Below are 980,346 nucleotides of genomic sequence, written 5' to 3'. Positions count from 1 at the left end.
TTCTCAGATAAGAAGTGATATAGAAATAGTATATTGTTTGCTACTGCTGATTGGCCAAGAGGATTCTCTTGTGTGATACTTACAGAATCTATCCAGAAGTAATTTTTTGTTATGTTCATTAAGGACATAAAAGATAATGAATGGGTGTGTGGGTGTATAAATCAAACATTTCTACTATAGCATTTACTCTATCAGTGAGTCAGTGTTTTCCATTATGATTATTCTTATGTATACTTTGATTACATTACAGAGTAAGAAAATTTGGAAATGGATAATGTCTTTTATGATCTATTTGACTGTATTGCCTTGTCACAGATGAAAGCAGCTACTTTATTAATATGTTGTTCTTAGTATTTGTTTGCTGTATCCATCCTTTGATTTACTCTTTCCTGTTTGACACTGTGACATTTAGCTGTCTGTTTATTTAGTGATTTTTTTTTTTTTTTTTACAGACTGTTAGACCAGACGTAAATCTCATTGCAACAAATTTCCTTGGCTAAGTAGTTCAATTAAATAATTATAATGGGGTCGGGGGGCGGATCGAAACAAAACAAAAACTCATGAAGTCACCTTAACACATATTAAAGAAACCTTAGAGGGCAAAACCACAATCTTTTCTGCTTGCCAGTTCATGTTTAAATTTGTCCTCCTAAGTTTAATAGTATGGGGCCCAAACCTGCTTGGTTGCATTGGTGTAAGTCCAAGGCCCAATCTTGTCACTGAAATTTGTCCAATAATGGGATGTTCTCCATGCCGACCTCTATCTCTTGCAAGAAAGGAATTCAATTGCCCCCTGGCCAGGGCCGGATCTAGGTTTTTTGCCGTCCCAAGCAAAAAAATTTTGGCCGCCCCCCCTTGAAAAGTTTTCACTTTTCAATGTTTTTTTGTTTTGTTTTGACCAGCTAGACTGTAGCAGCTCATTCAGAGTTGTTATGGTCTTTCATGTCAATGAGGATTTAGGGATTCTCAAGCCCACAAATCTCCCAGCTGCAGAGCAATGTGAACTACATTTGCCTGCTAAAAATCCTTACACTGTTCTCCCTGGGGGGGGGAAAGATGCACATATGCAAGAAGCTGCATTGCTAAAATGCAACCACAGTGAGAACAGAAATCAAACAGCACCAAACCACTGGGTCACCCGATGGACTAATCAATGAACCATTTCTACTGGAGTGGGGGGGAGGGGGTGTCAGGGAAGGGGGAAATTTGGGGCCAAAGTCTAGTAGTTTCTCAAACAAAACTCTCAGTAACTTCAGGCTGGGGTTCTGAGCACCTAGACACCCCCACCCCAGCCTGGTAGTTTGAGGAGCAGGTGCCAGCCCGTCCCCTGCTTTTCAAAGCCGCTCTCCCCATCAAGGATGGGGGGCGCTTAAAACTGCTGCCGGGAGCGGGTCCCAAGTTTGTTTATTTCCCAATTGCCCCCGCCCTGCCTGCAGCAAGTCCCTCGAGGCCCAGGCCAGCGCCAGGTGCCAGGGCCACATCTGTGGGCGTCCTATCCCCTGCGGACTCCACCGGGCGCAGCCGGAGCCACCCCATCCACGCTGCCCCGAAGTCCCAGGAAAGTTTCCCTGCGCCATCTGCGAGTGGGACTTTCACGAAGTCAGGGCGTGGCAGAGCAACCCGCGCCCCCCAGCGGCTGGCGCGCCGGGATGCTGGGGCCTGCTCTGCGCCCTGCAGGGGGCTGCCTGCTGGTGACCCCTCCCCAGGGCCACGTTGGGGGCGGACCTGCGCGAACTGACCTGGCCAAGCGGGAGCAGCGCCCCCACCTCTGGGGGCGGCTCAGCGCATCCTCCCACCACGGTGCTGGGCTCCCGCATCTCCTGGAGCTGGCTGGTGGCTCCGTCTGGGCACTTCAACACCTCCCCTCGGGCAGGATGCAGGGAGCTGGGCTGGGAGGAGGGCTCCGCGCCGCTCCGGTCGGCTGGGAGGGAAGGATGCGGGCTGCTCTGCCGAGTTTGCTGCAGGGTGCTCCCCTCCTCTGGGCCTCCGCCCCCTACAGGGTGGCCTGAGTGGCACACCAAAAAGAAAAAGGAAAAAAAAGGGCGCCTGGAATGCCGCCCCTTGGAATCTGCTGCCCCAAGCACCAGCTTGCTCTGCTGGTGCCTGGAGCCGGCCCTGCCCCTGGCACTTGTGAACGTAAAACATCCCGCTGAGCTCTAAATATATTATTATACGTAGCGTTTTGAATCTTTCCTTAAATCTTAGAAGATGAGAGATGTATTCTACCTTAATAGTCTTCTGGTCTTTATACCTATGAGAATACTTCAGTACTTTTTATTAGCGTAAAATAGTTTTACAAGTTACAAGCACAGTTGCCAACTTTCACGTGGTAAATAAGCACCCCGACTTTCACAATAAGTAAAAAATTAAGCTAATCCCATTTCAAAACAAGGCCAAAACAAGCCAATCCCTAAGAACCCCAACACTTTATGTGACTAGATCCCCCCTGCGTGCAGTCTGGGACTGTGGTGGACCTGCTGTGCACCCCATATTCTCTTCCCCCCCCTCTCACCTTACCCGTGCTTGGCACCCCCTGCCCCCCATTGCCCCTGCATGCCAGGAGCCGATTTAAAAAAAAAAAAAAAAAAAAGCTACAAGCCAAACAAGCTACAAGCCAAAAACTAGCTAACAAGCAACTCACAAGCCAATTAAGCCAAAAACAAGCCCGATTTCTGCGTTTTTTTTGCGTGTTTGGCCTGTCTGGTTACAAGCGAGAGAGCTTAATAGCGTGAGTGATGTATTCCAAAGCCCTGAAGCAGTGGATTTAGTTTAGGCAGGTTTGAAGGCTCTTTAACAGATTATTTACTTTAAATATAATCCAGTTTCTTAAAAGGATACATTTTTTCAATGCACCACACTACAGTATGTACCTCTGTATAAAAAAACCCCAAAACTTTTCCCGATTGTTTATTTGTATTACCACAGTTCCTAGGAGTGGCCCAGAACTTCTTGCGCAGCGCTCTATGCAAACACACAACAAAAAAGAAGCTCCCTGCCTCAGAGAGGCAGTCTCAACCTAAGTAATTACCTTGAGCCAAAGACTGAGAAACAAAACTATATATCTATAAAGTGTGCATTCTTTGGGAAGGGAAATTTGTGTGAAGAAATCAATCACATGTTAATTTGTAGGTGTTTCAGTTTATAGTCCATATCCTTTAAAAAGTAGGATAATTTGGAAACATGGTTATGCTTTATAAGATGTGTATCATCTTTTGAATGTTGTGTACTCATATAAGGAGTCCTTTTGACTTCAATAGGATTACTTGTATGATGAAAGTTTGCAGGATCAGGCCCTAATTATGCAAAGGGGAGAAAATGTGATCAAGACTATGACAAGTCTTCAGCAGTACTCATAACTTTGACATTCTCTAATTACTATAATTGATGCTTAGCTAGAGTAGAGTCTTTTCTACTTTGATTTCTTTTTCCTGGTGTTATGATTCACTCTTTAGGAGGAGGATTGAAAAACTGCTGCAGGCTGTTTATTACAGTGCAACACAGATGTGGGAGTTCCAAACTAGATATCTGACCTACTTTGGAATTGCTCTTATCTAGTGATGATGCCCCTTCGATTTAAACTTTTGATAACAGCAACAAAGATCTTCCTGGCATTGCTAAGTTGTTAGGGGAGGAAGTGACCATGACCTGTGAGTTATTCCTGCTGCTCTATAACAGTTAACTAACAAAAGACCCAATCCTCAAACTGACCTCAGTGGGAATTCTGCTTACTTGAGAAATATGGTGTCGTAGCCATGTTTGTATCATGATATTAGAGACACAAGATGCATGAGATAATATGTTTTATTGGATCAGCTTCTGATGGTGAGAGAGACAAGCTTTTGAGCTTACACAGAGGTCTTCTTCCGGTTTGGAACTCTGTGTAGCTCGAAAGCCTCTCTCTCTCTCTCTCTCAACAACGGAAATTGGTCCAATAAAATCTATTACCTCACCCACCTTGTCTCTCTACTTGAGGAATGTAGATTTGGGCTGTAGCTCTGTCCTTGATGTTGTAAATGTTGCTAGTGCACACCTGGAATTTAAGTTGTCAATTTATGTGGGTTCTACTCTAGAAGAAGAAGTGGAAACAAATACTTGCCAAATGAAAACAAACACAGTTGGTAGGAATTTTTTTTTAATTATAGAATTTAGAGAATGAAAATGATCGAATTTAAAAGGAGAAACTTCTCCTGGGAACATCTTATTTCACAGTTGTCATTGCACTATGCTCTGGAGCACTTGGTGCTGTCAGGTATGGGATACTGGAGTAGGTAGTCTAGTGCAGTGGTCTCCAAAGTGGGGTGCGCAAGAAGATCCTTGGGGGTGCGTGGCAGGAAGAGCATTTTTTTTTTTTTTTTGCTTTGGCAAAAATGGTAGAGCCGGCGTGGCAGGTGGTGCGTGCTCAAAATTTTTTTACTGATAGGGGTGCGCGATCCAAAAAAGTTTGGAGACCACTGGTCTAGTGGTCTGATCTGGCAATTCTTATGTTCCAATCATTTCACTATTTAAATAAAAGACAGATTTTCTTTGCTTCTCATCTCAGAAGGGAGGGACTGAGAAAAGAAAACAATAAATAATGTATTTACAGTGCTTTTCATTTGTAGAGATGAGAGTACTTTATGGGTCATATCTTCAGCTAGTATAAATTGGTGTAGCTCTGTTGAGTTCAGTGGAGTTATACTGATCTAAACTAGCTGAAACTTTGTCCGATTAAGTCTGCATAAGCTTTGATTCTTACCTGCATTTTGCAGACAAGGCACAGAGGCTAACTCCATTGGTGTGTTATGTAAAAATGAAAGAACTGAAAAAAAGAAAATGCTAGCACTGAGCATTCTAATTTTGCCCAGCAGATGTAGGTCCCTGCCCCCAAATCTTCTGTATAACATGGGGAAAAGTGCACAATGCTCAATAATGTTAAAAAACCTAATTACCTGCATGAAACCTAGCACTGGTGATTGGGGGTGAAAGCAGATGTGCACTATTGTGGCAATAGGACCTAGATGTTTTAGCATGAGCACAACGTGGGTAGCCATTTTCATCATTTAAAGACCACCCTAAAGTACTGCTTAACCCAAATATGTGGAAGAGTTGTGTTTAGGATAAAGAATGTCTGTGGCTGGCTCTCAAGAGTGGCTGCCACAGCCATAGAAATGCTACTTCTTTACATCCCACAACCAGTTCTTTAAAATATGCTGGACACAGTACTGTTGCTAGCCCTCAACATATTTTTTTATTAGCTCGGAAAAGGAAGGAAGATCTCGGTAAAGCACTGGATTAGGATTGGAGATCTGTGTTCTATTAATAGCATTGGCACAGAATTTTGTTATGACTTTGGGCAAGTTGCATAGGTCCAGATTTTCAACCGTGCCCTTTTGTTGGGTGCTCAAGTTTAGTCACTGCAATGTAAGCCCAGGGTTTGAACTCAGGCTCAAACCTAATCCCCCTTCCACCTACACACGCATTGCACTAACCCAGGCTCCCAGGATCCTACCACAGGGGTGGAGAGTCTGAGCCTGAGTCAAATTTGGACCCAGAGTTCATGTCCTTTTGGACTAGTGCCCTGGGAAACCACCAAAAGTATCCCACAATCCCACAGGCAAACTTTCTTTGTTCTCTGGATAGTCAGGTTTTGTGGATAGCCAAATTTTCCCACACTGCACCACAAACAAAGGGTTAGAGTGGCCATTTTGGGAGGGTGCTAGGAAGTCTGGGATATGGGTGGTTGAACTCAGGCCTGCATAATGCAGTGTAGATGTTGGAGCCCCGGTTTGGGGTCACGTGTTCAACAATTCCTAACCTGGAGTTTACAAATAAGTGTAGATGTTCTAGATTAACAAACCCAGAGACTGCTAACCCTGGGTTTACACTGCAGTGTAGACATATCCTATACAAAGTTCACGGTATGCTGGGGGGTAAATCTGCTGTGCATTAGCCTGCCACACACTAGCTGGTCATATGGACCGTTCCGTCAAGCACTAAAAGTTCCAAAGGGAGTGCTGATCTACTTGTAGGGGGTAGATCAGAGCACGCTGTGGAGCATGGACAGCTAGTGCGCACCAGGCTAGTGTGAGGTAGATTTACAGCCCAGCTTGCCATGAAGTGGGTGTTTACATAGATAAACCCAGTGACCAGTCAATACTTGGATCCATCTGAGTTATGCTTTTTGCTCTCCCCCTCCAAGCTGCCCTGAGGATTACTGCTCGCATCTCAAGAGACCATCCAAAGGAACCAAAATCAGACTTCCTTCTGCTAAGGCAATATGTCACCATGCTGTATTTTGTTTCCTTCCTCTTACTTATATATCTGTGCTCTGCTCTGGTCTATTCTGAACAGTTGTCGTCTTCTTAACACATGTGTTTTAGGTCAGTTTCTCTCCTACAGAGTTGATTTAGCACTTTATAATCTGCCTGTCTTTGCACAGTTTATCAATGATAATAATAATGAGCCCAATCTTGTATACTCTCTAAGGGCTTGATCCAAGGCTCACAGAAGTCAGTGAGTCTTTTGTTGACTTTAGTGGAAACAAGCTAAGCCCCACTGATTCAACTTACTTCCTTATGGAGCTCAAATAATAGATTCCAAGGCCAGAAGAGACCATTGTGATCATCTAGTCAGACCTCCTGTATAACACAGGCCATAGAACTTCCCCCAAATAATTCTTAGAGCAGATCTTCTAGGAAAATATTCAATCTTGATTTAAAAATTGTCAGTGCTGGAGGATCCACCAGGACCCTTGGTAAACTCTTCTAATGGTTAATTACTCTCACTGTTAAAATTTATGCCTTATTTCCTCCAGTATAAATTTTTTTAGCTTCAGCTTCCAGCCATTTGATTGTGTTATGCCTTTCTCTCTTATATTGCAGAGCTCATTATTAAATATTTGTTCCCCATGTAAAATTAACATGACCTTTTAGTGTCTCAGCTACTACTTCAGTGTACACAGTACTGTATCATGCCTAAATATGTTGCTCTTGTCCTTCCATTTGAAAAAAAAAAAAACCCAACACTTTTTATTCAAAATAGTCCTAATTCTAAATAGGAGTGGGATATCCACAAAATTGTATATTAACACTTTTCTTTAAATGTTTTACAGTTACAGGAGCCATTGTCTCCGTTTCTGAGAGGAGGAAGTTACTGCCCAGGGAATAATGTTATCTATGAAAAGACAATAAGAAAATATGAGTTGCTAAATCCTGAACAGGTGAATAATTTCTTATATCATTTATATTAATCTGTTGTACAAGAAAACAAACACTTTTCTACTACTGTCTCAAGTTTTTGCTTCTCTTGGAAATTAAAGCAAATCTGATAGAATTGTTTTAGTACACGTAAGGGCCAAATCCTTACTTAAAATCAATGGAATTTCTTTTAGGAGTAAGGTGAGTAGGATTTGGAACATCTATTGGCCAAGCTCTCGATGGCCTACACTCAACTTGATGGCATTTCTATGTCTGTCTGTATATAATATGATAACTTTTGAATGTCACTTCTGATCAGTTCCAAAATTTCAGGGAATGTTGTGGCCAGAACCCTGTTATTTTGGGGGGAAATCAAAGGGGAGAAATGGGGTACATATGGAACCCCTATCTTCTGTTTAGCAGATCAACAGTTTCAAGCACCTCTGCAGTTGTCTATAGATCAAACAACTGGTTGATGGCACCCATTAATGCCTTCCATTAATACAAAACCCCAGTAGAGTTAAGATGTTGACCCAGTGAATGACCTATCTCCCAGATGGTTGGGGGAATGTTTGCTCACAGGGAGCTCTTGTCATGGAAAGGGGAGAATGAGGGACCTTGGAATGGAGGGAGTGGGGGGCACACAGAACTCCTGGCATGGGGGAAGGAAATGGGAATGAGGGCTAAACAGAGTCCCTGCCAAGGAGCGAATGAGGGGTGGGGGAAAGAGGCACACAGCAACTGACATGGAGGAGAGAATGGGGTCCCTGGTATTGGAGGAGGAAAGAACTGAGTGAGCACACAGAACCCATGGCAGGAAGGACATTGAGGGGAATTGCAGGGAGTCCATGAAATAGAGGGAGATGATGGGGTAGCACATGGGGAGCTTATGGAGGGGAGGGAACAACGCAAGGAGCCCCTGGGATTTGCAGTGAGCTTGGCCTTCCAGAAACTACAAAGTGTGCAGCCTGTTAGTTAAACTTTCCCCCCAAACTTCCTTTTAAATTGAAGCTGAGAGTTGCTGTGCTCTTTATTTGCTAGTACTATAATTTTGAGCCTGATTGTGGAACCTTTACTCTTATTGGTAACTACATTTGCATGGGGATAGTCCCACTGACTTCTAGAAATAATTCCAAATTGCATGAATTTTAGAAAAACAAGACTATAAGGAAAGGTATTGTTTGGAATCTTACTCTTTTTCTGGCCAATTACATTGTGGTGAAGCTGGTGGAAAAAATTCGCCACCAAAAAATGGGATTTGATCAAAAACGTATTTTTCATTAGATTTAATTTAATTTTTCCTCAGAAAACTTTGAAACAAGATAGCAATTTAAACATGAAATGTTTGTCTTGTTCAAAAACAGGAAAAAAAATTGTGAAATTTTGGATTTTTGTTTTCTTCCTCCTTTTTTTTGCCACTGAATGCGGTAGAACTACCGTATGTATAAAGGGTCTCTTCTCCCTGCATAACTTTTCCAAAGTTGGAGAAGTTTTGAGTGGAATACGGGGACGGAATGCTTGGACTTTTTTTTTTTTTCTTTTTTAAGTGATGGTTTAAGAGGAAAACTAGAAAAAAGCAGGAAAACAAAAACTGGACATTAAAAAAAAAATACATTTTACAAAAAAACTTCACAAACTCAAATGTTCCATTTAAAGTACTAAGAAACAACAACAAACCATAGAATCTAGGGCTGGTGATTTTTAAAATGCATTATATGTGGAAATATTTAATTACTTATTTATTTAAATTAGACTTGCAGGTATAAGACCCCAAATCAGCAAAGCACTGAAGTATATTGACTTCAGTGGGACTTAAGTGTATGCTGTAGTGCTTTGTTGAGTCGTGGCCTAAACTAGCTTCTAGATTACTTACAATTTCCTTGTCACTCTCATCTGCTTGCTAAATTAAAAAAAGTTGCATTTTTCCTGCATTATAAAAACATAAATGATGTGGCATCATGTAGTCTGCATAATACACCTCTACCCCGATATAACGTGAACCAATATAACACGAATTCAGATATAACGCGATAAAGCAGTGCTCCGGGGGAGCGGGGCTGTGCACGCCTTCGGATCAAAGCAAGTTCGATATAATGCGGTTTCACCTATAACGCGGTAAGATTTTTTTGGGTCCCGAGGGCGGCTTTATATCAGGTAGAGGTGTATGTGAAAAATGTTGCAGATGTCACTATGCATTGTTCACTGTGAAAATCAAAAACTTGAAAATTCATGAAGCAAATTTACTGATCCATCTCCAGATTAAATTCAGTTCCAAATACTTTTCTTACTAACTATGCTACAGTGAAAAAGCCAAAAAATAGAAGTCTTTCAAACTTGATCTCTTTTCCTAACTTCTGTGTTTCTTACTATAACCGGATAGGTCAAAGGAACATATGTTAGAATAGTAATAGAATCTAAATATCAATATAAAAAACAAGTGGAAGTACCATTTCATGAATGGATATGTTAAGAATGCTAACTTTATTGAAATATTTATCTCATATGTAAAATATAAAAATTTATTACAAATCACACAGCCCCTTGATTTTCAACTCTTAAGATTCTGAGGAGTTTGTGTTTGAGTGTTCAAACATTAGAGAGACAAGGTAGGTGAGGTAATATCTTTTATTGGACCAACTTTTGCTGGTGAGAGAGAAGCTTTCAAGCTTACACAGAGCTCTTTTTCAGGTCTGGGAAACTGAGGCCAAGTGTACACTACAAAATTAAGCAACAGAGAGTCCTGTGGCACCTTTAAGACTAACAGATGTATTGGAGCATAAGCTTTCGTGGGTGAATGCCCACTTCGTTGGATGCATGATTCATGCATCCGACAAAGTGGGCATTCACCCACGAAAGCTTATGCTCCAATACATCTGTTAGTCTTAAAGGTGCCACAGGACTCTGTTGCTTTTTACAGATCCAGACTACCACGGCTACCCCTCTGATACTTGACTACAAAATTAAGTCGACCTAACTTACGTAGGCATAGTTGCTGCAGTAATTACATTGCTTGTGCATATCTGCACTTGGCTCCTTGTGTCGGTGGTCTGCGTCCGAAACAGGAACACTTTTATCGATTATACTGTCAGTGTGGGGCATTGTGGGACAGCTCCTGAAAGCCAGTAACAGTCAATGTGAGCAACACAGAGTCTACACTGACACTGCATTGACCTAACTGCATCAACCTTGACTCTACGCCACTCATGGAGGTGGAGTTAGTAAGTCGGTGTAGCAGGGCAGTTACGTTGGCGGGAGCAAAATTTAAGGCTATGTCTACACTACACAGCTTTTAGCGACATGGCTGTATCGCTACATGCAGTGTGGCTGCTGTTGGCTCTCCTGCCAACCAAAAAAGTTCACCCCCAACGAGTGGCATTTGCATTGTCAGAAGGAGAGCTCTCCTGCCGACAGCGCGCTGTTCACACTGGCACTTGTCATGGCAAAACTTTTTTGTCTTTCAGTTGTGTTTTTTTTTTTTTTTAAACACCTCTGAAAGACAAAAGTTTTGTCGTTCAATGGCTAGTGTAGATATAGCCTAAGTGTAGACACTTCCATAGTTAGGTTGACGTAAGCTGCTCTGTGTCAACCTAACTCTGTAGTGTAGACCAGATTTCAGAGTGTCACTGCTAAATACAAGGTGGAACAGATTATTTAATATAAGTAGTTAACACATATTTCAAGGAACCATTCAAGGTGAAGTGGCCTATTAACCTTGAATGGTCCCTTGAAAAATGTGTTAACTACTTATGCTAAATAATTTGTTCCACCTTTCAGAATAGCAGCTGTGTTAGTCTGTATCCGCAAAAAAACCAGGAGTACTTGTGGCACCTTAGAGACTAACAAATTTATTAGAGCATAAGCTTTTGTGGGCTACAGCCCACTATGCATCCGAAGAAGTGGGCTGTAGCCCACGAAAGCTTATGCTCTAATAAATGTTAGTCTCTAAGGTGCCACAAGTACTCCGGTTCTTTTTGCTGTTCCACCTTGTATTTAGCAGTGATATTCTGAGTGTGTTTCCCAGACCTGAAGAAGAGCTTTGTGTAACCTCGAAAGCTTATCTCTCTCACCAACAGAAGTTGGCCCAATAAAATATATTACCTCACCCATCTTGCAGTATTTGCCAACCCCAAATGTTCAAAAATCATGACTCAGGCTCACCAAAAATCATGGGTATGTAAAAATAATAGATGTGGTGCTCTTTGTATTTGCCTTCTGCTTTTTGAACCTTTAAGGTGCACAGGGGGTCACATTTTGAAGCTTACTCTACAGCCACGAGGGCTAGAAATTTCCTTTTTCTTTTAAGAATGAAGGCTGAAATCATTACATATCCACTTGACTCTAGGAGCTGGGTCTTAAAGGAAAGCAATAATCATCATGAGACTTGTGACAAAATCATGAGAGTTGGCAACACTGCCTCCTTGTCTCTCTAATATCCTGGGGCCAACACAGCTACAACACTGTTCAAATACTGCATTAATGTTGTAATATGCTAAATGTCAAGCATGTATTTGTGGCATTTTCAATAATATAATTAAAATATTTGCCTAGCTGATCAACATAAACTACCATTTGAGTTTTCCCATGCAAGAATTAATTTTATTCATTTATACAGAGGCTTTGTACTGGAGAGAGAGTAATGTTCTCTGGTTCTACAATAATGTTGAATCCCCTATGTATTTTTTTTTTTTTAAAGGAGAAACAATACCAGTTTTCCCACCAGTCCAACCAATCCCAGGTTAGCCAGGTATGCCAGCAATCTGAACAGCCCCAAATCATCCACCAGTGCCGAGAAACACGAAGTTGCAGTCCCTGCGAAATAAGCTCAATCTCTGTGAGTGATGGTGGAAGAGGAACGAACACAGTGCAGAGGGTAACAATCCGAGGCTGTGAAGAAGAACCAGTAAGAAAAATTCCTGTTTAATAGTTTACTTTTCACAGCATATTAATATTGTATATAGTGCACAGCATTTTACCAAGAAATTAAACTAAAGGTCCATGGGAGCTTAGTTTAAATTATATAGTGTGGTGATTATGTTCTATACATCCTTTTTGAAAATGCTTAGAATAAGTTAAATTAAGAGCCAAAATGTAAATGTGTAGCTGCAAATCTCAGCTTTTCCATTTTCTTGTACTGTCAGCACAGTATGTGAAATGTTTGTTTAAGTGTTTGAACTGGCAATGTTCTGACCTAGGAAGGGTCCTGCTGTAAAATTGTTTCAGGAACCGTGTAATTTCTAGGGGCCCAAACGGAAGGCATTTTTTGGTTGGAATCTGAGCAGTAGAGCAGTTTTCAATAATCATGCTTTATAATCATGTCACCTGCAGATGGAAATGAGAATTTTAAATAGATACTTTCCTCTCAATATACAGATTGTGGCATTTGGAGGCTAATTTTTCAATTGTGCGTGGAGTGAATGCCTCCGAAAAATTGTGTATGCCCATTGCACTTGCAAAACCCCATGTTGGCATATGCCAATAGGCAGTTACAGGAGGAACACAATCATTATGAAGCAGCTGAAAATTTTGCCCTTGAGTATAGTATTATGCCTAAAATGGAAAAGATTAGAAAATGTATCCCCCCTCAATAGGTGAATCCTTCCTTATATTCAGGAGTAAGGTAGGTAGATTGACTTGGTTCTGAACATCTGGTAGGAATTGATCATAGTTTTTCCTCATCAGTGAGACTGTATGCACTTGATCATCCTCTCCTACAGAGAAACCAATAAAGAGACTCATTTTTCTTTAACAACTATGGTCAATATATACAATACCTTCTACATGCTGTTCAGAATAGCCATGCTGGGTCAGACCAATGGTCTATCTACCCCAGTATCTGTCTCTGACAGTGGCCCGTGTCAGATGCTTCAGGAGGAATGAACAGAACAGGGCCAATCTCAGCTGCCAGCAGTTGGACGTTTAGGGACATCTGAAGCATGAGGTTGCATCCCTGACCATCTTGGCTAATTGCTATTGATGGATCTGTGCTCCATGAACGTATCTAATTTTTTTTTTTTTAACCCAGTAATACGTCTGGTCTTTGTCAACATCACCTGGCAATGATTCCACAGGTTGACTGTGCATTGTGTGAAAAACTTCCTTATGTTTAAAACAAACATGCTGCCTGTTAATTTCATTGGGTGACCTTTAGTTTTTGTATTATGTGAAGAGGTAAATAACACTTCCCTATTCACTTTCTCCATACCATTCATGAGTTCATAGGCCTCTATCATATCCTCCCTTAGTCGTCTCTATTCTAAGCTTGAACAGTCCGACTTTGTTAGTCTCTCCTCATATGGAAGCTGTTTCATTCCCCAATCATGTTTGTTGCCCTTCTCTGTAATTTTTCCAATTCTAATATATCTTTTTTGAGATGAGGTGACCAGAAATACACGCAGTATTCAAGGTGTGCATGACCAGTTTATAAATTGGTATTACGATATTTTCTGTTTTATTATCTATCCCTTTCCTAGTGGTTCCTAACATTCACTTAGCTTTTTGACTAACACCCATGTTCATCCATCAGTATGCCATACACTGATCTTAGACAACCAAATGGTTAATTTGTTTAACTGTAGCTAGTCTGAGCATCACTCAGTTTCACCTATGAAGGGTTTGGGCTGTTAACTGGAGTAGTGCCAAATGAATATATATTGTTAATGTATATTGTCAAGCTAATCATTCCAGCACAGATTTCTCTGTGACAATATTTTCCTTGAAATTAACAACATTTCTATATTAGTCCCATCCACCGTTACCAGTGTGATTATGACTGGGAAAGTGCAAAGGAAGACCCTCTATTATGCTTACTTACCCTTCCCTGTGTCTTTGACCATATCTTTTTTTTTTTTCCTACCCCCTCTTGAAATTTTGCACTAGTGTATCCTTTCTCCTGCTTCATTTCAAAGCCCTTCATAAATCTATTCTATTTCTCTGTCCTCATTTTCTCCTACATCGCTTCCTGCTTCCTCATTGGGCTTCCCTTATGACTGTTGTTTGTCCCCTTGCTCTGCCAACTTCATACCTTTTCCCATACCATTTGGAAAAGCCTCTCAACATATGTCAGGTGCCCTCCCTTTCCTTCTTCACAAAACTCTACAATATATGTATGTTCCATGAAGTATAAGAGGGGCAGACTTAAATAGCTGTGGAACCTTAACTAAATTTCTAGACTTTCAACCATTTAATTTTTGAACATGGGTTCTAAGAAAGTTCTTTTGTTCATGAAATATATTTCACACCTTAAATCACATTACTCCCAAACAAATGTCTTTATTAAGTACTGTGTACTACTACTTATCTTTCTAGTTTATAAATCAGATCTTTCATCTATTAACTGTTCATTCTTCTATTGCAACTTAGGTGTCTCAAAGTTTGACTTGTTGGTTTAGTCACTGTTTATCCTTTTGGGGCTTTAACCAGTCATGCAGTCATACCTCTAAAATCAATATTTTGCCTAAACGAATAAACAAGAAATTAATTCATCCTCAACTTCTGAAACAGTCAGAAGTCCTCCACAAAGGAGCCATATTTATAGTGCCCTGTCAGGATTACTTTCTGTCTGCACTTACCAATAAATTGTTAAATTAATGTGGAACTATACTGAATTGTTTATTTAGTAGCAAAAATTACCACGTAATAAACATTAATATGTTAAACATGCTCTTCCAACGTAATTAAGGAATTAATAAATTCTAGGACTTCCTCTACAATTATTCTAGCATTGTGTATCACATTTCATTTTTTGAGAAATAACAGAGGTTATTTTAGGCTGCCTGCAAGATTTTAATAATACATAGAGATATACCTATCTCATAGAACTGGAAGGGACCCTGAAAGGTCATTGAGTCCAGCCCCCTGCCTTCACTAGCAGGACCATGTACTGATTTTTTTTTGCCCCAGATCCCTAAGTGGCCCCATCAAGGATTGAACTCACAACCCTGGGTTTGGTAGGCAAACGCTCAAACCACTGAGCTATTCATATTAGTAATTCCACTGAGGACATTGTCAGTACTCAGTTGAGTAAGAGCTATAGGATTGGGCCCTGAACTTCCATTCATCTTACAGGACTGGACTCTGTGCTTTCAAGATACTTTGCTTAATATCTCTATAATTCTTAAACAAGAATAAAACATAGTGCTATCAGGGCCGGCTCCAGCTTTTTTGCCGCCCCAAGCAGCAAAGAACCCCCCCCCCCCCAATTTTGCTGCCGCCGAAAAGGAAGAGAGGGAGTGAACAGGGCCGGTTCTAGGATTTTTGCCGCCCAAAGCAAAAACAATTTTGCTCCTCCTCCTCCCCCATTCTTTAATTACCCCACCCCCGGCCCCGCCTCAACTCCGCCCCTTCCCCAAATCCCCAGCCCTTCCTCCTCCCCCTAGGCTCTCAAGCCTAGGAGGGAGGGAGGGGGAGAAGCAGCGCCCGCGCCGCGGCCGCTCGGAGTCTCCCCCCCCCGTCCCAGGTTTGAGAGCATGGGAGGGAGGGAGGGATGGAGGGGGAGACTCCGAGTGGCCGCGGCGCGGGCGCCACTTCTCCCCCTCCCTCCCAGGCTCTCAAGTCTGGGAGGGAGGGGGAGCAGCGGCACGCGAAACAGCTGTTTCGCGCGCCGCGGCCGCTTGGGATCTCCCCCTCCCTCCCAGGTTTGAGAGCCTGGGAGGGAGGGAGAGACTCCGAGTGGCCGCGGCACGGGCGCCGCTTCTCCCCCTTGCTCCCAGGCCTGGGAGGGAGGGGGAGCAGCGGCGCGCAAAACGGCTGCTCGGGATCTCTCCCTCCCTCCCAGACTTGAGAGCCTGGGAGGGAGGGGGAGAAGCGGCGCGCGAATCAGCTGTTTCGCGTGCCGTGGCAGCAGCAGTGGAGGTGAGCTAGGGCGGCCGGGGCACATTTTTTGTGGCGGCATTCTGGCGCTGGCCATGCCGCCCCTAAAAATGTGCTGCCCCAAGCACCAGCTTGTTTTGCTGGTGCCTAGAGCCGGCCCTGGGAGTGAAGGACCCGCCACCGAATTGCCGCCGAAGACCTGCACGTGCCACCCCAATAACAGACAGAGTGCTGCCCCTTTCTGTTGGCCGCCCCAGGCACCTGCTTCCTTCACCGGTGCCTGGAGCCGGCCCTGAGTGCTATGGTTGAACAGTTTCTTAACGTTTTTTCTATTGCTGCAGGTTTTAAGGTTCTGTCTGTGGTCCCATGTTCACACGCTCTCTCTCTCTCTCTTCTCCCCCCCCCTCATACCTTTTTCTTCATAGAACAAAGAGAGGCCTTTTTTTCAAATAGGTAAGCCTGAAAGATTAGACAACAGATCTTCTAAATTTGGTAAAAATCAAAATGAACCACCACTGTTTTTAAACAGAGAGTAGGTTGGAATTATTTACTACTTGCTTTTATATATATATATATAAGTGGATTTGGTTCTGGATTTTGCTCATATAGCAAACTACACTTATACACCCATAATAAAGCTGAAGTTGTGTTTCTTCATCCTACCCACTAAGTAAATGCAGTGGCTGTCTCCCTTCACCATTACAATTTAACTTACTGTTCAAAACTTTGGCTGTAACAATTAGACAAAGAAATGCAGGTGTCTAGGCATGAATCGTGGACTAGACATTTTATGGTGCCCCTACTCGTTATTAATATTCCTCAACATGCTACCAGAATGATTAAAAATATGACAATGTACTTTTCTCCAGTAATTAAATGTCAATTAATGTTTGTGCAGCACATTGGTGACATAGAGTGCTGTGGAGCTGCTAAGTGTAGCTGTAATTATCTTCTAAAACTGAGGTGGCAAACCAAAAGAGAATTTTGTTTCACAGAAATTTCTGAAACATGTGTGTTCCCATCATTACTCATTTGGCAAAAGATGGCAACATACAGTAAGGGAGTATCTACCTTCTCCTCACCTTGTTTACCAGTTCTGCCAGACAGCAGACAAGAAAACTGATACCTCTATTTGGCAAAGGTAATAAGCTGCAACTCAATTAACATGTTTAAACATCCAACAGGCAAAGTACATTACATTTTATTCATTTATGCCTAAACCCTTATCCCACTAAAATTAGTGGCAAAGCACCAGTTGATTTTAACATGACCAGGATTTGGCCCTTGCAGAGTTACCATAAGAACCATAATTGAGCAAAGGTTACAAAGAAAACATAGCAACATATAATAGTAATAAGAGAAAAATCAGTAAAGGCCAAAGACTAGTATAACCCAGTGTAAATACTGGCTCTCGGTCTTCCTCAAACGCCACCTTTTTTAGACTGCTGTTGCACATTGAGCCAATGTTTTCAGAGCACAATCTAGAGAAACTCCAAGATTTCTTTCTTGAGTGGTATCAGCTCATTTAGACCCCCTCATTTTGTATTTATAATTGGGATTATATTTTCCAATGTGCGTTACTTTGCATTTATCAGCACTGACTTTCGTCTGCCATTTTGTTGCCCAGTCACCATATTTTGTGAGATCCCTTTGTAACACCTTGCAGTCAGCTTCGGATTTAAATATATCAAGTAATTTTGTATCATCTGCAAACTTTGCCACCTCACTGTTTACCCCCTTTTCCAGATCATTTGTGAATATGTTGAACAGCATTGGTCCCAGTACTCATCCTTGGTGGGCTCCCACTATTTACCTCTCTCCACTGTGAAAACTGACCATTTATTCCCATCCTTTGTTTTCGATCTTTTAATCAGTTACTGATCCATGAGAGGACCTTCCCTCTTATCCAATGATTGCTTACCTTGCTTAAGAGCCTTGTCAAAGGCTTTCTGAAAATCCAAGTACACTATATATCCATTATGTCATCCTTGTCCACATTTGTTGGCCCCCTCAAAGAATCTAATAGACTGGCCAGGTATGATTTCCCTTTACAAAAGCTGTGTTGACTCTTCCCCCAGTGTATCATGTTCATCTGTGTATCTGATAATTCTGTTCTTTACTACAGTTTCAGCCAGTTTGCCAGGCATTGAAGTTAGGCGTACCAATCTGTACTTGCCAGGATCACCGCTGGAGCCTTTTTAAAAAATCAGCATTACATTAGCTATTCTCCAGGCATCTGGTACAGGGGCTGATTTAAGTGGTGGATTACATACCACAGTTAGTAGTTCTGCAGTTTCATATTTGAGTTCCTTCATAGCTCTTCGGTGAATATCATCTGGTCCTAGTGACTTATTACTGATTTATCAATCTGTTCCCAAACCTCCTCCATTGACATCCCCATCTGGGACAGTTCCTCAGATTTGTTACCAAAAAGAATGACATGGTGTGGGAATCTCCCTTGCATCCTTTGCAGTGAAGACAGATGCGAAGAATTCATTTAGCTTCTCCACAACGGCCTTGTCTTCCTTGGGTGCTCCTTTAGCACCTTGATCATCCAATGGCCCTACTAATCGTTTGGCAGGCTTCCTGCTTCTGTATCGTCGCTGGCAGGTCTCAGGGAGTTCTAATGCAATATTATACATCTTGATTCAACATAATCAATTCATTGATGCAGCATAGGTGTTAAATTCTCAGATTTTCTTTGTGTGATTTTTGAGCTTTAGTTAATAGAAAGCTGAAACGAGAAGAGATAACTAGCCACAAAAGGAAAAGGCAAGATGAGTTCTAGTAGTGATCCAATAGAGATCTTACTTGGTTTTAAGAAAGAAGAACTAACATTCAGCAATTTTTAACTCGAATTTCACTTTTAGAGCCTAAAAATGCACCACAGTCTTAGTCACACATGGTCAGTATATTCTAATTCATTTTACTGTAAACAAAAAAGAGCAATAGTCCTTGTTTGAATGGTTTCCGGGGCTTCTTAAGTAGACCGACTCATGTTGTGTGGCAAGACATTTTATTACCTTCTGAGCTGTAAGAGTGCTCTCTGTTCTGAGATGCTTATAATTCCAGGGCTGAATTTAAGGAAGTAAGGACAGAGTGACTCCCTGCATTCTTAATCTCCTTCACTGATTTCATTTTAAATGTCCAGTTTAAACTGATTTTAACATATTTTTTGTATTTATTAAAATTAGTTTTAATGATCTATTACATAATAGTTTTATCATCTGATGATAATCTTTGAGCATAGTCAGCAAAAGCACTTCAACAAGAACAGATAAGTGGCTCAGGCAACTTCAAGGTGAGTAGGAAAAAAGAATATAAATTATGTAAGAGCAGGGAACATGACAAAGATGCGTGGAACAGATAAAGCAAGGAGAGGGAGACAAACTTAAAAGGCAGAAGTTTACTCTGGTGACTCATATATTTTCCATGTAGAATTATACAGGAAATGAAACACAGTTCTTTAGGACAGTAATGAAAGTTAACCCTTGCTTGTTACTCTACAGCTTTAGAGAGACGTTACCTGTCCCTAGCCACTAGTGCCTTCACTCCTACTCCTCCAGATCCTCCCATTTCCCTTTCAATGTGCTGTGCTTTTGTATATAGAGTTAAATAGGAGCATGCCAATTGTAATGAGTGAAATCGGAACCTATGGAGAATTTTGGAAAAGTTAGAGAAGAAGTTTTTTCATAGCACATTAAAGTTAATATTTGTGTGTATGTAAAAAGAAACTGGCCTCTCTGAGGTTGAGACACATTCCATTTCTGCTTAGGAAGACATAGTTGAATGATACCTCAGCATTCCATAAAGACTGCTTTTGCAGTGCTGCTGCAGTCAAAAAGACTATTTGATTGCTTCACCGAATAAATGAAAGATGTCTATGGAAAACAGCCTCAGTCTAGGTGACTGTAGTCATGTGTACTAAATTCTGCAATAAAGAAAAGGAGGTTCTTCTTCGAATGGTTGGTCCCTAGAAGTATTCCAATCGTGGGTGTGCATTCCTGCCATGTTTTCTAAGCAGTGTCCATTGAGCTGCATGTGTGTCTCCTTTGTACTCGCAGCTGAGGTTATAATAGGCCGTGCGGGTCAACACCTCTCCACTCCTTCTTACTGCCGCATGGCCTGAGTCAGAACTCTTGTTCCTTTGCGCTTTTAGGGTACATCTACGCTACCCGCCGGATCGGCGGGTACTGATCGATCTATTGGGGATCGATTTATCGCATCTAGTGTAGACACGATAAATCAGTCCCCGATCGGTCTGCCATCGACTCCGAAAACTCCACCACGGCGAGAGGCGGAAGCGGAGTTGACGGGGCAGCGGCGGCCGTTGATCCCACACCGCGAGGACGCGAAGTGATTAGAAGTCGGTCTAAGATACGTTGACTTCAGCTACGCTATTCTCGTAGCTGAAGTTGCGTATCTTAGATCGATTTTCCCCCCCTCCAGTGTAGACCAGGCCTTAGAGAGTGTTCTAGTCTGTTGCATATCGTTCTTGTTCTTGTTTTGTTGTTTACTTGTTTGTTGTTTAGAGCTTACTTTGGTGGATCCTTCCTTTTGTTCTACTTCTCCAACTCCTTTGATACTTTAGCACCACTAGTTTCCTCTTTCTCCAGATTGCAAGTGTATTGTAAACCACAGTGATGGAATAAGTGATCTTATTTGAGATTCTGGTTCTGTCATTCTCCATCTAAATTGCAATTTAATTTGCTTGATGAAGAGTCCAGAGCCTATAATCCTTAAAGCATATATTCCAGAATGTCCATGTGTGTGTTAGATTGCATGATTTGAGTTAGTGTAGCTATGGATACTTGAAAGATGTTTCCATACACAATACAGTGGAAGCAAAAATCATTAAGAAAATCTGAAAGTTATCAACAGTTTTCATTTTTTGTATTCATTCAGTGAGGGGTTTTTTGGTGTGGTTTCCCCTGTCCCAAATGAATGCTGAAAAGATTGTTTTCCAATCATTTTTCTCTCCCCTACTTCCGCTGGGCTGTTTAGCTTGAATTGCCTGTGGCTACATAGTGTGTTGAGGTCCTGAAGGGGAGATTGCCCCAGGGAACTTAGGCATCTAAGTCCAAAATTCAGATTCTCAAAATGCCTGTGCAGCTGCCACCTATCCCTGTAGGTGCTTAAGTTTCCATGGGTGAAGTCTGCTAAGCCCCTAAATTTCTGCTGTTGGGCATCTGCTTGGTTTCCTCGGTCCTGACACCACTGAGCAGCTCTAAGCGGGGTTCACCATACGCATTCCCCAGATGTTTTCACCTGTGGGGTGCAAACTGGTTAGGGTGACGAGACAGCAAGTGTGAAAAATCAAGATGGGCGGTAATAGGCGCCTATGTAAGACAAAGCCCAGAATATCAGGATTGTCCCTATAAAATTGTGAAATCTGGTCACCCTAAAACTGGTAGACATGCTCAGAGCAGCCTTAGAGCCTAGTGATCGGATCAAGCCCAACACAAAACACACCTGTCTCCAGAGCCTAGGTGCCTGTCTTTGGGGTTGTGAATGCCACTTGGCAGCAGCACACCTAAAAGTTATTTGCTGTAACGCTCAGCCTGAATCCCCCTTGTGAATTCCATCCCGAGTGTCTTCCAAATTCCACGATTACAGAGGCTGCCTTGTATTTTGCGGGGATTCTTTCTTCTAGGGTGACCAGATCACCCAAGACAAATATCGGGACGCGGGGGAAGGGGGGGGTCAAGCGGAGGGGGGGGGGCGTGGCGGGGGGGGTCAAAAAAAAAAAAAAAACCCTTCCTCCGCAAGCGCTGGAGGGAGGCCCGGGAGACTCAGGGGAAGCGCGGGGCCGGGGTGAGTAACAGTCCGGCCTGGTCCCTTGCAGGCAGGACTCAGTTGGGTGGTAGGGAGAGGAGGGGGCGGCCCGCGGGGCCAGGCGGCGGCTGTTCTCACCCCCGGCCAGCGGGACTCGGGAGCAGCTGCTGCTGCAGCTCCCACTGCCGCAGGGGAGGAAGCGGCCATGGCGCTCCGCGGCTGCAGCTCTGGCGCCCCTGAACCCCCCGAGCCGGGGCCTGCTGCGGGGACCCAGCAGCGCGCACGCTGGGCCCAGCCCCTGGCCAGTCGCGTCTGGGCTTCTGCCCAGCTGGTGCTATCCCGCGGTGGCCCCGGAGTGGGGGCAGCAGGCCCCAGCCCCCCCGTTCTGCAGGGGAACGAACGGGGTTGGGCTGCCGATGCCTCCGCCCCGGCGCCGCCGCGGGATAGCACCAGCTGGGCAGCAGCCCAGACGCGACTGGCCAGGGGCTGGGCCCAGCGTGCGCGCTGCTGGGTTCCCGCAGCAGGCCCCGGCTCGGGGGGTTCGGAGGCGCCAGAGCCACGGACCGCCATGGCCGCTTCCTCCCCCGCGGCAGTGGGAGCTGCAGCAGCGGCTGCTCCCGAGTCCCGCTGCCCAGGGGGACAACAACAGCCGCCGCCTGGCCCCGCGGGTTGCCCCCCTCCTCTCCTTACCGCCCGACTGAGTCCTGCCTGCTCGGGGCCAGGCCGGACTGTGACTCACCCCGGCCCCGCGCTTCCCCTGCGTCTCCCGGGCCTCCCTCCAGCGCTTGTGGAGGGAGGGGGAATGGTGAGCCCGGGGAAGAGGCGGGGATTCGGGGAGGGAGCCAATCGGGGGAGGAGGGGGCGGAGTTGGGGGGGGGGTGCGAGCACTTCCGGGCTCTAGGCTCCAAAGCATTTCCTTTTTTGTGCAGTGTCCCGACCCCATGTCGGTCGGGACGCGGGACAAACAAGGAAATATCGGGACAGTCCCGATAAAATCGGGACGTCTGGTCACCCTACTTTCTTCTAGAAACAGCCGCTTAAAGCCAACTTCAGCTTTACACAGCCATTCAAGCCCATCTTCCCAGAAGCAGAGTGTCTGTGCTGCCTTTTCAGAGTGCCTGTGGCAAGTGCCTTGGGGAGAATGCTGGGCAATACGCTGTTAGCCAGATAGCTAAGAAGTAAAAGGATCTGTTGTATGCTAGTAAAGATCCTTAAAGGGGCTGCATGCCTAAGTTGAAATCTCACTGCTGTCTGCTTCTTTATGGATCCTGATTTGCCAACTAGGGGGAAATTGGACAGATTACTTCCTCCTCCCTCTGTCATGGTCCCTGGGTAAGCTGCCTCTTCTGAGACACTTTTTTCAGTCCCCCAAGTTTACCCCTTTCAAGTGACAGGCCCAACTCTTCTTTGGGTGGGACCCCCAGTCCTACTGCTCTCTATCTGGATCTCTGGGTTACACTCCCCTGGTTGTCACCTTAAAAAAAGCAAAGTCTTTTTTGTTAACCTTGATAACATTGTTTTCCCCTCCAGGTACACAGTCTTCAAGAAGCTAATGGGCAGCTGGACTCCAGATATTTTGGCGAGCTACTTGCTGAAGTGAACCGCAAGAGCAATGACCTGTACAGCTGTTTACTGCAGCATGTGGAAAAGATAGGAAGAAGGTATTGTAGACCCCCCTCCTTGTGGTGTTCTAGGAATCTCAGGAATGTATACTATGTTAGAGAAAGCAGTGCTGTTTATTTGAGCTGCATTCTGCAGACAGCTAAAGTTCATAGAGTGTGGTGCATAATAACTTAACTCCTTGAGTGTCTCAGGATGTCAGAAGCCATGCTATTTTATTGAATGCAATGAGTATTTCAAACTGTTTGACTAATGGTCAAGGCACTTTACCCAGTTAAACAACTATGTATCTCCCTTGTCAAGATAATTTAGACAGCACATAGTGCATACTGCAGTGAATATACTGCATGCTCTGACATTTTGCTTTAAGACACAGTCACATTATTGTACTCCCTGAAGATGCAAAGAAGGAAACTACCCTGATGCCAATGTTAAGTGGCATGCTCTGGATTCAGAGACAGGTTATGTGCTCCATAACGCACAGCATCTGTAGGCAAATTAAGCTGCTTTCTATATGTATTATAAACCACTTCTGAAAGAATAATTTGATACTGAATCCTCTCAGGCTGCAGCTATCTTCAAAACAAATTACAAGTTTTTCTAAAATTCCTCATTCTTCTCCTCCCCACCACTTCTTTTCTTGGACTCATTGGGCCATATCTGCCTCCTGTTCAAGCAGTGCAGGTTCTCCAGGAATGAATTTCGCCCAGTCTGTAGAAAATAATAAGATTTTAATAATACTGAGGAATTAACTCATCCAGGTACTGGTTAAGGCATTGACAGTGCTTAGAGCAATTGTAATGCCTCTCCGATGTTGCTTGGGAAAATAAGAGGCCAGTTGGACTGACGATAACCCTCCTTTGTTCTGATCCCTAAATTAAAAATGTGGTGGAGAGCAAAAGCCTGCCCCATATTTCTTCTCATGATTGGGCGGTTTTTTTCATTCCTTTCAAATCAGCAAGAGACCTGCTGTTAATCTGTCATTTTTGTGTGTGTTTTTTACAGGACACAGGACAATGAATCTACACGCCAAGTAAGTACTCGGAGCAATACAGTCCAAATGGTCACTATTTGTTGGTAATAACAATGGGGCAGATTCTCAGTTTTGAACTCAATGAAATTATGCCAGTTTACCCCAGCTGAGGATCTAGCCCACTCTGTAATGTAAGGAGGACAATCTTTGATAGTTGTGCACTCCTAGTAAACAGTAGGATTCCTAAATATATCAATAGCAATATGGTTTTAAATATGATGTTTTTAAATGTGTACATTTAAATAATTTGTACCATTATTTAGTAGCTTGTGAGGGGCAAACATTAAAACTTTTTTTCCTGCGTATTTGCCTGTAAAACTGACAAGATAGGTAAAAACCTGGATAAGATGTGTGTCACTTAAAAAGCTTCCCACTGTAACTACTTAATCATATATCACTTTCATCCTCCCACAAATGCAGCAGCTGTTTTTCACAACACTGCACAGTTTTTCTCCACAGGAAGTGAAGTGTAATAGTGTCTCCAAAAGAACTTAAAGGGAATTTAGATTGACAAATGCAGACAGACAGATTAGTGAGTTACAATCTTTAATTGCTGTGATTCTGTTGGAATTTGGCCAAGTGGATCACGGGCAAAAATTGTAGTTCAGTACTAACTTGGTGGAAAGAGTGCCACTTACTAAATCATGTATAGCATGTCCTGCAGCATGTAGGTCATTCTAGTCTCCATCGACTTACTGACCAAGTCTGTCCATACTTAGCATGTAGGATTTGATTTGATCAGATCACATCACACGCTAGTGTAGCTGCAACTCAGTGTAACTTTTATTTCTCCAGAATAGGAAAATAATGAAGTGTTTATTATTTCTAAAATAATACACATTTTAAAATGACACACTTTTTGCTTATTCATCAGCAAAAAATAAATATGCTTCAAACTAATGTGTCTCCATCTAAATTAGCTTTATATACAATATAAGATATAAATTTTGGAAGTTTTCTGGATATAACTTGATCTGTGTGCATGCCATTTCTCAGAGTTTTCTGTCTTTCTCGTGTTTTCTAAGCAGTAGAGTAATTTAATAAAGAGATCACATTGTGATATACAGGAAGAATTCTTATTTAAGATGTCGAAGCCAACAAATTGGTTTGTTTTTCTATCTTCATTATTAGGTAGAAGATATTGAAGGTTTGATTCCCAAAGGACTGTCGGAGTTGACAAAGCAGCAAATTCGCTATCTCCTGCAGGTATGCAAATGGAAAATATTACTTGCAAATCTACAAAAAACATAGTTAATTTGAGGCAGTTAGTGTTTGCCTTACACCTGGAAGCACAGATGTCTTACACATTTTTATTCTATCTAATGTAACTATGAATATTATTCCTATAAACATCTAATCCTTTTTTGAATCCTCCTATGGGTTTGGCCTTGATGTCTTGTGGCAGTCATTTCCACAGACTAATTATCTTTTTTACACTATTCACATTTCCTCTTATCCGTTTTAAATCTCTTGCCTTTCAGTTTCATTGGAAGTCTCCTTGCCTTATGAGGACGGATTAAATAGGAGCATCTGGATTACCTTGTCTGCACCTTTCCTTATTTGGTCATACTTTATATTAAGAAGTGATTAATAGATATTTTATTAAATTGTTAATAATTTTGTGTAACTGACAGATAGTGTTGTTTTTAGTGAATGAAAAAGTCTCATCCTTGTAGACATGGATTCAGATTTCAAAGTACAAGTGATATTAGCAGCTCTTACAATTCTGTTTCTATAATTCGTTAGCTGCAGAGTAATGTAAGTTTGCAATTATCTAACACGTGTCTCTAAACAGATTTGCAATAAATCCTATACTGTTAAACTAAAGACAATCAGTTTTACTATTCTTGTTGTTTTGTTATTTTCAGTTATTGTCAAAGATTATATCCCACAAAGAAGCTGAAACCAATCCTTTTCTTTTTTCTAGATGAGAGTGACATCCGATAAATCACTGCGACTTGTACTTTCCACTTTTGGCAGTTTGCGTGAGGAGCTTTGCCATCTACAAGATGACTTAGGGGTAGGTCATTGCAAAATTTAGATTCCATTACCTAATCTCTTCGGTTGGTTGATTTGAAGGCCAAAAGGGACCATTATGATCATCTAGTCTGACCTCCTGCATAACACAGATCTGAGTTTGTTACATTACATTGTTTGAAGTATTTGCAAGGATCAGCTTTAGTACATAAAGAAAAATTTAGACTAGACTAGTATCTTGTCCCAGCAGCAAACTCCACTGCAGTTACCACTGTTGCATGATGACTTTCCCTTAATAATTAGCTGTATAGGTAATTGCCTGTTTTGATGAAGGATACTCTGATACCAGGATGATGTGGAAGACAGAACAGCAAAATAATAAACCTATATATACTGTGGAGGATTTATATCTACCCTTACTTGATGGTGCTTAACTTGATCACATGTAAAATTATAAAGAACAGAAATACAAAAAACAGAACCCAAAATATGCTGTTGAACAGAACGAGACAGGAGCCAGAGCTTTCCCAGGGGCTGGCCAAAGACCAAGGAATGAACTTCGAAAGGAACAAAGGACCATCGCAAACCTCACCACCTTCCACTCTAAGTGAAAGGTGCATTTCTTTGATCTTGCCTTCTCTAACATATATTAAAAAAATCCAAAACACTCCACCACACACACTTCTTCCTCTGGGGGAAGGATGAGAGAACAAACGTGACATATGTTAGTCATGTTGTTTAATGCACTACTATCATGAGATGAGAATCTATATAGAAAATAATGTAACCATGGACACTTTGGGCTAAGTGTGCAGTATTGTAACAGAGCAAACAAATCAAGAATAGTATTTAAAATGTATCCAACAAAACAGATTTAGAATTAAGTACTTATTTGGGGGTTTTGTTTCATTTAGTTTCACTTTATGATGAGCTGATGAATTAAAATAATTTATCTATTTATTTTAAAAATAAGGGGATCGTTTTCTTATTTATACTGACAGATTATAGAATCTATTCATAACAAGTACTTTTGTCTCATAGAAATTGGAAACTGACAAGATGTTACTAGAGAAAGATCTGGCTTTTAAAGAATCTCAGGTGAAGGAGTATGAAACACTGTTGGCATCTGTGAGAGAGAATAATCGCCAACAGCAGGTACATTCGTATATTTATTTTGAACGAAGTTACTATCCCCCAAGAATTCACACTTAGAATAAACACTGAGCTCTATGAACAACTTTCACAAATCTATTCTTGGTATAACAGCTTCCAATAAAAAGGAGATAAGTTAGAGATCAGCATTCTCTGTAACATGTGAATGTGTTGTTCTGAACAACTTTATACAGTACTGTTACTGGAGATGTTCAGGCATCTAACACACAGGGTTCTGGCTAAGAAAATAAAGGGTCCAATTCTCATTTATACTAAAGCCCCATATGCTGCTCTGCCCATGATATGAAGCCTTGATATGGATCCAAATAATTTTTTCTACTTTAAGTTTTAAAAATATATTTGTGTGTGTTTTAAAAAATGTGTATCTGTCAGTTGCATGTGAATGAGATCTGGAAATGTGTTCTGTGTAGGATATGGTAATTGCCAAATATCATCATTCATAGCCATTCTAGCAGAAGCAACACGTTGAGTAGGCTAGTAATTTGTTTACAATCTTTTTAGTAATGCTTCATGTACAACTGAAGTTGTTGTCTGCCTGTGAAAGCCAATTAAGAATTTAGCCCACTATATCAAATAAACATTGGGTAGTCTTTTGGGGGTAGGGAATTTTGTCCAAAACTAGTGATTTTGACGAACTTCCTCGCTTGAAAAATCCAGTGCTAAGGTTCATAGCTTCTTCTAGAGTGAAGTTGGGCATTCTAGGAGGTAGGCCAAACTCTTTCCACACATGCTTACACCAACTCTGGATACAGTTTATACACTAAAGGCCTGGTGCAGGGAGGTGCTGACTAACTTTAATTCCCATTGATTTAACAAAAGTTAAATATGTGCAGCATCTCCCCACAGCCGGCTCTCCAGCTGATATGAATCAGCTATGAATAAAGTTATGTAGGACAAGAAGTTAAAAAATGGCTCCCCATAAGTAACTGTATACCCAAAACTGAGCTTTCCTCACAGACAATCCTTGAGACTACCTCACTGACCATATCTAAGAATTTTTTGTGTGCTGCTTTCATAGCAAGGACTCAGAGACAGTGCTTCAAAATGTCGTTCATTGGAGGAACAGATCATCTCTCTCCGGTATGCTGAGGGAGAGAAGGACTGTCGGATAAAAGAACTGGAATACTGCAAGCGTGCCTTGGAACAAGAGATCCAGAACCTGAGAATGCAGGTAATGGGTTTTTTATTTTCCTGTCAATATTTTTTCACTCAAATCCAGCTGCATTAGATTTAGAATTCTTTAGAAGGTGGACATGTAAAGATAATTTTAATACAGAGCAAACTTGTTTTCTCATCTGATGATACATACTTTATATCTTTATAACTGTATTAAACTGTATAATAATTAAGAGTGCTATAATTTTGTTTTGCATAGACCTGTTCTAATCCAGTGATACAAACCACCACAGATGAGCTCTCTAGTCGTTACGTGGAGATGATTAACAACCTGAGAGAGGATAAAGATAGAGAGATCCGCAATCTTAGGGTATGTTGGTTATCTTGTAACATATACATTCATAATCATATATGGATTTCTGAGCAAAGTATGGATATAGGAAAGTGGCAGGTTCCATTTTCAAAATTACAAAATGGAAAAAGCTTATACCAACCAACTATACATACTTCAGGTATTTTGTGGTTTGAAATTAGAGATAGTGGTATCCGTTTTGGACCCATTGAAATCCTGGCCTTATTGTTCACGTTGTGTTTGGTTTATAACTAAAAGTTCACTCTCCAGAAGCAGATTTTACAGACTCTTTTCTGACTCCAAACTGGGTTGGCAGTTTTACTACACATTAGAGACTTGTGAGTTGAGCATAAACAAAAGGTTCACGTATCTTGGGGGGATGCAAAAACTAACCAGAAAGGCAGCTTTCATAAAATAAGACAGATCCTGATTTAAATTGTACCTATAAAACCTCTGTCACACCAAGGGTACTGTATTTATATTTGGCCTGCCTAGAGATCATTCTAACTTGTGCTGTAATTGATAACCAAAAGAATTTACCAGAGTATGCTGAGTTTCATAACCCTACTGATACCAAACAAAATAAAAGCACCAATGAACTACTAAAGTAATAGTGTTAACTCGGAACCACTCCATTGCACCAAAAAGGAGCTAAAATCATTTAATTGAAGTTGACCTGTTCTTGAGTCTCCCTGAACATTTTTTTAATATTCATCTGGTTATTTTAGTGTAGTTTCTTGCTGTGTGAGAATCCACACAAACATAAGGGGATGACATCTACAGCGCTGACAAATGTACCAAGTGGACAAACTGGAAATACAAATCTTTTTTCCCTTTTATTTCTGTTAGAGTACTCCAAGGTAGTGTACCAATAGCAGATATAAAACTTTATTTAAAACTTTTAAACAAAATTTGGATTTTTAAGTGCATTATCCTTTTATTGATGAAAATCCTTCATTTTCAGAGTCATGTCCAGGACTAGTCACACAGACAGAGGACCATACTTTCTGTATTCATATGTTCAGGGTCATGATAGTTATTTAGGCTTCTAGACACTACCATAATACAAATCTTAAATAATTATAAAGTAACAGAAAACAAACAGCAGCAAAACATGGGAGAAGTAGTGCATTAAATAAAATAAATCCAAAAACTGGATAAAATTAGCTTAATTCTAGTTTAAAGGTGACCAGCAAAGGAGGAAAAAGTTGGACTTTTTGCCATTTTAGTTCATTATATATTAAAAAGACCTGAAAAGCTTTGTGTGCGTTTTTGTTGTTTGTTTGTTTGTTTTTTTACCTTTTCCTTTTTTAAAAAAACATAATATCAGTAATTCAAGTTTAGTGTTCCACAGTTTTGACAGATGACGCTGTTGGGGATCTAACTTTTAACTAAGCCATCTTTTCTCCTGTACAGGTGTGTGAGAGAAAAAGGTGTTAACTAAAAACAAACCAAACAGTTTTAAACATATGAATAAAATCGGCGTCTCCTGTCAATCAAGTTTAATTATCCGCATTCTACCGGTTCTCCAGTTGCCTGTAGCACCTTTCAGAAAAAACAACATAGAAAAACTTGAACTTCCTCCTTTTCTTTTCTCCCCCCCGCCCTCCCCATCAAAATAAATAAATTAAAATTCAGATCTTTCTGAAACATAAAGCAGCAAAAAAAAAAAAAAAAAAAGGGGGGGGGGGGAAGGGGACACAACTCCATTGTTTGTTCATTGTGGGTCAGCTTTATTTAAGATATGTAGAATTCAGAGCTATTCTTTTCCTTAGATTCCTTAGCATGTGTATAACTATTTATTTTAAAGTCCCAGCTAAACCAGTTCCAGCAAGATATTTCAAGAAGAGATGGAAGTAACAGTGACTTCCAGATGAGGCTGCATGAACTTACTTCAATGTTAGAAGAGAAGGAGACTTTTATTAAACAGCAGCAAGAGGTAAGAGTGTTCATTTATGCTGCAGTTTTATAAGGTCTATTATAACTCTTACCCTGTTGCGGACCATAAGAACATTCAAATTTTAACTGTGTAAATCATTAGAATTTAAGGTGGAAGAGAGAGAGCGGGTTGGGTAGAGAAGATCTGCCAAGATAAGAGATCAGTGGTGCTGTTTCCTTTAATTGCTCTGCTACATGTAAACTAAACTTTGGTTTGCAGGACATTTCTTCCATCTATAACTATAAAATTCCTCTGTAAGAATCTTTAATACTTATCAACAGCTGCCTCTTCCTTTCCTCCATGCTAAGTGGATGCCAGTGGACTCTATGAGCATGCTTCATAGAGAGGGGAATTCTGCCACCTGTTCAACCTTTGTGTCTCCTGAAACAGGAGTAAGTTTTTGCCCAACCCCTAGTAATAACGTTGACTGTTAGGTAGAGCCTGTAGGTCTTTCTGTGACCCAGTCTAATGGAATAAAGTTTTATTCCAATATGTTTAACTTTAAGGTTAAAAGGTGTTTAACCTTAAGTATTTTCTTGTGACTTTAGAGTTAACATTTAGTGAAGAGTTTAGAATTACCATTTTTATTTTTGTTTTCCCTAGGAACTCTTTAGGTTGAAGCAAGAAAGATTATCATGCAATCAATCCACAGGTGTAACAAAGTCTATCATCACAAAAAAGTAATGTAGCAATACAATTTTTTTTTAAAATGTTTTTTAATTTTCATTTCATTTAAATTTCATTTAATTTTCAGTAATTATACTGGTTTTCACAGAAGCAGTTGCCTGCAAATGTCAGGTTACAAGATTCTCTTAAAATGTTTATTTAATAACAGTGCTTAGAAAAAACTCCACATCCTCTCCAGACATTTTTCTGCTTTATATAGTCCCACTGACCATTTTAATGAAGTGTTTGGAGGATGTGAAGATAAATGAGTGTGTTCCTTCCTCTGAATCTCACTTGATAAACTAAACCTTAGAAGGTTGTATATGTCTGAGAAATGCCAGTGTTCTATCCTATTGCACTTCTTATTCAAAACGTGTATTTATGGCCAGAAAATAGCAGAATAAATATGGCAACCTCCATCCTTATGTGAATGCTGATTTAGATTTGCTTGCTTTAGGGATAAAAAATATGTACTACTATTTTGCTCTTCAGAGGTTGACATAAGGCATTGGTGGGAGCAAGGCTGAAGTGTAAACACTGACATAAGCTGCAAGGGCCCCATTTCACCTCCACGAGAGGTGTAGGACTTATGCTGGTGTAGTTAGGATGTTGGCTGTCTTGTCAATTTTCACGGCTCTGTGAAATTCACCAGAAAGCTGGCTCCCCAACCTGGCTGCTCCCGGGGAGCACAGCAACTGACAGGAGTCCGGGTGCGGATCTCCCTGCCAGAGACAAATAGCCCCAGGAGGCTGCCCTCCCCCCTGCTCCTGGCAGGGAGTTGCATGGAGCTGAAATCCCTGCCTCTTAGCCTCAGGCACTGCCCCTCTTCAGTCAGTGGAAGCATTCCTGATGAGGCTGCACACCACTGACAGAAGGAGGGTAATGTGGTCATCAGCCACTGCGGTAATTACTGTGGTGGCTGTAAGTGCTGTAACATAGGACATGTCTACACTACAATCTTAAGTCGACCTGAGTGAACTGGGCTCTCTTCTGAATTGTGTAACAAACTTTAAAGGCCTCACTGCTTTGTGTTTTTTTTTTTATTATTAATCTTAAAGTATACCTTGTTTGTGTATGGGGTGTGAAGTCTGGAGACCGATCTGTATTAATTTATGAATACTGTATGGATATATTGGGTTATGGGAATGTTTACTCTAAGCATGCATTGGTTTAGTTAATAGCATGCTCTAAGGAAACAAGCAGGAAGGTAACAGAGTGGATTCAGATAAAACACCTCCTGGCAAACTGATCTGAAAGTTAAGCAACAATATGAGAGCTATGATGATGCATCATGCAGGATCCAGCCAAAGCTGCAGCTGTTTTGCCAAGGCTAGGAACACACATGTCAAAAGAACAGTAAACAGTTAAAAAGTCTGTACTGTTGCCGTTTATTTATTTGGCCTCTGGTACTGTATGCCTGTGTCTTTGAGCATCCCTTAATACTAATTAATGGGTGTTGGACAGAATCATGGCATATAGTTGTAATTAGTAATGAGTGTTTGGCTTTAAAAAAAAAAAAGGTAATGTGTGTGGAAACACTTCTAAAGTGGATGCTTTTGAGGAGAAAGAAAATTCTGGTTGGTAACCAGTTAACTAAAGCCTTTTAAAAACTATGTTTTAAATATTTACTTAACTCTTTTTAAACAAATCTGGGTGCGATAACTAATCTAGAAATGAGTATTGTGGGGGAAAGGTAGAATTTGGTCCTCCAAGGCAAGATAGTGCTTTGGATATAGGTGTTTAGAAAGCTTAACAGAGACTTACAGTATTCCACTTACAGTTTTGCACAACTTTTTATACAGGTACATGAACCAATATCCAATCCTTGGTCTCCTGTCTGATGACTACATGGTTTCATCACCAGTTAGACAAACAGAGACTATTGTAATTGAGAAGACTGAAGCAATGTAGAAACATGTAAGCTATCCATGTTAGTTATATACCATTTCTTGTTGTCAATCTGTAGGTTCAGTACTCTAAAGAAGCCAAAAATGGGCCTGTAAAAAGCATTATTTCAACAAAACCTATTTTGGAGGCTTCTTTTCTATTTCAGTAAATAAAGTAGCAAAATGAGCAATGAGTCAGTAAGAACAGCCTAGAGAATGTTTCATAATAGACAAGTACAGTGACATTTCTAAAAATGGTCTATGCATATTAGTGAAGAATAATAAATAGAAACAGCCTTTACTTTAACCTCACATCTTTCAACCCTACTTTTAGTTTTTGAAAGGGTTACAGTTTTTGATATTACAGCATAAGAAGTACTGAAAATGCGCCCTATTTTCTGTTATCTCTAATAGGATGTACCACACCCTCAATAAACTAGTAGGGTGGGTGAATAAGAGGCTCTTGTACAAAACTCAAAGCCCAGAGACTCTGGTGGCTTCAAACCATCTTTATGCCCTCTGAAGTCTGGGCTGCTCCTTTGGCACTGGAGTCTGGTATAACTGAGACAGTTACAAGCAGCTTCAGGGTTGCCCCACAGCATTGCCTGGAATTTCTGCTTGCTGTAAACTAAAGCCCCCACTCCTCCCACTACATATAATCTCCAGGGCTTCTGAGGGGATCCTCTGCAGCCAGCCTTACACAGTGCCTGAGGAGTCCTCCACCAGTTGGAATCAGCATTGGTTGTAGGGCCCTTTTACAATAGGTGGAGCAGTGCATAGGGCTTGCTTTTGGATACAAGTAGTTTGCAGACAAAGATTCCTGGGGAGCAGTACTTTAACCCTGAATATAAATAATAAATATACACCCAGCACCATAAACTTAGCTGGCACTTCACACAGATAAACCAATTCCTTTCACTGAAGAAACAAACACATGACAGGTAGGAAAGATTAGTGGGTTTTAAAGAGAGAGTGGAGAGCATGATAGGGGAGAACTGGGAGGCTGTTCTTGCTGTAGGGGACACCATAGGAGTAAACTCAGTTCTGAGTACAAGGAGGTGTAAGAGAGGATTGAGAGGGGAAAGGTGGTGGTAGAGGTGTAGAATTTTTTTTTTTTTTTTAAATCGATAAGGGCAGGAAGCTGGAATTTGAAATGAAAGATAAGAGTCCGATGTTTGAGGTGGGCAGGGTGAAAGTGTTTCTAACCCTTCTCACCAAAACACTCCTGCAGAGAGACCACACAGGTAGAGATTGATCATCTCTCACTTTGCATAAGGTAATGTATAGTCAGGTGTTTAAACAAGAGGGAATTTTAGTAACTGAATATGGAAGCAGCAGCAAAAACAGAAAGACCAGAGGAGTTGCCAGTGAAGATGAAAGCAGGAAGTGGGATTAGAGGGAAAAATTAACAAATTAATTTTGTAGAGACGGAGTTTAAGATGGTGGCTGGACATAAAAGCAAATTTGAATGAGGGAAGAAAATGGGGAGTAGTTCTAAAAAGGGAAAGTAATAATGGAAGACTAGGTTTTTCATACTTATTCAGTCATCATCAAGCCTAAAGGAAATCCAGATGTAACAGGGCATGTTCAAGCCTGGGGACGCAAAGATGTACATTTAAAGAAGTCACAAGGGGGAGTTGGAGCCTGTTTGAAAGTTAAACATGTTTGTTTATTTCACTACAGGAGAGAAAGAGCGAGTACTATAAGCTGAGAGAAATTGAGTTTTTATCTCCTGCAAACACCAGAACAGCTCCCTAAATGAAAAATCCCTCCCACACTTTAATGGGAGCAGGATTTCACCCCTTAAGTCAACGGCATCAGGTTTTCACCCAAGATCTTTATACAGTAGAATCTCAGAGTTACGAACTGACCAGTCAACCACATGCCTCCTTTGGAACCGGAAGTATGCAATCAAGCAGCAGCAGAGACCAATAAATACAGTACTGTTAAATGTAAACTACTTTAAAAAAAAAATTTTTTTTAAAGGGAAAGGAGCATTTTTCTTCTGCGTGGTTAAGTTTTAAAGCTGTATTAAGCCAATGTTCAATTGTAAACTTTTGAGAGAATATCCATAACATTTTGTTCAGAGTTACGAACAACCTCCCTTCCCAAGGTGTTCATAACGCTGAGGTTCTACTGTAGCAGGTTTCAGTTGAAAAGAAATTACTTTACTTAAGTTACAAACCTACGACAATGTAGGTTTATACTAGTAGTGTTTTATTTTCAACTTCACCTGTAACATTACTAATGCTACTGTAACAACAGATGAGGCAGTGTATTTTAGTTACCACAAAAAATTATCAGCGTTTAAGCAAGTTTTTGTCACTGAAATGTGGTGGTGGGTATAGGTAAAATTTTCAAAAGCACCTATGTGCTCATTACTGCAGTTTTTAAAAATAAATAGCAGTTGAGTAGCATGCTACCATGAGTACCAGAATATTTAAACCTGGGTGCTTAAAGTTAGGCATTGAATGGGAACTAAGGCTATTCACTTTGGTATCTGAGTCCCCTGGAAAGTCAGATACCTATTTATATAAAAACACCATGTTCCTTGCATAGACTTATTTGTAAACACTTGTACATGTACAGCAAAATTTTTACATATGTGAAATCTAATGTGATGTTTGTTTTGTGACAGGAATAACTTCCACTCAATTAACTGCTTATTTCTTTTAGGAATGAGCAGCTGGGACCGCCACTGGATCTGTTCAAAGGCGCTCATACCAAATGACTGTATCATTGCTTTACCTGCTGCTGTTTTTCATCATTAAAAGGTTCAGTTTAATATTTAGAACCAGGCCTTTCCCTGAACCCCTGTCTAATGTGTATGTGTTAAAGACACACAGTGGGAAATAATGGATTGTGAAAAGCAATGGCTGGCCTTACTCAAAGCAAGCAATTAACTTCTATCTGATGAAAAACATGCATTTTTCATAGTCTGCCCATTTTAACCACTGTGTCGTAACACACACAATACTAGCATTACTTGCAGTTAAATCCCAGACACTACATTCTCTATGGAGATGAAAAGCAACATACCATTTATGATGTTCAGTCATTCCAGACCACGTTGAGTAAAGGGGTATTTTCCATTCCTTTGTCTTACTTGCTGCATTACTAAGGAGAGGACCAAAAACCCCACCTATATTTAGTTTGCATGTTGGCTTTTTCTCTGCATGCATGGTGAAGAATAATTGTCATAACAGTTGTGAACGGTAGAGACAAAATTACATCGATTACAAATGACGGTAAAGTTTGACATGTATCTCTGTGGTAAGCACGTCATCATTTCTTGCAAGGGCGGCACTCATGATTTTGATACACTTAAGTGTTTACAAGATTTTCTAGCAGTAGAAACTGGTACCACTATTTTAAAGTGTTACTTTATTACTTCACGGATCTTAGATTGGTTCCAATCCTGCACTTATCTCTTATCTGTCCATACTGAGATCAAATGCTAAGTGCAGCCAAGAGGTGTATCTAGAACTAATGGAAATGTAATCAATACATAAAAAAAGCACACACAAAAATTGTGATCTCAAAATGGCATGAGAAATTCTAGAAGTAAAAGTTACCTCTCTGAAAATTTCTCTACATAAACTAACCAAAATGCTTTAACTTGGGAGCAACTCCATCCAAGATAAACTCCCTCCATCCAGCTCCTCAGTGCTGGGCCATAAGTGATGAGTACCAATTTTGCAGATATATTTTATGAAAAACAACATCTCTAATTTGGCAAAATAATCTTGTAAACTTTTAAATTTAAGGTAACTAAGTTTTAAAAAGTGCATTAAAGATCATATGAATAAGTTTTTGACTGAACCTTTATAAACTGAAAAACAGCTGTGACTATTTGTACCAGGCATAGTTTAAGATTCTTGAAATTTACTTGTAAATCAAAATTTCAAGAATGTGGTGTATACATTTTTTTTTAATATTGGGAAAAGTAGAATGAAAATAGTGCTTGGGCTATATTCTGTTGTTAATGGAGCAAAATTCCCACTTGATTCAGGACTACAGAATGTGTCCCAATGATTTTGGTGTAAGAGATAAAATAGAAAAAGAAGTAATTTGAAGCAAGGGGGTAAGGTTTGAAAATATATATGTATAAAAAAAGAAGATACTGGGAGAAGAGGAATTAAGGGATCTACAATACTTAAATAGGTGCTAGCTTTTAAATGCTTTTGTAAAGGTTTTCCTTTTCTATTTTTCTGTGGATTGATTTAGTTATAGGCACTTGGAGTCCATTTTATATCCATACAGATGGTCAATATATATGTTGGTGAGAGTACTTGTGACCTATGGGTGATAATAGCTGGGAAATAAACATTCTTTGTCTATTAATAAAATATTGTGTGCAAGTTTAATTTCCTGTTAACAAAACCTTACAGCCATGCGCCCATCTGCTTTAGAAAACATCTAATACCTATTGTTTAATTCTTTAGATACATTAATTGCTCTAATCGGCTAGGCTACTTCATGCTACATTTTTATTTAACACTGTTACTAGACCCCAAATCCTCCATGCAGAATCTAAGGGGAGGAGGCAGAGTATGGTGAAGGACACTCAGGGGAGAGAGCCAGGCATAAAGCTATGCTTACTTTATAATCTGCTGCTGGTTTATGGCCCTTTGCACCACCAGCGTAAGCACAAAGAAATTATCAATATTTTTAATTTTGAGAATATCAAACAGTTACTGTCCCCTCTCCACCCCAAAGTCACAAAATACAACTAAAGACTGTCAGGTGGGGCAAAAATTTCTCAAAAACATTGAAGGCAACTTCAAAACTTGACCATTCAGTAGGGACTAATCCATTCATCCTTACTCAGGCAAACTGCCCATTGACATTACCTATGGTATCGCAACTACAGACTCACTGAAGCTTTAATTTGCTAGAACTCAAATATTTCCTTCATTCTAAAGCAACTTTCCTATTTAGAGCTTGTTTCTGCCCTTCTGAACCCAATGGGCATTCTGTCACTGATCTTAACGGGGAGGAGGATCAGACACTGGTGTCAAACTCTGACATCTAATGCATATGTTAGCCATAAGCAATTATGGGGCCAAGCAGGGAGAGTAGAAATAGGGTCTAAGTTAATTAAAGAATGTCTGACAAAACAGCTTTCTGCAAATTATTAAACACTGACATTTACACCATTTAAAAAAAATTCTCATTTAGTTATTATGCAAATATGACATTCACAGGGCTTCTTCTCTGCCAAAGTAAAGGAATTTCCAGAGTAAGTAGTGATGCTAGAAGATATTCATATGAAAAGGTGGGAAATTGATTGTCAAAATGTGGTCTGCCTAATGGCCATGGCATAAAAGTCTCCTGTTTTTTGTAAGTGAAGCAAAACAGCCAGTACCATAGGGTTAGTAAAATGAAAGCCTGAATAAAATGGCTTCTTGTTTAAAAGACAAAAAAACACCTCTGGGGAGCTATAAAAACAGTTACTTTGAGTCAACAGGAGGGGAAAATAACTTCATTTTAAAAAATAGGTATGGCTAACTATCTTCGCTGGCATTATTTTAGTCTTCTCTGGCTCAACTACCTCAGAAGCAATTCAACAGGCAGCTCACAAGTAAAAGAAGAATGCTTTAGATGGGGGGGGGAATGAGGTATATCTCCCTATATATCTCATAGAGCTGGAAGGGACCCTGAAAGGTCATTGTAGTCCAGCCCCATGCCTTCACTAGCAGGACCAAGTACAGATTTTGCCCCAGAGCCTTAAGTGGCCCCCTCAAAGATTGAACTCACAACCCTGGGTTTAGCAGGCCAATGCTCAAACCACTGAGCTATCCCTCCCCCCACATAACCACATTGTGACAGTCTGTACCCTTATGTTCACCCCTTTTTACAGGACTATTATAAATTTTGTAGAAAGTATGCCTTGGGACTTGAGTTATCATTTGACAACTCAATCTGCTAGATCTATAGCTAAATCTATATACATAGCTATGTACAAATATCTATTGCCATAGTGATATAGCTACAATCTATATGTATCTATACCTAACATCTCTATCCGTAGCTCTCTATAGGCATAGACAAAGATGGCTATCTAAAGATATAGCTTGCTGAAACCCTAGATAGCCAACTACAGCCAGAGATCTCTATCTACATCTAGCACTGTAGACATGCACAGTGTATCTCTAGATAGAAAAGATTGCTATGTCTATATAGGTATGTAGTTGCATCTACAGATATTATATACACACACACAGATCTATGTCTATGATGAGAGAGCACTGTGTGTATATATATATAGAGATGTACAGCTGTGTGTGTGTATATATATATATATACACACACACAGCTATGGCTACCGTGAAAGGTGTATTATACATTTTAAAGCATGTAGGATTTATTGACTTGCAGTTTTAAGGGCCACATTTCCCCCAAAAGAAGTAGTCATGTAAGTAATTCAAATTATCCTATCACAGGAGCCCATGTTTTCCCTGAGTAGTGCAGCCACATGCAATTCATCCTCAAAAGCAGTAAATCTTGGCTGGTCAGAACCACCCACCTTAAGGTCCTGTGCCTTCTATTTACAACAGTAGGCTCCTTTTGCTGACTCCAAAAGCCCTCTCAAAAAGGGATCATCATTAACCCCCCTAACACTGGATGGGAGCTGGAAAGGGAGGATATGACAGTTGAGACAAGGGGACGTTATGTAAACAAAACAGCTCCTCTCCTGTGCATGGGGACACTGAGGATTTTGTCAAAAGGATGCCACTGGGGCAGGAAGTGTCTTGGGGCAGGATCTAGTAGAAAGGCTGATCACTGATGTGGATCCCTAGCCACTGCCGCAACAACATAGAACATATCTGGGACATATGAAATCTAGCCACCATTAATGTTATTTGCATGGGGAACCAGAGTTGTCTTTGTTTACAAGTTGCAACCATTTACTTGCACATTTGAATACTGCTGATACCTTGCAGCTGATGATGCTGTGTACTGGCTGAACTACTTGAGAATGTGAAACACAACAAAGAAGAAGCTGCTGGTTCCCATTCTACTTGCTGTTTGGCAAGAGCAGCACTGTTTTTCTTTGAGAATGAGAAGTTAATATGCCATTTTTGTGTAGTAATTTTTCAAAAAGCAAAATCCCACCAGGCAAAGCAGCAAAAAACAAACAAATCTTAGTTATTTCTCTTCAAAGATTCCACTGCAATGGGTGATTTTTTTCCCAACCAACCACGCTGGATGTGGATGGTAAAACATTTCTCTTGCTCTATACCTCTAGTAAATTGTATGACACATAGAGAACAAGATGTTTTTATCCTGCAAAATCAATGTTTATGTGCCTCTAGTTCTCAAACTCCTTTCCATCTGTTGTTGTTCAGGGAGTATCATCTCTATGGGTATATCACAGTACTCCCAATTATCTGCTTTAAGAAATATAGATGCTTTACAGATACATTTTTCAGGGCTTAATGTTGCGTGTATATGAATACATTTTATTTCAAGAGATTACAAACTCGGTGAGACAAAGGGTATGTCAACACTACGGGATTACTCCGAATTTACAGAATTTGATTTTGGGCAACCGATTGTATAAAGCCACACTAAGCACATTAATTCGGCGGTTCGACTTCTGGAGCGTTGCACTGTGGGTAGCTATCCCATAGTTCCTGCAGTCTCCCCCGCCCATTGGAATTCTGGGTTGAGATCCCCAAATGCCTGATGGGGCAAAAAACATTGTTGCAGGTGGTTCTGGGTACATCCTCCCTCTGTGAAAGCACTGGCAGACAACCGTTTCGTGCCTTTTTTCCTGGGTGAACTGTGCAGACGTCATACCATGGCAAGCATAGAGCCCGCTCAGCTCAAGTCAGCAGTCATGAACATTGTAAACACCTCACGCATTATCATGCAGTTTCTGCTGAACCAGGACCTGAGAAACTAGGCGAGGAGGCGGCGGCTACGGCAGCGCGGGGACGAGAGTGATGAGGACATGGACACAGAATTCTCTTAAACCACGGGCCCCGGCGCTTTGGGGATCATGTTGTTAATGGGGCAGGTTCCAGCCGTGGAACACTGACTCTGGGCCTGGGAAACAAGCACAGACTGATGGGACCGCATAGTGTTGCAGGTGTGGGACGATTCCCAGTGGCTGCGAAACTTTCGCATGTGTAAGGGCACTTTCATGGAACTTTGTGACTTGCTTTCCCCTGCGCTGAAGCGCCAGAATACCAAGATGAGAGCAGCCCTCACAGTTGAGAAGCAAGTGGCGATAGCCCTGTGGAAGCTTGCAACGCCAGACAGCTACCGGTCCGTCAGTAACCAATTTGGAGTGGGCAAATCTACTGTGGGGGCTGCTGTGATGCAAGTAGCCAAAGCAATCACTGAGCTGCTGCTACCAAAGATAGTGATTCTGGGAAATTTGCATGTCATAGTAGATGGCTTTGCTGCAATGGGATTCCCTAACTGTAGTGGGGTGATAGATGGAACCCATATCCCTATCTTGGCACCGGAGCACCATGGCAGCCAGTATATAAACCGCAAGGGGTACTTTTCAATGGTGCTGCAAGCAATGGTGGATCACAAGGGATGTTTCACCAAAATCAGCGTGGGATGGCCGGGAAGGGTTCATGACGCTAATCTGTTTAAACGGCTGCACCAAGGGATTTACTTCCCAGACCAGAAAGTAACCATTGGGGATGTTGAAATGCCAATAGTTATCCTTGGGGACCCAGCCTACCCCTTAATGCCATGGCTCATGAAGCCAGACACAGGCAGCCTGGACAGGAGTCAGGAGCTGTTCAACTTCAGGCTGAGCAAGTACAGAATGGTGGTAGAATGTGCCTTTGGACGTTTAAAGGGTCGCTGGCGCACGTTACTGACTCGCTCAGACCTCAGCCAAACCAATATTCCCATTGTTATTGCTGCTTGCTGTGTGTTCCACAATCTCTGTGAGAGTAAGGGGGAGACCTTTATGGCGGGGTGGGAGGTTGAGGCAAATCGCCTGGCCACTGATTACATGCAGCCAGACACCAGGGCGATTAGAAGAGCACACCATGAAGCACGGCGCATCAGAGAAGCTTTGAAAACCAGTTTCATGACTGGCCAGGCTATGGTGTGAAAGTTCTGTTTATTTCTCCTTGATGAGAACCCACCCCATTGATTGACTCATTCCCTGTAAGTAACCCATCCTCCCCCCTTCGATCACAGCTTGCTTTCAAAGGAAATAAAGACACTATCGTTTAAAAATCATGTATTTTTTATTAATTGATTATAAACATAGGGAGAGAACTGACAAGGTAGCCTGGGTGGGGTTTGAGAGGAGGATAGGAGGGAAGGAAAAGGCCACTAAAAAAGTTCAAAATAATGACAGCCTTTTGCTTGGGCTGTCCACTGGGGTGGAGTGGCAGGGTGCATGGAGCCTCCCCCACCACGTTCTTACACGTCTGGGTGAGGAGGCTAAGGAACTTGGGGAGGGCGGTTATACGGGGGCTGTAGCGGCACTCTGCGATCCTGCTGCCATTCCTGAAGCTCCACCAGACATCGGAGCTTGTCCGTTTCCTCACGCAGCAGCCCCAGCGTTGCATCCCGCCACCTCTCATCTCGAACGTCTCTCCTGTCCTCACGTTGGTCCCTCCTGGCATCTTTCCTGTACTGTGAGACCTTGTCCTTCCACTCATTCGGATGAGCTCTTTCATCGCGGGTCGATTGCATGATTTCCAAGAACATTTCATCTCACGTCCGTTTTTTTCGCTGCCTTATCTGAGATAGCCTTCGGGACAGAGGAGGGAGGCTTGAAAAATTTGCAGCTGAGAGAGGAAGGGAAAAAAGGGAGAGAAGTATTTAAAAAGATACATTTTACAGAACAATGCTTATACTCTTTCACGGTGAACAACACTATTCACATTACATAGCACATGTGATTTCGGTACAAGGTCGCATTTTGCATCTTGAGTGCCTGCAGTTTTGGTGTTAGAGATCACAGACGCAGGTCCGGGCAACAGAATTCGGCTTGCATGCGGCCATGGTAAGCCATTGTCTTTCGGCCTCTGCAACCTTCATAAAAGCAGTGCCTTCCTTTCCCACATACCAAGCAAAGCCCGTTGAGTGCTGTGGTTTTCCTGTTAACATGCAGCAGCAGAAACCAAACTAACCCCTCCTCCCCCCAATCCAATTCTCTGGGATGATCGCTTTACCCCTCCCCACACTCCTACTAGCCAAACGTGAAAAGCTCAGCGCCAATGACTCCCCCTCCCCCCCACTTGGCTAACTGCAGGGAAGGATTTCTTTTCAGACACAGGCAAACAGCCCAGTAGGAATGGCCACCTCTGTCCCCTTAATTAAGATCCCGTATTTCAACCAGGTTACCATGAACGATATCACTCTCCTGAGGATAACACAGCGAGATAAAGAACAGATGTTGCTTGAATGCCAGCAAACACCGGGACCATATGGTGCCAGGCTTTGTCATGCAATGATACCAGATTACTTGCTACTAGCATGGCGTGGTCAAGTGTCCTACCATGGAGGACAGAATAAGGCTGCACTGCCCAGAAACCTTCTGCAAAGGCTTTTGGACTACCTCCAGGAGCTTCATGGAGATGTCCCTGGAGGATTTCCGCTCCATCCCCAGACACGTTAACAGACTTTTCCAGTAGCTGTACTGGCCGCGAATGCATCCCAAGTCCGCAGGGCAAATTAATCATTAAAAAACGCTTGCTTTTAAACCATGTTTTATATTTACAAAGATACACTCACCAGAGGTCCCTTCCATGGGTTCATGGTCTGTCTGGGATACCGCCTTGGGAGGTTTGGGATGATACTTCAGTCAGGCTGAGAAAAAGATTCTGGCTGTTGCGGAGAACGGAGTGCTGTGTGCTCTCCGCAAGCTCGTCCTCATCCTCCTCCTCATTTTCCCCGTCCGCAGAATCCTCAGGCATGGCCGAGAGTACCCCCTCCTCGGAATCCCTGCTCAGGGGTGGGGTAGTGGTGGTGGCCCCCCCTAGAATTGCATGCAGCTCAGCATAGAAGAGGCACGTCTGTGGCTCTGACCCGGACCTTCCGTTTGCTTCTTTGGTTTTCTGGTAGGCTTGTCTGAGCTCCTTAACTTTCACGCGGCACTGTAGTGAGTCCCTATTGTGGCCTCTCTCCATCACGCCCTTGGAGATTTTTTCAAATGTTCTGGCATTTCGTCTTTTGGAACTAGTTCTGCTAGCACGGAATCCTCTCCCCATATAGCGATCAGATCCAGTACCTCCCGTATGGTCCATGCTGGTGCTCTTTTTCGGGTCTCGGACTGCATGGTTACCTGTGCTGATGAGCTATGCGTGGTCACCTGTGCTCTCCACACTGGGCAAACAGGAAATGCAATTCAAAAGTTCGCGGGGCTTTTCCTATCTACCTGGCCAGTTCATCCGAGCTCAGATTGCTGTCCACTGTGGTATAGCTCCCGGAGGCCAATACCATTGAATTTTGTCCACACTAACCCTAATTCGAACCAGCAATGTTGATTTCAGCGCTACTCCCCTCGTCGGAGAGGAGTACAGAAATCGATTTTAAGAGCCCTTTATGTTGAAGTAAATGGCTTCGTTGTGTGGACGGGTGCAGGGTTAATTCGATTTAACGCTGCTAAATTCAACCTAAACTCATAGTGTAGACCAGACCAAAGAGTCTGATTCAAGAAACTTGCAAGCTCTACCTAGTGTGTCTGCAAATCTTCTAAATGCGTGGAGCCAAATCTCTCCAGTTCTGACACTGACCTGCTGCACGACCTTGCTCCAGTTACATTAGAGAGAGTTTCTTTGCAAAGCACTTTAAGCTCTATAGATGAAAAGCACCATACAACAGCTAAATATTGCACGCGCACACACACACCCGAAAGCAATTTGCTTGGAATAGGATACAGGAGATATGACTGAGATGCAAGATAATTAGAGGCAGAGTGACAACTAATCAAGTCCTTTTTTAGTCTGCTCCAGAACAAGAATACACATACTACGAGATTATGTAGTTTTTTTTATTTGGACAAACATTTCTGATTACTAAATGAGTGGTGTCAGTGGTCTATGGATACAAAACTCTTAAAACCATGATTTACTGCCAGTTTATTTTATGCTAAACTAATTTTTAAAGCTCTAGGAATAAGTTTGTTTGCTCTGCTAGTCTGCCTCCAGCACTACCCCGAAGCTTGACAGGGAGTAACTCCCACCGTGATTATGCATGTATCCAACCATGCACTGCTATAAAGAAATTTCCCTTCCTGATTCCTAGTGGTCATTAGCATTGGTATCCTTTCTTCCCCCAGTGCCTACCAATGATAAAAGCATTTGGAAGGAAAGCTTAGGCTATCAAATCTCTATTGTAAAGTCTGCAGGTACAAGGCATTCCTAGTAGCAGAATGTCACCCCTGAAATTCAGTCCTACAAGATACATGCCAAAGCTGACCCCAGAGAAGCAAAGTGTTCCATTAATGCTGTTCTTGGAATCTCCTCATAGACTACTGCTGCTGCTGGGTTCATTGTTATATAGTCAAAGTATATTTTTCTCATTTTGGAGATGCTATTGTATGGTATTGTTTTTACCTATATAAACTGTGCCCAGATGCTACCGTAAATGGAACCTTTAAAAACTACTAAACAAAACAATTCTCTTACAGATTGTCAAATTTGCATAAATAGACTAAATACTTCTAGACACCACAGTAAATAGTGCAAGAGAGTTAACAGAAAATATTCAAAACTTACAGTAAAAAATATTTTGGAGGCTCCATAGTACATCCAGACTTTTGCAACACTCTGTTGAATACTTCATGCAGAGAGGAGACACCTTAAAAAAAACAACAAAAATATGCAAAATTACCAAAACTCTCTATTAAATATGAGATGTTGACATGTTTATAGCAATAACATTTAAAAGTCTTTCAGGATTACAAAAGCCAATCTGTGATCTATTTGAATGCTCTTCCCCATAGTGATACAAACAGCAGAAATGTAAAAATAATTCAGAGGTTAAAAAAACTCCCACCAAACTAATTGATAGTTTGGATTAAAACAAGAATTATTAGAAAATTCAAAGTTAAAGAAAGAAACTTTCCTTAGTCTTCATTTGTTCTTTATTTGCAGAAGTCTCTGCAAATATGCAGCCACACTTATAATACAGAATCCACAAGAGATGGAGCTATGAATAAAAATCTATCATTCTCTCTCTGAATTCCTTTGTTTTTATTAACACTCCTCATCATATTACTATAGTTTTATATGTATTTTTATTTAAAAAATGGACAATTAATGAGACTGTCCAATAACAGAACCATAACTGATAACTAGAGCTGTCAAGCGATTAAAAAAAGTAATCACGATTAATCACGCAATTAAATAATAGAATACTTTTTATTTAAACATTTTTGGATGTTTTCTACATTTTCAAATATATAGATTTCAATTGCAACAGAATACAAAGTGTACAGTGCTCACTTTATATTTATTTTTATTACAAATATTTGCACTGTAAAAAACAAAAGAAATCATATTTTTCAATTCACCTAATACAAGTACTGTAGTGAAATCTCTATATCATGAAAGTTGAACTAACAAATGTATAATTATGTACAAAAAAACCCCTGTGTTCAAAAATAAAACAATGTAAATAAAACTTTAGAGCTCACAAGTCCACTCAGTCCTATTTCTTGTTCAGCCAATCGTTCAGATAAACAGGTTTGTTTACATTTGCAGAAGATAATGCTGCCTGCTTCTTGTTTACAATATCACCTGAAAGTGAGAACAGGCATTTGTATGGCACTGTTGTAGCCAGTGTTACAAGATATTTACATACCAGATGCGCTGAAGATTCATATATCCCTTGCTGCTTCAACCACCATTCCAGAGGACATACGTTCATGCTGATGACAGGTTCTGCTTGGTAACGATCCATAGCAGTGCAGACCGACATGTTCATATTTATCATCTGAGTCAGATGCCACCAGCAGAAGGTTGATTTTCTTTTTTGGTGGTTTGGGTTCTGTAGTTTCTGCACCAGAGAGTGTTGCTCTTTTAAGATTTCTGAAAGTATGTTCCACACCTCATCCCTCTCAGATTTTGGAAGGCACTTTAGATTCTTAAATCTTAGGTCGAGTGCTGAAGCTATCTTAAAAATTTCACATTGGTATTTTCTTTGCATTTTGTCAATTGTGCAGTGAAAGTGTTCTTAAAATGAACAACATGTGCTGGATCATGATCTTAGACTGCAAGAACATTAAATATTTGGCAGAATGTGGGTAAAACAGCAGGGGACATACAATTCTCCCCCAAGGAGTTCAGTCACAAATTTAATTAACGCATTATTTTTTTAATGAGCATCATCAGCATGGAAGTATGTCCTCTGGAACAATGGCCGAAGCATGAAGAGGCATATGAATATTTAGCGCATCTGGCACGTAAATATCTTGCAACGCCAGCTACAACAGTGCCATGCGAACATCTGTTCTCCCTTTCAAATAACATTGTAATTAAGAAGTGGGCAGCATTATCTCCCATAAATGTAAACAAACTGGTTTCTCTTAGCGATTGGCTGAACAAGAAGTAGGACTGAGCGGACTTGTAGGCTCTAAAGTTTTACATTTGTTTGGTTTTGAGTGCAGCTATGTAACAAAAAAAACCCTACATTTGTAACTTGCACTTTCATGATAAAGAGATTGCACTCCAGTACTTGTATGAGGTGAATTGAAAACTACTACTTTTGTTTATCATTTTACTGTGCAAATATTTGTAATAAAAATATAATATAAAGTGAGCACTGTATACTTTGTATTCTGTGTTGTAACTGAAATCAATATATTTGAAAATGTAGAAAGATATCCAAAAATATTTAATAAATTTCAATTGGTATTCTATTGTTTAACAGTGTGATTAATCACGATTAATTTTTTTGAGTTAGTCACATGAGTTAACTGCAATTAACTGACAGTCCTCCTGATAACTAACTAAGTACTGTGTATTTTAAATGCATATAATTCACTCAAAGTTGTTATATTTTTACAGAACTATTTTTATTAAAACATGAATTTTAAAACAGCTAATATGTTAAAACATGAATTTTAAAACAGCTAATATGTATTTTGTCCATGTACAGGAAACAACAGTAGATAAAAAGGAAGTACATATTAAAAATAAATTGACATTCTTTTGCCATTTTTCACTTATTTAACTTTTTAGTTAATTCTATAGCTGTGGAGTTTATTAAAAAAGATCACAAACGTTTAGATGCAACACTGGGATAATTGTTTTCCAGATTTAACTTTATATTTATTATGAAGCCCATTTTAAATTACAGTACATGGCCAAGAAAAATTATCGTGTCACCAAGTTTTTAGTTTTTCCCTTACTTACATCATTTAAAATTTGCGAAACAAAAATTCATTTAAACAAAATTTCTTAGTTCTGGTGGCAAAAATACCATGCTTGTATATGCTGTTTACTGAAGCAGAGTTACTATCTATTGTCTTACTTAGTAGAAGTGTCTTCTATTCAGACATAAAACATTGTTGTGTATTGACCATATGCCAATATTGTTAACAGTTAAAGGTGTAGGAAGTACTCAAGCCATTGTTCAAATACCATGAGCGTGGGAAACGGGAATATGGACTTTTGTCTTTTCTACTTTGGCTCTTTCCACCTTTGATTATAATATTCGACATTTCATTTATCATGTAATATTAAGGTTCTCTGAATATGGTTAACTGCCAAAAAAAACTTATGAGATAAACACAAATCACTTTTAAATTTACATCATTTAATCAATAAAGTACAATAAAAAAGTGACATTTTAAAGCAACCCCATCTGCATATTTATAAGTTTCCTTTCTTGAATGAGCAAACATGATATTAATAGGCACACATGAAGCATATACATGGCCAATAGCATTGCCTCACCTTAGTGTTATGACACAGGGCAGAGTACAGCTTTACAGCAGAGCTCACTTTACACAGTGTGCTACTTTGGATAGTGTCATATAAAATTTTATTCGAAAAACGTCACCATATTTGTTGTGTGATACTCACTGACAGTTTGTTAAGAATACCATCTGCAATTCTTGAATTAGCAGAAAGCATAAGTACTGTATATCACCAACAACTTTTTGACATGCCTGGATTGCACATTATCCATGTTCCCTTGCTAGTCAAACTGTTCACAACTCCTTTTTGTGTGTTTTTTTTTAAAAAGCTTAAATTTTCCCTATTTTTGTTTCTTGAAAGATAAAGATGTTTAGTGAATAGTACTTCTATTAGGAGTGACAACATGGATCCTGAATTTTAAAACAATGTATAGCAAAAAGTTTATCCCCAAAATAGTGAATGCCCACCTGGTACTTATTTGGAATACTAGACTAAGTCGAACAGCTGAGCATTTTTTTGGACTAGCAGTAAGTGCGCACACTAACCCCGGCAAAAACAACTGAACTCTCCAGTAGTACACAAGGGTTACATACAAATATCCAGAATGCCCACAATCAGCAGAGTAAAAATAAGCAGCAAACAAGAGCAGTGTATTTCCTTTCCATACAGTGAACTGTGGGATTGCGCTGTTCACCCCCATTCACAACTTGGTCTGCCAGTGCCTCCATCTCATCCTACAGAAGCAATCTATCCATGTAATTTCTGGAATACTTTGGCCTTTTCATTTCCATAAATGAATTTTAAGAGAAACTCAGCTCTTGGATTTCGCTCTTTTCTCTCTTCTGTTTTTTCCTCCTAGCTCAATTCCAGCACTCCCTTTTCTCCTTCCAGAATCCCACTCTGCTCCTTCTGCTGCAGAATTCCCACCCCACCCTGGGAGCCTATTCTCTCCTGGCTCCTTCCCACTCTTCTCCATGTGGTCTTTCCATTTACTTCCCACCCTTCCCCAGGTCTGTGCCTGTCCCTGTTCTACTGGGCTTGGGGTCCCCCTTATGTCCCCAACCTTTGCTGCCCAGCGAATATGTCTGCACATCCAACAAGCAACTCAGAAGAGAGGTGAGCCAGATGCTGTCCCCGTGTCCGTTCACGGGCAGATGGCGGGAGCTGGTGGAGGGTAGCGCTGGGAGAGCAGCAGCACTGTCTGCTCTGCTGGCCAGAGCTGGGCAATGACAGAGCCTGCCGTTGGAGGTGAGGGAAGTGGGCTGTGAGCCTGGGAGGTCAGATGACAATATTAAAGTGCTCACATTAAAATAAAAATTGTCTCCCAGTTTCTAAAAAGCTGTTTAGCTAAAGTGCACATGCTCCAAACCCTTATTTTTAGTTTTAGATTATTTTTTAAAGCAATGAAATGTTCAGTAGCTTGATTTCCCATATGATGGAAATCTGACCATACCCTATATATTGATCAGAATCCTGGGAAGACAAAGAATCTAGGTAACGCATTCATCTGTCGGATAGAGTTGCACAAGCCTGCTTCTAAACCGATTTCCTTTTACCAGGCACAGCCAGGAATAAGTCAGCCACCAACAGGTACAGGTAAAGCAACGACCCCAACTTTTAAAAAATTAACCTAGAAATAGGAGAAAAGTAGGGTCACCAAGCCATCACCTCAGGGTCCAACAGTCCAGTGCACTATCAAAAAACAGGAGAAGCTTCCTCAAACCATGGGTCTAAGCACCACACCTTAATTCCTCCAACCATCACCTTTGCCTCATATGAGAGTCCACACAAAGGAGTATCACAATCAGCACTTGCCCTACCAGCCCGCCACCCCATTCTAATATTTGCATTTCATAGGCAGTAGGAACTCAATTTGCAAATGAAATGATTGTTCTGATAACATTGAGAACCACTCCCTCCTGAGGTAAGCTCTCTTGCTGAAAAGTGTATTCATTAACCATGTTTTAAAATTTTGTTGCAAGTAGGATTTAACAAAAACAGTTTTAGAACTTTTTCTTCGTTGCTACCTAGTCACAATGCAAGTGTTCATTATTTGTTAAATCCTAGTCCTGATTTCATTTTCTGTAACTAGAAGTTTGTCCTGCCACTTTGTATTTCATTTCAGCTGTTATGAAACATGTTTTACTTTTCTGAAGATAGGCTGTTTGGCATACTTTCTGCCATCAGGCCAATTTCTCAAAATTTATTTGATGCATATATCCCATTACAGTCTATATGCAGTGCTGCAGACCATACAATGTTTGGCACCATTTATGCACCTTATTATGGGGATATGTAGAAAATAAACTGCAGGACTAAATGTAAAAGTACATCTAGATGATGAAATTAAAACTTATCTTGTAAAGCATATTCATAAAATAGTCTGGCTACACTCCCACAGAATAACCCAAGAGGTTATCTGCAGCAGCCTTACTACTTCTGCAGCAAGTAGTACTGACAGACCCCACTGCTAGCCCAGCTGCCACTGGGAGAATGACAGAATAACTAAGGATGATCGCTGAGGGTTCTTTAATATTGACCTGCCAAGCGGAAAATTGCTTGTATATAATGTCTGAAGGACTGAACCGTTTCCCACTACAAAAAATGGTTTTATGCTTTATTTTTTAAACTTTAACACATGAAGAAAGTGGTGAAACTCCAAGACATTTAAGATAAAGAGATTTGGGGATTAGCTTGAGATGCAAAATTCAGCTCTCTAAACTGATGGACAGTATCTGTCCACTCAATGTTCCATTAAAATTCCATACTTTAAATCTAATTTTTGGTAGATGAGACAGACTATACAAAATCCTAAATTAGTTATTTTAATTGTGTCAATGTTTTGATGAAGATCAATAATCTATTTTTGGTATTTTTAAACTGCACTGTGTTAAATGCAATTAATTATATGCTCACTGTGGTAAAATGGCTACATACATTATGAATCACGGAGTGTGTATTTGCAAGTGAATGTTATAATCTGTGCAGAAATTTAAACAATTGAAAGTTTTATTAGCTATGTAATGTTTCAGCTAAAGTAATAACCCATTCCCTACTTTTGACAGTTTTGATACAGTGGTTTTGTTTGTTTACTTTAACATCTCCTACTAGGGGTCACTGTTCTACTCAAAAGTAGAAATTTGAGGCACTGAGAACATAAGAGCCTACTAGATTGCAAACTATTTGCTTCATCACATTTTGACAGTTTTTATATACTTAATATTTCCATATTTTATTTTTGCAAAAGTATTTAAGTCACACAAGAAGAGATACTTTCTTGCACACCACTACCTCGCTATAACGCGACCTGATATAACACGAATTCGAATATAACGCGGCAAAGCAGTGCTCCGGGGGGGCGGGATTCCGGTGGATCAAAGCAAGTTCAATATAACGCAGTTTCACCTATAACGCGGTAAGATTTTTTGGCTCCTGAGGACAGCGTTATATCGAGGTAGAGGTGTACCTCTAGCTAACCAGCAGATTGCAACCATTCCTTTCTGGTGAGGAACCCAGGAACGACACTCAACACTTCTGTTGCTCTAATTTGACTATTTCAACTTGCTCTTGCGCTCTGTCTCTCTCTCATGCAAACACACTTCAATAGTTAAAGAAAAAACTATGTTGTTCACTTAATCATAAGACAATAGGACAAGATGGGCGACTCCCTTTCTAGTTGTAATAATCTTATACTTAAAGACAACTGAGCATCAGTATGCTGTATATGGAATCTCACCTAAGAATCCCAGGACATAAGCTCTGTTCCTTCCTTTGAGTTCTCCCTGTTAAATAAATAATAATTTGATATAACTTTAATGTATTTACTTTGTTTCTCAGCTGCTATTATTTATCTCATCTACAAATAGTGGGAGCCTAGATTGTATTGTATTCAGGCCTGAAACGACTGTTTAGGACATGGGATATTGATCACATCACATTGCAGCTGAACCTGTACAGACATATAATACCTAAAAAACATAATTTTAAACACTTAAAATATACATATACTACATCTGGTAAAATAATTTTTTAAAGGTTTAAGACATTAACTTTAATCTCAACAATTTACACAACACTGAACATAGCGGGATAGACCACTGTCCCTCCCAGTTGGAGAGCCTTGCTCCAAAGTAGCCAATACTTTAAAATACCCACATTATGGCCAACTAATTATCAAAAGGTGATAAAATTCTCCCTTTAAAAATACATCCACTACAACCTTTTCATTCAGCTGAGTCTAGTGCTTCCAGCATGAGACAGGGCAGAATTCCCCTATCGCAGAAAGTTTTCATGCCCTTTGAGGAGCGATGGCTAGTGAAAAAGGTATCTTGGCCTAGATCCTCAAAATTATTTAGATACCTAACTCCCATTCCCAAAAGAAATTAAACACCTAATGCTTTGAGGACCTGGATCTTTACCTCAACATGCTAGTTGTGAAAAAACTTCTACTACCTTCAGCCCCTCTAACTATCCAGCTCGTCCTGTCTTGATCTCAAATTAGTCAAGAAACAACTTGCAAAAGCAGTGACTGGATCCTGTCAATCAATCCATCCTCTGGCTCTGCTTTGACCATTGATATATTGTAAACGTCACATATCTTTTTTGGGTCTCCCCAACAGTCTTTAACAAAAATATTTTAATATGGAATACGCCTGCTATACTTTTCCTTGGACTACATAGCCTCAGAATGACAGACTGACATGAGGCCTAGAGTCAATTCCTCCCCCACCCCCTCTCTCCAAATCATTTCAATTTTTCAGCGGTCATGATTCAAAATTAGCTTGTCAGATTGATTTAAAATTCTTGCCCCCAAAATCTTCCTCTTGCTTTAAGAGTACATATGAAGAGTCCCAACCTCATGAATAGAGTCAAAATTAGGGTTATAAAAAAATATATATATTTATAAAGTTATAATGGAAAAGGGACGTTAATTACCTTGTTGTAACTGGAGTTCTTCGAGATGTCTGGTCCCTATCTGTATTCCACTGTGGGTATTCCTACGCTGCACTGACCTAAGACCGGAAAATTCTTACAAGTAGTTGGTCTGCACCTGCATCCCTACTCTCCTCATGCTCTATACGGAGGGTATAAGGGGTGGGACGGGGCAGACTGATCCTTCTCTAGTCAAATCTAGTCATTATGTGAAGCAGTGGGGAAGGAGGACAGGTAGTGGAATACAGATAAGGCCTGCACATCTCGAAGAAAAAATGGTTACTCGTCTTCTCGTAACTGTTGTTCTTCGAGATGTGTTGTTCATGTCCATTCCAAGTAGGTGTGCGCGCACGCACATGCACGGTAGCTGGAAGATTTTCCTATAGCAGCATCCGTCGGGTCGGCCTAGGAGTCGTGCCTTTATGGCGCTCAATATAGAGCCTTGCCGACCCGCCACATTCTCAGTTCCTTCTTCACGGCTACGCCAACAGAGGGGTAGGAGGCTGGGTATTGGAATGTCTTGTGTTCTCAGGTCTCCCAAATGTGGCCCCAGCCCAAGTCTGACGCATCTGTCACTAGCGAGAGGGATGTCTGAAGAGTGGTGAAAGGGATCCCTGCACATACTACCTGCGGGTCGAGACACCACAGGAGGAAGTCGAGTACCGGACGAGGCAGGGGTACAATCCTGTCCAAATTGTCCTGGGCTGGCCGATACACTGACACCAGCCATGACTGAAGAGGTCAAAGTGTGAGTCTGTACTACATAGGTACAAGCTGCCATATGTTCAAGAAGTTTCAGGCAGTTCCGTGCTGTGGAATTGTCTGAGACCTCGAATAACGTCACCCAGGGCTTGAAATCTCACTTCTGGAAGAAATGCCCTGGCGTGTGTCAAGTCCAGTATTACCCCCACAAATCCTATCCTCTGAACCAGGGACAGCTTTGATTTCCCCTTGTTCAGTAGCAGACCCAGTTTGTCGAAAGAAGCTCTTATGAAGGCTTGAGTCCTGGATCAGCCTTTGATCAGCTAGTCGTCGACCTGTACTTGTCGCCTGTGGAGGAATGTGGCCACGACTTCCATGCACTTGGTGAATACTTGAAGTGTCCGACAGGCAGAACAGGAGTACTGTGAACTCACAGTGGGTGTTGTTCACCACAAACCTGAGGTATTTTCTGTGGGACTGAGTTATCGTTATGTGAAAGTATGCATCCTCCAAGTCGAGGGTGGCATACAGTCTCCTGGATCCAATGAAGGGAAGATGGAGGCCAGAGAGACCATGCGGAGCTTGAGCATCTTCACAAATTTGTCGAGTTCTCGCAGGTCTAGTATGGGCCTGAGCCCACCCTTGGCTTTCAGTATTAGGAAATACTGAGAATAGAAAACCATGCCCTTCTGTTCCTGAGGAACCTCTTCCCCAGCCCCTAGCAAAAGGAGTGAGTGCACCTCCAGTATAAGGAATTGCTCGGGGGAGGGGTCCCTGAAGAGGGACGGGGAAGAGGGGTGGGAGGGCACAGAATTGGATGGAGTATCCCCCTCTCTACCGTACAGAGCACCCAGCGATTCAAAGTGATACGGGACCACGCACGGTAGAAAGGGGACAGTTGGGACGAAAAAGGTAAGGTGGGGTAGATCCAGTTTTTATTCTGGGGCACCGTCCTCAACTGCACCTTCAAAAGGCCAGTTTGGGACTGGAAGGTGGTTTGGATTGGCCAGAGCCTGGCCTGAGGATGGGTGAGGCTTTTTCCTGCCACTACCGCTCCTCCTCCGGGAACCGGCCTGATAGTTCTGCTGGTAGAAGCGTGGAGGAGGTTGCGGTCTAAAATGCTTCCGCTGTGTAGCGGGAGTATGGAGGCCCAATGATTTGAGAGTGGCTCTTGGGTCCTTTAGGCTATGTAGCCTTTTGTCTGTTTTCTCAGAAAAGAGCTGAACCCTCGAATGGGAGATCCTGAATAGTCTGCTCGACTTCATACGGCAGGCCTAAGACCTGGAGCCAGGAGACCCTTCTCATGGCTATGCCCATAGCCATTATGCGGATAGCCGCTCCGTCCAGTGCGGTTTGTAGCGAAGCTCGTGAAATGAGCTTCCCCTCCTCCACCAGAGCCAAAAACTCAGCGCGGGAGTCCTGCAACATCAGTTCCACAAACTTCGCCACTGTCCCACATGTGTTATAGCAGTACCTGCTGACAATGGCCTGCTGATTAAAGATGCGGAGCTGCAATCTGCCAGTGGAATAGACCTTTCTCCCATAAAGGTTGCATCTAGGGAATGGTGTCCCTAGACTGTTTGTCAGAGGGTGGAGATTGATGGCAGGAGAGAGATCACTTGATCATTACCTGTTAGGTTCACTCCCTCTAGGGCACCTGGCATTGGCCACTGTCAGTAGACAGGATACTGGGCTAGATGGACCTTTGGTCTGACCAAGTACGGCCATTCTTATGTTCTTATGCCTCCCGATTCTTCAGGGAGAGTCCCTGGAGCCCTAGCATTCATGTTGGTTGGCAGCATCAACCACAAGAGAATTTGGTGGGGGTATACAAATGCTCGTAGCCCCAGGACAGCACAAAGTAGTGTCTTTCGTTGCGCTTAGCCGTAAGGGACAACGCAGCTGGGGTCTGCCACAAAGTTTTTGTAGTGTCAGAGTTGGTCTTTTATAAGAGGCAGGGCAATATGTGCAGGTCCAGAGGGGGCAAGAATGTCTACCATTGGATCTGTGTCCTCCACTACCTCCTCTGCCTGAATGACCAGGCCCTGGGCAACCTGCTGCAGCAATTGCTATAGCACCCTGCTGTCCTCCAGTACTGGGGCCGTAGCTGTGCCTGGCAGCGCCTCGTCCGGTGAGGATGAGGAAGAGACTCCCGTAAGGGGTGGCTGCTCCCTTCCTTCTGCACGCAAGGGGTCCTGTGGCACCTGGATTTCTTGGGCTGGTGCCAACCCGCATGGTGTCACGCCCCTCGGTGTCGGGATTCCATACACCGCCGCCAGTGCCAAAAGTGTCATCGGTGCTGAGGCCATCGTCAATGCTGGAATTGCAGTTGGTGCCAAAGCCGTTGTTGGTGTCGGAGACACTGGAGCTAAAACAACTGGGACCGGTGCCGGCGGCGTCAGGATGGACGTGCCGGGTGGCAATGGGGCTACCCCAGATCCTGCTGATGCCAACAATGCTGGAGGAGATACGAACAGCACCGCAGCCACCGACATAACCCTGCAATGTGACCCTTGACTCTGACTTTGGCTTTGATGAAAAGCCCAGGGAATCCAAAGGGCCACTGCGCAAGAAGCTGCTATTGCACGGGCCACAGTGCCGGGTAAGGGTACCGGTCCTGTGTTGACGCGGACCGTCTGCTCCTGCTCCTACAAGACCGACAGGAGTCCGACTCCGATGTGTCTGAAAAAGAGGACCATGGAGGAGCAGTACTTCCAGGTGCTGACCATTCACGCCCAGGGCTTAGGGACCGGTGCGGCTGCTGGGTCTGTTCCGGTGCTGGAGAGTGGTGCGCCGGGGTTGGAGATCGGCGGGGCATCATGGCGGGCTTTCCCCTGGAAGGTGCACGGGGAGCAACTGGTGCCGGTAACCTGCCTCATTTAGCAAGGGAGAACGGTGCTGTGAGATGGAGCAGTTCTTGGGCTGCCTCAAATGCCTCTGGAGTCGAAGGGAGGCACAGCTCCCGGCTGGGCCTTGGTGAACGAGGAGGATCTGGACTCAACCGCCCTTCCACGCGGGCAGGAGTCAGTCAATGTGACAGTCACCAGTGGTGGAGCGGAAGTAGCGTGGCCTAACTTGGGACTCACAACAGCTGGCTCCTTAGACCTAGCAGGGGGAGAACGACCCCTCTCCAGCCTCTTCCTCTTCTGTGGCACCGGTGATTGAGAACGGTGCCTGCGTGCGGCATGTGAGTCACGAGTGGAACCGGGATGGTGCCATGAGTCCTTACTTGCCCCCGGTGCTCATACTGACAGTGCCATAGCGCTCCACACCAAGGCAGAGGTACTCAGTGCAGGGTCTGTCGACCCATGGTTGGACTGGGGACAGAGTGCAGCCTCCATTAACAGCACCTTCAGGCACTGATCTCTATCCTTTAATGTCGTGGGCCAAAAGGTCTTGCAGATGGCACAATGATCGTTCTGATGGCTCTCTCCTAAACACTTCAAACACGAGGGATCGCTTCTGGGCATTCACTTGCCTGCAGGCTTCGCAGGCTTTGAAGCCCGGAGACCCCGGCGTCAAAAGAGCATAGGAGGAAAACCCCCCACCCCAAAGGAAACTTAATTTAACAATAAGGACTACTAACTATTTAATTAACACTATAAAGCTAATGAAAACTATGTATATATACTGCTAAATGTGCTTGCCGAGACAAGAGCATGGGGAAGTTCAAGCTAACCGTCACTAGCGGAAGGAACTAAGGAGGTGTCAGGTTGGCAGGGCTCTATATTGAACGCCATAAAGGCGCGACTCCAGGGGTGCCCAGGCTGACCCGATGGATACTGCTATGAGAAAATCTTCTGGCTACTGTGCACATGCATGTGTGCGCACACACCTGATTGGAATGGACATGAACAAGCACTCAAAGAAGAACTCCAGTTGCAATAGGGTAAGTAACTTTCTTTTCTTCTTCAAGTGCTGGTCCTTGCGTGTATTCCACTGACAAGCAGTACTCAGAGAGGACGACGGAGTGAGGATGCAGGTGGTATGGCTGCTTGTAGAACTGCTGCCCAGACGATGTGTCAGCAGAGAAGGCTTGGACCATGGAATAATGTCTCATGACTATGCGGCTAGAACATCACGTGGCTGCCCTGCAAATATCGAGCAGGAGTACCTCTTGCAGTGATGCCACTGAAGCCCCTCGTGCCTTTGTAGCGTGTGCCCAACTGATAGAGTAGGATCCAGCTAGAGATCCACTCAGAGATCCTCTGAGAAAATGTAACTTGACCTCAGACTCATTCTGCATCAAACAGTCTAGGGGACTTTCTGATGGGTTTCATTCTTAGCAGATAAAATGCCAATCCTCATCAAGGGAATGACGTCTCCTCTCCTTGCCAGAGGGATAGGGCTTTGGGAAAAAAAAAAAAAAAAAAAAACCCAAAACAGGTAAATGAACTGACTGATGAAATTTTGAAACTATCGTAGGAGTGTATTTTGGGTGTAGTCATAGGGTAAGTTTATACTTACCCACTGGTTCGGCGGCCAGCAATCGATCTTCTGGGATCGATTTATTGCGCCTTGTCTAGACGTGATAAATCGATCCCGGAAGTGCTCACCGTCGACGCCGGTAATCCTGCTCTGCGAGAGGAGTGGGCAGAGTCAACGGGGGAGCCTGCCTGCCGCGTGTGGACCTGCGGTAAGTACCTTTAAGTTCGAACTAAGATACTTTGACTTCAGCTACGTTATTCACGTAGCTGAAGTTGCGTATCTTAGTTCGAACTGGGGGCTTAGTGTGGACCAGGCCATAGCAAATTTTCCCAAGTTTACCCACTTTTCTGGTCAAGGTGATGGCAATAAGGCAGGCAACTTTCATCGACCGGTAAGATGCAGACCACATAGCTAGCTATTAAAAAGGTTGAGTTAGTGAGTGTTGAAAGTAAAAGGTCCTAAGTGCGGGTTTTTGGTTGAAAGGATCTGATCAGACCTTTCAAGAATCTCTCTCTTACTGGTTGAGAGAAGATCAAATAACCATTGATGACAGATGATGCACTGATTGCCACCAGGTGAGCCCACAGCAAGCTAAGGGAAAGACCCATTGCCTTGAGAGTAAGACGGTAAACTAAAAGAGCAAGAATATCCAAGGTCTCTGAAGATACATGATTTTGCTAGGCCCAGATAAAGAAACATTTTTAATTGGCTAGGTAACATCTTCTGGTGGAATCCTTTCTGATATTATTAAGAATAGTCTCTGTGGCTTCAGAGCAGGAAGATTCTAGGCTTGATGAGCTTCCAAATTCAAACCATGTGGTAAATGCCTCAGGGTTTGGGTGCTTGACACTGCCATTCTTCTGGGTCAAGAGATTCTGGAAGGACCAAATGCTGATTGGTGGACAGAATGACATTTGTAGGAGCCTTGGAAACCAGAACTGCTTGGGCCACCCAGTGGCAATGAGGATGGCTTGTGCCCTGTCTTGTTGAATCTTCCATAGACCCCAAGGTAATAGTGGGAGGAGACTGAAGGCATAGTTCCAAGGTAGTAGGGGAGCTTCGCCTCTGGAGTACTTTCCTTGAGCTCACCTGAAGCATTACATCATTACATTTTGCATTTCCTGTTTGTCAAGGCAAACATGTACCAAGTGGGGGGTTCCCATTGAGTGAAAATGCTGTTCATTACTGAGTTGTGTAACTCATTGTGATCGATGACTAAATGCCAGCAAATTCTGGATTCCTAGATGGTACACTGACAATAGTGTGATATGGTTCTTGATACACCAGTTCCATAAGATAACCGCTTCTATACACAGGGAGATGGATTTCATTCCTCCTGGTTTATTTATGTAGAATACAGTTGTAACATCTGACATTATGAGTACACAGTGAAACTGAACGAATGATGCAGAAGCTCTGCAAGCATCTTGGACTGCCCTGAGTTCTGGAAGATTGACGTGCATTCTGGTATCTCAAAGAGTCCAACCGCTCTGTGCTGTGTGACTATCCATGTGCGTTCCCCAGTCTGTCAGGGAGGCACCCATAATTATCATGTGGTCAGGCGTGTGAGATAAGAAAGGAACAGCCACACACATTTGACCTGGATCTCTTCCCCAAGTTATTGAGGTCCTCACCCTGGTAGGGATTGTCACTATGGTGTTCATACCAGGTTTGCTTGGTCTATATATACTTTTTGGAGCCAAACCTCCAGGCAACAGAGGTGGAGTCTGGCAAACAGTGTCACATAAGCACACAGCACCACGTGCCCCAAGGCAGAAAGGCAAATCCCAACTAATGCACAAAACTTGGTCTAGCAGGCTGGTCATGGTCTAAATCTTTCCATTGAGACATATAAATTCTATGGTCTGCACTGGGGTCAAGATAGACTTTTCCAAATTCACACAGACTCCTAGAGATGATAGAAGCTGAAGCAGCTAAAATGTTGACGTGAGGGCTTCTAGATGTGTCCTGCCAATGAGAAGCCAGTCATCTAAAGATGGTGAAGAAGCTTCATCTGAATGGCGCTGCTACTACTAGAAACTTTTGTGAAGACCTTAGGTGCAGTTGCTAGACTGAATGGAAGCATCCTGTGTCCTGTATTGATAGTGGTCATGACCCACCATAAACCTGAGGAATCTTCTGTGAGCAGGGTGAATGCGCAAGTGAAAGTATGCATATTTAACATTAGGAGCGGTGAACCATGTGTTCTTTTCCAGGGATGGTACTGATGCCAGTATAACCATTGGAAGAGAGATTCTACCTCCTGGCAGAGGATCTCCTTGTGAGAATGGTCCCTGAATAGGGATTGGGAAGGGAAAGAAACTCGATGGCATAGCTAGAATGGATGATTTCCAGCACTCACTTGTCCACTGTTATTGCACTTCAATTGAGGGAAAGAGTGCTAGACAGCCACCAAAGGATATTTGAGCATTGGGTGGAGAGGTCATTAACAATGGTTTGCTACTCCTAAGCATCCCATCAAAAGTATCTTTGGCTGGGGGGGAATCCGGGTTCATGTGGTTGACGTGGAAGGTGCAGGGTATTACCGCTTTTGTACTCTCTGTCCTTTACGAGACAGTTCATAGGATTGCTGATGCTAAAATAGTTGAGGTATAGGCCTGGGTTTGTAGGGATGTTTGTGGTATTTCCTCTTTGGAGCTGGTGTTTATATACCCAGGGAGCGAGGGCTGTCCTGGAGTCCTTTAGTGAATGCAAAGACTCCGAAGTCTTTTAGTTGAAAAGGTTGGTCTCCATTGCATTCTGCACCTCCCTGAGAAACCATAAGTGTAACCATGTCAGTGTTGCCCTTGACGCAGTGTCCATTGCATCAGCAGTAAATTTTAATGCAGTTTTGGCCCCGAACTTGCTTTCATCAAATAAGGGCCTGAAATAGAGCCCATCTTGATGAAGTAATTTGCACTTAAAATCTAAGAACTTTGAATAATTCAGAAAATCATGCTTAGCCGACAGCACTTGATCATTATATATTCTGAACTGGAGGCTACTAGATGTTTATACCGTCTCTCACCAGATCCAGATGCTTGGCTTCCTTGTGGGGGGGTTTGGCTCGTGGATATTGCTGCCTAGATCTTTCTGTGGCAGCCTTAACCACCAGGGAATTTGGTGTGGTAAATAGAAACTCCACTCCCTTAACCGGGACAAAGTTACACACCTCAGCCCTCTGGGGTAAGGGCGCATGTTCCGGTCTATGGCATATGGCTCTTACTGGCTCTGGTATGGCTTCAATCATTGGGAGTGCTATCGGGCTGAACCCTGCGAGTTGCAGGATATCTGGGAGCTTGTGCTGTGTATCCTGGACCTCTATCAGGGAGATCAAGAGCTCCTCCACCACCCTGCTTAGCAGCTTTTGAAATGGCTTGTAATAATCTGGAGGGGATGGAAAAGCTGGGGTAACTCCTCATTGGGAACTAAGGATAGCCTTGCCAGTACAGGTGGAACCAGTGGATCCAGCTTGTAGTCTTATATAAGGTCTGGCTGCTCTCTTGGAGGGGAGGAGTGGAATGATTTCTTATTAGATCTCACCAACCATGGGTATCATGTATGGGGCCCACTAGCCCCAGTAGGATGGATCAAAGGTGCATCGTGGAAACCCCAAGGCATGGGGTACCATTAGTCCCAAGGGGTGTGTGTCTGCGTACAGGGTGGTTCCAGGAAGCTCTTGATCGCCTGTGTGGACATCTCCGTTGCAGGAGGCAATGATGGTTCCTCTGATTTCCACGTCAGATCCAGCAGTCTCAACAGTTCTGTCGGACCAAAGCTGCAGCTAACAGACAGGATGGTAGATGAACTTATCCCATAGCCCAGCAGTTCTCGGTCTTTCAACCTAGGTGGTATTGCTGCCATTGTTACTGATGGTGCAGAGTCTGGTTCTGATAAAGCCCTCCTCTTTTTATCATGGTTCTGTGACTTAGGACATTCTAAATCTTTGGGGGCTGGGCATGGAGGATTGTACCTGGACATGTCTTCTTTGGAGTGGACTTACAGGGGGATCTGCTCTTGTGTTCCTGAGAACATTTCCTGCTCTCCTGATGAACTCTAGAGATTTGATTTCCCTTGCTCCTAACTCAGCCATGTGGTAGGAGGAGTGCACCTCACTGACTCTGGGCAATGTACCAGGGCAGGGAGAGGGTCCCCCAGGCTGGGTCTGCCTGGCGTCTCACAGTCTTTTCCATTAGGTGGTTTTTAAGCAAGAAGTCCTGCACAGGCTGGGCATGGCTAGGGAAGCAACAACAAATATTTCACCTGGTCGACATATGCACTTTCCTAAGGCCGAAAAGGCAGTGCTGGTGGCTGTCGCTGACAAGAACGAGAAGGGATTGATGAGACAATTTTACAAGCCCAGTGTTCTGGGCATAATCTAATTCCCATAAAGGGAGTCAGAAGAGTTCCCTGGGGGTAGGAAATCCAATTAAACATGACTTATATTATTAAAACTATTTACACTAGCTACATTAAAGATAAAATTTAAATATTTAGATTCGGTTCCAATGCAGGCCATGCACCAGTAAGGAGGAACTGGAGAGGTGGTTGGTCTGCCCCACCCCTTAAACTCTCAGTGCAGCGCATGAGGAGAGGAGAGGCACCAGTGTGCACCAAAGGACACTGTTTGTAAAGCCGAACGTTTTAAGCTACCAACGGTGCTACTGTACAGGATTAGAGGGAGACATAAAAATGACTTCAAATACTTTTTCTGTATATGAAAAGTCACAATGCTAAAATCCAGAATTTTAGGCCCTTCCAGGGTTATATGCAAGATGCAAATGCTGGCTTCCACTGAGGGTGGAAATATTTCTCTTTGAGGATAAGTGCTCCTATTTCTTGCCCTAATCACCTGTGAGGATGCCAGACTAATTTTGTGACATTTTTACCTACAAAAAATTGTTCCTGTGTGGGACTGAATCTCTTTGTAAAGTTTTATATAGTATAAATTCAATGATACTCCAAGTTACCTGAATGGTCCAACTTTTGGATGAGAAGAGCTGATATCTGCTGGTAGAAGAGATGGTCAGACCAGGACAGTGGCAAGATCTTCAGTCTATTGGGGGTAGATCTTCAATCCCGGTACAAGGGAAAACCCATGCTGTGTCAATATAGTCAGTATAATTTTTAGGAACAAAAAATATAAACATCTTCAATTAACTAGATTTTAAACTTTGATTAGTTAGGGAATGGTTACCAGAAGGTATTTGGTTTAAATGGGAAAGAAAAAGAAAAGAGACACTCCAGTCCCCATCTCTCATATCTGTTAGCACATGCCCACAGGATACACTGAATTTGTAACAAGCCAAGGGGGAACATTTTGGTGGGAATCCCTTTGAAGTATTTACAGGATACCACGACTTGAAGGCTTTTGTTTTGTTTTGAAACATCTCCACACAGGAAACTCTGATTCAATTATATATTTTTGTATATTTGATTATAGTTTACATAATTCCACTGAACAAACATGAAGTTAGGAGGGAGAAAACTCCATTAAGGAAAAAGGGTTTAGTATTTTAAATTGTGAACTGTTCTCCTTATGAAAAATTTAAACCTACCTGTGGTTTTTCCAAAATGTGTGGAAAATTATGTTTTTGCAGAATCCAAACAAGGAAATTCAAAGGAACATCAATTACTTTCTATATTTGTTGACTATTTTAGTACATATGTTGAAATAAATTTACTGCAAAGTCTCACTGCTAATTAGAGCTGCACAAATAACTGATCTGTTGGTTTGCTAGCTGATCCAAAAATATTAAAAAACAAATTCGCTTCAGGCCAACCAAAGCAATTCCCCCCACAAATTGTTGGTGAACCAACAGAAGCTGAAAAAAAACAAAAACAAAAAACAAACAAAAAAAACTGGGGTTGAACAAAATGTTCTGAATGAAATGAAACACTTAATTTATGAGTTTTTAAAGAAAAATAAAATTGAAGCATACTTAGAAACAAAGAAATTTTGAATAGAAAAAATGAAAATAGTTTGATTAGTTAAATGTCAAAACAAAACATTTTTATTTTTTCAGAAATTTTTTTGGAGGACTGATGGGAGGAGTTTCAACCAAAACAATTTGTCACAATCAACACAAATTCGTGAAATGTTTTGGCTGATCTGAACCTGCATTGTTCGGCAAAAAAGGTTTAGCCAAAAAAATTTCACCCAGCTTTAGTGCTAACGCTATACAATGAAAATAATTAAATGGAACAATAAAAAGTGGTAGTCTATTTGAACACTTGTTAGTTAATTGGCTTACCGCAATCCAGATGATTAAACTCATACAAAGCTGAAAAGAACGATGAAATTAAAATATTAGGCACATTTTCAGCCAAGGAGAACATTCCCAGAATCAGCATAAATGAGAAACAAAGACTCCAAAGAAACTTGGAGTGCAAGAGATGCATTTTATTGTATGCTCATTACGATGAGTAACACATTTAGAAATAATAATCCCACGTAACAGTGACAATCTTATTTTACAGCGTGTACATCATTTTTTACAGCCACATAAAACACTTATTTTTCTAAGAGATTTCCCAATTTAGCTTTCTGAAGTTTAGAAATATAAAAAAAATTTATTCTCAAGGAACTGATTCTCATCTGGTGCAAAAACAAAATATGAACATTATCTGAAACACAAAGCCACAATATAGCATGAAGTAAAGTTACAATTTATCATGTAAACAGCTGTGTGCAAACATGAAGCAACTAAAAGTAAAAAAGTACACATTATATGCATAACATTTATGAACAGGTTTTTCATTAAATAGCCCTAGACCAGCTTGTTATATTAAGCGCCATTTGATTTGCAGCATGCTAACACAAAGCATTGTTTAAAGGGATGCATATTTTAAATGTATACACTGTAAACTGAAGATCCACCTCCAAACTCTAGTGGCAGCATATTTTTCTGGTTAAATACTGCATATATACTTTCTTACAGATTGAAAATGCATGTTTATAGTATGGTAGAGATTTTTAAAGAATTGATTAAAAGGTGCAATTTTATGTCTATACTGAAAATTTTATATTAGCAGGTAGGACTAGACTAGCCATACCTGTTATAAATACTGCCCTAAAGAACCTCTAAGTATTTTGTATTTTAATTCAAAAAAACTATTGTGTTCTTTGAATCTTTTTTAATACTCTTTTTAGAGAAGATCTTAAAGTAGCAAGAAAAAACAAAACAAAACAGTGTTGAGACAACACTATCAGCTGCATTCATTTTTTCCTTTTAAAAAAATGACAGATTCAAAGGTATTTGTCATGTGCCATACTGAACATTCAACTGCAGTTTCAGATAAAAAAGGGAAATTATATACATACATATTTTTAACCCTAGCACCGGAACACCACCTTTGAGCTCATAACATAATGCAATATTTTTAACATCGTATCCTGCCATAAAATAGGTTAGCAGCTCTGAAAATAGTTTTAAAAAATTACTCACTGAACCTAGACTAATAAAGGAAACAAAAAGGTTTCCCAATGAAATGTTAAAAAAAAAAAAAGGGGGGGGGGAGAAACCCCCAAATTTGACGGATTCTGGAATACAATTTCCAGGCACAATTTAAAAACATAATGACCAACTGATTGACTTATATTCTTTTCAAAACTGAATAAGAAGTTTGAATTGGTTGCCTTGACAAAAAGTTTGTAAATAACCCCACCACAACTGAACAGTTTTCATATTGGAGACAAATGCTGTTACTGATGAAATGGATAACACAATCGTCTTCATTTTCCCTTCTGTAGCTTAACAATGTATAATACTATTAATAGAAGACATTCAGCAATCCTTCTGCAACCTTTCAGACATTCATCCATCTTTCTGCATTCTATAGTGCTCTTTAGGTTCTGATAAGCCACAATCATAGGACTATGAGATCCCTGTCAACCTTAATACTTTTAAGACTTTTAATACAAAGAATGTAAAGTTATGATTTAATATCAAGCTTTGAAACCAGGAGAAACAGTTCATGAGATTTTTTTCCCCAATTAGCATATCACAGTTTCTAAATTGCTTCCTTCTCAACATCATATATTACATTATGGCCTCTTTGTGATGCCTCATTATATGTTGATTTTTTTCTGACGGTCTACGGAATCCCTTTTTGCAGTATTCACACCTGTGTGGATAGTCTTTTGTGTGTATTGATATTACATGCCGTTTAAAGCCTGATGCATCCGTAGTGCTATATTCACAATACTGGCACTGATACACTTTTCTTCCACTGTGGGTCTTCATGTGCTTCTTAAGTTCGTTTTGCTGCCTAAATCCTCTCTTGCACCTTTTGCATTTAAAAGGCAGGTCCTTGGTGTGAACTGAGAGGATATGCCCACTAAGTACAAAAGGATCTGAAGTTTTAAAGTCACAGTGCCTACACTGATGTATCTTTTTACCTTTGTGGGTTTCACTATGCTTTTTGAGCTCAGATGGACGATGGAAGCCTTTTTCGCACACCTCACATTTGTGGGGAAAGTCCTTCGTGTGAACTGAAATAATGTGTCGTTTCAGGTCGCTTGAGTTGGTGCTCTTATGGTCACAATGTGGACACTGATGAGTCTTATGTCCTTGAAATAACTCTGTGTGCTGAAGAAGTTCTTTTTCATCTGTGAATGCTTGGGGACAATGCTCACATTTAAATGGTAAATCAGTCCCATGTTTGGTTTTTATGTGTGTTTTCAGATTAGATTGATCAGCACATCTGAAGACACAGTGCTGACACTGGTATGGCTTTTCCCCTGTGTGGGTCCTCATATGCTTTTTAAGCTCAGATGGATGACGGAATCCTTTCCCACACTCAACACAAACATGAGGAAAATTCTTGCTGTGAACTGCAAGCAGATGTCTATTCAGCAGTCCCTGTTCTGCAGTCTCATAGTCACAGTATTTGCACTTGTGTAGTTTAGGCTCCTTGTCCCTCAATATCAGTTTATTAGAACTCAATGGGCTTGCCTCTCTGTATCTCCTTGTATATTCTGTAAACTCATGGGTTTTGTCAACTTTATTTATAAGTTTATGGCTTTCCAGATGGTTGTGGAAACTTACTTTTTTGTTAGTTGTAAAGTCACAGTCCGTACACTGGTATTTCTTCTTAATCATATGATCTGGGTGGTTCTTCATATGCCTTTTCAGGAATCCTCTGGATTTAAATTTTTTCCCACATATGTGACAAGGGTAGACAGTTAAGGGCTGTCCATCAGGACCTATTATAACAGCTGTTTTCAAACAAACAGAAGACGTTATGAAGAAAACTGATAAAACTGCTGAATTAAAAAGAACTGTTCAAGAACATTTACTTGAACTTCACAGATAGAGCAAATAGTTTAGTAGCTTTAAACAACCAAATCCCAGATATCTACAATTTTAAATACTGTTAAAAGAGTTGACTGAAGTAAGGCATAAACCCCCAATGCATGGGCACTGGTGGCACTTGTTTACTGAATGGACCACAAATTAATGGAGAGATTGCCTTGTTAATCAACCTTTCTCCCATTCCCAATTGTGTATATCTCGCCTCCCATTCATGATCACATAACATCCCCGTGACAACTACAGGAATTGTTTATGTGGATAAGTAATATTAGAAAAAATGTATTTTAGATGTCTTTTAATGCAATTTGCCAGCTGGAAATTAAGAGAGTCAGCATGATGTACCAGTCAGCAATCTGTGGACCATGAGCAAATTCTCCAGGGACAACAGTTTTAGAACAGTTGCACTACACAATTTCAGTGGTGGTAGGTGTTTTTTTTTTTTTTAAATAGTTGCAGGAAAAAGGATCTTTCCATATAAACCAATACAATAAACAATGAAAAATATTCTACCTGTTTGCCACTGCCTGGTTTCTCCCCTCCTCCTCTTCTTGGCTTTTTGTTTAAGCGCTCTATTTGTGTTAATGCTATCACAGATTTGCAGGTACTGTGCTGCATTACCATTTTTGTTTTCTAATCGTGTATCCAAGTTATTTCCTGAATACAAAGATCAGACACCATAAAAACTATAAGCAAGTTTTTTCTTTGGGACTAGATGACTGGATTCACATGGGAGCAAGTCACTTTACATTACCTTAAAAATAAATGTTCACTGTAGAAAGGAATGGGCAAGCTTTTTTTCAAAGGGTCAATAGTTACCATAGCTATTGATAAGGCCTTATATAAGAATTTCATTAAATTTGGACTCATTATGGACCTTTGTTTCCTCCACTCCCAAACCCTTAACTTTCAGCTAATTATGCCTGTTCTTTCCTTCAACCTAGTAGTCCTTTACTCCCCAGTGGCCTCATTTTCCCTTCCCTGATCACCCAAAACTATACTAAAAGATACTGATGTACATTTCTGAGGGCCTCTGTTGCATTTAGGATTGTTCTTATTTCTACAATGTTTATGTAACTGCAATTCCTTGAAGAAATTAGTTCCAAGTGTATAGAACCCTTACACATATGCATTCTGAAAAGTTTGGTAGCATTCACTGATCAGGACAGCTGTGGATCAGGAATTTGTCAATATTCCATGAAATAAGGGAGACAGTCATGAATTTCTTAGTGGAAAATCTGATATACAACTGTGTTTTTTTCAAAAAAATATGAAAGCAAATGTAGCTCTTGCATCAAATGTAATTATATGTTCTCACCTGCTGCTTGACAGTCTTCATACCTTCTGGGCAGTCTTCTTTCATCTCCTATAGAACACAATATTTTACTAATTCATAAACTGAAATTGTATTTGACAATGATGGTTTGAAACTTGTGTGAGAGAACAGCTAGCTAGCTAGCAAACTTTATTTACTGCAGAGTCCTCACCATCCTGACCACTCTCTACAGAGATGCCAAACCAGACAATGACCATATTGTACATATACCTGTACAAACTTGCTTTCTTCTTAGGTTCTGGTAAACACCACCTAGTACAAAATAACCAAGTTCCGCGATTCTCTTTTGATGAGAGCAAGTTCAAAGATCTTACTTCCCTATCAAGAACTTGGTGCATGATAAATTTTGGACTACTTTACCATGTCTTGATACAGTGGTCATTCAGCACTTGCACGAAGAATGCTGAAGCTCTATGGGATGACATGGGCTACATCTTAGCAGTATTCTCATTTTCTCATTCTGGACTGAAAAAGTTTTTGCTATGCTTTTGGACTCTGTGGTTCAAACACAGTTTTGTCTGCCAGCTAATGGGGTTAGAAGTATATCTGGTCAGGACTTTTCTGTCAGATTAATTTTGGAAATGGAAATGCCCTTTTCACAACATTCAAATTTTTCCACAAAAAAATTGATGGCTCTTCTGGCTGCCTGCCTGGAATGCTCATCAATTTCATTTTCAGCCTGCAGGGAGAAAGTTAAATTAACAAGAGTCTTCCAAGCGAGTTGCCCGCAAGTAGAAAATGTTTGTTGTTGTTTCAAAATGGAATTTTTCATCCCTTCCCACTTTTTTTTTATTATTTTTATTAAAGCAGTTTTAACTTTTCATCCTGATTCAGCATGGAAAAAAATTCAAAATTGCAAAGTTTTTCCACAGGAAGGGATTTCCATTTTCCAGCCAACTCCAGTTAGAACTCCGTCCTTAAACAACTGACTCTCTCTTTCATGACTCAGAGATGATCTGAGAGGATATTCCCTTAAATATGATGTATTTATAAGTTAAAAACCTACAGTATAGTAAATATATATGATATTAATAGAATTTGCACCATTAAAACGTCCTAATAAAATGTTCATCCTATTCAATGAAGATCAACTTATTTAGACATACAAAAGACTTTAAAAAAAACACCAAAAAAAAAACATACAATTTGTTTTCTGTCAGAGGGTGAAGAGTTTGATTATGAAGTGTAAGGCTAAGTCTATATTACCACTTATGTCGCTCAGCCCGTGTGAATAACCCCCGCCATCCCGAGCGACACTGGTTACACAGACGTAAGTGCCAGTGTGGACAGCACTATGTCTGCAGAAGAGCTTCTCCTGCCGACACTTGTTGGGGGTGGATTAATTATGTCGACAGGAGAACTTTCTTCCATTGGCATAAACTGGCTACACTAGAGATCTTACAGTGGCACAGCTGCACTGGTACAGCTGCGCCACTCTAAACTCTCTAGTGCAGACATGGCCTAGGACTGAGAGAGGAAGAGGTCTGCATGACAAACCCTAAGCTTATTTTCTCACACTCATTTTCCTTTTCTAAGATAAAACTTGTGTGAACCTTTCACCAGCCAGCTTCATGTATATTAAACAAATTCCTTTAGCTTATGCAAGATTCTATAATGCTCAGTAGCTGACTTCAAGATATGCAAGGGAAATTTGCATGCTAGACATCCCTGAACTAGTACCTGGAACAACAGTATCAAAACCTTACAAACTACTATGCTTTTCCTTGTATAAAACCCAACACTAAGCAAGGTATTTTTTATGATTAAGAAAAAACAGATATTAAAATAATTTAAGGGCTGTCTGGCAGGCTAGTGAAACAAAACGCTAGAGTTTGGGACTAGCATTTTCGTTCATTCCTTAGTTGGAAGAGTCTGAGGGCATTCTGGAGAAAGTATGCACAGCTGCTGAAATATCACTTTGAGCAACCCCAATGTGTAACTCTTGTAAGTTAATGACTGGCTCCAGAGACAGCTGTTTACAACTCTCCTTAGACAGAGCTGAGAAGTAGGAAGATCATGTTCTAAAAGATTTTGGAGCTAAGTTAGGGGAAAAATAAGAGGAGGGGATTCCCAGGAAAAGAAGAATCTAGCATCCTACCATAAGCAGCAGCCCAAGCAACAGGAACAAAAGTTTTATTCACACCGGTGTCTTCAAGTTGTGTGTCAGGAAGTGATGTTGCTTCCTCTTCACCTACAATGACTTCCATATAAACTTCATCTGCTATTTCAGCACAACCTACATTTAAGGAGGAGAAGTTGTGATTCTTGAATTAATGTTACTGTATGTTCAGCCTAAATTTTCCTTTGCTTATTTTCATATGATTATTCTGATTAGTAGTGATACCCACTGAACAATTCTCTTCCCTACCCAAAATATTTGTACAGGGTTATGTTGCTTTATCCATATACATTGCTAAACTGGAGATAGGAAAAATAACTATCAACCAAAAGGACCTTGTAAATGTGTAACTGTTGATGGTTCTTTGCCACTTTGCCAGAATAAGTTCTGCTCTACTTAATAAAATGTAAAAAGTGATCTAAAATGGTCTTGACACTTTCAATAATAAAGCTGTTTAAATGAGGTAAAAAAGATTTTAGCAAGTTAGTTTGTTAGGCAAACTGAAAAATTAGCAAGTTGCAAAAATCAATTACTTATTCATTGACTCAATCAATGATCACATTAAATTCAATACAAATAATCAACTGCTTGTATAAGATAGGCACAATATGTATTTTATAATAATTATAGGCTACTCTTATTTGTGGGCAAGACAAGATATGATTTCTACTAGTTGAAATCTGAGAACAATCATTCACAAACATGAAAAAATTCCTTTTAGAAAGTGACCAATATTATGCACACAGTTTTCATTTCTGGTACTATTTTTTAAATGTACTTTTTTAAAAAAAAGAATTCTTACTAATATCTTCATCTTCCTGAGAAGAGTCCTTAACAGCCATGTAAACCATCTTCTCTCGCTGCATTCTGCCTACACCTCCCTGCTCAATTACTCCAGCTACAGAATGTCCATTGTGGAAGTCACTCTCTGTGACAATTTCTGTTCCTCCTTGAAAAAGAAAACCACAGTCAATGTAAACAAGATAATCTAGATTATCATCTCATGAGAATTAAATTAGAAAAATGTTCTATATCAGTATTTTTTTTCTGTTTTAGACAGACATTCAGTAAAACCCTGATTAAATGCTTTGAAATAAATATTTTCTTGCCATTATAAATTTCAAATTTGTTACTCATTAGTGGCACAATAGACAAAACCCTCCTTTCTCACCAGTATCCTGACAAAAATCAGGGCTGAACAGTTGGATAGTACTATTCGGGTGATATCATAGGCATAAACGGTGTTAGTTTTTGCATGCTAACAATGTGTTAAATATGAACAGAAATATTATGTGTCCCCCAAAGCTTCTATTTTAAGCGTGTTTTGAATATTGTGCTGGCAAAAAACAGACTTGAGATTCTTCCTTGAGAAAGGAATAGTTAAAATGGGTTGACATACCCAACAGACCATTACAAAAATGTTATTTCACATACTGCAAAACAGTGGATTTTATTAAAGAACACAAAACTAACAAACATTTTCAAACTACTGAATCAATAAACAGAACGTAAGAACTTGCCTATTTCCACGTCATCCTCAGCTTCAGCTTTAAATATATACACTTTTATAACTTCTGAACCAAACCCGTCGTCTTTAGAAACATCATCGTGTGAAACCTCAGTGCTGATTTTTAAAGGTGTGCTTCCAATATGATCTAATTTTTCTCCAACATCATCCACTGTAAAAATAAAAAAAGGACAGTGAGGTTCACACACAAATTTTGTTAAGACTCAAGAAGTGATCTCTAGCAAGTTTTCCTCACATATTCAATATGTAAGATCCTATGGAACTACTATTATAAAAGCAGTTATACAGATGGTTCCTTTTCCTTTTATATCTTAGTCTATTTTAGTAAAGTCCAGTATTCAATTTTATTATCAAAACTTAGTAAATGAAGGACAAACATGGTTGTAAAATGAATCACACTGGAAGCAGACTCGTTAAGTAATTACAAAGTATCTGATATTTATTCTATTGTAAACTATTAAGCCTAGAAGGTATAGATTGATCAAAAAGTAAAAACATAAGACATAGCTAATATAATTTAAAAAACAAACCCAGGACCTGATATTTTAATTCTTCTGAGATTTTCAAATTCTCTACTGTCCAAAATATCTATTACTAATAATAACAGCTATTATTCTTATCAAATGTGTTTTAGTTTGGCTGTGAGTTTTTGGGGTCAGTTATTATCCAGGCAAGCATATTTGTGAGATTTTGTCTCTTGCTAGTTAAAAGTTGAGATGGACATAAATCCAAATATTACTAACTACTTGAAGTTCAGCTACCCGCCATCCTTCATGTCTATAACTAAAGGATTAAGTCACCTACTACTCAATCTACTTTCTCAAAATGTACTTTTATCAATAGAATCAAATCATTACATTCAAACTACTATTAAGTGGAAGAGCAGAGTTTTGATAAAGTAAATGTTCACATATATAGGGCTGATTTCATAGCAAAGAACACTAAAAAAGCCTGATCAGAATGGCACACAACAGAAAGCATTTTTATTACTCATGTATTGACAGAACACTACCTACTCCCTTAAGCCCAGGGCAGCATAAGGTTAATGCAACACAAAATACCCACTGAAGCCCTCAAATGAGGAATGAATTCCACACTTTGAAATAAGCTGTAACCCATACTGGATGATCTTCCAGGTAAAAAAATATGTGTATTATATTAGAAATACAAAAACTGTGAGAATTTTTTTTAAAAGATATATGACAGTGGGTTATTTCTTTATGATTTGGCATAATCTACTCTGAAAGTCATTTTAATGATACCTACTCAACTGCAGCAGGTTTTTTTGGTGTCACTGATGAAACTTGTGAATCTCAGAAGTCTTTGAATGAGTCAGAACAATACTGGAGCTACTGAAAACAGAACTAAATAGACATAAAGCAGCTAATTGATTAACATTAAAAATCAACAAATACTAATGTAAAGTATTGCAAAATTAAATTTCTGTAATTTAATATAGATTAAAAAAGAAAATGTGAAATAATAGGAGGCTACATAATCTTTTGCATATGTCAAGCTTTAAAAAAAAAAAAAAAGATTGGGTTGTAAATGGTAAGGGAGTTTGCAAAAGACACAATTGCTTTCAGGGATCCAAGTTTAAGTTTCTCTTCTTCTGGATGAGCTTAAGCCTTTCAGGGCCTTTTTCCTTTTAATTTAAAGAATTTATGGCTGATCTTGCTTTACTGAAATCAGTGGGAGCAGGATCAAGCCCTTATTTGTTAAAGATGTCCTGAATAAACGTACTGTATAACATTTACCGCCTCCCACCCAAGATGACTGCATGATATCCAACATAACAAGAAAATGAATACCAAGAATAGCAAAACTAGAAAGGAATCTACAAATACCTTTGATTAATAAGTTTACCTGTATCAGGCTGTTAATACAATTTTTTTATACGAAGCAGCTATAGCATGTACTATTAGAGCATGCTCATGATATCAGAATGGTGTTTCAGACATAAAACTAAATCCAACTATCCATGTACCTTTTAAAGGAAAGGAAGGAAGGGAGAGCTAAGACAACCAATGTTTTGTCTATTAAAGGGTGCTATCAACTTAAATATTTTGAATCTGACTATTTTATAATATCCTGAAACGGACTAATTTTCTGATAAAGCATCTTTAATGACCTGGTTCTTTTCATGAAAAAAATCCTTTAAAAAAAATCACAGGATTTTCTGTTCCATTGTTGATGTTTTTCCAATTAAGTCCTCAATCTTGCAAAGATTTCTGGACATGATTTGTTCTACCAAAGTGAGTAATTCCATTTGTAAATCTTTGTGGTATCGGAAACTGACTATACAGGAGAAGAATGAAACTGACTACGCAAAGTGCTGTTAGATGAACAAAATAAAACAAAAGTATAAAAAAATTTACACTAATTTAAGGGGTTACTTGTAAGTATAATAGGTATAAAACTTTGAGGTAAATGTGATTTCAAGATGATGACTTTAAGCATCATCTAGTTTTCTGTTTTTTAATTTACAGATTTTACACAAAATTAATTCAAATAAGACAAATAAACATGTTAATACTTTAAAGATTGTTCAAAAGTGGAGGCCTCCTCCTATCAGGAACAGTGGAATAATCAATTACATGACTTTTCTTTAAAAAGTTTCAAAATATTCAAGGTATGGAGTAATGAAAATGATCAAATGTCCTTGTGTCTCTGTTGATATAATTCTAAGAACTAATATAATATTTCAGAGGTTGATTGCTTTCTTGCTTTATCAGAGCACCAATGCCAATGAAACAAAGACCCTGTTAAAAAAATACTTCATTATAAAATGTATAAATAAATAAATATTTTCAGTGAGGGATAAAGTGAAACATTCATATAGTGTATATTGATGTATATTGTATCTTATCTCTTAATATACAATTTACTTTTAACTATATCTGTTAAAAATTCTAAATCCCTGCTCTAGCAGGCAACATTATTGTAATAACTAAAATATTAAAAGTATTTCTAAACCAACAAACATCCTCAGCCTGATTCTGAGAGGGGCTAAGCACATAGAACTGAAACCAAAAATCAACAAGTTTGTCCTAAACCATATATACCTAGACTCTCTGAAAATCAAGCTGCTCCTCTTTTAATAAGTGGAGCTGAAATACATTCAGTTTAAGCATTTTGAGTATAACAAAATTTGGAGTCAACTCGTGAAATAAATCTGCAACATAATAGATAAATTTAGGGAAACTGGATGCTTTGAGGGAATGGTAATGGAATATAGTTGTTTTCACTTCTAGAATGATGAAACATATCTAGCTCAACCTCAGCTGCAATTAAAAAGTTAACTATAAGTTCTACCATCTACTTCGCTAGTTTACATGAAATAAGTCCACTTTTCAGAGACAGTCATATTAGGGAAAAAAAAAAAACAAAACACCAAGCTAGTTAGCACTAATTAATTTTTGTCCGCAGTCTTAGCAGAGACTGAGAACTGAACTAATTTCTAATTCCCAGAGATTTCCTCTTTGATGATAGGCAGTGTCTAGATGCTTGCTTGAACACCATCCATACACAATACATGGACTTCTTAAAAGGACTCCAGTTACATAGGCTGTTAATCCAGTGCCTTTAGGAATACTAAATTCACAGTATTTGTTTTAAGTCAGGAATAAAAGTTTCTACATCACAGTAAGTCAGTAAAAAATGGTGAACAAAACACAAGTCTCCTGGCTCTGAGTTCTCCACTATAAACGTTAGATAATGCTGCTTCCCCATTTATTAAAAAACAAACAGATTGCTTTAAAAATATATGCTGAATCCTCCTAAATAAGCACAATAAGAGGAGCATTCAGAACACTTATAACTTAAATCTTACCTTTTTTAGTTGTTTTCAGGTGTGTGATGTCCAGATTCACTGTGGATTGCCAGCTCCCAATTCATGTGATATCTCAGCACGCACTATGTTGGTGATACCACACCCACCAAAGAAGCCCATAGGGATGAAATTAGGGCAATATAAGTCCCATGGTTTTACAATTTTGCAAAGTTTTCTAAAGTTCAATATGTTTACTTTATATACCATATGGTACAATATAGGAAATGTATATTAAAATATTTTAGCAAACTATGCAACACTGTATTGTAATATACTAAAAAGGAGGTGGTGGTGGAACATTACCTTACCCCTAAAGGCCAGCTCCAGTGTTGTTCTTTGGTGGGTATGAGGTCCCCCGCATAGTGCATACAGGGCCAACACATAGACCAAAAGCTGGCAATCCCCTGTGGGTCTGAATATCGCAAACCTGAAAAACAAACAAACAAAAAAATATGTTTTAAGTTACAAGTGTGCCAGTTGTCCCATTTACCCTGGTTATCTGGTGTGTACAGTATACATATTAAAACCTCATTTTGTTTGTTTTAAATAATCTAAAAGACGGTTATATTTAAAACAAACTTTCTATCTTAACTTCTAAATTCCCCCCCCCCCCCCCCCTTTTTTTTTTGGTGACATTAACGTGTCCTATTGGGCCATTTTAAGTCTCCAGAAACTGTGATTTGACATATCCAATATGCCATGGCTTGATTTGTAAGTATATTCGGAATTGAGTTTTCAACCTTATGATTTTTTACCTGATATGCTCATAATGCTTCCTTTAATGTAAGAAGTTAAATTCATCTGCACAAAACAAAACAGATCAATGGTGACAAACTTCTAGTGAAAACTTTGACTATTACAAAGTTTTCTGTGCATATCAACTTCTGAGCAAAAAGATCAGACTATACTTATTAGTTTCCAGGTAACATTTACCATTAAAATAAAGATTTTTCCTTATAAATTTGTAGCATAGCCAAAGAAGATACAATCTTAAATTGGTGTAAACTACATTTAAGCAGTATTAACACTGTAACACAATGTGACAAGATAAGGTAATTTTGAAATAAAGCTCCAAGCTTTAACCCAGCTTTTTGTCCCAGAACATTGTATACTGTAGGGGCTCCCAAACTATGTTCCACAGAGCACTTAGTGGTGATCCATGAAGAGCAAGCAGGTCATATGATGTAAGATCTCTTTGTTTCAAGATGTTACACTTCATTAAAAGACAGCTTTACAAATATTATAAATACTTTTCTAAGATTATGGTTCCATATAAACAATTGCTGTTGTTGACAAAGGATGTTATGCGTTCATGAATCAGAAAAATGTCCATGTGATAATCTCTCTGTTCAGATGTGGTCCACACTACAAAAAAGTTTGAAAACCCTGGTAATATATCATGGGGAATCATAGTATACAATTATACTCCTTTAATATATGTTGCTTATTTAACTATACAGTAAAACATCTATACTAATCCGAGGTTTCAAACTCCTGGCTCACTAGACATATTTATCTGTCTCAGCATGACAGAGTCAGATTCTGCAGAATACAAGTTCTTATTTTCTTTAAGGAAACAAAAAGAACCATTATCTAGCTGTAAAGATTTACATATTATCTTCAGAAGCACAACCAATTCAGCACCATCTTATAAAACCTGAAAAAACAGCTCTATAGGACTGATTCTGCAAGGTGATGAGAACTCTGGTCCCAATCAAGCAAAACATTTAAGTACATGCTTAACTTTACAATTAATTTTAAAGTTAGCATATACTTTGTTGCACCAAAACTGGAGTGCTCAGCACATTACAGGATCAAGCCCCATAAGTGGTGAGAACTGTCCTACTGGTCTAAATGAGATGATGACTTTAAAGCCTAATAATGACTCTTCAAAAAACCAGAATTTCTTATAACGCAGGTTGCAATTGTGTTTACTCAGACCATGATGTGCCTAAAACACAGTCACAACAACTACCATCAAGTTATAGTTATCTACCTTAGAAGGAATTCCAAAGATGACTTTACTTACAATTACAAGGATGCAGTTGGAAATATCGCAGTTACAGAACACAACTCATCATAAGTACTCTGTTAGAAAGGAGGAATTCTTTCAGTGAAAACAACTGAGCATTATAATGGTGTTCCTTTACTCATAAAACATACACAGGAATACCACTGCTGTAGAAAGTTTGATTTGCTTTCATAATGGTTTCTTTGTGTTCTTGTTCAAAAATCCTCACTAGTTTAAATGACATATTTAAAGTGCCCTTGCATGCAGCACGTGACATTACATTAAGGACAGACTGATGAAAACTGTAGCTCTGTCTCTCCCACAATTTTGGAAAAAAATCTAAACATGTAATACTTCTAAAAATGTTTTGGAAAACAGCATCACAGACATGTTTCAAAATGTAGACTTGAAAAGACATATCTGAATACAGTGATTTGTATTTATCCTGAAAATTTAAAAAAAAAGCAGTTTATTGAAAATAGATCTCTGAAGTTTTGACACACTTGGCATTCCCATCATTTATTGAGATGGATTGCTACCAGCTATATAAAATGGTAATTGGACAATCAAAACCTATTCTGGCCTAGTCAAATTTCACTAGCTGTAATTCAGAAAAGTTTTCACTGACAGATATTTTGTATACTAATTAACCTACATGGAAGTCCTGTGGGTGAGAGTGAAAACTGGTACCAGACATCCAATTGTCAATATCATTTAATTGTAGAAAAAAAGGATTATTTGCCTAATCTGCAGTTTTCCCACAGTTGCTCTCACTCAGCCAGCTGTACTCTAATTGCGGGTAGCTAATAATCTATGTGCACTTCCCACAGTGCAATATAGGGCAAGAAGCCAGTTTTCATTTTCAGCCTCAGATCAGAGGTGTCAGTCAATAAATGCATATTTTTTTTAAGTTTAGTTCAGACCAGGCAGTGGTACATACAACAAATTGGCTACTATCTTTTTGTTTTGTCAGACAAATATATGGCCTTTAACGTTTTTATGTTAGCCAATGTGGTCAGGGACACAATTCCATATTCTGGGTGTCCCTAAACCTCTGACTACCAGAAGATGGGACTGGATGACAGGGGAATTACCCCATTCTGTTCATTCCTCTGACACTGGCCACTATCAGAAGACAGGATATTGGTCTAGATGGGCCACTGGTCTGATCCTGTATGGCCATTCTTATATTGTGTTCTTTTTTCTAGCTTGATGCTATTGATGAAACTCAAAAAATGCTATTTTCTGCACATATTTCCATAATTTATAATTATGTTTTTTTAAATTTACTGTATCACTGCAAGGTTAAATTACAGTATATGTAGTATATTAAAAATATTTTTTTTGAACATCCATTGTTCAGAAATTACACACACACACAAAAAATCTAACTCTTGGCACCAAGTAATTAATATGGCAGGAGACTGTTCTTTCAGAGAGTTCAGGTGCACAGGTTAGCAAGATTTCAGTTTTAATAACTTCTCCCTACTGGACCACTTCTAGTTGAAATAATCTCCTATTTATATCTACCTTTATTTCACTTACAAGATATCATTAAGTAGTCTTCAGAAGTGCTCTTGCCATCATCATCATCTTCAGTTTTTATTGTAACCGTAGAACCAGGAACAGTACTGGCTGCTTGAATCACAGTTTCTGTATCTGAATTAGTTACAAGAACTTCTTCTGAAACCATTGTGGGTGAGTCAGCTCCTGACACAGAGTCTTGCACCACATGTTCCAAATGTCCATCAGGACCCGTAACAAGGTCAGCCACAAAAACCTGATCAGGAACTCTAACAGTTTCCGTTATTAGATCAGAAGTCAAAACATGATCACTGGTATCTAAAGCTTCTTCAATAGCAACATCAGCTTCCAACACAGACTCAGGAACAATTACACCTTCTGTTACAACATCAGTTTCAGTGATGATATCTGGTCCTTGGACAACTTCAGCAGCTAAGCCATGATCAAGAGTTATCCCATCATCCGTGACAACATCAGAAACTAATACAGCTTCAGGGACTGATACAACAATATGGTCGCCATCAATATGAGCAGTGCCAGCCATTCCAGCCACTGTGAAACAATTGTGAATGAGAGAAAATGTTAACATTCACACTACTGTATCACATGTACTGTATCTAAGAAATATAACTAAGGTACAAGCTATGCATAGAAGAGTGCTCCCTTGCCTTCTAACAAATTTCATTACATTTTACATACCTCCAGATAAGAATGAACACCATCTTGTAATAGTCTATGATTTTAAAATTAAACAAAACAAAAGCACAAAAAACCCCAAATCTTTCTTTAAAAGAAAGATTAGGTCAAAGCTGCCCCCCAGTTTAGATTTAATAAAGCTGAGATTTAAAAGCCAAAAGGTCAGTAGCGGATTCCATTATATGTATTCTAAAAAAGCTAAAACATTTTTCTATTATGCTAGCAACTTGAACGCTGCATTATTTTGTTAGTGCAACAGAGCCCGAACAGCAAAGCTGACTAAACAGCATGAAACTGTGTGGCTTTGCTGTGACACAAGATAACAGTTTCTTTAAACATATCAAAAACTGTGGAGTTCAAACTGTCAAAAATATCACTTGTTTTACTTGCGTATCAAATTATGCCAGAGGTTTCAATTATTCACTCTAGTAAATATTAACAATTTTCCTTTCTAGGAAACATAGCCGACAGGGATCTGGGCTGCAAGAGAAGCCATGTTAGAAATATCCAATTATTTAAAGCCTAAATAAAAACAGTAATTTTAATCTTTATGGATAAAATATTCAAGAACATAAGCCCTTTTAAAATGAAGATGGTAAATAATATTTTCCATTTTTATTGTAATTAATTTGGCACAGTCAAAGGACTTATGCCATTAATACTAGCTCTGCAGAATGGTCCTCCCCATACAAATAATAATACACCTCTACCCCGATATAACGTGACCCAATATAATACGAATTCGGATATAACGCGGTAAAGCAGCGCTCCGGGGGGGCAGGGCTGCGTGTTTCGGCGGATCAAAGCAAGTTCAATATAACGCGGTTTCACCTATAATGCGGTAAGATTTTTTTGACTCCCGAGGACAGCGTTATATCGGGGTAGAGGTGTAATAAAAAAAAACCTCTATTGATAGATGGCAGAGTTAGGGACCTGCAGGTCCAGGAGAGAGTCAAGACTGCCCACTTTCAAATACCTAAGGCTGGTGCAGTCACTATTATCTTACTTTTGCCCTGTCTAAATGAGAAAACAGTAGCAAATTAACTAAATTAGTTTAGAAACTGCTTTAGTTAAATCAATGCAACATCTTGGATGGACATTCATTTCAATTTAGGAGCTTCTGAACATAATTACACAGGCATGCATGCAGGGGGAATTCAGGACAGCAGCCAGCGGGGAGGCCATAAGAACATGGATCTAAAGCAGGGGTGGGCAAATTACGGCCCAGGGGCTGCATCCAGCCCTCCAGACATTTTAATCCGGCGCTCGAACTCCCGCCGGCTTGCCCCATTCCGGCACTTCAGCTGGGGAGCTGAGTCGGGGGCTTCCCCAACTCCGCGCGGCTCCCGGAAGCAGCAGCATGTCCCCCCTCTGGCTCCTACACATAGGGGCAGCCAGGGGTCTCCACACACTGCCCCCGCCCCAACCGCTGCCTCCGCAGCTCCCATTAGCCGGGGTCTGCAGTCAATGGGAGCTGCAGGGGCAGCACCTGCGGACAGGACAGCGTGCGGAATTGCCTGGCCGTAGACACAATCAACTCCGGTTTGAATAAGGACTGGGAATGGCTGAGCCATTACAAACGTTGACTCTATCTCCCCTTGTAAGTACTCTCACACTTCTTATCACACTGTCTGTACTCGGCTAGCTTGATTATCACTTCAAAAGCTTTTTTTCTCTTAATTAATTGGCCTCTCAGAGTTGGTAAGACAACTCCCACCTGTTTATGCTCTCTGTATGTGTGTATATATATCTCCTCATTATATGTTCCATTCTATATGCATCCGAAGAAGTGGGCTGTAGTCCACGAAAGCTTATGCTCTAATAAATTTGTTAGTCTCTAAGGTGCCACAAGTACTCCTGTTCTTCTTTTTACTGATAAAAGTGGGAATTCAAATATGGATAGCTTGTTTCCTGAGGACTGCCTCCGTATGGCATTGTGAAGACAAAATTAAATACATACTAAATATTATTATAAACTGTTAATTAATCTTACATTTGAGCATGAGCTACATTCAATGATGTAGAAAATATGTTTTATTTAAAAGATCTCTCCCATTTTATGCATTAGTGTTTAAAAATAAAATGTTTTACCAAAATCTTGCATAATCATAGTGTGAGGCATTTTGGACTCTTGTGTCTGCAATCCAAGACTTCCACCACCTGGATCCATAGTCAGCTAAGCTCTTTCACAAATAGCTGTGAAAACAAAATTGTAACTTATATTAAATGCATATTACATTAATTGGTTTAGCTCTACTGGACTAAAGTCTGATTCACTCTGTATAAGTCCATGCGTGCAGACATGGAAATGTGTCCCTGAAAAGCTGAAGGAAAAAAAATAAAAATAAAAGATGCTACCTTATACAATTCACTGTCATATTGTTTTACAATCCTGTATTAGATCTCAATCCTGCAAACACATCCATGAGTAGCCTTATAAAGTAAAAAAGGACAAAGTGAGCAAAATTAAGCAAGTGCAAGTATTTGCTGGACTGGATCTTAGTTACAAAAACAAACGAATAAATGTTTTTATGTGATGCACTGTTTAGGTTACAACTTGTAAAGATTTACCTAGAATGTGCTACTGGAACATCCTTAACACTCAGAACTCCAGACAGACACATAGCTTTACCCCAAGGGGTACTAATTGAGCCCAAACTTTTTGTATCTCTGTTCGGAGTAGAATATAAAAATATGCTCTGAAATTCTCTCCATAGCATGACTAATGACAGCTCATTAAAATGTCAAAAGCACTACTGACAATAGCAACAAATTATGTGCCAAGTATTAGTTAGCAACTGAAGACAGTTACCTAGATCCTATTACACACACAAAAAACTGTTATGAAGCAGTTTGAGTTGCTACAAATACAACTTACCTACCCACAAAAATAAGGAAATCAAAGGTAAGCCACCTAACAAGAACACACATTCAACCCACAAGCACACACTTTAACATTACAACTGCAATATACTACAGATCATGCACCAAAACCTTAACTTTGCCCCATTTCCATCCTTCTGTACATACTTTTTACTGGATTATTTCTTCCCTTCCCCAACACTAGTACATGTAGACAGCTGGTGTAGCAAAAGGTAGTGATGAGAGAGGCTAGTCTGGGAAAGGGTTGTGGCTGTAAAGCAGTTAAAGGGGAGGATGGAAGCTCACATCCCAGGTGGAATCCTGGTTTAAGTTATCAGGGCATGGTCTGTGGCATATTGTAGTTGTAATACTTGTAAGGCGGAGCAGAGGTCTGTACTGTAGGAGACTTTTTATATCTTTGCTTTTGAGAGTTTGCCAGGTAAGTTGTGTGCGCTTCACAAAATGTTTTATATACAGACGCTCCCCGGTTACGCAAACCAGACTTACGGAAATCCGCACTTACAGAAAAAGTTCCGTAAGCTTTTTTTTTTGGGGGGGGGAAGGGGGGAGAGGGGGAGGCGTGATTGTTAGAGATACGTTCCCGACTTACACAAAATTCGACTTATGCAAGGCGTTCCAGAAAGGAACGCTTGCATAAGTCAGGGAGCATCTGTATAACTTTCTTAGGGATTTTTTAAAATAAAAATCTGTCAGTCGCTGCACATTAACCCTTTTCTTGTAGAATAAAATCTGACAAAAGTGTAGCTCCTATGGGTTTGTTTTCATTGCTTTGTTAGCTGGAAGTATACCGTATAACTCAATTTTTTCCCCTAACCCCACTTCTGTGCACAAAGAAAATATCTAGCTGAAGTTAAGTGGTGCTTTAAGACAGCGGTCTCCAAACTTTTTTGATCGCGCACCCCATCAATAAAAATTTTTTGAGCATGCACCCCCTGCCGCGCCAAAGCAAAAAAAAAAAAGCCGCTTGGACTCCCGCCCGAACTGCCAAAGCAAAAGAAAAAAAAAAAAAAAGCGCTCCTCCTGCTGTGCATCCCCAAGGATCCTCTTGCGTACACCCCACTTTGGAGACCACAGCCTTTAAGATGTAAACTAGCTCATCCATCAGAGACGTGGGAGGGGTTAGAGAGGGGCTGCATGAGGGGTTGAAGTTCAAATGGTGATGAAGTTGGAGCTAGTAATGCTGTGGAAATGAAGTTATAACAGCTCAATGGCTAATCCAACTACCCCGCTAATTCAATCATTCTGTGCTGCTAATCAAATCACTCTGCATAGTGTTGTTTTGCAGTGTGGTCACTCTCACTCCAGCTTGCTAGCTCCAATGGAGTAACTCTAGTGTACCAACTAGAGCTAACTATTTAGCTGTTGCAGGGAAGACAGTAAGTTATAACACGAATAGAAGCCGAACGGGCATTATTATTTTTATTTGAATTGCAATAATGTCTAGCCCCAGTTGTGGACCAGGATCCCATTGTGCCAGGCGCCATACGAACAGAACAAAAAGACATACTGAAAGTTCATATAGGCAGGGACTAAGGGTATGGCTACACTTGCAGATGTAGAGCGCTTTGAGTTAAACCAGCCTTCAGAGAGTGTACTAGGGAAAGCGCTGCAGTCTGTCCACACTGAGAGCTGAAAGTGCATTGGCGTGGCCACATTTGCAGCTTCATTGGGAGCAGTGCATTATGGGCAGCTAGCCCATTCAAGTGGCTGCAACATGCTTTTCAAATGGGGTGGGGTGGGGTGGAGTGTGACAGAGAGTGTGTTGTGTGTATGTGGGGGGGAGAGAGAGTGGGTTTTTGGGGTGCTGAGAGTGTGTCAGCATGCTATCTTGTAAGTTCAGACCCCTCTGCCTCCCCAACCCCTCTCTCTCACTCACTCAAAGCAAACAGTAGCTGTTTATTTTTTCTTTCGGACCAGATAAGCAGCAGGCACTCCAAAAGGGCACTTCCGCATTCCTCTTGAGTTCACAACAAAGACAAGAGAGGCCACTTCAGTTAAGGGGATTATGGAACGTTTCCGGAGGTCAATCAGACTGTAGTAATGTAACTTCTCGTTTACACTGAAGCTGCAGCGTCTCACCCAATACGCATCAGATGTGCATCAGACGTTATCCCTCTCGGGGAGGTGGAATACTAGAAGCGCTCTAGCCAGGGAGTCAGAGCGCTCTACGTGCCTTGCCAGTGTGGATGGCGAGTGAGTTAGAGCGCTCTGCGCAGCTTTATTGCGGTATAACATGCAAGTGTAGCCAAGGCCTTAGTATAAGACAAGGGACAACAGATGGATACAAACAGATGAGGGAGCACAAGGCAACAATAACACAATATAGGTCAGGGTGGGGGTCAGGGTTCCCCCAAGTCTCTGCTTCAGGTCCTTGCACTGTCTTTTCTCCTGCCCTGCTTCTCTCCCCCTCCCCCCACATCTGTGGGAAATTTTAAAAAAGCAAGGGTGACCTGGAACTCAGGCAGTCTTCCTGGGTCAGAACTTTTGGCTTAGCCTACAAAGGGTCCACCTCCAGCCCCTCCTCTAGGGCCTGCTGCTTGGAGGCTGGTTCATGCAGCTTTGGGAGCAGTGAGCCTTGTTGCTGTCTCCTCAGCAGGCCTGTCTGGACGGTGGGGATTGGGGAGGGAACCTTCTTGTGGCAGGTTTTCCCTTTTAAGCTCCCACCCCGAGATAGAACAAGCTTTGCAGCTGTGCTTTGCTGCCACTGAACAGGCCCAGAGGAGCTCCTTAGTCCCCTCTATCAGTGTGTGGGTGTGCCCCTTCATAGTTAGCATGACAGGCAATGGTCTCAGCGCACCAATAGCCAACCCATTATTAAGTTTTTTGTAGGCCTTGTGTCAAAAGGAGTTTTAAGAAGAATTATAAAGGAGAAAAATGAGTTAGTTTTGCAGATGTTTATAAAGTGCTTCTCCCAACCATGAGGAGCAGCATGGGAGAAAGCACAAAGGTGTCTGAAAATTAAACAAGTGAGCTATGGAGGCTGACATCATGGGCTCGTCAGAGGTGGGAGTCAACATTTTGATACTGAATGAAAGATAAGTAGGGTGAGGATAGGTCATAAAAGACCATGAAAATTAAGACAAGTTTGATATAATAAAGAGGGAACCAGTGAAGTGATGCAAAGAGAGGGTGACATGGTCAAAGTGACAGGCTAGAAAAATGATCTTTGAAACAGCATTCTGAACGGATATCAGCGGGGCAAGATTGCATTTGCCAAGGTCAGAGAAAAGGATGTCACAATAATTGAGAGAGGAGATTATGAGAATCTGGACAAAAGTTTTAGCTGTGGATAAATAGGGAAGACTGTATCTTAGAGAAGTTAAGCATAAAGAATATGCAAAACTCAGACATGGCCTGGAGGCGAGTACCAGAGGAGAGGGCCTAGTTGAAGATACTCTTGCCCATAACGTGGGGTTTGAGTAGTGGTGATGAAAGGGAGGATTAGGAGCTGTTTTAGCCGCTTAGAGCTTGAGCTGACAACTAGATGCATACAAAAAAATTTGGCAATGGTTAGGTCACTTGTCTGCTAATACCACTACCTATCATGATGACCAATTCTGTCTCATCATTTTCTTGTACTTTCCTGTCGGTCTGTTATAGTTAGATTATAAACTATTGGGGGGGAAAGGCCCATCTTTATGCATCACCTAGCACAATGGGATTCTGATTCGTGACTACAGCTCCTATGTGCTACAATAATATATCTAAATAACAGACATCTTTTCTGACAGTGGCCCTGGGTTCAGATGCTTCAGAAGAAAGTGTAAGAACCCTTCTGTAGGCAGATCAGAGAATCTGCCTCCCACATTAGGTCTCCAATAATAAGAGACTGGTTTAGGCACTGATGCATAACCTTTAATATCTCTTCCAAAATTATAATTAATTGTAACAACTCTGGATATTATCTATACAAATGTCCAATCCCTTTTGAATATTGCTAAATTCCTAGCCTCAATGATTTCCCATGTCATTTTTTCCACAGTCTAACTATATGTTGTGTAAAGCAGAACTGGTTTTGAATTTGCCACCTTTTAACTGAATGTCCCCTTGTTCTTGTGTTCTGACACAGGGAGAAAAACATTCTTGATCTACATTCTTTATTTTATATACTTTTATCATGTCCTCTCTCAATCCCCCTCCTAAGTAAATAATCCCAACCTCTTCAATCTCTATTTATAATTTTTTCATGCTCTTGATCATTTTTCTTGCCTGTCTCTGACCCCCCCCAATTCTGCAGTATCTTTTTGAGATGGGGTGACCAGTATTGCAAAGTATTCCAGATGAGACTGCACCACTGATTTATACAAAAGGCATTATAATATTTTCTGTATTAGGGAACGTCTATACTTACCTTCGGGTCCGGCGATAAGCAATCGATCTTCTGGGATTGATTTATCGCGTCTTGTCTAGACGCGATAAATCGATCCCGGAAGTGCTCGCCGTCGACGCCAGTACTCCTGCTCCGCGAGGAGTATGTGGAGTCGACGGGGGAGCCTGCCTGCCGTGTCTGGACCCGCGGTAAGTTCGAACTAAGATACTTCGACTTCAATTACGTTATTCACGTAGCTGAAGTTGCGTATCTTAGTTCGAAGTGGGGGTTAGTGTGGACCAGCCCTTATTCCCTATCCCATTCCTAAGGCATCTTGTTTGCTTTGTTGACCACAACTGCACATTCAGGAACTCTTCAAAGAGCTGTCTATAATGACACCCAGAGTCCTCTTTTGAGCTGATTCAGTTAATTTAGAATCCTGTAACCTGTACAAATAGTTTAAATTTGCACATTTACCTAGCTTGTTTTAGGTCTCTGAAATTCCTCGCCATCTTCTTTGATTAACCTAAATAAGTTGGTGTTGTCTACAAATTTTCTATCTCACCACTCAACACTACACACTTTTAAACACATAGGTATATTTGATAGCCTTCAATCCTCTGAAACAATGGCTGTTTTTAATGAGAGAATTCATATTTTTGTTAGTGGCTCAGCTACTTAATACTTAAAATTCTGCAGATCATTTGGGTCTGATGAGTTGCTGCTTTTTAAATTATCAATTTCCTCCAGGCACCTCCTTCTTCCAACATCTTAATCTCCAATAGCACCTCACCTTTATTCCCAGAAAAGAACTAGTCTGGGGTAGGTATCGTCCCAACATTCCTGGCACTGAAGACAGATACAGAGAAATCATTTAGTTTCTCAGCGAAATCTTCATTTTCTTTAAATGATTCCTTTAGCTCCTGGTGATCCAGCAGACCCATCAATTTTTTTTTGTAGACTTTCTGCCTCCAATGTACTTAAAGAATCTCTTTGTTCTTACACCTTTAACTGTTCTTTGAAATCCATTTCGGCCCTTCTATTTTCCCATCTATTGCCTGCTGTAGTTTGTGTTCCTGTCTATTGGTTTCACTAAGGTCAGATTTCCAAATTTTGAAGGATTGTGTTTGGCTTAAATAGGCTCTCAAATTGTTTCATGTAGCTATATTGCAGGGGTGGCCAAACTTACTGACCCTCCGAGCTGCTATGACAATCTTCAGAAGTTTGAGAGCCAGGCCATGCCTGCAGCCTTGTGGGAAGTGCCTGCTGGGACTGGGGGCTTCAGCCTTATGGGAGGCACCTGCCAGGGTTCGGGACTTCTGGATCTCAAAAAAATATTACCCAATCTTAAATTTGAACATTATTTGGAAAACAAATTTAATTGTTTAAGTTCAAAAAGATGATAGCAACTACAAGCCCCTGATGCCATTGATTCAACTCAGAGGTATTTCACTTATCCACCATGTACAGTGGATTTTTATTCAGGTCAGGACAAAAAGCAATAACCATAAGCTGCCTGTATTCACTTCCAAGGCCCTTCAGGATCAATCCCCACACTCGCTCTCTCTCATTCACTATCAATGCACACTTCTAATCTACCCATGATGCCAGCATCCATTTCTCCTTATAACATTTTCAAACAACCCCCTTGTGCTTTCTCCATTGCTGCCATATACTTGAGAGATGTTCAACATCAGCATCCACAAAGCTACCTCATTATTCACCTTCAAGTCCCTTCTCAAATCGCCTTTGCTGTGAAGCCTACAAAAAGCTTGAGAATGGTTTTAGTGTGTTGAGACCACAGCCTATCAGTGCTGACTCCTTCTACTCTGTCTGTCTGTCTGTATCCATCTGTTGATTTAGACTGTACACTACTTGGGGCAGGGATGGTCTTTTTGTTCTGTCTCTACAGCACCTAGCACAACAAGGTCCTAATCCATGACTAGGGCTCCTAGATACTATAGTAATACAAATAATAAATAATTTGGCTAGCACCCATTTGGAACATATTGCAGAAACTGAGCAGATGTAGTCCAAGTTAGGAACATTTTAACAACTTCAAGACGGGGCCTCTGTGGGCATGGATATCTGAAATCTTATGACTGAAGTCTCTCTTACTTTTTGAGGACAGGATCTCATTTGAAGCTTTGCAAAAATTAGAAGTGCTACGTTGTCATTCCTGAAATTTGTTCTTGGGCCAATGACAATAATGATCCTGCTTAGTAATTTGATTCCACAGCATTTTGTGTGCACCACAACCTCAGTATTAGATTAGGTACTTTTTTGCCCACAATGCCTCCTGGATCCAGATACTAAGGGGAAAGGCAATTGGGCAGTAGACTTCTAGCATACTCCTCTAGTACCATACTGGAAAACTTCCTCCAGAACTGCAGTATCATGGGTAGGACAACTGTTGTAGTGAGGGGCCCCAATACTACCTCTCTGGCCGCAGAAACTACCTTCACAATCCTGTGATATCCGTATACTCCACCCTTTCTGAACTTTTGCTGATGGAAGTGTTTGGCTGTAAAGGACTTTGATGGAGAGGCAGGAGGCTTCAGAAGCCCAGTGAGTTCACTACTGTCCATTATGAGTGTTTGTTTTAAAGGTAATCATCTAACTGGAGGATAGGTGGTAACTCCTGGTCCTTGAGAAGGGTTATCACCTAATTACAAAGTTCAGTAACAGCTGAGTTATAAATATACAAATAATCACAGGCAAAAATCTTACAAACCACCATAATCAGAAGCTATCAAGTTGTGCAGTACTAAAGAGAGGTTACTTACCAATAACTTGGGATATGTTTACACTGCCCATTTACAGCGCAGCCGCGGCAGTGCTGTGACGCGGGCAGTGTAGTCCCATTTTATCACGGGGCGGGGGGGCTCTCCTGGCGACAAAAAAATCACCACCCCGAATGAGGGTGGTAGCTTTATCGCCGATAAAGTGCTGTCTATACTGGCGCTTTTCAGTACTAAAGCTTTGGTCGCTTAGGGGGTGTGTTTTTTAGTACCCCTGAACGACTAAAGTTTTAGCGCTGAAAGTGGCAGTCTAGACACAGCCTTGTTCTTTGCGAGTGCTGACCTGCATATTCCCACATGTTGGACTGACCCCTTCTGGTGCTGAGCTGCTAAATCTTCTGGAGAACAGTGCCTGTTGAGGCCACTCAACCCGCCTTCTCGCCTTCCCTTGCAGAGGATTTTAATAGTATAAAAGGGGCAGGGGCTCAAACCGCCCTTCAGTTTTTCCCTAATTTCAGAATTCTTGATCGGAGACTCCAAAGAGGTTCAGAAGATGGGTGAGGAGTGTGACTATGTAGCAGCAACACACTTGAAGAACAGATACGAGTAAGTAATTTCTCTTTTTTTCTTCTAGTGGCCCCAAGTACATTACTACTTGTGAGAGACTAGAGCAGTACAATTGTTAGGAAAGTTGGCTGAGGAGTTCTAGATGAACAAGGACTGTAAAAACTACAAAAGCAAGGAGGAGTTCTAAATGGAAAGTTAAGAGAGACTTAGAAGGAAGTGCAATTTCACTCCCCCAAGGACAATTTTTTTGCTTTAAGCAACAGCTTTACAAATTCCATGGAAGAGACAGGGATGCTACATTTGGATTAGTTTTTGATAGTTCCAAATGACTGAAGACCAGATGAGTCATAACAAGGATGTAGGAGAGACTTGTGGAAACACAAACATAATAAAGGCCTGATAAAATGGAAACAGAGATGACTTGAGATTGAACGTGGGGAGTAGGACACTGACCAAATCACATTTCCCATATGGGCTACCGTTTATAGAGAGAATTAGTTATTTGGCCTGTATCTCACTAAGATATCTATGGTTAAGATGAATGCCCTATTAGCAGATGATACGCTGCAAATAGCAGACCAGAGGTCCCAAGGGTTTTGTGATACAAGACTTGACCCCAAAGGAAAAGAGATACATGGACCCGAGGAAAACCCCAGGGCAGCTAAACGAATATATTCACACTGTGCATATATTCACAGCACAACCAAGTGTATTGCTAAGAAAAAATTAAGTTTATTTGAGTGCAGCCATCAAGCTACTGGCACATGGAGCAACCCATCCATAAACTAGGTTATCGTAAGGCAAATGAAGACTGCTGACAGAGCTTGTGAGGGTGGAAGCTGAAATCGCAACCCATTCAGCCTGGTGAAATTCAAAATGCAGTTTTTAATGTTCAAGTTGTAACAGATAGCAACATTAAAGAAAGAAGTTTGTTAGTAAACTGGAAAGCGATGCTAGCATGAGACCTAAATAGTTTGAAGATAAAAGTGCAAAGACCTGGTTACAGCTATTGTTAATATCTTGACTCCATTCCAACTGCCCTTCAGAGAGAGATCTCCTGCGCCAACAAAAGAAGGGAACACACAGGAATTCCCCATTCCAGTTCAAGATAGGGCAGTCTGCCAATGACACTGGGTCCTGTTTTGCTTCAGGATCACACTGGACATAAGGAGTGTTCTCTAATAAACAGTCCTAGTTGGGACTTTCTTCCTTGCTTAACACATAAGGCCAGACTAAGACCTAAAAAAGACATTTGTGCTGTTGTACAAAACCTCGAACCTGCTTGGAAACTTTCTCTGGCACATAAGTCTTTGGCCTTGATTAAAGTTTTTCAGGTTACACAAATGGCTCTCACCCCTAGAGCCCTGATGGGGAGATTTCATTTCCCACAGAATCCACAAACCTTGGAAAGTCTGGAAAACAAGGTGAACATTACAGTCCACTTTTGGAAATATTATGATAGTAAGAAAATGAGATGGAAGTTCTCGGATAGGCACTTGCTACTTTGCCATTCTGCATCTTGTATGAGCGGAGACATAAGTGGTGTAAGAAGTGTCAAGAAAGAGTAGTATCTTTGTAATTAGTCTTATGGAGGCCACAAACAGTGTGGATAGTTATCATCCAGTTATGCTATTAAGGAACTTGATCAGGAGTCTATTTTATTTTTTTTTACTTTAAAATGTATGCAACCGGTCTAGATTTTGTCCTATAAAAAGAGGTAATATAAAAACCGATGTCAAATAGTTTGACAAGTGGCTTACTCTAAGTTAACAGCGCTGGATCTTTGGCCTCAAACTGTAACAGAAATGTAGGACTGGAAAGGGCCTCGACAGGTCGTCTAGTCCAGTCCCCTGCACTGAATTAGGACTAAGTATTATCTAGACCATCCCTAACTGGTGTTTATCTAACCTGTTCTTAAAAACCTCCAATAACTGCGATTCCACAACCTCCCTAGGTAATTTGTCCCAATTCTTAACTACCATTACAGTTAGGAAGTTTTTCCTAAAGTCCAACCTAAATCACCCTTGCTGCAATTTAAGCCCATTACTTCTTGTCCTGTCTTCAGTGTTTAAGGAGAACAATTTACCATCTTCCTCTTTATAACAACCTTTTACATATTTGAAAACTATCATCATGTCCCCCTTCAGTCTTCTCTTCTCCAGACTAAACAAACCCAGTTTTTCCAATCTTTTCTCATGTATTTTTTTTGCTCTTCTCTGGACTTTCTCCAATTTGTCCATATCTTTCCCAAAGTGTGGTGGCCAGAACTGGACACAGAACTCCAATTGAGGCCTTATCAGTGCTAAGTAGCATAGAAGAATTATTTCTTGTGTTTTGTTTACAATACTCCTGCCAATATATCCCAGAATGACGTTTGCTTTATTTGCAACAGTATTACTCTGCTGACCCATATTTAGGTTTGTGAACCACTATAAACCCCAGATCTTTTTCTGCAGTACTCCTTCCCAGGCAGAACCCATGCTAGGCATAAGCAAATTAAGCAATTGCTTAGGGCTCTAAGCAGCTCAAGGGGATCCCCTATTTGCTTTTTATGTGTTGTGTCTGGGAGTGAGGGGGGCGGGAATATTCCTGTTTAGGACACCTAATGGGCTAGTACCACCTCTGTTTCCAGGCAGTCATTTCCCATTTTATATTTGTGCAACTGATTCTTCCTTCTTAAGTGTAGTACTTTGCCTGTCCTTATTGAATTTCATCATATTTATTTCAGATTATTTATCCAGTTTGTCAAGAGCATTTTGAATTCTAATCCTGTCCTCCAAAACGCAACCCCCTCCCAGCTTGGTATCATCTGAAAACTTTATAAATGTACTCTCTATGGCATTATCCAAATTATTTATGAAGATATTAAACAGAATTGGATCCAGGACATATCCCCGCAGGACACTTGATATGTCCTTCCAGTTTGATTGTGAACCATTAATAACTACTCTCTGAGTTTACCAGAGCAGCTTTTCCAACCAGTTTTGCACCCACCTCACAGTAGATTAATTTAGGCTATTTTTCTCTAGTTTGTTTATGAGGTGGTCATGTGAGATAGTATCAAAAGCCTTACTAAAATTTGAGTTACATCACATCTACAGCTTCCCCCATTCACAAGGCTTGTTACCCTGCCAAAGAAGGATATTAGGTTGGTTTGACATAATTTGTTCTTGATAAATCCATGATGACTGACACTTATCACCTTATTATCTTCTATGTGTTTACAAATTGATGGATTTACTTGCTCCATTATGATCCGGGTATCAAAGGTAAACTGACTGGTCTATAATTCCCTGGATCGTCCTTCTTCCTCTTTTTATAGGCAGGTACTATATTTGCCCTTTTGCAGTCCTCTAGGATCTCCTTTATCCTCCATAAGTTCTCAAACATAATTGCTAATGGCTTAGAGATTTCTTCATCCATTCCTTAAGTATTCTAGGATGTATTTCATCACCCCGTGTTGACTTACATTGATCCAAGCATCTTATTGCCACTTGTGTTAGGTACAGAACCACTTAAATTGATGGTTCATCAAGGATATTGGACCTTTGGGCTGCTTATTCTTTGCACTGAACCATTTCAAGCAAATGGCTCAGAGTCAATTGTGCTGGATGCTCAGCACCAGACTTTATTGATATAGATTAAACCAGATTAATCACTTAGATTGGTACTGGAATACTTCAAGCAAGTGGTTCACTAGTCAATGGTGTAGACACCTGGGTATTGGACTCACATGACTCAGACTATTGTGGAAACACTAATGGTGTAGTGGGCACAGAACCTCTTCATTAAGCAGTTCACTACAGACCACAGTACCCTGGTCTATCAAAGAAAATTGACTTTGATAGATCAGGGGACCGTAATGCAATTTAGAGTGGGCATTAAGCCGCTTCCGGTTCACTAGAGTTGACTGTGCTGGAACCTTGGCACCAGGTTAGGTTGACTTAGAGGGATCCAGGGACTCAGTCCTGTGTCAACAATGCCAGGTCCTCAGCACTAAATTGGGTTAACATGGAAGAATCCAGGGACCTTGGTGTCAGATTAAGTAAACCCAGAAAGATCCAGGGGCAGCACTGCTGTGTCCACTGTGGTAGACCCTTGGCACTGAGCTCAATAAACCAGTTAAAACTGGGGAACTACATGCAGCCCAATCTGGGCACTGAGTAACGTAGGCTAGCAGATCTCCAAAGTCAATTCTGGACTTACATTTGCCAGACTTATTTGACCAGATGTGAGGAGACTCCCCTTCAACTGATAAGACAGCTCTGCTGCTCAAAGCAGGTCCAGATACCTGTGACAGATGGTACCATGTATTTTCTGTTCTTTTAAATACAGAAATCTGTACTAACTGGCAAACTAACCAAACCAAAAATAGTATGAAAGAGGCAAAGAAAAAGAATCTGTCAAAAAGTCTTGAGGACACCACATGCAATCCGAGTTTACTGCACCTTCAGCCCATAGTGGTGAAGAGCGAGGGAGGATTAAGTGGCTCCATAGAGGGTGTTTACCAGAAGGTTCTGCAGCTCAACCCCAGGAGGCACCAATCCCACACGTGAGAATATGCAGAGGCCAATTGAATATAACCATATCATCTGAACAATGTCACCCATATCCTCTCTCTCTCTTATCACTCCTACCATTTGTTCAATGCAACTTGTTGCATGTGGTCTTAAATTTAGATTATAAAGTCTCAGGCACACAGACATTCTTGTATTCTGTTTGTACAACTTCTAGCACCACAGGGTGCCAATCCCAATAGGGAACATTAGGTGTATAATAGAAATAATATTTTGATAGGCCCACAATCAGTGCTTGAATCATTGGGAAATTTTAGGAGTGCCCTTAATGAAAGATGGGAACTATTTTTAGAAGAAAGGCTCAAGTTCCTGTAGCAAAGGATAATGGCCCTTGAGAATTTCCTACGATCCTACCCTGGATTTCTTGCTCATTAGAGTGGATGCCATCATTTTTTATTTAAATTGTGGAACATAAAACATCTACAATCTCAGCAGAAGCTACCAAAAAAATTATATAATAATAATAATAATAATAATAAAAAAAGCTATCCTCAAGTTACAACCTACCCATATCCTCCCAAAAGCAACAGTCAACTCCCCCAGGATTAAAGGCTTCCCCCCAAATATATTCAGAAAAGGGGTGAGTCTCTCCTTACGTCAAAGAGGGATATTTTTATCATGCCCAAAGCTTGCTAAATTTTCTTTATGTAGGAAAAACAAGGTCCCTGACTGAAGAGCTTCCCATCTAAATAGACAGAGACACAGATGAAGGCTCAGGGAGAGGGATACAGCCAAGGGAATGAGCATGGACACTTGTCCCCAGCTTGTTTAACTCCACTTTCAATTAACGTGTTTTTGTTTTTTATATTTACAAATAGTAAAGTTGTGTGCCAATATTGACAAAATAGCAAAAAGTTGTGTGCCAATATTAACATTGGAACTGATGCTCCCTCTCAGCTATACCTTTTGGGCTGTATTGTGTTTTGGGGAAGGGGGTATAACACTTCCCTATTTGCTTTTATTTACTTTTGTATTCACATCACATACCTTCCCCCAGCCTAGAAAAAGATGTGCGTATTTGTGAATGCGTGCATTGCAGAGGATCCCTCCTACACACTCCACTGCCTGGAAAGGAAAAGGAAGGAAGGTATTTCTAGAAGTCTCCCGCCACTTCTCTGACCAGAAGTGAGGGGGAATATTCCAGGGGTCTCCCCATACATCCCCCCTTCCAAGACCAGAGATGAGGGGGGATATTCAAGGGGCTCAACATACTTCCCATCAATACCCATCCCCGGCCTCAGGAGAGCTCATGGTGGAGAATTTCCATAGCTTCCCCAAATGGCCACCTCAGTGAAAAGGGACCTTCGCATAGGGAACATACTCACTGACCCCATTTTGGAATCCCCTCCATCCCAAAGGCAGCAGGCCATGCCTCCCATCCCATTCCCTGTGCGGGGGGAGGGGGGGGGAGAGGAGGGGAAAGGAGGGAGAGAGAACTATATTGCCTGGACCTCAGGAATCGGGGATTGAATCCCCTTGCTTCAGCTTCAATCCTTCCCACGCTCACCCCTTACCAATCACAGATGACAGGAAAGAACACCCTGCAGCAATGGTGCCAATTCAGATTTGCCCTCTCTCTTACCCACACACTGCATGAGCCAGTGCCACCAGAAATTGAGCTCTTGGCAGACTCACCTGCAGTCCACCATACAGAAAGACTCCTGTGCGCCAGGCTGCAATACCATTTGGCCTGGCCACCTCTTCATCTAGCAGGAGGGGCAGCTGGGCCAAATTTGAGTGATACTGTGACCTCATGTGCTCAATCTCAACACCACTGACAAAAACTTGGCCAGGCCACCCCTCCATCTGTTCAGAGGAGCAGATGGGTCAAATTTCAGTGGCACTGCAACTGGAGTGATGTTTCAGACCACTCTGGACCACTTTTAAACTGAATCAGTACAGCTGCTTCCAGCCACACATTCCTTCCCACTAAACTCTGAGCAAACGCAAAAGCCTTGGGTGTGTGTGGGGGACGATTCAATGTCCCCAGCCTCCCCGCATTGGCAGCACTGCCTTGCAGCCAGTCAGTGGCCTTGCTAGAAAATGACAGAGCATTGTTGCCAAAGCATAGTTTTCTGAAGTGCGGCACGGTAGTTCTATCCTGGATTTCAAGTGTCAGGGTGCTTCTTCAGCAACACCCAGGTGAGAAACAAGGGGGGCAGACACAGCAACCTGATGCCTTATAATTAAACACAACTAAGGCAACCCCTAAAATTAGTAAGGAGGCCTGGCCCCCACAACTCCCCAACCCAGATTCCTAGCACCACCGACAATACTATCAAAAATAATAAGTCACAGAGTCTCAATGGAAAAATAAAAATATTTAAGCATCCAATCCTGCAATCAATTCACACTACAACTTCTCCTGACTTCAGTGGTAATTCTCAATGTTGTAACTGCAAGATTAGGTCCTTTAGTTATTCTCTAAAAAAAACAGATATAGACTCTTACATCTTCCAATTTTTGACTGAAAAAAATTATTCTCAAAGTAAGCTAAAGTCATACAAACTATTTTTATGACAGATGCTACTGTATATACTTGCTATAACTAAATCAGATTTAATTCTAGACTATAAATGGCAATTGGCATTTGCCAATGGAATGGCAATGACAATTAATATAATATCCTGGCATTTTCCTGACCATACTTTTCCATCCCACCACTCCACCTCCTGAAAAGTTTTAGATAAAAAAATCACCAATTACCTTAAATTACAGCTGACTAGATTATAGGCAAGGTGCTTAAAAACAAACACACACACACAAAAACTTCCCAAGTACAAATACTGCCTAGAACTAAGTTAACTAATGAAATGAAGACAAATCAGAAGAAAGTCAAAGCTAGACAGACTAATTTCCAATCCTGTTAACAGTTGAGAAAGATTAGGAAGAGTAAGATTGAGATTCCAATGAAACAGAATGCTGAGCTTCCTCAATTTCCGCTATAGTCAAAGATAACACTCAGGCCTTAAGTACGTTGGTATTTTGCCAGTTTGTGTCCAGCCAACAATGTGACTGCACTAGTGTAAACCACAACTGTATACAAGCTGTGATTTGCACCAATGTGCACTGTGAAAGAGCTTAAGCTGGTACAAATTAGTTTTCCTTATCTTCTCTTGGGGCTTTCATTGGCACAACTACACTGGAGGCTGGCCATCAACTGTTGAAACTGGAGCAATTTCCAAAGCAGACTGTCTATACCAGGGGCTGGCAACCTTTCAGAAGTGGTGTGCTAAATCTTCATTTATTCACTCTAATTTACGGTTTCGTGTGCCACTAATACATTTTAACATTTTTAGAAGGTCTCTTTCTATAAGTCTATAATATATAACTAAACTATACCTCTACCCCGACAGAACGCTGTCCTCGGGAGCCAAAAAAATCTTACCGCGTTATAGGTGAAACCGTGTTATAGCGAACTTGCTTTGATCCGCCGGAGTGCACAACCCCGTGCCTCCCCCTGGAGTGCTGCTTTACCGCGTTAAATCCAAATTAGCGTCATATCGGGTGGCGTTATATCGGGGTAGAGCTGTATTGTTGTATGTAAAGTAAGTAAGGTTTTTTTAAATGTTTAAGAAGCTTAATTTAAAATTAAATTAAAATGCAGAGCCCCCTGGACCGGTGGCCAGGACCCGGGCAGTGTGAGTGCCACTGAAAATCAGCTCATGTGCTGCCTTCAGCACACGTGCCATAGGTTGCCTACCCCTGGTCTATACCAAAAATGTTAAAGTGGTGCAGCTGAACTGCTGTAGCACTTCAGTGTAAAGCAGTGGTTCTCAACCTGTGGGCCGCATGTGGCCCAATTAGCACACAGCTGTAGCCCAGCTCAGCTGCGTGCTAAAGGCCAGGCTCCAGGTCACGGGCAATAAACAAAAATTCATGGCCTGTAACCTGTCCCTGACTTTTACTATATATATATATACATACACACACACACACACACACACACACACACCTGACTAAAACTTAGCAGCTCCTGAGGCCCTGGACGCTGTCGCTCTGGGGGGGCCCAGGACACCACTGCTATGAGGGCTAGCCCCTGCACTGGCCACGAGGACTGACTGCCCCCTGCCACCCCTGCTCCAAAGCCTTGGAGACAGTTGCTCGGGTGCTCCCCGGGGCCAGCTGCCCAAGGAGTGGCTGGTGTGGCTGCCCCCGGGACAGCTCCAGCTGCATCCAGTGCGGCTGACCGTGGGGCACCCGACCAGCTGGCCCTGGGACTAGCTGCTCTGGGATCAGCCACACCAACCACTGCAGCTGCAAAAGTCACAGAGATCACGGAACCGTAACTTCCACGACTTCCGTTTCATAAGCACAGCTTTAATTGTGACCCCTCAGGGGGTTGCAAGGTTATTACGTGGGGGGTTGCGAGCTGTCAGCCTCTATTCTCAAACCCCACTTTGCCTCCAGCATTTATAATAATATTAAATATAAAAAATGTGTTTTTATTTTTAATATGGGAGGGGGGTCGCACTGATAAGCTTGCTGTGTGAAAGGGGTCACCAATATAAAAGTTTAAGAACCACTGCTCTAACACATTCCAAACTCATTCTCTTTTTTCCTTGTGTGTATTGTAGACATCTACAACATGGCAACATATTAATCAAATGTAAATGTAACGAGAACTAACTTGTCTAGACAAAAAGCCTGCAAAGGAAACTTTAAACTAGAAAACAGAATCATAGAATATCAGGGTTAGAAGGGACCTCAGGAGGTCATCTAGTCCGTACCCCTGGCTCAAAGCAGGACCAATCCCCAAACAGATTTTTGCCCCAGATCCCTAAATGGCCCCCTCAGAGATTTAACTCACAACCTTGGGTTTAACAGGCCAATGCTCAAATCACTGATCTATTCCTCCCCCAAACAATGCATAGCTGAACATAAACCCTACCCAGCAATTTGGGTGCAGTATAAAAATTAGTATGTATATTGGAACATAGTCTTATATGTAATATCAGCCTGCAAAATAGTCATGAAAGTTTACCAGTTAGGTATGAAATCTATTTCCCTCACCTTCATTTACCATAACAAAATTAAAAAAAATATATATATTGCCCATCCAAATAAAAAAATTGCCCACCTGGGCAAGAAGTACTAAAAATTAATTTTTAGGTCTACATATAGTTCCTGAATATTTTAAATACATATGACAACTAAAGAAATAATAAAACTTCAGACCATGACAGAGCACAGTATAAACAAGAAGGCTGTATGCATATGCACAAAAGAAGACAGGCATGTTCATGAGACAATCCACAATTACAGATGGGACTGAATGTGAGAGTACCAGAAGGACATATAAATGCACACATGGAAATAACTGAAAGGAGTGTGCATGCTAAACACTGTCAGGGCATGTGCCAAAGCACCAGAAAGACAGAGGTGTGTGCGCTAACTACTGGCAGGACCTGCTCATAAACACCACAAAGACAAGTCATCAGTGTGTGGTCAGAGCACTGGCAAGGGTGTGTGATGGGTACTAGCAATGGTGCATACATGTGCATCCCAGACAGCAGTGTGCGCGCTGAACAGCGGCAGCACATGAAACGAACTGCGAGTGCACTGCAGCCACAGACGGGAGTGCGCGCGCAGAGGGCTGGCGCACACACTGCCGCAGTAATAGATGGACAGCGCAAAGGGGACCCGTGCACAGCTCTCGGCCCTGGATCCCGGCACGCCAGGAGCAAACAGCAGAAATTCAGAACGGGAACTGCAGCCCCAGCTCCCGAGCGTGCAGGCGCGGGACGCACTATCCGCGGGGCTGTACCAGGGCGCCAGCGCCCCCTGCCGTGTGCCTGTGGGGGGAGGGGTGCGAGAGCAAAGCCGTGAAGACAAAGGAGCTCGTGATGAGTCAGGGCTGCAGCTCGGCAGGCACTGCACCTCCACAGCCACACTCCCCCTTGCGCCGCAGGGGACGCGGCAGCGCTCCCCAGGCCCGTGCCGAGCCCCCACACTCCCAGGCCGTCAGGCCCACTCCTCCCCTGCGGCGCCGAGAGGCTCAGAGCCCAGGCAGCTGCGGCACCGGAGCCGTCGCCACTCAGCCCCCAGTCCAAGGTGCGGGGAGGATGGGCAGGCAGAGCCCAGCCCGGGGCGCGCGCGAGCGAAGCCTCTCCCGCCCCGGCCGCCGACATCTTGTTTTCCGCCATTTTATGGCCGCCCGAGAGGCCGCTCGGCCGCGGGATCCGGGCCCTGCGCCGGCCCAGCTGAGGAACAGCCGCCGGCGGGCGGAGCCCACACGCCTAGAGCAGGGAGGCGGCGGCCAAGCCCGGCGGCAGTAACGAAGCGGGCAGGCCCCGGGCGCGGCCTGCGCTGAGGCCTAACCGCCTCCATTGTTCCCAGCCCCCGCCGGCCCAGCTCTAGCACCTCCGCTCACCTGTGCGGGTCCCTGCGCCGTGCCGCGGGGTCGGATCCGGCTGAGGGTCGGGCGGGCCGCAGGACTCCGCCGCCGCCGGGGCCTTGCATTCGGGGCCGCCAGGTCCGGGGCCTGCACCAATCACAGGCGCTGGGCTAGGAAACGGGGCGCGAGCGCGCGCGGCCTTCACCCCCTCCCCCCACCGGCTTCGCGACCAGCCCTGCCGCTGTTGACGCACGTCACTAGGAGCCGGAGTGTGCCCCAGTGATGTGAGCATGCGCAGGAACCGCAGCTGAAGTCGGTGCCCTTACTTTGCTCTCAAACGTGCCCCGAGAGCAAAGCGGGGGGGATGGAAGCCGCGGGGGAGAAAGGCTAGTTGGGGCGCAGGGGGGGTGGGTCCGGCCGAGAGAGGATAAATGGGAGAAGCCGAAAAAGGGGCGAGAGCGGGGGACAGTGAAAGGGCCAATGCAGAGCAGGCTTGCGATCGTGGGTGCATAGTGTGGCCCTGTGCTGCCCCCCACAGGGATGTGGCATTAAAGCTACAGCCATATACACACGCAGGGGTGTCAAAGATGCATTTTTATGGCCTGGAGGCTGCATGCACATGCTGCAGCATCTCAGCTTTTGTTAGGTAACTCAAGTTTCCAAATCTCTCTCATGTTTGCATTGATAAGCTTACAAATGGGAGTCCATCTGTGACTTCACTGATGTCTGCTTGACAGTGTAGACAACGTGAAATAGTGGCTCAGAGTCTGTGTGAACTTCCCTGATCCTTATTATTTTAACATAGTGTTAACTCTAACCCCCAGTAATGGCACTTCCTTGTCAACACAAAGTAGCCTTTTGCTGATCATTTTAGGAAATGGAACAAAAAATGTGATAGAAGCAAAGCACACATGTAAGTGCTGCAAAGAAGGAAATACAGATAAAAGCAGAAAGGTAAACTTAAAGAGAAAGGAGAATATGGAAGAGAAACAAAGGGCAAAATTAGTGATAGGCCTAAAGCGGAACATATTTTCTCACTGATACTGAATGAGACAAAAAGAACAGGAGTACTTGTGGCACCTTTGCGACTAACAAATGTATTTGAGCATAAGCTTTCGTGGGCTAAAGCCCCCTGAATTAGACAATAAGGCACTGAACAAATAATTAAATTTTAATAATAGAAAGTGCCATATTCTCCCATTATCAGCAGTTCTGATTTGCATCCAGCTCGCGTAGACATATTCGCACTAACTCAATGAAAGCTAGCACGGATATGAATAGTAGTGTAGCCTCTATAGCCCAGGCAGTAGTGGCACAGGGTAGATGCCCCATTACACACGCTCCCGAACCCTGTCGGAACATACGCCACCTTGGTGACACTGCTATTTTTATTCACACTAGCTCTCATCAAGCTAGTGCAAGTATGTGTATGCATGCTGGGAATCATCCTTAACTCATAGGGTAAATGTAGCCATAGTTCATGTACACATTCTTATTCCAATATAGGAGTTCCTCTTTTCAGTTATGTCATTTAAGAAGGGTTTTAAACAAAATAAAAAAAAACAGCCACTCATAACTATGCTGGTAAAACTATCCAGTGTAGATAAGTCTTTAGGATTAGTCCAGTGTTTCCCAAACTGTTCCACACAATGTGAAGAGGTGTTCCGTAAAAGAATCGTAATTAAAAAAAATGGGTCCTTAAAATTTTAAATTTGGCATATTTGAAGCATAGTTTACAACTTTTTGAATGACGGTAATTTAACATAAAACTCTTTTTCCAGTTATTGATAGATCTCGTATTGAATGTCATGGCGTAAAAAGAACGTGGCACGCAAGCATGTTGACGTCTACCCCTTTCGGGCACATTTCAGTTAGTGATGTCGAACCCCTTCCGCTCGAGGCTGTGCGAACTGCAGCGGTATGCACACACCATTCTCTTTACGCCATGGTGAATATAACATATTCACTCAACACGTTCAAACCTGTGGGTCTTTACTGGGTGTGCAATAAGCACAACTAAACTAGCTTTACTCAAAACAATATAAATATTTGTGACAAAATTTAAAAAAAATCAGTATTTCTAAATATTATTACTAAACCTAATCACCATGGATTTGTGGCTAAAATAAGGAACTTTGAAACAAAAAGCAAGTTCTTTTGGTACTCCAACTGTGGCCAAAATAAACGAGCAAAATATTGTGACACTTCAAAGTGAGGATGAACAATCGCAGTCTTTAGTTGCCGAAAAATCTGTTAGTACTAGTGAGTTATCCAATGTGAAAGAATTTCCACCGAAGTATATCAAAAAACAAGAAGAAGCAGGTCCAAAACGAAGAAGACCAAAACGAAAGTATGATGAAAGTTATTTGTCTTTTGGTTTTACATGTGTTGGAAATAAAGATGTTCCTGATGCGCGGTGCGTCGTGTGCAACAAAATACTAGCAAACAGTTCATTGGCTCTTGCTAAACTTCAAGGGCATTTGGAAACCAAGCATGCTGAATACAAAGACAAAGATATAAGTTTTTTCAAGAGGCAGCGTGACTCACTTGGAAATTGTAAACTTTCGATGATTAAAATTGCTAAAACAGACAACGAAAGTGCAACAGAGGCATCTTATCGAGTAAGTTACTGTATAGCGCTTGCCAGAGAAGCTCACACTATTGGAGAAACGCTTAACAAGCCTTGCGCGAAAGATACTGTAACATGCATGTTGAGCGAGCAGTCTGATAAAAAAAATTGATGCTGTACAGTTGTCAAATAATACTGTTGCATGCCGTATTAAAGATCTTGCTGATGACATAGAAAAAGAGCTAGTTGCCGACTGAAAATTTGCCATGAGTATTCATTGAAGCTAGATGAGTCCACTGATGTTTCAGGACTTGCTGTGCTACTAGTATTTGTCCAATATAGATTTAATAATATTATTGAAGAGGACCTGCTCTTATGTGAATCTCTGCAAAGCAACACAACTGAAGAAGAAATATTCAACTGCATCAACTATTTTATCAGAAAGCATGAAATTAGTTGGGGAAAATGTATTGATGTATGTACTGATGGTGCTCAGGCAATGATTGGGAAGATGACGGGAGCTGTAACGCGAATCATAAGTGTGGCATCAGAAAGCACTGAGAGCTATTGTGTTCTACACAGACAAGCACTTGCAGTGAAAAACAGCACACCTCTACCCCGATATAACGTGACCCGATATAACACGAATTTGGATATAACGTGGTAAAGCAGTGCTCCGGGGGGGAGGGAAGGGCTGCACACTCCGGTGCAGGGCCGGCTTTAGGCCAATTCCCCCAAATCGGGCCCCGTGCCTAAGAGGGCCCCGCGCCCAGTGGCAGGGCCGCTGGGGTGGGGGCAAGTGGCCGAGAATCCCTTCCCTGGCTAGAGGCTCCTTTTTAATTTTTACTCACCCGGCAGCGCTCCGGGTCTTCGGCGGCACTTCAGCGACGGGTCCTTCACTCACTCTGGGTCTTTGGCAGCACTTCGGCGGCAGGTCCTTCAGTGCCACCGAAGACCCGGAGCGAGTGAAGACTAGGAGTGGCGCCCGGTGAGTACAAGCCCCACGTGTTTTTTACGTGTTTTTTTTTTCAGTCATCCCTGCCGGGGCCCCGTCAAAACTGTTCGAATCGGGCCCCGCACTTCCTAAAGCCGGCCCTGCTCCGGTGGATCAAAGCAAGTTTCACCTATAACGCAGTAAGATTTTTTGGCTCCCGAGGACAGCGTTATATCAAGGTAGAGGTGTACTAGCATATCTGAAAATTGTGCTCGATGAAGCAGTACAAATTATCAATTTTGTCAAATCTTGACAACTTCAATCCAGGTTATTTAAAATTTTGTGCAAGGAAATGGGAAGTCAGCACAAAGCACTTCTTTTACATATGGAAGGGAGGTGGCTATCCAGAGGAAAAGTGCTTGTGAGGCTTTTTGAGCTTCGTAGTGAACTACTGGTATTCTTCATTTCAGATAATTCAGGATGAAAATTTAATGACTGTCTGACAAATTCCTCGTGGCTAATGAGACTTGCATATCTTGCAGATATTTTTGCAAAATTAAATGAAATTAATCTGTCGCTGCAAGGAAAGAATGTGACTATTTTTACTACAATGGATAAAATTTCGTCGTTAAAAAAGAAACTGCAATTCTGGGCATCTTCTGTAGAACTTCGACTGCTTCCCTACAGTACATGAATTTCTGACTGAAATAAATTCTACAGTCCATGAAGAAGTTTCCAGCACCATTTTACAGCACTTACATGACTTGCAGGCCTCTTTATTAGAATATTTTCCTACAACTACTGATGATAATGCTTGGGTTCAAAATCTGTTTGTAATTACAGCCAAACCAGTCAGCTTTACTGCACACAATTATGAAAGCCTAATTGACTTAATTTCTGACTCTGATTTGAAATAAAAGTTTAAGGATCTTCCGCTGAATAATTTTTGGAGGAGCTGAATAGAAGAGTACCCTAATGTGGCTAAATCTGCAGTTGGAGTGCTCCTTCCTTTTGCTACAACTTATTTGCGTGAGACGGAATTTTCGTATTATACTACAACAAAAACCAAATATAGGAATAGACTTGATGCTGCGCCTGACATAAGGATTCAACTTTCCAGCATTATTCCTAATATTAAGCGAATTTGTGATAGAAAAACACAGAAACACCAATCCCATTAAATCCAAATTTGTATTTCTGTTTATAAAAATAGATTTTCCTAGTAAAAATCTAATTTGTTTGGTGTTTGTGTATATATAAAACAGTTTGTTTTTTAAGTAAAACACTTTTTTATTTTGACTCTTGCGCTTGAGTTTTGTACTACTTTATACACGCTTTCCAGTTAAAAATTGTTAGTTCAAATTATTTTAAATTTGTATTTTTGCTTTGTTTTATAAAATAAAATATATTTGAGCATAAATAACAATTTTTTATTTGAAAACCAAATGACTACAAAATAATATTGTAAGTGTTCCGTAATAGGCTAAAAAGTGTTCCATGTCCGAAAAAGTTTGGGAAACGCTGGATTAGTCTATACACAGTTTTTTGCACTGATTTAACTAAAGTGGTTTAGAACCAATTCACTTAATTGGAACAACCCTTTTTGTGTGGACACTTTTAAATTGGTTTATACAACAGATTATATTGCAATATGGAATATTCAAAGGCTATTGTATCAATTTTATAAATGTTGTATGTATCATTATAGGCTAGGGCTTGTATTCTGGGTCCATGAGGGACTTACAAGTGTTTCCAGAAGGAACTAAAATCACTGAGAGCAGGGGATGGAGGGATTATCAATGTGAATCCCTAAGCAGGCAGCAAGTCTGAAGGAGTCTTAGCTCCTGGAGGAAATTGCATGTATTTATTTAACCTGATTCAAGAAATCTGAAGCCCAAAGAACTGAAAACTGTATAAAAGTGACTAGCCTGACATAGGAAGGGAGCTCACACTCACTCAAGAACTGACATGAAACTGACCAAGAGACATAGACCCTGTAGAAAGGTCCTTTGTGCCTATCAAGATCTCCATGTGGAAGATAAATTACTGCCTGGTAAGCTAAGGCCTGCATGTAAGTTCTATATAATTTTAAATAAATGTTTCCTCTGTAATGCTTTTATTCTGAACAAATAATACTTGCTTAATAAAGGCTGTCTGGTCACTGGTTAGCCCTGTCATTGTCACTGACAGAACAGACAGCAGATGCTGAACTAAGTCAGACGCAGTGACTGTGTGTTAGATCACACTGAAGTGTGGGAGGAAGTTGAACCCTAAATCCCCAGCCTAGAAAAAGAGAATCGAGGGACTCTGCCCTGAAAAAGGTGGTGGATAGAGGCAACAAAAGAGTCAGAGGTACCTTTATCTCAAAAACGGTGATAGTTCAAAAAAATGCCTTATGATGATTTAGTTTAATTTTATTTAAGGCAAAAGGGCTACATCTACTTAACTAAATCAGCTTCTTAAACCAATTTAGTTAAAATCAGTACACAAACTGTGTATAAACCAGCCCTGTGGTACAATGTTTATTTTTCAACCCAGGAAGGAATTATTAATGAATTATTAATGGGAAGGGGAGGGAAGAGGTGGTTTTTGTTTTTAATCATGGAAACATTTGTAATGGTTTTAAGATTTGTGAAAGCTTGTCTTTACAAAAAACTTGTATTTTGGAACAAATGTAAGTTTTTAATATCTCTTTAATCTTTTACTACAAAACTACCATTTAATTTAATTTACAATTAAAAAAATAGTTACAGAATAAATGGGAACATTACTTACTATGTAGTTTTCCTTTTCTGAAGAGAATCTGGCAAGATTCTCACTTCTGGATTTTAGCTTCTTAGTGCAAATCTAGGAGAACTCTTCTAGTTCTGAAGTTGTTTTGACCCTGGAGGGTAGCAGTGGTGGGGTAGAGCTACTGACCATCATATACCCTACCTTACAAATGTTCCAGTCAGCTAGGCTGAAGACAAAGATCCCAGAAGTAAGGTCAATTCAAAGTGATCAACAAATGAGGTTTAAAAGAAAACACCTCAAAAATAGGTAAATCTCCAAATTCTGAAGATATTTGGGCAGGTGAGTGAGAGTCCTGCAAGAGGATATTTTCAGAGGAGCACAATTACAAAACGATTAATTATTTCTTTCTAAAATAATCCCATCTGTGCAGTATTTGCACTTCTGGAGAAGAAGTAGCTCAAGGGATGCCTCAAAAGCAAAATGAGCATAAAGCTGCAATGAACAGCAGCAACAAGGCTACTGCCAACAGTGTGACACAACATATAACATAAGACAACATTCAAGTTTGCTGAGTCAGACAGCAAACAGAGGAAAATGCCATGCAAAAATTGGCAAGAGGCACAGGAAAAAGCACTGAAAGGCATCAAAATACTAAAAACAGTTTCTGAAGCACCCCAAGAAAAAACAAGCCAGAGCGCCATGGGAAATGTGACAAAGTGCCTAAGGTAAACACCTCAACAACCAAGCAGGTCTAATTGGATGGCTGGGTACAGAGATAAAAGGACAGCTTGCTTGTTTCATTGAAATCTGTGGATGAACAGGAACAATAACCAATGAGAACTACTTACCTTCAGGAAGCTTTTTGACCAACCTAGTCAAGAAGGAACTGACAGTAATATGTGGTGTGCAGCATTTATGGTTGGCAGGGATGTGGCATATAAAAGCCATTAGAGGTCCTAGATCGCGCCTCACCCTGCTACTTGAGGTGCAAAAGATCTAATGAATTATAGAATTTCACTTGGTTTCAAACTAAGAGGCAAAGATCAAGAGTGAGATTCTCAGTAAATTGGAATCTTTCCACAACTATTATTCAGTATTAAAAGGGACAGTCACAGTATTTCATGCAGTTTCTTCATATTAATCTCTCTCTCACCCATGATGATCCTTGAGTATTTAAATTTCTCTGGAGTAGTACTTACACACAGGACTGATGTCCTGCAATTGTTGATCTGCCTAAGGATATTGGACAAGAGATCAAGTCTGATGAGGAAAACTTCATTCTGTGGAAAACTACATTCACCCTGTTATTAGTCTCACTACTGTGTCCCAGATACCTTCCATCATTGTTACTCCTAGCCCTTTTTCTTTCTCAACCTTGTGGATCATCATGTGCACTAACGCCTCAGGATTTGTTCCTTTTTACCCTTCCTTTGGCAGGATTATCCAGTGTCTCCTCCTCCCACTTAGTCAGTCTCTTTCTCAACTGAGTGGTGGGGCTGAAAAAGCCTGACTGTCCCAACTGTTACCAACAGGTAGGTGGATCTGAGGCCCATAGCAGCTCATTGGTTGGAGGCATTTTGAGAGTTCATGAATTTAAGGAATAGCTTAAAGGCTGCTTGCAGGCTAATGGGCAGATCGCTCTACTGTTTAAAGCTGTGATTTTCAACCTTTTTTCATTTTCAGACCCCTAAAAAATTTCAACTGGAGGTGTGGACCCCCTTTGGAAATCTTAGTCTGCGGACCCCCCCCCCCCCCCTGGGTCCACAGACCATAGGTTGAAAGCCACTGGTTTAGAGGAATGAGAGGGAAAAAAGGGGCAAACAGATGTGAAACTCACCCACACAGGACCTGACTTTTTAGAGTCATGACAATTTGTGTTTCTGTTGCTGGTGAGGACTGCCAAATTGCCTTACTTTTTCAATTATTTTTTTCCAAATATAATATATATACCAAAACCAAATTTCCTTGCCTTGTTTGTACACATCTAAGAATAATGTTGATAGCTCTGAAAGATGTCTATTTTTCTCTTATTTATAAGGGGAGTTGGGAGTGCAAGTGGCTAACATCAGTATGTTTTAGTTATATATGGTGGCCAGCAAAGATCGGCCAGCAAAGATCGGAAACAAAACTAAAAGCAGCGACACCCATTCAAGCTCTGTCCCTAACCAAGCTCTGCCCTTTAGGGATGCCAATACAAAATACCTCTCTCAAAAGTCTATGCAGATCTAAGCAATATGATCCTCTCTGTTCTTGTGTACTTTTATCAGCAGTGATTGAAATTGTTAATGTTGACATGCAATGCTATTATTTCAGGCTATCTCAAACAGACATTGCAGCATTGGTTTACATTCATTTCACATTTGGAAGGTTTCCTTCACAACCACAAGGGCTAGAGACTTTGGTTTCTTTTTAATGGAATCTTAGATTCTGTAGCATGAGATTGCAGCCACATGAGAGAAGTACTGGCTTTACTAAGATGCCATGAGATGATTTGTTTCAACTGCATTAGCCAGTCTGCCTCCCAGAGGTAGGTGATGCATAAAAGATGCTGTTTAAATATCCTTTATCACCTGTCTGCTCTACCAGCAGAAGCAGGAATAGCAAAACTGACACTGCCCCAGCTGATGGCGCATGGAGCACAGAAAAGTGTGCGGAAGAGAGAAAACAATAGCAGCAGGGGAGATTGCCAGCTAAAAGGGGAGAGGCATCACATGGACAGGAAAAGCTGCCAACCTCATGGTCACTCTTCTTTTTCCCCCCTATAGGAAACTATGCCTATTCAGCTAAACTCTTTCAAGTGAGCAGGAAATGAAGTGAGGAACTCTGAATATGCCTCTGGCTTTGTTACTTATGCAGTTGCAGGGAAATGCACACGAACTGGGCCATAACTGAAAGCTGAGAGAAAACACACAAGATGCCAGAATATAGACAAGTGTATGCTGTTGAGAGAAAAGCACTATGCTTACACAAAAGAAATGTCAACATTTTTATCTGCAGTTTATTTATTTACCTTATGGTTTTACTGATTTCATAAAGTTAATGAAGAGCATGATTTATTATAAAGGGTAAAACAAAGGGTTGAAATCACACTACTATATTTTCATGATGTCTTTCATACAAGTTACAAATAAAATCAAGCCATATTTTAAAGAGAAAACTGAAGAGTTTTGAGTTGAACATTTAGGATCAGGGAAATTGACTTGATGTCAGGGAGACAGTACAAGAGAGACTGGGCATCACAATGGAACATCAGATGGTTCAGCTCCCTAAATTAGTGGATGTCCCAAGATTTGACTGTGTCTTAGGACACTTGGAAGCTCAGTGTCTCAACATGATGCTTTCCTCATGCCATCATGCATTTGGACCATAATTACTTGCCTCCTTCATGGCTGTGCAGTAACAACCATAGAGAGGAGCCAGACAGAGCTAATGTCAACTCTGAAACAGTATTAACTTCCAAATAGATAGCTGTAGAGGCTATAGCATAACATGTTCCCCAACTCTACCCTCTCCTTGTCCTATGCCCAAATTACTATGGAGGTCTGACATCACTGATTTTGAATAGAGGGAAACTCTGCCCGGGGTTCTGAAATGAATAGCTTCATGTTGGTGGAGAGAAGAATATGGCCCTAAAAATCACAGCAGTGGTTGGATTATAGAAACATCTGCCCATTGTGACAGACCAGGGGAGGAATAATGGATCCATAAACATGGAACAAAGTGGGGATTTTACACAGAATTTTGGTGGAACTTCATCTTGCATTTACTGAAATCTCTAGCCAAATCTGCTCTTGCATACACTCATGCAAAATTAACTGAAGTCATTGGGGTTGCATCGTGGTAACTAAGAACAAAATTTGGCCCTCCAATTCTGTAAGTAGTCAGTATGTACAAAATTAAAGGTTTAATTTACACTCCCAAATTGTAATTAGGTTTTTTGCTGTAAGGGAAATGAGGAATGTGGAGAGAGTCTGGGAGCAGCCATTCCACATGCCATGTTGTCCTGAGGAACCTGTGTAATTTCAGAAAACAAAATCTTATGGGAGTTAATGCCCATCACAGTAGCATTAACTTCTGATCAATGTCTTCAGTCCCCCTTAGGGGAGTAGAAATGCACCTTATGACACCATGGCTGTGGAACAAACTCTACAAAGGAAAGAGAGGGATGGAAAGCGCCACTGAGATGCAGACCACTGTGTGTCTGCGCCAACCTCCCTAGCTAGTGACAGGATTTCTTGTGGAACAATGGGCTGATTGGTCGCCATGACCCCTGTCTCCTCTATGTGACCAGGGCCGGCTCTAGGAACCAGCAAAGCAAGCAGTTGCTTGGGGTGGCAAATTTGCAGGGGCACAAGAATCCAGCATGGGAGCTGAGAACCAACAGGGGGCCCTGGGAGCTGTAGTTCCTTGGTTAGTCCCTGCCTATACAGCCAGCCCTGGAGCAGGGAAAGAACTACATTTCCCAGCATTCCCTCTGCCGCAATTAACAGGAAAGGGAGGGGGAAGGAATGTGGAACTGAAACCTCATGCTGCAGCTTGCTGTGAATGGTAGGGACAAATTCAGTTCTATGTTTTTTGCCACCCCCACCCCAGCCCTGGGCTCGCCCTGCACCCCATGTTGCCCCAGCCCTGGACTCTCCCCTGCCCACACCCCCTGCTGCCCCAGCTCTGGCCCCCCACCTGCACCCCCCTGCTGTCCCAGCCCTGGGCTCTTCTCCCCCCCCCCCCCCACACGCACCTGAACACAAAAGATCTTTTTGTCATGACAGATATGCAACAGTTAGGGCACTACTTAGAAACAGCTATCGAACTGCATAATCAAGTCTTCAGAAAGAAAATTAGGACTATATCAATCAGGAAACAAAATAAGATTTTCAGAAACAACCTGAATTTTGTTTTATAATGAATAATATTCTATAGATGATCCCTTTCTTATAAAGCTTTCTTGTAGTTACATATATCTTTGTGAGCGTCCTAGTTCATAAGGCCTTACTGGTCTTCCAGCGTTTGGATTATCCATTGGTTGAGCAACATTCTGAAACCGGTCAGACCTAGAAAACTCCGGTATGCCAGATTTCTGTAAAGAGATTGAAGTTAAAATTAAATAAAGGTAATTTAATAAGACATTTCCTACTGTGTTTCCTCTTAAAACTGGCTGTTCATATTTATATGTCAAATTAGGTTTCATGAAGTACATTTTAAGCACTAGTTTCTGTATTTGTGAACACTAGCTATCCGGAGTGTCTGGAGATCATTCTGATATAAATTGCAAAAGATTTGGATCCTGTGTGCACTGGAGTTCAAACCATATTAGTAAGAGCTAATAGAGGTATGATATGATGTAAAGGTCTTATCAGTATGAATTTGGGATAGCTGTATTGTTCATGACTGGTGAGATTACAAGTAGGTTATCCAAAAAAAGGGTCAATAAAACCTGCAGATCACATCATGGTGTATTATGCTTATGTCACCATCTTAACAGAAAAACTTTTAGAAATGTTTTAAAGAATTAAAAAAAAAAAAAAAAAAAAAAAAGGTTTTCCTCAGTACCATGAGTCCTGCTGTACAGACAGACCAAAGGGAAAGGACAAAAAAAAAAACCTTTTTTTTTTTTTTTTTAAGAATCAAAAAGTTACTTAATTGCTCTACTATATATAAAATATCACAATTTTAAGACTAATATCTTGATATCCTGGAAAATTTCAGGAGTTGAAGCAAGTACGGTGTGTCCCATTGGAGAGCTAGAAATCACCTTTTCCAACAACAGCTCCCATTTCTGTCCTTGCAAGGCTCTGCGATATTGTACCTTAAATCTGTCACTGCTCTGGGACTGAATTTTGCCTGTTGTTGACCTTGGGCTGATGTAATTTTAGGGAGGAAATTCTACACTTGGGAAAAGAAGAAAACACTTCCCTGGCAGTGGTGGTTTTTTTCTTTCTATGTGTCTTTTTGAAGCTCTCCAAAAGCTTAGAATGTTACACCTATATCCTGCCAAGATAGATTATTGGTATGGCCCCACCAAATTCATGGTCCATTTCAGTCAATTTCATGGTCAGAAGATTTTAAAAATAATAAATTTTATGATTTCAGATATTTAAATCTGAAATTTCATGGTGTTGTAACTATAGGGGTGCTGGTTCCAAAGGGAGTAGTGGGGAGGTCGCAAGGTTATTGTAGGGGGGTCATAGTATTGCCACCCTTCTGCACTGCTGCTGCTGGCGATGGTGCTGCCTTCAGATCTGGGTGGCCAGAGAGCTGCAGCTGCTGGCTGGGAGCCCAGCTCTGAAGGCACCGCCACTGCCAGCAGCAACACAGAAGTAAAGGATGGCATGGTATAGTATTGCTACCCTTACTTCTGTGCTGCTGCTGGCAGTGCTGCTGTCACAGCGGGGCACCTGGCCAGCAACCACCGCTTTCCGGCCACCCAATTCTGAAGGCAGAGCAGAAGTAAGGGTGGCAATATCACAACCCCCCTACAATATGCTTCCAATCCCCCCATAACTCCCTTTTGTGTTGGGAGCCCCAGTTTGAGAAACGCTGGTTTCCCCTGTGAAATCTGTATAGTATAGGATAAAAGAATACAAAAGACCAGATTTCACGTCCGTGATGCGTTTTTCACAGCTGTGAATTTGGTAGGGCCCTAATTATTGGGCAGTATGTAAGCACCTGATCAAAAGTCCATGAGAAATGCTGTCTGTCTCGAAGCTCCACAATTTCACATGGTACTCATGATCACATATGCAACAGTTTTACAAAATCATGCTACAGAATAGATCCTACCTTCCCCAACCAGGGCTAGGTAAATTAGTTCAGCACTCTGCTAGCAAGAATTGTTTTAAAACATGGTTTAAACTCTAGAGGAAAAGGCACCTTATTTTTTGTTTTGTTACCATTTTCCCCTTTTGCAATCAACCTTTGAACAACTAATTGAAGACAATACTTTAATAGGAATACAGGCTTCTGAAAAAAATGGACTTCATGGGATGCCAGCAACATTTTTGTATCAACAAAATATTTTCTTTATGGGAATTACATGAAACTTATGCCTGAGTGAAAGAAAAACTCCTCCAGAATTCCAACTGGCTGAATCAGCTTTCAGACCCTAATTTTTTGCATTGATGACAACAAATTTATACAGCAAAATAAATGTCTGGTGTCCTCAAGGATAGTGGTGGAGACCTTTTGGTTGGTAGCAACCTAGCTCCCTTTTATGTCATTAATTCTACTTCACACCTACTCTAAAGGCCTGATCCATGGTGGGATTTCTGTCAGATTTAAGAATGATTCTCAGAGGTTCAAACATAAATTATACATAAATGATGAGTATGTGGAGTGTCTAATGGAAAATAATTAGATATTTGAGGTTTTCTGAATGTTTAATTTTTCTTAAAGTTTTTTAGAATCTTTACACTAAACTCTTCCCCTACTGATTTTTTTTTTTTTTTGGTTGACTGTTATGAAGAGCTGTGCCTATTTTACTTGCATAGGAACTTCCATATGGAAAGACCCCAAATTGTTTGGACACACAAATCACTTCACTGTACCACTGAAAGAGACAGCTACGGGGCAGGAAGGGAGTGCTAGTTAGGTTATTTATTTAGAATTTTTAATTGACATTAATTGCTGAAGCTGATGGAGTCCTTACATTGTTTTAAATAATCATTTACACATGATTCAGTGGCTAGAGAAAGGAAATGTGAGGAGGAGGTTACTCACCCTGTGCAGAAACTGACGTTCTTCGAGATGAGTGTCCCTGTGGGTGCTCCACTCCAGGTGTTGGTGCGTCCCTGCACCTTCGCTTGGAGATTTTTCGCAGCAGTACTTGTACTGGCCACGCATGCGCAGAGGCTGCCCCCACTGTGAGTCTAGGATAATAGTACGCACGCGTGGCCAATCTCCTCAGTTCCTTCTCTACAACGGAGGCTATCCCAACTCCGAAGTAGAGGGGAGGAGGGTGGGTAGTGGAGCACCCACAGGGACACTCATCTCTAAGAACGTCAGTTACTGCACAGGGTGAGTAACCTCCTCTTCTTCTTCGAGAGAGGTCCCTGTGGGTGCTCCACTCCAGGTGACTTAAAAGCCGCGTGCCTCAAGGGGGTAGGGACTTCGGATCTGATAGGAATGCCATAGATAGTACCGCCCTGCCCAAGCGTATATCCGATAGAGGGCCTTGAATAAGGGCATAGTGTTTAACAAATGTGTGTTCAGAGGACCAAGTGGCTGCTTTACAGATATCAGCCAGGGGAACTTTGCGTAAGAATGCAACAAAAGCAGCCAGAGATCTCGTGGAGTGCGTTCTGATGCCGTCTGGAGGTGTAACCTTCTTCATCTGATAGCACAGCCAGATGAATTGAGAAATCCAGCTTGAAAGTCTCTGGGTAGAAATAGGGGTACCTTTGGAAAGCTCAGTGATCGAGACAAAAAGTTTCGGAGAATTTCTAAAAGGTTTGGTTCTATCAAATAGAAGGACAGTGCCCTGCAGACATCTAGTGTATGCATTGAGGCTTTGAACGAGTTCGCATGTGGCTTCGGGAAAAAGGTCGGTAAGTGTATCGGCTCATTAATGTGGAATGACGAGTGTACCTTTGGAAGAAATTTGGGGTGTAACCTGAGGGTAACCTTGTCTTTGAAAAATAACGTATATGGTGGGTCTGCCATAAGAGCTGCTATTTCTCCTGCCCGTCTGGCAGAGTAATTGCCACTAAAATGCTGTTTTCATGGAGTGGTGTAAAAGGGAGCACGTGGCTAGGGGTTCAAATGGTTGTTGAGTTAGGCAAGATAGTACTAGATGAAGGTCCCACGGGGTGGTAGGTGGTTTAATGTCTGGGTATAGGGTTTGGAGTCCCTTGAGGAAGCGCTTGGTGATAGGATGAGCAAATACAGACGTATCATCAATTTTGTCATGAAAAGTTGTAATAGCAGCTAAATGGACTCTGATGGGGCTGAAAGAAAGGCCGGATTGCTTAAGGTCCAATAGGTAGTCAAGTATGAGCGGAAGAGATGCTGACGTGGGACCAAGTTGTTAGCTGAACACCAGTGTGTGAATCGTTTCCACTTACGTAGATAGGTGGTGCGAGTAGATTGTGTTCTGCTATGTAGGCGCACTCTTTGAACTTGTTCAGAGCAATCTAGTTCGCTTTGGGAGAACCATGTAGGAACCATGCTTTGAGGTGAAGCATGGACAGGTTGGGGTGGAGAAAGCGGCCGTGTTGTTGTGCTAGGAGGTTCGGGATGAGAGGCAAGGGGATTGGTGGTCGAATCGACATTTTGGTGAAAAACGGAAACCACGGCTGTCTGAGCCATGACGGGGTAATTAGGATCACCTTGGCCCAATCTGTTTGTATTTTTATCAGGACCCTGTTGAGAACTGGTATCGGGGGAAACGCATAGAGTAAGTTTTGGTGCCATGGGATCATGAATGAGTCTCCCAGGGAATGTTTGCCTAGTCCTGCTCTGGAGCAAAAATTGGGACATTTCTTGTTTTTTGCGGTTGCAAAGAGGTCTATTGCTGGGTAGCCCCAAATGTGGAATACATTGTGAATGGTGTGCTCATTTATTTCCCATTCGTGATCCCAGGGGAAACGTCTGCTTAGTTCATCCGCTGTGGTATTCATCACTCCGGGAAGATAGGCCGCAGATACCCGGATGTTGTTCGCAATTCACCAGTTCCAGAGTTTCATGGCCTCTGTGCATAGCGAATGGGATCGAGCTCCTCCCTGCCTATTCACATAGAACATGCATGCAATATTGTCTGTCATTATGCGTACGTGTTGATTCTTGATTAGTGGCAGGAAGTGACGGCATGCATTGTGAATGGCTCAAAGTTCTAGGACATTTATATGGAGAGAGGTCTTGGTTGAAGACCAAAGTTCCTGGACTGTGTGGTGAGACATGTGTGCACCGCAGCCTGTCAGAGATACATCGGTCGTCAATATGAGGGATGGAGCCTGCTGAAGAAAGGGGACTCTAGAGCAGAGGTTGGAGTGAACTGTCCACCACTGTAGGGAATCTTTGACTCGGACAGGTATGGGGAGAGTCTTGTTTAGAGGGTGCACATTCGGTCTGTATACCGCGGCCAACCACGCTTGGAAGCACCTCATGTATAGGCATGCATTTTGGACGACAGAGGTGCACGAGGCCATGTGACCTAGTATTTGTAGGTAGTCTCCGACAGTCACCTGGGGACAGTTGCGAATCCTTGTGGCCAGTCGGCTTATAGAGTTGAAGCGGTCTGGTGGGAGAGATGCCAACCCCGTCCGGGAGTCGAGGTATGCCCCTGTGAACTCCAGATGTTGGGTATATAATGTGGATTTGTTTTTGTTTATTTGCAGGCCTAAAGATAGGAAACAATTGATGGTAAGTCGTATGGATCGGAGAGCTTCGTCGAACGTTGAAGCTTTGAGGAGGCAATCGTCTAGGTAAGGAAATATTACGACCCCTTGTTTTCTGAGGTAGGCTGTAACTACGGCTAGGATCTTGGAAAAAACACGGGGGGCCGTGGACAGTCGGAAGGGGAGAACCCTGTATTGGAAATGTGTGGAGCTGAGAGTAAAACGTAGGAACCGTCTGTGGGACGGGTGTATAGTCACATGAAAATAGGCGTCCTGTAGGTTGAGGGCTGAAAACCAGTCGCCTTGCTCCAGCGCCGGGATTATAGTGGTGAGAGTGACCATCTTGAGCTTTTCCTTTTTGACAAATTTGTTGAGCCGCCTGAGGTCGAGGATTGGTCGCCATCCCCCATTTTTCTTCTCTGTTAAGAAATAATGGGAGTAAAAACCCTTCCCTCTGTGTCATTCTGGCACAGTTTCTACTGCTCCCAGTTGAAGGAGATGCTGCACTTCTTGGAAGAGTAGTCGCTCGTGAGATTGGTCCCTGAAGAGGGACGGGGAGGGTAGGTGGGTGGGAGGGAAGGAGAGGAAGGGGATGGCGTATCCAATTGTAACTACCTCTATGACCCACTTGTCGGATGTAATTTTCTGCCATTGATGAGAGAATGGTCGTAGGCGGTGGCCAAAGATAGGTGTGCCGGCTGAAGTGGGAACGCTGTTTTCTAAACCCTCGACCAATGCTTCAAATCTGCCTATTAGTGGGAGGGGGTTGCGGCGCCCCTGTAGAATTAGGACGATGACGCTGGAATCTTGGTCTTTGGCGTTGTTGTTGCTGTTGTTGCTCCTGTGGTCTATAGGAGTGTTGTATAAATGCAGGGTAGTGTGGATGTTGATAAGGTTGGTATCTATATTGTCGTCTTCTGGTCGCAGGTGGCTGGAGACCTAGGGACCGGAGGGTTGCTCTTGCGTTCTTCATCGAATGAAGCACGTCGTTCGTGGTGGAGGCAAAAAGTTTTTCCCCGTCAAAGGGAAGATCTTCAATGGTGCTCTGAACCTCTCGAGGAAAGAAAGAGGAGGAGAGCCATGAACCCCGTCGCATGACCAATGCTGTGGCGGTCGACCTTGCTGCAGTGTTAGCTACATCGAGGGCCGCTTGAAGAGCAGTATGTGATATGGTTTGTCCTTCGGAAACCAGAGCTGTGAATTGTTGTTTCTTCTGTTCTGGGATGTCATCAATAAAATCCATAAATTTATTATAGTTTTTGTGGTCATATTTTGCAAGGACTGCAGTATAATTGGCTATGCAAAATTGTAGCGTCGAGGATGCATATACTTTACGGCCAAAGAGGTTCAGGCGTTTACTGTCCTTGTTGGCTGGAGTGGAGCAGGAGTACTGTTGCTTGGCCCTCTGGTTCGCTGCATCTACTACCAATGAGTTTGGCGCCGGATGGGTAAAAAGGAATTCAGAGCCCTTTGAAGGGATGAAATACTTCCTGTCCGCTTGTTTACAGGTAGGTAGGCTTGTGGCTGGAGTCTGCCAGATGGATTTAGTGGGTTCTAAAAGGGCTACATTGATTGGTAATGCCACTCTAGAGGAAGAAGAGGGCTGTAAGATGTCTGTTAGCTCATGCTGTTGTTCAGTGACTTCCTCCAAGTTAATTCTCAAGTCACTGGCAGCTCTTTTAAAGAGGTCTTGGAATTTTGCATAGTCATCCGACGGTGTTGGAGGAAAGGGAAGTAAGGCTTCCTCAGGCGTTACGTCCGGCTCTGCTGGAATAGGAGCAGGACTCAGTTGCTCCTGGAAGTGTGACAGTGCTGCCTGGTATCTTGTGTCACTGGCAGGTCCGTCAGGTGGCGGTGCTAGACCGGTGTTGCTCCTGGTCGAGGTGCCATAGCGCACGTGTTCTCGAGGGTACGATGCCCATGGTGCCCAACATTGCCATGGTGGTGGGTAGGGCATAGGTGGTGCCATCCAGGGGTTCACTCCCCATGGGGCAGGATCCTGAGAATAGGCTGAGGTAGGTTTTTTGTAACCTCTATTGAGTGGGGTCTGGGAGTCTTGATATGGAGAAAAAACTCCCTGTGGATCAGTTTCCGCCTCACTGGAGGAAGGTTGTTCAGATCCTGACTCAGGCATTGAAGACAAACAGGCATTTATCAGGGGAGACTGCAGAATAGGTGATACCAATAGATCTGCTGTCTGAGTAAATTGAAAAGGTGAGGCTCCTGCGTGAGGTGAAAACTGTGGAGGAGAAGGTTGCCGTGAGGGAACATTCCTCTGAGCAGGGGTTTTGTTTTTGATCTCCCTGTCAGTCTGTGCCGTGGTTGCCGGTGCCATGGTCGGTGCCGGGAGGGCAACATCAGCCTGCAGAAGGTCAGGCAGGGCGGGAAATGTCGGCACCGCGTCTGTTGCGGTGCCGAACGGTGCCATAAACGAGGCAGGCAACTGAAAGCCTGAAGCCTCGGCACCAGAGCTTCGCGCCGCCGACGCAGCCTGAGGCGGCATTCGTGCGATGCCTGAGGAGCCTGGCTCTTCAAAAGTGCGGAGGCGGGGAAGCACGGGCAGGGAAATTGTTGACCTGCCTGAAGAACTCATGTGCCTCACCAACTTCTTTGTTGGAGAGGGCTGCCCCTTTTTTGTAGATTTCTTCAGTTTTTTTGAAGCAGGGGGGCTGTGGCGGGCAGCAGAGCCGGAGTCGGCACCTGGGTCTGAAACTGACCCGATAGACTTTTGCAGGAGGAGCAGTTTCAGTTTAAGCTCCCTGTCCTTCCGTGCCCTGGAACTGAGTTTGCTACAGTGGGCACATTTTTGGGGAATGTGGGTTTCCCCCAAGCACTTTATACGTAGAGAGTGGCCATCAGAGAGCGGGATAGCGTCCTTACACGTAGAGCAGCGCTTAAAGCCTGTGGAGCCGGGCATGGTAGAAGCGGCTGCGAGAAATTTTTTTTTTTTTTATAACCAATAAAAGAACTAATGAACTACACTAACAAGAAATGACAACAAACTAACTACTAGAATAGGTAATTGTAGCAAGAGTGTGGGATTTCCTAAGGATTCTGCTGAGCTCCATCTCAGGCTGGGGACGGTAGAGGAACGGAGGAGATTGGCCACGCATGAGTCTAGGATAATAGTACGCACAGCAGGGGCAGCCTCTGCGCATGCGTGGCCAGTACGAATACTGCTGCGAAAAATCTCCGAGCGAAGGCGCAGGGACGCACCAACACCTGGAGTGGAGCACCCACAGGGACATCTCTCGAAGAAGAATCATGGTTTACTCTCAGTTCTACAAATAGCTTCCTGTGTATTGGAAAAAGAGATTTAATTTCTCTGTGCCTACGTTTACTTTTTTATAGTATGTATATCTACCTACCTTTACAAGCATGCCATGAAGCTTTTGTATTAATGTTTGTAAAGCACTTGGAGATCCTTGGATGAAAGGTGCTGTGTAAGAGTTAAATATTAGCAGCACTATTGTTATTACTATTATTAGCTGTTTAACAGTGCTAGCAATAACACAACATTTTAGGGCAGAAAGTGAAGAAGAAAGTATATATTTGACAATTCAGGGGAAATTTAGTTGAACAGTAGATAATGAGTCAGTTTGGAAGTTGTTCGATATACCATAGTTATACTAAGAGCTTTGTGTCTATAGCACCCATTTTAGATTTGTACATCACCACCACTGAAGATTTCAACATGACTCTGGAAACAAAGTCGCTACATTTCTCCAATTTTATACTGGTGTAACTCCAACCAAATCAATAAATGATGCTGACACAAAACAACTGTAACACATTGGTGAATCAGGTACAGAGCTTGTTAGGCATTTGTGTTTCACATAAATTTTAAAAATTCCCCTCATTATAGAATATCAGCAACGTAGAATTATAGTTTCCATAGCAGCAGATGGATATGCTTTTGGTCCTCTAGATTCTCTATCAAAAGGCTGGATTATGCACCTGTTACTCACTTTATTAAGCACTTATTCATATGAGTAGTCCCACTGACCTCAACAATAGCTCAAATTTACCCATATGGAGAGGGCTCACACAAGGATAAAACCCTCAAAAAGGGGCTTTCACAATCTAGCCTAGACTGAATAGTGATAAGACGGTTACTCACCGTTGTAACTGTTGTTCTTCGAGATGTGTTGCTCATATCCATTCCATTAGGTGTGTGCGCGCCGCGTGCACGATCGTCGGAAGATTTTCTACCCTAGCAACACCGGCGGTGTCGGCTGTGGAGCCCCCTAGAGTGGCGCCTTCATGGCGCTGAATATATACCCCAGCCGACCCGGCGCCCCCTCAGTTCCTTCTTGCCGGCTACTCCGACAGTGGGGACGGGGGGCGGGTTTGGAATGGATATGAGCAACACATCTCGAAGAACAACAGTTACAACGGTGAGTAACCGTCTTTTCTTCTTCGAGTGCTTGCTCATATCCATTCCATTAGGTGACTCCCAAGCCCAACTTAGGTGGTGGGGTCGGAGTGAGACATTGCTGTGTGCAAAACCGCTGACCCGAATGCAGCATCGTCTCTGGACTGCTGCACTAGTGCATAGTGAGCTGTAAACGTGTGGACTGATGACCAAACCGCCGCTCTACAAATGTCCTGTATCGGAACATGTGCCAGGAAAGCAGTCGAGGAGGCTTGGGCCCTCGTGGAGTGAGCGGTGAGGTGCGGTGCTGAGACGCCTGCCAGGTCATAGCAAGTCCGGATGCAAGACGTAATCCAGGAGGATAGGCGTTGTGAGGAGACCGGTGAGCCTTTCATTCGGTCGGCCACTGCAACGAAGAGTTGCGTCGTCTTTCTAAAGTGCTTTGTGCGGTCAATATAGAAGGCCAGGGCCCTTCGTACGTCCAGGGAATGCAAACGTTGATCCTGGCGAGTGGCATGTGGTTTGGGATAAAAGACCGGGAGAAATATGTCCTGGTTGATATGAAATAGAGAAACCACCTTAGGGAGAAAGGCAGGATGTGGACGAAGCTGCACTTTATCCTTATGGAAAACTGTATAAGGGGGCTCGGATGTAAGCGCCCTGAGTTCAGAAACGCGCCTTGCTGAGGTAATGGCTACGAGGAAGGCTGTCTTCCAGGATAGATACAAAAGTGAACAGGTGGCTAGTGGTTCAAATGGAGGACCTGTGAGTCTGGAGAGAACCAGATTAAGGTCCCACGTCGGGACGGGCTGACGCTGTTGTGGGTACGTCCGGTCTAAGCCCTTGAGGAATCTAACGACCATCGGGTTAGAGAATACCGAGGACGCGAATTCCCCTGGGTGAAAGGCTGATATAGCAGCCAGGTGAACTTTGACTGAAGATATCGCCAACCCTTGCTGTTTTAGGGAGAGGAGATATTCCAAAATGAGAGGAATAGGTGCCTGCAACGGGGGCGTGGCTCGTTGTTCGCACCAACATGAGAACCGTTTCCACTTGGCCAGGTACGTGGTCCGTGTTGAGGGCTTCCTACTGCTCAGCAGAATCTGTTGGACAGAGTGCGAGCATTGCCGCTCTGCCTGGGTGAACCATGGAGCAGCCACGCTGTGAGGTGGAGTGATTGCAGGTCGGGGTGACGCAGCCGACCGTGGTCCTGAGAAATGAGATCCGGACATAATGGAAGCGGGATCGGTGTTTGAACCGAGAGTTCCAACAGTGTGGTGTACCAATGTTGTCTCGGCCACGCTGGAGCGATCAGAATTACCTGTGCCTGGTCTCTGCGCAATTTTAGCAGTACCTTGTGGACCAGAGGAAACGGAGGGAAGGCATAAAACAGGTGGCCTTTCCAGGGAAGGAGAAACGCATCCGAGAGGGAGCCCGGAGCTCGACCTTGTAGGGAGCAGAACACGTGGCACTTCCTGTTGTCTCGAGATGCAAACAGGTCTATCTGGGGAAACCCCCACCTCCGGAAGATGGAATGTATGATGTCCGGACAGATAGACCACTCGTGTGTCTGGAAGGACCTGCTGAGTCGGTCCGCTAGAGTGTTCTGGACTCCAGGGAGGAACGATGCCGTGAGATGGATTGAGTGGGCGATGCAGAAGTCCCACAGGCGAATGGCCTCTTGGCATAGAACTGACGAACGTGCTCCTCCTTGCTTGTTGATGTAAAACATGGCCGTGGTGTTGTCGATGAGAACTAACACACAACGGCCACGTAGTTGATTGAGAAATGCCTGGCACGCCAGGCGCACCGCCATCAGCTCCCGAACATTGATGTGCAGGGCTAACTGGGGTGCAGTCCACAGGCCCTGGGTATGGTGTTCGTTGAGATGGGCGCCCCAACCCAGAGATGAAGCGTCTGTGACCAGATGCAGAGAGGGTTGTGGGGCGTGAAATGGCATCCCTTCGCAGACCACATTGTGATCTAGCCACCAGGTGAGGGAGGTCAGGACCGAGTTCGGGACCATGACCACCATGTTCAGGCTGTCCCGATGTGGACGGTATATTGATGACACCCAGGTCTGGAGTGGGCGAAGCCGAAGTCTGGCATGCCTGGTTACGTACGTGCAGGAAGCCATGTGACCCAGCAGGGTAAGGCACGACCTCACCGTGGTAGTTGGGAAGGCCTGTAGCCCTTGAATGAGGCTCGTGATGGTGCCAAAGCGGTTGTCTGGCAGGGTGGCTTGTGCACGTCTGGAGTCTAGAACTGCGCCGATGAAATCTATTCTCTGGGTAGGTTCTAGAGTGGATTTGTCCTTGTTGAGTAGGATGCCCAACTCGTTGAATGTGTGCACTATTCTGTGGACGTGAGCTTGAACTTGCTCTTTGGTGCGACCGCGTACCAGCCAGTCGTCCAGGTACGGGAACACCTGTATCTCCTGCCGACGAAGGTACGCTGCCACGACAGCCATACATTTCGTGAACACTCTTGGGGCCGAGGATAGGCCGAAAGGAAGGACTGCAAATTGGTAGTGCACCGTGTTTACCACGAATCGCAGGAAGCGTCTGTGAGGTGGGTAAATTGAGATGTGAAAGTATGCGTCTTTCATGTCGAGGGCGGCGAACCAGTCTCCAGGATCGAGGGAAGGGATAATGGCCCCCAAAGAGATCATGCGGAACTTCAACTTTACTACGAATTTGTTGAGTCCGCGCAAGTCCAAGATGGGCCGCAGACCTCCTTTGGACTTGGGGATCAGGAAGTAACGGGAATAAAATCCCCTGCCCCTTAACTCTATCGGAACCTCCTCTATGGCCCCCATGGCCAGGAGCGTAGAAACCTCCTGTATAAGAAGTTGCTCGTGAGAAGGGTCCCTGAAGAGGGACGGGGAAGGGGGGTGGGAGGGGGGGATAGAAGAAAACTGGATAGCGTATCCCTTCTCCACCGTGCGGAGGACCCAGCGGTCCGAAGTTATAAGGGACCAAGCACGGTGGAAGTGGGAGAGGCGATCCCAGAAGGAGGGGCTGGATCCTGGAGGATGACTGGGGCGCCGTCCTCGACCGCACCTTCAAAAGTTCTGCCTGGGGCCTGAAGGTGGTCTAGGTGGCCCTTGGTTTTGGCCGGGTTGAGGGCCGGTCCACCTTCTTCTACCACCTCGCCCTCGCCTCCGGGTCGAGTCCGGTCTCTGACGAGGCGGGGGGGGTAGAAGCGCTGAGGCTGCGGCCTAAATGGTCTGTGCTGAGGGCCCACAACATGCATCCCCAGGGAGCGCATGATTGTTCTCGAGTCCTTGAGGCTCTGCAGGCGAGAGTCCGTCTTGTCCGAGAACAATCCATGTCCCTCAAAGGGCAGATCCTGTAGGGTTTGCTGCAGCTCCGGAGGCAAACCCGAAACTTGAAGCCAGGAGATCCTCCGCATAGCGATACCCGAAGCCAGGGTCCTCGCAGCTGAGTCTGCTATGTCCAAGGAGGCCTGCAAGGAGGTCCGAGCCACCTTCTTACCCTCCTCTACCATGGCTCCAAACTCCTCCCTGGACTCTTGGGGAATCAACTCCTTAAACTTCCCCATAGAGTTCCAGGAGTTAAAATTGTAACGGCTCAGTAGCGCCTGTTGGTTCGCCGCTCTAAGTTGCAGCCCTCCGGCTGAGTAAACCTTACGGCCAAACAAATCGAGCCGCTTAGCCTCTTTTGATTTAGGCGCTGCAGCCTGCTGGCCGTGGCGCTCTCGTGCGTTCACTGATGCCACCACCAGTGAACACGGTTGGGGGTGGGTATACAAGTACCCGTAGTCCTTAGACGGGACAAAGTACTTCCTTTCCACCCCTCTCGCTGTGGGTGGGATAGAGGCAGGAGTTTGCCATATCGTATCCGCATTGGTTTGTATCGTGCGGATCAGGGGTAGCGCCACCCTCGATGGGGCATCCGCTCCGAGGATGTTCACGATAGGGTCCTGTACTTCCACTATCTCCTCCGCCTGCAGGTCCATATTACGGGCCATCCTACGCAGGAGATCCTGGTGAGCCCGAAGATCTATCGGAGGGGGACCCGTACATGAAGTGCCCGCCACTGCCTCATCCGGAGAGCAGGAGGAAGATGCCTCCGGTGGTACTGGATCCAAGGGGGGGTCCTGATCCCCCTGCTCTTGGGCCGGAGCATCACCTGTACTTGGGTCTATGGTGTCAGGTGGCGTGGACACGGAAGCCTCCATGCCCCCTGGCGGAGGCCGAGAGATGGTGGATTCTGGGGCCCTTCTAACCGAGTGACCCGAGCGAGAGGTCGATGGTATTGGAGCCCCTTGCTCCTGGTGGTACGCCCACGGGGTCCAAAATGACCAGTGAGATGGTCCATGAGAGTGGTCCTCTGCCATCTCCTGCCAATGGCCCAAGTTCCGTTCCTCGGCTTGCCCTTGAGGGGGGTATGCCGATCTCGACAGGTCCTCCGAGGAGCGAGACACCGATCTTGACGGCCATGGCGGTGCCGAGAGAGATGAAACGATCCCCGTGGGCTGCGGTGCCGCACGGTACCGGTCCGGAGATGATCTATCTCTGCGCGGTGCCGGCGAACGGTGCCGATGACCTCGTCGGTGCCGGGAGCCGGATCTGGACCTCGACGAGGACCTGGAGTATGCCCGGTGCCGGGAGCGGCCTCTCGACGTCGAGCGTCGACCGTAGCGGTGCCGAGAACTACGTCTCGACGTTGATCGGTGCCGACGATCATAGCGGTGCCGAGACGTAGAACGGTGCCGCGACGAAGATCTTGGCCGCGAGTACGACCGGTGCCGAGGTGATATTCGGTGCCAGGACTGCGAGCGGCGTGGGGACCTGCTTCTGGACCTGGACCGGTGCCGAGGTTCCAGCCCTTGTGATGGAGGGCGCATCAAGGCAGGTTTCCCCTTTGACTGGACCGGGCGGGTCAACGGTGCCGTCGGTGCCAGTGGTTGAGGCGGTGCCGGCTCCGTGAGAGCTATCAAGTCTCTCGCCGCCACGAAGGTCTCCGGAGTCGACGGGAGTTGTATTACCGCCGGTCTCGGTGGAGACGCTATCTGCACCGGACTCAACGGCCTCGGTGCCGGAGTCGACAGTGCTGGAGGCACCTGTTTCCGGTGCTCCACCGGCGCACTCGGCTCTACCCCCGGCACTGGGGGAGCCGGCGTCTTCGGCACAGAGGTCCCCGTCTTATGGGCTTTTTTATGCCCCGGGGATAATGACCGGCATCGAGGTGCCTGCTGCGGTGCCGACGAGGTCCGGTGCCGGGGAGGTTTGTCCGACACCGCCCGCGTTGTCGGCATTGCCGGTGCTGCTGGGGCACTGCGCACCGAGGCGTTAGGTGCCGGGGCCTGGCTCGTAGAAGGAGTGTCCGGGCTAAGTGCCGCCTCCATCAGGAGTTGCCGGAGCCGAAAGTCCCGCTCTTTCTTGGTCCTTGGTCTGAAGGCCTTACAGATCTTGCACTTATCTGTTTGGTGGGACTCTCCCAGGCACTTCAGACAGGAGTCGTGCGGGTCGCTCGTGGGCATAGGTTTAGCGCAGGAGGCGCACTGCTTGAAGCCGGGAGCTCTGGGCATGAGCCCGGGCCCACGGCCGGGGGAGAAAGGGGGCGACGACCCCCTTAGTCCCCTGGACTATTATAACAAATCTAACAACTTTAAAACTATTTAACTATTAAACTACAAACACTAGAACTATAACTATAACTACAACTGCGAATAACTAACTAAGCTAGGGAGAGTGGAGAACAGCTATGCCGCGCTCCACAGTTCCAACGACCGTCAGGGGCGGTAAGAAGGAACTGAGGGGGCGCCGGGTCGGCTGGGGTATATATTCAGCGCCATGAAGGCGCCACTCTAGGGGGCTCCACAGCCGACCCGCCGGTGTTGCTAGGGTAGAAAATCTTCCGACGATCGTGCACGCGGCGCGCACACACCTAATGGAATGGATATGAGCAAGCACTCGAAGAAGAAATAAGAGTTCTGAGATAAAAAACACAGAAGTTAGAGATGTAAGCCTTTAACACACAGAACATTTTTCAAATGAATGCAAGTCTAGCCACATAAAATGTATACAGGATTATGACAGCTTATTCTCAAGTGTCAGGTTGCAAGATTGTATAAGACACCTTTCATGTGTGCTTGAGATAGTTTATACGTACAGGAAATTGCCTCCCAGACATAGCTGGAATGGGGTTGTCCTCTTCATAATCCACATTAGGAATATGACTGTTCTGATAGCCAAACTGGTTACGCTGAGGAGATTGGAGGCTGAAAGAACTGTCTGCTGTTGGAACTGGTCTTCCTGATGGCTGATATGGTATATAGCTATCAGAATTAAACAAACAGGGTTTAAAAATATTTGCAATGTCTAATCAAAATATAAATAATTGTAAATGATGACACAGTATTTGTATGTGTTGAGTTAAAACAATCACCATAAGCTTTTTTTATTTTTGACATTTCACTTCACTTTTAGGCCCCATTCCTGCCAACACTTAAGCATATAAGTACGTTTATGGATGTGAGTAGTTCCCTTTGACTGTAAGCTCTTTGGAGCAGAGACCATATCTACCTCTATATTTGGCACAATGAGGCCCAAATCCCAATTTTGGCCTGTGGGTACCACCATAATACATATCAGGGGTGGCCAAACCGTGACTCACAAGTTGAATGTAGCTCTTTTATGTTAAAGTGTGGCTCGCAAAGCCCCCCAGACCCTCCCCATTCTCTACCTACCAGACTGTGGGGAGTGAGGGGGGGAAGTTTGGGGCTTCTGACCTGTGGTGGGGTTGTGAGACTACGGGCTTCTGCCAGAGATGACTGGTGCCAGCTGAGAGTAGGGAGGCATAATTTAAAGGTTTCCATCCCCCCCAGGCATGCCCCTCCCTTGCCCTCAGTGGCCCCTCCCTGCAACTCCCAGGTGTTAGCTCCAGGTGGAGCAGCAGTGGCAAACTGCTGAGAACTGCAGGGAGGGGTCCACTGCTTTAGCGCTGCAGGGAGAGGCAGCAGCAAAAGCAGGAGTTTTCCCTACAGTTCCCAGCTGTTTGCCGCTGCCTCTCCCCACAGCCGCAGCTCCCAGTTTGCTGGCTCCAACCGCTGCTGTGCAGGGAGGGGGCCTTGAGGCACCATGTGACTGAGCAGGGCCAGCAAACCCTGCAAAAATCTGGGGCGGGTACAAATGACCTGATGAGCCCTCCCACATGTTGCCTCTGGCTTCTGCCTATCGGGGAGAGCGGTCTTAGGGCTTCAGCTGAAGATTGTCATATGTGGCTTGGAGGGTCAGCAAGTTTGGCCACCCCTGATATATATAATGATTTATTAATATCACATTTTAAAAATCAACACAATAAAAATTTCACAAAGATAATACTTACTAAATATGGTCCATATTAGACTAAATATAAAATCAAAGCAAGAATACTAACCATAGAGCTCAAGAAACACTGACCAAATCTTTCTATATTCCTCTCATTTGCCATTTGAATGGAAAGATACTTAAAGTATAATCTGGCAATTTTAGATGATCTAGTCAAATAACTAATAACCTTTTGTGACATTCAATTTCCAAAGCAATGTCTCTCTGGTAACAAAACCAGCTTTCAACAATAAATTTTCTTCAGGAATAATTCTACTTAACATTTTGATAATGTTGTTTAAAAGTTATACAGGAGGTTTTCTCCTGGAATATATAGGCTTTACATAATTTAGCCAAAAATGAGAAGAGAGATTAATTTTTTTGAGAAAAAATGGAGACAGCTAGAGATATTGTAGGTCATTACCACACAACATTTTTCAAATGAATGCAAGTCTAGCCATGTAAAATGTATATACCACAAATTTGGGTTATGTGGTTTGACAGTGTTTGTACTGGAAGCTTCTCTCTCTCTCTTAAGTATCATAAATATGCTCAGGGCACAGAATGAACTGATGTAGTTGGTTAATTTAGCTAGGAGTTAATCTTTGATAAGTATATCTTGACAATTTTGGTATATTTATATATGAGAGCAAGCTTGTACTAAGGACCAAAAGGCTGATAGCTATGCTCCTCTTCCTTAAAGGAAGTTGGAGTTATGCGTGGCTCTGGTAATGCACTGCTATCATCTTGTCCTATTCAGCTGTATTCTAAATGCAGATACACCCTAATCTTAAGTGATGGATAGGGAAGTAAATTTGTCATCATGCTCACAAGTGTCATGGATTTTCTATGCTTTTCTTTCGAGTCTTTTGACTTTCCTCATCTTTCCACTCAATTAGTGATGGAAGAAGAGATCCCTCTACCTGTTAATCCTGCAAGGGGAGAATATTGTGCTGCCAGTTGCCTACCTCATGTTAGGGGAGTGAAGATTCTATTACTGCAGAATCTGGAGGTAGGAGCTCTGGTGTCTGGCAGTTGTGGGGGAGGAGGAAGAAGGGGAGAGAGCATAGCTAACTGAGGGATTTGTGGTCCCCCCCCCCCCAAAATCACAAATAAACCTATGATTTTTGGAGAAAAGTCACCATTATTAATTTACAAGTCTAGTGATCTAAAAGGGCTAGAAACTTAACTTTTTGTTTTTAATGAGAGCTTAGATTAGGTGGAACAAAATTTAACATTTGACAAACCTCATAGATATCTGGAAAACACTAAGATTACCTAGTAATTGAAGATTTAGACTCTAACTTGGTAAATTTAGTCCTATGTGGTAGTTCTCATGGAACATGAACGTACAGAACTATCCTGAAGTATTTGCAACAACAGGTTTGAGTTATGAGAGGACAAAGAACAGTGTTCAAAAGGAGAAAAACCCACCAGTTTTCCCAAACTCTCACAATTCTAAAGCAATGTATCTGATCAACCTAGTCAGTAGCTGCTAAATTATAATATGCATATAAAGATTCAAAAGTACAATTAATGTTAATGCAACAGGTATAATAGCAACCCCTGAATACACTTAGATATCTTAGAACTTCAATGATCCTTAAAAGAAAATGTCACAGAACTGTTAGATTCTGCTTTGTGCCTTAAAAAAAAGAAAAAAGGCTGGAGAGGTAAGGGGAGTGCAGGCTGGGAGTAGAAGGAAAAAGCAGGTAGTGGAGTAATGAGGGGAAGAGCCATTGGACCAGGCAATGAGGATGTAAAAGAAGGACTATAACAATAAAGAATATTTGTTCAGATGTTTGTGCAAAGCCATAACTTGAGCAAATGGAATTCAACTGTGATTAGAAATAAAATTTATTTAGTTTACATAAATTCTTAGTATAAGTTTAATCTGATTTAGAAGGGGTTCTAAAATGGGAACTGAAAATGATTAGAGAGGCATGGAGGGACTTTAGTATGATGAGACAATATAATTTAGAGGAGTGATGAATAAAAAAAGATAACAGAGGTATGCAAAATAATACATGATTTAGAGGAGATAAATCATATGTTTCTGTTTACCCTATCGTAATGCAAGAATAAGGAAAATTCAATGAAATTGAAAGGTTCTAAATTGATAAGAGGAAATACTTTTTTATACAACACATAATTAGCCAGTGGAACTTATCACGTATAGATGCCATCGAGGATTCAGCAAAGCACTGGACATTTATACACCAGACAAGAGAAAGAAGAGTCACATTATTCCAATCTAGAGAGAGAGAGAGAGAGAGAGAGAGAAACTCTCAGGTTTCAAGGCAGCTGCCAATCCTGGGTGGATGGGAGTAAGGAGGAAACTTCCGCTTTGGACAGGTTTTTCCAAAACTGTGCACTATGGGTTTCCTGCATCTTCTGAAATATCTGGTACTGGCTACTGTTAGAGGTAGGGTATTGGACTAGATGGATTAATGATTTGATCCTGTATGGCAATTCCTATACCACTGATAAAGTTACATAGTGATTCTTTCACCCTCTAAGCCAAGGACCAAGTCTGGAGAGAAAATGAGAAAAGAAGGTCTAACAAAAGCACAGCATACCTGTAAACTTCTACTTCACCAGGTGACTGTGATTGCCCAAAACTTTGGCTTTGCAGTTGAATTTTTGGCATTTTAAAATTCTCGGTGGTCCAGTCATCCTGTATAAGAAAGATGAGAAGCGAAGGCTTTACACACCAAGAACACAACAGTATGTTTACAAAAGTAACTCATCAGGTGCAACTTGCTAGCAACTTTGACTTTGATTTTAAAAATTTAGTGTTTACACTTGTATAATTCTATCAATTCGTTTACCAATTATAAAACTCCCTTTTAGTGTATTTGTTGTGGAGATAGTATAATCACCCTTGTCACTATCAATTCATTAACATTATAATAGGTGTAAATTCCACATAACAAATAAGGCTCAATGGACCTGATGCTCCTCTTCCACCGGTATTATAACAATGCAACTCCACTGATATCAGTTACTCCTAATTTACTCCCAGTATAAATGAAAGACAAATAAGTCAACAAAATGACTCTGATAGTGAGGGTCATTTTCATGTTAGTTTTTTTTTTTTTTTTAAATGTGTTTCTCTTTTTCATCAAATGTATTATGGAGGGGGAAAGAGAGAGAGAGAGAAGGAAGAGGATGTAGAGTGGAGGGCTAATATGTGTGAGTAATTGTAGAGTCGCTGGTTTTTAATGCAGTATCTTTTGGTTTTGCAGAGAGATCCTCTCCTAAAAAGGGAATGACAAAACACCAGATCATTGTTTTCATGCAGCAGGAAAGGGAGCAATCTGAAGAATCAAAATACGTACTCTGTAGTGGCAACCAAGCTCAAATTATGTTTCCTCTTCTAAAGCTGCAACAAGTCAGGATCATCAGCAACTTGTTAACTTAACACACTAGCATCTGGAGGGAAGAATTATATGGCCCATCTCCCTGCCAGTGTCCCTAAATGTACAGTTTCTAGTGTTTTGACTGGTCCAATTTTGTCTAATGCATGAAAGCATTGGTTCTGGTTTCCTTATTTAGGCAAATATCCAACTAATGTCAGCGGCATCCTTTTAGTTTTCTCTATTTCTTAGACTGTCAATATTTTCTTTATTGGAGTGTTAGCATCTGCAGCAGAATCACCACCCAGAGGCATAGTTACTTAGGGATACTCTAATTCGTAACCCCAATGGGGCTGTTGTGCTGAAGGGTGTTGGTAGCTTCCAGGAAGCAAGTCTGATCTGTGGGCAATAAAATATCTAATTGCAGCTGATGGGCATGCTGACCATCCTTCATTCTGGATAAATGGAAAAAGCAAGTAAGCTCCTTTATGGAATAAGATAGCTGAAACAATAGAAGCCACTGCCCAAAGCATCAGCCACATGGAAAACCTGAGCACGAATGAACTAAGGGAGAAAAAGTGGGATTTCCATGGGACTGATTACAAATGGAGGGGCTGGGGCATTGACTGGATTGCAGGTAAGTGTGTAGGTAAGGAGGTGTGTCTTTCTCCCCTTTAAAGGCAGAAAGCCAACTGAAAGCAGTCAGGAAAGTGAGAGAAGTACAAGTAGCATGGCCTGGAGAGGAAGCCAAAAGAGCTTCTTTTGAGCAAAGTGCTGGCTGAAAAGGCAGGCTTGCAAATAATAAGCAAGAAAACTGCCCCTGTTTGTTGCTACTGTGTTCAGGTAAACAGGATTTTGTGTCCATTCTTTGTAAATAAACAGGACTGCACCAAAGAAACACCTGACTTATATCATCACTCTCCCCTCCCAATGTAAACAACGCAACAAGGCCCCAAATGTTGGCTAATTGCTCAGGGCAACAGGGCTATTACAGTAGCAGGGATTTTCAGGACTACAGTGCACACTGGCCATGCCCCCTATGCCATCTTTACACCACCTGGGTATTCCCCACAATGGGAAACTCACCAGCTAGCTTCTCCTTTATGGCAGTTTTATAGGGCCATTTTACTGCTTTGGTATCATAATAAGGACATAGCATAGATTAGGATCTGGCCTTCTTTTGCTGTAATAACTTAATTTAAAATAGTTAACACATTAACGTAATATTTTTGGTTTTTAGAAACTAACAATTTGAAGAAATATTTCATTATAAGGTAATACAATGGAGGTGAACGATGGCATAATGCAGTTGCTCTTACATCTCTAGTGAGACTGCTCACACGAGTAAGGGCTGCAGAAGTGGATTCCTAATTTGTAGCACTTATACTTTTCATTCGACAGGTAGGTTATTTACTACTTCAGTAAGGAAAGATAAAGTTAGCATCTGTAGTAGAGCATTGGCCTGCTAAACCCAGGGTTGTGAGTTCAATCCCTGAGGGGGCCATTTAGGGATCTGGGGCAAAAATCTGTCTGGGGACTGGTCCTGCTTTGAGCAGAGGGTTGGACTAGATGATCTCCTGAGGTCCCTTCCAACCCTGATATTCTGTGATTCAAATTCAGCAATAATTATAAAAAAAAAAAAAAAAAATCAAACAGCACCATCTACTGGTGAAAGAAAAACTGTGCCTTATGTATTTCTGTTAAGTGATAAAATAAATGATTTTCTATTAAAATATTTTACAAATGCATTTATCATGGCAGATATCTGCTTTCATTTCTCAGGCAACCAGATTTGTTGTTTGTAAATGAGATTACTTACATGCACAGGTCCAAATAAAAAAAAAAAAACGGTTACTCACTTTCTCGTAACTGTTGTTCTTCGAGATGTATTGTTCATGTCCATTCCAGCCAGGTGTGTGCGCACCGCGTGCACGCCAGCTGGAAGATTTTTCCCTTAGCAGCGTCTGTAGGGTTGGCCTGACTGCCCTCTGGAGTGGCGCCTTCATGGCGCCCAATATAGGGCCTTACCGACCCTCCATCCCCTCAGTTCCTTCTTGCTGGCTATTCCAACAAAGGGGTAGGAGGGTGGGTATTGGAATGGATATGAACAACGCATGTTGAAGAACGACAGTTACGAGAAAGTGAGTAACCATTTTTTCTTCTTCGAGTGACTGTTCATGTCCATTCCAACCAGGTGACTCACAAGCCAAAGGTCAGGAGGTGGGGTCAGAGTCATGCATTGATTGGAGCTCAGCGCGTCCAAAGGCCACATTGTTTCTAGCCTGTTGTGTAATTGCATAGTGCGTCATGAATGTATCGATGACCACGTAGCCACCTTGCAGATTTCCTGGGTAGGGACTTGCACCAGGAACGCCGCCGAGGAGGCCTGGGCGCTGATAGAGTGGGCGGTAATCGGCGGGGCGGGCACTCTCACCAGGCCGTAACACTCCCGAATGCAGGATGTGATCCATGACGAGATACATTGAGAAGAGACAGGGAGACCTTTCATTCTGTCCGCCACGGCCACGAAGAGTTGGACGGACTTCTGGAACGACTTAGTCCTCTCTATGTAGAAGGTTAGGACCCTACGTACGTCCAGTGAGTGCAGCCTGCGCTCCCTATCGGAGGAGTGTGGCTTGGGATAGAACACTGGGAGGAAGATGTCCTGGGCCATGTGGAACTGGGAGACAACCTTGGGGAGAAAGGCCGAGTGAGGTCTGAGTTGGACCTTGTCCTTATGAAAAACTGGTAAGGGGGCTCGGACGTAAGGGCTCTGAGCTCCGATACCCATCTAGCCGAGATGATTGCCACGAGGAACGTGACCTTGTATGAGAGATAGAGCAAGGAGCATGTCGCCAGTGATTCAAATGGAGGGCCCCTAAGTCTGGAAAGGACAGGCTGATGCGAATGGGGGCCCCTGAGGAAATGACTGACTAAAGGGTTTGCGAAGACCGAGAAGCTGTCAGTGCCCAGATGGAAGGAGGAGATGGTGGCTAAGTGGACCCTTATTGATGACGGGGACAGGTCTTGTTGTTTTAGGTGAAGGAGGTAGTCCAGTATGAACAGTATGGGGGCAAGCAATGGCAGCTGACTGCGTTGTCCCGCCCAGATGGAAAATCTCTTCCACTTGGCAAGGTACGTTGCCCTGGTTGAGGGCCTTCTACTACCAAGGAGGACCTGTCTGACTTGGTCCGAGCAGGCCAGCTCCGTGGTGTTTAGCCATGGAGTATCCAGGCCATGAGGTGGAGCGACTCTAGATTTGGGTGTTGGAGTCGGCCATGGTCCTGCATGATCAGATCCGGAACCAGCGGTAAAGGAAGCAGTGCCGCTACGGACATTCCCAGGAGCGATGTGAACCAGTGCTGGGGTGGCCACACCGGTGCTATTAGTATGACTCGGTCCCGGTCCCTGCGGGTCTTGAGGAGCACCTTGTGAACCAGCGGAATTGGTGGGAAGGCATAGAGCAGTCAGCCCCCTCACACGGGAGGAGGAAGGCATCCGCGATGGACCCCAGGCTGTGACTCACGAGGGAGCAGAATAGCTGACATTTCCTTTTGCTGCAAGTGGCGAACAGGTCTATCTGGGGAATGCCCCAGAGATGGAAGATTGAGCTCACCACGTTTGGCTGGAGGGATCACTTGTGGCAGTGGAAGGTCCAGCTGAGACTGTTTGCCAGCGCGTTCTGAACCCGAGAGGTATGACACCTGCAGGTGGATTGAGTGCTCTACGCAGAAGTCCCACAGCGAGAGGGCTTCCCGGCACAGGGGAGAGGAGCGTGCACCCCCCATTTGTTGATATAGAACATTGCCGAGGTGTTGTCCGTGAGGACTGATATGCGCTTGCCTGCTATGTGGGTTTTGAAAGCATGGCATGCCAGGCGCACTGCTCTCAGTTCTCTGACATTGATGTGCAGAGTGAGGTCTGCCTGAGACCAGAGGCCTGAGTCCTGAGATCCCCTAGATGAGCTCCCCAGCCCAGGTCCGAGGTGTCCGTCACCAAAGAGAGAGAGGGCTGAGGCTGGCAAAAGGCACTCCCGCACAAACCACTCGCGGGTCGAGCCACCATAGAAGGGAGTCCAACACCAGGCGGGGGAGGGTTACAATGCCATCCAGAACGTCTCGGGCTGGCTGATACACCGACGCCAGCCAAGACCGACCCTACGGACGCTAAGGGAAAAATCTTCTGGCTGGCGTGCACACAGTGCGCGCACACCTGGTTGAATGGACATGAACAATCACTCGAAGAAGAAATAGAGAATATGGAAATTACAGTGAGTTCCTGTCTGTCCCTTATCTCATACAGGGAAAGTTTATATAGCCATTTCTTCTTTACGTTGCTGGCTAGTACAAGTGGCAATCTCTGTTACTGAAACTGTGTTGTCTATGGTTAGAGAACAGAGTTGTGAGTGAGGAGTGGGATATTGGCATAGGAGGGATGGTCTAGTGAGTAGGACACTATAGACTGGCACTCAGGAGTTTAAGTCCCAGCTCAGTCATAGATTTCCTTTGTGGCCTTGGGCTACTCTTAATTTACCCTGTTTGACAAGGAGTTTGTGAAGATAAAATTCATTAAAATGATTGTGAGGCGCTTTGACACAATGGTGATGAGTGCCATATAAATGTTTAGATACTATCCTAAAGAATGTATCCCAGAACGAAGGCAGGACTCTGTCATTGACTCACAGTGTGCCGTTGGGCCAGTTTTATGTAACTTCTGTGCTTCAGGTCAGTTTAGCCAACTAGTAAAAGACGTTGCTGCACGTTCACTTCAATGTGAATTTAGGATTTGACTCATCCTTGTTCCAAATATAAAATTATAAAACAGGAAGTGGTTGTTTAAAGTATTCCAGCCTCAATACTAATTCAGTGATACATTGTGTATTTTAATTGAATTTATATTATGAATTATGGTAAAACTTCTTAGTATGTAGTACATATGTCCTATCACATGCTTGACTGTTCATCGAGGGAGTGAAGAACAGAGGCAAACTGAAAATTACGTTATGCATAACCATACTCTGCTGGCTAGCCAATGCCAACCAATCCACCCCACAGAAGTGTCTGTAGATGAGAAGTCTCACAACATACGTGGCAGGAGAAAGAAGGGCCACACTATTACAGTTTTACCCAGAGGTTAGCCCTTCACCTAGAATAAATTGAAAGGCAAACTAAATACAGTTGGAAGAAATACTTACATTCATAGCTTATATACAGCTTTAGTCTAAGATTTCATTGTATCCAATTTTAAGGCATTACATTATCTTTTTTCATGATGGGCCAGGCCCTAAGCAAGTACAAATTAGTATAGCTTCATTAATTTCAAAGCAATTATGCTAGTACATCAGCTAAGAATCTGCCCCGATAGATCTTCATTACAACAGAACACGACCATAGAGCTTGAGCTGTTGTCTCTAGATACATATTTCAAGAGAGACGGTATGGAACAAATCCTTGCTAGGCTTCCTTAAATGCGCCCATCAAATTTGTAAACATATCTATTTTGTACATGCGGAACTTAACATGTTTTTAAAATTTGCAGGCAAACAATTTTACTTTGTATTTACAGTAATGACAATGCAGGTGTGTGCCTCATATTGCAACATGACAGGTATATTGTGGGACCAACATGGAAACAACAACACTGCATACGGGTATATTTATGTTTGTTAGAAAAGCAATAAGTAAAGTGAATAGGAAAGCAAAGCACTTTCTCAGCAACCTGAGCTGACTATTTTTAGAGGTCAGTTTTGAGACACACTGGCAGACCATAGCAGTGGAAATCTGCACTACTGCTGTACCTGTTCTGTAGATAAACTGAGGATCTGTTTTTCACAAGCACTATATTCACACATACTTGCCTGTATTCATTGCACTTTTAATGCTGGCTTGTTTCCTCCTCTCACCTGCACTGCTTGGATGCAAGGCAGCATCAAGCACTGGGTGAATGAAGACAAACTCAGATTTTAAGCCTTGATTGTTTAACATACTGGCCTACAAAAATGTATTGCAAATACTGTTTCAAATACTATTCACCAATACATTGAACATTACAAAATCACATCTGATTTCCACTTGAAATGGGTGCATGTGACACAAGCTAGATGGCAAATATTTCACTTTTTTACCTTAGCCCACTGTTGTTGAGAAACATATCTTGAGTTATCACCCAGCTCAGGTACAAACACAGGGTTATGCTGTGACTCGAGTTTTGTTTGTCTTGCCTGTTTCCTGAAATTAAAAACAAACCATGATGTGGAGTATGTTCATGAACATGTCTTTTATGAAAAACTTAGGTCCTCCTTCTCCACTGTACACAGGTACAATATAGACCAGGGGTAGGCAACCTGCGGCATGCGAGCTGATTTTCAGTGGCACTCACAGTGCCCGGGTCCTGGCTACCGGTCCGGGGGGCTCTGCATTTTAATTTAATTTTAAATTAAGTTACTTAAACATTTTAAAAACCTTATTTACTTAACATATAACAATAGTTTAGTTATATATTATAGACTTATAGAAAAAGACCTTCTAAAAACATTAAAATGTATTACTGGCACGCGAAACCTTAAATCAGAATGAATAAACGAAGACTCGGCACACCACTTCTAAAAGGTTGCCAACCCTGATATAGATTAAGAACACTGAATCTTTATTACAATCCTCAACTGCATAGATTAGTATGTACCATGCCAATTAATCATGATAAAAGTGTATTCAGTGGCCGTGGATGTTAACTAAAAACACTTGCTGAAGTAAATTGCAAATGTTGGACTGAGTTTCCCCCTCATTTACACCTGTGCAACTTCATGGACTGTGCTGCAGAGGCTTAACTGAGGCCAAAATTGAGCCTGCTGTATTGTGGAGATATAGAATGTGCCAGACATGCTAAACATTTGTATGCCCCTTCATGCTTTGGCCACTATTCCAGAGGACATATTTCCATGCTGATGATGCTCCTTAAAAGAAACCTAATGTGTTAATTAAATTTGTGACTGAACTCCTTGGGGAGAATTATGTCTCCTGCTCTGTGATTTTACCCGCATTCTGCCATATATTTCATATTATGGCAGTTTCAGATGACGACCCAGCACATGTTGTTTGATTTAAGAACACAAAGAAGGTACCAATATGAGATTTCTAAAGATAGCTACAGCACTCAACCCAAGATTTAAGAATCTGAAGTGCTTTCCAAAATCTTAGAGGGACGATGTCATGTCGTCAGAAGTCTTAAAATAGTAACATTCCGATGCAGAAACTACAGAATCCAAATCACCAGAAAAGAAAATCAAACTTCTGTTGGTGGCATCTAACTCAGATGATGAAAATGAACTGGCATCATTCCACACTACTTTGGATCGTTATCGAGCAGAACCAGTCATCAACGTGGAAGCATGTCCTCTGGAATGGTGGTCAAAGAATGAAGGGGCATACAAATGTTTAGCATATCTGGCACGTGAATACTTTGCAACGCCAGCTATAACAGTGCCATGTGAATGCCTGTCCTCACTTTCAGGTGACATTGTAAATAAGAAGTGGGCAGCATTATCTCCCGTAAATGTAAACAAACTGGTTTGTCTTAGCAATTGGGTGAACAAGAAGTAGGACTGAGTGCACTGGTAGGATCTGAAGTTTTACATTGTTTTATTTGAGTGCAGTTATGTAACAAACAAAAATCTACATTTGTAAGTTGCTGTTTTACGATATAGATTGCATTACAGTACTTGTATGAGGTGAATTGAAAAAATTACTTTTACTTTTTTACAATGCAACTATTTGTAATAAAATAATATAAAGTGAGCGCTGTACATTTTGTATTCTGTATTGTAATTGAAATCAATATTTGAAAATGTAGAAAACACCCAAAAATATTTAAATAAATGGTATTCTATTAACAGAATTAGCAATTAAAACTGTGATTAATCACGATTTTTTAAAATCTCACGATTAATCGCAATTTTTAAAAATAGTTTGACAACCCTAGTTTTGATAATGTTTTTTGATTTAGTCTTAAAGTAGATCAGATACAAAGTGGGTGGAGATTTTGGACTGTAAACACTGTTAATTTAAATCACCAGAAGCTGCAAATAAATTCAAATACCAGGATTTACTTTGCTTTACACGTCACACAAAGTTTGGGTATCTGTTCCATTATATTGAGACCAACTCTTCCACACAATTCTTTTGAGTTGATTTGTAAAAAAATATGATCCTCTATTGAAGTCGTCCAACATATACATAAAATAAGGAGTTAATTATTTCTAGATTCATTTCTTTGATCAGCAAAAACATTTAATTATGTAAAAAAATAACTTACCTAGCTCCTTTAACACTTTTATTTGACTTGTTTTTACAGTAGTAGACACACTGTATTATTACACCAACTAGGAAAGCCAGTGCTACTGCAGGAAGTACAGTTACTAAAATCAAGTCCAAAGTATTCCAGAGTTGTTCACATTTGTGACCCATGTACCAGTAATCTCCCCAGAGGCCTCGGAAGTAAGGACATCTGCCAAATTAAAAAAAAAAAAAAAAAAAAGGAAGTGTGTTTCTTAAAAGGAACTATATTCTAATTAAAAAAAAAACCCCTTCAATAATTCAGAAAAAATAAAACATTTTGTTCTGTTATTGAGTGAAGTATGTCAGGAGTCCACAGATCCATTACTTTTATGAAGCATTATCGATCTTAAAGTTTTATACCGCTGTTCACCACTGTTGTATCTGTGCACTTTCCATGTAAAATCAACAGCAATAGCAAAGTCCATAGGGAACTTCATGGAGTCTTTGGCTCTTCTGCCTTTTCAGGGTAAAAACTCTGCTTGGGGTAGGGTTTTTATAATTTTTTTTTTTATTAATTCACTTTTATTTTTAAAGCTGGTTTCTTTCAGGGTTTTGTTTGCTATTTACAGTTTTTTTTCTGTAGAAGGTGTGTCAGTGTGATGAATGTCATGCTTGTGGTAGAAATGCCTTTTTGAAGATTTTGCAGCATTTTCTAATGAGATTCAAGTCTCAGAGGGGTAGCCATGTTAGTCTGAATCTGTAAAAAGCAACAGAGGGTTCTGTGGCACCTTTAAGACTAACAGAAGTATTGGGAGCATAAGCTTTCGTGGGTAAGAACCTCACTTCTTCAGATGCAAGTAATGGAAATTTCCAGAGGCAGGTATAAATCAGTATGGAGATAACGAGGTTAGTTCAATCAGGAAGGGTGAGGTGCTCTGCTGGCAGCTGAGGTGTGAACACCAAGGGAGGAGAAACTGCTTCTGTAGTTGGATAGCCATTCACAGTCTTTGTTTAATCCTGATCTGATGGTGTCAAATTTGCAAATGAACTGGAGCTCAGCAGTTTCTCTTTGGAGTCTGGTCCTGAAGTTTTTTTGCTGTAAGATGGCTACCTTTACATCTTCTATTGTGTGGCCAGGGAGGTTGAAGTGTTCTCCTACAGGTTTTTGAATATTGCCATTCCTGATATCTGACTTGTGTCCATTTATCCTCTTGTGTAGTGACTGTCCAGTTTGGCCAATGTACATAGCAGAGGGGCATTGCTGGCACATAATGGCATATATAACATTGGTGGACGTGCAGGTGAATGAGCCGGTGATGTTGCAGCTGATCTGGTTAGGTCCTGTGATGGTGTTGCTGGTGTAGATAGGTGGGCAGAGTTGGCATCGAGGTTTGTTGCATGGGTTGGTTCCTGAGTTAGAGTTGTTATGGTGCGGTGCGTGGTTGCTGGTGAGAATATGCTTAAGGTTGGCGGGTTGTCTGTGGGAGAGGACTGGCCTGCCTCCCAAGGTCTGTGAAAGTGAGGGATCATTGTCCAGGATGGGTTGTAGATCACTGATGATGCGTTGGAGAGGTTTAAGCTGAGGACTGTAGGTGATGGCCAGTGGAGTTCTGTTGGTTTCTTTTTTGGGCCTGTCTTGTAGCAGGAGGCTTCTGGGTACACGTCTGGCTCTGTTGATTTGTTTCTTTATTTCCTTGTGTGGGTATCGTAGATTTGAGAATGCTTGGTGAAGATCTTGTAGGTGTTGGTCTCTGCCTGAGGGGTTGGAGCAGATGTGGTTGTACCTCAGCGCTTGGCTGTAGACGATGGATCGTGTGGTGTGTCCGGGGTGGAAGCTGGAGGCATGAAGGTAGGCATAGCGGTAGGTGGGTTTTCGGTATAGGGTGGTGTTAACGTGGCCATCGCTTATTTGTACTGTGGTGTCTAGGAAGTGGATCTCCCATGTAGATTGGTCCAGGCTGAGGTTGATGGTGGGGTGGAAGCTGTTGAAATCATGGTGGAATTCTTCCAGGGTCTCCTTCCCATGGGTCCAGATGATGACCATCAACCTCAGCAACAAACCTGAACGCCAACTCTGCCCACATATCTACACCAGCAACACCATCACAGGACCTAACCAGATCAACTACAACATCACCGGCTCATTCACCTGCACGTCCACCAATGTTATATATGCCATTATGTGCCAGCAATGCCCCTCTGCTATGTACATTGGCCAAACTGGACAGTCACTACACAAGAGGATAAATGGACACAAGTCAGATATCAGGAATGGCAATATTCAAAAACCTGTAGGAGAACACTTCAACCTCCCTGGCCACACAATAGAAGATGTAAAGGTAGCCATCTTACAGCAAAAAAACTTCAGGACCAGACTCCAAAGAGAAACTGCTGAGCTCCAGTTCATTTGCAAATTTGACACCATCAGATCAGCATTAAACTAAGACTGTGAATGGCTATCCAACTACAGAAGCAGTTTCTCCTCCCTTGGTGTTCACACCTCAGCTGCCAGCAGAGCACCTCACCCTTCCTGACTGAACTAACCTCGTTATCGCCATACTGATTTATACCTGCCTCTGGAAATTTCCATTACTTGCATCTGAAGAAGTGAGGTTTCTTACCCACGAAAGCTTATGCTCCCAATACTTCTGTTAGTCTTAAAGGTGCCACAGGATCCTCTGTTGCTTTTTAATGAGATTCAGACTCTGGATTTGCCTAATACTCTCTGGAAGTTTGTTCCATAGTTGGAGCCCCTCCACTGAGAATACTTTGCTTAGCCATACTTTTTAATTTAGATTAAAGTGGATTTGTATGTTTCATTATAAATATCAATTTTCACAATGTTGTATATTGTATGCAGTGTTGTTGTAGCTGTGTTGGTCCCAGGATATTAGAGAGACAGGTAAGTGAGGTGATATTTTTTATAGGACCAACTGCTGTTAGTGAGCGAGACAAGCTTTTGAGCTTACACAGAACTCTTCTTCAGGTCCAGGAAATGTACTCAGTGTCACAGCTAAACACAAGGTGGAACAGATTGCTTAGCATAAATAGTTAACACATATTTAACTACTTATGCTAAACCTTGTGTTTAGCTGTAGCCTCACCCATCCTGTCTCTCTAATGTAGTATATTGTCATTTTCAAATTGCATTGAGCTGAAATGTAGGCATATGTGATTTGCCATATTGATCCATCTAATTAGGTATTCTACCTCCAGGAGTTGCCCCATTTCATTTGTTTAATCAATTGGGCAATGCTATAACTGCATCTGGGAGAAATTCTTTCCCAAATCCTGTAGGTGATCAGATTGTGCCCCAATACATGGCATTAGATTATCATTAATATCTCAATTTGCATAGCTATAAATGTGATTCATGGCCATAAAGTTATCCTACTCTGGTATTTGAGTTAATAACTTTCTGTAGCAAAACATTTCAGAGACTGACTACAGTATATGCCACATAAAGGACTAATATGCTGGATACAAAAGATTAATTTGGTACTTATATTTTCAGCTCAAATGGCTAGATATCTTTAAAAAGGAAAGATGATTTTGAGGATGAGAAGAGGACGCTAGTTTTAGTCTCATTTAAAGAGTGTATTTTAATGGATGTAAAAAGCATCTAGTGCCTTAGGTACACACTTTTGTGTGATATCATAAATCAAAATAAATTAGGAACATAAAATTATGCAAAATGGGGGAGTTAATGTTATTACTGTATGAGAAACTTTCTTCCGTTTTTCCTATGTATTTAAAATTGTAAGGAATATTGCATTAACCTAAGTTTTGGCATGTAGTTTGCCTTTTTGAGGGGATGGGGAGAGGCAATGTCTTCTTGTGTTTAATTATTTGTTTTTGAGGGTGGGGTTAGAGGAAGCAGGCAGAAAACAGAATTAAAAGGAAGCTATGGCTTCAGTCCTACAACTGGCTCAATACAGGCAAACCCTTGCACCCACAAAGAGCATTCCTGACTATGCATTTACAGTACTCCATAGTGACAGAATTGTAACACCACTCTTAAGCTCAGAGCCATCCTTACGCAAAGCACGCAGCTGCGTAGGGCACCAGGAAATTTGGGGCAAATTTCCTGGTGTCCTGCACAGCTGGGTGCTGCTCCAGCCCCTGCTCCAGCCCTGTCCCTGCTCCGCCCCCCACTCCCCTGAAGATTGCAGCCAGGCCAGACCCTGCACTCACCGTGTGGTAAGTAGAGCGACCTGGCCCCAGCCTGCTCCACTCCCCTGGCTCCCAGGCACAGGGGGAGGAGGAAACCGCCCCTCAGCACTTGCCGGCAGCACGGCTGGGAGCCAGGGGAGCGGAGCAGGCTGGGGGCCAGGTCACTCCACTTCCCACAGGAAGTGGCCAGCCCCCTCCTCCATGGAGGCAAGCCCACCCCCCTCCCATGGATGCCTGGGGTGAGGCTCCACACAGCCCCCCCCAGAGGCCTGGGGCCAGTCCCCTCCCCTGCTCGCGCCCATAGAGGCCTGGGGCCAGCCCTCCCCATTTCCCCCCGTGGAGGCCCGGGGGGTTGCATAGGGCACCAAAATAGCTAGAGATGGCCTTGCCTAAGCTAGCAGAAATTTTGTACTGTGCATGATTCAGTTGTTATTTTTACTACAATATCCCAGACAATTAAGACTAAACACATGTGGCATTTGAAGTTTGGGTCAAGATTTTTAAAAATATTAACTTAAATTTAGGCGTCTATATGTACATTCAGGCTCCCAAATAAGTGGCCTAATTTTCAAAAGTTCTGACCACTCAGCAACTCCTACCAATGGTTGCTCTGCACTTTTCAAAAATCAGACCACTTGGGGGAGCCTAAATGTTGATGTAAAAACCTAACTGTAGGCTCCTATATTTTAAAGCCTCTGCCTTCAAGTTCTACTGTTTTTGAGATACCCACCCACAAAAAAAAGCATCTTAAATTCTTGTACTTAAACAGATTTTGCTCAAGCTTAAGATAAAACAGAACATATTTGAGACAATTATTAGCATGAGAAAATGGCGGGTTATATGTCTTCTATGCAACTTTAACAATAAAGTTTATGGCTTACATATGCTGTAAAAAGCAACAGAGGGTCCTGTGGCACCTTTGAGACTAACAGAAGTACTGGGAGCATAAGCTTTCGTGGGTAAGAACCTCACTTCTTCAGATGCAAGAAGAAGAACTTGCATCTGAAGAAGTGAGGTTCTTACCCACGAAAGCTTATGCTCCCAGTACTTCTGTTAGTCTCAAAGGTGCCACAGGACCCTCTGTTGCTTTTTACAGATTCAGACTAACACGGCTACCCCTCTGATACTTGACACATATGCTGTAAAATATAGCAATGTTAGGACCTGATCCTGAATCTGATTATTGTGAACAGCCATCTGTGCCAGTGCAGAGCCCAAAAGAAGACAGGGGTCAACCTTCATGGATCAGATTGCAGGGTCCTCGTTTACTTTATCAGCAATAATATATTGTAGGTGCCTCACTTACATAGCACATCCAAAATACTTACTTGCAAAAAGGTTTGTTGCCTTTACACCCGCAAACAATATCCTTTGGACAGAAGCCTTCTGTATTACCCAAGCAATTACCAAAGTCGGCAATGTCAGTGCAACTGGCTGTAAATTAAAAGAAACACAACCAACACTTCAACTGTAAAGTAATGCAGATGAGCATGCTGGATATTTGTCTGCATCAGAAACTCAGGATTTATGTGAAATAATCTTTAAACTGTAAGTCTTGCCCCTCCTCCCCCCAGTGAATAAGAATTGCTGTTTGATAGTTCTGAACCACTTTGAAGCCTCATTATTTCCTCCTTTTAAACATGAAGCCTTACCCCCACAAGTTATTTTATTCTGAATCCGTATCCTACCGTCTCATTTGTCCTTCATTAGCCAGTAAAATATACCCATCAGATGCAAGTATTATGATCTAATAACTGTGTTGCCATATCTGAATTTCTCTCAATCTGGTCATTTAAACCTTGCTAGACACCAGAAATCACGAGGCCTGCAAAACCTGTTAGAGGATCAGACTTTTACCTTTATTACAGAATTTTTTAGTTAGATTTTTGGTTGACAGTTGACAAAATCAAGACACTGCAATAGCATACTAAATTCATCTAAGTATAGAATCAATGGCAGGAAGTGATGTCACAATGAGAATGGCCACTTGGGGTATATCTTGACTGCAGAAGTAATGATGTCCTGGGGTGTCACCCTCATTGCCGGACTAGCGCCTCCTCTTGGTCATGCTCGGGATTAACTCAAGGCCGACACCCAGGTCCATTGTCGGCACTTTGTTTCTGTTCCAGCCTATGGCTCCTCTCTCAGCTCACAGAACTGCAGCGTCCTCTTTGCGACTCACCCCTCCGGCTGTGTCACCATCCAGGTTTCCTTCAGTGTTTCCCCCTTCTGGCGGGGGTAGAGGGGAGGAGGTATCTCTGTCCAACAGTCCAGCCACTTCCCCTGTGGTGAGTAGGGAGGGACCCAGGCCCACCCACTACTCTGGGCTCCAGGCCAGGGACCCTGTAAATAGCAGCCTCTTGCTGCTCCTCAGTAACCTCCGTCAATGCTGTCATTTCTTGCAGGTACTGCACGCATGGGAGGGACATAAGGGGGGGGGCACGTGACCTCCCAATGTGACCCTCCATGTGACTCCTCCCCACCCCGCCCTCATCCCGGGGCCCCCACGCTCTCCCCGTCCCCTCTGACGCCCCCCTTACCTGTCTAATATTTTACAACTGCATCTGTTAAACAGATGCAGTTGCAAAATAATGCTTTTGGCCCCTGCTGGCACCTGTACTTCCAGGTGTCATTGAAGATCCAGCAGGACCCCAAATTGAAAACTTCTTAAATGAAAGAAGAATAGGAAGGACAATCACCCCACTTTCCCTTAACACACTATCAGTGCCTCCTCTTATGTCCGAACTAAGGTTCTGCCAGCTTACCTTTATCTAAGGGTATGTTCACTACCAACGTTAAAACGCTGCCGCGGCAGCGCTTCAACATGGCTGTGTAGTCGCGGCACCAGTGCTGGGAGAGAGCTCTCCTAGCGCTATAAAAAACCCCAGCCCCACGAGGGGAGTAGCTACCAGCTCTGGTGCACTGCCACTTTGCAGCGCTGAAACTTGCATTGCTCAGGGGTGTGTTTTTTCAGGCTAGAACAGTCTTTGTACCATATACAACTCATAAATCCATCTGCAAAGGATCAAGGAAATATGAAGGCTCCAGATTACTTTAAAGTCCTCAGTCCCATGGTTAGCATGCTCCCATCAGTATATGTTCAAAGTCCAGAGGCTGGAGCAGGAATCAAAACCACTGTTTAAATACCTTCCGTCCCCCTCTTGAGGACTCCTGACCAACTTAACAGCACAATACATAAGTTTGTTAGCATATGTATTGTGCTGTTAAACCCATATAAAGAATGAATGCCCGCCCTAGCCTTAAGGAGCAGAGTGCAGCTCCACCCCACCTCTCCTCTGGGGGGGGCCTAGCCATCCCAAATCTTTCCAGTACTCCATACTCACTAAAAATCTCTTGCTGGTACTGCGTACTGGAGCGTACCTCCCTACTTGCACTCCTGGTTCCAGTTCAGGGCTCTCGAGCTAGGTAAGCAGAATCAGGATTCTTTGACTCTGACAATACCCTGAGCTTCTTTTCCTATCCTCTCCTGGATCTCTGCAAGCTCTCCTGCCTGTCCCCCTTCTGGGATGTTGTCTTTGGGCAGTTCTTGAGTAGCTTGCTGGCAGGATCTCCTTTCAGTCTGCTCACTCCTCTGGTAGCCACCATGCCGCTCTGCTTCCCAGCTACTGTGAGACTTCCAATCAGCAGTGCCTGTACTAACCCTTTGGTCACTGGTCCAGCGTAGGGTAAATAAACCCCAGGACACAGGGATATTAGCAATCTTCACTAGCTATGGATAGACCACAGGATGGGGCAGCCTGCTTCCAGATGCCAATAGCAACCCACTTCTGGATTGGTATGGGTGCCCTCATGTGTCTCCTGGCGCTGAAGGGTCAGGGCAAGTTCCTCATGTAGCTCCATGAAGGTGTCCTTCCTCATGCAGAAGTTCTGGAGCCACTGCTGATGATCCCCATATGCATGACAAGGTAGTCCCAACCACTCTGTGCCTGTGGTTCTGCTCCAGAACCACTGGTCAGCATGGGAATTCCATAGCTATTAAGCTCACATTAGAGGTCTCTCCTTCGCCATGTCTGCATGCAGCCCGCATGATCTCCTAACCAAGACCTCTGCTTCATTCTCAAGCAACAAGTCACTGCTGAAATGCCTTCTCTTTGCCTCCAGTTGTAAAAACAGGTGTTGCATTAATGCCAACAGCTAGAATAGGTCATGATCCTGAGCTGGAGCCATGCCTTGGCATCTGCTGGAATGGTGGCTGCTGACAGAAGTGAGGATCATACAGAGGTGGAAGTACTTTAGTTTACTGCATTGGTGGGCTATGGATTCTTATGTCCAGGAGCCCAGGGAGGATACAAGTTCTCTCACAATACACTGGGAAAAAATGCATAAAGTGGATCAGCTTAGTGCAGCACTAAGAACCATGGGTTATCCCCCCAGAAATACTAGTATCTAGCCTGGGTTAGTGCAGTGCCAATGTGGACACAGATAAAGTGTCGCTTAGCATCATGGACACGCCACATCCAGGCTTCTCATACCTGGCTACTCAGACCCAGGTGAACTGCAGTGAAGGCATACCCTTAGATTCCAGACTCCAGAGAGGCAATAAGAACATCTATTCCATTGCTTTAGGGAGAGTAAGTAGGAAATTAAGAGAGAGGACATAAGATATCATAGAGGGAGGCAAAAGGAAGGAAGGGTCCCCCAAAAAAGTACAATTCTTCCAACAGACCAGAAATTTTTCAAAGATCTGAGAAGGGTAGGAAGTAATTTGGGAGCATTTGAACAAAGGAGAAGACTAATACTGTTTCTACAGCAAACTTATATTAGCTGACAGAACACAAATGGAAATGACTCCTAAAGAACAAAAAAAGAAAGGTAAAGGTACATTTGGATTTTGTTTTTTTAGAGATGTCATGAGAAAACATTAAGGGAGTTAAATAAATAAACAAACAAACTGATTTGCAGTTCCATTAACATGTAGCTAGAGGTGGGATGGATTTCCTTTAAAAACAAATATACGCTTAAGCACTTTGCTGGATTAGGGACCATAGTATTGGAGCACCCTGTAGGACTGAGACCATGTAAAGTCTCCTGGGTAGCCACTCTATGCCGGCGGGAGAGCTCTCACGCCAGCATAATGAGCCCCCCACTAACGAGCGACAGTAGCCATGTTGATGGGAGAGTGTCTCTATCCAGCATAGTGCTGTCCACATTGGCACGTTTGTTGGTGAAACTTTTGTCAGATGGGGGGAGTGCTTTTCCACATCCCTGACTGACAAAAGTTTTACCAACAAAAGTGACAGGTATTTTTATATCTCACATGCCTACTTTTCTATAGATTATCATAACCTTGCAGAATTCAGAAAGCCTAGAATTCTAACAACAACATATACACATTGTTAGTTATCATAATAGCATCCTTACATCTTTGCTTTTTTCCTATTTCAACGTCATTTCCACCTAGCACAAGAGAAGAATGTTGTCCACTAGGACAAAGTGTGAATAGGTAAGCAGGACTTTGCTTGAAAACATCATTTTTCTATATTGCAAAGAAACCTAAATATTTCTTACGTTCTGAAGCCTGTTCAGTCAGCAAAACACTCGACAGTAAGACAATGAGAGGCAAGAAGTCGCTGAAATTGGACATTGTGAAGATGTTACAGTAAGAGACGACTCAAATTCTTCTCCGCTATTTGTTGAACAGCTGTTAAAAGTAACAGCTATTACTTTTGCTTTTATCATAGCAGATCAAAGATCATGGATTTTGAACTTGGTTTATAGCATCCTTCCCTGCACATAATTACTAATTAACCTCTCTCTAATAAACTTACTGCCATTTTTATTAGCATATAAATCTTCTATGGTTACTAAATATGTCTATAAAAATCTTTATTATTTAACCCCTTTCTTTCTGAACTCTTGTAATCATGTAAATAAAATCACGTTAGTGGCATAAAGGGTTAAAGAGATTCAATAAGAACATTTATTTGTTTAGCTCTGTTCTTTCTTTAATGTAGCTTTTCACAACAATTTAGTTTTCTGAGGACTGAAATATTGTGGGTGAAATTTAATGGTCTATGATATGCAGGAGGTTAGAATAGATAATCTAATGGTCCCTTCTGGTCTTAAACTATATGAAATCTATGAAACTGAAGCCTTATTAACACAATGAACATAAAGCATTTCATTAGTAAACATTTTTAGAATTAACAAAAAGATGTATAATGACTGTAGAAAAAAAATCTTTTTCCTATTTGGCACAACTTCTGTGTAACAGTTATCAAATAAGAGAAGAGAAAAAGAAAAAACCAAAATGTCAAACCTAAAACATGCAGTAACATTTTAGTATCTAATATTTCATTTTATAATTAATATTTGTACAGCAAAGATTCCTGTATCTTACTTCACTGACACAAAAGCACCCAAAAAGTCTGTAATATTTCATTTCATTGGACTGGAAGAGGGAGAACACTGAAAGAATACTGTGGCCTGCATCTATCAAGACATCTTGATATCAGTTAGCTATAGAGCTAAGGTGATTCTGGAGGACATTGATCAAAAAGCCATTTACTCAGGAATAAATGCACTAACATTTATTAACATGCTGTCAGGCCAATAATGGCTTCCAAACATTTTCCCATTTGGAGCTTAGAAATGCTGAGACATTTTCATGTAATTTTATGTAAAGGAAGTGGGCTCTCTCTTTAGGTGCAATTGAGCTCTGCTTGATGCATACCCAGTGGAAATAAAGGTGGCTTTACTTTACCTTTTAAAACACACACCTTTCAATCTTGGTTGGCTGAACTCATTTTGGCCCCCACCACAACTTAGAGCACCTCAAGGTTGCTCTCATATGTACCTTACTGTAATGGTCCCTAAAGGACCTTTCTGGATGCCAAGCATTGTTGGAATATAGTATCACTCTATCCATACCTCTTTCCCCTGGCCATACCATAGTTTGGTTACAAAACATGTTCATGACATATTCAATTTTTTGCTATGATTTCTATGGCCGACAGTATTTGCACTTTGATTTTACCATCACTTCTCCCAAAGTTTAAAATATAACACCTATATCTTTACTTTCTAATGCACATACTATCGTCCAAGTTTATACATCTTCAATTCTATTTCTGAAGGGGGGTATTTACAATTCCATGTTCTTTGCCCTAAGTTTCCAGTAAGACAAGCTGATAATTGTTACACTACAGAAATTTCCCCTGAACTTTGTTCTTTCTGTATATGAGGAAATAAACTTAGATTTATTTCAAACTGAACTTTAGCTTTATTCAGGCCACTGTCACAATCCTGTAGCTCTATTGACTTCAGTGGAGTAAACAAAGATCTTACACTTATAATATGCTTTTCAGCCCACAGGTTCACATAGCACTTAAACTGACATGCAAATTATAGAGAGGGATCATTTATCCAGCACTGAAATGCAGCCATGATTTTAGCAGCACACAAAGACACTATATAAAAGTGAGTGGTAGTAGACCACTGCTGAGCCAGAAGTGAAGCAGGAAGGCAGGGAGGCAGAATGGACCCAGATACACCTGCAGGAAAACTGCAAGGACACTATCATGGTTTTCCTGAGGTTGGTCTTTTGGAAAAGTTAATGCAGGGTTTGGGCCAAGGGAATTGTACCAAGAAAGATAAAGATATCAATGCAAGGGTCCTCATAGGGTATGTCTATACTGCAATTAAACACCGGTGGTTGGCCTGTGTCAGCTGACTTGGGCCCACAGGACACAGACTGTGTGGCTATTAAATTGCAGTGGGGACATTTGGGCTCAGGCTGGAACCTGGAGTCTTGAACCCTCAGTCCAGCCCAGAGCCTGGGCTCCAGCCTGAGCCCAAACATCTCCATTGAAATTTGATAGCACTGCAGTCTGAGACATGTGAGCTCAAGTCAGCTGACACAGGCCAACCGCAGGTGTTTTACTGCACAGTAGAAATAACCAAAGAAGTCTGATCAGACCCAATGTAACATCCTTAAGTGAAATTTGGTCTAGACTCTGGGATGAACATTCCTACATGACAAAAAAATGCCATGGAATCTTTAATGGTCACAAGTGGTCAGGAACTTGATTTCTCTTGCTGCACAATGCCTGCTAACCTCCATCCCAGCACAGTGGTTCAATAGCAAATAAGAGAAAATGTGCCAGCTATAGTGCGGACTATACCAACACTACTTCCTGCGGCTTCCTGGCATTCCTGTTAGGCCTCTTATCCAAGAACTGAGCCAGCTCAATGTGGTTTAACATGTGAGGTCTGATGGGATCACAACACAAATGGGAATTGATTGGGTGTCCTTTAGACTGAGTTTGTTTTCTAAATTTGTGGAATGAAGTCTCTCTAGAACAGGGGTGGCCAACCTGTGGCTCTGGAGCCGCATGCGGCTCTTCAGAAGTTAATAGCCTACGAATGCAGCTGGAGCTACAGGCGCTAACTTTCCAACGTGCCAGTAGAGCTCACTGCTCAACCCGGCTCTGCCCCAGGTCCTGACCTGACTCCACCCCTTTCCCCAAGGGTCCTGCCCCTTCTCCAGAGCCTGCTGTGCCCTTGCTCCTCCCTCTTTCCCCCAAGAGCTTCCTGTATGCTGTGAAACAGCTGATTGTAGTGGGCGGGAGGCATGGGGAGGGAGAGGGAGGCGCTGATTGGTGGGGCTGCCGGTGGGCAGGAGGCACTGGGGGTGGGGGCGGGGAGCTGATGAGGAGGCTGCTGACATATTACTGTGGCTCTTTGGCAATGTACATTGGTAAATTCTGGCTCCTTCTCAGGCTCAGGTTGGCCACACCTGCTCTAGAAGAAATAAAAATATATAGTTGATGGGGGTGGGGGTGGGGGGGGGGAAATCAGCAACTGTTCAGAAATACATTTACTTTGGCCTGATGATGCAAGCTGCTCTAACCAGGAAAGTGCAGAGATTTATCAAGACTTGGTAGAGACCCTTTCGTAGGCTGAAAAAAATCTCTTGAAGGGCAAATTCCCTTAATTAAAAAAAAAGTTGCAGAAATGTGCACACTGCAGCAAATAGAGGAAGCAGAAGCTAAAAAGTGCACAGAGACCCATGGAAAGATGTATACTTGGTATGAAACAGAAAAGAGAGGAAAACAAGCAGAGAACTTTAAGGCCGAGAAAAGCTAATTGCCTGATCAGGCTGCAGTGAGGAAAGACAGTTGTTGGACTGCCCTTATTGTCCATTTCCTCCCACGCCTCCTGACCAGCCATACTCTCCCTTTCCATATGTATCCTCCTCTCCGAGCCCTGGATCATCTTGCACACCCAATACTTCCACTGCTCTCCCTGTCATGCCTAATGCTCCCAACATACTGGCATGTCTCCCAATTCACTTATCTTTGTGACAGAGTCCATCCCCTACCCAAAGAAATTATAGGAGAGACCACTGGGGACAGCCCTCCGGTATCCCCTTCTGGGCAGAGAACATAGAGCTGGTACAATGGAAAGCAATTGCTCCCCATAAATCAACTGTGTTTAGCTCCCTTCTGTCTTTCTTTTTCCAGTCTCAATGATTGATTTCAGTGATCCCAACAGCCTGCTATGCCATGAACCTGAGGCTGGGGAAATGTGAGTATTGTGATGCTGATTTCCATTGTGATTACCCATCTGCTCAGGGGCTGCTGGTTTAAAAGAAAGTAGTAGGTCACAAGGATAAGTAGGGGTAGGATGTAACTAAGGCAGAGGCAAGGATTGGAGGCTAAATTACCACTTTAGTGAAGGAAAGAAAGAGGAGGAGGAGGAAGAAACATGCCCCAAAGTGCTTTTTGAAATGGTGAATGAGGAGGAGGAATATCTCCCAAACGGCAGCCCAGCAGTGCTCCATCTCCTTCCTGGGAAGTAATCAGTCCTCTGCCTCCTGCTTTCCACAGGTCTGGCCTTGGCGCTGGCGCCATGAGCTGTTTCCGAATCCGCCCGGCAGAGCCCCAGGACTGTCCTGAAATCCTGCGCCTCATCAAAGTAAGAGGGACAGTGAAGTGTGCAGGCATCTTTCCCTCAGTCAGTGTCTTTCCAAGTTTCCTTTTTAAAGCTTACTACTATTTTCTGTGCTAGGCATAAACCCCAGTGAGCATCTTTATTAGCTACTACTGTTAATGTGCTGGTGGATAATGGTACATAAGACAAATTAGATAGATGTCTCAGACAGTTAGAAGTAGACGTATGAGGTGTAGACATAACTCTTGCCTAACCTCTCTGAGACCCTGTCTTTTTGTTCCTCCAATCCATTTTCCCTTTTAACTCCATCCAAAGCACATGATCACCTGCCCCCTTCATGTCTTTCTCTCAGTCCTATTTCCCATCCTTCCTCCATGCTGCTCCCTTCTGGTCGTGGTCTGCCACGCTTTAATCCTCTTTGCCTTCAGCTCCTTTCATTTCTTTCAAAAGACCATAAACCTCCCTACAAGATAAGTGACCTGGTAACAAGACCGGGGGAAAAAAAAAAAAATCAAACTATAATCATGGAGCTACCAAGACATACAGCCCCGTGCTAAACTTCACCACTCACTCACACTGCTTTTCATTACATCCGGCCCCTTATAGTGATTAGTATGCTATATCTTTACACTGTAAACTCTGAGATAGGGGCCTTGTCTCTAAACACCTAGCACACTGTTGGCACTGTACAAATATTCTAATCAATTATGAATAAAGAATGGGAAGAAATTCAGTTTTCCCTGACATGTAGACTATAGATGATGTTTGCTTAAGTTTATATAGAAATTTGTTGAAATGTAAGTTGGCCCAAAAATCTATTTCCTAAAAATACACTTGATGATAGTTGGACAAGGCCTGGTAAAATACGAGTGAAGTAAAGTGAGACAATTTAGAAAAGCAAGCTGGAGATAAGTTATGGCATAAACCTAGGTCATGTTGTAAACGTATTTTGGTTCCAACTGTTTTTTACAAGTATTTTAGATAAAATGTTAATGTTTTGAACAACGTGATCTATATAGTTAGTTATGGGTATGGTATTTACACAGATATTAATTAAAACGATGCTTCATGTTAACTAGCAAATGAGAAAGTAGAAAATATTTAATTATAGTAGCGGAAATACAGATAGGGTAAAAGGTGGATTTAATGTTAATTAATTAAGCCCCATTATTATGTTGACAGCACACTAATTTTATATTAGAGGTGCCCATCCTCCATCAAGGTTACAGAAAGGATTATGCCTCGTTTAGGGACTAATCACCCTAAATGCATCATTTCACTTTAGAATATAACTCTGCAATGCATTTATACTCATAATGTAATGCCTGTTTGCTTAACTATTTTATATTAAATAAAGTTTTTAATTTTATCACTCATTGTCATTCATTAGTTAAAAAAAGTCACACTTGACATTTTTAACACCTACATGCCGTACAAGCGACACCTAAAGTTACTATAAAACTGACTAAAGAAAAATATTTTCTCTATTTTTCCAGGTAGTGTATAGTCAGTATCACTATTTCTTATATGTAGTTCTCCTGTTTTTTTATGTCTTTCAAACAAGGGAGATTTTGTTTAACAAAAAAATAAAAATGGAATTGTAAAATCACAAAAATTGGAAGGGGGATTTGGGATGGGGTAGTCTATGAAACTACTTCTCTTTTTAAAGTTGACTAGATTTCAAGCTGACAGCCTTTAATGATAAAAAAGTGCTTTACTATTCTGATAAAAAGGTGCTATGTATGTGTAAAAGTATTATTATGGTCAGATTGTGCTCAGTTTATACAATAATGCATATGCTGCAGTTTTTTTCCAGTTTCCATAGTGAACTAGAATGTAGCAGATATAGAGCAACAGTTTCTGCCTACCTCACTTGCAGAGCTCACTGCAGGATTGGGGCCTAAGGTAGCATTTTGCATCAAGATCAAAGTTTAGCATAAACCTTAATATTTTGCATAGTATTCTGTAAAGACTGCAACTATTGATGAAACCTCAAACTCCAATTTGTTCATCCGACAGGAACTAGCTGCATATGAAAATATGCCAAATGCAGTAAAATTAACAGAAAAAGGTAAGATTATACGCTAAATAAAAACACCTATGGAAACCTATACATTATACAGTAGAACATCAGAGTTACGAACACTAGAGTTACAAACTAACCAGTCAATCACACACCTCATTTGGAACTAGAAGTACAGAATCAGGCAGCAGCAGAGAAAAAAAAAAACTCCACAAAACCCCCCCAGCAGTACAGTGTTAAACGTAAACTATTAAAAAAAATATAAAGGGAAAGTTTAAAAAAAGATTTGTCAAGGTAAGGAAACTGTTTCTGTGCTTGTTTCATTTAAATTAAGATTCAGAAACATTTTTTTCTTCTGCATAGTAAAGTTTAAAAGCTGTAGTAAGTCAATAGTCAGTTGTGAACTTTCAAAAGAACAACCATAATGTTTTGTTCAGAGTTATGAACAACCTCCATTCCTGAGGTGTTCGTAACTCTGAAGTTCGACTGTATATAAAAGAACTATGTACTGTATATTTTTGAAAGATTATGATGAATATTGCTGTTAGAGGCAATGTGTTATAGTAGTTAGGACAGACAGAAAGAACTGAGTTCTATTCCCAACTCTGCCATTGGCTTACTTCTACTTGCAGTTACACTTAGGCTATGTCTACACTAGCGCCTACATTGGCAAAACTTATGTCACACAGGGGTGTGAATATTCCACCTCACTTGAGCGACATAAGTTACACTGACATAAGCCTGAGTGTGCTACGTCACCAGGAGAGTTTCTCCCGCTGACATAGTTACCGCCACTCATTGGGAGTGGTTTAATTAGGTCAACGGGAGAGCTCTCTCCCGTCGGCATAGAGCAGCTACACGAGAAATCTGCATCGGTACAGCTGTGCCAATGTAAGCTCTCTACTGTAGACATAGACTCATAGACTTTAAGGTCAGAAGGGACCATTATGATCTTCTAGTCTGACCTCCTGCACAACGCAGGCCACAGAATCTCACCCACCCACTCCCTGACCTATGTCTGAGCTACTGAAGTCCTCAACTTGTGGTTTAAAGACTTCAAGGTGCAGAGAATCCTCCAGCAAGTGACCTGTGCCCCACGCTGCAGAGGAAGGTGAAAAATCTCCAGGGCTCTGCCAATCTGCCCTGGAGGAAAATTCCTTCCCTACCCCAAATATGGTGATCAGCTAAACCCTGAGCATGTGAGCAAGACTCACCAGCCAGACACCCATGAAAGAATTTTCTGTAGTAACTCAGATCCCACCCTATCTAGCATCCCATCACAGGCCATTGGGCATATTTACTGCTAATAGTCAAAGATTAATTAATTGCCAAAATTAGGCTATCCCATCATACCATCCCCTCCATAAACTTATCAAGCTTAGTTTTTATGCCAGATATGTCTTTTGCCTCCACTGCTCCTCTTGAAAGGCTATTCCAGAACTTCACTCCTCTGATGGTTAGAAACCCTGGTCTAATTTCAAGTCTAAACTTCCTGATGGCCAGTTTACATCCATTTGTTCTTGTGTCCTCATTGGTACTGAGCTTAAATAATTCCTCTCCCTCCCTGGTATTTATCCCTCTGATATATTTATAGAGAGCAACCATATCTCCCCTCAGCCTTCTTTTGGTTAGGCTAAACAAGCCAAGCTCTTTGAGTCTCCTTTCATAAGACAGGTTTTCCATTCCTCAGATCATCCTAGTAGCCCTTCTCTGTACCTGTTCCGGTTTGAATTCATCCTTTTTAAACATGGGAGACCAGAACTGCACACAATATTCCAGATGAGGTCTCACCAGTGCCTTGTATAACGGTACTAACACCTCCTTATCTCTACTGGAAATACCTCACCTGATGCATCCCAAGACCGCATTAGCTTTTTTCACAGCCATATCACGTTGGCGGCTCATAGTCGTCCTGTGATCAACCAATACTCCGAGGTCCTTCTCCTCCTCTGTTACTTCCAACTGATGTGTTCCCAGCTTATAACAAAAATTCTTGTTATTAATCCCTAAATGCATGACCTTGCACTTTTCACTATTAAATTTCATCCTATTACTATTACTCCAGTTTACAAGGTCATCCAGATCTTCTTGTAGGATATCCCGGTTCCTCTCTGTATTGGCAATACCTCCCAGTTGAGTGTCATCTGCAAACTTTATTAGCACATTCCCACTTTTTGTGCCAAGGTCAGTAATAAAAAGAATAAATAAGATTGGTCCCAAATCCGATCCCTGAGGAACTCCACTAGTAACCTCCTTCCAGCTTGACACTTCACCTTTCAGTATGACCTGTTGTAGTCTCCTCTTTAACCAGTTCCTTATCCACCTTTCAATTTTTATATTGATCCCCATCTTTTTCCAATTTAGCTAATAATTCCCCATGTGGAACTGTATCAAATGCCTTATTGAAATAGAGGTAAATTAGATTCACTGTTTCCCCTTTGTCTAAAAAAAATCTGTTACCTTCTCAAAGAAGGAGATCAGGTTGGTCTGGCATGATCTACCTTTTGTAAAACCATGTTGTATTTGGTCCCAATTACCATTTACCTCAATGTCCTTAACTACTTTCTCCTTCAAAAATTTTTCCAAGACCTTGCATACTACAGATGTCAAACTAACAGGCCTGTAGTTACCCGGATCACTTTTTTTCCCTTTCTTAAAAATAGGAACTATGTTAGCAATTCTACAATCATACGGTACAACCTCGGAGTTTACAGATTCATTAAAAATTCTTGTTAATGGGCTTGCAATTTCATGTGCCAGTTCCTTTAATAGTCTTGGATGAAGATTATCTGGGCCCCCCGACTTAGTCCCATTAAGCTGTTCGAGTTTAGCTTCTACCTCAGATGTGGGAATATCTACCTCCATATCCTCATTCCCATTTGTCATCCTACCATTATCCCTAAGCTCCTCATTAAAGACTGAGGCAAAGTATTTGTTTAGATATTGGGCCATGCCTAAATTATCCTTAACCTCCACTCCATCCTCAGTGTTTAGCGGTCCCACCTCCTTTCTTTGTTTTCTTCTTATTTATATGGCTATAGAACCTTTTACTATTGGTTTTAATTCCCTTTGCAAGGTCCAATTCTACATGGCTTTTGGCCTCTCTCTCTTTATCCCTACATGTTCTGACCTCAATAAGGTAGCTTTCCTTGCTGATCCCTCCCATCTTCCAGTCCTTGTAGACTTTCTGCTTTTTATTAATCACCTCTCTGAGATGCTTGCTTATCCAGCTTGGTCTACAACTCCTGCCTATGAATTTTTTCCCCTTTCTTGAGATGCAGGCTTCTGATAGTTTTTGCAACCTTGACTTGAAGTAAATCCAGGCCTCCTTCGCCTTTAGATCCACATGTTCTTCAGTTCAATCCACTTCCCTAATTCCTTAATTTTTTAAAGTTAGCCCTTTTGAAATCAAAAACCCTAGTCACAGATCTATTTTTGTTTATCCTTCCATTTAGTTTGAACTGAATTAACTCATGATCGCTTGAACCAAGGTTGTCCCCTACAACCATTTCTTCTATGAAGTCCTCGCTACTCATCAAAACCAAATCTAAAAAGGTATCCCCTATTGTTGGTTCAGCAACTACTTGGTGAAGGAATCCATCAGCTATCGCATCCAGGAAAATCTGAGCCCTATTATTACTATTAGCACTTGTCCTCCAGTCTATATCTGGGAAGTTAAAGTCTCCCATGATCACACAATTCCCATTAGTATTTACTTCATTAAAAACATTGAAGAGGTCTCTATCCATATCCAAATCGGATCCCAGCGGTCTATAGCACACCCCAAACACTATCCCAGGGGAGACTCTAGTAGCTTTCTTCCCCAATGTGATTTTTGCCCAGACTCGGTCTTATCCATTCCATCATTTCTATTTCTTTACAGTCTACCTCATCATTGATATACAATGCTACTCCACCACTTTCGCCTTTATTTCTATCTTTCCTAAACGCACATACCCTTCAATACCTGTACTCCAGTCGTGACTACTATTCCAGCATGTTTCTGTTATCCCTATAATATCTGGTTTCACTTCCTGCAGCAATAGCTCTAGTTCCTACATTTTGTTACCTAGGCTCCTCGCATTAGTGTACAAAAATCTTAATTTTTGCTGTTTGGCGTCTCTCACATTCTTTACCCGATTAGGCACAGACATTCTACTGCCAGTATCACCTATTAGACTGGTATCTACACTACCCTTCCTCTTTATGTCCATAGCTTTAGAATCACACAGTTTGTCTCCTCATCTTAATGGAGAAAAACACTTACCTCATTTAAAAGCTGCGAGATCTTCAGCTGCAAGATTCTTAAAAGTGCTGTAGAAGTATTTTATCCCTTTCACATACTTTTCTTTTTGCAATTGGCTTTGTTTCCTGTCAGGTTCTCTACTGAATTTGTACTCTGAGAGAACTGTAAATAAAAATTGAATGCTAACTTTTAAAACACAGAAATTTAAGTTTTATGTTGTGTGACAAATGGCATTTCTTCATCTGCCTCGGCCTAGTTATTTCTGGCTTTGGTTAAAGGAGAGGACAGCAAACTAGGGTCCTGATCTTGTAGTCTTTACTCATGTGAGGAGTTGTACTGAAATCAGCAGGAATACTCATGTGAGCAAGGGTTGCAGGATCAGTCTCCTCAACATTGTTCTCACTGGTTTAGGAAAATTTCTTCCAACTTAGTTGCTAACTGAAACATTAGGTGAAATAATCAAACTACTTAAAGCTCCAGTTCCAGCTCAAAAGTGAAGTGTAAAAATTGAGTTTTTATATTTAACACTTTACTGCTCTAAACAAAACTACCCAAAATCATGACCCCTGAATGTTTCTTTGAAGCACTATTGCAGCAGAGTTGGAACTGCTCATCGTGGGCCTGATCTAAAGCCCACTGAAATCAACAGAAAGAATCCTATTGCCTTCAATAGGTTTTGGATCAGGCCTCGTGGAAGGGCCAGTTCAGCTGTAAATGATGGTTTCCCATGTGTATGTTTTGATAGTTCAAGAGCAGACACATTTTAGTACTATCACCCCCAAATATTGATGTTTGAACATTTTCCATTTCACAACCTTTAATTTTTCTTTAGCTTTACGTTTTATTAAAGATTATTGCAAATACAATCTAGTGCATTGATATCTTGACTCATGCTCCTAAATAGCTTTTATTCTCACCCTATTTCTTTTTCCTCTTATTCCAATCTACCCCTTTTGAACACTCCATGCATTCTTCTGGAAAAGGCTGATGGACTGTAATTGTACAACCATCAATTACTATTTGCAAGTACTCCCTCAAATGGAAAGCTACTTTCCAAATATTCTTATTTACTTTTTTTTAAATGCAGTAAGCCTGCCATTAATTCAAAGGTTTTAATTTTAATTTTAGACTTGCTTGAAGATGGCTTTGGAGAACATCCTTTCTACCACTGTCTAATAGCAGAGGTGCCAAAGGAGGGACAAACAGGAAGTAAGCTAAACATGTTTCAAATATTTATCTATTGATTACCTCTAGCAATCCCTGATTACACAAAGAATGACATAAGGGATAACAAGACTGAGAAGGCTGAGGTTGTCTGAAGCTCCAATATGGACCCATTAGCTGACCACAGCAAGGGAACTTCATGGATTTTTCTTTTAGATATTTTAATAAAAAGTTCACTGCCATCAATGGATGAATGAACAGAGACTGAATTATCTTCTCTATCTGACAGTCATTGTTGAGACACACTGGTGATGTGATGTTCATCCATAATGCACATTCCACTTTGTCGTTCTTTAGAGTGACAGGCGTGCCAGTTAGTGGGACTAATTCTGTGGATATGATCAAATGGTAATAGAGATTAGACTATTGTTAGTAAGGCAAATAAATGTAATCTGAAACCAGTTCCTTATGCAGAACCCCTTTGCCCAGTACCTCCAGATAATTTTAATGCTTTTGATAATACATTCTGCCTTCTTGATTACACCTTAGTATCAACAAGTATCTGAGGTTTTCTTCCTAATAGCGAAGATTTTACAAGTGTCTTCTGCGTGAAAAATACCCAAGACTTTAAAAAAAACCTGCAGTTTGGAGTGCATGCCTTTCGATATTACTAAAACAAATATTGGCTTTGTGGTGCTTGTTTGGTCTGAAATCTATATTTGCTGCATTTTAAGATGATTCAGTACACAGGAATTTTCACTGAGCTCTACCTGTGTTTATATCAAAAGTTTCCTTAAAAGGTTGAAGGATAGCTATAAATAATCATATTGATATTATACTTTACATAAGCTAGCCAGTTATTTCACTTTGTATGTTCTTTTCAGGTAGTTGCATTGTAGGCTATGCTATGTATTACTTTACATATGACCCTTGGATTGGCAAGTTACTTTACCTGGAAGACTTCTATGTCATGGAACCATATAGAGGTAATAAACAAACAAACAAACAAGCTCGTTAACAAGCCTCACTCTTGATAAAAACAACAAATAATTATTCGTTTACTCTTTCAGTATGAATTAGCTTCCAGCTTTCTCTTTCCATACTTCTAAGCAATACTGAGTAAATATCCTGCAAGTTTTATAAGGGAACAAAGCATGAATGTGTTTCCAACCATTAGAGGACTTTCTCTTCTGAAACATAATATACTTGAACACTATTATTAATACATTCTGTGCATGATTTTGAGAACTCTTCCAAGAAATTATGTTGCAGAATTTTGAAACTTTAAAGGTGAAGCTAATATTGTTTTCTAATGTCAGTGAAATAGGTATATTTTAATTTCTAATCATGTTTAAAAGTAACTTTTAATGCCTTTAATTTTGATTTAATAAAAGGATCAAGAGCTTGACCTGCAATAGAAGTGATATTGACACAAAATATAAAATAATTAACTTTTTTAAAAATTTCCCATGCTAACCCTTTATTTTAAGTACTTATGAAGGTGCTAAAATATATCACAATTACTCACAAATAAAAAAAATAATCAACAAATTTAAACAAATTCCAAAATTTCATAATAGTACAAGTAATCTCAAATGAAAATATATTTTATGCAATAGTTTAAAAGTAGTACTACTTCACTGTAAATCAACATTTCCTTATGATCCAGTCAAAACACACAACTTAGTTCAATATATTTATATTATATAAATTAAATATATAATGATACAAAATGTATATTCTCACTTCCAATGACATTAGAAAAGTAATTTTATTTTCTATATAAAAGTTACATTCATTTGAATTTCCCGTTAAATATTTTAAATGTGCAACTACAATTTCATAAAAATGCATCTTGCTATGAAACTGTGTGTGTGTACTGATATTTTTAATGTTTGCACTATTCAATAGGCTTGGGCATTGGCTCGGAAATCTTAAAGACATTAAGCCAGGTATGTATCATTTAAAACAAAGATTTACAAACACTGCATAATTTTAATGGTCATTTCCCTCATTTTCTAAACTATGACAGTGTAAGATTTTGATTCATAAATTCTCTGTACAGTATGCTTACTATATATGATGAATTAATGTAACACAAACATGTAGACTTGTTTTCATATAGATTTCTTTTCCTGCCAATGCAAGTCTGTTCTGGACTCTGTAAATGGACTCTTAAAGCAGTGGGACTTCTACATCTTCTACAGGGAGATTTTCCCTTAACTTAATACTCTCACAGTTCAGTTAGGAGAATCCTTCTGATATTTTGCTTAAGTTTCCCTATGCTCAATTTCATATTGTTATATACCCTGTTGTACCTCTTTAGAAACACACTAAGTAATTCTTCTGACCTTCATACTTTCAGATAATTAGGGGGAAAATCTTACCTCCTGCTCAGTGTGTAAAAATATCTCAGTAGTCAACAGAGCTTGTGTGATTATGCTGGAGTACAAGAACCCTTCAAGGTGTCTCCATTTATTGTGTTCCAATGATCTGTTCTGCAGAACGAGGGGTCTTAGATATGTGTCTAATGAGCAGACTAGGCAGAGTTTAATGGGTAAACTAAGCACCCCTGTAGAAATCAGCAGAGCAGCTGCAGCCTTCCTATTGTAGTAATAGATGTGGATACGCTCCAAGGCTTATGTTGGAATATGTCCCTACACTGTAACTAGGAGCAAGCCTCCCAGCCTGGGTAGACGTGCTTGTGCTAGTGGGGCTTGCACTAGTGTGCTAAAAATAGCTGTGTGGATGTTGCAGCACCAGTGACTAGCCTGAGCCTTCACCAGTGCTTCAACATCCACACCGCTATTTTTGGCACACTAGCACAAGCCCCACTAGCACAAGCATGTCTACCCAGGCTGGGAGGCTTGCTCCAAGCTGTCATGTAGATATACCCTTGGAGTCACCATCCCTGGCCACCTGAGAATCCCTCTGCCAAGCCCATATACTAGTGTATTGCAGAGTTTCCAGAAATTTGGCCATAGACTGCCTTTTCCCCCCCCCTCAGTTTAACTAAGAGTGATCTAATCTAGCAGGTAACTCGCTTGTTCATCCTGTGAATGTCATGATGACAAAAGAGGGTAAGGCATCTCTGCGGAGAATTTTGGCACAAACTGTTGCTATTTTCTTGAGTTCATCACGATACCATGTGCAAAAAGGGACTAGCTTGTTAGAGAACATGAACTGCTCTGGCATCTGCTGTATGTGCAGTGGCCTTTTGAAAAAGGTACCACTGGAGATTGCTCTATTTGTAGATGAATATCCGAACTAATATTGGAGAAGGCATTCCAAAATAATGCCTTGCAAGTAATACAGAATGTTTACTTTTCAACAGATAGCAATCAAAACAAACTGTAGCTGCATGCATTTCCTTGTAGTCATTTGGAACAAGCCATCTATAGAGTACTATGTGAGACGTGGAGCTTTAGACCTTTCCACTGAAGAGGGCTGGCATCTCTTCAGATTTGACAAAGAGAATCTTCTCAGAATGGCATCTGGAGAATGAAGGAAGTTCCCATTCACCATTCCAAGATTTGTGAGAGATTAGATTATTAATCTGCAATACGTTTGTCCTGCTTTCAGTTTTGCGCAATAGAACATCTGCTGCTTACACCCTGGAGTTCCAGTTTGTTATGAATTTAACAAGATTAATCAAGTTTATGTAACTGCTTTGTTTTATGACCAGCAGCCTTTATTACTATTAGGTACTATGAGAGTTACTAAAAAGTTTCTTTCATCATCCTTTGTTACATAACTGGACACTATTCAAGGAGACCCCATGTTTTATCTCCCCCCCTCACATTAACAAATAGATGTATGTTAAAAAGTGTTACTGTATTGTATGCATTGTATCACAAGCTGATTTATATTTAAAGTAATCCTGCCTGCTACAAAAATAAGTCTTATGTTACTAACCTTTTCCACAATGTGAGATTATCAGTATGATGAATGATTGTGTCCTCATCTTTCAGGCAGATAGTAGCCAATCAGGATTAGAATTTTTCACCTAGTTCTTCCTCATCTCGGGGGTACAAGTAGGCATTCCCAGTTAATGAGTAATGTAGCTGGAGAACATGATCATCATCTAAGCTAGTCACTTTGAGACTGGTCATTCACTGTGGCATTGTCAGTTTTCATACTGGTGTTGCTACATCACAGAGAGCAAGGTGAGAGACATTTTTTTTTTCTTGTGATGCTGGTGCTACCATTAATGAATGATGAATGGATCCAGCTACCAGGGAGGAAGGAGTAACTAAGGAGAAGTTAAGATAGACTAGAATAAAATGACAAGAGGAGAAGGGGACCATGAAGAGCCTATTAAGATGATCAAACCTCCTGAAGATAGCCTCTTTAAAACTGCTGAGGAAGAACCCCTATCGGAACTTGCTGATCAAAGACCTCTTCAGCAGTTGTAAATCCAGCCAGTACTGTCTCAAACACATAGCAGCATGGAAAAGCTCCTCAACTAAGGCCTCCCCCAACTCTGCCCAGGACATGGCCACAGTTAGGATATAGTGAGCTCAAAGCTCCTCTGGGGTAAGAAGTGAGGCATGGAAGGGAGCTGAAGTGCTGCATGCAAGTTTGGATCCTACAGAAAAAGATATATTTACACACCTTCTCCTCTTTATGAGCCCCTCCGAACAGCATGGGGAATATTTTAGATGAGGAAATGCGTACCTCAAGCTCTAGGGGGATCCAGGGAATGCCACCACACCAAGTCTGGTCTTGGGGTCATGGCAGAAGTTGGGAAGCAAGATCTCATTGCTAAGGATGAAGGCTGAGAGGCCACCTTGAGGAGAAAACAGGGATACATTCAGAGAATTAAGTTTCCCCTTGTAGAAGATTACATACGAGGGATTGCAAGCTACACGTGCAAGTTTCCTGACTCTTTGGGCTGAGAGCATGACAACCATAAAGGCCACTTTCCTTGTCAGGAAAACCACTCAGAATGGTAAAGATGTGTTCCAACAGGTCAGAGTAGATGATCTATGGAAGGGAAGTGTAGACTTTAAAGTAGGAGACTGCTTTCAGGAACCTGGCTAACAGAGGGTCGGACCCCACTGGGAACCCTTTGATGCAACTTCTGAGGACATTGCAGGAGGCGGCCTGGACCCTAGGGCAGCTGGTAGAGAACCTTTTGTCAAACCCATTCTGAAAGAATTCCTGATTGGAAGGGATATTGGATTTCCTGGTCAAGATCCCAAGGGATATGCAATACTAGGAAAAAGACAGACCATACAGCTATAATAAGCAGACCTACCACTCTTCTTTCAGGAATAGATGAGGCAACACAAAACCAGTTGGAAATCCCTAGCTTTGAGGAGAGAGTATTTATTAAGCGGACCCATCTCAGCCACTCTGTGGCTATGACAACAGGAAGACATTGATTTCTTTCTGCTTTTTCCCTTTTACCTAATTCTACAAAACACTCAGATAATTCTTTTACAATTGGATAATGCATTGAGTTTAGTAGGAAAGACAGGACTTTAATTTGGTCAGTGCAGATGACAAAAGCTAAGAAAACTGCTGGAACCTGAAGATTTACCATATTCAGGTTTTAATAAAGTTTTATAAACATACAGCTTTTTCCCTGAAAATACACAGACTTCAAGGTTCTCTTTCTAAAACACTTCTGTAAACATTATTTTATGGTTTCTGAATGAATCATGGAATTGTAATAAGATCAGTGCCTGTCTTGGCAAGAATCAAATTCAGAAACTTCAATAACTGCACATTAGTACTCTGCATCTTGGGCTCCAACACTATATTACTGAACTTCAGTTTAGGATTCCCAATTTCTTTTAAGATATTCTTAGTTTATTTTAAAGTAAGATTTGTAGAGAAAAGGCAATCTGTAATCCTTTGTGTTAGCTTCCCACTTTTTCATAACCAAAAGGGTTAAGAAGTGAATAATGGTTAACTGTGTAGAAACTAAATGCAACTTCCTTCCGCACAAGCCATTGATTTTATTCATGCTAAACTTTCAAAGTGTCTTTTGTGTGTTACATGGTATTTGGGGACATAAGCATACGACTCCCAGTGACACTAATGGATATCTTGTGGCTAAATCACTATCTCTTTAAAAATTTACCTCTAAGTTTCACATAGAAAATTGAACCGCATTTCTAGCACTCTTCTAATCTATTATTTCCCTCAGTTAGGTGAGATTCAATTTCAGAAGAACAATAATATCTTGTATTGTCCCACTGTTGTAGACTCTTAGAGCGCAAGCATGCAAAGACACATGAATAACGTTATGACTTTGAGTAGTCCCAATAAATTCATCTGATCCTTGCCTAGCCAGATATTGAAGTCACTACACTTTCATGTTGGATTCAACGGGAATACTCGTAGTATGTAAATTATGCACACAGAACAGTTTGCAGGATTGAGACCGTAGTCACTTAACAGGAACTCAGTATTTTAGGTGTTTTTGTTTTCTTTACTGAAACAGCCATGTTGTTTGTTTAAAAAGAGGCTGCTAGCCATAGGCACAATTTTTTTTTTTTTTTTTTTTTTTACATTTTTTTAACTGTATGTTGATACTAAACTGTTGACACATGACATTGGCATAACTACTAATAACTACTTCAAGAGGCAAAGAATTGTGTATATGTTCTGCTCCATAAATGATAGCAATAACTGTATTGTGCCAGAACATGCTATTCTTCATAAGTCAAACAAACAGTCCTTAAAAAGGATTTCCATTTTGTCTCAAAGTACTTTATCATATCAAAATTTTACCAGAATGAAAAATTGACTCTAAATATTTGCTCATTCTTACGTTCACAGAAATCCCATTGAAGTCAATGGGCTCTGGGTATGCATGCTTCAAAACAGACTGTGGACCTTGGTTTTATCCCTACTAACCTCCACAACTTTTTATTCTTTTTTTAAGTTAAGCTGTGAGAGCACTTTCATCCAATAGTATAACTGCCTGTTTTAACCTCTGTGTCACTAAAACGCCCAACTTTCCTGTCATAATTTGCTAATATATTCCACATTAGCACAAACAGTACCAGTAACATGGGTTAGAGTTGATGGAGCTGAAAAGCAACTTAATAAATATCAGTCTATGTTATTAAAGGTTGACTGAAAACTAATGTGTGGTCTACAAGGGATGCTTTGAAGACTAGCTCCAATTTTTTCTTTTCACTTTAAATGTTACTTTTAAATCAGGAAAGCTACACACATACAGAACAAAATTTATTTTCTATTCTAGTCACCTCGGTGGAACAGGTTAACAGCAGTGATTTTTACAAAAGGAGCTAGCTTACATAAATCTTAAAGCAACTGAATTTGAGAGAGTACAACAATCACAGCTGGTTTCTTTTATATTATGAGTGCTCAGACTAATAAGATACTTGAGCCAACATGGATGCCAAATGCTATCATTTTCCCATAACATTCCAGAGCTGGGAGTGAGTGAGAAGGGGGACAACAATCAAAAGATTACCAGATTACTCTTTTACTGCCTTTGAACAACTAAGGAGCTGAAGGACAGAAATACATTTACACTTTCAAACCATCCCTTATAAAGGTGATTTATGTTTATTAACAACTTGACACTGACAATCCTGATACACCCCATTGCAAGCACATATTGAGAGAAATATAATTCTCAGTGTCAAACAGCTAATTATTGTTCAAAGAAATTAAAATATTTAATTGCTTATAGGTAGTAAGAAACAGTACCCAGTAAACAACAAGGACAAATTAGATTGACTATACATATTGGGATTTAAGAAAATACCTGATTAAATTATACCACATTCGGTACAATCATACATTGCATAATCCTTCAATTTTTCTTTGCTATTGTTAGTACTTCCCAATATTTGTAAATTGGTGCCTTAGCTTCTAGTACTGTACATATCCACATCCTCTGGGCTGGACTGACCATGGTCCATAAGCCTGGGGTCAAGCTTAAATTTTGTTGTCTTCACTACATCTGTTAAAGATATTAAAATGAAATAAAATGATAAAGGCATAAAAGCTGTTTTAAAAAAATGCTTATTCAGAAGTTATACATATTGATAGTGTGAAAATTCAAAGCATTATAATAAAGTTCTCTACAGTTATAAATTAATTGTAAATTACATTAGTGGGAATAATGCAGACAAGTTGTTGCCACGCAGTGAAAGTCACAGGAAGTAAGAAAAACATTTGAAAGATCTCCAGTCTCTTACAAACTCATCACTAAATTGTTTTCACAATTACAAAGTAATCTATTAAAAGCCTGATCATGGCATGCCCTGAGCACTGGCACAAGGGAGAAGGGGGTAGTGCGTAAGGCTCTCCTTTACACCATACTGCTGCTTCCTGGGGCAGCAGGCTCTGCAGAGCTGCTACATCCCTTCCTCCTGCAGGTGGGAAGTAATGAATGAGAGAAATTGGGAAGCAGGCAGAACCTTGACTCTCCCCCCAGGAGCACACTGTGCAGAGTACGCAGTGACAGGATCACAGTTTACTACCTTTCCAGAGCAGTGGGGAGACTGAGAAGCAGATAGTGACTGAGTCACTAAAAGGATTCATATGTTAAATGTCGTATAGCGGGAGATGTCACCCAGGGACCTCCTGGTGCCAACTGAGAAGTGGGCACAGGGGTGCACAGGATTACAGAGATCCCCTGGTTCCAATCTCTACATAATACTTCATCAAAGGGAGTCATGTAAAGTCTCTACTGAAAGCTTGTGTCACATTGACCACTGTAATCACTGTGGAATGTATGTACAGATAACATGTAAAGAGTTATGTATATATACACACAAAGTTATGCTCTTAGGTCTGTGAGTTGGAGCTGGTCACCAGAAGGTGATAAATAAGTTTCTTTCAGGCAGAAATGCTTATCTACCTGTCCGACTTTATAGGATTGAGTATTGTATACTTCACAATGATAGCCTATTTACAGTCTGATCAAGGGATGAAAAGTCTCCAGGGGAGATTCTAGATAGGAAAAAATAAGAAGCAGGGGCTACCCTGTTTACAAGTGAAGACAATGGATCACTGGACATGTCTGGGGTGCAGAGGTACGCCCTGTTATGCTTCACCTAGGCTGACAGTGTATTTGCTTCATGAAAAAAGGATCACAACCAAGTCTGGCTGAAAAATGCTGGAAAGACTTTGGGGTGAGCTAAACTTGATTTGACAAGGGTTTTGTTGTTGTTGTTGTTCATGAAATCTAGGCTCTGGATTGTGTGTTAGGATTTTGTTTTATATGTAACCATTTGTCTCCAATATTTCTACTTGCTATCACTTGAATCTTTGCTCTTTGTTAAATAAACGTATTGTGTTTACCATAAACATATCTACGTGCTGTGTGTTAAGTGGAGCTCTGATAGGGTATAACTGGTAAACTGGGTGTACTGTTCCTTTGGGAGCAGAGGATTCTGTAAGTATCCACTGGGCCAGGGGATGGGCATTTCAGGGAGATGCTCGGAGGACTCAGAGATTGGAGTGTGCCCATCATTAACCTGTAAAGAAAGAGCCCCTAGACAGATGGCTGATCACCTGGTGCTGGATCTCCTCTTTGTTTCCAGCTACTTTTACAGATACCTAGATATTTCACTACAAGAGAGTCTGTAAAAGCAACTGGAAACAAGGAGAAGCCAAACACTAGTTGCCTTCACAAGTAAGCTGATGTTACATGTGAGGAAACAGATGTTACCTTCAAGCAATATTACCTTTTTACAAAAGCAAATGCTGCAATTGCCATAGAGAAGATGTGCAACTGACAGCAAGAAGGGTCCACGTGATTGGGAATGGGAAGGAAAGTGGTCCATAATACATATTCTTTATTGAGGTGTGGTCCACATTGTGGGACCTATCACCTCTTTGGGCTCTTGATATAGCATACTAAATTTTATGGAGTTTACCACATTAGAAAGCTAAATTTGACAGGCCTGCTAGAGTTGCTTTTTAAAAAAAGAACAACGAAAATAACATTAAATAATTCACAATTCACTGCAGTTGATGCTAATTTGAGTTTCATACCTGAAATGACATTTGGCACTTTTATTTCTGCTGGCAAAGGCACCAGATCTTTTGAACTCTGAATCTTCATTACAGGAGAATCTGTTACAGCAAGTGTTTTTGACTTAACTTCAGATTCAGGGGCTGTTTTTTTAATCTCTGGACTTTTATCGTCTCCCACAGCTGGTTCCGGAACTTGTTGCAGATATGAACCAGGCTAAATTACAAATGAACCAACCAAACAAAACAGAGCAATATTTATGTGTATGTTTATTATATTGTTGATAAAGGAAATTACAAAAGAGCTGTCACATTTTAATAAAGTATTTCCAGATATGCATTGTGTGTGTACAAAGTTTCATACTGGATACACAGAAATATGCCAGAAGAAATTAGTGTACTATATACCTCAATTCACTTCATGCTAGATTCAAATAATTGACAATATTCCTTGATGATGTTGAGGATGTTTGCATAAAATGGGCACCACAATAAGGGTAAAGAAGATGCATTTCTGAATACTATCAAGATACAAGGAACTTCAATTTGGATGTCTGGAAGCTTGTTTAATGGTTAATGAATAATACTACTAAGTTTTGATATACTGCTTTTCATCCAAGGCACTCAAAAGAGTTTACAAAGAAGGGTACAGGTCATTATCCCCTTTTCCAGATGGGGAAACTGAAGCACAGAACAAGGTTAAAGCAACAGGTGGATTTACAGAATTGCCAGCCTTACCAAAGTTATTAAGAGACTTGGAGTTTGAATCATCACTAATCATTTAGATCAAGATAACTAACACACCTCCTGCAGATTATTCTTGATTAGTGATGAGCAACTGTTTAGTTTAGGGGCAGGACTACACTACGGCAGGGATTGATGCTCTGAGATCGACCGTCGGTGGATCGATTTAGCGGGTCTAGTAAAGACCCGCCAAATCAACTGTAGATCGCTCTCCAGTCGACCCCAGTACTCTACCCCCGATAAGAAGAGTAAGGTAAGTCGATGGCAGATTTTCTCCCGTCAACCCCGCCGTGGTGTAGACCTCGTGGTAACTCGACCTAAGGTACGTCGACTCCAGCTACGTTATTCACATAGCTGGAGTTGCGTAGCGTAGGTCGACTTACCGTGGTAACGTAGACATAGCCTAGGAAACAACAGACTTTATTTAGCAAAACTCTGACAGTTTATAATTCTTCTTACCACGCCAGTTCTTATTTCCCTAACAGTTTCTCATTATTGAACTGAAATAAAATATGCTTCAGTCAGAATTCTGTTCATGGTTGTCAATGGAAATAAAACTGAGGATTAACAAAAATGTCAAAAATATATCAGCGTTTTAATAGATATATCAAAATATTTGTTTGCTGGAGTAAACCGAAATATTTAATTTCTAATCAATTAAACATTAAACTGTATTTCCATATAGTGCTTCGATGCCTCATAGAAGTTGTACTTTGGGCATTTTGTGCCCTCACTTTCTCCTACTGGCTTGGCTCTCTAACCATCTGAAGAAGTGGGATTTTTACCCACAAAAACTTATGCCCAAATACATCTGTTAGTCTTTAAGGTGCCACCGGACTCCTCGTTGTTTTAGTGGATACAGACCAACACGGCTACCCCTCTGATACTTGTTAACCAGACTTCATCTCCCATGATACAGTGTGGTCTCCTCCTCTGACTGAGCCGTGTGGTGCATCAGCGGAAATGTAGTCTGGCCAGTGAGCTGGGTGAACTGCAGAAAATGGAGCACGAGATGTCCAAAACTATAAGTTTCCAGTGTCTGTGTTCTCATAGGGAAATGCAGTTTCACGGTGAACTGATTCAAAATGTTTTGTTTCTATCAAAAATGCTGAAATGAAATATTTCACCATTTCCGAATCAAAAATTTGTTTTTAACTTTCCGTTTGCGAAAAATATTGCTTTCAACTTTTCATCCTAATTCAGGATTTTTTCTTTTTTTTTAAATGTTGAAATATTAGCATTTCCCTCAGGAAAGAAATTCCAATATTTGCTCATATCTAATTATTAATTAATTATTATTATTCAGATATACAGCCATATTCTCATAAGATTTTTTAAATTGTAAAGTGGCATTCAGAATGCTCATGTTTCCAAACTAGAGTAAGTCAAATTCATGAATACCTGGAATCATCAGAACCAATGGAAAATCTATATATTTTTTATTCACTAAAATGAAATGTCCTATTTACACTTTTTAATCACAATAAAATAGGTATTTTCTGGCCAGCGCCACTTGATAGGTATCCACATGCTCAAAAGCATCACATTTTTCATAAATTAGTGATATCAACAGAGGCGCCAAAGACTTACCCTGCAAACATTTACACGTGTTCTTAACTATGTTACCATGAGTAGTCCTACTGAAATCAATGAGGCTACTCGTAGATAGAAAAGATAAGCATGTCTAAGTGTTCGCAGGTCCATGGCCTGAATAAGGAAAATGAACTATCTTCATATGGTTGCATCTCCGGATCAAGGAGGCGTATTAAAAAGGCAGTGGAGGGAAGCTCACCTAGCTGTTGTGCATGCTGAATATGTTGTATAAGTAAACAGATCTCAAGGTCTATCAATCTGGGATTTGTCACAAACACTACATTCAAACAAAATTAAAAAAACCCAACACTTCTACTGTAAGCTGTTTGGGGCAGGGACTGTCTTTTTGTTCTGTGTTTGTACAGCACCTAACACAATGGAATCCTGGTCCAGGACTGGGATTCCTAGGTGCTACAAGAATACAAATAATAAACAACAATAGCAATAAAATGAGGACCTTTGTGCCTCATAATACACTTCATTGTGATATTAAATAGTATCAACAAACACACCTGTATCTTTTTGCTTAAATTTGCATTTCAAAAATCAATCCAAGGTATTGAACTGAATGACTAACTGATCATTCTTTGGAAAAACATACCTTGGAATCTTCTTTCTGTGTGAGTAGCACTTCTTTCATAGAGGAGTTTTTTGTCCATAGTGATCCTATTGCTTCATAGGTTTGATGGCTTGCAGCATATACTTTTTTCCCTGTTATCTAATTTAATTAGTTAAAATGTATTATTTTAACAAAAAGCTTTAAAAATGGTAGGGTTCACAGAACATTTCAAGTAAAGCAAATATTCTCCTTTAATAAACTGTATATTCACGCCAATACTGGAAGACAGAATATCTGCATTTCACAAATTTGATGCATCTCAGATCTCCCCCCACTCCCAATCTTATATTATAAATCATGTTTAAATTGGTATTGTAAATCTGCTACAGTGCATCCATTTACACAAAATGGATTTAAAACTTAACCAGGGAATAGTGGTTTGAATAAATGAATGCACTGGAGGCTGGAACAGCAAGAAAAGTCAGACATATCATATGCTACAAACTTGAAACAAAAACGTGATTCATTTTAGCTAGATTCTTTTCATTCATGCAAAGACAATCATAGCAAAATTTATGCCCGATTAAAACAAATCCCATGGTGAGGAAGGATACAACCAAGAAATAAAAGGACCTGACTGAAATTAGCAAACATTGCTGTTTTGCTTCACAAAGGTCTGAATTTGTAAATTCTTATTCAGCCTGTAATTATTCAAACTGTGTCAGGTTGCAATAACATCTGTGAAGTGGCTCTGTAGATAAGCTGCAGCCAGAGAGGATTCTATTTCCTCATTCACAGAGAACTATGCACAACGTTCTGGTACTATGGTTATGTATACACTGTCCTGCCATTCGGACTATAAGAGTGTAAATAGCAGTGTGCACCAAAGTGCTGTGCTGAAACTCCCCCGTGTGGTCACTGCATGTGCAAACTAAAAGGTTCTTTGTTTGCATTAACATAGTCTTGTCTAAAGAGGACTACATTTATGCAAACTAGGAACATTTTAGTTCACGCCTACAGCATCCACACAGGAGAATCACAGTGCAGCACTTTGGTGCACACTGCTACTCACACCCTTGTAGCTGAACTGCAGGGCAGCATAGTTAAGCCCATAAAATCAATATTTTAAGTAGCTAGCCAACAAGTAAACTTCAAGAGGACATTCACAAGAAAATAGTGAGGGGGATTCCCTGTTTCACATGGATCCAGCACTGGATGTGCATTAAAAGAAAGAGCTTCAGAAATGCCACTTGTGTATCTATTGCTCAGTTTCTTGTACAGTATTATTTTAATGCATTGAAATGAGTAGCTGTTAAAAAATGTAATTTTCTGTTAATTAAAAATTGAATTGTATAGCATCTAAAAATGAAACTCTCCTTTCTCCAAATAAGAATTAAATATGGAAAATAGCACTGTATTGGTCAAGTAAATTCAGCCATTTTATTCGTTTCTGATGGACACGTAATTAAAAACTGTGATGCATCACACACACATAGTGTATAAACTGATGCCAGCCCCATATCCCTGGAAATTAAAGACTGCAGATGTGTTGAAAATTTCAGTCTCACTCAGTTTAAATATTAAAATATTGATATTTTCACCCTATGAAAGAACAAAACAAAACTTACCTTAGCAAGTACTACTGACTGAGCTGGGTAACAAACGGATACTGCTAAAGTGGTAAGCCCCAGCGGGTAAGCAATTTTCTTAACTCTAGAACCTGTGTAAACCACACAAATAATTTTAACAGGTACTAGATACAAATGAAACATAGTATTGGATAGCTATATAATTTTAACCTCTGACTCTTGGCAACTACCTGGATCAAAATCTATCGCAGGTATGATTGGTGTAGAGTTAGGGTCTGTATTCCAATGGGCCAACTGATGTTTCAGTAAAATTTACTGAATTAAAAAAAATGAGGATATGTCTTCAATTATGAAATATTATTAAAATCTTCTATATAACTCATTCAAATTCCAATGTGTATTATCTTGCATTTATTAACGAGTTTCCTCTGCCATCATGCTACCCAACTGCCAGACTCTCTCGGGTTTTTATGAATACTCATACCCTTCTGTGCTGCTAACTAGCCTACATAATTTTGTGTTATCTGTTAATTTTACCCACCATTTCCAGATCACTAATGAATGTATTAAACATCTGTCCTATTACATATCTCTGAGGCAATCTATTGTTAACACTAATCACTTATTCCTACTCTTTGTTTATAGTCTCTTAGCCAGTTTCAAAACCATGACAGTTCTTTCATATCAGGACTATTTAAGTTTACTTTAAGTTTCTTTGGCAAAGAGTTTTTGAAAGCCCAAATAAATTATATCTGTTCGTTCTCTTTTACCCACTATTTTGTTGACGCACTTGAAATCTAGCAGACAATAGAAGGACAACATTTTCTTCAATAAACTGTGATGTTTTGTCTGTATTATATTCACCTCCTGGTAAATGTCATATAACTCTATGTAAGTATTGTTTCAAGCATTTTACCTGGTACTGAAGTAAAAATCATTTGTCAGTTACGCACCCCAACACCTGTTGTAAAAATAAGTACTTGCTACCAATTAGTGAGGCTGCATATTTTTGCTAGCAGCTTCACAATTTCAATTCACCCTTGGATCTACACTATCCAGTCCCAGTGATTTGTTGCCCTTTAAGGACTCAATCCTGCCAGCTGTTTCACGTGGATCAGGGTCTAATTTATCAAATTGTTCCAGCACTTTTTCTTTTGACCCTTCAAACACTCACAGTGGCTCATTTTTATTACCTATTGATTGTCATTCTATCATGTTTCAAAAATGCCCATTTTTCCAAGGTCATCTTCCATTACCAAGCACTTTGGTTCACCAGTTTTTGCTTTTAGCCTCTGCATATTTGATTCCTCTCTGGAATCCCTCCCTTAGATCTAGGCTGTCCTTTCCCCAATTCATTCTGTAGTGCCTAATGCATTTAAATCCCTCCTTTTTACTATACTACCATTGTATAATCCAAACTGTGGGGAATGATTTAGATTTGGGGCTATTTAAAAATCCAAGGAAATAAAGATCATTTGCAAATGTGATGTTCCAATTATGCCCAGTATTCTCTTTCAATTTTGTTGGTGGCTTTACCTAAAAGTCACATTGCTGTAAATTTCCATAATTTAAATCACGATTTTCCCTGACATTTATTCTTTTGAAAATTTCAGAATGAAAGATGTGTAAATTCTATAGTAATATAATGAAATACAAAGCCTACAATATGATGTCATAATTTTACAAAAAATAAGTCTGGTGATTTTGAATATTTATTTCATAATTTTATGAAAATTAAATTCAATGATTTTTGAATACATCACTTCTCTCAAGCACATCTCTGTTCCTGTATCAGTGCACCCAATTCCCCACGGTCTTACACAGCTCCATTTCAACACTCCATGTCACAACTACCATCACTCTGGTCCAGGAGCACTGAGAGATTCTTCAGTGTTCACTAGAAATACTTCTCGATTGGCCAGGAGGTTCATTGAGAGGTTTGAGGTGTTCCTTTCTCCAGGAAAACACCTACAACTTATGCTGATCCTTTTAAGGAATGGGGGAGGTACTCTGAGGCAGAGAGTATTGTACAGGAGTAATTTGGATAAGTTCCTCCTCAAACCCTATCCCCTTGCTGGCAGAATCATGACAGAATCTTTTTCATGTGGATCTAGATTTGCATACCTTTCCCCTGACTGTAGAAACTGAATATGATCATTTACATTGTGTGCCGATTTAAATTAACGATCAAGTAATAAATTACCAAAGAAAATTAAGGCATTTCTGATGGCACAATAGGGTCCTATATTTCTAATAAAATAATTATTAAATTATAGAATTACATATACAATTATTTTAAATGAGTAAATTAAACAAAGCTGTAAAAGAAAAATGTCTGCTGGTATCCCCTCTACATACTATAATGATCTGAAATCTTGGTTTGTTTGTTTTTAAAACTATGTAACAACTGTTCACAAGTGTTCAGAAGGTTTTTACCAAAATTTAAGTCAAAATTGCAGAAAGCATAAAATAAAGTATGTTAAATTACATACGTGTCATACAATTACCAATGTGACAGCGTTTGAACACAAACAAAGAAAGAACATACCTTTTCTTGCCAGAACTAAGCCAGCTAAACCTGAAATTGTAAGTACAGCAACTTTTGGAAGAAAGTCTGGAGGTGGATTCTTCAGATAAACATATGTATCTATTTAAAAAAAAAAAAACAACAACAGCTATGGTATAGTAACTGAAGATTAGTCAATTTTCTCTCTCTCTTTTTTTCCCCTCCATTTTAAGAGAGAGCAGTAAAGTTATGTCTATCAAAATTTGAATGCTGAGGTAGGCCCTATCTTACAATTGGATCTGCTACTGCGGATACCTGCATCCATGTCAAGCTCCACTGACTTATTTTGAAGGCAGATACATGGGAGTCAGCACTGAAGTAGCAGGATTCTGATGTGTCATTCATAAAATATACATTTTACAAAGTTCACAATCATGCTCTTTAGATACCTTTTTGTATTTAGTAAAATGCTAGCACTTGTTCCTAATGCAAGTTTTCAGTTTTCAATGCATGTCAAAAAGGAATTTAAAAATTGGTGAAAGGAGATGCGAGTATGCTGGTGTTTCTTGATTCTTTTAATACTACTACTACTCGTATATAGCGCTTTTCATCAGTAGATCTCAAAATCTTTCACAATCTTTAACTTATTTATTCTCGCAATGCCCCTGTGACATAGGGAAGTTTCATTATCCCCATTTTTATAGAACTGAAGCACAGAGACTTGCCCAAGGTCACACAGTGGAGCAGGGAACTGAACCGCACTCATCCAAATCCTAGGCTAGTGCCCTAACCATTGGACCATTGTTTGTTTCTTTTTTATGAAACTTATTTTCCACTGGTAATTGGAGAAATGCATCTTTAATACAAAGAGTATTTTTATCTTCAGTGCCAGAATTAGGACCAAACTGTGAAGTGTAAATGAGAACTAAAATAAGGAAGCAAGGGAAAGGAATTCTTCTCACCTATATAGCAGTTATGTGTACAGCAGCTGTGTAGCCTCCTCCCTGCTGCTTAGGGTTGCCAGGTGTCCGGTTTTCAATTGGAACGCCCGGTCGAAAAGAGACCCCAATAGCTCCAGTCTGCACTGCCAACCAGGCCATTAAAAGTTCGGTTGGCAGTGCTGCAGGGCTTAGGTAGATTAGTCTGTAGCTGTCCTGGCACTGCGTTGCACCCCGGAAGCGGGAAGCAGGTCCAGCTCCTAGGTGGCAGGGCCATGGGGCTCAGTGCGGTGCCCCAGCCCTGACTCCGCACTCCCATTGGCTAGGAACCAGGGCCAATGGGAGCTGGAGGGGAGGTGTCCATGGGCAAGAGCAGTGCACGGAGCCTCCTGGCCTCCGCCCCCGCCTAGAAGCTGGACCTGCTGGCCGCTTCCGGGGCACAGCGTGGAGTCAGGACAGGCAGGGAGCCTCCCTTAGCCCCACTGCTCCGCTGACCGGGAGCCACCTGAGGTAAGCCCGCACCCCAACCCTGAGCCCCAACCCCCTGTCCCAGCCCTGGGCCTCCCCAAACCTGGAGCCCCCTCCTACACCCCAAACCCCTCATCCCTGACCCCAGCCCAGAGCCCGCACCCACAGCCCATACCCCCTCCCACACCCCAACCCCTTGCCTCAATCCGCAGCCCCCTCCTCTCCCCTACTGCAAATCCCTCGGCCCCACCCTCCCAGCCTGAGGCCCCTCCTGCACCCCAGACCTCTTATCCCCAGCCCCACTCCAGAGCCTGCACCCCAGCCAGAGCCCTCACCCTGTCCCACACCCCAACTCGCTGCCCCAGCCTGGAGGCACCTCCCACACCAGGAACCCCTCATTTCTGGGCCTACCCCAGAGCCCACACCCTCAGTTAGAGCCTTCACTCCCTCCCGCACCCCAACCCTCTGCCCCAGCCCAGTGAAAGTGAGTGAGGATGGGGGAGAGCGAGCCATCGAGGGAGGAGGAATGTAATGAGCAGGGGCGGAACCTCAAGGAAGGGGCAGGGCAAGGATGTTCAGTTTTGTGCGATTAGGAAGTTGGCAACCCTACTGCTGCTACCACAGCTACAGATTGTAATAGGAGTTGGACTACCTATGCACCACCTATGTGGAGGTTTAAGCATGTGATGCCACTCCCCAAGTCATGCTCTGTGCTGCTAAGAGAAAGCACTAGGGAGAAAAATTCTACAGCATGTAGCGCACTGGGAACGTAGAGACACTCAGTATGTAGAGCTTCTTGCTCCATTCCCCTTTTATCCAACCCTGCGGTAGAATCAGACAGTTCTCTGATCTTTAGAAGCTTCTGAATCTACTGAGGGCTTGGGTAGCATTTGGCCTCAAAATGTCATCTAATATTAAAATCAAAGGAATTACAAACATTAGCTAAATTGGTTGAGTCATAATTACAAAGAGAGATTAGGAGCTTTCTTTTTATTTTCAAACAAGAGACTACGGTAAATAGCATGAAGCCAGCTTCTAGGGAAGGCATTTGTACCCCTTATGTGTTATTGATTCTTGTGTTTGCCCTGGTATAATATCAATATTTTTTATAGAATTTGCTGTTCTCCAGTATAAACCAGCTTTGTAACTTTCATAGCCAAACAATGAGCAAGAAGAGACTAGTTTTAAATTTTGACTATATGACTCACCTACCTTTTCCAAACTGTATTGAATCCATTATCCCATTTTTAACAAAGACATAGGCATCCTACACAAAAGAAAATTTAGATAAAGTGAACTCTGTTTTTGAGTTGAAGTCTTCAATGCCATGGATACAACACTAACACACTGGACTACATACTTTTCCACTCTGAACAAAGAGAATTGAGTAATTACATAACAAGTAAAACAAACAGATCAGGCAAAAAGCTTTTAGAACAAAAAAATGCAGAGATACATTTCTACTTTGCTCCCAGTATGTACAATGTATGTTTAAATTATATATGGATGGTGTGACAGATATTGCAACCATGTGGAATATCTTTGAGGACCACATTGTATTAAGCACATGAAAGGTTTATACATCACTCTGGGTCAGGGACTGTATATAGCTCCAGAGGGGAAGGGCTGCTACAGCTCTGCCAGGAACAGAGCATGTCCAAGCATGTGGACAAGGGAATCCAGTGGATATAGCGTATTTAGATTTTCAGAAAGCCTTTGACAAGGTCCTCACCAAAGGCTCTTAAGCAACGTAAGCAGTCATAGGATAAGAGGCGAGGGTTTCTCATGGATTGGGGAGGGATAGCTCAGTGGTTTGAGCATTGGCCTGCTAAACCCAGGGTTGTGAGGTCAATCCTTGAGGGAGCCATTTAGGGATCTGGGGCAAAAATCTGCCTGGGGACTGGTCCTGCTTTGAGCAGGGAGTTGGACTAGATGACCTCCTGAGGTCCCTTCGAACCCTGATATTCTATGATAACTGGTTAAAAGTTAGGAAACAAAGGGTAGGGATAAATGGTCAGTTTTCAGAATGGAGAGAGATAAATAGTGGTGTCCCCCAGGGGTCTGTACTGGCCCCAGTCCTATTTAACATATTCATAAATGATCTGGAAAAAAGGGGTAAACAGTGAGGTGGAAAAATTTGCAGATGATACAAAACTACTCAAGATAGTTAAGTCCTAGGCAGACCGCGAAGAGCAACAAAAGGATCTCTCAAAACTGGGTAACTGGGCAACAAAATGGCAGATGAAATTCAGTGTTGATAAATGCAAAGTAGTGAACATTAGAAAACATAATCCCAACTAAACATATAAAATGATGGGGTCTAAAGTAGCTGTTACCATTCAAGAAAGAGATCTTGGAGTCATTGTGGATAGTTCTCTGAAAACATCCACTCAATGTGCAGCGGCAGTCAAAAAAGTGACCAGAACATTGGGAATTATTAAGAAAGGGATAGATAATATGACAGAAAATATCATATTGCCTCTATATAAATCCATGATACGCTCACATGTTGAATACTGCATGCAGAGGTGGTCACCCCATCTCAAAAAGATATTGGGCTTGGAAAAGGTTCAGAAAAGGGTAACAAAAATGATTAGGGGTATGGAACGGCTGCCGTATGCAGAGAGATTAATGAGACGGACTTTTCAGCCTGGAAAAGAGATGACTAAGGGGGGATATGATAAAGGTCTATAAAATCGTGACTGGTGTGGAGAAAGTAAATAAGGAAGTGTTATTTACTCCTTCTCATAACACAAGAACTAGGGGCCACCAAATAAAATGAATACGTAGTAGGTTTAAAACAAACAAAACAAAAGGAAGTCAACCTGTGGAACTCCGTGCCAGAGGAGGTTGTGAAGGCCAAGACTATAACAGAGTTTAAAAAAGACCTAGGTACTTTCATGAAGGATAGGTCCATCAATAGCTATTAGCCAGGATGGGCAGGGATGGTGTCCCTAGCCTCCGTTTGCCAGAATCTGGGAATGGGTGACAGGGATGGATCAATTGGTGACTAACTGTTCTGTTCATTCCCTCTGGGACACCGGGCATTGGCCGCTGCTGGAAGACAGGATACTAGGCTAGATAGACCTTTGGTCTGACCCAGTATGGCTGTTATGTTCTTAGCTAAGAACAGCGTGTGGGGTGGTGGTGGTAAAGGTGAATCACTCAGTTTATAAACATCTCCAGAGAGGTATCACCCATTGTGAGGCTTCCACATACTGGTTAAAACTGGGTTTTCCAGAGACCCACAGAGAAAGAAAGAGTTTTGGGCATAAAAAGGCAGTGTTTAAACAGACCCAGGACTTTCTTTCTGATCCAGCAAATTGACAGGACCTACTGTCCTGTAGGGGCTCTAATCCTTGTGGTAAGGTTAGAAAGACTTTGGCCTATGCGGGCCCCATAATGCTGATGGGTGACGATTGGTATGTTTAGTGTGTGCTTAAATCTATGTATTGTTTTTATTATGCTTTTACCTTAAGAATAAATGTGCTTGCTTAAAAGAAGCTGTGTGGTAGCTTGTGACGGCTGGCAATACCATGTTCATAGCCCTGAGAGAGAAAACAACACACAAGTGCTGGCCTTTAGGGGGACTGGCGTGCTGGGGATATTGCAGTAGAAAGCAGGGAGCTGTGCAGCTTAAAACTCCACAGTCAGAAAGGGACAAGGGTCCCTGCCCAGAGACAGGTAACAGCTAGAGACTTGACTGGGCACTAATGGAATGAACCATAGAGGGGAATACACAGGCAGTTCCCCTGAAACCGTGACAGATAGTACCTTTTAACTCCCACCCCAATCACTTTTGTACATACTGAAAGTGTTTCCAAATTTCAATACAACTATGGCATTCCTTGAAGAAAAAAATTGTACAGTAATTTAAAAAATAATAATCTAGGGAGCAAAAAAATAGAGCACCCAAATGTAAAAAGTTATTCTTCACTGTATCTGAAATATTTAATGTAATATTATTGAATATCAATTTTGAATATTTTTTCCCCATATAGTAAAGTTATGTTGGTAGGGAAAAAGCCCAACTTCTCTATGTGCAGTTACACTTAATGTTTAACTCCTCTATAAACGTAAAGATTACATGATGTACAATAGTGATTTGCATTGAGTTATTTGTGTTCAGTGATATAGTTCAGTCAGATGTGCAACCTAGCCTCAGAAAGTAATTTATCAGTTAATCCTATTGATATCCAACAAGAGAACCATCCAAATGTACTAGTCCACAGCAAAATTTCAGCTTGGTCAAAAGTCATATTTAACATTTTTCTTGAAGTAGTAAGGGAAGATATAGTTTGATAGCCTATAGTTTGAATCATCATAGTGAGGCTTACTAAGCATAGCGAGAATTAGTATACCGCACATGCTTCAGAACATCTATTTACTTCAGATTATAAAGGTATAATTCTATTTCTTTTATGAGTAATTTTGTTGCAATCAATTTTTGAATTTATACCACTAGGGGTCACTGCTATTCAAGCATTGAAATATTAAAAACCACTTTAGAAACTGTTTAAGCGAATATATAGAAAAAGTATGATACTTTAATTGCGAATGCTTTAGGACCAAATCCTTGTTTCAGTGAAATCTCCCATTGATTTAAATGGAATCAGGATTTGACCTTGAGTAAGTACTGATGACAATGATTATGGTTACATTTTCCAAAGTGCCTACGTGATTTAGAGGCTTTTGAACATGGGACTCAAGTCATTTAGATGCTTTTACCAAATGGAAGAAAGGGGGAGTTGATAGTAATGAATATACAATCACAAGATACGAATTGCAGAAAATTGATAAAGGAAGTCAAGGGACACAAGAAATTTATTGCCAGTAGACTTAGGGACAACAAGGAGTTTTTAAAATATATTAGGAACAAAAAGAATCTGACAATGACACTAGTCCATTACTAGATGGATGGTAGTAGAATGGTAGAATTATCAATAATCAGAAGAGGCAGAAGTGTTCAGTACAAATTTGTTCTGCATTTGGGGAAACACAGATGACACAGTTTCATCGTATAGTGCTAACATACTTTCCATTCCACCAGCATATCGGGAGAATGTTAAACAGAAGCTACTAAAGTTAGACTTTTTAAATCAGCAGGTCCAGATAACTTGCATCCAAGAGTTTTAAAAGTGCTAGTTGAGCAGCTCACTGGACCATTAACATTGATTTTCAATAAGTCTTGCAGCACCACGGGTGTTCCAGAAGACCGGAAGAAAGCCAGTGTTGTACCCATTTTTAAAAAGGGTAAATGGGATGATCCAGGTAAATACAGGCCAGTCAACTTAACAAGATAATGGAGTGGTTGATATGGGACGCGATTAATGAAGAATTAAAGGAGAGTAATGTAATTAAATGTCAATCATTATAGGTTTAAAGAAAGTAGAACCTGCCAAAAAAATTTTTTTTTAAATGAGATTACAAGTTTGGTTGATAAAGGTAATAGTGTTGACATAATACACTTCCTTAAGAGGTCTGACTTGGTACTGTGTGACATTTTGATTTAAAAACTAGAACGATGTAAAATTAACATGGCACACATTAAATGGATTAAAAAACAGGCTAAATGCTAGGTCTCAAAATGTAACTGTAAATGGGGAAAGCAACAGAGGGTCCTGTGGCACCTTTAAGACTAACAGAAGTATTGGGAGCATAAGCTTTCGGAGTAAGAACCTCACTTCTTCAGATGCAAGAATGTCTTGCATCTGAAGAAGTGAGGTTCTTACCCACGAAAGCTTATGCTCCCAATACTTCTGTTAGTCTTAAAGGTGCCACAGGACCCTCTGTTGCTTTTTACAGATTCAGACTAACACGGCTACCCCTCTGATACTGTAAATGGGGAATCATCATCAAGTAGGATCGTTTCCAGTGTGGATCCTGCAGTGAGTGGCTTTTGGCCCTATATTATTAAACATTTTTAACAAGGACATGGAAGAAAATAAAATCATCACTAATAAAATCGGATAACAAAAATTGGTAAATAATGAAGAGAACAGCTCACTGATTCAGAGCAATCTGGATCACTTGGTAAACTGGGTGCAACCAAACAATTTGTGTTTTAATATGGTGAAATGTAAAGGTATACCTGTAAACAAAGAATGTAGGCCATATTTACTTGATGGGGGACTCTATCCTGGGAAGCAATGATTCCTAATGACATCCGGGGGTTATGATGGAAAATCAGCTCAACATGAGCTCCTAGTGCGATGCTGTGGCCAAAAAAGCTAATGCAATCCTAGGATGTATACACAGGGGAATCTCAGGTAGGAGTAGAGAGGTTATTTTACCTCTTTATATGGCTCTGGCAATTGCTGCTGGAATACTAAGTCCAGGTCTGGCACCCACGATTCCAGAAGGGAAGACGGTTGAGAGAAGAGCCACGAGAACGATTAAAGGATTAGAAAACCAGCTTTATAGTGACCATCTCAAGGTGCTCACTTTAATTAGCTTAACAAAGAAAAGGTTAACAGGTGACTGGATTACAGTCTATAAAGATCTACACTGAGAACAAATATTTAATAATGGTCTCTTCAATCTAACCGAGCAAAGTATAACATGTTCCAGTGGCTGGAAGCTGAAGATTGACAAATTCATACCGGAAATAAAATGTACATTTTTAACAGTGAGAGTAATTAACCACTGGAACAATTTACCAAGCGCTTTGGCAGACTATCCATCACAAACAAAATTTTAAATCAAGATTGGATTTTTTCCAAAAGATATGCCCTAGCAACATTTTTGAGGCCATTCTAGGCATGTATTATACAGGAGGTCAGACTAGATAATCAGAAAGGTCCAATCTGGCCTTGGAATGTATGAATTATCCCTATGTACATGAATAACCATACTCAATAGTGTGTACGTGTTTGCACAACTGGGGCTTAAAAGTAGCAACACTTATGAAATGCAAGAAAAATCCAAGTTGCAGTTTCTTCAGGTTGCTTACTTCCCTTCCTTTAACCTGATTATTTAGTATCAAAGATTGTTTTGGGTGATTTACTTATTGTGGAATCTTTGTCTTAAAATAGAATTTTACTAAAATATCATACTTAAAGCACAGAGGTAGTTCATGTTGTGCTATAAGTGCAAACAAAATTTATGTACTTTAAATAAAATAATCTTACACTACTTTATAACTATTAATTAAAAATCCTCATGACAACAGCTCTGTGGTGATGAGAAAATGGAACATATTTTCTGAAATAAGCAATATACTGACATTTAATATATATTAACACTAGAAGATCACATGAGATCATACAAGATTGCCAAATGTTGATTAACCCACTGTTAATTTGGCTAAGGGATACGGTGACACTCTGTACCTCAAAGTAGTACCCTGGTACCACCATATTCACCGCTGTGATATCATCCTATGTTTTGAACAAAGTATGCCTTGTATGGTATCATTTTGTAAGTCTTGAGATGTTGAACAATAATAACCTGTTGAATTGTACATACTATCATTGTATGTGAAGTTATGAAGTATTTCCATATGTGTTACTGAAATACGTTATGAGGTTGGGAATACCCACAATCAGCGTTTCAGTTACAAAGGAATAGCCATCAATAGCCAGATGGTTGTTAATGGCTCCTCAGCACACAATCCACTATCCCAGAGGCTTCTTGGAGAAGGCACGTACACAATAGAGACTGCTTGACCAATGGGGACTGCCTGACGCCCACATCAGAGCAAGAATCTTTTCAGCAAGCTAGAAGTGTAAAAGAGAGACAGTGACATCATCGTTTGGCCTCTCCCCCCTCAACACCTGGAAGAACGTCTGGAGGACAAAGACTTTGAACTGGGAAAGTTTGGTCTTAAGGTAACTATCGCTGACCTTTATGCCTATCACTTATTATCACTCAAAATCTACCTTTCCGTAGTTAATAAACTTCCTTTAATGTTTTCTCTTACCAGTGAGTTTGTCTAAAGTGCCTAGGAATTTTCAGCTCAAATTACAAAGGCTGGTGCATGTCCAGTTTCCTATGAAGAAGTGGCAAACTAACTAATGAACTTAAACTGGTCATACTTCTGACCAGTGAAAGACAGTACAATTCGGGGTGCAAGACTGGAGAGTTGGAGGAAATTGGCTGGAGCCTCTCTGTTGATGGTTCATGAGTGACTGGGAGATCATTCATGCAACACAGTTGGGTGTGTCCCTGCCTGTGAATGTCTGTGTAAGTGCAGTGCCCATCAGAGGCTTGTAGCTTGACATCAGCATCACAGTGCTGAGAAGCAACCCAAGTTGGTGGGACACAGAGCTCAGCGGTCCCACAATACAGGTTTCACGCCGGGGACCACGTCACAGTACACGCTCCCACATCAAATGGCATGAGGGAACCGATTTAAAGCTTTATCAGCTTTTTACCTTTTGGCATGCATTGTACACAACTTGAAGGCAAGGAGTGCTGTGCTCAGCAAAACACCCTATAGCTGAGGGGTAGGCAACCTATGGCATGTGTGCCGAAGCGGGAACGCAAGCTGATTTTCAGTGGCGCTCACACTGCCCGGGTCCTGGTAGTGAGAGTTTCTTAAAAACCTTATTTACTTTACATACAACAATACACCTCTACCCAGATAGAACGCGACCCGATATAACATGAATTCGGATATAACATGGTAAAGCAGCGCTCTGGGGGGGGCAGGGCTGCGCACTCTGGCGGATCAAAGCAAGTTTGATATAATGTGGTTTCACCTATAACGTGGTAAGATTTTTTGGCTCCCGAGGACAGCGTTACATTGGGGCAGAGGTGTAGTTTAGTTATATATTATAGACTTATAAAAAGACCTTCTAAAAACGTTAAAATGTATTACTGGCACGCAAAACCTTAAATTAGAGTGAATAAATGAAGATTCGGCACACCACTTCTGAAAGGTTGCTGACCCCTGCTATAGCTATATCTATGGGAAAACTACAAATTATGGAGGATTACATGGATTCACTGTGAGTTAGACCTGGTGTACACTAGGAATTATTGCCAGTATAATGACATCGTTTAGGGATGTGATTGTTTTTTATTACATTTTTATGCTGGCAAACCTCCTAATAGAGATGCAGCTTATACCAGCAAAAGAGCACTTCTGATGGTATAGCTTATGCTGATTCCCCAAGCAAAATAAACTATGCCAGCAAATGCACATTTTTGTCAGAATAACTGCATCTACAGTAGAGTTTTTCCCAGTACAGAAGTGTAATTAAAAAAAAAAAAAAAACGAAACATTTCTATAGCAGCAAAACCTTAAATGTACACCTGGCCTGGGTCACTAGTTTAGATCCAACTCTGGTCGTGTTATTGAAAAGATATTAGGAGTTCTGACAGTCGTTCAATATCTTTATCCAAGATCAATTGGTGGTTTCAGACTAGCTGCTACAGGACCAGAGAGCACTTTAGAAAAAGTGCCATCAAAATTGTCACCTTTGTGGTTCATTGACACCCAAATTTCTAGAAGTGGTTGCAAGGAACGGGGGGGGGGGGGGGGGGAGGGAAGGGGGAAGAAACTCATACCGAAGTACTTCCCATGCTATAACTGTTATATGGATTAACTGATGAGAGGACTTTAATTTCCAGGACTATCAACCTGATGTATTTTATGAGCACTACACTCACTTGAAATGCCTGCAGGCCATTCTTTAGCTGATAGAGTTATATATATATATATGATGCCTTGCTGCACAAATGACTGTTCCTTTTTGATCTAGATTCTAAACAGTAAAGGCAAGTTTCAAAGTGGCTAGAGAAAGCCCTCTTATTAAGGTAAAAGAAAAGGAAAATATGATGAGGAATGTCAAAATAAATAACTCCTCTTAATGGTGAACACTTAACAGTTATGAGACAGTCATAGCTAACATACCACAGTGTTGCTCTATACTTAAAATATTAAGCAGCTCTGGTAACTATGAGGTATTTATCACCAAATTACAACTTTGTTCAGGAATTCTAACAACATAACCCCCTCTGTCACTGTTTCTTAAGTTATATAAACCAGTGCAATACTGACTGGCAGCAACAGAGAATTATTCAGGAGGGGTATGTGAAATCCAGTTGCTTTTAAATGTTAAAGATGAAAATGACAAGGTGATCAAGTCAAATCAGAGTATCACCGTTATCGTCTGTTGTAATAACACGCCGTCTCCAGATTCCTTCCAAAAAGAGTGAAGTTTCTGTTTTGTTTTTAAAGAAAAAAAAAAAAAGGAATATCCAGTGACTGATGACACTCCTCTTCAAGGGACAGTCAGCTTGAAATCTAATCAATTTAAAAAAAGTGTTTAAAATATTTTCAGGTACTACACTCATCCTTAACTACTTCTGCCAGTTTCTGTATTTTATAATCATGTTTTCCTGTTTGTAAATATTTTTCTTCCCTCTTGCTATATGAAAGGTCCACATAAACAAAAAGGAAAACAAATTGACTATATGGGGGAAATTGTAAAGTTGGCTATATACAAAATGCTGTCAAATTCCTAAAGTAAACAAACCCCAGATGTTCGGTTTTCAACCGAAACACCCAGTCAAAAAGGGACCCTCCCCAGCCCAGTGAAAATGAGCGAGTGAGTGAGGGTGGGGAAGAGCGAGCAATGGAGGGAGGGGGGATGGAGTGAGCAGGGCGGGACCCCGGAGAAGGGGCAGGATAAGGGTGTTCAGTTTTGTGTGATTAGAAAGTTGGCAACCCTAAGTCCAAAAAAAAGATACATCTTTGCTAACTCTTAGTTGTTATAAGCGAGGTGTTAAAATTAGCCAGAGTATAATACTTAAGTCAGTGTCCCTTGAAGAGACATACAAAGGACACTAACATATAGAAAAGAACAAGACACAGAAACATCCCTACGCCACACAAATAAAAAGTGACTGGGTGAAAGCTGGGCACTCAGATATCTAACTTGCACCACCAGTAATTTACAAATGCAGTCCTCCTGTGATGCTATACAAAGACAAAACTATTTAGGAAATGTAAAGCTAAAACTCCATATTATGTAGACTGACAAATCTTGTAATGAAATTTTAACTGACTCTGAGTAACCCCTCAAGCGTGTCCCATGGACTTACTGTACTCTTTCTTCAGGACCTCATACCTGCCCCACTGATCATTCAGCTGATCCAGACAATCTCCGCATCATTGAATCTCCTTCCCTTCTTAAAATCTTTTTTTCCTTGTTAGCTAACATTGCACTTTTACTTAGCATGGGGATGGAGTGTGCACGAAAATGAAAGCCCAGGCAATCTTCTACATAAAGTGTATGAATGTGCAAAAATATATCTTAGTTTGATGAGGACCACAGCAAAGATATGGTAACAACAACACAGATCATGAGGTTAACGGATGAAAAATAATTTTAAATGTCAAGAGCTCCAAGGCAGACATCATAAGAAATCACACAGCCTAACTGTACTAACAATGGCAGCTGAAAGAACTATGGTATTAAATACAGTTCTTTGGATCCAATTAAAAATCTGAATTATTAGCTTCTTAAACTGGAAAACAGGTTTTATTCTAATGGAAAAAAAAAACACACAAGAGAAATGTTTTTGTTCCTTTACTTTATTGAGCTAAAACAATCTGCAATGCTGAAGTAACTCTTAATAATGCCAATTTTAAGAAATTTAGAGTTGTAGTTTGAAATGTGAAGTTTTAAAAATACGGAACTGACCAGGTGGTCTTAGGCGTTAGTATTACTATTTAATGACTGGGTTCATTGTGTAAAATATTGCTATTTGAATCATTTAATCAAGCAAACCATGGGAAGACCTAGAACTTGCATATTCCCAGGCGTTCAAATTTTCCATCAATCCATTTCAACCAATGCAGTTGTGGAAAAGTAAAATTACAATGTCAATTCAAAATTGGGCCCCATTCCAGCAAAGACTTATGCCTCAGTGAATATGCCTATTCAGTGAGGGTGGACATAATTCTTTAATTTAAATGACTTTTAAAAATAAAGTGACAAAAAATAAAATGTAATAGCATTGGAAAAAAACAATATATTAACATATTCCACTCTTGTTTTAACCAAATAGTGATTTTGTATGCTGCCATTAGATGCTGTCAAAATTGTGAAATCCAGGGGTAGACGGAAAGGGATCTGTTTGGGGTCACAGCTGTTTGGTTTGGACTGCAGGGAGATTGAAGAGGTCATCTCACTCTCCACACACCTTTCTTGGCTCCCTGCTAAGCTCAGGCCAAGAATATCATTCATACTTGTCCCCTACATACCATGGCAATTCTGATTTAATTAAGTGCCCAGCAAATTGGATGGAATATGCTGCTCTTTAATGTTGTACTCAAGTGTTAAATCAGGAATTCCTGAACATTTTGTCTTTAAGCATTAATCAAACTATATTTCTTACCTTGCACCACTCAACATAATGACTAGTTGTCTTTCTTAATGTAGAAAACCCCACCTGCAAATGACCAGGGTCTTCTTCAACATATCTTGATTTCAGAGGCGGCACACAATAAATGGGAAGCTGAAAGGAAAAGAATCTATTCTAGCGAGCTTGTTTCAGAAACATATAAAAGTCATTACATGTAAATACCAAATTTTAGAAACAACTTTAAAGAAAATAGCAAATGTTCTTTCTTCCCATAAGACAACAAAGCCTTCATATCATGTTGTATCTATAAACCTACTTTACAAAACTGTGGTGAGGATTAATTAATTCATATAAAGTTCTTGGAGATGAGAAGGATTATATAAGTGTTAATTAGTAGCATTATTACTGAGAATGATATAGTCTCTCTCTCTCTCTCACACACACACACACACACACACACACCCACCCCTGCTACTTTAGAAAATAAAATGAGGGCAAGAATTGGAAAACCAGTCTTTTTAATATGAATACAAATATCTAAATGTGTGATATTACTTAAAATTGAACTTTAGAGCAATAGTAACATGTAAGTCTCAGTAAATACTGTTGTGATGAATTGAGGCTACAGCTGTGCAACTTATGACTTCTGGTTGATATTGTGAAGTTGTATTATGAAAAAATGGGAGCCTATATATATGTAGTTCCACCAATGCTGACAGGTCCTGTAGCTTGTACACACGAGATAGGAACAATGGAATATACTTGAGGTTAATGACAGTATTTCAACAACATCAAAAGGTTATAGAGAAGCACAGCTTACCCTTGGAAATCAAGTTTAGTGGACTCCTGTGAAAGGGGGGGAGGGAGGGACAATAGGAGCAGTGGAAAGTTATCCAAAGGACAAAACAAAGGTAGTGGGGTAGGGGAGGTTAAATAGCGAGCCAAATGAGAAGAGGAAGCAGGGAGACAGGAAACAGCAAGGTCACAGAAGCTGAGTAAGGGAGTTCACAAGAGGGAGAGAGCTTCTATGAAGCAGGATACACCCTGCCTGCCTGCTTTTCTGAACATCTATGATCCCCAACGACCTGCTAGAAAGTGAAGGACACTGCTGTTTAAGATGTTTATTGTTCTGTATGAGCTGTTCTCTTGTTTTATAAGAACAAAAGCGTGCGTGCAAATTAACTGCTTCACAACTGCTGCATCCCCCTGAGAATTAACCATAAACCAGAAGCTTCACACATTTTGGGTGGAGTTTTGGAAGAGGATGTGTTTAAGTACAAGGGAATTTGGAAGAGCCGTTATTGGTCCAAGGGGCCAGGCAGATGGACAATGCTTTCCAGTTCTCTGAAAGGGATGCCACATAAAAGGTTTGTGCCCTGACAGTGCGACTAAATTTCCCAAGATTGGGGCAGTGGCTGGACTCTGCTCAGACTCCAGGGGCTTAATGCAACTTGGGGACCCAAGGACACAGAGGCTTGGAGTCCCCTCGCAGCAATCCTAGCCAGGAGGGGTCACTTGCTAGGATCTGTGACAACTGTATTCCCGCCTGCTTGGCCTACATCTGTAAAATCTATTATTATATTAAACTTTTAAAACTATTTTTTCTGTAATTCTGTCTATATTTTGATCATTTGTAATAGCATATAAAGCAGTGCTATAGCATTCCAAAACATCTTCTAAATATTATTCTGTTTTCTGTAGCATAAAGTTTACAGAAAAGATTCATTGGTGTTTGTATACATTCACTTATTGTTAAAAAAAAAAAAAAAATGCATGGGACAATAGCAAGAATCTTACCTGATTTGGCTTCACTGACTGGGCTTTTGATTCTTCTTCTGTCGCAGCATATATATTAATAGATACAAATGCCAGACCAGCAGGGATAGCTGCGAGCGTTGCCATCTGGGAGACGGAGAGAGATAAAAAAAGGAATCTTTATTTGTTAATTAGGAAACTCTCTTTTCTCCTCTTCACTAAAATCCAGAGGTCATTCCAGTAACACTGACGTGACTGATCTAACAGACCAAGCATGTCAAATGATTTTAAATTAAAAATCAGGTTAAGAAAGTACCTTTTAAAATCCACTACTATCACACAAAAACATCAGAAACCTTTTTGATACAACAAAAGTACAAGAGCATTCACTTCGAAAGAGTTCCAGAGCCTGAAAAGTGCAGTCCACTGTATTGGTATGGCCCTACTAGTAGTTCTTTAGTAATTTTTTATTTATTAGAATTACCTCTGAGATGCAGTCTAAGATTGCACTATTACATCTGCTAGTTCAGTTTCAGAAAGGAGCAATTAATATTGTTTCCCACAGATATTATTACTGTCAGTACCATAATGCTATGTTTGGGTACTTCTGACTACAATCATTTTATTTAAAGTAATATTGATAGAACGGTTTTGTCAAACAAAATAAATAATACATCAGAAAGAATATGTATTGCAATAGCGTCTAGGAGACCCACTCATGGTTCAGTCCCATTTTGCTATGCGCTGTTTAAACAAAGAAGAAAGAGGTGGTGCTAAAACGAGTATGTATTTCCCTCACCACGATGGCTATTTAAAGATAGCTCATAGCATGTATATTAATAAATTCTGCTTCTCAAATATTGGATTTTACTAGTAAATCTCAGTGTTCTAATACATACACAAGTAAATACTAAGAAGAGTTTTATGGAGAAGGTATGTTTTATCTTTGAGTTCTATTTCAGATTCTGCCATATACTGGCTGTGTGACCATGGGCACATCACTTGGGCCAAAACATATAGTTTAGGCCTGATTTTCAGAGGTGTTGAAAACCCACAATGTAAGCCAATGGGAACTTGCAAGTGGTTAACACTTCAGAAAAATCAGGCGCAGTATATCCAAGATAGATATCCAAAAGACACTGGCCACTTTTGAAAATTTTGGCTTTAAATCTCTAACAGTAAAAGGTTAATACTTGCCTGTCTCACATTTGTGTTGGGTGGCTTAATGTTTTATATACACTGACTTATGTAGCTCAAAGTGGGTTGCTGTAATCTCCACTCCCAGTAGCCTATCAGCCTGGTTTTGTTTAATGCTTAAGTAAAATATGGAAGGTGGCATAAGCAAACAGATAAAATTTGTTCTTTTTTGCAAATGTTGTTGAAGATATTAGATAATTCTGTTCAAATACAACATCTTTTCAACTGACCCTTTTGGAGGTAATAGTATAGTCGGTTTACTGTTTTACAGCAAGAAAAAAGGAATGTCTATAGAGCATCTTGAATATGGTTCATGCTCAGTACCACTGGCTTAATTAATTAACTATCCTTTTCTATTTTTACTTTAGCATTTGTTTCATTTGATATTCATAATCACATGACTCTGCTGATGTGTCTGGTTCAGTCAGCCTATGTAATTTCTTTGAAAAATCAGTTTGAAAAAAAAAATACAGATGTCACTATACAAACAGGTTTCAGAGTAGCAGCCGTGTTAGTCTGTATCCGCAAAAAGAACAGGAGTACTTGTGGCACCTTAGAGACTAACAAATTTATTAGAGCATAAGCTTTCGTGGGCTACAGCCCACTTCTTCAGATGCATGCACTATACAAACACACACTCAAATATGGGTACAGCTCTGCAAGCAGAAACCTACCTAATACAAGCAACACTACATTGACCATAGTATAAGGAACAGGAAAAGGCTTTGGATTGCAATTTCTTTATAACTTATGGACAATTTTGATAAAGCATATCAGAACAGAAAAAAACATTTAATTTACTTTCAGTTTATTTCTATAATTGTTTTAAAACAGTAAAAAAAAAAAAAAAGGTTATCACCTCATTCACAAAATTGAAGAACTAAAAGCAAAGTATATGGAAATGAATAGTTTAGAACATCAGATATTTGATAACCCACAACAAAAAAGGGAAGATACCCTTTGTAAATGGAGTTCTTCAAGAATTGTGGTCCCTATCTGAATTCTAAGGTGGGTATGCACGCACTCCATGTGCCTGAGACCAGAGAACGCTTCAAAGTAGTGTCTGCTGGTTTGTGTCTACATTCTTGCTCACCTTGTGCTCTGTGCTGAGGGTATAAGGTGCGGTATGGTCAGACACCTCTCCAGTACCTCCACTTATTGCAAAATCAGAGATGATATGAAGTAGAGGGGAAGGAGGGCAGGTAGTGGAATACAAATAGGGTTTACACATCCTGAGAAACCCAGTTATGAAGGATAACTTCCCTTTCTTCTTCAAGTGCTAGTCCCTATGTGTATACCGCTGTGGGAGATTGACAAGAGGCACTCAAAGAGAAGGAGGGGCAAGTATGGTAGTGATATGGCTGCTTGTAAAATCACCATCTCAAAATCATGTCATCAAAAGATGAGATGAGGAGGCATGGACCAAAGCATAATGTCTCATGAATGGGAGGATGGAATTCCATGTTGCTGCCTTACAAATGTCAAGCAGAGATATTTCTTGAAGTGATGCCACAGAGGCTGCCTGTGCTCTTGTAGAGTGAGCATGTGTCCCATTTGAGGGAGGAAAGTGTGCCAGCTGATAAAGTAGAATACAGACAGAGATCCACTTGGAGAGCTTCTGTGAGGAAGTAGTTTGCCTTTGGGCTCATTCTGCTAGGGCAACAAATAGCCTAGGTGACATTCTGATTGGTTTCATTCTCTGTGCCAAAGTTTCTCTCACATCCAGAGAATGAAGTCTTTTCTGTAAGGCAAGGGGCTTCAGGAAGAACACAGGTAAGTGGTTAGTCCAGGTATGTGAAGTTCCAAAACTTCTTTAGGAATGAATTGCACACGTAATCATAGCGAGACTTTGTCTTTATGAAATATTGTGTAAGGAAGGTCTGCCATCAGGATCTCTGGTTCACCTACTTGTCTTGACAGGTGAGTCATCAAACAGGTAGCCAGGGATTTGAAACATGGCTGAGTAAGAGTTAAAAGTACTAAATTAAGGTCCCATTGAGGAGTTGGTCTTATTACAAGTGAGAAAGTTCGAATTAATCCTCATAAGAACATGGAGTTGCTAAATGTTGGAGGGTGATGTGCACGGATTACTGCCAGGTGAATCTATAGAGAGCTAGGAACAAGACCTGTCATCTTGAGGGTAAGGAGATAATCCAAAATATCAGGAATACTCATTGTCTTAGGAGATATACTGAGCTCCTGGGCCCAGACAAACGCTTCCACTTTCTTAGATAACATTTTTGGGGTGCAGTCCTTTCTGGTCTTAGTAAGGACTGCTTACACTGTTTTGGAACAAGAATGTTCTAGGTCCCACACCCATTCAAGAGTTTGAGTTGGGCTGACATACACAGAAGACTTGGGCCATTTGGGCACAATGAGAATGACTTGTGCTCTGTCCTGTCGAATATTCTGCAGTAATCGAGGAAGAAGAGGGATAACAGAAAAGACATAGTTCAAGCAGTCTGTCCAAGGGAGTAGGAGAATATCGCTTCTGGAGTACTGATCCTGAGCTCCCCTGGAACAGTATGTATGGCACTTCCTGGCAAACAGGTCCCAGGTAGATGTTCTCCACTGAGTGAAGTGGTTCTTCACCACTAAGCTGTGTAACTTCCACTCATAGTCAGTGACAAACTGTCTGATGAGGCTGTCCACCATCAAATTCTAGGTTCCTGGGAGGCACACTGCTGATAGGGTGATGTGATTCTTGATACACCAGTTCCATAAATTGACCACTTCTATACACAGAGAAATGGATCTTGCTCCTCCTTGGTTGTTTACATCAGATATGGTTATCATATTGTCTGACATTATGAGAATGTGGTGAGATGGATTAATGGTAAGACTGCCCTGCATCTTTCTTGGGCTGCTCTGAATTCCAGGATATTTATATGCATTCTGGTTTCCCAGGGCATCCAATCACCTTGTACTGTCCATATGAGTGCCCCAACTGAACAAGGAAGAGTCCATGATTACTGTCCTATCATGCATGGAGCACAGGAAAGGAACTTGTGCAGGAGCTTTTCACCAAGTCAGAGAAGCCTTTATCTTGATGGGAAGTGTCACTATAGTGTTCATGCTGGGTTTACTCATCTGTATTGTTCGAAGCCAAGCCTGCAGGCAGCAGAGATGGAATGTGGGAAATGGCGTTATATAAGTACATGACACCATGTGACCCAGCATCAGATCCAGACCCATGTCCGAAGGTTGTATATAACCTGATCTATCAAGTTTCCCATGGCTTGGAATCTATACACAAGGAGCTACCCCCTTGTTCTGATTGAGTCTATGGTCACCCCTATAAAACCTAGTCAGGGTAGACTCTTACACGTTCACAGAGATTCACAGGGATGCTAGGAGATGGAGCAGTGACTGGACATGTCCTGCTTGTGAGAAGCCAGTCATCAAGATATGGCAAGATGGTGGAACCACCCCATTGTGCTGTTACTATGGAAAACACTTTTGTGAAGACCCTGGGTACAGTTGCTAGTACGGAGTACACTGTATGGTCAGTGGTCAGGACCCACCACTAATCTGAGTAAACTTCTGTGGCAATATCAACATGAAAGTATACATCTTTCACATGGAGTTGTGATGCATGTGTCTTTTTCTAGGGATGGTATTACTGATGCCAATATAACCATGTGGAATTTTAGCTTGCGAATAACAACATTGAATCATAGACTATTAGGGTTGGAAGAGACCTCAGGAGGTCATCTAGTCCAATCCCCTGCTCAAAGCAGGACCAACACCAACTAAATCACTGCATATCAAGGATGGATCTCTACCATCCTGTCATTTTGGGGACTAGAAAATGTTTGGAATAAAATCCTTTTTTCCTTGATGCTGTAGATGTATTCACTCCATTGCAGGGAATGGAGAAAAGGAGATCCTTCTTCAGAAGGGAGAATCCTATGAGAGTGGTCCCTGAAGAGGGACAAGAAAGGGGTTTTTGGAGGTGGTGGGGAAGGAAACTCGATAATATAGCTGGAATGGATGATAGCCAACATCCACTGTCCACAGTCATTGTGGAAAATTGTGCTAGGTGTCCACCACAGCATATCTCGGAATCAGGTGGAGATGGAATCAACACTGGTACCAGGGATGGGATGAGAGATGGGCTTCTCCCTAAGTCCATGTCCTCTCCTGACAGAATCTCCATGCTAGGATTGGCCCCAACAACAAGGGAGATTGCAGGTCTGGAAGGATGAAGATACCCTCTGGAGTTCTGCAAGATACTGGAACCTCTGAAAGCTGTATCACATCGATTTGCACCATCGGAGTCAGTGTAAAGGGACTCTTAGTAATCCTTATAGGGCTGTGATGGTACCTCCAGTACAGAAGTGTCTGACTACATGGTCTTTGCTTGTACCAACCATTTCCCGGTCCCTCAACTACGAGGCTTTGTTTTAGTCGGTACTATGGTCAGCATCAATGACAATGCAAGGAATGGTACTGAAAGAGCTTTGCTCCTATGCATCTTCTAATCAATCATGAGGTTTATGAGGACCTAAATCCTTGTGTTCTAGGCATGAAGTCTCGCTTTACCTGGACAGGATCAGGGAGGGATCTCTTTTCTTAGCAGAGGATCTGCTCTTCTGCTTATGAGTGCCCCTTACTCTTATGAAAAAGCCCAGACGAAGGCTCCTTCACTCTAGTCATTACATTCCTGAGTCAAACATCAAGCTGAGAGGAGTACTCCTCTAGGGCTCAGGCCAATGTACGGGGGGGAAGAGGGGGAGAGGGGATGGAAATGTCTGCAACCTGGATCTGAGTGAGGCCTCATGGTATTCCATAGGTGCTTCTGAAGTTGAACTTCTTATGCCTGCCATGTTCAGCTGGGGAAGGCGACGCAGACACTAAATTTAACGTAGGTATGAGCATTTCTGAGGAAATACAGGCAGCCCTGGTGGTCATTGCTGACTGAGAAGGAGCAGCAGATGTGGTTCATGAAGCCCAGGCATAATCTAAGTCCCATGCCGGGGATCAGAGAATTCCCTGGAATTGGGGTTCTAACTAACTGCTACTTAAACTTGTAAAACTAGTAACAATGCTAACTACATATAAATCTTTGAAATAGCTAGCTCCAGACACTGGAGACTCAGGCCATGTACTGGTAAGAAGGAACTGGAGAAACACTGGTCCACAGAGCCCCTTTTCCCTCAGCACAGAACACGAGGAGAGCAAGGGAGCAGGTACAGAGCAATGGACACTACTTGCAAGAATTCTCCAGTCTCAGAAGCATGTATACCCCACAGTGGAATATACATGGAGATCATCACTCCAAGGAGAACCCATTATTTTTACGTATACAGAAAAACATTCATCATAACAACAACTTTACCTCTAAATATTTCCTTCTAAGTGATTCTGTTAAATGGAAAATATCAGTTAATATTTTCATTAACAAAATCTATTGAAAATGTTTACAAATTGTGTTTCTTCTAATAACATTGTTTATGTAGTTTAATGGGGAAAGTATATAAAATCAATTTAGCGTAATTATATGTTAACTTGCATTTAATGCTGATCAATGTGACACTACTGTGTGCATACATAATTGCTATTGTTCTTTTTCAAAAGTTTGTGTCGTGTGTGTATACTGAGATTATTGAAGAAAGAATAGTATTTATTTTGGTTAACGTTATTGTGGTGTGATGAAGTAAACAAAGCTGGGGTTGAAATCTTGAGCCTCTAGCTCTAAAAACAAAGGACTATCACTTGACCTACAAAAATGCATTTTACTCCATCTGTAAAATGTAGGGACAGTATACTTAAGTTAGCGGTATGAAACCTTACTCAATAATAAGGGCTATGAAGTGCACAAAATTATTAACACGAGCAAGCAGAACAACCGAAATTAGAAGAGATGGTTTCCTCCTGGCTCCTAGCCTGGCACTTTGTGCCATAAGCCAAAGGGATGGTATCTGTTGCTGTGTCCTGTCTGGAGCTCAAGCTCTGCGGGCCTGGGGAGCTCAGTCCAATTGGAATATTAAGAGGTATTAGGTGAAAGCCTCTACAAAGCTCTGTTGAGTATATGCAAACAACTGAATTTTTGCTGAAACTTCAAAAAATTAAGAATAAAAATTCCACCTGAGGCAGAGACCAAGCATGGAAAATTTGAGCAACATTATAAGCAAATGAGAATGGGGGCTTGTAATAGAAATTGTTATGCAAACTTAACTATGAAAAAGCGTCACTACCAACTTCATAAATAATATTTAAATAATAGTACCCTAAAATAGAAATCTTCACAATACAAAGGACACAGAGTACAGCAAGAAATAAACAAACAGTAAATGTAGCATTCATTTGGAGATTCTGACCTGGAGTTTTGGTTACATTTGTAAAAATGAATCAGTGGGTTTCAATTTTATTATCTTATAACTATTCCAGATCAGATCTTTTCATTTTATATGTAAAATAATTTTTTTTTTTAAACTGCCAGTTTTGCTAATTCAACCAGGAAACCAATGATCAAGATGCATTCTTTCTTGTTCACTCAGAGATGTTTCATTTGGAACGAGTCGGATAAATATGAACCAAAACAAAATCCCCATAAATTGTGTTGACTGTGCAGGATTAATGAAAATAAGGAGCAGTAATCAGTAAAGTCAGCAGTTATGACTAAAGCCCTGCAAATCTGCAGATATGTGCGGACCATTTTTGCGGATTGAGAACCAGACGCAGATACAAATTTTGTATCTGCACAGGGCTTCAGTTATGACTCTGAACACAGAAAGTCTCATCTATACGGTACAAGCCCTTTTCTTAAAGTTTCACACAGTTGCATTTCCACTAGTACATTTCCAAAGATGGTAGCACTAGTATAGGGAGGCTGCCAGCAATTTAACCACCATGTGATTAACCTGAGCAGGGTTAGGATGTTGGTTAAAATGCTATTGTCCACTTTATAGTAGTGTAATGGTGGGGAAACATGAAGAAAAATGCTGGCATAGACACAGTCACAAATAAGTTTGTTGTATTAAGAAGTGTCATTTTATATGATCACTTTTAGAACATAACTTTAAAATGATAATACATCTGATCTTAAAAGAAACTGTGATGTGTTTTCCAAGAGAACAGACTGATGAACAAACAGATCTTCCCTCTCATTATATTTTACGATCCAATCAGTCTAATGAAGAATAATTAATCACTGTTCAATCTTATTCATGTACATTCTTCTACAATATAGACTCTACAGGGGTCCGCAACGTTCGGCATGCGGCTCGCCAGAGTAAGCACCCTGGCGGGCCGGGCCAGTTTTATTTACCTGCTGACGTGGCAGGTTTGGCCGATCGCGGCCCCCACTGGCCGCGGTTCGCCGTCCCGGGCCAATGGGGGCGGCGAGAAGCGGCACGGGCGAGCGACGTGCTGGCCGCGGCTTCTTGCTGCCCCCATTGGCCTGGGACGGCGAACCGCGGCCAGTGGGGGCCGCGATCGGCCAAACCTGCCACGTCAGCAGGTAAATAAAACTGGCCCGGCCCGCCAGGGTGCTTACCTTGGCGAGCCGCCTGCCGAACGTTGCTGACCCCGATAGACATTCTCTGACTATTTTAAAACTCTACTATAGGAGTTTCACAGGTCTGCTATGGCTGCTCTACACTGCTTGGTTGGGATGAAGTGGCATATTCTGGCCAGAAAATTCCCCCGAGACTCTCTGCTAGCATAGCCACCTCCTGTGCCAACCCTTTCCCCAACTTCTGGAGTAGAGGGACAAATGGGGCTTAGCCTAGCAGAACTACACCTATCCTCCACTGGCTTAAGGTCACTAGAGTATGTCTACATGAAGATAAAAATACCTGCAGCTGACCCGGGTCAGCCACAGCCATACTGTGGGGCTTTTATCCCTGTGTAGGCATACCCTTAAAGACCTTATGCTAGTGGTATAAATTAGACAAGGGCAATGCAGCACAGGATTGGAAAGCTGTAACCAACTCCTTGATGCCCATCCTCCTACACCTAACAGAAATCTGGCATGGAAGTGAATTAAATACTCCATCTTTTTGTTCCTGATTTTTTTTTAAATTAATTTATTTTCTTTCCCCCGCCCCCACTTTTAATAATCATATCAATTTTCTTCCAGAATTGAAGGTATAATGCATGACCTTATCCCAAGGCACCATCAACATTATACTAATGGAAAAGTAGTTTGAAAAACAGTGGAGCCTGTAACCTTCTAGTACCTCTTCCACAGTCTACCTATCACTGGTTTTCTGCTTAAGAGAATTCACCCAGCAGAGCAACCCAAAGGCCCAAAAGTTTTGCTGTCACTCCTGAAAACCATCAGAAAAATGTTCCTTCCATACTCCCAAGGCTCTCAGTTGTTGTAAATATATATATATTTTCACGACTATTATTTTGATCTACATAAAAGCAATGTTATGGCTACTAGATTAATCGTAAGGTAGATCTGAATTTAACATTAACTAAAATTTAGCATGTGTTTGATTATAACACAAGCCAGTGACAAACTGCAATTAGTCATCAAAATACTACAAGAGAGGCAGTCATTAGTGCCTTAATAGAAGTTTTCATACTCCACTGCTCTTTTATTAGTTAGCCCATAATCTGATTTTACAATAATTTGCAAGTAAACGTATTTCTGACTTGAGCATCTCTCTAGAAATCATGGATAGAGGAAAAACTAGTAATATCTTTTTCAATGACATCAGTGAAAGCCATAACACTCAGGTTTGAAATATTTAGAGATCCCAGAACATCATGATCAAATCAAAACAAGGCAGATTTCTCCTTTAGACTTCTCAGGTAAATTATGTTCTATGCAATTTACTGTATGGATGTTTCAAGTGCCGGAGGTCCTTTCTATTCTGTTTCCATAACATTATTTGTAAGAACAGGAGATCTCTCTCATTGGCCAAAATTTCTTCTTCTCACACTACTATGCAGTGAGCTACAATACTGCTGGTTTGAAGAAGCTGCCTTTTATTAGCAAATCAATGACAGAGCAAGGATTTGAATTTAGGATTGTGTGACTTCCAATTTCATGCTCATTCCTCCAGATCATGAAACTGTTTATAGATACTGTTTATAGATATGATTATATGAGCAGAACTGCAAGACAATTTGTTCTGAAAAATATACACTGCACTCCTCTTAAGTCCAAATACAGCTGAATATTCTAATAATCAAGAGTATTATTATTTAGTATTTGTACTGCAGTAGCACGTAAAGGATACAATCAGGACTGGGGCTTTATTGGGTTGGGTACTGCACAAACATAAAATGACACTGTCTGTGTCTCAGGGTGTTTATAATATAAGATAGCTAAAGAGTAGGTTAGATAAATGTCTATCAGGGATGGTCTAGACAGTATTTGGTCCTGCCATGCGGGCAGGGGACTGGACTCGATGACCTCTCGAGGTCCCTTCCAGTCCTAGAATCTATGAAAAGATATCTAAGGAACAAAAAGAACTCCGATTCTAAAACTGAAATGTTTAGATCATGATGGTACTATAACAGCACACATTATTTAACCAATTTTAACTCTAAATCTAAAGTATCTTTTCTTTCCCTTTCTTTTTCATTATTGCATCCTTTCATTGTCACCTAACTGTAAACTGTCTGCTATAATATTTACTATACTTTTGTTTGTGTTGGATCTTTTTACTTCTCCATTTTCTTTTCTCCTACCAGTCACTTTCCCCAACTCTGTAAGAGGGTTTGCTCTTTGTCCTGCCTTTCACCAAAAACATTTTTGATTCTTTATAAATATGAAGAAAAATATGACAACATAATATGCAGTGTTCCTGACATCTACATTTGAAAGACAATGTAGGTGAGGTAATATCTTTTAGTGAACCAACTTCTGTTGGTGGAAGGAACAAACTTTTGAGTTACACTTTAGGTGCGAAGAAAGTAACCAAAGGGTCTGAGATAAATACAAGGTGGAACAGATCATTAAGCATAAGAGATTCACACATGCTGTAGGTGACCACTTACATGAAGTGGGCAACTAAGACATTTGATACATGCTTGGATGCTGTGAGTAGTGGCAAAATGTCTGATTTCAATTCCCTAAAATAAATTAATAGTACATACTCCTTGTTTGTTGTCTTGAATTTCAAATGGCATAATTCAACACATAATTATTTTCAATAGCATGGATTTGCTCCACAGTATTTTTTTTAACTGCTATTGGAAAAACAGTTTAAGAATTCACATTGACTGTGAGCACAAAGCCAACAATTTTAATTAACTTGGACAACTGTTTATTCAAATACAGAACACAATGCTTACAATACAGCACAATCTATTTTTGTATAGTATGCTACACAAGCCACTTTAGAAAGAATCAATATATCCAGAACAAAAAGCGAAGTAATAAGCCAACAGATAAAGACATGAATTGACTCACTGTATGGGAAGACAGGTAAAGAGAGCTGCTAGGCAGATGAGGCAGGCACAAATGTAAGAAGAATGCAAAGGTTAAAAATGTATAGTGAGCAGAGAGAGCAAGAAGGATTTAAGGTTAGAGAGCTAAAGGATGGTAAAAGCTCAAGGAAATTAAAAAACAAACAAACAAACAAAAAAAACCAGTAAGCCTTTTTCAGTTGTGTTCCAATGACAGGGTGGTGGTGGTGGAGAAAATAATATGGTCTCACTTCCTGAAACCTTGTGAAGTTTTGAGAGTAAAGATTTAGGGAGACTATCTAAACAGGAAACAATTAACACATGAATAACTGTTTTTGTTATAACAGGTCCTGGAATAAAATGCCCTGGTCTGAGATACAGAAGATAATTTATGAAAGGATGTGTACCTCTAAAAAAAGTGCATACATATTTCTATTCAGCCATTTGAAGATATGCTATGTTAAAACAAACTTTCTTTACATTATTATTATACACCGCTACCTCGATATAACGCGACCCGATACAAACATGAATTCGGATCTAACGTAGTAAAGCAGTGCTCCGGGGGGCGGGGCTGTGCACTCCGGCAGATCAAAGCAAGTTCAACAGAACGCAGTTTCACCTAGAACGCGGTAAGATTTTTTGGCTCCCGAGGACAGCGTTATATCGAGGTAGAGGTGTATTTATCATTACCAGTGGAACATTCTCAGAATGTGTCTTAGTTGTGACATTCTATTCCAGCACCAGCGATACTAGGTTGCAATATAGGAAAAGGGGAACCACAGTTAAATATTAACGTAAGTGAGAAGGGTGTAGGGAGGATACTGTTCATTAAATAAAGCTAGCTTTGTTTAATTCAGCATGTATACCATTGCGTTTACTGTGGTAAAATAAAAAGGAAAGATTTATATAGTGAATGGTGAAAATAGTCCAATTCTTGAATGCACTAATTGCTTTACTTTGGATGCCTATTAAAGACAACTGTACAATGACTCACAAAATGCAACTAATCACCACTTTACTGTCCAATAATTTAATAATTATTATGAATAATTGACTCAAAATGACAAAAGCAAAAAACGTCATCACGCTTGTGCTACATTTAAGAGACTTCACCATATCCACCGGTTAGTTTGTCCTCCTCTTGAAGCTTGATAATTAGGTCAAACATAGTAAAATAAAATTTATTGGTAATTTCAAAGCATAGTTAATTTAAACAAAGTAAAACAATTAAGATGAAATGGAGTAAGATATGCAAATGAGCCCTAGAACTTTCCTATTACATGGGTAAAGTCAAATTTTTTCTGGTTTCTTTAGGATTTTACATCTTCTTCTATAATAAGTTATTAAAGACAGAAAGAAAGCATGATCATGAAGTCTCTTCAGCTCTTGCAGACTTGCTAAAAAGTAGTACAGAGGGAACCTTCTGTACACAAGCTCAAGGCCATAAAAATCAAACTGGAGTTTTGTTGTTAATCAGGAGAAGGATTTCAGAAAATCAGTGAAGTGTCTGTCTGATTTTACGCCAGAGTTTTATTCTATTTCAAAACACTAATCACAAGAACTTTCAAGAAATGCATTTTAAACAATTTTTATATTGAAAAATATCCCTTGTCATGGAAGAGCATGAAATTCTAGAATAAAAATTCAGTTACTCAATATCTGCAATGCATTTTTGTGTGATCTTTTTTATTTTTACTAAGGAACTGATTCAACCCAAATAAAGTCAATGGAAATCTTCCCACTGGCTTCAATGGACACCGAATCAGGCCATAAATGAAAAGCAGCACCGGGTATTGCTCACAATAAACAACCTTTAATAGTTCCTAAAGCAACACTTTATAAAAGGAATGGATTCAAAGACTATTTTCTAGAGATGAATCCAGAGTGAGTCTGGATCCAGATTTCACTAGAATTGTACGGTATTCAGAGCCAGAATTTTTGGTTCTGGAGTTTCTCAGTGACTGGCATTCTAGACTGAAAGCTGGTCACTGAAAACACTCAGAAAGATTGGCAAAAGGAGACATCAGTACTGTGTAGTACAGGGGTCGGCAACATTCGGCACGCGGCTCGCCAGGGTAAGCACCCTGGCTGACCGGGCCAGTTTTATTTACCTGCTGACGTGGCAGGTTTGGCCGATGGCGGCCCCCACTGGCCGCGGTTCGCCATCCCGGGCCAATGGGGGCGGCAAGAAGCCGCGGCCAGCACATAGCTCGCCCGCGCTGCTTCTCGCCGCCCCCATTGGCCCGGGCGAGCCGCGTGCCAAACGTTGCCGACCCCTGGTGTAGTATATCACAATGTTCTTCTTAGCCTGCATGAAATTCTTTTATTTTTTTGTTGGGGGGGGAGGGGGGATTTTGTTTTATTGTGGGAGGGCTGGGAGCAGCGGTGAGTCCTGCCTCTGGGAGTGAGGGCCTGTGGGAAGAGGGTTGGGTGGCCCCCCGCGGGGGAGGGGTGCAAGACAGAGGGGATCAGGTCCTGCTCCCAGGGTGGAGGGGGTGACCCTGGGGGAGGGTAAAGGGTCCTGCCTATGGAAATGTGTGGGTGAAGCCCAGAGGAGGTATCAGGTCAGGTCCTGCCCCCTGGTGGTGGTGGTTCGGGAGGCTGGTCCTGTCCCTGAGAGGAGATGGGGGGAAATCCCTGGGGGATCGGGGTCCTACTCCCAGGGGACTTGGAGGGAAGCCATGGCGAGGAGGTAGTTGGGTCCTGTGCCCAGGGGGCAGGATGGGTCTGCAGAGTGAGCCTGCCTGTACTCAACCCATAGCAATGGCTCCTGTCCTAGCCTCCTTCTCCAGGCATTGCATAAGAACATAGAACATCAGAGCAGCCATATTGGGTCAGACCAAAGGTCCATCTAGCCCAATATCTTGTCTTCCGACAGTGGCAAATGCCAGGTGTCCCAGAAGGAATGAACAGGGCAAATAATCATCAAGTGATCCATCCCCCTGTCGCCCATTCCCAGCTTCTGGCAAACACAGGCTAGGGACACCACCCCCACCTGATTCACAGGGTTGCAGCGCTGCTCAAGTTTGGCCCAGCCACCTCTCCTTCATGACCAGTGGAGCGGGGGTCAGATGAGCCAAATTTGAGTGAGTGGTACTGCGACTCTGTGCACCAGGTCACAAAGCCTGGAATGGGGGACTGGGCCCAGCTCTGTGGGACAGGAGCTGCTGCTGCAGGATAAGTTCTCATTTTATAGGTTGTTTTTATTTCATTTTGTGTTATTTTGCATTTGCAAAAAACATGGGGCTCTAGATGTCTCTTACATGAATAAAAAGCAGATCAGCCATCTCATCCCAAAGGACTAAACTAGTTTTATAAAACAGACTAACAGTCTTGATATTATTTTTGGTCACAGAACCATGAATAGCAGATATTTTGCTTAAATGGAAAAATTCTGGCATAGCTATATTTTCCAGGAAAAAACTCTGCTAAAAGCATAATTTCTACAGTAATAGAACTGGAGTAAAACACATCAAAGTATAATAATAAAGCTGTCAAAATATACCTACATAATTTGGGCTTTAAGTCTCTGCATTTCAAACAATCTACTTCCAAGTGTTGAAAATAATATCAGAGATCAAAAATACAGATTCTGCAAAAAGTATGAAAATTAAAGAGCTGCAGGACTACAAAGCATACAGTAGCTTACTACTCAAAGATTTAGGGCTCCATTATGCTTTAATCTATATTCCACATTTATGTGATTCCTGGAAGACTGTTCATCAAGTTTTCATGAGTTTTAATGAGAAGTTCTCCCTCCAAAAATGTGGTGTAAAGCTAAGGAAACAAATCCAGCAGGTTGGAATAAATCTCAAGTGAGAAAACATAAAAGACTCAAATAAGCAGGTTACACACTGAATTCCTAAAAGTTACTTAAAAAAAAAAAAGTGTCTGTCTTTAATAAAGTTGCCTTCAGCAGCTTTCTCTCACAAAACCAGTACTTAACAACCAGCTCAAGATATGTCTAATTTTAGCAACTGTTGCATGGGTCGTAATTTCACATAGGTGAACTCTTCTTAAAGTTACATATCTTTGATATCAAGCATAGATGCCTTCCATGACCACTTAGTTTTCTAGAACATACAACCATATTCCAGCTTCAAACTCTATCCAGATATCTTGCTGCTTTAAACAGGGATTCCACAATTTGATCAACTGCAGAGTAGTGAGTGGCCTTAGTGGGGGGAAAAAAAAACAACAACAACAACAAACTAACACTTCACAAGGCCTTATCCTTTTGAAAGTATCTCAGGGGAGCAACAGAGTGAAGATGTTATTCCACACCCATATGAGGTCTGTTTGGGTCTCTTCATAACTACAGTGCAATGAAACAAATGATATGATTTATTATTATTTTACCAACAGCAGTTGTGTTTTTGAAGGCAAATCGATTCAGAATGTCTCATGATGTTCCCATCTTCATACAGTGCATATGGACACCAGCAGTACATGTGGAAGAGAGCAAATTTTACAGGAATTGGGAGTGGTAGAGACAGGAGAACAAACAATGAACTAGACAGATCGGCAGCTTATTTACCATGCATTCAAGTAGTCCTTGCACACCACACTACCTGAGGCCCTCTGGTTAGGACAGTAAACTAAGAGCTAACCTCTAAGAGCGCCTACAGTCAATGCATTCAATCTGCTCCATGAAAAAAAAAAAAAAATACACAGACACATATAAGCCATAGATAGGAAATGCCTAAATACTATGGTGACAGGCTCTTCAAAAATACATTAACAGGGTGGATAAAAATCAATTCCAAAATAAAAAAAATAATGGATTTTTAATCTTAAATCAGATTTTATTAAATACAAGTTTCCTTTTAAAAATAAACCCATTTAAATTAAATTTGAAATTATGACCTGTTTTAAGACCTAAACTTACTATACTGTAATAAAAATCAATAAAAACAAACAGTATTAAGCAATACATTTGCTGCCAAGTTTTAATGAAAGCCAAACCACTAATCTGGTAGAAGTCCCTGGCTGAGCACCTGGAACCAGAATTTGCTGGAGTGCTAAACAAGCTTTTAACAGTAATAGCCTCTTCTACAGAGGCAGAGTGAATATTTTCTTCATTCCATTTATTCAGCTAGTTCAATGACAAATTCGAAGTTAAGAAATTAGTGGGAGTTGGGAAAAACAAACAAACAAACAAGGTGTGAGAGGATGAGATCTGCTAGTTCTAAAATCCTGAAAGGCATGGTGACCACAAACTGTTTAGTTCACTAACAAGTATTACATGTTATACTTCCTTAGTTTTAAATTCAAAACATCTTTTGATAATTTTTGTTTAATGCAGGGGTTGGCAACCTTTGGCATGCGGCTCGCCAGGGTAAGCAAATGAATAGAACGGCAATTATCAACTGAGCTATCCCTTGTTGTCCAGTTACATATTCTGGCAGTCAGAGGTTTAGGGATACCCAGAGCCGTTCTATTCATTCCCTTTGAAGCATCTGAAACTGGCCACTGCAGAAAGACAGACAGGATACTAGACGAGATGGACCACTGATCTGACCCACTATGGCCATTCTTATGATTTAATGTGGATCCTTCCACAAAGCACCACTGAACAGTCACATAAGCAGACTTTGCACCTCAGTCATATTCATATACAAATACTATTGAGACAACACAATCCATCTACACAGGCTAGCTGTACACAGATCCTTTTTAAGAAAAAGCATCTTAACTGAATTTTAGGTAACAAACCTGATTTTCATCCCATTGATTCAACCTGTATGAATATGCAGAGTAAGGGTGCAAGCATGTGTGCACACATTTGCTTCAATTATTTTGTAGGGGCAAACCACCCTTGCACATGAGCAGGTACAAAACCTATTCAACAGTTTGATTCATGCTTGTACTGAAGAAAGTGTGCACACATTTGTTTGCACACCTGAATGGAAGACTAGGAAAGGCCTTTAGGTATGGTTTATGTCTCATTTAAAATTATGCAGCATTTAACATATGTTGTCTACAATATATTGAATGTATTTAAAACATTAATTTAGTTACTTATAATATAGCATGTTTTAATGTCATGTTTTCTTATGTATAATTGCATCTTCCAAACATTACTTCAACTATTTATAAGGAATCAATTTCTATTTTACTTATAGGCTAGTCATAAAAATATTAATCTTGTTTGTATATTTTATGAATGCAAAGTGAATACGTTATGTGAAATGCTATAGTTATTCCATGGTATTGTACATCTCTTTTAAATTAAGTAAAAGTCAAGCTGCACAGGGCATGCATAACAGGTGGGAATGGCCATGGTGTGAAACAGAATCTTATTGGTAAAATTATGTGTGATTATACTTGCTCAATGGCATACAGACAGGTCTTAAATTTACTGATAGTCCATTTGTTATTTACTTATCAAGCATTTTATCAAAATAATGTTTGTAATTTCTTAGTACATCACTGTACTCTGCATTCTAATTTCAAAGTAAAAAGGTTGCAGTCTAGTTATTTCAACATATGAGTGGGAGCCAGGAACTTTGGAGTGCCAAACCTGGCTCTTAGAATGATTTCTTCTGTAGCTTTGGGCAAGGCATATTGGGTCTGACTCTGCAAAGTATCAGCATCTTGCATGATCAAGTTCTTAACCTCTGCTTTGAGTTCACCTATCTCGTGGGGGTGTTGTGGGGAATAACTCCATTGAAGCAAAGCGCCTCAGTTACAATCAGATGTCAGATTACATTCCCATTAAGTAACAGACTGCATATTGTAAATTCATTTCCTCCCACGGTTCCTTCAATAAGTAAGTGTACTTTGCTTCAAGTTTTATTAATAGTAAATATCATTTAAAGGCTAGATACGATTATACGAAACATGGCTGACAAGAAGCAGGTATTATATTTTTAATATAGAGGATTTTCTTCTTTTCAATTTTCTCAATAACAAAATTTAAAAAATAATAATCCATTAAATGAAACCTGCCTGTCAAAAGTATCAAGGATCTGATTCCAAAATAGCAAATAGTATTTCTAAGTTCTCTTAAAATTCCTGTTTTCTTCCATGTGAGTAAAACATAGAAAGTGTTTAGAGAGAAATGAGCACTAAGCCTCTAAGAATTTTCAGAATCACTTCGATATTTTTAATGTTTTAAAACCTTTATTTCAACTTTCAGTTTACCTTTGCAATTCAAAAGAGAATTCAAAAGAGAATCTTTTGTGTACTTGTGACAAGGGAACATTATGACAGGCAATGTATGTTCTATTATTAAGGACAGAGCAAACATGAAGTAATTTAGTAAAAGGAAAAAAAACGTGGGGTATCAGGAATATTACTCTTTGTTAAACATCTATGATGCAAGAACATCAGCATTACTAATTATATACAATAGTGCATCAATTGATAACTTTATTCCTGCCCTCCACTTAGAATGTGTATCTACTGGTTGAGTTAAATTTCTAGAAATCAGGACTCCTGGGTCTATACCCAGAGATGCCATTGTCTTGTTATATGTTGGTCGTGTCACTTTACCTCAATTTAAAAAAAAAAAAAACAAAAAAAAAAAAACCACACCACAGCATTAGAATACTTTATCTCCTTTACAGGCTGTTGTGATGCTCCATGATTTCATTATGGAAGCTTCTGTCTCAACTCCACTTAATGGTTAGGTTTAGACATTGTTCTCAGCTCTATTTTGCATTGCTCTCTAAGTCAGGGATCTCAAACTCAAATGACCACAAGGGCCACATGAGGATTAGTATATTGGTCTGAGGGCTGCATCACTGTCCCACCTCCACTCCACTCCTTCCATGAGGCCCCGCCCCACCCACCTCTTCCTACCCCTTCCCCAAATCCCCACCCCTGCCCTGCCTCTTCTCTGCCTCCTCCTCTGAGCACGCGACTCCCTCCTGGAAAGCGCAAAGCACCACCAAACAGCTGTTTGGTGGCGGGAAGCACCTGGAGGTAGGCAGAGGAGCGGGAACGGGAGGGCAGCGGATGAGGGGAGCTTGACAGCTGCAGGAAATAACTTGGGGGGATGCGGGGAGAACTTGGTGGGCCGCAGCAAATAACTCCATGGGCTGCATGTTTGAGACCCCTGCTCTAAGTTTTGATAGAAGTAACTGATTTTCATACAAATTGGAATGTTTATAAAGAAGGGTAGAATTATTTTTTGGAGAATTTGAAAACTGAAGGAGTCTTTCTGCTCTTTAATCAAAAAATTAATGTGTTTTACGTTCTTCCTCAGTGCCTCAGACTTTGGCACAGTAGTGGTAGATTCAAACTTCACACTCAAGAATCAGATCCTTACCCACTTATGAAGGGTGATGTTTTAACTGGTAGGGCATTTTTAAAGAAAGTTACCTAGGAGTATTAGTCCTTAGGAGCTGAGCCATAGACAGAAGAAGAGTCTGCGGCACCCACATGCAACCCACACTGAAGTCAAAGGGGCTCCATGTGGACATAGCAGTCCATCCCCATGCAATATACTGCAGGATCTAGGGCTTACATTTGTATTTGACACCTATTGCTTTCACACCCGATCAGCCATTAAACATTAGACCTTAAATAACATTTTTAAGGACATCTTAATTCCCCCACCTCACTCTGTGGCATGATTTTAGCACCCAATATCTTAAAACCAATTTAAGTATATACATAGAGGTGTGCACGATCAGAGGTATCTTTTTATTGTAAAGTTAGTATACAAGCATTCATGGGGAAAAAACTATAACATTGGTTTCCACTAGCCATTTAATTGGGCTTTGGTCAAATGATGCAATATAAGGGTGTTGAATTTCATTTTTCTTTTCTTATGGCAATGGGGGGCAGGGGGGAGATTATCTGAAATGACTTGGTCAACTTATTTTTAAAATCACTAATATTTAAAATTGGTGTGTGTACAAATGCTGCATTCAATGCATTTTTAAACAGAACATAAGAGGAAAGCCAGTATTTCCCTATGGCTATAAAATGTGACTCTGCTTCTAGGTGAATACAAGACACCTAGAAGCAGAGTCACATTTTAAAATGTCAAGAAAAAAAATGTGACTCAGTGACTCCAACAGATATTTTTGGCACACCCTAAGAGATACACAGATAATCATGAGTAAGGCTATGTTTTGGTCACGGAATCCGTGACTTTTGCAGACCTCCATGACTTCAGCCCGCAGCAGCTGGGAGCTTCAGGGTACCCCCACCGTCCATGGTGGCTGGGAGATGCAGGATAACCCTGCCACCGGAAATGGCAGGCACCCTGCAGCTCCCCAGCTGGGGCGGAGGGAGGGAAGAGGGGGAATCCCCTGGAGCTCCCCAGTCCCCATGGGCAATGGGGAATCCCCCGCAGCTTCTCAGCCACTGAGCAGGGGTCCCTCCCAGCCACTGAACAGGGGTTGCAACTCCCAGCCACTGAGCAGGGCAGGGGGCTGGACCCTCCTCTCCCCATTTTGTCATGGACATTTTTAGTAAGAGTCAGGGACAGGTCACTGCTTCCGTGAATTTTTGTTTATTGCCTGTGACTTTTACTAAAAATGCCCATGACAAAATCGTAGTCTTAATCATGAATGAGCAGGACAAGTCTCCAATACTGAACCCCACACAGCTTCAGAGTAACAGCCGTGTTAGTCTGTATCCGCAAAAAGAAGAACAGGAGTACTTGTGGCACCTTAGAGACTACTGTGAAAGGCAACCCAGAGCAGGATACACGTTGACCAAGTACTTTATGACCCTGAGACATGGTGGCAGAAGCTATGAAAGTGACTGGACTGATTAATATCCGTGTGTCTTCTCCCATTGAAATAGGAAACTTTAATCATTCATGTTTCTGGGGAGCAACAGAGCTGGAAATATAATTCAAGCTTCTGGGAAGGAATAAAGTAGAAAAAGCCCTTTCAGGCTTCTAAGAAGTGATGTGTTACTGACATGTATCATTTCAAAGGGGGGGATTTTTTAAATTTGTTAGTCTCTAAGGTGCCACAAGTACTCCTGTTCTTCTTCCCACACAGCTGTCATCGAGACAACATTAACCACCGTAAGGCAGGGACTACAGGTGGCCAAGGGGGAGACAGCCAATGAAGAAGTGAGGTGACTATGACTACACAGACGCATGTCACGCCGTCTGCGCGGCCTACACTGCAGAGCCCCACAGTCTCCATGGTGGGTACTCCACCCGGGCATAGGCTCTGGGCCATCGGTACGACCTAGCCCCCATGTGCCTCTTCTGCCCATGCTGGAGGCTCAGAGAACATCCCAGGCCACTGCCGTGCAGACCAGCCAGGGCAATGGCAATGCCCCTCCCAGCCGCACGCCCCTGTCGATTGGGGGTCCCGCCCCGCAGCACCGTAGGAAGGAGCGTCCGGCTCCCTGCGCAGCCAGGAACCCCGAGGGGAAGTGTCGGCGGAGCAGGCCGGCTAGGATCCCTGGCAGGAGGACGCCTCCCGTGGCCCTGAGGGGAGAACTGGGGGCAGACAACGGGAGGGAATTGCTGTCCCCACCCGATCTGCTCTCGCCTATAACGTGTCCCGGGGCCGAACCGCTGCCCCCGCCCTAGGGCAGGTGGAGCGGGGACGGACGCTCACCTTAGCCGCCATTTTAGTGACCCCTCCTCCTGTCCTGTCCCCCAGCAACGAGTTCGTACGGCAAGCGAGGAGACCAAACCAGTGCTCTTCTTCCGCGGGGCCTCTGGGGCTGGCCTGGCACTCCGCCCCCTGAGCGTGAGAGACGGTGGGCGGGGCTAGAGACGCCGCTCATCAGAGCCTCCCTGTCAGATTTGAATATGAAGCGCGCCGATGCAACGAGCTCAACGTTTCTTCCCGAGAGACTGCAATCAGGTTTTGAGCATCATTTCTAATAGCCTGGCCGTTCCCCAGGAGTTCGCCATCTAAGTTTCAACTTTAAAAGATTAGGTAGCAACACAATACGCTCATTCACACGCTGCTGGGGCTCAGAGTGACACCTAAAACATAATGGGGTTTGGCGACAATGTTTTCCAGCTGAGGTAAAGAAGCTAACGGGAAAACGAAGGACAGCGTCTGACAAAACAAACAAACAAACAAACAAACAAACAAAAAAGATGTGGGAAAGAAAACGTATGTCCTCAACTGTGAAAGGCAACCCAGAGCAGGATACACGTTGACCAAGTACTTTATGACCCTGAGACATGGTGGCAGAAGCTATGAAAGTGACTGGACTGATTAATATCCGTGTGTCTTCTCCCATTGAAATAGGAAACTTTAATCATTCATGTTTCTGGGGAGCAACAGAGCTGGAAATATAATTCAAGCTTCTGGGAAGGAATAAAGTAGAAAAAGCCCTTTCAGGCTTCTAAGAAGTGATGTGTTACTGACATGTATCATTTCAAAGGGGGGGATTTTTTTGGAGAAAATTAATCAGAGAAAAAGGAAACTGGATCTTCCAGTCTGATCTGGCTGCTCTGTGCTGAGCCAATGAAGCAAAACAGCCAGGAAACCAGCTTAATCTGCTAGGAATCCTGAGATGGGGTAAGATTGCTGTAATGACTTGGCTTGTATGCCACTCCCCTTCCCAGCCTCTAGCACAGGGGTCTCAAACATGCAGCCCCTGGAGTTATTTGTTGCAGTCTGTCAAGCTTCCACCGCCCCCCTGAGTTATTTCCTGCGGCTGCTAAGCTCCCGCCGTGCGCCCCGTCCCCGCTCCTCTGCCTACGCCAGGTGCTTCCTGCCACCAAACAGCTGTTTGGCGTGCTTAGCACTTTCCAGGAGGGAGGGAGAAGGAGCGGGGAGCCCCGCGCTCAGAGGAGAAGGAGGAGAAGCCGCAGGGCAGGGGAAGGGATTTGGGGAAGTGGTTGGAATGGGGGTGGGGCCTCATGGAAGGGGTGGAGTGGGGGTGTCAGTGATGTGGCCCTGGGGCCAATGTACTAGTCCTCATGTGACTGTCCTGGTCATTTGAGTCCCAGAAGCAGTGGCATGTCCCCACTCCAGCTCCTAAGCCAAGGCGTGGCCAGGCAACTCCGCTGCCCTATCCACAGGCGCCGCCCATGCAGCTCCAATTGGCCGCAGTCCCCAGCTAATGGGAGCTGCGGAGGCAGCGCTTGGGGCGGGGGCAGCGTGTGGAGACTCCTGGCTGCTCCTATGTGTAGAAGCTGGAGGGGGGACGTGCTGCCGCTTCCGGGAGCTGCGCAGAGTGGGGCAAGTCCCCGACCCTGCTCCCCAGCTGGAGTGGGGCAAGACCTGGATCCCGCTGCCCGGTAGGGAACTCGAGGGCCGTATTAGAATAATAGAATATCAGGGTTGGAAGGGACCTCAGGAGGTCATCTAGTCCAACCCCCTGCTCAAAGCAGGACCAGTCCCCAGACAGATTTTTGCCCCAGATCCCTAAATGGCCCCCGCAAGGATTGAACTCACAACCTTGGCTTTAGCAGGCCAATGCTCAAACCACTGACGTATCCCTCCCCTTAAAACATCTGGAGGGCCAGATGAGGCCCCTGGGCCACAGTTTGCCCACCCCTGTGCTAAAAATTCATATGCCCCTTCATGCTTTGACCACCATTGCAGAGACATGCTTCTATGTTGATGACGCTCATTAAAAAATAATGCATTAATTAAATTTGTGACTGAACTCCTTGGGGGAGAATTGTATGTCCCCTGCTCTGTTTTACCCGCATTCTGCCATACAGTATATTTCATGTTATAGCAGTCTCCTATGATGACCCAGCACGTGTTGTTCGTTTTAAGAACACTTCCACTGCAGATCTGAAAGAATCACAAAGAAGGTACCAATGTGAGATTTCTAAAGCTAGCTACAGCACTCAACCCAAGGTTTAAGAATCTGAAGTGCCTTCCAAAATCTGAGAGGGACGAGGTGTGGAGCATGCTTTCAAAAGTTTTAAAAGAGCCACATTCCGATGCGGAAACTACAGAACCTGAACCTCCAAAAAAGAAAATCAACCTTCTGCTGGTGGCATCTGACTCGGATGATGAAAATGAACATGTGTTGGTCTGCACTGCTTTGGATGGTTATCAAGCAAAACCAGTCATCAGCATGGACACTTGTCTTTTGGAATGGTGGTCGAAGCACAAAGGAAAATATGAATCTTTAGTGCATCTGGCACATAAATATCTTGCAAAGCTGGTTTCAACCATGCCATGCAAACACCTGTTCTCACTTTCAGGTGACATTGTAAACAAGAAATGGGCTGCATTATTTTCCATAAATGTAAATGAACTTGTTTGCCTGAAGCAATTGGCTGAACAAGAAATAGGACTGAGTGGATTTGTAGGCTGTAAAGTTTTACATTGTTTTATTTTTGAAAGCAGTTTTTTTTGTACATAATTCTACATTTGTAAGTTCAACTTTTATGATAAAGAAATTGCACTACAGGACTTGTATTAGGTGAATTGAAAAATACTATTTCTTTTGTTTTTTTACAGTGCAAATATTTGTAATAAAAATAATTATCAAGTCAGCACTGTACACTTCGTATTCTGTGTTGTAACTGAAATCAATATATTTTAAAATGTAGAAAACATCCAAAATATTTAAATAAATGGTATTCTATTATTAACAGATTTATTATGATTAATTTTTTTAATTGCGCTATTAATCACGATAAATTTTTTAATCGCTTGACAGCCCTAATTGATAAAGTGGCAAATCTCAGTGTTTTGTACTGTTTCCAAATGTGCACATAAGACATGGCTTTTAAAAGATGTTCTCATGGTTTGTGTACTCTGCTTTTCAATGTGCTCCTTCTATAGAGTGAAATCCAGGCCCGATATAAGTCAATGGAAGTTTTTGCCATTGACTTTAATGGGCTAGAACAGGGGTCGGCAACATTCGGCATGCGGCTCGCCAGGGTAAGCACCCTGGCGGGCTGGGCCAGTTTTATTTACCTGCTGACGCGGCAGGTTCGGCTGATCGCAGCCCCCACTGGCCGCGGTTCGCCGTCCCGGGCCAATGGGGGTGGCGAGAAGCCGCGGCCAGCACATCGCTCGCCCGCGCCGCTTCTCGCCGCCCCCTGTGCTTACCCTAGTGCATACCCTGGCGAGCCACGTGCCAAACGTTGCCAACCCCTGGGCTAGAATGTCACTCATTATTTTTTATTAATGTTAATGGGAGTTAAGTAGTACTGCCTTTCCAAGGGAGTTTATACCACATTAAAGTTGTTATTCACACAGATTACCATTCTTTGACTGTTCTTCATTTTAAGGACAGCATTCTGTGCTCCATTAGCTTTTGAGATGTTCTAATTCTCAATGTTCTTTGGTGGCACTGCTTGGGGAGATTGCTTCCTTCTCTCCGATAAAAGTTGTGTATCATTTTGTTTTAAAGTAATGTATCTAGGGAGTCTGTCTTTCTTTCTGAACGGGGCGTAGCCAAATGTGACTCCAACCTTGACTGGGGTGTCTAGCTGCTACTGCAATACAAATAGAAAATAACAATAAATAATTAATAATGTGCTAAATCACCTTGCTTACGAGAGGAATCTGGTGTCATGCTAATCAATATCAAAGTTAACTAGAAACTGATTAATGTGAGCTGCAATTTTGTGCAAAATTGAAAATATGCTTTAGTATTCCCCAATGACCTTTAAGGTGGCAGACCTAATATGCTTTTATGGTCTCTTCTCACCATCACTCATACTTAAAAAATTTCTTCTCTCTTTCTCCTTTAACAGTTGTAGGGTTTGATCTGGGAAACAACTGATAATCACGGGTAACTTTACTCACCAGAATAGTTCCATTGTACTTAGTGAACTACTCTTGTGCTTAATTGTTTGCAGGATCAGGCCCTTAGATAAACACCAAAGTAAACATTAAGGTGTATTTTTCATATATAAAATTTCTTCCCTTCTGTTCTGGAGCATGCAATAAGACCGTTTGATGGCTTTTTTTCTGAACTTCTTGAGTGCTGGTGCATATGCTGATGCTCACAATTTAAGTAAGTGGGTAGTATCACTCACTTGAAAGGAATGGAAAAGCTGATTAAATGAGAATTGCTTTGGCCAAAAAGCTTTTTTAAACAGCCGCCTTCGGGGTGCCTAATAGTAACCACACAAAGTTTCAGATAATAGCTAACAAAATGAGGCTCAGTGCTATACCTGAATCCACACAGGATCCTTATGCCTGCACAAATCCTTGCAGGACCAAGACCTAGGTTGAGTAACCTATTTAAATTACATTATAGGACACAAAGATAAAAGAAGAGAGAAGCACAAAATTAAGTGCAGAGAATTCAATTTATTGAAGTCCAAATTTACAACTGAAGTTTACAACTTATTTCCCCCAAAACAAAAGCTACTTTTGAATTTAGGAGGAATAAATGTCCTTTTCATAATGTACAGACTATATCTTTTAAATAAGTTAATATCTTTGAAAAAAGAGCAATATGTTCCTTTTTTAATGTTGCAGTGCAACTTACAACTTACACGTCTGTGCAATGTACCATGAGGTATATGCCCAGTGAGCAACACACAGTGAAATTTTCCATTCATAAATTCTCATTGTAGACACACAAAAAGATAACCTGTGATAGAAAAAATGCAGCCAATTACAATAATTCACACAGAACTAATCTGAAAAGAGAAAAGAAAAATAAACTAACATTCATAGCCTATATAAATTAGTGGATCACCTCCCAACATAGGACAAATATAAAATTAAGTATACTGTTGGGAAACTGAAGAAGTACTGTATTATCCAGGGGTTGAAATTTATTTTTACCTGTATGAGTCTAAAGTAATTCATTTCCTGTCTCTGTAGCATCAGTGAGCTGAAGGACTTTATCTACTACAGAATCTAAATGGTGTCTACTCATAAAAGGGACCTTCAGATATAAATATGATGCTAATTATTATATTGCAGTCTCAAAATATCCAACCATGTATAAACTGGAATACAATCCAGGATTCTTCCCTGGCTCAGATAGACATTTTATCATCACCTCTCAGTTTTATTTCACAGCTAATTATGAAAACATACAGCAGGTGGGGCTGAAACACCTGTAATGTGAACATACTGGTACGTGAAGCTTTGAATCTTTAAACTTCTTTTCAGGATGGCTCCTACTAAAATACCTTTTTTCTCTTTATGACAGAAAACATACGTTTTCTTTTAGAAATAATCAACCACAATGTAACTTTGTGATAAATAACAGTTCTGCCTCTAATACATATATACATATTGTCTGTAAACAAAAATGCCCATAAATCATGGAGTCTCCATGATTTTTATACAAGGCGCTATAGAATTTTTTGTTGTTGAAAACAGTCCTAGTGAAAGTTTGGTTTATAACCTCCTATTGCTACAGAAATAGTAAGAATGTTCATATTTACAAAAGAAAGACCATGGAGACTCCATAGCATTATTTGCTAATGATCTTAAGTTAGCAGGATTTTCAAAATACACTTTGTGAGCTTGTTCAGATTTGATTAACAGTACAGGTTGAACACCAGCAGTGTAATACTCTAGTGATTTGGTATTTCAACCCCTGAATATACAAAGACATTATTACTACAGCCTACTTCACAGTTTATATGCAAGTAAAGTGCAAGCCATAGTACAAGGGTGTCATACATTTAAGCATTATCTAAAATAGGCTCTCTATTTGTACAAGTCTTAATATCTACTTTAGTAAACTAGACAGATGTCACCTATGACCCAGCAATTAATGGTGTTACGAGGATATTTTCTTTTTAATTAATACAGCATCAGTGTCGAATGCAAAAGGACCCTTAATACTAGTGCTTTCCTCTTATTGTCTATCCTTTTCTCTTCCTAGCTTCTTAGACTGAATTGCTTCAGTTTCTTGATAAAACAGAAGTCCTTACTGGATACTAAGCCTAATTTAGCATTTATAACAAGTCTCACTGTTACTTTGACCAGTGAACAGAATTTGTTGGTTAAGACGTGTTTTATAGTTGCTAGTGACAAAATGCAAGAGAGAATCAAGATAATATGGAAATGTAAGTTATTTGCAACATTCTGCCAGATGCATTTACAATAAGTAAAAACAGCTGTATTGAGACCCCACAAATGCCTCAGACTGTATAATACTCTAGAAGTTTGGGGACAGAAGTTTATTGGGTATTTCCAGTCAAGTAACATAGTTCTCTAGCTATTTTATCTCTCGTATAACAACAGCACTTACATCAAGTACTGCATATAGAGTGGCTGTAATGCACACTGTACAGTACTCAACTGTCACATTTAATGCAGTGTGCGTACATATTTTAATAAAAATAGACAGTTCAATTTGTTTATTCCAGCACTGGCCTGTATTAAGAATGACTATAAAAATGTTCTGAATACAGTGAATATACAGTCAGTATTTTCTTAATGAAGTGTGTAACATTTTCATTAACACCAGATTGCAATAGTATATCAGCCATCTCAAAATCAGACAAAGGTTAAACAATATTAATTTTAATCTTCCTTCCAAATATGGAAGTATGGCATAAACTGTACCATGTAGAAAATAAGTTTTCTTTAAAAAAATGCTCCTTTATTCTATTAGTTATATTAAGATTAGAGAATCAGATGCCTATACATTAATAAATAGAGCTGATCATAATTAAAATACTGGTTCTGATTATAAGAAGCTAAGGAAATAAAATCTTTTAAAAATCAACCATAAAAATATTACACTTCAATAGCTGTTATTTAAATAATATGAAATATAAAACACATTTCCATTCACTAATGGATAACATGGCTGAGATTAGATTTAGATACTAAGTGGTATGTGTTAAGACAACATCTTTGCAGCCCTAAGCTACAGTATGTAAATTTATTTGGGTGGAAAAGGAGATAAAAGACAAAAGCAAAGAGAAATCTAGGACACCTATGAAAGCTTCTTCACAGCTGAGGTTTAACGAGAAAAATCTAATAGACGAAGAAGTAAAAGGAGGCAGTTTAATAAGATCTGATGGGTCAAAAAGGAGCTATAATGCCTCTCCTCACATAAAAGTAACAGTCCACAAAAAATCTAAGGCCCCAGCATAGTAATTAACCACAGGCTAAACTTTAAGCAAGTGCATAGTTCCACTGACTCCAGTAGGACTTTGCATGTGCTAAAAGTTAAGCACCTGCTTAAATGTTTTAATAGATCAGGGCCAGAGTGCTCAGCACCTTGCCCAAGTTATCCCTAGCTGAGTTAATATTGCTATCGCCCTCGTTATCCAGTTTTTGCATTCCCCTCTTGTGGGGTCCCAGAGTCTGGGCTCCAGCTTGCAGGGCCGCCCAGAGGATTCAGGGGGCCTGGGGCAAAGCGGGGGAGCAGACCTAAAAAAGGGTACCACCCGCTGCGGTGCTTGTACTTACCAGGCGGCGCTCCGAGGCGGCGGCGACAGGTCCTTCAGTTGCTCCGCGTCTTCGGCAGCACTGAAGGGCCCCCCCGCCGCAGAAATACTGCCGAAGACCCGGAGTGACTGAAGGGCCCCCCGCTGAGCGAGTAAAAATTAAAAAGGCGCCTCTAGCCAGAAAGGGATTCTCGGCCAAGTCTCGCGGGGCCCCTGCGGGGCCCAGGGCCTGGGGCAAATTACCCCACTTGCCCCCACCCCCTCTGGGCGGCCCTGCCAGCTCGAGCCCGAATGTCTACTCTGCAATTTTATAACCCTGTAGCCTGAGCCCCGCAAGCCCAAGTTAGCTGACATGAGCCAGCCACAGGTGTTTTATTACAGTGTAGACATACCCCTTATGACTTCCCTACAAATGCCTAGTTTCCATATTTTGAAACTTAAGCCAATTAAATGCCACTTTAGGAAGTTCTCCCTTGTAGATATTACATTAACATTTGCACAGTTTGAATATTGGTGTGCTGTGGCGGACATTTTAGACGAACAGGTTCCCAATCCCGCAGAACAATCCATGCAGGCAGATCCCTAATATCCTTGCTGACTCTTTTCAGGATTGGGTTCATGGTAGTAGCCCAGTTTTCTGATTTACCCGCATCAGTAAATTGGCATTTAGTCTGTAAATTAAATTATACTTTGAGGTCAATTGACCTCATACAGTCTCAAGTCTCACAGGTCTTTCTGGGACACTTGTGTCATGGGACAGTAAAGCTTTTGGGCTCAAATTCTCTGGAGCAGCTAAGTAGCACCTGGCACAAGTCCAGCGTGTTTAAAGGGAGCAAAAATTGCTTTAAGTCACCTTTGTGACTCCCTGCCATTAAATGTTGGCCCAAACCTTAGGCATTCAGACAGCTCTGTCTCACAGTGACTTCCAACAGCTCCAAGGGGCTGACAGCCAGGGTTTGCCAAAATGTAAAGAAAACCCAGCTATGTTCCCTTTCTCATAGGCACATGCACTGTGTTGATGAATGAGAGGGCTTTACACAGCATGGTGGCTTCGTGCCACTGGAGGATTGCAGGAGATTGCATGTTGAGATAGTAGTCAGAGACCCAGATCAGATGGTCTTAAGTGTGCTTTGTGTCACTGGAGAAGTACAAAAGCAGATTTAATGGATCTGAGTTTAATGGCCCTTGGAGTTTCATAATGTTCCTCAGAGATGTACTGTACTTTAGGCACGATATGGAATTTCTGCCAGAATCTTAATTTTGATGTCAACACTTTCATCACCACTGATAACATTCCCAGTCTCTACCCTTTCAACAGTCCAATCTAAATTCCCTTAAAGTCAGTAGTAAGACACCCATCAACTTCAGTAAGAGGTTGGTCAGGACTCAAGATTTCTGTAGAACAACTGGAGAACTTCCTTAGAAAAAGAACAGGAGTACTTGTGGCACCTTAGAAAAGGTGCCACAAGTACTCCTGTTCTTTTTACGGATACAGACTAACACACCTGCTACTCTGAAACCTTCCTTAGTAAAAGCTTTCAAATGGTACCCTTCCCCAAACTGCAATACTTTGACACATACAGCATGCATACTTTGACCTAGAAAACTATAATTAAAGAGGAGAAGTTGGGGTAAAATTAAGTTTTCAGCTAAGGTTCTTCAAAACCTGAGAACTCCCTGCATCAATCGTATGGATGCCACTCCCTCTCCCGCTTCTCTTGTCACCTCCCCACTCAAAAAAAAAAAAAAAAAAAAGACAAATGATGCGCCAGTTTTCCAGTTAATATACAAATGGGTAGTGACCCGGCTCTGACAATGGACTGATGATCAACATTCCAAGTTCAAAATTCTCTGTTTGGCATAGTGGCTACCAGAGTCTCTTGATAACAAATGATCAGGGCTGCCTTGTGGCAGTAAGACCTATCCTAATCCAAGAGGTGCTTATGGGCTATTTGGGAAAGAAGGACCATAAAGTTGGCACAAGACAAGATGGTTCTGAGGCCTAAAGAGAAAGAAAGAAAGAAAGAAAGAAAGAAAGAAAGAATCTCTTGTCAATGTTTGAGAAAGTGCAGCCCGGGGAGCCAAAGATGACTTTAATTCACCTTTGAACCCTCAGGACCGCAGGTTACTGAGGGGTCAGTGCAGGCCCCAAAGCAAATTAGAGCTGCCAAGAGCTACTCTAATTTACAGGAGCCTCCTGATGGCTTGTCTAGCGGCTGTGTCACAGTTCAGAATCTGCATTGCACTATGGAGATAATGCCTCTGATACCCATGATGACAGCTCTACACTGTTGTCTCCCCCTTTGTGTGACAGCTATGGCCCGTGTTTGCTTTTGCATGTTGGAACTGGGATAAGAGATAACATCTGACTCAACATCTGTGCTCCATGATTATATTAAAGAATACTGATGTTGCAACTTGTTAGAGCTTCTCTTTTCCTTTGATTATTTCTTTTTATTAAACAGAATGAGTTCAGGGACATTTTCATTTGATAATATGACAAAATAAAAAATGTCTCAAACCCTTCAGGAAGTGCTACTGAGATAGATAGATATCGGGATGATCAAAGATCTGTATTTAGAGGAAATGGAAGAATAACAATAATAAAAAAAGAGGGTGGCTGGTGAAAAGCATACAGTCAGTTATAAAAAGAGCATCTAGCAACAAAAAGACATACTGAAGTTTGTGGAGTCGCAGGAAAGCCATGCTGATTCAGTGGTGGAGTAAGAGCGTCAATTCGGGGATCGATTGTCGCGTCCCGACGGGACGCGATAAATCGATCCCCGAGAGATCGATTTCTACCCGCCAATTCAGGCGGGTAGTGTAGACCCAGCCTCAGTGTCATTATGCCACAAGGTTCACTGGAATGCTGTGTTCCCTAGCCCTGCCCTTATGACACCTTTTACACTGGGAGCAAGAACTGGTGGAGTAGATCTGTCTATATTCTTTTCTTCTGAGATTCTTCTATGCCAAGATAAATTTCTAACAGCCTCATTTAGGGCAGCTTTTTGACTTTCTTGCACAGCCTGAGAAGGCAAAATAGGCAGAAGCAGAGCCAATCATCTGACCTCATATGTCAAACAAAATGTCTGTATTAACCAGCCTAGTAATTTATTTTATTCAGTGGAAAAGATGGAGGCTATTTTTAAAATGTAGGATGTATAATTCACATTTTAAAAACAATTTCTTATTTTAACTTAAAGAACTCCACATCTTTATTCTCAAGTGTTTTTTTTAAACCTAAATACAGAAAGTCTTGTCTTGTTTGGTTTAGAAAGTAAAACTCTGCTTCTCCTAATATTAAACAGAAATTGAGGGGCATACACTGGTTGACATTTTCTTAGCAAATTAGCTTTAACTGATTCTTATTTATTGTACAGAATTTTGTATGCATGTGAGTAAATGTGTCAAAATTCTTTGTCTTTATTGACATGTTAGTGATATTTGTAAAAGCTAAAAGAATAAAAATACTGTTTTAGACTTAGAAATATTTTTTTTCTTGTTCTAGGGACTAAGCATTGCTCCAAACCTATCTCCCAGTTTGTCTCAACCCCAGCCATGAGAAACCTCTCCAGAGTATACTAAAAGGAAAAAGAGTTCATTTTCCTTATTAGCTCACTTTTTAAAATCCTGAATAACCAAAACACATTTTAGCTTCTTTGATGGGGATGGCTCTCCAAGAGTAAAATATAGACTCATATCACTTAGAACTTCAAAACGAATAGACTCATGCCGAGGAAAGCTTTAAGAAAATATGATCAAAAGAAGTTGTGATCTCTTAGCCATGGGAGGGATTAGTTTTATGGCCTAGTCTAATCTCAGCCACTCATTATCTTTCAGAAATACCTTTGATTATTTTTCTTTTAATTATACTAAACCCTCTGAGAAATGAAGGTTGCGATCCAGTCTCTTAGCTATCATTTTTGTTTATTTTTGGAGGCACATATCCACTAAGAAAAAATATTATTTTTCTATTTTAGCTCTATCCAATTAATATTTGAGAAGAAGAGTGTAAGTTCACTTTTTAATGTTTACCGAAAACTTCATTTAACATGTTCTCCAGTCAAGTGGCATTTTTTCATCTTTGGGTTACAATACAATGGAATCCCTCTTGAGTATTGTTTTAAAATCTTAGTACAAAAGCACAGACTGTGGTTTGGGTTTGAAACAAAATGCAGATGTTTAAATCTCAGTAAGAACACCAAAAGCACAATCCATTTAATTAGTATTCTGTGACTATAGCTTCTTGTTAATGCACATACAGTATGCAGTACAATTTCAAAGTGGCTTTTCCACCTTACACCATTGCTTATTTCAATACATAATACTCCTTCCACACGATATGGAGGACAGCAATAAAAAAATAGTGAGATATATCTATATCTATATCTATAATATTTATAGATCTGATATGAACAAAAGTTAGAAAGATACCTCTTCTCATGCTCTTTCTATTCAGTGGTGCACTAATTAAAATGTTCACATAGTAAATACATTCAGATTTGTGTTTACTGTTTGCATGAATATCGCAACTCTGATTTTGGTGAATGTGTGATGGCAAGTTTTTCTCGGTCTATTCCCTGCACCTTCATTATTGCTCCAGTTCAGCAAAGCACTTAGGCACAGGCTTAACTTTAAGTGCATGGTTAAATCCATCACTATTCAGCAGAGCACTTAGGGTTTAATCCGGCTCCTCTGAAGTCAATGGGAATTTTGCCATTAATTTAAGCAGCAGCAGGATCATACCCTTTTAAGCCCATGCTTACGGGCCCATTGACCTCAATGGGACCTAGCATGGACTTAATTGCTTTGCCAAATTAGGAACCTAAATGCACTTATTTTGTATGTTCTATCCAAATGTAATTATAATTGTAGTGCAATGATTTCATGATTCAAGAGCTGGTGTGATGCAGAGAACCCAATATATAAGTCAGTAATACTCTTCTACTAATAATATAATAACAATATCTTGGAATTATTTCAGGGTGAATTTTTTTACCACTGTGTCCATTGTGGTTCAAATAAATGGTGGTGTAACAGCGATAACAGAAAAATAAGTGAGTAGCATTCCTTTTTTTCAGGTACTATATCGTAAATGAACTAAACAAAAGGATGCTTTCTCACTAAATTCTTGTCTCTATAAAGTAAGTAAATTTATCTCCTTGAGCCATTTTTTTCATTTCATATCACAAATAATTTGAACTTTACAATTTGATTTCTTCTGTGAAACTAGAACTGGGCAAATACTGCAAAAAGATTTTTCTGCAAATATTTATTCAAATTTATATATGAAATTGCTTTGACTGTTCTGTTTGCTTTCTGAGAATATTCTAATAAATAAGTTTACTAGCAGGAACTTGAGTTTTAAGTGCATATTCAAGAATATTTATGGAAAGCAGATTTTGTTTTCATAAATGCAACTATTCACTCCAAAAACCTGATTCTTCAAGTTTCTAAGCAGGGAACAGAAAGAAACCATGTGATTTTATGCATCCATTTAAAACTAACTAATACAGATTGAATTTCAAATACTGAATTGAATACTTGCAATTAACTTGTTCATGAAGTATCTACAGATAAAGAATTACATGGTGAATAATTTTGAACAGTATGAATTCTTTACCCAGCTCTATGACAGTCTGATATACAAACAATTGATCAGTTCAAGAATCTTTTACTTAATTCTCAGTCTTGATGCCTCAGATAACAATATTTTAATAATTATGACTCACAGGTTTGTGGCACTAAATTCACAGTGGTGTGATTATGAAAACTGCCATAGCTACCATCTTCAGAAGCAGATGTTTTTCTTTTACCATGAAACACTTCAAAGTAGATAGAAAAGTCAGTTCAAGTGACAGCATCGGTGAACAACCAGGTTTCTTCTATTTGTATCTTAACCTCTTCTGTGCCACACTTGCATGCCTATGGCCACTGCTTTTAAAGGCAAGCTCATTCTTTTAAAAATAAGCACAACATCAAAGTGGCATGTACAGTATGCCCATAGGGCCGAAGGAGAGTCTATTTGCTGGATATATACACTATACATTGTAAGGCACATAAAAGTGGTTAAGTTTACTTTTTTTTATTACTCTGGTCTTCTGTAATTTCATAAAGATGGTAGCTACCACTGCTTGGAAAGGCTGGAAAAAAATGTGCACCCCTAAGAGTGGCCAGTGTATTTTTTTTATATATTTCCTTCAAGAAAAACTTGTGAAAAGGTGAATTTTAGGGTATTTTAAAAAATAAATATAAACTACCATGTTACCTTTTATATATGTAGATATGTTTACATATAATCTATATATCTAAATATATAAAATGGTTGTAAGAACTCATTACTATAAGCTTAGCTTTAGTACAGTCCTTAAATAAATATACTGGTATATATTTTCCATTACACTTCTGCACTGCTTCTTTCTAATGCAGAACTTGATAAGCATGTTGGTTGATAATAGCAAACAAAATAATTCAGAACAGAATAATACTTATCATGCAATGTAGTAGGCATCCTGTGGCACTATTCTCTTAAACAAGTTATTTACAGTACTGCTGAGTACATTTACAAATATTACAGAGTTTGCCATATTGGATTTCTCATGGCACCCAGCAAGTGTTCATGGTGCTAGTCCTGTCAGACATGTGTTTCAATGAATGAATGTGTGTGTGTCAGCAGTGGTGCGGGGGTTACAAGTTCAGCGGCTCCATTTTGAGGTTTCAGAGCAGCGCTGTACTCACAAATGTCCAGGAAAAATTCATAGTTCTTTATCTTCCACTCTTTGAACTTCTTTGATGTCAAGTTAGGATCATCCAGAAGATTGTTGATAGTTACCAGGTCCCCTTCCTTTGCCTGTTAAATGCCAAAAGAAACAGAGCACATTTCAGAAATACAATTTAAACGACGTGTTATACTTGGCCTTTTATTTGTCCTTGAGTGCTAAAAAAAGGTGCTAGAGCAACTGCAATGCACACTAAGGTCCTTTATCTATACACAGAACTGATACAGCTCACACAGTGCAATGCAGTCTTCTCTATATCCGTTGGCATGATTCCACAGTGGCTTTCAGTGACCATCTCTAATTGTAAAAGTGTAGTAAATTAGGTCTTCTTGACAATTCAGTCCTTGGCATCCTCCATGACACAGGTAACAAGAGTGCCAAATACTGGCAATGCTTGTGAGGTTGGCAACTGTCCCCTACCTTCTGTTTCTCTCAGTACTGCCAAAGTTTCCTTGTGACCTAATTCTCTCTCTAAAATAAAAGTCCAAACACTGAAAATTTTAAAAAAGAAGAACAGGAGTACTTGTGGCACCTTAGAGACTAACAAATTTATTAGAGCATAAGCTTTCGTGGACTACAGCCCACTTCTTCGGATGCTCTAATAAATTTGTTAGTCTCTAAGGTGCCACAAGTACTCCTGTTCTTCTTTTTGCGGATACAGACTAACACGGCTGTTACTCTGAAACCTGAAAATTTTAAGAAGCTACACTGTTACAATTTCATGTTGAACATAAACATTAATGGTAACAGCTTACTTTTAAAGTGCTCTTGAGAACTCTGATGTGATGAAGTTTTTCATTGATAATTGGATCATTGCACCTCTTTACAAAAGACTTCCGGAATTCCTGCTTGGTAGAAGGACGCTGCTCTCCAAAGGCTGACAAGCTGGCTTGTTCCAAAGACTTGTACAGCTCTTGCAGACCATCTGTACTTTCCCTGATTTCCTTTATGTTTTCTGGAAAAAAAATATTATTTTTTTAACAATCCAGGCAACTTTGGATGGGAGGGTAATGAAAGATCCTGAAAAGCTCAAGAATTCTGAAAGTTGCCTATGGAATAACCACCTGATATCTTTTCCTGATTTGAGAATTGATAAAATCAATTGTTCTGGTCAACAATAAAGTTGGAATCAGAACATACATAGACTTTCTGAACCAAAATGATGGTGTAGTAACTAATGCAATCTCCATATTTTCAGCTTTCTTGGAAATTATAATTCTGCCACAAAGATACTCATATAAAGCCTGATCACTCATCAATGAGGTCAATAGCAAAGCTCCCATTGAGGTCAATGGTGAGTATTGGTGTCACAGTCCCTTCAAAATCTTACCTTCTTCACAGAAACTATTTTGCTTTTTTATAAGAAGTTTCTCTTCAGGCTTCTCTTCTGTTATGCCTGAAGACTTCACATGCCCTTTGACCCTGACATCTCTGTTTCGTGGAAGGCTTTGACTACGTTGCTTCTGGGGCCTGTTATGAGAACTATATCCTCTTTGCCACTCCACCAAAGGGAAAGGTCCATCTCGTTCATGATTGTGACGTCTTTGGACTGGTAATGTTGCTTGTCTTCGCCTCTCTGGTGACATTCCAGGTCGGCCACTCATGTATTCTGGGTCAGGAGGAACAGTCTGAAGAAAATGGAGGCCAGAACTGGTTAAGGGGGTCTCTATCAGGTCCTGCCATGAGCGCCTTTCTCGATAGGGAGGTCTGCATCCTGACGAGTGTGTACTTCCTGTGGCATCTTGTCGGGAATCCTCCGCAGAAGAATAAGAGTAGGTAGATTCGCTTGAAAAGTGTCGACCATGTTTGGGTTCAGGGAATGGACTTGAAGAATTCACCTAAGAACAAATGAAAATATCTGATTATAAAGACATAATTGTGACTAGACATTGGCAAACCACAAAAGATACAGTTCAGTATATGTTAGTATTAACCAAATGATCTGATTTGTATAGTTTGGTATATCACACTATAAACTCTTAGTGAGCAAGACATAACTAACTGTGTAATACTTTATGTAAGCACTACATTTTTAACCACTCCCTATTCTTGTTTTGACACATTCTCTGCCCAAGAACAACTCCTGCTGGAAAGGACAGGATAGCACTGGTATAGGTTTTGCAAAGACCTAACCTAGCTTACACCTAGTCCAGCAGTGTGTTTTGAGGAAGACATGGAAGCCCCCGAAAGAAACCATAACTGGATTTCCTTTCTTTTCAGAAGGCAGATGTTCCAGCCAAACAGGGAAGAAAAAAAAAAAAAACTTCAGCACCCAAAAAAACATTTAAATTTTAGGGGACTGCTGAGCTTATCCAAATTATTTTAATTAAATTCTGCTTGGTCTTTGTATTATTTTAATTAAAAAAAGAGAGAAAGGCAAAAAAGTGGAAAAACAGAAAGGGAGGGGCTTAACCTGTATCCCGGTTGATAAACAGCATCACATGGGTGAAAATCAGTCTGAACTTCACCCATGTGATGCTGTTGCCTCAGTCATTCTTTCTTTGGTTCTGGTTGTGTGAGGATCGTGTCATTCACGCTGAAGAAAAATCTGAAAGAAAAATAGAGAACAGTCCTATCTGCACTTAGAAACAAAAGTTAAATATCACAGCCTACCCATGTACTGTATAGCAGCAGTGCTTTTATCGGCTATCAGAACCTGCCCATAAACTGTACACAACAACTTTTATAAGCTATTTTTTGCTTTAAAGCACTTAAGAAAAATATTGCAGATACAATGGGTATTTTACACAATGCTATATTTTGAAAGAAACTTGTCTTTAAAGATATGTTTCTTATAAATAAAGTATTTTTCCTCCAGATAATGACTATTATATGAATATAATCTAAAACTCTTAATTTCCAGTAAATATGGAACACTATAGATACAGTATAAACTCTCAGGTAATAGAGATGACCCAAGTACAAGACATTTTATTCATACTGGAGTAAAAAATCTATGTATTCCTTTTGTATTGGATTCTTTTCTTTTTTAAAGAAAAAATTGGCTTGACCACACTAGGTAAACACAGCAGAGTAAAATGGCAGTAGTCTCTTCTTCCTATGTGCTCCCATTTCTTATTTTTAGAACATTCACTCCAGCTCTTAGCCATTAGAAATGATAATATTCTCAGAGTTTACAGCTGAGAACCATCTCTGTTCTGCTCATAATGTAATTAGATGCCATTACAAAACAAGCAAAATACTAATCAAAGAAGCATGGACATTTATTTCTTGGCCTTATACAGCATGTATTATTCATGACTTACTGAGGGTGTTCGATGGTAGGTGTCACATCGTGTTGAAGGGCCTTCCTGTTTCAGGGTTAAAGAGCCATCAATATCATCCTGGTCACTTTCACTCCAGTAATCTGGTAACAAAATGTTCTATGTTTCATTGAAATATTTACTCATAAGATAGTATTGGCAACATTTTCAAAGCATAATTGATACTTTCTCTGATATAGACAGGATGTAAGTCCCAGTCTCTGAAGCGTCTAAGGGCTGGATTTTCTAAGATATTTAGATGCCTTAAGACAGTGGTCTCCAAACTTTTTATGCACAAGCTCACTTTTTGAATTTAAGTGCAACCTAGGCTCTACCCCACCTCTTTCCTGAGGCCCCGCCCCGCTCACTCCATCCCCCCTCTCTCTCTCACTCACTTTCACTGGGCTGGGGCGGGGGGGCTGGGGTGCAGGCTCTGGGTTGGGGGCGAGGGGTTTGGCATGTAGGAGGGGGCTCTGGGATGAGCCTGGCCAGGGTGTTGGGGTGCAAGAGGGGGTGAAGGAAGCAAGCTCTGGGAGGGAATTTTGGTGCAGGAGGAGGCTCCAGGCTAGGGCAGAGTGTTGAGGTGCAGGAGGGGGCATGGGGTGCTGGCTCCAGGAGGGGGCTCAGGGCTGGGGATTGGGGTGTGGGCTCCCACCCGGGTGGCACTTACCTCAGGCAGCGGCACAGCAGGGCTAACACAGGCTCCCTGCCTGTCCCAGCCCAACACTGCTCCCGGAAGCGGCCATCACGCACCTGTGGCCCCTGGTGGGGGGGCCAGGGTCTTTGCATGGTGCCCATCTCTGCAGGCACTGCCCCTGCAGCTCCCATTGGCCGCAGTTCCCCATTCTCGGCCAATGGGAGCTGTGGGGGAAGTGCTTGAGGCAGGAGCGGTGCACGGAGACCCCATTCCCCCCGCCAGGGCCTCAGGAGTGTGCTGGCCAATTCTGGGAGCAGTGCGCGGCCACGGCAGGCAGGGAGCCTGCCTTAGCCCCGCTGCACCACCGGACTTTTAGCAGCCGGAGATTGTGATAGACTGTCAGAGGCTCCAGGATCAACCAGTCGATCACAATCTACCGGTTGGTGACCATTGCCTTAAGACATGGACAGGTGCCTAGTGGGATTTTCAAAAAAGCCCGAGCAGGTTAAGCATCTAAGTCCATTGATTTCACAGGGAGTTAAGTGCCTAACCCACTCAGGCACTTTTGAAAATCCCACTAGTTACCAATCTGCATCTTCAAGCCCCTAAGTACCTTTGAAAATCTGGTACTTAGACATTTATGGCACATCTACATTGCAAAAAATCCCACAGCAGTGAGTCACAGAGCCTGGTTCATCTGATTTGGGCTCTGGGGGCTTGAACTAGAGAGCTAAAAATAGCAGTGTAGGCGTTCTTGCCTGGGGTGGAGCCTGGGCTCTGAGACCCACCTGCCTTGCCAGGTGTCAGAGCCCAGGCTCCAGCACAAGCAGGAATGTCTATACTGCTATTTTTAGCCCCATAGCATGAGTCCCACAAGCCCAAGTCAGTTGACCATGGCTCTGAGACTTGCTGCCATGGGATTTCTTTTGCAGTGTAAGCATAACCTTAGGAACCTCAGTCCCACTGACTTTCATGGACATACTTCCTGGATGGTTGAAAGGCACTTCGCTTTCAGCTCAATGCCTCAAAACTCACTCAAGGAGTATACCAGTAGCCTATCAAATCAGGAATTCCGTGTTGTGCTTATAGTCGAATTCTCTTCGCCAACAGTAATAATCAGAAAGGAGTTGCATATTCCTTCACAGAAGACAAAAGCATTTACAAACCGCAATATCAAAATATTCAGTTAATCATCCAGTCATTCTATTGTCCAAATCGGTATTTTATCATAATCTGGGTATTTTATCATAATCTGTATGTGATGATAGAAAAGACTGTATCTGGACTGCATAATGTAAAAACAAAGTACACTTTTTCTCAGTTCATTTTTCTCTCCTGTTTACTATTTTCTCTTTAAATGAGTGCATTCTCCTCACCCCAGCTGTGTATGATCTGCTCTGCTGGCTGGTGGAGAAATGGGGGGCAGGCAGGGCCGGCTCCAGGCACCAGCCCACCAAGCATGTGCTTGGGGCAGCGCCTGGAGGGGGGCGGTGCAGCGGGGTGCTCTGCCCCGGGAGCACAGTGGGCTCGCCGCCCTCCCCCCGGACGGTCGGGGAGAGCAGAGAGCCGCGGCGGGATCTCCGCCCTCCCCCCGGCGCTCTGGCCACCGGGGGCTCTCCGCCCTCCCCTGGCACTCTGGCCACCGGGGAGAGTAGAGAGCCCCGGCTGGGCTCGCCGCCCTCCCCCCAGCGTTCTGGCCGCTGGGGAGAGCGGAGAGCCCCGGCCAGGCTCTCTGCCCTCCTCCCGGCGCTCTGGCCACCGGGGGCTCTCCGCCCTCCCCCCGGCGTTCTGGCCACCGGGGAGAGTGGAGAGCCCCAGTCGAGCTCTCCACCCTGCTCCCAGCATTCTGGTCGCCGGGGAGAGCGGAGATCCCCGGCCAGGCTCTCTGCCCTCCTCCCGGCGCTCTGGCCACCGGGGGCTCTCCGCCCTCCCCCCGGCGTTCTGGCCACCGGGGAGAGTGGAGAGCCCCAGTCGAGCTCTCCACCCTGCTCCCGGCATTCTGGTCGCCGGGGAGAGCGGAGATCCCCAGTCGGGCTCTCCGCCTTTCTCTCGGTGCTCTGGCCACCGGGGGCTCTCCGCCCTCCCCCCAGTGCTCCGGCCGGTTGGGGATTGCGGGCCCGCAGCTGGGCTCGGCGCCCTCCCCTGCCGCGCTGGGGGGGGCGGGAGGGGGGGCGGCGGGTGGCTTTTTTGCCTAGGGCGGCAAAAAAGCCACAGCCGGCCCTGGGGGCAGGGCTACTACCCTGTTTCTCTGTGGAGAATGAGGAAGTTATCTGTATTATTTTTAATGAACATCATATGCACTTGCATCTCAGTTTATTGGCTTGATATTATCCTGCCTAATTTTGAGGAGTTAACTCAAAGAAGACTGTTGGGGGGAAACAAACAGGAAATGAAACAATGGCAAAAATAAGGTACTGTCAGAGAGCAAGGTTTATTCTTCTCAGGCCCAAACCTGGGATCAAAGGGGATACTAAACCACTAATGTTCCCAGCCTGGGGAGGAAGGGGGTGTTGAGTGGCAGCAGTGGCTGGAGGTGAGCCTCTGACAGAGAGAGAGACACACACAGAGACATACACATACTGCAGGGCCTGTCGTCTATCACTCCCAGCCAGGAGTAGGGATGGCTGGGTTGAGTGATTTTACCTAACACTTGCAAGAAAAGAATAAAGTGATGTAAGAATGAGGCATATAGGTCTTTTGTTGTTTTATCCCTCTTAGCTTCTTACTATGTATCTTTGGGTGAACAAAAAAATGTTTGTTTTGATACAGCTTTTTAACTCTCTTTAATCAGTTGCTGGTCACAGACTCCTAAAGAGGAAATTTCTTGCAGGTGCCAAGTACATTTAGGCCTGTTATGTTAACACAGTTTGGAATCAGGGCTGCAACCCAGAAATCCAGTCCAAGGGTGATTGGACCCGAGAGAGGTGAAGGAAGCCAAGCCTGTCACCTGAAGAGTGCACTCAAGAGGGACTAAAAGGGGTTTAAAGTGCAACTTGCCCTATGTCCATGTCACTCTCTCATTAGGGATTAGCACAGCTGATGGCACTAACAGAGACCTATAAGGGGTTACACATATCTATGAAAACAAACAGTTAAAAGATACTGCCTACGTTAATCAACTCATTGTGAGATACCTGTGATTTATGTCCAAATCATGAGATGACTCAGTTAACAGAAACATTTTTGGAGCCTCTCTTTCTTATCAGACCTCTCTAAGTCAATTTTGATTAAAATCACAGAAGCCTTACCTTCATCTGGCCGAATATTCTTGTCATCAGGTGTATAACCAATGGCTGCTAGACCCAGACGGTTCATCCATCTAATAAAATAATAGACAAGGAAGAAGAATATTTAAAGCACAATCCAGTGGTAAATGCTGTGGCCTATATTCTCTTATAATGGGGAAAAAACAGAGGGAAGAGAAGTAGTAGTGTAAAAACCTATGGTTTTCAAGCTGAGAAAAACCTGACTCATACGTTCATCAGAGTAATGAGGTTACATGGAGGATGCAGCCACTGAAGTACACAGAGTCCGAGGAGCCATGGAGAAATCTGATCTCAATCCACAGCTCGTGGAGCATCCATGTGGAGAACCAGACCCTCTGTACTTCTCTCTGTAACTCACTCTGTGTGAGCCTAGCACTGTTAAGGGCCAGGATGTCAGTGTTCCCTCTATCACGTCACCAAAGTGGAGCAGCAAACGCAAAGCACACCTGCTAATACTGCAAATAGCAGAATTAATTAACACTGACTTTTCTACGCATATTTCCATTGGATACTTAGGGGAGCATGCTGTATAGAGCAGAGGCTTCCTAAGTTTCCCCCCCTTCAAGTGTAATCAAATATCCATTGAATCCTAACTGCACAGTGCTGGTGTGGAAGAGCTTCCATGGTTTCGGGGAGGGGAACATACTACATTGGTTCTGATGCCCCCTCTGCTTGTTTCTAGGCATTTGCATCCCTTTATGGCCCCACACAACTGGCTCAAAGGCCTGGTCTACACTATGAGTTTAATTTGAATTTAGCAGCGTTAAATCGAATTAACCCTGCACCCGTCCACACAATGAAGCCATTTCTTTCGAAATAAAGGGCTCTTAAAATCGATTTCTGTACTCCTCCCCGACGAGCGGAGTAGCGCCAAAATCGATATTGTCATTTTGAATTAGGGTTAGTGTGGCCGCAATTTGATGGTATTGGCCTCCGGAAGCTATCCCACAGTGTACCATTGTGACCGCTCTGGACAGCAATCTGAACTCGAATGCACTGGCTAGGTAGACAGGAAAAGCCCCGCGAACATTTGAATTTCATTTCCTGTTTGTCCAGCACAGGAGAGTACAGGTGACCACAGAGAGCTCATCAGCACAGGTAACCATGCCAGCCGATAATCGAAAAAGAGCACCAGCATGGACCATACGGGAGGTACTGGATCTGATCGCTATATGGGGAGAGGATTCAGTGCTAGCAGAACTTCGTTCGAAAAGACGAAATGCCAAAACTTTTGAAAAAATCTCCAAGGACATGATGGAGAGAGGCCACAACAGGGACTCAGAGCAGTGCCGCGTGAAAGTCAAGGAGCTCAGACAAGCCTATCAGAAAACAAAGGAGGCAAACAGTCATTCTGGGTCAGAGCCACAGACATGCTGCTTCTACGCTGAGCTGCATGCAATTCTAGGGGGGGCCGCCACCACTACCCCACCTCTGACCGTGGAGGGGTAATCTCACTAGCCCCACCTGAGGATTCTGCGGACGGGGAAGAGGAGGAGGAGAAGGAGTAGGACGAGCTTGCGGAGAGCACACAGCACTCAGTTCTCCCCAACAGCCAGGATCTTTTTCTCAGCCTGACTGAAGTACCCTCCCAAGCCTCCCAAGCCAGTACCCAAGACCATGACCCCATGGAAGGGACCTCAGGTGAGTTTACCTTTTAAAATATAAAACATGGTTTAAAAGCAAGCATTTTTTAATGATTAATTTGCCCTGAGGACTTGGGATGCATTCGTGGCCAGTACAGCTACTGGAAAAGTCTGTTAACGTATCTGGGGATGGAGCGGAAATCCTCCAGGGACATCTCCATGAAGCTCTCCTGGAGGTACTCCAAAAGTTTTTGCAGAAGGTTTCTGGGCAGTGCAGCCTTATTCCGTCCTCCATGGTAGGACACTTGACCACGCCATGCTAGTAGCAAGTAATCTGGTATCATTGCTTGACAAAGCCTGGCAGCATATGGTCCCGGTGTTTGCTGGCATTCAAGCAACATCCGTTCTTTATCTCGCTGTGTAATCCTCAGGAGATTGATATTGCTCATGGTAACCTGGTTGAAATACGGGAATTTAATTAAGGGGACAGAGGTGGCCCTTCCTACTGGGCTGTTTGCCTGTGGCTGAAAAGAAATCCTTCCCTGTAGTAAGCCAAGCGCGGGGGGGGGGAGGTTTGGTGCTGAGCTTTTCACGTGTGCCAGTGAACGTGAGGACAGGAGGGACCAACGTGAGGAGAGAAGAGATGTTCGAGATGAGAGGTGGCAGCAGGAAGATCAGAGGAGGCAGGATGCAATGCTGGGGCTGCTGTGTGAGCAAACACACATGCTCCGGCGTCTGGTGGAGCTTCAGGAATGGCAGCAGGATCACAGACTGCCGCTGCAGCCCCTGTATAACCCCCCCTCCTCCCTCATCATGTTCCATAGCCTCCTCACCCAGACGTGTAAGAACGCGGGGGGGGGGAGGCTCCGTACACCCTCCCATTCCACCCCAGTGGACAGCCCAAGCAAAAGACTGTCATTATTTTAACCTTTTTTTAATAGCCTTTTCCTTCCCTCCGATCCTCCTCCCAAACTGCACCCAGGCTACCTTCTCAGTTCTCTCCCTCTTTTTATAATCAATTAATAAAGAATACATGGATCCTTTGAAAGCAAGCTGTGATCGAAGGGGGAGGGTGGGTTGCCTACAGAGAATGAGCCAATAAAGGGGGCGGATTTTCATCAAGGAGAAACAAACAGAACTTTCATACGGTAGCCTGGCCAGTCATGAAACTGATTTTCAAAGCTTCTCTGATGCGCCGCGCTTCCTGGTGTGCTCTTCTAATCGCCCTGGTGTCTGGCTGCACATAATCAGCAGCCAGGCGATTTGCCTCAGCCTCCCACCCCACCATAAAGGTCTGCCCCTTACTCTCACAGAGACTGTGGAGCACACAGCAAGCAGCAATAACAATCGGGATATTGGTTTGGCTGAGGTCTGAGTGAGACAGTAAAGTGCGCCAGCGACCTTTTAAATGTCCAAATGCACATTCCACCACCATTCTGCACTTGCTCAGCCTGTAGCTGAACAGCTCCTGACTCCTGTCCAGGCTGCCTGTGTATGGCTTCATGAGCCATGGCATTAAGGGGTAGGCTGGGTCCCCAAGGATAACTATAGGTATTTCAACATCCCCAACGGTGATTTTCTGGTCTGGGAAGTAAGTTCCTTGCTGCAGCCGTTTAAACAGAGTAGTGTTCCTGAAGACGCGAGCATCATGAACCCTTCCTGGCCAGCCCACGTTGATGTTGGTGAAACGTCCCGTGATCCACCAGTGCTTGCAGCACCATTGAAAAGTAACCCTTGCGGTTTATGTACTGGGTACCCTGGTGCTCCGGTGCCAAAATAGGGATATGGGTTCCATCTATCGGAATCCCATTGCAGCAAAGCCATCCACTATGGCCTGCACATTTCCCAGAGTCACTACCTTTCGTAGCAGCAGCTCAATGATTGCTTTGGCTACTTGCATGACAGCAGCCCTCACAGTAGATTTGCCCACTCCAAATTGATGTCCGACTGACTGGTAGCTGTCTGGCGTTGCAAGCTTCCACAGGGCTATCGCCACTCGGTTCTCAACTGTGAGGGCTGCTCTCATCCTGGTATTCTGGTGCTTCAGGGAAGGGGAAAGCAAGTCACAAAGTTCCATGAAAGTGCCCTTAAACATGCGAAAGTTTCGCAGCCACTGGGAATCATCCCACACCTGCAACACTATGCGGTCCCACCAGTCTGTGCTTGTTTCCCGGGTCCAGAATCGGCGTTCCACGGATAGAACCTGCCCCATCAACAACATGATCTCCAAAGTGCCGGGACCCACGGTTTGAGAGAAGTCTGTGTCCATGTCCATGTCCTCGTCCTCATCACTCTCGTTGCCACGCTGCCGTCACCGCCTCCTCCTTGCCTCGTTTTTCTGGTCCTGGTTCAGCATAAACTGCATGATAATGCGTGAGGTGTTTACAATGTTCATGACTGCTGTCTTGAGCGGGCTCTATGCTTGCCGTGGTATGGCGTCTGCTGTGTTCACCCAGGAAAAAAGGCGCGAAACGGTTGTCTGCCGTTGCTTTCATGGAGGGAGGGGTGAGGCTGTACCCAGAACAACCTGCGACAATGTTTTTTGCCCCCATCAGGCACTGGGATCTCAACCCAGAATTCCAATGGGTGGGGGAGACTGTGGGAACTATGGGATAGCTATGGGATAACTACCCACAGTGCAACGCTCCAGAAATCAACGCTAACCCCGGTACATGGACGCACACCGCCGAATTAATGTGCTTAGTGTGGCCGCATACATTCGACTTTATACAATCTGTTTCCAAAATTCGAATTCTGTAAATTCGGATTAATCCCGTAGTGTAGACATGCCTATAGACAGATCAATTGCTGGTGCACCTACTGCCAAAGTAATAATTACTTCAGAAACCAACAACAGTATTTCCCATGGTGACATCCATTGTACATTCATGGTGATAATACAAGACAGTATTAAAATAAAAACAGAAAGATGCTCATGATTTCATGCAGACAAATTATGAAAGAAAATTCTGTACTTATCAAATCAGAAAGCTAAAAGTTGAAATGAGACTGTAGTATATGATTGATTTCTGAAGTATTAGTCTAGGTGTACATACTATTGGAGTCATGGAAGCAAATTTTGATCTCTGTTATCTTCTTGCTTTTATATAGAATGGAATATACTCTGACAACATCTATAATATAATCTATAAAGGGATATTACCCTGACAACATGCTACAATTTTGCACACACATTTATTCTTTTATCCCTGAGCTGCTCCTTATTTGACAAGAGGATCTGGTATTTTCAAAAGCAGACCATTAGATAAAGCATATTTTGGGACTAATTCCCCAAACCCCATCCTTGTTGAAATACACTGATTTTGTATTTCTACAATGTATTTACTTGAATCATACAAAAAGAAGAAAATGAACAAAATTAGAGAGAAGGTAAAGATACTTGATTGAAATCGAACTCTCCAGAAGGAAGTCTATCAAGGGTAATTCATTTCCTTTTGCCTGCATATAGAATGATCATGTTACATGGAATGAATCAGCCAATTTTCAGCAACAATGAAACATCAAGATCACAACGGATGAAGAAAAAACCCTAATATGAACATCAGTGTTTTCTATGCCAGATTACTCTTGATAACTAAAAAAGCATTCTCTCATTCAGAAATATTAAAAATGTGTTTATTTTAAAAAAATGAGAACAATCAGGCTACAGTTTCAAATATTTCCTTAATCAACAAAGACTTAACATCTGTCTAAAAGATAACAGTTTCCTTATACAGTGAGATTACATGCTTTTTGGAATCAATGCTGCCCTCTTTTAAATGGCACAACTTGAAGCTGATACAGTTAATAAACCAAGGATAAAATTAGTAGCCATGTGACAAGATCACCCTTCAAGGGCTTCTCATAAGAGACAAACATTCATGAACAACATATAGAATCATAGAATATCAGGTTTGGAAGGGACCTCAGGAGGTCATCTAGTCCAACCCCCTGCTCAAAGCAGGACCAATTCCCCACTAAATCATCCCAGCCAGGGCTTTGTCAAGCCAGACTTTAAAAACCTCTAAGGAAGGAGATTCCACCACCTCCCTAGGTAACCCATTCCAGTGCTTCACCACCCTCCTAGTGAAAAAGTTTTTCCTAATATCCAACCTAAACTTCCCCCACTGCAACTTGAGACCATTACTCCTTGTTCTGTCATCAGGTACTACTGAGAACAGTCTAGATCCATCCACTTTGGAACCCCCTTTCAGGTAGTTGAAAGCAGCTATCAAATCCCCCCTCATTCTTCTCTTCTGCAGACTAAACAATCCCAGTTCCCTCAGCCTCTCCTCATAAGTCATGTGCTCCAGCCCCCTAATCATTTTTGTTGCCCTCCGCTGGACTCTTTCCAATTTTTCCACATCCTTCTTGTAGTGTGGGGCCCAAAACTGGACACAGTACTCCAGATGAGGCCTCACCAATGTCAAATAGAGCGGAATGATCACGTCCCTCGATCTGCTGGCAATGCCCCTACTTATACAGCCCAAAATGCCATTAGCCTTCTTGGCAACAAAGGCACACTGTTGACTCAAATCCAGCTTCTCGTCCACTGTAACCCCTAGGTCCTTTTCTGCAGAACTGCTTCCTAGCTATTCGGTCCCTAGTCTGTAACAGTGAATGGGATTCTTCCGTCCCAAGTGCAGGACTCTCCACTTGAACCTCATCAGTTTTCTTTTGGCCCAATCCTCTAATTTGTCTAGGTCCCTCTGTATCCTATCCCTACCCTCCAGTGTATCTACCACTCCTCCCAGTTTAGTGTCATCTGCAAACTTGCTGAGAGTGCAGTTCACGCCATCCTCCAGATCATTAATGAAGACCTCTTGAGGTCCCTTCCAACTCTGATATTCTATGATATTGAACAAAACCGGCCCCGGAACCGACCCTTGGGGCACTCCGCTTGAAACCGGCTGCCAACTAGACACGGAGCCGTTGATCACTACCCATTGAGCCCAATGATCTAGCCAGCTTTCTATCCACCTTATAGTCCATTCATCCAGCCCATACTTCTTTAACTTGCTGGCACGAATACTGTGGGAGACTCTATCAAAAGCTTTGCTAAAGTCAAGGAATAACACATCCACTGCTTTCCCCTCATCCACAGACCCAGTTATCTCCTCATAGAAGGCAATTAGGTTAGTCAGGCATGACTTGCCCTTTGTGAATCCATGCTGACTGTTCCTGATCACTTTCCTGTCCTCCGAGTGCTTCAGAATTGATTCCTTGAGGACCTGCTCCATGATTTTTCCAGGGACTGAGGTGAGGCTGACTGGCCTGTAGTTCCCCGGATCCTCCTCCTTCCCTTTTTTAAAGATGGGCACGACATTAGCTTTTTCCAGTCATCTGGGACCTCCCCCGATCACCATGGGTTTTCAAAGATAATGGCCAATGGCTCTGCATCACATCCGCCAACTCCTTTAACACCCTCAGATGCAGTGCATCCGGCCCCATGGACCTGTGCTCATCCAGTTTTTCTAAATAGTCCCGAACCACTTCTTTCTCCACAGAGGGCTGGTCACCTTCTCCCCATACTGTGCTGCCCAGTGCAGCAGTCTGGGAGCTGACCTTGTTTGTGAAGACAGAGGCAAAAGAATCATTGAGTACATTAGCTTTTCCCACATCCTCTGTCACTAGATTGCCTCCCTCATTCAGTAAGGAGCCCACACTTTCCTTGACTTTCTTCTTGTTGCTAACATACCTGAAGAAACCCTTCTTGTTACTCTTAACATCTCTTGCTAGCTGCAACTTCAAGTGTGATTTGGCCTTCCTGATTTCACTCCTGCATGCCTGAGCAATATTTTTATACTCTTCCTTGGTCATTTGTCCAATCTTCCACCTCTTGTATATGTATTACAATAACGTTGATTTTTGTGTAAGTTACATGAAGATAGGAAAGAAGTATATTAAACTACTTACATGAGAACAATATTCAACAATACATTTCTAACTCACTGAATTTGTGAGTATTTTGATGGTACAGCATATGAAAAGGGATATAAAATGGGGGAAAAGTCATTGCTACCATAAAAAGAAGGCAATGTAGAAGTGAGATAAAATGGTCTAATGGTTTAAGCAAAGACTCGTGAGTCGGAATGCTTTTGTTCTAATACAGGATCTGTCACTGACTTCTATGTGGTCCTCAGCAAACCACGTAATTTAGCTGAATCACCGCTTTCTCAGGTATACAATAAGGACAATGACCAACTTAATTTCAGACTTACAGGTGTTGTGAGAATTAATTTATTTATAAACCTGTGAAGATATGAAAAACTACCTATTAAAACACTAATTATTATTGTTATTAAATGAAAAAAGGTGGGACATTTAGAATTAGGAATAAAAATGCAGACCACTTTTCACAAACATCAGATGCAAATGTTAAAACTGCCTACAGACATCTAATTTATGTGATTTGCCATCCCAAACAACTGACCTCAAGAACATACAGGAAGTTATTTTTAAACAATGAACAGTTCTTTAACATTTTCTCCACTATAATACCCAGCAATATAAGTTCATTCAACAAAAGGCATGTTTATAATTTGTGAGATACTTGCTTTTCTTGACAAAACCTATTATTTATTGCAAGTAACTGAAATCTCATTTCCCCTTGTTCATTACTAATAACGTGTTGGTAATTTTAAAATTGTGTTCTTGAATCGCCAAATCATAATATTGCACTGGCTGTAAATATAAAGTTCTTACTTATGTAATTAAATATGAGAGGTTTGTCATGTTTCTTTTCCTTTAGAAACATTTTATTGGTGTCTTGCTTTAGAAAAATACTCTTATTGTTTGTCTTTAGACACTTATGACCTGATACTAATCTCATTTTCTTTACGAGCTAAGTATAAATTATGACCTCATCCATCAGTCCATACTCAAGCAAAATAACCACTGACTTCAGTTGGAGTTTCACCTGAATAAGGACTGCAGGACCAGGAATGATAATTGATATGATTCAGAGAAGGAAGATTATTCGGTCACAAACGCATAATAATTTATTTTTGTTGACATTTACCAAAACTTCAAACTTAAGTTAAATTCACAGGAACACCCTGAATGTACTGAACAAAGTTACTAGTATGCATATGTAGAGTCTATTTATGCAAAACTGGCTATGTGAAGGAGCAGAGAGGTGGCTGCCAGGCACAGCAGGGGTTAAAGAAAACCTATGGGTTCAGCTAGCCCCACCCCATTATACCTGCAGCTAGTGCCAGGCCTGGAAGGGGGAAAAAAGAAGGGAGCCTGGCTCAGTTAGGGGCTGACTGGTGAAGAGGCAGGAGCTCTCGGTGTGTCTGCCTGAAGGCACAGACGCAACCTGCCTGCCAACGCAGCCACTGGAAACAAGTAAGTCTTCCCCTGCCCAGGGGAATCTACCACCAAGCCCCAACTGTGGTGAAACTGGACTAGCAGGGCCATGACCCAAACTAAAGGATTTACATAGGGAGCAGCTCAGACAACAGGTCCTTAGCCTCCCCCTCATGGCTGGGAGCAAGATCCCACACCCCTGTCTAGGGGTGTGAGTGGCCCAGGACTCTGAGCCAGGACCTGAGGGAAAGGAGGGCAGGTCCCACCCTCCAGCTCCTATCCAACGATCCAGCTGCTAGGCTGCCCAGCCATGGAAGGCCCTATCACAGGCTACAAACATGATGATAGTGAAGATCATGCAGAGGCATTAAAATTCCCCCAAAAACTTTGAAAAAACTGAAAAATTTTCTCTTCAACTGACAGAGGCAAAACTGTATTTGTATACAGATGTTATCCCATTCCGCCTCAATAATCTAAACATTGGAAGGACTGCCATTTTATTCTTTTGTAATCTGAAAAAAATTAGGTTTTTAGATTCAATATAAGTAGATATGAAATAACTTACATTATTTGATATCATAGAATATATCAATTTCTTTAATATTTTGGGACTTATTTGAATTAAGAAAGTATGATCATCAGGTTTATCAGAAGTACTGTATTTAGATATGTTCTATTACAGACCATATCACTGTATATAATTCCAAAGAAAATTGGGAACTTTCTAAAGAGGATTATGCACACTTCAGTTTTATTTGTACTACAGAATTACAAAATTGAAAGAATTTAAGAAAAGCAATTAGAAAAAAAATGTTATCATGGAGTAGTCTATCATTTGCTAGCTACATGCATTAGATTTGTGGTAAAAATGTTAGTAAAAGTGGACTATAGCTTCAGTCTGATTAACTTCCTTAGTACGCAGTGTGTACCAGTGTCAAAAATAAACATGAAGGGGAATCTCCATAATTCTTATTAATGAGACAGTGTTTCAGCATCTGATTTTATCAACCTCCCCCATCCTCCGCAATAAGAAAAGATTACTGAACTGATGGAATGCTATTTATTTATTACACCACAAAATCCCTAGTTCTAAAACTTAGCAACTAAGTCAAACTGGCTGTGCAGTGGCAATCTTTACAAAACGTGTATGATAAGTGGCAATTGCCTGAGGTGCCTCTGTGCTCTGGGTAGCAGCATTCCCATGAGTTACCTGCTGCCTGTTCTCACTCAGCATAGGACATTTATTCCTCAGGTGCTCAGGAATTACAATGATAGCACCTTCTGGGCTCTTCTGCTTTTACAGGAGATTTGGGATGAGGACTGGAGGAGTTAACTTGGGGATGTGAGCGTCCAGCCTCCCATCCACCCTCCTTCTTCCCAGGGGCAAATTGGGAATCTTGCTTCCCACTAAACTTAAAACCCTCTGCTTGTGATTTATTCCTACTAGGTGCTTGGGATTGTTCAAATTTATCTGCAAAAGTTGCAAGTTCTTCGATCGTCTCTACCTTTTTATCCCATAAACACTGTTTTACATCATCATTAGACATATTCAGGAACTGTTCCTGAGCAACCAAATCATTACTTCAAACATTGCTTCAAACTTTGTAATACCTTTTCACCTTACTCACTTATCCAGTAGATCTCTCATTTGGTTCACATAAATCACATTACTTAATCCAGCCTCTCCCTTAAGTCTTCTAAATTTTACTCTAAATTTCAGGTGTAATCTGAAACATTTTTAAAACCAATTCCTTAAATTTATCATAATCGGCAGCATCACCAATTGGCATCTTATTGAATATATCCAGACCTCTCCCAGTCAACTTTGCAACCAAAGTGGTCATCTGTTGATCCTCAGGAATCTCATGGAGCATACACAGTCTTTCAAAGGTGATGAAATAGTCAGCAATGTCCCCAGACTCGCTGTATGGAGGTGTAATGGGGCTGGACTCATCACCGTGGCATCTCCTGCTGTCTGTCTGGGGAATTAGCTCGGTTCCCAGTATGCCCTTCTCAGGTGATGTCTCGCCCACAACTGCTCCCACTTATGGATTTTTGGAGAGGTGGAGCTCTCTGGTGTAGGGATCTGTCTCTTCCACTCCATTATAGTCAGTTGATGCTTTCCCTCTTTTTCTTTTTCCTCCAGTTCTTTGTCTTTCAGTTCCAGGGCTCTCTGATGTGCTGTCTTTTGTCTGGTATTTTCTGCTTCCTGTCTGGCACTTTCTGCTTCCCGTTCTTTGTCAGCCTCCAGCTTTATCTGTTCTCGGGCTTCCTCAGCCTCTAGCTGTCTCAGTTCCATGGCTCTCTTGTGAGCTAACTTCTGCCTGGTTGCTTCTGCTTCAATTTCCATCTGTTTTAATTCCACCTGTCTCTTATGCAGTTTTTCATTTTCTTCTACTTGCAATCTGAAGAGCTCCAACTTTTTGGTAGCTTCACTTTCATTCAGTTATTGACTTTTCTGCCCCTATTTCCCATACCCAAAATAAGCAAACAGAAAATAACAAACCTGTAACCACTTTGTCTGTTCTCCAGCCAGCACACTTAAAACTCACTTAAAATCTACACCAGTGTTTCAAAGCAATAAGCTGTGCACATTACCCTGCTTGACTATGGCACTGTGACAGGTTAGACCACCACCCTTCCCACCTGATGTACTGGGGTTTCACTGAGCCCCTCCTGCTCCACCAGCCTGGATTCCCTCCCCCTGTTTGCTGAATTAGGCTCTCCGGCCTCTTGCAGCACACTACACAGATAGGGCCACACCCAGCTGCAGACACAGACTGAAATCATCTCTGTGTGATGATTCACCCAGCACTCATGTGCACGTGCCTTTTGGGGAATAAACCCAAAATAATACTGTCTTGCGCTGTATAAAAAGATTTGCACAGCACAAGCTCATAAAAATTCGCCCTCTCCCTCAAAGTGAAGAGAGATATGCATAACTTCTTACCTTCCCCAGTTAGAAATTTCACAAACTGGGTTTAATAATAAACAAAACAAAATTATTAACTATAAAAGGCAGATTTTAAGTGATTATAAGGGATAGCAAACAGGACAAAGCAGATTACTGAGCTAATAAAACAAAACACACATACTAAACTTAAGTTCTTAAAGAGACTGGTTTCAAGAAGTAATTTATTACCCTACATGTTATTTTAGGTAAGTTGCAGAGTTTCAGTACTTAGAATTGCAGTTATTTTTCTGTCTCAGTCTGGACTCACTCCCGCCTTGCCCTTCAGGTTAGTTCCTTTGACCCTTCAGGCTCTTTAAGCAGTCCTTCTTCTTGGTTAGGCAATGGAGGAGAGTCCAGATTAATCCCCTCCCCAGCCTTGAAAAGGATTTAGCTAAGGCGGGAAACCTTTGTTTGATTCCCATATGCCTACAGAGGAAAAGTTCCAGCAGTGTCCAAGGTAGTATTTTGGATTAGGTGACAGGACCACCTGACCTGGTAGTGTCACAGCTATGTCCCATGATACCTCTCAGGAAAGAGAGAGATTAGTATCTTCAGAGTTCTATTGTTCTTCTTAAATGGGTCATTCAGGAGGATTGTCTATTGTCTGGTGGGTGTTCCCCCCAAGTACACACACACACAGTTGTAATTGTTACGTAGGTAATATTCCTAACTTTAGAAACCAAAATGGTAGATGCATACAAATTGGATAATCACATTCAGTAAATCATAACCTTTCCAATTATATCTTACATGAGCCATCTTGCATAAAATATATCTTAGTTATGCCATATACATATCATAACCATATTTCCATGAAGAATATGGGGTGTCGTCACAATATGCTCTAAGAATTATTTTAGGGACGTTCTATGGCCTGTGTTATGCAGGAGGTCAGATAGACTAGATAATCACAATGGTCCCATCTGGCCTTGGAATCTATTAATCACTTAAAAATTCTTCTTGCCAAATTTATCACATTGTCCATGCCTCATAATACTATATAACCTGAGGTGGTTGAAAAGAAGAACTAAACATACAGTAAATTCTAGGAACAAAGGTGCAAAATGCATACATCTGAAATATTCTAGGTATTTCTGTTATTCTAATAAACAATGCAACTTTCCTCAGTTGACACGAAGTACTAGATTACTATGGCTAGTCTGTCAAAGCCTTTACATAGCTGCACAGGGGAATAGGGGTAAATGAGGCTGCCATTATTCTTTTGCTAGGCCCTCTGCTCTGATTGTGACTTTGGCCATGATGGGGAGAGCCAGGACTCTTTCAAGCAAGTGGGGGAGGGGAGGTAGAGAAGAAAAGCAGGAAGTGGGAGGGGCTCAGACGTCCTCTTTCTTTCAGCCCACTTGCCAGCCAGAATAGCTCAGGGGGAAAGCAAGCTGCTCCATGGAAATGAGCGCAGTAATTTACTCCTCCCCCAGAGCATAGGGTGCCCAGGGCCACTCTGCAGATCTCTTGAAAAGATATAGAGATAAAACTTGTTGAATGTGTTCTGAGAGTTGAAGATGGTGTATTTCCAGTTTTATATAATCTTCTAAATTAGCATATCTTATTCATTTGAAAATGGTTGTATTAGATGCTTTGAGACTTTTGTTTCATTAATGCCAACATTAAGAGATGAACATGGCATCTGACTTCCTAAAGGATTTTGTCCTGTCTAGAAAGAATCTGATGGTTCTGTAGACAACCAGTCAAAGCCATTGGGACTCTTGAGGATGAGCAGGTTTAGGCAAATAGTTTTTTGATTGAAATTGTAAAGAGAAACTACTTTTGGCAGGAATTCTGGGGTAGACCTGAGTACTACATGATGTGAAGAAAGTTAAAGAAAAAGGTGTTTTGATACAGAATGCAATCAACTCACTGACCCTTCTGGTGAAGATGATTGCATTTTAAAAAGTAACCTAGATTGAAAGAGTCAGAAGGGCTTCCAGATATGATCCACACTCCTGGAGGTTCACTCTCTCAAGTTACAATCTGTCAACAGGAATTTGACTGGATCCTGCACTTTTGGACCCTGCACATTAAGATAGTCTTTGAGGTGTAACTTCCCAGGAACAGATAGAGGCATCTCTTGTAGATGAGAGAACCAGAGCCAGTAGAGAGCTATAAGAATTCATCTTGCCCTACCTCACCTGATTTTATTGTCTTTTCTGGCACAGAAAGTCAAATCATGTATCAGATGGCCAGTCCATCTGAATGAGATGTAGGAAGGTTGCAAAATATTTCTTCTGGTGTCTGGAGCAGAAGAGATCCATTTTTAAAAGATATTTTGGCTCAGTTTTAATGGTGCCCCACCAGAGGAGAAACAGATAAAGAGAAAACAAGGAAGCTGGAAAAGAGGAGAGGAGTAAGTGTGATCCCTATGGCTCTCAGATCCAGCCGCTGGAGGCTTCTCAATTCTGCTGGAGGAGACCACTTGCCTTGATGTAAGAGCAGTGCTTTTAAGATACACTAATTCAGCAGCTGGTTTTTCAATTTCTAAGTTAAGGGTCATAAAAAGACTGCAAGGAATGGCCCTGCCAACAATCCAAAGAAAACAATGAAGTAGAGATAAGTAGAGACATCTAATGAACAATTTCTGGTAGGTCCAATTATTCAGTCCTAAAAGAGATATCAGAATTAAGGGGAAATTTTACTATGTCATTTCATAGCTTAAGGGGAGTTATGACAAAATCAATTACTATAAGATGGTTCTCTCTCCTGATTCAAAAAAATGCTCAGTGACCTAGAGCTTTAATGCTGGTGGGATAAATCCCACCTTCAGGTTACAATGCAGTATGAGAAAGTTGCTGACATACATAATTACCATTGCAATCTCATGGAAACAAACTACCTCAGACATTTTTAGAATCCTCATTTCTTCCTTTGGGGTTTGAATGGATTCACTATATAAGCTATTAAATTGTCAACAGGGTACTGGAGGACCAAAGGGATTGATGATGAGAAACAGTCCTCTATGTACGGGTCACTAGTTCATATTTGGCTCCAGCTGGTAGTGACCAATAGCCATTGCCATCTCATAGCTGTTTTAGTGGGCCACAATGAGTTGATGGTCTCAGTCCAATTCTTAGTGGATAGCTTTATATATAAAGCATCCATATATTCAGCACTTTTTACTTTAAGGGCACTCAAGATGCTACATTAGTAATAAAATCCATCTCTCTACATTTTTATAATTTTCATTCCTATGGTATCTGAGCACCAGATGCAATGCAATACTCCTGATACAATACAAGGTAAATGATCATAAAATAGAAAATTTAAAACCAAATAAAACATCAGAAAGTTGTCATAAAAATGACCATCACCATTAGGACCAATTGTCACACTTTCGGGCATTTTCTCAATAGCAGCCAATAAGTGAATGGAAATAAAATCTGAATAATTAGAAATTTTCTTTTCTGACTACTAGAAATGGTTCCTTTTGGTCTGGGAAGAGACAACATTGGACTAAAATTTTAGAAGTTTAAAAAACAAATATTTTAATGGTACATATCTGAACATGAGCTATTTTCTTTTAAACTTGAATAGTAAAAGCTATTACCAGCAAATTTTGACAATCATAATGAATAAATATGGTTTAGGACACTAGGAGTACTATACACTGTGTCCTCTTCTGATAATTCTATCCTTTGAAATAATCATTTTTATATTTCATAGTCACTTTATAACATGGAAGACTGTGACAATTTCATTAGAGTAGGAAGGAATGATGAGTGTATTTGGCAGTGAAACTTAGTGATTCAGTGTAGTTGCTGGTTATTGTGTTTTAAATACTGGGAGATCATGGGATGGGCACTCCTAGTTAGGTATGTTTTAAAAATGGAAATAAATAATTCTTTCAAATGGCAAACCTTCTACTGAGAAACAAAACTAACTTCCAAGAACAGTATTACTATATTTGAAGAAGGTGTGGTATTCTTAACTATAATGACCCATTTGAAATTTGCAGTTAGTACCTTTTATTAATCAAGTTTAAAAAATAATGGGTTCCTTGAAACTTTATAAAATAAACTACCTTTCTGGTTACTACATTTCTGAATCTGTTTCTAGTTTACTCATTACAAAAATATGCAGGGTCTGCACCAGAGACCAAGTGAAGCTGGTCTTTAGCTGGTACTGAAGTTCTTTCTAAGGGTACGTCTACACTTACCTCTGGGTCCGGCGGCAGGCAATCGATGTTCTGGGATTGATTTATCGCGTCTGGTTTAGACGCGATAAATCGATCCCGGATCGATCCCGGAAGTGCTCGCCGTCGACGCCGGTACTCCAGCTCGGCGAGAGGAGTACGCGGCATCGAAGGGGGAGCCTCCCTGCCGCGTCTGGACCCGCGGTAAGTTTGGACTAAGGTACTTTGAATTCAGCTACGTTATTAACGTAGCTGAATTTGTGTACCTTAGTCCGAAGTGGAGGGTTAGTGTGGACCAGGCCTAATGCCTGAGGGACCTAAGTCAGTCCTTGTGCTGCCCTTAACTGAGGTAGGATGAGGCAATGTCTCCCTCTTTTTATTGCTAGGTATCTCAGATGGTGACCTGTGATTGTGCTTTTTAGAAGAGTGGTGCTGAGCCCAACCCTGTCAGCCTGTGAAGAAGATTTGAAATCAGGAACTGTAAAGGAATGTTTTGAAGCAGCTGGAATCCTGGTACTGGCTGCAGAGCCAGTGCTTATCATGGCAATTCTGGAGGAAAACTGTTCAGATCTGGGCAGATTTTGGGTATGTCTTCACTACCTGCTGAATCGGCGGGTAGTAATAGATCTATCGGGGATCGATTTATCGCGTCTCATCTAGACATGATAAATTGATCCCCGAATGCGCTCCCCGTCGACTTGGGACCTCCACCAGAATGAGAGGCAGAAGTGGAGTCGACAGGGGAGCCGCGGCCATCAATCCCACGCCGTGAGGACCCGAGGTAAATCGATCTAAGATACGTCGACTTCAGCTACGTTATTCTCATAGCTGAAGTTGCGTATCTTAGATCGATCCCCCTCCCCCCCGCAGTGTAGACCAGCCCTTTGTTTACCCAGATTAGAAGTGGTTTCATAGACTTGTCCAGAAGAAAAAGTTTCAGGAGAGTCTCTCTTGTCTGTTGTGGTTTTTTTAAAAAATGATCAGCAAATTGAACATTTGTCTATGATGTGCCCCTTACCAAGGCAAAATAAACATTTTGAGTGACAGTCATTGAGGGTCATACCTGCTTCACATGAGGTGTGATACTTAGAATCTGCAGTGTGTTGTTCAGTCATGAAGGCTGAAGAAGCTTGGTAACCAAAAAACAGAAAAAACAGTGCTCAAATAGAAACTTAACAAAAAATCCTATACTAACCCAAGTACTAAACTAGTCTAAAGGAACAACCATTTACAAAACTTTTAAAATTCACAAGTGCACAAGAGTAGAAACACTGCTCACAGTTCCATCTCATGGTCCAGGTGGTAAGAAGGAATTGAAGGATGTTGACCCTGCTCTATCTTTTATGCAGGTGAGTGGCATAAAGGAGTGGTCCAACGGACACTGCTGATGGACAATCACTTGTAGAAAAAACAAACATTTTCTGATTACAAGGGTTTCCTTCAACACCAATTACACAATTGCTAAGAAATGTGAGATGCTGGATATTTTCCTTCTTATTATAGAAATATATATTCTTCATCATAAGTCTCCTGGGAATCTTCCCCATCCCCCCACTACCTTAGAGAGACTTAGCCCTGGTCTACACTAGGGTGGGGGATCGATCTAAGTTACGCAACTTCAGCTACGTGAATAATGTAGCTGAAGTCAACGAACTTAGATCGACTTACCGTGGTGTCTTCACCGCGGTAATTCGACTGCTGCCACTCCCCCATCGACTCTGCTTGTATCTCTCGCAGCGCTGGAGTACAGGAGTCGACGGGCGAGGGCGAGGGGTCGATTTATCATGTCTAGACTGGACACGATAAATCAACCCCCGCTGGATCGATTGCTGTCCGCCAATCTGGCAGGTAGTATAGACATACCCTTAGAGTAAAGTGATTTAACAGATTCTGTCCAGGTTCTCTTATTTTTAAAGGTTCATAGTAACGAAGGACAATTTGTTGTCAAAAACATTATTTATACACATCACACTATAGTAGAGTAAAATGGTTTGTAGGCTGTATTTGACCCATTGACTAAAATATTGCATAACGTAGTAAGTCACCCGGAAAAAAACAAAATCTGATTGCATATAATCACAAAACATAATTGCTTCACAAAGGAATATAACTAAAAATAACTACAAAATACATCAAGGTTTTTTCTGAAGCTTAGCTTACAACCTATTATGCTGCTTGAGTGATTTCAAGACAGCAATATAAATTAACAAAATATTGCACCTTCTGCATATTTTGAAAGCAGCAGCCTGTGAATCAGAACATAGAGAATATCTGATCACTGAAAGGCTCTCAAAGCAACAGCAACACACACACACACACATATGAACGGCAAAGATAAATAATTTACGATGGAATCATTTATGTAATAGGAAAGCTTATACAATATGATGACTTTAGTGTGGTAAATTTCTTATTTCAGTCTAAGTAAAGATTCAAGTTCTGCAACACAAAGCTGTAAAATAATACTGGAAAATATAGTGTACTAATATACAATTTGTAAAAAATACCCTGTGCTAGTCATTGTTAGATTTCTAAACTATAAAGTCCCTGACAGCAGTTCACAGTGATTTTTATCATTTCTTTTTTCAAATACATACTGTGCACAGAGATGATAGCTTGTTTTCTAACATAAGGCAGCATCAGTCTTTCATTATAAATAATTAATTGTCAAACTCTTAAGGGACAAAAAGTGGTACCAGCTTTGTTTTTCCTTAGTATTTTAACCTATTAAAAAGCATATAGCTAATACCTTAAAGAGATAAACATATATAAGAAGTTAGGGCAAATGCTGCAAAGAAAATTTGACTCTACTGCTAACATTTGTTAGTTCTTTCACAATAAATATAAATCAAAATCAGCTCAAACTACCTATTGAATAGGTCAATAAGAGCTTCTTTAACTCTCTTTCACCTCACACATGCATCATTTTTTCCTAACAATGTTAAAGAATGCCCTTTATGTAACACAGCTGACAAATAGCCTTTAATCTTCTTGACAGGATCAGTTCATTCCCTTAGTCCATTGAATTCAGTCAGTAAATCTGGGGTTGCAATGTGTATGTTTGGCAGACATGTTACAGGAACAAGCCTCTACAGGAAACAAATACACAGTCTTAAATGTGAATGGTATTAAAGTTTTCCTAGAATACCAGTACTGTGTATTTCCACTGTAATGTTAGTTACCTAGAGGGCATTGGAATCTACAGCATGAAAACAATAGAATTCTGAAGAATTTTAGAGAGGCTGATGTGTCTTGGAAATTAAAAAATAAACTGTATTTGGAAAAAATTAATTGAGTAAATCATTGGTTTCCTCTGGGCCAAATTCAGGCTCCTATGTGTACTTCCCTTCAAACTAGTGGAAAAATTTAACAGGGGAATGCCAGATCCAGTACCATCATTGGTGGTATAGTGGTAAGCATAGCTGCCTTCCAAGCAGTTGACCTGGGTTTGATTCCCAGCTAATGCAATGATGTGATGTTTCCTCTGCTGGGAATTGGTTTAATTTAAGTCAGTTTATCAATGGAATGAGAGAATTAATGTCCCAAATCCCAGCAGGTCATTGAACACACAGTGGAGGAAGAAAGGGGCAGGACTATATGGTGAGCTGTTGGAGTCATCCTTGTATTACAATGTTAAGGGGGAGAGGGATAGCTCAGTGGTTTGAGCATTGACCTGCTAAACCCAGGGTTGTGAGTTTAATCCTTGAGGGGGCCACTCAGGGATCTGGGGCAAAATCAGTACTTGGTCCTGCTAGTGACGGCAGGGGGCTGGACTTGATGACCTTTCAAGGTCCCTTCCAGTTCTAGGAGATAGGATATCTCCTATAATTATTATTTATGTTACTGTTGTGATACAGGTCATAGGGGAAGGCGGTAAAGTAGGAGGAAGTATATGCATTCTTGCTTCTCTGTGTGGGAAACACTGTTCCAAAAATGTATTCCCTTTGGAGTTCTGCTCCACGCTAAGTCTCTTTCATTACTTTCTTTGTGTTTCTGACACAACTCAGTTGTGAATGTAAAATCAGTCCCTTCTCTTCTAAACAACAAACATAAAAATAATCGGATTCAGAATAAAGTCAGGATATAATGATCTCATTGTCATTTTTATCTTTTGATTTTGACAGCTGTGTTGGCTCTCCTCCTTACTGAAGTTTGAACTTTTCTGGAAGTTTGGAAGTTTGGGGTCTTGTTTTCAAACTCTCTTCATGGCACATTTTATAGACAAATGGCAAGTCTTAAAAATACAGAGGGACTATATGTCAGAATTCAAATCTCTCGGGGATAGCTGGTTGCATGGCAATGAAATTATCTATGTCATACCTGTCAAACAGCTACAATGAAAAACCAGGAGATAGTTTATTCCACTTGCTTAATATGGCTGCTTCTCCACTAGGCCCAGAATTCTATGTGATCACAGGAAGAAGAGAAGTGTTTTGACATGTCTGCATATGTCAAACATACATGTGTCTGTCTGAATATCAGTTCTCTGAATCACAGACTTTCACCTAAACAATGAGGAGTCTGGTGGCACCTTAAAGACTAACAGATTTATTTGGGCATAAGCTTTCATGGCTAAAACCCTCCACTTCTTCAGATGCATGGAGTGAAAATTACAGATACAGGCATAGATATACGGGCACATGAAGAGAAGATCGTTACCTTACCTCTTCCTCCACAAAAGCTAGTTGGGTTTTATTGTTCTCTTTGATTCGCTTTTCATCCCACAGGATAGACAGAGTACAACATACACCTTGTACCATGCAGGGCACACACTTTTCTATGCTACTGAGAATTTATATCTATGCCACTCTGAGACATACAGTCTGTGTTCAGGTCATCAGTCTGTCATGTCTGCCTTCTGAAGACCCACATAGGGGAAGTACTGCCCACGTGGCCAATTAAGGGTTAATTAGTAAATGTACACTGGGTCTAATAAAGGTCACCCAGGTTCAGTTAGAGATGGCACTCCTGAGGAGAGAGGAAACTCCTGAGGAGGGGAGCTAAGTCGAAGGTATGCTCCTAGAGACAGAGAGCTCTCTGGGAGCCTAGAAGGGATGCTCCTAGAAATGGGAGAATTCTACAGAGAGAGCTGCAGTTGGAGTCCCCAAGCAATAGCCAGAAGTCTGGCCTGCCAGAAGTATGAGGTCTCCTGGGGAAGAGCTGTCCTTGGGAAGAGCTACTCTTGACAGACCTCCATAAACCCCAGACTCTGGACGAAGACTTTAGTCCAGTAGCAGCAGGAGACCTGACTCCAGAGTTGGTGACCTGAGCTGAGTGAACCCCAGGTGAAGAGCCTGGATGAGATGAGTAGTGGAGTAGATGGACTGGGACTGATTTGGTCTCAGCTAGGAAGCTGGGATGAAGGTTTTGTTTAAGCTTTGTGGTGGACTGTCTGTTAAATAAATGAGACCCTCCAAAGAGGGTCCTATTTAATTTCTAAAGCCTGCTTGGACTTGTTTATACTTGGAGTGAAGGGAAACTGAGGCAGGCTTCATCAAGCAGCATCATGCCTGATTGCAAAGTGATATGCTGGGGCAGCCTGACTATGACAGATACACACAGAGGATAATAATTGAATTACATCATCTCCCCTCCTGCTTTAGCTTTGCTTTCTATCTATTTTCCTGAGACTCTTCCTGCCTCCTCCTTTCCCCCTGCCCTAGGAAAACACTCAGCTTCCCCTCCTTTCTTCCCCCCTCTCCAATCCCCTTACCTTAACATGAGTTGCTTATACACACACACACACACACACACACACACATACACACACACATATATAGGCTGTGTTTAAATAATTTTTGGAAAAAAGGAAAATGTATATTGACTATATATTGTTATATCATTACCAATATGTTACTTAATATTGGTAATTCTGTATTAAGATATGTACCTATGTGTGTCAAGACCAATATAATTGCAATGTTTCATTGTAAATTACCCAAGATAGAAATACATAAAATCTTTTCCCAAAACAAACAAAATTATGACGATTGTATATCCTGTCTCCAATGAAGATATATGCCCTGTTTTGCCAAGCTGGGAGCCCAGAGACCAATGGAACACTAAACAGTTAAAAAGCCCTTCTCTGCAGGGAAAGGGGAAGGGATCAATTGTCAGGAGCTGTCCAAGAAGACAGGCACACACAGAGAATCTGTGGCGGGAATCTTAAGAAGTTGGAACTTCCCCCCTCCAGATCCAGGGAACAGTAAGCCTTAGGGAAAGCCAGGCATGCACACATACTGGTGATTTGTTTTCTCTTATATTTGTTTTCTCTTGGTTCTAAATAAATAACATTTTGCTTTAAGAAGGCTGTTTGGTTACTGGATTCCACTATCATAGCTCATGGAGGGAACAGCTGCAGGGTCTGAACCTAAGTTAGACCTGCTGTAGTCCACGAAAGCTTATGCTCTAATAAATTTGTTAGTCTCTAAGGTGCCACAAGTACTCCTGTTCTTCTTTCTGCTGAACTAGTCATGATTAGTACCAGAGCACAGCAGCCAAAGCCTTGTCTGAGAGTGGGAGAATTGTGTGATTTCACCCAAAGATTGGTGGTGGATAGAGATCTGAGAGTGAATTAAAGAGTCCAGGAGTGGTCAGAAGTGCAGCTAGTTGTGACAATAATCCATATACTTGCCCTTGGAGAGTGAATCATCTCTGGATACCTTCAATCACTGAACTGAGGAGCAGTTTCCCAAAAATCTCCATGTTTGTGTATGATGCAATGCTATAAGCTGAACCAGAGGACAAGTTTAAATTCATTTGTGGAGTATTTAGTTGTAAGAAAGGGAAAATGTTAGACTACTATCAAAATGAGGTAAGCATTTTCACAAGTCCTACTATGCTTTACTGAAAACTTGTCAAATCCAATAAAAATAAATAAAAGCTTTTTTATTTAAACAAATGAAGTAAGCATTTAATTAGCCTTTACCTGGCCAAAGCTCACGTTTCTTGTTTCCCTAAGAAGGAATTGTTTTAATCTGCAATCTCATCTTAAATCCCTACAGTAAATACAAGAGTCAAGAACTCTCAAATAAAAATCTACAGTTAAATCACAAAATATCAATTTCTATGGATACATCAATAAACTAAGAAAATTTGTTTCCATTACATTCCATATTTACCATAGTTTGTAATAAAATCAGGAGAAAACCAAAGTTTAAAGTTTAAAGATATTTTTAGCTGTTAAGTATGAATTTATCTCACTATAATTTAAAGGCAGCTATAATTTAGAATTTATTAACAGAACAGACTGTTTAACAATGGTTACTAACACTTCTGAAGCAATTGCTGACTTCAGGTGTAAAACATGAGGTGATTCTGTATACTCTTGTCTACACTAGAGATATTTTTTAAGTGTTCTCTGCCATTGCTAACAGTGGATCAGTTCATAGCACGTTTAATTGACACAGTGCTTACTACAGTGGTGGCTGCAGGTTTCAGCCTACACCAGGGCTTCTCAAATTGCTATCTCTGGTGGAATTTAACTGTGGGAATTTAAAAAAAAAAGTCTGTATAGACAAGGCTTTAAGGCTTGAGTCAATAAACATCTGCACACAGATTCATAGATTTTTAAGGAGACAAATACACTCACCTACTCTGACCTTCTGCATACTGCAAATCTAGAGTATCACCCACTAATTATTGCTCTAATTCATAACTTCTGATTGCTCTAGAGCATATCTTTTAGAATGACATCCAATCTTGATTTATAAATTGGTGGGACAGAGTCTTGACAGAGGAGAGGTCATGTAGACTCAAAACTGCATGGTTTAGAGTATCCAAGAAGTTTTACATTTGAGTGAACTTGAGTCAGTCCATCTAACTCCTAAAGACTGTTCTGTCATTGCCCATCAGTCCTAATCTGCACACTTGTATTGCTTCCAGAGTTGACACTTGGGTCTTGAAAAGCTAAAAGTACTAACAATTACAACATCTAGTCTCTGCTTCAAGCAATTTTTTGACCAAAGAAAATTTTAATTAATGATATTTTATATTTTTCCCAATTTTGGATGTACTTACATTAAACACTGGATAGTAGAGATATAGAAGAAACAGTTTAACTCAGCTAAATAAAGTAATTAGTGGACATAAATTCGAGAAAGATCTAAATTCAAGGAATACTCCCTTCCTCCTTTAATTGCTTCTTGCTGTTAGAATGCTAATTATTCAGAATGGAAGCCTTTAAATAAAATTTCAGTCACTAAATAGTCTATCAAATTTTGGGGTATGTAATCTAAGGATAAACTCACTAGCCTTAAATACCTCTACATCATCATGCCTCCTAGCTTCATCCTCCTGACCTTTACATCTCCATCTACTCTGACCCTCCACGCCCTTCTCTTCCTCCTCACACCCCCTGCATTTCCATCTGCTATCTCCTATTTTCACACATTCCCCTTACTCCCTCACTCATAGCACCATAATTCTTTCTCCCCAAAACATTCACATCTAAAAATTAATATAATTTGTAAAAGTACCTATATACATATAGATACATATCATAGGATGCCAAGACATGCTAAGTAATCACATATCTGTATATTCTCAACCCATGTGTTTTGTTCCCCAATTTCCCCTACACTGATTGCAACTCACTTGTGTGGCTTATCTCATATTTGCATTGCAAACTAGCTCTTTAGAGCAGAGAATATGTCCATTTTATTTGTTTGTGAAGTGCCTACCCTGCTTTGAGGAGTTTATAAAAAATTCACAGAAAGTCAGAATGGAAAAAAATAAACATAAGTAAAACCAAATAAATACATCTTTAGTATCATAAGGATTCCCTTAAGTCATTTATTTAATAGTTGTAATTTATTCTGTACAATTTATATTGTCACTTTGACTAAACTTTATTTTGCATCCTTGCACTACAGCAAGGTACTTAAGTACAATATGATGTTAACCACAATGATCTATATCAGTGGTTCTCCAACTTGGGCCACTGCTTGTTCAGGGAAAGCCCCTGACGGGCTGGGATGGTTTGTTCAGGGCCGACCAGAGGGGGAGCAAGTGAGGCAATTTGCCCCAGGCCCCGGGCCCCGCAGGAGCCCCCACGAGAATATAGTATTCTATAATATTGCAACTTTTTTTTAAGGAGGAGGCCCCCAAAATTGCTTTGCCCCAGGCCCCCTGAATCCTCTGGGTGGCCCTGGGTTTGTTTACCTGCCGCGTCAGCAGGTTCGGCCGATCGCGGCTCCCACTGACTGCGGTTCACCGTTCCAGGCCAATAGGGGCTGCGGGAAGTGGCGTGGGCTGAGGGGCTTTCCCTGAACAAGCGGCAGCCCAAGCTTGAGAACCACTGATCTATATGATATAGTAGCACTTTAAAATAATTGCTTGTGTATTATGTCTGCTGGCTTTTCACTAAAAATTTCTTTTTTCTACGTGAGATTAAAATGTATATTCAACAAATGCATGTCAGGAAATTGGGCAACTATTATTTTGACCATTTTCTAAGGTAGCATAGGTCATATATACATTTGGTTGAATTAGCATTCATGTAATATGTAAGGCTAAACTGGACACATGTCTTACAAACATTCAGTCCTTTGTTTTCCTTGAAGGAAAAAAAAATCATAACTGACTTTCCACTCAGAAATAAAAGGGTAAACAGACTCGCATTAATGAGCTCATCTATCCAAATACATCAACTCTTAGTATGCAGCATTTCTGCTATTGTGTCTGTCACAGTTGCTGGATTTTGATAAGTAAAATCACTCATGGGATAAAACTAAGTATTCTCTCTGATTTGATAATTTGACATGAGTCTGTTGATCTTGTTTCATGCAGTGTCTACTTAAATTTGTCAGGCCAGCAACAGATGAATAAGCCCTAGACAGCTTAACAGATGACAAGTGAACCATAACAATTCATGGTCTCTTTGTGTGTGCATCTATTTTATGCATTAAATGGGAATCTTTTTTAAACGTCACCCTATCAAATGAAGGCACAGTTATGTTGTTTTAGTCAGAAGCCTGTTTTCCTTGCCCTGCTGGTACTATTAAGCCCATTATTTCTATAGGGGAAATCACTGCTTTGAAAGCAGAAAAACATCTTCATATTGCACAAAAATCACAAGTGTGCCACAGAAAATACACTAAAAATAATTTTATAACAAATTGTGGTTTTAAAAATCTGAAAACAGTCACACGGCACTAAATCAACTGGGAACTCATTAATTATTATTATTTATATATTTGTTTTGGTAGAACTCACAATGTTCTGTGCACTTTCAAGACATCCAAGAAAGAATAGTCACTGCCCTTTGGGGCAGGACTCTAAGAAACATAAGCTGTTCCTTAAAAGGAATTTGTTAAGATAATTTTTTAAATATTTTTAAAAGTCCTTATCTGTACTCCTAAATAACAACTTGGACAATTAAATAACAGTAGCTTTAAAAATGAAAAAAGAATTTCATCGTTTATTCTGTATGGTTTTGTATTTCATTTTGATTAGATTGACCAGTTCTATTCTGATTTTCATTACCACAATAGGGGGAAATACTTAATTTAAAAAAAACAATAGTATTCAGTGCAAGTAAAAACAAACACCACCACCCTTCACCTGATTAAATATTTCTGTTACCCCATTTTATTTTATTTCACCAAAGCACCAAAATTTTGGGTTTAAGCTACCTGACATAGTCCCTTTCACAAAATTCGTCCATATGTTTTTTTTCATTATACTGACATGGAACTCTTTCAGGCACTCAAAATGCAGAGATACTGTTTAGTTACAGAAACATAGCTATATTTTCCCCTTATTTATGCAATTTTCTGCCCTCTCATTCATTCTAGGTGTTATTTATCTAATCACTTTGTTTTATTTTCAGTTAATTCTTCAATATCTATGCAGTTTACTATGACTGGATCCCAAAATAATTCTATGGTTACTACTCAGTAACTATATTCTGAATATACACATTTCTCTTTTCTATTATAATTGCTCAGCTTTGTTTCCTGTATTCAGTTCTTTAAAACTGTTTGCCAGTAACAAAGATGCTACCTCAGCTTCTCACTTCCTTCAGCTGAAGCAGCAAAGACTTCAACATTTGCATGAAAAAGAAAAAGGTTTATAAAACAATGTTCAAAAACTCAGACTTATTCACTTCCCTTCTCCCTGCCTAATCACACTTCTTGTGATGTCAATGGGAGTTTTGTTTACACATAAAACTGGTGCAAACCCAGTTATGACACACTGAAGCCATTTGTAAACTGATTAAAATCAATGCAGCTTAATTCAGTAACAGGATATGTGGTGATTTAATTAAATCGATTAAAAAAACTATTTTAGTTAAACCAGTTCAAGTTTTGTATGCAGCTCAGCTCTCATATGGAAGCAGGATAGGACCTTTCTTGTCATCCTTCTACTTCCACACACAATCCTTCTTTCCTCTCTACAAGCTAGGCAGGGACCTTGTTCCAAAACATTAAATATTTGTGTACTGGGAGTCTGTTTTCCCTCCTCTTTCAACTTAGTTTTGAAACAAAATAAATATTAACCAGAATATACTAAAGTTATTGTGGAGAGAAGATTGTTGCCAATCTATATGGATGGGAATAGGAAATGGGGAAAACGTAGGAGAGATGATATAACGGAGTGGAGAAGGAAAGGCCATAAAGGTTTGCATATTTTTTAAACAACTTACAATTCAGCATTTTCACTGAGGAGTTTTCCCTTCCGTTTTTGTGGACGAGTTTTCCCTTCCATTTCATTTAACATTTGCATATTTAATAAAAACAATATAGTAATCAGAATGTGTTTCCTGTTAACTCAGTGAGCCTTGAAATCATAGGGAGTTCTGTTTAAAAATTTATGGCACAATATAGTACCATAGGCTGGGCTCAAAACTATTCAGCCTTGGAATTTATTTTCATTTCAAATTAAGAAACCCAAACCAATAAAAAGGGTAAACCCCAGGAAAAGTGTAACACACACCAATAATATAATAAATGCAACAAAGGAAAATAAACATTTAAAACTTCATGATTTAGTTGTCTGCAAATATGCAATTTGATTATTTTTCAGCCTAGAATTGTGAAAGATATCTTTTCCTTATGGCTTTCACCCCTCATTTGCCAGTCTGTTTTTCTTTGGAGAGACTAGGATTTCAATTTTAGGGCCTAATACTTTAAACACATGTAATTTTGTTCATGCAAATAGTGAAAATGAGCTCAATGGGACCACTCACATGTATAGTCATTTTTGTTCATAAATATTTTCAGGATTGTGGTCTTAATCAGTACAATATAATAACCTGTTCTTTTCACTATGTCCAATGAAATCACTCAACGATATATCGTTAAATGAAAAAAATCTCATAGACCATAATATATTTTCTGATTACAGATACTTGGTAGTTAGTGTTTATAGTAACTCAGATGAGAACATTAAACTAAATTTAGGCTTGTGTTTTCCAATATTTGCTTCATATCAATTTAATAGAACATATCTGTAATACTAATATGTGTTTATACTACTAGAAGTACAATCAGTGAAATCAGCTAGAAAGGGTCTTGGGACTCAGGAATCCTTGGTTCTATTCCCAGATTTTCTATTGACTTGTATGTTAATTTGGACCTCAACTAAACTCTCTGTGCCTCATTTTAGTGCCAAGTATTAGCTTCTGTATATATGTACCACTTCCCCTTTACTGGATACAATGTTAGATCTGCTCCATTGTGTGTGATCATGTAGCCTTCCAGTGTCAGACTCACTAGCCTAATACTAATACAGCTAAGAAAGAAGTGCGTATGAAGGAAGATAATGTTGTAGTATTATGGATTTTTACAGGAATCTTCCATGCATAAGCAGTGGTGTAGGAGAAAACACAAATATGCTTGAATAAAAATTGGACTAGTGGGTGATGAATGCTAGCATCAATGGCAGAACTATTATGAAATCCAGTTTGGGGCAGTGGCTCATCTGGCTCTAGGCTCTCCCATCCTCTACAGGTCACTAAAAGGCTTGGGCTGTAGTGCTACCAATATGCTAATAATACTCAGAGCCAATGTCTCTCTACTTTCCCAGTGTCTGGGAATGGGATGAGAGGCAGGTAGCTAATATCCAATCCACAAAAGATGGAGATGAAATTGGTTGGTTAGGAGAAATATCCAGAGGATGGGGTAGAAATTATAGGTTGAATTTTAAGATGGATTTCAACCCAGGTTCCATTCGTTGGTACAGTTTTTACTCAGTTTTTCATATACTATGTTATCATTCAAACAGTGCACCAGATACTGTCCATTTATTGCCATCTATTAAATCCAGAGTAATTTCATGGACTCCAAAGGAGTTATTCTGGTTTATACTTGTATACCTTAGAGCAGAATTTGACTCAGTAAGTTCATTTTACAGAGTAGATTTATCTGATTAGAGTATGACCATGCAAATCATTGTTGTTACCACTGTTATATAATTGCAACAAATCTTATACAAAATGTGACGCGTGGCTAGAAAGGCTTTGAAGCTTGCAGGCTAATTGACCCAGATTCAACCTTTAGGAACATATTAGTAGATAATATTTGTGGTTTTGTGTGTTTACATATATATTGTTAGAGGTTAACAATGTAATCAAACAGTCCCTGTCTATGCTGTATTCTGTTAATTCAGAGATCAAAAGGAAATATTAACATTTAAATGAACTATAAACACAGTGATATCACTGTATTCATCTCTCATTGAAATGTATACCAAATCCCCTGAGAATGGTGGAAAATGGGCAATTGTCTTATGTTAAGTTTTGTAGCTAATTACCGGTGATGCTTAGGAAATAGGTCTACTTCAAAGTCTCCATGATTGCCTATTGGTCACCTCAGGACTCCTAGCTGTCAAAGATCACCTGGAACTGTATAAAAATGTCTTGGGTCCTGATCCTTTTTATCTCAGATCTGCCTGATGCTTCATGCATGGGAAGCTTAAGTCCTAAGACTGAGATGTCCAGTCCTAATCTGGATCACCCTGAAAATGAACATTGGACTATACCTATAGACTAATTCTGTAAGAATTCTTTGCCACTACAAAGCTCACCGTCTCTACTATGAATCTGATCTCAGAACTGTACTCTTGTCTGTATACTGATCTCTTTCTCTTTTCTTTTTAAATAAATTTTAGTTTAATTAGTAAGATTTGGCTGTAAGCGTGTATTTGGGTAAGATTTAGAATATTTATTAATCTAGGAGGTAATGTGTCCGATCCTTTGGGATTGGTAGAACTTTCTTATATGATTAATAAGATTTTCAGTAATCTTCATCATATTTGACCTGGGTGTCTGGGAGGAGGCCTGAGGCTGGGTTGCTTTGAGGGAACTGTGTTGTTGGCTTCTGGGTAACCAGTGAGATATTATAGAAGCTGTTTTGTGCTGGCTTGGTAAATCTAAGTATTGGAATATCCACCAGCTTTGGGGATGGTCTGCCCATTCTTTGCAGTTCATCCTAATTGAGTGACATCAGCGTGGCTCCCTGGGATCCCGGTCACAGGGATACATCCTGAATATAATGAAATATCACAGAAAATAGCTCATTTAGCAATCCTAAGAGAATCTCAGTTCCAATATACTAGGGCTAAATTGAGCACTAATAAATATCTGCAGGTGCTACTTAACATTCAGGCTACTAAGACAGCACATCTAAATAAATACACTAAATTTTGAGTTAAAAAGAAGATACAACCATGACAGGCTTTTTTACAAATGAAACCTTTCATGATGCTCAGTGATTTGTCTAAAACCAGTGTGTGTGGAAGCCATAACTCGGGGCAGAAAGCTGAGGTATATTTCCTCTCCACATTGAGGGAGGGGGGTAAATTTCATGAGCTTATGCTGTACAGTTCTCTGTGCAGTGAAAGACAGTATAATTTTGTGTTTACCCACCATAAAGGAGGTGTGTTCCTTAGGAACTGGGAGATGCTCTAGTTGTGCCTCCCCATGCAGAGCTGAGAATCTGTATGCACTGCAGTTGGGTGTATCCTTACCTGTATGTGTGCAGTTAAAGTGCAGGTTGGAGCCTGGGAGAGGGCTTTGCAGGCTGGTCACAGCAGTACAGTGTAAAGGGAGTCCAAGCTGGTGGTCTGGGGGCGCTCAGTGGTACCCCAGTTCCAGGTAGCACCCCGAGGGGAACCCATCACACATACATCACACAAGGTGTATTAAGAGTTATGAATATATGCTGGCATTATGACTCAAGTGTGTGTAAACCAGGTATGTGAGAGGGAGTTGGTAAACATGTCTATCCTAAACAAAGGAATGTGTGTTCCCCTCAATTTACATGTGAACAGGACCATCAGGATAGCAGTGGGTGATGGCAGGAAACAGAACAATTTGCATTTCAGCAATCACAAGTGGGGGAAGAAAGAGCATGGAGCTTCCTTCACCACAGACTCCATGTCACCTTCCTCACAGCTTGAATAAACTGTATTGTGAGGGCTAACCTTTAGAAGAATCAATTTTAAAGGTTTACTCGTCTATGAAGACAGAGGGTCTCAATCTCAAGTGATAACTAATCAACTTATTGTATACCATATTATTGTATTATAAAAGTATATAGAATGAGATATCTGAAAGCTAATGACACACGTGATTACAGTTCACAATGATATTATGTATTAACACTATATGAGGAAATATGAATACTTAATGATATTATGTTTTAAAGTCTTTGGCCAAACTGAGAGAAGAAGGTTCCCTTCCAGACAGGAGAGAGATAGCTACTTACCTGTCTTCTATGTATATTAAGCGTGGGGGAATCAATATCCAATTTACATACAGTGGGATGGGAAGCCCTCAGGAATAGAAGAACAGCATGTGGTCATTGAACTTTGGAAGATATAAGCAAAGACAGAAGCCATCTTTGGCAGCTATCGTTAGACAGACTCAAGGGAACAGAGATCTTGCAAGCTGAGAAAGATGGGTTCTTCAGCCAGAGGGGGACTGAAGTTTCTGGTAACTGAATATAGGTGAGAAGCCATCTTGATCAAAGCCTTTATCTTGCTATATCAGGTTTTAGATGCACATTTTCACTTTTATTTGCTTGTAACCCTTTTACTTGGCATCACTTAACCCAATGGTTCTCAAACTTTTTTTTCCACGGACCACTTAAAAATTGCTGAGGGTCTTGGCAGACCACTTAATGATCTTTCCAAATGTTGTTTGCACTGTTAGCTAACAATTATAATCACAGTTTGAGAACCTCTGACTTAACCCATGTCCTATTGTTAATAAATTTATTTTATATTTACTATAAACCAAGTCAATGCTGTTTTTAAATGAAAGTTAAGTTAATAAGTTTGTCTCTCTAGAGGAACAAATGGACATATGTCTTTGAACTGTCCAGGAAAGGGCTGGACATTATAGAGCACATGGTTTTTAAAAATTTGGGATTGGCAGTATTTTGGGGTCACCTTGCTGGTTGTCACCAATGTTGGTGGAAGCCAAAGAGGGGCTGTAGACAGGCTGCTTGGGTCAGAGCTGCTGAACCAGGGCTGTCTAAGCACACAGACACTTGTAAACTAGTTCTGAGCATCCAAGCAGGGCCGGCTCCTTGAAAGGGGCAGCCAATCTTGGAATGGCGGGAGGTGCTCGGGGGTTTTTGTTGTTGTTGTTTTTCTTTTGGCCGGGCGCGGCTTGGGGGGGTGGGTTGTTTGTATTTCGGCGGCATGGCGTGGCGCTGGGGGGAGTGTTTCGGCAGCGTGGTGCTCACTTTTTTTTTTTTTTTTTGGTTTGGTGGGGTGGCGCTCGAGGTTTTTTTGTTGTTGTTGTTTTTGTTTTGGCCGGCCAGCACTTGGGGGGAGGGTTGTTTTTGTTTCGGCGGTGTGGCGTGGCGCTTGGGAGGGGGTGTTTCGGCGGGGTGGCGCGGCGCTCGGGGGTGTGTGTTTCGGCAGCACAGTGCTCAGGGGGGTGTTTCGGCGGGGCGGCGCAGCGCTCGGTGGTATGTGTTACGGCAGGGCGGTGCTCTTTTTTTTTTTGCTTGGGGCGGCAAAAAAGTTAGAGCTGGCCCTGCATCCAAGGCTGGGAGCTACAACAGCAAAGCATTGTGAAGCATCCAGGGCTGCAGGGCTATTAGTGACAAAACCCCCTCACTGATCTGGATTGCACCCTCGAACATTACTGTGGCACAAGGCTTTTATCAATTTATAAGCCACCAAGTAACCAAGCCAAGTGAGAGATGAGTTAATTAATTTCATTAATTCATTTTTAAGAACACAAGAGTACTCATGTAGACCTGACAAAACTGCATGTGCACATTAATTTTGCAAATCAAAGTCTGTCTGCAACAAGCAACACAGCAGGAACAATTAATCATCAACAGAACAACTGTATGTGCTGCAAACAAGTCAATCATTACTGATCAGTATTTAACTCTTTCAGGAAATTAGGACATGGTATTAAAGAGAAATTGAATAATTGCCGCGTGTAAAAATAAATTAATTGCTTTTCAAGTGAATAAATGCTGAATCTGGAGTGAGAACCTGAAGTAAAATTAACTAAATGCCATTGACTAAAGTGGATGTATTTTTATGTTTTGGATAAGAGAATCTCCAATGATATGGTCAGATTGTTCTCTCTGTCTCCATGGAAAACTCAATGGAATCCTACAGGTATAGCAGGAGTGAGTAGTGACACCTCTGTAAGATAATACTTCCTCATATTTCACGGAATCCCTTTGTTGATGGTGAAGGAATAGAGCCAAGGGGATAGGTACTTGCTGTGCACTGTCCTTAGTCAGCCCCACGCCCTCTCAAGAATACCCTCTAAGTCTGTGGTGAAGGGTGAGGTGGGGGCAGAGTCACCTAAGCCAGTTTTTGTCCATAGTTGGAATTCTCAAACTGGCATAATGGGGACAGAGCCTGGGCTAGCATGTGATCCAATAACTCTAAGATGGGGTGCATCAACTCTGAAGGCAGTGTGACAAAGTTCCTCCTCTACCTTAGTGGGTCCGGCGCTTATTGGCAGATTTGCTCGCTTCACAGATTCACCCTGTGGGTCAGGAAATAGTCCAGAGACCTTCCCCTCTGGTAGAAGCTATAGTCCAGGTCAATTCCTCTTGTGTTTGATCAGGAGTTGAGAAGTATGGGGGGAACCCGGGCCCGCCCTCTACTCCGGGTTCAAGCCCAGGGCCGTGTGGACTGCAGCTGTTTAGAATGCCTCCTGGTACAGTTGCACGACACCTACAACTCCCTGGGCTACTTCCCCGTGGCCTCCTCCCAACACCTTCTTTGTCCTCACCACCGGACCTTCCTCCTGATGTCTGATAACGCTTGTACTTCTCAGTCCTCCAGCAGTACGCCTACTCACTCTCAGCTTCTTGCACACCTCTTGCTCCCAGTTCCTCTCTCACACACACACTTCCTCTCCTCTGGCTCCCTAGCTCCCCCTGGCTTGACTGAAGTGAGCCCTTTTATAGCATCAGAGGGGCCTTAATTAGAGTCAGGTGCTTAACTGCCTCACCTAACCCTTAGCAGATTAATTGGAGTCAGGTGGTCTATTAGCCTGGAGCAGCCCCTGCTCTGGTCACTCAGGGAACAGAAAACTACTTATCCAGTGGCCAGTATATCTCCCTTCTGCTACTCTGCTGTTCCCAACTGGTCTGGGTCTATCACAGAAGTTAAGTGTTAGATGAGTTACATGTTAACATTGTTAACTATTTCATTGTTCTTAACTCCAGCTGAAATTTTCCATTATTCAGGGAATGAGGATAGAGTTTGAGCAGAGTACTATCATTTTCCTCCCCCAAACTGATCCCACTGCTTCTATCGAAGGAGCTGAGTCTGAAATTTCAACTACAAAAGCAATAACAGTGAATTCAAGTTTTGACATAAAATTTCAACCATGGCATGCAGAGATTCCTTGAGCATTACTATTTTTAAGCGTGATTGTTAAAGTGAGACTAGAATTTTAGTGTTAATACCAACAAAAACAGCAGCAAAACAAGAAAACAAAACATTTGGTCTACCACAAAATTTGGAATTATACTGGGAATTAGGAAGATAGGAAAGATCTTGAAATAACAGAAAGGCTTGACATTTTAATAACTTATACAGTGCAGCTGTTTAGAGACTTTTTAAAGCCTCATGGGAAACTTTAAGTCATATTCAATTTAGAGAGAATTCTGTTAATATAATGTATATGTTTGTAGTTCTGTTGCCTTTTCCTTTATTAATAAGAATATCTGCACAAGAAACATCACCCTTATTCCTTATTAGTTTATCCATTTATGTAGCTGCTTACCTTCTACCTGAAATCACAATTCTCTTTTTCTGACCTCACAACTGGGGCTATGGTAATAATGTCACCAACAGACTGCAGATTGTAACTTCAGGGTGGGAATAAGCCACATGCACAAATGACCTTTTATAAACAAAGCTGCTATTTTAATATAAATTTAGTACTAAAAAAGGAAGGGAAAATAAATACGCCTCCTTCCACAACGTGATTTATAGGCAGAATTGTCTATAAAGAGTGTGTGTGTGTGTGTGTGTTTTAAAGCATTCTCAGATGAAGTGTCAAGCACATTTTAACACTAGTGGAACTCATTCTTAAAGAGCTAGAGACCTGCTTCATTATCAAGTAGAGTTTTAAGAAACCATACAAGTGTGTGATGTACTGATAATGAACTGTGCTGTAAATTTGTGTAGCAAGATAAAGTAAAAGTAATCATGGTATCACCAGCCCACCTATAGTGAGCTACAGTGGTCTCTATTAAAAGATCAGTTTTTACCTATTGTTACCATATATAGTAATATATCAGACAACTATTATTTTCTGTACTGAGAAATAATTATGGTATCTCACATCCTATTGTATAACTGTTGACAAAATGATGACTTTTAAATGATGACTATTGTTTATGCAAGAGATTCCCAAACATCCCACTCTTCCCATACTGTATGTTAGCAGGTACTTCTATGCCTCAAATGTATGTACAAAGAAGAGCACATTTATTGTGAAGAAAACAGTAAGAAAATTGAAACATTCAGAGAAACAACAGAGGTCCTGATCCAAGCACGCTGTAGCTAATGGAAAGATTGTCCTTGAGTCATAAGCGCAGGAACTAGGGATGCAGGGGTGCTCCAACACCCTCAGGTTTTAGCTGGGTCCTGGCCTGCCGGTCTCCCAGTGCCCAGGTCCCAGCCCACCAGCCCCCAGGTCTCAGCTGCTGGCCCCCTGGTCCAGCTAATGGCTCCGGGGTGGGGAAGGGACCAGGGGTAAGGGGGCTGGCTTTTAGCACCCCCACTATTCAAAGTGTTCCTGAGCCACCGCCTTGAGTTCAATGGGATTGGATTAGGCCCATAATGGACACACTAACCCCCCATTTCGAACTAAGGTACGCAAATTCAGCTACGTTAACGTAGCTGAATTCGAAGTACCGTAGTTCGAACTTACCGCGGGTCCAGACGCGGCAGGCAGGCTCCCCCGTCGATGCCGCGTACTCCTCTCGCTGAGCTGGAGTACCGGCGTCGACGGCGAGACTTCCGGGATCGATCCCAGAAGATCGATTGCTTACCGCCAGACACGGAGGTAATTGTAGACCTACCCGATATGTCAGAGGAATGCTACTTCTCTAGCATTCTACATACACTGTAACACAGTTACACTTAAAGTGAATATGTACCATCAGTAATCAGCACAGAAAACTAAATAATTACCAGCCTTCTCTTAGCTGGAACATCTTTCAAAACTCCCAAGACAAAAGACATGTATTTAATATAACCTGGACATACTACAATAACTTACAGCACTCACTAGCTTCAATCTATCAATTGTAATATTAAAGCCCATATAGGACAACCCACATTTCAAAATCAACGTGCAGACAGGTATTAACATATGGATACAATCACAAATATACAAAACAGCAGACATAATTAATACCTTTAACTTAAATTCTTTTAATCTCCTGAACAAGAAGTGCCATTTGACCTTTTAGCTGGAGCTTTCTATAGACAATTATAATCAAATACATACAATTTCATTTGGATGACTTTGCTAAAAATTCATTAATAACAGGAGATTTTTTCAGACACTACTTATAAGAATGTGACCATTACAATGGAAGTACAATGGCAGAAGCTGTCACTATACTCTGAACATTTGCAGTGAGAGCAGAACATCAGGCAGGCCTATGTAGAAGAGCTCTGCTGTTAGTATTTGCCTATTGCAGACTATTATCTAACTGGGATTATATTTTTATATTTATTTCATGTGTTTGTTTAACTTTGGAACTGAGAGACGGTTTTGGCATGGAAGTGCCTTCATTTGTGTGGGAGCCAGGAACCAGGCTGGAGCTCACCTCTCGTATTAACAATGTGCAAGTCTTCTGCTGTAAATATGAGTGTAAAAAACGTTGCTGAATTATATCAATATATATAGTATAGATATCCGTCTGTATCCCTGACTCTTGAGGTTTTCAAATATTATTGCATTATTTTAAATGCATTTCTCACTGCCTTTTTAAAATGTCTTTCTATATATTCTGTAATAATAAATACCAAGATAATTAAAACAAATTTTATCCAGTATGCAATGTGTTTTATTTTAATTAACTCTTATTTAAAAAAAAGTGAGAAGCTTCAACTACCCAAGTATGTTCATATTATATATTATGCACATACATACACACAATAAAAATGAAGGTTACTAACTTGTAATTGAAGTTCTTTGAGATGAGCCTCTGAATATTCATACTTACGGAAATGCACCAATCGGTGTAACATAGACAGTACAGCTTTCTTCAAGCAGTGCCTATCAGAGTGCCTGCGTGTCACCTCCTACCTTTAATGAGCATTCTGAGGGTGAGGCTATAAAAGAAGGCACAGAGCCCTCTACTGCCTCAGTTCCTTTCAACTGCAGCACAGTACACTACAGAAGTGAACCACTGGATCCAATGGACATGGAGCTTCTCTCTTATTACCATAATAGTTGTTAGTTCTTCTGGGTAATTTGTTGTTGGTCTTAGAGTTAGCCGTTTACAGGTAAAGTTAGTATAAGTTTTGTCTCAGTTCCTTTCAGAAGAGGATCTGAAGAAGTAGTAAGCAGGTTTCAAAAGATGTGCTTCCTGTCTGTCAGTTTCCCCAGCACTGGATGACTAAGTAAGGTACCTAGCATGTGTCAGCGAGGAACATTATTCATCTACATGTACAATATATTCTACATTTATGTCTAGAGTATGCTAGGAGAAAGTCAATAGACTTCAGGCACTCTTACTTCAGGAACCCCATCAGCTAAACCTTTCCAGATCTGAGAAATTGGCGCATAAAGGGAAGAGACCTATGTTGGTTCTATCTTCAGCACCTGAAAAAATTAAAGTGCCTAGGAAGAATGTTGAATTGGCACTGGATTTGCCTCCATGTATGTTCACACTGCTCAGAGGCCAGAACTTCAGATCTGCTCAAGGGTTCTAAAGTGCTTGGAGCACTTTCTTCAAAGGTGTTGAGCAAGGATAAGACTACGCCTTTGGATCAGTCAGTTGTGGTTCTGAAGAAGAAGGCTGCTGATAAAAGAGCCACTGTTAGCAGGGCCTGATCTCAGACAGGCAATTCATCAGACCCATCTCACTTGGATTCATCTTCCTCCTTTCCATGACAGACATCAGGATTGGGTCCATGAAGCACCCCCATCCTTGGACCTGAACCTGCAGATACAAGAATTTCCCTAGATCTGAAAACATCTAACGTATCAGATTGATGCCAGGAGTTTTATTAGCTTTGGCACCAGTATCAGATCTGAGAAAGACTGTGAGTGGTCCATCACAGGCAGTTAAATCAGTCTCTGGATCAGAGCGTCATATCTTTTGTGGAAAGAAGAGAGAGGTTCCAACAGTGGTTATTTCTCAATCTTCTACTCCTCATTAAAGGTGCAGGTTGGAGGACATTCTGAGCTTTACTCCAGAGTTGTCATGGCCTCCACCTAAGATTCCTATGAGATCACCAGGCAAATCTTTCTGTCAATTCAGACCTATCCATCTTCTGGTTCCAATGTTATCTTCTATAAGCTCTGTTACCCATCCAAGATTGGATCTACAAACAGAAGAGGATCGGGACAGATCTGCTCAACCTAGACAGCCTAGGTTTCAACTACCTAGGTCAGGGTTTATGGATCATTTGGATCTCCTTATCCCATGGGCATGTTTCCATACGGGTGGTTTTGGCAAGAATGGCAGCCTTGAACTCCATGGCCATACTGGCCTCCAACTAGGAAATTTATGGGATCTCCCCAATATGACTGATAAAGAGAGGCTCCTGTTGCTAAGAATGAGAACATATCAGTGCCTCTGGATTTTGTAGCCCCAGATCCGTTAGTCTGCTGCTACTGTAATAGGTGATGTTTGTCAGAGGAAGATGAGGAAACAGTTGAGCATATGGAACATCAGCAGTTTAAGATTGTTCTGATTTGTTCCCAAATGAAAATGGGGGCATATCCTCAATGTTTTCTCCTTCTGAAGATGCTCTCCAATTGTGTGAGCTAGTGTGGTTTCAACAATAAAGTTACCTTTTGAGGCTGTGGAGGAAGCTTCTCATCTCGTGTTTGATATTTTGGGAACTCCCTGAAAAATAGTTTCTTTCCCTATTTTGGATTTAAAAACAAAACAACACCACCGCCAACAACAGCCTGCAAAAACTAGTTGGTCCAATTCAGCTTTTTGTCCACTCATTTCTAAGAAAGCTGATAAACTGTACCAGGCTGTCATATCCCATTACCATGTCATTTACGGGATAAGATGGAGAAGGTTCTACCGTCTAGTCTGCATCAGGTGGCACATTCCCATGAGTGGGAATATGCAGATGCCACTCAAAGAAGAACCTGGGGTATATTGTATCTATAGTTTGCAGGCAGATAAAGGTATAATACATTATTGGCCCAGTCCTGGTCTATGGACTTCAATGGAAGAGTCAGTATCTGTAATATACATGGCCCTAGTTTTCAAAGATGTGCATGTCTAAGTGCTCACATCCAATCTGGCATATGAATCCTTACTGTATGCAAACAAGCAGAGATTACACACACACACACACCAGAATGTGCAGGAACAACCCCCAGCTGTTGTGTATGCACCAGGGATGTGTACACCAAGGTCTGCACACACATAAGGCAAACTCACCTTGGAGAGTTTGGATCAAAATATGTTGTTCTAAATTGTAAAGATTAGTGAGGACAAAAGTGACATTAAAACAATTATAAAATAGCATTTGTTGGGGAAGCAATCACATTTGCTGACAAGTGATCTGAAATGTGTGGCTTTTAGAGCACAAAGCAAATTCTGTTTTCAGGTACACATTTGTAGCCCCAGGTTGTATGCATGAAACTGACAGCTGAGTTCAGATACGCACCTATGTATTTTAAAACTAGGTAAAACATTAAACACTGTACGTGAAATTTTCAAATATGAAAATCCCAGCCCTTTTCTATAATTGTGATAATAGCAGCACAGTTATGGAGTGGTATGGTTACTAAGTGTGCAGTTTGTTTTAAGATATATAGCTCTTGCTCACTGGAAGCATTTGGCCTTCAAATGTCGGCCTTAGTATTTGTAGGCTTAATCCTGCAAAATTTATGCACAGAAGAAACTTTACTCAAGTGAGAAGGTTCATGAACTTAAATGAGATCACCTCAGCGGAGCAGAGTTACTAACATGCTTATTTACAGGATCAGGCCCTGTGGCATTGCAAAGACCATTTCACATGTATTGTTTCAATCACCACATATAGAATAAACTGAAGAATTAGGCATACATTATAACACTATAGGCAAAGGCATGAAGTCACATAAATCAGTTGCAAAGTAAGGAGCATATATTGAAAGCACTGTGAATCTGCATTTTATGATGTTCCCTCAGTGACATGTGTGTTCCTAGAAGAGCTGATATATTATATTTTCCTTATATTGTGCTATTCCACATATCTCAGTAAAATTATTAGGGTAGTCCTATGAAGAATAGAAATTACTTACCTATTCATTTCTTCAAGACAGTCAGTTGCAAAGTAAAAGCTCTTAATTTTTGGGTGGCATGCTTTGAAGGCACTGTAAAACAAACAAAGGAGAAAAATGTAGTTTTCTTTTCAAATAGTTTGTCTATAATGACTTTATTGCCCTTTGTTGATAAATTTACATGATGAGGTTGAAAAGTCCTCCTCAGACTTACTTGCTCTTGGGTTCTTCAGAATGTTATAGAGTTACACATACATTTTGCTATATAAGTTCAATGAAAAATGATAAAAGACAAAAACACCTTATCATCTATGGATGAAAACTTTTCAAAGTGATCATTCTTTAATTGACCTCTCAAGTCCTCATCCTCAAAGGAAACCTGAATAACACCTTCAAAAGATGAGCCTGGGAGCTTAAATTCTTAACTTTGATAGGCACTAAAAACCATGGACTTTATAAAGACACTGGATTTATGGCTCATTACAACAATCTGTAACTCACTAATCACCCTTCCCCTCCTATGACTGCAGAAGTATTAACTGGCCATTTCACCTTGAATGGTCTCCTACAATATGTATTACTACTACTAACGCTTCCAATGTGTGGAACTAAACAATCAGTTCCACCTTATATTTAGCTGTGACACTGAGTACATTTCCCAGGCCTGACGAAAAGCTCTGTGTAAACTTGGAGTAGGTCTACACTTACCCCCGGGTCTGGCGGTAAGCAATCGATCTTCTGGTATCGATCTTCTAGACAAGACGCGATAAATCGATCCCAGATCGATCCCGGAAGTACTCGCCGTCGACGCCGGTACTCCAGCTCAGCGAGAGGAGTACGCGACATCGACTGGGGAGCCTGCCTGCCTGCCGTGTCTGGACCCGCAGTAAGTACGAACTAAGGTACTTCGAATTCAGCTACGTTATTAACGTACCTTAGTTCGAAATGGGGGGTTAGTGTGGACCAGGCCTTGGAAGCTTGCCTCTTTCACCAAGATAAGTTGGTCCAATAAAAGACATTACCTCACCCATCTTGTCTCTCTAATATCCTGGGACCAACATGGTTACAACAACACTACAAAAAAGATCCGGTAGCACCCAGGATAAATTTACCAATTCACTTCTGCATTTGTTTTGTCTCTCTAATCAGGGGCTTTTCATTCAAATTGAACTTGATGGCAGCAATCTTGTTACTCTGGGGGATATAAGAAATATATGCTTTGCTGACAAGTGAACAAAAATGTGGAAGCTCTCATTAGTGGGGGCCACTCACCCCTGAGTTCAGAAACAGCTTCTAAGAGTGAAACTTAAACCATCCAAACCTCGGGTGGTCTTGGGGTTTGTAATTTTCTAGCTTTGAAATTTTTTGTTTGTTTCTTGTAGTCACAATGGACCCAATTAACCCCTGATGTAACTTCATGGAAGTCAATGCAGTTACATCAAGAGTGAATCTGACTTGATTTCTGAAGCTGTCATCAGCTGTGTGGTCAATGTGTTATCTTTCACATACAACTTTTTCACAGATGAATTTTCTTGCTGTCTAGATTATTTACCATTTCTTCTGTTTTGGGACCAGCCTCTGGCTAGTGGTTCAAGATGTGTATATCTCTTTGCATCTATTGTAGCATCATTCTCTTATAAAATTCCTGGAAAGGCATTCAGCCAACAGTTTTCTGTTCTTTCACTAAAGAACTCATCCCAGGTCACTGCAGAGCTACTGCTAATATCCCACAATGTGTAATCTTTCATTTCCTGAAAGGCTGTCATTTCAGAGTAAATATCCACTGTTCATGTAAAAAAGTCACTTCCTCTGTTACAATTGCTCTGGCATTAGTTAGCAGAAAAATGAAAGAAATTCCTTAGTCTGTAGTTTTGACTGGTAAAATGGATAAGATGAAGAGTTGTCCACTAGCAAAATAACTTTGGAGGGTAGAATAGGTGATGATTCTGCAGGTGAGTATGTGACTACAGAGACAAAACTCTGTACTTTACATAATTTATTAACCCTATCTTCAGTTATCTATATGTTTGTTGAGTTTACATACTTTGCTGTCAGTATTATGTGCTTAAAGCATGTGGGATTTGCAAACAGAAAAAATAATCTAATTTTATTATTAACAATACAATGTGCACAAGTCTCAGGCATCATTATGAACAGTCCATGCAAGCACTGATCTTGGATTCAGTTGATGAGGACTTCTGTGAATCCTGTTTTAGATTTCATATGCAATAAACTGTGGAAGTAACATTTTGTTCATGATAGTTAATAAATGTCAAAAGTGTTTGTCTTAACAATACTATATACTGTATGATACTCCATAAAATTCCCCTTAAAATATGTGCCTCCCGCTATAAAAAAAAGTGTGTGTAGAGGCAAAGAATCATGCTGATATATTCATTTTTAAAACGTTATCTTAGCTCTATTTTAATAGAAACTCAAGTTAATGTGGTGCTGTGAAAGAAACAAGACTGACAATGTTACAGACTGACACCCTTATCTACAGAACAAGCAAGCTTCTTGCACCCAACACTGCAAATATGTCTCAGATCTGGTCTATGAGATCATCTCGTGAAGTAGGTCTGTAGTTCATTATTCTTGCGTATTCAGTCCTTGGCTTATCTTTTGACACTGCCCGCATGGGTTCCAATTATATGGACAGCTGTCCACCAAGAATTGGATTGAGAACCCCAAATTATTTTCCATGCAGGTCCTTAAAACAGGTATCTGATGAAAATACATAGACAGTGAACCTAGAGATGAATGACTTTGTATCCTATTATTAATTTCAAAATCAATTATGTGGAAAACCATGGGGAGGCTTAGTCCTTCAAAGTTAATGGATTCTTATCTAAAAGCACCCATTAAAATGATGTATTTTGGATATGCTCCCTAACTTGAAAAATGTTCTTCTGCCAATGTCCTGATCCATCCAGCATAGTCAAAGGCAAGCATCATGCTCCACAACAGCATTTATCAAACTGTTGTCTGCGGAGCACTGGTGGTCTGCAGAGAGCTGGTTGGTTACATGGCGCTCCTTTTTTCTAGCTGCTTTTACAGGCTAGAAGTGGCCCACTTCACTTGTCCATATACTTCACTGAAAGAACAGCTTAGATGCCTATAAAAGGAGCTGGAAAGAAGAAGAAGGAGTCCTTGTATTTGTTGCTGTGTAAGAGGATGCAAAGAAAGAGGAACTGCTGTCAGGAAGCAAAGCCACCCATGGGACAATAACAATTAGCTAAATACTCTATTATTTGTTACCACAGGGATGTTGCAAAGTAAAAATTGGAAGGTAAGTGGTCTTCCCAAGTTAAGGGGCAGGTGGCTTGCACAAAATTGAGGTGAGGTGCCCATCTGAATGGGAGCAGTGGTGGTTCACAAGACACTGTCATTCACACTACGAAAAAATATGATAAACCCTGGTGGTAACATGGTGTTCAAGGCTAGGAGCCAAGACTGCTTAGTTCTAATTCATTCTTTGCCATTTATTATGCAGCCTTCGGCAAATCACAAATCTCTCTGCCTCAGTTTCTCTGTCTACAAAAAAGGGATACTTACCTCACTTGGTTGTTGCAATTAGATAACATTTGTAAAGTGCTATATAAGTCCTAAGTGCTCTTAGCGTAGTCATACCCACATATCGTCCCACTTCCTTCATATTAATTCTTTCATTACTGATTATCTTTAATAGCTGGATTTTGTATTAATGGCTTTAAAATTGTTTCTACATCTGGACCAGAATTAATTTTATATTTAAAAAGTATAAATATTAGGTTCCGCATTTTTATTTTTAGTAAGATGTCCAAGGACATGATTTTGATTTTACATCTGCAGGTATGTTTTCACAAACACCAGAAGTTTTTGTATGTACACAAACTTAATGTTATAAGATATGCAGGAAAATGCATGTGAAATTAATCAGGCCTAGTCTGATTAGAAGATCCAGTAATATTGCACATGTGGAAAGATGGCTAAAACCAAAAAACACATAAGGGGACTAATTCATGTTACCACTGAAATAAATGGAGTTACACCAAGGAATAATTTGACCCATCACATATGTATTTTGTACAATTAACTGAATAATTTTTTTTTTATAAAAGCAAAGCAGTCTATTTATACTTTAACAAGAGGAAATCTCCTTTCCTTCTGTCCTCTTCAGAATCTGATCTTATATCAGATATCGTATTTGTTACCTCCAAATACCTCCAATGTTATTTCATTTACACCAAGGGGAGTTGGATTAGGCCTTGCAATAATGCCATTTATGATGCATTTTGATGGTTCCAGATATATTTAGCCTCTTTTATTAACAGTTTTCCAGTAGCAGTGTGGGGGTTATGTGCATGCACACATGTACATTTTGCTGCAGCTATATTTATGTGGTGTTGTTTCTTTAGCAAATATATATGCTCATTGTTGAACTCCTATAATGGTTCATCATAATCTGTACTGTAGTGTATCTAGAAAAAGGTCCTTTAATAAATATGGTAAAAAGCAAAGCAAACAAAATGAAATTACTATTACTTTATAGTGACATTATAATTTATTACGGGTTTTATCACAGAATTTACTACCATAATAGTGAGTTTCATGTCTTTTTACTGAATTTCTGGTATCATAGACATCCTCTTGCCCTCTGAGGGAGGTTGAATTCTGGCCTCAGGATTTCCTCAGGCAGAAGGGTGATGGCTATGTATTTTTTCTGGGTCCAGGTTTGTGCAGTGTGCAATTTCCAGGTCTTTGCTGAGCTACAGAACAAGTTTCTTAAAAGTGTGTGCCAAACTCTTTTGTTTGGGAAAGCCATTAGTGCGGCATCAAAGGAGTGTCTTAATATTTGTACTTGTTTTATATAAGTGCAATTTTAAATAGAATCTTGGCTGCACTGTTTTACCGTGAGATGCCTAGAATGGCATGAGGGAAAGCAGCCATAAGATTACAGGCTCTGTCCTATATTCCTAGTGCTCTCTCAACTCCCATTAAAGAAAATGGCCCCAGCTCCTTGGCTAGTGTACTTCAGCCATGCTTCATGGACTTCAGTGGATTGACAGATTTATATTAGGCAAGGATTGTAGTCAGTAGGCCTGATTCTCATATCATGCTGGCATCAGGCGGATTTAACTCCATTGATTTAAATGGAATAACTTTCATGAGGTCACAATCAGGCCCAATGGGAATTGTGAACATTCATCACCTTGCAAGACTGGCCCAATACAGTACATATAGGTATGCATCTTTTTTTTAAAAAACCTCTGCTTTTCCTGAGTCATCCTCTTTTGCAATAAAATAGCTGTTGAGAGCGATACTAGCTTTGTGTAGCTCACATTTCCATAGTTGTATGATAGGGGATATTCTTGACAAAGAAACGAAGTCCTCAGGAAATGAAGGCATCCATTATTTTGATTATTTATGATATATTCCATGATTAATAATATTTTGCAATATCTGAATTAGAATACCCAGGCTTGTATGATAATTAATAGATGTAAGAATTGGCTCAGCAAACAGTAAATATATAGTTATGAAAAAAGCTGAGATGAACACTAGTGTTATTAATATCCTTAATGTAAACCACACTGTAATATTTACCATTATGATTTATTCTGACTTTCAGAGACACAAATCAAAGCTATGGAAATCCCAGTTTTGCTGATTTCTTCTACACCCCATCATTAACATTAATACATACAGTAACAGAATTTTCCGAGACAAATGCATTCGAAGGCGGTAAATGTGGAAACAGCATAAGAATACAGAATCCTCTGCCTGTACAAATCTGTTGGCAAATTAATTATTCATTGGGGTGAAATTCACCCCTGGGCAATGGCTAAGCATAAAGCCCACTTAAGTCTCACTTCAGCCCATGAAACAGGACTAAAGTTACTTACAGGCCTTGAGCTGGCCTTGTAGTAAATGTTAATTTCACCCATAGACATTTTATACTCTTATCTCACTGACTGATTACTGGTCATTTGTGGATGATTCAATTGTATCACAATCTGTTATGACCAGAATTTGATGTTTAATGAAGTTATGAGGACAAAATATCCATGAGAAATGAGTTATTAATACCAGTTGGGGAGATGATGTAAAAGTTTAAGTAAATACGCAAAAGTACAAAAACACTGTTAATATTGTAATTGTTATAAATATTACTTGCGAATTGAATTAACTGGAAAAATTCTGTTTTGCAAATGTAAATAGTGAATTCCAGAATGAACAACCCCTTAAAAGGAATGGAACATTCTTATGGTGCCCACTAGATGGCGCACACTAACTAATTATATGTATTATAAGTCCTTCGATTTACGACACCCGACTTATGTTGGATGTCACTTACGACACTTTTCAATTGACTGCCTGTTTTACTCCTACCGAAGCTTGTTTCACCCTTACAATGCTCGATTTGCATAAAGTTTGCTTGAAATCAGTTCGTGATTGTGTTATACTGGTATGGAGCTGGAAGGGGTCGCTTCTGATTGGCTTCTAGTCAGCAAGGTAGCTTGTTGCCAGGTAGGGTTGCTGCTTGTTTTTGATTGGCTCCAGATCCTGGGTTCAGCCAATCAGAAAGCTTGAAGTGTGATTGGCTGAGGCTCAGCACATGTGCCATTCTCCCTGGCTTTCTGAGCCTGTGTTGTCAGCATTCTGAGCAGCATATATGAGTTTATATGTTTATTTGAATGCTGTTTACAAAATACAGTGTATAGTAAATACATTGAGGTTGCAACATTAGTCATCTATAATTCATTTAGTACAAAAATCTGTGTTATTGTGGTGAAAACGGTGTATCAAGCCTTGTTTTTTGTAAAGGGAAATCATGGCTCACCAATCTACTAGACTTCTTTGAGGGGAGTCAACAAGCATGTGGACAAAGGGGATCCAGTGGATATAGTGTACTTAGATTTTCAGAAAGCCTTTGACAAGGTCCCTCACCAAAGGCTCTTAAGCAAAGTAAGCTGACATGGGCTAGGAAGGAAGGTCCTCTCATGGATTAGTAACTGGTTAAAAGATAGGAAACAAAGGGTAGGAATAAATGGTCAGTTTTCAGAATGGAGAGAGGTAAATAGTGGTGTCCCCCAGGGGTCTGTACTGGGCCCAGTCCTATTTAACATATTCATAAATTATCTGGGAAAAGGGGTAAACAGTGAGATGGCAAAATTTGCAGATAATACAAAATTGCTCAAGATAGTTAAGTCCAAGGCAGACTGCGAAGAATTACAAAAGGATCTCTCAAAACTGGGTGACTGGGCAACAAAACGGCAGATTAAATTCAATGTTGATAAATGCAAAGTAATGTACATTGGAAAACATAATCCCAGCTATAAGACAGGGACTTTTCATCTTGGAAAAGAGATGACTAAGGGGGGATATGATAGAGGTCTATAAAATCATGACTGATGTGAAGAAAGTAAATAAGGAAGTGTTATTTACTCCTTCTCATAACACAAGAACTAGGAGTCACCAAATGAAATCATTCGGCAGCAGGTTTAAAACAAACAAAAGGAAGTATTTTTTCACACAACGCACAGTCAACCTATGGAACTCCTTGCCAGAGGATGTTGTGAAGGTCAAGACTATAATAGGGTTAAAAAAAGAACTGGATAAGTTCACGGAGGCTAGATCCATCTATGGCTATTAGCCAGGATGGACAGGGATGGTGTCCCTAGCCTCTGTTTGCCAGAAGCTGGGAATGGGCAACAGGGGATGGATCACTTGGTGATTACCTGTTCTGTTCATTCCCTCTAGGCACCTGGCATTGGCCACTGTCAGAAGACAGAATACTGGTCTACTTTGGTCTGACCCAGTATGGCCGTTCTTATGTTCTGTAAATCCCATCACAGTAAGAAATCTTTATCTACTTCCTAATTAATATACTTTCCCCCCCAGAGTCTTTCATTTAATTAAAATAGGAATTGGGTATCTGGATAGCTAAGAAAAGAATTTTCTAATTGTTTGTATTTGCATTACAGCTTATGCCACTTAGTCCAAGTTACATGTTTAAAGTAAATAAGAAACACCGTTGCCCATGAGGCTGTAAAACAATATCGGTCTGTTTTAGGGTTTTCTATATAACTCCTTTTCTGGAACTTTTTGCATTCTTAGTACAGATTGCAGATAAAGACAGACAGACCACTTTCTCCAGTGCCATACTTTACACAATATCCTTACAAAGGTGGTCCTTTCATTTGTAGAACAGTTTGACTCATACTCACTGTTTCCTTCTGCATTCAATGGCTCTATCTATCCTGAACTCAGGTAAACTGATGAATCCTTCTGCTTTTTCATCCTATCACAAGAGAGGAGGAAGTGCAGGTGAAAATGAGTACATTATTGAGAAAGAGAGAAATGAGAGGTGAGAACTGTACAGCTGTGACTTATGGTCCAAAGCCAGGTCAAGTCAAATTAATAAAGATAAAGAATACATTGTTCCCACACCGTTAATTCATGAAGATAGTTTACTTAAACATATGCTGTTGACAGTTTTTTATAAAGTGACTGACTTGTCAGTTCTCTAATCATGCCACAGTAACACCAGCCCTTCTGTGTTAAAGACAATACAGAGAACATTCAAATGTGAAAACTACTTTCAACATCATACCAGGTATTTGAACCCATTATTAATAACTCTACAGAGAGGTTCTCAGATTTTTTTAAAGAGTATATTACATCTTAAAAGTGAATGTATTGTGGACACTTCCCTTCCTAATGGTGACTGAAAACATTACTGCGGCAATTTCAACAATTGTTTGCATGGAAAAGTAATATTAGGAAAGTATTTCGTGTAATTTTCATTTTCTTAAACGTGATTTAACAGTGGAAGAAGAAGACCAGCACAATTTGACCAGCCAGCTTTCTGAAGACCACCCATAAGCGCTGCGCAGATCACTGATGGTTCATGTACCACACAGCCTGGGAACCACTGGCACACATAAGGAGCACCATCAAACATCTGCAGACACATCAGTAAGCCAATATACACACAACACAAGCATACACTCATACTGTTTTATTATTACCCCCAGCATAATCTAAGAAAACCAAATTTTAAAAATAAGTCTCCATGACTCAAATCAACTGCTCTCATGAGTCAGGTTTTCACATTTGGTTTAATTTTTAGAATGTAGGAATGAACTCATCCCAAGTGTAACTCATGGCTGAATTTCCCCACACTGTTGATAATAGGGCAAGATGACAGCAAACATCTTGTTAACCTAATTACTGGTAATAACAAATATGGAAAAGAAGTACTGTTTATTGCTGGCCCTTGTAGTTTTTGAAGAATGCCATGTAGCTTTTTTGCTATTTTATTGTTAGACTCACACATAGATGATTGAAAACTTCAACTGAATCATTGCAGCTGAATTTTTTCCTGTCCAGACCCATGTATCACAGACTCATGTCCAAGCAGAAATACAGTAAACTTTGCGTATTTAACTACTAATTGGTAAATATTAGCTTCCTTTATTTAAAAAGTAGCAAAATTTAATGTAGGCTGTTTTTTCTTTCTTTCTTTCAAGCGTAGCATATACTTACATTCTGGTTTGTGTACCAGTACAGTGAAGAATCCTTCAGAATAAACCAGTATTTTTTCCATTTCTGTGTAAAGTAACCTTTGGCATCTTTTTTCTTCCACAGCCAGCCCTCACAATCTCCATGGCCCAAGTCTTTGCAGGAAATCCGCCTCCTGCTCCCACTAGTCAGAGAGCTCCCTGTAAATGGGAAGATAACGTGAGAGACTGAGGGATCCTATTGCTATAAAAATAAATACAATAACTTACTTTTTAAAACTAGTGATGAGCCAAAACAGGAAACTCTAAACTGAAACCCTTCAAATTTCAGGGCGGAGGGTGTTCAGATTATAATTCCTGAATCTAGACATGTCCTATGATTTTGGTTTCCAGATGGATGCAAAAATAGAAGAGGCATGGTTTATAATTCTGGATTGGATTGAATAAAATCGTATCCAATTATTTAATCTCAAAGGAGTTTTGTCATATGGGGCCAAAATCTCATGAGAATAGTTTGTGATATTTTGGCATCATCAAATCCAAACCAAAAACCTTGTCCTGATTTGGCCTTTAAGTGGCATAAACTTAAATCTTGATCCAAATCCAAACACCACTTCCTCAGTCCGTTTTTAGTTCTTAATTTTAGCAGCCCTAAAATAAGTCAAATTCTGGTAAGGAAGTTTATCATCATTCCATAGGAATCATGGAACAGTAAATGCCCACAATATTTGTATTCTGATTTTAATTCATCAACAATATTCTAGATTTACTGAACTTAGTTTAAACACATCCTAGCTGATAACCCTGAAATGTCACTCTGTCTTACAGATATCACTATCAAACATAATTTTTTCTTAGTATTGTATAATTTTTCCTTAAAAGCCCACGGCAAAGTTAATTAAAACATTAGATGCTTTACTGTGAAAAATCAAATTTACATTTTTACATAAATTATATTTGTCTGACAGCTGTGAAGCAGTGCCAGAAGGTTAGATCACATTAAATTACTACCCCTTTCTTGATCGTATTCCATTGATCTTAATATTTTGTTCTTTTCAAAATAAGATACTGCATCCTGATCAGCTTTAGAAATACTACAAATTTATTGACTGAGTAAAGGAGAAGTCTTTAGGCAGTGAGTTAAAACTACAAACAGAATAAAAAGGCCAGTTTGCATGTACTATATATAAATTATACCAGATTATTTTTAATTCCCTAAATATATTATAGAATGACAAAAGAAGTGCCTTTTTATTTTATAACTTTTTATCAAAAGTTTGTTTTCTTGATATTCTCAAATAGTTTATGTTTTTTTTAAAGAATAAAGTAGTAAGAAATGGCATAATATATGTCTTTCTCCCACTGAAATCAAAGGAAGTTTGAACACTGATTTTAATGGGATAACAGGTCCATAGTACGGTTCCCTTGAGTATTTACTAGCAAACATGTAGATAAATATATATGATATCTGGAAATACATGAATTAGGTCTGATGCCAAGAGTGGATCTGTATACGTGACCCACACACCTCCCATTGCCATAATAGGGCCTTCATTTTCTAAATTCTGAATATTTATTAACGCCAATGGTTTACCTTTGGACCATTTTTTGGTTTTTACCCTCAGGGAAGCGTAGTGGAAAGACTATAAGGAGAGAAAAAAGTATGGATGAGTACCTGTGCATGCAATATTAAACCATGTTATTATGTTGATATACTGTAATCTCTTCATTAATTATTGTTTGTGCCCACGATCTTCCTATCTCTGCCATTTCAAGCATGAGAAAATCTTAGTTTTTAATAATCATATAATAAAATATGGTTACAAAAGTAACACAAATTGCAGTTATTAGGTAGCAACAAAACGGTAGTAATAATTGGCGGTACTGAGCAATCACTATAATCTCCTTTGGTGTTATTTTGTTTTATAATAATAGGAGGATAAAAACAAACAACAAACAAGCAGAACAATGCAATGCTAAACAAATAAGCATACATCTCTATTTTCACAGAGCTACCTGGGGTATTTTGCCACATGCCTCCCCATTAAGTCAACAGGAGCTCTCTGACTGAATCCTTATGCAGTAGTGAGGAGATAATTTCATGAGGGTTTCACAGGCATTATATAATAACAAAAAGTCACATATTCATTCATTTTAAGAATAAATTAAACTGTTACACCACAACTAATCAATTCAAGGAGAAATTTCTGTCCCGAATCTTATAAAGTTAATACGTGATCTTAGCCTTTGTTTAATGCCATATTAGTGGGAACTCGTATACACATCCTCCAATTATATCCATGTACATGTCTGCTGTAGCAATGAAATGACACACAAAATTTAGAAACAGAGCATCATTTTATTCTTAGAGTGTGAATAACAACCATTCTTTTGTGACCACAGAATATACCATTAATTCTGAAAACAATAGAAAGTAAGTCATTTTTATACATTTTAAAACATAAGAATTATTTCATGGAGAGTGGGGAGATTTTTTTATGCATGGGAATGGCACGGGAGAAAGAACAGGCCAGCTTGAGGGAGAAGTGGACTGCTGGCAGCTGAGGCTGTAGTCACTGGCAGAGCAAAGGCAAGGAGTTCATGGTGTCACAGACACATATGTAGGACAGGGTCGCGTGGTAAATGAAAGGCCGTCTTTTTCATCCGTTTTGTTCTGTCTGACATATAGATTGTGAGCTCTCTGGATCAGGGACTGTCATCTTTGCTATTTGTCTGTATAGTGCCTAGCACATTGTGGTCCTAATCCTTAACAGGGGGTTCAAGGTGGTACCATAATACAAATAAATAAAAAATAATATAATGTCTACATCCATCACTAAAAGTACATGTATTTCAGGTGTTTTTACCATATTAAACATATATCTGTAACACTCTAGTAACTTGAAGAAGTTGTTGTGGTTAAGCAGCAGGTTTTTTAAGGAAGTAGATCATAATCATAAGCAATAGATACAATAATCTAAGCAAATCAGAGTGCAAGAAACTGTACAGTCATTGAGACTTAACTGTACAGTGGTTGTTTCCCCTTTTAGTATGATTCTTTGGCTCTGCTTGCCTCCAAGGGGTTGATTTGTCTTTGTAGGGCTATTTCTCAATAACCGTATAGTATGTGAATCCCTTTAATGGGTGACACCCCTTCCTGTCAACTGTGCAAGTATTTGCATAATCCCACTGTAGTTATTTCTCAATGACCACACTGCACTGCTTTTTGCTCTGGTTTGCTGCTATAATCACTTTCTGCCCAGACTGGTTCTTGTTCTCAGGATTTTCAAGCTGATTACCAGCAAAAATGACACCACCTTAGCTTCTTAATTCCTTAACATGAAACAGAAGAACATCACTACTGATATGAAAAGCAGAAAAAACAAAGAAATTCACCTTTTCCAAAAACAAAGAAACCCCTCAAATGCAAAGAGAATGGGGCTGAGAAACTGTTTAAAGGGAAACTGTTTTCTAAACATTTTTAAAAACCAAACCCCAAATCCCTTTGAATCATTACCCTCCCTCAGGCTGTATCCTGATCCCACTGAAGTCAATGGGAGCTTTGCTACTGTTCAGTGGGAGCAGCCTTGGGTCTTTTATCTCATTTCTATTCCCATCTCACCCTACAGGCCAGCAGGGCTCTTCTTGTTGGTTTACATAATCTCTTCCTCCTACTTCAGTTCTGGAACAAAATGAAAACAAAATATACTACAATCTGAGAGGGGAAGAGCTTGGCTGGAACACAGCAAGAAAAGGGAGTGAGGAAAGGAAAAAAGATCTGCTGAAGGCTAAAGGGAGAGAAGGGGAATGGGTAGGAAGAAAGACTCAGATATCAGGATGATGTCCATGATATGCATGCCTAGACATGAATAATATAATCAGTACAGTAGCCCAGCCCTGTTATTTATTTTGATATTAAATTTATTTTATGTCTCCACATTTTATTTTCAACATGTTGTATATTTTTGAATTGATAATGCCTTATTTCATCTCAGAAATTGTCATAGGGCTAGATAACATTTTTACAGATGGGTAGGACATAGCTACGACTTCTGGTCCCTAGAGAAGTATGGGAGGAAGTTTGAGATTGTGAGAAAAGCACATTAACTGGATATTTCTGCTAAAATGATAATCAGTGAGACAATTATTGTTAATATTAAAATGTTATCCTTCAGAGTTAACAACCAAGTGGAATACATGGGGCAGATATTACCTAAGACCTATTGTTTCAGCCTATATGCATATGCAGGCAGACATTAGTTTATACTCCATTCCTGTTTTCAATGTTATCTCTGCAACCAATATGGGCTAAAAACATGGGCTTTTTAAAAAAGAAAATTTAGATTCTGAAGCTCAGCTGTGCGCAGCAAGTTCCGTAGCCATGAAGTGCAGAACACCTGAAGCCCTGAATATAATATTAGATCATAATAATAAACAAATGTGGGATGGCAGCTTAATTTAGACTATCTGCTTACCGTTTTAGACCACAGTGAAAAGTTTAAGATAGTACTCTAAATTGGTGAACTTATATTTTTATTTCCACACAGCCAATTTAAACATACAAAACTGAGTATTCTTAAATTTGTTGCAAAAATATTGTTTTTGGGTTGAAACTTTGTGCTGAATTTCAATTTTCATCAAATTCTTACTGTTCAGTTATTTCCCCCTGAAAACAGATATTTATTACAGGAAAACTGACAGAATTCAAATTATATTGGGCCAGATTCCTTCCATTACCATTTCTTCTATATTATAAAAATTGTATAAAATGAGACATGGGCATTCAGTGGTCTATTAGCTTAGCAAGGTCTTTCTGTTCAGGGAGGACATTCTGTAAAAGTAGCATTTTTCTGAATAAATAGACCACATAAAAGGCCAACAAATATCACTGCAAATACACCCCATTATGCTGTTCTTTTCATCAGAAATTCCCCTGACAGTCTAGCCTGAAATGAGAGACAAAAATAGCTGAAAAGTTACTCAACAGTGCAAGACTGTTTGCAGATACATCAGATATTCTGAGTTAGCTCAGCACAAAGCAAAGATTAAGTATAAATCCCAACAAGATGGCATTATTAGACTGTGACTATAGTTTGGACCACAGAGGGAAGCTGTAAATACCACCAGTCCTTTGGAGCTATGAAATAACAATGAGAACCTGAAAAAAATTGTGCAGTTACAGAGTTACAAATAAGTGCAACTATTTTTTACTACTTTAAAAATTTATGATTGTATTAGTTAGAGAGGGGTTTGGGTACAGATGCAATTGCAATTTAGTGGTTAGAGCAGAGGATAGGGCATAAGGGACTTGGGTTCAACTGATGATTCTACCAGTGACTCATTGTGTAACCTTGGATGAGTCACTTTTCTACGTGTCTCAGTTTATCCATCTGTAAAATCAGAAGAATGCTCACCATACTTATTTTTGTAAAGGGATTTCAGTTTCTCTGATAGAAGGTTCTGTAATAAGTGCATAGTCTAATTATTATTCATTAAGGAACATACTTCTTATAAGTAAGGGTTGAATGGTGGAGTATAGATTATAAAATGTATAGTAATTAATTTAAAAATATTTAACGAGGGTTATAATTTAAACACTGCACAAGCATACCACATAATAGCAGCATCTGAAGATAGGATTCTGAATGCTGGAAAGGCTTAAGCCAGGCATAATTTTAAATGACAGTGGTGGATGGGAGGGATTTTCTCAGCATCACCATAGGCCTGCTTGTTGTCCCCTTAAAATTCAGCCAGAAGTGATCTGCAATTTGGCAGCATGAGCACTTTCTGGCCCTGAATCTCTCGCAGGAATCAGCTACGCTGTACTCCTGTGAAGCCTGGCTCATTGCACACCAGACCAAATACCCACAGGCTGCCACTGTCTATAGCAGTGCTCCGGAGGCAGCTGTATACTAATGTGTGTCTAGAAATTCTTCTAGCCTCTGAGTCATTCTCTCATTTTTCTAGGCCTGCTCCATTTTCTCTTTTGTTCTGGCCACTCTCCCAGCCAACAACAGTACGATGTTTGACGTGCTGCAGATAGACAGAGTTGAACTCTGAGACTGACAAAATCCATAAATGTAACAGGTATGATGTCATGCAAAGACTTAGTAAATTCTCTCCATCTGCTGGATGGGGGAACTGTATTTCAAGCATGTATGGAAGATTGAAGAGAGAAAGACCAACAGTATGTTTCAGTTTGTAGGAGAAATATTGGAAACAAGGACAGAGAATGGATGTTAAATGGGAAAAAGTGACAAAAAAATTAAACAATGTATTGTGGCTTTTATGTATTTATTTTAAACTAGAGCAGTGAGTAAAAGGTGCTGTGCAAGCAGACTGCCCAAAGAGACACACTCTCTGGTTATGCTTCTTGTGAATGGGGATGAAGCAGGTTTCAGGGGGTTCACCAAGCAGGACCAGTGGTAGACTCATTGGGGCCCAGGGCAGAAAGGCTAAGCCCTGCCACACAGGACTGAAGCCTGTGGCCCTGAGCCCTGCCACCCAGATCTGAAGCAGAAGCCTGAGCAACTTAGCTTCATGGGGGCCCAGGCAATTGCCCTGCTTGCTACCCTCTAATGCTGGCCCTGGCTTTTATATGCAGAAAACAGTTGTGGCACAGATGGGCCGTGGAGTTTTTAGAGCGGGGGGGGGGGGGGGGGGAGAGTGGCTCAGAAATCAAAAGGTTGAGAACTCCAGCTCTAATAGGGTTACCATTCGTTCGGATTCCCCCGGACATGTCCGGATTTTTGAACTAAAAATAGCGTCCGGGGGGAATTTGTTAATGTCCGGACTCCCCCCCCCCATTGCAGAGCACGCGCGGCTAACAGGGCAGCCGGATGGTGCCACTTACATGGGGCTCCGACAGCAAGAGGGAATCCCTCCTCCCCCTGCAGCAGAGCTCACTCACTCCCTCCCTCCCTCCCTGCATCGCAGATCGGCTCCGGCAGTCTGGAGCTCCTCCCCCGCTGCTGCCCAGCGGCTCAGGCAGCTCCTGAGCAAGTTTACCAAGACGTTAGGTGAAGAAAGGCCAACAACAAGGGGGCCAGGAGGTCGGAGAAGGGGCAGGGAGGTTCTGGAGGGGGCAGTCAAGAGACGGGGGGGTCGGGAGTTTGGGAGGGAGCTTTCTGGGGGTGTGAATAAGGTTTTGGTCAGTCAGGGTACAGGTAGGGGATAGGGTCCTGGGGACATTTGGGGGGGTCTTAGGAGGGGGCAGTTAGGGGATAAGTAACAGGGAGGCTTAGGTAGGGGGTAAAGTCCTGGGGGGCAGTTAGGGGCAGGGGTCCCAGGAGAGGGCAGTCAGGGGACAAGGAGCGGGGGGGGAGGGTTGGGAGTTCTGAGGGGGGTGGGAAGTGGGTGGGGCAGGGGCGGGGCTAGGGCAGGGCAGGGGCGGGGCTAGGGCGGGACTCCTCCCGTCCTCTTTTTTGCTTGCTGAAATATGGTAACCCTAAGCTCTAATACACTGTCCCTTCTCCGTGGGCCATTGCAGGTGACTGTGTCATGGCCCTTGCTCCTCTCCATCCCATTTTCAGGATCCAGAGTGTGCAATCCCCACTCCTCAGAGCGCTGGGAGCACAATGACTGCTATTTATAGAAGCCTTTTCACAGCCATGCAGCTGTGACATAATGACCCTGGGTGGGTCATATATAGCAAGGAATGAACCTGAAATTTCTGAATCTATAATCAAGAGCCTCTACGCCTGAGTTAAAAGACCTACATCTTTTATCTCTAAGACTGTAGCAGACATATAAATCTGTAAGTGGTCTAGTCACTAGAGTCAGGGGGGATGGGGGGAAAGAACCACACTCTGAAAGCATCGGTTACATAGTTTGAGCTGAAATGTACATTGATAAGACATGACATCTACAATAAATAAATGATATCTTCAGAACACTTTTAGAAATAGCTTGATTGCTTACAATTCTTTAAAAATTCAAACAGAACAAGTTGAGAAGTCGAGTAGTAGTACCTTAGAATAAGCTGGAGAATGCCTATATCAAATTATTCATTATCCATTAAAAATCTCTAGATCTGATTCAACATAAAATATGGTGAGAATAGAAGCACAACAGATCAGAGAACAGAAGGGACTTGCAATTTTAAACTATGAGTCAATCAGCCTCATTTTCCTTTTTCTGTGTGCTGAACAGCATATAAAATCATGTTGGGCAAAAGAACAAAGAAAAAAGGGCATGAGCAAATACACTGAGCAATGAATGCTTTGGTAACTTGCAAAACTCTAGATTCAAATTTTAAGATGCAAGGAAGCCAAATAATCCACTTTATGCTACAGAGTAAAAGTAAACATTTTAAACTTGCAACTTCAAAATGATTCATACTGTGGCTATGGGAACCAGCCAGAAGATGAGAGAATGTACCATGGTTGTCAGCAGTTATGGCCTCCTCTCAAAACCACAGCATGAAGTGTGATGTTAAAAGAGCAGCACAAAACACAGGGCTGACAACAGTCTGCATTCGTGAAGTTCCAGCAGCGACACAAACCTCAGCATAACCACAGAAAGGAACATAATGTTTAGCTGACACAAAATTACCTCACTGAAAAGTTGCACCTATGTTTAAATAATACTACAGAGAACAGTGATTTGGACTAGCTGAAAAGATTTAAAGAAACTAACACATTGAAGAAAATCTGGTTGTATGCACCTCAGCTATTCTCATCCCCAAGGGTTTTTACCTTAATCCAATAACTGAACGCAATAAAAACATTGAAACACACAAGTAGATGCTCCCACCTGTAGTGCAGCCTTAGAGTAAGTATGTTTAGATTATAGTGCCATATTCCTGGGGAGCAGCAGTAGAAGTGGGGGATCAAGTGTTTGTCAGTAGTGGTGATATTTAAGCTGGAGTAAGGAGGAGGTGTAGTGAGAGTTCTTCGTAGACTGTATGGAAGGTAGTGATGCACCATCAAGAGCAGCTCCTTCCAGCATCTCCTACTTTCCTTAGCTTGACTGGGGAGATAGCAAGCAGGTATAAGTGACACCTGGAAACAATTTGTCAATAGCACAGGTTTATGCCTTTAGTGAGCAGAGGTCTAATTTCTTCAGTGTAGTAGGTAGCAGCAGGAATGGGCTTCTGGGCCAGGAAGAAAGAACCAAAAGAAAAAAGAGGGTGCAAGAGGTCAACCCATCATTCCCACCTATCTGAAACATGTTCCACATGGAACAGATTTTCTAAGAACATGTACTTCAAGGGGAGGCCCATAAATCTCAGCAATTAGTTCTCATCCAGTATTTGTGTGCTATCTCAGTCATTGGAATGGATGTTTCATTATGTGTACCAATAGCTTGTGCACAGGGAGCTTCTGCTGCTACTATATCAACAACAGCACAGCTACCCAGGGAACAAATCAGTGGGGACAGATCAGTACCAGTAAGTAGTGCTCCAGCATCTATCAAGAGCCAGGCATATGATGCTGAGAGAGTTCCATTTGGAGGAAGTTCAAGTGGCCTACCAGGTACAGGAATCACAACTACCTCTCATCACATATTTATCTGCCATCTCAGACAACAGAACAAGTGTTTCATGAAAGGTCAGTGTTTGCTCTACATGTAAATTCAAGAATTAATGTTTATTATGATGGCCACTATGGAATTCATGCTTACTGTATCCAAAGGAGAAAAGGTAAAAGGGGCATGTGGTCAGATCAATCTGGTGTGTGTGTGGGGGGCGGAGTATGGGGATTAAGGATGCTTCCAATAGTTTGAGCAATGAAAGAATAGGCTCCCTCTACATTTAAAATGGCAGAGCTATGATATCTGTTTCAGAATTACCCCAAGGAGTATATATCTATTGGAAGGGTGTTAAACTAATTTACAAATCTCTTATTTTAGACACAGGACACACCGGGGGGCAGGAATTTGAATCTTGAAATCCACATACAAAATGGTGTATCTGGTAATGCTGAAATGGTTACAAGTGGTGTAAGTGGGCAGATTTGTGGATTCTCTTGACCCACTCTTAATTCCACATCTGAAGATAATTCCACAAAAGTGTTGCTTGCCCTTGTGAACTAGTGTACAAAATAATAAAATTACCAAAGTGACAAAACTGTAGAAAATGACAATATACAGATATTTTCCATTATTTTAAAGATCTTTACAAATAGTACTTTTTTATCACCAGCCTTTGAGAATCTTGAAACTTAATCCCTTTCCCCCCATATATATATATGGCATCTGTGTGTGTCACTTGCAAATCTTTTAGAAAATATTGCCTTTTTTAAAAAAAAAATTCCTCAGGGGTAACCATACAGATTGATTTGTAATTTCAATATTGTGACAAACCAAGACTAAGCACACCTAATTTTTCATAAAACAAGGCTCGGAAAAGGCTTAATTAAGAATGTGATTTTAATAGTGCAGTGGATAAGACCTACCTTACTCTTCATTAAGAAAACCAAAAGCACAACAAACTAAAAACAATGCCCCAGTAAACTATGATATGGGTGAAGGAGATTTAAAGGATAATTCCCAGATTGATATTTAAAATATGAGAAACAGCCTTAGGGTACCTCAGTACTTGAAAGGTGGCAACAAACAAAGAAATTCAGGGATATACAGCTAATATGATTAAGTGACTGGAGGGACTGAATTATGAGGAAAGATTAAAAGAACTAAATGTGTACTGCTTAGCAAAGCAGTGAATAAGGAAGAGATATGAGAATCTTTTACAAATATCTGAATAGTGCAAACACCAAGAAAGAAGAAACACTGGTGAGGGAAATAATCCAAGGGTCAAATCCTGCTCCCTTACTCATCTAAGTACTCCCACTAATGCCAATGGAATACTAGGATGAGTAAGAGGAGTAGGATTTGGCTCCATAAGTAATGGAATGAAAGTGGATTTCAGGGGAATGCAAATGAATTGGAGTCTTCCATCTCTAATTTCTGTGATTCTGTTATTTACATGTACCTTATGGTCACATATGGAATTATATTGACAAACACATGAATCACAACTCTCTGTTCATACATGCAATGCTGAAAGAAACCTGGGAAAGGAGGACAGAAAATGTCTGAATAGCATCATATTAGCTAATTTACATTTATACCACATTATTTATGACCATATCTTAGTTTCAGCACATTCCTTTTCCACTAATCTAATTTTGAAAGGAGATGTCTCAAGTGACCTGGACAGAATGTGAGCAGTTGGCATACTAATTAGAACCTATCCAAGTACTTTAGGACATCTCTCTACAAAGTCACTTTGCCAAACAATCTCATTTTCCACAGATGTCTCTCCAGAAATCCTGTGATTCTCTCAACTTTTTTAGACTCCTTCTCTCCCTTTTAGCTCCTTACTTTGTCCCTCCTGAACCATTGCAGTATTACCCAGTTCCCTGAGAAAACCAACTCTTGCTTTCTCCTCCTCCCATCTGGTTCTGTGTCCTCACTCTTACTCCATACACTTCAAACATCATCAACAACATTTTCCCCTCTTCTACTCTCCTCAGCTCTGTAAAATCTGCTATTATCCAACCTCTTTTAAACAGCTTTCCTGCCAGCCTAACTTCTACCCTATATGTAACCTTTCATTTCCCAATAAAACCTTCCCTCGTCTCTTCTTTTACCTTGCACACAATATTTGTCCATAGCACAGAAATCATACTCCACAGCAAATACAGGCAAAGGGAACCAGACCCGTAACTACTGTTCCAGCCCTTGGTTCAGTCTTGCCCTTCAGAATAAAGTCTACATCTGTATCTCAGGGTTGTGGCCAGTGATTCTTTGTAATAAAAGGTGGGTACATATTTCCAACCCTCCTAGAGAGGCTAATGAGAGTGCAAGGAAAGAGAAGATGTTAAATAGTTATGCAACAGCAAAGGCAGAAGCTAGTGTCCTCCATTCTAGTTAACAACAATTAAACTGTCTACAATGCAGTTTAAAGGTAATCCACAAAGGGAAAAATATGGAGCTCTGCCCTGTTTTACTTATTTTTCATGTTTATAAAAGGCCTACAAGTTTTGTTTTTTGTTTTTTTCGTTTTTTCAATTTTTGCTTAATTCTTACATTTGTACTCTGAACCTTAGCTCCCCTTCTTATTTTTAACATAGTTCTGCCTGGGAATTTCTTTTCTTTGTTTTTAAAATTATTTAAAACATCATCCTTGAACACTAACTAAGAACCCCATTGTGAGTGCGGCTTTGAGACTTTCTGTAACCAGTTGAAGATATCTATTTTTTTTTAAATTTAGAGCCAGATTCAAAAGAACTATCTGCTTTGTGCCACTGTAGTAGTATAAAGCAGCCATAAATTGGAGGAAAGCAGCCCATATATTGGTGAATCTTGTCATTAATTTGCAACTGACTTATTGGTTTCCTTTTCCAGAACATTTAAAAAAAACATTTAAATTATTTTCTTTAATACATAGGCAAACTTAAGAAATAAACTTCTTAAAAACTGTAGAATTTCACTTCTGAAATGTCAAGAAAATAGATATTATTAATTTTTAAAATGTTGATTCGCTGTGAAAGCTTAGACACAGATTGGCCAGCATGGAGGTATGGAATGGGCGAGAATGGGCTGAGGCAAATGCAGGGTAAGGAGAATAGGGAGTAAGCAGAAAAGTATATGCGTGTGGTTATTGGAGACACCAGGAAGGAGGAAGGGTTTTGGGGGGTACAGGAGAGTCACTGAGGATGTAGCAGGGGAAAAAGTATTTGGTGGCAACATTGGGGGTGGCACTAGGCCAGAGATATAAGTAGAATTTAGAGGAAGAGTGTCACAGGCAGGATAGGTTTCAGAGTAGCAGCCGTGCTAGTCTGTATCCACAAAAAGAACAGGAGTACTTGTGACACCTTAGAGACTAACAAATTTATTAGAGCATAAGCTTTCGTGGACTACAGCCCACTTCTTCGGATGCATATATATGTTTCACTCTATATGCATCCGAAGAAGTGGGCTGTAGTCCACAAAAGCTTATGCTCTAATAAATTTGTTAGTCTCTAAGGCTTGGTCTACACTACCCCCCCTAATTCGAACTAAGGTACGCAACTTCAGCTACGTGAATAACGTAGCTGAAGTCGAAGTACCTTAGTTCGAACTTACCTTGGTCCACACGCGGCAGGCAGGCTCCCCCGTCGACTCCGCGGTACTCCTCTCGCCGAGCTGGAGTACCGCAGTCGACGGCAAGCACTTCCGGGTTCGACTTATCGCGTCCAGACTAGACGCGATAAGTCGAACCCAGAACTTCGATTTCCAGCCGTCGAACTAGCTGGTAAGTGTAGCCAAGGCCTAAGGTGCCACAAGTACTCCTGTTCTTTTTACAGGCAGGATACTTGTATTGAGGGGATAAAGGCTGTGCCCACTGAAAAGCAAATCACAAGAAGCTATTTTCATAAATCTTTTGCAGGGATTCATATGAAATGGGACACACAAAAGGATTGAATGGCCATGTAATTAGGTAGGACACAGCTTTAGTGTTAGATTAGAAATGGCAGGGATGTGTCCTTTCTAGTGGTATAATTCATTTGTGATGCTCACTTGTCTCTCAGACATTCAGTTTGTTTTCCATTTAGTGCACTTAAATGCTCAGAAAAGCATAAAAATGTCTGCAAGTTTTTCAATACTTTATTATTGCCATATTTCATAACCCACAAACGTTTATTTTGATGAAATATTTTTATATATTCTAAAACAGGAGGAGGAAAAATAGGCTTATCAAACAACAGTACTGATAGAAAAGTTTTCATTAAATCTAATTGTCCAACTGAAGAAAGAAGTAAACAAATAGGTGTTTGAAGTGAGATATTAATAACTTATGTACGTTTTTTTATAAACATATTAAATTTATGAAGGGTCCTTAAAAGCTTTGTTGTTTACTTTATTTGCATCTAATAGTGGAGGCAAGTGATGAAACGCCCCTCCCCCTGTATATAAATGACAATTATGAAGTAAATTCCATGGAACAGTGCTACAATCAGATGTTCATTGGAGATATGACTTTCTGGAGAACAAGTATGTCTAGTCTCATGAGCTTGCTGCCATTTGTTACTGAAACTTGTAATAAATAGCAAGTTGAAAAATCAGGCCATGGAGCTGACAGAAAAATGTGAAGTGTTCAAATTGTAGGCGCTAACAGTGCAGCTGGAACTGTAAGAACAAGAATACTCTTTAATTTAGCATTAAGATGTTGGTGTCATGTTCTCTCTCTTTGGTCATGAGGAAGCTGTCCACAGTCTGATGTGATGAATCAGGTCATATGAGGATTTTCTTGCCTAACACTTCACCAATTAAAATAACAATTTTTCACAGCTGTCTGCTTTTGGATTTATTTTATTACCATAAACTAATTAAAATAACAAAAATTGGTAATAAAAAAATCAGGCATCTGGCATTTAAACTCCAAACAGTTTTTCTCCAGGATTCTTCTTTCCCCATTTGTTCTATCACTTCTCTAGATACAGTATTTTTCTTAGCTCCCTACCCACTTTTAATTACTTTGTTAGCCTTTGATGTTTTCCTAGCTTTCCCCCTATTTTGCCAGAAGTGGCATCTCACCTCTAACTGAAGAGAGAGAGACTCACTGGACATCTTCATGTTAGAGGAGTCCAGTAGGATGCTGTCCAATGTCAGGTAAGCAATTTCATTCATAACTGTGAAAGCCAATCAGCACTGAGTTTTTGAAAAATGTGGAGTTGGGTTCAAATTGATATAATCTGCCATTCTGATTGTCTATTCAATACTCTTGAGGAACCTAAATTTTGTCTTGCAGAAGAGGTAGTACTCTTCTCTCCCAGTGTCTTCTTTGGTGCATAAAGTATCAAGAACATGCTGGAGGCTAAGGTTTTACACAATTTTTAAAATGGCTAGTTTAATGTAGGGTTATTATTCCTAAATTCATGAGTTAATATCTCATTGGTACTAGAGACAAGAGTGCCTGAGTAACTCCAGCAAAGACTTACACATGTGATTAACTTTATGGTCTGTGAGCAGATACATAACAACACTCAGTCAAATACACACTCACCATATGAACAGGATTGCTGCCTAAATTAGGAATTTAAGACAGCAGACTATCAATTACAGGTGTGTTGTGAGCAAGACACGAGAAGTCATTCTTCTGCTCTACTCTGCACTGGTTAGGCCTCAACTGGAGTATTCTCCAGTTCTGGGCACCGCATTTCAAGAAAGATGTGGAGAAATTGGAGAGGGTCCAGAGAAGAGCAACAAGAATGATTAAAAGTCTTGAGAACATGACCTATGAAGGAAGGCTGAAAGAATTGGGTTTGTTTAGTTTGGAAAAGAGAAGACTGAGAGGGGACATGATAGCAGTTTTCAGGTATCTAAAAGGGTGTCATAAGGAGGAGGGAGAAAACTTGTTCACCTTAGCCTCTAAGGACAGAACAAGAAGCAATGGGCTTAAACTGCAGCAAGGGAGGCTCAGGTTGGACATTAGGAAAAAGTTCCTAACTGTCAGGGTGGTTAAACACTGGAATAAACTGCCTAGGGAGGTTGTGGAATCTCCATCTCTGGAGATATTTAAGAGTAGGTTAGATAAATGTCTATCCGGGATGGTCTGGACAGTATTTGGTCCTGCCATGAGGGCAGTGGACTGGACTCGATGACCTCTCGAGGTCCCTTCCAGTCCTAGAATCTATGAATCTATGAATTATGTTTACATTTTACCAATATGGAGCAGCTTGAGCAGCTTCTGTCATGAACTAGACACAAGGGGACAGATACTCAGATATAGCTCCTCAGCTTTACTGGAGCTACACCAATTTACACTAGCAGAGGACCTGTCTGCAAAAGCCTGATTCTCTACTCCTTGGCACCTGTGTAGTCAATTATACTGCACAATGGGAGACACATTATCAGATCAGAATTGTAATATTTTTTACCCACTAGGATATTCATTTTGCATTGAGGTGAATTACTATACAAGACATACAGCAGTGGAGAATCAGGCCCAACATAGTCTAGATACTCCCCATCTTGGTAATCTATATTGGTTACAGGATAAGAAAAAAAAATGTTGAATTGAAGATTAAACCCTAAAATTCATTTTTTATGCAAGGCGTTGATGAGTACATTTTAAAATAGTGTAGCTCCCATTTTGAAAATAACTATAACAAACAACCAGTATCAGAGATGCAGGCCAATTCTAGGAACTTACATCAGGCCTCTTTAAGCAAATTATTCTTACTGTCACCTGAAAACATCCAAGTAGTAGCTACAATTATAGCTGTTTGATTTATTCCCTTTCTTTTCTTACTGTTCCTCATCCATTAAAAGATATTTGTGAACCATGTTATATTGTTCAGGATCGCCTTCCTGTTTCTCCGTAAAATTATTTAGCCTGAAACTACCAAACGTTAGGTCCATCTGGGAGTATGATCATGTAGAAAAAAATTAAAGATTTTTAAATAGTGGTGTGGAATTACCTAGAGTAACTATTTTTAGAATCAGGCAATAAAAGATGGTCCTTAAACTAAAGTTGCACTGACTAACAGTAACATTACACAGATATTTGTGTGTACATACATACATACATACATATATATATATATATATATACATATATATGCATCTGGTTTTGCAAATGATCACTAGTTTTATATGCCAGATAGCACAGAAATTCTTGGAAATGACATGTTATCTTTCCATTTGTTCAGAAGGTAATGTGTTTTTTATGCCCTGAAATGTCAGACTAGGACAAAAAAGGAAAATAGTTATTTACAGTGGTCCATGAGAATGGTGACACTGTTTCTGTAAGTCAATGAAAAACACACAGAATATGTCATTGTAGTGGGCCAGAAGTGTCCACCGCATCCCTCATGGCCTACAGGCAGCCTGTCTCATTTCCCTTCTTGGATTGTTCAAGAAACTAAAAATCACTTGTCTATTCCCATCCCTTCTCTGATTGTGCTTTATTACTTTAAGTCTATCCAAAAGTCCACACAAACAAAGATTCCCCCTTTTTCTCCCTGGAGCTTCTTTCTCTCCTTCCTGCCTGGACTTCGCCTGCTTTGGCAGGCCACTCCCAGGCCCCACCTGGCTGGAGTCTGATTCCTAACTCCCAGGACTCCCTGATAGAGCCTGCTCACTCCCAGCAGTCTCTAATCTCTCAGCAACATTGAGTCAGCTGTCTTGATTTAAAAAAGCATCTTTTATCTGGTGAAGACATAAGGCTCACATGTTTAGCTGTTAAAAACTGGAAATCTGGCCACAAAAAACATGTCATCTACTCATAGTCTTCTAGCTACTTGCAGTCTTCTAGCTACTTGCATACATGCCTATTCTTGCAGATGGCATGTTGTCCTCTCTCAGGTTTTTCTAATCCTCATTCTGAGATATAGATTTTAAGCAACAACGAGTTTAAATGGGAAGTCTTTCATTCTTATAAATGGTCATCATTCTTACAGAAAATCCCAGCACCAGGGACTAGCCCTTTATACCTTTTCCCAGGCCTTATCTAGACTAAGATGTAAAGGTGTGATGTTATCAATCAGTTCTTAGGAGCTTTTAAAAGTCTGTTTCTTGTTTCAAAGCTTGAAGAAAACGTTAATCACCAAATCCACTTGCTTAAACAATTTGCTATAAATGTTGATCTTAATTTGAACAGAATGCAAACTCAAGTAATAAGCAAAAAGCGATTAGACACCAAGGCACTTTGTCCAGCGCACTTCAGTTCTGTTTATTAAGTACGTGTGCTACGCAGCACATAACCAGAAGGAAATGAAAACTCATAGCAGTCTGGCAGAGGACTATATTCTGCCCTCAGCTATGTGGCTGCAACTTCCATTGAGTTCAACAGAATTTTTGCATGTTGTATCTGAAGGCTGAATTCTGACCAAAGAAACCATGGACAAAAATCAACAAAGACAATCAAATATAATTTTCTCTTATGTAGACATAATTTTAAAGCTATATATTTAGGTGGATTAAATCTAAAGTGTTTTAAAAGAATACATGTGGCCTAGTGGACAGATTACTAGATTAGGAATCAAGAGAATTGGGTTCTATTCCTGAATTGCCACTGATCTGCTAGGTGACCTTGGTCAAGTTGCCTTACTGCTCTGTGCCATTCTATAGTTTCCCTGTCTGTAAAATGGGATAATGATACTGACCTCCTTCGTAAAGCACTTTGAGATTTACAGATGAAGTAAGTACCATTATTTAAATTCAACCTTATTATCTGTTTATTACATTTAAGTAATTAATAAACAAAATAAACAATGTAGGGCTTGAATGTATAGTTACCACGAGATATGGGGCAGCATAATTACATTAACCCAGAAAGAGACTAGGAACTGAATTGTGATGCAAAGTGAAAATTTCCTCTTCTCCATTGCTCCTGGGGGAAGTAATTGGGCACAGATGTGCCAGTTGGTGTATTAGGAGGAAGAGTTAGGGTTCCTCCTACTCCCAACCCTCTTTTGCATTGGGTTGGAGTGGTGAATAGTGGTCTTGCAGGAGCTGCTCCCCAGCCCTGCACACTAATCTGTAAGGCAGATAGACAGCGTAGGAGATTGAGGGGTCCTTTTTATTTCCTGAGTCCCTGGTAGGACATACAGGGCAAGCCAAAACTTTGGCCTAAAGAAGGGAATGGAGACATTTTGATATAAAAATCCTGGCATTGTTTAAAAATCACATGCAGTGGAGAATTTTAGAAATATAAGGACAAAATAAAGTAAACCTCTCTCCCAATACTCATGCATGCCTTGGAAAATTTACAAGATTCCTTCCAATGCCTAATCCACCATCTTTGCAGGTAATTTGAATGCACTTTCAATGTTTTGAGCTTTAAAGCATGCCCTGGACTACTCATTTTTTGTAAATATAATGTTGCTCATCGTTTCTGTATTACTTGAGAAATCTTGACTTTTCAAGTCTTTCATCAGTATAGACAAAACTCAAAGACTATAATACCCTGAGTATCCTTTACATCAAGATATAACAGTGAAACTTAGATTGTAAGCTCTTTGGGACAGGGACTGGCTTTTTTGTTCTGGGATTGTATAGCACCGATGGTGTCCTGGACAATGACTGGGGTTCTTAAGCATTATTATAATACAAACAAATAAGTAATATGTAATAATGAAATTAGATTGGTTGGAATATTTTTGTTTTTAAGGTAGTGCAATAATTATTTACCTTCCTCATGGATGTGCTCCCTTGACGGTCACTGGCAGAACTAGCGTACCTATGACAGAGATGAAGAAGATTTTAGAATGTAAATGAAAACAAACAGAATGTGAATAAAAATGACATATATTCAGGCATGTTTAGTGATTTAACTGCATCACTCCCAGTGATGGTAAATGCAAATCATGTAGCTAAATTTCTGTGCAGTACTTTGAAAATATAGCTAATATATGCAGTTTATACAACTGAAGTATTAAAAACAAATCCAGGTCCATCTTCAACATTCTGATTTACAAAGAGACAAATTCAGTGTAAGAAAGTCTGATCCCTTTGCAAGTCTTTGTCCTAACAATCTTCAAAGTTAATTAACTGAAGTCTAGCTAATGCAAATATTGACAAAAATAGATTTAAAAAAATTATTTGAAGTGACTCTTTCCTCTGTGTCTTTAGTGAGTCTTGTATGTACTAGGTCGTAAATTCTTTGCAGTATGCATCACCTTGATATCTGTGTCTTGTACCAATGGGACTTTATACGGCTGGAAGAGGGCCATACCAGCCATTGCAACCTTCAGGCCAAAAGAGGGCACCAGAAGATATAGTTGATTGGTTGGTTAGTGTGATGCTGACAGACCAGGTTCCAGCTCATGACAAGGTCCCAGGCCTCACTGAACACTTGCAAATACATAGCTGGAAACCTGTCTTCCTTACCTGTGTGTTAGCATTATTAAAATAGCTATTAGATAAACACATTCTTATCAATGTAATAATGTTTAGACTTGATAAAATGCTTGTAGGATGCTGCATGCATTAATCTCATTTGTAACCTCTATAGCCATGGTGTAAAGTTATATTGAGTGTTTGCATTGTAAATCTCTGTTATTGTGTAACTCACCAAACAGGAAATGAAGCATTAATGCAAAGGGCTCATCCTGCGTACAAGATGGCCTGTTGAAGGCAAATGAGCTATGGTGTAGCATCAAAGGAGAGAATCCCTGTTGACCGCATTCCTAATTACCTCCAAGGAGGACGGCCCTGTGCATGAACTCATCCCATCAGTTTGGCCCCTGGAGTGGAGGGGATAAAAATCCCTGATAAGGAGAAACTGAATCTCCTTTATGCTGTCTGTACTGTGAGGGGCAAAGATTCCTAGACATAAGCAAAGAGACCCCCATGCTGCTTGGCATGGGTTAGTCCTGAAATAAATTTTGAACTGACAGATTACTACAACTGTCACCTTTTGAATCACAGACTGAAACTCATTGTGTATATATGCTTGCTTGCTTTAACCGATAAATAACTTTTTCTTTTTCCTAGTTAATATACTTTTACTTAGTTTACCACAGGATTGGCTACAAGCATTGTCTTTGGTGTGAGATCTAACGTACAAATTGACCTGGGGTAAGTGACTGATCTTTGGGACTGGGAGCAATCTGAACATTTTGTGATCTTTGGTATAAGTGACAATTTATCACATAGTCCATCTTACCTGGGTGGCAAGATAGCCTGGAGTGTCAAAGGGGACTGTCTGTAACTCCATTATAAGGCTATTGTAGTACTTTGGGAGTTCACATTTGTTACTGGGTTAGTAAAATCTAATTATAGAAAATGCAATCAGTTTGGGGTGTCTGTCCTGCTTTTTACAGTCTGCCCTGAGGTTGGCACTCTCAGTTATGAACTACTCCAGACATCATGACAGGTAGATAGAACATTTTTATTCACATAAAGCAGCATTTTCTTGGCTTCTTCAGAAAACATACAGTAATATCAGTTAAAATTGTGAGTTTTGCTTTAAATGTCACCTATGTTTTATGATGTGTTAGTCTGTAGACATGTGTTTCAATTGTGCCCTGTACAAATAATTTATTCAACACACTAAGCTATGTAAATTTGTCATTTTCTCCCGTATAATTATACAGTCATAACAGGGATAATTTGTGTTATTTCCTGTGCCTTTATTTTAGCAACATATAAGGACACTTACATTTACACTGATACTAGCAATTGTGGTGCCAAAAGACTAAATTGACAGGACTGGTAGGTAACACTTATCACTGAGAGGAGATCCTAAACCTTTTCTCTCATTCTTATCATCCTGTATCAGAATTTTTAACACTGTTTCATGAACCCTCATAATCTGTTAGACAGTCAATACTTCTCTAACGTGCCATTCAGCAACTCTTCCCTCACATTATAGCTGCTAAAACACTGCTTAGTAGGACATGTAATGACACAGATGGTGACCTCTCTGACTTTTCCTCTCTAAATCTTTCCGTTTGAGTTTTTCAGAGAATCATATTATCACACCAACAAGACACATATGAAGCATTGACACATACCTAAAATAGGTTCTCCGTTCTCTCAATTTTCATAGTAAATAAACAAGCATCTGTGCGTGCCTCTCATCTCCTTGACAGAGAAATCGGCAAGAATATAAAAGACACTCCAGAGAAATCAAAATAAGGAAGTCCAGAGAGGGAAGAACAACCTAGAGATTCAGAAAGCCCCAAACATACTCTACCACTAATGACCTAGCATTATATTCTTGGCTGGCAAACATGGTATGCAACACCTGCCCTCAGAAAACAGTGGTCATCATCGCCAGTTCTTCCAGACCCAGAAGCTGCCTATGACAGGGAAACTGGGGATTCATTTTTAGACAGAAAATGAAAACTGAATTAACTACCACAACATAATCTCTATTTAGGGCCTTATTCCTACTGGTATTGAACTCATTGCTATTGCCGTTATTTTCCACAGGTTCTGTGGTACAATTTGCAGACAGCCTTTTGTAGGGTGCAGCTTGGAGCCACACCACACTGGGGAAGCATCAGGAGGATTTGCCTTTCAAGACGCAGAATCTCTCTGGAGCTAGTGCACACTCTGCACCATCCATTAAGATGGCATCAGTTAGTGCCCTGATGCACTGATCCTGCTTGGCAAGTCAGTGAAGAGAGGGAGCAAGACTACCAATCCATGCTCAGAGAGATCACTATTGTACTTGGCCCTGGTACAAACAGGGGAAGACTTCTTGCCCATCTTCCCCCACAGCCTCCCTATGCCAAATTACAGGTAGCATATTTGAATAAAGCAATGTTAGCTACTGCATAAGGTGCTTTATGTGAACAATTTGGTGTGCTGAATTGATATTACCATACTTAGGAACAACTAAAAGGACTGATTGGTATTCAGGATCATTTATTCTTTTGCGTAGAGAGTGTCTATGTGATATATGCCATCATGTGCCAGCAATGCCCCTCTGCCATGGACATTGGCCAAACCGGACAGTCTCTATGCAAAAGAATAAATGGACACAAATCTGACATCAGGAATCATAACATTCAAAAACCAGTAGGAGAACACTTCAACCTCTCTGGTCACTCAGTAACAGACTTAAAGGTAGCAATTTTGCAACAGAAAAGCTTCAAAAACAGACTCCAACGAGAAACTGCTGAACTTGAATTAATATGCAAACTAGATACCATTAATTTGGGCTTGAATAGAGACTGGGAGTGGCTAGGTCATTACACAAATTGAATCTATTTCCCCATGTTAAGTATCCTCATATTTTTGTCAACTGTCTGAAATGGGCCATCTTGATTATCACTACAAAAGTTTTTTTTCTCCTGCTAATAGCTCATCTTAATTAATTAGCTCTTAGAGTTGGTATGGCAACTTCCACCTTTTCATGTTCTCTGTATGTATATATATCTTCTTACTATATGTTACATTCTATACATCTGATGAAGTGATAAAAAGAAATGGAAGTTTAAAGGAAAGACTTAGGAGATCAGAGCAGCCTGCAGATTTTGGGGGTTGAAAGAGGCACCTGGAAATGAGGAAATGCTCAAAATGTACTGTTTGATAAGGAATGTGCAGGAGCCCAAACAGTGCACAGCACATTTTGTCTTAAAATGCTTTCCTTCTCTCTGCCCATGAGACTGCTATAAAGTACTTCAGTCCTGCTGGGAAAAGTTTTTCCTGACTGTTTTTTTTTGACCCACTGCTTTGACCCATCTGGAAAATGTCAGTGTCAATATTTTATCTCCTCTTTTATGGGCAACATACAATATGAATAATGAATCTGCTTTCTTGAACTGAGGAGTCCTGTTCAAGTAAAGATTTACAGTGTCATACAACCAGAAAATAAAGCTGTACCTTCTTAGGGTGATTTTAGGATAGGGTGACCAGACAGCAAATGTGAAAAATTAGGACAGGGGGTGGGAGGTAATAGGAGCCTGTATAAGAAAAAGACCCAAACATCAGGACTGTCCCTATAAAATCGGGACATCTGGTCACCCTATTTTAGGAATATTATCTGAAGGCACCTTGTGAAGTTTTGGGGCAAATCTATAAACAGATGTTTTTCAGTGCTAGCTGTCCAGGGTCTACAATATCCTCTCAGGTTCAGGAATACTTGGTCATCATATAGGTGCCGACTCTGTGGGTGCTCCAGGGCTAGAGCACCCATGGAAAAAAATAGTGGGTGCTCAGCATCCACCGGCAGTCCCACCGATCAGCTCCTCCCTCTCCCTCCCAGCGCCTTCCACCCACTGTGATCAGCTGTTCAGTGGCATGCAGGAGGCACTGGGGGGAAAGGGGGAGTAGGGGTGGAGTGGGGGCAGGAAGTGGTGGGATGGGGCAGGGCCGGGGTGGGAAGAGGCAGGGTGGAGGTGGGGCCTTGGAAGAAGAGGTGGAGTGGGGTTGGGACCTGGGGCGGGGGGGGGGGGAGTTGAGCACCCCCGGTCAATTACAAAGTCAGTGCCTCTGCCTGGCCAACCTTATTTATTTTTTATTTTCATTTTTGAAAGGTCTTCTTTGGTACCTTATCAAATTTGCCTTCAGAGTCAATTTCTAGGGCTTTAATAATCTGCAGGATAATTATTTAAGGTCTTATGTGCATGAAATAATTTCCCTCCAATTAAAATGATTCCTCAGACATTCTTATCTAGGGATCACATTGGAAGAAGAGGCAGCCTATCTCCTCCTCCACTTCAGAGGAGGAAATTCTCTCCATAGAAGTTAGGGAATCAAGGAAGTTAGAGATGAAAGAGCCCCACTATGTTAACTAGTCCAGATCCAAGTAATCTATATAATCTCATTTTGGCTGAGTTCTTCTTAGTCTTCCTTTTTCTGAGGACAGTTGTCAAAGAAGAGAAGGAAGAAGAGTTGAGGGGGAAGATATCCTTATTTTAGCCTAGAATCATTATTCTAGGGTATTGAAAACAGCTGCTCTTCTAATTAGTACACTGAGGGCTTAACTTCCTTTCTTGTTCAAAGTATCAAACTGTTTAATTACAATGCAAATGGGAGAACTTGGATCTGGAAAAGAACATCAGATGTTTCAATCAGTAGTAAGTAGCACCTGCTTTTATTGATTTTAAAAATAAAATAATCAGAACATCATATGATATCTCCTTATGCATTATTACTACTGGTATGGCATGAAATAATCTAAAAATAAAATATTAAAAAATGAAAATAAAAATGGTTTTAAAATGAATTTTCCAAATTTTTCTGAAATAACATTTTCTAAAATTTCTATTTTGCAGAAAATTTCAAAAGTATTTTGCTTGGTTCCAATTCTGAACAAAAACAAATACTGAAATGTCAGAGTTTCCCAGGAAATTCTGAGTTTCAACCAGCTATAGCCAGCATACCAATGGTACAGAAGGGGCGGTGTCCAGCTAAGGATCTGTTGTGATAAAATGGAAGGAACTGGAGATGGGATGAAGAGTGGAGATACTGAGAAAGATGGAGGCTCACAGGGGTAAAAGATAGACCTAATCTTGAAGCCTCAGGATATGAAAGACAAGACACATATCCCCTGGTCTTGAAGCTGCAGAAAGACTTCTCAATAGTGTATGTCTTCCTGCAGGAGGCACATCCTTTACTTGTGGCTAGCAAAAATGTCTCCCTTTTAAGTGGGTCCATTGATTGCAGTGGTGGGAGTACTGGGGCATAATAAGCCAGAATTAGGTCAGACATTTTTTAAGAGGGGAAGCTGGTTTGCCAATGCAAGAAGTCTGCATCCCACTTCTCTCCCCTAGCAAGGAGTCAGTAGCTGAAGAGCTGGCCTGATGCTGACTTGGCTGCAGCCAATGCTCTTTCGGGTTATGAGCCTGAGGCATTAGTGGAGGGAACCCAGATGTGCTTGCCACAGCTCTTCTCCTCCAAGTTAGTTCCTGCTCCTCTTGAGTCTGATGTTGCTGAGGAGACAGACTATAAGCTTTTAATTTGATGGATTTCTGTGCATGAAAAATTGGAGCCATACATGCTGTGGCTTTTCCCCACAGGTTGTACTGTTAAATTTGGTTTCCAAAATAGTGTCTTTATTAATTATTGTTATATTAAACATTTATTAAAAATGTTTAAAACAATTAGTCTACATAAAGCACAGACATAAATTTGCCTTACACAGGAAAAATACCATTCTGCAACACAGTCTTATGTGGAGATTAAGAATCTTTTCTTAAGTTCTTGACTGGATTCAGCTTGAACTCCTTGGAAGATCTTTGATCATGCTCAGCCTCACAAGTTATATAAGAAACTGGAATAAAAACTTAGGGCCAAATTTTACTCTCACTGAATTCAGTGGGATTCCACCAGTGTGAGAACAGAATTAGTCCCTTCACCTTTATCTCATCTAGTTGTTTTTACATGTTGCAATGCATTTAATTGTGTGACTCCTTTGGAGACAGTTTATGTGGATCTAACCTATACCTTCAGGAGTATATTGATAATGAAGTCCTATTCCATTCCTTTAATTCCTTTTTGACTTTGGAGTTATGATGATCTCAGTGGAAGTGTTTAAGAAACTCTGTTATATGAAAGTACAGTTTTTCCCTGAAAAAGTGACTATGTAAAAATGGCCCCATCCTAATCAATCTGCTCTCTGTGCATACTTAATATATCTACCTATTTTATAATTATTTGTATTATGATTAAGATAATTTTGACTACTAATTAATTCTACAGACTGACCTAGATTCTCTTTTGGCTTGCATATCAACAGTATTTCTAACGAAATTCTGATTGCAAAATCTTTATTGTTGGTAATGCATGACCCAGAAAGAACTCATTTTGGCATTCAGATTATAGCTTGAATCTGCAAAACTGGCACTTCTTTTCACGGAGCAGGTTTTTAATAAAGTTACTTTTCAGAGTAGAACCATACTTGAAAGATGTTTCTTTGAGATCTCACAAAGGACACCTCACTCACAACTGAAGTCAGTCTTACATCACACTGCATTGCTAACCTTTACTCTTGTAATTTTGCTCCCACCTACAGTAACAATCATTTTACATCTGAAAACTTAATGTGATAAAATACTTTGAAAAACAGTCAATTCACACATGGAGTAACCACTCCTTAATAGTTTATATTGTCCATGTTAAAAGCAGGGTATAGCCATGAGTATGCCTGGGTGGGGCATTCATTAACAGGTTTGGTTTTTTTTGAACAATGCACCCTGATGGGGTGCAGTGCTTCCAAAGCAGTCTGGAGCATTGCTCTGGCACCTAAAATCCAGGATGGAGATATGCTCCAGTCCTTTGGAAAGCTACGTCTGGCAGCTCTGCCAGATCCTTCCTACCCACAGACTCCTTTGGCAGTGTGGAGCCCTGGGAGAGCTAGAACCTTGGCAGCAACCCCTGGCTGCTCCCTCCCTCGTAGGCAGTGTGTGTGCATGCACTGTCCCTGTAAGCATGTGTGTATGAGCTGTCCATGTATGTGTGTGCGCACTCACCTGCATGTGAGACACAGCTGTTCCTGTGTGTGTGTGCATGTTTTCCCTGTATGCGTGTGTCACCTGTGTATGTGTGTGTGTGTATGTGTCCCTGTCCATTTCTGTGACGTGGTGGAAGGAACACTAGCTAGGCAAGATAAGTTCTTTATGGACTTTCATTTCATTTAGTAATTGGTTAAAATTTAAAATTATTACATTTTTGTTGGTTTGGTGACACCGCTTGCTTGACTTTTCTAAGTACATTTACTGCAGATTTATTTCAGAGTAGCAGTCATGTTAGTCTGTATCCGCAAAAAGAACAGGAGTACTTGTGGCACCTTAGAGACTAACAAATTTATTTGAGCATAAGCTTTCGTGGGCTACAGAAGTGGGCTGTAGCCCATGAAAGCTTATGTTCAAATAAATTTGTTAGTCGCTAACGTGCCACAAGTACTCCTGTTCTTTCTGCAGATTTATGTAGACTCTACTTTATGTTATGTTAAATGGCTGTAACACGGACAATATTTAATGCATGTGGAGACTTAATTGTTTTAAGTAATTTGCAACATAAATGATTTGCTGTGATATCAGACCTTTGGTCACTGCCCATCCACCATAAATTGGGGCCCACCTAATTTTCCATTCCTAGCTATGTCACTGATTAAAAGTAATTTCTTTTCACATTCAGTGGCAAATAGAGTCATTCACTTTAACGACCACGGTGAACAGTTTCAAAAACATATGTAGCATGAATTCTACATAAGTCCTGAAAATTTACCATTACGTACAATTACGTGGGTGAAGTTTCAAATTGTTTTTTCTTTTCTTTTGGCAACTGTTCCTTAGTGCTGTTTTCACTATAAGCAGTGTTGTGACTATCTTCTCTTCTAAATTCAGATTATTATGAGGCTTAAAAGTAATTAGTAGCTATAGAAGAGTCAATATCAAAGTGTAGAGAGCCCTGTAAGAAAAAACCAACACTTTGGAAATGAAACTGAAAGCATATGTAATGTGTTGGTGAGATAAATAGAAATGTCAGAAGCTTAGCTACATAGGACACAAGTGTAGCTTACAAAGAAAGCACATGTAAGGCAAATTGCAGAGACAATGCTCACACTATGTAAAATTCACATACTCTCAAGCAAAACATCCATAGATAAGCTGAAGAAAATAGAAAAGCAGAGGAACAAAGGTCAAAGGAAAATTATTTCTGATATTTAAACTTGATAAATTAACAACATTTTGACTCATAGGTGTACTAAAAGCAACTTGGACAGAAGCAGAGGATAATCCTTATTAGAAAGTCATATAATAACATTAAATCCATTTACAAAGTACTATTTTTAAAGTAAATAGTTTAGAACAGAATTTTGTAACTTTAAACAAAATGTCCTAAATCCATTTAGTCACAAAATTAATCTTTCATTTTTATAGGAAATACTCATGGAAAGATACTGAATTAACTAGTTAGGGGATTGAAATCTTCCACGTATTCACTGAACTTAATACAACTTGGGCAGGAGCAATAAAAGCTTCCCTTTGTGCCTAATCCCTGCTCTATACAGATTGTTGTTCAGTCTCTATTATTGGGCCTCTCTGCTGAGACTTACAAGGGTACTATTTCTGATGATGACCAGTGCTGGTGCTAGCCCATTGGGGGCCCTAAACAGGAATACTTTTGCTCCCCTAATACTAAAACAGGCAAGTTCTTATAATAAAAAGTTAATTGAGCTGCTTGGGGCCCCTAAGCAATTGCTTAGTCTGCGTATACCTACTGTTGGCTTTGGTAATGACCCCTGTCCACTACAAATTGGACTAATACCACAAACACTTTTCACATAATCCTCCAAAAACTCAGGCAATGGTGATATCTTTCAGTACAAGTTGCTGGGTGAGCTTTAAATGTTTTGAATGTTCAGTACAGGAAAGCCCCCTAAAACATGGATCTGAGGCTAGTCGTAAAGGAAACTCCACTAATTCACTAAGTTTATTCTAGTGTATTGCCACCAGTTTTATAGACAACACCAGTGTCATCAATGATGGCAGTAGAGTTCTAGGAACCGTGTTTGTTGGGATTTTAAAAAAGTGTTATGGGAGCAGAGGAAAGAAGAGGGATGGGAGAAGGAAGTGGTTAGGTGAGGAGGGAGAGATAAGAGGTCATACAAATAATTATGTCAGAAACAAGAGAAAAAGCAGAAAGTAGGCCTCAAAAGATATAGATATATTACTGGATAAGCACCCACAATTTTACAGGACCTATTAGAACGGTACATCCAAACCATCTGAATTTCACCCATTGCTAATAAATATATCCAAACATATTGAATCCAGGAGCTAGACTGCCGACTTTAGATATAGATGTTTTCATACAGACCAAGTTACATGCGATTCTCCTAAAAAGGAAGGGTGTAACTTAGACCACAGCTTCTATAAACACACAGGACACAATGCTACAATCACATTTGGCTTCAGTTTTAGTTTTGCCTAAGTAATGAGTGCAGGATTGGATCTGCAGTTTTTAATGCTGATGATTTCAAAATTATTCTATCAAATGTGTCCTCTTTAATCCACGGTAGTTCTGTTGCTTTGTGAGCCAAAAGTTAGCACATCCCTGAGGCAGGTTAATGAAGGCTGCAGTAAACAGTCAGAAATAGTTATGTAAGTTGCTAACTGGATTAGCTCAAATGACTCCAGTCATTTGAGTTTTCACCTGTAAAACATCAGATATAACTGAATTAATAACATTAGGGATTTTTCAGACTTCTGCAATATTATGTGCAGTATAGTAGAAGAAAGCAAAAATCATGCTGAGTTGACCCAAATTGGGCTGTCATTTTCTCTTAATCACAGCTGGTCAGGAGAATCCCCACAAACTTTTTCCCTTTTCATTAGTGCCTTTCTGGCTTTGTATCACTGACACTATTCCTTCATCTCAGAAAGAATGGAACACAATTGAGGCCCATCAATGCTGTTATTTAATCAGCTAAACAGGTGCCTGTAGAGTGATGTGATGTTGCAATCTCTGGAACTAAGTGCATCTGCCTTTGCAATATGCTGAATCACTAGGGAATGAAATGATGTACAGAATCATACAGAAATTTCAGGAATGGCAGTGCAGTGTGGTACAGGAAATCCACAAAATTTGGTCCAGCTGATCAGCTGTATTTGATTGTGTAGCTGGAATAGTCTGAAGGATAAGAACTAGAATTTACAAACATATTTTTAAAAATATTCCCAGTAGTTGTGCTACATAGGACTCTTCTGCAACTAGCACAGACTTCCTCACCTTCATTTGCACACCTTACAAGCCTTAAAAAAAAAAAAAAGGAAGTGCACCTGTGCTGATTAAAACAGTCCATTTTAAGTGGCTGATACAAATGGATTTCTAACATTCCAGATCTCTCTGACAGAACTGCAAAAATCCAAGCATCCTTGATGTCAAAGACAAGTATATCCATTTATGAGTGAAGAATCACTGGTACAGTGATTAACCCACATTTTCTATCTATGCAAAAAAAAAAAAAAAAACCTAGTTACAACAATTCCCCTAACAAATTGAAATAATTTGTTATTTATGCATGTATTAGATATCACCAAATGAATGCAACTGCTAATACAGAACCACCACATAAGGGCTACATGAAGAGCTGTTCTACATGTGGTGCCATTAAGATAAATTCATAGTCCACTCTGATTCCTCTTTAGGAACATGATTTTCATTTTTCAATAGAGAAAAAGTTAAAAATAAATAAATATATAAATAAATAAAACTGCCCTATAAATATTATTATGGGCCAGCTCTTCATCTGGCATAAATTAGCATCACTCCATTGAAATCCAAGGAGTTGCACCAGCTGAGGATTTGTGCTAATAAGTTAAGTATTCCTTGGTCATGTGACTAGCTGCTGAAGAAGTGGAGCCTCATAGCTGGTGTTCACACACACCAGGGAACAAAGTTTAGTTCACCTAATTTTATCATCCGATTTCTCTTTGTATCACCTACAAGGTCATTAAATCTATCATTAAAGGAAAAGTCACAATTGTGCCAGAGCAACCCAACCCCCTTTCTAACTCCTAGTAAAACTGCTATCATTTTGGCTTCTCCACAGCTGACAGGCTGCAGTTAACAAATCTTGAAAGAATGGCCACAAGTTTGGTTTAGAAGATAAGAACATTACCTTGAATATTGTGACATCACATCACTCCACAGGCACCTGTTTAGCTGATTAAATAACAGCATTTGATGGGCCTCAATTGTGTTCCATTCTTTCTGAGACGACGGAATAATTAGTGACAGAGCCATAAAGGGACTAATAAAAAGGAAAAAGTTGAGAGGATCTTCCTGAGCTTCTGTGATTAAGAGAAAATGACAGCCTAATTTGGGTCAAATCAGCATGATTTTAGCTTTCTTCTACTATATCTTATTTTCCACATAATATTGCAGAAGTATGAAAAACATCCCTACTACTAATTCAGTTCTACCATTTATCTAGTAGTGGTATATAGCTTGGATGATGGCAGCAACGTATCTTGTTGAAATATACATTTTTTTGTACCTCTGGTTAGCTACTGCCTACTCCACTGGTAATGGATAGAAGTTTAAATGATTATTAATTATTGTCCATAGTAATAAAAATTTTCTATAGTGCATTACAAACAGATAAGGTATGTTCTCCAATAACTCTGGGATCAAACTGGAGGCTAATCCTTTCTCTTATTTTTATTAAATTATTTGACCAAAGAGCAAGATCCAAAAGTATTTGCTGATGACTCCAGCTTGTAGTTTTCTCTTATTTACGAAAGTCACAAGGAGAAAAAAGCTGCTAATAGAGGTGGAGGTGACTAAATGTTATGTGATCAGCTTTTTAAAGAGACTGGTTTTGTTGCATAGTTTCTGAATGGCAACACTATAGTACAGGGGTCATTTGTTGGAAGAGAGAGAGAATGGAAAATTGGCACACAAAACTAAAAGAGTTTCTAAGGGCAATGTTGGTAAAAAAGCAATCTTGGGTCAGTGGACCCATCATCTTTCTAGCTTTTATTTACACAATTCTATGTTCTTAAAGACAGATATATCATATCTAGGTATGGTTGCAATAATTTCAGATAGAAGCCAAAAAGGTTTTTGAATAGAAGAATTAAGAGAGTTCAGTAATTTTTAAAAATGGAGTCAGTGACCACTTTTAAACATTTTCCAGATCTGATAGCGTATTGGGGGAGCGAAGAGGGGGTTCAAGTTCTCATGGACAACTAAGCAATCATTTCAGACCAGTCTCTGATAATAGAATTGGCTATAAAAATACTGGTTTCACAGGAAGAGTCATAGCGCAATAGTAAGATATGGATGATTCAGAGGAAGACTTGGATATTATTGGTAAAATATGGTCACTGTAGTGAGGGCTGCATCTGAAAGAATATGGATTCTGGATCACAACTGCCACCTGGGCATTTAAAGAACTAAAACATGGTGGACAAACTTCCTCAAACAATGGAGGTAAAATATGACTACAAACTTTATCACGGTCTAATCCAGGTTGAGTCTCAACCAAGTGACCATCCAAGACCTAATCTGGACCATTTGCACAATCTAGGACAGACAAAATAGAGATGTTGAAAAGGGTAACAGCCACACACTAAAGGCAGAAGAACCACTTCCTTGTACCATAATAGCCTTATATTGTCATTGACTTGGAAGGGTTACAGACCAGATTCCTGTAAAACCCACCATAGGATAACCTCTAGGGCAGGTGACTAATGGCCTAAAACTACTCTGGGATCAATCAAAAAACAAAGGTCAGAGCCAATAAAAAGCTAATGTCAAGAGATGGTTTCTTGAGAAGAGACCTAAGAATTGCTTCTTTAAGAGATACTGGCATCTTGTTCTCCCAAAGACAGGTAATGACAATCTCCTCCAATGGTGGATTCAGTACATTCCACCTACAGGCTTCACTAAGTGAAGAAGTTCATGGGTCCTTGCTGAACAGGTTTGCACGTGTTCCTGTTGTTTGTATGCAGATGGCTGTTATGTGTCTTTCTTTTCTACAAGAGATCAGACATATCAAAGGCTAATACAAGTTGGAAATAAAAACTTGCCTTTTGATCTGAAAATATATATCAGATGGCCAGCAAGTTAAATGCTGGTGACCAATAGAAGGTAGGCTTTAAATTTCAAATTGGGGAACAAAATGGTACAATGTGACTTCTGATCTGGCAACGGGGAGTTGCTAGGATTTACCAATATTATCTATGAACATCAATGTTTTTCCCCTTTAACTTGGTATGAAAATTAAAATCAAGTGACAGGAAACAAAGGAAAATCAGAGCATCTACTTATGTATGATGTGGAAAAACTGAATTGCATTAAAACTGGCAGGACAATATACATTTCTGGGACAGATCCTCTGGTTCGGTAAGACTACTTGTGCCATTTCAAGGGCAAAAGGCAACACTTATGCTGGCTTAACTGGCAGTTCAGGATTCCCCATCAATGGGCATCCTTAAGTGGTACACAGTCACCATAAGGTGGGTATGGCTGAGTTGTCTCTGAGCCCTGGTGATCCGTTGGAGCCAGAATACCCACTCCCTTGGGGCTATCAGAAACCAATGTAAAATTGTGCATCTCTGAGCGTACTCTTTTATAACAGTGACCAGACTTGTGACCGGATGGCCCCAGGATAAGGATGTGTGTGCAAAAGCATTCTCCAGCTTTTGTGCCTCATCTCCTGAGCTATGCCAAGTGCAGTTTGGTCCCAGCTGAAGATTAAGGGCCTTAAATATAAGTTAAGAGATATACAGATAGGTTTTTACGCACTTTCAGTTTTTCATTTCCTGTGTAAAGTTTGCTCTATTCAGATATAAAACTGACAAGCTAAGAAGAAAAACTAACCTTTTAACATTAGGTTTATTTGTGCCAGAAGTCACAAGCATTGCTGGATTTAGGTGCAGGTGACCAAGGCAACCGCTTGGGGAGCCGGGCTTGGAGTGCTGTTTTTGTTGTTAGCGACAAAAGGGAAAATAGACTGTGTGAAATAAAATGTTTCCGGTATTCCGTATGTGGATTAATTTTTCACTATCCTCCTAGAATGTTCTAGACCTATATCGAATCTTGTGGAACCTTCGAGACTCTGAGAACTACATTTTCCTTGAACCTTCTAAAATGTTGTCAGCCGTGCCCTCGTGGGTATATAAGGGGCAGGGCATTGGCACTCAGTCAGTGAGATATAAGAATGAAGTGAAGTGAAGTGAGAGCCCAGTTGCGATATTGTGAACCTTGTTTTATTGTGTAATTGTGAAAGTGTAAATTTATCGTCTTATACGACAGGGATAGATCATGCATGCCGATCATGCATCAAAGTCATGAAATGGGCTACAAATGCAATAAAAATAAGGTATTCAAAAGTTTAACAAATGGGGGTGAGGGGGCACCGAAGATGCTCCTCACCTGGGGCACCATTTGGTCTAGGGCCCTGGTCACAAGCACAATCTTAAATAATTTAAAACTGCTAAATATATCTGAAAGGACATAGAAGATACAACTTTGTCATTTAAAACCTTCATTGCAGCCTATATTTCAGGTTTTCAACTTTTGACATTGAACATAAGTAGTAACATATTGCCCACAGCACTTGATACCAAATGTTTTCTTTCTGCCTTAATGGATCTATGATTGACTGCACCACTCATTCTAAAGTGGTAAAGTGGAACCCATTAAAGTACAGACAAAAGGGACCAAATTCATTACTGGTGCAACTCCATTGACTTTAAATTTCATTATACAAATAAATGTTTGTAATGAGAGATACTGTACAGTATATGAAATTTTACTTCTTGCTCATCTGAAGAAGTGAGGTTTTTACCCATGAAAGCTTATGCCCAAATAAATCTGTTAGTCTTTAAGGTGCCACCAGACTCCTTGTTGTTTTTATAAAATAGCAGAAGTATCTAATTTTTTAAATGCAAATATAAGAAAATACTGCACACGTAAAAAAAGTCTACAAAATATTTCTCCTTGTTTTTCTCCTGAACATTAATTACAATGATTGAAATAACTTATTTTTTTAAGCATGCAGTATTTACTGAGGATATGATTAATACCATTTTTAGATAAACACCAGTGAGTAGTTACTGATATTCACTGAATAAAAACACTAAGAACAGTTGCTATGGAACTTTGTGCTGGCAATAATTTCCCCACAGAACTGAGCATTCCCTTCCCCAACAAACAAGATTCCTTGTGTATGGAATGACAGTTCATGAGAGCTTTGTGGAGCCTGTGGCATCTAATACTGTGGCTGAAATTGGAAAATGGGGTTTCCACTGCACTTTTGTTACTTGCAGCTATATTGAGCTGTAACATCCCCATGCAATTTGATGGACAATATAATTTTCTTTCCTTTTGGTTTGAATACTTGGGCAACAATAAAGGAGCATTTTCTTCTGCTTTTCTACCTGGGTGTTTAGCAGCATGAAGAAACAGAGGAGAATGATGATGGGGAAGAAAGGGGGCGGGGGGAGAATCATAGTCTCAACGATCCAGACATAAAAAAACCTGACCATATGTAACTTTCCACTATTTTCTGCACAGAGCAGTAAAACGTGGCAGGAAAGCCTCTCAATAGGTGGAATGGGGAGCTAGGTGAAATGGTAGAGCTAGGAGTAAGAGGGAATGGAGACAAGAAGGAATTCCTAGTGAGACATGTTCAATAGTTTTTATTTCTCTAAGTAGAAATAACTGTTCCTCTGTGCCTTCTATAACCCTAACAGGGGAGACAAGCAGAATGGCTCTGAAGGGCTCTTTGCCTATACTCTTTGTAGTGATGGCGTGGCTCTGTGGTCACATTGCTCGCAGATCACTAGGATCCACAGAAACTGAGGATTCCATTCCCTATCCTCTCAATGGACATGTAAATTTCTCCCTTTTGAAAAAAGAAGTAGACAGGAACTGTGAGTTACATTCAGTGTTTTCTACTGGCTTTTTACCCTCCCACAGATTTTTCCCAGGGAAATTATTCTGTGGCCTCATGTCTGCATCAGACTGCTTGGCAACCTCTTTCTGTCAACAATCACAGCTAGAAAAAAAGAGCAACCCAGGATCAACCACAAGGAACAGCAACCTTCTCCCTTGAGCCTCTGGCTTCCACAAAACAGCTATTATATAGATATCCACACATTGACACATAGGGTTCCAAAGCTACAAGAAATTGCAACAAAATAGTCTGAGCACTTTCCCAGGCCCTTCTTGTCAAGGGAAATAAGCAACTTAGGCTCACTTGAGAGCCTACTTACTTGAAGCTGTTTTCTTTAATGGATATACAGTGCACTATAGTGTAATGGGTCTCATATTTTGCACATAACAGGAGTGTTTTTCAACATATTTGTGTGTGTTTTTTTTATATATGTATTTATTCTGTTATATATTATAAAAAATTTGTTATAAAGGTCAAAGATCTGCATGGGCAGATGTCTATGACTGCGCAGAGCCCAAGTGAAGTCAATGGTGCTTTCCCAAGGAGCATGGGTCTCATCACACAGTTGTCTTTGAAAGATCTGACCCATAGTTTGTATAGCATCTGGACAGGTAGTTTTGAATATATTTGGGGATGGGTTTGTCATTTGTAATAATTATTGGAGGAGCTGGTAGTGCTGCTGGGAGTTAAGGTGCCTGACACTTTCCATTATAAAATGACTCAAGTTGGGGGTCAATATGGTTCCATGTGAAAGAGGTTTTATTTTTGTTTTTAAAAAATCACGTTACAAAAAAAAACTATGTTAAAAGAATGTTAAGGTTGCAAGGTCAAGCACCAAAAAGTTAGGAAATGCCACTATAAAGGTTGCCTGTGCAACCTTTATGAGCACTTAGCACTTCTGCAAGCCTGGCCTCAGCAGCCTCACATTATGCACTCATAAAAGGAAGAACACACAATCTGTTACCAACCAACTGTGGTGTAAATGTTTGGCATAAGTGGTTATGTCTAGCATCAAATAGGAACTCTGTGGCAAGGCACTCCAGCTCTCTGAAGTGGCATTCAGCCTCCTTAATTAAGAGACTGTCCCTTCTCTCGTGCAATCCCCTGCCTCATTGTCTTCCAATTTCTGCAACAAATGGGACAGACAAGAATCTCATTCACTACATAATCCTGCTTCATTCCAGAGCACTTCCATTCTGTGCACTAAATGAGACAGGGCTCATGGTAAAAAAAAACTATGATCACATAATTAAAGACTGTATCATAATGCATATGCAGAAGGGGACCTCAACTAATGTCTCATGGACAACCTTCATTCTGGCATTTCCTAATGTTCAAGTATTTGACTTTGCAAACAATGTTCTTTTAATGTAGTTTATTGGATATAATCGGTTATATATTTTGTGCGTAATCAGTCTAATTGTAAATGAATCAAAGATATTGTCACTATTATTTGTGTTTCTCTGTATTCTATTTGACCAAATACAAACACTAAAGAACAAAATTGAACAATAATTGCTTATCCGTGGTAGATACTAAGAAAGATAAACATTAGTTCACATATTTGTGTTCATGGAACAAAAATATTCACAAAAAGGACTATTTCATTGTTGGATTTCCAAAAATACTACTACTAAACATTCATGTGACACTTTTCATCTTCAAAGTGCTTTTGAAACGTTAATTCTTATGAATAAGAAATGAGAAAAGGAAAGGGGAAGACGTTTTCTCTCCCAACTTTGTATTACTGCTTTAATTTATTTTCATTTATATCTGAAACTATTTTAATTAAAAAAAAAGTTCAAGAAACCTTTTAAGTCTAAAAACCATGTTCATACTTGAAGCAATCTGCAGCGGAAGCCATTAAATATATTCACAGAAATAATGTTTTTCTCACTAAAATCTGGAAATTACTTCAGTCTCTCAGAAAAACAAAACAAAATATACCCCTACAAAAGTGAAAAGCACAACTAATTTCTTAAAATATAATGAATATGAACTGCAACAGTTTTGTACATTCAAATGCAAGATGACAAAAAAGAAATTACCTTTCAGAATCTCCACCGATTGTCTCCCCTGCTCTCTGTAGAGAAGAATAAAAAGTAGTATTTAGTATCTGGTTTAAAAAAAATACTTCCTCGTGTCATCAAAACCACACTATCTGTAGGAAAATGAGGTCACAGATATAAACCATAATAGCAGCTCAGTAACTCTAAGAGAAAGGAAACTGAAAACTTAGTTAAATGTCAACTAAAAAGTGATTTCACAACAGAGATATAATGTTAAAAAAATCTGCATTTATAAAATAATCCTCAAATGATGAGGTTATTGTAATGAAGGCTCTTTAAAATACATAGTGTGCTTTAGGGTTAAGAAATTGTATTTTCTTCAGAATAGGGCATATACTATAATATTTGCATTTCCAATGAACTGAGTGGGGATTTTAAGGAAAAGGAGGAAACTGTCAATTTAACTTACTTTGCTGCACAGAAATTATCCATATGAGGGTTTACATAAATATATTCCAGAAGTAAGTGATCCATGGATTAAAAAGAACACCTTCTGCAAAATGTTTTGTTATGAATAATTTAAACCAAGTTTCCCTGAGGGGGAAAAAGTTTTCTCACCAGTTAAGAAAGCAATGAAATAATTTATTCTCATGAAATCAACCAAAAACAGCTTGAAACCACAACCATATAAGTCCTAAAATTTTCATACCATTTATGTATTCGGAAACAGATAAATGTGTGAAAGTTTTAAAAAATGAACCCTGAAAACTTTTACAATTTAGTCAGCAACAGTAACAAGCAGTATACTGTAAGAACCTAGGCATGTACTAGTTTTCTTCCTCTGAACTTCCTATGTAGTAAGATGTGTATGCATATAAATACCACTACATTAAAGTTTTACCATGACGATATCAAGCACACATGGGCTCAGAGAGGAAAAAGATTTTTGATCAGTCCTGGGTGCATATTTCAAGTGTAGAGACAGGAAGTCTTCAAGTGCAAGGCATATTTCTTTGACCTTGCCTTCTTGAACGTAAATACATAGCAATATAAATATTTAAAAAACAAACCAACAAACCAAACCAACCTACCAAGACAAGACATTCCACTGCATATGCAGTGGGAAGAAGAAGAGAGAACAAACAACAAGTGACAGATGTGTAGTCATATTGCTAAATGCCTTACTGGAAGGCACTCACATGCTATGGTGATGAGCGCTGCAAAACAACCTACACAGAATAAAACAAAGTCTGTTGGTTTTCTTTAACTATCTAGGTTATGAACAAAAATGTCAAAGAGAATTTTTAAATGATAACCTTGCTCATATATATGTAGAAGCAAAGTTGAGGAATTTGTGCATGCTATAAAACCTACACCACATTACAGGAGAATCTAGTTTTGTGTTGAAACTACACAAAGTTTCACAGGATTTTGATACAAAATTCTAAAGGGACAAATCCTGTTCTTTTTACCTAGCTATGCTGGAAGTGCTGGACCAGATGCTGACCTCTGTTACACCAGTATAAATCTCGAGTAACTCCACTGAATTAACAGTGTTACTCTGGATTTACACAGGTGTATCTTCGATATGAAGATATTCCTTTATGTCTGATCTGGGTTCTGTAGGCATAGCTGGCCCACATCTGGCTACCTGATTTGACTGCTGTGCAGTGCTCTGGAAAGCCTGCTTAAACTCTACATAAGGGGACTCCCCTGGAAGTGCAGAGCAGATATAGTGGCTGTCCTTGTCCCTGGCATAGGGGAATTGCCTGAGTGCCTCTGCACTCCAGCCATTCCCAGCTGATGGAATGGCTTTTTGGAGCCAGAGGCAGCCAAGCATACATTAAAAGAGCCTTCAGACTGCTGTAACTTACCCACAGACTCCAGGGGATACAAGGGTGACATACAGCCAACTTTATCCTACCAGCTTGAGCTGTGCTGAGCACCCTTTGGATGTAGCTCTAAATCTAGGCCAATGCCTACCAAGCCTCCCACAGGAAAAGTGCTCTGAACAGGAACCAGAGGTCACCCAATGCAATTAATAGGCAGCAGGTTTAAAACAAACAAAAGGAAGTACTTCATCACACAATAGACAGTCAGCATATGGAACTCATTGCCAGGGGATATTGTGAAGTGCAAAACTATAACTGCCTTCAAAAAAGAATTGGCTAAGTTAATGAAGGATAGGTACATCAATGGCTATTAGTTAAGATGGTCAGGGATTCAACTCCATGCTCTGGGCATCCCTAAGCCTCCCTGCCAGACGTTGTGCCTGGATGACAGGAGTGGATCACTTGATGATTACCTGTTCTGTTCATTCCCTCTGAAGCACCTGGCATTGGCCACTGTCATAAGACAGGATACTGGGCTAGATGGATCATTGGTCTGATCCAGTATGGCCATTCTTATGTTCCCCCTGACTCTCCTGTAGTTCAGCACAGCCTGGTAATGACTTAATATAGCCATAAGAGCTCAATTCTGTACTCAGTTAAACTGGTGGGACAAATGATAAAACTAGGCTCTTAGATCTTTATTAACATCATTGAGCCCAGTGTGACAGAGTGCTGGGAGCTAACAGATGAGCCAGTACTCTGATCACTTAGGCACCAATCAGCTCCACTGGAGAAGGCTGATTGGGGATATACAGTTAATTAGCTGATCTGGTTGGGAGAGCTGATGAATCAATTATCTGAAGGGTATAAAAAGGAGAATCTGGGCTAGCTGAGTCCAGTATGCTGTGAGATCTCAAGGCAGGGAGACTTCTCTTCCCCCCTGCCCTGTTCAAAAGGGCTAAAGGACAAAAAACACTATAAATACTTTGTTGCACAAGATTGTGTTGGTGCTGGTGATGGGTAGATAAATAAATTCACATGAAGTTGCCACTTACTGGAGAGACTGAGAGGGTTCTGGGACATCAGAAGATGGTGATGGAGTGTCCCCATTTACACCCAGCTATCAGTGGTTTTATAGCTTTATAAGTACCTAACACAGATGAATTTACAAAAATGGATGAGCAGATTATTTTAAAATGTTACAAAACATCATAATTTGTGGTTCATAAAATTGTATTTAACAAACAGCAAATTGTGCCATTATTTACACAGAATGGGGCATGGTTCTGATCTCACTTACACAGTCTAAGTCAAATGGAATAACGCTAGTGTGACTAAGCTACACCTACACACACAGAGAGCTCTATATTATCACAATTTCTAATGATTTGCTTAAATTCAAAAGTAGGTGAACAATGAATGGAATTGCATTTGAGTTCAAATGTCAATTTGATATTTAAAAATGGGCTTGTCTATTCTACACAGTTTTTGGACTGATTAAATATAATTCCATAGATTTATGGAAATAAGCTACTAGTAAAAGCACCTTTATACAGGTATTAGTGTATGGGGGTTGCACCAATTTAGCTATATGGGTTTCTAAACTGGTATAGTTAAACATTGTTGCAAACTGGTATAAAAAGTGAGTGTAGATCAGCTCAAAGAGAGATGATGATTGTTGGTGAGATCTATAATTATCTACATCATTACATTAAGGCATTCCTTGGGCCTGATTCTCCACTACTCTGTTGCTGCTTTGAATATGGAAGGATCCTACCAGGATTTATGGATTTATTAAAAGAATAAGCCAACAAATATGTCACTAACTAATTTACTTCTACTTTCTCTGACCTAATCAAATGATCAAATTAAGGTTACAACTGAAATTCAATCAGTAAATGAATGGTTCAATTCATCTGGCTTGTCAATTAGTACACTCAATAATTAAATCAATGTATAAAATGAACACAAGAATTATTTTAATACTTTACAGGAAAGTTAAAGAAAAATAAGAATCTGCTATAGACACAAGCTGTCCCTTGCCTTTGTTTTAAGGAAGTCCAGCTCTTAAAATTATCTTTATAGCATCCCATTTTGGTGTCCACCTTAAGTTTCTCTGAACATACTGCTTATATTAGACTATTTACTTAGCTTATTTCTCCTCCCACATTAATATGTCCGCATCTTTCTGACACACTTACACAGAGGCAGATGTGATTAAGTCAAGTAACATAGTTTTGGAATAACACACTTTAACCCAAAATAATTTCTTACTAATTAGATAAAAGACTTTGGGAGTTTTAGTGTCTACCTGGGGAAACAGTAGCACACAAAATCAGGGGTGCGGTGGCAGGGGTAGGGGTGACGCAGGCCTACCCAACTCCACTGCATCCCGGCCCAGGGCCCTAACAGTGGCAGGATCCTGATCTCAACATGCTGACCTTATCTCAGGCAGTGCTGCAGCCAAACTAGGGTCAGCTGCCCCTGCGCCACTTCCTATCTCCCACTCGGGATATACCTTGATCCGTAGTGGGTCCTCTGGGTCATCAGGGTAGAAAGCCCCGTGGCAGACCCGGCAACTCCTCTGTGGCTTGGTCATTGGCTGGCTCTGGTAGCGCTGGCCAGTCCTCAGCTCCGCAGGGGTCTGCAGTAGTCTCCCAGATTGGGAGCAGCTGGGAGGCGTCTGTCTCCTTTGGTGGATGCAGCCCGACTGAGCTCCAGGCCCCGCCTTTAATACTTCCTGTTCTGCTCTCTGACTTCCGTGGGGAGGGGCAGGTATGGCCTGGCTCCACCCATCAGGATTCAGAGTTGTCCCTCCCCCTCTGGCTCAGTGGGAGGCCACTCCGCCTCACTACAATCCCCATTGGCCTCCTGCCCCTCAAATTCTGCTGCTGCCTCCAGCTCCCCACTCAGTCTCCCCATTCACATTTTACAGTGCCCAGCCTGCTTCTTGTCCTAACAGTGTCTAGCCCCGACAAAAATAGAGTGGCAGCCATTTTGCCTGTGGGCATGGTTTCTGTCTCATTGAAAAGAGTAGTCAGTGGCAGCCATCTTTATTAGGGGTAGCCTCACGTCCACATGCGGATAGATTGTAAGGAAATAGCAGTCATCTTGCTGGCTTCAGCTTCATTGAGAGTAATGGGAGATTGCAGCCTTTTCGAATAAAGGAAAATCCACAACTTGGCAGCCTTTCATTACGTTTTCATGAGACAGATAAACAACCCAACGTCACTACACTCAAAAATATCATGAGAGTTTGCAATGATGTGTTACAGTCTTGAGTGTCTAAAGTTAGCCAAAATGGATTTGGATGCCTAATATGTTTTGCATTTCTATAACACCTTCCACTTGTGAATATCCATATACTTTTCAGACTTTAAATAATTTAGCCTCACAATATTTCAGTGAGGTAGGTAGTATTATTTCCAACTTACAGATGGGGACACTTAGCCACAAATAGGTTAAGTGATTTGCAAAAACTGGAATAAAACGGAGGTATCAAAACTTCTCATTCTCACCTTCAAATCTCTTCTGTCTACATCTCATCTCCTCTGTTCTCCTAACTTGTCATGTCACATTGCTCTACTCCTCCCACCAGCAACAACAACTTTCTCATGCTATTCCCTATGCTGGTAATATCTTTTCAGATCCTTTGTACCATTCATTTTCCTTCATTCTTCAAGAGTCACTTAGCTTTCCAAAGCTAACCTGCTCTCCACAGCCCCTGCCCCACTTTACTCCCTCAAATACAAACATAGTATATTAATGTACAAAAAATAGGAAACAACAATATCTATCCTCATAAAATTCTAAAATGTTCAAGTAAAAAAAGCATGTAACACTTGTAACTCTCTTTGTTCATATAACCCATCATCATCCCACCCAACCATCCTTTGTTTGTTACCCTTTACTGTGCCATTTCTACTAGTAAATTTTAGACTAAGCTGCTCAGGACAAGGAACTTTCTTTTATTATTTATCTGTAAAGCCCCATGTTTATCTACCGTCCTATGTAAGAAATAAATAGCAATAAATAATAAAAAACTACAAGACTGTCCTTCATCCCTGTATGATACTGTTTTAAATTTCGATGAAACATTAAGAAATGGAAATAAATCAAATACGATTCTTGAGCCTGAGTTAGGAATGTGTTAATATTATGTTATGAATCCAATATAGATCCAGGCTACAGATGTGTAATAAATTTTTTTTTAAGGAACACCAAAGCTCAAATGCATCCTATGTATACACTTTCAAAAAAGGTCATTCATTCTGGTGATGTTCAGGTAGGGTTTAAATATTCCAGACATGTACTGCAAGCTGTCACTATCTAGAAAGATATCAGTTTGAGGCTATCCTGATGTTACATGTAAGAATTTGTATACTATATCTATTAGAATTGGGTGTCAATTAGATTAATTAATTTTTCTTCCTGACTGTTTACCTTGGTAAGGTTTGAAAGATTTCTGTTGGGAGATATTTGCATTAGATATATTTTTTTGCAGTGGCTGTACTCTCCACCATTTTTCTTAATTACTCCTCTTGTCATGTCCATAATACTTCAAACAGCCAGTCTCCTTCAAGAGCAAAGTGTGCAATGAATACACGTATAAATGGCACTTGCTATCACAAAGGCATTAACAACAATGCCATTGCACTTGTTTAAAATATGAGAGCTGACGGTCCATACCAAAGTCATGCTTGGGGTACTAAATTAGCATGTGAAGTTTCACAAAGGTCCCACAAAGTTTATCAGGATTAATAAAATGTATACATCTTGGAAAATTTACATCTTTCCAAGTTGGAATGTTCTCTTAATGATTAGCACACAGGACTGGGAATTAAGAGTCCTGCACACTATTGCTGGATCTGCCACTGCTGCACTCTAAGACTTTGCATAAGTTATTTATGCCAAAAATATGAAACTTTTGGTGTATAAAGTTAAGCACCTAAGACATTATTTAGGCACCAAAATAAGTTGCCTGATTTTTACACTGACTTCAGTTACTTCAATGGTAGCGGCAGATGATCAGCATCTCTGAAAAAAGAGAGACATTGATTTAGTCTTAACTATAAGTACACAGTTTTAAATTTTCAGCCCTTAACTCTGTCCTTTGGTTTCCTCATTTATAAAGTGGGGCCAAAAAAACTACCTCCTTACCTCACAAAGGTGTTATTAAACTCTATTAATGTTTGTAAAGAGTGCTTGGAGATCCTCAGATGAAAAATAAAACATAATTGCAAAGTATTATTGTCATTCTGTACCTACATTTAAATAAGAAATCATACTCACCCTCTGATAAAGTGTCCATTTCACAAAATGAGAATGAGGATTGTGCTATTAACCTTTACATAGACAGTGCATTATGGTGATCAGAAGGATACTTTTTGCCACCTGCATGCTACATGTATAAAGCATTTTAAAAAGTCTTAAATCTTTGTTCAGTAAAGCAAGAGAGACAATTTTGCTGAACACTCCAATGATGCCAAGTCACATGTAAATGTCTCTAGAAATGTTTTTAATGTTAATTTCTTGCACATCTATTTCCATTGATTGACACAACCACCTTTGAGAGAACAAGCAGGACGATTGCAATCAGTGACTGATACTCTATATTTCAACTGCACATACTGCTTCAGATGTGATTGACTGACATTCAAAATACATGGTAGTGACAAATGTAGCTGCATACTTTGCCAAGATGTTTCAAATATTCTGCAGAGATCCTGTATAATTATTATACATTAGTTTCCATATTTGATTTATGGAATGTCTTTTGGATTAAAATGTTGCCATGGTAAATATGTATTTTTAATCAAAACCAGCGTACTGCCAGTATTAAAACATCTGTAGTACAATATAAATGGCAAGACAGTAAGTAGCATCTTTATTTTATATCCTTTTCCTCTTCTTAGCTTCCTAGCTATTTTGCATTATATATCGTTCAGAGTGATGGGTCTGTTTCCTCTTGTTGCTGCAGACAATGCCACTCTCTCTCACTGATCGAGTTACAATAACTTATCTAATGCTGATATCAAAGACGGCCTCCCTTCAAATAAGATTTTATAGCGGATGAAAAGTACTTCTATGATAACAATGTTGCACCCTTGCCCTAGGAAGTGAGGGAATTTCATTGTCTGAAATGATTGCATTCAGGCTTAGTAATAGTGCATGAGCCACCACTCAGCATAAAATTCTTTAATAGCTTTTTCATTTTAAGCAGGTGAATACTAAAAGTGACTTCATTCTCTCTCCCTCCCCCCCCTGCAAGTAAATTAGGAGGCACAAGCCTCAGTGCCTACAAGAAAAGAAAACTTATGTTGGAGCTATCTATAGGAAGAGTAAAGTATTCATCTACATTTTCTTGAAACATAATGTGAAAGATCATTCAGCATACCATACCTGTCAGCAGCACAGTATCAGTTAAAAGGGTCACAATAAAATCCTGATTAATAAATGTCAGAATTTCTGCTGCAGTAAAGTGTTATTAAAATATGAATGAACCAAGCTGATCTCCCTAGAATTACACTGGACAGCTAAAGCAACCTAGTAAAAGAACTTTTAGAGACAACCACATCATCATTCCAACCATACTACTGCCATCCATGTATGATTTATTCATATTAAAAGACTAAATGATTTTTTTTTGGAAAAAGGGGGGCGCTGGCGGAAGCCCCCTGGCTAGATACTGAACGAACATGGGGTACCTGTGTTTCTAGATTTAGAAACACAACATAAATGTCAGATTTTCTAGATTTAGAAACACACTGAAATAATGAACAAAAAATTAAGAATATTACAAGTTATGAGGACGGCGTTAGTGAAATAGATCACCCTGTAGCAAACCACCTCTGATAAATCAACTGACATGTGGGATGTGCTGCTGATATAGCTACAATGGAACACACAACTGTACACAAGCAATGTTTTCTGCACCTGCAATATGTATGTATTTCTTATTTATTTCGGTATTCATATGTTTTTTTAGCGCAATAAGGAGCTGATCATACACTCATTGACATTGACAACAACACTCCCATTGATGTCCGTGGGTAAAGGATCAACACCTAAATATGAAATATGCACCTAGCTTTCAACATAAGCACCACATCACTACACTATGTCTCTCTTTACTTTGAGATAAGAATTTATTGTCATTTTGGTGAAGCACTGCTTTAAACTGTAAATGAACAATCCATCTCAGTGCACAGAAAATGATGGTACAATAAAGTGCTGGCTGTACTGTCCACTACAAATAAACAAATGTATAAATGGGCCCAGACTAGAATTCCTTTGAACTTTTGGAAAATTGAATCTGCTTCTGAGCTTTGTAGCTCGGGCTAACCTTTCAGAAATTGCTGTACACTAGTCCACACCACACCTTTAAGCAGAGGGGGGAGGCGCTGTCTGGCTTTCAGGGGAGAGGGAATAGCTCCTTACAGCCAGGAGGGGTGCAAGGCTCAGAAGCAGCTGCAAAATGGGGGAGTGGGTCAGTGTGGCAAGGCTGACTCATCCCCAGGGACCGGAATGGCTGGGGAGTTCAAAAGGGGGCAAGGCCAAGCGGGAGAAACCCCTTTTGCCCGGACCAGGAGGAGCAGCACCCACCTTCCCTTCCCTTGAGGTGTCAAAATAACAGGTTTGGTCTGGTCCTGCTGTGGGCATTGTGCTAGCCACTCCTTTCTAGGGGGCTGGGAAGGAATTTTTTCCTCACCACCAGATAGGCCTAGGTGGAGTGGGTTTTTTTTCCCGCCTTTCCCACAGTGGGTTCAGGGAGAGCTTTGTTATGGTGAGTAGGGAAGGATGTTAAGTTATGATATCACAACTCATTATTTAAGTGTGTGGCGGAGGTCCAGTGCAGGTACTCCATAGAGAAGGGATACAGTGACTGGATAAGTGGTTTGGTTAAAGGACTTCAAAAGGTGTTGGTTAAAGGAGCAGAACGGGGAGTGGAGAGGTGGGGGGATTTGGAGCTCCTATGACAGGTACAGCAAGGAGCCAACCTCCCTTTCTTATAGCCTATCTTAACCCTTGTTTGGGGTCGGGTGTTGGGGAGGAAGAGGAATGGTAAGGTCTCAGCAATGGGTTGGCTGGGGGGGCCTGGATGGAAAAAGAGGGGAGCTGGCAGAAGTCCCCTGGGTAGATACTGAATGAACATGGAGTTACCTGCACTGTACATTTTTATCTGCCAAATAGTCCCAGACATCTAATAATAAAGTTGCCCTGATTAAAACCATATCTAGTGTCTCCTGCCCTTCTTTTGGTATAGCCGGACAATGAGCATGCATCCTCTAGCATAACATACATTTCTTACCCAGGTATTACCTGGTCTAAAATTTTGGAAAAAAACCCTGCATAAATTATGTTTTATTTCCATGATCCAGAACTAGTGATCTAATTGGTGACATTCAAACTTTACATCAGATACAAGAACGCACTGTAAAATTGAAGCCAATGGATGTGCACCAATCTAACGCATGATTCTCTTGCATTGAAGTGCTGCATGCATATGAAACCCCTTTTCTCCATGTGCACAAAATCAAATTGAATTGGTGAAAATCCAGGTAAAAAGGCCTACATTTCACAAGAGTGGGTGTTTTGAAGTAAAATTAGATATGACTAGCTAAACCTATAGCAACCAGAAAAAAAACCTTCATGTAATGCACATGTGAGCTACTAAATGTTTGCTTCACAATTACTAAAAAGAATCTGCTCAGAATTACTTTAAATATTTTAACTAGCCATATTTTAGATACTATTATATAGTTGTTAGTACATTAATCAGCCTCTCTATTATTCTGTCTACTGAATGTCTTCATATTCTGACAAGGAATAAATATAGATGTATAGTATGTATCCTACACAGGCTGAGTTTAGTAACAGATTAATTGTCTGCTTCAATCCACAGAATTTTCATGTATCTTTTAAACTATAATTATGTAAACTGAAGGCAGAAAATTAGTTGTCAGCATAAAGCTGAGTTTTCCCCCCAATTAGAAATCTGAATGATCTTTTCTTAATTACATTAAAATTAATGAAACACAAAAATGCCTTGCAAATAAAGGAATAATAGCCTCTAAGTACTAGTACATATTATATCAGTACATTTTTCCTGTATTTTAAAGGAGTACTTTCTGCATTTTAGATCTGGTCAGAACACTTTTCATGAAACAGTTTTTCATTTGAAAATACTGTATCAATTAAACATATTTTTTCCCATGAAATCATATTGATTTTTATGAAATTTCCCACAAAATAATTTAAAAATGAAGAAGGAAAAAAATTTCATTTCAGAAAAATGTTTTGGAAAATTTTGAAATTTCATTTTGGAATTTCAAATTTTTTCATATTTTATTTTGTGAAGTTTTTATTTTTATATTTATTTTTTACATTATTTCATGACATATTAGCTGTAGTTATATGCACTACTAGTGGCATGTCATAATATGACATAATATAATAGTTGAAATATTCTATTCTATTTTATTTATTTTTAAAATAATTAAGGACATCTGAAACTTAGTACTGATTGAAACATCTTATCTTTTTCTTTATCAAATTGTTTTCTGTTTAAGTTGTAATGAAACAGTTCACTGAGAAGTTGTGGTTAGCCAACTGACTTATATTCATTGTTACATTATAATTACCTTGATTAAAACTAAACAACTAAATAAATGTTCCAGGAAATACATTACACCAGAAATAGTACTGCTTTATATTAGAGTCCACCCAAATGAAGTAAAATGTGGACTAGCACAGAATACTAGGTTTCTGTCCCACAGCAAAACCAGCAATAAGTGTACCGACAGTAACAGGAGTATATACAAAATATGAATCAAATGATGAAAATTTAATCCCATGCAAGTTTCTCTACAGCAGATGAAAGATCAAGACTGACAGTAGGGAAAGCAAGTCTGTGCAGGGAAAATTGTGTTTTAAAATGCACGCTACTACTTTCCCTTGAGATACCAAATGTTCTAAAGGGCACACTGTCACCTAATTTCTAATCAATCTTTTAAACTAGAATTGAGTACAAATAACTTTTTCACAGCTCACACTTAAAGTTTCTAAATTCTGGGGAACAAAATAGTAACTAGTGCCTAAGTTTACAGAAAAGTCTGCAAATGAAAACCATCAGTTTTACTCAGTCAGCAATCAATGAGATAAGTTTGAAAATGAACATGGGGAGCAGGACTGGTAACAATACAGTCTTTAGTCGTGCAGTCACCAGTTCAAATACAGCTAGTGGTAATTAGGGCCCCGTGCTGCAAAGAACTATGCATATGCTTAACTTTACACACTGCTTATTTGCATACTTTGTGCTTAATTTTATATGGCTGTGAACAGTATGTAAAGTTAAGAACTTGCTTAAGTCTTTGCAGGATCAGGGCCTAAAAATTATTGTAATCAAAAGTTTGTTTGGTAGTTTATATAAGTCAGTCCATTTTCTATTGGTTTTGTAATCTGGTCACATCCACCAGCACAGCTGACATTAACAAGAATCCTTTCTGTTCACGGTTTGACTGAATTTGGAACCCTCTATCATTTTAGGGTGTGTCCACACTGCAAAAAAAAGTGAATTATTAACTGGGGTTAGCTAACCTGAATTAGCTAATTTGGGTTACAACAGAAATGAAAACATGTCAGCTCAGATTTTAATTTGGATTAGCAACATGCATTCACCCTAGGCTGACCTACAGGCTCTCCCTCACACTGCTAATCTGCTATTTTAACCGGATTTGGCTAATTTGGATTAGCTAACCCGAGTAAATAAAACACCATTTTTGCAGTGCAGACATATGCTTAGAGATAGTCCTCCCAGAACAAGATGGAGACACATTGATGGTTCAGCATAAGGTACCTGTAGCTACCTGTGCTGTAATCTTTTTTGAACAGATTTCATTTTCCAGCAGTATCTGTCACCTTTCACAAGTACTAAACTCTCTTTTAAAGCAGAAAAGCTTTAGTAGCAGAAATTGGGACATTACACTCAAAACACCAAACTTTTTTGGTTGTTCTGCATAGTCCTAATCACCTTGACATTATATAAAGAAATCATTTTAATGTTAATAAGTACATTATTTGTGGAGAATAATAGGTAAAATGTTAAGAAATAGACAAAAATAGTAGATTAGGCTTTTATTAATTATTATTATTATTATTAGGTTTTTAATTTTCTACTATTTAAATGAGAAAAATAAACTAAGTTCAATATGTATGAAACTTTGTATGCACATGTATCAGAGGGGTAGACGTGTTAGTCTGAATCCACAAAGACAATGAGGAGTCTGATGGCACCTTAAAGACTAACAAATTTATTTGGGGATAAGATTTCGTGGGTAAAAAACCCACTTCTTCAGATGCACATGAATATTATCAAAATAATTTGCATTGCTAGAGTGCCTTCCATCCAAAAACATTTTACTGATACTGGAAATTTAACCCCAGGATGCCCTGTGAAGAAAATATTCCAATTTTATATGTGAAGAAACTGACACAGAAAGAGATTATCAGGAAGGCTAAGGCAGAGCCAGGTAAAGAACCTTCCTGCCTCCCACTGTTGTGTCTTTCCCACAAAGTCTACCTTTCTTCCACTGGTATGAACTAAGAAATAGGCTCTGTTTGATCACAAATTAAAACATAAATAATGGTAACTTTATCCTGATTATTTTATTTATGTTTCTATTGAGTTTAGAGAACAGAGTAGTTCTCCCATAACTCGTTTAACATATGTAATTTCCCACAAGTGAAAATTAAATACAATGCATGCTAGTAGAAACAGAATTGCCTTGTGGTTTGGCAGAACATAGACCTATGATTCTAGGATTGTAAGAGAAGTGGTTTCAAATCCTGCGGTGGGGCGTATATTTTTATTATTCATATATTGTCTAATTTTCAAAAGGTCCTGAGAACTTAACACACATTGAAGTCAGAGCCAAAGGCACACTACAACTCTGAAAATCAAGCCAATATTTTATCTTATTGTCAAAAGAATCAGTCTATTTCTATTTGTTTAAATGGCTCCCACTTGTTTAATATTGCTGATATTTTAGATACTACTATGGATGATTGACTCTTTGCTTAACTTGGCTTCTCCAGTCCACTGCAAGTAAATTGTTTTTATTTCATATAATCTCAGCCACTGAAAAAATAAAATACGATACTACATTTTTAACATACATTCAGATTTTTAAATAAAATACTACTAGTCTTGATTAATATTAATATTACTATTCTATTATTAATTAAAAATTTAAACTTCTGTTCTAATCAGGTTCTTATACAGCCCCAGCACTGTAACATCTCTGTGTCTTGAAGAAGTGCAATAAGCAATGTGACTAACCTGTCTCATTTGTTTTCTCATCCTCTCCCCAAAAAGAAATTGTGTGGGGTTTGTTTGGAGTTTTATTTCATTTAATTTTTTCTTAAATTATAATTTAATATATTATATATACCGTGTGCTATCTGTTTACTTTAGCAAAAGCAAAGTCCAGGAAACGCACCTTGCACTTTGAGCAAAAGGTAATCAGGTTTGCAATGGTCCTTATTTCCAATGTGAGTTTGTTCCAAAGTCTTGGACCAGCCCCAGAGAAAGCTCTGTCTCCTGCACAGGCAAAATTTGTCCTTACAATGGACAAATTTTAGGGAGGGGGGAATGTGCCTGAGGAGCACAGTTGTCATCTGTGGTCCTTGTCATGGAGCTTTAGCAATTATGTAACCTGGATGCAGACTGCTGCATGCCTTGAAGATAAGAATGAACACCCTGAATTTGACCTGGGAAGGAAAGACAGGGTAAAAAGCAGAGGACAGATATGAAGTGTTCCTGGTAGCCCGAGTTATTAAGGAACTAGGTTGCCATGTTCTGTAGGGCATAAATTTTTAGCAGTGAGGGTAATTAACCATTGGAACAATTTACCAACCATCAGTGGATTCTCCATCACTGACAATTCTTAAATCAAGATTGAATGTTTTTCTAAAAGATCTGCTTTAGGAATTATTTTGGGAACATTCTATGACTGGTGTTACATCTGAGGTCAGAATAGATGATCGCAATGGTCCATTCTGGCTTTGGAATCTATGTATTAGTTGGAGTTTTCTGAGGGTGGATGGTTTCATGACCAGGTAAATAGCATTGTTGTAGTCCAGATGAGAGGTGACAAGAGTGGCTATAAACTGAGGTTAGGTCATCATCTGCCAGGATGGAATGCAGTGTCCTGGTCTGCTGTAGATGACAGAATGCATTACTTGCAGATACACATCAGTGAAGAATGTGGGACCACGCAAACTGCAGACTGAACTGACAAATTGTGGTTGTGCATCTTCAACCAATGGAAACTGTGCCACGTTTGCAAACTGCTCAAAGTGCTTCCATCTTGCTTATATTCAGTTTTAGCCAGCTGTTTTTCATCCATAAACTGATCTCATCTAAGCACTATGCCAGGTTAGTGACAATGGTGCTGTAATATGCTGTCAAGGATAGGTAGAACTATGAGTCAGCTGCATATTGTTGGCACTTGGGTTCACAATCTCTACCCAGTTCTCTCAGTGGCTGGATTTAGATGTTGAAATAAAATTAAAAAGGTCGTAGAGCAGTTTTTAAACTAAGGGCTGGGGGAAGCCAACAGGTGCGGAGGAGCCTGTGGTTTGGACAGAGGCATCCCTTAGGGGAGGATCTATTAATGGAGATTCTCTATGTCCTAGTAAGGAGGAGAGGATGGAAGATGATAAAATACAGGTAGGATCTGATGAGAAACAGTCAAATGAAAAAAAGTCCAATTCAGTTACACCATGTAATGGCAGACAGCTAAAAAGTTTTCAAAGTGCTTATATACCAATGATAGAAGTCTAAATAATAAGAAGGGTGAACTAGAGTGCCTCGTATTAAATAGGATATGCATATAATAGACATCACAGAAACTTGGTGGAATGAGGCTCATCAATGGGACACAGTAATATCAGGGTACAAAATATATCAGAAGGACAGAACCGATCGTGCTGGTGGGTGAATGGCACTATATGTGAAAGAAAGCATAGAATCAAACGAAGTAAAAATCTTAAATGAACCATACTGTACCATAAAAACTATGGATAGTAATTCCATGCTCTAATAAGAAGAATATAGCAGTAGGGATATATTACTGACCACCTGACCAGGATGATGATTGTGACTGTGAAATACTCAGGGAGATAAGAACGGCTATTATAATAAAAAACTGAACAATAATGGGAGATTTCAACTATCCCCATATTGACTGCGTACAAGTCACCTCAGGACGGGATGCAGAGATAAAGTTTCTTGACACCTTAAATGACTGCTTCTTGGAGAATATGAACATAATTTGTTGGGGAAGAGTCAACATAGTTTTTGTAAAGGGAAATCATGCCTCATGAATCTACTAGAATTCTTTGAGGGGGTCAACAAACATGTGGACAAGGGGAATCCAGTGGATATAGTGTACTTAGATTTCCAGAAAGCCTTTGATAAGGTCCCTTACCAAAGGCTCTTAAGCAAAGTAAATGAGATTTCAGAGATTCCCTCTGTCATGAGATAAGAGGGAAGGTCCTCTCATGAACTGGTAACTGGTTAAAAGATAGGAAACAAAGGAAAGGAATAAATGGTCAGTTTTCAGAATGGAGAGAGGTAAATAGTGGTGTCCCCCAAGGGTCTGTACTTGGCCCAGTCCTATTCAACATATTCATAAATGATCTGGAAAAAGGGGTAAACAGTGAGGTGTCAAAATTTGCAGATGATACAATATTACTCAAGATAGTTAAGTCCCAGGCAGACTGCAAAGACCTACAAAAGGATCTTTCAAAATTGGGTGACTGGAAACAAAATGGCAGATGAAATTCAATGTTGATAAATGCAAAGTAATGCACATTGGAAAGCATAATGCCAACTATACATATAAAATGATGGGATCTAAATTAGTTGTTACTACTCAAGAAAGAGATCTTGGAGTTATTGTGGATAGTCCACTCAATGTGCAGCGGCAGTCAAAAAAGCGAACAGAATGTTAGGAATCATTACAAAAGGGATAGATAATAATACCGAAAATATCATATTGCCTTTGTATAAATCCGTCGTACACCGACATCTTGAATACTGTGTGTAGACGTGGTCGCCCCATCTCAAAAAAGATATATTGGAATTGTAAAAGGTTCAGAAAAGGGCAACAAGAATTATTAGGGGTATGGAATAGCTGCCATATGAGGGTAGATTAGTAAGACAGGGACTTTTCAGCTTGGAAAAGAGATGACTAAAGGGGGATATAATAGAAATCTGTAAAATCATGACTGCTGTGGAGAAAGTAAATAAGGAAGTGTTATTTACTTCCTCTCATAACAGAAGAACTGGGGATCACCAAATGAAATTAGTAGGCACCAGGTTTAAAACAAACAAAAGGAAGTATTTTTTCACACAACATACAGTCAACCTGTGGAACTCTTTGCCAGAGGATCTTGTGAAGGCCAAGACTAAAGCAGGATTCAAAAAAGAACTATACAAGTTCATGGAGGATAGGTCCATCAATGGCTATTAGCCAGAAGCTGGGAATGGGCAAAGGGATGGATCACTTGATGATTACCTGTTCTTTTCATCCCCTCTGGGGCACCTGGCATTGGCAATTGTCAGAAGACAGGATATTGGGTTAGATGGACCTATGATCTGACCCGGTATGACCGTTCTTATGAATAGAACCAGAGAGAGAACTGGTCCTTGTAGAACTCGACAGTGTGTGTGGAGAGGGGGTGTCTAATAGTGGAGTTTCCCATCACTACTCCTTGGGTATCTGCCTACAGGAAGACTCAGACCATCTTATCACATTCTTCTGGAACTCTGCTATCTACCTCCAGCGGAAAGGCAATATCTCATAATGCACTGTATCGAATGCTGCAGGGGTCCAAGTATATAAGAACTGATCTCTGCTTTTTGTCCACTGATATAAGAAATCATCCATTAGTGCCACCAGTGCTATTTCCATTCCATGTCCTGGTCTGAATTGTGCTGGTTCTAGGATATTTTCTGTAGCAAGATGAGTTTGAAAGTAGCTTTTGTTCAGCTTCTCGGAGAGTTTGCTCAAGAATGGGAGGTTTGTGAGCATTAATTAGCCAGGTCAAATATATCCAGAGTGAATTTCTTAAGTGTTGGTCAGACTATTGCTGGAAGGAGGGAAGGAAGATTCCTTCATAAAATGAGGCACTGTCTATTTCAGTCATGAGTGACCAAAGTTGCTTCTGACTCTCTTTCACCAACCAGCAAGGGTATATATAGTTTAGACTCACAGGTGTTTGATCAAGTCCTCTTTAGATGCCCTATACGTCTTGTGGAGTGAATGGACCAAACTCAAGGAGTCTTGCAAAATCTTCCCAAACATGGGTGATCTTGTCAGTAAAGTAGAATGACAGTTCTTGTAGTGCTTAAATTCAAAAAGACAGATTTTTCCTATTAACTTATCATTTGAGAAAGATTACTGCACTGAAAATTTTTGACAGCGCATTAATGTTAGAAATGTTGGCATTTAAAATAATTATGTAATGACCTGATCCTGCTCTCTCTCAACTCAATGGCATAAACCCTTTTGCTTCAGTAAGGGCAGAATTGAGCCTAAATTGTAATTTACTAGGGAAATGAGCTTCAAAAGGTTAAACAGTGTCTTTTGATATTAGATCTAATCAGTATGGCTTTGATCTGTAAACCATGGCAGTAAATTGAAAGAGTATCACCTGTACTTGGAAATAATTACAGTCATGTGAGTTTAGTCCAAAAATACTGAGATTTACATTGAGGGATCAAGGGGTTTCAAGTCAGATTGGTCCAGGTTTCCAGACACAAGCTAATGCATTTCAAAAGGATTTGAGTGAATGCTCTACTTCCCGTTTAGAATTTGAAAGAGAAGAGAGCTGGGATTACTGAACCACCACAGTTGTAGTTCACCAGGGGGATGTCAGTCCCATGAGTGGGGCAGAATGTATGTATGTATGTATCACCTATGAGTTGGCTATTTTGAACACTATTTGCTAGCTGTCAAGATGATCTGATAACCTAACACCACTAACATTCTTTCCTTAAGGGCTCATCTCCCTCCTATGGACTGGTTCTCTTCAACAGTCTTTTGACTCATATTTACCCAGTGAGTCTGCTCCCATTCTTTCTAAGGTAGCCTTGGCTGACCTCCTCCCCTTCTGTCCCAGACAGCACTTTTCCAGCCCCACTCTCCAGACAGGGCTAACCTGCTCCTCTCCCTTGGTAGCGGGCTGGCCAACTTCCTCTATTTACATGGAAGAAGTGTTCATTGCCATTGTGAATTGATCCATTATACTGAGTTCATATTTTAATTACAAAGAGCACCTACACATAGCAATTCCAGGCATCCGTTTGACTAAAGATATTAAATTCTTAGGATAATTAACCAATTCTTTGGATACAGTAACAGAATTTAGACATGCAGAAGACAGAATGTAATATGAAATGTGTTGATATTAACAAGTATTTCCTTTGACTCTTTGTAATCTTTTCATAGTGAAGATCAAATATCTTAAAAATGTTTGGTTTCAGAGTAGCAGCCGTGTTAGTCTGTATCCGCAAAAAGAAGAACAGGAGTACTTGTGGCATCTTAGAGACTAACAAATTTATTAGAGCATAAGCTTTCGTGGACTACAGCCCACTTCTTCGGATGCACCCGAAGTGGGCTGTAGTCCACGAAAGCTTATGCTCTAATAAATTTGTTAGTCTCTAAGGTGCCACAAGTACTCCTGTTCTTCTTTTTAAAAATGTTTGGTGCTTTGAATAGTGTAATTTAATTAAAAACTGGCTGTACTAGAGATGTACCGAAGCCAACATTTTCCACCTAAATATATGAATGCTGAGCCCTCACAATGTGCACTGATTTCAATAGGACCTGTAGAGTCTCAGTGCCTCTGAAAAACACTTATACCTAAAAATGGATTTATGTGGCCAACTAAAAGCTCTCATGGTGCTTAAAGCACAGACTGGGGTCCAAGTCTGTATACGTTTGAGTATTTAAAGATTACTAGTTCTTAAAGCCTAGAGGAGCAGTTCTCAAACTGTGGGTCAGGACCCCAAAGTGGGTCGCGACCCTGTTTTAATGGGGTTGGCAGGGCTGGCGTTAGACTTGCTGGGACCCGGGGCTGTAGCTGAAGCCTAAGCCCCACTGGCCAGGGCCGAAGCCTAAGCCCAAGGGCTTCAGCCCTGAGTGGCAGGGCTCAGGTTACAGGCCTCCGGCCTGGGGCTGAACCCCTTGGCCTTCGACTTTGGCCCTGCCACCCGGGGCGGTGGGGGTTGGGCTTTGGCTTTGCCCCCATCCCTTGCCTGGGGTGGCAGGGCTCAGGCTGGCTCAGGCTTTGGTCCCCCCTCTTGGGGTCATGTTGTAATTTTTGTTGTCAGAAGGGGGTCACGGTGCAATGAAGTTTGAGAACCCCTGGCCTAGAGATTCCACTCTTCTACCACTCAGGAGTGGGTGCACCAGTATGTAGGCCATTAAAAAGGCCTAACAGAATGCCGCAACTGGAAAATAGTTTGTGAGAGTGATGTCATCCTTTGTACCAAATATAAAATGCACTGATTGTCTTATAAATCACTTGACACTTAGAAGCACAGAAGACTATATGTGGTCAGAGAAAAAATGAAGCATGGAATAAGGAGCATTGTGCGTACATCACAAGGACTTCTTCATGTGTACCTAATAGTCTTCTGCATGAACATATTCTCTCTTAAATCTGACCATTGATCACAGACTTAATATAAGGAAATGGGTTTTTAGAAGTAGTGAAAGGAAATATGTTTTTTTTAAACCAATTTTTTCAAATCAGTTATAAAAAGGAAAATTATTTTAAAAATGTATTGCAAGGTCATTCTTGGCTTAGATAAGAATTCCGTGAAAAAGCAAATACTATTTGTATCACGGATCTACACAGTTAAGCTTTAAATTGCTGAGTTTCTAACTGGCAGTTGAGTCAGATTCTGAATTAACTTACATTAGCGTAAATTGAGAGTAATTCTTCTAACAGAGTTATGTTGGTATGTAGCTGAGATCAAAATTTCACCCAATGACTACAAGATGACATTTTATATTTTTTTGTTTTGCCAACATTAGGATAATTCCAACATTAGGATAATTCTTGTCCAAGTGTTAATTAAGAGCACAAGTCTTCACAGATGTATCAGAAAATAGAATAGGGAGCTTAATTGTTATTTGAGGAGACTGGTCCAGAAACTGGGAGGATGCTCAAGAAGGTGTGTTTGGAAGCACAATTATTTCTCTGTCTATTGCAAAGTGCATTCAGATATCTTGTATGCCAAAGGAAATTTAATTGAAATTACCCAATAACTTGCTGGTAGGCCTGTAAATGTGTATATACTGTACCACCATTGGTCATCCTGGTCCCAAGACCAAGGTAAAATTAAAGGGAGATAAAGATTTTATTGATAGGATAACAGCAGAAGAGAGTTCTGCCATTTGGAATAAAGGGCTTACTGCTCAGCTAATTCATGGAACAAGAAATAGCTCTATTTTAGAATTCTGAGACAGAGATTTGACCTGGGGTCTGATCCTGCTCCCACTAAAGGCAATCACAAAAATCCCATTGAGTTCAATGGTACAAGGTCTGACCTTTGGAAAAACTAATAGGCAGTCTTCAAAGAACCATGACCTTCAATAGTAACACTATGGATTAAAGTAAAGCACAAGAATATGCCCCCATCTACAAGAGCTTACTACACCTATCTTTGATGGTTGCCTCTTGTACTTCATTGATGTTTGCTGTAATTTGATAGATTTTTGGATGCTGAATCAGGACGTATTCCCTTTGGTTTTGTTTGTTCAGTTTGTTTCCTCTGATTTATTGAAAGTTAAAGTTTTATTTTTAAATATGACCAAGGAATTATAAAGTCTTGCTGTTTGTCCTGTAGATACTGTAACACATATAAAATAAAATGTTTAGTTTATTGTAATCCCAAAGTTTTGCCTCTCCAATCAAAGCCCACTTTTGGTACAATAATAATATTGGGAGGGGGGCAGAAAATCTCTTTAATCGTTGTAACTTACATTTTTGCTCTTAAGAGATCCCGAACAAACTTAGGGATTGTTTTTGAACAAGGCATTGATGGTATAAACTAAATTATATCTAGTTATTTGACTTCTGCCATTTAAAAGACAAAGACTATGTATAAATCAATAGATGTTACATATAGTGGATGTGACTGTTATAAGTATACCCTTGTATTTTTGTTGATATTTGCATAACTGAGTCTATCTTTTTTACTGGCTTCTAAATTTCCATCACTATATTTTCATGTATTTTCAGAGGATTCTGAAATTATATTTCTGTACCTGAATAGAGGATTCTGATTCAGTTGCTAACCCACAAACTACTAACCATATAAAGAAATGGCCTCTGATTACACATGTGCATACATCCACTCAAATATATTTACACAAATAATGTGTGTGTACAATTATACACTTAATTTACATCTGTAATTATGGCAATAGCATGCACAAATTTGGTATTTGTACATACTAATGACCAATTAGAACTCTGTCTGCAATCTCATTAATTGTATGCCCAAATTATGTATGTGAGCAACTGTGAGCATTTTTATTTGTGGTCCTACATTTCTGATCTTTTGAAAATAAGAAATAGCTTATCCTAGTTCCCCCACTCTATTTTGAACTCCATCCATCTTTCCAAAGAGGCCAGTCTGGGGATCAGTCTAGGCCACCAGGAAGCCCATGGCAACACAATTACTGCATAAATCATGATGCCATGAGGATTAGGGCACTAATCCCACACCATCCAAATTAATGGGAGTTTTGCTATTGACTTTAATGGTTGTGGGATAAGACCATTGGGTGATAGGGAGGCAGTGACATTTTAATATGAATATTAGGGTCATCAAGTGATTAAAAAATTAATCATGATTAATCACACTGTTAAACAAAATAGAATACCATTTATTTAAATACTTTTGGATGTTTTCTACATTTCCAAATATATTGATTTCAATTACAACACAGAATACAAGTGTACAGTGCTCACTTTATATTTATTTTTTATTACAAGTATTTGTACTGTAAAAACACCAACAGAAATAGTATTTTTCAGTTCACCTAATGGAAGTACCATAGTGCAATCTCTTTATCATGAAAGTTGAATTTACAAATGTAGAATTATGTACAAAAAAAACTGCATTAAAAAATAAAACAATGCAAAATTGTAGAGCCTGCAAGTCCATTCAGTCCTGCTTCTTGTTAAGCCAATTGCTCAAACAAGTTTGTTTACATTTGCAGGAGATAATACTGACGGTTCTTGTTTACAGTGTCACCTGACAGTGAGAACATGCGTTCTCATGGCACTGTTGTAACCAGAGTCACAAGATATTTACGTGCCAGATGTCATATGTCCCTTCATGCTTCAACTACCATTCCAGGAGACATGCGTTCATGCTGATGACAGATTCTGCTTGATAAGAATCCAAAGCAATGTGGACTGAGGCATGTTCATTTTCATTATCCGAGTCAGATGCCGACAGCACAAGATTGATTTTCTTTTTTGGTGGTTCAGATTCTGTAGTTTCCGCATTGGAGTATTGCTCTTTTAAGACTTCTGAAAGCATGTTCTACACCTCGTCCCTCTCAGGTTTTGGAAGACACTTCAGATTCTTAAACCTTGGGTTGAGTGCTGTAGCTATCTTTAGAAATTTCACATTGGTACCTTTGTATTTTGTGAAATCTGCAGTGAAAGTGTTCTTAAAATGGATAACTTGCTGGGTCATGATCTGAGACTGCTATAACATGAAATATATGGCAGAATGTGGGTAAAACAGAGAAGGTGACATACAATTCTTCCCCAAGGAGTTCAGTCACAAATTTAATTAACACATTACTTTTTTAATGAGCATCATCAGCACGGAAGCATGTCCTCTGGAATGGTGGCCGAAGCATGAAGGGGTATACAAATGTTTAGCATATCTAGCACGTAAATACCTTGCAATGCTGGCTACAAAAGTGCCATGCAAAGGCTTGTTCTCACTTTCTGATGACGTAAATAAGAAGAGGACAGCATTATCTCCTGTAAATGCAAACAAACTCGTTTGTCTTAGCGATTGGCTGAACAAGAAGTAGGACTGAGTGGACTTGTAGGCTCTGAAGTTTTACATTTTGAATGAAGTTATATAACCAAAAAATTCTACATTTGTAAGTTGTACTTTCACAACAAAAAGATTGCACTACAGTACTTGCATGAGGTAAATTGAAAAATACGATTTCTTTTATCATTTTTACAGTGCAAATATCTGTAATAAAAATAATATACACTTTGATTTCAATTACAATACAGAATACAATATATATGAAAATGTAGAAAAATATCCAACATATGTAATAAATTTCAATTGGTATTCTATTGTTTAACAGTGACATTAAAACTGAAATTAATTGTGATTAATTATTTTAATTGCGTGAGTTAACTGCGATTAATCAACAGCCCTAATAAATATTAAAAGTTCTGCAAAAATAACTGAACTGTTTCCATTCCACAATATTATATTAATTATTATTATTAATAGTCATTTATATTATGGAATCGCACCATGCCTCCAGTCAGGTTAGGAGTCCCATTGTGTTGAATGCTGTATAGACACTAGTGAAAAAGACAGCCCTGCTCTGGACAACCTCTGGTTAAAAACCTCATGACTGGTACAACAGCTACAGACCTGATTCTCCCCTCACAACAGTTTTACATCAGTGTCGCTTTATTGATTTCAATGAATTTACCTCTGCTTTACACCACTATAAGTAAGAGGAGATTAAGGCCTTGCATTTTCCTCTAGGCGAGCCTAGCAACTAGAGTTGCTTGTGGTGTTCTAGTCAAAGCTTCTGAGAATTCTAATCTGCCCGACACGTCTGTAAATTATTAACATCCCTTACATTCATCACTTACATTACAAGGATTTTTATGAAAAAAATAAATGTCCATGCTAAGAAATAAAAAAGTAACCCCATCATAAAATAAAGAGCTGAACCTTGGAGATGGCATGAAATCTTTCATGGTCCATTCCCTGCTCACAAAGACTAGAATTCTATGGAAATGAGAATTTGCTAGCAAAAAGCATCTTGATATGCCATACAAACAATCTCAAATGCAATATATTCTATCTAGATATGTCCATTGCTTTAGATGCAGATGTAGCTTTCCTACATCTTTATTATAGTCACTGTTCTGCTACACTTGGGCAATTCATGCTCTACAAAAATACTTTTTTTATTGCTTTGAAACCCGTGTATCTTTTATCCTAAGCATTTTCTACAGTAGACTTGTTCTAAAGTGAAGCAGCAGCCTTAGTCCCAGAGGCTTTACATATCTCTCTAGTTCAGTAAGCTGATGCTTAACCCATCAAAGCTACAACACTGGCAAATTTATTATGCTCAGCTAAAAATAAAAGCTGCCTTTGAGGTTTTTCTTCTACTCGCTCATGTAGAGGGGTGGGGGTAGAGACAGGAAGATACTTTCCCGCAAGCTGCATATATCTACAATTCAAAGAGACACTTAATTTCTATGCTAAAAAACAGAAATGTATCAAAAAGAACTAAGAAAAGAACAAAAGAAGAGGACCATTTCAAAATTCCTAATTATCAGATACTTTATACATATTATGTTAGTGTACAGTAGGTAACAGCTTCACCAGACAGAAGCATCAAAAAAGAAACATTTAATTTCTTTTGATTTTTAAAAATGCACTCCATCCAGTTCTCTCGGCAAATTCATTCTTAAATGGCATAGCAACAATTTAGGATCAAAGTCCAGTTAACTAATTATTCCCAATAACCATATTTCCCATAACACCCCCTTCCCCGCCAATTCTTTCACCCCATCCACTAGCTCAGCCTTCTTCCCTTACATCTCAGGAAAAGCATGAAAGAACACATGGGATTCACAATGTGATCTATAACAACAAACTAGAGCTTTGGTGAACCAAAGAAGGAAATGCATTACACAGCCAAGGACCCCTCACTGAGAACACACAGTTTCCAACCTTATCACACTTAAACTAGGGATTAATTTGCCCCATATGATGGGCAATTATCACTGTCTCTCACAGGGATATAGAGTAATGGAGTAAAACTTTTCTTTGACACCACAAAATATCATCTCATATGTCTGGTTTTGATTGCATTCAATTATTCATCAGCACTTCCTACAAAATAAATAAATATTTTTCTGGGCTAGAGAGATCCTTGAAAATTTTCCACTTCTGTTCCATTGTTACTCTGATTTAAGATGTACCTGGAGATTCCAAGCATCTGTTTTGTGGCTGGAGATTGCATCTCTCACTTCTGGCAGAATATGACCTCAAAAAGATTTCAAACCTTCATTATGAAGGGGGTGCTGTGCATTGAGAGTTCAGAACACCTTGGTTTAGAAGGTCATTGCTAGAATTATATTGCATTTTCTTCACCTCAATCCACTGATTCTAACATGCAAAGCCATTGTGACACATCTAGGTCTCCCCTTAATAGTTTTTATGTTGAAACATCACATCATGATCCACCCTACTAACTGCTATATTTATTCATGGTAGGAAAAGTTGGTACAGTACATGAGCAACAAACAGATATGATCTGAAATAATAAGTATGGATATGGAAAATGAAACAATAATTAAAAAAGGGTTAAAGGGGGAGTGGACACCTATGCCTACCCAAATCAGTAGAATATATGCAAATCATGAAAAAATGCCTAAAATAAGACAGAGAGAACAGACAGGATACTTCCCAGCAATGGTTAAACTTCATTTTACAATAAGCAAAAGCTTAGTTTAGTCACTGATAACCAGAAACACTATTTTAAACAAATACATGTGCATCTGAGGTCTGGAAACATGAGGTTTTGCCTCCCTTCTTCAGGGACCAATGATAATGAATGCATTCAGATAATAGTCAACATGCCAGGCTGGGCTGTTTTGGGCAGCTGGAAATGGCACAATAACTTGTAACCTGAACCACAGGTCTCCAGTCTGTTCTTTAACATGATTGGAATAGATATGAGACATGTTTGTGTTACAGCAAATTCAGCAATGTGCCAGTGTTTTGTGGAATTCACAATCTATCAATAGAGTATATTATCAACATAAATCCCTGCAAAGATTGAGGAGGAAAGGAAAAATAAAGATCATTCACCCCTGGTGAAAGCCATGCATGTTTGCATTTAATTGAAAACCTAACAAATTATCTGAATCTGTAGATGGAAGCCAAAAGACACTTTTATAGTGCTCATTTGAAATATTCACCAGAATTTAAAGAACAGGCTGTGACTTGATCAGAGAAAAGTTAACAGGTGGAATTTAGTGGCCCTTGGTAAGATGCAGTAAAATGAGCATACAAGCTGAAGGAAGAGAGATATTACACGTGGAAAAAGGAGTGCAGAGCTTTTCAACAGAAATTATCGCCAGACATGGGAACCTTGAGCATATATGTGCTCTAAGTAAAGACTGCTCTTGGTAGCTCAGTCACATGGGATATTGCTGATACTTACTGTTACAAATAGAATAAGCCCCTGAACTGCACCTTCACACTATCACACTTGCAAGAAACATGCATTTTACTTTGTGAACGGGATTAACGAGAGCACGCAGCAGTAATACTTCTAGTTCTTTTGGGTTTTAAGCCCATTTTGGCTTAATTTTATTGTGTATGCTGTCCCTGCCACTGAATGCTTCATAAATTAATCAGTCGATAAAATAAAATGAATACATCTATCAAAATGTGAAACTGAAATTTGTTGTTAGACCTATATGATAGCTGGCATTTGCTTTCTTCGATTTTAAGGTTTAGGACAATTTTAAAAGTACTACAGTGTCTGGATTTTCATCACTTGCAATGTCAGGTTTTATTTTTAGGTACATATGTAAAATGAGACCAACAGGGCAATGACAGTGTGCCTGTACTTGTAATTTAAGTATTATTAACAAACATTTAGATTACTTCATGTGGCATATGGCTGCCCTTTAGCCTGTTTATAGATAGTGAAGTTCAAATGTATACTTTCACTTTCAGCTTGCCTTTTGTAGCCTGAGGTAGGAAATAATAAAACTGATTAAACATTTTATTAGCCTGCTAATATAATATACAGTAATTCCCAGAGATCTATAGACACTTTCATCCCAAAGGGCTCTAGGGATGCTTGCCACCTCTAGGGAGGAATACAACAACTGTTGACACTGCTCAGTAACACTGCTCTACAGTTTGGGATGAGAAGCAAAGAACAATTATAAAATCAGATCGGCCACAGAATTTCTTGCCATTTAAGAAATCAACATATTATAGGCATTCACAACAACAGTTTTGTGTTCAACCTAGAAAAAGTGAAAGATCTTTTCTCAATCTGTATTGCACTGTATTTCTCTGATCCTCAAGTTAGTATTTAATGCTCCAATTCAGCAAAATCAATTAGACTACTTAAATGTTCAAGTTAAGCAAAGTGCTATGCTTAAGTGCTTTGCTGAATTGGTGCCACAGTCATTTTTAAAATGTAGACTTTCCCAGCATATTAAATCAGATGGGGGGAAAAAAAGGGTTTATCATCTATCACCTCTACAAAAAGGAGTATTTATAAAAGCTACAAAAAGGTTTTTCTGCTTAAAAAAGATTTAATTCTAAGAGTGCAGAGATTGAAAGCTTTCACAGACTGCAATGCTTGCATTAAGGAATCTAAATATATGCTAAAACAGAACATAAGTCTGAATTATTAAATGGACACATTTAATATATAAAATATGATAGTGAATACTTTCATTTTTAACCTTAGTTGATAGTTTTTCTTTTATAGATTTTATTTTTGTGATTTGTTTGCTGATTTTCATAAAGAAACAATCAAAAATATAAAAAGGTAAACCACTTACATCTTGTATGTTACTAAAGACTGCACATTTCACAGACTATCCAATAGAATTATGCAACTTATCAAAGCTCAAACCCATACAATACAAAATCGGGTATCATCACACAAAAATACCATGGTAGGGTGGGGGTAACAATAAAAATAAAAGACGTACACAATTAGGCAAAAAAGGGAAGGAGGGGACCAGTGCACCAGGGAAGAAAAAGCAGAACGATCAGGTGGAATAGAAGTCTGGTATTCTCTGAGCTACCTCAGAAATCTTTATCCAAACATATTGAGAAGCAGAACAAATTTCTTCAAATTCATATAATTTCTCTATGCTGATAAGCTATTCTTGCTTTCTCTGCTAACTCAGAAAGGTCCAAGTATAAGCACCACTTTGTTCTGGGCACAAATCTACTCCTCCATTTTTGTAAAATCATGTACTTGATAATCATTGCGGCCCTCAAAAACCAAAGTCTCTGTGGTGTAGTTAAACCCAGCATAGTAGGTGTATAATAACCTAGAGTATTATTTTCAGCTAAGGTTTGGTTGCTGCAGCCAAGCACTATTTTAACTCTTGTATCTGCTGCTTCCCACAGCTGCCCAACTGCTCATCAGTCCCATAGCACATGCATCTCTTTATTACAGCACTAACAAATATCAGAGGAAAAGGCACCCCATCTTACAGAACCTCTGTGATGTCGAATACATTTTGAATAGAATCTTTTGATGTATAGCCTGAGATCTGCAGAAGCATTTTTAATATTCCTTAATATGCTCTGACACAGTGGTTCTTTTAAGGGCTGTAATAACCACCCTTCCCATGATTTCACAAAGAACTCCAGATCAACAGGGTGCCTCATCATTAGTAAACCATACATAGTTGACATAGGCCTGGGGAGTTTATGAAGCATTTCAAAGGTTCCCAGGAGTTCTGAGGCTTCTGGCACAACTAGGGCATCCGGACCAAACTGATACCTTAGCAAGTGGTTTAGTTATAAGTACTGCCACTCTGCTGAAGGTGGCAGGTCATATCATTACTTTAGTGTTAGAAAAGAGAGCGCCATCATCCTTGACTAATTGGGAAATCCATGTGATGCCCTTGTTCAATCAGATATTCCAAATTACATTTCCCCCCCCTCCCCCCAATTTGCAAGTCTGGGTTACTCTGATGCTTTTGCATCATGGTGAGGATGAAACTGGTACCTCTTAGCTAGGACAGCCCAGACCCATCACACAGCCACCACTATAGGCATCTTATTTTTCTCCATCAGACAAATAGAGGAACTGAGCAGACCCACAGGGGGAACTGGTGCATTAATACCTGCTCAATTTCCACCCATGTAGGTATAAGAGTGTTAGCATGCTGGAACCAATATAAATACCTGCCTACTGTATTTTCCACTCCATGCATCTGATGAAGTGGGTTTTAGCCCACGAAAGCTTATACCCAAATAAATGTGTTAGTCTCTAAGGTGCCACAAGGACTCCTTGTTGTTTTGTACAGACTAACATGGCTACCACTCTAAAACCATTTTTATTGTAGTAACCCTTCCCACAGACTCAGGAAGAGAGGATGCCACCTATTTATATCACTAGTTATAGGAGAGAGTACAGGATCTAAATTTATTTTCACTAGTTTATTAATGTTTCTTGTTACTTTTATATCTAGGTATTTAATTGCCTCTGTTTGCCCATGGAAATTACATTGGAAAAAAAGACCACTTAGAATCATAGAATATTAGTGTTGGCAGAGACCTCAGGAGGTCATCTAGTCCAATCCCTTGCTCAAAGCAGGACCAACACCAACTAAATCATCCCTGCCAGGGCGTTGACAAGCCAGGCCTTAAAAACCTCTAAGGATGGAGATTTCACCACCTACCTAGGTAACCCATTCCAGTGCTTCACCACCCTCCTTGTTAAATAGTTTTTCCTAATATCCAACCTAGACCTCCCCCACTGCAACTTGAGACCATTGCTTCCTATTCTGTCATCTGCCACCACTGAGAACAGCCTCTTTCCATCCTCTTTGGAACCCCCCTTCAGGTAGTTGAAGGTTGCTATCAAATCCTCCCTCACTCTTCTCTTCTGCAGACTAAATAACCCCCGTTCCCTCAGCCTCTCCTGTAAGTCATGTGCCCCAGCCCTAATAATTTTTGTTGCCCTCTTCTCGACTCTCTCTAATTTGACCACATCCCTTCTGTAGGGGGGGACCAAAACTGGACACAGTACTCCAGGTGTGGCCTCACCCGTGTTGAATAGAGGGGAATAATCGCTTCCTCGATCTGCTGGCAATTCTCCTACTAATACAACCTAATATGCTGTTGGCCTTCTTGGCAATAAGGGCACACTGCTGACTCATATCCAGCTTCTCATCCACTGTAATCCCCAGGTCCTTTTCTGCAGAACTGCTGCTCAGCCAGTCGGTCCCCAGCCTGTAGCGGTGCATGGGATTGTTCCTTCCTAAGTGCAGGACTCTGCACTTGTCCTTGGTGAACCTCATCAGATTTCTTTTGGCCCAATCCTCCCATTTGTCTAGGTCACTCTGGATCCTATCCCTACCCTCCAGCGTATCTACCTTTCCTCCCAGCTTAGTGTCATCTGTGAACTTGCTGAGCTGCAATTCATCCCATCATGCAGAGAATTAATAAAGATGTTGAACAAAACCAACCCCAGGACCGACCCCTGGGGCACTCCGCTTGATGCCAGCTGCCAACTAGACATCGAGTCGTCGATCACTACCCGTTGAGCCCGACAATCTAGCCAGCTTTCTATCCACCTTATAGTCCATTCATCCAATCCATACTTCTTTAACTTGCTGGCAAGAATACAGTGGGAGACCGTATCAAAAGCTTTGCTAAAATCAAGATATATCACATCCACCATTTTCCCCATATCCACAGAGCCAGTTATCTCATCATAGAAGGCAATCAGGTTGGTCAGGCACGACTTGCCCTTGGTGAATCTATGTTGACTGTTCTTGATCACCTTCCTCTCCTCCAAGTACTTCAAAATGGATTCATTGAGGACCTGCTCCATGATTTTCCCGGGGACTGAAGTGAGGCTGACTGGGCTGTAGTTCCCCAGGTTCTTGTTCTTCCCTTTTAAAAATATGGCACTATATTTGCCTTTTTCCAATCATCCGGGACCTCCCCCAATTGCCATGAATTTTCAAAGATAATGGCCAATGGCTCTGCAATCACATCAGCCAACTCCCTCACCACCCTTGGATGCATTAGATCTGGTCATTAAATCTGCATTAGAGCTTCATGAAAACCAGGACATTTCCATTAGTTCCAATTTTTCTCAATTTATGTTATAACCAAATATTGCATGGTCTGCATATCACTTCAATTTATACTCCATAGAGCCAAGCTGTATGTTTTGGATATCTGGATGAGCCTGTATAATCATTGCCAGGGGCTCAAGAGCCAAATCAAAAAGGAATGGAGACAGTGGGCACTTTTGCCTAGCGCCCTGGCGTTACATTGTTGATTGTGATGTGAGCGGCTGAGTGATAAAATAACAGTTAGATAGAGAAACTTGTATTTGGACCCAGATCCAAATTTCTGTAGGGTATAAAACATGTACCTCCAGCACACTCTATCAAAAGCTTTTTCTGCATCTAAGGCTAATATGACTTGTGGTTTGGGTCATCATATTTCACTGCAAAATCAATAAATTGTTGAAGAGTATCAGAGCCATGATAGCCTCTGACAAACTCGACTTCATTCGGGTGTATGATAGAACCCCAAACCTTCTCCAATCTCATCATCAGAACTTTTGCTAATATTTTGACTGTTGACAATACTATTAATAAATGAAATTGGCTTGTAATTGGAATGTAGTATAGTATCTCTTCCTGATAGAAATAACGGATATTAGGATTTCACTCAGTGTAGGGGGAAAGGTGCCCTTTATGACTGACTCATTAAACATTTTAAAGCATTTTGTCAGGCAGGAGGTCAAAGAAGTGTCTATAGAATTTGTCAGGGGTCAAATCAGCAATCAGGCTCCGGGGCTTTCCCCACTTTCATATTCAGTTAACTCATCCTCTATTAGAGGTGCATCAAGGTTTCTATGCTAGGCAGCAGTAATTTGTAGTACTGTAATATTTTTGCAAAATTAATCTAAAGCATCTGTGGACAACTTTGTGTTCAATTTGTATAGATCTTTATAGAAATTAAAGAACGCTTTGTTAATATCTTTAGGTGATATACATAATTTACCATGTTTATCATGGGTGGCGTAATTCTACATGCAGAAGTCTTTTGTCTTAGGCAGTATGCCAGCAACTTGCCATCTTTTTCACTTGACTCTTAGAAGTCCTACCTGAGTCGAAATACGACAAATTCAGCCTACACCAAGGCTTACTGAGTTTATATCTACAATTAATCAGGGATAGCAGCAAATCTGGAAATGAGGCTGTGACATAAGACAAATCAAGCTCTTTTACTTTTTTCTGAAGGGCTATCTTATTTTCTCCATTGCCCTTTCTTGGCAGATACAAAACTTATAATTCTACCCCTCAAATAGGCCTTGAGTGTCGCCCTCAATAACCTGCTAGAAGATTCTGGGGGTTCATTTATCTCCAGACATAGCCCAATTTCTTTTTCAAAAATAATTTGAATTGGAAATCTAATGAAAGTGAAGAATTAAATCTTTATCTATATGGCCATTTCTCAGCCAGATCTGTTGCTATTTGAAGAGTTATAGGGGCACAATCAGAGTCAGCACTTGTATTCATGGGGGAGTCAATTACAGAATGAACCAAGTCCCCGGAGATCAAAAAGAAATCCATATGGGAATAGGACCCATATATCAAAATATGAATAACTCCAACCCACTGGATGTACAAGCTGCCAGATATCATATAGTCCCAGATCTTTAATGTGCAACTCTAAACCCATTCTAGTTTTGGTTGGTTTATGATTCTGAAGCCAAGATTTGTCCACAAAAAAGTCAAGCACCTCATTAAAATCCCCAGGAATCACAGTGGGGATATGGGGTTCTCCATATGATTTAGTAAGAATCCTATGCAAAGTTTCAGGATCATCAAGCTTAGGCTCATACATATGTAACACTGACAGACCCCGATCATTGGCGAGCAGGATTGAACGTGGGACCTCTGGAGCTTAGTGCATGAGCCTCTACTTCATGAGCTAAAACCCAATTGGCTGTTAGCTAAGGCTGTAGAGCAGAATCATGAATCTCTTTCTCTCTCTCTAAGTGGTCTCGGTGCCACTAGGTGGTTCAGAACACCACATCCAGGAGGTGTGTGGGTGACACATATTCACAATGATTAATTAAGATCAATTTATAGTGACGTTAAGGATTAAAAATCTGCCCTGATCATTTCAAATTCACTCAGAGACAGTTACCATCAGTGCTTTATGGAAAAGGATGGCTAACCTTCTGGATGTGGATAATAAGGAACAAGATATTGCTTTTCCTACTCAGTCACATTCTAATTTAGCAGCCTCATCTGAGGTCAAGTGTGTCTCCTGCAAAAGCTCTAACATCCTCGTTTGCTTTCTTTCTTTCGAAGATTTTAGAATAACTGAACGTTAAATGTCTTGAAATAAGACAGCAAAATTACTTATGAAAATATAGCATAACGTTGGATCTAGGCAGATTCATATTTTCTGTGTTGCAATGCATTTTTCCAGGTTAGCAATGCCTGATAAACAAGGTATATCCTACAGGCCTGAAAATAAGGAAGACTAAATAACCTCTATTTTTGTAACAAAGTGGCCAAAGCAGGTGCTCAAAAGAAAATAACTCAGTCCAAATAAAATATTTTCTTTTGAAGTCAAGGATGGGTATATTTCTGAATTAGCATTGTCTAGGGCTTTCTCTCACTGGACAGATAATGATGATCAAACTTCTGACAATTTTACAGATATAATATCACGGTAATTGTCATTGATTAAAAATTATACTTTTCACTTCTACCATACAATTCATCAAGGATCTCTAAAAGAAAGTGAATGCATGCAGACATTTAAAGATTGTTGATTGTATTCAGCTAGCCCTAATCAATTTACTTCTTTCTCTTTCCTTTCCCTAATATTATAAAGGGTGAAAATTGTTTCCCTTTCATGTCTATGCATTTGTAATTGTATGCAGAGTATGATTAATAAAATTACATTTTTAGCTAAGTTACGGGGGGGCACTGTTATGGGACAGGCTGAGTGAAGGTACCACCTTACTAAATTGAGCCAAATCTCTGAAGGCTTATACGCCTGGTAATTCAAGCTCTCTTTGACACGGTCATAGTGCTCTACAAACGTAAAATAGGATCATCATCTCAGAGTCAAAACAGCCAGTAAGAGTCACCTAGTAGTTATAGGGCCTGGAAAAACTCACATTGACTTCAATGGGCTATAGATCAGGCTCCTAACCATCTTCTAGAACACACGGGATATGGTGGATAGATGAACTTCAAAATCCCAGCAACTTAGGAAAGTGATATTAGCCATGTTACAGATAGTGTAACTAAGGCACAGAAAGGTTAAGTGGTTACCTGAGGCCACAAAACAAGTTCCCAATTAAACTGGAAATAAAACTTAGAAATGACTCTCAGTCCCATGCTTTGACAAGGAGACAGTTCTCCCTTCTTTTGTGAAACAGGAAGTAAGAAATGAAGGGCCAGCACTTTTCCAGTCACATGGAGCTGAACACATGAATATGTGATTTCCTTAGCCCATCTTATTGTTATAATATATATTATGGTAGTGCTCAGGGTTACTATCACCCAAAAGAGAGGTTTGGTGCAGCTGGAACATCCCAAATTGCACGTGTGAAGACAAGAGCTAATTCTACTTTTTTTGTTCAAGTATTTTACTGCACATGTTTTTAGCTCTCAACATGTGCCATTAAACTATGTACCATTTGTCAAATTGGCTTCTGGCAGCTCCAGAAATAGTTTTGTAGCTTTTACTCCATTCATCTATAAAAGCTCTGTGCTAATGGGCATGTATTAACAGCTCTGCTTGGTCAGCAGACAGAAAATAAATTGAAACTTAAGCAAGAGCAGTGAAACAATGATAAGCCCTATACCATTTTAATACTGTGACACACTTAAAAATTAAACAAAGGCATCTCTGATGTACTATTTACAGCAGGGGTTCTCAAACTGGGGGTTGGGACCCCTCAAGGGGTTGCAAGATTATTACATGGGGGGGGGTCACGAGCTGTCAGCCTCCACTCTAAACCCCACTTTGCCTCCAGCATTTATAATGGTGTTAAATATATAAAAAAGTGTTTTTAATTTATAAGGGAGGTCGCACCCAGAAGCTTGCTATGTGAAAGGGGTCACCAGTACAAAAGTTTGAGAACCACTGATTTACGGTGACTCTGCCCTAGAATGGACATACTCTCAATTTCACTGTGTAGGGAGTACAGTAGTGAAAGTATCTGTCATAAAATCTGTCAGCAGCCAAGATCATCTTCCACACATTACATATATAAATCAAAAACATGGGAAGATTTCATTGTTTAGGAGCTGGTTTCTTTATTATGAAATACAAGTATATTGTTACTCAGTGGATACTGAGCACAGATATTATATTGTGAAATGAAAACTTGTGACCCCTCAACCTTCTTATTTAGGGGCTTGATGCCAGAACAACTGGATGAAATTCTATAGCCTGTGTAATGCAGGAGATGAGACTAGGTGATCATAATGGTGCTTTCTGGGCTTGAACTGTGAATCTATGAAAAAAACTTCAGCAATTCCAATATCAATATTTTAAAGGGTACTCATTCACTTTGTGGCTAACCTTCTGTCTGTGCTCTCTCTGTCTAGGGTACTCTTGCCCTGTCTTACTGTTCAAATTTTTGCCGGCACATTTTTCTTTCTGCTGCTGTTTGTTTACTTGCTGGTTCTTGATGCCACACTATTATGCTCTGGACTGCTGCATATCTTTGCTTTCTCCCAGTCTCTGGAGCCAAGTCTCATTATTACTAATCTTTTTGCTGCAGAACCACAGCATGACCAGTGTGTTCTTAAAACGCACTTTAACCTAAAGGAGATGAAACAGTTTTAAAATAGTTAAGTAATATGAAGTACTCAGACCTTCAAAACTAGCTCATCTTGAAAGCTGATCCAATTAATCAAGGAACTGATCACTACTTTAAGATACGCAAAGACCGACTTCCAATTGAGACATACCTTCCTTTTAGTTTTCCTGGTAGAATTGAGAGACTCAATAAAATTAATTAATAAATAACAATATAATTTAAAGTCATTCTTCCGAAAAAAATCAGAAATTCCTGCCCCTTTTTCTAATATCTCCATAGCTAGAAATGGTGCTGCTGTCTTTCTGTGTGAGCCTCCATTTTGTAATTCTTTCCAGGAAGTCCAGGGTAATGATAGTTGTTCTTGACAATTAGCTCAACAATTTTTCTGTTTCAAACTATGTCAAACTGCCAAGTGGGAACTTCCTCTTTCATTGTCATTGTTATAGCAGGTAGTCCAAACAGGTTTTTAGGCATTTACTATTCATAATTAATGAACTGTAATGATTAGAAAGTCTTTTATTTCACATAGCAGGTTTCCTTTAAAGATACTGAAACTTCTCAAAGCACTGATTTAAATAAATTGATTAGGTCTATTGAAGGAGGAATATAGTGACACTAAAAACCCCCAAATAAAAACAAACAAAAAAACCTCCATCCAAGCACACATTGTTAAAACCCTGAAATTAGAATTCTAAACTTGCATTGAAGGGGTAGTGTTTACTGACATATTCCAATTAGCACAATCCTGTGCACCATTTTATAATCTGGGCATCCAACAATATTGTATTACTTACATATCCATTCTATACAGCTAACTCTGCATCCTCACAGCATTTTATGAAACCACTCAATGTTTAGATTCCAGTGCCACATAGCTTCGTAAACATTTATCTGGCATGATCAGCCTGTGTAATTATCAATTTTGTAAGACTATATCTATGCTTAGTAATCACAGCGACTGTTAAATAAGTGTCATTTTGTTTACTTCTATGTAAATGTAGTAAGGAGGTGATAACGGGATAGCCAAATAATACTGGGTCCCTTGTTTTCTTATTTGATCATACTATATTTTATTATACAGAACACCGGCCATCACCCATGTTCATTAAGGGTGCATAACAGTTTCCATTATCACACTGTCATTCCAACTTTCCAAAATATTTACCTTGACTGAAATTTTCTAAATCTGGGTCTTTGTCTAAAAGTGATTTTGGAATGTGTGCGTGGGTGGAGGGAGAGGAAAAGCAGGAATGTAAATTTGATCAATATTGTTTCAGCAGTTTTCGAGTTCAATAACTTTTCCTATTTTTTTAAAATCTTATTTAGGGCCTGATCCTGCTACCATCAAACATTTCAGACACCTGGGAAAACAAAGACAGAGAGAAAAATGAGCGAGAGAAGAACCACTTAGCAGTATCCAAAACAAATGATTTATGTATTTTTATAAGCCAGTAGCACACGTTCGTTTCACAACGAATTTGGTTTGGTAAAACCTCATAGTCACAGCATCTGGTTGTTCTTTATACAGTCTACTGTAAACTCTGAGTCTTGCTAACCTGAAGTTTCATTATATAGATGGCTGTATGTAACATAAATACTAAAAAGCAGAAGAAAAAATCACAAAACATTATTATACAATAAGGAAAGAAGACAGTCTGCTCAGAGAAATTAAGTCTCTATTCAGAAATATAACCTTGTGTAATTTCCCCTTTCTTTTTGACACCAAAATGCCATTAAATGTTTTCAGGTCCCTTTGGATACCTATATTTCCAGGCAGTTTTGTCAATCAAAAGGGTCTTGCCAGGATTCTTGTCAGTGCTCCAGGTGGCAAGATCAGGGTGACCCACACCATGCTGTTTGGTAAGAACCTACAGAATCTGATACAGCAGAGAATTCAGTTACTTCTGAACATCACAACACGAGGGAATCAACAGAGCTGCAGATGGCTTGGATATTTTCATTCATGTACATTTACCTCTGAGGGATGGAAAGTTCTGTCTCTAGAAGGCAGTACTTCAAGGAGAGAGTTACATTGATATAATGCTGATTTATACTGCTATATCAGTCCTAGAATGTTTATCTTCCAGATATTTTCTTCACATTATGACAGGTTCTATATATGGATATTATATATTGGAATTGGAAAATGTCCAGGAAAGGGCAACAAAAATGATTAGGGGTATGGAATGCTGCCATATGAGGATAGATTAATAAGACTGGGACTTTTCTGCTTGGAAAAGAGATGACTAAAGGGGGATATGATAGAGGTCTATAAAATCATGACTAGTGTGGGAAAAGTAAATAAGGAAGTGTGCTATGAGAAGGAGTAAATAACAAGAACTAGGGGTCACCAAATGGAATTAATAGGCAGCAGGTTTAAAACTAACAAAAGGAAGTATTTTTTCACACAATGCACAGTCAATCTGTGGAATTCCTTGCCAGAGGATGTTGTGAAGGTCAAGACTATAACGGTTAAAAAAACAACTAGATAAGTTCATGGAGAATAGGTCCAACAGTGGCTATTAGCCAGGATGGCCAGGGATGGTGTCCCTAGACTCTGTTTGCCAGAAGCTGGGAATGGGTGATGGGATGGATCACTTCGTGATTACCTGTTCTGTTCATTCCCTCTGGGGCACCTGGCATTGATGACTGTCAGAAGACAGGATAGGATACTGGGCTAAATGGCCCATTATGGCCATTCTTATGTTCTTACTGTGATTCTTATGAATAGACCTGAGCGCTATATGTAGTATGATTGCCTGTAATTCCTCAATTTCTTCCAGCCCATTCTACCTCACAGTTGACAAAACTTTATCTTATCATCTTATTAATTTAAAATTGTTGTAGCCATGCAGTACAAAGTGCAGGCCACCGTTTTTTACTCAAGGCGTGAATCCCCATGTCTTTTTTAAATATGTAAAAATGTTTTGTGTTGAGAAAGTATGTGAGCTTTGGAAATGCCAAATATGCTTTAGAATGCAAATCAGGACTTGTAAAGCTATCAATGCCTTCAAAGGACTCACACCTTAGGTGGAATGAATCCAAAATGTCAGTCACAGCAAAATAATTTTGTTACCATTCTAATTTGTTTTAAATAACTGTAAAATAAAGCCATTGAAAGCTTTTAAAGTGGCCAGGATAGAGTGAATGAATAGTTTTCACACATAGTGAATCCAAGCAGGTGTGACAGAATTCCATGTCTGACATAAATTTCATGCCATTGACCACATTTGAAATGCTACAGCAACAAGCTGCAGCCATGCCACTATAGCGCTTCAGTGTACACACTACCTACGCTGATGGGAGGGGTTCTCCCATTGGTATAGGTAATCCACAGAGCCCTGCGCGGCTATATACAAGTGTATATCCGCGGATGCAGATATCCGCAGATATAAATCAGTTTCCGTGGAACCGCAGGGCTCTCCAGGAAGTGCAGTGGCGAGAGGAGCAGACCGTGTCCCTGGTTGCACTCTTGTGTTCAAGCGGCACTCATGCCCCAGTCAAGAGTTGCAGACAGCTGCGTGGAAGGGATGGGAGCAGGGCTGCAGGCAATACAGCCACACCGGAGGAGCTGCCGGCACGGGGCGCTGGCTCCTGGGAGCGGCTGCCCCATGTTCTGCTCCTTTCAACCATGTGGTTCCCGGGAGAGCCTGGCGGTTCCATGGATACCGATTTATATCCGCAGATATCTGCATCCCCAGATATAAATTTTTATCCGTGCAGGGCTTTAATAATTCACCTCCCTGAGAGATAGTAGCTAACTCAATGGAAGAATTCTTCCACCGACCTAGTGCTGTCTACATTGGGGGGGGGGGGGTTTAGATCACCTTAACTACGTCACTTGGGGTGTGTGGATTTTTCACACCTCTGAGCAATGTAGTTGGATTGACCTAATTTTTAGTGTAGACCAGGCTGCAGGGACCAAGCCACAGGAGTTCTTAGTTCTGCATGCTATAAAAATGACAGCTAGTTAATCAGCGAAAATTTTATGATACTGAAAATGGACATTTTACTGTACGTATGATTGTTCTGGCCCTAGAAGTAAAAGAATATTCCATTGTAACCATCTAACACTATGGCTTCCTATATAGTGTTACAGGCCATTAGCAAATAATCATTTTATAAACAGTGGATGCTTTCCCTTTTATTACAATAATTGATAAGATTATATATGAAACAGTTTGGGTGACACAGTGTGGCAAGATTATAAAATGATGTAGTCCCTTTAGGTGTGAAGCCACACAAGATGACTATCATGCATACTAGTGCCAAGCAGTTATTTGTGCATGGTTTCAAGCTGTATCAAATCACAATCTTATACTGTGAAAATGAATTTACTCTTGGATTTCTATATCCACTGCTAAATTGCCTTTTTAAACTTTTAACCTGTGTAACTTAGGAAACTGTGGCTTCCAAGTGCAGTGCACAGTTGCTTCTAACCAACTGCTGTAAACTTATTTACTCAGTGTATTTTCTTAATATATTATTGCCCAGCTTTGGTTAACTACAGAACATTTCTCACTATGAATGTAATGAAAACAGGGATTTCCAAAAGGCCAAACTATAAAGAGGCAGAGGAAGGAATAAAAGAAACTCAGCTGGAATATGAAGGCTTTCTAGTGGTCATTCACTTAAAATGACTTGCTGTACGTGACAGCTTTTCTTAAAACCTTCCAGATCTAGTATAATGTACCAGCCTGCATATGACTTTTTCCAGTACATGCCTATTGATATATTAAATCATAAAAATCTATTTTCAAATAATAGGAATCTAATTTAAACCCATAACATGGTTGTCACTTTCCTGTACACTATGGACTCAAGGAACTTCGAAGTGGAATGAAATCCAGAATTCCTCCCTGCTCCATAAACACTGACCCCTAAAGCCATAAGCTTTTATCTAGAAGTATGACTGGGCCTGTGTCAGATAGATACACGGTTCTGATCCCACTGAGCAGATTGCAGTAGTACAAACACACACCTGCTAATACAAAACATTATATAAGAGAGCTCTCTGTTTGGGAACATTCTGGTATTTGTATCTAAGAATAAATGACTCAAGAACACAGCATATTTCAAGGGTTCTTACTGACTCAGCCCTGGTTGCTTTAAAGGGTTTGTATGGCTTGCAAACTTTTCAAACAAGTCATCACCACTTAATTATTTCCCCTCAAAATCAGGTAAAACTCATGTAATTCCCTACCATACTGTAGGGTGACCAGATGTCCCGATTTTATAGGGACAGTCCTGATTTTTGGGTCTTTTTCTTATATAGGCTCCTATTATCCCCCACCCCCTGTCCCGATTTTTCACACTTGCTGTCTGGTCACCTTACCACACTACCATTCATGGCACTGTACTGCTGGGAAAGGGAGTTGCTAATGTACCAACCAGTAATACTGGTTACAGTATCAACCAGCTCCATTTCAGGGATTGGGCAGGAAGAAAGAGACAGGAGCTATATAACCTAAAGATTGTCAAAGACTGTGAAAAGGAGAATAGATCAAAATACCATCATTATGGTAAGGCAGGAGGACCGCTACAGCACTGGTTATAACAAGGCAAATTCCTGAGCCACTAAATCTGAATTTCAAACTCCAAAAAGTTTGGAATTGTTTCTGGGATTCTGCTTTGGTCCATTAGGGATACAGCTGGGTAACTTGGATTCACCCTTATGTGCATGGGTTTGGGTAAAAATACTGATAAATTAATACACTGATTTACGTGAAAGTCCAAAATTTACTTTAGAAAGGAATCTGGAGTGAGGCCCAAAGACCTTTGTCCTATAAAAACAGTATGGGGAGGAGGGAGTGGCCATGAGAATGTGTAGTTCGCTAATCCTTCTAGCAGATATGACTGCTAGAATGTATGCTTTCTTTATAGAAAGATGAAACCAGGAACACTCAGAGAGGTTCAAAGGGAGGAGACAAATTTAAAGGAGCTGGGTTTCATCCTGGCGGGTACAAATTCAATAAACTTTTAAAAAAACTTTTGACTAAAGAGTGTGAGAAAATAGATTTACTGTCAATATGAATATGAAAAGCTACTATCACTGCTAAATGGACCTTACGTGAGGAGACAGACAAACCCATAGTTTTTAAGTGCAATAAATATTTTAAAGTGTAATGAATAGAAGCCAAGACTGGGACAACGCCCTTATTAGACACCCATATAACATTTTTTTCCACTTCAAGATATAACATTTTCTATTGGTCTGCTTCCTAGAATTAAAACATGTTGTGCCTTAATAGAACAAGAATTTTCTAAATCTGTCAAATTTCTATCGCCCAAACCATTAGATGAAATGATTGGGGTTCTGGGTAAAAGACCTTCCCTTCCTGTTGGGAAACTAATTCATTTTCACTGGAAGCAACTTGAATATTCCCTTGGATAGGAGTAGAGTGGTGTACCAATGCTATTTTGGCCACACAGAATCAAGTAAGATCATCTTGGCCAAGTCCTGTTTTGTTTTCTTAACTACCTTTAATATTAGTGGGAATGGAGGAAAGGCATACATTAGGCCCCTCTCCAGCTGAGGAGGAACACATCTTGAACAAAATTGGGGGCACTTGGTATTGAACCTGACTGCAAAACAGGTCTATGGCCAGAAAGACCTACAGCTAAAAAAGTACTGAATCACCAAATGTTTGAGACCACTTGTGTATCTGTGAGCATCCCTGCTCATCTGATCCACGCTCTAAACAATCCAATGTTATATAAGATACAGCAGTTCCAAAGTTTTATCACCTCCTTGCAGAGCTGAGGTGACTGAACTCCACATTGTTTGTTTATGTAGTTACATTACAGACATAGTGTCTGTTGCTACTTGAATTCTGTAAATGTGGAAGGAAGGATAGGAAGATTAATAGCTTTCAGTTCTAACACATTTATATGAAGAAGGGATTCTTGGTGCCTCCAAAGGCTCCAAATGAAAAACTGTTTTTAGATGTGCTCACTAGCCCATTCTGGAAGAGTTTGACACAGTAAGAGATAAACAGGGTTGAAAAAGCTTCTTTGACAACATTCTCTGATTTGAGCCACCACCTTAGAAATATTCATATTTTTCTCAGAATAGTGAATATCTTTAACTCACTTCCCAGGCTGGCTTTGAGATTTCTTGAAACCCAGTGTTGAAGCAGCCTCATTTTGAACCTGGCATAGGTTATCATATACATTGCTGAGGCTATGAGACCTAGTAGAATCAAGTTGTTGAGAGGGTTCATGAAGTAGTTTCTAAATATTGTTGTGTAGCTTCATGAACCTTTCCTCTGGGAGGAAATCTTTCCTTTTTTTCCCAATTGAGAATTCCCCAATGAAGGGGATTTTTTGAGAATGAGATAGAGGAGACTTCTTTTCATCTATTAGAAGACAGTTTCTCAAACAGAAAATCAGTAATTTGAATGAGACTTTTCAATTCCTCTTCAGAGGAAGTCTTTAGAAGCCAGTCATCTAAGTATGGGAAAATGAAAATTCCTTGTCTCCTCAGATATGCTGCTACAAGAGACAGGCATTGGTAAAGACTCTGGGTACAGTGGAGAGGTCAAATGGCAACACTCTGTATTGGAAATGATATTGACCAAGTATAAAACAAAGATATTTGTGATGAGAAGGTTTTGTAGAAATAAGGAAGTACACATCCTTGAGATCGAGAGCAGCAAGCCAACCTAGAGTAGAAAGGAAAGGGATAATTGATTGCAAAGATTAGCATTCTGAACTGAAACTTTCTGATGTATCTATTCAGTCTTCTAAGACTCAGAAGTGGTCTGAGTCCTCCATCCTTTGGGATTAGAAAATAATGAGTACAGTAACTCCTTGCTTAATGCTGTAGTTATGTTCCTGAAAAATGAGACTTTAAGCGAAACGATGTTAAGTGAATCCAATTTCCCCATAAGAATTAATGTAAATGGGGAGGGGGTTAGGTTCCAGGGAAATTTTTGCACCAGATAAAAAGCTATATATTATATAGATATACACACAGTATACATTTTAAACAAACAATTTAATACTGTTCACAGCTATGATGATTGTGAAGCTTGGTTGAGGTGGTGAGGTTAGAGGGTGGAAGAGGGAGGGATATTTCCCAGGGAATGCCTTTTTGCTAAATGATGATCTAGGACTCCGCTGAGTCCTCAAGGTTAACATATTGTTGTTAATGTAGCCTCTCACACAAGGCAGCACGAACACGAGGGAGGGGAGACAGCATAGCAGACACAGACACCCACCTTGTGTGTGGGAGAGAGATAGAGAGATGCACACTACCCCTTTAAGTAAGCTGACCCACTCTTAAGTGCATGGTCTTTTTAAGTGGATCAGGAAGATGAGACAGCAGCTGCTGCCCCAAGCTCTCTATGTCTCTCTCCATCCGTGTCCCCTCCCTGCTCTATATGGAGAAGGGGTAAGCGGGGTGCAGGAGCAGGGGGGAAGGGGACACCCTGACATTAGCCCCCCCCTTACCGCCCTGCACAGCAAGCAGGAGTCTCTGGGAGCAGCTCCAAGGCAGAGGGCAGGAGCAGCACATGGCAGTGGGGGGAAGGACAGCTGAACTGCCTGCAATTGATAGCCTGTAATTGATAGCCTGCTGGGCGGCTGCAGCACAGGGATCTTAGGGGAGTGGGGAGCTGATAGGGGGGCTGCAGTCCTGTTTTGGGAACTTACTTGGAATTCCTCTATTGCTGCTGCTGGTAATAGAGCTTTTATTTTTCTTTGGGTACCTTCTAGTGAGAATGGTCTCTGATAAAGGAGGGGGGAAGGGGATTGTTTGGAGGAAGGGATTCAAACTGAATTGTACAATCTTTCTTCTTTGTGTCTAAAACGCATCTATCTGAGGTAACTGTTTTCCACACATTGTAAATATGAGACAAATGGTCTCTAAAGATACAGATAGAATTTTCTAAGACTGCCAAGAAAGGCGTGGAATCCTTGTCAGTTGAGGTTTTAAAGAACATGTTGGACAAACACCTGTCAAGGACAGTCTAGGTCAGCGGTTCTCAGCTGTGTGCTAAAGGCCGCAGGGCTCGCATGGCTGGGATCCGGGCCACCACGGCTGTCCGGCATGGTGGGGCCTGGGGCTGCTGGGGCTGCACTGCCTTGCCACGTGGTGGGGTCCGGGGCACTAGGGCTGCACTACCTTGCCACGTGGTGGGGCCTGGGGCTGCTCTGCCTTGTCGTGCGGTGGGGCCTGGGGCTGCCCGGCTGCCCAGCCCTGCACTGGGGTCTGCTCCTGGCCCCACTCTGTGGAGGGGTTGGGGCGGGTGCTGTGCATAGGGGTCTGTGTGTTGGGGGGAGAGGGCGCATATGTGGCCCACAATGATAAGTAGGTTGAGAACCACTGGTCTAGGTATACTTAGTCCTGCCTCATCATGGGGGGGATGGACTAGATGACATCTCGAGGTTCCTTCCAGCCCTAAATTTCTATGATTCTATAGTGGCCAGTCAAAGTCTTCCACTAAGCTATGAGGTAGATGGAAACGTATACAATGAATATGGTGGAATCCCAGTGAATAGTTGAACATCACAATACAAAGCCTTCTAGAAAAGCTTTCATATTATTTTCTTTGAGCCCAAGCACATATGGTCAGGCCTTGATGTCATTTTTTTCAGGTAGAAATAGCTGTTTGCAAACACCAAAGCAGCATAACTGTTTTTTATTACTCAAAAATATCCTGGTCAATTTTGCGTCTGAGTGGTAACCATTCCCCCCCCCCCCCCAAAAAAAAACCCCAAAACACAATAAAAACAAAAGCCATTTGCACTCTGATTCTAAACATTTTTTACAATTACATGTTCCAGTGGAAAACAAAAACATCATTTTGAGTTGCATATTCATGCATGTAGACACTATAGTCTAAATTAAATGTCTTTTGTTTACCAAGACTAATGAAGTGTAACAAAGCTAAATCCAATGCATAACAACTTAATTATGTCTCAGAGGTAACCATTTTGCCCAGTTTCAGTGAGCAAGAGTATTTATTTGTGCTGACAAAAACAGTCCACTAATACTGAATACTTTGCTGGAGCACTTCAGAGTAATATATTGGGAATTTGATAAAGTAGGTAGATGTAATGGAGTTAAGATTAAATAAAATTAAAATATATTAACTGAAATAGTGTTTTGGGAGAATAGTTTTACAAAAAAAAAGTTATAATGCCACAGTAACTTCACTTTCAACATTACTTAACACAGGGCTAGATTTCTCCCTGGTACATCCTCACTGATATCAATGAGGTTAAATCAGTGACGAGTGTGGTCCACTCTGGATATGTACTAATTTCTCTCTCAGACACATGTACAACAAAGGAGATTTTGGTTTTACCTTGAACACTGAGTTTCTGCATAGTGGGCTAACCAATCTGAAATGGGCTTCTCCCTCCTTATCTCCTAACAGGGAGCCCCACCCAAATAGTTGTTAGGCTTTTCAGGTTCTAGCCTCCTCCCCTGTAGAATAGCTTGACAAAAGAACCAGTTGATTACTTAATATAGATGCAAATAAAGTTATCAAATAACTCGGGGAAAAAACAACCACAATTTGAGCAATATCTATGTGGCTGAGGCTTCGAGATTGTTGGTCTCATTCTGCAGAAATTCAATTTAAAAGGTAAGAACAAAAATGCCTGTTTTGCTAAGCTGGAAACCAGTCTGAAATGGGCTATAATTAGCAGTACCCTGTTCTTCCTGCACCATAATATAAGAACAAGGGGACAGTCAATAATATAAAAAGGCGAGAAATTCAAAACAGATAAAAGGAAATACTTTTTCACACAATGTGTAATTGGACCATGGAACTCATTGCCACATGAAGTCATTAAATCCAGGAATTTAACAAGATTTGAAAAGAGACTGGGCATTTATATAAATATCAAGAATATTCACAGTTACCATAATTAACAGCAATACAAATGTTGTGGAAGGCATATTAAACCCCATGTTATAGGGAGTAAGCCAATCTTTGACTACAAAAGATAAGCACGAGATCTATTATGGGGGGCATACTCTGAAATTCTCATATGTTCCTCTGAAGCCTCTGGTCCTGGCAACTGTTGTTAACAGGATATTGGACTAGATGGACTTCAAGTCTGACCCAGCATAACAATCCATATGTTCCTTGTACTTAAATTCCAGGGTGAAATCTGGACACCATTTAAATACATTTGAATTTCTCCATTAAACTTAATAGAGCTATGATTACACCCAAGATTTTAGAAAGAGCTTGCTTGAATGACTGAACCACTGGGTCTCAGGACAGCAGATCTGCAATTCCAAAGGGACCCAGCCAACAAGGTTAACAGCACTGAGTAATCATGACCTGAGTAGGCAATTAGTGTCAGGGATCCTCTGACCAATTTTTCTTTCCTCAAAAGATAGGTAACGTGTATGTCAGGGGACATGCCTCTCTACCTACTATGATTGACAATGCTTTCATGGTCCAAGCTATGAGCTCCTTGTATCGACTGCAGAAACTCAGAACGTGGGGAGGCTTACATTCTCTGATATTGCAAAAAGTCCATTATTGAATTCACCTAATGATTACACACTAAACTGAAGATCTCCTGGTTCGGCATCAATTGTCCTGGGAGCAGAGTCTGGGATTGAGCCAATCCACTTGGAAATGAAGAGATCCCACCAAGTGAGTCACACTGGCCTTGTCTTCACTAGGAATAAAGGTGTGTTTTTAACGTGCTAACTGATAGAAGTCAACTAATGTGCAAAAATCCTAGTTAAGACAAGGCAATTAATATTTTTTCATGTTATCCGGTTGAAGGAAACCCTAAACTCTTGTCTATGCTTTACCTTCACCATCTAACATGTTAAAACTACAACTCACTAACCATAATCAAGATACAGGAGAATGTGACCTTTGAGTGAGGGAGCTGTTGTCACAGACTTCCTTCACTGCCTCCCCTTTGCCAGAGTCTTTCACCGTGGCATGGAAAGGCTCTTGCACCAGGACCCCACACTGCTAAAAATAGAGTAGATATGGGAGGCACTACTGCGTGTGCAGAGATCCATGCAGGGTACTGGCCTCTCTCTACTATACTCACCTAAGCTGTGCCTCACTTTCTACACTGCTATTTATGCCCATGCTAGTTGGGTGAGCAGTGTCTGCAGTCTACATGCTGTCCCAAATATAGACCTACCCATAGTGGACAAGTGTTCTCTGTATTATGGACTGAACTTTTTCATAATATCCAGATGGTTTTCAGATGAGCTCTGTATCTTATGGTATGGATGTGAAAAATGAACCGTAGAACCCTGCCATGCAACATGATACTGTAAGATATAAGATCATACTTCTGCTGTGCCAATCCTAGTTCCAATGGCTATTAAGAAAAAAGAATTAAAACTTCAAATTTTTATGAACTTACGTGGTACAGTGGAACAGTGTTGCTTTCAGCTAATGAGAAATTCAGGACATCTTGCTGCCCAGGTTCCAGCCTAACGCTAACTGTAGATGTTAACACAGATGGGCTAATTGGATAGTTCGGACTACTTGTGTTTTTGCCCTTTTTCCTTGACCTGCGGCCTGTGTCTCTCTTGTTGTCTTTCTGTGTCAAAGGCTCTTCTTGGATCACCAAGATCTTGTCATCACTCAGGTATCGTAGGAGTGAATTCTCCGAGTCAGTTGTTGGAGGAAGAAGAAAAGAAATATGAATAAGACAAAACAAACACACAAAATATAATCAGGCTACACGTTTATACTTAACCACTCAAGCACACATCTGTGCAAAAATAAAGCCGCACCTTAAACAGGGTAATAATGGGAGTTGCAATATGACATTTCAAATGGAGACTGCAACCCACAGTCTTTTATTCACGTGGGTGTTGTCTGGCGAATGTTTTACTAAGACCTGATAAATGGAACATAGCTATTATCTCAGTCTTTCATAGCCCTTTGATCCAAAATGCTTGCTGCTCTTGAGAAAAGCAGTCCTTGCTAAGTCAGAGTTCACTAGCATACAGGGGGCCACATGAAGCCATTGTTCTACATGGCATGGTAACTGCAAGTGCACATTACCTTGTTTCTTTCCCCCCTGGAAACAGATAGAGACAACAGCAATTGCTTCTGCTGTTTCATTTACAGCACAAAGCCTCAAAAAATCTTGACTTTTTTTGAATTATCAAATACGCTGGACTTTGTGCATTAAAACTGTGAACCACCGAGACTCCTATTCCAATAGCTTTTCTCAAACTGTAAGCCCTTATCAGCACTTGGCTGCACAATTCTGGAGCCCCGTCTTTTTTGATTTTTTTGGCTATGCGATTTAGTTAACTCTTTCAGTACATTTTAGAGTACAGCATAATATATGCCCACAGATACTCTAATGAAAGCAAATGTGCCATCACATAGCAATGAGGTTCTCTGATGGTTCTTTTGCAGGTTTGTATAGCAGACAGATCCAAAATCCTGCCTAGCGGATTCTAGAATGTTGGTCATGAAGACATTTGACTACAAGATTTTGAGAAGGGTATTTTGTAGAGCTGGTCAGAAGTTTTCTGATGGAATGTTTTTCTGCTGGAAAATGCAAATAGGTCAAAAATGACATGTTTTGCAAAAATATGTTGATTTTGATAAAGAACAACAGACAATAGGATTTTGATAAGATCAGAATATTCCATTTCAACCTCTTCAGAATGGAATGTTTCTATTTTCCATTTTGAAATGACTTTTCATTTCAATATTTTTTAATTTATAATATACAATGAAAAAAGATTCAAAGTCAGTATGAATTGTTTTTTTAATTTTGTTTTTCAGGAAATTTTAAATATTTTTGTTTTCTTTGTGTTTCATAATGCAGATTTACCTGTGAAATGCCTGCCAGCTCTAGTGTTTTGGAAAAGTATGGCTTGCTGTACTTGAATCAACAGTAATTAATAAAAGTTAACAAGTAAATCAGAACAGTATCTGAATTTAAAATAACTGTGCATGGAGGAAATAATCATTCTATAGGCTTCCACAGACTTCCATTCTAGTTCCTCCAGAGTAAGTGTTTGAATAAATGGCCCTCCCAGATAAAAAAATTTCAGGAAATAATCAGGAAAAACGCTTCTTGGTCAATTACCGTTTCTAGCAGTTTTTTAAAGCTGCCTTTTCCAAATTAATTTTATCATAGGTGTCACATGCAAGGCCTAGGTTCAAATATGCTTGAACTGCTGAAAATAACACACACACACACAAAACAGCAGAGGAACCAGGAATAGAACCCAGATCATCTGACTTCCAGTTCTATGTGTTAGCCATAAAACCATCCATTTCTGTACTCTGACTGATTAATGACGACACCCAGCCAGCCAGAATCCTTGGATCTGCACCATCACTGTATGTTTATTTCTTATTATGTTGAAAAGGAATTGGTTTAGTGAACCAAAGTGCAAATAGTTAATGAGCAATAATTGTATATTAAGGGAAATATTTTCAAATTTGGGTGCCTAAATGTAAATAACTAAGGGCTTGTCTACATAGGGATGTCCACAAAAATTAATCTGAATTAACTAAAGGTGTGGATTTGAAGTGGATTGGTTAAGCCTCATTAAACCCCTATGTGAACACCCTCATCCATAACCAGTGGCCTTAATTCCATTTAGTTTAGTTCATTGCCAAAGTGAATTAAAATAAGACAAATTAAGACCCCTTTAGCTCTGAGTAACAACATCCACACAGGGATTTAACGTGTTTTAACTATTTAAATTCACACCTCTAAGATTTGTCTACACAAATATTTTGTTTGGGGCAAATCGGGGTATGACTCTATCTCACACTGTCCTGCTGTGGACTCCACATGGACCCTGCTGATGTGCACTAACAGTTGGTTAATACACTTTTTGATCTAGTCATCTTTGAAAGGGACTAGATCAAAGTGTATTAACAGACCGGTTGGGTCCACATGGACAGTTAGTCTATGGCAGGCTAGCACAGCATAGATCCACATTTGCTGTGAACTAACTGTTTGTGTAGACAAGCTCCTACTTAATTCAGATTACTTTTCCTGGATGTCACTGTGTAAACAAGCCCCAAATCTAGATTTAGAGTGTGAAAATCAGATCTCTTATTTAACTATCAGAGCACCTGCAGTTCCCATTTTCATGAACGTATATGCAAACCCTCTCTTTATATATAGATAAATTGTAAATTCTTCAGGGCAAGAACCTGTCTTTTGTTTGTCTGTTAGGTGCGATTTAGGTGTAATGGCAATATATAAACAATAACTACTCATAAATGATTCTAAATTGGGAGGCTTTGTAAACTCTGGCAAGGGAAAAACCCACACAAACCACCACCAAAACCAAAACAAAATGACAACACCAAACACACATAGGCACATGGACCTAGGAAAGTAAGGACTTAATCAAATGAGAGAAAAACTGAATACAAAAAATAATATTTATCTGTTTATATAGGCCACCCACTCTCGCCACTGTAGCTTTTTATGGGGAGTTGGGTGGTGCAGTATCTATCCTTAATACATACTGTAGGTTTCCCTTTAATTAAGAAAATAATTGATGTCCTTGGGAGAAAACCATGGATTTAAATTACGAAATTATGAGTAAAAAGTCTTGCAAACACAGACTATTTTCTAACTCAAAAATAGTTCATGAATCCTTGAATTCCTAATCATCATCCTTGATGCACTGCAGCTATAATATTTTATGTATATATCATTATGTCTGGAATATGCATAATTAATTTATTTGCTAGCTACAAGTGGCTATAAACAACTGGTAATACTTTATTTCAGAGAGCAACTCTTAACAATTAACAGCTAATTAGCCAATATATTATAAAAAGCTAACACTAGCTGTGGTTAGTAAACAAAGAATATGTTACAGTGGGCAATGTAATATTCAGTTAAGGATTAATTTACAAATGGCAGGTAGGACTGAGCAAGAACAGGATTGAATATGTCATCCCATCATAACACATCTAAGGCCTGGTCTACACTATGACTTTAATTCGGATTTAGCAGCGTTAAATCGAATTAACCCTGCACCTGTCTACACAACGAAGCCATTTATTTCGAAATAAAGGGCTCTTAAAATCGATTTCTGTACTCCACCCCGATGAGCGGAGTAGCGCCAAAATCGATATTGTCATTTCGAATTAGGGTTAGTGTGGCCGCAATTCGATGGTATTGGCCTCCGGGAGCTATCCCACAGTGCACCATTGTGACCGCTCTGGACAGCAATCTGAACTCGGATGCACTGGCCAGATAGACAGGAAAAGCCCCGCGAACATTTGAATTTTATTTCCTGTTTGCTCGGCATGGAAAGCACAGGTGACCACAGATAGCTCATCAGCACAGGTAACCATGCAGGCTGATAATCGAAAAAGAGCACCAGCATGGACCATACGGGAGGTACTGGATCTGATCGCTATATGGGGAGAGGATTCAGTGCTAGCAGAAATTCGTTTGAAAAGACGAAATGCCAAAACTTTTGAAAAAATCTCCAAGGGCATGATGGAGAGAGGCCACAATAGGGACTCAGAGCAGTGCCACGTGAAAGTCAAGGAGCTCAGACAAGCCTATCAAAAAACAAAGGAGGCAAACGGTCGCTCCGGGTCAGAGCTGCGGACATGCCCCTTCTACGCTGAGCTGCATGCAATTCTAGGGGGGGGCCTCCACCACTACCCCACCTCTGACCGTAGATTCTGAGGCGGGGGTAATCTCATCAGCCACACCTGAGGATTCTGCGGACGGGAAAGAGGAGGAGGAGGAGGAGCTTGCGGAGAACACACAGCACTCCGTTCTCCCCAACAGGCAGGATCTTTTTCTCAGCCTGATTGAAGTACCCTCCCAAGCCAGTATCCAAGACCATGACCCAATGGAAGAGACCTCAGGTGAGTTTACCTTTTAAAATATAAAACTTGTTTTAAAAGCAAGTGTTTTTTAATGATTACTTTGCCCTGAGGACTTGGGATGCATTCGCGGCCAGTACAGCTATTGGAAAAGTCTGTTAACGTGTCTGGGGATGGAGCGGAAATTCTCCAGGGACATCTCCATGAAGCTCTCCTGGAGGTACTTGCCACAAGGTTTCTGGGCAGTGTAGCCTTATTCCGTCCTCCATGGTAGGACACTTGACCACGCCATGCTTGCAGCAAGTAATCTGGTATCATTGCATGACAAAGCCTGGCAGCGTATGGTCCCGGTGTTTGCTGGCATTCAAGCAACATCAGTTCTTTATCTCGCTGTGTAATCCTCAGGAGAGTGATATCGCTCATGGTAACCTGGTTGAAATACGGGAATTTAATTAAGGGGACAGAGGTGGCCATTCCTACTGGGCAGTTTGCCTGTGGCTGAAAATAAATCCTTCCCTGCAGTTAGCCAAGCGCGGGGGGAGGGGGGGGGAATTGGCCCTGAGCTTTTCGCGTTTGGCTAGCAGGGATCTTCCCTGATACCAGCCATGCAGTGGGGGGAGGGATAAAGCGATCATCCCAGAGAATTCATGGTGGGGTGGGGGTTAGTTTGTTTTCTGCTGCTGAAGGTTAACAGGAAAACCACAGCACTCAATGGGCTTTGCTTGGTATGTGGGAAAGGAGGGCGCAGAAGCCGAAAGACAATGGCTTATCATGTCCGCATGCAAGCCGAATTCTGTTGGCCGGACCTGCATCTGTGATCTCTAGCAGCAAAGCCACAGGCACTCAATATTAAGAGGCAAAATGCGACCTTGCACAGAAATCAGATGTGCTATGTAATGTGAATAGTGTTGGTCACCGTGAAAGATTATAAGCATTGTTCTGTAAAATGTATCTTTTAAAAAAATTCTCTCTTTTTTTCCCTCTCTCCAGCAGCTGCAAATTTTTCAAGCCTCCCTCCTCCGTCCCGAAGGCTATCTCAGATAAGGCGTCGGAAAAAGAAGACGCGAGACGAGATGTTCGCGGAAATCATGGAATCCACACGCAGTGAAAGAGCTCATCTGAATGAGTGGAAGGACACGGTTTCAAAGTATAGGAAAGATGTTAGTGAACGTGAGGACAGGAAGGACCAACGTGAGGACAGGAGGGACCAACGTGAGGAGAGGAGAGACGCTCGAGATGAGAGGTGGCGGCAGGAAGATCAGAGGAGGCAGGATGCAACGCTGGGGCTGCTGCGTGAGCAAACAGACATGCTCCAGCATCTGGTGGAGCATCAGGAATGGCAGCAGGATAACCGAGTGCCGCTGCAGCCCCTGTATAACCCCCCCTCCTCCCTCACCATGTTCCATAGCCTCCTCACCCAGACGTGTAAGAACGCGCGGGGGGGGGGGGGGGACTGGAGGGGGAGGCTCAGTGCACCCTCCCATTCCACCCCAGTGGACAGCCCAAGCAAAAGGCTGTTATTTTTTAAACCTTTTTTTAGTGGACTTTTCCTTCCTGCCGATCCTCCTCCCAAACCCCACCCGGGTTCTCTCCCTCTTTTTATAATTAGAATAAATGATTTTTAAATGATAGTGACTTTATTTTCTTCGAAAGCAAGCTATGATCAAAGGGGGAGGGTGGGTTCCTTACAGAGAATGAGTCAATATAGGGGGCGGGTTTTCATGAAGGAGAAACAAACAGAAATTTCACACTGTAGCCTGGCTTGTCATGAAACTGGTTTTCAAAGCTTCTCTTATGCGCAGCGCTTCCTGGTGTGCTCTTCTAATCGTCCTGGTGTCTGGCTGCATGTAATCAGCAGCCAGGCGATTTGCCTCAGCCTCCCACCCCGCCATAAAGGTCTCCCCCTTACTTTCACAGAGATTGTGGAGCACACAGCAAGCAGCAATAACAATGGGGATATTGGTTTGGCTGAGGTCTGAGCGAGTCAGTAACGATCGCCAGGGACCTTTTAAATGTCCAAATGCACATTCTACCACCATTCTGCACTTGCTCAGCCTGTAGTTGAACAGCTCCTGACTCCTATCCAGGCTGCCTGTGTATGGCTTCATGAGCCATGGCATTGAGGGGTAGGCTGGGTCCCCAAGAATAACTATTGGCATTTCAACATCCCCAACGGTTATTTTCTGGTTCGGGAAGTAAGTCCCTTGCTGCAGCCGCTTAAACAGAGTAGTGTTCCTGAAGACGCGAGCATCATGAACCCTTCCCGGCCAGCCCACGCTGATGTTGGTGAAACGTCCCTTGTGATCCACCAGTGCTTGCAGCACCATTGAAAAGTACCGCTTGTAGTTTATGTACTGGGTACCCTGGTGCTCCGGTGCCAAGATAGGGATATGGGTTCCATCTATCGCCCCACCACAGTTAGGGAATCCCATTGCAGCAAAGCCATCCACTATGACCTGCACATTTCCCAGAGTCACTACCTTTCGTAGCAGCAGCTCAGTGATTGCTTTGGCTACTTGCATCACAGCAGCCCCCACAGTAGATTTGCCCACTCCAAATTGATTCCCGACTGACCGGTAGCTGTCTGGCGTTGCAAGCTTCCACAGGGCTATCACCACTCGCTTCTCAACTGTGAGGGTGGCTCTCATCTTGATATTCTGGCGCTTCAGGGCAGGGGACAGCAAGTCACAAAGTTCCATGAAAGTGCCCTTATGCATGCGAAAGTTTCGCAGCCACTGGGAATCATCCCACACCTGCAACACTATGCGGTCCCACCAGTCTGTGCTTGTTTCCCGGGCCCAGAATCAGTGTTCCACGGATAGAACCTGCCCCATTAACAACGTGATCTCCAAAGCACCAGGGCCCATGGTTTGAGAGAATTCTGTGTCCATGTCCATGTCCTCATCACTCTTGTTGCTGCGCTGCCGTTGCCGTCTCCTCCTTGCCTCGTTTTTCTGGTCCTGTTTCAGCATAAACTGCACGAGAATGCGCGAGGTGTTTACAATGTTCATGATTGCTGTCTTGAGCTGAGCGGGCTCCATGCTTGCCGTGGTATGGCATCTGCACTGTTCACCCAGGAAAAAGGCGCGAAACGGTTGTCTGCCGTTGCTTCCCTGGAGAGGGGGGAGGATGTACCCAGAACCACCCGTGACAATGTTTTTGGCCCCATCAGGCATTGGGATCTCAACCCAGAATTCCAATGGGTGGAGGAGACTGCGGGAACTATGGGATAGCTATGGGATAGCTACCCACAGTGCAACACTCCGGAAATCAACGCTAGCACCGGTACATGGACGCACACCGCCGAATTAATATGCTTAGTGTGGCCGCATACATTCGACTTTATACAATCTGTTTCCAAAATTTGAATTATATAAATTCGGATTAATCCCGTAGTGTAGACATACCCTAAGAGTTTTTCATTAGGTAGGATGCAGTGAATGTTGGCAAAGTTTACAAAGTACATACCATATTCAAATACATTTTTATTAGCAGTATATACACAGACTCCTTGAGCCAAATACAATCTTACAAATTTTGTATGGCGCTCCCACTGAAATCTTTGCAAATGAAATCTGTGCTTCCAAAGGCAGAATTTAATTATTAAAGTTACCTGAATTGAAAAATCCTATGAATGCTTGATCTAAGTGTGAATGCTTCCTATAATGAAAAATCCACCAAATCCCTTCAAAATATTTTCCACTATCCAATGTTAGAAAATACTTCCCCATATTTTTAACCTCAGTACTTCTTGTTCTTTCCATATTACAGGAGAACCTCAAAGATACGAACACCACAGTTATGGACTGATCGGTCAACCGGACACCATGTGAAACCAGAAGTAACCAATCGGGCAGCAGCAGAGACCATCCCTCCCACCCCCAAAAACCCCACCCAACAAAAAAAAGCAAATACTGTACTGTGCCTGTATTGCATCTTAAAGGTAGGCAACTGGAACTGCGATTTGTTCAGAGTTACGGACATTTCAAAGTTACGGACAACCTCCATTCCCAAGGTGTCTGTAACTCTGAGATTCACTGTAAATGAATTTAATATAGCCCTAACCACTTCATAGCATTGCTTTGAAGAGTATATTTCTAGAAAGTTACCATATTTCCTTTAAATCTTCTTTTCCTGAAAATGAACATTGCACATTTCTTAATTTTTCCTTACGTCTTATTTTTCAAATCTTCTGACAGTTTCATTGCTATCCATTGTTTTTTAAAACCATGCCCAAAACTGAATGGATACACCAACTGATGCTTAGCTGGTGTGCTTTTTGCCTCATCACTGCATTGTTGACTCATATTGAATTTGTCATCTACCATAACCCCCCCTTTTATTAATACAAACGATTTTATTGGTACAGTTTACAGAAAAGGGGATTTTTGATGGGTTTCACTCTACATGCCTACAGTTGTACACCAATAATATGTGCTGTCTCTGTACAGTTAAATTGATCACTAATAAATAAAGGGTCAATTCATGTATTAAAAATAATTTACATCAGGGGTCTGTTAATCTTATTTACTGTACATGAGTGGCCTTACAAATGCACATAGATCCACTGAAGTCAATGCTCTTTTACACAAGGATTGGGTTCTTATTTATCAACATATTAATAAATTATTTGAAGTGTACATGATTAATATGAGGGTCCAAACTAGAAAATTTTCATCTAAACTGTTTTTCAACTTAAAATGATGTTTTTATCAACATGAAAACATTTAGAAAATGTGTCAATTTTGACACAATTTTGTTTAAAAAAACAAAACAAAGCATTTCAATAATGTCAAGATATCCCATTTCAACATTTTAAGAATGTTTTTGATATGACTTTTTGAAACAAAATTAAATACTTATATAAACATTTAAAAAAATATAAAAAGGTCAAAATGGGAATGAATTTTTGATTTTATTTAACAAAATGTTTTGATCAACCCCAGATGATTTTTTTTTTCAGAATTTCATTTCAATGATATTTTGAACTTTGTTTTGCTGTTCCATTTTGGAATGGAAATTTTTTATAAAGTGTGGATTTCCCATGGAACAGAAAATACATTTCCCCTCCCAGAGCTCTAGTCCTAACCTCTTTCCACTGAAGTCAACAGGAGTTTTGATATTGATTTTAAGAAAAGTAATACTAGACTCCTAATATACAGTAATAATATGGATTGAAAATCTTGAGTGATCTGATTGGATGCTGTATTTTATCAGATATTTTTAGCTCAATCACGTCTTTACTTATAATTTCAGAACAAGTACAATTTTAGATAAATAAAATCAAATGTTAATATTTATAATAAAATAGGAAAATTTTTCAAATACTGGTATGAAATCATGGTCTAGTATGAATGAACAGAAAATTAAGAGTTTTGCAGAGTTAAATAGGAATTATTGTATTTTGGAATGGAAGAAGTTAAATATAATTGAAAAATATTATCAAAAAGTATTTTTAAACTTTTTATATTAACTTTCAATTATATCCTTGAGTTTCATTAAGCTGCAGACAGCTACTTCTCACTCCTGCGAGCTCTCTACATGCAGAAACTCCATTTATGATAACGGGAATCCTGTGTCCGAGAGACTCCTTATTATCTATCTAGATAATTATACTGCACTCATGACTTAAAGAATCTTTGAAGCTCAACATCACAATCAACATTATTCTTGCCAAAGAGGATTTGAACAGATCTTCACTTGAAGCATATTCCTCAGACACAGCGGAAGAAAGATAGAAGGCGATGGATATGGTTTAATTAGGCCACAACTTTATTCACTTAAAATATATTTGGCAATACCCTGCAATAAATTGTCCAGTGCAGGTCATCATCATTTCCGTAATAATTTCCACATCATCCCCAACCAGGCTGCTGGCACCCCATTGCTGTGACTTCCTTGGCATGAGTTTTAAAGGGAGACTAGAAAAAAGGAGAGGGGTCAGCTCCCCTGCTGCACTCGAGGTAGGAGCCCTGAATCCCCTTTCCTAAGCTCCCTTAGCTGGGGCTAGCAAAACAGAAATGGGATTGGATCCCCACTGTACTAGATATAGGAGCCCCGAATCCCTGTTCCTCATGAAATACTCTCCTTCAAATACTTTTCCAATCCATTTTACCTGATAACTGTTTCCATTCTATAATGAGTACCTCCACTGGACATCTGCCATGAGTTTTATATTATAACCTAACCCCTCTGCACCACCCCACCAGGTCCCAGACTTGCTGTGGGAAAGGTGACAAACCAAACCCCACCTCAGCTAATGTGGTGGTGCGGAAAAAAATTCCTTCCCATCCCAAGGAAAGAAGGGTTACTGTCATAATGTCCTTAGGGGGTTATGAAGAAACATGGTCCTTTTACAGATTTTATGAGTGGGAAGGTGGGTGCTGATCTGAATGAAAGAGGGCTTCCCCAGCATGGCACAGGGTAGAAATCCAACACCCACTCTTCATCAGCAGGAAGGGCAGTGCCTCACATCCGCACACCAAGTCCAGCTGCTTCCTGCTCTCCTGCTCTTCCATACTCCATTCCTCTGTGTAAACTTTCTCCACCCTCGCCCTCTGCTACCACTTGCCAAGTGAACCCTTAAAGGATCAACAACTTCTTTTCTTCCAGCCATTCAGACAAAGACCCACTGCAAAGAGCTGGATAATTGAGGTGCTAAAGGAGCACTCAAGGAAGACAAGGCCGTTGCGGAGAAGTTAAATGAATTCTTTGCATCAATCTTCACTGCAGAGGATCTTGGGAAGACTCCCACACCTGAACCGTTCTTTTTAAACTGACAAATCTGAGTAACTGTCCTAGACTGAGACATCAATTGAGGTGGTTTTGGAACAAATTGAGTAATAAAGTAATAAGTCACCAGGACCAGATGGCATTTACCCAAGAGTTATAAAGGAACTCATATATGAAACTGTAGAACTACTAATTGTGGTATGTAACCTATCAGTTAAATCAGCCTCTGTTCCAGATGATGGGAGAGAAGCAAATGTAACATCTATTTTTAAAAAAGGCTCTGTAGGCAATCCTAGCAATTACAGACCGATATGCCTAACTTCAGTACCAGGCAAATTGGTTGAAACTATAGTAAAGAACAAAATGATCAAACACATAGATGAACAATTTGTTGGGGGAAGAGTCAACATTATTTTTAAAACGGAAAATCATGCCTCACCAATCTATTAGAATTCCTGAGGGTGTCAAAAACATGTGGACAAGATTGATCCAGTGGGTATAGTATACTTAGAGAAAGCCTTTGACAAGATTCATCACCAAAGGTTCTTAAGCAAAGTAAGCAGTCATGGGATAAGAGGAAAGTAACTGCTTAAAAGATAGGAAACAAAGAATAGGAATAAATGGTCAGTTTTCACAAGAGAGTGAGGTAAATAGCAAGAATCTTTACTGGGACCTATGCTGTTCAACATGATCATAAATGGTCTGGAAAAGGGGTTGAGCAATGAGGTGAAAAATTTGAAGATGATACAAAATTATTGAAGATAGTTAAATCCAAAATAGACTGTGAAGAGTTACAAAAGGATCTCATAAAAGTGAGTGACTAGGCAACACAATGGCAGATTAAATTCAATGTTGATAAGTGCAAAGTAATGCACATTGGAAAATATAATCCCATCTATACATACAAATTATGGAATCAAATAGCTGTAATCATGCAAGAAAGAAATCTTGGAGTCATTGAGCATATGTTTTCAGAGAACTAGCCACAATGTGCATTGGCATGTTAGAAACCATTAGGAAAGGGATAGATAATAAAACAGAAAACATCATAATGCCACTATATAAATCCATGGTTCATCTACACCTTGAAAACTGTGTTCCGTTCTGGTTGTCCCATCTCAAAAATAATATTAGAATTGTAAAAAGATGCACAGAAGGGCAATGAAGATGATAAGGGGTATTGAGCAGCTTCCATGTGAGGAGAAATTAAGACTGGGACTGTTCAGCCTAGATAAAAGATATAAAAGGAGTATATGATAGAGGTCTGTAAAATCATGGACTGAGGGGTCACCTGATGAAATTAATAGGTAGCATATTTAACACAAACAAAAGGAAGAAATTTTTCACACAATGCAGTCAACTTGCGAACTCGTTGCCAAGAGATGTTGTGATAGCCACAAATATAACTGGCTTCAAAAGGGAATTAGATAAGTTCATGAAGGATAGGTCCATCAATGGCTGTTAGCCAAGATAGTCAGGAACGCAACCCTATGCTTTGGGTGTCCTTAACCCTCCAACTGCCAGAGGCTTGGCCTGGAGAATGGGATGGATCACTTGAAATTGCCCTGTTCTGTCCATTCCCTCTGAAGTTTCTGGCACTGGCTTCTGTCAGGGATGGGGTATTGGGCTAGTTGGACCATTGGTCTGAGCCAGTATGGTTGTTCTTATGAGCTGTGGTGAGCACATTATAACTGACTCTTAATGATGAAAAGAGGTTGTTGATGAGGCATGCAAGACACTTCCCTGCACTTCCCTCTCCTTGGCCCAAGGATTTGAGTTTGCTGTATGCACAGAACTTGTACGCCCTTCCACTGAATAAGAAAGCAGTCCTGGAAAGTTTATTTTTTTTCTTACATGGCAGTGCAGGGTAATATCATTAGGTCACAATACTAGACACTTGTTTTATTTTTAATGCATTTTACAGTACACTCCATAAGAAAGGTGAAGCAGAACTGTACTCAATATGTTTGGGAATACTTTAAGAAGAAGGTGATTAATAGTGTCAGTCTTCTGTAGAAGTTTCACATTTCTTGTAACAGATTAGAGGCCTGTGAAAGTCTATAGATATTAGTTTTAAAATATATTTACCCGGAAGACTAGAACTGATTTTTACAGCCTCCTTGTTTATTTGTCAAATACGTATCTGTAAACGTTTTCGAAGAAGCACTATAATGTTAGCAATTTTGGGATCAGATAGAGTTGAACAACATGGGCATCCAATTAATGCAGTTCAGAGATAGTGCTACATCACAGGCACAAGCTATACAGGCTTCCCAATACAATGTTGAGACACTACTAGTACAATTCACATATGGCACTAACTAGGGTGACCATACTTCCCTCTGCTGAATATGGGATGCCTGGTAAAATTACTCGTATTCAAGCGAGTTCAATGGCAATCAATCAGAACTATGCAGTACAAATATTCAAATTAACATCAAGTTGACTGAGCCCCATTAAACTGAAATACTACGTAGTTGGATTATTTTTATTTACCTTCTTATCTTTAAGGCTTTAGGGTTCACACAGGGAGGGGTGACACACACACTGCTACCCCCTCCAACACACACATGGGGAGATGTGACACACCCACCCACCCGTATCCCACTCTCACACGCGGAGGGGGGTTGGGTGACTGACTGACTGATCCTCCTTGTCCCATGCTCTCCGCCCTCCATGCCTTCAGCAGCCACAGAGCCTGGCCAGGGAGGTGGCTCAGCAGGGGAGGGTGCCTAGGGGATGGAGCAGCCCTGCGCTCCCTGGGGACAGGACCCAGAGTGGTGGGGGTGGGGACGGGCAAAGAGGGTCCTAAGCCCCTGCCCAGAGGGTGCTGTGGAGCCTACAGGTTCGGGGTGGGAACAGGCTGGAAATCGCTTCTCCCCCCACCACTCAGAGCTTAGTGTGAGGCTTTGGCACATGCAGTGCTTGGCTCCTCCAGGCCAGCAACCCGGGCCGGACGGTCTTGGGCTTTCCCAGGGTGCCACCCCAGGCAGAGGCAGTGGAGGAAGGAAGGAACCAAGGCTGCTGGTGAGCTGAGTGCTCCAATCAGGGGCTGGTTCTCTGCTCAGCGCTGGGAGCAGGGCGCACCCACTGTGGGGATATGGAGGAGCTGCGGGGCTGAGGAGGGGAAGAAGGGACAAAGCCAGAGGGGGAGCACATAAGGGGCCAATGGGTGGGCAGCAGAGGTGACACCTAACCAGCTGCTGCCTGGCACTCATCGGATGCCACAGCTCGCAGTGTGCAGCGAGTGCCAGCTAGAAAGCGGATGGGGGGCAGGGCCCTGCTGCCTGAGAGCTAGGGTTTCCAGGCTTCCGGTTTTCAACTGCAACGCACAGTCAAAAAGGGACCCTAATGGCTACAGTCAGCACTGCTGACCAGGTTGCTAAAAGACCAGTCGGCAGCGCAGTGGGGCAAAAGCAGGCTCCCATCCCTACTCGGCTCCACGCAGCTCCCAGAAGCGGCAACATGTCCCTCTAGCTGGGGGGCAGCCATGGGGACTCCACATGTTGCCCCCACCCTGAGTGCCGGCTCCTCAGTTCCCATTGGCCAGGAACTGCGGCCAATGGGAGCTGCAGGGGTTGTGCTTGTGGGTGTGAGCAGCGCGCAGAGCCACTTGGCCCCTTCCACCTAGGAGCCGAACATGTCAGCCACTTCTGGGAGCTGCCCGAGGTAAGCACCAACTGGCCGGAGCCGGTACCCCACATCCCCTCCCGCACCCCAACCCTCTGCCTCAGTCCTGAGCTCCCTCCCACACCCAAACTCCCTCCCAGAGCCTGCACCCTAACCACCTGCCCCAGATCAGAACCCCCTCCCACACCCAAACTCCCTCCCAGAGCCTGCACCCCACATCCCCTTCCCACACCCCAACCTTCTGTCCCAGTCCTGAGCCCCCTCCTGCACCCAAACTTCCTCCCATAACCCTCACCGCCTCCGATGCCCCAACCTCCTGTCCCTTCCCTGAGCCCCCTCCCATACCCCAAACCCCTCATTTCTGGCCCTACTCTGGAGCACCCCCTCCCACACCCCAACCCTCTGCCCCAGCCTGATGAAAGTGAGTGAGCAAGCATGGGGGAGCATGAGCGACGAAGGGGGGATGGAGTGAGCAGGGGTGGGGCCTCAGAGAAGGGGTGGGGCCTCGGGGAAGGGGAAGGGGCAGGGCAGGGAGCGGGGCAAAGGTGTTCAGTTTTGTGCGATTAGAAAGTTGGCAATCCTACTGAGAGCCCACACGCAGTGGGGGCTTCGCTGAGAGACTGGCAGGGGGAGCGGCCCAGCCCCACACACTGCAGCTTCGCTTCACCACCAACCCTGCACACCCATCCCCATCATCAGTCACTGGACTGCCCCACTCACTGCTGGTGGGCGGGCAGCTGGTGAGCAGAGATCCAGCCAGCAGCTGGACCCACCGGTATTCATGGCGGGGAGGCAGAAAATATGGGACAATTTGCCCACTTTTAAGAAAATGTCGGGACATCTGCAGGAGGGCTTAAAAACTGGACTGTCCCATTAAAAATGGGACATCTGGTCACCCTACCACTAACAACTAAGAGAGATGAGGAACAGTTGGCAAGTTTTATCCACCACCAATCAAAGCTGAATTGTGACAAATACATTCTTTTAGCTATTGGTAGTATTTCTACCACCAGCCTTCTTCCCAAAGGCCCAACCCTGAATCCTTGTGACTCCAAAACTGAAATCAGTGGCAGCTTGAACACTCAGGGACTGCCAGATTGAGCCTTGATGTTGCAGTTTCATGACTAGGTGTAAAATACTCATCAAAGTGGACTCTAAGTACACCAGTTTGTATAATGTGGGTATGGGATCATACTGAATGAATATATTTAAAAGTTTTATATACCATTAGCAATTATCTGAGCCATATAGTCACTTGGGCATTTGGAAAGGTATTTTATTGTTTATTACAATTAAAGAGAATAAAACACCTTAACTGACATAATTTTATTTTAATTTTCAGGAAAGCAGAAGTAACAAGACAGTTAGTAGACAGACTCTTCTGTACTCTCCATGGCACTCATAAGAATTACAGCAGGTGTCTGTGATTCACATTTTCATCTTTTTTAAAGAACAGAGAGAAAAAACTTGGATCACAGCAGTGGAGAAGGTACTCACCTCGGCTGCCTCTCTTGTACATGTTTGGTTCTTTTGACTCCCCTATCCAGCTGAACTCTGTAGGCATAGAAACAGGCCTCAAGTCACCTGGAAACAATCAAAGAACCAATTTAATTTTTGCAACTCATTAATAAAGGGTTGTTGTATGGTAGAATAATTAATGCCTGTAAACTGGTTAGAAAAATCGCCCTCCAGTGTAATGCCTTTTATTAGCAACCATTTATTAAGATTACAGCTCCCTGAAGCTTTTAAATATTAGGGGTCAGATTCTGCTTTTTGTTACGATGGTTTAAATGTAAACTCCACTGATTTCAGTGCAGTTATTCCTTATTGTAATTGAGATTAGAGTTTTGCTGCATAGCTATCTCCTGCAAGAGAGTTCCCAGCTCAGCAAGTAGATGATTTTGTATGGAAGAAAAAAGGCTTTCTGACATGGTTAACATGCTTTGATAAAATTGGAAATGTCACTGATTCACCCACAATAATTCAGAACTCTCAGTCTAAAAATAGTAACATCGGTCTTGTAACATATATCTGACTCTGAAAGTTACATGCTGGCTGATGTGGGCATCTTTTACCCACATAGAAAGTGGACTAACTGCAAACTCCATGAGGAAAACAAAGGACACCTTGTGAAAAACAGAGATTCAGAAATGATGGTTTCCACTATTCTTACCTTTATTGTAATATCTGCATTATAACCATGCTGAGTGAACCTGTAGGCCTCATTCTATACTATGGAACCAGTAGTAGTTATGGTAGCAAGGCCATTAAACTAGGAATACTGACTACAGGGGATAATCTTTTTTAACCTTGATTATCATCAGTGAACACACAGAACCATCCTCTAGATCATGAGTCAACTCCTGTCTGAAATATTCATCCAAAAAAAGCATTCCAAAAGCCAAGCTGAGTCTAGTTCTGTGGTCTGCTTGTTTCGGAATCAAGTTATTTTCTGAAACATTAAACATTGCCCAACAATCTTGTTCCTAAAATAATCACATATCTGAAAACACTATGCATAAAAGTTTCTTTTCTTGTTTCCAATAGCTCATTTCCTCAATTCTACTGTTCATTACTGAAAAAAAGCACTTATGATGCATAGCTACTGTACTGATGGAGGAACGGACTTTGTTATTTACGGATATGTGAAACATCTTCACTGAGTGTTCTATCTTAACTAAGCTGGCACTAATTTATAATATTACTACGTACATTTCTTATAAAAATAATCTGATTTCTTTCATAATAATCCTGTCCTATAAATAATAAGATACTATTTACCTTGCTCCATTGTTCTAATGGCACTTTTCCTTAACCATCATATGTTAAAATGATGGTTAAGGAAAAGTGCCATTAGAACAATGAAGCAAGGTAAATAGTATCTTACTATTATATATATAATTATTATATATACATTAATTATATGTATATATAATTATAATAAAAGGCATTTTTAGTATTTCTTATTTGGATTTTCCTTAACTTGGATTTTGCCTCTATTATATTTCTTTAAATACCTTTGGTTTCAGTTTTATGTATAATGCCTTTCAACATTTGTAAAGACTGGATTGGGCACTGCACCTTAGAAGAACTGAACAAGATTAAGAAGATTGTCCATCAAAATTAATTAAAATGATACAGGTAGGCCAAACTTGACAGCAAGCTTTAGATTTTGTAGCAATAAACTTTTACAATACTCAAGATCAATAAAAATCCTTTTGTGAAGTTAAAAGAAATCATTCTAACTGCAAACATTTAAAAAACAAAAACAAATAATCATTCTCTTCCAGGGTTTGCAACCCAAACACAGCAGCACTATGCTAAGTGCATAAGATCCCGAAAGTAAAATGGACTAGAAACTGATTAATAATAACTATGAATGCAGTGTCAAACTTGTATGATAATGCTTTATATTAATTATTTCTTATCTAGTACCATATGTCACAGGTAGTCCTCCAGTGCAGGGGCGGTGAGTTATATGGGCCCGTGGTACCCAGGCTCCAGCAAATTCAGGGCCCAGTGGGGCACAGCTTCATCAATGTTCAGGGCTGTCTCTCTCCCCTGGGCCCACCTGCTGATCCTGCGCACTTCCCCCGACCAGCCCTGCCTGCCCTGGGCAGCAGGCAGCTGCCTCCACGCTGTGCTCCCTCGCTGGCTGCTGCCAGTTACAACTTAGGGAGTGGCACCAGGAGCAGGCTGAGGCGGCTGCTACGCCTGCGGAGTGAGGATGGGAGGAGGTGCATGGCAGCCCTTCCCCCTCCCCCCGCAGCAGGCAACACTGAGTCAACTCCGGGGGGTGGAAGGGGCTCATCCTGGCTGGACCTCCTGAGCAACAGCCTGGGGGGGGGGCTTGGGTGAGTGTCGTGCTGGACGGGCCCCCCTCTCTCCCCGAGCTCGTTGCTGCCAGCGGGGAGAGGGCTGAGGGGAGTCCTCCTCTCTGGACCCCCACCCCAGCCCCGGGGCAGCCTGCCTGCTGCACCCCAAACGCCTTATCCCCAGCCCAGCCCAGTGCAGAGCCCACATCCAGCACCCAAACAGCCTCCCAGAACCTACACCCAGCACCCAAACCCCCTCCCACACCCCTTCCTGCACCTCAACCCCCTGTCCCAGCCCAGAACCCGCACCCAGCACCCAAACTCCATCCCAGAGCCCGCACCCCTCCCACACCCAAACTTTGTCCCATAGCCTGAACCCCAAACCCCCTACCACACCCAAACTCCTTCCCAGAGCCTTAGGCAGGTGTGTGTGTGTGGGGGCGGGGGGGGGGCTGGGACTTGGACTCGTTCTGGGCACCACCAAAAATTATACAAATCTGCCATCCCTGCTCCAGGGGTAGATCTAACTTTCATAAACAGACTCACATGTACCTCACTTTTCAAGGGTTAAACAAAAGTTTTATTGATCCTTCCGTGAGATGGAAAAGGATGTGCACAAAACATTGCAAACACAAAGCCACAGTCAAAATTGCTGTTTTTCAGACCGAGTCTTCAGCATGCTCTCCTCACAGGTTTTGCCCCAATACATGGATCTTAGCATTCAGGTTCAGGCCACCTGAAGCTTCCAGTGTTTAAATTACCGACACTCAAACCCAGGAACTATTTTTAATGACCCATCTCCTGTTCTGACTGGTCCCAGATTCTGCCTTCTTAACAACTTAATCCAATAAATAATATTACCTCACCCACCTTGTCTCTCTAATATCCTGGGATCAACACGGCTACCACAACACTGCAAAAGTAAATCAGGACAATTATCCCCTGAGTTTTCTGCCTAATTGTTGTTAAGGCAATCCAACTGATTCCCAAGTGTCAGCATTCTCTGCTGCTCTGCTCAACTGAAAGGAAGAATGCATGAAAGGAACTAGAATAAAAAAATGCTGCAGTATACACAAATATAATAGGGTGAGGGGAAGACAAAACAAGACAATCTTTTCATACTCTATTTGTATCACATTCAGTCCCTTAATCATTCCACAACACAAGAGTCTTATAAACTACAGAAACCTCCTGTAATGGATCCAACCCCACAAAGCACCAGATAACTCTCTCACAATGTGCATGTACTTTACAATACTGATAGAGACAGATTGTAATTTCTTACGCGCAGGCAAGCTAAATTAAAATGAGGATCCCTATATATTCTCCCAATAACATAATTTCTTTCCTTTTTGTTTTTTTTCTTTCCTCTCCACACTTTATCATTTCTCATTGTATTATCTTTGCCACATGAGACTGTAAATATCGTAGGGCAGGACCTTATTCTCTTTAATATCTATATAGCACCCATAAAAATATTCAAATAATAATGTTGATTTGCAGAACATAAAACCACAGATCTGCTCATTTCTACTTGTGTATAAACTTTGTCCGATATGGTCTCTCAGCTTTCACTAAATATAAGTTATTAGACTTGGAGAGAATGCGAAAGAGGAAAGGACTATGACCTTCCAATTTATTGCTGAGCAAGCCCATGCTGAGATTTGGAGAGCATTAGTGCCAACCAGCACAGAGCAAACAGCATAAAAGACAGGAACTTGTGATGGGAGACACAGCCCAAACAAAACAAATTGCTGATTTTGCATACTAATTCTCATAATACAAAGCTCTGCTCCAAACACAAGCAAAAACTGTCAACGTGTACAAAAAAAGTCATGCTGAAATGTTCTCTGAATACCAGGAGTCAATACTGGATTAATAGCAATCCTAGCTATGACTTTAAAAAGGCTTCACTTATTTATCTCATGTGTATCAGCCAACATTAGTATTAGACATTCACAAAGGAGCCAGGGCACTGCTCTGCAGTTAAAAATAAAATCAGACATTTCCTGATTTAGACAGGACACCAGGCTGCTGTATGAAGGAGCTGATTGTTCCTTAGATAGCTTTTAAAATGGAACCGAACAATTCTTAGTTTAATTTTCTCTCCTCTTCCTTCCAAATACATACCTACTCCCTTTTAATGGACTTTAGGAGTCTCATACATTTTGCATTTAACAGTTTCGCCAAGAGGAGGGAGTTGGATATAGATCTGTTCTGGTAAACAAGTCATGAGTAGGGTTCAGAGTCAGGAGTACAGAAATATTATGAAATTTGGAGTCAAAATGGAAGAAATTTCACCATGCCAACTGTTATCAGAAGATTTTTATCATCTTGAGCTAAAATTTTATGAGAAGGTTTGTTTATATGAGATTCTGGGGAAATTTTATGCAGAATTATTAGACAGATCCCTTCTGGTTTTGGATCTGAACTGGTACCAAAACTATAGCGATGGTTTTGTATCAGGACTCTTGTCTGAAATTGTAAGGGGTTCAGATCTATTGATTTTGGCTTATCCCTTATTTATAAAAGAACTGTAAAACTAAATTGTTACTTCAAGGATATACAATGTGGGTTTAAACAAAATGAAATTTAAATTTAAACTACAGATGGAAAAAGTGATATTTATCGTTTTGTCAGATTACAGTTGTTTTGCACAACTCAAATAGAAAGATTTTTAAAATATTTAACTTTTATACTAGAATTCTCACGTCAGATAAAATGCATTGGGCAAAAATCTGTACTTAAAGATGATTAAAATTGTGAGACATACTCTCCCCATAAAGAGGACATTTACCTATTGAAAAAATCCTCCAGTAATGATGTAGAATAGGATATAAACTGACAGTGTAAAAGGACATGCTCTGCTACAGCTGATTCTCAAATCATGACAAATAATACCAGTAAAAACAATTACATGCTCATGCTTCTGAGTCACATAATTACAGATTTTTGTTTATGGGGCAAAAAGCATAGCAAATTACTATAAAACGGCCACATTTTTACCTAGGTTAAATCTCCTATTTGGTATGGGTGGCATACCAGCTTACAACATAAAAATGGCCCTATGCAGAAGATCTGCAAAAGAGGCCTGGATTGTCCTCTCCTATGGGGAAAATCTCTCCTGAAAATGCAAGGTTGAATTTTGAGTTTCTTTCCAGTTTATACATTGAGGGGCCGTTGTTTCTGACCTTTTGTTGGATGAAACAACTGTGGCTGGGAAGCCATGAAAATCCTTAAGTTCCATAGTGAAGCCAGGCTTCTATCCGGAAGATTCTGGGATGGAGCAGTATTGCCATAATCTCTCTCTGATTCGAATACATTTGGTTTACTCTTAATTCCAAGAGAGTTATAAAAAGGACATAAATGGACATTCATAGGGTTACCATATTTAAAAAATAAAAAAAAAGAAAACTCCATGGGCCCTGGCCCCGCCCCCTTCCCACCCTGCCCCCGCCCCAACTCCACCCCTTCCCTGCCCCAACTCCGCCCCTTCCCCAAAGTCCCCACCCTAACTCCCCCTCCTCCCTCCTAGCCACGCGAAAAGGGCTGCCCGAGCGCTGCCAGCTTCACAGTTTGCCGGGCAGCCTCCAGACCCTGCACCCCCGGCCGGTGCTTCCCCAGCGCAGCTGGAGCCCGTGAGGGGAAGCGCCCAGCTAGGGGCGCAGGGTCTGGAGGCTGCCCAGCAAACTGTGAAGCCGGTAGCGCTCGGACTTCGGGTAGCCCCCATGCCTCCGGACCCTGCTCCCCCGGTCGGGCACTTCCCCTACCGGGCTCCGGCTGCTGTGCTCTTCCCCTGACTCTTCGGCTCTGTTTAAGAGCCAAGCCCCCTTACCTCCGGACCCTGCGCCCCCGGAGCAGAGCAGCTGGAGCCCGGGAGGGCAAGTGCCCGGCCGGTATTTTTCCCGGACATGTTCGGCTTTTTGGCAATTCCCTCCGGATGGGGGTTTGATTACCAAAAAGCCGGACATGTCTGGGAAAAAACGGACGTATGGTAACCCTAGACATTCAGGACCATGGGCCAGATCTGCTCTGGCCCCTTTGTGTCAGTTGGCAGCACAAAGGGGCCAGAAAACTAGCTAGCACAAAGTAAATAAATCAGTTTGTCTGAATGAATGCAAAAATACACATTGCTGGAATAGGGTTTGGAAAAAGGTGCATGTTACACCAGTTAAGGCTGCCTAGATTCCATTCTGAATTCGGTTCAGATTGTCTAGGGATATTAGGAACAATGCTCAGGTTTTTATTCCTAAGTATAATATACATCCCAATAGAGAAACTAAAAGTGAAAGGAAAATTGCATCTAGAAAAGCCATCCAGCATGGGGAGAAAAGCAGCATTTTGACAGTCAGACTGCTTTACAGAACCTTCCAGAGCAGGGGTGGGCAAACTACGGCCCATGGGCCAGATCCAAACCCTCAGGGTTTTGGATCCTGTCCACGGGATTGCCCCCCGTGGCGCTGCGGGCCCCATGCCATTCTGCAGAAGCAGACGGCACCACTTCCCTGCGGCCCCTGGGCGGGGGGGCAGAGGGCTCCGTGCATTGTCCATGCCTCCAGGCACCGCCCCCCGCAGCTCCCATTGGCTGGGAACGGGGAACCGCGGCCAATGGGAGCTTTGGAGGAGGTACCAGGAGGCGCAGCAAGGGCAGCTCACGCAGAGCCCTCCACCCCCCTCTTCCCGCCAGGGGCCACAGCACTTCTTGGAGTGGCGCAGGGCTGGGGACAGGGCAGGCATTCAGGGAGCCTGCCTGGCCCTGGTGCGTGCCGCTGCCACCCCGGAGCTGCTTTAGGTAAGAGGCGCCAGGCCGGAGCCTGAACCCCTCCTGCCCCCTGCCCCCCAACTCCTTGCCCTAAGCTCCCTGCCTGCACCTCGCACCCCTCCTGCACCCCAACTCCCTGCCCTGAGCCCCCTCGTACACTCCTGCACCCCAACTCCCTGCCCTGAGCCCCCTGCCCACCCCGCATCCCTCCTGCACCCCAACCCCCTGTCCTGAGCCCCCTCCCGCAGTCCACACACCCCCTGCACCCCTGCCCTGAACCCTCTCGTACTCTCCGCACCCCTCCTGCATCCCAACACCCTTCCCTGAGCCCACTCATACACTCCGCACCCCTCCTCTGCCCCAATCCCTTGTTCTGAGCCCCTTCCTGCACAACGCACCCTCTCCCACACCCCACACTCCCTCACACACCCCAACCTCCTGCCCCGGCCCTGCATACAATTTCCCCACCCAGATGTGGCCCTTGGCCCAAAAAGTTTGCCCACCCCGTTCCAGAGTCATAAGCTGAGTCAGCAACTAAGCCATCAGCAACTATAGAATAATTACATTAAAGGACGTAGACTAAGATCAATGCACAAGAAAACAGCTCTCAAACTTAGCCCCTACAGCTGTTAAGCATGCTTTTTTATTGGGCTGCAGCCCTGGAACCCAAGACAGATGACAAGTAAGGAGCATTAGGCACAACTAGAGGCAAGTTTAAATGTCAGTGTAATAGGGGTGGCCTGTCCCCTTCAAGGGCAGTAGAAACTAGGTGTCAGTCAACCCATGGCATGACCCTTTAAGGTTTCAGGAGTTTTGGGGTACTTGAGGGCCTAGTGAAAGGCAGAGGCAGATACTGGGAAAGAGGGAATTAGTATTTGGGGAAAAGTCATGCTCTGGTTTCTTTTAAGTCTGAGGAACTCGTGTAGAACACGGTGGGAGGAAAGCTGGCACAAATCCTAGGAAGGAGGGCTGCATATAGGCTGCATCCTCCCTCATAAAAGAGAAGCTAGCAGGAGGAGGACTGCTTCCTGCTGAGCTTTCCCAATGCAAGGATGGAAGGACTGAACTGAAAAAATGGCCAGTTGGGAGATGCTGGTTTAAGACTGCAGCTGGCCTGAATTGGCAGAGCCCCAGAACGAAGGTTGAGAGAATCCTGATCCTAGGAGGAGAAACTTGTGTGCCTTATAGCACACAGGGCCCAGAAGGAGGGCTGTGGAACTCTTGAATACAACTCTATCTGAATTATTACACAGGTCCAGAAGGAGGCTGTGGGACTCTAGAATTTAGACCTGTCTGAATTAGCACACAGGCTCCCATCAGAAGGGGCAACAGAACTTTGTACATGGAGTCATATACCAGACACGGACTGGTTATAGAGCTTCCAACCCAGAGAGATACACCAGATTTGTTTCCCTTAAGATCCTTTAATGAACTGCCAGGTATAGCTGTTGTAGGCTCAAATAAGGTATGCAGTGTGGCTTGAAGCTGTGTTGGTCCCAGGATATTAGAAACCCAAGGTGAATGGGGTAAAATCTTTTATTGGACCAACTTCTGTTGATGAGAAAAAAAGCGTTTTGGCACACAGAGCTCTTCTTCAGGTCCAGGAAAGGTATTTAGAGCGTCACAGCTAAACTATCTGTTCAACCTTTTATTTAGCTGTGATACACTTTCTGTAGCTCAAAAGCTTGTCTTGCTCACCAACAGAAGTTGGTCCAATAAAAGTTCAGTATGGACCAGTCAGTTAAGTGTCTCTGAATTGTACTGATTTTCTAATTACACCACCTGAATGCCTAACAATTTGGCCATTTGGCTGTCCATTAGTTACAAAAACAGGCTGTGGTTGGTTTGGAATCCTTGAGTCATCTTCTTGTTCTGCATCCGCCAGCTGTAGAGTTTGCTCTGCTGATTGTTCTTTCTGATGAACAAACTGTTTCTGTTGAACTCTCCCTGTCAGTCTCAATTACATATGATCTGGGTCATGAATTCTTTTTCTTTACAACACCTGGAGTTCTCCATCCTTTTTCTCCATCCTGTTGGACACAAACACTGTCACCATATTCTAGACCAGTCAGTTCTCTAACTGAGTGATGTCTGTTGTACAAGTGTTTATAAGCTCTTTTTGCCTTTTTATCTGATTTGGCTACTTTCTTCATGTCTGGACACTTAGAGATAGATTATTTTCCAAAGACAGAATAGTAGTTCTGAATTGTCTTCCCATCTGGAGTTGGGCTAGGCTATATGCAGTAACTGTTATCAGTGATACGTAACTCAAAATAGCAAGGAATGGATCTTCTTGCTATAGGACTTTCTTAGCTATCTGTACAGCTCTCTCAGCCTCTTCTGTGGGCTGCTAATAATACGACCAAAATCATATTTAGTTTGGAATGACAAATTACACTACGGTAAATTGTTGTCCATTCTCCTTCACTAGTTGTTCTGGAATGGTAGAAATGGCAAAAGTGCACTTCAGTTTCTCGATAACACTGTGAGACATATTATGTCTTTCAGATAAGTTATTTTTATATACCTGGAAAAATAGTTCACTACAACCGTAATAATGTCCTCTGAATTCACATAAATCTGCAGCTAGTCTTTTCCAAAGTCTGTCTGGTGGAGGTTTTGTTATTAAAGAATCTTTACGTTGTGTTGGTCTGATATATCTTCATGTGAACATTGCAGAACTTTTATTCTTTATGTCCTTGCTGATGCCCAGCCACCACACTGACTGGTTAGCCTGTTAATTGCATTTAGCTAGTTTCACTTTCTTCGTCTCCTTTAGATACTTGGGACAGTTGGTCCAAATGCAATTTAGAACTTCTTGAAGTTGTGTATCTGTGATGGTTGCTTGTTGTAACTGATGCAGTCTCTTTTCTGACACTGGTTGGTATGCGTCCACAGCATCTATGTACATCTTTCCATCATCTTTGAGTGGATTTTGGGAAATTCCTTTAGCCAAAGGAAGTGCTAAACTGACAACATTTATCACAACCTTTGGGATATTTTGCTTCTGAAGATTACCTTTGGGGTTTACCAGTGCACCTGAAATTCTCCAAAGAAAGATGGTAGAACTGTTAATAAACTCAAATGGAGTTGTAGTTTTCATGGACGATATTTTGATAAATGGATCATCAACCAAAGAGCACAACAAAACCCCTAATATTTAATCAGTCAGTCTGACTGAAGCTACATAAGGATAAGTATGTTTTCTGTGTACACCAAATTGAGTTTTTGGGACAGACAACAAAACTACATGGAATCAGTCCTACTTCTGAGAAAGTAAAAGCAATTCAGGAGTTGAAAGCACCAACAAATATACTAGAACTGAGACATGTACTGGGCTGGTAAATTACCTTGGTGGATACCCACAAGATCTTTCTATAGTGACAAAACCACTGAATGAACTATTAAAGTCCAACACATTGCGGCTATGGGGCCACATCAAGAAATTGACATCAAGAAGGAAATAACCTCAACAGCTCTAATTCTCACGTACTGTGATGTGAAAAAACCCACAATGGTAACCATGGATGTAAGCAGCTATAGTCTAGGTGGAATATTGCTGCAACAAGGATCTGAGTGGAAGCCAATTACATTTTGCTCTTGCATGCTCACAGAAACAGAAAAACTATATACACATATTGAAAATGAGTGCCTGGAAAGTGTATGGGCATGTCAGAACTTTTACAAATATCTGTGAAGACTGGATTCTTTTATACTGATAACAGACCATAAACCACTTATAACCCTCACCAACAGAAAAGACCTAGATCAAGCGCCACTGAGATGCCAACCTCTATTGATAAGCTTTAATGGATTTAACTTATGTTCCTGGGAAAAATCCATTGGTAACAGACACTCTTTTACAGACCCCAGCATCACAGCTCATAGATTCTATGCATCTGTTGTATGCTCAGATACGGTAACTCCAAGAAAAACACTACAACCTCATTCCTCACAAACTCACCCCAGGGACCTTCTACATGCTTCTCAAGATACACAAATGATGGAACCACAGCAGACTGATCACATCAGGCCACACTTACTGAAGAAATACCAGGACTCATAGAAACTGTCCTCAAACCACTTGGCCAGTTTCCACCAAGACACTACCAACTTCCCCAGAAACTCTGCAACATTAACAATCCCCCCAGTACACCAGCTTTGCCACCATAGATGTCACCTCCCTACACACCAACATCCCTCACTATGACAGCAACGATGCCTGCCTCAAATACTCACAAAATAATGAACAATGCTCAGAAATCTACCCCAAACACATTGCCAAACTCATCCATTTCATCCTTACCCTCAACAACTTTACATTTAACAACAAACACTTTGTCCAAACCATGGGAACAGCCTTGGGTATTAGGATGGCTCTCCATTATGCCAACTTCTTCAAAGGCCATTTCCGGGAAGAATTTCTGGAAAAACTTACCACAAACCAATGATAAATTTGAGGTACATCAATGATATTTTCATCCTCTGGACAGACGATCTAAACTCCCTCATAGATTTCCACCACAACTTTAACAATCGCTACCCATTCATCAAACTTTCTCTAGAACATTCCCTCACCAGTGTCAACTTTCCTGACACCACAATCAGCTTCAACAATGGAACCCTATAAATGACTATATACAAAAAACCCCACAAATCACCACACACAACCTCCACAGATCCAGCAGCCATGTCATGAAAGAAATATTTCCTGAACCCCCTCTTCTGGCCTTCAAATAACCCTTCAATCTCACCAAGCACATCATCGGAAGCAAGCTTCACACAGACTAGAACACACCAACTCAAAGCAGCACCAGAGCCTGCATCACAACAGATACTAAACCTGCAGACATATCTCCACTGCTGTGATGATCAACGCCACCCCAACATACCTTTCAAGATCCATGGGTCCTACACATGCCCATTACAACATGTGGTGTTACACATCAGTGCATCAAATGTCTCAGCTACAGCTATGTGGGTGAAACCAGAAAATCACTATGTTCTCGAATGAACTCTCACATAAAAATGACAAAAACACACTTACATGGTTTCAGAGGGATCGCCGTGTTAGTCTTTATCAGCAAAAACAACGAGGAGTGCTTGTGACACCTTAGAGACTAACAAATTCATACCCGCCTACTGTATTTTCCACTCCATGCATCTGATGAAGTGGGTTTTAGCCCACAAAAGCTTATGCTCAAATAAATTTGTTAGTTTCTAAGGTGCCACAAGTACTCCTCGTTGTTTTTACAAAAACACCCTATCACCCATCGATAAACACTTTTCACAAGATGATCACTCTCCATATCTCACCTCAGTCTTAGTCCTCAAAGTAAACCTGCACAGCACCTTCAAAAAACAAGTATGGGAACTTAAATTCATAACTGTTGGACACTAAAAACCATGGACTTAAAAGACACACTAGTTTTATGGTTCATTACAACAATTTGCAATATATCGTACTACCAGCTAAACTTCACTGCCCACTTTATTTGAAGTGGTGTCTTACAGTATGTATGAAACCCTTATGCTTAACAATCTCTTGCACCTTGTATTTAGCTCCAACACTCTGGCTACTTTCTCCATACCTGAGGAAGAACTCTATAAAGCTTGAAAACTTGTCCCTTCCACCAACAAAAGTTGGTCCAATTAAAAAAAAATATTATTTCACCTACCTTGTCATATCCTGGGACCAACATGGCTACAATATGACCAACAGATAAAGTATATTACACGTGGTGCCAGTATAATACAGGTTAGCATTCCATTACAGTCTCTACAAGACTTAATCAATAAGCCCCACAAAGGTGAAATCTTGGTCTGAGTCCTCTGGTCTGGGAGAAAACCATTGCAAGAAAAGAGGAAGAAAAGGCAGAGGGCCTGCAGGGCCAAGCTGTGCCACAAGTGGGATGTTCATAGACAGCATCTGCCACATACAGATACTGCAGATGCTGTCTATGAACATCCCGCTTGTATATATATAATGATTACCTTGTTTTGGTGTATAAGAGGGTATGATTCAGTTGTTAATTGCTTTGTAATTTCATTGAAATTGCCAGGTTGCAGAGTGTATTAAAAAGTAATGAATGCAAAGCACGGCATGTAAATGTATAGCTCAGATATGGCTATTGTAACAGCAATACAGAGAAGGTTATTGCTACTGAAATAGAGAAAACTTCCATCTTGTCTTATTTTGGGTTGCAATATTTACACATTCCTTTTCTCTACTATACACCCTTACACACGCTCTGAGCTCCCTCTTCATGTTCACCCATTACATCTAGGAACAACATCTAGGAATGCTACAACTCCATTTGTCATCATGAAAAATTACTGAACTGGAAAATTACTGAACCCAAATAAAATAGATATTGTAAAATAATAATTTAATACCAAGAAAACCAACTGTGCTTCACTACGTATGTGTGTTTTTAGTACACAGTCAAAAGTAGAGACGAGATTATCTGCCAGCATGTGAGTTCAGAACTATGATCCATAAGTCTTAGAAAAAGAAAATGGCAAATATACTGTAACTGGGATGAAGTCTCATCATGGTACTAAGCTATATTTTCACAGTTTTGAAAAGGAGAAATTAAAGGGACGTGATTTTCTACTTTCTTGCTTGGCTTTTGCATTTGCTACAAACATCAAGGAAGTCTCATCTGCAAGGATTTATGGCGGATTCATTAAATCTACCAGCTGTGATAGGCACTAGATTATGACCATCATTCGTATTTTGGCAAATCCCCTGTAGGAATTTCTGAACTGCAGTTTGTATGAACCCCACAAACACTGAGAACAGACCATTCGACTAGGAAAGTGATTTAAAATATATGTAATTTTTAAAATAATATTTTTCCTCTTTACCCTGGGTATTCAGCTCCCGCAACAGTCCCAAGCTTCTAGATATTGCACCAAAGATAAACCACAGCTTGCAGCATAAACACAATCATTTATCATAACTCCTGAGGCTTGCAAAAGTGGCTCTTTAAAACAAGAGATTTAAAACACACTATAAAAATAAAACTAAAAAGTTCTTCTCAGGGTTAGAAAGCTTAGCTTTCTTTTAACAACACTTGTTTAAAACTTCTTGCTTTACTAGTTTCTCCTACAAGCGCCAGAGGTAAATACAAACTTTATGTTCATTTTCACTTTCTCTTTACTTTGCAAGGCCTTTTCCTGTGCTGCTGCTTTATTTATTTTATTTTTAAAATTTTCATTCTAAGTTTTCAAACAATTTCTCAAAGCTGTGGAAAGCAGACACAATGGTCCCATCAGGAACATAAGAAGAAAGTTTAAATGGTACTGGAATCAGGCACACACACACACACACCGCGCCTGATGTTTTAACTACAAGTCATTGAACAGTATGAGCTTATGAAAGGAAGCCAAATTCATATTACTGGCTCACATTTCAAACACAATTCAAATTTCTCTTTGATTCTATAGTAAGGTAAAAGCCTGTGGGATTTACTTGCTCAGGGAGATGATAAAAACTGAATGATAACTGTATTAAGATGGAGTCTTACTCTTCAGTGTTAATCTGGCGACTACTCTTTCGAGCATTGTGCAGGTTATAGTGTCTGATTTTACAGTATACTGGAAATATGCTACAGAGACAAATGATCTACTAAGGTTTCTTCAATCTTATCAGGAAACAGAATGATATTTAACTAAGGTCCTGTCCATACTATGGTTGAAACTGTGCTACCTATCACCATATTTAAATACCATTGTTGCTGGCAAGCCCTAGTACTGTTGACTTGATTAGCATGGACTGGGAATTTTTTCTGAGGACTTTTCTTGAAACGAAAGCAATGCAAAGCATTTGGAAACCTGAATGCCCCTTGCCTGGGGAATCTCAGGATATCAGAGATTAGCAGGCTCTGTGCCTTCCCCACTCCCAGTCCTGATGTAGGGGGCATACTGGGAACATTTCTGGGGAGGGGTGTGGTAATGACATCATATACTTCAGCAAGTCCCAACTGTTGAAATCCCTTTGAGGATCATCCATGAAGTGTGGCATAATTTATAGCATCCCTCAATCTGACATTTGTAGTTCCAGGAATCATTGGGGAATGCAAAGATGGCTTGCCTTCTTCTTTGTGCAGTTCCACTGAGAAGACCACTGATGCAGCTAAGGACCTAAACCTGCTTCTTTAGGTATAGTATACAATGGAGTTATAACATGACTGTATCATGCTCTTCAGAGGCAAAATATACCCTTGGTAAGAGAAAATCATGCTTACAAATTGTTGCTGGTATGAATTCAACATAAACAGAGAGAGGCACCTAATAATAATATTCTTTTCATCTCTAACTGTTGCCTTCTATCACAGTGTCTCAAAGCATTTTACAAAATCCCCCTCACTCATTTTTAAACTTGTGTAGTCTAGAAAAAATATAGCATATACATATTTAGTTATGCAGAAATTGTGATCATAGAACTTATTTCACTGAGAAGTTGGATGTGATGTTTAAATCTTTATCAGAACATGTCTGAATTCTGCAACAACTTTTCACTCACATTACAACAATACACCAAATGAAACAAGCTTTTCTCACATGCTTGTAAATTTACTTCACGAAATATTACAAACCTAGATCAAGTTCCCTAATCTTTGGGCGGTATTTCTTATACAAAACTAAATTTTGCAAATGAACCCTTTCTTTATAATGAGCCAAACCAAAACCTCAGGTCCAATTATCTCCAAATTTAAAGTTGTTTGAAATCTCCATCTGGACTTCTGCCACTATGGCCTATCTCTAGTTTAAACTAGAGTAGTACTAAGATATTTTCTGAAATTTCTCGAGGAACCAAGTGAAGACACATTCCAAAGATTAAGAGTGAGACAGACAAAGAGATGCATTTTGATCAATATTTTCCTATTATCCTAGAAGCCTAACTTGGCATGGAAATACTTCTGAGGGAAGGAAAAATGAGAACATGAAACTATGTTTTTTTAAAAAAGTAGTTCTATAGGTTTAAGTTTCTCCTCCAAACATCTTGGATTTAAGGACTTTCCAGATTTGCTCTCTTTGAGAAAGTCCAGGAAGAGAAATTTCTCAAGGTTGCCCTCAACAGCCTAGTAAATTCTGTGCTGCCTAGTCCTGTCTCTAAAGAGATCGTGTACACATTTGGAGATATTCCAGTCCTATTTTAAGGATTTTTAGAAATACCAGTTGTGCAGTTACTCAGGCTTGCATAGAAACCAGTTCTTATAATTAAGCATAGAGGGCTTGTGGTATCCACTGACTTTGTAGCAACAATCCTGCTTCTGCCGTGTAGCCAATTATGTGGTCATATTCTTATTAGTCCTTTATCCATATATTACAAATAAATGCCACATATCAACCGGATTCACCAATGAGCATCCTTAATTTCCAAAAGCAAATTCGCTGGCAATTCTAATGTTTTTTCCTATGGGAGTAAGTCACATAGAGTGACTGCATCCAGGCTCTGTGTCCTCCCAACAGCCAACCAAGCCCCAAATATGCAGGAATGCTAGGAGTTTAGGGAAAGCAGGCCATATTGGATCCACTCTTCTCTTTTATTAACTTTGGGATTATCTCCATGCTTTCTATGGAGAAGAAGAGGTGGCAGCATTAAGTCCCAGAACTGCATCTTTCTGGAATTTCATTTAAAATTAAGTACTTTGCTGTTAGTTTCTCCTAGTGCTTTACATGGGGACTGCACAAACTAAAGTAGTATAAGATAAGTACAGTAGGAGAGAAACAACACAGAAGAGAACCTCTCCAAGATGCACAGTGTACACCTTATTTACTATTAAAGTTAGTTCTCCTGCAGCAAAATTGTCATCAGGTAAAGAATAGCATATGCTTATGTTTACAAAGTTATATATGTCACCTAAAAAAATCATTAGCGGAAGGTTCCTGTGTTTTTGCAGTTTCCCAGAGGAATGCAAGTACGTTGCACAGACTCCAACTCTGCTTTTAATGAGTCTGCCAGAAGCCATTTCTTACAATATTTACCATCATTTCTTTCAAGAATAATTCAAATGTATGTTGGGAAGTAGAGGTCAGAAAGTTGAAGCCGAATATACTTGTGAATAATTCCTGACAGTAATCGGTGCAATTATTTAGAATTATTCCAAGTGAAACAAAAGACTAAGGATCAAATTGAGCCCCAAACATGCTTTTGGGCCGCTGACTGACTTCAGTGGAAGGTGTATGCATGTATCAAAGGACAGAACCAGTCTCTTAGGGAGTGCCCTATCTGACAGAGAGGGTAATTCTTTTCACTGGTGACAATGACAGGGAAATGTTGTTGCTCTCTTAACCAAACAAAAATAAAAATCAATATAATGTATTACAAGTTACATATAAATATATATCTATTTATAAATATGCTCAGCACATACCATCTTAAAGGTGTGTGACCCTCACAACAAAATAATCTCTACTGCACTGAAAAGAAAAATACCACAAATACAAGAGTAAATTGGCTTCCAGTATGTTTCAGTAATGTTATTCTAAAGTTCACTGATCATCAATGTTCATCTTTAATAGATACAAATATATTTATAGCTCAGCAACTCTTTTACACTGTATTATGTACAATATTTGATTTCTACATAAAAACAGAGTTTATTATTGTTACACTATCTTGCATTCATATTTAGCACTAACCATCCTAGGATCTCAAATTGCATTGTAAGCATTAACTAATTAATCCACACAATACCTTTCAAGGTACTAAGTGATTATACACTTTAATACAAGGTTAAATTAGGGATGACATTTCATTTTGCAGATGCTTTCATCTTCTACCAATGCCTTTTCAAGCAGTTCCATAATATTTTAGTATTTCTGCAAGTTGCAGGTAGGAATCTCTCCAAGAGACTGTAGGTAGAGACTAATAAGTGAAAGTGGCATCTATCGCCCCATCCATTACAATTTTTAAAAATAATTTTCACACACAATCTTGTGGGTTTGAAGTAGATAATGTATTAAAAAAATCTTGCACCTTGATCCTGAACATTTAATAATACTAACATCCAGTCACTATTCAAAGCAAAAGCATATTTCTATCACCTTATGGTCCCAAACAGGTCATAGAGTGACTGTGAGTTGGTAAATAATATAGTGATACAATTTGTTAATCCAGTCAACTTCTGAAGACCAAAGCAATCAAACATACCATGAGTGGGTGTCTTTTCTCTTCTTCGAACTCCTGTGGTTCTGCCTCTCTCATACTCAGAGCCCATTGGATGGCCCTCATCTTCAATTAATGTGTAATACTTTCCACTTTCATGCTCCAGAAAGTAGCTAGGTGACTCGGAGCCTTTCATTCCAGACTTTCCATATTTGCTGATGTCATCACAAGACATTATTCCAATTTCATCCCTAAAAATATTGACATAAAAATAATCCAAAGAGATATAGGGAAAAGGATCATTGAATGATGAAGACCTAAAGTGGACCTACCACTTCCCACTCTGTTCTAAACAATGGTGCGTCGTTATTAGGATATCATTTATTATGTGAAAGAGAAATTTGATATTTTGCACTATTTGGCAACAACTGAAAAAGAAAGTGAATGTACCTGCAGCCAAAATAGAAAGCAGTGCTGAGCATTTTTTTCCAATTTTCTTTAAAATAATTAGCTGAAATGAATTATTTTGCATTCAGTGTTTAGCAGACTTACGGGACAAGTAGTACTCATTTTTACAAAACATAGTATAGGCATTGACTATAATCATAAAAGAAAAAACACTGTTTCCAATATAAATTCCTAATGTGCTGATCATCAAAGACTCTGTGCTCAAATTTTACACCAAGTTAAAGAGGCAACAAATCTCAACATTGTCACTGTGGAATAAGAATGTTTTTTTACCCTGCATTAACTGTGTTTCTACAAGATCTTGCAGTCTGTGTGAATCCCACTAAAGATCTGCAGGTGCCTCGAAGACCCAAGATCAAATTCTTTTGAACAGCAGGGTCTCTTGTGGCCATACGTGCAATGTATGCATCCTGACGCTCATATGCGAGGGCATAGAGAATGGAGTGATGCAACCCTTCCTCAGGTCCCTCACAATTCCTGTGACAGCTGAGGATTCAGAGAGTGGGGATGGAGGTGGGTCAAGGGATTCATGCAAGATATCATCTTGGATAACTACTGTTACTGTAGGGTAAGTAATAGTTCTTTCTTCTTCAAGTATATGTCAGTGTGGATCCTATTGTAGGTGACTGGCAAGTAGTGTCCCCTCTGGATGATGGGTGAGGAGTTTCAGCTGCATTAGTCAAACAGATATTGTAGTACCATCCTCCTGAACTTGGCATCTACCCTGGTGGTAAGTCCACTGCATAGTGCAGTGGTCCCTGAACTGGGGAGCACAGAGGAATGTTTTGGGCTGGGTGCAGTGGGGTTCTGTTGATGTAAGCCTCTGAAAACACCTAGCATATGTAACTTCTGTAGATACCAAGGTTGCAGAGTGGCCTACAAGTCTTTTAGCGAATGGAATGTTCCATGAGTTCTGCTACTAAAGAACTCCATCCTTCAAAGGGCACGTCCTGTATGGTGACATGTGAGGGCTGAGTGGTGAGGATCTGCCACAGCCCTTTTGCCAGCTTGAGTGTGCTCTACTTTACAGAGAGGGAAAATCAGGTTGGGGTTGTGGAGATCAGTACATTAAAGAGCTTGTGAGATCTTTCTTGGATCACCTTGGTTTCAGTGGCCTGGGTCTTCACAATCTGCAACAGGAAGGCATGGAAAGCCTTAAAGTTGCTGTCAGTGTTGGAGCCTTGACTTCATTTGGTGATGATCATGATTCCTGAGATGCAGACAAAGATTAATGCTGTCCCTCTACTGCCACCTGCTCTAGATGCTGACATCTGGCTCTAATGTGAGTGGCCTGGCTATTGATGCTGGGAAGTGGGATGTCCCCCACTTCTTGATGTATGCAAAGGTGGGGAGGATTTGTTCTGGAACATATATTATGCTGGTCCCCAATATGGCCAGTATGACTGAAGTGGCATGCTGTAAGTGTATTTGCCCAGTTGAGGTTGGCTGGCCCAGTGCCATTCACATTTTGCCTAAGATGGGTCCCAGAATGGATGGCTTCCGGAAGTCTCCTTGAGGTCACTCTCCAATGATAGCAAAGAGGGATCTTTACTTGACACCAACAAGAACAAGTAGATTAGGGAGGGGGACGAAGAGTAAGTTTCCTCAACTGTTATGGCCATAGAGGGGAGTGGTCCCATTGCCAGGTGGTGCTGGTACTAGCTGCTGTTCTGGTATGATAGATGACCCTGGTTCCTCTGTTGAGGTACAGCTCAAACTGTTGACAGGCTCAGCAGTGAGGTAAGTACCAGATCTTTTTTCCTGCATGGTTGGCTTCCCTCTTCTGACTCATAAGAGATCGAGCCTTTGTCTTTGCAGGAGTGGCATTTAAATCCTTGTTGAGTAGTCCTGTGTGGTGCTTGGAGCCATGTTTATGCTTCATCTGGCCTTGCCTCTCAGAGTCACCCGACACTGTCAGGGGTGCAGCTGCTGGACCTGTTGGGGTCTGTGCCAAGGATGCTGGTGCCAAGATTGTTGGGGTTGAAGTTGTCAGTGCTGAGGTTATTGATGCCGATGTTGTTGGTACTTTCTTCTTCCTGGACTCTGGGGTGTGGGGTCTTCCTGAAGGACAATTGGTCAATGATGATTTTTTTTCTTCATTCTGGCTGTTAGTGTTTCCTCAAAGTCAGAACAGGTATAACTTGAGCTGAGAATCCCTGGACTTTGAGTCCTTGAGGAGATCTGTCTGGGAGGTGGCTCTCTCCCAAGAAGAAAAAGTATTACCTATGTCTATCTCTGAGATGAATGAGGCTGTCACAGGATGGGTAGGGATCGAACCTTGCCAGCTTAGGCTATGTCTACACTGCAAGCCAGGGGTATGTTTCCCTTGCTTGTGTTCATATACTCATGCTAGCTCTCACTGATCTAGCTTGAGTATAAACAGAAGCATAACTACGGTAGCACGGGTAGTGGTAGTAGAGGCCCAGCTGAGCCGTATGGAATACAAACCCACAGGAAACTGGTGGGTATGTACTTGACACAGCTCAGCCCTGCCTCCTCTGCTGCCACCTGTGGTACCACAGATACGCTGCTATTTGTACTCATGCCAGTTTGATGAGAGGAACCACAACCCTAGCTTGTTGTGTAGACATAGACTTAGAGTCTGCCATGAGACATGGTGGTTGGTGAGAAGTGCCTCATCCCGTTGTCAAAGGGCTTGCTGATGAGTTTTCTTTTTTCTTTCTTTCTTTTAAATGTCCAATTGGAAAGGGTTGAGAATATGAAGTTCTTCACAGTTTTCTGTGAAAAATACAGGTTTTGAAGCTCACAAGAGAGTAGTGGGTTGGACATTCACTAGGTTCTGTCTTGCTGTCTTGCGCAGTAACATGGAACTGAGGGATGGTCGTGGCTGCTCTGCCCATTAAGCCCTCTCATGGAAGAGCAAGGAGGCACAGGGCACATGTGAGACCTGGACAGACACTACTATTCAAAATATACCAATTTCTACATGCATGTGTGCTTGCAGTGGGATTCTTACTGACACATACCCTAAAACTCTTGTTCCAGTGGAGGGAGAGGAGCTTGGAGAAAGGGAACTGGTCTCTGGATTTCATGTTGAGGTTTTTGCAATTCACAACTCAACTGAAACGACTAGGTTTCACCTTGTGTCAGGTTAAAAGTGCACAAAGCTACTGAGTCTTGCAAAACTTTCTCCCAAAACCAAGCCTGGCCCTGTTCAATTCCAAATGGACCACCTCCTCACAACACAGGTTTGTCATGTCCACTCCACACCCTCCAACAACTTCAGAATTCACTTAACTCTCTCACGCTTCTCACTCTTCTGGCCTGGCTGGGTGACCTATTCCTAATATGTTATCTTCAGGGAGAGCATCAAAGTAAAGCTTTGGTTCTTACAATCCATAGGAAACCTCTGCAGAACATCAGATTTCCTGCCCAGTGCAATTCAGAAACACTGGGATCCTAAATACTGAAAGTTTATCTTTCTGCTAATGACTGAGCTGGCTTCTAACTCAGTCTAGAGCTGAGAGATGCCTTAGAAGGCACTGGTACTATCTGAAGATATTTCCTTTGGAGGGGGAAAGGGAGATTTCCCATCCTGGTTCCCTGGAAACAAAAGATGAGGAATCATACCAGCTGGTCATCCCTGAAAAGTCAGAAAGGGATTATCTGGCTGCCTCCTTAAAGGTGGCAGTCAGGGTAGAGGGACTACTACATCACTACTAGAAGTGCAAGCCTCTGAATAAGATAAAAGTAGTCTCGCCAAAGTCAATGAGACTTCTCACATGATTAAAGTTATGCACCTGCTCAAGTGCTTTGCTGAATCATGGTCTAAAACAGGTTTTAGTGTCATCTCCCAATCAGCTGTTTAAGTGGAAACAAAAGGTGCTATGACATTATTAAAAACAAAAGTCACTCAGAATTTTGGTATCTTGGCTAACATATTCCTTCCTCTTAATTCCACTGCACATTAACTGGCAATCCAGAATAGTGCTAGACTTTCATGGCTGCAGAGAGGATGATAGTTATGACATTTTCTACACATAGCCACTCTGTTACAGCTTTTTATTTTAATTAAATGCCTTGTATAACATCTTGAAATATTTGATTATACATAAAGTGGAAGGGAAGAATAAATTGTTTCTGTTTTCAAGTCTGAAGCAATTGACCTGTAAAATATTGCCTGAATATGCTCAGATTCATTGGGAGATTTACCTTGGGCCATAAAGTCCTGACATGGGAGAGAGGATGAAAATGTCCTGAAGAGCAGAGCTGTCAATTTTTGTGGACATGCCCATTGTGCTGGTTGGTGTTGTGGAGCTGCTTGTTGGACTGGTTGGAATCACAGGCTGCAAAAGAGAAACAAACAAATTAAAAATGAAACTCACCATTTCCATGCTACATTTCAGCAGTGCTCTAACAAAGCTGAACTGTGTTTTCCTAGCGGGATCACCATTCTCTTGGCTGCTCTCTTTTTTGGATTAGCCATAATTACAGCTTCTTGCAAAGGGGATGTTTATTGAAATTTCCCCCTGCTTTTGTAAGCATTGCAAGGACAAAGTTATTTGGTGGAAGAGACTGAACTAAAGCAAACATATCCGTATTAGTGTTAAAGATGTCATATGGAAAGTTTTAAAAATCATAACTCAATAAAGTATGATCTTTAAACTTCAAAAGAATAAGCAACAGATTAGAGAATACATAGAACACTGGGGTATGTTAAACCCACCCGATGCTGGACTGCAGGCAGGGCTGGCTCCAAGCATCAGCTGAGCAAGCTCGTGCTTGGGGGCGGCAGATTTCAAAGGGCGGCATTCCATCTAATCCTTTTTTTTTTTTTTTGGTTTTGTTTTATTTTGCGCTTCACCACATTGGCCGCCCCTGCAGGATTTTTCTTTTTGGTTTACTGCTCCCGCCGCCCTGTAGGGGGCAGAGGAGGGGAGCGCCCTGCATCAAGCCCGGTAGGGCAGCCCGCGTCCTTCCCTGCCTGCCGAACGGAGTGGCCTGGAGCCCTCCCAGCAGGCGGCGCAGTGGGAGGGGCCGTGTGCAAGCGCCCCGCCTAAGGAAGCCCTGGCCGCCCCCTTCTCTCTCCCCTCCCCCCGCTAGCCGGGGTGCGAGTCCCCGCCTCGCAGGTATTTTTTGTTTGTTTTTATTTTTTTTTCCTTTGCCGCTCCGGCAGGTGGGCCAGTTTATCGTCCCCCACCGCCCGCCCGCCGCTGTGGCCCGGGGCAGGTTTGTTCCACCCCCCGCTTTGCTGCTCTGGCCGGCCGGTTTGTTCTCTCCCCTCCCCGCTTCGCTGCTCCGGCCAGGGGCAGGTTTGTTTCCCTGGCCCCCCCTTTGGCTGCTCCGGCCAGTTCGTTGTCTCCCCTTCCCCTTCCTGCTGGGGGCAGGTTTGTTTCCACCCCCCCCCTTTGCTGGTCCGGCCGGTGGCAGGTTTGTTTGCCTCCCCCCCCCCCCCCTTGCTGCTCCGGCCAGCCGGGCGATTTTTGCTTTGGGCAGCAAAAAAGCCAGAGCCGGCCCTGACTGCAGGATAGCCATTATTCAAATGAAAGTAAAGTTGCACATGGTTTATGTTCTCCAACTGACCCCTTCCCCACTACTGATTAGAGTGGCCACTGGCCTATGCCCAGAACACTGGACATGCTGGTACTTCTGAAAATGGCATTGGCCCTCCCCTGTCTTCATGACCCCACCCTTGCTGTCATGATCTTGCACGCATGGTTCGTGCAAGGTCACACCAGTGGCGTGGTCTTCAAAATGGCAGCCTCCATTCTATGAGGCAATATCAGACAAAACCAAATCCAGTTTTATACCAGAACTGGACAGGGGACAAACCTTGGGGAAAAAAAACAGGACAGTCCAGCTTAGAACTGGAGGAATGGCCTGCCTATTACTAATTCAAGCAGATATTTCTGCACTTTCAATAGCTCTCCTCTCTATTCCTGGGGGAACACAACACCCATAGGTTTAATGTATAGTATTTATGCCCTGCTAAAAGGTGTGGAGTTGCTCCAAAAGTTAGGATTTGTCAATGGGAATGGAATTAATTATATACGGAAGCTAGTTGTTTCCAAATAGGATTTTTTCTTGGCTGTATCTGAAGAGGGAATTTCTATAGTGTATCCCAGGCTTTAATTGTATTTAATTATAGAGTGTACAATACAGATGGTAAATGAAAGAGTTCAGAACCATAATACTAGGGGAGGGGGAGAGAAGACTTCTTACTGCTCCTACCTCTCCCTTTGGGACATAACTACAGGATTCCTATGAAAACCGGATCTTTGGCCCATCCACTCCAGCTGCTGGTTATTCCTCATCTGAAAGCATAATCCTGTTTGAGACATTTGTGGCTTCATACCAACTGATTGTGAGGCCACAATTAATGAAATATAAATTAATCTGAGGAATAAGCAGAAACACCACCAGCACACATCTTATTTTAAAAAAAAAAAAAAGTGAAGTTCATCCCTGGTTGGAAGGATAGTACCACATAATGTTCTGAATGGGGTCTCTGTGGGAGGTCAACTGTCTGCATGCCCATCGAGGGCACTGCACATGTCCTACATGACCAGAAATGGGCTCAGCACCACTCATGGATAGACTGATGCACAGAGGCCATTTAGCAGTCCCAGGGCATTTCCAGATGAGCCAGAGAAGGATCCCTGGATTTGTGTTTATGTTGATCTAGTGGCCTCTGTATCCCATGCAATTGGCATGGAAGGTCTACAGCTGTTAGTCCAGCCTAAGGGCTGGGGAGATGGATTACACCTTCCTTACCGCTCTTCACTGTGTTTGCATAGAGCCCAGACACTTGGGCTCTAGGTGGATGGAATCAATTTCATCCAAAGATACCGTTTTCATGCAAATGTTTTTATTACAATATAAAAAGGGAAGAGCAATACAGACATTATATAGATCTGTAAACTATTTAGATGTGTCATTACACAGAACTTTTCAGAGAGGACTTTAGGGCTCAGGAGATTGGTAATGGAATACTCACCAGTCACTTATGGGGTCATTCATTAGTTCACAGCTAACCCAGATCACTAGTGATTGTTGGTTACTTCTAGCAGATTGCTGCTTTGAGTAATCTGTTGATGGTTTCACTCCACTTGCCAGTGGACAGATGTGTGCATAACTAAAACCACCATCATAATTGATAATTTCTCTGCCAAAAAGGTTTAAGAGTTCACTAGCCTGGACACTGAACTACCCTCTCACCCCTAAAAGAATGGCCCCTCCAGCTTAGTGTTCAGGAATACTGGCGGTATACTCTAGAAAACTCTGACTATGATTGTTCATACTAGTCTTTATGTAGATAGACAGAGGATGTCAGCATTCTTCTTGTCAGTTATCTCTCCAAAAGTTAATTTAGAGCAATGCTGGAGATAGGAGGGGAATTAAAAAAAATTAATGTGGAACCTGCAGTCTTTAAAATTGTAATTTTGTCTAGAAGTGTTTTTTCTGTTTCTAATTTTAGCTTTTCTAGGACTATGCTATTTTTTATGTTTATTAATACTTTTTATTATTTTTTTAGGCTTAGGACATCTGGCTACTTACACTACTTGCCCCTGTTTCACAGACACTGATAATAGATGATGCAAAATGGTTTAACACAGGCAAAAATGTAACATGAAGCTAGCAAACACAGTAAACTACAAAGCTCTTGTCTAATACAATTTGACTCATATTAGAACATGGAAATATAGGAATGAACAAACAATATGATGTTAAAAAATGGGCTGACCATATTACAAATGTCTATGCAAAGGTCCCACTTACAGCTGTGACATTATTCAGCTGATGTTGTGATATAAATCACTATTTGAGAAACCAAGCTAGATTTTTTATTCACAATATGAAAAGGTACAGGTTACTACCAGTCACAGTAATCAGCAAGGACTTGTCTTCTCACATCTGCTTTGGGAGCCACGCCCTGCAATAATATTACTAACAGGATGGTATGATTACAAGTAGTTAAAATGAGCTAATCATGCTGAATGAGATATTATGTTAATGTCCTAACCTTACATGACACCTGCAGTAGAAGCATCAAAGACTGACCCATTGATACTCTGTGGGTGTTGCTATAGGTAATTAATTAATAAAAAAGGAAGAAAGAAGGGCTATGGAAAAGGTAAATATTATATAAATGAATTTTAAAGTAAAAAGTTAAGGACATATTTTAATCAAACAATTTCTGGCTCCTAGATATAAGGATACATTTTCATTGTAACTGTGTTTTTCATAGATGCAATACAGTATGTCTATCTATAGACCATTGTATATGTATTTAGGGCATGGATAAATATCATATATTTAGGCAGGTTGTATAGATTATTTATGTGGAAGCCTCCAGTTTGAAGACACACAAATGTGTTTAAATATATGCAGCTAGTTTTCTAGCAGGCTAGAAGGAAAACCATGTGAATCTAGGAATCAGGTGGGAATACCAGAATTCTCTAGAACCACATCTTTAAATCCTGACTAAGCTCTTAGTCTTTCAGACATAGATAATTTGAATACCATGCAGTTTCATTTGTGGGGGTATTTTCAATGATATGCTAAAAATTCCATCCCCCATTAGTAATCATAAAAGATCCTATATTGGGTGACCAGATGTCCCAATTTTATAGGGACGGTCCCAATATTTGGGTCTTTTTCTCATATAGGCTCCTATTACTCCCCATCCCCGTTCCAATTTTTCACACTTGCTGTCTGGTCACCCTAATCCTATAACACTTTTCACAAGAGTGGGGATTTCACCCAGTGTCCTTAGCCAAAAATGTCCCCCCCCACATCCCAACTGCTGTGCAGCCTAAAACACTGCAAACACTACCAGATTTTATGTTTACTACGCCACCATTATTTCAATGGCTTTGTTTGTACACACTATGATCAGTAATTCTTGCAGGATTGTGAAGCATGTTACAATCCATCAAGATGAAAGGTGATAAACAAGGATCCTAATTTTCGGTGATAAAAAAACCCCCAAATTCTCTGATAAAAAACCAAAAAAATACATGTTTTTCCATGATTAAAATGTAATGCTGAACTTTAGTTTCTCTAGCCACAATATACATAGGTATCAGTTGAACACAATGTTTTATTGATATACAGTAGAACCACATTTATCAAGGTCTCCATTATCCAGCTCTTTGTACTAACTGAACCACCAGTCACCCAGGGCTGACACCGGCAGAAGTTGGGTATTCAGCCCCAGTCCCAGCCCCAGCTGCCCAGGGCTGACCGCCTGAGCCCCAGCCAGGCATTGAATAGGTAAAATTTAGTTAATAGTTAATATATGTTTTTATTTTTTCTCTGTAAAAATGAAAATTCTGTGTTTTTCTGTGACAAACTGATTTTTAGGATCCCTGGTGATAAATAGATGTAATTAATATTTATTGCCACTGCTTATCTGCAAGAGGTATCGGGTTTTTCCATGTCATAAGGAGAATTAACACCATGACAGCCATACTTTTAGAACTGAGGTGTTGTACATTCAATCAGTGATGGGTTAATCAAGGAAGCCATCACACATATACAGAGATTGTGGGGTTACTCAAGAATATAGATGGGCAGCCAATATTTTCATGCTTTCACATCTCCAAAACACCATATATGCATATAGACCCTGATTTTGGTCTCACTTCAGTGTAAATCAGGAAAAACTCAACTGAAATCAATGGGGTTATATTGGTTTAGAAGTTCTGTAAGCAAGAGAAGAATCAGTCTGATCGGATATGTCTATGGTACAACAGGCCTGCTGACGGAGGCCCCTGGCCCTTTTAAATTGCCTGGGCAGGCCGCACGGCTCTTAGGCGCATGAGGGATGGTACCAGCGGTGCCGAAGGCAGCCGGGCGGGCATGTGGAAGCCCTGGCCATGCTGGAAGATTACGTGTAGCAGCACAGCCGGCAGCTTGCTGGGCACCAGCCAGCGCAGGCGCGGCACCGCGTGCGCACACACACACATACTCTTCAGTGAATGCCATTGTCACCTCACATATTTTTATTTAAAAAAATATCTAGCAATATTCAGGAAGGCATCTTTGGCTTGTTTTCAGGCAGTTCAGTATATCACTATCAATAAGATTGGTCTCTGTCCAAAGATACAAAGCCCCACATTCAGCACATGCATACAAATGACTTTTCCTCTCAAGATCAGATGAAGTCCAACAGAGCCGCCCAGAGCGGGGGGGGGGGGAACAATTTGCCGCAGGGGCCCCCACAAGAGTTTTTTGGGGCCCCTGGAGCGGAGTCCTTCACTCACTCCAGGGGTCCCGGAAAACTCTCGCGGGGCCCGGGCCCCCGGAGCTTCTTCTGCTCCGGGTCTTCGGCAGCAATTCAGTGGCAGGTCCCGGACCACCGCCGAAGTGCCGGGTCTTCGGCGGCAATTTGACCCCAGGCCCCCTGAATCCTCTGGGTGGCCCTGAAGTCCAATATTTTTCCTAGCAATGAAAATGTGTGTTGTATGTTTTATTTCAACTTCCTCTTCCATAGCACATGTACTGTATGTGATCCTTCATATCCTATAAAAAAATTAATTTCATACCAGGTAGTTGAAGGCTGCCACCAACTCCCCCCTCAGTGTTCTCTTCTGCAGACTAAATAAACCCAGTTCCCTCAGCCTCGCCTCATAAGTCACATGCTCATTCTATATCTTATATTTAGCTCACAATTTGTTTAATACTGGTGCTGTAACTGGAAAAAAAATTTAACTACATCAAGCAACGCCACAACTTATGTATAGTGGGCTCTAATGTGTTATCAATAAGATAAACAGTAGTGTTGTAAACCTCAGCCATCCCTTTCTAGGGGGTCCATTGACTGTTCTGCTCTGGGGCCCGGAATTGCTGTCGGCAAGCCTGCGCTACAATCAGGAGGCATGACTGCAGGTTGTGTAGGCATGCCTGAGCTAGCTTTGATTAGCTAGTAACAGCAGCAGTGTAGCCATGCCAGCATGGGCAGCAGCATGGGCTACCTAGGATCCTGGTGGGGGCTTGTATAAAGAAAGCTAACCTGTGCCGCTGCCCATGCTGCTGCAATTACACTGCTATTATTACTCACGCTAGCTTTGATCTAGGTATGTTTCTAGGTATGTCTACATGAGCTACAATCACAACTCCTGATTTCAGTGTAGATACCCCCATAGAGGTTTTCTTCCCCTATCCACACAACTCTTTGATTCTTTTCAATGAAATCAGTGTTTCCATCTCTGGAACTACCAAAAGAGAATTTGCCTTCCTGTAACTAATATGACTTTAATAAAATCTGCTGAAAGGAAAATTATAGTATGAGAATTTGCTTCTCGGCATATGTTGCTATACAGTGAAAAAATGTACTGTATAGGAATTTAAATTAGAGAGAACTTGGAAATTATAATTACAACCAAGTGTTTGTATCAAATTTAAACAGTTTTGTCAGTTCAGTTATTTATACCCTGATCTGACAAAGCATTATCAGGTCCCCCATCAGTCCTCATTTCTCAAGACTAAACATACCCACACTTTTAAACCTTTTCTCATAGGTTAGGTTTTCTAAACCTCTTATTTTGTTTCTCTTCTCTGGACTCTCTCCAGTTTATATACATCTTTCCTAAAGTGTGCCACCCAGAATTGATCACAATACTCCAGTTGAGGCCTCACCAGTTCTGAATAGAGCGAAACAATTGCCTCCCATGTCTTACAAACAACACTCTTGTTAATATACCCCAGAATGATATTGGCCTATTTTGCAACAGTATCACATTGTTGACTTATATTCAATTTGTGATCCACTGTAACCCCCAATCCTTTTCAGCAGCACTACCTCCTAGCCAGTTGGGACCTCATGAGTAAATTATCAGAAAATTCACCGCTGCTACTCCTCTACATTGGTTGATTTACTCATGAAGGAGTTATGTTTACCCCGAAGGAAGAAACCAGAGATTCAATACCCCACCCTAAGTTGTCATAACCCCCCACAAAAGGTAAGGGATAATCATGCTCAAGGTTTTTGTCTCTGCACTACTACTAGGCTTCACCAGTTTCCTGCTGACCCTACACTGCAGTGCTTTTACTATAAGGTGAATGCACAACTGGTAGAAAGATATACTCAGAGTCATTATCAATGGTTTGCTATCAAACTGGGAGGATTTAGTGGACTCCTGCAGGGGTCACTCCTGAGTCTAGTACTAGTCAATATTTTTACTAATGACTTGGATAGCGTGTAGGCTTATAAAATTTGCAGAAGACACCAAGCTGGGAATGGTTTCAAGCACTTCAGAGGACAGGATTATCCCTTACCTTTTGTGGGGGGGTTATGACAACTTAGGGTGGGTATTGAATCTCTGGTTTCTTCCTTGGGGATAAACATAACTCCTACATGAGTAAATCAACCAATGTAGAGGAGTGGCAACGGTGAGTTTTCTGATAATTTACTCACAGTATAGAATTCCTAATCAACCATTTTCTTTCCTACTAGTTTGTTTTATGTTAGCAAAAAGATATACAAAACTACCCTCCTTTTTTACTTCATTTTTAGGTTTTTCTTTAAATATTCATACTCAAATTTTGCAAAACTACAGCAAGATTTGTGAAACTTAACCGAAATGGAATCTGTAAGTTTTCATACCACAACTAAAGCAAAAAGGAAAGAAGCAGCACAAATGGTGAGACCTAAATTAGATTTTGAAAATTCTATCAGGGCTGTTAAGGCATTAATAAGAGGTAAAATAATTTTTTTTTTAAAAATACACTTCTACCCTGATATAACGTGACCCGATATAACACGAATTCGGATATAACACGGTAAAGCAGTGCTCCGGAGGGGCGGGGGGGGGCTGCGCACTCCGGTGGATCAAAGCAAGTTCGATATAACATGGTTTCATCTATAATGCGGTAAGATTTTTTGGCTCCCGAGGACAGCGTTATATCGAGGTAGAGGTGTATTATTTTTAACTTGACAGAGTGACTCTGAGTGTCTGAAACCTTTTGAGATGGAAAGTTCTTTGCAAGTTTTTTTAAAGAGCGTTTCTGCACAGAAAATATAATTTTTTTGTTTCTCTTGGGAATATGTTCAGAGTCTACTGGTACATTTCAATTAAATAATCAAACAATTATTCCAGCACTTCATGAATATTTACTTTTTTTTCCTTTGATTACTTTATTTACTTGCTGCATTTCATTGCATTCTCAGTGCCAACTAATCTAAGGACCAAATTCATATTTACTCATAAAAAGGCATATACTTAAAATTGCGGAGATTTATAAATGCATAGGACTTGCAAATATTATCATTATACCTGCTGTTTTTCAGTCATGTACTACATCAATGAATATTTACCAGCTTCAAAGGAATGATTCAGCAATATTCATAAGGTGTTCTAATCCTTACTCACGGGTGTTCTTTCTGTATAGTTATTTGTTACTTTTACTAATATGGGGCCTGGTCCAGTAAACCCTACTCATGTGAGTAGTCCCATTGAATTGAATGGGTCTACTTGGGTAAGAGCTACACATAGAAGTAAGGGTTTAAAGAGTCAGACCCAGTTATGAAACCACTGATCAAAAATTAGGAAAAAGGCTTTCCAGTAGAGGAAAAATTAAGGTGTAAAGCTGCTTTCTATTGTAAGTCTCACTAGTTACAAATGTTCAATAGGATGGAAGTTAAAACAGTGGATCCCTTTCCACTCTCTTGTGTAGCAAGTATAAAAAAAACCCTGTTGGCTGCTAGGGCTTTAAGCACTGCTGAGGTGCCATGTAGCTATGTGGCTTTCAACAAACACAAACTTTTATTCTACATTTATATTTTTATGTTAATAAAATAAATGATAGAAACTGAGCCAGCCCCTCAACTTGTGTAAATTAGTGTTCTAATATCAACTGAGTTATGCTAATTCACACCAGCTGATGATCTGGTCACTGTCTTCAATAACTTCTATCACCAATATTGAAACTCTGTGAATTAACAGTAAACATAACTAGCTTAACAGTGCTTCAGCTTTAAACAAAAATGAGACCAATATGTGAACCCAAAGAGAGCAAACTCATCTCTTCCCTACCTTGGCACATATTTGTGACAGCGTACCCCGTAAGACTTTTATAAATACCCCCCCATAAAGCATGTATGATATAACTGGAATATGTTTTGTGCTGCCTGTGCCATGTAACATATCTCCATAAAGGTTATGGTCTACTATATCTATTCATCCTATTTGTACATATATATCATTTTCTACTTGAGGTTAAGAATATGGGCTGTATGCTTGCTTGGTTTCTAAGTAAGCTTTGTGAGGCATTTGGTCAGCTTGTTTAGGAAGGAATTCGCCAGCTTAAGTACCTGATCAGGAAACAATGGGGGAACAATGCATCTTGGAATGCTCCAATCCACATAAGAAGTCTTCCTGGAGACATGCAAGATACCATGCAGGGACATGTGACTTGCCCAGGTGACTCCAGAACTCAATCTTGGAGCTGGACTTTGCATAGGAGGGAGGAGGGGGGTCTCCACCCACAAGAGAAAGTCTATTTAAACCCATGGGAGACCCCTCCAGGTTGTCTTCAGCTGGCTAAGGAAGGAGCCTCTCCATCCCCCCAGGATACTTGAAGGGAACTGGAACAAAGGACAGTAACTATAGGGAGTGTGAGTGATTGCTGGACCCAGGCTAAAAGGAGATTAGTCTGTAAAAGGGAGCATTCTGGAACTGGTGAGGAACTTATCTGTATTTAGTTTGATTAGACATAGATTTGCGCATTTTATTTTATTTTACTTGGTGACTTACTTTGTTCTGTCTGTTACTACTTGTAACCACTTAAATCCTACTTTCTGTATTTAATAAAATCACTTTCGTTTTATTAATTAACTCAGAGTATGTATTAATACCTGGGGGAGCAAACAACTGTGCATATCTCTGTATCGGTGTTATAGAGGGTGAACAATTTATGGGTTTGCCCTGCATAAGCTTTATGCAGGGTAAACCAGATTTATTTGGGTTTAGACCCCATTGGGAGTTGGGCATCTGAGTACTAAAGACAAGCACACTTCTGTGAGCTGTTTTCAGGTAAACTTGCAGCTTTGGGGCAAGTGATTCAGACCCTGGGTCTGTGTTGGAGCAGAAGGGAGTGTCTGGCTCAGCAAGACAGGGTGCTGGAGTCCTGAGCTGGCAGGGAAAACAGGAGCAGGGGTAGTCTTGGTACATCCGGTGGCAGCTCCCAAGGGGGTTTCTGTGATCCCATATTCACCCACCCACATACACACAATGAAATCTGTAGTTGAGACCACTTCTTATTTTTGTTATGTGCAGTAATTAAAATTTATTTTCATTATGCTAGCATTTTCCTTTAAGCAACCACTTTCAATTAGTTGCAAGATTTCCATAAAAATATTTTCACCTAAGATATGTTTAACAATATATATCCATTATCCCTCATCAATTTTCTACAGTTGGCATCACAGTACAGGTTGTCTCATGATGAAGACAGAATAAATTTTCTATTGTAAAATAATTTATAGTACCACACTAAGTACTACTGGGGCACTATCAGGGCCGGTGCAACGCATTAGGTGACCTAGGCGGTCATCTAGGGTGCTAACATTTGGGGGGGCAGCGACCGCGGCGGCTGGATCTTCGGCCGCCCCGGTCATCAGCGGTATTTCGGGGCCGGAACCTTCCGCCGCCTCTGTCAGGGGCGGTATTTCGGGGGCGGCAAAAAAGGTGGTGGTGCTCCTGGGCACTACCGGTGTCCTGACAAGTTGTATTAAACCTCACTACGGCAGCCACTGAATGAAACTACCTCCTGTCTTATACCTCCACAGATTAAGAAAGAATTTCTCCAACTGCATCATCATAAAACAGGGACAGTTTGAAGGAGAGGAAATTCATGAGGGCATCTGGAGAGAAAAAACCCAAGCATCAATGCTTAATGTAGTAGTATCTTCTTTGGATCAAATTTCCACTACAAAATGTTACTGTGGCTGAATTCAGAACAGTCATGTCAAGTGACACAATGCTGAACAGGGTTCATCCTAGTCCACACTGACTTCTAAATGGTATTCAGCATTGTGCTTGTTAATGCAATTGCTAGCAAGAGTTCTCAGGCATAGTAACATGTAAAACAGGCCTTTTTCTTTGCTTTTTCCTTCTTTGCCTACTTACCTTGGTAGAGAGAATTTTGGGCAAATATACAGACTATATGATTGCAAAGTAAAGCTATCAGGATACGGTATCTGAACAGTGAATTGAAAAATCCTCTAATACAAAGAGGAAGTAATCTCAGAGAGCTGCACAAGAACCATCAACTTGTCATTTGCCCGTCCACATTGCTCCCAGGCCTGTTCTTACAACACTGCAGAAATTATCCATTACACAAGGCACCCTGTATCCAAATGCATATGATTGAGGATATTCAGCCAATTAAGCCATACGACTGAGAATATCCCTAAGTGCTTACCATATTACATAGAATAGGAGCTAACTATTTGTAACAGAGAAGTTTCATTATGTAACTATCCCTTTTGCTGCAAGTTTTACTAGTCAGACAATGGGCTGCAATATGGAGTTCTATATTTCAATCACAACTGACAGCAAGATCTGTGTGCTGGGCCTACTGCCTGCAATAGGAAGGATGTTTCCACTTAGAAATAACCCTCTACATTTAAAAAAATATTAAATATTGTTTTAAAGCTGAGTGAAGTTATCAGTGTTTATTTTTAGTAAAAAATATTTCTTTATCAGGAAAAAAGTACTTGTCTTATTTTGCCTGATAAACACAGAGCTGAAGCACCTGAAATTTGGGTCAAATAGGGAAACAGCATGTGAATGCAAAGAAAAATTGCATTCATTAGTTTGTGAAATTTTAGATCTTCCTGAAATAAATTGAGACTCAAGAGGCACATCTTGATAACTTTGGTTTCCTCTTAGACGTATGAGAGAGATGCGGCTTTTTAAAATGTTATGCTAATTGAGAAACTAACATTTTTGCTTTTAAAAACACATATTCCTTCATATATAGGGAAAACCCCTAATGATGATAAATAATAAGAATGCTTATTGTTTATACAGCACTTAATACATTTTAAGTGCACAGACTTAGGGCTCGATTAAGCCTTGAAGGCAGAATGGGAGCAATTTGCATTCCCTTGTACCTGTATGTAGGTAATGGTGTCTGAGGGAAGATGGCAAGCAGCAGCAGCAGCATTATAGGAGCAGTCCTGACAGAAGCTGCCCAAGAGAAAAGCTGGACCCTGGCCCTCCCTGCTTTGCAGACTACACTGTTGAGCGTCACTGGGTTGCAGGTGAACTTTCCACCATCAATGCCTTTTGGGGACAATTCAGGCCTAAAGTCACTGTTTCACGTTTTATAGTCAAGAAATGTAAGATCTCAAAACTGTATTTTACATGTTGTTTAACTACAAACATCAGGTAAAAATTTAGGGGTTTTCATCTTTTTTTGACAAATGTAACAGTGCTATGGAAGAGTAAGCAGGACTCAGTTATGCTTTGTGCAACAGCAACAAAATTGTCAACTAAGGAAACAAAGGGTAACCTGACGGTTTTCACAGTGGAGAGGGAGGACCCCACTATTTACCTAACGATCTATACTGGGACCCGTGCTGTTCAACATATTCGTAAATGATCTGGAAAAAGGGGCAAACAGTGAGGTGGCAACATTTGCATACGATACAAAATTGCTCAAGATAGTTAAGTCCAAAGCAGACTGCAAGAGTTACAAAGGGATCTCACCAAATTGGGTGATTGGGCAACAAAATGGCAGATGAAATTCAATGTTAATAAATGCGAAGTAATTCACATTGGAAAACATAATCCCAACCATACATACAAAACAATTGGGTCTAAATTAGCGGTTAACACTCAAGAAAGAGATCCGGGAATCATTGTGGATAGTTCTCTGAAAATATCTGCTCAGTGTGCAGCAGCATTCAAAAAAGCTAACAGAATGTTAGGAACCATTAGGAAAAGGACAGATAATAAGATAGTGGCATTATGATTTTTTTCTATATAAATCCATGGTACGTCCACACCTTGAATAATGCATGCCGTTCTGGTCTCCCCATCTCAATTGTTATTTGTATTTAAGCACTGGCTAGATGCCTTGCCTGAGATTGGAGCCTTTATACTCGGTTCTATACAAACAGCGAGAGACAGTCCATGCCTCTGTGTTGCTATCTGCCCTCACTTTTGTCACTGTTTTGTTATGAATGACCCAGTGAATTCCTTGGGCAAGAACACTGCCATTGTTTACAGCTGTGATGCACTATGTGCACATGACATTATGTAAATAGACGATAGTTATATGATTCCATTATAGTTATGATAAAGTAACTGTGATGATGCAAAATAAACATTTTGGATTTTAGATACTAGGATAAGTATGCATTGTTGGCAATTTTAAGAAAATCATCTTTTGATTTTTTTCATTAAATAAAGCAGATGTAGTCATTGGCAGGGAAAAAATACTGATCTCCACAATGAGTTTTTGACAATTCCCCTTAAGTATATCCATTCTTTAAATAATGAGCTCTCATATCGCTCTTTATACCTGCAAAGTATTTTCCAATGATTAATTACTCTCCATAACATCCCACTACAGCGCCTCTGAGTGTCAGAACTATTAGTATGCCCCAAACAGAAATGGAACATAGAGAGGTCACGTGAGTCAGCCACAGCCACAGAAAGAGTTAGTGTCAAGACTCAGGATTAGAGCCTAGGGTTTCCTGGCTCCAAAAGTCAGTGGTCAGTTTATAAGAGCATACCTCTTGCTCAGAGTATTCTTCACTGCATTAAATGTGTAGTGTCTACCATGTCCACTACCCATAAAACAATAGCGAACTGGAAAATGAACAAGGGTTGGCGAGATAGAATCCAGCCCTTTAACTCATGCATGTTCGTTAATTCAGATCCTGGGTTTGTATAGAAAAATAACCACCTTTGTCCTGTATGTGGGTGTATGTGGCTACTGGATCTATATGATCATGAACCCTTTCCCAATCCTCTTCATGACAGCCTATGTAGAACTGGTCGCAGATAGTACAGAATCTCCCCGTGTGCCCATTATGCAGAATTGCAAAGGTTCTGCTGTACTGGGAACCTACTGCAGTCCTATAACAAGGACAGCTAAAACAGCTGTGGGAATAAGCTATGGGAAATTAGCATGATAAAGTTTCTCTACACAAAACAAACATTTATTAAAAGCTCAACCAATTAAAACAGAACTTGTATATGAGGGCTGTGTTAAGGGTCTCAAGAACCCAAAATAAACACATTTCATATATGTAAATAACCAACAGTGTGAAAATAAGAAAACAGTATGTTAGGCATTCAGATATGATAGTGATGGGGGACTCATTAGACAGAGATAGCTACTGCATTGATTGATGAACTTACAAGTACACGACTTTTAAAGTATATTTTATAAATGTTCAACTTTTCACACCTAGTCTACTTGCAGTAAAAGTTTTAAATTCAAGACCTCTGGTTTCGCTGACTTCTTTCATTGATTATTACATTAAGGTGACTGAAAAATGCTCACAAATTTTTACATCATTTATTTATTGCAGATGTACAGAAATAAACAAGACAACAAGGTTCAATTCCACCCATCAAATCTAAGTAATTATCCCTTAGATAAAGTACTAGTTGGGAGAACAGGCAGAAAATTTGTATTTTACTGTGCTACTCAACGAAAAGGCTCTGGTGCTTAGAGAAAACAGAAGAATATGGCATAAATTATATATTATAAAGGGCACTTTTTAGGTGGCATTTCATTTTATCTAGCCCATTTGCCAGTGGTTAATAATTAAGGCCCAGCTTCCGATCCCAATGTATTCACCTGCAATTTTGTTAGTGATTTCAATGGGAGCATGACTGTGTGTTGAGAACATAAAATATAAAACTTTTAAATTAATGGAAGTTTAGGTAAAAAAAGGTTTTAACATTTCTAATATTTTACATGTTCTGACTTTAAACATAAATAATTCACATGACATATGTGCCAATACACATAAGTGTATATGATTTTATTGATTCAATTATATAGGGCCACAGCCCACCAACCTTACCCACTTGCAGCCAGTAAAGACTGATAGCCAGTAAGCTGTTCAGTTAATGCCAAACTTTCAAATATTATCTCATTCACATACAGCCTGATCCAGCTCCCACTGTGACCAAAAATGGGGTAAATAGACATATGTTAAATCAAATATTTCTGGGGGAGATTATTTGAGCTGGTGAGAATGAACATGTAGGTTAAATATCAATGTCACCCATCTCAAGCATTCAAATATCTGAGTAAGGCTCCCCAAAATCTTTAGATATGCTTGAAATCGTAAGTTTTTAAAAAACCAATACATTTGATTCATGTCTGCAAGCTTTTCTCTACAACCATGAGGGCTACAAACTTCCTTTTTTAAAATGTAAGAAGAGATTTCAGGCTTTAAGAAAAACATCAGTTATTGTGAGATTCCCAAGAAAATCTTGAGAGTTGGTAACACTGCAATATTTGTCTTTCTGTGGTGCACTGTGAAAGGAGTAGTACCTGGGCCAAGTGTAGGTAAATCCATGATATGGTTTCATAATGTTTCATGATGGAAATGCAGATTTCTATATATCACTGCAGTAGCTTAAAAGGATTCCCAAACGGATTCCTTTTGTGAGATTGACAAAAGGGCTCTCTGATTATTGGTGTATTTCTTGGGTTTAGTAAAGAGCAATTGTGTTTTAGAATCCCGTGTGAAGTAAGTCTGTGTGTGATATGTGTTACACCTACTACCACATGCCTCCTGAAAAGTTAAACTATGGGCCCAGAACATCCATACAGATGGAGTTCTGGGAGAAGGTGAGTTTCAGCTACAAGGAAGTCTGACGAGTCAGCACTGATCCCAGGGACTAGGCAGTGGGCCACGTAGTCACAGCTCCCATAAAGGGGTACTCTGCACCTCAAGAGTGTGTCTGGAAGCCCCAAAGCCAGGGCAGTGCCTGGACTTTGTACAGGCTCCAGAGGCTTAAAACACCCAGGGATTCAGTGGCTGGATCCCCTCACAGCAGTTTGTGTCCTGCAGCGGGAGTGTTCATCCGGATCTGTCACAGGATTATATAAACAAATCATCTCTTTAATGCCTTGAGGTTTGTTTGCATTCCTGTTAACATGACCATGAGTCTCCATTAAACAGTTTCTTGGCAGAGAGATTATCTCTACAGTAGAATCTCACTGCATAATATTTATTTTCTGTGAATCTTGGGAGGGAAGCAAGGTATGCTTTAAAAAACATAGTTCATGAGAGATTCAATACTAAAGACATAGTGTACAGGGCCAGATTTTCAGCCAGTGTACCGTATATTTTGTTTTCAAAATCCACTTCTGCACTTAAAGCCTGCATTTGTGCACAAAAGTAGTCATTTATGTTCAGATTGGGAAGTTACCCTGGTGGCACAATTACATATGCATAAACAATTACATATTACATAATTTACATATGCATAAAATATTTGCATGTGCATAAATCAAATGCCTGGAAAATCTATCACAAGTTAGGTCTGGCATTTTTTTTGCTGTAAAAGATAGATTTCATGATACCAATTTTTGATTGTGTCTATCTAGGCACTTATACAGTCTTCATCACTGTGCATCTGAGTGCCAAAAAGAAGAAAGATGCTTGGAGGAAAAAAAAAAAAAAGAGCTAAGACATCTTGTTTGACAAAAATCTGCTCTTAGAGGGTACTCATGAAGAACAGTGGCATTATATTGGAAAAAATGTGAAAATAGCAATGTACAATTTTACTGAGTTCCTTCATTGTAATATTTCCTCCTTATTGGAGAAGCATAATTCTGTTGGCCAAAAATGTGGAAAATAAATAGACCATGTCAGAAATCCAAAGTATTGGAATGCCCTTAAAAAGATTACAAAAGACTTGCTGGGATATGATGGAAATGTAGAATGATTGGAAGGGCTGTATTGCTTTTGCTGGAGACATAAGCAACTGAATTGGAGTTGGGTCAGAATGGTTAGATATATTGAATATATTATTGTTTGCAGCTGTTCTCTGTCTCTTTGGACTCCTTTGGTCCCCACTCATACAAAGATATGGAGGAAAAACAATTAGCCTGATAGTACCAGAGTGCTGATCTTTGGGCCATGAGCGTGTCCCAGCACCATTTCACTAATTTTCTGTCTGTCACAGGCTTACAGTACCAGTCATTATGAACTGTACTACAGTTACAACTGTAGCTTCTCTTTGGAAGGAATAACCACTCTATCACCTTGCTCTTTAACAAAAGATAGTGTTTACCATAACACAGTACAGTTTCAACAACCTTCTTACCTGAAGTGCTAGAGGCTTCCACCTCACATTCTTCAGAAGTGCAGGAGCAGAAACCAGGGTGTTTTGAGGACGTTTCTTCAAGGTTAAGATCACTCCATTTGGGTCTTCCCGCAATGCATTTACAAGGTTCTTTAACTGCCAGCCAACCTGAGGAGACAGCCCATAATGGAACTTTGAAAGATTTCCACTTAATTTACTTAAACGTGAAGGAAGTCTTGTGTTAAACTGAAATGGTCTATTAAAATGGAACTGCATTACAGTCCATTCCTTGCAAATAGGAGCATCATTTATAAATTATATTTGATTTCTCTTGGACAGAAATGATGCTGCTGATGCTGGTGTTTTTTTTCTGTTGCTAATTTTTTTTAATGGAGATGAAATGCTTATTTTATTCCTAAAGGTATAGAGTAACCAGAGGATTTTGAAAATACTAATGTAATGCTATAATTTTTCTTGTCTTCTAAACAAAATTGATAATTTTTAATTATCCTTGCCACTGAATTATCATTGCATTTCTCTGTAGGAAGAGAAATAATAGTCGTGGAATAATTACAAACTGCATCCTCAATGTTATAACTGCAGCTGTTTAATTTTTTGGGTTGGGGGCATAGGAGAGAGAATATCATTGGACAACAATAATGTGACTTCTTTGAGGGATTAATTAAAGATAAAATATCATTTGTTTGAATTACCAATAGTTCCACTGAGAGGAACTGAAGTTCCCAAATTATTATAAATGATAATTACAACACAAAGAACAGTATCACTAAATCTGAAGGGATTTCATTTGTGTCTCTTGTTGAAAACTGCTTAGAGATATTTTTCAGGATTCTTGGTTATTTTGCATACTTTTTTTTCTGCTTTTCCATTTGAACATTTAAGTTTAAAAAACAAGCTATGAATTTTCAATTTGTATTTATGAATATACCTCTTATCATCCTATAAAGCTAAATGCTAAAAGGGATTTAAAAATTATATATAATATAAACAATGGTCTCAATGTGCAAAAAAAAGTGTATTATAGAATTTTTGAAATATTTATGTACTATTTACATAATTTTTAGTGGATTTTATGCAGTAAAAGAAGCATGAATTTGTACACACAAGTAAAGAACATTTTTTTTGGTATTATCAGTATATCAATATCCACTGTTTGCCAGCAGGGACCTCTGCATGAAGTATCATAAAGGAGATTGGATGAAGCCAAATATAGGGCTGTGGTTTCAGGTCCACATATACAGTATAAGCTATTGTTTTTCCTCCAATACAAAATATAACTAATATCTGATGTACTGAGCACCTTTGCCTGCATGGCATTAATTTATATGATTGTCATTTATGTTTAAGGTTGCTACTGTACTGTAAATATCCCTTGAATATGATCAATTTCTATTTCCTAGTAGTTCTTAATGAATGCAAACAGACTAGATCAGGAAAGAACACTGCCTAGAGGCTATCACACACAACTTTGAATCAGGTTCTATTCCCAGCTCTGACACCAACCTGGTTGTGTAAAGCTAATCAAAAGTCAGTTAACCTCTCTGGGCCTTAGTTTTCCATCTGTAAAATAGTCATAACAATACTTACTTACTCAGAGAGGTATTATGGAACATAATGCATGTATGTTTGAGATGCTTGGGTAAGAGGTACTATAGCACTCCACATTTACCATAGTTCGTGTTATGCTATCATTTCTGTTAGATAGTGTAAGCGTTTTATAAGAAAATGAGATTCTGAGCTTATTTTCTTCCCAGGGAAGGCTAAAAATCTCCAAATTCCATTGAGATTGTTAATCTTGTTGTCTTCGCTGTCAGTGTTATCATTCCCATGATAGCCACATGTTGTGTTCCTCATCAAAAACCATTTCTGTAGAAACAATCTCCTTAAAAATCCTAGGAGGACTCTTCAGGGGAAGAGCTGGAGGGGAATGTATCTGAACAACACAGCAGAAAAGAGCAGGGACCTTCTAAAGAACAAAGACCTAGACACTCAGACCATGGGATATTTAAGGCCCAAGAAAATACATAGGTTACAGAAAAGACTCTTGTTGTACTGTTTGTACAGTGTCCTTGAAATAAAAAGATCTTCAAGAATTCTCTCAAGTTTCCTTAGCTAGCTTGAGTATTTACTCGCCATTATTTACTCTGAAGGAAAACCTTTGGTATAGTCATCTATTCGACACTCAAAATTACCTTTTTTGCGCAACATTGTTCTCTAAACCTTGCCTCTCCTTATTTTACAAGGCAAGCAAAGCACATTCTAGCATGGATCATCACATCACCTCATACACCTGGAAGCATGCAAATTTCAGCAAAGGGGGGGGGGACTAAAAATAGGATTCTTTTGCCATGTTGACAGTGTCAACAGTGCTGAGTCTTTTAGCTGAGTCTTTTAAAATTACAATGCAGGCCGTTGTTTGTTTTAATGATAATAAATTGGAGAATTTTCCATTTCTCTATTCTATGACTCACCTGCTAAATGTTCATTTAGCTTCAAAGGACCTTGCTGTTTGCCTCTTAGTTCTTTATTCCTGATGCACAAATGAAGCTCTAAGCATTAAGGCAGTTCAGCATGACTACCTGCTCTCCTATCTCGCTAGAAAAAGCAGTAATTCTTTTTCCTTTTAACAATCTTTTAGTATTGTTGAATTTCTACATGCACATACGCACACACAAAATAAAGAACATCCAAATTGTGCCGAATGATTGTGGATTTCAGTTCATCAGTGTGTTGGCTTGCTGGTTTGCTTTCAGTTTGTAAAGTCTGATAGGGAGCAGTGTATTGTGCAAGAAGCAGACATTTTGATCACAGCTGAACCTTGATTAGGGGCAGGACATCTATAATCAGCAGGGCTATAAAAGCAGGCAGCTGGCCAGTTAGCAGCACAGGAGCCAGCAACCAGAGTTGAAAACAGGAGAGTTTGAGGAAAGATGGGTGTGGTGGTGTTTTTTTTCTTCTTGACAGGAGTTTAGGAGGAAAAACTATGCCAGCTACAGAGGTAGTGATATGAAGAATGGAAGAAACAATGAAAAAGACTGGATGTGGAAGCCCCGGGGTGTACATTATTTTGGAGAGGATACCTGAAAGGTGCTTCATTTGTATGAAGTACTGCCTGATAGAGCTGATGGAATAGAAGAGAAGAGATTTGAATATGCAGCTAGAAACTATGATTGAGTTTCACAGGGGATTTGAGCGGATGATGAAGGGAAGGAGAGAGGAGGCTGAAGGGAAACCTCAAACTTGCAGATGCATGTGCTGTTCAGGAAAGACAGAAATAAAGGTAAAGGTTGTGGAGTACCATTGTATATTAATGACTGTAAAGAAATTAGACAAATTATCAAAGGCAAGATATATTCGTTCTATGTCCCAGTACAGGTACCTTCAAGGGCAACTGGTTTAAAATGTAGTATCTGAAACAGAGATAAGAGAAAGTACAGAACAAGAAGTTAAGGAACTGGTAAAACTGGGGTTGGGTTGGATCTTAAGGTGACATATAACAGTCTTTCTAACTTGAAAGAAACCAAGAAGGTTGGTGGCGATTGCAGGGGTGGCTCTATGTTTTTTGCCGCCCCAAGCACGGCAGTCAGGCAGCTTTCAGCGCCGGTCCACTGGTCACGCGGATTCAGCAGCGTTTCTGCGGGTGATCTACCCACCGTCGAAACCGCGGGACTGGCGGACCTCCCGCAGGCATGCTGCGGAAGGCTGCCTGACTGCCGCCCTCATGGCAACCGGCACACCGCACCCCACGGCTTGCTGTCCCAGGCACGCACTTGCTGCACTAGTGCCTGGAGCTGCCCCTGGGCGATTGAATGTCTAACATAGTGAAAGCCAGTGAAAATGAGATAGGATCAGAGTCTAAAATAGGGAAAGAACAAGTCAAAAATTACTTAGACAAGTTAGATGTCTTCAAATCACCAGGGTCTGATTAAATGCATCCTAGAATACTCAAAGAGCTGACTGAGGAGATATCTGAGCCATTAGCAATTATCTTTGAAAAGTCATGGAAGACGGGCAATATTCCAGAAGACTGGAAAAGGGCAAATATAGGGCCCATCTATAAAAAGGGAAATAAGGACAACCCGGGGAATTACAGACCAGTCAGCTTAACTTCTGTACCCAGAAAGATAATGGAGCAAATAATTAAGCAATTGGTTTGCAAACACCTAGAAGATAATAAGGTGATAAATAACAGTCAGAATGGATTTGTCAAGAACAAATCATGTCAAACCAACCTGATAGCTTTCTTTGACAGGGTAACAAGCCTTGGGGTGGGAGAGGAGGGAGGAGCGGTAAATGTGGTATATCTTGACTTTAGTAAGGCTTTTGATACTGTCTCGCATGACCTTCTCATAAACAAATTAGGGAAATACAACCTAGATGGAGCTAATATAAGGTGGGTGCATAACTGGTTGGAAAATCATTCCCAGAGAGTATTTTATCAGTGGTTCACAATCATGCTGGAAAGGCATAATAAGTGGGGTCCCGCAGGGATTGGTTCTGGGTCCAGTTCTGTTCAATATCTTCATCAATTATTTAGATAATGGCATAGAGAATACACTTATAAAGTTTGCAGATGATACCAAGCTGGGAGGGGTTGCAAGTGCTTTGGAGGATAGTATTAAAATTCAAAATGATCTGGAGAAATGGTTCGAAGTAAACAGGATGAAATTCAATAAGGACAAATGCAGAGTACTCCACTTAGGAAGGAACAATCAATTGCACACATACAAAATGGGAAATGACTGCTTAGGAAGGAGTACTGCGGAAAGGGATGTGGGGGTCATAGTGGATCACAAGCTAAATATGAATCAACAGTATAACGCTGTTGCAAAAAACCCAAACATTCTGGGATGTATTAGCAGGAGTATTGTAAGCAAGACTCGAGAAGTAATTTTTCTGCTCTACTCCATGCTGATTAGGCCTCAACTGGAGTATTGTGTCCAGTTCTGGGCGCCACATTCCAGGAAAGTTGTGGACAAATTGGAGAAAGTCCAGAGAAGAGCAACAAAAATGATTAAAGGTCTAGAAAACATGACCTATGAGGGAAGATTGAAAAAACTGGGTTTGTTTAGTCTGGAGAAGAGAAGACTGAGAGGGGACATGAGAACAGTTTTCAAGTATGTAAAAGGTTGTTACAAGGAGGAGGGAGAAAAATTGTTCTTCTTAACCTCTGAGGATAAGACAAGAAGCAATGGGCTTAAATTGCAGCAAGGGCAGTTTAGGTTGGACATTAGGAAAAACTTCCTAACTGTCAGAGTGGTTAAGCACTGGAATAAATTGCTCAGGGAGGTTGTGGAATCTCCATCACTGGGGATTTTTAAGAGTAGGTTGGACAAACACCTGTCAGGGATGGTCTAGATAATACTTAGTCCTGCCTTGAGTGCAGGGGACTGAACTAGATGACCTCTCATGGTCCCTTCCAGTTCTATGATTCTATTAAATATAAGTCATTTTGAGGGCATATCTTTGAAGCACACCTGCATAAGGTGAACATGGTGAGATAAGAATTGCTTCCCAGAGAAGAGGGGTATATATGTCTCTTTTTCATACCGCATCATTTAGCCTGATTATTTGGCCTCTAATCAAAAGTGAATCAAAACTGAACAAAAGTGTAATTGAGCAACTGGCTACACAGTTACACTAGGGCTGTGTTAGTGTTAATTACATCAAATCTCATGCTACTCAAACTGAGTATTGTGTTGGACATCTGAGTCTGTGACTGTCAGTCTATGCTCAAAAAAATTCTGCAACCTGGGTGGAGGTGGCTTGCACACCAAGGAAACTTCCTATAGTGCTCTCCCCTCTCCTTCTCTAATAGCCACTTCCTTTCTGTCCCCAAAAAGCCATGTGGTCTCCTCTTCTTACCGTGTTGGCTATTTTCAGGGAATAGGGCCAGGGTCTTGTTGGAGTGACTTTGAGCTTCTGATAGCAAGGGTGGGTAGAGAGGATCATTGCGAGAGGAGCAAGTTTGTTGCTGGGTGTTTCTCTTTGTGGTTTGAGGTCAAACTTGAACCTTCCAAGTGACCCTTTAGCTGCTTGGTTCACTTTCAACCCCTGCAGACTAAACTACTGGGCTCAGTTTACAGAACTATTTGTAGACAGAGCTCTCAAGTAAATTACATTTTAAAAATAATTATAAAGATAAGGACATTTTTAACATTTTTTAAAACCAGATAATGTACTTGATCTCTATGTAAACTAACTGTAATTCCATATGAACTGTTATATCTCTGTGGATTGCCTAGAAATTGATGAAGGCTAGTTTTATTATCACCTGGTTATGTCATGAAAAACAAATTACTTTTGATTTTCATAAATGGGTATACCTTTAGAATTCAGAAACCTCTGATTTCATGAGCTCCTTAGAGAAGAATGATAAATAATTAACTTGTTAATGATAAATTATTCGCAGGAGACAAACCCATTAAAACACTGAGAATATATGTTATTGAGGACAATGTGCAATCATTATCAGTAGACAATGATAAAAGGCTCTTAGCAATGTGGACATTTTATTATAAATTGAACTACTAAAAATATCATTGGAAATCTAGCTAAGAACTGGGCCTTAGGAAAGGTTTTGTCATTTCTTAAAGTCTTCAGCCTTAAAAAACCCTGTGTAGCTTCTATGGTGTAGTGCCATTTTAAAAGATATGCATCCCTACACAAGGCATGCTACTCCTCTGGATTTTCTAAGGTGTATGTTCAGTTAATTAGATTTAATAATACAGACTAAAGGTAATTCACACAATAATGAAAGCTAACATTAAAATGATTCTAATGGAACAGAAAAGACCAGTGAGGATGTTTAATAATGTCTGTCTGCATAAATGAGAATAGAGCAATTAGAACCACCACTGCACTCGTATCCCCAAATATAGCAGAACATTATTGTATCTGTTTTACACAGCATAACTGAGCCTTTGTTAAGCTCTCAGCTAGACATATCTATATATTATGACACTGTGCACCAACTTTCTATCTGTGTGTTCTTCCCATTCCTAAAAAGGAATCTGAGTAGGGAAAGACTAGGAAACAAAAGCTGAGGTATTTTATTCACAATCCCCCACGGTATCAAGAACCAGGCACAATCCCCGATCGGTCTGGTGTTTCTGCTGAGATGTTTAACAGTGAAATTATTTAAAATGTTAACATTTCAATTTTCCTATTAGGCTTCAGAATTAACAATTATAGCCAACACTCCAACCTCAATCACCAAAGCACTGGTTGGGGATCTGCCCTATTATGGCATCTTTTTGTATGGCAGAAATTATCACTTCACAAATGGGAGAAAAGGATGCCAAAATCAGGGTGCATGGGTCAGGGCCCCAGTACCAGGGTAGTCTCATACAAGCAGCAGTGCTGCTTTCACAGGCAATTCAGGGATCATGCAAGGTATACTGAGGAGACAGCAGTGAGAAGTGCTACCAACCATATTAACACCATGATTTTAAGTAATGTGAGCCTTGCTGTATAAAAGTATTTAAACCATCTTGTACTTTTAACTAGAACATTTTCTACATGTTTAAAAGTAAAAACATGGAAAATCCTACAAAAATATGGAAAAACTATCCCATAAATGGTAACAGCCAGGCAAACCTTTTAATGGATCACATTTAAACTGTTCAGAATCAAATTCTATAGGCTCATACAATTCAGTATGAATAATAATGGAATAAAGAGACTTAAAAGGCCAAATTATTTAGTGATTTGACTGCTATAGTAACATAAGATGGTGTGTGTGTGTGACACCTGGGATGAAAGTACTTCAGAAAGCTGGTGTAAGTGGCAAAGGAAAGTAATTCTCAAAATAGCAGCTCTAAAAATACTGCTCCCCCAAACACTAAAATTTGTGAATATGAAGATACCGTGATCTAAACAGTCAGAATGTTGTGCCACTTCTGTGCACCTAAAATCCCCCATTTTCACTGGAGAAAGTGGGAGAGATTTGTAAGGAACCTATTTGTTCGGAAACACTTACTTGAAGAACTAAATAGAATTGTCACAATTAATTTTCATGAATCTGTGCTCAACTGGTTCTTCTTCTACCTCTCCAATCTTTTCTTGAATGTCTCCCCTTCCTCTTCTCTCTCTCTTTATGTGGGTGCCCATGGTCCCCTCTTCTATACTGCATCTCTGGAGGCATGGGATTGGTTAAGGTCCCCCAATTACTATCTCTACTCTGACTCATCCTGTATCTTTCCCCAGTGTCTTATCACTGACCTCTCACATTTTTGCTTCTCTTTCAGTTGTCTCTTGTTGGATATCCAACCACTAACTCAAATTGACTATGATAAAACACAAGTACTAATCTACTCCCACACTTCCTCCCATTTGTACCACCACCAACAATGTTACTATCCTTAGTTTTTTCCTTGGCGTATGGACCTATAAATGTATAATCTATGAATCTACCAATGACAATTAAATCAATAATTATTATTATTACATAGACAATAAAATCAGATCTCAAAGTCACTTACTGCACTTATGAGCTTCCTACTTCCCAACATGCTAAAGGCATTACTAGCTGTTTCAGGTACTTTTCTGGGTCAGAGTTCCCCTTCAGCTCAAAATTCTTTAGGGAAGAAAAGGATTATGAGTAATTCTGTTTGACTTAGTTTCTTCTATAAAGAACAAATGGCATGAAGGCTCCACCTACCAAGAAGCAAGGAAGCAAAAGATTTGAGAGTCGGAACATTTCATATAAGAAGACCTGTTCAGATCCCTCCCATAGATATTTCCAAAGCAGAAATAAGGATAGACATAACTGAGAAAGAAAAGAATAAACAGCACTCCACTCCTTCCTCAGATGGGGAAAATGGTGAGGAACAGAAAAGGAGAAGAGGAGACCACAACAAACAGAATTACCTGCAAGAAATTTCCCTTTGTTATCTCTCTCATTTCCCTTTCTAGGAGTAAGCACTAAAGACAAAGGTAGCAAGCAGTACTTTAATATGCCACTTTCAACATCTTTCTACCAACTTGGGTGTCCTGTGCAAACAGAAGATTCATTTGAGACCGAGATGAACATGTGCAGAGATGACCAGGTTACAGCCTTGTACAACTCAGACAGACACCACAGTCTGTCCACCAGTGGCATTCTCTAAAAAGCAGTTGGCCTGCTCACAGGCTATACAAATACATTCTTTAATCCATCTAGCAATGGTAGTCTTCGAAGCTAGAGTCCCCTTGAGGCAACCTTCAAAACAGACAGAGGAGAAAGTTACTCACTTTGCAGTAACTGAAGTTCTTCAAGATGTGTGTCCCTGTGGGTGCTCCACTCTAGGTGATGGTGCGTCCTGGCGCTGTTGATCGGAGATTTTTGGTAGCAGTGCCTGGTTGGGATGCATGCACTCAGTTGGTATGTCCCATCTCGTTGGAATTTTCCTGAGTGCATGCGTCCTGCACCCTCCTCAGTTCCTTCTCTACTGTGGAGAATTATACTAGTTCTCCAAAGTAGAGGGGAGGAAGGCGGGGAGTGGAGCACCCACAGGGACACACATTTTGAAGAACTTCAGTTTCTGAAAAGTGAGTAACTGTCTCTTCTTCTTCGAGTGCTGTCCCTATGGGTGCTTCACTCTAGGTGAATGTCTAGCAGTACCAAGGATGGTTTGTGGGACTTTGGAGATGCGGCAGTGAGTACTGTAGATAGTAGTATGGCCTACTATGGCCTACTATGGTGTCTGCTGTGGTGTCTTGTGTGAGAGCATAGCGTTTGGCAAACATGTGTTCAGATGACCATGTAGCCACTTTGCAGATGTCAGGAATGGGTACATTATGTAAGAATGCAACGGATGTCGACATAGCTCGATTGGAATGAGTTCTAATGCCTTCGGGTGGTTAAATATTTTGTGTGCGATAACAGGATCTGATGCAGTCAGAGATCCACTTGGACAGACATTGTTTAGAGATAGCCGTACCTTTCGATCTTTCGGTAATGGAGACAACAAGTCGTGGGGACTTACGAAATGGCTTAGTCCAGTCTAAATAAAAGGCGATTACTCGCCTGACGTCGAGAGTATGCAGGGTTGCCTCATGTGGAGTCTTGTGAGATTTGGGATAGAAAGTAGATAAGTATATAGGTTGGTTGAGGTGGAAGGTAGATACCACCTTAGGGAGAAATTTAGGATGTGGTCTCAGAGTGACTTTGTCTTTGGAGAAGATTGTGTAGGGAGGATGGGCCATCAGGGCGCTTATTTCACCTACTCTGCTTGCCGATGTTATTGCAACTAAGAAAGCTACCTTCATGGACATATGGAGAAGAGAGTAGGTAGCCAAGGGCTCGAATGGAGGTTTCATGAGAGCGTGAAGAATGAGGTTAAGATTCCATGTAGCCGCCATTAGGTAAATTTCAGGGTAGAGATTTTGCAGGCCCGTGAGAAATCGTTTTATGGTGGGGTGGGTAAAGAGTGAATAACCTTCTAATAGGTCATGGAAGGTGGTAAGCGCCTCCAGGTGCACTTTGATGGAGCTGAGCAAAAGTCCATCCTGTTTTAGTTTCAGTAGGTTGTCTAGAATGTTAGGGTGGGTCACCATATTGGACGCTAAGTGATTATGTGAGCACCAGAGGGTGAAACGCTTCCACTTCTGCAGGTAGGTTTTACGAGTGGAGTCTTTTCTACCATGCAGGAGGACGTATCGGACTTGCTCGGAACCGGCTAGTTCATGGGTTTGAATCCATGAAGGAACGAGGCTGTGAGGTGGAGCTTTTGGAGCTGGGGGTGAAGAACCCATCCATTGTCCTGGGAAAGGCGATCTCGCCTGTTGGGGAAAGCCTGTGGATGACGGGAGGACATACAGAGTAGGTAGGGATACCACATCTGTCTCGGCCAAGCCAGGGTAATAAGGATGATCCAGGCCTTATCATCTACGATCTTCCGAAGAACCCTGTGTAGCAGAGGGATTGGTGGGAAGGTGTACAGGAGAGAGTTGTTCCATGGGATGAGGAATGCGTCTCCTAGGGATGCAGTCCCAAGTCCCGCTCTGGAGCAAAACAGGGGACATTTTCGATTCTGGGTTGTGGCAAAGAGGTCTATTGACGGGGTGCTGGTAGAATTTGATGTTGTATGCACCAATTCCATAGTCGGATGGTTTCCATGCAAAGGGAATATGATTGGGCTCCCCCTTGTCTGATGATGTAGTACATACATGCTATGTTGTCTGTTAAGACCCGAATAGCCTCCGCTCCAGGGAAGGTGAAGCAATGCTCCCAACTGGTTCGGATCTGGCCGGGGAGTGTGTGGGAGCAGGTTTAACTTTCCCTGTCTCTGAAAGCGGCTGTAGGGATTTTTCCATCAGAAGCATTTTAAGCCACAGGTCCCTGTCGCGCCGAGACGTAGACTTGAGGCTTGTGCAATGGAGGCACTTCACGGGGACGTGGGTGTCCCCGAGGCACTTCACACAATGTGAGTGCCCATCTGACTGTGGCATGGAGTCCTGACAGGAAACACACCTTTTTTTTTAAACTAACTAACTATGTAACTATACTAAAGGAAGGGAAATGACCGGGATGTAACTAATAACTATTTCTATGTTCTTTGTTACTGTTTCCAATAGAGATCAGGAAAGAAAAGGCAGCACTGCCCTAAATCCCATCTTCAGCCGAGGACGGTTGAGAAGGAACTGAGGAGGGTGCGGGACGCATGCACTCAGGAAGATTCCAACGAGACAGGAGATACCAACTGAGTGTGTGCATCCCGACCAGGCACTGCTACTGAAAATCTCCGACCAACGGCTCTGGGATGCACCATCCCCTAGAGTGGAGCATCCACAGGGACAGCACTCGAAGAAGAAGGGTACTTGCTGATAACAATATAACTGCAGTATGCAGTAATAACTCTGCATGTGAATCTCCCGAGTCAGTAGTGCTGGCTCCTCAGCACCATACTCAATTAACCAGATCAGGGATACTCACGATGATTATACTGGAGCACCAAACCACCATGGTCCATGGTGCTGAATCCTTGGCACTGGACAAGGTTGATTTAGATGTATTTATGACCTTATTACCAGTTATTTTGATCATCAAACTCCATTTGCAGTTCAGAGTCAACAGGACCAGAATTCATCAGACAGAGGAGACCAGGAACCTGGACTCTGTTTAAGCAAGACATAGAGCCATTTTGAAGAGCCAATCTCAAAAGTTAATGCTGGACGTACATCACCAGACTTATTCAACTGGACCTTATCGGCCAACATGTCAGTAAAGGTGTATTAGGTGGTCTGCCCATTTCTACAAGTCAATCTCCAAAGACAATGCTGGATTTACACATTTATGACTGGGCTTAAGGAGCGTTCTGGTCAGTAGGAGTGTGGCAACCATTCTGTTCCATGCAGATCCTCATGATGTCCATGCTGAACAGGCTCTTTTTCTCCTTTCTGAAATTAAGGAAAGGCGAGTAACTGACCAAAAAAAACCCCAAACCAAACCACCTGTTGAGAAACGTGTCAAGGACACTGCATACAATGTGAGCTTTCTGCACGATATCTATTAAGAAGGAACTGAAGGGCAACTATGGCCAGAGTGGTTTTATGACCTTAGAATCTTCTATGACGGAGGAGGGGAAGGGGTTGGTGAATGGTCCGAACTGACACCGCTTGTCAACTGATTCCAGGCACCAATCCCAAAAATGGGACCATGCAGTGGCAACACTTTCAAAGAACAACTGGTTAACTTTCCTGAAGTCTTGGGAACAAGACAAGTAAAATATCTGAAATCTTTTAACAGCTAAAAGAATGTAAACACTTGTCCTGAGGAAAAAAGGTAGCTAAAACAATTAAGATGTAACTCAGCGTCCACTGTGGGAATAAGCTCCAAAGGAAGCCAGAGTTCACAGTTTATTGGACAAAAACTGGAAGGAAGAGAAATAACCAAAGAACTTAATTCTCCAGTCCTCCTTTCAGAAATAACTATAAACAAAGTCACTTTCAGAGTCAGGAATATGAAACCTGGCTTATAGAATCAATAGGAGGTTCTGTGCTAAGGAGCATTTTGGAGTGATAGGATTAAGTAAAGGTCTCTGTGAGAGAAGGAAATGGAAAAGCTATTTGAAATAAGCTAAAATCTATGTCAGTAATAGGGCCCTCAAAGGCCAAAATAGCAGAATCTTATACCCAGAGTACTCTGATTTAAAGCCCCCTCAAATCCTGCTAATATAAAAATCCAAAATATTCTTTATAGAAGAGGAACAGTGCATGATGTTTTGATCAGAAGCACAACCATAGAAAGACCCATCATGTTAGTGGAAGGTTTCCTATTCAAGAAGACAATCTGCAACCTCCACGGCAGTCTTTTCTTGGAACCAGCACTACTCAATTTCCATATTAATCTCAAGTGACTGGATTAGGCCTGGAACAATGAACTCCAAGATAAAAGGTTGGATGTCTTGAGAAGTGGCCAGCATGGAGGTTAATTAAATAGGAGAATAAAGGGCCATGTGCCTCTAAGAAGCTAAAATAATCATCACTGTCTTGCCTGCTATTTCAGTGACATTTTGAGTGGAGAGAGATCAGGGAAGGCAAGATGTCGCTTCATGCTCCAGTCCCAGAATTTTGGGTTTGGTATTTCTCTAGCAGAAACAAGAAAGTTTGGCATTTGTCAGACTGAGTTGAAATTAAATTTTAACTATATTTAACTGAAAAACCTGAATACTGGGGCTCCTCTCCCAGGCAACTAACTGCTGATGACTGAGCTAGTCTGCAAGAGAGTTGTCTTTCTTCCACTGTTATTTGGAGGGAAAGCAAATGAGACTACATCCAGGAGAAGAGACTCTAAAAGGGAAACCCAATTCCAAGAGTTGTAAGCTTGCATAAAAGCAGGTACAGAGTTTGCCTGAGCACCTAAGAGATTGTTGGAAGCCCAGATAGAGTGAGAATAGAGTGAGCAGAATTGATGCTAGTGGCAAGGACTGTACCAGTCCGGAGAAGAAAGGAACTACTGTAGTGCTAGAAGTGCTACTAGGCAGGGGAGGGTGAGGTGAGGAGAAGAGAATTCCCAAAATGCTGAGCTTACCAGCAATCTGGGATGATGGGTATGGCTGACAGGCAAGGAACATAACTAAGCTGCATCTGCAAATACCAACAGTTTGGCAGGAGAGACAGAGAGGGGGAGCTTATTGGGAAATGCCTGCTGTCTCCAGGTTGGATAAATAGTGGCAATAATGCTGAGGGAAGAGGGCCCAGTGAAACCCACTTCCTATACATATGAAGTCAGATTTCTAGGATGGCCAGTATCAGGTCCATGAGATGTGGAGATAGCTGGATCCAGAGGTCTCTCCTGAGATGCAGGAGCAGCTTTGCTGTCAGCAAGGGGTTCAATGGCAGAGCTTAAAGCTCTGTCATCCGCATCCTCTCTGCAAGAAATTCCCCTGAACCACTGGGGAGGGGATAACCAAAGCCTTGATCTTCTCCAATATGTTCCTCTTCTTCTTCTCCTCCCTCTGGGGCCTAGTAAGGAGCGGAGAAAAGGGTTTAGAAGAAATAGAGGAGGAAGGAACAGTGCAGAAGGATTCCTTGCTTATTTGATGGTAAAGAAGATAAAATGATCTGGGAGCGATCTGACTGGTGTTCTAACTCAAAAATCTTTCCCTCCTTGCTTCCTAGCATGTGGAACTGTAATACCATCTGTCCTTTACTCAGCATTGCCAAATCTAAGAGATCAAAATTCATGAGTTATGCCCTGAAAAATCATGAGATTTTAAAAAATAATACATTTTGATCTTGTTATTTGCCTTCTGGATTTTGAGCTGTAAGGTTCATGTTTTCAAGCATTTCTCCATAACCACGAGGGCTAGAAACTCACTTTAATTTTAAGCTGAAATTCTCATATAATATTATTATTACCTAGCTCTTACAAAGTAATCAAATATAATCAAAATAGTCCAAGAGTTGGAGCTTTAAAGAAAAACACCAAATATAGCAACATAGTGATAAAACACGATTTCCTGCCTCTTCTAAGGATGGTGTTAAAGAGATGTACAGTCATCTATGCACACCCCCTTCCATGGCTTCTCAACTTACTGGCACAGTTTTATTCAGCAGAGTAAAATTCACCAACTGTCTTAAGCAGTTTAATAATCTAATATGATCCCATGTTGCCCCTCACACCAGTTCCCTCCCCCCCCCGACCCCTCAAATCCCCTTTGACTTTATCTTTCCTTTTCCTACCTTTCTTCCATTGATACCCAATACCCAAAGTGAAGCTAAAGAAGATTTAGCTACTATGAAACAGCTCTGAAATGTTGCAGTTTGGTGCTACATTTATCGTTTTATCTTTACTTTTAAGTTGAACACTCATTAGGACTCAAATTGACAGTTCATTAAACATACTTCATATTAATGCAATAAACTCCATATCAACAAATGTTAAGACTGTGACAATTACTTCATTAAGTCAGGGTTCTTCCTACACTGAACTGTAATTTTAAGTATGCAATTAGGTGCACAATGAATATTAAGAAAGAGTGTTAACCAGCTGATCTTGCATTTGCACAGGATCTTTCATCTGAAAGAATCCCAAAGCCTTCACAAACAGCAGCAAGGATCTCTATCAATCATGAAAACTATCTCAGGTGAAAACAGCAGTTGTTTATAAATACACAAAAGTTTAGAACAAAAAGCAAAGAACATCTTTCCAACTGAAACTACAGGAAAATGAATTTAGGTAGAGAGAATCTAATTAATTAAGTAGGAATTAGGCTAGGACACAAGGTAAACACATCTAGGATATGTCCACACAGCACTAGACACTACGGCTGCACCATGTCTGCTGACTTTGGCTCATGGGATTTGGGCTGTGGGGCTGTTTCATTGCTGTGTAGACTTCCAGGCTCAGGCTGGGCCCAGTCTCTAGGACTCTGAGGTGGGAAGGTCTCAGATCTTGGGCTGCAGCCCAAGCCCAGAAGTCTACACAGCAGCCCAAGACTCGCAAGCCTGAGTAAGTGGGCATGGGCCAGTTTGTGGGTTTCTCTTTGCTGTATAGACATACCATGCAATCTTCATTGACCACAACAGTCAGAACCTTGCTATTGCATCTTACCCATCAGCACAGTGGTCTAACCTCTGTCTTAATTAAGATACTGATTAAGAGGCAAGAGTGTCACCTACTGAATGATCATCACCTCTCCCAGTAGTACCTGCTTACTGAATGACAGCACAAGGTTATATAGTGTCAGACTATTCACTAATTTACATAATATGGGCTTGTCTATATGGGCAGTGCACAATAAGATGGGTGCAAATCTATAGTGTACTATCTATAGTGTACTAGCCTGCCATACATTTACTGGCCATGTGGACACAGCTACCACTCACTAAAAGTTCCACAGTCCACTTTGATCTACTACCATTTTAAAGCAGAGTGCATTATGGAACTTTTAGTGAGCGGTAGCTGGGTCCACACATGCGGCCAGGTAGTGTGCTGTAGATTTACACTTCAGTTACAGTGCACTACTGTCCATACAGTCAAGACCGAAGGGGAAAAAAAAAGAAGAAGAGTTCAGCACTTTGCAAAAATGGGTGGAACTACAAATCTAAGAATTCAAATGAAATATTCAAGGCATATTTGCAATTCAATTTCCATTCAAGCTGGGACTTTAAAAGACTCAGAGACTGACAGTATAAACACACCTTTTTTTTAAAATAGACTTTAAAAAAAATTATTTGCCAATGCCTCTCAAAGGCTCTTTAAGAAAACTGGACAGATATGTAGAATACAATAAACCAAACCAAATGAGTTTGCAAAGCTTATTTATCTTCCATCTTAAAATCCAGTTTGTGGCCAAAATATCAGTACTTTCAAATGGAAAATAAATAAGCATCACCAACTTATTTGGTCTGCATTTTGGTGCACAGTGAACCATACTCCAGGAATCTGAACTTTATGCCACTGTAACCCATGATTAAAAGAATGTGACTTAAAATATTATTGTAAATTATAGCAGAAATGTCTGTAATCACCATTTAATTGCTAAAATACTTTGAAAAGTTGTATTTAGAAGAAGGACCCTTACAAAGAAAAAAAAAATAATCCCAAAGGGAAACTGTACTTTGTATGTTGGTTCTAGGTAAACATATGATAAAGAGGCCATATTTATCTATGTAAAATAGATTTAGCAAGTTAAATACAGAAGCTGCCTGTAATGGAAAAAGTCTCATGATTTACAGCATTTTAAGCAACAGGCATATTCAACACAACATCAACTCATAAAAAAAAAAAAACCAGCAAGGACTCTATGTTGTCCTTTTGATGCAAAGCTGCAATACAAATATGCCATGATTTACCTCAGTTTTCACAGCCATTGAGTGAATCCATTAGAAAATTTTCTCAAGTTCAAAATGGTTCAGGATGACTGAGAGAAATATGTAGACCTAAATGTACTCCCTGGCCCACTGATCATAATTAAAAAGGGAATTTGACTTTTTCCACAGAATAAAACTTAGACACTCTTGGCTCACAGAGTGTCAGCAAGATAATGCAGGAGGCAGACAGAGATGGGTTCAAGTGAATAAGAGGAAGGTGGAGTGGGGCAGAATACAGAGAGAAAAAGGGAGGGAACATATGTGGACGACAAGAAATTATGCAGAGCATATAAGGAGAAAGTGAGTGGGGATGGGGGGGAGGAAAGAGACTAGGAAGGAAAGGAGAAAGGATAACGGTAAAGGGAAAGGATAGAATGATATCACTTAATCCCAGGCATAAGAAAGGGCAGATGGAATCCCCGCTCCAAACAGCCAATGGGAAAGATTCACATTTTCATGCATGCTTAAAGGTTGAATTTGAGCCAGAAATGATCATTTTTGAAGAAGGGCTGGAGACTCAAAAATTAGAAGGCAGAAAACCCTATAATTTATTATTTTTAATTATGATTTTTAAGACAGTTTATATTATGTAGATTCAAATATTATGACTTTTTAATGTTTGGGGCTAGGCAGAATGGCCTTTACATTTCCATTTTAATTGATTTTCTGTTAAACTGAGCAAAGAAGGCAGCATTTAACAGAATGCTTTAGACAGTTCTTTGGTTATTTAATTTTCTTTACTTATTGTTAAAAATATATTTTTATATTTAAAAGTTTTCTTTCTTCTGTCCTGATTATCTCTGTAAGATTATATCTGTACCTGGAATATACTAAAAATAAAATGATATCCAAAAATAACAAGTACTGTGGATGGCCTGGTACAACTATTAATATAATGTTTAGCTGAGTACATTGTGGCATAGTTAGCAATCCTAGCTCAATTCCTCAGAGAGGTTTTGGTACCAGTGTTGGGAATGGTTTGAAGTAAAAATAGATAAAGAGGTGGAATTTCTCCACATTATTGGCAGAACTGATCATCCTGCTGTTACTGTCAGTAAACAGAGTTGACACGAAGGAAATTTGGAACATACAGTTTATATCTTTGGAGGCGGCTTTTAGGGTGTTCTATTAAAATCTAATTAGCAAGAAGAATGAATAGAAAAGCAGATATTGAACGTAAATTCTAGCCTAAAGTATTACTTTTTCTTTCTTTGATCCTTGTAATGGTATTACAGCAAATTCCTTGGTCAGATCAATAGAACAGCATAGTATCTCCCTCCCCACCCCAGTTATTTCAGTTGTTGCTTCATATGGATATACAGGGTCATGAAACTGAGGATACAATTCAAAATGGGGATTCATTGTGCTTTCTTAGAAACAGCTTTTTTTCAAACACTCTTGACAAATTATTTGCTTTGAACAGTACAACAGCTACTCTATCTTTAATTTTCCTTATTTCTAGATACTGCTTTTCTTGTTAGGACAATTCTAATATAACTACCTCACAGTTATTGTAAGGATTAATTAGCTAGTGTAGACAGTGTTCTGAACATAAAGAACAATGTAAGTGCTAAATAGGAATAGATATTCTAAAAATTATAGGCGAGACAATCTGGTCAAAAAGAACTTCAATGGGCTTTGGGTCAGGCCCAAGCTGTACAAATGTGACCATACAGAAAACAATGCCTTATTATGAAAGGTTTAATAGTAAAGAAATTTGTAAGACTAGGTTTTACATGAAAAGTTAAAGAATATAAAATTCATAAACTCTGCAAACAGATGTGCTAATATGGACCCTTGTGCCCACATGGAGTCAAATTGACTTCAGTGAAATTCCACACAGGTGCAGGGGTTTGAGCTAGACTTTTAAGCATAAATGTAAATTTAGTGCTGACAAAGAATGCTGGATATACAGTTTGGCCCAATTTCATCTCACACAAGTCTTCACAGTAACTCCTGATTTCAGCAGTTACTTCTTATTAGAGCTGATCAAATTTTTTTTTGTTTAAAAAACATTCAGTATAATTTGTTGACTTTTTTAAATTTCACAAAACAATTTTTTTTTCCATTCTGTAAGTTGTGATTGGTGCACTTTAATTTTTGGTTGGTGACTGAGTTTTGTCACATGTTGCCATAAAGTGTTCCATATTTGGATGAATGTTACCAAGAATACTGGGAGAGCATGTATTTGGTGTAGCTGACCCTCATATCACAGAGGGTGAACTGCTGTTCCGTTTGGGATAGAGTTTAGGATTAGGCTGGGAAACATTGTGTGGCTGGCTGTTTGTGGGTTCCCTCTTGTACTCCAGTTTTTGAAATGGATTTGCCATTGCAATTTGCAGCTCTTTGGCTGGACTTTACAATACATAAGAGTACTGGCCAGGCCTTACACAGTGTGGGTCTGACCTTCTGCCAGTGGGGTAGGACTACTGGGCTTTTTAGGGGCAGGAAAAGGGATTTGGAACTCGTGTTTCTGCCACTGAACACTAAGGCTCTTTGGTGGAGTTTTCAATATAGTTAGTTGGGAGAATGGGGTGGCTCCTTGAGGGGCTTGCAGTATTCCTCGGTACCACCCAGATATTTCCAGCCTCCCCAGGGTACTGATGCCTGATTCCTGTCCCCTGCTAATACATTAAAGTTGCCCCCCTTGCTTTGAATGCAGGAGTCCAAATTTGGCTTCCCTACAACCACAGAGAAATGCTCTCAAATGATGGAGAGTAGCCATCTCCCTCCATCTTACTGCAGAGCAGTGCAGCCACTTTCCCCCTGCGATCACCACTTCTGCACATGCTCCTGCTAATCAATTCCCCTTCCATTCTTTTGAGAGGGATTTTTTTTCTTTTAAATGAAGAGTTGTTCAGGAATTCTGTTTCAAAATGATTTTCTAATGGAAAAAAATGCCCTTTTTGTAAAAGTAAGTTTTCAGCTATTCTGCTGAATTTTGCTGAAAAGTTTTGATTTTTTTTTGTCAAAATGGCTCCCTGGCTGCCCGCCTGGAAGGATCTTGTCGATTTCACTTTCCTGCAGGGAGAAACATGGAACATGTATTTGATACCTAGCTCTAAAAGTTCTCTCATATCTCCATATTTTGCTTGAAGAACAGAAAGTGAGTTTAAAAATTAGTAGCCAGCGTATCCAGCCTTCCCTAAACTCTGAAAAAACTCTTCATCCTTTTCCTTTAGGTAGAGCATTTTGTGCAATAAGTTATTTGTCAAATATATTATTAATAACTCCTTGTTAAAATGTCTGTCTTGTCTGAAACCACTATTGTCTTGTCCTATGTACCCATAAACACAAAACATTATACTCATTGCATTTCATGTTTCACTCAAAATTAGACATGGGCCCAAGACTAAACTCATATCTGGATCTGAAGTTTCCCAAGTTGAAGGTATTTGGATATGGGATTTTGATTTGGGACCATCTTTATTCAAAACAGAACATTCTTAATAAATGAGAAAATAGGAGTAGGGTTCAGACATTGGAAGTACTTTAGTAACTACAATCTAAAGTGATAAATATAAAAATACTTCTAGTGCAGATAGGAAATGGGACTTGTAAACCTACTATTTCTGAAACTAGTTATAAGAAACCCAGTGAAGGGTTTATTTAATTGGGTTCAGAGTTTAAAAATGCACTTTCTGTTCCCTTCTCAACACCTTTTCTTAAAGTTGTTAATATTTTGAGGTTAAAAATGTGTATTTTATGTGTTAATAATTGTTTTAAAAACCTTATTTTGGTTTGGGCTGCTTTGAGAATTAGTGAATTTAGTTGCATTTATGTGTTATAAAAAGCACAGGTTGAATATATAAAGCTCAGACTAATAACTGACAACCAGAAGAAAGTAGTATGTCCCCTAAACTTTGGCAGTCATGCCTCATTACCTCACTTTATTCGCTTATGGTCTGTTACGCTGGGCCACACTGGCAGTTGGTGAACCTCCGAAGGGAGTGTGGTGCCAGATGGCACACAATGAATGCTACTTTTGCATAATTCAGCACATCTTCAAGATAAATGATAGAAGTAAGATTTAAGAAATCCCATATGCAAACTGTAGCTAATACAGCTGTTTTCAAACAAAATCCATTTGAATGAATTTCTTAACTGTTTTCAATACATCCCTTTCTTTAGACATAAAAACCCAAATTTTCCAAGAGAGCATTTAAAGCATGAAGTATGGTGCTAGTAAGCATGACACTGCATGCACTAATAAAGTCCAACTTTTTTATTTTTTCCTTTGATCTGAGATTTTGGATCACACACATTGTGAACTTATGTTAGATACAGTGCTCTACATGAAAAATATTTTCAGAACATGGAAAAGGTTGTGTGCTCTAAATTGCACACTAGCAACCACCTTTTGTTCATTATCAGCTATATTCATTCTTATTTCTGCCTCATTTGTACTGTGAGAACAGTTCCTAACTGTGCCTTTTCCTTTCATTCATACAATGATTATAAGCAAAGAAGAAAATGAGCAGCAGCTGAAAGTCTTCCCATTGGTAAAATAGGCATAACTATAATTGCATATTGATTGTTTATAAAGTATTAATTGTGTATGAACTTGCACTTTGAGACAGATGGCCACATCCTTTCCATAATCAGAGGTCCTATTATCTGAATATTCCTGAAAATATTCTGAATTTGGAAGCTGCATACAATGGAAGTAGATCTGAAGAATTCACCGCAATGGACAGGGGACTGACACCAAAAACAACAACACAAGAGCAGGCTGAGAGGACACAAGAACTCAATTTTTCCTAACTTGTTTTATGGAGATATATATTTTCAGGAGATAGTCATGGCAGTAGTCACAGATGCACTCAGGCCTGAGCAAGCAGAGAATAGTAAAGGGGAATGAACAGAAGATGACAAGAAGCATATTGGTAGATGGGCATGATTGGCATGAGTTCAGTAAACAAAGCTGAAGCAGAACCTGTGAATGGAAATGGCTAAAAAATCCAGGTAGCAGCATCACAATAGCAGGAACTAGACTGATATTTTTTTCTAATTTAGTTTGTTATTATGGTATCAGACAGATTAACCCATTCAGAGGAGAGTCTTTCTTCTGGAGTAGAAATCTGATCATGAGAATAGAAAAAAATATCTCCTCCAGTACTGAGAGAGTTAGCCAAGGGCTTCCAGGCACTGCAGGACCCTACTCCTCCAAGGAACAACTGAACAATAGCTCAGTTGCACAGAGTGCATGAAAGAGACACTGTATGTCCGTCAAAATGAGCTTCTACTACAATCCCATGACTACAGTGGCTAATGCAATCCATAGATGCATGAAAAGGGGAGTATTAAGTAGGAGTTGAGAGGTTATATTACCTCTGTACTTGGTATTGATTAGACCTCTGGAACACTTAACTCCTCACTTAACATTGTAGTTATGTTCCTGAAAAATACGACTTTAAGCGAAACGATGTTAAGTGAATCCAATTTCCCCATAAGAATGAATGTAAATGAGGGGGTTAGGTTCCCGGGAAATTTTTTTCACCAGGCAAAAGACTATATATATATACACACACACACACACAGTATAAGTTTTAACCGAACAGTTTAATACTGGTACATACTGATGATGGTGGTGAAGCTTGGTTGAGGTGGAGGACTCAGAGGGTGGGATATTTCCCTTACTGCTAAATGATGAACTAACAATTGGCTGAGCCCTCAAGGGTGAACTCTCTCACTCTGCAAGGCAGCAGGAATGGAGGGAGATATGCACATTTCCCCTTTAAGTACACTGCCTTGTTAATTAGATCAGTTTGCTGAGACCGCAGCTGCTGCAAGCTATCTCCGTCCTGAGCCCTGGTGTGTCCCCCCTGCTCTATGGAAGATGGGGTAAGTGGGGTGCAGGAGCAGGGGGGAGGGGGACATCCTGACATTAGCCCCCCCTCTTCCTTCCCTCCCCCCAGCACAGGAAGCAGGAGTCTCGGGGAGCGGCTCCAAGGCAGAGGAGAGGAGTAGCACATGGCAGTGGGGGGGAGGGACAGCGGCAATTGCTAGCCTACTGGGCAGCTGCTGCACAGGGAATTTAGGGGAGCGGGGAGCTGATAGGTGGACTGATAAGGGGGCTGCTGATTCACCCTGGTTCCAAGCCCCCACCAGCTAGCAGCAACGGGATGCTCTTCCTGCAAGCAGTAGACAAAGCAGGCGGCTGCCAAATGACGTTAAAAGGGAGCATTTAAACGAGCATGTTCCCTAATTGATCAGCAACATAACAACAAAACAACGTTAACCGGGACGACTTTAAGTGAGGAGTTACTATACTGTGTCCAGTTCTGATGTCCACAATTCAAGAAGGATGTTGTAAACTGGAAGGGATTCAGAGAAGAACCAAGAGAATGATTAAATGATTGGAAAATTAAGGGTTACTTATCAGGAATAGCTATTCTTCCAGAGTTGCCTCTGTGCATTCACATTTATAGGACCTAGAACCTCTAGTGTTGAGCTGCAGAAATGTATAGCAAACCTGTGTCCACTGGGAGGGGGGTGCAGGAGAGCTCTTGTGAATGCCATTAGCTCCATTTATATAAAGAAGTGCAACCTCCCCCCTCACTACCACATCACTTCCTTCTCCCTAGCCCACAGAGTCCTGAAATATAAAACTCCAAAGTTGAGGGGAAGGCAGGTGAGTAGTGTCCAGGCACACAGATGACTCTTGAAGAACAACATTTGAGAAAGTAACCCTTCTTCCTTTTTTGAGTGTCTTTGTGCATTCCCACTTATGAGAGGCTAGCAAGCAGTGACCCCATCAGAGGAAGGTGTGCAAGGCAAAAATGGATTGTAGCACCACCTTGCCTAATTGAGCATCAGAGCAGTGTCAGGTGCAATGGGCAATGTTTAGTGAAAGTATCAACAAAACTTCATGTTTTGCTTTGCAAATCTCTACAATGGGAACCTGTCTCAGACAAGCTACCGAGGTAACTGTGGCCCTAGTAGAGTGTTTAACTCAAGAGGTACTGGTTTTCTGACTAAAGTAGACCAATGGTCAATACATCTCTTAATCCAGTCAGAAAGAGTTTACTAACAGCCTCTCCTTGTATGTAACAAGCTACCTGTTCATTTTTTTGAAGGATTTAGAGCTGCCCAGGTAACAGCACAGGGCTCTTTTCACATGTGTGGTGTGCAGGCAGGACTCCCCTGGGTGAGCATGTGGCCTGGGACAGAAAATGGGGAGAGTAAACATACTGTGACAGATGAAAATCTGCGACCATCTCACTCATAAAGCAGGGGCAAGGTCTCAATGACTATATTTTTATGTGCTACTGTTGAGTATGAGGAGGCCACCATGGCACTGCGCTCACTAAACCTCCCAGTAGTAGTGATGGCTATTCAAAATGCCATTTTAATAGACAGGTGTTTTAAGGAAGCTTCAGACAGGGGCTCTGAGTATGGAACCATTGGCACAGTTAAAACTAGAATCAAATCCCAAGCTGGGAAAGGTCCTCTAGTACTTGTCACCCAGCACATAAACTGTGTCCAGTTGTTACAGTCTGTAAAGGTAAAGTTCTTTCTGGGCTATAGCTGTTTGTGAACAGAAGTGGTGTGTGGTCAGCAGGTTATCTCCCATGCAGCTAAATGGATTCAGATAAATATTCTCCCTTGCCATCAAGAGAGGAAGTCTGGGCACAGTAGAAGACCAACTGACATTTCTCTGGTATGCTGGAGAAGATTTGTGTACCAATAATTCTGAGGCCACATCAGTGCTAATAGTATGATATTGGCTCTCTCCTTGCTGATCTACCTTATGACTCTGGGAATCAAGGGAGAGAAGGTATGGACAAAGTAATTGCTTCAGTCCAGCAGGAATACATCCAGTAAAGATTTCTTGTTCCTGCGAGCCTTGGTGCTATACATGAAAGCTGCAGTTCACTATGTGAATTGCTTGTGTCAGTATTAGTGAATATACTGATTATATAGGAATTTACTGAGCTGTAACCAACAAATTATTCTAGCTCACTAATGGAAATAATAGTAATTATAAGGCCCATATTGATTCATGACAACTTATATCTAAAAAAGTAATAAAGTACTATATGTGGCTTTGTAAATAATAGAATGTTTCTTCCTTCAAACTAGTCAAGGATAAAATTCCATTTACTTAGCAGTGAATTGGAGCTTGCTCTAAGAAGATAAAAATAAGCTTTTCTGAAGGTCATGTACTGGCTTTTTCCATTTTTTTTCTATGCAAGAAAGGAAACAGATTATTAATTAATACATATGGGTGCAACAGCTTGAAATTAGGTCCCATTATTAAAAAGAATAACCAAATCCTGGCTTTTTTACAATTAGGTAATTAGATACTGAATGATGTTGAAACTGGTAGAAGTCTCCATGATCATGGCACTTTAATTCAGAAGATAGACTTACTTTATACAAATGCTAAATATATTTAATGAAGAATGAATTCATATATACATTTAATGAAAGTTTAAGCATTACTTTTGTTCCTAGAACTGGCCTTAAGTTATCTGTTTAGCTTGTGCCCCAGTATCCCTGTTTCCTTCCTTTTACTCTCTAGTGCCCCTCCTTCCTCTTCCGGGCTTGGGAGAAGAGAGGAACTGAAGATTTCCTCTTACAAATCCTCATGTATGTGGAGTGGCTGAAGGAGAGGGAGGGATGTTTTTGAGAGTTGAATGAATGAGCGGTGGGGAGAGAGGTGGATGATGGGTGGGTGTGGGGGCAGGAAGAGCTAATTATAAAGAGGTGAGTTAACTGAGGCAGGGATCACATGTGCTGGGAAAATGGCACTCCACTTGGGCAATTCCTACACAAATTCATGTGATGCTCATGAAGTGAGAGGCTAATAATGCCAGTGATAACCAGGCGCAAGGCTAAATTCTGCCTCTGTGTAGAAATGTCCTTAAATAGGTCCGTGTGTAAACAACATAAATATGCAACTATATTCTGACTGGCAAAGACCAAATTCACATAGTCCCCACGCAGATTATTCCTGTTAGGAGCTTGAGACAACTGCCTAGGATTGGGTATAGGTGCCTTTGACTGTATCAGCAAAATCATGCTGATTTGGCCTGCATTCCTGTGCCCTTTCTAGAATGCTCCTCTGCAGCTGCATTCACAGAGGGCTTGTGAAGAGGATTCCCCATGGGGTTTTGTCATGCCTGGAGTGAGGCAGAAATATTCAAAGACACTGGAGCTAAATGTTCAAAGGGTGTAAGACTTGCAAGTAAGTTCAGGAAATTAGGCTCTCTTAGCAGCTGGCTTATGCTACTGAACTCCCTTCCACATGATATCAGACTGACCACAGATCTCATCAGCTTCAAAATAAAATATAATAAATCATCTCTCTTTACATTAGCTTCCCTCCCGCAATGACTGCCCTCTACAGATAGTGCCAAAAAAAGTCTACCAACTACTTCATGTAATTGTGTGTGCGCTCAAATACCACAGTGATGGGTGCATTAAAATACAAAGATTAAATAAACTAGATATTTGGTAATTTTATTATGTGAATAAATATTTTCAGGGCACAAGACAAAAACCACTACATTCATTTTTATAGTTGTTAACCTAGCAGGATTTGAACCATAGGAGAAATCCATCTGAAAGGTAACAGGTAGGTTTTTTTTTTTTTTTTTTTTTTTAAACCACCACAAATTTCTGTGAGGGAAGTAGCATTCTTGTTCGTTAAAATTCAAATAGACACATATTAATTTTAGTAATAATTGCTGAATTTGAAAACTGGAATAAAACAACATGCATCAGTGGAGTTATTCAGTACTTATACTGAATTGTTATAAAGTGCTCTAAAGATATGACAGAGTCCATGTCCAAAAGAGCTTTCTGTTCTAAAGACACAAGAAGGTACAATAGCATCCAAAAGCAAACAGGAGAGACAGTGTTGGGAGTGATTTCTCTGGTTGGAATGCTTCACAGACCAAAAGGGACTGGACATCAAACTTGAATTGGGAGGGTATCTGAGAATTAGGGGCAGCATGAAAGAGGTCAGCAACGTCTCTTTGGCTTCCTTTGGACCTTTGACAAATTAGCTTCATGAACCAAGATGCCAGGGTCTCTCACAGTGTGTGCTTCTCCCTTATTCTCTTCCTGTGGAAAAGGGGAGGACTCTACAACATGAAAGGGAAAGTAGGTAAATCAATGTAAGGGTTGTACCCCTAAAGCACAATCTAGCACTTAAAGACCTTACTCATTGAGTATCCTCTCTCTCGTATTCCTAAGATTTTCCCTTATATAGTTTTCCTCTGGGAAAAAAGTATCATTCTACTGCAATTTATATTACTGATTAAGAAAAAAGGTAACTTTGATATCTACACAGTGAATATCAACTCATACTTACAAAACAACTTTTTTAGGCTATGGTAAACAGAATATTGTAGCTAAAATGTAGAACTTATCTGAAAAAGCAGGCAATATTTTATGCTAAAGATACCAGAGGCTATTATGTTGAGGACCTAAAAATGAAATTTAAAAAAATTTAGAAATGGCTCCATAAAGCTTCCACAGGCTGAGGGCTAACTGCCACAGAAGGATTATATGAAAAAAAACTGGTCATTTTAGTTTTCAGCCATCTGTGGTAACTATGTTGCTCAGGTTTCTTGAAGGTTAAAATATCAACCAATTAGGAAAAATAGATAGCTGTGAAGGGTGGCCATTAAAGTGAGCTGCTAAATAAACAAGCAAGAACAGCAGTCTATAATATTTCAAGTACCAATGTATGAGGCATGTTATACATTTTTTACATTGATTTAAAAATAGGTCCAATAACGATACTGATAACACTGGTCTACAATTTTAGAGAAGTCGCCTGCTTCAGAGATAAAATGTGCTATTTCTTATGTATTTTGATGTGCTGAATTCAAATATGACACTTAAAACAACTGATTGGCTACTGTTTCTAAGATATTTAAGTTTTTACATTTTATGTCTGTATATATTGTGTAGATACTAGAGTTTTAATCATAAATTGTAAACCTAGGTCTTTTCATGTGTTTATGGTTGCTTTACATGATAATATTTCACGTGTCCTGTTTATGTAACACTTTAAAAAATCAGCAAAAGGGTTATCTAAATAAAATTTATTATGAAACAAAAGGCAAAAAACTATTATGTACATAGTTTAGTCCTATTCAGTGTCTACTCGGCGCTTCTTGGCTTGTCTCTTGTATTCATTAAATGGAGCATCTCTTGTCACTGTCCAGCAATAGTCTGCAAGCATTGATGGGCTCCATTTGCCCTGATAGCGTTTCTCCATTGTTGCAATGTCCTGGTGAAATCGCTCGCCGTGCTCATCACTCACTGCTCCGCAGTTCGGTGGAAAAAAATCTAGATGAGAGTGCAAAAAATGTATCTTTAGTGACATGTTGCAACCAAGGCTTTTGTATGCCATGAGGAGGTTTTCTACCAACAACCTGTAGTTGTCTGCCTTGTTGTTTCCGAGAAAATTTATTGCCACTAACTGGAAGGCTTTCCATGCTGTCTTTTCCTTGCCACACACTGCATGGTCAAATGCATCATCTTGAAGAAGTTCACGAATCTGAGGACCAACAAAGACACCTTCCTTTATCTTAGCTTCACTTAACCTTGGAAATTTTCCACGGAAGTACTTGAAAGCTGCTTGTGTTTTGTCAATGGCCTTGACAAAGTTCTTCATCAGACCCAGCTTGATGTGTAAGGGTGGTAACAAAATCTTCCTTGATTCAACAAGTGGTGGATGCTGAACACTTTTCCTCCCACGCTCCAATGACTGTCAGAGTGGTCAATCTTTCTTGATGTAGTGGGAATCTCTTGCACGACTATCCCATTCACAGAGAAAACAGCAGTACTTTGTGTATCCAGTCTGCAGACCAAGCAAGAGAGCAACAACCTTCAAATCGCCACAAAGCTGCCACTGATGTTGGTCATAGTTTATGCACCTCAAAAGTTGTTTCATGTTGTCATAGGTTTCCTTCATATGGGCTGCATGACCAACTGGAATTGATGGCAAAACATTGCCATTATGCAGTAAAACAGCTTTAAGACTCATCTTCGATGAATCAATGAACAGTCTCCACTCATCTGGATTGTGAACGATGTTGAGGGCTGCCATCACACCATCTATTGCACACATATATTGCAGGCTACAAGATCACCTTCCATGAAGAAGAATGGGACAAGATCCTTTTGACAGTCATGGAACATGGAAACCCTAAAATCACCTGCCAGGAGATTCCACTGCTGTAGTCTGGAGCCCAACAGCTCTGCCTTACTCTTGGGTAGTTCCAAATCCCTGACAAGGTCATTCAGTTCACCTTGTGTTTGGAGGTGTGGTTCAGAGGAGGAGGATGGGAGAAAATGTGGGTCCTGTGACATTGATGGTTCAGGACCAGAAGTTTCATCCTCTTCCTCGTCTGACTCAAGTGAGAATGATTCTGGTGCATCAGGAACCGGCAGTCCTTCTCCGTGGGGTACTGGGCGTATAGCTGATGGAATGTTTGGATAATGCCCAGTCCACTTTTTCTTCTTTGACACACCTTTCCCAACTGGAGGCACCATGCAGAAGTAACAATTGCTGGTATGATCTGTTGGCTCTCTCCAAATCATTGGCATTGCAAAAGGCATAGATTTCCTTTTCCTGTTCAACCACTGGTGAAGATTTGTTGCACAAGTGTTGCAGCATATGTGTGGGTCGCACCTCTTGTCCTGATCTCCAATGTTGCAGCCAAAATAAAGGTGATAGGCTTTCTTAACCATAGTGGTTATACTGCGCTTTTGTGATGCAAAAGTCACTTCACCACAAACATAACAGAAGTTATCTGCACTGTTCACACAAGTACGAGGCATCTCTGCTCATTTTGGCTAAACAGAAATGTGTCCCTTTGCAAAATCAAACACTGACAAATAAGAGAGCACGACACTGTATAATTTCTAGAGCTGATATAGGGCAATTTGTTCAGCAGAGTGATGTAAGCTTCATTATGATTGCATCATCCATGACTTCTAGGAATAACATGATGCAATTCATATCATGTATGACACAATACCAGCTTCAGATTGCATCATTCATTGTTTTGCCTAAAAAGCAAGTACTGTCCAAACCCAGTCATATATTTATTCATAGATCCAGTCAAAGATGTATTTTAGTCATTTCTGGTTTAAATTGAGATCCCTTCCCTTTAGAACTCACTTATCCTCTGCCATTCCTAAGTCAAGGGTCGTATATACTGACCCAATAGCATATCTTGAAAACTAGAGGCAATCAACAATTTTAATCATCATTTTCGTTCTCAGTGACCCAGAATTAGTAAAGTTTGACTACATTTATTTCAGAAGCATTTTGGCTGTAGAGCAGTGTAATTAAACTTATAAAAGTAGTAAAAGGTTTCAAATTAGGACATATCTTTAGCTTGGACAGTCAAGATAAATTATTCAGCAGGTAAGTATTATTCAAGGACTACTGTTATGAACAACCATACATTTGACAGTTGAAGGGTCACAATTGAGAGCATTATGAAGATTTGCTCAGCATGCAGATAGGTTTATAGCCAGGACCATGAATAGTATTCTGATTGGTAAGGAAAATATTCCCTATGTGATGAGTGGAGATAAGATGACTGAATGGAGGGACTAATTTATACTATGCCCTTCAGAAAGGCCCTCAAGTTTGCCAAGTGCTCAGTCTATTCCAACCTTCAAATCTAAATTATAGGAATCTCTGCCACATACTGAATATTTCTGCACTGGAACATAGAAAATTACATACTGGCTCAAATCAGTGGTCTATCTAATCCAGTACCCTGTCTCTGACAGTCACCAGTTCCAAAGAAAGCAGCATAAACTTCATAATCAGCAAGTATGGAATAACCTACTGTCAAAGAATGACTAGCCCCTTTAAGAGGAAATGGAGCCAGCCATACCTGTGCCATAAATAATTAGCTGATTTCAGCCTAAGGGCACAGGAATAAGGAGGATCAGGTGATATCTTAAGGGACACCTGGGCCTTATAAAAGTACAGATAATTCTGGGTGTGAGTAGGCTCCTGTGAAAGGCCCTGACTGACACAGTCTTCAGGGGAAAGGGTCCTCCAGGAGAACCAGCCTGGGGGTCCAGTGCTCTATCCCAGAGACCAGAAAGACTGATATAGTAGCTCAGAAAAGGAATAGGAATAAGGCCCAAAAGGTAGGCTGAAAAGAAGTCCTGAAGGACAGAAGGACCTTTTCGTTTGGGACTTTTTAGTTTGGGACTTGTTTATTATGTGGCCGGAGGGCTAAGCCACATCTCTGCAAAACTGAGGAGACAAACCTCAGGCAAGGAAAGTAAGGCAGGGAGCCCCCAGCCATTGCATGCTCTGCCAGCAGGGGGCTCTACAGGGCAGCTAGTCCCCACAACACCTATCCATAGGGGAAGTTACTTCCTAACCTAACTAATTTAGTAGTTCCCTTAAGCATGAGGATTTCTATCACTTCTGAAAAAAAACTCGAATGTAGCTGTTAACTGAAATGGGACTCGATTCTGTCTTTTTACTTATGTTTATGTGAAGCATCCCAGGATATCCCTGTGAAGGACACTACGTACATGCATTTTGTTATTCCTGTTTGTCACAATAAAGTCTTGCACAAATATTTTAAAAACTTAAAAATACCAAGTTATCAGCTATGGCATAATGCCAGTGAAGTCAACAAAACTACACCAAGCATGAATTTGGTCCTGTTTATTTCTAGTTAGCTTCTAGCATCAGAATTTTAATGGTCTAGAAAGCCACAAAACTTTAAAAGAAATTATACCAGTGTCTTAAACAGTGGAACAAATTCCAACTTCATTACTCTCATGAATGGAACTGAAAACAAAAAGTTTATTGAAGTGGATTTTTTTCTCCCAGTTTCAGCAGTTTATAGATGTGTATGCAAAATGCACATGCACCCACTGTGCACACAAAAATGGATAATTTCATATGCAACTAGAGTTCTTCATAACTGGCTCAGACAATTCCTAGTTCCAAACAAAAGTCTGCTTGGGAGTGCATATGGTGTTGGTCTAAACTGTCCACTATAAATCACGTTATTGCGCGCGCACACACACACACACACACACACACACACACACACACACACACACACACACACACACACACACACACACACACACACACTCTCTCTGTGTTTCCAATTACAGGTAATGCAGCAGATTCTACATCATACCAGCATCCTAAATAGCTAAATATGTGACAATATATAAAAAAGAATGCCCAAAATATTAGTGGTGCATGTTTCACAAACTATCAATACAATGTACTTAACCGATTATACATACACACACAAAGTATAAATATTTATTGTTTTGCAAAATTGAAATCAAGAAAAAAACAGAAAATATAATTATCAGCTCTAAAAAAAAAAATTAAAACAAAAGCCTGTCTTTTCTTTCTCTTCCCTTCTACTATATGAATGTTTTCTATAACTGTTTAAAACAGCTGGATTTTCTCAACTGTAACTCCATTCTTCTAATCACTTCTTATAGATTTCTTTCTTTTTTTATTCCCTCTGTTTTCCCTCAAGTTTCCTATTTTTTTCATCTCTCACCCCCACTGTTTTTCCCCCTCTTAATTTTACTTCAGCTGCTTTAATAGGCATTTTTTTCCTGTGTACTGTTCTCTTATGCTTCAAGTCCACCCTCTTCTTCTCTAGGCCTCTCCCTTTCCTTTTCTCTCCAGAAAAACATGCACAGGGGTTTTGTGCCTATTAAGATGACCATTCATGTTTCAAAGATAAAAAAGGAATTATCTGAAATATAAATGAAAAAGCTCATGTTTAAGGTACTGCTATCTATAACGTTTTATTCCTGGCATAAAATCAGGTGTGTCAGAATGCATACATGAGTATATTGTACAATAATTGCTTGGAAACATTCTTTTTCTGATCAAATACTTCTTAGCAGCTTTAAAACACAACAGTCAACTCATGTTTCCTCTAGCACCAAATAAAGGACATCCCTTAAAACAGTCTCTTATTTCCTTGCTCTCTTCTTTCATTTTCCCCTAACACTTTCTTCTCTACTTCTCGCTGTCCAACTCTTTGTCTTTTCCTTCCATCATCTCTTTTTTCTCCCCGTGCTCCCATCAGTTTATGGTACTCCTTTATACATGGCATTCCCAGAATTTCTCCTACACCTCCTTGTTTGCATAGCAGGTGTTCTCTTCTCCTGACCAGACCCATCACTAGCTAAATGTATCCTGTGTTTCTTCCTGATTCTACCAAAGATAGCAGCCAATGCTGCAAAAAGAAGAAACAATGTAGAGCAGGGATAGGCAACCTATGGCACACATGCCAAAGGCGGCACGCGAGCTGATTTTCAGTGGCACTCTCACTGCCTGGGTCCTGGCCACCGTCCGGGGGGCTCTGCATTTTAATTTAATTTTAAATGAAGCTTCTTAAACATTTTAAAAATCTTATTTACTTTATATACAACAAGAGTTTTGTTATATAATATAGACTTATAGAAAGAGGCCTTCTAAAGAACATTAAAATGTATTACTGGAAGGCAAAACCTTAAAGTAGAGTGAATAAATGAAGACTCGGCACACCACTTCTGAAAGGTTGCCGATCCCTGATGTAGAGCAAGTGAGAGAGAGAGAAGAGCACTGATCAGTACAAGGGTGCTCAGCTAGATTTATCTTTCTCAATCAGAGAAAGCAAAGCAGTGAAACAATAATTGTTATCCCTATGCTGCAGCCAACTGGTAAATCCATGAACAGGCAACTCCAATCAGGGCCGGATTAACTCTCCTGTGGGCCCAGGGCTATTAGATTTTGTGGGGCCCCTGTATACAAGTCTTTTTCCTGGAAGGGAGTTTGGTGCAGGAGGGGGCTGGGGCAGGGGATTGGGGTGCAGGAAGGGATGCAGGCTCCGGCCAGGAGGTGTAGCAGGGCACAAGCAGGTTGCCTGCATGCCGTGGCCCCGTGCTGCTCCCGGAAGTGGCAGGCTGCTAGCACGTCTCTAGGGCCCCTGAGGGGAGGGAGACAGCATGTCTCCGTGCGCTGCCCACATCCACAAGCACCACCCCCATAGCTGGGGACGTTTTGCGGCCCAGAGTTGGAGATCGCTGCCTGTGATTTATTTTTGCGGGGCCCCCCCTTGAGCCGGGACCCTGGGCTGCAGTCTCTAAATGCCTTAATCTGGCCTTGACTCCAATGCAGGAACCTGGAAGCCCAAAAATCAGAACCATCAGAAGAACCCAGGGTTTTGAGAAGTGCTAGGGCTGAGTTGATGCATCTTTAAACTACATACAGGTGACCCAATCCAAAATCCCACATCCAAACAACCCCACACTTTGTGACATTTGAAATACAGATTCAAATTTTGCCATGAGCCGATCCTCTGCTTTAACCATTCAGAGAAAATCACAAACCAGATTAAAACAGGGGATTTGAGTTTTTTTGCTCAGGACTGTAATAAGAAGTATTTGAGTCAAAATAATCTGGTTTCAGTCATAGAAATTTATTTTAGGAATACAGAATCCTATTTAGGCTGGTGTGAGTTTTCCTCAGAACTAGTTATCCAGCAGCAGAAAATACTGTCAAACATCAAGAGTGATCAGTAAGTTTGTTTTGCTAAAATTTCCCATAGTTGCTAACAATGCTACTACTCCACAGTGGGTGCACTAGAGCAGAAAGGGCTCCAGACAGCCATTAACATTTCAATCACCTTATTGTCTAACACTGTCCAGAGTAGGTCTACATGATATGGGTACAAGTCCTCACTTGGTGTAAATCAGCTCCTCCAAAGAAAATGGAACTATGCCAACATACACCATCTGAGGATCTGGCCACTGATGCTTAAAATGCCAGCATCTACCAGCTCCTTTGTCTACATTAGCACATCTAATGTTGCCCCCAGCAGTGGAGTGGTGCTGGTATTAGCAACTGTGGGAAATGTTAGTATAAAAATAAAATCTCAAGTATGGACACAGACTTACAGTGCTGTTTTAGCAAAAATGATCCTAGTTTAGAGATGGCCTAAGACTATCATCCACTCCACATCAGTGAAGCACAGAGTAAGAGAATAGGATTTTAGCTATCAATATTTAGTTACTAAATAAATTGTACTGAGATTTTGCTGTGCACATTATTTCACATCACTCCATTGGTATTATCATTCCTTTTGTTTATTAGTATCCATTGAAAGAATGAAATAATTAACTATAGCATTCATTAAAGAATTAGAAAACAAGACCCATTGTATTATCCAGGCTACAGGTACAATACACATTGCTAAACACTCATTGCAATATAATCGGCCCCGGCAGAGACCATCTTTTCCAGATTCAGTATCTATTTTACAGTAAAACTGGAACTTTTTTGTATTTTAAAATATAAACCAATGTGGAAGGCAATGTATGCTTGCTGGCAGATGTGTGTGACTGCTTCATATAATGCATCTTATCCTGGATAGCAGCGTCTTGAATTGAAAATCTTTAGTGGAGTTTTGTTGTTCCAAATATATTTGCTTATTAAAAATTTTAAGCTATTATTGGAATGTAAAGTGATGAAAAACAGAAGATTAAACCTTTCCCAATGTATTAAGTAACTCAAAGCAGCGCAAAATTAGTTCTTTAGACTGATTTTACCTCTCTGGTAATGGGCACCCATGGAAATTCAAATTTGGGCAATGGCAGAAAGAATGATATCAAAAGAGACATTAGTGACACAGACTCCAAAGGCAAGAGGCTCTGGAATGACACTCTATAGTCTATACTAACAATCAGCATGGGGAGGTCTTACTAGAATCTCCATATTTGGCCCTTATCAGACTGGAACAGAAGTTGGATGATATCCATAATTTGGAGATTTGAACAGAAATTAAACTGGAACAAAAGACTGGTTGTATAGGGAAATACAGTGAGGGGACAACAACAAAAAATCATTACCCTGCAAGTTCAAACAGATCTGTTAATGAAGGGTAACAACCACCAATTAGGAAGGAAAATACCATATCTGGATAACACTCCAAACTATACCAATTTATGGTTAGTGAATTTTCCAAAATGTGGATGGTGAATTAATTAATAAAATTACGCTTGAGCTGTTCAAACTGTACTTTCTGGAGAGTGCTTCCCATTTACTGGAATGAGCTGTTCTAACTAGTTAGAAATCTATGTATTGAACTTAATTGAAGACATGCAACTGAGTTACTGCAATGTTAAGATTGTTCAGTTACAATCACAAAAATTCAGGAAATGCAAAAGTTAAGGTTCCAACAGCAATATTAACTTGGCTCCATTACACATCCTGTATGTACTGTAGTCAAGCCCAGAGACCTAGAGTCACCATGACATCAGGGTCATTTTATGACTTTTTAATAACAAAAAATAAAACTTAGCACTTATATAGCACTTTTTATTCTGTAGATCTCAACAAATTTTACAAAGGTGGAGAAATAACATTTATTTTACTAATGGGGAACACAGAGGTGCAGTGACTTTCACTGGGTCATTCAGCAAGTCAATGACAGAGGTGGGATAGTTAATTTAACTAGGCAATATTAGGCCATACCCATATGGTTGCCAACCTTGGGAACCCTAGAGCAGATGGTTGTCTGGCTCCAGCAGCCATTTGCATCACTAACTCAATTAATCCCTGGTAAGAATGAGGGAATTATGTCTATTTTTATAAATATCATATGCAAGTCAGGTTACCTGCTTAATATTATCCTGCCTGACTGCAAGGAGTAAATCAAAGGAGATTGTTAGAGGGAAAAACAGAAAAATGAAACAATGACAAATAAGGTTCCTTGAGGAAACACTGGGGAAGCTATTAATTGGGGAATAGCCACCTGCCTGGTTCCAGCTAGGCTAGCAAGGTTTATTCTTCCCAGGCCCAAACCTAGGATCAAAGGGGATACTAAAACCCTAAAATGCCAAACTAGGGAGGAATGGGTTGAATGGGCAGCAGTAGCTGGAGATGAGTCTCTGATAGACAAAGAATGCCACAGGGGCTTTCTGACCCTCCCAGCACAGGAGCAGGGTGTCTGAGCTCAGTAGAATTCACCCAAAACTTGCAAAGAAAGAATAAAGTTTAATAAGAACTTGGTGTACAGGCCTTTTGGTGTTTTATCCCTTTTCTCTGCTTGAGCGAATAATTAAAGCTTTGTTTTGAAGATGTTTTTGAGTTACTTTAGCCAGTTGCTTGTCACTGGCTATGGTGGAAGAGATTATTCAGTATCTCACTTTTATACTCCTGCATTTTGAGTATAAATCCTAGATTATAAACAATTTAAACTCCATTTTTAAACAGTTGTATTAAATTAGTGGGTTTATTTATTATGAAAACCAAAGTGTAAGAATTAGAGTTTTTGCAATAAATATATGTATAGATAATATGTTTCTGGATCTTCTTATATAATATGACAGCACACAGCAAATACAGAAATATACAAACTTATCTCAATACCTAGAGGAACGGTTGATCAAACAATCAGACCACAGCTTTCACGTTTTCTGGATAACTTTTACTCTTTCAATATTTTTAAATGCATAAATAATAATTTAGATTGCACAAAGCTAACCACTAAGTGGAATATTTTTCATAGTGCTGGGAACAGAACAAACCCACACTGCAGTATCTACTAAGTACTCACCACAGTTTGATGGTTGACCTGGATCACCTCATCTCCTGCATGGATCTTCTTACACTGGTCTGCAGGAGACTAGAGGCAAGAGATAACAGTTAATTTGGCAACTGTGAAGGACCTAAGAACTAGTAGGGGAAAAAAAGACAATAGGCCCTGCCCAAGGAAACTCTATTCTAATAACAATAGTAAATTGTATTTATAAGGTGCTGTGTTTCCTTTTCCAACCACAGTATACATACCAGTATTGTGATTGGGTACTGTAGGGATGGGAAACCTAAACTAGTGATCATCTTCTCCACTGAGCCCTGGTACACTCTATTGCTCACCTCCAAAGCAATTTAACTTGTACTACTGTTCTTGCAAATATGAGATTAGGGTGTCAAGCAGTCCAGACTCCATGGGTGCGAGTGCACACAGCTGAATGGAAGGTGCCAGGCACCAGCAGGTACAGCTGAGATCTTGCGGTATTAAATCAATACAGTTGCCCAAAAATGTTGGAGAGCACCAAAAATATAGCCAAGAAAACAAAGCAGCTAGCCAAACAAATGATTCACTGAAATTTTAGGTTTGCAGCCAGTATGATACCCGAAATATCAATATGTTTGCCTCTTTCATTTGACAAGGGTGATTTGAAATTAAAAGTATCCTTTGAGAGTTTGACTCAGTTCTTCACTGATGGATAATGGCCTTGATAGATTATTTTCTTAAACTTCATCTACTTCAGACTAGATCTTCAAGATGAAATTGTCATAACTTTGGTTGCTTTAGGCTGGACCATATCTTTATTTAAGTGTAACCCAGACAGTTTACAATAAAGCAAATATAGACTAAGGCTCTGGACTGGACAGAGCACTTCAGCATGTGTTCAGATCTCATTGACTCCAGTGAGCTTTAAGTATGTGCCTCAGTCCTTTGAGAAATATGGAGGGACTTGAGCATCTGTGTAAGTGCTTTGCTGAATCAGGGCCTAAAAAAGAAACAAGATTAATTCTACCACTAAAAACTAGATTAAAAGTACAAAGAAAACCAGCATGTTGTGATCCAGATCTTCTGAATTAAATAAAAACAAAGGGGTGGGATGGGGGCTATTTTAGGAAGATCCCTGATTATGAAAAGGAATGTAGTGTTGTGTTACCAGAGTAGTAAATCTAGAAGTAAAGTGAGCTTTTTTCACTTCCCCCCAAAAACTTCTAAGTAAATCTACTCAAAAATATTAGGAATATCCTTTTTGAAATAAACTTTATAATAACTCTAAAAACTTCATTCAGAAAAGCACCTGGGACACGTGCAGTTGGAAATGTTTTAACTCCCTTATTTCTTAAATGTTTAAATAGCAAATACCTTTATGAAATGCATACTTGCAAAGATGTTCTATAAACATTCAACTCCTAATACAGCTCCTAATATCATTCCTATGTAAATGGTAAAATGTTTAAGGATTAGATTTAAAAACTCTTGTAATAATTTTATTGGAATATTGAAATAGAATTAACTTAAAATATGTTAATCTCCTGGTAATCACCAAATGATTAGAATATGTATTCCTGGAGAGGTTAAATATTGGTAAATTAATTAATTTGATTAAAAATTCTTAATATTCGTTAATTGGCATGTTTTAAGACAGCTCCTTGCATGGCAAATGGCTTCTTCCAAGTTACTGATTTAGATATTTTCTTCAATTTCATAGAATTTAATTAAATAGCTTTGCTCAATTATAAACTGTCTCGTTGTTCTTGTTAATAACCAACAAGAGCCACCTTTCCTTAAACAGAAGTATTTTGCCCATTCATAAATATTTTAAGTTATCTAAGGACAGACTAAGACTGGCTTCACAATAATTTTGGGAAATAAGACCTTGGTCTCCATTTAACAAAAGAAAAGTGCCCCAGCAAATGCAGGCCCACTCTCAGAGGTGTAAAACCTGTTAAAAGCTCTGCACAGAGAGATGTACAGAAGACACTGTAATGGAAGTAACCAGTTTGTCATTTGTGTTGGTTTTTTTAAATGTTTTCTTTCTTTAATATTAAAATAGCCATGGCTGTTAATTATTTTTCTTGATCTCAATCATGATGTCCCATGAGGTGGAACAGGAACAGAAAAGAACCCATGACTAAAATACTGGGAGTCACACCCCTGAGGTGTCAGGTAAGAGAAACAATTAGTAAGAATTGGCTTACCATTCCTTGCTTCACTAAACTAAATTTTAGTATTTAAAAAAATAATTAATTGGCATTCAACAATTTAAAATTGCCCTATTTTACCATACCCTGCCTACCGCTGCACGCTTCAGGTGTTGACAGTCATATGCTCTTGGACCTCAGTGAGAGTAATGGTATATAGCAGCCAAGAGTTCAGAAAATATGAAAATCCATAATTTATACAGAGTTTCAAACATCATTGAATCCCAATCCTTTCTCCCTGAGAAACCTGGCCTTTGATCTAATGTCACCAGGAGGCATAACAGGCTCTCTCAGTAAAATTCTTGTGAACTAAACATACTAACTAAGGTAGACATTGTGTGGTTTAAGTGACATATTCAGCACATGGATTAAAAAACTGCTGTTTAGAGCCACCTTTTCAGTGTTACTGCAGAGTGTGGTGACAGTTGAACAAATCTATATTTTTATTGTGGACAGGGTCGGCTCCAAGTTTTTTGCCGTCCCAAGCAAAACAATTTCCCCGTGCCCCCCCGGCCCTGCCGGATTCCAACCCCTTCCCCAAATCCCCAGCCCCACCTCCTCCCCCGGGCGCGCCACATTTCCCCTCCTACTCCTCCCTCCCAGGGAAGGCTGGGAGGGAGGGGGGAGAAGCGGAGCAGCGGCGGCGCGCTCGGGGGAGGAGGCGGAGGTGAGCTGGAGGGGGGGAGGGGAGAGAGCCCCCAGGGTTACTTCCTGCGGCCCTCCCCGCACTCCCACCGCTGCAGCTCACCTCCGCTCAGGGCTGGCTCCCAGCTTTTTGCGCCCCAAGCAAAAAAAAAGGAGCCGGAGTGCTGCCCCTTGGAAAGTGCCACCCCAGCACGTGCTTGGAGCGCTGGTGCCTAGAGCCGGCCCTGATTGTGGATGAACAAAAGGCATTTCCATTCATCAGTCAAGGGAGTTACAGGCATGAGCAAGTATTATGCTTATTTTTGATAAAACACTTGATATAATTTTCAGGAGTGAAGAATAATCATTTAAGGGAAGTGTATTTAGTAAGAGTGTGTCATATGTGTTACTTCCTTTTTTGGTTGTGGTTATAAGAAAATGATTTAAGTAGGAAGACAAATGAATTAATATCCCAGTCCTTCACACTTCCTCTCTGCAGCCACATGCACAGCTGGCTAAACTAGGTTAAACACAAACTAAAAGAGGATATATTTATGGGAGCCCACTGTTAAAATATTGACAGCACATGTTTATGGGTTTTATTGCTACTTCTGTATTTCACAAGTATATAATATTTCAGATCTAAAACACTTTAGAGTATTATTGGATTAAGGTCACAACATCCTGGAGAGATACGTAGGTAAATATTTCTATTTTACAAATGTGGAATGGAAACTGAGTTTATTCTGCGTCTTACATTGGGCAGTAGCTTATTCCTTGTGTAGTTGCACTGGTTTCAGTGGGACTACTAAAGGAATAAGAAGCTACTCAATGAGTTAGGGTGACAGAAAAAGGCAGTAAGCAAATTTGAGCAAAAGCTTGTATACCAAGTTGATAGCAGCCAAGGAGAGAATACCGTGATTTCTTACTGCGCTAACCGCTGGGCCACCAGTCTTCCCATGTTCTGAATGCTGAGGCAAAATGTAATCCATCTCTAGGCAGGCATTATCTAGTAATTACTCTGAGTACTCAACTATCCCCGGTTTCTATATCTTGTTATGTTGAGGGTTTGGGAAAAACTCGCTAGAGCTGGTGGATATAACAGGCACCTGCCATTCAGGCAAAATGAGGGGCTGGTCTTCACTATGGCCTGCTGCAATCGATGCAGCAGGGGTCAATTAAGCAGGTCTACTTAAGACCCACTAAACTGACGGCAGAGCGCTCTCCGGTGGTCGACCCTGGTATTCCACCTCTCCGAAAAGAGTAAGGGCAGTCGACCAGAGAGTGTCTCCTGTCAACGCAGTGCGGTGAAGACACAGGGGTATGTTGACCTAAGCTACGTTGACTCCAGCTACATTATTCATATAGCTAGAGTAGTGTAACTTAGGTCGACTTACCCCAGTAGTGAAGACAAGCCCAAGGAAATAATTAAATGACATATTTTGTAAAGATTGCTGAAACAATAAGAGCCACCACCCAAAACACAGATGGTATGTAAGGCTGCTAAGGAATCTGAACTGTATGGATGGATTGCTTTTACTGTCGACAATGTAAAAGCAAGAGCAGAGGACTGATTTGACTGAAGCTGTATGTATGAGAGAGAAGCGGCAGAAACACCACGAAAGCACAGAGACCAGGAGCAAAGCCTGAGATGCCGCCAGAGAAACCCTGAGTAGCATGACCCTAACAAAATGCTAGGGGAGAGAGCTTTTGGGTAAATCACGGCTAGAAAGAGGCTTGGCACTGCGAACAAAGAAATTGCCTCTTGCTATTTGATTCCTACTGTGTTCAAGGAAACAAGATTTTATGTTCATTCTTTGTAAATAAACAGGATTGTATCAAAGAAATACCTGATTCCATCATCAATTTCTCCTCCGAATGGATACTATCTGCTAGACTTGTGGCTCTCAATCTTTTCAGACTACTGTACTCCTTTCAGGAGTCTGATTTGTCTTGTATATGCCCCAAATTTCACCTCACTTAAAACTACTTGCTTACAAAATCAGACATAAAAAAAAAAGTCATAGCACATTATTATTGAAAAATCATTTACTTTCTCATTTTTACCATATAATTATAAAATAAATTGGAATATAAATATTGTACTTACATTTCATTGTATAGTATATAGAGCAGTGGTGGGCAACCTACGGCCCGTCAGGGTAATCCGCTGGTGGGCCACGAGACCATTTGTTTACATTGACCAGCCACAGGCTCGGCCCCCCGCTGCTCCTCAGTGACTGCGGTTTGCCGTTCCCGGCCAATGGGAGCCGTAGGAAGTGGCGGCCTGCATGTCCCTGCAGCCCGCACTGCTTCCCACGGCTCCCATTGGTTGGGAACAGCAAACCGCAGCCACTGGGAGCTGCAGGCGGCCATACCTGTGGACGTCAGTGTAGACAAACTATCTCGTGGCCCACCAGTGGATTACCCTGACGGGCCACAGGTTTCCCACCACTGATATATAAACAAGTCATTGTCTGTATGAAATTTTAGCTTGTACCATTTTGCTAGTGCTTTTTATGTAGCTTGTTGTAAAACTAGGCAAGTATCTAAATGAGTTAAAGTACCCTTTGGAAGATCTCTGCATGCCCCCAGGGGTACATGTACCCCTGGCTGAGCACTATTGTGCTAGATACTGGATTTTGGCTAACTTCTCAAATCAAAAGGGGTAACAATATTATTAGTCTACTTACTGGGTCACCCATAAGTGCTTTTAGGACATTTGCAGGTATAGGGTATATAATTTCCATTTCTAAACCATAAAGTCATTGTGTATTAAATTGCTACACCCACAATGAATAGGAGGTACATGTGGAAGGGACAGAAATACTATTGTTCTCAATGTATTAGATTTCAATTAACATTAGCTGTAAAAATTAAGATTTGGCTCTTGTTCCTTTTAGGTCCTTTTTCTGACTTTGAAAAAGCTGAGTTATTTTCTTTTAAAATTAAATTGTGGCTCTGGGGTCAATTATCCCTTCAAAAGGGATGATAAATCAATTTACTGAAATGCTGGGAATAAAGGTCTTTGAAGTTGCTTTATTTCATGAAACATTTTTTATCAGAAACAAAAAAGCAACTCTCGGTGGTTTCCTGCTTCCTTATGCTAGTAACACAGCAATTTGCAAATTGGAAATTAGCCTCTAAAATATTTATGGTTTTCACTTGGTCTACTGACAATTTTTTCTTTTTAAAGAGCTTGTGCCTTGTTTTAATAAGAAATGCTTTCCCCCTTCCCTTTTAAAAGTATACTTTTGTTAAAATAATATTCTGTAATAAGGAAATATACAAATGATTTCTTTTAGTTCATGAAAGACAGTGTGCACACTACATTCAGCTACCAACAGTATATCACTAACAGGAAATGCTTTGAGAAGCCATCTCAGTGCTATTACGTTTATCATAAACCAAAAGACACCGAAAATTGGTTCACAGCTTAAACACGAAAAGACAGACTCAAAAAAAAAAAAAAAAAAAAAAAAAATCTGAGCCAAGCTTCATAAACCAAACATTAAGTCATAAAGAATAAAGAGACATGAAAGAAGAACAGGATCACTGAGAAATTTTAACTAATGAGGGATTTTTTTAATTCAGTACAATACTTGACTAGAAACCACTGACTTGAATGAGGATATTGAAACAACAGTGAAACAATACATACAGAGGCATTGAATTAACTGAAAATAAATCAGAGAAAGGAACGGCATCACAGCAATAGAAGAAATATCAAATATTTTATGTGAATTAGGACATTTGCCACATTAGAAGTATACACTGTACAGGCCATGGCCCAAACTACAAAAATGATAAGTCAGATGATTTCAGCTCAACAGCACTAGGAACTGTCCTATTTCTCCACTTACTCACCTTGGCTGCATTGCTAGGGTTTACAAGTGCTAGCTCACAGATATGTTAGGCACATAGGTTGAAAATTCATCCATCATAATAAGGGCTACATTGGGAGCAGGTGGCTGAACAAGAGGCTTGCAGGGGAAATCCACAGCCACTGTACACAATGGAATTGAGTTTCATTCCAGTTGCAATTGCCAGTGAGGAGAGGTATTTCACAAGAGTTCCATGAAGGGCTGTTGGGTACATGATTATGTATATCCAAATGTCCACTAATCCTCTAAATAGATAGCACAGAAGTATCATGGCCCCCATTTCATAGCAGGGGATGCAGAAGTGGCTGCAGAGGATGGCTGAGTTAACCTAGGGTCTGTTTACACACTGGGGTATGTATTATATCCCCCAAAACCTCATATAGTTCTCTTACATGAAGTCTGTTTATTCTGCCTTTTCCATGATGAAAAGCAAGTTGGGCCTGGCATAAGCTTAATGGTCTATATTATGGCCATGGAAACCCTATATAGCTTGTGTTTGTTTTGATTTCAACATCATTAGGTATTATTTGTATTACCATAGTGCCTATGAGCCCCAGGCCTGGACCAGGTCTCCATTGTGTGAGGTGCAGTACAAGCACAGAACAAAAAGATAGTCCCTGTCCCAAAGAATTTACAGTCTAAGTACATGACAGGAGACAATAGATGGATACAGACAAACAATGGAAGAGTACAAGGGAACACAAACAATACTGGTCTGTATGCTAGGCGGTGGACTCAGCACACCAGCAGCCTCCCTCTTCTCAAGCATTTTGTAGGCCTCATAGCAAAGGAGATTTTTAAGGAGAGTTTTGAAGGAGGATAGTGAATTAGTTTTGTGGAGGATTATGGGGAATTTTTTCCAAATGTGAGGGCCAGTGTGGGAGAAAACACGAAGGTGCTTGTTTGAAAGTGAATGATGGAGGTGGACATCATAGGCTGATCAGAGGCAGGAATCAACTTTTTGATATTGACATCAACCTCCTAATATCAGAATAGACCTGTTCTTGGCTGTTCTCTTCTTGGACTCAAACAAGTGCCTCTATCACAACTTCCTTTTCTTTCCCGTCCCAAATTCCTACCTCCCTTATTCTCCATCTACCTCTCACTTTCCTTCACTCTGCTCCTTCCCTCACTCCATTTCTGCCCCATCCCTTACTTTTCCTCTATTCAACTCTTCCATTGCACTGCTGTCCATTATCTTTCCATGCCCATGTGTTCATGCTCTCCAATACCTTCTGCACTCCCAAATAAAGCCCATTAACCACTTTAGTTCATTACACCATATTTTAAACTAAAGAAAACATAACTGTATTCACCATGGTATGTGCACAAAGTGAAGTACTCTAATGATCTTATCACTATAATTCCTTCTTCCGTGTCTCCAATACAGTTGTCTCTTTCCTATGAGTTCCCCTCTGAACCACCCAACCGTCCATCTTCTGTTCTGGCACACCAGTCTCTTTCTCCTTCTGTTGGCACACTGAGGTGAACTAGACTTTAGAAAGGTAGAGAAGAAAAAGAGGTGAGGAGCTCATGGGCTAAGAGGAGAAAGAGAGGGAATCAGAAATTTTAGGGGATTGGAAAAGGGGATCTTCAAGGACAGAGAAGAGGGAAACTTCAGGGGCAGGGAAGAAGGGTGTGTTCTAATTCAAATCACAAGAATTCTTGTTCATCAAGCAGAATGAAAACAGCAGGCATAGAAAACTCTTGCACACTAATTCCTCATTTACCCAGCATTCCTGACTATGTCCAGAGAGATTACCAAATTATTTTTCAAAATGACTGTGATATCAACCTTCAGTTTTCTTACTTCATTACTCAAAGTATTATGAATTCTTTCATCTTTTCACGTCTCAAACAAGCACCTCGCTGTAAATAATTCTTCTCTTTAGGATGTTGATAGTCATATTATTAAATATAATGTTTACTGAAAATAAAAAGATCATTTTGACCTTCTGTACTAAAAAGTACAACTGTCATCTCTGCATAGCTAGCTATACATGTTCCTCCTAAAAAATTGAAAAATACTTCCTAAATGTTTTTGAACCATCCAAGGAAGACTGAAATTGGCCTGATGCCATTAATTTCTTGACAGTACAACGGGATGCGGATTAATGTGGTTTTACATAAAAATACAGAAACTGTTGTGAACTAGATACATTTCCAGTGAAAATGTCCCTTTTAGTTCTATGCTGAAAAATAACATCCCGAAAAGTCTCCCTTGAATATCAACATCTTCGTGCTTCTTCTACGTCTACCTCCATTTTCCTCATGGATTTGTCTCCCAAAACATTAAAAGCTAATGAAGAGAGTGAAAGCTTGTTGGCATCACTTTGCAAAAACCTGCACTTTAAGCTGCAATTTCCCGGAGACAACAAAATGTGCTTTGCACAAAGGTTAGTTTGCTCCTAAACTTCTCTTTCTCTAAGGATGTGCCTCACTTGAAGATGAAGCAGCAGCACATATCAGAGATTTTCTCCCATCATTTTGGACTTGCATGGTAAGCATTAGATAGTTTACCAAGATATTTCACATCTTCCAGCTCAAGTTGCTGTACGTACTGCTTTCTTCTATGGCATTAGTTAATAACTACAATTTGGACTCATTTTTCTACCTAGGTGAATACAGATGATATGTGATTACTCATGCCGACATAGTGACAGATTTTAGAACATCAAGTTTCATCAAGGGCAAATCCTATGAAAAGCGCCAAACAAAATGTTTTAGAGCACAGAACAAAAGCTTGAAATGAACATAGCAATTTAATGGCTAAACTTATTTAAAAAATATAGAGTTTTTACACATGGGAAGAGAGTATACAACATATTCTGACCCTCAGGAAAAGACACACCACCATGGTTTACTAAATGTTTCTTCTCCATGAACAAGTTTCAACTTCAATTAAAGAGGCAGATCCAGCAAAGAGAGAGAAATCTGCCACCAAAAATAAAGCAGAAGCATTAAAAAAAGGGAGATAAAGGTACATAAACTAACCCAGCTGGATGGGTTTATTGATATGCTTGCTCTGTTATTTGAAGACTGATGCCTTCTGTATTATTTGAAGACAAGAACGATGCAAACCTAACAAATCCTCTTCATTGTGTATCCAACATTGCTGTAGTATCTAAGCATATGGAATATATGCAAATTTAGGCCCTGAACTTGCAGAGAGCTTTGCATAGGTAAATGGATCTGTCTGAGGAGAGTTCTTTGCAGGATTAAGGTCTTAAACCACACCCACCCACCCACCCACAAACCCCTGAAGACTCAAAGAAACTACTCACAAAATATAATACCTATAAAAACCAACCTGTGATAGTCTGGTCAGAACACAAGCAACTGAAAAGAGAAGTTTTGTGTCTCCAATTTCTTGGGGGCCAACACATATTCAACTCACTGAAAAAAGGAGTAAAAGCACTAGATGATGCAATACGTTCTAAATGAAGAATCAAAGCTGTCTTGAAGCAGGATCTAAAGTCCCAATGAAGAAGTAAAAAATGAGTAATTTTCTCATCTATGCTTCAGACTAATTAGAATTCAGATGGGAAGAAGACAGACTTAGCCAGGTATGGGGAAACACCTGTCTGTCTTCAGAACTAATTAATCCATCTCATTCTCTCCCTCTCAGCTCCTTTTGGCTGTTTTATATCCCCCCTATCCCATCAGTGATGTGCTGCCAATTAGAGTAACTGGCATCCTTCCATACAGCTCTTGATGATCTATCTATTCATTAGTAAATGGCTCATGGGCACTCAAGTGGTTCCCATCCCTTCATAATCCAGGGTGCTTTTGTACACTCATCTTGTTCTTTGAAACAGGGTTTCCTTCCCTTTCTAATTAAATCCTTCATGGTATCCATTCACTCTCAGTTTTTCCCTCGAAGAAAACTGGTGGGGATGGCACGAAGACAGGGACTCTTTGCAACATTAAGTCTTAAGAAAAATGAGAGAATTCATTATATTCAACTCCATTATCCTAGTGCTGTAATTTGGCTGCCAGAGTTTGTATGTGCATATGCATGTGGTTTTCATTCAGTATGAGTTCTCATGACAAAAAACTTTGTATTTATGTCATTTAGGCTGACCTCATTGTAAGAGATACAGGATCTACTCAAGATACTAGTCATCACTTATAACCTTGCCAATTGTCTTAGATAAAAATAGCATTACATCAGTATCTGTAGTATTCTCTATAGTATATGCTCAGAATTTAAGATAAAACTGCAAAATAATGGGTGACTTTATCCATCTAAGGTAAAAATGGAAATTTTATAAAGGGTGATCACTGTAGGAGTTGGCTCGCATATGGAAGCCATACTTGCTTTTCAGCAAACAGAAAGTTAACTGCTTGTTAACGTAGACTTTCTATTCAAGTTTTTACTCCATGCCTATCACCATACTATCTGAGTATCCAGTATCTGAGACCTCCCATAAGTGCTGAGGGCAAGCAATAAGGCATAGCTGGGGGCTAAAAGTATTCTATTAGAACAGCTAACTGATATTTTGAAAGTGGAAAACTATTGAGAAGGTAAAACTCAACAACCTAGTTATGACGGGAATGGGTTAATAGAGATGCTGGGAGATGAGGATTTTGGTTATGTACATTAATTTATTTTTTATTTCTATTTTTCCCCCTTTTGGCCTGAGCAGTTAGCCAATATTCAGGGTCTTGTTGCTGTTAAGAGGTGAAATTGATGGAGAGAGTCAGGCATTTCTTTGGTGCAAACCTTTTTTTCTACAAGGAAGGTACACGAAGTCCTGTTTCCCTGAACACAGTGGAAATGCACAACAGGAGGCAGTTTCCTTGCTCAAAATTCCTAGGCTCCTTTCAGCTGCCCCCCAAAAAGCTCTTTCTCTGGGCTTCCTCCTAGAGCTATGTTACCAGTACTTTTCTGGATGTCTCCTGGATTTTTTGGCAACTCTCTCTTGGCTTTCTGCTAATTTATGCTTCTATTCTGGATGTTTTTGACACACACAGACCTACATTCTCAATCAGCCCCCAGGGAAAATCTCTCCACCCAGATAATTCAGGTTCTGATCAACCTTGCATGTGGCTTGGTCTCTTGGGCATTGTTTACTATTGTTTCAAACTGTCTTACTCCAGAAAGGAGCTTATAGGCTTCTTATATTTTTCCTGAATAAAGGATGGCTAGTACCCCCCCACACACATCCCAATCAGCTTCAACAAGGTAGGTGATTGCCTATAGATCAAAATTTGCCTACTGGCAGCCACCAATGCGCTCTAATACAATGCTATTATTATAATCAATGCACTCTAAAAAAAAAAACCCTCAAAAATAAACTTTGAGGATAAAATTTGTGGACTGACAACAATTTGTTGCTGAACCAGCACTTCACCAGCTCAGAGACCTCTTGCATAATACCACTATATTAGCCCCACAGATTACCACTCACCATCTAATAATTCCATTATTTTACAAAAGTATATTTCATTGACTTAGCTTACAGCACCATTGCCACTGCCGCATAGGTTGTCCAGTCTCCTGTTTACTTCAGTAAATATCTGCTTTTATTAGATCTAAGAACATGATATGGCAAACTATCTAACCTAGACTAAATTAAAGGTTTGGTATTGTCATAATGGGAACAGCTCTTTTTATGTTCAGAGATTGTCCGGTCCTTTATTATTACAGGAACTCCTCACTTAACGTTGTAGTTATGTTCCTGAAAAAGGCAACTTTAAGCGAAACAATGTTAAGCGAATCCAATTTTCCCATAAAAATTAATGTAAATGAGGGGGTTAGGTTCCAGGGAAATTTTTTTCACCAGGAAAAAAGGCTAATGTTATATTATATATTATACACACACACACACACACACACACACACACACACAGTAGAAGTTTTAAACAAAGAAAACACAGTGGTGATGATTGCGAAGCTTGGTTGAGGTGGAGGAGTCAGAGGGTGGGATATTTCCCAGGGAATGCCTTACTGCTAAATGAACTAGCAATTGACTGAGCCCTCAAGGGTTAACTCTCACAACACTCTACAAGGCAGCAGGAAAGGAGGGAGGGCAGACAGAGACACACACCCTGTGTGTGAGAGAAAAAAATGCACATTTCCCCTTTTAAGTAGCTGACTCCAGGCTTAAGTACACTGCCTTGTTAATTAAATCAGCTTGCTGAGACCTAAGTGGCAGCTACTGTCTAGAAGCTCCCTCCCTCCATCTGGGGTAAGTGGGGTGCAGGAGCAGGGGGGAGGGGGAGTCACCCTGACATTAGCCCCCTTCTTCCCTCCTCCCCCCGCACAGCAAGCAGGAGTCTCTGGGAGCAGCTCCAAGGCAGAGGGCAGGAGCAGCACATGGCAGTGGGGGGAGGGACAGCTGCTGCACAGGGAATTTAGGGAAGCGGGGAGCTGATAGGGAGGCTGCTGGTCCACCCTGGTTCCAACCACCCACCAGCTAGCTGCAATGGGCTGCTCTTCCTGCAAGCAGCGGACAAAACAGATGGCTGACAAATGACGTTAGAAGGTAGCATTTCACAACTTTAAATGAGCATGTTACCTAATTGATCAGCGACTTAACATCGAAACAACATTAACCGAGATGACTTTAAATGAGGACTTCCTGTACATCTTATTGGCTACATAAAGTCAACCCCAAATAGCAGTCACTGAACAAATGAACCAGAATTTTTCTCTGATTCTTAGGAGTGGATTTGGATAGGGCACTTTCTTCATAATGTTTAGCTGTTCTGTAACATGTAAGTAGTCTTTAGTCTACAAAGTCTCCTTAGATAAGAGTCTCCTCTATTTTCCTTTATTTCTCACTGCTTCAGGACTACAGCATATCTGATTAGATACATCAAACATCCACAATTAATGGGATGGGGCAATATTTGGTGTTTGTAGTCCCAGATTAGTTTAAACGGATTTTTAAAAATATTAGATGTTTTTTTCTCAAGGTGTTGAAGTGTAAAACTCATCTCCACCTTAACTATGGAGCCATAACTGGTGCTTCAATAATATATGTTACAGTTACACACAAGCCCCTCTTTCATATTGTCCCTTTGATTTAGACTCCCTACTCAAAGCCAATCTACATGCTTCTCTGCAGCAGTCGGACAGAGACTTCTCTTAGAGGAGAGTCTATTGATAGAGATTCTCTAGGTTTTAGTCAGGAGGTGAGGATGTAAGAGGATAAAGTAGGCGCCAGTTCAGACAAGAAACATTCACATAAAAAAGAATCCAACACATCAGAAAAGGGCAGACAAACAGTAACAAGTTTTTAAAGTGCTTGTACACAAATGCTAGAAGTCTAAATAATAAGATGGGTGAACTAGAGTGCCTCGTGTTCAAGGAGGATATTGATATAATAGGCATCACAGAAACCTGGTGGAGTGAGGAAAATTAATGGGACACAAACATTCTGGGGTACAAAATATATCGGAAGGACAGAACAGGTCGTGCGGGGGTAGGGCAGTGGCACTATATGTGAAAGAAAATGTAGAATCAAATGAAGTAAAAATCTTAAGTGAATCCACATGTTCCATAGAATCTCTATGGATAGTAATTTCATGCTCTAATAAGAATATAACATTAGGGATCTATTATTGACCACCTGACCAGGACAATGATAGTGATAATGAAATGCTAAGGGAGATTAGAGAGACTATCAAAATAAAGAACTCAATAGTGGGGGATTTCAATTTTCCCCTTATTGACTGGGAACATGTCACCTCAGGATGAAATGCAGAGAAAAAATTTCTTGATACTTTAAATGACTGCTTCTTGGAGCAGCTGGTACAGGAACCCACAAGGGGAGAGGCAATTCTCGATTTAGTCCTGAGTGGAGCACAGGATCTGGTCCAAGAGGTAACTATAACGGGACTGCTTGGAAATAGTGACTATAATATAATAACTTTTAACATTCTTGAGGTAGGAAGAACACCTCAACAGCCCAACACTGTAGCATTTAACTTCAGCAAGGGGAACCATGCAAAAATGAGGGGGTTAGTTAAACAGAAATTAAAAGGTACAATGACTAGAATGAAATCCCTGCAAGCTGCATGGACACTTTTCAAAGACACTATAATAGAGGCCCAACTTAAATGTATTCCCCAAATTAAAAAACACAGTAAGAGAACTAAAAAAGAGCCACCGGGGCTTAACAACCATGTAAAAGAAGCAGTGGGAGATAAAAAGGCATCTTTTAAAAAGTGGAAGTCAAATCTCACTTTTAGTGAGGTAAATAGAAAGGAGCATAAACACTGCCAAATTAAGTGTAAAAATGTAATAAGAAAAGCCAAAAAGGAGTTTGAAGAATATCTAGCCCAAAACTCAAAAGGAAATAACAAAATATGTTTTAAGTACATCAGAAGCAGGAAGCCTGCTAAACAACCAGTGGGGCCCCTGGACGATCGAGATACAAAAGGAGCACTTAAAGACAACAAAGTCATTGCGGAGAAACTAAATGAATTCTTTGCTTCAGTCTTCACGGCTGAGGATATTAGGGAGATTCCCAAACCTGAGCCAGCTTTTGTAGGTGACAAATCTGAGGAACTGTCACAGATTGAGGTGTCACTAGAGGAGGTTTTGGAATTAATTGATAAATTTAACAGTAACAAGTCACCGGGACCAGATGGCATTCATCCAAGAGTTCTGAATAAATTCAAATGCGAAATTGTGGAACTACTAACTATGGTTTGTTGCCTGTCCTTTAAATCGGTTTCTGTACCCAATGACTGGAAGATAGCTAATGTAACGCCGATATTTAAAAGGGCTCTAGAGGTGATCCTGGTAATTACAGACCGGTAAGTCTAACGTCAGTACTGGGCAAATTAGTTGAAACAATCGTAAAGAATAAAATTGTCAGACACATAGAAGAACATAAATTGTTGGGCAAAAGTCAACATGGTTTCTGTAAAGGGAAATCATGTCTTACTAATCTATTAGAGTTCTTTGAAGGGGTCAACAAACATGTGGACAAGGGGGATCCAGTGCACATAGTGTATTTAGATTTCCAGAAAGCCTTTGACAACGTCCCTCTCCAAAGGCTCTTACATAAATTAAGCTGTAATGGAACAAGAGGGAAGATTCTTTCATGGATTGAGAACTGGTTAAAAGACAGGGAACAAAGGGTAGGAATAAATGGTAAATTTTCAGAATGGAGATGGGTGACTAGTGGTGTTCCCCAAGGGTCAGTCCTAGGACCAGTCCTATTCAACTTATTCATAAATGATCTGGAGAAAGGGGTAAAAAGTGAAGTGGCAAAGTTTGCAGATGATACTAAACTGCTCAAGATAGTTAAGACCAAAGCAGCCTGTGAAGAACTTCAAAAAGGTCTCACAAGACTAAGTGATTGGGCAACAAAATGGCAAATGAAATTTAATGTGGATAAATGTAAAGCAATGCACATTGGGAAAAATAACCCCAACTATACATACAATATGATGGGGGCTAATTTAGCTACAACTAATCAGGAAAAAGATCTTGGAGTCATAGTGGATAGTTCTCTGAAGACGTCCACGCAGTGTGCATCGGCAGTCAAAAAAGCAAACAGGATGTTAGGAATCATTAAAAAGGGGATAGAGAATAAGACGGAGAATATCTTATTGCCCTTATATAAATCCATGATACGCCCACATCTTGAATACTGCGTACAGATGTGGTCTCCTCATCTCAAAAAAGATATACTGACATTAGAAAAGGTTCAGAGAAGGGCAACTAAAATGATTAGGGGTTTGGAATGGATCCCATATGAGGAGAGATTAAAGAGGCTAGGACTTTTCAGCTTGGAAAAGAGGAGACTAAGGGGGGATAAGATAGAGGTATATAAAATCATGAGTGATGTGGAGAAAGTGAATAAGGAAAAGTTATTTACTTGTTCCGATAATATAAGAACTAGGGGCCACCAAATGAAATTAATGGGCAGCAGGTTTAAAACAAATAAAAGGAAGTTCTTCTTCACACAGTGCACACAGTCAACCTGTGGAACTCCTTGCCTGAGGAGGTTGTGAAGGCTAGGACTATAACAGGGTTTAAAAGAGAACTGGATAAATTCATGGAGATTAAGTCCATTAATGGCTATTAGCCAGGATGGGTAAGGAATGGTGTCCCTAGCCTCTGTTTGTCAGAGGATGGTAATGGACAGCAGGAGAAAGATCCCTTGATCATTACCTGTTAGGTTCACTCCCTCTGGGGCACCTGGCATTGGCCATTGTCGGTAGACAGGATACTGGGCTGGATGGACCTTTGGTCTGACCCAGTATGGCCATTCTTATGTTCTTATGTTCTGCTTGACAAGCCTTATTTAAATCACTCCTAAAAGACTAACTCTGCTGTCTCCCCTCTATGAAGTGTAGGGGGGAGAAAATATAATTAAAACATCAAAACAAATCACCTCCTGAGTCATCATGTTATCTTACTGTCACATTTGCCTTCTCTTATGCCCTTCTTTCTTGTCTGTGGATGACCCCCACTTCTTGTATCATGTCAAATTTAGACTGTATGCTCTTCAAGGTAGGGCCCAAATCTTTGTTTTGTGAGGTGCCAGGTACAATTTTTGGAACTTGACAAGTAATAAATAAATTAAAAGTTATTCATAATAATAATAATAATAATAATAATAATAATGAAGTATACTGTTGGCAGTACTCCCATTAGCCTGAGTTAGATTCAGAGTTGCCAGTGTGCTGTTTGGTCTTTCTTAGTTTAAGAATTACAGAATTCATATGGAGAGAAAAGATAGGTGAGGTAATATCTTTTATTGGACCAACTTCTGTTGTTGATAGAGACAAGCTTTCGAGTTTACACAGAGCTCTTCTTCAGGTTGCTCTATGTAAACTTAAAAGATTGTCTCTCTCACCAGCAGAAATTGGTCTAATAAAAAATTATTACCTCAACCACCTTGCCTCTCTAATATTCTGGGTCCAATATGGCTATAACAACACTGCATATAGGATTCATACATACAGTGTAGATTAGAACACCGTATAAATAAATTACACCATACAGGCTCTATGATATCAATATATTTCCAACAATGGAAACTGAGCTGCTGCAAGGCCTCTGAAATTTGCCTTTTTTCAGCCAAGGTGCACTAATATTTTGTGTTTGTGTGTGTGTGTGTGTGAATATAAAACTTATTTTAATGAAAAATCATTAACTAGTGAAGTGTAAGGTTCTGAAGCAGGTTACTCTACTATCATGAGAGAAGAGCTGAAACAAGGAGCAGGATTTGAAAACTTCATTACTATCTCTTCCCCCACCACTTTCCCCCACCTTCCCCCCACTGATTATATCACAAACAACAGCTGCTTACAGAGGAATTTTCTCTTTAGCCTTTTTTTTTGTTAGAAAGTTGCTAATTTTACATTAACAAATGTATTTTAAATAGAAAAGTCTTTTCTTTAAAAAATTCCAAAATGACAGGGATCATTTAAGCTTAGTATGATTTCCCTATACCCTATATGTTAGCTCTAAAATCTATTCTAATGTTAGTTGTCATAAAACTCAGAGTCTTTGGATTTAGCTTAATGATGCATTTTTAGGTCCAAGCAATTAAACAGCAATATACAATTAATTCATAAAATACAAAGTAATAGAAAATAGAGATGGAGAAATCCAGTTAGTTCATATGGTCTATCTCCCTACTAGTGCACAGTACAGTAATTTCCTACAGTTTTGTTCAGTCCAGTTTTAAATGACTCAAGCAATGAGGCTTTCACTACTTCCCTTGGGAGATTATCCAAGGCTAGAATAAATCTCTCACCATTCAGAAAATTTTCCTGATACACTGTCAAAGGTTTCCTTTGCTCATTTTCATTGTATTAATTACTTGTTCTATTCCTTTCACCCACCCTAAATAATCCTCCCTATTTTAGGAGCCAGTTTCTTCCCTTTGCCAAGGGCGCCTGGCTGGGGAAGAAGCTGGTTATAGCTGCCTGATTCTCAAGCTGCCCTGACCTCAGCTCTCACGCAGCTTTGTGACAACAGCTGGCACTGCTTCCTAAGGGACCATGCATCAACTAAGAACTATCCTCCTGACACACTCTCTATGCTGCGGTAATCGGGGAGGCTGGTATAGGTGCACAGTACACAGAGTGCTGTTATGGGTAAACAGTGAAAGTTTAATCTTTAAACTACAATTTTCTTTGCTCTTGTGGATTTCTCTGACAATCCATTACTTAATGTCACATTAAAAATTAACCAATGCTGGGTAGAATTACTGGTATGGGAGAGCATGCCATTCTGGCCTTTGCCCTACTGTCTTCAGCTAATTATTAGCAGCATTTTTGTTTTTCCAGGCTGAGCACTAGTAAGGCATAACTTCAATATTTGCTTTATAGAGTTTGAATACTTCACCTCACCTAATCCAATTTTATCAGGAATAGTTCACTTCATAAAGGAACTACACACAGCTTACTGAAGATAAAATTTCCTTTGAACTTTCTGTAAGCAATTAAACAACAATTTTCTCCACCCATACAATTTGCCATCTTATCACAGCCTTTCCCATGACAAATGTGAGGAATTCATTTCCATCATTCAATTCAGAATCATCCTACTTTGTTATAACATCTTCTGCATCCCTCCTTGAGTAGTTCCATTCCTATCATGCACTTTTTATCAGTCTTCAGTGGTGACTCCATAAACTGTGTAAAGATTTTTAGACTCCCATAAATTTCAGTTTTCACATGACTGCACTTCTCAGTCTACCTTCTCCCTAAGTCATCTTATCATGATCTTCAAACTTTAACTACCTTGAGTACATGGATAGCTTTCAATTTACATATATTTAAATGCCTTAAATAATTCATTCTTATACACCTTTTCTGCTTATCTATGGCAAAGAAACTATTGCTTATCACAAAAACAGAAATATTTCTCTCAGGAAAAAGGAGCAAAACAAATTCCATCTACTCTCTCTACCTCTCTCCTACACAGACACATACACCAAGTCTCGCCCTTTTTATGCTTTACCAACCCTAATCTAAACATCAACCAATTTAGTATTCTCCTTTACCTTGAACCTTCTTTTCTATCAAGGGGAGGGATAGCTTAGTGGTTTGAGCACTGGCCTGCTAAACATAGGGTTGTGAGTTCAATCCTTGAGGGGGCCACTTAGGAATCTGGGGCAAAATCAGTACTTGGTTCTGCTAGTGAAGGCAGGGGGCTGGACTCGATGACCTTTCAGCGTCCCTTTCAGGTCTAGGAGATCTGCGGCGGCTCCGCCCGCGCCCTAGCCTTCAAGGCCAGAGCACTGGGCAGAAATCACATTGCGTCAACACCTGCCGTGGGCCTTCGCAATGCTTTGTTTTATTTAAACAGTCGGATTCCCCTAGTCAACACCAGTTCTAAATCAGCTGCTAGGCACCAGCCGAGGCGGAACGCCGGCCCCCCGCCCATCCCCGCGGAGGGGGAGAGGTGAGAGACGCCCGCCGCAGCTGGGGTGATCCACAGGAAGGGCCCGGCTCGTGTCTAGAGTCACTGCCGCCCACCCGGGAGAGGGCGGCGTCTCATCCAGCCGCGGCTCGCGCCCAGCCCCGCTTCGCACCCCAGCCCGACCGACCCAGCCCTTAGAGCCAATCCTTATCCCGAAGTTACGGATCCGGCTCGCCAACTTCCCTTACCTACATTGTTCTAACATGCCAGAGGCTGTTATCTGTAAATATGCCTCAATACTTTCATAACATTGCCTGGGTACACAACTGACCTGATTCCCTCCCTGCTGCAATCCCAGTTCATGCCTTCATTTCCTTTCTTCTTGATAATGTAACATGCTCCTCAATGCCCTCCACAGGCCTCAGCTCTTTAAACTCCAGAATGTATAGAATTCTGCGGGCCACTTTCTCACATATACCAAAGAGTGGGAATTCCCACTTCCACCCTCAAACAAGTGTACTAGCTAACCATCTATTTTTGTATTGAGTTCAAAAGTGCCTTGCCTTGTTTTTATTTTTCCCCATAGATTTTTGTTTTCCTATTCCTTTCCAGCTCTCCCTTCTCATATAGCCCCTGTCTCAGTTTGCCCTTTCCCACAATCTTGCCACTGTTAGCGTGATAGTTTTCTCCTCAGCAGTGCCTACCACCTCAGACCTCCTTCTTTATCTGTGCATCACTGACCACTTTTCAAATCTCTTCTTTAAATGTATCTTCCACTATTGCCTATGCCTGTCAAATTTTCCTCTGGGCATATGTCTGTTTGCTTCAATTATCTACACCACACACACTTTTATTATTAGATTTCTTTTATTACCTAATTATGTAAAGAGTTTGAGATACAGTTTCTATGAGTCAATCCTAGCAAATGTAACATGATAGAGTGAAAGGTGTATACATTTGCCTGATAACAACTCCTCCAAAAGTCTACAATGGTCATTTTTCTGCCATTGTTAATAAAGCCGGTTAACCTTTAGATTAGATTAGTTTGGCTAAGACTAGTTCTAGCACATTTTTACAATCCATTCTGATTACACAAGGAAGCAAAAGAACATTTAACTAAAATTATTTACCATTGCATTGCAATTTTAGTACATAAATAGCACCATTGTAGTATATGCCAAACAACAACTGCACTCATCTTTCACTCTGTAATGTTGTGAATGTCTGTTCTGCCCAATTCTGGTAGTTGAAAGTGCGTGACACTTTTCAGCATCATTCATGGACACTGTATGTACATGCAAAACTTTCCTGTTGTATCTGAGGCAACAACTAAACAGGTATTAGGTGGATCAGAGCATACCTAATAGTATACATTCACAAATAAACTGCCTGTAAAAAGACAGGGCTTCTCCCCAGCCGGCAATGCATCCACTGGCATGCCCACAGTTTCTTCTGGGGAGTTTTATTTCTCAAACCCAGGCAAAGCAAACAAAAACAGTTTTTCAACTCATCCTGGGCTACAGTCCCCAGGGGACTTTCCCCCCTCCTTTATCTTTCAGGCTTTCACTGCCTACCCTTTCCAGGGTCTCTGGCAGTTGGGCCTACTTCTGTGCCCTGTTCTCTGAGCAACATCACCCAAGGCTTTTCTCCCTGGATACCATTTTATGAACAGTTCCTCTCAGGTTCTCACTGGCTCACCTCTTAGGCTGCTCCTGCTTTCTGCAGTACCTCCCAGGCACTCACTGCCTGCCCTCCCAGAAAATTCTAGAAGTCCTGCTGCTTCTACATCCTGCAGCTTCCTAGTTCTCACTCACCAGATGACAGTCTCTCTCACTGGGTCTTCCTCTGACCCAGATGCCCGCTTTAAACCTAATTGGGGTTAGCTGACTAGGCACTGGTACTCTGGTGCTACTTCCTCTTAAAGGGCCAGTGTCACCCTGTGACTGCTCCATATTACAGTTCGCCTTCTTAAAGACCAGGAAAAGATATATTTGTGCCTCATCTTAGTTGTGAAAGAGAGAGAGACTCATTTATCTTTTCTCAATAGTCTGGAAAGTACCAGTCTACAATAGGGTTGCCAACCCTCCAGGATTGGCTTGGAATCTCCCGGAATTGGCATCAATCTCCTGGTAACTATTGAAAGCAATCCAGGAGATTTTAATAGGATATTTTAAGAAAATTACATTATGTCATGTTGGGGAAAAAATCTCCCGGAATAGCTTCAGTCAGAGTTGGCAACCCTAGTCTACAGTATATCACTACTAAGTGTAGAAATAATTATGATATAATAAAACATATACATTAATACTAGACTACAGTACATCACTACTAAATATAGAGTAAGACACATGCCAAATTCTTAGCATGAAGTCTCTATATAAAAATAGCCAACACAACACTCACAGGAGAGATTCACTGGGAAAATTAACTAATGGACAATGTATGAAATGTACTAAATACTAATATGAAAAGTTTGTGATCCACTCCACTCTGTTTTAGCTAATGCTCTGAATATAATGAAGGTTTACTAAGTAGAATATTTTTCATATATCATTAATATTTTAACCTTTCTAATGCCATATCATCCAGGTTTTTGGTTAGGGCCCTACTGTGCTATGGGCTGTACAAACATGTAGAAAGTCCCTGCCTCAAAGAGTTTACAATCCAAAGGACAACACATAATAGGTGGAGATGACAAACAGTGGGTCAGGCTGTGGAGCAGGAGAGAAAGGGTTAAAAAAAGCAGGATGTGTGCAATGATTCTCAGACAATCAGCAGCAACAATCACAACTCTCCACCTGCCAAGCCATTCCTGATGCACTACGGAAGAAGCAGGTTTAGAGGAGGGACTTGAAGGAGGCTTAGGAGCCGGCTTTATCGATTTTGACTGGGAGTTTCTCTCATTTGTAAGGAGCAGCATGGGAGAAAATGTGAAGGTGCTTGTAAGAGAACTGGAGAATTGGATAATTGAGGCTGACACCATTAATGAACCGAAGGCAGGAGTCAATCTTATGATAATATAAAAGGTAGGATAGGAAGGGGACAGCTAAGTTGTGGAGGGCTTTGTAAGTTGGGACAAAAAATTGTTTTTGATGTAGTGAAAGAGAGAGGGGATGACAGTCAGAATGATGGATTAGGAAAATGATTTTAACAGCCTGTTGAATGGACTTGAAGGGGAGAAGAATGCAGACATTAAGGCCAGAGGAGGTGATTACAGTAATCCAGGTGTGTGATGATCAGTGCTTGGACAGTTATAGTATTTGGACATATTAAGAAATTACTTAAGAGGCATTTCTAGCCAAGCTTGATAAAGTCTATAAAATACAGAATCAGAAATTACCGAGTCTGACTTATATTTACTACATGATTTTCTGTCAACACATGGGATAACAAAGTCTTTAAAAATGGATAGCAATTGCCCTTGATTATGCATAGAAATTGATCCAGAATAGGCAGAAGATCTCTTTAGTCATGATTTAGAAGACTGACATTTTGACATGACAGAAATTATATAAGATTAATGACAACAATGACCGTCATGTGAGAAAAAATTATCTCCTATAAAAGCAAACATTTGCTAGTGGAAAATTGTGTACACAAGCTCATTAGGAAAGTGTGGTGGGGCTAATGGGTGGGATTTTGTTTTTTTAAAGCCTTTGTTTGTTGCTCTTCGTTATTTTTTTGTTTGTTTGTTTCTATGTATATAATTCTAATGGTTTTAAAATCAGTAAATAGATACTATGGATGTACTTCTTTTATGGAAGAAATATAGTGGATTCTGCTTATTAGCAGCCTGTTGGTTCTCAGAAAACAGTTGCTATTATTTGAGGTGCCTTCCCAGGCTGCAGCCCTCCAAACCTGCCTACAGATAGTGCTTAGCACATCCTAGCACTTCCTGCCCTGGATGAAGCACCGCAACATTGGGGCTTTGTGGGGCTGCAGCCAAGGAAGGAAGCGCTGAGATGGTGCCAGGACAGGGCACAACCCGGAGAGCACCAGGAGAGGTACCCTGCAGCCCTGCAGGCCCCCAGTGTGCCTGCTCCCCATGGAAAGCCTTGGCAGCCGGGCTGCAATCTCCTTCCTGCTGCTGCCCCCTCACCAGCTGTAGACAGGTGTGTGGGGCTCCTGCCAGGGAAGACATGTATAAAAGCTGTCAATAAGTGGTGTGCTTGTAGCCAATATCCAAATCCTACTAACATTAAAGTCAATGGGACAGGATTGACACCCAGCAAAACATTGCTATTAGCTAGAAGTTGTTAATATCAGGATTGCTATTAAGCAGCATCTGCTGTATATATTTTTTTACATAATAATGAAGATACTCAAAAAATTAAAGCATTAATAAACAGTGGCTTGATTTAAAACAAATCTTCATAATATGAAATATACCGAGTATACATGTCTCTTGCTAACTGTAGGTGTAATAAACAGGTCTCATTGGAATAAAGCATCTTACATTTTCAGTAGTCCCAGTGATTACATGCAGCCCATCATATGTTGACTTGATATACATCCCCTAAAGAAATGGCAAGAGAAGGAATAATTAGTATCTGTGAGTAGTTACTGCTACAAAAAAACTAGCTCTCTTTAATATTGCAACAAACAAACAAAAGATGTTGGAAGAATGCTTGTTCTGGATTAAAGTCAATGGCATTAGAGCAAACTGTGGTTGAATACAATTTACAAAACAAAATTAAAACAAAAACATATTAAGAGTCAATATAAAAATACATGTTCCCTTTGAATGCACCTCCATTAATTCCAGCATCAACGGATAAGAAATCTTTTGGACAGGATTTAATAACTAACATGATAGGAGAAGCTGGACTCATTTTGGCATCTGAAACACACAGTAGTTTGTTACGTTACTAATCTCAAAAAAGAACTAAAGTTGTCAGAACCCAGGTAAAGCGCAGAAATAGAGGCTTTAAACTTAAATAGCCCATACTCCAGAGGTCTATTGATTCCATAAAAAATAAAACTAGATAAAGCCTGGTGTGTCAGGAAGGTTCAGCAGCTAGCACTCTTGCCTCTTAATAAAAGTGTCACGTACCACCCCAAGACTTGAGCTTTCATCTTAATGCTGACAAGGTAGAAATGTGCTATTAAATCATCCTCTTTTGAAGGATTCTGAAGTCCCTTCTGCTGTCCAAGTAAAGTTAAAAGCCTCACAACCAGAGAAGGTCAAAAATGTCCCTCCTACCCCCATGGAAAATTTAGACTTGCTGGTTTAAATAAACAAACAAATAAATAAAAATCTGAATACTTTAGCAAGAAATTGTATTCCAATATGTTGTTGCGCTGCCTCATAAGAGTTGTAAGTCTGGGTGCCTCATGCCTCCCCCTCACCCCTGATCTTCCCTATAGGCTGGGCTCCCTGTTGGGATTACATCTCTCAGGATGAACAATGGTCTTCTCTCTTAGTGAGGGGAAGCAGTGCATCATGGGAGTCACATGGCCAATGTGCATCACAGGGGATTGTGTCGGTCTGGGAGACCTGGCCCATAGAGAATATAAGACAACTGAGGACAAGTCCAGTGAGGCACTGCAACAGCACACCCAAATCAAAATATTTTGGTTTTTTTGGCCAAAATATTTAATTTAGTCAAACCCCAAATTTCCATTGATAAACACTTAGATAGATAATTTTCAACTAGATGTATTCACATTTTTTGAAAAGGGATAACCTGTGTGTCCTTCTAGCCAATATTCCCTCTCTTCAGTCCCAATAAATAGGTTACAGTTTTCAAGGATGTTTTTAAGTTATTGCTGAATGCATAATATATAGCTGCCATATTGGGTGTATTACATTACTATTGCATTGCCATTAACAAAATTACTGCTTCATAAAGTTCTTTCAGAGTATGAAAATCAACTTAGAAAACCATTCTATTCCACTCTATACAATACCATCATTATGACTTAAGGAGAGGGGGGGAAATCAATTTTCTCCATAAATGTTGCAAAATCATTCTAAAGTACCTAGGATATTTTACTTGCTTTAAAAATAAAACAAAACAAAAACAGTTTATAGTTTACTAAGATGTTGATCATGAATTTTATACTTTTGTCAAAGAAGTTCTGCTTGCATAAAATATTAATCACAAGTTACACTTTTAGGGAAGGAAATGATATTGACAGCAGCCGAACTGTTGCCAACTGATGCAGTTTGCAAACTTCTTGTAATGCCCAGTGGCCAAGGCGGCCTAGGGGGCAGTCCAGAGCTGTAGTCAAGGGTGCATGAGTAATTGGGTAGCCAAGAGGTCAGTCTGTATTGGAGGCAGTCTGGGGCAATTGTCATCATTCTCGCAGGGATCAGCAGCCAGAAGATCCAATCCAAGGGGCTGGGTCAGTGAGCTGGGGAGTCGAGGTCAGGCAACATGGCAGCATTTTTCTTTTAAACAGCAAGGCAGCAAGGCTGGCTCAGGCAGAGAAGCATGGCAAGGTGGTCTAAGCAGCAATCAGCAGGCAATGGTCTGTCACTCAGACAGCTTCCTCTTCCTGTTGGGGGGTTTATATAGCCCAGGCACCCAATGAGAGTACTGCCTGTCCATCCAATCAGGTGCCTGGCTGCTGTGGGCCTGTAGGCCTTTAGCACTAAGGCTGTTGGTTGGGGCAGCAGTTTGATGTATTGCCATGGCACAATGGCTAAAGATACTGAGAGACCTGGGTTCAATGCTAGGGTCCTGACACTGCAATTTTTCCATTGAATGTCCTGCTTAGGAAGACTAAGAATTATAGTCGCTTTACTATCCAAGATCCACTATGGCAAGCCCTTATTCTTATTCTCTTATGTAGTCCTATTGACTCCAATAGAACTAATCTCATTAGTAAGGACTACTCAATGTAGTAAAGATTGTCAGATCAGGAACTAGGGATTCACTCTCAAACTACAAATGAACACCACAAAAAGGATGATATTCTGTTGTATTAAACTTTCTTTAAAAATGAAAGAAATCTGTTAATTTAACTGGGTTAAATATCTATGGATTTGGTACTGCAAAATACTGTGATTCACAGAAACACTATTTCTGTTTCACGTTTGTGATAGACTGTCAACTCCTCTGCTTGGCTACTGACAAACAGAAAAAGTAGAAAGAATGCTCTGGTGTTTGGAATTCTGCTTCAGGATCAATTCTCACTGAGACCAATTCTTCTCTTGGAACATCACAGCATAAATGTCAACATGTTGCAACATACTGTTAGAACATGACAAAAATTGTTGGGCTCTAAAACGTGATTCTGAGACCGCTATCCTTATTAGCAGACATTGCAGACCACTGATGTACCCAAGAAAAACTGCTATGATACTGCAAGTTCCATGGTGGATGGTTTAGCACTGCCTGGGTTAGCTGTACAAACAGGGTGTGTCTACACGGAGATAAAAAACCCACAGCTGGCCTGGGTCAGGTGACTTGGGCTCACTGGGCTTTGGCTCCAGGGCTGAAAAAGTGCTATGTGGATGTTCACGCTTGGGCTGCAGCCCGAACTCTGGAACCCTGTGAGCCTGAGCCCAACATCTACAGAGTAATTTTTAGCCCTGCAGCCCAAGCCCCACAAGCCCGATTCAGCTGACCCAGGCCAGCTATGGCGGTACCGTGTGGCTTTTATCCCCATGGAGATGTACCCACAGACACCAGGAACTCTGGGTTCTGGTTTACAGCCAGGTCTCTCTATTTCTGGGGTTCTATATTTAAAAAATCTTTTAAAGAACAAAATGCAACTAAAACATATTAGGTCCAATGCTTAGTGCTTCCTTCTGTCAGTAAGAGTAGAAAAAAAAATAAGAAAGAAAAAGATATACTCCCTCCACCCATTTGGACAAGACACTTTCCTCTAGGCTCTGAAGTTTGTGCCTCTGACCTCCCATTGCTCTTCCAAGAGAAGATCAGCAGGCTGTTGAGCTTAAGGCATTGTAATGAAGACAATCTTTCATGTCACGTCACATAGATATAATTGTAATGTTTTGCATTTTTTTCCTTGAGAACAGTTTGGGTTGGAATACTTCACGTCCATATGATTTCTGTGGCTGAAACCTGGAAGGGCAGTACACCACCTAACAAATGGCAGCTAGATAGATAGCTATTAGGAGCAAGAGCAGACAAGTCAACCTATCTACTTCTAACACTCTTGTATTTCTTAGACAATAAGGTCAATTTTATTTCCTCTTTTTTTCTTTTTTCTTTACGAATAGCATCATGTATTTTTACTGGACATCACTCATTTGAAGCTTAAAAGCCAAGCTTAGTCTTGATATAATTAATGGAAACTGACATTTTCTACAAAGATTTATAGATGTTAAGACCAGAAGGGACCATTATGATCATCTATTCTAAGCTGACCATTTGCATAACACACAGAATTTTACCCATTAATTTCTACATCAAGCCTATAAGGTTGATCAGGTTCAACTAAAGCATATTTTTAACAAAGACACGAAATAAGGATTTAAGACCAATGCCATATAAAAAGGTAATAACTTCACCATACTTCTCAATATTCTCCTGTTTCTACTTACAAAGTTCACATTAGCTCTCTTAGCCACATCATCACATGGGGAGCTCCTGTCCAGTTGCATATTCACTGTGACCCCTATGTCCTCTTAAGAGTCACTGCTTTCTAGGATTTTTTTTTTTGTTTATTTAGATTTAGTCAAGATGCCTATCCAAGACTCTAGGTGTCTTAACATAATTAATTATACAGTAAATTCAGTTAAATGAAATCAGTTCCACAGGAATACAGCCAGCCAGCCACCTATCCATTTCATCATCTAAAACATATACCCTCGGCCATTTCCCAACAATGGGTGAGCAATTTGCAGAGTCTCGGAGCTCCCACAGAAAGCTCCCTTCCATCTGCCCCTCTCTTTGATAACTAGGAAGATCCAGCTCAAGTGCCCCTCCTGACCGTGGCTGAGCGGTATGGCCGGAGGAGAGAGGCAGTCTAGCAGCAAGGCCAGTTACGTGTCATTTAGCAATTTCTAGGTCACAAACCAACATCCTAAACTCCATCCATCTGGTGGGGCAGAGTGAGAGCAGCTGGCTTCAGCAGCGTTACTGAGCATGCTCAGTACAAACCAAGCAATGAATATGGAGGGCACGTGACCCAGCATGCCCTCCACGGGATCACCTCTGCCGGAGACCAATGGGCTGCCAGTGCAGATCCCAGAGCACTGGTGTCATGTGCTCCCAGTGAGATGCCCTGCTCAATAAGCAAGCCTACTGATACAGTCCCCCATCCTGTATGTGAGACCCACATTCTTTGTTCCTACATGTTGGACTGTAAATTTGGCTATATTAAATGCATGTTGTTTGAATGAACCCAGTTTATCATCAATCCATAACATTCTATACAACTGATCTGTCATTATTATTTACCACCTTACTAATATTTGTGTTATCTGCAAACCTTACCAGCAAAGATTTTATAATTTCCTCTCTGATCTTTGATAAAGATCATTAATATCATTGGGCCAAGAACAGATTCCAGTGAGACTCAACTAGATACACTATGATGATTCTCCATTAACAACTTTATTTTTATACCAGTTAGACAGTTTTTAATCTATTTAGTAAGTGCTACATTGATTTTGTACACTGCTAATTTTTTTAATCAGAACATCAGGCAGTTTAAAGTCACATGCCTTACCGAAGTCTCAGTATATTATGTCAACACATAATAGACTTAAGCACACCATTATCAACCAAAATTGTAATCTCATCAAAAAATGATATACTCTAAAGTCTGTTTGAAAAGACCTACTTCCCATAGAATTATGTCCACAGACGCTCAGACTTAAAGGCCAGAATATACCATTCTGATCATCTAGGCTAACCTAGCATCAATAGTTCAAAGAGTTCCTCAGCCAATTCTTTTGAAACTCTTAGGTACAAGTTATTCAGTCTTGCAAATTTAAAAGTTAATAGATACCGTTTTTATTATTCCAATGTTTGCCTGACATTAAGTAAAGCATCACAAAATCTTGTTATTGTCCTCTCTTTATTTTCATGGATCTGTGTCTTTAAAAAAATGTGCTCTTCCAGAATTTAAATAAATGTGCATGTCAAACTCCCAAATACAAACATCAGACATTATGCACATGCCTGCTGCACCTCTACATTTCCATACCTATCACCTAGATTTAATCAATTCCATGTGAGTCAGAGGTAATTTGTTTGACTTTTTTATATCTTGCATATACTGTTCTTGCTACAAATTTGGACTAATTGTATGGCTAGGTAGAACAAGAATGTATCTTTTGATATATGCAATTCTTTTTAATTTGGTGAGTCTGGGAATAAAAAAAAAGAATACAGGCTCTTCTCTGTGCTTGAGGAGTTACATGCACGAACCCCCCAAAACTGAAATGAGGCTGTATTATAAAAAGTTTTGATCCCTTGTCTCCACAATAGAAAAATGAGCTTGCACCTGTTTTTGTAAACTATTATCACAATATGCGAATAAGGTGAATTTTTAAAATTTTACTTCAGAAATAATAAGACAAATGTGAATAAAATTAAACTACAAAGGACAACATTTTTATCATGACAACTTATTTTTATAAGCTTGTGTATAGTAATGCATGGCGCCTATTTATCTACATAATAAGATTCTAGGATTGTCACTGTGTGTGCATCTGAAGAAGTGAGGGTTTTTACCCACGAAAGCTTATGCCCAAATAAATCTGTTAGTCTTTAAGGTGAACACTGGACTCCTTGTTGTTTTTGTGGATACAGACTAACAAGTCTACCCCCTGATACTTGTCACTGTGTGTGTCACTCTGAAGCCTAAAATGTCTGTTGAGTCCGTGATAGAAACAGCTACAAGAATGGTTGAGAGCTCTTTTTGTTTAGAACATCACCAGGTTCAATAATCTCTGGGATTCATGGTCTGTTACTGTCCAATGTTTAAATTCACAGCCATTTTCAGCTTATACACTTTACAAATTACACTCATATGACAACACGGGCTTTCACTTAGTAAAGCCATAAAATATGTCTTTTTATTCAGCTTTTCTTTTTTTACATACTTTGGTATGTAGAATATGATAGGTGCAATTGTATTTTTCCACTGGGGAGAAAGTTTTGACTAGAACACTGAAAAAAAACAGCCTCTTTTGAGATATCCCATCTCCTAGAACTGGAAGGGACCTTGAAAGGTCATCGAGTCCAGCCCCCTGCCTTCACTAGCAGGACCAAGTACTGATTTTGCCCCAGATTCCCAAGTGGCCCCCTCAAGGATTGAACTCACAACCCTGGGTTTAGCAGGCCAATGCTCAAACCACTGAGCTATAGTAATTTTCTTTCTTTTGTCCAGGGCATGTATTGTAGAAATCAAATGTGTTCCACTTAAAAGACGGCACTTCAAATCACCCTTTGCAGTACTATAAACATTTTTCATGAAATACCCTGTTCTTGATATGCAGACTGTCAGTGCTTGCCTGTCCCGCTATGCAGAGAACACATAGTTCAGTTCATCTCTTGGCTGCTCTCTCTGATAGGAAGATCCTCAAAGGACTATTTATCCTTCTGTGTAAGATGACACTGAGACTTAGAAATATATTGTTTGTAAAGGACAATTTAAGGCGATACTACTTTAGGGGTTGCTCTGCATTACTTTAAATCAAGTTTTGTAAAGAGGAAGAATTGAACTTCTACAGTCAATTTTAAACTATACTGAAATGTGTTTATCCCAAGCCTCCAAATTTCCTGTTTGTAACACGGATCCTAAGGTGTGCCAGAGATAAACAAAAGGTTTTCAGAGAGAATTTTCTTTCCACTATCTGCTAAAGGCAGAATAATCTACCTTTGGCTCTGAGTGTAGCTCCATTTGAAAGTTTGTATATGACTGCAACATTTTTGGTCTCTTAGACACAGTGCTTGAATCATGCCATAACACACTGAAATTCCATGCTGGCGCTTTTTTAACGAGCCACAATGGTATTCCAGTACTTCTGCTGGTCCCGGGCCAGGTGGCTCCTTTCTGTCCTGTGAGGGAAGCAGGAGCCAGACACAGTTAGGGAGAAGGCAAGGAAGAAGTGGTCTCTGCACTCCTTGCTCACTCTCTCACTCCTTGCTCCCATGGGCCTTTCGCAGGAGCCCACCCCCTGCTCCCTCCCTCCCAGGGCTTCTGACTGCCCTGTGTTCAGGCACTTCTTTTTTTAAGGACTCCAGAACTGCTGAGAAACCTTCTGTTAACATGTTGTAAACCCAATAGAAAGCACCTAGTTAAACTGACATTCACAGGTAGAATTAGTCAGAACAGCTGGACCTTGCTCTAGATGTAACAGGCCATCTGTCTTCATTGAGTTTATTACTGCTTTACCACTGAGATGTTCCCACATAAAGCACATTCCATAATGAAGAAGCCTAGTTAAAATAGAAATATATCTTTAAAAAATTCTTACAATTAATACCTATATATCCCATGCCAAAATATAGTGTTAATGAAATATGATAGTTGAGAAATTGAATCATCAATCATCCTTTTCTCCCCAGACCTTGCTTGTTTTGTAGATCTCACTGTAACTCTTACTAATACTGCTGGAGTTGAAGAAGTGTGAACAATGGTGGAAATTCTTTGTAAAATGTTTCTACTGTAAGCAAGGTTTAAAGCAGCCATATTGACTCAGTAACCCAAAATTGAGTGTACTGCAATAATATTTTACATTTATACAGAAAAACATTAATCTTAAAACACTTGATAAATTTCATACAGAGGGCACCCAGTCCTGCATTATTATAGTTAATAGAAGTTTTGTTATGCTTTTTAATAGACGCAACATCACATCCTTATAGAATGCAGGACTCTTCACAGCAGTAACAGGAAGGGAATATTCATATGACACTGGTGCAAATCCCTGTTCTTTCAAAATGCATCCTGGGCTCATTAATGTCTACAGAGAGCAGACAGTACTTTGTAGTTGAGATTTTGCCTGAAAAATCTACTGTAAACAGCTTGGAGCTCAGTTTATTAAACTTTGAGGAATGCAGAAATGAGCAAATCCTCCATAGCTTTGAACTTGTGCTCCAGGAAAACAAAATGTTTCAAAACTAGCATTTAGATCTGTAAGTCATCCCCTCCAGTAGAGCCTAAAATCCCGTAGAACATGTTTCTGTTAGGCTTGTTTTTTTTCTTCTTCATAGTGTTCCCTGGCTTTGCTGGATGGATTGTTGGGGGCCTCTGGTGTGGATTGAGAGATTTCAGATCCAATAAAAATGAAAAAACAGGCTTGATGAATCTTTCAGAAAGTCTGTTTTTCTCCCAACTATTCATTTGGGGCTTGAAATAGATAGATATAAACATAAACAAACAAAATATAAACTTCTATGATACCCTTATTCACACTAAGGACTTCTTACACTGCTCTGGAAATCATAATGTATATACACAAGGGTGACAAATTAAGATTGCATAAGTAACCTTAATTCTGCTATTTCCTAACTTTTGGGTGCTTGACTTTGCAACCTTAAAAATGTTCTTTTAATGTAGCTTTTGTATATATCGTTTCCCATGTTTCTTTTTTAAATATCAAAACTGGAAAAAATATCATGTAGCATATTGACACCCACGAGTCATCAGCAGGGTTGGATCCACCACACAAACCTCGGACACTGAGCTAACTGAGTAACTGCTAACATAGTAGGTTGTCATCCTCCTGTGTGGACCTGCAACAGATGAGGATGAAGCCCACAAGTTGCCCATAGAAGAATGGTGGGACTCAAGAATTTTGACTTCCATTTATATAAGAATGGCCATACTGGTCCATCTAGCCCAGTATACTGTCTTCCAATAGTGGCCAATGCCAGGTGCTTCAGAGGAAATGAACAGAACAGGCAATCATCAAATGATCCATCCCCTGTTGTCCACTCTCAAGCTTCTGGCAGTCTGAGACTAGGGACACCCAGAGCATGGGGTTGCATCCCTGAACATCTTGGCTAATAGCCATTGATGGACCTATCCTCCAACAACTTATCAAATTCTTTTTTGAAAGCTGTTATAGTTGTGGCCTTCACAACATCCCCTGGCAACAAGTTCCACAAGGTGACTGTTTGTTGTGTGAAGAAGTACTTCCTTTTGTTTGTTTTAAACCTGCTGCATATGAATTTCATTGGGTGACCCCCATTTCTTCTGTAATGTGAAGGGTAAATAACACTTCCTTATTCACTTTCTTCACACCATTCAAGATTTTATAGACCTCTTTCAGATCCCCCCTTAGTCATCTCTTTTCCAAGCTGAAAAGTCCCAGTCTTTTTTAATCTATCCTCATATGGAAGCTGTTCCCTACCCTTAATAACTTTTGTTGCCTTTCTCTGTACCTTTTCCAATTCTAATATATCTTTTTTGAGATGGGACAACCAGAACTGCATCCAAGGTGTGGGTGTACCATGGATTTATATAGTGATAATAAGATAGAAAATGTCATAATATCTATCCCTTTCCTAATGGTTCCATTTCAGGTTCTGAAGGATAATTTACTGTTCTGGTCACAGTCTCTTCTGCCTGTCCTCCCCAGCTTGATTCCTTGTGTCCCATCCCCCCAACCTGTCCTTGTCCTAGTTCTGTCTCTTCCCCATCCCTGGTTCCTGGTCCCACTCCCATTCTCCTTGCCTACCCAGTGCCAACTCTTATCCAGTTTCAGTGTTTCTAACCCCCTCTGTCATTTCCCTCACAGGCTTCAAGTTCCAGCCTCCACCAATCAACAACACATCCTCCCCACCCCCACCAGTTCCCAGTCTCCACTCCCCCGACTAGTTCCCCATCCCATTTTCATTCCCAGTCTCACCAGACAACTTGTTCCAATCTACTCATTTCCCAGTCTAGCTTTTCCCCTTAGTTTATTGAAATCAGACAGTCTCCCCTCCATGCTGCCAGGGTGCTAGCCAGAGGAGTCATCACTCAGCATAGGAGAGAGAGGTTCTCCCTGGTCCCAGTTTTGGTGCCTGGTCCCACCCTCATAGACTCATAGATTTTAAGGCCAGAAGGAACCATCATGATCATCTAGTCTGACCTCTTGCACATTGCAGGCCACAGAACCTCACCCTGCCACTCCTGTAACAGACCCATAACCTTTGGGAAAGTGAAGCTTGCAGTGAAGTAACTGTCATGGGGAGAGGCAGAAAATGACTGGCTCTTTGCCCCAAATCAGCAGACAATGGTGTAATTTTATTGACAACATAAAGTTTGGCTTCAGGTTGTTGACAACTTAGTTGTCAACAAAATTGGGATTATAGAAGAAAAATGTGTTTGCATGAGAAGAACTCCAGTTAGATGCATAATTCCTAAAATGGGAATTGCAAATGCTATTTTAAAAAATTGATCAAAAAACTAGAGACAGCTTCTTCACAGTGCTAGCTAGTTCATTACTACCATGCCTTCTCCAATTGCAAGCCTATGAGGAATACCTTTGCTAAGAAAAAGCTAGCAAAATGGGATTATATGGTGTATATATATTTTTAAAATACTCTTCCCCTTACACGTATCAGAATATTAAAATACCACAAAAACAGGTTTATATTAACAAAAAAGCACATCCATTGAAAAGTCTCTCTTGCTGAAGATCATTTAGAAGGAAAAAAAACCACAGGGCTTACTACAGTTACTCCATTATCTCAAGTGGTAAATGTCTATGCGGTAGATCTAAAGCTCCAACTCCAGGTATCAATATGGCTCCATATGAGAACATTTCTTTTGCAGTTTGTTTGTTTTTTAAAAGTGTAGGAAATGTCTTTTAAAAGAAGTACGTTAGAAGAACATTAAGGTTGTAAAGTCAAGTACTCAAAAGTTAGGAAATACCAGAATTAAGGTGCCTATTGACCCTTGAAGTCTTTAAACCATAATTTGAGGACTTTAGTAACTCAGACTAGATAATCATGATGGTTCCTTCTGTCCTTAAAGTCTGTGAGTCTTGTTCAGCTTCCCTGCGATGTGCATTATGATACAATCTTTTAATTACATAAGCACATACTACTTTTCCCACAACCCCTGCCTCATTCAGTGCACAACATGGACCTGCTCCAGGGATGAATCAAGGCTTTGTTGTGAAGAAGGCTGTTGTCTGTAGGACCCTTGTCTCATTTGGTGCAGAAGTTGAAAGGCCTTTAGGGAAGGAGATAGGGGACTGAAGGAAGAGAAAGGATGGTCTCATGGTTAATACAGTTTAATATCACTGTGGCCCTGAGAGCACCCCAATGCCGAGAGCTCTCTGGTGTCTAGCACTGAGCCTCAGCAGGCCTGACCAGCTGAGTGTACTCCAACTCACTGTTATCATAATCTGCATCTACAAGGTGTCATGCAGGGTATCACATATGAACTGAGTAACACACTGGACAGTTAATATTATTGTGTGTGTCTGTATGGATGATATGTATGAAAAGTTATAAATATGAGCTGGAAATAGGTTTTTAAAATGCATTTGGGCAGGTAGGACTTAAGTCACTCTGCCCTAGACAAAGGAATGTGGTCCTGCCTGCTTGAATGTGTCTCCTATGTAAATTGAGCAGACGCAATAGAATTACATTTACATAAAAGTTAAAGCCATCAAATTAATGAGTGGTGAAGGCAGCCACGTAACTATTGGAGGAGGAGACTGCAAAAATTAACCTGGCATCAGCTCTCTCGTAAAAATAGCAAGCTGAGGCCTCAGGAGGGCTTCTTGTCTTTGAGAACAAAGATAAAACTTTGAAGATCTGAGCAGAGAGAAAAAGCCATTTGGGTATCCTTCACCTGAAGAGACAAAGAAACCAAGCACTTCAAGGTCTGTATTGGACCCCGGCTAAGAACTGACCAGCCATGTTGGAAGAACAATTGTCATGAGAAATCTATGTTGAACAAAATGCTCTAGTTTGTTAAGCTAGGTTTTTGTTTTAGAATCGTAATTTTACTTTGGTTTGTTTGTAACCATTTCTATCTCAATTCCTTCTATTTGGTATCACTTAAATATCTGTTCTTTATTAATACATTTTACAGCCATCTCAGTGCAGTGTTACTTGATGTGGGTACTTGATGCACAAATGGAAAATTAAAAACTCTCCAGTGTGCAACTGTGGTCACCCAGAACAGACCATGGAGCATATAATGACTCAATGGCTGATTCGCAAATATGAAAGAGGCATCACAGCATTATGCTCCGCTACTCCTGATGCAATTTTCTGGCTTGACCATCTAAATACAAAATTACAGTTGTTGCTCTACATCCACATCAGCCATACAAAGAAGAAGTGCAGTGTTTCAAACTGAAGGATGAAATCCTCAACCAAATTAACAGGTTTGGACCGGACCGGTGCTGCATACTGTCTCTTTAAAGGAGCAGCGAAATTGATAAGGAGCTATAGTGAGAGGAACTGAGCACTGCAGGGGAGATGATTTGGGGGCAACTCAAGGCTGGACGAACTGTTGGTGTCACCCTGCAAGGAATAACCAGGCTGGTGGAAGCCAGGGTCAGGTCATTGTGCTGTAAGTAGGCTACTGGTGTCAGGGATCTGAACCAAAGATGCACAGCACAGAAACTCCCAGGGTTACAGGACAGGTGATGACACAACCTCTTAGTAATCTGGGTGAATCCCCAAAATGTCAGAGTCACCTTCAAGAAAAGAATTCCATCTCTGCCTCAGTCACAGAGGTCCTAAGAGAGAGGCTGAGCAAGTCACAAACCATATTTTTCATAGATGACCACTAATTTTATGGGTGCTCAGATGCCTGGAGTCAGATTTGCAGAAGTGTTGAGCACTCACAGCTGCAACTGAAGTCAATAGATGCTGTGCTTTAAATAGGTCTATAAAAATGTAAAATACTCTGCAAAATCAAGCCCTAGGCATCTCAAGCTGGGCATCCAAAATTAATGGACACTTTTGACAATTTTAACCTTAATCTCTCTGTGCCTGAGTTCACTTCCTATAAAACTGGGATAATAATACCACCTTACCACACAAGGGCATTGTGAAAATAAACTTATTAATGTCTGTGAAGCATACAGATACTACAGTGAAGAGTGCCATAAAAATGCCCATCAAGAAATTAATAATCCACTGCAGTACAGAACTTGGTTAATATGTAGTAAATAGTGTCTGGGAACCCATATGCATACGTGCACGGACTGAGGCAGGGGTCCTGTGGAAAATACAATGTGACTATGTAATTAAAGATTCTAATAATTTGTAATCCATTCTCTACTCTATTTTTCATCCTATATTTTCCTAAAGGTTTTTTCCTTTCTGCCCTTTCATTGTTCCTTTTTTCCGATCTTTTCTAAGAAGAATATGGACCCAGGAATGTTAACGTTTGCAAGGAACTTCCAAACCTATAATATTCCAGCACTTTCAGAATTAGGCAAAATAAGCTCAACCATCCATGGTAATTACATTTTACCTACCTATAGTCTCACTAGCTGTTTTGATTACAGCATTCTTCACCTTCCCACCTAAAGTATGTATTGTATTGTTGTGCCTAATAATGATTTCACCATATAGAAGGCTGCATTTCAGTGATGGGTGAAGTGTTTTTTGTTTATAACATTTGTCAAAAAAAATCTTTGGAATTGTTTTGGTTTAAATATGATATTTGTTAATTCAGACTTGCACTGTTTCTTGCTAGAAACTACCATCCTACAATATTGTGAAGTGACTGTGTAATTTAGGTAAATGACAGGGATAATAATGAAACTGCCAAATCAGGATTTGAATTCAGGTTTCAAGAAGTGAAAAAGCCAATTTGTTACTCCACGCTGACCTCTACAAAAATCACCTGTAAGAAGAATCATACTTATTTAAAATAGCTTTTTATTTAACTTCAACTGGAAAATAACCAACTTGTGACACCAGCAGCTATTCACTGAAGTAAATTTCTTATAAAATACATTTCTGCAATGAAAATGAACCAAAAAGTATTTTTGTGATACTTTAAAACTCTGATAACTATACAGCCAAAATTCCCTAATGTGTACTATTACCATCTGAGGAGAGATGCTCTCTATTTTTAAATTTAAAATACTGAGTTCTTCCAAATTGTGTAGTTCTTTATTTTTATTTTAAATGAGAAATATTAAATATTCACATATCTGTCAAGCTGATCATCAGTGTATCCAAAAAACACTTCCAGTTAAAATTATTACTTTAAAGAATTATTTTTTGAAAAACTTGGCTGTTAAAGAATTCCCCTTAAGGAAAGGGGTGGCCTGAAATGCACAGAGTAGATCTGGGCCCAGCAGAAAACTAGTTATTCACAGTGGAGCCACAGAGAAACTGAATGGCTGTTTTGTAGCATTAAGAGATCTACATGAAATAAGCATTTAATAAAAAAAGTAATGGCGGCTTAGCTTGCAAGCTGGTAGCCAGATACAGGAGTGGACTCAACCAATTAGAAGAATTACCTACCTAGAGACTGTATGGTCTCTCCTGCTCACTCCTATAGCTGGACCCATGTGGTATATAAGCAGCCTTCTTGCACAAGAGATGCAATCAGATAAGCCTGTCTGATCCTTAAATCAGCCAGTCTGAGGTCTGCTAGGTGGTCTCATCTTGCTGCCAATGTTTCTATATCCAGTATGATCTCCTTCCCAATCATTCATTATTGCAATATAAGGTCTCTTTTATATATAGTTTTTCAATTAAATTTTTTTTGGCATTATAATTGTCATGGTCACTGGACTAGCTGCACTTTTGACCCCTCTCCAGACTCTCTGAGTGCATGCCCCTCAGGTGTTAGACCTCTAGCCTTTACCTGTCCTGTGCGTTTGGGGGGAATCCTGTGATTTTCCCATTCTTAGACTAGGTCTTGGACTATTGCCTCAGTGTCTGCTCAGCAGGACTGACTGGGCTTGGCACCTTAAAGTCTTCCCTTAGGAAACTGACCTCTAGTTAATACAGTGACCAGGCAGCTTTCTGAAAGAAAAGTATTGTTTAATCTTAGCAGTAGGAACAGAAATCATAAGAGCAAAAGGATTTGCAAACAATTAAACAGTCTATATGAATGTATATCTTCCCAAGGCTTATCAATCCCCAGGAAGTTTAGGCATGTCCATCTCCTTCAAATCCCCTCCCCACACAGAGGACCAGTGTCTGAGTCAGCCTGTTTCTCATGATAACAGCCCCTGACAACTGCCTCCCGCTCTTGACAGAGTTTTTAACTGTTTAACATCCTTTTGAACTGTGTGTTCTCACCCTTGGTAAAACAGCTGTGTAACTTTGGCTGGAGCCTGGAAGTAGCATCTTCACAGCTAATAGCTCAGGTTAATCTGTTCGAATTATTCTAATTCGAATCTGTTAACCAGGAGATGTGTTATTTGGATTCATTGTTTTAGCTTCCTGCTTGATTCCCAAGATCCCTACTATTAACTAAACCAGTCCATGCAAACAGTGAATTAACTCCATACATCAAACATTCTCATAACCCAATATATCCATATATTATTCATAAATGAATACACATCGGCCCCACATCCTGCACAATAATCACATTATAGAATCTGCAGGTTATCGTTACTACTCAGCATCAGGCTTCAAAATGCAAAGATGTTGAGAGACTAATATTTTATTATTAGCGGAAATGGAAGAAATGTGGAATTCTGGATTATAACTGAGAAATATAATATAATCTGTAAAAAGAGACATGGGCCCAGATTCACTAGTATACTCTGATTGCTTTTGTGCTTCTCTGTGGATGCAAGATAGCTATAGATCTGGCTTAACTGACCAGATCAACTGGATTTACAGCTGATTTGTAACTGTGGAATGGTGCAATGCAGCTGCACATATGGGTGAATCTGTCCCAGTGTCTGTTTGTAAATATCATCTACAAATCTTTGGGGATTTTTGGTTGGTTGGTTGGTTTTGGTCTTCCTTAATAAAGTAATCTTGCTGAAATTTGAAGTAAAATCCATAAAAGCCTTTAAATTAAATATAAGAAAAACAATATGATCACTTTCCTTTAAACTTGTGGTACCATCTCTCACATTATTTATTTTATGCAGCTGATTAACTTCTAAGTTGGAGCCCAACATTTATTATACATAAAAATAAAATCAATAATCTTGCTGTTGTCCAACAGCTATATTACAGCTCACTACAGATTACAATGCTCTACTTTACTGTCAATATGTTTTCTGGTTACCTCCGGTGCTTTAAGTACTGTAGATTTATTTTATTTTAATACAGATAAAGACTGTAGTTAAACCACTTATAGAAATCAGCTAAAGCTTGCACTAGTACAAAGAGCTGGAAACTGCATAAAACAAATGCACATTGGTTTCTTGGCAAGTTAAAAAAAAGAAAACACTCTAAAGGATAGATGCTTGAGTTTAATATTCAAAAGGAATTAGCTATATTCTTACTTACCAAGCCCTCACTGGGCATAACGCTAGTAAGGTGAACTACTTCAAGATGTGCTGACTGAGACACCAGAGAGTCAGATGAGAGAGAGATGATGTGGTCACAGATTCCAGACAAAGTTTTACACTAGAAAAAGCAAATAAAGATAATCATAAGCACTTATGTTAAAGTGATAAACTGTTGGTATTAAAGCACAATTCAAGGGCAATATTGTTTACATTGTTTACTTTACATTGTATATATATTTGAGCAGCAGTAGCTTTTAGTTCTTACTGTTATAGAACACAGAGCTGAAGTTCTATATTTATCACAAGGCCAACTACAAGAGGGGCAGGGAAAATAAAATTCCTATCAATGCCATAACTAGTGGTCATGAATCTACAGCACAGAAGCCCAAAGGAACCTTCTTGTGAAGTAAATAACCGAAGTGTGTGTGCTTGAATTACCTTATTCATTCAAGCGTCCACCCCTAACAAACATGCCTGTAAACTTGATTTTACTTGTTGCTGTACATGGCATTATTAAACACAGATTGAATTAAAGCAAAATATGTAAATAATAATTATATTACACATTAATTTAATCACTTTTTTGGCCAACAAATGAGAAGGGGAATTTATAAAATCAAGTGTTTATTTAAGGTGTCAATTCCCCAATACAAAAACATAGTGAGGTCATTTCACAGAATGGGGAAATGAGATACAGGGATAAAAGTTATTTGTCCCGGGTCAAACAAAAACAACAGAAGGAAACAGAACCCAGGCCACCTGAAACAAGGGCAGTTTTCCCAAATAAGGGATTTGTTCCCGTATTTTTTTCATGTTCTCTACATTTTTCTTTCAGACATAGTATGCCTAAAAATATTTGTACTTAATTTGCAACCATCCATTTAGATGCATTTCAGAATGCTCTTCTGGTGGGAATTCTGTTGGATGCTCTCATTTTTCTTCAGGGACTACACTGTCATTTACTTTAATTACATTAAATGGTGGTGAAATCCCTTAAGGGAAGTTATACTTCATATATTTTCAAATGCATGATGAATTCTAATATCCCATTTGACACTACATATATAAGCAGACGAAGCAAAGTTGTTACAATGAACAACTCCTTTGTCTAAATACATAAACAGTGTTCAGAATCACTTCATCTTTAGTCATTTAGAAACCAGGGTAAAGCTCTGGAGTCCTGGATGTTGCATTTGGACCTCTGTATCAGCTGAAACATGAGTAAAATCACATGTATGCATGCAGCTCCATATTGACTATGCATTTGAGCCTCTATCAAATGGCCACTGAAGAAAACACATTTTTCCATTGACTTCAGTTGGCTTTGGATCAGGGCCTCGAAGAGGAATATATGCATTGTTCATTCCAACTATAACCTACACATTAAATTTGTTCAGATGCTTTACATATGCATATGTAGCTGGCATGTAGAATAAAAATTTAATCAAAGCATATCCCTTTCTTGGGATCTGTAGTATGGACGTATTAGCCATGTGGCTATGTTCCAACCTGACTTTTCGATGCTTCAGTGTCCCTATACAATTACGGTTTAGAATTGAGCCTACCCCTACCCCATAAAATTACTTTTATGCCACACTTACAGACTAGGTATCAGAAGCAATTCACATTGAATCCTTTGTATTGTTTGAGACACATGTAAGGTTTCCTCTTGACCACTGTTTAATGGGGGTGTGTGTGTGGAAATCTAGTAAGTAAAGGTTAGAACTAAATACATGTTAGGAAAAAGTGCTCAATGAGCAAGATTATGATGGTAGCTTACCAAGTCCCCACCAAGGTTCAGAAACCTAATTACAATCAATGGAGAATTTTAACAACAGGAAAAAATATTAAAAAGCGATAAATAAAATAATAAGAAATACCTGGCCACTCTAAAGTAGCTCAACAGACAACCGAGAGACCAGATGCCCATAATAAATATGCAAAGGCTGCAAAGAATGGGACCTGTCATGTGAGAACACTCAGGAGACAACAATGAGAGAGTAAATAATGCTCTGTCTGGCACTATCAATAATACAAACTGTACCCGCATCGGTTGCGGCATCTTTTGGATAAAAACAAGGAGAGATTAAAGGCAAATAGAGAGGGGGGAAAGGTTTCTTAAGTTTGCTCCAAATTTTGTCATTTCTAAAGGGTCACCTTTCCAAACTACCATCAAGAAATTATAATTAATAATACTTTGTTCTTGTATCACATTCTAGCCAAAAATCTCAAAGCATTCTACAAACAAGTCATTGTGAGAGTGGGAAGTATTAACCAAATTTTAGAGATGACACTGTAGACTGAGAAATAGAATTTAAAGTGACTTGAACATGGTCATGCATCAAATCCATGTCAGGCACCACCAGCAATAGGATCTAGGATCCCTGTGCTTTAGTCACAATACTATATTAAAATAACAGACTCATTCTCCGGATGGGCTAATGCCACCACAGAAAGCTAGATTGAACAACATCACAAAATTGGCCAAAAAAATTTGATACTTCAGGTATTTCAGTAATTGCTGCAGAGAGAAACTACATGCACTTAAGCTGTCTAAGACTTTGTTTTCTTATAAACAATTTATTGAAATCCTATCACTGGGTCTTGACAAGAACAGCACTTCCTCAAAACCACTTTAAACCCTGGACATACAATTCAGCATGTGACACATAGGGTGTTTTTATTTTTAACTAATAGTCACTTCCAGGTTGGTACCATAGGTATCTGCAGTTATTGTGCACAGAGAAAGGGGTGTCTTGGTGTTGAGTATGGTATAAATAGGTGTCTTGATCTGGTATTAAAAATAATAGCCAGGTAATAGCATTTCACTGAGTAGTTACCTAAATGTGGGAAAACTTGGCTCTCAGGTATCAGGTAGCCTGTTAGTCTGGATCTGTAAAAAGCAACAAAGAGTCCTGTGGCACCTTATAGACTAACAGAAGTACTGAAGCATAAGCTTTTGTGGGAGAATACCCACTGCGCCTGACGAAGTGGCTATTCACCCACGAAAGCTTATTAGGTCTTTATTCAGGCCTAATTTGATGGTTTCCAGTTTGCAAATTAATTCCAGTTCTACAGTTTCTTGTTGGAATCTGTTTTTGAAGATTTTTTTGTTGAAGAATTGCCACTTTTAAGTCTGTTATTGAGTGTCCAGGGAGATTGAAGTGCTCTCCTGCTGGTTTTGAATGTTATAATTCTTGATGTCTGATTTGTGTCCATTTATTCTTTTGTGTAGAGACTGTCTGGTTTGGCCAATGTACGTGGCAGAGGGGCATTGCTGGCACATGATGGCATATATCACATTGGTAGATGTGCAGGTGAACGAGCCCCCAGTGGTGTGGCTGATGTGGTTAGGTCCTATAATGGTGTCCCTGGAATAGATATGCGGACAGAGTTGGCAACGGGGTTTGTTGCAAGGATAGGTTCCTGGGTTAGTGTTTTTGTTGTGTGGTGTGTAGTTGCTGGTGAGTATTTGCTTCAGGTTGGGGGACTGTCTGTAAGCGAGGACTGGCCTGGCTCCCGAGGTCTGTGAGAGTGAGGGATCATTCTTCAGGATAGGTTGTACATCCTACAGTTGGGGGCTGTAGGTGTAACAATGTTATTCTCTTACACAATGGATGTACTCCTTGTGGGTGAAATCTTGACCATTGACTTCATAGGGCCAGGATTTCACCCTGGATATATTAGTTGGACTCATATACAATATACAGATTTTAGTTTTTACTGTTTTTTTAGTCCTGTAACCCTATAGAGCCAACACAACCAGTATAGAGTGAACTGGTTTCTATTCCTTTTCACGTGATATTAGTAGAATTGTTTACTAAGTTCCAGACAGTCATGCCTGTGCAAACCCACTGATGGTCAGAGATGAACATGTGTTACCAAAGACATAATTTGGCATGCAGAACCTTCATTATTAGTGATATGCTAAAAGGGAAGACCTAGATTGACTACCAGGCCCCAAGTTGAGTTTGCAGGGCCGTTAGTTAGGGGGAAATATTTTATTTGTAAATTAAGTGCATATGGAAATCATTGAGATCATTAAAAATGGGACCTGATGATGCCATTTGTACAGAGCAACAGAGGGTCCTGTGGCACCTTTGAGACTAACAGAAGTACTGGGAGCAAGACTTCTGTTAGTCTCAAAGGTGCCACAGGACCCTCTGTTGCTTTTTACAGATTCAGACTAACACGGCTACCCCTCTGACATTTGTACAGAGTCACTTATCAAAACAGAGTCACTCTTTAAGCTATTAATATAGATCAGTCACCTACAGACAAAGCACCTTGATGTCATTGCACTTTCCTCATTTTAAAACACATAGTATAAGCAAGCACAGCAGTAAGGGTTATATTGTCATTACCACTGTATTAAGAGAACAGATGCAGAATCTTAAGGGGTTCCTACGGATTTGTGACACTCTGACAATAAAACTGAGAAACCAGGCAAGATTTCAAAATCTTATTAGCAAGCTTCCGCATCTGACTGCATATTGGTAATCTCAGTAGTGTGTAACAGTTCATATAGTGTTTGTGTATTACAGAATTACAGAATGGAGATAGAAAACTATTTCAGTTGACCTGGCTCCACGCAGTTTGACAGTTGTGGCAGTGTTTGGAATTTTCTTAACAGCAGCATCAGCTAGCCAGGGGAAAAGGTTAATAGATCTGCCAGAACTTGTGCCAAAGTCTCTATAAAGAGATGCAAATATTTTTTTCTTTTATTTTCTCATCGATTTAATCTGTTTCATGTATGCATATATGCACCGTGCTTAAGGTTCTCAAGTTGTATTATCCTTCCATTAACATTTGCTATTGCTCAGTTTACAATGATATGTTATAACATTCTTTACAATTTAGTGAGGATCAGACTTCTCTTAAGGGGATCAGACTTCTCTTTGTTTTTACAAGGGTTGTTTGTAAAGATGATTAAATCAACTCTATCTACCATTCATTCCTACAAATATCTGTTCTCAACCTTCTCACCACATGTTTCAGTCCTCTAGCATACTTTTCACCCAGAGCAGAGCTGGGTGGATAATCCAACATTTTAGACAAGAACTTTTAAAAAAACCCTATTTTAGCCACTTTTAATTTCCCTTTCAAAACTTTATTTTTAAATCCACAATTTTCTAATAGCTAGTTTTCTAGTAAAGACAGAATCTCTACACTTAAGAATTCTCTAATAGTTCATCATCTAACATTATTATATTCTTCTGCCTGATTTGGTTGCTTTTATACTACTTATTGTAGTGAGCGCATTAACAACAACAAAATACAAAATAGAAATTCCAAGATAACTAGTTGCTCAGTGGATGCATTTTAACATCCCAAAATTGAGACTGAAAGATTGTACACTCTTTTCATGGTAGGGAAGGTATTTTTCCTCCTCTGAGGAACCCCTTTGACCTTTGATTGCTGGTGGGGTACATAGTCTTGTATGGCTTTTTGTGAAGTGAAATGAACACAAAGCAGTCTTCACAATCCCAAAATATCCAGTGCAAACAGTTAGGGTAGCAAGCAGGACACAGGACAACAAGTTGTATACAACTAAAAATAAACTCATTTAAAAACATTTTGAAATGCAAGGGTAGAGAGTGAGAAAAAAAATTAACAAGTGGACAAAGGTTTCTTGCACAGGTAAATTCTATTTTGCACCACATTCTTTAAAATGTAAACCACATACTACAGTAACAAATAGAAAAATTTCATTCAAAGTTTTGTCTGTGCACATGGTAAAATCCTGTTCCATTGAAGTCAATGACATTTTTTTCTGTCACTGACTTCAACCTAGCCATGATTTCACCCATGCGGTCATTGTTTTTTTATATTAAATTAATGGGAATACAAAGGGTTCTCATTCACCCTAAAAATAGTTACCATCTATTAACCTAAATACCACTAGCAGTTGCTTAGTTAAAATATCTAAACAAATCTCTCTTTCTTTGATGCAGATAGATCTAGAATTAACATATAATTGAGCTGAAACAGTCTGATTTCTATACCTTGAGTTTATTTCTCATGAAAGGATTTTACATTGTGTTTATGTTGAACAAAATGTAAATACTATGAATGATTTCCCAAACAGTTTTCCTTCCTACACTGTGACTAGAACAAAGAGCTAAAAAGTTGGTAATTTCTGCAACCAATCAGACTGATTAATGAAAATAAACAGTTTATAAAGTAACAAATTTGTGGACACTGAAGATCTGCAAGGTTGTAACTGTGTGGCACATCATGGCCACCCAGACCTTCTCTCAGATAGCAAGAAGAGAACTTGGATCTATCTAGATGCAGGCCAGGTCCATATTAGAATTAGAGGAGAATCTTCCCAAAGTGTTAGTAGTATAGTTGCTATGACACATCCAGTAGAGGGAGGTGGTACAACTACACAGCTTATCACAGAATTTGTAGATAAATCTAGAGAAGGACTGTACCTTACAAATTTTAGTAATATTTGTGTCAGTTATACTAACTAATGTATATAAAAGAAAAATACTTCATTGCAGGCTAATTTAAATCATGTCCATAAGATTAAAACCGGAGACTGAAGATACGACTTAATACAATTCACTACTGCTTTAAAACATTGTTTGAAATGTACTTCAACAGTAGAAAATGACACTGAGTTATATATTTTCATCTCCTTTTTGTCCTATCAAAATTAAACATACAAACAATCTGATGTACCTGTTATATATGATGAATTATTATTTTATGATAAAGAACTGGTAAAAATTATTTTAAATTCAAAATTTAAATTGTGGAATTAGAGCAATTATCACAGTTAAAAGACAGACCACAGAAGAAAGTATGTCTCAGAAACTATTTTTAACAAAGTTCAAAACCAAAGTCTTCCTTTAAATGATAATATTCATATTTGACAAAAATAACATTTTATAAGGTTCAGATATCAAAATTCCAGACCAAAAAATTAATTGAAATAAATCTGTTACTTAGAAATTCACATTTAGAGACATACCACCATATGATTAGGCTTTGAAGGATTTTTTTTATCAGCAAATGCCAATTTCATCATACACACGCAAATCAACAAAAATATTTCCAGTGATAATTGAAATTTACAGATAGGCAAAGTAAGACAAATTCTGCTTGAGAACTTATGAATGTCTGATTTAAGAATATTTACTTTGTATACTTTGATGTGATGTTGACCATTTGTATTTTAATGGTTATAAAGCTTTAACTTTTTGAATCTCAATGTCTACAATCATTAAATAATTATTGCCTAATTGCCCCCATAATTTCCCATAACGAGTGGGGTACCGCAGCGATCAGTTCTGGGTCCGGTTCTGTTCAATATCTTCATCAATGATTTAGATAATGGCATAGAGAGTACACTTATAAAGTTTGCGAACGATACCAAGCTGGGAGGGGTTGCAAGTGTTTTGGAGGATAGGATTAACATTCAAAATGGTCTGGACAAACTGGAGAAATGGTCTGAAGCAAATAGGATAAAATTCTAGAAGGACAAATGCAAAGTACTCCATTTAGGAAGGAACAATCAATTGCACACATACAAAATGGGAAATGACTGTCTAGGAAGGAGTATTGCAGAAAGGGATCTGGGGGTCATTTATCTTGTGGTCCACTATATGAGCTAAATATGTTGCAAAAAAAGCGAACATCATGCTGGGATGTATTAGCAGGAGTGTTGTGAGCAAGACACGAGAAGTAATTCTTCTGCTCTACTCTGCGCTGATTAGGCCTCACCTGGAGTATTGTGTCGAGTTCTGGGTGCCACATTTCAAGAAGGATGTGGACAAATTGGAGAAAGTCCAGAGAAGAGCAACAAAAATGATTAAAGGTCTAGAAAACATGACATATGAGGGAAGATTGAAAAAATTGAGTTTGTTTAGTCTGGAAAAGAGAAGACTGAGAGAGGACATGAGAACAGTTTTCAAGTATGTAAAAGGTTTTTACAAGGAAGAGGGAGAAGAATTGTTTTTCTTAACCTCTGAGGACAGGACAAGAAGCAATGGGATTAAATTGCAGCAAGGGAGGTTTAGGTTGGACGTTAGGAAAAACTTCCTAACTGTCAGAGTGGTTAAGCACTGGAATAAATTGCCTAGGGAGGTTGTGGAACCTCCATCATTGGAGACTTTTAAGAGCAGGCTAGACAGACACCTGTCAGGCTAGACAGACACCTGTTCTACATAATACTTAGTCCTGCCATGAGTGCAGGGGACTGAACTAGATGATTTCTCAATGTCTCTTCCAGTCCTATTATTCTATGATTATTCATAGAAATTATAAAAAATATATAAATCTAATTCTATCACACAGACATATGATATCCTAATTAAGTTGTGGTTGTGAAAAATGCCAAAGGAATTCTGAACCATCTATGTTAAGTACTGTTCAAAGTGCTTCATTTAAATATTGATTTGATATTAGCATAGAATTTTAAGTAACAATTCCTTTTGTGAATCCAGAATTGCTTTAACTTAGAAAGCAAGGAATCCTTGAATGACTTCAAACAGAGCTGTGCTTCCTTACACAAGCTAAAGATCTGCCCCCTTATCTCTATTTTGGTAAACTGAGACAAAGAATAGACTCTATAATTAATTTCTTCCATTTTAACTCAAAATAGAGAGGAGAGGGAAAGTAGGATAACAAAGGTGAATGTTTGTGATTAGGGACTAGAATTAGCAATACTTCTACATTTTTCTACTTCACAGGGAGTTTGGTAAGAACTAGACTCACTGAAAAGCTTGAGTTTCTTATATCTTTAGAATAATTTTCTTAAGAAGTAACTGAAACAAATCTCTGCTGTAAAAGCCTGTAACCTTTTGGGTGACTCAGCTGTGACTTATTCAAATAACTAATTTTGGATACTGCAATTAGTGAACTATCTGATTTATCTATGATAAGCAAACAGGATTCCCTTTATGTTTACTGCTTGGGCAAATAAAAATGCATACAATACAAAGAAATAAAAAACAAATAACGTATATGGCCATCATCACCCAGACCATTTTGCTTGCAGGTTATATAATTCCTCCCCCCCCCTTGGTAAAATGACAATATAATAATAAATAATAATTACAACCTTAACATTCTTAATATAGCTTTTTTGTATGTAAAGTCAAGCACTCAAAAGTTAGGAAATACCAAAGTGGATCAGGCCCAAGGAATGAATCAGATTTGTCTAGTGAATGTATTGTCTGTAAGACCCTTGCCCCATTTCTTGCAGAAGTTGGAAGATCCATCTTGTGCAATGAATGAGGTAGGTGTCCTGTTGAAAAATACTAGGGACATAATAACATAAGAATGGCAATACCAGGTCAGACTAACAGGCCATCTAGCCCAGTATCCTGTCTCTGACAATGGCCAGTGCCACATGCTTCTGAGAGTTGAAAATTTAGGGACACTGGGAGCAGAGGGTTCAGTCCCTAACCACCTTGGCTATTAGCCATGAATGGACCTATGCTCCATGAATTTACCTAATTCTTTTTTGAACCCATTTATATACATCCCATGTGATCATGTAATTAAAGATGATCATAATGAACATGCACAGGGATGTTGAATTAAGTTTGCACAGACAACCTTATGTGATCCAGCATAGGTTGAACATTTTGTCAATGGATGTCACAGTATTTGCTGACCATAGAAAGTTGATATTCAGGAATCCTGGATTCAGTTCCAGGTTCACGAGGGGAGTAGGCTCTAGTGGTTATAATTCTTCTGCCACAGTCTCCCATTGGTTTCTGTCCCCCCTCTCCTACCTAGGACTTCTGCCTCCATCCCCTTCTGAGGTAATTGAGCCCCACAGCACTCACCAATAGGACTCCTCACTCCTGCCCTCACAATCTGGTTTGTGGCCCCCTCCCTATTCTTATCCACCACCACCTTCCTCCTAAGCTATCCCTATCTGTCCCAGCTCAGCTTCAGTTCTTTCTCCTACACCTTTATCCCTTTTCTGCCCCTTCCCCCAGATCCGGTCTCCCTCTGTTTGCCCCACCCACCAACTCCTGAAATCTCTTCCCCTGCTATTCCTTCCTAGCCCTCTACCCTTTCACCTTCACCCCTCATATTCCAGTAAGGTGGCTTCTTCTTTTCCTCCACATTCTTTGGCACCAGAGCACATGAGAGACCATCTCCCTGCTCTCAGTTCTTGTGGCTAATGCCACAATGGCCTCAGGCAACCAGGAAAAGCAATTGTAGGGAAAGGCCTGCTCAGACCCTGGAGCCCCAAGCTGACAGGTGGTCCTTTTGGACAATATTACTGCCAAACTCTAACAAGCCTCTACTGATCATGTGCCAACAGATTTTTTTCATAGGCCTATAACTTGGCTAAATTTGGGAAGATAAAAAGCCCATCTCTGAAACTAGGATGACCTCCCTGCAAAATTTCAACTCTCTGCTGCAAAGGATGTATGTGCTACAGCTTCTTAAATAATGGTAAGAATTTTTTTAACTGGACAAAACATAGTATTTTCCTTAATTCTGTTCTCAGAAACAGCTGAAGCATTTTATATGAAATTTTAAAAAATTCAGTGTGAGCCAGACTGGCATGGGAAATTTGAGCCTGAATAGTTAAAGTTTGGAAAGTGTTAGGCAACCTTAACTACCAACTCCACCAATAATAAATAAAATAAAATAAAATAAAATAAAATAATAGAGCTCCTGTTTTAGCACTTTCAAAGAAGCATGCCTGACATCTTAGTGGGAGAGGTGCTTTCACAGAGTAAAATGGTTAGTGTTTTGTTAGGATCCCCAATCAGGTACAGCCAAAGAGATTGCCCTTGAAATTGTGAAAGTGATGAATGGAACAATATGTGTTTCCTTCATAACTTTGTTTTTCCCCAAAACTTTGTTTTGATGGCTTTTTTTTAGGTCTTCATTTTAAGTTTTGTGAAATAAAATTAATTAAAACATGTTTACTCCTTTGTTGCTTTAATTCTCAAAGTAGTATTTTATGTTAACAAATGTATATATTGCTAAAATTCTACTACTAATTAATTGTATCTACAATTATCTTAATTTCACTAAATTGTATTTTTATGTTATTGTCTGGTATCCAAAACACTAATTCAGATTTGTGACACACCCTTTTCTACTTATAATACATGCAACAAATTGCACAAGGAAGATTATTACTATTATCATATGAATTACAGTAGCACTTAAAGAACAGGAGTACTTGTGGCACCTTAGAGACTAACAAATTTATTAGAGCATAAGCTTTCATGGACTACAGCCCACTTCTTCGGATGCACTTAGAGACTATAACCAAGATTAGAGTCCCATTGCACTAGGCACTGGACAAACAGAGCGAGAGACAGTCCTTGCCCTGAAGAGCATACAATTAGAGCTGGTCAGGAATTTTGTGACAACACAGTTTTTCCATCAGAAAATGATGAGCCATTGAAACTGAAACCTTTTCCAGGAACATACCAGTTTCAGTGAAACTTCTGTTGTGAAAAGTTTCACAGTTCCAGGATGGAATTTCTCATCAAAACCAGAGGGAGAGAGAAAAAGAGACCAACCTTGGTTAGGGCACTTGCCTAGAATGTAGGAGATGAAGGTTCAAGTCCCTACTCTGCCTACATACCAAGGAATGGTGTCCCTAGCCTCTGTTTGTCAGAGGGTGGTGATGGACGGCAGGAGAGAGATCATTTGATCATTACCTGTTAGGTTCACTCCCTCTGGGGCACCTGGCATTAGCCACTGTCAGTAGACAGGATACTGGGCTGGATGGACCTTTGGTCTGACTCAGTATGGTCGTTCTTATGTTCTTATACTAGACAAGTTCCCTCATGACAATGCTGTTGGCTATACTGGGATGGGTCCCTTCTATTGGAGTTATTCCACTTTGTAATAATTAAATGCTCATTGGCCAAGAGAGAGAGAAATTAGCTTTATTGCCCAGTGGTTATGCAACTCATTTGGGAGATGGGAGACCAGTACCAGATTTACAATTGTGCCAATGGTGCCATATCCACACTCAGAAGTGGCCCTGGTGCCCGGACTGTCACTCCTCCCTGAACCCCCGCCTCCACTCGGCCTCTCTACTGATCCCCCCCATGCGAGCAGCGACTGGGACCTTGGGGGAAGAAGCTGAGTAGGGATGGGGCCTCGGGGCAGAGCATGGCCACAGTTCAGGTGCCAGGGCCCACAAAAGGTTAATCTGGCTCTGTGGAAGACCCAGAGATTTTTTGACGAATTGCAACACCATGTTCCAGTGAAGATATTGTGCTATGGGTGCATGGTAACTAGGAATATTGATTTGTAAACTTGATGAAGAGTAGCTCTTTCTGAAAATAAATCTAATTTTGTTATATCTTTGTCCTTTGGAGTCGTTTTCAGTGGCCCTTGCTCTCTGGATCATTCAGGTACAGTGGCTGCTAACAAGATACTTTGACTGGGTGTGTGTAGAAATGTTTGAAACCAGTTGAAGGTAATTGATAGCTCCTGACTGTGTTCTTTGAAGTAGGAGCCACAGATGATAGGGTCTGCCAAAGAGGTCTTGCTGGCTCTAAAATCCCTCATTAATTGGCATGGACAATTTTCCAGGCATTGACGTGCATAAGACGTCAATCAGCTTGTGTGATTTTTCCTGTGCTACCTCCACAAGTATGTCAAGAATATCTGCCATTCAGCACAGAAGTTCTATAGAGGACATCACCCTACTGTTGATACCAAGGTACCATGTGAAGTATGCAAAGTAGCAGCCGTGTTAGTCTGTATCCGCAAAAAGAACAGGAGTACTTGTGGCACCTTAGAGACTAACAAATTTATTTGAGCATAAGCTTTCGTGGGCTACAGCCCACTTCTTCGGATGCATCGTGAAGTATGGAGCTCCATGTGGGACAGTGCTTTTGCTCGGTGACCAGGCTCTCTGAGGATGTCAGAGGGACCTGATTTGGGCTGTGAACAACCCTTTGGCTGAGTAGCTTGAGGAAATCTATCCCTCTTTTTACTAGCTCACAGAGAGCATGATCTACACCTGTGCTCACTGTGGGAAAGGTGTTCCTTTCTATCCCTTCCAGATTACTGAGTAGAGGCAGACTTAGCCACTCTCTGCTGGTCTCAGGCAGTGATGTGTTCTTTGAAGATTGAGCTCAGAGTTGAGCCACTGTTCACAGGAGCATGCAGGGAAGAAGCCTGACAGGACCCTTTTCCTCTCCTGCTTTGAGGAAGCTCTCGTTGAGCACTCCAGGAGAAATAGCCTAAGCTGAGACTTTTTCACTTTCTGCATCCTCTTAGAAAAGGTATGGCAGACGGAACCAAATATTGAGCATGTGGCCCTCTCCAAAGCAAACAAGGCACCTCTGCATGCCTGTTGTTCAGAGGAATAGCTGCATCACAAGGGGAGCACGTTTTAAACCCTGGGGACTTAGGTTCAGCCATCTCAGCTAGCTTCAAGTACCAGGGAATTCCATAACACTAAAAGTTCTTTTTTTTTTTTTTTAGAGCCAATGGACATGAAAAAATATGAAAAACTACACTCAGCACTATACTAACTACATAGACAAAAAATGATTGAAGAGAACTAGACACTGCCAAAGGTTCTGCCTTGGAACCAGGGATGGTGAGAAGGAACTGAGGGAAAGTTGGGCCTACTCTACCCTTTATACCCTCGGGTACAAAGGGTTTAGTGGGCAGCATACGGTATTGGGCTGAGAGCTGCCTTGTGGGGAGTGTTAGGTGTAGGGTGTAGCTGGAGGGACGATGGCAGGAGGGGTGGTCCTATGCTGGAAGCCAGCAGGGGGCTCAGCCTGCACTTCTGCAAACACATTTTATCGTCATGGAAAGAGGCAAGGGGGGGAGGAGGGATAGCTCAGTGGTTTGAGCATTGACCTGCTAAACCCAGGTTTGTGAGTTCAATCCTTGAGGGGGCCACTTAGAGACCTGGGACAAAATCAGTACTTGGTTCTACCAGTGAAGGCAGGGGGCTGAACTCAATGACCTTTCAGGGTCCCTTCCAGCTCTATGAGATAGGCATATCTCCATATATTATATTAAATCAATCTCAGGCACCCGGGTACCAAAAGCAGAAAATGTGTGGACAGTTACTTGAGGAAGAATGTACTTTGCAATTTTTCTGAAGCCAATAGTTTCCAATGGTGTCACACTGACAGAAGTGGGCATTTTCTAGTTACCAGACCTGTTACACTATGCAAAGGTGCTATGATCTCACTGGCACTAATATGGCACTGACATGTTTCTAATAGAGAGATTTCAGCATAGAGACTCAGACTGAAATCCTGGCCCCACTGAAGTCAAGGGAAACATTCTCATTTACCTCATTGGAGCCAGGAAGCAAGTACAGACAGGTAACAGCGTACTAATCAGAGGATGCATTTTCTTACAAGTGTATCTCAAATGTAGTCTCCCTTTATATTCAGCTATGATTTTACTGTCCCCCAAATTATTTTATACAGTTCATGAAAATATAAAAATGAAATATCTTGACTTTCTATTATAAAAGAAATGGTATAAGTCGTCAAAGTAGCCTCAGCCCAACCTCTTTCTGTATACACAATCATTTACACACTTAATTCTGCACTTTCAATGCAAACCCAAGTGTTCTCGGATTTAAAAATAGTTCTTACCAAAAAGCAGTTCAAAAGATCAATGATTAGTTATGTTTTCACTCAGATCTCATGCAAAAGTGGGTTAATTTGAGGACTTCAATGGCTCAGACATAGGTTTGATACAGGAGTGGGTGGGTTAGATTCTGTGGCCTGCGTTGTGCAGGAGGTCAGGCTAGATGATCACAATGGTCCCTTCTGACCTTAAAGTCTATGATTCTATGAAAAAAAATCAATGTATAAGTCACTAATGCCCTGACTGCTGTTTTATTTCATTATGGTTCTTTGAAAAAAGACCTTTAGGTTTAGTTTGCATTTCAGCCTGATGCAGTGCACGCAAGTATGTTTTCCCTTCATCTTCTCCATATAAACATTCATCACCTTTGGACTTGTAATTGTTACGTACTGTAGATATCATCTGGGTCAAGATCTATAATTGCTATTGAAAATGTATTCAAATCTTCAGAAATTAATATGTTAATATTCCTTTAAGTGAACTCTGTTGTAATTTATGACAAACACAATGAATATTCAAGCTGATATAAAGGAAACATCAAAGGCTAATAGCATCACATCAGGCTAGCAATGAAAAGCAAACCTAAAAATTGCTAATATTCCCACACTATGCTCATTTCTATATTAACTGAGAGTAAGAATGTTTAGAGAAAACCTTTTTGAGTCTAGACAGAAGTTACTCTATGCACTTAGACATATTAGATGTTTAATTATGTTTCTTGGTGAATTTGCTTTAAACTTTAATTAAGCTGTGCCTAGTCTGCCAACCTTAACCTTTTTAATGAATTTGTTCTTCAGGTGGATGTTTCCAAATTCTCACTTTTCCAGCTATGACCATGTAAAATTTGGCATTTTACACTGAAACTAAGAAAAAAATCTGTGAAACCTTTAGGCTATGTCTACACTACCGGCCTTCCAGCAGCACAGTTTGCCGCTGTAAGGTCTCCTGAGTAGCCGCTCTATGCCTGTGGGAGAGAGCTCTCCCACCGGCATAATTAAACACCCCCAACGAGCGGCGGTAGTTATGTTAGCTGGAAATGCTCTCCCACCAACCATGGGCAGCTCCAGGCACCAGCGCAGCAAGCGCGGGCCTGGGGCGGCAAGCCGCGGAGGGCGGCCTGCCGGTCATTGTGAGGGCGGCTGTCAGGCTCCCTTCAGCGGCATGCCTGCGGGAGGTCCACCGGTCCCGTGGCTTCGGCGGTAATTTGGCAGCGGGGATGCTGAAGGCGCGGCACCGGTGGACCTCCTGCAGGCATGCCGCCGAATCCGTGTGGCCAGCGGACTGCCCACAGGTGTGCCGCCGAATGCCGCCCGACTGCCGTGCTTGGGGCAGCAAAAGCCATAGAGCCGCCCCTGCCACCAACATAGCGCTGTGCACACCAGCACTTTTGTTGGTGAAGCTTATGTTGGTCAGGGTTTTTTTTGCTAAAAGTTTTGGCAACAAAAGTGCTGGTATAGACAACGCCTTAGTTTATCAGAATAATTTTTCAGTTGCTCATACACTGCAGTAACCTCATATTCACAGTCCATTGTAATTTTGACTTTGACTTCAACAGGAGTGGGAACAAATCCATTGTGGATCTCAAATGTACATAAACTACAATGGAAAGGAGCTTGGCATACTCATGAAGTTTTCAATAGGCTGAGATGAGCCAGTGTGAATACATTAGCAACTGACCATGCACAGGATCCATAAAAGCAAAGGGAATCAAAAACAAGGACCATGAATGTTTTGAGTAGGGTTTTATACTGTTGTCAACTCAAAATTAAAATGTACTGATAAGATATAAGATTTTTACTGAATGTTTTTCATTGACAAAACAAATATATTAATATACATTAAATATAATTTCATCTACTTTTTATTTCATTGTAAGATTACTCTCTGTGGGTTATAGGTCAATTTTTATCAAACCATTTTAAAAAGGAAAAATGTAGCTAGATAAATATACGCTATTAAATAACTTAGTTTTTATTTCATTTGTTGAAATACAAAATCAATTACAACTCATTTAAAACCATAAAGGCCTTCACTTTTTTTAAATACACTCATATTTATAGATAATTAGCAAACTTATTATATTTGCAGACCAGACACAGAGCAATGGGATGTTAATTAAACTGGTAGCTCTGGCAGGGACATTTTGGTTAAACTACAATATGACCGATGTACCTCCTCCCTCTACATTCTGATGTTCTTATATTTATTAAAAATTAACAAACAGAAGGACCTTCCTTTCTACCTACCTCTCCCTAATCCACAACAAAGGAAGGAGAAAATCTGTCTCACTTACCTGGAAATTTTCATTCTGAGTAGGTGGCTAGGTCCATAAATTCAGTAGTTATAGGTTCTCCAGTTTCCATACAGACTGCTACAAAAGGCAGAATCAGATATTTTGATTGGCTTGGCTAACTGTCCAGATAGCTCCTCTCACTGAAGAGCCCCTCCAGAGAGTTGCTTCCAAAAGCTGCTGTTATATCTGAATGAAACACTCTTTCACGTATTAACAATAGCAGAAAATCTGCCTAGCAACTAAGAAGCAGAATTGCCCAACCTGACAAAAACATATAAACTGGGATAACCTTGAAGGTCATCGATAAACTGTAAGAATACGGTTATCCATCAGTTCTTCCCTAAAAAACAACACAATATCATTGAGCAGTCACCCCACAGACGGAATAAAGAAAGGTGGTGGGATGAATTTATGGACCCATTTTTCTACCCATAACAAAGATTTGCCGGTAAGTGATACAAATGTTCTCATTCTCACTACAAAGGATGGAGCCATACATTTAGTAGTGATGGGATTTCTGTAGCAGTACCCCTGCCATCAAATATCAATTGTTGGGTGGGCTAAGGGTGAGCTACAGCTTGCAGAATTCTCCTGCCAAAGTCTGCTTCACCAGACTGAAGACTATCAGTCTTGTAGAATTCCGTGAACATATGCACCCAGTAAACTTGTCCATATGGTGCACTGGACCCATTGGCCCATGAGACTGCTGTTGTCTTAGTGGAATGGTCTGTAAGCTTGAATGGGGGGAGATTATTCCTTAGCTTTGCATGCATTGGAAATTCCCTCCTGCACTGCCAACCTCCCGCCAAGCCCCACAATATAACTTGATGTAGAGCACCTGGAAGTTCTCTGTCCCCTAACCCTGTTGTGATTAGAACAAACAAAGCAGAAGTTTTACTGAGGGACTTTTTTCTCTAACACAGATCTTAATTGACCTCCACAAGTCTAATGTGTGCCAAACCCTTTCTTTCGGATGGGCTGGATTTGGGCAAAAAGCAGGGAGCGAAATCTCCTGGGATTAGTGGTGGAAGATAATTATTGCAGGGATGGATGAAGGGTCTGTCTGTAGTACCACCCTTTCATTATGGGGAAATACCCCCCCCACACACACACACAATTCTGAGGGAGGACAGAGAGGGGGCTCCCAACAATGATACCCTTCACACAGGAGTTATGACCACTACAAACCTTAATTATTAGAAAATATAATGACATTTTGGAAAGAGGTTAGAAAAGAGGACCTGAATATGTATATAATGTTAGAAAAGATCCCATGGAGCTATGTTGTGAATGGAAGGAGATCTGATTAAGGCAGGAGGTTTGAGGATTGTTTTTAAGTGACCTCTCAATAACCAGGGAGCCAGGTTGAGAGATGGCAAGTTGCAATGGAACAGATGGCCCTGTAAGTAGATGCAGAGTGGATCGTACTGTTGGTGGAGGGGACACAGAGATCCCTGATGTCTGAAAACCAGGGATGTCTGCACCAGTGCAGAGCAATCAGAATCTCTTTAGTCTGTTGCCTTCATATCTATTAGATGGTGTGTGTTATCTTGGGGAAAAGAGGAAATGCATACAGTGGAGCTCTTGGCCATACCTGGGAAAAGGCGGTCAATTCCTTTGGCTAAATCATCTCCTCCTGGCATTGGAGCTGGATGCACAGAGATCCCATGTTGGTTTCCCAGAGGTCTGGGATATGCGGTCGAATACCTCTAGTGGAGGCACCATACCCCCTCGTCTGTGTTTTTGGATTATCTGAGCTAATCCACTGTGGCATTCAGTTTCCATTTGATACACATGGATTTAATTGACAAAATGTTTCTCTTTGCCCAGCTGAAGAGGAATACAGCTTCCACTTGTAACAAGCTCAACTGTGTGCCCCCCCCATCCATTTACATATGCCATGGCAGTCATGCTGACTGTGAATAAAGTATGTGTCTGGAGTTTAAGGTGGAGATGAGTGCCTAACGGGCTAGCCAAATTGCCCACAGTTCCAAAAAGTTTATGGTACAGTGAGATTCTGTTCATAGCCATTGACCTTTTACCATGTGTCGAGATGTGTGATCTCTCCAGCCTGTAAGCTGGTGTCTCTCAACAGTTCTGCCAGGTAGGTACAGTCCATGAATCATCCCGGATGTAACCATCACCTGACGGACCTTTTATTGCGGAGGGAAGACTTACAGTGTGAGAGTTGGAATTGCAAATGTCAGGAGGGAAGGTCAGTAGGCAGTACTGCAGGCAACTGAGATGAAATTTTGCACACAAGAATAGTTACATGCATGAAATGAACATGCCTACAAGTCACAGTAAAACCTTCATGCAGGAGTGTGGACTGGGGAGGATCTTGTATGTTTGCCTGTTTCTGGACAGGAAGGCCCTGCAGAGCATGGTGTCCAGCCAAACTCCCCGGTGTTCTATTGTCTGCGCAGGGATGAGCTGGCTTTTCTTCAGATTGATTATAAGATCATGTTGTTGAAGGATGTGTACTATCACTTGGGTATTCCCAACTGACTTCTGTAGGAAGGGGGCTATCAGAATGTCATTGAGAAAAATGGTACAGATGTACCCCTTTCAGACACAGGCTATTACACCCAGGATGTGTGACTACTGGGGTCAGTGGCCATGCCAAAATGAAGGACTTCATGTGCAGACTGCTGTAAGCAAACCTCAGGTTCAGTCTGTGGCCAGAGGATGAGAATGTGGAGATACGCCTCCTTCAGGTCCACAGAGATGAGGAAATCCCCTGGGTGATAGCCTCCATGGTGAGCATGAGCAGTGTCTATATGGAACTTGTGGAAAGAGGGAGGAGTTATTTAGAGATTCAGCCCTGTGAATCAAAACATCTGACTCTGCTTGCTGTAAAATGGAGACTGAAGAATCCATCACTACTGAATTTATGGACCTATCCCACAAAGTGAGAACAATCCATGGCTACAGTTGCTGGCAGCAGCATTTCTTCATTACATGAAGAATTGGAGAGTTCCGTGTACAAATTAAATTTGGGAGTGGAGTGGGGAGGGAGGGAGAATGCTTCTGGCCTTATTAAAAATACATAACTTCACATTCCATTCACAGTTTGTAGCATTTGATTTCTTTTACTTTGGTTCTCAACTGAAGAAAAACATTATTGCAAATATGTATGAGAAACTGCCATTTAAACTATTACAGTCCTTCCATATCACTGACATGACAGACTGGTAAAGACCATTGTCAGTACAATTTATTAGAGATTATAAATCTACCATGAATTTTTGATACAGGAGAACATAATGATCCCTCAGGGAATTTTCAATCTGAAAAGCATCGAAGTGATGTGTTTTTGGAAACTCCTAATCCATAGATTGATATAAAAACCACAACAACTTCTCTGGAGATACAGTCTATACTGAGTCATATGGATTATTGATATGTTACAAAGTTAAATAGCCTCTAAAGTAAATTGTGACAATGACAGTTCATATAGTATACTTTAAAAATGTTTTATAATCCACTTAATTACAACACAAAGGAAAATATTTATACCTAGTAAGCAATAATGAAGAAGGTAGTTAATGGGCATTTACAATAGCCATTTTTAAATTTGAATTTCTCAACAGGCTTGCTTTTTTCTAATACTCTGAGCTCAAAAGACACTAGGCCACATGACAGAATAGAACCTTGTACATTTTCATGTTTTAGATCAAAGCTGTCTGTGTGTGATACTGGTTCAGCACACATCCAAGACCATTATTTTAGATTATGGTCCTTTAAGGACAACTTTTTAAAGAAACCATAGTGGAAATTTAAAATGTAATGTTTTGGATTAATAGTCTTTAATGATTCTATTTCTATTGCAGTAGCTCCCTCTTATGCTAGGCACTGTACAGAACAGGATGACACAGTTCCTGGCACAAAAGGCTGCAGTCTAAAGCCCTGATTCCTGCAAGTGCACTTCACAGGATCAGGGCCAAAGACGGAAAGTGGCATAATAAAGGTTGGGGGCAGGGGTGTGGAGAGAGAGAGAATCAAATATCAGTTAAATAAAAAATCAGTTCTCATACGCATATAAACATTGTCGTCCCCCCCCCCCACCCAACCCCCCCCCCCGTTGGAATATTTTGTAATGGTTACTACATCACTTCTCTGTCCTTAAAATATGATTCCATCCTTCACACTCAGCTCATCTTTGATTTGAATACATGGTTCTGCTCCTACTGGTACTTGGCTTTTGTCTTTTAGTCACCCTCCTAATATCCCTCTCTTGACTGCCTGTCCTTTGATGTTCTTTTCCATAGCCTCTTTGATTTCCAGCAGCTTCGCTGTTGAAACTAGGGGATTAAATCCATTAACACGCTGCACTACGTCCTGATCCCCTTCTCCCAACTCGCTGATGCTGGGTATATATGTCCTGCTCAGGATGTCAGCTAACACCAATGATTGTCCTGGACAATATCTTATCTCTACCTGATAGTGCTTCAGGTGCATCAACATGTGCTGCAATCTCTTTGGAGCACTAAGAAGGGGCTTTGCCTTGATTGTCTCTAGAGGTTTGTGGTCTGGTGTCACTATTACTAGCTGATCATAGGTGAACTGATGGAATAATTTCCACTCCAAAAATACCCCAGCCAGAAGCTCCTTTTCTATTTGGGCATGCCTCTGTTCAGTCTCTGACAGGGCTCTGACTGCTGGCATAAGCTACCAACTGCTCCTGCAAATGAGCTACACCGAATACTTTCTCTGATGCATCACACTGGAGTGTCAGTGGCTCTTCTGGTTGGTAATACTTTTTGGGATCTCCTTGAAGTTCAGCTGCTGTGAGTAGATGTTCAATGTATGGTCACCTCACGCTGACTTAGTTACATTTTTTCTGGGTTGAATTTTACGTTCTTGTCCCTGTATCACTGTTGAAAACCTTGTAGTTTTCAGTTGTAGTTTCACTTGGCTTCTGTATCACTGCTACCTTCACCTACAATGACGATATCATCTGCAATTATTTTCATTCCATACAGTCCTTGGGTGACTCTTTTTTGGAACAACTCCTGTCAGGGCTGGCTCTTGGCTTTTTGCCACCCCAAGCAAAAAAAAAAAAAAAAAAAATGCCGGCGTGCCGCCGCCAAAGCAAAGGTGCTGCCCCAAAGGGCTGGAATGCCACCCCTTGAGAAGTGCCGCCCCAAGCACATGCTTGGGACGCTGGTGCCAAGAGCCGGCCCTGGCTCCTGTGCTGGGTTTCTGCATGTGCAACCATCTGTAGCAACCACATAGTATTGCAAAGGTTGTCAGCATACTAGACTCTTTATCCGGGATTATGCGCCAAAACCCATTTCTCATATCACAAACTTCAAAGATTCTTGCTTTCGGAAGTTCTTTCAAGATGTCTTCAATGGTGTGCAGTGAACACTGGCATCTTTTCAATGCCTGGTTCAGTGGCTTTGGGCTATGCGGATGTGTAATTTACCTGATGGCTTCTTTATCACTATTATGCTGCTTTCCCAGGCTGCACTGATCTCTACAAGTGCTATACCTCCTCTCCTCTACAGAGTTTTGAGCTTCTTGAGTACTGGATTGCATAGTGCCATTGGAATTTTCCTTTACGGCAAGCACACCGTGAAGTCTACTTCCAGTTGCAGTTTTCCTTCAAGGCACTGGCCACCTTTGAAAACATCCCCATGTGCTTTTAAAATTATCTCCATTGTCTATGATGACTCTCTCTTTTGCTTCTTACACTGCAGCTATACAATTCTGATGCTGCACCCTGATCAGATCCCTGGTTGGTATGGCCATATCCCCCAAGAGAGCTCTGTAATGCTTACCATCCACAACCACAAATTTCAGTTGGTACTGTCGTTTATTTAAACCCTGTACACTGCTCAATGTGCTTGAGTTGCTTCCACACTAACTTCACCCATTCCCTGTTCCCCTGGTGTCCCCTCAATAATAGCCCATCCAGGGAATATGACCCAAGTTTCACTGATCATGATACACCATCCTCCACACAGCTCTATTTTCAACAAATATAGCTACACGCACAGTAGTAAACCATGTGCCATAGCCATGGCACTCGCCTGTACCTCCATGATTCATTCACCAAACTGCATGAGACTCATGTGAACCTTTGCATCCTACAATGCCCTATGGTCATGACACTTCACACTAATTCCACTATGTAATCCACATGCCCCCACATTCCTGATTTGCTGATCCTTGACTGTATCAAGAGACGCATACACCATGTCACCTGCCCTCAATACCACGATGCTCTCCTATACACTCTTCACCAAAACTACTCAGGTGCATTTTACCACACAGTTATGACACATGGCCCATGCCTATTATCCCCACACAATTCAGGTGCATAATGCCTTCTTCAATGATGCACTCCCTGAACCCCCTCTGCTCCCTTTGCCCCATGGCTTGATGTGTCCCCATGCCGTCAGCCCCTTTACACTGTGATGCACCGCCATCCCCATTATATGTCCTCAGTGCCCTCTGGTATACCCACACAGTCCCTATGGTACACCCCCATGGCTGCCTACCCTATTTATTACATGATGCACTTCCCTTCTGTGCCCTGTAATGCAACACATACTTAACAATTGTCCACCAACCGCATACAACCCATAATCCCATGTTACTCCCCATATTGCCCCCCTGCACAGTCTACAACATAGTCCTTGTCCAACTATCATGAGAGTTAGGGTGGCCTGCCCAGCGGGTGGCAGAGGAGTCAGTGCACCCTTTCTTGGGGATGGAGGGTTGAGCACCCTGTGAGAGATTCCTTCTCATCCCAGTGCACTACCCAGTACAAACTCCAATTTAGAAAAAATCAATCACACCTCTGCTTTTGAATGATCACATTCCATCTCAATTTCCAGGTGGAGTGGTTTAGTTCTGTTCATGTTAATATGGAGTTATTATGTGGCTTATAAAGAAAAGCTAGCTTCAAATGTAACTGTAGTGAGTCTAGTGTCTTTCCTCTAGTATAATATCATTCATACTAAGATTTAGGTCGGGCATGTGCAGAGTACCAAAACACTTTACTAAGGCAGGGAATAGAGAGAGAATGATTTAGCACAATTTTCACAGGGCAAATTTGAGCATTACCATTTAAAAGGCATATAACAATGTAGGTACTGGTTTTTGCAGGGCATTTAACAATTTGCTGACTCCCCAGAGTCAAACAAATCAAACAGAAGGACAGTGCACACTGAAATTAATGTTTACACTTCAGCTCCACCTTTATGTATAACCAGTCACCTGGAACGGAAGATCAGAATTATGTATCATTCCATGTTCCTGTCCTATTCCTCCACAAAGTAATAAGCATGAAGATTGTAATCGGATTTCATTTCATGGCTCATTCTTGCCATACTGCTTGACTTATTCTATCTACATAGGCCTTTGCTTTTTTTCTATGAAAGTCAGTTTAAAGAAAAAAATCTTATTTAATTAAAAACACCTTAGCACACCTTATGGAAGAGTCCTATAGAATTTCACTGAGATCAGAACAATAGGGTCCACAGAAATTTAATATGAAATTACTTTAAAAAACCTATTGAATTAAACAAGAGAATAAATTTTTCTATTGACGATTTTAAACCACCCTATAGAATTTAAATGATAGTTATCTCTCGGTTATAGAGAATTCTACACGTTATTTTTTTTAAATTATGGAAAAATTATTACATGCTACTAAATCTTATAGGACTTTTCCATACTGCATATCTGGATATCTATATACTACATATTTTTGCAAAGAGCTACATACAACAAGGGATGGACATCTGCAGGCTAATAATTTACTGACATTGTGTGCCTGGATGAAAAATCCAAAATTACTATATCCCTACAATGCATGGGCAAAAGCCATTGAATACAGAAAATGAATTCAATTGGCTGCTTAAAGAATAGCAAATATATATTCAAATGTATTATCATTTTCTTTAGAAAGGTATTGTCATTTTGTGGAAGTTATTCTGGTGAAGCCATAAGGAAAAAAGGGGGCCTGCCATTATCAAATCAGGATATTATCTTTTAATGCATCTCCTCAAAGGCCAAGTTATTATAACTGAATACTAAAGAGATTACAATTCAAGAAACAAACAAAAATCTAATACTGTAGTTCATAAGACATGTTCACATTTTCTTTGCTATCATTAAAGTATGTACCTAATGATAGGATAGTAATATATTTGACTTTTATTATATTCAATGAATTATTTTAATTCCTTGCTTCCAGGGCCACATCTCTCTTTCTTGCCTAGCTGACTCTCAATTTACAATATTTCCAGAGTATTTTTTCTCCTCCGCACACTGAAAAGAACATGTGATGCTTTCTAGGGAACAGGGAGATGGTATTTTAGAAGCAGAGAAAGAAATGGGGGCTTTTTAAGTGTTTTGGGGGTGAGGAAAACCCTGTAATGTTCTACTTTCTTAAGCTAAACCACGCTAAATTTTGCCATCTGTCAACATCTGCAAAACACTACCACACCATCAAAATTGTCCTACCCAGGACCTTTTTGTTTTTTTCAACTATAGCTGAAGGACAACAAAAATGTTTAAGATGTGGCAGGATTTATGGATGATGCAAGATTGCAAAAACCAAGATAATTTAGCCTACAAAGGAGAAGAGTTAGAGGGGATTTACTTCGGATGTTCAAAGCTATGGTGACTACTCTTCAGTACCTCATTTTCATGTTGCCCATAATGCAAAAAAAGAGATCAGTCGAGGAAATGAATGGTTGGGAATTGTAGAACAAATAAAGGTGATATAGGACATCACCCCATGGAATTCATTGCTGAACAAGGTCACTAAGTCAGATAACATGATTGCATATTTTAAAAGGCTACAGTAGAACCTCAGAGTTATGAACACCTCAGAGATGGAGGTTGTTCGTAACTATGAAATGTTCATAACTCTGAACAAAATGTTATGGTGGCTCTTTCAAAAGTTTACAACTGAACATTGAGTTAATACAGCTTTGAAACTTTATTATGCAGAAGAAAAATGCTGCTTTCCTTTTATTTTAGTAGTTTATGTTTAACACAATACTGTACTGCATTTGCCTTTTTTTTTGGTCTCTGCTGCTGCCTGATTGTGTACTGTTGGTTCCAAATGAGGTGTGTGCTTGACTGGTCAGTTCGTAACTCTGATGTTCGTAAATCTGAGGGTCTATCGTACATTATTTTATAATCTGTAATCTAAAATAATTAGGGCTGTCAAGCAATTACAAAAATTAATCACGATTAATTGCGTGATTAATCACACTGTTAAACAATAATAGAATGCCATTTATTTCAATATTTTTGGATGTTTTCTACATTTTCAAATATATTGATTTCAATTACAACACAGAATACAAAGTGTACAGTGCTCACTTCATATTTCTTTTTGATTACAAGTATTTACAAGTATTTGCACAATGTAAAAAAACAAAAGAAATTGTATTTTTCAATTCACCTAATACAAGTACTGTAATGCAATCTCTTTATCATGAAAGTTGAACTTACAAATGTAGAACGATGTACAAAAAAACCTGCATTCAAAAATAAAACAATGTAAAATTTTAGAGCCTGCAAATCCACTCAGTCCTACTTCTTGTTCAGCCAATCGCTCAGACAAAAAGTTTGTTTACATTTGCAGGAGATAATACTGCCCACTTCTTGTTTACAATGTCACCTGAAAGTGAGAAGAGGCGTTCTCGTGGCACTGTTGTAGCTCGTGTCACAAGATATTTATGTGTGCGATGCGCTAAAGATTCACATGTCCCTTCATGCTTCAACCACCATTCCAGAAGACATGCGTCCATACTGATGGGTTCTGCTTGATAACAATCTGACGCATGTTCATTATCTGAGTCAGATGCCACCAGCAGAAGGTTGATTTTCTTTTTTGGTGGTTCGGGTTCTGTAGTTTCCGCATTGGAGTGTTGCTCTTTTAAGACTTCTGAAAGCATGCTCCACACCTCACCCCTCTCAGATTTTGGAAGGCACTTCAGATTCTTAAAACTTGGGGTGAGTGCTGTAGCTATCTTTCAAAATCTCACATTGGTACCTTCTTTGCATTTTGTCAAATCTGCAGTGAAAGTGTTCTTAAAATGAACAACATGTGCCCGGTCATCATTCGAGACTGAGTGAAATATATGGCAGAATGCAGGTAAAACAGAGCAGGGGACATACAATTCTGCCCCAAGGAGTTCAGTCAGAAATCTAATTAACACTTATTTTTTTAATGAGCATCATCAGCGTGGAAGCATGTCCTCTGGAATGGTGGCCAAAGCATAAAGGGGCATCTGAATGTTTAGCATATCTGGCACATAAATACCTTGCAATGCTGGCTCCCAAAGTGCCATGCAACTGCCTGTTCTCACTTTCTGGACATTGTAAATAAGAAGAGGGCAGCATTAGCTCCCATAAATGTAAACAAACTTGTTTGTCTTAGCGATTGGCTGAACAAGAAGTAGGACTGAGTGGACTTGTAGGCTCTGAAGTTTTACATTGTTTTGTTTTTGAGTGCAGTCATGTAACAAAAAAAATCTACATTTGTAAGTGGCACTTTCACGACAAAGAGATTGCACTACAGTACTTGCATGAGATTAATTGAAAAATACTATTTATTTTATCATTTTTACAGTGCAAGTATTTGTAAGCAAAAATAATATACACTTTGATTTCAATTATAACACAGAGTACAAAATATATGAAAATGTAGAAAAATATCCAAAATATTTAATACATTTCAATTGGTATTCTATTATTTAACAGTGCAATTAGAACTGTGATTAATCACAATTAATGTTTTAATCACAATTAATTTTTTTGAATTAATCACGTGAGTTAACTGCGATTAATTGACAGTCCTAATAATAATTAATTGCCCAAAAGATTTACCAGAGTTAAGGTTGCCCAGTGCTGCCTTGTGCTGTTCCTCAAGACACAAGTGAAGGAGTGTTAACATTTAACAAGTCTGGGGTGGTTTGTTCAGAGTAGGCTCAGTGTTTGAGTGTAGGCCAGGTGTAGGTAGTTCCTGTTCTTACACCCATATTTTGCCATAGCAGAGCGAAGGTGTTAGACTTTATCCTATATTCTTCACATGCTCTGTTCCTGAAGTGTCTTTTGGCATCAGTAAGGGTAGCATGCTAGTATGTGTATTATAGGTGTGTTGGGGTGTCACTCAACGAAGGCATAAGGCAGTGCTGGGTAACCTTAACTTTGTATTAATGATGATTTTGACATGTTTTAGTGGGGGCTGAAGTGGGTATACAAAGGCACAACAGGTTATGTGTGTGCTGGTGGTAAAGGGAGCGTGAAGGACTGATTGGAGTATGTGTTTTGGTGGAGTGGGTTGTCTCTGTATGGCGTCTTTTGGTTCTACTCAGAGTTTACGTGATGGTACATCTACCCCTCAAATTAAGGTGCAATTGCAGCATGGGCAGGTATACACTAACTTTAATCTGACTAGCAGGGATAACAATAGCGGTGAAGATGCGGCAGCATGGACCCCAGCAGAGGCTAACAATCTGAATATGTACACCAGAGTTCCCAGCAGGCTTGTCCTGGGTGGTCAGCCCAGGCTGAAACCTACATTGCCACGTCTTCACTCCTTTTGTTACTCATGATGGCTAGATTAAAGCTAGCATGTGTATGCCTATCCATGCTACAATTACATCTTCATTTGGGTGTAGATGTACCCTGTGAGTTATAGACATAGTTCAGCCCAGTGTGTTCTGTGTGGCACCTGTATGTGAGGTAGTTAAAGGTTGGGTATAACCAATAGGTCCTTGGGAATTGCTGAAACAGACTTAGTGGTTGTGACTGGTGTTTTTACTGACTGTTTAGTGTACTTGCCACTAAGTGGTTTGTTTGGCTTCATATGTCCATGTCAAGAGAATGTTGTACTCCCCAGTGGCATTCTTTGCCTAACCATACCTGTGGTTGTAGCATGTTGCCTGGAAGCGTTTGCATTCTCCCTGTAAGGATAGGGTCCTCCTACTCCCCCTTAGATCTGAGTTCTCCGAATTCCTCCCCTGCCTGCACAGTAAGCTCAGTTTCTACATACTCCCTCTACAAGCTTTCAAATTCTGTCTTGGCTGTGTTACATGCCCCCACACATTGTCCCTCCCGCCTCCCTCTCACCTGAGTTGCACTCTGTCCTATCACCCCAGTCATACTGGCTAAAATGAACTTCTACCACATGCCTCTTCCTCCTACTGGTTCTGCTTTGTCCCCTCACACTGTCTTTCCCCTTCTGTCTTGAGCTGGCAATTGCCACTGGAAGTGGTTCAATTCAGTTGCCAGAATAAGTAGACAAGAGGAACAATTAAGTCTATGCCTACACTGCAGTATAAGTTCAGGGTTCGAACTCAGGCTTAAACTAGCCCCAATTTCATCTATAAACAAATTGTGCTGACCCAGGGTTCCAGGACCCCACGGGGGTGGAGGGTCTGAGTCTGAGACAAACCAGAACCCACGGTTCAAGCCCTATTGTTTTGCAGTGTAGACACTGCCCCATCACTTCAGCCATAGTAATATACTGGTGTGTGACATCCCCTGCCTGAATTCTAGATGTTACAGAGACAGACATCCCACTATCAAGCAAACTTGCTTAGGAACATTTCCTGTAACTGATGACACACTGGGGTATCCCAACTCATCCAAGGTAATCCTGGATGAGTGGAAGGAGGCTCACTATCTCTATTGGGGAATGGAGGAAGTGGTTCTAGCTGTCTGACTGCTCTCCTCCCCAAGGTCAGCTCCTGAAGCCTCTGCAACCTCCTCCTCCAGTTCCTCATTACTAGGATGACCATATTTCCCTATGCTGAATACGGGATATCTGGTAAAATTACTCGTATTCAAGTGAGTTCAACGACAATCAGTCAGAACTACGCAGTGCAAACGTTCAAATTAACATCAAGTTGACTGAGCCCCTGTTAAAAAGAAATACTGTGTAGTTGGATTCTTTTTATTTACCTTCTTATCTTTAAGGCTTTAGGGTTCACATGGGGAGAGGAGACACACACACACACACACATTCCAGTACACCTCTCTCATGCTCCTGGTACCTGGCACTGTGTCTTCTCGATGCAACATGCTGGGGGCGGGGGGACACATGCACACGAGGTCATTCCGTTTTCTGCCAGGGTTCACACCAGAATGTGGCCAGCAGCAGCCTTTCGGCACTGTGTGGAAGGGAAGGGATGGGAGCTACAGGAATGAAGGGGAAGGGATGACCTGGCCCATGTCTTTACAGAGCTCATCTCTTTCCCCCACTCCTTCCCTGTGGCTGGAAGCAGCTTGTCCCTTCCTTCCCACACAGTGTCGAAAGCCAGCTAACACCTCCAGGCTGCTGCTGGCCACTGATATAACCCAGCTGCCTCCTGTCCCCCAGCTACAGGGCAGGCAGGAAGGGATTAAGCCCTAAGGATACATTGTGCACCAGGTCCCAGGGAACCTGACTGCAGGAGCTTCAGTGAACCCCACCAGAGAGGTGGCTCAGCAGGGGAGGGTGCCTAGGGACAGAGCAGCTCTGTGCTCCCTGGCAGTAGGACACAGGGTTGGGGGAGGGGGATGTGTGTGAAGAGGGTGCTAAGCCCCTGCCCGGGGGCCTGCTGTGGAGCTTGCAGAGTTGGGGAGCAAATAGGTTGGAAATCGTTTCCCCCCCACATCACTCCAGAGCTCAGCTGCGGGGTGAAGAGGCTTCCCCGTTCCAGTGCTGTGTGAGGCTTTGGCACATGCAGGGCTCAGCTTCTCCTGGCCAGTGCACCGGGCCAGAGGTTCTTGGGCTTTCCCGGGGCGCCAGCTCAGCCAGCGGCAGTGGGGGAAGGAAGGAGCCTGCTGGCCATGCTGTCGGTGAGTTGAGCGCTCTGACCAGTGGCTGGTTCTCCACACAGTGCTGGGATCGGGACACGTCCCACTGGGGGAGGGGGTATGGAGGACCAGCGGAACCTGGGGGGTGAAGAGGCAAAGCAGGGAGAGGACAGCGAGAGGAGGAGCATGTAAAAGGCCGATGGGTGGGCAGCAGAGGCTATATGTAACCAGCTGCTGCCTGGCCCCTTCCCACACTCATCAGCCCTGCAGCTCGCAGCACGCAGCCAGTGCCAGCCGGAAACAGGACAGGAGGCGAGGCCCTGCTGGCCAAGATCTGGTACACAGCAGGGGCTGCACTGACAGACCAGCAGGAGGGAGCGGCTGGCCCCATGCGCTGCAGCTTTGCCCCACCAACAACCTTGCACACCCACCCCCCATCGTCAACCACTGGACCCCCACACTCACCACTCTTGGGTGGGAGGCTGGTGAGCAGGGATCCAGCCAGCAGCAGGACCTGCCAGTACTGGTGGTGGGGATACAAAAAATACGGGACAATTTGCCCATTTTAAAAAAAAGAGTCAGGATACTTGCAGGAGGGGTTAAATAAGGGACTGTCCCTTTAAAAACGGGACATCTGGTCACTCTACTCATCACACCTCTGAGAATCCATTGTGCGCTCATGGCCTCCTCCTTTGCCTCAGCCACACCCTCTGCAAGATACCCAGGGGTTCCTGCACTATCCTTAGAATTGGGTTCCTGGCCACTTTCAACCCTGAATGCTTTAGCCTCATCCACTGGGTTCTTATTCTTATCCTCCAGGGCATGGTGAAAATCACATTCTGCTTTTTCAATCAACGTATGAACATTAGGACGACCCATATCAAACACCGTTTTAACTGCCTCTCTCCCCTCTGGAAGTAGCCCATCTATAACAAGCTCTGGGAGCCTCAATCATCCTGGGCAGGATTATTCGTGACCAGAGAATAAGCAAGAAAAAGTCACTCTTCATATTCTGCAGGGGGCTCCTTATGCTTCTGCTTAACAGCACTGATGCTGGTGATTGCTGTGTCAGATCCAAATAAAACTTAGATAACCTATAACACAGGGACTGCCACTGTCCCTGACCCATATAACCCTGTGGAATATGCAGCTAAACCCCCAAGCCAATTCCCTTCTGCAAAATTCTCTCCCAATCCCTTCTAGTCAGTTCACAAAATACAACCTGCTCTCTAGTTTTCATAAGCCACTTTAACACTTCCTCTGGGTCCCTGCTCCTGGGAAAAGGACGTATTTCTTTCATTTTGGTTGATATCTCTTCTGGTGAAAGGTTTTTAACTTTCAGCTCTGTATGCGTATCACTCTGATTGTTTTGGACTGTGGACATGATTATAAGCTCCATAGGTGCAGCTTTAGAGTCCAGATTGCTCAAGGAAGGAAAAAATGGATTATAAGGAGGTAGAGTTTCATCAGACAATATTAATGCTTCTCTTTCAAAAAGTTTCACTGTCTGATTAAGAGTGCTTGTCTGATCTGTATTCTCCAGTTGTACTGCTTCTAGCTGTGCTTGCAGAACACCATACTGCTCCTTGAGAGGTTCACATTCCTGAGCTTTATCAATCAATGCCTCAGAATACCTAACACACTGTGCTCGTAGCTCAGTGACCTTGTCTCTCAGTTCTTGTATCTCACCCTCCTGCACATCCTTGAGTTCAGTTTTATATTTTACGTTCTAGTTTCAGTGCTTCATTTGTTCCACAAAAACTCCGGCTGCTACTATCAAACCCTGAACAACCACAGCTTTTACCCTTTTCTTAGCCAAGAAAGTTGCTTTCCAGCAGTTAAGCCACCACCGCAAGTGGATTCCAGCTTCTTAGGATGTCCAACACCTTAAGAGGACCCATATTATGTAGATAATTATCTACATAGCTCCCCAGTGACTCCATTGTCTCTTAAAAATGCCTTAAACCTCTCAATATTCTTAGGTAATGGTCCCTGGGATATTGGCTGTCAGCCCAATCTGCAAACTTCCTGGTTTGCCAGAATGTTGGATTGAGGTTCACTTACTCAGCCGATGGATCTAACAAATATTTATTAAAGCAAAACACTCATTAAGTAGTGATCAATTACTCACAAGTGGGAAACTTATCAGGACGGTCTCATCACATTCACCTCCAGCACTGGACAAAATAGCTTCAACCTCCATTTGTTACGCAAACTTATTTATAACTTTTTGTTATCTTTTCTTACACATATATATTAGTCTTATTTACATGTTAACTCTCCTCCCTTGTCAGTACAGGTTTAGAATTAGTTCAAACCAGTCTTTTCTAGCTTTTCAGTTACTTTATCTTTTCTTGTTCTCTCAAACATGATTACTGTAACATTTTTTACACATGTGCAACACTAAACATGATTATTCTGCAATTTTTACACGTACACAGTTCTACTTATGCTTACATTATTAAATGTTATCATAACAGTCTCTTAAAATCCACAGCAGGCTTCTGTCAGTCCTAAATGTGTCTTCACTCCCAACACACTGAACCTGTGTTCTGGGAATCCGCCAAAAGTATCCCATGGACTGACTTTCTTTGTCCTCTGAGCAGTCAAGTTTGGTGGACAGTCAAGTTTTCCCACACTGCACCATGAACAAAGGGCTAGAGCAACCATGTTTTAGGAGAGTGCAAGGAAGTCTGGGATATGGGAAGTTGGACTCAGGCCCTCATAATGCAGTGTAGATGCTAGAGCCTCAGGTTGGGAACCAGGACTCAAAAATTCCTAACCTGGATTTACAAATGAGTGTAGATGTTCATGCCATAGGTTAACAAATGCAGGATCTGCTAACTCAAATTGTACTTGCCCTGGGCTTACATTGCAGTGTAGACATACCCTAAGAGACCGTGCCATTGTTTGTGTTGTATTCCACAGATTTGCATTCTAGCGTTTAGCTCCAGTGATTTTTGGGGGAGGGGGAGGGTGGGCTGTATCTCAGGAAGTCCATGCTCAAACAACCCCACATTTGGACCACTAATCATACTCCAGACCCTCTAGTGCACTGCAATTTTCAAGACAATAGAAGGAAGCACATGAATTTAGAATACTCAGAAAAATCAGCTGTTAAACAACAAGTTCATCTTAACCTTAACTATAATGGTGTTACCACCCCATTATAACAACTGTAATTACGCAAACTAAAAAAAGGTAAAACAGATTTCAGATTTCAACGCAAAAGCTAATTCCTTTGACCATTGTACAGCACTGCACAATTGCCTTGGAGTATTATGTGGCTTTTTTGTTTTGTCTTACTCCAATTTATCAGGGACTGATCACTGGTAGAAGACAGAAGATTGGATTTACACATGATTGACCAATACTCTAACCAAGAAATATAAAACCTGTGGAAAATTAGTCCTAGGTGGTGGAAATGCAGCAGATATTACATAATCTGTGTAAACACTGAACTGTGGTTACAAAGTAGCAGCCTTCTCTACATTCTTTTCTACATGCCCAAGCATCCATCTGAGGAGTGACAAAAGCAGCAAATGCAATATTTCTGCTGAATAAGCATATCTGGAAGGCACCTGACGCTGGAATTGCAAATTGCAGGCAAAGAGAGAGACACATTTCAAACTTGAGAAGACTTCAGGTCCTTTTAAAAGTCCCCCTCCAGAAACAGGTTTGCAACGATAAGCTCATTTCTAAGAAGTCATTGCAGAATTTCTGAATCTAACTGGCTATCAATGGTTTACTACATATTTTAATTCTGGTTGGAAGTAGTGTATGTGAAAGAGGATAAAAAAAATCAGGCCTTTTGGTTAGAGCCTCTCAAAAGCACACCAAAGCTTTCAAATCCTCTGAAAATGTCCCCTAATCCATAGGATGCAACTTTTTTTCTGTGCCAGCACAACTTCTCCTCTTCCTATATTTTGAGGAAAGAGAGAGCATGCACCCTTGTCCCCTAGAGCATCATGCATCTTTAGGGGAGATGATGTAATCTCTTTAATCAGCAGACTTTCACACAGGTTGTATGTCTCTTCCCACCATGCTTCTCCAGCCATTAAACTTGTTTGGGTAGAACCTATGGGGCATTCCCTGCTAATTGGGAAGGTATCAACAGGTAAAGTGCCAGATTTGACAGATTATCTCCTGTGCTTCCATGACACTCTGTTTAAATCTCCTATGCTCAGAAGCCCCAGAGTACACTAGCCTACAGTGCTGTGTGATACTTCTAAATGGATTTGACACCAAAAATTAAGTATTGCTGATTAGTTCTAGGATCAAACTTTTCGAAACATCTAAAGGTTTGGGTTTGATTTGCTTCAAAGAATAGGAAATTGTTCAGTCTGATTCTTATCTGCTCCTAACTAATCTAGCCAGCTCTAATTATTTTTAATTTGTTTCCATGTATGCTTTTGTATTAAAAAATATAAAATTAACCAGAAAATATGCATTTGCATGCTGAGGTCATTAAGTTATATAAAAATGTTCTGAGAGCTTCTAGTATCAAAAATGTTATATAAATGGTATTACCTTGTTATTTTCTGGATTGTTTTAAAAAAATCAAGTGAACACTGTTGATTATTTCCAGCCCTTTAAAATAGAACATTTAAACCATTCTACATGGCTGAAGACAGACAAGAATGGGCAGACTGTGACAACTAAAGTGAAAAGAACCAGGAGGAATTCCAAACAACCAGAAGTTTCCAGTCCTCAGTGTGGAAACTACAGAAGATATCTCTGACAATCCAGCTGTTTGACTGGAACAGAGAGATGTGCAACACACACCTGTGGATGAATAGTAAGTCCAACCCATAGGAAAAAAATCAAGCATTTCCACAAAGAGATATCCAACCATTCAAGAATACAGACAATACTGGTTGGAGATTCTATATCAAGAAGAAAGGGAAAACATTCTGCAAAAGACAGGCAAACAACAGAACAATGCGCTGTCTTCCTGGAGCCAAGACACAAGACATGACTAAGATTGGACAGCCTTCTGAAGTGTGTGGGGAGGTAAGAATCTGCTGGTGATGGTGAATATGGATACTAATGATGCTGCTTCACAGAATACCTCACAGATTACAGATGACTTTAAGGGAACTTGGAATGGTGCTGAAGAAGAATGTCCAAGTGATCTTCTTGGAGATAATTCCTGTCCTGGGAGTGAAGAAAGAGAGAAGATTCTGGAAGTGAACCACTGGCGAGGTAACCAGTGTCAGGTGGAGGTTTTTGGTTTTGTGGAACATTAGTCCACCTTCTGTGGGAAGAGAAAATTTTGAATGGCTTCCATCTCAGTAGCAGGGAAACCAATCTTCATGGAGACAGGCTTGCTAGATTAGTTATGAAGACATAAAACTAACAACAAAAGGGGAGGGTGAAAAGAGTGGGCAAAAGAGGAGGGGGAATAGCACTCTATGTCAAAAATTGCATTACCTGTTTCCAAGTTCCTGACAACTTGGAAGCAAATGACGTTGAATGCTTATGGATCAATCTTTTAACTGATACATTACAAGATGGAGTGTTAGTTGGTGTCTGCTACACACCACTAAATCACACTAGAGAATAAGATGATCTATCTCTAAAGCACCTGTTTATTATGGGGGTAGGAAAAAAAGCTGCACTACCATAGACTTCAATCTGAGTGACATATGCTGTAAGTCTCATGCTGCCAGTATGAATTCCAGAAATTTATAAATGACAGTTTTCTAACTGAAAAAGTGTTGTACCCAACATGGAGGACTTTTACATTAGATCTCATCTTAACAGATAAAGAGGAATTGATCACAAAACTAAAAAATAGTGGCAGTTTATGTACCAGTGGTTGTGACTTGATTACACTTGTAATGTGCACACAGAATAAAGTCCAAACCATAATATTTATACTTGATGCTTTAAAATGGTCAATTCATAAAGCTGAAAACAATTATAAGCAGATCAGTTGAGAGAAGGAATTTAAACCAAAAAAAGGGAATGGTAATTAGGAACTGTCTCAGGACATTTTACTAGAGGCCCAAACAGGCATGATCCCATAACTGAGAAAGAAGGCCACATTGATTAAAAAACCCAACAAATCTGGCATACAGGGGAAGTGAAAGCAGCTAATATTTTTTTTAAAAATATAACAAATGGAAGAAAGAAGAAGCAGATAGTGATTAATATAAATCAGAACCTAGGAATAGTAGAAAGTTGACAATGGAAGCAAAATGACCCAAAGGGAAACCTATGGCCAGCAGAGTTAAGAACCATAGGAATGCTACTGGTCCATTATTAAATGAAATGGTAGAACTGTCAATAATAATGCAGAAAAGGCAGAACTGTTCAATAAATATTTCTTTTCTGTATTTGGGAAAAAGTCAGATGATATATTCATATCATATATTGTGGATGAAATACTTTCCTTTTCAACAGTCACTGCAGAGGGTGATACACAGCACTCACTGAAGATAGACATCTTTAAATCAGCGGGTCCGAATAACTTGAATCTGAGAATTTTAAAAGAACTGGCCACAAAATTCTGTGGACCATCAGCGTTGCTTTTCAATAAGTCTTGGAACACTGGGAAAGTTCCAGAGGACTGGAAGAAAACTAATTTGTTGCGATATTTAAAAAGGATAACTGGAAAAAGCTGGATAATTATAGACCCATCAGCCTGACATAGGTCCCAGGCAAAATATGGGAATGGCTGTTACATGACTCAATTAAGAAAGAATTCAAAGAAGATAATGTAATTAATGCCAATCAATATGGGTTTATGGAAAACAGACCTTGTCAAACAATCTTTTTTTTTTTTATAAGGTTACAAATTTTGCTGATAAAGGTAATACTGTTGATGTAATACACTTAGAGTTTTCAAGTCATTTGACTTGGTATCATGACAGTTTGATAAAGAAAATAGAATGATACAAAAATCAGTGTGACACATTAAATGGATTAAATAGTGGCTAACTATTAAGTCTCAAAATGTAACTGTAAATAGCAAATCATCATCGAGTGTTTCTGGTGGGTCCCACAGGGATCAGTTCTTGGCCCTATCCTATAACTTTTTTTTATCTGGAAGAAAACATTACATCATTACTAATAAAGTGTGGAGATGACAAAGATTGGGGGAGTGGTAAATAGTGAAGATGACATCACTGTTAAAGAGAAATCTGGATGCTGGGGACAAGCAAACAATACACATTTTAATGCAGGCAAATGTAAAGTCACACAACTAGGAACAAAGAATGGCAGCCATATTTATGGGAAGGGGAGTCTACACTGGGAAGCAGTGACTCTGAAAAGGATTTCAGGGTCCTGGTAGATAATCAACTGAACATGAGCTGTAGCCAAAAAGACTAATGTGATTCTTAGATGCATAAATAGGGGAATATCAAGTAGAAGTGGAGAGGTTATATTACCTCTGTATTTGGCACTGGTGCAACTGCTACTGGAATACTGTGTCCATAGTTTTGGCATCCACAATTCAAGAAGGATGTTGATAAATTTGACACACATAGATTTTAGATAGTCATGATGGTGCCTTCTGACCTTAGTTTGACCTCTTGCACACTGCAGGCCACACAACTACGCCCAACACTCCTGTAATAGACCCTTAACTTCTGGCTAAGTAACTGAAGACCTCAATCATGATTTAAAGACTTCAAGTTACAGAGAGTCTACCACTTACACTAATTTAAATCTTCAAGTGACCCATGGCCCATACTGCAGAGGAAGATGATGGTGAAAAAGACAGTTCAGAGAAAAGCCACAAGAATGCTTAAAGCACTGGAAAACATACCTCTCAGTGATAGTCTTAAGGAGTTCAATTTAAGAAAGAGAAAATTAATGGGTGAGATGGTCACAGACTGTAAGGATCTATATGGGAATATAAATTTGATAACAGAGGGCTCTTCAGTCCAACAGTCAAAAGTATAACAAGATCCAATTTCTGGGAAGCTGAAGCTAGCCAAATGCAGACTAGAAATAAGGTACACATTTTTAACAGTGAAGGTAAGTAACTATTGGAACAAATTTACCCAGGGTTGTAGTGGATTGTCCACCAATGGAAATTTTAAAATCAAGATTGCATGTTTTTATAAAAGATACACTCTAGTTCAAACAGAAATTTAGGGAAATCGTATGGCCTGGGTTACACAGGAGGTCAGATGAGATGATTACAACAATCCCTTTTGATTTTATAATCTACAAAACTCTTAGCTCCTAGTGACTAGTGTCATCCATTGCCATTTGCTACTGCCAAATTCTAAGGAACCTTATTTCCCTACACTAGATTAAAAAATGTACTGTAAGTCTTGCAAATGAAGAGGTATATAGCTGTACATAGTTTAAAAGCAGGAACAATAGGATTACTTACCACATGAAGAATTTTATTTTCTGTTTCGTATACTGTGCAATCCTATCATAAAGAAAAAAGAAAGAAACAATGTGTGAGATTTAAAATCTTAGCCCTACACACATGAATGAAATTATTATTAAAAAGAAAAAAAAACCACTTTATAATGTTAGAATATGTCTTTTGCATTCACACACACATGTATATAGCGAAGTCATCTCTCCAGGGTTTATATGAATGTCTAAAGGTTATTCTGTTTTCTCTGGGAAACTTCACTGCAGTAATGTCTCATTAACCTTAGGGATCTATTCTATTTATATGACTATAGTTCTTGTTCTTTGTAATGGGAACTATGCGCCTGTATCGGGGGAGAACAGATCATTAATATAAGCAGAGATATGTATGTAGAAATGCACTATCATGTAAATGTTAGGAATACATGGCCATTTAGACCTAGATAGACATAGCCTAGTCCTAAAATTTTCAATCGGGCAAAAAAGATGGTTGACTTTAATATTATTTTTTTCTGGAGTGAAGACTATAGTGTCAGGTCCACAGCCAGGGAGTACCCCCTTTTTTTTACTAATGTACTGGATGGCAAGATTGAATGATGAGAAGACAAGTTGTTTCAGGGAATAGACATAATTTTAATGTCTTTTTTTTTAAGTCTTGCTTGACCTTCACCAGATTACAGGTACCATATCTGACAATCAGGGGTCTTCTTCTTTGAGCTCAAATGCATTATATATCACAATGCAATATATCACAGCAAGTTGCTATATTTTTGGACATTTACATGTGAAAAGGCAGATATCCCATCTTGAGTTATATTTACAGATTTCTGTGAAACAAAAGCAGATTATTATTGTTATTCATTATTTATATTAACATAGTTCCTAGGAGCCCTCGTTAGGGACTAGGACCACATCTTACTAGGCACTGTCCAAACACCGAACAAAAAGATGACCCCTACCCCCAAGATCTTATAACCTAATTATGTCAGAGAAACTCATACCACTGATACTACAGTAACAATATAAAAAAACACATTACTTCTAAGTTCAGTTTTAAAAAAAAAACGTAATATTTTGCCTATAATTTTGGGTACACAAGGGTTTCTCAACCTTTTTTCTTAGCAAGAACTAGATGTTAATAGAGAGATTGTCTCACAGATACCTCTTCACAGACCACAGTAAGTATCTAATCTTGAGTTTAGCATACAGTGAGGCAAATTATGGTGTAAAGACATGTGACACTGTTGAGATAACAGTAATAAGTACATAAAAATAGATTACTTTTAGGGACTCTTTTTAATGGCCTCTCATTTTGCATTTAAAACACAATCATTTGCTCCTGGAAAAGATAAAATTTGTATGCAAATGTATTTGTTCTTCCAAATCTAGCTCTCAGTTTTCTATGTGGTTTGTGCATATTTAAACTGTTTGTGTGAACAACTCTGTCTTTTGCAAAATAAATATTTGTGAAGGCAAAGTTGTGGGCACACATTTAGATGACACACTTACTCTACTTAGAAAATATTGCTCTTACAAGCCAAAAAGTCGCACAACCATACTATCTTATGATAGGTTACATCAATTTTATTCTGAAAAAAAAAAATCAGAAAGAAAACCCTTAAAGCACTCAACCATAAACACAGCACAATGGAATTACATGCACCTGGATTTGTGATGCTCTTCATTTAGAAGAGAGTTGCATTTCTCTGTCATTTCCCTGACAGCAGAGATGTTATGGTTTACAAATCCAGCAGGGTTTGCTCACACTGGAATTGAGGTTGCCACTGAAAATAGTGACAACAGGGATTAGTTTTCATATTTCTTGTTGACAGATTTTTTTTTCTAATAGAATCCATGAATTCTCCACCGTCTTATATTAAGGTAAGTGAAATGTGGACCCTAATTAAACTACTTGGCATTGACTCTTAAATGGTAAGTGGATAGGAAAGAAGGGGACTGTCAGCTTTATTCAGTGCAAAGATGTTATAATTGCAACTGACCACAAAGACATAGGTACATTTTATTTATTTGTTTATTGGATGGATGGAAATTGCTTACAGGAAGAGAATAGATTATCTTAGATATTAAAAAAAAATAAAGGTCCAAAATGTTCCTGGCTGTTGTGCAGTTATACAGGAAGGGCTTGTGGAGCCTCTTCTCTGTGTGTCCTCTGCATGGATCAGAAACAATTGTAGTCCCATCACTTGTGGCCCACAGAAAGAAGCAGGCTTCTCCATCCTAAGGGCTAGTGCAGCATGTGCACGCATCGGGGATCAGGCCTCCTGAAGAGCAATCTCTCCCCAAGCTCCCTGTGACAAAGTGGCTCCGTGTTACTCTAACAAAGGCCTGAATAACATAATCTGGATCAAAATCGGTATTGGCAGTAGATTTCTAAATACGTAAGAAATGCATTCACACTTCTTAGCTCATTTATCATAGCAAGGATAATGAAATTTGTCAGTCTTGGTCAAAGACTACTAATCCCTCAGCTCGCACTTTGATTGAATTCCATTACAGGTGGTTGGTCTGTTAAGTGTTTTTCACTAGGCCAAGCACATACTTTGATTTCCAAGAATAGAGCTTAGGGAGAACATAAACCCTAATTATAAAAAATTTAAATATTGAATATTTGCAGGTCAGATCAAATTATCCATCACCACAACAATGAAACAGCCCTGTCTTCATCTCTCCTTTCATGACAATATGCCTCAGAGCAACTAGATTTCTGCCCAACAGAGTAACATACAATATTAATACCAGGCAGTTACATGCTCAGCTTGTGAAGCTGAAGACACTGGTTTTAGATAGTAATGTTGAACAGCATGGCATAAAAGTATATGGACACAGGCATGCTGCACAAGCCATAAAATACCATTTTATATCCTACTGATAGAACAAGCAAAACATTTGGGGTCAGATAAGACTATACAAGTTTCAGAACCAGTTTTTTCCCCTCTAGTGTAATTAGACCAGTTTTGAAAATGTCACTACTTTAAGGTTCCCCAAAAAGAGAGAGATGCAATTGTGGAATGAAGATGGCATAGATAACATTTAATTATGATTTCCTGGCCAGAAATTAGATGAGATTCTTTTAGAGTATCTTAAGTGTTTAATAAAATCTGAGTAAGAGAAAGAAATAATTTTGCTACTACTCAGCTGAGGTACAATAGGGATGCTAGGGAAGCATGAAGGGGCCTGGGATGCCTCAACATAGCTAGCAACACATCTGAATTTTTCATTCTCCAGCAGAAAAAGTCAGTCCAACAGTTACATAATCAGCTCTGCATATAATGTCTTGAAAGTAGTCAGATATATTTCCTTCAATGTAAACTTTATTCTTTTACACTGACACCCACTTCAAGGTCCCTTTGCACTAGGAGGGTTGTGTAAAGGACCTTCAGTGTAAACAAGTGGTAGGCCCAAACTGCTGTATCCCATTAGAAAGGGGAGATCACCACTTCCTTATTACTAACATTGATGGTTCACTAAACGTGGGCCCTTAAATCTGTCACTGATCAAGATGTGGCTATTGTTCATCCTGTACTTCAGATCAGTAACATGATTTGGGAAAATAATATTTTCTTTCTTTAAATGGCAGCTGCTTGAAACTTCTGGTGGTTTAGAATGTTGGAAGTAGGTTTGATAGAAATAAATTTGTGAGCAGACTGTAGATTCAGTAGGTAAGAGATGGTTACTCACTTTGTGCAATAAGGTTCTTTGAGATGTGAGTCCATGTGGGTGCTTCACTTTAGGTGATTGTACACCCTGCGCCTCTAGTCAGATTAGGGTGACCAGACAGCAAGTGTGAAAAATCAGGATGGGTTGGGGGCGGGGTAATAGGATCCTATATAAGAAAAAGACCCAAAAATCAGAACTGTCCCTATAAAATCGGGACATCTGGTCACCCTAAGTTGGATAATTTTGACAGCAATACCTGGCTGGGCCGTACATGCGCTCTCCTCATCTCACGCCTGCAGCAGCAATTAACTAGTGCAGTGCTGTGCGCCCCCACCCCCCAGTTCCTTCTCTACCGCAGAGGAATTAATTAGAACTCCGAAGTAGAGAGGAGGAGAGTGGGTACTGGAGCACCCACAAGGACTCACATCTCAAAGAACGTCCGTTATTGCACAAGGTGAGTAACCCTCTCTTCTTCTTCAAGTGGAGTCACTGTGAGTGCTCCATTTTAGGTGACTGTAGAGCAGTGCCCCTCAGGGGAAAGGAGGGGCTTCAGAGTTAGGTCTGAATGGACCATAAGACTGTGTGTCCCAGCCAAGTGTCAGAGGCTGAGACCTGATCAATGATGTAGTGTTGAATGAATGTGGGAGGAGATGTCCAAGTAGCTGTGTTGCATATGTCAGTAATAGGCACATTATGCAGGAAGGCAACCGACATAGCTACAGCTCTTGTGGAGTGTGTTCTAACCCAAGAGGGGGGTTGCAGTTCATATTGCCAGTAACAGAGCTGAATGCAATATGAAATCCATCTGGAAAGTCTCTGCTTAGAGATGGGTTTGCCTTTGGAACCGTCCATGGTGGAGAGGAACAATTTAGGAGTTTTCCTGAACGATTTAGTCCGTTCAAGATAAAAGACTAGCACCCTTCTAATGCCCAGGGTGTGGAAAATAGCTTCTTGCCTGTCCTTGTGAGGGTTAGGGAAGAATGTGGGAAGATGGATAGGCTGATTGATGTGGAAGGAAGAATGGACTTTAGGCAAAAATTTGGGGTCAGGTCTGAGAGTGACCTTGTTTTTGAGAAAACCATATAGGGTGGTCCAGTCATAAGAGCACCAATTTCTCCCATGCATCTCGCAAATGTGATGGCAACTAGGAAGGCCATCTTCATGGAAAGATGTAGAAGAGAACATGTGGCCAGAGGTTTGAATGGGTGCGGTTGTGAGAGATTAAAGCACTCAAGTCAGGTCCCACTGGGGTGTTGGGGTTCTGGATAGAGGTTGCACACTCCCTAGAGGAATCTTTGGTAATTGGGTGAGCAAAGACTGAAACGCCATCCACTTTGTCATGGAATGTTGTAATGGCTGCCAGATGTACCCACAGAGAACTAATTGAAAGGCTGAATTTTTTAAGGTAGAGCATGTAGTCCAGGACCACTGGTATGGTAGAGGTGATGGCGTTGATTTGTATGTTTAGGCACCGCATCTGGAATCTCTTCCATGTATGTAGGTATGTAGCCCATGTAGTGGGCCGTCTGCTATTTAGCAGGATGTCTTTAAGTTCTCAGAATAAAGTTATCTCCTTGCCCTGGAACCATTGAGGAGCCAAGCTGTGAGATGGAGTGACTTCAGGTTTGGATGCAGACTCTGAGTCTGGTCCATGTCTTGAGAGAGGAGATTCAGAAGAAGTGGGAGGAGACACGGGGGGCATGATGATATCTGTTTCAGGTATGGGTACCAGGTTTGCCTGGGCCATGCTGGTGCTACCAGCATGACTTTGGCTTGATCACAATTCTGATCTTGTGCAGAACCCTGGACAGCAATGGGATGGAAGGAAAAGCATACAGGAGGGATGCATACCATGGAATGAAAAATGCATCATCACTGGATCCTGGTCTCAAAAGACCCGCTCTGGAGCAAAAAACTGTACATTTGATGTTTTGTTTTGTGGCAAACAGGTCTATTGCGGGGAACCCCCATCGTTGAAATAGGCTCTGGATAATGCAGATGTTGATTTCCCACTAGTGGTCATTCGAGAACCTTCGACTTAACGCATCAGCCATGACATTCTGAGACCCCGGCAGGTAGGTGTCTGATATGGTGATGTTATGTTGTATGCACTATGTCTAGAGTTTTATGGAGTCACTCCTCCCTGCTTGTTTATGTGGAACATGCAGGCAACATTGTCAGTCATGATCTGTATGTTTTTATCTTAGATTGGAGGCATAAAATGTGCAGAAGCTGAGACTTCTGCACATTTTCCTCTGCAGACTGCGCGTAGTTCTAATACATTGATGTGGAGTGTTGATTCAGAAGGAGACCCTCTTCCCTGTACTCTGAGCTTTCCTAGGTGGACACCCAACCCCAGTAGAGAGGCATCCCTTGTGATTATCAATTCATGAGGAGGCTGAAGGAAAGGGACACCAGCGCAGACATTTGTGCGGGTGAGTCCACCATGGTAGTGAGTCCTTGACCTTCACTGGCATACTCAGAAGTTTGTTCAAATTGTGTTTGTATGGTGTGAACACCATCTTGTGCATGTGCAGTCTGGCATGTTTCACCACATATGTGGTCGCCATCACGTGACCTAGTAGCTGAACACAGGTCCTGGCTGATATCCTTGGGCTGTGCACTGAGGTATTGATGAGATTCATTAGAGTGGTGAATCTCTGAAGAGGTTATGATGCTGATGCTTCTAGATAATTTAGGTGCATGCCGATGAAGTCCAGATTCTGGACTGGAGTCAGTCTGGACATTTGGGCGTTTATTTGTAGACCGATACTGGTGAAGAGCGACATTGTCTGATGCGTGACTGCAATGGTTTCTGCCCGAGTGCGAGCCTTGATCAGACAGTCATGTAAGCAGGGGTATATGACCCCGTGCATGCGAAGGTGGGCTGCCGCCACAGTAAGGACTTTGGAAAACACTCGGTGGGTTCGTGGAGAGGTCAAAGGGTAGTACTGTACATTGGAAATGGTCCTGTCCCAGTACAAACTGAAGAAATTTCCTGTACATAGGGCGTATGTGAAAATATGCGTCTTGCAGGTCGAGGGCTGCAAATCAATCCCCTTGTTCCAGTGCTGAAATGGTTGTAGCTAATGTAACCATTCTGAATCATTGTGTTCTGATGAATTTGTTTAGCTTCCTGAGATCGAGGATGCGTCTCATCCTCCAGACTTCTTTCAGGTGAAAAAATAATGGGAATAGAAGCCCTTCCCTCTGTGATGGACCAGAACTGGTTCTACTGTGCCCAGTTGTAGGAGATGCTCCACTTCGTGTCTCAGGCAGATTTCAAAATGGGTGAATGGGTGGGAAGGGCACAGAATTCACTCATCACTGAAGTGGGAACAGAGGGAGCTATCACTTTTGCTACTGCTATTTGGCTGGATAGAGTTTTCTGCAAAGTTAGATTAAACAGTACAGCAACACATTGGTCTATTTTTCAGGGTTAGATTAGGATACGGAAAAGGAAAAAGCTTGATTTTTTTTAAACTAAATGAAGCTTACAACTGGCAGAATTAAATGAAACCTAAAACAGAGGATCCAGGGAATTCTTTTCAGTGCCTGTGATTTTCTCCTATCTGTGACATTGCTGGTTTTCACATTTGCAGGATTTAGGTGTCTTTCAATAAGATGCATGAGGGAAGTTAAAATTAATTTGTCCCAGAAGCAAAACAGCTACCTTAGGTCACATCAAGCAGGGAGAATGTGCACTGTGCTGTCACAGAGAAGACAGGTTACTTAAAAACAAACAACCTCTTCCACTCCCCAAATACTCAGCAGTTGCCTAGTGAGTATATTCACTATTGTTTTTTTCAGTTGTTTATAACAATTAATATCTCCATCTCCAACCCTAGTCAATTTAAGCGATGCAAACACTTCAATGTGTGATTGTGCAAAATTTCAAGTTTCAAATTGCAATCATTTTTTTCTGGAGTCCTCTTCCAAAATATATGCTTAGAATTTCTTTATAATGATAATAATAGTCTTTTCCTACACTCCTATGACTCAAAAATGACTCAAGATGTTTTGCTCAAACTTAAAAAAAAAAAAAAAATAGGGAAAGCCCAAAGATGGAAAATTGCAGCCCAAGGGCTAATGTTGCAGAAAACGTGAATACCTGGAATTACAGTGGATAATTTTTGCAGTCTTGTATTAGATTAATCAGTATGCTCCGGAGTCACAAAGGAGACATATGCCTAGATGGTTAGACTGAGTTTATGGCTGCTTTGCTTTGCTAGAGCAGCACAAAGCAGCTGGAACTCACTGGTGAATCAATGGCATTTTTTCCCAAGTGTGTACTACCTATATTCGCTTTATTAAATATTCAGTATGCATGATGGACTACATATCCACATGCATGCTTATATCATAATATACCACGTCTGACTCACAGAGGTAATGATGTACCTTTAAAGTATGTATATTAATGAACTGACTTGTTGGAACAGATGGACAGCATGAAAAATGCTGGTTTTAAAAAGAATTTTACACATACCCCCCGGTAGACCTGAACAGTTTACTTTAAGCTGTGTTTCTTTGTCACACTAAAATAATGTCAGTTTTTCATCTTTTAGAACAATGAATGTATATATATATATATATATATATATTTTTTTTTTTAAATCAAAGTTATTTACTTGGGAGAGCTTCGTAACTAACTATTCATTAGTGTCCTTTATTCTGCAGAGGAATTTGTGCAGTTCTCAAGTTGGTATTAATACACATTTCAAATCCCTATAGAAAAATTACATATTTTTTCACTTCTTGTTCTGACATACTGTGTAGGGATTCTGTGCTCTAGTAAACAGCTGACATATTTTGACACAGAGATGGCAGTATTTCATTGGTGGATCTTTGTATAATCAGTTTAGTGGTAGCACACCGTTTGCTTTGGGGCACAGCTCTTTATGGAGCTCCCAAGTGGGAAGGTGATGTGGGGATACCACTGCACCCCTTAAGCAGGAGGTGGAGCCTGAGCTCCCTTCCCCTGGGTGGTGTGAGTACAGTAAAAAGGGATATTTTCCCCCAGCCCATCCCGGCTTGGCTTGTATTGCTAGTGACTGTGTAATGCCAACAGACCACTGACATCGGTGAACAGGATTGAACCAGGGATCTCTGGAGCTTAGTGCATGAGCCTCTACCACATGAGCTAAAAGCTAACTGGCTCTCAGCTAGGCTGTAGAGCAGACTCATTTAACTCTAATTGGTCTCAGTGCCACTAGATGTGACACCACACCCAGAAGGCGTGTGGGTTACAAATGCAACGATGACCACTGTGGCTGGCCTCTGCTCTGGAGACTCTCCCCTTTTGCTACACAAGGGCCAGTCAAAATCAGGCATTATGTGCTTTGGTATCCTTCAGGAGGAAAAGATACAGTTATATGTCTAGTTTTTAGACCACCGTTTTAAAAAATTGCTATATGCAATTGATTCTTTTAAAAATATAATAGCTAGGTAACTTATGACCACTCTCCACAAAATACCAATTTTATCCCTATTATAGACCTTAGCTTCAAGCTTTACATTTAAATCAAAACACTACAGAAATGTGTTTGCACCCACTACCTTCTAATAAAGAATTTAAAGGGGAAAATGGGACAACCTTAATTATAGTGGTGACACTGCTGGTTATAGCAAGAGAAGTTACATTCTTATTCATGCAGCCTGTAAATTCTATGTTAAAGGTTTGAGACCAAATATATATTTTTCAGGATTGTATGTGCCTGGGGAAGATGCCCCCACTTGCTAGCAGAAGTCACAAGCATGTTTTTTTATGCACAGTAAAACTGAAGTAAGGCTATATTCACTGAATCTTTGAACTTACTATCTTAACACACTATGACATCCTTTCAGTACAACGAAGGCTTTTGTGCGAATGCAGTTATTCCAAAAGAGTCTATTTCAACTCCCATATAAACAGTTATTTCAAATAGTTGTACCTGCCAAGACACCTGCCTCAAACATAAAATTTCGCTTTTCCTTAAACTTTAAATGATATATTCTTCGGGTTGAAATGTCAGCAGTTTTCTTACGAATGAACCAATAACCTGACATAATCACTGTCAATTTTGTGTGTGAGAGAAGGCAATCAAATATATGTTTTGAACATGGCTTTATGGGGCTGCACCAACTGCAGAGAATTTTATGGAAAATAAAAATGCTGTCCATTTAAAAGTGCAATGGCGAATACATATTTTTAAAAGAAATCTACCATTTTGTTTTGAAGCTCACACAGCATTTATGTAATTAACAATAACCTGTGAGAATTGCTTTGACTCATATTAATTGCACTTTTTAAAAAAAGGCCTACTTCTCATTCAGTCCCAAATCTATACCTTACAATATGATTTCTATAAAATATTTGATTTTTACTCTGCTTATATATCTTAAATAGGCCTGCTAATTTTTTTATATTTATTGAAAATTTGGTGTGATTGTCTTAACTCAACTGCTTTTCCCCTCTACAGTTCTGCAAATGAAAGAAACCCTGTGAGAATCATTGATTTTGTATGACTGTGCATGTCATGAAGACTTAAGTAGTGGGAGGCTCAGGCAAGCTTCTTAGCCAAAGAAACTGGACTAGAAAGAATATGAAAACCGTCATTAAAATTCCACCTCTTCCCACTTTTGGTCAGAGCATAAATTCTGCAAGAATAGCCACCTGTCATGGCCTGTACTTTACTACACGTGCTCCTGGCTCTAGCCTGAACCAGGAATTGTGAGCATAGATGAAAGTGATTATTTTTTAATTTCAAGCACACAGTTTGAAACTACAAAAAAAGCTCACTATGAATTCTGAGCAACAGTTTAGGAGGCTCTTATTTTAAGCCAAACCATGCATTTAAACCAAACCATTGCATTCATGCAGTGGGTTTGCATCTTTTCACTGAGATTTCCTTTTGTGGGTCTGTTTTTTTTCTGGCGGGAATCCAGAAATTTTGTTTTGTTTGAGAAATTAAAAGAGCTCAGTAGGACACCACCTATATGCAAGCAAGCCTGGAACAGAAACATTATAAATACAATTGTAATATTATCCAAGACGATTAAATTAGAAAATTCATTCTCCTTCAACAGTTTCTGTTGTCTTAGTATATATTGTTTTGAAACATGTAGCTCTATGGCCAGTCTGCTGTCAAGGCAGGATTTAGTTATGCTGTGGAACCAGATTCAGAAGGAATAAAAGTGTGGTGTATTCAGTTATTACATGTTATGATTCTGTGTTCTGTCTACTATACCTTTAAATGCAGGAAATTTTCTGCTTGCTTGCCCAGAAGTGGGGAAGGGAAACAGTACTGACAGGCAACTTAAAATGATTGTTACAAAGAGAGAGCACGCAATGTATTACTTTCTGTAGTAGTCATCTTAAACTGTCATTCCGCATTGCTCCCAACAGGCCAGTAGAAGGCTCCCTACATTTAAAAGTGCAGCACAAAGAAAGTAGAAATCAGGAATTACTTCATTATTTTCAATGGAGTAGCACAAGGGTCAAACCAATCTGAGAGAAGAATCAAGTTCAGTACGTCCCTGAAGTGGGTCAATTCAACAGCCAGCTGGTCTGGTGATCATACAGTGGCTCCTCAGTTCTTTTCCATTGGCTTGTTCTAGAGTGGGCCCTGCTGAGTCATATACAGGGGAGCCTCTCCCTCCTGTGTATTCCTTCTTCTTCCATTGGGGTTCTGTCATGACAGCACTGAGAGGGAGCAGGGCCCTCCCATTCCACTGGGTCCTGACCCAGGACCCTAAAGAGATGTTGCAGTGTCTGGACTACATGTTGGTCCACCCCAAGTTACTTCCCTGGGTCACTTCCTTCTGGGCTATAGCTCTGTTAGGGGTGTGGTCACAGTTTTTTCAGGATCAGCATAGTCTGCCAGGGGGACAACATCCCCTCCTTGGAGGTCACTCTTGGATTCCCAACTCAAACCGGGAGGCAGGGGGGAATATGGATCACAGCTTCCAGAGTGGCCTTACCAAGTCTGTACTCGCTCTTCCCATAGCTCCAGGTGTTAGACTCACTTGCTGGTGCAGCCTGTAACTGCTTTTCCCCATGCTCCTGGGCTTCCAGTGCCCTTTTAAACTGTCCCACCACTGGAACAGGCCCGCAACTGCTGAGAGGCGGGGTCTCCCTGGCCCAGTACCGCCCCATGCCTTGCTCCAATTTAGTATCTCATCTGTGAACCCCCTCTATTTACACAGCTAAAGACATCATAAAAACATCAGAAATTTTAGGAACAGCAAAATGTCATTATGGACCTACACTTATAGCTTTTGTTTGTTGGCTTATTTTAATCCCATTTTCTGGGTTGTTCTCAACCTCCAATGTCACTGTCTTCTCAAGAAACTAACCTAGATGCCTCTAAAATTCACTTGTACTTGAACTGATTTACCTAGTATTAGACCTGTGAAGGAAAATGTTAATTTCATGGGAAACTTTGCAATTTTGAATTGTTTTGGGTTAATCAAAATATTTTCTTTTGATTTGATGTTACATTTCTTTAAAATATTGTAATATAAAATAAAAAAATGAAACAAAAGATCATTTTAAATCAACAAGTTCCATTCCAAAAATGTCAACATTTAATATTTCAACCTCATTTAAATGCATTTAAAAAAAATAAAAATAAAATGAAATTTAGTCAAAAATCAATGTTTCCAGAGGAAGTTTGTTTTTGACAAAAACTCATTTTCCAACAGAAGAATGCTCCATGAACATTTTTGACCAGCTCTGACACACAAAAAATTCTTTCTCAAGACCAAATTTCTAGATAATATTCCATAGCTTAGCTAATAATAATATAATAATATTCCACCTGTTAGTATCAAAAACTTCCCTCCTCATTAGTTCCTTTCCAAATTTTGAGTTCTTCTGTTGGGCCAGTTTGAAGTTTCCTCTTTTCCAATAACAAACAGCTAAAACCTCTTACTCTCTTACTTATCTAGATTCCTGAGAACCATAGCACAGACAGCTAAGGTGGTTAGAAGCCACCTATGCACCTGCCCAATTCTGGGCTGCTCCAGGGACCACAGAAGCCCCCTGCAAAGTTTAGGGACAGCCATGGAAGCCTGTCTAAGGCTTGGTCTATGCTACATACTTCCTTTGGTATAATCATGTCACTCAGGGGTGTGAAAAATCCACATCCTTGAGCAACGTAGTTATATCGCCCCTACTGCCCCCCCCCCACCCCACAACTTAGACAGCACAATGTCAGCGGGAGAGCTTCTCCGACTGACATAGCTACTGCCTCTCATGGAGGTGGGGGGTTATTAAGCCAATGGGAGATCTCTCTCTCTCCTGTCTGCTTAGAGCAGCTTCACCAGATGCGGTGCATCGGCGCAGCTGCACCAATGTAAATGTGTAGTGTAGACCTGCCTAAGTTACAGCCTCCCTGGACTGCCAAGAATTTCACCAGTGGCTCCTCTGCCCCACCAAACACCTCTTGCATGGCCCTGAAAAGAGAACCTCGGGAGGCAGCCTATTGCTGTCTTCCTCATTTCCTGTGCTGCGGGGATCTTTTCCTAGCTAGACCTTGGACTTTAGAGCCTCTTTACTCAGCTGCAGCCCTTTTACCTGGTGTACAAGGAATAAGAATCTCACCATTTATGCTTAAAGGTATTGCATTATGGAGTTTGTTTTAGAGTATCAGATTTGTTTTACAAAAATTGATTTCTCTATGGACACAGTTTTGAGAAAAAAAGAGTGTCAGTACAAGAAAAAAAGGTTAAAATGGAAGATGGTGAGAATCAAAGAACTTAGGGATATAGAAGAATTTCTATTTGCACTCCATGGTCAAGTATCCCTTTGATGTTTTTTCTGTTTTTTCCACAGCACAAAAAGTATTCAATTAGTGTGGCTGGCAATGCCTAAGGCAGTTTTTTCCTACTAGTTTAACATACTTCAAACAGAATATCCATTTTATTCAATACTGCCTCCTTTTAACCCTTCAAGTACCAAGACAATAAAATGATCAGAGCAAGGCTTAGAGTTTCACTTTAGAGCTAGGTTTCAGAGTAGCAGCCGTGTTAGTCTGTATCCGCAAAAAGAACAGGAGTACTTGTGGCACCTTAGAGACAAATTTGTTAGTCTCTAAGGTGCCACAAGTACTTTAGAGCTAATGTTCCAATCTAAATTATGTATTTCAGACACCTAAATTAAAATGTAAGTTTCATTCTGAGTAAACTTAATTATTTCAGGTCAAACAATAAAGGACTCGTATGTATAGTAAATCTGAAATTTCTCTGTTTTGTAGAGCAGAATGAATTAATTTTAGAGAAGAGAGTCTATGCTTATGTTGCATACGGAAGTTTATATTATAATTTAAAGATGTTCTTTTTTTAATAGCTATTGGGATACAATTTAGAAGATATAAGGTTTTTTCTATATCTGTCTGGTTTAAATAAGCATTTAAGACCACTAGGAGCATTACACTTAGGATATTATGGTGAATTATTTTCTTTTTGATATGTAGTATGCATTAGGGAAACTCATTAAGAAGACCACAAGGTTTAACATGCATAGGGTTTCAGTCTATTTATTTTACTTAGGAAATACATGATAGCTAAAGTGTCACATTTATCCCTTGCCAAAAAAATGATTAGTGACATGTTTAAAGGTGGATTTTAACTTGGGGCTTTTATATTATAGAATACCCATTATTTAGTTCTGTTCTATATAATGGTAAAATAAAGAGAACTACAAAATAGTAGTAGTAGTGTTACATATCCACATTCAAACAAGATACCAACCAGCTCTTGCATCATCCAGAATATCCCTGCCAAAGTACCTCATGCCATCACCATTCTAATTGATTAAAATACTGAATTTATTTAAATAAATAGAGAAAAGGCAAGTTACAAATATAAGACAAAGAACTCTATTTAGCCCTCAATATACGAATACACATACTTAGAACAAAATGTTTTTGATCTCAAAATGTGATCGTTAACGGGGATTCTTCAACAAGTGTGTGTGTGTGGGGGGGGGGTCCTCATAGGGTGCACAAGGATTGATGCTCAACCAAATGCTATTAAATTTTTTTAATCAATAATCTGGAAGAAATGTACAATTATGATGATAAAGTTTGCAGATGACATAAAGCCTGATTGTGTGATAAATAATGATTAACAAAGGCAACTGATAGAGTACTCTAGACCCTTTGCAAGCTTGGAACAATCAAGTAGCATGCATTAATACAGACAAAGGCCAGGTCCCTCATCTACAGAATAGAGGACTGTATCCTGGAAAACAGTGACTCTAAAAAGAACTTAGGGCTCATTGTTAATCAACTGAACATGCGTTGCCACTTTGATATTGTGGCTAAGAGGGTTAACACAATTTTTGCATGTATAGAATAGGGGTATATTAAGTAGGTGTACAAAAGTGATATTACCTGAGACTACAACTAGAATACTTGTCCAGTTTTGGTATCCACCCTTTTTTTAAATAAAAGCTGCAACTTGGAGAGACACAATGAGCTAAATGAATGATTCATGACATGGAACACACACAACAGTTACTAAAGTAGCTCAATTTATTTAGCTTATCTAGGGGCTTTACTACAGGGTGGGGTAATGCTCACCATGGGAGTGAGATTTCTAAAGTATGCTAACGTGCTGCGTTAATTGTTCTGGGTAGACCCTCCTGGTGTACACTAAAAGTTCCTTAGTGTGTTTTAACATTGTACTATTTCAAACAGCACTATGTTAAAATTAAATTATATTGTTTATTTTGAAATAAACATGAAAAGCACCTATCACGGGCTCTAAGCATCTTTAAGATATCTTACTACCATACACAAACAACAAAATTATACCAGATCCAGTCGGACCTAGTCTCACCACAAAGCCCAAAGGAAAATTAACCAGAACATGGAAAAATACATAAATACCCTCCCTTCCCTAAGAATATGAGCTGTTATACCCTTGTCCCTCACCAACATTAGAGAAAATAGATAGGCTTTGCAGTACGACAACAGGTTTGATTTACATCAGAAAGATACCTTTTTCTGCCGATTTTATTTAGTTTAGATTAGACACTTTTGAACTGCTAGGCTCCAAGTGACAATCTCTTGCTGTCCATTTGCCAGTATAGCCCACTCATCTTCTAACTATATACCATTTTCTGCAGCTGCTTTGCCCTGTCCAATCAGGTATAGACAAAGCAAAATCTGCATCCTCCTTTGCTATCTGTGCTCTCTGCCTGCTCTTGGGATGCTGCATTAGTAATCATGATGCTTTCACTTTCTACGAACATTCTTGGAAATTTAGTCTTGCTCACAGTAACACTTCAAATTGCAAATGAAAGGGTCATGGATACCAATGAAGTGAATTGGCAGGTTTTATTCAAAACAATTTTTATAAATATATACTTCTATTGTATTTGTCTAGCTCTTGTCTATACAGCCACTTTTAGCTTATCTTTGACAACATTTAGCAGGGAACATGGAATATTGTGTGTTAAATTCTAGACACCTTATTATCAGAAATATATTGACTAATTTCAGGGAGTTCAGAGAACAACAAAATGATTAGGGGTCTGGTGGCTGTCTGTTTATGATGAAAAACGTCAAGTCTAATATGTATCAGTTAGGTAAGCAACAAGAAAGCATACAGCAAGGAATCATATGCTGGAAATCAGAGAAAAAGGGGAATAGAATATGTTGGGGGAGGAAAAGGGGATGATGAAGTGAGGATCAGCTGGAGATACTGCAATAATTTGTTTTGACTTTTTGGAGAGAAAACCCATCAATATCCTTGAAAACAATTAAAATACAAACATTCTTTCCTAATATTACTAGTAAATAATTACTGTAGTTGCAACTGAGATGTTGCTCACACACACCCCTCCTCCATCCACTCCCACCAGCCCCCAAAATGCACACAAATTCTCCTGATAAGGTGACACATTTCTAACAATTTTTGTAATATTTTACTCTTTCTTCACCAATGTGGAAGTGATTTAGGTATGGTATACAATAAACCTGTTCTTACCTGTTGCACGATGGTTGTTAATTCCAGGCACAGTTGAACAATATTGTTTTTCAGCAGTGAGTATTCTGTCACACTGACAAATGGAGACCTGCCAGAGAGGAACAACAAGTTTGTAGGAGACCTCAGCAATCTGTGTTACTGAGCTGTACCCTCCTGTAATCATAGAATATCAGGGTTAGAAGAGACCTCACGAGGTCATCTAGTCCAACCCAATGCTCAAAGCAGGACCTAATCCCCAATTATTATTTTTTTGGCTCCCTCAAGGATTGAACTCACAACCCTAGGTTTAGGAAGCTAATGCTCAAACCACGGAGCTATCCCACAGTGCAGGCTATACAGAAACTGAGGAACCCCATGTAGAACAATGTGTGACTGCAGGATGTACCTGGCATGCTTCTAGTACCTTAGATGTTTGATATGCCTCAGCACTGGGCAGATATAATAAGTATAGCAGTCAAGTCCTTAGTTTTATGGCTTATCCAAAAGATAGCACATCAAGCAGCACTCTGCTCCTTAGGGGCAAACTATAGCCTTAGTTCAGTATTAACTAAGAGGGATGGGTGCCATTTACTGAGCTACTAACCCAACTTCCTGCAGGACCTGGGTTTTCCTTGGAGTCTCCAAGTACTGTTCGGATCTGACCCATTTGGCTTATAAAGACTGATGAGATTACATCCCAGGAGAGCTTGATTGCTAGCATTAGGTCAGAGAATGTCATCAGGGTCATAACAAGCTTTGTGAAGAATGGTCATGTCATTCATTTATATGCACAATAGTTTCAGATTTCAGCTGAAGCTATTCACTTCTATAGAGAAATGCAGTGTATGTATAAAATAGTAGTTCATATATAATCAATATTTTAACACAGTTCATGCAGAGAGTTACTTTGTAAACTTGATTCCTAATTTATCAATGAGAAATCATAGCATTCTCTCACCAAGCAGTAATTAATGTGACAAGAGTGACTAATGTATGAACTGCCCTTTACTGTTAACAAAAAGTCAACTAGTAAACTCTGAGTTTCCAGAGATAAGCAAGCAGTATAATTTCTTTTAGAAATTATCCAAGAACAGGTATGCAGCAGGGATAGCAGCAGTTCAAATTTCCCTACGCTGCTCTCTTAATTTGCGTCAGCCCTAAATGGTCAGGACCACTCTTTGCTCTGGTTATAGGGCAGCTCAGTTTCTACGTTAATTTATCCCTTATCCTTCCTTCTGAAATTGAAACAATCCTATCATCTGTAGTGGCAATTTTTGCCATTCACTAGGAACAAGACTGAAATTGCTAATTTCACAGAAAAGAGACTCCAAAAATCCCACAGCCGGCCCCTGACCCAGGCCTATTCAGCCTGGAACTCAAGTATATAACAAAATTTACAAAGTAAAACCTATAATTACAATTCTAATACTAGACTAAGAGAAAGAGAAAAGAGCAAGAGAAAAAGAAAAAGAAACAAACAGGGCAAAAGAATTACTCTTCTCCCTCTCCCCTCCCCCGTAAGAATTAAAAAGCTCTAAATTACCTGTCCAGCCAGGCTAGCAAGTTCTTTGCAGCACCAATCAGGTCAACAACAGAGGTAAGAAAATCATTTGGCAGTCGTCTGGAGGCCCTGCCATCATAATGGCCACTCCTCCTTCTACCCGTTATAAAGTTCTGAAGATTTTTGGCTGAGGCATTCAGCTTGTGAGAGAGTGTTCTCAGGTTTTCTGTCTCCAAACCATAATTCTGAAAGAAAAAAGTATACATCACACAACACGTTTAAAGCAGATAGCTAAGCCACAGAATATTGAGCTGAAACATTTGCGGCTTGCTTTGATTCACTCAATTCTAGAACACAGCAAAGTCAAGGCAAGTCAGGCATTGATGAACTGTCCCAGTAGATAATGAGTATTTAACAGCTGACCTTTCAAAGCCCTTCCTTTCCAAGCACTTCACAGCCTCTCTCCAAGATAGGTAAGTAATAAATGCATTAATCCCATTTTACAGAGGTGGAAATAGAGGATCAAAGATGTTAAATGATTTACTCAGGATCACATAAGGTAGAATCATAGAACTGGAAGGGACCTTGAGAGGTCATCTAGTCCAGTACACTGCACTCACAGCAGGACTAAGTATTATCTAGACCATTCCTGACAGGAGTTTGTCCAACGTGCTCTTAAAAATCTCCAATGATGGAGATTCCACAACCTCCTAGGCAATTTATTCCAGTGATTAACCACCCTCGCAGTTAGGAAGTTTTTCCTAATGTCCAACCTAAACCTCCTTTCCTGCAATTTAAGCCCATTGCTTCTTGTCCGATCCTTAGAGGTTAAGAAGAATAATTCTTCTCCCTCCTCCTTGTAACATCCTTTTATGTACTCGAAAACTATTATCATGTCCCCCCTCAGTCTTCTCTTTTCCAGACTAAACAAATCCAATTTTTTGCATCTTCCCTCATAGGTCATGTTTTCTAGACCTTTAATCATTTTTGTTGCTTTTTTCTGGACTCTCTCCAATTTGTCCATATCTTTCCTGAAATGTGGCACCCAGAACTGGACACAACACTCCAGTTGAGGCCTAATCAGCATGGAGTAGAGCCCAAGAACTACTTTTTGTGTCTTGAATGCAACACTCCTGCTAATACATCCCAGAATGATGTTAGCTTTTTTTGCAACAGCTGTTGCACTGTTAACTCATATTAAGCTTGTGGTCCACTACGACCCCCAGGTCCCTTTCCACAATACTCCTTCCTAGGCAGTCATTTCCCATTTTGTATGTGACACTACAGCTGGTTAAACTGCTCATTGTAAATAATCTGATGAATTTAGCTCTTTTTTGTTGTAATTCATTCAGACTTTTATTCTTACAAGTTAATTTGCTATTCAGGACTGTTTAAAGTATTTTTGTGAACAAATTTCAGAACATTGATTGATTATCCACTGTTAACTTCAACTATTCATCATTTATAGTGTATGATTGGTCCTCTATGTCATGTGGCATTATCATCCACTCAGAGAGCAGAAACAAACTTTTAAACCATGAACACAGATACTAATGAATAGTTAACAATGTATAGCTTGTTTGCATGAGAATAGAGACATATATACAAAGAACAGCTATTTCCCAAACATTAGTGAGAAGAGAAACCTATTTGTGTGACTATTCATAGCTAGGGACCAAATAGCCACGTGGAATCTGAACAAATGTTTGTGAACACTGTTTTGTAAGATTCAACTACTTGATGTCCAGGCCTGTGTTTTAACTGCAAGACCATCCTTCCTCAGAAAGTTTGACTGTTAGAAGAGGGATTTGAACTGCAGGGGTGGACTGCAATCTAAATGGGGAGGAAATACTTTATCTTAGCAGTCAGCTTTCTGCAATGTGCTCTGATTTAAAAAAAAGAAAAACAGAAATGGGTGGGGGACAGAATGCATTCTTTTCACCCAGACCTACCCTGAAATAATGTCAAAATATACAACAGGACATGGATAAAAATTAAAGACTAACTAGCAAAATAGACAAATAAAAAAAAATGTTTGCAGTGGTGATGTAGCTGTGCTGGTCCCACGATATGACACACAAGGTAGGGGAAGTAATGTATTGGACCATCTTCTGTTGGTGGAAGGTACATGCTTTTGAGCTACACAGAGCTCTACTTCAGGTCTGGGAAAAGAAATCAGAGTGTCTGAGCTAACTACAAGTTGAGACAGATTGTTATGCATAAGGGGTAATGCATGTTGTAGGCAGTCACCTGAGTTGAAGTGGGCAGCTGAGGGTTAGATTTCTATGCATAATGGGTTTGAAGTGGGTAGCAGAAGATGTACATAAAATATGGGGTATATCTATGCTGTAATAAAAGACCCGCAAGCACTGAGTTTCAGAGCCCAGGTCAATTGACTCAGGCTTGCAGAGCTACACTCACAGGGCTAAAAATAGGCCCATAAATATTCAGGCTCCTGAGCTCCAACCCAAGCCCAAATATCTATATGTGAGCCCCACAGCCCAAGCCCCACAAGCCCGAGTCAATCGACCTGGGCTCTGAGACTCTCTGCTGTGGGGTTTTTTTTAATTGCAGCTTAGGCTTACCCATGGTGTTTGACATGGAAAACAGTTTCCTTCATTCCCCCTAAATGAGCATTATACAGGAAATGTTTGACAGTTTTACTTACCTAATACATTTGAGTGCTGAAATCCTTGTTAAAAAGCAGGCTGTTTTATATTAACTTGTCATCGGCTTAACATTTATAGCTACTCATTCATTCATTGAAATATGTATATGTGTTCCTCCCCTTTTCTCTCCCTTTCTCTTGTACTGGGACAATAAGCAAGTGGCCCCATTAAAATGCCTATACAACAGTTAGTAAGGAAGAGTCATGTGGTTCTCCCTTTCAAGAGGAACTTGATTTTGTCTATTCAGTAACCCATATTAAGGAGCATAAGCCAGTTCCTCCTGTTTGTATTTCAGAGTCCATATCTCCCTGTTTTTGCACTAACAGGCCAACCACTGTGCCTGCCCATAACTCACTTCTATGTAGAAAGTCTGGGAGATTGCCAACTTTCTCTCAAGAAAAGCCACTATTGCCATCAGGTAAGAAAAGGAAACAATCTTTGGCTGTTGCAATTGAGATAGGAATGTATCGGCCTTTCTAAGTCCCAAGTGCTTTTCTAAATTCCCAAGTGCTGAGAAATGTAGGCTTGATACTGGCAGCACATTCACCATGGCACAAATTTTACATTCTCATTTATTACAAAAACAGATGCAGAACTTCCTGTGGAGACAACTGAAGATAAGCACTGGTGGCCAGAAAGGGTGAAAACTTGGTTAAGAACCTTGTTTTTCATCTGCATGCATAAGCTATTAGAATATAGTGTGCATGGACCATCATTAAGCTATATATTTGAATGTTAAAAATACAAACAAACCTACCATCAATGGGTCTAACTCGAGAGAAAAAAATCGTGCATTTTCTACTATTCTTTTCTTATCCCCCAAATGGTGTATGAGAAAGGTGAAAGCATATACAATTATGTTTCTTCTCTTGACATTTGAGTATAGAGCAGGATAATTTATAATGAAAGGACACAAGCAAACTGAAAATATCACATCCATCCACAAGACAGAAAATCAGAGAGCTGTATGAGTGCAAGGACTTTGATCTAAAAAAGAAAGCTATAATGAAAACAGCTGGTTTAAAATTTTGGCTTGCAAGACCCACTGCACAAAATGCAGGGTACAAAGTCAAAGACTGGTGCTCTTACTGAGGATTTTAAATTTGAAGAGAGCAATAGCTTTGATTAATAGATATACTGTGGAAAGAATAGCTTTCTATTGCAGAAAGTAGAGAAGAAATCCAAAATCCAGAATAGGATTTTGCCATAATGGGTGGGAATGTGTAAGGAGGTGATATGGTTGGTAATATTAATATTTAAACATAACTCTTTATATGCAAACACCATATGAACAGTAACAGTAATCTGCCCCAATATCCCTGAGAGTTAGGAAAATCAATATTATCATCCCTATTTAAGAAATGGGGGAAAGAAATACAGAAATGACCATGAGCAATTCACACAGTGACTCGGGTAGAGTGAGGATTAGAGCTCAGAAATTCCTGGCTTCAAGTCCCACTGGCAGCTTAAAGAGAAGCAATGGCAGGATTAGAGAGGATAGTTTCATGAGGTGGAGATTACATTAAATGCAATCAATGACTAAGGGGTTTAATCACTGAAGGGCTATACTAATGATAAGGCAAAGGGTCTAACTATGTTTGTATTGTCTAGAGCTCATCAAAACTCAATATTTCTGTTTCATGGGGAAAGTTGACATTTTGAATTTTTTTTTGTCCCAAATCAGGAAAAAAAGTCTACATTTTCTGTGAAACAGAATGTCTGGAAAATTTTGTTTTGGGAAAGATGATGTTTTGGAATTTTAAAAATTCATAGTGAATTTTTAAATTTCATTTTGAATGTTATTTTATGGGATTTTCAAGCTTATATTTTTATGTTATTTCACGACATCAGTAGTAATAGGGCATATTGCACAACTGCTACTGCCATATCATAGCATAATAGGTCTGTTGTTTTTATTTCTTTTTTAAAATCATTAAAGGCAGCTTCTATTTAGTACTGGTGGAAACACCTTTGTCTTTTCCAGGTCAAGCATCTCCTGTTTGTATTTTAATAAAACAGTGTTATGCAGAAAGTGGGTGAAACGCATCAAAGTGTTTCATTTTTCAGTGAAAAATTTCCTAATAGGTCTAGTATTGATGCTCTACTGACTTAGAATTATATTAATCACAGAGAGGGTTTATATTATATGCTTGCTTGACCTAGAAAAGACAAAGGTGTTTCCATATATATATTGCACTTTGGTTTTTAGTACTGGTTGGTTTTATTCTCCATGAACAGTTTGTTATTTTTAAACACATCAGTGAGGTTTTTAGTTCAAGTGCCATGTACAATTAATTTTGAGATGTCTGTTTCAAAGTTTGGTCATGCTTTCAAGTGGTTAGAGTCATTGGACGCAGCTATGGCTAGTGAAGTGACAGGACTGAGTGACTCCAGGGCTTTTGCAGTTGACAGGTTTTTCAAAGTAAAGAAATAACAGGTAGCTGTTGTAAGATGTGTGACAACAGCACAGAATATGGGTGGACAACAGGTTATTTGTACAACTTGAGAGAAATTATAGCCTTTATTAGTGGGTTATTTGCTTTTAAAGATGAATGACAGAGCACTTTTATGAAACAAATCTTGAATACCTAACCTTTCAATACCATTAACAACAAATATGGGTAAATGTAAAAATGACAGACATATTTCTAAAAGAACATATTTGAAAAGCAGAAAAATCGTCTTTTATTTCTCTGCCAAATATTTCTGTTTCATGGGGAAAGTTGACATTTTGAATGTCCCAAAGTGGAGGGTTATGCAACTAGTTATCTTGCTAAAACATGGCTGAAAAAAGCACAGTGGAAAAGTGCACATTCTCTGGTTCTTTATTGTATATTTATTCTAAGATAAAAGTTGGCTTGCGAGGTACTATCCTGGGATTATTTTCTTTAAATGCATTCTTCTAAAATTCATTCAATTGCTCTATTTGTAGAAAGAGTAAATTGATCATGGGATAAAAATAACTCTTGTGCTTGCATACTTAAGACAGTGGAATGAGGCAAAAGGTCTAATTTTTAATGTATTTTTCATAATCTTCATTGCACATCTTGTACTATATGTAAAATCATTGTTAGAAATTTGGCAGAGTTTAATATTGAGCTATAGAAGTGTAGCAAAGAGGTTGCTGAGAAACATCCTCTCTCAAAATAGGTGTTGATTGGGAATTCCCAAGCTAGTGCAATTTTTTCTATCTATATGTCTATATAGATATATAGTCTTTTAGAGAGCATCCTTTGAGATCAAACATAGTCAGTACAAGTGGAAAAGAAAAAACTGTTATGTACATATCAGTATGCTTGGATATTGTGACATAGAAGAAGAAAACAATGCAAGAAATACCTGTGTTACAAGAGAAGGTTAGTTTAGTTTTTATAGCAAGAAGAAATACATTGCATTACTGGGTATTGACCTATGAACAATGAAGTCACTTCCACAACAGTATATTGAACGAGGTAAAGTATATTACACAACTGGCACATAATAAATATGAAATTTATGTTTGGTATAGGACACAGTTTTTAATTAAGTATTTTGTATCATGTAATTCCAAATAAATGAATTCATCCTAACAGACTTATTTTTAATCAAAATACAGTAGTTAGTGTTTCCTGATGCTGTCATGCAAGTAACAGAGTGAAAAGCAAAGTTTGCATAATCAGCACTTGGATGCATATTTGGCTTCTGCTATATGTGATATTTTCAGCATGTTATGGTTTTCACTGAGCTGTGAGAAATAAAAGGGCAGCGTAATGGAGCTGATTGATGAGGTTAAGGGAAACAACATATCCCTGACTGAAGATCAAACATCTTCATCCATAATCATATAAAGTTCATGATATTTAAAGTAGGAATTTAAATATTAAGCTAGCCAAACTTTTAGAATGTATTACATTTCATGTATGTATTTAAAGAATCATCACAATGTTATTTAACTTATACAGTGAGACGCTTCAAAGCAATTCTGAATCATAATTTTAAATATTTAACTGTTCATCAGATCTCTCTCTCTCTCTCTCTCTCTCTCTCTCACACACACACACACACACACACACTTCTTATTGTGCTGATAGGGATTCTTTATCATTTCACTTCAAGGACTATCTGGAGAAAATAGTCTCCTCCCACTGTTCAGGACAAGAAGGCTACATGCTCTCTTTTTATGAGAAAAAACAGTCATCTGGTTTAACAAGGAGGATGACATACTATATGAAGGTAAAATTTAACAGAAACAAAACCACAGGCAAAGATGTTCACTATAAAAATTGCTCTTCAGTAATATCTTTCTGTCTAGGTACTTATCTGGCCCACATCATCATACCCTGTTTCCCCGAAAATAAGACAGTGTCTTATATTAATTTTTGCTCCCAAAGATGCGCTAGGTCTTATTTTCAGGGGATGTCTTATTTTTCAGAAATGAAAAATGCCTTATTATCGGTGGATGCCTTATTATCGGGGAGGTCTTATTATCGGGGGGATGCCTTATATTACAACGAGAGGCAAAACTGTAAGTAGGCCTTATTTTCGGAGGATGTCTTATTTTTGGGGAAACAGGGTAGTATCTGAGTGTCTTACAAACAACAGTGAATTTCTTCTCACATCATTCCCATTTTACCATGAACTTAAAAAAAAAATTGGTTCTTTAATACATGAACATTTTCGAGATTGACTTCTGGTCCCAATTTGAGATGGTAACAATTTTCAAACGCTTGCAAATCTTTGCGGGATAGGAAAATGATTTCCCGCATGTCTTCATTAAGGACCTGGCTCTCTGTAAATAGTCCTAAAGTTATCACTGTTATGTGACTTAATTAGGTGAATCAGCTGTCAAATATTTTCGAAGTTTCTGATATGATTGTACTATAGCTGAACACTAAAGTTAGCATGTCACTCCTTGCATCAAGCAATGGAGCATTAGTATAAAATATAACCCATTTGAAGACTTTATCCCAGAGTGCACATAAAATGCTGAAAGATCTAGGGTTGGTATTCTTCATGAGCAAAGCTGACACAAGTTGAGCTGAAGACAAGAACAATTTATGAGCCTTTCAACTACTGTTGTATGCATAATCTTTTTATTTAAAGATATGTCTGTTCTGAAACTCTCCTGGAATGGCATGAGGATGGAAATTTTTACTTGATCCCATACTCTGCCTCCAGGGTCACCACAGCAGAATAATTATAGTATTCTCTATTCCACTGCAAGAGAGCTACCATTAACAAAAACTTTGAAGCAGTGTACCAAACATATGATATGCTTGGTCCATCGTGGGGCTTAGCATAAGAGAGTATGCATTATTGCCCAGGCCCACCTGCTGATTAGCAACATCCCAGTGAAAATAAAAGCTACCATGGCAACAGATTCATATGAATGACCTGAAGACACCCAGACAGACAAACTGGGCAAGAGCTTTTATTCTGATGATTGAGAAGCCCCTCCATCAAAACAGAATGAAAAAATCCACATCCAACATTGATCATTCACTCAGAAACTAAAATTCAGGACTAGAGATCTGGACATGAAATCTGACACCTTTTCTGAATGGCAGAAATGGGAGGATGATTATTACATTAAAAGGCAGGCTTTGACAATGCTTAATGAGATGTAGAAAACTCTAAGAAACAGTAAAAGCGAGCTTGAAGGAGCCCTGTGTCAGGTATAATTCACACAATGTCAGTCTTGTCACTGCACAGTAGTGTTTTAATTGACTAATGATCCTAATCACATATTGTGTGGTCACAGGATGAGATAAGAGTCAATTGAACCCAACATGACCTAATTTTCAGATGGCTTTATCACAGAAACCTACCTCCACACAATTTAACTTATCATTTTGTAGCAACTGTCTGGTGGAATTATTATAATGACTGTTACAGTATCATAAGAAAGTATTGTGTTGTGAAAATCCCAATATACTAACTCATACAATTCAATTTATTCTGATTTTAAATTGGGATCACTGTGCCAGAATACACCAAAAAACCCAGGTGCATCAGTTAATTAATTCATTACATGAAACTCATTCGCTCTGCTCTTCATTAAGGAAAGAAAAAACACTAATATGGCCCATCTCTATGTACATTGCTAAAAGCAAATTATGCCCTGTTTTACACTCTGTGCAAGTTTAAAGAATCTGACCTTTAGTGTTTTGTAAACATCAAACCATTCCCATTAATAAAAAGGCCTCCAGATAAGACTAATAGTATATACTATTTTTCAGCATTTCCATGAGCATTATTAGGCCACTTAGGCCATGTCTATACTTTTGGCTAGATCGGCACTGCTGTGATCGATGCAGTGGTGTTGATTTAGTGGGTCTGGTGAAGACCCCCTATGTTGATGGCAGAGTGCTCTCCCATTGACTCCTGTACTCCAGCTCCCCGAGAAAAGTAAGGGAAGTCGGCGGGAGAGCATCTCCCATAGACACAGGGAGATTTAGACACCGCTGTAAGTCAACCTACGTTACATTGACTTCAGTTATGTTACCTACGTAATTGAAGTAGCATAACTGAGGTCAACTTTCAGCTGTAGTGTAGACCAGCCCTGAGATATATCTTGATTCTAAAATCTGAAGTATCCCTCCCACCTTTCTTTCTTTCTTTAAATTAAAAAAATATCAATTTCAACTACAAGTCAAATAATTTTATGCTATTGCTGCAAAGACTAAAAACGGGAGCTGAAAGATCACAGGTTAAAAACCTCTGGACCAAAATTTGTTCAGTTACACTAATCAATCCCATTCATGTCAGTGACGTTACACTGATATAAGAGAGCAGAACGTGATCCTGTTTCAAGAACTATGCCAGCACACCATTGATAATTATCAGCAAAGATCATGATATAAGGAAGTAAAAGCTACACAATCCATTCTGGCATGTGCTCCATAGTGGAAAGGAAAGAAGGAAAAGTAACTGCATCAAGATGAGCATTGATGCTGCAGCTGTGATCTGCATCAAAAACAGCCATCAGTACCAAACACAGTATTTGTTCAACAAGCCCCTCAGTACTGAGGAAGCCAAAGTCAGCTCTTCATCCCGAGTTTTAAGTGGTGAATACTCTGCAACCAGCCAAGGCAGTGCTGAGAACACAAAATAAATCACCACAACTCCTGAATTGAAGGGAGAGTCGGGAACAGAGAGTTAGAGCAAATCTGATACTGCCTAATACACCAGTGGAGAGGAAACAGTCAGTGCTAACAGTGCTCTCATTTGGACTGGAAATACCAGATAGATGATACAGTGTCTCTTATTCCTGTCTCAGTACCAGAGAGAAGTTAAATGACCCATCTCTATCCTGCATACTGAAGGACTTCTGGTGCTAGGCTGCACTTCTGTTACAGGAGGAGAAAGAAGAATCTCTCCAAGCTTTGGAGTGACCTCAATCTGTTTTGAGTCCTTTTCCTTGGAAGACCACAGAGAAGAAAATATCTCTTTTCCTCCTCAGAGGGACATAGAGTCTGGCTATGGAACAGACTCAACCAGCTCCAAAGTTCTGAGGGACTGGACCTATAGTGGGGAGAGGCACGCAATATTTTTAAACCCTAGTGAGCAGGGGCGGCTCTATGTTTTTTGCCGCCCCAAGCACAGCAGGCAGGCAGCTTTCGGCGGCGCGCCTGCAGGCGGTCCGCTGGTCACGCGGATTTGGCAGAATGCCTGCAGGAGGTCCACCGGTGCTGCACCATTGGCATATCCATCGCCGAATTGCCGCCGAAACCGCGGGACCGGCGGACCTCCCATAGACATGCCACCGAAAGCCGCCTGCCTGCCGCCCTCACAGTGCAGGCCGCCCCTGCAGTTTGTCGCTCCAGGCACGCGCTTGCTGCACTGCTGCCTGGAGCCGCCCCTGCTTGTGAGGACATCACAGCAGCAGTGGTGGATTTATAGTTAGTGGTGCCCTGTGCTCAGCTTCATTTTTGGGGAGGCCCCCGCTCAATACCCAGCCAAGAAAAAGAACATTCTCTCTTATCTCCCCCATCCCTGTTTTTCATTCTTTTTTTCTTCATCCTCCTCCTATATTATAAGTAATAGGAAGTAAATGAAAATAAAGTGAGGTACCTTGATTGTTTTTGTAGTCTAACTTTTTTATCACAGACCACTTGAAAATTGCTAAGGGTCTCGGCGGAACACTTAATGATCTTTCCAAATATTGTTTGTACCATTAGCTAACTATTGTAAAGTGCTTTGGATAAGAGTGCTTTATAAAAAAAACTAAAAGAACATTGGGGTGCAGGGTCTGGCCAGGAGTTAGGGTGAGGGAGGGGGCTCAGGGCTGGGACAGAGGGTGGGGGTGTGGAGAACTTACCTGGGGCAGCTTCTGTTTGGTGCAAGGGGTGCAGGTGAGAATGGATGGGGTGCAGGAGCTCCTGTTTGGTGCTCAGAGTGGGGGTGGGAATGGGGGGGTGCAGGAATCAGGGCAGGGGGTGTGGGTGGGGCAGGAGTGAGGGCGGGGGGTTGAGGGGAGAAGCTCAGGGTCAGGGGCTGGGGGATGTGTGTGTGTGTGTAGGGGGCAGGGCGTGCTGGTGCTCAGGGGCCTTGGTGCTGGGGCAATCCCAGTCGCTGGGTCACCTTACATGGCTGGCTGGTGGACGCGTCCCTGCTCCGCCACTACTCCTGTTCGCTGCCATAGGGAGCTGTGGTGGCAGCAGCACATGACAGCTCAGACCCCCTGGCCTGCCGCTCCCTTCCCCTGGCCTTTTTCCAGGGGTTGCCAGCAGCAGTGCACACCAGGGACTGCACCTGCACTGCCCAGTATCAAGAGGAGCAGGGCAGCAGAACAGGCGCAGACGACGCCCTACCAGGGGAGCGCTCACACCTCCCCCACAGCGCACTCTCAGCCAGCCCCTCACCTGCCTGCCTCACCTGGCTGCCTGCTGTGGCTGCAGCAGGAGCCCCACTTACTGACTGGGAGAGCACACCGCACGCTGTGCCTCCAGCACGGCTCTTAAACGGCTCCCTCCCTGCTTTCCCCCACAGCTTCTGCCCCCATAGTGGTGGTGTCCCCCCCCCACTTCGCAGGAGGTGTTGGACGGTGCTGGGCTGCCTGGCCTGGGGGCCCCCTGTAGTTGGGGGGGTCCTGTGCCAGGGCACTGTGTATTTCATTGTAAATCCACCTCTGCACAGCAGGCTAACTCCTGTTGAACTAAATTACTACTAAATAACTAACTAAACACTCCAAGTACTACTACAACTAGCCAGCTCTACACACGAGTTCACAACAGAGCACTATGACAGTAAAGTGTGAGGTAAGACACCACACAGAATGCTCCAACTCAAGCCATGGTCGGTGACAAGGAACTGAGGCAGTCAGAATGGCACCACACTTAAAATAGCTATGGCAGGGGCTATGAGAGCCACAGGTCATGTGGTCCACCCTGACGGGTACTGCTAAACAAAAGTTCTCTGGCTTCGATGTACTGGACATGCAATTGCCAGAGTAAGTCTGCAACCTTTCGAAGAAGAACCATCAACTCATTTCACAAAGGCCACATAACAGACAACAGATGGTAAACTTTTGGGGGGTGGAGAGTTAAGGAGTTGAATAAGTGACCAAAAAGTGAAATATTCTATATACTATTACCAAGTATATTCTTTTTTAAACTACATTTTCAATTAGTAGTAGAATAGTTATATTTTTGATATAATGGGAAAGAGATCAGCTCTATTTATTTTTGCTCCAGACATCAAGTTCTGTATCCTTTTAGTTAAATGGACTTATTTTTTTCTATTATGTGATATGGACACATATGGCTGAATCAATATTCCATTTGCTGGAGACGTTCAATACAGTGACTTTCACTCTCTGTGTACTCCAGTTGTGAGCCTTTGATTGCTGACAAGCCACTGGTTTATTAAACTACCAATAACTGAATTAACTAATGATGGAATTTAGGGATGCTAGTATACTGGTAACCAAATTCAGGGGGGAGGGAAGGGGAGATAAAAAAGTGTGCATTGTTAACTAAATAAAGCTCCCACATTAACTATATTGTAACAAGGTGTCTGGCTATCTCCCATGAGTGACCAAAAGAATACCACTAGTGCCTAGGAAATTACTGTTTACATTAGATGGGGATCTAAATAATTTAAGGTCTGATCTAAAGTCTATTGAAATTAATAATAAGAGTCCCATCTACTTAAATGGGCTTTGAATCAGGCCCTAAGAGTTTTAACTTTAACATAAAAAAATTGTTCCACATAGATAAATTAATGAGGTACTTGGTATCTAACCATATTTTATTGTAGTCTAACAATACATAGTATAGCAACTAACAAAATATATAGTGGACTCTGATAAAAGCCACAAAAGTCCTCATTTATTTATTTTTTAAAAGTAAACTGCAGCACAGATTGAGATGTTCTAGAACCTGGACATTCTGGCAAAAGATAATGTTTTTTTTATTATGTAATGTGCTCGCTAACTCCACATTTGTAAATCTGCACTGTAGTACATAGCACAAATTATATTAAATTTGAGCACTTCAGAATTTAGAACCACTCCTATATAAGTGGGATTACTTCACTGATCCATTTTCTTTCTCTGCTCTGCACAAGGTTGGAGATTTAACCCGTTCTTCATGAAAAGGAAGCACATTAAAGAAAGATTTGTACTTTTATACTTTATTGAATGCAGCACTGAACTTTTAAGTGTCATGACTAGGGCCACCAGTTTCCAGGCAAATTCACTGTAATGAATATAATTATATGAATTTACAATCTGCATTAATTGCACACTACTTGATATTGAACAACCATGAAGATGCAATAATGTATCTACCAATAAAGCATGCAATTGGACAATAGTCATTAATACTGAAACTGCATTTTAATCATTTTTCACTGCTGCTACTTCACCTTCTCTTTATACTTACAGGCATCCAACAAGAAGGAGCACTATCAAAGAAGAAAGGATATCTAAAGCATTGACATAATAATTCTTGGTTATATATGAGTCAGTGCACATCTGGCAACGTGGACTCAGTAAATTAATTTGGACATGCATCAACAGACAGTAATCAAGTTTTATGTCAGCCAACAAAGAAAAATAGAATGGCAGGCTTACAGCACTAAAGCTGCATTACATTGAACTGCTAACGCTTTATCAGCTATAGAACTTAATTCACTAATCAAGAGTCCACATATACTGCAAACAGATCACCATCAAACCTCAGAAATGGGTGCCTCGTTAACTGGAATTATAGCTCTGTATCTTGAGTGATGTTTCTGTTCTGTCCAGGCTTAATGATATTTCTGTATTGCACAGATGAAAAAGTACTCACATAAAATTTCATTTGCCAAGAGGCAATTATCTAAACTAGTTGCTATAAAAAGCTGCACTATATTTGCTATATTTCTGGCATACACATTTACATTCATAATCAGAGTTGTTGGCTGCAAAGCCCTGGAAACACAAAGTGGAGTCTTAGATAAGGATTCAGGACCGTTCCTCTTTTAAATAAAAATAAGAAAAAGAGTAGCACAAGAGTAGAAGAACATTATTGGCACCTGTTTAATTATAGCATATTGAACAAAGAAAAATGTACACTCCTTTTTAAATATCACACGTTGCAACACTATGGCATAAAAGCACATTTACTCAAAGGATTAGATGTAGCCTCAGATATTCATGAGGTCCTATGTCACAGTAGGAACTCATAACAAACAAAGGCAGCTGACCTGTTAGGTAAATGTGCTTTTCATTACAGAATAGCAATTAATACTATAATTAATACAATCAATGCCATAACAAAAGCCAGGATGATCTAAACAAGGTCAATCGACTTGCCTGGAATCATACACCACAATACAGACTAGGACCGAGGCATTTCAGGACAAACAGTACTTTGCTAGACCCTCTAGATAACACAGCCAGCAAGTTTTCGTTTTCACATCTTTCAAAAAGTAAATATATGGTATGGGAATATGAACATGGAAAATAAGGCACTGCTTTGCTTCATGTTGGCCAACATTTGTTCCAGTTCTGACTATAATCTTTCATAGTCTTGTTTATGGAAAGCCTTTAGCAAATGCATCACTTCCATTATCAATATCACTACAGAAAACAAAGCAAACTACTGTAGCAATATATCATCTACCAACTAATGACACAGGACACCGAAACATTACAGGTATTTCTTTTTTCCTCCTTCCAGGCAGAGAGAAATAATGAAAAAGGAAATATGTGCCTCCCTTCCCCACAACATACACACCTCATTCTAGCTAACACACTGATTCACAGACCTTAATTACAGGTGTTAGCTCAAGTTGGCCCATGGGGCTCAGAGAAATTTCTTTAGGAGATTCCATGATACCTCCAAAATAGCAGCAGATAAAGCATAAGTTCTTTGATTCAGAGGCTGTGGAGCACCATTTAAAGTGGGGTGGGGGGGGTCACAGATTTGCCCAACTACACCTGACTCTCCTCTTCTCCACTCAATGGCCCCCTCCCCACCAACAGCTTGACTCCTCTGGCCAATAACTTCCTACACATACACCCTCCCAAGGGCCTCAGCCCTGGAGAGAACCCCCACTATCATCCCCTCCCAGAAGACCAAGCTTCCCCCTTCCCGCTCTTTATCTTGTCCCTCCCTGCTGGTGAGCCTCACTCTCAGGTGATGGGGTCATCTCGCTTCTGAGCCAGTCCCCTGCACTGAGAGAAGCCACTGCAGTTTTGGCAGCTGGCAGGTGAGGGCCTGCCCCACAGCACACACAGATGGGACTCAGGTGCCAGCTACAGCATGTTCCCAGCTGTAATGTGTGCAGCTGCTAGTTACAAGATCGCTGCATGTGTGGCCACACATGTACACAGCAAAAGAAGGGGTTGGGCCATGACCCCTCCAAACTCTGTGGCCTATGTTTTGATCTGTGGATCAAGGCCCTGGCTTGCATGTGTCCCAGGGCTCAAGAGAACCTATGGCACAGAGCTATCTGAGACTCCACCATTGGAGAAGATTGAGGCAGGGATAATGGGGATTTGGGTAGGAGCAGGAGCTGGCCCTGGCTGCCTTCTGTAGCTTCCTGTTTTTGAATGTGGCACACCACTCTATTATGCAATGAGGTGTGATCTGAAACACTGTACTAAATTTAAGCACAAAAGACAGCAAACAGTAGGATGATGGTGCATGGGGTAGCATTGAGGCTGTTGATCCCATCAGACATTTATAACATCAAGTGTGGGTAGTGGTGCTTCCACACAATCCTTGTCAGGGTCTGTGGAGGACCGGTACCAGTGACCAGGACATGGGCAGTCTGGCCTGGTGATCTGTGCTGTATTCAGGAACCAAGGCTAATGGGCAGAGCTGGGGTCAGGAGCCAGGTGTGGGAGCTGAAATAAGAACTGGGGTCAGACAGGAAACAGGAGACGAAGGTCAGAGCTAAGGTTGGACCTGGAGTAGTCAGACACCAGGATGAGAGGGTTTAGAGACCAAAATGAGGCTGAGGACAAGACATGGCAAGAGGGCAGAGTTGAAGTCAGGAACTGGGGATGAGGCTGAGAGTTAGGTAGCAGATGGCAGGGTCTGTAGCATAACCAAGCCAGGATCTACTTTGTTGCAAAGACAACTTCCTGTGTCTTTTCCAGCTTAAATAGAGTACCTGGTCCAATCAGAGGCTCTGAAGAACCTCCATTCAAGTCCCTCTACTTTAGTGGAGAGTAAGGCCTTAGAGCTCCCAATTATCCAGCTACTAGTAGAGCCTTTGGGTGTTGCTGGGGATACAACAGCAGACCACGAGCTTGAAGATCATCACAGTCCCCTCCCTTATCTGAGGGAGAAGAGACCATCTCCATTCCCTGAAACCTAGCAGTGGTTGTGAAAAGACTAAGCACGAGTCATCAATGCCCAGATCACCATCACTGCAGATCCATTAATCCAACACTGCAGAGATGGAGCCTACTGCATCAGCAATTTCAGTTGAAAAGGCTGAAATTCTTAAGAAAAAAAGTTCTTTCAAACCTATCTTTAGACCTTCCAAAAAGGTCTAAAAATCCTAATTCAGATATTAAAACAAATGCATCAAGAAATCCCCAGAACATATGCAAAAGAATACACAGAAACTATAACATATACAGACATTAGACATTGCCTGTGGATTCAATGCATCCAGTCTTTTTCCTCCAGCTCTAGACACTGATGTTGGATCAGCCTGTGTGGAGTTTTCTGCAGGGCTTTACCACACAGTTCTTCCTTACTCATTTATATACATTTCTGCTACAGGATTTCTCTAAAGCAGTGGTTCTCAACCAAGGGCCTGGGGATCTCTGGGGGGCCACGAGTAGGTTTCAGGGAGTCTGCCAAGCAGGACCAGTGTTAGACTTGCTGGGGCCCAGGGCAGAAAGCAAAAGTCCCACTGCATGGGGCTGAGGGCTGGGGCCCTGAGCAACTTAGCTTCATGGTGGCTCCTAGGGCATGGGGTCCTGGACAGATGCCCTGCTTGCTACTCCTTAACGCCGGCCCTGGTTTTTACATGCAGAAAACCAGTTGTTGTAGCACAGATGGGGCATGGACTTTTTATAGCATACTGGGGGGACCTCAGAAAGGTTGAGAACCCCTGCCCTAAAACAGCAACACAGGACAAGCATTCACTATGGTCTGCTATTCCCCATCAATGAGTGCAGGTAAATCTTATTAGTAATGGGAGTAACACCCATACTGAGCGACTGAGATCCCACTGAGTTTTACAAGGCTATATCACAGGATATAATATGAAGTGATGGATTGTGTTAGTCCAGCTTATTTATTCTTTTCAAAAGTGGCTACTCTTCCTTGAGGTGACTTATCACCTTCATAACTTGCAGGTACTGTAGGTTCTTCATGTTCACAGTTACTTAAATGCATCAATTTCATTTGGAAGAACTGTCAATCTCTACTGATAGACTTTAACACTTGTAGAGAATGTGTCTCCTTAAACTGTCTCAAAGAAGGACTATGAGACTGGGAAATCTTTCAGATGTGTCACATATAATACAAAACAGAAATCCATTTGCCTTTCACTAGTTTGTCAAAAATGTTCTTAACACATACACAATTTGCATTCAGCAATTACAGGAATTAAAACAGAAAATTCACACCGTAACTGTCTTTGTATATGGGTGATGTTATGTTAATATTATTGGACCTGCAAAACTCTGACAGAATTAGTATTAAAAATATTGAAGAAATTGGAAAAGCTTCTGATTTGAAAGTAAATTATACTAAAACTGAAATTCTAGCAATTGATATTATGCAGGAAAAGTAAATTCATCTAGGCTAAAATTTTCAAAAAATACACAAGTCCCGCTTTCAAAAGTGACTTAGGCACTTAGGGGCTGTTGTATTAATTTTGATGAAATATATAAGCCCAAAGGTGTTAACATAACCCAAATACCTGGAGTTTAATCTACAAAATCTTCAGCCTGCTTAGTATCATGGCAAAGATAATTAAACATCCCTTTTAACCTTCAGGGGCATGCGGAGGGTGGGGGCAAGCAGGAGCACAAGCCCCACAATAATCGGCGAGGGGTGAAGAGCTCCTCCTGCTCCTGGGCTACTGCAGGGAGAGTGAGAGAGCTTCCCTTTCCGCCCCTGGGCTGCGGCAGGGAGAGCAAACGTCTCTAGCCCTGCAGAGAAGAGCTCTCTTGCTCTCCCCATCACAGCCCAGGAGCAGGAGGAGTTCTGTACCCCTTGCCAGGGCTCCGGGGGTGGAGGAGTTTGCTTTTCACCCCCCCACTCTGCCAGAGGAGTTCTGCATCCCCTACCGGCTCCCCCCCAAAAGCTGTAAAATTTAAATTTCTGCGCACATCTCTGCTAACCTTTTATTAAATATAAAATACTATAAAAGTTAAAACATTTAAAATGTAAAATATTTAGCAAGATTTTCATTTTAACAATATTCCTTGTTCTCTTTTCCTTTAGCAAAAAGATTAAAAATGCCTTGTATAATAGTCTCTTAAATAGTATCAAAATAACAACTGTCTTTTAAATAAATGAAAAAAAAATAGTCAAAATGAGCTAAAGTTGTTGCTGCTGCTGTTAAACTCCGATCCTGCTTCATCTCACATGGTGTTTGGAGTTCAGTTGAAGCTAGTAAAAGTAGCTATGTCATCTGAATCTCTGTTTCTGGCCCAGTGAAATCAAAACATCTCTCAGACTTCAAACAATAAAAGCTCAGGGTTCCCAAAATATGGTGGGAGTGGCAGCCAGGATGGTAAAGCTTGCTTCATAAACTTCAGTCTGTTCTTCTCTATCTTTTCCCAAAGTCTTTCTTTAAAGACCTCCAAAAGGAGTAATGGGTAAGATAGCCTATCCCTTCAGTACTTTGTCCACCAATTAGGCTTAATATCTGACACATCAATTTTAATTCATTAATTTCTGGTTGCGCATCATTTGGTTTTGGCAAGCATAATTTCAACATAGTCCTTAAATTATATTAATGTGGCCTTTTTGCTGAGACTAATGTAGTCTATCTAGTTTTTTGCACCTGTTTATATTGTTAAAAGCAACTTACCTACTTTCCATCTACTTTTGTTATTATACATTGTTATAAAATCTTATACACTTTCATGTACTTTTTGTAATTGAGTTTACAACTGAAATAAATGTGTAGGTCCAGTTATCACAACAGAGCCTAAGTCTCACTGACACTCAACAAGACAAAGGCTTCTAAGTCATGGAGGCACTTTTTGAAATGTTACCAATAGACACTTCATATTGTTATAACCGGCATCACCACATGGCATTGCTACACACATACTCTTCCAGTTTATGCAAGTATGCAAGCAAATATTCAATCTTGGGAAGACATGGTGTAACGTCATTAGTTTTTGCAAGGTTTTGTTTTGAGGCGGGGATTTTGGATATGGTGCTGTGTGAGCAGCAGGAAAGTTTGCTGTCTTTGTCTTTAGTCTTTGAGTAGAGTCAGTTTCTGCAGCAGAGCTGCTCTCTGGGAACTGGGCCTGGAGCTGGGCTGTGATTCCTAGAAGAAGGAACTGCCTGCATACTGTTTGTTTCTCCATTACAGGACCGGTGTTTATTTGTAAATAAAACAAGTAACATTTAGAATATACCCAGACTAAGTGTCACTGATTTCTCCACCCCTGTGAAACCAAGCTACAAGTCCCTCTCCCTCCACACACACCTTCTCGCCCCTGCCCTCCTCCCCTCTCCCTGCCATCTCCTACTGGTTGGCAGAAGGGCAGCATTGGTGTCAGAATCAGACAGTGGTGTTAGAAGAAGGGGCAACCCTACATTTAAATAAGTGTCTCTTTTTGTGCAATACTAACAAGTGAATTATTTGAAAAGACTGAAAAAAAAGTCCTTCCACAGTAAGCCTAAAATAATTTATATATCAACTATAAAAAACAACCACCCTCCCTAATATTTGAAAATAATTTCCAAGCCTGATGATTAACAGTGTTTATTGATTAGGCACAACATAAGCAGCAGCTCTGGATAGTCATGGAATATCTGGCTTCTCTTGCTGAAAAAAAATCAAGAAAAGTATTGGGGACATAAAAATTATATAAGTTTTATTGTCCTACTACTGTCACTGTAAAGATGTGGGATTCTAGCACATTGTTCTAGCACTGATATATGTAAATTAGGATTTCATTTTTTTACTAGGCTCGTAAAAAGGAACTTTGAAGACTAGGGAAAGAAACAACAAAACACCAGGTATGTCACATATTCAAAGATTTATTCTGAAATTGAACTTGATTAGATTTCAGATTAAGAAGGAAATACATTTCCCAAGATGTTAAATATTCACAATATTTTCAGATCAAAGAATATGTCAGCAAAGAGAAATCTTTAAAGATATTTAGAAAATAGAAAAATGTATTACTCCAGATATGGGCATAAATGAGTGAATTCAGTTTATATAAAGATTTGAACAGTTTTAATGCAAAAGAATAGATTTTCATGAAGAAGAAATGATGGAGAGGAGTGGAAACATATGGAGATCAGATTATTCATGTTCAATATGTGCTACTGCAGAAGTAATTATTGCAAATCATTACATCAATGTTACCTTACACTGGTCAGATTAGAAAACGATTTATGGCAAAGGAAGAGATGGCTGTTAGAAAATGCTGAGTGCAAAGGGATTTCATTTAATTTGGCAGCTATGTCCTAAAAATAGAAAAAAAACTGGAAATGAATGTGCAAATTAAAGATACTGCCATCTGTTACTAACTGATGGTCCTAGTGGTCTTTTTATAGGGTCTTCCACTGTAAAAAACATAATGCTCAAAATTAAGGGAATTAGTAACCCATTCATTAAGTGCTGCTAGATGTATTTCTGATACTTTCTAATCTTTTGTTTCCATCTATCCATTAATCATTATTCACTGGATCATTTCTTATACTTAGCTGAAGTTTATGAATACACAGTATATTTTAATTACATTAAATATTCTTTGCAATTAAGTATTATTTATTTTCTTTTTCACTTACTTCTGATTCTCCTCCTCCTGCTGCTCAATAGACTGCTTATATTTTCTCTTGTAGGCTGTCTGCAACATCAGAAAAATAATGGCCTCCAATATCTTGTCACTTGCTTAGGCTTTACATGTATGAATTTTAATTGCAGCCTATGCTGGCTGCTAAAATACATCCCATTTTTCCCCTACTGATTTTTATATATTTTATAGAACTCCATTCCCCAAGACACCGTGTATTCCTTCAATTTGCCTTCTTAAAGTCAAATATTTTCGTGCAACTGTCCCCACCAGGACGTAGGCTTATTAGCAATTTACATCTCATAAAGATTACAAGCAGTGCCCTACATGCTCTCCACTTTCAAGCCTATGTATCATACTTGGCTCATTTCCAGTGATTGGGTCCAGAGGAGGGCCTGACTATGGAGGTTTGTTCAGCCAGCTGTGATAAGGAAGCAATCCTACACCATCTCTAGGAACTTGCAGATTCCCTTAGTTTTTTCCCCTGGCTATCATTCCAGTTATCTGAGTAATTAAAACAGCTCCTTGGTTTTATAAAATCCTCTCATGATCTGTCTTTTCAGAATGGAGAAAGAACCAAAGCTGAGGCCATGGGTCACCTCATCACCTCTCACTGTACTTAACTTCAGCGCAAATAGTCTTTGTTCTCCCTGCACACCTCAGCTCCCTCAGGCATTCTGTCTTTCACTCATGCATTTATTTTCCCTAACCACTGTAACCCTAGTATTTTAAATTCTCTCATTTTCTTACATACAGACTGTATACTTCTAATTCAGCATATTATCACATGGGCTCTTCATAACTGTATCAAACAAATTCCCTCTCCACCCCACATTTAAAGTAAAGGAGGAATATAGAAGGAAGTTATCTTATTTTCACCTTCCACCTTTACAGGTACTTATGTATTTTTTGAGTTTAGATTTTTTAAAGGAGAAATATGTTCCATGATCATGTGTATTAGTGATGCTTTTCAGTTTTAAACCAGACATTATTTAGGATTTGAAAATGATACATTATCATCTTAAGCAAGATACAGATGACACAGGGAAGACCGCCCACTACCTTTTCCCACTACCTTTCAGCTACTGCAATCCTTTTTAAATGCAAAGTGGATGTAAAATTCTATCAGAATGAGAGTACAGGTATAACAGCACAAGATACAAGGCAGTGGAGAAACATGTAAATTGTTTTTCCCTTAAGTTACTTACAACTTAAAGGCCAGACTTTAGATGTCTGTGCAGATGAACAAGTGAGGAACACAAGAGGGTGTCACACCCCTCGCGATCCTGTGCAAGGGCCTGCCATGGTGTAGATGGGAGTGAAACCAACACTCGCTGTTAATGATAGCCTTTCAAAAGGGAGAAGGGTGGGGTGCTGCCCAAACACCAAGGTGAATGCATGCAGAAGAGATGCCTCTGCAATGTGCATTTCCAGGGAACTGCAAAAGTTCTGGCTCGGTGACCCACATTGCAAATGCTGAGCTGAACCTCTGAGGCACAATTTGGCCCTAAATAAGTCTCAGATAAATTTAGGTATTTTTGAGTCTCTTCTGTTTAGTATATTGAACAATGTGCCCGAGTAGAGACAGAATGGAATGCCACACAGATGCAGACTGCAAGCCATGGATCACATAGCATGGGCACTGCCAGCTTTTAAACAGCAATCCCCACTGAAATCAATGAAGAATTCCATCTTTAAAAAAATCAATGGTCCACAGTACGGCCCACTGAGTGGATGATGTGCAGAGTATAAAGTAGAACTGATGTTTATTGATGCATGGAATTTTAAGGCCGGATTGTACTCTGCTACATTACTGTAAATTTGGAGTAGCTATACTGACGTCAGTGTATGTAGTGTTGTTGTAGCAGTATTGGTCCCTGGTTATTAGAGAGACAAGGTGGGTGACGTAATATCTTTTATTGGACCAACTTCTAAGATATTAAAAGATATTACCTCACCCACCTTGTCTCTCTAAGGTCAATGTGGTAATTCAAGATATGCACAGATGTAACTGAGATCAGAATCTGTCTCTCAATGATTACATTAATTAAAAATGAAATAGCAAGAATGTACATGAGTACTCAAAATTGATAATGACAGTCTAATATAAGAAAGTTTTACGCACAAAATGTATGGGGTTTTTTTTGTTTGATTAGTTTTTCTTATTCTGTTTCTCTCTTTTCTAAAGGATTATATATATTATGTTCTTTAGTATTAAGGTAATGTAAGATACCATTATTCAAAAAGCAATGTGGTACTATTTACCTGTAAGTAGTGAAATTTATAAATGACAGGAAATAACACTTGTAAGTATGCTTTTCTGAGCTTTATTTTAATTCAGGCTCTATAGCCATGCAATGCAGCATATTTAGAAAAATCATGTAATGTATTTGTGCATATATCATAAGGGCATTTTATTTTTCAAAGATAGACAGCAAAGTGTACCTAGACATTTCAGATTAGACTAGAGCCATCAGAATACAAATTTTCCATTGTCCTCCAGCCATTATTGACATAGCTGTAGCTTTTGACAGTTTGCCTTGTATTTAAATCCTAAAGAGATGATTGAAGTGGAAAATGTCATCCTGTCCCTTTGCCAGCATGCTCCTCTGTATGATTTAAAATCCTTGCCTATCTGCATAAATATTTAGTTCAATCCCCCACATATTGGGCCAGATCATCAGCATGATAAAACAGCATAGTTCCCTATACTTCATTTTATTTACATCTGCTGATGATCCAATCCAACACTTCTAATTCCACTTATCTCTCCTGCTCACCTTGTTACTTTATAATGTACTATATAATAGTCCTTACTCCACATTCCTTCAATCTCTTCTCTATACCTTTTTGTTTGACCTACTTCTTGTTTATATAGTGATAAACAAGTTGCAAAATTTAGTTCCCAGAATTTTGATTCAAGCTGCTTTTAACAAGGTCTCTCTTAATTGGTTATTAACGAGTTTTCTATTTTTAGGGAGATGGTGTTCTCATCCACACTTTACACCTTTACAGTGTTCAAATACTAGGGTCATGAAGGCTGTATAATAACCTATAAAGCATAGCATAGCTTAGCTCCCAAGTTATTGTTAATTCACAGCAAAAATACCATCAATGCACAGGTGTTCTACTGAGGCAGCAATTAAACTGAAACCACAGAACAAAGAGAAGTGTACAATTATAAGAGTGTATTAAGGCAAAAACATGTGTGACAACTTACATGTAGTATGTAGACATTAAGGCCCCAATCCTGCAATAGGGCTCCAGTAATGTGGACTGCTGCTACCCGTATCTTATATTGTTTCAAAACAAGCACCAGTGAGGTTATGGAGAAATTCCCCTGCAGCTTCTCTTTGGATAAGTTTCCTGTCACCTACCCTTGAAGAGAAGGTCTAACATTTTGTGTGTTTAATGATTCTCACCGGAAGTTGCCAGCAATGATTTAATTTGGATCTTCAGTACCAAAAGTACAGGATTATTGCTTCACCTACAGGATTACCTCTTTTAGCTAGTAGCAGCAGTAGGCTCTTTTCCTTTATATGGACTACCCAATAGAGAGTGGAAGAACACACTTAGCCTGTGTGTTACACATTGAGATTTAGTTAGGAACCCCGTTACTTTCTGTTTCTAATTTCATAGGCTGAGGAAGAACATCAGCATCCCAATAGATCTAATTAGGAGATATAGTTGGAATTTAACTCTCCCTCACAACTTTATGTGGTATAGCAGGTGGCCTTTCATTCTCCCACCTGTTCCTTGAAGCTACTTGTCTGGTTCAGAAGTACTTCCCAAATAGGTGACACTGGAACAGGCCCAAATGCCTTCTGGTCCCAAAGGAGTTGTAAGACCTGGTCACTAAAAAAGTTTAGTGTAATATTTGCTAGTTTGCTTCATGTACCTGGTGCAAAACCCAAAATACATTTCTAATGATAGCTATTTGTTACTGTATACACATGTAATGCCTCATACAGAAGATGTACAACACTTTTAACATTACATCCGTACAACGCCCATGTCTCAGTGCTATCGTAGTATGGGAGAGTATTGCTGCACTACGCAGATTGATCTTTATATGAAGGTGTCATGTTGCTTTCACATGTGTTCAAAAAGCAGATGCATATTACAAAGCTAGCTTTTTAGTTCTATATGAAAACACTGTTTGTGCAGACATTTCCATGGTGATTAACTTTTGTCACTATGCTGAGCACTGTACTATTAATTCTGATATATGGTTTAACATAAGGTTTGATGCTAGTTAGTACATAACTTTGGTTTTTGAAACGTTTATTTTCAAGCCAAAGTTTACAGAGATAGCAGCAAAATGAGATGTAATTATCTTGCTCTAAGTGGGCTAGAAGTTCACAGTCATCTGCAAAGAGCAATTCTTTAATAAAAGCTTCCAACGCCTTCATTGATTAATGTCTCTTGTCTGCATGAAAGAGTTTGTATGAGAAAAATCTAACCTTTACTCCCAAGAGCAGGTTACAAGTTGCTGAATATAATAGATCTGCAAAGAAAAGGCCAAATAGAGATTGGAGGATGATGCACCCATTGCTTAATACAATTTGCAATGCTGAAAGAATCAGTCTCTTCAGTTTGCACACACTTGCCCAACTGTATGTTAATGGAGTTGTCAGACACTGCTGGCCATCTGATCCAACCATTCACAGTTTCTCAAAAGCTACAATAAACAAGGATGGTAGATTGTAGCAAAGGCATTTGGCAAGTCAGTAGAGACTATAAGCATTTTTCTATCATTCCCATAATATTCTTGAATAGCAAAAATTCATATCAGTAGTTGTTCATTATGATTAAAGATTGCCCCATAACTCTGGGAGTACAGTGTTTGTGATTTGTCCATGGGTTGACTAAGAACACTTGTCAATATTTTGTTTGCAATTGAGAGAAATGAGATTTCTCTGAAATTACCAGTCACCTTTTGGGCCTTTTTGCTTGAGAATGGCACCTTTGACTGTTGTATTATTGTTTATTGCTCCCAAAACTTGCAGAAGAATTAGATTAGATGGTTTAATCATGATGACACATCGATATTTTCCCTAAGCCCAAGGAGTCTTACAATTTTTAATGTTGCCATGCCTTATATCTCTTTATCTTTAGGCATTTATGTAGTACTTTTCCTTACAACATCTTGCATCAAGTATGTCACCTTTGAAGTGCCACATATTGCCACTTTTGAAAAAAATACAGAGATCAGTGAAGACTCCTACTTTTGAGATGCCCATGTCATAGTTTTTTCCATCTTTCCTGATGCTTATTGGAAACTTAAACCACCCATAATATACAAAAGATCTTAGCCCTGTGTATAAACACATTGCAATGACTCATTTTAAACAGTAGAGAGTTGATCCAGATGCAGATGGTAGGAGCAACTAAACCAGGGATCAGCAACCTTTCAGAAGTGGTGTGCTGAGTCTTCATTTATTCACTCTAATTTAAGGTTTCGCATGCCAGTAGTACATTTTAACGTTTTTAGAAGGTCTCTTTCTATAAGTCTATAATATATAACTAAACTATTGTTGTATGTAAAGTAAATAAGGTTTTAAAAATGTTTAAGAAGCTTCATTTAAAATTAAATTAAAATGCAGAGCCCCCTGGACCGGTGGCCAGGACCCCAGCAGTATGAGTGCCCCTGAAAATCAGCTCACGTGCCACCTTCGGCACGTCTGCCATAGGTTGCCTACCCCTGATCTAAACACTTATTTTGTAACCTTGGGTCATCTGAAGTTCTTCATAGTTTTTACTATTTCCTTGAGCTACTAATAATTTGGATTCCTGATGTTATTACTAGGTTGAAAAGGTCATGTATCAAGCAGGACTACTACAGTATATACCTTACTCAATGTGCAATATTGGTTAAATAAAAGTGCTTCTGGTAGAAGAGGTTAATAAGCAGCATTTTCATATGTTAACAAAAATGGCCCTTCTCTAACAATACACGTGTATCTTACAATGTTTAGTGTTCATCCTTCAAACACTGAATGCTTTGAAAATATTTTATACAGAAACCACATTAGCTTATACATATTTTCAAAACCTCAGATTAGTGATTCTTTTAATCTAAATTAAAATTCCTTCCCGATCCTAAACAGAGTTCTGACTGCACAAAGAATAAGAGTATGAGATTATAAAACTTTATTTTTCCATGGCACTATTATCTATAAATCAGCCCACATAAATTAAAATAAGTAATGTACATAATAGGAATTCCTTGCTGTCCTCCACAGCACTGGTGAAAATATTCCATGCAACAATTAGATACGCATCCAGTGTTGACCAATAAAAAGTTAATTTGATAATTTGAAGATCTTAGGCCACATCTTGTCCAATACAAATAAATCTCTGTAAATATATGGCATCAAATTCTGCTCTAATCTATACACTGCTGTGCAGACCCATTGATTGTGATAGGGAGGTGGGGAATAGTGAAGAAAGTCAGGGAATTTCATCCTTGTCTCTGCTTCCTTCCCAACTGTGCCTCCGTCCAGGTTTCCTGACTCTAAATATTCATTTAAGTCCTTCCCGGAGAATATATTTGTTCTCTTCTCTGCTGCAGTCCACACCTCCTCCAACTCTCATCTCTTCCTCTCCCATTGTGTCTGCCCACTGCAGTCAGATGGCAACAAACTTACAGACAATGGATTCCTCTGTCCATGCCGCTTGATTGAGAGAGAGGAGCATGTAGCTTACAGAAACTCTTTACCCTGCAGCATCTTTCTGTAGAGGTTAAGAGGTTTTCTTTTCTTTGGGAACAGCTCCATGAAATTACATAGGATATAATGATATTAACTAAGGTTTATAAAAACAGAGAGAAGATGGGGGTGGGCAATAAGATGGGGGCAATCTTTGCCATAGGGGCTTATCTGTTGGGGGTGAGGCTGGGCTCACATAGCCTAGTGGGGCTGTCAGTCTATTCCTGGTGCCCAGGAGTCAGAAAAAAAACCAAAACAACCCATTCCTTAACTACCAAGTCCATCAGGAGGGAACCCAGGCCACCCACTCCACTGGGTGGCAGCTCAGGGCCCTCGAGCTAGATAAGCAGGGTCATGGTTCTTCATCTCTGACAATGCCCTGAACTTCTTCCTATCTTCCCCTGGATATCTGCAGAATGGAAAAAGTTAAAAGAAGTGTTTTCAACATTTAGTTTCTGTGGTTGTGGTAGGGTTTGGCTCTTTCCTTGACCGTAGATAACTGCAGCCATTAAAGGATGTTGAAAAAAATCTTTAATGGCCCACAGCTGGGTTGATTGTTACCAGTACTGGTGAAAATTTGGATTCAATTTCCTCAATGCACAGCAGATTATTTAAGAAAGAATTACACAAGCAGTAAGAGGTTATATAATACATCTACCTAATAAGCCTCAATTCCCCAAATGTAAACCCTCAGTAACTATGTTGGCCTTACACAGTATCTTGATTGGCAAACAAAGCACGCATAGCTACCAGTCCTAGAGAGAGAGAGACTTCTTTTCTTCTCTTCCCCTCTCAAGTACTTGGTTTGTCAAATGTCCCCGGAAGCAGGGACTTGGTTACCCTGAGGCCCTCTGTCTTACAGCATCATAGACCTCTTTAGATGTTAATTGGGGAACTAACTAACTCTGTTTAGCATATATACCTCTTGTTTTCAAAGGAGTCACGTGTCCCAGAAATATGCCTGGGGGGTATTACTGTTTTTTTTTCTAATTAATATTTTAGAAGGGACTGCAAAACAGAGACCAAAGATCAGTCAATGTTTACCCTCTCATCAATCATTCACTTGAGCTCTTAGCGTGATGTCATCCAAAAGGGTCATTTTGATCCAAGTCAGTCTGTGCCAAGCTCACTGATGACATGTTTTTGCGTTTTCTTTACTAGGTGAGCTGGTCATCAGCTGATATGTTCCAAAGTTTCATATTGAAAACACACAGAGATAGAATCTCAATTAATCATTTAAGTGCAATCTCAGCACTCTCAGTAAGTTTCCATATCAACTACCTGATACTAAGAGAATCCTGTTCCCAGAATCCTCTAGTAAATTCAGAGGTACCAAGCCATACCAAACTCATGTTCACCACATTCATTCATATCAATTACAGTAATTCATAATAATTTGACACCGTCCGAAGAGAGTACGTTCATAATCTTAAGGTTAAAGTGTGATCCACTCTGATTCTGAAAGGTCTACTGTTCAGCTTGATTCATTTGAAAATGTTTTCTGGGGACTGCCTGTACATGTATACTGACAAACTCCCGGATGAGGAAATGTCACTTTGTTTCTTCACATCATGTTTTATAAGGAGATGTTTGACTAGGTAGGTCACACAGAGATGGAATTGATTTTTTCCCAAAGATGCAGTCAGATGAGTATCCCAAAGTTTGGATGTTTCTCCACTATTTAATCAATCGTGTCTGAGCCCTTTTAGCTGAGAAATCAGGTCAAAACTACTCTGAGAAATAACCTCTTGTGCTTCCTTTTACTACTTCTGCTTAAAGCCAAAGCTGGGAAACAGGCAGGAGAAAATGATAGTTCAGTAAGCTGCATCAAACACCAGAAATCTTTTGTTTAAGCAGGAGTAGGAAAGCTAAAAGTACACTGGGCCTGGAACAATGAAAATGTGTCCCCCACCTTTCTCCCAGAATCAGAAGTGGGTGGGGGAGGTGGGATGTCTGGGCCAGCAGGGAAAAGAAAACCCTTGTCTCCATTAAATTGTACATACCACTCCCCACCTTGTGGGCATTCAGTGCTCTTGTGGTCTTGTGGAGCTGGGTCTCCGGGCTGATTGGTGGGACAAACGGGTGTAGCAAAGCCTGGTGGCCCCTGTACACTTAATGGGATTATTTATAACCCTTTTGCCAGCCCTGGGAACCATTGTGCAAAGGAAGAAAAGCTTCCACTTCAGGATTAAGGACGGACCAAGCCTTTTGGGCTTTGCTCTGGGCATCGTGCTAGTTGCCTTTTGAGGCCAGGAAGGAATTTTTCCTCACTACCAGATTGGCCTAGACACTGTGGCATTTTGGCCTTACTCCTGGGTCACGATCGGTAAATTAGGTTGTCAAGTTCACTTTTTTCACAACTCTTATTGATCAATTACCTGCACTGGGCATCAGCAAAGTCCAGTTACCTGATAAACTGGAATTGGAAGCAGATTAGAGGACGACATCTCCTGAAGAAGGTGAGAATGGGGTTGGAGCCCCTAATGATTGATACAGTGGAAAGACAACCTTGTCTTCCCCATCCGTTACCACTCTGATGAGGCAGGGTGGTGGGATCTCAGAAATGGTGCTGAAACCAGGCGGAACATATTACAATAGGATGACCTGCACTGTATGAATTATTGGCAGATAGTTGCCAGATGTGTTGCTTAATAAAATTGCTGCCTAATTAAACCATACTCTTGATGTCTTGTCTTTTTTTCCCCCTGTAGTGTTCAGGACAAATTCAACTCCACTTATTAGGAGAGTTGACAGTATATGCTATGCATAGCACCACATCACAGTAACAGTTTTCACTTCATAAGTTGTTATCTCAACCTACTAGATTTCACTGCTAGTGTTATTTCCAAGTATTTATATCAAGTAGTCTGTAGTGCATTTTGTAACCCACATATAAAAGGTATTAAATGTGAACAAGAGATTTTAATCAATAAGAAGCTTCTACTGTAATTGTTGCAATGTTAACATATGAAGCTTGACATTGCAAGAAAGTTATTGGGAATCAAATCTGTTCACTTATGAGATCATGATTCAAAATTTGGCTCTAGCATGATTGACTGACTCTTTTTATGCAGATCACTGGATCTTTTTATGCAGTCTGCTTGGCACTCAGCTGATTTCATAACTCAGTACAATCCAATACAAATATAGATACATGATGAGAAGTTTACATTTGTCAGTCCTATCTTAAAACCCCTAAAATTATACACTGGAAGAAAAATACTAAAATGAAATTCATGTAGCATTTTATTCAACAATGAGAATGCAGGCCTATCAGCCAATCATGTGAAAAAGTCAGTGGGAGGGAAAACTTAACCTGGACTTTCTGATACATTCCCCCCCAAGGGCAAACCCCGCAAGAGCCCTGTACATGTTCTGATTCTCCCAAATTTTCAAAGAAATAAGCAGATTTGAGACTACCCATGCAAAGTGCCAGCCCCCCATGGGGTTTCCCTCTTCCTACGGGCAACATGGCTCACACAAGAGCACTACTGTCATTTTCTCGGCAATCTTCAAGGAGTCTTTGTACCTCCTCCATCTCCAAGGAGGATAGCAGCTGAGCATATGATGTTAATGCTGCGATGAGCAATCATAATTTCCAGTGGAAAATCTCCTGAATGTAGCATGGATTTCCTAAAATATACTGTAGAGTACAGTAGAAGCTGCCCAGCTCAATACTCTCATCCCTCTGACCTGAAACTCTACAGAGCTCTTACTGCAGTGTTTAAAACAGAGATGTTCTGTCGTTTTGATGAAGTGAGGACAAAGTTGCTCCAGGCCATCTCCCTCTGGAGCTTTTGATGAAGTTTCCATTTTTTTCTTCCCTTCCTACTTTAAACTAGAAAAGGCTAGCAGTGTATACAAAATTCAGAAAAAAATTGGAGGATGTCGAATTAAGACTAGAAACATTAATAACACTGGTCTACAATTTTTGAGAAGTTGTCTGCTTCAGAGATAAAATGTGCTATTTATTATGTATTTTGATGTGCTGAATTCAAATATGACAATTAAAACAACTGATTGGCTACTGTTTCTAAGATATTTAAGTTTTTACATTTTATGTCTATGTATATTGTATAGATAGTAGAGTTTTAATCATAAATTGTAAACCTAGGTCTTTTCATGTGTTTATGGTTGCTTTACATGATAATATTTCACCTGTCCTGTTTAGGTAACACTTTAAAAATCAGCAAAAGGTTAATAAAATGTATTATGAAACAAAAGGCAAAAAACTATTATGTACATAGTTTAGTCCTACTCAGTGTCTACTCGGCGCTTCTTGGCTTGTCTCTTGTATTCATTAAATGGAGCATCTCTTGTCACTGTCCAGCAATAGTCTGCAAGCATTGATGGGCTCCATTTGCCCTGATAGCGTTTCTCCATTGTTGCAGTATCCTGGTGAAATCGCTCGCCGTGTTCATCGTTCACTGCTCCGCAGTTCGGTGGAAAAAAATCTAGATGAGAGTGCAAAAAATGTATCTTTAGTGACATGTTGCAACCAAGGCTTTTGTATGCCTTGAGGAGGTTTTCCACCAACAACCTGTAGTTGTCTGCCTTGTTGTTTCCGAGAAAATTTATTGCCACTAACTGGAAGGCTTTCCATGCCGTCTTTTCCTTGCCACGCAGTGCATGGTCAAATGCATCATCTCGAAGAAGTTCACGAATCTGAGGACCAACAAAGACACCTTCCTTTATCTTAGCTTCACTTAACCTTGGAAATTTTCCACGGAGGTTTTATCAATGGCCTTGACAAAGATCTTCATCAGACCCAGCTTGATGTGTAAGGGTGGTAACAAAATCTTCCTTGATTCAACAAGTAGTGGATGCTGAACACTTTTCCTCCCAGGCTCCAATGACTGTCGGAGTGGCCAATCTTTCTTGATGTAGTGGGAATCTCTTGCACGACTATCCCATTCGCAGAGAAAACAGCAGTACTTTGTGTATCCAGTCTGCAGACCAAACAAGAGAGCAACAACCTTCAAATCGCCACAAAGCTGCCACTGATGTTGGTCATAGTTTATGCACCTCAAAAGTTGTTTCATATTGTCATAGGTTTCCTTCATATGGACTTCATGACCAACTGGAATTGATGGCAAAACATTGCCATTATGCAGTAAAAGAGCTTTAAGACTCGTCTTCGATGAATCAATGAACAGTCTTCACTCATCTGGATCGTGAACGATGTTGAGGGCTGCCATCACACCATCGATGTTGTTGCAGGCTACAAGATCACCTTCCATGAAGAAGAATGGGACAAGATCCTTTTGACGGTCAGGGAACATGGAAACCCTAACATCACCTGCCAGGAAATTCCACTGCTGTAGTCTGGAACCCAACAGCTCTGCCTTACTCTTGGGTAGTTCCAAATCCCTGACAAGGTCATTCAGTTCACCTTGTGTTATGAGGTGTGGTTCAGAGGAGGAGGATGGGACAAAATGTGGGTCCTGTGACACTGATGGTTCAGGACCAGAAGTTTCATCCTCTGACTCAAGTGAGAATGATTCTGGTGCATCAGGAACTGGCCATCCTTCTCCGTAGGGTACTGGGCGTATAGCTGATGGAATGTTTGGATAATGCACAGTCCACTTTTTCTTCTTTGACACACCTTTCCCATCTGGAGGCACCATGCAGAAGTAACAATTGCTGGTATGATCTGTTGGCTTTCTCCAAATCATTGGCATTGCAAAAGGCATAGATTTCCTTTTCCTGTTCAACCACTGGCGAAGATTTGTTGCACAAGTGTTGCAGCATATGTGTGGGGCCCACCTCTTGTCCTGATCTCCAATTTTGCAGCCAAAATCAAGGTGATAGGCTTTCTGAACCATAGTGGTTATACTGCACTTTTGTGATGCAAAAGTCACTTCACCACAAACATAGCAGAAGTTATCTGCACTGTTCGCACAAGTACGAGACATCTCTGCTCACTTTGGCTAAACAGAAATGTGTCCCTTTGCAAAATCAAACACTGACAAATAAGAGAGCATGACACTGTATGATTTCTAGAGCGGATATAGGGCAATCTGTTCAGCAGAGTGATGTAAGCTTCATTATGATTGCATCATCCATGACTTCTAGGAATAACATGATGCAATTCATATCATATATGACGCAACACCAGCTTCAGATTGCATCATTCATTGTTTTGCCTAAAAAGCAAGTACTGTCCAAACCCAGTCATAGATTTATTCATAGATCCAGTCAAAGATGTATTTTAGTCATTTCTGGTTCACTTATCCTCTGCCATTCCCAAGTCAAGGGTCGTATATACTAACCCAATAGCATATCTTGAAAACTAGAGCCAATCAACAATTTTAAGCATCATTTTCGTTCTCAGTGGCCCAGAATTAGTAAAGTTTGACTACATTTATTTCAGAAGCATTTTGGCTGTAGAGCAGTGTAATGAGAGCACACATTATGCAATACCAAAGTCCCTGGCTCCTACTTCCTCCTCCCATCATCTCCTTCTCAAACAACCCCTCTACTTCCAACAACTTGCCTTATTCCACTTAGCACAAAGATGATCTCTTGTCCAAATGAATTCAGGAATGGGAGGTGAGCTGTGTGATTGCTCATTTAGCTCATGGACTAGTGTTACTGTTCTCTGACTGGATACCATAATATCTAAATACTACATCTGTCTCTGCCCCTACAGTTTTATTTTGTGATTAAACTAATCTCAGATACCGGTCCAAATGATTTTTCCATACAAATAAACCTTAACTTCCCAAAATGTTCACCAAAAAAAGTTAATTAAAAGGATTACGACCATAATCAAAGCAAAATTCTGTATGTTCGTTAATGTTTTTCTTACAGCTACTCCCAGTATGTTCAACTTGCTCCCAATATGATTAATATTAATAAAATTTAAGAAGAGAAGGGACCATTATGATAATCTAATCTGACCTCCTGCATGACAGAGGCCATAGAACCTCACCACACATAATTCAACTAGATTGTAATCACATGCACATCCAATCAATCATTTATGTTTATCCCTTGAAATGAGATCTAAGATAGAAACAACATGGAGAAATTCTAATACTTTCTGTGTCCTGTAAATGTAAATGAACTTAGCGATTGGCTGAACAAGAAGTAGGACTGAGTGGACTTGCAGGCTCTAAAGTTTTACTTTTTTTTCCAGTGCAGTTATGTAAAAAAATAATTATACATTTGTAAGTTGCACTTTCATGATAAAGTGATTGCACTACAGTACTATGCGGTGAATTGAAAAATACAATTTTTTTGTTTCTTTTTTAAAGTGCAAATATTTGTAATACAAATAATATAAAGTGGGCACTGTACTTTGTATTCTATGTTGTCGTTGAAATCAATATATTTGAAAATGTAGAAAACACCCAAAATATTTAAATAAAATGGTATAGTATTCTATTATTAACAGTGGAATTAAAACTGCAATTAATCCTGATTAATTTTTTAATCGTTTGATAGCCCTAATGAAAATATTTTAATAGCACCATCCAGTGCTGCCAGAATCACCTATTGAATGGAGTACAGTCTTTACTGTAATGAAGAATATCAGCAAGATGTCTAGGACACTTGTCATCAAGACTACAGTGTCTTGGCATTTTATGAGGCTATACATATTGAAAAAATCTTTCACTGGCATACCTTTCTCCAGCTTTACACCACCACATCCAGCCTTGATAAGTACCGAAGTGACACTTCTATCAAAAAACAGTTGTTGCTTTCTGTATATGAGGTGCTACATAGCCAAAAATTTGAAGCCTGGGCTCCCAGACTATTCATCACATATAAAACATCCCCCTCTTTTTAATTACAATTTATACTCTCTTGTATCCAAGTCCCTCTGCCTTTGAGCCTTACCTGGACAACTTCAGACAACATTTGGTGGTGGTGGTGGTGGTGGTGTTTTTTTTTTAAGATTGGTGCCATCACATTTAATTTTATCAACTGGTAGGAGGCATTTTAAGAGAAAAAAGTACAGTACATTACTGGCACCCAGACAACTTGAACAGGGCGTACGTAACTCAGTAACTTTTCACCAGCCAGAAAATAAGTTTGCTTCTAAACTTGACTCTTCTGCACATTAAAACTGTGCTACTACAAAGCTAGCAAACTGATCACATGGTGTCAGTATTTAATGTTTAGGGTAAAGTCTATTGTGATTTTTGCAAAAATGGTTTAAAATTAATTTTAAAATCATCTTCCAGTCTAATTAACACATCCTCCACAATTTCTGCATTAACTCCTTGAGTGCTGGCATGCCTTGCACATGCAGGAACTATATGGTTTACTGTACTATGGTAAAGTTCAGTGGAATGTGAGGGCATATGGTATACAATCATTGGGCCATAAGGATGCCAGTGCTGATCATGCACGGCATATGAATACGACACTCAAGAAGCTAAAGGAGAAGACAAAGACAATCTATGGAAAAAGACTAAAAATAATATTAACATTTTCAGAAGGAAAATGGTTAATTCAGTTGTACTTACAGAAGCATCTGCAAATACATCCTATTTTGAAGCAAGAAGGAACAATATTTAAGTAAGGCAGGAATTGGTGAAGGTGCTGTATTTCATGCAGTCTTCATTATCTTAGCTTTGGTTAGGAGATGCATAAACCTATATTATTAAAATGAATGTCCCCAAAAAACAGCCTACTTACCAATGCACAGAGCAGATCAACTGCTTCTAAGATCAATTCTTGGTGTCCAATGCGAGTGACTCCCAGTTCTTCAAGTTCTTGATGAGTGATGTGCAACAGCTGTTCTCCATTGATTTTTTCCCTTTCAAAATTTTTAATGTATTGTTGGAGGCAGTCATCAAGGCCTAGTTTAAAAAAAAAAGCATGTTCAGAGAATGATGGCTAAGAATGTCAAATCTGTAATTCAGTCAATGTACAAATTTTCTTTGGTGCTGAAAAACACTACAGTTTTCAGATTAAGGATGAAAGTGCTTTATAAATCTAAGGTGATTAGTTGACCCTGCAGCATGGTGAATACCAGCTGACAATATGGTTTTTCAGCCAATAATACTTCCACCATTTTAATTTTTATTTAGATATAATTGAAAAATATCCATCGTGGGCTATGGGCACCTTAGCCCAAAATTAAAAGGACCATCAAATCGAAAGCAAAACCAGCAGCTACTCCTAACTTACAAACGAGAAAATGACCAAATAAAAAATTAAGCTCAGAAATTATTCCTTTCCTCCATTAAACATCATTTTTATAGGACCTTTGTGTCTTAGTAAGCAGATGGGCAATGTAGCATGCCCCGAAGGTCGAACTATTTCTTTTCCAAATGATGGAAAAGCATTTCCAAAATGGAGGGCCCATTATGGAGGACACTTTGCCAGAAATTCTCTCTTATGAACCAACAGAGCTCCAGTTCAATGCTGCTGCTGACTGTTTCTGTCTCAGTATCACACAGGGAGAGTCAGTCTCACCCAAAGGCACTTGGGGTACATGGATAAAAATAAACAATTTAAATTCTAATGGAAACCAATAATGACATCACAGTATTCAAAAATAGTATTTGCCAGTTGTATTACATTACTCCCAGAAGTATAATTTTCAAGTATAATAATGCTATTAAAGAAAACATTTAACATTTGGAGGAAATGCTGTCTGAAGGTAGGCTTTCAGAGATCTAACAGGCTATCCAAAGACTAAGCCAAATCAGAGGCATATCCTTCCTGGGATCTCTTTTCTAAGGCTCTCTAATAGTTTGCACTTGAATCGTCTTTCTGTTCCTGAGACGGTGTTAGGAAGAACCTCATCATGCATACTCAGCCTATACAACAGTGTCACTATCTGCGGTGTACAGAAATGCTTTAAAGTTCAACAGACTCATTTACCAGAACTCCAGTAGCAACACTTAAATGTTAAGGTCTCTGCCAAAGACCTAGATTCTTTAATTACACAAATACTTAAGAAAATATACGTGCCTAGAATTATGATGTTTCCATTCCAAATTCAGAGTTCATCTAGCAAGAGTAATGGATTTAGTAGTAGCCATGGTATTCTAAAGCCTATACCAGCAAGAAATGAATAACTGAATCTAAGCATAAATACCTCTCAATCCTCCAAAAACGGTTTCACAGCAACATGTGCTTTAAATTTGAGGCCAGGACAGCTGTTGTGCATATGTAAAATGTTCGGAATCTAAATCAGACCTATTTCTCATCTAGTGAAAGTTCAAGTATCAGAGTTGCCTCAAGGCCTGGACTTAGAATACGGCCAGATGGAACGGTACACTGACATTGGCCTACATTTCCCCCATGAAAGACAAATCTTTTATTTTTATTTTTTTTGCCAAAGTCCACAAAACAATTTCAACCAGCAGAGTTTACCATAGATCTCTCCAGTAAGTTGAGAGGATGTTTGCTTCTCATGCCTTCCTCCTACAATGGAACAGGCAGGGTCAAAACCCATTAATCCTGTCAGTACAAAAAACCCCAGCAGGTCCTGGGCATCTAAGGAAGACAAAGTATCTTTGTGCATTACTCTCCAGGTCCCATAGAATCCACAGAAGCATGGTTCTAAGTAGAAGAGGAAAATCACTGACAAAAATCAAGGAGGACTATATGAAGGTGAGAAAATAAACATACATAAATAGTGGCTGAAAAAGCATAGTAACAAATATGAGTCATTATTTGTCATTGTAGAAATGCTTTGAACTCTCTCACTAACTCAATATAAAAGAAATAAAGAAGTTACAGGAGGCTTCAGTTCCATGATGTATCATGCAAAGGGATGCAAAACTAACTACCATGCTTTTGGGTATCATTTTTTTAGATGCCCCTTTTTTTCCATAAACAACAAACTAATCTTTTAAGCAAGTGGTTTTATTTTAGAAATCAGAAGATGCAGTTTGGCAATGATAAACAGAGACACACATTCCTCTGTGGCAGGACAGGCGTGCTGAATAGAATGATGAATACAGTTCTTTATGAACCTCCTAGAATGCTTCCAGCAATTGATTACTGTCCATTAGTCTATTAATCAGTAAACCCCTTTCAAATAATAGCTCTAATTAAATGTAGTAAACTCTAGTTCATATTTCCAGATTTTTACCATGTATCTTAATACTTATTAGCATAAAACATTGTTGTAAGGTGTGATATAATACCAAGACATTACCAAATATCAGGGTAAGCTGACTTACCAAGAGACATTTCCCCTGAAATCACATCACCATTTGCTCAGAATTTACAAACAAAGTTATGATCTAGAAGGATCTTCTATTGAAAATATTAGTAGAAATCTGAAGTTTAAATCTAGCTCTCCATATCTCCTTTCAGCAAAAACAGCTCATGTTCTCCATTGTTTCCCAACATACATTGGTTTCACATATAGTATCATACCAGATCATAGTGTACTATTTTATTAGCAAATAAAAATGTGACCTCATCCAGACATATAGCAAAAGGAATCTGCAGAGTCAATATGCAAGACTAATTATACACCAGGCCTTCTAAATTAATTAAAAAAAAAAATCAGGCCAGAAGTCTATACGTGCATGCAGACAATTGCAGAATTAGAGGCTCAGTCCAAACCAAGGGTGCAAAACAGCAGTATGGCTTATATGTTAATCTTATACCTGGAGAGACTTCCATAAATAAACGAAAGAGCTACTGCTCCTCCTAAAATGAAAAACCCTAATCCAAACTAGGACAACCTGCAGACACTTCTTAAAATCCTTATATTTATTGAATTACCGATAAGAGACAACAACTTCCACTAAAAGTAATCTTCAAAGCAACGTGATTTAGTTGGGGTTGGTCCTGTTTTGAGCAGGGGGTTGGACTAGATGACCACCTGAGGTCTCTTCCAACCCTAATTTCCTATGATTCTATGTCTATTTGTCACATTCTGAGGTGCAATCCAGACTAATGAGAGATTGTGACACCTCCTGCCCTATAACCTTGGGTGCCTTAAATGTTCTGCTGCTGTGGTTCACAGCCTGGACACCAACAGCCAGTAAACAAGCATGCAGTCCCCTGAGCATCTGCATGCTTTGCAGCTCTGATTCAGTGCTCAGACCCCAGCAACTGCCTACAACAGATTCATTCTAGTTTATTGCCCAGTTACCTTATGCAGGGGTGACCCCAAACGCACTCCCAGTCCCATATTTCCCCAAAACCATCTGCCCTAAAGCATCCAGCCCTTTCCTGGTACACTTAGAGAAATTATTAACTTTGCTGTTTCCTTTAAAGTAACAATACATCAACAGTTTACCACCTCACTGGAGTTAACTAACACTTCATTCTAATCAAAGCAGTGGATTGATTTATAGTAAGAAGTAAAACAAGTTTATTAAACAAAAGTTATAGGTTAAGTAATACCAAGCAGAAGGAATAAAGGTCAGAAAGTATTACAAACAAACCAAAGTAGGAATATGCTTTTAAGAATAAAATGTAATTTCAGCCAATTACAATCTTTGCCTAAGCAGATTTCTTGCTTATAATCAATGTCCAGAGACTTCAATCTCCCTTGGCTGAAGGACCCATCCTTCTGTGACCTCAAGAGCTCTGGCCTCTTTCGTTTTTGAAAAGCATCTCTCTCAAAGTTCATTGAGCCTGCTGCAAGAGGAAGGCTACATGCGGGTGCCATCTCCATCCCCAGTGGAGATTGTTAAGTCACCACCTTTCCCCACTTGCTCTCTTGGTGGCTTTGTTTACCCTACCTGTATTAATCATTGTCTCTGCCTGATGACCAGGCTAGTCAGACAAGCAAATACTCATTCCTTTGTGACCTGGACATGCTGACTGTAGCTACCTTTCATGGCTCTGTTTACCATCTATGTAAACTGCAATCCCATTGTCACTTGTCAAACCGGCTTCATTTGTATTCAAGAGCTGGGCAGACCTGTTATCTACTTCAAAACATTATAAGAGAACATCTATAACTCCACATACAGTATTAATACATATATTTCACAATGATACTAATCACCAGTGTGTCATTAGTTTTCCAATGATATATTACAGGGCATATTTTAAATACAGATCATGAAACCAATGAATTGGTGTACACTGGTCAAGACAGCTGAAATTCATTGCCAGATACCAGGGAGCCCCTTGCCCTCTGGCCTTGGGATGCTGTTATGGTCACATTATTTTAATCGTATGTGATTGAGTCTACTCACACTACAGAGTGAGGAAAGAGGAAAGTTAGAAACAAATGTACTATTTTTGAAGTGCAAAAACAAAGTAGTCAAGAATTGACTGCCTTTCAGATCTTAGATAAAAAAAAATATATTTTGATGCTAAAAGGCTTCCAGTTCAATCCCCTCTGGCAGCTATATTGTCTGTATATGTGTAGCCAGAGTTCATAATCAAAGACTGAAAATAGCATGGAGATCTGATGTCCAAAATTCATGAAATAATGAAAATAATTTGCTATGTGGAAAACCTCAGTATTGATGCCAAAATGGTTATTACATACATTTATAATTTATTCTGATAATGTTAGGTCATTACAAACTTGCTTGCACCTTCACTGAATGAGATACAAGTATTTTCATATGCAGTATGCTTAGAGGATAACATGTTTGTTATTAAAAGAAATGTTCAAGCTAATTTAAAGGAACTGCTAGGAAATTTGCTTCTTTGTCATCTAGGTACAGACTTCAAGTGTCAAAGGGAGATAACACTCTATTTATTACCCCAAAGAATGTTTAGCAGGCTCTGAGATGCAGTTTGTAACTTCTACTTTGCTTTAACATTATATATGATTTTCTTTTATGCTGTTTTGAAAGGTGTATATAAATATTAGTTATTGTAACTGTGCTTTGGATGGATATTGGATAGGAACTGCAAGTTGTAAATGTTATAAACTGTAGATTATAAATATAAAAACCAGTTGCTCAAAGAGCAGGCAACCAATATGATTGCCTTATCAAAACTGAAGACACGCTAGTCTGGTTAAGACTTCACAAAATATTTATGTTTTAGAAAGAAGTCCTAACTTAAAAAAAAAAGTAAGGATGCTCTGTTTAGGACAAAGAGGAACGTAGAGATGTTATCAGAAGTAATAAAACTATGTTGTAAAAATGGTCTTTTTTGCCCCCCTTTTGCAAGAAAAGAGTCTTTGGTAAACATACTCAAAAAGGTGCTAAAAATTTTTCCTATTGAAATAAATTTTTATAAATATTCTAAAATCTTCATTTAACAAAAATACATATAAATGAGAAATATTTTAGAAAAAGCCTTTGTTTATTCCCTAAATGTTTAAAAGGTCACACCAACTTCTTTTGAGATGTATATTTGCAAATGTTATCCAAATGCAAAGCTTCTAATATAATAACTTCCTAATATCATTGCTATAAGTGAAAAGATGCTTTATGTACTAACATGGAATTGAATAACCTTGCTAGATTAGTTACCAATACCAGAAGCCGTTTGTGTATAAAATTATTGACATTTAATAGGGGAATGAATGAGGGCTTGTCTTCACTACCCGCCTGGATTGGTGGGTAGAAATCGATCTCTTGGGGATCGAATTATTGCGTCTCGTCGGGACGCAACAATCGATCCCCGAATCGACGTGCGTACTCCACCAGCACAGCTAGGAGTAAGTGCCGTTGATGGGGGAGCCGCGGCGGTTGATTTGCCGCCGTCCTCACAGTGGGGTAAGTTGGCTCGGATACGTTGAATTCAGCTACACTATTCACGTAGCTGAATTTGCGTATCTTAAATCGATCCCTCCCCCCCCCAGTGTAGACCTAGCCTTAACATAAGCAGTTTCCTTACCAAACACAGAAAGACAAGAATCACCTCTCAAGGATTGTTAAAAATAAAACAAACTTCTAAGGACTCTTTAAAGTTAAATAGTTCTTAGAGTTTTTAAACCTAAAAAGACTAATTTGAGTGTTGGAAAAATCTTTATATAAGGATGCTTAGACTTACCGGAAGCAGAATTTCAGCTGCTATTAAACCCTGATGAAACTAAAGGGATGTCTCAGAAAATGGACTGAAGAGAAGAAAAAGTTAAAACCCCATCCTTAAAAATGCTCTGAAAATTTGGTCCGATCTACTCCACCAAGTTCGGTCAATGTATTTTGCTTTGCATCGGTTTATTTGTTCATGTGTCAACAGTAAAATTTGTCTCCTACCCATATAAGTACCCTGCTGAAGTGGCACAGTAACACCACCTCCCCGAACAGTGCTAAGCCATGGTTGATATACTAGGGTCGACACAGTGCAATTGTAGATACTGTGTGTCCTGAATTGACCCTAACTGTCCTCCAATAGTTAGCTGTCCAACAGTACCTGACAATGACTGCTCTGGTCACAATTCTGAACTCCACCGCCCACGGTCATATAGCCCAGAAAAGCTCCCCTCCTTTAAAGCCCTCGTGTTTTTCTGATGCCTTTTCCTGATTGCCTAGCTTAGCGAGCACATTTAGCAACTCTCCCTTGCTGTGTGCAACTGCCCAACCAACCATGCTGACTACAAGCTTTAGACATTCTCTTACCTGGAGCAGACAGGAGATGTTGGATCTCCTGAGCCTGTGGGGAGAAGAGGCTGCCCAGGTATGGCTATGGACCAGTCATAGGAGCAGGGTCATCTATGAAAAGATTACCCAGGGGGTGCAGGGGAAGGGATATGACAGGCATCAATCAACAGCAGCAGCGTGTGAAAATGAAGGAACTGAGGCAGGGGGGCCAACAGTTGATCTGATACCAAGTGCAGACCTGCTACTTTTACAGTGAGATATATACTGGCGGAGACCCCACCAGCACCCTGAAGACCATTGCAGATACCTCAGTGGAACCCAAGATGGAGACCCCTGCCATGAACAGTGAGGAGGAGGGACATGCAGTGGAGTGCGGGAAGGTCCAGCTATGCCTGAAGCCAGGATCTGTTTGAGACTCCAAAGCAGTCTAACCACTCCCCATTAATGGCCCTAAACACTTGTATGACAACAGCCCCCACTGTGGATTTTTCAACTCCAAAGTCATTTCCCACTGATATTAGCAACCTGGTGTTGCAAGCTTTCACTGTATGATCACCACTGATCTCTCAGCTATCAATCCAGCTCTCATTCTGGTGTCCATGAGCTGAAGGGCTAGCGTGAGCTCGGCACACAGATCCAGGAATGTGGCCTTTCACATCCAAAGGTTCTGCAGCCACTGCTCATCATCCAACCTCCATTATGATGCAATCCCACCAGTCAGTACTTGACTTTTGGGCCCCAAAGTGGCACGCCACCATCTGCAGCTGCTTCCTGATTGTCACCAACAACCTTGAGTTGTTTTTCACTAGGTCCCTCAGTAACCTATCCTTGAAGAAATCATCATGGCCCCCCATTGTTGTGGCTCTCCAAACACCAGAAGATTGTTCATCCCATGTTTGCAATGTTCATGACAATAGAGCAGAGCTGTGCGAGCTCCATGCTTCTGTCAGAGATGGCAGACAGTGTGCAATTTTTAAAAAAAGGCATGAAAATTTGAGATACAGATGGCATGGGATGGAGAAAGTTGTACGATGGGTGTGATGGGTTTCTTCCTTCCCCCCCGGGGTGCCACCTGATGTACTGGGGTACCACTGAGCCCACCTGTTCCACCAGCCTGGGCTCCCTTACCCTGTCCTGCTGAGCCAGCCCCTCAAGCCTCCTCCAGCACACACACAGCTAGGGAAACACCCAGTTGCAGAAAGACACAGACACTGACATCAGCTCTGCCTGGGAAGGCTCAGCTAGGGAATTGCCCAGCACTCAAGTGCACACCCCTACTGGAGTGTAAACCAAAAATTGTATTGTTTTGCACTGCACAAAGAACTGTACAGCACAAGTTCATAAAATTCGCTCCCTCCCTCCATGGGGAGGAAGATATGCACAGCTTTTTGCCCCCCAGTTATGAATTCCACAAACTGGTTTCAGAGAATACAAAAACAAGTTTATTAACTACAAAAGATAGATTTTACATGATTATAAGGGTTAGCAAACAGATCAAAGCAGATTACCCAGCAAATGAAACAAACAAACAAACAAACACACACTAAAGAAACTGGTTACAAGCAGTAATTTCTCACCCTAAATGTTGTTTTAGGCAGATTGCAGAGTTTCTTCAAGGCAAGCTGCTCTTGCTTGCAGCTTAAAACTCCAGGTATTTCTTTCACAGGCCAGACGCCTTCCCAGCCTGGGCTCAGCTCTTCTTTTGCCCATCTATAAAGTGTTTTAGTATTTGTGATGCACTGAAACAGGATTAACTATTATTCAAGTCCCACAGAGGGACTTAGGCCTTGTAAGGCTGAGGAGGAGTTCCATAACCACTGGGCTAAAAGTTTAAGGGAGGCCACCTCCACTCCCCTGCCACACACACACACACCCTCACCATTTTGTGTGAAATTAGGCATGCTTTGAGTATGCTTATCGGATTGGGCCCTGCAGGTAAAATAGACAGGGAAATGCCTGTCTTTACCTGGTCTAAGGATCACATTGGGGTTGGGCATGAGATAGGCTCCCAGGTGCTTAAACTGAGGCAGCAATGCCAATTCCCAGAGGCAGAAACTTAGGGAACGGTGGGACTTCATCTGGGGAAATGTAGGCACTGAAGGATTTTAGACACCTCCAGAGTAAGCTAGCAGTTTAAGTGGGGGTCCGAAAACATCAGTGGTGCCTAAATTTTGGACTTGGGGATCTAATTCCCACTGTAGGTGCCTAAGTCCTTTTGTGGATCTGAGCCTTTGGGCTGAACCTTACCAAGAGACGAGTCCCCCACCAGAGGCAGTCCCACTCTCAGAAGTGTAATCTGTGTTAAAAGCTCTCCTTGGAGAAGCATCCAGAAGAGACGGTGACTGTGGTAACCATTATCGCTTGTTTGTGTTTTGCTTTATTTCATATTGTCTTTTCCTTTCTTTAACTGAGTAGTCATAGTTAACCTTTTTTTCCAATCACAGTGTCCCCATGGCAAAGACCCCCATGTGACTAAAATAGTGGGAGTCATGTTCCTAAATTGACATTGAGAGAGTTATTCAGATTTGGGATACCGTGTCTTGTTTCTCTAGACAACACATTTTAAATATTTTTTTAGAATAAAAAATACTAAACTTGAAACACACCTTTGTACCCCATATTGCTTAAGAGTAGAATTTCACCAGTGACTCCACACACCCCATTTTGATGGAGCTGGGAAAGGGTAGGGGGTAAGATGGCCAGGAATATGCTCTAGGAGCAGAGGTCTCATCTATCTTCTCCTTCATAGTGCGTGTGTGAGGTGCAGCCCTATTCCTAGGTTTAGTTTGTTGCTCCTTTGTTGAGTTAGGTCAGGACTCAGAATGGTAGTGATGGCTGTGTCAGTAAAGGGAACCAGTGAGAGAGGAAGAGGCCCTACAATTACATAAAGTTTATATAAGGAAGAGACCTGACAGTTATGGATGGATTTTTCTCAGAAAATTGGACTATGGCAGACAGCCCAAACAGACATTTAAACTTACCTCAAAGAGCTAAATAAAATACCAAATGAGGGCAAGCCCAGCATTCAAATACCGAAAGACTAAAATCAGTTTTAAGTTTTCCCTCCCAAACAAGAGCAGTTATAAAGGGGCAGATCTGAGAGTCAGAGTCTTTTTTTAAAATCATCTTTAACGTTAACAGTAAACATAAGTGTTAAGTAATTTAAACATATTGAACTTTTCCAAATATACATGAATTTTAAAAACTTCAGGTCAAACTTAATACCGGTGAAAAGTGAATGGGAGACAGCCCAGGCGACTGACCTTTATTTATCCACACACCATGGATAATAGATACTGGCTGCTGGCAATACCACCACACCAGTAGGGCTGAAGCCTACCCTGAGGGAACTGCAGCTGCACATTCCATTATTGGTCTTGTGAAATTTTTAACAAGAATACCCCAGGCAGGACAAGTTGTTATGGATGTGTCTGATGTGACACAAGATTTAAGCATATAATAAATGACATAATATATTTGACAAATTTAGCTGCCTCCTAAATGTGTGCCAGTATATCACAGTTTCTTTGAATTAATTTATTATTAAAATTTAATTATTTTTTAAAAAAATCCTTATAGACTGATTATCAATTTTTGAAAGTTCAGCTACAATGGTTAGTTGTCACTAATCAAATAATGCGCACAAAATTATAGTGTGTGTGTGTGTGTATGTGTATACACACACACACAGACACGTAAATGGATGGGAACACTTAGCCAATCAGATGATAGCTTTCAAAGCTATTTTAGAAGGGTGATTATTCAGTTGAAAGCTACATAGAAGAAAAGATGGACTCAGAATATAGAACATTATTGACTTAATCTGTCATAAAAGCAGTCTTATTGCAGGTTTATGTTGTACATCATGAAAAAGCGATTTTTTCCATAAGCTCAGCAACACAGCAAACCATTTGTTTGATCATACAGGGCAGTGATTTTGCCTCCTGTGGAGTAAGCTGTAAGAGAAAACTAAGTGTAATGAGCAAATTAATTTGTTTGACAGCAAACCCCACATATTTTCACATTTCTTTCTCTATGTATAATCCTGCTTGCTGACCTGTGTTCTCAGCCCTGAAGACCACAAGGAGGAAATGTAGGGAAAGGAGAGAGTTGGAAAGGAGAGGTAGTTTCTTTCAGTATAACAATGAAAAAAAAAAACATTAAAATGGGCTATTATGGTATCTTATCTAAGGCTATTTTAAGGAAGTAATATGCTATCTTTCATATTATTTGTAAATGTGATGTATTTTCTGTAAATACTTCCTATTTTAGATTTTTGTAATTACATTTCTTTTTAAGATCTCTTATGTGTGATATTATGCTCATTAAATTGGTGGTTTTAGAGGGAAAATAAATTCAGTGTGATATTACTGCTGAACTGGCATCTCTTGCAACTTTGCTCCGTTACTGAAAGAAAGTGTGTGAGTAGGGGAAGAACAGGGAGGCAGGCAAAGTTATATGTTGTTCTTTCATTGTGGATATAAATAATATTCCATACAGAAAACTAGTTTAAGAGAATATTCAGTTGCTCTCAAAAGTTAGGAAATGCTAGAAGTGAGGTGGCCTGTGGCTTATAAATGAGCTGGTTGGATTTACGTGGAAACAGTGAAAGGCACCTTCCTGACCCTAGCAATATCTTCATTGCAAATTGCAAGTTCCTGCTCCATACCTGGAAGGCACAAGGGCCCTGCTTCAGCAAAGTACTTACACGCAAGTATAACTTTAATACATGAGTAGTCCCATTCAGTTCAAATGGACTACTGATGTGCTTAAAGTTAAGAGAAACATGCCTAAGTACTTTGCTGAAACAGGGCCTAGACCTGTTAAAACATTAACAGAGCCACCTATTTCTCCATTAACTTCATCATAGAAATGGCTTCACTATCTTGTGCTCAGATTTAAAAATAAAAATGCACCTGAGGTAGGTAAGGAGCATGGACAATTTCAGCATAAACAATTAAAGTGTATCAAAATAATGGGCATCTGAAGACTGATTTGTAATGAAAGTATTATGCAACCTTAACATTGCTCCACAAAGAGCAAAAATGTGTACTATGGTAACAGAGGTTTAAGGTGGGTAGGATTTGTTTCTCTCCTTGGGGACCTCCTGTCTTTAATGCAAGCAGACAAAGAAAAAAAGAACAGTGAAAAGTGAGTGTAGTTAATTGTATTTATTACCACTGATAAAAATAATTGATAAGTTATACAGTGCCTTGCATCTGAGAACCCCTAGCCAGTTTATAATAGTCAATTAAGCTTAGCAACACTTCTATGAGATAGGTACCGATCATTATTCCCCTTTTACCGATGGGGAATATGTTTCCCAGGACACTGCTTTAACGTCTACTCACACTTTATTCTTAATTTGTGATAGCCAGAATCAAATGCTTAGAATAACTTTGCTCTAAATAGAATTTTTTAGTGATAACAATAATCAAACCTACAGTTTCAGCTGCAAAAACTTAATCCTTCTGGGTATATTTATGGGTTTGCTTGGAGTTACAGGTTAACAGAAAGGAGATATACCTTCCACTATTTTCCTAGGAAAGATGCTGATTGATTCCTTTACCATATTCTACATGAAACACCAAAGAGGCTCAAGACAAAAAACTCAAAGAGCTCAATCTATTTAGCTTAGCAAAGAGAAGGGTAAAAGGTGACTTGATTACAGTCTACAAGTAGTATGGGGGACACATTTTTAATAATTGGCTCTTCAATATACCAGAGAATTGGCTCTTCAACTTCTAGACATTCAATGTCTAGAAGTTGAAGCTGGACAAATTCAGATTGGAAATAAGGCATATTTTTTTTTTAAGCGATGAGAGTAATTAACCGTTGGAAAAATTTACCAATGGTCATGGTAGAGTCACCATCACTGTCCATTTTTAAATCCAATTAGATGTTTTTGTAAAAGATATGATCTAGTAATTATTTTGGGGAAATTCTATGGCCTGCGTTATCAAGAAGTTCGGACTAGATAATCACAATGGTCCTTTCTGGCCTTGGAATCTATGAATCTACTATTTAAAATCTATTTTTAAAATTACAAGTATGCAGAATCTGAAACCAGAAATCTTGTGTAAAAATGCTACCATGACCTTGGGTTCAGGAATGCTAGTAGCTGCTACTAGTGAATAGTAATAACAGTAATTACTGAACAAAGCTTCGGATGAAATGTGTCATTCAAATTCAACTAAAGTTTATTATAGGCAACATCAGATTTTTTAAGTGGCATGCACAACAAGACTTAAAATATTTGTTCTTTCATGTTTGTGGAAACTGGTGAAGGGTTTGTGCATTATATAAATACAGTTAATAAACTGTTCACAACAAATTATTAATATCAAATAAGCTTTTATTTCTGTTCTTGAAATGTCTGCAAATAAATAATATTTTTCATTTATTTTGTTCCTTCTAAAATATCTGATCAACGTTTTATGTGAACATATTTCAGCCTGTGGATTGCTCACAAACTATTCACTGCAAATATTGCACTGAACATTGAATATTCAAAATTCAAACATTTTTAACTGAAAACGTAGGTCATGTGATATTTCTGTTCCCTGATTGGATAACTTAAAACTAGATTTCTTATCTGTACACTTGAAATTGTATATTCCAAATATGCTTTCAGTTAATAGTAGACTATTTGCTTAAAACTTATTCTTTTTGCAGACAAGCCTGCCAGGAAACAAGGTCACTAAAATAGGTGCTGAAAACAAAAGTGAGGTGAACGCAATTTAAGCAACTTTATTTAAAAAAAAAAAAAAAACCAAATCAATGGTCACAAAAAGGTGGAGGGGGTGTTTTTTGCACACATTACTTGCTCTGTTCTAGGAAATACTGAACAAATGTGACACGGCATGATAAGGAAATTGTGTAGCTGGTTGCACTAAATGTGCCTTTATGCCAGGTATACTCTATGACAGAAAAGCAAAATCTGCTGTTTTTATGACTCATACTGCTCTGTAATAGCTCTCTGGGGCATGGTTTGGAAGACATTTACTTAATGGTGCAAACAGTATGGCAGCTGACAATGGAAGAATACAGAAATTCACTGTCAAAGGACCAAGCTGTCTCATAACATGACAGCATGTAGTAAGCATACAAAAAAGAATTTCATTTGGGTGGCTCTCTGCTTTAACCATTCACCTAGGGATTAGAGTTTGAGTTCCAGTTTTTTCTATCCTATATTGTTATGAATTTCTCTGAGTATGGCATTTTAGCAAAATTAAGAATTCAGCTATCAGTAAACTAGTGCTTTATTATTGTGGTAATCACTAGTTCCTCCAAGTAACTGAATTATTGGGGAGACAGTGCTAAGAATAATAAAATAATGATAGGCTTAGATAGTCTAGATTGAGAATATAATTTGGTCCAAAGGAAGCCAAGTGGAAGCAAATCAGTGTTTTGTATGCTCATTGACTGCTGCATTAGGCACTATAGTGCTTTCATGCAATGATCCATGAACTTTCTGAACACTATTTTATTAATATGCTCAATGCCCCCTATTTTGTATGTGGGTAAACAATCAAATTATTATCCTAAGGTCACACAGGGAGTCAGGGACAGAGTTAAGAAACCACACATGCAATTCCTGACTCCTTGTACTCTGAAGTTCTGTTGTTTCACACCCTGGCTCCACTCTGTAACATGTACATTGTACATTTCTTAGCAGCAGTTTAAAACCAGTGAAGGGCATAAAATAGTTTAACTTTGTACATGTCGTCTGAAAGATTGGACTAATGCCCATGATGAGATATAGTACCATGTGCTGAAATCTGCTGCACTGTCTTCCACTCTATTTTTAACTGCACACAAAAAAAAGTTCTCTCTCTCCGTTGCACTTGGGCTGCACTGTGTCCTTGACTCAAAGAAGTGGAATCTGAGGAAAAAGAATTCTAGCTCAGGCATGTTCACTACTAATTGTGAGTATGAGAAGTTGTACGACAGGTGGATGAGTGTCACAGGAGAAGAAACAGAAAAGAAAAAAAAAAAAGAGTTAGTTCCAGCTCAGGCAATGGTGATTGCCTGACCCACACACAAGTGAGCAGGAAGAGAGCTATTTCAAAAGAAAGGCCTGCTACAATAATGGGGCCTCAGCTGTCGGAAAGTGTCACAATAAGTGTTGATGGGAAAAGCAGCAAAAGAGACTGAAAGATTATTTTATATTATATCTATATAGATAGATATATAGATATCTCAAAATCTTTTGGGGGAAATTAGCAACAGACAAAGCTGTCTGCCAACAACTGCTGCAGCGAGTTTTACCATTACAGCTGTGTGACAGAGTACTGAGATCTGACAGGTGGGTCAGCCCCCTGATCACGGTCACCTCGGTTCCCCCTGTGATGACTGGTTGAATAATTAGCTAATCTGAAGGAGAGGCTGGGGAAGGTAAGCAACTGATGAGCCCTGAGCTGAACAACTTGGTAGAAGTCAGGAAGGACATGTTTGTTATGAGGAAGAGGAGTCCAGGGGAAGATGAAAGAGCTTCCTAGAGCCAGAAGGGCTGAAAGATGTAGGGATTTAAAACTGTAGTGTAGCATTGTGCTGGTGTGGGTGGAAGAGTTTAGAATAAAATGCAGCCTGAACACTAAAAAAAAGTGGGTCTGAGCAGTTTCTGGGGCATCAGAGGACTGGGACAGAACATAGCCCCGTCCCTGACTGCCACACCCATCTCCTGTGACCCCAGACTTTCATCTTAATCCTTAGACATGTCCTGACCCACCCAGGCCAAAAAGAGGGACCCAGGGGACATTGCCACTTCATTGGCTCCAGCTAAATCCCACACACAACCTGGGATATGAGAAAGATGGACAGACAGAAAGACACACTTTTGTTCTTTTCCTTTCCCACTTTATTTCTCTTTCCTATCCCTCTCCTTTTGCCTTCTGTCTAAAGGAAAGTCTGGTGTAGCCAGCAAAGACTGTATATTTTGCAACACTGCTGTAACCTCTGACCAGAGAGGCAGCTAAAAGCAATGCTTTAAACAGATCGATGCTGGTACAAGTTTACTAGGTCTTGGAGCGATAAAACCATGTGGCTATGCCTATATTTTTCCAGCAGTGAGACTGCAAGTAAGAGTCAATACGAGAGACAGGAAATGTAGCATCTACCTTTGCTATTCTTTTCTTTCTCCCCCCTTTGCATGGGTTGGTGTTGTTTTGCGGTCTAGGAAATGGGACTGGACTTGAACAGCAACAGCAGTATCTCCACCCCATCTCAATGAAATTCAGCAGGGACAATTATTACCACCTGAATAACTGTTAAATGCACTGGTTCCCTTCTAAAAACTCTCCAGCTACAGGGGAAAATGAACAAGGAATGTTAAAATGAAAGCCTTAGCTAACACTTTACATTTAGCAACAGAGGGTCCTGTGGCACCTTTGAGATCAACAGAAGTATTGGGAGCATAAGCTTTCGTGGGCAAGAACCTCACTTCTTCAGATGAGGTTCTTACCCACGAAAGCTTATGCTCCCAATACTTCTGCTGGTCTCAAAGGTGCCACAGGACCCTCTGTTGCTTTTTACAGATTCAGACTAACACGGCTACCCCTCTGATACTTGACACTTTACATTTAAAATATTTTAACTGTTTTTCCTTCTTTCCTGTATCTTTAATAAAAGGTTTTAAAGGATTTATCATGAATTTGCCATGGTACTAAGCAGGCTGAGGTCTCTGCATACCAAACCAGAAACCGTGTTTAAAGCTGTTTCATGTTGGACAGTTACAGGGTTGTGGTAACACCTTTGATTCTTTGTGTTCTTTATTCCATCCGAGGGTATGTCTACACTACAAGCACCACAGCAGCAAAGCTGCACCACTGTAGCTATGTTGCTGTGGTGTAGACACTACAGTAACATAAGGGTTTTTCCCATCACTGTAGTAAATCCACCTCCTTGAGAGGCAGTAGCTAGTTCACTACACTAGGGGTTAGATCAACCTACCTATGTTGCAAAGGATGTGAATTTTTTTTTTTTAAACAGCCCTGAGTGATATAGTTAAGTCGACCTAAGTTTTATGTATAAACCAGGCCTATGTACAATCCTTACATCACATAAATCAGGAAGGAAACACAGTTTCTTAAGATGGGGATACCGAAAAAAAATTCCAAAACTACTTTGTTTAATAAGCATAATAAGCTTTTGACTTCTGTAAAGGAAGACCTTAAATAGATGGTGGAAGCAAAGCCAGACAGGGTCTCAGAGGGAAGTGTGGACTGTAATGTGATGGCAATAACTGGTATGAGCATGATGCCAGGTTTGCAGAGTAGACATTTTGACAGAGGATTTTTTTCAAAAAATGCCTAAGTGATTATGGAACCAGATTGCCATTTTCAAAAGTGACTTAGGCACTTAGAAGCCTAAGGCCTTTTTACTTTCATCTGACTTTTGAAAATAGGACTCATTCTCCTGAATCAATTAGGTGCTTTGAAAATTCTACCCAGTGTCTAGCAAATCAGTATAGTTTGTCTGCATCCAGGAGGTAAACCAGAGGCTTAGATTAGCTGTAATGAAGCTGATATGCTCCAATGAAAGAGAGAGGGATATCCTGGCCCAGTAAATACATTTAGAAACTGGACTGTACACTGTACAGTAGGTGAAATGGGCCAAACATATGCCCCTGCTCTGAAGACCTTGCAATCTAACAGCATATGGGGTATAATAAAACCAAACAGAACAATCACAGAATGGGTATTTCAGCTGGAACACTTTAGATAGAGATTTTAAATGGAATTTTTGAAAGCAGAGGAGGAAGGCACTTTGCATAGGTTAACAGGAAGAAGCATTTTCTAAAGCTATGGGGAAGCATGAAAATAGGTATGAACCAGGCACATGCATAGGAGATGACAGGTGAGAAACAGGGAGCAGAACAGATTGCAAGAATAATGGGTAAAAATGTTAATGGGGATGGCATTACAGAGAACTTTGAAAATGAAATTAGACAATTAAAATGAATCTTTTTTTGTTAAGCAGACATTCCTGCTGGCATTAAACAAAGGAGATGAACGGAGTAAATCTTCAAATCCTTAGAGGAAAAGCAAATTCATAACAAAAGAAATTAGGAGTTGTCTACATAGGGACACTCAGGAAAATTAACTGAAGGTGTGAATTTAAAGTGGATTAGGTAAACCACATTAAACCCCTGTGTGGATGCTCTTATTCAGAATTATAGTTGCCTTAAATTAGATTTATTTTAATGTTAAGCAAAATCAAATTAAGGCCACTTCAATTCTGAATAAAAATATCCACAGGGGTTTAATGTGATTTAACTAATCCACTTTAAATTCACACCTTTAACTAATTTGGATTAGTTTTCCTGAGTGTCCTCTTGTAGACAATAAACCCTTAGGTTGTCTGCTAGGACACCAATGGAGATGGACTGAGAAGTAAGGTGGGGAGGGGGCGGGGAAAATCAACTCTATAAAACAAACAAAGTCCTAGGTAAAAGTATGACATTTAAGGAACAGGAATTCCCACTGGAGGTGATTTTGCTGATAGAAAACTGCCTATAAAATGATATGTTCTGTTATTAAAATGCCTGCATTCAGTGTCTGTGCTTAAAGAGAGGGGAAGCTGCTCAGTGGAACAGTATTTACAGCTTCTGGTTTACCCAAGTTAGCACGGATGCCAGGAAATATCCAAGTCCAGTTACAGCATCCAAGCAAAACTCAGCAGTGGGAGGAGAGAGAGCATCAATAATAAACACAATTTGCAGAATACAAATGTCTAGACAACCATACGCTCTATTTTACTAAAATACCAAACCACCTAGATATTAAAGCAATGCCACCTTTCTAATGCAGTGAAATACCCAATTGTGCAATGGAACATTAAATATAGTGTCTACGTTTGTTAAATCACCACACTTCGTTATATATTACAGTTTAAAGTAAACCAGCCTCTGTAACATGGAAACCGAGAGGATGGTTGCATTGTTGTGTTTATTCTAAATCAGGGTGTTTTTATAAATCTTAACTTTATTCTGAATATATATATTAAGATTATGCAGCACCACTAATCTACCAAGACATGACAGAAGTCAGAAGCACACTCAGGAAGAGTCTAGGTGAGCAGTGAAAAGGATGTTTAGCAACCATAAAAAGGACTTTTTTGATTGTTCGTTTCTTTTAATTTTAAGGTGAAATGTAAGGCTACATTGAAAATTAAGGATCCAATCGTGCAAACACTTAGGCGCTTCTGTGGGACTACTCACATGCTGGTGTTTTGAGAATAAAGGACTAACCCTATTGCTATCAAGGTCAATGGAAAAATTTCCATTGATTCAGGGGGACCACAATTTGATTATAAGGTTAGCCCCAAAATAGGTACTGAATACCCCTTTTAATGTTGCTTATCAGACCAATACAAGTCACGGGGCAATGTAACACAGGACAAATGTAGCAATGGTGAATTCTGTGATGTTTTTAGCAATCCAGGAAGTACTAGTAGATTTCAAGGAGGGAAAAAATAAATTTAAAAAACATTTTAATTTCTTCATTGAAAGCAGTCTATCATCTGGTTAGTGGGGGATTTGAGCACATTTCTGATTTTATCTTAATTTTCATTTTGTTCTTGCAACTAACCTTAAACATGATCAGTGCCTTATATCTGGCAGCAGTGTCCAATGGGTGACAATTACATAAAGTGAAAACTGTTTTCCAATCAAAAGATATTTTCAATAAAATACGTTTCAGGAAAATGTACTAGGGAACAATTGAATGTTTACGCCTTTTTTAGTTATTAATGGTTTTTTTCCCCAGTTTAAATTTACAACTTTAGGTCAATCTTAAACTGATTTAAGGCTTTAGAATATAGTTTTCGGTTAATTTTTTCCCCCTAAAAAATAGATAACTGGAGGAACAAGAAGAGATAAATTGGCTAGCATTTGGGTAGAATGTAGTAGGTTAGAAAAGATTTTTTAAAAATGCATTTTTATTAAGTGCATGAACATTTGGTCTGATGTATAGTCCATTGAAGTCAATGGAAAGATTTCCAGTGGGCCTTGGATAAGGTCCATTGTGTCCATCTTTAAGTACTTACCTCCTAATAATAAAAAATGAGTATTCAAGCTATAATATTAAATGGCTATAAGATTCATCAAATCAAAATAAATTTCTCAAACAAAGAAAGGTCACAAATCCTCAATGAGGATTATGGCCATGCTAAACTTCATCTTTCAAACTTCTGCTTTTTGTGCATTAGTCCTCTTTGAAAAGAAGTCCGGTTTTTCATTCCAGTCCTAGTCCCACCACAGAAAGTCCAAGTCTCCCCCACATTCTCAATCTCCTTGCCCAGCTAATCCCAGTTACCCCTCTGGCCCTTAATCTGATCTCTTTTCCCTCTTCCCAGCCCTCTGTTTCTACCACATGTTCCCCATCCCCACTAACAACCAGACCCACTGCCCTCCCCAGCCTCCTTGTCCAATCTCAGTGTCCTCCCCACCCCAGCTTCTTGTCCCAGTCTCTTTGCCCAGCCAGTCTCAGTTCTTCCTATGGACCCTAGTTCCTCAAGAGCTCGGACTCCTCCTCCCTCCCACCCACAGGTTCCTAATCCCTTGCATCGCCAGCTCCAATCTTAGCTGCCCATTTCCCAGTCTCCCACCCCCTGCCAGCTCTAGTCCCACCCCCAGGATCCTTGTCCCAGTCTACTTCCTCCACTCTCTTCCAGCCTCTAGTCCAGCCCTTATCTTCTCTGCATTTGAATTAGCTTCCTCATCCATACTATCCATGCCCAGCAGAGGCATCATTGGAAGTGTAAGAAACACAAGCTCACTGTTCTCAGTTCCAGTGCCCTGTCATGGCCATTTTTGTCTAAATCATGAACAATTGAAAACAGGATTATAATGGAACCTGTTGTGGTGGTGTAACCAGCCCCACCTACAATCTAGCATTTGCTTTTAATAGTCTGATATATACAAATGTCAATTTTAAGTTGTACAAGAAACAACTTTGTACAATTTCCTGTCACTTGTTAATAGGCAAGTGATTTGCCTGGCATTATATAAGTGAAAAAATGAAGACTGAAGTGAATGAAGTCCTACCTTTTTTAAAATCAAAATGACAAAAGGAAGAAGCTACAGGTCTTCTGAATTGTTGGGCCATGATGTATCATGAGATTAATGAATATCATTTCCAGAAAGTCTGCCAGAAACTAGAACTGATCTTAAAGCTGGTTCTGGAAGACAAATGTCACGTACAAGGTGCATCACATTTTCAGATACAAGTCCATACCCTTTGCTGAGTCACATTTCACAGCAATCTTAATCTGTAGTTTTGTGAGTGGTGCTGCTACTGTTGTACCAGCTGCATTTTCCATACAAATGATGAAATACAGAAGGGGCTGCACTTGCCCTTCGTAATAAAGGTTTTTAAACCTTTCAGAAGCTACATCTGTTTTCTTTGATAGAAATACAACAGCAGCCTGCAGCCATATTTGAAACAAGTGTGGCTGAGGCATGAGCCAGCAATGCTAGATGATTTTAAAAGCAAGCACGTATCTAGCTCCCATTTACTTGATTATGTGCTTTCAAGTTCCAGGAGATACTGTGGCAGAGTTGAGACTGCTTTGGCACGGATTCTGTGTCATTATGATATTTATTTTAAAGGGGCAAGGTTTCTGCCAACTGTGAGGCAAGCACTTGTATCCTCATGCTGCGCCTGACTCACAACACACACAGCTCTGTCTCTTCAGAGAGCCACACTGGGCACTGCTCTATTCCATTTTCACTTCTACTTACCCAAGTGGCATTTTAAGATTACACCCCAAGCACTTTTCTTAGAAAGTAGATATTGAAAGATTTCAATAAAAATTAAAAAAAAAAAAATCAGAAATGTAAATTGAATTGAAATAGCTTGGATCCAGATTTTGCCAGAATTTATGGGCATTTTTAATCCACTGTTTTGATTCAGGTCCAACACAAAATATAGGAAGCAACAGAGGGTCCTGTGGCACCTTTAAGACTAACAGACGTATTGGGAGCATAAGCTTTCGTGGGTAAGAACCTCACTTCTTCAGATGCAAGTAATGGAAATTTCCAGAGGCAGGTATAAATCAGTATGGAGATAACGAGGTTAGTTCAATCAAGGAGGGTGAGGTGCTCTGCTAGCAGTTGAGGTGTGAACACCAAGGGAGGAGAAACTGCTTCTGTAGTTGGATAGCCATTCACAGTCTTTGTTTAATCCTGATCTGATGGTGTCAAATTTGCAAATGAACTGGAGCTCAGCAGTTTCTCTTTGGAGTCTGGTCCTGAAGTTTTTTTGCTGTAAGATGGCTACCTTTACATCTGCTATTGTGTGACCAGGGAGGTTGAAGTGTTCTCCTACAGGTTTTTGTATATTGCCATTCCTGATATCTGACTTGTGTCCATTTATCCTCTTGCGTAGTGACTGTCCAGTTTGGCCAATGTACATAGCAGAGGGGCATTGCTAGCACATGATGGCATATATAACATTGGTGGACGTGCAGGTGAATGAGCTGGTGATGTTGTAGCTGATCTGGTTAGGTCCTGTGATGGTGTTGCTGGTGTAGATAAGTGGGCAAGATCTTCACCAAGCATTCTCAAAACTACGATACCCACACAAGGAAATAAAGAAACAAATCAACAGAGCCAGACGTGTACCCAGAAATCTCCTGCTACAAGACAGGCCCAAAAAAGAAACCAACAGATCTCCACTGGCCATCACCTACAGTCCTCAGCTTAAACCTCTCCAACGCATCATCAGTGATCTACAACCTATCCTGGACAATGATCCCTCGCTTTCACAGACCTTGGGAGGCAGGCCAGTCCTTGTCCACAGACAACCTGCCAACCTTAAGCATATTCTCACCAGCAACCACGCACTGCACCATAACAACTCTAACTCAGGAACCAACCTATGCAACAAACCTCGATGCCAACTCTGCCCACATATCTACACCAGCAACACCATCACAGTCCCCTCTGCTATGTACAGACTCCAAAGAGAAACTGCTGAGCTCAAGTTCATTTGCAAATTTGACACCATCAGATCAGGATTAAACAAAGACTGTGAATGGCTATCCAACTACAGAAGCAGTTTCTCCTCCCTTGGTGTTCACACCTCAACTGCCAGCAGAGCACCTCACCCTCCCTGACTGAACTAACCTTGTTATCTCCATACTGATTTACACCTGCCTCTGGAAATTTCCATTACTTGCATCTGAAGAAGTGAGGTTCTTACCCACGAAAGCTTATGCTCCCAATACGTCTGTTAGTCTTAAAGGTGCCACAGGACCCTCTGTTGCTTTTTACAGATTCAGACTAACACGGCTACCCCTCTGATACAAAATATAGGCTCACTAAAGAAAATCATGGGCCCGGTTTACATTGTTATAAAAGGAACTGGTTCCCCATATGATAATGTAAACAAAGCTGACCAGTTCTGAGGGTGGTTGAACCTGGTTCCTGAGGAGAGGAGAAGAAGTGAGGTGAGGATATCCTTGCCAATGGGGAGCTCATGTAAATGGGCTTTCTGCTCCTCCTCCCTGAGCTGATCACCACAGACCTTGATTTCTTTTCACCTTTCTGGGGCCAAAGATATGGCATTAGCCACTTGTGGTGTTTAGATGCTGCTTGTAATTATTAGAACTGGGAGCACTGGCTGTTGGGAGTCTGAAAGGACAGGAAACAGGAAGGAGGGGGGAGGAGTTGAGGAGGCTGGGAGAGTTACAGGGTGTGCTGCTACAGCTTGGAGAAGAGACTTCCGCTGTTAATAAAGTTCTGTTAAAGTTTGTTAATACCTTGCGTGGTGGATACAACATTTTGGCGAGGAGGATGGATCTTCTGCCTCTGAATCCACCTGCACCCTTTCTGCAAAGCCCAGGTGAGCCTCCAATTGCTTTAACTGCCTGGATCCATATGTTTGAGACTTATCTGCTTGCAATCAGTGCTACAGAGATTTCTGAAGTAAGAAAGTGTGCTCTGCTAATCCACTGCCTTGGAGCAGAAGGGCAGTGTATATTTTATACTTTTCCCCTTGCAGATGATAAATATGAGACTGCACTCACTGCATTAAAGAACTTTTTTGTGCCAAAAGTGAATGTAGTAGCTAATCGCTACAGATTTCGCCAGCGTGAGCAGAAACCAGGGGAGACTATAATGCAGTATATTGCTTCCCTGAGGAGTCTGATTGCAACGTGTGACTTTGGGAATATGGCAGATGAGATGATTAGAGACCAGCTCATTGAGAAAACCACCATGCTTCGTGTAAGAGAATGCTTACTTCTAGAACCACAACTTACACTAGAAAAAGCAATAACCATTGCTACTCAGATTGAGTCAGCTACAGCTGAAGCCAAAATAACGAGCAAAGATGCAGGAGGCCCAGTCCAGGCTGTGACTCCTTTGCAGAAAAGTTCACTATCACTGTAGACAAACAATTGCAAAAGGAAAACTAATGAAAAGCCACTGAATCAGCAAATGCAAAATACAGTAAAAGCATGCTTTCGCTGTGGATCCCCACAACATCTTGCAAACTACACAGGATGTCCAGCAAAAGTAGCTCAGTGCAATCATTGCAAAAAGATTGGGCATTTTGCTAAAGTATGTCGCAGTAGCCAGTTCCATCAACAGGGTGCATGCAGTTACAATACCAGATGTTACTGTGCTGAGTGTAGACAAAATCACTTCTGCACATATTCCAGAACAGATAAAGTGCACTGTAAATGTTTCTGCCATACCCTCAAGCAAATCACACTCTATTCAGCTAATGTTGGACACTGGCTCAGCAGTATCTATACTACCCGATTCCATCTATTTGCATTACTTTAAGATGTGCCTCTTACTGAACCCAAACTTCACTTGGTATGCTATTTGCAAAACCATATTCCAGTACATGGCTGCCAGCCAGCAATAGTTACTTTTGGTGATTGCTGTGTAACTGTGGAGTGGTACATTGTCCACAAAGGCACTGCTATCCTTGGCAGAGATTTATTAGCTGCTTTAAATCTCAGGGTAGTTAATGGACAAATTGATCTTCCTCAGCAAAACACTCTTGCGGTACACACACCAGTTCCAGCTGGGACCCAACTCCAGGTTGAGGAGAAACTTGGCTGTGCTTATGGGTTTCTGCATAAAGTTAAAATGCGGAATAATATGATGCCTGTACGACAGAAATTACAGCGTTTACCATTTTCAGTCAGGGAAGCTGTTTCAGAGGAACTTAGAAAACTTGTTCAAAAGAACATTATTGAAGAGATTAACTCCTCAGAATGGGTTTCACCTTTAGTAGTGACACAGAAGAACGGTGGAGACATTCACCTTTGTGTGAACTTAAGGGAGCCAAATAAAGCTATTGTGATTGACAGCCACCCTCTTCCTCACATAGGAGAAGTATTTGCAGAATTCCGTGGAGCAAAGATATTTTCTACTTTTGATTTGCAGAGTGCATACCAGGTTATGTTGCATGAAGATAGCAGAGACTTCACAACATTTATTACACGAGGGACTATTTTGTTTTAAACGTGTTCCATGTGGTCTCGCATCAGCCCCAAGTGCCTTACAAAAATGATGTCATTGATTCTGAAGAATAAACATGGAGTTCAGTGCTATTTGGATGATATTATTGTGTTTGGAAATACTACTGAGGAGCATGACAATAACCTGCACTCTGTACTAAACTGCATCAGCAAAGCATGCCTCAAGCTCAATAGGTCCAAATGCAAATTTAGACAAACTGAACTCTCCTTTCTGGGGCATACAATTTCACAGGCTGGACTAAAACCTGATCCAGATCATATCCTGGCAATTTCAAATGCTCCTCCAACAGATTTGGTCGGTCTGATGGTTGCTTCTCCTCTCCTGGCCTCAGCCTGTCCCTCTACCTCACAATTCCAAGAGAAAGTTGTTCTTGACTGTGTCGAGACCTGACTCAAGAAACTGCAGTTTGGTGTCTTCCAAGAATCAGGCCACTTACAAGTGATTCCGCACCAGCCTTCCCACAAACATGCAATGGAATATAGGTGAGATGCAAATCTTCTGTCCATATTTCAATTCCAAGAAAAATGGCACCTTGCCTGCTGGAAAGTGGGCAGCCAGTTAACAGATTTTTCTGAAGTCTTCATGATGCTGTTGCACTGAGGCTCAGTGTTAAATTTAGATGGGATTCAGTTGCTGAGGGGTTCAGCCATAAAAAAGGCACAGACGGTAGATTCAGCCCACTGGCACCTCAGTCAAGAACTTACAGACATCGGAACCTGCATTGCTTGTGCTGAGCCGGATTTACTACTGCAACACCAGTCAGCACTGGGGCAAAACAAACCTGTAACAGGATAGTCTAAATCTAGCTCATTTTTTCTATTAGCAGGTGAACAATACAGTAGTTGCCAAATTCTGCTGTATGATAATAGGAACAGCAGACAGAGGGATCAAAAAGCAACATCACTATAAATGCTTTGATGCCAAACTACTAATCTTTGTGTTGACTTTGCTGACAATTCCTACAAAAACCCCTAAAAGTCAGAAGGAGAGTAAAACCCACTTGATGTTCTTACCAAAAGGGAGTGAGATTTTGCCCTTCTGCTCTAGACAAGGTATCCATCCTTATATTCTATCTCTCACCACTGTATCTAGGAGCTCACGTTAGGACACCTAAATGTCAACCCTACTGCCCAAGACGGCCAGAAATTGTGAGACTCTCCTTAGCAAGGAGAGGCAACAGGATTCCACACAGTTCATATATTCTTCCCCCAAATGCACAATTCCTTAGATTTGCTTATACAGCTTCAGAGGCTATTAGGAAGCTGTTGTAGTATCTGTACCACAGATGCACAAACAGCCAGAATTTGGTCCTTATAGACTGCCTGCAACTTTATTTATAATAATTACTCGTCTACAATTTTGCTAACATTTTGGTATGATTAACCATGTGATACCTGCTTACAGATGATGCGGTTCCACTGATTTCAGTGAAATATGGAAGATATAATGCATACAGCCATAGGCCATAGGTCATGACCATACAAATTGTAAAATATAATAAATAATAATAATAAATAAAAGATCCCAAAGCCTGGGTAATTCTAGATTACATACTTTACTTAAAGCAGTTTGGTGGAGTTAGTGCTGGCAGTTAATGATTGACTCAGTTATGAGTCAAGATTCCTCCAAAAGTCATTAACTGCTAGGAAAAATCCTTAACCCAGTAATAATTATTGTTATTATAAACTGAATGAAATTAGTAAATCAAGAAATAAGAAACAACCAGTATCTGTTCCATGGAGAGAGAAGCACTTTTTTGCTCTGTTTACAGGGGCCCAGTTTTATCCTACTTCTTAAAGGCAAGTAAGATAGCCTCTGGGAAACCAGTCTTCATTCTGAACTCTATCAGGTTTATATTATATGTTGATGCCAAAGAAAATGATTACGGTTGCCATTATTGAAATGGAATTATGGTTAGAAAGCTTTATTGCCTACCACTTTAAGTGCAGTGTTAGATTCACATCTAAATAAAACTGCATGATGTAGAAGTGTTGTTAGCATGTTTTAGATTCTTATATTTGCCTTTTGAATCTTGACTGCAAATATGTTGGCTTTTGATCTGAACTTCCCTTGCGTGAGCCTAAATATTTATAGGAAACAAGAAACTAGCAAGAATTTCCTAATAAAAAACAAAGCGTAAAGTGTTTCAATCTGAATAGATTTGGATTTGTTTACAGCTGCATGAGATGTATTCATCTTTCTATTTTCAGCCAATTAAGGGACCAGACCCGTAATTTTTGAGAGTACTCAGTATAATTCAGAACAAAAGGATAAAGTCAGATTGTAAAATACTTTAAAAACTATTGTGTGTTACAAGTAGGATGCATTGAAATATCAAATTTTCATAAACTAAGACAAATTTAAGTTTTCACCAGAGGACTGAAGCTTTTTACAGCTAACCTCCAAGCAGGGCCAAGCAGTTGGGAACCACACTCATCAGAACTGGGACCACAATCCTAACTGATACACACAAAAGATTGGAAACAATAAATAAAAATAACTAATGCTCTCTTTGGGGTTAAAAAAATCCCAGGAACCTTCTAAAAAGAAAAAACGAGATCAAATGGGAAACTTTTGCAGAACTATTTTATGCAAAGGGTAATAAAATAAGTTATGAGAGGAGTGAGCAAAGCAAACAACAAATATAGTTAATCAACACAGTTTTCTTTCTAGAGGAGAAGAAAAAGAGGAAAGTTGGATTAATATATTTCAAAGAGAACCAGGCCTGGTGGGCTCTTCCTATTTTTAACAATTGTTTCATGTTCCCAATCTTGCAAGTATTACCTCTAAAGGAGCTGCTTCCATATTTGCTAATCATTTGTATTTTTAGTTGCTGCATGTTTGCAGCAATGTAATTTTAGTAGATCTGAATAGGGATAACTTGAGAGTAAATACATTTAGCAAAATGAAGTAGGATGTTATTGATTGGCTGAGGCTTGATGAAAATGCGTAGTGTCATTTGTGATTGGAACTATTTCCTCCCAGTGACGGTACTCTCAGAATTAGAATGTAAACGTGGCTGCTTCCACCTCTCTGAACATGTATCTGCAAATAACCACTCCATGTTGGTCAGAAGCCAGTCGTAAATGTCCTCTCTCCTTCCCAGTCATATATATTGTCATAGACAATGAAAACACCAACAGCTTTTAGGCAAGTATCATGGTGACAAAGCTGTAAAGGAAATGTTTTCTCTAACAGCAGCTTCCAGTCCACAAATTAATATCCTCATGAACTGAAGTGAGTGTGAAATGGATTAGGGGGTTACAAAGATCTCCTATTAGTGGACGCTGCAGACTTTGGAAGTGCTAAATGAGCAGGACTGCTTGGAGTAATTAATTAAACCACAGGCCCATGGAAAATTCAAGCAAAGGCAAGGCAAAGAGCATATGTAGCTTGTAGTAGTTAATTCTACAGACCACAGCAAAATTTCACACACTGCTTCTCCACTAAGAGGATTTAACGAAGAGTGAGTTACAACTTGCCTCTTAATTATCCAGAAATGGAAGCCCAGTGCTTCTATGCTAAGAGGATTGTATAGGCAGAGTAGGTAGCAATTTGCATCTTCATTTTAGCCAGGACTCTAAACACTTTTTTTTGGAGGGATAAGAGGATTTGTCAGGTAGCTTTAGTTACAGTCTGCACTTTAATTATGGATCATTTGGAAAAGCATACCACACTTCACAGCTTGCCTCAGCATGGATAAAAAAAAAAAAACAAAAAAAACCAAACAAAAAAACACAACTGTTCTACAAGTTGCACCTTAATTGACTCTGAAAAAGAAGGTTAGCACTTGAAAGTCAGAAAGATGAATCCAGCTGTGTTAGCGGATTTATTTTGCACCATAATTTTAAATGGTCACAGTTGCATATCTTCATTACTAAAAACATAATTGATAAATATACTTATTTTACTAGTAGCAAACATAATAAGCTGCTTGTTCATATACATTTTGAAGATCATGTAAATGATTAAACAAATATAAATTATGAGGCATGACTGAATTACAGAAAGTGGCTTGTGTGTGTTTTGTTTTCTCCTTTGTGAAAAATGCTTAAAAAGAATCTTTCCAGGTCTGGTTCCGTCTATAGATAACAAACCCTACCACTGTGTCTACCAGCTGATAACCAAATGAAGAGGTTTTAACTAATTTACAGCATATAAAGCCTAGAGTTGCTAAGTGCTACTACCCTTTAGTGGACTTCAGAATCAAAAATAAGGCCCTTCAGGCCTCATAGATAGCAGCTGTACCAAAAGACTGACATTGGGACTTTTTCTGGCCAAGCCATTAAGAAATGAGCTGGGTTTTTATCAGCTAAATGATGTTCATTACGTCCTACAGTATAACTTTTTAAACCTATTTTATATCTTATCTGGATTGGAGGTATTATTCATATTCTCCTTTTTCACTGTGATAGTATAAAAAGGACAGTGAAAATTTCATTAGGTTATTTGCTTCTTAATATCAACTCTCAAGTATAAATCAAGCCAGCTATAAGAAATTATATTAAAAGTAGATTATTGGTAGAAAGTTTTTTAAATAAGAGTCTTAATAAATTTGGACTAGATCCTGTAATTTTTCACTCATGGTAACAGGCCTTACTCAGTTCAGAAGCTCAGTCTCATTATCATCAAAGAGGCTGATAAAGGAGGTGCTGTTGTCATCATGAACAGGTCTGACTATCAGAAGGAGGCTGCCAGACAACTCTCCAATACCAAATTCTACAGGCCACTTTCCTCAGATCCCACTGAGGAATACACTAAGAAACTGCACCATCTACTCAGGACACTCCCTACTCTAACACAGGAACAAATCAACATACCCTTAGAGCCCCGACCAGGGTTATTCTATCTACTACCTAAGATCCACAAACCTGGAAATCCTGGATGCCCCATCACCTCAGGCATTGGCACTCTCACTGAAGGACTGTCTGGATATGTGGACTCCCTACTCAGACCCTACGCCACCAGCACTCCCAGCTATCTCCGTGACACCACAGATTTCCTGAGAAAACTACAATGCATTGGTGACCTCCCAGAAAACACCATCCTAGCCACCATGGATGTAGAGGCTCTCTACACAAACATCCCACATACAGATGGAATACAAGCTGTCAGGAACAGTATTCCTGATGATGACACAGCACAACTTATTGCTGAGCTCTGTGACTTTATCCTCACGCACAATTATTTCAAATTTGGTGACAATATATACCTCCAGACCAGTGGCACCGCTATGGGCACCCGCATGGCCCCACAATATGCCAACATTTTTATGGCTGACCTGTAACAACGCTTCCTCAGCTCTCGTCCACTCATGCCCCTTCTCTACCTACGCTATATTGATGACATCTTCATCATCTGGACCCATGGGAAGGAGACCCTGGAAGAATTCCACCATGATTTCAACAGCTTCCACCCCACCATCAACCTCAGCCTGGACCAATCTACACGGGAGGTCCACTTCCTAGACACCACTGTACAAATAAGCGATGGCCACATTAACACCACCCTATACCGAAAACCCACCGACCGCTACGCCTACCTTCATGCCTCCAGCTTCCACCCCGGTCACACCACACGATCCATCATCTACAGCCAAGCACTGAGGTACAATCGCATCTGCTCCAACCCCTCAGACAGAGACCAACACCTACAAGATCTTCACCAAGCATTCTCAAAACTACGATACCCACACAAGGAAATAAAGAAACAAATCAACAGAGCCAGACGTGTACCCAGAAGCCTCCTGCTCCAAGACAGGCCCAGAAGAGAAACCAACAGATCTCCACTGGCCATCACCTACAGTCCTCAGCTTAAACCTCTCCAATGCATCATCAGTGATCTACAACCCATCCTGGACAATGATCCCTCACTTTCACAGACCTTGGGAGGCAGGCCAGTCCTCGCCCACAGACAACCTGCCAACCTTAAGCATATTCTCACCAGCAACCACGCACCGCACCTAACAACTCTAACTCAGGAACCAACCCATGCAACAAACCTCGATGCCAACTCTGCCCACATATCTACACCAGCAACACCATCACAGGACCTAACCAGATCAGTTACAACATCACCGGCTCATTCACCTGCACGTCCACCAATGTTATATATGCCAGCAATGCCCCTCTGCTATGTACATGGGCCAAACTGGACAGTCACTACGCAAGAGGATAAATGGACACAAGTCAGATATCAGGAATGGCAATATACAAAAACCTGTAGGAGAACACTTCAACCTCCCTGGCCACACAATAGCAGATGTAAAGGTAGCCATCTTACAGCAAAAAAACTTCAGGACCAGACTCCAAAGAGAAACTGCTGAGCTCCAGTTCATTTGCAAATTTGACACCATCAGATCAGGATTAAACAAAGACTGTGAATGGCTATCCAACTACAGAAGCAGTTTCTCCTCCCTTGGTGTTCACACCTCAACTGCTAGCAGAGCACCTCACCCTCCCTGATTGAGCTAACCTTGTTATCTCCACACTGATTTATACCTGCCTCTGGAGATTTCCATTACTTGCATCTGAAGAAGTGAGGTTCTTACCCACGAAAGCTTATGCTCCCAATACGTCTGTTAGTCTCAAAGGTGCCACAGGACCCTCTGTTGCTTTTTACAGATTCAGACTAACACGGCTACCCCCCTGATACTTCAGTTCAGAAGCTTCATTGACTTCAATAAGGCTATTTGTATGAGTCAGAACTCCTCACATGGGGCTTCATGCGGCCTGGTGCTAAGCATTCTGGCTCTGATTCAGAAGAGTACTTAAGTACTTGTGTAACTTTAAGCATGTGACTAACCCCACTGACTACCCACATAAGTAAAGTTAAGTACATATTTAAGTGCTTTGATGGATCAGGGCCAGAGTGCTCTGCAGCTTGCAAGATGGAGCCCACAATGAGAGAGAGTTTGCTAACTGGGCCCTTGAGGCTTACAGACTAAAATTCACACCTACGGAAAGGGATAGGACAAGGTCTACATGTCACTTAATTCCCATTTACATTCTATTTAAAGGATTTAAGAGGCACAAAAGCCTCGTGCTGCCTTTCTGCACTGGAGTAATTTAACCTAGGACACTTGCATTGATGGTACAGAACTTATCTGTGCTCATTTCCTCAAAATAGGAAGATGTTTTGTTGATATCATCACAGCTTCTACCTCATTCCTGTGCTAACGTCACAAAATACTGTATGCAGCAATTTCTTTGACTCAAAAAATAGAGCTGCTCCTTATTTTTGCACACTATCCAGCACTGATCAGATTTCAGATGCTAAACAAGTAATAAATCATCATTTTAGGGAAATTCTCATTCAGAGTTCCTCAGTGCTTGTACGAAGGCTCTCTTTGTTCCTGATAATTGTTTAATCCTGCTCTGAGTGGGTTGTATTGCTTGTGTTATGGACCCTTTTTAAATTGTATATTAGGGTCATTTTTCATCAAGTGTAGTATTAAAGTCTCTCAAAGACTCAGGCTGTCATAGTCTCAATTGCCTGGGAAGCCATCTTAGACTTAACTCACATCAACAGGTAAACTCTGGCTCTATATTTGGTAAGGGAGACTGGCAATATGGAATCAGGTTATTCCCTATACCTCCAGTAGGCACATCACAGAAGATGCCACCCAAAGGAAAGGTTTTAAGCCCCCTTTGTTCCGTCCTGACTCTGGGCTGCTTCTGACATGATAGAGGAAGTCCAGAGGGCTGCTCCGAGTTACAACAGCCAGTGCGGTCAAGCCAGAATGGAGTTAGCTGCATGCACTGCAGGGCTACACCTTACCATGCCCCAGTGCTGGGGCCTAATGCAGTACCAAGACAAGGAGGAAATTCTCCTTTGGCCACTTGCAAGCTGTCTTTGGCCACTATATCATGTCAGAGCAGCACATTGGAGCCATAGGAGGGGCAGAATCCCTGCCATGGTATGTTTTCATGCTCATCTTTCACAAAGTCAAGATGATCTCTCCTACCAGGGTGAGATTAGAGCCTTCCCTTGCTCCTGCCACAGAATTGTGGGCTAGAGCCCTGCAGCAGGACTGAGATCCCATGAGCCCCGCAGGACCCACTGCCATGATAGCGGGAGAGGGGAAAGTGTACTTTGTTGTGGGTGGGGAAAAAAAAATTGCAGTGATTTGCAGGAAAACACTATTTTTTTTTAAATAAAGATTTTAATACTTAAATTTAAATAAGGTTAGAAAGATTTGATGTCTATTATAAACAGGAGTTAAAGTTTTGTGGTTTTTTGTTTATTTGTTGGGTTGGTTTTTTTTTTAATAAAAGGTTTGTTTTATTCTTTTAGTGGTAAAAATTGTATCTGAATTCCACTTATACATACACCCGATATAATGCTGTCCTCGGGAGCCAAAAAATCTTACCGCATTATAGGTGAAATCACGTTATATTGAATTTGCTTTGATCCGCTGGCGTGCGCAGCCCCCCCCCCCGGAGCGCTGTTTTACCCACGTTATAGCCGAATTTGTGTTATATCAGGGTAGAAATGTATAATATATTAACTGAATGTGGTGGGTGGGTTTTTTTTTTATTTTAAAGTACCATGGAGGAATTTGTCTGTTGTAGGATTTGCAGAATCTAAGGTTTTTGTGGGTGAGAGCAGGATAAAACTGCAAGAAACAATATAGGAGTGGATATTGTGGGGCGGGATGGGAGCAGGATTTAAAAATAGTCCTACACAGGGCTCTAGAGTGGACCTGTTTTTTCTGGCCCAGAAGCTACACAATCAAATCTCAGAAATTCATTTGCAATCAGCCAGCAAAGAAAAAAAAAAATTGTGTTTTCCATACTGGCAGAGCAGGTACTTTCTGCTATTAACATACATTCCACGGCCTCTCCATCCTCAACTGGCATATAGAAACAATCAATAGAAGTAGCACACCATGCACCTAAATAATGCAATGATAGATATATTTTCCCCTGAATATATTATCTCCCTTGTCAAAGAAGCCCATCTAAACCCTAATTTTTGTCTAAAGATACATATACTTCACGATAAGAGACCCATGGAACAGATGGGACTGGCCTAGGCAGGGCGGGTGCAAGAATGTTTCGCGCCCTAGGCGAAACTTCCACCTTGTGCCCCCGCAGCCCCCCCCCCCCAAGCCCTGCGGCAGCTCCCCCCCTCTGCCCTGTGGCGCCCCCGGCAGCTCCCCCTGGCCCGGGGAGCCATGCGGCAGCTCCCCACCCCAGCTCACCTCTGCTCTGCTTCCTCCCTGAGTACGCTGTGGCCGCTCCACTTCTCCCACCTCCCTGGCTTGTGGCACCAATCAGCTGTTTGGTGCCGCAAGCCTGGGAGGGAGAGAAGCAGAGCGGGGCGGCATGCTCAGGGGAGGAGGCAGTGCAGAGGTGAGCTGGGGCGGGGAGTTCCCCTGCATGCCGCCCCTCCCCCCTTACTTGCTGCAGGCGGCCCTCCCCGCGCCCCCCTGCCCCAGCTCCCTCCACCTAAATGACGACGATGACCAGGGCAGCTGAAGATCCGGCCACCACCGAAGGACCCGAAATGCTACCTCCCCCCAAATGCTAGCGCCCTAGGTTGTGTGTGATATCCCCAAAATGTCACAATGGTGCAATCCTAAACCATAGGAGATTTTCATGTCAAATATTTTGAAAACATGGTGGTACATTTTGCTACTATAAGCCTGGCACTTATGACATATTTTGGATCTACTGTGAACACATTTTGATTTGATTCTGGCAGCTTCCCAGTTAAAACAAGCTAAATTACAATTACAAGCTGAATTGTGAGTAAACACAAGCTCCAGTTTCTGGGGCAACTGGCTATGCTATGTACTTGCTCTATTCATTTGTAACCTATAGAGCTGAATTCAGCCATGAGTGTATGGATGGCACTACACTGAAATCAAGGAAGTCAATAGAACTACACCCACATACACTGAAGCTGTGAGAAATTCACTGCGTGAATCTGAAGTGTGGATATACCAACTGATGAATGAGAATTTCATTCAGAGGATCAGAAATAGATCAGAGAGCATATTCCTTCTGAACCTTGCTCTCTATGGTCTTGATACTGCACCACTGAAGTTAATGGGAACTTTATCATTGGCCTTACTGAGGGCAGGATCAGGCCTCTGTTTCACACTACTGATTTTCGTTGTATGAAAACGCACAGATTTTCAGAAGAATTGGTGAATTTAGATAAAGGCAAAATTGTGCTATTTTCAGCAACAGATATGGTTTTCACACAATAAACTGTAAAAACCCCACCTTCGGGAAACTTTTCACAAGAAAAAAACTGGTGTGCATCTGCATAAATTGCCTTATTTTAAATATGAATGGATTTAGGGCTGTTGAGAAAATTCCAGGCTATTAGCCTTGGAGACTAAAGTCTTCTATTTATCCACAAAATGGGTACAGCATGGGCAGTAGGACTGCAAGGTCTTCATTGCCCTGCCAATATAGTAATTCTGCCATGGCAGGGTCATTATAAGCATGATGGGTTAGTGTTTATGTCCATATAGTTCTTGGCCTCTCTGCTGAAACTACCTGTTTTTACTAAAAACTTTTAGAACGTTTTTGAAAACAAAAAAGTTCAGATTTTATGTGGACATTTATTTTTTCTACAGGTGATGCTGGGGCACAACCAGAATTTTCCTAAGAAGGGAGCCCAGAGCTCTCCCCCTGCTCCTTCACTCTTATACACACACACACTTACTTCTTGCTGCCCTCACACCCAGACCCACGCTCTACTCCTTGCACCTAGCTCCATACACACTCTCCTCCTGCTGCCCCATATCCAGCTCTTCTCCCCATATTGCCCCTCATCCAGCTCTGAGCTCTTACCCAAAAGAGTAGCATCCCTATCTATGGCCAGGCAGTTCCAGGGAGCCGCAGACTTCACCCTGTTTCTGCATCTCCACTTCCCCTAGAAGCATCAACATCGCAGATCCAATCCTTCAACTCTCCTGTATTCTGAGAGTTCCCAGTGCCCCCTGCTCTGTTTCAAAATGAAAAACCCCAGACTTGGAAAACTAAGGAAGGGGAGGGAGTTTAAGGCTGCAGGACTGCATGTCAAAAGCCAAGAGGCCAACTTTCTGGTTTGTTGTTGAGTTTGGAGCTCCATCCTAAAGAGCTGTAGTAGCATCTTCTGAATCTTGAGTAACCTAGCATTCTACCAATTTGAGCAGGAGACTAGGAATCAGGACTTCTGAATTTGTTCCTGTCTCTGCCATTGATTTGCTATATAACCTTGCACAAGTCACTCCTCCCTCCCTCCCCCCCATTTCCCAATCTATATATTTTTTATAATGATACTTACATATCTCACAGGAGTATTGTGAGGGTTCAAGTTTTTAAAATGCTCTGAGATCCTGGAATGAAAACATTATCTAATACCCAGCAAACATTTTGCAATAATTATTATGGTTGTACGAGCAGATGTGTTTTCACAACAGAAGCAGCACATTAAAATGTTAAGTATGATGGTCTATAGTATGTTTCAGATAATTTATTTAAAAAATATCCAGAATGGGGTTAATGAAGGTTAGTATTTATTCAAGATGCTTTTTTCCCCCCTCTGTTTTGCTTAGCTTGCTGGCACAGGAAGTAGTCTGTGATTCATTACTTACTTGCTGCTCCAAAAGGGGCTACAGTTGCATTTAATTTAAAGTGGACTACTTTGGAGGTCAATGCTTAAAAAAAAAAAAAAAAAAAAAAAAAAGTACAATGGAAGGAAACAGAATTTCCAGCTGCCTCTTTTTGTTGAATTCCATAAGACAACTTACCTCCTGCACAGTATAGGCCAGATCTTTGCCCTTCACGTGGCTCCTTTGTGATGTTCTGATGGCACAAAGCAACCTTAAAACTGGCCTAAGTACCCCAGCAGGGATTCCCCTACCTTCAGGGGCATAGAACCAGCTATGAACCCCTCTCCACTCCCTCTTAGGGGCATGTGTCAGGTAGGGGGGACATGGGCATGGCCGGAACATGCAGTGTTTTGGCAATCCCCAACTGCTGCAGTGGCACCTTGGAGGCTGTTGGAGGCAGTCAAAAGTTAGAGAAAATGTGAAGCTGCTCTAATTTATATTGGAAGCCAAAGCAGGCATTGGGTGAGCACAGAAACACTTCTTCCCCTAGTCCCTGCATCTCAATCAGATCCTGCACCTCAATCAGACCCCAAGGATCAGGGTATATGTACTCTGTCTGGTCATTCAATATATGGTACTTGTGTATGCCTAGTTACTGATTTTCCATAATATCTCATCATCTATGTTGAACCTAGTGGTAAACTGAGGCAGACAATCCCAGTTGCAAAATGCATTGCTTTGTTATAAACTGGATGCTTGCTTCATACTCAGAGACAAAGACTGCCTAGCAGTGAGACATGGGTCTCCACCGAGGGGAGGTGATTGTGGGGAGCCAGAGACCTTTAAGTGGGTGCCCTTGAGGGACCATGGAAGGGGAATACAGGTGCAGTTACCCTGAAACTGTGACAACGTAATTTTCATCAGTCATGTGAAATCACATTCATTTTTATGTAAAAATATTTACAAGGCTAGCTGAAAAAGCACTATTTTTTTTTTCAAATAAGGTCTTTTAGAACCCGATGCCTCTTTAGTTCACATATGTTTATGATCAAGATCAATTCAACCAAATATTGTAAATAAGATGTAGGAAATTGCACAAATTAAATAAATTTCTTACATCTAAATGGCATCTTTCATGCCAGAAAATCCTAAAGTAGTTTATTCATGGTGTATTAATGCTTTTTAGCAATCACCAGCTCTCTCAACATTGCTCATTTTCCCATTCTCCTCTCTCCTCTTATTCATTCTGTGATCTCTATTCTATCAACCTCTCTCTTTGCTGCTGCTGCTTTCAGCCTTTGCTCCTTTTTGTCAACTTCATTGTCCTTATTTCCAAGTCTACCCTCTTCTGTTTGACTCCTTTGTTCCAGTCTCATACCAGGCTGTCCATCATCTGCTCCCACCTAGCCGTTGCTACCTCTTTTCCTTTTGCTATACTGCTAAGTGCATGTGGAGAGCCTAGTAACAATACCACCGTCTTCCAATTTCCACTTATTCTCTTTTTTCAAGGCTGCTCTATTCCCTTCTAAGCAATTTTATTTCCACTCTGAAAGCCTGTGGTGTTTCCATTTTTCTCCAAACAGTGAATATGCTAGGTTAGTTCAAAATGCATCCTTTTCTCAACGTTTGGCTTTGTTAACAAGTTAATGCAACAGAAACATACTCCAGCCTATGCCTTTACCTGAGATTTTCCATTCCTAGTATCAGCCCCAAAACCTAGATTCTTGTGAGTAGAAGAGCTGTTCCCACTCCCTTTATAGCCAGGATATTTAAGGAGTTGCACCTGCTATAGTGAGTCAGCAGGACTCAGCATGTCCTTGTAGGACTTCAGTGGCTGATAACCTGAGAGGTCAATCAAAGAGCCCTGCCAAGCAGTTACATACTCCCTAAATGCTTCTTGTGCCAATTTACAATTAATCTTCTCTACTTTTGAGTCTCCACAGCCTCTGTTGCTTTAGCTTCCATCTGTGTCCTTAAACTCCTCAATTAAAGAAACAAAACTGAAGTGATAATCAGTTAGAAGTTCTCCCTTTCTCCCACTTCTAGCTCCACCCTCTCCTCCATCCCAGTCTTCTGTTCCCTTGTAACTTCATAAGCATCCACCTCCCTCAGTCTCACACACCTGACCCTACCTATTTCTTTTACTATGACCCTAGTTCTTCCTCCACTTTGTCCCCCAAATCCTACTCTATGTTATGTACTCCTCCTGCCTAAACTTCTGTTCTACCAACTTTCTCCTAAATCTTTCAGCATGACCTCTGCCATCTTCCCCACTCAACCAAAACTGCTCCTTCTCACATTTAGGGCACTATATGATCTTGCTCAAACTTCTTCATTTCATAACCAGCATACACAAGAACCCAAACACAAACAGCTCCTCACTGCAGCGCGCGCGCACACACACACACACACCCCTCTCATTTGTCACCTGCACAAATCACCTGCACAAATCAACACCACACGCACACATTTGTCCACCCTCATTTGTGCTTACCATAAAACAATAAACTTGAGTGGCAAAGTCACTAGTGTATGTTTGTTAACTTGCGGGGAATAAATAAAGTTATATAATTTTGCTAGAAGGATGTGAAACATTTAATTATTTATTTGACCTGTTAGATCTTCGAGATCAAAATCAAATCAGTAGAATACCTTTGTTACAATTCCCATTTAGAAAAATGATGAGTGCTGCCTTTAGGTTTCTTACCCACTGGATCACTCAATCACCTTTATTCAGGTTCTCATTTTCCAGAGAAAATAATGACTTAGATAATTATGTTTGAAAGCACTCATTTTCTGCTCACCGAGCTGCAATTCTGTTTCAATTCAAGGCTGTCAGAAAGCTGCCGCCTGTTTTAACAACTAAGGAGGTTAACAAATACAACCAAATAAGTGGCACATTTTGTGTCAATCTTCAGCTCTGTTGATTAGCAGGTTATTCTTTAAGATTTTCTTACCTATAGTTATATCATAAAGTGGAGTGGCATTTATTAAGAAAGGTGTCCTGTGCGGGCAACATGACTTTCTTACTACGATATTTTTTTTATACAAGCTTCCATAATGACTATCCTTGGTTATGTCAGGTTTCAGTTGGTTCAGGCCAGATTTAATTGGCTTCTATTGAATTTGGCACTTAAGTAACTATTAGTATGAGTTCTGTACTGACTAAAGAGATGCTAGTACACATTACGAATACAATGTGAGGACATGAACTGCAGGAAAATGGAATGTTCAATTTTCAGTGTCATCACATTGTACCAATAAATTGTAATGCTTACAATATAACATGATTAATCACATGATGTGCAACAACAAAAAATTGGAAGTAAAAAACTTCCAGTTACTAAAACCTTAACTCTGAGTAGGTAAAATAGCACTAAAAAAAATAAAATAAAATAAAAATCACTATTTTCCAGGATTTGGTCTCAGAATCTGTGAGGTGGTTGTCTCTCCCTGACTCTGCAGATCTGGGGCCCTGACATTCTTTTCCCATCAACCTGCACATATATATGGTGAGCAGTGAAATTGTTAGAGCTGGCAGACAAATGGGAGGGTTCCCCCACAGAAAATTTCAACAACAACAACAAAAAAATTCAGCTGAAAATTGCCCAACAAAACCCAACATTTTGGTTTTCAGCCCCCATATTTTCAGTTTTTCTGATGAAAAAAATCTAAGTTTTAGCTTAAAGCAGACAATTTCCATGGAAATGTTTAGTTGAAAAACCAATATTCCATCCAAAACCAGGTAAGACAGAAAATGTTTGACCAGCCCTACAGATAATGCACATGAATAGATGTTACCAGGAATGCTGTTACATGGAGCTTGGGTAAGTCTACACTCCTGCTGCTCTCAGCAACTTCAGTTAGTGCACTTGTAGCTAGGGTTGGTTTTCTACAAATAGAAAGTTGGCAAACACCCTTGCCCCACTTCTCCGAGGCTACACCTCCTGCTCATTCCATCCCCCCTCCCTCTGTCGCTCACTCTCCCCACCCTCACTCATTTTCATTGGACTGGGGCAAGCAGTTGGGGTGCGAGAGGGAGTGAGGGCTCCAGCTGTGGGTGTGAGCCTCTGGGGTGGGGCCGGAGATGAGGGGTTTGGGGTGCAGGAGGGGGATCCAGGCTGGGGAAGAAGGGTGAGGGCTTTGGCTGGGGGTGAGGGCTCTGGGGTGGGGTCGGGGGCTTAGGGTGCAGGAGGGATCTCAGGGCTGGAGCAGGGGGGTTGGGGTGCGGCCTCAGGCAGCATTTACCTCAGGTGACTCCCAGGGAGCTTCTGGCATCTTCCTCCGGCTCCTAGACAGAGGTGCAACCACATGACTCTGCTTTCTGCCTGTGCCTGCTGGTGCCACTCCCTCAGCTTCCATTGGCTGCAGTTCCTGGCCAATGGGAGCTGCTGAGCTGGCACTGGGGCAGCACGCAGAGCCCCTGTGGCTGTCCCTCTACCTAAGAGCCAGAGGGAAATGCAGACAGCTTCCAGGGAGTCACATGGAGCTGGGTAGGGAGCCTGCCTGTGCCACCAACCAGACTTTTAACAGCCTGGTCAGCGATGCTGACAAAGCTGCCAGGGTCCCTTTTTGACCAGGTGTTCCGATAAAAACCAAACACCTGGCAACCCTACTTGTAGCAGAGGGAGCAGACCAGTCCTTCAGCCAAAGAAAGCAGCTTGTCTGCTCAGCAGCACAGTCCATGCTTGGATACCTAGATAATGTTGCACATCTGCAGCACCCTACGTACTCCCTACACTTACATGAAAAACCACACAGGATGGTAAAAGGACATTGCTAAGTCAAGCACTCAAAAGTTAGGAAATGCCAGAATTAAGGATATTCACGCAAACATAATTCCTCTCTTGGGTGTATGCATCATAATAATGTTTAATTACATGTTCCAAAAACCAAAAAAAACCCAAAAAAACAAAAAAAAAACCCACATCAGTCTGAGGCAGACAGCATGCAAAATTTCAGCTGTAACGGTTAAAGTTTAGCACGGATAAAAGAAACTGAAAACAGAGTTTTATAATGTGAAGTGTCAGGCAACCTTAACTATAGGCGGCCCAACCATCTCTGCCTACAATATAAACAATCCACCACTATGTAAAGTATAGGGAACACCTAGGAATACTAGCAACTGTTACAAATACTGGGGTAATATTATTCAAATATCTAAGGCATTTTGAATGGCTACAGAGGAGAACCACTCTACATAAACACTACATTATAATAATAATAAAAAAATAATAATTATAATTATGATGGGCTTCATCCAAATGGCATCTGATATCAAACCAAAACCAGTTGAACAGGTTCAGATCCAGTTTCTAGAATCCAACTTCTCCACAAACTGAGGGCCATTTCAAACACATTACACACAAGTTTGTCACTACAACACTTTTTCTTGAAATGTCCCTAGAATCCACTGCTGAGAAGACCATCTGCTGTTGCCAAATATTATTTTATTTAACTTTGATTTACTCTTCTTCATATCTGTGACAATCTGGCTAGAGTGAGTAATGCTATGGCTATGGTTCTGCATTAATGAGAGTGGGATCCTGCAAACTCAAAGGCAAAAGCTGTTGAGTTTGCAATTAACTTTGACTATAGGGTTTAGTGTTTGCACAGAAGCAAAGTGCTTAAGAATTTATGGCTTGCAATTTGAATGCATAGTGGAACAACTCCAATGTTTGCAGAGTGCTGTGAAACAAGAATCAGAAGGAATTACCAAGTGTTTTATATATAATTAGTTTTAATCATTTGAAGGAGGGGAGGAAAGAAAAAGATTTCCTCTTACCAATGTGAGTTAAGTATTATATACTACATCTGTTGGACTTTTGTAGACAGCTAAACAATTCAAAGTTGTAGATCTCCAAGCATTATACATGAAGAGGCAAATACAGTATATTCCACAAATGCATTATAGAGTCTGAGGCTGTGTTATATATTTTGGTTGATTGGTGGTTTTTTTCTATATATACAGAATTAAAGTTATGGTTAAGATTTATAACTGCAGTGTTAAGAGACAATGCCCAGAGGAATTTCAGAAAGAGCTATTCAATGGACTACATACATTGTTGAGAAACTTACTGAATTATGAAACAAACTAGTGATAGACCCATGCCTTTGCCATTCAAGTTTAGAGCAATGGTGGGTGAATGTGTATGTTGTGATAGGAAATTCATGTTGATTAGTGCAAGTGCCAAATGAGGTGTGTGTACTGACTGGGGTGAGGAGGTGTGCGCGCTTTGGGGTTATATATCTGCTGCTTGTGTTGCTGTTTGGGTGGTTTTGGAGCACTCTGGCATTTGGGCCAAGTAATCCAGCATCTGTGCAGTCTCCCTCATACAACCAATGAAATGGTTGCACGCAAATTAGTTGTAGAGTAAGGGTGGTGATATCACAACAGTGTATGACTCTTGGCCTGGCATAGATAGATGCCTTACTGTCACAGGAGTATATTTCATAAAGGCAAAATGGCTGAGCGTTTAAAAATTGGATGGCAGACCCGTAAAACCAAGTGCAGATTCAACCTGGTGATAGTCTGAACCAAAAGAGCATTCAACCATGCGTGTAACTGCTTGATCATTTCACACTGACTCAGACATTTTAGGCTTCATAATGACCCACAATGACACTGCTGGACCTTATTATATAGATAATAACTCTGCATCACTCACAGATGACTGGTGCCGACCCAGTAGGCTAAAGGGGAGGACATATGACTGTCCCACATGTCTCCCCTTCCCAGTGATCCTGACATGTGCCCAGCCTGGTGCCACAGTGTTCTCCCACCCCACATTATCTACAATGGGGGGGGGGCTCTCTGTCCTCTCCCTGTGTCCCGTCCCCCCACCGCACACCCTGCCCGCACATTCAGCCGCTCTCCCTGGCAGCTGGGCGGGAGTGGAATGGAGACGCTTCTGCCTGAGAGCGCCTGGCTAGGAGGCTCACTCATATGCACACCTCCTAGCCAGGCTCTCTCCAGCAGAAGTGTCTCCATTCCACTCCCCGCCCAGCTCCCAGGGAGAGCGGCCGTGTGTGTGTGTGTGTGTGTGTGTGTGGAGGGAGAGGGGGGGTAAGCACAGGGACAGAAGGACAGAGCCCCTCTCCCTCACTGCCCCCAGTAGGCCAATCAGGGGAGGGGGCACTTGACCCCTGCAATACCCACACATGTCACCTCTGGCAGCACTATCTGTAAAGAGCAGACTGCAATAAATGTCTCAAAGCAGGAAGCCATGTTTTGCTGACAAACTAGGACTCTATATTTGTCTGCATCTATTATTATGGGAGCACAGAATTTGCCATACCGTGCATACCAGTGGTTCATCTAGTCCAGAAAATTGTCTCTTTACAGTAGCCACTACCATATTCTTCAGGTTAAGCTGGAAGAAATTCCATGATGGACAATTATAGAATAACCTTTCCATAGTGGTGGCTTCGTTCTCACATGCATCTGTTAGAGGTTGGCTTATAAACCCTAATCCTTCAGGGCATATTTTTTTAAACGAGCGTCATCAGCATGGAAGCATGTCCTCTGGAATGGTGGTTGAAGATGAAGGGCCATATGAATCTTTAGTGCACCTGGCACGTAAATATCTTGCAACGCCGGCTACAACAATGCCATGAGAATGCCTGTTCTCACTTTCAGGTGACGTAAACAAAAAGCAGGCAGCATTATCTCCTTCAAAATGTCAAACTGGTTTGTCTGAGCAATTGGCTGATCAAGAAGTAGGACCGAGTGGACTTGTAGGTTCTGAAATTTGACATTGTTTTAGTTTTGAATGCAGTTTTTTTGGACAATTCTACATTTGTAAGTTCAACTTTCATGATAAAGAGATTGACTGAAAAATACATCTATTTTATTTTTACAGTGCAAATATTTATAATAAAAAACAAACAATGTGAACACTGTACACTTCGTATTCTGTGTTGTAACTAAAAACAATATATTTGAAAATGTGGAAAACATGCAAAAATATTTATATAAGTAGTATTCTATTATTAACAATGTGATTAATCATGATTAATTTTTTAATCACTTGATAGCCCTATTAAATAGTAATGTAATATTACTGTAGAAAATAATTCACAGAAAGTGAAATGTTTTTATTGATACCAGCACCATTGTGTTACTATTCCCATTCATACTATTTCTAATGAGTGCAAGGGGTATTTACCCAGAACCTTTAAGGTCAATGGAAGCTGAGCTGGCAACAACCCCATCCATCCATCCATCCATCCATATGTATGTATCTCTCTCTCTCTCTCTCTCTCTCTCTCTCATGGAGGAAAGGCACATCTCACTATCTCTGTCAAGTGAAGTATCAACCCCCCAACCTTATTATCTGCCAGCATCATCAGTGTCTCTTGGTAGCTCTATGCCTTCAGCCCAGCATGCTAGCATTTTTGCTCTGCTAATAACAGCTAATCTATGCCCCAGTGGCATCAGGGTCCTTTTGGCCCCCAAACACTATGTATCTAGCAATGAGATCCCACTGGAAGGCGCCATGTTTAGTCGAACTATCATACAGTATAATGGGGTTTACTGTAATCATAGCTGCTTTCTTTAAATGATTAACTATTTGAAGGGTTAAAATCCATGTGCATGTTATATAACAACCTGGTATATATGGATTGTGCCAGCTCTTTTTCAGACCCGAAGTCCAGAGTTTGGTCTGGAGACCAGAGGCCTAACTAATAGTGATCAGCTAAGAGAAAGCTGGGGTAAACAAAATAACATTGCCTTTACTAAGATCTGCTTGGTCAGTAGAAATGCCAGATGTTGAAGCAATAACTGAATAATTATGTTTCATCCAATGTTTCAAATTGAACAAAGGATCCCTGTTCCTATTGTGTTTCTCCTGAAGGGAAAACAGTCTTCCCACAGATCCAACCTTGAGTTTATGAAATATTGGCACATGTCACTATAATGATATGGCACCCTTCCACCTCCCTTCCAAGGGACCAATGCCCTGCCTTAAGACATAAAGGAGACAATCTCTATTTTCATATGCTTTCACTGTTTCTTTGCTTTATCCCCTAGACATGTACCTGTCGGACAATCAAAGGAGTTACTCCATTCCTATGGACCCCAAATCAGAATTCAACATATATATTTTATACTAATAACATTTTATCAAAGTATTAATCAAATGTTAATTTGCTAACTTGAGACCATGGGCGGAGACATTGTGTAACCTTTTAACCATTGGCTATTGTGCTATCTTGTCTTGCTGCAAAACCTATCCCGGGGTGTGGAACTGCCTACCCCGTCACTTTCCCCCGCCCATGGAAAATCTATATATTTCATTGTAATCAATTAATTGACAGTGTCTCTGAGCCTAATAAGCCAGGTGACACTCCGCCAGCGCTGTGTGTAATAAACCCCTATGCTTTGACCTCTACACGGTGTGGATTTATGTCCTTCATATTTGTTTTATAGAAACAATCTAACATTTTTATGAGGGGGAGGAATGACTTGGATAGTTCAGGAAAACAAAGAATGGGAAATTTTTATTTGTTGTTACCAATTCAATCCAGCTCACGATGATAAAAATACATTACTACCAGATAACTCAGTGGCTATCAAACTTTTTTTTACTGGTGACCCCTTTCACATAGCAAGCCTCTGAATGTGACCCCCCACCCCTTATACATTAAAAACACTTCTTTATATATTTAACACCATTGTAAATGCTGGAGGCAAAATGGGATTTGGGGTGGAGGTTGACAGTTTGTGACCCCCCCATGTAATAACCTCATGACCCCCTGAGGGTCCCAACCCCAGTTTGAGAATCCCTGAGATAACTGTTCAATGGACTGTCTCTCTTTAAGAGATAAGTGGTCATGGAGACTCTCGCCTCTAGATGCAGTCCGCTAGAACAGGTTGTGTCACTTTGGCAGCATGGCTGGATAAGCTTGCACTGCCAAGCTTCTCTACCTATTTGTTCTGTGGAAAAGGGACTTGTCTCTACCTCCAGAGCTGTCAGCGCGACCTTCCATCTCCCCTCCCCCTCACCAACTCTCAAAAATCTAAAAAAAAAATGTGGTCAATACGTAAATATATCTAATTCAGATTGGAAGACTGCACAGGAGCAAATGTGTCTGACACTATTTATTACCCACGTTTTTCATAAATATAGTTTCAAATATATCACGAATGTTCATATGATTGTTCCTTTTTGGGGCAATGGCTGAATATGAGTTTTATGTCTAACAGTATATCTGATAGACTGCTGCCACTAATGCTGCATATACAGATGTAAAGACATAACATAGATTCAGAGGAAGAAACATAATGCATTGAATGACAAGCAAAGTAGATTCTGATTCAACAGACCCAATTTTGAATACATATCTTTAAGATAAAAAGCTATCACAGAAACACCTTAAAAGAACATTTCCTTTTCTCAACTTTTCATTTTCTCTTGGAGATGTGTTATAAAAATATTCTGTGGTCATTCACATCACTTGGGAAAAAATGCTATTCATGCACTAGCTCCACAAAAGCCTGTCCTGAGACAAATTTAGCACTCATCTCTCTTGAGGAGTTCAAAAGCCTTAGTTTGGCACAAAATATGGATTTGTCCAGCATAGCTTATGATTTGTAAGTGTGCCAATTGCACTTAAATGCTTTCAAACTGCTACAGCACTTCAGAAAACCTTTTTTACTATCAATATTTAATGTATCTGGACTCTTTTGGTTGCGTATGTGATTTAGTACTTTGCCACACCAGAGTGGTTTTATTTTTCAAAATACAAATAAATATTTCACATTAGTTTTCTTCATAACTGATTTCTTTTGGTCATGCACACCTATTTTGTTTTCTTCTAGCAATTTCTGAGCAGCCAGACACAGCTATTTGCTCTTATGCCGGGCTAATAGCAAATGAGAGTCAGCAGGTAAGTTTGAAGACGAAGTATTGCTCTCTGTTAAGAGCTAAACTACAAGAACAAACTGTGGAAGAGAGCTGGACTGTTCTGACTGAGACCAGTTTCAGAGAGACACCACCCACCCACTCTCAATTGGATACTTAAACACTCAATCACCAAGACACAGGATAGAAACATTACATCAGAACATTCAACAGCTGACCAATTAATCTGAAATCTGGACATTATCTCCTAACCACCACTGAACCAATAACAGCCTGTATGTATTAGTGGCAAGAAGACAGAAGTTGAGACTTTGCATTTGAAAACTCAAAGTGCCAGATCTTCAGCTGGAGCTACACCTATTTGCACCATTAACTTCACCACCACACAAAAGGGCAGCAGCAGAGGCTCCCTTTTCAACCTTTAGCCCAGTGATTAGGATACCCACCTGGGATGTTTGGTGAGGACAAAGGATTTGAAGAAGTATTTTGCACATCCCAGGGGTGTGCTCTCACCAAAGGTTATAATGAATCCTGCTCCTACCTCTTCCCCCTCAGCCATTTTGTATGGAGTCGAGCGTGCTTTGAGCCCATGTAGGCCTCACACCAGTCAGTCTTACCAGAGCACACCAAAAACCCTTGTGAGCCTGCTTCCAGCTCCCACGCTGTGTTCTCTTTTCAGCTCCAAATCCTTTAAGGGACAAGGCATAACCTTAAAGGGACAGGATGCAGATAAATATTACCCTGGCAGTAAATAATCCTGACATTCTCTTATGAGTGCTACTCATGCCTACCAGATCAGGCCCTGCAGGCAAGATAGATGGGGGAACACCAATCTATCTTCCCCTGCTTTGAAGACTGTACACGGTTTAGACATGAGAGAGGTGTCTCAACGCCTGCCTGAGGCAGCAGTGCATGAGCCAAGAGGCAGAAACTTAAGTGCTAGGGAACTTTTACTCTGAAAAATGTAGGCACCAAGTGAGTTTAGGCAGATACAGGGTTAGGTGGCTATGGAGCAGGCAGATTTTACTTGCAGTAGCACCCAAACCTGGAATCTAAGTCCCTTTGTGGACTGGGGCAAAATGATGCTGGCTTTGCAGACATTGGAGAATATCTGCAGTTACACGTTCTGCCACTATATAATATTTTTAAATATTTACACATTTTTCCATGAGCAGAATCTCATGATTTAACAGACAAATTTATGAAATAAAGTGATGTTAGGAGACTTCCATTCTGAGGCTGACACAAACTAATGCAAAATATAACAAAAATGATCACTGTTTAATCATCACAGCCCAATGAAAACAAGTCCTGGCATAAGAGCATATTGTTCATTAAAATATTACAGCAGTGAAATTACATATTTCCTAAAATGTTGGCATAGGATTCTTAGTGACAGGAGTGTTCCAGACCTTGCTTTTGTATGTTATCCAAAAAGTGGCACCCTCTGCCCAACAGGATGGGGTGCCCCCAACACAATGTGCTGGCATCAGTTCAGTACTGAGTCACAGGGCCGGATTAATTTTTTGTGGGCCCAGCGTCAAACATATTTGTGAGCCCCCATTGGGGAAATAAGGCATATGATGGGGCAGTCCACACAGTGAGGGGCCGGTTGGGGGCAATGAGATGCAGCGCAGCTGGAGTGGCCCCACTCAGCCCAGCACAAGGGCGCTATTTACAAACCCCAAACTGCTAGATGCACACTGGCCCGCCCAGCCCTGCACTGCCAGTGTGCCCCTTCCACACTGCCCCCTGCCCAGTGCCCTGACCTTATGCCAGCACCCCCTCACCCAGAGAATTTCCCCACAGATCCCTATGCCCAGCACCCCCTGCCTAGAGACCCCTCCTGCTGACTTCCCACCACAACTACACTGCACCCTGAACACCATACCCCCTGCCCAGCTCCCCCACCCACAGATCCCCTACTGTCTGGCACTGCCTTCACAGTCCCGCCATCACAGCTGTACAGCGCCCCATATTCCTGAGGGAATTCTGCATCAAATTCTGTGATTTTTTTTTTTTTAAATAAAAAAATGTGGAAGCTCCACCATGGCAGTGGGGAGCACAGGCCACTGGCTACATGGAGGTGGGAGATCACCCTGCAGCCTTCCCCCTCTCCTGGGACAGGGACTTGGCAGTGAGACTGAACCTGACCCTGACACAGCACAAGGGCCATGCCTGCCACAGAAACACCCTGGGGCCTTGCCCCTTTTGTGCCAGGCACACCAGATGTAGGCAGGGAGGCTCAGCCCGGCAGCAGGATCCAAGTGCAGAGGGACTTAGTGTGGGGGTATCCAGATGGGGGTAAGAGGGTGCAGGCAGCTCAGTGGGGGATCTGGATGCACAGGGAGGTGCCAGGTGCAGGGGCAATGGGAGTCTGCAGAGGGGACCAAGTGAAAGTGGTTGGAGCTCAGCGGGGGGGGGGGGGGGGGGGGGGGAAGAAGGAAGGAGGAGTCTGGGAGCAGGGGAGGTGGAGTTGTACTTAAAGTACTGCACAGGATCTTTTCAGGGGGAATAAAGCAAAATGCCACATTCATTGGTAATACATGCATCAAATCAACACTGTATCATATGCATATGATCTATATTACACTCATGCACTCACATACAACACACAAACACACTCCGTCTTGTTGTTGTTACCAACTAGTTGCTCCCCTTAACTTCACTAGCCAGGTGAGTTAGATAGGGGAGGGGTGGAGCCGGGCTTCTGCCGATCTGGATCAATACTCCGATGCTGACAAGACCCAGGGTCCTCTGCAAGACACCTCACATTTATAGCAGCTTCCCTCTCATGCAAATCTATACCAGATTCAAAATCTGTGTCCGTTGGTCCTTTGTGCTGCTTCCTTCTGAGTGTTGTCCCAATACTGTTCAAAGAGGGTGTTTCCAAAAGAAGGTGCTTGATTCTAAACCTAGACCTCAATATGTCTGCTCTTCTTTAGTGAGCCCACTTGACAAGTTTGTTTGGTCTGGCTTCCATCCCCTCTCCAACTAGCTGTCTGGAGGTACTTGCCTTCCATGCCTTGGTCATTCACACCTCATTCATTCAACATGCCAATTGATTAAGGGAGTGCGGGGAGGGGGAAATCTTATTCTACTCCTAGCAAAAAGACATTTTTCTTCTACTTTGACTATCCTTAGGGGCTATAACATTATACCAAGGCTTAACACAAAGTTTTCTAAGTTTTTCTACATAGGAATCTGATACAAAGGTCCTATAGCAAAGGACTTGATACAAAGTTGTATGAAAATAGCTTAATACAAGATTATATAGAGAGGCATAATACAAAGTCATATGAAAGTTATGTGAAGATGCTTAATACAGAGATTTATCTACAGGGTTCATTTGGGTGGGGGTCTAGATGTAGGTGGTTGGGGCTTAGTGGGGAGGGTATCTGGGGGGGGTTAATCGGGGTGGTACAGATGCAGGGAAGGTGGGGCTTGTCAGGGTGAGGGTTTGATGGGCCTGCTTAATAGGGGACCCCCAGCTGCTGCCAAGGGGATCTGCATGCTGGGCCCCCGTTTCCCCTATCCCAGGAATCGGTAACCTTCAGCACGTGGCCCACCAGGGTAAGCCCCCTGGCGGGCCGGTTTCTTTACTTGCCGCGTCCGCAGGTTCGGCTGATTGCAGCTCCCACTGGCTGTGGTTTGCCGCTCCACGCGAATGGGGGCTGTGAGAAGCCACGGCCAGCACATCTTGTCCTGCAGCCCCCCATTTGCCTGGAGCCATGATCGGCTGAACCTGCAGACGCAGCAGGTAAACAAACTGGCTTGGCCCACCAGAAGGCTTACCCTGGCGGGTCGTGTGCCAAAGATTGCCAATCCCTGCCCAATCCCCTTTTCTTCCCCATCCCATGCCTCTTCCTTCCCCACTGCCTCTGTCCCCCTGCCCTGCCTGCCCCACCATGGGCACTCACAAGATGAAGGATGGCTCCAGCACACAGAAGGGAGCTCAACCAGCACTAGGACCCAGAAGGTGGTGTCCAGCTGCAAAGTCCCAGGAGCTGAGCAGCACCTTCTTTTTTCAGCCTGGCTGTGCAGCTCTGCAATCAGAGTAGGTCTTCTCGTTCCACCCCCCCTCCCCAAGGTCCCACCCCACCTCTTCTCTGCCTCCTCTCCCCAGGTGAGCATGCTGCGGCTGTGCTCATCCCCCACCCTCCCGCTGGCAAACAGCTGACCGCAGGAAGGGGGAGGGTGGGAACGGATAGGGTTACCATTCGTCTGGATTCCCCCGGACATGTCTGGCTTTTTGAGCTAAAAATAGTGTCCGGGGGGAATTTGTAAATGTCTGGACTTCCCCCCCATGCAGAGCACGCGCGGCTAACAGGGCAGCCGGCCAGATGGTGCCACTTACATGGGGCTCTGACAGCCAGAGAGAGCCCCTCCTCCGCTTCCCCTGCAGCAGAGATCACTCCGTCCCTCCCTCCCTGCATTTGCAGATTGCCTCCAGCAGTCTGGAGCTCCTCCCCTGCTCCTCCTCCCCTGCTACCCAGCCTGCTGGCACGAACAGCAGGGTAAGGGGGCCCAAGGGGTCAGAGAAGGGGCAGGGATGTTCTGGAGGGGGCAGTCAAGAGATGGGGGGGTTGGGAGTTCAGGAGGGGCTTTCTGGGGGTGTGTGGATAAGGTTTTGGGCAGTCAAGGTACAGGTAGGGTCCTGGGGGGCAGTCAGGGGACAAGAGGCAGGGAGGCTTAGGTAGGGGGTGGAGTCCTGGGAGGCAGTTAGGGGACAAGGAGCGGGGAGGGTTGGGGGTTCTGAGGGGGGTGGGAAGTGGCAGGGGCAGAACGGGGGCGGGGCTCCTCCCATCCTCTTTTTTGCTTGCTGAAATATGGTAACCCTAGAAACGGAGCAATCTGTGAGAAGAGGCAGGGAAGGGGGAGCTTGGCTGCCCTACTGCAGCAGGAGCCTCAGTGCTAGGAGCACCAAGCTTCTGCCCCCACAGGAGAGAACAGGGGACGGAGAAGAGTGGGCCTGGTCGGGGGCCTCCTGGAGTGTGGGCCCAGCTCCCTGGAGCCAGTGGCTCCATGGTAAATCTGCTACTGTTGAGTGAAAGAGAGTAGTTCCACCTATTGAATTAACGACAACATGGAACTTTACCAGCAAAGTGGCTGGAATCCTGCTAAGACTACAAAATTTGATGGGGTATCAGCCGAAAGTGGTATGGTTGCATGCCATAGGGAAACTACATGTTAGACGGTTTGATTTATTTTCCCGCACTGCTGAATCTTAACAATTAAGAGATTCTGTCCTGGTTTTAGATACAAATGTATAGATTTTTTTCAAGATACAGAGCTATCAGTTATAGAGTTTACATGCAAAGGAGTTGATTTTACTGGGAAAATGAAAATATATCACATTCTTTGGTATATCTAACCTCATAATAAATCCTCAAATAAAAACAAAACAAACACGCTCACACCCCCAAGGAAAATGATGCAAAGCAGTTAAAAAGTAGTTATTAATGCAACATTTTGTTGCTACAGCTGTAATTCTGTACCAGAGTTACTTTACTAAAGATCTCCACGCTGATTTCATCTCTAAGCAAAGGAGGCATGTTTAGAAACCAGTTTCTAAGAATACATTTGGAACAGTGCCACTAAAACAAGCAAAAGAGCTAAAAATTCTACAGTGCCACTAACACACAAGCAAAATGGCTAAAAACAAGCATGAAATCATCACATCCTCCTACATGTTGGAAGGGAGGAAAAAAATCAGGAAACCTACTTAAAGATTATTCAGGAAACCCAAAACAAATATCCAAAAAACAAACAAAACAAAAACAAAACAAACAAAAAACCCTACCCTGATGACAACTATCCAATACAAAAACAAAAAGTAGAACCAACTACAAACACCACCACAAAAACACCACCTCCAGGAGAAACCAGGACCAAACACAGGGAAGATACATGGCACCCTATCATCATACTATCAAGACTACCTCTAACCAGGACAGAATTATCTGGACTCTCCAAGGGACTGAACTCCTGCCCTACCACAGAAACCGATGCCGTACTAACATGTGGAGAACTAAAATAACTATTTTGCCAACTCTGCAACAAGGATGACACCACCCACAAACACCACACCCCTACTGACAGTCATAAGAAAAAAAGAAAATCTTACTAAACACACCCCCAATGGATGAAACCACACATTGATTGCTTCAGGGAGGGAGAGGGGAAATCAACTGTGAAATCCTTAAATATCACATCCACCACAATCACTCACTGTGGAGAGCATAGCTATACAGCCCCTGAAATCCAATGACCAGATAGCCATCAAACCAGCAGACAAAGGGGGAACCATCATAGTCCTCAACTGTGATGACTGTCAACAAGGCCAACAGACAACTCTTACAGCACCTACTATAAAGAACTTAGAGAAGACTCCAAAGCACAGTTCACACAGGAATTTAAGGGTGTCATTGAATCCTTCCGAAAGCAACTCCTAGAGAAACCCTATAACCTCATCCCTGCTGAACCCACTCCAGGGACTTCTACATAATTTCCCAAGATACACAGGCAAGGGAACCCAGGCAGAACCATCGTATCTGGCCACAGGAATATCAGGACTCAAAAACAATTCTCAAACCACTCACTGCACATAAGGCCAGTTTGCTCCAGGACATAACCTACTTCCTCCAAAAACTCTGCTATTAACATCCCTCAGAACACCATCCTTGCAACCATAGATGTCATCTTCCTATATGCTAACATCCCTCACCATGAGGTCATCACTGCCCACCTCAAACTTCTACAAGAAAATGGACAATACTCATATCCACCCCAAACACATCCATTTCATTCTCATCCATAACACCTTTACATTTAACAAATTCACACTTTGTCCAAACCATGGGACCAGCCACAGGTGCTAGGATGGCTCCCCAAAACATCAATCTCTTCATGGTCCACCTCAGAGGAAAAGTTTCTACAAAAATACACCACAAAACCAATGATACACCTGAGCTACATCAATGATATTTTCATCCTCTGGACAGATTTGCATTACAACTTCAGCAAGCTCCATCAAACTCTCTAGAATACTCCCACACCAGCATCAATAATGGAACTCTACAGACAGACAATTATATACACAAGAAACCCACAGATCATCAATCTTACCTTCACAGATTCAGTAACCACCCCAGATACACCAAGAAGTCTGTTATCTACAGCCAGACACTCAGAAACCACAGAATATGCTCCGAGGAGAAAGTAGGGGAAACACACTTTCAGACATTCCACCAGAGAATTAGATCACATCTTGGAAAGGGCCACCCAAATATCCTGAGAGAACCTTCTTCAATACAGGAAAAAGAACCCCTCACTGATGTCACACCCCTACTTATCACCTACCACCCTTCACTGGAACCCATATGGGGTATTGTCAAACAACTACAAAACTTATACTTGATGGGAGCTACATCCTGATAGAAATTTCTTACAAATCCCCTCTTCTGGGCTTCAAAACAACCCCCTAAACCTCACCATTCTCATCATCAGTTGGAAGCTCCCCACAAACCAGAATACACCAAACCAAAGTGGCACCAGAGCCTGCCAGAACAACAGATGCAACACCTGCAGACATATCTTCACTGCTATGATGATCAATATCCCCCACAACTTGGGTTGCCAGGTGTCCGGTTTTGGACCATAACACCTGGTTGAAAAGGGATCCTTGCGGCTCTGGTCAGCCTCGTTGACCGGGACGTTAAAAGTCTGGTCCACAGTGCAGCGGGACTAAGGCAGGCTCCCTGCCTGCCTTGGCTCCACATGGCTCCTGGAAGCAGTGGCATGTCTCCCCTCCGGCTTCTAGGCATAGGGGCAGCCAAGGGGCTCCATGTGCTGCCCCTGCCCCAAGCACCAGCTCCGCAGCTCCGACTGGCCAGGAACCCTGCTGCTTCTGGGAGGTGCTTCCAGGAGCTGCCTGAGGTAAGCACTGCCCAGAGCCTGCCCCACCTAACTGGAGCTCTCACCCCTCACATGCCTCAGCCCCCTGTCCCAGCCCTGATCCCCTCCTGCTCTCTGAATCTCTCGATCGCAGCCCAGAGCCCCCTTCTGCACCCCAAACCCCTCATCCCCAGCCACACTCCAGAGCCTGCACCACCAGCCAGAGCTCTCACCCCCTCCTGCATCCCAACCCCCAGAGCCAGCCCAGTGAAAATGAGTGAGTAAAGGTGGGGAGAGCAAGTGACAGAGGGAGGGGGATGGGGCCTTGGAGAAGGGGCAGGGCCTTGGAGGAGGGGTGGGGCTTGGGGCAGAGCAAGGGTGTTTGGTTTTGTGCAAATATAAAGTTGGCAACCCTACCTACACACACCCTTCAATATTCATGGTCCTACACATGCCTACCATGACATGTGACGTACCTCATCCAATGCATCAAATGCCCCAACATCTATTATGTGGGTGAAACCAGACAGACAATCACTACACTCTTGAATGAACTTGCATAGCAAAATGATTGTTCCATGCAGAGGAAATGATGGTTGTTGAGGGGAGTGCAGAGAGGGAGAACTATGTGGGGGAGAGGGAGGAGGTGTCTGTAGCTCCAGTGAGCAGACCCTCAGAGTGAAGTGGCCAAGAACTAGAGAGAAATGGCCAAGAACCAGCCCGAAGCCTGGGAGGGAGAGTGGCCAACAGGGGATGCCCCAGGCTGGGAGCCAGCAGGAGCACCCTGCTATGGAGGAATCATCTGAGAAGGACAAAACAGAACCAGACCCAATATTGTCACATAGAGTTGTATGGGGCGGTGAGTACCGGGGCTTGTGACTCCTTTGGGAATAACGGGGAGAGGGTGTCACTCGTATGACTTTACAGACAGCATCAGAAGAGGGCACTGGAGGGGTTTGTTGGGGAAAGTTTACTGGTGCTGAAGATGACCAGGAGCACTCGAGACTCACTGTTGAACTGGAACTCTGCTGAGGATTCCTGAACACTGCTCAGTGTCTGCCCTTTCAGATTGTGGTACCACTGGGCCTATTGGTCTTCATGTTGGATGTAGCCCTGTTTTCCCACTCCCTCTACATCCCCATATTGTTATTCTTAATCCCTCTGTAAATAAATATTTCCCTTTCCTATATTCATTGTACTATTCTGGAGCATGTGTGTGTATTTACTCTGGTAGGTGCCCCTGGGGTGGAGAGGAGTTTCCCTGCTGCATTCCTGTGCATGCCTTTTCTTGGCTGGAGCCACCAGCCAAGTGAACTCTATAGTGGGCTTGTGGCCAAGATGTTTACAAAAAAACCCACATCACCTGTGGGTGAATACTTTTCACAAAGTGATCACTCCATATCTGAGCTGTCAGTCCTCATCCTCACAGGAAATCTGCACAACACCTTCCAAAGAGAAGCATGGGAGCTTAAATTCATGACTCTGCTGGACAATAAAACTCATAGACTAAACAAAGACATTAGCTTTATGGCTCATTACAAATGTTTGTAACTTCCTAACTGCCCTATGATGGCAGAGGTGTTAATTGCCAAATTTCATTGTAAGCGGTTTCTTGCAACATGTGTTAACTTGCTATGCTTAACAATCTGTCCCACTTTATATTTAGCTCTGGTAATCTTTTCCAGACCTGAAGAAGAGCTCTGAAGCTCGAAAGCTTGTCTCTTCCACTAACAGAAGCTGGTCTAGTAAAAATATGTTATCTCACTCACCTTGTCTCTTGAAATTCTCCCCTCAGTCTTATTTTACATTCCACTGATAAGGAGAAGTAGGCAATGTAGCTTACATAGAACCGAATGTTAAAGCTGGTAGAGAGTGGAACTGGCACTTACCGCTATGGTAATTGGCTGCACTCAAAGACAGAAAGAGATGCAGTTGTGACATTGACTGCTCCTTTGAGAGCATGATAATTTGTTTAACTTTATGTACATTTCAGATACTTGCACAGACATCTCCAAGGGAAGCATTGTTTTTGTAACAATAATCATGTTGATCCTTTCCTTTTCTTAAGGAGATAACTCACAGAGAGGGTACACAAGCACTAATGATCTGAGTCAAAGACAAAATAAATTCCTGATAAAACGAAAGCGAGACACAAATGCAGAATCAGAAACTTACAAGTCCCACGTCAACAAAAAGTAACTACATAGTCGGAAAGCAGGGCCACTGGAAATATAATTCTAGGAGATACTGAAAAGTGGGCGCCTCAAATCAGGGAGCAAAGCTTTAAGTTTAGTGCTGGGGGGAAAAACACTGTTTTGCTAAACAGCTCTATTCTGTATCAGACTTCCCTATTAAATCCATGCTGTGCAACATTATAACTCACCAATGAACCCTACCAAATGCTCAAAAGGCTGAGAAATCTTTATTTAATGACAAACTATCTATCTTAGGTACTCTACATATTTTCCTCCTTTCATCTTTATGGAAGACAACAGGATAAAATTATGACTCTCTGGCAGTATACAATTGTTGGGAAGAACTCAACTACTATTGGCACAGTCCCCCAACAGCTAATCATTAACTGTACTTGCTGTGATCCATCTGCAAATACACACCAAAAGCCTTCCTATAGAATGGTTTCCATGAGGGAATTCAGTTATTTCCAAGCCAAGGCTGTGCAGCTTTTTTTAATATCCCATGGCAGACACATGCTTAAATGGTTGGTGCTGTCAATAGCTCACAGTTGTCTGAAGCTGTTCTTTTATTGCATGTGCCTTTCAGTATTTATCTGCTGATTTCCTTTTGAAACCCTGCCAAAATCATTCATTGGCAGTATGTAACAATCCAATAATATGATAGCAGTAGCAAGCCAAACTAGAGATTCAGTTGGAGGATTTGTAGAAAGCAAGCACTTTTTTTTTTATTAACACAACGGGTAATATTTCAAGATTTTGATGCCCATTCATCTCTAGGAAAAAGTAGTTTAAAGCACTACTGTTGAATATGCCTAGAGATTAATCAATACTGTCAAGTCTTGTACTAATCTCATCTCATGTTTACTCCCACACGCTGCCACCCAAACCTCATTAACATATACAGACATATCTGATATCAAAAGTTAAAGTTAAACATAAGAATCCCCCAAACAGATGTATACACCTGGGGGAATTGAAATTTAAGAGCGTCTTGTGGTTTACGAGTCTTCCATTCAAAACCAGTAAAAGACGTGAAATACAACATTCAAAACCAGTAAAAGACGTGAAATACAAAATTAAAGTTTCAGAGCTACCTTTGAAGAAATAGAAATGTCTCTTTTGGCATTCCTGAAGAATGAGGCTGGGAAGTAGCTTTATATGTATCTGCTAATTCAACCAAATCCCAATAAAACACAATTTACTCTTCCACAAAGTGATTAAAGATTTTTAATGTGTTGAATAGCTAGTTGCTTCAAAATTCTTGTTTTCACAAGATAAGACAAATGAAAAATGTGCGAAAATTCAGTTTAAAAGAGGAATACATAATCCTGATATTAGCCAATCATTGCCTGAAATAATTATGATGAACTTGGCGCTAACTTAGTGGCAAAGAGCATGCTTGTTTCTCCTTTAGATTCTCTATGCCAGAATTTCCTAAATAGATGTAGATCCCCAAATGCTGAATTGATTCATCAGCAGATTAAACAAACTGGTTAGCGAAGTACAACTCTGTTATCAACAAATGAAAAATGGGTAGCTCAACTGATTGCCAGCAGGGAAATCCAATAATAATTAATCTAGATGACCTGCCATCTTTCCTTTGCATAATATTTATCAAGGACCTCTACTCACCAATTTATTCTGTAATTAGATTCTTTTACATGACTCAAGTCATTCCAAGGCTCATCCATGTATTGTATCATCTTCTAAATGTTAATTTTTGTATTAACAGACATATTCCTGTGTGACCAGCTTTTCCCTGGGGTGCCACTGAGCCCACCTGGCCCACCAGCCTGGTTTCCCTTCACACTGTATTCCTGAGGCAAGCCAGCCAAGCCCTCACTCAGGCTTCAGACTGCACTTAACCAACACACATACAGGTAGGGACACATCCTGCTGCAGCTTTACACACAGATGCCGAGGTCAGTTCTGCATGGGATGGCTCAGATAAGGAACAGCCCAGTTCTCAAGTGCCCGCCCCCCTCTGGAGTGCAAACCCAAAATTATACTGTCTTACACTGCACAGAGAATTGTACAGAGTAAGCTCATGCAATTTGCCCCCATCCCCGGTTAGTGGAAAAAATACTAGTATTATCATGGAGTCCAGTATCAGGTGACTTGATCACATGACCCTGCAGCCATAACTCAGAGGCTGTTTGTAGCATCCTCAGGAAGACTTCTCAGTGGGTGATTAGCATCTTCAAAAGACCTATTATTTTCCCTAATGGCCCTTCCCAACCGGCCATACAGACTGATTGCATTCTGTCTAGTGGGCATTCCCCAGGTGTAAACACATTTGTAATAGATACTTAGACAATATTCCTAACTTCAGATACAAAAATGATACATGCACACAAATAGGATAATCATATTCAGTAAATCATAACCTTTTCAATGATACCTCACATGACCCATCTGGTATAAAATACATCTTAGTTATGCTATAATCATATCATAACAATATCTCTATGAAGAATATGGGGCATAGTGTCACATCCTGATCAATTTATTTATGTAGCACAAGTAATACTTCTGTGAAGCACAGAACAGCTCATTGAAAAGATTTATTTCCTGTCTAAACTTGTGTCATTTCAAAAAAGAGTTACTCCTCAAATTATTTTACTAGGTCACCACCAGGAAGAATAAGAAAGTATGCATCTCAGTGTTTGTTGCCCTCATACACAAATACTTCCTCCGGGTAATCAAAGGTCATTCCTTCAATATAATCTCATTGCTATATGGAGTAAGAGGCTTTAGGGACAAAGAGCCAGCATAGTCCACTCACCTAAAGCAGAGCAACAGGAATGTCAGTAGGAAAAACAAACATCCAGACTGCTAACACGAGTTCTTATTAGTCACTTTTAGTGACACTAATGGGTACTTGGAGAGTAATGGCTCACAAGTCTTATGCTGCTGGTGCTATTCACAGCAGTTTTCTACTATCTATCATTTTGGCAAAGAGACTGTCATGCTGTGCACCTGCATTTTGGGAGATATTCCATTTTTCATTACTTCTTTTTTATGTTGTGGTGGCTTAAAGTTACTGACTTTAATTTACTAGTTCCTCTCTCTCTTTTCTCTCACTAATCTTCAGTCCAAAATAGTCCACATCTATGTTACACAAGTGCCACAGCTAAAATTGAGACACAATAACTTCCCTCGACAAAAATCTCTACCTCTGTCCCAAATTAACACTGAAGCAATTTTCCAAATTTCACCAAAGCACCATAGTGTTCTTAAAATGTAAGCTTTCATTTTACTGGATTCTGAGGGCAACATATGATCCTGTGTGGAGGAGATTCCTCAAAGAGGAATTTACTAACAATAAAATTAGGCATTAGGTGGCTTAAACAGGAATTTTACCTGAATAAGAAATCCAGGATTGGGCCCATATGGGGAGAGGGTATATAAATGCAAGAGGCAATTCATCAAGGGGTTTTAAAACAAGATATTTCACTGCCCAGTAGAACTTTGTAGCTTATTTATTGTGAGCAATTTTCCTTGAAAATGTAGGCATTTTTCCATCAAATAATTATTCACAAAGATGTTTCCATCATGCAACCAGATCTAATGTCCAAATACCCCATTGGAAAAATATTAGGATGTGTACACACACACAAATAAAAGATCAGATAGGATTTTTAAAGAAATATACAAATTTCCCAGGTAACATCTTTTCATAATTCCTGTGCAAGTTGCTTCTCTCACATAAACTCAAGACAATTGTTTATGTCCATCATTCAGATGAAGAGCTACTCTAGATGTTTGAGTGTCATCTAAGGCCTTGTCTACACTGGCAAGTCTCTGCGCATTAAAGCAGCTTTCTGCGTTGTAACCCGAGGTGTACACACAGCCAAGCAGAAACTGTGCAGTTGCAACGCTGTAAAAAAAGCCACCCCGACAAGAGGCGTAGAGCTTTCTGCACTAGGGGTACAGTGCCGCAGTGCCAGTGTAAACACCCTGGTCGATTAAAGCACTGCAATTGGCCTCTGGGAGGTGTTCCATAATGCTTGTTCTTGCCTTTCTAGTCATTGGTTTGAACTCTACTGCCCTGCCCTCAGGTGACCAAGCATCATCTCCACCCCATAAATTCTTTTGGAATTTTGAAAGCCTCCTTCCTGTTTGCTCGGTGATGCATGCAGTGATCTCTACACATCTTTCCAGGTGGCCATGCCTGCTCCACGCACCAGCTGATCCCCTGCTTGGAGCAATGCTGAGCTGCTGGACCTCATCAGGATTTGGGGAGAGGAGGCTGTTCAGTTCCAGCTGCGCTCCAGCTGTAGGAATTATGATACCTATGGACAAATTTTCACAATGCATGACAGAAAGGGTCCATGACCAGGACACACTACAGTGCAGGGTCAAAGTGAAGGTGCTGCGGAACGTCTACCACAAGGCATGGAGGCAAACCGCCACTCTGGTTCTGCTCCCACAAGCTGCCAGTTCTACAAAGAGCTGGACGCAATACTTGGTGGCAACCCCACCACTGTGGATACTTTGGTGGCTTGCATGCCTGTCAAGAGTGGACCAAGCCAAGAGGAGGAAATCTTGGACAAGGATGTGGAGGGGGATCCAGAGGCAGAGGACAACTCAGAGGCAAAGTGCAAACAAGAGAGGAGACCCCACCTCCTCCTCCTCCCATCCCCCTCAGTGCTGATGTGTTTTTTTGTTTGACTCTCTCCTCCTGTTTTTTAATAAAAGAATTGTGTTGGTTTGAAAGCAACCTTTATTCTATTATTTGAAAGCAAACAGAGGCCTGCAATTATCTTAAACCTTCATATTGGATCATCTGCACCAATCACAATCACCTCCTAGCATTACAAGCACTGCATTCCTGAGCATAGCAACAAATATTAGTGGCTTTCAGCTTCAAATTGCTGCCTCAAGGTATCCCTGATCCTTATGGCCCTGCGCTGCACCCCTCTAATAGTCCTGGGCTCTGACTGTTCAAAGTCAGCCTCCAGGCACTCAACCGCCATGGTCCAGCCCTGAGTGAAGCTTTCACCGTTCCCTTCACAAATATTATAGAGCATACAGCACATGGCTATAAGCATAAGAATACTGTAATCGGCCAGGTCCATGTTCCCATATAGGCAGCGTCAGCAGGCCTTTAAATGGCCAAAAGCACACTCATCCCTGTTGTTGAACCGCTCCTTGCCGCTGTAAAGGTGCCCCGGGTATGGCTTCATAAGTCACAGCATTAAGGGGTAAGCAGGGTCTCCAAGATCACAATGGGCATTTTGACTTCCCCTACAGTGATCTTCTGGTCCGGAAAGAAAGTCCCTGCTTGCAGCTTCCTGAACAGGCCAGTGTTCTGAAAGATGCGTGCGTCATGAACCTTTCCGGACCAGCCAACATTAATGACTGTGAAGTGTCCACAGTGATCTACAAGCACCTGGAGAACCATTAAGAAATACCCCTTCTGATTAATGTACTTGGTGGCTAGGTGGTCTGGTGCCAGAATTGGCATGTGTGTGCCATTTATTGCCCCTCCACAATTAGGGAACCCATTTTGTGCAAAGCCATCCACAATGTCACGCACGTTGCCCAGAGTCACGGTCTTTTGGAGCAGGATGCCATTAATGGCCTTGCACACTTCCATCAACATGAGTCCAACGGTCAACCTTCCCACTCCGAACTGGTTAGCAACCAATTGTTAGCAGTCTGGAGTAGGCAGCTTCAACAGTGCAATCACCATGCACTTCTCCAGCGGCAGTGCAGCTCTCATTCTCATGTCCTTGTGCTGCAGGGCTGGGGCAAGCTCATCACACAGTCCCATGAATGTGGCTTTCCTTATCTGAAAGTTCTGCAGCCACTGGTCATCATCTTATATGTGCATGACCAGGGCCGGCTCTAGGCACCAGCAAACCAAGCATGTGCTTGGGGCGGCACATTTTCAAGGGCGGCCTTCCGGACCTTTTTTTTTTGGTTGTTGTTGTTGCTGCTACTTTGGGTGGCAAAAGCCTAGAGCCAGCCCTGGCAGCAGCAATGCGTTGTGCCCTGGGGCCACTGTGGTTTGCACCACAGGGGAGCAGCGCCTGCACCAGGGCCAGGCAGGCTCCTAGCAGGGGATACTCAGGCTGGGGGCCACCCTTGGGCACATGGAGTCACCTGCAGATGCCGCAGGGTGCCTGCTCCCTAGTGCCACAGCTGGGGCTTGAGAGAAGTGGCCTAAGCCACCCAGAGATTGTGGCAGGGCAGCCAGAAGCAGCAGCAGCAAGCCCATAGAGGGTGGGGCACTGCTGTGCGGGGCCAACATCCCGCTCTCCGGGGCTCTGCTCCCTCTGGGGCTACCCTGCCCCAGCTCCTCAGCCCCCTGCCGGGGCTGTCCCCTGGCTCTGCCCTCCTGGGTCCCGGACAGTCCTGGAGGCGGGAGCCCTGGCTGGAGGGACCCTGGGCTGAGGCGTGGCCCGGGAGCCCCACTGCTTACCCCGACCCTGCCAGCACTGGACCAGCTGGAGGCAAGGGGGGAGCGGGCAGAGTCAGCACTGGTGGGGGGGAGGGGTGGCAGGAGGTGCTGGTGGGGTGAGAGCCCAGCGCTGGGGTGGCAGGGGGTGGGGGAGGGCACTAATGGGGGGGGGCATGGTGAGAGCCCAGGGCTAGGGTGGGGGGCAGCCAGACATTTTTTTGCTTGGGGTGGTAAAAAAACAAAAAAAACAAAAAAAAAAAAACCACACTTAGAGCCAGCTCTGTGCATGACAATGTGATCCCACCACTTAGTGTTTGTTTCCTGAGCTTTCCTTAGTGCTGGTCTCATTGACTTTCTTAAATACCCAACTCACTTTTGAAATGGCATGTCAGCTTCTAAATCAATTGGGTACTCTTAAATAGGGCACCTCTTGATTTGTGTGTCTATTTCCCAGTCGAAGAATTTGCATGACTGTATGTTAACATACAAAAAAGGAGAACTTAGATCACGTCCTTCAAATAAATTAGCCAGAAAATACCCCTCTGATACTCAGTATATACAGTAAGGCTTGAGTAAGGATTCTGGAATTACATTAATCTCCAGTTTGCCCATGACAATTGTTGATGAAGTTTGCCCTTTAAAAAAAACTATCAACATATGTTTTTGTTTTATAGCATATGGGAATGTTATATATATCCCAAATTGCTCCAGTGGCATCCAAGTGACTCAGTCTAATTAGAAAGAGAGACAATGTCAAGTACAGAGAGCAACATACAGTATAAAAGTGTTTAATATACCTTTAAAATTAGCAAATTAGACTACTCTGCACTGTGCATTATTCTTCAAGGTAGGTTAGGATTTTTGAAAGGTATTGATACTCCACAAGACCCCAGTCTTGCAAACACCTATGTACATGAATAACTTTATGCATGTGAGTTCATTATGGAGGGGCTTGTGTAAAGTAACTCTTGTTGGTAATCATTCGTAGGATTTGGGCCCAAATATTTCAAGTTTCATGTTGATGAGAAACTTTCATTGGGTAAAAAGAAAGTTCAGCAGTTACCGGTATAGAAACTAATTAATATGAGTAATATGCATATTAATTGTATCATAATGAGATGTTCAGTTTTCTAGAGAACACATAAGCATGTCTTGGGCACATGTAGTGTATTAAAATCAATTTTAATAATGTACTTACACACACACACACACACCCTTGTAATTAGAATCACAGCTGGTAGCTGGCATCAATACAAGGGAGAAAATGACAAATTTAAAAAAGAAACACTACACAATGGAAAGTAAAACATCTCTGAAGAAATATCAGAGGAATAATAAATCTTCGGATAATAACAGAGAGCCTTTCAGTTGTCTCAGTTATGGGAACCATTATTAATGTGAGCAAAATCTTCCTATGAGGATTGTCCGTATTTTGCTGCAAAAAATCTGCATTCTGTGAGGAAACCTCCAAAGTATTCCATGTTCCACTTTCAGTCAGTAATCTCCTGCTGACAGTTTTTACAAGCTGAACCCATCCAATACAGTAAAAAGACTTCTGCTGGGCTTTTTTCAGGAGGGGAGAAAAGAAATGACAAAAGCACACTATTTATTTATGGTCCACTCTTATCCCAGTTGCAAGTCTTCAGATCCATGGTTCAAAGCACAATGCTTGTCCCCAGTAGTTTGAGCACTGATGCTTTTTAATGTAAGCATCTTTAAAAGATTTCTTCCTATTAGCTGCAAACTATTTTGATCCAAATTCAATAATCTTCAACAAACCCTCCCCACCACCACCACTTCACATTATGAACATTTCAAAAGTGGAACATTTTTCAACCTCCACAAAGATCTCACTCCAGTACAGGGATTGAAGTAATTGTCTGCACAATATGGACAGTTTTAATATATCATAGCCTGCAGGTAATTATTTCTTTGTATAGATTTTTTTTCCTTTTAATAATGTTATTTTATATAAAGTATTTATTAAGTTCAGATTTCACAGCTTTAAGTTTCTGATTAAAACATCAAATGGTAATTGTTTTCACCATAAGAAAGAGAGAAACTATTAGTATGAATTGAAATTGTATAACCAGCACTCACACTCAACCATACAATTTAGTCTGAATCATTCCCTGGACAGACTAACTTCCAAAACAAAGCCAGAGGATTCCTGTTGGAGTGATAATGCTACAGAGACATTATGCAAACTTCACCTCTAGGAAACTAAGATTGCATCTTACAAACAATGCAGAAAGCTTTCCTATTTTGTTGCAAATAGAATATACTCAGTTTCTTTGCAAAAGTCAGTGAAAATGTTTGCTTTCATACTACTTTAATTTATAAAAAAGAAAAAATTGAATGAGATGATCAGTAAGAAAATAAGTTATAGTTGTATGTTAGTATATAGATTCAAAATATATTTAAACTACAATATGTGATTCAAGTTCAGAGATGAAAAAAAGCTCTCTTCACCACCTACCAAACTCATAAAGGTAAAGAATAAGCTGATGGGGCCACCAACAGGAGATGGTGTTCCTTCATTATTGGGGAACAAATAATCTAATGCTCTCTATAGAATAATGGAATCAAAATGCACAAAGACTTGCAAAATATTTTCAAACTACAACAATGAAGCAGGATAACAAGATGGACCTCAAGAGCTACAGGCTTTTGAAGCCTATTTTAATTTTTTTTTAAACACATTTACTAAAGCGCTGCTTACATAAAGTTTGTGTATAAATAAATAAAATAAATAAAAAAACAGGGTGCTGGCCAAAAAGCTTGTGGCCAGGCCCCTATTAGCCCAGCTCCAATTAAGGGGTATTAATTGGTGCTGGCTGAGAGGGTGGCTCGCCAAAGGACTTAAGGAAAAAACACCTGCGGGCCTTGTTAGCCAGGAGGCTATATAAAGCTGGCAGGAAGGAAGCAGAGGGGAAGGGAAGGGGAAACAAGAAAGGGAGGAGCATGTGGCTGTAGTTCCCAGCTGGCCAAAGAAGCTAGCTGTCTCCCAGGGAGCTGGCTAGAATGGACTGTATATAAATGGTAGTGTGAACTGAATAAAAGGGCACTGGTGCTTGCATATCAAGCGGTCTCTGACTGATTTTTGGGACGAGCAGCAAAGTACTCCGTTACAGTGTGTATGTGTCAGAAAAGGGCAAGCAAAGGATGTTTGTTGTCTAAAACACTGCCACTGAAGTCATTTCCTCTCCAATATCATCATCATCATCATCATCTATTTAAGCTTTGTCTCTTACTGCATCAAATTCAAATTCTTTATTCTTACCATCAAGGCCATGCACATTTGCCTATTTGTAACACTAATTTAAATTTTCTTTTCCTCCCACTAGGATCTTCTCAATCCTCTTCTTACTGCTCCCTTTAGACCAGTGGTGGCAACCTGCAGTCCATCAGGGTAATCTGCTGGTGGGCTGAGAGAGAGTTTGTTTACACTGACCGTCTGCAGCTCCCAATGGCCACGGTTCGCCGTTCCCGGCCAATGGGAACTGCGGGAAGCGGAAGCCAGCACATCCCTGCGGCCCGCACCACTTCCCGCAGCTCCTATTTTCTGGGAACGACGAATCGCAGCCACTGGGAGTTGTGAGGGCCATGCCTGCGGACAGTCAATGTAAACACTGTCTCACAGCCTGCCAGCATATTACCCTGATGGGCTGCGTACAGCCCGCGGGCCACAGGCTGCCCACAACTGCTTTAGACACTCATTTTTACATATGCTTCTTGATGCAACCCTACCCTAGGAACAGTCTTCCTGTCTGCAAAGCTCCCCTCTTCCTTATTTCTAATCTATCCTTAATTAAAACCTGATCTGGAAGTAATTATAAAATCACTGCTGAACAAATTTGTAGATGACAAATTTAAGTGGAGTTGTAAATAATCATGAGGACAGGGCAGTCATACAGAGTGATCTGGATTGCTTTGTAAGCTAAGCTCATTAAAACAAAATTCATGTGAATGTAGCCAAATGCAAGGATGTATATCCGGGAACAAAAGAACACCACAGACTTTACCTCCAGAATGGAAGACTATTCTGGAAAGCTGTGACTCAAGCAACAGAACATGTTGAGCTCCCAGTACAATGTTGTGGCAAAAAGGAATAATAGGCTTCTTGGATGTATGACTACAGGAATGGCAATAGAGGTAGAAGTAGGGTTGCCAATATTGATTGAACATATTCCTGGAGGTTTCATCACATGACAAAGATTAATCTTTAATTTCTGCAGACTCCTAGAGAATCCTGGAGGATAGGCAATCCTAAGAAGAAGTGATTTTACCTTTGTGAGTGGCAATAGTGATACTTAGACTGTTGCATACAATTCTGGTGTCCACATTTTTAAAAGGATGTTGAAAAATTGGAGAAGGTACAGAAGAGAGCCACAGAAATTGATTGAAGGGCTGGAGAAAATGCCTTACAGTGAGAGACTTAAAGAACTCGATATGTTTTGTTAATCAGAGAGAGGACTGAGGGGTGACATGATCACAATACATAAACACCCACACAGGGAAAAAATACCAGATACTAAAACACTCTTTAATCTAGTGAGAAAGGCATAACTAGAACCAATGCCTGGAAGTTAAAGGTAGACAAATTAAAATTTGAAATAAAGTACATATTTTTATCAGTGATGGTACATAGAAATGAACTACCGAGGGAAGTAGTGGATTCTTGATGTCTTCAAAACAAGACTCAATTTCTTCTGGAAGTTAGGCTTTAGTCAAACAAGTTATTGGACTCAGTAGGGTAATGGGGAGAATTCTATGGCCTGTGTTATACAGGAGGTCAGACTGATAACAGGTCCCTTCTGGCTTTAAAAATCTATTAATCTGTGCCTCAGACCTGGAAACCTTAAAATTTAAATAGTAAAAACAGATGCAACATGAAGGGAGATGGATAAGAGGTGCAGCATACAAATAAATGATTGAGTGGTGGTGTTTGGCACACCTCTGGTTAGTGCCACTTTAGGTTTTGTTTTTTTAGTTTTGTAAACATTTTATTTTGCTTACACCACACTGCAAGTTAAGTAAACTCTGTCTTCTCCTTTCACTTGTGCTTCTGACCAGTTTCCTCAACTCTGGAAAACAACCCCCCCACCCCCGGTGCTATTTAAAAAAACCCACCCTTCTCCCTATGACAGACTTTGACATAGTTATGACTAGGCAGGCAATGTCATCGCTGGTTATGACACAGACCCCCAATAAGAAAACAGTTAGCTAAAACCTATGGACATCCCAAGTGTCTAAAAGAAGCCTCCGGATTTCAGAGAGGAAGTAGGCGTTGGTGTTCCAGCCTCTTTTGTCACAATCAATTCAGAAAATATAAGTCTCTTATGCCAATTTAATCTGCATAGTTGGAAATATTCTGAGGCTGACCTCTATTTTATTTAAAGAAGTTTAAGAATTTAGATTTTCAATGTCCATGCTAGCATAATCTGTAATTGAATGTGTCAAGCAATTGTGAAAGTGAAGAATCAAAAAAAATCTTCTTTGCTATTTTCTTATTTTTTCCACACTTCTTCCTTCTTTGTTCTCGTTTTTGGAGAACAGACTGAAGTATAAAATGTGTCTATTTTTTAATCATCATTTACATACATTTTAAAAGATGAATTTTTTGCTTGTGTTACCATTGTAGTATGATAGTAGTAGTCCCTTTGTTTGCTTTCCAACAGAATAGGGGCTTATTCCAGTTCTGGTGCCTAGAAACTTATTGTGTCAAACCTCTACTTAAAGAGCCTAGAATGCTAACTAAGTGGGGTTCCAATTTCTAGCAAGCAGATATCAGTATATCTACACTATTTACATACTTTGCTGAAGATTTGACTTTTTCAGAGAGAATTTGCCATATGGTTTGAATTGGAGCCTGCTGCTTAAAAAAGTTGTAGCTTGAAATTGTTTTGCTGATGCAGCCTGCAATTTCATACACTTAAATTCCTGAAGTGGACAGTCTTCCCTATAATTAACTCCTCAGGTATTGTGTAGAAATATCAGTTGACAAGAAGAATTGTGTTAAAAAAAAATTTCACACCACAGCAAGAAAGAAAGTCAGATGATGCTTTCAATGGATTCAAAAATATGGTGCTTTCTCTGGCAAAATCTGCCTTTTCCAACCTCTCACAATGTCTTGAAAAAATTCCTATTTAATATCCAGGCCGCATTAACCCATGCACAAGTAAAATTTTAGGAAAAGAAACACCACACCTCTGGTTGGAGTATTTTATCATCCCAGATTATTGTAGGACTATCATCCTTGCCTTTGTAGATGGTACCCAACTTCATGAATAAGTAGTCAATTGTTTTTTTTGGAATTCTGAGTCAGTCCAATACATTGAAATGGAGCTGAAACCCTACAATCTAAATTCATGTAATTCTAACAACTCTAATTAATAACATAATATCACTACAAGAGAGAACAGTCACATGATCAATGAATGTTACATGCTTTGAAGTGTGTTTCCCTTACTGGTTTATTAGGGAGAGAATGCCAATAGGCTTTTCCATTAATGTTCTGCGCTCAGCCACACACCTAAAACCCATTAGTTACAATGGGACGTAGATGTGTAATTGAGAATGGAATTTAGCCTTATTTCTGTTATGGTACAGTAACTAGGCTGTCTAAAAAAGGCAACTAATCAGGTTCCCAACTTTGGAAATATTAAGAAATTCTTTCGCTTAGCTTCACCCAAACTTTCCTTCAGAATATTTAGATTATATACATATAGTAAAATGATTAATGGACTTTTAATACACACAAAAATGCATAAGACAACAATTTTTCATCTTACTTTCTATAGATACTGTATAAAATACTTTCCATTTTAAGTATTTTTACAGCAGTTTGAAGATGAAATAAATCACTGTGTAAATGCTAAGTGTTAAAATATTTACAACAACAATTGAAACATTATTAGGCACATTCTCAGTAAAAGATTATCACATTATATGCACATTTTTCACTTATGAAGTGTGAAATATACTGAAATATCAAACAGATTTTGGCCAATTTCTTCTAGTGCGACTCACATACAGGATGAGTATGAGTGAAATGAGCAAGATTTGGCTATGCAGCTAGATGTAACTACATTGAACACATACTTTATTATGAAGTGGTTTGATGTAGTGATTCACACTTGTTCATAGAAGACTTGAATCTAATAAGTGTAGTAATAAGGAGGCTATGAAACCTAAAATCATCTCCATTACAGCAGTGCTTGCTCAGAAGTGCATGTGTGTGTCAAATTAAGAGTGGTAACAAGATCTTCTTTACGTTATAAGGAAGATTCAGGAAACATATTCAGTTGTAAACAAGCATTCCTATAATGCTGATGATGTTTAGATCTTAGAACAAGTGAAGTAGCAAACTCTTTAATGGCTATGGTTTAGAATGGTTTGGAAGTTATGCTGTAAAATCAAAATCAACCTAAACCAGTGGTTCTCAAACTTTTGTATTGGTGACCCCTTTCACATAGCAAGCCTCTGAGTGCAACCCACCCTTATAAATTAAAAACACTTTAAAATATATTTAACACCATTATAAATGCAGGAGGCAAAGCGGGGTTTGAGGTGGAGGCTGACAGCTCATGACCCTCCCCCATGTAATAACCTTGCGACCCCTGAGGGGTCCTGATCCCCAGTTTGAGAACCCCTGACCTAAACTGTGTCTAAAAATTGAAAAAATATGAAAAAGTTGAGAAAGGAAACAGAAAATTCTCTTCAGTGCAACAGTTTGACTCCTGACTTCTATGAAGTCAGTAGTATCTAATGCCCTTCTGCCTTACCTTTGTCATTCACTTGTATAGCATTGTAACAAGGTTGGGACTCACCACCGCAGCGCCTCCTACTGGTTACTCCAGGAATTAGCTCAGTCCAGTGGAGCGTCCCCTCTTGGTGGTATCCCGCCTGTTGTCTTGCCTCGGTTGGCTTCTGAGCCCACGTCGCTCACCAACTCACGGCATCCTCTTCAGGACCTCTGCCCTCCGGCAGTGCCCTTTAGTTCTTCCACACCCCCTTCTGGGAAGGGTGTCAATCAGCAGTCTCTATGTCCAGCCACCGTGGTCAACCACACACCCCAAAGTCTAATCCCTCCTGTCAGGGATCTGGCGTGGTCTATAATGGCCGCTCCCTACAGTCAATGGCCGGGTGTACTTCAAGGGGGGGACCCAGGCCTGCCCTCTACTCTGGGTCCCGGCCCAGGGACCCTCTGTCAGCAGCCTCGCTGTCCTCCTTCTCTCCCCTCCGTCTGTCCACTTCCCTGGGCCGGTTCCCCTACGGCCCCTTGCACCCGCTAGGCCCTTCCCTTCAGGGCCTGCAGCCTGGCAGGCCTCAGGCTAGAGCTCCCTTTTGCTCACTGCGCTGTCCACGGTACTAGTCTCCCTGCTCTGGAGACAGATCTTCCCCTGTTAAAGGCCTGGGACAGACCGACTCTCCTTTCCCTGAGCAGCCTTTTTATAGGGCTGAGCCTGGTCCTGATTGGCTGCCTCCAATCTGGGCCCTGATTGGCTCCCAATAAGCCCTTCTCCCATTGGCTCCCTGTCTGTGCAGGCCCACTGGCCTGCCGCAGCCCATACTCTCTGGGTGTGGGGCAGCTGCCCCACTACAAGCATCTAATTGCTATAGCACCACCTTTATTCTGTAGAGTAAATCCTGCGCATCTGCCATGAACATATCCCATAGCCAGCCAAGAAAATACCATAAAAAAGTGTAGCATTAATTCTCATTAAATAACAAGTAAGGCCGCTACCTCTGGGTTAAAATGTAGTGTTAGACACTGCAATCTCTATATGTGCCTGATCTGTCCCTACTGAAGTTAATGGGAGTTTAACCATTGACTTAAAATGGTGCAGGATCTAGCCCTGAAAGCACAGGAACTGATGATATAAAAGCCCCTGTCATATGCGAACATGAAAGAGAACTCTGATTATATAGGTAAACTTGATTATCTGGATTGTCCAAAATATTTCTGCCCTTAAATCTAAAATTAATTTACACACCTAGGTTCAGCTCCTCAGATGATGAAAATCAGTGTAGATCCAATATCTTCATTGAACTAGGGTGACCAGATTTCCTGATTTTATAGGGACAGTCCCAATTTTTGGGTTTTTTTCTTATATAGGTTCCTATTGCCCCCCACCCCCATCCTGATTTCTCACACTTGCTGTGTACAGGTCACCCTAATTGGAACTAAGAGAATTTATGCCATCTGAAGATCTTCCCCCTAGTTTTAGTTATCCAACTCTCTAATTATCTCAAGGTTTTGGATGTCCCTTAGAAATTATATAATATGAGTAATAGCTATACTGTTCATAGAAAGATCTTAGGAAATATTTCCTATGTTTTCTGTTATCAGATATAAGTTTCCAGCGTGCAACAAAAATATTCCAAACTGGCAATTCATCTGAAAAACATTGGCTCAGCAAATTTGTGCTTGGTTCTACCATATTATTAATAGTAACTGCTTTAAGTGTTCTTCCTCCTCCACGCCTCCCTCCCCTCCCCTCCCCCGCTGGACTTCAGGGAAGCAAAATAATTTTTAAAAGACTGTATCAAGTTAAAAATAAAGTTAATTCAAATAATTGGCTACATCTATGATCTAGAGACTTAAGACTAAATGTTTGAACAGAGCAGTCGGGTTGAGCCGGATCTAAGTCAGGGCATAATAGAACCCAGTGAGTTTATAGAAGAACAGTTCGAAAATTGAAAGACTTAAAAAATTCTATATCAGACATGGGCTTGGTGGGTTAGAAAAATGATTTTAATATCTCTAGAAGCAGAGAAAAAAATTTGAAATATATGGGTTGAGTGGATATTTTTATTATCCAACCAAACCTTATCTGGAGAATTGTGGGTGCTGTCTTTTTGGATTCTGATGTCCCAAAAGTACAATATCCAGAAGGATTACTTGCTAGGGTGTCATCACAATGACATCACAGATAACTAGGGTTGTGAATTTATACTTCTGGAAGTGGCTTTTCTGAGACTGATGAAATATTAGCCCTCTTCCCCCTCCCCCAAATAAAAAAGCCTGAGCAACTAAAGCAAAAATATAAAATGACAGTGAGCAGATAAGCTTCTAGAAGTCTTATTTTTGTGAACACTATAGCCATTGAGTCATGTTAGACCGAAAATTTTTTCACACTCTTAATTTTCATTTGGGGTGAGAGAAAGGGAAGTGCCAGATCACAGATTTTTGCTTCTTCAGTATTTCTAACTCTGCTGTACTTCTCCAATAAAACCAACCTACTTTATCAGCCCTCAGACCACTTGGCTGGTTTTCTTTTTGTCAGCATTTTAATTTAGCTTTCAGACCACTAAAGTGAAAAAAATGCTTCTATGTGCCATATCCTGTTTGCAGCAATAATAAATGAAATAAAATCCTCCAGTCAAACTGAACAGAAGATATTGAACATTAAGTTCCAGTAAGTCCAACAGTCAGGAGTTACAATCCTTCTAAACAGTTCACTTGTCACTTGCAGTTAGTGAAAATGTGGAGAATATCCCCATTACTGGTCCTAGAGATTAGTAAGCAAGTAAATTCCTGCTAAGTAGCCCCCTGCCAAAAAAAAAAAAAAAAAAAAAGAAAGAAATCCACTCTGTAGTTTGTTTATTCAATCATGACTATAATTTCAAATTGAGATATGCCAGGACTAGAAAAGCCATCACATACTCTGGTGAAGTTAGGACTCAGATTCGGATCCAAACTTTGGTTGACAATGGGATGGGATTGAGTTGCAATTAGATTCTTCCATTTCTCATCTCACTGTAATTATTTGCTCAGGTAGATGTCGTAACATTGGTGATGCCAAAAATGTGAAGGTTCTGTAGAATATTTTTTCTTCCAATAGCTGGAATTGTGTGATGTACTGATATTGGTCCTTGAAATGCAATACTAATTTCTGAGAACATATTGGTAACCAATGTAAAACATTACGGACCCAATGTATCTTGCTAACCTCTGTAAAGGAAAGGATTTGGTGGAGTTTGTAACATCAACATATGGGATTTCCCATGCCAGTGAAATGATTTTTTTTTTTAAAGTGTGGGATAGAATACGAGCTCTTAGAATTCCATGTGATTCCACTATGGTAAGTACAGAGACTGTGCTTTGGTAAACACCAATAGACAGCAGAATGTATCACAGTTTTAATCCTCCCCCCCTAAAAAAATCCAATTTAGCCAAAATTAGTTGAAGTTTCAGCAAGACTTTTTCGAGGAAAATCTAAACCATAAAGATGGGTGCCAGAAAGTAGTTGAATGTTTTATATTTCTGTCCTGATGTACTGACCCATTTGTTACTAATAATTGCTATGTAAGCCACCGCACTCCCACAGCGAAACATCAGATTAACAGTAAGGAGCATGTACATGTTCTGAAAAACTATTGGTTGGCTATTGAATAGGTTACTGAAGTAGAAAGGTCATTTTGGTGCAAGTGATATATTGCCTACAGTAAAATGAAGACTCAGTTTCTAATTTAATCAGTAAAATCAGCAGTCACTCTGATTTGAAAAGTGACATTTACAATGGTGATTAAATAGAATTCTTAGATATTATTTTAAGTCTCAGCTTTAAGAGGTTCTCTTTCCTCTACAAGCATAAATAAGTATCAGCATCAAAAGGAGTTACTGTATGTGTGCTCATCAAAAGAACAGACTGAGTCTCCATTTAGCAGGATGACTGTATGTTCATTAAAATGATGAGCTGTCTCTGACCCACAAGCCAACTGAGAATGTTATTCAGAATATCGTATGTTAGGTTTTTAAAATGTTCCAAATTTCAACGCTTGAATGATTCTGTGTAGAATTAATTCTAGTTGATAATGTAGAGGTAGCTACTGATCCATAGAACTATAATATTTGACACACAGTGAATCCTCAAGTTTAAGTGGTCATGAAATTTCCACATTTTATATCAAGAAATTATGCACCAGATTTTTGTAAAGTAAGGTTGCCAACTTTCTAATTGCACAAAACTGAACACCGATGCCCTTCCCCTTCACTTAGGCCCCACCCCTGCCCCGCCTCTTCACTGATGCCCTGCCCCCACTCACTCCAGCCTCCCTCCCTCTCTCACTTTCACTGGGCTGAGGTAGGGAGTTGGGATGTGGGAGGGGGTGAGGGCTTCAGCTGGGGTTGCGGGCTCTGGGGTGGGGCCATAAATGAGGGATTCGCGGTGCAGGAGGGGGCTCTAGGCTGGGGCAGGGGGTTGGGGTGTGGGCTTGGGAGGGGGCTCCATGCTGGGGAAGGGGGTTGGGATGTGGACAGGGTTCAGGCTCTGGGAGGGAGTTTGGATGCAGGAGGGGGTTCCGACCTGGGGCAGGGGGTCTGGGGTGTGGGCTCTGGCTAGGCGGTGCTTACCTCAGGCAGCTCCCAGTCAACGGTGCAACGGGGCTAAGGCAGGCTCCCTGTCTGCCCTGGATCTGCGATGCTCCTGGAATCAACTGCTACGTCTGGCCCCTAGGAGGAGGCACGGTCAGGCAGCTCTGCGCAGTGCACGCTGCCCGCACCTGCAGGCGCTGCCCACATTAGCAGTGGGGGCAGCACGCGGAGCTTCCCTGATCGCACCTGCACCTAGGGGCTGCAGGGAGATGCCAGCCGCTTCCAGGAGCTGCATGGAGGCAGGGCATGTAGGGAGCCTACCTTAGTCCCAATGCGCCACCAGCCGGACACCTGCTAATTCTATTGTAAGGTAGGCATCCATTGTGATATGATTGTATAAAACTGCCCATAGTACCCAGCACTATTTAGTAACTTTAGCAAGCGTCAGGTTAGCCACAAAGACAGAGGCAAAATGGACACTAGCAACAACAACTTTATTGTAAAAATATGTACCAAAAAGCCTGTACCCAGCACTCCCTAAAGATGTGCTTCAGTATTCTTCACACAGTGCCACCTAGTGACAAAACATTATATTGCAGCTTAATCTTTCCATCACAGCATACAATTTAAAACAATTAAAAAAAATACAAATTATACTTTTATTTGTTAAAATACTCAAAATAATTGCAAATGGATGCAAGTAGCCATGCTAAAGCACTCAAATATGATACTATGTGTGTGAGACTTGTCACAAGTAATACATTGGTTACTGTGATAAACAAAATGTTTTCTGGAAGTAGTATATACTAATTTCTTCTTTTAGCGGGAGTCTGGAAAGTAATTGCCAACATTTAAAGGCAGATTTATAATTATTACCCCACATAAGCTTAAGGTAAAGTCATTTGCGGCATTTGAAACAAGAGAGTAAGAGCTACATTGTTTTGTCCCAGGAATACAGATCTCCTACTTAAGAACACATCTGTGTATATAACCAGGCCAGCAGAAGCTAATCCAATGTTCTTCTGCCAAAACTGAGGATTCTATTCTGGGAGGAGCCTAAAGCTCTACATTACCTAAAAAAACAATAGCCAGGCCTCACATATTAGATGTTACCATTAGATGTTTATTTTACCATGTGTTATTGGTTTAAAAAGTACTTTGTTCAAGCTGCTGAAGACAGAATGTGCGCCATAATAATTCTAGAGCTTGTATTTATATAATATAGTCCTGAATAGAGTAAGTCAGGGGTAGGCAACCTCTGGCATGTGTGCCAAAGGCAGCACGCGAGCTGATTTTCAGTGGCACTCACACTGCCTGGGTCCTGGCCACCCGTCCGGGCGGCTCTGCATTTTAATTTAATTTTAAATGAAGCTTCTTAAATATTTTAAAAAGCTTATTTACTTTACATACAACAATAGTTTAGTTATATATTACACCTCTACCTCGATATAACGCTATCCTCGAGCCAAAAAATCTTACCGCGTTATAGGTGAAACCGCAAACTTGCTTTGATCCACCGGAGTGCGCAGCCCCCCCCGGAGCATCTTACAGCGTTATATCCGAATTCGTGTTATATCGGGTCACGTTATATCGGGGTAGAGGTGTATAGACTTATAGAAAGAGACCTTCTAAAAACGTTAAAATGTATTACTGGCATGTGAAACCTTAAATTAGAGTGAATAAATGAAGACTCGGCACACCACTTCTGAAAGGTTGCCAACCCCTGGCTTAAGTAAAAAGGATAGCAGGTGATTTGAAAATTTACTGCATAACAGATTATCTATGAAAATGCTTTTCAAAACTGTATCTTTGTACTTGAAACAACTTTTAGGGCAAGATACTTCAAGCTGTTCAGCACGCTGGCCCCAGTCCACCTAAGCACATGCTTAATTTGCCTCAGGTGAGTAATCACCAGTCATTGCTAGATCAGGATCACATTGTTCAACGTTTTGCAGGTGGGAGCCCTTAATGCAGTAGGCTAGATGCCCCTTGTGGGTGATCTAGCAATAAGGAAGGAGTGCACAGGTGGCCTAAACCCATATTTGGTAATTTATAACCATATAGTGGAGCAAAAAAAATCATCTTTAAAACAAGTTAATCCTTCTTGATTATTTCTATTGCTTATTTGAGATCTGCCTAGCAAAGCAGATAAAAGAATTTTGATATTACCATACCACCTCTCACAAAATTAATGAAGTAACAGGTCTTCTAAAAAAATCCTACCCAGACTTCTAATAGAAAGGTGTGTATCAACTTGGCAAGCAGCCTCTCTTTTGCATTGTTAGCAAACTGATTATTTCTGTTTACACTTCAGGAACATATTTTTCTTTTCTTAGTGGCAGATTGATCAATAATGGACCACTGCATTCTGCAGCTGCAGTATTTATGGCTGCATCCTTATAGCTAACCGTGTGCAAAACTAACTTTGCAATTTTTTTCTAAGATAAATAGACAAAAGATCAGTGGGAACATGAAAGAGTGGTTATTGTATTCAAAACAAATCAAGGCTCAGTTCTGTATCTGAAAAAGCACAGAAAGGGGTAATATGTAATATAATGAGGCACTTGGTAAATTATACATGATCCTCCTAATTATGGAGGGAAACATTGTATACACATAATTCTCCAAAGTATAATGCTTTATAGCTTATGAGTTAAAAGTAACGTCCAGCAAATTTCCACAAATTTGAGATATAAATGTCAGTGCATTTTGCCAAAATTTTCTGCAGATGTCTGTTGGCCCTGCAATCATATAGTAAAATGGCATATAAGGCTGCCATGAAAAATCAGTTACACTGGAACCCTATCTGGTGCCATTTTAAAAAAAATATATACCAAAATTCCCCATGTTTTGCTGTCTGCTCCCCACCCCAATTTCTCAGAAACCTTGCAGAGAACTGAATTTCCAACTATAATTTCTCATTTATTCATTAGATCTGATCAGAATTCTTTACTTACAGCTAATCAAGTTATGATTGTAGATCCTACAGTATACAGATGATTTTTGTTAGTGTTGTTATAAAACTGCCTAACTGGCCTTCAGATCAATCAGTATATTTTGTCCCCATTGTACATATTTATATTTAGTCACGTAGGCAAACATTACTGTTACATTTCAAGAAGTATATTTTGTTCATGGTCATTAAGCTTTGTAGTTCTCGCGCCTAACTGTAAAAGGAGGAGACAATCAGTAATCCAATGATGCATATTAATTTATAATAATTGTACCTTGTGGAAAATACAATATTGCACTGCTAACATTGCTACAAGAAACCAATAAAGCTTTTTCAAGAAAACCACATAGCATAATTATTCTAACCTGATTTTAAAAGAACTAATTGATACCAGTAAAATTAAAATTTCTTCAATGCCCTATGGAAATACAATGCAGTATAATGTATGTTCATAAAAATAAATTGTACATTCTTACATTCTGTGAAAGTTAAGGGCCACAGTAACTAGACTAATGAGTCTGTAAGTAGGCATTCAAAGACTTGTATGAAATATTTACACTGACAGAAATATTGGGTAGCTTATATCCAGAGCTATTGATGTGGTAGAACTCAAAAGTATTATTTTGTAAAGAGCTATTAACATACTGTGGTATGTTAGCAGTGTTTTCCAGATTGGTATAAATGATTTATCTAAGACTGACGCTGCCTTGTGTTACGAATCTTATAACAAAGGAAATGTAATATTGTTTCCAGTAGCACAAAAATAAAATAAAAATTCCTACATTAAGTCCTAATAAATATAGATCCACACTATAGGCTTTGGAGTGGAGCACTGGTAATGCTGCTATGAAAACAGTCTTTAACCATAATAATAGCAGTCAAGTGAAATAACTGGTGCATAGGAGGCCTGCAGCACATTAGTATGCTTGGGTTAGAAACACAGTTGCATGGAGGCAGAAATCAATTTAGCTCCAGACTAAAACAGCCTTTCAGGATACATACACATTATGGCTATTGAAGCTTTTTTCACCTTTTCATATTCCAGGAATTCAGATCAAAGCCTAACATTTCTAGACTCTAGTATTTAAGAATTTTCTGAAAAATACAGCCATTCAAGTTCAGTCAACATACTGCTGGGCTCAGTAAGCCATCTGCTCTGCGCTCCAAATGTGCACTGTAATGAAAAGGGCAGACATCACCTTAAAATAATTTTTTAATATCAGTTTTTCAACAAAATCCCTTAACAGTCCAGATGTCCTGTTTTCATTATCAAAAGCCATCAATTTCCTCAGGATTTCCCTGGAGATGGCTTGACTGAGAGCAAGTAGGGTGGTGGGAGAACTTTAATGTGGGTGAAGCAGGAAGGTTTTTATATGGGCATTAGTCCTAGGGTGACTGATATGAATATATTTTTTCATAAATTGTTTTTACTTTGTATCTTAAGTTTTAAATAGGAGCACTTTCAGAAAATGATAGAAGCAACTACATATTCTCAAGGGTATTATCCCAGAATCTCTTAAACCTACAGATTCAAGACAAAATATACAGAATACTCCCTCCCCTCCTATAATGGATCAGGTACAATGAACCAAGATATGTGAAATGTTGACAAAGCTCTACGAAACTCATCTGGTCTCTTATTCCATTACAAGTCCTATATTCAGACCTTTTTTGACAAAGGGTCCACTAAGATTGACAAATCTTTCAACCTCAGTATAGGTAGCAACCAAATTATGGTGTTATATTGAAATCATTTGAAGTTTGCATTTTCACAACATTCATGAGAAAACATATGGAACTCAATTGAGATTTTGAGTTTGTTCAAACCTGACACTCAAAATAAAAATCGGGGCAAATCCACAAAGATCAAAACCAAAGAAAGGTTTGCCCAAGCCGTGGCATAGTGAAACTACCCAAGTCTCCACATTGCAACGTAAATAAATTCATTATATTTTCCTTTGGTTAAAACAGATACAAATTTTACTTAGAGTGGACACTTTCCTGGTATTGTACTGACATTACAAAAAGTACATAAGCAGAAGAAAAGATGTACAGAAATGTTTATTTAGTAAAGAGTTTTCTTAGTGTTGTACAAAACTCAGAGCAAGTCCCAGGACTCTTAAATGCTGAAAAGGTAAATATGACAAGGCAAATGCATACAGCTCTAGATAATCTGAAGATATATTGATCATCAGACATCTTAAGAGTTGTTTCTTTTTTTAAAATATACAAACATGACCCTTCAACAAATGAAAAACTATTGTGAAAGGCTTACCAAAAGTACTTTTTCCACAAGAGACTTGAAAGGATATTCAATTTATTATAGAACAAATCTCTAGTAAAATATCCCTAAAAGAAAAAAAATTATATTGCCAATGAAAATGTTCTCAAAACCTGCCTGACTGGCCAAAACCCTCAAAAATTAAAAGCTTTACAATCCTTTTCTTCATGTTACCTTCACTGAAAAATACGCTGTTTAAATACATAATACCATATTCCTTTAAAATTTAATTTAAAATAATTCTAGGTAAATTTATATCTGTCTATAAATATTTTAAAAATCACAGATAGAACAAAATGTAGAGGTATGTCATCTCTTACAATAGATTCCTGTTCCAAACAGACCTACGTTTAATCAGATACTTGTGTTTGCTGAAAACCCCTGCTCACAGAATACTTATGCTACACTGCCTGGCATGAACAGAGGAGAAAAAAATTGGAGCATGAATAACTCTTTTAGAATCAAAAAGCCATTAAGACATCTCCATCATCTACTAACCGGGAGCAAATTTCAGAATACATATAGGTCAGCATCTGTCCTTCAGACTTCCAATTCCTTACTTCACAAAGCTCCTCTGGATACCAGTTAAAATATTTTAAAGCAAGTCTGTCAAATTTGGACTGTTGCTGTATACATCAAGCAGCATAGGGTACAGTTGCTCAGATTCTGCTAAACTACCTTTCACTTGACTGTTCTGGAAGCAAGTTATAGATTATTCAAAAACAAATTTACACACAAAGACTGCAAGATTAGGAGCGAAATTAATTACTATAAGGGAATAAACTGATAACACCTAGTACTATTATTTTATAAAACTAGAAAGGCTTTCTGGTTACATATTTATCACTGGATGTATTCTGTCCTTCACGTATAAATGTGAGAAGGTTTATGCTTCTGAACGTAACAGGATTAAATCTTTTTAGCACCTGGAACCTAGTGAATAATTAAAATGCTGTTCTGCTCTTAAAAGTGACTCTGCAACAATGGCATCATGGGGTTCCATGTTTGCTGAGTCTCACTAATTCCATACAAGTAAAAATATATATTTTTTTCTAAGTGCTAGGCCTGCAAACTCTGGTTTGACACTGTAATACATAATATTTTCACATACACTTGCAGGTTTAACCCTTTGCCAAATCTGGTGCCAGCAGACTACAGAAGTGTTTTTTCACAATTTTTCTTTAGATGGAGTTGGTAAGTGGGGTAGAATCATCAGTATTTGTCATCTCTGGCCCCATGAAGGCTAATCTGTCACTGCCAACATCTGTGGAGTTTGTATTGTATATACCTGCGGATTCTCAATCTGTGAATGTTTTGTTGCCCCCACTCCGTGCTTTACATATACCACCAGAGCTCCTACCTCATCAAAGAGATGACTCAATGAAGCTTGTGAGACATGAGAATCATGGATTTTGTGCAGAAGGAGAAGTTATGGCCCTTAAGATTCACTTGCTTTTACTATATGGAAGAGTCCTATTTTTTATTAGAATATTTAAAGGAACGTATGGAATTCTATAGCAGGGCATAACTCTCTATCCAATTCTATATGTTTGTTCAAATATTCTCTAGAAAGGATATAATTCCCTATTAAATTACGTGGGATGGAAGATTAATTTCTAAAGAATCCTACTGGTTTCTTCCCTGTTAAATTCTACAGGATTTTCATATAAAAGAATACGTACTTTTCCAATCTTCCATTCTCTTTCACTTTCTCTCAATATGTAGGGCTCAGTTCTCATTCAGATATGTAGGTGTGTATCTTTGAGTCAGGATCTGATTTCATAAGCCTACCAAAATAAATGGGAGTCTTTCCATCGACTTCAGTGTGCTTTGGATCAGACCCTCAGCTACGCTGCTTGCTTTATACACATTTTTAACTAGAGTTATTTTAAAACTTTTATTAATGTTTCTTTATAAAATGTGCCCAGTTATATATCTTGGTACACATGTACATTTCATACCTAAAATAGGTATTAAGTCCACAGTCACTTGTTTTCTGATCTGTGTTTGTCTCCACGCAAGTTACTAAGCAGTTTTCTTTATTACCTATATTTCTTCCTGAATGCTTTCTTCTTTAGACATTTAGAAAGTTTTCTTCAAATGGTTTTTGAACTACAGGGTAAAATTTACAGATACATAATTCACCAGTATCAGATTAAACATTGAATAAACAGGGTAAATGTACTGCAGGAAATAATTTACCAAACGTATGTCCCAATTAAGTGTCTCTATTAAACAGTACCAACAGTACACTTTTATTTGAATTAAAATAAAACTAATATACTTTATGCATTTTCCCCCCCAGCATGAAACAGGCAAACAAAAATCTAGAGACAAAAATTGGGTTATGATTCCAGCCGACAAAAGGGATTTAAACATACTAAGAGACGAAAAACCCTCAAACCCCACAGAGATGTAAATTATTTTCCTTACAGGGAAGCATACAATTTATATTGTAATTAGAAATGTTGTGTTATGTTGAGTATGCAAATTTTATTCCTTAATTGACACAAATCTGTCTTGAGTCAATTCCAAAAGATCCGTCTAGTCTCTATCTAGCTCTAAAAGAATATCTGTAATGTTCATTTTAAAATACGACTTTAAACCTCTATTATGTAACTATGTACATGAAATAAGCACATTTTTCACTTATATCATAATCAGCCATAATCAATACTAAAATGATAATACAAGTAGCATGATGCAAAGTTGATATTATACAAAGATTCTGACATTGTAGCACTTGATGGCAGGGAAGGAAGACAGAGGAAGTGTTTATCATCTTTTAACTTATGGGAGGTTCTGAGGACAAGTATTTAGATGAAAGAGAGATCGTACTGATAGAATGATGCTGTTCAAGATAATTTTCCAGTCTACATAAGAGCATGAACATTATTTTTACATTAGTGAGATTCCACTCCAAATGAATGTATATAAATGGAAAGCATAAGTCAGCTAGGGGTTGGTAGTGGTGGAACTGAAATGTACTGGCTTTGTGACCATGACTGAGTAAAATTGCGCTTTAGAGACTATTCCACAGGGAGGAAGTGAAACCTACTAGTATGGTAAGCTAAAGGAGTTCTCCTTTAATTCAAGTGGTAGAGGCCTGTGTTTTAAGAACTGATGAATCACAAGTCTAGTCCCGATTCCCTATCATGTGGGCACACATGGATGATTTACATAACTATTTGCATTACATGGATTTATTACAGTATGCTACCTATACTTCGTTTAAAATCTCTAACTCCACTCACAATCCCAGAATAGCTGGATTTTTTATGACTAAAATGATCACTAGATATAGTTAACATTGAGATTTAACTTGGGTTCATAAGGCTTCAGAGTTAGTACTTTATTGAGACAAAATGGGTAGTCTCCACCTTTCTAAGAGCCATTGTTTCAAGTTGAATGGTTATAGACTCAGTATGATAGCACTGTATTCAGTCACATTTTGGAGATTTTCATCACAACAACTTTTTTTTTTTTTAAATAATGCTTAAATTCTGCATAACTGCTCTTACTTCAATCCAATCCCTGACTGAAAGGGTTATTTCAAGACAAATGCTGACCAGTTACGTCACATGTAATTTCTGATACATAATTTCTGAGTATAACCCTTTGCAGGAGCTTTAGCCTAAGACCTGGTTCACCCAAAGCTTTTGAACTGGTATAACTATTTTGGTTAGGAGTGTGATTTATTTTTAATGAAACAGTTATGCTGGTCCAACCCCTAATGTGGGCAGAGTTATATCAATGTAAAAGCACATAGACAAGTAGGTATAAGCTTATTCCCATTCCCATACAGGAATATACTGTACCAGTAAAAACACTTTTATACCATATAAGGTATGCTAGCATAACACTTTAATACCACACTGCAGTGGTTATGTTGCCTTAATTATACAAGTAAAGAGATACAAGTTTTGTGTGTTGTAGACAATGCCTTAGTGGAGCTGAGTTCACTATTAAAATCAGCAATATATGTGCACTGAAAATTGCTATTTAGTCAATATGTAAATTAGAGCTTTTGTTTGATCTCATTTTTCTCTTTTTTCCTCCCAAGTCTCCTTTCAAGTGTTAGACAAATCTCCTCCAGTCTAACATCAAAACACACTGACAGCAATAAGACTGCAAGGCTGCTAGCGTCTCTCAAGCAATGCCACCCATTGATCTGTGAATAAATGTTCCAGTTTCAAGGCACATCACTGCTGTAAAGCTATCCCTTTGAGTTTCAAAGAAGAGCTCCTTGTCTGGTGCCCTCAGATCCGAAAACCTGCTGTAGTTAGCGTGGGAGTCAGAAACTGAAATCATGGTTTGCAGGAAGATTTACAACCTCCCTCTTTTTTTCCACTCTTATAAGTTAACAGCAAAGAGCACAGCATTTTTAAAGGATTACGGGTATTGTTCATGCATTTTTATTCTAGACTTTGCCTTTAGTGGTTAAGTAAAAACAACACACAATTTGTTTTTATAACTATGCAATCAGGAGCCCTTAAAAATACACATTAGCAATACAATCCTAAACAGGCTAATTCATAGATTTTTTTTTAACCTCTATTTTATATCATCTGCTTTCAATTTTGTTTTCAGCCACTGATGACCCTACTGATAATTACTAAGAGTACTATGACTTCCTGCAGAATGCTCCAGTATTTTCTTCTACTGACCTCAATATGCACTTTTAGGGTAGAAGTTTAATGCTGCACAAATTCTATTATTAGAGTGCCTCTCGAAATGATTAAATTTTCCAAACAACATGCACTTTGCTTTTATAAGTGTGCAATCAGTAGATCTTAAACAATCTCTCCCATTCAATCTGTCCAAAATAGGGCCAAAAAATCACCTCTCTCACAGGGCGCCTCTGTCACTACCCAGTGAACCACACTACCTAGCTAGTTCATGTGGTTTCACAGACACATACTGGGTTGCTGCCTTTTCACCATGATGTATTTACACTGTGATATGTGGTAAACAAAGACTAATGCAGGCTTACAGCAAGGGGTGGGTTCCCTCAGCCCAGGCTCACCCTTAGAGCGTCCTACTGAGCTGCTGTTGCTGCTGGCTCCTCCCACCTATATCCCCCCAATTACCTGATTAGCTCAGGAATTACCACCCAGGTGCTCACCATCCCCCCAACAGAAAATGTATATTTGGCTTCAATTTGCTCTTCCCAGTGCTTCAACAAATCCAGTGACCCAGGTGCTACTAACAATACCTTGTCATACCATCACTCTGACCATATCTGATTCCTCTTTAAATCCCACTATGGTCTTTCCTTAGATCAGTTGCTGGCAACCCGTACCTCCAGTGTCAGAAGACAAATGTTTCTTGATAATTCTGTTCTTGAAAATGCCCCATGAATTAAACCTGTCTGCACCTCTGTGACATTCAGACCCCCCTAAAAACTTACTACTGTAGAGAACATGTAGGCCAAAATATCATCAGATGGGGGGAAAGTATTAACATTCACACCTACGTTTTGATAGGTAGCATATAAACATATTTTATCCTACATTTTCCAAATTCCCAGGAAAAGTTCTTCTCTTGCCCTAATCTAAGCATTCCAGTTTGTAAACAAATCGAAAAGGTAACAGAAGTTATCAAATCAAAAGCAAAAAATAGGATTGGTAATTGAAACCTGACTCAATCTTATCTAAAGAGTCCTGACCAATGCCTCTATAACACAACAGACACCAGATAACAATAGTGTACCACAAATAGGTTGGTGTTCAGGCATATCTTCTCCTCAAGTCATTCTTGGCATATGTACAGTCTGATTCAGCCCAGGAATATCTGTATCACTTGCTGCAGTCACAGTAACACATACTGCTGTCTATTAATAGCCCGCTTACTTTAAACAAATATTTTTTCTGCAGAACATTGTTTTCTTTTATTCTGATAGAGGATTTTAAAAAAATTTAAAGGAGAGAGAACAATTTGTAAATATTACTGGCTTGTAAACAAGAACCTTTTCCCACCATCATGTCCTGGTGAGTGGCAGCATGTTGTGTCTCAACATCATTCAGATTTATCCAAGGTAAAGATTTTAATTGAATTCTTAACAAGCTATTGTCATAGATTCTATCTCTAATGAAAAGTCTCAATTCCCTCAAACCTTCAGTGCAAACACTCCTACATTTACCAGCACTCACATTAGATTTTCAGTGAAAAGTGATCATGAAATTTGTTCCAAAACCATACCAACCTGCCAGAAACCCAACTGGCTGGCAGCAAGGGAGCCAAAAAAGCTTTTACCTCTCTGTGGAGACATTCATCACAAAAATCTGAACTGAATTCAATGCAGCTTAGATTTAAGAGACTATAGAAGGAGATGAGGGAAAAAATGGGTGGGCACTTTTCCGATTTCAGTTAATTTCCCCCCCCCCAAGCAACACTCCTCTCCCTAGGAGGTGCTGTGCAGCAAACATATACATAAATTTACAAACCATGTGTAATTTATTATTTTATTGAACTCTTGAGAGTATGATTCAGTAAACATTTTATCTGACTAATTTGATGGCTAAAGAGAGAGGATCCTGTGACACGGTACAGAGACCACCTTGTCCAAGGCAAACAGAATTATTGAGATTAATAAAAACTCAGGTTTACACAGGTGCTCCAGAGTAGGAGCACATAATCAGCTGTTTTGGGAACAAGAGGATGAGACTGCTTGGAAGACGGCAGAGCTTGGAAACCAGGCTGTGGGAGTTAGGTCAGAAACTCCAAAATGGATGTCAGGGTTTTTTTGTTAAATTTCTAGTGTTTACTCAACTGATGTGCTTTGCTTGATACAGAAATGTCCATTACATGCGTCTGACGAAGTGGGTATTCACCCATGAAAGCTTATGCTCCAATACATCTATTAGTCTTAAAGGTGCCACAGGACTCTCTGTTGCTTTTTACAGATCCAGACTAACATGGCTACCCCTCTGATACTTGATACATATAGTTGTCCCTGGGAAAGGGACATGGCTGGCTGACTCTATGGATTTGTTTTCTACCTGCCAACGTTTGCAAACAAAGAAAAAAGCTACATACATTTGATGCATACATTTTCATCAACTTGCAGACACATTGCTCATTTGTCCTTCTCATGCCAACTCCATGCATTCATTCCACATCTGCTTTTTCTCCATCCTGCCTTTCCACACACATGCTCATTCCACACATACTATCCAGAAATAACTTACTCCACTACTTACATCTATCCACTCCACATTTACCCACCCAGCCACTCATTCAGCATGCACATACTGAATACATATAGCCACTCATATTATACCCCCATCCTGACACCCAGACCTTATCTATGCTCCCATATCCACTCCACCCTCCCCATTCATTTCATGTGTGCACACACATTTACTTCACACCCATTAATTCTGTGCATGAATCCCATTACCCCAATGCACAGTTCAGCAGTTGCTTCCATCAAACCAAATCCCAAGCTACACACAGGGAGGGAAAGCACAGCCATATGACCTATCCTTTACAGGTAAAGCCTAGAGCAGGGGTCGGCAACCTTTGGCACGCGGCTCGCCAGGGTAAGCAACCCTGGAGGGCCGGGCCGGTTTGTTTAACTACCGTGTCCGCAGGGCCGGCCAATCGCGGCTCCCACTGGCCGCAGTTCGCTGTCCCAGGCCAATGGGGATGGCGGGAAGCGGTGCGAGCCCAGGGATGTGCTGGCCGCCACTTCCCGCCACCCCCATTGGCCTGGGACAGCAAACCACGGTCAGTGGGAGCCGCCATCGGTCGAATCTGCGGACGCGGCAGGTAAACAAACTGGCCCGACCCGCCAGGGTGCTTACCCTGGCGAGCCGTGTGCCAAAGGTTGCCGACCCCTGGCCTAGAGGAAGGATGGGGTTTCCAAGTGTTCAGTGAAGCCCCATTCTTCCTAGTAAGCATCCCCAGATCATTCCTGCTCCTACTCCTGAGCACTCTCTTTCCCTGAGCACTCCCTGCTTCTCATGTCACCAGTTCTCCTGCAATACCTGGTCCCTCAGTTCTAATGCCTGGCTCCCCATTCCTTGGCCAGACAATCATCCTTCCAAAATCCCCAACTTCCCAGTTTTCCCTCTAATCAAGGGGTCAGCTCAGCCTGGTTCCTCCCCAAATCCCCAACATCCACTTCCCACAAAGTCCTTGCTTTCTACTCCAGTGGCTCTCAACCTTTCCAGACTACTGTACCCCTTTCAGGAGTCTGATTTGTCTTGCGTACCCCCCAAACTACTTGCTTACAAAATCAAACATAAAAATACAAAAATGTCACCGCACACTATTATTGAAAAACTGTTTACTTTCTCATTTTTACCATATAATTATACAGTAAATCAATTGGAATATAAATATTGTACTTATATTTCAGTGTGTGCCTTTTGGCTAAGATCAAGTGTAGAGCAGTATAAACAAGTCATTGTCTGTATGAAATTTTAGTTTGTACTGACTTTGCTAGTGCTTTTTATAGCCTGTTGTAAAACTCGGCAAACATCTAGATGAGTTGATGTACTCCCTGAAAGACCTCTGCGTACCTTCAGGAGTACACATATCTCTAGTTGAGAACCACTGCTCTACTCTATCCACGCTGGAGGTCCCTAGACATTATGAACAAGGCCTACACCTGGGGGGTGAGGCCTACAGAGTCCTCCATCCCCATCTGGAAGTGACTGGTGCCAGGGACCCCCCAACACTTGATTCCCTCCATATACCTCTGAACATCCTCTTCAGTGTTCCATGTGCCTGTGTTGCCATTCTGAATCCTGATGTGCCTGACCCACTCCACTACACACTCTCTCTCATACATCTCAATTCCCCTCATAGGCCTCTGCTGCCCTCCCCAATTCCCACTAAGTGTCTCTAACCCCACACCAATCCTCACCACTTGCCTTCTGATCCTGCAGTTTCACTGCAGAGACTTCTAGAAGGGACCCAAGATTCCACATGGTGTTCAGTGATCATTAATGCTTCGGGTGCTTGCAAAAGATCTATGTGTCCCATTCTAATTGTGCATAAGACTTCCCTCACCCACAACTTTGTCTGGAAAGCTCAGCCCTTAAAGGCACAATCCTCAATATCACCCCCTGTACTCTTAAGTTTAGGGAATGCCCTCCATCTCCGGTCCTCTGGGGTCATAGGCCTTCCCTACACAGATACCAGGTGCTAGCCATGATCTACAGGATAAGGACTCAGTTCCCACCATCAGGCAGGGCCTAACCTCATTTGCAGACTGATCCCTTTGTACCATTTACACGCTATAAGGTTCAGTATAAATTTAGACTATTTTTTGGTGTAAGAATTAGCTGGAACACTAGGCTACATTTGCCAGCATATGGTCTCTTTAAGGTTTGGAACTCTTCTACAGAGGTGAGAGGGGGACATGACTACAGTGGAGTTTGGTGCTCCTAGAAATCTCTCCAGCAATGGGGCTTGTGCAAGCTGCTGGGGGATGACAGATTCTGACAAGTAATAAAATGCTGCAGTTTAAAACAACATGCCTGTCAGGGAGTATAACACTTCCCAGGTCCTCCAACTCTTATGCAGTGTTCATAGGTGCTGGAACTTGAGGTGCTAGGGATGCTGCCTGACCCCCTGGCTTGAAGTGGTTTCCATCATATACAGGATTTACAATTTGGTTCAATGGTTCCCAGCACCCCTGGCAGCGTTTCTCCCCTATCTAAAACTGGGGAACTCCCTACCATCAGCACTAGCAAACCCCTCCCTCGACGCACCCCTGTGGAACTGTTTGTGAATGGGGCTAGGGGGGTGGGGTGTAATGTGGAAGTGAAGAGCCTAAATACCTTTTTGGATCTGAGGCTGCATCCCTGCCCATTCTGGGATGCGTACACACTCTCCCGCCTTCTTGTGGATAAGGGGAGGGACCAGCCTCACCACCCACCCCACAACTGCAGATGCAGAGGTAGGTAGTCAGACAATGAACCCTGAAGCCAGGGGGGAGGTTAGGCAGTCAAGACTCCTCCCAGAAGACTCTGAGGTAAGAGAGGGAGCTAGGGTTTGGTGTCAGGGGATGGGCAAAGAGAGGGCAAAAGGTACTTGAGGCACTGGAAGGCAAAAAGAGGTCAGAGGTATGGAGAGTGGGGCACATGAATAGTTACAGAACCAGTTGGGTAACAGAAGCTGCTTGCAGGCTCTGAGATCAAAGGATTCTCTACTTTACTAGCATCAGCCCTTTCTTTACCCTGCTAGGAGGTGGAGCTCTGTGTTGAGTGTCTATCAGCCTATGTAGCAGCTGTGGGTGACTCTCCAGGAGGTGAGTGAGTGGGAAGGGATAGCCAATCAGAGGGAATTTTCCTTAATTAGTCAGGGGAAAACCTAGGGTTGGCAGGGTTATTATTTAACTAAACTACTACACTAATTTATATATATCTTCTCTCCATTTTATGCTGACAAATTATAAATTTCCCTTTTCTCTAAGTGTTGTGGTGAACTGTGCCTTCAATATGCTTGCAAGTGGTTAGCAGCAGGAGGTACAGCCTTCCTGGATTCAATTGTGGTCCATGCAATGTAAGTTGTGACTATACTGAAATAAAGGCCTATTGTTTGGAAAATCCTTCTAGGGGTTACAGTTACCTCTGTGTCTGTAAGGGACTGCACCAAATGAGACAGCATACACACCACTTTTGCTGGTCTTGTTTGTGATCGCACAATTTATAGTGGAATTAAAAGGAAATATGTTTGTTTGTATTATTCTTTTAACGTTTTAAAACACAATATTTAGAAAGGGCTTTTAAAATAAGGTGAAATTTTGCCAGAAATGAGTTTATAATGATGTTTTAAAATGTTGTTAGAATGCAGGTGTTTTTAACATTGTCACCCTCACTGCATGAATGACCCTAATCATTTAGAAGTGACTGTTCATCAGATCAATCATATGTGCATGAAACATTTCATAAGTAGGTCTTGTTAGTATATGACTCTGAAGAGCAGTAAAGGGCTATCATGACCAAATCTGTGTTAAGTAGCTGTTTACAGTAGTGTATTGTCCTAAGACAATGAATATAATACATGATAATATTTAGCATTTATATAGTTCTTTTAATCTTCTATCGCACATTACAAACATTACCAAGGTAATCTACATAACCTCCTGGGTAGTACATTTTTAAAGTTTCTAATTAGAGATTCATTGCAGAGTCTATTGTAACTCCAAAGGAATAATTGTGTAATTAGTAAGCTTTTCAAAATGTTTAGAACTTTTTTTTGCCATTTTTTTTTTAAAGAATACCTTAAGTCTTTCAAGAGGGAGGAAAAAATCCTACGGCTAAAAATATCAAATGGATGCTCAAATGTTAGCTTATACCATCATGCTTTTTATTTTCTAGAATTTTTGGCATAAAGTGGCAAACTCAGAACACTGTTTTTAAGAAATCAATACACAACCTCCCCTTAATAATAATTGCAATGTTATTAATATACCAAGAAAGGTGCTTATCTATACCCCCAGTTGTTTGTCTTTGAATTTCATATAGCTTTCTGTTAGGGGAGACACATAGATTAGGGCTGGGAGTAAGGAATTTCTCAGTTCTAATCCTGACTCTGGGTACCTGTGACTTCAGACCACATAAACTCCCTGCCTCAGTATGCCTAACTGCAAGATGAGATAATACAGTATGTGCATCATAGGGAAGTAAAATACCTTAAACACTGAAAGTACCTTTCTTATTAGGGAAGGAAAATGAAACTCTACATCACCTATAATGTTTTTAAAATATTTTGTTATAAACCAGTTTAATTAGACTATTTGTAACCAAATTAGCTAAAAAAACAGAGGAATAGTTTCTTCAGATTCTCAGATTTTCAAACAGTGGGAAGCTTTTGCAATGGGACATAATGCACTGTAGTATATCTCTTTATTGTATAAAGAACAGGAGTACTTCGGATGCATACAGAAGAAGTGGGCTGTAGTCCCCGAAAGCTTATGCTCTAATAAATTTGTTAGTCTCTAAGGTGCCACAAGTACTCCTGTTCTTTTTGCGGATACAGACTAACACGGCTGCTACTCTGAAACCTGTCTTTATTGTATAGTCTGTTGTGTACAAAACATTTATGGAGGGGATTATATTTACAATAAGCAAAGGTGACCAGAAGTGGCACAGCAAAAAAAAAAAAAAAAAAAAAAAAAAAAAAAGCAGTAGTTTTAATTTTTTTTTTCAAAAAAGAAACATTATGACACATTATTTCAATTAATATTGAGTTGTTTAGCAAGGGAATTATGAAAAATATTGTGTTCTCGCCTGGGGGAAAATGAAAGTCATAACATATATAAAGGTCATAGATATTTTGCTTAAAAATAACCTTATTTTACAGTCAAAATGTTTTAAATGATATTGAATATATTTTAAATCCATTTAAAAAAAATCTGCAACTGCACGCCTGATATAAATGTGTTTAAAAAAAAAAAACACCAAATACCCAGATCTGTAAAAATGTATGGACAAGTCTTGCCTAGTAGTTTAACTTATTGTGCACTGGAGCGGTGCTCAGTATACCTGGGTCACACAAAGATAGCTTTATGTCACCCTAACCTCTCAATCCTGGGGCCAGTTTGGTCCCCAATTTGGCAAAATGCCCATTTCAAGTGTTTTATTAGATAATCATTAAGACTGAATGGGATATTGGAAGGGTCTACTTGAAAATGATATTGCCTAATATTCATACACGTTAGTGAAAACAAGGTAGAAGCCATAGCTACTAGACTCAAACAGGCTTTTACTATCGTGTTTGATCTGGGCTGATGTAATAGTAGCATCCTTATGGAAACCTTAAGTACCAACATGCACACGTTATATCTACAGGCTCTGCGGTAACACCAAGACATGGAATTTTGGGATTGATGACCCTGAGGCCTGGTACCAAGGAGGCAGACTGATCTCACAGTAGGAGGCATTCTTTTGTGATGATAGCGGAAGATTTTGTCACGCTGCAGGTAATATTTCAAATACAATTTGTGCACACCACGTGATGATTTTCATATATTGTTTATCTTGCATCGAAATTACAGTTGGTGCTTCACAGACATAAAAGAAGAAAAAGCCCCTGACCCAAAGATCTTACAGTATATTAAATAAAAAGGGGTGGGGGACTGGAAGTGGCAGGAGGGAAGAAGGAATAAAAAATAAAAGCAATATAGCTCTGTATGTCTTTTAATGTTATGGTTTTGCTGAATTTATGTTTTGGCCTTTTTTATTATTTTTAAAATGTAAAGTATGGACAAAATAAAATGCCTTTTTCTGACATATTTACGCTTATAATTTAAACTGCCCAACCTATCCCTTTTATAGTTTACATTTTTGTTTTTACATATCCTTCCTTTATTTACATATCCTTATTTCACACTAATGTCTTTGACATCATGTAATGCTTTTTGTTAAGTATGGGTATCCTGTACGCATGTCTGATCATAATCAGTTATTCCAGTTAGAGAGAATGAGGCAAGGAACAATCAGATTCTAAAAAGAATTGCATCCCAACTAACATTTTTTTTCTAGGATCTAACTGCCTATATATTCAGTTGAACAGAACTTGTAACGTTATTTTCAATAGTGTTACAAGTACCAGTGACTACCAGTATTATTGGCTAGGCTATCCCTTATCCTTACCCCAGTGTATGGTCCATGAATAGTCTCCAGATGCATATTGGTAGTTCTGCTGATGTCAGTTTACAGGTAAAAATTCACAGATGACTAAAACCATAAAAGGACTTTGAGTGCTATGAGGCTGCTGCTGAGCCCTGCTTCCTGGAAAGCTGGAGTTCTAAAGGACTGGCCATTAGCAAGTGGCTTCACGAGACTGGGGAGTGGAGAGACTGCTGGGGCCTGGCGTCCCTGCAGGAGACCAGTGGAGAATGGTTAATATACCTTAGAGTTTTCTCCTGCGCATATTGTTCCTTCGGTAGCTTTTTCTGAGTCTTTCTACCTGCCAGAGAGCTGGGATCTTAAAGGGATCTGATGCCCTACGGTAGGTTGCTCATGCTTCCCTTGCAGCAGCTCAACATTATCTGACTACTTGTGTTGATCTCCATTTCTGTTTTGTATTTTCTCTCTATTGTGATAGTTTGCCAATATCTACTTATTTAGCATTTATGGTAGTGCATGCAGGCCAACCAAGTCAGGACCCCGTTGTGCTAGGTGCAGTACAAACAGAACTAAAAAAAGACAGTGCCTCACCCAGAGAGCTTCTAGTTCTAATTATAACATTACTTGGACATGGAGACTTACATTTGGAACACCTGCTGGACTCCAGACACAGATTCTCTACACATCATATCATTTAGTATGGTTTTTAAAAAATATTTTTTTTTCCAATATGCACCGAAGTCAGAAACAATGAAGACTGGCATTTATTTATTTCACTTACATATTGTTTCATTTGATTTCACATAAATTGGGGAAAAACAGACTGCACCAGAGAGCTGACAGAGAACATACAGAAAGGAAAGAAAAAAAGAGCTGCAATTTCAGTTTCATCTTCCTAGCATATCAAAACAGGGTCTGTACTGCAGCATTAGAGATAAAGAGTAAAAAACTACAAGATAAAGTATTATAGTATGTATGTGTACTGAAGATGGGTGAACAGCATGGAGCAAATACAAACCCACTTGGACCAGCACTGTTTGTAGTAACAGAATGAAAATCCAGCTTCTTGGTTTTGAGTTTGGCATATTCAAACAGTGTGGCAGCATCACAACACATCAAAGGGGTTTCTATATCTCAGCACCAAGTCAAAAAGTTCCTGTTTTGGGAAACCAAAATTGTAAGGCTCTGTAGCAAGTTATTAATACAGGCAAGATTATGAAAATGAAATGTTGTCATGCCCATGCTACTATGGCCGGGCTATTATCTGTGTTAAGCCTCTGAGCATGCCCAGTGTAAATTAGATTAGTTATAGGATTTTTGTAGAACCCTGCATAGACACAGACTGAACTGAGTGCTCATGCATTTAGTAAGTGTTTGGACCTCCTCGCCATCCAGCCTGCCTCCTGAGTGCTTATTCAACATTTATACTGTCAGCAGTTATATCAAATCAAAGGTGGAGTAGTTACTTACTTCAAGTTTACTAGCTTTGCAAGGAAACTTTGGAGAAAAAAATAATATTCATTTAAACAGCCAGTTTGATATTTTCCCCATTGCCAAGGAAACTGCAGAGAAAGGACTTTAAGTTCAAGGCAATAATATTTTTTCATGCAGTGAAGTGAGCAATTTTGCAGCTATCGATTGTTTTTACATGAAGCTTTTAGATAGCTGCTCCCATACTTTCCATATGTTTTCTCACTTACATAGACAGTTCCATAGAGTAATTTCATACATATCCTCTAAAGTGCTGTACACTTGGAAGCCATCCATGGGGTACAGGGAAAAAGAGAAGCCAACCATTTCCCCATACAATGACTGTTCTATTCTGTCACCTGAAGTCCATTCTGAACTTCTCTGGGCTATCTTTGCAACACGATGACATCTGCATGTTGTCCAGTTATACCAGAAGAATGGTAGGAGACACTGGATGTGGTTTAATTAGGCTGCAACTTTATTATTAAGTGCCTGGGAGTATCGGCATATAAAAGTGTACAGTGCAGGTAACGCCATGATTATTTCAATATCTACCTGGCTCGAATCGATATAATCTCCCCTCTCTTCTGGTCACCTGCCTCTGCAGCAACTGTCTGTCTCTCTCTGCCCTTAAAGAGGTATACCCCTTCCACTGGCAAGCCAGACTGTGCCCCCATCCCCTGCTTAAGGTGCGGTTATTTGCCAAACTTTGTGGTTTAGTCCTAAATTAGAACCAAAAGCCTCTTGTTTAGCATTGCTACTAGTCACAATTCCTACTATAGTTTAAGAAAGCTGTTTAAGCCCCAGCCATTTTTTTTTAAACTACAGTAACATCATTAACTTACAACAGGTGATTTTCCACAATACCACAGTCTTAAATAACCCATTTTTCTTCATCCATTTCAACAATATTCACCTCTAGTTGCAGGTATTCTACAGAGTAATGAGCAAAATATTTCTTTAGCTATATTTGTGTGAATATGAAATGAGAATGGTTGTGTGATTTTAGCAATAGGAAGAATAACCTAAGTACTGATTTGGTTATCTAAATACTGATGATCTGCCATAGAATATATCAATGACTCCATCCCACCCAAATATGAAAGCATCACTTTGCTGTTCATATATCTAATAGTGTTTGTTGGTGAAAAGACTTTTATGAAGTAATTAATCTGATTAATTATGTCATCTATCAGAATTTTGTCTCTGTGTGTATAAATACATACACATATGTATGCTACACCCTGTACAGGTCTGTTTCAAATTTTGTAAATAGCGTTTAAGGCTAAGTTACAGATACTTCTATTTATATTTAAAAGTGGCTATGTCATCTGAATAATGTTCACATTCTCTCTCTCTCCTCTTGCCTCCGATTTTACTTATGTAGAAATAGAAAGAAATCTGACCCAATATAGTTCATGAGTAAATAGCCAACTTGTAGAGATACAAGATTTTCTAAAAAGTCATTTTAGAAAAGAATATGATATTTAAAAGGTCAAATTAAATAAGACACTGTTAGGACTAATTTGCTTCTTTTCCTAGGATTTATAAATCAACATCTCATAGCTGTGAATTATGGAATATGTAACTGAGTCAATTTTTTCAGCCTGGCCTTAGCTGGGTCTCATCTTTATGGTCACAGATAATTATAGGTGTAATTTTACACCCTCAATTATTTGCAACTGAATGAAGGCCAGTGTCTGAAAATCTGACCCATAATAGCTTCCTCTGTCATTGCCTCCATGCAGGTTTAATACGATGTTTAAAAAGAACAAAATGTGAACTTCCTTGCCTTCTCCAAAATACAAAGAAATAGTTTAATATTAAAATCAACCTGAGTTAATTAAAATATCTGCACAGTATATCAAAGCCAAAGTACCAGTCTGTTCATAACACTATTTCCACATTAGCAGAAACAAGCAAAGTTTTTCATTATCTGACTGAGAATAAAGAATTAGATTAGTAATTTTCTCTCTTCATCATTATCTCAGCCCTGCTGCACAAAGCTGTTGTAACCCAGATGGAATGATTCTTGTCACAATATTATGCCAGTGAGTTGCTCTCATTTAGTCATAAATTTAAAGTCATTATTGAGCAAATGAGATTGGTTTGTCTATATGACGAATACCAATCTGTAGATAATTTCTCTCTTCGTCAAAACAAATATAAAAAGCTTTCTATAGACTCACTTCTTTCAAGTAGATTTTCCAACAGTGATACCCAGGCACTGATTTACAAAACAAATATCTTTTAAAAAAAATGGAAACCAGCATTCAGATTACTTCAAGATTTTATGTTGTGTTAATCTCCTTCCTCAACTCCATCCCCTTTTTTTTTCTAACTCTTTCTCAGTAGGTCACACTTAGCTTATTACATCTTTCTTAAATCTATATGTTACTATTCATGAAAGAATGAGACATAATGCATTTTTGTACTTCACTTAGGCTCTGATCCTGTAAGGTGTGCCACACTGAGCCCCTCGACTACAGGCATCCAGTTTGCGGTGAGTGCAGGAGTGGGGAGTTAGACCACCCCAATCCAGCAAAGCACTTAAGCATGTCCTGAGTAGCCTCACTGACATCAATAGGACTACACACGGGCTTAATATTATACATGTGCCTAAGTGCTCTGCTGAATAGCTTAGATATGAAGGTGGCAGGTGCCTTAAAAATACCAAGCTAAATCATCAACTGGTGTAAATTACTTCAGTGGAGCTATGTAGATTTACACTAGCTGAGGATCTGGTCAACTGTCTCTTATTTGTGACTATAGTGCTGTATAAATCTATTATTATTATTATTAATTTTTAGTCATTTAAGTTGCCCAGAGGCATTCTAAATTGGTAGTGAAAATGTGTTTAATATCCATGGGCCAGATTCTGCCATGCTTACTTACACTAAGCAGTATCTTATTCCATGAATAGTTCCACTGAAATCAATCTGAGTAAGGTTGGGATAATCAGGCCATCAGTTGATACTATTTCTCTGTGTTCTTACACCTAACCATGTGAGTAAAGGGAGCAGAATTTGGCTCACAGAAGTAGAACAGTCTAATTCTAAAACAAAGGATTGGCAAGATTCTTAAGAAGTTTTGCCTCAAAGTGGCTTGAGTCTAGAAACATGTTCCCAAGAGCGTTGTGTGCCCCCAATACACAAACTGAACCTTAATAATTCATTTGAATGCTGTAGCAAACTTAATTTTTTTAGGTATTCAATTTAAAAATCTGTCAGATTTTTAGACCTACAATTTCGCTTCAAGTTTGTTGGCTGTAATTTTTTCATTAATTATTAACTATTAACTGTTTTTATCAATGTAAGTATAGATTAAATGTTACCACTTTTTAAAACCCAGAAATCCCTAACCCATGCATGCAAAAAAGCAAAGTAGTAGAACAGCCATATCAAGAAGTGATACCTAGAAAAATGGCCACATGTCTTGGGGTATTAATATTTGCATTTAGAGCTGCTGCTAGTTGTTAGAAGTTTTCAAATAGAAATTTGTTTTTGTAATGTTAAATAACTGTCACGGTGTTCAGAGCCTATGTATGGGCCCTCTTTATTATTATTCCAAATGGAAAATAAAGAAATAGATTAACTTAATGTACCTCACCAATTCAACATTCCCATGACTGTGTTTGTGCCCCCTAATTATTTTCTCTACTCACTCATCCTCTTGTAAATCAAGAGTAACACCACTTGAGTCAATTCTGTTACACTGATGCAAATGAGAGGAGAATCAGGCAATTTATTTTTTGCATATGAGAATGATTTTAGCTCATAAAATTACAAATAAAAAATTCTTAGAATTTTTTTACAGTACTGAAATATCAAGAATTATTTTGGACTGCTTCTCCGATCTGCTTTTATTCCATAGTGCTTCCATAATGCTGCACTTTTCCAGGTACGATCTTCAGTCCTTCTGCCCTGCATATGGATTCACTTGGGTCCCAGTTCAGCAAAATAGTTAAGTATGTACTTAAGAACTTCATTGAATTTGGGCCTTTTGAAGCATATTGTTTGATATCTTTTGTGATGCCTCTTCTGCTTCGTAGGCTGTCTCTACAAATGTAATCGTTTTGTCCAGCTATATATAGCAGAAGGTGATCCAAGAAGGGACAGTAAAAATTAATAAAATGTAATTCTTCAGTGGTACATATCTTGTGCAAGTGTACCACATTGCTTTAGCTGTCATGTTTTTTTTCTGAGACACTTATGAAAGATAGATGGGGAGAGAGAGCCATCTCTATTTTCATCAGCCAAGCTTGTCTTTTTTTTTTTAAAAAAACTTAAATACAAAATGACATGGACGTGCATCACAATTCACTGTTAATTGGCCATAAAGTTTTTCATCTTTTATTTGGGGAGGAATTCCCCATGCAAACAGCTTTCACCAAACTGCTTTCATTGACGTTATTTTAATTAAGAGTGCTTGGTCCCTAATTTGTTTTCTTTTAGGTTATGTAGCTACTGAAAAACAGGTGCAAGACAAGTTAGCACTTGCCAGTTCTTGTTTGTTTGTGTAGGTTTGGTTTTTTTTTTTTTTTTTTTTTTTTTTTTTTTTTTAAAGGTTTGGAAGCAAAACTGCATTTGTTTACAAGTTTGCTTAATGACAGCATTACAATATTTAGAGTTCTTAGCAATAAAAAAGGCATAAAAAGCTTCAAGATGTCATTTTTAAAGCAGCTGCAAAAACATATTTTTTGCTTTCCCACATTTACATAAGGCAATTTGAGATACCATGCTTAGCTTCATTGTAAATCTGTATTACACCTGCAAACAACAGGGTCTTACTTATTAGCTTTAATGAGTTTTCAGAAGATAGAGATACTAACATTTCCATTCAGTTGTGGAGTTTCCCAATCCAATATAACTTCTATTTGGCTTCTCCACTGACTTACCCTCCTGACTTTCTAACACATTAGGTCCATTGCACCTATCCAGTATTAGTTGTGAATCAGTTCTAGAGCCTAACCAGCAGAAGGTCCTTTAGCTTTTATACTTCATGTGTGGTTGTCTGACAGCAAAATACAGTATCTACAAACACTAGCCTACCAAAGAGCAGTGGCCTTACAGTCTGCATACCTATGAAGGCTGAATGTATGGTAATCTGGAGATGTTATGCAAATAACCCAACGCCCTAATTTGTGTATCTGGTGAACCCACCCCGGAAAAGCCAATAGCTCAGCACATAGGGCACTTAAGTGGGTCTCCCACATCACAGGCAAGTTTCCTAGCCACCACTCAATTCTGGGCTGGGTTTCTTTCTCTTTTTCCCCCCCCCCCGCCCCCCTGCCCAAAAGAGTTCTGAAGGTTTTAGTTTTGTTCTGCATTGGAACAAAAACAAATTTTGACAGCAGTCATTTTTTTGTGAAACAGCATTGTTATTTTCTGGCCAGCAGTGATTATTCCCTCAAGTCTGCTACTTCTCCCCTCAACTTTCCCATAGGTCCTTATTGCTGGCTCCCCTCTGGTATTTCTCCATATCCCCTATCTGGCTACCTCTGTCCCACCTTGAATCCCGCACCCTTTCCCTCCTGGAGCACCCACTCCGGAAAAGCAAATAGCTCAGCACATAGGGCACTTTTCTATATATCCAGAATGGTGGCAACTGTATCACCCTAAGGATCTGCACCATAAATCCTTTTCTCTACCGGAGTCTGCTATGATAGGACAGCAGAGCAGTCAACTTCATGGACAGTGTCCCTATAGCCTCACTCCACGTTGCCTAGCAACCACACTGGAACACAGAGACCAGGGCCTAGAATGCCATTCTGCTCTGCACAGAGATTCCTCCCCCACCCCCACCCCCCGACTCAAACCAGAGAGACTCGGCTTAGAGCAGTATCCCAAGTGGGCCTATGGTCAGGGCCGGCCAAAAAAAAAAAAAAAAAAACGGGCCAGTTGTGGGAGGGGGAGGGAGCAGGCGGGAAGGGGGCGGCCAGGGCTACAGCAGGGGCACTGCCACATGGCCCCTCCCGCTGCACCGCCTCCTGCCGCCTGGCGCGAGGGCTCCGCTCTGGTCGGCGGAGAGGGAAGGAAGAGGACTGTCCTGCAGGGCACTCTGGTTCTCCACGCCGCTTCCCCCTACAGGGCGGCCAGAGCGGAACAAGAACAACAACAAAAAAAGCAGCCATGCCGCCTTAGGATTGGGCAGAATGCCGCATCCAACAATCTGCCTATGGTCAAAGATACAGGGCTGCAGTGTTATACTACATAGTGCTGCTTTATCCATTACATTGCTCAGCACCTCCTCCAGGACTCTTAACCATTCACATGCAGCCTAGAGGGTCTCCCCCATACAGAGCCCAGTGGCTCCTCCAGTGAAGGACATGAGATCAGGCATCTGCTCAGAAGCCTGAAAGAGAGAGCCTGGAATCAGGAGAAGTAATGGGCGAGGGTCTGGAGGGCAGCAGAGAGGTTTTCCACATTCTTCAATTGGCAGAGGCAAAATCTCTCAGTGCAGTTCTGCAGTCTTCTTAGTTCCCACCAGCCTGATGTTCAGGATAGAGGGTGAGTCTTCATCTTGGCCCTGCAGATTTGGGCTGGTAGGACTCACACTAGTGTGCTGAAAATAGCTGTATAAACAGTGCTTTCAAGTTCCTGCTTGGGCTGGAGTTCCAACCCCCATTCCTAGGCTTCAGAGCTCGAGCTCCATCTTGTTTTGGAACAGTATGATATACATATTCTGAATACATACTAACCTGTGTTGGTTTTTATGAAATGAAACCACTAAAGTGACATTCTCTTCACAGACCAAAAATATGTTGAAATTTTGATGTCTACAGAGGTTTCCTCGGGCAATTAATTGTGGTGGAAGAAAATAACAGAAATCAAGTAGGTGGTTAACTAGTCAAAACTTTAAAAGTGCTAAAGCTAGTGATACTTTTAGTACATCACTCCTTGTAAGTTATCCCTGTCTGTGTTCATCTACCTCCCTCCCCGCTTCTTGTACAAATATCCTATTTAGACCTCTCTCTCCAGTTTTTTTAATTATTTATAGAGTGATGTGATAAAGCCACGTGATTGTTTGTTACATTATAAATAGTATCTCAAATCATGGGGCAGAGTAATGAAAAGGAGTTGAAAAATAAGGTGACTATGTCACTTTCATTTAAATCAGGCTAATCTGACCTTTAAATGTTGAGCCGTTTCACTAAAGAAAACAAAAATCCAAGAATTAAAAGAGGGCTTATTCTGAGCAGGAATTTTTGACACACAAATTTGGCCAGGTATTTGATGACTAGCATAAATATACACTTTAAAAAATAAAGTTCATTTAATAGATGTATAGATTCCAAGGCCAGAAGAGACTAATACAATCATCTAGTCTGACTTCCTGTATAACACAGGCCAAAATAATTCCTAGAACATCTCTTTTAGAAAAATATCCATTCTTGATTTAAAAATTGTCAATGATGGAGAATCCACTATGATCCATGGTAAACTGTTCCAAAGGTTAGTTACCCTCACTTAAAAAAATTTATGCTTTATTTCCACTCTGAATTTGTCTAGCTTCAATTTCTAGCCACTGGTACGTGTTACACCTTTCTCAGGTAGATTGAAGAGCCCATTATTAAATACTTGTTCCCCATATAGATACCTCTAGACTGTAATCAAGTCACCCCTTAACCTTCTCTCTCTTAAGCTAAATAGATTGAGCTCTTTGAGTCTGTCACTACAAGGCGGGTTTTCTAATCCTTTAATCATTCTCGTGGCTCTTCTGTGAACCCCCTACAATTTATTAACATCCTTCTGGAATTGTGCACACCAGAACTAGTCTTGGTATTCCAGCAGTGCTTGTACCCGTGCCAAAGAGGTGCTTAATGACTTCTTTGTTTCTGTTTTCACCAAGAAGGTTGGTGGTGATTAGATATCTAACATAATGAATGCCGGTGAAAATGAGGTAGGATCAGAAGAAGCTAAAATAGGGAAAGAACAAGTTAAAAATTACTTAGACAAATTAGATGTCTTCAAGTCACTAGGGCTGAGGAAATGCATCCTAGAACACTCAAGGAGCTGACTGAAGAAATATCTGAGCCATTAGCGATTATCTTTGAAAAGTCATGGAAGACAGGAGAGATTCCGGAAGACTGGAAAAGAGCAAATATAATGCCAATTTATAAAAAGGGAAATAAGGACAACCAAGGGGAATTACAGACCAGTCAGCTTAATTTCTGTACCCGAAAAGATAATGGAGCCAATAATCAATCAATTTCCAAACATCTAGAAGATAATAAGCTGATAAGTAACACTCAGCACAGATTTGTCAAGAACAAATCATGTCAAACCAACCTGATAGCTTTCTTTGATAGGATAAACTGTGAATGGAGGGAAGTGGTTGACGTGGTATATCTTGATTTTAGTAAAGCTTTTGATACTGTCTCCCGTGATCTTCTCATAAACAAGGGAAATGCAACCTAGATGGAGCTACAGTACTATAAGGTGAGTGCATAACTGGTTGAAAAACCGTTCCCAGAGAGTAGTTATCAGTGGTTCACAGTCATGCTGGAAGGGCATAACAAGTGGGGTCCTGTAGGGATCAGTTCTGGTTAAGGTCAATGTCTCCATCAATGATTTAGATAATGGCATAGAGAGTATATTTGTAAAGTTTGCGGATGATACCTAGCTGGGAGGGGTTGCAAGGGCTTTGGAGGATAGGATTAAAATTCAAAATGATCTGGATAAACTGGACAAATGGTCTGAAGTAAATAGGACTAAATTCAATCAGGACAAATGCAAAGCACTTCACAAACAAAATGGGAAATGACTGCCTAGGAAGGAGTACTGCAGAAAGGGATCTGGGGATCATAGTAGACCACAAGCTAAATATGAGTCAATAGTGTAACACTGTCATAAAAAAACCAAACATCATTCTGGGATGTCTGAGCAGAAGTGTTGTAAGCAAGAGAAGTAATTCTTCCGTTCTACTCTGTGCTGATTAGGACTCAACTTGAGTATTGTGTCCAGTTCTGGGTGTCACATTTCAGAAAAGATGTGGACAAATTGGAGAAAGTCCAGAGAAGAGCAACAAAAATGATTAAAGGTCTAGAAAACATGACCTATGAGGGAAGATTGAAAAAATTCGGTTTGTTTAGTCTGGAGAAGACAAGACTGAGAGGGGACATAACAATTTTCAAGTACATAAAAGGTTGTTACAAGGAGGAGGGAGAAAAATTGTTCTTCTTAACCTCTGAGGATAGAAGAAGAAGCAATGGGCTTAAATTGCAGCAAGGGATGTTTAGGTTGGACATTAGGAAAATCTTCCCAACTGTCAGGGTGGTTAAGCCCTGGAATAAATTGCCTAGGGATGTAGTGGAATCTCCTCCACTCAAGATTTTTAAGAGCAGGTTAGAGAAATACCTGTCAGGAATGGTCTAGATAATACTTGGTCCTGCCATGAGTGCAGAGGACTGGACTAGATGACCTCTCAAAGTCCCTTCCAGGCCTATGATTCTATGCAATACAGAAGCAAAATAACCTCTCTACTCCTACTCGAGAGTCCCCTGTTTATGCATCCATCGATTGCATTAGCACTTTTGGCCACAGCATCACACTGGGAGCTCATGTTCAGCTGATGATCCACAATGACCCCAACTCTTTTTCAGAGTCACTGCTTCCCAAGATACGGCCTACGTTCTTTGTTCTTAGATGCATGCATTTACATTTAGCCCTATTAAAATTTTTAGCATATTGTTTTGCTTGTGCCCAGCTTATCAAGTGATCTAGAATGCTCTGTTTCAGTTATTTACCACTCAATTTGAATGATCAGATAATTTGATATGTTAACAGCTGGTATAGTATAAATACATGACACTACTAGAAAGACGTTTATAAAATGCACTTCATGCACAGAACACTGATCAAATTACTGATTGCTAGTCATTACCTACATTCTGAAACTAACAGCTGAGCCATTATGATGTGACAGAGCTGTTGAAAGCTGTAGCAGTATGTAACTTATTAGGTTGAATTTAAATAAACTATGAAAGCTACCTAAAATGATGCAATATGCTAAGGCTGATTGAAGGATCCAAATGGGGGTTAGTAGTTGAATTTTGCTAAAATGTGTGCAGAGCATCTACGGTAAGAAATAGGTTTGAAAACCCAGTGTGCATTCTTTTCTTTTTGTAGTCTCCAAAGAGAACACACCACAATGAGTCAGCTCTCTACTGAGCTTAAGACTTTACATCAATACATTAACTAATTCCACCTGGAATGCTGACAGAAAAGACCAATGTAGATTCTGTCAGCTCTTCCTTCTTCTTCTCCCTTGCTGCAGGTTTCCACACTTGCCTCTAATATTTTATGTAAATATTACTGGTGCCAGTAATAACTTTCACCTCTTAGTCAGTGGTTGCAGTAAGTCCTTGTGAGGGTGAATAAAAACTGATGATTAAAACATTGAAAATCAGATTTTTAACATTTGAATTAAATATATTTTTCTTTTAAAAATTTATCTATTTAAAACAGAAATAATGAGAACCTATATTAAGGCCTAAACTTATTATAATTATTTTAAAAAATTAAAATAATATTCAAGTAAAATGTACATCCTGTCAAGTTTTGAAGAAAGTCACCCCATTGAACTGGTAGAAGTCTCCGGCTAAGCACCTGGAATCAGAGTTTGTTGAAGCGCTCAACCAGTTTTTGGCAGCAGTAGCCTCTTATGCAGATACAGAGAGAATATTTTCTTCATTTCAATTTATTCAACTAGCTCAGTTAAATAGCTAAGGATTTGTCTACATCATGGGGTAATTCACTCTATGGGGGTGTGATTTCTAAAGCACACCAATGTGTCGTCCATTAATTTGTCCGTGTAGATCCTGCTGATGCTCATTGAAAGTTCAGAAAGAATAAGATCTACTAGTCCTAAAATCCTGAAGGACACAATGATCAGAAATAATCAGTTCAATTCGCTAACTACAAATAATATTTCCCTTGTTTAATAAAACAGTTTTAAGTGCAAGTAATGTTTTGATAAACTTACTTTTTTTCTTATGTATCCAGCACATTTAAGATACTTTTATTTAGTTAATAAAAACAATTTGAAAATGATGTTTTTGTGCATTTTTAATTGAGTTCTAATATCCAGCCAGATACAGCTTGGCACAAATAATGAATAAAAAAAATAATCTGTTAAATAAGAAAAGTATAATTTACAATTTTCTAACAATAAAAAAATTAAGAATCTTAATGTGTGTTACACATTAATTTAAGTATCAGAGGGGTAGCCATGTTAGTCTGGATCTGTAAAAAGCAACAGAGTCCTGTGGCATCTTATAGACTAACAGATGTGTTGGAGCATAAATTTTCGTGGGTGAATACCCACATTAATTTAAGCAATTAAATAGCTTATCAATATAGTGTATCCTCCTGGTTAGTACAAAAAGTATCAAATGTAGTGTAAAGACTATATTTAGTCACAAAACAACATGTTTTAATGGTTACCAACCAATGAGAATCAATGTTTCTTTATGAAAATAACAAAAAAGTACAAATGCGAAACAAATCAAAATGATTTAAAATTCACCAATTTTCAATCTTAAATCAATACACCGTGTTCCCTGCCTCTGTGAATTCAAAAGACAGGTGAACTGAAAGATCTCAGTATTTTCAGGAGACTATGTCCTTGCCAAATTTTAAGTTTCTATCCCCTAGATTAGGTACTTCAAGCAATTACACTTTTTTAGATTTTTAATCTAGCAGAAAACCTGCAAGATGCTCTTCGTACCTAAGAGATAATGGAGGTAAAATTTTTGAAAGCACCTAAGCCCTATTTTCAAAAGTGAATTTCAAGGGAACTTAGGCTTTGAAATCACCAAGGGTATGTCTATATAGGGATAAAACACCCATGGCTGGCCCAGGTCAGCCAACTCAGGTTCACAGGTCTCAGAGTCTGGGGCTGAAAAATCGCTTTGTAGACATTTGGACTCGGCCTGGAGCCTGAGCTCTGGGACCCTCCAACCTCGCAGGAACACGTTATACCTTTCTCTGGTGGATATCTATGTAGATACTTTTAGACTGTAATCAAGCCACCCCTTAATGATCTCTTTGTTAAACTAAATAGATAGACTCATAGAGCTCAATCACTACAAGGAAGGTTTTCTAATCCTTTAATCATTCTCCTGGCTCTTCTGTGAATCCTCTTCAATTTATCAACATCCTTCTTGAATTGTGCACATTAGTCCTGGACACAGTAGTCCAGCAATGCTTGGGCAGCACGTGTACTCCCCATTTGGGGAGCCTAGCCCCCTGCTCCACCCCTTCTACCCAAGGCCCAGCCCCCACTCTGCCCCTTCCATCCCCTTGCTCTCACTGGCCAGCCTGACAGTGCAGCCCTCAAGCCCAGGCAATGCCCAGAGCAACCCTAAACCCCGGCTGGCCCACCTGCGCCTGGAGCATCCCTGAACCCCAGCTGACCCACTGGAGGAGTCCGGAGCAGCCCCAAACCCTGGCTGGCCAACTTAGCCCAGCCAGCCAGCCGGAGCCAAGTCCTGAGCTTGGACTACTCAGAGGAGCTCCGAGACCTGCAACGGCCCAGCTTCGAGGCTGTGGCAGGGAGCATTAGTGGAGGTTTGTGGGGAGGGGAGATTAACCTCCCCCAGTTTCCATTACCTGCCACCCATGCAGCAGTGCTTGCACCCAGGCCAAATACAGAAGGGAGGAGGGATAGCTCAGTGGTTTGAGCATTAGCCTACTAAACCCAGGGTTATGAATTCAATCCTTGAGGGGGCCACTTAGGGATCTGGGGCAAAAATCAGTACTTGGTCCTGCTAGTGAAGGCAGGGGGCTGGACTTGATGACCTTTCAAGGTCCCTTCCAGTTCTAGGAGATAGGATATCTCCATTAATTTATTTTTTTTATTTATAGAAGTAAAATAACCTCTCTACTCCTACTTGAGAGTCCCCTGTTTATGCATCCAAGCATCCCAGAGCTCAGGCTCCAGCCCAAATATCTACACAGCAATTTTTAGCCCTGCAGCCTGAGCCCACAAGCGTGAATCAACTGACTTGGCCAGCTGTGGCCATGCCAAGTGTTTGTTATCCCTCTGTAGACATACCCTTAGATGCTTTTGGAAATTTTACCCCAGATCATTACCTTGTGTAAATCAGCATAGCTATATTGACTTTGAATGGGATGTAAGGCCCCTAAAATATTTAGGTGTTTTTAAAATTTCAGCCCTGGTTTTCAGTTTTTGGTATGATTAGTCAAATGTTGATGTTGAAATAAATTATACTGCAGACACTTGTACTAAGTTGATCAACTATAGTTCTTAAATGAATTCCTGAAATTTTACTTAGGAGTAAGCTGTGAGTAGCCTCCTATTTTGTGTGCTATAGAACTGGCATTTCAAAGAAGCAATAGTTTAAAGTGCTGAGAAATTATTTCTCTAAATCACACCCTGATGAGATACTTGATCAGTCTCTATGTGGGCAGTTGAAGTCATCCACTATTACTGCTTTATTAAATCTAGTTGCCTCTTTGATCTCCCTCAATATTGTGCACTCTATCATTTTTGCAATCCAGAGACTAGTAATATATAACACTACTGGTATAATTGTAGACCTTGACTTTGTAGCCATATGTGCTATTTTCCACTTAGAAATTTTATCTCTTAATTCTATATAATCTTTAGGTATATTGCTGCAGTCCCAATGCGGTGGTGTAATCTGGCCTTCCAGTATCGTTTACAGCAAAGTCTGAAAGTATCTCATAGATTGCCATTCTCCTGTGTTTCAGAAATGCCCAGTAGGTTCCACTACCAGGCATTCTGGTTCACTTATTTTTGCTATTAAGATTCTCATATAGGTATATATGTTGTTTGCAGAGATGGTGTTGTAGCCATCTTGGTCCCAGGATATTAGAGAGACAAGATGAGTGAGGTAATATCTTTTATTGGACCAACATGTGTATCTTGAAAATTTGTCTCTTTCACCAACACAAGTTGGTCCAATAAAAGATATTACCTCACCCACCTTGTCTCTCTCTAATACTGGTAGAGATATTTATTGTTTTTATGTTTCGATGTGTTCCTTAGTATCACTGATATCCCTAACAGAGGTATTTGTTTGAATTGAGTGCTCCTACTCACCCTACTTATCCTAGCTTCTAGTTTAAGTACTTCCCCAAAACTCTATTAATTTTGTTTGACATGGTTATACTTTTGTTGAGTTGGAGCCCATCCCTTGGACTGGAAGCATTTCAGAGAAAGCTACAGTAAAGCCCTGGACTGAAGTCTTTTTTCCTATTAATCTAAATTTAGGACCAAGGGCTTCTTTTACATTTCCCTATGCCACTGGTATCAGTATATATGAAACCATGGGGCCTTCCCTAGCACACAATAGAAATCTATAAGTGTCTTATGACAGAGTATAAAGAGAAAAAGAAATGCTATCCAGTCAGATTAGAATACAAATCCCCTTTATCTACCTCTGACATGTAGAGAGCTGTGTTGCCCAGCATTGCCAGAAGTCCAGTTTTTGACTAGAATACCCAGTTGAAAAGTGACCCTGGCAGCTCCGGTCAGCACCACTGACCAGGCCGTTTAAAGTCCGGTCAGCGGCGCAGTGGGGCTAAGGCAGGGTCCCTGCCTGCCCGGGCTCTGCGCAGCTCCCAGGAAGTGACCAGCATGTCCCTGCAGCCCATAGGCACATGGGTGATCAGGGAAGCTCTGCATGCTGCCCCATTGGCAGCTCCACAGCTCCCATTGTCTGGGAACCGCAGCCAGTGGGAACTGCGGGGGCGATGCCTGCGGGCAATGTGCAGAGCTGCCTTGCCATGCCTCCGCCTAGGGTCCGGACATGGCAGCCCTTCCGGGAGCAGCGCAGAGCCAGGGCAGCCAGGGAGCCTGCCTTAGTCCTGATCCACCACCAATCAGGAACCGCCTGAGCAGGGCTGGCTCCAGGGTTTTTGCCGCCATAAGCAGCGGGGAAAAAAAAAAGCTGCGATCACAATCGGCAGCAGCTCCACCACGACGCTTTCTTTTTCGGCGGCAATTCAGCGCCAGGTCCTTCCCTCCGAGAGGGACAGGGACCCTCTGCCGAATTGCCGCCGAAGAGCCCGACATGCCGCCCCTTCCCCTTGGCCACCCCAAGAACCTGCTTGCTCAGCTGGTGCCTGGAGCCAGCCCTGTGCCTGAGGTAAGGGCCGCCTGGCCGGAGCCCAAACCCCTGCCCCACGTCAGAACCCCCTCCTGCACCCCCAACTCTCTATCGCAGCCTTGAGCCCCCTCCCAGAACCTGCACCCCAAACTCCTACCCCAGTACTGAGCCCCCTCCCGCACCCAAATTCCCTCCCAGAACCCATACCCTCTCCTGCACTCAAACCCCTTGGCCCCAGAAACCCCTCATCCCCATCTCCACCCCAGAGTCCATACCCCCAGCTGGAACCCTCACCCCCCCCCCCCCCGCACCCCTGCCCTACCCCAGAGCCCCCTCCTACACCCTGAACCCCTCATTTCTTGTCCCACCCTGGAGCCCGCACCCCCAGCTGGAGCATTCTCACCCCAACCACCTGCCCTAGCCCAGCGAAAGTGAGTGAGGGTTGGGCAGAGCGAGCAATGGAGGAAGGGGAGCTGGAGTGAGTGGGGGCAGGGCCTCAGAGAATGGGCGGGGCCTGGGGGAAGGGGCACGACAAGGGTGTTCCATTTTGTGCAATTAGAAAATTGGCAACTCTAGTGTTGCCCCAACATGGCCCTTGAAAACTAGGCACATGCTTGGGGATTGTGGATAGGCTCCACTATTGTTTGCTGAAGCTTTCTGTAGATGACGAGGTGTCTGAGGTAATGTTGCTCTGCATAGCATACACTTGCGTGTGCTTGCTCTTCTGAGGGGAGCTGTACAAGAGTTTGCCGGGGCTCGACCCTCTCCGGGTGGCGGGGAGCCACGCCGGCTCACTACCCACTGGTGCTTGGGTACTTTGTCTGGCTGCAGGGTCTCCCTTGGCAGCCCTTGCAATCCTGGAAGACACAGTAAGCCCGACCCTGGCTCAGGGCGGGCACCAATGCTATGTCAGGGCTCAGACCCTCAATCAGGGCTGAGCAGCAAGCAGGAGTATTTAGCTCAGGCTCTGGGTCGGGGCGGGGCAACAAACACTGAGGCAGAGCTCAGGCCCTCAGGCAGGGCTGAGCAACAATAGTAGGCCTAAGCCTCAAAAGGCCTGGGAGAGGGGGAGACGCAGGCCCTCCCACTCCACTGCGTCCCAGCCCGGGGCCCTACCACCGGCAAAAGGCCTGCTGTTTAGTCAGTGGGGATCCTGGCCGCAACACACTGACATAGGCTCTGGCAGTGCTGCAGCCAGACTGGGGTCGGGCTACTAACACACTCCCCCTTGGGGCCTACCTTTGGGCTGGTATTGGCCTCGGGGAGATCCTGGACCATGAGTTCGTCAGGCCAGGGATCGTTCGGCAGGCCCGGCGGCTCCTCTGGGTAGCGGGCGCAGGGCAGGCCTGGCGGCTCCTCCGAGTAGCGGGTGCAGGGCAGGCCCGGTGGCTCCTGGCGGCCGCCCCGGGCCGCGGAGGTTTCCCAGCGCAAGCTAGGCGGGAGATGTCGGTCTCTCCGGCGGCTGGGGCCTGACAGAGTTCTGAGGGCGAGCCTTTGTACTTCTGGGTCGCCGCCTGACCCCCAGAGGGGCGGGCTCAGAGCTCCCTAGCTCCACCCTCCGGATGGGCTCTTCCCCCTCTGGGGCGACAGGGAGCCACACCGACTCACTACAGGAACATTCCATCTTTTGGATGTGGGAGTGAGCTGAAGTAAATGTAAGGGTAATAGCAAAGGCTGCCATGTTCAAAAAGAAGAGTAGTGCTAGATGTTCAGTATGAAAAACCCACTGCATCTGACAGGTTTCAGAGTAGCAGCCGTGTTAGTCTATATCCGCAAAAAGAACAGGAGTACTTGTGGCACCTTAGAGACTAACAAATTTATTAGAGCATAAGCTTTCGTGGGCTACTGCCCACTTCTTCAGATGCATATAGAGTGGAACATATATTGAGGAGATATATATACACACACATACAGAGAGCATGAACAGGTGGGAGTTGTCTTACCAATTCTGAGAGCCAATTAAGTAAGAGAATTTTTTTTTTTCTTTTTCTCTTACTTAATTTCTTTTTCACTGCATCTGGACTGAAAAGAAGCTTCTTGGGCCTTGGAAAGATTTGTCTCCAATGTGTTTTGCTGTTTAGTATTTTAGATATTTTTTAAACAGTGTATGAGCTTTGAAATAAACAGTTTAGTTTATAAATGTGAACTATAGGTTACAGTACTTCAGGGGGCACTCATGCAAAGGGTGTTTCCCACATTTTCCACCCATTCTTTTTTCTTTCTTGCTACAAGTCTGACTGTTTGGATTCACATTGTTCTAACTATAGAACTTAGTGGTGTTTGTTTTTAAAACATGAGGCATTAACAGCTAGAGTATTAGACATGATGTGGTTATATGTCTTTTTCTCTTTAAAAAGAGGATCTGAAGGCTATGACAACATGTGCGGGGAGGAGCGGGGAATAAACCTAGCATAGCACATTCTGCCTACATGGGCTTGAATCAGATTGTGATAGTCATTTAGTGCTATATCCATATTTTTGTGAATATCCATTTGTTGTCTTCTGCCTCTCTCTGGGGGCACAGTATGTTGTGTGGAGAATCACAGAAAAAGCCCAAATGCAGATATATCTATTCCTGTGAATATTCTTTGGCATGAGCATGAAGCAAGGGAAGGTACCTCCAGTTTTTAAGACTGCAGTAAGAAGGTCAGAGCTGTCAGAGGTTTTTATACTCAGTGATTCCTCTATGTCCATCAGGTGATCTTTCAGACAGCCCTTCAGGGAAGAACAAACATTTTATACCAGACTATTTTTTATTATGCTAGTTTTGATGTTATTCACGTGAATGAGGAAACCAGAGGTTAATAGACAAGACAAATATAAATTCTTTTGCCACAGAATAATGCATCTGTGGGGATAAACTAAATGTGACCCCAAGAGTTGTCAAGACAAATTGACTGACTGCTCAAGCACTACTGAAGTTTTTAAAGATACAGTTTTCTAAACTATGTTTTTTTTTTTTTAAAAAGTCTTTCATCATTTTATACTTTTAATTTTAAATCTACAGCATTTATGTAACCATGGTTCCTTTAAAAAGGTTTTAAAGGTACAAGATTATTTTAAAAATGAGGTCAGATTCAGCCTGACTTCTTGGCAGTGAAAAGTCTGTCTGGGAAAGAGGTTGCAGAAGTAGAAATAAGGTGTGACCTTCTCCTTGTTGAAGATGTCCTTCCAAGATAGCAGCAGACCTGGATGGGAATGGTGCAACTGAAATAATAACTCAGCTGCTCTCACCAATGTGGTGTCCATGGTGGTCCAAGTTATAACTGGAAACTGCTTTAATTTCCCAAGCAGATAACCTCAGTCATCACAAGCTCACCACCAGTGAGGTGATGCCCTCTGGTGAAAAGGAGAATTAGCTGTTGTAGGGGATATAGTTTACACATCTAATGAATCTAGCCTTGAGGTATTTCCAAAATTAAATGTAAAGCAAATGAGAAAAATTAGGAAAGCATAGGAGATGGGGAATGAAAATACGTATTAACTATTTTAAAGATACTTGGTAGGTAAAATAGCAGTTTTGATGATGATTGGTAAGTATTTGCACATAGTAGGCAGTTAAATTTAGTTTGGGAAGCAAAATACAACGTATGTAGGTGCTCAGTCCTTCCAAATCTGAAGTCATCCTGGATCACATATATTATATACTAAAAACTCTTATCCAAAACAGGAAATCATGTGCAATTCTTGGAAATGTACATTTGAACTTCAGTGAAACTCTCTGGAAAATGATTCTCTTTAAATAAGTCCTGTCCATTATAGACACGCTGAGGTCTGCCAATATGATGGTACATTCTACCCAATTTCTCTTGCTGATGAGAAGAGTCAGATGGCTCCTGTCACCAAGAATAGTCAGTGGGCAATCTCAACCTTTCCTGCTTAGGGAGCAGTCTTTATATAACTGACCTTAGTTGCTGATGACTTTTTGGCCTTATTGCTCAATAAGATGTGCAGGAAAAGATGAAACATATAATTGGTTCAAGTGAAAGAAGTGCAATAGACACGAGAAATGGCGCGCTGGTATGCTGCGTCTTCACTGCATTGTTAGCTCAAAGTATAACTTGAGTGTTGCCCTGAATCCCATTCCCATTCACACACACACACACAAATCTTTAGCTCGAATTAAGTGATGCTTTAAACTCAATCTGGCTGTCCCATGAACGGGTTGTGGGTTGAAGCTCCAGTGCTGCTGATTCTTGAGCTAGTAATGCCGTGGAAACTCAGCTACTCTGTGCAGCTGAAGTGTAGTTTTCAGTGTGAGAGCTCTCTCTTGAGCTAGGTTAACGTGAGAGGAGTAAACTTGAGTATAGATCATTTGAATTAACACAGGAGTGAAGATAAGCCCTGGTGGGTGTTGCCATTATTGCAAGATTCCTGTGTTCAAGACTAGTGCAACAACCATACAGGGGGAGTGTCACAATGAAAGTAAGATGTGACTAAAGGAGACAGCAGCATCATATTTTCCCCCTGCTAGTGCTTGTTAGAGACAGTTTGGGTTTTTTTTGCCTAACGCTACTTTAAAGTATTCTATTCACTATACCAGTGCTTCTCAAGCTGTGGGTTGGAATCCCAAAATGGGTCACAACCTCGTTTTACAAGGGCTTCGGCCCTGGTTGGCAGGAGGCTCAGGTGACAGGCTTCCCGCTTGGGGCAGAAGCCCTTAGGCTTCAGTTTTGCCCTCACCAGGCTTTGGAATTGCCCCCCACACACCGAGGGCCACTGGGCTTGGGTGGGCTCATGCTTCAGTCTCCTCTCCTGGGGTTGTGAAGTAATTTTTGTTGTCAAAAGGGGGTCACAGTGCAATGAAGTTTGAGAATCCCTGCACTATACCTACTGGTATGAGCAGGGTGCAAGAAAGATACAAAGAGGGCCAATGTGCACATCTGGTCTTGACAAATGGTGAGGCAATTTGGTGCAGAAGACCCTAACTATTTAGAAAAGAAGTGTCCTGCAACTATTTTTGTGCTGATGAGCCAGAAGATAAAGGTGTGCAATGAGGTTCACATGAAGTTGCCAACTGTCAGCCTGAAACAAGCTATGCAGGGAGATAGCCACAACTGTCTGGGGAGGTTTAGGTTGGATAGTAGGAAAAACTTTTTCACTAGGAGGGTGGTGAAGCACTGGAATGGGTTACCTAGGGAGGTGGTGGAATCTCCTTCCTTAGAGGTTTTTAAGGTCAGGCTTGACAAAGCCCTGGCTGGGATGATTTAGTTGGGAATTGGTCCTGCTTTGAGGAGGGGGTTGGACTAGATGACCTCCTGAGGTCCCTTCCAATCCTGATATTCTATGATTCTGCATTAGTATATGAGCAAACCAGCAAAGAGATTCAGAAGACAGTTTCTGGCATGTCCGACTGTATTGTTCCTGAGCAATTGTTCATAACATAAGCATCTATTTGCATTTTAAGGATAATTTAAAAATATATACATTCTGACAGTCTCTAAGGACAACAGTTTAAAAAAAATTGTCCTCGTGTAAAATTAAGTAGTTTGGTGATACATAGTTCCATTCGTGTTTCCCTTTCTGTAATATGCCAGAGTTTCAGGAATTGTATAACCTCTGGGCAACATTTTACCACTATTACCCTCTGGGTCAGATGTTATTTATATAAGTGAAAGAGAGAAACCTTTTTAACATCCAAGTCCTGTGAGATGATAAACAATGAGAGATGGGGGCCTCAGATGAGCATGTATGTTAAAAAAATATATACTTAATAGAATCAACTTTGTGTTATAATTTACCTTTGGATGCAGTTAAAGGTGAAATGTTGCAGCAGCAGATTTATAATTAATACTTTGTGATATATATGCCAACCAGTGCAATTTTCTCCCGTATCTAAGATTCAGAAAACAAACTCTCTTTAGTAATTACCTGACAAATGATAATACCTGTTTTATGTTTTGGGGGGAAAGGTAATGCATTTGACAAGTCTCTCCTCTGGCACACTAAACCCAATTTTATAATGACCCTGCTGTGCATAATTTGAAGAATACTACATTATTAGTGTCAACAGCAAATTTCATGCAGCTGTTATAAGTACTATATTGTACAAGCAATATACTTCTTTCATTCAGGCAAAATATTCCCATTAGAAGTAATGCACATACTTTAATATATAGTCCCATTTTCATGTATCTGTTCATTCCTGGGTTTTGTCTGTCTGTTGCTTATTTTTCCTCTAGTGATGGAACTTTTAAAACCTGTAAATTCTGGGTTGGAAATTCAAATTCAAACAACAAAGTGAAAATTGTATGAATCATACACTCTGTGTATATACCATATATGCTAATTATTAGCAGCAGAAAAGAAAAGTAGCACAAAACCCTCAAAAATCAAAACAACTTTCTTTCCTCCCACCCCTGACTTTCTGTCAAGAACCTATCTGCACAGGGCAAAGAAGCCATATCAAATGACATCAGCCAGATAAAACAGAAACGAGAGAGAGAGAGAGCGATGATGGAAATTCCCATAAAATCTATTCTGTGATTAAAGGTATTATAAAGAAAAAGGAGAAGTCACACAGAGGATTGCCTGGAGTTCTCCTATGACTCATGGAAGTAGTCACGTGACCAGGCTAGACTGTTGTAATCTTTGTGAAATGGCAATATCTTCCCCAGTATGCTTATCACAAACAAAAAGGAAAAAAGAGGAATAACAAACAAACAAAAAACTACACGCTTTTTTGTATAAGTTCACAGAAAATGAGATTTTGTGGCATTGGTTTAGATTAGAATTTAAAAGACCTGACTTCTCTAGATTTCATAGGCTAATTAAATATAAACTGTGTGAAAAGCACAGACAAAGTAAATTTGCAGGGAATATATGTAAGCAAACTATGTATCTGCAGTAAATGCACAATACACAGTATATGTCAAATTTACTATTCTGAGAGATTTGTACAGTAGAGGACTAGAAGGAAATAAAGCAGTGAATTTTACAATTAGAACATTAATGTCCTAAAATACATGATAAATATCTTTCTATACAGAACGGTACTAAAGTAATAGCCCTTACTTCTCATGTTGTAAGATTATGTATGAAGATCCTAATATATGAATAAGAAAATATCCCTTAACACTATTTAATAACATGCCACAAAAATTTTTCTGTTAATTGATACTGCATGCACACACACAGTTCTAGATCTAAAAATGCCAGTCCACTGTGGATGTATAATAAGCAATTATTTTCAGCTCCTTGATGGAGATAGGTTATATTAACTTTCTATTTAATTATATTTGCTGAGATCCCTTTTCTCTGATGCTTGTTCTAACTCCAATATCTTAAAACCAATTTTTGCAATGAGAATCTCTTGATCTTCCAGAGAATCTCTATATATGGGGCTCGTGAGCCACATGCAGCTCTTTTACAGTTAAAGTGCGGCTCGCGGAGCCCCCCACACCCTCCCCATTCTCTGCCTACCAGACTGGGAGGGGAGGAGAGGCTAGATGCTTCTGCCAGAGAAGACTGGTGCCTGCTGAGAGTGGAGGGGCACAATTTAAAGGTTTGGCACCCCCAACATCTTCAGTCATGTCCCCACAGGCACACTGCGCCCAGAGGTGAAAATAAGTTGGTCCGGTACGGCGTACCGGCAAGAGCCAGTATGCCGTGCCGGACTGGACCGGCTTCCACGGCGGTGATTTAAAGGGCCCAGTGCTCCCACCGCTGCAGGGAGCCCCGGGCCCTTTAAAGCGCCGCTGGAGCTCCGGCAGCCGGGCTCGGGCGGGGATTTCAAGGGCCCGGATCTCCGCGGCGGCTGGAGCCCTGGGTCCTTTAATTCGCCCGTGAGCCCCGGGGCTCCTAGCTGCCTCTGCAACTGATAGCTCCGGGGTGGTTTAAAGACCCTGGGGCTCCCAGCCACAGCCTATAAATCTTGAAAGGCCCCACCTCTTCCAGTTGAGACCACGCACCCGCTCAGGACTCCAGCGAACCGGTAAGTCCTTTAACTTACTTTCACCCCTGGCCCTGCCTCTTACCCTCAGTGGCCACTCCCTGCAGTTTCCAGGGGTTAGCTCCACGTGGAGAGGCAGGGGCAAACACCGGGAAGCTGCAGGGAGCGGCTGCTGCTTTAGCCACACGCTCCCAACTTGACAGCTTCAGCAGCTGCCATGCAGGGATGGGACTCAGTGGCACCATGTGACTGAGACAGCAAACCCTGGCAAAAATCAGGTGAGGGGGATGTGACCCAAGTGCCTTCCCCCATGCATCGCCTCTGGCAGCAGTGGGGCTGGATTCAGGGCTTCAGCCCTGGCTCTCAACTTCTGAAGATTGTGATATGTGGCTCAAAGGGTCAGTAACTTTGGCCACACTTGCTCTATAACCCAACAGCAGTTGTTCTTGGTGTCTTACAATGGCTAAGGAGATATGTTGCCCATATATGAAGATTTTCTAGCTGGAGATTAAACATACTGCTGAGAAGGAGAAGTTCGCCTTTAGAAGATGGAAGAATTAGAAACCATCTAGCTGGATTTGGTATCCTGTGATTCCTCATACTAATGTGATACTCTGGACGAATGGTGGGCAGCTGTTTCTTCATTTTGCTATAATTCTCTATATTGTGGTGCCTAAAACTTACTTCACCCCTTCCCACATGGTGTAATGCGCTTACACCTGTTGAGGCATATTCCTTTAATTTTGTATCTGTTTGAGCTTTGCATTTTATTTGTGAACATCATCACAATTCTAAACCAATATGTTTTGCAGGGTAACAAAGTAAATCAGAAAGACCCTTCTCTGTCCCATCTCCTTGAAGGCTGTGGCCTGGGGATCCCTGTGGCATAACCTCAACTTCTTTTGATGGAGGAAGAAGAGTACTGACCCTCCCCCGCCCCCCATTGGGATGGCCTTTTGTTCCCAATACACTGAGTCATGGTGAGCAGAATTTTCTCTCCCACCTGGCTTAGGGTAATTTACGTTGCCACAGACCATTGGGCAGTCATAGAGGGGTGGGTCGGAAATTCCTCTTTCCTTCCTGGATGTCTCAGGCATCAGTTCCTTTGTTACCTGCAGACTGGCTCTAACCTTCCCTGTCACTACTACATTTGCAGCGCAGAAGTGAGGGTGACCCCCCCCACAACTGCTTTGTGACCTTCTCCCATAGCCTCCTTTTGGGTCGAGACTTCCCCCCTCCCCACTGTTACAACACTCTGAAATTTAAGATGTAAACGTCTGAAAATGTGAAATTGACCAATTTTAAATCCCTCTGGCTGTGAAATTGACCAAAATGGACCATGAATTTGGTAGGGCCCTAGCTATGAACAGTATATTTCCAGCAGTCATAAACGCAATTCTTTCTAAGCAAGCACATTTATTCATCAGGTAAAAGCATTACAGAGAAAACAAACAATAAATGTTCCTATATGTGTGCTACCAGAGTTCACCTGTCAGTCCTAGGGGCCCCAGTAAGCTAAAGTCCTTCCAACCCTTCTGCAAAAATTGGGACCCCCCGCCCCCTTTGGACAGCAGGTCCTCTCCATTTGCTGGATCAGAAAAAAGGCCCTGAGTCAGTTTAAACTATTTATCCAAAGGTTCCTTCTTCCTCTGTTTGGTCTATGGTGAATTCAGTATGAACTAGTATACGCAAGCCTCCCCAGGAACTAGTACCTCTCTTGGAGGCGAGGGGGTGGCTTGCAATCTGGCTGATTTGCCTTAATCCCCACCGACTGTTTTTTGTTCCTGGAAGAGCTGTGGTAGTCCTCCCCCACATGGAGTAGAACACAACCATACATAAACTTAAAACAGTCGACCCCAAAGATAGTGCATGGGTTTGCAATATCTGTCACAGCCGTGATGGTTCCTTTCCAAATGAATAGGCTGTTCAAACACAATGCTCTAGGATTGTCTGTCGGTTTTGTATTTGATGTCCCCCCACAGAAGAGTCTTAGGCCGATGTGATTTAAAAAAAAAAAAAAAAAAAGACTAACATTGAAGAAGGCTGCATGTATGTCAATCAAACAATGATACTTAGCACAGTGCTAGCATTTATGTTATGTAAATGTGGGAGAATCTCTGTTTGAGACAAGCTGCTACAAAGCAGGAAGTGATTTAATGAAAAGCAAAAAGATTGAAAGGGGTTTGCCAGAGCCTGGTGTGATGTGAATGTTAACAAGCCCTCTTGCATCATCAGCATCCCTGCTCTTCATCCTGCTTTCCCTCCCCTTCTCCAGCCAGCTTGAAACCAGGGAATTACACTCTAAGGAAAACCCTTCAACTAAACTTATAATTATTCAAAACAGAATCAATGCAGCACAGTTAATCAGATTACTAACTGAATTAAGTTTTATTTGTATTATGTCCACATCTCCTGTGGAGACTGGAGAAATGCAGCATATGCTGAAAATATATTTGTATTTGGGAAATTGTTTCCATTATTAGACTAAAAAGAAAAGCAGATTTTTATCATTTCTATATACAGATACTTATTTAGATTGTGTTTTTAAATAACTAAGCACCAAAAAGTCCTTTTATGTGGGTTATTCTTACAGATGGGACTGAACACTGCAAATTTAGACTCAAGGGGCTTGATTCTTCTTATATGAGAGTAAATCAGGAGTAACCTCCCTGAAATAAATAGTTTATAGTCATGAAAAACCAGTATCAAGTGAAAGGAAATCAGATTCAAGGAGTCTCTGCCTGATCATTCCCTATGGGACAGGGTCTGCCTCCCTACAAAACAGGCAGTCATTGGCTTACAGCCATGGAAACCTACAGATATCCTGAGATACACAGGAAGAAAGAGCTAACCACTCAGAAGTCTGTACCTCATCACAACTTCCTGACTCCCCCATGGCAGCACATCATCTGCCTCAGTAAGTCTGCAGAATTCACTTAACCCTTTCCCAGCAAGATGAACGCCTTTTAACAGGGTGCAAGAATTCAGACACACTCTGCCAGCCTGCTACAGACTTATTCACTGAGGACCAGATACTGTCAGCCTTACTAACATTGAATAGTATCTTATTATGCAAATAGTCCCCATAATTCTGAATGGACTACTCAGCATATGAAACTGAATAATATAGTTATGACATGGTCTGGGACTAAATGACATTGTTTAACTCTGAAGCACAAGGAATTAAAAGTGCAATTTCCTTTATCTCTAACGAGAGAGAGAGAAAAATTCTTCTGTTTCGGAATGAGGTTATGGGTCAATTCTTCTCTTGATTATACAAGCGTACTCTAGTATAAATCTATTGACATAAATGGAATTTCTCTTGATTTACAGTGGTGGAAGTAAGAGAAGAATCAGAATCTATATTATTAAAACTGGTTTTCTGTATGGATGTATTGATTATCTCTATCTATTCCAGTATATATTTGCTTGAATATGTATGAATATTAATGAACTGCTGATTTAACTTCACTATGTGATGACATTTTTTTAGAAGATGGCTTGGAGTCCATTCCTTGTTGTCCCCACTTTTTGCCAGTAGCAATGCTAAGTAGTGACTACTGTAAAATACAAAGTTGTATCTATACTATAGTGCTGGTGTGAGGCTGAATTCATTAATATTTATAAAGGACTTTGAGATCTTCAGATGGAAGTTGCTATATAATGTCAGAGCAATCATTTATTATCTTGCAGACATCAATAGTCAATAACCGTGTTCTTCAGAGCTTTGACATATTAGATACATTTATTATGAAAGATTCATACACATGAGTAATTGCCCACATTCTGTCATATACCCCTAGTCAAATTAAGATTTTAAAAGCAAAAATCTATACTTTCTACTATCATATTCAGTGTAATACCCAGAAATCTAAATTGTCTTTTCTAATTTAGAAACTAGGATCCATTTTAGACTGTTGGATTATTATAAGGAGGGATCTATAAGACCCCTATTTACTAATAACACATGGAAAAGTGCTGGAAGCAATTTTTCCCTCTAAAGCTAATCTGCAGTATGAGAAGGAGACTATATCAGACTCCTAGGAATAATTTTCACACAACCCTATTTAAAATAAGTAGATAAAAATGACAGACTAACACGGTCAGGCCATTTCAGGCTCCATATTTAGGTTTCATTAAAACAAGCTTTGGCAAAACCTAAGATGAACACAAATGTTTCCATTTTTTTAATGCTAATAAAAATAGTTAGTTTGCATGTAAACATTCCCCTGCAATATTTCCAGGCCAAACACTGCAGCAAAAGGAACTCGCTTAAGCTATTTTCATTCTCCAAGTTAAGCGAAATGCAAAAACTAAACATGCAGCATTGTGAAAAGTAAATTAGATTTGTACAATTCTTTACATGTAATAATACAAGGTAATAATAGTGACACAGAAATTTAATGTTTTAATACAACTATTTGAGCTTTTAATCTGAGTGTCTCCTTAACATATGTAAATTGACTCGCACAATTATAGCTGTTTAAATTCCCTCTGTGCATATGTTATAACCATAAACAGAGTGTAAACTAAGCCCCTTTAAATAAATATATTTCATAAGAAAATAGATGTCATAGTATAATTAGTTGGGCTGCTTGTCAAACTTACTCATACAAATACATTAGGAGTAAATCCTTGAACATGGGGGATTCCATGATGATTCAGAGAGGCCATTACTATAGGCATAATTTGTCCACCTTAGTACTTGGTTGGTTTTCATTTGAATGAGTAAATGCAATACCTTGCATCATGTGCATGTTGTAATCATTTTTAATGTAAACTAGGGGCATATATAAGTAAAAGTTTATTCCTTTTACTTCCTTGAGCTTAGTATGTAAATATTTACATCATATATACAGTCTAAGTGCATAAGTGTACAATGATTCTGGCAAATATATACAATCCAACAATGACAGTTTCTATAAAAACAAATGTTTACCTTAGTTAAATACAAGCTTCATTGAGTCAAACATTTTATAACTGAAATGAACTAGCAGCGAGTGACCAAAAATGAAAAAGTGGAATAATCTGAAAGGGCCAGATTTTGATACCCTTCTCATGCTGGTTTGTACCTTACTCTGAGTAGCCCTATAGAGGAATTTATTGGAGAGACAGGAAGGGGAAGGAAGTTTTGCCATAAAAGCATCTTGCTGAGGGTTGAATTGTAACATTATAGTCTAGCCCATAGTAAGGGGCACCATAGTAAGGGATGTGTGCTATCCTTGGACCAGCCTAACAGGGAGATTGAGCCCAAATCATAGTCTCCCTCCTGGACTCCCTGCTGCTCAGAGAAGGGAGTAAGCTGCAACAATGTATATTTCCTGGCACACTGGCGTAATTACACCACCAGGTGTGCTGTGGGGATAAAGTCAAGGACCCACCCACATCCTGTGTTGCTGCACAAGGAAAGCTGTAACAGCTCTGTGGAGTGGTAGATACAAACAGCATTTTAAAATTCCACACAATATTAAGAATGTTAATACTATGTAGAATATATAACAACTTAATTTTAAAATTAGATTTCTAAGTGATAGTTATGCTGTTTAGGTCAGTTCCTAGGCTCACTGAGGATAAATGGGTAGCATAGAAGTTGCTGAGGGCATGTGTGATACTGTATACCAAACTTTCGTTCATCAATACCCAGACACTCCCCTGCCTTGAAAAAGCAACTCAAACTCAGGAACCAAAAGACTGAGTCTTCCATTGGCTAGAAGGGCCAAGAGGAGGACATATAGCCAGTCAGGCAAATCAAGAACACTTGCCTGCTTTGTCTAAGGAGGAGTGCTGGGTGAAGCTGAGACGGGAGAGAAGATTCACAGTCCTAACTCTGGGCCTGGGCCTAATCAGACTGCACCTTCATTTAACTGGGACCAATTGGTTATTTTTGTTTTGAAATTTAAAGGCCCAGGTGGCCAGTTCTTTAAGTTTAATTTTAATTCACTATTGGAGGACTAGTAAAAACTCACAGCATGAGATGCCTTGCTCCAGGAGAGCTGTTACAGAACCATTTGGCCTGTAGGATCTTAACTACTGTTGCGGATATTGAAGAGAGTTACAAGAATGTGAAGTAAATAGGTTAAAAACTAAACAATAATAATCTTGTTTCTGACCTTGCTTTTAGTTTAAACAGGCTGAATAAGCAAGCAAGAGAATGCATCCCCTTTTCACTCTCTCCCCCTCCCCACCCTACCCCATCTGGTAGCCTTGAAGATAAGGGGCTAATGGAGCAAGGAGTTGCTATGGTAACCAAGCAGCTGGAGGGGAGGGGAGGGTGTAAGGAAAAGATGCAAAGTCTGCAAGAAAGTGACCATGGCCAAAAGTAACCCCACTCCTTACCCCTCCTATCAGGTACAAAAGAGGTGGTCTTATTGACCCCAGACTCAAAACCCCCCAGAACAAAACATGACCATATATTGGAAGGGGTGGTACCAGGGGAGGGGCACTACAAGTATAATTAATTTTGCAAAGAAGAGGGAGGAGAAGAGGGAGCTCTGTCAATGTGCAGAGCTAGGGGTCAGGAGAAGAAGAGGGTTCTATCGAGGTATAAAACAATAGCTGGGGGAAGGGAAAAGGAAAACTCTATCAGCATATAAAAATAAGCCCAGCTGATGTAAAGGGCTTTGGAATTAAACTCTATTGGTGTATAGAAATAGCCCGACTTGCGTAAAGGGCTTCAAAATATGCTGGCTTGTTTAGCCCCAGTAAACCCATCAAATTGCCTGCAGACTGGACTCTGGACTGTTATTTTCTGGCGAACTGTGTCTGGGAACTGAGAAGGAGGAGGGAGCTGGATCCCCGCCAACATCAAGTAAAGACCCCAGCTTTTCTTGTGAATTGGCAGGAGTGACAATCTTCTTTTGTAAACTGAGCAAATTTATGTGGAATCAATGAGACACAAAAACTATAGAACTTCTTGTCCCACACCCCCATGTCACTTTCAGAGTTGAACTGCAGCTTCACTACCTGAACTGCATATATAAATGTGGTGTTTTGTGCAGGCAAATGGACATGCCTGCAAATCTTGCAGGCACATTAATGAAGGCAAACTGACAGGATGGCCTTATGTGTTTTGATTAGACATTGTGACCCTCATGATGCAGCTGACCTCCCAATGATATAGCTGGAAACTGTGTTCATGATCAATATACAGTCCTATCAGTTACTTTTATTTTATTTTGCAGCTTTAAACATTATTATATATTTTTAAAGACAAGTTGGCCAAGCTTTTCAGCACCAAGTGCTATATTGCTATGGCACCAAGTGCTATGAACCCAAGGGATGTACCTATGGTGGTTAACCTTAAAAACCTGCCAGTTGCCTAGCTCAGGGTATCTCAGTATTTGTAGCATTCTGTATACTTCCTTACATTTTCACCTAGTGGATATTGCAAATACATCATCAATACTTAGTTATCTAAGGCAATTAGCAAGTTTTTAGAGATGGCTATGTTAGGGTACGTCTATACTTACCTCCGGGTTTGGTGGTAAACAATCGATCCCGGAAGTGCTCGCCGTCGACACCAGTACTCCTGCTCCGTGAGAGGAGTAAGCGGAGTCGACGGGGAAGCCTGCCTGCTGCATGTGGACCCACGGTAAGTACCTTGTAGTTCGAACTAAGGTACTTCGACTTCAGCTACATTATTCACATAGCTGAAGTTGCGTATCTTAGTTTGAACTGGGGGGTTAGTGTGGACCAGCCCTTAGTATAGTGCATTTGGAAAAAAAACAAAAGTCAGATATTTTAATGTGTCAGGAAGGTAACTTTATCTGTTCCTCTTCTGTGTTTGTGTTAGCATCTTAGAATCATAGAAGATTAGGGTTGGAAGAGACTTAGGAGGTCATCTAGTCCAACCCCCTGCTCAAAGCAGGACCAACCCCAACTAAATCATCCCAGCCAGGGCTTTGTCAAGGGTTAGGGTTGTCAAGGGTTAGGATATGCATCTTCAAGCATATTAAAAGGAGTTGGGGTAAAATCCTAAAGTCTTCCTTCAGGCAGTGACTTCAACAGGAACAAAATTGGGATAATACTTAACATCCTTTGCAATATGCTTTGAGACCTCTGGATGGAAAGAGTTAAGTTTAAGATTAGACATGAGTAAGGACTTCAGGATTTGGTATGTCTTTATGTATTTGCAGTGCCACTAGTTATATAAATGTTAACTACACTCTATTCCATATAAACAGTGAATTAGAATATAATGGTGGTTCTGCCTCAAAGGAACAATGCCTTTTTATAAATAAAAGATGTAATCCTTCCTCACCCTCCCTGATTGAACTAACCTCGTTATCTCCACACTGATATATACCTGCCTCTGGAGATTTCCATTACTTGCATCTGAAGAAGTGAGGTTCTGACCCACGAAAGCTTATGCTCCCAGTACTTCTGTTAGTCTCAAAGGTGCCACAGGACCCTCTGTTGCTTTTTACAGATTCAGACTAACACGGCTACCCCTCTGATCCTTGTAAAGTAATAATTCCTAACACTGCAGATTACATTTAACTGTAAAACACATTCAAAACTCTGAAATATGGTACTGAATTAGTGGCTTCAAGAAGGAATTGTGATCATCAAAAGGAAGAAGCTTCTGTGGGGTAGCTAGGAGGAGGAGGAGAAGGCGGCGAGGAAGAGGGGAAAACTTCAGAATTCCTAGAGTCAATTGAAAAAAGTTGCAGCAATTTTTCCATTCAATCAAATTCCCATTTAAAAGAACTCAGTAATAATATTGGCAATCACTAGTTAACATTTAAACTGAGTAATCTATAGATCACTTTTTTCATTTACTGTATGTAACAACTAAGTTTTTTAATTAGCTGCCAACACAGTGTCTCGATTTTGGGTACTAGTTGTTCATAGAGCCAGCCTAGAAGTTGTGAGCTGCAGTTTCTGCAAGAGTTTCCTTTCTTTTTATTTACTTTACTCTGAACAAGTGAAATCTATATTTAAGTCTTCAAAATAGGGCTTAAGTGAGACCTGAGTGGCACGTGGGCCCTCTGCATAGGGATAAACTTCAGCCAATGTGAGAAAATGGATACCATTGCACTTCATACCACTTCATATAGTATGTAATTGCAATGCATGACATGTGAACCCCATTATAAGGATCACAAAGAAATAGGTATTTTGTGAGACTCTTGCAGCCAGGTGTACTGCCAGCAAGGGGTAGGTATGATAGATCTGAGGAAGGGACACTGCATATGCACGAGCCATGTTTTGGACATGATTTTCCTGTGAAGACTGTCTCTGCATGTTCAGTAAGTCATGCCTTCTACCAATTTCATGCTGCTATGGTGAATTTAGAAAGTCAGTAAAGCCATCGATATATTGTCCCCTTCCGGTCACTTAGTGTGGGTGTGGAGCATTGTGTCCCTTGTAACTAGATTCAGCAGTGTGGATTGTTCAGGTGATCTGAAGAAGTGAGGTTTTTACCCACGAAAGCTTATGCCCAAATAAATCTGTTAGTCTTTAAGGTGCCACCAGACTCCTTGTTGTTTTTGTAGATACAGACTAACACGGCTACCCCCTGATACTTCAGGTGATTGGGTTACCAGTCATGGTTCAGTATGGACAAGTGTAAAACAATTAGTTTTGGCAAATAGAATCAAGTTTGGGAATATTTGCTAAATTTATCAATTATACGTTATAAAAACAAATGAGTTTAATATTCATACTCAGCATTTAAGTGTTACATTATTAATTATTATTTGCAAGGGCTGCTTTGCTCAGTGTTGCAAATGACAGTCCTTGCCTGAACAAGTTTAGTCTCATCAGTTTACAAACATTAATCACAACTCCCTAAGTGAGGGTGGGGGAGAGAAGGAGGAAATAACTAGATAATTGAAATGATCTCTGTAGTGTACAGTAAGATCTTAAAAAAAAAAAAAAAAATCTAAAAAAATCCCCCAAATTACCATAATAAAGAGGTGATAGTTACTGTATAAGGTACATGTTAGTCCACCATCTGGATGTAATCTATATTATGAGAGAAGATTTAGTTTGATTTATCTATCTCTAACGATAAGTACTTCACAGTTTTAAAAACAACAATGCTTTGTACAACAACAGATTAAGTCATTCTTACTGGAATTTCAAGCTGAAAATCCTTAAAAAAAATACGGGAAGATTATTGTTGACTGACTTTAGCTACATAACCAATAAAAAGAGAATCAATTAATTTAGAGTCAAAGGAGTTACACGGGTGTAAAATCACAAACAGGCCAAAATAATTACTATTATGGAGAAGTCTTAAAATGAAAACAACAATGCTAACCTTTCTATAAGTTTTTTTTTTACATCTCCCACAGAGTTTAACAGAAAGTTATATGATAAAAATTCTATAAAGTTTTAAAACAAGCTATAGAAATGTTATCATTCTCCTAGATTCTATAGTTTTAGAATAATTTCCTAGAATGTTACTGGTTACATTTCTATTTCATTTTGTAGGTCTTTTTCATATGGAGGATATTAAAAAGTGTGTGTATATTTCTTATTCATTTTACTTAGTACAAAGATCTGACATTTTTAGGACAAGAAAGAGGACATTTATCCCGACATTTCCTTTTTTGTTTTCTCTTAATCCCACATTCTTGTTTTTTATCCTACTCTTTAACCTCCTCTAGATACACATCTAAGTGTCTGTACCCTTTATATGTGGTACTATAATTTCAACTCTGACATGATAGCAATATTAAATATTGACAGTAAGGATTTATCCTTGCACATTCTTTCCCATCCACATACCTCTTCAATGTGATATTTCAGTTTAAATCAATGGGCACTGGTGTCTTACTCATCTCTAGCAATTTCAGATTTCTAACTCACTAAGTGACCTGCGCTTAGGATAATTAGCATCTTTCTTATGCTGAACTGACAGCTACCTGAGAAACAGCAGGCATTCTCAATGTCAATAATGATATCCAGCCCAAGGCTTTTTTCTGTAAATTTATAGAATAAAGAAGGTCTGCCACAAGTCAGATTTGTTGAATAAATTGTGAAAATGTTTTAGTTTTACAGAATGAAAGACCAAATCAGAACAACAGAAAATAATGGAGTATTAATCTTATGTCTTACCAAATATGGCAGTGTTAGGCAAAAAGCCATCAACTGTATTAGTAATAGTACACAGTAGATTCCTAAAGGCCCCGATCATGATCAGGGCCTCATTGTGTATGTACAGTAATGAGAACATAGTAAGAGACAGTCCATGGCCCAGATCCACAAAGGGATTTAGATGTTGGAATGCTCAGCATTGCAATGCCTAACTTTTAGGCACCTAGCCATCAAGGAGACTCCACAAATCCTGTGTTAGGCTCCCTATGAGAGTGAGCGAAAGAGAGCTCCTGCCTGCCCGGGGAGACACCAAAGCTAGCCCATAGCAGATGCAAGGAGAGAGGCCTGTCCTAAGCCCTGCCATTCTCTGGCTGGGATCCACATCAGGAAACCCTTTCCTGGAGTCAGGCGCCTTATGCAACTAAATTGTTTCTTGCAAGAAAGGCAGTGGTGCATGCCTAACAACCAGAGCCGTCCCTTGGGTAGGGCGAATTGGGGCAACTGCTCCTGGTCCCGCACTTTGGGGGGCCCTGTGGGCTGGTGCAATTGGCCAGTTCGGTCGGTCCCGGAAGACATAAATGTGGGAATGAGGGGTGTGGAGAGTGCTGCAGCACCTCTGGGTTCCCGGTTGCCAGCCCCACGTGACCGGGGTCCTGGCTACCAGTCCCACATGACGAGGGCTCTGCCCAGCTGCCGATGCAGAGCAGAGCCCCCAAACCAGTGGGGGCTGATTTGTCCTGGGCCCTGCTCCCCCCTAGGGACAGCCCTACTAACAACGCACAAAACGAGTGGGAAGGTGGTGGCAGTGGCCTCCTATATAACCTTTAGCCCAGTGGCTAGGGGACTTACTGAAGAGGTGGGAGATCCTGGCTTCATTCCCCCTTCTACATAATGAGGAGAAGGCATTTGGGGGGTTTCCCACATCTCTAGTGAGTGCCCTAATCACAGGGCTATAAAACCATTCTCACTTTCTGGCCAATGTATATAATTATTTAATACAAAGCGGAACAACTTAAACAGCACAGAGTCAGAAACTCTCATCAGAATGTCATATATTCCAGTGGTTAGGGCACTCTCCCGAGAGGTGAGAAACCGATGTTCAAATATCTTCTTAGTCAGCAAAAGGAATTGAAGAAGCGTCTCCCACATCCTGGATGAGCGCTCTATCCAGTGGGCTAAATTTTATATGGGAGGCCTCCAGCCATTTTATGTGGAGTTAGGCATACCTGATTGGGTCCACAGGTGAGATAAGTGGGCCACCAGCTACGTTCTTCGGAGTTGAGGGTTGCATTGGGGCTTAGGTGTGAGATAGGTGTCCAAGCACCTGCCTGAGGCAGCAGTGTGCATGCCCAGAGGCAGAAATTAGGTGCATACAAAGTTAGGTGGCAGCTGAGTGGGGTTTTGTGGATCACAGTAGTATCTACATCTAGGATTTAGGCACCTAAGTCCCTTGATGGAGCTGGGCCCCTTGTAAGATCTTTAGAAAAATCTAAACAGACAAGATAGACAAAGGGTGAAAAGGGAAACAGGGGAAGTGACTTGATCACTGGCAAGGCTAGGAATAGAGCCCAGGTGTTTGGATTTCCACTGGACTATCCTGCCTCTCGTCTTCCCACCCACTTACAAATTTTTTTCATTCATTCATTAGCTAACTGCTAACCTCTTTCCATCCGGCAAATGTGCACCTGAACATATCCGCTACGGATTATATGCCAATGCAAGTAGAGTCCAAAAGTATCAGTTCAAATCTTGATAAATAGTAAATAACCCTTTCAAATGAGGGTTTGAAAGTCATTTGCCTCTCAACAACTATGCCCACATAGTAATGAACATTCTGTAAATAACTTCTGCTAATGGATATATAGACTTTTCCCTAATTTGAATGTTTAAAAACATGTGCAATGCTAAATATGACAACCAGTATAACTGCACTGGTCACATGCTTGCAGTGAAATGTGAGATATAACAGTGAAGGCTGAGAAACTTCAGTTGTGCAGGTAGTTAATATGACTTCACTTCCTGAAGGACTTCAGTGCTGTCATAAAATGATGGTTTTGTTATATTTTTGTAACAATTAGCTAATGATTCCCAACCCATATGGTTATACCAGATGTCTCAACCTTTGTTAGCCAATCAAATTTCTCCCTTCATATGGACCATTTTATAGTACTCAATAATAATCAAAACCATTATTTTAATTTTCATCAGTCAAATTCTTGACATAGCAGAATCTAATGAATAAATATACTCCAGATTTCTCCTTTATTTAGTAAGCTGTGTGTACAGAAATATTTCCTTTTATCCTGAAGACATTATTTCCCCAATGAAGCTATTGTCAGAGAGACAGCCCTTCTCATTTCCTGAAGCAGTCTCCATGTACTGTGGGATGGTGATGGTGATTCAGTTCTTGTGCAAGTGCCAGAAATGAAATGTTGATAATTTTCATGTAGTGCCAGTTGTAGGGGTGTTTCTGTTACCAGTTGCCATTTCCTCTGCATTTTACTCTAACTCCCTGTCCCCCTTTTCTATTATTGTTACTATCTATATAGTAAGATTCCAGGAATGTCACTGTGACGGGGCAGAGCAGCCCCGTACTGGTATCACAGGGGTTAACCCTTCCTTCCTAGCAGAGGAAGTCATGCCCTGGAGGCTCTGCTGGGTATGCTCCAACTGGAGAACAGGTATAAAAGCCTGCAGAGCTGCTCAGTCTGGGCTGACCGCCGGAGGGGAAGGAGGCACGCCGCCAGCTCCTGATGAGGGACAGCCTGCGCTCCAGGATCCTGAAGATAGCCAAGCTGGGATGCGCCCCCATGCCCAGATGGAGTAAGTCACAGAAGTGGAACAGACCAGAGGACCCAGAGGTTATGGTAGGAAGTGACCCAGGGGAACTTTAGAGGAAAACAGCGTTGGAGCCACACAGAGGCTCAGCGTGTTTTGGGCGGATCCCCGCTGAGCCGGTGGCAAGGGGAACTTGCTACTACCAGGGCCCTGGGTTGGGACCCAGTGGAGAGGGCAGGACTGGGTCCCCATGCCCCTCCCAGCCACCTAGCCACCCACCCCTCCCCTGGTCATATGGACTCTGGCCATTGGGCTGCATTGCTCCAATGCTGGGAGCGATTTATATGGACCCTGGCCATTGGGCCACACTGCCTGGACATTTGTGGTGAGTTACACGGACTCCAGTCGCTAGGCCACACTATCCCACCTGCAAGGGGGGGATATATGGACTCTGGCCACTGGGCCGCACTGCTCGGCTGCTGGGAGTGATTTATATGGACTCTGGCCATTAGGGCACACTACGCCGACTAAGGGATGATCGTGTGGAGGGAGGCTATTAGGCCGCATCAGGCCACCCACAGAGAGGCGAGCACATGAACTTTGGAGTGGCGAGGTTCTGACACCGCATCCCCTCCCTGTCCTCCCACTGCCCCAAAGGGGCAGTGAGGTGCCAGGCCCACCACAGTCACTCTGTGTCACTCGGAAGCCTAAAATGTCTTCTGAGTCAGTGTGAAATGAGGGAAACTGCTACAAGCATGGCTGAGAGCTCTTTTTGTTCAGCATCTCACCCAGTTCAGTCATCACTGAGCCTTGTGAGAACTAGATGGAATGTTGGAATGCAAAGGTTCTGTGGCAGTTGGAATGTGACAGTTGATCAGAGAAGGTGGGAGTAACAGCTCTGTAGGGTAATAAAGAGGTGGTTGTGCCTCCAGCCAGGGGGCAGCTCTGTGCACAAACTTAGGGAAATGTACAAACACGCATGTTGCTCGCTACAGCACAGTGCATGGAAACAAAAGCCTCAAAATACTACTCCCTACATGGCTTGACTGCCACTCTGTCCCTGGGTATGTATTTACAAAAGAAAACAACCTAGCAGCCAGCAGGATGATGATAATAGTTGTACATTTATATAGACCTTTTCATTTCCAAGGATCTCAATGTGTTTTAAAACATTTTATAAAAAATCTACACAAGAATAACTTTATTCTCAACTGAAATGCAGCCAACGCTGGGCTGAAATGTGACAGCTGTTTAACAGGAGACAGCAACACAATGAAGCCTCTGAGAACAGGAGTGCAAACTACTTTTCCAGCTGAAAAGAAGTGAAAAATTTAGGGAAGCACAAAGAGAAGGAATTTGAGAGCACAGATGTTAACATCATTTTCTATTAAGAGTTTTCATGGGCTGTTTATGGCAGCATACTATTAGAACCATGATTTTTGGTCATTTAAATGAGACTGCACTTTCAGCTACACAAAGACTGTGCTGAGGAGTTGGTTTAGTATGTACTCAGAGGGGAAACTGTCACCTACTGCATCATCAACACAACTCTCTAAAGCACCTACAGTGATCACCATTATACTTACCCAAAGTTGCCACTACTTCAAGATTAATGCATTTCCACTTTATTATATAAGACTTGAGCAAAACAGTGCTTACACTAAACATTTCCATCTGTATATAAGCTACTAGCACCTGTTTCACTTTTTTAAAACAAGGCCTTTTGCAATGACATGCCTTCCTGTTTAAATTTTATCAGCAATTATACCTGCATTTACCCCTAACTATATTCAGTAACTACTTCTTCCTAAACTGGGATTCCTAGAATATTTTGCATTGCTCATGTTAACATTCTGCCAGGCTGAAACAGTTTATTGAGTTTTAGAACTGAATCAACTAGTTACAATACAAAAGCTGAAAGCATAAATTGCACAGAGGCAAAACAGAACATAAATACTCCAGACAAGAAAACCTTTCATCCAGTCTGACACTTGTTTGGACATTCACTTGCTAGCAGGTTCCATAACAACAGCCATCATTAGATCACTTTATCATTCACATCAAAAGCAGAAAATCTCACAGCATGGATGGGCTGCATTGTAAATTCTCTCATCTCAAAGGCAAGATAAGGCTTTATCCCTCCAGGTTTCTCCTAATTACACTGCTTGATCAGTTCTACCAGCTCATCCATGGCACACAGCCTGTAACATACAGTGAATCTTCTGAATCAAGACTGATATACTACATATGCACTATTTTTACACATGCATAACTATCTACTCACTAAATTGATGATCATAGACCAAGTCCAACTAATTGTATGCAAGCCTCAGTGTTGTGAGCTTGATCCCAATTAGCTCTAAAATTTTCTATCACCATGGAAAATTTGATAATAGATTGTCTTGGTTTCCTGCTAGTTTATTGTACAAGTGCTATTGACTGTCATTCAGATTTCAGAAAAGATAGATGATGATGCATCCATAATCTTTATAAATACAGTAGAAGTAAGAATCTTAGATAATGCACAAAGGAATGATATGGACAAAGTTTATCAATGCTTAGAAGTAGTGCTTCTCAAATGAGGCCACCGTGGCCACCTGAGGGCACCAGGGGCTTTTCATGTGGCCACAGCCTTCTGGGTGGTGTTGGGAAGGGGTGGGGGCGGGGAGAAGCAAAGCAGAGTTGACTAGTAGACTAGTATAGTTGACACCAGTAGCACTAGTAGAATAACTCCTGGTTTACAGAAGTCTAAATGAAATCAGAATTGGACCTCAAATCTGGGATTTAAAACATTGATGCTGAGAGAATTTATGCCAAGACAGCGACACACATTCACTGCCGTTATTAATGACTAAAACCCAGCAAAAAATAACACTTTTGACAGAAACTTACTAGCTAGCAAGTCTCAAAAAGCAAAAGAAACAACAACAAAAAAGACAAGAACGTGCAAAGCACATTATTTGTTTCTATTCTGTTTAGGTCCAATAAACAATAGAGACAACTGTACGTTATTTTTATTATTGAGTTTGCAATAAAAACCTACATTAATAAATTACAATGATTTGGACATGTATATGTGCATATTTATTTGTTTTCCCTAAAGTTAATTAAGTATTTTAGGAAAAATTGTCAGAGGGGCCACCAGCAAGAGTTGGTGGCTGCACTCTGAGGCCACCAAAAAATTTCTTGTGAAACCCCTGGCCTAAAGCATACCAAATGGACCTCAAAGAGGGCCAAATTCTGTTCTCAACTACACACATAACATTAATTGACTTCAACGGAAGTCAGATGAATTCATCTGAGGGCAGAATTTGGCTTTAAAAACTTGTGAATTAAGTTTACTGAGTAAAATTACCTATAGGAAATAAAAAGTGGTATACCTTGACCTTCAGGCTGAAACAAAGTAAACTAAGGTTACCTATAGTCTCCTTTTTATTTTTAGTATGTTACATAAAAACCCTGATTAGTTTGCAGCCTACAGAATTGGTATCTGCAGAGCTAGCTCTAATATGTTTTCATTGAACCTACAGGATAATGTATGCCATTTATTATGCCATTGATCCTGGAAGAGATGTGGCTGTCTCCACTCAGAATGTGTCAAGTAATGCAAGAAAGACAACAAACGGTAAAACAAATACCCCTATAGAGAACATCCTCTGTTTCTTGGGGAGAAACAACAGAATTTGATTTCATCCTGTAAACTTCTAACTTTAATTTTTTTTTTCAACCAGATATTAAGGGGAGTTTCTACTCTTACTTAACACCAGTAGCACTAGTAGAATCACTCCTGATTTACAGAGGTCTAAATGAAATCAGAATTGGACCTCAAATCTGGGATTTAAAACATTGATGCTGAGAAAGAATTTATGCCAAGACAGCAACACACATTCACTGCAGTTATTAATGACTAAAACCCAGCAAAATATCACGTATCAAGCATGTTTTTCCATGGGGACTGCACATTGATATGGTGGGAATGTTCATGTGCTTCGAAGACCCTGAGAACTATGACTATTGTCATTTTTCAAAGAAGTTATAGAAACACAACAAGTTAGCCCTTCTGAGAAACAGCATGCCAAAGTAATGGTCTCTGTTTCAGCAGGAATGATGAATCTTTGTGCAAGCAATCAGGTCAAGGCTGAGAAGATCTTTGCTAAAGGTAAAACAAACTGTAAAAGCAGGTTTCTGGAACACTAGAACAATGGCTGCAATGACAAAAGCTTTGCAGGAGATGAAAGAAATGGATTAATATAATCTTGAAATCCTTGGAGTAAGCAGAAGTCAGTGGGACAGGAATTGATAAAAAGATATTCATAAATGCAATAAAGTCATAACATATTTGAGGAGGCAAAATGGTTACCACCGAGACGGAGTAGCATTAATTATGATTTCCAAAGCTGAAAAAACACTTCGACTGAGGGCCAATTAACAGCCAACTGCTCCAAGCTAGGTTTTAAACATAATACATGAATACATAATACATACAGTGTTTTGCACCAATAGACAACTCTGGTGATGAGATCAAAGATCAGTTCTACAATTGCCTACAAACTCTGGTTGACAATATTCCCAAGCATGACGTTTTCTTAGTAATTGGGGGATTCATCGCCAAAGTTGGGGATGACAACAATGGAGTGGAGAAAGCAATGGGCATTGGTTCCCAAAATGAGAACTGTGAAAGACTGTAGATTCATCATGATTCACCGGAACATCTTGAAGTGTTATCGTATTCCAGTAAATAATTAACTTTACCAAAGCTTTAATTGTACAAACTGCACCTTGATATAAAGTGAACACAGACTAGAATGAATGGTTTAATATAATACTGGTATCAAACAAGGATGCATTCTCTCACCCCTCCTGTTGGGCATTGATATTTACTTTGTTATGAGTGTAGATGAATACAACACAAGCATCACATAGTTTAACATACTAGAAGCTTTTGATTTTGCTGATGACATAGCTCTTCTAAATGACAACTCAAACAACACGCAAGCAAAGACTGAAAGACTGTTTAGCATTGCACAAAAGACAGGCTTCGTAAGTAGTTATGGAAAAAAAAGCAAGCTAATGAAAACTCCAGCAACTCATAACTCAGGCTTTAGGTTAGAAGGCAAAGAAATATAGGAGGTGTGTCAATTCAGATACTCTGGCACTAACATGCATACCAGTGGGGATATTCATAATAAAATAATTTTACAAATAATGTTGTAACTGCATCCACCAACTTTAACAAAATGTGATCATCAAAAATCTAAAACTTAAAAACCAAACTCTGAAACTTCAACTCAAATGTTATTTCCACTTTAATATATGGATGTGAAAGCTGAAAATCCACCAAAGATAGATATATGTCTAAATGCTTTCAAAAGCAAACACCACATTAAAATACTATGTCTTAAATTGAATGAATTTATAAGAAATGCTGAGATTTATCAGAGTTCAACTTTTTATCTCTAAAATTTATCCAGAAAAGAAGATTGAAATATCTGAGATTCACATTAAGAATGAAGCCAGAATGTCTGCCATGGCAGATGTGCCACATTGGGCAGCTGGAGGAACAAATAAAAGGAACTGACCAAAAGAATCTCTCCACTGAGCAGTACTTAGGGTAGATCTTCACTACCCGCCAGATCGACGGGTAGCAATCAATCTATCAGGGATCGATTTATCACGTCTCATCTAGATGCAATAAATCTATCCCCGAATGCACTCCCCATCGACTTTGGAACTCCACCAGGGCAAGAGATGGAAGCGGAGTCAACAGGGGAGCTGCAGCCATCAATCCCACGCCATGAGGATGGGAGGTAAGTTGATCTAAGAGACATCGATTTCGGCTAAGCTATTCTCGTAGCTGAAGTTGTGTATCTTAGATCGATTTCCCCCCCCCCACCCCCAGTGTGGGCTAGCCCTTAGAGAGGGAAAATTTATGGTACTTAACAATAAAGAGGTCATGCAAAGAGTGACCCAGGACAGACAGGAATAGTGGAGCCTGGTTTGTGCCGTAGGCAACATTTGACATCATGAGGATTCAGAGATTCAGATAAAACACTTCTGCCAAACAAATTATTATTTGAGCAATTTAGTCACTAGTTAAAGCATTCTCTGCTTTCTGAAAGCTAATAACAATGAGTTGGACATTTACATTGTACTATGAAAAAATATTGATGTTAATGAATGCCCCAAAATAATTGTCTATACTTCATAAAATTATAAAAGCAAGAGATGGAATAGACAAATTAGAATATCCAGTCCATCTCCCTGTCAATGCAGGATGGTTTCCTTTACCAGTGTTACCAGAGCTTCAAGTGGTAAGGTTTCTACCACTTCCCTTGGAAAACTGTTCCACGAATTTGATATATCTCACTGGCATTCAGTCAAAATTTTCCCTTTCCACTACTCATAATCATGTATCTTTACCCTCAGTATTTACTTTATTTAGACATTTGTAAACTAGTGACAGGTAACTTCCTAATCATTATTCATCCAAGCTCTGTATAATTAGCTTTTAATTTTTTCCTTCTAGGACAGTTCCTCTAGTCCTTGATCACTTATAATTTGCCGATTTGTAAAGAGAGAAATTATTACATTGAATCACAGGGCAGGGATGTATCTGCACATTAATACCAAAATTTGCTTTGACATTTTTGCAGACTATTCAACTGCAAACTCATTGTTGCTCATTGTCATTCTTAGGTCAGCAGACTTTTTCCTTCCCACTGAGTAAGTATTTTTCAGATTGAAGAATTTTAGAAATGTAGGGCCAGAAGGGACCTCAAGAAGTATCTAGTCCATCCCCTTATACTGAGGTAGGATTAAATATAACTAGACCATTCTTGACAGGTCTTTGTCTAACCTGTTCTTACAAATCTTCAGTGATGAGGATTCCACAACCTCTCTAGGTAAATCGTTCCAGCTAATTATCCTTATTGTTAGAAAGTTTTCCCTAATATCTAACCTAAACCTCCCTTATTGAAACTAAACCAATTACTTTTTGTCTTACCTCCACTGGAGATGGAGAACAATTGATCACTGTCCTCTTTATGACAGCTTGTAACATATGTGAAGATTGTTATCATGTCCCCCCTCAGTTTTCTCTAAGCATGGTCAGCTATTTCAACATTTCATCATAGGTCATGTTTTCTTAACCTCTTATCATTTATGTTGCTCTCCTCTGGACTCTCTCCAGTTTGTTCACATCTTTCTTAAAGAGCAGTGCTCAAAACTGGACACCGTATTCCAGCTGCTTTTTATTAATGAGAATGTAACTTTGGTGTTTTCTGTTAATGTTTCTAATTTCTCCTGGTCCTTTTGTATTATTGTAGTTGGTGAATTTTTAGTATCTTCCCATTGCATCTTATTTGCTAGATTTCTTCATTTCCCAAAAATTGCTTTCTTGAAATATAATATCTATGAATTGCTATAGTCAGTGATCCCATCCCTTACTATGCAGAATTCAAGTAGCTCACGGTTCCAAGCTTCCCATTATTCTCACTTTCTCTATTAGTTCTCCTTACCAGTGAATAGAAAATCCAAGATGGCTTCTCATCTACTTGTATATGTTCTTTCTGAGTCATAAAGTTGTCTTGTGAATAACTAAGGAGTTTTTCAATGTAGCCCAGCTGAAATCTGAACAGATAAAATTCCCCCACAGCGGCTTACAATTTAGGATACCCTGAAGATTAGCTCAGGGATGTTCTGTTCCCACTCTGGGTAATCCATAGAAGATGCCCATATGTGTTTTTCCTGTTCTCTATTCTATTGGGCCACATGCCCACTGCCACACATTCCTGTCTACTCTCAGGGGTACACAAATAGAAACCAAGGGTGAAACCTAGCCCCGATTAAGTCAATGGCAAACCTCCCATTGCTTTTAATGGGGCCAGATTTAGACCCCATAGAGCAGAAGTTAGACACATCCTTAATATCCACAACAATTTGTAGCACAGTCAGTGCGGCTGTGCTACAAATACATCACAAAGTTGGCAAAGCTTCACAATGGGGGCTGTTGGAATCCAAAAACAGGTGGTGGTTTCAGCCCACTCTAATGAATTTTGATGCTATAGAAATAACAGCCCAGATGCAAATTTATTTGTATAAAAATAATTTTCATTTAATCAGTCATTTGTGAGATACAGAACTATCAATGGTTTGCCAAGCACTAGAGCAAAACTTGCTGATAATGTCACTTAAAATGAATGAGTTTTGCAGACTGCTAATGCTGAATATGAATGTCTTTTTTTTTTCCTTTCTTTTTTTGAAAACAAAATGTTTTGTGATAGCTAAGATATTTGCATCTGAAAGATAGATAGCAGGGCACAGCAGCTGAGCTTTGTGTTATTTAGATCGTACCAAATGAATTTCATACTCAAGTGAATGTAAAGTTTATATGGTGGTAATAATTGTAATGGAAGGCAAGAGCCTGGCTGGAGAAAACTAGAGAGAAAGAAAAGGATCCCGTCACTCCTACTTTCCTCCTTTCCTTCTTTTATGCCTTGGTCTCACTGAATTTGCTTGCTCATCTCTCCTCATTCCTTATCTCTCTCTAGTTCTTTTGGTGGTACCAGAGGGCTGCACATCTGCAAACCAGTAGAGCACTCCACTCACCTGGAAACACAAGGCCAGAGTACTAAACAAAACAAGGACTAGTCTCTGAATTCATGCTCAATTCCCATCTGATCATGAAATAAGGGCAAGAAACAGATGGCTGAGAATAGCCTGAATAAGCAACAGAGGACAAGAGAAGCTGGGAGGAGACATGGTTAGGGTAATGAAGTGGAAGATATGTGGCATACTTCTGCTTCAAGTGGTAATTGTGGCAGGTCTAGTATAATCTCGGAGGCAGCAGGCCGATGGTCACTATTGCCCATTGGAGTTCACTTTTTTTTAACCCAAATGGAAAATGGTTTTCTGTATAAACTAAAAAGAGAATGGGCCAAATTCATCACTAGTGTAACTGCAGTGATTTCAGTTGAGTTACAGGGGAAATAGATTCTGCCCATGATTTGTAAGTAGGAAAAAGTTTTTTAGTTCTACAAATTTAGAGAACTCCACAATGGATGCTACCCTCTTTTCTCTGTATCACCTGCTTCTCTGTAACGGACACATACTGCTCATTTTTTGTCTGAGCAAAGACTGCTTTATAGTAGAACATCCTTATATTTTTTTAGCTTATGGCTACCCAATGAGCCATAATGGTTCCATAACCAGTCTGTTAGTATTTTGAGTAAGTTAGCTGCTTTAACAGTTGTTCAGGGTGACTGCTTTTCTACTTTCAGACTCAGAAAATTGGATATTATATCCCTGCCCAAAGTTGTTCACACATTTTAATTACAGCAGTGATTCTCAAACTTTTGTACTGGTGACCCCTTTCACATAGCAAGCCTCTGAGTGCGACCCCCCAACCCCCTCATAAATTAAAAACACTTTTTATATATATATATATATAAAACACCATTATAAATAGTGGAGGAAAAGCGGGGTTTGTTGTGGAGGTTGACAGCTCCCCCATGTAATAACCTCATGACCCCCTCAGAGGTCCTAACCTCCAGTTTGAGAATCCCTGTATAACAGTGAAATGCATAATATAAAGAAGGTATTTATAATTGATTTCAGTAGAGTTGAAAGTCTAAATGCCATACCTTCACATAAAACAAAGCTGTATAATGAAAATCCTTATGGAAACAGAGGCAGAGATATGGGGAAATAATGGTCTAGAATGAATTTGGTCCTTCCCCTCTACCCGCAGCCTGAGTGGTTAACTGTCTACATATGTACCCTCTAACCAGCCACTGTAAATTTGGGCAATGGTAACCACTGATCTGACTGAGGAACAGAAAATTCTTTTTGTTTCTTTAGAGGATTACATTGCCAATCCTCAGTTTCTCTCAAGATACGTAATAACAGCCAGGGGATCTAGCCTGTCAGAAAGACATCTATTATCAGGGTTATTTCATCGTCTTTAAGACATCAGATAATGGACTAGCTTTAGGATGGGTGCTGTGGAGTGGTACACATGCCCAAATTTACATTTGAGAGATTGGATTACACCATGGAGAAGATGGCAAACCTTGTTCTTCTGAGAGAAAAAGGAATATGGTGGAACTGCATCTGTGGTCATAGTCTGAGAATCCTTTGAAGCACATCTACGTGGTCCTTTCAAGGATGATGCATAATTGAAGTGGTCAGAGATCTGTTGAAATGGTCAACTGCTAGCAACAATGGACCTCAGTTTTGCCTCTTACTATTATGAGGCTGAATGGAGTGTCACACCCAACCAGCACAGTACCATTCAGTGAAAAGTAAGCTTTGTGCAAACAATTAAATTCTCTTAGAGGCAGAGGTAAAAGTAAGCCGTTCCGGTCTGGTACAGTGTACCGGCAAAAGCCAGTATGCCGTGCCAGACTGGACCAGCTTCCGTGGCAGTGATTTAAAGGGCCCAGGGCTCCAGCCACTGCGGGGACCCTCGGGCCCTTTAAAGCGCTGCCAGAGCTCTGGCAGCTGTGCTCGGGCAGGGATTTAAAGGGCCCGGTGCTCCAGCCGGGCTCCCGCAGTGATTTAAAGGGCCCGGAGCTTCACAGCGGCCAGAGCTCCGGGCCCTTTAATTCGCCCCTGAGCCCCGGGGCTCCCAGCTGCCTCTGCAGCTGGTAGCTCCGGGGTGATTTGATGGTCCTGGCGCTCCCAGCCACAACCAGAACCCCAGGGCCTTTAAATCTTGAAAGGCAAAGCCTCTTCTGGTTGAGACCAAGACTCCAGCATACCGGTAAGTCCTTTAAGTTACTTTCACCCCTGCTTAGAGGTCTTCAGTGGGAAGATAATTTGTACATAATTTACACTTTCTGCAGTGAGGAGGGCCATGTAAGAACCTGGATAGATTGTTATCTTAACAAAAGACAACTCCTGCCATTACAAAGGAGTCTTCAACATTTCTAATGGTTGGATGACATTCATGTACTTGTTTTTGATATACTGAAACTACAGAGGATGACACAGGTATCACAACAATGAACAGATATTAAATGGTACAAGAATGGTGTCAAGGCTGATTCCCCACTCTGGCACTTCAAGTGCAGAAGGTGGGGGCCCGCAAGGATTTTAAAAATTAATACTTGCTACTCCAGGCTTGTATTAAACCCCAAAGGTTGCAGCTTTTCTCTGACCTTGGCTTGGTAAACACTGCCACCACCCAAGTAAAAAACTGCCTCTTGCAAATCCTGGAAAAATTCACTTGGGAAGTTTTCCCTGAGGCCCCTCGGCTTTTCCACCCCTCCCTCAGGGAAGTGGAGAAAGAAAACAACAAAAGGGAAACCCAGCTATTGCCACAAGCTAATTGAAAAACATGCACAGACCTTTCAAGACACAAAACCAATCAGGTTCTTAAAAAGGGTACATTTTATTAGAAACAAAAAGAAAAAAATACACCTGGAACTTAGGCTTTTGCTAGATTTTAAAAGAGCAATTTCAAAAATTAAGCACCCAAAATAGCTTTCTTGGGGGGTTTAGCTTAAAGGTTACAAGCAAACAAAAGCATCTGGGGTTAGAACAGAGAAATCCACAAGCCTTACAGAAAATAAAAGAAATAACCCTAATCGCATCTATCTAAACATTCCCTGTCCCAATGAATTCTTCTAGGTATGGACAATAAATTTTCATACCTGGTTCAAACTTTACACAGCATTTCAGCTGCACCCATCTCTTCTGCCTAGAGAGATCAACAGAGACAAAAGGAAAGCTTTTTTCCCATTTTAAAAAGTTCTAGCCTTCCCATTGGCTCTTTTGGTCAGGTGTTTACCTGGGGGACTTTTTAACCCTTTATAGGTAAAGCAAGCAGCCACCAAGAGGGACTTTATAGCTAACTGGCTGGCTGGGTGTCCATAAAAGGGAGCTACCCCCATCCCCTTCATTTATCACAAATGGCGAGGAGATTTTGATGGACTTGTAGAAACATCTATTACACCTTTACAAGAATAATAAACTAAAAATTCAAGAGTTTAAAAGCAAGAATTTGTGACTGAATCAAAATTCAAAGATGGCCAGTACACTGCTGCCATGTGAAATTCATAAGCACAACACTTTGAGCTAAGTGTTTCTTTTTATGTTTTTACACATTTTAAAGCAAAAAATAAGTCAAGAGGAAGGGAAAGCCAAGCAGAACAATTTCCAGGCAGGAAGCCTGACCTGGCTTCACCCCTGAGTGACCAGAATCTCCTTCTTTCCCAGGATAACATCCCTGTGACTCCCCAAATCTACAAAAAATTAGCCAATCCTGAGATAACATTCAGAGTGAAAGAGGCAGACCTCTTCACGGTACACAGAAGGCTAGAGTAAAGGCTATTCTGTCCATGCATCTGAATCTATTCTGTAAAGTCACTGTACAATGAGTTTTCATTTCAATAAACTATTCACAGAATAGCTAGAAAGTGCTATATCTCTTTTATAACTCATACTTATTGGAAAGCAGTTGGTTGAGAATTTGAATAGAAAACCATATCAAGCATTGTATTGGCTTCTGGATGCACCTGTGGGGAATTGCTTAATCAGGAATAATTTTATTTTGGTACATCACTGTAGCACTTCACAAACACAGCCTTACAATTTGTCACACTTTCTTTATCCTGTGCTAATGCTCATGGAAGCCCCATCTTTGCACACCTGGAACAAAGAAAAGTTTCAGACTTAATTAAAAAGCTGAAACTTCAGAAGAGATATTTAGTAGCTCTGAACAGAACTGCAAGTCCCACTCCTGCAGGCTTCGTAGGTCGGGGTCATCAACAAGACTGAAGTTAGAAGGGCACATTGTTAATACTATTTCGTACCTTTGTTTTTTGTTGTTGTGTTTTTGTTTTTTGGGGGGTTTTTTGTTTGTTTGTTTTTTGCTGCTAGGTCCAGTGTGGGGTTGTATTACCCAGCAAGATACCTCAGGCTAAATTCTAAGATCATTCAGTTTTACTCCCCAACTGGCATATATTGGTACTGAAAAGCAGTGTTTATTGTGCACAGACATGCCTTATGCACAGGCATCCAGTGTCCCCTGTCACTGCACATGCAGCTTTATGTACCTGCTCCTGACAGAAATAATCAAGCTTTCACTTGAGTTAAGACATTTACATGCCAAGCCACATGGATCATACACGAGGAACCATAGTCTATGTACCTGAAAATACTGTGAGGGTCTACTCCTGAGGATGAATTGGAGACAGCTTCTCCGTGAAATCTGAGCTAGTCAGAATTGCCTCACACGCCCCTTATTTCTCCATGGCTTTTTTGGCATGCACATTGGTACAAATGCCACCCAGAATGGAGTTCTCCTGTAGAGCAACTTGTTTCTAATACTGACTTACAAACCAAGTAACCAGAAATACTGTACTATTAAACTATAAAAGAACCCACTTTCTCTTACACCTCCTCCTCTGAGAATCAGACTGTTATAAACCTATTCTAAAAATAAGTGTCAGGTGTTACATGTAGATTCTGAATGTTACTGTACCTGTGCCAATCTCATTCCTGCCAAAACATTCTCCCACCCAGTTGTAAAGAAAGGAACAGAATCTGTTAGTGACTCAGAGTCATGGGTTAGAGGGGGAAGATAGTGTCTCCAACACTATACCGATGAAAGAGCATTAGTGTGATACTCTCATTCTTTACCACTCTATATGCCAGATAGCAGTGTATGCTACTGTGGATCCCTCTGTACTTCCTTGAGTATGAGCTGCCTTATTTAGTGTGGTTTTCAAGGTCCAAGTTTGAATTCTGAACCCAATTTCTCCACCTGAAGTAACAGTGCAACAGGGAGAGGTATAGGGGGTGGCCTCTTAGGACTCTGCTGTATTATCCAAAGTGACCAAAATTGTAAGGAAGAAGATGTGTCATGTATAACATGAGTCATGTGCGGGGTAAGATTACAGAGCGAAAAACAAGTTATTCTAGAGATGCATGCTAATCATGGATCTGGCTGCCTATTCAGATGTCTGTTCAGATTCCAAACAATGGACAGATTTTTTAATTATAGATAATAACCTACTAAAAGTGAGTAACATTTGGCAACTGTTAATAGAGGCATATTTCAACAACTAATATTCCTTTCTGCAAACAGTCGCATTTTACTATAAGTAATCTGAATTTATGTTTTACAAAATGAGGAAATTAGAGAATTTAGCAGTAAATCTGCTGGTACTATTTAGGGAGCATTTAATTTGCTAGTGCTACATTTCTTTATGCAGTTAGTGCAAATTTACAGTTTTCTCTGGGGAGGTATATAAACCAGTTTCTATTTGCTAGGTCCTAGAAAAAAATGGTGGTGTGATATAGGTGCAGAAACATCTCAACAATATTGAAAATTGCTCTGAATTTAAACATGGATATAGCACTGAGAATGCCCCAGTCAGTCTTGAATGATCCACTTGTCACGACTCAGAGGAAAGGATAGAGCAGAATGTGGCTGTGTGTTCTTAGGGAAGGTGGAGAAGGGAGGAGGGGATTCAGTCGACCAGCTGTTTTGCTGTCTCACTGACTGCCTGCTGTTATATAGACTTGAATTCAAAGTGATGCTTTTAATATTTAAAGCCTTGAATGTACTGGGTCTTAATTATCTTGTCAGTCTTCTGACACGCTCTGTACCATCTTGCCCTTTTAGATTAAAAGGAACAGGGCTTTTGGTCGCAGGGTTAGTAGGAGTAGAATGGGTATATTTTTGTTTCTGTTGCTCAGTATCTGCAGAGAATGCCCTGCCTTCTGATCTCAGAAAGGCTGTCATTTTAGCTTCTTATAACAAGACATTAAGACTTTATTTCTTAAGGCATTTAGCACAGTGTAGTGATTTTGCTTTTAAATATTTTCTCCGTGATTTTGCTAGGTTTTAACTGGAGTTTTAAATGCTATGTGTAGTATCTATCCATGTACGGTACCAATGATGAATAAGCACCAGGCACATATATATTTTACTGCTCTAATTTCTATTTAATACAGAATACCAATGTTTTCAATCTCCTTAGAGTAAAAGATTACAAAACCATAACATACCTCTCTGATGTTTTGGCCAACCACTTTTAGACATACTAATAACCAAGAATTAAACAAAAAAACTTAGAAGAGGGAGAATTAAAAGATATTGATGTTCCTCAGACCACCCCACACACTTTTATTCATCCTGGAAGGATAACTCACTTACCTGCACATCAAAAATTCTCTGGGGAAAAATTTCAAGACTTCTTTTCCTAAGGAGCTGTAGGCTGAGCTCCTGAATTTCCAAATTATAGTCTCAAAATTTTATTAATCTAGACTGTTTTATATTTTCTCCTTCTCAGGCTGTTCCCCCTATCATCCAGCTATTTCAAACTGGGTGCCTTGCAGCATTGTCTGAAATGCCAATTCACAAAGGCCTCAATTTAAACTGCCACTGCATTTGGGAATGTCCTTTCATATTGGTATTCTGGAAGGAAAGACCATGAAATCTGAAGCAGAAAACCAGATCTGGTTTGGGCCTGGCATTGTATGTATTAAGGATGAAGTTCATACATGTGCTGAGGGCCAACACGAGGCCTAGTTTGAGGGCTTAAGTGGGGCATAGTCTTGGTGCAGGCCCTTTGTCCAAGATTGAATTTCACCTTAAATCCCACCTTCTTGTCACAATATAAAGTTCATAATCCTTTTTCCTTGATGGGTGAAAATTTAGTTCTCAGCAGTCTTGCCCACAGTCCCTACCTCTTTCTATTATGATCTTGGGCTTGACCCTCAGACTCCTGCATCCCCTTTTCACTTTCTATTATTCAGTCCCTTAGTTCTGTCAACAGGAGGGTGGAGGGATTTCCACTGGAGGATAAACCTAGTCCTCAAATCATAATAAATATTGCTTTTCTTTAATTATCTTACCTGATTCTGATTCTCAGACAACTGTCAAAAACTGCTGTAGGTGTGTTATAGGAAATAATCCTGCACTGGTAAAGGTCAATTTAGGTGGCATATTGGGTATTTTCCATCTTCATTACTATGATTTATAATTCTGTGACAGTATTCTATAACCCAGGGTAGGTAGTCCCAATCAATGCCTACACTTACTGTATATATAGGACCCCAATCTGTACTCTTCAGCTTCTCCCATTAAGTAAACCAATTCTTAAAAAAGAGAAAGCATTTGTGCTTTGGTTCAATTCACTGATAATCAGAAACTCTAGTTTAATTGTTCTATGAGGATGAAGGATTTAGCAATGAGGCCAGATTACTCATCAGAGTCTTGTATTTATAGTGACCAACCCTTGCTGTGATTTCACTATAATAATATTTTTAAAAAACTTACAATTATGATTGGCAAGAAAACATAGGGATTCTTAGCAACATTTAATAGATTAGTTGTTGCAAAAGGATTATTGCCAAAAATCATTAGATGCAGTTTTAAACCACTAAGAGGAGTCAGAGAGGAATTTTGGACAGTTCTGGCTCAACTCAAATTTTTCCAATGATGAGTCAGAAATTGAAATGGGGAAATAGTGGGACTTGGTTATCCCAAAGGTTCCTTGGGAGCCATAACAATAAATTGATTGTTTGTTTCACTTTTGAAATTGGTGAGCCTGCAAGGGCAATGATGAGACACTTATTTAAGTTTCTGCTTGAAAATCCAGCACTAATTCTAAGGAAGTCTGTGCTTGTGGACGCTCTCTTCTTTTCCAAATCTGTTTGTCTACAGGATGAATTGAAAGCATGGGGTGAACCCCTCATTTTTGTAAATAATATGTGCACCAAGGTTATCCACTCAAGTATCAGATTATGTTTCTTGAAGTAGAGTTCTTGAAATATGGGATTTAGGGGGGAAAGGCTAAGTATCATCCAGCTCAGTGCATGCAAGGCTGCTTTTGTGGCCGATCATAATATTTAGCAGAGTACCTCCAACATGCTTTAAGATTTTACATATTGCATTTGGTAAATGTGGGAGACTCACTGTTTCTGACATGTTGCTACAAGCAGGTAGTGATTTAATGAAAAGCAAAAAGACTGAAAAGGGGTTTGCCAGATCCCTGTGTGATGTGAATGTTAACAAGCACAGTCACGTCATCAGCATCCCTGCTCTTCACTCCTCCCTCCCATCTTTCCTCTCTCTTTTATGAGCCAGCTTGAAATCAGGGAATTACATGCTAAGGAAAACCCTTCAGATAAACATATAATTATTCTGAACAGGATCAATGCAGCACAGTTAATCAGTTTACCAACTGAATTAATTTTTATTTTTTTCATGTCTGCATCTCCTGTGGAGAATGGAGAAATTCAAGATTTAAGGGAAAAAATTGGTTGCATTTGTGAAATGGTATTTATATCTGAGCATTCATTATGAAAGGAACCTCTACTGCAGGCTGTTTTGGCAGACAAACATTACTTTCCATCAGCAGGACTTTGAATAGCTGACGCCATGTGAAGTTATTGCTAAAGGTACACTTAAGAAATAGCTGATTTCCTATTTTAATTTCCAGCTGTTTAATAACATCCCATTCTCCTCAGAGCCCCAACTATTTGTTTTTGTTTTATGAAAACAGTGAATTGTTGTGTAGAAGCTTAAATTTATTTGCACAATATGCCAATTAGATACAAAAACGTTTTAAAGAAACTAATGCAAACTACTTAATTCAGGAAGCACAGGAAGCCTCAGAGCTGTTATTTTAAAATCTAGGTAATAACCCTTTTGTATTTTATTTAAAAATTTAAAATTAAGCAGCCTGAATTTTATAGTTATAAGTGCAATAGAGATTCAGAAGTACAACTTGCAGACACCAAAACTATTTTCGATATAGGGCTAGTGTCAGTCTTTCATTGCGCTATTTACATACATATGAAAATGGGTGACTTTTCAGTTTAGAAGTGTACTTGTGATAAAACGTGGACTTATCTGCAAAGCTTCATTGGATTGTACAGTAAATAGAGGTGCTGATTGTTAATAGGTTAAAATGCATTAGAAGCCTCCAGGTAGTAGCATTACAGGAGTAAGCATTAAGGTACACTTTGCCACCGAGTACTCATTTTAATATGCTCAGTTTTCACATAGCTAAACAGAAAAAAAATACATGAGAACAATTATGAAACCATGTTGTTTAACATATTTTACATTCTACAATGCTTGTGGAAAATATTTTGCCCAACATTGTGACCAAAGAATTTAAATAAAATGAGGTAAAGATCACCCTCTTATATTAATGTTTTCAGTCCACAGAGATATATTATTCCAATGAAAGTATTTGCTTGTGGTAAGAAAATGATACACATCAGGATAAATAAAGCATCAATGATTTGTGTGAGAAAAAAGAAAGTGAAATACATTTGAAATACGGAAATAATTGAATCAAGAGTAATAGAAAAAACTCACTACAAAACCAAAAAATATTTTTTTCAAAATCACACATACCAATCCTTCTTTGAAAATACCTCTTTTTTTTAAAGCCACTACTTCTACGATCTATGTGTTAATCCTCTCAGAATATGTGTGTGTATCCTAAAGGCAAATTCAATAATACAAAGCTATCCAGAGTCCTCATTGCCAGATCCAGAACAAGCTTCACAAATCAGTTTCTCAAGTCTTTCACAGCCTTCCCTGGGCGTCCACAATGTGAAATCCAGACATCTATTATTGACAGTCTGTTCCTAAGGAAGAATCCATCTATAAATACAAGATGCCACCTTACTATAATGCTGTTCCTGAGAGGCCATTAATTTATACATTGTGGCAAGTAATGCCTCTTAAAGGGAAGGAACAGAAGGATTGTCCTTGGGTTGCAATTCAGGGCATGGCTACCTCTTACAACAGTATGACATAGCGTGAGATGCACTGTGGGTATTCAAGTGTCTTAAAATATTAACATCAATTTTGTGGCTTTCTTCCATGACCTCTTACATTACTCTGATGTTGCTGATACTCAGCATAAATTAGTTTGCAAAATTCATTAGCTGATTTAAAAATAAAGTTTCAGTAGCTGCAATGAAAGTTATAAAAGACACAAATTCCTCTTACTGTGGTCACCTTACTTTAATATTTAACATTGTTGTATTCAGTGTTGTTGTAGCCATGCTGGTCCTAGGATATTAGCAAGATAAGGTGGGTGAGGTAATATCTTCTATTGGACCAACTTCTGTTAGTGAGAGAGACAAGCTTTTGAGATTACACAGACTCCAGACCTGAAGAAGAGCTCTGTGTAAGCTCAAAAGCTTGAATTTCTCACCCACCTTATCTCTTTAATATTTAAATTAATTAAGAATGTATTTTAAAGGGCAAATGGGGTACATTTTTACAGAGTCTGATTACTGAACACTATGTTAAAATGCTACAGTTGTAATGTGTTGCTTTCTGTAGTCGAGGTTAAATTCTACCTTCAGAACACAGTGATTTTACTGCAAATGTCACAGAGAGGTGGTGTTATAATAGGGGTAGTTATGATGTGGTTTCATGGAACTGGGAGCCAGGCTATATCAGTTTGGGGTACTAGTAATAGTTAAATTCCACATCTAGGTCCTTGTTACAAATTCTAACTTCTGATCCTTTTTAAATAAATACATTTAAGCAAGAGGTGCAGAATATGTCACAATATAAGTAGCTAAGTTGTCGTGTCAGGCTTTGTCATGTGAGCATTTTCGGAGGTAAATCCTTCAGTGTGGGTGATTCATATAGATAAGTTATATATCACTTGAACACCACTAGCAGTCTGCAGCTTCATCCTGACTAATGTATTAAAATCTATTTAGCAGAATAACTATACCTAGTGAAATTGCTACACAGCATACAAAAGAAGCTACAATGCAACAGTGACAATGATGAACTCAATTGTAGTAAAGTTAGGGATTTCCAGCTGATTTTGAACTAATTGTTACCATATTACATTGTCAGCTATGATATTGTATTTGTTAGAACCCTTTTCTTTGACTACATGAGGCGTTCAATAATATCTGAAGCACATATTTGTACAGGGCAAATATTAAGGTAAAATATGGTAGTGTAATACTTGTTTGGTAATGATACACACGTAGCTTACATTATCTTCATGCACACAGTACTCATATTACTAAAGAAAATCCCTCAATTCTATACACATTTCAGTCATCGATGCACTATACTTATTTATATTTGAATTCACAAAACCAGGCAAATGTTACATGAGGATACCCCAATGTTTCTTGTGTGATATGTGACATGCAGTCTATATATAAAAATACTGGCAGACATAGCAGGTTTTAAAATATATAAAATGTCCACCATCAAACAGGCAATTTAATATTGGGAGACTACATGGTGAACATCTGAATGGCACATTAAAAAAAAATCTCCTGTTTGTATGCACTAAAACTATTTGCTCATTGTGGAAAAGTTGCTGATGCTACTGTCATAGTCTGTTACCCAAGATGTAGTCAGATTATATCAAAAGGATGAAGAGGTAACAGGGAATATTCTGAAATGCAGCAACAAGTATTATTTAAATATTACTAGTTGCATTACATTACAACTTAACTCATAATTTTAGATACCATAACATTCTCTGCGACTTTTTAACCTTTTAAATACTGGCAAAGATCTATATAATCAGATTCTTCTTTTCACCAGCACCAGCGTATGATTTCAATTAATGTAATTGGGCTATCAATCATATATCGGGTGATTTCAAGATCCATCCTTGCTGACTGGTTTATGATAATTAGCCTCTCAACTAGCCTGAGCTGAAGACACCTGAGAAACAAACGACATGCATTTCCATAGATGCCATCTGCCTTATGATACTGTATGGTTGTAGAGAGAGTAGGGTGTTTACAATTGTAAGATAAGTGACGATCACTTAGCCCAGTTTCAGTTAACTGTGAAGATATATTTCAGCATCATTAAATCAAAGCCAGTCACAGTTATGAATGTGAAGGCTTTAAAGAAAACTACAGCCATCCAGTTTAACCCTATAATATATTTAAAATCCCATTACAGAAAACATATATTCACAGATACCTTAACCATAAAAATTGCAGCTATTTCCCATACATAATGGGAGAGCATTTTATAGCAGAAATTAGTTGGTCTGTGAGACCAACACCTCATTAGAAACTGTATAACTATGGTAATGTATGTGCTATGTAAACACACTTTTTCCTATTCAGGAGAAATTTAAAACACTTATCACAAACAATTTTTCACTCTTCAATCCAAATCAATCTGTTTGCAATACAGCAGAGCACCACAAAAGAAAACGTTTCCCATCTTATTTCTGTGTTTATGAAACTACAAATGTGCAGGGAAATCATAATCCCTGTCAAGTTAGCTTGCTGGGGAAACTCTTCTAAGCTGTTCACAGACAAGCAGCTCTTCTCATTTCCTCTTGCACTCTCCATATATGGCAAAGACTGCACTGTCCACGGTACTAGTGATTGTCAGAGAAGCGTATGCATTATACAAAACATAGAGATACTAACAAGAGAAGCTGGGAAGCCTGCACAAATCAGGATATAATAAAAGAATCAGAATTCCATAGTTCGGTCACTGGTATCTTGCCTTCTCTGTGTATCACCCTAAAAACTACACACGAGTGCTGCATACATGCACAACCACTGCATGAAGTCACCTGATATGAGCAAAAGAAAACTAATCAGGGAAAATTTAAAGACAACCAAACATAATATCATCACGCTGCAAGGCATAATGGAGTCTTAAGGCACAAACACTATAGTTATGCCTGCATTTATCCACAAATGCATTAGATCACTACTCAGTTCTCAGCAGAGATTCCAACAGCATGTTTTGCAGCTCATACCAGGTTTGTGTTCAGTCAGAGCTCTGAGAACTGTTGTATCAAACAGCATATGGATTTTTAGAACTAAACTAACTCCTGACAAAATAAAAAATACAGAAGCAGAAATGTAAATTTCAGAGTCAAAGCATAGATAATACATGGTAATAAATGATCGTACCTTTCATCCAATCCACTACTTGCTTGGGCGTCCACTTGCTAATAGGTTCCATAACGAGAGCCATCATCAGATCACTTTATCATTCACACCAAAATCAGAAAAAGACTGGGGAAAATCTATCAGCGCATGGCCGGGATGAGAGAGCTGTAGGATTTTACAATGCAGTCCAAAGACGAGATGATGCTTTGTCCCTCCAGGTTTCTCCTGCACTGATTCAGTAATGTATAAAATTACACTGCTTGATCAGCTCTAGCACCTCCCCCACTGCACACAGCCTGCAACACAGTGGAGCACACTGAATCAGGAAATGGTGCAGTATGTATATACTTACTTACAAAAGCCTATACCCAATGATCTACTTATTAGACTGATATAAAATTATAGTGCTCTAAGAGCAATTGAGGCTCACGTTATTCCAAACTCACAGCTTTATGGAGCTTGATTCCAATCAGCTCTGGGATCTTCATAAGGGGGAAATATCACTACTGTAACTTGATAACAGATTGTCTTGGCTTTATTGTAAATATGCTAACTGTCGTTCAAATTAAAGAGAAGATAGAAATATCATAATATCACTTGGCATCTGGCAAAATACTGACCATCTCTATCTTTACCATACAAAATGTTGCTGGAATCTTATAATATATAATCATGTAATTCAGAATGTCAAACACAGTAGAGGGAGTTTTACCAAGGTAAAACTCACTATCTAAAGAAACATCTTTTTTCTGGCCACATTCAGGGCCAGTACCTTTCCCCCTCTGAGTCTCTCCTTTCTATAGTGAAGGAATGCCAGCCTACCATGTTGGGGTCCCTTTTTTTTAACCATAATCCATTAATTCTAATAAAAACAGCCAAAAGGTAGCACTGGAACTATCAGTTAATTCATTCACCTTTTGTTGGAGAGAGGAATAATGGTAAAGTTTTGGGACCTTTTAAAAATGATAAAGGTAAGAAGTCTCAATCATGGATTAACCTCACTCAGGTGTGCCAAATGGTGCTTCTCAGGCCCTTTGTATCTCGTATAGCAAATATCCCACATCAATGTGGTTGAATAGGTGCATGCTCTGTCTGATGCTCTGAGATATACTGAGGTACTGCCACACTGGCTAGGAGACTAGCTTAGGCTCCAGGAAGAGTCAAAGAAAGGGACACCTCACCTCTGAGTTTTTCTCTAAGCTCCAGCCCTCTTCTCAGAGATCTTTCATTTTTGATTCCCTTTGCCACATTCAATAGCCTATGAGGGCACATTCATTAATTCCACGCAGCTGGCCTAGTGCTGCCAGCCAGAAAATCCCTGTAGGTTAGGCAACTGAGGTCCTATCTTCAACTAGAAAGACAGAGGTAAGACCTTCCCTGCTGGGCTGTGGGGAGGGTGTATGCCCTCCCTCATGGCGTGCTATCAGGCTAAGTGAAACAGGCCTATTAGGCAAAAGATTCCATCTCATCAGCATTTTCTTTATTTCTCTTTATAAAGAAAGAATCAAAATAGGAACAAATGCACAATGCTAGGACAGTTTTAGTCCCTTTAAATTATTTTCTCCTCACATGGAACAAGAAACTTTGTTAGCATAAGGAAAATGATATTCTCTCCAAAGATACTCCATCCCATTGAGTTAAAAACATAAAAAACAGCCATACTGGGCCAGTCCATCTAGCCCAGTATCCTGTCTCTGACAGTGGCCACTGCAAGATGCTTCTGGCAGATGGAGAATTCGAAACACCCAGGACATGAGGTTGCATCCCTGACCATCTTGACTAATAGCCATTGATGGATCAATCAGTCATGAACTTAGCTAATTCTTTTTTGAACCCAGTTATAGTTTTAGCCTTCACAACATCCTATGGCACTGAGTTCCACAGGTTGACTGTGAGTACTTCTTTTAGTTTGTGTTAAACTTGATGCTTATTAATTTTATCATGTGACCCACTAGTTTTAGTGTTATGTGAAGGGGTGAATAAAACTTTCTTATTCACATTCTCCGCACCGTGCATGATTATATAAACCTCTATCATAATCTCTCACTTAGTCACCTCTTCTCTAAGATGAACTGTCCCAGGCTTTTTAATCTCTTCTTATATGGAAAGCTGTTCCATCCCCCTAATCATTTTTGTTGCCCTTCTCTGCATCTTGTCCAATTCTGCTATATTTTTTTTTTTTTTTTTTTAGATGGGGTGACCAGAACTGCATGCAGTATTCAAGGTGTGGGTGTACCTTGAATTTATATAATTGCATTATGATATTTTCTGTTTTATTATCTATCGCTTTCCTAGTGGTTTCCAACATTATTAGCTTTATTGACTGCCCCTGCATGTTGAGGAGATGTTTTCAGTGAACTAGCAATGATGACTCACAGATCTTTCTTGAGTGGTAACAGCTAATTTAGACCCCATCATTTTGTATGTATAGTTGGGGTTATATTCTCCAATGTGCATTATTTTGCAGTTATCACCATTGAATTTTATCTGCCACTTTGTTGCCCAGTCACCCAATTTAATGAGATCCTTTTGTAACTTTTTGCAATTGGCTTTGGACTTAACTATTTAAGTAATTTTGTATCTGCAAATTTTTCTACTGTTCACCCTTTTCCAGATAATTTTTGAATATGTTTAACAACACAGGTCCCAGTACAGATCTTTGGGGTGCCCTGCTGTTTACCTCTCTCCATTAAGAAAACTAACCATTTATTCCTACCCTTTGTTTCCTATCTTTTGACCAGTTACTGATCCATGAGAGGACCTTCCCTCTTGTCCAGAGGTGGGCAAACTACGGACCATGTCCGGCCCACGGGACCATCCTGCCCGGCCCCTGAGCTCCTGGCCTGGGAGGCTAGCCCCCGGCCCCTCCCCTGCGGTTCCCCCTCCCTTGCAGCCTGAGGTCGCTCGCTTGCTCCACCGCCAGCGCAATGCTCTGGGCGGCGAGGCTGTGTGCTCCTGGGGCAGCACAGCTGCAGAGCCCGGCCTGACCCGGTGGCGGTGGTGTGGCCTGGCGCCACCCAGGCAGTGCGGCTGTAGCACTGCCAGCCACCGGTGCTCCAGACAGCACGATAAGGGGGCAGGGAGCGGGGGGGGGGATTGGATAGAGGGCTGGGGAGTTCGGGGTGGTGGTCAGGGGGTGGGGGTGTGGATAGGGGTCGGGGGGGTTGTGGGCGAGAACAGGGGGTTGAATGGGGGCAGGAGTCCCAGGGGGGGCAGTCAGGAAGGAGTGGGGGTTATATGGGGTGTCAGGGGGCAGTTAGGGGCAGGGAGAAGGGATGGTTGGATGGGGCAAGGGTACCGCGGGGGCCATCAGGAATGAAAGGAGGGGTTGGATGGGGTGATGGGGGTCCAAGGGTGGGCAGGGAGCAGGGGTGTGTGGATGGGGCAGGGGTTCCGGGGGGGCTGTCAGGGAACAGGGGGGTTGGATGGGGCAGGAGTCCCGGGGGGGCAGATAGGAAGTGGCTGGGCCAGGACTCCCTCCCCAACCAGCCCTCCATACAATTTACGAAACCCGATGCGGCCCTCAGGCCAAAAAGTTTGCCCACCCCTGCTCTTATAACTGTCTGCTTTGCTTAAGAGCCTTTGATGAGAGACCTTGTTAAAGGCTTTCTGAAAGTCCAAGTACACTGGATTTACTGGGTCACTCTTGTCCACATGCTTATTGACTCCCTCAGAGAAATCTAATAGACAGGTAAAGCATGATTTCCTTTTTAAAAAGCCATGTGACTCTTCCCCAAATTATCATGTTTAGCTAAGTGTCTGATAATTCTGTTCTTTACTATAGTTTCACCCAATTTGCTCAGTACTGAAGTCAGGCTTACCAGTCTATAAATCACCTCTGGTGCCTTTTTAAAAAATTAGTTACCCTCCAATCATCTGATACAGAGGCTAATTTAAGCAATAGCATACATACCACAGTTAATAGCTCTGCAATTCCATTTTTGAGTTCCTTCAGAACTCTTGGGTGAATACCATCTGGTCCTGGTGACTTATTACTGTTTAATTTATCATTTTTTTCCAAAACCTCCTGTACTGACACCTGAATCTGGGACAGTTCCTCAGATTTCTCACCTAAAAAGAATGGCTCCAGTGTGCAGATCTCCCCAACATCGTTTGCAGTGAAGACCAATGCAAAGAATTCATTTAGCTTCTCCGTGATGACCCTTGTCGTGCTTGAGTCCTCCTTTAGCACCTTGATCATCCAGTGGCCCCACTGTGTGTTGGGCAGACTTGCGGCATCTAATGTACTTAAAAAAAATGCTGTTAGTTTTTGTGTCCTTAGCTAGTTCTTAAAATTCTCTCTTGGACTGCCTTACTATACTTTTACACTTGACTTGCCAGAATTTATGCTCCTTTCTATTATCCTTATTAGGATTTGACCTCCATTTTTTAAAGGATGCCTTTTTGCCTCTAACTGCCTCTTTTACTCTACTGATTAGGCATGGTGGCTTTTTTTTTTTTTTTTTGGTCTTCTTACTGTTTTTTGATTTGGGGTACACATTTAGTTTGAGCCTCTATTCTGGTGTTTTTAAATAGTCTCCAAGCAGTTTGCAGCCATTTAACCTTTGAGACTGTTCTTTTTAATTTCCGTTTAACTAGCTTCCTTGTTTTTGGATAGTTCCCCTTTTTGAAGTTCAATGCTACTATGGTGGGTTTCTCTGGCACTTTTTCCCTTACAAGGATGTTAAATTTAATTGCATTATGTTCGCTATAACTGAGCATTTTAGCTATAGTCACCCTCTAGACCCAGATCCTATGCTCCACTTAGGACTAAATCAAGAATTACCTCTTCCTTTGTGAATTCAGGACAAGCTGCTCCAAGAAGCAGTCATTAATGGTGTCTAGAAATTTTATTTCTGCATCCCTTCCAAAGGTGAAATACACTCAGTCAATATGAAGGTAGTTGAAATCCCCCATTATTACTGCATTTTCTGCCTTTGCAGCCTCTCTAATCTCCCTAAGCATTTCATAGTCAGGGGGTCGGTAGTATATTCCTACTGCTATACTCTTATTCAAGCATGGGATTTCTCTCCATAGAGATTCTATAGTACATTTAATTCAATCGTTTAAGATTTTTATTTTATTTGCCTTGACTCCTTTCACATATAGTGATACACCCACATCCGTGCAACCTACTCTCGTTCTCATTCTCATTCCTATTAGGGCTGTCATGCGATTAAAAAAATTAATCATGATTAATCGTGCAATTAATCACGCTGTTAAACAAGAATAGAATACCATTTATTTAAATATTTTGGATGTTTTCTACATTTTCAACTATATTGATTTCAATTACAACAAAATACAAAGTGTACAGTGCTCACTTTATATTTATTTTTATTACAAATATTTGCACTGAAAAAAAAAAAAATAGTATTTTTCAATTCCCCCATTGCAAGTACTGTAGTGCAGTACTTTATCTCTTTATCATGAAAGTTGAATTTACAAATGTAGAATATGTAAAAACAAACCTGCATTCAAAACTAAAACAATGTAAAACTTTAGAGTCTACAAGTCCACTCAGTCCTACTTCTTGTTTAGCCAATCATGAAGACAAACAAGTTTGTTTAGATTTGCAGGAGATAATGCTGCCCACTTCTTTGTTACAATGTCACCTGAAAGTGAGAACAGGCATTCACGTGCAGGGCCGGTTCCAGGCACCAGCTCAGCAAGCAGGTGCTTAGGGCGGCCAACGAAGGGGGGTGGCACATCTGGCTCTTCGGCGGCAATTCAGTGGCGGGTCCCTCACTCCTTCTCCGAGTGAAGGACCTGCCACCGAATTGTTGCCGAAGAATGAAGTGGCGGCAGTAGAGCTGCTGCCAAAGTGCCGCAGATCGCAATCGCTTTTATTTTTTTTTTTTTTCTGCTTGGGGCAGCAAAAACCCTGGAGCTGGCCCTGTTCACGTGGTGGTACTGTTGTAGCCAGCGTCACAAGATATTTACATGCCAAATGCCCTAAAGATTCATATGTCCTTTCATGCTTCAATCACAGTTCCAGAGGACATGCGTCTATGCTGATGATAGGTTCTGCTCAATAACGATCCAAAGCAGTGCAGACCGGCGCATGTTCATTTTCATCATCTGAGTCAGATGCCACCAGCAGAAGGTTGATTTTCTTTTTTGGTGGTTTGGGTTCTGTAGTTTCCGCATAGGAGTGTTGCTCTTTTAATACTTCTGAAAGCAAGCTCCACACCTCATCCCTCTCAGATTTTGGAAGGCACTACAGATTCTTAAACCTTGGGTTGAGTGCAGTAGCTAGCTTTAGAAATCTCACATTAGTACCTGTGATGCGGCGTCTGCCCCACACTAGCCCATAAAGGGTTAATAGAACCCTAGGGAGGCTGTGCAATGGGCAGCCAATTGGAGAGGACCCTAAGGAGGCTGTGCAGGGGATAGCCTATTGGAGAGGGGCTGCAGGGAGCAGCCAGTCAGGACTAGGCAAACCCATATAAGAAGAGCCACAGGGCAGATCAGGTCAGTCACTCCTTGGAGCTTGACAAGGGAGGAGGTCTGGCTGCCTTGCAGGCGGAACACAGCTAACACATTGGACAGGACAGTGCTAGGCAGGATCAGGGGAGCAAGAGCAAGCTCCCGGCTGACTGCTGGCATGCTGAGGCCCTAAGACAAAGACAAAGAAAGTGCTGGGGCTGCGGGGAAGTAGCCCAGGAAAGTAGACTGCGGGATTGTAGGGGACGCAACATGTGGCTGCCATCTACAGGGTCCCTGGGCCGGGACCCAGAGTAATGGGCGGGCCTGGGTTCTTTCACTTTCCCCCAGTTGCCACCGAGGAAGTGGCTGGACAGTGGTTGGACAGTGGACTGCCGTTCCACCAGAAACGGGGGGAGAACTGAGTGTGACACAGCTGAAGAGGATGCCGCAGTCTTTGGGATGACACGGGTTTAGGACTGGAGGTGATGGTGGGCAAGACAGCATCAGAAGAGGGCGCACTGGCTAGCAGAGCTGATCCCTGGGACATCCAGCAGGAGACTCCACAGTGGTGAGTCACAGTACCTTCTTTGCATTTTGTCAAACCTGCAGTGAAAGTATTCTTAAAACAAGCAACATGTCCTGGGTCATCATCCGAGACTGCTATAACATGAAATATATGGCAGAATGCAGGTAAAACAGAGCAGACATACAATTCTCCCCCAAAGAGTTCAGTCACAAATTTAATTAACACATTATTTTTTTAACAAGCATCATCAGCATGGAACCATGTCCTCTGAAATGGTGGCTGAAGCATGAAGGGGTATATGAATGTTTAGCATATCTGGCATGTAAATACCTTGCAATGCTGGCTACAAAAGTGCGAACACCTGTTCTCACTTTCAAGTGACATTGTAAATAATAAGCAGGCAGCATTATGTCCCGTAAAGATAAACAAACTTGTTTGTCTTCACAATTGGCTGAACAAGAAGTAGGACTGAGTGCACTTGTAGGCTCTAAAGTTTTACATTGTTTTGTTTTTGAGTGCAGTTATGTAAAAAAAAAATCTACTTTTGTAAATTGCACTTTAATGATAAAGAGATTGCACTACAGTACTTGTATGAAGTGAATTGAAAAATACTATTTTTTGTTTATCATTTTTAGGGTGCAAATATTAGTCATCAAAAATAATAATATAAAGTGAGCACTGTATACTGTGTATTCTGTGTTGTAATTGAAATCAATAAATTTAAAAATGTAGAAAAATATAAAAAAAATGTAATACATTTCACTTGGTATTCTATTGCTTAACAATTAAAACTACGATTAATCACAATTAATTTTTATAATCACGATTAATTTTTTGAGTTAATCACATGAGTTAACTATGATTAATCAAAAACAACAAGGAGTCTGGTGGCACCTTAAAGACTAACAGATTTATTTGGGCATAAGCTTTCGTGGGTAAAAACCTCACTACTTTGGATGCATAGAGTGAAAGTTACAGATGCAGGCATTATATACTGACACATGGAGAGCAGGGAGTTACTTCGCAAGTGGAGAACCAGTGTATGATTAATTGACAGCCCTAATACCTATATATTTTGTACCCTGATCTTATCATGTCCCATTGATTATATTAGTTTCACCAGCTTCCTCTATGCCAATTATATCAATATCCTCATTTAATGTCAGGCATTCTAATTCACCTAGCTTAGTATTTGGATAACTACCATTTATATAGAAACACCTATACATTTTGTCAATATGCAGTTGCTTGCCTTCACGTGTTATATGTAAGTGGGACTCGTTTACATTTGATTATTCCTCACTAGCTCCTACCTGTACTTTACTTTCTTTCTTATCCTCTTTATTAGGATAGGGTGTCCCCCCCATTAATAAATTCATCCCTAAGGGATGTTTCCACCCAAACTGAGTGCTCCTCTGCACCTGTCAGCTTTCCCCCAGTCCTTAGTTTAAAAATCATAGAATCATAGAACTGGAAGAGACCTCGAGAGGTCATCTAGTCCAGTCCCCTGCACTCAAGGCAGGACTAAGTATTATCTAGACCAGTGGTTCCCAAACTTGTTCCACCGCTTGTGCAGGAAAAGCCCCTGGCAGCCAAGGCCGGTTTGTTTACCTGCCGCGTCCGCAGGTTTGGCCGATCGTGGATCCCAGTGGTCGCGGTTCGCTGCTCCAGGCCAATGGGAGCTGCTGGAAGCAGCGTGGGCCGAGGGACATACTGGCCGCCACTTCCAGCAGTTCCCATTGGCCTGGAGCAGCGAACCGCGGCCACAGAGAGCCGCGATCGGCTGAACCTGCGGACGTGGCAGGTAACCAAACCAGCCAGGCCCGCCAGGGGCTTTCCCTGCACAAGCAGCAGAACAAGTTTGGGAACCACTGATCTAGACCATCCCTGACAAGTGTTTGTCCAATCTGCTCTTAAAACTCCTCAATGATGGAGATTCCACAGACTTGGCAATTTATTCCAGTGCTTAACCACTCTGACAGTTAGGAAAACAACAAGGAGTCTGGTGGCACCTTAAAGACTAACAGATACAGATAAAGACTAACACTTTAAGGTGCCACCAGACTCCTTGTTGTTTTTGTAGATACAGACTAACACGGCTACCCCCTGATACTTGACAGTTAGGAAGTTTTTCCTAATGTCCAACCTAAACCACACTTGCTGCAATTTAAGCCAATTGCTTCTTGTCCTTTCCTCAGAGGCTAAGAAGAATAATTTTTCTCCCTCCTCCTTGTACCAACTTTTATGTACTTGAAAACTATTATGTCCCCTCTCAATCTTCTCATCTCCTGACTAAACAAACCCAATTTTTTCAATCTTCCCTCATAGGTCATGTTTTCTAGACCTTTAATTATTTTTGTTGCTCTTCTCTGGACTTTCTCCAATTTGTCCACATCTTTCCTGAAATGTGGTGCCCAGAACTGTACACAATACTCCAGTTGAGGCCTAATCAGCGTGGAGTAGAGCGAAAGAATCACTTCTTGTGCCTTGCTTACAATACTCCTGCTAATACAACCCAGAATGATGTTTGCTTTTTTGCAACAGCGTTGCACTGTTGACTCATATTTAGCTTGTGATCCACCATGACCCTCAGTACTCCTTCCTAGGCAGTTATTTCCCATTTTGTATGTGTGCAACTGATTGCTCCTTCCTAAGTGGAGTACTTTGCATTTTTCCTTATTGAATTTCATCCTATTTACTTCAAACCATTTCTCCAGTTTTTCCAGATCTTTTTGAATTTTAATCCTATCCTCCAAAGCACTTCAATCCCTACCAGCTTGGTATCGTCCGCAAACTTTATAAGTGTACTCTCCATGCCATTATCTAAATCAATTCCTGGTCAATGGGAGCTGCGGAGAGGGTGCTCAGGGTGGAGGCAGCGCACAGAGCTGTCTGGCCACACCTCTGTCTAGGAGCTGAAGGAGGGGAATGTTGACACTTCAGGGAGGTGTGAAGCCAGGTAGGGAGCTTTCCAGCCCCGCCAACTCCCCCACCCCTCCAAGTGCCAGCGGGGGTCCTTGGTCATGTGCCAGCGCCCGCCCCCCAGCACCAGCAGAGGTCCCAGGCCACACACTGCCACCCGCCTTCCCTCTAACTCCCGTGGTGCACCCAGGCTGTGTCCTCCTGCAGCGCCCCCGGGCCACTGCCCCCGCCCCCTTCCCCATGGCGCCCCTGGGCCACCCCTCCCCCTTCCCTGTGGTGCCCCTTGGGCAGGGCCGGCTCCAGGCATCAGCTTGTCAAGCAGGTGCTTGGGGCGGCCGCTCTGGAGAGGGGTGGCACGTTCAGGTATTCGGCAGCAATTCAGCGGACAGTCCCTCACTCCGCCTGGGAGCGAAGGACCTCCAGCCGAATTGCCTCCGCAGATCACAATCGCGGCTTGTTTGTTTGTTTGTTTGTTTGTTTGTTTGTTTGTTTGTTTTGGCTGCTTGGGGCGGCCAAAACCCTGGAGCCGGCCCTGCCCTTGGGTGCCACCCCGCAGCGCTCCCCCAAATATTTAGTCAGGTGTATATAGTATAAGTCATGGACAAGTCACGGAATGTGAATTTTTGTTTACTGCCCGTGACCTGTCCATAACTTTTATTAAAAATACCCATGACTAAAACATAGCCTTAACCATGACCAGCTCCTCACCTGCACTGCACATATGTCTGAGTCTACATAACTAGTGACATCTGCAGGCTTCACTCCCAGCAAGCAATTAACTATGTGGTTCTCCTGGTCATCACAAACCCAGATGCCTATATTTCTAACAATCAAATCCACTATTACTATTACTTGGCTCTTCCTAGTAACCTCAGCTCCATCCCCTGGAAGGATATCCTCAGTGCAAGAGGATTCCATGACATCATCCAAAAGGAGGGTCCCAACTATAGGAAACTGAAAACTATAGGATAGTTTCTCTCTGCTCCAGGCTGATGCTCTCCTTCCCTGAGACTTTCATCCTCCTTAACAGCACGGAGGCTGTCAGAGTTGGGGTGGTACCACTCTATTGTGTTCCTGAAAGTCTCATCTATGTACCTCTGTCTCCTTAGCTCCTCCAATTAAGCCACTCTGGCCACATGAGCCATACTGTGTCTCTGAGGGCCAAGAGCAGCTTGCACTGCGTGCACTCGTATGCCACCTTCCCATGAAGTAAGTAATCATACATGCTGCATTCAGTGCAATAAACTGGATAGCCACCACTCTGCTACTGGACTCATGCATGCATTCTTTTTACCCTTGTAGAGTTTTTGTTTTTTTGGGGGGGAGGGTGCGCGGAGACTTCAATAGAGCTATGCTAATTTACCCAAACTGACGATCTGGCCCCTGTATCTTCCACAGTGGAAAGTCTCTAGCTTTCTCGCCTTATTTTTCAGGGAGCTTCTTTAGGTCTACGCAGACATAGAAATACCTATTTTTTTCATTAACAGTCACCAGAGGGGCACACCACTCTTAGTTCACTGATGTGTTCTATTATATGATTCTTTTACACCCCATTCAATTCTTCCTTCACTTTTGGACACAGTGGGATTGGCACTTTACAATGTGTGTTGAGTCCATAGGATACGGATGTCTCTTTCAATAGAATCTGCCCTTCAAGCAGGACATTTTCACTGAGCACTATTTCAACATCCTCTATGAGTTTTGCAAGTCTACTTTCAATAGTACTGGTTCCATCTAGAAAGCTATATACAGTGGACAAAGATATTAAACACATTCTACTTGTCTGTGTACCTAGTATGGAATTAAAATGACCCAGCAGCATAATGCCAGGTTTCAATGGTAGCCGTGTTAATCTGTATCAGCAAAAAAAACCGAGGAGTCCTTGTGGCACCTTAGAGACTAACAAATTTGTTAGTCTCTAAGGTGCCACAAGGACTCCTCGGTTTTTTTTCCCAGCAGCATAAATGTTCCTTTGGACTATTAAATGCTATCCCAGGCTGCTCCAGTTTGGGGCTAGGGTGGCATCTCTATAAAAGACTTCTTACAAATCAGTCACTCTGCCCTGAATCATTTTTCAGTTTAAAAGCACTGTTGCAAAACTTTAGATTAACAGTTCATGCTTGTGTGTGAATGGTGTCTTTGGACAAGCGTTTGCAGGAAATAAGCATTTAGTCACCCTTGCTTGGACTGTCTCCCTGATTTCTTTAATGTGACAGACACACTCCCAATGTCCTTTTATCTTACATTTCCTACACATGCTTCCACTGTCTGGGAGACGTTGTCTGCCCTGAGTTCTTCCTTGCCACACCTGACATATATTTCTTCCTAAGGACCTGAGGTCTGATCTAAAGCCCATCAAAGCCAATGGATCTCTTTCCATTCACTTTAGTAGGCTTTGGATCAGGCCCTCAAAGGCATTTTTTTAAATGCTGCTTTCAGCTTCCCCCATGGGAATTCTTGCACTGTTCTGCTGATGCTTTTTTCCTGGGTGACTGACATTTTCATTAACTCGTATTGTTATGCACCACCCATTCTTGTGCTAGCTCAGACATACCTGTAATTTTTCTGAAAGTGCCTTGTTTGATATGCTCACTACTAGATAATCTCTTATGCCATCTTCCTTAGTGATGCCAAAATCACCATGCTCTGCTTGTTCATATAGAGTCTTTATAAAGGATTCCACCCTTTCTCTGGGTTTCTGCAACCATTGATACAAGCATGCTAGTTTACATACTATTCATTGGAATGAAATGCTTAAAGTTTTTAAGAGTAATGATCTTGTTATTATCTCATTCCTCAGCAAAGAGAAAATATTTACAAATCATTTTTACTTCAATCTCCAGTGCATAAATTGAAGATCTGACCTGAATTTTGCCACAGTGATAAGCTTCACTGTGGTTCAGAACTCGGTGAAGTGCTCCTTCAAGCCATCTCATGGGCTTATTCACTGACATTCCTGTGAAGGGTGAACTTTGGCATTTTCTCTCTCTCTTATTTTGCTGGTTCCAAAAGTCTTGACTTTTGACACCATGTCCTGTAAGAATGGAATGAGTTGGTGGTTTCGGATCACCATTGGCACCCTTGGTAGCAATCTTAGTGAAGAGGCCAAAGTGCACTGGCATGTCTAGAAGTTTCAGACTCTCTCATCTATCCAGGGATGCTGGTACACCTTTGGTTTGAGAACACTGTCTCATGTGATGTATGTGTGATGTCATTAATGAAGTTAACATTTTTCTCTGTGTCTTCCTGGTCACACCTTTAAGTAGTTAAATGTTCTTGTAGATTTCATGGCAGGTGATAACGTTCCAATTAAGGATTATGCTTGAATGCAGTTCAGTAGTTAGTTAAAATGACACCCACACTATTCATTTATATTTCTCATATATTTCATCTGGTAATAATTGTCCTGATAATCACTCTATAGGAATTATACCATATTTTATAAAATCCTATAAATATATAAATAAATACAAATACATTATTACATGCAAATCTCAAGCACTTTATTTCATAGCTGTTATGACAAATATATGCAATGTTTGTTTAAGGTTCCATGTAATCATGAATGCCCTGTTTCAGTTTTATTGAAAAGGTGTTATGTAATGATATACATCAAGACATTTTATAATAAGGTATTTATTTACTCTAATAATGCAAATATGAAGTCAATGCTGTAAGGACATGACAGTGTTGGCCTTTCGGCTATCATTAATGCTTTCTTATCATGTGACATTCATGGCTGTAGCATCTGCTCCATCTTACACAGCGCTTCTTGGAAAATGTTCTTTTAAAAAAAACCGATTATAGCTGAGTTATTCCTTTGGGTCAGTCCTGACCTATTTTGTACCATTCTTTACTCTTTACTGCAGTCTCTTTTCTGCTCCCCATAACTCTTGAGGAGTTGAATGTGTCAGATCTGGAAGGGCAGAAATCTATCTTTGGTATGACAGAGCCACAAAACTTGTGCTATGAAGAGAAAAAAAATCATGTTGCATTTTTTGTGGCTTACCAAAGAATAGACCCCGTAGCGTTGCCAACCTCACAAGATCAAAAATAAGTCAGACCCTCAAGAATCATGAGATTGACCTAAAAAAATTTTTTTAAAGAAAGGAAACATTTTTTAGTCTGTCTTTTGACTTTTTAACTCTCCTCTGCCAATGTGTTTATGATAATATCAGTTGAAAAGTCAACCTTTAATGCACACAAAAATGCACACCTCTCCCTGGCTATTCACATGGAGACTCCACCTACCCTTTCCTCATCCCTAACATAAGGAAAGTGCCATCTATTTCTTATCACTCTCTTGACCCCACAGCAACACTTCTCTGCTTCCTGCTGCCCCAGGACTTCTTTACCTTGGATCTAGCAGCCCCATTTCCCTATCTCCCCACTCTGCCTTCCACTGTCCCAGGACTTCTCCTCTGCCCAGCTCTCAGATGAACTACTTCCCTGATTTCCCCACTCCTCTGCCTTCTGCTTCCCTGGGACACTCTTTGCTCTAGGGCCATACCTGAAGGTCAGGCTCAGTGTCAGGGCAGGTCTGTGTCCACAGCCCTGAAGCTCCTTCACAGAGCTCTGCCCAGCCCTGGAAAACATGGCTTTGGAGGAGCTTCTTGTGTCATTTGAGAGCTCCTCCTGCAGACTCCAAAATCCCAGGACTCATGCTTTGTTTGCAATAGGTGCAATACTGTGCCACTGCCTTTTCCTGGCCGCTAGGAGGGGACTTCTTTTCCTGCACCTCATTCCCCTGCAATCCCTTAATCTGCCTGCTTGCTCCCTCTCACTCTCACCATCTACCTTTAAAAGAGTCTCTGCTGCTCCTCACAGTCCGAGTCCTGCCTAGCCTATTGAACCATACAGTGGCAGCCATTTTGCCTGCTTGCATGGCTTAAGAAAGGCCATACTGGGTCAGACCAAAGGTCCATCCAGCCCAGTATCCTGTCTACTGACAGTGACCAATGCCAGGTGCCCCAGAGGGAGTGAACCTAACAGGATATCTCCATTTTAAAAAAAAATTACCTATCTCCTAGAGCTGGAAGGGACCTTGAAAGGTCATCAAGTCCAGCCCCCTGCCTTCACTAGCAGGACCAAGTACTGATTTTGCCCCAGATCCCTAAGTGGCCCCCTCAAGGATTGAATTCACAACCTTGGATTTAGCAGCCCAATGCTCAAACCACTGAGCTATCCCTCCACTCAAGTGATCACTCTCCTGCCATCCATCTCCACTCTCTGACAAACAGAGGCTAGGGGCACCATTCCTTACCCATCCTGGCTAATAGCCATTAATGGACTTAACCTCCATGAATTTATCTAGTTCTCTTTTAAACCCTGTTATAGTCCTAGCCTTCATAACCTCCTCAGGCAAGGAGTTCCACAGGTTGACTGTGCGCAGTGTGAAGAAGAACTTCCTTTTATTTGTTTTAAACCTGCTGCCCATTAATTTCATTTGGTGGCCCCTCATTCTTATATTATGGGAACAAGTAAGTAACTTTTCCTTATTCACCTTCTCCACACCACTCATGATTTTATATACCTCTATTATATCCTCCCTTAGTCTTCTCTTTTCCAAACTGAAAAGTCCTACCCTCTTTAATCTCTCCTCATATGGGACCCGTTCCAAACCCCTAGCCATTTTAGTTGCCTTTCTCTGAACCTTTTCTAATGCCAGTATATCTTTTTTGAGATGAAGAGACCACATCTGTACTATAAGTGACAATTCAAGATGTGGGCATACCATTGATTTATATATTCAAGATGTGGGCATACCATTGATTTATATAAGGGCAATATTCAAGATGTGGGCATACCATTGATTTATATAAGGGCAATAAGATAGTCTCCGTCTTATTCGCTATCCTTTTTTTTAATGATTCCTAACTTCCTCTTTGCTTTTTTGACTGCCACTGCACACTGCGTGGACGTCTTCAGAGAACTATCCACGATGACTCCAAGGTCTCTTTCCTGATTAGTTGTAGCTAAATTAATCCCCATCATATTGTATGTATAGTTGGGGTTATTTTTTTCTAATGTACATTACTTTACTTTACATTTATCCACATTAAATTTCATTTGCCATTTTGTTGCCCAATCACTTAGTTTTGTGAGATCATTTTGAAGTTCTTCACAGTCTGCTTTGGTCTTAACTATCTTGAGCAGTTTAGTATCATCTGCAAACTTTGCCACCTCACTGTTTACCCTTCTCAGTCTCATTGAAAACAGTGGGAGGTAGCAGCCAGCTTTATTAAGGTCAGCCTCACTTCCGCATGCAGATAGATTGTAGGGAAACGGTGGCCATCTTGCTGGCTTCAGCCCCATTGACTGTAATAGGGGATGGTGGTTATTTTGAATAAGAGAAAATTTGTGAGTTAGCAGCCTTTCATAAAACACGTTAAAAATGCCCCCCAAATTGCTGGAGTTATGGTAAAATCATGCGAGTTGACAATACTGGGGTTAGCAGGCATGCTTGTTTAATCAAAATACTTTTACCTTATGTTGACTTGAATTTACAAACTAAAGGTTAAGGCTGGATTATGACTCCCTTTATAGAATCATAGAAATGGGATGCATTAGGCGAGGTATATCTAGTAGGGATAAGGAGGTCCTGCTCCCGTTGTACAAGGCGCTGGTGAGACCTCACTTGGAGTACTGTGTGCAGTTCTGGTCTCCCATGTTTAAAAAAGATGAACTCAAACTGGAACGGGTGCAGAGAAGGGCCACTAGGATGATCAGAGGAATGGAAAACCTGTCGTATGAAAAGAGACTAGAGGAGCTTGGGTTGTTTAGTCTGACAAAGCGAAGGCTGAGGGGGGATATGATTGCTATCTTTAAATATATTAGAGGGATTAATACAAGGGAGGGAGAAGAATTATTCCAGCTTAGTACTAATGTGGATACGAGAACGAATGGATATAAACTGGCCGTGGGGAAGTTCAGGCTTGAAATTAGACGAAGGTTTTTGACCGTCAGAGGGGTGAAATATTGGAACGGCCTTCCGAGGGAAACGGTGGGGGCGACGGACCTGTCTGGTTTTAAGATTAAGTTAGATAAATTTATGGAGGGAATGGTTTAATGGTAAAACATAGTAGTCAAGGAAAACCAAACAATGGTAGGTAAATCGTATAATGGCTGACAGGGGTCAGGCTGGTGACTCTTGCCTATATGCTCGGGGTCTGACTGATCGCCATTTTTGGGGTCGGGAAGGAATTTTCCTCCAGGGCAGATTGGCCGAGTCTCTGGAGGTTTTTCGCCTTCCTCCGCAGCATGGGGCAGGGATCTCTAGCAGGAGGGTCTCTGCCGATTGAAGTCACCTAAAACAGGATTGGGGACTTCAACAGCAGAGTCCAGGGAAGGGGTAGGGACGGTTTTATGGCCTGCAGCATGCAGGGGGTCAGACTAGATGATCATAATGGTCCCTTCTGACCTTAAAGTCTATGAGTCTATGAGTCTATGAAATGTAGGGCTGGAAGGGAACCTCGATAGGCCATCTAGTCCAGTTTCCTGCACTGAGGCAGACTTAAGTATTATCTAGAACATTTCTGACAGATGTTTGTCTAACCTGTTCTTAAAAACCTCTAACGATGGATATTCCACAACCTCCTTAGGTAACTTGTTCCAGTGTTTAACTACCTTTACAGTTGGAAGTTGTCAAGGTTGGTTGAATTCTAATCCTGTCCTCCAAAGTGCTTGCAACCCCTCCGAGCTTGGTGTCATTCACAAATTTTATAAGCATACTCTCCACTTCATTATCAAAGTCATTAATGAAAATATTGAATAGTACCAGACCCAGGACTGACCCCTATGGAATCCCATTAGATACATCCTTCCAGTTTGACAGAGAACTGTTGATTTCTACTTTTTGAGCATGGTCTTTCAGCCAGTTGTGGACCCACTTTATAGTAATTTCATTGAGAGCACATTTTCCTAATTTGCTTCTGAGAATGTCATATAGGACTGTCTCAAAAGCCTTATTAAAATAAAGATATATAAGTCTACAGCTTTGCCGCATCCACTAAGCCAGTAAACCTGTCAAAGAAGGAAATTAGGTTGGTTTGGTGTGATTTGTTCTCAATAAATCCATGCTGTCTATTCCTTATAACCCTATTATCCTCTAGATACTTATAAATTGATTGTTTAATAATTTGTGCCAGTATCTTTCCAAATATCGAAGTTAGGCTGACCATTCTATAATTCGCTGGGTCCTTTTTGTTCCCCATTCTAAAAATAGGTACTATGTTTGCCCTTCTCTTGTCCTCTGGGACTTCACCTGTCCTCCATGAATTCTCAAAGATAATTGCTAACCATTCCAAGATTGCTTCAGTTAGTTCTTTAAGTACCCTAGAATGAATTTCATCAAGCTCTGCTGACTTGAGTACATCACATTTATCTAAATACTTTTAACCTGTTCTTTCCCTATTTTGGCTTGCATTCTTTTCTGCTTGTTAATATTAATTGTATTGAATGTCTGATCACTATTAACCTTTTTAGTGAAGACTGAAGCAAAATTAGCATTAAATACCTTAGCCTTCTAGCTTTCCTTCCCCGCTAAGTAGAGGACCTATACTTTCCTTCACCCTTCTCTGGCTTCAAAGGTATTTAAAGAACTTCTTATCATTGCCTTTTATGGTCCTTACTAGGTGTAACTCATTTTGTGTCTTAGCCTTTCTGATGTTTTCCCACATTTGTGCTTTTGTTCCTACATGCTTGTGATTTTGTACTCCTTAGCAATTTGTCTGTTTCAAAGATCTCTGGATGGAGCTATATTCCCCTTGTACTACTCTTCCTATCTTCCCTTGGCATCAGGATAGTTTGCAGCTGTCTTTAATAATGTCTCCTTAAGAAATGGCCAGCTCTCCTGAACTCCTCTATCTGCTAGATTTTTCCACGGGACCTTATCTACCAGTGCACAGCCTATGAATATTTCCATTTATTTCAATGGGAGCAGGATTAGTTCTTTAATTCTTGGTCTGTGTTGAGGGTAAAAGTTGGGAAACTGAGTCACAAATCTATCCAATTTAGATTCAATTTTCACCTTAATTTATACTATTTCAGACAATTATTGTCACTTATAGTGTCTGGACATATATTTGTATCATACAAATAATAAAAGGCAAACAAGACAGATTTGGTAAAAGGGCCAAGTTACCACATTCCAGGCCACCAGAAAGTCTTTTCATGATAGTAGTTGCTTTCTGATCCCCTGGTCCACTTTAACTAGATCTCCTGGTCTGGTCCTTCAGTTCCAAACTTCAGTCTCTGGTCCGGTGTTTCTATGGGACACAAAATGATGGCTGCTTGCCATAGGGCTTTCTTGCTTTTAGCTTAGAACCAAAGATAATAAGATAAACATTGTGAAAGTAAAGTAAGTTAAAAATCATCAAAGAATTTAACTTTTTAGTAGGGGGATCTGGGGTGGAATTTAGATGTTTAGTGGATTTTTTTAAAGCGAATTCATTTTACGCATGCTTTCCTTTTTAATTGGGATTTGACACTCTGTTAAGATTTCTAACGTGTGTAGTGGTTAAAGAAGATAAAAATTGTTAGGATAGAGAAAAAATGGAGACAAGAAATTATCTGTCAGGAGTTCCTGTTCCCTCTAGAGCTTCAGGCCACACCTACAGAAAGATCTGTCCTCTCATTACCTCCCTCTTCTTTTCAGGGAGAGGGGGAGCTCTTGGTGAGCAGAAGGAAGTATGGCTATAGAGAAAGCATCATTGGCGTAAGATTTCTACCCAGAATTCTTTTAGTGACACTATGGGAGTCACCATATCAGTACACAAACTCAGAATTGGTTGGGTAGTAGAACTGAGGTAAGAGAGTGCCTTAAACATGGGGCAAGGACTTTGCTCAGATTTTCCATATGCTATTAGTTCTTCTCCACTGAAGATCCTGTGCCTTTAGGAGGGCACTTCGGTGAGTCTGCAGAGGACAGACATAGAAATCAGTGAACCTGGGTGAGGCTCCTCCTACATACAACTGAAATCTCGATAGCTGAGTTAGTGATGGAATTTCAGAACAGGACCAGACAGCACTTTTCAAGGGCCCGGAGAGTAGCTTGCTGCTGTACATCTCTGGTACTACATACCTGCTGACACCAAAGGTGAGTGGGGCTTACTGGGAGATGGGGGGGAAATGATGTGCTGGATGGACATTGAACTGGTGGTTGGGGAAGTGAGTGAACAGACTACTGCCAAAGTTACTGGGGCAGGGGTTTCATTTATCCTTTTATATAAATATATTGTTGCTGTATTCCCTTCCCCCTCCCTTACAAAGCTTACATTGCTTCATAAGCAGATTCTATATTTGCCACTGGGGCAGCATTGCCTAGTAAGGATGCCAAGGAAGGTATTATTGATCCCATAGATTCTGTGTGAGTGTCTGTTAGTTTTAAGAGGGATCCCTAGCTATTTGAACCCAGCTTTTGTTATTACCAGTAATACATGGCAAAATGGTTACATAGCAGAGCAAACAAGGAACAAATATCCTCTTCTCCAGTCAAATGTTTCTGCTTCTCCAAAAACGAATGGCGAAGATGAGAGTCCAAGGAAAGTATCTAGACTGAGAACAACTTCTTCCTGTGCTTTCACCTAAGAGTCCTTTTCCCCATGAGTTCTCATTCAATGAGGAAATGGGAGCCCGAGCCAGAGAAAGGGAGAGGAGAAGAGAGCACTCCCTCCGCTTTGAGCAGAAGGGAGAGCTTTGTTCCCAGATGCTCTCCTCACCCCCCTTACTTTAAATTGCAACCTTGTCAAGTACAATGTAGGTATTAATCTACTAGGAGCTGAATTTCATACAGTTATATAATTATCAGTCTTACCAGAGTTAGAGGCCAGTTACATGGAGATTTATGAAGCTTGCATCACTGCTAGCCCCCAGGGCAGCTAAGCATGTGCACACTTATTTTGAATAGCAGATGGTTGCCAAACTAGGTTAACATAATAAATCTGCAGAAAGGATTCATTCACATACTCTAGTTTACCTGTTGGCCTACACATGGGGGTAGGGCTCTTGCTTATGGTACCGGAAGTCCCAGGATCAAAGTGCTGGTGGCAGTGAAAGTGGGAGTTATTAAAGTGCAGACTGGATCTCTTTCAAAATAAGTGTGCACATGCTATAACCAAACAGAAGTTATTGGTTTGATAATGGAATTACTGTGTGAGGGTCTATTGCCTGTGTTATACAGGAGGTCAGACTAGATAATCATAATGGCTCCTTCTGGCCTTAAAATCTATGAATCTATTAATTTTAAAATACTGAGTGACCATTTCTGTAGGACAAAGTTTACGATATTGTTATACAACATGGTAAACAGGAACAGCAGTTCCTGTTTATCATCAATTGCAGTATTCATTTTTGAACATAACTGCCATTTACCTTTGCTGTAAATGAATGGAAAGTATTAATCCCTTTGGTTTTGCACAAGATCAGTACATTTACTACACAAGAATCAATTAACCTAGACCCAGGACATTAAGCATTTGCAATCAGTAAATTGTCTGTCTGTCACTGGATTTGATTAACCAATCAGATTACTTCAGAAAAGGCAATTGCAATTATTAACTAGTGACAACATTAATAATGTTCCTAACTATTAACAGGAAACTCCCTAGTTACTCCCAAGTAATCAAACCCTCAATCATTTTCTTACCTAAATAATGAGCAAGGAGTTTGTTAGTCTGAAAATAGTATTATTCGGAAAGATGTTAATGGCTGCCAGAAGACATTACTTTGATCTGTAGGCAATCATAGGCCTTGTTAAAGATGATGGGGGTGGTAGCCACACTTCATTCATGCTAAATGGAAAAAGTAATTATTCTCTTATGGAATTAGATAGCTGAAACAATAGAAGCCACTGCCCAGGGCACTGGACCACATGGGAGGGCCTGAGCAAGAACTAACTCAGGGAGAATAAGAAGGGTTTCTTTGAGGACCAGTTGCAAATGCAGGGGCTTGGGCATTGGTTGGTGGCAGCCTTGTCTGTCTGTATGGGTGTCAGGGGCAGAAAGTAACCAGAATGCCAGCAGACAGTGAGAGATGCAGTCGTGAGCATGGCCCTGAGAGGGAGCATGGACAGAGCTCCTTGGGGCACAGGACTGGCTGGAAAGGCAGGTTTGGGAACAGTAAGAAAAGAAACTGCCTGCTGTCTGTTCCAACTCTGTTCAGAAAAACAGGACTTTGAGTACAGTCTTTGTAAATAAACAGGATTCCACTAGAGATACGTGACTCATCAAATTTTCTTCCTAACGGAAACAACCCAGCATGGCCCCCAATATTGGCTATAGCATTTGGGCCATGTGACAACATTAGGGACTGATTTTGACACTAATGGGTAAACCTACTTTGAGGGCAGGAAACAAGCGGGCAGCAGTCTCTGCACTCAGGAGAGCACAAGGGCACAATCTGGCCCTTGATTTAAAGAAGGGTTCTTTTGCAGAAGTATAAAGAGAAAATGACATTCAGTTCTTTCACCCTTTTCTGTGTCAGTCAGTTGCAAACCTTGTTAAAGTAACTTCAAAACCATATTACAGTGGTGGCTTCAAAATTAAACAGCTATTTTGCCTTGCAAAGACTTTTGATGGAATTGTTTAGATGGAAATAAGCGTCAGCTGGCAAGTGAAGTCTGAGATTTGCGTGTAAGGTGCACAAAGAGTCCTAACTATGCCATCTACACTGCTTCCCTGCCTTCTCAGACCAAACCTCTGTGTCTCATGTCTCCAAGTAGCTGTTCACAGCAGTATTTATAGTCTCTCTCAAAGCAGCTCTGAGATGGCCTCCTGCTTTGTTCTGGCTTCTCCTCCAATCATTGCTACCACGGGGTCTTTGTGGTGTCTCAGTTAAGTGTCCAAAGATGTTTGCCTCCACTTTATACTCAAACATTAGTCACATCTAGTCAGGCCAAAAATGAGCTGTTGGGTGAGTAGGCATTTGCTTAGCGACTGGCAGCTTTCCAAGGCTATCAGCATGGCTTGTTCCCTGCTTTGCATGAGCTCTGGCCTACAAAGTTCTTCCAGCAGGTTACTAAAGTGGAGATTTTTGTTGTTTCAGTGGAGTGTTCAGAAATGTAGACACGCAGATTCAGTAGTCACTTGACAAGATGTGGCAGTAAATAACTTTTTACCAACCTAAAGATTATCTCACAGGCTCCTTGTACCTGCTAATCTGGTCTTGCTCTAGTCATGTATCTCAACCTTGTGTCATGCTCACTCCTGGAACTCTTCACTGTGTTAATATTTCTATAAGAGGCTACCAACTGAATTTTCTGGTTTAAATGCAGAATTAGAACTTTTCTTAACAGGTTAAGGTAACCTGGGAACCACTTGCATCACTGCTGAGAAAGACAGTGGTAAAATTGAGTGTTTGGAGTTTTCCCTCTGCCCTTCTGCCAGAATTTATCAGCTCTAAATCCAAACAGGCTATGAAGATGACTACATGATTTCCTGTTTGCTCTCTTACCCAAGCACCTCTGTTTTGTTTCACTGCTGAGCAGCTATTCCCCTCATCCAAATTCTTCAACCATAGCTTGCTGCTTTAGTTTCACATCATTCTACTCACTCTCGTCTCTTAGAGGTAGTGATAGTTTTGTTCTCATTTTTCTAAAACAGGTAATGTTAATTCTGTCTTCTCTTTTCAAAACTCACCCAGATAACCACAAGCCTTTACACCAGGGTAGTAAATAGGCAGACCGAGGGCCAAATCTGGACCACAGACACTTTTGAATGGACCACAAAATATTTTATTTACTTATTATTAATTATTATTATTATTATTTATTTATTATTATGGTGTGAAATATGTTTCTCTGGAGTCTGGACCTTGACTATACCTTGACCAAGAAATTTGGACTTGACAAAACATAATTGACTAGCCCTGCTTTACACGGTAACAACATTATCTACATCAGCTGAAAGTAGATATGAACTAGTGGCCAAGAGCTGAGACTGTTTCTTTTACAGAGTACTCTTAATCTCTCTCCCCTTGCTTCCTGTCCCTCTGGCATAATCACATAGCACATGACTAGAGCCCCAAAATATAATCTCCTCTTCAGAGGCCTGTTTTATAGAATCAGTTGTCCTCAGGCTTCCACAGCCCTCAAACTAGGGCCTACATATAGACCTTCCAGTCTTATGTCAGGCATCACCATAGTTCTCCAGAGTGCAGAAGTAGTCCTTTCATTTCCTGTTTCAGGTTCACAACACTCTTTTTTAGGCTTCAGCTGCCCAACGATCCTCCACAGTCATCCCACTAAGGACTGGGAATAGTCATGTCACTCCTTTTGGCTTCAGGGGTCTGCAATAGTTCCAGGCAGTCCTTGGCACACTTACCAGTTTCTGACCATAGCCAGACACAGGCTACTTTCCCAGGTCCTTGCCAGGAGAGACCTAACAACACATCTGTTTCCTGTCAGGTCTCCACATGGAGGCTCCCTGCTTTTCCCTAGGTCTACCTTCAGACTGAGCAACAGCCATCTTTTTTTATTTCTAGCTTCTTCTCCTAGCAGATATTGCTCTCTGCCTAGTCGCATGCTTGGACATTCTTCCTAGTGACTACAAGTACTAGAACGGTGACCTTATCAAGAAGACAAGGCCCTATAACAGGGGTTGCTAGTCAGACCTGGCCTTGCACTTACAGCCCTGTTACGTGTCCATCACCAATTCCTTGAGCCACTTATTCCCACTCTGTTTTTATTTTTAATATTCTCTATTAGTTTTCCAGCAGAATCCACATTTTTGGAACACAAAGACTTTATCTGAAAGGGGCGGGGAGAGGTAGGTAGTCTCCTGGAGTTTTATTTAGTTTAGAGTGCAGTAGCAGCAGCAGTCACTTTCAGCTAAAAAGCCTTTCTTCGCAGGGTTAGCACTGTGACCAGGTGCTTCAATAAAGGGGAAACAAAGAAGAGTGTAGTTAAGAAACTGATATTCATTTCCTGTTCTCAATTACACAACATGGGGGAAGGTAACAAAGGCTATCATGTGTCTGCTGCATGGCAGGGCTATTTACTGACTCCGGTGACTACTGTTCAGAGGCACCATTCCCAACCTGCTCTCAAATACAGTTCAGACACCATGTAGAGTCCAAGCTCACTCCTACATAGGGGTTGGTTTGATTAGCACAGAAATTAAAAATAAGGTCACACAAAATTTAACTCAATCCTTCTCCCTGGGCTTGGCTGAGACAAAGGTGCCTCCTACTTGACTGCTCACTCCATTGTTATTCTAGATCCCCTCTCACTAAAGAACTACTGCCACATTCTTTATTATATCTTGGTAGGGTAATGAGCTACCTAGCTCAGTGAGTCAGCAGAACCCACTTAACGCTCCCAAGCAGGATTAATAGCTGCTTGTTACAAGCACTCTCTTTCTCTCCTGTGTCATATGGATCAAGTTTGAGTAAAAAAACTTAGCAACATATTTCAATCCACCACATGCCTCTTCTACTTTGATGCCTCATTCAAGTTCCCCAAAGGTTAGCCTGAGAGCCATTAATATTTTTTATCATGTAAGATATTCATTTAAAAATTTCTTACATTTTGGATGAAAGGAAATGACCACACAATCCTTTCTTTTTTTCTTTCAAGTCAGTTGAAAATGTTGGAAAAATTATTTGAAATGACTATAATTTAATCTATCCATAAAAAGTGTTAACATTAATCACTGCCAGCTATTATCTCTAAATTCATTCTCCATTGTATTTCTAGACTCAGGCATTTAGAATTACAATTTTTATGATACTGTTTTGTTTAAGTACTGGCTTCAGTCCTTTCTGATGAGTTGCCAAGTTTTCCTAATTTATGTATCATATTATGTGTCTTCTAATTAAAGTTACGGTAGCACTTGTAATACACTACAATTTCAGGGTTTGTATTGTCTACTTCCAATAGTATCATAGTGAAACTTAAACTGTATTTGAGATGAAAAATATTAGTCTTTCTCCCCTTTTATATAAAGATCTTTATAATCTGTTTTAAAAGGGTAATTTGTTTCCAGTTTTGCTACTTTTTTGCCAGGCTATACATAAAAATGGGAGTGGACGGAGTTGTACAAAACTAAATTAGGGAGATGGTCTTTCTGGTTCGTCTGTTTATTTAATATATTGGAAATTTTGAAATATGCTAATTTAATGCAAATTAATAAACTAATTTGTGATACATCTTTTGATGCACTTCCCCAGTGGGATACATATCTCATTATAATTATAATGTACATTTTAGAATGAAAATATAAATAGTTTTGAAATTAAGAAAAACAGCATGTGAACTTTTATAAATAGAGATCCAACAGACAGGCAGTGTAGCATGCACTAAGAGTACATCTATGATCCCAGCTCACCTACACATACTTGCACTAGCTCTCATTGAGCTTGTGCTGGTATAAATAGTAGTTTAACCACAGCAGAATAAGCAGCGACAACAACAGCATAGCTTAGCCATGCTGAGTACAACCTGCCTTGAAACTGATGGGTACGTACTCGCCATGCTGCCAGTGCCACTGCCCATGCTATTGTGGCTATGCTACTATTTATTCTTGAGCTAGCTCAGTGAGATCTAACACAAGTATATGTACACAAGCTGGGAATCACATCCCAGCTCACAGTGTAGATGTAGCCTAAATGCTGTTTAATGATATGCACAGCAATAGAATCTACCACTTGGCAGCTAGCTTCTTAGACTAGAGGACATAGGGCCTGCTCCTGCTCTTATTGAAGTCAAAACTCCCTTTTATTTCACTGGGGGAGGGGGGATCAAATCCTACAGAGGTAAATGCAGAGAGGGGTGTGTGTGTGTGTGTGTGTGTGTGTGTGTGTGTGTAAAATATATGAAATGCAGTTGTTATATAGCCATACAGTATTCATATAGCGCACGATCCTGAAAAGTACGGAGTGCTTCTAAGTAGTGGAGACAGGATTGAGGTCTTGTGCTGTGAACTGCAGCAACAGCATTAAGTTTTCCTGCACTTTTTCTGGTGTGCACAGTTAAAAGACATTTGGCCCACAGACATTAAACCTGAAGGGCCAGTCTTACGAATGGTAGCACATGGATATGTACACTGTCTCCTTGCAACAGTTAGGCCCCTTCATCCCAGGGGCAGTCATCAAGAGGGAGAGCAAGTAGTGGTGCCTCCATTACTGCTGCTCTTTCTTGAGGTTTTCTTTCTGTCTGGGCAGATTTAATTTGTAGCTGGGGGTCCGACAAGTAGAGGCTGCTGAGGAGTGCTCTAAGGGCCTGACACAATGACCACTGAAATCAGTGGGAGTCTTTCCTTTCACTTTGGTAGTCACTTGATCAGAACTTAACTCAGCACTTCCAAGATGTTCTTGTAATGAGCATCTTCCTAGTGGTAGCCACCCATTATTTGGATGGCACTGGCCCCTGGCCACCCCACCCCAGGAAAAAGAGATGTTTTGACAATTTTGTTCCTCCACAACTTTCTCATCTGTCACACTTTCCGCCTCAAGGACCTGCTACCAGGATTGATGTCGGTTTAATATGGTGTAAAGTCTATGTGAATTTGGCAGTTCAGCTTACTTCTCTCAGTACTGAAAGTTAACTGGAGCAAACTTAGCTTACACTAATTTGCTTCTAAACTTTTAAACAAACCTTGAGGGGAAAACTATTGGGTACAGTTATTATAAGTCTAATAAAAATCTTCTGCTTCAGTTTAAAAGCTGTAAATATATCAGCAGAAATAATGGCAAATGCAAAGTACTGCACTTAGGAAGGAATAATCAATTGCACAAATACACTGACTCCTTGCTTAACATTGTAGTTATGTTCCTGAAAAATGCAACTTTAAGCGAAACGATGTTAAGCGAATCCAATTTTCCCATAGGAATTAATGTAAATAGGGGGGTTTAGGTTCTAGGGAATTTTTTTTTCACCAGACAAAAGACTATATATATACAGTATAAGTTTTAAACAAACAATTGAATACTGTACACAGCAATGATGATTGTGAAGCTTGGTTGAGGTGGTGGAGTCAGAGGGTGGAATATTTCCCAGGAAATGCCTTAGTGCTGAATGATGAACTAGCACTCGTCTGAGCCCTCAAGGGTTAACACGTTGTTAATGTAGCCTCACACTCTGCAAGGCAGCACAATTGGAGGGAGGGGAGACAGCATGGCAGACAGAGACACACACCCTGTGTGTGAGAGAGCGAGAGATGTGCATTGCCCCTTTAAGTATGCTGACTCCACTCTAAGTACATTGCCTTTTTAAGTAGATCAGCAAGTTGAGACAGCAGCTGCTGCTAACAAGCTCCCTCCATCCTGAGCCCCGTCCTGTCCCCCTGCCCCTCTCTGTTCTATGGAGATGGGGTAAGCGGGGGGCAGGAGCAGGAGGGAGAGGGACCCTCTGACATTAGTCCTCCCCCCCCCTTCCTGCACAGCAAGCGGGAGGCTTCCGGGAGCAGCTCCAAGGCAGGGGGCAGGAACAGCACATGGCAGTGGGGGGGGGAGGGACAGCTGAACTGCAGGCAATTGCTAGCCTGCTGGGCAGCTGCCGCACAGGGAACTTAGGGGAGTGAGGAGCTGATAGGTGGTCTGCTGGTCCACCCTGGTTCCAAGCCCCCACCAGTCAGCTGCAATGCGCTGCTCTTTTTGCAAGCAGTGGACAAAGCAGGCGGCTGCCAAACAACGTTATAAGGGAGCATTGCGCAACTTTAAACAAGCATGTTCTCTAATTGATCAGCAACGTAACAACAAAACAACGTTAACTGGGATGACTTTAAGTGAGGAGTTACTGTACCATATGGGAAATGACTGCTGAGGAAGGAATAATGCAGAAAGAGGATCTGGGGTTATAGTAGATCACAAACTAAATATGAGTCAACAACATATTACTGTTGCAAAGAAAAAAGTGAACATTATTATGGGATGTATTGTAAACAAGACATGAAAAATAATTCTTCCACTCTACTCAGCACTGATAAGGCCTCAGCTAGAGTATTGTGTCCAGTTCTGGGTACCACACTTTGGGAAAGATGTAGACAAATTGGAGAAAGTTCGGAGGAGATCAACAAAAATGATTAAAGTCTAGAAAACATGATCTATGGGGGAAAATTGGAAAAAAAAGGGGTTGTTTAGTCTAGAGAAGAGAAGACGGGGGGAGGGGAGACATGATAACACTCTTCAAGTACATAAAAGGTTGTTATAAAGAGTAGGGTGATAAATTGGTCTCATTCACTGAGGACTGGGCAAGAAGTAATGGGCTTAAATTGCAGCAAGGGAGATTTAGGTTAGACATAAGGAAAAATTTCCCAACTGTAAGGATAGTTAAACACTGGAACAAATTTTCTGGGGAGGTTGTGGAATCTCCATCATTGGAGGTTTTTAAGAACAGATTAAACAATATTTAGGTAATATTTAGTTCTGCCTCAGTGCAGGGGACTGGACTGGATGATCTATTGAGGTCCCTTGAAGTCCTATAAAATATTTTCTGTAAGCTTAAAGTCCCCAAAAGAAACTGTTAAAATTAAAAGCTTAATTCCAAACCACCATTTGACTACAAAGTAGATGAATCCTGCTTGTTATTCTGGGGACATTCCTTGCCAGTAACATGTCTCCAACTGACACAGTCATCCGAATGTCCTATGGAGAAATACCTTCAAAGGTGATTAACTGGAGTTAACTTGAAATTGACACAAACACCTACAATGTCAATTTTACTTGCATCATGATTAATATTTATTGATAATACTCTGCACCCATCTTGTGCATTTATCCAAGTCTATCAAGGCATTTCAAGACAATGATGGGGGAACCAAAAGCACAGGGTTACACCTACATTTTAAAAAACTTCTGTGGGTACAAACAACCATTTGACTGTCCACCTGTAAATACAAGTGGAAGCTGCCTAGCGAGACAATTTTCAAAGCTTATGGCTGAGCACAAGGAAGTTGTCTGAATACTCTCACCTGGAGCACTTTGCCCAGACACAAAATAGTGTTCAGAGAATGGCATGGATGCATTGGGGAGAGGGGTTCTGAAAAGTCCAATGGCTGGCTACCCAGCTGAGGTTTAAGAATCCGGACGCCTCCTGTACCGTAACATGTGACGAGATTTTCAGACAACTCAGATGACCAAAAAGCGGTTAGAAAATTTCCAGAATCACTGGCAGAGAAGAGAATAGAATGCAGATCTCCCAGTCTCTTGCTTAATCACTAGAATAGATTGGAAGGAACAGAATTAAGTCTTTCAAAGGGCTCCAGTAGAATGTTGTTAAAATATGTCACCTGCATTACTGTTTAAGAGCGCTTCTAAACTCACAACTCAGAGTTATTCTTTGCAGGGTTTGTCAGAAAAAAAGGTTTCAAAAATAGAGTACTGTATCGTGGTTAAATGGCACTCTCTAAAAATATCAAAGCAGCAGACTTATTTCTCTGAGTCTTAATCATCTACAGCCCTACTCTGCCAGAACGTGTATACTACATTGCTCAGATTCTCACATTATCTAAGTGAGCAAGCAACTATATGTAGCTCCTTGATTTAAATCATTTGAAACTGGTCAACACATTTATTGTCAACACAAGAGCACATGCTGTACAAACAAATAATGTGTTAGTTTGCAAACAGTTGCATGTGCAAATATTATGGATGTGGTTAAGAAGGGCCTTGGTAGATGTGGCCCATACTAATATTCATATACATTTCCTTCGGGCTAGGAAATACTGGGCTGGATCCCCTTGAAAGAAAGATTTGTTTTGTGCTTAAGGCTCAGGGTTTGGACTCAGGTGATCTGGGTTCAGTTCCTAGCTCTGCTATTGATTTCCTGTGTGACCTCACCCACTATAAGGTGGGTGCATAACTGGCTGGATAACCGTACTCGGAGAGTTGTTATTAATGGTTCCCAATCCTGCTGGAAAGGCATAATGAGTGGGGTTCCGCAGGGGTCTGTTTTGGGACCGGCTCTGTTCAATATCTTCATTAACGACTTAGATATTGGCATAGAAAGTACGCTTATTAAGTTTGCAGATGATACCAAACTGGGAGGGATTGCAACTGCTTTGGAGGACAGGGTCATAATTCAAAATGATCTGGACAAATTGGAGAAATGGTCTGAGTTAAACAGGATGAAGTTTAACAAAGACAAATGCAAAGTGCCCACTTAGGAAAAAAAAATCAGTTTCACACATACAGAATGGGAAGAGACTGTCTAGGAAGGAGTACAGCAGAAAGGGATCTAAGGGTTATAGTGGACCACAAGCTAAATATGAGTCAACAGTGTGATGCTGTTGCAAAAAAAGCAAACATGATTCTGGGATGTATTAACAGGTGTGTTGTGAGCAAGACACGAGAAGTCATTCTTCCGCTCTACTCTGCTCTGGTTAGGCCTCAGCTGGAGTATTGTGTCCAGTTCTGGGCACCGCATTTCAAGAAAGATGTGGAGAAATTGGAAAGGGTCCAGAGAAGAGCAACAAGAATGATTAAAGTCTTGAACATGACCTATGAAGGAAGGCTGAAAGAATTGGGTTTGTTTAGTCTGGAAAAGAGAAGACTGAGAGGGGACATGATAGCAGTTTTCAGGTATCTAAAAGGGTGTCATAAGGAGGAGGGAGAAAACTTGTTCACCTTAGCCTCTAAGGATAGAACAAGAAGCAATGGGCTTAAACTACAGCAAGGGAGTCTAGGTTGGACATTAGGAAAAAGTTCCTAACTGTCAGGGTGGTTAAACACTGGAATAAATTGCCTAGGGAGGTTGTGGAATCTCCATCTCTGGAGATATTTAAGAGTAGGTTAGATAAATGTCTATCAGGGATGGTCTAGACAGTATTTGGTCCTGCCATGTGGGCAGGGGACTGGACTCGATGACCTCTCGAGGTCCCTTCCAGTCCTAGAATCTATGAATCTATAAGTCACTTAATCTCTGTGTCTCAGTTCCGCATCTGTAAAATGGAGATAATAGCACCTTCTTTTGTCTTGTCATATAGATTGTTTTTTAACTCTATAAGGCAGGGACTTTCTTACTATGAGCATGGTCACCACATAGCCTAATTGGGGCCCTGAACTCATCTGGGGCCCTGGGCACTAATGTAATAAAATAGTAATAATTATCATCCTCATTTTAAAAGCCCCCAAACATGTGGAGTTGATGTGAAATAACCTGAAATACTCCCTTGGTTCAGGGGGTGAGCGTACTACTTCTGCAGTGCTCCCAGGCCCTGCCATCCTGAAAATGTAAGATCAGGAATGGCAGTGAAATCTAAGTTCCCCAAGCAGCAGTGTAGAACACATCCATTAGGTACCAGGCTGCCCATTGCATCACTAATTTAAACAAAATAAAAGCTAATTAGTCTTGGTCCAATCTTGCTTTCCTCATACACCCATGTAAAAAAGTGAGCGTTGGATGCACAAGAAATGTGATATGTTGTGGCCTGTTCTCATGACTTACAACTTTTTATTTTAATTTAAAATATTGGAGTGGTGCGGGAAGTGTGCCAGGTAGCAAATATAGCTGACAGTTTTGTTTTAAATACCATAATGTCTGTCAAAAAAGCAATGGTTACTTTAACTTAAGCAACTAATTTAAAAAATGTTGCTCCAGAATATTATGATGATTCATAAGAAGGTTTCAGCATAAAAAAATCAGTAATGTGAAATGCATTTATTATATATCATGAAACAGTATTTGAAACTCAGTCCAGAAGCAGATAAAGGGTTCTTTGCAATATTCTCCATTGCAGCAGCCTAAGTCAGGTAGGCTGACCCCCACAAAGCCCTTCTCTTTGAAATGAGTGTCTCACCTGAAAGAAACATTGTGCCTTTAGAAATCCTGTGCTGTTTCCTGGGGTTCAGCATTCATTTGAATGTTCTGGTAAGGTATTGAAAACTATAAACTTTTCATCCAGCAGGACCATTTGTGTGAATGCTCAGGGCATTCTGTGCACACTCTTTAGGAAGGTCTCCAGGACAATTGGAAAATATCCCCATTGTGTTATTCTTTATATTAGGTAAACATTGAGAAAAAGGGTTCCCTTGGCAACCAAAGATAGTCCAATCAAAATTACTAATTTACAGAAGAGCCTTGTCTTTGATGTCAAATCAGGATTTTCAATCTTGCTTTGAGCCAGGGAGAGGGAGAGTATGCAGACAGAGGCATCTGAATATGTTCAGTGGCAAAGATGATGTGATTCAGACTATTTCTGTAAATTATTACACATATGCCTTCTACAGTATAAATGCTCTCCTAGACAAATCAAAATGTTAATTGTATTTTCTCTCATTTTAGTTACTGTAATTTTTACAAGTATTTCCCTTTGCATAATTTGACCAATTTTAAATATATTGTTCTATAAATATGCTCAACCTGTTGGTCCATATAGTGTCTTGCCATAGTCTATTGTCCGGAAAGGGATACTCGGTGAGACTCAGGCCTGGTTTTAATGGAGTCACACCTGCTTACACCAGGCCTGAATCTGGTCCATTGTGTCAGTAATACCACGGTCTAGGAAGTCCCAGACTCTAAACTCTCTATTTCTGCTATGAACAGAAGAAAGGTGTGATGGGGTAGTCTGCCATGGAGGGCTATAGCCCCACCGTGCCACCTGGAATGACTCCTTTAAGCGTTTGGAAGGGTCCAATAGATATAGAGAGAGACCTAATAGTCCTGGGAATGAATGGTGCTTGGGGAAGGAATCCTGACACTGTACCTTATAAGGGACTGAAGTCTTGCTGAGAGGGCAGGCAAGACTCATCTCTCACCCAATCAACTGGGAAGGAGTTGGGAGAAGGGGACCAGCATCGCTTCCTTCACAGCAAGCAGACACAGGCAGGAGAAGGCTGGCCTGCTGAACCCTCCAGATTGGAAAGTGCTCATCTGAAGGGAGATGGTGAAAGCCTTGCAAGGGTATGTTTACCCTGCAATAAAACATCCACAGCTGCTCCATGTCAGCAGTGTAGATGTTCGGGCTTCAGCTGGGCCCCAGGCTCTGGGACTCTCTCTCCTCCCGGGGTCCCAGAGGCTGGCCTTCAGCCCAATCCCAAATGTCTACACTGCAATTTTATAGCCCTGCAGTCCAAGCCCCATGAGCCCGAATCAGCTGATGTGGACCAGCCCCGAATGTTTTATTGCAGTGTAGACATACCCAAACTGACTATTGCAAGGCAAGAGACACAGACCCCAGCTCCAGGAATGAGGCTGAGGGGGAACTCCTGCTTGGAGGAGGGAGATATTGCTGGAGACTGCATGGAACACAACTGCCAGCCCCAGAGAGAAGACTGAAGGGAAACTCCTGTCTAGAGGAGAGAGATAGCAACTGCTCTAAAGGCCAGAGACCAAAGGACTGCTCACAATACAGCCGAAATGCTGCAGAAAAGGGTTGGCAGTGGTCTTTGAGAAAGTACCTTCATAGCTGGTTAAGGAGAAACTATGTGGCATGGCAGAGTCAAGACACCTAGTGAAGACATTGACATGTAGGGTGAAGGTCAGAGCAGCTCAGCGAAGTGGCGGAGGGATCAAAGGTCTGCCCTCCCCGAGATCAATAGGGAAGGTGTGAGCACCAGAAGTGGAAGAGGCTGAGAACTGTGAGCCCCATATGGGGGTTGAAGACTGGGTTTAAAAGAATATTAGACTTTTGGTTTTCTTATTTTTTTAGACTTTTGTGTTAACCCTGAAAGGAGAATGAACGGAGACTATCCTGGCTGTGGCCAAGGCCACAGTCAATGGCAGACTGTTGTGGTAACAGAATGATAAAAGGGGCCACTAATCTGAGAAAATCCCTGAAACACCACACCTGGACACTGAGGCCTTGGCTACACTTGAGAGTTACAGCACGATAAAGCCGCCCCCAGCTCTGTAACTCACTCCCCGTCCACACTGGCAAGGCACGTACAGTGCTGTATCTACGCGGCTACAGCACTGCTTGTACTCCACCTCCCCAAGAGGAATAAAGAGTATTGCGCTGCCGCTGCTGTGCTGCGGCACTAGTGTGGCCCCCCAATGCGCTCTGATTGGCCTCCAGAAGTATTCGGCAGTATCCCACAATGCCTGTTCTAGCCACTATGGCCATCAGTTCGAACTCTACTGCCCTGGCCTCAGGTGACCAACCGTCAGACCCGCCCTTTATATTCCCCGGGAATTTTAAAAATCCCCTTCCTGTTTGCTCAGCCAGGTGTGTAGTGCTATCAGCGAATCTTTCCAGGTGACCATGCCTCCACATGCCAAGCAAGCCCCAGCATGGAGCAATGGCAAGTTGCTGGACCTCATCAGTATTTGGCGGGAGGAAGCTGTCCAGTTCCAGCTGCGCTCCAGCTGTAGGAATTACGATACGTTTGGGCACATATCAAGGGCCATGATGGAAAGGGGCCATGACCAGGACGTACTGCAGTGCAGGATTAAAGTAAAGGAGCTGCGGAGTGCCTACCGCAAAGCCCGCGAGGCAAACGGCTGCTCTGGTTCTCCCCCCGTGACCTGCCAATTCTACAAAGAGCTGGACGCGATACTCGGGGGTGACCCCACCTCCACGCCGAGCACCACCGTGGACACTTCAGAGTGGGGGGAGGAGGAGGAGGGAAGCGGGAGTGAGGGTGCTGGGGTAGGGGGAGACACCCCGGAATCGCTGGAGGCAAGCAGCCAGGAGCTCTTCTCGAGCCAGGAGGAAGGTAGCCAGTCGCAGCGGCTGATACTTGGTGGAGGACAAACAGAAGAGCAGGTTCCCGGTAAGCAGCTTTTTTCGGGAGGAAGGAATTTTTCAGTGCGGGCTCTTTGGGAGAGGAGGGTTAGGGCTGCATGCATGCCTAGATGTGGAATAGCACATTGCTGTGGTCTATCACATTGTGGTAATCGGCCTCCATAATCTCTTCGAAAGTCTCATCCAGAACGTGAGCAATGCGCTTGCGCAGGGTTCTTGGGAGAGCCACTATGGTCCTTGTCCCAGTCAGGCTAACGTGTCCGCGCCACTGTGCCGTGAGGGGCAGGGGGACCATTGCTGCACACAGGCAAGCAGCATATGGGCCAGGATGGAAGCCGCATTGCAGTAGAAGACCCTCCCTTGCTTCCCAGGTCACCCTCAGCAGCGAGATATCTTCCAGGACAAACTCCTGTGGAAAATGTTGGGACAGTGTTCAATGTAGGTGCCCCCTGCAGCTGTTGGCTCTCCCCAAGGCACAGAAACCCAGAGGACAGTACAGCCGTGAAACAATCAGTCCCCCTTACTCACCATTTTGGGGCTCCCGTGGGTTATGTGCGCTCTCTTTGGAATGGTAAAATTATGCTATTGTGTAGACTGTGTGTGCCCTCCTTAAGTGCGGGGGAATCATTACTCTGTCTGATATAAACAATGCTGCCTCTGTTAAGTGTTGCATTTTGCCTTTACAGATGCAACCATGAGACCTCAGCCGTCCCTGTTATCACTGGCTGAGAGACTGCGAAAACTCAGGAAGAGATCACGAAAAAGCAAAGAAGACATGCTGCAAGAAGTGATGCAGCAATCTCTTAAAGAGAATCAAAAAGCGCAGGAGTGGAGGGAGAGCAAAAGCAGGATCCGCCAGGAAAACGCAGCGCACCGGCGGCGAAGCACCGCGCACCGGCAGCAAAGCACGGACTGGCTGATAAGCATCATGGAACGCCAAGCGGACTCTATCCAGGCGCTCATCGCCATGCAGACGGAGCACTACCGCGCCCGCCCTCCCCCCTCCCCCCCCGCAGCCCTTGTCTCACAACTCTTTCCCTTGTGCCCTCATGTCACCTCCAACCCACTTTCCCCAACATCCGGGTTCTTACTGCCAGGGTCTCCAAGGATCACAATGGGCTTTTTGACTTCCCCTACTGTGATCTTCCGCTCTGGGAAAAAAGTCCCAGCCTGCAGCTTCCTGAACAGGCCAGTGTTCCGAAAGATGCGTGCGTCATGCACCTTTCTGGGCCAGCCTGTGTTAATGTCAATGAAACGCCCATGGTGATCCACAAGAGCCTGGAGAGCCATAGAGAAATACCCCTTCCGATTAACGTACTCTGATCCTAGGTGGGGTGGTGCCAGAATAGGAATATGTGTCCCATCTATCGCCCCTCCACAGTTAGGGAACCCCATTTGTGCAAAGCCATCCACTATTTCCTGCACGTTACCCAGAGTCATGGTTCTTCTGAGCAGGGTGCAATGAATGGCCCTGCAAACTTGCATCAACACGATTCCAACGGTCGATTTTCCCACTCCAAAGTGGTTCGCGACCGACCGGTAGCTGTCTGGAGTTGCCAGCTTCCAGATTCCAATAACCACGCGCTTCTCCACCGGCAGGGCAGCTCTCAATCTCATGTCCTTGCGCCGCAGGGTGGGGGCGAGCTCCTCACACAGTCCCATGAAAGTGGCTTTTCTCATCCAAAAGTTCTGCAGGCACTGCTTGTCATCCCAGACTTGCATGACGATGTGATCCCACCAGTCAGTGCTTGTTTCCCGAGCCCAAAAGTGGCGTTCCACGGTGCTGAGCATGTCCGTGAACGCCACAAGCAATCTCGTGTCATACGCGTTACGTGACTCGATATCATCGTCAGACTCCTCACTGTCACTTTGGATCTTAAGGAATAGCTCGACTGCCAAACATGATGTGCTGGTGAGACTCCTCGTCAGCATACTCCTCAGCAATTCGGGCTCCATTTCTCCCAAACTGAAACGGAACACAGATCGCGCTGCACAGAAACCGTTGAAAGATGGCGCCAAATGTATGGATGGAAATACAGGGATTGCTGGGATGCGAAGAGATGCATCACGGGGCATTGGGACAGGACCCAGAATGCCCCGCACCCCCCACCCCCTTCCCACAACCCATGGCACCAGAATGGGAAGAGGTGCTCTGTGGGATAGCTGCCCATAATGCACTGCTCCCAATGCCGCTGCAAATGTGACCACGACAGTGCGCTGGCAGCTGGCAGTGTGGACAGACTGCAGCGCTTTCCCTACTCAGCTGTACAAAGACAGGTTTAACTCACAGCGCTGTACAGCTGCAAGTGTAGCCAAGGCCTAAGAGGCACTCTGGAGGTGAGAGGCATGACTATACCAGGGCCCAGAGATTGAGCATGTAACTGGAGCCAACTTTCTGCAATGTAGTTGGGATTTGGGGCAGGCAAGGACTGATGTCTTTACAGTAAAATATAGAACAAAAGTTGCATTTAATAGAACTTTACTTAGGAGCTTTTCTGTTCCTGGGGTGTTTTCTAGACCAATGTTTTCAGTGGTCTTAATCCTAACAATTTTAAAATGCAATGTAATTGCCTGGTATAACTTTTAAAATATGTGTGCTAAATGGAGTTACTCACTGCTACCCTACATCCCTCTCCGTGGCCAGAGAACATTGCATGTGCAAGTAAACATTGCTGGGGAATGTTTTCAGATGCCCTCCACACACTTTGAACATTAGTGGCAAACTCTGTTTTATATCACAAGTCTATAATAGTTTGTTCAGCCCCAGACCCACCTGTACCATCATCACTAACATCCTGCAGAACTTGTTCTTCCATTGGGAATCATACAAATCATTACCATAGATAAATGGTCCTGATTTTGGACAGCAGGTTTGACTTCTTTTTGGACATTCAGAGTATTCAGTATGTCAGACCAACTGTGTACTACATGCACACATACAATCCGATAAAATGATGAAGAGGTTAAAAATGTGAAAAGTAACTGACAAAAGAAATGTATTTTTTAGTAATCTCTACTCATTACAGTTCATCAGTAGGTTTATCACAAGCTTGCCTAATGTCAGGACAGTAGACAACTATTGTTGCTTCCACTAAAATCTCATAGGGTAGAGATGTGAAGGTAAAATGAATCTGGAGACAGCAGCACAAGGCTGAAGCAACATTTGTCAAATGAGCCAGGTTATCAGAGCCAGGACTAAGGGTCTGTCTACACAGAGGGGTAATGTGATCTACATGAATGTGATTTCTAAAGCACACTAACAATTTGTACATTAAGTGGTCTGTGTAGACCCTGCTGGTTTGCACTAAAGGTTATTTAGTGCGCTTTAATGTAGTACTGCTTCAAACAGCACTACATTAGACCCTTCTGGTGTGCTTTGAAACAGTACTGCAGTACAGCACAAAGACTTTTTGTAACCTTTTTGATTCACTTGAAACCCAAAACCAAATGAAAGTCACAAGGATTTGGATTTCACTGCAATGTTTTACACGGTGTAGTTTTGAGTCGGTTCTCTGAAAAGGACTAGCAAGCATTGGCCCAATCCTGAACCCATTTAAATAAAGAAAAACTTTGTCCATTACCATTCGTGGGGGCAGGATGAGGCCTTTCATACGTACAGTGTTTTCTAAAATCAGATGTATGTTAATCTGGCACAATAGCACTCATATACTTTCCATGTCAGCCAGCAGAGTACCTTGCAGAATAAACACGTTAATTACATGGTGGTCTGTGGGAAACCAAAGAATATTTAGATTTGAAATAATCTGAGTACAAGATTATCAAATGTGCTAATCTAATGCCTTAATTAGTCTTTGACAAAATACTGAAAGATTATTAAACTAAATAGTCAAAAGGTGAGAGGTAAAGTTATTTAGGGGTAAATTATTTAGGACAGTCAAGACCAGAGAAGACTGAAAATTCCAAGGGGGACTTAACAAAGCTAGAGAAATAGGTATCATAATTCTAAATGAAATTCAGTGTTGACAAATGCAAATTAATGCATGTTGGAAGGAATAATTTGAACTACTCATACATATTGCTGGGTTCTAAATTAAGCAACTGCTCAGGAAAAAAGACCTGGATGTTGTAGTGGACAGCTCAAGGAAAACTTCTATTCAGTGTACACCAGTGATCTAAAAAGTAAACAAAATGTTAGACTAGATGGGATAGAAAAGAATACTGAAAATATTTATTATTATACTGTTATATAAATCGATGATATGTCCTCAGTTGGAGTACTGTGTTTAGTGCTGGTCTCTCTCTGATTTATAATATATACAGAACCAAAATGAAGAAGTGTAGAGAGGGGTGATGAATGAAGAAAGGCACAGACACACTTCTGTATGAGGAGAGAAGATTGGAACTGTTTAGGTCAGACAGGAAAGTAATAAGAAGGATATGATAGAGATATTCAAAATAAATGGTGTAGAGAAGGTAAATGGGCACCCTGTGTACCCTTCCTATAGTAAAAGGACAATGTGAAATCAACAAATTTGATAACCAATTTTTAATTGATAAAGGAATACAACAACATTTATTGTGGAAGTCATTGATTGCCACAAGATATCTTAAGACCAAGAGCTTAGTAGGACTAAAAAGAGGATTGGATATTTATATGGACAATGAAAACATCCACAGATACTTTAGATAGAGAGAAACCAAAAATATAAGAGCTATAAACCGTCATGCTTCAGGGCATAAAGCAACCACTGATTGATGGGAGAAAATTGATTGTTAGGAAGAAACTTCTGCTATTGGAAGGTTATTCCATTGCTTGGCTTCTTGCACCTTTCTCTGAAGAATCTTTTATTCACCACTGTCAGAAACAGGATACCAGGCTACATGAACTGTTGCTCTGATTTGGTATGGCAATTCCTATATTCCATTAAACAGACAAAAGACAAACAACAAAATATAATCTTCTCATTTAAATTTCACAAAGTCGTGATCAATTGGGTATTTAAATCAATTTATTTCTGTTTGAGACCCAGTGCCCATCATCTTGAAAATCAGGCAAATGACTTAGGTGCCTAAATGTGGATTTTAGGTGTCCTAACTTTAAACATCCAAGCTGAAAATTTTGGCCAAGCCTTTTTGGTACCATCTTAAACAAAAACAAAAGGTGAATGATGTTCAAGTTAAAGCCCAGGGTCAGGAATATTTAGCTGGTATTCCACAAATGCATTTTAGACAAGGGGAAATCTAGTCTTCAATAAAAATATATAATTTAGTTGATATGCTCATCCATTTCTTTGTATCTGTTAACATAAGTTATTGAGTACAGTACAGAACATTTGGTATCATTTTTAAAAACAAACAGATTTCCAAACTGTTTTATGGAGTCTCTCAATCTGCTGAAAGCTGTTCAGAAGAGTAGGGAAAACATACTATTCTTGATAGAAATATTTTGTTCCTTATTTCATTTGAATAAGTCACCCACCGATAACTGATTGGTCAAAACACTGGCACAGCCTGAAAAGAATAAATAAAATAAAATCAGTCACATTTCATGAATGGAAAAATATTCCTATGTATAATTGATATACTCATGGAAAAATATCTCAATAAAAATGTGTTTATTTTGGGCCATGTAGCAAAATATGTTATCAGCTTGGAGCCTGGGATCCTCAGGAAAGAAGCCTGGCTAAGAAACCCCCTTCCAGACTAGAACCATATGCTAGAAGGCAAGTGTTAATGGGCTCCAGCTGACTTTGGTCCTTGTCCATTAACCTTTGCCTGCTGGCATATAGCCTTATACTGAAACCTTGGGGCATCCTGGCCCAGCCTCCTTCCTGATAGTTCTGGGATCCACATGAATAATATACCCTGTCACAATCCAAGACAGTCTATGAATTACAGTGTAAGACAAAAAAGACAAAAAAGACACAAAAATTACAGTAGAAATGGTCTGACTTACTAATGAACTGTGTGTGTATTGTTCTTTATTAAATAAAATTAAAAAAGAAAGATTGAAAACACCAAAGTAAAACATATCTAAAAAGCAAAGCATGGTAACTGCTTTTAAATGTAGGGGAGCTTTCTGTCAAGAATTTTAGTAAAAAAGCATCTAAATTAGAAAAGAGAAGCACCTTCCTTTTTCCACTACTGAAAGAGTCCTGTGTATATGAAACCCAAAAACGATATCGTAATCCACTTGCAAGAGGTTGAAAGGAAACCTAAAATCAAAACAAAATGGTTCAAACAGAGCAAATAATCCCAAAGGAGTTAAAAAAAAAAAAAGACAAACCATGCACACAATGTAACCCTCAATTTGGCTTCCTCTTTTCTTGTTTCTGGCTGTTTTAATATCCAGGAAAACAAGTTTGAAAATGGGTTATGTTTCAATGCCTATATGTGGCTAATTTAATTGAATGACACTAGATTTTCAGGTTTCAGTGGTAGCCGTGTTAGTCTGTATCAGCAAAAAAAATGAGGAGTCCTTGTGGCACCTTAAAGACTAATAAATTTATTTGGGCATAAGCTTTTGTGGGCTAGAACCCACTTCATCAGATGTATGAAGTAAAAGATACAGGAGCAGATATAAATACATGAAAGGATGTGGGTTGCTTTACCAAGTGTTAAGTCAGTCTAACAAGATAAATCAAGTAACAGCAGGATACCCAGGGAGAAGAAATAACTTTTGAAGTGGTAAGAGAGTGGCTCATTACAGACAGTTGTCAAGAAGGTATGAATAACATATTGGCCAACAAAGAAAGTAACAGCCCCCAACTAAAACCTCTCCAGGGCACCATCAAGGATCTACAACCTATCCTGAAGGATGATCCCTCACTCTCACAGACCTTGGGAGACAGGCCAGTCCTCGCTTACAGACAGCCCCCCAACCTGAAGCAAATGCTCACCGGCAACTACACAACAAAAACACCAACCCAGGAACCAAACCCTGCTACAAACTCCAGTGCCAACTCTGTCCACATATCTATTCAAGGGACACCATCAGAGGACCTAACCACATCAGCCACACCATCCGGGGCTTGTTCACATGCACATCTACCAATGTGATGTATGCCATCATGTGTAAGCAATGCCCCTCTGCCATGTACATTGGCCAAAGTGCAGTCTCTACGCAAAAGAATAAAAGTGACACAAAGCTGACATCAGGAATCAAAGGAGAACACTTCAACCTCTCTGGTCACTCAATAACAGACCTTAAAATGGCAATTCTTCAACAAAAAAACTTCAAAAACAGACTCCACCGTGAAGCTGCAGAACTGGAATTAATTTGCAAACTAGATACCATCAGATTAGGCCTAAATAAAGGCTGGGAGTGGTTGGGTCATTACAAAACCTAAACTTAATTTCCCCAATACTAATTTCTCCCTACTGTTACTCACACCTTCTTGTCAACTGTCTGTAATGGGCCACTCTCTTACCACTTCAAAAGTTATTTCTCCTCCCTTGGTATCCTGCTGTTAATTGATTTATCTCGTTAGACTGACTTAACACTTGGTAAAGCAACCCACATCCTTTCATGTATTTATACCTGCTCCTGAATCTTTTACTTCATACATCTGATGAAGTGGGTTCTAGCCCACAAAAGCTTATGCCCAAATAAATTTGTTAGTCTCTAAGGTGCCACTAGATTTTCATTCTTTCTGTTCATGCTGTTGGGCAGTGGTTTTCAACCTGTGTGCCGCAGACCCCTGGCGGTCCACAGACTATGCCTATGGGGCCCACGAAAGATTGTCATTACCATAGAACAGTGGTTTTCAACTGTGGTCCGTGGACCCCTGGGTGGGTCTGCAGACTATGTCTAAGATTTTCAAAGGGGTCCACACCTCCATTTGAAATTTTTTAGGGGTCTGCAAATGAAAGAAAGGTTGAAAACCACTGCTTTATGCAATAGATTTCACAGCATGCTAACAACTTATTTTATTGAAAATCTGGGGTTCCCAAAAAGGGAGGTGGGAGAATTATCATTCCTAGAGAATTCAGGACTGGACTAGGCAGTCACCTGTTAGGGATGGATGTCATTATGCTTTGTGCTCTTGCCACAATGCAGAGAAGATGAGCTACATGACTCACTACAGAATCCTTCCAAATTATCATTCTGAGACCAACTGACCTGAAAAAAACATCAGAAATCACTGCAGCTGTGGACTGAAGAAAAAATCTCTACATCACTGGCATGTCTAGCATCAGACACTAGAAGAATTCTCAGTTACATTGGTTTGGAGCAGGCGATAAAACCACACAAAGCCAACATATAAATAAGCACTATGGCCCCATCCCTGTTCAGTAAAGCACTTTAAGACATATTTAAAGGTATGTCTACACTACGAGAGTAGTTCGATTTTACTTAAAGCGAATTTGTGGAACCGATATTACAAAGTCGAACGTGTGTATCCACACTAAGTAATTCGACTTTGTGAGTCCACACTAACGGGGCAAGCGTCGACATTGGAAGTGGTGCACTGTGGGCAGCTATCCCACAGTTCCCGCAGTCCCCGCTGCCCACTGGAATTCTGGGTCGAGCCCCCAATGCCTGCTGGGGCAAAAAATGTGTCGAGGGTGGTTTGGGGTAACTGTCGTCATTCAACCCTCACTCCCGCCCTCCCTCCATGAAAGTGCCGGCGGGCAATCAGTTCGCGCACTTTTCTGATGATTGACAGCGCGGACGCCACAGCACTGCGAGCATGGATCCCGCTGCGATCATTGCTGCAGTTATGGCCGTTGTCAACACCTCGCACCTTATCATCCACCTTTTTCAGAGGCAGATGCTGAGAAATCGGGCGAGGAGGCTACGGCAGCGCGGTGAGGACATTAAGTCTGAGAGGGGCACAGACCTCTCACAAAGCTCGGGACCCCGCGCCGTGGACATCATGGTGGCAATGGGTCATGTTGATGCTGTGGAACGGCGATTCTGGGCCCAGGAAACAAGCACAGACTGGTGGGACCGCATAGTGCTGCAGGTCTGGGATGAATCACAGTGGCTGCGAAACTTTCGGATGCATAAGGGAACTTTCCTGGAACTTTGTGAGTTGCTGACCCCTGCCTTGAAGCGCAAGGACACCCGGATGCAAGCAGCCCTGACTGTCCAGAAGCAAGTGGCCATAGCCCTCTGGAAGCTTGCAACGCCAGACAGCTACCGGTCAGTCGCGAATCACTTTGGAGTGGGCAAATCTACCGTGGGGGTTGCTGTGATGCAAGTAGCCAATGCAATCGTTGAGCTACTGCTCTCAAAAGTAGTGACCGTGGGAAATGTGCAGGTGATCATAGATGGCTTCGCTGCGATGGGATTCCCAAACTGCATTGGGGCTATAGATGGAACTCACATCCCTATCCTGGGACCGGACCACCAGGCCAGCCAGTACATTAACCAAAAGAGCTACTTTTCAATGGTGCTGCAAGCACTGGTGGACCATAGGGGACATTTTACTAACATCAACATCAGATGGCTGGGCAAGGTTCATGATGCTCACGTTTTCAGGAACTCTGGTCTGTTTAGACGGCTGCAGGAACGTATTTACTTCCCGGACCACAAAATAACTGTTGGGGATGTGGAGATGCCTATAGTGATCCTCGGGGACCCAGCCTACCCGCTAATGCCCTGGCTCATGAAGCCCTATACACGCGCCCTGGACAGTGAAAAAGAACTCTTCAACTACCGGCTGAGCAAGTGCAGAATGGTGGCGGAGCGTGCTTTTGGAAGTCTGAAGGGGAGATGGAGAAGCTTACGCTCTGATCTCAGCGAAACCAATATCCCCATTGTTATTGCAGCTTGCTGTGTGCTCCACAATCTCTGTGAGAGCAAGGGGGAGACGTTTATGGCGGGGTGGGAGGTTGAGGCAAATCGCCTGGCTGCTGATTATGCCCAGCCAGACAGCCGGGCAATTAGAAGAGCCCAGCGGGACGCGCTGTGCATCTGGGAAGCTTTGAAAGCTAGGTTCCAGAGTGAGCAGGGTAACCTGTGACTATTGAGTTTGTTTAAACAGAAGCTGAACCTGCCCCCGTTTCTTTACCCAGTTAATGTTGACTATCCTCTCCAGTTACCAACCCCCTTCCCCCCCCTTCAAACACACTCTCCTCTAAAAGAACATGATTGAAACAGTAATTAACAGAAACGTATTTTTTATTAACAACTACACAGTTAGGGGATGAAACTGGGACGGGGGCTTGGGTGAGGTGCTTTTGGAGTGAAGGAAAGGACTTATCAAATCTTTGGGAATGAGAGCCTTCTACTACTTGAGCAGTCTGCAGGGATGGAGTGACTATTTTCATGGCCCCTGCCGCCCCTCCTTCTTGGGACTTTGGGTGGGGGGGGGATGGGACTTTGTGGCGGGGGAGGGCGGTTAGAGATAGACTGCAGCGGGGCTCTGTCCTCCTGCCTCCGGTCCTGCAGAACATCTACAAGGCGCCGGAGCGTGTCCGTTTGCTCCCTCATTAGTCCAAGCAGCGTTTGAATCGCCTGCTGGTCTTCCTGCTGCCACCTGTCCTCCCGTTCGCTGTGTGATCACTGGTATTGCGACATGTTCTCCCTCCACTGGGTCTGCTGTGCCGCCTCGGCTCGGGAGCAGCCCATAAGTTCTGAGAACATCTCGTCCCGTGTCCTTCTCTTTCGTCGCCTGATCTGCGCCAGCCTCTGTGAGGGGGATGCCGGGGTAGCTCGGGAGACACTCGCAGCTGTGGGATGGGAAAAAGGGAGTGAATTTCTCACAAAGTTACAGTTTTGCGAACAATGAATATAGTCTTTCTCTGTGAACAAGACCATGCACATTACCTATCACATGCGCACTCAGGACAAGGTCGAATTTTCGGCCTTTCCATTCAGTGCCTGGGGTCTTGGAGTACAGATCACACAAGCGGGGCAGCGGAATTCGGGTAGAAGGCAGATATGGTAAGCCATAGACTTTTGGCTGCTTAAAGCTTAATTTGTAGCAGTGCCCTCCTTTCACGTTCCAAGCAATGCTCCTAGCGTTGGCCAGTTCCTGCTGCCGGCAATCCGGCCAGCATGAACTCTGCCCCGTCCCACCCCCCTCACGGCTGTCCCCGGGAAAGATCCCTGCATGCTGCCCCTGTCTCGCCTCCACCGCATGGCTGTAAACCGCCGGTTACAGTTATGTAAAGGAATAGGCAATCAGTCCCAATACTAACATTCCCCTAATTCAAAGCAGGTCACCATGAGTGATATCACTCTGATGAGGATTTTGGAGACAGAGAAAGAGTGCATGCTGCGTGAATGCCAGCAAACACCAGGGCCGTATGCCGCCATGCTTTGCGAGGCAATGATCCCGGAGTACTTGCTGCTAGCCTGGCGCGGAAAAGTTTCCTACCATGGAGGATGCAATAAGGCCGCTCTCCCCAGGAACCTCATGCAAAGGCTTTCACAATACCTCCAGGAGAGCTTCCTGGAGATGTCCCAGGAGGATTTCTGCTCTATCCCCGGACATGTTGACAGAATTTTCCAGTAGCTGCACTGGCAAGGACTAAAAACTAAAGCGCCTAGGGCAAACTAATCATGAAAAACCCATTGTTAAGATACCATTCCTATTCTGTTCAAAATAAATGTTTAAAACACTTACCTACTGATCCTTCCCCTGATTCACGGTCCGGGTTACCGCCTTGGGAGGGTTGGTAGGGGATCTCTGTGAGGGTGATGAAGAAATCCTGGCTGTCAGGGAAATCAGCGTTGAAAGCGCTGTCGACTGCCTCGTCCTCCTCATCTCCTTCCTCATCTTCCCCATCTGCGAACAGCTCTGAGGAAGTGGCCGTCGACAATACCCCATTGTCAGAGTCCACGGACAGTGGTGGGGTAGTGGTGGCAGCCGCACCTAGAATGGAATGCAGTGCCTTGTAGAAATGGCATGTCTGGAGCTGGGATCCGGAGCGTCCGTTTGACTCTTTGCTCTTCTGGTACCCTTGTCTCAGCTCCTGGATTTTCACGCAGCACTGCGTTGCATCCCGGCTGTATCCTCTCTCCGTCATGGCTTTTGAGATCTTCTCGTAGATCTTCGCATTCTGTTTTTTTGATCGCAGCTCCGAAAGCACAGACTCATCGCCCCACAGAGCAATCAGATCCAAGGCTTCCCGATCAGTCCATGCTGGGGCCCTCTTTCTATTCTGCGATTGCATGGTCACCTCTGCTGGAGAGCTCTGCATCGTTGCCAGTGCCGCTGAGTTCACCATGATGTCCAAACAGGAAATGAGATTCAAACTGGCCAGACAGGAAAAGGAATTCAAATTTTCCCGGGGCTTTTCCTGTGTGGCTGGTGGCTGGTCAGAGCATCCGAGCTCAGACTGCTGTCCAGAGCGTCAACAGAGTGGTGCACTGTGGGATAGCTCCTGGAGCTATTAGCGTCGAATTCCATCCACACCTACCCTAATTCGACATGGCCATGTCAAATTTAGCGCTACTCCTCTCGTCGGGGAGGAGTACAGAAATCGATTTAAAGAGACCTCTATGTCGAAATAAATAGCTTCGTTGTGTGGACGGGTGCAGGGTTAATTCGAGTTAATGCTGCTAAATTGGACATAACCTCCTAGTGTAGACCAGGCCTAAGTCTATTGATTTCAGTGGGACTTAGGTACATGCTTAAGGGTTTGCTGAATAGGGACAGACTGAAGCATGTGCTTAAATATTTTGCAGATCTGGGATGCTGAGTATGCCTATTATAGAGCATGCCTACAAGAGCTGGCAATCTGTTATTTTATTATTATTACTGTCACTTGGAATTCTAAGTACCTGAATTCCTGGAAAAATCAGGATTTAAACATTTAAAGGAAAGTAATTGTGCCAGCACATAATTGTGGGTACAAAATTAGAGACTGTGTTAAGGCCAAGTTTAGAACTAGGTCCCTTATATTTTTTAACCTTTCACAGATATCTTTTTATTGTTCCATTTTCAGCCTGCTTATTATCTCCCATCATACTTTTGTGTTCTGTATTTGTGATGCTTTTCATGTTTTAAAAAAATATAAATAGATGTATTTCCCTCAAATAATCCTGAAATACAATGGTACAATCAGGATTTGTGTTTATTTTATTATGAAGAATAATTACTGTGGCGACATTTCAGTTTCACCAATATCTATTTTTTTTCCCTCCTAGTTACTTGTACTAGTCCTGTCTAATCCAATAAAATTTTGTGGGGTAAACCTGCTCTGTATCTTGTTACCAGTCACTTGAACCATCTACGCTCCCATGGCCTCCAGTTTCCAAAACAAAATCTACTTCCAATCAAGCATTCATGTATTTTGTAAACATGGAAGGTTTATCTATCTGTGGAGATGTACATTAAATTGATACAATTTCAAGCAGCATTTTTGTCAAGACACACAGATTTCAGAAGGCACCCAACAGCAGGGAGAGACTGACAGTCCTTGTTTTTCTTACAGCTTAATGGCACAAAATGTGTGTGCAATTTCCATGTCCAATTACTATGACTATAGGTGCAAATAGGGTAACTGAGTATATAAACAGCTAATTCTATGTATTCATGCTCAGTTATCAATTTGTACCTGAATTCACAAAGTTTGCACACGTTTTATGTATGAAGTTGCACAACTAAGCTGTCTGAAAATCCAGGTATTCAAGTGACTCTACTTATATTTAAAAAGAGAATCAGTTTTATGCTGGTCATGAAACAACTTTGAAAGCTTGAAAGTAATAAGCCAAATTCCGGTAAGCAATGCATGGCAGAAGATCAATAGACAACACTCAGGCGTGCAGCATAAGTTGGGTGTCCTGATTATACCTCCTCTGGAAAATGATGGAGAAGTTAGGTCCGCAGCAAATATTGTGGAAGGGTGCAATGAGGCAAGACCATGAGTAGGTGCGATACACATTTTTCATTAGAGCTGTTGGAGAAAAGTAATTCCATTTTATGGAGGATTTTGATATTTCAACATTTGGTTTTGTTCAGATGCAGAATGAAAACCAACAATTTCAAAGTCCTCTGTGAAAGGTAATGAACCCCAGCCTTGGAGCCACAGCCCGGAGTTCCCTACTTCCAAGCATTATCTGTCACTGCCTGAATTACAGTCACGGACCAGGGAAACCCTGGGTCCCTGACTCCAAAGCAGTCTAGCAGGTATGCTGGCAGGGAGCCAGGTGGGCAGGCAAGTTGGCAGAAAATCAGGCAGAGTTCCATTGGAACTTCATAAAAATCAAACTGTTTAGATTTCCATGAACTGCACATTGCAATGAAAAAATATTTAATCAGAATTTTCCCAAACAGCTCTAACGTTCATACACACATGTAGCTGTTTATGTAACCCACACATCTCCAGGGTGTGGTATTCTGTCCCATCTAGTGGCACTAAGACCACTTAGAGAGAGAGAGATCAAATGATCTGCTCTACAACCATAACTAAGAGCCAGTTGGTTTTTAGCTCATGCGGTAGAGGCTCATGCACTAAACTCCAGAGGTCCCAGGTTCAAACCTGCCCAATGACGACCGGGGTCTGTTGGTGTTACATTTACATTAAGCAATGGTCTGCGCTCACAGCTTCCTACTCCACTCCTCTCCCTCGCCATGTTATTTTTATTCATAGCAAGAACAGAAAGGATGATGGGACTATGTGTATGGCTGGTCTCAACCAGAGTATGATCACATATTAACATCATTTGAACAGTCAATATGTGCCTATTTGTACTGGGGGAGTGGATTATGCTAATTTCCCTACATTTGCCAGAATTTCAATCAAAAGGAACAGCTTGATACTTAGTATGAAAGGTTTAAATGTTTCTGAAGAGCACAGATAACAGTATTGCTTGTGAGATTTTTTTTCAAGTCATGTCAAAAATAATGTTAGGCTTTGTCTACACTACAGAATTTTGTCCACAAAAGTTATGTCGACACTCAAAAAGCGCTATAATAAAAATCGGGTATTGCATGTTCACACTCACTCCCTCTGTCAGCAGAGCGCATCCACACTTGGGGCACTAGCATCGACAGTGTGAGCAGTGCACTATGGGTACCTATCCTACAGTCCAGCTCGACACCTTCTGCCACTGGGTCTTGCGGAAAGGCGGAGTGGATTGCGGCACATCTTGGGACTGGGCTCAAGGTCCCATGATGCATTGCTTTCTGTCCCAGCATTCCATGGGATTCTGGCTTTCTTTCGTGGCATTTTTCAACTGCTCTAGTTTGCTGTGCACCCTGGCATCTTTGTGAGACGGGATGGATCCCGTACTGCTCTCCTATGCTCTGATAACTGTCATGAAGACATTGCGGATGACAATGCAGCTCATTGCAAAGTTCCTAACTGAAGAAGACTCCCAATTGACTGACATGCTGTCTGATGTGGATAGGGAGCCACTTTAGATTGCTTTTGGCATTCACAGGACAACTGCAGAGGCTGAACCGTCGCTTTTGGGCTCAGGAAACAAGCACTGAATGGTGGGATCGTATTGTCATGCAGGTGTGGGATGATGAGCAGTGGCTACAGAACTTTTGGATGTGGAAAGCCACCTTCCTGGAACTGTGCGCGGAGCTAGCCCCAGCACTGCGGCACAAGGACACCAGAATGAGAGATGCCCTATTGGTAGAGAAGCATGAGAGACAATTGCTGTATGGAAGCTGGTGACGCCAGACTGCTACCAGCTGGTTGCGAATCAATTTGGAGTCGGAAAGTCGACTGGTGGGTCTGCGTTAATGCAAATATGCAGGGCAATTAATCGCATCCTGCGACAAAGGACCGTGACTCTGGGAAATGTGCATGAAATAGTGGATGGCTTTGCAGAAATGGGTTTCCCTAACTGGAGGGGTGATAGATGGCACACATATTCCAATTTTGGCACCAGACCTCCTTGTGATGGAGTACATCAATAGGAAGGGATACTTCTCCATGGTGTGGTAGGTGCTTGTGGATCACCGTGGCCGTTTCATTGACATCAATGTGGGGTGGTCTGGGAAGGTGCATGATGCACACATCTTCAGGAACACCAGACTGTATAGTAAACTGCAAGTGGGGATTTTCTTTCCAGACCACAAGATTACAGTGGGGGATGTTGAAATGCCCATAATGATCCTGGGAAACTCGGCATACCCCTTACAGCTGTGGCTCATGACACCTTACATGGGAAACCTGGATGACAGTAAGGAGCGGTTCAACCACAGGCTCAGTAGATGCCGGATGACAGTGGAATGTGCCTTGGCAGATTAAAGGCACGCTGGCAATGCCTTTATGGCAGGTTAGACCTCAGTGAGGATAATATTCCCCTGGTCATAGCTGTGTGTTGTATGTTGCATAATCTTTGTGAAGCTAAGGGTGAAAGGTTTATTCAGAGTGGAGTGTTGAGGCAGACTGCTTGGCTGCTGATTTAGAGCAGCCAGATTCCAGGGCTATCAGAGGGCCCCAGAGGGGGGCAATTTGAATCAAGGAGGCTTTGAGGCAACACTTTGCAATCACAGAAATAAACATTACTGGTTCTCGTTTTCAATGTTACATTACATGTAGTTTTCGTAGGAAGCAATGGTGACATTTGGGGCCTTACATTCCAATAAGCAAATGATTAAACTGCCTGTGTATGTATTGGTAGTGCCTGTTATCTCAATTTGTAAGACACAAATAAAGATGTTACCATTCAAAAACTTTGCTTTTATTGCACAAGAAACCCCCCCCCACACACACACACACACACACACATGCACACAAATATGCTTGGTGGGAAAGAAGGTACCAGGGAAGAGCAGACTTTCAGAGCTGTGTGTAGGTCCAGCTATCATTTTGAAAATTATCTGAGGGAGTGGAGTGAAGGGGAAACCGAGAAGTCCCGGAAAGCAGAAAGGACTGTGTGGGCGGAGTTTGGAGAGGCATGTGCTGCAGGGGAGGATGGGCATGCATTTGCTCAGTCTGCAGCATTTTTAAGGACTTCAGCATCTGCTTTTGCTCCTCCATGACTTTAATCATCCGCTCAGTACTCAACAAACTCCTGATTTTCTTTTCTGTTCTGCCTTTCGGCTTCCCTCCACTCCCTTGCATTCCCTTTTCTCTGCACTGGAGAAGTGCAGTACCTCCCGGAACATATCTTCTTTGCTTCTTGGGCGCTTTCTTATCTGGCGGAAACACTCAGACGGTGTGTGGGGGGCGGTATTCCTGAAAGCCACATCTGCCAAAGCAGAAGGAACAATGCACAGAAGCATGATAGTTAGGTTCATTCATAACATTAAAACATTTCAGTAAAGTACACCTTTTGTAACATAATCACTTTCTCACTGACCGTTGGCAAGCACACATCTCTGCGAACACCCAAAGCATGGTGGGGAAAAGGGCACTCTGCAAGGGTTGCAGTACAGCTGACCAGGGAAAAAATTTGAAAATTCTCCCACACTTTTCCACAGGGGGGTCATTGTAGCTGATATCTCACTGCTGAGGGTAAGCAGGGAAGCGAGGGTACATCTACTACATGCTTGTGGCTTCCTTCCTTGGTCCCTTTACAGCTCACCTGTGTGCTGCTTTGGTTCCTGCACAAGTGATTGCCGAATGGCATGAGAAAATTTCCTACAATGGGGGAAGGAACAAAGCAGCTCTGCCAAGGAACCTTTGGCAGAGGATTTCCGAGTACCTCCAGGAAACTTTCCTGGAGATCTCTCTGGAGGATTCCCATGAGATCTCAGTGTGCAGCAACTCCCTGTTCCACCATACTAATTAGCTACACAAGGGAATGTCCAGCACACAGAAACACAACCATCCTCCCACATTTCTATACCCTGAACCCACCTCCACACTACACAAGCCACAGCCACTTATCAGGCATCTCCTCTCCTGCTTCTTGCTCCCCAGAGAGCAACTGCTGAGACTGGCTAGACACCTTCATAGTAGTGAACAGTTCCTGGCTGTCTGCCCCACTGGGTGACCCCACTGGGAGCTCCACATCATCATCTAACTCCACCTCTTCGTCAATGACTTCATCCTCCAGGTTAGGTCCTCTTTCCGCCACCCCCAGGCCCGCCAAAGTATCCACGGGGCTCTTGGCAGTGGAGCTGGGGTCACCACCAAGGATAGTGTTCAGCTCCTTATAGAACTGGCAGGTCTTAGGTGCAGCACTGGAGTGATGGTTTGCCTCCCTCCCTTATGATACGCCTGCCTCAGCTCCTTTATCTTCACTCTGCACTGCAGAATGTCCTGATCATAGCCCTTTTCACACAAGACTCGAGAAGTCTGCTCCTAGGTATCAAAATTCCTACGGCTCCAGCACAGCTAGGACTGCACAACCTCCTCTCCTCATATACTGAGCAGATCCACAGTGGTCCAAGCAGGAGAGCATTTGCTGCGATAACCTGCCATGGTCACCAGGGAAGATGCGATGTAACCTCTCCACACTGAGCAAACAGGAAATGGGATTTCAAAATTTCCTGGGGTCTCTAAGGGGGAGGGGCAGATGGTTGTTTACTTGGCTGCAGGGCAGTGGAGTTCAAACTGCTGATCAGAGCGGTCAGGATGGGCATTGTGGGACACCTCCTGGAGGCCAATGAAAGTAATAAAATCAAGCGTGGTGGCTACACTGGCACTATGTCGACACAAATTTTGCATAAAAAGCCTTATGTCTCTTATTGGGGTGGTTTTATTTTGTCACCAAAACAGGGCATTTTTGCCGCCAAAAGTTGCATCACAGTGTGTGCGCATCCACTGTTTTGTCGACAAAAGCAACCTTTTATCGACCAAAATTTGTAGAGTAGACAAGGCCTCAGCGAGACAAGGTAGGTGAAGCATTGGACCAACTTCTGTTGATGAAAGAGACAAGCTTTCAAGCTTATAGACAGCTCTGGTTCAGGTCTGGGAAAAATACTTAGGCCTTGGCTACACTTGCAGATGTACAGCGCTGTGAGTTAAACCTGACTTCATACAGCTGAGTAGGGAAAGCGCTGCAGTCTGTCCACACTGACAGCTGCCCAGCGCACGTGGGTGCATTTGCTGTGCCATTGGGAGCGGTGCATTATGGGCAGCTATCCCACAAAGCACCTCTTCCCATTCTGGCGCTGTGGGTTGTGGGAATGGGGCGTGGGTTCGGGGCATTCTGGGTCCTGTCCCAATGCCCCGTGATGCATCGCTTCGCATCCCAGAAATCCCTTTGTTTCCATTCACCTTTGGTGCCATCTTTCAACTGTTTCTGTGCAGCGCGATCTGTCTGCGGGAAATGGAGCCCAAACTGCTGAGGCGTATGCTGACTTATCTTGCCAGCGCGTCATGTTTGGCTGTCGAACTATTCCTTAAGATCCAAAGTGACAGTGAGAGTGAGGAGTCCGACAATGCTATCGAGCCGCGTAACGCGTACGACACGAAATTGCTTGTGGCATTCACGGACCTGCTCAGCAACGTGGAACGCCGCTTTTGGGCTCGGGAAACAAGCACGAAGTGGTGGGATCACATCGTCATAGAAGTCTGGGATGACAAGCAGTGGCTGCAGAATTTTCGGATGAGAAAAGCCACTTTCATGGGACTGTGTGAGGAGCTCACTCCCACCCTGCGGTGCAAGGACACGAGATTGAGAGCTGCCCTGCCAGTGGAGAAGCGGGTGGCTATTGCAATCTGGAAGCTGGCAACTCCAGACAGCTACTGGTCGGTCGCAAACCAGTTTGAAGTGGGAAAGTCGACCGTTGGAATCGTGTTGATGCAAGTTTGCAGGGCAATTAATCATGTCCTAATCAGAAGAACCGTGACTCTGGGTAACGTGCAGGAAATAGTGGATGGCTTTGCACAAATGGGGCTCCCTAACTGTGGAGGGGCGATAGATGGGACGCACATTCCTATTCTGGCACCACCCCACCTAGGATCCGAGTACGTTAATCGGAAGGGGTATTTCTCTATGGTTCTCCTTGCGCTTGTGGATCACCAGGGGCATTTCACTGACATTAACACAGGCTGGCCCGGAAAGGTGCATGACGCATGCATCTTTCGGAACACTTGGCTGTTCAGGAACATGCAGGCTGGGACTTTTTTCCCAGAGTGGAAGATCACGGTAGGGGAAGTTGAAATGCCCATTGTGATCCTTGGAGATTCCGCTTATCCATTAATGCCGTGGCTCATGAAACCCTACACAGGGAGCCTTGACAGCAGCAAGGAACGATTCAACTACAGGCTGAGCCGGTGCCGAATGACTGTGGAGTGTGCCTTTGGCCGTTTAAAGGGCCGCTGGCGATCTCTGTATGGGAAGCTGGACTTGGCCGAAAACAGCATCCCTGCGGTTATCTCCGCGTGCTGTGCCCTTCATAATATTTGTGAAGGGAAGGGTGAAAGCTTCACTCAGGCATGGACCTCTGAGGTTCAACACCTGGAGGCTGAATTTGCACAGCCAGAGAGCAGGGCTATTACAGGGGCCCAGCCTAGGGCTGCAAGAATTAGGGATGCTTTGAGGGAGCAATTTGAGGTTGAAAACTAGCAGTGATATCTGGTGCCCTGCACGGGAGTGAAGTGCAGTAGTTCCAATCTTTAGGAATCAGTGTTTGCTAAGCAGACAAGCAGACTTGCAGTGCCTGTTTATTTCCTGGGCTAAGGAGTCTTTTACTTTATGCAATAATAAAGAATGTTTTCACAGCCAAAAAATCCATTTATTGAAAAGAAACAAGGGGGTGGAGTGGGGAACGGTGCAATCACAGATTCGTGTATGTTCTGTCTGGTGCGCTGTGCAGTGAGTGCTGCACTTCAGGATAGCTATACTGCATGGTGATGGGGGTTGAGTGCAGAGGGTAAAGGTCGTGGTTTCCACGGCTGGGTGGTGAAGATACTGATGTTGGAGGCAGCTGGTGGCATGAAGAACACGGAAGTTTGGGAAAGTGGGTCGGAGGTGACAGTGGGGGGTGGCGTTCACGTTTGCGGTACTGCTCCTTCTGAATGGCTATGAGCTCCTGGATAGCATCTGCTTGGCGTTCCAGGATGCTTATGAGCCGATCCGTGCTTTGCTGCCGGTGCTCCGTGCTTTGCCACCGGTGCACTGCGTTTTCCTGGCGGATCCTGCTTTCTCTCTCCCTCCAGTTCTGTGCTTTCTCATTCTCTTTAATAGATTGCCACATCACTTCTTTCAGCATGTCTTCTTTGCTTTTTCGCGGTCTCTTCCTGAGTCTTTGCAGTCTCTGAGCAGGCGATAAGAGGGACGGCTGAGGTCTCAAGGTCGATGCAGCTGTATAGGCAAAATGCAACATTTAACAGAGGCAGCATTGTTTATACCAGACAGAGTAATGATTTCCCCCACACTTAAGGAGTAGAAAACACACATGGTCTACACAATAGCATAATTTTCCCATCCGAAACAGAGTACTCATATCCCATGGGAGCCTCAAAATGGTGAGTAAGGGGGACTGATTGTTTCAGGGCTGCACTGTCCTCTGGGTTTCTGTGCTTTGGGGAGAGCCAACAGCTTCAGGGGGCACCTACACTGAACACTGTCCCAACATTTTCCATAGGAGTTCATCCTGGATGATATCTCGCTGCTGAGGGTGACCTGGGAAGCAAGGGAGGGTCTTCTACTGCAATGTGGCTTCCGCCCCGGCCCATATGCCTGTGTGCAGCAATGGTCCCCTCGTGGCACAGTGGCGTGGACACGTTAGCCTGGCTGGGACAAGGACCACGGTGGCTCTCCCGATAAACCTGCGCAAGTGCATTGCACACGTTCTGAATGAGACATTCGAGGAGATTACCGAGGCCGATTACCGTGATATGATAAACCACATCAATGCACTATTCCACATCTAGGCATGCATACCTAACCCTCCTCTTCCAAAGAGCCCACACCGAAAAAATTCCTTCCCGAAAAAAAAACTGCTTACTGGGAACCTGCTCTTCTGTTTGTCCTCCACCAAGTACCGGCCGCTGCGACTGGCTACCTTCCTCCTGGCTCAAGAAGAGCTCCTGGCTGCATGGCTCCAGGGATTCCGGGGTGTCTCCATCCGGCCCACCAGCCTCACTCCCGTTTTCCTTCTCCTCCTCCTCCTCCTCCGCACACCAGCTCTGAAGTGTCCATGGTGGTGCTCGGAGTGGAGGTGGGGTTAACCCCAAGTATTGCATCCAGCTCTTTGTAGAATCGGCAGGTCGTGGGGGGAGCACCTGAGCGGCCGTTTGCGTCGCAGGCTTTGCGGTAGGCACTCCACAGCTCCTTCACTTTAATCCTGCACCGCAGGGCATCCCGGTCATGGCCCCTTTCCATCATGTCCTTTGATACCTTCCCGAAGGTATCGTAATTCCTATGGCTGGAGCGCAGCTGGGACTGTACAGCTTCCTCCCCCCAAACACTGATGAGGTCCAGCAACTCGCCATTGCTCCATGCTGGGGCTCGCTCGGCACGTGGAGGCATGGTCACCTGGAAAGATTCGCTGATAGCACTCCACACCATGCCGGGCTGAGCAAACAGGAAGGGGATTTTTAAAATTCCTGGGGAATGTAAAGGGTGGGTCACATGGTTGGTTACCTGAGGCCAGGGCAGTAGAGTTTGAACTGATGACCAGAGTGGCTAGAATAGGCATTGTGGGATACTGCTGAATGCTTCTGGAGGCCATTCACAGCGCATTGGGCGGCCACACTGGCGCCGCAGCGCTGCAGTGGCAGCGCAATACATGCTATTCCTCTCGGGGACGTGGAGTACATGCAACGCTGCAACCACGGAGATACAGCACTGCAAATGCCTTGCCAGTGTCGACGGGGAGTGAGTTACAGCACTGGGGGCGGCTTTACAGCGCTGTAACTCGCAAGGGTAGCCAAGGCCTTAGAGCGTCACAGCTAAATACAAGGTGGAACAGATTGTTAAGCATAAGGAATTAACACATATTGCAAGAGATCATTTAAGGTAAAGTGGACAGTTAATACTCCTGCAGATATAGGACAAATAGAGGGGGTTAGTTGATTACAGATCACTGTAATGAGTCATGAATCCAGTATTTTTACTGAGTCCATGACTTTTAGTATCTAGCAAAAGTTTGAATTTAGGCTAGTTTTTTGAAGGGATTTCCTTTGGGAACGAGGCCTGAGAGGTCTGATATGGAGTGATTTTTTGGTGAAAAGTGTTTGCTCCTGGGTGACATGGTGTTTTTGTCTTTTATCGTTTTTCTCTGTTCATTTGAGAATGTAGCCACTGTCCGGTTTCACCCACATTGTTGGGAAATTTAGTGCACTGGATGAGGTATGGCACATGTGGTGATAGACATGTATAGGACCCATGGATCTTGAAAGGTGCATTTTGAAGGGATATTGATCATGATAGCAGTGGAGATACGTCTGCTGGTTTTGCTTCTTTTCTTAGGATAGGTTTTGGTGCTGCTTTTGAGTTGGTGTGTCCTGGCCTGTAGACAAGCTCATCATCAGAAATAAGCTCCAGTGTTCAGGAGTTGTTTCAAGGCCAGAAAAGGCGGGGTTCAGGAAAGATTTCTTTCAGGATGTGCTCCCCATTGAGTATGGGTTGTAATTGTTTAATGATACCCCTTAGGGATTGCAGTGAGGGGTGATAGGTGACAACAAGGGGCGTGCAGTTGGAGGTTTGTTCTTTGTTGTTTTTTTGCGCCATATTAAAACAGGCTCTCTGGGGGTATTTGGGTGGCCCATTCCATGATGTGATCTGCTTCTCTGGTGGTGTGTCCTTGTTTGCTGAAGGTGATTTTAAGTGCATTAAGGTGTGTACCCCGGACTTTCTCTTTGAAGCATAATCTGTGGTATCTGAGTGCCTGGCTGTAGATAAGATTTCCTGGTATGTCTGGGGTAGTTTTTGGATCAATAGAGTCATATGTCCACTGCTAGGATGATCAACAGCCTCCCGCCCATAACACCATAGCTGACTCCTCAGTCCTCATCCTCAAAGGAAATCCGCACACTTTCAAAAGATGAGCCTGGGACCTTAAATCATAACTTTGTTAGATACTAAAAATCATAGACTCAGTAAAGACACTGGATTTATGGCTCCTTAGAAAGGTTACCCTCCTTTGTCCTATCACTGCAGAAGTGTTAATTGCCCACTTAATACATAGTACAAGAGAGTATTCAAAATGAACTCCCATCTGGTCCGTCTTGTATTTAGGCATGACAGTCTAAACCAGTGGTTCTAAACCTATTTACCATCGTACGCTACATATGCAGCTCTCTGTGTTTTGTGGGCCCCATCCACACAGTATATATACTACCTGTCTGGCCCTGAGGATGTCACAGGGGCCGCAGCTGTGTGCTGATTGGGTCACAGGTTGAGAACCACTGCTCTAAGCCCTGGTCTACACTACAGAATTACTATGGTATAATTATGTCGCTCAGTGCAGCTGTGCCTATGCAGTGTTTTAAGTGTAGATCTGCTCTAAGTACCTTTCCCAGACTTGGAGAAGAGCTCTGTGTAAGTTTGAAAGCTTGTCTCTCTCACCAATAGAAGTTGGGCCAGTAAATGATATTGCCTCACCCACCTTCTCTCTCTTATCATGGGACCAACATGGCTACAGCAAGACTGTAAACAAAAAACAGAGTATGTTCACTTACAAATATTGATCTTAAATAAAGTGACTTAAGACATTAATGCTTAGCAATTCAGCAAACGTGCAGTCTGAGGCTGCTCACAGTCAAGCTGGAGGCTGATTCAGTCCCCTGAACTCCAGTATCATGAAGCCGCAAAGAAATCATGAAGCCACTTTTGTGCCCCTCTTCCCACCCCCATCTTCCTCAGCTGCATTAACTTCATCTCAACCACAGCTAGAGATCCTGTCCATACATGGGGTCTGGGGCCAAAGTTAATTAAAGAACAGTTATTTTCATGTTTTATTCTTTGCCTACTGAACTAATACAGTTATTATTTCTCGTTTGCTTATTTCAATGTCGTGTTTTACATTAGTGAACAAAAACAAAGAGCTTTCTAGAATCTCAAATGATTTTGTCCGTTTTTTATGTTTGCTCTTGCACAACCCTGTATTTTGGGCTAGTAAATGGGATGTCCTCCAGAACTGCAAGTGATTGTCTAATACACAACTGCTTACCAATACTTCGCTGTCCGTCTTTGTGTTTCCTGAGTTAGAGGTTAGCTATATCAAAGTCAGTGGAAGCTGAAGCTTGGGGGTTTTGATATGCTCCAACAGTTCTCATTAATTATGAAGCCCAGACAATTACAGTAATGCAGGTGCTCCAAGGCAAATACATCAAGCATGAGACTTGCTGGGATGCATTTCTTGTTTGTTGTAATAGCTTTGGCTTTGGACATTTATAGAAGGAGATTGATTATTCTTTCCCCCAAATTATACCAAATAGATTATTTTCTGTTTGTAAAACTCAAGATTCTTATCAGCTTCCTACCACTCAGCTATTTATACTCTGAGCTACCCAGTACCGCTCTATGTTCACTATTATGTTACAAAGACATGACTAGAGTATGTAATTATGTGTGTGCCTTTTCCAAATACCAACTATTATCCTTTTTCTGATTATGTTTACTTCAGTAATTGTTGAAGTCGTCCAAGGTGAGCTGAGATACCTTTACCAAGCATTCCCATAATGAATGTATGTATTACTACTGTGCCCTAAGAAAGCTTTTGGGTGATTACTGGATTTGTGTGGGTTTTCTATCAAAAATTATTAAATGAAACCAATCACAAGGTCTGTACTGTATTCCTAAATCCTGGCAATGTGGATCTTAACTTGGTCCAAATTAATTATTATAATTGAATGCACACAGACAATTTACTCAAGCAGCGAGTAAAATTCTCCAGACCTGATGTCTATGAATTCTGCATTTGAACGATTACATGTGTGATTGTCAATACCAATATTCAATACACACTCAAGCAGTTGACAATCCATTCTGTACATGCAAATGTCTGTTAGCATGTTCAAATATGGTATATGCGCTTACAATTTTGGAAAATTTGGCCTCAATTATAAATTATATGGAAAACATGCAAAGCTCTTCTGTGGTGCAATGGAGGGCACTGTTAGTTGTTCAGACTTTCAGGTAAGATACTAAATTGAGTTCCTTTCTGTCTATCTCTGATAGCTGTCTAGGTGTCCATATTTTGCAAATGTCTCTGGTCTTCATATGGGGAAAAGCCAAAACTCAGTGTCTAAAACTTGTTCCAAACTTTAGGGAGCTAGACATTTGGATCTAAATATTGGATTGAATGCTTCACTAAGAAAACAGGGAATAAACCCCATATCCTGGCTAATACTTCCTTTCTCAGTAAAACATATTTTAATATCCAAAGCTATTTCAGAGACATTATTGAATGCTGGGACATTACCACCTGCCCTTAGCGTGAGGAAGCCTTGTCTGTTCTTGCTGTGGGTCAGCTCCCCAACTCCATCAGCCTCAGGCAATACAAGTACTCCCTTCTAGGCCCCATAGGATTGCTGTTACTCTATAGGTTAGCAATAGGCACAGTTCAACTCTTGAGCCTCCTGAGCGTCTCCCTGGAACGTTTAACCCCTAGTTCAACCACACACTCTCTGTTTTCACAAATCCGCTGCTTCCAAAGAAGCAGTACACCTCAGATCACTGCTCCGCTTAACTCACAGCACCCCGATTTGTTTATAGTGAAAACAAATATGTTTGTTTAACAAAGCATAGAGGTTCAAGTAGTAGCAAGTGGAAGTATTGGAAACAAATGATTATATAGAAAATCAAATTATAACGTTCATTCTAGAGTCTTGACTTATGTAACAAGCTACTCTCATGTCTAATAAAGTATTGCTCACCCAAAATGCTCGCAGTGCTTTACAGCTAGATGGGCTGTGATCCTTCTTCATGAGACATGGATGCTGTCAGTTTGCCTCCTAGATGAAGGATTCAGTTTGTCTCAAGATATACCAGATCAATTCTTTATCTTTGCTCATAAACAGGACACCCCCTGCTATTTGTTTCTTCCTGTAGATTTCCTCTCTTGTAGATTTTGCAACCTGTCAATTCTCACTTGGCTCAATATGCAAATAGGCATACAATACACAAATGGCCAAGCAAGGGATTAGGTGGTTACCTCCTCCCTGAAAGGAACATTTCTGAGGTATGTCACTTCTTGGTGACCTGCCTTAACACCAAGACTTTAAGAACACAACATTCAGTATACATACATAACTCCTTAATATTATCTGTACGTACATTTTGCAAATGATTATGATAATCAGTCTAGTCTCCTGCTAGAGAATTCACATGCCACTCTTTGGTGAACTGTTATGCAGATATCCAACCTTGGGGATCCCTGTAAAACCCTATACACCCATGTGCCCTCTGCCAGTTGTCACCAAGGGTCCCTGAGTCACAACTGTCTAACAGCTGTTCTGTTTGCCCAGAGTCACTCCCCAATACTTTTGCAAAATTATATGCAAAGGTCAAAATAACAAATGCTTATGAGCTTATTGAAAACTGAACCCGTGAATAAGAAACTGGATTTTAAAACCTTCTAGTAATGTTATTTTGACCTTTGCATGTACTTATCTTACAAATTTTAGAGGGCAAGGATAAATCTGAAAGGACACTATAAGTCAGGTGGGATAAGAATGATTGATGAAGGGTTGTTTTACACTAGGCAAAAGATTCTGGGGACAGGGGAATATTGGGACAAATTGTGTTCTTATATCCAAGTAGCTACATAAGTATGAAGTATTATTGTTATTAAGTAATATTTTATAATAGCTGGGATTTTTGTAATTAGAATATTTGGAAAATATTGTAGTTGTCTGCATTACCCTCAACATGCTCATAACACTTGCAGCTATGCATTTAAGATCATGAAAATAATTAAATCTTTATGCTTCAGGGCTTGAGCAGGTTACCTACAGGGGTCAGGAAGGAATTTTTTTCCCCTGATGCACAATTGACTAGATGTGTTCTGGGATTTTTTTTAACTTTCCTCTGAAGCATAAGTGATTGGCCACAACTAGAGATGTGACACCAGACCAAGTGGAACAGTTTGCTAAGGTGCTACAGAGAATCTTCTTTCTAGATACCTGGCTGGTGTGTCTTGCTTTAATGCTCATACTGATTACTGGATTTGGGGTTGAGACAGAATTTTCTCCAGGACAAATTGGCAGGGACCCTTGGTTTTTTTTGTGGGTTTTTTTTTTTTTTTTGGCCTTTCTTTGTAACTTGGGATATAGTTCATCTGCTGGGGTCCTCTGAGCATACCTCATCTAATCAACTCCCTGCCATGGCAGCTTGGTCTCTCCTGTTTTCTACTGTGACACATAGTTTAGTTCCTTGAGGACTGAAATGCGTTACTCTAAAGTCTTTGGGCTTAGTATAGGGGTATCTTGTATAGGAGGTCATATTATCTGGTCTAATGGCCCCTTCTGTCCTTAAACTCTACAAAAAGATCAAAGTTAGGCATTACACTGATAAGTGATGATATTTATTTATTTATTTATTTAAAGTTCAAGGATGCCCAGTATCGTGATATGGGTGCATTTCACAATACTAAAGTGGTTCCATTAAGATCTTTAATATAACTTCCTAAACTTCCACAGTAGCTGGTCCAGCTCCCCAGCAATCACTATAAATGGCAAATGGCAACTTGAACAATAAGTGCCTGGAGATTCAAAGACCCATATAGGCATTTGAGGTGCAAAACTCTGAACGAGGTGATGTGTTTAGCCTTTTACTGTAAATGTATCCAGGTTCAGCATCACGTTTTTTCAGAGAGGTCAAGCTCCGGAGGCAAATGTATCCAATGTTGCCTGCTATGTGTTTCAACCTTAGAATAGTCAGCTAAAACAATTCTTTCTGAGTACCCTTGTCATGGTGGCATTCCGGAAAAGAGCTCAGCTGTGAAGTAACTGGGACCCTAAGCCCATTAAGGCTTACAGACAGTAGAAAGTTACTTGAATTTCATCCAGAAGTGAATTGGCAGGCAGTGTAGAATATAGAGCAAAGAAGCAACATGATCCTTTTGATCTGTCCTACCTGAAAGGCAGACAGCTACATTCTACACTACCTGAAGCTTTTAAGTGCATCAAAGTTAGTCCCAGATAGAGTAAGTTGGAGTGGGCATCACTTTAAGATAACAAAGGCATTGATGATGGTGGCTAGGCCTCCATCTAGAAAGAATTGGCATACTATCTTGGCCAAACAGAGATGAAAAGGGAATTTTCTTGATACTTGGGCTATCTGAAAGTTCAGAGAAAAGAGGCATCTAGCAGAAGCCCAGCACAGCTAATTACTTTGAGAACAGGTGGGGCAAGTGCCAACATTTGGAAAAAGAGATGTAGTTTTTTTGCCATTACTTTAAAATTCTCTCTTTCAGGACCATACCCTTACAAGGTAATGGGCTCAGTGACCTAATAGGTATCTTCCGAATCGCTACTGTATCTATTTATGTCTGAGACACAAGTAGGTAGAAACAATACCTGAGCATCTCAATCTTTTACGTATTTATCCTCCTAACACCTCTGTGAGGAAAGTAAGGGCTATTATCCCCATTTTACATATGGCAAACTGAGGCACCGAGGGGTTAAATGTCTCGCCCAAGATTACACAGGAAGTCTGTGGCAGAACAGGGAACTGAATCCACTTCCTAGACTAGTGCCATTAATCACTGGACAACCCTTCCTCTTTCTAACTTCTCGCCTAGCTGTGCTATAATAAATTGGCAAGTGTATGTTTTGGATGGAGTAGAAGAACAGATATTTCACCTCATCTCATGTAATAAGTGAGATATATTCCGGGGTTATCTGAGGTGCCAGGGGCAATCACTACCACCTGCTTACAGCAGGAGGGAGTCCTATCTGTGCTCCAGCCTCTGCCTACTAGAAATTCAGGTATGCAGCTCTGAGATCCACAACCTCCCCTCTTTCCTTATGCAGGTTAGCAATGCGTACACCCTTCTTTTGGACACCTGCAATGTACTGATCTGCAGCCTCTGTGGAAGCAGTACATGCCTGTTCAGCACTCTCCTTAGCATAAGGCATTTAGATGTGCCTATAGTAAAACCAAACTGAAGATTATTTAACAGAGCTTGAGTTAGAGATTCAAATTAAGGCAAATATAAGGGTTTTGAAACATAAGGGTGCAAGTAAAACAAAAATGTAAGACAATCTATAGCCTATACTTATAAACAAGTTACATCCTAGTCTAATAAGGTATTTCTCACCCAAAGGTTAGTCCTTGCAGCACTTGTCCAGCCCAGAGAGCTGGGATCCCTCTTTCGTGAGCTACCCTCACTGGCAGAGAATCTCCACCTATAAAGGATCACAACTTGGCCCATTGCTTCTGCTCTTATACAGTGGATTGTCTTTTAGCCAAGGTGAGGGGCTCCTCTTCAGAGAGCTCTCCTGGGGTGTGTTTTTGTAAATGCGCAAGTCTCCACCTGGTCCATACAGCAAGCAAAGGACATCCCTCCTTCTCAGTGCTGACTGGATTAACTCTGGGATTCCTCTGCTTCAGGTGGTAAGTTTCACTTCCAGTTTTGGAAAATAATATCCTATATATTATGTAACTAAAATTGTTTCACATACAAACATCTCGCAGTAAGTGTGACAACCAGCTAGTCTTAGCTCTCAGCAGAGAACACACGGTATTACTCCCTTCAGTGTAATATCAAGAAAATGGTCAGACACAGATGTAATATACCTGCCAGAGCATGTCTGTGTCACAATAATGAATACAGTTAGTCACAGAGGGCTTATGTTCCCATGAGAGGCAGTACCAGGGATGTGAGTAAATAGCATAAACAGTCCTTCGGAGTAAGTCACTCAGCTCATGTCTTAAGCAACCAAGCGCACTGTATATACACTGCTACCTCGATATAACGCTACCCGATATAACACGAATTCGGATATAACGCGGTAAAGCAGTGCTCCAGGGAACAGGGGGCGGGGCTGCGCACTCTGATGGATCAAAGCAAGTTCAATATAACGCGGTTTCGCCTATAATGCAGTAAGATTTTTTGGCTCCCGAGGACAGCGTTATATCGAGGTAGAGGTGTATTTACATATGCATTTTTGTCCAAAGCATCAAGATGAAGTTCAAAACAAAAATCATGATATATAGCTGCTAGCTTCAAGGATGTCTCAAGGCTTTCGTGATAGGTAGCTTTTACTCTTAATTCCCCTTCTCCTACCATCCCTCCCCCAGAGTCTATGCATCTCAATTTGCTTTTTTACACTGTAAAAAAAAAACCAGGGACTGTCTATAGTGAAAGAAAAAAATTACCACAATTAGTTAATTTTAAAAATTCACTGATCCTTTTTTCTTCTTTGCCTTTCCCCCCCCCCCTTTACACTTTTCAATTCCACTTATTGAATACAGACCTCTTAAGCTTCAGTTCCATCATGAACTTGTATACCTAGGCAAACTTCTACTACTGTGAAGTACAATTTTTTTTAGGTGGCCACAAGTGTGCATATTAGATTAAGTATATATATATATATATATATATATATATATATTTCTGGTTGTTTGATACGAAGTATAGAAATAGCAGCTGTGAACCTATTCTCAGTCCAGAACAGGAAAGGACCTTTGACATGTTTCATTTTGTATTAAGGAAGAGTATTTTATCAAAGAACATTGTATCTTCTTCTTCTTCTTCCGGGAAGAAGAGATATTGTATCATTCCAAAGCAGAAAACCACAGTGATGATGGGATGCTCTGTACCTTGGGGGAACACCCTACCATGTTCATCTTTATAAAATGATTGTGTGGTATCCAATGCAAGTTTGTCATGTTAGGTGTCTTCGAAAGGCTCATTATGCACTGAGCATGGTTGTTATAGTGATATTATAGTAATTGTTACAGTAAGGTTATAGGTTATACTTTCATGTATATAGTTATGAGGCTGAAAATGTATCCTCATGGCTTAAAGCAAGCCCATGCAAAAACTCTCCAAGAACAGAGAGGCAGTTCACACCTCATCAGGGCATGAATGGGACAAACCCAGCCCCGCCTCACAGGAACAATGGACCCTGGCTTAAGCAGCAACAAAAGAATCTGTTAGACCCTCGAGGGAGTCACCCCCTTCCTTTGATCAGTTTGGGACTGTGATGAGGTAATGCTCACCTGACTCTGAAGGGGGGGGGGCAAAGCCAAGAGAAAGGACAGGATAAAAGGGAGATACATTTTGCCATGCTCTCTCTTCCACCTACATCTACAGACACCACCACCCCAAGTGACTGAAATGCTGATCAAAGGGAAGAACCTGACTGAAAAGTAACCAGCCAGCCCGTGGTGAGAAGCATCTAAGTTTTTAAGGAAATTGAAAGTGTTAAGATTAGCTTAGAATGCGTTTTGCTTTTATTTCATTTGACCAAATCTGACGTGTTGTGCTTTGACTTATAATCACTTAAAATTTATCTTTATAGCTAATAAATCTGTTTGTTTATTCTACCGGAAGCAGTGCGTTTGGTTTTCAGTGTGTCAGAGGCTCCCCTTGGAATAACAATCCTGCTACATATCAATTTCTTTGTTAAATTGATTAACTCATATAACCTTGCAGCGTCCAGCTGGCATAACTGGACACTGCAAGATGGAGGTTTCTAGGGTTGTGTCTGGGACCAGAAATATTGGCTAGTGTCATTCACTTGCAAGTAGCTGGGAGCAGCTTACATGCCAGAGGCTGTGTGTGAACAGCCCATGAGGAGGGGTTCTCACAGCAGAGCAGGGTATGGCTGGCTCCCAGAGTCAAGGATTGGAGTCGCCTAGCAGATCACTGATCCAGACAACACCAGAGGGGAACATCAAAGATGTTTATACAATATGATACATTTTAAAACCATTGTGGTTCCCCTGTCCTCAGGTAATAAGAGACAAAATGTGTCAAAATTTGGATTCTTGGCTCTCTGGCTCAGCACTACAAGGAATTCCCAAACAAAGTTTTCTGTGATGTCCTCAAGTGTAGAGGTTTTTATGGGGGTTGTTTTATTTATTTTTTTCATAGCAAGTGTTAAAAAGCTCACTGGAGAAGGAAGGGGAATATATAAAGGGAAAGCAGCAGCATAATAAAAGATTAAGGATTATTACATACAAAATGTATAGACAATAAATAAGGTGACAAGCTTGTTATAAGTCTTAATTAAAATTTGTAAACCACTTTGCTATCCTCAGATGGAAAGCACTACAGAAGTGAATAATTATATTGTCCCCCTACTGGATGTTTTCTCTAACTATATCCTCTTTCCATTCAGATAGCTGAATAACAATGCTTGTGTGCCATCCTGCCAACCAAGTCAAGATTTTCTAGGGCCAGTAGAATTTGGGAGTGATTATCAAATTGTCAGGAAAAGAAAAGGCAGCGGTACCTTATTCTATCCAGAGTACATGAAATTGGAGGGGTCATATATCTGAACTCCAGCCCTCCATTATATTTAAAGGGGTAAATGTTTCCTTAATAGAATTGTGGTAGCTGAAGAATATGGGAGCATCTTGGTGTCCTCTTCCTAGCTAGTACCTCCCTTTCTTCAGCAATCAGGTAGTTCCTTGGGCTAGCATAGGGTCAAGATCCAGGTATAACACTTGACCACAGTTTGTGAAAATGACATGAAAAGTGTTCTCACTACACATTAAGAGAAGGCTAGGAGGGGAAGAGGTGCTATTGTGCTTTTGCAAAAGATATTCAAACAAATATTTTAACTATTAAAGGAGGAGTGAATTAAATGTATATTGTCAAACATCTTATAAAGATTTTAAAATAATAGAAGATGTGCTTCTCACAACAAAGACTAAGCAAACGACTTTTGAATGAGAAGACTTCAAACTTTGGACATAGATTGGTATGCCAAATGTGTAGTGAATTTCTACAACTCAGATCCAAACCTCTAGAAAGAAAGGGGAATATTATTATGATTTAATAATTATACTGCATAGTACCAAGAGCCTCAATCAAATTGGGGTCCTTTTGTGTTTGACACTATCACCACATACAAAGACATGGTCCCTGCCTCAAAGCATTTGTAATCTAGACCCTCCACCTGCAAACACAGATGTCCTTAATTTTAATTTTTCTCCCAAAGGGGACATGTAAAATTAAGTACATAAATAATTGTTTGCAGGATCAGAATCTTTGGCCACAAAGTCTACACTTAAGGCTTGTCTTCACTACGGAGGTAAATCATGCTAAGTTATGCTACTCTAGCTATGTGAATAAACGTATAAATAGACGCTCTCCGGTCGACTTCCCTTACTCTTCTTGGAGAGCTGCAGTACCGGGATTGACCAGAGAGTGCTCTGCCATCAATTTAGTGGGTCTTCACTAGACCTGTTAAATTGATCCCTGCTGCATCTATTGCCAGCCCAGAGTAGTACAGGATCTGGACCTAAGAAAACAAGTGACATACAAAAAGTGGGGGAGGAGATTATCAAACATATACAATTATATACATTTGCGGCTTGATTCTTTGTCTGGTCTCAATGGAGAAGGAAGGCTTTCAGGGAGCCATTCCCAGCTCTCTGATTCTCAGCTGCAGATGCCATGAGGTTCTTCCGGTACCTTAAGCCAGAGGAGAATTAGACATAGTGGAGCTTTTGCTTATCATGCCCCCTCTCATTTCCTCTCCTACTATGCCTGCCCTGTTCCCTTAAGCAGGGAGATGGTTCTGGTGTAGGAGGCAGCAGAACCATCACCAGTTTTATCCCAGCAGTAATGCACCATGAAGAGGGGGAATTTCCCAAAGGGAATCTCCAGGAGCTTTAGGTTCTCTTTATGCTGTATAAGTGTATGCAGCACAGAATGATATTGAGGGACTGGAGAATCTGGCTCTTCAAATTATAAATAAATAAAATAAAGTGAATTCAGCTATTCCCATCTGCTCCTCAACTAGGCTTTATTAATTGGCTAATTCCCTATAGGTGTTGCAGAAGAGGTGGTGTCTGGAGGAAGGACTGAAGAAGACATGATGGAGCTTTTTACAGAAGCTTAACTTGTAGGGGAGTGCTTGTTTTTGCTGAAAAATTGAAAGAGATGTATTTTAATACCTCTAGAAAGATATTTTGTGCTCAAGCAAGTATACTGAACACTTTGGCATACATATGCCAAAAACCTGTGATTAGAAACAGTAAAATTATTCTTTGAGAAACTTCAGGTAGCATGAAAATATAGTTGCAAAATCTCAAAATCAGTGTTTAAATTTATGCAGCTAAGATATTACATGGTTTGCCAGCAGATGGCATATTATCTTCTTATATCACAGTAGGAAATATTCTCATTATCCTCACAATAGAAAAACTAGTAGAAAATAATTTGAATTTCCCACACATAAAAATGCTTACTTTACACATAGCCTTGTACTGCCTGTTATATGATTTTTATTTTTTATATTTTTGTGTTTTATAATCTCATTAAAATGAAATTTTGTCTCTCTCAACTGTCTCAAACGTGATTATATTTATAAAAGTTATATTTAGGTATATTGTCAGTATTTTTTGCATCTGTGTTTAACAGGTTTAAAATGATTGATTTTGTGTAAAGGTCTCTGAAATGTTAAAGCACAGAACAATCTTACAGTAACTGAAAAACCTTCCAGCTGTTCACAAAATAAAATCTACAAATCTCTCTTTCCTGTGGGAGAAAAGCTATCTACTGGATAACAGTTCCCTCTGCTTACACAAGCAGAAAACTCCATTTAACCCTAAGAAAAGGGTATATTTAAAGATGATTAATTATCATCCTAGGTCCCAGTTTGGGCCATCGGAAATGTTGCATACTGATGTATGGGCTATTACATCTTCTAGAAATGTACATTAAAACAGCAAAATAGTTTATTAGCTAAAGGGACTCAATCATACATTAAAAAAAAAAAACAAACAAAAAATCATATAGACTCTCCATTCCATATAAAAGAATTCTGTATGGATTCACCCCTTTTAAAATTTTGCTAGATGTTGAAGGGTTCATTAAAATTAGAGTTATTTTAGGAACTATATAATAGTTGTTCATTTGAGACCCCACAGAAAAATCAATATGAACTCAGTCCTGCAGCCCTCGGAGGCAAAACTTCCATTAAATTAAATGAGTTTTGCCTGCATAACAAGTACAGAATTGAACCCACTCTGAGATGCAGCTTTGTCCCTTTATCAGAGGCTCCTTTATTTTGAATACATTGCAAGACAGTTTTTAAAATATATCTTAAGATTTTTCAATGTATGTTCCAATAAGACATTTAGTCTATTACAGCTTCCACAAATCTGGAAATATTTTTCTCTTTATATGATTATTGTTTTATACATCATATCTGAGTACTTAAAACTTTCTTTCACTAACATGCACTAAAAATAAATTCTGAATGTGTATGATCTCTAAATTTGTAATCTACATGCAAACCTACTGTCTTACACTATTGATGCACATTACTTGTATCCCTATTACACTGACCCTAAATATAAACACATGCTTTCTTTGGCCCCATTACTGCAAAGTTTTATGCCCAAGTATTCCAATTAAAGTTATTGGTACTAATCATGTGCATAAAGTTAAGCCCCTGCATAAATCTTTTTAGGATCAGGGTCTTAGAATGTAAGCTCTTGAGGCAGGGAGCCTGTATCTGTCTGAATTTGCACAATAGGCCCCTAATCTCGACTCAGACTTCTGAGGTGCTGCTGTGATATAAGCAGCAAATAATAATTTTACATGACCTTCAATGATTCTAAGGATTTTTCTCTAGCCCCAATCCTGCAAACAGATGAGCTGGTAAGGTGCCTCATGCTTGTGTGTGGTCTCATTGACTGCAGTGTGTTCCTGTCATTTCAATGTGTCTTCAGGTGAAGGTGAGGGTCTGCATCAGTGTGGCTGTTTGCAGGTTCAGGGTTTATATGAATACAGCACTGGAATACAGCCACCCCAGGGATGGTGAAACATCACCTTAACAACAGTGGAAACCTTAAGCGGTGGCTGAAAATAGTGAGACAAAACACTTCACTTGTATGAGAAGTACCACAAGACTTTTGATGCCCACATAAAGCAGGCAGGGCTTTGACGTTGAGTCTCACCTGAAAGATACACACAAAACGTGATACCAGACTTCTCTCTCACAGGTGGAAGAAGGGGTCAGTTGCCCCTACTGGAAGGGAAAGGAGTCGTTAGGAAAGCCCAGGTTTTTCAGACTCCATGACTGAGCCAGCCCTCCCAACTGTTCAGGAAAACTTACAGCCCCAAGGCGCGGAAGGGGGGGGGGGGGGGGAGAACAAGGGAGGAATATCCGCCACTGCCCCCGTGCAAGGCTCGTCTCCCGAGCCAAGCAGGGCTGAGAACTCTGCAAGGCAGCCAGTCCTGTCCATCGCCGGCTGACCTCTGCGCGTGAAACACTGAATTCCTCCCCCACCCATGACAGCGCCACGCGGCGGAAGCGGGGCTGCCCCCTGGGAAAAGAGGGGGCGAGGGCAATGCCGGCCGGGCTCGCACACGCGTGGCGAAGGCGGCAGCAGCGCGCCGGCCGAACTGCCACTCACACGCGGTGATGAGCGCGGCTGGGCACAGGTTGCGCGGCGGGAGCGCCCGCGGCCCAGGCAGGCAGAAGGCAGAGTCCCCCGGCAGCTGCGCAGCGGGGCCGCTGGGGGTGCTGTGGGGTAGGGGCGTTCCCCCAAGGAGGCGAGGGGCGCAGCCCGGCCCCCGTAGGCTGGGAAGGAGGCAGACTGCTCCCGTTGCCTTCCGTTCATCTGTGCCCCGCCTCTTCACTGTGCCTCGCGCTCCGATCCGGAGCTGGGCGGGGCTGTTTCCTGAGGCAGGAGACCCCCCCTACCCCTCGCAGCAGCGCGGCTGTTCCCTGTACTAGCCTCCCCTCCCCTCCCGCCTCAGGCGGGCTGTTCCCTGAACCAGGCGCTCCCCCTGGCGGGAGGGGCGGGGGCAAGGACTGTCCCGGCCGGCGCTGATCTTAGGCTTCCATTGGCCGCTGTCTGCGCTGACGTCACGATCATGATGAGAATTAATGATCGGAGGCGCTGATTTCATTGTGTGACGCCGGGACCGACCCAGCCGAAACCGGCTGAATCCGGAGCCCCCCGGACCAACTCCGCCCGCCCCACAGAGCACGGTAAGTCCGGCACTGTGCGCGGGGGGCGGGGTATGTGTGTGAGCCCCCACGGAGGGAGGGGAAGCGCCGAAGCGCACAGCCTGGGCGGGCAGGGCAGCCAGCCCTGGCTGCGGCTGGGGAAGATGCCCCTTGGCTGGGGGCCTGGATGTGGGGGAGGGCGGCCGCTTGGGCTGGTGCTCGTAGAGCAAACTCAGGCACGCATGCGCACTACGGCTCGGTTCTGCTGCGGCAGACGCTGGCTAGCCCCATCCGCCGTTGCGAAGGAAGTACGCATGCGTACGACCGATGTATTCTCGTATGGGCTGACAGTTGCGCATGCTCTGAGGTTGTTGAGCGCTGCCGGACTGACTGCGCATGCGTATTCACGTTCGCTTGAGTGATTTCTGACTTTAACCGGCCGGAGTGCGAGGCACTGATTGCAACTCCGCGCACGTTACTACGTCCTAGTAGCTGGGCCATGGGCGTTTGCACAGTGAAGGCGTCTTTAAGCCGTTGGAAATTTTTGCGCATGCGCAATGAGGGCCACTTGCGTTCTCTTGTAGTGGGCTGTTAGGACTCACTGACGCTGTTTTCTGCCTGTAATCGTCTAATGTCAGGGCAGGGTGCGTGGGCTGGGATCGGGGGTGTCCACCCTGCCTGGATCCCCTTTTCTGGCTTGGCTGTATAAATAGTCACTGCTGGTAGCATGGCAGCCTAGGCAGTGGGTGCAGCTGTGTACAAGCACCCTGGGGCCATGCAGTGGGGTGATGGGGGTGGCAAGTAGGGTGACCAGATGTCCCGATTTTATAGGGACAGTCCCGATTTGTGGGTCTTTTTCTTCTATAAGCTCCTATTACCCCTCCATCCTCTGTCCTGATTTTTCACACTTGCTGTCTGGTCACCCTAGTGGCAAGAGAATAATTTGAAGCTCATTCTCCCTTGTCTTGGGGTGAGAGGGGTTATGGAGGGTGCTGTGTGCTCTCTTTGAGGTGTAAGAGAGCACCTGCAGAAGGTGGGGTGATGGTGGTGGAGAGATTGGGCAAATAAAATTGCTCCAATTGCTGCTGTTGTGACATTTTAGCCCTTGGGTGTTTGCTGGTGAAGGGAGATGGTGGGTGGCATGCAGGTTTTCCAGCCTGTGTTTTGAGGTGCTGATGGTGTGACCCTTGGTTTAGGAGCATCAATATGCAGTGGATAAAGAAAATTGCTTTATGCTGCATCCTAGAAGCCTGAGATACGTCACCCTGTCTAATAAGGCCCTTGATACTGTAATGTATTCAGAATATGCACAATTTACATAAGGAATCGAGTAACCACCGGGGGAGTTATTACTGTATAACTATGCTTGTAACATTCCCTGTGCAGATGAGCTGTGAAATGTCTGAGTACTGTATTTGTTTCAGAAGGAGTACTTGTGTGTCATGGATATGTTCAAATTGTTGCAAGATGAAGGCCTAAAGAAATACCTGTTTTGTCAAGCATGGTTTACTTTAAAATGTTTTGATCAGTTTTGCCATTAATTACCTATTTTTTTTTACCAACACTTTGTTGCAGAAGCTGAATGTCAATCTTTATATTTATTAGTGTTTCTAAATGAAGATCCTGTTTTGTGTCTCTTAGCAGTTAGCACACTCAGACTCTTAAAAGGTTTATAGCACTATCTTCCCATATGCTCCTTTAAATTATTTACAAATAGTGTTAATCCTGCAGATAGAGTAAACTAAGAACCGATTACTTTTTGTTTTGCACACAAGTACAACCACTATTTTGAGTAATGAGTAAAGTACGAACGGCCATGTTGGATCAGACCAATGATCCATCTAGTTCAGTATCCTGTTTTCCAACAGTGGCCAATACCAGGTGCTTCTGAGAGCATGAACAGAACAGGCAATCATCAAGTGATCCATCCCCTATTATCCAATCCCAGCTTCTGGCAGTCAGAGGCTAGGGACACTCCAAGTATGGGGTTGCATCTCTAACCATCTTGGCTAATAGCTATTGAGGAACCTATCCTCCATGAACTTATCTAATTCTTTTGTGAACCCTATTATAGTTTTGGCCTTTACAACATACCCTGGCAACGAGTGCCATGGTTGACTCTGGGTTGTGGGAAGAAATACTTACTTCCTTTTGTTTGTTTTAGACTTGCTGCCTATTAATTTCACTGGGTGACCCTGATTCTTGTGTTATATGAAGGAGTAAATAACACTTATTCACTTTCTCCACACCATTCATGATTGACTTGGATTTATCATGTAGGCCCTGATCCTGCTAAGATTTAAGCATGTACATAGCTTGGATACGCCTAGTGGACATAATGGGACTACTCATGCTTAAACTTAAGCATTTGCCTAAGTGTCTGCGGGATACTTCTTACTACAGTATTTTTTTTTTTTTTGCATTTCTCTCAGCTTGGAAATGAAAACAGGCTAGTCTACCATGAGAACTTTCTGGTAGTATTATTCAAAACAGTTTTCATGGAAAAAATTCTGTTGGTATCTACATTTAGTAAATTGTCTCTTAGATCTTTTTATAAAACTGAAATTTTAGGCAGACCTTTTCTGATGGTGACCTTTTAAAATAACCTACACCTTTGGAGCAATCGTAGTTAATTATTCCTTGCTTGTTTGGCATATCGTAGTTTTATGAAGTAGGCAACGATGGTGCAAACTTATGCACAAGCTTAACTTTAAGCAGGTGACTAATCCAGTTGATGTCATTAGAACTTTCATGAGTAAAGTTAAGCACATGCATAAGTGTTAGCAGGATTGGGGCCAGCTCTAGTTGGATCCACACATAGAAACTCTAGTTGGATCCACACATGCTCAGCTTTGATAAAGGATTGATTTCTAAAAGCTAAAATGCTGGTAGTTCAGTGACTGTAGCCTATTACACAGTGAGTACTTTAGGTAGTGAAAAAGGATGTTTCTATACTCCTAGTCAATATACAGTAAAAGCTGTTTTACCAGCATGTTGGGGAAATGGCGGGTGCCGGTAAGTGAAAAATGCTGGTTAACTAAGAGAGAGGGAGTTTGGGTGTGGTGCTGGGGGTTGCAGCACAGGAGGGTGTGCAAGATGAGGGAGTTTGGGTGCAGGAGGGGGCTCGGGACAGCAGGTTGGGGCGCAGGAGGGGGAGCTGAGTGCCGGATCTGGGAGGTGCTCACTTCGGGTGACTTCCCGCATGCAGTGACCTGTCTCGGCTGCTCCTAGGCGGAGGCGCACGCTGTCTCCGCCTGTAGGTGCCACCCCCACAGCTCCCATTGGCTGCGGTTCCCAGCCAATGGGAGCTGCAGAGCTAGTGCCTGGGGTGGGGACAGCGCACAGAGCCGCCTCCGCCTAGAACAGGGGTGGGCAAATTTTTTGGCCTGAGGGCCACATCTCGGTAGGGAAGTTGTATGAAGGGCCGGCAGGGGTTGTGGCACACAGGGAGGATGAGGGTTCCGGCTGGGGGTGCAGACTCTGGAGTGGAGCTGGGGATGAGGGGTTTGGGGTGCAGGAGGGTGCTCCGGTCTGGGATCAAAGGGTATGGAGGGCAATCAAGGCTGGGGCAGGCAGTTGGGTGGTGGCTCAGGGGTGCAGGATCCAGGCGGCCCTTACCTGAAGTGGTTCCTGGAAACAGCGTCCCGGCTCCGGCTCCCATGCCAATGGGAGCTGCAGAACTGGTGCCTGGGGTGGGGGCAGAATGAGGAGTCCCCTGGCTGCCCCTGCTTCCGGGAGCCGCATGGAGCTGCTGCATGAGCGGAGCAAGGCAAGCCCCCGGCCCCGCTCCTCAGCAGGAGCGAGAGGGCCATATGAAAAGGTCCAACGGGCCGGATGTGGCCTGCGGGCCATAGTTTGGCCACCCCTGGCTTAGGAGCAGCCAGGACAGGTTGCCGCTTGTGGGGAGCCGCCTGAGGTGAGCGTCCCCCTTATCTGGCACCCCGCACTCCCTCCTGCACCTGAACCTGCTGCCCCAAGCCCCCTCCCGCACCCAAACTCCTTCCCAGAACCCATGCCCCGCACCCTCTCCTCCGCCCCAACTTCCTGCTGGCCAACCGGACTATAAATCAGAATTTCAATGAAGATCAGAAATGCCAATTTATAGAGCTTTCCAGTTGGTGAAGTGCCAGATAAAACAGCTTTTACTGTAGTTAAAAGCAACAGTATCAAATCAATTAGAGTACCACATGTTAGTTTCTAGTTATTTGGAGTTGTGATTATTATAGATAACTGCTGCCCCTCCTTTATGTAACGCACAGAATATATAATATTCAGGGGCTATTGAATGTTATTGTAAGTTTGGTCCCTTGTATGCTTGCATACAGACTGTGTGTCCTGTGTTCTTTTTTTTTTTTTAACTGATTTTATGGCAAACGTAGAACAGAAAACGTTTGAACTGTTGACTGGGAATTGAAAGGGAAGCGAATGAATATAATTTTAAAATGCAGGGCTCTAATTCTATGGCTAAGCATCTGTACTGACAATTTATTTTGTCTGTGTATATATCTTTAAATACATTTTACTGATTGCAATTGTCTCATTTTTAGGTTTTTTGTATCAGACTCTTTGGAGATTAGTATCACTTCTGGAAATCTGCATTGTCAAAAGCAGAGCATAAAGAGTGACATTGTATCTACTGTATCTGCTTTGTGTATCCAGACTATAATAAATATGAGGGAATATTTTCAGGCCAGTATGGCATGTGAAAAGATAAATTGTAATAAAGAAAGAAGAATTCTGTGGGGTTAAGGGTAACCTGTTAAAATGTATGGAGTAATGGCAGGGCATGAGTACTGTACTTCAAGCCCTGATGCTTCCATTATGTCCATTAATGGTAGCACTCTCTTTTCTTGACTATCAACACACTAACTTAACCTGTGTTTTCTTTTTAAATTATGATTTCTTTGTTTAAGACTATAGAGGCTCCTAGCAGCTCCATAGTTAAGGTTGTGCTGAGTTTTGCACTGAAGTGTATATCCTTTTAAATATAATTATGAGAAATCAATCTGATCGACGGACTATTTGAAGAAGGACAAACTTTAATTTTCTAGGCATTTTTTTCAAACTCTGAGCTTTCAGTGTGTTTATCCTAAAAGGCTTAACATTTTTAAAACCATCTAGAGATCTTAATGCTTAGGGCTCCTATAACATCCCAATCTCAAAAGTCAGAAACTTGAAATTACACACAAGGCTTCATAGTTGAAAAACTGAATTCCATTTCAATTCTGGGGAAAAAAAACAACCACCTTAAAATACAGTCATTTTACTGCTTTGTAGTAACTGATATATCTTTTGCCATTGAGCAAATCTTCATGGAAGACTCTCATTTGCTACTATCTTTTTGATGGCCCTCCTGCTGTGGTTTTCATAGAATCATAGGCCTTGGCTACACTTGCGAGTTACAGCGCTGTAAAGGCTCCCCCAGCACTGTAACTCACTCCCCGTCCACACTGGCTATCAGGGAATCTTTCCAAGTGACAATGCCTCCATGTGCCAAGCGAGCCCCAGCATGGAGCAATGGCGAGTTGCTGGACCTCATCAGTGTTTGGGGGGAGGAAGCTGTACAGTCCCAGCTGCGCTCCAGCCGTAGGAATTACGATACCTTCGGGAAGGTATCAAAGGACATGATGGAAAGGGGCCATGACCGGGACGCCCTTCAGTGCAGGATTAAAGTGAAGGACCTGCGGCGTGCCTACCGCAGAGCCCGCGACGCAAGCGGCCACTCGGGTGCTCCCCTCTGTGACCTGCCAATTCTACAAAGAGCTGGATGCGATACTTGGGGTTAACCCCACCTCCACTCCGAGCACCACCATGGACACTTCAGAGCCGCGGGGGAGAGGGCGAGGAGGAGGAAAACGGGAGTAATGGTGGAGGGCTGGATGGAGACACCCCGGAATACCTGGAGCCATGCAGCCAGGAGTTCTTCTCGAGCCAGGAGGAAGGTAGCCAGTCACAGCGGCCGGTACTTGGTGGAGGACAAACAGAAGAGCAGGTTACCGGTAAGCGTGGTTTTTTTTTTTTTTTCGGGAAGGAATTTTTTCAGTGCGGGCTCTTTGGGAGAGGAGGGTTAGGCATGCATGGCTAGATGCGGCATAGTGCATTGATGTGGTTTATCACATCGCGGTAATCTCCTCGAATGTCTCATCCAGAACGTGTGCAATGCGTTTCCTCAGGTTTATCGGGAGAGCCACCGTGGTCCTTGTCCCAGCCAGGCTAACGTGTCCGCGCCACTGTGCTGCGAGGGGCCGGGGGACCATTGCTGCACACAGGCAAGCTGCATATGGGTCAGGGCGGAAGCCGCATTGCAGTAGAAGACCCTCCCTTGCTTCCCAGGTCACCCTCAGCAGCGAGATATCGTCCAGGATGAACTCCTGTGGAAAATGTTGGGACAGTGTTCAGTGTAGGTGCCCCCTGAAGCTGTTGGCTCTCCCCAAAGCACAGAAACCCAGAGGACAGTGCAGCCCTGAAACAATCAGTCCCCCTTACTCACCATTTTGAGGCTCCCATGGGATATGTGTGCTCTATTTCGGACAGAAAAATTATGCTATTGTGTAGACCCTGTGTGTTTTCTACTCCTTAAGTGCGGGGGGAATCATTACTCTGTCTGGTATAAACAATGCTGCCTCTGTTAAATGTTGCGTTTTGCCTATACAGCTGCATCAACCTTGAGACCTCAGCCGTCCCTCTTATCGCCTGCTCAGAAACTGCAAAGACTCAGGAAGAGACCGCGAAAAAGCAAAGACATGCTGCAAGAAGTGATGCGGCAGTCTATTAAAGAGAATGAGAAAGCACAGAACTGGAGGGAGAGAGAAAGCAGGATCCGCCAGCAAAGTGCAGCGCACTGGCGGCAAAGCACCGCGCACCGGCAGCAAAGCACTGATAGGCTCATAAGCATCCTAGAGCGCCAAGCAGACGCTATCCAGGAGCTGGTAGCCATGCAGAAAGTGGAGCAGTACCGCAAACGCCACCCCCCCCACAGCCCTTGTCCCAAAACTCTTTCCGTTGTGCCCCACTGTCACCTCCGACCCACTTTCCCCAACTTCCATGTTCTTCACGCCACCCGCTGCCTCCAACACCAGTATCTTCACCACCCAGCCCTGAAAACCACGACCCTTACCCTCTGCACTCAACCCCCATCACCATGCAGTATAGCTATCCTTTATAGCTCACTGCACAGCACACCAGACAGGACATACGTGAATCTGTGATTGTACTGTTCCCCACTCCACCCCCTTCTTCCTTTTCAATAAATAATTTTTTTTTCTTTTCAATAAATGGATTTTTTGGCTTTGAAAACATTCTTTATTATTGCATATAAAGTAAAAGACTCCTTAGCCCAGGAAATAAACAGGCACTGCAAGTCTGCTTGTCTGCTTAGCAAACACTGATTCCTAAAGATTGGAACTACTGCACTTTACTCCCGTGCAGGGCACCAGATATCACTTCTGGTTTTCAGCCTCAAATTGTTCCCTCAAGGCATCCCTAATCCTTGCAGCCCCACGCTGGGCCCCTGTAATAGCCCTGCTCTCTGGCTGTGCAAATTCAGCCTCCAGGTGTTGAACCTCAGACGTCCATGCCTGAGTGAAGCTTTCACCCTTCCCTTCACAAATATTATGGAGGGCACAGCACGCGGATATAACCGCGGGGATGCTGTTTTCGGCCAAGTCCAGCTTCCCATACAGAGATCGCCAGCGGCCCTTTAAACGGCCAAAGGCACACTCCACAGTCATTCGGCACCGGCTCAGCCTGTAGTTGAACCGTTCCTTGCTGCTGTCAAGGCTCCCTGTGTAGGGTTTCATGAGCCATGGCATTAACGGGTAAGCAGAATCTCCAAGGATCACAATGGGCATTTCAACTTCTGCTACCGTGATCTTCCGCTCTGGGAAAAAAGTCCCAGCCTGCATGTTCCTGAACAGCCAAGTGTTCCGAAAGATGCGTGCGTCATGCACCTTTCCGGACCAGCCTGTGTTAATGTCAATGAAACGCCCCCGGTGATCCACAAGCGCCTGGAGAACCATAGAGAAATACCCCTTCCGATTAAGGTACTCGGATCCCAGGTGGGGTGGTGCCAGAATAGGAATGTGCGTCCCATCTATCGCCCCTCCACCGTTAGGGAATCCCATTTGTGCAAAGCCATCCACTATTTCCTGCACGTTACCCAGAGTCACGGTTCTTCTGAGTAGGATGTGATTAATGGCCTTGCAAACTTGCATCAACACGATTCCAACGGTCAACTTTCCCACTCCAAACTGGTTTGCGACCAACCGGTAGCTGTCTGGAGTTACCAGCTTCCAGATTGCAATAGCCACCTGCTTCTCCACTGGCAGGGCAGCTTTCAATTTCATGTCATTGCACTGCAGGTGGGGGAAAGCTCCTCACACAGTCCCATAAAAGTGGTGTTTCTCATCTGAAAGTTCTGCAGCCACTGCTCGTCATCCCAGACTTCCATGACGATGTGATCCCACCACTCGGTGCTTGTTTCCCGAGCCCAAAAGCGGCGTTCCATGTTGCTGAGCATGTCCGTGAATGCCACAAGCAATTTCGTGTTGTACGCAGCTCGATAGCATTGTCGGACTCCTCACCCTCACTCTCACTGTCACTTTGGATCTTAAGGAATAGTTCGACAGCCAAACCTGACGTGGTGGTGAGACTCGTCAGCATACACCTCAGCAGTTTGGACTCCATTTCCCGCAGACAGATCGCGCTGCACAGAAACCATTGAAAGATGGCGCCAAAGGTGGATGGAAACAAAGGGATTTCTGGGATGCGAAGCGATGCATCACGGGGCATTGGGATAGGACCCAGAATCCCACGCCCCCTTCCCATAATCCACGGCGCCAGAATGGGAAAAGGTGCTCTGTGGGATAGCTACCCATAATGCACTGCTCCCAATAGCGCTGCAATTGCCGCAAATGTGGCCACTACAGTGCACTGGGTAGCTCTCAGTGTGGACAGACTGCAGCACTTTTCCTACTCAGCTGCACGAAGTCAGGTTTAACTCACAGCGCTGTACATCTGCAAGTGTAGCCAAGGCCTTAGAATATCAGGGTTGGAAGGGACCTCAGGAGGTCATCTAGTCCAACTCCTTGCTCAAAGCAGGACCAATTCCCAACTAAATCATCCCAGCCAGGGCTTTGTCAAGCCTAACCTTAAAAACCTCTATAGAATCATAGATACACACCTTTGTTCCTAATTATATGTCTCTAGGTTCCACCCAGTCTCCCTTATACAAAATACAAGAACCTTCCACAAAGGGAGCCCTAGTCTTATATACCAAATAAGATTAACTAAGGCTTTGTCTACACTACCACTTTTTTCAGTAAAACTTTTGTTGGTCAGGGATGTGAAAAAGCCACACCCTTGACCAACATAAGTGTCACTGGCAAAAGTGCTGCTGTGGACAGCACCATGTCAGCAGAAGAGGCTCTCCTGCTGACATAGCTAACGCTACTTGTTGGGAGTGGTTTCATGCTGGCAGGAGAGCTCTCTCCTGCTGTCAAAGAGTGGCTACATCTCAGGCTCCATCTACACTACAGGGGGGGAGTCGATTTAAGATACGCAAATTCAGCTACGTGAATAGCGTAGCTGAATTCGACATATCGCAGCCGACTTACCCCGCTGTGAGGACCGCGGCAAAATCGACCTCCGCGGCTTCCTGTCAACGGCGCTTACTCCCACCTCCGCTGGTGGAGTAAGAGCGTTGATTAGGGGATTGATTGTCGCGTCCCGATGGGACGCGATAAATCGATCCCCGAGAGGTCGATTTCTACCCGCCAATTCAGGCGGGTAGTGTAGACCTAGCCTTAGACCTTACAGCAGGACAGTTGTAGTGGTACAGCTGTGCCACTGTAAGGTCCATAGTATAGACATAGCCTAAAAGTGGAGGGAGTGGTGGTCTGCTCAGGCAAGCCATAGGAGATTAACTCCATTAGGAACTTACCTTTCAACAGGAGCCATGTGCTTTGTTTCTCAGGCCAGTTTACCTGCATCTCTTTTTCCCCCACTCCCACCTGTCCTAGCTCCTGCTACAAATAGGGCACATTGACAGTTGGAGAAAGGGGGGGAGTTGTAGCCAAAGATGCTTGAGAAATGAAGTTTCAGTCCTGCTGAAGAGGAAGCTTCTGCATGTAGAGAACCTACTGTGGTTCATGAAAGGTTGGGTACTGCTTGGGCAGACCTCACAAAAGCATTTAGATTTGACTCTTAATGTTCATACTAAACATAGCTTCAGAGAAACTGCAAGAGGATGGAGCTTGACTTTCTGGCCCCTGGTACTCACCATCCTTTTTGCCTAGGTCAGTTCATTGGCCCCGGTGCCTGGCTCCCTGGTTCTTTGGTTTCACTTAGATCCCCTCACTCTGTAGACTGTTTTTTTATGTTTATTACATTTAGAAAAAGCCTTTCTAAATGAAGCAAGGGGAGTAGTGGGGCTGGTCATCCAGCCTCAGGATAAGTGAGCAGCAGGGGCTACAGAACCAGTAGGGAGACCCACTACCTAGCTTATATTGACTGTTTAGGTCGATCACCTTTTGTCAAACATGGGGAAAGCAAATACAGATACAAACAAGTATGTCAGCACTCACATGTTAGATATAAAACTGAGTTCTAAATTCCACACTTATAATACAATGTTAAAACAGATTATAAATGGTGTAAAATATAATTATGGTATTTATCAATTGTGCTTCGACACCATAACATTTAGCAAACCTCACACTTTGTGAAAACTGTCTTATCTTACTAGCAAGCTAGGCAAATGGTGCAACTGTTCTAATTATTTCCTCATTATCGTTATCCTGCTTCAAGAAAAAATAACCAATGCAACCTCAACTCTCACGCCTTGTCACCTAAACATAATATCCAAATTCACAGACTCTTCTGCTCTGAAGAAACTCCCTTTCAATTCCAACTACCAACAATACAGACATCCAATTCTTCAGATGCACACTTCACAGTAACATTGTTATTTTAATCTTGCTGAAGTCAAAAGCCCATGTTTCTAACTTAAAAGTCTGAGATCCAAGTTAAGGTGAAATTGTGAGGAATTGAATATGTGCTTTGTGGGTGGCTGTAACTGGAAATGGAGCGGGTTTAAACTGAGGAGTCTGTATTTGAGGCTGCTCTGGGTGTTAATGTTGTCTTAACTGCTGACCCTCCCCCCCCCCCCCTTTTTTTTTAAATGCAGTGATAGGAAATGCACTAAAGCAAACTTAACTATAAGTTAAAGATGTCTTGTACATGGATTTGTATACATATTTCCCCCTGCTTATCAGTGGATTTCCGGAATAAGGTTAGAGGCTAAATAATAACACCTCAGACTTGTATGTATCTGTAGCAATTATCTAGTTAATACAAGCTGATTATGTTTCTCAAAAGGAAATAAGTGAAATATAGACCTTCGAGAAACCATAAAGATCTTAGAGAAATGTTTTTCATTTAATGGGTTATTCTTCATAAACATAGTTGTGGGAGTTATGGTTAGGGTATTCTGAAATTTTAAAAGTTTTCTGCTAGAGAACTCTATTACAGTGAACTGAAGATTTCTTCATTGTGAAATAGTGAGGTAGTGCCCAATCTAAATGACGCATTTTAGAACATTTATTGGAGACAGGAAACAGTTAAATTTTGTGAGGTTTTGGTATCAGCAAATATATTTGATATTGATTTTTCAGTTTTGTTTTCTGACAGTACTTGGGAGCCTCTTTATTTTAGTGCTCAGTTTTTAAGGGCAGTTATTGACTTCCAAATAAAACTGGATGTTTGTTTATGAAAAAATCCAAGGCAGTAAAATTGCACTTCTAATGAGCTGTCACTGTGTACAAGAACCTATGGATTTTTATATTGTTAAGTAACCAATGTTGGCTTATTTTACAGTAGCTGCTAGGCTTGTACATATATGGTGTTCGTTTACTCAGCATTTATTAATTTAACATAGACATTCTGTACATACTTATTTTTGTGAGTTTTAGGGGTTTTTTCCCTCTCCGTGTCAGTACTTTGAAACCCTCATTAGTCCAAATATGGGAAATTTGACTCACTGCAGCTCTTGTATTTTGCAGGATGACTTTCACTTGATCTATTTAACTTAACTAAGGGATTTAAAAGAAAATGCTTCTCATTTTTCTCAGTGCAGCTCTTGAAAGTTAATATAGTTCCCTCAAATCTGATAACTTTTATGAAGTTTAACATTTTAAATAGGTACTTGAGTCTCTAGCTATGAGTTACATTGCTATATTTCTGAAGTGTGAATTACTGGCAAAAATCCAGTGTGAAAAGCACTAGGTGTAAACTGACTTCCAACTACACTTATTTTAATAACTGGAAAAGAAATATTGCTGATTACACCTTGGATACTTTTTTAAACAGAATGACAACTGGCATACCTTGTATGACTGAATGTTCAGGGCTTCCTCCTGTTAATGTCACAAATAGTGTCGCTTTTTGGCATTATGCTCATGGCCAAAAGGATCTCCAAATGGAAAACTTTTATTTTTGCTTACTATTCCGTTCCTAAATTGAGACTAGCAAGATGGATGCAACTTTTTTTTAAATTCTCTTCTACTGTCTTGTGAGACAGTGTATTTTCTATCTTGCTATGAACGTAGACTCCAAACTTTCCTCATTCCTGAGTTTTGCTTTATTTTTAACTCAAATAACAACCAATTATGAATTTCAGTTTAAGCTTTCTCTCCTGTTTGGTCATTCTAGGTTTTTCCTAAGACCTCCATCCCAGACCTTGGTTCATTTTTCTCAGTGAGATGCTACAACTCTTCTTGTATCATGGCTGAAACCAGAATGGCTCAACAAAACAGCAGTCCTGTCGCCATCCTGTTAATTTCCTTTGGGTTTAAATAATTTTGAGAGACTTCTTTGTGTTTTCATTGATCCGGTTTTCTTTCAGAGTTTTATCACTGAAAATTTCAGCTCAGAGTCAAGTGGAACACTGCTTGTGCAACAAACTAAGTTGCAGGACAACCTAGACAAAAGTCTTCACATTTGCATATTCACTAACCACATTAGATATATGTTGGACAAGAAAATGGACATGGGGGAAATATCCAGATAATGCATAATTTAAGTTGTTGCACTATTAGTTTAAAACATTATATATAAACTTAAATGTGTGTGTGTGTGTGTGTGTATATATATATATAAAAACTAAAGGGATAAAATCACTGCTCTTTCGTTTCCAAGATTTCCGTTCAATTTAATGTAATTTCTGAAATTTAAATAAGTTTGGTGTCAGCTGAAATTTGTATTGTAATGTCACAATTTTTAATTTAGATAATACTCTGCTCTCTAAAGAACCTTATACTAAATGAGATTAAGCCTAAATTTGTTCTGCCTCTGGAAAAGGACAGTATTTAAAAGTTAGGACAGATTAATTGGCAGAGTGGTGTGGATAAAGTGGATATTCTGTCTTTATTTCTCTCTCCATTGACTAGAAGTATCATTGGATAGGTCTTTGAATGAATGGATTTGTCATCCATAGAAATTTAGTAAATGAAAAGATACTAAAATTAAGGGGGAGAAATCAATGCAGACCCATTTGTTGGTTCTTGCTCTTAGCAGGTTTATTCAATAAACCTTAGATGCAAATTGCTCAAGTGAACTAATGCTCATCTGTTCTCTTAGGGCTGGATCCTGCATTCCTTGGGCAACCAAAACCTCCAAGTAAGTTAATGATTCAAAACATAACTCTGCTATATAGTTTGATTCCGAAATATCTGTAGGGTTATCTAATAGTCTTCCTGGCAGGAAGTATGTTCTGTGAATCTGTTCAGATAGTAATCCTGCAAAGCTACTGTTGAAAGTAATATCAGGAGTAAGAATCCTACCCACCTTGGAAAGCCTCTTGACTTACTCTGTTTGTTACGTCTGTTGATTATCAAGAAGCGTTGCAGAGGGGGTTCATTTAGTGACTTTTTGTGGGGTTCTGTGCAAGGGTCTGCGTACTGCTTGTCCTGGCAGGATTAGGGCGTAGTGTACAGTTGCCACATTTGTGCAGCACCATGTATGATATTTTATGCAAATTATTTAAATAGGGTAGCTTATGTGTACGGAAATTCACACACAACTATTAAACACCATAAAAATTGTACAAGTTCAGTGCAGGTGAGAGACATGTACTTGAGAGCCCTGATGGATGAAGTTCTCTCTCAATAGAACAACTGCAGCAGAAGCAGGGGCAAGTTTCTTACACACACCGGCTGCCAGCATATCCCAGCACAGATATGTTGGGAGGGGGAGAATTCTTTTAAGAGTAACAGGTAGTTCCAACTCCATGGCCATTTTGAGACTGAGGTAGAATTCCTGAAAGGATGTTTCTTTTAGTACATTTTTACCCTTTGGGGGATTACATAGGCAGGGTCACCGACTCTGCACTCACAGGCAAAATCTCCCACATTGTTTGGAGAACAGCAAGAATAAACTCTATAATTAAATGCTCCATCCTGTTCCTTAGAGATATCTACCGTTATCTAAAATATACAGATACTAAAAAAAAAAGAATAAAACAAATACTAGCGTAGATCTTAATTCACTCCTAAATGCAACATTTTGCAATATAAAATTACTTCAAAAACTATTTTAGGGTCCTCACACAAACTTATATTTCTCCCTCCCCCTTCCCATATAGGTGATCATCAGGATTTGACCCCACAATATTCAGATCCACAGAGAGACCTCTTCTACATGCTTTATAAGAGGAACTGCCATGGCAAGCATGCTCTTATCATTTAAGTGAAGCAGTCCATAGAAGGAGACATAACATGCTTTGCCAGTTATACAACTGTTTGTGACATTACTCCTGGGGGAATTCTGCACCATTGCGCGTGCGCAGAATTCATGTCCGCTACAGATTTCTTTGCTTCCCTGCAGAAAAATGACTTTGTGACAGGGAAGCTACAAGAGCAGTCACGCACCACTCCCTAGCAGTGCAGGTACATCATTTCAGGCACCTGGAGCAGCCAGCAGAGAGGTTGGGGACACCCAAGCCAGTGGCTCCTATCCTGAGCCGGGATCAGCTGCTAGTCCTGGCTCGGCTGGAGGCAGGAGAGGACAGGCCTTTCTCTTTCCCTGCAAGGAGTGGCTGGGGCTGTGTCAGACCCACCCGCAGAAACCTCCCCAAGCTGCAGGAAGCTCAGTATCCTCCCCTGCTTCCTGCTCCCATCACTCATCAGCTGTGGGGGGGAGGGGTCATTGTATGGGGAGCTGCTCTCCCATCCACCCAGCCCCTGTGCATCTGGATCTTCCATACCCAGACACCCCTTCCAAGCCTTACCCTGTACAACCAGAACCTCCCTAACCCTCCATACCTATACCCCACCCCACTGAACCTCAACCCCTGCACCTGGAACCCCCACAACTAGCCTCTGTGCATCCAGATCCTCTCCATACCTAGACCCCCCACTGAGCTGCCTGGACCCAGATTGTCCCACACAGAACCCCCTCACCCCACACCTGTATCCTCCACACTGAGCCCCTTCACACTTGGATCCTGCCTGGTTGAGCCTGCCTTCCCGACACCTGGCGCAGAGGAGCAGGGCCCCAGGGTATTTCTGGGGCAGGTCCAAGCCTTGTGCTGTGTCAGGGTTGTGTGCAGCCTCGCCGTTGAGTCTGTGTCCCAGGGGTGGGGGGGTGAGGACCTGCAGGGTGATCTTCCACCTTCGTGCAGCCAGTGACCTGTGCTCTCCACTGCCATGCTGGAGCCTCTGCATTTATCTATTGACAAATAAAACTTGCAGAATTTTTAATTTTTTTGCACAGAATGCCCTCAGGAGTACGACATACAGTGGCATGTTGAGTTATCAGGATTTGGCTTCTGGCTCTGTGATGAGAGTCGGTTCTAGTTGTGAGAGCCAGCATCACCAAGTCTAACAGATCGATTTGGTCATCTGTAGGAACTGAACCTGGGATCTCTATCACTTGAGTTCCATTCATATCGAGGCAGCAGAAGACTCATAAATTTGTACACATGATCTAGCCTCCAGATAGGGACAAAGAGACCCAGGGTTACAAATACTTCTTCAGAAAGGCAGTGTGAATCAGTGGATGAAATTTAGGTCTGTCATATCAGAGAACTGGGTTCTATTTCTAGCTCTGCTTGTGGTGGCCTTATGAAAACTCTGTTACCTTATTTGTAAAATGGATGAATGATAGTTGCCTCTCTTATGAAAGGGGTGTGAAGTCTTGCTCATTATTAGTGGAAGAGATGGCTCTTATATCTCTTGCCTTGCAGTTTGTTGTACATTCCTCTAGGCTACAGAGTATTGGGAGGGATGGTCTATCCCTCCCCCCCCAGTGTGTGACATTTTACTCCTTCTGCCTGGTGCATGATAGACCTCAGTGCAAAAATGCATGACACTTGGCAGGTCTGTTAGTGCTGTAAGCAACATAACTTCTGTTAGACTGACAGTCTGAGGTAAGGGATGGGAGGGGAGGTGAAATATGGTATGGACAAATCATCTTCAACATACACTGTTGGAAGGAAAGGAATTAATCACCTAATTTTTGAAAACCACATACAAAATCTTTGTGAAAATGCCTCTTTTCCCCATTATTAGCATTTGGAGGAAAATATACTCTGCCATTAAAGCTCTGGCCTAGGGAAATAGTAGAATTTTACCATGAGTCCTAAACATTAATGACTGATAATATTGGTGGTGAAGCACCCTGCTGAAGTTGGACAGATTTCAGATCACAGTATTAAAAAAAATTCCAATCGTATTGTTTTGACACATACATTTAAAGAAAATAAATCTATAGTTTTTCAGCCTGCTAGTTTGTAAAGGCACAGTGTTTTCAGTTAAATGTAACATGTTTTTTTTTTTTTTTAATTTTATTGTAAAGACTTATTTTGCTGAGGGTCCAGTTTGTTCTCTTGTTCAGGAATGTCAGAGTCTAATGTTCTGTTTTGTATAAAACAAGCTGAATTTGTTGTTTCTACATGAAGTTTTTTTACTTTATAGGAAACTAATGATTGATTGTGGTCATAGTGAAGATTCTGTCTAATATCTACAAACAATTTAAATGTTTAGATGTTTTAAATTTTATTTTGTAATTCATGTACAAAAAATATTGTAACAACTTTCTCCCTAAAATATCCCACTAGCTGGGATTGATTTTTTTTTTCTCTTTTCCCACAAGATGGACTTTTTGTTTTGTTTTTCTTTTTACTGTGTTTTGCATTTATTTAAAATTTAAAAAGAATTTGTATGGTCAGGTGTTCTTTGCTTCCTGAGGCACTATATCAGCTACTTCCAAAACTGCCATCATATGCTATCTTGCTCTTCTCCCGCTGCCACCTTTTGTTTAAAACCAAATAAAGGGCTCAGTCCTGAATTGCATGTGCACTCAAAATTCCCACTAATGTTTTGGTGCATAAGGATAGTAGGATCAGGCCATAAAATGTTAAATGGTGATAAAGTGAAAATATCCTTTGAGATAACAACATCATCTTGCCACGAGTGATGGTTTTTTGGATGATAATGTAAAATAGCATTAGGTTTATGTGGAGTGTATATTCTTAATTTTATGGAAAAAGTGAACATGTAGACTTTATGCCTGGGCTAGTACGTTTTTATGGAGATTTAGCAAAGTTGCCTTAGGGCATGTCTACACTACAGCAGCATACTATGACTCTGTAGTGCCACAGTGTAGACACTTCCTACATCGACTAAGGTTTTTTCCATCAGTGTAGTTCATCTGTCTCTCTGAGAAGCAGAAGATAGGTTGACAGAAGAATTCTTCCATTGACCTAACAGCTTCTATATCAGGGGTTAGGTGGATCTAACTGTTGCATTCAGGATGTGAAATTTTTCACAGCTCTGAGTGACATAGCATTTAAGTGTAGACCAGACCTTTCCAGTCTTGGTTAAATGTTTGATGAGTCTTCACTGCCCCCAAGGTGACAGTTTGACTTCATCTCATAGTTTGTGCTGCTCCGTAGAGAATTTACTGGTTGTTGTTACAAGCCACATTGCCATCTTCAGGAAGAAGCCTTTTTAACTGAAATTAGTTAGAAGAGGTTTTTACTTAGTATTGCTATAACAAGGTGACAGCCTTTTTTGATTATATAGTTTAGCAGCTCAGGTTAAATCCATCTCATAAAGGAAAACCACTAACATAGTTCGTATCAGAAGTTCTGAAAAGTAAATAAAAATATCAGTATGGATGAATTTTTTTTTAGGAAAAAAGTGAGATGTGTACACTAGTTTTATGATTGTTTGGATATATGAGTAATTTCTACAAGTATTAAAATATTTATTCCAACTTTCAGAGTATCTTCTTTTATTTTTAGATGAATCTGCGTTCTGTATTTACTGTAGAACAACAAAGGATATTACAGCGTTATTATGAAAATGGAATGACAAATCAAAGTAAAAATTGCTTTCAGCTCATATTACAGTGTGCACAAGAAACTAAGCTGGACTTCAGTGTAGTCAGGGTAAGTACTGAGGCCTTCCACACTTGAATTTACATAATTATTTAACAAGTACATTTGTTTACATAACATATCTGTAGGGGATGGAATCATTAACTTTATTTTTTTTAAAAAAGGCTTCCATCCTCAGCTGTAATATATGCTCATTTTTTCCTGAGAGAGGGCTGCTTGTAGTCTGAGTTCCTATGAACACTTTTACGTTATTGAAGTATTAGTAGGGACTTTCATGCTGTGCAAGCAGCAGGGATCCCTTCAAGAAAGTTAAATTCCAAATAAGGTTTTCCTGCTGAAAACCTAGGTTATATATCACATAAAGTGAATGTTGTTTATATCAGGAAACCACTTTGAAATAGAATAGAAATTTTGTATCCTTTAAAAATGACATTGAAAGAGATCTATAAAAATGCTGTCTTCCCAGGTTTGTGTTCCTTGTCATAAATAGATGGCATTGCTGCTTATTGGTATCACAGTTATCACTAAACAATAATATCATTGAGTAGCTTAGTGCTTCTGGGGTCTCTTCTGAAGACACTGAATTCCAAGGGAGCGGGATAATGCTCCCCCTATGAAAGAAGAGCCATTTTGTTATATAATGTTTCACAAGGAAGTAGAAATCATGAAGCAATAGTTGAGAGTTGATACAATAATCAAGCAGGCAGGAGCAGATACAAGCAGCTGCAGTGGGTACATCTACAACACTGTGTGGGAGGGAGGAAGGAGATAAGACCCATTTAGTTACTCCCAACCACGTGGACCCAGAACCATGTAGGGGAGCGCTCCTTCCTTCCCATCGCGCCCCATCCCCCCTTCCAGGGGCACCAGCTTCTAAGTATCCTTGCCTCTCTAGAGAAACCTGAGCTCAGGATAGGGAAAAAAAAAAAAACCCTAGGAAGCCCACCAGAAACTCAGACTGGCAGGAGCAGACAAATAGCTGCAGTATGGAACTTTGGATGCTTTCAATAGTTTTTGTTCTGGACATTCTCTCCCCCTGTGCTGACTGGCTGTTTGCTTCAAGTCCCTCACAGTCTCTTTGCCTCACTCTACCTGTAGTACTTACTCCCTGCCTTCCATCCCTCTTCTTTCTTCTCCAGTCCCCTTTACTCTGTTCCCTGCAGGTCCATTCTTCCTTCAGTTTTCTGTCTGTTTAGCCATCGCCTTCCTGACAAAAGCATTTCCACAAAAATTGTGGCAGTAACATGCCATTTGCAGACCAACATGCCTCTTGCTCTGCTGGCATTTTGTAATCCCCACCCCTCCTTGTCTAACTTGTCTGTTTAGATTGTAGAAGCAAAGACTATCTCTTACTGTGTACAGTGCCTAGCACAGTGGGACCTAGATCTCAGTTGGGATGCATAGATGCTAACACAGTACTAGGAAAAAAAATAATAATGTAAAAGTCATACAGAAAATACAATCATGTCTCTGATGTTAATCTCTGTATTGAGTCTTGATTAGTTTTATGTGTAAGTATATTGCCATCTTGACAAATTCTTGAATTGGCTTGGGGATAAGGTAAAGACTTATTCTGAGATTCTCTTTAATGACGACTTTTACGTCATGATACCATTTTAAAAACAAGCACAAGCTTTATCACAAAAAGTAGATGATGCAGTATATTGTTTCTTTCCAAATTAGGACCTGTACAGCCGGTCCTGGAAAGAAAGAGAATTTTTTTCTTTGTTGAGATACTTAAGCATTCAAACCAAAATGGATTTGGACATTCCCAACATAGAAAGTTCAGAAATAAGCTATTTCTTTAATAGTTAACATAACTGTAGTTGTGAAGTATTTTACCAAAGCAGTTTTACTTCAATTTCTTGTATATGTTTTAAAATAACTGTTTGATTTGACAATTGAGTATTAATTTTGCTGAATGATGAGGTGATTTTTCTATTGGTTCCAAGCTGTTTTTTTTATATATATTTTACAGTTTTTCTTTTGATATAATTTCAATTTGAGAAGGATATTATCTGAGTAGTAGTAAAACAAATAGTACCACAGGATGCAATAAGTTTTCTGATATCCATTTCAAATTAACGTCTGTGATTGTGAGCCAATTGGGAGAGAGATTAATTTGCTTTTTCCTGAAACTTGTGGCTAGAGATGTTTGGGTTGTAGGCTGCTTGTTTCTGTTTTTTCCTCTTAAGAAGAGAGCAGAACTAAAAATGTTATGCGAGGAATATAAGCCCTTGCTAATCCAAGCACTTATATATGTAACTATTGAAGTCAATGAGATGATTTGCATGTTTAATCATGTGCTTAACTTAAGTGCTTTGCTGGATCGGGGGCTACATATCATTACAATTGTTAAATTTATGTTTTTATACTGATCACTAGAACTTGTAAAATGAGACGTCATCATTGGTATTATTCTGTATTTTGCATGATACATGCTAGTAGATGGATGGTAATGCAGAAAACTGCTCTCTTCTGTTAACATGAGCGTCAGACTACTTTTGTATTGGGGTGAGAATTCCAGTGAATTTCCATAGATATGAGGTTCAAATATTAAAAAGCCATAAACAACTATGTGGGTGTATCAGAATGTAAGGTGCAGTTGGCTGCCTTTTTATTTTTATTTTTATTTTTAAATACTTGTATAAAATCCAAAGTACAGAATAAAACCTCCCTTTTGTTCTGTGTAAAACTGATCACTTGGTTTTGTTAAATTTTCAGCTCTTGTTTGAGTTAACTGGTCACCATTTTGCTTCACACCAAAGATCAGTGAAGTGGCACCGCAAAAAAAATTGCACTATGTGCTCTATGTACACATTTACAGTCTGATCCTGCATCCATAGATGTCTAAGTAGTTTTGTCACTAACTTGAATGTGAGCAGAAGGAAGCCCTTATTTTCTGGTGGTTCCTTATATCCATAACTCTCCTCTTTATACTGGAGCATATAAATTAGCAGAAATCGACAGTTACAAATCTGAAGTCCAACTTAGAGCTTGTGTACACTTAAAATGCTAGTGGTACATAGGATGACCAGACAGCAAGTGTGAAAAATCGGGACAGGAGGTGGGGAGTGATAGATGCCTATATAAGTAAAAGCCCCCAAAATCGGGACTGCCCTGATAAAATCGGGACATCTGGTTACCCTAGTGCTACAGCTGGACCACTGCAGCTGTGCCACTGTAGTGCTTCAGTCTTGATGCAACTTAAATAATGGGAGGGGTTCTCCCATTGGCTCGGTCAATGGAAGAATTCTTCTGTCAGCCTACCGCTGTCTACATGGGGACTTAGGGTGGCTTAACGCCACTGCTCAGGGGTGTGGATTTTTTTTAGCCTGACCAACATAGTTAAGCCAACCTGATTTTTCTAGTGTAGACTAGGCATCAATAGACAGGAGACAGGATGGGTGAGGTAGTATCTTTGGTTGGATCAACTTCTTTTGGTGAGAGAGATAAGCTTTTGAGCTACACAGAGCTCTTCTTCAGGTCCGGGAAAGGTACAAAAATGTCACAGCTAAAGAGAAGGTGGAACAGGTTGTTTTGCATAAGTAGTTAACATATTGTAAGCGACCTTCAATGTGGAGTGGACAGTTAACACCGCTGCAGTCATAGGACAAAAAAAGGAGGATTAGTGGGTTACAGACTGTTGTCTTTATTAAAACTGTGATTTTTAGGGTCTAGCAAAGTTATAAATTTAAGCATCTTTTAAATGTGTTGTGCAGGTTTCCTTTGAGGATGAGGCCTGAGAGGTCAGATATGGAGTGGTCTGAAAATTGTGATCTTGTGTCTTTGTCTTTTATAATTTTTCTGTGTGAGTTCATTCAAGAGCATAGTGATTGTCTGGTTTCACCCACATACTTGTTATTGGAGCACATGTTGTGATAGGCATATTCAGCACCTTTGTCTACATTTTAATTTAAGCCTGGGAGTTTGAATTCATAACTTTGCTAGACAGTAAAAATCATGATCTTAATAAAGATACTGGATTTATGGCTTATTACTACAATCTGTAACCTATTAAACACCTTATATTTTTTTTATATATATTTTTTTGGTTCTATGACTGCAGAGGTGTTAAGTGGCCACTTCACCTTAAATGATCTCTTACAATACATAATAACTACTTACGTTAAACAATCTGTTTCACCTTCTGTTTAGCTGTGACTCTGAGTACCTTTCGCAGACCTGAAGAGCTCTGGGTTAGTCTACCCTGGCAATGCTCCCAGTGCTCTAAAAATCCACCTCCACGAAGGGTGCAGCTCCCAGCGCTGGTGCGCTGTCTACGCTGGCGCTCTACAGTGCTGAAACTTGCTGTTCTCAAGGGTGTGTATTTTCACATCCCTGAGCGAGAAAGTTGCAGCGCTGTAAATTGCCAGTGTAGCACAGAAGTTGATCCAATAAAAGATATTCTCTCACCCATCCTGACACCAACATGGCTACAACAACACTGCAGATTAATACTTAATACGAAACTCTTATGAGTGTATAAATTAATCCCACCTCTTTCATGGTAAAGGTTGTTTGTGTAGTACTGATATTGTAACATCATACATGCTGTCATAGACGCCAACTTTCTAATGTGTTGGGGGGTGCTCCCCTCCCACCTCGCCCATACTCCACGCCTTCCCACAAGGCCCCACCGCCACCTTGCCTCTTCCTGCCCCTCCCCCGCTCCTCCTCCCTCCCTCACAGTGTCTCCTGCACGCCGCGGATCAGCTGTTCCATAGCGGGCGGGAGGTGCTGATTGATGGGAGGCACTGGGGGGAGGAGGAGGCTCTGATAGAGGGACTGCCCCCACCATTTTTTTTTCCCCCGTGGGTGCTTCAGCCCTGGAGTACTCACAGAGCTGCCACCTACACCTGCTGCTTCTAATAAGCAATGCCCCTCTGCCATGTACATTGGCCAAACCGGACAGTCTCTACGCAAAGGAATAAATGGACACAAATCTGACATCAGGAATCATAACATTCAAAAACCAGTAGGAGAACACTTCAACCTCTCTGGCCATTCAGTAACAGATTTAAAGGTGGTAATTTTGCAACAGAAAAGCTTCAAAAACATCCTCCAACAAGAAACTGCTGAACTTGAATTAATATGCAAACTAGATACTAAGGCTTAAATAGAGACTGGGAATGGCTGAGCCATTACACACATTGAATCTAATTCCCCATGTTAAGTATCCTCACACCTTCTTGTCAAACTGTCTTAAATGGGCCATCTTGATTATCACTACAAAAGTGTTTTTTCTCCTGCTCATCTTAATTAATTAGCTTCTTAGAGTTGGTAGGGGAACTCCCACCTTTTCATGTTCTCTGTATGTATATATATCTCCTCACTATATGTTCCATTCTATGCATCCGATGAAGTGGGCTGTAGCCCACGAAAGCTTATGCTCAAATAAATTTGTTAGTCTCTAAGGTGCCACGAGTACTCCTGTTCTTTTAGCAACACTCTGTTGAAATGCTGAAGTTAGTGTTCCCCACTACCTTTCTTAAATATATTTTTTATTCATTAGCTTCAGAGCAAGTTTTCCTACTTGATGTATTTTGTTTGAAACCAGTAATGGGTTTTTTGGAACTTAAGTACAAAATCACTAAAGATCTCTAGATTGTTCTCTTCAAAAGAGACTTTTGCATAAAACAGCCTCCACTGTTTTAAATATCTTGTATATAATTCCATATATTTTCACTTGCCAGTGTAGCATCTGTAATGGGAAATTATTCTGTCTGTTGAACCTAATCCCCTTAGTCTGTATTATATTTGTGAAATCAGATCAATTTCTCACTAAAAGCAGCTCTTGAGGGATATGATTTAAAAAGTTAAATTAAAAAGACAAACATTTTTACAATTCTTTTTTGACCAATCTTCAGTTCATTCCCTTTCTATTGGAAAACTTTCCCCCTGTCTTGGGATGCATTGGTACTTTGAGGACTACACTTGTATTTTTTTTTTATTAAATTAAAAAATAAGAGAAGATAGAAGTGTTTGTAGTATGGCAATTTTGAAAACATCTCCTCAGCTATTGGATAGTAAAGATACTGATTATGCCGAATCTCTCAGTATAGTTACTGGTTTCAGGAGTACCTTATTTTCACTAGATGTAAAAGTTGAAATTGGGAAGGGGAAGGAATTAAACACCTAGTGTATCTTTGTTTGGTTTTCTTCACAATAATAAATGAAAGGTAAAACCAAGTCCAAGTATGTGGAGGAGAAAACCACAAGCTTCTGCCATATTTATGCAAAGATAATTTTGGGACAAGAGGGTAGATGCAACAAGTTGTATATTCTTTTCTGAGGTGGGCCAGAATTGGAAATCTTCACTCTACTGAACTGAAGGCATTTGGATAAAATGGGACCTGGATCCTCATCATTTGTGGTTTTGATTTTTGCATAATCAAGACATGTCTCTTTCCCCTCCCCCCTACAACTAATTTTGATTCCTACCCATTTCTAATATATTAGTAATTTAAATCTTAATTGTAAAGACTTATATACATGCTGAAGTCTTTGCAATATTGAGGCTTTGAATATTAAAAAAACTGACTGTGGCTAACATTCTTATATATTAATATTTTGTATTTGCAGACTTGGGTTGGCAATAAAAGAAGAAAGATGAGCAGCAAGAATGTTGCAGAATCTGGAGGCACCCCACCCAGAACTGTTCCTAGCACCCCTACAGTGCCTCCAGAAGTAGCAGTCAGAAATGTGGTAAACATTGCTCGATCCCAAAGCCAGCAGTCGTCTTGGACATCATCTAACAATGATGTAATAGTAACTGGTATATATAGCCCAGCTAGTTCATCCAGCAGGCAGGGATCCACGAAACAGACCAATGCTTCAATGACTGAGATACATAAAAACTCTATTCAGAGACCACCTGGAAAAAGTGATACAGAATTTCAGCAGCAGCATATCCCTATAGGACGACAAGCACCACATTGTAAAGGTGCTTCGTTGCTCCTGGGGGAAAAAACTATTATTTTGTCAAGACAAACAAGTGTGTTGAATTCTGCAAACTCCATATACAATCATACTAAGAAAAATTATGGTGGTTCATCAGTCCAGACTGCAGAGTTAGTGTTACCTCAAAAGCCAATAATATGCCACAGGCCATGTAAAGCTGAACCAGTGGGGTGTCAGAGGTTACACAAACCAGAACACACAAGCCTTGCATCACACATCCCATCTGGACAAAGAGCTAATGTTCGAGACCCTTCTTGTAGCACACAAAACTTGGAAATTCGTGAAGTTTTTTCCTTGGCAGTTACTGATCAACCTCAAAGAATTATGGGAGGAAATACAACACAGAAGCCTTGTTCAGTCGAAGGCAGTTGCCTGTCCATTGCAATGGAAACAGGAGATGCTGATGACGAATATGCTAGAGAGGAAGAGCTTGCATCTATGGGAGCACAAATACAAAGTTATTCAAGATTTTGTGAAAATAGCAGTTCCCTTCGAGTGGAGAACCAAAGCACAGCTTTGTCTGGACCAGGCAGAAATGTGAGCTGCAGTTCACAGATGGTGAATGCCAGGGACTTGCCTGACAATGTATTATATCATAACAGAGACTACCGCTTGCCTCCACGGACCTCATTACATACACCATCCAGTACACTGTATAGTAGTGCTAATCCATCAAGAAGTAACTTTTCTCCTCATTTTACATCTTCAAATCAACTGAGGCTGTCGCAAAACCAAAACAACTACCAGGTAATCTGTAAATTTATTTTTGCCTTTCAGATTTTCAAGACAGTCTTCTTCTGTGCTGAGAATGTAGACTAATATATCCTGATCCATTGATGAAAGTTTACCCTGTTCCTTGGCACTGTTTCAGGTTTTCTCCTACATGCTATGAGCTGAGTTTGGCATATAGGGCAAATCATATCAGTCACTCCCTCCTTTTTGAGTGCACCCATCCACTCTCATTGAAATGAAAGTTTTGGATTCATTGTTAGAAATGGTAAGCATCAGTTCCTCCTCCTTCCCCCCCCTCACCAAGCTACCATCTACTCTTTTGCTTCCTGTTTTTTTGATGGGGATTGGGATCTCCTTCCAACTAGTCAGGGTGTTGGCAGACACCAGTTGCAAAGCTGTGAGTCCTTCACCCTTGCAGTTTAGTTTGCACCATTTGTGTTACAGGAGATGTAATGAGGGCATCTCCAGGACCTGGGTTGCATCTCATGCCCATAAAATATGCTTACAGGGGTAAAGAGAGAAGAGAAATGTGAGTGCAGGTTACTGGGGGGCAGAAGAAAGACCTGTGTCCAACAGTGGCTGGAGCATTGCAAACCACTGTGGATCCATTTGTTGGAGGAAGAGAAACTGCAGGAAGCATCAGAGTTGGTTTGAAAGTGGCAGAACTGCTGTGCTTTCCAGCATAGCGCAGAGCCTGGAGCCTGAGTTAAGGTGCTCTTGATGATCATGATGAGGAGATAGCTTTGAGCATTGTCTCCTGACATGACATTGGTTGCTGTTCCTCTTTCAGAGGAACTGTAGTCTCCTAATGGTAAAGCTGAGGCATCCCAGAAGTTCAACACCTTCTTCTAAATACTTTTCTCACTACCGTAGTTTGTTAACTCTTCAAATAAATGACACTTTTCATCGTAAGATACTACCAGGAATGTCACAGTTCTGTGGCAGTCGCAAGTTTTGAAGGCCCATTATGTGCTAGCATAGACCCTGTCCATAGTTTTTGTGACCTTTATGAATAGGAATTGCAAATCCTCCCAAGCAGTCTCCTTGCCATTTTGGGTGCATGTGGTATGCTTATTTATCCTTTCTCTCCCTTAATGGATAGAGCAGGGGTCGGCAACGTTCGGCACGCGGCTCGCCAGGGTAAACACACTGGCGGGCTGGGCCAGTTTTATTTACCTGCTGACGCGGCAGGTTCGGCCGATTGCGGCCCCCCACTGGCCGCGGTTCGCCGTCCCGGGCCCATGGGGCGGCGAGAAGCGGCGCGGGCGAGCGATGTGCTGGCCGCGGCTTCTCGCCTCCCCCATTGGCCCGGGACGGCGAACCGCAGCCAGTGGGGGGCCGCGATCAGCCGAACCTGCCGCGTCAGCAGGTAAATAAAACTGGCCCGGCCTGCCAGGGTGCTTACCCTGGCGAGCCATGTGCCGAACGTTGCCAACTCTTGGGATAGAGCTTTCTTCTCTCAAGAGATGGTCAATTAGCATTTGCTGTTAAAGTGCAAATTTGGATCAGAATGTTATTTAAACAAAGTGCCATTACTTAAGAAAAAACAGATTTTGTGAAAATGAAGAAAAGCCTGTAAACATATTTTTGTCTAGCCGTGAGCTGTTAAAAGCTGCAAAAGTGCAGGCTGTACAGCTTAAGAATTGGTAACTTGAAACTTCACATATCTAAATGTATTTTCTTGTTTTTCTTCACTGTTGTTGCAAACAAATGACATTCTTGGTTTAGTTCATGACATGGTGGCAATGGGAGATTCTTTTTGGTGTCTCCTCATCATTGGTTTTAGGAAACTAGATATCAAAAGTCCTCATTAACTTGTTAAGCATTAGGCCAGCTGTTCACTTGAGAAATTAGCAAACCTGTAACCAGCCTTCCCATAAAATGCATCTTCATTATTATTTTATAATCAGGAAGCTTGAATCAGTTTTTTTTTTCTACTGCACAAATAGACCAGTTCTTCCTCATATTGCTGTAAGAAGACTTCAGACAGTATCAGCCTATTTCAAAGGATTCTTTTGTTCCTGGGAAAGGGAGTCTTTCTGTTTAGTCTTAATAGTATGGCTTTGTACTAGTTACCAGTGGTTCAGTATATTCTTTTCCAAAGTATATCCCCTAGGAATGCATCCCTTCCTAGGGAAAGAGCCCTTTTGAATGAAAACTGACTTGCCCTTTGTGTGCAGTGTAGTTGTAGCCATATCGATCCCAGGATATTAGAGAGACATGGAGCGTGAGGTAATATCTTTTATTGGACCAACGTTCTGTTAGTGAGCGAGACAAGCTTTTGAGCCACACAGAGCTCTTCTTCAGGTCTAGGAAAGGTACTCCCAGCTTCACAGCAACAAGCAAGGTGGAACAGATTGTTAAGTGTAAGTAGTTAGAACATATTGTAAGAGATCATAGTAGCTAACGACTTACGCTAAACAATCTGTTCCACCTTGCTTGTTGCTGTGAAGCTGGGAGTACCTTTCCTAGACCTGAAGAAGAGCTCTGTGTGGCTCAAGAGCTTGTCTCGCTCACTAACAGAACGTTGGTCCAATAAAAGATATTACCTCACGCTCCATGTCTCTCTAATATCCTGGGATCGATATGGCTACAACTACACTGCACACAAAGGGCAAGTCAGTTTTCATTCAAAAGGGCTCTTTCCTTGCATGTTACTGTGAAGCTGGGAATACCTTTCCCAGACCTGAAAAGAACTCTGTGTGGCTCGAAAGTTTGTCTCGCTCACCAACAGAAGTCCAATAAAAGACATTACCTCACCCTCCATGTCTCTCTAATATCCTGGGATCGATATGGCTACAACTACACTGCACACAAAGGGCAAGTCAGTTTTCATTCAAAATGGCTCTTTCCCTAGGAAGGGATCCCACCGTCAGTCCAGAGATACTAGATCACTCCTCGGGTTTCTTCTTATAGCTGCTTTCCCTGGAAGGCAATCTGGCAACTTCCCATCATAGCATGAGCCCTCCCACAAACTTTGTCTGTGTTTAGTCAACAAAGGATTTTCCATTGTTGAACATAACGACCTATACTTTGAAGTTAACGTGCTTCTTCATTTACAGTTCAATCCTGTTTGATGGGCAATTCAGTTGCACATACATGCACAATGCATTCAGTTACAGCAATCCAGACAATCTTTCATTAGTTTTCATGAACAATGTGATAGCCAGAAACAATCCTTCATTAGTTTTCATGCAGTTTCACACATTAAATAAATTCTCATCTACACGCTAGGGATGTAAAATAGTAAACAGTTAACTGGTAAGCATTAGTCTGAATGGATAACGCAGCCCAACCATTAACCCCCCGCCCTGGGCGGGCTGGCGCAGTCCCAGCTGCACCGGCCTCCCAACTCCAGTGCCCGGTCTGATGGAGCAGCCTGAGCCCAGTGCTAGCGGGACCAGCCCCAGCAGCAGCCCTGAGCTGCACCAACCAGCTGGAGCAGGGTTCCCTGGCCCCTCTCCCTTTAATCGGTTAACCAGTTAAACAATATAATTTTAATGGTTTAACTGGTTAACTTTTAAAATGATATTTATATCCCTATTACACACTAATACATCCATCTGATCTAGGGTTAATTAATGGGTGCAGGGTCAAAGGCACCATGAAAAAACAAACAAAACAAAAAACAAAACAAAAAACACAACAGCTGTTCCCCCTGTGATGCTGCCTAGCAGGTTGCCAGCTCAGTCCAAGGCAGCAGGCTAATTCACTCCAATGCTAATAGAAAGCAAGTGTAAGTTTATTTAACAAAGAACAGAGATTCCAATGATAGCAAGCACAAATACTGGAAACAGAGGGTTACATATAAAATAAAATTACCCACTAGAGCCTAAACTTAACTAATAAGACATTGTGTCATAAGAGCAAAAGCTCACCCCAAATCCTTCCAGTGTATTACAGCCAGGGTTGTGTGGGTTTTTTGTTCGTGAAGCAAGTCCACTGTCAGCGTACTCACTAGGTGAAAATTATCATTTCTCCTTGCATTCTTCTGATATACCAAACTAATTCTTTGATCTTAGTCATAAACTGGAAACCCTGCTGTCGTGTATTTCTTCCTGTAGATTTTGTGGTCTCTTGTAAACTTTGCAATCTTGATTAGCTGGTGATACCGTGTTCCATCAGACTTCTATTGTAAGACACACAAATGTGTCCTACGAAGATAAGTGTCTCTTATCGCTTGCCTGAACAGAACCAGTTTATCACCTTCTGGTGACCTGTCTTGTGTGCCTTAAAAACAGTTTTCAGCATATATACATAACTTCATACATATTACTGTACATACACTTTTCAGTGATGATCGTTGTGAAAGAGGCTTTCAATAGAGGCCTTAAATGATACTCTTTGGGCTGGTCCACACTAACCCCCCAGTTCGAACTAAGATACGCAACTTCAGCTACATGAATAACGTAGCTGAAGTTGAAGTATCTTAGTTTGAACTACAAGATACAAGATACTACAAGTCCACACGCGGCAGGCAGGCTCCCCCGTCGACTCCGCGTACTCCTCTCACAGAGCAGGAGTACCGGTGTCGACGGCGAGCACTTCCGGGATCGATTTAGCGCGTCTAGACAAGACGCGATAAATCGATCCCAGAAAATCGTTTGCTGACCGCTGAACCCGGAGGTAAGTATAGATGTACCCTTTGAAATAAATATGTAGGTACTAGACCCAGGGGATCCCAAACCATATTAAGCCCTATGCCTTCTGCCATTTGGCACCAAGAGGTTCCTGAGTCACAAGCAGCCTACCACTTCCTCAAGTGGGGCTTCTAGAACATTTACCACTTACCAATGGGGGCGGCGAGAAGTCGCAGCCAGCACATTGCTCGCCCGCGCCGCTTCTCGCCGAACCTGCCGCGTCAGCAGGTAAATAAAACTGGCCCGGCCCGCCAGGGTGCTTACCCTGGCGAGCCGCGTGCCGAACATTGCCAACTCCTGGGATAGAGCTTTTCTTCTCTCGAGAGATGGTCAATTAGCATTTGCTGTTAAAGTGCAAATTCGGATCAGAATGTTATTTAAACAAAGTGTTGATTATTTTCTTATATACATTTTTGTATGTGGCAAGGATCCACTTTTAAATTTGATTTGTTTTTAATACCTAAAACAAAAAGACACGTCTAAAGCGCTGATCATCCTTCAAAATCAAATGCATTATTATATAGTATTATGTAGTAGAGCACCCCAACAAGCCAATAACCAATTCCATCTCTGACCCTTTCCCCACATAGGGTGTTTCTTGAGGGCAATAATTTCATAATGAGAAAACTGTCAAGATAGGCTGGCTTTTTGGCTAAGAGCCAGGATGGTATCCCATTAAGAGAATCTACTGCCATGAATATTTATGACATACTAGGCTTTTACATATTAAGAGTTTGTGGGAACATAAAGAATATTTGGTAATGGTTTTTCAGTGTCGGCTTTTATTGTTCTTTTGGAGAGACATTTGAAAGAACCTGGAAAAAAAGAAAAAGCTTTTAGATTTTAGTGGTCTGACACTCTAGCATATGCAGTCATTTATTGTTTATATTATTGCTCGAGTGTAGTATAATTTAATTCATCAACCTGGGAATGAATATCCTTATTCTTAAATTCCTGGGAAATCCTTCGGATTCAGAAACATATGAAGCTTGAGTTACTGAATTGTTTGAATGCTCAGTTATTATAACAGATAGTGATTAAGAGCAAGAAGTGATGATTTGTGTCCTGATGAATTCATTACTGTTAAACATTAGCAATTAGTCATAACCTCCCCAATTGAAATCATTTAATCAAATTTATGTTAATCTAACACAAGAACAAATTTAATAATCAATTTTCATGACACAAAGGGGTTCTTTGGAATTATTTATCCAGTTATTTATTCATCAGCAATTTTCTGTTCAAACTATTAAAAATGAATAATCAGTGACTTAAGACTTTTTTAATCATGGAGCAAGGCAATTTTACCAAGTTGCATGACTTTTCTTTTTTTGCCGGGGGGGGGAGGTAAAGTGAAATTATGTATTTAAGCTTCTTTGTACAAAATGTTAGGATTTCATTTTAGTTAAATTTAAATGAACATGAGGTGCTTTTTTGTTTAATACATTAGCTTTCCCTGTTTGGAAACATTATTGTTAATACTGTACTGTGCTGTCTGTAATTTGCCCTTATTTTGTACATGAAAAAGTAAAACATTGCAGCCAGGTACAGATGAGGGCTGGGATACCTTTTTAAAATGTTAGTTCTAAAGCCATTAGTTTATTTAGTGATATGGCAATTATGGGTTATGTTTTTTCTACATTCTTTTTGAAAAAAAGAACTGGTCCCACTTTGTTTCTCTTATGAAGAGTTGTTGAACACATGAAAATGTCAAGATAGAGACTGGTGCTTGTTTTACCTTTTTTTTTTTTTTTTATTATTAAGTGTGATGTGGGGCCTTTTCTTGTCTAACGTGATTTATGTCAATTAAGACAGTTCTTTGTAAATATCAGCTTTTATGTGTTTGTGTATTTGAATTACTGTGTTAATGTAGGGCCAGGTTCTGATTCTCTTACTCAAATTGAGTAGTCCCATTTAAATCCAGTGTGATTGCTCAAGGAGCTAGATACTGTTCTTCTTGAGTATTGTTCTTCTTGCAGTCCAGCCCCTAAAAATTAATGTGAGTCACATAAGCAGTGTAACAGTTTGGTTTAGCTTCTTAAAACTATGTTAAAATGAATTGGTGGACAAATGTTAAAAATATACATAGTATCTTTAAATTCTTGATTTTTTTTCTTGTTTTGTAATTGAAAACTCTGCCTAACAAACTGCAGATACTATGTAAATACAAACATTGCCTTTACCTTTCATAATGGTGAGAGCAAGTAATCATTTGATACAATTTACCAAGGATTGCGGTAGATTCTCCATCACTGACAGTTTTTAAATCAAGATTTATTTTTTTAAGAGATACACTCTGGGAATTATTTTGGGGAAGTTCTATGGCCTGTGCTATACAGGAGGTTAGACTAGATGTTTACAATGACCCCTTCTGGCCTTAGAATCTATGAAACTATGAACAGTTTCCACAGAATGGTATTTTGACAAAAACACTGGTGATGTTGACTTTCCTGTTTCCCTCCCCCTATAGCAGGGGTTCTCAAACTGGGGGTCAGGACCCCTCAGGGGGTCACAAGGTTATTACGGGGGGGTCGTGAGCTGTCAGCCTCCAGCCCAAGCCCCACTTTGCCGCCAGCATTTATAATGGTGTTAAATATATAAAAAGTGTTTTTAATTTATAAGGGGGAGGGGGGTCGCATTGAGAGGCTTGCTATGTGAAAGGGGTCACCAGTACAAAAGTTTGAGAACCAGTGCCTTGGGTGGCTAGGTGTCCGGGTTTTGACTGGAAAGTCCGGTTGAAAAGCGGACCTCCTCAGTGTCCAGTCAGATCTACTGACCGGACACCCAAAGTCCGGTTACTGCAGATGGGAAGGCATTGGGTCATCACCTGCACCAGCCCCTACTCAGCCAGGGCTGCCTACTACCTGCAGATCCCAGCCCTGGCTCTGCAGGTGAGTCCCTTTGCGGAGGGAAGAGCGTGAATGGGGGCAAGGCCTTGGGGGAGGAGACGGGACAGGGGTGGGACCTTATGGGGAAGAGGTGGCAGGGCGGTTCCAGCACTCCTGCAGGAGTGTCCATTTTTTAAATATTACAAAGTTGGCATCCCTATCCCTTTGTGGTCCAACGTGAGAGGGCATCCTGATCGAGCTAGAACAGTGTTTCCCAAACTGGGGTTCGTGGACCACTGGGGGTTCGCAAAATGTTACAGGGGGTTCCCGGGAAAAAATTCCCCTAATGGTGGACAGAGCTGTCCCTAGGGCTCCTGGGCAGCATGGGGCCAGCAGCCTGGAGCCCCTGGACTTCCAAGAGCTAAGCAGATCAAAGCAAGCGCATCTATCACACTGAGGAGATTTAAACTTCAAAACTCCTTATAAGAAATGGAAAGGGAGGTGGATATTTTTTGCTGTTTTTTAAAAGTAAATAGGCAGCTAGTATTGGTTTTTTTAAATTATTATGAAGAACAAGTTTAAGCTTTGTTGTAACGTGTGTTGTTTGCCTGGACTGCTCAAGACCTGAATGCTTGTGTAGGAGGAACTCTTTGAGTTGGCTTCTTGAATACCTTCACACTGTCACACATCTGATACTCCTTGATGAAGCATAGGAGCCTTGTCTTATAACAGGCTTATTCAAAGTGATACAAGCTACGAAAGTGAGATCTTGGAAGGGTGTTGCCGTTTTCATAATGTAATAAAAATACTGTAATGATAAATAATAGTGTGTAATAAGCATGTCATAAAAACAAATTTTATACTTCCAAGATCACTGCTTTTATAATTTATACTCAGGTAAAGGAGAAAATCCCTGGAAATATTCATTTTTAGGAGGGGGTCCGTGAGACTTGACATTTTAGTGAAAGGGGTTCACAGGTTGTTAAAGTTTGGGAACCACTGAGCTAGAAGATGGCTCGCTAAACAGGAAGTTTGGAAACTCTTAAAGGGTATTTTCTGTACAAAAGTGTCTTGGCAAGTATAAAGGACAAACTTTTAGCTGTGGAAGATATAATTATAGTTTTGGATATGCATTTGTTCAGAAATTAGTAAATGTTTTTAATGATGAATATAATTCAAAGAGGGAAGTATTATATTTACCATATTTTGAAATAAGTGAGTTAAATCTATGATGGCTTTCTTTTCTTCCTTTTATTATACTGTTTGAGAGTCTCTTCAGTTTCTGTTGTAAATAAAAAATGTTTGTACCAGAATCCAAAACCAGCCTAGAATGTTATTTCATACCCTGCATGTTTGAGTCAGAGAGAGAAAGAAGTACACTTCAGGTTTATGTAAGCAAATGGCTCTTTGGAAGGGTGGGAATCTGTGGTGATCAAGAAGAGAGATCCCCTGAAAATGATCACTTATTACTCTAAAATGCAAATTCCGCTATCTAGAAAAATTTGATGCTGAAAACCAACTGTTTTGAATCTGGTTTATTTATTAATGTCTCTGGCACATTACATGAAAAGCAGTACCATAAACAGATACAATTGGAAGGTATGTTTTGGCAGTGAGTGGTTTCATGCACTTGGCCCATGAGCCAGATCCAGCCTGCTTGATGGGCCTATGACAAACTCAAATGATGTAGAATTCAGGTTTTCATTTCAAATTTCTAGGCCTCGTGGTTGCGAAGATACAACCATCTGAATGTGTCAGTGTAACTTTGTCTAGCTTGAAGCAACTGTTCCAAATTTTGACTTTTACTTTCATCTTGTTGAGGTGTTACTTCTGAAACCTAACCATGACACTAATTTAAAATAATTTGGGTGTACAATTTTGCCCAACTTGCAGTTACTGTAATTGTGCATTGAAATTGGGTAATGGTACGTGCCACTAGTAGTATATACAAAGGGCAGAAGTGACACTGATTTTAGAAGTGCTTTGTATCCTTTTTTCCTGCTGAGTGCAACAGTAGCTTTATTAAAGGCCAAATTCTGCTTTCAGTTACACTGGTACATCTTCCACTACAATAAATGAAAGTTGCCTCCGTACAACTGACTAAGCAAATTGGCTCTAAAACAATAGTTATTACTAAGGACCATATTCTACCCATAGTCTTTGTGCAAATCTCCCACTGGGCCTGATCCAAAGAGGTGCTAAACCTTTGTAACTCAATGATAGTAGTAGGTAGTCAGCAGCACTCAGTATTGTGGTCGTGTTTATTAATGGGCGATTGGCTGGCTGTTGATTTAGGATATTATCCTAATTTAGTAGTTCTTTTCTACAGACTATAATAAAAAAATGTATTTTGGCCAGTGCTACAGAATAAATTTGATACTCTTTCAGTAAGGGCTCTGTAAATGTTTTGATTTCCACAACATTTAAAAAAAAATTGTTTAAGGACTGGTGTTACTATAATATAGTACAAAGTCAGTCCTGAAACTTTAGGTCAATAAGAGCAACTCTGCTCACCTAGCTCGTCAGAGAAGTCCCACAGTAATCAGGCTACTCACATCAATAACACAAACAGAATTTGGCCCCCTATGAACAGGGGCGGCTCCAGGCACCAGCGCAGCAAGCGCATGCCTGGGGCGGCAAACCGCGGGGGGCGGCCTGCCGGTTGCTGTGAGGGCGGCAGTCTGTTTGCGTTTGGCGGCATGCCTGTGGGAGGTCCACCAGTCCTGCGGCTTCAGCGACAATTCAGCGGTGGGGACGCTGAAAGCACGGCACCGGCGGACCTCCCACAGGCATGCTGCCAAATCTGTGTGACCAGCGGATCGCCCACAGGCGCGCTGCCGAAAGCCGCCTGACAGTCGTGCTTGGGGAGGCAAAAAACATAGAGCCGCCCCTGCCTATGAAAATCTTACAAGCATTTTTCTTAAGCAGGAAGAAAGCATATTTAGATCTGGATAGACGCTTATCACAATGAATACACACTCTTGAAGCTGGATTATTTTGCACAAGTCATGCAAAAGCTGTATGCATAGTATTATTTGCCATACCAGCAGTCTGAGCATGTGCATTAGTGATAATTGTTTTTTTTTTTTTTTTTTTTGCTTCCACAGATTTCAGGAAACCTTACTGTGCCTTGGATTACAGGGTGTTCCAGAAAAAGAGCAGTAAGTACATTTCCCTTGAAGCAGCAAATGGGCCAAGTAAAGGCATGGAAAAACATTAGAATTTTTTTTTAATGACCTCTAGAAAAATGTCACTTCAAAATGTTTTAGACTTCGAAATGTTCAGGCGATGGGATGTATTGTATTTCACAGTGAAATAGTGGTTGGAAGGGTGGGTGTTTATAGAATGTACATGGAGGGTAAGATCTCATTAGTGAGAAGGTAAGAGATGAGAGTAATCATTCTTAGCCAATATATGAAGGATAAGAGATGGGATAATGGTACAAAGGGAGATCAATCTGGAGGAGAGTGTGTTCTGATGTGGGTGGATAATGGTTGCACATGTTGTGGAGTACCACGATATGGAGGGTATGGGATAGTATCAAGGGTACTTTATATAGGAACATGGCTCATACTAGAAATGTAGAAAAGATACTGTATGAGGGTATAAAGGTGCTTTGGGGATGTAATAGGATGGTCAGGGATGTGAGAGTGCACAGTTAAAAAGTTGTCTGTCAAACCAGAAAGGACGGTTAACTTCATTTTCTCCCCATCCCTCACTTTTTATAAAAGACAAGTAAGTATTTGCCTGTTTGCTGTTAATGACCCATCCAATTTGACTGCATCCAGTGTTCCACATAGAGTAAGTATTTAATTAACTCAAAATTGAGCTGGCTCATTTCTGTAGTGGCTGCCAGCACCTACAGGAGGAAATTTCCACAGCCCATTTATCTCAGACATGGCTTCATAAACACACACGTTTCATATCTTTACTACTCTTGTCACAAGAATGTTTTTGCTTCAAGGTTTGTCTTCACTGCAATGTTAGCCTGAGTTATCTACACTTCAGTTAACTACTCACGAGTTTCCTTAGTTCAAATGAGCATGGTAACACTGCAAAACAACATCTGAGCAACACCAAGTGGTAGTATGAGCAGCACAGAGTAGCTGCATCATTAGCAGGACTCAAGCTTTTTTGTAAGCTCTCGGGGAAAGGAGCCATGTACTACTCTGTATTTTGTACAGTGCCTACAACAATGGGGCCCCGTTCATGGTTGGTTGGCACTACCATAATAGGCATGATTAACAATTCATATACTCTCTGATGGGCCAGGCAGCGCTTGAGCTGGAGATTTTTGTGCATGAGCGGGAATCTGATTAGGGGCAGCACTCAAGTTATATTTCTAGCTAACACGGTAGTGTAGAGAAGTCCTCGGTCTCCTGAGCTGATGCTGACTGCATGTGTGCACGTGTATGTACATATTTTTAAAAAATAATTCTCTGAATGAAACCAAAACTAAAGTAGTTCATCTCCTGATTTCCTACTGCTGGAATGTGCTCATATTTTCTGGCATTATTTTCCTGGGGAATAGTCGTGTTCCATAAATACAATGTCAGGATGGATTAGTTTTGTGTAATGGCCTCAGAAACCATTGTTTTCCTCCTGTACCACTGTGAAGATTGGAGTCACAGTCCCTAGAGTTAAGCATCGCAAGGTTGGTGGTGAGGTGCTTGGCTCTGGCATTCACTTCCCATCTAATCAAAAAAGTCATATATATAAAAAAAAAGTGGGGTTTGGGGTCCATGGCAAGACCTCTGTCTTCTGATAGGCTACTCCATCAGGGGTAGAAAGTTGAGGGGTTCTTTTATACTGTAGGTTTAACTTGTCTTCATGTCCTTTCTTTGGCTTTCATTACTGCTATGTACAGAGAAGCTAATTTGTTTTACAGCAGTTTGCATAATTTACAGCAGTCAGTTTCAGAAACAATGTAAATATGTAAGATATTTTAAAGTCGCTATTAGCAGTCCTTCCTCTAAGTCAGAATGCAGTATATTTTCAATGGTAGAATAACTCTAGTGACAGACTGATGTCACAAAGAGCAACTGGGAAACCCAGTGGAGTGAAAAATAGCTCACCACAGCTCTTTAGAAATGCAGAATAAGACTTTGTTTTCATTTAAAAAAAAAAAGCCCTGCTAATGGAAAGAGCAATGAAGACCGCTCCAAGTGAGCTCTCTCAAAATGAAACTTTTTACCTACAGTTTACATTACTTTTAAACTAATTTTAGAATGTTCTTGTTCTCCTAAATCTTAGATAATCCCTTTAAATAAGCTTTGAAATATACTTCTGTTTGTATTTATTTTGCTTTATTTCATTTTAATTTACATGAAATGAAATCTTAGATTGTAGATTAGCTTGTCATGTACAGGAACTAAAATGTGCTGATGTGCATCATTTTTTTAGCTTATGGAGTAACTGTAAATCTGCTCTGGAAATACAATAATGCGTGTGCCAAGAATGCTGTTTAGTAATCTTGGTTAACTATCGTGATATTAATTTGTGTTGCTAAATAGCCTGAATCAGTGCAATTGAAGATGCTTTGTAAACCATTTTTGACTGTTGCAGGTTTACTAGTCTAATGAATGACAGCAGTTTCCCATCTTTCACATAATCTCTCAATTTGCACAAGGCAAATTGTATTCTAATGAGATCCAAGAAAAGGACAAAATAATTTGTATTTTTCTGAACATGTGGTAGGAAAACAAAATATCTAATTTTGTGTTGTGATTCAGAATAATCTAGGGAAGGGTTCTACATAGAGTTGTGTAGAGAGAAATTGGAGAAAAATAGAAGGCTGTACAGTATTAGATAGGTATTTAGGGTGTACAGTTGAACTTTGTTTGAAGTGGTATTTCTGGCAGCCTTTAAACTTACGGGTTGTCTCCACATGGAGTTGTTCCTGATTAATCAGGAACAAGTCTATGTGTGGACAAACCCTCAGTTTATCTCTAAAGAAAAAAAATTACTTTGCAATCGAGAAAAATAGTAGCCTATATGCAACATCTGTTTAATTCAAATATCTGAAACACTTGGGAGGTAATATATTAAACATCCAACACCCGATCCCTTCAGTTAAGGGATAAGAAAAGTTTACAATCCGCATCTGTCCTCCGAGGAGACCTCCAAGGACAGAGAAGAATTGACACTCCTCGTGTGTCTCAGAGAGAACATATTTATTTAAAAGAAAGCAAAAAATCCTAATGCGTTGTTTGTGAAAGGTGCCCCGAGTAGCAGATGGGTTCCTCTTCATGTCATTCTAAATTAAAAGAAATAATTACAAAAAGGATACTTGCCCGTATACACACACACACATACTTGGTAGATCACCTTTAAAAAACAACAGTCTCTTACTGATAAAAAATGAGGAAGGAAAGCAAAAATAGAAAATGTTGTTATTGTGAAGTTTCCTTGTAGACTTATGTCATTTAACTTTCTGCTATCTGTAATAGTAGCCACAGGCCCTTCTGAGGAACTGATCTAGAGTCAAAACCACATTCTTTTTCCATACCTGTTGCTGTAGATAGGAAATTATATTGGTGCTTCCTGTGAGATCTGTTTCCTTTGAGAGTTTTAACAATAATATAAGTAATTGGCAATTTACAGAAGAAAAGAAATAAAACTGTTAGATATTAAATACGTGGATTATATATGCTGATGCTTCTGTCATTTGTGTACACAAGTGGCAAGTTTGTATGTGCACGTGTGGAGGACCTGGTATGGAAAACAAACCCTCGGAATTGAGGTGAGAAATGTAGTTTCATCTAAACAACTAATTTTTTCTTATGATATATAGCTTTAACACTAGCCACTTCATCAGCTTTTAAACTAGGATTTTCAGTGGCAGATACTAGGGTTCATTTTGAAGTAACTCCTACATACTTGGTTTCTTGCTTGCATTTTAATTGAATGGCATGATGCATAAATTGCACTCATTCTAAAAGAATATTCACAAGTCTTTCAGTATGGTTTTAGGTTTCCATCTGTAACAAGTCTTCAGAAGGAGAAATGGAAATGACATATATAGTCAGATCTTCAAGCTCAGGACCCCATGTGGGAAAGCAAATATGGATTAAAGCCACCTCTGTCCTCCTTTGGCATCAATAAGAGCAGCCTCAGGACTGCTGTTACACGCTTTGGATGCAGTGGCCCCAGGGGGCTCCTGCTGGCTGGAGATTGCCAGAGGGCCTCCTCGACACATTCCTGACAAGTCTCCTATGAGGAGAGGAGGCTGGGAGTGGATGGCACAGAGTTAATGAATTATGGGTGCTCAGCACTTGTGGCCTTGCCTAGCTATGGACTGAATTGCCTACCTTTAAACATTCAGGTTCGAAAATTTTGGCCAAAGTGTACCCGTGGGATTTGTCCTCATCCTACCTGAAAACATATCCCTCTGTTCATTCTTTCTGGTCTTAAAAACTTTTCCTATGTGGCTGAGTTAGCTGGATATGTAAGTGTAGTTCAGCCTTACATCTCTGTACAGTGGCATGAATATAACCCTCACTGAAGAGAAATGCTTGTAAGTGTTCCAGTGACATTTTTTTTATTTGACCAATTCTTGACTGAACAATCACATGCTCTTTATGCAAAGTTATTAGAGTGATGGCATATATCCATTACACAATGGATGTGTGCATCTCATGCAATGGTGCCAGAGTTTTCTCTAGCAGTGGCCATGTCTGCTCACTGATGTTCCTTTGCTGCGAGCCGAGGCTATAAAGGGATGGAGCCGTCCTGCTCATCCTTCAGGTCCTTCCTACCATCCGTGGTCAATCGGAGCATACTGTCTGTTTGTTCCTTCAGTGGAGATTGCAGTGAATGTGCACGTTTTAGTTAGTCCTACTTAAAAAGTAGGAAACCATCCACAAGTGCCACGTACCTTAGTAAATAGAAACATTTCTTTATCTGGGTGTGTATGCCTACACTGCAATTGAACACCTGTGGTTGGCCTATATCAGCTGACTCAGGCTCACAGGGCTCGGGCTGTGGGGCTGTAAAATTGTGGGGTAGATGTTTTGGGTCCAGTCTGGACCCTGGGACCCTCCCCCCCTTGCAGAGTCACAAAGCCTGGGCTACAGCCCAAGCCTGAACATCTACACTGCAATTTTATAGCCCGCAGCCTGAGCGCCGCAAGCCTGAGCCAGCTGACATGGGCTAGACCTGAGGCATTTAATTACAGAATAAATATCCCCTGGGTCTCCTGTGCAGTCTACCATTCAAAAGATTTTTGATTATTTCTTACACTGAAGAGTCAGTTTTGGTGATCAGCTCTATATAAAAGTGCACCCTGATCACAATTTTGGAGTTTCACCCTCACGTCATGGGACTGCGTTCTCCAACCTTATGACCACCTTAATGGTTTCTTAAAGGCCTAGAAAGATTGTTCACTCCTATCAGGGACCCCACTCCATACTGGGATTTGAACTTAGTGTTATTAGCCCTTATGGGCTCCCTTTGGAACTGTTAATTACCATTTGTTACACCTTTCTGCAAAGGTGGCTTATCTAATAGCCATTGCCTCAGCAAAAAGAATGGGGGAATTACATGCTCTAGTGCAGGGATCAGCAACTTTTGACCTGTGGCCCGCCAGGGTGCTTACCCTGTTGGGCCGCGGGCCAAAGATGGCTGATTCCTGCTCTAGTAACTGTCCATATAGTTTTTACAAGAATGCTGTACAGTTTAGGCTAAACCTAAGTTTCTCTCCAAAGTAGTTTCTGATTCCACCCCAACCTATCAATATATATTTACCAATCTTCTTTGCAGGGCCTCATACTCAAAAAGATGAGCAAAAGCTCTGCACTCTGGATGTTTGCTGAGCACGAGCTTTTTATCTGAAAAGAACAAAGCCTTTTGTGTCTCTTCCCAGTTGTTTGTCTCCTACTCAGAATGAATAGGAAGGCATCCTGTAACAGTACGACTTTCCAAGTGGATCACTAGCTGAATTATGTGCTACAAGATCCAGGGCATCGTGCTTGTTGAAAAGCTCTCTGCACACTCAGTCTCTACGGTATTTGTGGGAAATGTTGCTGTCGTGGATGTCTGTATAGAGCGGCAACATGGTCTTCAGTCCACACTTTTGCTAGACATTACAATCACATCAAGAGAAGATGCTAATGTAAGGAAAGAGTTCTGTCTTCCACTAAGACTCCTAGCTCCCCCAGAAACTGCGTGGGAGTAATCTGGTGTAATGGACATATGTAGTTACTCGAAGAAGAAAAAACAGTTCTTCTTCGAGTGCTTGCTTATATCAATTCCAATTAGGTGTGTGCACGCCGCATACACGATCGTCGGAGAAATTTTCTACCCTAGCAACACCCGGTGGGTCGGCTGTGGAGCCCCCTGGAGTGGCGCCTTCATGGCACTGGATATATACCCCAGTCGACCCAGCGCCCCCTCAGTTCCTTCTTACCATCCGTGACGGTCGTTGGAACTGTGGAGCGCGACATAGCTGTTCTCCACTCTCCCTAGCTTTACCCGTTGCTTCTTGTAGATAGTTGTTAATTGTGTTTTTTAGATTAGTAGTTGTTGTTAATAGTTATAAATAGTTTTTCGTAGTTAACGGGGGTTAAGGGGACCTTTATCCCCCCCTTAACCCCCCTTCCCCCCCCGGCGCACAGCTGGGCTCATGCCCAAAGCTCCCGGCTTTAAGCCATGCGCGACATGTGATAGGCCTATGCCAACGGGAGACCCCCATGACTCTTGTCTGAAGTGCTTAGGGGAGTCTCACCAACCGGACAAGTGCAAGATTTGCAAGGCTTTCAGGCCAAGGATGAAAAAGGAGCCGGACTTCAGGCTTAAGCGGCTCCTCATGGAAGCGGCACTTAGCCCGGACCCTCCTTCAGCGCGCCAGGTTCTGGCACCGAGTGCCTCGGTGCATAGTGCCCCAGCGGCACCTTCCGGTACTGCACCGCGGGCAGACACAGAAAAGGCGCCATGGCACCGTCCTCCCTCGGCACCGCGTCCGCCGCAAGCCCCTCGGCGCCGGTCCCTGTCTCTGGGACATAAAAGGCCCCGTAAGACTCAGGATGCTGCCGTCCAACAGGCACCGGCTCCCCCCGCACCGGTAGTAGAGCCGCACCCGGCTTCCAAACGCCAGAGGATGCAAGTATCATCAGCACCGTTGACTCCGGCGCCGAGTGTAGAGCCGTTGAGTCCGGTGCGGACTGGCTCACCACCTCGTCAGGTGGTGGAGCCCTGTCTCCCTTCTACACCGGAGACGTTTGCCACGGCGAGAGACCTCATCGCCCTCACGGAGCTGGCGCCTTCTCAACCCGCGGCACCGCATGCCCTTCGTACGGTATAGTCCAGGGGCAAGCCTACCCTGATACGGCCATCTCCGGGTGTGGACTCACGGCACCGCTCCCGGTCTCGGAGCACGTCTCAACGCCGCTCGCACTCCCGGCACCGATCTCCATCTCGGCGCCAGTCGTACTCGCGGCACAGATCTACCTCCCGGCACCGGTCTTCTTCTCGGCACTGACCCGAGCATCGGTACCGGTCGGAGTCAAGGCGCAGCTCTCGGCACCGGTATGAGCGCCGCTCCCATTCCCGAGGCCGCTCCTGGCACCGAGGTTACAGACGGTCTTCGTCGTCCAGATCCAGATCCCGGTACCGACATGCATATCGGCATCGTTCTCGATCCCGGTATTGTTCACCGGCACCAGACAGAGACCGCTCGCCGATGGATCGGCACCGCTCGGCACCGTACCAGGACGATTCCCTACACCCACGCTCGGCACCGCCCTGGCCCTCGAGATCGGCGTCTCACTCTTCTGGAGGGCCTCCCCATTCAGCGTACCCTGCTCAGGGTCAAGCCGCAGACGACTTGGGTCATTGGCAGGAGGGGGCAGAAAACCTTCGACAAGATCCTACGCATTGGTCTTTCTGGACCCCTTGGGCGTATCACTAGGCTCAAGGGGCTCCACTAGCGGCCTCTCGCTCGGCTCACTCTGAGCCCAGGGTTCCTGAGGCCACCATCTCCCGTCCTCCCCAGGGGGTATGGAGGCTCCGGCCCCGACGCCCACGCAGGAACCAGTCCCTTGGAGCCGGACCCTCACACAGATCCTTTATCCCCTGAGGCGTCCTCCTCCTCTTCCCCAGATGAGGCAGTGGCGGGTACAACACCTTCAGGCCCACCTCCTATAGATCTTCGTGCCCACCAAGACTTGTTACGTAGGGTGGCACAAAATATGGACCTACAGGCTGAGGAGATAGTGGAGGTGGAGGACCCGGTGGTGAGCATCCTTTCATCTGATGCCCCAACCCGGGTGGCGTTGCCCATTATCCGAACAATTCAGGCTAATGCTACGGTCCTATGGCAAACCCCGGCCTCCATCCCTCCAACTGCCAGAGGGGTAGAGATGAAGTACTTTGTTCCCTCTAAAAACTATGAGTACCTCTACACACATCCCCCACCATGTTCACTGGTAGTCTCATCAGTGAACGCCAGAGAGCGCCATGGCCAGCAGGCGGCAGCGCCCAAATCAAAGGATGCTAAGCACTTTGATTTGTTTGGACGCAAGGTTTATTCGGCGGGGGGTCTGCAACTCAGGGCCGCAAACCAACAGGTGCTCTTAAGTCAGTACAATTATAACTCATGGAATTCCATGGGTAAATTTAGAGTTGGTCCTCCAGGACTTGAGGGAGGAGTTCGGGGCCCTGGTGGAGGAGGGCAAAAAGGTGTCTAGAACCTCCTTACAGGCCTCCCTCGACATTGCGGACTCAGCCGCCAGGACTCTAGCGTCTGGGATAGCCATGCGACGTGTCTCCTTGCTCCAGGTTTTGGGGTTACCACCAGAACTGCAGCAGACCCTGCAGGATCTGCCGTTCGAGGGCCAAGGCTTGTTCTCAGACAAGACGGACTCTAGGTTACAGAGCCTCAAAAACTCGAGAACCATCATGCACTCCCTGGGGATGCATGTCCCAGGACCTCAACGCAGGCCCTTTAGGCCACAGCCACAAAGGTTCTACCCTCTTCCTCCTCGTCCGAGACAGGACTTCCCCAGAAGGCGGGGATGAGGTGGTAGACTGAGGCCGACCGGACCCCAACCCGGTCAGAACCAGGGCCCCCCTAGGCCACCTTCAGGACCTAGGCAAAACTTTTGAAGCTGCGCCCGAGGACGGCGCACCAGCCACTACCCAGGATCCATCTCCTTTATTTCGGGATTGCCTTTCCCGTTTCCACTGTGCTTGGTCCCTTATAACTTCGGACTGTTGGGTCCTTCGCACGGTGGAGAGGGGATACGCCCTCCAGTTTTCTTCATTCCCCCCCTCTTACCCCCTCTCCCCGTCCCTCTTCAGGGACCCTTCTCACGAGCATCTCCTTATACAGGAGGTTTTGGGGCTCCTCTCTATGGGGGCCATAGAGGAGGTTCCCCCAGAGTTAAGGGGCAAGGGGTTTTACTCCCGCTACTTCCTGATCCCCAAAGCAAAAGGGGGTCTGCGACCCATTTTAGACTTACGCGGACTCAACAAATTCATAGTAAAGTTGAAGTTCCGCATGGTCTCCTTGGGGACCATCATCCCTTCCCTGGATCCTGGGGACTGGTACGCCGCCCTCGACATGAAGGACGCATATGTTCATATAGCGATCTACCCCCTCACAGGTGCTTCCTTCGTTTTGTAGTAAACAAGGTACGCTACCAATTTGCCATCCTTCCCTTCGGACTGTCCGCGGCTCTGAGAGTGTTCACCAAATGTATGGCTGTCGTGGCAGCATACCTTCGGCGACAAAAGATACAGACGACTGGCTGGTCCGCGACCGCACCAGGGAGCAAGTTCGGGCGCACGTCCAGATAATACTACAAACATTCCACGACTTAGGCATTTTACTCAACAAAGAGAAGTCCACTCTGGAGCCGACCCAGAGAATAGAGTTTATCGGGGCAGTCTCCACACTCGCCCGAGCTCTTCTGCCAGGAATGAATATTTTAGTGTTGTTCTTCGAGATGTGTTGTTCATATCCATTCCAAACCTGCCCCCTTCCCCACCGTCAGAGTAGCCGGCAAGAAGGAACTGAGGGGGCGCTGGATCAGCTGGGGTATATATCCAGCGCCATGAAGGCGCAACTCCAGGGGGCTCCACAGTTGACCCACCGGGTGTTGCTAGGGTAGAAAATTTCTCCGATGATCGTGCACGCGGCGCGCGCACACCTAATTGGAATGGATATGAGCAACACATCTCGAAGAACAACAGTTACAAAGGTGAGTAACCGTTTTTTACTCATCTTGGTGTACCGGTCACCCTTGAGGTGTGTTGCATGTGTCCGTTACCTGACCCACCCTCCTTCTGCAATACAGCGGAGTCTATCATCTAAAAGTCCGGTACGAAGGAACTGGAGGACACACAGGGCAGCTCTGCCCCTTAATAGTCTCAACTTGGTGAATGAGGAACACCAGGGTGAAGGCATGGCTGCCCCTTTGCGTATTCCAACCCTCTGGCACAGGGAAACCCTCTGGCACAGGTACATGGGATGTACACACACTTAATGTAATGGACACATGCAAAACACCTTGAAGAACAACAGTAGGAGAAGGCTTTTATGTTTGCACAGCAATGAGTGCCATGTATGAACCTGAATAGAATGTCACAATGGTTGATATATATTTTGAATTACTGTTAGGATTCTCCGGGTTTATGGTTCTTTGCTGTAATCTTTGGATCACTTATTAACTCTTCTTTCCTCCTCGAAGATTCCTATACAGCTCTATAGAGTCCCTCATTATTTCCCCAACCTACTTTTTTTAGTATTTATTTTACTTTGACCTTGAACTTTCAGCATTCAGTATCTTGCAAATTTTTGTATTGAAAACACATAACTGAATTATAGTTATAGGGTTGGCAGGTGGGGGTGGAAGTTGATGGGTTTGGAAACTCTGTAGTGGGGCAATTGGCAATTATAGCCTTCAAGAACCCTGGGAGGCAGTTTGTTTATAGACAATACCTTTTTTTTTTTTTTTTTCCCACTAATTTAACTATGTTGGATTAGATATTTATACAGTTACATTGGTGTAATGACCTAGTATGGATGCAGTTCTATAAATATAAAAGTGTTTATTGTTAGGGCTAGATAACACTTTTATATTGATATAACTGCATTGGCTTGGTTTTTAAGCCAGTATAGCCAAATCAGTGCAAAAACTGTGTGTAGACCAGCCCTGAGACTAGGAGATGAGTATCCTGGTTGAATGCTTATCCTAAAACAGGGGTGGGCAAACTTTTTGGCCTGAGGGCCACATCTTGGTATGGAAATTGTATGGAGGGACAGCTGGGGCAGGGGATTGGGGCGCACAGGGAGGATGAGGGTTCCGGCTGGGGCTGCAGATTGGGGTGGGGACGAGGGGGTTTGGGGTGCAGGAGCACCGGAGTGGGGAAAGCTCGCAACTCTGCTCCCCAGCGGGAGCTCGAGGGCCGGATTAAAAGGTCTGATGGGCCGGATGAGGCCCACAAGCCATAGTTTGCCCACCCCTGTTCTAAAATCATCAGTGAAATAGTTGGCAGTATATCAACACTCTTAAATGAAGATAGGCAGTTCACAACTATTTTTGACCTATTGTTCCAGGCAGTCTCCAGACTTCTTGCATGCCTCTCCCACCTATCAGGTTCCAATCTCATCAGAGGCTGCTCAACTGCCACCTTATAGGTTCTATAAGGTTTTAGGTTTTATGTAACTCTAGGGAGAGTCAAGACCTAGTAGTCGCTTAGTCCAATGTGCTCCCCTAGGTATGTGTGGATTCTAAGTGGACAATCTCCTCCCCCACACGCTGAAGTTGTTTGTGGTGGTTGTTAACCAGTAACTCCATTTCTAAAAATAAAATGCACTCCCACACCCACACTTTCATAGTGAGGGTCGGGTGGAGTGTCCCCACTAATTTACCTAGTAATGGGGACTGGAGTGTATGATGGCTTCTGAGGGAGAAGTGTAGTCAGGGGTGAAAGTAAGTCCGGAAGGGGCGGGGCCTAGGGTGGAAGGGGCATGGCTGAGGGAGTCAGAGCCAGCCCACCCTGTAAGGTAAGTCAATTCCCCCCTCCCCCCCCGGGGTAGCAGCAGCAGCCCGGCGCTCCGGGGGCTATTTAAAGGGTCCAGAGCTCTCCTGCTTCTACCGCCCCTGCCCTGTAAATAGCCGGGAAAGCGGCAGGGCTCCAGCGGCTATTTAAAGGACCAGGGCGGCAGAGGCAGCTGTAGCCCCAGGCCCTTTAAATAGCCCCTGGAGCCCCCCGCTACCCCTGGGCTCCGGGGGCTATTTAAAGGGCTCGGGGCTCCCACTGCTTCTACCGCTCCGGCCCTTTAAATAGCCGCCGGAACCCTGGAGTAGTGGCGGTGGGGCTCCAGCGGCTATTTAAAGGGCTGAGGCGGTAGAAGCTGCGGGAGCCCCAGACTTTTTAAATAGCCCCCAGAGCCCCGCAGCCCTACCCCAGGGCTCCAGCAGTGGGGCTCTGGTGGCAATTTAAAGGGTCTGGGGTTCCAGCCCCTGCTACGGCAAACCGGCTCTTGCTGGTATGCCGTACCGGGGCGTACCGGCTTACTTTCACCTCTGAGTGTAGTACAGAATTATAGATCTGTTCTCCAGATATAGCTATCCATTACAGGAATCCTATAAAGGATGTAGATTTTAAATCCAAACACTTGGAACAAGGCTGTTAGGTTTTTGTGAATGTGTAATAATGCAGCTAATCTGGCATAGCGCTAATGGGTCAGTATGTCTCCTGTGTTTAAAAAGGGAGGGCATTCTAACTTCTGGAATGAAATAAAGTAAAAATTGAATTTTATAGGTTTGAGTAATACATATGGCCAGAAGTTGAGCTATCCCTTTTATAAAGAAACAGGCAGTAACTTCTGTTACTATGGTTAAATATAATTTATGGAGTATTTAAAGATACAACATGAGAACATGTAGGGGTATATGTCCTAAAATCAAGAAGAAATAATGGATAAAAACACAGGTACATTGTATTATTCGGTTGTCTGAAATGAGTAAAAAAGTACATTGAAATAAGACTATTTTAGTAGATTTTGAGATTGATAATCTGCATTCACTAATAAAATGTTTTATTAAAGTATTTGTTTTTCCCCTCCCAAGTCTCAGTGATAGAGTTTATGAGGGGCAGAGAGGGTATTTGTTTTTAAGCAATTTCATTAATTTATATTAAATCAAGTCTTGCCTCTGCTACTGATCAAATTTCAGATTTTCATGAAAGAAGACATAACTTCTATAAAAGCCATCTTGTTGTTATGGCAAATACAATGAGACAAAATTAATGAATGATAGATTCCTAATAGAAACTTCATAAAATTGTTCAATTGAGTCTTTCATTTCTCAGGATATAGGTTTGATCAGAATGAAGTAGATTGTATCTTTAAAGAATAGGAAGGTAATTCTGGATTATCATATGTACGTTTTGGGTAAAAGAAAGAAATGAATACTTTAGTGAGGTGGAGGTTTTTAATACAGTTTATTACAGTGAATTTCAGAGGCAATAAATGCAAATTCAGCCTACTTTAAAGAAACCAACTTGGGTAAATGGTATTTTTTAGGTGTAAACATCTCCTTTTATGGAAGCTACAACATATAATATCCAGAAGTAATTACACTGATATTTAAAAATTCTAATTATTTAATATTGATTTTATTTAATGACTTGCATATTTAAAATGAAGTTATACTAATCCTGTATAGCTTTGGTACATTTGCTCTGAAACATCTTCAACAAATGTTTAAAAGTTGGGAAGTCAGAGCCAGTGCTCAAAAGACAGTAACATGGTAGGAAAGTGCCATTGAAATTTAATGGCTCTTACCAACTTTAGGTATTAGTTTTGCACCAAAACTTTTAGACCTGTTGTGAGTATTCTGTGACACTTGGCTGAATGCCAGCAGTACCCATAATATGCAAACTGGATCATTTCTTACAAAAATGTTGCCTTTACACACACAAGGCCATTGTATAAGCCAGTGGTTCTCAACCTGGGGTCCGGAGCCCCCAGGGGGAGGGGCATGAGCAGGTTTCAGGGGGTTTGCCAAATAGGGCCAGTGGTAGACTCACTGGGGCCCAGGGCAGAAAGCCGATGCCCCGCCGCATGGGTCTGAAGCCCAGGGCCCTGAACCTCATCACTCGGGGTGGAAACCAAAGCCTGAGCAATATAGCTTTGTGGGGGTGCCCTGTGGTGTGAGGCCCCAAGCAACTGCCCTGTTTGCTACCCCCTAACGCTGGCCCTGGCTTTTATATGCAGAAAAACAGTTGTTGTGGCACAGGTGGACTATGGAGTTTTTATAGCATGTTGAGTGGGCCTCCGAAAGAAAAAGGTTGAGAACCCCTGGTATAAGCAGCATATAACACAGAATCTGGCAGAGTTGTTGACTCAGTTTGCTCACTAGGACTGCTTTTTTGAAGCTAATTTTGAAGCTTTTCACCAGAAAACTGTCTCACAATCTGCTTTTCAGAATATGGATAACAAAATTGATAAATTTAATTACTGGGGGTAAATATTTAGCCATCATTTGATACCTGGAAGTATAAAGCAAAGACTTGGACCAAAAAGTGACAGAGATGTAGGAGGAGGAAACAGAAGTTAAAGCAGAAGAGAAGCAAGAGATGGCTTGCGGATGCAAAGGTCTTGCTAGAACTGGGGTTCTAGGGTCTTGTGATGAGGCTTCCCCTTTCAAGGTTTTGAGAGAAACATGTGTATTTCCATTGTGATGTAAAACTTTCCTAGTAAGAACCATTTTCTATCTGAGTACTGTCTTGTGTTTAAATATATTTCTTTCCCTCCACCCTCAGATTTGCCTGTGCTATCTGGAATCCTTAGAGTGATTTTTATCTCCTATTTTGGTTGTCAGGTGAAGAAACTTTCCCCCCCTACTTCTACCTAGAAGCAATATCAGCATGCTTTTCCTTATACTTGCTCTTGAAGGAGATGTACAGTAGCAATTTAAAATACCTGATTTGACATGTAAATGAAGCAAAATGTTATATGGCTAGTGGCATCTTAAAGACTAGAGTTTTTTTCTGACAAGGAGGTAAAACTAAAACTGTCTTAAATTTCTTCTGCATGGCAGCAGTAAGTGGGGAAAAACAAGGTTTCTGTAGGGATGTTGCCAAAGGACATTTCCCACAGTTTTACTTTAAGACATATTTTCTTTGATCAAGTCCGTTCAGACTTTTTCCCCACCCCCTACATGCAGCGGCCCACTAGGTACTTTGTTTCTGTTGTCTGTGGTGCTTAACAGTGACAGGGAGCAAACTACACTAATTTGATTTCTCTAATAAAAATTCTATAAAAACAATTCTAGGAGATTGCTAACACATCGTGCAGAGTGCTTATCTAGCTAGAAAGGGTCACTGTACATATGGGTAGGGCAAAAGGAGATGGCATTGTATAAGTATAAGCACTGAAGGACAGGCAATAGACAAGTGTGAGGTCATTGTGGCCCCCAGGAAGTAATGCCAAAATGTTCTCTCTCACTTGTCTGTCTTTACTATTCCTCTTTCATTGACACACAGCCAAGCACTCTGCTCAAGGCAGACTGGAGTCTTGTTTGGCTTGCCCATCTCTACTGTTATGGTCACAACAGCAGGGCTTTTTTTTTTAAAATGTGCTGTGGGAAATGTCAGTGCCACAGATACATTCATCACTTTAAAATATTCTGTTTATTAATGTAAAAAAATTAAAACAAGATTCGGTACTTGGGCTGAATTGCTACTTCAGTGTTTCTTAATTTGTCAGAGGGAAAGCACACTATTAATGTCTGTCACAAGTTATCCAGGGAAAGAGAGTTAACACTCCCTACTTAATCCCTTCATATTTTAAAACACAAAACACCATTCTAAGTAGTTAGGGTTGCTACACACATAACCTACCTGGCTCAAACCCACAAAAGCGAGGAAATGAAAAGTTAGGTTACTTAACAGAACTTACCCTCTATACTTTCTCTCTTCTCCCTCCCCCTGGAATGATCCTACTGTTCTCACAATTTACTGTACACTGCAAGTTTAACTCTGCCTCCAATTCTCCACTCCACACACCTCATTGCAAAATTAACCACCGCTAACACTTTTAGTAGTGGATGTTTGGTCTAGCTATGTGTTGTGTTGGTGGTCAACCTGTGGAACTCCTTGCCAGAGGATGTTGTGAAGGCCAAGACTATAATAGGGTTCAAAAAAGAACTAGATAAATTTATTGAGGATAGGTCCATCAATGGTTATTAGCCAGGATGGGCAGGAATGGTGTCCTAGCCTCTGTTTGCCAGAAGCTGGGAATGGGTGACAGGGGATGGATCACTTGATGATTACCTGTTCTGTTCATTCCCTCTGGGGCACCTGGCATTGGCCACAGGGCTAGATGGACCTTTGGTCTGACCCAGTAGAGCCATTCTTATGTTCTTATGGGTAATAGAATGCTGGCATAAGGTTGTAGATATATACTGTTAGGTGGTTTAATTTTAGCGACAGAACCTGACGTGTCTTGCAGTGGTTGTGTTTTAGCACCTTCACCTTGAAAAAGCTGCCATATTGCTCTGTTTCCTTGCAGCAAGAGAACTGTCTTCCTAGAATATTGTGTAACATTGGGAACCAGATATCTAAAATGGACTTTGAGCCTTGCTACAGCTTGGAATTGGTTAATTTAACTCCTGGAGGTTTTCCTTTGCCTCCTCCCTCCTCTTTGAGATACAGTAGTGGCTTCCCTCTTCTCTACTCCCAAGTAACAACAGTATAGGAGAGAAAGTGACATGGTATCAGTTCATGACCATGAACTGAATCCTCACATTGAAAGACAGCTGCATGGTTTGCTCCCAGGGATTTTTCTCCAGCAGCCAGAGGGCCCAATCACTTAGAAGACAATCCACAAATCCTGGTTCCCTCTCCTCTGCTGTTGGCCAACTCTCAGGCAAAGACCATGTAGAACTGCCTGAGTGGCAAGTAGCTGCAGCAATGGTTCTTATGGTATCCCCAGGAGCAGATGCAGTACTACTTTACCATCAAGGTTTTTAAAAAAAATCAGCGTATAAGTTGAACTAGCTATGACTGGGGTTCTCAAGCTGGGAGTCAGCAGCCTGCACCCCTTTGGTTCTCAAAATATGTTCTCGCACCCCTTATCAAAAATCATTGAAGTAGGTCAGTTCTTTAAACCTAGATGTATTTTTTGTTTGTATATTACAGTAATTGTTAAAAAATGTATAATGTTAATAAATACATAGGTTTGATGAAACAGGGTCATGTGGTTATTACTTGGGGGGGTTGTGATCTGTCAGCCTCCACCCCCAAACCTGCTTCACCTCCAGCATTTATAATATTAAATATAAAAAATGTGTTTTTAATTTACGGGGGGGGGGGGAGGGAATTACTCAGAGACAGCGCTCAGAGACTTGCTGTGTGAGAAAAGGTCACCAATACAAAAGTTTGACAACCGCTGAGCTATGAGCTGTCTATATGTCCCCATGTTTTTCCTGAAACGTTCTTAAATGTCTTCCATCATGCACCTCCTCTTACCTTCAGCAGTTCCTTCCCTTCCTTCAGTCACTGGGCTGCCCCTTATCCTCCCACAGTTCCAGGCAGGCAGAATGAGAATGAGGCAGAACACCTCCAGTCATTTGTAGAAGCCCAAAACACCCCATCTTAGTAGGTATTTGATCAATGGGCTTGGAAGTATCTACTCTGTCATTTTGCTCAAATTAAGTCCATAGGGAAAAAATGGAACAGTTCAGATATTTGCAGAGCCCTCAGTCTCAGAACAGAGTCCATTAGGAAGTTGGCTTTCCTCTTCCCTTTCACTTCTGAATGGTAGACAGTGAAGAAAGGTTCTGAATTGACTGTACCTAGATGGATGAAACTGTACATAGCAAGGTAGTATTTGGAGTATTTTTTGGTAGTGAATATAATATGCTGAATTACATAATCACTCTAAACAGGACATTATTTTTCTAGAAAACAGACTCTATTTTGACACACCTATTTTATATTAATTTAGCGCTGAAGTTCTTTTAATGACTCGTTAAGCATTTATTTGAAAAGGGGGAAAACAGCAGAGACTTATAACTAAAGAGGCAGATAACCATATTGGATTCTATCAAAAATCTTAGTGATAATTTTGGTTCCACTGATTTTGATGACTCATTTTAAAATTAATGTTTTAATAGCTTTTTATTTGAAAATTCTCTTCTCTCTGACATAGAAATCTTGGTTTGAAATATATAATTTCAGTGATTGATGTAAATAATAAGTAACTAAGCATCTGCAGATGTGTTTCTGCTATCTCTTTATGAAGACTTTAAAAGTAGCTGTCTCTATGGATTCTTCGCAGCAAGAGGTGGCAAATCTATTTGTTGGCGTGAGGAAGTGGAAACAATGATTAAGATAGTTGGACTAACAAGTGTTACTGGAGCTAATGGTTTTACTTGCAGTGCAGTACAACATACATACATTTTCAATACACAACCATACAAATCCAGGATATGGCAGGTAACCTCGAAAGCATTTTCCAGTGTCCTTGTTTATATCTGTTGTCAACTATCATGTGCAGTTTTATCAAAACACAACATTTGGTAAATCATAAATAAAATAGTGAAAACAATTTAAACTCCAGAGCTACCATATAAACATAAAAGGATTCCCTTTAGGGGACTTGGAATCCTTTGAATTATGCATGTATTGTAGGTTTCAGTAAGATAAAAGGGTTCTGGCAAAAAAAAAAAAGCCAACTTTCTCCACCTCCAAGGAATAATACGCATAATGGGGTGAAGAGAAAGTAAACAGCTGAAGCAAAAAATACCCCATGATTACTCATGAAACCTTATAAAAGTGAAATAAAGCAAATCAAATAAGGTGGAATTAAACAATGCTAAGACATTTAAAACTTCCATTGGTTCTAAAACCACCGACAGAGGTGGATCCCAGAGAACTCTGTGCCAATCTAATAGATTGAAAAATTGACATCTTCAGGGAAACCAATATGAGAGAATTTAAAGATCAGAAAAGCTAAGGAAATGGAAGGCCATGAAGTGATTTTTCGTTTTGTAATACCAAAGTACTTCGTTTGTGAACAAGGCAGTATCACCTGAAAGCCTTTTTTTATATCTTGTTATAATCATAACTTCTTGTCTTACAGCTACAGGACCGCACGCAGTTTAGTGACCGAGATTTAGCCACTCTCAAGAAATACTGGGACAATGGCATGACCAGCCTGGGCTCAGTCTGCAGAGAAAAAATTGAAGCTGTTGCTGCAGAATTAAATGTTGACTGTGAAATAGTGCGGGTAAGAAATGTACAGTCTCTCCGTTATCTTGTTTCAGAAGCAAAAATAGCATAGATAAAAAACCTTTTAAAATTGCATGAGGTAGCCAGAAATATATTTCACATATTAAATAATGAATGGCCTGTTAGGATGTACTCTTGCTCTTTCACCAGTCTATATATAGATAAAAGCCCTCAGGTGAGGGTTTTTTTGTTTTTGTTTTTGTTTTTTTTATTGATCATCAGCAAGAGCAGCTTTACAAAACAATTGACATTCCATTTAGACTGGAATTTATATAAGATTTTAAATGAGCAGGAGTATCCCAGCAGATTGAAAAGAACTAGCAATTATGATAGGACTAAAATACGAAGTGCCTCTAGGGATAAGGGAATGCTTTTGGTGTAAAATAAAAAATACGTGAAAAAAATTGATCAAAATGGGCGGGGGGGGGGGGGAAATACTTTTGTAGGAACCAGGATAAGATGTGACAAAGATGGCAAAGAATATCCTGAGGGATGCTGGGGAATTTCCATTTAGTAGTCCACATAGTCATCAATGATTTCCTTAGGGAAGAAAAATGAATACAGTGTTGATGTGGTTGATCATTTTAGAGAGCCATGCAATGTAACTGAAGAAAATACTAAAATGATACTGGACACAGTGGACAGATATTCCAGAGGTGTAGAGAAGATTGCAATCCTGGGAGTATTCTAAAATATCTGGATTTCAGGATCTGTTCTACCTTGAACTTGAAATCTGAATACTACAGCAGAAGGCAGAGCTGCAGAATTGTGATCAACATGGTGGTCACATATGGGTAGAGTTTATACAGATGCATCATGCCCATGGGTTAGGAAAGTGATAATCTCTTCATTCAATACTAATGAGACTCTGCCTAAAGTAAAGCCTAGAATTCTGAGCCCTGACTAATAGAAAGTTGGGAGGAACTTAGAGCAATTAGGGATAGAGGAATTGACTTCTGAGAAGAGTTCAAAAAATGTAATGTGTTTAGTTTGGCTGTGTGATGACTAAGAGGGAGCACAGTTGGAACAGTTTACAAATATTGAACGAGTTTGCCAAACCAAGTGGTGGAAGTTCTTTTGCCTGACTGTTTGAGAGTAATTGGAGAAAAATGCAGGACAACATAGTGTAGAGAACAGTCTTTTATTAGCAGGAAGATGGACGTGACAAGTTACTTTGCCCTTCACTTTTCATGGTTCTGACAAGTAGGTGTTAGTCACAGGATTATTTTTTTTATCTTGAGTCCAAGCTAACTGTATGATGATCTTTCATTTTAGTTAACTTGATGTTTCATCATCTTTCTTTGGGAGCTCTATTAAGCACCACAATAATGAAAATATTTATTATTTAGTTAAGTAATGTTCATAAACTGGGGGGTGCGTGCATGAAATTTTCATCATATCAGTAATAAATTGAAATATACACAAGCATTTAAAGGAATGTTTCATTTGTTGTAATTCTTGAATTTTTGGATTAAAGGCTTTTTACCATTATGTGACCAAAACATTTTTATTTCCTTTTATGTAAATTTACTTAAATCCCTTTGTGCCCTTGGAGGCACTCTAGTGTCATATTAAGTACAGACCAGTACTTGTTAAAATAGAAAACATTAGAACTGAAAAATATAGTCATGTACATTAATTCATTTTTGAAAGGTTAATTACTGAGACCGCTCTCTACATTCACATTTAATAGTGTGGGGATTTTTTTGAGCCTGGAGGTGTTAAAAGAGGGATAGGTAATACATAATACGCTGCAAAGGTTTTATCCTTTTTCAAATATTTGGGTGTTTTACGTTGGTATATGGAAATGATCAGATACTGAGCATGGTACTGCACTCTTTGGAGCAGTGGTTCTTAACCTTTACTGCAGCCTGCACCCCTTTGGTTCTCAAAATATGTTCTCGCACCCCTTATCAAAAATCATTGAAGTAGGTCAGTTCTTTAAACCTAGATGTATTTTTTGTTTGTATATTACAGTAATTGTTAAAAAATGTATAATGTTAATAAATACATAGGTTTGATGAAACAAACTAGTTGTACTTACGTGCCTGTGCTTAATTTGTGTTTTCGATTATTTACCTTCTAAAAAAATCTGGCATGTCTTGCACTCCCAGAAAGGGCATCTCGCACCCCCAAGGGGCGTGTGCACTCCAGGTTAAGAACCACTGCTTTGGAGATTAGTAAATCAATATTTTTTTTAGGCATTATGGGCCCAATTATTTATTTAATAGGACATCTTGGATAGAGTATGATGGGTTAAGCCCTTTGATCCCTCAGTTCTGCAAGTCATAATATGCCTCAGGATGCCTGTGAATTGAACTCAGTGGACTATTGTATGGGTGCAGGGGTCTGGCTGTGTGGTTTTGCATTCAGCATCAGGCCTTGTGTTCATAAGAAGAGCATGTTCAATAATAGAAATTGTCTAGTGTATTTGACTACCATCTATGGCATTTGTAATTGGGCAGCACTACACTGACTGTAAAAAATGGGTCTGGATGGAAGAAAGCCACTTCTTGCCTCACCCTTGTCCCTATATAGTCAAGACAAACAACTTAATCCCATCAGTAGTAATCACATTGATACCAGAGAAATTCCCCAGATTCCATTTTGTATTCTTGACCTCCTTTTGAATAAGCAAGAGTCACTCCACCATTGGAAACTGCAGACTACATGACACTAGGGTGACCAGATAGCAAGTGTGAAAAATCGGGATAGGGGATAATAGGAGTTTATATAAGACAAAGCCCAGAATATCAGGACTGTCCCTATAAAATCGAGACATCTGGTCACCCTACATGATACTTCAAAAGTAGGGGAAAGGTCAGCTGAGGTAAACAACATAGAATTGGTGGAAAAACCAAAGTAGGGGAAAGGTCAGCAGATCATAACCCTGAGGTAAACAACAGCTGCACGCTAAAAATAGAACTGGCAGTGAGCATGGATGGAATGTTGGCAGTGAGCATGTGCAGTAAAGATCTTACAGGAAGATATTATCAAAGGTGTCTAAAAAGTTCTGGCAGGATAGTCAGCATGTCAGTGGGCTGATAGGAGGAGAGAGTAGGAGCTGACAGGCAAGAAGGACAGAGAAGAAGAGCAAAGCTTGCCTGAGCAGTCTATTGACAGCAGCAGCAGAGTATCCTGCCCGGTCCAGCAGCAGTGGGAGAAAAAGTAAAAACAACACAGCAGCAGAGGGAAGCAGAGAGAAAGTTCAGGAGAAACAGTCAGCAAGCGTGGAGTAAGTCTGTCAGACAATATTACAGAATAATATAGCGTAGTGAGTAACAGAGTGTATGTGTGCGCTTGGGTTAATAAAGATGTGTGTTTGTGTTGTGCTATTTGTAAAGAGAATGTATATATGTAAGTTTTAAAGAACATTTAAAACTGCTGTCAGCAACCTCTGAACAACTGAACAAAGCAGGGCGCATCACTTAGGATCATCTCAACTGTAAGGCAATATGGTTTGGGGTATTCTTTAACTTGCTATAAGACATTTGTGTTTTAGATTATTATTGTATTAGGGATTATTATTTGCACCAATAAAAAGGTGCCTTGTTTTGAAAAGAACATTGTCTTTGTGTCAGTCATTTATCAGAAGCCCGTGTCTGTGTCCTCCAGGTATTTCCTTAGCCACCCTGGAGACCCATATGTCAGGAAAACAGATTGGTTAGTAGGTGAGCTATTCTAGGAGTACCCTAAATCTGTTTTTGGGGTGACAACATCTGGAGTGCACTGCTCTTAATCATACAACAGTTGAGCAAACTCTGCTCTACTTTACAACCATAAACAAAAGAATGTATATTTTACCAATTCCTGATTGTACCAGTAGGACTGAGATGGCTATCAGTCCCTCTTCCTCATTAAAAAAATGTGTCTATATGTGTTAGGATTTTGAAGGTGCTGTGATATGTAAACACCAGTATAATTGATGTGACAATTACAAGTATTTTTCAGCACAGAGCTAGTGTTCCTATGTGTATAAATCTTCTAGGCCTAACAGTACACCACTCTCCAAATTTAAAAGGAGATAAGGCAATTGACATGGTGTTGCTACTGGGTCAATACATGGACATTTTAAAATGGAAGAAGACTTTCACCATAACCAGCAAACTTCTGAAAGCCCTTTTCAAATGTCCTTCATATCAGAACAACAGAAATTATCATTTAGAGGTTTTTTCAGGAACAGGGCCTAGCTATGAAAGGCACAAATCATGAAAGATTGGAGGCTGGCAGCACTGCAAGGGTAGAGATTTTTTTTAAGATTGTTTAACAGACATAGATTTGCGGTCTATGCCTTCATTTAAGTCGGGTGTCAGAACTGTGTGTTTAAGCTTAGCTGGTGACTGCGTGTTTGTTTTTTAAAATATTGTTTTCATTGAGCACATTGTTCAGAGTAGTACTTCTTAGCCTTAACTATTGGCTAACAAAGATTTTATTTGGGAGTAATTCCTGTAATCAATGAATTAATAATTTAATTGGTTACATTGTTTCAAAAAAGTAAGTACCAAACTTGCATCATAGCACTAAGGTATAGTTACATGAAACTAAAACAAATATTCCCTATGTTCTTTCAGTTTGTGAAGAAGTGTGATCAAAATTAATGGTTTAATGTACATATACAATTTTCACGTTATGTCTTTTTTTTCATTTTACTTTGTTTTAATTTTATTCAGTTCCCCTCCCCACAGCTTTACCCCCTTGCAGTAGGTTTTTAAGGGGGATCATTTTTTCTTAATGATTTGTCCCCAACAAGAAATGTTGTTGTTCTGGAAATGCACACATACGTGATCTATAAGCATGGCCCCTTATATAATTAGAATTCTTTAGTGCAAAGAATATGAGGAAAATCTATTGCTTTTTCTTTCTCACATAAGAATGACATTTCACCCCTGTGCACCATCAAATTCCATCAGATTTAGTCCTTTCACGTTCAATGGTGTAGTTTGTCCCCTGGCTCCAGTGCTTCCAAAGGGATTGTGGTCACATAGAGTGACTGCAGGCTGTACATTAATCTTACATATGTTTTGACACCCCCAGATGGCCTTTCATGGATTTCCAAGGCACCAGAAGCAATGCTGGTTATTTTGTGGTATTCTCAGACACGTGAACTCTGTACCAAAGCCTCATTAAATTGTCCAATACTTCTTTAATTTCTTTTTTGATTACCTAGCTTTTTGAGTGTAATTAGAAGTTTGTTTTTAATCCTCCTTCTCTTGACTGATTTATTGATTCATGCCAAAGTTCAGTGTTTTACATTAGAAGAGCTTTCATGGTGATGACCTGGGCTCTTAGACATCTGAATGTCTTGGGAGCACAAGGATGATGACTAGAAAAAAAAATACCTTCTTTGCACAATTTCATAATCAGAAATAATTTGAGGAATAGAGGACAGATGCATGACAATGGGGTTTTGTAAGTAATTAAAGTTTGCATTCTTTGTAGAGTGTTGATTTGAGTTTTTCAAGGAGATAGTATAATGAAGAAATTCAATTAGAATATGTTGTTTAGATCAGTATTCCTCCTTGGGGTGAAGCCAGTTGGTTTACGGAAAAGAGAAATGTATATATTTAGGTGCATTTCTCAATGCACTGCTCCAAAATATTCATTATAGAGTGGTGTTTGCTATAGGAAAGCCTGTAAATACATGGCATATATTTTCTTTTCTAATTTTAAGTTTGGATTCCACAGAAGTAGATACATGTATTTCAAGGGGCATGTTCAACGTACAGTAGTGAATGCACGGTTCTATTTTGGCAGAATTTTAAAAGCAGAAATGACACATCAAAAAGAAAAATAAACAGTCTGCCTTGTCCATATGTTCCAATAACTTCTTGCTGGATTTTTTTCAGTAATTCACTGTGATAGGGAATAAAGAGGCAGACTCACTCTTAAATAAAGGAAAGATAAATTGTGGTAATGTTGCATAAACCCTACAGTAGTTAGCACCATGCATTGCTGCCATAAGCATAAGGAAGTTAAAGATATGGCAAATTATTTTATGAGAAAATCCTTAACCTCAAATTATATTCACTGTGTTTAAAATGCTCTAATTTGCCCATTTTTGGAACTATTGTACGTTCTTTATTATGAAAATATAGATTAGGGGAAGGGTCATTTTATCCAAGAGCAAGGGATCATCAGAAACAATGTGAAGAGTAAACAATTTTAACTTTTTAAAGTAGTTTTGTTTCAAAGGTAATTAATTTTGAAAAAAGCTACACACAGCATGGCATAGTTTTGTAGGTAAAGCTGGTATCCCTGTCTGTTATTTAAGTTGCCGGACACTTTGCATTATAAGAAACTGAAAATAGGGTCTTATATCTTTGTAAAGCTTTAACACTTTGGGCTCAAATTTTCCATGCTGGGTGTCTTCTTCAGGTTTTTTCTATTTTTATTTTTTTATTTTATTTCAGCCAAAACAGTTGAGCTGTTTCTGAGAATGAGGCAAGGAAAAATACATTGTTTTGCCAATGTTAAAAAATTCTGGCAACTTTTTTTTTACGCTTTAGTACCCCCATGCTTTGGAGCCAGGACTTGAAATTTATCATGGGATGTGCCATTTCCATCTCTGTGAAAATCTGCCCGATTTTGGCCAAATTATAAACCTTTGAAGTAAATCCCAATTGCACATGTTCATTAGAGACTTCTTGATTATAGCTGCTAAAAATATCTGAAGATTCTATCTTCACTGATCATGTTACAGTGCCTCTCGGCTCCTAGTACTGACCAGACTCTGCCTGTGCCTTCCAACAAAGCAACTGAGCATGCCCCATTCCCTCACAGCTCATACATCTGACCAGACTCTGCCTGTGCCATCCCAAAGTCAGGATGGAGCTGGGCCTGGGAACTAATCCCAGAGACCTCGTGTCTCCTGTGCTTTCAGTGACTCCCCTGATGACACCCAGGTAGCACGGAGGAAGAAGTTGTCTGATTTGAATACAGAGGAAACAAAAAAACAGATTTTGGAGGGGAAGAAGAGGAGTGGAGTGGATTGGAATAAGAAATTTGATTTGAGACTGGGACTGGAGAGGCAAGAAACTGGCTGGATGTGGAGACCAAGATTGTGAGCTCGAGGAGAAGCTGGGACTGATTGGGCAATGAGACTGGGATGAGGAACCAGTTTGGCGAGAAATGGAGGTGATGGGAGATTAGGTGGGAAGAAAGACTGAGACTGGCTGGGACATTGAGATAGGGAGGGGTTGTAAAGGGATGACCAACATTGGATGCAGAGCCTGGGTCAGAGACTGAGTCTGAGAGCCAATGTGCTTGGGGAGGGAAGAGACAGATCAGACAAGAAGCCATGGGCAACCTTAATTTTGGCATTTTTAAATTTTGAATGCTTAACTTTGCAATCTTAATAATGTTCTTTTAATGTTTTTGTATGTAATTTAGGAAAAAGAATAAGCATGTCTCTTACCATCTGTCTGGTCATACTTGTATACTTTTAAGTGTAAATCTTTATCTGTTGAGAGGTGTGGTGACTTGGGGTATGTCTACACTATGAAATTAGGTCGATTTTATAGAAGTCGATTTTTAGAAATCAATTTTATACAGTTGATTGTGTATGTCCGCACTAAGTGCATTACGTTGGCGGAGTGTGTCCTCACTACTGTGGCTAGCATGGACTCATGGAGCGGTGCACTGTGGGAAGCTATCCCACAGTTCTCACAGTCTCCACTGCCCATTGGAATTATGGGTTAAGCTCCCAATGCCTGATAGGGCAAAAACATTGTCGCAGATGGTTTTGGGTACATGTCGTCACTCTCCCCTCCCTCTCTCCCTCTGTGAAAGCAACTGCAGACAATCATTTCGCGCCTTTTTGCCTGGGTTAGCTGTGCAGACACCATAGCACAGCAAGCATGGAACCCGCTCAGCTCACCACTGTTGTTGCGAGAATTGTAAACACCTTGTGCATTATACTGCAGTATGTGCAGAACCTGGCTAAGAGACAGTAGCACAAGGACGATTGTGATGAGGACATGGACACAGACGTTCCTGAAAGTACAGGCTGTGGCAATTGGGACATCATGGCGGAAGTGGGGCTGGTTGATACAGTGGAACGCCAATTCTGGGCCCGGCAAACAAGCAGAGACTGGTGGGATGGCATAGTGTTGCAGGTATGGGATGATTCCCAGTGGCTGCGAAACTTTCACATGCGTAAGGCCACTTTCCTGGAACTCTGTGAGTTGCTTTCCCCTGCCCTAAAGCGCAGGAGTACCAAGATGAGAGCTGACATGACAGTTGAGAAGCGAGTGGCGATATCACTGTGGAAGCTTGCAACGCCTGACTGCTACCGGTTAGTCGGGAAGCAGTTTGGAGTGGACAAATCTACTGTGGGGACTGCTGTGATTCAAGTAGCCAATGTAATCACTGACGTTCTGCTATCAAGGGTAGTGACTCTGGGAAATGTGCAGGTCATAGTGGATGACTTTGCTGCAACGGGTTTCCCTAACTGTGGTGGGGCGATAGATGGAACGCATATCCCTATCTTGGCATTGGACCACCTTGCCAACCAGTACATAAACCGCAAGGAGTACTTCTCAATGGTGTTGCAAGCACTGGTGGATCATAAAGGACGTTTCACCAATGTCAAAGTGGGATGGCCGGGAAAGGTGCATGACGCTCGCATCTTTAGGAACTCTGGGCTGTTTGAGCAGCTACAGGAAGGGATTTACTTCCCAGATCAGAAAATTACTGTTGGGGATGTTGAAATGCCAATAGTTATCCTTGGAGACCCAGCCTACCCCTTGCTCCCATGGCTCATGAAGCCATACACAGGCAGCCTGGACAGTAGTAAGGAACAGTTCAACTATAGGCTGAGCAAGTGCAGAGTGGTGGTAGAATGTGCCTTTGGATGTTTAAAAGCTCGCTGGCGCTGTTTGCTGACTAGGTTAGACCTCAGCGCAACCAATATTCCCATTGTTATTACTGCTTGCTGTGTGCTCCATAATATCTGTGAGAGTAAGGGGGAGACGTTTATGGTGGGGCGGGAGGTTGAGGCAAATCGCCTGGCTGCCAATTTTGAACAGCCAGACACCAGGGCGATTAGAAGATCACAGGTAGGCGTGCTGCACATCAGAGAGGCTTTGAAAACCAGTTTCATGACTGGCCAGGCTATGGTGTGACAGTTGTATGTGTTTCTCCTTGATGTAAACCCGCATTCTTTGTTGATTTTAACTCCCTGTAAGCCAACCACCCTCCCTCCTTCAATCACAGCTGGCAAAGGAAATAAAGTCACTATTGTTTTGAAACCATGCATTCTTTCTTAATTTAAAAAAAAAGAGGGGGGAGATGACTGATAAGGTATCCCGAGTGGAGTAGGGTGGGGTTGGGGAGGAGGGAAGGACAAGGCCAAATTGCTTATTGTAGCCACACTATAAATCAAAACTGTTTGAATGACAGCCTTCTGTTGCTTGGGCCATCCTCTGGAGTGCAGTGGCTGGGTGCCCGGAGCCTCCCCCCGTGTTCTTGGGCGTCTGGGTGAGGAGGACATGGAACTTGGGGAGGAGGGCAAGCAGTTGTACAGTGGATGCAGTGGCGGTCTGTGCTCTTGTTGGCTTTCCTGCAGCTCCACCAGATGCCTGAGCATGTCCGTTTGCTCCCCCATTAGCCTCAGCATTGCATCCTGCCTCGTCTCATCACTGAATGCCTCCATGCATTCAGCTGTGCCCTATCAGTGCGGGAGGACTGCATGAGCTTGGAAAACATGTCATCACAAGTGCGTTTTTTTCGCCTTCTAATCTGAGATAACCTCAGGGACGGAGATGATAGGGGGGCATAGAAACATTTGCACCTGTTGGGGGATGAAAAGGGAGGGTAAAATTTAAGATAATACATTTCTGAGAACAAAAGTGACTCTTTCACAGTGAATCAAGCAATTCACAGCAGACAGCACATGTGCGTTAAGTACCAGATTGCATTTTGCCTTTTATATTGAGTGCCTGCCGGTATGGTGACACATCACACACGGCTGGGCAACAGAATTCGGTTTCCAGGCAGCCATGGTAAGCCAAAGGGTATGCAGATTTGGTTTCTAACGCCTTCATAACATGTGGGAATGTTTTCAAATTGCGGCGCCCTCCTTTCCCATAGCAAGCAATGCCAGTTGGGTTTGCCATTTAAAAGGAGGGGCTGTGGTTTTTGGGTGGATGTGCAGCACACTCTTCCCCCCACCCCTCCGCGTGGCTATTTGGGATGATCCCTTCACCCCTCTCCCCGCCGTGTGGATAGTCTCAGGGATGATCCCTTTTAGCCAAACGCAAACAGCCCAGCACGAATGGGATCCTTTTACTGTTCCCTTACAAAAATTCCCCTATTTCAACCAGGTGACCGTGAATGATATCACTCTCCTGAGGCTAAGACACAAAGATATAGACCGAATGTTGCTTCAATGTGACCAAAACGCAGGACCATTCGCTGCCATGCTTTGTGCTGCAATGATTCCAGACTACTTGCTACTGGCTTGGTGTGGTAAAGTGTCCTACCGTGGAGGACGAAATAAGGCAGTCCTCCCAAGAAACCTTCTGCAAAGGCTTTCAGAATACCTCCAGGAGAGCTTCATGGAGATGTCCCTGGAGGATTCCCGCTCCATCTCCAGACACATTAACAGACTTTTCCAGTAGCTGTACTGGCCACGAATGCATCCTAAGTCTTCAGGGCAAATCAAACATTAAACACTATTGCTTTTAAACCCTGTACTGTAGTTACAAATGTGCACTCACCAGAGGGGCCTTCTGCGCCTTCAGGTTCAGGGATCCCGCCTTGGGAGGGTATTGGCTCCAGGGTGATGAAAAGGTCCTGGCTGCCGGGGAGAATGGATTCACCGCTTGCCTGCTGCGCATTCTCCTTCTCCTCCTCTTCCTCATCCACAAAATCCTCCGTGTTGCGTGAGACTCCCCCCTTACAGGTGTCCACGGACTGTGGTGGGGTAGTGGTAGGATCCCCCCCTAGAATGCCATGCAGCTGATCATAGAAGCAACATGTATGGGGCTCTGACCCAGAGTGACTGTTTGCCTCCTTTGTCTTTTGGTAGGTTTGCCTGAGCTCCTTGACTTTCATGTGGCACTGTTGTACATCCCTGTTGTAGCCTCTGTCCATCCTGCCCTGTGCAATTTTGGCATATATATTAGCATTTCTTCTTTTTGATCGGAGTTCTGCCTGCACAGATTCTTTTCCCCATACAACAATCAGATCCAGTGTCTCCCGTTCGCTCCATGCTGGAGCTTGCTTACGATTCTGGGAGGACTGCATGGTCACCTGTGCTGCTGAGCTCGCCACGCTGACCAAACAGGAAATGAAATTCAAAAGTTCCTGGGGCATTTCCTGCGTATGTAGCTAGTGCATTGGAATTGAAAGTGCTATCCAGAGCGGTCAGATTGGAGCACTCTGGGATAGCTCCCAGAGGCCAATAACGTTGATTTGCCTCCGCACTACCCCAAATTCGACCCAGCAAGGTCGATTGTAGCGCTACTCCCCTCGCTGGGGAGGAGTACAGCAATAGATTTTAAGAGCCTTTTAGGTTGACAGAATGGAGTTGCTTGTGTAGCTCTATAGAAAATCGACCTAACACGGCTAAATTCGACCTAACCCTGTAGTGTAGACCAGGGCTTGGATTATGTGAAAGGAATGTAAGGTTGTGTTGTCTTATTTTAAGTCACCTTTAAGATTACTTGACCCTGAGACTGCCCAGGTTCCTGCATAGTTTGGAGTGGCCTGAAGGTTGCTCTCAACATGCATAGAATCACAGGACTGGAAGGGACCTTGAGAGGTCATCTAGTTCAGTCCCCTGCACTCAAGGCAGGACTAAGTATTATCTAGACTGGGGTGGGCAAACTTTTTGGCCCGAGGGCCACATCTGGTTATGGAAATTGTATGGCGGGCCATGAATGCGCACAAAATTGGGGGTTGGGATGTGGAGGGAGTGAGGGCTCTGGCTGGGGGTGCAAGCTCTGGGGTGGGGCCAGAAATGAGTTCAGGGTACAGAAGGGGGCTCTGGGCTAGGGCAGGGGGTTGAGGTGCAGGTGGGGGAGTGGCTGGGCTGGGGGTGTGGGCTCTCGGGGGGCAGGAGGGTGGGAGTGGGGGGTGGGATGGGGATCAGGGCTGGGGCAGAGGGTTGGGGCGCTGGACGGTGTCAGGGGTGCAGGCTCGGGGCAGCACTTACCTCAAGCAGCTCCCAGAAGCAGCGGCATGTCCCCCTCCGGCTCCTACATGGAGGCGTGGCTCTGCGCACAGCCCCATCCGCAGGTGCCACCCCTGCAGCTCCCTTTGGCCACGGTTGCTGGGCAATAGGAGCTGCAGGAGCAGCGCTTGAGGCAGGGGTACCTTGCAGAGCCGCCTGGCTGCTTCTGTGCATAGGAGCCAGAGAGGGGACATGCTGCTGCTTCTGGGAGCCGTGGGAAGCCACGGCACACGTGGAGCAGGGCAAACCCCGGAGCCCGCTCCCCAGCAGGAGTTCGAGGGCCAGATTAAAACGTCTGAAGGGCCAGATGCGGCCCCCAAGCCGTAGTTTGCCCACCCCTGATCTAGACCATCCCTGAGAGGTGTTTATCTAACCTGCTCTTAAAAATCTCCAATAATAGAGATTCCACAACCTCCCTGGGCAATTTCATTGACAACTCCTCCTAAAGGCTATTCTTACAACAGTGGAAAGCCAAAGCATAGTGGTGCTCTGGCTCTGCCCAGCTTTCTCTGGCTATGTCCTCTTTGTGGAGGGGAATGAGATAGAGCTATACCACTGGAGGATTTACAATATGCTGTGGGAAATCCCAAGGTGGCCAGCTCCACTATATTTTGGGCTGCTTTGTTCCACTGGCATGTGGTAGAGCAGGGAAAATTGGGCCAAGGATCTTGCCCTCTCCCTGTCACACAGAAATGTTCATTACTCATGGTTTTAGGACTGTGACTTTTGTTACTATTTCTGATATCATCCATTTGTATTTCTCTCTATAAGACTTGGATTGGGAATCGAAGACGAAAATATCGTTTAATGGGGATTGAAGTCCCACCCCCTAGAGGAGGCCCTGCTGATTTCTGTGACCATCCTGAATCTGGTGCTAAATCAGCACTTACTCCAGGAGAGGAAACTGCTACTGAAGTGGGAGATGATAATGATAGGAATGATGAAGTATCAATCTGCTTATCTGAAGGAAGTTCACAAGGTATTTGAAACTGCAATTACACTGTTTTGTTAATTATATTTTGCAATTTGTGTGCTTTTCATCCCTCTCTGGTGTGTACATTCTGAAGTGTTTGAAACAGTTGCTTTTTTTACCTAGGAAATGAACAGCTTTCTGAAACTCAAACTACTATTTTTAAAATTACAGTCATTTGGCATTGTCCTTGCCAAGGTGGCGGAGGCAAGTTTTTGAGCTATTATGTAGATTTATAAAAACTGTAATAAGAGCACCCATTCAGCGCTCTGAGCACTCTTTAACAATTTATTTTCTAAAACACTAAAATAAGTAGACCTGTCAGTTCCTCTTGATCAGTGGTTCTCAACCTATTTACCATTGTGGGCCGCATATGCAGCTCTCTGTTATGTGGCCACATCCACACTATATATATATGCTACTTGTAGATCTAAAAAAAATAAAATAAGGTTTAGTTTTTGAGTATTTGTTAATGACAGCAGTATGATTCAAACTGATATAGTACTTTTCATTTCAACACTGGCAAATGTTTACCAAGAGCATTTTAAATTAGCAAAATAAGTCAAACGTTAACTGTTAAAATGAATTAATTTACTGTAAGGGTGGCATGATATGTTGTATTGCCACCCTCCCTTCCTCGCTGCTGCTGGCAGCACAGCTGCAGAGCCTGCCTGCAAAGATGGCTCCCCCTCCCCCCAGCCAGGGACTTCTTCCTATGCGCCCAGCCCCCCCATCTAGGGACTGCCCCCGAGCCTCTCCCCACATTGAACCCCCAGCCAGGGACTGCCCCCCATCACCCAACCCAGCTGGAACTGTACCCCCAGCATCCAGACCCCGCCCCCCACCCAACATTTGGCTGGCACACATGCCTGCCCTGCAGAGACAGGGTGCCTTGTCCAGTGCTGAGTGCTGACCGCTCCCCCACTCCCACGGACTGTCCCCTCCTTCATCTAGTTCCCCACCCAGGCCCCTCAAGGACAGCCTCCTCAGCACTCAACCTTCCCATTCAGGGACTGTGCCCTAGTATCTAGCCCCCCATCCAGGGACTGCCCCCAGCCAGCAGTCCCCAACCTAGAGTCTGTCCCCCATGCATCGGTTGCACCCCCCTCCCCGCGGTCCTACCCCCCTGCATCCTCCTCTCTGTGCAGGCTGGTCTCCTACCTCAGCAGTAACTCAGCTGCCCAGCCCGCCCCTCCCACCTGCCACTGTGGTCCAATTCCCGGGTGCCTGCTCTAGCTGGGGGTCAATGGACCTGCAATCTTGCAGAGTCTGGGGGGCCTCCTGCCGACGCTGCTGGGCCCAATCCTGAGGGAAGGGGCTGACGCTGGGCCTAATCCTGCACTGCCCCATTTTTGCTCTCCCCTCCTGCTTGCTCTGTGCTTGGGGCGGGTGCTGCTCCCACTCCGCCCTAATTATGGCCCTGAGAATGTCACATGGGCCACAGCTGTGTGCTGATTGGGCTGCAAGTAGGTTGAGAATCACTGCTCTAGATCAACTCAAATAAACAATCATGTGGTTTAACTAGAGTTACAACACAATCAAAACAGTCTAGTCCAAACATACCTACAATAGTATTAAAGCCTCTTTAAACAGCCTGATAACAATGCAGAGAATTAGGCAGTAAAGTCAGTAGCACTGGGCTGTTTAGAGGGCACCTAAAGAGAGAGAGAGAGTGTGTGTGTGAGTTTGTTTGCCCACCCCTGCAATTTCATGAGTTTGAGTGTTAAATGGGAATTAGATGATCAACTCATTTGCTCTGTCTCACAGAATAGAATGACCAAACCCAGTCTTCTGTGTCCCTTTTTTAAATTAAAACTCTGGGCCCTAAAGGAGATGAACTGCCACCTTTGCACGTTTCACTGGCTTCAAAAGTTGAACTAATTGCTCCCAGCGCTTCTGATTAGAAGTGATCAATAAACCCTGGGCTCGCTAAACTAAAAGGAAGTCTGTTTTAGTGCACACTGTTGCAGTTTTGTATGCTACATATGATCTTGTCAATTTGTTTGAATGGTATAGAGGAAAGAGTTAGAGACATTGAGAACTGTTGGGAACAAACTTGTGATGTCTTTGTCAAATTCAACTATAAATAGAATAAGATGATACAGAATTGGGTTGAACAGATTGAAATCCAAGGAAGATGCCAAAGTATGAGAATCCTTGACTTGCCTGAGGGAGAAGGAACTGGTCCAGTAGGATGTTTATTTAAAAGAAAAAAAGTGAATGTTATGCCATTTAAAGTGAAGGATGACTCAATATTCATTGAGCTAGGCCTTTTGAAGCTGAACACAGAGCTGTAAGGGATCCGGGCAAGAAGAATATGATTATAATAAAGCTTATGGAACTATGGACAAACACAGGATTTCCTTAGTAACAAAAATGAAAGAGATTTTTATATTCAGCATAAAGATTATTTTCCTACCAGCCACAAACCAGAAAGTAGTTCAAAATAGGTTAGGAGGCAGTAAAGAGAACCTTTATGGAAAATTAAAATGGATTAATTAAGAATAAGTTAACTATTTTATTAGACCCTCCACAAGTCTGTGGAAAAGCTGTTGGACTAAATTGCAACTAAAACCTTAGATATAGTAGTGGACTTTGACTCTGATAATCCTTAAAACTGGAATCTATTTGTATGCCAAAATGATTATTTCAGTTTTATTATTAGGTTGCAGACATTATTTCTTCTATTGGTACTGACTGTCACTTAGCTTTGAGTCTCCAGTCTGCTAAACCCATAATAAAGACTTTATGAGAGGAGAGAGAGAGGCTAATTATATCAATGAGGGTTTGAAAAAAGAGCTGACACTCCTGGAGAAGATAAGTAGTCCAGAATTACACGCAGCAGCTGTTTTGTCAGAGCTGTGTAATCACCCTTTTAACTTCTTTGGAAAATACAACTATAGGTTCCAAAAGGACATTCAGAGAGTTGAAAAGAACTACTCCTGGGGGAATTCTGCACCAAAAAATTAAAAATTCTGCACACAATATTTTAATATTCTGCATATTTTATTTCTCAAAAGAACACAATATAATCATACCAGTTTCAGTTATTTTTGGTCATTTATTTCAAAATACCCGTCAGCAAGTATGTCTATAACAATAGAGACAACAAAAAAGATTCAGGAAGTGTTTTTTGACAAATAGATTCCTTACTAGGCATATTAATACAGAACTCTGAGTAATAATTCATTTAAACTACAATACAGAACTGTATTTCCTGCACTGTTCAGAAGCCGTGCAAAGCCGTGCAAAGTCAGGGATAACAGAGGAGCTGAGGGAGAGGGAAGTGTAATTGCTGGGAAGGAGCCTGGGTGTGAACTTGGGGTTGTTGGTTATGAGTGGGAAAAGTATGGAGCAGATTCTTTGGGGCGGGGGTCAGGGAGGGTTTGTTAGGGAGCATCCCCCATGCAGATCCAGGCTGACCCCTAGCCTTTCCGATTCAGTCAGGCACATCTGCCCCATCTCTGTGTCCCTGCACCCCCATGTGTCTTTGAACCCGCTGCCCAAATGTGTCCCTCCACTCTCATTCAGACAGCCACTCCCCCCATCCCCATGTGTCCCGGTACCCCCTCCCCCAATCCCCATGTGGCCCTGCACCTCCCTCATCCCTGTGCTGTGAAGAAGGCACTACAGGCTCTTTCTCTTCCTTAGCTAGCCAGGAGTAGTGCCTCTGTTCCAGCGCCACAGTGCCCTCTGGTGGGAAAAAGGCCAAACTGCATCAACTTTCAAGCCAAAGTTATTTTCTGCTGAGGCTGCTCTGGGCTAGCACCATAGCGCCCTCTAGTGGGCAAAAGGCAGAACTTCAATAACTTTCTAGAGACGCTATTTTCTGCCAAAAAAAATAATATATGGGTGGCACATGAATTATGCGCACGTGCAATGGTTCAAAATTCCCCCAGAAATAAAAGAACTAACTAGGTAAGTGAAATAAGTGGAATGAGGCTGGTGAGGGCTGCTCCTCTTTAAAAGTAGCTGATGAAAAAACAAAAATCAAAACCATAACTTGATGCAAAATTAAGGGTATATACTTTATCAAAATCAGAAAATGGAAAATGTTAGGGTTCACTAGTAACATTAACTGGCACTTTTGTCCATATTATGTTAGTCATATCCACATTAGGTGTATCGGTGCAGCTCTGAGGTCAGTGAGCTGTGCCAATTTACACTAATTGAAGAACTGGTTCTTCATGCTGGAAATTTGGATTCACTGGTCAAACTAAGCAAATGGTGACTATTGAGATTACAGGGCAAGCTACGCTTTAGAGCCTTTTTCAGTCCCCGCCATGTGCACCCCTCTGGTGACAGCTTTTGCTTCCTTCACCCTTCTCTGGGTGGAACCACTTGGTCCTACCACCCTTAGACTAGATCTCTGGACTGCAGCCCAACTGTTTACCACCAGTGGTAAATTGACAGGCTCAATTGCTTTCAGCACCTGCAAGAACTTTCTCCAAAAACCTGTGACAAGCAGGCGATTGAAATGACACAGAACAGCTTCATCAAAACAAAATATTAATGCTACATTGCAGTCAGAGAAGTGAGTTAAAACAACAAAAGTCTATGAGCCAATTAAATATCCAACTGGTAAAACTGAGATACATATCCTATTCATATAAAATAATACAGATGTCTCCCTTGTTTTCCACAATGACCCTGGGCAGTGCAATAGGATTTTGTAGCTCTTGTGATTCAGGGCCCCAAAGGAGCTATGTGGCTTACTGAACTGAAGCGGCTGCCTTGCACAGATTCATAGTTACTGTGAATGTATGTCTCTGCAATTAGAGCAATATGAATTAATTGGGAATATAGGGATTGCCATACAGGTACAAACCAAGGAGCCATCCAATCAGCTGTTCTGTTTAAAAATAGTCAAGCCAGATGCCACCAAGAAAGGCAAGAAATCCTGCTAATACACCTCAGTATACAATATAAAAACAGTTGGTAGGATTTCTTTCTGATATGGTGGAATTGCTGGAAATTGGCTTGTGCCCTGAAGTGTGATTGATTGATAACCTTTCTAATTTTGTTCTAAATATACTGTTGCAGATGTTTGTTCTTGTTTTATATTAACGTCTAATCCTTTTCTGAAATATACTAAGCTATTTGCTTAATTAATAACCTGTGCAACTATCAAAGGGTAACTTATATGGCCTATGTTTTTAACATTCTGTGTTTGATGAAAGTGGCTTGGTATAATTACAAAGCTAGAAATTGTTCCTTCTCTTATAGATGACATTTCCTGTACTTGAATCTGTAGCTTTGCTTATGTAGTTTAATGAGTTAGGCTCTTTCCCCTTTTCTATAACATTATTTCCCAGCATTAAAACACATGTAGGCATACAGTCATTGCATTACAACATGAAACCTCAGATCAATATCTGTTGCAGTGGTTTCTCAGTCTGGAATCCGTGGATCGCTACATTGTTGAAAACTACCAGGTAGTTGGAAGAGATTCTTTAATCACATTGCTGAAGCAACTGTCAGTCTTCATTCAGTGGCCCTTCCTGTTAGTGATAGCCTTGGCCAGGATTCTCTTTGAATTTCCAGAGATACTGGGACCAACCCTGGTCTACACTAAGAAATTAGGTTGGTATAACTACTTTGCTCAGGGATGTGAAAAATCCACACCCATGAGCGATGCAGTTAAACCAAACTAATTCCGGGTGTAGGCGGCGCTGGGTTGACAGGAGAATCACCCATCGATCTAGTTACCACCTCTCAGGGGGGTGGATTACCTACGCCGACAGGAGAACCCCTCCCGTCAGCATAGGTAACATCTTCATTGAAGTGCTGCTGCAACGTTCTAAGTGTAGACAAGCCCCAACTAAACAAAACAAAGAACCACCATTTAATGTCTTTTTCAAGAGATTCTTTGATGTAAATTCAACCAGGATTAGATTTGTAGATGATGTTAAAATTGGAAAGATAGCAAAAGTATCGGAGGACAGAATCAAACTGCAGAATGTTCTAGGGTATGTCTACACTTAAACCGCTACAGTGACACATGGGTTCTGCCATTGGCATAGGTAATCCAAGACATGGTAGCTAGGTTGATGGAAGAATTCTTCTGTTGACCTACCACTGTCTACACTGGGGGTTAGGTCGGCATAGCTATGTCTCTCCGGGGTGTGGATTTTTCACACTTCTGAGAGATGTAACTCGGCCCATATAAATTCCCAGTGTTAGATTACAACAATGGGGACCTTTGGCAAAAAAAAAAAAAAAAATGGTGGGGGGGAGATTCTGTACTCCTTGTGTGAGGGAAACCCTATGGAGATGAAATAAATAGCATAGGTCAAAAACGAGATTAAGTAAATAAATGAGAATATTGTCACTGATTTCAATATGGCCAAATCTTGATCCCACTGTATTGGTTTTTTCAGTTTTCAGGATTAATTTCAGGGCAGGTCTACACTACAAACTTGCAGTGGCGCAGCTGCACTGCTGTAGTGCTTCTGGTGAAGACATTCTAAGGTGACAGGAGAGAGCCCTCCCATCAGCTTAATAACTCCACCTCCGTAAGAGGCAGTAGCTATGTTGGTGGGAGAAGCTCTTCCACTGATGTAACGCTTTCTACACCACTGCTTAGGTTGGTATAACTACATTGCTCAGGGGTGTGGATTATTCACACCCCGAGCGATGTAGTTATACTGAAATAATTTTGTAGTGTAGACCAGGGCTTAGTGGTTCCAGTGCACCAATATGGGGATGTATGCATGCATGTGAGTGAGATACACAGACAGACAAACCCACACATATATGTACCCTAATCTTTTAGGCTGGGATTTTAGGGAGTTTGACACCCAAGTCCTGTTGAAATTCAGTGTGTGTTGGGTGCCAGACTCCCTTAAGCTCCTTTCAAAACCCAAGCCTGAAGCTATAAGCAGTGAGAAATTGGTGTATAATGTAGGAGAGTAACTGACAAGAATAATGTCTGTCTGTCTTAGGCAGTGATTGGTATAAATGTGATTTGAAATGTTTGTGTCAAACATTAATTATATGCAATCTTCTTAATTACAAATAAACTTTGGTTTAGAAGTCAAAGAAGACATCACCACATAAATATATCTTAAAGAAATTCCATAAAAAGGGCATTAGGGTACTAAAGCTAGAACTCCGAGGAAGATATAATAGCTCATTTATTTCTGCAGAAGAAACCAGTGAAGTTATTCAAAATGAAGAAATTGGTCACAAAGAAGAGGACCAGAATACATTATCTGCAGATAATGTGGTATGTACACTTTCCATATCCTACCAATTAGACCTTCTTAATTATTACTGTATAAACTGTCTTCCAAAGGCAGTATTTCTGAGGTAGTGAAGATTTCAGTTTCATGTCCTGTTAAAAAGAATCCTGTTTTATAACTTGAATACTAAAAATAAGCAGTTACTGATAGAATTGTGCATATTCAGTCAAAAAATTAAAAATATTTTCCATATAATTTAATGAGTAGAAATCTTGTGTTTTAGGAGGCTACTTAGTGTAACTGCATTACTACATTCTAGTCTTTCTCATCTCCAAAGTCCTGAGTAATTCTTCCACTCTACTCAGCTCTGGAACATTGTCGCTTCAGTAGAGTTATGCTCTGTGTATAGGGACATGTGGAAGTGCTGAAACAGTGTTTTGTCCTGCTTAGTTCTGGTGTACTAGCTAGGCCTGAAACAATTAAATTCAGGTTGAATGGTTAGGCCCTGAGCCAGCAAGGAACTTCTGTGTGGTTGCAGAGGTGCCATACGGAGCTCCTCCCAGTACTGATGCCTTATTTGGTTACAGCTAGCCTGAGATGTTCTGTGAACCTCAGAGACCAGATGCCCCAGCATCCTCGGTACATGCCTCACTATAATCTGTTTAATAATTTTGTGTGTTGGAAAGCCCAGTGTACTGCATGACAATATAGGGACAAATTCCCATTGAGTAATTAGGTACAACTCCATTGACTACACTGAGGTAGCCTTACTTTTGCTGTTGATGAATTTGGTTCATATACTTTTACTATCAATTTATTTTTAATTCTGTCAAGTAGTAAGATTTTTGTCTGGGTGTTTTTACCTAATTCTGTAAAAAATTGGGGGTTTTACACTTTTCAAACATAGATCTAATTAAGAATGTAAAAGGCCAGTGTTAATCCTGTGTTAAACATAAATTGTTTCAATCACAATATAGTATTACTACCATATTTCGTGTTGAAAAGTGTTTATTTTTACAGTATTTAGCACTTACGTGGTATTATCCAATGTGTTATATTTTTGAGAAAAAACTCAGTGAGGTGAGAAGAATGATATTGAAAGTGTGTTATGACAGAACAAAGCATGTCACGTTTATAGGTTTTTACAGTGCCCATGAGGTAGTTTTTATTTTTATTCATATTTAAATTAGATTTCCAGCAGATGGAATGAATATAAATCAGTTTGTGATAGGAGGCTGGCATTCTTGCCAATAAATCAAGGAGATAAACTGCAAACTGAAATTACTGAATCTGTATATTTCTCGGCTTTTGAAGGTGGTGCGATCAGTGAGGAAGATAATGGTGTTAGGGCAGGCTTTTATTCTACTGTTTCAATCAGTATTTAATCTCTGTGAGCTAAGGTATAATAAATTTAACCAATTTTATTGCTGTTTAATAGAACAGTGTTTAAATTAGATCGTTTTCAAATGATTAGGGTATAAAAATAAACACATAAAAAGGGCAGTAGGTTATAGAATTTAGGGAAAATGTGTTAATTTTTAAGGTAAAATTTAAATACCTTAGAATCAGTGATGTGTGAGATCTCCATAGTTAAGTCACAATTGAGTTTCTGTCATAAACTGGATTTTAGCTTTCCTGCTCCTCCCCAAATCTGAATTCCACAAACCAAGGAATATTGGCTTCAGGATTGATGGTTGGAGCTCAGATAGTTATCAGGATCCGTTGGGGGGGGGGGGGGGGGGAGAATTGTCAGCCAGCTCCCTGATGAACCAATAGAGGCTCCTCAGAAGGCTGAAGATCCAATGTAGGCTCATCAGACAACAAGTTTAGCTTGTTAGAACCTGAACCTGTCTCCTGAGATTTGTTGTGGGAGGAGTTGGTTGGCCCCGAAGAACATACCAGTACCTGCAGTAGATGTTAGGGGGCCCCAGCAAGCCCCCAAATGCTTATGGGAGGTGGAGCATTAGAAGGGACTGCTGTGATCAGGCCTGGAGTTCTTCTAATGCAGACTTCTGCAGGAAATAAAGGGGGAATCTCCCTATTTGCTATCCCCTCAAAATCTCCTTATTGCCCTCATTTCCCCTTTATACCTTCACTGGAAACATCATATGGTGTCCAGGAAGGAATCCCTTCACCTACACACCTCCGTCTGCCCACAAGTTGGACTCTACCCATAAATCACTTATATGTACTCTCAACCTGTCTTTACCTTAACAGAGGTTTATTGTCTTAGAATGTTTACAAAAGGAGGATGTTCTTCCTCTTGGATGATGACCCTTCTCTTACTCTCCATACGACTAGACTCAGAGTTTCAACAGGTGGAGACAAATGTATTTTTCGTTCACGATATATAATTGAACTCCCTAATTTCCTACCACTAATTTCTCTGTTTCTAATGGTGCTGGAAGAGGGAGAAGAGGCATAGGAAATTTGAGTCCCATCCCTGTCAGATCATTTTACTCAAAAAAGACTGGGTCAATTCCTGGAGCTATCACAATATTGTTGCTATAGTCCTAAAACAGACTAGACGAGGAACCATTTTTTTAAAAAGAGAGATTTTACTATACAAGGGCAAGAATTAAACCAGGCAAGACTTGCCAGTAGGAAATCCTTTGGTTTGCAGTCATTCATCATAGTGTCTGTCTTGCCTTCTGATTCTAGAGGAATAAACATTCCACATGGCTGGTATGACATCTCCCACAAAGAGTCTGTGGAAGAAATATTTTTTCCCCCAAGGCCACCTGTGCAGGCTGCAAGGAGAATGCAGTATGCAATTTAATCAACAAAAATATGGCAGCAGCTAGCTCCTCCACAGTAAACAAAGTGAGTCACCATGGCAACATTGTCCTAACTTTGAGTGTACATTGCCTCAGGTTGCTTCCTCCCTGGAGCTTTGCATATGAACAGAGTGCATGATCGCCATCTAATGGGTACTCAGAAATTCAAAATAATTTGTAAATAGGCAAAAGAAATACACTTAGGACTCTTCCTTCCATTATAATTTGAGAGGTGCAATTATTGTTTCTTAGGTCTAATAGTAGAGTAACGTAGAGACTTCTATTAGTAAGCTAGAAATTCAAGAATTTAGTTTTCTGAATGAAATACCTTTCACTTCTGTTTCAGAAAATCGAAATTATAGATGATGAAGAAAGTGATATGATTAGTAATTCCGAAGTGGATCAGATGAGCTCTCTTTTGGATTATAAGGTAAGTGATTGAGATCTTGTAATGTTGAGAGACACGTTCCCTTTACACAGAAAGCTCAAACAGGTTTTTTGCAGGGAGGAGAGTGGAAGGGTGGAATTCACCCCAACCACAAGAAGGACTCTGTTCCAGCATTCAGGCTGTGATAGTAGCTCGATCATCTATTTGTGGGTTCTTAGCCACTGGATCCTTGTTTCTGCAAAATGAAAGGAATACAGAAAGAAACAGCAGCATCAGTCCTTCATAGCAGCTAAATTACTATGATTCTAGCAGCTTCCAGTGGGTGTCTCACACCAAGGCAATTTATTTAGCATTTAAAACACACCATCTTTTTCATTTATATTTTTAAGCGAAATCTGCGTTTTCATCAAATACAAACTTTCTTTGTGCTAGGAGTCTGTTCTTTTGGGCTTTATTTTAAATATATAGCCTAATACTGCCAGAATTGGGAGGCAACAAAACAGCTAGAGTCCTCTAATAAAGCAGGGAGGTCCGAGAAAACAATGGCTTTAATAATGTAGACCACAGTATAACAACATTGCTGCCCATTCTGGTTATAAAATGACTATATAGAATTGTCTTTGAAATAGTAACATGAAAAAAATGCTGGATACCCTGACATTCAGGATCTTCTGCCAAATTTGTAAAGGTTATACGTTTGTTATATGGCTTCATTTTATGCTTTGTGTTTTCTGTGTGAAACTGACAAATTTGTAACTTCCTTGTTTGTAAAATATACAGATTTTATTAGAATAGAACCTGTTTCTAAAACAATAAATTATTTTAAAAAGTAAAACAGACTATACCTTTTGGGGCACAAAAACGAATCCTCTGGGCAGTGTGTTTCGGGTAAGGGCAATGCAGGATGAATATGGATGGCGAATGACCTTTTCTTAATGTCACTTGTCACTGAACTGAATGGCTTGTTGTGACAGCATGCCCTACAGAATCTTGTTTGTTTTTATTACGTTTTGACATAAACTATTAGTCTTCATGGTCACATGTTCTCTGCATAAATATGCATGCTAGCTTTTACTGGACCAAAGCCCTGAGTAAATAGCTGACTTGCAAGCTTTCATCAGTAACAAATCCCAGTAAGCTGATTTTCCTACCAAAAGAGAATATTTTCTTTAAGCTACTATATGAACTGTATTGTTAGGACCAACTCTTTGGCAAGCCTCTAAAAGTCAGCTCACAATGTTTGTCAGTTGCATTAGGGCTTGCATATTGGCAAATGCATGTTTAACTGTCCATTTTGTTCATGGAAAATGTGTTTTGTACACAAAAATAGCTACATCAACCACGATTGGGTCTGCTGAAAATTCATCACTGCTTGTTAGGCATAGACGGGAAACTGATTATCACTTAAGCTTAACTGAAATACAGGTTTTATTAATGTGAAATGATAGCCAGTCTGTAACAAATCTGTACGCAAAACTTTCATGTCCAGAACATACTATTAAGTCTCACAGGTTTTTAAAATAATACAATAAAATAAATGAATGCCTATTCTGCAGAACTTTTTTGCACACTCTTTTGGCAAAGTTTTCAGATGCCTTTTAACTAGACTTCTAAATTTGCACATGCAATCATTTGTTACCATGAAAACCTGAAAGTTTCTGTAGGAATTGGTTTATATGCATCATTGCAGGCCCAAATGATCATGTGAACAGATATGTGGACCTAATTTTAAATGATTTCAAAATTTGGCTTTTTATATTGAATAATAAAGGGAAAAATAAAATTGTGCTAACACAATTCCCTTAATTTCTTGCTGTTAGAATAGTTGTACTTTATAATTTGTTCATCATAAGTTATGCACAGGAGGAATGTACAAAACAGTTACAAATTTTGGTATCTATAGCAAACTACAATTCCACATCTCAAATCTGCAAACATGTACATTTATACATTTACAGAAGATGATTTTTCAAATTCATTTACAGTTTGAGCCAAATAACTAGGATATGCCTTCAAAAATTATTAGATCAAAAAGAGCCACTTTGAGTTCTGATGTGCATTTTATCCATCCAATAAGAAAAACACAATCATGTCTGGTTGTTGAAATATATAGTGTATGCAGTTTACCTACACTCCTTTAATTTAGGAAGGCTTAAATTTTTTTCAAAGAAAAGAACATGTAATGTTAACTGAAATAATAATGTTTTGCTGTGTTTATTTTAATGGCATGTTAAGTCCAATGTTTGTTGAAAGAATTACTTTGTAACATCACTATTAGGGCACTAGCATTCAAGCTTCCTAGTGCTAATTATTAATTATTTATTTCTAGGTGCTCTATATTGTGAAGTTTTGTACATATTTCTCCCAGGAGTTTAATGAACAGCATAACCGTGAAAGCACTTTGTGTGTATGTGTGGAGTATTATTAACTTTGCATTCAGAAATTCTTAGCTAGGCAATGAATAAATGTAGGAAGAGAAAAACAAGGTTGCAAAATAATTTGATGTTCTCAGTTCAGTTTCTAGCAGACGTGAATCTATATCCCAAAAACTACTACCAAAGCTGACAGTCTCTTGGGAGTCACAGCAAAAAGAAAATGCTAAATTGGCATGGAGACCAAATTCCCCTCTCATACCTAAAACTGAGTCTTCCAGAACAGAATTGAGGCACATGCGGCAAGGAGGGCTGAAGACTATGTATGGGAGAAATCTTGCACTGGCTGTGATGTAGTTTGTGCATAGTACTATCTGTTGTTATCCTGTGGAAAACTGGTGTTCAGCGCCATCATTTGGACACCTTTTGCAGACACGCCATTTTCTTAATCTTGAAAATCTAAACACAACACAGGTAGTTAACTACATATAATCTTCACATAACCTGATCTTTGCAAAGGGAAATACCTAGGGGAAATTATATTTTTATGTTCAAGAAATTAACTTGGAATATATACAGTGCTGTAAGTCTAGTAAGGTGTATGTGAGAATTAGCTGAAGTACTTACTGAACCTGAAGTTAAATCTGAACTTTTGATTTAAGAGATTTGCCATCTAGATATTAAACTTGTGCTTTGTAAATCCAATAATACATGTTGTTCATTGTTTATAGAATGGCTGAGAAATGCCTGGCTGAAGCCCTCTTGTTTATCTACCGTGTTGGCACTGTCAATGCTTCCCCACACTCCCTTACCAGTATGCCACAAATCTGACATGAAGGGACCATCTTGAGAGAAAGAGACTAGTACACTGCTGTTTTGTTGAGCCTGTTAATGAGGATGTCAGTTGTCGTGGTTTTTCTTTTCTATTTGGGTATTTATAGCGTGCCTGTCACTGTGGTATCTGAGGTGATGTGGATAGTGGAAACTGGGAATGAGAAACCATCAGCTCATTTCATATAGGCTATTTTAAGCAATCAGCTGATGAAAATTTCCAGCCACTACTTTCCTAGGCTGGATTTCAGTTATCCAAGGAATAGCTATTGGAGGCATGGAAAGGGGAGTTAAATGTGCAAAGATTCATTGGCATCACCTGTATCGGCATTGTTGGCAATAGATCGGCTGTGGAGTGGTTTGGCAATTATGAGCAGATCCCTTCCAATGATGGGCTAGGTTATTGATTAGGGATGAGTACTCTTTGGCTTTTGAATTAGGTAGGTTGGTGTCTCCTAACTAGTGCAGAAGCAGATAAAAAGGTTTTTCTTGGGTAGGAGTCAGGGTTGGTAGGGAAAAACAGTTTATAGACTCCTCTCTAATACTGTCTCTGTAAACAGTGAGAGACAAGATGGATGAAGTAATATCTGTGATTGGACTAATAAATACCTCACCCACATATCCTGTGATCACATCTACGATACTATCCCCAAACTATGGGCAGGCAAACAATGATGGAAGAGAGGCAAGCTTCAAGACCTCCACTCTGTGTAGCACCAGTTTGATCCCAGCTCTTCTCCTTGTACTCTACTGGAGCAGCTGGTGGATTGGTGCCAGGAGCAGCAATAGTGGATTCAACTTGTGGCTCAGTAGCTGTCTGAATGAGCAGTGTCTGGCTCAGACCCTACCTCAGAAAGTTAAGAAGCAGACAAGCTTTAGTATTTTGGCCGGGCCTTTGAAAAAATTTCCTTCCCATTCTCCAAACAAAACAGATTACCTTGAATGCACCACTATTTACATGACTGACCTTAAGATTTTGAGGAAGTTTATTGAGGTGATCCTTTGGTGTACAAACTTAGCTGACTCCACATAACATATGTGTTTCTGGGTACCATGGAATTAGGGAATTTTAGGGATTTTTCCCTCACCTCTTTCCATTTCAAGCTTCCTGCGGCAATAGTGGCACCTCGCTGCTGTCGGTCTCACACAGTTGGTTTACATTTTCAAGAGTATCTTTGCCAGGGAGAGAGGTAGAAACTTCCTTTAAGGTGATAGGTGAGATTCTCCTCTCTGGGACCAAAAGACAGTGCTTATTAAAAGTGCTCTAGAGGTGTACAATAAGTCCCCTGAATGCTTTGTCTGTAGTGTGATTGCTATTATGCATGGAGTTAATATGCAAAATGACTCCGCTTCCTGGAGGTCTTCGTGCCTTGAACATTGTCGATTGCATATGCCAAATAAATAAATGGAGTTTATATAGGATCAGAAGAAATGGCTTGGTCTATGCATTTACTGGGCATTATAGGCCTAGTATGATATCACTCACAGCCAGTTAGAATGCCCCAATTGTGTTAATTTCTAAAGCCTCATAAAAAATGCCTTGTTCTGTCTTAGTGCCTAATTATCAAACCAAAGTAATAAGGTCAGACAATGCTAACCCTGAAGAATTTTTCCATGATGATACTTTCACAGGGAATCTTTATTCTCTAGAATAATTTGATTTTACCCTATTTTACTTTTATCATAACAAAAGAAACTCACTGTTATTCTCTTTTATTTGAATATAGGTACATTTGATGTCATAATTTTATCCAATACTAATTCTTACTTGGAGAATTATATCTGTTTTTTTCTCCTCAGAATGAAGAAGTTAGGTTCATTGAAAATGAATTGGAGAATCACAAACAGAAATATTTTGAACTACAGACATTCACGAGGAGCTTGATACTTGCTATCAAATCAGATGATAAAGAACAGCAGCAGGTAAGTCTAAGAAGTAGGCAGCAACTATGTCAGACTTTTTTTTTCTTTGTCTTTTGTCATTTTCTTACTTATTTATATTATGGTAGTGCTTACAGGCCCCAACTCAGATTGGGGCCTTATGGTGATAGACACTGTATGAACACACAGGGTATGTCTACACTGCAATTAAACACTCGTGGGACTCTGTGAGGGGGAGGGTCCCGCAGCCTGGGTTCCAACCTGAACCCAAATGTCTACACTGCAATTTTACAGCTTCACGATCTGAGCCAACCTCGGGTGTTTAATTGCAGTGTGGACATCCCCACAGTAAGACTATTCCTGCCCCTGAGATCTTGCAGTCTAAACAGACAATACAGGCAAAGCATAAGAGAGCGAAAGTATTATCTTCATTTTCCAGCGAAGGAACAGAGGCCCAGACCAATAAGTGACTTGCCCAAGGTTAAATAAGAAGTCTGTGGCAGAGCCAGGAATAAAAACCAGATCTCCTCAATTCCTGCCAGTGCCTTAACTACTCTCTTTAGTCTTAGTTTGCTCTGAGGAATCATTATTTTTGTACCGTGTCAAGTAGCTTTCGGAAGGCCAGATCTTCAGCTGGTGTGGTCTCCAAGGATGTCAATGCAGACATATACCCGCTGAGGATCTGGTATTCTGTGGTAATGCATAATGTGATGCTGGTAAGATAGTGGGGTTTCTTCTCGTCATTCATAAAAACATTACCATTTTCCTCCTCAGTTTGTTAGGTGGAACTATGGCCCCAATCTAGCAAAACATTTTAATACATTACTTCACTTTAAGCACATGCTGTGGTACTTTGTTGGATCAGGACTTATGTGCACAGGTTGAATAGTGATTGAGGAGTGTGTGTATGCTTGTTCAGCTTTCCAGTCACAAACTGTAAGTTGTGGGGATCGTCCACGTACAGTAAATGAATACTGCTGTACAAAAAATATCAAATCTCCAATATCTCTTCTTGTTACATAGTTTTTGATGTTAAAAAATAAAGCAACATTTTGAAGCTAAATTTATACATTCTAATCATCACTTCTTTTAAAATAATAATGCTCCTTGTTTATTACAGTATTTAATTTAAGGACTGAGCACAGCTGACAATGTACAATAAAGCTTAATTTGGAGTCCTGGAGATGTCTCAAACTATGAAACTGAAACATCAATTACAGCAAACTACTAATGACGTTGTACATACGGCCCAGTCCCATATTGCCTACTCACATGATGTAGGATCAGATCCGTAGAGATGGTCTTAGATAGTCCATTTTTTATATATTCATTATAATGTAGTAATTAATTGTCCTACCTGAAAATTTTAAATCTTGGGGTAATTTTGCATTAAAATAATCATATTTTTCAAATGAATTTTATACTAGAAATAACATTGGACATTTCTGCTTTTGAAGTCAGTGCAATTCAGTACAGTTCCTTTCAGAAGGATGCAAAAATCTGGATGCATATTAAAAGAGAATTATGTACACGTTTTAAATCTGTTACCCTTATATTTACATTTGTGTCAAACTTGCAATCAGAAAAAGGAATCAACCCACCTGCCCTCTGGAAATTAAAGATATGGAGTAAAATTTTCATAAGAGCTTAAGTCCAATTGAATTTCAAGTGTCAGCCTCTTTTGAGATTGGGACTTCAGCTTCTAGGTTATTGTGGATGCAGATTTAAATTAACTAATGTAAGTAATAGTTGAGTTTTAAGATTACATGGTTTTCATATCACTTTATATTTCTAGTAGAATTTTCATAAGATCTGAAGTGATTTAGGAGCTTAAGTCCCATTCTCAAAAGAGGCTGACACTTGAAATTCAATTGGACTCAAGCTCCTAAATCACTTCAGATATAAAGTGATATGAAAACCATGTAATCTTAAAACTCAAATATTACTTACATTAGTTAATTTAAATCTGCATCCACAGTAACCTAGAAGTTGATTAGGAGTAAGTGGTCTTAAAAATGATCTTATAAACAGAATATGCTTTGCAAAAAACGATTACTAAAGTAAAATGAACAGGAGTACTTGTGGCACCTTAGAGACTAACAAATTTATTAGAGCATAAGCTTTCGTGGACTACAGCCCACTTCTTCGGATGCATATAGAGTGGAATAAATATTGAGGAGATATATATATACACACAATATTTATTCCACTCTATATGCATCCGAAGAAGTGGGCTGTAGTCCACGAAAGCTTATGCTCTAATAAATTTGTTAGTCTCTAAGGTGCCACAAGTACTCCTGTTCTTTTTGCGGATACAGACTAACACGGCTGCTACTCTGAAATCTAAAGTAAAATGTAAATCCTAAAATATTATCTTTTTATTTTCATTTCCCACTTGATTTCCCATTTGTGAAATGTGCCAGATTGGCAATTCTGATAACTGATATGAGTTTACTCACAAAACAGGAATAGCACTGGCAGCAGCAGGGCAAGTTTCCTCTCTATTGCTCTGCAAATGTGTGTCTGCCTTGTTCAGGAGGAATCATCTCTACATGCTGATTTAATGTTGGCTTTTCTACAGAGACTGCCAATAAGGATGCAAGTATCAGTTATCAAGACAATACCCATTCACTAGGGACTAGAATGAGGCCACCAATTTATTACATGTAAAAACAGCAAGCAGTTGTCAGTTGGTGATGACAGGTAATCATTACCATTCAAGGATGGATTTGAGCCAGTAATCTACAAAGGCTTCATAACCTATAACCTATTACCTACATCTGGAGCTATCAAGGCCCCAAGAAAATACCTGTCTGCAAATCTTTAGACTGTAAGCCCTCCAAGGCAGGGGTTGTCTCTTCTGTGTTTGTATAGACCCCAGCACAATGGGGCCCCAATCCCAACTGGTGCTATTTTAATATAAATATTGACAATGAAAATAAGTACTCCAAATTTAAACAGTAAGTTCAGACATTTATCTTACATAAACCAACTGTCAGTATTTCTTAAAAAATTATAGTTTCTGCTTTTGACACACCTATAAATCAATAGTGCAGAGCCAAGCTATTCATTTGTTACAGCATATAAGCCATAGAACAGATCTAATTTCATGAAAACATTCTGGGAATCCTTCAGTATATGTAGTTTCTTTTTCTTTGTGGGCAAAGGGTATGGTTTGTAGTATTTCTTGTAACTGAAACAATTAGCCAGTCTGCAAATATATTGTAAAATATAATCATCCTAAAAATGTCTTTATTCAGGAAAAAAATGTAGTGGCTAAACTTCTTTAGTTTGTCCTTGAATGTATTCACTCTAAGGTACAAAGAAAATCTAAAATAAATATATATCATACAAACTAGAAAAGTGTAACTGTTAATGGAAGAACTACAATAGAAAAGATATCACTGTGATGAACAGACATTGCAGGAGTAGAAAGGAGTCACTTGCCAGTATATTAAGGCATTTTTCTTGTGTCCCAAGAAGAAAAGATTAAATTATTAATTTCCCTCTTCAACTACTGATGGTGGGAGGTTCACCGTTGGATAATCTCCTCTGTATGCATCTCAGGATACGGTAGTTTCTATTTTGAAATATGGTAATTTGCCATCACTACTTATGTTTTCATTTTATAGCTGAGATATCACTGTTTTCTTCTGTGCTTGCAAGCAGTAAACTTGTTATCTGGCAATAGTACAGTGGTTACATCATTTTTGGACAGCATTCTGTTTCTTCTTTAATATTGGGAATTTCACCATTATCAGTGAAAAAAATCATAAAAAGTGATCCTTTACTATACAAAGTACTTAATGAGTTAACATGAAATTTGAAAAATGTGTCCAAATACTAATTTAATTTTTTTTTTTAACATAGGCACTGCTGTCAGATTTACCTCCTGAATTAGAAGAGATGGATTTCAATCACGCATCTCCAGAGCCTGATGATACCTCATTCAGCTTGTCGTCTTTATCAGAGAAAAATGCCTCGGACAGTTTGTGATCTTTGGAGAAAAATAATATATATACGCACACACAATGCTTAGACTGCCTAACAGGTGTGCATTTCAAGATAACTGCATTTTGTTACCTGATATCAGTCAGTCAACAAGAACCTTGGTAAACTAGGCAGACCTTGCTGAAGGGTGAATGTGATGTGATATGACTGCAACTTGCGGTGACAAGGAATATGGAACTTTGTTTTTGGCAAGTGAGAAAGCTACATGGGGAAAAGTTTTAGTTTTTAGCATCACAGCCTTGATTAGGGTCATTTATAATTTTCCAAAATAATTCTTGCTTTGTAGCAAAATTTATTCTGAGCAGGGATCCAAGAATGGAAAATAAATGTGCAGTTATACAGCCAGGTAACATTTCAACGTTGCTTATCATGTAAGACTCACCAGTCCTGTTTATTGTGACCATCGCCTTTTCCCTTGCTCCTTCTTACTCAGGTAGGTGGACTGAAAATTGGGAATCCAGATGGAAAAATGAGCTTGTTATGGGCAAATGGACAGAGTTGTTCTTGGACCCCTGAAAAAATCTGAATTAAAAGATTGATCTAAGGTGCTTATTGGTATATAAGTGCAAATTGTTGAGTCTCCCATTATCTCCTAAAAATGTCTGAAAAACACTTGGAAGACGAAGTGAATAAATTTAATTGGCTTCAATAAATTACTAATGTACAGAAGCAGATCTAAATGTTGTAAACCATTAGGCTTTTACTGGAAACTCTTGATTGCTGGAGAAGGCAACTGTTTCTGGTATTATTACTATAGTGATGGGATTAGATAAAGTTACACCAATATTTAGAGTTTTACCGTCATAGTGGTTTTTTTTATTTCACTTCATTTTATAAAACCTGAACAGTAAAGGCTCTGGTTCATAAAGATTCAGGAATCAGCTACATAGATTTTCTACAACCATACTCCATTTCATTGCAACAGTGCTGTCAGCCAAGGACAGTCTTCATCCCGTCTCCCTTCGAAGCTGTTTTAGTGTTGGAATCTGGGCCCCACAAATTTCCTCAGAGTGATTCAATGACTAATTAGCCCAATTTAACACATTGTGTCATTCCGCCAGCAGACTCCAGGTGCTGACAAAGAATAAATTTAGCTGAAGTTTTTAAACTGCATGCCTGATAGCTTTAGCCACTCTCTGCTAACTTATCCTTTCTCAGCACTCATTCATACTAAATCTCACATCTCATTTGAATAAATACGTTTACCTTGACAGATTCAAATAAGTTCAGGATGGTACATAGTATTGTGGCATACAGCTAGAACTTGGTCATTTCTAGTCTGAGTATTTACAAACCGGCCTCACTAAACCTTAGGTCACACCAGCTTGAGAGCTAAATTCTTTCACCCTTATGCTGAATGGTACATTATTCTGTGAGTAGTGCCACTGAGACTGTTTACTGTATAATGGGAGTAAGGTTTGAACAATCTGGTCTTTCTAAATAAAAACAGTCTTAAGTGTCCAAAAAGAGGAAAATCCATGCAGAGTTTGCACCCTCTGTCCATCTTCTCTCTTAAACTGAATTCCTGTTCCCAGGTGTTAAAGAAACTGCTGTCAGCACTTTTTCTGAGGGACAAATGTATTCTATCATAAATATGGTGTTAATGTATTAACTTCATTCCAGCCCTAAATCTGACAGTCATTTCAACCCCGTACTGTGAGAAACGATCACTGTACTGTATTTAAATATATTATACATTTAATTTACATTACTATACACCCTAAGATAATAGGCGTGATTTATTATAGGTTTTCTGCTCTGGGTTATTAAACTGTACTATCTCTAGATAGGAAGATCCTGCAACTGACAATAAAACCTCATGTTTTCAGTAAGCTTTATTGACGAAATTTAAAATGTGGTGTCTAGCCCTCATGCTCCACAACTTGGACCTTAATTCCGTTACTTCTCCTTGACATGGGATGGCAAAAGGCAGCATCTTAATTCTTAATTTTGTGGTCTATGAATCTTTTTGCAATTTTACCTTTTACACTAGTAGCCAAGTAGAATTTTATCACTGCCATTAGTAATTTTGTATTGTTCTGACTTGCTTTTTTCCTGACATGACATCAAACTAAATCAGGAAGTTCAGATTGGATGAACTGTGCCAAAAATAGACCTTTACTCAGTAAACTAGAATCCTGGTTCATGATATACACCTAAAATCCTAGGCTCCACACTCCTTGGATAGAATCTGTACTGAGTGTTTCCCTTTGAGCAAAATATGCTTTGACTCTTTCTTCAATATAGGATAACAGAGCATTTATAATAAAATAGTCATGCTGTCACATCCAGAAATGATCAGCAGCAACGTAGGATGATCAAGAAGAAATATTGAATATGAAGTATGTTCCTATGTAATAAGATGCTCTATAGAGATGTATTGTACAGTTGTTTGAGTACCTCCGTGCTTCTCCTCTAAATAACCTTCATCCATAATACCTGCAACATGAAAAAACAAAACAAAAAACTCTTAATGGTGAGTTATTACCAGTGCTAGTTAAAAATATTGAGGAAATATAGATTTACAGGACAGAGGCTGCAGAACAGCAGACTTGGTCTTCTACTGCACAGTATGGTAAAAACTTGGAAGAATAATTATCTTTGAAAATCATGATGGCCATTTCTGAATATTGCATTCCAGCCATTCTCTGTCACCACATGTGTCTCACGGCTTCATGATTTGATGTTCTGTTCTCCAGAAAGACAGCTAGATATAATAATTAAGTTCACAGGGTCAGATCAGTAAACATGACATCAACAAGTCCCCCTATGTCTCTGTCCAATTCTTCATTTGCTGCCCCCTTTCTCTTGTTTAGGCATCTGGTTGGGGAGCAGTGCTGGTCTAGGAAAGTGCACACACTCTTCATATTAAATGTTTGTGGATGGTAAGAGTGGAAGGTGCTTCTGCAGTTCTACGATCAAACACAGGGCTATGGTCTTGGCTAAATTCAGTCCTGACCTCAATGGGTGCATCTTCTATTGACTTAAATAATAGGGAATTGTGACCATGGAAGATAGGGCAGAATTTGGTCCTATGACCTCATATTGTCCATCCATACTTCCAGCTAAATTTGTCATGATAGCTAGCTGATATGTGTCTAATGCCCAGAAGAGAACACCTTGATGTTTGTCTCCTGAATGAATTCTAGGTATTCTTCAGCTGACAAAAAGCAATGTTGGCTCTGTTGATCTTGGACATTTTTAGGATTTTGGTTTACAATTATTTCCTCTGTTCAAAGGTAGATAAAGAAATACATTAGATGCTAAATCATCTTCCACTGCACTATAGATTGCAAGGAGGATTTATTTTTCCATAAAAAATGGGAGAAATAATCATAGCTGGTACTATTGTACCACAGAGGAAGCATTAAAAAGCAGCCATTTCACGTCTTTGGATCATAAAGTTAAACAACAGATACAGCAAGAGTGCCATGAGTTAAAGAACCGTCCATCAACCTCCTGCTTGGTCAGTGAGGGATGACTTCACAGACATTGTTTATTCCTGACACATGTTTTGCAATGTGGATTATAGAAGAGAATATCCTACTTGGAGAAAGCCTAACTTGAAAAAAGGCAATTGATAAGAGACATGCATTTTAAACCAGCAATAAGGTGCTGTCTCCCTGTAGGGAGAAATGAAAGTATGTCTCATGCTCATCAACTTGCTATACATAGGGAAAGTTGTACCCTTGAGGTACTGCTTGTCTTAATTTCCTGAAAATGTTTCCTGTATTGCCTGCAGGGCTAACAGGAGTGAGTAGTAATGAATATTTCTAGTCAGTAAATTAAGCAGATATGGCTTTAAATACACATGGAGAACTGATCTATTGAGAAGGTTTTCCTTTTCTTAAGTAGTCACTTTTGAGATTAGCATTGGACTTTAATATTAAAGTACCTTTTGTGTGACCGAAGTCAGTATTCAAATAAGAAAAACAAGAGCTTTGCAGCTCCTTGGAGACAAAGTGGGGAGCAAAATAAGGAGATAAACCAAAAATGTAATGTGCCATTTTAAATTTGAAGCAGTTCATCACCTCTACCCACCAAATGAAGATATAGTATGGGTGTCATATAACAATGCAGTTATATAATCAGAATTATATGGCAGGAATATGTGTGGCGAAAATCTTATTGTGGCACTTACTGCTGCAAAGTGGTCACCCATCTAATAACAGAACTGTACTATTGTTACCATATTAGTAAGGATTAACCCTTAAAAACTAGTTGGGTGCACTGCCTTTCCCATCGGCACTTAGCCACAGCAGATTCTCACTTTCGGGATTCTGATGGCATGACGAAAGAAAATAATTAATACACATGAATGGAAAATTAAGCAGACCATCTGAAAAATCAAAATTTAGTTTACTGATAACATTACAACCAAAAGCTTAGTTTACTGTATTATACTACCTCCAGTTCCACTGCCCAGATCTGTCAGCAACAACCCAATTATACGATAGGCTGGCTGGCTTATAGAGGGTCTGGCATCTTGGAAATATTCGTTCAACTTTAATATGAGGTTCTGCTTTCTTTGTCTAAAAATCCAAGATTGCATGAGTTAATCAGTTATCAAATTTCCGATCAAAGTCAGAAAATGGCTGGAACAAAATCTCGGACCAACTACTCATCAGAAGGCATCAATGCCACCTCTTGGCATCTGATTTGTCCAGCCAATTAATATTTTACCACACTGGCTGACCAAATTTTGCAGCCTCAAAAAAGCTATGGGCAAAAAACTAAACTATACCAGAAGACTGGAACAGTCTTTGGCAGATTGCACTGTACCACATTTCACCAAAGCAGAATCCACAGTATTACTCAAATCAAAGAGTCTGTTTCCCTGTGAGCAAAAATGGCTAGCATTCCGCTTAAAGGATGCGAGATATATTTAAAAAAAAAAAAAAAAAAAGAAGTGATTTAACAAAAAAGCAAATATCTAATCAAGAAATGTTAAAAGAATGTTCCTTTAAGGAGAATGCTTTCTGGTAATTTCTGTGGTAATATGAAGCATTTTCACTGTATCACTGAATTAAGTGAATAAGTCCTTTAGAATCCTGTGTTACATTTTACACATACTACCTCTGAAACATAATACCACCTTAAGACCACATAAAAAAATGTGAACTTTTTTTGTTTAACTTTTTAATGGGCAATAACTTCCAATAGACATATTTTTCTTCAGCTTTATACTCATTTTTAGTTAAGTGTTTGTGTTGCATTTAAAGTTTATGCTTTTTAGTTTTGTATTTTTTTTTTCTCTTCCAAGCTACACAAACTTTTGACAAAGGAACGCAATGAATGATGACATGACTGCTAGCAGCAAATATCTCCAATGGCTGATGATGGGACACTACATAGAGAGGGCTCTGAGTTACTACAGAGAATTCTTTCCCAGGTGTCTGGCTGGTGGGTCTTCCCCACATGCTCAGGGTCTAACAGATTAGCCATATTTGGGGTCTGGAAGGAATTTTCCCCAGGGTCAGATTGGCAGAGACCCTGGGTTTTTTTTTTTTTTTTGGCCTTCCTCTGCAGCATGGGGCATGGGTCACTTTCAGGTTTAAACTAGTGTAAATGGTGGATTCTCTGTAACTTAGAAGTCTTTAAATCATGATTTGAGGGCTTCAGTAACTCAGCCAGAGGTTATGGGTCTATTACAGGAGTGGCGGAGTGAGGTTCTGTGGATCTGCAATGGGCAGGAGGTCAGACTAGATGATCATGATGGTCCCTGACCATAGAGTTGGAGTCTACGATATGGGGAAGAAAATATGGAATGTATATGTTAGGGTCAATGGAAATGTTACCATCTTCTGGGTTCAAATACTGTTAATAAGATAGTAAGTAGATTGCTGTGCTTGGTGCAGCTATTGCAGGCAATAGATATTGCACTTAGAGAGCTCGATCAGTGCCAAAGGACTAATGTGACATTTCCTAACATAAAACAAATTAATTTCTGTGATGGAGAGCAGCCAAGTGATGAATCCCAGCTACATACTGAAAAGAGTAAGATTTAAAATCTAGTGGGTACATCACTGTATGTGATTAAATTAGTCTATCTTTAGTTTTTATTTGCAGCTGCACTTGTCTGCACAGAAAGAGTATTTTTGATTTGCATGCAATAAAGGGTCAAATCCTAGTCTTAGAATAATCAGGGGCAAAGCTCTCATTAATTTTAACTGGCTCAGGATTTGGCCCCAAGTGCAGACCAAACTGCCTATGAAAGTTTCACATCAAAAAGAAAAGTGCTCTTGTAATTTCCCACCAACCCATGAAATAGTTTGCAGACTGTTTTAAAAAAAAGTTTAAAATGTGTTAGGTGTGGGGAGAAAGTCAGGTGCAAACAAACATGTCAGTTGAAACAACAAAATTTACAAACACTTTTTAAAAAATATTTTGGTTTTTATTCAATAAAGCATGGATATAAACTGAATGCAAAGGATCTCTTAAGTGGCAAATTTGACTTTTTGAAGATGGAAGTGCTTAAATATTATAAAATGAAAAGTATAAAATTATGGAAACTCCATTGAAAATATGTCTTATGATACTGTGCTCTCTAATAGAAATTAAATACAATTTACTAAGATTATTACATACATCATGTGTGTGTGTTGGTGTGTATGTACACACATATAGATATAAAACACTAAGTTAAATGTGATTCACTCACATTAGCATCATCAAAGGCATATTCACTTGAGGAAATTCCAAATGCAATACTTGTAAAGTAGATATCAGTTGTAACAGGTAACTGCCACATCATTTTTGTCGTTACTTATATTCAAGACATACTTTTGGATTAAATTGAACGCATCCATATAAATATTGATTATAGTTTATCTTTCATAATTCAGTATAACGCTGCTAGGTTTAGGCTTAAAACTACCTTGAAAAGCCCAATGTAATACTACACCTAAGTAATCTCAGCACACAAACTGTGCTGAACTCATGAAGAGTTTAAACAATCTTCAGCCAAGACAGAGTCCACTTTCATTTCACTAAAGTTTGAAAAAGGTGACTTTACTGAAAGGTTAAGTGTTACTATATAAGCTGGTATGCTATTTTAATTTGCCTACAAAGTGTTACGGTAAATCATTCTCTTTAACTTAATATGATGTCCTTTTGAGCCAATTTGGCAAGTTTTGTAAATTTAGTATAATACGGAATTTCTCCGTGAAAAATCAATATTTATATTGCATTTTTATTGTATGTATCAGTATGTGTAGCAAAAAGATTTACCGATCTTGAACTTGAGTACCTCTATTAACATCCAGGATATATGATCTTGGTTTATTTGAAAGATGGATGTCAAGTGAAATATTCCATCCACTTTTACTGATCTTGTCTGTATATATAAGGGTATTTATAATCTTATGTTAACAAAACTCATCATGAAAAATGGTTATTTCCTTCTTTAGAAACCTACCCATCTATTTTTATATAAAATGTTGGTCTCTGCCTTAACTTTTTTGTGAAAATTTGTGCCATAGAATATTCTAACTTAACTACAGATAGTTTACAGAACTTGCTTTGGCTCATCTTTGGTTCACATTTAAGTAAACTGTGGCCAATTTTATGTGGTTATTTGATAGTTAAATTAATCTTTTTTGCTTAAAATTGTTTTAATTTATTTATCCTGTATATCTGCATCAAGGGTTTTTTCCCTAATCGTTTTTGTCCTTTAAAGCTTTTGAATCTATCCTCATATGCACGCTTTGTTAGTTCAAGAAGTAATAACTTTTCATTAGTTTATCATATATAGTTTGGTAAAACCTTTAAGAAATTGAGTCAATGGTTTTAAAAAAAAAATGTATCTATATTGACCCAATTGGTCAGAGTAAAGGGCTATTTACCTTTGGTAAATTTGTCTACTAGACTCAAGGATATTTTTCTAAGTCGATCAGGTTTGGGAATCTGGAGAAATGAAATAAAGGTTAACTAATTCATTTTCCTATATAAAGTTCTCAGTTTCTATATGTTTAATCATTACTAGCCTGTAAAAATCAGTACGACCAGATGTTTAAAACCATATACCGCATTCTTGTGTCCCCAATTCCTCCCCTTTCAAGTCAATGGAAATTTTGTATGCACAAAGCACGCAGGATCAGGGCCTTATTGAAGCACTGTGTTGGGAAGAGGGAGAGGCATGTTGTAGGGTTGCTTGTCTGACTGTTCAGTTTGTTCATCACCAATATGGCAGTAACCACCTGGATTAAAAAGACCTGATCATTTTGCAAATTATAGTATAAAAAGAAGTTCCTCTTCAGCACAATAAGCAGTTGGCATCAAGGGGTATACAGGGGCCTCAGTTGAATAGCATCTTGACATTTTAAAGCATCATGTTAAAGAAATGCTAATTTTAACAGCTCACAGTCTCAGTACATAACGTATTGTATTGTAATGGGGGCTGCGGGAAGCGGCGGCCAGCACATCCCTCAGCACATGCCGCTTCCTGCAGTCCATTAGCCTGGAACGGCGAACCGCGGCAAGTGGGAGCTGCGATCGGCCGAACCTGTGGATGCTGCAGGTAAACAAACCGTCCCGGCCCGCTAGCGGATTTCCCTGATGGGCCATGTGCCAACGGTTACCGATCCCTGCTCTAACCTATGGGGATTGCAATTTTGCATCCCCAAGGGAAATAGTATTCTGATTTATCAACTTCAAAGAGAACTGCTTATCTTCCCAACAACAGCAGGGCAACTACTGAAATAACAGCTACTGCTCTCAGAGCAGGGTATTATGGAGAAAAAAGAATAAGAATTAAATGATATATGACAGGCCCAAGAGTCTCAGACAGTTTAGGTCTAGTGGGGCAGGTGAGACTTTGCTGGAGTCATGAGCTGAAACAAAGATCATATTCAAAAGTTCAGGATATTCTGCATTAAAAATTTAAAGTTGGAAAATGAACTGAGTCTCCTTTTGATGGAATATCTCTGAAATAATCTCTCACGCTCTAATTTTTCAGTATATGCACGCAGGTCAAAATAATGCGATGTGTAAATAATATCAAAGCACAAAACTTAAACCTTCTCAGTTACTTTTCTCTTTGTACAATACACATGGCTTACTTACTAGCAAGGGCCCTTCTCTCTTGCAATCAGAGTTGTGTGGGAAACCAAATGACAGGATCAAAGCCTAAATATGGCTGTCCATTTTAAGGGTTTCATAAAAAAAGTTCCTTTTATTCAATCTAAGCTTTATTGTTTAAAATGTTTACATTTTATTTACAATTAATTCAAACTAGGACCTCCATTTCTAATCCATATAAATGTCAATCACACATGCACAAAATACATTTAAATGATTAAATGCCTTGATGAACAGGTCTTGGGAATGGGATGATTCAGACAATGAAGACTTTCATCTGAATGAAAGTTCTCTTCCTATTGGTTTTGTAAAAAAGTCTGTTAAAATGGTTCAATAGCTCAGTTGAAGATTTCCCAGAGACCTGAAGCTGAGTACAGATACTTGAATTCATGTATGTGTTTGTTGAATTTACCGTATGGTCTAATTGAAAATATATACGGTCTGCTTTCTGCACTGAAGACAACCTGGATGTTCTCCTGAAAGTAGCATGCTTCACTGCAAGAGCCTGATTATTGCTGGCTTACAACCATGTTGCCAACCAACTTTAATAATAAATGTTAAATTCATGCATATGAACATGTGCCGTTTAATATTAAAAATCTACTGCACTCCCAGATTTCAAAAATAAACCATACTGTTGATTACTTAAAATCGATTTTTTTCTAAATAGTGAATAAATTTTAAAGTGCAATATAGAAAGAGAAGAATTATTATCCAAACAGCTGGGTGCAGTGGAATTTATTTGGCTGAACAATGGACTTTTTGATACAAATGATGCATGTTGAGAGACATAACCAACTTTCAGATAACACTGCTCTACAGCCAAAATGCTTCTGAAATAAATGTAGTCAACCTTTACTAATTTTGGGTCACTGAGAATGAAAATGATGCTTAAAATTGTTGACTGCCTCTAGTTTTCAAGATATGCTATTGGGTCAGTATATATGACTCTTGACTTGGGAATGTCGGAGGGTAAGTGAGTTATAAAGGGAAGGGATCTCAATTTAAACCAGAAATGACTAAAATACATCTTTGACTGGATCATGAATAAATCTGTGACTGGGTTTGGACAGTACTTGCTTTTTAGGCAAAACAATGAATGATGCAATCTGAAGCTAGTATTGCGTCATACATGATATGAATTGAATCATGTTATTCCTAGAAGTCATGGATGATGCAATCATAACGAAGCTTAAATCACTCTGCTGAACAAATTGCCCTATATCAGCTCTAGAAATCATACAGTGTCATGCTCTCTTATTTGTCAGTGTTTGATTTTGCAAAGGGACACATTTCTGTTTAGCCAAAGTTAGCAGAGATGCCTCGTACTTGTGTGAACAGTGCAGATAACTTCTGCTATGTTTGTGGTGAAGTGACTTTTGCATCACAAAAGCACAGTATAACCACTATGGTTAAGAAAGCCTATCACCTTTATTTTGGCTGCAAAATTGGAGATCAGGACAAGAGGTGGGCCCCACACATATGCTGCAACACTTGTGCAACAAATCTTCACCAGTGGTTGAACAGGAAAAGGAAATCTATGCCTTTTGCAGTGCCAATGATTTGGAGAGAGCCAACAGATCATACCAGCAATTGTTACTTCTGCATGGTGCCTCCAGTTGGGAAAGGTGTGTCAAAGAAGAAAAAGTGGACTGGGCGTTATCCAAACATTCCATCAGCTATACGCCCAGTACCCCACGGAGAAGGACTGCTGGTTCCTGATGCACCAGAATCATTCTCACTTGAGTCAGACGAGGAAGAGGAAGAGGATGAAACTTCTGGTCCTGAACCATCAATATCACAGGACCCACATTTTCTCCCATCCTCCTCCTCTGAATCACACCTCATAACACAAGGTGAACTGAATGACCTTGTCAGGGATTTGGAACTACCCAAGAGTAAGGCAGAGCTGTTGGGCTCCAGACTACAGCAGTGGAATCTCCTGGCAAGTGATGTTAGGGTTTCCATGTTCCGTGACCGTCAAAAGGATCTTGTCCCATTCTTCTTCATGGAAGGTGATCTTGTAGCCTGCAACAACATCGATGGTGTGATGGCAGCCCTCAACATCGTTCATGATCCAGATGAGTGGAGACTGTTCATTGATTCATCGAAGACGAGTCTTAAAGCTGTTTTACTGCATAATGGCAATGTTTTGCCATCAAATTCCAGGTCAAGCAGTCCATATGAAGGAAACCTATGACAACATGAAATAACTTTTGAGGTGCATAAACTATGACCAACATCAGTGGCAGCTTTGTGGCGATCTGAAGGTTGTTGCTCTCTTGCTTGGTCTGCAGACTGGATACACAAAGTACTGCTGTTTTCTCTGTGAATGGGATAGTTGTGCAAGAGATTCCCACTACATCAAGAAAGATTGGCCACTCCGACAGTCATTGGAGCCTGGGAGGAAAAGTGTTCAGCATCCAGCACTTGTTGAATCAAGGAAGATTTTGTTACCACCCTTACACATCAAGCTGGGTCTGATGAAGAACTTTGTCAAGGCCATTGACAAAACATAAGCAGCTTTCAAGTACCTCCGTGGAAAATTTCCAAGGTTAAGTGAAGCTAAGATAAAGGAAGGTGTCTTTGTTGGTCCTCAGATTCGTGAACTTCTTCGAGATGATGCATTTGACCATGCACTGCATGGCAAGGAAAAGACTGCATGGAAAGCCTTCCAGTTAGTAGCAATAAATTTTCTCGGAAACAACAAGGCAGACAACTGCAGGTTGTTGGTAGAGGAAAACCTCCTCAAGGCATACAAAAGCCTTGGTTGCAACGTGTCACTAAAGATACATTTTTTGCACTCTCATCTAGATTTTTTTCCACCGAACTGCAGAGCAGTGAGCGACGAGCACAGCGAGCGATTTCACCAGGACATTGCAACAATGGAGAAACGCTATCAGGGCAAATGGAGCTCATTAATGCTTGCAGACTATTGCTAAACAGTGACAAGAGATGCTCCATTTAATGAATACAAGAGACAGGCCAAGAAGCGCTGAGTAGACACTGAATAGGACTAAACTATGTACATAAAAGTTTTTTGCCTTTTGTTTCATACTAAATTTTATTTATATAACCCTTTTGCTGATTTTTAAAGTGTTATATAAACAGGACAGGTGAAACACATGAAAAGACCTAGGTTTACAATTTATGATTAAAACTCTACTTTCTACACAATATACATAGACATAAAATGTAAAAACTTAAATATCTTAGAAACAGTAGACAATCAGTTGTTTTAATTGTCATATTTGAATTCAGCACATCAAAATACATAATAAATAGCACATTTTATCTCTGAAGCAGACGACTTCTCAAAAATTGTAGACCAGTGTAATGAGAGATTTGGAGTAAATGAGATGAGTATTCCTTTCTTTTAGATATAGTTTGGCAGTAAATATTTTTGTAAAATACATCTTCTGAGGGGTGTGTGTTTTAAGAAGCTGAGATATAAGCCAGGTGCATGGTTCTCAAAGCTGTAAGAGACCTACAGTATGTTGGCGGTGGAGGGGAAGCTGCATTGTCAATGCACTGATGCATATTTTTCATGTAAAGTTTTGTTAATTTTTACCAATATAGCAGTTAATTTGGCATGAAAAATATCCAAGAGAAATAAGGATTTTAATTTTCATAAATAGTGTTCTAGAGATATACTAAAATGTGGGTGGATGTGTGTTGCTTAGACATCCATCTGTTGTTAAGCTAATGTGTGTGTGTGTGTGTGTGTGTATATATATATATATATAAAAAACAAACTAGGTCAGTACTGCATAAGGGAAATGAGTGTGCCTGTTAGGTACTCCCAGTAAGAAGTTCAGCGTGTAAAAATACAAAAGGCAATTGGCACAGTTCATTCCTAGTGTAACTCCACTTTCCCCCATTGTCTTGTAGCCTAGTAGTCTAAGGGCTGGTCTACACTCGGGGGGGGGAATCGAGCTAAGATACGCAACTTCAGCTACGAGAATACGAGAATAGCGTAGCTGAAGTCTACGTATCCTAGATCGATTTACCTCGGGTCCTCATGGTGTGGGATCGACGGCCGCGGCTCCCCCGTCAACTCCGCTTCCGCCTCTCACTCTGGTGGAGTTCCAGAGTCGACGGGGAGTGCGTTCGGGGATCGATTACTACCCGCTGATCCGGCGGGTAGGGAAGACGTACCCAAGATTAGTTCTCTTATGTTCAGTCTTCCTTCTATTTTGGAAGGATTTCTCAAGCCACTTTGAATACTTTTTTTTAAAAAATGTTTTGATTTAAAAAAAATCCCTTCAGACCTTCCCTAAATGCATTTGAATGTTAATCTTTTATTATATTTTTAAATAAATATAAAAATGTTCAAGTGTCATTTGTATCATCAGTGCCTGCCCACCAAGTATTTTGATGGTAGGAACCAGTTCTTCTTCGAGTGCTTGCTCATATCCATTCCATTAGGTGTGTGCGCGCCGCGTGCACGATCGTCGGAAGATTTTCTACCCTAGCAACACCGGCGGGTCGGCTGTGGAGCCCCCTAGAGTGGCGCCTTCATGGCGCTGAATATATACCCCAGCCGACCCGGCGCCCCCTCAGTTCCTTCTTACCGCCCCTGACGGTCGTTGGAACTGTGGAGCGCTGCTTAGCTGTTCTCCACTCTCCCTAGCTTAGTTTGTTGTATCACAGTTATAGTTATAGTTATAGTTCTAGTGTTTATAGTTAAATAGTTAAATAGTTTAAAAGTTGTTCTAGTTGTTCTAAGTAGTTCAGGGGATTAAGGGGGTCGTCTCCCCCTTTCTCCCCCGGCCGCGGGGCCGGGCTCATGCCCAACGCTCCCGGCTTCAAGCAGTGCGCCTCCTGCGCTAAGCCTATGCCCACGAGCGACCCGCACGACTCCTGTCTGAAGTGCCTGGGAGAGTCCCATCAAACAGACAAGTGCAAGATCTGTAAGGCCTTCAGACCAAGGACCAAGAAGGAGCGGGACTTTCGGCTCCGGCAACTCCTGATGGAGGCGGCACTTAGTCCGGACGCTCCATCTACAAGTCAGGCCCCGGCACCTAGCACATCGGTGCGCAGTGCCCCGGCGGCACCGGCTATGACGACCACGCGAGTGGCGTCAGACAAGCCTCCCCGGCACCGGACCTCGTCGGCACCGCAAGCAGTGCCTCGGCGCCGGTCATTATCCCCGGGGCATAAAAAAGCCCATAAGACGGGGACATCCGTGCCGAAGACGCCAGCTCCCCCAGTGCCGGGGGTAGAGCCGCGTCCGCCGGTGGAGCACCGGAAACAGGTGCCTCCAGCACCATCGACTCCGGCGCCGAGGCCGTTGAGTCCGGTGCAGATAGCGTCTCCACCGAGACCGGCGGTGATACAGTGCCTCCCGTCGACTCCAGAGACCTTCGCGGCGGCGAGAGACTTAATAGCTCTCACGGAGCCGGCACCGCCTCAACCACCGGCACCGACTGCACCGTTGACTCACCCGGTCCAGTCGAGGGGGAAACCTGCCTTGATGCGCCCTCCATCGCAAGGGCTGGAACCTCGGCACCGATCCAGGTCCCGAAGCAGGTCCCCACGCCGCTCGCAGTCCCGGCACCGAATATCGCCTCGGCACCGGTCGTACTCACGGCCAAGATCTTCTTCGCGGCACCGCTCTACGTCTCGGCACCGCTATGATCGTCGGCACCGATCAACGTCGAGATGTAGTTCTCGGCACCGCTACGGTCGACGCTCGACGTCGAGAGGCCGCTCCCGGCACCGGGCATACTCCAGGTCCTCGTCGAGGTCCAGATCCGACTCCCGGCACCGACGAGGTCATCGGCACCGGTCGCGGTCCCGGCACCGATCGCCGGCACCGCGTAGAGATAGATCATCTCCGGACCGGCACCGTGCGGCACCGCAGCCAATGGGAATCGTCTCGACGCTCTCGGCACCGCCGTGGCCATCGAGATCGGTGTCCCACTCCTCGGAGGACCTCTCGAGATCGGCATACCCCCCTCAGGGGCAAGCCGAGGAACAGGACTTGGGCCATTGGCAGGAGATGGCAGAGGACCATTCTCATGGCCCATCTCACTGGTCGTTTTGGACCCCGTGGGCGTACCATCAGGCGCAAGGGGCTCCAATTGCTTCGACCTCTCGCTCCGGTCACTCCATCAGAGGGGCCCCGGAGTCCACCATTTCTCGGCCTCCGCCAGGGGGCATGGAGGCTTCTGGGTCCGGACCACCTGACGCCCTGGACCCAGGCACAGGTGATGCTCCAGCCCAGGAACAGGGAGACCAGGACCAGCCCTTGGATCCTGTTCCACCGGAGGCATCTTCCTCTTCTTCTCCGGATGAGGCAGTGGCGGGCACATCGTGCACAGGCCCACCTCCAATAGATCTTCGGGCTCACCAGGATCTTCTGCGCAGGATGGCCCGTAACATGGACCTGCAGGCGGAGGAGATAGTGGAGGTGCACGACCCGATCGTGAATATCCTTGGAGCGGATGCCCCATCGAGGGTGGCGTTACCCCTGATCCGCACGATTCAAACGAATGCGGATACGATATGGCAAACTCCTGCCTCTATCCCACCCACAGCAAGAGGGGTGGAAAGGAAATACTTTGTCCCGTCTAAGGACTACGGGTACTTGTATACCCACCCCCAACCGTGTTCACTGGTGGTGGAATCAGTGAACGCACGAGAGCGCCACGGCCAGCAGGCTGCAGCGCCTAAATCAAAAGAGGCTAAGCGGCTCGATTTGTTTGGCCGTAAGGTTTACTCAGCCGGAGGGCTGCAACTTAGAGCGGCGAACCAACAGGCGCTACTGAGCCGCTACAATTTTAACTCCTGGAACTCTATGGGGAAGTTTAAGGAGTTGATTCCCCAGGAGTCCAGGGAAGAGTTTGGAGCCATGGTAGAGGAGGGTAAGAAGGTGGCTCGGACCTCCTTGCAGGCCTCCTTGGACATAGCAGACTCAGCTGCGAGGACCCTGGCTTCGGGTATCGCTATGCGCAGAATCTCCTGGCTTCAGGTTTCGGGTTTGCCTCCGGAGCTGCAGCAAACCCTACAGGATCTGCCCTTTGAGGGACATGGATTGTTCTCAGACAAGACGGACTCTCGCCTGCAGAGCCTCAAGGACTCGAGAACAATCATGCGCTCCCTGGGGATGCATGTTGTGGGCTCTCAGCGCAGACCATTTAGGCCGCAGCCTCAGCGCTTCTACCCCCCCCCCCCGCCTCGTCAGAGACAAGACTCGACCCGGAGGCGAGGGCGAGGTGGTAGGAGAAGATGGGCTGGCCCTCAACCCGGTCAGAACCAGGGGCCACCAAGACCACCTTCAGGTCCTAGACAGAACTTTTGAAGGTGCGGTCGAGGACGGCGCCCCAGTCATCCCCCAGGATCCAGCCCCCTCCTTTCAGGATCGTCTCTCCCACTTCCACCGCGCTTGGTCCCTTATAACTTCGGACTGTTGGGTCCTCCGCACGGTGGAGAGGGGATACGCTATCCAGTTTTCTTCTATCCCCCCCTCCCACCCCCCTTCCCCGTCCCTCTTCAGGGACCCTTCTCACGAGCAACTTCTTATACAGGAGGTTTCTACACTCCTGGCCATGGGGGCCATAGAGGAGGTTCCGATAGAGTTAAGGGGCAGGGGATTTTATTCCCGTTACTTCCTGATCCCCAAGTCCAAAGGAGGTCTGCGGCCCATCTTGGACTTGCGCGGACTCAACAAATTCGTAGTAAAGTTGAAGTTCCGCATGGTCTCTTTGGGGGCCATTATCCCTTCCCTCGATCCTGGAGACTGGTTCGCCGCCCTCGACATGAAAGACGCATACTTTCACATCTCAATTTACCCACCTCACAGACGCTTCCTGCGATTCGTGGTAAACGCGGTGCACTACCAATTTGCAGTCCTTCCCTTCGGCCTATCCTCGGCCCCAAGAGTGTTCACGAAATGTATGGCTGTCGTGGCAGCGTACCTTCGTCGGCAAGGGATACAGGTGTTCCCGTACCTAGACGACTGGCTGGTACGCGGTCGCACCAAGGAGCAAGTTCAAGCTCACGTCCACATAATAGTGCACACATTCAACGAGTTGGGCATCCTACTCAACAAGGACAAATCCACTCTAGAACCTACCCAGAGAATAGAATTCATAGGCGCAGTTCTAGACTCCAGACGTGCACAAGCCATCCTGCCAGACAACCGATTTGGCACCATCACGAGCCTCATTCAAGGGCTCCAGGCGTTCCCAACTACCACGGTGAGGTCGTGCCTTACCCTGCTGGGTCACATGGCTTCCTGCACGTACGTAACCAGGCATGCCAGACTTCGGCTTCGCCCACTCCAGACCTGGGTGTCGTCAATATATCGACCACATCGAGACAGCCTGAACATGGTGGTCACGGTCCCGATCTCGGTCCTGACCTCCCTCACCTGGTGGCTAGATCACAATGTGGTCTGCGAGGGGATGCCATTTCACGCCCCACAACCCTCTCTGCACCTGGTCACAGACGCTTCATCTCTGGGTTAGGGCGCCCATCTCAACGAACACCATACCCAGGGCCTGTGGACTGCACCCCAGCTAGCCCTGCACATCAATGTTCGGGAACTGATGGCGGTGCGCCTGGCGTGCCAGGCATTTCTCAACCTCCTACGTGGCCGATGTGTGTTAGTTCTCATCGACAACACCACGGCCATGTTTTACATCAACAAGCAAGGAGGAGCACGTTCGTCAATTCTATGCCAAGAGGCCATTCGCCTGTGGGACTTCTGCATCGCCCACTCAATCCATCTCACGGCATCGTTCCTCCCTGGAGTCCAGAACACTCTAGCGGACCGACTCAGCAGGTCCTTCCAGACGCACGAGTGGTCTATCCGTCCGGACATCATACATTCCATCTTCCAAAAGTGGGGGTTTCCCCAGATAGACCTGTTTGCATCTCGAGACAACAGGAAGTGCCACGTGTTCTGCTCCCTACAAGGTCGAGCTCCGGGCTCCCTCTCGGATGCGTTTCTCCTTCCCTGGAAAGACCACCTGTTTTATGCCTTCCCTCCGTTTCCTCTGGTCCACAAGGTACTGCTCAAATTGCGCAGAGACCAGGCACAGGTAATTCTGGTCGCTCCAGCGTGGCCGAGACAACATTGGTACACCACACTGTTGGAACTCTCGGTTCAGACACCGATCCCGCTTCCGTTGTGTCCGGATCTCATCTCTCAGGACCACGGCCGGCTGCGTCACCCCGACCTGCAATCACTCCACCTCACGGCGTGGCTGCTCCATGGTTCACCCAGGCAGAGCAGCAATGCTCGCACTCTGTCCAACAGATTCTGCTGAGCAGTAGGAAGCCCTCAACACGCACCACGTACCTGGCCAAGTGGAAGCGGTTCTCCTGTTGGTGCGAACAACGAGCCATGTCCCCGTTGCAGGCACCCATTCCTCTCATTTTGGAATATCTCCTCTCCCTAAAACAGCAGGGGTTGGCGATATCTTCAATTAGAGTTCACCTGGCCGCTATATCGGCCTTTCACCCAGGGGAACTCGCGTCCTCGGTGTTCTCTAACCCGATGGTCGTTAGATTCCTCAAGGGCTTAGACCGGATGTACCCACAACAACGTCAGCCCGTTCAGACGTGGGACCTCAACCTGGTTCTCTCCAAGCTCACAGGTCCTCCATTCGAGCCACTGGCCACCTGTTCACTTTTGTACCTATCCTGGAAGACAGCCTTCCTTGTAGCCATCACCTCAGCAAGGCGCGTTTCTGAACTCAGGGCGCTTACATCCGAGCCCCCTTATACAGTTTTCCATAAGGATAAAGTGCAGCTTCGTCCACATCCTGCCTTTCTCCCTAAGGTGGTTTCTCCTTTTCATATCAACCAGGACATCTTTCTCCCGGTCTTTCATCCCAAACCACATGCCACTCGCCAGGATCAACGTTTGCATTCTCTGGACGTACGAAGGGCCCTGGCCTTCTATATTGACCGCACAAAGCACTTTAGAAAGACGACGCAACTCTTCGTTGCAGTGGCCGACCGAATGAAAGGCTCACCGGTCTCCTCACAACGCCTATCCTCCTGGATTACGTCTTGCATCCGGACTTGCTATGACCTGGCAGGTGTCTCAGCACCGCACCTCACTGCTCACTCCACGAGGGCCCAGGCTTCCTCGACGGCTTTCCTGGCACAAGTTCCGATCCAGGACATTTGTAGAGCAGCGGTTTGGTCATCAGTCCACACATTTACAGCTCACTATGCACTAGTGCAGCAGTCCAGAGACAATGCTGCTTTCGGATCAGCGGTTTTGCACACAGCAATGTCTCACTCCGACCCCACCACCTAAGTTGGGCTTGGGAGTCACCTAATGGAATGGATATGAGCAAGCACTCGAAGAAGAAAAGACGGTTACTCACCGTTGTAACTGTTGTTCTTCGAGATGTGTTGCTCATATCCATTCCAAACCCGCCCCCCGTCCCCACTGTCGGAGTAGCCGGCAAGAAGGAACTGAGGGGGCGCCGGGTCGGCTGGGGTATATATTCAGCGCCATGAAGGCGCCACTCTAGGGGGCTCCACAGCCGACCCGCCGGTGTTGCTAGGGTAGAAAATCTTCCGACGATCGTGCACGCGGCGCGCACACACCTAATGGAATGGATATGAGCAACACATCTCGAAGAACAACAGTTACAACGGTGAGTAACCGTCTTTTCCTGAGAGAGAATTTCTTATAAATAGAGAAAACAGAACTACATAAGGTTCCCTAAGACAGGAGTTCTAGGTTGCTGGTTTTCACTATGTATAAGCACACAGGGATTAAATTCAGTTTAGGGAAGAGAGCCAGCCCTGGCCTATGTGCTCCTTAAATCCTACTCAAACTGTATAATTCAGCATCAGCTATCTAATTCAGCATCATCAAGACACAAAGAAATTGCAGTCAGAATATAAAGAAATAAAGCAAATGGACAAGGTTCATTGCATCATCTAGAAGAATGTGAACTGGGTAATAATTTAAAGGCTGAAATAGGAATATAAAATTGAGTAGCCAGATTCTCTTCTGAATTATTAAGGATAATGACACTTGAGATGACACTCTGCCAATAAAGCATAGGTAAGAAACTGTTCACAGGGCAATCAAGTTGGAATATGCTCTGCCTTCCTGATATTTGATTGGATTTAATTATTCATCATCCAGCTTTTATCCCAAGCAAACAGGACCAATATTGAGAGGGAGTAAGTACATTTAAATAAAAAATACCATTTGCTTATCCTTGACCTAAACATGGAAATCTGCACAAATAATACTAGGGCAGAATATAGATCAGGAACACAAGGCCTAGATTAGACTCTTGTGATGTCTTTTAAATGAGATAATGGGATGCTAACAAAACTTTGCCATTACTAATTGGCCTCAATCAGAAGACAACGTTGACTGCTCTTGTGCTCATAAGCTGTCTACAAATAGAGCTCTTTTTCAAAGAAGACCAGTTCTAAAGACCCCAGAGGAAGATAACTGCGACCCTAAACCATTTAGGGGGAGATTTTCAAATGTATGTACAGAATTTCAACATATCTTGTGCTCCTAAGTCCCTTGGGCATTTTTGAAAATCTTCACTTTATACATTCTTGCCACTGTGCTGAGAGAAATCAAACAAATTTGCACACCTCAGTCATAACTCTTTAAGTTATATCAAGAGATCCTCAAGGGAAACTTAAATGCCAGCTCTTTAAAGTGTCAAATCATAATGTTCTTAAATTATTCAGAACAGTACTGCTGATAACACTACTTAGCACTTACATAGCACATTCCAAACATGTATGAGCTAACTGCTACTAGCTACCTTTAGCCACAAATAGAACTGCAGGTTGTTGATTAGCTGTATCATGGAATTCAGGCAAAAATGATTAATACTAATTTTTTTTAAACCAGTGGCAAATGTACTCAGTACTGCAGAGCGTATAGAATAGACCACGCCCCTTCCCCAAGCACTTTGCAGTAAAAAAATATTCGAACTAAAAGCTGTATGAAGATTTTTAAAAGTAATTTCAAGAATGTGGGTATTAGCAAGCAAGATTAACAACTGTGAAAAAGACACAACTTTTATGTAAGGCATCCGCAATCCATGAAATCTGAGTTTTGGCTATAAATACAAACAGTTGGTAAAGATTCTGATACAGATTCCCAAGTTGTCGTCCATTGAAGTTAATGGGATAGCACGAGCTTACCAGAGGAGAATTTAGCCCAAAGTACATGGGCCTGCACTCAATAATACAATGCCTTTGATTAGCCATTTTTATTCATCTGACTCTTATGCACAGATGTTGCCAGGTGGCAGTATAGCAACACACATGACCAGTTCTTCCCTCTTAAAACTATAAAGGTATGTGCCATGGTTACAGGACTAGCTGCTGCTCTCTGACCCCATCTCTGATCTCTGAGTGCACCCCCTCAGGTATCAGGCCTCAAGCCTTTACTTTACTCACTGTGGAATCTCCCACTGTTAGACCAGGTCCTGGGCTTCAGTACCCTGAGTACCAACCATCCTTACCCTGAAGGTCCCACAAGGTTCAGACATCTGCAGTTCTTCCCTGCTGGGGCTTGTGACCAGTGGGTATTGTTTGTTTAACCATGAGAACAAAACATATAAAGAAAACAATTTTAGAACAACAAAACCTCAAAACAACTCAACCTCCTCTACTGAGGGGGAAATAGAGAAGGTTTAGGGAAAAAATGGATAAATTAAACAGTAATAAGTCCAGGACCAGATGCTATTCCATCCAAGAGCTCTGAAGGAACTCATATATGAAACGGCAGAGCTACTAAGGCCTTGGCTACACTGGCAATTCACAGCGCTGCACTTGCTGTGCTCAGGGGTGTGAAAAAACACCCCCCCTGAGCGCAGCGCTGTAAAGCGCCAGAGTAATCAGCACCTGCAGCGCTGCACGCTCACTCGCAGCACTGCGAGCTATTCCCCTCGGCGAGGTGGAGTATTTGCAGCGCTGCGAGAGAGCTCTCTGCGGCAGCACTGTGAATCCGCGAGTGTAGCCAAGGCCTAACTGTGGTATGTAACCTATCACTTAAATCAGCTTCTGTACCAGATGACTGGTGGATAGCTAATGCGATACCAATTTTTAAAAGAGGCTCTAGAGGCAAGCCTTGCAATTACAGCCTAACTTTAGTACCAGGCTAATTGGTTGAAACTGTAATAAACAACAGAACTCTCAGACACATAGATAAACATGCTATGTTGCAGAAGAGTCAACACGGCTTTTGTAAAGGGAAATCACGCCTCAACATTAGAATTCTTTGAGCGGGTCAACAAACGTGGACAAAGGTGATCCAGTGGATATAGTGTACTTGGACTTTGAGAAAACTATGATAAGGTCCCTCCCCAAAGTCTCTTAAGCAAAAGAAGCAGTCCTGAGATAATAGGGAAGGTCGTCTCATGGATTAGTAACTGGTTAAAAGACCGGAAACAAAAGGTAGGACTAAATGGTCAGTTCTCTGAATGGAGAGAGATAAATAGCTGTGTCCCCCAAGGATCTGTACTAGGACCCATGCTGTTCCATATATTCATAAATTATCTGGAAAGGGGCGGGGGGAAAATGATGAGATGCCAAAGTTTGCAGATGATACAAAATTACTCAAGATAGTTAAGTACAAAGCAGACTGTGAAGAGTTATAAAGAGATCTCATTAAACTGGGTAACTGGGCAAGAAAATGGCAGATGAAATTCAATGATGATAAATGCAAAGTAATGCACATTGGAAAATATAATCCCAACTATACATACACAGTGATGAGGTCTAAATTAGCTGTTACCACTCAAGAAAGAGATCTTGGAGTCATTGTGGATAGTTCTCTGAAAACATCCATTCATCATGCAGCAGCAGTCAAGAAAGCTAGCAGAATGTTAGAAACCATTAGGAAAGGGATAGATAAGATAGGAAATACCATAATGCCCCTATATAAATCTATGGTACGCCCACAGCTTGAATGCTGCATGCAGTTCTGGTCGACCAATCACAAAAAAGATATATTAGAACTGGAAAAGGTACAGAGAAGGGCAACAAAAATGATTTAAGAGTATGGAACAGCTTCTATATGAGGAAAGATTAAAAAGCCTAGGACTTTTCAGCTTAGAAAAGAGGCGACTAAGGGGGGGATATGGTAGAGGTCTATAAAATCATGAATGGTGTGAAGAAAGTGAAGAAAGAAGAGTTATTTACTCCCTCACATAACACAAGACCCAGAAATCACCCAATGAAATTAATAGGCAGCAGGTTTAGAACAAACAAAAGGAAGTACTTCTCCACACACTGCACAGCCAACCCGTGGAACTAGTTGCCAGTGGATGTTGTGAAACTATAACAGGGTTAAAAAAATTAGATAAGTTCATGGAGGATAGGTTCATCAATGGCTATTAGTCCAGATGGTCAGGGATGCAACCCCATGCTTTAGGTGCCCTTAGCCTTTGATTGCCAGAAGCTGGGAGTGGACAACAGGGGATAGATCACTTGAGGATTGTCTGTTCTCTTCATTCCCTCTGTAGCACCTGGCATTGGTCACTGTTGGAAGACCACTGGTCTGACCCAGTATCACCAATTTTATGTTCTTATGTAAAAGGTCAACATGCAAGTCTATCTTCCTGAAGGGGAAGGTCTAGCTCCACCTTCCCTGACCACATAGCAGGCTCATAAACCTATGAGACTCTTGGATGAGTGTGTGCCTCTTTAAAGCCTCCTGGATCCTTTGTTCCCCTTTCCCTCAGGGATGGCATCACTTTTGCAGAAACTGGTCTGGCAGGTCAAGCAGGGGGGAGAAGTCAGGCAACAAAGTGAATGGCTCTTGCATCCTCCTCTCAGGTGTTTGCTGAGAAGAGTCTAAAAGGATCCACCCTCCCTTCCTGGGTGCATTTCCTGACAATCCTTCTATTGAATTTACTCAGTATTTGCCTACAGTAGACATCACAATAACCTGGTCAAGAGAATGCTCATAAAACATTACAGGCATCTTCAAATCCTTCACAGTATTTTAAACATGGCTCATTCAATGCATCTAAAGGGTGAAATCCTGACCACATTGAAGTCCATGGGATTTCAGTGGGGCCGGGATTTTACCTGAAACATAGCGTCAACAATTTAGGCTAAGTCTAGGCTAGAAAAATGGGTTGTCTTCTAAATATTTAATAAATAGCATTCTAACTAACTGGGGGTGAACACTTCACAAAGCAATCCTTCTATATAGGACATCTTGGACCTCATCCTCAAAGAAAACCTGCACAATACTTCCAAAAGTTGAGCCTAAAAATCATGCACTCAATAGAGACACTGGATTTAGGGCTTATTACAACAATCTATAACCCACTAACAAACCCCCTCCTCCAGGTTCCTTTCCTCCTTAAGACAGGAAGGGTGTTAGCCCACTTCACCTTGAATTGTCCCTTTACATATGTGTTAACTACTTATGCTAAACAATCTGTTCCACCTTGTATTTAGCTGTGACACTCTGGGTATGTTGCCCAGACCTGAAGAAGAGCTCTGTCGAGCCTGACAGCTTGTCTCTTTCACCAACAGAAGTTGGTCCTATACAGCGGCGGCTCCAGGCCTGGGGCCGTCGGGGGCGCCCTGCCGGTCCCTGCAAGGGCGGCAGTCAGGCTGCCTTCGGTGGCTTGCCTGCGGGAGGTCCCCAGTCCCGCGGATTCGGCGGCAATTCGGCGGACCTCCCGCAGGCATGCCGCCCAATCCATGGGACCGAAGGCAGCCTGCCTGCTGTGCTTGGGGCGGCCCCTGGTCCTCACCCACCTCATCTCTTTTATATCCTGGGACCAACACAGCAACAACAACAACATTGGAAACAACAATTATAAAGAGGTCTTTTCACCTAATGTAGATAGGGCATGTCATATTAAGATGCATTAGCTGGTTGTGGTCATGACTAAGGGGGTTTAAACTAGCTAACACTTTTAAACAAAACTTACCTTGCCTACAGCTAATCTCAGTGCTGTGACTTAGATCAAAAGAAAGTTAATATAGAAGTAGTGTAATAAACTATGGAACCAATTCTCCCCTTCGCTGTACCTACTCTTCTCCAGTGTAGCTCCAGACTTGAATTGCATCAGTGTGAAACTGAGTGGAGATTTGGGAACAGCTTTAATAGCTCTCACCTTTAAGGAAGCATGCCAAGGTACAGAGAAACTGCACTCTATTAATTAATGTTTATAAAAGCACTTTGAAGATTAAATGTGCTATATGTGAGCCAAATATTATTTTAGTAATACCTATTTCTCTTCTTCAAAATACAGACTATGGGCCTGATTCTCCCATACATTTTCAGAACTACGTAAAGGGCCCTTAGTGTAAGTGGGGGAATGGTCCCACTATTGTGGGGAACTTTTCTGGCTTATACACTACCCCGGTGAAGTGGGCTAGCGAAAGGATCTGAGTCCTCACTCCCACTCCCTTTACCCAGAGGCCTCCCTGCCCTTGAGGGCTCCCCTTCCACTCCCCTGTGTGGCAGAGTCCGTGTAACCCCAACAAGGCTGGGCCCAGGATTCCTGGGGGGCTCAACCCCCAACCTTGTGGTCACTTAGGGCAGGGGCTAGGGTGTCCCCACTCCGGGGTGCTCTCTCTGCACTGGATGCTTCCCTGACCCACTGATCATTACATATAGTTCAAAGCAAATACAATTTATTAAACAGCAATCAATTTTAAAAAATAAGGAAAAAATGGTGAAAGGAAAACACATCACCCCGCTTTGTGGCATGGGGACATCACAACCAGCGTCTCTGGAACGTCAGGGCAGTTCACAGTCTGTTCCTCACAAGTCCCAGGCCCCTTTTCAGGCTCTGGCTGTGCTGCAGGGATGCTGTGGGTCAGACACTTGCTCTGGCGGTGGCCACAGGCTCTCAGGCTCTAGGTGGCAGGACCCTTCTTCCCAGTGTCACCCCTGCCCCGTCGGGGTTACAATCCCCCTCCAAGTCTGGCCTGCAGAGTCTCTTGGCTGGGGCATCTCCCTGTGCTGGGCCCACTGCCCTGGGTCCCCCATCGCTCTCCCCAGCTGCTTACTGCACCCGGCTCTGGACTGCTCCAGCCCCAGCTCCAGCCCCACCACTCTGCCTCAGCACGGCTGCTGCTGTTCTGGCCCACCTGGCTCTGGTTGCTGCAGCTCTCCCCCCAGCACAGGTCTGCTTTGTGCACTGCTTCTGTGACTCTGCTCCCAGCTCTGACCTGCTTCCTGGGCTGCTTTTCTGGCCCCTCTGGATCTGGCACAGCTCTGCTCTCCAGCTCAGCTGGGGTCCCTGCTTTCTCCTTAGCTCGGCCCCACTCTGTCTGACCCAGGCAATTCCAGCTCACACAGAGGACCAGGCCCCCCCCCGCCTCCTGACTCCCTGATTAGCCTGTCAATCAGGCTGACCTGGAGCATTGGCCTCTCCCCATTGTTCCTGGGGACTGTCAATCTCAGGGTCCTGATTTCCCATTGACCATTCCCCTTTTTTTTGGTACTGGGAGCTAGCCAACCAAAACACCCCCACTGAGTTTTAGTAAGGGGAGAACAGTCCCCTTACATTAGTATACAGGAGAATCAGCCTTCATATCTTCTTTTATACAGTGCCTTTCATATTCAAAGTGCTCTGCAAAGTAATGAGCTAAACATTGATAGTTCAGTGACAACTGGATGTAGACAAATGGAGCAGTTTGAACTCAATCCATGGTAGCTTTCATGTAGTCTCCAATATTAGTTTGTTTTGTTATTAAAAGAAATGAATGTAGCCAAAAAGGTGAACTTATTCCCTGCTATTTTTCATAAGTGCCATTAGGTTCTTAGCTCCCACATGGCCGATCCACCTAAGATGGGCAGAAGAAGGGACCAGCACAAGGCATGAAAATACAGCAGTTCCATGGTTCAAGCAATCAGAAGAATTACTGTATAATTTTGTATAGAAGCTGCTGCTTCTATTACATTTAATTACTTCTCGCTGTGGCTTTAAATTGATGGCAACTTCAAAATGAGAGCAGTTTCTGTTAAATGCCATTATTTTCCTCTGTGGTTTGTATGGTTAAGGTAAATGATTATGGTTCTAGAGGAGGCTTGTAACCCTAAGAACATCCCAGTGCCAGAGGACAAGGGCTCACTGGTACCAGTGAATGAGTTTCAACTGGCCTGTCCAATTCAGTGTAGCCCAACTTACTATGGTTATAATCCGTATCTAAAAGCTTCATGTCATATGTCATTGGAAACCTATTAACTCACTGATCATTAATATTCTTTAGTGATGTGGGTATGCAGTGGCATTACAAGTTAGGGATATATGCTAGAATGATGACTAAAAGGTGTTTAAGCCAGGCATAACAGGGGCAGTTTGTAAACAGGTTTGCCTTCTAGACAATGGAATGTATATTTCCTTCTCTGACCAGCCAAGTCATTAGGCTGAGATAATGAAGGCCCAATTACATAATTAGGTAAATAGTGCTATCAAGCAGGGAGGAGACAGCTTCCAGCAGGGAAGAGAAACTTTATCAGGGCTATAAAGACGGGGTGTGAACCTCAAGTGATAAGCAATTAAATCAGCTGATTGTATGCAATGTTACTGTATTATAAAAGTTTATCATGTGTGGTGTTTTATGAAAGCCACTGGTGATTAATATACACTGGTGATTAATATCATTGTAAAATGTATGTATGACCATTATATAAGGAATTATGAATACTCATTGATATTAGGTTTTACAGATTGTGTCCTAACAAAGGGTGAAACAGATCTCTCCCGACAGGAGGGAATGTCACAGCTATTTTTCTGTCTCTTATTAAATTAAGGTTGGTGGAATCAAAATAATGGAAGCGCCATGTACATATGGGGGATGGGACGCCCATAGGAAGGGGAATATAGCATGAGGTCATCCTGCTTCTTGAAACAAGATAATTGAATTTCATAAAATGTAAGCAAATACAAAAGCTATCTTTGGCATCCATCACTAGACAGACACAAGGGAACAGAACTCTTGCAAGCAGAGAAAAATGGGTCTTGTACTTGGTCCAGCATCTTCTACTTCTGGGGAAGGTCCTGAATGAGGGAAAGTCAGCCATGGTTGGAAGGAAGAATGACTGGTGAGATAAACCATCATGACCAAACGCTGTACCTTGCTAGATTAAATTTTAGACTTTTAGATGTGTGTTTTCATTTGTATTTACTTTTGTAACCATTTCTAACTTTATTCCCTTTACTTGGCATCACTTAATTTATGTCCTATTGTTAATAAATTTGTTTTATTTTTACTATCAATTAACTCAGTGCTGTATTTGAAGGGAAGGGTATGTGTGACAGTGTACCCCATAAGGCTTTATGGGGAGGGGGTGCTTATAAATGTATGTATGACATAACTGGAATACGTTTTATGCTGCCTGTACCATATAACATATCTCCGTAAAGGTTATGGTCTACTATATCTATTCATCCTATTTGTACATATATATCATTTTCTACTTGAGGTTAAGAATATGGGCTGTATGCTTGCTTGGTTTCTAAGTAAGCTTTGGGAGGCATTTGGTCAGCTTCTTTAGGAAGGAATTCACCAGGTTAAGTACCTGATCAGGAAACACTTGGAGAACAATGCATCTTGGAATGCTGCAATCCACATAAGAAGTCTTCCTGGAGACATGCAAGTTACCATGTGGACAATGGCTTCGGCCTGTAAAGACTGAGTCATGCAGGGACATGTGACTTGCCCAGGTGACTCCAGAACTCTATCTTGGACCTGAACTTTGCATAGGAGGAAGGAGGGGGGTCTCCACCCACAAGAGAGAGTCTATTTAAACCCGTGGGAGACCCCTCCATTTTGTCTTCAGCTGGCTAAAGAAGGAGCCTCTCCACACCCCCAGGATACTTGAAGGAAACTGGAACAAAGGACAGTAACTACAGGGGTTGTGAGTGATTGCTGGACCTAGGCTAAAAGGAGATTAGCCTGTAAACGGGAGCATTCTGGTACTGGTGAGATTATCTGTATTTAGTTTGATTAGACATAGATTTGCGCATTTTATTTTATTTTGCTTGGTGACTTACTTTGTTCTGTCTGTTACTACTTGGAACCACTTAAATCCTATTTTCTGTATTTATAAAATCACTTTTTATTTAATAATTTACTCAGAGTATGTATTAATACCTGGGGGAGCAAACAACTGTGCATATCTCTCTATCAGTGTTATAGAGGGCGAACAATTTATGAGTTTACTCTGCATAAGCTTTATACAGGGTAAAATGGATTTATCTGGGTTTAGACCCCATTGGGAGTTGGGCATCTGAGTGCTAAAGACAAGCAAACTTCTGTAAGCTGTATTCAGGTAAACTTGCAGCTTTGGGGCAAGTGGTTCAGACCCTGGATCTGTGTTGGAGCAGACGGGAGTGTCTGGCTCAGCAAGACAGGGTGCTGGAGTCCTGAACTGGCAGGGAAAACAGGAGCAGAGGTAGTCTTTGCACATCAGGTGGCAACTCCCAAGGGGGTTTCTGTGATCCAACCCATCACAGTGGCGTAGTCGGCAGGATCTGTGCACAGCTGATTGCTTTGAAATATTGGTAGTGATTTTAAGTGAGTTTTAAGTGTGGTGGCTGGAGAACAGACAAAGTGGTTACTGGTTTGTTATTTTCTGTTTGCTTATTTCGGGAAAGGGAAGTAGGGACAGAAAAGGAAGCAAAATAAGTAACAATGAAACTCAAAAGAAGTTAAAACTACACAAGTTGCAAATTGCCCAGAAAGACTGAACAATGGGCGCTGGGAATGTCTCTGTTAACTAAGAAGCCCCTGAGCTGAGTGCATCTCAGTTTCAGTGAACTGCAGATGGGTGTGGCCCAACCTCTGTCTGTGCTGAAGCTGACTGGAGTGTCTAATTTAGCAAGACAGGAGTGGAGGGGTGCCTGTTCTGGCAGGAGGGGGTTCTCTGTGGTATCCCAGCTCATTGAGTGATGGTCTCAAGGGAAGATAAATGGAAATTGATGTACAATTTGCCTGGGAAAAGGCTGACCTGGAAAAAGAAAAGGCTGCCCACCAGTCTGGACTTAAGAGACAAAGCAAGTAAGACCCAGAAGCATGACCTGGCTGTAATAGAGTGGAAGCGGTACACAGAGACATGTATCCTGGAGCTGGAAGTTGGGGTCCTGGTGACTGCTGCGGTGGGAACAAACCCCAAGGACTCTAGCTGGAAGCAAGCCCAACCTGAGTGAAAGAGGGGGGATTTTGCTGGCCAGCTAAAGGTCTCTCATAGCTGGTAGCTGTGAGCCTACAGCTGGATCAGGGTCTCTTTCCCTTTTGGGGGACACAGGAGTGTCTGCCCCATAAGGGAGCCCAAAAACGAATTTTAGGTATACTGCCTCCGCCATGGTCAGTGTCCAAGTCTCTGGCAGTAAGTTCAGGAGGAGGGTGTGACATTGTGTAGTCTATATGGTTTTATAAAAACATGATAATAAGTGAATATAATATAACTGGGATATGCTTCGTGCAAAAGGTCTCTTGTAAGGTATCATTACAAAACTCATAATCTACTGAGTTTGATCATCCTATTTGTAGAAATGTACTACTCTTGTATCTAAAACTAGAAATATAAAACATAACTCTGAGGGCCTATTGTAATTATGTAAAGTGTGGGCCATTAATGATGGTTTGGAATCTTGATGACTCCCATTAACCAGGACCATTGTCTGCAGATGGCTGTGTTTACCTGTTAGTCTTCCTGTATATGTGTGTGCTGGCAAGTGGGCAATGAAGTCATGCAGTGACATGTGATCATGTCACCTGAACTGGAATCCATCTTTAACCTGGTGCTTTTCCAGTGAGGGGGGGGGGGGGTGGAAACCCAGAGGGACAAAGGGTTCCCGCCTTCTGCAAAAGATATATAAAGGGGTGGAAGAGAACAAAGTGGGAGAGGTGCCATCATGAAGAATCCCCTAGCTATCACCTGAGCTGGCAGGGAAAACAGGAGCACAGGTAGTCTTTGCACATCGGGTGGCAGCTCCCAAGCGGGTTTCTGTGATCCAACCCGTCACAATATGTTTACCCGAGTTAGGTTAATAATCAGTATTGTGCTTTTGTCTCTTTAAAGGAGCAACAAACCTTATTAGGTCTCTCAATTGTCCAGGGGAGGACTGGACACCAGGCACTTGATTTGGGGGAAACCAAAGGACTGGGAGTGTGTTGGTTCAGCTTGCTGGTTGTAATCAAGGCTGGTGGAAACCAGAGTGTGACTATACACAGGCTGCTGGGATCAGAGGTGCTGAACCAGGGCTGTCTAACACAAAGACACTCAGGGTGTGACCTGCATGCTTGTAGGCTGGTTGGGAACAGCCCAGGCTAGGAGCTGCAGCAGCAAAGCATTATAAGGCACCCAGGGTTACAGGGTAAATGGTGACACAACCCCTTATTGGTCAGGATTGCACCTCAAAGCCTGTCAAGGCTATAAGAGATAATGTTTTAAGAGCTCCCTGAATAAAGCAGTCTTTCACAACTCACATAGTATCAAGTTCCAGTACTCTCCGAAAACATTGCTTCCCAGACTGTGGGCTGCAGACCATTTTCTGGTGCTCTGTGAAGATTTGTCTGGTCACGCGGTGCTGGTTTTCCTCGTTTCAACTGCCATATCACATTAACACATAGAACACTTTCCTAGATTGGGTTTCCATGTCTGCAATTGATGTAGCTGCCTCTGAGATTTATTTAATGGCCCGTGGGAAGGGATTTGGTCCATGAGATCATCTCAGTTATGATATAGGCTACACTGTGATAATGTCTGAGAATCTGCTTGAGTCAGAAGGTGGGGGGCTCCCAAGATGGTAAATAAAATGATGGAGTAAACTGATTTAGGACCCAAATCCATCTCCTAGTCAATTCAGTGGCAAGTCTCCCATTGTGCTTTGAAAAGAGACTTTGGTATTTTTAAAACTAATAATATGAATCTGAAAACTTTAATTTTTAGGAAAAATAATATCTTTGTTTCATTGGTTTGTGTGTGCTGACCAATTTATACAATTCCTTGTGTGTAAATGTATCCAAAGGGGACAGGGGCTGGGGATGTAGGTAGGTGTAGTATACAGAAAACACACCCTGTGTTATGCTTTCTTAGAAACCTCATTCAGCTTTTTGTTGTTTGACATCAGGACAAGCCAGTCTGTATAAATCTCTTTTTCTTATTGTCTCATCAGAACTCTGAAGATTTCCTGTGGCTCATTATGCCTGGTTGCTTGCCAAATATAGCAGCTACTAAGGCAAAGATTAAAGTCATACACATAGCTGCTGCCTTTGTAGCGTTGTCTGATGCTATCCATTCATACCAGCTGTTAATTAACATTACGGTGAATGCGAATGGGCTATTTCGAATGATCAATACAGTGTAGATGGTTGTAGTACCAGTTCACAAAAAATTATATGAATGAGAAACTAAAATGAGCAGCTTTAATTAGAGGGAGCAAACATCCTGTTTGTGGCATGAGTAGACACAAATTCAAGGCTCAGTTCAGAACTTTCCCCCCAGATTATGCCAAATTCTGACCTCATGTACATCCGCTCAGCTCACATTGACTTTGATGTGTGGACACATATAAAGGAAAAACTTGGCTTCTTATACTCTGATGGCTTCCTCATTTCCTGTAACAAACATTACAGAAGTTCTGCAAACTGCATCCAGCTTGTACTGTTAGCTGACTGGTTTTGTGTATGGTCTGTATAGGAAGCTATCATGTATTTAGTTCTATGGTGTTGGGACTCAGGCGGTCTTGAAGCCAGTTTAATGCAGGCTTCTGCCATTAGTACGCTTGTCAGCTTCAGCAAGAGACCAGCGTACAGAAATAGCCTCACAATATATGGCGATAAATCAATGGGACCATTCGTGCCTACATTAAGCATGTGCAAAAGTTCTTTGTTGAATTATGGTCTATACTGTGAAGAGCTTATCTCAATGCTGTTGGTGTATGCAGCTCTTCAGCGTGCTTCACAGATGTGTCTGGTTGTTCTGAAGTTCTTGTGTTCTTTTCTGGTGATTTTTTTTTTTTTACAGTAGCTGGATTTTGATGGTGCAGTACCTGTAAGTGTTGCTGGAAGATCATCCACGCTGTATGAAAGGCTGTGTGTTTCATGCAGTGCTATAGAGAAATCTTGGGAAAACATGATATTCTTGCCATTGTCACTGAACCTTTTTTAACTGAAGCAGCTAAAACACCTGGGCTGTCTTTATAGTTGTGGAACCACAGTGACACAGGGGTCATGGTCTTGTTGCCTGCAGATTTAGGGACAAGTAAGTATGTCATGTGCTCTTTCATTTTTCGGCTTCCTGGGTTTTGTTGGCATCTCAAATAAGGTTAGAACCTAGGATTTAAATAATGAAGCAGATGGAGGCAGCTCAGCACCTTCAGGCAGTCGTATTATACGAATATTTTCCAGCAACCTTTGTTCTTGCTTTCTTCTACTTATTCTTCAAGCTGTTATAGTTTTTTTTACAGGGTCAGGAATCCCTCCTCCTGCGGAATGTCCCTCTCCCGGATTCTCAGTCAAGTTTTCCAGTTTAGTAAAAAGAAGAACAGGAGTACTTGTGGCACCTTAGAGACGAACAAATTTATTAGAGCATAAGCTTTCGTGGGCTACTGCCCACTTCTCGAAGAAGTGGGCTGTAGTCCACGAAAGCTTATGCTCTAATAAATTTGTTCGTCTCTAAGGTGCCACAAGTACTCCTGTTCTTCTTTTTGCGGATACAGACTAACACGGCTGTTACTCTGAAACCAGTTTAGTAAAAAATCCCCTAGGATGGAATGTAGTGCAAACCGGAAATCTTAAAGCTTTCCCATTATCATGGCAAGGCTCTATAGAGTTTCTTTCACCTACCTGGCTGCTAAGATCTCTTGCTTAGTTTCAGTGGTGCTTGTGTCTGAGGGCATACTGTTGGGGCCATCATTTTGTCTCGTATCGGTGACAGGAAAATACCTCTTCTCCTTCTGCTTTTGTGCTGATTTAAGTACCAGACCTTTTTAATGGACATATGTACAGGGGTGTTTTTGACATTGTATGGTCTTAATTTTGCTTCTGCATCCTGCTGATTTAGATCCTTCGGAATGGGGCCAGGGCCCAGTGTGAATGCAGCTGCCAGCTAGGCCTGCATTATATGATTTCCCCCATATAAAAATAAAATAAATGGAAATATCAGCTTATTAAACCAAAACTAGGTAACTTTACATTTGAGTATTTAATCTCCCATTACCCACAAATATAAAACATGGTATAAACTAACCATTGTAACAGTGAAGTTCTGAAGATCACCCTTCTGTATAACCAGTGCTCACTGTTGGTTAAAACATTTATCTTTCTGCTTTTCTCATTGTTATTCATGAGCAGCGTGGTTCCTTGAGGGTCAAATTAGAGCCCATTCAGCCAGAGCTGTGGCATAACAGTTCTGTGTATCTTAGAAATCATTACAAACATTTACTTGCAGTATTTCCTGGGCAGTACTTCGTGTAGAGAAGTTACAATTTTAAATTTAGACCCTTAGAAACTTTGAAAGGCTAAAACCATCTCTTCCTTTTCTACTTGTACCCCCGCCCTGATGAGAAGCTTCTGTGACACTAGAATTCTGTTGGCCAAAATAAGGTAATTTAGTTATCGTGAAGTTATGGAAGCAATTTGGTATTTACAAGTGAGCTCTTACAGAAAACAAACCAACTCCATGATTTTGAGGAAGGGGACTAGGAGGCCCTATCACTGACAACTCCCAGTGAAACCAATGGGAGTGCTGTTTGCCCTAGGAGAACATGCTGGGGTTCCATATGAACAGACAATTAATGCAGGGCTATTGCATAATAATGTAATATGTTGGTTTTGACACACTTGATTTAGTTTTAATTATTTTGGATAATGTATCACAATGTAAATATTCTCTAGCTTGTTCTGTAACAGTACTGAAGTCTTAGTGATGTGAGAATTCACTGTTACTTTGCTAGTAAATCGTTGCTGGGAAGTGGGGAGAACCAGTGTTCTGTGTGCTTTATAAAGTGTGTAGATTTGTGTGGTCCACTTATAGGCTCAAAGAGGAGAGTGCATTTGCATTTTGTGTGCTATCTTTAATGTTGCCAGTATTCAAGTTTTATTGCTACTTTTTTCGTGCATATTTGAGGGGACAAATTAAAATACTCGTGCACTTTAGAGGGTTCTAAATTAACTGTCTCAGCTCAAGTAAGGGTTCCGGACATCACTGTAGATAGCTCAGTGAAGACCTCTGTTCAATGTGTAGCTGTGGTCAAAAAAGCTAACAAAATGTTAGATTACATAACGAATGGAATGGTGAATAATATAGAGCATTTTAGAATGTTTTTATATAAACCATTGGTGCAGCTTCATTTGAAATACTGTGTGCATTCCATCTCAAAAATACATTGCTGAACTCAAAATGGTTCAAAGAATGGTAATAAGAATGATCTAGAGTATGCAAAGCCTTCCATATAAAGAGAGAGTGGGATTGTTTATCTTTAAAAAGGAGGTAATAAAAGGAGACATGATAACAATACAGTATACAAAATAATGAAAGGCATAGAGAAGGTAGATATGGGATGCCTGTTTGCCCTGTCTCACAACACAAGAAGGGCGCCAGAAGCCCTAGAGAAGGTGCTCTTGCTGGACCATGCAGGAGAAATACAGGTGCCTACGCCATGAACTGTGATGAGGGCAAATAACCCTACATCTACCCACTTCAGAGGAAGATGTAGGAACTGGCCACTGTCTGATCCAGGATACTGGATTCGAGGAACTTTGTATGTTCCTATGCTCAGCACAATTGTTGACTGCTGTATCAAGACTCTCCCATTGTAGCTAATGCAGGAGATGCATAAAACCCGGCACTTACCAACAGTAATTTTGACAAGACTTGAATTTATTAGAAACTATAGGCTCTATTCTCTCTTCTGCCCTTGGAGGTGGTTTCCATGCAAGTTAATGGTGGTTATGTCGCTATATCAAAGAAGGAATTGACCTAGTAGACTCTGTACCTGTTTGTATGAGTGCAGAGGTAGGTTTTAAAAGAGCTTGAGAGAGTTAAGACAAAAATGCAGAGAAATGAAGAGCAAGTTGATAACCTCTGACACTTAAATATTTGATGAAAAGTTTGAAGGTGGCACATTGACAATTATAGATCTCTTGGAAAATCAGTGATATTGAAGGGATGTATATTGCTATATTGCCACCTGGAGGCAAGGGTACATGATAAACAACTGAATAAAAATGGTTGACTGAAAAACAGTGCAATTTAGCAAATTTCATTTAAAAACACAAGCATTAATTTAACATCAAGGTTGAGAAACCAGGCACCCAGAAGTCAGGAGATTTAGCAGTAAGACTGAATGCTCAACCTTAACTCTGCCCTTTTGTGTTTATGCATTAAAATGGACCTTAATTTCTATCTTAATAAACTTAAATATAGAATATATTCTACAAACGGGAGGTATAAGTCCTTATATATTGTCTTCAGGTCTGGCTTGTTTTTAAGTCTCAATGAGATCTACAGTAGAAGTCAAGTTCAAAGAAAATTGGTTCAATGGTTATAATGTTTTGAACATTAAGAGTTGATAAGTTGAAATCTTTTTTAATACATTCAGCAGTTTAAACCCAGCACAGGTTAGCATACTGAGGGCTGGGATGAGCTTCAGCTTTGAACTGGTCTCATTTATAGGTTCAGATGCCTCTGAGTTAAAAGGGAAGAGGCATATCTAGTGGACAAAGCACACAACAGGCCATCAGGAGCTTTGGGTTCTAGTTCCAATTCAGTTTAGACCCTACTAAATAGACTCTCGTAGGGGGTGAAAAAAATAGCATACCAGGAAGCAGGTCAGCAACAAACTTCACTGACTTATTTTCCTTCTACTCCACCGGTAGAGGCAGGGACTGGGAAATGCCTAATTCAATCTAAAAATAAGTTGTTTTTCAGAGTTAAACAAACAAAACAAAACCAGAAATAAACCCAAGTTGGGGCTTTGCAGTTAAATCCCTTTTAAAACGTAACTGTGGCTTTTGGGGGAAACTGACACTATCTACACTTCGGCAAAGAAGAAAAACTTTTTGAAACTTTCTAATTTGTTTGAACATAAATTGTGACATTGAAAATGGGACCAAAATCTTATGAATATAAAACACAGACAAATTTATTTTATAGTCCGAGGCTCTGACTTTGCAAACACTTAGGCACGTGAACAGTTTCACTCATGTGAGCATTCTCATTAACTTGCATAAGTGATTGCAGAACTGGGTCTAAATACAGTCTTCAGAACATACTGAACTACTAAAAAAAATGTGGCTTTTCAATACTGTATTCGTTCTAATTGCCAGATATGCCTGGTAAATTTGGGCAGTATGTTCTAGTCCTGCCCAAAACTACTTGCTGACAGGAATTTATCCATCTATGTCCAAAATTAGTAAAGAGACTTCCAAGTAGCCCCGGTTTTAATTCTGCCTACAGAATAGAGCAAGATGACAAATTAAATGGTCTTAAAAATGTATAATGCAGGTGCCCTCTGATTATCAATACAAAAAAAATGCCTTGAGGTTTTTACTATAGTAGCATCTGTAGGGTCGGCTTCGGCGCCCCCTGGAGTGGCGCCTTCATGGCGCTGTATATAGGGGCCAGCCGACCCCCCACCCCCTCAGTTCCTTCTTACCACCGGTGACGGCTAGCTGGAACTTCGCTTGCTCTTCAGCAATCGTAGCAGTGTTCCGTCGTTGTTGTAAATAGTTAGTTAGTTTGTTGTTTAGTGTTAGCTTAGTTTGTTATTAATTGGGGGGTTTTCCCCAAGTTTTTGTCGCCCCACTGGGGCATGCCCATGTCCCCAGGGTTCAAACTCTGCTGGGACTGCGGGAAATTCATGCCGAAGAGTGACCTGCATTCTTTATGCTTGAGGTGCCTCGGGGAGAGCCACCAAAGAGACAGGTGCAGTATCTGCAGGGCTTTTTGCCCCAGGACTCTCAAAGATAGAGAGCAGAGACTTAAAGTCCTCCTAATGGAGGCGGCCCTGCAGCCGCAATCAGATCCCAGGCCTACTGAGACGGCACCGAGCACTTCATCCTCAGTGCGCAGTGCTCCGGCACCGGAGATAAGTCGTGAGGCCAAGGCCACCAAACCCGGCACCGGAGAGAGTCGGCGCACAAGAAACCATCCTCGATGAGGCACCGTTCCCCATAGCCAGTGCTGGTTAAAAAGAAAAGGCCGGTGAGGGATCGTTCTCCACACCGGGACTCTAAAGAGCCGACGCCATCCACGTCTACTACAGGACAATTCACGCCGCAGACCCATCCGGCCATCTCGTTGACTCCCGCCCCGGAGAGGGTCCGGTCAAGTCCGGAAAAGCGTAGATCCCCGGACATGATGGAGGAAGTGCGCCTCCCATCGACGCTGGAGGCGTTCGAGGCCGCCTCAGACCTCTTGAACCTCCCTGTGCTGGCGTCGCTGCACCGGTGCAGAGAACCTCCGGCTACCACTCAGCCCCATTATCAATCTAGGGGCAAACCGGCAATGCTCTCGCCGCGCTCCCCGCGCCGCACCACTCTAGCGGCACCGGTGCAGACAGCACCCTCTACGGCGACAGTGGGTACCGCGCCTCCCATGTCCTCCTACTCAGAAACCTTGGACTTGGAGACAGACTCGTACCGCTCTAACAGATCGAGAAGTAGGCTATCGTCCTCGCGTACGAGTGCCCAACCATACCCACCGCAGTGGCAGCAGCAGCAGTGGCAACTGCTCCCCCAGTGGCCGTTCTGAACGCCGTGGGTCTACCACCAGTCAGTGGGTCAGGCGTACGGACCCCGCTCACGAGCCGCATCTGTATCTTCGACGTCGGCGGTACCGCCGCTAATGCCACCACCACCGACACCGCCGTCTGACAGGAGTGTGCCACAAAGGGACACGGCACCGCCCAGCCAAACAACGGCACCGACGGGGACCTTGCTCCCAACACCGCAGGCACCATCCAGCACGCCTCGTCGCTCGGTGTCGACCCCAGTACCAGCCGCGGTGCCGCATCTTGAGCCCGCACCGGCCGCGCAGCCTGAGTACCGTGTGCCGCAGGCCCTCGTAGAGGGAGAGGGGGTAGATGAAGGCCCTCTTCAAGGAATCTCTTCCTCCTCATCTCCGGATGAGGCAGTAGCGGGTACTTCAGCGGCACCGGCCCTGGAGGACAATAGGATCCTCCAACAACTGCTTACTCGAGCAGCCCAAAGCCTCTTGATCCAGACTGAGGAGATCGAGGTGGACACGGATCCGGTGATTGATATCCTGACCCCGTCAGGCCCATCCAGGGTAGCCCTACCTCTCATAAAGACCATTACGGACACAACCTGCACCTTGTGGCAAACCCCTACCTCATTGGCCCCTACGGCCAAAAGGACTGAGAGGCAATATTTCATTCCAACCAAGGGCTACGAACATCTTTATACTCACCCTCCCCCGGACTCCCTAGTGGTTGATGCGGCCAACCAGAGGGAACGCCAAGGTTTTCAGGGGGTTACGCCCAAAAATAGAGAGGCCAAAAAGTTGGACCTGTTCGGGCGCAAGGTGTATTCAACGGGGGGCCTGCAGTTGCGCATTGCCAATCAGCAAGCCATAGTGAGCCGGTATGGACACAACGCATGCTCGGCTTTATCTAGGTTCACGGACCTCCTCCCGCAGGAGTCGCGAACTGAGTTTTCAGCCCTGATTGAGGAGGGGAGATTGATTACCCGAGCTTCCCTCCAGGCGGCCCTGGACGCGGCCGATTTGGCTTCACGCACGTTGGCAACTGGTCTGGTCATGAGGCATGGAGACTGGCTTCAAGTTTCCGGCCTCCCTCATGAGGTCCAACAAACGATCCAGGACCTCCCCTTCGAAGGGCCCACACTCTTCTCGGAGAAGACTGATAAGAGGCTTCATAGCCTAAAGGACTCACGGACCACTCTCCGTTCACTAGGCCTACACACCCCTGTCACTCAGCGTAGGCAGTTTAGGCCACCGCAGGCCCCTCGGCTGTACCAGCCTCAAAATCAAGGGGATGCCTTGCGCAGAAGGCCAAGGACGGGCAGGAGGAGGCGGCAACAACAGCAGCCCTTCGGTCAGTCATCTGCCCAACCAAGGCCTACACAGGGACCTAGACCACCATTTTGATGGCTTGGTTGAGGACGACCTCCCAGTCAGAACCCTGGATCCGTCCAACCTTACCTTCTCGTCACGTCTGTCCCCCTTTTATTGTGCTTGGGCCCGGATCACATCGGATGCTTGGGTGCTTCGCACGGTAAAGGAGGGATATTCTATCCAGTTCTCCTCCCTCCTGCCCCACCAGCCCCCCCTCCCCGTCCCTCTTCAGGGACCCCTCTCACGAGCAACTTTTACTTCAAGAAGTTCAATCCCTCCTCACATCAGGGGCAGTAGAGGAGGTTCCTCAGGAGCTACGGGGCAAGGGCTTCTATTCTCGATATTTCCTAATACCGAAAGTGAAAGGGGGCCTCAGATCTATTCTGGACTTGCGGCGTCTCAACAAGTTTGTGAAGAAGCTCAAGTTCCGCATGGTCTCCCTGTCCTCCATCATTCCTTCCAAGGATCCAGGAGACTGGTATGCAGCCCTCGACTTAAAGGACACATTCTTTCATATTGCGATAATCTCTCAGCACAGGCATTACCTCAGGTTTCTCGTGGGCAACGCTCATCTACAGTTTACGGTTCTGCCCTTTGGTCTGTCAGCAACCCCAAGGGTCTTCACGAAGTGCATGGCAGTTGTGGCTGCCTTCCTACGCAGACACGGGATCTAGGTGTTTCCCTACCTGGATGATTGGCTCATCAAGGGCAGGTCCAGGGCGCAAGTGGAGTCTCAGGTGGTCTTTACCAGGCAAACCTTCCTCACACTCAGCCTCTTACTCAACGAGGCCAAGTCCACACTATCTCCAACCCAAAAAATCGAATTCATAAGAGCAGTTCTGGACTCGACACACGCCTTGGCATATCTCCCAGAGGCCAGATTCCGGACTATATCCAACATTATTCTCGGCCTCCAACGTTACCCCACCACCACAGCAAGAAGCTGCCTCAAATTACTAGGGCACATGGCAGCATGTACCTACGTGGTGAGACATGCCAGACTCAGACTGCGCCCACTCCAGTATTGGTTGGCAGGGGTTTATCGGCCAGTCACGGACTCCCTAGAATCAGTGGTGACGTTACCTCGGCCGGTGTTGGACTCCCTTTAATGGTGGCTCGACCTGCAGGTGGTCTGCGCAGGAGTTCCTTTCCTTGACCCCGAGCCCTCCCTCTCCCTGGTAACGGACACATCAGATTGGGGATGGGGTGCACATCTGGGTGACCTCAGAACCCAAGGCCTTTGGTCACGAGAGGATCTTTCACTGCACATCAATGTCAGGGAATTACGAACTGTGCGCCTCACATGCATAGCCTTCAAATCCCAACTGGCAGGCAGGTGCGTTTCTGTCCTCACGGACAATACTCCAACGATGTTCTATATCAACAAACAGGGTGGTGTTCGCTCCTCTCCCCTTTGCCGGGAGGCCCTCACATTATGGGACTTTTGCATACAGAACGTAATTCACCTGACAGCATCCTACCTCCCTGGGATGCACAACGGGCTCGCGGACGCACTCAGCCGCTCATTCCAGGGTCACAAGTGGTCTATCCGCTGGGATATAGTTCTCTCAATTTTCTGGCTCTGGGGTCATCCCCAGGTGGACCTGTTTGCCTCCAGCGAGAACAGGAAGTGTCATCAATTCTGCTCCCTCAGGGGACGCAGTCCGGGGTCCCTAACAGACGCCTTTCTCCTCTCTTGGATAGACGGGCTATTTTACGTCTTTCCCCCGATTCCCATGATTCACAGGGTAATCCTCAAGGCCCACAGAGATCACGCTCGGCTCATCCTGATAGCGCCTGCATGGCTGCGCCAGCACTGGTACATGTCTCTCCTGCACATGTCTATGCGGGTGCCACTCAGGTTGCCCCTACTACCGGACTTGATCACACAGGATCGCAGTTGCCTGCTTCACCTGAACCTGGAGTTGCTTCACCTTACAGACTGGATGCTCCATGGCTAAACCCCGTGGAGATGCAGTGCTCTCATCAGGTCAGGCAGGTCCTTCTGGGTAGCAGGAAGCCCTCAACAAGGACCACGTACTTGGCCAAGTGGAAGCGCTTCTCCCTCTGGGCCACACAATGGGGCCAGGCTCCCTTGCTCACCCCGGTCCCTCTTATATTGGACTATTTGCTATATCTGAGACACCTGGGACTGACTCTCTCATTGGTTCAAGTACTCCTTGCTGCAATCTTGGCGTTCCACCCGGGAGAGGGGGGTACCTCAGTGTTTGCGAACCCACTCGTTGGACGGTTCCTTAAAGGCTTTGACAGACTGTTCCCGCACATCCATCAACCTGTCCCTGCTTGGGACCTCAATTTGGTCCTGTCCGTCCTCACAGAGCCCCCCTTCAAGCTGCTGGCTTCGTGCTCGCTGTTATATCTTTCATATAAGGTCGCGTTCTTGGTGGCTATCACATCAGCCCGGAGAGTGTCAGACCTCAGAGCTCTAACATCTGAACCCCCGTACACCGTCTTCCACAAGGACAAGATCCAACTCAGGCCGCACCCAGCATTCCTGCCTAAGCTGGTTTCCCCATTTCACATGGATCAAGACATTTTTCTCCCTGTATTTTATCCGAAACCACACTCCTCTGCGAGGGAGCATAGGCTGCATTCCCTCAACGTTCGCAGGGCTCTCGCTTTCTATATCGAAAGGACAAGATCCTTCAGGAAGTCAACCCAACTTTTCATCACTGTGGCTGACAGGATGAAAGGCCTCCCGGTCACGTCGCAGCGAATTTCGGCTTGGATCAGAACCTGCATCTGGGAGTGCTACAGTCGGGCCAATATACCAGCCCCGCCTATCACGGCACACTCCACAAGAGCGCAGGCCTCTTCCGCTGCGTTCCTGGCTCAGGTCCCAACGCAGGAAATTTGTAGAGCGGCCACCTGGTTCTCAATCTACACTTTTACAGCACACTACGTCATCACACACCAGGCCAGAGGTGATGCTGTCTTTGGCCGCGCAGTCCTCCAGTCTGCAGTGACCTCCGACCCCACCGCCTAGCTTCGGGCTTGTGAGTTACCTGCTTGAAATGGACATGAACAATCACTCGAAGAAGAAAAAAACGGTTACTCACCTTCTCGTAATTGTTGTTCTTCGAGATGTGTTGTTCATGTCCATTCCAATACCCACCCTCCTGCCCCTCTGTTGGAGTATCGGCAAGAAGGAACTGAGGGGGTGGGAGGTTGGCTGGCCCCTATATACAGCTCCATGAAGGCGCCACTCCAGGGAGCGCTGAAGCCGACCCTACGGACACTGCTATAGTAAAATCTTCTGACTGGCGTGCACGCGGCGCGCACACACCTGCTTGGAATGGACATGAACAACACATCTTGAAGAACAACAGTTACAAGAAGGTGAAGTGGGCTGTAGTCCACGAAAGCTTATGCGCTAATAAATTTGTTAGTCTCTAAGGTGCCACAAGTACTCCTGTTTTTTAGAAACCATTAGGAAAGGGATAGATAAGACAGTAAATATCATAATGCCACTAGATAAATCCATGGTATGCATATGCCTTGAATACTGTATGCAGTTCTGGTTGCTCCATCTCAAAAAAAAAAAAATCTATTAGAATTGGAAAAAGTACAGAGAAGAGTGACAGAAATGATTAGGTTTATAGAACAGCTTCCATATGAGGAGAGATTAAAAAGACGGACTTTTCATCTTAGAAAAGAAACAACTAAGGGGAGATATGATAGAGGGCTGTAAAATCATGGATGGTGTGGAGAAAGTGAATTAAGACAGTGTTGTTTACCCCTTCACATAACACAAAAACCAGGGGTCAACCAATGAAATTAATAGGCAACAGGTCTAAACAAACGTAAAGCAGCACTTCTTCACACATTGCACAGTCAACTTGTGGAACTCATTGCCAAGGGATTTTGTGAAGGCCAAAAGTATAACTTGATTAAAAAAAGAATAAGTTCTAAGGATAGGTCCATCAATGGGTAGTAGCCAAGATGGTCAGTGACACAACCCCACGTTTTGGTGTCCCTAGCTTCTGACTGCTAGAAGTTGGGCCTGTTTGACGGGAGGAATCACTTGGTAATTGCTCTGTTCTGTTAATTCCCTCTGAGGCATCTGGCACTGGCTGCTGTTGGAAGACAGGATACAGGGCTAGATGGACCATTGGTCTGACCCAATATGGTCGTTCTTATGTTCTGATGTTAGTGCTGTTGCTGCAATCAGAAGTTTTAATGGGAATGTCTGTGCTCATATGGTGTATCATTCATCGAGGCTCCAGATGGTGTGGCAGTTCACAATTGCAGGATCTGTACACTAGTTTGCACTATTTAAAATTGCCAAATTGCTGGCTTCCTGTTTCATTGTAAATTACTGTGAGGTTTCTTCCATCTCCTATTTAAGACACTTCCCTCCCCTCCTCCCCCCCCCCCCCCCCCGATTTACTCTTCTTTATAATTAGATGTAGTGTTTAAAGGATCTTCTCTGTCATGCTGCTTTATTCTGTTAATTTATTTTTAATGGTTTTGAACATGTATATTTAACATCTTCCTTAAAACAAAAGCCTTTTTGTGCTACACTGTAGTAATTGCTTGTAATTGAATTGTTAGCGTACAATAGGTTAAAAATGAACACAAAAAGTGTATATAAGAAAATGTTTTATATTTTTGCTTCTGAAAGGTCAACTCAGTTTTCTCACATCTGTCCCACATCCTTCAGAAAGGAACATTGCCAGATGTGAAACTGTGGCAGCTGATACATTTCCTGTATTTAGACTTGTCCAAATGAGATGTATTCACCCTCAGTGAACTTTAAAGAGAGTGAAAGATGATAGTCTTTTCTCCATCCAGAGAAGTCTTAAAATGTGCCTTTCTCAAACGTCTGATATAAAAACTGGGTTATGGTATAGGAAATTAGATTGCAATGGTCTAATTAGTGTTCGCTGGAATTTAGTCACTGTGGGTTCTATTAATAAGTAAGGAGCAAATTAACATTTGATATTTTCAGTGGAACTAGACTTTGTGCTGGATTGCATGAAAGCATATGCACACTGACCTTGTATAGCAAGGGGAAAAAATAAATATTGCAGCACTGACTGTAAATCTGTAAACATTAGGAAGAGGGAAGATAATTTATCTTAATGTTCATTGAATACTGTATGCACATTTCTACAGACATAAAGTGGGAAATATCATGCATTGTACACAATGGACCATATTCAGCCCTGGCATATGTGGGCGCAACTCCACTCTCTTCCATGGGGGGTTGTGTCTTCTTACAAGACGGCTGCATTTGGCCCCAAATTTCTTTTTTGTGTCATTTGGTCTCCTCATGAAAACAGTCTAGACATTAGCAATTGACTATCAATTGATTTAGTTATTAATAGTGTCAGAGGCTTCTGAAGAACAGTTAATTCTAGGAGTCCAATTTTGATTATGTTTACTCCAATGTAAATAAGGAATCACACCAGCATAAAATGCTAAGTGAGCAGAGAATTGGGCCCTAGATATCTCAGCAATCCCAAATGGAAGAATAAATAGAAGTATGCATTTCTTCTCCTCCTCATTGTCATCACAGAAGATCTTTTACAAATTCTCCCTAAATGTATGTGTGCTTCTCTATTTTCCATTGAATTATTTATGTTGCTCTCTCAAAATGTTTATTGGTGAGGAGATTTTACTTTTAATCCAGGCCTGATACCATTCAAACTAAATCCAAGCCATTTGCTCAGTGCAAGATTCAAAAATTGACTAAATGCATTTTTCTCAGATATCAACCATTTTCAGGAACTGATGAATTTAGAAGAAATTGCTTTTACAGAATACATTTGATGAAAGTCTCAAGGGATAAAAATGAATCCAGTAAGGTGAAAAAAAAACCATATTACTTGAGGAAAAAACTAATTAACTGTAGCCCAAGAATTAGTTAATTTAAAATCTGCCATTAATTATTTTCTTTGATCCTGTACCAGTGTCAGCACAGGCTCTCCCACTTTTGTGCCTGCACCCTGTGTTTAGGCTGGTTTAATAAAGAGTGTTCACTCCCTCTTTTGTTGAATCACCCCAGAGTCTTTATTTACAGTGCTTGTGCAGTTCCCAGATCCCCCAACAGTTAGTGCCCCACAGACCCTCCCCAGGGTCTCCTGGCCCTTGAGGCTTCCTTATTGGCAAGGAGACAGAGATACTGCCCTCCTGTCTCCTCCCATGCTAGCCTCCCCACTGAGGTTTGCCCAGGGCTTTTATAACCCTCTCCTGCCCCAGCCCAGCTGTCACTACTTAGCCCAGCATGTTCGTCTGAGCCAACCCTCCTTAGGGCTTGCAACTGGGCTCCCTGCTGAGTACCTGCATCTCTACACCTGGCCTACTGGCGAGAGAGCAAGCAGTAGCCAGCATTTTGGCAGGGCTTTAAAGGGGGTTTTACCTCTGCCCTGCCACAACCAGTAGCCAACAACATATGGCATTCAAAAATTACTGTATGCTATACACGATCAGCTGTGTTTTGAAACTTGTACCAAACCTCACTAATCACATAATAAACCCAGAATCAATGAAATGTAGGGCTGGAAGGGACCTTGAAAGGTCATCAAGTCCAGCTTCCTGTGCTGAGGCAGGATCAAGTAGACCTAGACCATCCCTGACAGGTCTTTGTCCAACCTGTTCTTAGAAACCTCCAAAGATGGAGATCCTACAACCTCCCTTGGAAGCCTATCCCAGAATTTAACCACACTTAGGGTGTCCCGATTTTATAGGGACAGTCCCAATTTTTGGGTCTTTTTCTTAGATAGGCTCCTATTACCCCCCACCCCCATCCCGATTTTTCACACTTGCTGTCTAGTCACCCTAACTACACATATAGTTAGGAAATTTTTCCTAATATTCAAACCTTCCTGCTGCGGATTAAGCCCATTACTTCTCCATGTCCACTGAAGGGAAGACAAGAACAATTGATCACTGTCCTCTTTGTAACAGCCTTTTAACATATTTGAAGACCATTATCAGATACCCCTCAGCCTTCTTTTCTATGACTACACATACCCAGCATTTTTAACCTTTCCTCATAGGCCAGGTTTTCTAAACTTTTTATCATTTTTGTTGTTCTCCTCTGTACTCTCTCCAGTTTGTCCACGTCATTCCTGAAGTGTGGCACCCAGAACTGGATATAGGACTCCACCAGAGACCTCACCAGTGCTAAGTAGAGCGGGACAATTACCTTTCATGTCTTACATATGACACTGCGGTTAATACAGTCCAGAATGATTCATAGAGATTAAAGACAGAAGGATTTATTAGCCTTCTTTGCAACTGCATCACATTGGCTCATATTCAATTTGCAATCCACTATAATCTCCAGATCCTCTTCAGCAATACTATCATCAAGCCAGTTATTCCCCAGTCTGAAGTTGTGCATCTGATTTTTTCCTTCCTAAATTAAGTACTTGGCACTTGTCTTTATTGAATTTCATCTTGTTGATTTAAAACCAATACTTTATTTTGTCAAGATTGTTTTGAGTTCTAATCCTATCCCAAAATCCTTGAACCCCTCCCAGCTTGGTCTCATCCACAAATTTTCTAAGCATACTCTCTACTCCATTATCCAAGTCATTAATGAAAATATTGAATAGTACCAGATCAGGATTGACCCCTGTGTGGCCCCACTAGATATGCCCTCTCAGTTTGACAATGAACCATTGATAACTACTTGTTGAGTACAATCTTTCAACCAGCTGTGCACCCACCTCAAAGATAATTGTTAATAGAGCCAAGATTCCTTAAGTACGCTAGGATGAATTTCATCAGGCCCTGTTGACTTGAATACATCAAACATATCTTTTAAATATTCTTTAACCTGTTCTTTCCCTATTTTGGCTTGCATACCTTTCCCCCACCCCTCCCTTTGTGTTAATATTAATTGTGTTAAGATCTGGTTACCATTAACCTTTTTATTGTTTGCAGTGTTGTTGTAGCCATGTTGGTCCCAGGATATGAGAGAGACAAGGTGGGTGAGTTAATAGTTTTTTTCAGACAAACTTCTGTTGGTGAAAGAGACAAGCTTTCAGGCTCCACCGAGCAATTGTTCAGGTCTGTTTCTGAAGAGTGTGTACAACACCCATTATGAAAGTCTCAGAGCTTGGAACTGTCTAAGGAAATCCAGTTTCTGAATGTCAGGGAAGACAGAGCAATAAGTGCAGTTGAGGCTAACATCAGAAGACCCAAGCGAGCATGGATTGCACCCTTACTTGTAGTCTCATCAGAGGTAGTGCACTGAATGAGCATGGAAATTGACCTAATCTCTGGCTCATAGAGACGTTCATCCCAAGATAGGCATAAAGCATGTCAACAGGGCTCTGTGTGGGATGTTTGCTGTATTGCTGATTCTGTTCTGTGGACACGAAGATTTTAATTAAAAAATATTTATATAAAAGAGCAGCAGCACATTCTACTCTACCCTCTGTAATGGGTGGTAGGAAGCCAGCATTATCTCTTATATTTCTAACAAGAATGTCTTAGGCCTTAAGCAATTTGTAAAAAAATATCCCCACATGTTAAACCGAGGCTGTCTTCCCCCATATCCTTCTCTAAGCGTCTCTTCTGTGCATCGTTAATTGCACTGACAGAATCATCAGGAGCTAAACTTATCATTGGCTAATCTTTCATTTCTTTGACTCTGTGCCTGGGGACATTATTGGTAGTCAATGTAATTCTCTAGCAGATTGAGTAATGCATGTAATCCAACAGATGCAATGAATGGAAATCCTTAATAATCAGATCCCACTTATTTCCTCCAAAAAACAGGTAAAGAAAGTTCATTTCACTAATTCACCACCAGTACCTGATGCAGTGCTTTGACTAGTAAGCATAGAGACATGAATGATGCCTCAGGGCTAGTCTACACTGGAAGTGCTACATCGGCGCAGCTGTACCGATGCAGCTGTGCCTCTGTAACGTGTCTGGTGAAGATGCTGTATGCTGATGGGAGAGAGCTCTCCCGTTAGCAAAATTATTCCACCTCTGCGATAGGCGGAAGCTATGTTGGCAGGAGAGCATCTCCTGCCAACATAGCACTGGCATGGACAGCACTTAGGTTGTTGTGACTTGTGTTGATTCAGGGGGTGGCTTTTTCACACCCCTGAGTGAGGTATGTTATAGTGACGTAAGTGGCGGTATAGACCTGCTCTCAGTCAGAGGCTGAGTCCTTCATTTCCCATCAGAGCAATGATTGCTGCACTTAGAAGAATTGCATCAAAGATGAGGCTTTGCCACAATCCAGCTGGGACTTGAATGTGTAGTTTCTGTGCAATGTTTTGTAGCTTCTCTAGGATAGTCAAAAACTAAACATGTTGGAAACTGCCATAACATCTGATTGAAGAAATAATCCTTATGCCCTTGCTACCTACAAGATCCGGAATGCACTGTAGTGTCAGAGTTATATGGTCCTAAAATGAATGGGGATGATTTGTTTTCCTTGTCGTCTGAAGGGATAAATTAAGAATGGGGTTTGAATGATAGCTTTTGGTTTTGTTCAGCTTAATTCGGTTCCTTCTTTTGTCTCTTGCCTTAATAGTGATGTATGTTTATACTTTTCAGGTTTTTTCTGCTCTTTCATTTTCATGTTTTCTCTCTCTGATGAGCCCCCGGGCCTGACTCATTATCTGTCTCTTACAGTCTTTTTCTTTCTCAACCTTCTTTTCTTCTGCATTTCGTTCTGCTATTTCCCTACTAATTACCAGCTTTGGCAACAGCTACCAGTTAGGAACCATTGGAAATGCAGCTCTTCAGTGATGCAATAAGACACTGAAAATGGACAGGAAGATTACTACCTCGCCGGCTGCAATGAATGTTGTAGCAGGGGCACTGATTTTAGTGAGGAAATCTGATCACATTTATAAGATTTTTGTGTGTGTCCTAACTGGGGGACTTCAAGTTTAGGGTTGTTCTTCTACCTGTTTTACACCCTATAATCCAAAGCAAAGAAACAAATATAATTGCCATTTTCTGTGTAGGAGGCAGAGTTGTATATGACACAGAGAACAGTGGGCCAAATCATGCCCTTCACAGAAAAATCTGCAAAAGGCTGGGAAACTCTGCTGGTTTCAACTTGGGCAGATTCCTCCCAAGCACCCTACCAGAGAATAGAAGAAGGCATATTTTATCCCCCTGTGTAGTGGGCAGTGAGCCTGACCCATGACTCTCAAGGAAATTCCATAAATTCTGGGGCATTTGCAGAAGGGTTGGGACATTAGGCCCTGAACCAAAACCCATTGAAGTCTATACAAATCTATTGGCTTCAATGGGCCTTAGAACAGGCCCTTTGTGCACAACTCCCATGCTACTGTCTGGGCTCACTTTCCCCCCTGCTCCCTCAGAAGCCATGTTACCAATAATTTCTTCAAGAGATGTCCCTGTGGGTACTCCACTCCCAGTGTTGGTGTGCCCCTGCTCGGAGATTTTTAAAGCAGTACTCGCACGGGCCGCGCACACATGGTGCCTGCCTCATGCCCCGACGGTGCCTCAATAATGCACGCACACAGTCCGGGCTTCTCAGTTCCTTCTCTACCATTCCTGGTCTGAGATGGAGCTCAGCAGTCTCACTCAAATATTTTTTGCGTTTAGATAGTTAGTTGCTTATACAATTTACCTAGTTTTTTTTTTCTGTCTTGTCGGTGCCGACCGCTCTGTGGCTCAGCACATATGACACTTCGGGCACCTCTGGCACCGTCCGTACCCCGGCTGCTGCCAGTACACACTGCTCCAGTGCCGAGGCTACTGGCGTAAAGTTGCCTGCCTCTTGTCATATGGCGCTGCACAGCACCGCAAAGGATGCGGTGCCAACTCACCTGAGCCTGCCTGTGTCGCACACAAGTACAGTTGCTGACCTGGCACCGACACCTCAACCACCAATGCCTGTATATTCTGGCTCCTACTACCTTGGCACCGCAGTTTATTCATCCAAGTAATTCGCTAGTAACGCCAACTCCAGATTCCCCATTATTCTGTACTGTTCTGTCACCAGAACCATTGGCATGGCACCAACAGCTATCCCCTATTCCCTCTCACTTTTCTAGTGATGAGGATGACAAAGTGGAGTGAGGTTTTTTCACCACACTATTCCTCTCCCCTTCAGACTCCTACTAGCATGGGACCAAGGAGATCCAGGTTCTTATATTCCAGGGACTTACCACCCTGGTATGGACACCCATGGATGGGACCACCTATGCCCTTCCCTGACAATGGCATTACTGCAACCTTACAGCAGACACCACAGTAACTGACACAGCCCATGCAGAGGTGACACTAGATCTCCTCCTATACCCATCCACATTTCTGCGATGGATGGACAAGAGCAACCTGCAAAAGTGCACGCAGAAGAGGAGGCACCTGACACCTCTCCAAATAATAATTATTCATCCTCCTCACCAGACGAAGCTATTATGCACCCACCCCCAATAGCAGCAGATGATTTTACTCATTTTCAGGACCTCTTCAAAATACGAGCGGAGAGGGCCAGGGTCATATTAATAGCCCCTACATGGCCCAGACAGGCATGGTACCCATTTGTAACAAGGATGTCAATTTGCTTGCCGATTCCATTTTCCCCCCTTCCAAACCTATTATCACAACACAGGGGTCAACTACACCACCCCAAAGTAATGATGCTGTACCTCAAAGCATGGCTCCTCAATGGTTCTCTAATGAGGAACTAGACTGCTCTGAACAGGTACAAAGAGTACTATTACAAAGCAGAACACAATCCACACATACCACCTATCTCCATAAGTGGACTAGGCTCACTCACTGGTGCTCCTCCATGCAAACCGCTTCTGCTTCCGCGCCTCTTTCACTAATACTAGACTATCTGGGCTCTCCTTTATCTCCATAAAGGTACATCTAGCAGCAATTATGGCATTTCACCATAAGACCGGAGACACTATTATCTTTGCCAACCCCATCACAAAGCAGTTCCTCAAGGGTCTCCAGACCCTATACCCAGACATTAGACTACCCACTCAACCCTGGGACTTGCACTTGGTCCTCACATGATGCACCAACTATTTGAGCCGTTAGCAACATGCTCCCTCCTATATCTATCCATGAAAACTATGTTTTTAGTTGCCCTTACATCTGCCAGATGTATAGGAGAATTTGGAGTGCTTATGGCTGACCCACCGTACACTATATTTTTTTAAAGACAAAGTCACACTCCAAACGCATCCCAAATTTCTCCCGAAGGTGCATTCATCCTTCCACCTCAATGAACCTATCCATCTACCAACCTTCTTTCCTAAACTGCATGCAAACACTTTTGAAGCAGCAATGCACACACTCAACGTGCACAGAGCTTAGTCCTATCCAAACCTTTTATTTGAATAAGACTAAGCCATTTAGGGGTCCCCCGAAACTTTTCATTTCCATTGCAGAACGATCCAGAGGCAAATCCATCTCTACCCAGAGACTATCCAGTTGGATAGCAGACTGCATCCGCTTATACTACCAACTAAAGAATATGAATCCTCCAACTTCTGTTAGGGCACACTCCACCAGATCTGTTTCATTGTCTGTGGCATTCTTACATAACATTCCCCTCACAGATATGTGCAAAGCTGCCACCTGGGCTTCGGCGCATACCTTTGCTAAACATTATGCTCTTACTCAGGGACCCCTGACCGACACTTGGATGGGCCGAGCTGTGCTGTGCTTTCTTACCAGATCTGAAGTCCCTACCTCCTCAAGAGATACTGCTTTTCAGTCACCTGGAGTTGAGCACCCAAAGGGACATCTCTCTTTCTTGACGAGGAGGTTACTCAACTGACGTTCTTCAAGATGAGTGTCCCTGTGGGTGCTCCACTACCCACCCTCCTCTCCTCTACTTTGGAGTTTGGAGCGGTCTCCGTTGTAGAGAAGGAATCATTGAGGCACCATTGGCGCATGAGGCAGGCACCACACGTGCGCGGCCCGTGCAAGTACTGCTGTAAAAGTCTACGAGCGAAGATGCAGGGGCGCACCAACACCTGGAGTGGAGCACCCACAGGGCCACTCATCTCAAAGAATGTCAGATACTGCACAGGAGGAGTAACCGCCTCTTTTCTACCTTTGTGTAGGGAGAGGGGGAATGTGGTTGGGGTGTAATAAAAATGTGTTATTATTTGGGGCTAAAGCCACTCATATAATCTGCCTGTTTTTGAAGGGAGCCAGAGTTTTTCAGGGCTGAATAGAACTGTGTATAAACTCTAGCTTGCAAAATAATAGGTCACTCCTCTCCAAGCTGACCTTCCTCTCTGGCTGGAAATGCTGGATTTCCTCTATTGTGCCCATGTGAATCAAATATAAACTAACAACGTTCCTTCCACTGCTGACTCCTCATTCGCCTTAGTGTCACTAAAAAAAGCAATGGCATGCAACAGTGCACACGTGATGCAATGAGCAGGATCACCGTCTGTTTCTGCCTCTGTTGTTTTCTTTAACCAGGTCTATTTCTATTTTCCCCCCCTCCATCTCTCTAGCGACTAATACGTTTTAAATACCTCAAACTATCCTAACACACTCTAGATTTACTCAGCCCTGACAGTGACTGGGAGGATAGGAGATATCAAAGGAGCAAGGTACCACACTGAAGAGGAAATCTGAGGATCCCTCATACATGGACCTGGGCAAGAGCCCATTTTTATAACTTAGAATATTTCATAATTAGGCTGCAGAGAGGGAGGAGAAATCATATCATTCCTTGTCTATTTTTTAAAGATAAGAATTAAGCGAGATTGTACTTGCTGAACTCACAGTCCACATTCCAGTATGGGTAAAATGCCACATTTTACATTGGATAAGGTACTCTTCACTTCCTGTTGTAGAACGTGATTCAGAAATTCACTCAAGTATGTACTTAACTTTAAACATGTGCTTAAGGCCTATTGAACTCAACTGAGTTAAGCACATGCTTAAGTGCTTTCCTGAATCAGGTCCCTAAATTGTTGTATAGTGTATGCTGTTGCATTGTGTACTGTTAAAATTTGGGATCCTGCAGAATGAATGATCCTATATAAATATAAGACATTGACTACTACTATTTGTATTGATTTTTTTTCTCTTGCTTTCTCTCTTTTTTTTTTTTAAATAACGTTTTAGCAAAGTCAGTTGAGCTATTTTTGATTTGTGCCAACTTGGAAGAAGAGTCCCTTTAAAAAAAAAATTGCCTTTTTGTGCTCAGATAACTCAAAGCAGGTTAGTTCTTTACTCACACTTGATTTGAACTTAGACCTCAGCGAAAGCATTTGACATGTCTGAGGAAAGATGGTTCACAAATAAGAAGTTAGACATAAACAAAGATGATGACAATTGTACTACACATATAATCAGCTTATCATTTTTGTTTATTTGTGAACCACATTCCTTCCAACCTGTCATTGGCATTCATCCTCATTTAGACAGTGTTAAACTATAAAAGAAACTCAAAGAGTTGTCCAATAGATTCTTTATGCGAAACAGAGATTTGATTGATTTGGTTGAACTTATTACCTTTAAAGCTTTTCCTGGCATTTTCAATTGTAATTTCTGATCACCCAAAGTAGCTGAAGAACAATCTCTCTCATGACAGGCTTGTTCACATTAAAGTTCTTTAAAAATGGCTGTCCTTCCCCATGCTAGCAATCAAATCCAACATCTAATCACCACACATGCACCCATCCAAACTCACTTGCTGTAGGCCATGGAGACAACTGTTGTCCAACCCCCCATTCCACTCTCCTTATTACCTGCTTGGAAGAAG

General features: G+C 41.2%; 7 protein-coding genes, 5 long non-coding RNA genes and 1 other non-coding gene across 28 annotated transcripts in view; 8 read left to right on the top strand and 5 right to left on the bottom strand.

The window, feature by feature from the left end:
- The window catches only part of POF1B (POF1B actin binding protein), a 43,365-nt gene extending 5,496 nt beyond the window's left edge, over positions 1-37,869 (top strand). Inside the window, exons 2-14 of the mRNA XM_054040405.1 lie at positions 7,091-7,198; positions 11,869-12,075; positions 23,289-23,419; positions 24,384-24,411; positions 25,543-25,617; positions 26,339-26,431; positions 27,430-27,543; positions 28,580-28,732; positions 28,937-29,047; positions 30,840-30,968; positions 31,572-31,648; positions 33,437-33,551; positions 36,197-37,869. Of these exons, the coding sequence (XP_053896380.1) occupies positions 7,091-7,198; positions 11,869-12,075; positions 23,289-23,419; positions 24,384-24,411; positions 25,543-25,617; positions 26,339-26,431; positions 27,430-27,543; positions 28,580-28,732; positions 28,937-29,047; positions 30,840-30,968; positions 31,572-31,648; positions 33,437-33,545 (1,335 nt within the window). The 3' untranslated portion in view covers positions 33,546-33,551; positions 36,197-37,869. The remainder of the gene's footprint in view (positions 1-7,090; positions 7,199-11,868; positions 12,076-23,288; positions 23,420-24,383; positions 24,412-25,542; positions 25,618-26,338; positions 26,432-27,429; positions 27,544-28,579; positions 28,733-28,936; positions 29,048-30,839; positions 30,969-31,571; positions 31,649-33,436; positions 33,552-36,196) is intronic.
- A 7,713-nt stretch (positions 37,870-45,582) lies between these two features.
- Positions 45,583-65,726, bottom strand: LOC128843483 (uncharacterized). 2 transcript variants are annotated; one of them, XR_008446273.1, is made up of 4 exons: positions 65,694-65,726; positions 64,410-64,540; positions 53,114-53,159; positions 45,583-46,312 (listed from the first exon to the last, which is right to left on the bottom strand). It is a non-coding gene; the product is annotated as an uncharacterized LOC128843483 (long non-coding RNA). The 2 variants fall into 2 exon arrangements; XR_008446272.1 differs by lacking the exon at positions 65,694-65,726 and having other exon boundaries at positions 64,410-64,920.
- A 95-nt stretch (positions 65,727-65,821) lies between these two features.
- Positions 65,822-103,437, bottom strand: ZNF711 (zinc finger protein 711). Of its 9 annotated transcripts, none has more exons than XM_054039532.1 (9): positions 103,250-103,437; positions 83,891-83,995; positions 81,125-81,655; positions 73,729-73,887; positions 73,011-73,157; positions 72,188-72,325; positions 70,072-70,119; positions 69,267-69,410; positions 65,822-68,659 (listed from the first exon to the last, which is right to left on the bottom strand). In XM_054039532.1, exons 2-9 carry the CDS (start codon positions 83,967-83,969, stop codon positions 67,482-67,484), a joined length of 2,424 nt encoding a protein of 807 aa, XP_053895507.1. In that variant the 5' UTR covers positions 83,970-83,995; positions 103,250-103,437; the 3' UTR covers positions 65,822-67,481. The 9 variants fall into 9 exon arrangements, with proteins under 9 accessions (XP_053895507.1, XP_053895514.1, XP_053895509.1 ...); XM_054039539.1 differs by lacking the exons at positions 81,125-81,655; positions 83,891-83,995; positions 103,250-103,437 and adding exons at positions 75,003-75,100; positions 78,324-78,369; positions 79,598-79,622; XM_054039534.1 differs by lacking the exon at positions 69,267-69,410.
- Positions 103,438-112,497: 9,060 nt separating this feature from the next.
- Positions 112,498-120,958, top strand: LOC128842870 (uncharacterized). Its single transcript, XR_008446137.1, has 3 exons — positions 112,498-113,997; positions 119,781-119,867; positions 120,708-120,958. It is a non-coding gene; the product is annotated as an uncharacterized LOC128842870 (long non-coding RNA).
- A 9,307-nt stretch (positions 120,959-130,265) lies between these two features.
- Positions 130,266-152,901, bottom strand: LOC128843139 (uncharacterized). Its single transcript, XM_054039713.1, has 6 exons — positions 152,826-152,901; positions 148,625-148,730; positions 143,161-143,352; positions 140,975-141,077; positions 134,071-134,168; positions 130,266-130,461 (listed from the first exon to the last, which is right to left on the bottom strand). Exons 1-6 carry the CDS (start codon positions 152,899-152,901, stop codon positions 130,266-130,268), a joined length of 771 nt encoding a protein of 256 aa, XP_053895688.1.
- A 4,268-nt stretch (positions 152,902-157,169) lies between these two features.
- On the top strand, positions 157,170-171,742 carry SATL1 (spermidine/spermine N1-acetyl transferase like 1). The gene is made up of 6 exons (XM_054039129.1): positions 157,170-157,235; positions 159,231-159,282; positions 164,609-164,689; positions 165,529-165,630; positions 166,556-166,596; positions 167,979-171,742. Exons 1-6 carry the CDS (start codon positions 157,170-157,172, stop codon positions 168,147-168,149), a joined length of 513 nt encoding a protein of 170 aa, XP_053895104.1. The 3' UTR covers positions 168,150-171,742.
- Positions 171,743-171,837: 95 nt separating this feature from the next.
- Positions 171,838-219,381, bottom strand: APOOL (apolipoprotein O like). Of its 2 annotated transcripts, XM_054039128.1 has the most exons (10): positions 219,202-219,219; positions 213,020-213,077; positions 197,129-197,233; positions 195,365-195,484; positions 184,226-184,280; positions 181,650-181,748; positions 179,141-179,232; positions 177,555-177,671; positions 174,638-174,833; positions 171,838-172,595 (listed from the first exon to the last, which is right to left on the bottom strand). In XM_054039128.1, exons 3-10 carry the CDS (start codon positions 197,231-197,233, stop codon positions 172,498-172,500), a joined length of 882 nt encoding a protein of 293 aa, XP_053895103.1. In that variant the 5' UTR covers positions 213,020-213,077; positions 219,202-219,219; the 3' UTR covers positions 171,838-172,497. The 2 variants fall into 2 exon arrangements, with proteins under 2 accessions (XP_053895103.1, XP_053895102.1); XM_054039127.1 differs by lacking the exon at positions 213,020-213,077 and having other exon boundaries at positions 219,202-219,381.
- A 13,635-nt stretch (positions 219,382-233,016) lies between these two features.
- Positions 233,017-763,978, bottom strand: LOC128843372 (connector enhancer of kinase suppressor of ras 2-like). The gene is made up of 22 exons (XM_054040175.1): positions 763,827-763,978; positions 608,261-608,424; positions 571,848-572,050; positions 570,326-570,413; positions 553,677-553,718; positions 514,670-514,789; positions 497,797-497,856; positions 473,314-473,382; positions 435,419-435,565; positions 417,315-417,448; positions 412,719-412,924; positions 411,310-411,311; positions 378,189-378,434; positions 292,841-292,902; positions 291,285-291,444; positions 289,964-290,037; positions 281,775-281,846; positions 240,826-240,896; positions 236,944-237,044; positions 235,008-235,515; positions 234,433-234,632; positions 233,017-233,748 (listed from the first exon to the last, which is right to left on the bottom strand). Exons 1-22 carry the CDS (start codon positions 763,891-763,893, stop codon positions 233,533-233,535), a joined length of 3,012 nt encoding a protein of 1,003 aa, XP_053896150.1. The 5' UTR covers positions 763,894-763,978; the 3' UTR covers positions 233,017-233,532.
- On the top strand, positions 260,230-260,301 carry TRNAG-UCC (transfer RNA glycine (anticodon UCC)). The gene has a single exon. It is a non-coding gene; the product is annotated as a tRNA-Gly (tRNA).
- Positions 418,205-654,511, top strand: LOC128843373 (uncharacterized). 3 transcript variants are annotated; one of them, XR_008446237.1, is made up of 4 exons: positions 418,205-418,231; positions 578,886-578,978; positions 592,066-592,116; positions 654,151-654,511. It is a non-coding gene; the product is annotated as an uncharacterized LOC128843373 (long non-coding RNA). The 3 variants fall into 3 exon arrangements; XR_008446238.1 differs by lacking the exons at positions 592,066-592,116; positions 654,151-654,511 and adding an exon at positions 585,342-585,877; XR_008446236.1 differs by lacking the exons at positions 418,205-418,231; positions 578,886-578,978; positions 592,066-592,116 and adding an exon at positions 622,902-622,988.
- Positions 425,499-429,767, top strand: LOC128843374 (uncharacterized). The gene is made up of 2 exons (XR_008446239.1): positions 425,499-425,749; positions 428,896-429,767. It is a non-coding gene; the product is annotated as an uncharacterized LOC128843374 (long non-coding RNA).
- LOC128843375 (uncharacterized) lies at positions 430,216-450,783 on the top strand. The gene is made up of 3 exons (XR_008446240.1): positions 430,216-430,374; positions 446,051-446,226; positions 446,978-450,783. It is a non-coding gene; the product is annotated as an uncharacterized LOC128843375 (long non-coding RNA).
- A 72,726-nt stretch (positions 763,979-836,704) lies between the features above and the next one.
- On the top strand, positions 836,705-926,302 carry HDX (highly divergent homeobox). Of its 4 annotated transcripts, XM_054039949.1 has the most exons (11): positions 836,706-837,152; positions 850,746-850,784; positions 855,412-855,558; positions 862,093-863,217; positions 873,778-873,831; positions 892,767-892,913; positions 905,862-906,069; positions 913,209-913,288; positions 916,368-916,451; positions 921,413-921,535; positions 925,364-926,302. In XM_054039949.1, exons 3-11 carry the CDS (start codon positions 855,412-855,414, stop codon positions 925,487-925,489), a joined length of 2,094 nt encoding a protein of 697 aa, XP_053895924.1. In that variant the 5' UTR covers positions 836,706-837,152; positions 850,746-850,784; the 3' UTR covers positions 925,490-926,302. The 4 variants fall into 4 exon arrangements, with proteins under 4 accessions (XP_053895926.1, XP_053895924.1, XP_053895927.1 ...); XM_054039951.1 differs by lacking the exon at positions 850,746-850,784 and having other exon boundaries at positions 836,705-837,152; XM_054039952.1 differs by lacking the exon at positions 855,412-855,558 and having other exon boundaries at positions 836,710-837,152.
- Positions 926,303-980,346: the final 54,044 nt, after the last annotated feature.

This window comes from Malaclemys terrapin, chromosome 9 (genome assembly GCF_027887155.1).
Source record: "Malaclemys terrapin pileata isolate rMalTer1 chromosome 9, rMalTer1.hap1, whole genome shotgun sequence".
Taxonomy (NCBI): Eukaryota; Metazoa; Chordata; order Testudines; family Emydidae; genus Malaclemys; species Malaclemys terrapin.
The sequence above is the reverse complement of the archived record's forward strand: the minus strand, read 5'-3'. Positions and strand labels throughout refer to the sequence as shown.

Excerpts from the sequence above, each read along its gene's own strand:
- ZNF711 (XM_054039532.1), bottom strand. The coding sequence starts at position 83,969 with ATGGATCCAGGTGGTGGAAGTCTTGGATTGCAGACACAAGAGTCCAAA. Across the intron at positions 72,326-73,010 it reads TCAGGAAGATGAAGATATTA|GTTGTGCTGAAATAGCAGAT; the intron begins GTAAGAATTCTT and ends CCTTAAATGTAG. Across the intron at positions 68,660-69,266 it reads AACCAGGCAGTGGCAAACAG|CTGTTATAATAGGTCCTGAT; the intron begins GTAGAATATTTT and ends GTTTGAAAACAG.
- LOC128843139 (XM_054039713.1), bottom strand. The coding sequence starts at position 152,901 with ATGTCCAATTTCAGCGACTTCTTGCCTCTCATTGTCTTACTGTCGAGT. Across the intron at positions 148,731-152,825 it reads GACTGAACAGGCTTCAGAAC|CCAGTTGCACTGACATTGCC; the intron begins GTAAGAAATATT and ends TTTAATTTACAG. Across the intron at positions 143,353-148,624 it reads GGCAACAAACCTTTTTGCAA|ATGTCCTTACTTCCGAGGCC; the intron begins GTAAGTATTTTG and ends TTAATTTGGCAG.
- SATL1 (XM_054039129.1), top strand. The coding sequence starts at position 157,170 with ATGAGCTGTTTCCGAATCCGCCCGGCAGAGCCCCAGGACTGTCCTGAA. Across the intron at positions 165,631-166,555 it reads TGTCATGGAACCATATAGAG|GCTTGGGCATTGGCTCGGAA; the intron begins GTAATAAACAAA and ends ACTATTCAATAG. Across the intron at positions 166,597-167,978 it reads TCTTAAAGACATTAAGCCAG|ATAGCAATCAAAACAAACTG; the intron begins GTATGTATCATT and ends ACTTTTCAACAG.
- APOOL (XM_054039127.1), bottom strand. Across the intron at positions 195,485-197,128 it reads AGTCAGTGAAGCCAAATCAG|CTTCCCATTTATTGTGTGCC; the intron begins GTAAGATTCTTG and ends TTTTCCTTTCAG. Across the intron at positions 172,596-174,637 it reads AGTGCCAAATGTCATTTCAG|ATGTAGTGAAGACAACAAAA; the intron begins GTATGAAACTCA and ends TATCTTTAACAG.
- LOC128843372 (XM_054040175.1), bottom strand. The coding sequence starts at position 763,893 with ATGATGGCTCTCGTTATGGAACCTATTAGCAAGTGGACGCCCAAGCAA. Across the intron at positions 570,414-571,847 it reads TTGCTAGCCTGGCTGGACAG|GTCTCCATTTGTCAGTGTGA; the intron begins GTAATTTAGAGC and ends CCTCTCTGGCAG. Across the intron at positions 514,790-553,676 it reads AAAATAAAATTCTTCATGTG|TGTAAAACTTTGTCTGGAAT; the intron begins GTAAGTAATCCT and ends TGCTTTTTCTAG.
- HDX (XM_054039951.1), top strand. The coding sequence starts at position 855,412 with ATGAATCTGCGTTCTGTATTTACTGTAGAACAACAAAGGATATTACAG. Across the intron at positions 873,832-892,766 it reads GGTGTTCCAGAAAAAGAGCA|CTACAGGACCGCACGCAGTT; the intron begins GTAAGTACATTT and ends CTTGTCTTACAG. Across the intron at positions 906,070-913,208 it reads ATCTGAAGGAAGTTCACAAG|AAGAAACCAGTGAAGTTATT; the intron begins GTATTTGAAACT and ends TTATTTCTGCAG.